The 1,061,504-nt window shown below is 42.3% G+C and overlaps 2 protein-coding genes, 1 non-coding gene and 1 pseudogene across 3 annotated transcripts; 2 read left to right on the forward strand and 2 right to left on the reverse strand.

The window, feature by feature from the left end:
• Positions 1-1,637: 1,637 nt before the first annotated feature.
• LOC126177391 (5S ribosomal RNA) lies at positions 1,638-1,755 on the reverse strand (annotated as a pseudogene).
• A 252,330-nt stretch (positions 1,756-254,085) lies between these two features.
• LOC126174831 (uncharacterized) lies at positions 254,086-766,193 on the forward strand. The gene is made up of 12 exons (XM_049921210.1): positions 254,086-258,238; positions 424,774-424,930; positions 520,322-520,438; positions 612,109-612,275; positions 658,964-659,179; positions 685,391-685,541; positions 687,801-687,944; positions 709,000-709,187; positions 717,145-717,242; positions 721,131-721,337; positions 721,565-721,812; positions 764,423-766,193. The coding sequence occupies exons 1-12, from the start codon at positions 255,722-255,724 to the stop codon at positions 765,448-765,450; spliced, it is 5,238 nt and encodes a 1,745-aa protein (XP_049777167.1). The 5' UTR covers positions 254,086-255,721; the 3' UTR covers positions 765,451-766,193.
• Trnap-ugg (transfer RNA proline (anticodon UGG)) lies at positions 339,970-340,053 on the forward strand. The gene has a single exon. It is a non-coding gene; the product is annotated as a tRNA-Pro (tRNA).
• Positions 766,194-894,255: 128,062 nt separating the features above from the next.
• Positions 894,256-961,969, reverse strand: LOC126174832 (replication termination factor 2). Its single transcript, XM_049921211.1, has 5 exons — positions 961,759-961,969; positions 939,964-940,143; positions 937,840-938,052; positions 911,642-911,900; positions 894,256-894,565 (listed from the first exon to the last, which is right to left on the reverse strand). The coding sequence occupies exons 1-5, from the start codon at positions 961,825-961,827 to the stop codon at positions 894,360-894,362; spliced, it is 927 nt and encodes a 308-aa protein (XP_049777168.1). The 5' UTR covers positions 961,828-961,969; the 3' UTR covers positions 894,256-894,359.
• Positions 961,970-1,061,504: the final 99,535 nt, after the last annotated feature.

The following is a 1,061,504-nucleotide window of genomic DNA, read 5'->3' on the forward strand; positions in this document are numbered from 1 at the left end:
CGTTTCCCATCGGCGACAATCCAGATTGCGACCTGATCCTTAAGAAACAAAATATACATGCTAGTATGTATCCTGGATCGGCGAGCAAGTGGGCTGTATTTCTGTATAATATGTCTATGAACGATATCATTTGTGTTAGGTGTATTCTTATCTTGTTTGCTGATATTTCTTCCTTTCGCTGTCATATTAAATCAGTAACATGCGTATAGTCTGTGACCAATTACTGTCTGATAGTGAGTCAGTAACGCACACCTACGCTTGACATTAAACTTGGCGTGGATGCACACGGAATATAACTTAACTGTATTGCAAAGAAAGATCTCTCTCTCTCTCTCTCTCTCTCTCTCTCTCTCTCTCTCTCTCTATCTATCTATCTATCTCTTTGTGTCACCGACTTGTGCTTAATACTGGCAGACATTATGATGGAGCTTCAGTAAAGGGTAAGAGTATTTACAATGAACAAGAATAAACAAAACACAAATGACCAGCTGCAAAAGTTCACTTCCACACAGATGAATAGTAACAGGCCCTAACAATGCACATATAACGCTAATACACTGATGTGTAAAACTTAAGGAAGAAAGTAACAGCCTCGTGATACCTCACTTGGAAGTAACGTAGCTCGCTGAAATTTGGACTACACGTAGAACAAACTGCTACAGAAGGTAATTGAAATAAATACGCAATGACAGGAACGGAAATGACGCTTTTATTCAAGGACAGTAAATAAACTCACCACGGTTCGTGACGGTCCCCCAGACATTACAAAAGACTGACATAAATCTTAATAGTGAGTGTGAACACCACGGACGACAGTGCAGCGTCTTCCATGCTGGCAACAGGGTTTGTAAGGAGATTCGTGGTAGGTCGCTACATTCCTGCACCAACACTGCTAGATGGTCGTTGGTGCATGCAAATGTGCTACAATATGTCTCTCCAATGTATCGCACGATTACTCAGTGGGATAAGAATGTAAATGTCGTGTGACTTGGGCCTCCCGTCGGGTAGGCCATTCGCCGGGTGCAAGACTTTAAATTTGACGCCACTTTGGCGAATTGCTCGTCGAGGGGGATGAAATGATGATGATTAGGACAACACAATACCCAGCCCCTGAGCGAAGAAAATCTTCGACCGAGCCGGGAATCGAACACGGGTCCTTAGGATTGACATTCTGTCGCGCTGACCACTCAGCTACCGGGGGCGGATACTTAGTGGGGTGGAAGTTTGCGACACGAGCAGGTCAGTTCATTCGTCGAACATCTTCTCGTTCTCCTTCACCTGCGCTGTGCGATACTGTAGCGTACTGTTCCGGGCGGAATACACCTCTGAAAAGATGCACATGGGTAATGAGAACATTGCCACAATAACGTTGGCCTGTCAGTGTACCGTGTTCGAAGATTTGGAGGTCAGTACACCCAGACACACACACAAACACTCACTCCGTCTTCAGGTCACGAGTGGCCTACCCGGACCATCCGACCGCCGTCTCATCTTCCGTGGAGGATGCGGATAAGAGGGGCCGTGGGGTCAGCACACCGCTCTCCCAGTCGTTATGATGGTATTCTTGACCGAAGCCGCTACTAATCGGTCGAGTAGCTCCCTAATTGGCATCACGAGGCTCAGTGCACCCCGAAAAATGGCAACAGCGCATGGCGGCCTGGATGGTCACCCATCCAAGTGCCGACCACGCCCGACAGCGCTTAACTTCGGTGATCTCACGGGAACCGGTGTAACCACTGCGGCAAGGCCGTTGCCGAATTCAAAAACAGTTCATAAAAATTAACCCTCACACAGTAAGACCTAGACCACGAAAACGATCATGTTCGAAAATGCACGACGTATCGACGTACCCTCGTATGGCGAGACGTGGGAACATGAAATGCACCCAGTAACATTGTCGAACATGATCATTTTGGAGGTTGAGGTGCAACGGTAGGGGGGAGGCATTTTGTTGCACCTGCATACTGACCTCCAGATCTTTGAACACCGTACACTCAGCGGTCAACGTTATTGTGAGGCTGTACTCCTTCCCCATCTGCGTCTTTTCAGGGGTGCATTCGGCCTCCAGATCAGTTTTACGGCTAACAGTGCACGACTGTACCGAACATTGGAGGTGGAGGAGCTTTTGGTACGAGAGGATAATCGGCAAAAGAACTGGTCTGCCCATCCCACGACTTAATCCCATCGGGCATGTGTGGGATGCATTGCAGAGACAAATTGCAGAAATTGAACCAACGACCAACCAGAAATTATCAACAGTGCTGGAGTAGGGACGGTAAGCCCCATCACAAGAACTCCTTATTAACCTTGTCACACTATGATGACATATTCTCTTTGCCTACAATTTGGTTTTGTCTTATCTCGACAACCTGGTCATTTGTGTTTTGTTTATTCTTGTTCATTGTAAATACCCTTACCCTTTATTGAAGCTCCATTACAATGTCTGTCAGTCATATCTCATGTGAAAGTTATTTCCGTCCTTAAGTTTTGCACACCAGTGTGATACAACGGGAAATAAGTTACGTCTTTTGCATTTGGTTTTACTCCGGCCACGGACAGTGGGACGCAGCGGCTTCGGAGGATGTCCGGAAACTTGCAGCCTCCCACTATAAAGGCTCTACATACATTTAATATTAGCATAAGCGTAGTCTCTTTTGTGGATATCTGGACCACCTTATGTATGAAAGCCTTGAACGTCCATGTCAAACTCGCAAACCATTAGTTTGCGATATCGTGTCGTCACACAGGCTGCTTCGGCTTGGACGCAGAAGATGTCGAACTAACGTATCGTTACCACACAGCATAGAGGATCCTTAAAGAGGTCGGTAGTCACTCTTAGCAACTACAAGCAAAATGTTTCTAGATTACAGTGTTTTTATTATTAAAAAAATGGTCAAATGTGTGTGAAATCTTATGGGACTTAACTGCTAAGGTCATCAGTCCCTAAGCTTACACACTGCTTAACCTAATTTATCCTAATGAGAAACACAAACACCCATGCCCAAGGGAGGACTCGAACCTCCGCCGGGGCCAGCCGCACAGTCCATGACTGCAGCGCCTCAGACCGCTCGGCTAATCCCGCGCGGCTTTATTATTCATCATGACACTTTTTGACCATAGCTATCAACAGGCGAAAACGAAACCTGAATCACAGGTACAATACTCTCGCATACTGTCATCAACAAAAATTATTTCCGGGCGGCATGTACTGTAGATTACAATGTAATGCTACTTGTTGCTGTACAGCTTTTATTTTAGTTTGATGGTGGCTACGGAGGTAACGCGCCATAAGGACTAATAAACACAGTATCATCGAGACAAATTGTTTGTGTATGTTACATAACATCAGCGGCGACTCATTATTAGTGATGACAATACGAGGGAGGTCCCTGACGTAGAAGCCTTTCATCAGCTTCGTGATCGTGACCTCTGCCGTGGTGTAACCAAGTGGAACGACTTTGTGCCCATCTTCACAAAGCGCACTGCTTTCAGAAATGGTCCTACAAAATCGAGATGCTGGCGTTCCAATGGTTTGCGGGCAAGATCCATAATGAGAAGGAGTGCGGGGACTCAGCTGCAGTGTTGCACATTTCGAGCTTGCCTAACAATATTTTTGATCTGAGCGTCAATTCATGGAGGTACATAGCCAAAGCCCTGTCATCTTCCAGTGGCACAGGGACGCAGTGGAGACGCTTAGGTGCAAGGAAGAGTAATAACCAATAAAAATTCCGCCTCCTCGCTTCTAGTGGAGAATCAGAGGACTATGTAGTATTACATAGTCCTCTGCATGTACTACTTGTAAAATATGCCATCTTCCAGCCTACAGATCGTCACGTAACGTACGCTTCTCAGTTCAAAGATAAGAGCACATTTTTTACGGTTATCTCTTAAAAATATCTGACACGTTATATGTACACTTGCTATATCGACCATTGTATTTTAACAGTGGTGCGACGAGTTCAAATGCAATGAAGCTTAGAGGAACATGTGTCCCCGTTTCATAAAAAAAATCAGTGCATTTATCTCCATGTTTCCATGTGGCCTGTCATTGAAAAAGCGTCGTAACACTCTTTCCATTGGCAAAAGATTCCGGGTTAGGCTTCCGTTCTTATTTCTGAGTGTGGTACGTAACCATGAGCAAAAGAGTTCATAATCAACGAAACGGTAACATTCTACAAATCGAAGCACGGAATATCAGAAGTATGAATTTGGCAGGGATGCTAGAAAATCTGAAAAGGGAACAGTAAAAGCGCAAGTCTAGATATGTTGTAACGAGAGCAAGATTCGTCATGAAAAGAATGATAGAAGAGAGACAGAGAGAATTTGTTCAGTGATAGGATTATTCTCATTATAATCGACGGCAAACCAACGCCAAAATAATAGTTCAGGTGTACGTCATAAGCAGATGACGAAAAAAGAGACCAAGTGTATGAGGGTATTGAACGTGTAATTCTGTATGTAAAAGGATAAGATAATTAAGTAATCATGAGGGATTGGGACCCGGTATTAGGGGAAGGAATGAAAGAAAGAGCTACGTGCGAATGTGGAGTTGGTAGTAGAAAGGCAGAGGAAAAAGGCTAATTGAGTTTTCCAATAAATTTGAGACAGTAATAGTGAAGCCACTATTAAAAAATCACAAGTGGAGGAAGTACGTACACTGAAAAGATCTGGAATCTCGGAAAGATAGCAGCTGGATTACATCGCGGTCAGACAGAAGTTCCCAAGTGAGATACTGGTTTGTAAGGCGTACTCTGAAGCGGATACAGACTCAGATCGCAATTTAGTAATGGTGGATAATAATTTAAGATAATTAATTGTCCAGGAGAATCAATGTGAAAAGAAATCCAGTAGTATCAAACATGGCCCTTAGTCTGAGGAACAAATTTCTGAGAATGTAGGTACGGAGCACCACACTGCATGGGAGTGAACCAAGAAGTGCGGTAAAACTGGAAAAGAAAATAAACTAAGGGTCTGAGCTGTGGAAAAATTACGTGTATCGATAAGAGAAGAAATGAGGAGATTCTCTGATTATCGGTTACGGGAGAAATACGCAGAAAAAAATTAACAAGAAGAAAGCCAGTGTGATAGGATATGTGTTGAGACATCGAGGAATAACTTCCATGGTACCTGAGGGAACTGTAGAGGACAGAGACAGAGACTGGATTATAGCCAACTCATAATTGAGGATGTGAGGAGCAGTTCTCCCTCTGGGATGAAGAAATCGGCTCATTTCTGTGAAGCTGTTTTGTGAGGCTGTGTTCCTACAGAAGCCACACTCCGATACAATTATCAATCACTGGAAACCAGCACGGCTATTAAATATCTACAGGTACACGTCCCTAGAAATTTAAAGTAGAACGGCAGCGTAGAACCTGTTCTAGGAAAGGCGAATGCTGGACAGAATTATTGGAAGAATTCTGAGTAAACGTAATTCAGAAACGATGGAAGAAGGTAACAAAACCCTCGTTAGTCCGATTCTTGACTGTGCCTTGGGAGTCTGGAACCCTTATCAGTTAGGATTAGAATAGACAAAGACGATCCATTACAATGCAACCTTTTTCAGCACTGATTTGATCAGTAAGCGCGAAATATACACGGGTACACTTATCCAATGTCAGGGGCAGCCGCCTCAAAAGAGATGTTCGGCTTCACGGAAAATTTTTAAAACTTCGAGAGCTTGTATTATATCACCTAAGTAAAATATTGTTTCATTTTACATACAGCTCTTGATAACACTGTAAAATCAGAGGCATCCATGCTCAAATATGGCCTTACCACCAGTCGTTCTTGCCCCTCATCACTCTCTAGGAGGAAAAGGGGAGTGAATGGAAGTGAAACGCGAAGAATCATTCGCCACGTAGTGTGAGGTACCTTATGGTATACAGGTGTCATTGCAGGAGTACACATCTCCTTCCAATAAATTCATTTTGAGAGCAAGAGGGCTGTTCTGGATGAGAATATCATAGTTGTACTTTCAATGAGGGAAATTCGTCAGGCAACGCGAATGTTGGTGGCCACAATCTGTACTGTAACGTTGAGAAGCTGATGTTGAGTAGGATAGCAGGGCGGTTACGAGCGCAAGTAAACGTCGAGGACGCATAGCTTCCAGTATTGTGATAGTGCCATATCTGATAAATAGTAGGATAGCAGATGAGTTTATGGATAGAGCGGGCATTACTGATAAGATAAGGAGGTATCAGGTTAAACTACCGGTGTCAGGTTACACAGTTCGCTGACTTACATTCAACGTCATCCTCCCACCATCATCACCTCCCCCGTCCCCAGTAACTGTTCGAGATCACATCCCACACCCATAGACCCACCTTAGGCAAGTGGACTACTTACATTCAAGGTCGGGACACAACTCGATAATTGCATCATAAAAAAAAACTGGCGGGAAACCCCTCCCATCTTCCTTTTCTGTCAGCCAATGAGAGCACAATAAAATGGTGGGAAACCAATGGATTAATAATATTAGAGTTCCTACTCCTCCCCCTTACCATCCTTTATAACTAGGACAACTGCGTGCAGACCTCTTCATTCGTAGTATGAGAGTTATGAGGGGAAGGTTCAAGTTTGTTACAAACATTAGCGAAAAGTGTTATGAATTATCAATAATAATTTCTTCTTTCTACATCTACATCTACATGATTACTTTGCAATTCACATTTAAGTGCTTGGCAGAGGGTTCATCGAACCACAATCATACTATCTCCCTACCATTCCACTCCCGAACAGCGCGCGGGAAAAACGAACACCTAAACCTTTCTGTTCGAGCTCTGATTTCTCTTATTTTATTTTGATGATCATTCCTACCTATGTAGGTTGGGCTCAACAAAATATTTTCGCATTCGGAAGAGAAAGTTGGTGACTGAAATTTCGTAAATAGATCTCGCCGCGACGAAAAATGTCTTTGCTTTAATGACTTCCATCCCAACTCGCGTATCATATCTGCCACACTCTCTCCCCTATTACTTGATAAAACAAAACGAGCTGCCCTTTTTGCACCCTTTCGATGTCCTCCGTCAATCCCACCTGGTAAGGATCCCACACCGCGCAGAAATATTCTAACAGAGGACGAACGAGTGTGGTGTAAGCTGTCTCTTTAGTGGACTTGTTGCATCTTCTAAGTGTCCTGCGAATGAAACGCAACCTTTGGCTCGCCTTCCCCACAATATTATCTATGTGGTCTTTCCAACTGAAGTTGTTCGTAATTTTTACACCCAGGTACTTAGTTGAATTGACAGCCTTGAGAATTGTACTATTTATCGAGTAATCGAATTCCAACGGATTTCTTTTGGAACTCATGTGGATCACCTCACACTTTTCGTTATTTAGCGTCAACTGCCACCTGCCACACCGTACAGCAATCTTTTCTAAATCGCTTTACAACTGATACTGGTCTTCGGATGACCTTACTAGACGGTAAATTACAGCATCATCTGCAAACATCCTAAGAGAACTGCTCAGATTGTCACCCAGGTCATTTATATAGATCAGGAACAGCAGAGGTCCCAGGACGCTTCCCTGGGGAACACCTGATATCACTTCAGTTTTACTCGATGATTTGCCGTCTATTACTACGAATTGCGACCTTCCTGACAGGAAATCACGAATCCAGTCGCACAACTGAGACGATACACCATAGGCCCGCAGCTTGATTAGAAGTCGCTTGTGAGGAACGGTGTCAAATGCTTTCCGGATATCTAGAAATACGGAATCAACTTGAGATCCCCTGTCGATAGCGGCCATTACTTCATGCGAATAAAGAGCTATCTGCGTTGCACAAGAACGATGTTTTCTGAAACCATGCTGATTACGTATCAATAGGTTGTTCCCTTCGATGTGATTCATAATGTTTGAATACAGTATATGCTCCAAAACCCTACTGCAAACCGACGTCAATGATATAGGTCTGTAGTTCGATGGATTATTCCTACTACTCTTCTTAAACACTGGTGCGACCTGCGCAATTTTCCAATCTGCAGGTACAGATCTATCGGTGAGCGAGCGGTCGTGTATGATTGCTAAGTAGGGAGCTATAGTTCATCTGAATGAGCCTAGTCAACTGTATTGTGTAATAAAAGGCTTAGGTTCTTTTTTAAACAATAAAACATATAAAAATAACTGATGGTTTATTGACAGTACTTTTTCTTTTCGTTAACAATTTTTGTACATTAATTTATTGCTTACTTATAAAATATTTGCAAATTTATTTTACAATAACTTATTTTTTCTTGCAATTTGAAAGATTGTTGAGATATACAATTTTTAAAGAAGAAACAGCCGTAATTGCAAAACTGGATTTTTTATTTTATTTATACTCCAACGACACGTTTCGCCTTATATAAGGCATCTTCAGAATGGCTGAAAAAATATGGTGTTAAGCACATACGATTCTGCATATGCAAATGTCCCAGTAGGAGATCGCCATGATCAGAATTTGAAAAAACATTATGTGGTGTCTGACATAGAAGATGTTAAATATACGATAAACCGCACTTAAAACACATGAAAGCTCCAACAGATAGTTGCCTTTGTCAAATTCTCAAAAAGACCTTGCGCAGTATCCTACTCAGTTATGCGGCACAATCCACATCCACTAAAACGGGATCAAGCCTACATAGATGCATCACACGGTAAATATGTAGGAAGTGCAGTTGCTCATGCTCCCGGCTGTGCACATAGTACTCCGTGCGTAGAGTAAGTGGAGTTTACTCATCTGTCGAAGTGAAACATGGACAATAAAAGAGAATATAAACTTTTGAAATGTGGTGCTACAGAAGAATGCTGGGGATTAGATGGATAGATCAAATGGTTCAAATTGCTCTGAGCACTATGGGACTTAACTTCAGAGGTCATCAGTCCCCTAGAACTTAGAACTACTTAAACCTAACTAACCTAACGACATCACACACACACCCATGCCCGAGGCAGGATTCGAACCTGCGACCGTAGCGGTCGCGCGGTTCCAGGCTGTAACCCCTAGAACCGCTCGGCCACCACGGCCAGCATGGATAAATCATGTAACTAATGAGGAGGGACTGAATAGAAATGGGGAGGAAAAAAATCTGCGATGTAACCTTACTGGAAGAAGGGACTGGTTGGTACTACACATTCTGCGACGTCAAGGGATCACCAGTTTAGTACTGGAGGGAAGTGTGGGTGGCAAAAATCGAAGAGGGAGACCAAGAGATGAATACAGTAAGCAGATTCAGAAGGATGTGGGTTGGAATAGCTATTCGGAGATGACGAGCACAGCCCTGGAGAGAATAGCATGGAAAGCTACATCAAACCAGTATTCGGACTGAAGATCACAACAACAACATGTGAAGCATAGAATGTAAGTTTCTCTTCTCTATAACTGCTTCAGTGAAAATGGTTTCTCAGTAACTGATAGTTTTAAAGAAAAATATATATGTCAACTATCTTTCAAATTACAAGAAAAACATGTTATTGAAAAATAATCTTGTAAATATTTTGTAAATAAACTGTAAATCAATAAAACAGAGTTGTTAATAAATGTACAAAAATTTCATGAAAAGAGAAAATATTGTAAATAAATTGTAAGGTATTCATTTATATCAGAGTTATTATTTACGAACGAACCTCACCCGTTCACTACAGAATACAACTGACTCAGCTCACGAAAATGAATTAGACACACAGAAAATTATTGTTGATAATCTAGCTTAATTTGCTAATGGTTTTATCAGAACTGAACCTCTGCTCCACGACACTCAGACTTTGAATGAAGAGGCCGACATACAGTAATGCTGGGGGGTGGAGGAGCAGCTCGAATCTTAGTAGTTCATTGGGTTTCCCTCATTTTTTGTGCTCCCACTGGCTGACGGATATAGGAGAATGGGAGGGGTTTCTCGCCAGTTTTATATTATGTGGCCATTATCGAGCTAATTCAGACCTTGAATATAAGTAATCTATCCTACCGTTTGTCAGTTACGCCGTTATCGTCCCACTGGAAGAGATGTGTCACCCGTGCTCGTACCCGTCCTGCTATTCCACTATTGGTGGTTGAATGTAGAATCTACCGGTCTGTATTGAATGTTGCTGTTTACGATTTGTCATGGAGATACCTTTCCTTAATTTGCATGGCTTCAATGGCCTTGGCTAGGTCTAAGACTTCCTCGAAGGAGTGAGCGTCCAGTTTCAACGCTTCAGAACGAATTCCTTGTCTGGCGAGACCCGAGGACTTCGTTTCTAATTAAGAAGTTTGCAGAGGATCTTTTACAATTTAATTTAGAAGGAATAAGCCTAACGACAACTAAAAAGGTTGCGTAGATCTGCGAATCACTCTTGGTCTGGACGTGTTAACAGTTTCTTCCAGCCGTTTAATTTTAGGCTTATAATATGAAAGCACATTAATTCGACGGCGACTGGACGTTTAAATCAAACTTACTTACTCTTTTATTTTGTAGTGTAGTAGTTGAATTCCAGTACTAACAGTCGGTCTGAACATCTCTTTTGCGGCTATTCAGACTTCAGATATGATTAACTTTACTATTATTCAGTCGCCACTCGCACCATTCCGATAATGTAGGCAATTACACGCCTCGTGGAGATCAAAACGGCGAATGGTACGAACGAGTAATCGATATGTGTCTACTCTCGCGATTTCTGTCGCTCCAAGGGCGCCGGTGTTTTGGTCGGTCCCAGTCCGCCGGAAGGTCACCAGTGTCGCTGCCAGCCAGCGGAGTTACACAGGGCGACGGCCTTGGATTCGCGAAGTGTTTCCCCGTGTAAAGGCAAACCCTTGCACAACTGGCTAGAATGATAACCAAATAATTGATGAGAAGAAAACAGTCTTGGTTGTGACGTTGAAATTACTGTTAATTTGCTCATCAATGAAGCCCGTTTCGCCTAATGGAAGATATCTTCAAATTGGCCGATAAATGTTGACAAATTTTGGGTACTGACGATAAAATATCGGCAAAAATAAATTTCCTTCGTCATTCGGAAGAAGAAAATGGTGAGAGTAATCTATTTTTCGGGATCTTTTACCATCGCTATCCATAACTTGCTTGTCAACATCAATCGCCCAATCTCAAAGTTCCTTGAATTAGACGAAACGCGCGTCATTGATGAATAAATATACACTGATTTCAACACCACAACCAAGACTGTTTTTCTTCTTTTCATTCTACATACTGATCGCTGTATCAACCATTGAGTGGATAATTAAATAACTGTTTAGTTGTCAAAACTAATTACCGCTGGTAATTTCTGGATCGCTATTTCCACCCTGTGCTCTAAACTGCTTGAATTCTCTGAATAAGTAGCAACACCAAAAGAAAACCTTCAGTCTTAATAAAAGTCTAGAACCACATAAGTGCATACAAACAGGTAATAATCTAGCTAATAAAGAAAAGGTAGAAAGCACTCCCATGTCAGTTTATTTGAAGTAGTAGCACTTAGAGTGCTTTTTCAGTTATTGAGACCTTTCCAGCAATAAAATAGGTATTGTTCAGATGGAACTATTTTGTAGAAATTAGATTTAGTCAGACGGTAAGTCAACCACGAAGTATAAGCTGACGTATTGATTGTTGACTAATTTGGACACTGGTTGGTCCCTTCAAAATCTGATGAATGTTTATTACTTCTCGACTTCTCGATGATGCGGTATCCCCGGCGACAGCGACTGCTACAGGTTGGAGATGAGAAATGGGCTTCGTGTACTCGCGTTGAACTCGCAAGCGAGTCCTGTGACATATCCGGACTCGCCCTATCCGTGCGCTCGTATACTCGCCTCGCCGGTTTCCGGCGCTGCTTATTTTACTGAAAACTCGTCATCAGTGTCTGTTATCGGGTGTAAGTGGACTACATCAGCGTAGAAAGGAGAGCGAGTGCACGAGTTCGCAGGGATAACCGAGGACTAGTCGGTTAGCAGTGTATGTTGTTGTTGCGGACTTCAGTCCTGAGACTGGTTTGATGCAGCTCTCCATGCTACTCTATCCTGTGCAAGCTTCTTCATCTCCCAGTACTTACTGTAACCTACATCCTTCTGAATCTGCTTAGTATATTCATCTCTTGGTCTCCCCCTACGATTTTTACCCTCCACGCTGCCCTCCAATACTAAATTGGTGATCCCCTGCTGCCTCAGAACATGTCCTACCAACCGATCCCTTCTTCTGGTCAAGTTGTGCCACAAACTCCTTTTCTCCCCAATTCTATTCAATACCTCCTCATTATTTAGGTGATCTACCCATCTAATCTTCAGCATTCTTCTGTAGCACCACATTTCGAAAGCTTCTATTCTCTTCTTGTCCAAACTATTTAAACTCCATGTTTCATTTCCATAAATGGCTACACTCCATACAAATACTTTCAGAACCGACTTCCTGACACTTAAATCTATACTCGATGTTAACAAATTTCTCTTCTTCAGAAACGCTTTCCTTGCCATTCCCAGTCTACATTTTATATCCTCTCTACTTCGACCATCATCAGTTAGTTTGCTCCCCAAATAGCAAAACTCCTTTACTACTTTAAGTGTCTCTTAGAACTACTTAAACCTAACTAACCTAAGGACATCACACACATCCATGCCCGAGGCAGGATTAGAACCTGCGACCGTAGCGGTCACACGGTTCCAGACTGTAGCGCCTAGAAATGCATGGCCACACCGGCCGGCTATATCTTAATACATTCAGATTTATAGAGAGGGTGAGCCAGAACTCTGGCATCTTTTAGAGCCTGTTCAGGGACACGTTTTCAGTATTTTGGTATAAAGGGCTCACCGATCTATGGTAGCTCGTTACAGAGTAAAACTGTAATAATGATTTATGCAGTTTTTACCCAAGTTACCCTTGTTTCTGTGCAAATTCCATCTCAATAATGAAACAGCTGTAATACGCTATCATCAAAACGTGCAACACATCCGGTCTTACCCATAAGCAGAAGCCTGCGCAGATACAGAAGGAAAAGGACTATGATGTGGTTGTCGTCACAGCGGAACAACTCAGCATATGCGTCATATTGCCGCTTTTGACTGCATTCACTGAAATCAAACAAAAAGTGCATGTCCGCCAACTCTCCATCATTAAAACTATCACTGCTGCTGCGTATCACTGTTAAAGTATAACGAAACTGCCGGAAAAAGAAACCCATGCAAGCCTGAGGGCGAAGAGTAAAGTAGGCAACATTTCTGTCAACGTCAAGTACCGTGAACGAATGGAACAAGACTGTGCCGGCCGAAGTGGCAGCCGGCACGGTAGCTCAGCGTGTTTGGTCAGAGAGCTGGTTCGCCTCTGTTATAAAAAAAAAAAAAACTGAGTGAAAGGATCAACTACGAATTTAAACAGATGTCATGTGTCGTCCGCAACGACCAAACACAACGATCAACAACGAACAAAAAAAAAAAAAAAAAGAGAGTGGCCGTGCGGTTCTAGACGCTACAGTCTGGAGCCGAGCGATCGCTACGGTCGCAGGTTCGAATCCTGCCTCGGGCATGGATGTGTGTGATGTCCTTAGGTTAGTTAGGTTTAATTAGTTCTAAGTTCTAGGCGACTGATGACCTCAGAAGTTAAGTCGCATAGTGCTCAGAGCCATTTGAACCGTTTTTGAACAAAACTGTTTCCATACTACACACACAGCGCTAGAGCCGACATCTGTACTACTTTCAAATACAATACAGATAAAAAGCTAATTAGGGCACCAAATCAAAGGAATTGCAATAAATCTTTAACGACCCACGGGTGCTTCACCATATTTAAGACACTGACCTATGCATAGCGCTGTGTATCACTGTTCAGTCTTCAATGGGAACCCTCGCTTTTTATTGCAGAGTACGATTCTATGGCAAAATCTATATAAATTTTGTCTGAAGCCCTTGAATATCCAATGGTACGTGGATCCCCACCTCCATACTGCGAGGCTAGGACAGGCCAGTATTTAATAGCTTCTAATTGAATCATAATCTGCAGCGACCAACGGGGGCTCCCACTGAAGATTTCAAAGTTGCCCTCCACCACCCACGCACGGGGTAGGGTGGCAGATCAAGTGCGCTGGATGTCCCCCTCTGGGACGGCCAAATTGGAATTACAGCTTTTTTCTCGATGTCTAGCCTTCGAGATATTGCAATGTCTTCAGTTAAAATGAATATATGAATATATTGTTTTAGTGTAACTAACCCGTCGCTAAAGCTTGTTGGTGTTTTTCTCTCTCTCTCTCACACACACACACACACACACACACATGTGTGTGTGTGTGTGTGTGTGTGTGTGTGTGTTTTTATCAGAGAATGTAAAGAGAGATTCTAAAGACAATCGAATCGTTTGAGATGTGATATTGAAGAAGAGTGTTGAAAATTAGGTGGACTGCTAAGATAAAAAACGAGGTGGTCCCCGAAGAAACGGTGAAGAAAGGAAAATATGGGACACACTGAGAAGGAGAAGGGACAAGATGATAGGAAATGTATTACGACATCAGAGAATAAAATGTTCTGGAACATTGTTCCAGGAAACATTTATCTAGTGGCGTTATAATTCATTTAGTAAACACAGTCGTGGTCACTTGTGAGTAAATACTTTTTATTTGTGGATGACCGGTTTCGATCGACTACAGATATTATCATCAGGTGTACATTCGTTGGTGGGGGTAGGAATTCCTGGCGTGCAGCAGGCCCGTCTGTGCAATGCTCTCAACGCCAGCACAAACGGGCGTGCTTCGTACCGGAGATTCCTACCACCATCAAGAAATGTACGCCTGATGATGATATCTATAGTAGATCGACACTGATCATCCACAAACAAAAAGTAACAACTTACACGCGACAACGACTAAAAAAATCAGGGAATAAGGTCTATGGTACTAGAGGAAGCTGAAGAGGACAAAAACTTTGGTGGGAGACAGAGGTTTGAATATATCCAACATATAAGTGAGGATGTAGGGCACAAGTGCTTCTCTGGAATGAAGAGGTTAACGCAGAAGAGGAACTCGTGGCGGACCGCATCAAGCCACTCAGAAGACTGATGACTAAAAAAAGGAAAGAAAGTGTGCATTTATATAAAACTTTTTCAAAGAGTGCTATAAATTTATTTTAATATTTAATCTGTATTCAGAGGATGTCTGACCACACACACTTTCAACACGTTATTGAGTCTCTAACGACAGCAGAAGAAAACAGGTAATGAGAATGAAGTTTACTTGCTAATTGGTGGTAAGTTATTAAAAAAATGCAGTGTTCAAATAGGTAACAGAAATGAAACGCAAGTTTCTATGATCACAAGAATACGCAAATAGCGCCATTTTTGTTCTCAGGAACGTTAACAGTGACGTATCCTGTTTTCCTTTGACGCAGCACGTTGATTTTCTGATGGTGGAGGTGGAATAAAGAAGAATACAAACGTTTTGTTTGCATTGGAAGAACTTTGTACGGTTTTCGCGTGCAACGTACTCTAGAGCATTGAATTTTCTCCAGACATCATGCTTTCTCTTATGGAGCACATTTGGAAATGCATATACTCTATCACTAATTTTCAGTTTACACCTGGCATAGTCTCACGAAACACAGCATCTTTAGACACTATTTGAGCCCAACAACCGGTCACTTTCGTGCTGCCAGAATGGCACTACAACAGCAGAATCGTGCACTCAACTATGTCACGACTAGCGTTTCACTCCTGCATACTTCAATAAGGGAGCGAATGGACAAGTGGGAAGAAACTGCGGCGCCATCAGTCTTGGAACTGTAGAGGGAAGAAAGGAAACTAGTATCGCACTGAGATGAAAGCGCCGGGTTAGTTTCTAATGTATGCAGCCATCAGCCTTGAACTTGTATTCCCTCCGTTTCTCATCTCCTAGATGATGTGTCACCACAAACTCTACCACCGGCCGCGGTGGTCTAGCGGTTCTAGGCGCGCAGTCCGGAACCGCGCGGCTGCTACGGTCGCACGTTCGAATCCTGCCTCGGACATGGATGTGTGTGATGTCCTTAGGTTAGTTAGGTTTAAGTATTTCTAAGTTCTAGGGGACTGATGACCACAGATGTTAAGTCCCATAGTGCTCAGAGCCATTTGAGCCAAACTCTTTACCTTTTGACGTCCACTTAATCTTCATAGTGGAAAGGCGCTTCAAGGTGAATTTGGAGACTGATAATCAGTTGGAACAGTAGCAAGTGGGTTTATAGTACTGTTTGTAATCAATAAAACTGGCGTTGATGTCTTCTCAGCAGTTGAATTAACTCACCTGGACCATCCACAGTGGATACATAAAACAATATCTATTGAATGAGAGGGTTCGAACCAACCACGCTGAATTTTCACCGAGTTCCTTGTCGTATTACGAGCTTCATACTATTACCATAAGTTAGTTCACGGTGTAGTGTAATAATCACACAAATTTTTTCTTGATGAGAAGTTTGAGCTTGGAAACTCTTTTCAAAAGTGCGCACAACTGCACCGCTCTCTCACTCTGGAATCTCGATTCGTATACCGTCTTTGGCTGCTAAAAGATGTTTGCAGCTGTAAGGTGGCAATAATTTCGTATCTTACAAGCACTCGTCCACATACTTTGCCGTGATCTACAAACACAATAAGGTATCTTGTGATAGGTTCTACATCGTAAATATGAATATGTAAAGGAGACTGACATTGTCACCTCTGCCTTGTAAATAATTGTTAACACTTATTGCATGAAAGGTGACGGAGTGTCTTTATTATCAGAACGGTGTAATGAATGATTGCTTATACTAGTAGAGGTTGGAACGACAGTGGAAATGAAATGGTTGGCGGAACTCAAGCGCTGGGTGGAAGGCCCACACAGGTGTGTTGGTTCCGCTTAAACACAGGAAGTACCAAGACGGACATGGGACACATGAGCGCTGGAGCACAACAGGGTCGCGACAAGCCGTTTTTAGCCGGACAGGAAGGATTATACTTCGGAAACTACGAAAATCTGGGACGCAGCTGAGAGGAACGAGGAAGTGTCACCTTGGAAATCACGCAGGCTGGATTATTTCCGCCGATTTTTACTCAGAAGCGTACGATTGTATGAGTATAGGTATTTCCTCGCAAACTATCCTCGCTGGACGACATTCGGAAAAATCTGCAGAGAGGGAGAATATTCCGTGGTTTCTGGAATATGATTCGTTTTCGGAATTACGATGATGGGGAGGAAGCCTTGCTGGGAAGCCAGTGGTGGAGAGAAAAGGTCTTCCGTTGAGAGCGCCTGTGTGTGACGGTCGCTCGGTATCAGCTTTGTTGGTACAGACGGATTTGCTGTCTTCGCTCTCAGGAGAGTTAGGCACTGTATAGTTGCGAACCTATAAGATTCTGGACTTCACCTCTGGGATAGAAGTCGTCGTTGAGTACGCAGCGTTCAGTAATTGAGAGCACTTCCTCTGTCTATACTTACGTTGAGACGTTACCTGATCTCCGTCCTTGTGGTTGTAAGTTCTCGCTTCTCGTCTGTAGAACACAGGGAGGATAAGACAGTATTCGAGTATTTTAGTGAGAGGACCACCTTCTGACGTCCTAGTGTTTGGAAGAGTTTATTTTGTGGCTGGAGTTCTTCCATCATCGCAGACGAGTACGAGAACCATCACTTCAACGCCCCGGACGCAGTACATACGGTGATATCATAAATTGCTTCCGCGTATTAGGGCTATAATGCTAAACAGCTGTAATCACGTTAGTTTATTTCCACTGAGGTTCCACACCACCGTAGATCATCTTTGAAAGTAGTGTCTTGTAGTGTTTGGTACGTAGATGATGTCAGTCATTTCGCGTTATTGATATTAGATCGTGCAGTCATAATAAGGGGCAGAGTTGGGCGATTGATTAATAATTTTAGTTAGGTAATATAGACAACTGTACTTAAAGGGTTGAGTTTAATCTAAAATAAATATATATTGAACAACAACGTTTATCGTCCAGTAGTATTAGTTGCCTTCATCATTCGTTTATGTTTAGATTGTAATTTATAGAATTAAGAGACCCTAAGATCTGCTTCAGGGGTAGTCAGACAGAACCAAATCTTCATTTTAGCTTTTTTTTTATTTTCCGTTGCGCACATTCATTTTACACCCGCCTGGTGCAGCATCATGGACAGTACGTCAAGGTATCCGCGTCCACAGCTAATTCACGTTTCGTGTCCTATTATGCGCTGTTCTTTCTGTCTCGCTACTACGGGAGCCGGTTATAAGCTGTTACATTTACCGTCCCTGAGTGGCTTCCATACATCTTTTTCAGTTAGTACCGTTCCTTTAAGTTGTATCCTTTCTTATAAGCAGATGATTTACATATACACTGCACTGCAAAACTTAAGGACGAGATAGATAGACTACTACTATTGCTACTGCTACAAGCACTACTATTACTAACTACTCCGTGAGGTCATTGTGACTATAGCGCCAAATGGTGCTGACACAGCAGCACGAAGCAGTTGAAGGAACGTGAAAACAAACTGTGTGTAAATCAGCGTCGGTTACCTTGGCATTGTTCTTCATTACAAAATGGCCTCGAGACAACATTTGGATGACTTCACAGTGAGTAGAATCATTGAGAAACTGGAAGGAGGGCGAAATGTGACTAGTGTAGCTTTGAAGTTTGGTAGTGCTCATAATATTCTTTCACCTACAGCGGCAAATGACCACTGCGTTGTGCAACAGGAAGGAAGGGACCCACGCCAAACACCTGGTACAATTGCAACCACGTTTAACAGATATGAAAGACACGCAGTCTCATGTTCCATAGTGGGACGGCGATTAATTAGAGATTGTCTCTTTGTCCGAAAACCAGCACTTCGTGTTCCGTTGACACAGCATATAGGCAAGAGCTTAGATAATGGACCAAGGAAGAGTTGGGTCGCGTGCTCTTCCCGGTTGGGAGCATATTGAGTCTGAGTAGTGATTCTGGACGTACCTTCGGAATGCGGTACACTCACCAGCCTACGTTACCATAACACTGTACTCCTTTCCCATGTACGTTTTTTCGTAGGTGCATTCGGCCCTAAGTTCATTTTTTTGGATGAGAACACACGAACGCATCGAAGTGTGGTCAGGTGGAGGAGATATTTGGCGAGTGGACTGCCCTGCCTCTTCCCTCGACTTAAATACAATCAAGCACATGTGGGACGCTCTGTGGAGACATGATGCAGTACGTTCATAAGTACTAACGACCATCCAGCAGTAGTCAGTCGTACTCTTGGAGAAATGGAACGCACTGCCGCAAGAACTTCGTACTAACTTCGTAGCCAGCATGGGAGCACGTTGCGGAGCACACATTGCCGTCCATAGTGATCACACACCCTATTAAGAACATTGTCCCGACTTTTACCACGTCCAGGAGACAATCATAAACCGCGGTGGCTTCAATGTAATTACTATCTTTGAACGAAAATGTCATATCTGATAGTCTCGTTGCGTACTTCTTTCAGTTATCTCCATACGATACTGTACTCAACTGCAGCAGTTCTTTCCGTGTATAATACCAGTTTAATCGAGCTATGTGCCTTGACAGTTATTATAAAGTTACTTTCGCCCTTAAGGTTTGCACACCAGTGTACATTCCTTACCCCACCGCGTGCCCAGAACGCCACCAGGCGGTATTCAATGACTGATGGGAAGTGATCGTAATGTTTACGCTCAAAAGAGTACATAAAAAAGTTTTGCCGTTATCTAGTGGCCAATATTGTTCATGAAGTGGAAAGTTCTTGAGTATTCGTACTACGTCTTTCTTTCCACAATCTTTGGACTTGACGTTTCAGCCCTCTCGCTAGGCCTTCATCTAATAGCTGGTGTTGTGCAGCCAGTTCCCAGAAGGCATCCTCACCAACAGGACAGCAATATTGGTTCCAAAGTTTCATGAAAGGATACACAATATGTTTTAACTTCGACAGCGAACGTGAAAGCTTCGGTAATCATCAGTAACTGTCTAATCATAAACTTTAAAAGCCCGACCAGATAATGAAACAATTCGGGATAATTTTTTCCTTCACTTTTTTTTGTTACCATGTGCGTGTCAGCGTCTCCGCCGACTCGCGCAGGGCGACATCAATCGCCGTTGCTACTACGGCTCGGGCATTCTGAGGTCCGAACCTCTCCCGTTGTGTTCATTCCAGCGTCGGCTAGTGGCTGGGAAGTTCGGTGATGAGCTAGCAGGAAAGCAAATTACATTTATAATAGCTTATCTTAATAATTGAACTTATCAGTTTCTTGTACTCCACATCAATCATTCGATGACATCTTCATAGAATGGCAGCGCGTTTATTAACTGCGCTAGAAGTTGTTTCTGAATTGAAATATTCCCTAAAGAATACAGCCTCTCTTCTGAAATTGTGTTCCTCAGGCATGTTTTCAGACGCTTCATGCAAAAATAGCTTCTTTCCACAAATGCTGTATAGTAGTAGAAGAGATGGGCAGAATAAAGGAGAACAGTTTATACACTCCTGGAAATGGAAAAAAGAACACATTGACACCGGTGTGTCAGACCCACCATACTTGCTCCGGACACTGTGAGAGGGCTGTACAAGCAATCATCACACGCACGGCACAGCGGACACACCAGGAACCGCGGTGTTGGCCGTCGAATGGCGCTAGCTGCGCAGCATTTGTGCACCGCCGCCGTCAGTGTCAGCCAGTTTGCCGTGGCATACGGAGCTCCATCGCAGTCTTTAACACTGGTAGCATGCCGCGACAGCGTGGACGTGAACCGTATGTGCAGTTGACGGACTTTGAGCGAGGGCGTATAGTGGGCATGCGGGAGGCCGGGTGGACGTACCGCCGAATTGCTCAACACGTGGGGCGTGAGGTCTCCACAGTACATCGATGTTGTCGCCAGTGGTCGGCGGAAGGTGCACGTGCCCGTCGACCTGGGACCGGACCGCAGCGACGCACGGATGCACGCCAAGACCGTAGGATCCTACGCAGTGCCGTAGGGGACCGCACCGCCACTTCCCAGCAAATTAGGGACACTGTTGCTCCTGGGGTATCGGCGAGGACCATTCGCAACCGTCTCCATGAAGCTGGGCTACGGTCCCGCACACCGTTAGGCCGTCTTCCGCTCACGCCCCAACATCGTGCAGCCCGCCTCCAGTGGTGTCGCGACAGGCGTGAATGGAGGGACGAATGGAGACGTGTCGTCTTCAGCGATGAGAGTCGCTTCTGCCTTGGTGCCAATGATGGTCGTATGCGTGTTTGGCGCCGTGCAGGTGAGCGCCACAATCAGGACTGCATACGACCGAGGCACACAGAGCCAACACCCGGCATCATGGTATGGGGAGCGATCTCCTACACTGGCCGTACACCACTGGTGATCGTCGAGGGGACACTGAATAGTGCACGGTACATCCAAACCGTCATCGAACCCATCGTTCTACCATTCCTAGACCGGCAAGGGAACTTGCTGTTCCAACAGGACAATGCACGTCCACATGTATCCCGTGCCACCCAACGTGCTCTAGAAGGTGTAAGTCAACTACCCTGGCCAGCAAGATCTCCGGATCTGTCCTCCATTGAGCATGTTTGGGACTGGATGAAGCGTCGTCTCACGCGGTCTGCACGTCCAGCACGAACGCTGGTCCAACTGAGGCGCCAGGTGGAAATGGCATGGCAAGCCTTTCCACAGGACTACATCCAGCATCTCTACGATCGTCTCCATGGGAGAATAGCAGCCTGCATTGCTGCGAAAGGTGGATATACACTGTACTAGTGCCGACATTGTGCATGCTCTGTTGCCTGTGTCTATGTGCCTGTGGTTCTGTCAGTGTGATCATGTGATGTATCTGACCCCAGGAATGTGTCAATAAAGTTTCCCCTTCCTGGGACAATGAATTCACGGTGTTCTTATTTCAATTTCCAGGAGTGTATGTATCCGTAAAAATGCCAATTTCCAACATACATTTCCGGTGGTAATCATTCTGTACTTCTCATCAGCATACAAAATGGAGAGTTCGTTTCTTAAGCGAAGTGTCTTCGAGAATACAAGCCCAAATAAATTTTGTTAGGTTTTCAAATGCACTGGAAGGAAAACGTGTGTTGTTCTTAAAATTTTATGGTATTGACGAGGCAAAAAAATTGAATTTCAATACAACCGTGATATCTCTCATCCATTTCCGTCGAAACGTGATGCAAAGTTTTGTAATACAAGCTTCGGCACTAGTTCTAAATGACGTTTCTAATAAAATACGCACTACATCATAAGCAGGATTCATATTTAAAACATACAGCACTAAACGCATTACAGGTCGAAGAGTGCTCCAATCACACAACAACCATTGCTTTACAGCTGCCTTCTGGAACTGGAAGTAGGCGGGAAGAAGCTTTCAATCTACCTCACTTCATATCCCCTCCACAGACAAACTCAAGCAGGTGACGTCATGGTTGCTATAGCAGCCACACAATTATGCTCGGCCTGTTGCTCCACCCATGAGGTTGAGCCTAATTCACTTCGCCTGGTCAGAGTCGCAACCATGCTGCTATAAGAGAGCTCCACGCAGTACAAAACAGGAAATACGTGAAAAACCAGCATACGTTGTAAGATAAATGAACTTGTTAAAGACTGGCAAGATAAAAATATTAGTGAAGCGCCTTTTCACCTACAAGCCCTGAGGAGTCGTCTCTGGTTCATTCACTAAAACATGCGAAGTAGATGGGACACGTTATCACAGGTTATACTAACACTGATTCTAGAGTTTCTCTAGGTATTTCTCCCTATCAAAACTGTGACTAACACCTGATATAATTCAGGGCAACCGCTATTTTCGAACTGAAGGTAACTCGTTCACTTAATGCTATCCTCAGCAACTCGCTAACACAGCAGACAAAAATATCTTCATAGGGCAGTAAAGCGGTTTTGGCCTGGGCACTGACCTACAAATACTTCGTGAGGAAGGAGAACTTTGTAAACTATTTAAATATTAACATTTTTTTTCGTTGAACATAGGACAACAAACCTCCGAGGATGGTCACTAGTACGATGGTTAAACCTGTCGATGAAGCAACGTCTTCCTCCAAGGTGTAAAAATCCGTAAACGCCTGCGTCGCGGAACTGTCTTGTCTATCTTCACCTGTTTCTGACAAATTTGTGTGACACAAATTTGAGTGACACCATATCAGATTTTGCAGTTTAAGGTCTGGGCAGTACATGTCACGGAATGTATTTTACTGTACCTGCCAGAGGAGCGAACTTCAGGCATGAGGATTGACGCAGGTACCGGTGAGTAGTTCGTAGTCACTAGGCAACGAATGCTTACAACACATAGCTTATAACATAATTCAATACGAAGAGCGCTATGTAAAACCAAATGTGTAATGCCGACAAAGTCGCTAGTTACCGAAATCTATTACATTGTATTAGAATAGTATTAATTTCTTTCATGCCTAGACACACCGTCCTTTAGACTACACAGCCTACAATTAATTATATAAATTTGTCTGTTTCATATGAGATATTGGTGTCAGCAGTATTATTCACACTCAGTTCATTAAGACATTACACGGTATTGAATGTAAGAGCTGCTGAAGAAACCGAAGAAATCTGGTGGCTTGCTGCTTGGTGCTGCCCTGCACGGCCACTGGTGCAGCTGAGGCGCCTACCTCATGTGCTACCCGCGAGATGGCAGGCACTTCTCTTCTTCCAGGCAAAAATCGACCACTTCTCGCTCGCGACCGTGAGTATTTCAACAGTTGTCTGATGATCTGTTTCTCAAAGGAAGAACTATTATGTGAACATTCGTTATCAGCTAGTAGTTTCTGCTCTAGACTCCGTTGGTCCAGAGCTATAGTCCGTTCTAAATCGGTTTAATTGTATCTGTATAGACTATAAAAGATTTTTGATCAGGCGAACATCTGCAACTGAAGAACATGTTAGCAAAATAGAAAGTCCCGTTCAGTTGCCAGCAATTTCTCTTTATTGCACGACCGGTTTCGAGGCATAAAGCTTAATCTTCAGGTGCCACCAAATGAAAATGTTTCCATAATAATTTGGTGGCACCTAAAAATGAATCTTTGAGTTTCGAAACCAGTCGTGTAATAAATATGAAATTACTGGCAAATGAAGGGGATTTTTTTATACTGTTATTTGTAGAATGAAAAACTACTTTAGAGGCAACAACAGGTATCCTGTCACAAACGTGGTAATCTTACTCCTACATGATGCTGTCAGTCTTATCAGCGTACAGTATACACATAGTATATTATACATTACCAGATATTTGAGTATGAGATGATATCTGGTGAAACCAGTATAATTTAAACTGTCCTCAAAACGATGGCTGTTTTGAACACCGCTGCTCTTCAATACAATTACTCTTATTTGATATGGTAAGCCCTTGCATTTTTCCCACTTTAAAACCAACTTACCTCACAATTTATGGTTTGAATGCACTCAGTTTTTCACATATTCAAAACCTTGACACGGGTGAAAGAAGAGATGAGTGTCAGTAAGAATCCCAGGGCCGCCAGGACTGCACCTCTGGTTTTTGCAGCCCGTCCTATTGCCTTTAGCGACCTGGTCATACTGACAAGTGTAGGAAGGAAAAAATGACTGCAAGTAGAAAGCAGGCACCAACAGCAGGAAAAACACGGTTTTCATCTCTTTGGTATAAACGAAACACAACTCAACCTGCTTTCATAGCTCACATTTTTGTTTCCTCTCTCAAGAATTACGCAATCCAATAGCAAAAAATCTTAATTTATTTAAAGTAGCTTATTCATGGTTTTTAGTGTGATGAATCCCAATTGATAACGAAGAACCTGTACAGGATACAAAGGTGGTCAGCATCGGTCGTACTCTCATCTGTCTTTTTTATTGCAGATCTAAATTTCAGCTAACACTGCAGCTGGCATCCACGCTATGACAACAAATAATACAATAAACACTCGCAGAAACAGCTTATTGATCAAAAGTCATGTCACAGTTGTACACAGTTCCAATTCCATAACCACATATTCTACACGTAGTCATGTGGACTCAACGCAATTATAGCACATATTTCAATTTGTCTTCGGCTTGTACATGCATTAGTCCAACCGAGGCTGCTGTTTATAAATCCATACAGCTAACCTCGGTATACGTCATTCCGGATAACCAGCGCCCTATATCTTATTGGCCATAAGTAAAGGATAGGGATAAGACAACAAAATTAACATAAAAATACAATTAATTCAAATAACAATTATGATAAAATACAATTTTGTCTGTGGCCATAGAAATTTAAAATTCTTTACAAGTCTTACATTTAACTGAATCACTTATCTTGAAGTACATCGAAGCATCGAAAAGTTAAGGCTGTTTCGATAAAACATTGAACCAGGATTGACAAATTGGTGAAAAAAATTATAATTATAGGTAAATTATAATTTTGAACCAACTTGTTAACCCCAGCTCAGTGTTTTATGGAAACAAAATTTTTAATATTCCGATGTAGTTAATGATATGTGATTCAGTGTATATAAAACTTGGGGTAAGGGTTTTTGAATTTATATGCCTACAGACAAAGTTTTTCTATCGTAATCGTTATTTGAATTCACTGTCTTTTTATGTATAATTATTTTTTATCCTAACCCAATCGGTTACATATCAACAATAAAATACCTGGTAGAGGGCGCTGGCTATTCAGTATGATGTAAACCGAGGTTTGCTGTATGGATATATAAACAGAAACCTCAGTTTGGCTAATGCTTGTACACGTGTACGTTATACTGAAGTATGTTTTGTTATAATTACGTAGAGTCTACATGACTAGGTATGTAATTGTAGAACTGGAATTGTGCACAACTATCACATGCGTTTGATCAATATACTGTTTCTATGTCTGATTCTCGTATTGTCTGTAGCTGTAACACTGATGGCAGCTGCACTATTGGTTGAAACCTAGATCTGCAATTAAAAAGACAAATGATAGTAAGACCGATGCTGACCACCTTCCTGTCCTGGATTACATTAAAATCGACGATGATGAAAGAAGTCTTATCACCCGCCGTATTTTACGATTAACAATCAATATTTAAAACTGTAATTCTGGCGATTTTAATGAATATATTTCATATAGACTACTATTTCAATTAATAACATGGGGCTGAAATTTCGCTGACAGTCATTGCGATGACTGGTTCATATTGTGTTTACTATGATAAACTAATTGAATCTTTTTTATTTTCAGCTATTAGTTTTGTAATAACATTTCTACATCTTAGAGATTGTGTTTAAGAACAATGGGCGGTTGTGGTTTGTATTACATTTATAGTGAGTTTGTGATCAATAAACAACAGAGGCATTACAGATGTCATAAAGTAAGTTTGCTTCTCATCATTTGAAAATAAACTTGGTGTTCAGAATAATTCGTGGGCACCGCGTGCGTGGGTCAATATCAAAGGAAAAAAACCTTATACACTCCTGGAAATTGAAATAAGAACACCGTGAATTCATTGTCCCAGGAAGGGGAAACTTTATTGACACATTCCTGGGGTCACATACATCACATGATCACACTGACAGAACCACAGGCACATAGACACAGGCAACAGAGCATGCACAATGTCGGCACTAGTACAGTGTAAATCCACCTTTCGCAGCAATGCAGGCTGCTATTCTCCCATGGAGACGATCGTAGAGATGCTGGATGTAGTCCTGTGGAACGGCTTGCCATGCCATTTCCACCTGGCGCCTCAGTTGGACCAGCGTTCGTGCTGGACGTGCAGACCGCGTGAGACGACGCTTCATCCAGTCCCAAACATGCTCAATGGGGGACAGATCCGGAGATCTTGCTGGCCAGGGTAGTTGACTTACACCTTCTAGAGCACGTTGGGTGGCACGGGATACATGCGGACGTGCATTGTCCTATTGGAACAGCAAGTTCCCTTGCCGGTCTAGGAATGGTAGAACAATGGGTTCGATGACGGTTTGGATGTACCGTGCACTATTCAGTGTCCCCTCGACGATCACCAGTGGTGTACGGCCAGTGTAGGAGATCGCTCCCCACACCATGATGCCGGGTGTTGGCCCTGTGTGCCTCGGTCGTATGCAGTCCTGATTGTGGCGCTCACCTGTACGGCGCCAAACACGCATACGACCATCATTGGCACCAAGGCAGAAGCGACTCTCATCGCTGAAGACGACACGTCTCCATTCGTCCCTCCATTCACGCCTGTCGCGACACCACTGGAGGCGGGCTGCACGATGTTGGGGCGTGAGCGGAAGACGGCCTAACGGTGTGCGGGACCGTAGCCCAGCTTCATGGAGACGGTTGCGAATGGTCCTCGCCGATACCCCAGGAGCAACAGTGTCCCTAATTTGCTGGGAAGTGGTGGTGCGTTCCCCTACGGCACTGCGTAGGATCCTACGGTCTTGGCGTGCATCCGTGCGTCGCTGCGGTCCGGTCCCAGGTCGGGTGGCACGTGCACCTTCCGCCGACCACTGGCGTCAACATCGATGTACTGTGGAGACCTCACGCCCCACGTGTTGAGCAATTCGGCGGTACGTCCACCCGGCCTCCCGCATGCCCACTATACGCCCTCGCTCAAAGTCCGTCAACTGCACATACGGTTCACGTCCACGCTGTCGCGGCATGCTACCAGTGTTAAAGACTGCGATGGAGCTCCGTATGCCACGGCAAACTGGCTGACACTGACGGCGACGGTGTACAAATGCTGCGCAGCTAGCGCCATTCGACGGCCAACAGCGAGGTTGCTGGTGTGTCCGCTGTGCCGTGCGTGTGATCATTGCTTGTACAGCCCTCTCGCAGTGTCCGGAGCAAGTATGGTGGGTCTGACACACCGGTGTCAATGTATTCTTTTTTCCATTTCCAGGAGTGTATTTACTGTCTGAGTGATATGGAGAGAGCCAAGAAACCATTATAGTGATCGTTACTTTTGTAGCACTGATTTTGCTTGTTGTACCTACGAAAATAAAAAAAGGTACCCTAACTTTCAGTCTGCCATTCGTCCAGTGGCTCACTGTCAAAATCTTCATGATCTCAAACCGCAATAAGTTTTTGTTGACGTTATCTTTGGTATTTGTAGCGACAGACTTGTGTGGATGAACGATAGTTTGATGTGGATAAACAAGCTCACGAGAAGAGTTTAAGTTTTATTGTATTTTTGATATGGAATATCAAAGTTATTTGCACAAACCAAACTAAATAATTTGTCTAGGGATTAACTGGTAACGCAGAAAAATGGTGAATTTCTTGGTTTCACATTGAAAGAAAAGAACTTGTCAACATCAGGAACAAACATATAAGTATACCCGAGAAAAGAGTTGACCTTTCTCGACGTTTCAAAGAAGATGATTTAATTTATTGCTGAGATGTTTCCAGTTTTGTAAATGAATTAGGAATTGAATATAAATAGGAGAAACATTGATTTTTATACATCCTTCTAAAAGAAGTGTAAAAGCTGTTTCATTATGCAGTGCAACACATGTGTAACGTTATCTGTTGCATGTTGAGCACAAATGAAGGAGAATTACAGAAACCCTTGTATACTATTCAATAAGATTAACTTTTTCGCTCCTGTATGGAACTGGTAACGCAGAAAAAGGGTGAATTTCATGGTTTCACACTGAAAGAAAAGAACTTGTCAACAGCAGGAACAAACATATAAGTATATCCGAGAAAAGAGTTGACCTTTCTCGACGTTTCAAAGAAGACGATGATTTAATTTATTGCTTTAAAGGTACCATGTAGGGAAAAGGTGATAGGGTGGCCATCCTACGCAACATGTTGGTTTTCTTTGATATATTGTCACAGATAAGCATATGAAATATATCTGTGTAAACTGTATACAATCTGTAACTACAAAAGAATGGAATTATTATTCAAATTCTCCTTTTGTGATAGAAAAGTGAGCTTAAGCGGAAGTCGTCCAATAGATAGCACAAAGTATCCAAAGGCAGAGAAATAGAAAAATAAGACTTAGATTAAGTGAAATTCGCTTTTCTAAGGTTTATGTTTGGATGCCTCTTCCAAAACTGTGCCACCCAGTCATTGTCTATCATATTTTTGTTTCTTTTTGTTGAATTATGTGGTAGATTATTCCACTCAGCAAGCTGAAATGCTAAGTAGCTTAAACCCGTGACTAATACGCAACAATATCTTCTTTCCATGTCAAGAATATGGTCAAGGCATCTCCTTGTCTTCAGCAGCATCACGATTTCTTTAAAGGCTTTTAATTGTGTTGCTTGAGACACTGAACAGTTTGTCTGCTGTACCCTTCGTCCAATAGGTAGCACAAAGTATCCAGAGGCAGAGAAATGGAAAAATAAGACTTAGATAAAGTGAAATCCGCTTTTCTAAGGTTTATGTTTGGATGCCTCCTCCAAAACTGTGCCACCCAGTCATTGTCTATCATATTTTTGTTTCTTTTTGTTGAATTATGTGGTAGATTATTCCACTCAGCAAGCTGAAATGCTAAGTAGCTTAAACCCGTGACTAATACGCAACAATATCTTCTTTCCATGTCAAGAATATGGTCAAGGCATCTCCTTGTCTTCAGCAGCATCACGATTTCTTTAAAGGCTTTTAATTGTGTTGCTTGAAACTCTGAACAGTTTGTCTGCTGTACCAAACGGCATCTTTCCGGCATTCAACACCTGTTATTTAGCTTTGAAATTTCATGATTGTTATAGAAATGTTCTCAAATAATTTAATGGCATCTTAACATACACATGTAATAAGAGATCTTAGTTTTTCACGAAGTTATTGGTACACTAACGCCTTAGTACAGTTATTTTATGAAATGCTCTTGTGAAATTATCTGTTCTATTACCTTGAAACAAAGGAAATACATTACAAAGCGGCCACTTTGACCCGTCAGGCGACTTGTCACTATGCCCAACTGGACATCATTGCGTTAAATATTGTCAGAATGCGAAACTACATAACTTGGGGAATTCATAAATACATGGTATCGAAATTTAAAATACAAAATTTTACTGGCTTTGTAGCAATTAAATGTTACAATATACATTTTTTTAATACTTGCAAAAAAAAAAATTGCCGTTCGCTTTGTATCGGACGTAGCGAAAACAAAAATATTTCACAGAAGAGGAGCGCGCACAACTGTCGCCACAAATCTCCCTAGCAAAAAGGACGTCACTTTGAATAGTTTTAAATGCTCAATGCTGCAGCAATCTCCAAGGGAATAAAACTAAATGGCCCCTTTACCCGCCCTGGTCGCTAAAGCCGTCCTTGCCCATTGGGCAGTGTCTTCACCGAATACTTCTGTCTTTTATGTAAAATGTAAATGGTGTGGTAAGGCAAGGGATCAACATTCCTCTGGAATAATGTGGCCTGTGGTTATGTCTCTGAAAGCTTGGAAGAAAACTCTTTGTGCAAGAACCATTTGATCCGGAAAAATATTATCACAAGATATAAACATTAGTTTGGTCTAATGAAACAACTTGTCAGGCTTGGGCATTGTTCAAGAAGATTGTTACCAAGTCTGTACACAATAAAAAGGACCAAAATCATTTTCTTATTGTAGCCAACAAGATTCAAGAAATTTGGCTGTTTGGTAAGTGTTAGGATACACTTTTTGAAGTAATATCTTTATTTTTCCCTGGAAAACTGTGCGATGTCAGTGAGGTACAAGGTGAGCGGTTTCATCGGGGAATCAAAGTGATGCAGAGACGATAAACAGGCTCACAGGAGTACCAATATGATACAACGGTAATGTTGCCCATTTCCCCAAGACGCATAATAGGCAGTTCATCGCAGAAAAATCTATGTTGCATGCTTTAAGGCAAAAAGGGATATGCAAGTCATGTGACACGTAATTCCCATTCAGCACGGATGCGGTTTCACACTTCAGGAAAACCTTTGCTCATATTGAACAATGAAATTACTTTTCATTACAGTTACATGTGTTATGGTAATTTTATAGCTTATAACAAAGTCAGTATGACGAAACTGTACGTAATCAAGAAAACCCGAGGCCAGTGCAAGGAAAAAAAGTCAAACAAACGACGAGATTAAGCTGTTACGTAACAAAGAACTAAAAACTTTTCTTCTTGGACCTGTGCTACGTATCGTAAAAAGCAGAGTGATGGAACAGTTCATTCCTTGTAAATTAACATGATAAAATACACCAATACTCCAATTCTAAAAACTAAAAGTACAATACGTCACATTGTTTCCGTTTAACGCTGAACATTTTATACTGAATTTCAAATGAATAAGCTTTATTAGCTCCTGAGTTTTTCCTTACTAATAAAAGTCCCAGTGCGTAGAATTACTTAGAAGTTCGGAGATAAGCATTGTAAGCTAGAATATTATGAATTACAAATATCTGTGAAATCACTGCACATACTGCGATGTTACCTTCTTTCCTGGCTAAGCTTCTTCAACATTTTTATGGTTTTTTGCGTGTTTTCTTGGTCAAGAATATCTGGACAGCCCTCTGTAACGTAGAACTGACCACTTGCTGTCACGAGAGGAGTATCCACCTCTATAAAAGGAGGCAATCATGATTGTGTTGTCAATAGAGAAATAGTAACAGCAGAATGCGTGGTCAGAGAAGCTCAGTAACTTCGAACGTGGACTAGTTACTGGATATCACGTGAGTCACAAGTCTATCGGGGACATTTCATCCTTCGACTGCTGATGATGGGACTGTGCAGTGGAAATGCGAAGGAACAACCATAGCGAAACCAAGACCAGGACATGGACCTCTGAGCGTTGCGGAGGGTGGTTGTAGGAAATCGCATAAAATCAGAAGAAATCACTATTGAGTTTGAAAGTGCTACCAGCTTTCCAGCTAGGACAGGGATTGTGCATAGTTAGTTAAAAAGAATGGGCTATTGTGGTCGAGCAGCTCCGCATAAGCCGTGAATGAAGAAAATAGAGTGATTTGGAGTGAAGAATCACGCTATACCTTATGGCAATCCGATGGAAGGGTTTGCGTTTAACGAATGCCTGGAGAATGTTGCCTGTCATCATGTGTAGTTATGACAGCGCAGCAAGGACGAGGTGGTATTGCGATATGGGGGTGCTTTTCGTGGTTAGGGCGTGGTGCCAATATTTCACTTAAGGGGGGGCAAGACGTCAACCGGGCCGACTTGGAGGAGGGGAGGCACCACAGGACATTTTAATTTACACTTTTACAAATAAATTCATAAAACTTTGTAAGCATGGCCAAGAAGGATTCAGGATTCACACTCATAGCAGTGGAAGCTCGAAAACATAACAAAATAATTTTTTTTTACATGTAAAACTTCATCATTTTTTCACTCACTATTGGCTGCATTTTTTAGTATAGGTACACATTTCTTCATAAGTAAGAGAGATTCTTCGACGAATTTTGCACTGCTTATTATACAAAAACTCCTTAACGCAAAACTCTAGAATTTTCCAAATCTATTAAAAACTGTGGTAAACATTAAGATAATTATCTATAAAAATTGAGTTTTTATAAACATGAAGTTTGAAATGTAACAGCTCACACATTTGTCATAAATTTAATAAATTCTAGAGTTTCATACACCTGTAATTAATGTTTGTATTGTTGTTGTTGTGGTCTTCAGTCCTGAGACTGGTTTGATGCAGCTCTCCATGCTACTCTATCCTGTGCAAGCTTCATCTCCCAGTACCTACTGCAACCAACATCCTTCTGAATCTGCTTAGTATATTCATCTCTTGGTCTCCCCCTACGATTTTTACCCTCCACGCTGCCCTCCAATACTAAATTGGTGATCCCTTGATGCCTCAGAAGATGTCCTACCAACCGATCCCTTCTTCTGGTCAAGTTGTGCCACAAAACTTCTCTTCTCTCCAATCCTATTCAATACTTCCTCATTAGTTATGTGATCTACCCATCTAATCTTCAGCATTCTTCTGTAGCACCACATTTCGAAAGCTTCTATTCTCTTCTTGTCCAAACTATTTACCGTCCATGTTTCACTCCCATACATGGCTACACTCCATACAAATACTTTCAGAAATGACTTCCTGACACTTAAATCTAAACTCGATGTTAACATATTTCTCTTCTTCAGAAACGCTTTCCTTCCCATTGCCAGTCCACATTTTATATCCTCTCTACTTCGACCATCATCAGTTATTTTGCTCCCCAAATAGCAAAACTCCTTTACTACTTTAAGTGTCTCATTTCCTAATCTAATACCCTCAACTTCACCCGACTTAATTCGATTACATTCCATTATCCTCGTTTTAATTTTGTTGATGTTCATCTTATATCCTCCCTTCAAGGCACCATCCATTCCGTTCAACTGCTCTTCCAAGTCCTTTGCTGTCTCTGACAGAATTACAATGTCGTCGGTGAACCTCAAAGTTTTTATTTCTTCTCCATGGATTTTAATACCTACTCCGAATTTATCTTTTGTTTCCTTTACTGCTTGCTCAATATACAGATTGAATAACATCGGGGATAGGCTACAACCCTGTCTCACTCCCTTCCCAACCACTGCTTCCCTTTCATGTCCCTCGACTCTTATAACTGCCATGTGGTTTCTGCACAATTTGTAAATAGCCTTTCGCTCCCTGTATTTTACCCCTGCCACCTTTAGAATTTGAAAGAGAGTATTCCAGTCAACATTGTCAAAAGCTTTCTCCAAGTCCATGTTTGTATACTGGGCAAAATTAATCGAAGAGTCTCTCTGACATATGAAGAAAAGTGTACCTATAGCAACAAATGCAGCCAATAGTAAATCAAAAAATGATGAAATTTCCCAAGTAAAAAATAAATTCATTTGCTATGTTTTCGTACTTCTACTCCTATGAGTGTGAAACCTGAATCCTTCCTGGTCATGCTGACAAAATTTTATGAATTTTTTTGTACAAATATATACAGTGGAAATTAAAATGTCCTATTGTGCCTCTCCTGCTCCAAGTCATCTCCCCTTAATAAAATGCTATATGCGGAGCGATAAGAACACATTTTTCAGCATTATGTAGTACTTATAGTAGGGGAATGGTACGGAGACTATGACTGTTTGTCACAGTGTGACAGTGCACCCCTTTATAAACCAGCATCTGTGAGGCAATAAGTTTTGGACAATAACATTCCTAAAAGGGACTGGCTTGCTCAGAGTCCAGACAGAACACTATGGAATACCTTTGGGCTGAGTTAGAACACCGGTTTCGCTCCAGACATCAGTGCCCAACATCATTGCCTTTCTCTGGTTTCGGCTCTTGTGGAAAAGGGCTGTCATTCCTCCACAGACGTTAAGACACATCATCGATCGTGTTACCAGTAGATTTGAAGCCGTCATAAAAGCGAAGGGTGTACACACCATGTATCACTGTCCACTAATAGGTCTCCGGGTACTTTGCATCAGATAGTTCACACGAAATTCTTATCATTATTCAGTCACACCACGATCGACTAAGTGACAGGCCTGAAGTCATAATGACGACTCAGCAATTGAATGGTATTAGAGTACGTCACAAAATTCAGCACAATGAGTAATCCCGAAGTTGAACCATTCATGTGAAGTTTTACAGAACATAAAATTAACCTCTAAGCGATCTTTATCTGCAATCGATATAGCGCGAACAGTCCGTGTTGTTTCTTTACTTTTTTTGTATTTACACGTAACCAAATTGAGAAGCAAACCTCCAAAGTCATGGAACGTGTCAGTAGATGAAATTACAACATAAAAGTAATAAGAGATAAAAATAAATGTTTCCGAACCCGAAAAAAGTCAAGCCATAAGTTTAACTATACGCAATCAACAATACAACAAGAATGAGCTTAATTTTTCAAGCAACTCCTCGACAGATTAGAAGGTGTGACCCATGAGGAAAATCTTCAGTTTCAATTTGAAAGCGCGTGGATTACTGCTAAGATTTTTGAATTCTTGTGGTAGCTTACTGAAAATGAATGCAGCATTATACTGCACACCTTTCTGCACAAGAGTTAAGGAAGTTCGATCCGAACGCAGGTTTGATTTCTGCCGAGTATTAACTGAGTGAAAGTTGCTTATTCTTGGGAATAAGGTAATATCGTTAACAAGAAATGACTGTAAGGAATATATATACTGAGAGGCCAATGTCAAAATACCCAGACTTGTGAACAGGGGTCGACAAGAGTTTCGTGAACTTACACCACCGATCGCCCAAACCGCCCGTTTCCGAGCGAAAAATATCGTAAATTCGTCGGAGATATTTGGTTTAATTGGTTATACTACTATAACAGAGCGCACATGAGCTTTAAAAAAGTCTTCCTGAACTGTCATACTCTTAGGAGTGTTGTTATAAACCGTGGGGCCCATTGTCTCTGGATATCCCACTGAACGAGTCCGGAAGTTGGGACGGACTCTCAGAGAGCTATCAGAGGTGACAAAAGTGCCGAAGTTCAGTGTGGTGATATTACGCACTTGTATTCGGAAGCGGCGGCGGGATTTGTATCCCGTCTGGTGCATCTGGTTTAGATTTTCCGTGATTTTCCTAATGCTAACAAGGTAAATGCGGTATTTATTTATTTCTGCATTTATTTCACATGGCAAGATTTGGCCTTTAGGCCTTCCATTACATCTAACCAGACATCCTTAGTAAGTCAACATTACAATTTGTGTAGTACAGGAGTGATAATAAAGACAATATGTAAGTAATTAATAAATCAAATTTAAGTTTTATTACCATCGTGTTAAGCAATTTCCTTATTATCTTCGAGTAATAACATCTAACAGAAACGTGGTGCAGCAGTACAAAAAGTTTCAATAGGGACAAAGAGGTCAGAAAAAGGGAGAGAAATAACAGGGTAAGGCCAGCAGATGAAATACAAAGGGATAAGAAAAGCGCAGATAGTTTACAATGTAACAGGGGCTGCGGGGATTCCCGTTCCCTGTTGTACAGAAATAAAACAGCTGGGATGTACCGAGAGTGAAGGTCCGCCGATGATAAGAAACGAAGCTTTAATCTCCTCTTGAATACAGAGTCGTATGGTACCTTTGAAAAGGACAGGGCTAATTTCCTTCCTCAATCTTCGCTGATGTGTCTCTAACAACTCGTCGTCAACGGGACGCTTAACCCAAATATTCCATCCTCAGTCTTAATTGGAGTGCTACTGCTGGACCATACAAGCGAAGGCGCAACGTCTCTTAGTACTCCAGACAACGCCAGCAATGGTCCCTGGAGCAGTGGAGTAAGGTGTTACTGAATGATGTCACGTTGCGTGGTATGGCCGTATGAACACTTGGCGGTCGCTGGGCCTGGTATGGTGCTCTGATTTGAATGACTGAAAAAAGAGATGAGATATTGTTGGAAACAAATTACACAACAACTTTCTTCCCACACTGCGATAACAATTCGGAACCTGGCTTTTCTACATGTCCTTCTTAGTACTTCTGTGCATAGAGCAAGGACTGTCGATTCATATTTAAGGAAAAAAATCAAGTGCATTTAATCATGTGTGCTAACGCCAGGTCATTTTTAAAATATTTTTTAGTGGGCGGGGGCGGAAAAGGGGGGGGGTCGTGAAACAGAACGTCGATTACGTGCCAGAGCAACTCGCTAAATTCCCGCTAACATCTATTCATCGTTATGAAACTTGAGTTTTTCCCGGGAATGCAGTTAAGTAACGTCGACGTAGATCGCCGATATTTCTACAGGTGAACGCCCAGTCATTTTTAAGGTGCAAATAGATGAGCAAGGAACATTAATTCTGAAACTTCCTGGCAGACTAAAACTGTGTGCCGGACCGAGACTCGAACTCGGGACCTTGGGTGCTTGGGTAGCTTAGTTGTTAGAGCACTTGCCCGCGAAAGGCAAAGGTTCCGAGTTCGAGTCTCGGTCCGGCACACAGTTTTAATCTGCCAGGACGTTTCATATCAGCGCACACTCCGCTGTAGAGTGAAAATTTCATTCTAGAAACATTAATTCTGCCCCTTTGTTGTTTGAACGGAATGAGAGAGAGAAAGAGAGATCTTATAAATTAAGACTGAGTTTTCACCTTGATCTCTATTTGCAATCCTGCTCTCTCTCTCTCTCTCTCTCTCTATCTCTCTCTTTTTCTCTCTCTCTCTCTCTCTGGTTAAGCAAGTGAGGAACAGAGTTAGAGGGAGCTGCTCGTTCATTGGTAATTAATATTCACTTTTGACAACTTCTGACATTGGTCTACTTGGCTGAAGTTTACAATGGGTGTGTTCGCGTGGCGCTAGTTGTTTACGATATGTGTTCTTGCCGTCACATAGCGGTAGTTCAGATTTTCTTGTACAGCGCTACCTCGTAGCATTTATGCCTTAATAATGACGGGTGTTCACCTTGCGGAATATTGGCGGCTGACGAAAAGCAATCCGAGTCCGTTCTCATAAGTTGTTTGGTTTTTCAACGTGATGAAGAAAAATTTCTGTCTCATTGCGTCAGAAATTAGAGTAACACCTTCCCTGAAAATAAAAAACTGAAACAGTTGCAAAGTGATGTACTATACGCTACTATACTATTGTTTATGACTGTGTAGAGGAGGATCAAGGAGGGGTCGTTCGATCAGAACGAAATTGCACATTCGCAAGAAAAGTATCTCGTACTTGAGCATGAAAAATCATTTTCTGAAATAATGTGCTGTTTCTGAATACGTTTCACGATGTTATTCTTCTACGGCACAGACTTTAAATGTGCTGTTATAGTATGGAGACGGCGCTCGCGTATTTGCGGAGGAAAGCTGGGTTTCGCAAAAAGCGAAAACGTAGTGGGGCGTAGGCGAAGAGAGATTTAATCCAGGCTGTCTCAACTCTAGCGCTCTCCCTTCGGCCACCTAGGTTGAACTTCCGTAGTTCGTTACTAGATGGCTCTGGCGCTGAAACTGAAGACTCGCATCATCGCGACAGTAGTACGAAGTCTTATGACTCAAATCCTTACATTTTGATTCTTCATCATTAACACATAAAATAAAATCCCAGAAATCACTGTTATACAATATTATTCATTTTGCGCGCGACCCATCTTCCGATTCATTAGAAAATGTGTTGCTTGATCCTTTCCCGACGGACTAGTTGCAAATATGTTTCTCGGTCGAGACGTCGGATGTTTTCGTGAAAAATCCACAGTATTTCGTCAGCGCTACTGACCGACATCTTCAGGTGCGGTGAAGACACTGCTCAGGCTGTGACTCAAGCCTACTAGCCGGCCGGTGTGGCAGTGCGGTTCTAGGCGCTTCAGTCTGGAACCGCATGACCGCTACGGTCGCAGGTTCGAATCCTGCCTCGGGCATGGATGTGTGTGATGTCCTTAGGTTAGTTAGGTTTAAGTAGTTCTAAGTTCTAGGGGACTGATGACCACAGATGTTAAGTCCCATAGTGCTCAGAGCCATTTGAACCAACCAACCTCCTATTTACGACAATCAAAGAAGAAACTGCACAGGCGTGAACGCGCCAAATTTCTGTGGGATTGTCATAAATAGGAGGCTTCCGTCATAGCCTGAGCAGTGTGTTCGCCGCACCTGAAGATGTCGGTCAGCTGCGCCAACGAAATATTGTGGAGTTTTCACGACAACATTCGACGTCTCACCCACCCTAAAATCATATTTACATCCTTATAGTTCTTTTTTCAACTGACTTACACCGCGAAAGCGGCTATGTAAAATTGAGCTCTGCATCGCCTGGCATATGTTTCAGTTCTAATGCTCTGTTTACACGCAATAGATACCAGAAAGCAGAAGCAGCGACAGTAACTCGAGTTGTGATTAGGGTGGTAATAATCATTCTGACAGTGATCTTACCATAACTGATTTGAATCCTTCGGAATTTTCGTGTGACATGCCATTGCCATGTAAACAAGCCTGCAAACTCTTTCCTTCATCGTATATGCTCAATATCACTTATTATTTTGACGTAACTTTTACAGTACTATATCAGCGTCGTTCGTTCTGTAGCCAAATGCTTTCGTAACAATGCTGGTCATCTAATATATTTTCAGAAAATCGAAGCCTGCAGTTTACTTTTACCTACAACTGAGTATGTACAGCGAGATTCAGGGCTTTTTGCAACTAACAATGCATTCAAAAAGCATGGACGAGCTTTACATATTCTCTCGTTCGCTACGTGCAAATTATTACTTCTACAGAAACATAAAACGTGGACTTTTTTGAAGGAAATTTAATGTAGTTCAATTCTGTACAGGAATTAAGTTTCCGCTGGAGGACACGGATTTTGAGTTATTCAACGAAAACGCGTTGAAGATCACTTTTGTACGCTTTTAGTGAATAATTCGACAAGAACGGCCTCTAGGGAAAACTTATCCTAGTACAAAATTTAACTGTATTAAATTTCCTACAAAAAGGTCCTGTTTATTTTTCTGTAGGATTAATAGTTTGCACGTAGCGAGCGAGAGAATCCGAAAATCTTACACGTGGTAGCTGAAGGCGGTGCGGGTTGCATAAATCCTATGGGTAGAGGCAGGTGAATCTCCCTATACAAATTGTTTCTATAAGAGAATCAGAATAACAAAGTGGCTCACAGGATAGTTACCGTAGCAACAACCAATCAAAGCACGTGTTTGGTCACATCTTTTGTCTTGTCATATCGCTCTGTTATCTTAGCTGTCGGCTACTATTCAGTTGCGAAGTTAACTATGAAATTACTTAGAATCTTGCACAGACAGCTTGCTATTGCACCTTAACGGGGAAGGACTTGTATGGCACGATGAACTACTCATTAATAGTATAAGCTATCGTACACTCACAGATATTCCCGTAGCCGCGGGTAAGGGAATGTTTCGATGTCCTCAGATCTTGTAATTCCCGCCGTGATAATCACGGTGCTGGGACATCCGGCGACGTAAGTGTCAACTAATGTGAACGACAACGTGTGTGAGTGCCAAAGATTCTGACAGTGAACATAAAGGCTATAGTGTAGCAAACTGCAAACTACTTCAGTACGTGATGGCAACAATTACAACAACAACCAGTATGCATCCTGACAAACGAGAACCACGATCATTCAGTGGCGAGTGGGAACCATCGGCCCCACGTGTCCGTCTCCGCTAGCGCCGTACCAAAGAGGTGGCGACATGTCAACATCTACATGATTGCTGTGCAGTTCACAATTAAGCACCTGGCAGAGGATCCATCAAACCACCTTCGAGCTATTTCTCTATCGTTCCACTCTCGAACAGCGTGCGGGGGAAACAAACACTTAAATATTTTTGTACGAGTTCTGTTTCAGATTATTTTATATCTTTTCTCCCTATGTGCGTGATCGCTAAAAAATATTTTTACGGTCAGAAGATAAAGTTGGTAACTCAAATTTAATGTGAAGATTCTGCCACAATGTTTTCGTTTTAATGATTCCCTGCCCCCCCCCCCCCCCACCAATTCGCGTATCATATCCGTGACATTCTCTCCCCTATTTCGCGGTAATACAAAACGAGATGCACTTCTCAGAACTTTTCGGATGTCCTCCGTCAATCCTATCTGAAACGCATCCCACACCGCACACCAGTACTCCAGAAGAGGAAGGAAAAGCTTAGTATAAACAGTTCCTTTAGTAGACCTGTTGCATTTTCTAAGAGTTATACCAATAAATGGCAATCTCTGGTTCGCTCTCTCCGCAAAATTATCTATGTGATAGTTTCAATTTAAGTTGTAATTCCAAGGAATATTGATTTTACAGGCTTTAAATTCGTGTGATGTATCGTGTGACTGAACTTTTACGGATTTCTTTTCATACTCATGTGTATAGCTTCACACTTTTACTTATTTAACACTTTTACTTATTTACCTTTGCACCATACAGATATCTTGTCTACGTCATTTTACAATTCGTTTTGATTATCTAATGACTCTACAAGACGGTAAATAACCGCATCATGTGCAAACAGTCTAAGAGCGCTTTTCAGATTGTCTACTAAGTTATGTAGTTCAGGTTCAACAGAGGGCCAATAACACTTCCTTGGGGAACACCAGATATTACTTCTGTTTTAGGTGATGACTCTCCGTCGGTTACTACGAACTGTGACATTTCTGACAAGAAATCAATAATCCAGTTGCACAACTGAGACGATATTCCGTAGGCAAGCAATTTTTTAGAAGTCACTTGTGAGGAACAGTGTCAAGATTTCAATGTAAATTTTCTGAAAGAGTCCAACAGAAAGCTTGACCTTCAAGTATTATTTGGTTCTTTCAATTTGACATCAGTTATTGATTTTCCTACTCGGGTGGTACAGGGAAGCAGCACACTGATAGATAACGTTTTCATGTACCAAGATAAATTCAATCAAATAAAAACTTTTCCTGCTAAGAATGGCCTGTCTGATCATGATGCACAGCTAGTTACAGTATATGATAGCTCCATACAGCAATGCAAAACAGTCCTCCAAAATATTAACGATTTAACACTTCAAAATTTTAGGGAAAGCTTGCAACAGTTAGACTGGAATGAGGTGTACAGGGAACATGGTGCTAATTTAAAATTTAACCTATTTCATGATACCTTTATGAGTATATTTGAAAACAGTTTCCCTAAGAAAGCAGTGAAACAAAATCGTAAGAAAGCATGTAAAACGCCATGGCTTAGTAAATGGATAAAAATATCTTGTAAACAGAAAAGGAGAATGTATCTTACAGCTAGGAGGAATAATTATGCTGAAATATTGAAACATTATAAAAACTACTGCACTGTATTAAAAAAAGTGATTAAAAAGTCCAGAAATATGTTCATTATGTCTGAGATTAGCACATCTGATAATAAAATTAAAACAATTTGGGATATTGTTAAAAGGGAAAGAGGGCAACCGAGAGCACAGGAAGACTCTATTTCTATCAAACACAATGCAAAGCTTGTTAACAAGAAGTCAGAAGAAGAAAGCATTTTTAATAATAATTTTTTAAGTGTTGTAGGGAAAATAGGATCCAGCTATTCATTAGAAAATGCACGGCAGTATATGGAAGAGGCAGTACCTATGCAATTTGATAAAATTGAAATTCAACGTACGTCTCCTACTGAAATTAGGAAAATAATAAATTCACTCAAAAGCAAAAGCTCACATGGAATTGGTGGGATTTCCAACAGAGTACTATAAGCTTGTTCCCAACAAATAAGTAGGATTCTCAGCCACATATGTAGTAGCTCACTGAAACAAGGAATTTTTCGAGATAGACTGAAATACACTATTGTTAAACCATTGCATAAAAAGGGGATAGATCTGATGCCAACAACTACCGCCCAATCTCACTTCTGACAGCTTGATCCAAAATTCTTGAAAATGTAATGTATTCAAGAGTAGCATCACATATTTGTAAAAATGAAGTACTATCAAAATGTCAGTTTGGTATTCAGAATGGCTTTTCAACAGAAAATGCTATACATGCTTTCACAGATCAAATATTAAATGCATTGAATAACCGGACATCACCCATTGGGATATTTTCTGATCTCTCAAAGGCTTTTGATTGTGCGAATCATGAAATTCTTCTAGATACGTTTAAGTATTGTGGTACGAATGGGACAGTGCACAAATTCATACTTGACTGGAAGAATGCAAAAGGTTGAAATTAACAGTACAGATAGTCTACAAAAATCAGTGAAGTCCTCTGACTGGGGAGGTATCACGAATGGTGTCCCACAGCGTTCAGCCTTGGGTCCCTTATTGTTGTTAATATATATTAACGACTTGCCACTCTATATTCATGAAGATGCAAAGCTAGTTCTTTTTGCTGAAGATAAAAGTATAGTAATCACACCCAACAAGCAAGAATCAGCCGACGAAATTGTAAATAATGTCTTCACTAAATTTTGAGAAAACACAGTTTATACAATTCTGTACAGTAAATGACATAACACCTTTGATAAATATAAACTATGAACAGAAGTCTGTTGCTAAGGCAGAATACTTAAAATTTCTGGGTGTGTGCATTGATGAGAAATTGAATTGGAAGAAACTCATTGATGATATGCTGAAACGGTTAGGTTCAGCTACTTATGCTATTAGGGTTATTGAAAATTTTGGTGATAAACACATAAGTAAATTAGCCTACTATTTTCATTTACTGCTTTCATATGGCATATTTTGGGGCTATTCGTCATTAAGAGAAAAAGTATTCGTTGCACAAAAGCGTGTAATCAGAATAATAACTGGAGCCCATCCAAGATAACCTTGCAGACATTTATTTGAGGAATTCGGGATATTCACAGTACCTTCACAATACATACATTCACTTATGAAATTTGCATTAATAAGCCGTCCAAATTCGAAAATAACAGCGAAGTACATAGCTACAATACTAAAAGAAAGGATGATCTTCACTATTCTGGATTAAATCTCACTTTGGCACAGAAAGGGGTGAATTATGCTACCACAAAAATCTTTGGTCATTTACCAAATAATATTAAAAGTCTGATAGATAGCCAACCAACATTTAATAGCAAATTAAACGAATTTCTGAAAGACAACTCCTACTCAATAGATGAATTCTTAGATATGAAGCAGTAAAAAATGAATTAATTATTTTATGTAAAGAAAACTTAAGTTGAAGTGATACATTCCACATCATTACGAAATGTCGTGTTCATGATCTATGGAACAAGGAAATCTAAAAATATGGGATCAGTTTTAAATCCCCTGTCGACAGCACTCATTACTTCTTCAGAATAAGGAGCTAATTGTATTTAGCAAGAACAATATTTTCTTAATCTGTACGGGCTATTTGTCAATAGATGGTTTTCTTCGAGGTAATTCATAACGTTCGAACACATCATATGTTAGCGATAAGGCTCTATAACACAGCAGATTACTTGCAGTCCCTTTCTCGAGTATTGGTGTGACCTAGGCAGCGTTCCATTGTTTAGGTAGGGATCCTTCGACGAGCGAGCGGTTATATATGATTGCTAAGTATGGAGCTATTGTATCGGCATACTCAAAGAAACCTGATTGTTGTAGAATCTCTACCTGGGGCCTTGCCTTTATTAAGTGATTAATGTTGCTTCGCTACACCTAGAATATCTACTTCTACGCTACTACTGTTGGCAGTTGTTCTTGATTTTAATTCTGAAATATTTACTTTGTCTTCTTTGGTATAGTAATTTCGGAAAAACATGTTTACTAACTCTGCCGTAGTTGAATTGTCATCAATAACATCATCATTGCTATCGCACATTGAAGATATTGATTGCATCTTGATGCTCGTGTACTTTACATATGGAACGGTTAGAACGCACGCTTAGAACGCAGTAACGGACCGAAGAAAAACAAGAAAGTAAGATAATTTAAGGATTGACATGAAGAGGTACTGAAATTCTCCTACGCCTATCTTCTGCCTACAGGAAGAAAGATTACCCTAGGCCTGCGATTATAAACGCACGCGTTGCCAAGCGGTATTTCTTGGGTCATTACGTCTGAATAGCATCGTAACTAAACGACCATTACCGAATCGATGTCTGCTGTTAAAATGGCCTGTGAGGCAACAGAGCTCTTGGTTCGCGTAACCAGTCTGTTACGCAGCTCGCTCGCGTCAAACTATCGAGTTCTTACTGCTACTTCGCAGCGATAAGGATCTCAACGGTCTGCGACCGGACGCTGAAGGAAATATACTACATCCCAGGAGGGACACGTGCCGGTGGCGGAAGCATCAAAAAAAGGTGGAGCAGATGATAAATTTGTAATCCATGACGATTGGTTATAATCGATGACGTAATCAATGAGTCTGCTTCGCCCAAATGAAGGAAACGCAAAGTAAACTATAATAAAAACAAATCCTGGACAGGGATATTTTTCAGCTACCAATTATGGTTCTTTTCCTTTTATTTTTGATTAACTATTTGTGCACTATTTATAATTTACAAGGAGCAAATAAAAGCTGTTCTTTATTAAACACCATAATAAAACTAATGTACAATAGGAACCTTTAGCAATAAGAAATACATTTTGTTTTGCTCTTAATTTTTTAGAAAGTTTACGCAATTTGTAAGTTATTTGCTGCATACTTAATCTGTTACGTGCACGGGTTTCCCTCAATAAGGTTCCTTGAAGTACGATTTCTCAATAATTCCTCATCTTTATTAAATCTACTCACAGAATTATAAGACTTGTGTGAAAAAAATTGCAGGAAGATAGTATCACAGGGGATAGGAAAGGGGAAGGGACGGCTTTGGCAGTGCTGCCAAGGGTACAGGATCACCTCGGTACGACTTTGATCTCTATTCGCCGCCCGTAATAAGGCGTTGAAATTATTTTGGGCACAGGTACACCGCAGTTGGACGTTAAAAACCTTGAGGAATGTCTCCTGGGCTCACAAACTGCGGTATGCCTTGGTGCATTTCGATGATGTTTTGTTAACACGTGACCGTTCAGGCAGGTAGTGGAGAATTTCTCATGCGGGAGATGTTTGCATGGGATGAAATGGGTCGCTGATATGTGTACCACTGTCTGCCAGCTGCAGACGGTAAGTAAACCTCTCTTATAGTCATATGCATGGGTTTCGAAAAAGACGATCATGTGAAACCCAGCTCGCGCTATTCGTCCACGAGACTCAGAGGGCCATAGACACGGGTTCCCAGGTAGATGCTGTGTTTCTTGACTTCCGCAAGGCGATCGATACAGTTCCCCACAGTCGTGTAATGAACAAAGTAAGAGCATATGGACTTTCAGACCAATTGTGTGATTGGATTGAAGAGTTCCTAGATAACAGAACGCAGCATGTCATTCTCAATGGAGAGAAGTCTTCCGAAGTAAGAGTGATTTCAGTTGTGCCGCAGGGGAGTGTCTTAGGACCGTTGCCATTCACAATATACATAAATGACCTTGTGGATGACATCGGAAGATCACTGAGGCTTTTTGCGGATGATGCTGTGGTATATCGAGAGGTTGTAACAATGGAAAATTGTACTGAAATGCAGGAGGATCTGCAGCGAATTGACGTATGGTGCAGGGAATGGCAATTGAATCTCAATTTAGACAAGTGTAATGTGCTGCGAATACATAGAAAGAAAGATCCCTTATCATTTAGCTACAATATAGCAGGTCAGCAGCTGGAAGCAGTTAATTCCATAAATTATCTGGGAGTACGTATTAGGAGTGATTTAAAATGGAATGATCATATAAAGTTGATCGTCGGTAAAGCAGATGCCAGGCTGAGATTCATTGGAAGAATCCTAAGGAAATGCAATCCGAAAACAAAGGAAGTAGGTTACAGTACACTTGTTCGCCCAGTGCTTGAATACTGCTCAGCAGTGTGGGATCCGTACCAGATAGGGTTGATAGAAGAGATAGAGAAGATCCAACGGAGAGCAGCGTGCTTCGTTACAGGGTCATTTAGTAATCGCGAAACCGTTACGGAGATGATAGATATACTCCAGTGGAAGACTCTGCAGGAGAGACGCTCAGTAGCTCGGTACGGGCTTTTGTTGAAGTTTCGAGAACATACCTTCACCGAGGAGTCAAGCAGTATATTGCTCCCCCCTACGTATATCTCGCGAAGAGACCATGAGGATAAAATCAGAGAGATTAGAGCCCATACAGAGGCATACCGACAATCCTTCTTTCCACGAACAATACGAGACTGAAATAGAAGGGGAGAACCGATAGAGGTACTCAAGGTACCCTCCGCCACACACCGTCAGGAGGCTTGCGGAGTATGGATGTAGATGTAGATGTAGATGCATCTGTCTGGCCACCTACAACACCCTGCGTGGGATGTGTAAATACAAAATTTAAAAAAAATTCTCCATCCTTGCCAAATTGTGTCATAAAGGTTGCAGGAATTACTCTGCGGACGAAAATGTGCTTGGGCGATGCTGCTTCCCTCCCTTCCTTCATCCCTTCCCATTTTTGGCTAAGAAAGAAAAAATGTATGGACACTTGGGCCATGGCATCCATGTACCACTTGACAATTACAAACTCGAGAGTAGTAGTGAAAGAAAAGGAAAAACATTTAGCAGCTTTGGTGGATATTATCATCTCTTTCAAGTAATTAATAGAAGCTGCGAATAAGCACAGTATTGAGAAAGAAATATGTTCTTCATTCCTTTTCCGATTTCGGCAATAGCCTGAAATGTTACATTACAATAGTTAGTGGTGATTTTAAAATTCAAATCTTAACATAAAATTTTAACATCTAGTCAAAATTTTTCAGTAATATTACTGTCAAGAGCTCATCTACATGATATTTTACTCTGCAATACGCAAGTAAGTGGCTAGCAGATGGTTCTTTGAACCACCTTCAGATTATTTCTCTACCGTTTCACTCTTTAACCGCGTGTGGGGAAAAGTAACACTTAATTCTTACTATATGAGGCCTGATTCCTCTTATTTTATTATGATGATCATTTATCCTTATGTAAGTTCTCCACAAGAAAATATATTCACATTCGGAGGAGCAAATTGGGGATTGTAGTTTAGTGAAAAGAACGCCTGTGTTTTAGTAATTGCCACCCTTACTTTGCGATAATACAAAAAGAGCTGCTCTTCTTTGAACTTTTTCGGTGTCCTGCGTGAAACCTCACTGGTAAGTATCCCGTACCACATTACCGGAGAACGAACAAACGTAGTGAAAGCAGTCTCTTCTGCGTCTTCTAAGCGCTTCACCAATAGAACGAAGTCTTTGGTTTGCCTTTTCCACAACATTGCCTATGTGATAGTTCCAATTTAAGTTCTAATCCCTAGGTATTTAGTTCAATTTGCAGTCTTTAAATTTGTGTGATTTAACGTGTAACAGAAATTTAACTTTTTTTTTTTTTTTTTTTTTTTTTTTTTTGGCTGATGTGGATAACTTCAGACCTTTCCATATTAGGAGACAATTGCCACAACAGAGATACCGTGTTTAAGTTCAAGTTACCAGACCGTAAATGCAGCAGCATCTGCAAACCGTCTAAGAGGACTACTCAGACTGTCCCCTAAATCGTTTATATAGATTAGGAATAGTAGAAGGCCCATAACACTGTCTTGGGGAACATCAGATATCACTTCTGTTTTATTTTTGAAATTAATTATAACAGTCTAGATCGCAAGGCACGTTTATTAAAAGGTGACCGTTTCTGATCATCACATGATCACCTTCAGGCCTACAGCCACCGTCCATCAATATGGCTGTAGGTCTAAAGATGATCATGAGATGATCGAAAACGGTCACCTTTTAATAAACATGGCTTGCGATGTAGACTGTTATAGTTAATATCATAGATCATATTTTGAACTTTGATATCTCCCATAATGTTTTCAAAAATAACTTCTGCTTAACTCGATGACTTTCAGTCGGTTTAGTCGTTATGACAGGAAATCACGAATCCAGTCGCACATCTGAAGCGAAACTCCATAGACACGCAAATTGATTACAAATCTCTTGCGAGGAACGGTGTCAAAAGACTTATGGAAATCTAGAAGCATGGAATCAATTTGAGACCCCCTATCGGTAGCACTGATTACCTCTCGCGAATAAAGAGCTAGGTGTATTTCAGGAGTTGTATTATATGCTTCACGATATTTCAGATTGTTGGGACGGTTGGTATGTCGTAGTAGCAGGTGCAAGTTGAGCATGCAAGGAGACCGCGTCCATAGTACGAGTATTTGTAGCATTTATTAACTCCAGAATAAAAGTGATCAGAAACGAAACACAGAGCTTGCATTTGTACATGTTTAAGTATACTCTTAACAATGACTACTGCTTTAAAGAACGTTTCTTTCGCTTGTTGCTAAGTACTTGGAGGCCTTTTGTGACGACTGATACTTTGCTTTTACAATCATGTGCTGGAAGCATATACAGGGCTATTCGTAATTACCCCATGGGTTTCAGAAAACTACAAGACAGGTAGAAAAATGATACATATCAGGAGATACAACATCTAAGTTTCGGCTCGTAATATGCTCCATGGCGTAGTTGCACTAGCGGGAAGACCTGTAGACCAGGGCCGGCCACGGCGTGTCACATTTGACGCAGCTCGTGTTTGCGGGTCGCATGTTGGCCAACGCTCAGCTTGTCTCGGCTTTGCTCGTTCCTACCCGGAAGTGCTCGGTATAGATCGACGTTTCATTTAGTATATTTTTTGGTCGCCACAACTCTCTTCAGCTCGACAGAATCGTGGTGACAGCACTATAGACCCTTCGCTAGCATTTGTTCGTGGTATGAATGGCGTTCGGAGGACCAGTGGCTATTTGTACAAAAAGAGGTAGCCTAGCTACCTGCTGTCACAAACCTTTAAAAAGAAATGGGAATGGCAAAGGAGGGAGAGATGAGAATTTTCAATATATATCAGGCAGTCGCTAAAACGATGGATACGGCAAATTTGCTACGAAAGGAAATTGCAGTACCATGCAGAGAGAATTTATAGATTTAGTTGACACTAAAACAGCAAAAAATCACAATAGTCGACAGACAGGGTTAATTTGTCTGTACATCAAGAAGTGATTTGTGCCAGAAAAATTTGCAGGCATGCAGCACGTGAAGAATTTGGTGAACGAATAGCAAAATTTCTGATGTCGCACGCATTATTCCACTGTCAGTTGCGACAGATTTAGATGGAACTGAACGAACAATATGGAGACTTTACGTATTAGTGCAATATTCAATGGTTATCGAAGGAGCGTGCCTGAAACGATTTTTCGATTTAAGACTCGCGATTATTGAATTTAAGAACAAAAAAAGTGATGCAGGAACGAAAATTAGAAGGTCTGGAATGGATTGCAGACCTAGTATTTTAATTGGATTTGTCTGTACGCTGCCCCAGTGAAGTACTGCAAGGTGAGAAACAACTTCGTTCTGACGTGATGGAGTGCATTTAAAAAGAAAAATGCGTTATAGGAGAGGCACAGTCTGACGAACGCAGTCCAGTTCCCTAAGCTCACCGCCATTAAAGAAAACGCGAGGTTTGAGGAACTCATTGTGGGCCTGAAAGAATTACAAGAACAGTTTCCTAACCGATTTGAGAACACTGCCAACCTTACAACTGTTTTCGAGCTGTTTTAGAGAACGGTTGCCGTTTCGGTTGAGAGTGCCCTTGTAGCACATGTGAAGATGTAGCTGACTGATCTGCAAGGTAATTCCCGTTCTATTGATAAATGATTTTACATTAAAATGGTCATGACATTTACATTGCTTTCCTCATGCAGAGTTTCCACGTGTGCATAATGACGTTCCAGCTGTGCTACAATATTTTACAATATTTCGGTTGAAATTTGTGTGAAAGACCTTTTTCCGATTATGAAACTGGCAACCTGAGTGCAAAAATCTGTGAAATTTTCTATGTCTGTCCTCATGCCGACAGTTTTTCTGGATAAAAATTACACTACGCCCTCAGTGAACAAAAAATTAACAATACAGAACATTTATTTTGCTTGTGATCTATGCCGTTGGGAAACTGAAGTCTAAAATCAAGTAGTATGTAGTACAACTGCACTGCCGTTTAATGCAGTGCATTCGTTGTTTCTCCCACTTACCCCTTCTCGCGCTCATTGTGCCGTGGCGGTGGGGGAAATGGGCATCGGGGCTGAAAGCTATGGCACCCGTGCCAGGGTGCGACACACGAGCCGAATTCTCGGCCGCCCCTGCTCCAAAAAATCATCCGCTCCGTATTCTTGCACTGAATTGTTTTGCGCCTGCAGACTGACTGCAAACAACCTTACAGAATGGCAAAGCGGGCTGCTGTCACCTCTTCCTGCGAGATTCGTGTCAGCGGCTTCAATGACGTATTGACGTTTAGCACGTCACAAACTGTGCCCGTATTGAGCTTGTGTAGTGTAAGTTAAGACTTGAAGAGATCCTCTTTCCATTGATATATGTGTCACTTTTCTGTGTAGTTTTCGCACAATCTTCACCTGAAACACCAGAAATAGTTACGAATAAGCCCGTACACTGAGTGATCAAAAATCATGGGAAGGCATTGACATAATTAAATTAATTAGTACGTCTATTTCCAAACGTAACAAACGATCATCGTAATTTGCGCAGTAATAATAATGATGCAACGCTCGTCTGTTCGAGGACTGGTTTGAGGGAGTTCTTGACGATAATCTACCCTTAGCGAATTTCACGAAGCCATGGAGCCAACTTGTCAACAAGGCAATGTGCAAGCTGGTGGTGGCTCCACAATGGTGTGTTTATTTATTTATTTACATGGAATGGTTTGGGCCCTCTGATGCAGCTGAACCGATTGGAGACTATTTACAGTCAGCCACTCAAGGACTTCATAATCCCAAACAATGGCGGAATTTTTATGGATGACAATGGAGTATGTCACTGGCCCACAATTGTTCACGATTGGTTTGAAGAACATTCTGGATAATTCGAGCGAACGATTTGGCCACCCAAATCAACGAACATCAATCCTGTTGAACATTATTGGAACATAATCGAGAAGTCAGTTCGTGCACAAAATCCTGCATCGGCTTCAAAATGGTTCAAATGGCTCTGAACACTATGGGACTTAACATCTGAGGTCATCAGTCTCCTAGAACTTAAAAAAGCACTCCGTCTTCAGGCCACAAGTGGCCCATCGGGACCATCCGACCGCCGTCCCATCCTCAGTTGAGGATGTGGATAGGAGGATGGTGTGGTCAGCACACCGCTCTCCCGGTCGTTATGAAGGTTTTCTTTGACCGGAGCCGCTACTATTCGGTCGAGTAGCTCCTCAATTGACATCACGAGGCTGAGTGCACCCCGAATCCCCTAGAACTACTTAAACCTAACTAACCTAAGGACATCACACACATCCACACCGAAGGCAGGATTCGAAACTGCGACCGTGGCGGTCGCGCGGTTCCGCACTGAAGCGCTTAGAACCGCTCGGCCACACCGGCCGGCCCTGCATCGGCAACACTTTTGCAATTACTGACGGCTATTTAGACTGCAGGGCTCAATATATCTGCAGGGGACTTCCAACAGCTTGTTGAGACCATGCCACGTCGGACAAAAGGTGGTCCGACAGGATATTAGGAGGTATCCCATAACTTTCGTCACATCACCGTACATGCCGATGCCAGGCAGCCACTGTCAGTTATAGTGTTCTCCACCGTACAGGAATTACGAAATATGTAAAAGGGCAGGTTTCGAGGCACGAGGGACGACCTATGGAAGTTTGGGTCTGGCCGTGAGTCGTCACGGATAGCCAAAGTTGTTAAGCCGACCGCCCGTGTAAAATGGGAAATCTTGGTTCGAGTCCGGGTGCGGCACAAATTTTGATTGTCGTGATTCCATCACACACACAGTTAATGATTGTCCATATTCGCCACTGCGAAAACATTTCATGTACAAACTGACGTTCCTCGAGAACAGGTATGTCAGTTGTTGCTCCAGAAAACCTAGGACACCGTTTCTCCGTCCACCTTGTTCAGCCGTACAGATGCTCCCCGCAGTGACCTTGAGGCGACTAAGCGCCGAACCCTCGAGATGAGTGGCTGGCCGCGGCCCGTCATCGCGGCAGACGGCCCGTCTGACAGCGGCCGCCGCCCACTCGCGGGTCGCTCTCCTCTGCCGCCCCCCCCCCCCCCCGCCATGCCACTCACTCCTTCCCCTCCCCGGCCGTCTATTAAAAGCCCCGCGGCGGGAATAGCGGCGGCGGCCGCGTCTGCGGCTGGTGGCGCTATTCCTGGCGCTAGGTGGGTGCTGGCTGTGGCGCTGCCGACCTCTCGCCGCTGGCCGGCCGTTCCGGCGGATCCGGCATTGTTGGGCGGCCGCTCCCCTCCCCGCGGATCGCCGCTTCCGATGCCGCCGCCGCCGCCGCCGCTGCCGCTGCGCCAGATTAGGAAGCGCGTAATGGACACGGCCCTTACTGCGCCGCTGACTCACGCACCGTTCATCTCGCCGCGCTCTGACTTGCTTTCCCGGCGCCAGCAACCGCAGACACACCCCGCGGATCTCGCGCGGCGGTGCAGCACCCAACTGTGGTCCCGAGTTCTACTGTAAAGCCCGTTATTTTCTTTTGTAGAGAAATACTAAGCGCAGTTCAATGACCCACTGCCTCGTCTGATTCTGTGCTTATAAAGCATGTTTTTGCAACCTACCCATCCATGTTAAGCCAGCTTACAGCAGCACTGACTAGCTCTTTATACTCATGAGTGCTATCGGCAGGAGTTGTCAAATTGATTCTGTATTTTTAGATTTCCTGAAGGCTTTCGACACCGTTCCTCACAAACGTCTTATAACCAAACTGCGTGACTATGAAATATCGCGTCAGTTGTACGACTGGATTCGTGATTTCCTGCCAGAAAGGTCACAGTTCGTAGTAATAGACGGAAAGTCTTCGAGTAAAACAGAAATAATATCCGGCGTTCCCCAGGAAGTGTTATAGGCCGTCTTAGATTGTTTGCAGATGATGCTGTCATTTACTGTCTTGTAAAGTCATGAGATGACCAAAACGAATTGCAAAATTATTTAGGTATATGTATGGTGCGAAAGGTAGCAATTGACCCTGATCAGAGAAAAGTGTGAAGTTACTCACATGAGTACAAAAGAAATCAGCTAAACTTCGATTACGCGATAAGTCACACAAATCTGAAGGCTGTAAATTCAACTAAATACTTACGGATTACAATTACAAATACCCTAAATTGGAACGATCACATAGATAATGTTGTGAGTAGAACCAACCAAAGATGGTGATTCATTGGCAGAACACTTAGAAGGTGCAACAGGTCTACTAAAGAGACTGCTTACACCACGCTTGTCCGTCTTATTCTGGAGTATTGCTGTGCGATGTGGGATCCGCATCAGATGGAACTGACGGATGACATCGAAAAAGTACAAAGAAGGGCAGCTCGTTCTCTATTATCGCGAAGTAAGGGATATAGTGCCACAGACATGATACATGAATTGGAACGGCAATCATTAAAACATACGCGTTTTCCGTTGCGACGGGATCTTCATATGAAATTTCAATCACCAGTTTTCTCCTACGATTGCGAAAAAACATTCTGTTTGCACCCACCTACATATGAAAAAATGGTCATCACGATAAAATAAGAGAAACCAGGACTCGCACAGAAAAATGTAAGTGCTCATTTTCCCGCGCGCCGTTCGAGAGTGGAACGGTAGAGAGAGAGCTTGAAGGTGGTTCATTGAACCTTCTGCCAGACACTTATGAACAGCAGAGTAATCACATAGATGTAGATGTAGATGTTGGTAACCTGAATACTGGCTCGGGGACGGAGCTGACGACCGATCTGGTCCCAAAGAACTTCTGTCAAAGACAGATCTGGCCACGGAATTACCTCAACAACACAACACCACACAGACAATGCATAGAGGCACATACCGTGTGTGGACGAGGATTGTCCTATTGAAATATGGCAGCACTGAACTGTTGCATGAGAAGTAACACGTGAGGATGAAGGATGTTTGTAACGCACCACTGTACCGTCAGTTCCCTCAATCACTTCCAGACGTGACCTGAAGTCATACCCTATACCTCCCCACACTATAACCACAGGAGTAACACCACTGTCCTCTCAAAACTATTGCAATAATGGGACCTCTCTCCAGCTCGCGATTGTTGTGCCGGGCGAAAATACACTCGCCGCCACAACGGGGGGTTCTTCGGTTGCTCCGGAAGGAGACGGGGTGGAACTATAGCATGTGAAGTATTAGATACCTTGTTACAATACTTGTATTAAGGTTTACTTAACTTTGTTCAGAGTATTTACAACTGTTTCTGAATATTAAAGTATCACTTGATACAGAGAGATGTACTAGATTCTTCACTTGACGAATAACTAACAATGCTCACTGTAAGTTCTTCCTAAGACTATCTAAAACGATCCTGTCATCTAGATCGTTGACTGCGGACTAGGTCAAGCGTTCCTCTGCTCAGCCGTAAGAAGACGAACCATTGTGGTGGCGAAGAGAAGCCCTAGCAGGCGTTTCTCATTCGTATGTATGGCATGCAGTGACTATACTCCTCTCTGATTTCACTGCGAGGTGCCAGTCCTGCTTTGACACCCCGCATGCTTTCCAGTCACTGCACCAGTCCAGACTCAGCCGTTTAAGTTGTGATGTTAACAGCTATGCAAGAGACTATAATTCCTTAGTTCCAATGCTGCTAGTCTCTGACCAGTAGTGTGGGTTGACGCAGAATGTTGCAAAAAGTCCATTACTTTATTTTCGCTCGGTAGAAGTAGATGTAAAGGGATTCCGATGTGCTTGGGCACAATACGGTGATCTCCCTTGTGGGCCGTTTAAAGTATTTTTAGCCTTAGAGAAAGCTTTTGACTGGAATACGCTCTCTGAAATGATGAAACTAGTAGTCGTAATATGTACAAGCGAAGGCTATTCACAACTTGTACAAAAATCACGCGGCAGTTATAAGAATGGAAGGGCATGAAAACGAAACAGTAGTTGCAAAGGGAGTGACACAGGGTTGTAGCGCGTCCTCGATGTTATTTAATTTGTACATCGAGCAAGCCGTAAAGGAAACCAAAGTAAAATTTGGAGAAGGAATTAAAGTTCAGGGAGAAGAAATATAAACATTTATGTTTGCCGATGACTTTGCAGTTCTGTCAGGGACAGTAAAGGTCTAGGAAGAGCTGAGATCATCAGCAAAAGCAAAACAAGGGTAAAGGAATGTAGTCGAACTAAATCAGGCGATGCTGAAGGAATTAGGTTAGGAAACGATATACTACAAGTAGTAGCTGACTTTTCCTATTTGATCTTTAAAACAAATGTTGATGGCCAATATAGAGAGGGTGTGAAACGTAGCCTGGAAACGGAAAGAAAGGCGTTTCTGATCAACAGAAGTTTGTTAAAATCGAATATAGATTCAGGTGTTAGGAAGTCTTCTTGTCTGAATGTACCTGTCTGGAGTGCAACCTTGCATGGAAGTGAAACGTGGCGATTGACAGATCGAATGGATGCTTCTGAAATGTGGTGCAACAGAAGAATGCTGAAAATTATATGAACAGATCATGTAACCAATGAGGAGGTACTGAATAAAATTGAGGTGAAAAGAAATTTACGTCAAGGGATCACCAATTTAGCACTGGAGAGAAGTGTTGGAGGTAAAAATTGTAGAGGGAGACGAAAAAGTGAACATAATAAGCAGTTTCAGAAGGATGTAGGTTGCAGCAGTTATTCAGAGATTAAGGGGCTTGCGCAGGAGTCTATCATAAATAAATAGGGACTTCGGAAAGTAAATTACATACGTCTTCCACGCTAAGTTCGTTGCGGTTTGTCAGACGAGAGTACTTGTTCCCGGTTTCATGCAGACACAATTCTGCTGTGGTACGGATACGGGTGCCTGACAGTGTGCGACAGAAATAGCGCGTAAACTGTAAACGAGGTCCAAAGTTAAAGTACGTGGAAAAGTGCTAGTTTTTTGAGCAAAATTTCTAATCCGCACACAGGTTCAGCGTGAAATTCTGTGATATATGGACCAGATGCAATGTCGCGCCCAGCTGTAGAGAAATGGTGCCAAGAATTTGATCGAGACGGCACATACGTGGGTGATGCTGATAGGGAAGTCCAGATGTCGTACCACGCGGTTTCCATCTTTTCTGCAATCTGAAAGAACATAAGGGGGAAGACAGATTTTACGAGGGGTGTTTGAAAAGTAAGGTCCGATCGGCCGTGAAATGGAAACCATTGTGAACGTCAAAAACGTTTTATTTGCAACAGTTAGCTACATCTTCCAGTTACTTCTCTACATAGACGCAGCTCCGACTTAGACATCTGTCATAGCGTTGTACCAACTTTCCAGTACCCTCGTCACAGAAGGTGCTTACCGCCAATTCTCTACGCTGGTCTACATCTCGTTGTCTGTGCCAGAACGTTGTCTTCACAGCCAGCGGTTCATGTGAGCAGAGATGAGATTCAGGGTCTGTATTACGGCTGATCAAACAGTTCCCATCGAAAACGCTGCGAGAGAATCTTCATTTCCCCTGCAGAGTACAGCCGAGAATTGTCACGAAGAGGGAAACACATGACAGTTATGTTACATGGGCTGCAAGACATCATGCGAAATGTCTCACCAGGCCTTCATACTTGGCCGCAGACTATTTTCTAGGCATCTTCACGTGCTCACTTTGCCCGCAGAATTGGAAATAGCGACGTGACTCGATCGACAGGCATACTAGAGACACTGCTCAACACATTCGATTTAAAAAGTTGTCTTCGCATCGAATTGTTTAACCTACTGGTCGTTTATTTGAACTTCATTTAAAAAATGTTTAAGCACGTTTGTCATTTTTGTGTTTCTGAAAGACGGTCGGAAATTATGTAGTTGGGGGTGAAGACCTCGCATACTGGTGAACAAAGCAGAGTTAAGAGCCGCGACCGTGCGCCTAGCACCAACCCCGCTCCACGTTTGCGTTCAAATTCGCCACCGCGTCCCTCCGAAATACTGTAGCAGTGAGCGGAAAAATGCAATGGGAGCTGACGTAAACCCTCATCGCCGTGTTCACTGAGCTGGTTGGAAGTGGTCGCTGTTTAAAGATAATTTTTCCATAAACTTTGTGCCTAGCTATACGTGTAACCTGCTGTCTCCACCCATCATCGCAAGATGTTCTTAGGACATCGAAGAATTAAGCTTATGGGAGGAGAAAATGTCTTATCGTTAAAAAAATTTATTGCATTTTTGTAGCTATGGAAACGCACAGCGATTCTCTTGCTTTTGTAATTTAATAAGAAGACATTCCATAGATCATGTCATATTGCAGCAGACGTATTCTGTATTGTGGATTACACAAATTTTACTGCTGAGCACAAACTTTGCACATATCTTCGTCAAAACAATTAGGCGAAAATATATATTTTGTTATATTCACTTCCTGTCATTGGTTAAAATTACTTGAATCGCTGCAAAATTATTTCACCAGTCGTGTAGGTTCACGTAAAACGAAATAACCAGAAATATTCGTTACCGTTGTTCAAGCCTTCTTTCTGATTATTTTAACTGTCGAACACTTCTTTCGCAGGTCATATGCAGTGTGTCCCATTTATCTTGACCACCCCACACAACTTTTTTTACAGAGGCAAAATAAAAAATACATCAAGCAAATGTTTTTTAGCTATCAGCGTGATTGACTTTCAGGTAACTTCGTTCATTACGAACCTGGGGACAGCAGTTCGTCTTTTACAAATAGCGCACTATATTTTTTATTCGGTAATCCTTGCCTTAAGACCTGTTCAAAAGCTTATCACAGTCTGCCAATCACGTCATCATGACGTTATTAAAAACGCAACACAAAACTGACTTTGACTCTCCTGCTACGCGACTTAAATAGTACACTTCCTGGAGTTGACAGAAAACGAAAGAAAGTGCAAGAAAAACACACAATGATCATTCAGTCAACCCTCTTTAGTCTCAGTGAGTACAATGGACGCCAACGAATAGAAGGTAGGAATGACACTCATCTGTGAAGAATCCAGGTTATCAGAACAGCTATTGCAATAACGTTTTATTCTGTACAATACGAGTTTATGTAGTAGGTTTAAATGATATGGTGTATGCAATAAAAGCAGTCCTTGAATAAGAAAGTGAATCATTATTATTTGTCTGGTATTATACTGGGTGAGTCACTAACTATTAACACCTAGAATAACTCCGAAAGAATGATAGTAGCTGAAATGTTTGTAGGACAAATGTTGCATGGGACAACGGGGGCCATAATATGACGATTTTTTGTTGCTAGGTGGGGTCGCGTCAGGGATATTAAGGTCACCTTTGTTTTTTTAAACGGCGTTCTACGGTTTGGTACTTATTTTCTGATAGCAGCTATCAAGACAAATCCAATTACGTGTAACAGTAAGGTCTTTGAAGGTTAACGAAGGTCAAAAGGGTGGCATGAATGTCCATTTACAGAAGGTGTTCGAAGTGATGACCCTTGGCATCAATGCAGTGCTGCAATTTTCTTATCGTGGACTGAGTGGTACTCCTTATCACTTCAGCACTTGTGTCTCAGAGTTTTTTGCGACGGCATACATGAATAAAACGTCCTCGGTTTTCCATCCGCGTCAATTCGAATAAAATCCCCGAGTTTTCGACAACCATCTCCGCCATCGTCGTCAGGTGTTTACTGACTGCTACGGTTTCTCGCTTATATAGGCATGATGACATCATCAGCAGCCAATCAGATCGACCCAACGTGGCGCGCGCGGGTAAGTCGACCCGGACAGCTAGCGGAGCTATTGCCCGTGGCAGCGCCGGTGACGTCAGGTGGCGCCAGGGGCAGGCCCCACGGCTGAAACTGCCGCTCCCACGTCGCGCACCTGTCTTTGCTTTCTTTCGATGTCCAACGCCCGTCCCCATGCCCTGCTGAGAGTGTAGCCCTGGTCTCTGTTGAAATTGTTGTTGTTTAAACAAATCTCGGCCGCTTCCTTTACAACGGAGTCCCAATATGCAGACACATGTGCAAACACTTTTGTATTTTCGAACTGTATTTTATGTCCGTTTTTCCGTTATGGCCGACTTGTCAAGCTCCCTTTGTTTTATATGGCGCTTGTGCTCAGTACAACGCTCCGCAGCCGTGCGAATTGTTTGTCCAATATACATGCTGCCACATTCACAGGGTACACCGTACACGCCAGACATTCGAAGAGCAATGTCGTCTTTAACAGGGCGCAACATATCTCGTATCTTGGGGGCGGGCCGGAACACTGGTCTTAGCCCATGTTTCTACAGCAGACGTCCTAACTTACTGCCAGTTGCTCCATAGTATGGCAGGAATACAGTCTGTTTGGCCTCTTCTGCTCATTCACCAGGTGTCCTTCGTCGTCGACCCTTAAAGCGTTAGCAATGTCTCTTTTGCTGTATCCATTTTCCCCGAAAAATGAAAGTTACTAACGAGGAAACGGAGATTGGTACTCTTCCCACTGTGGTTCGAGATCATTGTGTTAGTTCGGGTACACCGTACACGCCAGACATTCGAAGAGCAATGTCGTCTTTAACAGGGCGCAACATATCTCGTATCTTGGGGGCGGGCCGGAACACTGGTCTTAGCCCATGTTTCTACAGCAGACGTCCTAACTTACTGCCAGTTGCTCCATAGTATGGCAGGAATACAGTCTGTTTGGCCTCTTCTGCTCATTCACCAGGTGTCCTTCGTCGTCGACCCTTAAAGCGTTAGCAATTTCTCTTTTGCTGTATCCATTTTCCCCGAAAAATGAAAGTTACTAACGAGGAAACGGAGATTGGTACTCTTCTCACTGTGGTTCGAGATCATTGTGTTAGTTCGGGTCAAATTGCAAGGGAATCTGGCATGAGCCGGAGTAGTGTTGTTCGTGTTCCGCATCGCCATAAATATCCTCCATAGCTTATCAGAATCCACCAAGAATTAACTGGTACGGATTGTATGCGTCGCATCGAATTCTGCCGATGGGCTCAACTTCAGATTCAGAGGGATGACACATTTATTAATTTGGTTTTATTTACTGACGAGGCTACATTCACGAACCATGGAAATGTTAAGAATAACATGCATTATTCGGCAACTGAAAATCCATGTTAACTGCGGGAAGCTGCACACCAAAAACCGTGTTCGGTGATGTATGGTGTGGGATTCTGGAGTACAGAATTATAGGCCCCTATTTCAGCGAAGGAAATCTTAACGGTAGGAAGTACACCACATTCCTGCAAGAAACATTAGGTCAGTTATTGGAAGAAATACCTTTAGCAACAAGGAGCTGAACGTGGTACAACACGATGGGTGTCCGGCACAGTTTTCGCTGATGGCTAGAACTGAGTTTCAGAGACAATTTCCAAATCGTTGGATTGGACACGGAGGAAATGTGTCGTGGCCGGCTCGTTCGCCAGACTTGACGCCTCTTGATTTTTTCTTGTGGGGATTCGTAAAAGACATTGTTTATAAAGACGTTGCAACTACACCTGAGGATATGCGAGAGAGAATTGTCAGAGCATGTGCTTCGATAAGTGCCGATGTGATAAGGAATAGCAATCAGTCCACGATAAGACGAGTGCAGTATTGCACTGATACCAATGGTCATCACTTCGAGCACCTTCTGTAAATGAACGTTCAAGCCACCTTTGTGACCTTCGTTGATCATCAAAGACCTTACCGTTACATATCACTGGATTCGTCTCGATAGCCGCTATCAGAAAATAAGTACCAATCCATAGCATACCATTTAAAAAAACAAAGTTGACCTTCATATCTCTGCAGCGACCCCACCTAGCAACAAAAACCCAGCGTCATATTATGGTCCCAGTTGTCCCATGCAACTTTTGTCCCACAAACTTTTCAGCTCTTATCATAGTTTCGGAGTTATTCTAGATGGCAATAGTTAGTGACTCACCCTGTAGAAATCAGTACGTTGTCCTCTACGGTGAGCGTTGATCAGAGACAATGGTATCGTCATTATAGCCCCAGGGAAGCGCGTTTGGACCACTGCTAGTTTCTGTATATATAAATGATCTGGCAGACAGGGTGGGCAGCAATCTAGATTTGCCTGCTGATGATTCTGTGGTGCATGGGAAGCTTTGGTCGTTGAGTGACTGCAGGAGGTTAAAAGATGACTTGGACAAAATTTATAATTGGTGCGATGAGTGGCAGCTAGCTCTAAATATAGAATAATGTAATTTATAGCAGGTGAGCAGGAAAAACTAAGCCGTCATGTTAGAATATAGAATTAATAGTGTGCTGCTTGACACTGCCACGTCGTTTAAATATGTGGGCTTAACGTTGCAAAGTCACATGAAATCCAACGGACATCGGAGGACTATGGTAGGGAAGGCGCAGGGTCGACTTCGGTTTATTGGAAGAATTTTGGGAAAGTGTGATTCATTTGTAAAGGAGACCGCATCTAGGACGCTAGTGTGACCTATTCATAAGTCGAGTGTTTGGGATCCGCACCAGACCGGGTTAAAGGAAGGCATAGCAGCAATACAGACGCGGGCTGCTAGATTTGTTACTGGTAGGTCAGAGGGGTAATGCAGGAGTAGGTTTAATAATGAATAGGAAAATAGGAATGCAGGTAAGCTACTACAAACAGCATAGTGAACGCATTATTGTGACCAAGATAGATACGAAGCCCACGCCTACTACAGTAGTACAAGTTTATATGCCAACTAGCTCTGCGGATGACGAAGAAATTGAAGAAATGTATGATGAAATAAAAGAAATTATTCAGAATGTGAAGGGAGACGAAAATTTAGTAGTCATGGGTGACTGGAATTCGGCAGTAGGAAAAGGGAGAGAAGGAAACGTAGAAGGTGAATATGGATTGGGGGTAAGAAATGAAAGAGGAAGCCGCCTGGTAGAATTTTGCACAGAGCACAACTTAATCATAGCTAACACTTGGTTCAAGAATCATGAAAGAAGGTTGTATACATGGAAGAAGCCTGGAGATACTGACAGGTTTCAGATAGATTATATAATGGTAAGACAGAGATTTAGGAACTAGGTTTTAAATTGTAAGACATTTCCAGGGGCAGATGTGGACCATAATCTATTGGTTATGAACTGTAGATCAAAACTGAAGAAACTGCAAAAAGGTGGGAATTTAAGGAGATGGGACCTGGATAAACTGACTAAACCAGAGGTTATACAGAGTTTCAGGGAGAGCATAAGGGAACAATTGACTGGAATGGGGGAAAGAAATACAGTAGAAAAAGAATGGGTAGCTTTGAGGGATGAAGTAGTGAAGGCAGCAGAGGATCAAGTGGGTAAAAAGACAAGGGCTAGTAGAACTCCTTGGGTAACAGAAGAAATATTGAATTTAATTGATGAAAAGAGAAAATATAAAAATTCAGTAAATGAAGCAGACAAAAAGGAATACAAACGTCTCAAAAATGAGATTGACAGGAAGTGCAAAATGGCTAAGCAGGGATGGCTGGAGGACAAATGTAAGAATGTAGAGGCTTATCTCACTTGGGGTAAGATAGATACTGCCTACAGGAAAATTAAAGAGACCTTTGGAGAAAAGAGAACCACTTGTATGAATATCAAGAGCTCAGATGGAAACCCAGTTCTAAGCAAAGAAGGGAAAACAGAAAGGTGGAAGGAGTATATAGAGGGTCTATACAAGGGCGATATACTTGAGGACAATATTATGGAAATGGAAGGGGATGTAGATGAAGATGAAATGGGAGATCCGATACTGCGTGAAGAGTTTGACACAGCACTGAAAGACCTGAGTCGAAACAAGGCCCCGGGAGTAGACAACATTCCATTAGAACTACTGACAGCCTTGGGAGAGCCAGTCCTGACGAAACTCTACCATCTGGTGAGCAAGATGTATGAGACAGGCGAAATATCCTCAGGCTTCAAGAAGAATATAATAATTCCAATCCCAAAGAAAGCAGGTATTGACAAATGTGAAAATTACCGAACTATGAGTTTAATAAGTCACGGCTGCAAAATACTAACGCGAATTCTGTACAGACGAATGGAAAAACTAGTAGAAGCCGACCTCGGGGAAGATCAGTTTGGATTCCGTAGAAATGTTGGAACACGTGGGGCAATACCGACCCTACGACTTATCTAAGAAGCTAGATTAAGGAAAGGCAAACCTACGTTTCTAGCATTTGTAGACTTAGAGAAAGCTTTTGACAATGTTGACTGGAATACGCTCTTTCAAATTCTGAAGGTGGCAGGGGTAAAATACAGGGAGCGAAAGGCTATTTACAATTTGTACAGAAACCAGATGGCAGTTATAAGAGTCGAGGCGTATGAAAGGGAAGCAGTGGTTGGGAAGGGAGTAAGACAGGGTTGTAGCCTCTCCCCGATGTTATTCAATCTGTATATTGAGCAAGCAGTGAAGCAAACAATAGAAAAATTCGGAGTGGGTATTAAAATCCATGGAGAAGAAATAAAAACTTTGAGGTTCGCCGATGACATTATAACTCTGTCAGAGAGAGCAAAGGACTTGGAAGAGCAGTTGAATGGAATGGATAGTGTCTTGAAAGGAGGATATAAGATGAACATCAACAAAAGAAAAACGAGGATAATGGAATGTAGTCGAATTAAGTCGGGTGATGCTGAGGAAATTAGATTGGGAAATGAGACACTTAACGTAGTAAACGAATTTTGCTATTTGGGGAGCAAAATGACTGATGATAGTCGGAGAGGATATAAAATGTAGACTGGCAATGGCAAGGAAAGAGTTTCGGAAGAAGAGAAATTTGTTAACAGCGAGTATAGATTTAAGTGTCAGGAAGTCGTTTCTGAAAGTATTTGTATGGAGTGTAGCCATGTATGGAAGTGAAATATGGACGATAAATAGTTTGGACAAGAAGAGAATAGAAGCTTTTGAAAAGTGGTGCTACAGAAGAATGCTGATTAGATGGGTAGATCACATAACTAATGAGGAGGTATTGAATAGGATTGGGGAGAAGAGAAGTTTGTGGCACAACTTGACTAGAAGAAGGGATCGGTTGTTAGGACATGTGTTGAGTCATGAAGTGATCACCAATTTAGTATTGGAGGGCAGCGTGGAGGGTAAAAAAGACCAAGAGATGAATACACTAAGCAGATTCAGAAGGATGTAGGTTGCAGTAAGTACTGGGAGATGAAGAAGCTTGCACAGGATAGAGTAGCATGGAGAGCTGCATCAAACCAGTCTCAGGACTGAAGACCACAACAACAACAACAGGTCCGAGCAACACGCAAGTATTAAGGAGACACTTCGGAAATTGAAATGGGAGTCCCTGGAGAAAAGGAGACTTTCTTTTCGGGGAACAACATTGAGAAAATTTAGAGAACCAGCGTTTGAAGATGTCTGCGCAACTATTCTATGAAGCCAACGGGCATTTCGCTTAAGGAAAAGTAAAATGACTGAAAGTAGGCTCATACAGAGGCATATAGACAGTAGTTTCTCCTTCGCTCTATTTGCGAGTGGAACAGGAAAGGAAATAGCTAGTAGTGGTGCTGGGTACCCTCCACAAAGCACCGTACGTGGCTTGCGGAGTGTGTATGTTGACGTAGGTGTAGATGTAGATGTAGATGCTGAAGGTAGGCCTAATGCTACTCAGGCAGAAGAACTCTACAGAGAGTGATATCTTAGCAAGAATCTTCCATCGCAACGGGTGATGTCTTATGACGCTTCTGGAAACAGGAAGTTTCAAAGCAAGGCAACACAGTCGTCTTAAGAACTCGCACGGACGACACGGCCGAAGTTCCCGTTCTCGCTTCTGTTGCGATGAATCCACACGGCAGCACACGTCAGCTTTGATAAGGGGCTGGCATTCCTAAAATCAGTATTCATAGGATTCTAACACTTATCAGCTCTATCCTTATCGCCTGCACTTAAGCGAAGAATTGGGTGGTCATGATTACCAGGATCTAATATAATTATTCAGTCAGTGGGCATAGCAGTATAACATCGCCCAGCAGAACTTCTGCTTCAAAGCTCTTTTTAACGATGAATGTTTCTTCTCAAAGGACAGATAAACACAAATAACATGAATTATTTGTCCAGCGAAAACTCAAAATGGCTTAGAGTGGTAGAATGTCAACGTCAGTGCAGAGTGATGTGGGATGTGGGGTGCTTGGTGCCAAAATTATTGGTCCTTGTTTCGTGAATAGTATCCTAAATGATAGAGCATATTCTAATTTTTTCACACGAATTCTCACTGGATGAAGTATAGCATAAGTGCTTATGTGGAACCAATACGACGGATGTCCAGCACGTAACCCCGTGTATACACGTTGTGCTCTGCGCTGAAGGTATCCTGTCAGACGGACTAGTTAACAGTGGATAAGCCTGTTCGGTCTCCCGACTTAACTTCTCTGGAAGTTTTTCTGTGGCGTTGCATAAAAGACGTCTATCGCGATGTTCCAGAGAACTCGCAGGAAGGTATATTTGCTACTTGGCAGGCTACACTGGAATGGGCGAACCTGTGTATCAGTACCCATGGTTACCAGTTTGAGTTCCCCGTTTCTGTTTCTTATTAAATTAAATGTTATGTTTACGTTAATACCTTATACTTTCAACACGTATTGAAAAGAGGAAGTTGATTACCGAATAGAAAATATAAGATTTTGTTGTGACCAGCCATAAGTGTGAGTTTTTTGATTGCTCTGTGAGAAGACTCGTCAAACTAGAACAAATGAAAGATTAGTTCACTTTAGTACACAGATGAATAAGAGATATGCTTAACTCTGACACAGTGGTTTTTCCCTAAGACTGCTTTATAACTTACAACTTGCATTGACTATGAAAGCGTCATCTGATGTACAGATTAACAAACCTTTCTCTTGCATTAAAAATGCAGCTTCAGTACGTTTGATCAGAAACTTTTACAATTCTTTGATCCTAACACTATGATGTTGATTCCTTCACATGAGATCACGAACTCGTTAGAGCTCTTACATGCTCGACACTATACTGACCTCAGCGCGAGAGCGCTGCTGTGCTGAAAGAGAGCCGTGATCTTCTGGAGTGCCTGCCACTGGTTGTTGCAGACTGCAGTGATTCCTCGCTAATGTCTGTGTTATTATTTCGCGTTGCCAACTTTTGTGGGACACCACAATTTCTGGACGGTGCCAGAGACACTTTTCAAAAAAGACGTCATGCTGTTCATATATTTTTTTCTTAACAGTACATAACCATAAAACGTCACCGACGCATCCAAGTCCAGTGGCGTCATCTTGTGCGGGCTGGCTGTAGTCTGCTAGGTTTTCCCCGACCGCCGCTGATGAGAGAAGTATACGTCGCTGCTCCTCTGTTGTCACTCGCTGAATTGCAACAGACTATACAGACACAATTACGTAGTTTGAATTACTGCTTTGACCCTAATATATTAAACACATTGCTTAAAATAACGAAACCACATCTGACATCACGCAGTAGAGCCCGAAATGTTTGACCCACCTCACCATATCTGACTTTTATACGTTTTAATCGTTGTTCACTGAGTTTTTTTTTTTTTGTTTATAGTGAGCTGATGATAGAAAGCATTTGATTCACACTCAGTAGTCTTAACTCACACTGACAACATGTGAAGAGTGGAAAACATTCCAAGAATAAAAAAACGGTGTATCTCTGTACATTACTGATATGTATCCAGAAAATGGACGAGGTATTTTGAAGACCACATAACTATGCTACTCACTGCACCACCGCACAAGATATTGAGGTAAATTACTATTTGTAATAGGTCATTAACACACCCGAAAGTGATTAAGGGCCCTAATGTGGAACATTATGGCGCACCATATATACGAGGACGTAATGAAAAGTAACACTTCCGAATTTTTATGTGAAAATTCTTAAAGCCTTTTAAATAAAACAAACGTTATTAAAATTCTGCATCTTTATTTTTCAAGTCTTTATATTTATTTCTCAACATAGTAACCCAAGTGACGAACACATTTCTCCCAACGAGCAACGAGTTTGATGATACTGTCACTGTATAACGTTTGACTTCGTTGATAGGCCCACAACCTCACCTCGGTTTGCACTGCGTCGTCACTATGAATTTCTTGAAGCTGTTCTTTGAGTCTTGGAAGCAGGTGAAACTTGGGTGGGGTGATGCCGTAGCGCTCGTGTGTGGTCCGGCTTTGTCATGCTGAAGGAGATGGTGCTCCACGTGTGGAAGAACGCGTGAAATTCGTGTTTTCAGTGTTCAGAGAGCCTCGCAGTAATTTGCAGATTTTATGGTGGTGCCTTCAGGCATGAATTTCAAATGTATCACACACTGAACATCCAAGAACACCGTGAGCGTGACTTTGGCTGCTGGTTTCAACCGTCAAAAAATTCTGACGGCTGAACAGCGTTTTGATTCGATATCCTGCAGTGAAGCAAGAAAGTCGACCGAGTAATATGCATGACGTCCAATGCCTCAACCGATGTGGAGAACAGAATGAAAAATTCGGAGACATTTTTTTTTCAGCACGTCGTAGTATCTGCCAAACTGAGACTCTCATACCGACACCTTTTATTTCCAGACACTGTTGTTAACAGCTGAGCTATCTAGACACGGCTTCCAACTTACCTCAGCGCTGTCATCTAGTAGCACCTCTCCCTTATCTTAGAACACTGTTTCTGAAATGTCTGAAGAAATAGTGACGTGATTAAGACACTTGACACACATTCGTAACAAACAAGATTTAAATATCCATGTACTCATATACGCCGCATAACAGTTTTTTGATGTGTAACAAAAAATACTTCTGGTACAGCAAACTTTTCCCCCTTTCCCTGTTCCATACACGAATGGTATGCGAGCTAACACGACTATCCAGAACCGTATCAGCTCTATATACACCACTCGCCATTCAAATGGCTACACCACGAAGATGACGTGCTACAGACGCGAAATTTAACCGACAGGAAGAAGAAACTGTGACATGCAAATGATTAGCTTTTCAGAGCATTCACACAAGGTTGGCGCCGGTGGCGACACCTACAACGTGCTGACATGAGGAAAGTTTCCAACCGATTTCGCATACACAAACAACAGTTGACCGGTGTTGCCTGGTGGAACGGTGTTGTGATGCCTCGTGTAAGAAGGAGGACGTTTGCAAGACAACAACCATCTGCACTAACTGTTGGACGTCGTTTGCAGCAGCATGGACTATCAGCTCGGAGACCATGGCTGCGGTTACCCTTGCGCTGCATCACAGACAGGAGCGCCTGCAATGGTGTACTCAGCGACGAACCTAGGTGCACGAATGGCTAAACGTCATTTTTTCTGATGTATCCAGGTTCTGTTTAAAGCATCATGATGGTCGCATCCGTGTTTCGCGACATCGCGGTGAACGCACATTGGAAGCGTGTAATCGTCATCGCCATATTGGCGTATCACCCGGCGTGATGGTATGGGGTGCCATTGGTTACACGTTTGGGTCATCTCTTGTTCGCATTGACGGCACTTTGAAGAGTGGACGTTACATTTCAGATGTGTTACGACCCGTGGCTCTACCCTTCATTCGATCCCTGCGAAACCCTACATTTCAGCCGGATAATGCACGACTGCATGTTGCAGGTCCTGTACAGGCCTTTCTGGATACAGATAATGTTCGACTGCTGCCCTGGCCAGTACATTCTCCATATCTCTCACCAATTGAAAACGTCTGGTCAATGGTGGCCGAGCAACTGGCTCGTCACAATACGCCAGTCACTACTCTTGATGAACTGTGGTATCGTGATGAAGGTGCATGGGCGGCTGTACCTGTACACGCCATCCAAGCTCTGTTTGACTCAATGCCTAGGCGTATCAAGGCCGTTATTACGGCCAGAGGTGGTTGTTCTGGGTACTGATTTCTCAGGATCTATGCACCCAAATTGCGTGAAAATGTAATGACATGTCAGTTCTAGTATAATATATTTGTCCAATGAATACCCGTTTATCATCTGCATTTCTTCTTGGTGTAGCAATTTTAATGGCCAGTAGTGTATCTTATTTTCACATCGTTGTCACTTCGTGTGACGTATGTGGGAGGAAATAGTATGTGTTTCGGTTCTTCCTGGGACATATGCTCTTTAAGTTTCATCAGAAAAGCTCTCCGTGATGCACATTGCCGCTCTTGTAGCCTATGCAATTGGAGTGTGTTGAGAATCTTAGTATCACTCTCGCGCCAACTAAAAGATTCCGTGGCGAAAAGCGCCACTCTTAGTTGCATTTTCCGTGTGTCTTGTATTGGTGCAGGTTCGCAGGAGAACCCCTGTGATGTATGGAAGGTGTGAGACGAGGTATTGGCAGAAGTAAGCCTTGAGGACGAGTTGTGAGTTGTGCTTGGATAACTCTGTCTGTAGATCACTTGCCCGCGAAAGGCAAAGGTCTCGAGTTCGAGTCTCGGTCTGGCACACAGTTTTAGTCTGTCACAACGATCCACCTAAGCGCCCACTCCGCTACAGAGTGAAAATTTCAGTCCGTCTGGACTTCTCAACAACAGACCCAATTAACGTACAAGATGCCACCAGCAATAATAAAGCTGTGGTAGCATAAATTACTACTGATGATACAAGAAATGTTAACAAAGGTACTAAGATATTTTTGCTTAGCAAGAGCAGCAGGGTACCTAAGTGGTCAACGTTAAATAGTCGCCTCTAAGGACGAAAACGGAAAGCACAGATATATAAAACAAAAAGCGTTTTTTGGTAGCCTTATACCAATACGTCCCGAGCAAGGTTGTGAGAGATGGAAAAGGTCTACAGTATTTCAGTAGCCGTATTAGGAATTTGCTGCAATAGTAAACAGAACTTCAACTCTGGTTTAAGTGAAGTCAAAGCCTAATTAGCGAACAGTAGATTAACGAAGCCGAAATGAGTGTAAAGAGAGCAATGCAGGCGTCATTCAATACATTTGAAGGTAAAATTCCGCAACACGATACGATTAAAATTTCTAAGAAGTTTTGGTCTTATGGAAGGCAAGTCAATCGATATCATCTGCTCTGTTCAGTCGCTAAGTGACCGCACTGACAACGAAACGGAAGATGCAAGAGAAAAAGCCGAAATATCAAATTTGCTCTTCCGAAATTGTTTCGGCGCGGAACATTATAACGCGGTAACTCCTTTCAATTAACTCACGAATGCTGCGTTGGCGGATATAGCGATCGCAGACTATTGATCAATGGAAAGGCGATTGGATCGGTGAGATGCCTGTGAGGCACTATTGAGATTGTGCGAAAGAACTTGCTCCACTTGTGCCAGTAGCTATTGTCGGCAGCAGGAGCGAAAAAGGGTACTTAGCGATTGCAAAAGCGCAATCGTTGCCAGTTTCCAATACTCCGGTATTACTGTATGCGGAGTGCTGGCAAGCGCTACACGAGCGAAATCCTCATTGAATTTTTTTTTATTTTTATTTTTTTTATTTTTTTGCTCACGAAGTTTCTCTAGCAGCAAGTGTACAGTTATTTCCTAAGTAGATTGTGAAATATCGTGTAATGATTCTTCGTTTTTATGTGCACCATTAAATTGTATTTTTGGATTCATCATTCAGCAAAGCATCGCATGTTCGCAGTCTGGTGAAACTTTTCTAATATCGGGTCGTACAGTCTATGACTTATTAAACAATACCTTCGCTGCAAGTTATACTTATCATGCTGGATACGTTTCATTATCACGAAGATCACGCCCGTAGAATTGAAAGAGCGAACTACATTAGACTTATTACGTCGGCCTGTGGAAATTGTTGTTCACAGATCTTCATTATAAATGCCTGTGAATCCACAAATGTGAATTTCGAAACATTTCTAGTAAATAAGATAAAAATATAAACTCCTGCGCTGGCGTTAAGTAAAATTTTCATTTGTAATCTTACACTGTTATCCAGTCATCTAATGTAACGGCAACATAAGCACCAGCTGTAATTTTCTTAGGTCTGAAAGGGAAGCTCTAAACAATTTAATTGTTCGCAGGATTCAAGTAAGATATTACGGATCTGACTACGACTGTAGGAGGGAGATGATAGTTTTCTTGTGTACTCTTGTGAGTACACAGTAGAAATCTTGAAACATTCTGCCAGATTAAAATTGTGTGTGGACCGTGACTGGGACCTGAAACCTTGGCCAATCGCGGAGAAATGCTGTACCCAATGAGCTAACCGGGAAAGGCTGACGACCCTCTCTCACAAATCTACATACATCAGTACCTCTCTCCCAGCCGGCCGGAGTGGCCGTGCGGTTCTAGGCGCTACAGTCTGGAGCCGAGCGACCGCTACGGTCGCAGGTTTGAATCCTGCCTCAGGCATGGATGTGTGATGTCCTTAGGTTAGTTGGGTTTAATTAGTTCTACGTTCTAGGCGACTGATGATCTCAGAAGTTAAGTCGCATAGTGCTCAGAGCCATTTGAACCATTTTTGAACCTCTCTCCTATTTTCCAAACTTCAATGAAGGTCGTTTTCGAAACGATTCCCCAGACTGCGGCTAAGCTATTTCTCTACAATGATCTCTCGTTCAGGAGTGTTAAACCATCGAGATGTGCAGAACTTCAGCGAAGTCTGTAAAGTGGAAGAGAGGTATTGGTGCAAAAAATGCTGTGAAGGCGATCTTCACCTGCATCTCCATAATTACTTTGCAAATCACACTTAAGTGTCTGGCAGAGGGTACATCGAACCATCTGCAAGCTATTTCTCCACTTTCGAACAGCCCGTGGAGAAAAAAAAAGTAAATGTTTCCGTTCTAAATCTGATTCCTCCTATTTTATTATGATGATCATTTCTCTCTATGTAGATGGTCGCTAACAAAGTATTTTCACACTCTGAGGAGCAATTTGGTGATTGAAATTCCATGAGAAGGTCCTGCCGCAACGAAAAACGCCTTTGTTTTAATGACTGACACCCCAATTCACCTATAGTTCGCGATAATACAAAACGAGCTAACTTCTTTGAAGATTTTTGGATATCCTCCGTCAACTTTATCAATGCCGATCACACACAAAACAGCAGTACTCCAGAAGAGAGCGGACAAGCGTAGTGTAAGCAGTCCCTTTAGTACAATTGTTGCATTTTCTACGAATAAATTGCAGTCTTTGGTTGGCTTTGCCCACAACATTATCTATGTGATCGTTCCAATTTAAGTCATTCGTTAGTGTAATCTGTAAGTATTTATTTCAATTTACAGCATTTAGATTTGTGTAACCGAAATTTAGTGGATTCCTTTTAGAACACATGTAGATGACTTTACAGTTTTCCTTATTTAGAGTCAAATGCCATTTTTCGCATCAGGCAGATATCTTGTCTAAATCATTTTTCAATTCCTTTTTGTTCATCTGATGACTTCAAGAGACGGTAAATGACAGCATCATCTGTAAACACTCGAAGAGGTCTGCTCATACTGTGTCCTAAATTGGTTATATAGATGAAGAATAGCTTATATCCTGTAACACTTCCTTCGTGATTGCCAGATATTACTTCTATTTTACTCGATGACAATCCGTCAGTCACTACGAACCTTTCACAGAAAATCGCGAATCCAGCCACACAACTGAGACAGGTAAATGATTATGTGCGGTGATAGTATATCTTCCAAAATCCTTCTGCAAATCGACGTTAGCGAGATGGGTTTGTTCAACTGTTTGATTATGTTTTCTTTCTTGGGTGTTCGCATGAATTATGCAACTTTCCAGTCTTCAGGCATGGAGATTCCTACGATCCAACGGCGTAGTATGATTGCAAACTATGGGACTACTGTATCAGCATACTCTAAAAAGAACCTGACTGGTAGATAGTCTGAGCCGGGTTGTCGGTCGTGGGTCGTATCTGGATAGGGCGGTCACCGAGCAACTGATCGCGATAGGCAAAGATTGCAGGTTCGAGTCCCACTCCGACACATAGTTTTAATCTGCCAGGGACTTTCAAACCGGTGCACCCTCAGCTGTAGAGTGAAAACCCATTCATAAGAAATCTCATACCTTAATTAACACAGAAAACAAGTATGTTTTAGGAATCAAGCATTTAATTTCACGTTGAAGTGATGTAGAGATTAGTTTATTTGCCTTATTGTGACTTGGTTCGCTGTAGAAGACGATAGCGCGTCTAGCGATTATCCTGAAATACGATGAGCGTCGACGTACGTTTTAAGCACTTCACTCCTCTTCCGGGGTGATGGTTAGACTTTGATGTCGGAATTATACATCGGCTATGAAGCCGTAGTGAAAACATTGCCACCGCCTCTAAATTACACGTTGGCTGGCAAGACTGATAATGAGCCACAGTAGGAGTATATGGACCTCCTCGCAAAAACCGTTAACCACAATGGCTACTTGCTTATCCCTGACCTCAATGGATCCGACCACATCCTTGAACTTAAAGCAAGGTCACAGAATGCGTAGAATCATAGTGAGAACAAACACAACGGGAGGCAGATGGGCAATACTGTAACGTGGCAACTAATCCCATCAGAAAATCGTGGTTTACAGAATGGACGTGGAATAGACGGCATCTAATGTCCTATATAATGTTGTGTTGCTTTCTCATAAAGTTCCTCATTTTCCTCCAATTGACAGGTATCAGATGTTCCCTAAATTGTCGTGCGACTCAATGCGAGTAAGAATTTTTCATCAGTTATTATTTTCGTGCCAGTGGTATCTGACTAGCAAAGTCACTTTATGCAAGCGAATACACAAATCTAAACATTTGTTTCCTGCGAACATCTCAATTACCCTCTCACGAGAATACCTAATAACTTAAAAAACCATACGGACATTTTAAAATACTGTTACTTGAAAGCTACTTTCTGGTCTCTGTGTTTTTACACGATTTTATTTTTAATCATCAGATGTGCTGGCTGCACGGTCTGTACACCAGATACTAATAACAAAATTTAAAAGTCTCGCCCTGCCGCTTTGCTGACACACCTTTACTGCGTAATATGCATAAACTCATATCGAATTCCACAGAACAACTATCTTCATTTATACGCATGTACAGTATTTTAGTAAAAATTCATTTTTGGAACTACACGGTGTTTTCACTTGGCACTCATTTGAGTACCTCTGGAAAGCAAAGGTCTAATATATAGTAATTTTACTTTAGTTTCTTAAAATGCAGCCCTATTCAGTAAAAAGATATTTGCTTGTGCTTTTCACAATATCAATGACCCAAATGTCGCAAGTACACTTACGCATATAGTCAATAAAATATTTAAAATAAGCATTTTAAGCACTTCCATATTTCTAGGTGTTGAATGAAACGCATCCATAATTTTTTATTATCTGAGTTGCATTTTTTCACATTTCCGATTTCGTGTCACCCTATCCCATCATCAGACGGTTTACGCGGCAATTGCAAGCTGTGAAGATGGCGCTACGTGTCCCCTGAGTAGTGGATAGCAGCGCACTGGTAAAGAAAGGGTGTGTGTCTGCTCTTAACAACAAAAACTAGGCGGTGTCTGACACCTCTTGCCGGCTCCCTGTGCCTAGTAAGCACCAACAACGCAACGGGCAACAGGGCCGTGCTACGGGTCTACGCGTGGAGGGGCGTGCGGGGTACATGCGAATGGTCCCTGGCCCATACGGTGTATTCGGGCTGCTACAGTGCTGGTACACTGAGAATGATGGTAGTCTTCATTCGCGCAGTACTGAGTTACACCTTTTTCTAATATCTCGGTTCTTTCAGGATTCTGATCTGTTTTACACACTGGTCAATATTTTTCGTAGCCCTACAGGGCTGTTACATTTTTAATAACTATTATTTTCATGGCAAGCAGGTGCGTGAGATCGTCTCCGCATTGTGCGTGTATATGAAGTGACGTGTTTTGGCAAAGTGAATAAAGGCGAAATTGGGAGGACATTAAAAGAAAGGGTTAGAGAACTGGTCAGTAGCGAAACATCGGGAAGAATGTGGCCAGTGTAAAGATTTTAAAACATATAAGGTCGTAGTAGAAGACACTAGGTCGTAGCAGAAGAAAAATTCTGTTAACAGTTAAAAATCTCGAAGAATTGATGTAAATCAGAGATGACGGCTATATTAATTAACTTTCGGGCCACGACGAACGAAGGACATAAACACATATCAGGAAACCACCTAGGTAGCATGACAATTAAATTAACATTCCCTTCTCTTTCACTGTCAGCTATCAGTAACTACCCAGTAACGACGGCTCACCAACGGTAGTCTTGAGCAAACTTCGCCATTAACTACTTCTAGGGAAAAGGAGGGGGACGGGGGAGGGAGAAGAGGACGTTCTTGTGTAAATGGTCTCGACATTGGTTTTCTCTCCCTAGTATACAATGAAAATTCCGAAACCTGGATAGACTATTAACAGCCCGTATTTGGTGTCTACATCCTGCTACTTTATCCTCAGCTATAAGTCCCTCATTCCCTCTATCCTAATTTATGCCACTATTGTCTGTACCTCTGCCTCCTCTAACTCTGTAGATCCTTTCAAACCCTAAAACAATACGCACCCCATCTCGCCTTCCGCATCCACCTACCTTCCCCAAATTGCATACTAGGCTAACTCATGCATTTTCCCGCCTTTTCTTCTTTGAGCTTCTTCTTACCCACTACAGTAATCGGAAACGCAGTCCCAGCACCTAATATCCTGGCCCCAAATCACCAGTCCCGGTACACCTGTGTGCCACTAGATTAATATCTCACCTTAGATACACCACTGTGCCTTAAACATCCTCTCCCACCACATCTTCATTGAACTGTCGGTACCTTACTTTGAAATCCGCCAATTTCTTTCAGAACTAGCCACCAACGCTCACGTCACTTTTACTAACATCCTACGATGCTACAGGGCTCCACTCGTATTTTAAGTAACTAAATATTTTCTTAAAAATACGAAATATTTGACTGTGGAGTGGTCGTATGCACTGTTAGCTTAGCACCCGTCATTAAGAACTGAAATAACAATAAAGAAAAAACAACTGATTTTCGACAGTGTTGAGGCACCTGGGAACGCCGGAACACTTCTGAAGATTATGCCAGCAGAGGGTTTGAATCCCCGAGTTGTCAAATTTGAAGAAGAAAATGATGGTGCCTAATCTTGAAAAATATTTGATCTTCAGTACTTCGTCTTCTTCTTCTTCTTCTTCTTCTTCTCCTGTATAGAGAAGATGTCTGGGTTCTTTTCACTTCCTTCCTCACATTCACACAGTCATATTTGCTTATTTGCTCCAGGCTCAGCTGCGGGAATGTGCAACATTCAATGTCGACGCGGCCACTCGTGGCTATGAAAGTGACGTGTAACATTATAATCAATCAAACAAGATCAGAAGACCTATAACAACCCAAACCAGCCATGGTCACTTACATCATCTCACAGCTGTGACAGAAATAAGTAACCAGTTATAACTCATTATAGCTGTCTCCCAAAGGTAATAGAATATTATACGATCTGTCACATTTTCCGCTGACACTCAACGTCTTATTTCCGATCCTCAAAAAAAGAGAATAACGTTAAGTTGTCGCACTCATCCATAAATTCATTTTCTGTTATCGGCCACACAGGAAAAAAGAGAAAACAAGTACCCTTTTGCACCTCAATGTACAAGCAGTTCGTCAAGCGATCAAATTCAGTCCCCGCAGTGACGGTGCCACAAATTTATTTTGTCGTGCAGTATGTGCTCATCTTGCATTTGTCTGTACTCGCAAGAACAGCAACATTGTCAAACACGTTCGTCTCATGCAGATGAATGTGCAGGAAAGTGTATGAAAAGAGAATAATATGGGAGGGCGAGCGAGGGTTTCATAATCGTGTTTTCCTTCCAGGAAACCAGCTAAAACCGAGTTGGAGCGCTGTCAAAGCGCAGATATAGGACGGAGAGCCGCGCGGCGGCGGCGTCGCAGCGGCGTTCGGCAGGCCGCCGGGCGCAGGCAACCCGCGCAGCGCGCACCGCTGCGGGCTTCGGGGAATCTCAGCGCTTAGCGCTCAGCCGGCGCCGGTATTTCTGTTCTGCTCTGGGCTGGTATGCCGACCGCGTCGCCGAGGCGGCGCGCTCACATTGTTCGCGGCCTCCGCCATCCGGATGTTCGCTAGCACCTTCAGTACACTGGGCCGCAATGAAACGGACTGCTGCACAAGCTACGTATGGCGGATAGGTTCGTTATGTAACCGCGAAATGGTCTCGCAGATGACCATCCATTTCCCGTTGGAGACGATGCGAGGGAGAGAGAGTAATGTGTGTTATCGGTAGAGAATCTCAAGTTGATTTCACACATCTACATCTTAAGAAGACTTCCCCAGAAGTGGCTACTAATCGAATGGTGTGCCTATTGGATAACGTCTCAGTTGTGAGACTGAATTTGTGATTTCCTGTAAGAAAGGTCCTAGTTCGTAGTAACTGACGAAAGGTCATCTAGTAAAGTCGAAATTATATCTGTGGTTCTCCAAGAAATGTACACCCTTTTAGAGATTTCGAATTCACTCAAGATCAGTTGTGCAACAGCCCATATGGAGTACATGGCTCTAAGCACTATGGTACTTAACATCTGAGGTCATCAGTCCCCTAGACTTAGAACTACTTGAACCTAACCAACCTAAGGACATTACACACATGTCCGAGGCAGGATTCGAACCTGCGACCGTAGCAGCAGCTCGGTTCCGGACCGAAGCGCCTAGAAGCGCTCGGCGTGGAGTACATGAAATGATCACATTTACAGATCAATAGCACAAGCGGCTCTGAGATACCAGGTTTTGACCCATGCTGAAACACCTATAATAGTACGTAGTGCAGTCTCCACGGGCGGCAATGCAGGCACTGACTCTGGCATCCACATAATGAATACTGTACTGGGATATGATATGCCACGCCTGCTCCATCTTTTCGCGTAGTTGTGGAAGAGTTGTTGCACAAGTTACTTCTCGTCCCTCCATATCCCACACGTGATCGATTGGAGACAAGTTTAGAGACCGTGCAGGAAAGTTGCTGCACGTCTCGCAGAATATGTTGACTTTCACGGGCAGTATGTGGGCGAGCATTATCCTACTGGAACAGCACACCACCTCCGGGAACACCAAAGATAAACTAAACTTATATAACTTATCGCATCCGAGACCAAATGGCCCTGGGTGGGGTCAGTGTGTCTTGGACGAATGCACTCCATGAGACATCGCTCCCCAGGTCTGCGTCTTAGGCACTAAAGACCATAACTTGCCTGCACAATCTCCTTTCATCGCTAAAGACCACTGCACGCCATCTCATCTTCCAAGAGAACCTCTGACGGCGCCAGTCGAGACGTTCACGTCGATGCTGTGGCGTGAGTGGAAGACGTCTGGGCTCACAAGCCCTTTTATCTGTGCTGTGTAGCTGTGCGATCTCCTACTGCTGCCCTTACGATACGACGATACTGGTCGGCTTCTGTGCTGCTTGGACGTCCAGAGCCGGCCGCCGTAGCCGAGTGGTTCTAGGCGCTCAGTCCGGAACCGCGCGACTGCTACGGTCGCAGGTTCGAATCCTGCCTACATCTACATCTACATTTATACTCCGCAAGCCACCCAACGGTGTGCGGCGGAGGGCACTTCACGTGCCACTGTCATTACCTCCATTTCCTGTTCCAGTCGCGTATGGTTCGTGGGAAGAACGACTGTCTGAAAGCCTCCGTGCGCGCTCTAATCTCTCTAATTTTACATTCGTGATCTCCTCGGGAGGTATAAGTAGGGGGAAGCAATATATTCGATACCTCATCCAGAAACGCACCCTCTCGAAACCTGGCGAGCAAGCTACACCGCGATGCAGAGCGCCTCTCTTGCAGAGTCTGCCACTTGAGTTTGTTAAACATCTCCGTAACGCTATCACGGTTACCAAATAACCCTGTGACGAAACGCGCCGCTCTTCTTTGGATTTTCTCTATCTCCTCCGTCAACCCGATCTGGTACGGATCCCACACTGATGCGCAATACTCAAGTATAGGTCGAACGAGTGTTTTGTAAGCCACCTCCTTTGTTGATGGACTACATTTTCTAAGGACTCTCCCAATGAATCTCAACCCGGTACCCGCCTTACCAACAGTTAATTTTATATGATCATTCCACTTCAAATCGTTCCGCACGCATACTCCCAGATATTTTACAGAAGTAACTGCTACCAGTGTTTGTTCTGCTATCATATAATCATACAATAAAGGATCCCTCTTTCTATGTATTCGCAATACATTACATTTGTCTATGTTAAGGGTCAGTTGCCACTCCCTGCACCAAGTATCTATCCGCTGCAGATCTTCCTGCATTTCGCTACAATTTTCTAATGATGCAACTTCTCTGTATATTACAGCATCATCCGCGAAAAGCCGCATGGAACTTCTGATACTATCTACTAGGTCATTTATATATATTGTGAAAAGCAATGGTCCCATAACACTCCCCTGTGGCACGCCAGAGGTTACTTTAACGTCTGTAGACGTCTCTCCATTGATAACAACATGCTGTGTTCTGTTTGCTAAAAACTCTTCAATCCAGCCACACAGCTGGTCTGATACTCCGTAGGCTCTTACTTTGTTTATCAGGCGACAGTGCGGAACTGCCTCAGGCATGGATGTCTCTGATGTCCTTAGGTTAGTTAGGTTTAAGTAGTTCTAAGTTCTAGCACGCATCTCGTGGTCGTGCGGTAGCGTTTTCGCTTCCCACGCCCGGGTTCCCGGGTTCGATTCCCGGCGGGGTCAGGGATTTTCTCTGCCTCGTGATGGCTGGGTGTTGTTTGCTGTCCTTAGGTTAGATAGGTTTAAGTAGTTCTAAGTTCTAGGGGACTGATGACCTCAGATGTTAAGTCCCATAGTGCTCAGAGACATTTGAACCATTTTTTGGACGTCCAGAACCTCGTCTACGTGTGTGAGAATATTCACCTGACCACTGATACCAGCATCGTTGCACAACTGACGCAGCTTGTCCAGCTTGTGTTTCAAAGAATCATCCCGCCGCTCGATAGGCTATAATTTGATCTCTTTCAAACTCGGTCTGTTGGCTGTAAGAAGTGCGAGTGCGTCTCCGTGGCATGGTTGCCTACTTGCTTCACACGTTTGCACCACACTTAGCCTTCTGGCTGTGACATTCCCTATTAGAGGGTAGACGCAGATGGCACTCTTGTAGCTATGCCACTATGTTATCTATTTGAGGACGACGTTGAAACCATTATCAGTACATCTACTATTCACCAAGCGGCGCAAGCCGTCAACGGATCAAAATCGATGTCGTCTTTCCAGGTGTACTAATTTTTTTTCCAGAATTATGTATGAAAGATTCAGGAAACAATCCAAGCAGACATGTTAAATTTTTGCAGATGATGCTATCGTTTACCTTGTAGTGAAGTGATCATAAGATCAAAACCGATTGCAAAACGATTTTTTTTAAATGGCTCTGAGCACTATGGGACTTAACTTCTGAGGTCATCAGACCCTAGAACTTAGAACTACTTAAACCTAACTAACCTAAAGACATCACACACATCCATGCCCGAGGCAGGATTCGAACCTGCGACCGTAGCGGTCGCGCGGTTCCAGACTGTACCGCCTAGAACGTCTTGGCCACTCCAGCCGGCGCAAAATGATTTAGACATCTGCAGGGTGACCCCAAACAACAGAAAGTGTGAGGACCTCCAAATGAGTACCAAACATTTTCGATAAATATCTGTTACATGATAAATCACACAAATTTAAAACTTGGTTCGACTAAATATCTAGAAATTACAGACCATCACATAGACAATGATGTGGCGAAGGCGAATCAAGGACTGCATTTCATTAACAGAATACTTACAAGATGTAACAAGTCTACTTAAGGGGCTGCCTACACTACGCTTGTGCGTTCTCTTATGGAGTATCCCTGCGCGGTTGAATTGAAGGTGTACATATAAAAATTCAAACGACAGTCCGTTGCGCGTTATCACGAAATAGAGAACATAGTTTCACGGACATGATAACCCTTTCCTGCCCAACAGAACTTAGAAGTCCCGTAACTTTACAGTCATGGAGGAGTTGAAATCATGCACTGGCATCATCGCAGAACGTCTGTGTACCTCTGCTGGGGCGCAGGCGAATCGAAGACTGCATTTCATTAGCAGAACACTGCCACCTTCCGTCTGTGATTGATTATCGCATGTTGATGTCGAACGTAGATGACATTAATGTGAGGACCGTGTAAAACATGAATATGGAAGTTTTCCGTCGAATAGTAGGGCAATAATAAGTGATTAAACGGTTTATTCGCGGATGGTTTCCGTAATTACAAACGAAATCAGTGAGCAAATCACTATCGTCATTCTTAGCCGTCCATTTGACGGCTGTAATGATTACGGGTACCATGAACCTTTATAACGCGATAGTTTGATAAGGAAGAGCTTAATTTTGAAAAGCTTAATTTGAAAAGCAATGCAGCAACGGCGAACTTCAGTATAAAATTGGAACAAAATTTAACTGTTTTTATGAGCATGGTTTGTTCTAGTCATTATTATGTGCTGCGTACGTACTCAGTAAACGAAGTAAATGATACGAATAATTCTTCTTTCAAAGAAACCTTTGAACTTGGATTGAAAAAAAGATGACTTTATAATTCGAAAATGAAAGAGAGACGATATCGAACGGTCGGGTTCTGGATGAAGCTTGTTTCCTCTGTAAAAATTCGCTTACCTACGTCGAGTAGCCGCAAATAAAACTGTTTCAATCAATAATCAGCGAATGTAGGAGGAACGAGTTTACTTGCTGCAACGTCTGTAGAAAGACGACTGAATTCGTTTTGGAATCATCGAATGCACTGATTACACTTCTGCCTACATCTGGTAGCATGCATTAGCTGATCGAAAGTATCAGAATGTGTAAGAGACCAATAGACGTCGCAAAAGGGGGGCCCCTCAGTATCAAAGGAGGCGAGAAGTACTGAGTTGTCAGTAGGGAAGCAGTAACAGCAGAGTGGATCGACCGGGAGAGTTAAATGTCTTCGAACGTTAATTAGCCATTGGATGTCATCTGATTAACAGTTCCACCAGGAGCATTTGGCTCTGAGCACAATGGGACTTAACATCTATGGTCATCAGTCCCAGGAGCATTTCAAACGTTGTAAAGCTGCTCAACTCTACTAATGGTGATTCGTTTTTTAAGGAAAAACGCAAAGGAACGAACACAATGAAACCAAGATCAGGCAGGCCTCATGCTCTGACAGGCAGAAATCGTCGAGGCTGGCTGTAAACAATCGAATGAAATCAGCAGAAGGGATCCCTCGTGAGTTCTGAAGCTCTATGAGCAGTGCAGTTAGCTCATTGACTTTCCTTGGGGAGTTAACATGAATGGGGTACAATCATCAAGCACCTTCTCACAAGCCTCTCATTTAGGTAGTGACTACTAAGCGATGCTAGGGTGTAAAGAGCGACGCCACTGGACTGTGGATTTCTGGAAACAAGTCATTTCGAGTTATGAATTATTCTATATCGTATGGCAGCCCGATGAAGGGGTAGGGTTCGGCGAATGTATCGAGGACGTTACCTACCACCATTCGTAGCGCAAACAGTGAAGTGCGCAGGAAGTGGGGCTACAGCATGAGGGTGTTTATCCTGGCGAGAGTGTGGTTCTCTTTTTGCACTTAGGAAAACGCTAAATGCGGGAAGGTACGAATGTATTTGTGTAATATGTACAGTAGAGGAACAACATGATAGTGTATCAACATGATAGTGCACCCTGCCATACAGCAGCATCTGCGACGCAACTGATTGTGGACAATAACATTCCTCAAATGGACTGATTGTGGACAATAACATTCCTCAAATGGACCGACCTGCTCAGAATCCCAACTTGAACCCAATGGAACACCTCTGGGATGAGTCAGAACATCGCCTCCGCTACAGGCCCTGGCGTCGAACACTGAAAGTATCCTGAACGGAGTTGAAGCACTCATAAAGGCGAGTGGTGGACACACTCCTTATTGATGTGCACTAATAGGGTTCAGGATACTTATGATCAGATAATATATTTCTGTATATTGCAATAAGTACTCTACCAGTTGGATTTGCCGCGCGGGATTAGCCGAGCGGTCTCAGGCGCTGAAGTCATTGTGCGGCTGATCACGGCGGAGGTTCGAGTCCTCCCTCGGACATGGGTGTGTCTGTGTTTGTCCTTAGGATAATTTAAGTTAAGTAGTGTGTAAGCTTAGGGACTGATGACCTTAGCAGTTAACTCCCATAAGATTTCACACACACCTGTGGATTTGGTACAATCACAACAGCCTGTAATAATCCACAACAGCATGGGTGTGTGACTACTTCTGTCTAAACGCTACCTTCTGTTCTAATGTGCTCCTGACATGACAGGCTACAATGCTAAATTGCTGAACGATTTTCTCGGGCCGGCCGCTGTGGCCGAGCGGTTCTAAGCGCTTCAGTCCGGAACCGCGCTGCTGCTACGGTCGCAGATTCGAATCCTGCCTCGGGAATGGATGTTTGTGACGTCCTTAAGTTAGTTAGGTTTAAGTAGTTCTAAGTCTAGGGGACTGATGACATCAGATGTTAAGTCCCATAGTGCTTAGAGCCATTTTTTTTCTTTTCTCAGACATTTTACCACGGCCGTCCAAGGATCTCCCGACAGGGAACATCTTAGCCAGCATATTGGCAGAAAAATTCGTCAATGATCTGGAGGATATGTTTGTCGTTATCATATATAGACCGATTACAGAACACAAAGTAGTTTTAATGGCTCGATACCAGATTGTACAAAATGTGACGTGTTACTCTCTCTGAACATATTTTATGGTATATTCTCTGTCACTTCCTTTTCTTTTTATATTGTGCATATTGTAGGTAGGTAACACTTTTCCTAAACAATACTTTTTCTGTATATTTTAGACCTGGAGATAATTGGTAGCACAATCGAGACCGGTCCTATCATGTTATACACTCGTGATCTAGAGAAATATAGTTAATATTTCTAACTCGGTCAGTAGGCTAAAACCGTTACGCTATCTCAAACACTGCCTGAGAAACGGTCGTGTGTGTCGTCCGTTGTTGGTAGCCAGCCAGGCTGCCTGTGGGGCTACTGTTTCCCACGCCGTGCCAAGCACAGCGCCTGCGTTATATGTGAGACACAGTGTACTTAGTTATGGCTTCACACTGTTACACTGAACAAGGGTCATCTTACTTTTAACTATTGAAACGATCTCGCGCTCACGATTCATTTAATTCACAACAATATTTTACGGTAAGTTTGATTTCATTTCGTGATTGGCTGTAGGTATCGGACTTCTCATACTTAATTTTAAAAACAGAATTATGGGCAGATAAGGGTTCAAGTAGTTGCAAGGGCAACAGTCTGGATGATTGACTGATCTGGCCTTGTAACAATAACCAAAACGGCCTTGCTGTGCTGGTACTGCGAACGGCTGAAAGCAAGGGGAAACTACGGCCGTAATTTTTCCCGAGGGCATGCAGCTTTACTGTATGATTAAATGATGATGGCGTCCTCTTGGGTAAAATATTCCGGAGGTAAAATAGTCCCCCATTCGGATCTCCGGACGGGGACTACTCAAGAGGATGTCGTTATCAGGAGAAAGAAAACTGGCGTTCTACGGATCGGAGCGTGGAATGTCAGATCCCTTAATCGGGCAGGTAGGTTAGAAAATTTAAAAAGGGAAATGGATAGGTTAAAGTTAGATATAGTGGGAATTAGTGAAGTTCGGTGGCAGAAGGAACAAGACTTCTGGTCAGGTGACTACAGGGTTATAAACACAAAGTCAAATAAGGGTAATGCAGGAGTAGGTTTAATAATGAATAGGAAAATAGGAATGCGGGTAAGCTACTACAAACAGCATAGTGAACGCATTATTGTGGCCAAGATAGATACGAAGCCCACACCTACTACAGTAGTACAAGTTTATATGCCAACTAGCTCTGCAGATGACGAAGAAATTGAAGAAATGTATGATGAAATAAAAGAAATTATTCAGATAGTGAAGGGAGACGAAAATTTAATAGTCATGGGTGACTGGAATTCGAGTGTAGGAAAAGGGAGAGAAGGAAACGTAGTAGGTGAATATGGATTGGGGCTAAGAAATGAAAGAGGAAGCCGCCTGGTAGAATTTTGCACAGAGCGCAACTTAATCATAGCTAACACTTGGTTTAAGAATCATGATAGAAGGTTGTATACATGGAAGAACCCTGGAGATACTAAAAGGTATCAGATAGATTATATAATGGTAAGACAGAGATTTAGGAACCAGGTTTTAAATTGTAAGACATTTCCAGGGGCAGATGTGGACTCTGACCACAATTTATTGGTTATGACCTGTAGATCAAAACTGAAGAAACTGCAAAAAGGTGGGAATTTAAGGAGATGGGACCTGGATAAACTGAAAGAACCAGAGGTTGTAGAGACTTTCAGGAAGAGCATAAGGGAACAATTGACAGGAATGGGGGAAAGAAATACAGTAGAAGAAGAATGGGTAGCTTTGAGGGATGAAGTAGTGAAGGCAGCAGAGGATCAAGTAGGTAAAAAGAAGAGGGCTAGTAGAAATCCTTGGGTAACAGAAGAAATATTGAATTTAATTGATGAAAGGAGAAAATATAAAAATGCAGTAAGTGAAGCAGGCAAAAAGGAATACAAACGTCTCAAAAATGAGATCGACAGGAAGTGCAAAATAGCTAAGCAGGCATGGCTACAGGACAAATGTAAGGATGTGGAGGCTTATCTCACTAGGGGTAAGATAGATACTGCCTACGGGAAAATTAAAGAGACCTTTGGAGATAAGAGAACCACTTGTATGAATATCAAGAGCTCAGATGGAAACCCAGTTCTAAGCAAAGAAGGGAAAGCAGAAAGGTGGAAGGAGTATATAGAGGGTCTATACAAGGGCGATGCACTTGAGGACAATATTATGGAAATGGAAGAGGATGTAGATGAAGATCAAATGGGAGATACGATACTGCGTGAAGAGTGTGACAGAGCACTGAAAGACCTGAGTCTAAACAAGGCCCCCGGAGTAGACAACATTCCAATGGAACTACTGACGGCCTTGGGAGAGCCAGTCCTGACAAAACTCTACCAGCTGGTGAGCAAGGTGTATGAAACAGGCGAAATACCCTCAGACTTCAAGAAAAATATAATAATTCCAATCCCAAAGAAAGCAGGTGTGGACAGATGTGAAAATTACCGAACAATCAGTTTAATAAGCCACAGCTGCAAAATACTAACACGAATTCTTTACAGACGATTGGAAAAACTAGTAGAAGCCGACCTCGGGGAAGATCAGTTTGGATTCCGTAGAAATACTGGAACACGTGAGGCAATACTGACCTTACGACTTATCTTAGAAGAAAGATTAAGGAAAGGCATACCTACGTTCCTAGCATTTGTAGACTTAGAGAAAGCTTTTGAAAATGTTGACTGGAATACGCTCTTTCAAATTCTAAAGGTGGCAGGGGTAAAATACAGGGAGCGAAAGGCTATTTACAATTTGTATAGAAACCAGATGGCAGTTATAAGAGTCGAGGGGCATGAAAGAGAAGCAGTGGTTGGGAAGGGAGTAAGACAGGGTTGTAGCCTCTCCCCGATGCTATTCAATCTGTAAATTGAGCAAGCAGTAAAGGAAACAAAAGAAAAATTCGGAATAGGTATTAAAATCCATGGAGAAGAAATAAAAACGTTGAGGTTCGCCGATGACATTGTAATTCTGTCAGAGACAGCAAAGGACTTGGAAGAGCAGTTGAACGGAATGGATAGTGTCTTGAAGGGAGGATATAAGATGAACATCAACAAAAGCAAAACGAGGATAATGGAATGTAGTCGAATTAAGTCGGGTGATGTTGAGGGTATTAGATTAGGAAATGAGACACTTAAAGTAGTAAAGGAGTTTTGCTATTTGGGGAGCAAAATAACTGATGATGGTCGAAGTAGAGAGGATATAAAATGTAGACTGGCAATGGCAAGGAAAGCGTTTCTGAAGAAGATAAATTTGTGAACATCGAGTATAGATTTAAGTGTCAGGATGTCATTTCTGAAAGTATTTGTATGGAGTGTAGCCATGTATGGAAGCGAAACATGGACGGTAAATAGTTTGGACAAGAAGAGAATAGAAGCTTTCGAAATGTGGTGCTACAGAAGAATGCTGAAGATTAGATGGGTAGATCACATAACTAATGAGGAAGTATTGAATAGGATTGGGGAGAAGAGAAGTTTGTGGCACAACTTGACCAGAAGAAGGGATCGGTTGGTAGGACATGTTCTGAGGCATCAAGGGATCACCAATTTAGTATTGGAGGGCAGCGTGGAGGGTAAAAATCGTAGGGGGAGACCAAGAGATGAATACACTAAGCAGATTCAGAAAGATGTAGGTTCCAGTAGGTACTGGGAGATGAAGAAGCTTGCACAGGATAGAGTAGCATGGAGAGCTGCATCAAACCAGTCTCAGGACTGAAGACCACAACAACAACAAAGGGTTCAAATGGTTCAAATGGCTCTGAGCACTATGGGACTTAACATCTTAGGTCATCAGTCCCCTAGAACTTAGAACTACTTAAACCTAACTAACCTAAGGACATCACACACATCCATGCCCGAGGCAGTATTCGAACCTGCAACCGTAGCAGTCCCGCGGTTCCTGACTGCAGCGCAGATAAAGGTGAAGTATAAACTTAATCGCATTGTTTTACTCAGAGGTAAGATGGTCGACTACTTTAAGTGACATATTTACTACCAACATTGGCTGCTTTCTTACGTACTGTTTATTTCGTACGTGGGTTTTGGCTTTAGATTACGAATCCCGTGCCAGTGGTGTTGGTCATCGTAGCGGCTGTTTACGAAACGTGGTCAACTCCTTTCTGGCAGTCTTTTGAGAAACAAACTGGAGGCGCTGCTTTCCAAGCATTGCGCTGCTTTCCAAGCATTGCGCCGCGTTTCCTTGTCCGTGTTGCAATACAGAGAGTAGCTAAAACAACACGTCGTTTCGTGACACTCGCCTCTAGTGGAAAATGCAACCTAAATTAATGGCGCATTCCGAACAGCGCACTCCGCTATACACTTTTAAATCAGCCATAAAGCCAGGGATCTGTTTCCGAAATCCAATAGAAATATACGAATTTAAACAAAACAATTTCGTTAGGACAAATGTAGTTACTAAAACATACATTTTAAAGAGAGTAAGCCAAACTAAGAGTTTCTGAAAACTTCTGAACATAAGCATTCATTTTCTCCTTGACGTTTGCAATCGATCCCTGCAGCGAAATGTGAAGCAAATTAACAAATTTACCTCGAATTTCTTTCAATCTGTCATTTGCATCCGTTCAGTTGCACGTAACCGTTCTCCTTCAATATTATTATTTGCGCTTTGCTTGGAAGATATTTCTGAGAATTTATATTTCCAGCACAGCACTGTATGCAACTGAATCGCAAAGATTGGGAAAATAGAAAAAGAAGAGAGAGATCATAAAACATTCAATAAACAATTGAGGAGGTAAGGTGCAAGTACAGATGAAGAGGTTAGCACAGACAGGAATTCTTGGTGGACTGCGTCAAATTTTAAATCCACATTCAGAATAAGGGCGCTCACGTTCTACGAACAACATGGTCGAATCTGACGACTTTTTGACAGAACGTCAAGAACGTTGTAGGGCTGAAATACACACAGCTTCAAAATCCTCGAGAGTACTTCTTTGCCTTACACTCATTTGTTGTTTTTCAAAGATGACCCAGTCACTTCAAATATTTTAATTCGTGTCTCTATGATATTCTTTGAGAGCATTGCTCCAAAAATATATACCTCTGGATCAGAGTGCCGCCCCCTCCCCCCCCCCTCCCGTCCCTTTAATCTACCACAAATTTTCATAAGAGCATCCACGCTACTGCAAAAGTTAACTGTGGAGGCGTTTCAAAACCATTTCTTTGCCATATCCTTTAACCAAGGAGTGATGGTTCAGCGTTGCATACAGCACAGGTTTTGAGGAGATTGGAATTCAGGAACGACGTACAAGAACATTTGTTTGGTCCTTTAAAATCGTTAAGTTGCGTTCCCCATCTTTTATACACGGCTTTTTTTTTTGTATGAACAACTCAAACCGGTGAAATTTCTATTGTTCGTTAATCAGTTTCAACAGTATGTCATTATTTGGTAGACTTCAGCATTTTAAAATGGTATACAGCACAGGTTGATGATTGGCTCTGGACTATGGCGAGACATCATCTGCTCCAGAACGCAACTTCGCAACTGAATATTTTTGTGTGTGCCTTGCTCCTAAAAGATGATATTAGATTAGATTCAGTTTTCGTTCCACAGACCCAAAAAATGAGATAATTCTCATCAGACTCTGACATCAAATTACGATCATTTAAACACCTGATAGGTATTCTGCAATACCGAATCATGGTAAAAGTGATGTATAGAAACGTCCTTTCTAATCTTCCCTAAGTACTTATTCTTAATGTGTCCACGCTTTTGATGGTATAAAGAACTTGGCAACACAAAACTGTCGCAGTACATTTTGGAACAGGGGGATGTTACACCAGATGACGAAGTTTCATCCGATTTATTAAAAGTATCAAATTGTGGTAAAACGAATGTAGTTGTGATATTGTCAACACACCCTGACGGTTTGAGATTTGAACATGTGAGTGTATTTTACTTACGTTGTTTCAGCCCATGTTTCAACTACTCCGAAACATGTTATGAGGTAATTATAGCATTACGCAATGCATTTAGTAGTGTCTCCAGACAAGGGCGAGTCTGCCTCTATTTTTGCCGATATAACATTTGAGAAACAGGAACAAATAAGAAACAATTCCTGCTTTGTTCGATAAAAAGTCATTGACATAATCTTCGTATCTCAAACGTAATGCAAATATTTTCGTTTTGAAAAAAGCTACCTAAATTTTAGCATATAGGTAGACATTTCTTTCAACGACATCAAAAACTTCTATGCTGTGTACTGGGCTCAGATAAAATACGAGTATGTTTTCTTACTTATTGAGTGACTATCGGTACAGGAGAGATTCCAGTGAATTTCTATACGCGTATTAACAGGTGTCAGACTGTTATTAACTCTTTCAATTATCATCGACATCACACCACCACCCCACCGTCGTCATAATAATATTAAAATGTTCAAATGTGTGTGAAATCTTATGGGACTTAACTGCTAAGGTCATCAGTCCCTAAGCTTACACACTACTTAACCTAAATTATCCTAAGGACAAACACACACACCCATGCCCGAGGGAGGACTCGAACCTCCGCCGGGACCAGCCGCACAGTCCATGACTGCAGCGCCTTAGACTACTCAGTTAATCCCGCGTGGCATAATAATATAATCAGTCTCGTATTCCTATAGACAATTCCCGCCTTACCTTATAGAATGACTGCCCCAGCTTAGTAAATCAGTTTAGAAAAACGCCAGCACTGATATCGGAACAGCTACAACACCTGCTAACGCCAGCTGTCTACAGTTCTCGTATTCCTAGGTTTCAATTTTTTGTCATAACATTCGCTATATTACTGTAAGTACGTAGTCCTGTAAGTATTATATTCAAGTGTGCCTTGCTCGGATCAAGTTGTGGAAAGTATGAATCACATAGAATCCAAGACGGTTATTTCATTACTGGAGTGAGCAGTAGTTCGTTTATCGTTATACTGACAAATTCTTTAAAGTTAGCTATCATTTTAACACGATTACGCGTAACCATGTGCTCTCAAGAAGCTTGTGAAACTGGTGACGCAGGATGAGACGTGTGTATGTACGCCAGTGGGCAGTGACTGCAGCAGCGACGCTTACTTTGGTTGGTTGGTTGATTTGGCGAAGGGGACCAAACTCCGAGGTCATCGGTCCCATCGGATTAGGGAAAGATTGGGAAGAAAGTTGGCAGTGCCCTTGCAAAGGAACCATGCCGGCATTTGCCTGGAGTGATTTAGGGAAATCACAGAAAACCCTAATCAGGATAGCCGGACGTGGGTTTGAACCGTCGTCCTCACGAATGTGAATCCAGTGTGACATTTATTTTCTGAATGTGCAGACAGCCACAGAGGGAAAAGAAGGAGCTGTTATTTGCAAACAGCTGTACTGCGAAGTTGAGAAGTAAGACCGTGTCTGTTATAAAAGCCTTTTATTCTTAGACACTAACGGTTTCGCCGCCCTTACAGCTGCATCTTCAGGTGCTGCGCCTGAAGGTGCAGTTGTAGGTGTTGTGAAACCGGTGGTGATTTATAGTGGCTAAGTCTGCCCAGGCTATGATTTTTTTTTGTCTGCTGTTAGGATCGTGATGGATTCGCTTAGGGAAACAGCCCCAAGAGTGGTGAAAGAACGTAGTGTTTAATCGTTGTGTTTACTGGGAGGCATCTCCCGCTGTGTGGAATAGGCAAGAGCAATCGAGAGCCCCGGTTGCGGTCAGCTGCGAATATCCCCTCAAATCAGCACGAGAGTAGACAGGGGCTCAGTCTGGGCTCAGACTATTCTCGCTCTTTCCCGGAGAGGGACGGATGTGGTGACGAAACTAGCCTCACTCCTGTTGTTTCATTACAGCTGTCGATTTATAACTGATCGGGATCCTTTGGTGTGGAGCGGAGAGGTGGGACAGAGTCGCAACCGTTTCTGAGACAGAACTGATTGTAGATTTATCCACTAAGCGCATCGGGAGGAAGAATTAAAGGAAGAGTATCTGCTGCTACTAATATCTTACTCTCTCCTTCGTGTTTCACTTTCTCGCAGCTCTGCTCAGGTAGGCGACAGAAAAGTTTAACGACCGGGACTGAAGCTTCAGAATGGGCAGATCCTGCCTCCCTACCACTCACGTTCGTAGAAAGTATTGAATCCTGCCTACTCGTCTAATATGGGAAGCCTAGGAAACCTGCTTTCTCGGATCGCTAGACAACAATTCAAGTAAATCGTATTAGTGAATTTTATTACAAAAGGAACTGATTACAACACTTAACTTCGTGTTAATCAGATGTGTCGCAAGCAAAGGGTGATAGACAAAATAGACAACGTTCTTCAGTATACACAAGTCGCTGATCTTGAAGTGCCCAACCTCGATGCTCGTGTAGAAGTGGGCCACGACCAGTCGGCGCGGCGCTTATGTCCTCTTAGCATAGAGGTCGCTGCCGTCGCGTTGTCTTCCTGGAGAGGAGTCGGTCAGCTTGCAATTGGCTGACGTCTTCTTCACAGCCCTCTCTACTCTCTCGTTTCCGATTGGCGTGCCGGCGCTTACCTTTACGCCGTAACAGAAATATAGTACAAAAGTTCGAAACTACGAGTATTGTGCTACCATACCAATTAAAGTAACACAGTGCTGGTAATATTTTGAACACGGCTCACTACAGCAACGATTACAGAACAACAGAAATAATGGACAGCCAACCAGTTGCAAAAATGGTGGTTTTCAAATAACCTTGACCACGGTTTCGACGGGTCTAAAACCATCTTCACATTAGCACTTAAAAATTAAGGCCCCTAGAATCAAGGGTTTGATGAAAGAAGCCCTTGATTTTACGGGCTTTAATTTTAACATATGGACATACAGACCTTTGCTGATTAATGTCATGTGGAGACAGCCTTTACTGAATGAATTGCTAATGCGAAGTTTGTCTGTCCTACTGGCGAAGACGGGTTTAGATCCGTCGAAACCGTGGTTAAAGTTATTAGAAAACTACCATTCTTGCAAATGGTTGGCTGTCCTTTATTCCTGCTACGTGATGGTAATATCAAATATTCTGAAAATTTTAGTTAACATTATTGGGAAACAGCGATCTACAGTTTTGCGGCTGCGGTCAGCACAGCTATTCCAGGCGTCATCATCGTCTTCCGGATGGTGCATTACCTGAAGATGGCCTACATCTAGAGGCCGAACTACACTCCTGGAAATTGAAATAAGAACACCGTGAATTCATTGTCCCAGGAAGGGGAAACTTTATTGACACATTCCTGGGGTCAGATACATCACATGATCACACTGACAGAACCACAGGCACATAGACACAGGCAACAGAGCATGCACAATGTCGGCACTAGTACAGTGTATATCCACCTTTCGCAGCAATGCAGGCAGCTATTCTCCCATGGAGACGATCGTAGAGATGCTGGATGTAGTCCTGTGGGACGGCTTGCCATGCCATTTCCACCTGGCGCCTCAGTTGGACCAGCGTTCGTGCTGGACGTGCAGACCGCGTGAGACGACGCTTCATCCAGTCCCAAACATGCTCAATGGGGGACAGATCCGGAGATCTTGCTGACCAGGGTAGTTGACTTACACCTTCTAGAGCACGTTGGGTGGCACGGGATACATGCGGACGTGCATTGTCCTGTTGGAACAGCAAGTTCCCTTGCCGGACTAGGAATGGTAGAACGATGGGTTCGATGACGGTTTGGATGTACCGTGCACTATTCAGTGTCCCCTCGACGATCACCAGTGGTGTACGGCCAGTGTAGGAGATCGCTCCCCACACCATGATGCCGGGTGTTGGCCCTGTGTGCCTCGGTCGTATGCAGTCCTGATTGTGGCGCTCACCTGCACGGCGCCAAACACGCATACGACTATCATTGGCACCAAGGCAGAAGCGACTCTCATCGCTGAAGACGACACGTCTCCATTCGTCCCTCCATTCACGCCTGTCGCGACACCACTGGAGGCGGGCTGCACGATGTTGGGGCGTGAGCGGAAGACGGCCTAACGGTGTGCGGGACCGTAGCCCAGCTTCATGGAGACGGTTGCGAATGGTCCTCGCCGATACCCCAGGAGCAACAGTGTCCCTAATTTGCTGGGAAGTGGCGGTGCGGTCCCCTACGGCACTGCGTAGGATCCTACGGTCTTGGCGGGCATCCGTGCGTCGCTGCGGTCCGGTCCCAGGTCGACGGGCACGTGCACCTTCCGCCGACCACTGGCGACAACATCGATGTACTGTGGAGACCTCACGCCCCACGTGTTGAGCAATTCGGCGGTACGTCCACCCGGCCTCCCGCATGCCCACTATACGCCCTCGCTCAAAGTCCGTCAGCTGCACATACGGTTCACGTCCACGCTGTCGCGGCATGCTACCAGTGTTAAAGACTGCGATGGAGCTCCGTATGCCACGGCAAACTGGCTGACACTGACGGCGGCGGTGCACAAATGCTGCGCAGCTAGCGCCATTCGACGGCCAACACCGCGGTTCCTGGTGTGTCCGCTGTGCCGTGCGTGTGATCATTGCTTGTACAGCCCTCTCGCAGTGTCCGGAGCAAGTATGGTGGGTCTGACACGCCGGTGTCAATGTGTTCTTTTTTCCATTTCCAGGAGTGTACGTCATTGTGATGGATAACTGTGCGATCGATACTTTTTACTAATTTTATTCTGAAAATCGTTCTTTTACTGTTCAAGTTATTTTTCCGTACATAAATTGGGATCATTTTCGCAGTCAAAGTTCACAAGTCTATCGATCCATTTATCGTGATCTTCACTGAATTCTTTGCGATAATTACTTAATGTGAAACGAATTCTCACAGTTAATTCTTTGATACATTTCACTATTCAAACTCGTGGCTAAACCAGCGCGGCACAGCACATGTATACGAATTTACACGTTCACTAGCATAGCCGGCCGCGGTGGCGGTTCTAGGCGCTTCAGTCCGGAACCGCGCGATTGCTACGGTCGCAGGTTCGAATCCTGCCTCGGGCATGGATGTGTGTGATGTCCCTAGGTTAGTTAGGTTTAAGTAGTTCTAAGTTCTAGGGGACTGATGACCTCCGATGTTAAGTCCCATAGTGCTCAGAGCCATTCGAACAATTTTTCACTAGCATATTTCCTTAAATTGTGGGCTGAAATGTGCGAAAAGAGACAAGTCATCTACGTCTGTAGCATACTAGAAGGAATCCGTTACATTTCGGTTACACAATAGATCACACAAATGTAAAGGCTGTTAAATAAACTAAATATTTAGAGAACAGTTGCAAATACCTTAAATTGGAACTATCACATTGATAACTTTGTGAGGAAGGTAAACCACATACTGAGATTTATTGACACAACACTTAGAAGCTGCAAGAGGTTTGCTACAGAGACTGCCTACACTACGCTCGTCAGCCCTCCTCTGGAGTATTACTGAACGGTGTGGAATTCACATCGGACAGGACTGACGGAGGACATCGGAAAAGTCTAGAGAATTATTATCGTGAAATACGGGAGAAAGTGCCACGGATATGATACGGGAATTGAAGTGCCAGGCATTAAAACAAAGGCCTTTTTCGTTGCGGCGAGATCTTTTTACGAAATTTCATTTTCCTAACGTTCTCCTCCGAATCCGAAAATATTTTGTTGAAACCCCCCTACATAAGTGTAAATTATCACTGTAATAAAATAAGAGAACTCAGAGGTTGCACGGAATGAAAGTGGTTTGATGAACCCTCTGCCAAGCACTTAAGTGCGAATTGCAGAGTAGCAATGTAGATGTAGATACGGGAATGTACCGTTTCCACTATTGCGCGGCCAACATATACGTGCACCGCCAGATAATTTTCCTTTAGCATGCTATTCCGTCCCGTGCTCCGACGAACGAGCAAAGGTTCTCCTTATCTCTGTATATTGGGGGGATCTCAACACTCTTTGTGTTTCCGCGGCAACCGCAACCGACTGCGCAACCGACTCGCTAGCTGCCTGCACCCATGTGCTGCTTACAGTCCATGTGCAGTGAGTGATTCAGGCTAGGGGACTTGCAAAGTTGCGCAATTAGATAAGGCGTCTGATATGCTTCACACGAGGCCACTTATACACTACTGGCCATTAAAATTGCTACACCAAGAAGAAATGCAGATGATAAACGGGTATTCATTGGACTAATATATTATACTACAACTGACATATCATTACATTTTCACGCAATTTGGGTGCATAGATCCTGAGAAATCAGTACCCAGAACAACCACCTCTGGCCGTAATAACGGCCTTGATACGCCTAGGCATTGAGTCAAACAGAGCTTGGATGGCGTGTACAGGTACAGCTGCCCATGCACCTTCATCACGATACCACAGTTCATCAAGAGTAGTGACTGGCGTATTGTGACGAGCCAGTTGCTCGGCCACCATTGACCAGACGTTTTCAATTGGTGAGAGATCTGGAGAATGTACTGGCCAGGGCAGCAGTCGAACATTTTCTGTATCCAGAAAGGCCCGTACAGGACCTGCAAGATGCAGTCTTGCATTATCCGGCTGAAATGTAGGGTTTCGCAGGGATCGAATGAAGCGTAGAGCCACGGGTCATAACACATCTGAAATGTAACGTCCACTGTTCGAAGTGCCGTCAATGCGAACAAGAGGTGACCGAAACGTGTAACCAATCACGCCGGGTGATACGCCAATATGGCGATGACGAATACACGCTTCCAATGTGCGTTCACCGCGATGTCGCCAAACACGGATGCAACCATCATGATGCAGTAAACAGAACCTGGATTCGTCGGAAAAAAATGACGTTTTGCCATTCGTGCACCCATGTTCGTCGTTGAGTACACCATCACAGGCGCTCCTGTCTGTGATGCAACGTCAAGGGTAACCGCAGCCATGGTCTCCGAGCTGATAGTCCATGCTGCTGCAAACATCGTCGAACTGTTCGTGCAGATGGTTGTCGTCTTGCAAACGTCCCCAACTGTTGACTCAGGGATCGAGACGTGGCTGCACGATCCGTTACAGCCATGCGGATAAGATGTCTGTCATCTCGACTGCTAGTGATACGAGGCCATTGGGATCCAGAACGGCATTCCGTATTCCCCTCCTGAACCCACCGATTCCATATTCTGCTATCAGTCATTGGATCTCGGCCAACGAGAGCAGCAATGTCGCGATACGATAAACCGCAAACGCGATAGGCTACAATCCGACCTTTATCAAAGTCGAAAACGTGATGGTAGGCATTTCTCCCCCTTACACGAGGCATCACAACAACGTTTCACCAGGCGACGCCGGTCAACTGCTATTTGTGTATGAGAAATCTGTTGGAAACTTTCGTCATGTCAGCACGTTGTAGGTGTCGCCACCGGCGCCAACCTTGTGTGAATGCTCTGAAAAGCTAATCATTTGCATATCACAGCATCTTCTTCCTGTCGGTTAAATTTCGCGTCTGTAGCAAGTCATCTTCGTGGTGTAGCAATTTTAATGGCCATTAGTGTAGAACGCACATGAAAGTCTGAGACCCTCCGAACGTGACATGTCAGTAGACCCATTCGTTCAACAAGTTTAATTTCACAGCTTGTGTAGATTAGGTTCTATTAGTGAATATTGTCACTAGCATACTGTTAGAACAGCTAACAGTGTCCTTTTGCAGTAATTCACGTGACTGAGCACCAACAACAAACAACGCTGCAATTTCCTTCGATGTATCGCGTACCTGAAATCATTCATGAGCGGTATAACAATAGCAGCACAACCTTACATTATTCTGAACACATGTTCCTGATAACAGGTTTACTACTGGTGGCATACAGCTTGTACATTGAAATGAGCAGTAGTACATCCGTCATCTATAACATGTGTTGAGCAGCTGACATGAAAAGGAACTATCGTGTTGTGTGCACACATATGCTATATCTGAGGTACGGGGACCAGGAGGATTTGACTGGCTCGAAAAATTACCACATGTTTACACACAGTTTAGGACCTGTGTAACGAAGATTGTAAAATTCTCCCTCCACCCAGATTCTCCCCGCGATCAGATATTGAACCTATGAGCTCTCACATGAACTCTGTCGAAATATGCTGAAATTGAAAAAATTACCAACAATTACATGAATCAAGTGCTTTTTGGTTTAAGATCTCTGTGTCAAAGTTCTGGGAGGGGAGAGAGATGGGAGGAAGTCTAGGTATGTCGATGTGTCGGACTTTTCAAGTTAGGACAAGTAGGCTACTTTGAACTTCAGGCCAGGGAAATGGGGTGCAAGGACTGAATTCACGAGGTCAGGCAAGTACCGGTTCATCCAGGCCGAGTATGTGTGTCTGGAACTAGCCAAAAAATGCGACTGACGGCCTAGTGCATAGATAAGTTCTATTTTTCTTCGAGTAGCCACATGAAACCTGACTCGGGGCGAACCTCCTCAGTTTCTGCTCAGAGCATGAAATTAATTCTCAGTCAATACAAGAATAATTCCGAGCGAGTACACATCTAAACGTCTGCCAGTTATTGCTGGTAGAACTGAACTCCTTAGCTCCACAGCGTTCAAGCATTATGAGCATGAAGCCTGCTTTACGTCGGAGCAATCATAAGCGAACGCGCATCAGAATTGTCTTAGGTGTAAACGATAGAAGAGCTCCAGAAAACTGTATACGGTCGTGTTCGGTTCACATTCGCTATGGCTCGTTCGAGTTCCTCTGGTTGTAGTTCTTTTAGCGAACCGCCAAAGGAAGTTCGTGTACTTTCCGCTTCGCCGCTAGCAGTACAGAAAGCTTCCGTCCGCTATCTTGTCCATTTCTTCTGTTGATATGATTTGCTTGAGGGATAGAGTGGTCTGAAGAGATTGTAGTCATGCTGATAGAAGAACGTACACTGTATTTCACGACCTCGTCGACAAACTTTGAGGGACGATAGATCACACAAAAACGATCATTTTTTGTTAAAGAACATATACGTTTTGGTGCCCCGTTTATGAGTCATGAGCATGGTAATGGCGCGCACCGCCATCTAGCAACCCGCTGCATGTCTCGTAGTGAGGTCGTTATTCTGCGGAGTCGTACCAGTCTTGTAATCCAGCTAGTGCTGTTGTAATACTATATCTTCAGTGGCGTGCATCTTATCGGTGCTGCAGTCACCTTGCGTTGTTATAATATTATATCTACAGTGGCGTGCGTATTAACAGTGGTGCATTCAGCCTGTGTTGTAATGCTGTATCTTCAGCGTCGTGCATCATTTTACGAACTGCTCTCCTGCACCAAACACTTCATCTCAGGAGCACTTACACTTTACGTCCTCAGTAATTTTATTGGATATAATAAAATCTGTCTTCCCCTACAGTTTTTGCTCTCTACAACTGGAGGTTATCCCCTGATGCAGTAACATATGTCCTGTGTTGTCAGTGTTTTCAGTATATCCTTTCTTCCTTATCGATCCACCTAATTTTCAATATTCTTCTGTAGCACGATATATCAAGTGATACGATTCTCTTCTGTTCCGCTTTCCTCGCTAACCATGATTCGCTACAATACAATGCTCTGCCCCAAACGTACATTCTCACTCTCAGAAATGTCTTTCTCGTGCATCTTACTAGTCCTGAATTCAGGTTTTTTGCTGTTAGTACTCAGTGTAACATGTAGAATGGATTTGATGAGGTCAATGATATGACTATGTGTGATGGTGTGGTGAGGAAAATGGAAAAGCAGCTCATCGTACCTATGGAAATCGGTTCCCTATTAGAGTACATCCATGCCAGAGTAGCGTAGCTGCAATTCATTAACGCTTATGAGAAACAGGGAGTTTGGGCATGGTAGGCCTGACATGAGAACGTCAGATTTTGAGGGAAAACAGATTTTGAGGGAAAAATGAACCGTAGATTTAGCAATGAACCTTCAAGCAGCACGCGTGCCATAGCCCGTGCTATGGGAACGGGTCACGTATCTGTTTGGAAAGTACTGCAGGATATCGACCTACACCTGTACCGTCTTCAGAGGGTTCAGGTCTTAGGACTCGCTGAGTATCCTTATCGTTTGCAGTTTTGTGCGTGACGGTACATTCAGCACACTTCTTTTATTTACAGAGGATGCCTTCGTTACAGGTTGCAGGTATTTTAACAGCAGGAACCGCTTTACCTGGGGCTATGAGAATCGCATGCGGTTGCAAAAATTTTTCAAATGGCTCTGAGCACGATGGGACTCAACTGCTGTGGTCATAAGTCCCCTAGAACTTAGAACTACTTAAACCTAACTAACCTAAGGACAGCACACAACACCCAGCCATCACGAGGCAGAGAAAATCCCTGACCCGGCCGGGAATCGAACCCGGGAACCCGGGCGTGGGAAGCGAGAACGCTACCGCACGACCACGAGATGCGGGCCATGCGGTTGCAGTTAGATCATAACAACCAAGGTTACCGGTAAACATCTGGGCGTGAATTGTAGGTAATAATATTGTAGGACCTGTAGTACTACTGTTTAGCTAAGTGGAGCAGCAACTTACGGTTCCTGCAGACCACACTCCCGGAACTACTGGACGATTTGCCGTTTGCTGTGCGCAGGGGGGCTCTGGCTCCAGCATGATGGAGCCTCAGTACGCTTCAGTGTTGATGCGCGAGCGCAGCTAACTGTCGGCTTTGGGAAACATTGCGTAGGACGAGGAGGACCTGTTGCATGGCCAGCGTGTTCGCCTAACTTGATAGCCCTCGATTACTTTCTTTGCGGGGATGTCAAGAGTATGGTTTACGTTATTCCAATTGCCACTGGAGCTGAGCTGATAGCACGAACCTCTGATGCATTCCACCAAAGCCGATAAAATCCTGACGTGCTCTCCAGGGTTGGGAGGGCATTTATACGAAGGTGTCAGCTTATATTGAGGCACAGTACAGACTTTTTGAAACATTCACTTATAGTACTGTCAGAATATGCCTAATAATAATAAACAGTAATTTTTGTGCAGTTGTAGATGTTCATAATTATAACACAAAGGCCGCGTTTAAGACTATATATTCCTTAGTATAAAAAGATCCTATTTGTGTGACCCTCCGTCCTCGGTGAGGTCCTGAAACACCCTGTAGCTGTCATAGATTCTTCTGAGATCCAAGACATCCATAACACAAATGCCGAAAGAAAACAAATACGACTGGTAGAAAATTGTCGAAGCACTCAAATATCCGATCACGGGCGCAAGAAAGACGACAAATTCATTAGATGCTTGCATCGGCAGGAAACGATGTGAATAAGCAGAAGCTCTGCATTTCTTTTGTTTAAAAAGAGAAAGCACAGCAAATTTCCTTGAAAGTAAACAAGTGCAAATTTGCATCTGCTATGCTGGTAAAAAATAAAAATATGCAAAAAATCTAATTATGCTCCTTACTTACGTTCAAGGTAGCTGTAATTATATGGCTGATTTATCAGTATATACAACTGTGTTTCTTTCTTGACACAATCACGTTTTTACGACACAACCGTGAACGGTTTTACACCGTGTCAACATGTGTTCACCAAATGCTGCCTTCAGCATCTGAAGATGGCCGTTGTCGCCAAAACCTGTTGGTTGTGTCTTAAAGAAGTGATTATGTCAAGAAATTAAAAAAAATGTTTGTAATAAGTCAGTCAGAGTCTCCTTAAACGAAATGTTAGAGGTCGTTTGATGATAAACGTAAAATGGTTTACTCGGGATCACGCTGTTCGTCCTGTAACAAACTATATATCAGAGTTTATGAAGTAGCCCATGCGACGCAGGTCGTACCGGTACGTATGCTTCAAAATTAATTAATCATATTTTACTGGCGTTACCTTCCTTATCCGGACTTAAATAAAATCATTTGAGTGCTTCTAATATGTCACTGCTGACATCAGACACTATGTGAGATACAGCAACAACTCAAATGCGAAACAGTCACTAACATAAAAGTCCCCAGTTGCTAATAACCTGAGTGTAAATGCTAAGCCTTGCTTCGCGTTATGTTGGCTGTCGGTAATTACTGTTCTGATTTTAAATTTTTTCCTCAGTTGTAATGAGAAGCCAGAGGAAAGTGACAACAGGCACAAGTTCATAGTTTTATAATAATTCTAGGGAAAACTGGAGCTGCAATTCGTTGTTAGTTCATTATCTCCATCAATTTCACTCTTACATATAAATAGAGACATCTAAATTATTCTTTTCGTATGCTATCTTTCTTACTTCATCAAAAACATTGCGCTTGCCATGCAAAATTTTATGTTGTTGTTTCCATTGAATCGATTATTAGCACAAAAACCACTAACGCACAGTTCATAGAATACGCACGTCATCTCCTATCCATCCGTTTCCTTTCGTGTGGATGCTCGTTCACAGATACAAGCGAATGGTAGTGAACACTGGCGAATTGTCTGCGAACACTCGCTCGCTTGTGTTTGCTCCCATTCACTCCATTAACACACTGGACCCACATTCAGGAGGACGAAGGCTCACATCTGCGTCCGGCCATCCTGATTTAGGTTTTCCGTGATTTCCCTAATTCGCTGGCTGTTTCCTTTCCCATCTTTGAAACAATCCAGGTTGTGTGCCACATCTTATGACCTTATGTGGACGGGACGTTAAGCCCAATCTTCCTGCCTTCCATTCGCTCCGGTGTAAACAATGCTTAACCAGTTGTTGGGTCCAGAGAGACCGTTTTACTCTCACAACTCGCTGAAGAAATTGTGTGAAGAGGTTGGCGCGCGAGAATGCGCTCTCTCTCTCTCTCTCTCTCTCTCTCTCTCTCTCTCTCTCTCTCTCACACACACACACACACACACACACACACACATACACATCGATAAATACGTAACTTCCGGAAATCATTCTAGGAGTAGGCAGACATGAATATCCAAAAAAGTTAAATGAGTATTTTGACTCTAGTAGTTACTTGTAGCTGGAAAGATACGCGCAAGATACGAAAAGTTGGAGAACTATCAGTCCATTCACAAGAAGATTGTTTTAAAAACATACCTTTCATATGAGCAGCGTAAATGCTTTTTCTCTAGCTAAACATTTTTCCTTAGATTCACTCTCAAATTATCGGTACGACTTGACAGATATGCTCCTACCCACACCGAGTCAAAAGGCGATATACAGAGGGATCCAAAAAATGTATCCACTGTTTAAAAGTCGATAACTGGCAAACTAATTGACAGAGTTGTCTCGGTAGTGTAATAGTTTGTAGTTCCGACAATCACCACACAAGCGCTGTATTGCGTTGTTTTGTTTTGTCAGATGACAGTCGTCAGATAGTGTTTTGTTCTTAGCTGCACCTAGTTACTCGAGTAAACATGGCTGGCGCAAGGCTTACATTCGATGAAAGGAAGTCAGTTTTTAAGTGGTATTTTAAGTACGAAAACATTAATGAGGTTCAACGGCAATGGCGAAATGAGTATCAAACAGAGCCACCGACACGTTTAACGATTCCTCGCATTCGAGACAAATTTGAAGCCGAAGTCTCTGAGCACTATGGGACTTAGCATCTGTGGTCATTAGTCCTCTAGAACTTCGAACTACTTAAACCTAACTAACCTAAGGACATCACAAACATCCATGCCCGAGGCAGGATTCGAACCTGCGACCGTAGCGGTCACGCGACCCGAAGGCTGTGTTAAAGATGTACACAAACAACGATCTGGACGACCTGTAACAGTATCAAGTCCAGCTAACTCCCATCGTGTGTTACAATTCACTCGCTCATCACAGAAGTCTGTGAGACAGTGTGCTCGTGAAACTTTAGTGTGTCGCTCAAGTGTTCCGCGAATTTTGAAGACAGCAAAGTGGAAGTGCTACATCCCACGATTGCTACACGCAATGAACGAGAACGACCCAGATCGTAGAATGGAGTACTGCGAGTGGTTTACTAACATGGTGTGCAACGATGAAGAGTTTGCAGAGATGATTGTGTGGTCTGATGAGGCACAGTTCAAACTCAATGGTACAGTAAATCGCCACAATTGCATCTACTGGGCCGCCGAAAATCCGAACGTCCATGTAGACAAAGTTGTGAATTTGCCAGGAGTAAATGTGAGGTGTGGGTTGTCTTACCGGGGCTTGATTGGGCCATTCTTCTTTGACGGCACAGTTACCGGTGAGGTGTACCTTCATAAGCTTCAGACACCCATTTTACCTGCCATCCGAGACTTGTATGGAGACGGAAGAGTTTACTTTCAACAAGATGGTGCCCCAGCCCACTACCAAAATCGTGTTAGGGCGTATCACGACGGAAATCTATCAGGAAGATGGATAGACGTAACTCCTCTGGACTTTTATCTGTGGGGAACACTAAAGGACGTCGTTTATCGACCAAAGCCGCGCACATTGGATGAACTTCGAGAATCCATCGTACATTCATGTGCAAATATTCAACTGAACACGTTGCAGTAGGTAGTTCGTGCTGCAGTTCGGCGGCATCGTTTGTGTGTGGAAGTTAATGGTGACCATTTCGAACACCTACAGTTATAGCTTTAAGGTGGACTTTAAGCTACACTTTCACCAAAAATGAGACAACTCCGTCAATTAGTTAGCAAGTTATGGACTTTTAAACAGTGGATACATTTTTTGGACCCCTCTGTATTTCAATGTTTTTCGCTGTGGTTCAAAACATCATGTCCTCATTGCATTTCTTATGAAATTAATTAATGCGTATATAGTTGAACTGGCGCCTGTTCTGGTTGCTGCTTATCGCAGTTGTCTCTACCAGTTGTGTTTCTCAAGTTATTGGAAGAGAGACCAGGTTATTCATGGCTTCTGAAATAGTAATACCAATTCGAATAACTACTGAGCAGTACCAAAAACGTACGTTGAGCGTATTGTGATCGTATATGAAGATAGTTTTCAAACTTCAATATATTTTTCTGCTGGCGAAGCAAAGCCGTCAAGAATCAACATTATTGCAAGCTCTAGTACACTTTAATTATTCAAAAGAGAGAGAGAGAGAGAGAGAGAGAGAGAGAGAGAGAGAGAGAGAGAGTGAGAGAGAGAAATGTACCATGGCATAGTGAGAGACTTGCGTGCCTCAACGATGCAGATAACCATACCACAGGTACAACAACACCGAAGAGTTCTCTGTAGACAGGCAAAACGTTTCGGTTTCGTAAGAGGGGTAGCAGTGTTTTCAATAAGTGTGGGAACGACAGTTTCGATGAGTGACACATCTGGTCTTGTAATGTTAGCCAATATGGCTTTGTATTGTTGGTACTTCGAAACTACAATCTTTGCTTTACCCGAAAGAATGCAGCCCTACTGCAGTCCTCCTGGATGAAGTATACTGTTAGTAAAACAGTTTCTCATTTGGATGTGCAGACGGGGACAGAGTATACCGCAATCAGAAAAAACAGAACTGCCATTTCAACGGTTCGCGCGTGTTGCATCCCTTAACGAGGTTGGTAGGTTAAAGACTTTGAGAAATGTATAGAATGAAGTTAGATATAGCGGGAATTGTTGATGTGTAGGAACAATATATCTATATTTCGACACAGAAATAACTGACGATAGCCAATGAGTGAACATATGAAAATCAAATTGGCGGTAGCAAAGACAAGCATTAGTGGGAAAGAGAAATTTGTCTAGGCGTTGGGAAGTCTTTTCCGAACTGAATTTCGCACAGATCCACCATGAACGTCTGGCGGTATACGGATCAAATGAATTGTTTCTCGAATCATAGCGAAATGGTTCCGGTAATTTGACCAAAGCTGGACAGACGTCGGTGATGCTGATAAGGAAGAAAGGCCTCGACATTTGTCACAGTCGACAACGTCCAGGCAATCGATGAACTGATTCGCAGCAACCGTAGATCTCCTAACGACGAGAGCGTTCACACAGCGGTTCTCTAATGTCCCCGCGACCAAGTAACGGATTTCTATCGTCGAGGAATTGAAGATTGGAACATTCCAATCGTTGTTTATAGGGAATTGGCGACTATCTTAAAAAGTAGTATTACATCTCTGTGTCACTTTGAAGTGCAGTTACATGGCCTCCTGCCATAATGTGTAACTTACTTTTTGAAGTCCCGGCTTGCTTTTGCTGCTCCCAAGTTTTTATTGCTGCAATATGCTAAGTAAATAAAAAATATTAATGATTTCAAGAATAGGGTTGCTGCGGTCGGTAATATTACAATGATAATAATGTTTCATTTATATTAGTCCTACCGTCAAACTATAAAATTTGCTTAGGTTACACAGAAAAAATTTCAGAAAAGTGTGTTTGGGAACGGGGATGTTGAGGGAAGGGGGCAGGGGTAAGCAGACGGGAGTTCTGCAAGCAGCACAGCATCATCTCGGTATGGTTCTATCAGCCATCTCAAGTCATTTGATCCTGGACAGTTATAGCTACATGACTGGGAGAAGTTATTTCTTTGAAGAAATTGCAGCATGCTGCTCCGCATGCCTGGTGTATGGCATCATAATAGTCTTCCTGGTGCCGCGTGTCACATAACTGGGGGGTCGTAACCCATTCTATGCCATATAAAACAGAGCAAGACCAAATCTCTTAACATGGAAGGTTAATTTCGTGAAAGCTGTAGCGTTTCGTAAAGGAAACTGTAGCAGTGGCTAATTGATTTAGTGGCTTTGGATTAAAGCACTGCAGGACTCATTTTTGGCAGCAGTTTTCTTTTCTTTACAACAAATTTGCAGACATCAATGATCTCGTCGTAAACTCGGTATGCTCTGCATTGAAGTTTAAAGAAATCGCCTTCTGTACTACTCTGAATTAACTTTCTTGGCGTGTATAGTGAAACGGTGTGGTACGCCTTGCGACCTGCGAGATTCGGCTGCGGCCGTACCTGGCGGCCGTTTCCGCGGCGCGAACTTTCTGCCGGCCGTTATTTCTGTGCGCGGTGCGGAGGATGTGGCAGCCCGCCAGCGCCGTGCCTCGCCTCGCCTTGCCTTGCCCGGCCTTCTCTTCCCTTGCCGATTCTTGCCCAGCGCGGTGGCAGCTGCTACAGTCAGCTGATACTGGCTGCCCTAGGTATGCCGCACTTTGAGCTCTGCCCGGCCCACCACCTACCTCCCATTCTTAGCAGATGTCCACATCAGTTACATTTACTTACTGAGTACCCGGCGTTGCCCGGGTATGTATTTGTTTCAGTCTTATATTAGTCCATCTCCTCCATCCCCCTCTCTCTGACCACCTCTTCCAACCCCCCTCCGCCACTCTGTGTCATTCTCCTGTGCCCTCTCTCTCTGTCCTTCTCCCCCCTCCTTGTTCATCTCCTCCTCCCCCTCTGTCTGTTCGTCTCCTCTTACCCCCTCTCTCTGCCAATCTCTTTCCCCTTCCTCTATCCATCTCTTCCTCTTTCCTTTCTCCGTTCATCTCCTCCGGTCCCATGTCCCTGTCCATTTCTCCCTGTTCCTGTCCCTGTCTACCTTCTCCTTCCCCCTTATCCGTGTCCGTCTCTTCCTCCCCACCTACTATCTATTCAGTTCCTCTTCTCCCCTTCTCTCTCCAAGTTATCACTCTCTCGCCAATAGGACACTCGTGGTTCTTGCCCCTACAGTATTTCTTTCCAGTTTGCAACTACACTACTGGCCATTAAAATTCCTACACCACGAAGATGACATGCTACAGACGCGAAATTTAACCGATAGGAAGAAGATGCTGTGATATGCAAATGATTAGCTTTTCAGAACATTCACACAAGGCTGGCGCCGGTGGCGACACCTACAACGTGCTGACATGACGAAAGTTTCCAACAGATTTGTCATACACAAACGGCAGTTGACAGGCGTTGCCTGGTGAAACGTTGTTGTGATGCGTCGTGTAAGGAAGAGAAATGCCTACCATCACGTTTCCGACTTTGATAAAGGTCGGATTGTAGCCTATCGAATTGCGTTTTATCGTATCGCGACATTGCTGCTCGCGTTGGTCGAGATCCATTGATTGTTAGCAGAATATGGAATCGGTGGGTTCAGGAGGATAATACGGAACGCCGTGCTGTATCCCAACGGCCTCGTATCACTAGCAGTCGAGATGGTAAGCATCTTATCCGCATGGGTGTAACGGATCGTGCACCCACGTCTCGATACCCGAGTCAACAGACGGGGACGTTTGCAAGACGACAAACATCTGCACGAATAGTTCGACGATGTTTGCAGCACCATTTACTATCAGCTCGGAGACCATGGCTGCGGTTACCCTTGACGCTGCATCACAGACAGGAGCGCCTGCAATGGTGTACTCAGCGACGAACTGGGTGCACGAATGGCAAAACGTCATTTTTTCTGATGTATCCAGATTCTGTTTAAAGCATCATGATGGTCGCATCCGTGTTTGGCGACATCGCGGTGAACGCACATTGGAAGCGTGTATTCGTTATCGTCATGCTGGCGTATTACCCGGCGTGATGGTATGGGGTCCCATTGGTTACACGTCTCGGTCACCTCTTGTTCGCATTGACGGCACTTTGAACAGTGGACGTTACATTTCAGATGTGTTACGACCCGTGGCTCTACCCTTCATTCGATCTCTGCGAAACCCTACATTTCAGCAGGATAATGCACCACCGCATGTTGCAGGTCCTGTACGGGCCTTTCTGGATACAGAAAATGTTCGACTGCTGCCCTGGCCAGCACACTCTCCAGATCTCTCACCAATCGAAAAGGTCTGGTCAATGGTGGCCGAGAAACTGGCTCGTCACAATACGCCAGTCACTACTCTTGATGAACTGTGGTATTGTGTTGAAGCTGCATGGGCAGCTGTACCTGTACACGCCATCCAAGCTCTGTTTGACTCAATGTCCAGCCGTATCAAGGCCGTTATTACGGCCAGAGGTGGTTGTTCTGGGTACTGATTTCTCAGGATCTATGCACCCAAATTGCGTGAAAATGTAATGACATGTCAGTTGTAGTATAATATATTTGTCCAATGAATACCCGTTTATCATCTGCATTTCTACACATTGAAACCGTCCAAGGAGTTTAGAATGAGCTTTTACCGTGTCGCTTTGCCCACATACTCAAACTTCAAATATATTTCACACGTATTTAACATATTTCACCTATATCTTTAACAAATTTCACCCTGCGATTTACACGTATTTAACATATTTCACCTATATCTTTAACAAATTTCACCCTGCGATTTCATTTTCAATCAGCTCAATGTTTATAACGTTCTATCAGGAATTTTGTACTGTGCAGTGATACAATTTTGCAGGTACATCCAGTGGTATATGTGACTACTGTCTGCAAAATTTATTTGTGAGTAGAGTTAGTAGCAGAGAACTAATAAATTAAAACGTGACGCCGCTGTTTTTCACGCATCACAGATTTGACGTCATGTGTCCTAAACTACGTGTCGTATAGTGATATTTTTGTAGGTACATTCAGCGACATATGTGATTACTGTCTGCGAAAGATGTTTTGAATAGAGTTTGTACAAAGAAATAATAAATTTAAACGTCTTGCGTGATGCGGCAGTTTTCACACATACCAATGTTTGTGACATCAAATCTCCTGGACTATGTGTCGTACAGTGACATAACTTTCCTAGTACATTCAATGGTGTATGTGAAAGATCTTTTCAAATCATGTCGTGAAAACACTTAGTAGCAAAGACGTAATAAATTAAAACGTCATGCGTCATGCGGCAGTTTTACTGCATCAACAGCGGAAATGTAGTAAGCGTTAAACTCTTTTCCCCATTCATCAATTTGTTGTGATCGTCAGCGAGAAAAAGTGTCGTACGGGTTTGAAATAGTGTGTAAAGTTTATTGCAAGTTTCTATGTGCTCTCATTTTCAAAACTGGATGACTGAAGTATGGGGATTCGTCTCTTGTGGGCTACTCTACTTTTTCGCACCCACTCCCTCCTCTTACCCCACAGCGATGATCGACACAGTAAGTGATACATATACCAGGTTTGGTTGAAAACGGTCCACTGGTCTAGGAGATGACGTGGAATCTACATACATATATCCATACATTCTTTTTGTAATATGTATGGATTTATTACGTATTTAGCGTGATCATATTAGACCTTCAAGGCCATCTCTTACATCAGATTAGGAATAACGCATACCAACACAAACACATACAATTCAAATAATACACATATAGATATAATAATAATAATAATAACTGACATTTATAATAACAAATAATAATAATAATAATAATAATATTTATTAGTTTAGCATATCTGACGCTGTGTTTAGCATCGCGAGAAACAGAAGGAATCATGAAAGATGAAAAGATTGAAAATGACAATGACAATAGCTTTAAATAGAGGACTCTGTGACAAAGGGGAAGGAAAAGTGGTGTGATCTGTGGAGAAGTACAGTATATGTAAGAGATAGCTATTGAGATAGAAAGTAGACCATTAGCTATTTCCTGTAGTTTGAAAGGAATTTAATTTCTCTGATATTTTAAGGAAGACCATTCCGAAGTCAGGTTCCAGATACTGAACATGATAATGAGTAGGTGGCTATGTTACGTAATTGTATACAGAAAATTTAATTTTGTTGAGAATGAATTTTTCTCATGTGCAGTTAAGATAGCCGTGTGAGATACAATGACTGAAAAGACGATACAGCAAACACAGCTTATGTTTCAGAATGAATTTTCGCTCTGCAGCAGAGTGTGCACTGTTTTTAAACTCCCTGGCAGATTAAAACTTCCTGCTGTATTGGGAATACAGCCTGGGACCTTTGCCGTAGGCGGACAAGTGCTCTGTGTACTGCGTCATCAAGCAAAACTCTCGACACCCCTCCTCCTATCCCTCACAACATTATTTTTGGTACTACATCTCCTTCAAGTACTGCTAGTCGTACAAAGTAAGCAGAAGAATTTCTGTGGAGTTTGGAAAGCAGCAGATGAGGTAACAGCGGGAGTACAGTTTTGAGGGGTTGAGGGAACGGAGGATTGTGAATTGTATTTGGATAGCTCAATCGGTAGAGCAGTTTGCCCACTTAATATAAGGATACCAAGTTCGAACCCCGGTTCGAAACATAGTTTAGTGAATTTTTCACAGGGTGTGATAGTCTAGTCTCTTTGTTTATCGGAGCGTAACCATGATTATTGTTGGTATGCAGGAGTAATCTGCTCCAAACAGCGAACGTTGCAAATGTATGACGTACAAGCGTTCAACGTCGGTTCCAGTTGGCGACAGTTCTCATACGAAAGTACCTGAAGAACTGGATCATCATCAACAAGTATGGAGAATATTAGTAATTCTGCAGGCCTCTTTTTAAGCTCGAGAGGAAATAATTTTTCATGTTTTTGTAGAACCAGGGCAGTCCGAACAAAATCTTCACGTATTTGTGTGTACTGAATTTTTCTACGCAAGAGCAAGGCATAAACAGAGCTTTTTATTTTAAAAAATCGGTTTGTATGTTGCGCAGGATGGCACATTGGACATTTTTACAGACGGTAACAGTGTCTGGAAATGAATATTTTTGGAATTTTCATGGGAGGGAAGGGAGAATTTCGGAAAATTTTGAAAGAGGTAGAATTTCGTTTCAGAAAAATGTAAAAATAAGAGAACCATCGTAACAGAACGTTCCAAGATTGTTTCAAAGAATGCGGAATACTGGAGAGCAATCAGAAATAATAAAGAGAGACCAAGAGACCTGTGGTATTCACGGGCATACCCTGGGAGCATATGGATTATACCATGAAAAAGGGCAGGCGTCATGTCAACATGAAACCGTTCCTGCTGTAATGACTAATAGCAGTGCAAGCCAGATAGGTGTTGTTGTCAACACTGGAGGAGCAGTGGTTTTATAGATGGAGCAGAGTTAATTTATGATTCGAAATCTAAATTCCAAGGTCATCACGATGAGATGAGCGGGGATAATTATCATAAATGGTTATAAGAGAATCTGCCTTTTAACATCACGGCTGCTAATTGTTGAGAAGGCGTCGTATCATATTGCTTAGGCAAATAAAGCTCCCACTATGGCAGCTCGAAAAAGGTACATAAGTGAATGGCACCGAGCGAGGTGGAGCAGTGGTTGGCGCACTGGACTGTCATTCGGAATAACGACGGTTCAAAGCCGAGTCCGGCCACCCTGATTTAGATTTTCCGTGATTTCCCTAAATCACTACATGCAAATGCCGGGATCGTTCCTTTGAAAGGGCACGACCGACTTCCTTCCCCATACTTCTCTAATCTGATGGGACCGATGACCTCGCTGTGTGGTCCCCTCCCCGAATCAACCAACCAACCAACTCAATGGGTCATTCAGACCGAAATCAGGTTTGAACCAAGCTTAACAACAAATGAGCTATCACAAATAGTGTGCCATTATAAGAAAAGCCCGTTTTTAAAGCAGATTCAGTTTTAAAGCGTAAGAGGTAGGCTATACTGTTCTGAGGCTCGCACCGTGTTACTGTCGTTTGAATCCTATACTGCAAATCTGGAATAAAATGTAACAAAAAAATACATAAAAACGTTTCTTCCTTTAAATTCCCTAAAATAAATAACGAAAGGCTCTTCATCTAAGGTTTCTCAACGTGATTAATTAAAAGCTTGTAAACACGTAAAAGGAACTGAAAATGAATATCGGCGCAGAGATATGTAAATACAAGAAACGATAAAGAATCTAGCAATCAACGTTGGTCTCTAAAAGGTGAAGGTGAATAGTCAGCACATGACGACAGTGATATCGAAACTAACACGTCGGATGAAACTGGAACGGATTCTAGTGAATCAGGTACAGCAGTTGAAGAACTTAGCGTTTATCCCTTCTGTGATGGACTATCCAATTCATAACTCTAGCCACCAATGTTGGTGTAGTTTTCATTGCATTACTGTAGTCGTACCGTCCTTTCTGTCCTCCGCAACCTGATTACGCGAAGGTTCACGATAACCCGACCGAAGCGCCTTGACTCCGAGGTGCAGTAATATTGTGGTCGACTAATAACAGCGAGCAATACGCCTCACAGTGTCAACACACAACTAGCATATAGCTAAAGCAATTCACGGTGATACGCCAAGGAGCCCATAACGAGTATCAAGGACCGTTGTTTGTATACTGAAAGGCCTGAAAACCTTCTTTCGCAATCCTGTGTACAGGGCATGTAGCCTATTCGTAGACACGTCCGCGTACTCCAGGCACGGTCTTGCGGGGAACCAGAGCACACTGCCCGGCGCGCTATCCATGTGTCTGGCACCGCTCTCTCGGTGTCGACAGCTGCCAGCTGCCACTCAGCTCCGCGGCCGTGCGTTTCCAGACTAGTCTGCACCACTGCTCCCCAAGAGACAGCAGGACAGAATTCTCGGAACAACACTGAGCGGCTCGTCCCCTTGTGCTTGGTGCCGCTATCCGTGTGATGTCAGCCGGCAGCCTTACACCGACCCGGTTCCAAGCTCTGGCAGTACTAAAAGTCACAGCAAGACTTCAGGAACAGACCACATGGGAGCCAAGGCAGTAGAGTGCTGCAACGCTCAGTGTTTGACCGGTCAGGGCTCGCCTGTTGACGAGGGGACCGAGCAGCTCGTGTCCGGCCCCATACGACTCGGCTCGGTCACGGACTCGCCGCATGTCTGTTGTCCGGATTCCGGACACGCGGATAACCGAGCATGGCCGGTCACCGCTGGCGTCTCACCTCGCCTCGCCCCGGCTCGCTCCACTGTACTTTACTGTACAAATCCAACGCCTCTCTCTCTATCTCTCTCTCTCTCTCTCTCTTTTAATACAAAAGTAACGTTTCCAAGAACGGGTACGTGACACAGCTAAATTCATAAAGCACCTGGAAAGTAAAATGATATTTCAATACAATCGTGGATAGAAGACGAGTCTCATTTCCAAACAAAAGAGATATTTTTCCTTTCATTTATACGAAACATTAAATACGTGCTTTCCCTGTAATCTAGAAGACAACCATCTTCATAAAGAAAGCATGTAATGAACATTAAACATTTACAGACGTAACTTGTCATACATTTCAATTGTTTGCAACATAAACAAAATTATAGTTATTGCTGATCAGCAGGAAATCACTAACGCGTTCCGGATTTAATTGGCTGCGGCAATTTGTTAGTAACATGCCGGCTTTACTAAAACACTTTTCACTAGATGCGCTTGTTGCTGGGATACATAAAATACGTCTTGCAACTGCAACCAAACCTGGCAGATCTGTTTCATGTCTGCTCCACCACTTTAAGATGCCATCATCATCTCCGGGGTGCATTAAAATGTACAGATCTACTTCATCTGCTGCGGATGATCTGTTGTTCCTCCATTCCTTGAAACGAGCTCTCTTTCTGGGTGGTGATGACACAGTACTTGAAGGATCTATGATAATAAACAAAAGAGACAAGTAATACAGAACTGATATGGAAATCATCGAAACATTCCCGTAAGAGACCGATGACCTCGCTGTTTGGTCTCTCCCCCCAAACAACCCGACCCCCCGTTCCCATAAAAACGAGATGTTTTACGTTAATGAAATATTATACAAGTCACAACATTCCCGTTTCTCTATAATACACTTTCCACTAACTATGCAAAAACGATTATGTTAATGATTGAATGTTGTACCTGCGTACGTAGCACACATTTGTCGCATATTGATAAGAATTTCCTGCTTTTCACTTATTTCAAGCATATTAAGATAACGGAAGGACGGCGAAAGAAACGATCTTTGTGAGGTTTCTTGCAACTGTGTTTCTTTAAATGAGTGGTTGCCGACTGAAAAAACAATAAAGTGGAGCAGTTTATGCACGATACGCACCCAGTAGACGCAATGTTTTCTACTACAACCAACAGAAATGTACTCCATACTTGGCTTTTTAGACCTTCCCGTTTCTTTAATGTGTAAACGTTGGTTTCAATCTTACGTCTTACTACACTGGCTTCCTTGCTGCATGATTACAGAGAGACACACCACAAATAAGAAGCCCGTACTGGCTGCAGTGTCACACGGATAATAACACGCGTAATGTGTTTGAAGTTATGTGCTACGTATTCGGTCACGGCTTCTATGCTCGGTCACAAGAACTAGTGCGGGTAGCCTATCCAGTTAGGGTGTGCTCGCCCCACCTCGTATTTTGTACTCGCTTACTCGGTCGTGCAGGACTCTACAAGGCAGCACCGCACAGCGCGCCCCCGAAGCATTCGACGTCGCTGTCCTTGTCGACAAGTAGCCGCCCATGCTCTTCCTAGGAGCTAGCTTCAAGCTACAATCCGTCCGCTACCCGATACGAGATGCAGAAGCCAACCACTCTGATCTAGTGGTCCGTCGTTTCCGCCACCAAGATCGCTGCCTCTTGGGCGGTGTGCACTAGTCACTTCCGTGTCGGGCTGTCCAGGCGGGCGCTGTTGTCGCTGATCCTACGCTCCCATGCGTTTGTGTGTATCTGACGTGGGTGTGACCCCCTCCCCTCCTCCGCATGACTGACTGGCCCGACCGCCACAGATTTATATTCCCACAATTATTTGGTGGCACCTGAAGATGAAGCTTGATCCTTCGAATCAGGTTGTGCAATAAAATAAGAAATTACTGGCTACTGAAGTGGCTTTTTAATCTATGCATAGTCCGAACAGGACAGCACCGGACGGCGTCCCTTTCATGCATCCGACGCCGCTCTCGATGTGTTGTCAACCTGGCGTTGGTTGAAAATTCGGACCGCTCCGATGCTACCACAGAACACAAAAATATAAGGGGTGCAGACCCGTATTCGATATGGAAACAGACCGACAGAGCGTTCCATCCATCTTATGGATTGGCCTAGTACTCTAAGTAATAAAGGTTTTTAGACCTTGCAAAGAAATATATTCGAAAAATCACATTCAAAAACTAAGACTAACTTCTCGTAGCTAGGGTTCCCAGTTCGTGTACAACTTTATTTTAGCTCCGTTTTTCATTGTTTCTAGCATTTAATAGAGAAGTCTATGTTGGCAGCTAGAATTTATCTATGGTGTAAATGATTTCATGGGCTTCTGTTGACTGTAAAATTATTTATTTCGACTGTGTGTTCATTATCAAGTGGATATAATTGCGCCTTAGCACACGTGAAAACCTCAAAATCATCTGACAGGACATGACACTGAAGCTGGTTTCATTGCATTATCTTCCTGGTTACCACTTCTTGTGTGTATTGCGCTCCTTGAATTGGATTGTGAATATGTTGCTCGTACTCTACTTAATTTTTGAATGCATCTGCAGTATTGTGTGGAGTAAATGATTCCACTTTTTTTTTGTTCTGTGGGTTCATGTACATTTGTTCCTGTTTACGAATCAGTGAGTGAACTGCTCCATTTAAATGTGTTGTAAGTAAGCTGTTCGTGTTCTACTTTATTTTATTTTAGCTCGCATTTAATAGAGAACTCCATGTTAGCAGCTTTTGGCAGCACTAGTATTCAGTTTTATTACATCTTGTCACAGAAATAGTATCTATTTCTGCTTTTAATGATGTTGCTTCTTGACGCTGAGTAGGCTTTGAAGTTTTAATGAACTCTTGGTTACAAATGCTAAAAAGGCGATAGTAGTTGCACAAACGTAATGACATGTTATTAACAGGTACTACAAGCAATACATTTTATCAGAAATCAAGTACTATAGTCATCCTCTCACTGCAATGAAACTTTAGATGCAAAGAATACACAACGACATGGTTTTATTATCGGATCTACTAGTGACTTCTGTATAACAAGAGTTTACTAAATTAGTAGGATTCACTATCATAGTAGTACGTACACATTATAACACACCACCCCAAATACAAAATATGCATTTCGATGTAGAATAATTTTGCTGGATAGGAGTACCTGGTACAATTACCAAGTAATGTCACTGATACTACAAAGTGTACTGGTGGCAAGAAGCAATACATTCAAAGCAGAAATACGTACTCTTTCCGTGAAAAGATGTAATAGCTGAATACAAATTCCGTCAAAAGCTTATAATGTGGAGTTCTCCATCTCACGCTAGAAAGTACGAAAAACGGATGGAAACTAAAATGAAGTAGAATACGAACAATATACTTAAAATGCATTTAAACGTAGCACTTCACACACCGATTCGTAGGCGAGAACAAATGTCCACAGAACCATATCCGAGGAAACCAGCCACTGTTTTATATTAAACAAAAATATGGAACCATTTACCCCACTCAGCACTACGCACGTGAGCAAAAATCAAGGAAAATACAAGCAACAAATTCACATTTCAATTAAAAAAGCGAAATACACACAATAACTGTAACAGGAACATAATGCAAAAACGAAAACAATTATGGACGACTGTAAGTCCCACAATAAGAAACCGCGATGGATTGATGAACTTGCAGCGTTCCAGGCGGCTCGGCAGCGAGCCAAGGTTGCCTCTGTATGGGTTTCACCACCGTGGCTGCCACACACAAGTCTCCTTAACAATGTCGCCAACTCCGGTGGAGCTGAACTTGCCTGCTTTGTTGCACAGCGCGTCCTCTGAAGCAGCGAGAAGGCCCCCACCGGCGTATGTGGAAATTCTAACTGCGCCGCGTAATCACGGTACAATCCTTTGTCCTTGGCTAAGGTAGTTATGATGTGTGTCATCGCAGTAGCGTTGTAGAGAACAGTATACATACAGGAGAACGCAAGTAATGAGATAACTCATACGCTGCTGCAGGCAGCAAAGTTGATGGCTTCGGCAGAACTACCAACACTACGTACTGTGTGTGTCAAGGTTTCCCAACAGAAATACTCCACATATTCTTCGTTTGGAGAAACTGAGAGAAAACTACGAGAAACCGGAAAGTTGCAAGCAGATAACCATATTTTTTGCCTGGAAGTTTTCCAAACTATGGTGTGTTCGCACAGCTTTTATTTTTCTTGTTACATTTTCCTGCACACTCAACCTCCACGAGACTGATATATGAGCAAATAAAAGTCAGCGTGTCCAAATGGTTAGAAACAAGCTAAACAGATTCAGTGGGATAGATCTGGCTGAGGTAATTTGTGATCATATCGTTGGGATGTATGTAATGCCAACCGAACTAAGAGGCACGGACAAACTCATTTTTCTTCAAACAGTATTGGATGCGGCGCCACTACAGGTTCGTCAGACAATGCGGCTGCAGCCCATTTTGAGGCAAACGTGCTGCACATGCTGCACCGGCTGTGGGGTGTGTGCAGGGGCATGCAACATTGAAACGCGTGTAAAAAAAGGCAAAGTGTCGCTTTAAGACGCCCCAGTTCCGCATCTCTTATTGTGGCACCCGAGCAATTTGCTTGGGCACTTTAAAAATGTCTCCGTACGGAGGCATCCATCTACTGATCTGCCCCACCCGGCACTTTCGACACTCCTCTGATTGCATGCGGCCACCAGGGGCTAGTGTGGTGTGGGTTGCCTGTCCCGCCTGTGGTTAGGTATCAGTGAATGAGTATTCCTGTACACGGACATTTTTGGAGTGCCCAATGAAGCTGCTCTAGTGGCGCCAGTAGTATTGCCGAACTCGGGATTCTGTGTTTTTTAGAAGAGCCCTTTGCCATTTAATTAACGTGTGCAACAATGTCGCACCCCTCCTTGCACACGCCACAGGAGGGCGCGAAAAATGAAGGGTGAAAAAGCATAAACACCATTTTCTTCTTTGGATCACATTCAGATATCGTCGATTCGTTGTGAACGGTCTCTAGGGGTTCCAGACTGCATACCAAAGCAAACTGTATGCTCACGCTACACTCTAAAGTGGTGTGATCACTTTCAGTGTACTTGCAGCACCGTGATGTCCTTCGAAAAGGGTTGAACGGTCTGATGTGTGTTATCAATGCCAAAATTTCTCAACAACGTCATCCTGGTGTACAGAGCACAGCAAACTGTCGTTCTCGAGAGCGAAATGTGTGAAAATGAACACGTCCTAAGGAAGGACTGGGTTCAATGACGCCCTTTATGCCACCTCCCGAGGCCTTTTCATGTCGAATCTGAGCTGCGGCGTGTTTGAAATGTTTTCCTCGGCCACCCATAAGAAGGCCGCATAATTTCAACTCTCGATGTCGCTGTTTGGCCTTCATCGCAGAGGCGTCGAAAGGAGGGATGAAATGCTGGTAAGAAGGGAGATGACGAGCTTCCTATCGTGTGACACGTCCGCGAGGCGTTGGCAGAAATAACCCACATTATAGCTCACATGAACTTCACAGCTGTGCCCTTTTTACTCACGTGATAGTCCATTGATTTTACGTTCAAATGGTTCTAAGCACTATGGGACTTAACATCTGAAGTCCCCTAGACTTAGAGCTACTTAAACCTAACCAACCTAAGGATATCACACACATCCATGCCCGAGGCAGGATTCGAACCTGCGACCGTAGCAGCAGCGCGGTTTCGAACTGAAGCACCTAGAACCGCTCGGCACTGTACACTCTGCTAAACCAGCCCTTTCCAACAACTTTCAATCATTTGTCTACTCACATCAAGAAAGGCTCCTACGTTATACAAATAATGAACTTCGATTGATGGGAAATCTTAACCTTCTTTTAGAGTGGTTGCCCAGGAAAGGCTTATCCACGAAAGAGAAATTTATTCGTTTATGTGTGAGGTACTACTAGAGACAAACGAGTGATTGAGGAAAGTGATTAAACAAAAGCATTTCATTGTGTAGATCACGTAATACTTTGGCACAAATTTTAATGATTTTGGATTAGGGACAACTCTGAATAATGGTTCTGTTCATTTCTAGAAATTAGGAAACTGAAGGTTCTCCTCTAGTGTCTACAAACAGGAATAATTTTTGAATCTGATGGGGGCCATGGGATCATGTAAAGTGGTGGAGAGAGCAGGGTGGTGCCACGGGGTTCTGTTCTGGATCGATTACTGTTCTTGATACAAATCAATGATCTTTCACCAAACATGGTAGATAACTCAAAAAATTTTCTCTTTTCAGGTGACAAAACTGTTATTGTGAAAGACGTGGAACGTAATGTACTTGATTTACGTAACATAGTAATTGGTAACAACAGCACGTGGCTTTCAGACAACACATGAACGCTTAACTGCAACAAAACGACATGCATACATAGCTGACACGGAACTCCTGTAAAAGAGAAAACTCATTTTCTCAAAATGGTCAGTTAGTCAGTGAAGTCGATGATTTTAAATCCTTAGGACTGGGGGCTGATGGAAAGGTTCCTTGAATGTGTCTCGTTCAAAATCGTGTGCAGAACTGAGCGCCTGTACCTTCCCAATAATCTAAACTGTCTCTAACACAGAAACTGGAAGACTTGTTTACTTTACTTGTTTACTTTACCTACGTTCATTGCATTATTTCGTATAGTTTTGTATTTTGGGTCAACTCTATGCACTCACCAACAATATTCTTAGCTCAAAAATGTGTTGTCAGACTGATCTGCTTTGTCGCTTAGGCCGTTGTTCAGCTGCCTCGAAATTCTAATTCTGCCATTCCTGCATTGTTGTTCCATCATAGGATTTGTTGATGGTAGCATTTTCTCATTAAGAGAAAGTTGTGCACCATTCACAAGGTTTCATTTTCAATAGGCTTCCTATTGGGCCGAAAACTGAGTGATAAACCTGAAGTATTCATGTTTACGTGAACATTTTTCTTGTGGCAGTGGCCTATTCGTTCTATTGCGCAGGCGAGTTTCTCGCAGTAGTTGAGAACTTTTCTCTGTAATGTTTTACTTCTTCGTGTACTCTTTCATAACTTCTTTTGTATCGTATTAATACTTTCATTTTTTATTTATAAATTTTCTAATAAGCATTCTATAAACTATTTACTGCGTCGGTTAACGTCCAATTAACTTTGTCTCACATGGTCCCACTTGTAACGGAACATATTAAAGGCTTTACTGTACCAAAGTATGCGATACCCTCCAAATTCAACCAGTTTAACGAGTATTTATGAGTATAGAAAAGTTATTGTGTATGTTAACAATGATTGCATAACTTGTCTCCATAAACAGTCAACCCATTAAATTATACTGAGTAACTGACCCACACAAAAGATTATATCACTTGATCACTGATACAGCAAATGTCATCATGTAAAAACACTGAGTTCATCTTAAATAATTAATATGAAGTACGAAAAATAGTGGACAACTTAGGTATTTTGGATCTCCTTAAATAAAAATCACCCAGTGAAACCTACTTGTTCACTAGGAGCGTTTTCACTCAGTATTCACGTAAGCAATCCTATTTTAGACGAAAACCAATGTAATTCTTAATAATTCATGTTATTTACTTATTTATGCAAATTAGAGAAGTCAATTGACAAACTTCTAAAAAACGGCCTTTTTGTAACAAAGAATTATTCTGTCAAGTCAACAAATCTGTCTGTCATTTTAATAACATGTTAAATTATGTCACTCGATGCAAATTAATAACTTTTCTGCACAAATTAGGATAACATATGTACATGTGACTTATAAGCTATATCTCTTTTTAGTAGTTCTTTGACAATGTTATAAATACAAGCAGCAAGAACGGTCGGGGGGCAGTCGGAATGTCACTTTGGTAAAGTGTGTTTGTGTGTTATTGTTTGAGGTGGATAAACAATGCAAAGAACATGTAACGGAAGTACTACTTTGTGTTGAGTCATGGTCTTTGGCGGACAGTGGAATTAAGATGGCCACCAGAATAATAAATATTTGAAGTTTACATATTTGTTGGTTTCGCTCGTTCTTTATCATCAAAAGCACATAAAAAACACGGGACCTCATGTTTTTAACCCTAGACAACCAGATGTAGAGCCAGCATCAGCATCGAGAGACAGCAGCGATCCAGCAAGTAGCAGCGATTACTACAACACAATGCATTTTAATGGCGCCAACCTAACATCAAGTGCTAACAAGCTCCGTAAATGGGAGTGAAATAGTGCGATTATAGCAATTAGCAATATCTACGACCAGGCAAACATTACAAAAGTGGGGGCTCGTCCGGGATCTTTAAGTGCATCGATGATAATAGTGCAGCGATAAATTTCGTAAGTGCTTAGCATTCCAAAAAAGTTTATTTGTGCAGTGTGTCAACAGTGAAAATATGTCAAAAATAAATAAATAAATAAAGTGTGTTAGTGCGACTACGAAAAACTATCATCACACCGCTCGGAAGATTAACGTCTGGATTATGTCAATGGAATTCATCAATCAAGACTTAAGCTTCGATGAAACCGAATAGAAGTGAAGAAAGTCAACAGGAACACCGATCACGACATCATAGTATAGCTACATAAAGCAAGGTATTTTGTTGTTGTTGTCATTTAAAATAATTAATAGTTAACATGTCTCTACCTGAGAGGGATGAGATCGTAGGAAATGTAAAAATTGAACCAGGGGATGGTGAACAATTAAACTTAACAGAGTGGCTAGCAGCCTTTGCAACTCAAATAAGCTCGCAACTTAAAGAATCGAGTGAACAAGTAAGTTCAAATTTTGATCTATTAAGTACTCATCTCAATGAGAAGTGTGAGGAAATTAAAGCTACCCTCAGTAAGGACACTAGAGAACAGTTGATACACTCCAGAAAAGAATTTCAAGTTAAAGTTGAAAGTTTAAATGAAAACATACAAGCTAACACAGACAGCATTGCTGTCATCTACAACAGAGTAGATACTGAAGCTGAAAGATTAGATCAGAAAATAGACAAAACATCAGAAAACCTTAAACAAGAATACAACCTGTATACCACTAATGTAGATACAAAAGTAGAAAATATACACACTAAATATACACAATTGGAAGATGCATTGATGTCAAAACAAATGTTTTACAATCAAAATACAATGTATGGGCACATCCAAATGAAATGCTTTCCTGGTGAAAATCTGCACCCTATTGACTTTATTCACCAATGTAAGGATATGTTTGTTGTAGGAATGTCAGATAACATAAAAATTAAGTTAGTAAAACGGCTTCTAGAAGGGGAGGCCCTATCCTGGGCAAATGAGAATAATGATTCTTGGAATACTTTTGAAGAGTTTGAAGCTAAGTTTATTTGCAAATTTTGGTCACAATCCATACAAGCCGTATTAAAGTCAGAATTTCTAAATGGACCAGTGCATAGAGGGAAAGTAGGGGGAATACAAAAATTTTGCAGAGATCAATTGCAAAAACTTGCTCACTTGAATAACTCTTTTGATAATATGACACAAATTGATGTTTTAAAAAGAAGGTTACCAGAGAGACTGCAGTGGGCATTGGTACATGGACCAGACGATTCAATGGAAGAGTTCCTGAAATTTGTAGATAGATTAGATAGGGCCTTGGAAAGAGAAAATAACCAAAGTTTTGGCTCTGGCAACAACCAGTATGGGGGGGTGGAACAGGAATGTAAACAGAGATTATTATGGGAGGGGAGACTTTGAAAATTCTGGAAATAATGCTCCAAATAGGGGAGATAGGAGATATGAAAATGATTTCAGAAACAATACAGGAGGGAGGATGGAGGAGAGATAACAGGAATGATAGAAATAGGTATTGGGGAAGAGAACAAGATAGAAGGGGGTTTGCTGAAACTAGTGAACAAAACGACAACTACAAACGGACAGACTGAGGGAACCAGCCGGGAAACGGTGGACAGTCCCACTAGATGTCCGTAGTTTTGGGGCTAGACAATATTATGACAGGACAACACATAACCGAAACTGGAGAAGGAGAAGATACAATGTAAAGAGTAAGTACCATGAAAATACTGATGTTGTTAGAATGAATAAATTAGAATTTAATAAAAGGTTTTGGGATCCTATGAGTAAAAGTGATACAGTTAATAAAAACAGTGTTCAAGCACAGGTAGTTAGTGAAAGTGCAGAAGTTGAAGGTATTGCAGAGTTCCATAGTTGGGCTGAAAAAGATACTGGTGTTAATAACAAGTCAGACACACCACAAATAGAATCTATTTTGGGGGGTTTATTTGATAAGAAGGGGGATGACGAAGTGTTTAATGGAGCCAAAGACTCAATTGCTGAGATTCAGATACATAGGGGGGAAACTGAAGATGGGGTTGTTGTGGAGGAGGAGGAGGAAGAAGTAATAGAGGAACATTTAAATAATGATCCTTAATCAAGTGATGTTGTTGATGAGAGTGTGGAGGAAGAAATAAAAGTATTTGTAGAATTGAAAAGTGATTATGTGGGAAAGGTAAGTGATGTGACAAACATGGGTAATAATGAGGTTAATTTAAGTGAAATGCAGACTAGGGAATGTGTATCTGAGGATAAGCTACTGCCCATTGGGAACTATGAAACACTAATCTATGAGAATGGTAATAATAATAATATTAAAGAAAATATAAAGGGATGGAATGTAAATGTGTGTTTTGAAGAAAAAGGGGAAAAGTTTTTAGAAGTTTTGTGGAACAACTATGGAAACTGTATAAACAAAGATGCCTTTTGGAAAGAATTAGCAAAGGTAAGTGGAACCTTGTATCCTACATGGTGGGCAAGAATCCGTAGTGGACTTTATAAAAAAGGGGGTGAAAACAGTAGTTTGTTAAGTGACAACACAGTGTTAAAAGGAACAGATGAAACCAAAGTTTATGTTTAGATGTTAATGCTTTGCAAACAGAGAGGGATGTGTCTAAGTGTAGGAAAGAGACATTAGACTTAGGAACTAAAGAAATTGAAAATGATCTAGTGTTTGAAAATACTGAAATAGACAAAGATGTTGAGCTAGGTTGCCCATATGTTAAAGTAAACATTGACATTTGTCCGTTTGAAATAAAAGAAAGCCCACATCCTAATGCGGATAAACTTATCTTTCCCAGATCAAGAAGGTTATTTGGATTAAGAAACACCACTGAATTGAAACCATATAAACATGATTAAGCACATTTCCCTGTTTGAATACAGTTACTTACCCATTTTCCATAAAGCATGTTATCAGCAAAGATTTTTACTGGGTGTGTCAAATAGCAACTACCACTCATCCGACAGACCCTGGAAAAGTTCCAGATCTCTGACAGAATGTTTTTATATTTTCATTGTCACTATTGAATATTAAATTTTGAGACATCATCTTTACTTGCAATGGGCAAGAAGGTGACAAACATTTATTACTTTCTTTTTGTATTGTTGAATATGGGACATACTTGCACCAAATAAAAGACAATGTCAAAATTGTTGTGCAAGACCCATCATTTTGTTACTATTCTTTTCTTAGGTATAAGATTTGTGTGCAATTTTCTACAGCTAATCAGATGTTCACCAAGTTTGATGTTTGTGTTATGTTGTGACCAATTTAAGTGTCCAATTTTAGTATTAATATGTTCTTGTACTGTCTTGACTATGTGTCGCAATGGGAGACAATATTTAAAAAACTCTTCCTTTTTTTTTCAATGCATACTATATTCATACATGTGACTTCTCTAGTGTTTGTGTTTATATATCATGTCCATACTTATAATTCTGTTCTTTGTTTTCATTTCTTTTATGTGGCTCAAAAGGAACAGACAGTTGCAATATTTTCCTATGGACATATGACCTGTCCATCTATGTAATATATTTGTGTTCCTTCTATTATCTTGATTAATCTGTGACTCAATGAGAACTGACTTTGAAATAATTTACATAAATTTTTTTTTATATATCTTAAAATCACATGTGATATATTTGTGTCTGTTTTTCATCATTTTCCATGTGGCTCACTGGGAGCAAAGATTAACATTTCTTTTTACTTTCATATATTACTAAATATTTTTATTATGCTGTCATACTGAGAGCCATAACACAAAGTGCATTTGAAACAGCACAACTAAAATATTTGCAGGAAAAAGTCATTTTGAAACGATGTAACGATCCTTGTATACATACACATTATGCATAGTAAAACAAAAAAAATTATTAAAGTAGTACTTTCCCAAATTTTAACCATTTGACACATTTGTCCTGGTCGGCTAATATCATTAACATTCTGTAAATGATATTACCCAAGGGGGGTATTGTAACGGAACATATTAAAGGCTTTACTGTACCAAAGTATGCGATACCCTCCAAATTCAACCAGTTTAACGAGTATTTATGAGTATAGAAAAGTTATTGTGTATGTTAACAATGATTGCATAACTTGTCTCCATAAACATTCAACCCATTAAATTATACTGAGTAACTGACCCACACAAAAAATTATATCACTTGATCACTGATACAGCAAATGTCATCATGTAAAAACACTGAGTTCATCTTAAATAATTAATATGAAGTACGAAAAATAGTGGACAACTTAGGTATTTTGGATCTCCTTAAATAAAAATCACCCAGTGAAACCTATTTGTTCACTAGGAGCGTTTTCACTCAGTATTCACGTAAGCAATCCTATTTTAGACGAAAACCAATGTAATTCTTAATAATTCATGTTATTTACTTATTTATGCAAATTAGAGAAGTCAATTGACAAACTTCTAAAAAACGGCCTTTTTGTAACAAAGAACTATTCTGTCAAGTCAACAAATCTGTCTGTCATTTTAATAACATGTTAAATTATGTCACTCGATGCAAATTAATAACTTTTCTGCACAAATTAGGATAACATATGTACATGTGACTTATAAGCTATATCTCTTTTTAGTAGTTCTTTGACAATGTTATAAATACAAGCAGCAAGAACGGTCGGGGGGCAGTCGGAATGTCACTTTGGTAAAGTGTGTTTGTGTGTTATTGTTTGAGGTGGATAAACAATGCAAAGAACATGTAACGGAAGTACTACTTTGTGTTGAGTCATGGTCTTTGGTGGACAGTGGAATTAAGATGGCCACCAGAATAATAAATATTTGAAGTTTACATATTTGTTGGTTTCGCTCGTTCTTTATCATCAAAAGCACATAAAAAACACGGGACCTCATGTTTTTAACCCTAGACAACCAGATGTAGAGCCAGCATCAGCATCGAGAGACAGCAGCGATCCAGCAAGTAGCAGCGATTACTACAACACAATGCATTTTAATGGCGCCAACCTAACATCAAGTGCTAACAAGCTCCGTAAATGGGAGTGAAATAGTGCGATTATAGCGATTAGCAATATCTACGATCAGGCGAACATTACACACTGAACCTGATTAATAAATAAAATAAATAGAAATTTGTTCCAGTTTTTCTCTTTCCCCTTTTATACAATTTACGAGCCCCCGTGTAGATTTTGTAGTGGATGTTTGAACACAAAGTTCGACAACTTACAGCCTTGAAAGTGCTATTTGAAAGGTAACGAGAAGTACTTTAGAGCATTATTTGATCCTACTTCACAATTTCTCTAGAAACAGGAGTGATCTGCGTGAAACAGATTTACAAAGAAGACAACATTTCTCCTTAACAGGCGCGTAGAATGGGTAGCCGAGATCGAATGACAGCGAGTAAGAAACAAGAAAGGGTTGAAGAAGAGAATGGAGAACAGTTGTCAGTAGATCTGGCATACGCGAAATGGTGGAAAATATACTTATCCTCTAATTCCAGATGCTACAAAGTGGAAGAGGATGAAGTACCTAAAATCGGAACCAAGAATAAATCACTTTGCAATAGGGTACGGATCTGGAGACTCAACGACTCGAATGGGACATAGACTGAATTTGAAAGTTAGAAAATGTGTATAAGGCAACCGGATCACCGCATAATCACTTCTTCCAAACAAAGGAAGTGAACTGGAAAATAAGTTATAATCTTTTTCCTCCTGACCTTCCTCGTACCATCACCGGGACTTGGCAATGTTAGTGATACGGAGTGGCGGGATTTTCTTCCTGTCGTTAACACTTTTCTCCACCCCCCAGCCCCACCTCCACTCCCACCCCCGCGACAGAATCCATGTAACCAGCTGCCGGTAGGTAGTGTACCCGATGAGAAAATGTGAGAACGTTTTCAAAATGTTTGCGTATCTTATAACGAACATGAGACGTGAGTGCTGGTATTCATTCAATCTGTCTAAAAACCACTTCCAGGTCGGTTAACTCACCGACCCTCTTCGTTAATCCTCTGGCGGATTCGATCCGGAGGAGGCGCATCACCCGAATCTCGCGCGGCTAACCCGGGAGGTCCTGAAATCAGTTATAGTGACTGCAGTAACAGATTATGACCAAAGCGGAATGAAAGCAATAAGATTAAATGAAGACCTAGGCCAAAGAAAGTGTTTTTTTTAAGGCAACTGAAGACGACTAGCCTATATGGAATGCCACGAATAAATATAAGAATGAAAATTGCTTGATCGCTTTGTATTATCTAAACAGAGTTTTTAAAAACAAAATTCGGCTGTTTCATCTACATCTTCATGGTTACTCTGCAATTCACGCTTAAGTGCCTGGCAGAGGGTTCATCGAACCGTTTTCATACTGCTTCTCTACCATTCCACTCTCGAATAGCACGTGGGAAAAAGGAACACCTAAAGCTTTCCGTTCGAGCTCTGATTTCCCTTATATTTTTATTATGATAATCATTTCTCCCTACATAGGTGGGTGTCAACAAAATATTTTCGCATTCGGAAGAGAAAATTGGCGATTGAAATTTCGTAAATAGAGTTCGCCGCGAAGAAAACCACCTTTGTTTCAGTGACTGCCACCCCAACTAGCGTATCATAACAGTGACACTCTCACCCCTATTGCGCGATAACATGAAACGAGCTCCTCCGTGAATCGTACCTGGTAAGGATCCCATACCGCGCAGCAATATTCCAGCAGAGGACGGACAAGTGTAATGTAGGCTGTCTCTTTAGTGGTATTTGTCGTATCTTCTGAGTGATCTGCCAACAAAGCGCAGTCAAGGTTTCGCCTTCCCCACAGTATTATCTATGTGGTATTTCCAATTTAAGTCGCTCGTAATTGTATTTCCTAGGTATTTAGTCGAATTAACAGCCCTTAGATTTGTGAGATTTATCGTATACCCAAAATTCATCGGATTTCTTTTAATACCGATGTGGATCACAACACGGATTGTAATGGAGAAATGCATGCTGGGATCTACAAAGAGAAACATAAAAATAAATAATTTGGTACGCTAGGCGTAATTATCACTGGAAAGAAAATAAAAATTTGGTGGGTGACACATGTAAGCAGTCCAATGGCTGGCAGTTGAATCAAGAAGCTATCTCCTGGATTTTTTTTTTTTTAAATCTTATGCGACTTAACTGCTGAGTTCATCAGTCCCTAAGTTTACGCACTACTTAACCTAAATTATCCTAAGAACAAACACACACACCCATGCCCGAGGGAGGACTCGAACCTCCGCCGGGACTAGCCGTCCAGTCCATGACTGCAGCGCCCCAGACCGCTCGGCTAATCCCGCGCGGCTCTCCTGGATTCCAAGATTTGCAAAATACTTACGCAACTTAAGTGCAGGTGGTTCGATGACTTTGAGAACATACAGGAGCAACGTCAGGGCCGGTTCGGAATATTTTCTCACGCAAGCGACCGTAATTCCGCCCCCCCCCCCCCCCCCCTCTTTGACCCGTGTCAGATTTCGCTGGTAGTTGTGATAAACATTGTATATAAAGAATGAGATTTTCACTCTGCAGCGGAGTGTGCGCTGATATGAAACTTCCTGGCAGATTAAAACTGTGTGCCCGACCGAGACTCGAACTCGGGACCTTTGCCTTTCGCGGGCAAGTGCTCTACCATCTGAGCTACCGAAGCACGACTCACGCCCGGTACTCACACTGTACTTCTGCCAGTATCTCGTCTCCTACCTTCCAAACTTTACAGAAGCTCGGAAGAGCTGTCTGATAAACTGCATCCATGTCCATAATGCATTCTGACGGACTTGGGTAATTCAGCTGGACAATGCGACGCCACACACGTCGAGAATTGCTACAGAGTGGCTCCAGGAACGCTTTTCTGAGTTTAAACACTTCCGCTGGCCACCAAACTCTCCAGACATGAACATTATTGAGCATATCTGGGATGCCACCCCCCCCCCTCCCACCCTCGTACTCTTACGGTTTTATCGACAGGTCTGCTGGATTCATGATGCCAGTTCCCTCCAGCAGTACTTCAACCATTATTCGAGACCATGTTACGTCGTGTTGCGGCACTTCTGTGTGCTCGCGGGGGCTCTACACTATACCAGGTATGTGTGCCAGTTTCTTTGACTCTTTAGTGTATACAAAACGATGATATCACTACTTTATTCCACATTCCCATGAAAGTTTGAATTAAAGTAGGGTACCAACTGTGAGAGTTGTGCTATAGACAGCGTGAATTTGTAACACATAAGGCAATTGCACGCCAGCTGACAAACGGACAAATTCAAGGAGTTTCCAGATTGGGTAAATGAGTCAGAAATGCTGTGGCCGAGCGATTCTAGGCGCTTCAGTCCGGAACCGCGCTGCTGGTACGGTCGCAGGCTCGAATCCTGCCTCGGGCATGGATGTGTGTGATGTCCTTAGGTCAGTTATGTTTAAGTAGTTCTAAGTCTAGGGGACTGATGACCTCAGATGTTATGTCCCATAGTGCTTAGAGCCATTTGAACCATTTGACTCAGAAATAACATCACGCGTGCATTTTTACAAAAAGGCACAATTACCAACATACTAATTGGAAACAATAACTAAATCTCACAGCAAGCAGATCACACAAAGTGCAAGATGTAACTTGAAGAATAGATTAATTGAAAATTGCTGTACTGCGAACTAAAATGCGAGTAACGATTCTTGCCGTCTCTCTCTCTCTCTCTCTCTCTCTCACACACACACACACACACACACACACACACACACACACACACACACACACGCACGCACACACAGGTACGCTCGCGTGTACTCGGAATACAGGTTCACAACGCGAACTCCGCTGCATACTTACGTAACTGACTTCTGGCAGCAATATCTATCCGGCTCTAAGTGCAGCTTCAGATAAGAAGAGTGTTTTGTTGCGACTCTTAAGGTGAAAGTACCTTCTCAACAAGTTGTAACTGTTCCAGTACGACATGATGTGTTGTAATTGATGACGAAAAGCAGTGGGACGTAACTTCGAGTCGCAAACACTTCACGAGTGTTCTCAGCCTCTGACAGATGTAGTTCTCGGAGAGAAAAGAAGTTAACGAATCACTGAGACGCGAAATGCGATTATCTAGAACGACTGTGTGGTACTTGCAACGCGTGAGTGCGCCAGTTTACCGCCCTGACAACTGTTCTGAGTTCCCTATGATGTCATTTTCCGTTTTGTAAACAGTATGTAAGTGCAGACAAACATGGCATACGGGTGAAATTTTCGAGGATGGACTACACAGAAAATGATGTACAAAATTTTCTGTGACTTTGTGTCGGATGTAACAATGTGGATGGTCAAAGTATTATACCTCTCACGTGCGATAATGAAAATGACCATCTAGAGTCGTGAAAAATATTTAATAATTACCTTCTGTCAATAGACATCAACAACAATCAAAATTTTATAGGCAAAAAGTAAGTTTGCATACTCTTCGCAGCTATATCACATGCAATTGCAGGAAACAAGCGTTTTAACTTTAGATGTCTAACCTGTGTTTTTTATGGAGGAGATACCACTATAACCCAGATGGAGATGCTGTGGTGACTGTTTTTCAGTCCTGTGGTCGGATTTGGGAGTCTTTCGAAAGTAGTTGGAATGCCACTGGGCACTGAATAGCGGTATAGGAGTGAGTGTCGCACGGGTAAAGGCAAGGCTGGTGACCTTTATTTAGCTTGATAGTGGACATGTAGCAGTGCATAGAAATAATCCAGGCCCACCAAAAAATGTTTCCGAGCAAGTCTATGGAGCAACACGTAAAGTAGTTTGCCGCGCACACCCCACGGCGGGAGTAATGCGTGGATTTTGTCCACGGCCGCGCCTGGGACTTCGCCAGACATTGCGAAAACTCTGAGACGTCACACAACAAGGAACACTCCATCATACGCGGCATATGGTGAACAAAGAATCTGTAACGTGTTATACAATCTAGTAATAACTTTTCAACACGAACTAGATAATACACTGATGAGCTAGAACGTTATGACCACCTGCTTAATAACTTGTTTGTCCCTCTTTGGAACGAAATACATCACTACCTAGTAGTAGTTTCACTGTCCTCCCTTTTTCCATAGATGCTCACGACAGTAGCACGTGAACATTCGACCAGCTTTGCCGTTTTCGAAATACTCGTTCACAGGCTCTGCGTAATAATAATCTGCCCCTTGTCGTTTATCTCAATAGATTTCCCCATTTGCGGTACACATCTTCGCTAGAATGATTTCTCGTCCCTGTATGCTCCGTTTACATGCTTTTGTTACCGCATCACGTGCCCGCAACTCCACCAGACGGCGTCCGAGGTCGAGGTGAGCATTGGTCATAATGTTGCGGCTTATCAGAGCATTTATTCTCTTTTTTTATTATTTATGTGTTTCAGTAATTTCAATCTACTTCAAAGGAATCCGGCTTCATTCTCGGGCACATAGAGCGCGAATCGATGTGTTATGCATCCAAAGTACATTTATTCTCGCACTATGTGCCTGAGAATGAAGTCGTGTAGCTTTAAAATGTTATTTATTTAGTAATGAAAAGTCTAGTAGCTGATGTTCCCATGTGTTCCATCGCTCGCCTGCATTGACATTGGGTCCGCAGCTACGATGAACTGTTTAAATTGTTTAGTACCGCAAGCAGCTGTAATTTTTCCTCTATTGATTGTACCGTATCAAGCGTTTTTAAAAAAAATTCATCTGTGGCGCGTCGTGCTACAGAAGTTTCTGCACCTGTGTTTAAAATATGTACTTATGTAAATAAATCTGTATAAGAACAAATATAAATTATATACAGGTGCAAAGACTTGCATGACATAATATTTCAGCGACGATCTTTTTGTAAATTTCTTGATAATGGTCTAAGACAGAAATTGTGGAATCGTACAACCAATAAGGAAAAAGTTACACCTACAGGCTGCACTAAATCATTTTTATAAAAGTGCCGTCCATATGGAAATAACAATATTGTGATCATGATCAGTGATTGTGTCTTGGAAAAGTAACAAGCATAGACAGAATTCCGTCTTTTTCCAAAACGATCCAATAAGGTGGCAAAGAAACGTGAACAGAGCAGTGCTATATAGTCTCAGCGTGGCCTGAGTGCTCATGAAGCTTAGAACCCGAGGTCAACATGACTGCTTCACTTGTTGATCGTGTGCCATTGGAAAATTCAAGTCAGTCCGAAGCTTTTCAAAGAAATCTAAATCTGGGTGTACTTACACAAATTTTGGGTCCTTCCCTGCTGATTACGAGACCTCTGTCTTAACCACCGGTCCACTAACTTCCGGTATCGGGACTATATGTGAGCTCGGATGATTCCCACGCAAGGTAGTGGTGATGACAAACGGCTGCGAATCTTTCCCCTGCTGGCGTTTGTCTCAAAGATCTCGATGTCACGCTTTCGATAGTTTCTTAAACTAAGAGTGGAGTGTCCCAAGCACAGCATGGCCGAGCATGACCTCAAGCGCTAATCTGTTTGAATCCGACGACAGGATAAGCGACTCTCCACTCTCTCTGCTCCACAACGTCACGAGAAGCAACTACACAGTCTCACAAAAGATCTTTTCGCTGTGCACCTTTTAAACCACTGATGACACAGTTCGAATACGTACCAACGGAGTGTTTTATTTTCCACAAAACACTTTAACACTGCATGTAATACGGAAATAAATTATTATTAGCCGACCGTTGTGGCCGAGCGGTTGTAGGCGCTTCAGTCCGGAACCGCGCTGCTGCTACGGTCGCAGGTTCGAATATCCTGCCTCAGGCATGGATGTGTGTGATGTCCTTAGGTTAGTTAGGTTGAAGTAGTTCTAAGTCTAGGGGACTGATGACCTCAGGTGTTAAGTCCCATAGTGCTTAGAGCCATTTGAACCATTTTATTAAAAAACCTAACACAAGATACGTATTGTACAGCATCCATGCGAATCTTTTCACAGCATCCTGCAGTGCTAGACATGGAATTGAATCTTAGTCGTCGGGCGGAGTGGCCGAGCGGTTCTAGGCGCTACAGTCTGGAACCGCGCGACGGCTACGGTCGCAGGTTCGAATCCTGCCTCGGGCATGGATGTGTGTGATGTCCTTAGGTTAGTTAGGTTTAAGTAGTTCTAAGTTCTAGGGGACTGAGGACCTCAGAAGTTGAGTCCCATAGTGCTCAGAGCCATTTGAACCATTTGGTCGCGGAGACATTCGACAACCACTATGACAATCTTAGCTGTCCAGTACGCCAGTTGTCGCGATCTTCAGGGACAAGTCATTCCATTCAAGAGCGCTGCTCCCTCTTCAGTTTACAGTTAGTCTATACTGCGCTCATCGACCAAATCAAATGAGAACTGTTAGCCACTTGAGATTAATGCTAAATTATAGCATATTACGCTAAGACCGAAACATTATCATTACTCGTATTTGTCCTGTCTTTACACATTTACTTTTAGTAGTGGCAATGGAGAATAATTTTTGATACTAAGAATGTAAATCGGAAATCATGAAAATAGGGACAGTTGCTTTTCATAGGTAAATAATATAAAGTCATGTGACCTAGGAGGAACTTAATGTCGATTACAGACATCTCTTCTGCGCATACATATATTGTTACTCTTTGCATCCATCCAGTGTACATGCCCCAGCCATTGGAACTGTTCCTGTTTCAGATGTATTGCGATGCTGCTGGTTTTCGATAGAATTTCATTGCTAACGTTTTCCTTTCACAGAAATCGTAGAGTAGAAGTATCTAAAGCAGAAAACAGTATGCCTCTGACATTGTTTAGTATAGATAATCAGTTTTTTTATGCTTACAATGAAGTACTTAGGACGAAAGCCTGAACCCGATACCGGGACAGGATGTTAGTGGGAACTGTACCTTTGCAGTTGACACAAATTAGTGCAAAGACTGTTCCGAAGATTTTCAGTGTTCTGCCAATGCACTTTTATATTGCCTCATTGTTGGAGGCCATTAATCAAGACCGTCCATCTCCTGTATGATGAAAAACAAACGGAGAGAAGCAAATGCGAACCACGACGTGAGTGATTAGTACGAAAGATACTACCAAAAGCTTTTAATGTGTAATATTCTAGTTGCACGTAAAAATGTGATATGAAATGAAAGTTTTGTACGTCGGATTACATTTATTAAGGAAGTGACTTGGTTAATTATAAAATTGTATTGTGTTAATTGCAAAGTAATATTGTCGAGTACTGTGTAAAGACATCAAAAGTATGACAATCATAGCGTACAATTCGGGTACATGTAGTGAAGTAAATCCCAGGTTGATACAAGTAGCCTTGCTATTGATTTGTTTCACCAGATATTACTTGAATTCCAAGTAGAATGTCTATTATTTGTAACAGAATATTTATTAGCTGTGTAAATCAATTTCTTATTGAGACTAACGGTTTCGATTTAGTTAATAAACCATCTTCACAACTTCCACTATCGCAGTAGTAGTCAGTTCGGTTAGAGTATCGTATGGAACGCTAAGTCACAACTAAAGATGGTTTGTTAAATAAACCAAAACTGGCAATCACAAAAAAATTGTGGATGCGGTTCTAATAGATAGTGGTCAATTTGTGGAAGAAGCTTCGACCATGGTGTCCTTCTAGACACAACGTCTTACTGCATAAGTTTAAGCAAGCATTCTTCCAAACAGGTTCTGTCGTCTGCACGGCTCATTTAGCATCACTGAATGCAAAGCACTTCCTCCAATTCAAGTAATCGAAGAGATCACTCTACAGTTGGAGACAACTGGCCAAGGACATAGTCGTCGTACGAATGTACGCATCTTCTGACCCGTTTGCTACGTTCGGTGTTCTAGGTTTTCCGTGAAACGAAAACACGATGAGAGTACATTATCGCGTCGATATGGCAGATGGAGCATACGCTCGGATTTTACAGAAATGGAAATCAATCACCGCATTTTTTTTTAAAAAAAAGAAGCACATTGACATTCGCCTGAATCTACTGTATTTTGGGAAACCACGGTAAACTGAAAGCTGGATCAACAGTGGAGTATCTGAAGCGCGTGTATTTAGAATACAGGTCCTGTGTCTTATTAACCCCTGGTCTTATCTTGCAGTCAGCTTCTGTAGTGTTCTCTCGACTTTTTATTCATTTCGTAGAAATGGTATTAGGCTTATTGGATATTTGCTCTACTCGTCTGAGACACTCCCAGTGCCTCTGGCGCATCTTGGCCTTGTACGAGTGTGAGGACAAACAAATCCCAAAACGTGGCAGCAACATCAGTGCTGCGAGTACCAGCCCGGTACAAGTAATTGTTGTGACGACTGTACACAGTGAATGACAGATTGCAGCATCACCGTCTCCAAAGTGCTGACACCCCTCTCCCCTCAGCCTGCCATTAACAGACCCAGACAAAAGAAAATCGCTGAGGGTTAAATCAGGGCTGTGTGTGGATGGTCAAACTGTTCTTAATGAAATCATACACACTTTCTTCTGTCTAGATCGCACTTTATTGTTTCTGATTACGCGTTTCAGCACTTAGCCATGCTGAGAATAAAACTTAAAGAATCAGTACTAAGCACTACGTCAAACAGTACATGATCGTACCAAGCGTGAGCGCATGCTGGCAGTAATACAATAGACTGGTCACAACCCTCTACGCAGACGCCCAATCTTCTATTATCCCTCTTAATAAAATATTTGTTCGAGCTGCATTGCTCAATTTGTGGTTTTTCTTTGTTAATTTCTAAAAAATTATTTGTTAGACGTTGTTCACACATTTGTTGTACAAGCTGTAACCCTCAACACACTGTGTATTTGAAAAAAAAAATAATGATCGCTAACTTTTTTAATCTGCGTTACCGTCTCATGAAGTAGCAATAATAGTAATGATATATTAAAAATAATTTAATTTCGTGACTGAAATACAGTTGAACTGTTTTGTTTTTAGCCCTCAAAAAATTGCATTTTACCCGTCAGGGGTAATTAGCCCCAAGTTGGGAACCACTGCGCTGGAGAGTTGGACGTCCACGGCTCAATACGGAACGTGGAAGTTGGAGACTTGCCCGCGCTGTAAAGCGGGACAAGCGGCAACCTGTGGCATATCTGACGACAGAACACACTGCTGGTGCTGGCCCAAGCTTTTCACAGCACACCCTTCAGCGCAAATTGTTGAACGTGGCGTCAATGCAGCTGATGATTGGTACGTGATCACATGTTGTCGTGTCGACATAGTTCCGACTGCAGTAGGCGCGGGATCTTGGACACAGGACTTTCGAACAGTGGAAACATGTCGCCTGGTTGGAAAAATCAATGTTTCCTGTTACAGCAGCTAGATGGTCGTGTCCGAAGATGGCGCAATCCAGTCCCCCACAGACGCAGGCTGGTGGGGGTATATTATGTTGCAGGGGACATTCACTGTGGTGTCCATGAGACCTGTGGTAGTTACCGAAGGCACCCTGACTGCTGCAGACTACATGAACCTGTTGAGGACCTGCTTCTTGTTTTAGGTCTTCCCTGATGGTGATCCCATCTTCCAGCAGGATAGCCGTCCGTGTCACATGGCCAGAATCGTGGTACAGTTGTTTGAGAAGCGTGATAATGACTCGTGTTGAGGTCTTGGCTACCAAATTCGCCTGATGTGAACCAGATGGAGCACATACGGTTTCCTATCGGGCTGCAGCTCCGCGCTCACAAGCAGTCGCCACGTACGCAGCGACCGTAATTATTTTAGCTAATCAGAGTCCCCTTAATTCTTTGATCAGCTGATACGTGAATCGAGACTCCATCTCCGGTTAACATAGTGCCGAAGCGCTCTCTACCTTGAAGCGATCTTTCAATCTGTTGTAATAGACACATGACAACTGACAACAAAATTATTTCACCAGCTTGCAAATAGAACGTTTTCGTGAAAATGATGATTATCCAGCGTCAAATGAGTAAAGCTTCAGCCTGTGTGAAGGATGGTGTGAACACATCACTGCTCTACTGGGATCGGTCCCGATGCGATGCGAGTGTGTTCGGGATAGACTCAGCCAGACGGACTGCGAGCGGCACGGCTGGGTACTCCCGGAATGCGACGTGGCAGCACGGACAGGTGCGGAGTGACGTCAGCTGCGGCAGGCGTGTGCCGCCAACGACGCCGGTGGTGACGCAGGCCGCAGTGAATGGCTGCCCGGCATTCCGCGTCACAATAGCGACCGGCCGCTCGCGGACTCGCAGCGCCGCGCCGCGCCTGTTTCCAAAGATACCGGGCCAGGAATAGCCGGCCGCGGCGTGTCTACTGCGCGCCGCACTACTTCCGGGCCCTCGCGCGAGCGCCTCGGCGACAAGCGCAACAATGCTGCCACTACGAGCTTCATATTTTGTTGTGTCCTCCTAATAGTGTACAATTCCCAACTCCCGAACGGAAAGCGCCTACAAGAGAGAAAGCAGTGCACCTGAACGCGATTAGCATATGTCAGATGTACTTTATTGTGAAGCTCGCCGACACCAACGGATACACCGAGCGGGATAGCGCAGCGGTCAGCACAATGCACTCGCATTCGGGAGGACGCCGGTTCGAACCCGCGTCCGGGCCATCCCGATTTAGGCTTTCCGTAATTTCCCTAAATCGCTTAAGGCAAATGCCGGCGAGGTTCTTTTGAAAGGGCACGGCTGCTTTCCTTCTCCATCCCTCCCTAAACCGAGCTTGTGCTCCGTCTCGAATGACTTTGCTGTCCGCCCTCCACTAACGGATAAAGACTCGCTTCTGTGCAACTGGCCGCTAACGTAGCACGTGTGGTAGCGCACTGACATACAGTCCGGGTCAAGGACATGGCAAAGCTGAGCTCCGCGTCCTGGCCCTGATGAGCTCATCGAGAGCGACCGTCCGCCGTGTCATCCTGTGCTGACGTCATCGGCTGCGGTATGGAGAATCCAGTCGTTGTTTGCTTTCTTGTCCTTGGAGCCGCTACCTCTTATTGAAGTAGCTTCTCAATTGGCTTCATAAGGCTGAGTGCACTTCGGTCCAGTCCTCCCCCTCGCCCCCCCCCCCCCCCTGCCGCCAGGAAAATTCCCTTGTTTGAGACGTGGGGGCTGTATCAAATCACTAGTAATGATGATCTTTTCATCCTTTGATCATTTTGTAAATTGACCTCAGTTCTAAAAAGCTATCCGATATCAAAAATGTAGAGAGCATCATATTCAAACAAATTTGCGACTTAGTTACATACAAAAATTATTGAATTCTTATATTCCAATTCTTACACACACCGACAACATTTCACTCACTGCACCTACACAATCACTGTTGATCGCTGCCTGAACGGTTTGACAGGTTTCTGAGTACTTAACTGCCTGAAATAATCAAAAGAGACAAGCAACAGCAAAGACTATCTTTATATGAATGACATAATTGTTGTGTTGTCCTCATCATCATTTCATCCCCATCTCCGGCGCGCAAGTCGCCCAATGTGGCGTCGAATGTAATAAGCACTTGCCCTCGGCAGCCGAACGCCCCCGAATGGGGGACTCCCGGCCCACAATGCCGTACGCTCATTTCCACCTATTCCTCTGTTCTACAGAAACTAATGGATATTGTCATCCTTTTCAACTCATCGCTAAATAAAACCATTGTTTCTTACAAATTTTTATTTCTACAGCAATGCATTGAATATTTGTATTTGATTGGTGTAGAATACTTTTCTAATATAGAAACTTATCTATTCAAATCACTCATTGTTTTTAATTATTAAGTTTGCTGTTTAATTCTGGAAATTTCCGAGAGAGATTAGATATATCTTGAAACAGTTCTTGTACGTTTTACTATTGGCAAATCGTTTCATAATATTCATCACTCTTTTTATAATTTGTAAAGCTTCTCCATACTCAAAACTATTTTATAAAAAAAAATATGTGTGAAATCTTATGGGATTTAACTGCTAAGGTCATCAGTCCCTAAGCTTACACACTACTTAACCTAAATTATCATAAGGACAAACACACACACCCATGCCCGAGGGAGGACTCGAACCTCCGCCGGGACCAGCCGCACAGTCCATGACTGCAGTGCCTAAGACTCCTCGGCTAATACCGCGCGGCAAACTATTTTATAGAACTATACCATACCTTAACAGGCTACTCACAACCATATAGTAAGAACGTAGTACTGTTTCACTGTTGCAGTAGTTCCTAAGCATTGTGTAGACATAACAGTATTTACTCAACCTTTTTTTCAGTGGTTCAACGTATTTTTCCCTCTTACATGGTCATCTAAAACTACTCTTAGAAATACTTTGTGTAAGACGTTATTTCATTGCCACGGCCATCTTGTTAGAGCATTATGTTGCTACTGTCTATTGTTATGTCTCTAAAACATTTCTATGCCGTTTCCATCTCTTTCATCCCAGTGCAACTGTCTACACCATTTTTCTGTTTCTTATTTTTTATCTTACAGACTTTTTAATCCCACTCGAGAGGAATCCGTTATGAACAGTATAAAACCAATATCTTCATTCCATAATTGCACTTACAGCCCAAAATTCTCAATTATCCGTGGCATACACGGCCCAGTCACATTGGGACCACCTGTCAAAAGCCGAATAACAACTTTTGCATTGCGGATGTGCAGGAAAAGAATCAGTGAGGTTCTGGAAGGTATCGACAGGGACGATTTCCGTGGTATGGCCAGCTGCGCTAGGTTTCTCGGTTGAGAGTCCACGGCGCGAACAGCGTAATCGATGTGGTCCCACAGATTGTCTGTTGTGCTTAAATTAGGAGAGCATGGTGGCGAGGAGAGTGCGGTAAACTCATGCTGGTGCTCTTTGTACCACTTACGTACACTGCGAGCTGTGTGACATGCTGCCCTGACCTGCTGGTAGGTGCCATTGTGGCGAGGAAAAAACAGGCTGCAGGTATGGGTGGGACATGGTCCCAAGGATATACGCATACTTCAGTAGATCCAGTGTGCCTTCCAGAATGACGAGATCATCCAGGGAATTCCACGAAAATATTCCCCAGACCATAACTTCTTTTTCGTAAAAGTTAAGTAGGCAGAGAGTGTTGGAAATGAAGAGCTGGTAGAAACAACAGGAAAGGAATTGAGTCTATCGAAATGCTTACCACACAGAGGGACGTCTCGCTAATAGTTAACTTAGGACTGTAAGAGTCAGTAGAAGCAGATAGATTACGGAGAGAAAAATCTCAGTCTAAGAACTTCCCACAGGCTGTGGTTAACTTATATCTCCGCAATATTCTTTCTTCCTGGGGTGCTAGACCAACAAGTTTCGCAGGAGAACTTCTGTGAAGTTTGGAAGGTAGAAGACGAGGTATTAGCCGAAGCAAATCTGTGAGGAGGGGCCGTAAATTGTGCTTGGGTAGCTATTTGGAAACGCACTTGCCCGAAAAAAGCAAAGATCGCGAGTCTCGATTCGGCATACAGTTTTATTCTTCCAGGAAGCTTCAGGTTGCAGTATGCTAAACATGTTATAGAGATGGCGGCTGCAGTGTAACACGTGTTAAGTTCGGCTCGCGAAATTTAGTTGATTTCGAAGGTGTTCTCGCAGGTGGTGTTGTCTAGTACAAGTTTAAATCGTGTAAACAACAGTGTTCTGTGCAGTAGTGCTATTTTTTTTTCTGTGCTCCGCCAATATCTTCGAGAAAATGGTAAACAGAAGAGTCAACAGCAGCGCGTCCAGCAGCGGGGAAGCAGCAGGTGCGGCGGCTCTGCTCTTAGCGGAAGGTGCGGCCGCGGCTCCCGGTATAGCGGAGCTGGTCCGCTCTGAGGTAAACGCTGCGCTTCGCGATAAAAACAATCTCGATCTGATAGCAGGCACTATATCAGATACTGTAACGGCAGCAGTATTGGCCAAAATGCGTGAAACTGTTGAGGCTAATACTGCCGAAATTACAGCACTAAAAAAGTCTGTGTCTGAATACGAGAAAAAGGCACGAGAGTTGGAAATGAAACTATCTGCCGCAACAGACGAGCTAGAACAGTACCAAAGGCGAAATAGTCTACGACTGTTTGGAGTAGCAGAAAATAAGGAAGAAGACACAGACAACCTGCTTATAGAGGTTGCGCGTGAAAAATTAGGTGTTGAAGTGACCAAGGCAGACATTGACAGGAGCCATCGGGTGGGACGAAAACTACCAGGTGCTACCAAACCTCGTCCAATAATAATTAAATTTCTCTCGTACCGAAAGAGGGCAGAGATCTTTACCCAGAAGAAGAAGTTAGCAAGGACAGGGCTTACAATAAGGGAAGATCTGACACGCGAACGGCTAAAGATTTTAAACAGTGCCATATCCCATTTCGGTCTTCAGAATGTGTGGACTCAGGATGGCAGAGTAATCATTAAGACAGCAGCTGGAAAGAAGACAGTCACAAACATGACAGAACTGAATAGTATTAAGTGAAGCTACTCGAGCCAAAAGTGCAAACTTAACACCATTTGCAAATTGTAACAGCCCTATACTCAGATATAGTCTTGTAATTGTATTAACTTTTCAATTATACCCATATTTGTACCTTCAACTAATTGTTTTTGTAACTGTATTAACTTTTCACTATTTTTTTGTGTCTGTAGCTCTAACCATTACTTAATTTTAGTAACTGCTAATACTTTTTTCATTTTCTCAGTTTATTCTCTTCCATTCTGTAATAGTTCTATTGCAATTATTACTCTCTCGTTTAGCTCAGTAATCATCCATCTCTTCGGTTTAGATTGTTCATAACAAAAATCACCATCAGTATCACTTTAGCAAATTTCAGTCTAATTGTAGCTTCCTACGATAATCACTACCAGTATCACTTTAGTAAATTTCGGTTTAATTCTAGCTTCCTACGATAATCTATTAACTATTAAGCTTACTTCTCTCTGCTGGCAGCATCGGCCTATTAAATCACTCCCCTTTTCGTTATTTCCACCCTAACCTGTTTCAAATACGCTAATTACATTTCTCCTCTTACGACATAGGATACACAGTGACACACAGCCGTCACTATTTTGGTCATATTCTCCTTGCACCGAATACCACTAATCCATTTTCTATACTCCCGCAACCCCAGGAAATCTCTTGCAGTCGCCTTTCTTTCGGCACTCGCGGAGTCACAAACAGGGCGCGCAAAATCTTGGACACCCCTGTGTTATGTCACTTGGCGGAAGCAGCGGCCAGTGCCCCTCGCAGCAGGTAGTGCCCAACAAAGGGACAAACCAGTCTGCCACCCTGCTCCAGGCCGCCCAGCGGAACGCGTCAGAGCTTTTAGCAGCTCACTGCAACATCCAGTCTTTACCTGCACATTACGAGGAACTTAGCCTCCTCTTCAACCAACTAAACTACCACGTAATCCTCTTATCCGAAACGTGGTTGAAACCACACATATCCTCTGCATCTATTCATCTCCCAGGGTACACATTTCTTAGGGCAGACAGATCAAAAAAGCGAGGTGGCGGGGTCGGCGCGTATATACGAACAGATCTCAAAGCGAAAGTCTTATGTATGTCAAATCCTGCTGAAGAAAAAGAGGCTGAATTCATGTTCATTGAAATAAACATACAAAGTCGGAAATTCTTGACTGGCGTCGTGTACAAGCCGCCAAAAATAAACTCAATGAGTTCCTTCCAGTCGGAATTACATTCACTTCAGTGTCAATACGAACATGTCGTCGTAATGGGTGACTTGAACATAGACCTGCTAAGAGACACTCCCTCCGCAACAAACCTAAGAAGACTGTTTAGTTGCAATAGCATGAATATTCTTCCATTACATCCTACACACCATACGGCGCACAGTCATACTCTTATAGACGTAATCGCAACGAAACAGACTGACAAAGTAAGAGATGTTGGTCAAACATCGGCCCCTGGCCTCTCAGCACATGATGTAATATTCCTGGCCTACTCAGTGCAACCCCCAAGGATCAAATCGCGTTACATAACTTGTAGGAATATGAAACGTATTGACCCTGACGCTCTAACAGCCGATTGCTCAGAAATCCCATGGCATCAAATAATCAGAGAACCTACAATCGACGGCAAAATTAATGAACTTGGTGATAAACTCACTGCCCTCTATGACAAACATGCACCTGTGCAGACAATCCGTGTAAGAAAATCTCCTGCTCCATGGCTGACAGCTGAATTACGTCAAATGATGACTAATAGGGATGCTGCCCACAGGCGTTTCAAGGCAGATCCGAAACCCGAGCGTTTCGAAGAATACAGAAAGCTACGGAACAGAGTGAAACAATACATTCGCAATGCTAAAATCAGGCACGCTCGCTCCCTTGTATGCAGCGATCTGACGCCCACGACACTATGGAAGAATCTCCGTAGCTTGGGGGTCGGAAAGGCAAAATCGGAAACTACTTTTCATGTGTCAGCTAACGAATTAAATGAATTCTTCTCTGCACCTCTGAATACCAGCACGGCTGATAATTACCGTCCACAAGAATCCCCAAACAGGATAACTAAAAACGATACCTTCCATTTAAAACATGTAACAACAAATACGGTAAGAAAAGCAATAATGAGAATCTCTTCTGATGCAATAGGCAACGACAGTATCGGTATAACCATGATTAAGAATGTTGCCGATATCTTAGTACCTGTCTTAACTGACATATTTAATTTTTCCCTCGTGAACGGAATATACCCCACTGCATGGAAAAGAAGCATAATTCGACCCATCCCTAAGATCGAAAACCCGCAACTGCCTAGTGATTACCGACCAATTAGCATACTGCCTGCTGTTTCCAAAGCACTTGAATATATTGTTCATGACCAAATCACTGAACACTTGCATGAATTCAGCCTATATGACAAATTTCAATCCGGTTTCCGTAAACATCACAGCACAAACACTGCTCTAATTAAAGTAACTGATGACCTGAAACGTGCCATCGACAATCGAAAGGCAACAGTATTGACGCTACTGGACTTCAGCAAAGCTTTTGACACTGTTAACTTTGACATATTGCTCAGAAAAATGCAACAGCTTAATTTCTCTGATAGTGCAATGAGATGGTTTGAAAGCTACTTAAAAGACAGACAGCAATGTGTTGTCTGCCTAAATGAAAAATCTTCCTGGAAACATGTTTCCTCGGGAGTGCCACAAGGATCAGTCTTAGGACCACTTTTGTTTTCTTTATATGTCAACGATATTTCGTCGGTTCTGTCCTCCTGTAAATATCATTTCTATGCCGACGACCTCCAACTCTACCTAAGCGTCAGACCTGAAGACGTAAACACTGCAATCGCTCAGATGAATGATGATCTGTCTTCAGTAGTGACATGGGCGAAAAACCTGGGACTTAAACTAAATGCAAAGAAGACGCAAGTAATCTTAATAGCCCATCAGAAACTAATAAGTTCAGATTTCCGCGAACGGCTACCTCCTATTCTGCTCGACGGTACTCCAATACCATATCAGAAAACAGTGAAGAACTTGGGTGTAACTTTGGATGAGCATCTCAACTGGGCGGAGAATACAGTCGCAGTCTGCCGAAAGACGTCTGCTTGTCTCTATGCTCTCAAAAAGTTTCGGAACATATTTCCACAGGACTTGAAACGCCAGCTCGTGCAAGCACTCGTTCTACCGAACCTCCACTATTGTGATGTGATTCAGCAAGGCACGAGTAGTGAAAACAAAAGACGGCTAGAGCTAACCATGAATGCCTGTGTGCGTTACACCTGCAACATTCGCCGATATGATCATGTTAGTGCTTCATACTCCGAGCTAGGGTGGCTGCGACCGGACAAATTGCGAGACTACCACACTCTATGTCTACTTCACAGACTCCTCGTCGCGCAAGCACCCCAATACCTTGCTTCAGAGATTAAAAACCTGTCATGCCATCATAATCGAAACACGAGGTCACTCCTATTTGGTATCCTAACTGTGCCCACTCACAGAACAAAAACTTTTGCAAACTCCTTCTCAGTTGCCGCTGTCCGCCTCTGGAACAAACTGCCCCTTACCTTGCGCAAAATTCAATCTCCTGCTGCTTTTAAGAAGAAGTTGAAGCATTTCCTACTATCATCTTCATAAAGTTCTCCACATAATTAATGTACCAGGCCAATCCTCTGATCTGTCAAATAGCAAAGCTAGCGTCTCCTATCTCGCTCCTGAGATGCCTTCCTCTTCATCTATCTCTATTAGCCACGCAATCTTCTTTTCCTTTATATTTCCTTAATTATGTTTCATCATGTCTCTCTATTCTTCTCCTCCCTTCACCATGAGTCTCCCTCATACTCCCTGCTGCCAGCACTCCTATCTAAAATTCGTCTGTTCAATAATGTCTAATTATAACAGTACTTATGATCTACGAATATAAACTCTATATGTATGTATTTCTAATTGTTTATTTCACTATTTGTACTAGATGTAGTTTAACATGCCTACTAAAACGTATGAATGTAAAATAAGTAGAATGCCTGGTTAGATGTAAGAGAGGGCCTGATGGCCCTAATCTTGCCAGGTTAAATAAATAAATAAATAAATAAATAAATAAATAAATAAAGAAGTGAAGGACTGCATTAAATTAGTCGAAACTATAAAAAGGCCAGAATATAACAGAGACTATTAACAATGATGGTAGCAAAGCAAAATTCTGTAACTGACAACTGATCACAACGTTGTTAAATTTTCCATTTAATCTCAAATTGAAATTTCGTACAATATGGAAAAGACATTGGTCGTTTTCCTACTTCCCCTGGCGAGACACCACTAAACAAATACTTTTAATTTGTAGCCATATCCATCGCAAGTCTTTTCGTTCCATCACGCCGACCGAGTTTTCGTTTACCTTTGCTTGGCTTTAGAAATAGCAATAAAGAAAAATTTAAATAAAGCTACATTTTTCAAAACCACGTTTCTAGTCGGACTGAAAAGTATAAAACAATTTTTCTAGCCCCATAAAGGTTCTCAACACCATACTGATAATCCTGAAAATTTGTGATTGTGAATTTTTAATATGTATGACAAAACTTGTAAAATTTAAAACAAAAAACATGGGACGCATGCCACAGATAATAGTGGTAAACTATTCATGCATCAATTATGTATTGCATGCACGCCACATTTTTCGTTATAAATCTTACAAATATTTTCATTGCTGTTAAAAGTTCATAATCACAAATTTTGAGGACTCTCTATATGCAATTAGGCAGCATTATGGCGTAAGAAGAAATTATTTAATACTTTTAAATCTGATTTAAAAACTTTGTATATTAAAATGTATATTTACTTAATTATTTCCTTATTTTTTAGGCTTTTGTGTGTAAAATTTTTCATTGGATTTTAAACATATTGATGAGATTATAAGACAGACGTGTGTTAAATTTCAGGTTTATTTTATTGTCTTTTCATCTGATAATATCTTAAATAGTACTGTGTCGTACCTATCTACTGACAATACATCAAACTGTTTAATTGATATTTTCCTAAAAAATAAAACAAAGAACCCAGAAAAGTTAATTTTGTATGATTTTTGTAAGATCTTCATTTCAGTGCTACCTTTATATCTGCTGCTTCCCATTTGTATATGTATTGTACATATGTTGCACACATCTCCTCCTCCCTGTTCTCTGTCCATCTCCTGCTCCCCCTCTCCATCCATCTCCTCCTCCTACCTCTAGCTGTTCATCTCTTCCTCCCCCCATCTCTGTCCATCTTCTCCTCCATCCCCCCCCCCCCCCGGTCTGCTCAACCAGGCCCATCTGGATGCATACCATCTGAAATAGATTCCAGTACCACCCACACAACATGGTGGTGATGCAGGGCTGCCTAGATGCCAGGTATGATCAAACGTCTTCGCCTCAACCACACCTAACAGGCAGACAAGAAAGCGATTTAATATTGCATTGTCATCCAATCCCGAGTTATACGAAATTTCAAGTCTCTAGCTCGTTGGGAAGTTACCTTAAAATTCATTGCAAAATTCGAACTGAACAGACAGGCAAGTCCTCTAATAAAAACGTGGTAAAAATCAGTTGGAAATTTCCATTTGTCAAATTTGGCTACATTCCCAGACCACAGACAGTCACCAACTGACACATATCACAGAGATTTTTTTCAAATCTAACCTTAATGTTAAATACAATCACATGTGTTTCTTGTTTCACTAATCAGGTGCGAACTAAAAAAATTACCAGAAACATTCATACCAAAACCAACGTTTCTACTTAACGCATAGGACGCTTGCAATTTCTGCATGGTAGGAGACTCTTGAGAAATGGAAAAGCATTGCTTGTGGCGCTCTACTCTTTTTCATAAACACGACATGGTTGATCTTTAAGAAGGATAATATCAAAAACGTTTACTTGTATTTGTTTTTGCTGTTTCTGGTCTTTCAATTCACAAAGACAGTTTTATGCAACATATTATTATCGCCTTAAAAACATGCAGAAATACTGGGGAACGGTACAGTGTGTGAGGAAACGCCCAGAATAAAACTAATAACTGAGAGAACAACCAAAACAATGAAGCAGAAAACATCAAAGCTAAGTAATTTATTAAACTACAGGATTATACGGCAGGAACAACTCAAATTGTAGGCTGGAATGTGTAATGGAAATCAATTACAACTTATAAAAGAGAAATAAATTGGTGATTTAAATTAAAAAATCATGTTAATACAAAGCAGCGTTCGGCAAGTGTTAGCCTCGAATGTAGGCGTTTTCTTGTGGTTCGCCATATCAGGTTGTAAACTGATTTATGCTCTCTGCAGCGCAGTTTCGTTACTTCGTTTAACATCGGGCTAGAGCGTGACTTCCACCTAATGTCGTAGGATGGTTTTATTTTTTTAGACTGTGGCAATTTTGGGAGAAGCCGCGACTGAAAATTAGGGTTCTTTGAGCCACAATTTGAGATGTTCTTTGGCGGTCTACCACGGTAGATGTATGCCTACTAGTTATTTGGGTGTGGACAGGATGTCCTGCTACTGATAGGCTGGCTATTTTTTAATCATTTAATCTGATTTTTCAGTTTATAAATGCTAACTTTTAATTTCTTAAAAAGTTTAATTGTTCAATGGAGTAGGCTACAAATGTTGTTTTACTTCGGATTTCAGATACACCTGATGATGGGGCTAAAAACCATAACCCGTGGTAGTGTATAGCGACTTCCGCTTGCAAGTCTTTGGTCAATGAAAATACTTTAAACTGTGGTGGATTTGTCTACTATGAACATTTTGCAGAATAGTTGTGCATGTCCCACAAATAAAAATGTACAAAAATTTCATTACATGACTGTATAGCAAGAACCATTATACTGAGTGCACTATCCGAAAATTACCTCGAGCAATTAAACAGAGAACCGACTCGTGGAGATAACATCTTGGACCTACTGATAACAAACAGACCCGAACTTTTCGACTCTGTAAGCGCAGAACAGGGAATCAGTGATCATAAGGCCGTTGGAGCATCCCTGAATATGGAAGTTAATAGGAATATAAAAAAAGGGAGGAAGGTTTATCTGTTTAGCAAGAGTAATAGAAGGCAGATTTCAGGCTACCTAACAGATAAAAACGAAAATTTCTGTTCCGACACTGACAATGTTGAGTGTTTATGGAAAAAGTTCAAGGCAACCGTAAAATGCGTTTTAGACAGGTACGTGCCGAGTAAAACTGTGAGGGACGGGAAAAAACCACCGTGGTACAACAACAAAGTTAGGAAATTACTGTGAAAGCAAAGAGAGCTTCACTCTAAATTTAAACGCAGCCAAACCCTCTCAGACAAACAGAAGCTAAACGATGTCAAAGTTAGCGTAAGGAGGGCTATGCGTGAAGCGTTTAGTGAATTCGAAAGTAAAATACTAGGTACCGACTTGACAGAAAATCCTAGGAAGTTCTGGTCTTACGTTAAATCAGTAAGTGGCTCGAAACAGCATGTCCAGACACTCCGGGATGATGATGGCATTGAAACAGAGGATGACAAGCGTAAAGCTGAAATACTAAACACCTTTTTCCAAAGCTGTTTCACAGAGGAAGACCGCACTGCAGTTCCTTCTCTAAATCCTCGCACAATCGAAAAAATGGCTGACATCGAAATAAGCGTCCAAGGAATAGAAAAGCAACTGAAATCACTCAACAGAGGAAAGTCCACTGGACCTGACGGGATACCAATTCGATTCTACACAGAGTACGCGAAAGAACTTGCCCCCCCTTCTAACAGCCGTGTACCGCAAGTCTCTAGAGGAACGGAAGGTTCCAAATGATTGGAAAAGAGCACAGGTAGTCCCAGTCTTCAAGAAGGGTCGTCGATCAGATGCGCAAAACTATAGACCTATATCTCTGACGTCGATCTGTTGTAGAATTTTAGAACATGTTTTTTGCTCGAGTATCATGTCGTTTTTGGAAACTCAGAATCTACTATGTAGGAATCAACATGGATTCCGGAAACAGCGATCGTGTGAGACCCAACTCGCTCTATTTGTTCATGAGACCCGGAAAATATTAGATACAGGCTCCCAGGTAGATGCTATTTTTCTTGACTTCCGGAAGGCGTTCGATACAGTTCCGCACTGTCGCCTGATAAACAAAGTAAGAGCCTACGGAATATCAGACCAGCTGTGTGGCTGGATTGAAGAGTTTTTAGCAAACAGAACACAGCATGTTGTTCTCAACGGAGAGACGTCTACAGACGTTAAAGTAACCTCTGGCGTGCCACAGGGGAGTGTTATGGGACCATTGCTTTTCACAATATATATAAATGACCTAGTAGATAGTGTCGGAAGTTCCATGCGGCTTTTCGCGGATGATGCTGTAGTATACAGAGAAGTTGCAGCATTAGAAAATTGTAGCGAAATGCAGGAAGATCTGTAGCAGATAGGCACTTGGTGCAGGGAGTGGCAACTGACCCTTAACATAGACAAATGTAATGTATTGAGAATACATAGAAAGAAGGATCCTTTATTGTATGATTATATGATAGCGGAACAAACACTGGTAGCAGTTACTTCTGTAAAATATCTGGGAGTATGCGTGCGGAACGATTTGAAGTGGAATGATCATATAAAATTAATTGTTGGTAAGGCGGGTACCAGGTTGAGATTCATTGGGAGAGTCCTTAGAAAATGTAGTCCATCAACAAAGGAGGTGGCTTACAAAACACTCGTTCGACCTACACTTGAGTATTGCTCATCAGTGTGGGATCCGTACCAGATCGGGTTGACGGAAGAGATAGAGAAGATCCAAAGAAGAGCGGCGCGTTTCGTCACAGGGTTATTTGGTAACCGTGATAGCTTTACGGAGATGTTTAACAAACTCCAGTGGCAGACTCTGCAAGAGAGGCGCTCTGCATCGCGGTGTAGCTTGCTCGCCAGGTTTCGAGAGGGTGCGTTTCTGGATGAGGTATCGAATATATTGCTTCCCCCTACTTATACCTCCCAAGGAGATCACGAATGTAAAATTAGAGAGATTAGAGCGCGCACAGAGGCTTTCAGACAGTCGTTCTTCCCGCGAACCATACGCGACTGGAACAGGAAAGGGAGGTAATGACAGTGGCACGTAAAGTGCCCTCCGCCACACACCCTTGGGTGGCTTGCGGAGTATAAATGTAGATGTAGATGTAGAACCAACATAGAGTAGCTGACAGAACAACACAAAGGTTGACTGCTTGCTAACAATTAAGATACGAGTATGTATGGGTACCAAATGCTAGAAAAAGGTGGCTGGATAAGTACAAAGAAGAAACTTGGAGTGCATAGAGGGAAATAAAATCGTCCTGAAAGAACAGAATTATATTCCTGGAACGTTTTTGCCATCTTAGGGAAGGTAATGAAAAACAGTTCTAGCAAGTTTATTGAGTTTGTAGCATATCTGTTAATGCTCGACATACCGTTTTTCGTCACCTCATTAACAATTTTATCTTTCTTTCTATGGCAATTACAATGGTCAGCCAAAACATTATGAGCACCTAGAAAACAGCGTAGTATAGACTTGAGAAGTCATTGTGGTTTCAGGAGGTGTGGCACAGGACGTTTACGTACAGATCATGCAGTTCTCCGTAAACTACTGGCCGGTGATTTGTGGCCGTGGACCTGGCGCCCGACAGCGTCTCACGTGTGTTCCATTACGTTCAGATCAGACGAATTTGGCACCCAAAGAATCAACATCAGTCCCCGCATGCACCTCAGACCACTGTAGCACTATTCTGGCTATACGAAACCGACAGTTGTCCTGCTGGAGGATGCCATGGCCGTTGGGAAGACATCAGCCATGAAGGAATGCAAGTAGCCTACGAAAATGTACACTTAGACGACAGTTGTCATGGTGTGTGCGGTATCGACGGCATTTTTCGCCGACCGCACCTGGGGCAACAGATAAGTAGGAGACGGCTCTTTTAAACCTCCCGCCAGTGTGCCACCGGGCGAGTTCGCTCTTGTATCTCTCTCTGCCTACGATGGGGGACGCCACGCATGCACGCCACCAGTGGACGCTGAACTGATATGACCTCACTGCCTGTGACTCTGACTGACCGACCTGTCTCATTAAGCAACTGCAATTCAGAACTTCGCCCCAGATTCAGTGAATCAATAAAATGGTTCAAATGGCTCTGAGCACTATGGAACTTAACTTCTGAGGTCATCAGTCCCTAGAACTTAGAACTACTTAAACCTAACTAAGGACATCACACACATCCATGCCCGAGGCAGGATTCGAACCTGCGACCGTAGCGGTCGCGCGGTTCCAGACTGTAGCGCCTAGAACCGCTTGGCCACTCCGGCCGGCTTCAGTGAATCCGTAGACCTCTCAACATTAGTGCGGAAGACTGCAGCGAAAAAAGTTATACTGGCGTAACGTGGCGCTACTGAACATCACTACATCTCAGTATCTTGCCAGATTTTCTCTCAGCAATGAGGACTATTTGTTAATATCGAGAACATTACTCTCCCTCCGTCTCTACACCCTTCACCTCCTTTCCAAAGGTGGCTTCCATCGACTCCCCTCCCAGATGATCCCCTCTCTCCCTCCATTTATCCCTCCTATCAACTCTGATCCTCACCTTCCCCTCCCTTCCTCTGTCCTTTTTCTGGGCTCCCTCTCCCCCTCCTTCTATCCTGTTTTTCACCCCACCTACCCTCTTTGTCTGACTCCCTTCCACTGCCTTTCCCACTCCTCGCGTCCGACCAGCCCCCCTTTTTTCTATGTCCCCTCTCTCCATCGGCTCCCCCTTTTTTATTTTCCTCTTCTCTCCCCTTTTCCCCCCTCATCGGCCCGGGTCCTCCATCCCCCCATCTGACGCCGTGTCGCCTCTATAGTGCTGTTTTAAGTGAGTGTTCAGTATTGTGCGTCCCCTGTCAGTGTTGCGAAAAGTTACCATACTGTCGCTACTCGTGTTTTTTATCTCGTGCCAACAGAGACCAGACTGTCGCAATGTTTTTTTAATTGTGCCTGTCCGTTTACTATGTGTTTTAATCAGCATCACCGACCGTTTGTTTTTATATTTTCTTCGCATCTTTTTCTCCATGTTTCAGTATTTGACAGTCCCCGTTTTACCACCTGCTTTTATTGTTCTCTTACCTCCTAATTCTGTTTTTTAAATTTTCTGCAGACTGCAGAGCGGGGTATTGTGCTGCTGCCAGCCTCCCTCCCCCCCCCCCCCCAACCTCCTCCTCTGGGGCGGGGTGGTGGGGGGGAATCGAAATCCAATAAGGAAAAAAATAATTACTCTCATTGTATTCATGTCAGCACAACAAAAGAACCTATAGCTATACAAGGTTATGTATGTCTCAATTATTTGCAACCTTCTGTAGATGTCTGATTGTCTTTTATTTGCCACCTCAACTACAGACAGATCAGCGTCTTCGATTTGCTACACAGATCCTATGGAAGCCCAGACGAATGTTCCCCATAGGATAATATTCATAATACAGCCTGTATCCGTCACACACTGCGTGTTTCGAGTAGCTGTTCGACTGGATGGCGGCGTATTTGAACACAACAGAAGAACTCTTTCGATCGACAAACAGGGTTCGTCTGTTGTGGAGCCTCATGTTCGACAATGTACGCTGAACGGTGCGCTCCTAAGCACTTGTTCGTTGACCAGCACTGTATTCTGCCGCTAGCTCTGCTGTTACACTGAACAGGGAAGGCTCTAACCTCTCCGTTCTGTAATGAAGTATGGACGTCCAATATCTTGTCACCTACCCATGGTTTTGTCGTTGTTCAACCAACCTCACTTCGCGGCACCACCTGAACAGCCGACCATTTCCGAGGTGTTCGTTTCCAGCGCCGGGCCATAACAATCTGTCGTTTGTCAAAGTCGCTTATGTCAGTGGATTTCACCAACTGTGGCACGTATCGTCGCTACGATATCCTATGCATGCCTCTCGCCCTTATATACTTTCCTCACTGCGTCACCCGTCCGCCGTTGCCACCATGTGGCGTGGTATGTCGCAATGGGAAGTGGTCGAAATGTTTTGGTTCATCAACGTATTTAGTTTAATTCGATGTAGGTGTCTTGCTATACAGTTTCCGTGTGAATTACTGTCTTGTATATTTTCCATAAGGACGCCATTTCGTCTATTTGCCTGTTGGTCATATGAGACATATTACTATGGAATCTGTGTGACTGATGAGTGTGTATGGAGTGTTGTTTTTGTATTACTGCTGCTGTTGCTACTGCTGGTGATGATGACAATAGGAAGAGCGTGGAACCCCTTACCACCCCACAGCTTTAACATTTCAAATAGCACCAAGAGGACCGTCATGCTTAACTTTCCTTTCCGATGGTAAGGTCAACATCAACTTTTCATTATACTCTGTCCAGTCACATTAATGTGACCACCTGTCGGAATCCTAAATAACCACATTTTGCAGCGCGGTCCACTACGAGACATGCCGGAAGAGAGTAAGCTTCTGGAAGGTAACGACAACGATGTGGGGCCATGCCGATTTCGGTGCTATGCCCTTAATCCAGGTAGCCTCATTGCCAGGGGAGTAACGTAAACTTATACTGGTGCTCTTCGAACCACACATGTACATTCGCGAACTGTTTGATACGTTGCATTGTTCTGCTGGCAGATGCCATCGTGCCCAGCGAAAAAAAAAATCTTTTAGTGGTGGACATGGTCGCCAAGGATAGATGCATATATTTTTTTATCCATTGTACCCTCTAGAATGACGAGTCACCCAGGAAATGCCACGAAATCATTCCCCAGACCATAATGCTCCCTCCTCCGCTTAGATCCTTCCGACGATAGTAGCAAAGTGTTTGCTTTCAGACATTTCACGTCGTACAAGCCAACGGCCATCTGTTATTTGAAAAGCCCACCTGTCGTCACCGAGTGGACGGCCAGATGCTGTACCGGCGTGCAAATTCCAGCCTTTTTTGGCGATGAACAGCAGTCAGCAAGGGTGCATGAACCAGGCGCCTCTTGTGGAGATACGCAGATGCTGTTGGTGGCCCCTTGGTTCATCTGGGTGGACATTTGCTCAATAGTTGCGCGTCTGTTCTCCTGTACACATCTCCACAGCCGTTCTTCATCCCTTTCATTTATGACCTTTGGTCCACCACAGCTGCCTCGGCGCCAGTTTCGGATAGTGCCTTTTGCCATGTGCGGTGTACTTTAACCACGACGGCATGCGAACAGTTCACAAACTTAGCCGTTTCGGAAGTTCCACCGCCCCTTGGCGCAAAAGCCAATAATGATCATGCCTTTTTCGACATAGAATTGGGGAGAAGAGGAGTTTGTGTACAAGTTGACAAGAAGAAGGAACAGCTTGGTAGGACATGTTCTGAGGCATCAAAGGATCACAAATTTAGCATTGGAGGGCAGCGTGGAGGGTAAAAATCGTAGAGGGCGACCAAGAGATGAATTCACTAAGCAGATTCAGAAGGACGTAGTTTGCAGTAAGTACTGGGAGATGAAGCAGCTTGCACAGGATAGTGTAACATGGAGAGCTGCATCAAACCAGTTTTAGGACTGAAGACCACAACAACAACAACATTTTTCGACATCAGATAAATATCTCCGTTTCCGCATTACGATAACGACTACACTGTTCCCCCCCCCCCCCCCCCCCCACCTCTCTCTCCTCCTCACGAAACCCAATGTGACTGAAACGTGCACTTTTATCTGTTGAAATGGTGTGGAGGGATTTGGGTATTTAGGTTGATGTAACTTGTAGGTGATCACAAACTATATTTCATCATTGCTCTTTCCCGTGCCGGCAACATATTGACGTTGATACCGCTCCCCCCTCCCCCCTTTTCATTCTTTCCACTAATAGGATTCGAAATGGTTAGCTCCATGTCGAGAACAAGCACACATTCATGCTTTATCCATCCGGAAGTGGGTAGAACTTATCTTTTGATGGAATCCATTTAATTACGTCCTCCTGTACGGAGGAATTAAGCTATACATTAAATACAAATTAGAACGTTAGAATCCTTTTTACGTATGAAGTTATTCGTTACGTGGGCCACGAATTGTGTTTTTATAATTACTGGCTATTGCTTATTGCAAAAATGTCACAATTTCTTGAATCATCTTCTCTCTTACACTAATCTTAAGACAGAGGGGTAGTACATCGAAAAGGTCGAAGGCAACACACGATAAAGCATACGTTCCATTGTCAGCTTGTGAGAGCATGGAACTGTTTATGTGGTGCGAGTAACTGAAAAGGTACGCAAAAGACTTGCAAGATATTTAAATCCTGTTAGTGACCCCGAGCATTCCACCACGCAGCTGTCGTTTCCGGGAGCAGATAGCTATTTCCGCCAACGGAATGAGCATTAACAAGTGCACCCACACACCCATAGTGCCCTTAGAACAGAATAGTCGGACCTAAACAAATGTGTTCTCTTCCAGCTTAACAAAAAACTGGAAAATATAATGTTTTACTCACCAAACATTCTAGAAATACACAAAAGAAAAATTTCACTTAGACTAAAAGTTAATTTCATGTACCAGGCAGTATGCTGCGTTGCTCATCGTCTCACTTTCCTTACAAGGGAACCTCCCCATCACACCCCCCTCAGATTTACTTATAAGTTGGCACAGTGGATAGGCCTTGAAAAACTGGACACAGATCAATCGAGAAAACAGGAAGAAGTTGTGTGGAACTATGAAAAAAATTAGTAAAATATACAAACTGAGTAGTCCATGCGCAACATATGCAACATCAAGGAGATGGTTAGCGTGAGTAGCTGCGGAACGAGAGGTCCTTGGTTCAAGTCTTGCCTCGACTGAAAATTTTACTTTCTTTATTTTAGCAAAGTTATGATCTGTCCATTCGTTAATTGGCGTCTCTATTCACTGTAAGAAGTTTAGTGTCTGTGTTTTGCGACCGCACCGCAAAACCGTGCGATTAGTAGACGAAAGGACGTGCCTCTCCAATGGGAACCGAAAATATTTGATCGCAAGGTCATAGTTCAACCGATTCCTCCACAGGAAAACATCTGATATATTCTATATGACACTGGTGACGGCATGTGCGTCACATGACAGGAATATGTTGTCGACCCACCTAACTTGTACACTTAGCGAATGGGTAAAAAGATTCTTCTACCTTGCCCGATTTAGGTTTTCTTGTGGATGTGATAATCACTCCGAAAAAAGTGATGAAAACATAAGAGTTTGTCACATAAACTGAAAATAAAAATTTAAACCTTTCACTCGAGGGAAGACTTGAACCTAGGACCTCTCGTTTGGTAGCTGCTCTCGCTAACCACGGGACCACGGCGCTCCGTGACACCCATTGTTCTTGATGTTGCCTATCTTCGCATGGACTACTCAGTTTGTATATTTTACTAATTTTTTTCATAGTTCCACACAACTTCTTCCGGTTTTCTCGATTGATCTGTGTTCAGTTTTCAAGGCCTATCCACTGTGCCAACTTATAACTAAGTCTGAGGGGGCTGCGATGGGGAGGTTCCCTTGTTAGTAACACGCGCATTTAGTCTGTCAAGATGAAGCCGTCCATAGGTGTTCGTTTAGGGCACTGGCTGAGAAACGGAAGAATCCGTTTTCGATTGTCGGTCAGATATACATCTGTTTGTGAAACACGTTTGGCTTTTTATTCACACGAAGAAATGATTGCTATTGACAGCGATCTCAAGTTTGTAATTCCATTTCAAGATGCGGAGAAAGCTTTTGACGTCATTTCTCACAAGCAGCTTCTAATCACTAACATTTATCGTAACTAATATCAGCTAAATATTAATAATACGGTAATCATCAGACACACATCTTCACGGCATCAACATTATGGCTAGAATTAAAATTCACCGAAGAACGAAATAACCTGCGATCCTGGGTTTTAACAGCTTCCGCAATGAAACTCCGTCTCGGAAACTGACAGAAAATCCTATGAGGTTCTTGTCGCATGTAACCTATACTAGCGGCATGAAAATATCACTATTTCCACTTTTTAGCATCAACTGTAATGTTACCAATGGCAATATCACTAAAGGAGAGTTGCTGAACACGGTTTTCTGAAATTCTTTCACCAAAGAAGATTCAGTAAATATTCTGCATTTCTAAACAAAAACGGTTTCCAACATGAAGAAATCGACAGGCTCTAGAAGCAACGTAAAGTCACTGAATAAGTGTGAATTGCAGATTAATCGTGCAGACGTAGATGTAGACTTATCAGGGGTGGCTGTTCCTATGATGCAGCGGTCGAGGCGTGTCTCTGTACGCCGGTGCAATTCAGAAACTGAATACCGACGATGTTCTCCTTCGTTGAACTATCGACATTCTTACATAGCTGACACGTAACGTGCATAGTCATCAACAGTTAATTAGAAACATCATCCAACCTCACAATATGATCTGCCTGAAATTGCAGGGACTTTTAACTGGGACTTTTAACTGCAGTGCTGTCCTGGCGCGTGTGCTGACCCAATACGAAGCTCAAAACAACGGACCATCTGTCAGTAAGGCAGAACTGTTTTGTTTGAAGGACGATATTTTCCCCTTCCGACTATAAATTTGCAGTAAGGCAGAACTGTTTTGTTTGAAGGACGACATTTTCCCCTTCCGACTATAAATTTGTTAATTGCGCTATTCCAATTTCGGCGTTGTCAAACATAAATATTCGATGTCATATCACGGACTGACATAAATTGTAGGTAATGGTACCTTTGTAGGTCTGTGTCCCCCTTTATAGCAGTGCAAGCAATAGATATCACTGATATAAGATAATTGTTCCCTAAACTTACGCTATTGACATGTAGATTTTAATACAGCAAAGTAAGTACTTCGAAGCAGCTCAGGTCAGTGTTTAAATTGCTGTCGTCGACGAGGTCAGTGTATATGGACAATAAGCTCGCATTGCACAAGGAAGGAAAATAGCCCACACTTTAACAAAACATTCCATCGTTTATCTTAGACAGCACTTGATTAGAAACCCATACTACAAGGAATAAAAGCATTCCTGCGGAAGGTATAGTGGTACACAAACACAAGTAGTCCAATGAGACGACGCAACATGTCTACAACGATGGAAGGCGTATAGTTATTATACTATAGATCCCAACAACAGCTATGTAAAATCTACCTTCACGCAACGTTAACTTCAACTACATATTCCCTGACAAAGGTGGGCCAGATGGAACCCTATAGCATCTGGCGATGTTCCGTAACGGTTATGTTACGTAAGTCGACACTTACTTTCTCGCAGTTGGATTTTTTTTTAACGCTGATTCTTCTAAAAAGAATTACTGCTGTGTAAATGCTCGAGTGCAAAACAGTGCTGTTTGAATCATATTATCTGTAACATCTGAATGATTTCCGCTTTCCATCGTGGCGCGTAATAATTCAGCGATTAATCTCGGTTTCAGATCATATTAGCCACAGATAAGATAGTGTGCGCATCCCTGCTACCCTCTTATGTTTTCTCCTTCCCGTAGAGTAGGGCTGTGCTTGAACACGACTTGAACTGTTCGAGCAGCTCACGTCACAGTTCGGGAAATCTCGAGCTGTGGTCCATCTTTCAATCGGCCGGCGACTTACAGACTTTTTTTGGTACTATCGAATAAGAAAAATAACTGTGGAACACGGACTGAAATATCTTCTAGGCTGCAGTTAGCTTGTAAAAACAGCAACTAATAAATAAATACAAGATTGCAGTTGTGATTCTGTCCAGTTTTCGAGGTTTCGCTCGTCACTCAGTGTAGTGACGTTTGATGGTACCACCTCCAAGTCGGGTCTCGCCACTGTAATTTATTCTCACGATGGCAGTTCCACTTTATCATGATATATTTCGTTTGTTAGGCATTTAATTTTTGATTAATTTTCTACCTTGTTTTATCTGGATGTAGCCACATTTTTTTTCACCCTGATTAAAATCTGGTAAGGTTTTTATGTGTTATTCTAATGTGTGAATGAAGACTGAATTGCTTATTTGTAACCCACTTGGTAAATCATTACAGAGTCTCATAAACAAAGAAAATATTGTGCTGGGTTCAGTCAACTAACATTTGTTGGAAGACATTCTTTCACCTTGCCTGTTAACTTAAAAAATCAGCATAAATGTTTATATGTCCATACAACCATTACCCCAAAATGACTCTTATTGCAAATGTGTTAAAATACAATGGGAGTTTGTGCAATCGTATGATTTAGTGTTATTTCCTCCTGTGTTTCACGAACTGTCAGATTTTAAATGGAGCCGTACCTTGTTGTGGATATTAGTTCGTAGTTTCTCACGTATCCCTTGCAATGATGCCACGCGAGTAGAATGTCAAGTGATCGTTCGAGCATCATATATCGTCACACATCGAGCTCTGCGGTATATCGGGAAATCTCGAGCCCGTTCGAATGCGAATATCTTTTGCCCAGCCCTAATGTAGAGGAAACTAAGATTATCAGTATACTTTTTTTCATTTTTGCATTGTTTGACTTGAACAAAACTCTGGAAAGAGCGTGTGCATATCAAGAGTTATGTTCAGTCATCAACAAAATGTTCTATCAACCAATCCTCTTTCGACAAATTGTGAGATAATTTTTATTCTTCCCCTTCATTAGTTATTCGATCCATCCATCTAATCTTCCTCATTTGAAAAGCTTTTATTCTTATCTCAACTTCATGTCCACGTTTCACTTGCATAAGAGACTACACTCAGACAAATTTATATTTTACAGAAATGCAGTTCCTGTTATTGCCAGTCTGCGTTTTCAATTCTTTCTACCTCCACCACTATCAGTTTTCTGCTGCCAAAATATGAAATCTCATCATAAAAAAATAGTCTCTCATTTCCTAGCCTAATTCGCTCAGCATCGTCTGATTTAAATCGATCAAGTTCCGTTACCCTTTCGAATAAAATCAATTTGGGCATCAGGACTTGTTATGAAGCTCTAAAAAAACGAACTTATGTCCTTTACCCATGTTGTACATTTGTTGAGTTCATCTTATAGTCTCTTTTCAAGACACTATCCATTCTGTTCAACTGCTCTTTCAGATCGTTCGCCATCCCTAACAGAATAATAACGTTGTCGGCAAAACTGAAAGTTCGCTTCTCCGTGAACTCCCTTTCCAGATTTGTCCTTTGTTTCCTTCACAGCTGACTCTATATGCAACCTATACAGGGTGTTACAAAAAACTTTCAGGAAACATTCCTCACACACAAAGAAAGATAATATGTTATGTGGACATTTGTCCGGAAACGCTTACTTTCCATGTTAGAGCTCATTTCATTACTTCTCTTCCGTCCGCAGCTCGTGGTCGTGCGGTAGCGTTCTCGCTTCCCGCGCCCAGGTTCCCGGGTTCGATTCCCGGCGGGGTCAGGGATTTTCTCTGCCTCGTGATGACAGGGTGTTGTGTGATGTCCTTAGATTAGTTAGGTTTAAGTAGTTCTAAGTTCTAGGGGACTGATGACCATAGCTGTTAAGTCCCATAGTGCTCAGAGCCAACTAACTTCTCTTCAAATCACATTAATCATGGAATGGAAACACACAGCAACAGAACGTACCAGCGTGACTTCAAACACTTTGTTACAGGACATTTTCAAAATGTTCTCCGTTAGCGAGGATACATGCATCCACCCTCCGTCGTATGGAATCCCTGATGCGCTGATGCAGCCCTGGAGAATTGTGTATTGTATCACAGCCGTCCACAATACGAGCACGAAGAGTCTCTACATTTGGTACCGGGGTTGCCTAGACAAGAGCTTTCAAATGCCCCCATAACTGAAAGTCAAGAGGGTTGAGGTCAGGAGAGCGTGGAGGCCATGGAATTGGTCCGCCTCTACCAATCCACCTGTCACCGAATCTGTTGTTGAGAAGCGTACGAACACTTCGACTGAAATGTGCAGGAGCTCCATCGTGCATGAACCACATGTTGTGTCGTACTTGTAAAGGCACATGTTCTAGCAGCACAGGTAGAGTATCCCGTATGAAATCATGATAACGTGCTCCATTGAGCGTAGGTGGAAGAACATGGGGCCCAATCAAGACATCACCAACAATGCCTGCCCAAACGTTCACAGAAAATCTGTGTTGATGACGTGATTGCACAATTGCGTGCGGATTCTCGTCAGCTCACACATGTTGATTGTGAAAATTTACAATTTGATCACGTTGGAATGAAGCCTCATCCGTAAAGAGAACATTTGCACTGAAATGAGGATTGACACATTGTTGGATGAACCATTGGCAGAAGTGTACCCGTGGAGGCCAATCAGCTGCTGATAGTGCCTGCACACGCTGTACATGGTACGGAAACAACTGGTTCTTCCGTAGCACTCTCCATACAGTGACGTGGTCAACGTTACCTTGTACAGCAGCAACTTCTCTGACGCTGACATTAGGGTTATCGTCAACTGCACGAAGAATTGCCTCGTCCATTGCAGGTGTCCTCTCGTTCTAGGTCTTCCCCAGTCGCGAGTCATAGGCTGGAATGTTCCGTGCTCTCTATGACGCCGATCAATTGCTTCGAACGTCTTCCTGTCGAGACACCTTCGTTCTGGAAATCTGTCTCGATACAAACGTAGCCGGCCGGTGTGGCCGTGCGGTTAAAGGCGCTTCAGTCTGGAACCGCGTGACCGCTACGCTCGCAGGTTCGAATCCTGCCTCGGGCATGGATGTGTGTGATGTCCTTAGGTTAGTTAGGTTTAATTAGTTCTAAGTTCTAGGCGACTGATGACCTCAGAAGTTAAGTCGCATAGTGCTCAGAGCCATTTGAACCATTTGATACAAACGTACCGCGCCACGGCTATTGCCCCGTGCTAATCCATACATCAAATGGGCATCTGCCAACTCCGCATTTGTAAACATTGCACTGACTGCAAAACCACGTTCGTGATGAACACTAACCTGTTGATGCTACGTACTGATGTGCTTGATGCTAGTACTGTAGAGCAACGAGTCGCATGTCAACACAAGCACCGAAGTCAACATTACCTTCCTTCAATTGGGCCAACTGGCGGTGAATCGAGGAAGTACAGTACATACTGACGAAACTAAAATGAGCTGTAACATGGAAATTAAGCGTTTCCGGACACATGTCCACATAACATCTTTTCTTTATTTGTGTGTGAGGAATGTTTCCTGAAAGTTTGGCCGTACCTTTTTGTAACACCCTGTATAACATCGACGATAGGCTAAAACATGCTGCACTCATTTCTCAGTTGCTGCTTCTCTCTCTCATGTCCGACTCTTACAACTAGCAATCTGGAGTCTGTACATGTTCTAGAAAACTTTTCGCTCCCTGTAATTTATCCCAGATATCTTGAAAATTTCGAAGAGTGTATTCTATTCGACACTGTCAGTTGTAATGTTGTTCCAACGCCAGACCACTTTACATGGCCGTTGGGCATTACTCGTAACATGAGATGGATGTCAGCTACTGGATCTTAAATTAGTGTTACGTCAGTGAAAGCTGTGCGTTTGATCTGCAGTAGTGCTCTAGATAAATTTAATATTATATGTAATGTAATAAGCAATGAAGACCACATAGGTACGAAATATTTAATCTGAAGCCTCATTGTGCTTGCGGAGTGTGACAAATATTACATATAATACAATTTTATTTTCCTCAAATTTCCGTAGAGGTCTTGCATATTACGATAAGCACGCAATCTGCGTGTATTTTAGTAAGCTACACAAATAATTTATAAGCCAAATGTCTATTTTAAAGGTCCATAGAACCTGCAAGTCTGGACCTTACCTTATTGTACGTTACCAGTACAATGAATAATAAATAATTTTTTTTTTCTCGAGACATCGACTTCCAAAGTCTTTGAGGTGTCACATCTCTCGGTTAAGATTGTTGTTCTGCAGCGGCGGTGACATATGGTAATAAAACACATTCTTCGTTCCTAAAGTCGATGTGATAAAGACACCTTATTCCTTCCTAAAATCGAACACCCTAAAATGTTCATGCTTCGTATCGTTCTGGAGGTCGGCAGTAGTCAGTACTGTCTGTCTACCATACTTACGGACTCAATACTGAAATGCTATATGATTATGTGCAGCACTCCTTAGACATCAAATAAACAAATTAAAAATGACGCCTGCAAATAAATCTGTTTGCGAAGTCAACACTGAGATGCTGTTTAAGCGAGTGCAATACTTGTTAGACGTCAGTCAAACAAATTACTTTTAATCTCTGCCAATAAAACTAAATGTTCTGATGTGCGAACACCTGTTTTGCAACGGAAACACCGTCACAGTGAGAGAGCAAATTACATGTGCAAATGACTGCTCATTATTCGAGGGTCGTCTAATCGGGATCAGTTCTAGGGCAATTAGGTTTGGAAACTGAAGCAAACATGCGTTTAACAGTACTGATTTACTGACTCAAAGTTCGATATGAATCATAATGAAAATGACTGATAATCAGTTATTAGTCAAACTAACATTAATTCTCTTAACATTTACAGCAAAGGGTGGCTCACTAGAACCTCGAATGCATAATGAATGTGCCGATAGCACTTTGGAGAATACCTCAAAAGTACCTGTAAGAGAGTTTGAGAAACGTGATAAGCTCTCCTGATCTGCACAGTTCGCACTGCAGAGTAAACGGATTCCTGATCCACTAAACAGTACAATTACTGAGGCAACACAAGTTTGGTATCATATCACGCAAATTGTGAGCTGTTCAGAAAGCGAATACCAGAAATGCAAGGCGCGAAATTTACTCGGAAAAAACCTTATTTGTTTGGATGAAAACATGTGGGGCGAAAGACACGTAATTCTCTCGCAGTGCACAGCATAGCTGCGGCTGCGCGTTCTTTCAGCTGCCTAAGGGAAGACGCCTTCAGACACGCTCAATGATTCTCCAGGGACCCACACTGTCTTAGCACAGGCTATAAAACAGAACGCTGCCTGTGCCGCCAAAAGCACACATCGGGCCTAGATTCGCAGACTTCTGCTAACAGCAGCCCCTGGCAAGCTATTTCCAATAAACAGAGAGCCCTACAACTGGTCACCAAGAGCAGAAATGCACATCTGGATTTGCTAGTCCCCATCAACACAATTTGAAGCTTTGTTTCTGAGCTAACAACCGGTGTACTCTCCTCCAGAACAGTTAAGAAGTATAAAGGTATGAAAAATAAACATTGTATAGGGCGATATGTAACTATAACGTCACAGACTTCTTCCTTTCTTCCTAATATGGTGTGTGTTTGTCTTTTGGCTCTGTTGTGTATTTTTATTAGATAATGGTATCAAATAGTTGTTTATAGGAAATAAAGTCTTGTAGAGAGCCTTGGCACTATAGTTCTGATAGGTAAGTATTGGAAACTTCGTCGAAATTGTTACTGTGTGTAACATATAGTTTAAATGTGTCACTTGTGATAACAGCAATAACTGTCGTCGATTATATTTTTCTAGTGATACATTATTTTTATCGTCTTAAATGGTGATTGAGAATTATTTAAATGTGAAATTATTTAATTTGAGGTTGTTTGAGACTTACATGAAGAGCAAGCCCAATTAATTACATTCAGACACTTAATATGCTAGTGAGCTTGGTTGGTTAGCGTAGTATTTTAGCTAACACGTATTTTCTGTAGTTATAAGCTTGGTCAGGTTAGTCTTACAACATAGTTTCCTTACTCCTAACTTCTCATGCCAACTGTTATTTGTAACTATTTTCGTATCGAAATAGCATTACTTTAAACTATTACGTTTTAGGCACTAATTTTACGATTATGTGTGGGTATGTATTGTAGATATATCTTTACAGCCATTTACTATCTGGAAAGAATATTGTGATATATGACAAGCATCATGTTGTTGTTGTTGTCTTCAGTCCTGAGACTGGTTTGATGCAGCTCTCCATGCTACTCGATCCTGTGCAAGCTTCTTCATCTCCCAGTACTTACTGCAACCTACATCCTTCTGAATATGCTTAGTGTATTCATCTCTTGGTCTCCCTCTACGATTTTTACCCTCCATGCTGCCCTCCAATGCTAAATATGTGATCCTTTGATGCCTCAGAACATGTCCTACCAATCGGTCGCTTCTTCTTATCAAGTTGTGCCACAAACTCCTCTTCTCCCCAATTCTATTCAATACCTCCTCATTAGTTATGCGATCTACCCATCTAATCTTCAGCATTCTTCTGCAGCACCACATTTCGAAAGCTTCTATTCTCTTCTTGTCCAAACTATTTATCGTCCATGTTTCACTTCCATACATGGCTGCACTCCATACAATTTCAGAAACGACTTCCTGACACTTAAATCTATACTCGATGTTAACAAATTTCTCTTCTTCAGAAACGCTTTCCTTGCCATTGCTAGTCTACATTTTATATCCTCTCTACTTCGACCATCATCAGTTATTTTGCTCCCCAAATAGCAAAACTCCTTTACTACTTTAAGTGTCTCATTTCCTAATCTAATTCCTTCAGCATCACCCGACGTAATTCGACTACATTCCATTATCCTCGTTTTGCTTTTGTTGATGTTCATCTTATATCCTCCTTTCAAGACACTGTCCATTCCGTTCAACAACTCTTCCAAGTCCTTTGCTGTCTCTGACAGAATTACAATGTCATCGGCGAACCTCAACGTTTTTATTTCTTCTCCGTGGATTTTAATACCTACTCCGAATTTTTCTTTTGTTTCCTTTACTGCTTGCTCAATATACAGATTGAATAACATCGGAGACAGGCTACTACCCTGTCACACTCCCTTCCCAACCGCTGCTTCCCTTTCATGCCCCTCAACTCTTATAACTGCCATCTGGTTTCTGTAGAAATTGTAAATAGCCTTTCGCTCCATGTATTTTACCCCTGCCACCCTCAGAATTTGAAAGAGAGTATTCCAGTCAACATTGTCAAAAGCTTTCTCTAAGTCTACAAATGCTAGAAATGTAGATTTGCCTTTCCTTAATCTATTTTCTAAGATAAGTCGTAGGGTCAGTATTGCCTCACGTGTTCCAACATTTCTGCGGAATCCAAACTGATCTTCGCCGAGGTCGGCTTCTACCAGTTTTTCCATTCGTCTGTAAAGGATTCGCGTTAGTATTTTGCAGCTGTGACTTATTAAACTGATAGCTCGGTAATTTTCACATCTGTCAACACCTGCTTTCTTTGGGATTGGAATTATTATATTCTTCTTGAAGTCTGAGGGTATTTCGCCTGCCTCATACATCGTGCTCACCAGATGGTAGAGTTTTGTCAGGACTGGCTCTCCCAAGGCCGTCTGTAGTTCTAATGGAATGTTGTCTACTCCTGGGGCCTTGTTTCGACATAGATCTTTCAGTGCTCTGTCAATTTCTTCACGCAGTATCGTATCTCCCATTTGATCTTCATCTACATCCTCTTCCATTTCCATAATATTGTCCTCAAGTACATCGCCCTTGTATAGACCCTCTATATACTCCTTCCACCTTTCAGCTTTCCCTTCTTTGCTTAGAACTGGGTTTCCATCTGAGCTCTTGATATTCATACAAGTGGCTCTTTTTTCTCCAGAGGTCTCTTTAATTTTCCTGTAGGCAGTATCTATCTACCCCAAGTGAGATAAGCCTCTACATCCTTACATTTGTCCTCCAGCCATCCCTGCTTAGCCATTTTGCACTTTCTGTAGATCTCATTTTTGAGACGTTTTTATTCCTTTTTGCCTGATTCATTTACTGCGTTTTTATATTTTCTCCTTTTATCAATTAAATTCTACATTTCTTCTGTTACCCAAGGATTTCTACTAGCCCTCGTCTTTTTACCTACTTGATCCTCTGCTGCCTTCAGTATTTCATCCCTCAGAGCTACCCATTCTTCTTCTACTGTATTTCTTTCCCCCATTCCCGTCAATTGTTCCCTTATGCTCTCCCTGAAACTCTGTACAACCTCTGGTTTAGTCAGTTTATCCAGGTCCCATCTCCTTAAATTCCCACCTTTTTGCAGTTTCTTCAGTTTTAATCTACAGTTCATAACCAATAGATTGTGGTCAGAGTCCACATCTGCCCCTGGAAATGTCTTACAATTTAAAACCTGGTTCATAAATCTCTGTCTTACCATTATATAATCTATCTGATACCTTCTAGTATCTCCAGGATTCTTCAATGTATACAACCTTCTTTTATGATTCTTGAACCACGTGTTAGCTATGATTAAGTTATGCTCTGTGCAAAATTCTATCAGACGCCTTCCTCTTTCATTTCTCTCCCCCAATCCATATTCACTTACTATTTTTCCTTCTCTCCCTTTTCCTACTATCGAATTCCAATCACCCATGACTATTAAATTTTCGTCTCCCTTCACTACCTGAATAATTTCTTTTATCTCAGCATACATTTCATCAATTTCTTCATCATCTGCAGAGCTAGTTGGAATATAAACTTGTACTACTGTAGTAGGCATAGGCTTCGTGTCTATCTTGGCCACAATAATGCGTTCACTATGTTGTTGGTAGTAGCTTACCCGCACTCCTATTTTTTTATTCATTATTAAACCTACTCCTGCATTATCCTTATTTGATTTTGTATTTATAACCCTGTATTCACCTGACCAAACGTCTTGTTCCTCTTGCCACCGAACTTCACTAATTCTCACTATATCTAACTTTAACCTATTTATTTCCCTTTTTAAATTTTCTAACCTATCTGCCCGATTAAGGGATCTGACATTCCACGCTCCGATCCGTAGAACGCCAGTTTTCTTTCTCCTGATAACGACGTCCTCCTGAGTAGTCCCCGCCCGGAGATCCGAATGGGGGACTATTTTACCTCCGGAATATTTTACCCAAGAGGACGCCATCATCATTTAACCATACAGTAAAGCTGCGTGCCCTCGGGAAAAATTACGGCTGTAGTTTCCCCCTTGCTTTCAGCCGTTCGCAGTACCACAACAGCAAGGCCGTTTTGGTTAATGTTACAAGGCCAGAGCAGTCAATCATCCAGACTGTTGCCCCTGCAACTACTGAAAAGGCTGCTGCCCCTCTTAAGGAACCACACGTTTGTCTGGCCTCTCAACAGATACCCCTCCGTTGTGGTTGTACCTACGGTACGGCCATCTGTATCGCTGAGGCACGCAAGCCTCCCCACCAACGACATCATAGATGTGGAAAATAATTCAAGGTTCTGTTGTGTCTCATAGGAAGCAATGTACATAAATCGAACTTTTAATATCATTACACATGTAGATACATGTAGATGACAGTAACTAACTGGGACATAAAACAGCAGTTGATTTGATTTAGTGTTTTTCAGTGTTTGCGGGATAGTATTTAAAGTAAACTTCATGCTCGACAACGATATGTTTCTAATTGGCCAATTGTTTTTAGTCATTTACAAAGAGAATGTAAATACTCACTCCAAAGTTCGATAGCGAATTATATATAGCTTAGAATGAAATTTACCGATGTAACTGGTGAGCCAGTCCATAAACGTTGTTTTGGAAGTCAGTAACGCAAACGTAGTTCGTCAGTTTTTCCACAGTTCGGAGACTTTGTTGTATTTTTGATAAATATTTCGGATACTCTTGAGGAGGGCCCAGATGGAGCTACACTGTAGTCGGTTCTTTCATTTTAATACTAGGCCCTGACTGGAGGAGAGGAGAGGAGAGGTGGAGCACTGTGCAGTTTGTGAGCACCATTTTAGGTATGTTATGCATATCTTTGTTTTTCGAGTAAAGGTTATGTAGTTTGTCAGTATAGACCTAGCGTAAGGTTGGAAGGATGAGGGGGGTGGGTTTTTAAATTTATCACTAACACAGCTCGATCAGTTCCAGCATCTGACTGGCTATTTCATTTTTCGTATTGCGTTATGTTTGGTTGGAGATAAGGAGCACTGCACAATGACAGGTTGGAGATGAGATGGGGGGGGGGGGGAGATGAGTGGAGAGTTGGCGTGCCAAAAATGGCTCTGAGCACTACGCGACTTAACTGCTGAGGTCATCAGTCGCCTAGAACTCAGAACTAATTAAACCTAACTAACCTAAGGACATCATACACATCCATGCCCGAGGCAGGATTCGAACCTGCGACCGTAGCGGTCACGCGGTTCCAAACTGTAGCGCTAGAACCGCAAGGCCACACCGGCCGGCAGTTGGCGTGTCTTATTACTGATAAGAATAATGAAGTCACTGATAACGCAGATGACGTTACTAGGTCGTTGACCTCGGTGCATCAGAATGCCCATTGTAAACAAGTGGCCTGGAGTAGTCGGCACGCCGTTATTACTCCTATCAAAAGTTTTCTCTGAGTCACCGAATGCTATAGACATAGATTCGGACTTTCTCAACGTATCGGTTTAGCTTATTCGTAAAGCCAATACTGACTCGTGTGTTCCTCGCTAACCACACGGATAATCCCCAAGGTTGAGTTCAACCAGTTTGCCATTCCTCTGTAAATAATTCATGTTGGTATTTTGCGACTATGATTTACGCAACAAAACGAAAGGGCGTTGCGTGTATGTGCTACTCTGAGGCAAAAAACATATTGAATCAGAAGCCGCATCACACAATCAAAAGACCGTCAACGTATCCCCCCCCCCCCCCTCGCACCCGTCCACTGCAAACCGGTATGGGCACATGGTAATACAAACTATTAGAAGATATGAAGTAGCGTGTAATACGGGAAATACAATCTAAACAGGCTAGAGACACGAACCATGCACAGTGATATACATACAGCGTGGTTCCGTGATGATGTTACGAACTTTCAGGGGTGACGGGGTGACGGAGAAAGGTAAATGCGTAAGTTTGAGGTAAGGGACGCTGGTTCGGAAACGACCGGAACTAAAGTTATGAGCTAGAATCTCTGTGATACCTCTGACATTCAAACATATTACAGGTACCAGTACTGTTGTTGCTAAGATCGAAAGGTAGACAGCTTTTATAGGTCCAATAAAACAATACCAATCGCCGTTATTTAGGTTTTATTTTTATTTTTATTTTTAGGCTACCAGTTTCGACGATACATTACATCTTCAGGCCTGCTTCAATCGAGTAACCTTCGTGTTATAAGATACAGCAGCACTTTTAACCGGTCTCGTAACGATTTTACGGGCATGCGTGCTCCTTGGACACCTAATAGCAACTCAGTAGCCTGAAAATAAAAATAAAAATAAAACCTAAATAACGGCGATGGTATTGTTTTATTGGATATTGACCAGCCGTATTCCTACACTCCAGCCAGGAGATGGAGTTACATTCACATTCATAGGTGGTTGTATGGACCAAAAGAAGAACAAATTCTAGTAAACATGGGCTCAAAAATGCATACCTTAAGAGCTATGGACACTTGTTGGGTAGATGTGCTTCACAGTAGCGAAGGTGAGCAAATCCTCATAGTTCTCAATTAATAATAAGTTTATTGCAGCCAAATAGCCATACATATTCAATGTACAGTGATAATAATAAGATAAATTAGAAATTTTACATATTGTGATTTGCATAGTCACTTATTGTTCGTGTCCTTTTGGTACAGAGCTCTATATGATAACGTTTGCAAATTTGGTGACACAGTTTACACTCACACATTTCGTTTGGTTCATGATATGACGTGTTGTTGCAAATAAGGTGGTGGAAACCATGGACTTCCAATGTGGTGATCACGTGTCTCATTTCGAAGTTTTCCTTTGTCCATCTTCGGTCAATCATGGCACCTGTGCTGTAAAATTCTGGAGGTATGTCTTCCCTTTTTTTCTTCAATGTTTTAAGTAGACTTTCCAAGGCGCTGTTATTGGGTAGCATCAGGATTGTCCGAAGGTCTTCAATGAGGAAGGGTTCCCTCGCCACCAGGTATACAAGTATCTATCGTGTTGTTTTGGACACTCCTATTGCTTTCTTTATATAGGTCGCCTTCACTCTTTCTAGTTTTGTTAGGTTGTTCACTGTAAGAGGTGGTCCAATAATTTCTATGCCGTACGTCAGTATTGGGAAGATTTTGGCTTTGAATAGTGCCATTGCTGTCTATAGGCAAAGGGATCTGATGTATTTATTTCATGTATTGCCATTATCGCTTGCATTGCTGTCTCTGTTACATGTTTTGTGAAACATTTTGCAGTTGTTTGTATTGTGACCCCTAGGTACTTGTAGTCCGGTACAATCTTCAGTTTTCTCTCTCGTATGAAGATCTCAGCTGATGCAGGTGTTCTTCCTCCATTTCTGAGTACCATCATTCCTGTTTTCGCCACATTTATTTCGAAGCCGTGTTCGACACAGCAATCTTCCATATCGTTTATCGCTTCTTGTAACCTTGCAATATTCTTTGCACCTATTACGATATCTGAAGCGCCGTATGAAACGTCCCCTTAGAAAAATTATACATCACTGTGCTTAAACTGACACACAATATTTTTAGCGCAGCGCAATCTGACTTTCAAAAATCCCTACAAAAGAATGGCCCTGACTAACATTAACCTATACCTTTCACAAATCACTTACCTCACCAAAAATCTTCGTTACTCGAACTACTGCAATACAGCGAGCGCCACTACTGCCCAACGCTACAATGGCAGACAACAATGCAAACTAGCCACAGACTTCACACAGCACAGCCAGTCATTTTTCACACAGAGCGCTACGTGGCGTTACCAATAAGAAAACCTAAACAGCCTACTTACATATCGTCTGCATATGCACATGAGACTATACCCTCCCTTCGGGGTATTCTTACAATTTCTTCTGCTGCAAGAATAAATAACAGAGGACTCAGTGGGTCTCCCTGTTCTCAATTAAGATATGCACTTTAAAGCCCATGTTTACTGGACATTTTTCCTTGTTTTGCTCCATACTATCACCTCTAAATGTTCGATACTCTACAATCTTAGCAACAACGGTACTGGCACATGTGTTCCACTGTCAAAAGTATCAGAATGATTTTCGCTTTTAACTTTCGACTCGGTCGCTTCCGGACCGAAAGCCCTTACCTCACGTTGATATGTGTACCCTTCGCCATCATCCCTGAAAGTTTGTAACATCATCTCGGAGTCATTTTATATACTAGAGACGAATGCGTACACATTTCTATTATAACCATTTGTAAGAGGTGTTTTCAGTAAGTAATACAACACATATTTTTCCGAAAGCAGGTTTCTCTTATTCAGCATTCCAATACACCATATTGTTCCCCACTCACACTATAAAATGTTCGACAAAAAATTGTCGCGATCAGCGTCGCAATTTCGCGTAGAGGGTCCTTCGTTGCTCTTTACGGTCTCCTGTTAGGCGGCGAGGAACCCAGTGGATACACACCTTTGAGTACCCCAACTGGTGAACGAGTGTGTCAGCACTACCAGCAGAGATGTCCGGTTGAGCAGTAACGTGTCTGATTGTTATCAATCGATCAACTCTAATGAGAGTGCCCGCACGTTCCAACATTGTAGGAATCACAGCTGTATGCGGCCGACCGGCACGAAAGAGATGGGACAGGTTTGCGCAGCCTTGATGCGATGATGACAGGCGTCGCGCCAAACGACTCACCGTGCTTTTGTTCACTGTCATGTCTCTGTAGACATTCTCCAAACGCCTGTATCTGCAAGGAAACTCAATGATAGCTGTCTGTTTGGAATTCATCTCCGTCACAGACGCCATTTTGAAGGCTACGTACAGAGCCGATACCTAACGGAACGTCATGAAACTGCAGGGGCTGGTGGGGGAGTATTCCACGATTTCCCATTATAAAATCCACATTTTTTCAACAGAAACTGGCCGAGAAAAAAAAAATGTGTTCCATTATTTATTGAACGCCCCTCGCATATTTGGCAAAACGCTTATGTCAATTCTGAAAATCCACGAACTGATATCGTACAGTATGGCTGAAAAACTTGGACCTTCCAGCACGATCAGGCGTTTATGCAGTGGCACGGGAGCAACATGAAGAACCATGTTCAGTGGGCTAGCCACGTTGTGCTAGCGCACGGTGTCTGCGAGGCGCGGCTGGCTGGGCCGCTTCCAGCGGCTGAACGAAGCCGCCGCCGCCGCCGCCGCCACCCATCTCACGGCGTTGCGACACGGCGCGCGCACGCGCCCTGTGCTGACGCAACGCGGAAAAATGTGCTGCCCGGCCCCGCTCGCGCACCGGCTGGCCGCACTCTGCCGATTCTCTCTCCACGTCAACGCAAGGCAGGCAGCGAGCCGCGACATTCTCTTTCACGTATCAGGATCCAATTCGATCATCTTGTTGTGGTACATGCAGCGTGCCTGAGAGAGGGCGTTCATAAAAAACCCACACTAAAAGATGCACCCGATCCACCATTTGGAGATACGCCAATGAAATTTTATATCGTGCTGTGCTATTAAATTCCTTGGATTACACACAATTTTTATGGAATTTAAAATCTTATTTAAAAAAATAATGTATTAACCTTTTTCTCAGAAACTTTTCGAGAGATTTGTACAATATTTTCTGTGTAATCTCTCTGTATATAGCAAGACTCTATTGAGGTTTTTTGAAACTGTCTGCCGCGCGGGATTAGCCCAGCGGTCTGGGGCGCTGCAGTGATGGACTGTGAGGCTGGTCCCGGCGGAGGTTCGAGTCCTCCCTCGGGCATGTGTGTGTGTGTTTGTCCTTAGGATAATTTAGGTTATGTAGTGTGTAAGCTTAGGGACTGATGACCTTAGCAGTTAAGTCCCATAAGATTTCACACTCATTTGAACATTTTTTTTTTTGAAACTATCTAACAGAATTTTAATAATTTTTTAAAATTATGATTCTATAAGTATAATGTCAAATTAATACAAAATTGCGAGCACTTTGCCCCATATCTTAGCTTACACTGAGAATTTCAAAATTTACAATTATAATTTCAAAATACTCTTGAGACATCATTTATATTCTAGTGTACAAAATTTCATAATTCAGCTATCGTACATTCTGAGAAAAAGGTATATGAACTTTAAAAAAATTTCAGAAAATGCAATTTTAAGTTCAGTCTAACGTTTTTTATTTTATCACCACTTCAGAATGCCCGGCATTTATACTCAGGATCCTCTTTCCCTTCAAGGCATCTCTTCTGGCTTCTTGTCTTCTGTTTTCTTTTCATTGCCAAGTCTTCAACTGACTTTTCATCTGCAGAGCGGCACTTAAGTCTATTTCTCTCATGGTGTCTTGAGTGTGATATCCGATTTTCATCCCGGTCTCTCTCATACCTTCATCCTCCACATGTTCCCATAATTAAACACAAGAACTGCATCATAAGTTACAATGCTAAAAGCTCTAGCAGATGAAAATGTAGATTTAGGGCAACGTTTCCACATGAGTGAATTTAGAGATTCATCTAGATTCTGGATTTTGCCATGAACACATTTTTTTTTAGAAGTTCAGGATCGCCTGGAAACCCGTAAGTGTGCTTGATAAGATCCACCATACAATTTGAAAGCCTCTCCCTGTGAATGTAGGGGTTTTATCCCTATCGGTCTGTAGGTACACCGATTAAAGTGGCACAAATAATGAAAGGGGCGTTCATCTGTTGACACCGGGTGAAAATATTGTATGTATCCCACCGTGCTCTTCTCATGTCACTTGGACGTATAGGTTCTGTTTGACAGCCTTATCATAAAACACTTGAAAACTGTCTGCTAGTCTCTTTGCAACTGTTGTGTACACCAATACCCTTTTCATCTCCGAACTTTTTCCCTTCATATCACTGACAAGCATACTCAGTCTAGAGCCCATTCTCTTCTGGATGTGTCCAGTGCATTCAAGTATCTCAGCTGAAAGATCGCCATGAAGTTTGCTCTCATTCACAGTCTTTCATGCACTGGAGTCACCAAACCAAGATATTTCACTAATCTGACGCCACATTTCTTGACAGAGCTCTTACAATTAATTTGCATACCAACAGTTTTCTAAGAACTCATTGTGATCGTGCCATTATTGAATGATGAAATAATCGAACACTTGCGTAAATCTCCGTCAGTAGCACAAAACAAGAAGAGAATTGCTTCCTCATAAACAAAGCAGCTGGTTTGTTATTGTTTTTACGATACGGAACAAAGCCGCAGATGATTTGCGAAACCATAGAGTACATATAACAGCCTTCTAGATGAAGGCCGTTTCTTCCTATGTAGGTCGGCGTCAACAAAATATTTTCGCATTCAGAGGAGAAAGTTGGTGACTGGAATTTCGTGAGAATATTCCGTCGCAACGAAAAAAGCCTTTCTTTTAATAATGTCCAGCCCAAATCCTGCATCATTTCAGTGACACTCTGGCCCACATTTCCAGGTAACACAAAACGTGCTGCCTTTTTTTGAACTTTTCCGATGTACTCCGGCAATCCTAACTGGTAAGGATCCCACACCTCGCAGCAGTATTCTAGAAGAGGACCCACAAGCATAGTGAAGACAGTCTCCTCAGTAGATCTGTTACATTTTCTAAGTGTCTTGCCAATAAAATGCAGTCTTTGGGTAGCCTTCCCCACGACATTTTCCATATGTTGCTTCCAATTTAAGTTGTTCGTAATTAGAATTCCTAGGTATTTAGTTGAATTTACGGTCTTTTGATTTGACTGATTTATCGTGTAACCGAAGTTTAACGGAATTCTTTTTAGCACTTATGTGGATGACCTCGCACTTTTCGTTAGTTAGGGTCAACTGCCAATTTTCACGCCATTCAGGTATCTTTTCTTATCGTTTTGCAGTTTGTTTTGATCTTCTGATGACTTTACTAGTCGATAAACGACAGCGTCATTTGCAAACAACCTACGACGGTTGCTCAGATTGTCTCCCAAATCGTTTATATACATAAGGAACAGCAAAGGTCCTATAGCACTAAGTTGGGGAACGCCAGCAATCACTTCTGTTTTACTCGATGGCTTTCCGTCAATTACTACAAACTCTGACCTCTCTGAAAGGAAATCACAAATCCAGTCACATAACTGAGGCGACATTCCATAAGCACCCAGTTCCACTACAAGCCGCTTCCGTGCCACAGTGTCAAAAGCCTTCTTGAAATCCAGAAATACGGAATCCATTGAAATCCCTTGTCAATAGCCCTCAATACTTCATGTCACGGATTGCGCGGCCCTTCCCGCCGGAGGTTCGAGTCGTCAAATGGTTCAAATGGCTCTGAGCACTATGGGACTTAACTTCTAAGGTCATCAGTCCCCTAGAACGTAGAACTAATTAAACCTAACCAACCTAAGGACATCACACACATCCATGCCCGAGGCAGGATTCGAACCTGCGACCGTAGCCGTCGCGCGGTTCCAGACTGTAACACCTAGAACCGCTCGGCCACCCCGGCCGGCGTTCGAGTCGTCCCTCGGGCAGATGACTCCCCGGCCTCGGGCATGGGTGTGTATGTTGTTCTTAGCATAAGTTAGTTTAAATAGTGTGTAAGTCTAGGGACTGATGACATCACACATCTGAACATTTCGCGACTGGTTTGAAGAACATTCCGGAGAATTGGGGTGAATGGTCTGGCCACCCAGATCGCTCGACATGAATCCCACCGCGAATTTATGGGACATAACAGAGACGTCAGTTCGTGCACAACATCCTGCACCGGTAACACTTTCGCAATTATGGATGGCTGTAGAGGCAACATGACTCCGTATTTCTGCAGGGAACTTCCGACGGCTTGTTGAGTGCAAACCACGTCGAGTTGCTGCACTACGTAGGGCAAAAGGAGGTCCGACACGATGTTAGGAGGTACCCCATGATTTTTGTCACCTCAGCGTAAGTTGCCGTGTATTCTGTTTTTGATACACTCCTGGAAATTGAAATAAGAACACCGTGAATTCATTGTCCCAGGAAGGGGAAACTTTATTGACACATTCCTGGGGTCAGATACATCACATGATCACACTGACAGAACCACGGGCACATAGACACAGGCAACACAGCATGCACAATGTCGGCACTAGTACAGTGTATATCCACCTTTCGCAGCAATGCAGGCTGCTATTCTCCCATGGAGACGATCGTAGAGATGCTGGATGTAGTCCTGTGGAACGGCTTGCCATGCCATTTCCACCTGGCGCCTCAGTTGGACCAGCGTTCGTGCTGGACGTGCAGACCGCGTGAGACGACGCTTCATCCAGTCCCAAACATGCTCAATGGGGGACAGATCCGCAGATCTTGCTGGCCAGGGTAGTTGACGTACACCTTCTAGAGCACGTTGGGTGGCACGGGATACATGCGGACGTGCATTGTCCTGTTGGAACAGCAAGTTCCCTTGCCGGTCTAGGAATGGTAGAACGATGGGTTCGATGACGGTTTGGATGTACCGTGCACTATTCAGTGTCCCCTCGACGATCACCAGTGGTGTACGGCCAGTGTAGGAGATCGCTCCCCACACCATGATGCCGGGTGTTGGCCCTGTGTGCCTCGGTCGTATGCAGTCCTGATTGTGGCGCTCACCTGCACGGCGCCAAACACGCATACGACCATCATTGGCACCAAGGCAGAAGCGACTCTCATCGCTGAAGACGACACGTCTCCATTCGTCCCTCCATTCACGCCTGTCGCGACACCACTGGAGGCGGGCTGCACGATGTTGGGGCGTGAGCGGAAGACGGCCTAACGGACCGTAGCCCAGCTTCATGGAGACGGTTGCGAATGGTCCTCGCCGATACCCCAGGAGCAACAGTGTCCCTAATTTCCTGGGAAGTGGCGGTGCGGTCCCCTACGGCACTGCGTAGGATCCTACGGTCTTGGCGTGCATCCGTGCGTCGCTGCGGTCCGGTCCCAGGTCGACGGGCACGTGCACCTTCCGCCGACCACTGGCGACAACATCGATGTACTGTGGAGACCTCACGCCCCACGTGTTGAGCAATTCGGCGGTACGTCCACCCGGCCTCCCGCATGCCCACTATACGCCCTCGCTCAAAGTCCGTCAACTGCACATACGGTTCACGTCCACGCTGTCGCGGCATGCTACCAGTGTTAAAGACTGCGATGGAGCTCCGTATGCCACGGCAAACTGGCTGACACTGACGGCGGCGGTGCACAAATGCTGCGCAGCTAGCGCCATTCGACGGCCAACACCGCGGTTCCTGGTGTGTCCGCTGTGCCATGCGTGTGATCATTGCTTGTACAGCCCTCTCGCAGTGTCCGGAGCAAGTATGGTGGGTCTGACACACCGGTGTCAATGTGTTCTTTTTTCCATTTCCAGGAGTGTAGATTGGTAAAAGACAGTTCACTCTGTTATTGTCTAACATTTACTAGATTACTCGTAATATGTTTGTGAATAGGCCATTAGTGACAGAGATATTACTTCTTGGAGATTTTAACAACATTGAGTGGAATACACGCTTCCAAATTCTAAAGATAGCAGTGATTTTAAAATGGCAGAAAAAGCTTACCTACTGCTTGTGCGGAATCCAGAATGCAGTTGCAAGAGTCGGTTGTTGAGAAAAGGAATCAGCAGTTGACATCGAAGTGAAAATTTTGTGCACATTCCCCAATGGTATTCACTCTGTACCAAGGCGTCTCAAACCCTTTGAGTCAAATTGAAAGAGGTGGTAGTAGGTCCACAACAGATTGGATTGAGATAGAGAATCAATTTATTGTGTTGTGGACATACACAGTGTACACAGCATAACAACAACGTAGCTCTTATTAATTGTTTAAAGTGACGACCGCCAGTCTCAGTACATCCCTGGAAATGGCGTACGAAGTCCTGCTGCACTGTCTCTAAGATTCCTGGTGTCTATTGTACCAGGGGACAGGCAGCTATGACCCTGACGTCATGCACTGCGCACGGTGGACACATCAGAAGCTGCCTGAAGCAATGGACAACTGTCACCAAGGATAGCGTTGTGCGTGCGGCACAGCTTAATGTGCAGTGCGATGCATACGGTTGTCACATGACGTGCTGAGAGCTAGGTATCTAACAGTATGTCTATTTTGTACGCAGGGTCGGGGGGGGGGGGGGTACGCTGTTTATCACAAGCTGCCTGTTCCGCTGTACAACAGGCACCTGTTACCGTTGCGAGAGTGTGGCTAAAATGCTTGCACCGTTGCAATACGTGCGCTGAAGGTGGCGGTCGTAGTTCTGAACAATTTGCTACATTCCTGTTATGCTGTGTACGTTGTGTATACGTGTAACGTCCGCAGCTCGTGTCTAGTAGCTAGCGTTGCTGCCTCTGGGTCCCGGGGTACCGGGTTCGATTCCCGACCGGCTTCGGGATTTTCTGTGCCCGAGAGCTGGGTGTTTGTGTTGTCCTCATCCTATCGTCATCATCATTCTGACAGTGGCTAGATTGGATTGTGTAAAAAAATTGCACTGTGTAAAAATTCTGACTTTTTCTGGGCGCTGATGACCGCACAGTTGAGCACTCCACAAACAAAGAAGCATCATTAAGCCTGTAACACAATAAATGTGCATTTCTACCGTCCTTTTACTTATCAATATAATTTGCTGTGGACCCACTGCCACCTGTTTCAGTTTGACCCGAAATGTGTAGAGCAAGCAGGACAACAAAGGAAAGTTGGGGAGAATGAGAAGAAACAAAAACTTTGAGATTTGCCAGTCACTTTTTAATCTGCCAGAGACGACAAAGGACGTGATAGAGGAGCTGAACACAAGGGTTAGTTACTTCAAAAGCGGTCATGACATCAACGTAAGCGAAACAACGGTATGGGAATGTAATCGAATGAAATCAGGCTGTGCTGAGGGAATTATATTGGGAAATAATACAGTAAAATCAGTAGATGAGTTTCGATGTTAGCAAAATAACCGATGATGGTCGAAGTAGAGAGGATACAAAATGTATACTGAAAATACCAAGAATCGCGCTTCTGAAAGAGAATATTGTTGATAATGGGACGAATTTCAGTGTAAGCATTTTTTTCTGAAAGCATTTGCCTGGAGAGGACTCTGTCATGGAAATGAAGCGTGGACGATAATTCAGACAATAAGAGAACACAAAATTTTGAAATTTGGTACTGCAGAACAGTTGTGAAGATTAGATGGATAGATCGGTTAACTAATGAAGAGATAGATATTGAATCAAATTGGGAAGAAAAGAAATTTATGGCACGATATGACTAAAAGAAGGGGTAGGTATCTAGGAATAGTTCATTTGGCTATGGAGGGAAGCAATACGGTTAGAAATTGTAGGAGACTAAAGTTTCACTACAGTAAGCAGATTCAAATGGATGTAGGTTGCAGTAGTCATACTAAGATGAACAAAGTAAATGTTAACTTCGGTAACTTTACCGTTAAGAAACATTGCCATGTCCCACTGGATTGCAACTGAGTAACTTGATCATGGGATATCGTCGATCCATGATTTGAAGTTAATGTTATGTCAATGTGAGATGAGGTTGCACTGCTGCCGTTGAGATCAACATCTACACGGCGCATGTCACCTTATAATGGATGTGTACCACTACCACTTATCCTCTGTCTACATCCATACCTACATGTACTCTGCAATTCACACTTAAGTGCCTGCAAAGAGTTCTTCGAGCCACCTTAAGACTATTTCTCTACTGTTCCACTCTCTAACAGCTCGCGGAAAAATGAACACTTAAACGTTTCTGTACGAGACTGATTTATCTTATTTTATTATGATGACCACTTCTCCCTATGAAGGTTGGCGACAATAAAATATTTTCACTTTCAGAGGGAAAAGCTGGTGATCCAAATTTCGTGAAAAGGTCTCGCCGCAAAGAAAAACACCTTTCTTTCAATGATTCCCATCCAAACTCCCTCCACTACTTCGCGATAACGAGTTGCCCTTCTTTGAACTTTTTCGATGTCCCTAGTCCTATCTGACTAGGATCCCATACGGCACAACAGTACTCTAGGAGAGGACGAACGAGCGTAGTGTAGGCAGTCTCCTTAGCAGTCGTCCGAAGCTTGTGATCTAGTGGCTAGTACTGCTGCCTCTGGATCACGGGGTTCCGTGTTCGATTCCCGGCCGGGTTGGGGATTTTTCTCTGCCCAGGAATTGGGTGTATGTGATATCCTCATAATGTCATCATTATCATTATCATCTTTCGTTACAGTGGCTAGATGGACTGTGAAAGAAATTGGACTGTGTAAAAATTGTGAATTTGTCTGGGCGCTGATGACAGCGCAGTTGAGAGCCCCACAAACCAAGCATCATCATCTTTAGCAGACTTGCTGTATCACCTAAGTGTTCTGCCAGTAAATCGTAGTCTTTGATTTACCTCCCCCACATCGTTGTCTATGCCATCGTTACAACTTAAGTTGTTCGTAATTGTAATTCCTTGGTAGCTGCTCGAATTGACAGCCTTTTGATTTGTGTGCTTTATCCTGTAATCAAAATTTAACGGAGTTCTTTTTGCACTCTGTGGATGACTTCACACTTTTCCTTGTTGAGAGACAACTGCCACTTTTCGCCCCTTTTATATATAGTGTTTAAGACTTTTGCAATTGGTTTTGTTTTCTGGTGACTTTACTAGACGGTAAATGACAGTGACAGCATCATCTGCAAACAATCTAAGTGGGACGCTCAGATAATTTCCTACATCGTTTACGTAGACTAGGAACCGCACATGGTCTGCATCATTCTTTTGGTGAGCTTCGGATAACTCTGTTGTTGTACTCTATGACTTTTCCGTCGATTACTACGTACTATAACCTTTCTGAGAGGAAATCACGGATACAGCCACACAATTGCAGCGATTCTCCATAAGCACGCAATTTCCGTCGCAAAAAGTTCGCGGAAAAAACGGTTGTTGTTAAGACTCCCTGTGAAGTTGAATCTTTCTAATGTTAAATTAAGTTTATCCATTTCGGATGTTTAGAATTCATGACTGTGCACTGCATAAAAATATAGAACTACACCCAATCACTGATTCGAAATATTCGTTTATTCCATTAACTAGTATTCGACCCTTTCCAGGTTCATCTTCACGCGAAGCACATGGAAGTTGCATATTTATTTCCGTAGCGTGGTGCTGTGCACCAGCTTCCATAGTATTGACGGCTTCGTTGTTTGTATCTACCTCTGAGCTCCTATTGCGTAAATATTTGTACTTATAACGCACAGTCAAATGACGACGAGACACATGGAAAAAAGTAAGTAAACATCAGGTCCAAACACTCAGGAATGTTGACGGACGGAATCATTGTGTTGCAGGATAATGCCCACGCACACGTTGCCTGGGTTGTTTCGCGTACGCAGCTGAAGTATCACTTGAAAGCCCCTACACATCCTCCATACGGTCTCGATTTCTCCCCAAGCGATTTCGATGTTTTTGGAGTAGTGAAGAAAGTCATTCGTGCAAGTAGATTTTCTTCGGACGAAGAGATGCATGCCAGGGTACAGTCGTGGTTCCGTAGGCAGTCGCAAATATTTTCCTTGAAGGCACTGACCTTCTTGTGCAACAATGGGATACTTGTAGGAGAGGTGTTAAAAAATAATGCAACACATTTTGTTTCTGAAAGTAGGTTAGTTTTATCAGGATTCCAATACACCATATTACTCCCCACTCTTTTGGCTTCAAAACCGTATTCTTCAACATAAATTCCATTCAATGCCACCTCACTGAGAGGGCCTGTATGCTCGGAAGTACCACTTTGCTGGTCAACGTTACAGCCAACTTGTAGCTGCTGTAATAACCTCATCAACATCCACGTACTCCTTCCCACGGAGTGCGTCCTTCATTGGGCCAAACAGGTGGAAGTCGGAAACGGAGAGATCCTGGTTGTAGGGTGGATGAGGAAGAACAGTACAATGAAGTTTTGTGAGCTCCTCTCGGATGCTCAAACTTGAGTGAGGCGACAAATATGCTGAAGCCGTTTCTTCAGTTTCCTGAGGGTAGCACGCCACGCTTCAGAGCTGATCGTTGCACCACGGGGTAAGACATCGAACAGAGTAACCCCTGCAGTGTCTCAGAAGACTGTCGCCATGACTTTTCCGGCTGATGGTGTGGCTTTGAACTTTTTCTTCAGAGGAGAGGTAGTGTGGCGCCACTGCGTGGATTACCGTTTTTTTCAGTTTGAAGTACTGAACCACTGTTTCATCGCATTTGACGATGTTCGGCAAAAAGTTGTCACGATAACCCTCGTAATGCGCAAGCAGTTCCGCACAGGTGGTCCTTCGTTGCCCTTTATGATCACCTGTTAGGCGGCGAGGAACGCTGAGGACACCAACCTTTCATTACCCCAAATGGTGAAGAGTATGTCAGCACTACAAACAGAGGTGTCCAGTTGAGTAGTAAGGCTTTATCCGTCGATCATCTCGAATGAGAGTGTCCGCACGTTCCATTGCGAAGGAGTCACAGCTGTGTGCAGTCGGCCGGCGCACGGAAGATCAGACAGGTTTGCGCGACATTATTGCGACGACGGTAGGCACCACGCCCAACGACTCACCGTACTTTTCTTCACTGCCATGCTCCGTGGACGTTCTGCAAGCGCCTATGAATATCTTCATGCTCCGGTTTTCCGCCAACAGAAACTAAGTGACAGCTCTCCGCTTAGAAAGCACCTCCGTTACAGATGCCATTTTGACGGCTACGTACAGCGCCACCACTTATCGAAACTTCATGAAACTATAGGGGTTGAAGTGGTAATATTTCACATTATCCCAAAGCAAATTCTGCATTTTTTCAACCGAAACTGGCCGAGAAAAAAAAGTATTGCGTTACTTATTGAGCGCCCTACATAATAACAGTTGCGGCAATTACTTCTGAAATAATAAAGAGTTTATTCCCTTTTTTTCGTCCTGTCTCGATTTCATTTGACAGCTACGTACATATTTATAGTATCTCATTTCACTTTTATGATGTTTTTGCGAAATTTATGTAGAAGCAAGCAATATATTTGTTGAGTCTTCTAGGAACATATCCTCTCGAAATTTTCTCAGTGAACCACACCGTGAAGCAGAATGCATCTCTTTCCGTGCTAGCTACTGGAGATGGATAATTATCCCTGAGACGCTTTCGTGCTTATTAAATGAACCTGCCACGAAACGCACTGCTCTTCTTTGGACCTTCTCTATTTCCTCCATCAATCCCGTCTGGGAGACTGACGAGCAATATCCAAGAATGGGGGCTTTGTAAGTTAACTCCTTTGTAGATAGACTACACGGTCTGTTTCTTCCAATGAATCTCAGTCTGGCATCTACGTTACCAATGATTAATTTTATGTAGTCGTTCCACTTTAAATAGCTCCGTGCGCACCCTACTAGATATTTTACGGATGTGACTGCTTTCACTGATTGTTTTGCAACCGTGTAATCGTATAGAAAAGGGTTTTTATGCCTATTTATGGGTAATATCTTACATTTGTTTGTGTTGAGCGTCAAATGCTAATCCCAGAACCAAGCGTCGATCTCCTTGAAGCCATTCTGCGTTGGGTAATATTTTCTAGTGTTGCAGCTTCTCTGAATTCAACAGCATCGTCCGCGAAAAGCTTCACGGAACTGCCGACGTTATCCGCTTGGTCGTTTATTCGTATTGCGAAAAGTCATGATCCTTTAAAATTCCTTCGGAGGTACGTTATTTTTACGTCTGAAGACTCCTCTCCTTTGAGAATGACATGCTGTGTATTGTTTCCTAGGAACTCTTTGATAGAATCACACGTTGGTCCGATATTCCGCACACTAGTGCATTAAGTGATGGTGTGTAATTATATCGAATGTCTTCCAGATGCCAAGGAACACAGTATTTACGTACAGTTTTGTGCGCCTGTTCGATGACCCTTAATGAAACTAGGAATGGCCTGCGCTTTTTGCAATGACTAGAAACGCGTCGTTCCTTCAGTGGCCTGCCGTACACTGCGATACACTGCTGCTAGAAATGTACTGATATCCCAACATATCCAGTGGCCTTTCCTCTGTTAAGCGATTTCAGATGCTTAACTATCCCGTGGTCACTTATTTGGACTATCTGTATGCCTACTTCATCATATGTCATATTGTGTAGTCTCACTGGATTACTTTGTTTGTGTACTACCATACTGTCCGCTGCGATACTTGTATTGCTTTTGGTATGGTTGGGCATCAATTACTGTTTAAGATAAACATTAGGATGGTTTCCCCCTCCTTTTACAATACGATTTTGTGCTCCATCTCTAATGGCCTCATCGTCGACCAGATTTTAAACCTGCCTTTGACTTACTCTGTAGCTTAAAATAGTTTCATGCTCGATGTTCAGATCCCTACAGATATGAGGCTGCTAATGGGTTGCTCAACTTATGTGGTTCCATAGATCCATCCAGTGCTTCATTGAGAAGATGTAGCAGCATCTTTAGCGACATCAACATATCGAGACGTAAAAAGTCTTATTCATCTTTGTGCATCGTGCACTGATGCCGCAAAACAAATAGTTTTGGGTAAAATGAATCGCAGTTATTCGTTTTCGTAAACATATTTCAAATTGTAATTCTTCAAGCTTTCCCGGCGAAGCGTTGTCATGTTGATTAACCGTGTTTCTGCCGTTTATTTGCGACTTTCCTGCACGATATTTCAACTGCACCTGAAGAAGACTGCGAGTCACGCAGTTGAAATATCGTGCAGGAAAGACGCGAATAACCGGCAGAAACCTGATTAATCAATAAATTCAAATTGAATCGGTTTTCATCCTTTCTTTCTGTCAGATTCATGACATACAACTTATTCTTCGCTATAGAGTGCTTACGTAATACCATACCGGAATAAAATATCCAAAATTATCCAAGCACTGAGCCTTCTACTACAGAAAAGGAACAAACCTGTTCTGCAACCTTTTATATGTCCTTTTTATATATCCTTTCTTTCTGTCAGATTCATGATATACAACTTATTCTTCGCTATAGAGTTCTTACGTAATACCATACCGGAATAACATATCCAAAATTATCCAAGCGCTGACCCATCTACTACAGAAAAGGAACAAATCTGTTCTGCAACCTTTTATATTATCTTCTACTTTCTTCATAAATTGCAACAATATTTATTTCGTTATGCATAGCAATAAAAGTGATCGTGTTATTCTTACTCTGTTTCCTTCCTAACTAAAACTAGTACCCATGAATGAAACAGCTCTCAACGTGTGATTACTTTACAAATCTGCTAATGTGTCAAATATTTCGCGTCAAGCGTGTCAAACTGTTATGGTCGAAGACGGAAATCGATTCTAAGAACTATTCACATTTTTTTAAACCTATTTCTGTCTCCTAAACGATATACCTTACAATTATATAATTTTTTGCCGCACGAAGTGGCCGCGCCGTTAGTGGCGCCATGTCACGGATTGCGCGGCTCCTCCCGTCGGAGGTTCGAGTCCTCCCTCGGGCATGTGTGTGTGTGTGTGTGTGTGTGTGTGTGTGTGTGTGTGTGTGTGTTGTCCTTAGCGTAAGTTAGTTTAAGTTCGATTAAGTAGTGCCTAAGCCTAGGGACCGATAACCTCAGCAGTTTGGTCCCATAGGCACTTACCACTTTTCATTATTTTGCGTGGCTGTAAGCGAGAAATAGTTGAGAAATTGTTTGAAATTACGTTTAAAGTTTGTTGGAAGTTCTGGTGGTCGTTTTCGTTTTTATTACAATTAGTGTGTTGACGCCACACGTTAGTCAATTTTAAGTGCTGGCAGCCATCGACTAAATATGCAAGGGTACATCTACACCTACATCTGCATCTATACTCTGCAAGCCACCACGAAGTGCACGGCAGAAGGTATGTGCCATTGTACCAGTTACTAGGATTTTTTCCTGTTCCATTCACGTATCGAGCGAGGGAAGAATGACAGAATGCCTCTGAGGGTGCAGTAATTATTCTAATTTTATCCTCGCGACCCCTATGTGAGCGATACATACAGGGTTGTGGCACACCCCTACAGTCATCATTTAAAGTTGGTTCTTCAAACTTTGTTAATAGACTTTCTCAGGATAGCTTACGTTTATCTTCTTCCACATGTCAGTGGAACTCTCCCAAGGATCAAACAAACCTGAGACCATACGTGCTGTCCTCCTCTGTATGCTCCAATAATCCCTGTTAGTCCTGTTTGGTATGGGTCCCATACACTTGACCAGTATTCTAGAACATGAGTGATTTGTAAGCAGTCTTCTTTGTAAACTGACTGTACTTCCTCAGTATTCTACCAATAAGCCGATGTCTACCACGTGCTTTACCCATGACTGAGCCTAAGTGATCATTCCATTAGATATCCCTACAAAGTGTTGCATCCAGGTATTTCTAGCATTTGGCCGATTCCAAAAGTGAGTCATTGATATCACAGTCATAGAACACAACGTTTTTTCGTTTTGCGAAGTGCACAGCTTTACATTTCTGAACATTTACAGGAAGTAGCCAATCTTTGCACTACTTTGAAATCTTATCAAGATCGGACTGAATATTAATGCAGCTTCTTTCAAACATTACTTCATTACAGATAACTGCGTCATCTTCCAAAAGGCTGATGTTACAATTAGAATTGTCCCCAAGGTAATTAATATACAACATGAACAATGAGGGTCACAGCATACTTCCATTAGGGCACATCCGAATTTATTTCTACGCCTGATAATGACTCCCCATCCAAGATAACATGCTATGTCCTCACTACCATGGAGCCCTCAATCCAATCACAAAGTTCATTTGATACCCCATATGATCGAGCTTTTGCCAATAAGCTAGCCGTGGTACTGAGAAATACTGTATCTACCTGACTGCCTTGATCCGAAAGCTTTCAGTAAGTAAGATACCTCATTATGTTTGAGCTCAGAATATGTTATAAGATTCCACAACAAATCGATGTCAATGATATTTCACGGTAGTTTTGTGGATAACTTTTACTACTTTTCTTGTGCACGGGGTTTCTTCCAAGAATTCGTCATCGTTTTTTGATCGAAAGATCTATGACAGATTGTAGTTAGAAGAGGGGCTAACTCAGCTGCAAAGTCAGTACGGAATCTGACAGGGATTCCATCTGGTACTGGAGCTTTGTTCAGTTTTAACGATTTCGTGTTTCTCAACGCCACTAACATTAATACTTTTCTCACTCATCTTTTCAGTGGTACGAGGATTAAATTGGGGCAATTCTCCTGCGTTTTCCTTTGTAAAGAAACATTTGAAAACTGAATTAAGCATTTCAGCTTTTGCTTCGCTAGTCTCAATTTAAGTTCCTGTCTCGTTCGCTGGCGGTACTCTACAAAATACACTCCTGGAAATTGAAATAAGAACACCGTGAATTCATTGTACCAGGAAGGGGAAACTTTATTGACACATTCCTGGGGTCAGATACATCACATGATCACACTGACAGAACCACAGGCACATAGACACAGGCAACAGAGCATGCACAATGTCGGCACTAGTACAGTGTATATCCACCTTTCGCGGCAATGCAGGCTGCTATTCTCCCATGGAGACGATCGTAGAGATGCTGGATGTAGTCCTGTGGAACGGCTTGCCATGCCATTTCCACCTGGCGCCTCAGTTGGACCAGCGTTCGTGCTGGACGTGCAGACCGCGTGAGACGACGCTTCATCCAGTCCCAAACATGCTCAATGGGGGACAGATCCGGAGATCTTGCTGGCCGGGGTAGTTGACTTACACCTTCTAGAGCACGTTGGGTGGCACGGGATACATGCGGACGTGCATTGTCCTGTTGGAACAGCAAGTTCCCTTGCCGGTCTAGGAATGGTAGAACGATGGGTTCGATGACGGTTTGGATGTACCGTGCACTATTCAGTGTCCCCTCGACGATCACCAGTGGTGTACGGCCAGTGTAGGAGATCGCTCCCCACACCATGATGCCGGGTGTTGGCCCTGTGTGCCTCGGTCGTATGCAGTCCTGATTGTGGCGCTCACCTGCACGGCGCCAAACACGCATACGACCATCATTGGCACCAAGGCAGAAGCGACTCTCATCGCTGAAGACGACACGTCTCCATTCGTCCCTCCATTCACGCCTGTCCCGACACCACTGGAGGCGGGCTGCACGATGTTGGGGCGTGAGCGGAAGACGGCCTAACGGTGTGCGGGACCGTAGCCCAGCTTCATGGAGACGGTTGCGAATGGTCCTCGCCGATACCCCAGGAGCAACAGTGTCCCTAATTTGCTGGGAAGTGGCGGTGCGGTCCCCTACGGCACTGCGTAGGATCCTACGGTCTTGGCGTGCATCCGTGCGTCGCTGCGGTCCGGTCCCAGGTCGACGGGCACGTGCACCTTCCGCCGACCACTGGCGACAACATCGATGTACTGTGGAGACCTCACGCCCCACGTGTTGAGCAATTCGGCGGTACGTCCACCCGGCGATAATTTTTGCACTTGTCTGCCCTTGTGCCTTCGGAATTGTGTGGATGACGTTTTTCTCCGAAAATCTGATTGTGTATCACCAGTCTCATACATTCTACACACTAAAGTGAATAATTGTTTTGTTGCCAGTTGCACCAATGATTTTATAAATTCCGATGTAATTTTATCTATTCCTTCTGCCTTATTTGAATCTAAGTCTTCCGAAGCTCTTTTAAATTCTGATTCTAATACTGGGTCCCCATCTCTTCTACATCGACTCTTGTTTCTTCTTCTATTATGTCATCTGGCAAGTCTTTCCGCTCATAGAGGCTTCAATGTACTCTTTCCACGTCCCTGCTCTCTCCTCTGCATTTAACAGTGGAATTCCCGTTGTACTCGTAATGTTACCGCTCTTGCTTTTCATTTCACCGAAGGTTGTTTTAACTTTTCTGCATGCTGCGTAAGTACTTCTGACAATCATTTCATTTTCAATTTCTTCACATTTTTTATGCAACCATTTCGCCTCAGCTTTACTGCACACCCTATTTGTTTCATTCCTAACTGACGTGTATTTCTGTATGAATATCCCTCAACATGTTTTGTACTTCCTTCTTTCGTTACCCAGATTTCTTCTGTTACTCGTGGATTCCTCGCACTTACCTTCCTTTTACCTATCGTTTTCTTTGGAACTTTTTGTGATTGCCCTTTTTATCTATTCCTCTTCAATTGAACTGCCTACTGTCCTATTCATTATCGCTCTATCTGTAGTCTCGGAGAACTTCAGCGTATCTCTTCATTCCTAAGTATTTCCGTATCCCACTTCTTTGCACATTAATTCTTTCCGACCATCTCTTAGGCATGAGCCTACTGTTCAAAAAAATGGCTCTGAGCACTATGGGACTCAACTGCTGTGGTCGTAAGTCCCCTAGAACTTAGAACTACTTAAACCTATCTAACCTAAGGACATCACACACATCCATGCCCGAGGCAGGATTCGAACCTGCTACCGTAGCGGTCGTGCGGTTCCAGACTGTAGCGCCTTTAACCGCGCGGCCACTCCGGCCGGCTCAGCCTACTGTTCGCCATTACAAAATTGAGAGCTGAGTCTACATCTGTTACAGGATTCGCCTTACAATCCAATATCTGATATCAAAATCTCTGCCTCACCACGATGTATTTTAACTGAAATCTCCCAGTCTTTCCGACGTACACCTTCTCCTTATATAAATCTCGGAGTGTTCGCGGTCATCCTTTCGTCGGTTATGCAATCTTTCTCTCATTGTCACTTGCCCTTGGCAGTCCCTTCCCGGAGATTCGAATGGGTAACTAGACAGGAAGCTTTTGCCAATGGAGAGATCATCATGACACATTTTCAAGTCCTATGATTACACGTTATGTGTCTTTAATGCCGTGGCTTCCATTGCCTCCTGTCTCCTCATGCCGTTCATCATTGGTGATTCTTCCTCGTGTTAGGGGCAGTTTCCCACCCCAAGAGCAAGTGAGTGACTTGAAACCTCAGTCTGCTTCTCTTTCACAATGCCGGAAGTCTTCGGCCGTCTTTGCCGGTGATAAAACGTAAGCAGTGGTGGGATCCGAACAAAGGACTAAGGACATTTTGTTCACTAGACATCGTCACTACCCCCTTTTTTGTCATTTTCGTTATTGTTCGTTGCATTTGTTTGAGGCGGACGTCCCATGACACCCGTTCAAGTTCATCGTCGATATGTTCACTCAGTTTTTGTTTTTGTTACAGAGGACAGGTAAACCTCTGACCGAATATGCTGAGCTACCGTGCCGACTAAAATGTAAGCAGTGACGGGGTACCCTAGACCACGGGTGTGGTTGAGTACTCACATGTGATTAAAAAACCTACAGTTACGGTAGTTCATGAAGGACAATGCAAGAGCACACAGCCAACGCATTTTCTCTAATATTACGAGGTGATTTTGGTGGTAGGAACCTTTGCAAAGTAGCTTCAGCTCGTAGTCTGGCTATAACCTACAATCCTATATGCTTCCGGCCAGTCTGAGGCGTAAGCTGGAGCATGTGGTGCGATAGGAGACTGCCTGGATCGTATTAGTTCCTGCGCAGTGCTCTACACAGCGTAAACTTCGTACGTGAAATACATTGTGTTTTATCGTCAACATTCGGAAATTGTAGAAATGAAAAGTATGGACACTCAGGATTGTAAATATTGGAAGTAGCAGTAATATGGAAAATTTACAGTGTCGGGTTTTATGTAGAGATCTTGAAACATGCCTGCTACTTCGCCTCGCTTTATTACTTAGTAAAAATTGTTTTACGCAAAGCAATGTCGAGAGATAGCTGCTATTTCACATCTTTTCGACACTTAGCGAAAGTTGTTATGTGCAATAAAATGACCATCGACGCGTGTATTAATCAGTTGCACAGACGTACATGACTAGACTGGCAAAGGCGCGTCTTTTACTGAAGTCTGACGTTTAGCGTGGTACGATGGCGTCGTCAGGATGTTTGTGTGTGATACTACACGGTCTTCTGAAACGGAATGCGGTTGTAATCATTAAGAGGTGATCTAAACATGTTCTGCAGTTGAGCAAATATTTACGTACTGGTTGAGTTAACACATACGTTGTAGAATAGTGTTACGAGAAGAACGTCAAGTTACATTTACACATGTGAAAAGCAGACCGTAGTTTTTGCAAGAACATTCAAATGAATAAAGACACTTGTTACCAGCGACAAAAAGCACGTTCTACTTATAGGAGCACTATCATAACCAGCATACTATTCGACGAAAAGCCGAAGTTGATCAAAACTAGTTGAAAACACACTATTAAGCTATGTCTATTAGATTTATTGAATTCCTTAAAATGTACATAAACTATTTAAACACTGCCAGTATTTCAGATATAAACTGTAATGCAATTATTTAGGCTTACACACATCACAATTGGAAAAATACGTAAGATGTTTCTATTTATGCTTTCATTGAAACACGTTCCATGCCTTCTATCTTCTGTCTGATAAACTAAAAACTACACCCAACTGTCCGTTGTTATAGCTGTTTACTCTATTTCAGAAATCGAAATAGTGCATTCGCATTCAAAGGGGAGGCGGGCTACTTTTAACAGCACCTGTATCATTATACAACACATGCTCGTAGTTCAGCACGTAGGACGTCGTAAACATTGAAGTGCATGAAGAACTACCTTTTCTTCAAATGGAGCATAAATTACCCAGAATATACAAATCCAGCGTTTAAAAATGAGAGCACTTAGCAACTTATGTCATGGGACCGTTTTTCTGGAAACAATCTCGTAACGTATGTAAATCCATAACGGGAATTCCATTTGATCTGAAAACTTAACTGACGCAGAAGAAGCAGCAGTACTACTGAAAACTGGTAAATAACTAATACAGCCTTTCTATTCTTTTATTCTTAATTAGTATTTTTCATACACTGTACAAGTGCGAGAACGTTGAAAGCAACCAAACTGCGAAAAGTCACGCAGACCACCAGAAGCAGTGAAGTCAGCCTTCCCTCGGCGCCAGTTTTCGAGAGGCTGCAGTGGGAGGGCGGAGGTTCAATGGCCCACTGGCCAATGGCTCTTGCCTTGGAGCACAGCCGCAGGACCTCCGGCTTTGTATAGAAACATAGGTAGCATCTCCTGTGGAACGAACTCGTGGTGAAAACAATTACGTAATGGAAATGGAGTGAGGAGGATCGCCCCCATTTTGCAGAAGGTGTCATTGTACTCGAAATGTAGGAACCTCGCCATTTCCCCAGGAAACGCTGAAAGACAGAAGTAAACATTTTGAAGACAGTGGACCCCGATCACGGGCCTTTGAAAACGTGAGACACCAGTGAACGTTGTGATTCTTCAAAAAACAGATGTTTATGCAATGTAAGACCTGCCAGCGTTCTCTTACGTAAATAAATTATAAGTTAGAAAGAGACACTGGACAGTGACGACAAAGAGAATTGGTTCAAATGGCTCTGAGCACTATGGGACTTAACATCTGAGGTCATCAGTCCCTGGAACTTAGAACTACTTAAACCTAACTAACCTAAGGACATCACACACATCCATGCCCGAGGCAGGATTCGAACCTGCGACCGTAGCCGTCGCGCGGTTCCGGACTGAAGCGCCTAGAGCCGCTCGGCCACCGCGGTCGGCGACGACAAAGAGAACATCAGCTGTTGAAGAAAGAGGCAGTGCGTGAGTGACGCGACCTTCTTCTGTAGAGGTTGTAAGTTATTGGTTAACCAGCTAAAGGAAGGGGAGTAGTGTTTTTTAAGAAGCAGTTTGATCGGTCGCCACTTGGAAGATCCGGAGAGATCCAATAAAAAGTCAGTGAGAGACGCAACATGCGGCAATGCATGATTTCCTTTTAATTAACACTCAACGACCTTCGCTCCAACCTTCGTGACGATCTTCGGGAGCGTCAATCGCCTGAATTCTACGCTGAGCGCCGCCACAGGCCGGCGAGACATCTGGGCTGGTGCATTTGGGACTTAGAAAATTTTCCGGCTAATCTCAACTTACGTCGTTGACGAGGTTCGTTGGTTTTGCCAATAATCAATTCTGCAGCCACTTCAGCCACCTTCGGCAACGTTATGGTGAGATCGAACTGCAACTGTAAGACGATGTGTAGGACCATTAAAGTAATTTTTAAGTAATACAGTTACTTCAAGCTTCAATCTGAAGACAACGCCATGAACAGTTGCTTTGAAGTCGGATGAGACATATTACCTTCTGTAATACTATCTATTTTCAGTTAACATTATGAAAATCACTGGGAAATTTGTGATTGTAATTAATTTACTGCACGATTATTAATATCTTTCCTCTCCACCTCCCCCCTCCCCCCCCTCCCCCACCCTTCACGTCAGATATGTCAACGATTTATTTGATTAATGTACTGTCACAGGTTGCCATTTGTTTATCTATGATTTTGTTGTAAAATGATTAATGTTGCCATAGGCTGCCATTTGTTTAACGATAATTTTATTGGAATAAATCAAAGTAATTGTAATCCTTCTCCCATTTGATAGTCATCAGTTTCCCTGTATATTACACTCCTGGAAATGGAAAAAAGAACACATTGACACCGGTGTGTCAGACCCACCATACTTGCTCCGGACACTGCGAGAGGGCTGTACAAGCAATGATCACACGCACGGCACAGCGGACACACCAGGAACCGCGGTGTTGGCCGTCGAATGGCGCTAGCTGCGCAGCATTTGTGCACCGCCGCCGTCAGTGTCAGCCAGTTTGCCGTGGCATACGGAGCTCCATCGCAGTCTTTAACACTGGTAGCATGCCGCGACAGCGTGGACGTGAACCGTATGTGCAGTTGACGGACTTTGAGCGAGGGCGTATAGTGGGCATGCGGGAGGCCGGGTGGACGTACCGCCGAATTGCTCAACACGTGGGGCGTGAGGTCTCCACAGTACATCGATGTTGTCGCCAGTGATCGGCGGAAGGTGCACGTGCCCGTCGACCTGGGACCGGACCGCAGCGACGCACGGATGCACGCCAAGACCGTAGGATCCTACGCAGTGCCGTAGGGGACGGCACCGCCACTTCCCAGCAAATTAGGGACACTGTTGCTCCTGGGGTATCGGCGAGGACCATTCGCAACCGTCTCCATGAAGCTGGGCTACGGTCCCGCACACCGTTAGGCCGTCTTCCGCTCACGCCCCAACATCGTGCAGCCCGCCTCCAGTGGTGTCGCGACAGGCGTGAATGGAGGGACGAATGGAGACGTGTCGTCTTCAGCGATGAGAGTCGCTTCTGCCTTGGTGCCAATGATGGTCGTATGCGTGTTTGGCGCCGTGCAGGTGAGCGCCACAATCAGGACTGCATACGACCGAGCCACACAGGGCCAACACCCGGCATCATGGTGTGGGGAGCGATCTCCTACACTGGCCGTACACCACTGGTGATCGTCGAGGGGACACTGAATAGTGCACGGTACATCCAAACCGTCATCGAACCCATCGTTCTACCATTCCTAGCCCGGCAAGGGAACTTGCTGTTCCAACAGGACAATGCACGTCCGCGTGTATCCCGTGCCACCCAACGTGCTCTAGAAGGTGTAAGTCAACTACCCTGGCCAGCAAGATCTCCGGATCTGTCCCCCATTGAGCATGTTTGGGACTGGATGAAGCGTCGTCTCACGCGGTCTGCACGTCCAGCACGAACGCTGGTCCAACTGAGGCGCTAGGTGGAAATGGCATGGCAAGCCGTTCCACAGGACTACATCCAGCATCTCTACGATCGTCTCCATGGGAGAATAGCAGCCTGCATTGCTGCGAAAGGTGGATATACACTGTACTAGTGCCGACATTGTGCATGCTCTGTTGCCTGTGTCTATGTGCCTGTGGTTCTGTCAGTGTGATCATGTGATGTATCTGACCCCAGGAATGTGTCAATAAAGTTTCCCCTTCCTGGGACAATGAATTCACGGTGTTCTTATTTCAATTTCCAGGAGTGTATCTCTTCTACTGAACGCACCTTGTTTCCATATTTTACGAGAAGGTAGTATGGATCAAAATAAAATACTTGAGCTCTAAAATTCATGCCTTAAGATCTACAAGCAATTATTCAATAGAAGAAGCATGTTTCACTGTAACGAAAACGAACAAGTGCTCTTAGCTCTTCAAGTATACAATTTAGAGCCCTTGTTGACCCATTTTTCTTGTTTTAGTCCATACTATCAACTCTCAAAATATGGAAAGCTAAGAGTTTGTAGAGGAAGATATTTGTTTCATAGAATCGAAGATTAAGTGCTCATAGCTCTTAAGGTGTGCATTTTAGAGCCACTTCGATAACTACGCACACTAGTGCAAAGATCCCGAGTTCGAGTCTCGGTCTGGCACACAGTTTTAATCTACCAGGAAGTTTCCCATCAGCGCCCTCTCCACTGCAGAGTGTAAATTTCATTCTGAATAAGCAACCAGCTGCATAAAAAGAAATTTAATTTCTTTACCAATTGCTGCAGAAACAACTGAGTGTAAACCACTTTCCCCCGAATCTCAACTAACAACGGAACCAGCTCCTTAGCCACATGACAACGTCGTCCGACCAAAAAGATGAAGATAAGTGATACCCTCCTCATATAGTTAAATGAGAATAAAGAACACAAGCTTCACAATAAAAACAGTCTGGAAAAGCTTGGAAACCACCATCAACACAAGAGATGAAATGCACGCCTTATCCAAAACTATGACTATGATCGTGACAAAAAATTTCAGCCAGATTCCATTATGCAGACCAAGATTGGAATTCCCCGAATCGTCACAGAGATGGAAGTGTTAAACCAATAGCCTCAGTGCGGTTCTAATTCACCGGCTGTGAATTATAATTAGTTATTCGTCCTCACAGAACTCGTTAGAACATTTCTCCAGGTCCACCTCTTTGTGAAGTTAATCAAACAAGAGGTATTGCCACTCAAGCAATCGGTTTCTCGCTAAATGACCTTACTGTTAAGCAGCACTAATACGACAAACAATACATAACAGGACAATGTTTTGTGTAAGGTTCCATACTTTTTTTCCTATATCAGACTCACTGTACCCTACAAAACTTATTTTGTGGTAATTTGTATCCGGGGTTTTTGTTGTGTGTTGAAGATTTGCAAAAATCTATTTTTTCATCGAATTTCGTGTAAATGGTAAAAAAAAAATTTAATAACAGCTACCAGAAAACTGCTTTCACACAATGTAGTTCCGAGACAGCAAGTGTGGTTACAGTTCCATTTCCTGGAAAATCACAAAAGCGCTAGGTATTTATGTTTTTCGTCCCTGCCGGCGCAATACTTCGTGCCCTGTTAGCGCTGCACAAAACTTCACCTAGCAAAACCCGGTTTAAGGGTTCAGTGGTTAAAACACAGGCTTCCCATTTCAGAGGAGTGGAACTCAAACTCTCCGCTTGTCGGCGCAAATTAAGATCTTCATTTATGTTTGAAAATAGCTTATGAAGATGCCGAGATGTTGCGTTGAAATGAACAGAGGATATTTCCTGCCCCGTCCTTGTCTAACCCGAGCTTGTGCTTGTGTCTTACGGGACGGGAAGTTAAACTGTCCTCTTACTTTCTTCATTTCTTCTTGCTTGTAAAGGTTTTGCTCAAATTTCAGGGTACAAGCAACCCGTACTTACCGACTGACAGCAACCTAATGCTATTTTTGTAATTTTCTAGGAGTGTCGTGCAGAGAAGAAGCATTTTTGTTTTAAAAAATTACGGGTGTGATTCAAGCAGGGCTAAAAGAATTCCTGCAAAGTCTGTAACAGCATTTAATACCGTTTATTACTTGATAAATGAATTTCCACATGATCGATTTTGCACTGCTGATACTTCGTGCTATGAACGGTCGATTTCGGTTTTATTCTGAGAAATTATGTATGTCGTGATTGGAACCATGACAGAAGAACGTAATAATGAGACTCATGAGATTTTTGGGATCGTAGACATTTAATATAAACTGCTGCATAATATGAAGAATGAATTTCCGTATCTCAGGAATCAGAATACGTGATGCATGTGGCGTTGTCGGCAGCAGATCAAAAGCGACCGAGAAAAGATGCTACAGAATCATATTTGAAAATATTCCAGGATAATCTGAAGTACGACATTGTTATATAACTATATTCCGAACTAGGGAGTCATCATCACGCATCAGAGGAAAAACTGCTGCCTAAGCAGTGGAGTGACAGAGGTGGAAGTAGTTCAAAAACGGTGATAACTGTTTTATCGGATGATAAAGGAACGGTGATTGAGATTTTAGTGAATCGACAGCGTAGTGACTGTAAGAAAATGCGACCATTATCAGCAGGTAGAATGAACTGAGAATTCAGCCCTCAAGGTGTCATATAATTGAATTGTGTATGTACTATAAGTTCCCGTGGAAACTCTTTCGATGGGTTTCGATAAGAATTCTCTGAGTGTGTAATCGAGTCACAAAGTAAAATTATTGGCTGTAGTTACCAGCGCCTTACATCATAAGGATAACCGGCAATTTTAGCTGGCTGGAGTAGCTGATATTTTAATCAGGTCATGACGAGATCACACACTCAGAAGAAATGGAATGGGACTTGAGCCGTGGAAACCAACGCTCATGCGCTTTTAAAAATAATTCCTTATATTCCATAGATGCTATAAGCCTGCATCCTTTTGTGCGTTACAGCTTATTTTGGATCATCAAGTCCGGCTCTTCTCTCCAACGCAGGTGCAGTCATTTCACATGTAAGCGACCTTACCGAATTTTATGTTGCCTAAAAACGGAATACTTTTACTTGTTTCTTAGAGTCCAAAAAGAATCATCATTGGTGAGTGATAGAGAGGAGACAAAACGTTTCCGACCATCCAAACCCAAAATATGTCCCATCTGTAACTTGTCAGGTGAACGGATAAGTCAAGGAAACAACAGTAGCAGGTATCTTGCACATTCATTGCCACATGTGGGCTGCCATTTCCTGACGAAGTACGACATGTGGATTTAACTGAAAGAGGGACAATGTCTAATATGCGAAACGTCCCTGATATAATGGTGGCTGCATGTATAGCCCTCAATAACTAGGGACTCGAGAGCGTTCATTATACGTGCTCTCCTTTATGCCGACCGACAGTGAAGGCACCCATATTAGTGCCACAGCTGTACCTAACGGGTATGCAGCCATCACTACAGGGTCCTCTGAAGCAGGACGCGTCTTCTAACATATCAGGTTATGTTTGAAACAACACCCTTGAAGAAAAGACGCTCATGACGCGGAACATTGGGAACAGCATCGTAACTATCGACGTAAACTAACTTACTGTGAACGTCTTACCATAATCAGTTGTTCTAACTGAAAAGCGAAAGAGCTTACTCAAATATTTAAGTAAAACGACCAAATGTATCACTTCTTTTCCGTAACAATCGACTGAAAAATGGTGTTAATGCTCTTTTTAGTTTAATTCCGCATTCTCGTCTTGTCCCGGAAAATTATTTTTCTTTTCAGACACTATTTGTTGGTTTTAACCTTCATTCGTGTACAAATAACTAAGTTACAGAAGCAATTTACATTAGTAACTAAAAGTTAAGGACAATTAATAAAAGACAGAATATTTTGCAAACGAGATGTCGATTGGGGCACAAATGAAGGTAAAGATTAAATGCAATATATTTTTTCGTGCATAGCTTCGTTCGTGTACAAATAACTAGGTTACAGAACCAATTCGCATAAGTGTCTAAAAGTTAACAAATGACAGAATATTTTGCAAACCAGACGTCGATTGGGGCACAAACAAAGGTAAAAATTAATTTCAATATCTTTTCGTGCATAGTCTCTAAAACATGTCATTAGAAAAATTATGAAATGGATGCTACACATTTGAAAAAAATAATGAAGCAGGAAACACAACGTAAGTTTAAAATGGTATACAGTTATGTTACTTGGCATACAGTTTTGCTGCAACGTGGGATCTTACACATAAAGAGACTCAAGAACTTTTATGGTAGTCAGTCCCATTTCTGAGAAAGAACTATACAGACATCTGAAAGAGTTTTCGATGCATATTCATGTGTTGTGATTAAACTCCTCAATTAATTCCATGTGTATGCTATAAGATGCTTATCTAGAGATTATACCATTCCATTGTGGCAGGGTGCTACATCAACTACTTTCGAATTACTTCAGAATAAAAACAGTCTAGGTTGCGAAAAACTGTATGCACCCAAAGGAGCATTCTGCTGTGCGGCTCATACCGCGGTTGTTCTGAAAACCGCTGGTGTGTTCAAGGTAACATGCGGTAGTCGGTGAAATTTTTTCCGTCCCCTTCCTACACTATCTTGATGATAAACTGGTGGTTTTCTTTCCCTTTCACTGGGTCTACCCCGCATTTTATATGCTGTTATGATGTATGTATTACATATCCAGTTACTGTTGCGTCCATTTTCCATTTTATATGGCGTTGACGAATGGGTTTCGATCTCAGCTTCTTGTACGTAAGTTTCTATTACTTTCAGTTCATTTTGCCTGCATAATCATGCAAGACAGGTCCATGCCTCTTCCACTATTTGTTATTAATTCATAGGTTACATATTTTATAGATAATCTGATGATGCTCCAAAAGAGTAAAATACATTGATACTTCGTAACCGAGACTGTTTTTACTCTGAAACATATCTGAAGATCTCGTTGGGGTCTTCATACAGAAGACTTCTTCATCTATGCGAAAGTCATCCCACAAATCCCAAGAGACGTTCGACGCGAAATAACATCGTCGTCAATGAAGATTAAGTATGAGCCAAGTTAGAATAGCACGTGTGCCTCAGTGCTTCGTGTCTGTACCTCCGTGCAGATCGTAAAAGACATTCCTGCGACCACCAATGTACGGTGCTCCCTTCCACTACAGAACTGCAACTGTGTCGCGAAGGGGAGTGCGAGCTAGTCGTTCCCAACATTCGATCTCCACACGTTCGGCATCACTTGTCTTCACGCATGCGAGCCCTTGCCGACTGCGATGAAACAGGCCCGTGGCCGCTTCCACGCTATAACCGAAACGTGTCTGCTAGCTACGTCACAACACAGCCCGAGGCACAGAGAAAGAGCACCGAGCCTGCACACGCTGCAATCCGAAGACTATGCACATCCGTAGGAGTTCTGAGCGGTTATGCAGGCCGTTTAATAGTCTCTCTTATCAGGCAACTTCGGTCACACTGTGTGAAGTTCTTTCGCCCTTTCATTAGCGCACCACAGCCGAGTGGAAATCACGCAGCTCCGGTATGCGCCTTCAATGCCCTACCTTCCACCCTGATGTCTTCTCCACCATTACCAAAATACACGGTCCGATCACATTAATGTAAACACTGCCTATGATCGGCGTCAACGTGCAGCAGCCACTCACAGACGGCAGGTGGGAGCACTAGCAGTAGAGGGTATATGAAGAGAGTCGGGGGACGCGGAGACCAATGCAGTCGTTGTCGCAATGCGGAAACGGTGCAATTTATCCGACGTCAAAAAGGGTACGATCATTGACTTTCCGGTCAAGACTGGAAGCATTTCCGAAACAGCTAAGTTTGTAAGCTGTTCGCGTGCCGAGGTGGTTAAAGTATACTGTGCTTAGCAAAATGGCGATATCCAAAACCAGCGCGGAGGCAGATGTTGTGCACCCCTGGCTTTAGATAAAAGTGGTAAAAACGGCTGGGGAGATGTGTACGGGCGCATAGACATGCAACTGTTGAGCAACGGACTTCCCAGATTAACCATAGGGCTACCAACAGTATCTCCCCAATGAGTATTCACCGAAAGTTGCTGCTTAAGGGCCTCCGCAGCAGGCGGCTGTTCATGCACCCGTGCTGACTGCTGTTCTTCGGCCACGAAGGCTGGACTTTGCACAGCAATGCCACCACTAGACGTCCACCGAGTGGCGACATGTGGTCTTTTCAGATGAATAACGTTTTATGCTCTATCGGTCGTTGGTGTGTACTGCGTGAAACGTCTGAAGGTAAACACCCTGCAACAATTATGGTGTGGGAAATATTTTCGTGGCATTCCCTGGGTGATCTGGAAGGTACAATGGAACAACGTAAGTATGCAGCCATCCTTGGGGCCCATGCCCACCCCTACACGCAGTTTCATTTTCCTCAGCATGACGGTATCTACCAGCAGGACAATGCAGCGTGTCACAAAGCTTGCAGTGTACCTGCGTGATTCGAAGGGCTCCAGGACGAATTTATCGTACTCCCCTAGACACCAAACTCCCCGGACTTAAATCCAATCGAGAATCTGTGGGACCACCTCGATCAGGCGGTTCGCGCCGTGGACCCTCAACCGAGAAACCTAGAGCAGCTGGCCACGTCATTCGAGTTAGTGTTGCTCCGTGACCCTGTCGATATCTTCCAAAACCTCACTGACTCTCTTCCTGCACGTCTGTCAGCGCTCCGTGCTGCAAAAGGTGGTTACTCAGACTTCTTACAGGTGTTCACATCAATGTGACAGTGTAGAATCATTTGGTCTGATTGCACCAGCTAGCAAATTCCCTTCACGGGAATGTGAAGCAAGCCTCATAAGCAAACTGAGGCTGGAATGATGTCTGATTTCTTGTTAGAGGACGCTCGAAAGGTCTGCAGCTGCGCTCCTGTATTCCCTTTCTCCAACATAAGTTTGTTATTTGATTTCTGGGATGCTGCAGAGAGCTTTTACCTATACTCCTAGTGTGAACTTTAAAATCAGGTTCATCATATCGTATGCCACTGGACGAGTTTTTCAACCACTGTACAAGTACCTCATTTTTTAAATGCTGGTCTGGAATCAGAGACGATAGCGATCAGATCACCCATATTCTTTCCAGTGTATAGAAGCGTTCATTGAGGAGTATTTTGCTCAGTGGTCAAGATCGTTGTTTCCTTAGGCGTCATGAATGGCACTTTCTGGTACATACATCAATATTTGTGACACTGTGGTCGGTATTTGACCTGCTTCATAGTGTTCAAAGATTTTCGCCACTAAACTAGGATCCATTGGGCATCTTTGTGACACTTTGTTATAAGCTTTCCAGAGTAATGACATTCTTCTCACAATAAAAGTGTGAAGAGGCCCAGTATTTCACTACCGCTCGTCAGTCTGATATCCGTGCCAGACAGTATTTGACAGCGGAAATACAGAGGTCCAAAGAAGAACGAAGTGTTTCGTTGTACTCGGAGATACATTCAGTAAACATAAAAGCGACACGGCTGGTCCCTGCGGAGGTTCGAGTCCTCCCTCGGACATGGGTGTGTGTGTTTGTCCTTAGGATAATTTAAGTTAAGTAGTGTATAAGCTTAGGGACTGATGACCTTAGCAGCTAAGTCCCATAGGATTTCACACACAAAAAAAGCGCCACGGAAATGTTCAGTCAACTCTAGAGGCAGACGCTACAAGAGAGAGGTTTCCGATTAAAATTCGGAGAGCATAAGTTTCTAGAAAAGTCAGCCAATATACGGCATTGCTTCCTCCTAGCTATGTCTTGCAAAAAGACCACGGAAAAAAAATTGGGGATCTCACAAACTAAACTGGGGAACACAGTACTGAAGGACCACTTTTTCGTAATTGGCTCCCACTGCGAGGCCCAAAGGTAGACACGACCTTCCTCTGCAATGGTGCAACAGCTTGGCGCCCAGTGACGTCAGCCTTGGGCTCGACGACGATTCAAACAGGAAGGTGATGACACATGCGAGGAAAGGCCAGAGCTCTGACGTTTATGTGACGTATAAGGTGGGTTTATGATGTCACATTGGCAACAAATTTCACCACAGTTCTACCCAACTCCGTCGTGGGCGTGTCGCACGATCGAAAGATCATCACACACCCTCTTACCCACATTACACCCCTTATTTTGAAGCCTTTGCGATGGAGATCAGAACCGTGACGCCCAGCATTCGAATAGCGGTTTTCCTGTAGGTCGCCGAGGAAAACATCTCACACACAACGCGACTTAAAATCAATACAAATTCTCAGGAGGTGGCATAATGGGTGTCAATAAACCTACCCTGTTTCTTGGGGCGTTGATTACCAAACATTTCGCTGCCGAAAACGACAGTTCCCAGTACTACAAGTAACAGGATGACATTATTCACAACCTTGGCACTGCTGACCATCAGATGTTTCAACCCTTCTCTAGGGTCAATGTGGGGCTGCATCATCATTGAACATAATCGAACCCCTTTGGAGTCTTACGACCGCAATTTTTGTTCTCGTGTACAGGCTGCAACAATTAGGGACCGCTGAAAACGTGATCCGAAGCAGTAAACGGTGGTTATGCATTTTCAGCCCTCCTTTTTCGCGGCCTTCGGTGACGTGATAACGGGGGTGGGGGGGTGGAGTGGGGGGGGGTAAATGTGACATTTACATATACGTGAATAAAACGGTAAAGGGTCCCCTCTAAGGACCGGCTCAGTTCCGCAAAACCCCCGGTGGCACCCGCCCACGTTTACTGAGAATTTTAAAAATATGTCTTTACAGAGACAACCTGCGATGTAGTCCCAGGCGCCTGGAGAGAGGCATCTCGAACACGAGGGGTGTCAAATCCCTAGTGATTCCAACCAGTACACGGCGGCAAGAGTTTAGGTCAGCTGTACTTCAAAAGGGTGCGATTCTATTCAGTATTGATGCAGTCCCAAGTTTGAAACTTCTGCTTCACAATGGCAAACAACTACGGGGTTTCGAAAAAGTGATGGCCAATACACTGTTGCGCAGTGTATTGGCCGTTGGGAACAGAAAGGGGGTAAGCGATAGACAAAGTACCCTCCTCCACATACCGCAAGGTGGTTTCCGAGTGCAGACGTAGGTACATTACGAGCTCAAAGCACTGTTTTCTTCTCCCACCTTCCTGTTTACTGCACAGTCTTCCCTATTCCTATACATATAACAAACTTCAGATTTGTGGGGATATTTTGACTTTCGTTTGATTCTCGACTTCCCCATTCCCTTTTCCTCTTTGGAGTTTAGGACCGTTGTGCAGATTCTTTAATCGTGTAAGCAGCTCGTTATGCGGGTTGCCTATCCTCGTCCGCGAGGCGCCACAGAAGCGCTTAGGTACCGCACACACATTCCAGCGCCCTGCGTAGCGTCCGCTGGAGTTACCGAAGTCGTCGCTTCCCTGCAGTTTTCTTAGGCTGCCCCCCGTAACTTCCGTCTCGTAAACATCCCGCTACGTACTACTGAATCGTTCTCGTGAACGCGGAAAAATTGAGATTTTCCTGAACTTCGTCAGGTACTGAGCAGGGCGGCAGTTGCAACCACGTGATTCAGTCAGCACTTCACCAGTTTCTGTACTTACCTCTATCGAATAAACCTTCTTCATTAGTAGCCACTGTTTGGAAATGGAAACCTTCTTCATTAGTAGCCACTGTTTGGGAATGTGATGTATAAAACACGAATATTTAAAGGAAATATTATTTTAAGTAGTAGCATCTGAATCTAGCATTGAGAGAAAAAATATGATACAGCGAGTTAAACTTGACATTTTTATTGTCAAATTAAAACTAGTGCTGATCATTTACAAAAATTACAAAATCATTTTTCTTGTGTAACAAATGATCTTGCCATAGGGACGTCGATGTTCTTCCCTTGAGATAAAAATGTAGATTTGCGTATTAGTTTTGCAACATGTAGGAAATGCTTTTGAGTACGAGAGGGTACCCAAAAAAAACAGGAAGTATTTTTTAAAAGCTATATATTTTCAAATTGTATATAAAACAACCTTATCCCCTTCAAAACACTCCCAGTTACAACTAATACATTTGTTGTCCCACCGGTGCTTCCACAGTTCGAAACATTTTCTGTAGTCGTCTTTAGAAATATCTGACAGCTCCTCCCTCTTTTTTCCTCGACTTCTTCAATGTTGTCAAATCGGTAACCTTTCATGCCATTTTCATGCTCGGAAATAAGAAAAAGTCGCACGGAGTCAGGTCAGGCGAGTGAGGTGCGTGGGGCAGCGGAATCATGCCAGTTTTAGCCAAAAATTGTCTAACAGAGGTGGCTGTCTGTGCAAGTGCGTTGTTGTTGTTGTGGAAGAACCAGACTCCTGTCTGCCACAAATGGAGTATTTTTAGACGGACACTGTTGCACAATCTTCTTAAAACAGTCTAGGAGCTCGAGCTCTCGAATTTTTCAATATTTTCGTCGAATCGGGTGGTTCACGGACGTTCAGAACGAGGTTTGTCATCAATCGACATGTCGCCATTTTTAAATCGTATACCTGAGTTCTTCCCATAGCGTCATCTTGGTAAGTTGTTTTCAACATTAAAACAGTTTCAGCAGCATTTTTACCGAGTAGAAAACAAAATTTCACAGTTGCACGTTGTTCAGTTAAAATTCCCATCAGAAAAACAGCGGTAGCAAAAAAAATCACGGCCTCTGAACAGAACAAGCCAGGTCGCTAATACAGGTGGCACTGAATTGGCAGTTAGTTGTGCAATACACGCCTACCGGCAGAAATGCGTACTACAAAAGCCCACCGTCTGCAATGTTATTCGGTTTTTTTTGTTTTTTGGCGTAGGGGACGGGGGGGAGGGGGGGCTGGTAGCCGCTAGTATATTCGCACATTACCATAAATTGTATAATATCAAAAGCTTTTACGTCCTGGAAGATAAACTCCTGAAAAGCTTAGCTACACTTCCTACATCAGAATCGAATCATTTTTGAGTACAGTGTGAAACTTTGTGGACTCCATCTCGATTCTCTGGATGGATTGTTGTGCAGTGGTTGCAGCCTACAAATACGTTGCTAGCAGCGTTTTTCCTCCACTGTTGCTAGCCACTGATTATTTCTCAATTTCAAATACCACACTACATTATCATAGTAAATCAGAGGAGCGAGTTTAATGGTTCGTAAAGTTGAATAAACTAAAATTCTTCACAGAACCGTTTATTGTTAAACGTTTCCCTTAAAATGTCTGTAAATGAATATAATTCATGATTAATACAGTTGAATGCGTTATTAATTGCTTCCTCTCATTGTACCAATATCCTAGTGATGTCATATTATAGGCTCTAAAAATAAAAGCTATTTCTTGTGTGTCATGTGTAGCGTCACTGCTCTTGATTCTGTACAAGAACTGCTCTCCTTCTTAGCCTTATTTTGGTATAAAAAGTTACGGAAAACCTCACAAGAAGAGGGATAACATTATAAAAGGTCAAAACGTAAAATTGTTGAGCGTAGTTGGCAATGAAGTGCTACTTAACATTTCCATACGACAATCAGCTATACTGAAAAGGCTTGAACCGTCTCAAGAGGCCCATAGCCTTCAGCGCATACAAAAACAAAGCCATTTATCATCAGCATTTAGAATACTCTCGTCCAACTCACAACGTGTCCATGTGCATGGATACCAAGTGCGAAGGATCAAAATTGCAAGTTGATTCGGACGGTTAATTAAAGTAACGGCAACATCCATATGGGCTGGGGAGGAAGGCACTGGGTGTCTCCAACTATAACATTGAAATATTCATCAACGTTATCAAAATGCTTCGGCTTCAATCTATACGGAAGCCATTTTAAACAGCTCCGCATTGTCACTTAATGAATAAAACACGAACATATCGAATATCAGAGTAGGTTTGTCACGGGATTCAGGACCCTCTGGCAGACAGAACACAAAATATCGTAAGTTGTTCTGAACGAGCGAAGTCTACAGATTTGAAGATGACCTACGGAGTTCTCAGAGGGAGTGTTATAGGGTCATTATTGTTTACATTATACAGAGTAATGTTTTCCACCGTGTACAAACTCTACGGACTGATCTATGAGAGGATACGGAAGAAAAAGGGTCTAACGAACTTATGTTCGGAAGTGCATGGTTTCTAGCTAGAGACCATTTATTCAATGATACTTCGGTCAAATACGCGCTGGACCATGCAGCCATAGTTACAGTATGCATGGTTTACTGCTTGAGGCTAGTACCGTTCCTCATACGTCATACCTTGGCGCCCTCTCCTTCCACAGTAATTGGTAATGTTGTATCCGATTCACTTCTGTTGCTGACGGACCTTGTAGTGGATGTGATACAGCGTTGTACTCAAAGGTTCCCTATTCGAATCGAGAGCTTGCCGCCATGGTTTTTACTTACGGAACGGCAAATGGCAACGGGGGTCGGCAGCGAGGTTGTTTCATGGGACGTATCGCCACCGACAACAACCACAGCATTCAGTCTTTGCAACAGTGTTTCGCTAATTGTCTGAGACAAGATAGTTTCAGAAAGCAAGAAATCATGAACGAGGTACCCGAAATGTTCGGACACCAGACTTGGAGGAAAATGTGATTAACACTGTGGAAGGCGGCGCTGTGTCAGTATCAGGCGGTTGGCCCTCCAGTCCAGGGTAAGACAGACGAACCTCTGGAACATTTTCCATGACAATTGTTACTAGCCTTATCACTTACAGAGTAGGCAGAATTTCCATACCGGGAGCAGTTTTGTTACTGATTTCTTCACCAGGCAATCACGATTCCGGGATTTGTGTCATCCATCCCATTCACAGATGAGGCCACCTTTACGCGGAGTGGGTCCCCAACTATCGTAACAGTCATCAGTGGGATAGTATGTAGAGCCCCAGTGGTATGGTGACATCGAATCATCAGTATCGGTGCAGGTGGAATGTGTGGGCCTGGATAATTGGAGACAGTATTTTGGGACCAATCTTCCTTCCATGTCGCCTAAAAGGCCGGAACTATTGGCGTTTCTTTCTGGTGACTTTGCCTGCCCGGCTGGAAGAAGTGCCATTGATGATTCGAAGGGTTATGTGACTGCTACAGGACGGTGTTCCAGCCCACTTCGCCGTTAACGTCCGGACACATCTCAATCGCGTGTTCTCTGGTCGATGGATCGGATGAGGGGGGTTCAGTTGCATGGCATGCTCGTTCACCGGAACTCAACCCTTGCTGTCTCTGGTTATGGGGCCATTAGAATTGTGGAGACACTGGAGCAACGTATTAATGCTGCCTTTGACACTGTTCTGATGCAGCCTGGCCGATGTCAACGTCTGAGACAGAACATGCTACGGAGCGTACATGCATGCGATAAGGCACATAGAAACCATTTTCAACACATACTGTAACCGTGGCTGCGTGGTACAGCGCGTATTAGATCGCAGTCTCTGCACGAATGTATGATTGAATAAATGGTCTCTAGCATGGAAACCATGCATTTCCGGACACCAGATCATTAGACCTCCTTTGTTCCGTATGCTCTCATCGATCACTCCCTGGAGTTTGTACACGGTGGAAAAAATAACCCTGTATATGCAAGGTGTTTAAGAGAAATAAAAATGTGTCCAATTTTTAATGGTTACAGACAGAAATATTCACAGAAGGTGCTAAGCAGTGGTAAATGATTACTTTCAAAGTTGATATTCGTAAACAACACCTCCTACTTCAATGCAATTTCGAATTATATCGACCACACCGTGTTTAGTTTTCTGAGGAAGTCATAGCGTTCTTTTATGAGGGCAGCTCTATTCATTATTCGAGCGACAATTCGCCCCACGTATTTACTTTTGCGTTGTAGATTTCGGTCTTTCAGCCAACAAGACAGGCAAATATCTAAATTTGTGAGGGCCGGGGACCATGATTACCAGAAAACGAAACCATTTATGCGAACCATATTCCAAAGAACGTTATGTTTACATTATGTGTCGCCTGTCGACAAGAATGTGCAGGGGACCGGCCATACTGCAAGAACATACCCATTCTTGTAGCCAAAGGAACCTCTTCCGACACCGCTAAAGTTCGTCTAAAGAACGGGGTTTTGTAAGATGATACGGCAGCACAACAGGCCCAAACAACTGATTCTCTAACGTACCACACCACACATTTACAGACAGGTGCGCATGAAAATATGTCTCCCAAAAGGCGTGTGACATTTCGTTGGACCATCGATGTGAGTTAAGTTACAGCTACTGTCATCACTAAAAAGCATTAACGAGATTACTTGGCGACTGGGAATCATCCAACGACAAAACTCCAATTTGTACCTTCATTCCTTGTCGAAAAAGTTCAGTCGGGTGTAAACGATAAGAACAGAAGCCGTTTATGCGTAGTGTTAGCCGCGTTCTTGTTAACGGATTTATTTCTACTAACTAAGTAATCTCTTCTACATCATGTACACTCTGCTCATTTGCACGTTCAGATGAAATATGACTGCTGGCCCGTCACACACAGTTTAGTGTAAACACGAGTAAACACTCTTAAATCTGGTACTCTGCGGTTAGCAGTTCATCTACCGTGTTCTCTATAAGCAGGAACAGCGTTTCTATCACAAAACCAGTACAAAAGAAACAGTTTCTTCATATTCAACTATTGTAAATTCATGCGGTATGCTTAAATGAGACAGTAGAATTGACCAAAAAAACGCAATTACAGCTGAAAAAAAATCAGTTATGGAAACTCCAGTACAGCTTCACCTATTCAACTTCAAAAATGACAATTGACAAATAACGTATAGCAAGTCGAGTAACAACACGTGAAATGTAAACAATTATATTTCTGTAACGAATGTGGAATGTTTTTTTCGAATTAATTTACTCCATCTCCAATTTACTATTGTTGTTGAAACATCTTGTATAAATTATCTGATAGTAACGTCGAAAAAGTAGCATCTGTGGTGGTGCACAGTCTTTGATTAGTAATCAAATCGTCCTCGGTACGGGGTTCGAAACCCGCCACCGCTCAAATCTTTACACATAAAGGGCAATGTCGTGACAGACTGACTGGCCGACTGGCCGGCTCATCATCAACCCAGCACAAAGCGCTAAGGACAGAAACTCGAAATCTGCGGAAGGTGGGGATCTTATACTGTAGGCTTCGTTTAAGAAGGGGTTTTTCGAAATTTCAACCCTAAAGGTGGTGAAACAGGAGATGAAGGTTTTTTTCTTTTTTTTAATGTCGCTATTAAGGCAATTTTGAGGCTAGACCTACGATAATTGGTATTTGGTTTCTTCGTCAGAAATAATAAAGAAATATGTGCTTCAGCATTTTTGTAAATTTAACCCTGTGGGGGTGAAATAATGGGTGAAAACTCTTTTCGAAAATATATCATTATTAAAGAACTACTAGAGTATTTTTGAAGCTACATCTATGGAGATTGGTATTTGGCATCTCGGTAACAAGTAAAATTGGAAATTGGATCCCTATTGGGTGAAATGGGGTATGAAATTTTTGACGTAAATATTTCATGGTGCAAGTATTTTTGAAGCTAAATCTATACAAATTTGTTTTTAGTTTCTCTGTTTCAGTTTTCGGAAATTCAATCCTTAAGAGAGTGAAATAGGGGGTGACACTTTTTAAGAAAATACTTCCTTGCGAAAGCATTTATAGAGCTAAATATTTGAAAACTTGTGTTTGGCTTCTCGGTTAGAGACGAGAAAATGCGTGTTTCACTGTTTCTGGAAATTCAACCCCTGAGAGGGTGAAATATGATCAGATTGATTCACTGAGTTATCATCATCCAGTCCAAATCACTAAGGATAGAAACTTGAAGTGCGAAGAACGTGTGAATCTTATGCTGTAGGCATCTTTTAAGAAGGGATTGTTCGAAATTCCACTCCTAAGGGAGTGAGATATAGGATGAAAGGCTTTTTGAATGTATGTCGATATTAAAGAATTTTGAGGCTAGAACTGCAAAACTGCTATTTGGTTTCTCAGTCAGAAAATAAAAAATACGTGTTTCGGAATTTTGGAAATTCAGCCACAAATGGCGTAAAATAGTTGGGGAAAATTTCTTTGAAAATAAGTAATTACTAAAGAACAACTAAAGGATTTTGAAGGATACATTTGTGACAGTTGGTATTTGACTTCTCGGTCAGAAATTAAAAATTACGTGTTTCAGTGTTTCTGGAAATTCAATCCCTAAGGAAGTGCAACAGGAGATGGAAATGTTTCAGAAAATATTTCGTTGCATTCAAAAATTTTCAAACTAAATTTATGAAAATTGATATTTTACTTCTCTAACATATAAAGAAATACTTGTTACAGGATTAAAGTTGCTGTGGAAATATCTCCACAAGAACTCAAAAGGCATGATTAACAAAACCTTTTGACTCCAGCTACCAGAATTTCTTTTTGGTCAGAAGTACATTTGGATAAGACCATGCTTATGTGGCCTTAACTAGCGGGAAAAACTTAGGTGTTGCATTTTGTGAACAACATAAAAATTCGATTAAATAAAAACGAGAAAATCTCTACAGGCTATACAGTCCACGCAAGCGAAGCAACGGCCGCTAAGCTAATTTTGAATAAAAATCATCAGCTGTGGCGGCCCAAGACTTTCGGCATAAGAAGTCACCCTCATTCAGCCAACGGCCTTATCAAAGAGGGTGGAGAAGCGGACAGAGGTTTAGAGCACTCTTGTCTTTGGGGTGGGAAACAGCTCCTACAGGCGGAAGGACCAGCAATGATCACCGGCATGAGGATGCAAAAGGCAATGGAAACCACTGCATTAAAGACACATAATGTGTACCACAGGATATGTGGCTTGTAATTCCCCACTCGGATCTCCGGGAGGAGATTGCCAAGGGGACATGACCATGAAAAATAGACTGAATAACCGACGAAAAGATAACGTTCTACGAATCTGGGGGTGGAAATGTCAGAAGCTTGAACGTGGTAGGAAAGCTAGAAAATCTGAAAATGCCCAATCTAGATATAGTGCGTACCAGTGGAGTGAAACGGAAAGAATGTAAAGATTTCTGGTCAGAAGAGTTTAGGCTAATATCAAAAGCAGCAGAAAATGGTGTAACAGGAGTAGGATTCGTTCTGAATAGGAAAGTAGGGCACAGAGTATGCTACTGTGAACAGCAACTTAAATGTGATTTGCAGAGCATCCATGTAGATGTAGATGTAGGGCTGTTTTTAGAATCGACAGCAAACCAACACCGACAACGATAGTTCAGTTAGACACAGAAGAGGAGGAGGTATACTTGGAAAAGGCCAAGAGATACAGGAAGATTTCAGTTAGATTACATCATGGTCAGGCAGAGATTTAGAAATCAGATACTGGATTTCAAGTTAACCCCAGGAGCAGGTATAGACTTGGATCACAATTTAGTAATGATTAAGGGTAGGTTAATGTATAACAGATTAGTCAGGAAAAATCAGTGCGCAAAGAAGGTGGATACATAAGTGCTAAGGGAGGACGAGATACGCTCTAAGTATTCTAAGGCTATAGATACAGCAGTATAGAATAGCTCAGTAGGCACTACAGTTGAAGAGGAATGGACATCACTAAAAAGGTCTGCTTTTTTATAGATGTCTCGTTCCATTTGAGATACGTTTTTCTTGTGGTTTCTTCTTATCAGCAGCATATTTTGATGTACTAAGTAGACTTCCAAGCTAGTGTCAGGTTGAATAAAATCGTTTTAGCTACTAGGTTGCGCCATTAGAAAACACGGAAACAACTGAAATATAGACGATTCCACTGACATTGCAATCGATCTCTGCAGAATGACTCCCTGCTGAAATCTTCCCGTATACACTTACTTACTTTTTTACTTACTAGGCTGGCCACACAGCCTTGCCAGTCAGCCTCCTCCCTCTTCCTCAGTCCATGTATTCTTCCCCAGCTAGCCCCACCGTACTCACGTCCTCTCTGATCCAGTGAATCCCTTTCTTCCATGGTCTTCCCCTCGGTCTATTCCCTTTGGTGTTTTCTTCTGCCACCTGCCTGCTGATATGACCTTCTAGACGCATTATGTGCCCATACCATTTCGGTCTCCTCTCTTTAACCGCAGCCACAGTGTCCAGAAATTTCTACAACTCCTGCAATTCGCTGTTTTTCCTTTTCCTCCAGTCGTCTCCATCCTTCACTCGTCGAAAAATCTGTCTCAGAACAGCAATCTCTAATGTCAGAAGTTTTCTTTCTACCTTTTGTGTCACAGCCCAGATCTCTGCTCCGTACAGCACCACAATGTTCAAAGACTAAGTACTGATAGTATGCCACGTTCGCATCGACCATCTCTTTATAGTTATGCTGTACAGATGGAGGTGATATTTTAATTGTAACTACTGACGACGCCTTTGGCACGATAGTTTTATGCATCTCCACTGCAGGATGTGATTTTAGTGTATTTTTGCTTCTGATGAAGGTACATTTAGATATACCGAAACCGAGGTCAAGGATTTTCATAGATCTTTATTCTGCATCTGTTTGGCTGTTTTCATTTACCGTGATGATTATTATATACTGTCTTGTTTCCGTTGACCTGTCGCTACTGACATCACATTCGGAGTGCCACTTGACAATTCGAAATAAAGACCGTCGGTTGCAGGGTAGGATATTGCTTGTGCTACTCTAGCGCATGATTGGTAGGCAACAGTCGGTCGTCAGATTTTACCCGAGATAGCTTTGTACAAAACCAGTTGTCAGCACCAATACTGCATATGTTTCCCACGTGTTCATGAAGCCGTCGAAATGAATCGCCACGAGAAAAATCTCCACGAACGTAAACTGTCGGCTTTCCCAAGTGGGCAAGGTATGTGTGCAAGAGAATGGGTTTCACTCAAGTGCTTGGTGTTAAAGGATTTATTTCCTTTTCCCACGTTTATAAGGAAGTCAGTTGGATGCACCATGAAGGCCTACTAAAACAAGGACTGAAAAGTCTTCAGGAAACAGACAGAAAGAGATGGTGACAGACCAGCAACAATTGCGTAACACAATTAATCATCCTCATCTTCCCTGAAAATAGTAATATACAAGGGGTCCAAAAAATTTACTCACTCTTTGACACTTCATATTAAATTCTTAAAAAATTGTCATGTATAGAGCTACAGTTTTTGACGCAGAGAGAGAGAGAGAGACTTATATGTTCGAAATGACCACTTACAGCTTCTGAAAAACGACTATGGCGTAAATCTGCAGACAGAACGATTCTCCGTGTATGTGGGGAAATGGCAACACTTAGTGCTACGACTTTTCCTTTTACGTACCCCATTGATTGTAGATTGTTTTAACGATGACGGTCCCCCGCAGTTGTAAGAGAATGGACATCAAATCTGTTTTGAAAACTAGCCATTGCTCATTGACATTAGTCAATCAGCAGCTGCCGGCCAAGACAGAGCAGCAGCAACAGGGAAATAACCGATTTTGTGATATTGTACGAGTTCCTAACCAGGAGTTACTTTCATCTGTGTGCTTCGGTAGTTTAGTTTTTGAATCTCTGCGTGTTGATCTAATTCATCACACGCGATTCTTGGATTTTCGTCTATGTCTACAGTAGAGTTCCACAGCATTGTAGATAGTCCTTTGTTTGTCTATGAAGTGTAGTTATCCACGATGTTTAGAGTGGATAAGGACTGTGATCTCTGTGCTCGGATGCAAGCCGAGTTGGTGACACTTCGCTCTCAGCTTCAGGCTGTGTTGACTTTGATTACACAGCTTGAGGCTGCAAGGGGTTGGGCCGGTCATGGGGATCCAACGGACGTCCAGAAACCGATCTGTCATCACCGGTGGTCAGCCGAGTTATTGCTCGGATTGTGATTGACCACTCACCCGTGATCGAATGGGAAGCCGCCTCAGGGCGTGACAGGCAGTGAAAGACTTTCCAGTGGGTCGAACATAAGGCCTCCCCTGTTAATCTGACAAACAGGTTCTAGGTGCTATCTGTGGCTGACGTTGTCCCTCAGTCAAATACAGTCACTTGTCCTGTTTCAGAGGAAACCTTTCAGCACACAGGATCCGGATAGTCACGGACGGTGGGGTTATTGGTAGTTGGGAGCTACAATATTACGCTCTTTATGAGCCCCCTTTGGGACACAGTTGCCAAGGAGGGAAGAAAGCCAGTGTTAACTTCCTGTGAATACCAGGTGGAGTCATTCCAGACGTGGGATGGGTCCTTCCAGATGCCATGAAGAGCACAGGGTGCAGCTAACTGCAGGCGGTGGCCCACGTCGGCACCAATGATGTGTCGCTTTGGATCAGACGAGATTCTTCTGCCAGTCTTGCTTACGAGATGAAATCATCATACGCAGCATAGTCGACGAGGCTAATTTCGGACCTCTGGTACAGCGCCGAGTGAAGGGTCTGAATCAGAGGCTCAGACGGTTCTGCGACCTTGTAGGGTACAGATTGTTGACTTGCGCCATACTGTGGTGAGGTTTCCGGTTCCGCTAAATAGTTCAGGAGACCATTACACGCAGGAGGCTGCTTCGTTGGTAGCTGGGCAGTGTGACATGGTCTGGAAGGTTTTTTAGGTTAGAGGATCTTGGAGAAACACAGAAAGTGTTTCAGTCTCAAGGGGTGCAGATCGAACACAGAAAGAACCTAAATCTAGTAACAAGCAGGAAAAAAGTTGTAAACTGTCGGAACTGTGTTGGGAAAATAGCAGAGCCCCAAGCGTTAATAGAGAGCACTGATGCTCAAATCGTTATAGGCACTGAATGTTGACTAAAACCGGAGATAAGTCAGCCGAAATTTTTGCGAAGGACCTAACGGTGTTCCGAAAGGATAGGCTAAATACAGCTGGAGGTGGTATATTTATTGCTGTTAGAAATAGTTTATCTTGTAGCGAAATTTAAGTAGATATTTCCTGTGAGTTATATGGGTAGAGGTCTTCCTTGGCAACCGGAATAATATAATAATTAGCTCCTTTTACCGACCTCCCAACTCAGATGGTACAACTACTGCAAGGTTCAAAAAAATTTCTGTGTAATCTCAGACACATACCCGACTCATACAATTATAGTTGGTTGGGACTTCAGTTTACCTCGATATGTTGGCGACAATACATGTTTAAATCCGAAGGTATGCAGAAAACAACATTCGAAATTGTGCTAAACGCACTCTCTGAAAATTATTTCGAGCAGTTAGTTCATGAGTCCGCTCGAATAGTAAACGATTGTGGAAACACACTTGACCTGTTATCAAGAAATGATCCTGCGCTAATAACGAGCGTCGTAACGGATACAGCGATTAGTAAACACAGTGTTGTCATAGCGCATAGCGAGACCGAATACCGTAATTCCCAAATACTCCAAATACACACATCAAAAAAAGTTTTGCGTCACCTTTATTGCGGGAGTTCCGGAACCAGTACAGAAAATTGGAATAGAGATCAACATAAACATCATTTCCGCCCTTTTTATTGCTCATGAAAACCGCACATTGCATGTTGTACCACCATACAGCGAAACCTTCAGAGGTGGTGGTCCAGACTGCTGTACACAATGGTACCTCTAATACCCTGTAGCACGTCCTCTTACATTGATGCATGTCTGTATTCGTCGTGGCATACTATCCACAAGTTCATTATGGCACTGTTGGTCCAAATTGACCCACTCCTCAACGGCGATTCGGCGTAGATCCTTCAGAGTGGTTGGTGGATCACGTCGTCCATAAACAGCCCTTTCCAATCTAACCTAGGCATGTTCGATAGGGTTCATGTCTGGAGGACATACTGGCTATTGTAGTCGAGCGAAGTCGTTATCCTGAAGGAAATCATTCACAAGATTTGCACGATGGGGGCGCGAACTATCGTCCATGAAGACGAATGCCTCGCCAATATGCTACCGATATGGTTGCACTATCGGTCGGCGGATGGCATTCACATGTCGTACAGCCGTTACGGCGCCTTACATGACCACCAGCGGCGAACTCGGTCCCACATAATGCCACCAGAAAACAGCAGGAACCTCCACCTTGCTGCACTAGCTGGACAGTGTGTCTAAGGCGTTGAGCCTGACCGGTTTGCCTCCAAACACGTCTCCGACGATTGTCTGGTTGAAGGCATTTGCGACACTCATCGGTGAAGAGAGCGTGATGCCAATCCTAAACGGTCCATTCGGCATGTTGTTGGGTCCATCTATACCGCGCTGCATGATGCCGTGGTTACAAAGATGGACCTAGGCGTAGACGTCGGGAATGAAGTTGCGCATCATGCAGCCTATTGAGCACAGTTTGAGTCGTAACAGGACGTCCTGTGGCTGCACGAAAAGCATTATTCAACATGGTGGCGTTGCTGTCAGGGTTCCTCCGAGCCATAAGCCGTAGGTAGCGGTCATCCACTGCAGTAGTAGCCCTTGCGCGGCCTGAGCGAGGCATATCATCGACAGTTCCTGTCTCTCTGTATCTCCTCCATGTCCGAACAACATCTCTTTGGTTCACTCCGAGACGCTTGGACACTTCCCTTGTCGATAGACCCTTCTGGTACAAAGTAACAATGCGGACGCGATCGAACCGCAGTATTGACCGTCTAGGCATAGTTGAACTACAGACAACACGAGCCGTGTACCTCCTTCCTGGTGGAATGAGTGAAACTGATCGGCTGTCGGACCCCCTCCGTCTAATAGGCGCTTCTCATGCATAGTTGTTTACATCTTTAGTGACATCCCTGAATAGTCAAAGGGACGGTATCTGTGATACAATAGCCACAGTCAACGTCTATCTTCAATAGTTCTGGGAAACGGGGTGATGCAAAACTTTTTTTGATGTGTGTATAAACAAAAACTGTCAATTAAAAAAAAAGCAGATAAAAATTCGCTTGTCGCCCTCCTGAGATACAATCTGCAATTCTTCCAAATTATCTATGTAAGTACAGACCAGATTAAGGTTTAATTCAAAGAAATAGTATTGACAGCAATTGAGAGATTTATACCAAATAAATTAACAGACGACGGAACTGATCTCCCAAGGTACACAAAACAGTTCAGACCCCTGTTGCCGTCCGGAGTGGCCGTGCGGTTTCTAGGCGCTACAGTCTGGAACCGAGCGACCGCTACGGTCGCAGGTTCGAATCCTGCCTCGGGCATGGATGTGTGTGATGTCCTTAGGTTAGTTAGGTTTAATTAGTTCTTATTTCTAGGCGACTGATGACCTCAGAAGGTTAGTGGCATAGTGCTCAGAGCCGTAGACCCCTGTTGCAGACACAACGAAAATAGCACTACAAATTCAAACGAACGCAAAATCCCTAAAACCGGCGATCTTTTACAGAACCTCAGAACCTTGAAATTTAGCCGAACTTCAATGCCATATGCTTATAATAGTTTCTCAAATGAAACTGTCTCGAAACCTGACAGAAGATCCAATGAGATTCTGGCCGTATGTTAAGTATGCTAGCGGCAAGAGGCAATGCCTTCTCTGCGCGATAGCAATGGAAATACTGTCGACGACAGTGCTGCTGAAGCAGAATTTCTAAACACATTCTTTCGAATTCCTTCAGCAGAGAAGACGAAGTAAATATTACAGGATTCGAATCAAGAACAGCTGCCAAAATGAGTAACTTAGAAGTAGGTATCCTTGCAGTAGTGAAACGACTTAAACCACTTAATAAAAGCAAGTTGTAAGTAGCCTGTTTATGTGTTTGTATGTTGGCAGCGCTATAGGCTGCATTGATATCACTGAGAGCGCTGTGCGCCCTCTGTAAGAGACTCTGTGACTGGTCGGACTCGCAGTTGGAAGTTAATAGCCAGCAGTGATGGAAGTTAGAAGTGAATAGCCAGCAGTGGTGGAGATTGTAAGTTAATAGTTAGCAGCGATGGAGGTTAGGGATCTGAAGTGTTAGCGCAAGCGGATGATCTGGACATGTGTACGTCATGGAAATGTAATATTGTTAATAGTTAGCAGCGATGGAGGTTAGGGATCTGAAGTGTTAGCGCAAGCGGATGATCTGGACATGTGTACGTCATGGAAATGTAATATTGTTGACAACTATATAATTTTTGGAACGGGATGTCTCGGACGATTATATATTTTTTTGAACTGGATGTTACATTCTTAAGGTAAAATTTGATAAATACAATGTTTGCTCTGCAACAAAATCTTTCCTTTACTAACCACATGCCTATTAGTAGTTAGAGCCTACAGTAGTTAGAATCTTTTATTTAGCTGGCTGTATTGGTGCTTGATGATGGGTCATTGTTAGGATTTCTTCTAATTCAGGGCTATTCGTTTGAGTTAATTTTAAAGCAGTCATACCGCGTTACCCTTGAACATTGTGGGTAATTAATGAATAGGAGAAGTTTGAGTTGTGTTTGTCAGGGCAAATTCTGTAGGTGAGTGTTGAAACGATAAAGACAAGCAAAGTGACAGTACGTCAGTTTCACTCAGTAGTTTCAGAATTAAATAACGTAAAAGTTTCACCTTCTCAGTTATTGCAATTTAAGTAAAAAACCATTAAATAAAGAACTTTCAAAGTATTCCGATCCAGACTGTATAATAATTAGGTTCCTTTGAGCGTATACTGATGCAATAGCTCCATACTTAACAATCATATACAATGGCTCGCTAGACATAAGATCCGAAGTAAAAAACTGGAAAGTTGCATAGGTCGCACCAACATTCAAGAAAAGCAGTAGGACTTAGCCACTAAATTACGTCGATATGAAGCAGGATTTTGGAACATACATTGTGTTCGAACATCATGAATTACCTCGAAGAGAACGGTGGACTGACACACAATCAAAAAGGAATTAAAAAACATCGTACTTGTGAAACACATGTAGTCCTTCATTCACACGAAGTATTGAGCGCTATCGACAAAGGATTTCAAATTGATTCCGCGTTTGTAGATTTACAGAAGCTTTTGACGTCGTACCTAACAAGGGATTTGTCATTAAATTGCGTGTTTGTGGAGTACCGTGTCAGTTATGCGACGGGATTCGTAATTTCCTGTCAGAGAGGTCAGAGTTCGTAGCAATTGATGGAAAGTCGGCTTTTGACGCCGTACCTCGCAAGGGGTTTGTCATTAAATTGCGTGTTTATGGAGTACCGGGTAAGTTATGCGACTGGATTCGTGATTTCCTGTCAGAGATGTCACAGTTCGTAGTAATTGATGGAAAGTCATCGAGTAAAACAGAAGTGATTTCTGGCGTTCCTCAAGGTAGTGTTGTAGGCCCTCTGCTGTTCCTTATCTATATAAACGAGTTAGCAGTGCCTGAGGAGCCATCTTACGTTTTTTGCAGATGATTCTGTCATCTATTATCTAGTAACGTCATCAGAAGATCAAAACAAATTGCAAAACGATTTACAAAAGATATCTGTATGGTGCGAAAATTGACAATTTACAGTAAATAATGAAATGTGTGAGGTCATTCACGTGACTGCTAAAAGGAATGCATTAAACTTCGGTTACGCTATAAATTAATCAGATCTAAAGGCCGTAAATTCAACTAAATACCTTGAACTTACAACTACGAACAACTTAAATTGGAAAGAACACATGGAAAATACTGTTGGTAAGGCGAACCAAATACAGCCTTTTATCAGCAGAACACTGAGAAGATGTAACAGATCTACTAAAGAGACTGCCTACAGTACGTTTGTCTGTCTTCTTTTGGAATACTGCTGCGCGGTGTGGGATCCTTACCAAGTAGGATTAATGAGTACATCGAGAAAATTCAGATAAGGGCAGCATGCTTTGTATTATCGAGAAATAGGAGAGAGAGTGTATCTCGGACATGATACAGTATTTAGGGGGAAATCACTAAACAACGGTTTTTTTCGTTGCGGCGGTGTCTCCTTAAAAAATTTCAGTCAGCAACTTTCTCCTCGGAATGCGAAAATATTTTTTTGATGCCGACCCACAGAGGGGAACGATCATCGTAATAAAATAAGGGAAACGAGAGCTCTAATAGTAAAATTCAGGTGTTCGTTTATTCCGCGCGCTGTTCAAGACTGAAATAATAGAATTATTGTGAAGGTGGTTCAATGAACCCTCTTCCATGCACTAAAGCCAAAGTGAAATTTGAAGAATATCCATGCAGGTGTACATGCGGACGTAAACAGCGAGGATCTCTCCAAACTACCCATAGTCGTGGTAGAATGTCACCCAGGTACAACCTGACATCTCTGTATCAGCGAGCAGAGGCTACATCTTGTTGCATGAAAAACATTCTATCTGCTTACAGGATTTGGAGAGCAGAAAAAATTTAATTTGAAGCATACCAAAATATGCCTAGCAGTTACATCAATCTCTAAGAAGAATCAATCAAACCACACAATGACAGACCACGCCCAAATTATACCCACCAGATTCACAGCCTTATTCACCTAAACATGAGGAGTTCAGGAGTCCAGCAAACACAGTTTTTTCAATTCACAGTACAGTTAAGTTTGAATGGCACGTCACCAGACCACACAAATTTCGTTGCAAATTTCTCGTCATCGACAACCATGTATGCAAACTACTCTTAGAGTTCAATCACCATCCACAACAAAAGAGAGATGTTATTGAAAGTCTTGTCGATAGAGCCTAGAGGATATGCACATCGGAACACCTGGACGCTGAAATAAGACATTTGAAGCAAGCCTTCGAGAAAAATGGCTACTCAGGGAAAGACGTAAAGAGAATTTTGCGACCAAGGAACAGAAGACCGAAGGACGAACCAAAACGACGGAAAAATACAGTTTCGCTCCCTTTTATTAAAAAAGTAACGGACCAGATCTGTAAGATTTTACAGAAACATGACATCAAAAAAGAATATAAGTCAAGTACTCCGATCTGTGAAGGTTAAACGCCCTCCTCTGTCGACATGTGGTGTATAAAAAATTCCGTGTACGTGTGGTAAAATTTATGTTGGAACTACCAAGAGTAGCGTAAACACACGGCTAAAAGAGCACAAAAGTCTTTGCCGAACAGGAAAAATAGATAAACCAGCTGTAGCAGAGCATGCTCTCCAGTCAGGAAACCACGAAGTGAAGTTTTCTGAAACATGAGTTTTATCTACAACGTCAAATTATTATCCACGACTATGTAGAGAAGCCATTGAAATTTATAAGCATCAGGATACTTTTAATAGAAAAGAGGAGGCAATCAAACTAAGTGACATACGGACAGTAGCTCTGCAGAATCGCTAGACAATTTTATCTTTGACAAGACGACAATCGATAGTTAAGTTTTATCTTTGACAAGGATTATCTCTGCTCATCACGTGTTACTTCAGCCACGCCCCCTTTCCTACAGTATATATATCGCTCTCGGACGTCCGACCAGCCAGTCGGCAAGACTCAGCGGAGGAGCGCCTCTGAAGATGTCCTGCGCAGTCCTGGATAAAACGTCAGAAACAGAAGAGTTTCTTGGACCACGACCTCACATCCCGAAAGGTTTACCAGCAACTATGTCATCCGGTCGTGAAAGCCTTCATTCTCATAGTGCAGTTATTCGATGTTTTAGTGACCGTCTGCCACTATTGTAGTAAATCCACCTCGTAAAAATTCTCCTACTTCCAGTACCATTTCAGTCCAGACTTCAGTGCCACAAATGGTAAACCGACTTCAGCGAGTGTACTAAGGACGCATCTGACCCGAAATATATCACGCTTCATGGTTTTAGACTTCATTTTTCTCGAAAATGAAACGTAGTGACCTAAGCCCTTTCACAGGAGCTACATTGGCATGTCCCCGACGTGTGCTCCGAAAGTCGTCGAAGTCGGCGGCTAGCAGTATCTATCCATCCTTGTAATATGCTGAATTTGCTACCCAGTTTTATCTAGTACCTCGTCACTATTAAATAAATTTGAAAAAAGTTATCGTTCCACCAGGTAGCACTTAAGGTGTTACTTTACCATGCAGCACTAGTTTCAAACGTTGCTCCTTCTCAAGTGCATCTACAACAGACGCAGGCAGATCCTCCTTATCAAACAAAAAGGTATAACATGCGTAGTTGTGTATAGTACAGTGATGAGTGTGCACAACCTAGCAATGTACACCTACACAATTTCCCCGCACATACTTATACACATGGGGCGATACTGTAACGAGCTGTGTGTAAGCCCATAGTGCTCAGAGCCATTTGAACCTTGTTTTTTCACCTGAGAATGAGCAACGGCCGCGCGGGATTAGCCGAGCGGTCTGGAGCGCTGCAGTCATGGACTGTGCGGCTGGTCCTGGCGGAGGTTCGAGTCCTCCCTCGGGCATGGGTGTGTGTGTTTGTCCTTAGGATAATTTAAGTCCAATAAGATTTCACACACATTTGAATGAGCAACGCCGAGATTAATAGCGCTTAATAAATTACAATTTTAAAATACAATCTGTTGGGACGAACGCCCTTTTTCAAAGTTGCTGAGGCTGCAGTGTCCACGAAGAAGTCTTAAATTAACATGTTCTACACTTCTGGCTTCCTGAGTTCGTCTTTTTTTTCTTACTTTCTTTCTAACTTTTGGTCTGTTATCACTCTCTGTCTTATGGTTGGCCGACACATCATGTACAATCATATTTTTGGTACTTGCCAAGTTTAGACAGCAAATGATTCAACACACGCAGGAATCAGATGACTCGCAAAGAGCGCATTTGTGATGTTCTTGGTAGGCGTTTTCCTCAAACGTATAAAGTGTTTTGCAGGATGAGTGACTCACATCGCATGGACCTCACATGTACCACAGATGAGTGCGACAGCAATCGCTGTATGTAACTATTTGCTGGTGGTGTTTTAACATTACATCTGTTGTACCAGTATCTCACATCCATTTTGTACATCAAACACGTGTTGTGGATTCGAGTATGAAAATTACCTACTTATTAGTTGTCAGGCATCATATTGCTTAGTTGCAATGGGATAGCGTAAACAAGCGCTAATCCAGAATTAAGTAAGGATCGTTCTTATGCTATGTATTGTGTTTTCGAATGCACCAGATGCTATTAACTCTTCTATCATTACAGAACATGGTGTAGTAAGTACATTTTTTGTCTTATTGCATTAATGACTTGTCTGTCAGTTTAATCAAAATACAACATGCAATAACTAAATAATGGGGCTATAAGTTGGTTAGCAGTTTCTACCGCCTTTCCCTCAAATGATTACAAAGAACGCTCTGCATTGTCGAAAGTTCCGTTTACTCCTTGATTCCTGCAGGACTAGATTATTTCTTGATATTACATTAAACTATTACATTAAACTTCTGAAAATTCAGTGATCCATTTCTTTGTTCTGTTTCACGCTTCAGTGAATTTCTGGTAGCTGTACTTGACAGTTCGCCTCCATACATTGCTATCACTTTTACTGCAGCAGTTGTTGTATTTTGTAATGCCTATAACCCTCTGAACACGCGATGAATTTCGGCATGCTCGTGGCTAGTGGAACATGGCTACTTAGGAGAGGTCGTCCCGGTTGTTGATTAATACGTTGCCCGACAGGCCTTGGCGCCCAACGCCTGCTCGGATTCAGCCGGAATAAACCTGTCGACATGCCTGTTAGCGGCTCTCTGTGACGCTTAGCGCGGAGCTCTGCCACCTCACCCGAGAGAAAACTGCCGCCTTATACGTGGATTACTGTTCAGCTAGGTCTTTCCTGACATAATCTTCGCATTCATGTCATTTGAAGGCTATTGCGAAGAATCTGAAGGCGGCACTTCGTAGGTAACAAGTGGTTCGTCACAAATACACTTTAAATATGTTGCGTATGACTTCGCACAGAATAGTAAGTAGATCTGGGCTACAAATGTGAGGTGTCAATCGTCGTCGTACGAAAGTTGGACAGGAGTAGAATTGATTAGCGAACAAATTAACACAGTAAACAGTCGTATATTTTGTTGAATTCACTTAGAAGCTTAAAATTTTTACACTGCCAGGGAACCATAAACTTTAATATGTGACATAAATTTGAACTTGATACGTCTACCTATTCCTGAGAACAAGAGTTTTTAACAGACAGACCTACAACAAAGCGATAGTTGCAGAAGTTTGTTTTTCTTCAGTTCAGTTTATTACTCCGTACTTTTTTCATGTTTCATTCCCTACTGTGTGACCTGGGCGGACTGCTGTAGAAGCTTAGTCCATTCAGTTTAATACCTATCAGGTTTTTCATTGCCAGCTCTTGGGTGCGGGGTGGGCTGCTGTTAGCAAATATCCCAGTAAGCCGGGAGCAGGATAGTTTGAATACTGACTGGGAATATTTAGGAGACGTTTTCTAGCTGCTGCATTTCCTAGACTGTAAAAAAAATGGTTCAAATGGCTCTGAGTACTATGGGACTCAACTGCTGTGGTCATAAGTCCCCTAGAACTTAGAACTACTTAAAACTAACTAACCTAAGGACAGCACACAACACCCAGCCATCACGAGGCAGAGAAAATCCCTGACTCCGCCGGGAATCGAACCCGGGAACCCGGGCGTGGGAAGCGAGAACGCTACCGCACGACCACGAGATGCGGGCTAGACTGTAAAGGGAACCCTTCTGACAGTACCAATTTTTAATTTAATTTTGGGAAAATTTATCAAAACTGCATGGGGAGTGATGGGGGATGAAATTCATCATTGTTATCAAATAAAAAATATAAAAATCAACTGAGAAAACCACTTTCGCAATGACCCAAATAGTGATTCTAAGATCACACTTTCTTTAAAATTTTTTTACAACGAATCCTCCTCGTGATTTATGTTGATATTTATTCCATGGCTTCACTAAGCCTTCTGAGTTAATGGCAAATCAATTTTGCACTTTCACGTCTCTGTGGTTTTCGTTATTTCATTCTCATTAATTTGTGTAGACTAGACCGTAGAATAGGAACATTCATGGAGCGAGCGTAGCTTGCTGTGCATGTCGTCAAGATTAAACGGAAATAGTTCAGTGACTTTGGTATGAAGCTGCTGTTTATATTTTGTGCTAAGACCGAAACTTTAATATTTAACACATATTTGCTCTGGTTTCAAATAGTACTTACTGGTAAAGAGTATGCTACAGAACTGCTGCTGCTACGGATGAAAATCTAAATTCGTGAAAAGAGGATTGAGAGATATATAGCACATTGTTATAATTATCATACTAGCAAAAGACGTTTTAAGTGTTAATTAATATTCAGACAGAGTGTAATGAAAATTCTATTCTGCGCATATGAATGCTCGCACCGTAGAGATTCCTACTCTAGGGACAAGATCAGAAACCTTACCTCCTCTGGTGAAGACCTTCTTCGCTTTATTATTATCTGTTTATAGCTTTCTTTGCAAGCCGTTGTTTTATCTAACAATCTTGTTCGGCATCATAATGTCAGTAGCGAAAAACAGCAGTTGGGCAATTCATCTCGTGTGCACAAACCTTCTCCAGCCAATATTTCGATGTTCTGAATACTGAAATACTTTATCTGTTCAGGATGAAGCGAAAATTTTTCTTCACAGAATACACCATAAGACAAAAAAAAAAAAAAAAAAAAACAACGCATCACGAAGGAATTATTCGACTGAGATGGAATCGGTAGATGTGATGTACATGTACGGAAAAACAAATGAATGCAGAAAAATAGGATGATTTATTCAAGAGAAAGAACTTAACAAATTGAGCAAGTCGATGACGCGTTGGTCCACCTCTGGCCCCGATGCAAGCAGTTAATCAGCTTGACATTTATAGAGAGAGTTATTGAGTGTTCTTCTGAGGGATATCGCGCCAAATTCTGTCCAAATGACGCGTTAGATCGTCAAAGTCCCAATCTGGTTGGACGGTCCTGCCCTTAATGCTCCAAACGTTCTCTGTTGGGAAGAGATCCGATGACCTTGCTGGCCAAGGTACGATTTGGCAAGCACGAGGACAGGTAGTAGAAAGACTCGCAGTGTGCTGTCGGAAATTATCTTGCTGAACTGTAAGACCAGATTGGCTTGCCTTGAAGGCAACAAAACGGGGCGTAGAATATCGTCGATATACCGCGGATGCCAACCAAAGGAGTCCTGAAATGAAATGGCACCACAGACCACCTCTCCCGGCTATCGGGCCGTACAGCGGGCGACGGTCGTGTTGGTATCTCATCGCCGTCCGGGGCGTCTCCAGACGCGTCCTCTGGGTCATCTGGGCTCAGTTCGAAGCGAAACTCGTCACTGAAGACAATTCTGCTCAAGTCAATGAGACTTCAGGTGTAATAACTCTTTGAATAGGGCAGAGTTGTATCAGTGCATTATTAACTTTCTTCATTTGTGAAGCTCTTTCTGTTGAATAAATCATCCAGTTGTAATCACATATTTGTCTGTACATGTACAGGGTTATTACAAATGATTGAAGCGATTTCACAGCTCTACAATAACTTTATTATTTGAGATATTTTCAAAATGCTTTGCACACACATACAAAAACTCAAAAAGTTTTTTTAGGCATTCACAAATGTTCGATATGTGCCCCTTTAGTGATGCGGCAGACATCAAGCCGATAATCAAGTTCCTCCCACACTCGGCGCAGCATGTCCCCATCAATGAGTTCGAAAGCATCGTTGATGCGAGCTCGCAGTTCTGGCACGTTTCTTGGTAGAGGAGGTTTAAACACTGAATCTTTCACATAACCCCACAGAAAGAAATCGCATGGGGTTAAGTCGGGAGAGCGTGGAGGCCATGACATGAATTGCTGATCATGATCTCAACCACGACCGATCCATCGGTTTTCCAATCTCCTGTTTAAGAAATGCCGAACATCATGATGGAAGTGCGGTGGAGCACCATCCTGTTGAAAGATGAAGTCGGCGCTGTCGGTCTCCAGTTGTGGCATGAGCCAATTTTCCGCGGGCTACGCGTGAAACTTGCCCGCACGCGTTCAACCGTTTCTTCGCTCACTGCAGGCCGACCCGTTGATTTCCCCTTACAGAGGCATCAGAAGCTTTAAACTGCGCATACCATCGCCGAATGGAGTTATCAGTTGGTGGATCTTTGTTGAACTTCGTCCTGAAGTGTCGTTGCACTGTTATGACTGACTGATGTGAGTGCATTTCAAGCACGACATACGCTTTCTCGGCTCCTGTCGTCATTTTGTCTCACTGCGCTCTCGAGCGCTCTGACGGCAGAAACCTGAAGTGCGGCTTTAGCCGAACAAAACTTTATGAGTTTTTCTACGTATCTGTAGTGTGTCGTGACCATATGTCAATGAATGGAGCTACAGTAAATTTATGAAATCGCTTCAATCATTTGTAATAGCCCTGTACATTACATCTACAGATTTCGGACCCTTTGAATAGTTCCTTCGTTGTGCATCTTCGGGTTTTTTTTCCAATGTAGGAAAGCTCGTGCATAGAAATTTAATCAGTTTGGTCTGAGCGTTTATTTCACGGAACTCAACTGTAAATTGTAAAATCATGCCCTGATAATCACGCGGCTTTCTGCTAGTAGACTTTCTCATTCGCTTCACGTGGAGGTGTATAACACTTATAAAGGGTGGGTCAAATAAAATGTGGCCGGAACGGCTGGATGTGATTGGACGAGTATGTACGGGTATGTGGTTATATACAAGGAAGGAGCAACTGCCCATACAGCTGAACGAACCTTGGAGCACATTTACACAATCTGCACGCCTGACAGGGTTATTAGCAGAGGTCAGTCTGGTCGTGCCCTAGCTGGCCACCCAGGTCGCCTCATCTATCAGTGTGTGATTACTTTGTCTGGGGAGCCCTCAAGTCTAACATGTATCACAACAACCCACAAAGTCTTCAAGAAACGCACCAGAACACTTCGGATGAGGCTGCAGCAATTCCAGCAGCCGATATTCGATCCCCCTTCAACAACTTTCTGACCAGCGTACAAAAGTGCCAAGACATGGATAGTGGTAGCGTTCAACATCTGCGACAGTCAAGTTAGAACCGTATTTCCTTCGTTCTGCTTTGTTTCTTTGTATTCTGGAACTCTGTTCTTTGGGCCACATTTACACCGAACAGACAAAGAAACTGGTACACCTGCCTAATATCGTATAGGGCCCCCGCGAGCATGCAGAAGTTCCGCAACACGACGTGGCATGGACTCGACTAATGTAGTGCCGGAGAGATTGCACACCATGAATCCTGCAGGACTGTCCATAAATCCATAAAACTATGAGGAGGTGGAGATCTCTTCTGAACAGCACGTTGCAAGGCATCCCTGATATTCTCAATCATGTTCTTGTCTGGGGAATTTACTGGCCAGCGGCAGTGTTTAAACTCAGAAGAGTGTTCCTGGAGCCACTCTGTAGCAATTCTAGACGTGTCGAGTGTCGTATTGTCATACTGGAATTGCCCAATGGACATGAATGAATGCAGGTGATCAGGCAGGATGCTTACTTACATGTCCCCTGTCAGAGTCGTATCTAGACATATCACGGGTCCCATATCACTCCAACTGAACACGCCCCGCACCATTACAGAGCCTCCACCAGCTTGAACAGTCCCCTGCTGACATGCAAGCTCCATGGATTCATGAGGCTGTCTCCACACCCGTACACGCACATCCACTTGATACAATTTGAAACGAGACTCGTCCGACCAGGCAACGTGTTTAGAGTCATCAACAGTCCAATTTCGGTGTTGACGGGCCCAGGCAAGGTATAAAGCTTTGTGTCGTGCAGTCATCAAGGGTACACGAGTGGGCCTTCGGCTCCGAAAGCCCATATCGATGATGTTTCAAATGGTTCAAATGGCTCTGAGCACTATGGGTCTTAACATCTTAGGTCATCAGTCCTCTAGAACTTAGAACTACTTAAACCTAACTAACCTAAGGACATCACAAACATTCATGCCCGAGGCAGGATTCGAACCTGCGACCGTAGCGATCACGCGGTTCCGGACCGCAGCGCCTAGAACCGCACGGCCACCGCGGCCGGCGATGATGTTTCATTGAATGGTTCGCACGCTGATACTTATGGCCCAGCATTGAAATCTGCAGCAATTTGCGGAAAGGTTACAGTTCCGCCACGTTGAACCATTCTCTTCAATCGTCGTTGGTTCTTGCAGGACCATTTTCGGGCCGCAGCGAAATCGGAGATTTGATGTTTTACCGGATCCCTGATATTCACGGTACACTCGTGAAATGGTTGTACGGGAAAATCCCCACTTCGTCGCTACCTCGGAGATGCTGTGTTCCAACGCTCGAGCGCCCACCATAACAGCAGTTCAAACTCGCTTAAATCTTGATAACCTGTCATTGTAGCAGCAGTAAGCGATCTAACAACTACGCCAGACACTTGTTGTCCTATATAAGCGTTGCCAACCGTAGCGCCGTACTCTGCCTGTTTACATATCTCTGTATTTGAATACGCATGCCTATCCCGGTTTCTCTGGCGCTTCAGTGTATTTGCTCCACCCTGTATTTTCAACTTGATACATTTCCATTACAGATAAACGCAGTTGCCCTTACTTCTTTCAAAGTTACTCGATTAAGCAAGTAAGCCATATGTCTTTTAAGTTCGAAAAACTGTGACCTTATTTTTAAAATAAAGTCGGTTATGTGGTAACTGCTTCTTTGTAAAACTCGTCTCTGTTCCTTCGGTCTTCAATCGTCTCTCTCTCATTTCGGCATTCTTCTCAGATATTAGGCATAAATTATTATTATCCTTCCACGTCGCTTATTAATATTTTAAGAGAGCAGTCTTCGATTTCGTAGAAACTAACAAACTCACAATCATAATATGTAGAAGGATACAAGATGACTTAGACAAAATTTCTGGTCGGTATGATGGATGGAAGCTAGCTCTAAATGTGGAGGAATATAAGTTTATGCAGATAAGTAGGAAAATGTTCGAATGCAGCATTATTAGTGTGTTACGTGACACGTTCATGTCAATTAAATATCTAGACGTAACGTTGCAAAATGATATTAGATGGAACTAACATGTAAGGATTGTAGGGGAGAAGACGAATGGTCGGCTTAGATCTATTCGGAGAGTTTTGGGAAAGAGTGGTTCATCTGTAAAGGAACCTGCATATAGAACACTAGTTCTGCCCATTCTTGAATACTGCTCGATTGTTTGGGATCCCCACCAGGTCAGACTGGAGCAAGATATCGAAGCAATTCAGAGGCTTGCTGCAATGTACACTCCTGGAAATGGAAAAAAAAAACACATTGACACCGGTGTGTCAGACCCACCATACTTGCTCCGGACACTGCGAGAGGGCTGTACAAGCAATGATCACACGCATGGCACAGCGGACACACCAGGAACCGCGGTGTTGGCCGTCGAATGGCGCTAGCTGCGCAGCATTTGTGCACCGCCGCCGTCAGTGTCAGCCAGTTTGCCGTGGCATACGGAGCTCCATCGCAGTCTTTAACACTGGTAGCATGCCGCGACAGCGTGGACTTGAACCGTATGTGCAGTTGACGGACTTTGAGCGAGGGCGTATAGTGGGCATGCGGGAGGCCGGGTGGACGTACCGCCGAATTGCTCAACACGTGGGGCGTGAGGTCTCCACAGTACATCGATGTTGTCGCCAGTGGTCGGCGGAAGGTGCAAGTGCCCGTCGACCTGGGACCGGACCGCAGCGACGCACGGATGCACGCCAAGACCGTAGGATCCTACGCAGTGCCGTAGGGGACCGCACCGCCACTTCCCTGCAAATTAGGGACACTGTTGCTCCTGGGGTATCGGCGAGGACCATTCGCAACCGTCTCCATGAAGCTGGGCTACGGTCCCGCACACCGTTAGGCCGTCTTCCGCTCACGCCCTAACATCGTGCAGCCCGCCTCCAGTGGTGTCGCGACAGGCGTGAATGGAGGGACGAATGGAGACGTGTCGTCTTCAGCGATGAGAGTCGCTTCTGCCTTGGTGCCAATGATGGTCGTATGAGTGTTTGGCGCCGTGCAGGTGAGCGCCACAATCAGGACTGCATACGACCGAGGCACACAGGGCCAACACCCGGCATCATGGTGTGGGGAGCGATCTCCTACACTGCCCGTACACCACTGGTGATCGTCGAGGGGACATTGAATAGTGCACGGTACATCCAAACCGTCATCGAACCCATCGTTCTACCATTCCTAGACCGGCAAGGGAACTTGCTGTTCCAACAGGACAATGCACTTCCGCATGTATCCCGTGCCACCCAACGTGCTCTAGAAGGTGTAAGTCAACTACCCTGGCCAGCAAGATCTCCGGATCTGTCCCCCATTGAGCATGTTTGGGACTGGATGAAGCGTCGTCTCACGCGGTCTGCACGTCCAGCACGAACGCTGGTCCAACTGAGGCGCCAGGTGGAAATGGCATGGCAAGCCGTTCCCCAGGACTACATCCAGCATCTCTACGATCGTCTCCATGGGAGAATAGCAGCCTGCATTGCTGCGAAAGGTGGATATACACTGTACTAGTGCCGACATTGTGCATGCTCTGTTGCCTGTGTCTATGTGCCTGTGGTTCTGTCAGTGTGATCATGTGATGTATCTGACCCCAGGAATGTGTCAATAAAGTTTCCCCTTCCTGGGACAATGAATTCACGGTGTTCTTATTTCAATTTCCAGGAGTGTATTTGTTACCGGTAGGTTGATCAGCACATAACTATTACAGAGATGCTTCGGGAACAAATGGGAATCATTGGAGATAAGACGACGTTCTTTTCCAGGAACACTTTTGAGAAAACCTAGAGGACCAGCATTTGAAGCTCACTGCAGAACGATCTTACTGTCGTGTAAGGACCACAAACTTTAAGATAAGAGAAATTAGGGCTCGCACGGAGAGATACTGACAGTCGGTTTTCCCTCACTATATTTTTGAGAGGAACAGGAAGGGAACAGGGAGGCTACCCTCTGCCATGCACCGTACTGTCACTTGCGGAATATGTAGATGTAGATAATTCAGGTGACAATTCTTATATAGGAAAATTTTAAGAATTCCGTTACTGTGGTCCATCGGACGTTTAGTTGTGGTCCAAGGAAGTACAATGAAATTTTTATTGTCGCTTTATAGCCATTGCTAAACACTTATAACAACGTTTAGCTCCACATCAAGGCGAATTACCTTGCTGGAAGATCCATCTTCTCCTTGAAATGTAGACGTCGAGGACGGGTTAAAGCGGTTTTCGAACATGTATCCTTAAACAAATGAGTTCCTTTCTATGGAGAACCTCATTTCGTCTGTTATCTGTCTACGTTATTGCCAGCATTTGTCTGTAACACCTCATCTAAAACACTTCAGTTCGTTTCTTTTTCCGATTTTCCCGCAGTCCGCGCCTGACTTCCATCTGAAGCTATGTTCCAGTCTCAGATATTTCTCCATAAAATAGAAGGCTATGTTTGATACTGTGAGAAGTCTTTTAGTGTCGCATGTCTTTGTTTCGTACATCCTCCTTATTTCGTCTGTCATGCCTGATTGCCATTCAGAATTCAATAACTTTCTGTCGATTCATAGTAGTTGCCCTGGGTGGAGATATCACACGTCTGCTTCTGTCCCCAACAGGCAGCATCTTTCGAATACCTGTTGTAGTAGTAACAACCGGTTTATTCGACAGTGAACCAATATAGCCCGAATTTGGTTTTCACGTATTGTCCGTTACAAATGTTACCATGACGGTTATTCACAATAGTGTTACTCACGGTACACTTTTATCACAGAGTGTACCGTGAATATCAGGGATCCGGTAAAACATCAAATCTCCGATTTCGCTGCGGCCCGAAAATGATCATGCAAGAACCAACGACGATTGAAGAGAATGGTTCAACGTGGCGGAACTGTAACCTTTCCGCAAATTGCTGCAGATTTCAATGCTGGGCCATAAGTATCAGCGTGCGAACCATTCAATGAAACATCATCGCCGGCCGCGGTGGCCGTGCGGTTCTAGGCGCTGCGGTCCAGAACCGCGGGACTGCTACGGTCGCAGGTTCGAATCCTGCCTCGGGCATGGATGTTTGTGATGTCCTTAGGTTAGTTAGGTTTAAGTAGTTCTAAGTTCTGGGGGACTGATGACCTAAGATGTTAAGTCCCATAGTGCTCAGAGCCATTTGAACCATTTTTTTTATCACAGAGGCATATGAACAATTAACAAATCTTACCGTTTCGGCAACTTTCCGGTTTTTGAACTAACTCCAGTAATAACCCTTTTTACCCTTCATATGCATCTTCCTTTACCATTTACAGCAGAGAGTTACACGCGTTACCAGCTGCCTCATAAGCAGGTTTTACCACATGAGGTGGCATATGCCATGAGCTCGCACTTAGGCCTCACATGTTGTATGTGATGATAATAACTACACGACCTCCACAATGGCCACTTGAAAACTTTCAACACACAGCAGTGTTACAATAAAGCGAAATCATCACAGAACAATCAACTGCAGCAAATTTTCAAAAATTAAATAAAGACTGTTCGATGCAAATCTTCTCATCTCTAATGAACGCGTGTAATGGTAAGGCTCATTCATCTGTAATGAACGAGCGTTATTGTAATGCTCCTCGCCGGTCGGTGTGGCCGATCTTTCTTCATTATATTTCTAAAGCAACAAACAGCATCGTCCGGTTTGCACGTAAAGACTAGCGAAAGAAAGAAGGAGTCTTAAGGTGTAACGTCAATTTGACGATCGCCAATACAGACGGGCCATTAGCTCCCATGGACAAACAGTCTTTTTTTTTTGACAGATGTTACTGTGTCACTCTGTCCGAATTGCAGTTTAGTGGTGATCCTGGCAAGCGACATGTTTGTACAGTGTGAGTTAGTGTGACGTCGAACAACCTGCGGACTGAGAACAAGAAACTGTTTTAGGAGCCAATGTCAAGGTTGATTCGCCTGTGAGTCCTTTCTGATCGCACTAGATTTGTCCTGGAACGTCTTAATTCAAACATCTAATGCAATACATTCTAGAAATAATAAATGAAAATGTTTATTCCTTTGCTTGTTAGCATTTAAATGAAAAGGGATATTTCGAATGATCCCCTATCCATTTTCGCTAGTGTTGTGACGAGAGGAATTAAAATCGGATGTTGCTAGTAAATGAACCTCAATCAGTATCGCTCTCCCCGTTTTCTGGAATCCTCATTTAGATCCTCATGTACTCTAGTCACAGCTTTGCAGTGGACAGTCTTGATATCAGATCCCAGACAAAGATCATATCTACGCGCGAATGTAAACAATCTCGGACCGACCGGTGACATCGGTTTTATTACGGGTCTGTAAGTTGAAATTTTGAATTGTGTCATCTGCCTGTTTATTCGGAAACAAGAGCTCACGAAAAAAGTTTTCATCTCTCGCTCGACATTCAACGGTCCCGCTAAAAAGTTAGATTTCTGCCTGCCAGCATTTTCATCTCATCAGATAGTAGAAGGGACTTTATTAGCTGTGTTCTTTATCTGAGACGTATTTTATTTCATATTAAGTCTACAGGTACGATTTTCTTAAGGTGCTATCATCGGGAACAGAATCCCTAACATAATTTTCCTTATTCAGTTTGACAATGGGATTGTTAAGCTTGTATTGAGAAATCGCGCTTGCTACAAGTCCTCTCACCGTAAAGAGAATAACATTACTTGTTACAGTTGAAGAGACAGTTCCTAAACAATAAACCAAAAATTACATCTCCCTGTTTTCTGTCGTATTTCCTTACTCGTCACGTACTTTCCGCTTTACACTTGCGTTGAACACAGGCCTCTAACTCTGAATACTATACAGGAGTGTTACTAATCAATATTGCAGCAACCTAAAACACAGTTAGGAGGCTTTATTTAACTTTCAATTAGCATTATAAACTATTGACGAAATTTGAAATAGAAACACATACAGGGTGCAGAAACTAAATTTTATAGCTTTACTTACTGTCGTGAAAATGCATGAAGTCATTAGGTTTAGTTTTGTTTTTCGTTCTCCTACAGCACCCGGTAATTCCAGTGAAAAACTGACGTGAAAATGTGAACAGCATCAGGTACGTACAGGGAACATAAATACATTGCGTAATAGAATTAAAGGATCACTTCTTCGAAACCCGTAATTTTCTTCCATTGCGATACATAAGTTTGAAATTTGGCCCAAAAATACCCAAAACCTTCATCTGGAATGTTGCAAAAGCTTGGCGTCCTACTATTTCAACCCTGGGCTCGGCGACTCTTCCAGCAGCAAGATATCGACACATGCAAAAAGTAGACCACAGCTCAGAAGTTCATTTGAGCTGTAGGGTGGCTAAATGACGTCACATTCGCATCAAATTTCACCACAATTCCGCCCAACGCCACTGTGAATGTGTCACACGATGAGAATGTCATCACAGCCCCTCTTACTCACATTTCGTCTCTGCCATGGACGCCAGAATCGCGATACCCAGCTTTAAAATCAAGCTGTTTTCTTGTGGGTGGCTGAGGAAAACATCTGAGACACACCACCATTCAGAATCGGCACGTAAAGGTTTCGTGGGTGGAGTGACGGACGTCAATGAAAGCACCCCCTTCGATTGAGTGTTGATTACCTGACATTTCGCGGTCGAAAACGACAGTTCGCGTCGTGATGGGCGGCAGGAAGACGCTCTTGACAACCTTTGACACCGCTGACACCTTCGGACGTTTCAGCTTTCCTCTAAGGACATTGTAGGTATGTATCCCATTGAACGACATCGCGTCCCTTTGGAGTGCAGTGCAACTACAGTTTTTGCTCTCGTGTACAGGCTGAAAACATTAGCGACTGTTGAAAACCATTCGACGAAACCGGAAGGTGAACCGAAGTAGCAAATGGTACTTATGGTTTTTCAACGCTCCCGTTTTCCGCCCTTTTGCGGCGTGATCACCCAGAAGTGCAGCATTAACATGTACGTGAATAAAACGGCAAATGTTCCTTCTAAGACTCTCCAGTTCGGCAAAACTCTCTGTGCCACCCACGCACCTTTATTGATCACATTACAAATGTACCTGTCAGAAACGTAGACACACCGTTTCAGCCTTGTGGCTGCTCTAGCGCATGAAGGTGGGCAAACCACACCCGAGGCGTGTCGAAGGGGTTGCCTAACTCTCAGGCGCCAGAGCAGCCGCCAGGCTCATCTGGTTTCGAAATTTCTGAAGCTACATTTCTAGCGTGTGTAGTTCTGGTTACTGGAGGTGCTCGTAAAAACTGATGCTAATGCATTCAAAATCGAATGTCCGCTCAAATTCAGTGGATAACAAGTGACAGAACTGAACAAATCTGTAGCATATCCTTTTGGGATCATTCAGAAGTTTGTTTTCCTGGTTGTGGGGAAATGTATCATTTGATGAATCAGTATATAGAAATAAATAATTAACACAGTCTCCTCCAGCGTCTAGGACATATTTGTACATTATAATTAGAGTTTCATCTTTGATGCGTTTGACACCAATGAGAAGTTTACCTCTAGCCTTCTTCCCTTCAATTATCCCAAGCTGTGCAATAATTTTTAGCTTTCAAGTCAACATTGTTTTCTTAACCATTTTGAGACACAGGTACGAAGAAGTGGAGGTCTTAGCGCGCGAGGTCACCGTGGTGTGCGGCAGGCGGTATTGGCTAACCATCAAGTTCTGGACAGCAGTTATCGTTGTGTTCACGGTTTGCGGACGGGCACAATAACTTTACGTAAGCACTTGAAGGAGTCTGCCTGTTTACCTGTGAGAACAATGCGTCAGATCTGGTGCACATTAACTAGCAATTGTTTCTTACTTTCATTGAAGACAACTTTTAGTAAAATATGAAATCTTTATTCGATCAGACCCATAAAGTCATCTTATGTTTGGCAGATGGAAACTTTTTATAGTGTTACGGTTACGGCGTTTAGCCATTCCTCTCTTTCGGGTGTTCTCAGAAAAGCATCATTTTTCTTCACAACGATCATTATTGTGTGGTAACAGACGATGTTGTTTACAAGCTAACCGACGTTGTGGAAATTTAGCTTCTGAAACGGTCGCTTGCTGATGTCTGTGAGTTAAATCTAGAAGCACTTATGCACCCACCGAATTTTTATACATTGTTCAATGAAACCACACATCTGTTAAATAATAAGTTATTAGGAGGTTGACTATAGTGAAGCATAAAGGTATAAACGATTTAGAAGCGGTTCCGCAAAGGATTGCGTTTATGCACGTATTATTCAGTTCGTAGTGGCTCTCTTTGGAAAGACAGAAGCGTCGTTCCTTTTTTCTTTTTATAATTTTAAAACATCCAGTACCATGTCTCCCGTAGATAGCATAAATGTTCTGAGCAGCTTACACTGTCCTTGCTTCTTTATAAAATATGAGACATCGGAAGTGTTCGTTTGTTTCTGCTCCACTTCCCATTTCCTTTGGCTCCAAATATTCAACAAATTTTCTTCGTATCTGCAAAGATATAATCACTTCAAATTTACAAATGGTGGAAGATAATCATTGGGGTAACACATTTTTCTGATAACTATCGTATTTCGACTTTTTTTTAAATAGAATCAACGCAAACGTTAACAAATCTTGTGCCACTGTACTCTTTCCAGCAGGTCTTTAATGACACTAAAAAGTGCATAGTTTTATTGTAAATACTTATATCAGCTATAACATATTGATTGACAAAAAGATACGAACATTGACAGTACAGCAAAATATTCTGCCTTTTTCGAGATATCACTTTTCGAAACTTTGTTTTCACATCCCCAATCGTTTCTGATATGTCAAACGTGCTCACGCCAAATGGGATACAAAAGTGCAAGTCATTTGTTTTTATTTGCCAATCTTAACATTCAAAAAATTAAATAGGCTTACTGTATTTTGTAATTGTGAGTTCTGAGAAATGATGAAATTGCACATAGAGGTTTATAATGTCTCTTTAGTATTTCTGATACAAATGTCCTCCATGTTAATAAAAGAGACCCTTGTAATTATCGACATACATGTGCACGAAATTGATCCACTGAAGATAAGGGTATAAATTATCTACTGCGATAAAATTATTTCAGCATTATATATTTGAAGCTAGTTATAATAGATACAGGATCGAACTAAAAGCTGTAGGTGAATAAGGTGAGAGAATAATCAACGATTTCTGAAAGAAGAGAACAGAGAAAAACTATCTGTTCAGGAATATTAGTTTCACAGTGCCAGATGAATAAAAAGTCGAACAAATTATTTGAATACTAGAATCAGAAGAATGATGTAACAAGTGTTTGGTATCCATCTGTGAAATGAGCTGGGCGAAAACGAGTCATTTCATAATCTCGACATTAAAATTAGTGTTGTGGGCAAACGGAGATATTTGAAGTTCGAAAAATCAACTAAATTGACAGACTTTTAAGCTTTTCGACTTTTAGGAAATGCAGTATCTATCACTACCAGAAATAAACTGAAATAAACGTGAGCTCACCGTTGGCCGTCCCCCAGCCAGCGTATTCTGGTGATACCTACTCACTGTATGCACTTGCACTTGCTATTACCTAAAAGTCGGTTTCATAAGTGTTTCATTGAACGAATTACGCAGATAGAGCAGGAACTCGAAATCTGAAACAATTTCTAGTATGACACAGTCTATTCTTGTGCGGTATCTTATGCTGAGTTGTGCAGTAGCTGTGGGAGTTAAATGCGGAAGCTACTGGAGGGGTTTAGTGGCGAACTGAGTAACCCGCTGTTGTATCGAAGAGAGATACAGCACACGCTTTGTCTCAGACCACATGCTTCTGCGTAAACGCGAAGCAAATAAACCGGAGGCGGAATGAAATACATTCCGCTCAGTGCATGAGTGCACACTAAATTTAACCTTTAGAGTCAAATCGAATGAAACGAGTTTTGTTGTCAGTCACTGTCTAATTTATTTCCAAAGCGCGTTTACAAAGTACGAACCGCCATTATCAGGTGGATTTGTTTGTATTAGTATGCCATGTGCGCGTTGTGTTACGACTTTGGGGTGATCTGTCGCAGTGTCACCACGGTCACAGGCTCCTTCCTCTGTCGTAATACATCAAATATGCTGTCACACCTTGTAACCAGAGAGACTCAAACTAATGGCCGAAATGGCTCTGAGCACTATGGGACTTAACATCTGTGGTCATCAGTCCCCTAGAACTTAGAACTACTTGAACCTAACTAACCTAAGGACATCACACACATCCATACCCGAGGCAGGATTCGAACCTGCGACCGTAGCGGTCACGCGGTTCCAGACTGAAGCGCCTAGAACCGCACGGCCACACCGGCCGGCAGACTCAAATTAAAACAACGAGACAGATAGAAAAGGTAAGGACATTGATTTCTGTATCTTCCAGGCAAACACCTATTCATTTTAGGTTAACACTGAAACCTGGAAAGATATTTTTTATTCTTAAGCTTTTTTTATGATTGTTATGTCGGAGTGAAGTTGGCTTAGGGAGACGTATAGCTAAGACCTGCGTTTATTGTTTTCAGAAATGATGGCAGAAGAGTCAATGTTAATTTTCACGAAGAGAGAAGGAGTTTGTTCTTCAGACAGTTTTGGTGTGTGTATTTTTCTTAGTTTTGTGAAACTTTTTCTTTCATCTGCTGCTCCCCTTGAGCCCGAGCACACGCGAGCGCCCATTTCGAGAAAAACTTTTGGTTTGGGTTGTTTGGACCACTTCTTCTTCAATCTCTTTTTCCGCGTGCACTGAATGTAGACCAGCAGCATACTGGCTCTGCAGGTAGCTAGCTGTTCTTTAAATAAACAACTACAGAGTATTCGCCAAGGGCGTTGCGAGTCGCCCGTGTCCTGCCTCATCTACAGCAGGGCTTGTTTAATTATTTCTCGCGAATATCAAAATAACCGTAGTGCGACGCCTGGGCCGCAGAGGGCGTGTCTGGGATAGTTGGCGCGTCCCACTTCCGTCAAGGTTGGTGAGCGCGCCGTAGCAGCTGGCGCCCCGCTGCCGCTGCGCCACGCTTCCACGCCGGCCGTGGGACGTGCGATGTGGGATGTCGGAGGCCCACCTGTTGTGGGAGCCACGCCAACTGCTGCGACCGGCCGAGCCGAAGCGGCCAGCAGCACAACTGCCTTTTGCTTGCGAAAGAACTGTGTTGTGCTGCTCTGGGTGCAGACTGCACGTTCTCCAGAATTCACTCTAGCGATTGCTGTTATCAGTGTAATAACCGGTTTTCGGTTATATCGGTTTTCCTCCACACCAGTTTAACCTGCTCAAAGTAACAGGTTTCTGAAATAACCGACTCTCGGCTTTTTATTCTTGTTATTTCCTGCCATAAACGTAGAAATCGAAAAAAATGGAAAATTTTGATTCTCTCAGTTTCAAGACACCCTGATTCAAAACATGAAATTAAAGAGGAAAATAAAAGAAAGCTTACTCCATCCACTGTTCGCTGCTTGTATCGAAAAACGATAAATGGTTGAATACTACAAAAAATCACCAGTACTCCCCTACTGATTCTCATTTTGTGAAACTGATTAAAAATCGTGTTGTAACTGGGGATCGTACCACATTTGAGCATTACGAATAGTCAGTGCTAAAGTATCAAAAGTGCTGTTGAAGAACTGCTTCTCTCGTTAATTTGTCAGTTTTCGAAGGCTACATACAGATGTAGGCATATTATGTAGACACAGGCAGTAGATTAGCTACTTCGTATTTTTATTGTGAACAGTGAATTCATTACTGTTATCGTAGTTTCCTTCCTCTGTTATTATTTCATAGAAATGCCAGACAAATCTTTAATTTTTTCAAGCAAATTAAGCATTGTACTTCACTGCCAGGTCACTTGGTAAAAATATTTCCAGACTAAGGTTGGTGCCGGCGACGACAGTGAGAAACTACCGCACAGACCAGGCACGTCTTGCACACTGCACGCACACGCGTCGCTTATGCTATGACCCACGGCAAGAGGGACATTATTGTCTCAGCACTGGTTCAAATGGCTCTGAGCACTATGGGACTTAACATCTGTGGTCATCAGTTCCCCAGAACTTAGAACTACTTAAACCTAACTAACCTAAGGACATCACACACATCCATGCCCGAGGCAGGATTCGAACCTGCGACCGTAGCGATCACGCGGTTCCAGACTGAAGCGCCTAGAACCGCACTGCCACAACGACCGGCCTGTCTCAGCACTGTTGTAATAAATACGCCAACTGTTTGTTGTTCGTTTCCGTCGGCAGGACTATCAAAATAAATCTTATCACTTTTCCCATTTTCCATTTTCCGCAATATTTAAAACCAATGTAAATTTTATGAATAAAAATTACTCCTTTTGTAAAAAAAAAAAAAAAAAGGTTTATTCAACAACGAAAAATTTTAGCACTGCTGCTACTGTGATTAACTGATTCTGTTTTTTTTACTCGGTTATTAGTAATTAATAAAAAAATACCTGTTATAACGGACCAAATAAATACCTTCAAATACCTGTTATTCAGAACTAAAATACCGGTATCGGTTTTAACCGGTAGGTTTTTCCGATCCCTAGTTCAATCCACTGATACGTTATCTTCTTTCCCTGACGTAGCCCGCTTACTTATTTAAATCAAGCATATTGGAGGGTGAAGCATCAGCATACTTGCCAGCAAACACCAAGAGACTTTGGAAATTTTGAATTTGGTGTTATGTCAGTTGTCTTCGATTTTTTTCATGCCATTTCCCTTGTATCCCTGCACTCCCGATGATGAAATGTCGGGCTAGAAACACCGAAAAGTATTGATTCAGCTTAGGGATTCTTGGTTTCTCATTGAAGCACATTTTTACAGCTGACTTTTCCCAGATAAACCAAGCATCGCTTTCTGAAATACAATCAAGTTTTCCAGAAAACTCTCACCCTGTTTGTTAACAGCCACGGAATTTTCACTAAATAATCTCCTCTCTAAGGAACTATTGGCACTGAGTCTGTGCACCAATCGTGTTTTCAACAGGAAATCGGGTAGTAGCTTCCTCGCTGTTGATATTGGTAACTGCTTCTTCACGCTGATATTTACTAGTACCACCAGACGCTTTCTCGCATTTTGTCGACTGACTACGTCTTCTCAAACTTTTTTATACACCCATTAACTTTTCGTTGGCACAGGAGTTTTCTCTAAAATAACGTCTTAATACTCGCCAGGATGGCACAACAAGGCCATTTTCGGATTACTGAAGCAAAAGCCAGTTGTGATGGTCCTATAAAGCCCTTATGACCTGCGCCAGTAACAAACAACGTACATCGGTCTTGGCGTAATATGCAAAAATTCGAAATTTCAAACTTTTCTTTTTGAATGTATTTAAACACATCATGTTCATATATGGTGAATAAGTGGTATTTTGAAACCATTCAATAATTTATAATCACTTGAAACATGCAGGCAATGACTCACCAACACATTTTCAATAAGGGATGTTATTCCAGCGCTCATACGTGTTGCTCTTGCGGTTTCAGTCCGGAGGATGGTCTGATGCAGCTCTCCGTGCCACTCTGGTCAGTGCACGTCTTCTCATTTCCTCTTCTTTAGTTACTCTATCTACACATGTAATCTTCAGCATTCTTCCGTAGCACCATATTTTAAAAGCTTCTATTCTCTTCTTGTGAGAGCTACTTACTATCCGTGTTTCACTTTCGTACAAGACGACACTCCACACTGTCATAAGATATCGTAACATTTAAATTTACCGGGTGATCAAAAAGTCAGTATAAATTTCAAAACTAAATAAATCACGGAATAATGTAGATAGAGAGGTACAAATTGACACACTTGCTTGGAATGACATGGGGTTTTATTAGAACCAAAAAAATACAAAAGTTCGAAAAATGTCCGACAGATGGCGCTTCATCTGATCAGAATAGCAATAATTAGCATCACAAAGTAAGACAAAGCAAAGATGATGTCCTTTACAGGAAATGCTCAATATGTCCACCATCATTCCTCAACAATAGCTATAGTCGAGGAATAATGTTGTGAACAGCACTGTAAAGCATGTCCGGAGTTATGGTGAGGCATTGGCGTCGGATGTTGTCTTTCAGCATCCCTAGAGATGTCGGTCGATCACGATACACTTGCAACTTCAGGTAACCCCGAAGCCAATAATCGCACGGACTGGGGTCTGGGGACCTCGGAGGCCAAGAATGACGAAAGTGGCGGCTGAGCGCAAGAGATCTTTCACGCGTCTAGCAACATGGGGTGGAGCCCATCCTGCATCAACATCGTACGTTCCAGCAGATGTTTAGCAGCCAGGCTGGGGATGATGCGATTCTGTAACATATCGGCGTACCTCTCACCCGTCACGGTAGCAGTTACAAAACCAGAATCACGCATTTCCTCGAAGAAAAAAGGCCCGATAACGGCAGATGTGGTAAATCCAACCCATACCGTGACTTTCTCGTCGTGCAATGGAGTTTCCACAACAGTTCTAGGATTTTCGGTAGCCCAAATTCTGCAGTTGTGGGCGTTGGCAGACCCTCGGAGCGTGAAATGAGCTTCATCGGTCCACAACACGTTACTCAACCAATCGTCATCTTCCGCCATCTTTTGAAACGCCCACACCGCAAATGCCCTCCGCTTCACTAAATCGCCAGGTAACAGTTCATGATGCCAATGGATTTTGTACGGATAGCATCGGAGGGTACACCTAAGTGCCAACCAGACAGTAGTGTTTGGAATGCCGGTGCGACGTGCGACTGCACGAGCGCTGACTTCCCAGTGCATAGACGAACCCGCTACAGTCTTCATTTCTTCCTGAACTGTCTCAGCAGCATTACGCCTTGTGTTCGGTAGCCCACTACGGGGTCTATCGTCTAAACAACCCGTGGCTTCGAACTTCGAAATCATTCTCGCCACAGCTGCATTTGTCAACGGACCTTTACCCGTTCGAATCCCCTTCCTATGGCGATAGGATCATAACGCTGAACTAGCACATTCCCCATTCTGATAATACAGCTTCACTAAAAGCGCCTTTTCAGGTTACTTCAACGTGCTGCGACTGCTGCATGTTTGCTTTAAACGCACACTGTAGCGGTCGTGAGCGTTAGTCACCTTCGAGATTAGACGTGATGAGTTGATAATAGTGAAGAATACATTTAAGGTGACAACGACGCCATTATCAACACCTTGAGGTTGAACGAGTTCGTGTAATAGGGCTATGAGAAGTTCTGTGTTCCTTCCGTGATACTGCAGAAAGACGTGGTAGGAACACAGCCTCTGTACAAGGTTGCTGACAGCGGTTGTCACGAAAATGTACGGTCGGGAGAAGACCAGGGCTCCAGCCGGCCACGTGACACTACCGAAAAGGAAGACCTCGGGTTCGGCATATGGCTCCGGTGCATCGCACTGCATCTGCAGCAGCAGTTTGAGCAGCAGATGGCACCACAGTGACAACGAACTGTTACAAATCGGTTACTACAAGGACAGCTCCGAGCCAGACTCCTTGAGGCGCCATTTGCGACTCCAGTAGCGTCAAACGAGAGCTCATCTAATGGCGGGATGGAGCTCTGATGTGTTTTCTGATTGAAGTTGGTTCTCCCCCGATGCAAGTGATGGCAGCGTGTTGGTTAGCAGGAGGCCAGTTGAGGGCCTGTAGCCAACCTGGCCACCTGCTAGACACACTGGAACTACACCTGGAGTTGTAGTCTGTGGTGCGATTTCAGATGACAGCAGGAGCACACACACTAACCGCCAATTTGTACGTCAATCTGCTCATTCGATCCGTTGTGCTGCCATTCATGCACAGCATTCCAGTGAGTGTTTTCCAACAGGATAACGCGAGCTCACATGCCGCTGTTGTGAGCCACCATCCCCTACAGAGTGTTGGCATGTTGTGTTGGCCTGCTCGATCACCGGTGTGTACCCAGAAATACTTGATGTTTTCGTGATCAGTGTTCAGCGTAGTGATTTTTGTTGTTGTGAGACATGTGTGCAGCATTTGTAAAGACTCTGAGTTCTACATATTTAAGTGCCGTATAATACAACTATATTAAAGCTCTTTAGAAGATATTGTTATTTCATCAGTACAGAATATCGTGGCAAGCACGACTCTGTATATTTTTAAAACTAATCATACAGCGTGTGGACAGCTAAGCCATTCTTCGTCAGTTGTGCACCATCTTCATCTTGTACCTCAAAACGGAAGAAGGTCTTTTAGCATGGAGCATGTGATATTTGCGAACGAAATGAGTTTTTCTTTAATCTCTTAACAATTTTACCTGTCTCGGAAATGAATATCTGTGCTAGTTGTCAATAAATTCTATTTCAAAATGTTTTGACTTTTAACTCGTTTTTTATTATACTTCTACTTAATCTAACATTACTTATTGATTCTTGGTGTAAGTAGATTCACTATCAAATACGGTACTGACAAAATTTTCTCTATTGCAACACTTTTAAATTTCAGTAGAATATTTGCTTCTAGGCACACGACTAGGCTGTACACTGGAATTTTATTTTCTCATGTGGAAAACACTTTTTTTTCCGGGATCTTTCTGATAATTTTAAGAAAAAGATTGTAGCTCACAAAAAGTGATTGCCATCATTTCAAAGAGGAATGAGAAAATATCTTAAACTCCTGTTTCTTGGTTGGCTAGATGCGAAATTCTGAAGAATGGTCCAAGATACAACACTCTCCCCTGCATTAGCATTTCATTACTGCCATAGTCCTAACCACACAAAGAAAATACCGACAGCTTCAGTGACGTCCACCAGCTGATACCGGTGACAGCTATATCACTCTGCACATTTTATGGCACGAGTCTCCCGAAACTGGTTACATCAGTAAATTACGTCATGTGGAGTGTATCTTCTATATATATGTGTAGAAGAAACGATGCCGCGTAACCGGCTGTGGACCAGTTCGCCCCACGCAATAGCGAAATGGCGCGGCTCCAAAGCACACTGTTATTGCATATGACGTATCTGTGCGCCTTGAAAAGCAGTTCTTGAGTCAAGGTTTCAGTTAATGGAAATGGGCGGTTTTTTAAGATGACCTGCCAACCGAGAAAAAAGCGGTGCTCACATGAGGATGGAGATTAGTTTTTGATAATAGCAGGAAGCTGCCAGCCACTGCGCTAATCGTCAATCCTGTGCAGATCATCTTGCATTTCGCTATAGTCATCTAGCGCTGCGACTTGCCTACGGGGCAACAATATCGCCCACCAATAGCCTCGCCGAATTTCAGACGCTCTAACTACGCCAAATTTACACTTTCTTACCGTGTTTGACTTGGCATTCATTCAGCTTCATTTTCGTTATAAAGAATTGAAAATTCGTCTTTTAAAAATGACAGCTTCCACCCGGACTGTTATAGAATGTATTAATTAATGATCGTGGTTTCAGCCTAGTGCGCCGTTCTCAACTGGCAACTCTTTTGCCTCACTATAGAGTGCGTCAATGTATAATTGCCCATTTTACACGAGCGACTTTCCGGACAACATCGAATGATCGTTGCGGGAGTACATCACGTGCACTCGCGTAAATCAGCTACCAACCGCGTGGCGCGTGCGGTGCTGACATTAATGATCAACTGACTTCTACGTAGTTCTAAGATATGCGCATGCGCAAAAACTGCGGACTGTGACATCATCTATTAGTACTGCAAGTTAACCTACTCTCGTCGAGCTCGCCCCTGCTGTAGGAAGAGTACTGTATTTTGCGGTCTTGTGTCTCTTTAATCTGTATTTAGTTGCTTGCTTTGTTTTCGTGAAACACTGGAAAGGTTCCACGGGGGCCTGGTTTCTTCCGACTACTGTTCTCTCGCAATAGACACGAAATGTGCGAAAACAAAAAGATAATTGTGTTTTGTTGTATCTCGGCCACAACAGTATTTCGTAGACTAGGAAGCAGGAGACAGACCAGGGTAGTTGGGCACGCTACAGAATATGAATAGACAGTGCTATAATTGAATATGTTTTGGAAACTTGACAAGCGTTTCCAGTTTTGTCAAGTCGGTAGTAAACTACACTCCTGGAAATGGAAAAAAGGACACATTGACACCGGTGTGTCAGACCCACCATACTTGCTCCGGACACTGCGAGAGGGCTGTACAAGCAATGATCACACGCACGGCACAGCGGACACACCAGGAACCGCGGTGTTGGCCGTCGAATGGCGCTAGCTGCGCAGCATTTGTGCACCGCCGCCGTCAGTGTCAGCCAGTTTGCCGTGGCATACGGAGCTCCATCGCAGTCTTTAACACTGGTAGCATGCCGCGACAGCGTGGACGTGAACCGTATGTGCAGTTGACGGACTTTGAGCGAGGGCGTATAGTGGGCATGCGGGAGGCCGGGTGGACGTACCGCCGAATTGCTCAACACTTGGGGCGTGAGGTCTCCACAGTACATCGATGTTGTCGCCAGTGGTCGGCGGAAGGTGCACGTGCCCGTCGACCTGGGACCGGACCGCAGCGACGCACGGATGCACGCCAAGACCGTAGGATCCTACGCAGTGCCGTAGGGGACCGCACCGCCACTTCCCAGCAAATTAGGGACACTGTTGCTCCTGGGGTATCGGCGAGGACCATTCGCAACCGTCTCCATGAAGCTGGGCTACGGTCCCGCACACCGTTAGGCCGTCTTCCGCTCACGCCCCAACATCGTGCAGCCCGCCTCCAGTGGTGTCGCGACAGGCGTGAATGGAGGGACGAATGGAGACGTGTCGTCTTCAGCGATGAGAGTCGCTTCTGCCTTGGTGCCAATGATGGTCGTATGCGTGTTTGGCGCCGTGCAGGTGAGCGCCACAATTAGGACTGCATACGACCGAGGCACACAGGGCCAACACTCGGCATCATGGTGTGGGGAGCGATCTCCTACACTGGCCGTACACCACTGGTGATCGTCGAGGGGACACTGAATAGTGCACGGTACATCCAAACCGTCATCGAACCCATCGTTCTACCATTCCTAGACCGGCAAGGGAACTTGCTGTTCCAACAGGACAATGCACGTCCGCATGTATCCCGTGCCACCCAACGTGCTCTAGAAGGTGTAAGTCAACTACCCTGGCCAGCAAGATCTCCGGATCTGTCCCCCATTGAGCATGTTTGGGACTGGATGAAGCGTCGTCTCACGCGGTCTGCACGTCCAGCACGAACGCTGGTCCAACTGAGGCGCCAGGTGGAAATGGCATGGCAAGCCGTTCCACAGGACTACATCCAACATCTCTACGATCGTCTCCATGGGAGAATAGCAGCCTGCATTACTGCGAAAGGTGGATATACACTGTACTAGTGCCGACATTGTGCATGCTCTGTTGCCGCTAGACCACCGCGGTCGGCAACAGACAGCTCCTACAACACACATAATTTTGGCACTGATGTGCAAGCAAAGACGACTACTCGTGGTAGGCGAGAGTTAGTGCAGGAACAAAAGGGCAGAAGAGCTGCGGCAGACTCAGTTGTCACGAGTAGTCGATTGTGACAAAAAAAAACCTCATGGAGCTTTAGACGACACTGCTTTGTATCATCTTTTTCTTACATATTCTTTACGCATAATAAGATAGGGGTCTTCGTCCTTTACGTAAAAGAACTTTGTTATATGTCACATCTGGTGAGCTCATAGTGAAAATTAATGCGTAGGTGACACGAATTCTTACGTGTAGAGGTGGAATTCATATAAATGACGAAGTTTCCAGTGTTTTTATACATATGGAATACGGAATATACACTCCTGGAAATGGAAAACAGAACACATTGACACCGCTGTGTCAGACCCACCATACTTGCTCCGGACACTGAGAGAGGGCTGTACAAGCAATGATCACACGCACGGCACAGCGGACACACCAGGAACCGCGGTGTTGGCCGTAGAATGGCGCTAGCTGCGCAGCATTTGTGCACCGCCGCCGTCAGTGTCAGCCACTTTGCCGTGGCATACGGAGCTCCATCGCAGTCTTTAACACTGGTAGCATGCCGCGACAGCGTGGACGTGAACCGTATGTGCAGTTGACGGACTTTGAGCGAGGGCGTGTAGTGGGCATGCGGGAGGCCGGGTGGACGTACCGCCGAATTGCTCAACACGTGGGGCGTGAGGTCTCCACAGTACATCGATGTTGTCGCCAGTGGTCGGCGGAAGGTGCACGTGCCCGTCGACCTGGGACCGGACCGCAGCGACGCACGGATGCACGCCAAGACCGTAGGATCCTACGCAGTGCCGTAGGGGACCGCACCGCCACTTCCCAGCAAATTAGGGACACTGTTGCTCCTGGGGTATCGGCGAGGACCATTCGCAACCGTCTCCATGAAGCTGGGCTACGGTCCCGCACACCGTTAGGCCGTCTTCCGCTCACGCCCCAACATCGTGCAGCCCGCCTCCAGTGGTGTCGCGACAGGCGTGAATGGAGGGACGAATGGAGACGTGTCGTCTTCAGCGATGAGAGTCGCTTCTGCCTTGGTGCCAATGATGGTCGTATGCGTGTTTGGCGCCGTGCAGGTGAGCGCCACAATCAGGACTGCATACGACCGAGGCACACAGGGCCAACACCCGGCATCATGGTGTGGGGAGCGATCTCCTACACTGGCCGTACACCACTGGTGATCGTCGAGGGGACACTGAATAGTGCACGGTACATCCAAACCGTCATCGAACCCATCGTTCTACCATTCCTAGACCGGCAAGGGAACTTGCTGTTCCAACAGGACAATGCACGTCCACAAGTATCCCGTGCCACCCAACGTGCTCTAGAAGGTGTAAGTCAACTACCCTGGCCAGCAAGATCTCCGGATCTGTCCCCCATTGAGCATGTTTGGGACTGGATGAAGCGTCGTCTCACGCGGTCTGCACGTCCAGCACGAACGCTGGTCCAACTGAGGCGCCAGGTGGAAATGGCATGGCAAGCCGTTCCACAGGACTACATCCAGCATCTCTACGATCGTCTCCATGGGAGAATAGCAGCCTGCATTGCTGCGAAAGGTGGATATACACTGTACTAGTGCCGACATTGTGCATGCTCTGTTGCCTGTGTCTATGTTCCTGTGGTTCTGTCAGTGTGATCATGTGATGTATCTGACCCCAGGAATGTGTCAATAAAGTTTCCCCTTCCTGGGACAATGAATTCACGGTGTTCTTATTTCAATTTCCAGGAGTGTATATGGAATACACAAACATGGTTGACAGGATACGACGATTATGCATTGATGCACTTCGTAGTGAAGTAATTGGGTCGAGGAGATGTTTTGTTGTCCGTCTTGATTGCTTTAATTTGTTTAATGACTGCTTACTGTTCCACATGAACCATCCTCAGAGTTGTCGATAAAGCGAAATATCTAACCAACAAACACCAATACAATTAGTTACAATCTCATACATTTGATCTTCAATGGTTCATATAGTAAGAACTTAGAGTATTTGTTGTTAGTTACTTTACTTTTACCTTCAGAGTTGAGGATTTTTGATGTCGAACCTAAATCGTACCTTTCAAAAAATGAAATCAATAAAGACCGACAGTAAAAAAAAAGCTGTTTTATAACCAGTGATTGCGGATTTTCTCGAAGAACGTTATGTCAGTTCTTATATCAGACCTAATTCGTGACCGTCAATAAACACTTTTTTATAACAGCCCAGGCAAAAATGTTGTCATTTAATAACTTAGACCAGAGTAGAAATTTGTTTTTGAGCCTAATTTGTTTATAAGCTTAAAATGTTGTTAGAGAGTCTATTATTAAGGTTCATTCATATAAAGTGTGCCGTAAATATTGAAATACGTTAAAACCGCGACTGACTGTAAGGGGGTCTGGCGCACCCGAAGCCTCGATTAGCGACCGATGTAATACTATAACAATTACCGACGGGACAGGAGTCCTGTTAGTTTCAGATGACATCATCTAGGGCATTAGTATCGACTAAAATACTATTCTCGACAATATTTCTCTTCGTAATATGATTCGTTTATGGCAAACAGTATCTACTCGACTCATCATTTCGCTTGTCCTTTATACGAAGTAACATGTGAGTGGTTGAAGACAACAAACGAACGTAATTATACACAGAGAAAAGATTCGAAAAGTAATCCCACTCGTACAATAATACGCCTAGATTGGCAAGAAGAAGCCAGTTAATCGATATAATTACGTCAAAATGAGAGTGTCTCGACATCGGCAGAAAAAAGACCAACTGAACAGCGCTGACATTGCCGATTAAATCTTTAATTTCTGTATAAAAAACACAAACTAAAACGTTTTTCAAGTTGGCGGGAACTATGATTCATGACATATACATGCAATTACACGATATGATTTTTGCGATATATTTTAGTTACGAGTTTTGGCACACTTTTTTATAATGACTTTTTGGCGAAAAAATTATGTTAAAAACTTTTTTTTTAAATACCCTATGTGCAATGTTGGACAATCTTATCAGTCTCAAAGAAGTTTTTGAAATTTTGTTCTAGGTAAAATTACGGCGTTCAGAGCTCCCACCAACCGCCCTCGCATTCCGAGGTCTTTCGTCGATGTCGTGTAGTGTCCTCAGTGTGCAAGTCTTTTTTCTTAATAAAAACACATCATACAATCTTAAGGGTGTACAGTAAAGGTCTAAAGACGGTTTCCTAATTTGTTATTTTATTGAAAAAATCACGAATATCGGTTCCAAAATCGAGCGTCGCCCTCGTCTATCCCGATAAAAAACATTGGAAAACTGTGGCTCAAGTATACAGAAAAATAGTCAGGTGCGCAGAATCGAGAATGCCAACTGATCGAAATCAGGAAACGTCAGGTACGCTGTATTGTTTCTTCAGCAAGAATGTTGAATTTCGACAAATATGGATCGAATACAGCCATACGGAAGGGCAGCCGCCTGCAGTTGCAATTACAAGCGCGCGCTGACCGACAGCGGGCGTGGGAGCGCGCTGGCCCCACTCTGCTCCACACGGAGTCGCCGCCGTCTGTTGTTCCCCCTCCCACTACCCTTTGTCATCCTCCCCCTCCCTCCCCCTGACGCCGAGACGCCGCCCCCACCCACTACGACTACAGCTCACACACACACACACACACACACACCTTCGCCACCTCTCGGCCGCTCTCGGTCCGCCGCTAAGTGTGGGGCCGTTGCCAAATAACACGGGATATTTTTGCCGCCTTAGAAAATAGTGTGCAAACAGCAGCGATAGCCGCGCCGCGCCGCGCCGCGCCTGCCGAGGCGGCTGCCACAGGGCGCTCAGTTGTGTCCGCGTGGATGCGTGCGCGTGTGTGAGTGCGTGCTGCGTGCGATGCGCCGCCGCCGCCACCCCGTGCTCCGCCGACGCCGACGCCGGCACCGACGCCAGTCCGCCGCGGACACTGACGCGTCGCGACGCCGTCCGCCGCCGCCAGCAAGTGTTCCTCGCTCGCCGCTGCCACTACCTTCGACGCAGTGACACGGTCTCAAACCGGAGAAATAGTCGCCCTACCCAGTTCCCCGCGTCACAACTGACGCCCGTTTTAGGACTAACGGAACGTCTGAAAGCAATAACCTAATCCCTGAATTGTTCTCAGACGTAAGAGTGTTTACGAGTGAAAAATCAAATTACATTGCCTCGAGAATCTGGTGCCTACCTAATACTGCGTATTCTGAGACGCTGTCACTACTACTAGACTTGTTACAGTGTTGGTGTGCGATAATCTGGCCATCAGCTGTGGTCGGCGTATTCCAGAGAACTATTACATTGTTGGAGAAGAAACTTAAACTACCGTTGCACTTTCTCCAGCAACATCGCCGATACTTCTCCTTCCCAGAATAGTGCCGCAGTGCGATAATAAAGACATCGTCCCAGTCCAGAAGAAAGGTTGTCTGCTATCCTAGCCAGAGACAACATTTGTTTGGATAAAAAAACGAAATTCATTTTATAACAAACAGACAATCCAGGATCACGAACAAAATTGCTCTAAGAAGAATATTCAATTGGCTGTGATTTATTTTCTGCCCCTATCTCCCGCTTCTCTTACACAGTTGTTTAAGACAAACCACTTATTTCTAGTGAGCGTAGTCTGAACAACTGTACCTGTAGTTATTTTCTTAGAAGAGGAACATATCTACCTATCTGATACATTCTCCAGAAATGTCATAAGCAATAGATCCTTGCCACAGTATTCTCTGTAGTAATCAAACCATCGTTTCTGCTCGCCGAAGACGGAAGAACTGCAGTTGTGGTTCTTTTACATTGCTCTAATAGATCTGCTCTACCTGCTCTGGACTGCTGCTACTTCCTCTGCACAGCTTCGCTACAACTATCAGTTCTGGTCGGGTTTTTCTTACCATCACAATAGTGTCTGACGTAGTCTCCCGCAGTGCAAATTGTTCATCCTAGTCACTGTGTTAGTATGGACCTTTTCACCGATCAAGGAAGACCGAAAAACAGACGATATTATTTAAGTTCTTCTTGACAGAAACATAACTGCCTGCTGTCGTGCACTCTTGATCGCCTACCACTGCTTCTGCATTCCCGCACTAATGTGCTGGTGTATTACAACCAAGTCATTCCCTATGGTTGACAGAGACAGAAGAGCTGCAGCTGAGTGACGACCAAAATCCGAATGCTAAATGCGCGGTGAATGTACTGTCCAGTTTTCAAAAGAAATTACGCTACTACAGACAGAAAATAGTGTGAATATATCCGAGCAGCCTTGCCGTGTGACCAGTTTAGCCTGCAGGCTGGGACATTTTTACAAGGAAGAAACTGCCTATATACGTGAAAAACGTAAGTGTTCAGTTTCTAGTGCATTGCTAAAAGATAAACTGTAGTGTGACAAGGACGTCGCATTGTTCCGTCACGTGATCGAATTTCCTAAATCAATGCACGGTGAACGGAGTGTTGCAATATATAATAATTAGACGTCAATGCGAAGAGCAAAGTGTACTTCGCGTAACCAATTCCTGATCTTCTCCTTCACCCAGTACCCTCCTTCGACCCTCACCCTGACCCCACCATGTCTGAAAGGAAGCAGAAACAGCGCCTCAAGAAGGCACGCCGGATGTCGGCAGCAGCTGCTGACGAGGAGAATGTCGCGTCGCCCGCTGAAGGTCCGTCCTCGAGCCGTGTAATGGGCAAACACAGAGAGCGAGACGAAGGTCCCAGTGTGGTGGCAGCGGTGGCTGGACCCGCTAAGCGGCACCACAAGCGCGAGCGATGGCTCATGACGCGCAAGACGTGGCGCTACATGGCGGATGCAGGCCGCCGCCTCATCCCGGAGGGCGTGCGCAACAGGCCGGAAGACCTGCCCAAAGTCGAGGCCCACTTCCAGGAGGTGTGTCGCCGAGAGCCGCGCTTCCTTCTCTGGAGGAAGGCGTCCTACCCTGGAGCCCTAGGGTTCAGGAGGAAGCAACACCACAGGCGGAAGAAAGGAGGCAGTTGTCGGGAGAGGATGGCCAGCTCGGCAGACGAGGCCGAAGAGGGAATAGCGCCGTCGGGAACTGGGGCACTCCTCCTCAAGCCCGAACCGGGGGGCAGGTTCGATCTGCAGAGGCTGCGGAGAGAGTTTCTGCTGGGACCGGACACCGCCGACGGAGATACCGCTCCTAGTGTCCCTCCTCGCAGACCCGATTCCCTCCCTCTGCCGGGCGCCACCGGCTTCGCCTTCCGCCCACAGAGGCAGCAATTGTCCCCCACGTCGGAAGAAGCTGAGCGCAAGGAATTCTTGGAGCTCCTCAAAGAGGTTCTCGACCAACAACAGGAAGAAACGTGTCCGGACCCTGCCGACAGACACAGTGAAGATATTGATTTCGATAAACTTCTCGAACATCTGCGTGCTGTGCAGGCTTCTCCGGATGACGACACGGAGCCCGACTCGCGGGGATTCGTCCCGTTGCAGACGGTCAAGGAGCACACTCAGTTGGAAACGGCTGACAGGAAACTCGCCCTGGGCAGTGGGAAGCTGCCACCTTCGAGGAGCACTGACCAGCTGTACTACCAGCTGAAGAAAACCGACCAGAGCAAAGGGGAAACTGCAGACCACCAGTTTCGAGTGAACCTCAGGAAAGTTGAGGACCAGAACCAGCAAGGAGGCAGTAGCCAAGATTTTAGGTCGAGGTTGAAGCAGAAGAGTCCAGACCGGAGTAGAGACGGAGCCTCGAGCAGAAGTTTTTTTCCCACTCTGCGGAGCAGGAGCACGCCGGACGTCGTCGGTGGAAGAACTCCGGAAACGTACGGTGGGAGACAGGGATCAGATTTTTCTCCAAAATTCTCCCCCAGATCAGAATCACACTACGTTCCCACCACGTCTCAGCATCAGATGCTGCTAGACACTTTGCGGCGCCACTACAGCAAATCTACGAGTCGTCAGAAAGTTATATCCGATCTCCTGACCGACCGAAAGTTGCTAGCTAAACTGTACTTCGACCTCCAGAAGAGCAGAGAGTTCGGGAGACGCAAAGGTGGCGGAAGCAGCAGCCCAGACTCCCCCGGGTTCTGGAAGGAAGCCGGGTCGGGAAGTGCAGAAGGGCAGTATCGCCTCAGGCGGCGAGAAGACGGGCACAGGGCCGCAGGAGAGGACGCGTACGACAAGCAGGACTTCAGCGGCTGGAAAAGGTCCGGGCGACAGCAGAAACAGAGGTCGAGGGACGCCTCGCCGTTTTCGCCGCCGCCACTCATAGAAGTGCAAGAAGACGAGGAGGAGCGCTACGCCACCGCGAGCACGCAGACTCCTCCCATTCCGGCATCCACGATAGCGGCCATCGAGGAATACATTCGCAAGAGAGAGGCTGCCGCAAAGGAGGAGAAGGAACCGGAGTCGTCAGGTAAGGAAGCCGAGACGGCGGAGACATACGTGCCGCAGCCGAGACGCAGGAGCAGCGTCGACCACGACGACGTCTCGCCGTCCGTTAGCGACACGATCAAGAGGTACCTTCGCATGGCTCGCAAGAAGAGTGTCGATGCGGACAAGCAAGACCGGTTCAAGCGAGTGAATTACGACCGCAACCTGCGCAACATTCGGCCTAAGGGCGAGATAGGCGGACCCGGCGACGACGACGGGCTGGGCAAAGGGGCGCAGACGGAGCAGTCGTGGGTGGAGGCGATGCGCCAGCTGCACGTGCAGGACGCGTCCGCGAGCGAGGCGGCGGGCTCTGGCGCGCCGTCGGACGGCAGCCGCGCGCCCAGCTCTCGCAGCAGCTTCGACGCGGGCAGCTGCAGCGGCAGCGGGCTGCTGTCGCCGCCCAGCCCCGGCCGGCCGCAGGGGCTGCTCGCCTCCGGCCACAGCTTCCTGCAGCACCTGCTGCACGGCCTACAGCAGTCTTCCTCTTCTGCTCCCGCAGCGTCCGCGGTCGCCGGCGGCGTCGGCGTCGGGGGCAGCGGCGGCGCCGCGGGGCCCGTCGCCATGCAGAAGTCCAAGTCGTCGTCGTCCGTGGTGCACCACGGCAGCCGCCTCGTCGCCAAGAAGATATGGCGCGCGCGCTCCAAGAGCCAGAGCCGCGCCTCGGCGCAGGCCACCTGCACCTGGACGCCGCAGGTAAGCCGCCCACCGCCGTCGCTAGCGCCTCTTCCGGGCTGCCGTGTCGTACAAGCATGTCGACTTTAGACAAAGTCTTAGCAGCACTTTGCGTTTGCTAAAAGTTGTATACAGGGTGGTCAGAAACAGTCTGAAAAGCTTGCAAGCATGTTACAGGGTAGGGTATGCTGTAAATAATTGTTAAGAAAAAAAGGGCAACATGGCGCCGTTTCTGAATTAATTAGCATTGAAGTCAGCGCACGTAAATTCGAGCGGCCTGCTAGATACAGTTAGTGTCAGTTGTTCTCACAGTGTAGATGGTAGCGCACGAGAATGCTCAGCCTTTGGCTCGGGTTCATTCCTTACTACTGTCCCATGTCCAATTTTTGTATCCCTCTCTTGTTCGGCTTTAGGAAACCAAACGAAGAAAACATCTTTTGCGTCACCGTCTCTGGTGGCCTCCTTGAATTTGCGCACGGAACGGCCTGATTGGCTAACTTCAGTGCTAATTAACTCGGAAACGGCAGAATGTATCGAGTTTTTGTCTTAACATCTATTTCTCAACACATCCTACGCTGCAACGCCCTTACAAGCTTTTCATACTTTTTCGGATCACCATTTAGAATCAGTATCCCTGTTCGAATAATTTGCAAGTGTTATTTTTATTTTTTTATAAAACGACGAAGCTTTATTGGCTTAGTGTCTTCCGACTTTGCTGTGTTTACCTATATTTGCCCGATCTGACACAAAAATTGTTTGCCCTCAGTTCTTGAAGATGGTCAGTGATGACCGAATATAATCACCTGGTGAAAAATATTGTCGTCCGTAACTGCAATTAATATAAAAAATCTTTCCTAGGTCGTTGTGGATCTTGTTACGACAATGTCGCCAGTCGTGACAACTAGTTGTTTACAGGACAACTATCACCGACCACAGGGCGCGTTCTGTCACATCTTTTGGCTTGTGCCCAGTTGTCATATCGCTCTGCTGGCTCAGTTGTCGGTTACCAGTCGGTTACCAGTCACATGCGGACGGTAACAGGAGTGTGTAAGACAGTCGATTCAAGTTGTTCTTGAATGTTTTTTGTGTGTGTGGTTTATTTCCGTCTAGAAATGTGTCAAGCTGATTACAATTGGTTCAAAATACAAAAAAAAGGGGAATATGTTCCTACTTGTTCAACAGACTCTGTCTGAAAATGGGGTACCATATGCCTCATTCTACCTTCCTTAGTACATTTAAAAGCTTTCCCAAAAGTTTTGGCATGGGAACATATTTGCGCTTTTATTTAACATGCAACCCACCTCAAACTTCCACAGCTCTACTTATTGTAACTCACTTACACCCACTAATCCATCGCTACAAGTCACTCATACCCATCCACTCCCAGTTGCCCTTTCCCACTCACTCATTCAGCCCAACTCATTATCTCTTTGTGTCTCTGTCATTGTCTCCTGTGTCACAGCAACAATCCTCTTCCATATGTCCTACTCCTATTGTCTCTTTTCAGTGTCACTGTCTCCCTATTGCTCTATCTTACTACTAGTATCTCATTCCTTCCTTCCTACGACTACTGTCTGTTATCACTACTCTCGCTTCCTCGTGGACATTGTCATATATCCTGTCTTCTTCCCAGGCACTGTCTCCTTCACTCTTTTCCTACCACAGTTCCTCAATCGTGTCCCTCTGGATGTCCCACTTTCTGTCTCGCACTACCATTGTCTCCTTCGTTCTTTCTACAAAACAATCACTGTCTACTCTCTTCCACTATTTATTACTGTCTCTTTGTCACTGCCACTGTCTTCTTCTCCCTCGACATAAAAAACTGCGAAAATGTTCGCATGCCAAAATTTTTGAAGGTGCTCAGGACCGTAGAATGAAGCAGCTGGTGCCCTAGTTCACAGTCAGAGCATTCTAAATAAACAGAAACATATTCGCATTTTTTGTGCTTCGATAGGAGCAGTTTTCTGCTTTTCCCCGCTGCAGCAGGGCATGTAACTAATATGGGAAGAAATGTATTGGCCAGTAAGATTAGACCGTTTACTTATGTTTTGGAAATTTGTGGTAATTGGTAATGTCTTGTGGGACCAAACTGCTGAGGTTATCGGTCCTTAAGCTTACGCACTACTTAATCTAACTTAAACTAACTTACGCTACGGACAACACACACACACCCATGCCCGAGGGAGGACTCGAGCCTCCGACGGGGGAGCCGTGACAAGGCGTCCCTGACAGCGTGGCTACCCCAGTTTACTTATGTCAAACTGAAATAATTCAAAACTAATTTTACACCTCAGACCGGAAGTTACGTACAACAAAAATTTGCATGTGCTTCAGTACTACAACATGGAGTTCCCAGATGATAACGGAGCCATTTAACATGATATTTCTAAATTATTTTAATTTATTTAAGACAACCGATTTCAGCAGACTATGCTGTCACCTTTGCGGCTCAAAATCTTATGTTGTAAAACAAGTTCAATTGACGCTAGCCTCACGCACAAGATATCAAGTGGATAAAAATAGCACATTATAAAAATTTTGTGCTATTTTATCCACTTAAAATCTTGTTCGTTAGCTCAGCGTAAACTGAACATGTTTCACAATAAAATATTTTGAGATCTGAAGATGATAGCATAGTGTGTTGCAACCGTTTGTCTTAAGTTATATATATATATACTTAAAAACAAAGATGATGTGACTTACCAAATGAAAGTGCTGGCAGGTCGACAGACACACAAACGAACACAAACATACACACAAAATTCAAGCTTTCGCAACAAACTGTTGCCTCATCAGGAAAGAGGGAAGGAGAGGGAAAGACGAAAGGATGTGGGTTTTAAGGGAGAGGGTAAGGAGTCATTCCAGTCCCGGGAGCGGAAAGACTTACCTTAGGGGGAAAAAAGGACGGGTATACACTCGCACACACACACATATCCATCCACACATATACAGACACAAGCAGACATATATATATATATATATATATATATATATATATATATATATATATATATATATATGTATGTATGTATGTATCTTGGCTGTTGAATGGTTTTTAACTATTAAATAGATCATCCCCCAGTTCTCTCAAATTGAGAAAATTCAATCAAAAAGTTTAGTAATAAATATGGGTTCTAAAGTACATACATTAAAGGCTCTTAGCTATTATTTAGTAGAAGAGGTGCATTTTACGGTAGCGAAGAGCCCGTGTTTACTGCACATTTTTGCTTCGAATGCTCGATCGTGTCATACCCTGAATGTTGACCATTCCCCACGGGGACACACTGTATAGCTGCCGTATGAATGGGATGGGACTATTTAAGTCTAACTTTCTATGTACACTCTGTTTCTTCAGTTTTTAGTACCCCATCTCTTAATAACTGCACAGCCGGAATTACCTGGATTCGAACAGGAAGCTGACTGAGAGTTTGGCATGGAAAGGGGGACGTTGTCGCTTCGCAATTACGAGCACGTGCAATACGGCTCCAGTAGCAGCAGTTGTGCGTTTCCAAACTGAAAGTCTTCACACATTCCCCTTTAACGTGCAGTGTGCAGGGTGGGTTGGGTTGTTTTGGAGGAAGGAGACCAGACAGCTAGGTCATCGGTCTCATCGGAATAGGGAAGGACAGCGAATGAAGTCGGCTGTGCCCTTTCAAAGGAACCATCCCGGAATTTGCCTAGATCGGTTTAGGGAAATCACGGAAAACCTAAATCAGGATGGCCGGACGCGGGATTGAACCGTCATCCTCCCGAATGCGAGCCCAGTGTTGTACAGTGTGTAACGATAACTGTTTACAACGTACCACAGCAATATAGGGGAAGTCAAGACGAACAGTTTCAGTTAGGGTCTATCAAGCTTCAAATTGGCCTTCGGATGCCACCTAAGTTACAGCGCATGCTCGCCGAGCTAGTTTTTTAATATCCTTTCTTATGCTACCGACTTTCATTAGCATTAGTAAGTTAAACTTTCTTTTGAGGGTAAGGGAAGGAAATGGATTTCGAACACGTTATTCAAAAACTAATTACGTTTACATTTCGATCTACAATCAAGGTCATCTCGTAGTAAAGAGGCAAGAAAAGCATAACGATTTAATTGTAGATTGCGCTGTTAAAGTTCACAAAATTTTGAGGTAAAATTTACACAAATGTCAGTTTTACAGTTTGTGAGTCCACGTCTAAGTCGGTGGCGTAAGAGGGAGAGAGGATATTAAAAACATCACGCGGCCATCATGCGCTATAGCTTTGTTGGCCTTTTTAGGATAATTTTATGTTGTTTCCCGGCTTGTTAGACCTAAAGTGTCCTATATCCCCTTCCCCTACAACCTGCAGAGTTCACTTTGCAGAATCTTAATAATCTTAATCGGTACGCACGCGACAGCATGCATACGTAATATGTTACACAACGCCGCGCATAAAAAGGGGATTTTGCGGTGCTCATGCCTCGGGTTCTGTTGGTGATAAAAAGGTAGGGTCAAGTGTCTTGTATAGCACTTAGGCTAGGGACCGTTTTTATACCCAACATATGGATCGTCTTAGTATCACTGTCCTACACTACAGGGTCATAGTATGTATATTACACACTTCCTCCTGCTTAGACAAATGGAGCAGATCGTTGTTTCTTTCTACATTTAATATGATGTACTGTGGGCTTGGTGGGACTTATATAGTGGTTCCTCGGAAACCTCACAAAAAGGCTTTTTACTATGTTTTCGCCGTCACCAGCGGACCAAAACCCATCCGACGATTCCAAGATGGCTATGCGCAGCAAATGGCTGAGATTTTTATGACATATTCCTAAAATCCCAATCTGGAATAACATTGAAAGTTTTCTTGATATCTTTATCGTTGCCGAGATACAGAGGTTCAAAATCAACCTGCTTCCATGCGTAAAATCTGATATCAGGTGCAGTCTAAGTAGTAAATAACTGCACCAAGTTGCTCAAATTTTAACGGCATATTCTCTAGGCGTTTATCTAGAAAAGCCATCCCCCGTTTTCAAAATCATTATCCGTTATCGAGAAACACCCCATAAACTTGTTTTTGGATACCAAAACCCAGCCGCGGATTTCGAGACGGCTATGCGCAGCAAATAGCTGTAATTTTTGCTATGTATTCCTAAGATCCCGATCTTGAACAGCCTTGACAATCTTCTTCATATCATATCCTTTTCCGAGATGCAGAAGTTCGAAGTTCCTCGGCTTTTAGACTTAGACTACGCTTGTAAAATCCGATGGGAGGAGAGAACGTGGTTTATAATGTGACGTAGGAACACTTAATTTGCCTTGATCGTAAATATTCATATACAGTTCACTAGTTTCAGTAAATTTAATTGTCATCTTCAGATCACTTAGTACATGACAGTAACGTCTAATCGATCTTTGTGGTTAGACATTTTGTCTAACAGCGTCTGACTACAACGCTACTGCCTTGTACTAAGTGATCCGAAGATGACAGTTTAATTTACTGATTGATGTCTTCCTATGGACATGATGATATAAGGTAATTGCAACACACGCTCCCATCCTTGTCCCCGTTTTTTATATAAATAACTTCAGACCACATTGCAAACAAAAGATGACAACAGTTGTAACAATGGGTAAAATTTGTGCCTTTTTTTAGCGTTCTGTACCTCAGTCGATAAAAATAGGATCATTTTGTTGTCCGTCTGTTAAGACCCATTTTCTTAGGAAGAAGTACAGATATCAATTTGAAACCTATGTCCAATACCAACGTGGTCTCTCAGTTGTTTGAAAATGTAAGCTTCGAAGTCAATGCAATCAAAAGATACGGCCATCTATGTCTCATATTTTGATACTGACAAACTCACTTATGAAAATTTATGGGTCTTTCCCACTCACCTATAATCATGAATTTTGGTAAGAAGCAAGGTTTTAAAGTAAAAGTAAAGGAAAAATGCGGAAATTGTTAATTTTTAATATCATCATACAATTATATTTTTTGGCCGTCTATCTGTCTACCCGTCCGTTCAAACACCCGTTTCACAGAAACAGGTATGCATATCAAGTTGAAATTTGCATCAAATACTAATGTCTACGAATCCTTGGCGGTGAATGAAATCAAAAGATACGGCGATTTAGACCACATATTTTGATAATCGCAATCTCAGTCGTCAAAACTTTTGGATAAAGTATCTTTATACAGTGTGATGTTTGTACGGAACCCACACAGCGTCAACCCCAATCGCACTTCTCCGGTGTTTTAAACAGTGTATATAATCTCGTTCTCGCTTAACGTAGACGCATTCTTTAAAATAAAGGTTCAGCGTATGGACGTGATATAGACTAAAACTACTAAAAGGGCGTCTACATCCTTCATTACCCTGACACGGCAAAATTCACACCAACATTGCTTGAATCTTTGCCTCTCCTAAATTCTACAAAACTCTTCAAACCCTATATAAAAACGCACTCTGCCTCACTCTCAGCATTCACCTGACTTCCTCAACCCTCTTACTATACTAACTCATCCATTTCCTACTGATTTTTATGTTCTTTGAGTACATTTATACATATTAGATTAATAGGAAACCCTATCTCAGCATCTAATATACTACCCATTTTTCACCATTCCAGGCAAATGCTGCGCCACTACATCCATATTCGACCTTCCACACATCTCAAAGCTTTATCCATCCTCTCCTGCCGTAATCTCACCCATCTCCCACGATCCAGAGATGAAATCCGTCCCCAGGTACATCCTATCTTGCAGCGCTAGACAACCACGCTCCACATCACCCCATCATTTCGTTTTCCTCCCTCATCACTCTCCCCTTCCGTAACTGTTAGTTGAATTATGCGATTCTATATAACTCCGCTGCATACTCATCATTTCAACACCATAATAAATATCGTCATTTTCATGCTCTACCAGCATCATCACTGTATCACAGCAACATCAGCATCGCTGTCATTATTGGTTTTATTTTACCTATTTTGTCAAATCATCTAAAAAGGTTCTAACAGTCGTATAGTGTAACGTATATTTTTCAGATGAGAATTTATCTTCATGTGTTTTAAATAATTAAGAGGTAGGAAGCTGGTTGGGGAATGGTAAGGTGCTGGGTATATTAAATCATATTTCGATAAATAACAACTTACTGTCTCTTAAACAAAACAGTTTCTTAACAGAAAAGGATAACGATTAAAGTGGAAGAGTCAATGACCTTTCAGTGAGAAATTAACTCAAAAACAATTTAGTACAATTTTCAAATTTTAAAGCCTCAGAACAATAGCACAAGTACGAATACAGCAGTGCCTAAAATAAAATGCAAAAACGAATCAAGACAACATAGCTATTAACGACGAAGAGCTTTACTTCAAACGATAAATTCGAGGCCTAGGCACAATCAGGTTGTTAGAATAGTTCACTATAAGAAGGTCCACCAAAATATGTCTGTAATGTTAACCCAAATATGTCGTTGCCGTCGGACAGGCTACAATATTTTTCGAACACAATTAAGTTCCAAGACCATGGCCAATAAAATGTTTGTAGTAAGTGAGATCTCTCGAAGTACTGAACATAGGTAAAGGCGAGGCTCACTGTGAACGCGACAATGATTTTCGTTTTAAAAAACTCTGCCGTTGGCAAACACAGTAATATACCAAGAGCCACACCTCGATGCCGCTATCAAAGATTTTACAAATAGCTTTAGCAATAGGATTTGACATCAATGACCGTGAATAGTTAAGCTTAGTACCAGTCATTCCGATTTTTAAGAAAGTTATACATCTGTGAGCATGACTACAGCAAAAGATCTGGCAATGAAATTAAAATACAACCGTCTTGAGACAAATAAATTAAGTTAAATACTCAATAATTAGAGGAACTAACAGCTAAAACAGTTAACTGCTGTCTGAAGCCAGCAACAAAGAGACTGAATACACCAGTTTAAGCAAGAGAGAGAGATAAACACGAAGTGTGATTGTACAACAGGCGAGCACACTCAAATGCAGTACTTATAGAAGGGTAAACAAGTTATAGTAAAGTGCATACATGCGATTAGCTGGCCAGCTATTTTACGGTGACATAAGATGCCTCTGTCCAGTAGTGTACAAAGGGATAAACAGAACCCCGAGGTACCTCCTGTTCCTTTATTATTATTATTATTAGCCGTGAGCTTAGTTCCACTCGGAAGCACGCCGGACTACACCGCTAGACCTGTTTCCGGACTCCCTTTTGGATTCAGTATAATAATAATCGTGAAATGGCCAATAGCTCCAATGTATTACAAAAACTGCATCAAACCTAGTGTCACTAAAACAAGAATATACATATATACCAACGAATGAGGCAAGATTGACGAGCACAAGAAATACAAATGCCAAGAAAATTGTAGAGCAAATACTCGAGCGTGCAGCTCCCGTGCCTCGTAGCATCTTTGGTTGGCGAGTGGTGTAGATTCAGAGCATTCGTAAAGATTAGTGTTTCATTGAGTGATAACAATTAATTTAAGACAATATTGTATCATAAATAAGCAAATTAATACCTATTGTAAGCTATCAATTGAAAGTTTCACATATTTTTTTGCGTATTTTCCGGGAAAAGAAAACATTTCACTGGCGCGAATTTTGGAGTAGGATTTGCTCACGTTATCATATACTGTAAATTACGTGATTATTTCAATAAAGTACAGTTTGTGTTGTTAGTTTATTCTTACACGCTATCCATTTGATTCTCCAGTAGTAGCCAAAATGAAAAAAATCCGAAATAAGCGAAAGGTTCGTATAGTGTAGACTCAGTTTTTTGCTTACTTTTGTTTCGTCACGTAGAAAGTTCAGGTTTAATCGTTTTTAATCGTTTCTATTTCTCCGGAAGTTTTGAATTAGTATCCGAACTTAAGGCCTAAACTTTCTAAGAATTTTAATATATTAACTAAATAGTCTAGGAAGTTATTCTTGTATAACTTAGACTAAAACTAAAATTCGTTTGCCATGAGTGAGAAGTGTATGATTTGCCGTAGGATTGTTAGTTCCCGGGTTTGGTGTGAGGGTTGTTGCAATTTCTTTCATGTGAGATTCGTGGGAATTGAGGGAATGAACAAGGCTCGTTTGTTGTGTAGGATTTGTTGTAGGGATAGGAAGATAGTGGAGCAGGGGGGGGGGGGGGGAGATTGCTGCCCTTCATGCAGAACTATACAGGGTGGTACACTGATCGTGATCGGGCCAAATATCTCATGAAATCAGTATCAAGCGAAAAAACTACAAACAACGAAACTTGTCTAACTTGAAGGGCGAAACCAGACGGCGCTATGGTTGTCCCGCTAGATGGCATTGCCATAGGTCAGACGGATATCAACTGCGTTTTTTTTAAATAGGAACCCCCATTTTTACTACATATTCTTGTAGTACGTAAAGAAATATGAATGTTTTAGTTGGACCACATTTTTCCCTTTGTGATAGATGGCGCTGTAATAGTCACAAACATATGGCTTACAATACGAACAGTTGTTATCAGTTAGGTTTTTTAAATTAAAATACAGAACGTAGGTACATTTGAACATTTTATTTCGGTTGTTCCAATGTGTGAACTTATCACTTCTGAGAACGCATGCTGTTACAGCGTGATTACCTGTAAATACCACATTAATGCAATAAATGCTCAAAATGAAGTCGGTCAACCTCAATGCATTTGGCAATGCGTGTAACGATATTTCTCTCAACAGCGAGTAGTTCGCCTTCCGTAATGTTCGCACATGCATTGATAATGCGCTGACGCATGTTTTCAGGCGTTGTCGGTGGATCACGATAGCAAATATCCTTCAACTTTCCCCACACAAAGAAATCCGGGGTCGTCAGATCCGGTGAATGTGCGAGCCGTGGTATAGTGCTTCGACGACCAATCCATCTGTCATGAAATATGCTATTCAGTGCCGCTCCAACCGCACGCGAGCTCTGTGTCGGACATCCATCATGTTGGAAGTACATCGCCATTCTGTCATGCAGTGAAACATCTTGTAGTAACATCGGTAGAACATTACGTATGAAATCAGCATACATTGCACCATTTAGATTGCCATCGATAAAATGGGGGCCAATTATCCTTCCTCCCATAATGCCGCACCATACATTAACCCGCCAAGGTCGCTGATGTTCCACTTGTCGCAGCTATCGTTGATTTTCCGTTGCCCAATAGTGCATATTATGCTGGTTTATGTTACCGCTGTTGGTGAATGACGCTTCGTCGCTAAATAGAACGCGTGCAAAAAATCTGCCATCGTCCCGTAATTTTTCTTGTGCCCAGTGGCACAACTGTACACGACGTCCAAAGTCGTCGCCATGCAATTCCTGTTGCGTAGAAATATGGTACGGGTGCAATCGATGTTGATATAGCATTCTCAACACCGACGTTTTTGAGATTCCCGATTCTCGGGCAATTTGTCTGCTACTGATGTGCGGATTAGCCGCGACACCAGCTAAAACACCTACTTGGGTATCATCATTTGTTGCAGGTCGTGGTTGACGTTTCACATGTGGCTGAACACTTCCTGTTTTCTTAAATAACGTAACTATCAGGCGAACGGTCCGGACACTTGGATGATGTCGTCCAGGATACCGAGCAGCACACATAGCACACGCCCGTTGGGCATTTTGATCACAATAGCCATACATCAACACGATATCGACCATTTCCGCAATTGGTAAACGGTCCATTTTAATACGGGTAATGTGTCACGAAGCAAATACCTTCCGCACTGGCGGAATGTTACGTAATACCACGTACTTATACATTTGTGACTATTACAGCGCCACCTGTCACAAAGCGAAAAAAGTGGTCCAACTAAAACATTCATATTTCTTTACGTACTACATGAATATGTAATGAAAAATGGGTGCTCCTATTTTAGAAAACGCAACTGATATCCGTTTCACCTATGGCAGCACCATCTAGCGGGCCAACCATAGGGCAATCTTGTTTCCCCCTTCAAGCTAGACAAGTTTCGTTGTTTGTAGTTTTTTCGTTTGACGCTTATTTTGTGAGATATTTTGCCCGGTCACTATCAATGGACCACACTGTATAAAGCAAAACGAGACCCGGAAAAGTTACGTGGGGAGACGGGAAAAGAGAGGTGGGAAGTGACAACAGGATACAGAAGAAATAAGAATAGAACTTTCTCGGATGGTGTTGTTTCAATGTGGAAAACAGGTTTGATCTGTTATGACAGCTGGAAACTGATGAGCCACGAGTATATGTAGGAGTAGACAGGAGACAACAAGCTTTCAAATGGTGTTTGAAAAGTAAAAAGTCAGAAAAAGTTGCGAAGAAGACGAAAGTTTTGTTATTAGGCAGTTCACATGGCAGAGATGTTGACCACCTGTTTCAGGATGAACTAGCGTCAGGTAACCAGGTCACAAGTTTTGTTAAACCTAGTGCAAGTCTGGGTCAAGTGACAGAGGAATGTGGGTTCACTTTGCAAAAAATTCACCAACGAATACACGGTGGTAATAGTGGTTGAGGCGGCCAGAAAGCAATTTTAATGTGCACATTTCATACATGCAGCCTCTGATTGAAACTATATATATTCAAAACTGTCAGAAAAAGCAAGATCATCTAGCTGTAATTCGGCCAGTGCACAAAATCTGTTATCATTATTCCATCAGAATATCCGAGGACTGAGGGGTAAGCCTAATGAGTTGCTTATTTGTGTTGAAGAATTAGAGTTGAGCAAGCCAACTGATATAATCTGTCTCTCTGAACATCATGTGACACCTGGTATAGATATGTTAAACGTTGCAGGATTCAAGTTAGCTTCTTACTTCTGTAGACGAAATAGACAAAATATGGAGAAAGGAGGGATTGCCATATTTTTCAGAAACAGTTCTGATTTCAAGAATACTGATAATAAATTTTGCTCAGTATTTAATAAGAAGCCCTTCATAATAGTAAGTACATACAGAGCACCTTGAGGGAACTTTAACCTCTCTGTTGTCCCATCTCACAGTAAAAAAAAAAAAGAGGAAATAGTGGTTGCTGGTGATTTTAATGTGGAATTATTGAAAAGCTGTCAGTGAACAATTATTGCAATCAGTAACACGTCATTGAATTTAATTCCTGTTGTGAACTTTCGAACTAGGGTATTTGAATGCTCTGAGACTGAACTATTGATAATATCTTTGTAGACAAATCTTGGGGAAAAAGTCATATCACAAAAGCAATAGTAAATGGGCTCTCTGATCATGACATGCAGCATCTTGTGTTAAATGTTGAAACTTGTCAAGATAAAAAATCTGTTAAATCTGAGTACAGGAGGGTAATAAATTAGTCAAAAATTGAAAAGTTTAGGAGATCAGGAGATTGCTTAAAGATGTGAACTGGATAAATTCTTACAATACCTCTCACTCAGACGGAAAATGCAAATCATTTATTAATAAAGTTACTTCTTTTCAAAACTGTTTTCGCTAAGGGTAACTCAAATTAAACTGAGAACTAAAAATAAAACGTTGATTATACAAGGACTAAAGTTATCATGTGGGATAAGAAGAAGACTGTATCTGCTATCTAGGAAGAGCTACGAAGGTAGTATTGTAATGCATTACAAAGAATACTGCAAAATATTGAAGCAAGTAATTCAGAAATCAAAGCAGATTTTTTATAAGAAAAAGAGAATTACTTAAGGCAACAAAATAAAAACTGTATGGAATGTGGTGAGGACAGAGACACGTGGGGCCAAAAAGGAAGAGTAACAGATAGCTCTAAAAATAAATGATACTTTGGTAACAAATGCATGTAGTGTTGCAAACCTCTTAAATGAGTACTTCATTTCCGTTACTGACAGCTTGGTATTATAAGGTTCAGAGAACAGTGCGATGGAGTATCTGAGACCAGTATTTAAAAATAACTTCAGTAAAATGGAAAAGACACGTCTCACAAAGAAGTAGCATCCATCATAAAATCCTTAAAATCTAAGTATTCCAGCTGGTGTGATAACATAACAACAATGTTAATCAAAGAATGCTCATGCAAGCTGAGTTCTATCTTAAGTAATTTGTGTAATCAATCCCTTATCAGCAGAACATTTTCCGACTGGCTAAAATATACTGAAGTTAAGCCTCTTTACAAGAATGGGGATGAAGAGATACCATCAAACTATCCACCAATTTCACTTTTGCCGACTTTCGCAAAAATATTTCAAAAGGTTGTGTTCAAGTGTCTCCTTAAGCATCTGACGGCAAATAATACATTGTCCAAGTCCGTTGTCCACGGTTTTGATTTCTTAAGGGTTCTGATATAGAGAAAGCTATTTACACTTACAGTGAGAATGCACTTAATTCTTTAGATAATAAATTAGAGGCTACTGGCATTTTCTGTGACCTGTCAAAAGCCTTTGACTGCGTGAATCACAGCATTCTCTTAAGTAACTTAGGGTATTATGGTGTCACCAGCAGTGCTACAAAATAGGTTGAGTCTTATCTAACTAAAACAAGACAAAGGGTGTCGTTGCGAAACACCTGAGAAGTAAGCAGTCAGCCTTCATCTGATTGGGAATTAATTATATGTGGTGTTCCTGAAGGTTCCATCTTCAGTCCGCAGCTTTTTCTTATGCACATTAATGACATCTTATCTGTTACATTGCCGGATGCTATGTCTGCTTTGTTTGCAGATGATACAAACATTGCAATAAGTAGCATGTCAAGTACAGATTTATAAATAGCTGCTAATCAAATTTTCACTGACTTTAATATATGATTTAAAGCTAATTCACTGTCATTAAACTTTGAAAAGACCCACTATATGCAGTTTAGAACCTGTAAGAGATTTCCTTCACATAGTTAAATTTCTGGTATTACAACTCGATAACAAATTCAGTTGGTAAGGGCACACCACAGAACTGCTGATGCGCCTAAACAAATTTGTATTTGCAGTGAGAATGATGTCAGATGTATGGGATATAAATACAGAAGAACCTAGCATATTTTGCTTATTTTCATTCTATTATGTCATACAGGACCATATTCAGGGGCAACTCATCAATCAGAGCAAAAGTTTTTAGCGTACAAAAGCGTGTAATAAGAATCATTTGTGGTGTAAATTCAAGAACATCATTTATAAACCTTTTGAAGGAACCTTGTATTCTAACCACTGCTTCTCTGTATATTTACTCCTTAATGAAATTTGTTGCAAGTAATATATCTCTATTTCCAACCAATAGCTCAATACATGGTATCAATATTAGGAATAACAACAGTCTACATAAAGACCTAAAATCAGTTACCTTAGCCTCTGAAGGTGTCCAATATTCAGGAACACGCATTTTCAATAAATTTCCAGCAAGCATTATAAACTTTATTTCAGATAAAGCAGAGTTTAAACAGAATTTGAAAGACTTTCTGATGGGCAACTCCTTCTACTCTATAGATGAATATCTTAACAGGTAGTGTCAGACCAGCTTAAGTAAAAATATCTCTTAGATTTCAGTTCTGGCAGCACTTGGTCACAACGCTCAAGATCAGGTATTTTATGTATGATAAATTTATTAAAAGTGCAAAATTGTGTTTCATTCTGACAGTGTATTAATTCTGTAAATATTAGTAGTTCCAGTTCACTGTAACGTATTCACTTATTTTGACAATCTCCTGCCAAATGATCAGTGCAGTGAGTATTATATCAAATGTTTTATGTTTTTTATGTTATACTTTCTGACATGTTCCACACCCATGAGAATCATCTCCTTTAAGGGGTCTATGGAACGCAAACTGAATCTAATGTAATCTAAGATAATACAAAAAGGACTATCCTGTACAGATGTTAACGAGCCACGCCACTAATCAGTATGACAATAGAATGCCAAAATTGCGAATAATAAATTTAATGATTAAGGCACATTCGCCAAAAGTCGCAAAACGTCCTCATGTTAGACGAATCACAGAAGAATCACTTTGAAACTAAAAGGATAACCAAAGTACTCGGGACCACAATACCTTTTCATCAAATCCAAAATTGCTGTCTCTAATTGGAACTGGATACTCACAATAAAATGGATGAGTGGATGACAGTTTGATTATAGCAAATGCAACCAAGCATGTAACTCAGATACAGTTGGTGTATTTATTACCATGGCTGTCATACCAAGTGCTGAAAACGTTGTCCTTCAGCACTGTTACACATTATAAAGTGATTCTGGAGAAAATTTTAACTAGAGTTAACGGCAGCACAAGCCCATGTTATAAGGCATTTCACGCTGTCGAGAGCTGTTCGTGTTTCCTAATAGACCTCTTGTTTTAATTTTCACCACATATAAAAGTTTTTAATTGGTGAGCGTACAGACCATTTTCCTGAACGACCATTCCAATGCGCTCCAAATGTTCTCTTAAGAGGGACTGTCATTACATGGGCGGATTGGCAGGACCATCCGTCATATTCGTACCATACTGACTGCCTTATGTCCAGTGGGATCTCTTCCAATAACTGTGGCAGCGTCGTAGTTAGAAAATCGAGATACTTGAGTGTATTTAGATTTCCATCAATAACACAGGGACCGATGACGCGGGTCTTGAAAAACACGCAGCAGATGTTGCTAGACCAAGAGCGTTGTTTTTATCCACTTCCTAGAGTCAGCGTCGATATTCAACTGACGAGCATATTGCGAAGATTGGCTTGCTCAAGGTTTGTAAACGATTCTTCTTTCTTAAAGAATTTTTTTCTTTTATATCACTATTCACCTTTAATAGTTAACATTCGGAAAACTGTAGTCACTTTTGAAAATGAAGCTGTAGCAGTGAAATATGAAGAGGATGAAATGTGATAGACTTAGTTGTTTGCAGAACACTCGTTTGGTGGATCCCTCTCGTACTTACGAGACGCCTCTTAGTGACATTTTCATTGTGTGTTACTGCTGCCAAAATGTCACTTTCACTTCTTACATCAACCGCTCTTCTTTTCCCTTCGCGTATTTTATTCTCCACGCATCCAGTTTCTAGAAAAAATTTTGTATTTCCAAAGACAGATCGTGAGTGCTTGGAACCATCTGGATAGTCTTAAGCGTGTAAGCATATTTCTCCTCTAATAATTTTGATACATTCGGCATAAACCATATTCACTTTCTCGACTGTGTTATACATTGTGAATGTCTCAATTGTATTGCGAGTAAGTTACATGACTGCTACAATAGCGGAACACAGACTGACGGGATTCAAGCGCATGTGTAAACATAAGATCCATACCTGTGTTACATATTTGCTTACATTTGGTGTTCGTGGAACGTCCAGACGGCGGGACAGTGGTTTGCGGCAGTGTTATCTTGGTACTATGTGATCAAGCTGCATACATGTTATGTTGTTGAAATTCTCTTAGAAGCTTCTATCAAATGCTACAGAAAAAAGTAAACAATTCCATCGGAAAAAGAAGCAAACTCTGTGTCATAATTTGGCGCCTATAAACGATAAAAGTTATTTGCGAAAGTCCGGAAATTCGCCATATTATGCGCTATAACTTAGTGAAAACCACGCTTCGATGTATTTATTCATGCTAGATATATTTGGGGAGGACTGTTTTACTGTTAGCTGCCTCACCCTATATACATGTCCGATATTTTATACGTATAAGTGGACGTTATGATGGAATATACAGTTGTCAGATATTTCGAAATTAATTCGCTAATTACAAATTCCTGGAAATCAGCTGTATTAGGTTTGCCCAACAAAGACATATAAAAATTTGTGCCAGACCGGGAGTCGAATCCATATTCCTCGTTTTTCTCGATGGGTCGCATTTACCACTTCGGAAATTCGTGCACGCTCCGTGGACCCAGACAAGCTTCCATATGTCACACTGTCCACATCCTTACGTTGTAGTGCGTTAAAGTCGTCACCTAATGTTCGAAAGATTATTGTTTAAAGTCTTGACACTAACGTGGTAATCTATAATATAATAGCCGTATGTATGGTATTATGTAAGTGCAGTTCTGTAAATAAGGGCTGCTTTTGCTGTTTCGGGCACTACACTTGATAATCACCGCATTGTAGAAATTTCAGTACTGGTCTTCATGAATAAATAGTTTTACAGTTTAATTTTCTATCAACCGCGTAGTGTTAGTCTGCCCCACATGTAATCATGCTCCTATATTTGGGTTAAAACTAATAATAGGAAGTAAAAACTTCAGCAGTGTGTTTGTATAGCCTTATTTTTTACTGATTCAAAATTTACTGTTTGCAACTAAGGCATAATTAATTATTATCAAGGCGGAAATAAATATTTCGTATTACCTCATTGTTTCAGTATCCAGACAAATGCAGTTCTTTCTTTCTACTTTAATTGCAGTTGACTGCGAAGCGACTGCTCCAGTAACGAGCCAGAATGTGACTCGGACAATCATAGAAGCTGCAACCTCTCACCCCTCCTCCCTTGGAGATAGAAATGAATCATTTAATTTCTACAAGAAATTCTTTCAATCAGCTTATAATAACCACGAATCTTTTTTGTCTGTCCGTGTGTGTATGTGTGTGTGTGTGTGTGCGTGTGTGTGTGTGTGTTCGCGCGTGTGTGTTTGTGTGTGTTCGTAATTGTCAGGACAAGATTCGTATGAAAAAAAATTTTTTTAAGTATCCTCCGGAAGACGATTTGGGTGGTATTTATGTATGAAAATCTCAGTGAAAAAAATGTGGCGGTCAGTTTGACAGATTTACTATCAAATATTTTCATAACAAAATAATATGACGTCGTCGAGTCAGTAACACTGATGAACAGCGTAGACAGGGTTTGGAGGCAAATAGAATAAGAATTTCTCAAGCGCAGTCCATTATGACTCCGGAACAACGGATACTGTCGATTTTGACTCGTTGTGTTGGAGCTTATGCGCAACAAGGCAATTCGAAGTGAACGTCTGATGAAACATCCCCAAAACTGTGGCTAAGCCATGTCCCCGCAATATCCTTTCTTTCAGGAGTGCTAGTTCTGCAAGGTTCGCAGGAGAGCTTCTGTAAAGTTTGGAAAGTAGGAGACGAGGTAGTGGCGGAAGTAAAGCTGTGAGGACGGGGCGTGAGTCGTGCTTGGGTAGCTCAGTTGGTAGAGCACTTGCCCGCGAAAGGCAAAGGTCCCGAGTTCGAGTCTCGGTCCGGCACACAGTTTTAATCTGCCAGGAAGTTTCATATCAGCGCACACTCCGCTGCAGAGTGAAAACTTCATTCTGAACGTCTGATGTTCAGATACGATCCAATAGTCGATTACGCCGCGGATGTAATGGTCGACATCAGAACAACGAACAGTGTTTGTCAATACTGCAGTGCTTTGAGGTTTCTACACGAACCACCAGGATTATGTTGTGCGAGTGGAAGATCAAACTACCAAATTGACACGCCACCAGAGGCACTAGCAACATTACTTTCTGACCTAGAACCTCGATCAAAGCATTTCTTCAGGAATATACAAAATAACAATAGTTCCTTCCAAATTGAACCATTCAGGGAGAATATTATCGAAGAACGATGTTTTAACCCAAATTTTAAGATAAATTCTTTCTCGACTGCATCACACATCATATGCAAAAACACATCACACAAACAAACATCAACGATTCAAAAAATTTCAACAAGGCTCGTAAATCAATAATTTGTCTTCAGTTTTACAGACTCAAAGACAAATTCATCATCATGCAGGACCATTGTTTCCTCCAGTGAATGCTGATCACTGCTTTCGTCAGATTCTGATGATGTGCCATCAGTTGTGCGGTTAGGCGAAAGATTGTTGCGCAACTACAACAACTCTTACGTGAACACAGTCAGTTGGTCAAATCGTTCAAGACTGGACTAGAAGTGACGCCTTCGGATGATCCCAAAATAGTGACCAGAGCAGACAAAAGACAGGCAGGCGAACTTGAAAAATGCTCAATGCACCGACGTCGAATGCAATTGCCGTTGTGGTTGTTGAGAGAATTTATATCTCTCGACATCGTAGTTCGACGCCGTGATGGACAGAGAGAGGGGGAGGACGAGGAGATGGAGAAAGGGAGAGCTGAGGAGGGGAGGGATAGAACGATAGGGGTGAAGGAGATTAGGGCGTACATCCAATGTGCATACTTATTTAGCAGTTGTGAAGCATTGCAGGGTTTGCTAGCATTTTAATAAGTGTGACATTTCCTGATATGTAAGTTTACATTTTACAGTTACTTGATTATTCCAGAGCTCCATCAAGTTCAGATTATATACTTGCGGACTGTTATGCACAGTTCAGCCTTTAGATCCCCGTTCGCAGGTTAGATTCGCAGCAGGGTCGGAAATTTTCTTCGCTCAGGGACTGCATATTAGTGCTGTCCTCATCATTTGATCTCATTTTTACTGACGCGCAAGTCGCCGAAATGGCATCAAATAGAGAGACTGCACCAGGCGGCCGAACTAGTCCAGGCAGTTTCCTCTGGCCAATAATGCCACTGCATTTCATTTCATTTGTTCTGCACGTCGATTTCCAGCATCATGCCCTGAACAGATAGCCTTGTGGCTTATTTATCAGTTGCAGTGAAATTGTAAATAAAAAAATAAAAAATTCAGCTGCTTGGAGTAGAAATATAAAGTTAATCCATACCATTCATTTTCAGCAGCGAAAACGATAGTAGCTGTCGTTCCCACCTGTTGTGTCACTCTAGAAGCTGCGAAAGAATTAATTCCTCTTCAGATATATAAGCCTGGAAACATTCTCGCTATTTTTGCAGACGTGATCTTTTCGGCTCGATCTGATGAGGCTTTTACTTTTATTCTGTTAACCATATACTCGAAACAATTTTCACTCAACCGCATTTCATTCAAGATATTCACATTACATTATAGCTTTTGGGGATAAAGATTCTCATCTATCAACTATATGGACACCTGAAGGCACCTGCCAACATGATTCAGTGACTGACATCTCACTGGAAATTCGAAACTATTTATTGGTTCAAATAGCTCTGAGCACTATGGGACTTAACTGCTATGGTCATCAGTCCCCTAGAACTTAGAACTACTTAAACCTAACTAACCTAAGGACATCACACACATCCATGCCCAAGGCAGGATTCGAACCTGCGACCGCAGCGGTCGCGCGGTTCCAGACTGTAGCCCCTAGAAGCGCTCGGCCACCCCGGCCGGAAAATGCTAGGACACTTTCCTAGACTCTGTGTAAATCAGATAGCGTTTGTCAGTGACGCCTAGTGAGGTAATTCTGCAATCACAGATAAACTGAAATGGCGTAAGAAGGAATCCATCAAAAACCAAATTGCTTAAGCGCCGGGTATAGCCAGGCGAAGAGCCGATAGGAGCCAGAAGTGAGAGTTAAGTGTCAAGAGTGTCGTCGTTAAAAGTGGTGGCGTTGTCGGGTTTTGCTAACCAGTGAGAATTCATTCCTGTGGGAGTAAAGATTCCATCAGCGATTCCATTAATTACCCAAACGGAAATCATCGCCTCCGTTTCCTTGTGTGACTGCCACCTTTTCCTTGACAAACGAATCCCAAAAATCTGATGATGTGATAATGATCTGACTGTTGTAAGAAATTATGAGGGTTCAAGGGAAATACAATTGCCAGTCATTATATATTTCTTTCAATGAAGAAGATGGAATTACCGTTAAAGGTGACAGATATCATTATACCACAAGAAAAAGAAATCTTGAGACTTACTAGCATCTCATGTACCTGTTCCATCACTTTACCTTCGCCGTTGCACGCTTGTGTCTCCTTGGAGGAGCTAAACTCGTGGCAATATCTCGAGATAAAGCTCAAATTCAAGGTAGAGTAGGAATTTGAGAACGTAATGGGGCTGTTAGCGCTCTCTGTTATGCCGAAACAGTACGACATTACACAGGAAACTGTGATGTTTTTTGACATCAAGATAGGTTCTTGCATTCTGGTATACACTTGAGCAGCTTTCCTGGTTGTCAAGCTTACTGAGCTTAACATGGTGATGCAGACCGCATCATTAGTCGCGATTGTTCTGGGTGGGATGCTGTTCAGGCACGCAGCGCTATAGGTAGCATAGCTAGCAAGCGACAGCGTTCATTTATAGATGAAAACAACATAATAGGCAGTTATGGTGTCGCTTGCTTTTGTTTCTTTATACACAGTAGTTTTCGTGCTGTGTTCCTTAAGGTAAGCCTTCGATACAGTTCCACATTGTCGGTTGGAGAATATTTGCTTATAAACAAAATAACAGAAATGTTTTCTTTGCATTGCATTAAGTCGGGAGATGTAAGCAAAAGTTCAAAAATGGCTCTGAGCACTATGGGACTTAACAGCTGAGGTCATCAGTCCCCTAGAACTTAGAACTACTTAAACCTAACTAACCTAAGGACATCACACACATCCATGCCCGAGGCATGATTCGAACCTGCGACCGTAGCGGTGGCGCGGTTCCAGACTGAAGCGCCTAGAACCGCTCGCCCACTCCGGCCGGCTAAGCAAAAGTGACAGTGGGTGTAACATCATACTGAAAAGCATCCGAACAAGCTGAATTGAGTTTCGCCTGATTTGCATGCAGCTCACATAACGTAACTTTGCTGCAGGTCCTCTAAACTCTATTCGTTACAGTCATTTGACTGTACAAAATAATTACCACAAGAAACCACTAGAGTAGCCAGTATAGCAGTCAGCCCACATGTCAATTAATACCACGATATTGTAAATATCAGGAATCACGTAATTAAACAGAATACAGTTATTAATGCTTGTAAACTGAAATTTGTTATAATAAGTGGCATTTCAAAAAGAACGTTTCAAAAAAATGGCTCTGAGCACTATGGGACTCAACTGCTGTGGTCATAAGTCCCCTAGAACTTAGAACTACTTAAACCTAACTAACCTAAGGACATCACACACATCCATGCCCGAGGCAGGATTCGAACCTGCGACCGTAGCGGTCGAGCGGTTCCAGACTGTAGCGCCTTTAACCGCTCGGCCACTCCGGCCGGCTAAGAACGTTTCAAATTGAAATCACGTCACGTAAATTTTTGCACTCGACCGGCACCTGAAACTCCTATCCAACAACTACTGCCCCTGCGAATTAACCACGAAGTATCTTACAAATGGTTTCAGTCATAAATAGCAAAGTGTGTACTTTCAACCTGAAATGACGTGACGTAAAGTTTTGTGCAGACTACGATTAGAATTCAACACTTAACCGGATGGTTTAGTCAGTGCAATCAAGCGTTAATTACCGATTTTTTTCATTAGTAGCGAGATGTTTCAGATTGAAATAACTACACGAAAAAAGGTACCAGTCACAGTTGCGTACCCATGAATCGACGTTAAATTGCGGTTTCTTTCACCAGCAGTTAGATATATGCATGTCTGAACTAGCAATAATGTGACGAAAAGTTATATGCTGACTGGGAGTCGAACCCCGCATGTATCACTGTTGTCGACTACACACGGTGTGGTGCTAACTATCGCCCCAGCCGTTTCCTACCCTGTACCGCAGGCGTCAGTACTGCAGCGGGCCACTGTGTCACCATACCTAAACTAATACGAAAAGCAAAGCTAAATGTTCTACGCACACCCCGAAGCGTATGTTACGTACAGACGTAGCAGAATGACACTATTGGCTGTAGCGTCATGTGGTACACTGCTCCTTGCCACACCCGTCTTCTTACATGAGTACTACGAGGGACGTTAAGTAAGTAACGCAACACTTTTCTTCTCGGCCGGTTTCGGTTCAAACAATGCTGAATTTATTGTGGCACAACGTGGAATATTCCCGCTTCAGCCCCTATAGTTTCGTGAAGTTCTGATATACGACGGCGTTGAATGTAGCGTTCAAAGTAGCGTCTGTAACGAGTTGCGTCGCGCAAACATGTTCGATCTCCCGTGTACCGGCCGCGTTACACAGATGTGACTCCTGCCATGTTGGAACGTGCGGACACTCTCTTTCTAGGTGATCGACGGATGACAGTCAGACTCCTCGCTGCCACTGCACGTGTCACTTGGCAGCGCTGACACGCTCGTCCACCAATTGTGGTGCTCAAAGGACCTCTCACCTCCCATCTGTTTGGGCCAATGAAGGGTATACTCCACGCGAAGCAGTACGTGGATGACGGGGAAGTTACTGATGCAGCAAGACGCTGTATCCGACGTCGACCAGGCATACCACCAATTCCTTCCCCCCCTCCCCCTCCCTCACTTCTATTACGGTGGTGTAAAGCCGTCGCACTGAACGGAGGTTATGTTGAAAGATAGAGTTTTGCAGTCAAAACAGTGGGGAATAGTGTGGTGTATTGGAAACCTGAATAAAACCGACCTATTTTCAGAAAATAACTCACCCTACATTCTTCATTTGGCCTGAACAGAGGCGAAGAAGCTTTGTTTGTGCCTATTAAAATGGGCGTCATACAAACTACAATCACTTCAACAGACGACCGGAGTTCATATATGGCGGAATTATGATTCCATTGTAACGAAGGACGTGCCACAGTGGATGAGATTTCCTGACTGTAAGGAGTTGTACTGAAACTTCAATACATTCATTTTCTTGCTCAACCACACGCCATTAACTAGATGCCTCGCGTTTCGGATACGTACTTCCAACTTCATTTTGTAACCATTGAATTAAAAGCATATAACATCCACCTTCACGAACTGGCAACTCTGTAGGATGAGGAAGTTCCTACAGGAAGTATTGTCTTTCACTTGAGCTGTTCAGGTGATCTATCTGTTCGTGGTCGCATTGTAAAGGTAGCGCAGTATAGACAAGTCAAGGTACCTCAAAATATCATTTCGTCTTTCTTCTTAAAGCATTACTGTGATGGAAACTCAGTGATTATATACTTGTTTTTCTAATACGCCAGTAGCAGCAAAATCTTGCAAGAACATTTTTCTGGAAGAGCTTGTGGCTTTCTCTCAAAAACAGAACAAATTTGTGGTCGTAAGATTTCAGGCCTACAGCGCACGTTAGTACCCTCGCATTGGTAAGCCTATTTTATATTGGGAATTATTTAATGCAGTAGTTTTATCTTGCGTAAAATTTCTTGGTTAGAGAGAGAGAGAGAGAGAGAGAGAGAGAACACCGCTCATAAGCAACAGTGTTGTGACCATTGCCTACGCAGAGTATTACGCGAGGAGTATTTAAGTGCGTAATCTTCCATTGCGGGCAAAATTTACTTGGATAAAGGAAGTTGACGCCTACGTCTATGGTGACTTTGTTTGGCGTGTAGTCACGTAGGCTGCTATAACTGTATTTATCAATCGTCAATTTTTATTTGAGGTTCTGTTATTAGCCTTATGGTGACTTATTAAATGTTGTATATTTGAAGTTTATGAGGAGCGCTGATTAAGAGCTAAAAACTGAGCGCAAGACAGAAAGAAGCTAACACTTACTGCGTTTGGATTTTGTTATCTTTCGGTCTAACACAAGGCTGAAACCAAGGAGATAGTCGGAAACATTTGTGCCTTCTATAGGATGAGTGACCTCGAAGAAATCGCCTCAGACGATAATTTTACGTCAAGTAGGATCGTTTGACGTGAACTATTCGCCAGATTCAACATGACCTACAGGCTTCGACAAAAGACGTTTCTACTGCTTACTATTATATTCCACACCAGTGTACGCGATAATCGGCAAATACGGTGAACTGCGACCATTTAACCTTCGTATGACACCTACATTCAAAGGTAAATCTTGAGGAAAATAGAAAGGACTTATTCTGAGATCTGCCTTCCTAGATTTTGAAGGAAAAAATCACGTAAAACCTAAACCATGACAGCCAGAAGGGGATTTGCACCGCCGTATGTTAATTTCATTAAAACGAAGTAATCGTAGAGTAGTGACAAAAAACATCTCAAGAAAATGCCAGTGTGTGTCCAAAAAAATTAATTTTATGCAACTTGTGCCACAAAGAAAGAGTTTTATGCTACAAACTGCTTCCAAATACTTTGTCTATTGCAGATGTATTTTGTTGCCAGCTACTGAGACGCCTTGCAATCGTATTATAAGACAAACGACAAGAAAACTGCAACAAGTAGCCAAATGCATCATAAACTGTTTGCCTTTCTCATGCCTTATCGAAAAATCATCAACAAAATTTCTTTGTAGATGAAATTTAGCTTTATATTAGGCTTGACGACAGCGTTAACACCGAGCCAGTAGAATTCTATAGGCGTGGAGTCAAAAAACTGCCTGAGCATCGTCAGACTCATCATCATCATCATTTAAGACTGATCATGCCTTTCAGCGTTCAGTCTGGAGCATAGTCCCCCTTATACAGTTCCTCCATGATCCCCTATTCAGTGCTAACATTGGTGCCTCTTCTGATGTTAAACCTATTACTTCAAAATCATTCTTAACCGAATCCAGGTACCTTCTCCTCGTCTGCCCCGACTCCTCCTACCCTCTACTGCTGAATCCATGAGTCTCTTGGGTAACCTTGCTTCTTCCATGCGTGTAACATGACCCCACCATCTAACCCTTTTCGCCCTGACTGCTACATCTATAGAGTTCATTCCCAGTTTTTCTTTGATTTCCTCATTGTGGACACCCTCCTGCCATTGTTCCCATCTACTAGTACCTGCAATCATCCTAGCTACTTTCATATCCGTAACCTCAACCTTGTTGATAAGGTAACCTGAATCCACCCAGCTTTCGCTCCCATACAACAAAGTTGGTCCAAAGATTGAACGGTGCACAGATAACTTAGTCTTGGTACTGACTTCCTCCTTGCAGAAGAGAGTAGATCGTAGCTGAGCGCTCACTGCATTAGCTTTGCTACACCTCGCTTCCAGTTCTTTCACTATGTTGCCATCCTGTGAGAATATGCATCCTAAGTACTTGAAACCGTCCACCTGTTCTAACTTTGTTCCTCCTATTTGGCACTCAATCCGTTTATATTTCTTTCCCACTGACATTATTTTCGTTTTGGAGATGCTAATCTTCATTCTTCCTTACATTTCTGATCTAGCTCTGAAATATTACTTTGCAAACTTTCGATCGAATCACAACTAAGTCATCCGCATATGCAAGACTGCTTATTTTGTGTTCACATATCTTAATCTCACCCAGCCAGTCTATTGTTTTCAACATATGATCCATAAATAATATGAACAACAGTGGAGACAGGTTGCAGCCTTGTCTTACCCCTGAAACTACTCTGAACCATGAACTCAATTTACCGTCAACTCTAACTGCTGCCTGACTATCCATGTAAAGACCTTTAATTGCTTGCAAAAGTTTGCCTCCTATTCCATAATCTTGTGGAACAGACAATAACTTCCTCCTAGGAACCCGGTCATATGCCTTTTCTAGACCTATAAAGCATAGATACAATTCCCTGTTCCACTCATAACACTTCTCCATTATTTGCCGTAAGCTAAATATCTGGTCCTGACAACCTCTAAGAGGCCTACACCCACACTGATTTTCATCCAATTGGTCCTCAACTAATACTCGCACTTTCCTTTCAACAATACCTGAGAAGATTTTACCCACAACGCTGATTAAAGAGATACCTCTGTAGTTGTTACAATCTTTTCTGTTTCCATGTTTAAAGATTGGTGTGATTACTGCTATTGTCCAGTCTGATGGAACCTGTCCCAACTCCCAGGCTATTTCAATTATCCTGCGTAGCCATTTAAGACCTGACATTCCACTGTATTTGATGAGTTCCGACTTAATTTCATCCACCCCAGCCGCTTTATTGCACTGCAATCTATTGACCATTTTTTCCACTTCCTCAAATGTGATCCTATTTCCATCATCATTCCTATCCCATTCTACCTCGAAATCTGAAACATTACTGATCGCATTTTCACCTACATTGAGCAACTCTTCAAAATATTCCCTCCATCTGCCCAAGGCATCCACAGGATACACCAGCAGTTTTCCTGACCTGTCCAAAATACTTGTCATTTCCTTCTTACCTCCCTTTCGAAGACTGCTAATTACACTCCAGAATGGTTTTCCAGCAGCTTGACCCATAGTCTCCAACCTGTTTCCAAAGTCTTCCCACGATTTCTTCTTGGTTGCTGCAATTATCTGTTTGGCTTTCTTTCTTTCTTCAACATAACTTTCTCTGTCTACCTGGGTTCTGGTATGTAGCCATTTTGATACGCCTTCTTTTTCCTTTTACAGGCTGCCTTGACTGTATCATTCCACCAAGCTGTTTGCTTCATCCTACTTTTACACACTACTGTTCCAAGACATTCTTTAGCCACTTCTAGTACTGTGTCCCTGTACCTTCTCCATTCCTTTTCCAATGACTGTAATTGACTACGTTCAACTAACTGGTACCTTTCTGAGATCGCTGTTATGTACTTGTGCCTGATTTCCTTATCCTGAAGTTTCTCCACTCTTATCTTCCTACATATGGAGCTGACCTCCTGCACTTTCGGCCTCACAATCCCAATTTCACAGCAGATTAAATAATGATCAGTGTCATCACAGAATCCTCTGAATACACGTGTGTCCCTCACAGCCTTCCTGAATTCCTGATCTGTTATTATATAGTCAATGACAGATCTGGTTCCCCTGCCTTCCCAAGTATACCGGTGAATGTTCTTATGTTTAAAAAAGGTGTTTGTGATTACTAAGCCCATACTGGCACAGAAATCCAAGAGTTGTTTCCCGTTCCTGTTGGCCTCCATATCCTCTCCAAATTTACCCATAACCTTTTCATACCCTTCTGTTCGATTTCCAATCCTGGCGTTAAAATCACCCATGAGCAGAACACTGTCCTTGTCCTTTACTCTACAACTACATCACTGAGTGCCTCATAAAAACTATCCATCTTATCTTGATCTGTCCCTTCACAATGCGAATATACTGACACAATCCTAATTTTCTTGCTAGACACTGTCAAATCTATCCACATCAGTCGTTCGTTTACATACCTTATTGCAACTACGCTGGGTTCCATTTCTTTCCTGATGTAAAGCCCTACACCCCATTGTGCTATTCCTGCTTTGACTCCTGACAGGTAGACCTTGTATTCTCCCACTTCCTCTTCTTTCTCACCCCTTACCCGAATGTCACTAACAGCTAAAACGTCCAGCCCCATCTTACTTGCAGCCTCTGCCAGCTCTACCTTCTTCCCAGAGTAGCCCCCATTGATATTAATAGCTCCCCATCTCATTACCATTTGTTTGCCAAGTCGTATCTTAGGAGTCCCTGGTTTCTCAGTTAGAGGTGGGACTCCGTCACCTCCAAAGGTCCGAGGCATTTTGCTCTGATTGTTGCCAGCATCATATTTAAAGTACCAGGGAAGCAGGTTGCTAGCCTTACTTGCGCCGAGTCTCATTGGGTTTTACCCCTAACGGCTGAGGGACTAACCGGTGGATTTGGTAGTCTTTGCCGTATGAGCACAAAGGTGACCACGACTCAGAATATGTCCGAGATGCCCGGCCTTATTCCAAAGTAACTGGTATCCCGACTGTCGGGACCACTTACTTGGCCACTCATACGTTGCCTGTGGTTCATGAACTAGGACATAACTACAGGAACCCACACCATGAACCATTGTTGTAGACTGTTGTAGATAATTTCGGAGAGTAATTTATTGATGGTTATTTTCTCTCTTATTTTTATCTGTTTTTTTCTCTGTAAACTAATCAAAAATCGCTGTAAATTATGCACTGTACCAAACACATGAAATACAACTCGTAATTTAGTATTTTAACCATCTTCAGCAACTCTATTTCTAATTGTTTAAATCATCAGAAACCAGTTCCCCCAACAGAAATTTTATTCCTTTATCGTTTTCATAAACCTAGTGACCTTCTTCATAACATTATACTTATTGCTTTATTAACTAGCGTCAAAAAATAAGCATGTTTATGCAGCTTTTTACTGTAGTCATTTGCATCATAGTATCTGTACAAATATGGTAAAGGGAAACCAAAGAACAGGAGCACACATCATGCCAGAAGTTAGCTACTCAGCTAATCAACTCCCGGCTCTCCGATCCACATAACTAGAGTAATAAGCTGCAGATGAAATAGGTCACTAGGTGCCTGGAACCGACAAAGGAATCGAATTTCTTGCATGTAACTGTCTGCTGATTATTTCAAAATATGACTTATCATGATAATTTTATGATGAAAGTTTATTTTATTAATAGGTTCTTCTTAATTAATTCCTAACATGAGCATGTCCTAATCGTCACTAATTAGTAAAATTAGTAACGTGCGGTGTCCTTCAATAATAAAAGCCCCACATTTTTTCTCAGAAAATATTTATTGTTAAGAGTCAGAATTTGATGACAATATACATCAACATGTCTTGTCCATGTCCTATTTTTCTACGTAGTCTCCATTACGTTCGATGGCCGTACGCCAACGTTGTGGACGAGCATGTATTCCCTGCTGGTAAAAGCTCTTCTCCTGTAGCCGTTATCACTGCATGACTGACACTCCTCATCTTCAAAGTGTGTTTGCCATAGAGAATCCTTAAGCGGTCCTAATAGATGAAAGTCCGAAGGTACGAGATCTGAATTGTAAGGTGGATGAGTTAGTGACGTCCAATAACACAAATTGGCGATGTTTTTCCGGGTTCTCAGAATTGTATGTGGGCGTGCATTACCGTGCTGAAGCAAGATTTCTGCTGGATTCTTGTCTGATCGAACATGTCGGAAACGGTTCTTGAGTTTATTCAGAGTCTTCACGTTTGCCTCTGAATTGATGGTTGACCCTCCTGGCATCACATCCACGAGAATGACGCCATCGCAATCCCAAAAGACTGTAACCATGACTTTTCCGCCAGAGGGGGGGGGGGGTCTCGAATTTCTTATTTTGTGGTGAATGAGGACGATGCCACTCCATGGACTGTCTTTTGTTTCCAGCGCAAAGTGGTGCACCCAGCTTTCGGCCCCCGTAACGATCCGTGGCACAAAGGCCTCTCCGTCGGTCTCAAAACGCTCCAATATTTCAGATGAATGGCCTTCCTTTGAATCTTTTGGTCCGCTGTGAGCATTCGTTGAACCCATCGTGAGCACCTTTTAATATCCGAGAGTCTCGGTCATTTCAGACGCACTTCCAATGCTACCGACATCTGTAGAGCCAATTGTCGAGTTGTAATGGGGCCGGTCGGCACGAATAATGGCATCCGCAGGATTCAGCATGTCTGGAGCAGTGGCTGTGACGGGACGTCCCGAGCGTGGCTAATCACGGAGCTCTCTTTCTGCATTTCCTGAGGCTATAACTTTTTTTACCTCTCGCCCAGCTGTACTATCAACTGCAGCATCGCCATACACTGCACATAAACGTTTATGGATATTCATCACGGTTTCTTTTTCTGCACACAGGAATTCAATAACAGCACATTGATTGTTACGTGAGTCGTATGTAGACGCCATTTTGACGCTGTACTACGGCTCTGCCATCTGCCAGAACGGTTAGAAACCGCCGCACACATCAAATGTGAAGCACCAACAACGACGTCTGTCTGTGTATATTAATGGCTTTTTTTTAATGTGGGGCATTACTTATTGGACGACCTTCGTATTACGCGACTTTGACCTCAGAGTTGTCTGTGCAGTTGTGTCTTCGAGTAGCAATACGGGACTACCACATGAGTATGAATATGAGTAGTGCCACAGTTTCATCCTGAAAAGTACAGAACTGCAGCACTGTAATAATTGACTTACATAATAGAGTGACGCGGAATTATCCCGCTAAATTCTTTTGATATTTTCTTGGCATTTCAAGTAAATATTCTGAATTACTTCCATTTATGGTGTATCATCCAGCTAGGAAACTGATGTTTTTGAGTCCAGAAATATTGTTCCACAGAGATACCGCAGTTAATTTGGTCTTTTACGTTGCGAATTATGTCTTGGCCGCCACTAGGCCAAGGAGAGAGCGCTGACTGTTCGTCAGCTACTGGCTCAGTTAGGAACTAGTTTCAATCTCAAGTAATACCAGCTGTTTACTTCTTTCGCGAAAGAGCTACTAGCAGCCAGGTCGAAAACAAGAAAGGAAATCTTAAGATAACTTCCTTATCAGAAAACTAATCGCTACATGCGGTGAGCAGTAGATATAAATGTAAGAAACATATGATACCCCACTGCGCAACTGCTAATTTGGTAATGCCTCCACGTTTCTACTTCTGACAACATAGTGTTTAGTTTTTTGTGAATACACAATTTTGGGGATGAAATTGTGCCAATGAATGATTTCTTACCTGGATTTTTTTTGTGTGTACACCCACTGCCCATTTTCACACTTACGTGGTAGTCATACAATGCTATTTGAGCGAAACACAACCGCACAGACGTCTCGAGGCCAAAATTGAGTAATATGTTACTAATTAGTGATGATTTGGGCACACTAGTATTAGATGCACTATAAGCTGAACTAAGGTGGACAGTTGTCGTAAGTTAATCATGATAAGAATAATTCATGTGTATTACTACAGTACATATTTTATAGCTCTTCTTCGTTACTTTATTGACCAAAACAGATAAAAATAAGAGAGAAAGTAACTGTCAACAATTTATTCTATTACATTATTTTCGATAGCACTGCTGGAGAGTCCTACTGGTTCGGAGATAACACACGCTTTAAGCAAAGTTTAAAGCCCATTTTCGTCTGTAAAGAAGTTTTCTTGGTGATTGTTGTGTAAGGAGCGAGTTAGGTAATCATTTTACAAAAATCTAGAGAGTGTTGGTGATTGTTCACATAACAACCCTTGGTGCAGTCTTCTTGGTCGTTTTCCTTATAATGCGACCGTAATGAGTCTCAGTAGTTGGTAACAAATTCCATCCAATGGAGACACCATTGACAAACTGTTCGTAACATATCACGTTCTTCGTGACGCCACCTGCATAGCGTTACATTTTTTGGATACACACTGGCACTTATCTGAGATGCTTTTCGTTATGGCTCATTTTGTCTTTAAGAAGTTAACCTACGGTGATGCAAATCCCAATCTAGCCATCCTGATTTAGGTATTCTGCGATTTCCTTAAAAATCGATGAAGACAAATGTCAGGATCTGTCCTTCGAAAGGGCATATAAACCTCAATCCGAGTTTCTGCTTCGACAGTAATGACTATAGTCTACTGGATGTGTACCTATCATCTTCCTTCTTTCTTCTTTCCCTAACATTTCTCATTGAATGTAAGTGTGGTATGAAGCTTAAATAGTCGAAGTTCAACATATTTGCCAGTTATCGGATAAACTGATGTGGACTATAGAGGTGAACCGAAAAAACGTCTTTCATCAAAGCTCGTTGATCATGGTGAATGTGGCGAGTAATTCACGGCGGACACGAAAATTATTTTCTGGTGTGATATCTTCGATATTACTCACCCTCTACACTGCACAAATTTATCGCGCTGCTCACATCCTTGCGTTAACACGAAAGAAAATAAAAAGGAATTAAATTTTAGCTATTCTCTATTTTAAGCTTCGTTTTTACCACTTAAACAATGCCCAAGCCCTCAAAATCCAACTTTCAATAAGACACCACAACAATAATACTAGAACCTCAAATGGAACATGATGATTGAGAAGTACACTTATAGCAATCTATGTGGCAATGCGCCAAACAAAATCACTATGAATGCATGCACCATCCTTTGTGTTTCATGCAAATTTTGCGAGCAGTGGAAGATTACGTACTTAAATATTCATCGCGTAGGAGCAGTGGGTACGACACATTGTTAGCGCATGGTGTTCGCTCGGTATATCGAGGTATTTCGCACTGAAAACCAAAATACGTCATTAAATAATATACAATATAAAATAATGTGAGTGTAACAATGCACGCTGTAGGCCTAGAAACTCTCGAGTACAAACTGTTCTGATTTTGACAGATAGTCAAGAGCTCTCTAACGGAAATGTTTTATAAGGTTTTGCCTTTACTGGAGAATTAGAAAATGAAGCAAATTGTCACTGAGCTTCAATCAGACTGACACTTCAAGGAGAGGTTTAAAAATTAAATGAAAGAGCTTACATCTCGGTTCGTCGTTTATACTGCGCCACATTTACCACGAGACTACTAACAGATACACCATCAGAAAAGTTCGATTGGAAGCCAATTCGTCCAGTCAGAACTTTCGCATCCTACAGTATCGCTAGTTCGTGATGGTCGTTACTTGATTTTGTTTCAGTGCGTACAAAAAGAAGTCGAAAGTAGCCATTGGAAATCCGAGGCAGATTGTGAATTGTGTTGTGATCGAGCAAAGAAAGGGCTTCAATCCAACTCCAAGAGCCAGAGCGTCAAAACTCTCATCTGGTGCTGCTTACTCTCCGTTACAACGAAATCACCACCTAGCCGAATGTGGCCCTCCTTGGTCTGTTGGATTGATGCTTGCTTGCTCTACCTGTGGTCTGGGTTCGATTCTCAATCCTTGCAACCAGTTTTAACTGGTACGAATGACCCTCTTCACCTGTGAGAAAGCCATTTAGGGTTGCACCGCGGTCCGAAATCCACATTAAACATTATGCCTATTCGCTACCGACTGGAGTGGAATCAGTTTAGGTTCAGTCTGGATAGAGGTGGAAGCTGCGGCAAGTAGAAACTCTGTCACCAGTAAGCATTCTTACACCAAAAATTTATTTAATTCAATTAACTTGAATTTGAATCAAATCATTTCAGGTTCACACATGCCGCTCCTAGCTACAGATGAAAAACACTCGATAATTAGCGTTTCTTAGTGTGACTTGAATACTGGTGATATGTGCGCGATTCGGCTTCCAGACAGCATAGAAATCTTCGTTGCTTTGTTTCTAGTTCAAACATGTGCATATCTCGCTATTAGTACAAAACTTATATTTAACATCTATTCGTGGGCAGAAGATAACGGCAATAGGTACCCCGTTCGAATTCCGTAAGGCAAAAAATTGTCGTCTCGGCGTTACGGCTACTGGTGAAAAAACTGTGGTATGTAACATTTGACTGTGCGTAGTTAATAATTCAGTTAGTTGTTAAGTTTGAACCACCATCCAACAGAAAACCTTATGTCACGTCATTTCAAGTTTGGACTTAAGCACACCTTTTTACTTGTACATGAAACCACAGTCAGTATTTTTATGCTTGGTTGACAAGGACAATAACTGATGGACGGGACTCTCGGTACAGTACAAGAAGTTTTGTAATGTAATTTCAAACGGTAGACTGGCTAACTGATACTGGCGAAAAGTAGATATTTCACAACTCAACTCTTTATATCTAGTCAGCAATGGCGACCGGTGCTGTGATCGAGACGCAGCCTGGTGTGAAAGCTTTACTTAGCATTGGCTGTGGGTGTTGGGTCTGAGTCCATACTCAAGACGATTCTTCATGTGATTTAATGTTCGAACATATGCATAGCCATCCGGTCATGAATCTCTTGGATATTTAACGTCTTGTTGTGCTAGTTAAAAAGGGCGATATGTGACTTTCTCACTGCACATAGAGGCACGTCCCATTATGACTACAGCAAGATTACTATTGATCATTGTTGCTGTTGATGTTTCCATAAAGCACTTGAAGATGTTATTCATGGGTTTTCTAATCGGTTGGTTCTTTAAGCAGTTTAGTACAGCTACTTGCCAAGCGAACGACAGTTGATAGGTGGTTGGAAAACCTTTCAGAGCTGTAACTCTAGATATTCTTGCAAAACCTCTTATTATGCTTGACAAGGGGTTAGCCAACTATTTGTATAGTAGAGGTACGGGTAATTAGTTGGCACAGATAAAAGGGTAGAGAAATATAAACGATACAGATGGGAAACAAGTAAATAAACAGTTTATTATTTCAAAAGTAATTGCCATAACCGTTAATACATTGATCCCACTGTGCGACAAGCGTTTTCATGGAGAACAGTTTGAGGTTGCCCAGATATCCGTGATTGTGTCCAAGCGTTTATCTCTTCATCCAAAGAAAATCGACGACCACGAATGTCTTTCATCAGGGCTCCAAAAATATCTGAATCACATGGGGTTGGGGGGAGAGGGGGGGGGGGGGAGATCGGGACTGTATGGAGGAAGGGTAAGGGCTTCCCAGTGAAACTTCTGCGGCGTACTCGAAACAACCTTGGCTACATGTAGGGCGGCATTATGCTACACGAGATTGATGCTGTCCACCAACATTCCTGGGCGTTTAGACTTGATGTCGTGCTTCAATTTTTGCAAACTGTACATGAGCCGCTGTGCATTGTGGCGCCGTGTTTCATAAACTCAATCAGCAGCGGGTCCCTCAGTCAGAGAGAAATGTCATCATGGTTTTCCCGGAGCTGGAGAGCCCATTGATTGAACTACGCTGCACAAGTTTTGCTGGGATGCTCTTACACATCCTTCATACAGTCCCGATATCTCCCTACACGATTTCCATACTTTTGGAGACATGAAGAAAGACATTCGTGACCGTCGATTTGCTTCCGTCGAAGAGGTTCACGCTTGGATACAATCGTGGTTTCGTAGACAACCGCAAACATTTTTCCATGAAGGCACTGACCGGCTTGTCTTACAGTGGGATAAATCTATTATCAGTTACGACGATTACTTTTGGAGTAGTAAAAAGTTTATTTACTTTTCTTTCATCTGTCTCGTTTTGATTTGTCTGACCCTTACACTAATGAATGTTGTAACATTTTTGAGGTGTAACTTACTGCAATAAATTAGAATTTACCAGCATTAACAGCTCTCTCATCTCTCTTACCTCGTTTCCTGATATTTACAATCTTGGGTTGTTAATTTACATGTGAACTGAATGCCATCAGAGCAGTACCCTCTAGGGGCAACCATTTTGTATAGTCAAACTACTGTACCGAAAAGTGATTAGAGGACCTGCAAGGAAGTTGCATTATGTGGGCTGCCTGCAAATCAGGCGAAACTCAGATCAGGTTGTTCGGATTCTTTTGTGCATAATAGTACCTTAGGAAAATATAAGAAGGTTCACCAAACAATATTGGCATGCTGATATTGCAAAATGGTACTCGAGTCGGAACGAGATTTTCTCGTGTGGTATTATATGAAAGAGGGAGTATTTTGCCAGCTAACACTAATGCATTTCCATTTTACGATCTGTTGGAGCTATTATGTTCAGTTTGTAATGCCACGATTGAAGCCACGTAGCAGCAATCCTTAGCCATTGAAGAAATCTGTACGGTAATGTAACACTATCTGTGTTTGCATCGCAAATTTTCGCAAGAATAGGTAGTATAAGAAAGTATTAAACGTAAACACCAAGGACACGCTTCATCTCCATTGTCACGTAAACATTACTTATCAAGCCAGAAAGCTCGTTGTGACGGCGTATGTGCACTTCATTTTTATTTCTAAGCTACATTTGCGAAACGTTTCACATTAAATAGTGATATGAGCTATATCATCTAACATCTCATTGAAAGTTATGAAGCCGCTTTAACTAATATGCATCGTTCCAACAGAAAAAACTGTTTCTGTATTTCCTTAAATATATAAAAGTTAAGAATGTAAACATAAAACCACACATATGCACCTGAATACATTATCCAAAGCCGGAAATTTAATTTTAACCTTTCAGACTATTTATCAAACTCAAAGGAGTCTCTATGACACGTAAGACAACATAGGTAGCTCTGTATGGTTCTTCATAGAAGACACACAATCAGCGAAAATGTTGAAAAATGTTTTCGATATGCAAGTGATATCAGAACGAGGATCCTTTGATGCAAACACTCCCAGCTGATAGTTCAACATAATCAATTGTAATGTGCAACATGGAAAGGATGTAGGTTGCAGTAGGTACTGGGAGATGAAGAAGCTTACACAGGATAGAGTAGCATGGAGAGCTGCATCAAACCAGTCTCAGGACTGAAGACCACAACAACAACAACAACAACAACATGGAAACAACGGTGAAGACCCGATTTCAACAGCTCCGGCAGAGATCAGTCACAATCTCCAATAGGTCCCGAAATGAAATCTACAGTAAAATTCAACATTGTTTTATTTGTAACATTTAGCTACACCTCCAAGCTACTTCTCTTCATAGTCACGGCTCCGACTTAGACATTTGTTGTAGCTTGGTACCAATTTTCTATCGCGATCATCATAGAAGGCAGCCACCTGTTACTTCTGGCAATTTCATATGCTGGTCTGCAGCTCGTTGACTGTGCCAAAATCCCTTTCTCACAGGCAGAGGTTCGTGTGAGTGGAGAGACGAAAGGGAGGTAGTTAAGTCAGCCTGTCTGGTGAATGATGAAACACTTCCAATCGTAAACGATGCAAGATCGTCTTCGCTGAACCTGCAGTGCGCGGCCGAGAATAATGTTGTGAAGAAGGAAACGCACGACAGTTACGTTATGTAAGCTGTATGAAATCAGGCGAAACCTCTCAGCAGGCACTTCACACTTGGTGGGAGACACTATTTTGTAGGCATCTTTACGCGCCCACTGACCACTCAGATCATACTAGAGACAGCACAACACATCTGCGCAAAGCTCCACCGGATTTTCACTGTGGTTTTGATTTTGTGACCGAGGTCGAAAAAAATAGCCCTCACACTGTCATAATCAAAAGTATCCGAACGACTTCCATTGCTTTCTGCCTAATTTGTATGCAACCCACTTAACATAACTGTCATTTCAGAACAGTCATTTGACCATACAAAATGGCTACTGCCAGAGACCACAGGAGAAAACTGCTCTGTTTGTCTATCAGTCCAAATGCTGTTTAATATCACGATAATGTAAATATCGCAAAACACGTTACTAGAGATAACACAGCTTTTAACGCTGTTAAACTCAAATTTATTACAATAAGTGACATTTTAAAGAGCATGCTACCACTTGAAATTACACGGCCACAGTTTTTGCACTGGACAGCAACCTGGTACTCTAATCGAGCAGCTGTAGTTCCTGTTAACACATCTAGAAAGATGTTAGATGTAGTTTCAGACACAAATAATAAAGTGTGCTCATGTTTCAATTTGAATCGACGTAACTTGAAGATTGGTGTTACATGGTGTTTCGAGCCCTGCACATAATCTGATTGTTAACTAAGCACTATCAAATAATAAATATTGAAATGTCTCACCAGTAGCGAGATGACTAAAAGGGAAATGACAAGCCAAAAAAGTTTTCTCTCACCTTCATTCGAACTCAACATCCATCATCGTTGTTTTCTAGTCACGAAGAGACGTTAAATATTGGTTTATTTCACCCGTAGCGAGATTTGCATGTACCTCAACAGTAAATAATTCAACTAAAAGTTCTGTGCTGATTTGGAGTCAAAACTTGCACATATCATGGTTGTTCGCTACACACGAAGAAACGTTGACTATCGAATTATCTTCCACCAGTAACTAAAACTGGCAAGTTTGAATCTGACATGTAACAACGAAAATTGTGTGTCTGAATGGGAGTCGAGATCAGCACCAATGGTTATCCTGCTCAACTCACTGAGAGGCGTTAAAACTCATAATTATTTTCACCTTTAGTTTGGGGAGCACTTGCTATAACATGAAACGACACAATGAAAATGTTTATACCCGATCAGGTTTCGGACCCAGACATGTATTGTAATTTTGGGGGAACAATGAATCGATGGAACTGTGTTGGCTCAGAGGGGTTAAAGCTGGCGAAGGGGCAAATATAAGTTCGAATCCCAGTCCAGTATCAATATTTTTAACACCAGCATCAATATTTTAACATCTCAAGTGCAAATACTGGCGCCCCGTGACCTTACAAGGCGATTGGTTCACTAATACAATAACATTTCTCGTATAAGAAAGCTTACTGGTGATAGAATTGCAACTTGCTGCGACTTTTGGTTCTGTCATGGTCCAACCTGCACCAACTCTCACTCTGCAGGCAGCGACGTGATACGATGCTAAATGCGGATTTGGAACCGCGATGCAACCGTACACTGTTAAATCTGGCTTCACCAGAGACGCCGAGGTCTGTGGATGCTTGTTAAAATGGTAGCCTGATGTATGTATCGTACGAATACCAAAAGCATACGAAGCTACAATCATTCCAACATACCACCGAAGTTCACAGGTGATTGCATCCTGATTTCATCGTAAATAAGGAAGTTCCACACTGAAAAAGAATTCTGATTCCCTGGAGGGTGTTTACGCCTTGTTCAAAACATTAATTTCCTAGCTGGAGAAACAAATCGATTTTGCCCTTTCTAGGGGCAGATCATAGGTTTCCCTTAATCGAGTCAACGAAATAACGGAAAAACTCAGTCAAGATGGTCAGACGGGGATTTGATCCACTGTGCATTAACTTCATAAAAATAAATTGATGGTTGGCCCTAACTAAAAATATCTGGTGCAAAGGACGGTGTTAGTCCTCAAAATGTAATGTTATACTTCTGGTAACACAAATAATGAGTTTCGTGCTAAGAACTACATCTCGAGCGTGTTGCTAAAAACTGAAACGCTTGCAGTCGCAACATACGGAGGCAACCAAGGAAACTGCAACAACTGTTGCTACTGTAGGAGAAAGCCCGTCTATGCATCGCTAATTTCACAAAAGAATCTCTCCAGTAGCTTGGATGGAAGGCATCTCTACCACACTTGTTCTTCTGATCTAGTGCTCTCAACGTTCACCGTTCTCCTTTCTCGTTTCTTATCGAAAAACCATCGAGAAAATTTCTTTGCGAACGAAAATGCACTCTAAACTTGGATTCCATACATCTTTATCTCCGAATCAGTAGCTATCTACAGGCGTAGTATCCAAAAACTGCCTGACCATTATCAGACTGTTTTAGTTAATGTGAGGGAATGTATGGTCGATGATTAATTTCTCTTTCATATTTTTCTGTTATATTCAGTAAGAACGAGAAACACTATAAAAATACGCACTATTGTAATAGAAAAGAATTAGAACCTAGCAGGATACCCTTTCTACAGAAGTCTAATTTGATAAAACAAATAGTATCTGTAATACAGGCCTGTCCAAAACATCATGCATTAGCATGATATTACGCACTTTTGAACGCGATATGATCTGTGTCTACATGACGTCCATTGTCCTCCAAATAAGCATTTTGGAATTTCCACCAAAATACATAAATCTGGCAATAAGAGTAAACGTAAAAAGAAACCCGGTTAACAAATTATTCAATGCCACAAATACTCAATCGAATTGTGTATTCACAAAAAACTAAGACGTATTTCGGTATAAGCAGAAAAATATAAGTTTTAACAAAGGTGCCATGTCGCATCTCTCTAAATTTTTCACATTATGATTAGGAATTTTTTCTTTTAATCGGAAATGGGATAAGTGTTATGACGGTGAAAGTTAGTTCTTGTTAATATTTTTCGATCTGGAAGCTTATGACGCGGTTAGAAAAGGAAAAAAACTCAGTCAACTTGACTAGGCGAGAGCGAGATCAAAACCTAGCGCTAATGTATCTTCCACTTTACAAATCAGCAATATTAAAACTTAGCTAGCGAACTGGTGCTACCATTAGTACGCTCTCATTGCGTAGTACTCGATAAAACAGATAATTCTTATTGCTACACATGAGATTAGTTATATAAGGTATGTTCAAATGAAAAGGTACGAAACGTAGTAACAACTAAATCAGCTGAAATTTGCAAACACCGTTTTGGGATAACGTAGTGAGGTATCTAGGTTCAAATGGTTCAAATGGCTCTGAGCACTATGGGACTTAACATTTGAGGTCATCAGTCCCCTCGAACTAAGAACTACTTAAATCTAACTAACCTAAGGACATCACACACATCCGTGCCAGAGGCAGGATTCGAACCTGCGATAGTAGCGGTCGCGTGGTGCCAGACTGAAGCCCTTGAGGCATCTAGGGACGCGAATGTAGTGACGTCACCTTCCCTAAAAAGATTCAGAGCCTTGCCTTCATCACACAACGTGATGCTCACTGTCTTTCTCGACGTTCGTCATCAGATGCTGCCGGCCGGAGTGACCGAGCTGTTCTAGGCGCTACAGTCTGGAACCGCGTGACAGCTACGGTAGCAGGTTCGAATCCTGCCTCGGGCATGGATGTGTGTGATGTCCTTAGGTTAGTTAGGTTTAAGTAGTTCGAAGTTCTAGGGGACTGATGACCAAAGTAGTTAAGTCCCATAGCACTCAGAGCCATTTGAACCATCCGATGCTGATCGAACTCCTAGAGCACGGGAAAAACTATTAACAATGACGTGTAATATGAGACAATCATTAGCTTACATAAGTCCCCCAAGAGCAAACAGGTTGGGCTGCTCAGGGAGGGAGTGATTCTGCTCCACAACAACATACGTCCACACATCTCCAATGTCACACAAAGTGTAAAGGCCAAGTTCAGATGGGAACAGGTTGAGCATCCGCCTACAGTCCCAGTATGTCACCCTGAGACTTCCATGCGTCTGCTCCGCTAAAACAACATCTCAAAGGGAAGTTCTCAGGCAAAGTGCAGAGCAGGCTAGCACTTGCAAAGCTAGTGCTTCGAAGATGCAGCGACGTTGTCTCCAACCACATTGACTGTTAGCCAAAATGTATAATAGCCCAATGCGTCTCATTCGTATTTATGTAACTATGATTTTCATCTGAAGTGTAATTACGAATATTAGTCAGATGCATCAACTGAAACTCAAACATCATAAGTAAAGAGCACGGCAAATTATTTGGATGGCTCCTCTCTTCACTAGCTGGTGTAGCTACTTCTGTGTTTATTTATTTATTATGTTTTATATGTACTGCAAGCTCATTCAATGGAAGTGATTCACGTTCTTTACATTGTGAATAAATACCGTTGTTTTTAATATTATACACTGAAAACAGTTTTCCTTAAAGAATGTTTTCATTGGCACTACCGCTAACATATAACAGCACAAATGAAAAGAGAACATAGCACTGATTACAAAACGTTAACACCCTTAAATAACTTTCATAAGCTGTGGAAAACATATAAATCAGAAAACCAAACTGTGCAAAGAAAACCTGTACAATAACCAAAAATAGGACTCAAAAAGCCGTAGAGAAAAGGAAATACTTCAATGAGTAAACTATAAGTTTCACAATATTAGGTGATGTGGGAGTCCATATTGCTGATGATTAACATATTTCTTCTGTTTTCTGTTGTGTCCAATAAAATAACAAAAACGCTTTAAAGTAGGCACTGTATTGACACAAATAAATTACCGCTTACCATGATAACCATACAACAAAAGTCTACTATAATACAACAAAACATCTGTAATATGAACGTTCTCAAATTGTCACGAATTAGCAAATTATTACACATTTTTTGCATGTGTCTACAAGCATTCCACGGCCACACTGGGGTATCTTTAAGGGGTCACCCTGTTGCTATATTCTGGTATGATGTCACGTCTTTAGTTAGCAGCAAAAAAATGCATTTCCACAGCTCAGCTGTACCTTGAGTGTGTCCTACATGATTTGGAAAGATCTGGAGCAGGCATCTGTCTAGTTGACCAAATTAACAGGCCAACGAATTTTATTCGCATTTCTGTGACTACAACTCAAAGTTAAAACGCAGTTGCAAATAATTTTCTTAGGAGGAAAGGAAATTCTTTCCCGAGATCGCTATAAAAAGTTTTATTGTAGATAACTGGTTTCGTTAAAACTTAGTTACCAGCTTCAGATCTTAATAAAGGTTATTACAAACATCTTGTGTCAGCTACACACAAAATCTTTCCATTGAATTTCCAGGTACATAAAACATGAAATGAGTGATGCGTTGGCACATCAAAATTAAAATTATGATGTACATCACAATTCGCAAAACATTCTTCCCATAACATAACACGTCATGCCTAACATGCCCCACTAGGCTTAACTGTTCAATAGTTATCGACCCTGTTTTGGACATGGACTTTCTGGCATACGTCCTTGTGTGTATATACGTTCCTTATGTGTATACAGTGCTCCACTCACGAAAACCTAGGCGTTGTTCATGGATTACGTATTCCTATCTGGCGTCTGCTTCATTAGCTTAGTTTCTATACTTCTCCTTTACTCAGTTACACTCGATATTTGATATTCTATCCTAGGATTTCTGCTGGTCTTTGTCTGTTTTCCTTTTTGATCCTTTACTGCCTTCACTACTTCATCTCTAAAATCTACCCGTTCAGTTTCTATTATAGTAGTTTGTCGTGCTTTAGGGTGTAGACGAGGGTGACTCTCGCTTTCCGGAACCGACATTCCTGATTTTTTTCAGTAAAATAAAAAATTACAAAACTGACTTTTGACCTTCGTTGTACACCCATAACACTGTAGTATGTATTTTTTTAAGGTAAAAACCTTGCTCACTGAGGACAACACACGATACCGACGAAAGGTTTCGCGGAGAGCAAGGCGGTTGGTGGGAGCTCTAAACGCCACAATTTTTAACGAAGAAAAAAATTCCAAAAACTGCTTTAAAAAATTTCAACTTTTTTTAATATTGAGATTCAACAAACCTTTATTCGGCAAAGCCAGCACTTTACCGTTATGCTTTTGTTTGCCGATGTCGAAACACTCTCATTTTCACTAAATTATGTGGATTCGTTGACTACTGCTTACGATTCGAAGTGTTTTTTGGACGACTGGGAGTGCTTTTAGAACGTTTCGTATCCGTATAAATACGTTTTTTGTCATTTTCAAGCATTCATCTTTTATTCCGAATAAAAAACAAGCGAAATGACAAGCTACGCGAGACAGAGACGTGCTTCCAGACTGTTTACTATAAACGGACCGTGGTACGAAGAGAAATCTTGTTGAGAATAGTATTTTATTTGATAGTAATGCCCTCTGTGATACCATCCGAAACTAACAGGACCCCTATTCCGTCGGTAACTATTACGGTATTCCATAAATTGCATTCGATCCCTCAGTAAACCGCAGTTTTAACGTATTTTAACATATGCGGCAGACATTATACAAATGAATGTTAAAAATAGACTGTCTGGGGAACGTTTTAAGCCAATAAAAAGGCTTGAAAAGTTTCTGCCCTAGTTTACTCCCTTAAGTTAGCACTAGGCAACGACTGAAGTCTTTCAGCGCTGTGTCAGATGAGGACTGAATTCCCTTCATACGGGGTGTGGACACTCGTTCGGTACGATCCGTACCGCTCGCTGCGGTACGGAGACACGCCCGGACAGCAGGCAGCAGGCAGTATGGGCGTACGCCGCTGTGGTGGTGGGCGGCGCGCACCTGCCAGGCTGCCAGTGAGGCCGGCGTCCGCAAATACCGCCGCTCTTGCTCAAGGCACGGGGACGCTCCTTCCGTACGCGACAATCGTAAACCTCGTTTCTGTCCCCGCGCTTCTACTTTTAGCGGGCGCAGTTCTGTGCTCGGTCCGTCTGCTACCCTCACGTAGTACACCCACTGAGCACATCTCATGTTTGAGATTGAACATAATTCTCGAATAAATGACAAATAGTCGCTCCTTTTTTACGTGAAACTTTGATTTATCTGCAGAGAACTTCTGAAGTGCTACACTGGATTCCGAAAACGACGTCACTAACTCACGCTGTTCGAGGGGAGTACGCTGTTTGACGGTTCCGGGTTTCGTCATCTCCCTTCTCTCGTCATCATACAAGTGTGACATCACGTCACACACTAATCCACTGTAGTCACATACACACAAGTCACAATATGCCAACCGGTGCGCCATCTCACCCAGGTGCAATATTGTTGTTGACTAATACACTCCTGGAAATGGAAAAAAGAACACATTGATACCGGTGTGTCAGACCCATCATACTTGCTCCGGACACTGCGAGAGGGCTGTACAAGCAATGATCACACGCACGGCACAGCGGACACACCAGGAACCGCGGTGTTGGCCGTCGAATGGCGCTAGCTGCGCAGCATTTGTGCACCGCCGCCGTCAGTGTCAGCCAGTTTGCCGTGGCATACGGAGCTCCATCGCAGTCTTTAACACTGGTAGCATGCCGCGACAGCGTGGACGTGAACCGTATGTGCAGTTGACGGACTTTGAGCGAGGGCGTATAGTGGGCATGCGGGAGGCCGGGTGGACGTACCGCCGAATTGCTCAACACGTGGGCCGTGAGGTCTCCACAGTACATCGATGTTGTCGCCAGTGGTCGGCGGAAGGTGCACGTGCCCGTCGACCTGGGACCGGACCGCAGCGACGCACGGATGCACGCCAAGACCGTAGGATCCTACGCAGTGCCGTAGGGGACCGCACCGCCACTTCCCAGCAAATTAGGGACACTGTTGCTCCTGGGGTATCGGCGAGGACCATTCGCAACCGTCTCCATGAAGCTGGGCTACGGTCCCGCACACCGTTAGGCCGTCTTCCGCTCACGTCCCAACATCGTGCAGCCCGCCTCCAGTGGTGTCGCGACAGGCGTGAATGGAGGGACGAATGGAGACGTGTCGTCTTCAGCGATGAGAGTCGCTTCTGCCTTGGTGCCAATGATGGTCGTATGCGTGTTTGCCGCCGTGCAGGTGAGCGCCACAATCAGGACTGCATACGACCGAGGCACACAGGGCCAACACCCGGCATCATGGTGTGGGGAGCGATCTCCTACACTGGCCGTACACCACTGGTGATCGTCGAGGGGACACTGAATAGTGCACGGTACATCCAAACCGTCATCGAACCCATCGTTCTACCATTCCTAGACCGGCAAGGGAACTTGCTGTTCCAACAGGACAATGCACGTCCGCATGTATCCCGTGCCACCCAACGTGCTCTAGAAGGTGTAAGTCAACTACCCTGGCCAGCAAGATCTCCGGATCTGTCCCCCATTGAGCATGTTTGGGACTGGATGAAGCGTCGTCTCACGCGGTCTGCACGTCCAGCACGAACGCTGGTCCAACTGAGGCGCCAGGTGGAAATGGCATGGCAAGCCGTTCCACAGGACTACATCCAGCATCTCTACGATCGTCTCCATGGGAGAATAGCAGCCTGCATTGCTCCGAAAGGTGGATATACACTGTACTAGTGCCGACATTGTGCATGCTCTGTTGCCTGTGTCTATGTGCCTGTGGTTCTGTCAGTGTGATCATGTGATGTATCTGACCCCAGGAATGTGTCAATAAAGTTTCCCCTTCCTGGGACAATGAATTCACGGTGTTCTTATTTCAATTTCCAGGAGTGTATATACCAGCTCCACGTGTTGGTCAAGATGGGCGATTTGTGTACCGACTGGCCGCCTTGTCATCCTCTGACAATGGCGTCGTTCGGATGTGGCGGGGATGGTGGGTGCGTGATTTCACCATATTTCTCTCCGGCTCATTGACACCTTCCCTGACCTTTGAGTCACTACTTCTCACTCAGTTAGCTCATCGATTGACGTCGCAAGGCTGTGTGCTTACCGTTCAACTCCCACCAAGGAAAAACCCCAGGCAGTACAGGGAACTGAACAAAGTGTGCCGCATGGCAGTCATGCACGCTGGTCACTTAGCTACCAAGGCGGATAACACGTACCGCACAGTACATTCAACCAAATGTGAAGCGTGAGTCGTACAACATCCCAAAGAACGACTGTTTTCTGACAGTTTCACATGCCAGTATGAAAGTTCTGTGCATGGTACTTAAATGTGAAGAGACTAGATAGAACAGTCTCATCTTAAATTTTCTCCTTTTTTTTTATTAATCGAGTGTCTAGGCTGCAATTTTTGCGATGTTATGAACGATACAATGAAATTCCAACAATGGGTTTTCTAGCAGAGACCCAGTCTTCCAGGCAAGCAAGGAATATAAAAAAAATCTGGCAATAGAATTGTTTTTAGTAGGTTTCAGAATAAACGAGGCATCTTCTGCGAACAAGCGGTCATAGTAGCAGAAACGAAATACTATTTAGGCATCCAAATAGATTTTTTTAAAATTTTAACAAACTATTACAATTTCTAAAAAAATTCTGTTAGCCGCATTAGATGTTAATAGATCCTTTATTACAGGATCATATACGACTGGTTTCGCGATGACTTAATCGCTTTCTCAGGTGTATACATCTCTGAAAAATATAATGAAACTTAGAAAGTATAATAACGGTAAAAAATAAGGCAACCAGATCAGAACGATAGGTGGAAAGCACTCAAGTAACTAATTTTACATAGGTTCATTAATATGCACGATCTTCCAGCATTCGGATGACGTTCGAATTGTCAGTACCGCCTACGAAATACTGCGATGGCTATTTTTAATAAGTTTCCTTTAATTTACGTCTATGGTCACAAACTTTTTGTTAACAGACTATCCGTTTCAGTCTTTAATGACCATCATCAGAGCTGCAGCAAAAATGGGAAAAACATAAATACACTCGCAAACTGTATACAGCTTAAGAACAATACAGAGACCATAATGAAAAGTAGTACTGACAACATTTATATTTGTGCGCTTTAAATATGAAGAGGCATACCTGTTTCATAAAAACAAAGTCCTAATGTACTGCAGCCGTAGGAGCATCGTCAAATGTTAAATGCGGAATCAGCACCAGCATCGTCAAATACATATAAATAACATCACATGCACGAGGCATGTTGTCAGTAGCACTACTATTCAAAACAAGCTGCCGTACAGTAGCCACAAGATGTTTGTGTTGTAAGTTCACCAGATGTCGCACATGTCGGCGTACACTAGTTTTCATTAATTAACTGAAACAGCGAAACTCGCGAAATGGAAACCACAGTGAAAATCACAAACGTTTTATTCGCAACATTTACTCTTTCTCCCAGTTACTTCTCTACATAGTCGCCGCTCCGACTTACACATTTGTCGTAGCGTGGTACCAACTTTTCCTTACTCTTGTCATAGAAGGTAGTTGTCAGTGCTTCCGCCAATACCCTAGGCTGGTCTGCAGTTTGTTGTGCGTGCCAAAATTCTTTTCTCATAGTCAGAAGTTCATGTGAGTGAAAAGATGGAAGTTGGAGGGAGCTACGTCCGGCCCGTGTGGTGCTTGATGTAACATGTGGCATCGAAAACGCTACAAGAGCGTCATTGTTGCAGCTGCAGTGTGTGTCATGAATAACGAAACGAATGACTTTTACTTTATGTTGGCAGCTCGAAATCAGGTGAAACCCATCTACAGGCACACTTGGCTGGGGACACTATTGTTGTAGGCATCTATACGTGCTCACTGTGCGCTCAGATATTCGTGACGTGACAGACGGGGACACTAGAAACATCACGCAACACATCTACACAAAGCTTCATCGAATTTTCACTGATTTTTTTATTTCGCAATCGATCTGTCCTTGAAAACAAAAACAGCTCTAGCAAAAGCCAAAACTTGTCGTGACCTAAAATGCAGAAGCATATTAGTAGCTGGGGCAGTTATTCATTAATTCAGTGCACGATTGTGGAGCAAAAGAGAGAGAGAAGTGGAGCCCGTCAGCGGGTTTCACGAGAAGCGGGTCTGTCGTGTTTTCCGTACACCTGGACACGATCAGCCACTAATACGGTCCCATCTAGGAGACAGCTGACAGAAAGCGACTGAAGGGTAGCGATCTTAAGCGCAGACGGGAAAAAAGTGCCACGACAAGTGCCTTGGAAGAAAACCTCTGCGTTAGTATTGGCGGGTAGTTATGCTACTGGTGGGCCTGTACCAGTATCGACAGTTCATTCTTGGGTCTCGGGATATGTTAGTGGAGAGGTGTTACCGATTTAGCTGGTCTCCAACAAATCTGTAACATACCGTGTCTTCATATGAGTGATGAGTTTGATTATAAAATTGGTCGCTCGTTGCGTGGTGGCGTGTGAGATTTTTGTTTCTCGTGTGTTCGGCTTCCCAGTTTAAGCCCTCTGGTTGGCTCAGACGTTCCTGCAATACCTAGTAGATAGTGTCGGAAGTTCCATGCGGCTTTTCGCAGATGATGCTGTAGTATACAGAGAAGTTGCAGTATTAGAAAATTGTAGCGAAATGCGGGAGATCTGCAGCGGATAGGCACTTGGTGCAGGGAGTGGCAACTGACCCTTAACATAGACAAATGTAATGTATTGCGAATACATAGAAAGAAGGATCCTTTATTGTATGATTATATGATAGCGGAACAAACACTGGTAGCAGTTACTTCTGTAAAATATCTGGGAGTATGCGTGCGGAACGATTTGAAGTGGAATGACCATATAAAATTAATTGTTGGTAAGGTGGGTACCAGGTTGAGATTCATTGGGAGAGTCCATAGAAAATGTAGTCTATCAACAAAGGAGGTGGCTTACAAAACACTCGTTCGACCTATACTTGAGTATTGCTCATCAGTGTGGGATCCGTACCAGATCGGGTTGACGGAGGAGATAGAGAAGATCCAAAGAAGAGCGGCGCGTTTCGTCACAGGGTTATTTGGTAACCGTGATAGCGTTACGGAGATGTTTAGCAAACTCAAGTGACAGACTCTGCAAGAGAGGCGCTCTGCATCGCGGTGTAGCTTGCTCGCCAGTTTTCGAGAGGGTGCGTTTCTGGATGAGGTATCGAATATATTGCTTCCCCCTACTTATACCTCCAGAGGAGATCACGAATGTAAAATTAGAGAGATTAGAGAGCGCACAGAGGCTTTCAGACAGTCGTTCTTCCCGCGAACCATACGTGACTGGAACAGAAAAGGGAGGTAATGACAGTGGCACGTAAAGTGCTCTCCGTCACACACCGTTGGGTGGCTTGTGGAGTATAAATGTAGATGTAGATGTAGACGAGGCTTCGCCAATATAGCGTTCTGTGGTCAATTTAAGCATTTCGTAGGTGGTTAATTTTCTCTAAGGAAAAGTGTTTTTTGGTGGTTATGCTTCCACTTATGGTGCTCGTAGTTCTCCAGATTCAGGATGAATTGGTTGTTCGACTGTCCTGATTCTTGCACAGTCGTGCGCCGAGGCACTATTTGTTATGTAAGCCGCCGTGCTTGTGGACTGTTGTTTATGATTCGCAGCACTTTGTTCTGCAGGCGGCGCTGACGTGTTAAAGTTGTGGAACAACAGCGGGCTATCATACGGAGAAACTAATATTACGAGAAATTGCTGAAAAGTAATGACTCCTCATTTTCATTCTGTTCTGAATATCGATTGAGGTATCACATGTCATGCATATTACTCGGTCGACTTTCACGCTTCGCTGACGCCAGACGGCTCCGAATTACACTCCTGGAAATGGAAAAAAGAACACATTGACACCGGTGTGGCAGACCCACCATACTTGCTCCGGACACTGCGAGAGGGCTGTACAAGCAATGATCACACGCACGGCACAGCGGACACACCAGGAACCGCGGTGTTGGCCGTCGAATGGCGCTAGCTGCGCAGCATTTGTGCACCGCCGCCGTCAGTGTCAGCCAGTTTGCCGTGGCATACGGAGCTCCATCGCAGTCTTTAACACTGGTAGCATGCTGCGACAGCGTGGACGTGAACCGTATGTGCAGTTGACGGACTTTGAGCGAGGGCGTATAGTGGGCATGCGGGAGGCCGGGTGAACGTACCGCCGAATTGCTCAACACGTGGGGCGTGAGGTCTCCACAGTACATCGATGTTGTCGCCAGTGGTCGGCGGAAGGTGCACGTGCCCGTCGACCTGGGACCGGACCGCAGCGACGCACGGATGCACGCCAAGACCGTAGGATCCTACGCAGTGCCGTAGGGGACCGCACCGCCACTTCCCAGTAAATTAGGGACACTGTTGCTCCTGGGGTATCGGCGAGGACCATTCGCAACCGTCTCCATGAAGCTGGGCTACGGTCCCGCACACCGTTAGGCCGTCTTCCGCTCACGCCCCAACATCGTGCAGCCCGCCTCCAGTGGTGTCGCGACAGGCGTGAATGGAGGGACGAATGGAGACGTGTCGTCTTCAGCGATGAGAGTCGCTTCTGCCTTGGTGCCAATGATGGTCGTATGCGTGTTTGGCGCCGTGCAGGTGAGCGCCACAATCAGTACTGCATACGACCGAGGCACACAGGGCCAACACCCGGCATCGTGGTGTGGGGAGCGATCTCCTACACTGGCCGTACACCACTGGTGATCGTCGAGGGGACACTCAATAGTGCGCGGTACATCCAAACCGTCATCGAACCCATCGTACTACCATTCCTAGACCGGCAAGGGAACTTGCTGTTCCAACAGGACAATGCACGTCCGCATGTATCCCGTGCCACCCAACGTGCTCTAGAAGGTGTAAGTCAACTACCCTGGCCAGCAAGATCTCCGGATCCGTCCCCCATTGAGCATGTTTGGGACTGGATGAAGCGTCGTCTCACGTGGTCTGCACGTCGAGCACGAACGCTGGTCCAACTGAGGCGCCAGGTGGAAATGGCATGGCAAGCCGTTCCACAGGACTACATCCAGCATCTCTACGATCGTCTCCATGGGAGAATAGCAGCCTGCATTGCTGCGAAAGGTGGATATACACTGTACTAGTGCCGACATTGTGCATGCTCTGTTGCCTGTGTCTATGTGCCTGTGGTTCTGTCAGTGTGATCATGTGATGTATCTGACCCCAGGAATGTGTCAATAAAGTTCCCCCTTCCTGGGACAATGAATTCACGGTGTTCTTATTTCAATTTCCACGAGTGTATATCGTGTAACATGGAGGTGTACAACGTAACTCGTATACCGGTCCTTGACAAAAGCCCGCTGTAATCAAGTTTTCAAGTTTCTAACCGCAGAAAATGTGCCTCCAATTGAAATCCATCTCCCACACCATGACAAAGCGAGACCACACACGAGCTCTGCGACATCTGCGACAATTCGTCGCCTTGGGTTGTCATTGATTATCCTTCATGCAGTCTCGAATTGACTGCATCCGATTATTATCTGTTTGCAAAATTTAAAGAATACTTTCGCGGACTTCACTTTGATAGTGATGAAGTAGTGCAAGTAGAAGTCAGACTGTGAATCTGTCAACAAAGTCAAACCACTTAATACAGAACGGTAATGAGAGTTGGGATACAGAGTGGAGCAGCGTCTGTTGTCGTAGCGAAACTGCTGACAAGGGAACCTCCCCATCGCACCCCCCTCAGATTTAGTTATAAGTTGGCACAGGGATAGGCCTTGAAAAACTGAACACTGATCAAACGAGAAAACAGGAAAAAGTTGTGTGGAACTATGAAAAAAATAAGCAAAATATACAAACTGAGTAGTCCATACGCAAGGTAGGCAATATCAAGGAAAGTGTGAGCGTACGAGCGCCGTGGTCCCGTGGTTAGCGTGAGCAGCTGCGGAACGAGAGGTTCAAGTCTTCTCTCGAGTGAAAAGTTTAATTTTTTATTTTCAGACAATTATCAAAGTTCAGGCACTCACACATAATCAACTTCGCTCTCCAAAATTCCAGGACATGTTCACATTTGCTTGGACATATGCAGGATTTGACGGTCTACACACGGAAACATTAGAAAACGTAAAAAACATATGTTTTGACAGAGCGCAGGGAAAACTGTGCGACTGTGAAACTGTTGCATTCATTTGTTGCAGTTTATGTGACAAACTTTTACGTTTTCATCACTTTTTTGGGAGTGATTATCACATCCACAAGAAAACCTAAATCGGGCAAGGTAGAAGAATCTTTTTACCCATTCGCCAAGTGTACAAGATAGGTTGGTCGACAACATATTCCTGTCATGTGACGCACATGCAGTCACCAGTGTCGTATAGAATATATGAGACGTGTCTTCCTGTGGAGGAATCGGTTGACCTATGACCTTGCGATCAAATGTTTTCGGTTCCTATTGGAGAGGCACGTCCTTTCGTCTACTAATCGCACGGTTTTGGAGTGCGGTCGCAAAACACAGACACTAAACTTATTACAGTGAACAGACACGTCAATGAATGAGCGGACAGATCGTAACTTTGCGAAAATAAAGAAAGTAAAATTTTCACTCGAGGGAAGACTCGAACCAAGGACCTCACGTTCCGCAGCTGCTCACTCTAACCACGAGACCACGGCGCTCCTCAGCTCAAATTGTCCTTAATGTTGCCTATCTAGCGCATGGACTACTCAGTTTGTATATTTTGCTTATTTTTTCATAGTTCCACACAACTTCTTCCTGTTTTCTCGATTGATCTGTGTTCAGTTTTTCAAGGCCTATCCACTGTGTCAATTTATAACTAAATCTGAGAGGGTGCGATGGGGAGGTTCCCTTGTGAGGACCAGAAATGATTAGCGAACACTTAAATACAGTAAACAGAAATTTTACTTAACTTACAGCTTTCTCTAAGCATTACGAAGAAAATCTGCAGAAGAACGAGCAGCAATAAAGTCCAGCTACTACAAGAAGTAAATTAAAGGTCGTCGTGCAGTGTGAGGCTCACACTACAAATACACGAGTGACCTATCGAAGACTGATCAAGACTGAAGACTGTCGAAGACTGCGACTGAGACTGGTCCGCGTAGCTGCCAGCAGCCATCCTATGCCGCAGCGGCGGAGGGCGATCGCAGTCGGAGCGGCTGAAGGCGTGGCTCAACGGTTGTGCTCCATTGCGTCGACGCGCGACCGTCGGCGTCTGTGGGAAACGTGCGTTTCCATTGCCAACTGTGAAACGCCAGTGAAGGTACTATCGATCTATTACGCCTCAGTGGCGGTATCAGCAATTGGCGTCTCGTTGGAAGAAATATGTTCGTCGCCAGGGTGACACGAGGACAAGAAGATGTAGTATGTTAATAAAGTTTGTTTTGTTTAAAAAGCTGAACGAGTTTTGACATGAAAAATTGGGACGTACTGCCCTCGTATTTTAAAGTGCCTGGGTAAACACGCTGGTAGGTAGGTGGGGCAGCGTGCGCCCCTTCCTCGGCCGGGCAGCCAGCAGACGGCAGACTTGGCACATCGCGCCGCAGGCCCTGCAGAGGCGCCGGCGCCTGCATCGACAGGTGGGCGTGGCAGCGCGGCACGCAGCACAGCACAGTAGCGTGTGACGGGCCGACCGCGTCTCCCCGCCTCCCGCGCTACGAGTATATATAGAGGCGTCTTTCGCTGCGGCCTGCCCGAGTTAGAACACGCGACGAGCGCGCTTGTTTGCTTACACTTACATAAGCCCGCTCGTGTTAAGCCTTCCCGCCGCTGACTGCAGCACATTCCGCTAGCAGCCCCCCCCGTCTGCTTTGAAACTGAAAGGGCCCCGACGATGTGAAACACGCTCCAATCTGCCTCTCATCTCATCTCAGCTTCCATCTAGACCACAACCGTACCGACGTTATCCTGTGCCCATAGCAAAACTGTCCAACTTGCGGCCCTTGTCAGCCCCCCTCTTCTCCACCATTTCCTGTAGAAATACCTTTCTGCAATTTTTCCTTTGCAGATTTTTTACATTTTTATAATGGCTCTGTGCATAATCAATCGGTACATAGCGGAAGCGCCAGAGTGCGACCCCAAGCAGAGCAGACACTCGTTGGACGCCACTTACAAGGAAAAATCACCAACTTAATCTCGTTTTTTAAGGAGGCAAAAGCACAGTTGCAAGATATCAGCCATCCATCACAAAACTTTGAGTCATAATTCTGATGGTACGCAATTATCACCTTCTGAAAGTACGGCTTTAAACTTCCGCGAGCACCATTCGTCTCTCTACCGCTCCGCCCTACTGCGGACGCCTAATGCTCGAGCGCAAAGCACTGCGCTGCGGAGTGACAACCGGAGCCCTTCTGTTTGCGGTGTGTTAAAGACGAGGGATGATCTGCCCAACCTTGGGTAACACTGTTGGTAGAACACTCGCCCGTGAAAGGCAAAGGTCCTAGTTTAGAGTCCTGGTCCAGCACATAGTTTTAATCTGCCAGGAAGTTCAATAAACAGTTCAATTACGTTTTCCCATTTGCTCGTTTTCATTTGACTGCCCTCTGTAATTTATACTTCCGCCACTGATCCTTCAGATCCATCTACAGTGATGTCAGCCATCTCAGAGACTGCTAGTAACTGGAACTGATTTCCTGTTCCGTAAAGTAGACCGCTGATGGAAATCATAGCGCCGATCGTGGATAAGTGGAGACGCATCTCCACGTTCTAGCTGTTCCTGTCGCAGTTCATCCAGCAATAGTTACAGTTTACAGTGATCTTCAGCTGACGTAGATCGACAGATGCTCTTTCGTCGTACAGTTAAACGAAGAATGTCTAGTGAAATAGACTGAACTTGACAACAGACATAGGCAGCAGTCAGAACTCTATAGATTTGATGGATAACTTTCAATGTATAAGGTTAGTTTGAGGATAGGACTAAGACTCAGTGTCACGCACTCTAAACTGAGCCTTCTGTACACATCCCTACATATTATAAAATTTGACGCACAGATATATATAGGTCTGTATGCATCTATGTTCCATATTTCCTCCTAAGGCCAGGACCGATTTCAACTAAACTTGCTGCGTATATAATTTACTGTATGTAATTCATAGTTGATGTTGATGATGTTTGGTTTGTGGGGCGCTCAACTGCGCGGTCATCAGCGCCCGTACAAAGTCCCAATTTCTTCACAGTCCAAATTTTTTCACAATCCACTCCAGTCACTGTCACGAATGATGAGGATGGTGATGAAATCATGAGGACAACACAAATACCCAGTCCCCGGGCAGAGAAAATCCCCAACTCGGTCGGAAATCTAACTCGGGACCCCGTGATCCAGAAGTAGCAACGCTAGCCACTAGACCACGAGCTGCGGAATTAATTCATCGTTGTGGGGGTAAGAACCACATACCTATCAAAGGGGTTGGGGTGGAGTGAAAAATCAGTGTAGCCAATGACGCGCGAATACGAATAATTTTGCCATCCTGTACTTGAGAATAAGAGCACTCAGAGTCTTACAACAAACTTCACGCATAATTTCAAATCCTACCGAAACTTTATCTCGCTGACGACCTCTACAGAGTGATGCTTTATTACTTAAGACATTTTCGCCGTTCATACAGTAAAACTGCCACATGAAGTAGAACGTTTTATTTTTTTACTGCTTTATTACAAACTACACACATCAAAAAAGTTTTGCATCACCCCTGTTTCCAGAACTCCTGAAGATAGACGTTGACTGTGGATATTCTATCACGGACACAGTGTCTTTGACTGTTCAGAGATGTCACTAAACCCGCCCAAAGATGTAAACAACCATGCATGAACAGCGCCTATTAGAGGGAGGGGGTCTGATAGCCAATCAGTTCCAGTCATTCCACCAGGAAGGAGGTACACGGTTCGTGTTGTCTGTAATTCAACCATGCCTAGGTGGTCAATACCGCAGTTTGATCGGGTCCGCATTGTTACTTTGTGCCAGGAAGGGATCTCAACAAGAGAAGTGGCCAGGCGTCTCGGAGTGAACCAAAGCGATGTTGTTCGGACATGGAGAAGATACAGAAACTGTCAATGATATGCCTCGCTTAGGCCGTCCAAGGGCTACTACTGCAGTGGACGACGGCTACCTAACGGATTATGGCTCGGATGAACCCTGAAAGCAACGCCACCATGTTGAATAATACATTTCTTGCAGCCACAGGACGTTGTGCTACGACTCAAACTGTGCACAATAGGCTGCATGATGCGCAACTTCACTCCCGACGTCCATGGCGAGCTCCATCTTTGCAACCAAGACACCATGCAGCGCGGTACACAAGGGCCCAACAACATGCCGAATGGACTGTTCAGGATTGGCATCATGTTCTATTCACCGATGAAAGTCGCATATGCCTTCAACCAGACAATCGTCGGAGACGTGTTTCGAGGCAAGCCGGTCAGGCTGAACGCCTTGGACACACTGTCCAGCGAGTGCAGCAAGGTGAAGGTTCCCTGCTGTTTTGGGGTGGCATTATGTGGGGCCGACGTACGCCGCTGGTGGTCATTGAAGGCGCCGTAACGGCTGTACGGTAAGTGAATGCCATCCTTCGACAAATAGTGCAACCATATCGGCAGCATACTGGCGACGCATTCGTCTTCATGGACGATAATTCGCGCCCCCATCGTGCACATCTTGTGAATGGCTTCCTTCAGGATAACGACATCGCTCGACTACAGTGGCCAGCATGTTCTCCAGACATGAACCCTATCGAACATGCCTGAGATAGATTGAAAAGGGCTGTTTATGGACGATGTGACCCACCAATCCCTCAGAGGGATCTACGCCAAATCGCCGTTGAGGAGTGGGACAATCTGGAATAACAGTGCCTAGATGAACTTGTGAATAGTATGCCACGACGAATACATGCATGCATCAATGCAAGAGGACGTCTACTGGGTATTGGTGGTACCGATGCGTACAGCTATCTGGACCACCACCTCTGAAGGTCTCGCTGTATGGTGGTACAACATGCAATGTGTGATTTTCATGAGCAACGAAAAGGGCGGAAATGGTGTTTAAGTTGATCTCTATTCCAATTTTCTGCACAGGTTCTGGAACTCTCGGAAACGAGGTGATGCAAAACTTTTTTTGATGTGTGTATATTTGCCACACATTTTGCAGACAGTATTCACATATACCACTGCATGTGCCAGAAAAGTTATATCTTCGTCTGACACATAGTTGAGGAGATACGCTGTCATAAACACTGACACGCATAAAAAACTGCCGCATCATGCAAGACGTTTAAATTTACTATTTCATTGCTACTAACTATCCGCAACACTTCTCGCAGACGGTATCCACATATATTGGTGAATGTACCTACGCAAATATATCTTGTACGACACATAGTTCAAAAGATATTATGTCAAAAACTCTGAGGTGAAATAAAAACTGTGACATCATGTAAGACGTTTTAATTTATTTCTCCTTTACTAACTCTATTCGAAACACATTTCGCAGACAGTATCCACATATGCCGTTGAATGTATCTAGGAAAGTATGTTATTGGAAGACATATAGTTAAGGAGATATGACATCATAAACACTGAAAAGTGTCAAAAACTGCCACATATTCATGACGGTTTATTTATCGCTTCTTTCTTCACAATACATCTCGCAGACAGTAACCAGATATACCACTGGATGTAGCTACAAAATTATTGCGCAAAACATAGTTCAGGAGATACCATGTCATAATCTTTGATTTGCGTGAAAATGAACTTGGAGGGCAAAATTCACTAGAGATACGCTGAAAATCTATGTAAAAATACGTGCGATATATTAACATGCACCCATGGTCTAGGGGTAGCGTCTGTGATTCATAATCCTCTGCGGTCCGATATAGAATCCCGCCGCTGCTTAAATTTTGATTAATAATCAGCGTTGGCAGCCGAAAACTTCCGGCATAAGAAGTCACCCTCATTCTGCCAAAGGCCTTGTCAAAGAGGGCGGAGGAACGGATAGGGCACTCTTTTGTCCTAGGGGTGGGGAACTCTCTCCATTGGCAAAAGATTCCGGAATATTCCCCCATTCGATCTCTGGGAGGGGACTGCTAAGTGGGAGGTTATCATGAAAAATAGGATTTAATAACCAACAGAAGGATAACGTTCGACGAGTTGGACCGTGGAGTGTCAGAAACTTGAACGTGGTAGGGAAACATCACTTTGGCTGTCGGCCGTATGGTGGGCAACACTGTCCGGAGCGCCTCCACATACGCCTTCGCTCGTCATCGGCGCTCATATCTTCGAAGTGTTACTCATCACTAAAGACAGTTTTATTGTAGGCAATGAAATCCCAAGCCGAAGACCGGTCTGGAGACGCCCCAGGCAACAGTGGGATGCCAGCCTAACTGTCGCTTCCAAACGGCCCGACAGCTGTGAATGATGGTCTGGGATACCATTTCTTTTCAGAGCAGAACTTCTTTGGTTGTCATCCTCGGCAGGCCTTACAGACCAGCGGTACGCCGGCACTCTACGCATTCATAGCAAGCGATCCTGGGCTTAAAATTCAGCGAGGGTTTCTACTGCTTATCTTCGTGTTTCATGAATTTATTTCTGTGTCAACCTTTTTGTCTCAGAGTAGCACTTGAAAGCTATGTCTTCAATTATTTGCTGGATGTGTTCCAAGTTCTGTCTTCCTCTACAGTGTTTATCCTCTACAGTTCCCCCTAGTACCATGGAAGTCCCTGATGACCTAACAGATGTGTTATCATCCTGTCCCTGCTTCTTGTCAGTGTCTTCCACATATTTTTTTCCTCGACGATTCTGCAGAGAACTACCTCATTCCTCACCTTATCGTTCCCTCTAATATGCAACATTCGTCTGTAGCAGCACATCTCAAATGCTTCGAGTCTCTTCTTTCCCGTTTCCCACTGTCCATTTCTCATTAACATACAATGCTGTGCTACAAACGTAAATTCTCACAATTTCTTCTTTAAATTAGGACCTCCCCCCAACTGATGTTTCATGCATTATGGGCAGGGACCTACAACTAGCTTGGAATTTTTACGATTTAACATTCCAATTGGACAGAATTTGCCTTGACAACCCTCAGGAGGGCATCCAACAACTCTATTAATCAATGCCAAGCCTAAAAACTGCTTGCATTTCGACCAGAGGTGGCCAACTAATTACTGACTTATACAATGTGTGAAGATCTTTCTCTTGCATAAATCATTCAATTAACTAATCAAACACTGTTTTTGGCCTTGTATCACTATTTTACTGTTAATGTTATTGTACAACCTAGGTTTCAGGTTATAAGCCCGTTTCAAGTACATTACTGATTCCCAAAGATGATAATGCACAGATAAACATAAGGCAAAGATAATCATCTCAACTCCTTAAGGTATCGATCCACAGCTTAAAGCACAATTATGTCAATGACCATTTCTTAACAAATTACGTACATCATTACACATTCCGTCCCGTGGTATCTGCAAAACAAGCTCCAGTACACAACATTTCCAGGAGTGTCAACACCATCTTGAGAAAGAAACTGAACTTTAAAGGGAAATTTAGAAATAAGAACAGTTTAAATTTAGTTAACAAGTTAACAGACTTTAAGGTTCCAACAAACGCAAAATTAGTCACTTTTGATGTGCATAGCTTTTTCACATGTATTCCAGTGAAAGACTGTGTAGATATTGTGTCACAATCATTGTATTCACACAACATAAATTCTGAAGAGCAGCTGAGCATTGTTAGTACAGTGGAATGTTGCTTAAATCAAAATTATTTCCTCTTTCAAGGGAGCTGTTATCAAAAAGCAGATGGTCTGGCAACGGGCTCACCTTTATCCCACTTACTAGTTGAAATGTTCATGGACAAGTGGGGGACTGATTTTCTTAACAGAGAACCACTGGAAAAACATGTTCTTTATTGGTACAGTTATGTAGATGATATTCTTTGTATGTGGAAAGGTTTCAATAGACAACTCCATAAATTTGTGGAAAATATGAATCAGTGGCACTCTAACATAAAGATAAGCATGGAGTTGGCGGGGGTGGGGGTCGGGGGGGGGGGGGGTAGCATAAATTTCCTGCACATTAACTTAAAGATAGAAGTCGGTAACCATAAATTTAAAATTTACCGAAAAGATTCCTTCACTGACTCTGTCATCCCGGCTTCCTCCCAACATCCTACAACCTACAAACATGCAGCATTCCATCACATGATCCACCGTCTTCTTTCTAACCCTATGTCCCAAGAAGACTTTTGCCAGGAACTTAACACAATTAAAACAATAGCCACAAATAATGATTTTGACCCAAACATCATTCATAAAATTTCAGGTAAAAAGAGGAAGAACCAAGCCAGAACCCTAATGTCCTCAATGAAAAACACAGACAAACTGGAAAAGAAATGGTGCAGATTACCTTTTATTGGAAAAACATCAAATAACATAAGTAACATCTTGAAGGCAAAGGTTTATCTGCCTTTTTCTATGTCCCTCGGACAATAGGTCGTTGAACGCAAAAGACAAAAAACCAGCTATCACGAAAAGTGTAGTTTATAAAATCACACGCTGGGATGGTCAGTCTTGCTACATTGAGCAGACAGGGGGGTAAATGTGTACCAAGCTTAAAGAACACCACAGAAGTTTGAGATTGAAGAAGCCTGATTTAGCTTTTGCGGACTATTGCCTGAACAATAACCACAAATACATACACAGAGGAAAAGAGGTCCAAACTCAACCAATCAGAAATTTTAGAAATTAAAAGACAGATGTGTATATCCCCCAGCTATTATTAAACGAGCAAACCCAATTCAGTTATATCTAATCTAAAGATCACTACTCCAGGATAGAAGTAAAACTTTGTGAACCAGTCCATCTGAGTTAAAAAGTTCTTGGCGATGCACAGGCTTAGTCCGGTCATTGTAGTGTAATTGCTGAATGTGTAGTAATGATGTACGTAATTTGTTAAGAAATGATCTTTGACATAACTGTACATTAAGCTATGGATCAATACCTTAAGAAGATGAGATGAAACTCTTTGTCTTGTCATGTTTATCTGTGCATTATCGTCTTTGGGAATCAGTAATGTACTTGAAAATGGGCTTATAACCCGAAACCTAGGTTGTGCAATAACATTAACAATAAAATTGTGAAAGAAGGCCAAAAACAGTGTTTATTTAGTTAATTTACAATATTTCACCAAGAACCCACAGCTGATTAAATTAAAATCATCAACTTTTTCTGATATTGTTGAAACGCCCGCTAAATCACACTGGGCTTACAGGTAATTAGGATTGTGGAAAGGGCCAAGGGAGTTGCGGTAGGATTCATTTCACAATTGTAATTTATTATCATTTAGTTCACAAATACACTTTTGACAGAATTAAATTTGCTTCGCGGCTGAAGGCCTCCAAATACATGCTTCAGAATAAGTTCAATTTTCAAAAGAGATGACAACAGTTAAATTTACGAATAAGATAAATCGTATACTTACATGAGATCAGCTTGCGGAGCGGCTGAAGGCCGCCGGATTAAACCTTCAAATTTCCAAATATACTATGATGATTACTGAAGGCAGAAGGCCACAATGTTTTAAGATGCTAACAGGACTGATGGTTCACAAGGTGCACGGAAAAAGATAAACAAACGCAATAAGATGGCTGAAGGCCGCAAGGTCAACTTCTGCAAATTATGGAAATATGTATTGCAACAATCGGTAAAACAATACATTAAGTTTAAAAATTTCCTTTTTGCCACACCAACGGCGGAAGGCCCACAATAACTTGTAAAATCTTTCAGAGGAAATTACAATAACCTTTCTAGAGCGGAAGGTGATTATGTTTGGACTTGAAGGAAACGGAGAACATGGTTCCAGGGCTGAATGCCCACAACTAACCTTGCCGAATTAAAAATATAAAATACAGTTAAATTACAACAGCATTAAAACTGCCAAAAGGTTAATTAAAGAACGGCACTCAGGAGTCTCAAGTGGATCGGTCTGCCCTCGTTCACTTAGGCGAGACAGGTGGTGAGTCCAACGACACTTAATTCGTACGAACCCAACCAAGGGACAGTCACGGACCGACCAACCAACCGCTTGCTTGCCACGACAGAGTACACGAGAATTCAAGGACCCCCAAAAAATTACAAGTATCACTATCCCCAAACAAATGCGTATGCGAACTGAGCTGCCAAAACTAGACACTGGGCGGCAACAACAGGTGAGGAAAAGACACTGCCTAAAAACTATGTTGGCGGCTAGGGCAGGTAACCAGGACACTAACGGCCACAAGGAAGAAAATTCCGCTGGTGCACTTGACTATAGGTAAATTAATTTGATCAATTCCACCTGACGGAGGCTATCTCGAACGGAACCAACAACGTAATGCTCAAAACCACTCAACCTTGACGTCCTTGGTCGGCGAACGACGATGCTCGTACCGATCGGACAGCTCCAGACAGACTCCGACACTGCGCAGAGACCGCCAGCGGCCCAGTCGACTACACCGCACGGAGATGTCCTCGGACCAACCGACCGACCAACAATCCACCAAAAGTCAGGACCGGTTTAAGTGATGCGTGGCGGCAACGGTCGGGCTGGCGATGTCCACGCAGGGCTCACTGCTGCTGCAAGCCGGCGACTGGCAGGCCCGGGCTGCGCTCCAGACGCGTTGCAACCGACTGCCAGGGCGCAACTCACGACCCGAACTGCCGCCGTGAGCTCTTCCTCTTCGCACGTTCCGACTGACTCCCTCAGAATGCCGACAACATCTAAAATAGTCGTCAGTGAAAATAACGCCAACTACACACACAACCTGACAAACACAAGACCTGAACGATACCGAACAGTAACTATGTACGCACAAAGACAAATTGGGAGTCAATGCACACACACACACACACACACACACACACACACACAGCCGACTCATGAACGATCGGCGAGCCAAAACGCGTCGTTCGGTAGGACGACCGACCGACGATCCACCAAGACCGCGGTCCGGATCAAGTGATGCAGGGCGGCAATAGTCGGGCGAGCCAAGTCGACACAGACCTCACTGCTCCAACCCGACTACACTAGTGTCGCATTGCAAATCCCCGACAGACAGGTCCGAGCTGCGCTCCAGACACTTTCCAACTTACTGGCAGCCGGAACTCGTGACCCGAACTCGAACTGGCTTACGACAGACAACGACCGGGTAGTAATAGCAGTCAAACAAAGATACTACGAGAGGGGATATATCGATACGCACTGCTAACTCCGCTCACGGTCAGGCAAAGCAGCAACTCAGTGACAGTAGTAATTTAAATTAACGTAGTATGTTAAAAACAGGGTGTAAAATACATGATGGCGGGAACACGAGCCACGCACGGCTCAATTGTAATCAGTGGTTAGTTTGTATATGTACAACACATCTACCGTTTCCCGTGGTGCGCCTTTTTCTTTATCTTCGAGTGTATTATTAATCAACCACAGAAGGCTTAGAAGTTCACCCACCAGGGTAGCCGAGAGCGCTAATGCGCTGCTTCCTGGACTCGGGTATGCGCACCGGCCCCGTATCGAATCCGCCCGGCCGATTAACGACGAGGGCCGGTAGGCTGGCCAGCCTGGATGTGGTTTTTAGGTGGTTTTCCACATCTCGCTAGGTAAATACCTGGCTGGTCCCTATGTTCCGCCTCAATTACACGACTCGCAGATATTTGAAAAACGTTCCCACTCTTCTGTGGCTTACACTAGATGCAGACAGCTGGGGTACACTAATTCCATCCTGTGGGGTTTGGGGTGGCGGCAGGAAAGGCATCTGGCCACCCTCTGCAACTAACACTGCCAAATCAATAGAAACAAGGCCGGCCCCACATTGCAGCGGGAATAAGGTTTCAAGTACATGATGATGGAGAAGGCTTAAAAGTTTGTAGGCTCCCACTGAATCAACTGAACTGCCGACGTTTTCGACTTGCTGCTGTCCTCTTCAGGCCAGTTAACTGAAGCAGTTAACCATCCAGTCGAGAACTGCATCAAGTCAGCCGAAACGTTGGCAGGTTAGTTGCTTTGGTGTAGTATAATGACACAGCCTAATACCAAAAATTATTTTACTCACAGAAGTCGTATTTTTAATTTCCGTTTTGTTTACACACAGTATCGTACCAAACGAAACATGGAAGCAGCAAAAGTACTGACTGGGAGGCAAATATATATCTCTTCCATTGTCGCTTATGGCTCCAATCGTTAGTCAGCAGAAATTGGCCATAATCGGAATCCTTCGCTCAAATAGCATATTTCCTACAGTATCCGCAGGCCGCCCTTTGTGATCCTGCTAAACCTTAGAAAAGTAGTAGCAAAAACTCCATTCGTGATTTTTTTAGATTTATTAATGGTTTTCGACCATCCTCAATAAAAATATTATCCGTTACATTAATTTACATTGAAATTGTCAATGATCTAAGAAAACTAACATTTTTACTACATTATGATGTTAAAAAAGTTAATAAAAATGGCTTTTCCTCTATTCTTTTCGTCCCTCTGACACAAAATCGTGTGGCGCTTACACATATCTTCTGTTGATAAAAGAGTTTTAATGTCTGTTGGTAAAAACTGTCATACGACAACAAACGCTGCATTAGTTTCGTAGTTTCTTGATAGCTTCTGTCACAGTCGAAGAAACATAGCGCTCCATTCATACATACATATATATATATATATATATATATATATATATATATATATATATATATATATATATACACTTCTTCGGAATGGAACAATAATAATTTTTTTTCTGTGTACTTGCCTTCTCAGTCCTGCTGCAGTATTTTCGAAATGTCAGCATTTTTCGTCTGAACTATTATTAAACGTACACTTCTCTGCAGCATAAATTAATATATCATATTAACCACTCGGTGGAAATGAATAGAGGTGCGAGAGTATATTACCAGAGGCCTCCCACCGTGCACATAAAACTGAACGTCACATGTCGTGAGGCTATCCTGACTATAGCGCCAAATGGGGCTGGTGGCCCAGCAACAAGAGTCTGTTGAAGGAATGGGAAACAGACAGTGTGTGTGTGTGTGTGTGTGTGTGTGAGAGAGAGAGAGAGTGAGTATCCGTGAGTCAATCAGCGAGCAGCCGGCCGGGGTGGCCGAGCGGTTCTAGGCGCTACAGTCTGGAGCCGCGCGACCGGTACGGTCGCAGTTTCGAATCCTGCCTCGGACATGGATGTGTGTGACGTCCTTAGGTTAGTTAGGTTTAAGTAGTTCTAGGTGACTGATGACCTTAGAAGTTAAGTCCCATAGTGCTCAGAGCCATTTGAACCAATCAGCAAGCAATTACAGTGTGCACTGTGAAGGGTGTTATTCATTGACAAGGAAGCAACATTTCGATGACTTCACACGGGGAAGAATCATCGGGAAACTGGAAGACGGAAGAAATGTGACGAGTGTAGCCCATGAGTATGGTAGGCATGGGAGTACGTTGAGGTGGCTATCACACACCAATTAAGAACCATGTCCCGTCCCTTGTAATGCCCAGGGGAACATCATAATTCCTGGTGACTTCAGTATAATTATTATCTTTGAATAAAAATGTCCTTTCTGCTCGCCTCAGTGCGTATTTTTTTCCGTTATCTCCTGTTCTGTACTGTACTATACTTTAGGAACTCTTTCTATGTGTGACCCAAGTTTCATCGAACTATATTACTTGGCAGTGAAACATCAAGTTACTTTCGTCCTTAAGTTCTGTACAACAATGTATTTACTCACGATCGCGATTTCGATGTATTATCACATTCCCAAGAGTTTGCTCACTATCAGTGTGTCAATACATAGACTGTTTTTTAAGGCTATTGTCGTTCTGTCAGTCATGTTTACATGTTCGTAGAACTATAGTTGCCAAATGTCAAATCTGGTGGACACACGGTGCAAATTAAGTGCGCAGATGACATGAATTCAGTAGGAATTATTACCAAGTGGTATGTTCTGTTATACAAATGACGAAGACTCCCGTCTTATTATGTACATGTGCATGAGACGAGGACAGTGTCCTCTTGAAAGGAGCGGTTTTGCGTTGACGCACTTCATAGTGAGTTGTCACTCGAGAATGGCGCAATAGGCGGAAATCGCGGTAGTAAATGAACAGTCTACCTTTGGCGTCAGTCTAGGTGGAAAATGTCATTTTTAAAATAACTGCAGTTATAATCATATTCATCCATTCGTGGAGAGTTAAATAGGAAATCGTGAGGAAATGAACGTTTATTTATCACTCATTCATTGCGTATTATGAAGTTATAAAAAAAAATGGCTCTGAGCACTATGGGACTTAACATCTGAGGTCATCAGTCCCCTAGAACTTAGAACTACTTAAACCTAAGTAACCTAAGGACATCACAGACATCCATGCTCGAGGCAGGATTCGAACCTGCGACCGTAGCGGTCACGCGGTTACAAACTGAAGTGCCTAGAACCTCTCGGCCATTCCGGCTGGTATGAAGTTATCGCAATGAATTCTTGCACTTACAGTTATTCATCGTCTTTGGTAGGTTGACAGCTTATAGGGTGGCATCTATCACAAAAGCTTTGAAAATATATAACATACTTTCAGAAAGCACGTTTTATGACATTTTATAAAAACGAGTTTTGTATTCAATAAAGATTATCACCTGAAGATGCTGCTGTAATGGTGGGAAACCAGTTGTGTTACCTAATAACGGAGCCTCTAAACAGCTAATGCGTTCTTGAAGAATTTTACTCATTTTCTAAAAAATAAAAAAGTAAAAAATAATTTTTGAGATTTTTGGAGACTTTTTGGAAATTTCTTTATAGAAACAATGTATGATCTAAGCTGTTATTGTCCTAACTACAAACAGTGTAAGCTAAATGTTTCTGTAATCCTTACAAAACAGTGTAAGCTAAATGTTTCTGTAATCCTTTAATAAGATTTTAGACTTTACGGAGAAAGTATACTCGTACATCGCAAAGCCAATATGTCTCTGTATGACTTCACTGCAAATGTGTGCAGGAATGTATCCATCGGTAAATGAACATTTCATCAGTATTCATTATTATATCGCGATTATTGCAATATTTTATAAAATGTAAAACTGGCGGACTTCTTTCCTCAAGGCTTTCGTGAGAACATTCTAATCAACATGCACATTGTTGGTCCGTAAGACACTGTGTGTCATATATTTAGTAAGTGTTAATTTTTATTCACTTATAAAGATGTATTTAATATTATTTGATGGTATCACACGTTTCTCGTACAGCCATCTTATTGTAGATGCCTTGGAAATGGTGTAGCACTGAAACACGTAAGATATAACGAAATCAGTAGAAACTGTGGTGAAAACAAAAGTGTTGTTCTCTGATTTTTCGTCGAGGTATGTAATAATCTATGAGTAACGGGCGGGGCAGTGGCCATATTGGTACTGGTACGATATGGCTCTCGCTTTACGTCCAGTCTTCCAACAACAGTGACAGCATGTCTGTTAGTAACTGTAGATACTTGTAACTATTGCGAATCGCTTCAATAAACCAGGGACCAATGATGCGACTCTAGAAGAAACGATACCACACGTTGACAGACCAATGTCGTTCTTTATCCACTGCTCGCAGCCAGCGTAGATTTTCAACTGACGAGTGATGCGTATGCGAAGATTCATTTATCCATGATTTGTAAACGATACTTCATCTGTAAAAAGAACATTGCATGGAAATGCCGCATCACTTTGCAGTTTTCGTATAACTATGACCGATTTAAAAGTCATTGCCATGGAGATGCTGACAGCGCAAAATGTGAAATGGAGGAAATGCGATGCAATGTAGTATTCGCAGAAAGCTTCCTTGGCTGGTGCCATTCGCACATTGAAGCTGCTCTGAGTGACATACGGACTATTTTTTACAGCTGCTAAAATGTTAGTTGCATTTCCTTCATCAATTATTGTTCTTTTTCGTTGACGTAGTTTATTCTTCGAACTTTCACAGAATATTTTGTGTGCCGCCGGAAAAAAGACACAGCTCCCTCAAGGACTGTGTTCAGTGACACCAACATATAATTTTTTATATGCATACCGAGGGGCTGTAGTGTTAGTGATTCATTTGACACGGTTGCCTGTCTGTGTGCCCTGTATTTTGACTCTGCAGGCAGTAACTGTTTTCAGTTTAGTGGTGAACAGTGTGCGAAACGTTCATTCTAGGGTACAACCATGCTCCGCCGACAAGTATTAACTTCTGTTGAACAACTTCAGCCACTGGAACGAGATAGCATTGTGGACCTGAGGAAAACTGGATAGACCTATCGACGCATTGCTGCACATCTTGGGCGCAGTGGTGTTGTGTGTCACTGCTTTCAGTAGTGGTCTGTGCAACATTCCTGCATCCGTAGACCAGGTTCAGGATGTCAACGTAGTATAGACGCACATCGAGTCGACACATTTTGAGAGCAACCGGCATCGACCGAAAGTCATTCAGCCAAGAAATACGGGCACATGTTGCTCCTGCTGTGTCAGTAAGGACCTTGGGAACCGTCTGCTAGCAGCAGGAGTAAGATCGCGTGTGCCAGGCAACCAGGCTACACTGGTGCCGTGAGGGAGTGAATTGCAAGGTGCAGCGACGCGCAGTTGGCTTCTCTGATCAGAGTAGGTGGCCCGTATGCAAGGCCTGGACGTATACGTGTACAGCGTGACTGTCATAATCCGGGGAGCACCCCTGTCGACGACACGCAGGTCCCACCCCAGTCTTCAAAGTATCAGGGGCCGTCAGTTACAACTCGCGGTCCCATTTGGTATTTCTGCAAGGTGAAGTAACAAGTGCCTGCTACATACCACAGGCTATTGTCCTCTGATAGTGCCTTTTCTTGGAGCAGGACAATACATACGGCTGTGTTCTTGTGGTGTACAATTGCCGTGGTCATCGACAACACATTTCTCTCCTAATGAATTTTTATTTGGACATGGTGAAGCGAAATACTACTCGTTTTCCAGAGCCACGGCTGCAAAATACTAACACGAATTCTTTACAGACGAATGGCAAAACTAGTAGAAGCCGACCTCGGGGAAGATCAGTTTGGATTCCGTAGAAATGTTGGAACACGTGAGGCAATACTGACCTTACGACTTATCTTAGAAAATAGATTAAGGAAAGGCAAACCTACGTTTCTAGAATTTGTAGACTTAGAGAAAGCTTTTGACAATGTTGACTGGAATACTCTCTTTCAATTTCTGAGGGTGCCAGGGGTAAAATACAGGGACCGAGAGGCTATTTACAATTTGTACATGAACCAGATGGCAGTTATAAGAGTCGAGGGGCATGAAAGGGAAGCAGTGGTTGGGAAGGGACAGTGTTGTAGCCTATCCCAGATGTTATTCAATCTGTATATTGAGCAAGCAGTTAAGGAAACAAAAGAAAAATTTGGAGTATCAATTAAAATCCATTTATTTCTTAAAAACTTTGACGTTCACCGATGACACTGTAATTCTGTCAGAGACAGCAAAGGACCTGGAAGAGCAGCTGAACGGAATGGATAGTGTCTTGAAAGGAGGATATAAGATGAACATCAACTAAAGCAAAACAGGGATAATGGAATGTAGTCGAATTAAATCGGGTGATGCTGCGGGAATTAGATTAGGAAATGAGACGCTTAAAGCAGTAAATGAGTTTTGCTATTTGGGGAGCAAAATAACTGATGATGGTCGAAGTAGAGAGGATATAAAATGTGGACTGGAAATGGCAAGGAAAGCGTTTCTGAAGAAGAGAAATTTGTTAACATCGAGTATAGATTTAAGTGTCAGGAAGTCGTTTCTGAACGTATTTGTATGGAGTGTAGCCATGTATGGAAGTGAAACGTGGGCGATAAATAGTTTGGAGAAGAAGAGAATAAAAGCTTTTGAAATGTGGTGCTACAGAAGAATGCTGAAGATTAGATGGGTAGATCACATAACTAATGAGGAGGTATTGAATAGAATTGGAGAGAAGAGGAATTTGTGGCACAACTTGACAAGAAGAAGGGATCGGTTGGTAGGACATATTCTGGGGCATCAAGGGATCACCATTCTGGTATTGGAGGGCAGCGTGGAAGGTAAAAATCGTAGACGGAGACCAACAGATGAATACACTAAACAGATTCAGAAGGATGTAGGTTGCAGTAGGTACTGGGAGACGAAGTAGCTTGCACAGGATAGAGTAGCATGGAGAGCTGCATCAAACCATTCTCTGGACTGAGGACCACAACAACAACAACAACAACAGGAACCGTTGCCGGACTAAGAGAAAAGGTGCAAGATGCTTGACACAATTTATCGCAGGATGCCATTCAGCTCCTGTATGATCGTTTTCGTGCTAGAACACAGGCCTGCGTTGCCGTCAGAGGAATACACTGTGTTTGATGGGAACACCCTTATTGTGACATGTGACTTTCATTGGGTCTGGTTATTTCTTACGATATACTCTTACAACGATTAACATAACTTGCCAATAAAATGACATTGTCCTTGAGCGTATCGCATTCTCTTTTGGCTGTTTATAATCTTTTCAAAGAGATAACTGGAGTGCCTGGCAGGATTAGGATACCCTAGTTTGGCGACAGTCATCATAAACGGAAATCACATCTACTTTGTCTACTGTCGTATGGGAAGTTCTGAAGAGCTTCACGAGCAAATTGTCTAATAGCTCCCACATTTGAGCACAGATTGATGGGCTAGGCAGGTAGACAACCGACGCATACTGGATTTAGCATTGTGCTTTCATTTGGTACAGTTTGGCAGAAGTGATTGCAGCCTTTTCTTGTGACGGCGGGATAGTGGTCTGCAAGCTTGTATCGTTTTACTATTTAATTAAGTTCCACTAGCGTCATGTCGTTGAAGACCTCTTCTAAGACTCTTTCCTAAGCAACAGAAAAAAGTAAATAACCGCATTAAAAAAAAAGATCGGTCTCATAATTTGTCGCGATAAGCCTTAAAAATTACTTGCTTACGTCAGAAAATTCGTCACATTGTCAGCTATAACATCCTCGATATACTCACTACTTCTGGATATATCTGGGATGTTAGGAGCGCAGCGGCAGTTTGATCGACCCCTATCGGTGAGGGCAATGCGCAACCTTATTTGTTGTCTTGACTCGTTTTTTATCAAAGAGGTCGGTCGAAAAGCGCCACTTAAATTCCAGTACATATGGAATTAATCCTCACACACTTTTTAGTGAGTAGAAAAGTTAGTGGATAACTTATGCAATTTGTGTTCAAAGAAAATTATTACACTGAAGTCACTGCGACTTGTTGTGGTCCCCCTGGACGTTATAAAAGACGGAACATGGTTCTTAGTAGTGGGTGCACCAACGACGGCAGTGCGCGCTGCACAACGTGCTCCCGTGTTGGCCACTAGGTTCATAAGCACTTCGTGTGGTGGAACGTTGCATCCGTCCACACGCGTGGTTGCTAACTGCTAAATGATTGTTAGTGCATGCTGACGTTCAGCAATACGTCTCCCCAACTCTTCCCAGCTCCTCCAATTGTGCAATTCGACGTGATCGCGTACTGACGTCCAAATCCTTGCCACCGTACCGTCTACCGGTCTACATTATTGTGACACTGTATTCTGTCCCAAACTCTATCTTTACTGAGTGGTATCCATTTTTACGGATGAAAGTGCGCGGCCGCATCAAATGGTTCAAATGGCTCTGAGCACTATGCGACTTAATTTCTGAGGTCATCAGTCGCCTAGAACTAAGAACTAATTAAACCTAACTAACCTGAGGACATCACATACATCCGTGCCCGAGGCAGGATTCGAACCTGCGAGCGTAGCGGTCGCTCGGTTCCAGACTGTAGCGCCTAGAACTCCACGGCCACTCCGTCCGGCGGCCGCATCGAACAGTGCTGTAGACGAGCTCTTGGAACTGGATACCCGGCGAGCGGACACGGTCTCTGTTCACCCCGACTTAAACTGCATCGAGCACGAGCGGGATGCTTTGGGAATACTACTGCATCACGTCCACATGCAACAATGACCACGTAGCAGTTGTCAGTCACGCTGGCGGAGGAATGGATCTAAAGGAGCACCCTAACACAAGAAATCCTTACCGACTTATGGCCAGCTTGGGAGCACGTTGCGAAGCAAGCAATGCTGTCCGTGGCGATCGCTTATTGAGAACCATCTCCCGCCTTTTGTAATGTGCAAGGGACCACCATAAACCGCGACTACTTAAGTGTAACTACAGTGTTGTCTTTGTATGAAAGAATCATCTCTGTTCTTCTCGTTGTGTGTTTCTTTCAGTTACGTTCCGTGCTATACTCTACCAGTTTTTCCTGTGTATGGTACAAGTTTGATTAAACTATATTTCTTGGCGGTAAAATGTTCTGCAGACAAGACTATAAAGTGAAAACAAAAAATGATTGGATAAATCCTGCAGGATTAGTGATGTTGACGAAACAGTTAGCTGTATTTAAACCAAATAAATGTTTATTAAATACTGTTGACACATATGTGAATATTAGTCTCACATTAATTGCACATTCAAAATGAAAAACAAACAATAATTAATGTTTTTTATAGTAAAGACAGCCCACTGGTTGCAATTGCATTGCAACCATGGGGCCGTCTTTACTATAAAAATATTTTCACGGTTGCTGCACACAGCTATGTTTAAAGTTATAATAAATAACGTATGTAGTGAAAACAGAGCATCAAATAGAGCAAGAAGTGAAAGCAAAATGCATTTAACTGCAATTTAATTATTCACGAAATCAACAGCAAACATTCATAGTGTGAAAGTGTAGTGTCTTGTCATCACTCATGACACAAAATAAACTTAATTATCTGATAAACAAAAACAATCACCGAAAACATAGTCAAGTTACCTAAGTCCAGTGAAAAGTTAAATCCTGCAACTGGCACTCGCAAAATTGCTCCGAGTTCTTCCAAATATTTATTTAATTCGCTTTCACAAAATTATACCGTCCAACTAAGAGTTAGAGTCTTTTAACTCACGTGGCTGCTCGGTCGCCAGCCTTTCAACAAATGCACGCTTATTGGCACCGACTGGGCAACGTTCAAAGACGCCGTTAAAAGGCTATGTGCGCAGCCACTCGGCCCTAAAGGCTGCGACATCATACACTATAGGATCCAGTTAAGACAAATAATGACCAAATGGATCTAAGCACTATGGAACTTAAGATCTGAGGCCATCAGTCCCCTAGACTTAGAACTACTTAAACCTAACTAACCCAATGACATCAAACACATCCATGCTCGAGGCAGGATTCGAACCTGCGACCGTAGCAGCAGCGCGGTTCCGCACTGAAGTGCCTAGAACCGCTCGGCCACAGCGGCTGGCAATAATGACAAACATTAAGATTTATACTTAATTTTACATACATATAAGATACCAGAAGAAAACTTTTGTAGTCGTATTGGAACCTCTTATTAAAACATTAATAGAGTATTACGTAAGATATTGACAAAGCTCACGAAGCATGCTGCATCCGGTTTTACAACAAAACTTACGTAAAATTGTAAATATATATAAAATAGTAAATTGTGGCTATTCATCCACTCGCAAAATTCGACATGGATATGGAAAATTCATGCTACCTTTGTTCTACGTGTAATTGCAGAGACTGATAATATTAGCGCTGCAAACCGGCTTCTCACACCGCCACAGTGTTCTGTCTTAGTTACAATTTCGTACAATATTTTGACAGGAAAAATGTACATGATTTAAGATTGCATTTTCGTACGTACTGGAACAGTGTTGGCACCACAGTCAAAATTTTTCAAATCTGATGTCTTAAACTAAAAACATCAAATATTGTATAGAGCAAATGTGGTTAACGAGGCAGTACACGATATATTATACAGCTCGTCAAGTTACCTACTGTCTTTAGTAGGGGATACTGTTTCAGAAAATTAAGGCAATCATATACAACGCCTGACAGGGAAAGTGAAGCACCCAGAGGACGTAGTAGGTTGCCCATATAACTTTGTACCTGTAAACACCATCAGCGGACATGTAAATCAGAAGGGACGGAATTCTCAGACAGGTAGAACAGCCACCTCAGTGCGTTAGGGATATTCGTGTTTATTGTTGTAACCGGATCTGGCAGGAGCGTGAAGGGCGTCAGATGCGGAATATGGAGATGCCACGTACTTGTGTGAATCAGCTTTATTACCACCTGAAAAAGTTGTAAAGGGGCCTCATTGTGGGTCTTCATTTGGTCAGCTGGCCGATTCACAGAATATACCGATTTGTAGGGTGTCAGATCCGACAGCAGCCAGGTGCTGCACTACACATTCTCGCCAAGGTTTTGGTCGACTGCTAATGAATGGCAATGCAGTGTGTTCATACGATGACTCGCGATTCTGCAGCACCCAAATGACCATCGTCAGCGAGTATGGGGAGAACAGGGGGAGGTCCCGTTGTTCCACCGTTTCGGAGGGGCAAAGTGGTGTTACACCTGGCTTAATGGTGTGTGGGGTCATCTGCTATGACGGAGTCACAACTAGTAGTGATTGAGGTAACTCTTATGTCATAATGTTGCGTCACAGACATCCTACATCCTCATGTGTTACATCTCATGAGACAGTATCGTGGTGTCATTTTTCAACAGGACAATGTACGTCCCCACATGGCATGTGTCAAGATGAACAGTTTGCGTCGTTTCGAGGCTCTCCTATGGCCAAGAAGGTCCCCATATCGGTCCCCGATAGCACATGTCAGTCCCAGCGCCAATATTCAGAACACCAAGGACGAGTTTCAACAATTGTGGAACAACTTAACTCAGAAGGATAAAACGATTTTATGACAACGAAATCAGTGCAGGGGGTGCAACTGGTAAGTGGGCTCATACTGCTAATTACTTTGTAATCACTGTAGTAATATCGGAGACCCTCTCAACCCTTGAAATTCCATTTCTTCTTCTCCTTCTGGATGTTTGTGTACTTGTTAGTCTGTCTCCTAGCTAAAATAAGTGAGTTCATTTTTACTCTGTTCGAGGTGGTACATATCTTGACTCCTGCGATTTGCAAACCACCTCGCTGATCAAGCTCTGCCTTGAGCTATATTTTTTTTGTTGTTTCTGTTTCTAATTCCTGCCCTTTTGGTTACAATAATGGTTTGTAAGGTTCTACAAAAATATCATAGCTGTCATTAAAATTACATCTTATTGTAATGTAAGTAGTGTTGCTTTAACACAAGTTGAAAACACTTGGCACAAAAATAAAAGAGGAGTAAACTTACACACAACACAAAGGGCAACGAAATTACTTAAGGGAAACAGAAAACAAGGTGAAGCATGCCAAAACAAAGAACACTTAAAATAATTGTTTCAAAAATGTTATGTACTTACAACCCATAAGAAAATGTGTAAAATTTAGAGGCGACTACAGAATCAATAGTTTAATATGGAATTTATGAAACGTCCCCTTAGAAAAATTTATGAATTATTGTGCTGGTAAACCCCTTACTTTATTTGATTTTCAAACAGCTGAGCAAAACTGAACGTACTCAGACATTTCGCTATTTACCTATTCTGATCAACACTAAACTGACACAATATTTTTAGCGCAACGCAATCTGACTTTCAATAATCCCTACAAAAGAATGGCCCTGACTAATAATAACCTACACCTTTCATAAATCACTTATCTCACAAAAATCTTCGTTACTCGAACTCTTGCAATACAGCGAGCGCCAATACAGCCAGCTAAATAAAAGATTCAAACTACTGAAGGCACTAACTAGTGATAGGCATACTAAGCAAACGAAAGATTTTAATAGAGAACAAACAATGTATTTACCTTAATAGTGTTCAAAAGTCATAATATATATATTAGTTCATGACATCCAGTCTTACAAATTTACTGTCTCTGATGGACACACGTCTAGATCATCCGCTCTCAAAACTCTGCCATCTCTCTCCCCACATACACCACTGCTGGCGGCTCACCTCCAACTGCGCAACACTACGCGCTGTTCACATCCAACTGCCCAACACTACAATAGCGACTATTCCAACAATGCCACCCAGCCACAGATTGCACACAGCACAGCCAGTGATTTCATACAGAGCGCTACATGGCGTTACCAATATAAAAACCTAAACAGCCCACTTACACATAGTTTAATATGGAAGTTGTACTTCGTGCCTTTATACTTTCATATGGATCACGCATTTGCAAAAGAAGAGTCGTTTTGCCAGCAAGAAACAACCGTTGAATTAAATAAGAATCGAACCTGAACCCTATAAAGTCTCAGCCTGGAATTTATGTAATCAGCTGCTACTTCTCCCAGCTATCCCCCACACCCCCCTGCCCAAACACATTCTCACAGAGTTGTCTACAATATTTTTACATATTTCGACTTCTTTTAAAGGTAATAGGCGTGGATTTTTATTTGAGGTGGTGTGTTTTAGCAGTCGACAACGATCATTCAGAGACTTTGTGTGTCCTGCGGCCTGGTTGTGACAGGAACATCTGCAAATGTGAAAGTGTTTGTAAGAGCTGGGAATGTGCACGTAGGGAAGAGGCGGCGTTTCAGCAAGAGGGGCGACGTGGCAACAGCGCGAGCGGCGGTGGGCAGCGGGCACGAGCGGCTGGCAGCGCGGCTCACCTCCACCTCGGCCGCCGCTTTGTGCCCACCTCACCAAGCCAGCCGGCCCGCTCCTCGCTGTCGCTGAACACACCGCCGTCTCTGTCTGCGCAGTCAGACTGTGTCGTGTGTACCTCCTAGTACAAGTTCAAAGGAAACGGAGTTATGAATTCCAAATCACGAAAGAGTCCCACTGGGTTCAATTCTGGGTTCACTCCTACTATTTATGTATGTAAATTACCTTACACCTGACATTCATCAAGCAGATTTAGTACTGGTTGCTGTCAATAATAGTGTTATACTAAACTGAAAATGGTTTTTCAGAAAACACACTATATTCATTTCTGTACGACAATCGCCAGTAATGATAAAGTGTAGGCTGAAGCTTAAGAGACTAGTCAGGAAGAATAAATGCACAAATAAGTGGGACGTGGAAGTACTAAATAACCAAAGGATATAGGTTGTCTAAGGTCACAGATACTGTCATGGTGAATAGCTCAGCACGCAGTTCGGTTGAAGAGGACAGTTCTAAATATGGCAGTCACTGAAGTTGGAAAGAAAAACATAGATACAAAGGCGGTAACTGAGAAGAAACCATAGGTAACAGAAGAAATACTTCAGTTGATCAACGAAAGATGGAAGCACGAAAAAGTTCAGGGAAATTCGGGCATACAGAAATACAAGTCACTTGGGAATGAAGGAAGTTCAGGGAAGCTAAGGCGAAATGGCTGCATCAAAAGTACCGTATGAATAAATCGAAAAAGAAAAAAGGACTGACTCGGTATGCAGAAATGCCAAAACAACCTTTGATGAAGTTAAAAGCAAGGGGGATGACAGTAAGAGTGCGACGAGAATCCCATTGTTAAATGCAGTGGTGGAAAGAGTACACTAAAGACGCCTATGAGAGGAAGGATTTGTCTGATTATGTGATGGAAGAAGAAACAGAAGTCGACTGGGAAGAAATAGGGGATCGATATTAGAATCAGACTTATAAAGAGCTCTGGACGACTTAAGATAAAATAAAGCAGAAGGGATACATAACGTTTCATCAGAATTTCTAAAATCACTGGTGGAAGTGGTAACAAAACGACTATTCCGGTTCGAATGTAGAATGTATGAGACAGGCGATATACCACCAGACTTTCGGAAAAACATCATCGTCACAGTTCCGAAGACTGCGGTAGCTGACAAGTGCGAAAATAATCGCACAATCAGGCTCATACATCCAAACTGCTGACAAGAATATTATGCGAGGGACAGCTCATTGTTGTCCAGCATTGACTTCCATTGACAGTTATATTTCGTATTAGACGATTATTAGCCGTGAGAAGGCACTCGTTCTTGTCTCTGTGTTCACATGTCAAAGCAAGTAAAGCAGACCTCCGCCTTCTGGGCCTGGTGGGCCAGGTTGAACCGACTGATAGCCGTGTCGTCCTCTGCCAGTGGCGTCACTGCATGCGGCGTGGAGAAGGGTGAGGTCAGTGTACCGCTTTCCCGGCCACTGTTGGCGTTCTTGAGCTCGCAGCCGCTACTTCCCATTCACGTAGTTCCTCCGTTGGCAACACGAGGCTGAGTGCACCCGGTTGCAGTCCTGGAACTACAAGGGAGTTGAACCTGTGTCCTACGCAAGAGCTCTATGGAGATATAACGTAACGCCATCGATGGTAGCATCACCCACATTTTTTTTAATTGCAGAGGGTATCCAGTTCATGACGGATAACGCTGAGCTACCGTGATGGCATGGGCGTGCAGTTTCACTGAGTTATGGAGGCGACCATATAAGTGTAATCAGCAAAGTTTCTTGCATATAAGTTATTGCACAACAGAGCGGAAAATTTCACCCAAGTCAAATATATTGTGGAGACGTTTTCCATCCACACTTGAACCATTATGTAAGTCTTGCACATTAGACTTAAAATTATGAAAAGTTTGTGATAAATCCAAAGAATGAATGACAGTCAGCTGGCAGCTCGTAAAATTAGAAAAACTTTTCTTTTTTCTGTTAAAACAGACTACGAGGGGGAAAATAATACAATAAATAGTTGTGCATACGATCTTTGTTCAAAATTATACAGGCTGAGTTATTAACTACTCCCACCGAGAATAACTCCGAAAATATGCTAGTAGCTGAAAAGTTTGTGGGACAAAGTTTGTGGGACAAAAGTTGCATGGGACAACGGAGGCTATAATATGACGTTGGTTTTTTGTTGCTTGGTGAGATCGCTTCAGAGATATGAAGGTCAACTTTTTTTTTTTAATGGGATGCTATAGTTTGGTACTTATTTTCTGATAGTGGCTATCGATACCAATCCAATGGTGTAAATAGTAAGGTCTTCGAAGGTAAACGAAGGTCAAAAAGGTGGCATGAACATCCATTTACAGAAGGTGGCCTCACCACTCATAGGCGCACTTGGTCCAGCTCCTACTGTCGATCTTCTTGCTACATCTTTGCCGACCGATGTGCTGGTGACAGCATAAGCCAGCACAAAAGTATTATAATGACAATAGCGAAGAGTGCAAGTGTTGAAATGCTTGTCCAATAAACAGTAACTGTATTTATATATTTTGTTCATTTGAATTATTGAACGTAAACTACGCACATTCTGTTATCTACATGAAATGAAATGAATAAAAACCCAACTTATTTTAAATAAATTACGCGATCACAGTTGTTGAACCTCAGCTGTTTATCTGTGTATGAATTCTCACCCTCAACTCTTCCTTTCCCCATCCCCCCCTTTCCACAGCTAAACAATTTGCGAAAATCTTCAATTAGACTACCGACACCTATGTTGTCACTGTTGTGGTCTTCAGTCCTGAGACTGGTTTGGTGCAGCTCACCTACAGTGATCATAAAACACGGATCAGAGTGGCGGAGGAAGTTATACAATCCATAGCTCATTATGCACTCACATTTAGAAGTACAGAGGATGGACAAAAATATGAAAACATCGAAATACAGCACATTTTCATGCCTAACACGGTGTAGGAATCTCATTAACATTCAAATAAGCTTCCAGTCGTTTTTTAATGGATAAGTACAGGACCTGTTTGGTTTTCAAGGGAATCTTACATCACTCTTCCTGCAAAATAGTGGAAAGTTCAGGTAACGAAAATGGATGTGAAAAGCGATCACACACTCTTCTCCCACAAGTAGACAACAAAAACTCAATAGTACTAAGGTGTGGTTATTGTGGTGACTAGGAGAGATGAGAAAATTAATCCTCATGCTCACAAAACCAGTCCCAGATGGTGCGAACTGTGTGAACACGGGCCCTGTCCTCTTGGAACGCAGCATCACAACGGGAAACGAACACAAACATTGGACTATTGCATGGACCTGATCTGCCAAAATGGTCACATAAGCGTTGGCAGAAATGTGAATAACCATGATCCTCATGAAATATCACGGTATGGCTGCCAAAAGCCATCACCAAATTCCTGCTGCCATCTTTCACTTTTGGGACGCAAACTCGGCCAATGTGAAACAAGACTCATCCACACACACGACCTTCTTCCATTGCTCCACAGTCCAGATTTTACGGCTTCGGCATTAAATTTTCCTGTTACGGGCATTTGCATCGCTAATGAGTGGCTTTGGAATTCCAGCTCGCCCTTCAATACCTTGCCTGTGGTGCTCTCTTCGTCTTGGTTCGGTGCTGACAAGGCTCGCGAGTGCGACATTAAGTTTTGTAGCTGTCGGCCTCTCATTTTTCGACACAATCCCCTTCAAAGACCGTTCGTCACTATCACTGAACACACATTTTCGTCCGCGTTGTGAATTAGCGGATGATGTTTTTGCGCTTTCTCCGTAGAATCTTAGATATGGAGCCTCTCCATATACGATACACTACCATTGTTACGAAAGCTCCAAACACACGAGCATGTGAAATTTTCCCACATGTAATTCACTTAGCTACGACATAATGCGCTCATAGCTTCACAGAATCCTGTTCTGACGACCACTGACACTCGCAACGTTTTGAGAACACTGTACAGGTGCCGTCCGTGCAAACGCAACAGCGCAACCTGCCGTCTTGGCTAACATTTGCATTTATGTTCAAACATGCATTTCTCGAAGTGTTTCTATATTTATGTTCAATCTTTTAAATTTAATTTATTAATTTGTATTGGTAGCAACGTATTAAATTTAACGCTTTAAGAGAGGTATAGACGCATATTATTTTCTTCATTGTGTGGCAATGGTTTGTGTTATTATTATTGGACTTGAAAGACATCTATAACAGAAATGTATCCCAAAATACGCAAACGGGGACAATATACCACACTTATCAAACCAAAGTGCCTCTATTAGGTTGAAATCCATATTTTTAAAAGATACATCTAATAAATCCAAAAGAGATAACGAAAAGCAATCGGGAATATTTTAAGATAAAATTGTATTGAAAAATGACCATACAGACTAAAAGCAAATACAGGAATTGAATAGTATTCACACAAACTTTTATTCGGAAATGAAAAAAAAAATGTAGGGTAATATTTTATGGGCATACTGAAGAAATGCCACCAACCAGATTAACTAGACGGATTGTGGATTTCTACAAAGTCACAGTAGAGCCAAAACTGAGCAATAAAATTCGTCGATGCAGTAAAAGACGACCTGAATGATGCAGGAATGAGTCAATTTGATATAGCAGGCAGAAAAAATCAGAAAAAATCTTAGGACGATAATTCGAGGCTGGACAGTTGGTCTGGCACCAAAAGCCTAAGTGGATCGGAACAACTTGGCATGACGATCAGAAAATAGACCATTTTGAGAGAATGAAAGTAACGTGGGCCCAGAGACAAGCTAAAAACTGGAAGTACACTTTATTGTACATCGCGTGATCCACCAGAGGCCAATTGTGATGGCTATTATTATTACAACTGTACCATTCGCGATAAGTTTCAAGTGCGAGATCATCGTTCACTGCTATTTAAAGTAGAAAAACTACACAAAATTAGCTGCAAGAAAGACAAACGCTCTCAAATTCATTAGAAAAATTGCGTGTAAAATGCAATTCGATCTTGAAAGATATACTCGACCGAGTGTAGAGTACTACTCGTCAGTTTTGATCCTTAATAGGCTGAACCAGTAGACTAGGTAGAGCAAATCCGCCACCCTCGTTACGTCACGGTTTCCTTCAGAAAGCGAGAGTTGGCGTAGGTGCTCTTCCGAGTCTGGTGGCAGACGCCGGCCTGTGTGGCTGAGCGGTTCTAGGCGCTGCGGTCTGGAACCGCGAGACCGCTACGGTCGCAGGTTCGAATCCTGCCTCGGGCATGGATGTGTGTGATGTCCTTAGGTTAGTTAGGTTTAAGTAGTTCTAAGTTATAGGGGACTGATGACCTCAGATGTTAAGTCCCATAGTGCTCAGAGCCATTTGAATCATATTCTGGTGGCAGACATCAAAAGAAGACGCAATTTGCGCCTCGTAATGGCTTCGTCCTCAGAGTCCAAAATCCCACTTTCTATTACGAATGGTTGGTTGGTTGGTTGGTTGGTTTGGGGAAGGAGACCAGACAGCGTGATCATCGGTCTCATCGGATTAGGGAAGGATGGGGAAGGAAGTCGGCCGTGCCCTTTCAGAGGCACCACCCCGGCATTTGCCTGGAGTGATTTAGGGAAATCACGGAAAACCTAAATCAGGATGGCCGGAGGCGGGATTGAACCGTCGTCCTTCCGAATGCGAGTCCAGTGTCTAACCACTGCGCCACCTCGCTCGGTATTACGAATGGAACATTCGTATTTCGTGAAATAATCAGAGAAATTCCAGCTTATTCCGAGCCTTACTGACCCTCACTCTCCTGAACACCATGTGTAAACCGGCCGAAATGATCATGTAACACAACTTGCCCACCACCATCCCGTACGGTGACTTGCGGAGTATGAATGTGTGTCATCCTAATACGGCTGGGGAGTTGGGCAGCACTCGTGTGTCGTGCGACCAGCTCTCTCGCGGCGGTGCTCCTGTTCCCGGAACTGGTTCGTTTCTTGTGTTACGGGGGCTTCGCCAGCAGACGACAGAAATGAGACAGCAAGAGCACAGAAATAGCTGCCGTGCAGAGCCGCGTGTCTATTGCTAATCCCACAACGTACTTCACAGTGTGACTGCGCCTACACTAGCTAGTTGCTACCTCCAGGCCAAGTATTTGCGAACACACGTTTCCTTCAGTCAGATTTCTTTTTAGGCGTCATTTCTGTTCGCTACTTTCAATTTAGTTCAACTGTTTTCATGATACAAGCAGTTTTTGTCTGTTGTTTTTACTGCTATACACCGTCCCAATGTTATATTTGGATCTGGCATCGAATAAATGACGTAACTCACAAATTTATCCAAACTACAATGGACCTGGCTGAGGTGTGGGACTGTCGTAAGAAATTTACAGATTTTCACACTTTTGAACTTCAAGCAACTTTTTATTTTCAATATGAGTTTGGAAAAACTTACTTCGGAAGCTATGCAACGTATAACGCTAACGCCTCGCCCTCTTTCTAAGCTTAACATCTCACTCGTTATCGTCGGATGCTAACTCAGTGTTTTTCAGGCTAGCAATAGAAAGTTGCAGTAAACAAAATGGAAACAAGACATAGTCGCTGTGACTCTCGCATCAGCTTATAGTGTGTGTAGTGTTACGTATTGAAAAACTGTGCGCATACTGTGTGTAGTGTGCTAGGAGTGAGAAATGAATGAACAGTGTACGATTAGTTTTATTAAATAATTTCTCGTAAAACACTATTGTACACCAAGGATAAACATAATGCAGTAGCACTGTTTTAAACAGACTGGCTCTGCATTCAAGAGGGGCAGGGCTCCAATCTTCATCCGGCCATCGTGATTTAGGTTTCCCGTGGTTTCTCTAAATTCTTTCAGCAAATGCTGAGCTGGTTCGTACTATAACACATTGTCCGACTATCTGTCCCATCCTCGTCAAACTTGTTCTGTAAGTATGTAAACGCCAGTGTATATGAATTACATTATTTTTGCTGTTCTTAAATTGTGATACCAAGATACGTTCAAAATCCTTGTAAAAGTGAGCTACGGATTAATAAAACTACTACTGCTACTACCACCACTGCTTCTACTACTAAGACGACACGTTACGGTCACAAAAGGTTTCCGGACTCTTATACACTATTTCACTACTGGCCATTAAAATTGCTACACCACGAAGATGACGTGCTACAGAGGCGTAATTTAACCGACAGGATGAACATGCTGTGATATGCAAATGATTAGCTTTTCAGAGCATTCACACAAGGTTGGCGCCGGTGGCGACACCTACAACGTGCTGACATGAGCAAAGTTTCCAACCGATTTCTCATACACAAACACCAGTTGACCGGCATTGCCTAGCGAAACGTTGTTGTGATGCCTCGTGTAAGGACTTTGATAAAGGTCAGATTGTAGCCTATAGCGACTGCGGTTTATCGTATCGCGACATTGCTGCTCGCGTTGGTCGAGATCCAATGACTGTTAGCAGAATATGGAATCGGTGGATTCAGGAGGGTAATACGGAACGCCGTGCTGGATCCCAACGGCCTCGTATCACTAGCAGTCGAGATGACAGGCATCTTATCCGCATGGCTGTAACGGATCGTGCAGCCACGTCTCGATTCCTGAGTCAACAGATGGGGACGTCTGCAAGACAACAACCATCTGCACGAACAGTTCGACGACGTCTGCAGCAGCATGGACTGTCAGCTCGGAGACCATGGCTGTGGTTACCCTTGACGCTGCATCACAGGCAGGAGCGCCTGCGATGGTGTACTCAAAGACGAACCTGGTTGCACGAATGGCAAAAGATCATTATTTCGGATGAATCCAGGTTCTGTTTACAGCATCATGATGGTCGCATAAGTGATTGGCGACATCGCGGTGAACGCACATTGGAAGCGTGTATTCGTCATCGCCATATTGGCGTATAACCCGGCGTGATGGTGTGGGGTGCCATTGGCTACACGTCTCGGCCACCTCTTTCTTGTACGCATTGACGGCACTTTGAATAGTGGACGTTACATTTCAGATGCGTTACGACCCGTGGCTCTACCCTTCATTCGATCCCTGCGAAACCTTACATTTCAGCAGGATAATGCACGACCGCATGTTTCAGGTCCTGTACGGGCCTTTCTGGATACAGAAAATGTTCGACTGCTGCCCTGGCCAGCACATTCTCCATCTCTCAACAATTGAAAACGTCTGGTCAATGGTGGCCTAGCAACTGGCTCGTCACAATACACCAGTCACTACTCCTGATGAACTGTGGTATCGTGTTGAAGCTGCATGGGCAGCTATACCTGTACACGCCATCCAAGCTCTGTTTGACTCAATGCTCAGGCGTATCACAGCCGTTATTACGGCCAGAGGTGGTTGTTCTTGGTACTGATTTCTCAGGATCTATGCACCCAAATTGCGTGAAAATGTAATCACATGTCAGTTCTAGTATAATATATTTGTCCAATGAATACCCGTTTATCATCTGCATTTCTTTTTGGTGTAGCAATTTTAATGGCCAGTAGTGTACATCACTTTGTGTAGTAAACTCTGCTTTCGAATACGAAATGTGCCATTTAGGTCAGGATGAAAAACATGGCCTGTGGGCAGAAAAAATTCTACAAATTATTTTGATGCTATGATTTTCATTACTGCTGAAATAAAAACATATTGTGTCAGTAATTAATCAGTTTCTGTTACACTTAGCATACAATCGAAACCTAGCTTCACGTACATGATTAAATTGTAGTGGCTGCAACTGGTTAGAGACTAATGGCTGTTAAGATACATTCCTATCGCTACAGAAGTTATAAATACGAACGTAAACACTTCAGTTAAGAAAGATGTGTTGATTAATTGTATATCATTTGGAAACAAATACAATCTTTGCAGAGTGTTTTATTGTTAATAGTTCAAGCATTCGAATGAGGAGAAACTTCAGAAAATAGGACATATTTAAAAACAGATACAAACATAGCCGACGCAGTTTTCGATTAATAAAATAAGAGAAACTTTCATAATTTCCCGTAACTGTGGTCCGGACGCGTAAATATGGTCCAGACTGCCTATCTTGAATCGTTTAGTTGTGTTATCTGTATTATCATTTATCTGCATTTCTTTTGTACTGCATTCGGAAGTTCAATAAGTGATGCACTACGTGAAACAGCCAAATTGCTATATCGGCGTACTTGGAAAGCGTCAGTTGCCTCTTGAGGAATGAACGTGAATTTGATTTTGTTGCAAACTCATATGTGTGATCATGAGCGGGTAAGGGAATTTTAGCAGTGCTATATACTATTTTTATTTATCATTATTTATAAATGGTACAGATACTTTTAATAAATTTTCATTAGATTATATTTTATAGAAAAGTTTAAACTTGAGATGAAATTGTGGTCCAAAATGTCCATCTACATTGTGTTTATGTCAAATTATTTTATACTGATGGAACGATATTTAAATATATACTTTTTGGAGCTCTTCTTATGCCGGTGCTAAATGACAACTTGTTCAAAAATTTTATACTGAGGAGTTTCGGGTGACACCATCATCAGCGTGTCCGTCAAACGAAACACTAAGTCATAACTTACAGAAGTGATCAAGAGTAGAGATATTAAATGTATTAATAAGGTAATAATACCAAAGAGGATTGCTTACATGCCAAGTATGGTGTCAGACGCATACGTCCTCGTTATCAGTGCTCAACTGACGGCGATTCGACGTTTCAAAACCTATCTGCTAAAGTATGCCAACATGTGGCATAGTTCTATCAGGTATAGTTGCGATATTAGCGTCCATAAGAAAAAGATAGATGGCCATCCTAATAACAAAATAGTACTGGAAACTTGTGCAGAAATAGAAAGAAAGTCCTGTATTTAAATCTCATAATAATTCAGAACTGTAAACATCTGTCACAGCTATTACATGGTTCAGTTTGGAGTCCGGTAGGTAAGTGCTCTCAATTTTAAATTATAGTCGCATATCTTCTGCGCGATTTTATGTGGCAATTTTAGTTAAAATAATAGCTGATTACATCAGAGAAAATATTGAATAATAAACATAAAAGGCAATAGGACGGAGACAATATCGCCATTATGCCCCAGACACACTGGACTTATTTTAAATGGAAATACTTTTAAAAACACTGAGTCAGAGGAAAGCGTCTAGAATTAAAGATCTTGTCAGATATGAGGGCGAAGTTTGGCCAGATGGGGTCATTTAAGTTTTCAAAACTGAGCCAGAAGTGGGTTGCATGAGAAGATGTGGGAGACTGTGGATTTGTCTAAAAAAAAAGGGGGGAGATTTTGCGTTGTACAACGAGTATGAGGTATTTTGCAAAATTCACCCCCCCCCCCAAATTAAGATGTCCAAGAAACTAGGATTAGATTCTGGAAAACAACTCGAAGGCGTATGGGTCAAATGAACAGTTGTCATATTCTTATCATTGACATCTAATTGTCGTAAATTGCGCGATGAGTATGTTAAATAATTATTATCTTCCATTTCCTATTGAAATGAATGGACATATGAATAGCAACTACTAGCCACCGTAATAAATGTAACGCAAGTCATAGTTGGGAGCATCGCCACGTAGCTATGGTCCAATTTTTATTAATTAATCCAAAGAGATTCCTGTCGTATGTGAAGTCTGCTAGTGTCAACATACAATCAGTGCCTTCTCTCCAAAACCAGAGTTACTAAACAGAGCCTCCCGGAACGCCTTCATCAAAGAAGACAAGTAAATGAATAGAATCAATAACAGCTGCCGACATTCGTAACTTAGAAGTAGATATCCTCGTGGTAGTAAAACAACGTAAGTCACTAAATAAACGCAAGTCTTGCGTAGAGCACGTGTGGCATGCGTTGGGGAGACTACTATGGCACGTCCACAGCAGTTGTCAGTCGCACTGGTAGAGGAACGGAACGGCCTACCTCAAGAACTGCTTACCAATCTTGTGGCCTGCATAGGAGCACCTCGTAGAGCGTACACTATCGTCCGTGGTCATCACACACACTATTAAGAAAAATGTTCCGTCTTTGCAACGTCGAGGGGACGATCACGCAACTTAGTAACTTGAGTGTTATATTCTCTTCGAAGAAGAGTGTCTTTTCTATTCGGATCATTGGGCATTCGCTTTAGTTGCATTCTGTAGTATACTGTAGTACTTCTTTCTACGTGTGGTCTAAGTTTAATCGACTTACGTTATTTGGCATTGATACATCGAGTGAAAGTTAGTTTTGTCCCTTAAGTCTTACAGACCAGTGTATTGTTGTTGCACTGTAGCCGGAGTTTCGAAACTATAATTATCTTTGATACTCTTACCTGCCCGTGTAACTTATGCACAGCGTGCTGGCTTGCGAGACAGGAAGGTGAGGGAGACTTGGATCGAATCGGTGAGGCGGATTAACGACCGTAGCTGGTACGCCGGCCAGCCAGAATGTGGTTTTCAGGCTGTTTCCCTTCGCTCGTTTAAGAAAAAGCTGAGCTAGCCCTCAAATTCCACCTCAGTGACTACGACACGCAAACTGTTAGGATACGATACCACACAGAACAAAGTTTACGTCATTCACAGACTGTTCGTACAGCCGACTTCCCTCCCTCAGTACGTTAACTATGACTTGAGCAATGACATCGAGCAGCAGATCTAAAGAATAAAAGAAAATTCGTCAAATGCTGGAAAGGGACTCCACGTATTAGAAGTATACGCGCTAGGTAAAAGAAGATACTAAAATGAAATGAATACCCTTAGCTGCATACAGGCGTTGAAATAAGTCAACGGGGACAGTTGAAAATGTGTGCCCCGACCGGGATTCGAACCCGGAATCTCCTGCTTACATGGCAGACGCTCTATCCATTCTTTTTTTTTCCGGCCGGTGTGGCCGTGCAGTTAAAGGCGCTTCAGTCTGGAACCGCGTGACCGCTACGGTCGCAGGTTCGAATCCTGCCTCGGGCATGGATGTGTGTGATGTCCTTAGGTTAGTTAGGTTTAATTAGTTCTAAGTTCTAGGCGACTGATGACCTTAGAAGTTAAGTCGCAAAGGGCTCAGAGCCATTTTTTTCTTTTTTTCTTTTTTTGATCTCATTTTGTTCGATATTGTTCATTGAATTCGTTCGAGGCGGACGTCCGATGACACCGATTTAGGTTCTTCGTTGATCCATTCACTCAGTTTTTTTATTACAGAGGGTACCTAACCCTCTGACCGAACACGCTGAGCTACCGTGTTGGCATTTGAGCTACCGAGGGCACAGAAGATAGTGCGACTGCAGGGACTTATCTCTGGCACGACCCCCGTTAGACTCACATTCGCAACTTATTGTCCCGCGCTATATTCATAATGCCCCTGCCGATCATATTCATTACACGTCCGAAAGAACAGATACCATCTCCATATATAAAAGAAGATATCTTTCACATACTTCAGCTGCAAAACAGCAAGAGTACACAAATAATGTAAGCTGATTGAAAAATATTGTCAATATTTGGGGGAGGGTTTCACTGTACCTTGTGTCAGATCTGACATGGCACAGGCCGAAGCACGGTTGTAGGTCTGTTGACCAGCAGAGCCGCCTTTTCGCATACTTGCAGCCACGATGGGCAATAGACACAAGCCGGTGATAGGCATATGGCGCGGCGAGTCTGCCAGTTCCCCCTGTTCTCGACTGTTCGCATTCTCGTTGACACTACAGTGTCGTCTGTCACAGTGCTATGGCGGCGAAGGTGGGCGTTCTACTGGGCACACGCGAAATAAGCAAGTTAGTTTCAGTTGGAATAATTACAAGCTACTAATTGTTTAATTCTTTATGAATTTGCAGCATTAAATTTTAAATGAACTGTATATGTGTACCAAAGTTATCGGTTTCTCTTGAGGACTTACTAGTTCACTCTTATAACTATTTCAAAATAGAGGGCCTAAATTCGTTTTCACTTGTACGAGGGCGTTCTGAGAAGTTTTGCCTCCGTTTATTTATGTGAAAAATCTTAAAGCTTTTAAAATAAATGTTATTAACCTTCTGTGTCTGTATTCTTCATTTATACAGATTTATTTCTCAACATCGTCACCCAGGCGACAAACACATTTCCGTCAACGAGAAATCAGTTTCTTCACACCGTTGCCGTAGAGTGTTTGTTGACAGAGCCACATCCTTATCTCTGTTTGCACAGTTTCATCACTATCAAAATAATGCCCACGAAGTTGTTCTTTAAGATTTGGAAACAAGTGAAAATAGGAGATGCCCAAGTTAAGACCGTATGGAGGATGATCGACAACAGTTAACCCAAGGCGTCGAATTATTGCAAATGTCGCAGCGCTCACGTGTGCTCTGGCATTGTCGTGCTGAAAGAGAGGGCACCCCACATGTGGACAAACTCTTCGAATTTGACACTCGATTAAAGTGTCCTATTTCTCACACACCGACATAGTTACGCTATAAATAGCCCTGGTACACGCTACGATTCGAAGCCCTCTAGCGGTAGAGAGCTGAAAATATATAGACAGGAGGAACTAATGCGTAGAATGTTAATAACATTTGTTTCATTTTAGATGCTTTAAGAGTTTTCACACAAGCAGTTCTGATGCATTACTTTTCAGCAAGCCATCGTATTGTACTTTCTGATACGTCCCGTCCTAAAATTACAAAAATCTGTTTGATTTCCTTCGCTCATCGTCTTATTTCAGTTTTCAAGGACCCACACAAAGATAAAAAGCTCAAATACAGTTTTAGTTTCATCGAAAAATATAGGTCATATTCCTTATTCACTGAAGCAAGTGTCCACCGAGTTTCAGCCTGGGATCTTATGAGAATAATCAGCATAATGATTTCGTCTTTGCTGTTCTCTCGTTCTTCTGTTCCTTTTTTTTAATTGTAAGAGAATGCAACAGGGAGGTGTATTCGACAAAAGACAAGTTTATTAATAGTGTTTTCAATTTTATATATTGTCTGAAAGCAATACTTGTAGTGTTGTGTCCTTTTTTCTGTGTTATATCCTGCCTACTCGTCGAATATGGGGGGCCTAGGAAACTTTCTTGTCGGATCGCTAGACAACAATTCAAGCAAATCATATTAATGAAGTTTCAAATACGGAAAATAAATGACAATACTTAACTTTGAGAATCTGCAATGATGTGTCGCAAGCATATGGCTACAGACAAATAAGAAGTCTCTTCAGTATATACAGTTCGTAATACAAGAGAAGTAACACAGTTACTACGTCGCTGCTGTACAGGTTCCTGTTCTTGATGCCGCTGTGGAAGTCGTAGAGCTGCCAGTCTTCAACAGGGCTGCGGCCAGGCGGCTCGGCGCTTGTGTCTTCGTGTCGAGGGCGCTGCCGTCGAGTTGTCGTCCTAGAGAGGGTCGGTCCGCGTACAACTGGCCGACGTCTTCTTCACAGCCCTCTCTGCTCTAACGTTCCCGCCTGTTGTGCCGACGCGTGACTTTACGCCGCAACATGTAGTCCCAGAGAGAGGAAAGCGAAGTGTTACTCGTATTTCATATCATAAAGAATATGTAAGCTAGACAGGAAGAGAATATAAAGATCGAAAGATTGCGGTGATGGAATAATGTATCCATTAAAGACGAAGTAGCGGCGCACGTAATTTACTACATTTGAGTTCATTCACTATCACAAAAAATGGTTCAAATGGCTCTGAGCACTATGGGACTCAACTGCTGAGGTCATTAGTCCCCTAGAACTTAGAACTAGTTAAACCTAACTAACCTAAGGACATCACACACATCCATGCCCGAGGCAGGATTCGAACCTGCGACCGTAGCGGTCTCGCGGTTCCAGACTGCAGCGCCAGAACCGCGCGGCCACTTCGGCCGGCTCACTATCACACTTCGCTTATTTCCCTCCTCTACGACCACCGAGCGAGGTGGCGCAGTGGTTAGACACTGGACTCGCATTCGGAAGGACGACGGTTCAATCCCGCGTCCGGCCATCCTGATTTAGGTTTTCCGTGATTTCCCTAAATCACTCCAGGCAAATGCCGGGATGGTTCCTCTGAAAGGGCACGGCCGACTTCCTTCCCTAATCCGATGAGACCGATGACCACGCTGTCTGGTCTCCTTCCCCAAACCAACCAACCAACCTCCTCTACGAGTATGCTCAAGTCACCTTGCTGATAAGCCTCAGGAGCTGGTGGGGGCGGATGAGGGGAGGAAAAATTGTAGAGGCAGACCTAGGCATGGGGGGGGGGGGGATGAGTAAGCTTAGTTGTGGATGTAAATGAGTTGTTCACTTTCGATACATGTCATGCTAGAAGAATTAAATTTTACAGATGACCTTAAAAACTTATTATATCCCAGGGAAGTAATGATTATCCACTTCACATGTGAATAAAAACATTGTACTCCAGATTCCTGGAGGGGAAGGAGGTGGCCCCCCTCTAACCCCTTCCTCCGACTACCTGTCATGAGCTCTTATACTCGAGCCAGAAGTTTCTCGCTACCATGCTACCTAGCAGAAGGTGAAGCCATTGGCACACGGATCGTGCATTCCAGCGTCAACGACGACCATGCCGAGTTTTTGAAGTCATAGCGTGGACATAGCACGTTGAGAATTCTTTCCGAACATGTAGAGAAATGTCAAACGATTGAGATTCTGAACGTGAGGTTGAACGTAGACCACTGAGATAGAAAAATGCCACCTACGTCACATGCATGCTATCTCTCTTCAGCACAGATTCTGGAGACGCCATATTGACTTTCGGTTGACACCCATATTTGATGGGTTTGATTTTATAGCTTACATCCTATGAATATATTCCGCTTCAAAACATCTGTAAATCACTCTCTCGAAAACCTGTCCTTTATTTCTACGATTCGATGTGATAAAATGACGGGAGACGTCATCTTGGTGGTTAAATAGTTTTCAAATTGTAGCTAGCGTGGTACGAAAGTATGGAAGGCAAAGACACAGTGATGATCCATCAAAAACACATTTTTCTAGAACTGTTTGTCGTAATTACACTATAGTTAATATCACATCTGCGATTAAAGCCTTCGGAAGGTAGCGACGCAGTAAATGTTGCTTGCTTCGGAAGTTCAGTGTAGCGTCATGAAGAGAGACAGAGAGTTAAAACTCGACATGTGGTGTGTTACAGGTTCGTGTCTCACTACATACAATCTTTCTTTTACTCACGTTTGTGCGCTTTATAATTGGTTATGAGACGTCCTTATTAACGTGTGTGTGTGTGTGTGTGTGTGTGTGTGTGTGTGTGTGTGTGTGTGTGTGTGTGTGTGCGTGTGTGTGTGTCTTCGATTGGTTGTATCTACAAGAGAGAGTAAGATATTTAGTCCTGTATTTGACATTTTCTGAAGATTCTGCTACTGAATAGAAACAGCGATCAAATAAGAATGACCTTATGGTTTTACTAAAAAGTGAGAATGATGAAAGGATTTTTATCTTTTGTGGAAGAAGTCTTAGAAATGGGATTTTTGTAAGCTAACGCCCTTACTGACTGTATATCTGGTGTTGCGGGGTATCGACAAGCGCCGGCACGAAGACGAAGACCACAAGAGCAAAGAAGGCGGGGAGACGACGTCAGCCAATAGCCCGTTGACAAGGACCGCACCACGACATGACCGCCCTCTAGCCGAAGAGAATATAAGCGCCGCTCCTGCCCGCCTTGGCGGACAGCATTCGCAGAGTAGTAGATCCATACCCATTGCTTACATGGACATTGTATACAGCAAATGACTCTGACTTATTTGCATGTCGCCCATCGCTTGCACACCGTAGTAAATTCAAAGCTTTGTCAATCTGCTTTATTGAACTAAAACTATTAATGTTATTTGCTTGAATTGTTGTCTAGCATTCCCAGAACGCAGCATCCTTTAGGCACCCTATACGAGACGAATGGGCAAGACCCCATGTATGGAACTTCCCTTTTTGCTTTATTTCAAGCATAATGAAGTCCTTATTTATGTATACTACGGACGGAACTACAGGTACAGCAGCTGGAAAAGGAAATAAATGTGATTTTTAACAGAGATGACGCAGGAATTTTGCGCCCACCATTTCATAAATGAACCGTTTAACTTGCGAGCCAGATACAGCTGACAGCTGCCTCTGGAGCGTGTTACGATCGCGTATACTACGTTGAGACATCGTTTCTGAATCTTCAGCCATACGTTGAACTCGGCAAGCTCAATGTTGACATTCGAAAGCATAGCCTGTGCGCCTACGGCTTCAGTTCACGCGTAATGAGTGAGCTTGATGAGCATGCTGCCGACATCTCTTGATGAGGATAGCAAATTTTCCAATCTTTATAGTCGTAAGAGTAACTGCTCTGTAGAGACAGCTTAGCTATAAAGCCACTGAATCTAAGCTATAATGGGCGTTCAAGAAGAAACGAGCCGGAGTCTGGAAAGCACAAAGCGGTGACAGGACGGTAATATCGTGGCATGTGTAACGAGGTGTGGTTACGATCTGAGCGTGGAGGTTCACAACCCGTCGCTAGAAGGCACGCGTGCACGTCACGTGACTATACAGAGCTAGTAGCAGTATGCATCAGTCGTCCAACTCTGCCAGTCGCATTGCAAACAGTGTGTGCCCAATGGGTGCCCCACTGTCTTTCGCCACGCCAGGAAGCCCACTTCTTGCTCATCTGCAGCGCTATGCTCGGGAAGGGAATGCATTCCTGGCACTAGTGGTGGCTGGAGATGAGTCATGCTGTCATCACTTCGAACCAGAATCAAAACGACAAAGTCTCCAGTGGAAGCATCCACGATCACCACCACCAAAAAAAGCCAAGGCCATCCACACGAGTGCGGGAAAGGTTATGCTGACGTTCTTCTTTGACCAAGATGGCCCCCTTTTGATTCACTTCCTGCAGCACGGGACAACTGTGAATGCCCAGCATCACTCGGAAACCTTGATCACCCTTCGCCAAGAGATCAAATCAAAACGACCAGGCAATCACACGCGTGGGGTCATTCTGCTCCACGACCATGCAAAGCATCATACGGCCAACACAGTCTCGTCACTCCTGCATAAATTCAAATGGGAGGGTCTCGGCCACCCTCCATACAGTCCGGAGCTCTCTCCCTGTGATTACTCCATTTTTGGTCCCCTTAAAAACTCTCTGAGGGGCAAACGACTCACCTCGGACGACGACGTCCAGCTGTACGTGCGGAACTGATTAACATCGCAGCTCCGGGAATTATATGAGACAGCCATTCACCGCCTTGTGTCACAGTGGGACAAGTGTCTCAACACCCAGGGTCAATACTTCTAACACACAGGTACTGGTTTCTTTAATTTTGCCTCCGGCTAGTATCTTTTTGAACGCCCCTTATAGAATTGACTTTTGTTATCCTACACACAGTGCACAGACCCTGCAAATCATAAATGGTCGAGGAAGAGTCCACTAATCGCCATACTCGAATTCCGCAACTCGCCGTTCACGTAGAACAGAGCGTTATCATCTAAACAAGTACCCCCTAGGTCCTGATGACTTGCAGATGGTAGCAGAGACGAAAATATTAGTGTTGAATCTAGTGCAGAGAAAATAATTGACCGAAAATTTCGTTAGTCACGAAGATAGTGACACTAAAAACACTGTAAAAGTAATGTGCAGTGAAATAAGCCAGACGCTCCTAATGCCAAAAATTTTAAGGTAGGAAGTATCATGTTTTGTCTGGGCGGGTAGGAAATTACTGACTTGCTACATCTTCAAAGTTAGGCACGAAATGGGCAACAAAAGCTAACAGAAAAAAATAAAGGAAACCTCTGCGTGAAAAATTGAAGTGACTTCATTAACGTTTCTCTCTGGTTTGAAACATGAAAAAATAGGAGGTGCGTTTTGTGTTCTATCGAGCATCATGCGTAAATGTCCGTTACTCACATCGTTCGCTGTCTACCTCGGAGGAAGTTATATTGATGACAAACACGCATCCTTCTCTCCTTGTATTTTTGCAGACGAGTCCTCTGCACTCTGTAGAACGAAAAAGCTTTAATACTGGTTTCTGTTCTTTGTTCATCCCAAAATTTACTTTTTTGTGGGTAACTTGACAGGACTTCAAACAGACTCCTACAGTCGACTGAATAGTCTCTACTCTGCATCCATACTAAAAACTAACAAGAAAATTGAAGATATACTAGTATTCATCCAGAACAAAACTGTGTAGTGAAAAATGTAAAGACTCAACTTTTTCAAGCGTTTTTCGCACAACACTTAAATGTTATCCTTCGCTGAAAAATATCCAATGGAAGCTCGTTACTGTATAATTTGTTTATTTCAAACATTTTCTGCCATCCTTAGTCAGCCAGGGTATTTAAGATGATAATTTACCGTTTTGTATATTTTGCATTAAAAATATAATAGTATCCGTCAGTTGAGCTATGCTACAGTCCTATTCTGTGGCCTACTAACGTGTTGTGGACAATGGGAGATTGGCAAAAGACAAACACAAGTCTGCTGCTAGTTGCCCATTTCGTGTACAAGCGGTGAGGACAATTTAAGAGAAGTTTCAGAGGCCGTGTGTTGAGCAGGCAGAAATTTGGGAGATCCTGTGAACCGCATTATACAAACTCTGGCTCTCAATTGGTCAAGTAATACAGATTAACATATGCATTTCTCGCAAAACTCGATACTCTCGTTCTCCACAGATTATACTACTGTGAATTCTTTGGCAGTGCCATTCTAATAAATATCGACTTACAGTGACACTTACGAATAAATAACCGTTAACTGCTTCCCTTCATATGTAGTAAAGAAATCACACACAACAAAATTCCATAAATGCACATATCGTTTTGCAGCTTAGCGCCCACGTTTTGCTGCCGTCGCGTCAACGTAAATAGCTCGCAGGTTACGCAGCAGCGTTGCTGGAAGGGATCAGCTGCCACAAGCGACAGTTGTGTATACCTGCGCCGTGCAATCGACTCGCACAAGCCGACTCTGCCCGGATAACACAGGCCGCCTCAAGGTCTCCATTGTCCTGTTCTTGGCCGATATAAATAATCTGGCGGCATAAACTGTGCCAAATCCAGTGCCATGTGTTCGCGAATCACCTGATACGCACCTGTTCTATACTTCACTCCCAGTAAACCTTCACAACAGAGATGTTATGTATTTAAACTTATGCAGTAATTGCATTTGTGCCATGATTGTTGAATCATCACTAGTTTCTGGAAGAAATAAACCAACTTCGGTTATTTTTTAACTTATGGTTTCCAATTCATCCCAACAAAACACCAGCATGGAATTGCCATAGGTGTGGTAATCAATGGTAAATCACACGGTCTTGACGAGAGATGCCTATGATAAACAGTATCAGTGCAGACCCAGGAAATGTCTTGCGCCAACTGCACTGCGCAACACAGTTAAAGCATTGCTTTTTCGAAACCCCATAATTATTTCCCATTACGTCGCAGAAGTTAGAAATTTAGCTCAAAGGCGCCTACAGCCTTCCTCTATAGTGGTGCAAAAGCATGGTGCCCTGCGACGTCACCCTCCGGCTAGGCAAGCCTTGAAACATCAAGGTGTCGACGCATGCGAAAAAGGGGTCAGAGCTCAGAAGTTGACGAGAGGTATAAGGTGGGTTAGTTATGTCACGTTGTCACCAAATTTTACCACTACTCTGCCCAGCGCAACAGTGGACGTGTCACATGATGTGAAGGTCGCCGACCCCCTCTTAACGTTTCAGATACACCGCCACTATGAATGGACACTTCGTCAGGTGGTGACATAAAGGCCGTCAATGAAACCACCCCTTACCTTGAGGCGTCGATTCCCACACATTTTGCGGTCCAGAACTACAATTCACAGTGTTATGACCTGTTGGTTGTTCTCGACAATCTTAGACAGTGCTGACACACCACGGACTCTTCAACCCTTCTCTAAAGATAATGTGGGCCAGTAATCCCATTGAACGTGATCGCACCCCTTTGGCGTGCAGTGCGACAACAGTTCTTGCTCTGGTGTACAGTGTGAAATAACAAGGGGTCTTTCAAAACCACACGACGAAATTTGAACACGATTCTGAAGCAGAAAAGGGTGCTCGTGCTTTTTCAGCCCTTTTGTTTCGCGCTCTCCTGTAACGTGATCACCGAAGGGTATAACATTGACAAACCCTTGAACAAAACCGCAATGGACTCCTCTAAGACCTCCCAGCTCCGCACCACACTCACTGCCACCCACACACGTTTTTTGAGCACTTTTAAAACCTACCTGCACAGACAAAACCAGTGAGGAGAGTCCTACCCACCTGCAGTAGGCAACCACTTCGGCATGCCTTCTAGCAGGTGGCCAAGACTCTCTCACCAGTCTTTCCTGTGCAGGTACGATTTTAAAGTGCTCAACAAACGTGTGTGGGTGGCACTGACAGTATTGCCGAACTGGGGGATGCTAGAAGAACCCTGTGCCGTTTTATTCACACATATGTCAATGTCACACTCCTGTGTGATCATAAGATGGGGCAAAACAGGAAGGCTGCAAAAGCTGTTGCTCCAGATCGTGTTAATGAAACTTCGTCGGATGCTACTGAACAGTCCCTTGCGGTTCCACACTGTACACCAGAGCAAAATTTGCAGTCTCATTGCACTGCAAAGCAATTCGATCTTGTTTGATGGGGTTGCTGGCCCACATTATCTTTATAGAAGAGAAGAAGCGTCCGTAGTGTGTCAGCATTGTCTAAGATTGTCGAGAACGTCGTCCTGTTTGTCATAGCACTGTGAACTGTAGTTCTTGACCGCAAAATGTGTGGGAATCAACGCCTCAAGGCAAGGAATGGTTTCCTTGACGCCCTTATGTCTTTACTTCCTTGAGGCCTCTTCGTGTCGATTCTGCGTGGCAGTGTGTCTGAAATGTTTTCCTGTTCTGACGTCCATCGTGGAAACGTCAAAAAGAGTGTAATGTGGATAAGAGGGGGTACGTCGAACTTCCCATCACGTGACTCGTCCACGGTGGCCTAGGGCAGAATTTTGGTGAAATTTGCTGGTAATGTGACATCATTAACCCTTCTTAAATCAACTTCTGAGCTCTGGCCAAATTTTCCTCATGTGTCGACGCACCTTGCTATTTGAAGTGTCACCGAGCACGGGCGTGACGTCACAGGGCGCCACACTTCTGCATCATTAAAGAGAAAGGTTTTAGGCATCACTGAGCCAAATTTCAAAGTTATGTGTCGCAATGGCAAATAATTATGGGTTCGAAAAAGTGATCCTTTACTTCTGCTGTACAGTGTAATTAGCTACCGAGCCATGTGGTGCTGAGTCAGCACAATAGACTTGTTTTGGGAAGGAACGGGATTCAGATCCATGGTCGTCCATCCAAATTTAGTTTTTCAATGGCTTCCATAAGCCACCACTTAACTAAATTGCCGCGACAGTTCCTTTGAAAACAACAGGGGAGAAAGTTTTCTCCAATTTGGCACTTGTCACTGTCGATCATTCTTCCACGATACGTTAGACCCTAATCTTTCTACACTCGCTGATAACAATGACCGAGAGAAAGACTCGGCTGGAGCAGGACTTAAAACCTTGTCCTGGCATCCATATTTAGATGTTTCATGTCTTCTTAATTGGCTTAGGCAACTACGGTTCTTCTGATAAGATACGAGCGATTTCCATTCCCATCTGTGTCCATTAGTAGACTATCTTCGTCATTTCGAAAAAATTTTCCAGTAAGTTGGAAGACTCCGAACAAGTTCATTAAAAATTATGATATTATTACTAAATTTGGTTCTTGCGAGTTATTAGATGTTTTTCATTTCAAATTCGAGAAAATAGAGGAAAATGTTAGCCTATCCACCGATCCACGAAAATTCTATATGTGACTAGTTGCTATCATATTAAAAATGGTAGCCAATGTTATCATAATTAAAAATCCAAAGTGCCATCCCTCAAGTGTTGTATCTTAATTAACACAATTAATTAGCAGAAAACTATTGAATATTTCCTGTAAGCATTTCGCCTCCCACTGCAGTTTGCGACCGTTCTAGCAGATCTTTCCACAAATACCCATTGTTGTACAGGGTGTTTCAAAAATGACCGGTATATTTGAAACGGCAATAAAAACTAAACGAGCAGCGATAGAAATACACCGTTTGTTCCAATATGCTTGGGACAACAGTACATTTTCAGGCAGACAAACTTTCGAAATTACATTAGTTACAATTTTCAACAACAGATGGCGCTGCGGTCTGGGAAACTCTATAGTACGATATTTTCCACATATCCACCATGCGTAGCAATAATATGGCGTAGTCTCTGAATGAAATTACCCGAAACCTCTGACAACGTGTCTGGCGGAATGGCTTCACATGCAGATGAGATGTACTGCTTCAGCTGTTCAATTCTTTCTGGATTCTGGCGGTACACCTGGTCTTTCACGCGTCCCCACAGAAAGAAGTCACAGGGGTTCATGTCTGGCGAATAGGGAGGCCAATCCACGCCGCCTCCTGTATGTTTCGGATAGCCCAAAGCAATCACACGATCATCGAAATATTCATTCAGGAAATTAAAGACGTCGGCCGTGCGATGTGGCCGGGCACCATCTTGCATAAACCACGAGGTGTTCGCAGTGTCGTCTAAGGCAGTTTGTACCGCCACAAATTCACGAAGAATGTCCAGATAGTGTGATGCAGTAATCGTTTCGGATCTGAAAAATGGGCCAATGATTCCTTTGGAAGAAATGGCGGCCCAGACCAGTACCTTTTGAGGATGCAGGGACGATGGGACTGCAACATGGGGCTTTTCGGTTCCCCATGTGCGCCAGTTCTGTTTATTGACGAAGCCGTCCAGGTAAAAATAAGCTTCGTCAGTAAACCAAATGCTGCCCACATGCATATCGCCGTCATCAATCCTGTGCACTATATCGTTAGCGAATGTCTCTGGTGCAGCAATGGTAGCGGCGCTGAGGGGTTGCCGCGTTTGAATTTTGTATGGATAGAGGTGTAAACTCTGGCGCATGAGACGATACGTGGACGTTGGCGTCATTTGGACCGCAGCTGCAACACGGCGAACGGAAACCCGAGGCCGCTGTTGGATCACCCCCTGCACTAGCTGCGCGTTGCCCTCTGTGGTTGCCGTATGCGGTCGCCCTACCTTTCCAGCACGTTCATCCGTCACGTTCCCAGTCCGTTGAAATTTTTCAAACAGATCCTTTATTGTATCGCTCTTCGGTCCTTTGGTTACATTAAACCTCCATTGAAAACTTCGTCTTGTTGCAACAACACTGTGTTCTAGGCGGTGGAATTCCAACACCAGAAAAATCCTCTGTTCTAAGGAATAAACTATGTTGTCTACAGCACACTTGCACGTTGTGAACAGCACACGCTTACAGCAGAAAGACGACGTACAGAATGGCGCACCCACAGACTGCGTTGTCTTCTATATCGTTCACATCACTTGCAGCGCCATCTGTTGTTGAAAATTGTAACTACTGTAATTTCGAAAGTTTGTCCGCCAGAAAATGTACTGTTGTCCCAAGCATATTGCAACAAACAGTGTATTTCTATCGCTGCTCGTTTAGTTTTTATTGCCGTTTCAAATATACCGGTCATTTTTGAAACACCCTCATGGCTAGTGTAACATATGAACCATTGCTACGATGAAATATGTGCCCTGAATTCTTCGTAATTATTTCACACTGCTTAGCCTATGTCGATCACCTTGGTGAGGGTAGCATGGAGGAGACACGCACCAGTTTCCTTGAAACATGGACAGTAATGGCGAAGTGCGATATCTACACATGAACCGTAATTTATCAGCGAAGGTCATAAATTAACTACAAGTACATCCCTACTTGTAGCTTCTGCAATTCAGAGATTTTTGCTGTTGTTAATAATGTGGACGATTCTAGTGGGAATCATTGTCTCCATGACAGTAAATCTGAGAATACTAAAAACTTCTTTACTAACAAAGAAGAGGCCTTACTGTCATGCTGGTTTTGGTTACTGAAGAAATTTCGTACTCCTGATACCCATGGGAACGAATACGTTGAGCAGACTTAAACTATTATCTCTTCAAGATATCGAGAATAGCTGGCAGTCTGCAGGTCATTGACACAGACGGTTCGGCTTCCGGCAATTGCGAAGGTAGAGCTTGGACGAATTTTTAGTGTCATCCGGGGTTACTATCATAGGGTGTAATATCCCCCTTCCTTACTATTTTTAAGTAGGATGACTCTGCTGCTGCTGATGGACCTCTCACCACAGTACATAGTCCTCCTGATATGAAAGTCGCACAGTTGGAACAATAATAAAAATAATCTGTTATTATTGTTATTATTGTTATTATGATTATTCTATTATTATTATTTACAAAAAAACCACACCCTGATCTCAAACAAACCTATTCCTCTCACTATAGTTCACAGACCTTGAACAATGAAACCCATACTTTTCGTCTAATTACAAAAGGAGAAAGAAGGGTCAAGGAGGGAGGGGGATGAGGAGGGGTGCGTGGGCTGGATGGAGGGGGAGGACCTTGAGTATACCATGTACAACTGCCTCAGGTGTATCATTCATCGTTAGTGTAAATGATCCTATCAGCTCTTGGAATTACACCACTCATCTTATCAGTTCCTGGATTTTAAATCGTTATCTTAGGTAATATGCCCACTGCTTTCCTATCACTGGAAATGTCACTGTGTTATATGCCACTAATGATAGTGAAATTTTCATTGCAAGTGTTTCAAAATTTTTATAATATTCTTAACGTCCTCAAGTACCCAGACTACTCTGTAGTTTTAATTTTTGGCGTTACTTTATCCAGTTATTCTATCAAAATAAAAAGCCGTTACACAGGTAGCTAATATATGCCAATTCAGCATATGGATCGTGTTATGAACTTTCTGAAGGTAAATGTTGAAGATGACTGTAGTAGCAATTTACTGCTATCGCTACTTACTACGCGTTTACTCCTGCAGCTGCTGTTACCCCTCTATCCATTTCCATATCACTCATTACATTAACTTTGTGATACTGCATAATGATAGTTAATTATTTTGCAACATACTACGTTAGTGTCACGGTTTAATGTGGCACTATTACTGTTCCCCCACATGCTTATGATGTTTGAATTCTGAGTATTCGGCCTAGCATGGGGACGACAGTTAAAGCTAAAAGTCATCTCTTTGCTCTGTAGCATGGAATGGATTAATGTTTCACTGTTGGTTGTAATTCGTTAGTTGTATGAGAACGTTAAGCTCATCCCTTCTGTGGGTGAAATTTGAAAGTAGAAATCTGTATTAACGATATGTTTCATCCTCCTCTTCCTTTTTTTTAATACTTACCCATTACACAAAAGGCTGACGACACACTGCACAAGCGTTCTCCAACGCCATTCCCGAGCTGTAGAGATACTCTGGGCGCTTCAAGACGAGCCATGAGAAGATAACTGCAAACTACCGCCATGTCGTCGACAGAAATATGGCGTTCCCACGTTTTTCTTGCGGCTCATTGTCTGTGTACTACACTGACACACAACTACCAACACTATCAGTGTTGCTATCAGTACTGTTTTAGCACCATTACTCATTAGTGCCCAAGTGATTCATTTTATTTATTTACTGTCAAGAAACAGGTTTCTGTTAATATTAATGCTAAAAACGACCAAATTTTTATAGCGACTAACAAAATGTCATTTCAAAGAAATCATCTTTTTTCAGTAAGTATCCTAAATACTGTACTAAAAGTATTTAATGTCTCTATTTACCTTAGCACTAAATTTACGACTTACTTGTAATAGCAGTACCTCATATTAACACTAACACTATTTGCATTGACTGACAAGGCACACTGATGAAGAAGAGAGGGAGATTAGTGTTTCAGGTCGCGTCAATGACGATGTCATTAAAGATGAAGAGCAGGCTCGGATTGGGGAAGGATCGAGGAAAAAAATCAGCCTTGTCATTTCGGAGGCATTATGCAGGCATCAGCCTTAACCGATTTTTGGAAATTGCGGAAAACCTAAATCCGGAAGGTCGGTCAGGGATTTGCAACTCCGTCCTTTCCTGTACGAGTTCAGTGCCTTATCATGACACCATGTAGCCAGGTTTGATGAAGGCATTGTACTCATGGCCAAAGAGTGGTTATTCATATCCACGACAGCCATCTTAATTTTTCCTGTTATTTCCCTAAAATCACCAACCAATGGTTGGTTGAACTGTGTAAGCATTCACTTGAGCACGAACAACTGCTACAATTCCGCACTGCATTGATAGTGACCTGACACAGGTCGAATTCTGATCTGTGTTGTGACTATAAATGTCATATTAAAGCAACTTAATTCCACGACTGATTGCTGCTCTATCTAACTGTTGTGTACATAGTTCCGTGTTCCGCGTAGTCAGCGCGTACATAACTTTCCCACTAGAGCGCGCTCCGCTAAGCACAACAGCGCAGGCGCAGCGCTCGTCCGCCTCCGCACTACGAGATGGCGCTGTCTTAGAGACGGACCAAATTCTGCTTCCGCTGATCCGCGTATTAATATGTAACGCAGCCAATGAGATTGCTGCTAATGTAGAATCTTTTCTCCTCGCGGATCACACTCGTGCAGTGATACCTGAACGCTCGAGGTATTATAATGAGTGTACAGACCTCCGATTAGTCAGTCTGCATTAGTCTATAGTCAAGTTTCAGTCTGCACCTAATAAGATTACCATATTCCTGTACATAGCCATGAAGAGAAATGTATAGACACTTTGTCAAGTATCAGAGATATGTGAGGATAAGATTAGCGTACCAAGACCAAAGGAACTTCAGATTGTCAATTGTAAATAGCATACAGAATCAAGTTAAGTAAGGTTTATGCTTTTTATTATTTTAATAAATGTGTGTGAAAATTAATCAAGTTCTGTTTAAAGTTGGTCACCGTCAATCTGCTACTCTAGGCGTGCAAGTGGCATTTCTATCGTCTGACCTAACGGCAGAAGATAAACACGCCACAATAAGACCACGAGACATATTACTGACACTCGCCTACTTCGCTAGAGCGACAAGTCAAATAATCTGATGTTGTGTGTACTGAAGGTCTTACAGTACGCACACCACACTAACCCAATTCGAAAATATTCCACTAATGGTTCGTGCATCCGGAATCCTCCGAGTTGGATAACGTAAGCGACATTCGTTAACTGCAGCCGTAGAATTACCATCACATTTCCCGTAAATAAACACCATATCGGCGGATTCCCCTGTCATAAATTTTCAAGGCATCTCTATTTCATAAATAACCTACGAACTACAACAGTTACTATGTGGTTTCACTTAAATACACTGTTGTTATGTTATTTCACTGCACAATACAGAAAACTAACTCGTTTCAAGTTTAAGAAACAACTGAAACAACTCACTAACGGTTGCAAACAATGAAATAAACGTCACTACATTCTTAATGGAAAGTAAACAAATTTACTTTTGTGATAATCTTTGCTTCTCTGTATGTTCTGGAAAATAATGCAGATACACGTTTGGGACATGTTTTATTAGATTCAACAGGTCAATAACAACAAAATGAATGAAAATCGTGCTTTACTTTAAGCCCGCACAGTTTTGTGATGGCTTCATATTAGTGAAGTTGCTAAATTTCAGACAAAATCTTTTATTAACCGTAACTCCATAACCAAACATTTGCGAACCTATGTTTATATTAACTTTTTTCTTTAGTTTTACTTGTAGAATAACATATTAAACTATTTGCATATCTTCGCAATCACCGTGTTATGACAATATCTACTAAGCAACAAGTAGTTGATAATTTCCTATATTATTATACATTGTTCAGCCAAAACATTATGATCACTGCCCGCTGCGATGTGAATGCCGTCTGGTGGCGTTACCGGCACGTGACGTGACAGCAAAAATATGTAAGCGAAGCAGACACGGACGAAGGATCACCATAGTTAAGACATGGGCTGCAAATGGGGAAATCCGTTGCGATAAGCGACTTTGAGAAAGGACAGATTGTTGGTACACAAAACCTGCGATAGAGTACCTCAGCGAAACCGGTCGAATGTTCACGTGCTACTGTCCTGAGCGTCTACGGAAAGAGGTAGAAGGACATTGCAATTACTACTAGGCACTAAATTGTTGGACGTCCGCGGCTCTTCACAGAACGTGGAATTCGGTGGCTTGTCTGCTCTGTAAAGTAGGACAGATGGTGATCTGTAGCATCTCTGCCGAAAGAGCACAATGCTGGTGCAAGCGCAAGTGTTTCGGAGTATACCGTTCATCGTACCTTGTTGAACGTGGAGTTCGGCAGTAGACCACTCCAACGTGTTCACATGTTGACCCAACGGCATCGTCAATTACGGCTGCAGTAGGCACGGGAACATCAGAATTCCACCGCCGGTTGATGGAAACGTGTCGACTCTTCGGGAGAATCACATTTTTGCCACACTAGGTCTATGTTAGTCTTAAACAAAAGTACTCATCGAGGTGAACGGCGGCTCGGAATATGCAGCCCACCACGGACGCAAGCTGGTGGCAGCAGTATTTTGCTACAGGAGACATTCTCCTGCGCTTGCATGGGACCTGTAATAGTAATCGAAGACATGCTGACTGTTGCAAACCACCTGCATCCCTTCGTGCTTCATGTCTTCCTCCATAGCAATGTCATCTTTCAGCAGCATAAGTGTCAGTTTCTCGGAGCCATAACCGTGATACAGTGGTTTCAGTGGCATTATAGTGTACTCGCGTTGATATCTCGGCGACCAAATTCACCTGATGTAAATCCTATAGAACCTATTTCAGTCGCTACAGGACGCCATCACCGAGAACTCAAATTAGCGGCCTGGTTTCTAGGCGAATTACATCACTTGTGCGTTGACATCTAATGCTACATACCTCCGCAAACGACCAACAAACTGTCGGATCCCTGATACGCAGAATCAGTGACATATTTCGTTCAAAGACGGACAAAGAAGCTATTAAGTAGATTGGCTCTGAGCACTATGGGACTTAACTTCTAAGGTCATCAGTCCCCTATAACTTTGAACTACTTAAACCTAACTAACCTAAAGACATCACACACATCCATGCCCGAGGCAGGATTCGAACCTGCGACCGTAGCAGCAGCGCGGTTCCAGACTGTAGTGCCTAGAACCGCTCGGCCACTCCGGCCGGCTATTAAGTAGATTGTCCTAATGTTATGGCTCATCAGTGTATAGGGTGACTCTTATTTTTAAAAAACCCCGAAGCGACGTAAATGACGCTGAGACAAGTAATTTAATATAAGGCACATGGGGACGCAAAGGTCGAGAAATATCTCAAAATAAGATGACAAATGTTGAAGATGTGATGTCCCCACGTCACCGAAAGTGCAGGGGTTGGGCCTATTGGTCTGCTGCACCCGGTCGTCCCAGGCCAAGTCAAGTATTCACGTCGGTGTGGCTCTGGGTGCAAGTGCTCGACTTTAGCACGTGTGGTTCAGGGTTCGAGCAGTGCGTCTGGCAGGCACCATTTTTTTCACTGCGTTAGACAGTTATGTGTTTACATTGAGGTAAGATTTATTATTTTATTTACCGCTCTTGCGGACTCCACTGGTTTATTGCTAAGTACAGTACACCAAGGCCTACCGTACTGCGTTACAAGTGAATGAATATAAACTTCCGAAGTTTGTCATTACCAGCAAGTGACATACATTTTCTTTACTAAATAACGTCTGTAAACATAAAAAGAAGGGACCAAGAAAATAAACAAAATAAGAAGAGCATTTGCTTGATTACAGCGAGGACAGTAATTCTGTAACACTGTAAATACAAGAAGTCATATTTACAAGAGGTGTTCAAAATTCGCATCGTTGTGCAGCAATGTGTTGCAGTGACCCGTACCGGCAAGTGTAGAACCGACAAGCCTAAACGTTGCGCCGGCCGGTGTGGCCGTGCGGTTCTAAGCGCTTCAGTTTGGAACCGCGTGACCGCTACGGTCGCAGGTTCGAATCCTGCCTCGGGCATGGATGTGTGTGATGTCCTCAGGTTAGTTAGATTTAAGTAGTTCTAAGTTCTAGGGGACTGATGACCTCAGCAGTTAAGTCCCGCAGTGCTCAGAGCCATTTGAACCAACCTAAACGTTGCACGTGTAGCGAGGTTCGTCATCTAGTGACGTCACATGTTCACCATTTGACATCCACTTTTGGGTGGTGATTTTAACACTCCATTACGCGCGTCAGCCGATCGGTCACCGGTACACGCCTCGTATCTGTGAGATACACTTTTAACTGAAAAAAGTAATTTTCGGATTTCCCGGGTGAAAACGTACACATACAACATCAAATTAAGAATCTTATTTATTAATTAAACTATATCTAAACTTTTTGTATAGACTAATTCTTAGAAATTCAGTCGAAAGAGTGAAACACGACTAATACTACTAGGACTAGTAAAAAGGAAAGAAACAGAAAAACGTTCCCTACTTTTACAAAATATCACTTCGTACGACTTTCATCATTGTCATGATCGATTTTACAACCACCAACACAAAAACAGTCGCAGTGTTGTAGGCACAAAAAGTGGCCGCACCGTTTGCATGTATATTTGGTGAGTTTCATTATTATCATCCCAGCAGGGTTGACAGCACTTTCGTTTACGGGCTTCAGTATCAGTGGTTGCAGAGTTTCTTGAAGTTTGTGGTATTTGGTCTTGAGGAAAAAGTTCTCCAAGACATACGACCATAGTGCGTGGCAAGAGTGTCTGTGATCGCCTAATCCAATGATCCTTTATGAGCTCTTTTCCCAACTCACGAAGGAAAACTTTCCGAGGAGGCATGTTTTGTCCGTTCCCCAGGCAAATGACTTGTCTGTTGATAGCAGCTACGTTTACAATGGTGGAAAACACTACCACTGTTCACCTATTCGTGCCTCTTTGGACCTGTAAACAGGACCTATTTTGTCAACCATGTCTACACCAAGTTTATGTGTATTATAATACGTCATACAGGACAGGCAGTATTTTGTTGACGTGGTGTGAAGAAGAGTAACACAGACGTCAGCTGTTACATTGCGACCTGATTTACTAAGAGGGGCAACCAGGCGTTTAACGACATCCACAGACTTATTACTAACCTGGAAAGGGCCATCAGGTTGCTTCTCTGCGTAAATGTCCATTTTGAATGTATAATACGCTCTTGAAGCGACGGCATCAAACTCTGTATTTAGCTGACTTGGAAGATACATATTGAATAAAGTTGCACCTACCCCTAAATCCTCCAATTTCTCATCGATAGTGACGTCTTCTCTCACTTGGTAACTCTGTTTAGAGTTCTTGATAAATTTTTCAAAAATGCCCCTGATAGGGCAATGTAATCGAGCGCTTTTCGCTCTTCTCTGGTTTTCCTGTTGTCGAATCTTAGAGTTTGAAGTAAGAAACGAAACCTATTGAGGCTCATGGTAAGACGGAATGTCGCAGTCCCGAATCCATCAGCAGCCCATAAATCTGAAAGGTTCAGTTTCCCTTCTTTATAAATTCCAGCAATAGAGATAAGGCCAATAAATGCTTTTATCTCGGTCTTTCTAGCGTCTCTGCAACATGAATAATTTATATAGGTTAGTGAATATTACAACTGATGCTGTTACCAAATATAAAGAGCCAGTTTTCCAGAACAGTCAGTGACATTTTTGCCTTTCCGACTGGGCCTGGGAGCCGTCTTGTGAGGTTTTGTTCGCCCCTGCTCTTACGCAGATAAGGCGTTTTTTCCGTGAAATTGAGTTCAGTATTTTTCTTTGTTCCTTTCGCGACAGACGTAAGAGATCTCATCATATTCACAATCAGGTGGTGTCCCTGAATCACTTTGTTCAGTGTCAAAGTTCTCTTCCCGTTCATGAACCTCTTCTTCTGCATCAGTGTCAACTGGAACCTCTGGGGCGAGGTTTACTGTTCCTTCAGGAGCTGAAGCAAATAACAGTAGATTTCCTACGTCATCACTCAGGCCAAACCCATCAAATAGAAGTAGGTGAATTTGTCGGATGTTGGCGGGATTATCGAGATCATAATATACTGTTTTTGTCACCATATTGCACCTGACAATGAATTTTATATATTGGTTTTAGGAAAACGAATTATGTACGAGAAGCTTGGACAAAATAAAGTTACTCAGAACATTTGGAATAGTCAGACTAACATAAGTACAAGTATTGTATCTGAGAGATACATCAGCGCGTGGCCGGCCGGTGTGGCCAAGCGGTTAAAGGCGCTACAGTCTGGAACCGCGTGACCGCTATGGTCGCAGGTTCGAATGCTGCGTCGGGCATGGATGCGTGTGACGTCCTTAGGTTAGTTAGGTTTAAGTATTTCTAAGTTCTAGGGGACTGATGACCTTAGAAGTTAAGTCCCATAGTCCTCAGAGCCATTTGAACCATGAGCGCGTGTCAGGTACACAAATCCATTTTCACAAAAATAATTATAATCACAAGGTATCACAACGTATATTAAAAAAATTGAATGGTAAAATCAAAAATGAAACATTTAAAAATACTTACTTAAAAACACGTTACGTGTCTGTCAGACACAAAAGTAAATTGATCGTCTCTCGTGAGTGAGACGGACGACAACGCTCGATTAACCCGTTGAGGAACGCGTGCTTGAGGAGTAGAAGAGAAGAAGAAGAAGACAACGTCGTTCTTGCGTGGCTAATCGTCTCATCAAACTCGTGTGTCTGTCAAATATATAGCGTCTAATGGAGTGTTGTACGCTAATAAGAATAACCCAGTATATGTCTTAAAAATCAGTGATTAGTTTGATAGTTTTTACATTTTTGACAGCAGGATAGTGGTGATATTAGTAGGAAACTGGTACTTCAGTAAGCGTAAGTTCCATACATATCGCCATATCGCCAGACGAATACTGGTATGGTTTCCTGTTTAAGGTCATGGCTCATTGCCTGCATCATCCTTGTTCATCGGTCTCGTCCTTCTTCTCTAACGACTATTACGTCGACGAGACGTTATACTTTAAATTTCATTCTTTCCTAATTTGTGTCTGCATATTTTCAAAACAAACGTAATTAATTTGAAAGAATACATTTTTGAGTCTACAGTCGCGCCTTTTCATTTTGCCAACTGGCTATCGGTTTCGGTACACAGTACCATCCTCAGGCCAAACTATGACAAAAAAATACCAGTACTTATTTAGAATAATAGCGTGAGAGAAATTTGCGAAGTATTGGCCGTAATTTGCATATATTTAAAGCTCATCATTGACCTTCGCTTTTAGTATTGGTTACACCTAGTTGTGAAGAGAGTATGACGATTGCATGCCAGGGGTAAGGGGTTGTCAATACATTTTAAGGCTGCAGTATTGATCATACGTTTACTATCACAGAGAAAAAATACTTTGTAAATTTCTCTTAAATCATTATTCTAACCATGCACTGGGATCTTTTGATTATCTGATGCCCTGAGGATGGTACTGTGTACTGAAACCAGTAGCCAGGAAGCAGAATAAGAAAGTACGACTATAGACTAAAATAATTTGTTTCTAATTGTGTTGGTCGCTGTTCCAATCGACAGTACGTAATTACACTCCTGGAAATGGAAAAAAGAACACATCGACACCGGTGTGTCAGACCCACCATACTTGCTCCCGACACTGCGAGAGGGCTGTACAAGCAATGATCACACGCACGGCACAGCGGACACACCAGGAACCGCGGTGTTGGCCGTCGAATGGCGCTAGCTGCGCAGCATTTGTGCACCGCCGCCGTCAGTGTCAGCCAGTTTGCCGTGGCATACGGAGCTCCATCGCAGTCTTTAACACTGGTAGCATGCCGCGACAGCGTGGACGTGAACCGTATGTGCAGTTGACGAGGGCGTATAGTGGGCATGCGGGAGGCCGGGTGGACGTACCGCCGAATTGCTCAACACGTGGGGCGTGAGGTCTCCACAGTACATCGATGTTGTCGCCAGTGGTCGGCGGAAGGTGCACGTGCCCGTCGACCTGGGACCGGACCGCAGCGACGCACGGATGCACGCCAAGACCGTAGGATCCTACGCAGTGCCGTAGGGGACCGCACCGCCACTTCCCAGCAAATTAGGGACACTGTTGCTCCTGGAGTATCGGCGAGGACCATTCGCAACCGTCTCCATGAAGCTGGGCTACGGTCCCGCACACCGTTAGGCCGTCTTCCGCTCACGCCCCAACACCGTGCAGCCCGCCTCCAGTGGTGTCGCGACAGGCGTGAATGGAGGGACGAATGGAGACGTGTCATCTTCAGCGATGGGAGTCGCTTCTGCCTTGGTGCCAATGATGGTCGTATGCGTGTTTGGCGCCGTGCAGGTGAGCGCCACAATCAGGACTGCATACGACCGAGGCACACAGGGCCAACACCCGGCACCATGGTGTGGGGAGCGATCTCCTACACTGGCCGTACACCACTGGTGATCGTCGAGGGGACACTGAATAGTGCACGGTACATCCAAACCGTCATCGAAACCATCGTTCTACCATTCCTAGACCGGCAAGGGAACTTGCTGTTCCAACAGGACAATGCACGTCCGCATGTATCCCGTGCCACCCAACGTGCTCTAGAAGGTGTAAGTCAACTACCCTGGCCAGCAAGATCTCCGGATCGGTCCACCATTGAGCATGTTTGGGACTGGATGAAGCGTCGTCTCACGCGGTCTGCACGTCCAGCACGAACGCTGGTCCAACTGAGGCGCCAGGTGGAAATGGCATGGCAAGCCGTTCCACAGGACTACATCCAGCATCTCTACGATCGTCTCCATGGGAGAATAGCAGCCTGCATTGCTGCGAAAGGTGGATATACACTGTACTAGTGCCGACATTGTGCATGCTCTGTTGCCTGTGTCTATGTGCCTGTGGTTCTGTCAGTGTGATCATGTGATGTATCTGACCCCAGGAATGTGTCAATAAAGTTTCCCCTTCCTGGGACAATGAAATCACGGTGTTCTTATTTCAATTTCCAGGAGTGTAATTTTGTGCTCAGATTTTCCTTTAAAGTCAAAAGAGTACGTTTAGTTTCGTAAACTGCGCTTCCCGTAGAGTGCCAACGGCCTTGCCACAATGGAAACATCGGTTCCCATCAGATCACCGAAGTTAACAATCGTCGGGTTCGGCTAACAATTCCATGGGTGCAGTCAGCCTTTGTGAGGCCAATTGAGGAGCTACTTGAAAAGTAGCGGCACCGGTCCCGAAAACTGGCAACGGACGGGAAAGCTGTGAGCTGACCACGTGCCCCTTCATATCTGCATCCGGTGACGCCCAAAGTCGTCGGCACACGGACCGTGCATCCGAACGTTGAACGTTGAGCGTGCCGAGTTTCTGACGTCATAGCGTGGAATAGCACGTTCGGGAGCCTTTCCGAACGTGCAGAGCAATATCTGGCATGTCAGATATTCTGAGCGTGCGTCTGAGCGTTGACCAATGAGGTGGCACAACGCCACCTACGTCACACGCACGCCGCCTCACTTCAGTACAGAGTTGTGAGGCGCCATATTGGCATTTATTTCAAGCCTATATGCATATAAACCGTTTCTGAGCACCAGCAAATTGAGAGTCACTGGAAAACCCGTTGTTAACTGTGTGATTCGTTCCAATAAAATAAAGAGAAACAACATATTCGTGGCAAAAGAATTATTGTATCTTGCGTGTTATGAGAGTAGGCTATTTGAAGGCAGCGATACACTGAAGATCCACCTGAAAAGCATTTTTCTTGGTAGAATTTGTTATAATTAAATTTCAATTAGTAACGTATCTACGATTAAGGTGTGTCGTTGGTATAGTGTAATGAGTAGCGTCACTGTCCCTGCATTGAGTTTGTTCGGGCGGTGGTTCGCGTTTTGATACTACCAAATTTTATTTCCTAACATTCGCGTTTTTATTAGGTTCTGATTCTTTATTATTAGTTTAATTTAAGTGTATATCATAATATTTGGTGTTATGTAAATGTAAGTTCAACTTTTTAGGAGGGGTGACTTTTTTCGATTGGCTTAATCTATAGGACAGCTTGCGCTACATGTATAAAGCTATTTTGCTCCTTTTTTTTTTACGCTTCGTAATTCACATGTTGCAAAGATTATGCTACTGGGTAGGAACAGCGATCAAGTAAGACTGACCTTGGGGTTTTACTAAAATGTGGGAATGATGAAATAATGTTTACCTCATGCGGAAAAGTATTCCAAATTTGTACCGCACTGTGTTGTTCAAATGGTTCAAATGGCTCTGATCACTATGGGACTTACCATCTGCGGTCATCAGGCCCCTAGAACTTAGAACTACTGAAACCTAACTAACCTAAGGACATCACACACAGCCATGCCCGAGGCAGGATTCGAACCTGCGACCGTAGCAGTCGCGAGGTTCCGGACTGAGCGCCTAGAACCGCTAGACCACCGCGGCCGGCCACTGTGTTGTAATGGAACTTTTATAAGCCTATGTTATGGACATGGTACTTTCCTTTTCGTGGACGATGGAGGAAATGTGCGTTTTATTAGAGCTAACGTGGGAATTTTACGCGCGCCCGTTGAGTAAACAATGTGATTTACGAGCTAGAAACATCCCTCAACTGCCGCTTGAGTGCGTTGCAATCACGCATACCACGTTGGGGCCCACGTACCGTATGCACAAGTCGCATCGTGTCTGAGCGTGCAGCAGCACGTTGAACTCGGCACGCTCAACGTTAACGTTCGACAGCACGGTCCGTGTGCCGACGGCTTAAGGGCTGAGGGTGGCATGGCGCCCGACCGGTACCGTTGGGCCTTCAAGGTCTGTTCAGATATTGTTTGTTTTTTGTTTCCTGCAGCGTGTCTCATTTAACACAGCAGGGTACCTTTACTCGTTATTCCAGGGTTTCACATCCTGCACACAGTGGGATCCTTGTTCGCTTCTAATTGGGACTACTTATTCTTGCATGTGTAGCAAGTGAGTGTGAACATTCTGTGTTAGAAACGTGTACAGCCAGATTTCTATGAGACCTTTCGGAAAGTAAGAAACGATCGGTAGCGGAATGGGAACCACAGTGGAAATCCAATGAAACTTTGTGCCGATGTGTTGAGCAGTGTCTCTAGTATGCCCGTACATAGCTCTTCTCAGTTCGGAGCTCAAGGTTAGTGTCTCTAGTGTCTCTAGAAAATAGTGTCTCTGATCAGTATGGATGCCTGCCAAGAAAACTCGCTGATTTCATGCAATCCCACATCAGGTAACTGTCACACATTTCCTTATTCATGTCAGTTCTCGTCCGCACGCTGCAGGAGCAATGAGGATTCTCCTGTAGCATTTTCGGTGGGAAGTGTTTGATTACCCATCGTACAGCCCAGACTTGGCTCCCTCTGAGTTTCCTCTCTGCTCAAAATGAATCGCGGACTATGAAGAGAACATTTTGGCACAGACAATGAGTTGCAGGCTGGAGAAGAAAATTGCCGGAAAACGCAGGAGCCTGCCTTTTATGATGAGGGCACTGGAAAGCTGCTACAATGCTACGACAGATGTCTAAATCAGAACGGCGACTATGTAGGGAAGCAGCTGGAAGATGTAGCTAACTGTTGCACATAAAACAGTTTTGATTTTCACTATGGTTTCCATTTCACGACAGATCGTTCCTTAACTCTCCGAATAGCCGTCGTATTTACCTAGACTATTCCGAGTTTCTTCGGATAAGGTAGTATCAACACCGCAATGTTTTTGTGTTTGTTATACAATATTGTTGATGCGATAGTTTTCAATAAAAGCCTTGGCAATCTCTCTTTTGAGCGGGTCACGGTTTTTGTACATAAAAAAAATTTAATCTTTCTTTCATTTCAGTTCCCGCAAATGAACTAACGACCTTCCACAGGAAACTAGTGGGTGTCCTCGAAAATAACTCACAGTAAATCCTTGAGTGCTTATTTCTCGTATTGTCAAATTTCCAAGCAGCAAAATTAGCAGTGTGATCTTGATTTTTAAGAGATCCTTATGTATTCTTTATTCGCTGTGAAAAGAATTCAACGCCAACGACGAGTATATTTGCTTACTCAAGGAATAAATTGCTTCCATTGCATATGCACTGTTCTTTCTAAACGTCTTTGTGTGGAGAATGCGAGTAGCTGCGGTGAGGAAGACCGTGATTAGAACATCTTGTTAATACTGAATGCTGCACTTATGTTATAAGATTTACGAATATTTGCGACTAACTATGGTAGTGTGTCAAGATAAGACGCTTTTCCTTACCTCGGCATTTATTTTTACATTCTAAATTATTTGACTTTAATTATTACAAAAATAAGTAAGTATAAACATGATTTTAAAATTTCTCGTGATCCCAGTACAAGTGGCAGACTGTTTTCATAGTGATAAACATTGTGAAGTCATACGGCATCAGGGCAGCATTCAATGCTAATAATTCGTTGGGTAGGTTTCAAAAATGTTCAAATGTGTGTGAAATCTTATGGCACTTAACTGCTAAGGTCATCAGTCCCTAAGCTTAGACACTACTTAACCTAACTTGTCCTAAGGACACACACACACTCATGCCCGAGGGAGGACTCGGACCTCCGCCGGTATCAGCCGCACAGTCCATGACTGCAGCGCCCTAGACCGCTCGGCTAATTCCAAGCGGCAGGATAGATTTCAATGAAAGAATGTGTTTGTTCCACATGACAAGGTTGAATAAGCAGGCATGCATAAATTTGAATACAGAACATGTAACGCTGAGATGCTTTGGCGTTAGATACAAGGTACATAAACTCTTATGTTCTTGAGAACTATCATACGTTTTCATTACGTTTCATTCCCTATCCCGACGGGGGAGAGCTAGCCGTTTGAGATCATAATGACGCGTCATAATGTAAAAAACAACACTGGAGAAACCACTGTTTCGGCCAAGGTTACAGGGCCTTATTCTGGGGTTACTGATGTGCTTTAGCTGTGTGTAGTCACTAATATTTTGTCATTTCTGTTCACTGACTACGAGTTTACGACATAATTTTAAGAGGTCGTTGGTGGTTATGATTGGTCACTTGAGGCAGAAAGAGCAGGAACTTAATTACAATAGCTTGTTACGGGGGAGGGAACAGGGATCTGCTGCTGTCTGTTGTTTTTTGCGTTGTTTTCTACGATTGGTGCCGGCTAAGCAGTCGGCCTTGACGAAACGCAAGATCAGAGAAACCGTAGAAGAATAAAACATCCTAACAAAACGAACAGAGAGGATGGATACAGGCTTGCCTCATCCTGGCTGCGAGCCCTTAGAGTTCAACAGATCGCACAACCAACACGTGAAGCGAGCGCTATCGGCGAGTAGCAGCAGGAGGAAAACAGGAGCCCACGCCTCATTCGCTGATGAACACCAGTCACTGCAAACAGTGCAAGAAGCAATAGACGACAACAGATCCCCATTCCCTCCCGCATACGAAGTTACTGTAAAAATGTTTCCATTCCTTCCACCTCAAGTGACCAATCATAACAACGGCCTTTTAAAACTATGTTGTGATTTCATGCTCAGTGGGCAACAATGACGAAATACAAGCGACTCTACAAAGCTGAATCACATCAGTAGACACAGAAGCAGACCGCTATAACCATGGCAGGAACGTAGGTTTCGCCAGTATAGGTTTTTACACAATGACATGGTACGATATTCACGAAACTTTTGTGTCAACTAATTCTTGCCGCGGGAGTCTACGCAATTATATTTCCATTGTGTTTACTTTCTTGTTTAATTTGATTGCTCGACCTTTTGCCGTCTCTACCCTCCCCCCTCCAGAACCCAAGTGGCAGACTGACATTTCAGTGCGAGATTCAAGCCTCCAGCTGCACTTGTCTGCAGGTGTGCTTGTTTTAGAGTTCAACACTTTCATTCAGGGAAGGTTTGAACCATATCGTCTCTTGCTGGTCCAGTGGGGATTGGAGTTAGTAGAGATTTGTACAGATAAGGATTTTAGGACATTTTCCCATCAGGCTATGCAGGTGAGGAGGAACGAGTGCCCTTGTAGAGCAGGTTCGCTACTCCCTGAGATGATCCTACTCCTACCGGATCATGAGCGTGAACTACCTACTACCACTGTCGTCGCACTACACCTCGATAGTTCCCATCAGAAAGTGATAATGTTGCAATCACTACGAGTACATGATTTTTTGTTGTTCTATCAGTATTTATAGACTGAATGGCAGTTTTGCTTAAGGATGACTTATTCTAGACAATACTGTCAGCGTTCTGCAATCCTTGTTCCGAGTTCTGGTGACAACTGCTTCTCCTTCCACTTCAGATGCTTTGACTGCTTTCATTCCTTTTTCAGGCCGCTTTTTTGCTCATGGTGTATAGTTTTCTGTGCACAGTGAAGTTTCTTGATATGGAACTTTGTTATTCGTAGCTTACTAAGTATGGCTGTTGATATCGACGTGTTGCGCTCAATGATTTTTTGTCATCTATTCATTTACGTTCCTATATTTTGAAGTAGTTCAAATGACAGCGTTGTTAAGAAAAACGTTTTCTAAGTCTATAATGATCTACATAACCGCTGGAAAGCTCCAAAAATGTGAATCCATCTGGTGAATGAGCTTTCTAGTTTTTCATATGCCTGAGTCAGAAAAACGTAAATAATTGTGATTGTTCTGATTTATAATGATTATTATGCAATTGGTGCATAAGAGTATATTTAGTAACAACATTCTGGTCCCTAAATCTATACACTTTGGGTATTCTGGTCCTTTTCAATCACATTTTTTAGACTTTGGGTAGAGTCACTTCCTAGCCTGCCCAAGAAAGTCATTGGCTGATATTCTTCCTGCTAGTAGTATAACTGAATGTTGACAACAATCCAGAACATGTTTGGCAACTCTGTGATCGACGAGTTACTTCCTGGATAGTATAGAATTATCCTGTTAAATTAACTTGATATTTCGTGACGTTTACGTTGAATAATGAGAGTGATTTGCACTTTACGTGTAACATAAAGTTATGAGTTTATGGTTTTGAGTTTAGGAAAGTCATTCCAAACGGAAATTGTAACTAATTTCAACTTTTACTTGCGATTTGTGTGTCCTAGCCACCATTGGGACAATAAGGGAGAAACGAATACTGCAGCTCTTAGCTAACTGTGAGGTAACATGGTTGCCTGTAAAGTGAATGTATTGATATTGGATGTGCATTCGATTCTCCTCCTCCTCCCTCTCTCTGTCCGTCACCTACCCATCCCCTCTCTCCGCATTTCATCCTCCCCCACTCTCTCTCTCTCTCTCTTTCTCTCTGTCCTTCACATCCTAGCCTCCATTCGGCTCCCCCCCCCCCCCCCTCCTCCTCTGTCCTCCTCATCTTCCCCTGCCTCTCTGATCTTGAGCTTTGTTACTGAAAACTGATTGGCAATTGAAGTTGTTAAACATGAGTGGATAAATTTATTGAGATCTTTGGTATAAGAGAGACCACTCCAGCTGTTTGATTTGTGAGGATAGATGCTTCAGTGACAATATTTCACAATGTGTCAGTTTGAGAATGGGTGGGGTTACAAAGTGTCGGATGATTCAGATTCTCTAATAGTTTTCCTGTTTTTCTGTTAAAACCAACTGTGAAGAAGAAGAAAAAATACACCACATTGTTATCAATGCAGTTTTTGTTTTAAGTTATATATAAAGAGAAAGAATATATGGGAGAAACAATTTGATTAATGGTTTAAATGCCCTACCGTCGTAGTCAGATCTGACTGCAAAACAGAAATCTAAACTGCTTACTTTCCAGCACAGCACAGAGCAGCATTTTCTTCCTCACTGATACTTTTAACAGAAAACTTGTACGTTTCTGTTTAAAAAAATATAATCTTTGTCTGTTTGAATCTTTATTAGACTATCATGTAGAAACTTGGTGTAAAATGGTCAAGCACTTTTCGAAGTTTTTTCTTACATTTCCCCTTGATATATTATATGTGTATTTTACATTGTACACATTAAAATATCATATCTCTATTATATATATATATATATATATATATATATAGCCTGTGACACTCAAAACTATTTTAGATAACCACATAAAAATTAGAAGTTAATTGGTCAAGAAGTTTCGAGACGTTTGGCAACAATGTTTCCCCTTTATGCCCTAGACATAGATTTATATAGTACCTATATTAAAAATATATGGCCTATGTCCGTCCGAGTGTTTATTGGAGCGTCGTGTAAAAACCTAAAGTACTCACCTAATTCTGCCACCTCAAATATCTCTGGAACAACAATAGATACTCGGAAACGGTTTCCACCAGCATGAACGTACGGCAGGATCTTAGGAAACCAAATGCTATGCGAAATTTTAAAACGTAAACAAATACTATTTTCAACACAAACTTGTGTATTTTTAAATGGACGCTCCACTATTATTTCGTATGCAATCAATAGCATGAAAAATCACAAAAATAATGGCGTTGGTTGCATCGCACTACGTCGATTACATCCAGAGAAATTGCGAAGCGAAGTTGACGCTTGAAATAAATGAAGCGCACAGCTAGCGCACTTCCCGAGACTCAAGCATGCATCTCTAGGTGCCTGTTGACCGAGCAGTTCTAGGCGCTTCAGTCTGGAACATCGCGATCGCTACGGTAGCAGGCTCGAATCCTGCCTCGGACATGGATGTGTGTGATGTCCTTAGGTTAGGTAGGTTTCAGTAGTTCTAAGTTCTAGGGGATTGATGACCTCAGATGTTAAGTCTCATAGTGTTCAGAGCCATTTGAACCATTTTTGAACGGTGCCTGTGTCAGGGGCTCACACAATGGGCGGATAAACAAGTAAAACGTCCAACGCAAAGTTACGTTTCTCAAATTGTAAATGTATGTTTATTCCAGCGAAATGACAAATAAGCTACAATTATAGATAACACTCTTGAATTCACTTTGCTAAACATATTTACTAGTGCCCTGTAGTCCACAGAAACTGATTGTTGTGCATTACATCCAGCGTAGAAAATACACCCACATGTTGACCAATGAAACTGTGTCGCGTCAACATAAGTTCGAACTGCTCTCCGTTTGCATCAATACACGTTTGCAGGCGGGTAACGAGAGAGTGTTAAACAGATTGTAGAGTTTCTACAGATATTGCCGTACACGCCGCAGTAATACGATGTTGCATATCCTCTACTGCCGTTTGGGGTTCTTGATACACTCTTTCTCACATTGCGCCCGAGAGAAAGGAGTCTAATGGCGTCAAGCCGGGGGACCGTGCTGGCCATCTCACAGTACCTCCCAGCCCCATTCCACCTATTTGGAAATGTCGTATCTAGAACGTCTCTGCCAACTTGCATTGTGTGCGAGACATCCGTCATGTTGAAACCACATTAATAGACGAGTTTCCAATCCTAAATCCTCCATGAGGAGCGCTAGTGTGTGTTGAAGAAATGATGCATATCGCTGTCCATTCAATGTTCCACGGTAAACATAGAGACCTACAATACAGTTAGCAATGATACCGCATCAAACATCTCAACTGTCGTTGACGAGCAACTTAGCGAATCCAGTGGGGATTTTGCACAGACCAGTAGTGCATGTTCCGCAGATTCACACTACCATGATTTGTAAATGAAGCCTCGTCCGTAAACAACGTATTGCTTAGGAATACTGGATTACCTTGCAACTGCTGAAGTGCAAAACGACAGAATGCAATGCGGGATTCAAAGTCATTCCCGTACAGTTCTTGGCGCAGTGAGATATGGAACGGATGAAATCGATGCTGCAAGATTCTGGACACACTACTGTGGCACATTTCTATAACTCGTGCAATTTCTCGTACACCCACCTGAGGATTGTACGCTACAGCAGCCAGAATAGCAATTTAGTTTCCATTGCCATTCGCTGACGCTGTAGGTCGACGTTTTGTGGCAGCCCAGCTTCCTGTTTCAGTGAGTATCTTGCAGATGTTGCCAATGGTTCGACGTGATGGACACCGCCGATTTGGGTAGTGTTCAGCATACAGTGTTACAGATGCGGATGCATTTCTGTGACATTCGACATAAGTTAAAATAATATCTAGTTTTTCTTCATTACTGAATGCCGGCATATCGACTAGATGACGGCAAATGTAACAAGCCACAAGAAAACAATATTTAATGTGGCATCGTATGTGAATTATGTTATAGTATGAGAATAGTTCAGCAGACCAGATTAGGAGACACTTGTACACTGAAGGTAGAGCGTGCCGTGATGATATTGGTATGTATACGGCAGGATACAGGCGCCAGTGCAGGCAACCCCTGCTCTGATCACAGTCCTACATGCGATGCATTACGTCAGAAAATGTGACGCCGTTGCTATCGATTACAAGCCACAAATTTCAGAATTTAGGAGGTTTGGAAACGTGAAACCGAGTGTGTTTCCACTAATTGTACCTCTAATTGTCAGTTCGCAACAATAAACATTATGCGCAGGACATCCAACATTCTGATACCGCATTATTTGACACATTATAAGAGGTGGACCAGTTCAAGTAAGGTACAGCTCAATAAGGGGGTAAAATATCCCCCTTTAGGAGTGCCATCAATGAAATATAGGCCAAAGATGTGTTGTCATACAATCCCAGAACGTACATTAACACTCCACTGACGCAATACGTCAATCACATCACGATTCCCGGCAGCGTGAGGTGCACGCTTGAGTCTCAGGACGTGCGCTAGCTGTGCTGTTCATTTATTTCAAGCGTCAGCTTCGCTTCGCAATTTCTCGGGATGTAATTGATGTATTGCGATGCAACCAACGCCATTATTTTTGTGATTTTTCGTGCTATTGATTGCATACCAAATAATGGGGAGTGTCCAATTAAAAATACACAAGTTTGTCTCAACTTGATTCCTGGAAATGCATTGTTAGAAGCAGTTAATTACATGAAAGATTTTGACACTAAGAACGAACAAGATGTGTTCTTTCAGGGTCAAACTAAAAGTATTGCCATAAAAAGACGAAGTGGAAGGAAAGATGAGCCTGGTACTAGGGCAGCAATGTTCAAGAACTATGTTAAAGATTCAGACAAGCAGAAAGAGGTATTAAGAAAGTCTTCCTCAGTGTTTATGGGGTCACTGAATCCAGGATGAAGAGATTGTGTAATTTGCTGCTTCGGGGCAAGTCTCCTACAAACCAACGTGGAAAACACAAACGAGGGAACACAAAAGAGGCTGATATACTTGCTTCTATTCATGCCCATATTGCGTCATTTCCAACTAAACAAACCCACTATGGAAACATAGATGTTTTCTTTTTAAACAGTGAACTGTGAAAACTATGTATGAAATGTTTCTTGTCAAACATCCTGACAGTAATGTATCTTACCACTATTATCACAAATATTTCAATAACCATTTCCGTTTGAGATTTGGTAGGCCCAATGTAGACACATGCATCATGTGTGAAGAACTGAATGTCAAAGTGAAAAGCATTCACTTAATGATTGTGCTAAATGTGTCTCTGCAGCAGAACTCCTAGTTCACAAACATCACAGCAAAAAGTTCTTGAAAACACTAGAAGATGCAACCAAGCCATACACTGAGAGAGAGAGAGAGAGAGGATTTTCTTGCTTTAACATTTGACTACATGCAAAATGTATGCTTGCCTAAGATACGAGTTCAGGACATGTATCATCATCGTCAACTGACAATTCCAGTTTTTTCTCTGCATAACATGAAAACTAATTCAGTATCCTTCTACACCTACCATGAGGGGGAAGCTAAGTAAAGTCCAAATGAGGTATGCAGTTTTCTCCTCCATTATTCAAATGAGGTATGCAGTTTTCTCCTCCATTATTTCAATACTCGAGTGTTAAAGAACTCTGCTTGTTTCGTGACGGCTGTCCAGGCCAGAATAACAGCAACCGTCCCATCTGGTTTTTAATGGCTATAAGTGCTCAGAGGCGTTTTTTGAACATCAGACTCCTTTTCGCCATCAGAGGACACTCCTTTCTGCCAAATGATAGGGACTCTGCAGTAGTGAAAAGATGACTGAGGCGTGTGGACAGACTCTACACAATGAAGAACGTGTGTGAACACATAGTCAGCTCTAGTGCTAAAGGAAATTTTACACTCACAATCGCTGAAAGTGAGGATGTTTATGATTACAATAATTGGTTGCCACATTATTACAAAAGAAATGCCAATTCCATAGAGACGTCAGCTAAGGACGTTCCTAGAGATAAAAAGGTATCTTTCACTGTTTCAACTTTTATGGAATTCTTCTTTTCTGCAGAACATATCGAATTGTTGTGGCAAAACCATTCACAGGAGGAATAATTCAACATTCTTTCATCCTTGGGCCAACATATCCACACGTCCCAGAACTATCACACAGACATACTTATCCAAATGGTGTGTGTCCAATCAATGAAAATAAAATTAAAGATATACGCAAAATGCTCAAGTACGTTCCCGACTGTAATGAATCCAAAGCATTTTATGAGAAAATTGCAGTTTTGTAACCAAAGACAAATGAGTAAAATTGTAATTTCTTTTGAAATTTTGTCCTGTATGTTTATTTCCCTGGATGATTTACTGTTCTCTGTATTCTGAATGTGTTTTTCAATAAAGAAAATACATTATTATGTGTTTATATGCGAGAATTGTATTACACAAGAAGCAAAACTAAAGTTAACTTGAAAAACGACTTAAGTCCTTTTTTAAACCAAAATTTGAACATGAATGAAGTAAAAGATCATGCTTTTGTAATGACAGTCTTATGTAGTTTCGATGTATGTAACATATAATGCAATAATTTAGAGCAATATCCGCTTCAGTAAGATAATAGACTTTGTTTGTTGTTTCTGAAGTGCACCTCTAGGGACAATCAGTCGTTTTGCTAATTCCAGACTCCTGAACAATGGTCGACAAGAGGTTCCGGAGCACCACATATGGCTCAAACTACCAATATCTGAGCCAAATATAACCTTCGTGAATAGGGAGTTATCCCAGAATATAATACCATCTGTCAAAAGTGAATTAAAATAAGCAAAGTACATTAACTTTCGTGTTGGGTCCTCACTTATCGCACATACTATTCCAATGGTAATTAAAGACCATTTAGTTTTTGAACAAGGTCCTGGACATGGGCTCTCCATAACAGTTTAGTATCTGTTTGAACGCCTAGAAATTTGAACTGTTCAATCATGCGCCCATACTGCGTAATCACAATGTCAGCTTTAGTTGAATTGTGTATTAGAAAGTGTAAAAACCGAGTCTTATTGTGATTTGGCATCTTTCACTTTCTACAAGCCTTGAACTTAATTTTGAACTGCAGTATTTGATACATTGCATATGTTGCACTCGACATCCTCCTCTACCAAACTAGTGTCATCAGCAAAAGAAATATTTTAGAGTCACTTCTTGTATTAGAAGACATGCCATGTACATATGACATTTGCAATTTCGTTTTTTGCAATGTGTAGTGGAGTCATCCCAAACAAACACCGCTCATCGCGTATTTCATGCGTCTCCCAGGTCGACGGAAAGCGTCGGTTTGTTTCCCATTAAAAAATAATTTTTAAAGTGAAATTTTACGTGTCCATTCGACAGAGCGAACCGCAACATATCTGGTGCGGTATGTGTGTTATCGATATGTATTATCAGGGACAGTGGAACACGAAGAATTACCAGAACTCTGGCAGCGACTGATCAGCGTTGCTACTGCATGGCAGTAGCAGTCAGCACGGGCCAAGGCAGTGCCTACACAAATTTGGGACCACTCTGCCGAATGGGCACGTAAAGTTCCACTTTAAAAATTGTTTTGTTTGAAACGGAAGACATACTGACGCTTTCCGTTGACTAAGCTCAACGGACTCCAATGGCAGACGATACAAGGGCTGCGCTGTGCATCATGGAGAGGTTTGCTGTTGAAATTTCAAGGACGTCCAGTTACCTATTACTTTGCCCCACATAAATTTTCACGGAAGAACCTCGACAAGAAAGAAAGACTGGAGCTCATAAGGAGGTTTAGCCACGCCCAATTCGAGAATGGAGTAGGGAAGGGGGGGGGGGGGGGGGAAGGCTTATCGTACCAGAAGCTCCCTCCACCGCACACCGTAACTTTTCTTGCAAAGTATAGACAGAGGAGTAGAGATCATCTGGCCTAGAGAGAAGAGTCTAAACCATGGACTTCGTCAGTTCAGTGCCTATTTTAGCTACAGTTTACTGCTCTACAAAGACTGACACTTGTGAAAATTCCTAAGGACAGATAAGGATATTCACTATTCACCGACTATGGCCTCTCGTGTGGCAGATTACTTATGGAAGACACATGATCTATCTTTCTAGGAATTTCTCAAACGAAAACATACCATGAAATGAAAAAACTATTAAAATACTGTATATTCGATAGCAAATGTGTTGAATGAGAGTACCGAAATGTTTGTTACCTGCCGGAGCTTTCGTAGAGAAGTCGCTGACGATATTTATCGGCAAGAGATCAGTCTTTGTTCACATCACATCAGAAACTTAGAGCTGATTGAAACCTGAAGTAGAAAGTATGAAAATATTCGAAACCGCGTGAAACATATTGTCGCAACGTTTCGACGAATTTCTTACTCGTCATGTTCAGGAGAAGATGATGAGGAGGCAATTCATGGAAACAACAGGATGCCACGACTAGATTGATAACATGAGACGACTTAATCGGCGAAATTTGCCGAGAAAGCCTTCGTTCTCAAGTGGAACATATATCGAAAAGATGGAATAGGCACTCCGCAAGTCAGAGTATTTACAGCCACGAGTAGAAACACCAGGTCTAGTGAAATTCATTATGAAGCTGACTCTGAAACCTGTTTCTTCTGAACACAGGATTCTGATTAATTTGCGATCTTGTTTATCTCAGACAGTTCCATTCATCTCTTCATGTACATCTCTATCTGTACTCCGCAAGCTACTTTATGGTGGCAGGCGGGGGATTCTTTCCTCGCCACAGCGTACCTCCTTCAATGTACGTCAGAAACCAACTCTCATCCGTATATGTTTGAGCAACGGGTCAGTTACTCCGTTGTAATTTTGTCCACAATTTACGATTGCTAAGCTTCCCAATCGGTGAAAACTGCAAAATTTTACAGGCGTAAGAAGTCACGATGTATAAAATTTACGAACACCATAGCACATGACCTTCATCTGATAGTTTATTTAAGTACTGCGTAACCCCCGGCACTAATGGATATTTATTACAAATATTTTCCGCGAACTGCCTAGTCGAACCTATCTAAATCCGAAAAGTAACCATTTCTAGATGGAGGAAGTTCACCATTATTGTCACTCAGATGGATATTAGGCAGCAAACTAGAGAGAAGGATGGGCAATGCAAGAACTGAAACACAGCTGCATTCAGACGAGTGCCATATAATTAGAATATGACTCGTTAATGGTCTATGAAGTGTAATCTCGCGATATGTCATAGCGTTGCAAATACCGGGCATGAACGTAAATCCATTGCAAATTGTTCCCGAAGAACGCTGGACGAATGTAAGTGCATTCATCACTTTTGCCACCTGCGGACTTCCATCTGCTTTCACAATGAATTCGAGAACTATCAAGAAGTTGTTGCAGACGTGTACAGATACCTTGTTAACCTTCCAGAATATCACAAGAGAATGGGAGAACGATGGATGAAGCACATCGACATAAAAATAGAGATAAATAAGCACAGACTTTCACGACCAGGACGAGGTACTTTCTCCCTCCAATCATTCTACCAAATATTCATCTGCTAAGCCACTGCAGATTGGAAGACCTATAACTGTTGACTGTAATGAATGGACGTAGGTTGTTACGTGTTACTTGGTATCTCGCGTCCCGAAACTTCCCTCGCATGACAATCACCAAGGAAGACACAAATTTAGTTTTCATTAATTCAGCTACTAGAACACCACTAGATCATATAAACCTGTTTTCATATGAGAACTGCTAAATTTCGCACGTGCTTGGGTATGCAGTCGTCAACGTGGAACAGTGTCTACACATACATGACTACCCTGCATTCACACTTAAGTGCTTGGCAGGGGATTCATGAAACCACTTTCTAAAAGCACGTGGGAAAAACCATCACCTAAATCTTTCGTGCAAGCTCTAATTTTTCTTATTTTATTACGATGGTCATTTCTTCCTTTGTAGGTGAGAGTCAACAAAAGATTTTCGCGTTCCTATGAGAAAGTTAGCGATTGGAATTTCATGAAGAGATCTCGCTGCAACGAAAAACGCCAGGTCCTCCCGTCTGGTCGCTGCCAGTGGTCTGCTTCACTTCCCGTCCGAAAAATATTGCCTTACTAGTGGCCTTCATTGTCAGCTTTTTTTGTTGTGTTTCATATTTCTCCGTTCATTCTCTCCTATTTCCATTCTTTTCATTTCCATGACCTAAGCCATAGAGGAAAATTCATCTGAAATGTGCATAAGACCTCAAATTCTCACTGTGACTTAGATAGACACAATGAGAAAACCTTAAAAATGACGCCAATTTAACTGAATAAAACGATACGTGTATCGTGACGAAAAAGAAAAAACATAAAGTAGTTGCTTACGCAGGAATAGTATTATTAATCATTTTTACAGTAGCTATTGATACTGTGAACACATAAAGAAGAAGTTAACCGACGTGATCCCAAAAGTATCAGTGAACTGAGAGATGAAATGAGTTAACACATAGAACATTCGAATCTCAAATATAGTCTTCGTTACTATGTTGAAAATTTCATTCATTAAAATGTTTTTATATGATTTTATCCATTAGAAATTGTTTATGAAAGCTAGTGACAGTGAAAATAATGGGCTTGCTTATAAATAACTATTCTGCTACCAGTCACAATTTTCTTATATTTATAGGCCTGTACTATACGACACGTTGCAGGAAGCGATTCCTATTTTCAAGTGCGTTTTTCTCTGTGTACTATTCCATTTATTCGTAATGTCTTTGATGGATAAGGTTCTGCTTGTTGTGTTGCTTCTACTGCAGTGCATAAAAAACGGGCAATTTGTAGTAGATTATAGATCTTTATGTATAGTTTATGGCGAAATTTTGAAGAACGTATACTTACAGTAATCTTATGGCTCATTTTTGCGGAGTCTCACACACATTAAACATCATACACAATTTTCTGTGTGTAGTATACACCGAAATTAACAAAATTACGTAAACAATAGTTACAAAGAAGTTTTTAGATGTAATAAACAGAGATAATGTTATAGATCTTCCACAGATAATGATATGCTCTTTTAGAGAGGGTATTTATCTTAACTATCTGTTTCATATTTTACTTATATCTGTTTACAATAGTTCATATTTTACTTATATCTGTTTACAATCCTCCCCCCATGAACCATGGACCTTGCCGTTGGTGGGGAGGCTTGCGTGCCTCAACGATACAGATAGCCGTACCGTAGGTGCAACCACAACGGAGGGGTATCTGTTGAGAGGCCAGACAAACGTGTGGTTCCTGAAGAGGGGCAGCAGCCTTTTCAGTAGTTGCAGGGGCAACAGTCTGGATGATTGACTGATCTGGCCTTTTAACATTAACCAAAACGGACTTGCTGTTGTGGTACTGCGAACAGCTGAAAGCAAGGCGAAACTACAGCCGTAATTTTTCCCGAGGGCCTGCAGCTTTACTGTATGGTTAAATGATGATGGCGTCCTCTTGGGTAAAATATTCCGGAGGTAAAATAGTCCCCCGTTCGGATCTCCGGATGGGGACTACTCAAGAGGACGTCGTTATCAGGAGAAAGAAAACTGGCATTCTACGGATCGGAGCGTGGAATGTCAGATCCCTTAATCGGGCAGGTAGGTTAGAAAATTTAAAAAGGGAAATAAATAGGTTAAAGTTAGATATAGTGAGAATTAGTGAAGTTCGGTGGCAGGAGGAACAAGACTTCTGGTCAGGTGAATACAGGGTTATAAATACAAAATCAAATAGGGGTAATGCAGGAGTAGGTTTAATAATGAATAAAAAAAAGTAGGAGTGCGGGTAAGCTACTACAAACAGCATAGTGAACGGATTATTGTGGCCAAGATAGACACGAAGCCCACACCTACTACAGTAGTACAAGTTTACATGCCAACTAGCTCTGCAGATGATGAAGAAATTGATGAAATGTATGATGAGGTAAAAGAAATTATTCAGGTAATGAAAGGAGACGAAAATTTAATAGTCATGGTTGACTGGAATTCGAGAGTAGGAAAAGGGAGAGAAGGAAACATAGTAGGTGAATATGGATTGGGGGAAAGAAATGAAAGAGGAAGCCGTCTGGTAGAATTTTGCACAGAGCATAACTTAATCATAGCTAACACTTGGTTCAAGAATCATAAAAGGCGGTTGTATACATGGAAGAACCCTGGAGATACTAAAAGGTATCAGATAGATTATATAATGGTAAGACAGAGATTTATGAACCAGGTATTAAATTGTAAGGCATTTCCAGGGGCAGATGTGGACTCTGACCACAATCTATTGGTTGTGACCTGTAGATTAAAACTGAAGAAACTGCAGAAAGGTGGGAATTTAAGGAGATGGGACCTGGACAATCTGATTAAACCAGAGGTTGTACAGAGTTTCAGGGAGAGCATAAGGGAACAATTGTCACAAATGGGGGAAAAAAATACAGTAGAAGAAGAATGGGTAGCTTTGAGGGATGAAGTAGTGAAGGCAGCAGAGGATCAAGTAGGTAAAAAGACGAGGGCTAGTAGAAATCCTTGGGTAACAGAAGAAATCTTGAATTTAATTGATGAAAGGAGAAAATATAAATATGCAGTAAATGAAGCACACAAAAAGGAATACAAACGTCTCAAAAATGAGATCGACAGGAAGTGCAAAATGGCTAAGCAGGCATGGCTAGAGGACAAATGTAAGGATGTAGAGGCTTATCTCACTAAGGGTAAGATAGATACTGCCTACAGGAAAATTAAAGAGACCTTTGGAGAAAGGAGAACCACTTGCATGAATATCAAGAGCTCAGATGGAAACCCAGTTCTAAGCAAAGACGGGAAAGCAGAAAGGTGGAAGGAGTATATAGAGGGTCTATACAAGGGCGATGTACTTGAGGACAATATTCTGGAAGTGGAAGAGGATGTAGATGAAGATGAAATGGGAGATAGGATACTGCGTGAAGAGTTTGACAGAGCACTGAAAGACCTGAGTCGAAACAAGACCCCGGGAATAGACAACATTCCATTAGAACTACTGACGGCCTTGGGAGAGCCAGTTCTGACAAAACTCTACCATCTGGTGAGCAAGATGTACGAGACAGGCGAAATACCCTCAGACTTCAAGAAGAATATAATGATTCCAATCCCAAAGAAAGCAGGTGTTGACAGATGTGAAAATTACCGAACTATCAGTTTAATAAGTCACAGCTACAAAATACTAACTCGAATTCTTTACAGACGAATGGAAACCTGGTAGAAGTCGACCTCGGGGAAGATCAGTTTGGATTCCGTAGAAATGTTGGAACACGTGAGGCAATACTGACCCTACGACTTATCTTAGAAAATAGGTTAAGGAAAGGCAAACCTTCGTTTCTAGCATTTGTAGACTTAGAGAAAGCTTTTGACAATGTTGACTGGAATACTCTCTTTCAAATTCTAAAGGTGGCAGGGGTAAAATACAGGGAGCGAAAGGCTACTTACAATTTGTACAGAAACCAGATGGCAGTTATAAGAGTCGAGGGGCATGAAAGGGAAGCAGTGGTTGGGAAGGGATTGAGACAGGGTTGTAGTCTCGCCCCGATGCTATTCAATCTTTATATTGAGCAAGCAGTAAAGGAAACAAAAGAAAAATTAGGAGTAGGTATTAAAATCCATGGAGAAGAAATAAAAACTTTGAGGTTCGCCGACGACATTGTAATTCTGTCAGATACAGCAAAGGACGTGGAAGAGCAGTTGAACGGAATGGACAGTGTCTTGAAAGGAGGATATAAGATGAACATGAACAAAAGCAAAACGAGGATCATGGAATGTAGTAGAATTAAGTCGGGTGATGCTGAGGGAATGGAATTAGATTAGGAAATGAGACACTCAAAGTAGTAAAGGAGTTTTGCTATCTGGGGAGCAAAATAACTGATGATGGTCGAAGTAGAGAGGATATAAAATGTAGACTGGCAATGGCAAGGAAAGCGTTTCTGAAGAAGAGAAATTTGTTAACATCGAGTATAGATTTAAGTGTCAGGAAGTCGGTTCTGAAAGTATTTGTATGGAGTGTAGCCATGTATGGAAGTGAAACATGGACAATAAATAGTTTGGACAAGAAGAGAATAGAAGCTTTCGAAATGTGGTGCTACAGAAGAATGTTGAAGATTAGGTGGGTAGATCACGTAACTAATGAGGAGGTATTGAACAGGATTGGGGAGAAGAGAAGTTTGTGGCACAACTTGACCAGAAGAAGGAATCGGTTGGTAGGAAATGTCCTGAGGCATCAAGGGATCACAAATTTAGCATTGGAGGGCAGCGTGGAGGGTAAAAATCGTATAGGAAGACCAAGAGATGAATACACTAAGCAGATTTGGAAGGCTGTAGGTTGCAGTAGGTACTGGCAGATGAAGAAGCTTGCAGAAGATAGATTAGCATGGAGAGCTGCATCAAACCAGTTTCAGGACTGAAGACCACAACAACAACAACTGTTTACAATTGGTTCAAATGGCTCTGAGCACTATGGGACTTAACTTCTGAGGTCATCAGTCCCTTAGAACTTAGAGCTACTTAAACCTAACTAACCTAAGGACATCACACACATCCATGCCCGAGGCAGAATTCGAACCTGCGACCGTAGCGGTCGTGCGGTTCCAGACTGTAGCGCCTTTAACCGCTCGGCCACTCCGGCCGGCTGTTTACAGTTGTGCTTATTTCCATGTGTTACTATTTTCATTTCAATACAGGCTACTGTTGAAGCATCTGAAGAAATTCGCTGATTAACTTTGAAGTTTTCCGTTTTATATTTTCTCTTCATGTTTTTATGTAACATGAATATATCTCCAGTTCTTCTGCCCTATATTGAGTCGGTTCAGTTCTTTGTCATTTTGCTCTACATTTCCAAATGGGTGTCCTATATTGTGCATGTGTGTGACTATTGTTGACGTTGTGTTTCTGTTGTGTGTGTAGGCTTTAATGTGCTCTGTGTACCTGCTGTTGAAATTTCGACCTGCTTGTCCTAGGTAGAACATGGAGCAAGCCTGTCATGTTATTTAAAAACGAAATGCTTTTAGAGCGGCACTGTTCTTCTCTAGATCAAATCAAAATTCAAATCCGCCTCGTTGCCTTAGTCCTTTCTTTCATGAGCAATCTTCTCAGCAGCGGACAGCCGCGCCGAGTATCGGTGCGGTTTGAGGCGTCATGTCACGCACGGACTGCGCGGCCCCTCCCGCTGGAGGTAGGAGTCCTCCCTCTGGCATGGGTGTGTGTGTTGTTCTTCGCATAAGTCAGTTTAAGTAGTGTGGAAGTCCAGGGACCGATGACCTAAGCGATTTGGTCCCTTAGGAATTCACTCACATTTGAACACATGAGCAGCGGACACTTCAGTCCACGTAACTGAAAAACTAGTCACAGATTATCATGCAAAACTACAACGAAGCAGGCCTGTAGAGAACTATCGTCACAACCTGTCAAAATAAAGTATTTCAGCAGAGTACTGACACATTTCAACGTCCATCTTATTCTTCGAAAAGCTCTCAGTTTTTAATGAATAACTGTTACATTTTTCACGGTACGGCTAACCAAATAAGCCAGATGCTTACGTGGAGTCATCGACTCGAGAGCATTTTCTGAGTTCTGGACTGTTCACAGCATAGTAGCCAAGCACGCTTCGTATTTCGCACAATTTCATAAAGAAAATCCACGGATGTCACGCCAGGAGATATAGGTGGCCTAGAGCAAAACACAGTATCGTCACGTCCAGTACGACCACTCTAACGGTTTGCAAAATATTGCTTTAAAATTTTTTCCGATCTCCACCATGCTGAAAGATTTAATCCGTGGAATCCATAGCAAGCTGTGACCAAGGATATCCTTTTAAATGTTTGTTGAAACAGCTGAACGAACAAGTTCAGTTACACACGAATGCTTTTCAGTACCCAAAATTCGAATGGTGTGCCGGTTAACCTTGCCACTTATATGTGAGTTTGCTTCATCGCTAAAAATGAGACGTGCAGCGAATACTTCTTCCTCGATGGCTTTCAGCATATGTATGCTTCGTATGTTTGACGTAGTCTTCCTTTTTATGTTCTTGTAAAATTTACATTACGTACGGTTTCATTTTCAGCTTCGTTTTGAGAACACGCCAAACCGTTCGAGTAATGAATTTGCAGTGCGCGCAGTGAGTCGTGTGCTTATGAGCGTAGCTTCAATCATACGTACATATCTCCACATCCGTAAAGCTGGATCTCATTGGCACAGCAATGAGCAGTTTAACGTGTCCATAGGAGCATTTTGTTCACGCCAAATTATAGCACGGTTAACGAACCACCATACCTCATTCATAACGTGCTTACTGCAGCGTTCAGTGTCTCGCACCTGACTTCTTTCATGCACGCAGCTTAAAAATGACTTTTAGGCACTAACAGCACTTCACCACATCTACAGATATGCATTCACAGTTTTCAAATCTAGTTGCAATCCAAATTGTTAACATGTGTAAGAACAATATGTTTTGGTTTTTGTGACGTCTTGTTTGATCCCTTCACATCGATTGGTGTCCAGATTAGGGTTAATCGGAATTCGTGTAAGAAAAATGTCCTAACTCAACTTTGCTGGCTACAAACACGGTATTATACGTTCCACGATCAGAGATTGGCACACCAGCTTATGAGAGTAAATAGAGCGCACATCACCGGCATCTAGATTGTACAAAAGGGCTGGAGGTGCTTTATTACACTGAACACGCGGTTTACAACATACCGGAAGCGGACAAAAACACGGAAATACCAAGAACAGAACGCATTAGCATGCCTAATACGGTGGGGGAAAGCCGTTGGCATTCGAAACAGCTTCCAGTCGTCTCGGAATGGATAAATACATGGCCTGTATGGTTCTCAGTGTTATGTTACACCATTCTTTCTGCAAAATAGTGGCAACTTCATGTAACGATGGTGTAAGTAGATAGCGAACAAGCACCCTTCTTTTCAAATCAGACCATAAAAACTAATAATACTGAGATCTGGTGACTTTGGTGGCCAGGGAAGGTGCGATCCTACATCCTTGTGCTCACAAAACCAATCCTGGACTATGCGAGCTGTGTGGACAGGAGACCTATCGTCTTGGAACATAGCATCACCATTGGGGAACAATCATTTTGCCATGGTATGGACCTGATCAGCCAAAATGCTCAAATAGTCTTTGGCAATAATGCAACCTTGCAGAGTACGCGTGGCCCATGCATACTAAATCATGACCGAAACCCCGCCTTGTTTCACTCTTGGAGCGTGAACTCGGCCAGCATTTGGAAAGAGTGAGCAACAAGACTCATCCGAGCAAATTACTTTCTTCCATTGCTCAACAGTCCAGGTTTTACGGTTTCAGCTCCACGTTCTGCTGTTACGGCCATTTGTATCACTGACAGGTGATTCTGAAATTCCATCTCGCCCTGCAGTTACTAACTTGCGGAGCTTCGGTCCTATTGTTTTAGTGCTGACTGGGTTCCCGATTACGACATTCGGTTCTGCAGTGAGTTTTGCAGCTGTCGTCCTCTTATTAGTCGTCACAGTTCTCTTAAATCACCATCTCTCACGATCACTTAGCACACGCTTCCTCCGGCGTTGTGATTTAGTGGCCGGCTGCTGTGACCGAGCGGCTCTGGGCGCTTCAGTCCGGAACCGCACTGCTGCTGCGGTCGCAGGTTCGAATCTTGCCTCGGGCATGTGTGTGTGATGTCCTTAGGTTAGTTAGGTTTAAGTAGTTCTAAAGTCTAGGGGACTGATGACCTCAGAAGTTAAGTCCCATAGTGCTCAGAGCCATTTGAACCATTTGAATACGTGTTTTCCCCGCTTATATACACATTATCGCTCTTAACGGAATAAAATCGACAAATGTAAAGGTAATTTTTGGAATACCCCAAGGAAGTGTGATAGGCCCTGTACTGTTTACAATGTATATATATGATCTAGTAGAAAGCGTGGGATGCCCTCTAAGACTGTTGGCTGATGATGCGTTTGTCTATAACAAAATAGAAACGTCAGAAGACAGAGTGACCTGCAGAGGATTGATGTTTGCAGTGTCCTCTGGTAGTTGGTCCTGAATGTAAAAAAATGTAACATATTGCGCATACATAGGAAATAAAGCCACTACTGTTCAACTACACTTTTGATTAGAAACTGCTGGAAAGAGTATCTGTCGTAAAATATCTAGGAGTAACTGTCCAGAGCGACCTTCAGTGTAATATCTAGATAAAACAAATAGTAGGAAAGCAGATGATAGGCTGAGATCCACAGGAAGAATCTTAAGGAAATGTAACTTATTCAAGAAGAAAATGGATTATAAGACGCTTGTTCGACCTGTTCTTGAGTACTGTTCATCAACATGCGATCCTTACCAGGTAAGACTGACAGAAGAGGTGGAGATGGTCCAACGAAGAGCGGAGCGTTTCGTCACGGGATCGTTTAGTCGGTGAGGGAGCATTACGGAGATGCTCAACTACCAGGCGTAACAACAGAGGCGTTGTGGACCATGGAGAGGAAATTCCGAGAGAGAATTATCCGGGAATAGTCGGACAACATATTGCTTCCTCCCACAGACATCTCGCGGAATGACCACGACAAGAGAATTCAAGAAACTAGAGCCAATACAGAGGCTTACTGACAATCATTCTTCCCATGCACTATTCGCGAATGGAACAGGGTAAAAGCGATCAGTTAATGGTACTAGAAGTAGCCTCCACCACACATCGTTATGTGTCTTGTGGCATATGGTGCAGATCTCAAGACAGTCAGCTGTCATTCGCATAAAGTTTGCCAGTATCCTGTAGCTGTTCATTGTACTGAGAAATACAGCATCCGTTCCCAACATATTGCTTCAATCGTGGACTACAGACCGTCTTCAGAAAAATTTTCTTGACTAGTAAATTCAGAATTCTCTGAGATACACTACTGGCCATTAAAAATGCTACACCACGAAGATGACGTGCTAAAGACGCGAAATTTAACCGACTGGAAGAAGATGCTGTGATATGCTAATGATTAGCTTTTCAGAGCATTCACAGCATTCACACAAGGTTGGTGCCGGTGGCGACACCTACAACGTGCTGACATGAGGAAAGTTTCCAACCGATTTCTCATACACAAACAGCAGTTGACCGACGTTGCCTGGTGAAACGTTGTTGTGATGCCTCGAGTAAGAAGAAGAAATGCGTACCATCACGTTTCCGACTTTGATAAAGGTCGGATTGTAGTCTGTAGCGATTGTGGTTTATCGTATCGCGACATTTCTGCTCGTGTTGGTCGAGATCCAATGACTGTTAGCATAATATGGAATCGGTGGGTTCAGGAGGGTAATACGGAACGCCTTGCTGGATCCCAACGGCCTCGTATCACTAGCACTCGAGATGACAGGCATCTTATCCGCATGGCTGTAACGGATCGTGCAGCCTCGTCTCGATCCCTGAGTCAACAGATGGGGACGTTTGCAAGACAACAACCAACTGCACGAACAGTTCGACGACGTTTGCAGCAGCATGGACTATCAGCCCGGAGACCATGGCTGCTGTTACCCTTGACGCTGCATCACAGACAAGAGCGCCTGCGATGGTGTACTCAACTACGAACCTGGTTGCACGAATGGCGAAACGTCATTTTTTCGGATGAATCCAGGTTCTGTTTACAGCATCATGATGGTCGCATCCGTGTTTGGCGACATCGCGCTGAACGCACATTGGAAGCGTGTATTCGTCATCGCCATACTGGCGTATCACCCGGCGTGATGGTACGGGGTGCCATTGTTTTCACGTCTACGACAGCTCTTGTTCGCATTGACGGCACTTTGAACAGTGAACGTTACATTTCAGATGTGTTACGACCCGTGGCTCTACCCTTCATTCGATCCCTGCGAAACGCTACATTTCAGCAGGATAATGCACGACTGCATGTTGCAGGTCCTGTACGGGCCTTTCTGGATAGAGAAAATGTTCGACTGTTGCCCTGGCCAGCACATTCTCCAGATCTCTCACCAATTGAAGACGTCTGGTCAATGGTGGCCTAGCAACTGGCTCGTCACAATACGCCAGTCATTACTCTTGATGAACTGTGGTATCGCGTTGAAGGTGCATGGGCAGCTGTACCTGTACACGCCGTCCAAGCTCTGTTTGACTCAATGCCCAGGCGTATCAAGTCCGTTATTACGACCAGAGGTGGTTGTTCTGGGTACTGATTTCTCGGGATCTATGCACCCAAACTGCGTGAAAATGTAATCACATGTCAGTTCTACTATAATATATTTGTCCAGTGAATAGCCGTTTATCATCTGCATTTCTTCTAGGTGGCACTTGAGTGCTCCTACAGGGAAGTTCCTGCAGACTGAACGCTGCTATGTTCCATAGCAGTTCTGTAGCAGAATGGCAGATAGCTGAGGAAGTGGTTGACGGTCGGTGGGGCGTCGGGGCCGTGCCGGCGGCGCCTTGCCTTGTTAGCGGCCGGCGCTGCCGCGGCTGGTGCCGGCGTGCTGATAGCGGCCTCGCCTGCCCAAACAAACGACGCGCGCCGTGACGTCAGCGGGCGCCGGCGGCGCCCAGCCACCACTATGCGTCACCGCAACCGGGGGAGGGCCGCGCCGCTCACTGCGTTATGGCGGGCCGACGACAGACGTTAACCGGAATCTGCTCGACCACACAGCGGCTCAACAAAATAATACGAACACCATCTCTTATTCTTGGAACTTGCTTTTCTGACGTGTCTATATAGTCTTTCCCAGAATAAGCAGCTCAAAATATCCCTGCTGGACAATCGTAAGGAACTGCTCAAAGACTTGGACAAATATTTCCACTTGGTGTAAAGAATGGCAGTTCTCTTTCAATGTGGATAAATCGAAGATAGTGCCCATAACAAAGACATAGAGCCTGACGTGATTACAAGATTCGTGGTGAGCATCCTAGCACGTCACATCATTAAGTATTGAGGGATAGTACCAAAAAACGGCGCGAAATAGAATGATCACGTAAATTCAGTATTAGGGATGATGATGAGTTCCCATACTCCGAGGAACAAGGTCCTAGCGGAGGTGGTTTGCCATTGCCTTCCTCCGACCGTAATCGGGATGAATGATAATGACGAAGACGACACAACACCACCCAGTCATCTCAAGGCAGGAAAAATCCATGACCCCGCCGGGGAATCGAACCCGATACCGCTGCGCTGGAAGCGAGAACGCTACCGCAAGACCACGAGCTGCGAATTTATTAGGGATGGAGTATGGTAGATTGATTTGTTAGAAGAGTTTTCAGCAAATACTATGAACCTGTACAGCAAATGACAACCAGTTCTACTGTTCTGCCGGCCGGAGTGGCCGAGCGGTTCTAGGCGCTACAGTCCGGAGCCGCGCGGCCGCTACGGTCGCAGGTTCGAATCCTGCCTCGGGCATGGATGTGTGTGTTGTCCTTAGGTTAGTTAGGTTTAAGTAGTTCTAAGTTATAGGGGACTGATGACATCAGCAGTTAAGTCCCATAGTGCTCAAAGCCATTTGAACCATTTTCTACTGTTCTAGTTTATAACCAAATGTCGTGAAAAAATGAAAATAGAAATATGATACACAATAAAAATTTAAATTCTTATTAAATTAAGAAACTTTTGATTCTGACCTGTTTTACTAAGATAATAATATATTATCACGTCGTCGATTAATTTATTTGTTTCACACTGGACACACCGCACGTTTATACGTCTGTATATATCTGATAGGTAGAAAGGGTCTCATGCCGTCAACCGTACAATATATTCTGGCCTGGGCTAAGTCGGTTATTGCATGTACTATAGCTACAATATGCGACAAGTTGATTTTTGAATTTGATATGGTTTATTGCAACTTTAACTAGTTTTCGTCATGAATACTACGAGGAAGTACAGTATATCTATCCTAAAACAAGTCTTTTCGTTTCGTAAACACTTCTGTAACTTATGCCCGAATTTCCGTTATTTCCGCCAGCTACACGACCCTGGCATCAAGCTGCACATAGTCAGGAAATTAATTTTCCAATGACATCTGCATCTGATGAAGAACCTGAAGTGACTCAAAAACTAGTTAACAGTAGAATAAATCATATCAAATACAAAAGGCGGCTGGTTGTACGAGAGCTATTCGGAAAGTAATGTCCAATCGGTCGCGAAATGGAAACCACTGGCAAAATCAAAAATGTTTTATTTGCAACAGTTAGCTACACCTTCCAGCTGCTTCTATGCATAGTCACCGCTCCGACTTAGACATTTGTCGTAGCGTTGTAACAACTTCCCAATACCCTCGTCACACCAGGCAACCGCCTGCGCTTTCCGGCAATTCTCTACGCTGGTCTGCAGCTTGTCGTCTGTGCCAAAATGTTGTCCTCATAGCCAGCGGTTCATATGAGCATAAATGAAGATCAGAGGGAGCCAAGTCCGGTCTCTGTGATCTATGATCAAACAGTCCCCATCGAAAAGACTGCAGGAGCTTCCTCATTGCCCCTGCAGTGTGACGCCGAGAATTGTCATGCAGATGGAAATGCAGGACAATTAAGTTATATGGGTTACATGAAATCAGGTGAAATCTCTCAAGAAGCCCTCATTCTTGGTGGAAGACATTATTTTCTAGGCGTTTACGTACTCACTGTGTCCTCGGAACTGAAAAGAGTGATGTGATACAATAGACAGACACACTTCAGACACTCCCAACACATCTGTAAAAAGTTTCATCCGATTTTCACTGTGGTTTCCATTTCGCACCCGACCGGACTTTAATTTCCGAATAGCCTTCGTATATTATACATTCATAAACCGCCGATTTATATCACAGATGCAGTTCGTCATTAACCATCGATGTAATGTGTTGAACGTCATATTATTATTATTATTGTCGGCTCTCATTTTCTCTCCGTGGATTCTTTTTCTTTCTTCAATCCACTCTGTCCCTGTTCTGGTGGCGAATTCATTCTCTAGTACTAGTTCACATTTGCTAATTCTTTGTGTGTGTATAAGTTTCTGCTGAAAATAACTAATAGACTTATAACACCCGTTTCCCTATTCCTTTTAATCTGCAAGTTATTCATTTTACTGGCTGTTGAGCTACTTGTCTGTGGATTATATTATTTTAATAAATACAGCAACCAGCCACTTTGTTACGTATTTTTATTTAAGCTAATACGTGTTTCGGGCTTTCACTCATTTTCAGTTAGCCTAATACATATTTGATTCTTCAGTCAGCACAAAATTACAACATCGACAGCAAATTCAGTGCTGCAGCTGCCCTGTACAAAACAATTTCGTTTAGCTACTACACTTCGCAAGTTGTGTATTTACGATATATTACTGTCTAGGTGCACTCACTTTCTACGCTTCTTGTTGTTATTCCTGATTATGAGTGTGTCACAAACATCTTTTTACTTCTACTTTGCAGAAAAACAGCCCAGTATCTGCCATCTTGCTGACTGACAACTTTGTTTACATCCGAAAATACATCTATGGTCAAATACTACATTTTGCTTACCGGTTCTGCTATGGTCAAAGTTATATTTTACTTACAGTTTCAGCACGACTGAAAAGAAATGGAGCTGTTTAACATGAATGTGCTGAGATATGGTTATTAAATAAGTGTATTAGTGAATGTTTAGGTTATATGATATATTAGAAAAATAAAAATCTACTTTATATAGAAGGATTAATATTACTTATTTTTCTCCTAGCTTTCTTTCTCTCATGGTTGGAATGACATAAACAATAAACACCGAACAACAGATTCTACAAACTGTATAACTATAAAACATAAGACATTGGATGGGCTCACAAGGAATTATGTTTTCTCATCACTCATGTGTTTTCATGATTACTTAAAAGTGCGGTATCTAGCGTTTAGGTTTGATTTGTTGTATGTGATCGGAATTTTTGGTGAACGAGTCTTGCCGTTGGAAGTCAGTGGATACACCGATAAGATTTCAAATTTCTTTTTTGATGTCACCTGCGAGATTCGATAGTTTTTCGGTTTTTTTCTGGATTTGTAGTCTTTATCCCTCTTCTGTTCTTAGAATTTTGTGTTCTTCTTTTACAATATTATCCAAATCACTTTTTCTGTAGAGTGTAAAGAGTTTTTCTAGCGTAGAAGACTTCAAGCTTGATAACTGTGTTATAGTGCCTGATTGTCGTGTGTATGGACATAGTGCTTCTGCTGTAGATGTTGTAGATTTTTTACATTCACGTTCGATTGCTAGTCACTGAAACATTTGTCGATCCTCTGCAGGCCTACCTGAATTTCGTTATAATCTTCTGTCGTTGTAGCCATTCTGCAGACAAAAGTGTCGTATGTGAACAGCCTCAAGGAGCTTTTGACGTAATCCACTACACAATTTATATATGTTGTAAACATCGACACGTTATAGCACTCCCCTTGTAGTACTCTCGAAATAACTTTTACGTTCATCGATTTTGTCCCGATAAGAATGGCGTGTTGAGTTATATCTCCTAGAGAGTATTGAATAGAATCAGAAACCTGATCCGACTCTCTATAAGCACCTATTTCGTTCACTGCGCCGCGCGGGGTAGCCGCGTGGTCTAAGTGCGCCGTGTCACGGTTCACGGTCCGTGCAGCTCCCCCCGCCGGAGATTCGAGTCCTCCCTCGGGCATGGGTGTGTGTGTTGTCCATAGTGTAAGTTAGTTTAAGTTAGATTAAGTAGTGTGTAGGCTTATGGACCGAGGACCTCAGCAGTTTGATCCCATAAGACCTTACCACAAATTTCCAATTTGTTCACTGCGACAGCGCTGAACTGTATCCAAAGCCTTCCGCAGATCCAGGAACACGGCACTGTCTGGGAGCCGTTTGCTTGGCACTTTGAATCTCGTGGACGATCAGACCGAGTTGAGTTTCAAAGGGCTCAATATCAGCATGTCAGTGCGGACGGGCCAGAAACATTGGCCTGCTGATAATGGGCTAGTGATACTGAGACATTTCTGCTAGAGACCATGCGCCTGCTATAGTAATGAGTGCTTGGAATCAGTGTGTGGAAGAAGGTCGTACATAGTAATGCCCGGATACTGGACCTCGCAGCGTGGAACAGTCTCTGTCTTCTCTCGCTGGACGTACGGTGGGCACAGGTTCGTTCATGGCATTGGTTCAACCTGGAGCACTGTAATGTATGTGAGACTTGTTTGGAGTGTTTCTTGATATTATTTTGCTTATCAGGCCAACATTATCATGCATCGTTCACTCTGCAGTGGACTGTGTTCTGTTTTAAACATTCTGTAAGACTGGAGCAGATCCAGTTTGTAAGGTAGTTTTAACATGCACAGTCGAGTCACATTAATATGACCACTGCCTATGTTCAGTGCCAACATGCAATAGGTGACAGCACTAGCAATCGAGCATATACAAAGCGTGTCGGGGGGACGCGGAAAACAGTTCAATGTCGTAATGCAGAAACAGCGATTTACCTGAAGTCCGAAAGGGCATCATCGTTGGCATTCGGACCAAGGGTGAAAGCACTTCCGAAACAGCTAAGGTTGTAAACTGTTCTCGTGTCCGCGTGGTTAAAGTATACGGTGCATGGCAAAACAGCAATATTCAAATCCGGGGTCGAGCTAGTGCGGTGGACCGACAGCCACACATGAGAGGGGTGAACGACGGTTGCGGAGAAATTTACGGGCGAACAGACGTGCAGCTGTTGGCAACTGACCGCCCAGATGAACCAAGAGGCTACCAACAGTATCTCCTCAACGACCGTTCAGCGAATGTTGCCGTGTGTGGCTCTCCTCAGCAGAAACTTAGTTCATGAACCATTGCTGACTGCAGTTCATCGGCGGCGAAGGCTGCAATTTGCGCACCAATACCGCAAATGGACGTCCACTGACTAACGACAGGAGGCCTTTTCATATGAATCACGTTTTATGTTCCTTCGGACAGATGGCCATTGGCGTGTATGGCATGAAAAGTCCGAAAGCAAACACACTGCAACTATCGGCGGAAGGTTCCAGGCCGGAGAAGGCAGCATTATGATCGGTGTAATGATTTCGTGGCATTCTCTGGTTAATTTCGTCACTCTGGGAGGCACAATGGATCAACGTAAGTATACATCTATCCTTGAGGACCATGTCCACATCTTCATCCACTTTGTTTTTCCTCGGCACAATGGCATCTACCAATATGATAAAGTAATATGTGACACAGTGTCCGCCCCGGGTAGCTGAGTGGTCACCCCGACAGAATGTCAATCCTAAGGGCCCGGATTCGATTCCCGGCTGCGTCGGAGATTTTCTCCGCTCAGGGACTGGGTGTTGTGTTGTTCTAACCGTCATCATTCCATCCCCATCGACGCGCAAGTCGCCGAAGTGGCGTCAACTCGAAAGACTTGCCCCCGGTGAACGGTCTCCCCTACGGGAGGCCCTAATAACACGACATTTACATTTATTTTATGTTCGCAATGCATGTTCGTGGTTCGAAGAGCGCCAGGATGAATTTACCATACTCCCCTAGCCACCGAACTCCCCGGATTTAAACCCAGTCGAGAATCTGTGGGGCCGCGTGGATCGAGATCGAGCTTTTAGCACATGGATCCTCAACCTAAAGGCCTGGACTCGACATCGTTCCAGAACCTCATGACTCTCTCCCTACACGTCTCGTGGTGGTCGGTGCTGCAAAAGGTGGTTAATCAGGCTTTTGACAGACGATTACTTTAACTTGGCTGGACAGTGTAGTGGACACACTGCTGCAGAGCGAATGATCTATTGTCGAATCAGTCCATAGGTCAGTGGCTAAGCCGTTTCTGTGCAGTATCTTCTAGGATAATGTATGTAGGAGAACTCTTGTGGCGTTTGGAAAGTAGGAAAGATGTACTAGTAGCAGTTAAGCTGCGAGTGCGAGTAGTGAATCGTGCATGGATAGCTGAGCCAGTAAGAGCCCCGCCCGCAACAGACTTCCAGGTTCGTACCCAGGCACACAGTTTAATCCGCTTTATTATCCTGTCTCCTGCTTTTCTTCTGACAAGTCTTGTGTCTCATTGCCTTCAACACCTAATTCGTGCTTGCCGTCAGTTCCATTTATATTCGCATAAGTTTTCCTTACTATTGATCAAGAGCGTTTAGTCTTCTAACTCTTCAGCACTGGGTTCGTTTCCTTTGTCGGGGTAATACAGGTCTCAAATTTTCTTTGACTTCCTTCGCTGACCCCTCAACCTGCACTTTGCACAACAGCAGCGGCAAATGGCATCCTTGATTTATACATTCCTTAAAGCATACAATAATGAGGGAAACCCTTACGGTTTCCTGCTTGATAGTAGGTTTGTCTACCTTCTGAACGCAAGACAGCAGCGATTCCGTGTGGAATGGATTCGACAAGTCCTTCGAGGCTCCTGGTGGATGAGGCACCAGATGTCTACGCACAGGTCACACAGTTCACATTAATTTCGGGCTGGCGGCTTTTGAACGCGGAGCTGGAGTCAGGTAGCGTCCCACGTGTGTCCAATCGTGTTCAGATCAGGCAAATTCGACGACCAAGACATCAACGTAGGTTCACTGCCGTTATTCTCAAATCACTATAGTACGATTATGGACTTGTGACATGGGCTGTTATCCTACTGGAAGAAGTCATCTCTGCCATGGCAGACATCAGGCATCAACGGATGCAGGTGCACCGCAACAATATTCACATAGTCCACAACTGTCATTTCGATTACTATGACATGAAAGCCCAGGTCAATGTCTTCCTTACAATAATACGGCATACTACTGCTTCCACTGGCAGCGTCCGTGGCACGGTGCATATTACGACCAGTTGTTTTCATGGATGGCTTCATGTCCGGATACAACCATCATCCTAGTGTAGCAAGAAACGCGATTCATGCGACCAAACAACACGTTACTATTTCGACGACTCCGTGCCCACTGCAATCGTAACAGACGATGTCACCGTTTCTGACCTGCTGGTTCCGAGACGCGGGGGCGTAACAGTTTGTCTTTTGTCAAAGTGACTTACGCAAGTATGTTTTCCCATTTGTAGCCCGTTTCGTAGCTAGAATGATTGAGCCTTCGCCTCTGTTCCACTTGCATACTAAAGTAAGTTACACATGCCGTGCTACGCTAGGACCCTCGCGCAACAAGAATCGTGCATTGTCAGAAGAGAGTATATATCCCGGATTCCCTGCAGACACAGTTCTGCTGCTATTCGGATAACAGGTGCGTGATAGTGTGATATTGGAACGGTCTGTCAACTGGAACGCTTTCTAAAGCTAAAGAACACGGGGCAGTACGATCCTTTTGGGCAAAAGGTCTGGATTATATACAGATTCACCGTGGAAAGGCAGTATATGTAACAAATGCAGTGCTGCGATCCGACTTAGTGAAATGATGCGAACGAAAGAAATGAAACGATCGTATGGCATTTTTGGCCAGGAGAAATCGTGTGCACAGATGTGAGTAATGATGGACGGGGGAAAAGGCCATCGACATCGACTATGGACGACAGTGTACAGGCTATAGAGGAACTGATTTGCAGCAGTTGCAGATCTACAGACGATGATGGAGTTCACGTAGTGGATCCCAAACGGCTTTGCGACTAAAGCGCTGACTTCCGTCGTTGAGGAACTGAACGCTTGGTAGAACTTTCCCGTCGCTTTTTAAAGATACACTCCTGGAAATGGAAAAAAGAACACATTGACACCGGTGTGTCAGACCCACCATACTTGCTCCGGACACTGCGAGAGGGCTGTACAAGCAATGATCACACGCACGGCACAGCGAACACACCAGGAACCGCGGTGTTACCCGTCGAATGGCGCTAGCTGCGCAGCATTTGTGCACCGCCGCCGTCAGTGTCAGCCAGTTTGCCGTGGCATACGGAGCTCCATCGCAGTCTTTAACACTGGTAGCATGCCGCGACAGCGTGGACGTGAACCGTATGTGCAGTTGACGGACTTTGAGCGAGGGCGTACAGTGGGCATGCGGGAGGCCGGGTGGACGTACCGCCGAATTGCTCAACACGTGGGGCGTGAGGTCTCCACACTACATCGATGTTGTCGCCAGTGGTCGGCGGAAGGTGCACGTGCCCGTCGACCTGGGACCGGACCGCAGCGACGCACGGATGCACGCCAAGACCGTAGGATCCTACGCAGTGCCGTAGGGGACCGCACCGCCACTTCCCAGCAAATTAGGGACACTGTTGCTCCTGGGGTATCGGCGAGGACCATTCGCAACCGTCTCCATGAAGCTGGGCTACGGTCCCGTACACCGTTAGGCCGTCTTCCGCTCACGCCCCAACATCGTGCAGCCCGCCTCCAGTGGTGTCGCGACAGGCGTGAATGGAGGGACGAATGGAGACGTGTCGTCTTCAGCGATGAGAGTCGCTTCTGCCTTGGTGCCAATGATGGTCGTATGCGTGTTTGGCGCCGTGCAGGTGAGCGCCACAATCAGGACTGCATACGACCGAGGCACACAGGGCCAACACCCGGCATCATGGTGTGGGGAGCGATCTCCTACACTGGCCGTACACCACTGGTGATCGTCGAGGGGACACTGAATAGTGCACGGTACATCCAAACCGTCATCGAACCCATCGTTCTACCATTCCTAGACCGGCAAGGGAACTTGCTGTTCCAACAGGACAATGCACGTCCGCATGTATCCCGTGCCACCCAACGTGCTCTAGAAGGTGTAAGTCAACTACCCTGGCCAGCAAGATCTCCGGATCTGTCCCCCATTGAGCATGTTTGGGACTGGATGAAGCGTCGTCTCACGCGGTCTGCACGTCCAGCACGAACGCTGGTCCAACTGAGGCGCCAGGTGGAAATGGCATGGCAAGCCGTTCCACAGGACTACATCCAGCATCTCTACGATCGTCTCCATGGGAGAATAGCAGCCTGCATTGCTGCGAAAGGTGGATATACACTGTACTAGTGCCGACATTGTGCATGCTCTGTTGCCTGTGTCTATGTGCCTGTGGTTCTGTCAGTGTGATCATGTGATGTATCTGACCCCAGGAATGTGTCAATAAAGTTTCCCCTTCCTGGGACAATGAATTCACGGTGTTCTTATTTCAATTTCCAGGAGTGTACTTGGTGGCTATTTTGAAAAACTGTCACGTATCAGTGAAGAGTAGTGCAGCATTCAATAAAAGTTGCTTGTCCTCCCATAGTCATAGAGTTATGGTTCATCAGTGTATTTGTCCTTACATAGTGTGTGTGCGTGTGTGTGTGGTGCTGTGGTGACCAATGACGGGAAAAAGATCGCAACACCAAAAAATAACTAACGTAGAGCAATGAAATTTCTGGAGTACATTTCTCTAGGTAACATATTGAAGTGTATAACATTGAAAGATCACAAGTTAATGTAAATGCAAGGTAAATAATTGCAAACTTGAAATGCTGGTACGTTAACAACAGGTATAACCGCCAGAACGTTGGATGTAAGCATATAAACGTGCGTGCATTGTATTGTGAAGCTGCTGGATCTCAGTTTGTGGGCTGTTCTATGCCTGTTGCAGTTGGTCGGTCAGCATAAGGACGGTTAATGCTGTTTGTGGATTACGCTGATGTCCCAGATGTGTTCGATTGGAGACAAATCTTGTGTTCTAGCAAGCCAAGACAACATGTGTAGAGCATGTTGGGGTACAACAAGGGCATGTGGGCAAGCGTTATCCTGTTGGAAAACACTACATGGAATGCTGAATGCCCGCATCTCGTGGTCGTGCGGTAGCGTTCTCGCTTCCCACGCCCGGGTTCTCGGGTTCGATTCCCGGCGGGGTCAGGGATTTTCTCTGCCTCGTGATGGCTGGGTGTTGTGTGCTGTCCTTAGGTTAGTTAGGTTTAAGTAGTTCTAAGTTCTAGGGGACTGATGACCATAGATGTTAAGTCCCATAGTGCTCAGAGCCATTTGAACCATTTTGAATGCTGAATGGAGCACAACAGGTCGAATCACCAGACTGACACACGAATTTGCAGTCAGCGTGCGTGGGATACCCACGAGGGTGCTCCTGCTGCCATACGAAATCGCACTCCAAACCATAGCTCCAGATGTAGTTTTGTGTGTCTACCAAGTAGACAAGATGGTTGCATGCCCTCAGCTGGTCCCTTTATAACTAACACGCGTCCATTACTGGTTCCGAGGCAGAACCAGCTTTCATCAGAAAACACAACAGATCTCCATCCTGCCATCCAATGGGCTCTCGCTTGACGCCACTGAAGTCGCAAATGGTGATGGTTTGGGGTCAGTGGTATGAACGCTACAGGGCGCCTGGTTAGGAGCTGTCCTTGAAGTAACTGACTTGTAACAGTTGGTTGTGTCACTGTGGTGCCAACTAGAGCTCATACTGCTGCTGCAGATGCAGTACGATGCACCGGGGCTATACGCCGAGCACGATGGTCTTCTCCCTCGGTAGTGCCACGTGGCCGTCCGGGGGCTGGTCCTTTTGCAACCGCATATTCTCGTGACCACCGCTGCCAGTGTATGCAATTGGCTTGAAATTTGAATAAACACCATTTTTCAGATGTAGAATTATGCTTGTCAACATTCGTTTATGTCACACAACTCCTTTTTGGTGTTTCGATTTATTTCCGTCAGAACAAAAACACACTCCTGGAAATTGAAATAAGAACACCGTGAATTCATTGTCCCAGGAAGGGGAAACTTTATTGACACATTCCTGGGGTCAGATACATCACATGATCACACTGACAGAACCACAGGCACATAGACACAGGCAACAGAGCATGCACAATGTCGGCACTAGTACAGTGTATATCCACCTTTCGCAGCAATGCAGGCTGCTATTCTCCCATGGAGACGATCGTAGAGATGCTGGATGTAGTCCTGTGGAACGGCTTGCCATGCCATTTCCACCTGGCGCCTCAGTTGGACCAGTGTTCGTGCTGGACGTGCAGACCGCGTGAGACGACGCTTCATCCAGTCCCAAACATGCTCAATGGGGGACAGATCCGGAGATCTTGCTGGCCAGGGTAGTTGACTTACACCTTCTAGAGCACGTTGGGTGGCACGGGATACATGCGGACGTGCATTGTCCTGTTGGAACAGCAAGTTCCCTTGCCGGTCTAGGAATGGTAGAACGATGGGTTCGATGACGGTTTGGATGTACCGTGCACTATTCAGTGTCCCCTCGACGATCACCAGTGGTGTACGGCCAGTGTAGGAGATCGCTCCCCACACCATGATGCCGGGTGTTGGCCCTGTGTGCCTCGGTCGTATGCAGTCCTGATTGTGGCGCTCACCTGCACGGCGCCAAACACGCATACGACCATCATTGGCACCAAGGCAGAAGCGACTCTCATCGCTGAAGACGACACGTCTCCATTCGTCCCTCCATTCACGCCTGTCGCGACACCACTGGAGGCGGGCTGCACGATGTTGGGGCGTGAGCGGAAGACGGCCTAACGGTGTACGGGACCGTAGCCCAGCTTCATGGAGACGGTTGCGAATGGTCCTCGCCGATACCCCAGGAGCAACAGTGTCCCTAATTTGCTGGGAAGTGGCGGTGCGGTCCCCTACGGCACTGCGTAGGATCCTACGGTCTTGGCGTGCATCCGTGCGTCGCTGCGGTCCGGTCCCAGGTCGACGGGCACGTGCACCTTCCGCCGACCACTGGCGACAACATCGATGTACTGTGGAGACCTCACGCCCCACGTGTTGAGCAATTCGGCGGTACGTCCACCCGGCCTCACGCATGCCCACTATACGCCCTCGCTCAAAGTCCGTCAACTGCACATACGGTTCACGTCCACGCTGTCGCGGCATGCTACCAGTGTTAAAGACTGCGATGGAGCTCCGTATGCCACGGCAAACTGGCTGACACTGACGGCGGCGGTGCACAAATGCTGCGCAGCTAGCGCCATTCGACGGCCAACACCGCGGTTCCTGGTGTGTCCGCTGTGCCGTGCGTGTGATCATTGCTTGTACAGCCCTCTCGCAGTGTCCGGAGCAAGTATGGTGGGTCTGACACACCGGTGTCAATGTGTTCTTTTTTCCATTTCCAGGAGTGTATGTGCGGCTTGACGGCCATTAAGTTAATGTCAGTGCGGATACACGCTCTCTCCTGAACTACTGCCGGAATCTAGCGTCATGCGACGGACAACGAGTGGTGGACGAGGGACGCTACGTAAGTAGTGAGCGACAATTTGGGAACCTTGGTAGGGCGGAAAGCGTGCTCGGATAGCCGAAACGATTGGCAGCACGGCAGCTCAGCATGTTCGGTCAGAGGAAAAAAAAAGTGAGTGCACTATTCAACGACGAACTTAAAGCGGTGTACTGTGAAGTCCGCTCAGGTCAGATGACAAGAGTAATGACGAATAAAATTAAGAAAAAAAAGCATTTAAGCCTACCGTTCGCCTAAAACGGGAAACTCGGTTTCGAATCCCCGTCCGGCACAGATTTTCACATGTCGCCAATGAATGCATTTCAACGCCCAATTGCGGTCGATGTCAGAATTTATTTGATTTCATCATATTTCATTTTTGTAGCTCACACTCATTTCTTTTTTTAGATTTTTGTTATCCACATTCTTATCGGGATTTCTGACATCCATGTTCATAATTCGGAAGGATCTCTACCGGTCGATGGAAGCAGGAAAAGCATTCCGGCTTTTCGTTATTCCAAATCGAATTATTAAGAGGTAGGTTAGCATTGTTTCTCTTGCACGTTTTAGATTTTCTGTAGCCAAGGTTTTTATACGTGAGTGATCAGTTTCTCGTATTTTCCTTGTGTATATCATTCTTGTCACCAATTTACGCATATGTCACACTGGTCACGTGATAGTCATATTCACCCACTTGCTATTGTAAGAACTCACTAATGTTAATCTGAAATTAGTACCGCTAGGCGCTGAACACCCCATTCTCGGGACGCTAGATATTTCGTATCTTTTGGCATAGCCTATATTCGATCGATCGCCTCTACGTGATATCCGCTCATGTTTACACATTTACCGAGATAACGTTATGACGGGAGACCGACGTATGGCTCTGAAGAAGCTTCTCAGGAAGCATGAATATTAGGAAGATTTTCCTTGTGGCCTTTTTCTTCAGCAGGAAAAAGGAGCAAATGTCATTCAATGCAATGACTGGGAAACACGGCGGATGCGGTAATACTTCTTAGCTTCGACTCTTTCATTCTTCATCTCTTAAACTTTGTGGAGGAGACTTTGTATATATTTCATTTGTGGATCTTAATGCTGATTCAGATCTCGTCTAAAAATGGAGTTATTGAAAAACGAAGATCCACCTATCAAGTATTTGCTTAAGTATTCATGCGTCAACTTTCAAAATATTCGAGAGTAACCCCAACCTTCACTTCCTGACGTCTCTCTCCTCTCTCTCTCTCACTCACTCACTCTCCCTCTCTCTCTCTCTCTCTCTCTCTCTCTCTCTGTGTGTGTGTGTGTGTGTGTGTGTGTGTGTGTGTGTGTGTGTGTGTGTGTGTGTGTGTCTGTGTGTGTGTCAGATAATCTCTTTCTGTACTGAGTGATCTCATTTAACCCTAGATTACTAAACCCTCGTAAAACTTACTATTGCAGTAGGGTACAAAATAGAACATTTTGTACTTAACTTGGTATGTAACATACCAGTAGAGATCTAATAATTGTAACTGACTAATGTATAACGTATAAATTATGACTTCCTTTGAACAAATTTGGAGTAATACAAATTGCAATGATTTACTAGCAATGTAGCAGTTTCCGCCTTTAGTGTTCTAGGGTTAAATAGCTTTCTCCTGTATTCATAGCCTCATGCGCTATAGAATTATTTACCCGCACGACCATGATTTCATCGTAAAATTTAGGACCTATTTCTCTTGTCACGATCAAATTCCTATCTCAGCACTACCGCTCGCATTACCCTCACCATTTATCTTCTTGCTTTTGGATACACAGCAATGCTATCGTACAACTTAAGTGGAAACTATATGCAGGAAAAATGGAAGAAATCATAGCACTTTCAGGAAATTTCTAAGGGATTCGTGAATTCCTAAGCGGAGGTGCAAACTATATGAACGACTCATTTATTAGCAATCTGACCAAATTACTCCCTGTATTTAAAAGCCTCTAAACCGAATAATTTCTTACTTGATTTATAATTACACGTAAGTAGCAGCATAAACAATGGCTCACGTAATGACATTCAAAATGTAGATTGACGACGTCCGTGCAGAAAAGTGACATTGTTAGCCTACGTGTTTAAAAGTACATGAGGTATTGTTCTTGTCCTAATAAAATTCTCGCAGTTTAGATTGAATAAAGAGAAACACGACGAATACATTTGAACGTGAAGCACAGCTATCCGTCAATAAGCATTTATCCCCTACTGAGTAGCACTGCGCCAGTCCGCAGATGAGTCAATCGGAACGTCTGAGACCTGATAGGACAATTGTTGATGCTCCGTTTCAGTCGTAGAAGCATTTCGACTCTACTTCCTAAAGAAAGTCCGAAGCGTTCTTCGTGTACGAAGCGCGATGATTATCATTTCGTTTTAAGTATAACTTTTTTTTTATTTTTGCGGAATCAATCATGAAAACTGAAACTTCCTGGCAGATTAAAACTGTGTGCCCGACCGAGACTCGAACTCGGGACCATTGCCTTTCGCGGCCAAATGCTCTACCATCTGAGCTACCGAAGCACGACTCACGCCCGGTACTCACAGCTTTACTTCTGCCAGTATCTCCTCTCCTACCTTCCAAACTTTACAGAAGCTCTCCTGCGAAACTTGCAGAACTAGCACTCCTGAAAGAAAGGATATAGCGGAGACAAGTTTGGAAGGTAGGAGAGGAGATACTGGCAGAAGTAAAGCTGTGAGTACCGGGCGTGAGTCGTGCTTCGGTAGCTCAGATGGTAGAGCACTTCCCCGCGAAAGGCAAAGGTCCCGAGTTCGAGTCTCGGTCGGGCACACAGTTTTAATCTGCCAGGAAGTTTCATATCAGCCCACACTCCGCTGCAGAGTGAAAATCTCATTCTGGAATCATGAAAACTGACACCTAATATTTAAACCCCATTTGTTTGTATATTTCGTCCACAATATGCGTTGTTTTTTTTTGTGTGTGTGTAAAGTGTTAACAGGTTACGCGGATCGCATGACCTTCGATGTTAAAGACTTCTCAAATAAGCAACAACCACAACTATTTCCAGCCATGACAGCTTAACTTCGTGTGTCGGGTTTCTTGTTTGGAAAGTTGCGCACTTAGGGCCTTCTCTCGGAAGCGTCAGTCAGTTTTGTTGGTTGCGACGTCTGTAGGCCATTACGTGATCTAGTTGTTGTGTATGTACACGGCAAAGCCACATTTAACATGTAAACAGGGCCGTAAAATTACGTCACGTAGAGAACAGCTTTGCGGAACTTGTAAGGTTGGAACATTTGACACAGTGAGGTGTCAAAAAATTAAATATAGCATTACGAACTGCAGAGGATTCCAGTCATCGCGTTATTCGGCGTGCGTTTTATCAAGGGAGGAAAAAAAATTCGCTCATTGAGTGTCATTGACCGACCTTTTTTATAAAGCTGTGCAGCTCTCAGATATGACACGTAAATGTTAATTTCATGTATCTGCAGGAATAAAAATGGTTTGTCACGAATTTCATCCATCACTCTCTTTTGCTATCGTGATGTGGGAACTGTACGTACTATTGTCGGGAGGCACGTAGTCGTGTGTACGAACAAATTTGTCACTCCAGCTTGCGCAGTAACAAATATTTTTTTCATTTTACGTAAGTGTGTCACGATCAAAAACTTTTTGTGGTTATCCGTTATTATCAACGTAGAGCATGTGAGACACACAGAAATCTATAGTATGTAACCTAATGTAAAAATAGTACGAAATGCATCCATTTTGGCTCCTACTGTCCACGTTCACGTCGAAGGTCGAATGCCTTCTTCGGCGTATTGTTTGAATTGTATGAGAGCCAGTCAAAACTAGCGTGCAATCTGTTATTGTTCAAAACAAACTATGTGATATAGGAGTCCTACAGAGTATTAGGTAGTAGGTATAATTCGATTTTTGAATGGTCTGATGTCGAAACCTGTAGACCTTTACCACCTCTAAAGGAATATAATGCCAGAATAATGAAAGAAAGGAATATTGGTGTTATGAAATTTTCCACAATGGGCAACAAATGTGCATGACGAAACTCGGTCCGGAAATCCGTCACCGTTCACCGTTGAATTGAAAAATCAAGAGAAAAACGAAATCGTGTAGGATACCTTATCACGAAGCTCAATGTCTTTATGGGCAGGAACAGTTTTAGAAGTGATCCTGAGATGAAGACTGTAGTGTACAATTGGCCTAATGGATTGCTGGTAGTCAATTACGATACCGTAATTCTATACGACAACGGCCGGGGTTGAGCGTAACGCATTCTCAATGACAATCGATTTCATACCAGAGAGGAATTGCTGCCATCATTGAATACAGAGCCATATCAACCGGTTTCCGAACGGGCATTGCAAACTGCACACAGTGTGTGTGCAGAAGCGACCAAAGAAGCATTTAAAGGGGGATGTTTATCGATGTATTTTTTATTCATTAGTAGAACTCATGTAGAATAAGTACCCAAAATTTCAATGGCGAATTGCATCCCAAATGCCTGAAAAATAATTACATGTGTGAAGTGACCGTCCAGCCACGCCCACTTTTTGAAGCTACGCCTCAATACTATCTCGGTGAACAACGATTCCGTGGATTATTTTCAAGCAAACTTGCACAGGATACATCTAGAGCGCAGTAATATATACTCTTTGGTTTTATAGACCATCTGTGACTCTGTTCCGTATCTGAGAAACAATAACAAACCAAAAAAATGGTTCAAATGGCTCTGAGCACTATGGGACTTAACAGCTGTGGTCATCAGTCCCCTAGAACTTAGAACTACTTAAACCTAACTAACCTAAGGACAACACACACATCCATGCCCGAGGCAGGATTCGAACCTGCGACCGTAGCAGTCGCACGGTAATAACAAACCAGCTGCTTTGGTTACGAAGAAGAAATTCTTGTTTTGCCACATTTTCATCTGCTACAGTTGTCAGAATTGCAACTTACGATGGCGTTCTTGTATTTAATGATGATATCGTAGGGAAGATGAAGGTTTTAAGGATAATGGGCTCTAAGATAGGAAATTTCACTGAAGACATCTTGTGAAAAATAGATTTGCAGCACCTATCTGCAGCTGAAAAGTCAGTTGAAGTTCTCGTAAAGGAATGAAGTCAGAAAACAAGAAAGCAGAGGAGTACCTTTGTAAGGAAGGAGGACCCTGAGCACAAATCTGGGGCCTGCATAAGATGTGACATAAGAAAAGACTTGAGGTAAAACTTCAAATTGCATTTCCTGAAAATTACGTTTTTTAAAGTTTATGTACCCTTTTTCTCAGAATCTATGAAGGCTCAGATAGTGAAATTTTGTACCCTTGTTTCTAACAAAACAGTAAATGTTATCTCAAGAGTAAATTTTGAAATTCTTTGTATAAGCTGAGGTAGACGGCCAAGTGCTTGGAATTTTGCATGAATTTTATGGTTATATTTACATAATTATAATTAAAATATTATTAAAATTCTCTTATCCAATATATACAATAACCTTATGAGAGAAGCTTACTATATGCAAAGAGATTAAACAGAGAATTTTTTTTAGAAATCTCGTGCATGGTTTCTGAGAAAAAGGTGTAGGTATTATTTTCTGAAAACAAAGTTTTTAAGTTTCATAAAAATGTTAACTATCCATAATCCAAGGAACTTAACAATAACTTTATTAATTTCACGCAACGGTTGGTATAAAATTTCATTGTCGTGACTGCAAAAGTTGTGGATATGATGCATCTTTCAAATAGTGTATAGTGTACGTTGTTCATGAGCGTCCCCCGACCCCCTGCCCCATTAAGCCGCATTGTGTGGTGGGTATAGTACATGTCGGATGCGGTTCTGTGATGTTTTGGCGGTGTTTTCATGCCATGTTATGGGCTCACTGATTCAGGCCACCATGATGAAGAATCAGGATGTTTATTTCAATATCCTCGGTGAAGATGTTTTTTACTACGTCTTCATTGATTCTCCCATCTTCCAAGACAACAACTGCAAACGTAACAATTAGCATCCCTGACGTGATCATACCTACGGGATCTTATCATCGATGAGTGGCTTCTCCTGCATATGGCATACCCGAAGAAACTTGTAAACTCTCTTCACGAACAGAGGCCATTATCAAAGCTCAAGGCGGTGTTATACTGTGTAAGCGTAAGTCTCCTGCAGGTGACCTGATTTTTTTGTCTGGTGTGTTTGCGTTAGTGTTTAGGATCCCGCAAATAAAATGTTAGATACGCAGCAGCTCGGCGTCCTTGCGAATATGAGAGGTCCCGAGTTGGCCGTCCTCACGGCGATCGTGTAGTGCGCGGTTGCCGAAACACTGGGCGCAGCCGGCGAGGCACGGTAAATGGGCCATGTAATAAGCGCGGCCGCCGCTATATTTAGCGGCGCTAAGGTCGCGCCGGCCGATGACGCGCAAGGGCCGGCCGCCACTGCCGCTGCTGCTGCCACGTGCGCGCCGTCTGCCAGGCCTCACCGCACGGGGACCTCCACCGCCCCCTTTCTCTCACAACACTGCACTCCGCGCTGGTGGGCGCGTGCCATTGCCAGAAGCTGCACTCCATCTGCCACGCGCTTTTCAGTACAGGGGCTCCGCACGTAATTCGTCTGCATAAATACAAGATCTATTGTACATCTACAGCTAAATCTACGTCTACATGACTCCTCTGTAATCCACACTTAAGTACCTGGCAGGGGTTTCGTCAACCAACCTTCAGACTATTTCTTTACCGTTCCACGCCCGAACATTGCACGGGAAAAACGAACATATACAGCTTTCCGCGCGAGCACGGATTTCTCTTGTTTTATTACAGTGATCATTTTTCCCTATGTATATTGGCATGAACAAAATATTTTCTCGTTCGGAGAAGAAAGTTGTTGATTGAAATTATGTGAAAAATCTCGCCGCAGCGAAAAACACCTTTGTTTTAATGATCCCCACACCAAATCGCGTATCATGCCCTTGACGCAGTCTCCTCTACTTCGTGATATACAAACAAGCTGTTCTGCGTTGAACTTTTTCGACGCCTCCCGTCAATTGTAATAGTAAGGATACCATAGTACACAGAAGTACTCCAAAGAAGAACGGACAAGTATGGTGTATGCAGTCTCTTTAGTTGATCCATTGCATCTTCTAAGAACTTTGCCAGCAAAAGGAACAATCATTAGGTATTTTGTTGAATTGACAGCCTTTTGATTTGTGTAATTTATCGTGTGACCGAAATTTAACGTATTTCTTTTAGTATTCATTTGGATGACCACGCACGTTTCATAATTTAGGATCAATTGCCACTTTTCGCACCTTACAGATACTCTGTCTAAATCATTTTGCAGCTGGTTTTGATCTTATGATGACCTCACTAAACGGTCACCGACAGCATCATCTGCAAACCACCTAAGCAGCTTCTCAGACTGTCTCCAAAACGTTTATACAGATTAGGATTATCAGAGGGCCTATAGCACTTCCTTGGGGAAAGGCAGATATTAGTTCTGTTTTAGACGGTGACGAACGGTGAACTTTTTGACAGGAAACCACGAATAATGTCGCACAATTGAGATGATTCTCCATAGACACACAGTTCGATTAGAAGCTGCTTGCGAGAAACAGTGACAGTAGCCTTCTGAAAATCCAGAAACACGGAATCAATTTGAGATCCCTTATCGATAACACTCATTACTTTGTGCGCTCCGCAAGAGCGATATTTTCTGAATTTATGTTGTCTGTTGTCAATAGACCGTTTTCTTCGAGATGACTTATAATGTTCAAACACAGTATATGTTCCAAAATCCTGCTGTAAATCGGCGTCAGTGATACTGGTCCGTAATTCAGCGGTTTACTACTACTTCGTATCTTGAGTGTTGGTGTGACCACGCAACTTTCCAGTCTTTAGGTACGGATCTTTTACCGAGCTAGTAGTTGTATATGATTGCTAAATAAGGAGCTATTGTATCAGTATAATCTGAAAGAAACCTAAGTAGTATACGGTATAGAATGGAAGACTTGCCTTTACTGATTTATGTTGCTTCACTACAACGAGAATATCTAGTTCCAAGTTTCTTGTGTTTGCAGGTGTTTTTGATTCTAATTTTGCAATATTTACTTCGTCTTCTTAGATGAAGGAATTTCGGGAAACCGTATTTAATCACTCCGCTTTTGTGGCACTATCATCGGTAGCATTCCCATTGCTATTGCGTAATTAAGATAGTGATTGTGTCTTGCCGCTGATGTACTTTACATATGGCCAGAACTTCTTTGTATTTTCTGTCATATTTCAAGACATGGTTTCGTTATGGAAACCATTAAAAGCATATGACTGTTTTCCGCGCTATATTTTGAGCTTCAGTACAACATAGCCAATCTTGGGGATACAGTAAATACACTATGAGAACAAATGTATCTGGACACCCCCAAAAACATACGTTTTTCATATTAGGTTCATTGTGCTGCCACCTACTGCCAGGTACTCCACATCAGCGACCTCAATAGTCATTAGACATCGTATGAGAGCAGAATGGGAGGCTCCGCGGAACTCACGGACTTCGAATGTGGTCAGGTGATTGGGTGTCACTTGTGTCATACGTCTGTAAGCAAGATTTCCACTCTCCTAAACATCCCAATGTCCACTGCTTCCGATGTGATAGTGAAAGGACACGTACAGCACATAAGTGTACAGGCCGACTTCGTCTGTTGACTGACATCTATCCAGACCAGCATACCGGAATTCCTTACTGCTTCAGGATCCACTATAAGTACTATGACAGTTAGGTGGAAGGTGAGAAAACGGATTTCATGGTTGAGCGGCTGCTCGTAAGCCACACATCACGCCGGTAAATGCCAAACGACGTCTCGCTTGGTGTAAGGAGCGTGAACACTTGACGACTGAACAGTGGAAAAACGTTGTGGGGACTGACGAATCACGGTACACAATATGGCGATCCCATGGCAGGGTGTGGGTATGGCCAATGCCCGGTGAACGTCATCTGCCACTGTGTGTAGTACCAACAGTAAATTCCGGAGGCGGTTGTGTTATGGCGTGGTCGTGTTTTTCATGGAGGGGGCTTGCACCCTTTGTTGTTTTGCGTGGCACTATCCTAGCACAGGCCTACATTGATGTTTTAAGCACCTTCTTGCTTCCCACTGGTGAAGAGCAATTCAGGGATGGCGATTGCATCTTTCAGCACGATCGAGCACCTGTTCATGGCTCCGAGCACTATGGGATTTAACATCTATGGTCATCAGTCCCCTAGAACTTAGAACTACTTAAACCTAACTAACCTAAGGACATCACACAACACCCAGTCATCACGAGGCAGAGAAAATCCCTGACCCCGCCGGGAATCGAACCCGGAAATCCGGGCGCGGGAAGCGAGAACGCTACCGCACGACCACGAGCTGCGGACACCTGTTCATAATGCACGGCCTGTGGCGGAGTGGTTACACGATAATAACATCCCTGTAATGGACTGGCCTGCACAGAGTCCTGGCCTGAGTCCTACAGAATACCTTTGGGATTTTTTTAACGCCGACTTCGTGCGAGGCCTCACCGACCGACATCGGTACCTCTCCTCAGTGCAGCACACCGTAAAGAATGGGCTGCCATTCCCCAAGAAACGTTCCAGCATCCGACTGAACGTATGCCTGCGAAAGTGGAAGCTGTCATCAAGGCTAAGGGTGGACCAACACCACACTGAATTCCAGCATTACCGATGGAGGGCGCCATGAAATTGTAAGTCATTTTTAGCCAGGTGCCCGGGCACTTTTGATCACATAGTCTATGCAGCGAAGGTACGTTGTACCGTTATTTGTCATTCACTTTCGGGAGCTGAATTCCAGGAAATTTTCCCGTCTGTGTCTCTTCTCGTCCGCATGTATCATCTTTTTCGTGGAATACTCATGGTCCCTCGGCGAAGCAGACGAATAGGTTTGTAGACCGTCTCATATATTACGTATTCTTGCGCAACAGCGTTTCGTGAAAAATACCGTACTCCATCTCACGCAGGTACTTGCGTACATTCGTTGAACATCTCGACAACACTCTTGTACGTACTGAACGTCTGAATTCGTTACATATTCACCTTTAATCTGGACTGCTGAAGGTCTGAAAAATTTCCTTGTTCAAAAAAGGGCGGTAAAATGCATTTCCATTGCAAGTACACCGTCTCTAAAGATCTAGTTGTCAACGGGACCTCAAACACTAATTATCCTCCTTTCCTTTCGTAAGGACACTGCTCTACTGTCCATATGCCATCCCTAAAATTGATTTTAGTTTCTCTTTCCAGTTCACATCACTTCGCAATGTTAACATTGGTGATTTAAGTGTTGCGATAGTTCTGCGTCGTGCTAGAATTGCTGTACTTAATACCCACTACATGTCTCACACACACTATGCACTGAAGTGATAAAAATCATGGGGTACCACCTAATACCGTGCCGGACCTCCTTTCACCAGGTGTAGTGCAGAAACTCGACGAGGCATGGTCTCAACAAGTTGTTGGAAGTGCCCTGCAGAAATTCTGAACCATGCTGCCTCTATAGCCGTCCATAATTGTGAAACTGTTGCCGGTGTTGAATTTTGTGCGCAGAGTGACCTCTCGATTATGTCCCATAAATGTTCGATGGGTGGCCAAATCATTCGCTCGGACTGTCCAGAACGTTCTTCAAATTAATCACGAACAACTGTGGCATTGCGACATTGTCATCCTTAACAATCCCATCATTATTTGGGAACGCGAAGTTCATCAATGGCTGCATATGGTCCCCAAGTAGCCGAAGATAACCATTGTCAATCAATGATCGGGTCAATTCGATCAGTGGACCCAGTCCATTCCCTGTAAACACAGTCCGCACTATTATGTAGGCACTACCAGCTTGCACAGTGCCTTGTTGGCAACTTGGGTCCTTGGCTTCGCGGGGTCTGCGCCACAATAGAACCCTACCATCAGCTGTTACCGACTGAAACGGCGAATCCTCTGACCACGCCACAGTTTTCCGTTTGTCTAGAGTCCAACCGATAAGGTCATGAACCCAGCAGAGGCGGTGCAGGCGATGTCGTGCCGTTATCAAAGGCACTCGCATCTGTCGTTTGCTGCCACAATCCATTAACTTCAAATTTCCCCGCACTGTCCTAATGAGCACGTCCGTCGTATGTCCCACATTGATTTCAACGGTTTTTCACGCCGTGTTGCTTGTCTGTTAGCAGTGACAACTCTATGTAAACGCCGCTGCTGTCGGTCGTTAAGTGAAGGCCGTCGGCCACTGCGTTGTCCGTGGTGAGAAGTAATGCCTGAAATTTGATATTCCTGGCACACTCTTTACAATGTGGATCTCGAAATATTGAATTCTCTAACGATTTCCGAAATGGAGTGCCCCGTGTGTTTAGCTCCAACTGTCATTCCGCGTTCAGTCTGTTAATTCCTGTCGTGCGGCCATAATCACGTCGGGAAGTTGTTCACTCGAACACAAATGCCAACGCACTGCCCTTTTATACCTTGTGTACGCGATACTACCGCCATCTGTATACGTGTATGTGCAAATCGCTATCCCATGATTTTTGGCACCTCAGTGTACATCGTTAATGCAGTGGGCTCCATTATCATCTGCATTCTCACGCCGTTGAACATTAATGGTTCTTTTGCCTCCTGGGGCAGTTTCCCACCCGAAAACCAAGAGAGTGGCCTGATCCTTTATTCACTCCCCCGCACTCTTTGACAAAGCGTTTGGCTGGACGAGTAATTATGTCAGAAGGTTTTGGCCAGCATCGCAGATTATTTTTATTATAAGATGTGCGTGGTATCGAACCCCTGGTAGAGAATGATTTGATTAGTAATCACAGGTGCTACCTGTTTTTTTTTCTTTTCTTTTTTTTTTTTTTTTTTTTTTTTTTTTAGCGTGCACCTCAGCGTCAGATACGGAGAATTTCTGACCGAAGTGGTATGAACGCTTCTAAAAGAAGTACTGTTTGAAATATGTAGGTTCATGTGGTAGGTTCAAGTGGTACCACCACATTGGATGCACAAGTCACCATCCAGTAGTCACCAGGAAAGCGCTAGCCCAGATTTTCCACTGGTCGACGGAAATGTCGATTGAACTCGTACCTTTCATACCTACGATACCAGCAACAAAAATTCATATAGGTGCATTTTAAAAAGGGAGTTGGTAGTTAATACAGCTGTAAGAGAACTTATGCCGTTTAATAAGGACATACTTACAATTCATGTGGGTGGAAAACAGATTTACGACGGTTCGAGAAATATTTAAGCTGAACAACATAGCTGAACCACCTTGCATACCTTCGGATGCAAGTCAGTAGTCACACAGAGTGGTATCAGTGAAGTTTCCGCAATTTATTCGTCATATCGTCGCAGTTAATCGTACTTGAACATAGGGCTGAGTACCCGTTCTTACGAAGATAAATACAGAAAATACTGTGCCGTAATCTCTGACCATCCTTGACTTAATCTTCTGAATGCACAACCTGTGATAATGAATTGTTGCCACAGTTTAGGAATAACAGAAGGAAGAACATTGTTTGCGTTTGTTATTTCTGTGCTAGACTACTGCGATCACAATTTCTTAATAATTTTTGTGTCAGTCGCTTTACTTTTCGCTGTGTCACTGTTAGTTTCGTACCTATTGTATAATCTATTGAGAAAATAATGCTCAATCACTACAGTCAGATTGCGGCCATTAGGTTCTTCCATGTGTAGAGTAGTGTGTCTTCCTCCAAGCGCAGTTACCTTATTTAACCCTTTGTGTCTTATCGTTATTTGTGCTGCAATGCGCTATTATTAATGTGATGGACGATAATCTTTTTGATTAGTCTTCACTTCGACGACCGGTACAAAAAATAGCGTGAGCCCCTTCCAGATGATCGGCACTTCTTGCAGTTCAGAGTTAGAGCTCTGGATCAGTGCATTGTTTTCATATGTAAGGGACGCTTTTAGTGTATAAATGTTCGCAGCTTAAAATGATTAAAAATTTGTAATCTGCTTATAAAGTTTAAAAGATTTTTATGATACTAATTGATTTCAGAATGGCAATAAAATAAACTCATCCAGAGTCGCAGTATAATTTTTCTGCATATTCAAAAAAAAATAATTTTCAGTTTATGGGAAACCTGTTTTACAGATTGTTAATATTCACTGAATTCCAATTGCTGAAACATTAAAAATAGTGCATTATTTGTATATTACAGTTAACATTGTTCCCTCCCTCTCCCTCCTGTGAAAAGAATTATTCGAAGTTGAAGAAACCTACCCTTCCCATGCCATTATAAATGTAAAGACGTGTCTTGCACTCAAAATGTTATACATTTGTCAACATTCACCTAGCATTTGGAACGGGACTGTTCTGTTCACAACTACTAATTTTGAAGACGTGAGTTGACTATGGCGCTTGACTCAGACTCACATAACACTCCATTTACGGTCCAAAAATGTCCAGAATAAACCATTTGCATACCGAAGGCACAACCAGATAAAACTGCAATGTAAAGACAGAATAGGGAGAACCATGTGTGTGCGTCTACCATTGATAAAAAGAGGAAGACCAGGAAAATTATTTCGAAACGACAGCACATTGCTGCGGAGGCAACTTGGAAGAGCGAAACCGAAGTTTTTCTGAGGCTCAACATTTCAATTTCTAGCACTTCAGCGATTTTTCTATCTCAAGCTATCGAGCAGCTTCTCCAGTGTAGGCTCGGTCATCTCAGAATCCTCTTGCAGTGATCCCGACTAATCTGTAGTTTATGGCTGGAAAGGTTCCACCCAGCGCTTGCGCTCCACTTCACGTCGGTGATGTAATCAACTTGTCCTTAGCATAGTACTTCCTCAGATCTACATGTGATCTTTTAAATACCTTCTCCGCCTTTTTTAAGCTCACTCGGCGAACTCTTTTTTCTGGTTACAAACTTAAAGGCATTCTTGACTATCATCAACTCACTTGTTCCAATCTCAAAAGCAACTACACTACTGGCCATTAAAACTGCTACACCAAAAAGATGACGGGATACAGACGCGAAATTTGTGATGCTGTGATATGCAAATGATTAGCTCTTCAGAGCATTCACACAAGATTGGCGCCGGTGGTGACACCTACAACGTGCTGACATGAGGAAAGTTTCCAACCGATTTCTCATATACAAACAGCAGTTGACCGCCGTTGCCTGGCGAAACGTTGTTGTGATGCTTCGTGTAAGGAGAAATGCGTACCATCACGTTTCCGACTTTGATAAAGGTCGGATTGTAGCCTATCGCGATTGCGGTTTATCGTATCGCGACACTGCTGCTCGCGTTGGTCGAGATCCAATGACTGTTAGCAGAATATGGAATCGGTGGGTTCAGGAAGGTAATACGGAACGCCGTGCTGGATCCCAACTGCTTCGTATCACTAGCACTCGAGATGACAGGCATCTTATCTGCATGACTGTAACGGATCGTACAGCCACGTCTCGATCCCTGAGTCAACAGATGGGGACGTTTGCAAGACAACAACCATCTGCACGAACAGTTCGACGACGTTTGCAGCAGCATGAACTATCAACTCGGAGACCATGGCTGCAGCTACCCTTTACGCTGCATCACAGACAGGAGCGCCTGCGATGGTGTACTCAACGACGAACCTGGGTGCACGAATGGCAAAATGTCATTTTTTCGGATGAATCCAGGTTCTGTTTACAGCATCATGATGGTCGCATCCGTGTTTGGCGACATCGCGGTGAACGCACATTGGAATCGTGAATTCGTCATCGCCATACTGGCGTATCACCCGACGTGATGGTATGGGGTGCCATTGGTTACACGTCTCGGTCAGCTCTTGTTCGCATTGACGGCACTTTGAACAGTGGACGTTACATTTCAGATGTGTTACGACCCGTGGCTCTACCCTTCATTCGATCCCTGAGAAACCCTACATTTCAGCAGGATAATGCACGACCACATGTTGCAGGTCCTGTACGGGCCTTTCTGGATACAGAAAATGTTCGACTGCTGCCCTTGCCAGCACTTTCTCCACATCTCTCACCAACTGAAAACATCTGGTCAATGGTGACCGAGCAACTGGCTCGTCACAGTACGCCAGTCACTACTCTTGATGAACTGTGGCATCGTGTTTAAGCTGCATGGGCAGCTGTACCTGTACACACCATCCAAGCTCTGTTTGACTCAATGCCCAGGCGTATCAAGGCCGTTATTACGGCCAGAGGTGGTTGTTCTGGCTACTGATTTCTCAGGATCTATGCACCCAAATTGCGTGCCAATGTAATCACATGTTAGTTCTAGTATAATATATTTGTCCAATGAATACCCGTTTATCATCTGCAATTTCTTCTTGGTGTAGTAATTTTAATGGCCAGTAGTGTAGCTATCACGATAGTTACAGCACGTATTTAAAGCAAACCTGATCTGCATCCTCATAGTGCCGCTATTATTACTAATCTTTTCGACTGACGCGAAATTGGAACAGAAGTCATTTTCAGACGTAGAAACACGCCTGGCAACTGTCATTAGTCTCACTGTCGTTAGTCCAGATGGCATCTACAGACAGCGTGTAGAAAGCACGAGTTGTCTCGATATCTATCCGTAACCCATGGGACGCAAAACACGAGTAAACTCTCTAAACGTTCGCTGTGTGCCAATAATGGCAGGTGTGTTGACATAATTTTTAGGTCAAGGTCTATGTTTTATTTGCGTTTAGAGTATTTGGTTGTTACTGCTTACATTGTGTTTGATTATTTTCATGTTGGTTTATGCATATAAACATAATCTGCATATTTCACCTTGCATTATGAATGTTTTAAACTACATAAACAAGCAGTTATTGTCTTGGGATACGGTCAGTATCCATATTTTTGTTGCAATATTAACGAGTTACGGGTACTGGTTCTGGTATTGGTAGCGATAGCAAGATCGTACCGACTCAGGCGTCGGAGCGTGGCTACATGTGTGTTGTTTGCGGTGTGCGCAGGGCAACTGCACGTGGTCGAACGTGACGGGGAGGCAGGTGCAGCTGTCGGACGCGCCGCTGCTGCAGCTGAGCGAGCCCGAGCGCCTGGTGCTGGCGCAGGTGGCGCTGGCCAAGCTGCGCGCGCTCAACCTGGGCGTCACCGTGCGAGTGCCCTCCGGTGAGTCGCTCACTGCTCGCGCCGTGCAGCTCGCGGGGTTCTCTGGTCGCTTACAGCGCTCCCAGCCTAGGCGGCTAATTTAACAACAACTTGGGCCAGTTTGCAGAGGAGGTAAAGATCACTAGGCCGCTGGGATATTCAAAACTGATTACCTGTTCATTCTCCAACCGTGCAACGGGTCGGCAGCGTTCCTACCAGGAGGGGTTACCTGATCAGTATGAGCACCCTTCCGTCGCATTACCTGATCTAAACCCCTCCCCCCCACTACCCTCTCCTTCATGATGACCACCCCATCCGTGACAACCTTAGTAAGGCCAATCACTTTGCCTCCTACCTCTCTGATAGCTTTACCCTCCCTGACGATCCCCAGTTCGATCGATTACTCCCTCTTCCCAGATGTCCACGATCGAACTGACACCTCTGTCCCTCCACTCGCTCCTGGCTTCCAGTACTTGGACAACATTATACACAACGAACTCAATGCCCCCATCACTGCTCAGGAAATCATCAATAAACTCCACATGAAACCACCACCGCTCCCACTCACGATCGTGTTACATATCGCCACCTCCGTGAAGCTCCCGCCTCCTTCCTCTCTACCCTGGCCAGTCTATATAATGTGGTCTTGTCCACCGGCTACTACTCCGACCTGTGAAAAACCTCCCGGATCCTGATGTTTCTCAAACCCGACAAACCGCCTTCCACTGTCTCCTCCTACTGTCTTATCAGCCTTACCTTGGTCTTCAGCAAGGTCCTGCAATCCATCCTTACCTGACGCATCCACCAGCATCTCTGCCAGCACCGCCTTCTTCCCGTTACCCAGTGTGGCTTTCGCCCGTCTTCTCTGCCGATGAACTTCTCCTTCACCTCACTCATCTCCTCTCCGAACCGCTCAACTCCTGTCGCTCTGCTATCTTTCTCTCCCTCGACCTTGAATGTGCTTACGACTGTGTATGGCATTACAGTCTCCTCTTGGAGCTCCAGACCTTCGCCCTTCCTATCAACTACGTTTGTCTGATCGCCTTTCGTTCCCAACGTCCTTCCTATGTCACCATCCATAACACAGATTCCTACACCTTCTACCCCTCGGCCGGTGTGCCCCAAGGTTCCGTCCATTCCCCTTTTCTCTACCTTCTGTATACGGCGGACATGCCGCCACCTTCACTCCCCATCCACCTTCTCCAGTACACTGATGACACCGCCTTCCTTGCCTTCGCCCCCACCCTACAATCCCATCTTGACCGGTTCACCACTTGGTGTAACCAGTGGTTGCTCAAGGTCAATCCTTCCAAGACCCAGGCGATCATTGTAGGCAAAACCACCCCTTCCTTCCGTCTCCTCGACTTCTATTCCACCATTTATGGCCCCCACCCTCAAGTACCTTGGCATCACCCTTAACCGTCGCCTCTCCTGGACCTCCCATCTCCGGACAATCCAAGCTCCTTTCTGGCTGCACATGGGGTCTGGACCCCTCCACCATCCTCCACACCTATAAAGCCCTCATCTGCTCTATCCTCTGCTATGCTCACCCCACCTGGATCTCCGCCCCTCCTTCCTTTTACAAATCCCTTCAAATCCTAGAACACCATGCGCTCCGCCTCGCTTATCGCATCCGCCTCCCCTCCACCATACAGATCCTGTATGATCTCATTCCATTCCTGCACCTCCTCCTTTTCCTCGAATGCATACGGATCCACTACACCTCCCATAAACTTGATCCCCCTCACTCGCTTGTCTCTCCCATCCTCTCCCACCCCCATATGCTGCCGTGCCTTATGTCCCACCTGCTCACTATCGCCGGCCACGGTGGCCGAGCGGTTCTAGGCGCTCAGTCCGGAACCGCGCGACTGCTGCGGTCGCAGGTTCGAATCCTGCCTCAGGCATGGATGTGTGTGATGTCCTTAGGTTAGTTAGGTTTAAGTAGTTCTAAGTTCTAGGGGGACTGATGACCACAGATGTTAAGTCCCATAGTGCTCAGAGCCATTTGAACCAATTTGCTCTCTATCTCCCACTCCCTGATGATGCCCTCCTTCCCTCCATCTACCCCTCCTACCAACTTTGATCCTCCCCTTCCACCCCCTGTGTCTTATCCCAAAGGCACCCCCTCTCCCTTCTCTCCCTCCTCCCTTCCTCCATCCCTCCTCTCCCCCGGGGTTCCCCTACCCCCTCTACCTTCCCATCTCCTCTGCCACTGGCATCTACACCCTCCCCTCTCCCTCCTCCCCCACCTTTACCCTTTTGGCAGGTCCCCGAACTCGTACACCATCAGTGAACATTCGCGCGCCGGAGATCGTCGCCAGTGTTTGTGTGTGCCATCGTGTTAGTGATTCAGTGTTTCGTCGTTTGTGCTCCATCGTTCACGTGTGTCATTTCTGTCGTCTCTGTTTAGTGTCCGAGTGCTGAACGTTTTTTTATTTGGACACTGCACCTGTGAACGGCTTCCTGTAATTTAATTTTGTTTGTCTACGGTTGTTTACCCACAGTGTTTGTTTCGTTTTTCGATATCTCTTCTTGTATTGAATGTATTATCTGTGGCCGAAGAGCAGCGTAGTTTTGCCGCAGCCGGCCTACCTTGTATGAGGTTTCAAAATGACAAAAAAGAAAAAAAAATCACTCTGAGGAAGTACTGTATGGGGGGGGGGGGTAGGGGGAGGAGTGGTAGAGGGGATATAGAGCGAAGAAGGAGGGGCGAGGGAAGCTCAAAACTAAAAAAAAATATATTCCATTAAAGAGGATCAAAATGGACGTATTCTAGAATTAGTAAATTAATGGTACAATAGAGTCAGCCGATGGTAGCCTTCACTGATATTAAGCAATACTGAAGGCCACAGACTTCTGTGATCTAGACTAAGGAGCACAGAAACCACACAACGTGATGCAAAGGTCCGAGGTGTGTAAAACTTCAGTCCGAATGTGACTTCCGCATGATGTGTCAGTACCAAGTAACATAGCTCAATGAAACATGGACCATTATATATAAATAACTGCTACAGTATAGTACACAAAGTAACTGAAAGAAATCCGCAGTGACGTGAACTAAAATGTCGCTTTATTAAAAATGATAGTTACACTGAAGTCACCGCAATTCATGATGGTCCTCTGGATATTACAAACGGCGGGACACTGTTCGACCAGCACGGACGACAATGCTTGTTCCGCGACGTCCTCCCACAGCGGCCACAGGATTGGTAAGGAATTCCTGTGGCGGGGGTGTTCCATTCCTCCACCAGCGCGTTTGACAGCTGATGGTGCATGTGGACGTCCTGCAGTATCTCTCCTCATCGCACCCCACATGATTTCGATGCGATTTAAGTCGGGAGAACAGGCCATCCAGTCCATTCGCTCCTTCACCTGCAATGTTCTATGAAATCGCCCACTTTCATTCATAAAAATGAAGTTAGGGCCTAATGCAGCCCAGTAAATAATCACGTTGGAAGGAGCACAGTGTCACAATTAGTTCGACGCTGAGAATGCTTTTTATACATTCACTCATCAAATAGTACAAATTGCAAATGATAAAATATCTCCATCTGTTTTCTTTGCGATTGTGGTTTGTGAAGATCGTGTTACTCTCTTAGAAAAACTCTAGTTATATAGAACTGATAGGTTCACTTACAGCTAGTTTGAATACACTTATGTTACTATACAGTTATGCTGAATAAGGGGTGCAATCACAAAGGGAGTCCCACAGGGTTCCATCTTGCGTGCACTCCTCTTCCTTATATACACTGTTGTCCAAAACTAAAGCAAAAAATCGCTGTTTCCCCTTTCTGCGTCTAATTCACGATATAATCATACAATCTGTCAACAGATGTCCACACGATTGTGTTCAGCACGGAAGATGGCATTTCGATCAACGGAAAACCACGCCAACGATGACGTCACGGCACCTATCAAAAGGGTTAGTGCTTGTCGAGTAGCCCCACATCCACAATCGCCGTATGCAAAGTTACAGACAGTCCAGTATGACACAGAAAAGACGACTACCAGAGCCTCTGCGGTGGAGCGCCATGGCAAGAATGGAAGCGGGCAGTCGCAAACTCGTGTGGCCTGATGGCTTAGCGTGAATCGTTCTGTCGTTATTAGGATGTGGTGGCAGTTTATAGAGACAGAAACTGTACCCCGAAGACCAGGGCAGGGCCGACCACGAATGACATGAAAAAGAGAGGACTGTTATTTGGCTGTAAGGGCACGACGGTACAACCTTAGTATTGCGCAGCAGCTGACATTGGACCTCGCAGCATCCACTGGACATATTGCACCGAGGCAAACGGCATAGAGAGGGCTTTGACAGAGTGACGTTTATTGTTGGAGAACTGGTGCATGCGTGCCTCTGATGCGAGATCACAGAAGGGAAGGTCTAGAGTGGAGTCGTCAACGTGCCATCTGGAAGGCCGAAGAGTGGGCCAATGTTCTTTTCACAGGTGAGTCTCAATTTGGTCTGGAGAGTGATTCTCGGTGTATTTGCATCTGAATGCATGTGGACCACGATTTCAAGACCAGTACATTGTGGAAAGAGACCGATATCGAGGAGGATTGCTAATGGTGTGGGCAGGGATTACGTTGACCACACGAACACCTCTTCATGAAACAGTACAGGTGAATCGGAAAGATTTAACTCTTGTCAGGTATCGTGACGAGGTCTTGGGACCTCATGTACTGTTGATGCGAGATGCTGTACGCCCAGACTTCGTATCGATGGACGATAGTGCTCGACCTCATGGAGAACGAGTGGTCGACGGAAGATACTGCACTCATGGCATGGCCTGCTCGCTCTCCCGATTTGAATCCTGTAGAGCACGTCCGTGATGCACTGGAGAGACTGGTTTCATCACGTCAACATCCACCAACCACTCTCCAAGACTTGCGAGGAGCTACGCAGGACGAATGGGCGTTATTGCCTCAACATAAGTTCACAGTATGCTCCGTTATTGTCAGACCTTTATTGCTGCCAGAGCTGGTCACACCCGATAGTGACCGCATTAATCAGTTGTCGCACTGCGTGTGCAAAGCCGTTAAGATGGAAAAAACGAAGAACATTTTCGTCTACTGTGATGTAGGTTGTTTACGTTCTCTTTACAGTGTTTCTACTTTTCTATAGCCTGTTTATACTGTTTTGTGGCAAAATAAAGGAAACCTTGCAAAATTTCCGTTTGTTGCTTTAATTTTGGACACCATTGTATGTGGATGACTCACTTAACATTCAACATGCAGAATTGGTATTTCTTGCAGACGAAACTAGTATCATAATAAATCCTACCAGAGGGAAAGCAATAGAAAAGATTGTAAATTATATTTGCCAAAGAATTTTTAAAGTGGTCCTCAGAAAATGGACTCTCTGGAATTTTGAAAAAAAAAAAACACACTTCGTTCAAATCTGTACAGCAAAGAGTCATACCAAAATTTGATGTAGCACTTTAGCAGGAGTCACTAAATGGGATAGAATGCTCCAAATTCTTGTGTGTGCATGCTGATTAAAACTTGAAATGGAAGAAGCTTACTACTGAGCGTCCCAAACAATTTAATATAGTTACTTTTGCTCTTAGCATAAACGCTAATCTTGAAAAGAAACGATTCAACCTCCTGACATATTTTGCGTATTTCCACTCAATAGTCTCTTAGGGAATAATTTTCCGGGGTAATTCATCGCTTATAAAAAGACGAATGATTGCACAAAAGCGAGCATTAAGAATAAAATTTAGTGTTCACACACGGACGTCATGTACGTACCTCTTCAAAGAGTTAGGGATTTTAAATGTGTCGCTACAATACATACCTTCACTAATGAAATTCGTCATGAATAACCCACCACAATTTGAGAAGAACAGTGATGCCGTATCCACAACAATAGAGGGAAAAATGATTATTAGCCATTACTAAAGCCGTCTGTTGCTCAGGCAGGAGTTCAGTATGCATCAACAAATTTTTTTATCACTTTTCCAATAACATGAAATGTCTGACAGGTAGCAAAGCAGGTTTTAAATCTAACTTGAAATCATTTATCGATGACAACTTCTTGTATTCCATTCACAATTATCTGCTTAAAATCTGGTAAATAAAACTTGTTTTTAAATGTAGTTGCATGAGTATGACTAAAATAATAATGTTTCATTAATGTTAACAGTAATCAAGTACACATATCCTGTAAACTTAATCGTTCCACATCACTTTCATGAAAGAATTGTTCAGAAGACTTGCGGAATATATAACTGAGTGTACCATATACTGTGTTCAAAGATTTGGAGGTCAGTACGCCCATGCAACTTTATGCCCCCCCCCCTCCCCCCCCCTCCCCCAAAGCATAACACATGGACCACCGAACCGCTCGCGTTCGACAATGTTCCTGTTTCATTACCTGTTCTCACCTCGCCATAAGAGGATAGTTGCGTCAGATTGAATTTGCTATCCTCCGAGAAGAACATACGGCCCCACTCCTAGATGGTCCAGCTCCAGATCATCGCAAATGTTGCCGCCGTGTGCGACTGTCAAGGAAATACAACCTAGGACTTCTGGTCATCGGGCAAAGGGACCATACCTATGCATTCTTCGTGCCGCAGTGGAACGTGGTATTCCGTTCCTTGCAGTGCTGTTAAACGTGGTTGCAATTGACTCGCTGTTTGCCGTGGGTTTTTCTTCCCTGCTGCGCAGTGTAGCGGTCGTCTGTTGCTGTAGTCGAGCACCTCCTGTCCTTTAGGCAGCAGTGCCCGTGGTTTGGAACTCTCCCCGTGCACGTAAAACAATGCTGTGGGGAATACCATACACGTGGGCTACACTCGCCGTACTTCGTCCTTCCTCTAGTTTTCTTCCCTTTGTGAAGTCTCCGGCCCATGCTGTGATAACACCACCACAGTACACCGTAAGTGCTCGCTGACTGACACATACTCTCTTTTTCCGTTCCTTCAACTGCATCGTGTTGTGGGGCCATCCCCATTTGGCCGCTATAGTCACACTGACCTTACTCCGTGTGAAGTACAGCTTTGTGTGTACTGAAATGGGGCAGCTAGCGCGAAGTTGGGAGCGGTAAGATGTTCGGAAGCAAAACTTGACATTTATTTGGAACCGTACGGATTCAGATATTCCAAACGCTTGCCTACGGCAGCGGTATGAATGAAATAAAAAAACTGGAAGATTGCTAATGTTGGTCAGTGACAATAATTTAACAAAAAAATCTCTTTTACAACAGTGTTTAAGCAAATGGTCAACAATTTAAAAAGCATTGAGATATCAAGAATATAATTACAGAGAGAAAAATTTTGCAATAGACATATTGATGAGAAGCAGCATGCAAGAAAGTATAAGAATCGGCCCGGATTCACAATGAGCCGTCATAACCAAAGACTATAAGAACAAGTGGGCGCAATACAACTTGCACGAACGATTAAGAAAATGTGGCCACCAGCTATTGCACGAACAACTGTGTTCAAAATACTTAACTTCAAACAAAGCCCCCACTACAGCCTCAAGAATATTTTTTTCAGTAATCATGAACTTCAAGCAAATGCCCATATTATACCAAAATAAAATTTTAAAAATAGCTGTTATAAAAATTTACACTCAAAAAATGATTTTTTTAATTTAAACAAATGAACAACAGATAAGAAGGGCACTAATGATTTGTGCTCCGAAAGACTCAACTGACTCGCACATCTCAATATAGCCGACACACACCAGTTAAGTGGACTAAAAAAAATTAGATTGCCTGTGCACTATACACAAAGCAGCTCGCTGTTAAGTCATCGCGACCGGTCCGGCGCGCGCCCTCTCGCGAGACGCCAGGGAGAAGGCTGCTTAGCGACCGCCAAAGATGTAGCCGCACGGTTGTCAATGAGGAATCTATAGCGATTACGACTCAGGCACGATTAGGAGACCTTTTGCAACATTCTGCCCCATTATCATTCATTTGCACCGAGTTGTTAATATGTTACGGTATTTTTTCTATTTCATCCTTAAGTTTTGCAGAGCAGTGTCCTTTCATTATACAGGCACCTGTACCGTACTTGGTGGAAATGTTTGAGGTAATTCGATTAAACCGGAGAGAGAGTACTGAACCTCGAGATGCCGATCAAGGGGATGGTCACAATGAAATCTAACCGCACGCCTAACGCTATCATTTGGCAGTTCAGATGTTCAAATGTGTGTGAAATCTTATGGGACTTCACTGCTAAGGTCATCAGTCCCTAAGCTTACACACTACTTAACCTAAATTATCCTAAGAACAAACACACACCCATGCCTGAGGGAGGACTCGAACCTCCGCCGGGACCAGCCGCACAGTCCATGACTGCAGCGCCTAAGACCGCTCGGCTAATCCCGCGCGGCCTCAATTGGCAGTCTTAACATGTGATCGAGCTCGCTGTCCGAACGAGGCGGTGTGCGTGCGCGTGAGTCAACTGCTACGTTCTGTCCAAGGTGATGAACGGATAAACTGTTACTAACTGCAAGACCGCAAGTGCCTGTAGCGTAATATGACTGCTACGGAACCGTTCATCCCTACTGAATGCGGCTGAGTCGGCGGAGGTCCAACCTTTTATGGCTTTGGAGGCGCCATCCCTCTAGTGAGTTTCCGACCCACAAAAAAATGGGGCCATTGCCAACTAAGTGGAAGTGCAGGAGCCAAAGCCTACCTGCTGTGACACAGGGAACTGACGGCGTCTTTTGCCAGCAAAGGTTTCACATTCTGGCTCAGTACCAACCACGAGAAAAGCGATCCTCACTGTATTCCTCCGCCTCCACAAGGAAGAAGAAGGGGCCGTTTAAAAGGTGAAGAATTTTTAACGGGAACCCTATTTTAAATATATTAACTACTTTTCTCAAAATGAAAGCAGGCGACATCTGTTTATAGATTTCGGTTTCTGGGTACTTTTGGAATAATTAATCTAATTTCTGAATGTTCATTTTTATGTAGGATGGTTGCGGGATCTCGGCTGTTCAATACAAAATGTGGAATCAAAACCACCTTCAGTCCTCTATATTTCCAATTTCATTTTATGTTTGCTACCAGTTTCGGCATTACTACGCGATCTTCAGTCTCCGTCACCCACGTTTAGGAGGCTTCCTAGCCCATGTACAGTCGAAACAGGGACCAACACATAATATATGCTATTTGTAGACTTCTTTTTAACAACGAGGTCTCTTCGTTCATTACTGGCACTTGTCTGCAAGTGATGAACAAAGGGGGCCTGAAGATGGCGTAGTGTATCGCAGAAACTGGTAGCGAAAATAAAATAAAATTGGGAATATAGATGGCAGGAGATGTTTTTGGTTCGACATTTTAATTAAAATAATTCTGTTTTCTCTCGGAGTTGGTGTTAATAGGTTAAATCACAATCGAAAATTAAAGGAACTCTAAATAAGGTTGAAAGCAAAAATGATGAATACCCTGATACCTTCTTTATTATCAAAGTACCCTGAATATGAAATCATATTGCTTAAGTACTAATCATTATTAGTCTCTCTCTCTCTGTTTGTGGCCTAGGGTGGGTTCACACTTTGTCCTTACCACTGCCCTTCTGGCACTCTCTTCTTATACTAACTCTCACGTGAGCCTTAAGTAAGTTTCTCAAGGAGTCTGTGAGCTGGACTAAATAAGAAATATTGGGTCCACTGTTACTGTGACCACGATTGCCTGGGAGGATAAAAAGAAAAACACATCATTTAAGATGGTAGAAAAAATAGGAAGTGTATCGTATGCTCTACCTGGTATTAACACACGGAAAGGAAAGCTATGAACTCAGTAAAGTGACCAACCACCATCTAATTATTAAAACCGGGGCCGGTGTCTGACATGGGCAAAGACCGAGCACCTCATTGTTCAGAGACGAATGACCGAATCATTCGTAACATCTCTAGCATGAAATAAATGCAATGTACATTAAAATAATCGGCATTTAATCTCAGGGTCGCTGAATGCTACGAGCAAAGACAAACTAACGACTGAACGCAATGCACGTTCGGCCTTTACGTCACTACACAACGATCTGCCGACTCCTGTCCTGAAAAATATTGAAAAGTACCAATGCATGTAATTAACAGCACTAGGAGTAGGTAACTTTAAAATAATCGCAGTAGTTGTAAACAGATTCAGTTTAATTACTATAAACTAGCAAACAGCTAATTTAATTGTAACTTAACATAATATGTCTGTTCGCTACGACAACCTACAGAAGAAGACAAAACAAGAGTGAGTCTGAAGTTGCGCTCTCACAAAAACGAGAGAAAAATCCTAAAGTTTTTACTGTTGTTGCGTGAGACCATTTAAGTATCGCTTTCGGTCGATAAATTTCCACTGCGAGATCACAGAATACGATTACTGTTACATTACACTGAATAACCATGAATTGCGTGAGATCTTTTCTCCCTCTTTACACAGAGAATATTAAAGGAAAAAGAAAGACATATATATGCACACAAAACTGGCTTTTTCTAAACATTAATGATAATATGTTCACCCTACAAAAAGAAAGACTTTAGGGCACACATACATGCGTTCAAACATGTGACGTTATTTACTGTCTTCTGACACACACACATGTTTCAGTGTGTAACTTTCGGCGCATACGCAAAAATCTGACCCGACAGTTGATAGGCATACTGGAAGAAACTAAATCACCCTCAGAAGACATCAAGTTAATATCGTATGACACTGTCTCTAGCCTTGACCTTCGGCTCTGACGTATACAGTTGCAGGCAGTCATTGATGATTCGAACATCTAGAGCTATCATAAACGAAGGTAGTGGCGGCGGTGGTGTTGTGGTGGTGGTGGTGGTACTGGTGGTGATGACACGCATATTATAAATTGAAAGAAAGAGTGGAGGGCTATGTTTCAGTGTTTCCTCTAACTAAAGGAGCATTTACTATGAACGAGGTTATATAAACAGAAACTAACACCTGATCATGAAGTTGCAAAACTGTTTAGCTGAATGCCTGATGTGCCCTTTACCCGGATGCTTTCCGGGTGACGTGGATGAAGTGTGTGCTACAGGAGTCAGCGGAAAGAATTAAGTGATCCGTTGCCACGCTGCCTGTTTAGCGGATGATTCACGTCCGTTAGAGTGTTTGCACCTCTGCCACCTTCTCATATGCACACCATTCCGTCGTCCCGCACTGTCCCCTCCTTTCATGCCCACATCACGCAGCACAATGTCCAAATCAACTCTCGGCAGACCACAGGATCACATCGTCACCCCTCTATCACCTCTTGGCTTTCATGTAAGGCGATCTATCCTATGCCCCCTTCACCGCCCCCCCCCCCCCCCCCGCACCATCGTAACCTGACTTCCAAATAAGGCGATCTACATCTTCATCCACATCTACACTCCTGGAAATGGAAAAAAGAACACATTGACACCGGTGTGTCAGACCCACCATACTTGCTCCGGACACTGCGAGAGGGCTGTACAAGCAATGATCACACGCACGGCACAGCGGACACACCAGGAACCGCGGTGTTGGCCGTCGAATGGCGCTAGCTGCGCAGCATTTGTGCACCGCCGCCGTCAGTGTCAGCCAGTTTGCCGTGGCATACGGAGCTCCATCGCAGTCTTTAACACTGGTAGCATGCCGCGACAGCGTGGACGTGAACCGTATGTGCAGTTGACGGACTTTGAGCGAGGGCGTATAGTGGGCATGCGGGAGGCCGGGTGGACGTACCGCCGAATTGCTCAACACGTGGGGCGTGAGGTCTCCACAGTACATCGATGTTATCGCCAGTGGTCGGCGGAAGGTGCACGTGCCCGTCGACCTGGGACCGGACCGCAGCGACGCACGGATGCACGCCAAGATCGTAGGATCCTACGCAGTGCCGTAGGGGACCGCACCGCCACTTCCCAGCAAATTAGGGACACTGTTGCTCCTGGGGTACCGGCGAGGACCATTCGCAACCGTCTCCATGAAGCTGGGCTACGGTCCCGCACACCGTTAGGCCGTCTTCCGCTCACGCCCCAACATCGTGCAGCCCGCCTCCAGTGGTGTCGCGACAGGCGTGAATGGAGGGACGAATGAAGACGTGCCGTCTTCAGCGATGAGAGTCGCTTCTGCCTTGGTGCCAATGATGGTCGTATGCGTGTTTGGCGCCGTGCAGGTGAGCGCCACAATCAGGGCTGCATACGACCGAGGCACACAGGGCCAACACCCGGCATCGTGGTGTGGGGAGCGATCTCCTACACTGGCCGTACACCACTGGTGATCGTCGAGGGGACACTGAATAGTGCACGGTACATCCAAACCGTCATCGAACCCATCGTTCTACCATTCCTAGACCGGCAAGGGAACTTGCTGTTCCAACAGGACAATGCACGTCCGCATGTATCCCGTGCCACCCAACGTGCTCTAGAAGGTGTAAGTCAACTACCCTGGCCAGCAAGATCTCCGGATCTGTCCCCCATTGAGCATGTTTGGGACTGGATGAAGCGTCGTCTCACGCGGTCTGCACGTCCAGCACGAACGCTGGTCCAACTGAGGCGCCAGGTGGAAATGGCATGGCAAGCCGTTCCACAGGACTACATCCAGCATCTCTACGATCGTCTCCATGGGAGAATAGCAGCCTGCATTGCTGCGAAAGGTGTATATACACTGTACTAGTGCCGACATTGTGCGTGCTCTGTTGCCTGTGTCTATGTGCCTGTGGTTCTGTCAGTGTGATCATGTGATGTATCTGACCCCAGGAATGTGTCAATAAAGTTTCCCCTTCCTGGGACAATGAATTCACGGTGTTCTTATTTCAATTTCCAGGAGTGTATATACATACTCTGCAAGCTACCGGACGGTGCGTGGCGGAGGGTACCCTGTACCACCACTAGTCATTTCCTTTCCTCTTCCACTCGCAATAAGAAGGAAAAACGACAATCTACATGCCTCCGTATGAGCCCTAGTTTCTGAAATGCTTTCTTTCTGGTCCTTACGCGAACTGTATGCTGGCGGCAGTACAATCGTTCTGCATCTAGCTTCAAATGCCGATTCTCTAAATTTTCTCAGTAGTGTTCCTCGAAAAGAACGTCGGCTTCGCTGCAGGGATCCTTACTTGATTTCCCGAAACATCTCCGTATTACTGGTTTGTTGTTCGAACCAACCAGTAACAGTTCTGGCAGCCCGCCTCTGAATTTATTCGATATCTTCCTTTAATCCCAGGTGGGGCGGTTCCGAAACACTCCAGCAATAGTCAAGAATAGGCCTATCGTAACATATGCGATGTCCTTAACAAATGAACCATACATTCCCAAAATTCGCCCAATAAGCCGAAGGCGACCATTCGTCTTCCCTACCACAATCCTCACATTCTCGTTCCATTTCATATTGTTTTGCAACGTTACGCCCAGATATTTAAAGGACCTGACTGTGTCAAGCAGCACACTATAAACGCTGTACTCGGCCATAGCAGGATTGTTTTTCCTACTCACCTGCATTAACTTACATTTTTCTACATTTAGAGACAGCTGCCGTTCATAACACCAACTAGAAATTTTGTCTCAGCCATCTTGTATTCTCTCACAGTCATCCAACTTCGACTTCTACCCATACAGCACAGCATCATCAGCAAACAACCGCAGACTGCTGTCCACTCTGTCCGCCAGATCTTCTTTGTACATAGAAAATAATAGCGCTCTATCACATTTGTTTGCTACAGTCCTGACGATACCCTTGACTCTGATGAACACTCGCCGTCTAGAACAACGTACTGAGTTCTGTTACTTAAGAAGTCTTCCGCCACTCACATATCTGGGAACCTCTTCCATACGCTTGTACCTTCATTAAGTCTGCAGTGGGGTACCGTGTCAAATGGTCTTCGGAAGTCTAAGAATATGGAATCTGCCTGTTGCCCTTCATTCATAGCTCGCAGCCTATTACGTGAGAAAAAGATGCGCTTGGTTTGGCACGAGCGATCCTTTCTAAAACCGTGGACGATAGTCTTTCGGTCTCAAGGAAATTTATTATATTCGAACTCAGAATACCTTCAAGAACTCTGTAGCAAATCGATGATAAGGATATTCGTCTGTACAGACAATAAGAAATTCAGCCTTCAGTTGCAAGGTAATTTTTTTTTAGTTCAGCTAGGTTTCGATGCCAATAATGGTATCTTCTTTAGAACCTATAAAGAAACCCATACGGACATATATTAAACATTGAAATCTAATGATTTCGTAATAAGGAACATCGTGATCTTACAAAAATTAAATTATTTTGAGGGGCAAACGTTGGCCATGTCAGAGAATAAAACTAATACAGAATGAAGACGCATAAACATAAGATTATGTCTGTCAATACTAAAGACAATAAAAAAAAGTAGACGGAGCTACGCCGGGCCAGGAATAAGGGTCACACGTAAGCAATAAGGAAACTAGGCATGACGAGCAGTTCCACGGCGAGGCTAGGCCAGCGGCCGAGCGTATGCACAAGTGCTAGAGACAAGCTGTCTCAAAATTACTTAACGCAACGTAAATTGTAAACAAAATGTGGCAGAAAACAGTCCTGCAAATGGACAAATGCCTACATATGGTACAGTACATTAAACGTTTTTCTTAAGAACTAGTTGCTAAGTCACGACAAGAAAATTTACATTCAAATATTATAATAATAGGGCGAAACCCCACTACAGTAAATAATAAATTAGTATGGGAGGGACAGGCGTGTGAAGCATGAAATATCTTGAACATAAAGAGGCATATTAAGAAACACCTTTGCAACTGGTGTCATTACCAGTATAATATAAAATATATAGAGACACACTGTACAAACGCACTATAATAAAGGGGTAAAGCAGGTAGGAAACAGCATCGGCCATTCGAAGCGGACCGTGGGTCAACTACACTGGAGTAAAGGTTTAAATCCTTAGAAATAATTTCTACTTTTTAGTTGCAGCTGATCATTAAGTAAATTTTCTCTGTCAATAATAGCCGGCCGGTGTGGCCAAGCGGTTCTAGGCGCTACAGTCTGGGACCGCACGACCGCTAAGGTCACAGGTTCGAATCCTGCCTCGGGCATGGATGTGGGTGATGTCCTTAGGTTAGTTAGGTTTAAGTAGTTCTAAGTTCTAGGGGACTGATGGCCTCGGCAGTTAAGTCCCATAGAGCTCAGAGCCATTTAAACCATTTTCTATCAATAACAAGATTTTTTAAAATTTGCAATTTCCTCAAGGGTGTCTAACTTACACCCTTTGACTTCATTACACAAAAGTTAAGTTCTGAATCTTTTAGAGGCTTGGGAGCATGGGCCATTTGGGCAAGATGTTCAGCAAATGCAGATCCTCGTGCTCCACCACCGCTAAAAAAAATTTTACCTTACAACTGAAGGCTGAATTTCTTATTGTCTGAACAATTCACGGTTGCTGAAGCGCTGCATTATGTTAAAGATTTGTGAATATTGGCCTGTAATTTTGTGGGTCAGTTCCTTCACCCTTCTTACATGCAGGAGCCACTTGCGCATTTTTCCAGTGACTTGTGACTTTGCGCTTAGCGAAATATTCACGATAAATGCAAACTAAGAAAGATACCAATGCCGTAAGTATTCTTTGTAAAGCCGAATTGGAATTCCATCCGGACCTAGCGTGTTACTTGTTTTCTACTCTTTCAGTTGTTTGTCTATGCCAGAGATTCTTATTACTATGTCGTCCATACGGGAGTCAGCGTGATGGCTGAACGATGCTTGTACGATTCTCCTCCTTTAACGATTTGTTAAATGCGAAATTTAAAGCTTCGGCTTTCCTTTTGCCATCTTCTACTGCCATACTTGATTGGCCAGCGAGTGACTTGAGAGAAGTATTAAGCCTACTTAGCGATTTTACAAAGGACCAGAATTTTCTCAAGGTAGCTGTAGCATGCTACGCTCATAGATCTTTTTACAGACGCACGAACGTCTGAAAACCCTTGCTTCTTGCCATTTTCGCGTTTTCTTTTGAAAATTTTTCTAATTTCGTGCCTAGCGTGGTGGCGCAACGGTTAGCACACTGGACTCGCATTCGGGAGGACGACGGTTCAATCCCGAGTCCGGCCATCCTGATTTAGATTTTCCCTGATTTCCCTAAATCGCTCCAGGCAAATGCCGGGATGGTTCCTTTGAAAGGGCACGGTCGACTTCCTTCCCCGTCTTTCCCTAATCCGATGAGACCGATAACCTCGCAGTTTGGTCTCTTCCCCAAAAACAACCCAACCCAACCTAATTTCGTTGTTCAACCAGGGAGGGTCTTTTCCGTCCTTAATCCATTTATTGGGCACATACCAGAGATGTACAAATTCTCCTTCCAGCCCGTCAACCGCCATTTCCGCCGAAACCGTTAAGGCAGCTCAACCCGCCGCAACGGAGACGCAAGAGTACATGTTTACTGAAGCATACTAGTTAAAGCAGGCCAACCTGCGTTTCCGCAAGCCTGGCGAGCTTCACGGGACCCGTTCAGCCTGCTGCACCCGACAACAGGTTACGCAATCAAAAAATGGTTCAAATGGCTCTGAGCACTATGGGACTCAATTGCTGAGGTCATAATTCCCCTAGAACTTAGAACTACTTAAACCTAACTAACCTAAGGACATCACAAACAGCCACGCCCGAGGGAGGATTCGAACCTGCGACCGTAGCGGTCGCTCGGTTCCATACTGTAGCGCCTAGAACCGCTCAGCCACTCAGGCCGGCTTACGCAATCAATCCATCGTATGCTCGCGTAGTTCCTGCAGCTTATTTGTCATAACGGTGGGAGCTGCAAAATAAATACACGAAACTTATAGGAGATTGAGGAGAAATTAAGAATGACTGAATATATATGAAACAGAGGCCAGTCCGTAGGTGAAATGTTACCGTGTGTTTATGAGGCAGCTTCAAATAAATCGGTAGATGTCTCCCACGTAAAAAGTTACTAAACACTCTTTCGGAAGCCTCGGTATATTACATGTCTATAACTTTGACCAGCAGTTTTCTTACTCCATAAATACTCTGAAAGAAGAAAGCAACTTATTGTCCGACAAGTGAGTTGAAAAGTGTGCTAAACATTTGAGGCTACTTAGCAGTACATAGACTTTCTAAATTTAGGGCAAACATTGATTTAAACAGGAAAAAAAAGCTCAGTGGATATTAAAAACCACATTCTGGTGGTATGTAACGTAGTGAGAAGAAAAGTTAGTACGGAAAAAAAGCTTCTTTTTTCAGACATGTACTTTTTACATTAACATAATATGAGGGATGTACTTCGTATTAGCTAAAGGCATTTGAGGAATTTAGAATGAAGTATTTTGGCTACTTAGTATGAATTCAGAGAAATCACAACACAGACACTGGAAAAATAACTAAAATTGGTGTAACTGGCGTCATATTTGCTGAAACAGCCGAAGGTTACAAAAACTAGAGTTCCAAAACCTAATTTTAGTTGGTGTTGCAGTACAATAGGCATCTTCAGGTTCCGAGGTGCAAAGGATCTCGACTTTCAGAGATGATGCAGCTTACTACGGACTTGAGGTGACTTTATGATGGCTCAAATTAAGAACAGCCAGTACTAATCAAAACAGGGCGAAGGTATAAAGAAAACTTTTCGTACTGAAGTAAATAAAAGTGCCCGAAATTCGCCAAAAAGGAAAAAAGGAGAAATAAAATCCAACATTTTCTAATGTATAAAGACCGAAAATGAATGTATGTTTACATTGAGCCTCGAATTGTGACTTTCGGATAAAGAAAAGACTTTCCGCCAGCCTTGGAACCATACTCATAACACTACAACGAAAGCGTATACAATAAACTGCTACGTAGAGTAACGCAGAGGGAAGATGGGCAGGTAAGCAATATTTTTCTAGGCTGCTTGGGTTGGGCATAGCTTGGTTTGGATGGGAGCAAAGCAGTCTGTCCATTCCGCAGCTAACGTGCGGCAGCTTCCCTGCCTGGCTAACGGGCAACCACGGGCGGGTTAAAAGCGGAATGTGTACACCTCTGGCACATACTTTTGCAGAGCACGATTTACAATCCGTTTAAACATTGCCCATGATTCCTCTACGTTCGTCATGCTGCGAACTAAATAATGTCAGTTCATTGTCTAACAGAGACGCTAACAACCGCTTACACTGAACAACAAATTTGAAGTGAAAGTATGTAAATTGCATGACGGTGAGTTAGTTATGTTTATTTCATTATAAACTTATACAAAATCATCATCTTCAAACATATTTAGCTCTATTTTTAAAAAAATTGTAAACTACATTTTTGTATAAATAACTCACTAACTAAATATGCATTCACGTTCCAACATTCAGCATAACAAATTTTAAGTGAATAATTACTTGAATTATGTTATGTGTTATGAATTCATAAATCTCAGTACCATTCTAGAAGTACAAAAGTAAAACATTAAGAAAAAATGAAGGTGATATTACATCAATGAAAATACTTTGTACCAGAACTATGTAAAGCACAAAAGAAAATATATAAATTAACTGGTCACAAATTATAGAAAGGACTATAAATGTTAAACGTCAATATGTGCAGTATATACAATTACATATTTTTTTCTGAGATAAATTCAGAAGATCTCCGTTTTCGCTTGGCTTGACGTTTATACACATACTCGGGAACATCCCTTATGACAGTCCAGCAGTAATCTGCTAAACTAGTAGGGCTACTCTTTCCGGCATACCTCTTCTCAAATGTGGCAATATCTTGATGAAATCGCTCCCATATTCATCATTTACTGCACCACAATCTTTGGGGAAGAAGTCAAGTTGACTATGTAAGAAATGCATTTTCAATGACATGTTGCAACCAAGTTTTTCATAAGATGCCAACATGTTATCTACAGTCGCCTTGTAATTTATTGCTCGTTTGTTCCCTAAGTACTCTAAACGGACTGTCTTAAAACATTCCCATGCATGCTTCTCATCACCTTGCATGATACCATGAAAACTATGGTCTCTGAAAAGCTCTCGAATCTGTGGGCTTACAAAGATGCCCTCCTTTACTTTGGCCCCATGTAAGTAAGGGAATTTTTGCCTTAAGTAATTAAATGCGTCACCATCTTTATTCATTCCCTTAACAAAGTTTTTCATAAGACCCAACTTTATGTGCAAGGGCGGGAACAGAATCTTTTTAGGGTCTACTAGAGGTTCACTCTTAATGTTCTTTATACCACGTTGAAGAGATTTTCTGGTCGGCCATTCATGTAATGAGTTGCACAAGCTCGGCTATCCCATTCACAGAGAAAGCACCAATATTTAGTACACCCTAACTGCATACCTAATAGCAGTGCAACCACTTTCAAGTCACCACAAATCTGCCATTGGGAGACATTATACTTGATGGCTTCTAGTAAAATTTTTATGTTTCGGTATGACTCTTTCTCATATGCACACTATGCCCAACTGGAATAGAAGGAAGCTCATTACCAATATGTAAAACCACTGCTTTTAAGCTCAACTTTGACGAATCAATAAAAAGTCTCCACTCATCAGGGTTGTAATTAATTCTGAGAGCCTTCATTAGACCATTTATGTTTACACATGACACAAGAATATCTTACATGTTAAAAAGTGAGTGAATTGTTGCTCTCTTCTGCGGTAGAATGAAACATTTACATTGCTTTCCAGAAAATTGCACTGCTGCAATCTTGATGCTAATATCTGAGGTTAGCTTTAGAGAGCTCCAAACCTCTAATGAGATCACTTAACTCATTTTGAGACAATTTCTGTTGATCATCAGTTGATGATATATTTGGTGATGTGCATGGTTCGGGACATTCAGAATCCCCATCAGAAGTAATCTCGTAATCTGTCGGTGGTTCAGGTATTGACAATACTTCACGATGTAGAACTGGACGTATGGCAGATGGAATGTTAGGATGGATCACTGTCTTCTTCTTCTTAGATATTCCCTTCTTGATAGGAGGAACCATACAAAAGTAGCAGTCACTGACATGGGTAGGTGGCTCACGCCAGATCATGGGCACTGCAAAGGGCACTGAACGTCCTTTCCCATGCATCCAATTCCTGAGGTTGCTGGCACAAGTGCTGCGGATCACATGTGGAGCCCAGGGTTTATACTGAGCACCTATTTTGCACCCAAAATAACAACTGTAAGGCTTTTTTTAATCAGTGGAGTTATTTGCTGCTTTTGTGAGGCAAGTGTCACTTCTCCACACGTATAGCAAAATATGTCAGCACTGTTAACACAAACTCGTGGCATTTTTGTTCACTTCAATAGCAGTCAATTTGAACAGCTGGTAGTTAACCTAGAAACAAATTGTCAAAAATTATTACATGCATTAATGAAGTCACTGAAGTTGAAGAGGAGGGAGACAAAAAAGTCGCTAAAATTGATATAAAAATGTTTATATCCAAAATATTTGCACACACGTAAGACCAGGGATAGTAATATAACCCATTGTTACTAGTTATTATGCCTTTGACAAAGCATTATAATATTTGATTTTAAACTTAACATAAAAGTCCGTATGTAATTAAGTCACCGTAATAAAACAGCGTTAAATGAAAACTAGAGCTAATTTTGAATTGTCTTTCTGATATTCGCGATCAGCACATTAGAACTGATAGGAACTGGTTACTTTCATTCGATTTACATTTTCATTGATATACAATTATCTGCTATCTCTAGCAGAAACATCCGCTAAAATTTCTTGACTGATTTATTACCTTTAGTACCATAGTCGCTAGAATGACATCATGATCGCCAATCCCCGTCTCTAAACCGACGCCTCCGGTAAGATCAGGCCTTCTTGTGGCAGCAAGGTCTAAAATATTTCTAAATAATGTGGTCTGTCGGCCGGCCGGAGTGGCCGTGCGGTTCTAGACGCTACAGTCTGGAACCGCAAGACCGCTACGGTCGCAGGTTCGAATCCTTCCTCGGGCATGGATGTGTGTGATGTCCTTAGGTTAGTTAGGTTTAAGCAGTTCTAAGTTCTAGGCGACTGATGACCTCAGAAGTTAAGTCCCATAGAGCTCAGAGCCATTTTTTGAACCTACTCACTCTCAGCTTCTCCTTCCGAGTTTATCAGTGCAACCTGCATATGTTTGCATTGATAGAGAAATGTCACTACGTTTGAGCTTAAAGCATGCGCTAGGTTCCGACAATAGACGGTGCTATTGGTCTGTAAATTTGTGCATCCTATGTCGTACCCATTTGTGTACCTATTCTCTTTTCCAGCCACATGGAACACTTCGCTGGGTGAGGTACTTCCTATGAATATGAGCCATGAAAGTCTTATATCCTGCACCGGTTGTGGTGCAATGACAACGCAGCCCAGTTAAATTATGTAGAACAGTTTTATTATAAAGCATATGATTCTAAGTTGCTCCCTGGAGAAAGGCAAGTATGAGACCTGTTTGAATAGTTGGTGGTACACTGAATTTAGATAAGATCGTAAGTGGGCAGATGGCTTCAATGATGGAGAAAGTCTTAGATTCACTTTGACGGTAGAACTGTACAACGAAAGAAAAGATCGACAGACGATACCAAAGTCCCTTGACGTCACAAGTGCCGAAGTAACTTTCCGATGATGCCTGAGGTAGTCACAGGCAGGGCCCACCGTTGGCGACGACTGGAGAACGGCAAGGCGTCGAAGGTTCTGAAGGTTTCCTGTAAGAGCTCTGAATGATGGACTGCACGTTTAGTCGGCCCCTGGCCCAGAGAACTCGAGGAAAAGTCTGCCTGGAAAGGTTCTGCACCGTCCTAAATACCCTTGTGGTGCCAGAATACAGCAGGAACTATTTGCGGCCGCATGACCCGCGGAGCCCAACACATCCGTGGGGCCAATGGCGTTTGGTGGCACTCACCCTGCCGCCTGTCGGCTTGTTGGGCGTGTGACTTGTCTACTGATGGTGTGGCCGTTGCCAGGGTACGATATTCGCTTACCAAAGGTGTGAGAGGGATTGCTAGTTCATACATCTACATCTACATGGATACTCGGCAAATCACATTTAAGTGCCTGGCAGAGGGTTCATCGAACCACCTTCACAGTTCTCTATTATTCCAATCCCATACAGCGCGCGGTAAGAATGAACACCTATATCTTTCCGTACGAGCTCTAATTTCCCTTATTTTATCGTGGTGATCGTTCCTCCTAATGTAGGTGGGTGTCAACAAGATATTTTCGCATTCGGAGGAGAAAGTTGGTGATTGGAATTCCGTGAGAAGATTCCTTCGCAACGAAAAACGCCTTTCTTTTAATGATGTCCAGCCCAAATCCTGTATCACTTCTGTGACACTCTCTCCCATATTTAACGATAATACAAAACGTGCTGCCTTTCTTTGAACTTTTCCGATGTACTCCGTCAGTCCTATCTGGTGAGGATCCCGCACCGCGAAGACGGACAAATGCAGTGTAGGCAGTCTCCTTAGTAGGTATGTTATATTTTCTAAGTGTCCTGCCAATAAAAGACACAGTCTTTGGTTAGCCTTCCCCACAACATTTTACATATTTTCCTTCCAATTTAAGTTGTTTGTAATTGTAATACCTAGGTATTTAGTTGAATTTACGGTTTTTAGATTAGACTGATTTATCGTGTAACCGAAGTTTAACGAGCTCCTATTAGGCACTCATGTGGATGGCCTCACACTTTTCGTTATTTAGGGTCAACTGCCACTTTTCGCACCATTCAGATATCTTTTCTAAAACGTTTTGCAGTTTGTTTTGATCTTCTGATGACTTTATTAGTCGATAAACGACAGCGTCATCTGCAAACAACTGAAGACGACTGCTCAGGTTGTCTCCCAAATCGTTTATATAGATAAGGAACAGCAAAGGGCCTATAACACTACCTTGGGGAACGCCAGAAATCACTTCGGTTTTACTCGATGACTTTCCGTCAATTACTACGAACTGTAACATCTCTGACAGGAAATCGCATATCCAGCCACATAACTGAGACGATATTCCATAAGAACGCAATTTCACTACGAGCCGCTCGTGTGGTACAGGATCAAAAGCCTTCCGGAAATCCAGAAATATGGAATAGATCTGAAATCACTTGTCAATAGCACTCAACACTTCATGTGAATAAAGAGCTAGTTGTGTTTCAAAAGAACGATGTTTTCTAAACCCATGTTGACTGTGTGTCAGTAGACCGTTTTCTTCGAGGTAATTCATAATGTTAGAACACAATATATGTTCCAAAATCCTGCTGCATACCGACGTTAACAATATGGGCCTGTAATTTAGTGGCTTACCCCTACTACCTTTCTTGAATATTGGTGTGACCTGTGCAACTTTCCAATCTTTGGGTACGGATCTTTCGTCGAGCGAACGGTTGTATATGATTGTTAAGTATGCAGCTAATGCATCAGCATACTCCGAAAGGAACCTAATTGGTATACAGTCTGGACTGTAGAAAACAGAAAGGAGCTAATTATGGGCGTGTTCAGTGATAAGCCTAAATGGAATTCCGCCAGGGCCTGATGCATCGTCCGATTTAATATTCTTATTTGTTTTTTAAATATTGGGAGTGCTCACATCAACATCTCTCATTTGTGCGTCGGTGCAGAAAAGTGGAAAATGAAAATTTTCCAAGTACCAAAGCTGGAATTTTTAACAAGAATGAAAAAAAACCATGTATCACTGTTTGTAGATAACTGATATGTATCCAAACATTTGAGGAAGTATTCTGACAACACTAATTATGCTGCTCACCGCATCACCACAAAAAATAATCAGACAACAGAAAATAAATGCTTTATTGAGAATATCCTAACTCCCATACCGGGAAACTGACTGGCTAAAAATAAGAACAAGAAACAATATGAAAGTTTTTGTTTCAAGCGCCTATAATACAGAGGCACAACGTTTTATTAGTGATAAAAGCGCAGAAATACAAGTTTATTCGGGTTGAGAAGAAAACGGCAACCATCCACTGTTAATAACACCACTTATTTAAACAAAAAGCGGTGTTACAGGATACGAACCGACAGGCACATCTTCATATTTATATTACATCTGTTATTCTGATTTGCTCCATTATAAATGATTATGAAAGCCTGCGACTGTGAAAACAATAGGTTTGTTTACAAATAATTCTTCTGGTACGAGTCATTATTTTCTTTACTTACTTTTCACACGACGCGTTTCGGGAAATGATTCCCATTTTCAAGTGCGCTTTTTGGGATCATTATGCTATTTCTATGTGATTCTGTCGATGTGTGAGAGTCTACTCATTTCGTTGATTTTAAATTTTCTTATGGTCCAATTGCGCGGAGCCTCACACACACTAAACATCACACACAGCTTGCTGCACACTTTAAACATTGAAAATATCGTACATAAACAAAACAGTTACAAAGAAGGTAACAGTTACAAAGCTTGTCTGATTACAAAGTTGTATGTGATGTTTAGTGTGTGTGAGACTCTGCACAAATGGACCATAAGAAAACTTAAAGGCAACGAAATGAAGAAGACTCTCACACATCAACAAAATCACATAGAAATGGCGTAGTACACTCGAAAAACACACTTGTAAATGAGAATCATTTCCCTAACACAGAGACGGGGGTGGAGGAGATGGTTCAAATGGTTCAAATGGCTCTGAGCACTATGGTACTTAACTTATGAGGTCATCAGTCCCCTAGAACTTAGAACTATTTAAACCTAGCTAACCTAAGGACATCACACACATCCATGCCCAAGGCAGGATTCGAACCTGCGACCGTAGCGGTCGCGCGGCTCCAGACTGTAGCGCTTAGAACCGCTCGGGTACTCCGGCCGGCGTGGAGGAGATGGTCAGAGAGAGCGGGAGAGGAGACGATGAACAGGCAGAGGGAGAGGAGGAGGAGAAGGTGGACAACGTGAGGGGGGATGAGATTGGCAGCGAGGTGGCGGGAGGGAGTTTAGGAGGTATGTCCAATTCATATATATATTTAGCAATTGTGAAGCATTGCCGAGTTCACTAGTACTTCTATAAAACCAACAGTTATGGCTGCTAAGTAAGTTTATTGCGTCGCTGAGCTACTCCTAGCCAGACAACATGACACATCTGATTGCGAAAATTTTTGATAAAAAATTTCCCCTTATTTATTACATATATAATTATATATATTGTGTATTTATAAATATGTAGCCTATATCTGAATGTTCATCTGAGTATCGTGTAAAAGTCTAAAAGAGCAATAGCTAAAATGCCAAAAGCTAAAGCTAAAATTTTGAGATGGTAAGAACTCGCCTTGAAACTGAGGAGATTCTGAAGGCGCTTCATGAGGAGGTGTGATAAAATAAGTATATATGCCCATTAAGAACTACAACTGGGTTCACTGCAGTTGATCCACGACTAGATTAAGCATTTAAACGAAGAGTGAATACAATCACCTATACAGTACTTTCAGTCGATCCACGACTGAAGATAATTTAAGCTTGGAACAAACCACTATATAAATTCAGTAAAGTTCTAACATTCACAGGTTAGACTTAAACGGGGAGGGCAGCTAGTGACTTAAATTGAAAGACTCACTGCAGCTCACTTGCTATAGATTCGTTACTAGACTCAAGTCAACATTCAACCGTTAACCCTCTGTCTTGGATCGCCCATCCACGAGTTATAAATACACTCCCTGACGTCATGTCTGCCCTTTGCCAGATTACGAGATGTTCAGAATTTATATTCCATCAAATTTCTCATGACATTCAGAATATTCTTCGGAAAATTTCGGGCTCATGTTACTTAGCCACCGCAGCGTCTGCTTTGGGATACGTTATCTTATTTCCTGAGTCTATGAACGCAGAAGCGGCGCTCCTGTTGATAACAGTACTTGGAATATTATTCATCAAGAAGGAAGGAAGTTTAGGGTTTAATGCACCGCCAACATCGGAGTCATTAGAGGTGGAGCACAATCTCAGACTGATTCAAGAACGGGGAAGTAAATCGGCAATGCTCTTTCAAAGGAACAATCTCGGCATTTGCATCGAGCGATTTAGAGAAATCACGGAAAACCTAAATCAGGACGCCCAGACGAGTATTCTAACCGTCTTTCTAATGTTTGCCGTTATAAATTTCGAAGATGTGATTACATTGCACTACAACTTAACTTTTCCATAGAGCTGCTTGTTATCGCTGCAAACCATTTTCGAAAGTAAAAAAAATATCACTATAACGGTTATGATATTATGTGTATTTGTTGGTTTAAACTTCTGCATGAATATAGGATTCGTATTCCATAGAAATATTAAGAAAATTCTTAAGCTACGATATTATGTACCTTTTAGCGAACTTTGAGTGGAGTTAAGTCGCAAAATAGACCCAATATATGTAAGCTCCTGTAGTGAACATTAAAATTGATGGAAAGGTTAATCTTAGGAGAAAAAGGTGGACAGGAACCATGTGCGAAACAGAGCACAGTCTGTAAGGAGCTGCCTCATAAATTGCAGCGCGCACAGAAGTGGCCCGTCTTCATTAAAGCGTCGCGTCTAGCACGGGCTGAGTCACGAACTGCTGACTCTGCCGTGAGTCATTTCGGACAGCACCGCAGCCATCTCGTACTCACGGAGGGCTGCCAACACACCTGCCACAGGAGTTGCATATAGCAGACGACGATTAGTATCATCCAGGCATTTACACCCATAGTATTTCACGTCACAGCGAAAGGCCGAAGTCTATTTTCAATGTCTAAGGTTAGGGCAATATTTCATATTTCTCACAATTAGGTAGTTGCAAGTTGAACACTGTTTATGGAAGCTTCATCTGCAGTCTCCTGCCTTTCTGAATCATTAGCCTTTCTTTACCAAAATACTGGCTCATGAAGACGGGTGAATATTTCAATAGTGGCAGCATCGATAATGTCGAGGTAAGGTGCTCAATTCCGAAGGTATAGACTTAATATCATGGATAAAAAACGCAAAACTATCAAAAATACGCAACTAATGTATTCGGTCAAATTTTTTGGGTCAATAGCACTCCATTAATTTCTATCAGCTTAAATTATAATCATGTAAGACCAACACCTAGCGCTATTACAATATCATATTTGTAGCTGTTCTGGGAATACATTGACGAACTTTTCCAACATATCGTTGTTCATATTGCGAGGACTGACTTCGTCTCATGCATTTACGTTTCCTGTTTAGGATTTCAACATTCAACCCTATCTGCCAATAAAACGTGGATATAGTCTAGTGACTTTTGTGACTAACGGTCGATCATCTATCAGGCAATATTTCAATAAGATATGTTATCTAATATATTACAAAACACAAAACAACCTGCCCAGCCATGCAGCTAGAGGTATATCGGTTAGACTGAATCTCTCTATACTGATTCGTCGAACCACAACCAGGCTGTAACCTTACAACCTAACGTCGGCCTCGGACTACGTCGCAGCTTAAGGAACACATAAGATTTCGTTTTTTCATTCGCTGGCTTCGCTAACTCACAACCAAACTGTCATTTTTCAATCCAAGCCATACCAAGGGCTACTCTACAGATCAGTCTTCCATCACAACTTGCAAAGACAACTAAAAAACAATACAGGCCCAGAAAAGTATCGCCAGTGTTGTATTCTCTTCCTGTTTGGCACGCCTCATCATAATTACGTCACGGGCCGGTATAGGTAGAGTCACCTGACCTGAAATAGCAACCGGTTATAGTGGCAACTATGGGTCATCACGCATGAGCCCTCTCTACGACCACAGACCACGTTAACTAACTGCCGACCACACGATAACATAGATACACAAAATATTTTTCCACAAAGGTATGTGGGTTTTCGACATGCCGACCTTATGGTTTTGGGTGTATGGATTCTAACACCGTTACTGAACAACTTGAATAGAATTATTGTCGGCTGTACGTTAGAGACCTTTCTATGAAATTCGCCCAGTCGTTGAACCCACTGGTGATGGAAGTGATGCGGTAGCCTTCCAAATGTTCCGCTATGTGTTAATGTTCACGTGTTGACACTTGACTACGATCTGCCGAATGAAGAATGCCATCAGCAACATCTATATTTTGTTCAACTGCACGTCCAGCAGATATGTTTTTACAGTCATACTGTGCCAGTCTTCAGTTTTGTGACAAGCATAATTGCACACTCTAAAATCGATTGTTTTGACCACTTGTGGTTTTCTCCACGGACAATAAAAGAGTTCCTCTAAAAAACTGTTAACAAACTGCACGTCACGTTTTCATTCACAGACCAGAATCATATCTCACTACGAGAACATTTTACAGTGAACTACGAGGGTTGGAACTTACATAATGGCAACTATTTATTCACAACCGGTACAAAAGAGTTACATGTTTGAGCCTGTTATTGTCCTTCAAAGTAGTCACCAGAGTTGTGTAGAACCCGTTGTGTGGAGGACGTAGTATACCGTTAGCAGAGCCTGTTCTGTTGATGGTGCGAATGGAGCGGTCTAAAGTTATAGTGATTCTCGAGCACGCCTGTGATGGTTTAATCCAAACGCATTACATTCCTCCACGGCAGACCGTCAATGCACAGTATTACTGTTAGTTTTTGGAGCATCACCTGAAATTAGCTTTGCGAAAGAAGCGGCGACACTTAATGCGCAACCCACCCATCATTTTGCACGACAATGCGCGGGCGCATACAGCGCAAGCTGTGACTGCTCTGTTCGGTCGATGGGACCGAGAAGTACAGTACTATCCACCATACTCCCCGGACTTAAATCCTTGTAACTTTGATTTGATTCCGAAGACGAAGGAACCACTTCGTAGTATTCGCTTCCGAACTGTCCCAGAGATTCGATAGGTAGTTGACCACTCCATTCGCACGAACAGAACAGGTTCTGATAACGGTATACTACGCCTTCCACATCGCTGGAAACGGGTTCTACACAACACTGGTGACTACTTTGAAGGACAGTAACAGGTGCAAACACGTAACACTTTTGTATCGGTTGTGAATAAATAGTTTCCACTGTTTAAGTTTCAACCCGTGTATTAACTGTAATGATACGTCATGGAACGTCGAAATCTTGTCCAAAAAGAAAGCAGATTCACACTATGTCGTACATCAAACCATGACATAGCATGTGCTATAGAAATCTAAGTGGCCCTTTTTGCATCCCATTTGCTATTGTTCTTAATTTGAAGAGCTAAACATATTATTTCCTAGGCAAATTTTATCTTACTTGCTCCAAAATACGGGCGTGATTGTTAGTATATTGCACGATAGTTCTGTAAGGGATTCTTTGTCGTGAGTGTAGTTATTGTCTACATTTTCATTTACCTAAAACATGTAATTGTATACAACGCTCGATGTAATTTACTAAAGTTGCAGAATCTGGGAAAACAAGTGCATCGTTTCAAGTTCCTGATCCTGAATGTTTTCTAAAGGATCCCACAGAGGCTTAAGAGCATACATTCTACGTGACAATGGTCTAACGTAGCACAAATATTCGGTGTAGACTTAAAACTGTATTTCCGGTTGTAACTGAGAATTTTCATTGGGAATATCTGTCATGTCATAGGAAGGCTTTCTCTATAGTGTCCCAAATGGACAGGCTCGGCTGCCTAGTCGAAATGGTATTCTTCTCTTTCGATTTGTTGGCACCTGTGGACAACTATCGTAGTGCTAGCACGTCTCTTTCCTTCTTGATTCTTCGGCACTCACATCATCAGGAATAGCACCACATATCCCCATTCCTTAAAGTACTAAAAGGACGATCAAATGAAGAAATGACTGTGGAGCACAGGATAGTCTGTCATCAGGAACCGTATTCTATCGCCACTTAAACCCAACCAGCCGCCGAGCGGTTCTATGCGCTACAGTCTGTAACCGCGCGACCGCTACGGTCGCAGGTTCGAATCCTGCCTCGGGCATGGACGTGTGTGATGTCCTTAGGTTAGTTAGCTTTAAGTAGTTCTAAATTCTAGGGGACTGGTGACCTCATAAGTTAAGTCCAATAGTGCTCAGAGCCATTTGAACCAACCCAGCCAGCCAGTTTCTAGTGAAGAAAGTTTATCTCATTACTTATTTCTTCTTCTTCTTCTTCTTCTTCTTCTTCGTGCGAACCACTGTGGGCTACGTTTATTTCAGTTTTCCTTTCTTTCCTTCCACATTTCTCTCATAATTTATCCATGTTTCTCTTCTTTCTTCTGCAAAGTAACTCCTGTCTTGTTCTTGGGTTTTCATGAAGCCTTTGAAATCTTGGAATTTCATTCTGAGTGGCAGTCGATCTTCAGTATCTTCTACAGTAAATCGGAGTCTGTCCATGTTATTTCCAGTTTCTTTGCACACTGTGTTACCCATTTGTAATTTACCACAACAAGTGGTTTTGATCCTTTTTAATGTGTCCGTTGAAAGCTATTAATCTTTTCCTTCATTCTTTCAAGCTGTGTACGAAGTTCAATATTATGATAAGTTCTGTATTGTGATTGTTCTTTAACCGATCTAAAAATTTTCCTTAGTATTTTTCTTTATGTGATTTCCAGTAATCCATCGTCCCCTTTTCGTTTAGAGTTAAACGTTTTGTTACATAAAGTGATTGTGGCCGAATTACAGTAGAGTAGAGTTCTTGTTTAGCACTGTGGGAGATTGAGTTTTCATTATTTACATTGTTAGTGGGGCAGTACGCTCATTTCGTCTTATAAACCCTGGCTCTAATGGTTTCCATCGTCGAATGTCTTGTTCACTTAATTCTCCTAGATACCTGAACTAGTTAGTTGTCCCTTTTTTTCATATTTAGTAGTCGTATATAAAATACTTTTTGAGACATAATTCAAGTTTCTGCTACTAGTCAGCGCCAGAATCGCGGTGTTGCGGTTCCTGGTGGTGAAGGAAAATTCAAAAATCCTAGATGACGGTTGGCGAGAAATTTAAAATTTGGCGAGAAATTTTGAAAAATCCAAAACGGGGGTGCTAGACCAGCTGTACTATCAGGTTCAAAAATGGTTCAAATGGCTCTGAGCACTATGCGACTAAACTTCTAAGGTCATCAGTCGCCTAGAACTTAGAACTAATTAAACCTAACTAACCTAAGGACATCACACACACCCATGCCCGAGGCAGGATTCGAACCTGCGACCGTAGCGGTCGCGCGGTTCCAGACTGTAGCGCCTTTAACCGCTTGGCCACCACGGCCGGCCTGTACTATCAGGAAATTTATAATCTTCCCTCTCTCCAGCCAATCACAGCGAAGTATTAAAAGGAGGCAGCCAGTCGCAATGTAGCTTCAAGAAAAATATAAAATAAGTAACAGAAAATCCAGGTTAATGGAACCACCTCAATTGTGCATTATACCTTGTCCCCCTCCCCTCTTTCAAACCCATCAGAGCTTAGTATTAAAACGAAGCATAAAAGCTGCGTTATTTTTGTGAACGTCAAAGATATTTCCATACACATACATACCTATGTGTTTAATTTTCGTAATTTTAAAAGATTCTGTCCCTTTGTTTATAGTGTAAGATATTTACTTCTGAAATGCAAACAACTTTCTCTCTCTCTCTCTCTCTCTCTCTCTCTCTCTCTCTCTCTCTCTCTCTCTCTGCTTAAGATACCACCAGCCAGGCCTCTCCTCCAATCAGAGCATAATATTATAGCAGCCATTAAAAAGGAAATGTCAATCACAATGTAGCCCCATCATTAATGTGCTCAATTATATGTATTTCAACATCTAAAATACAAAAATACACAAGCGCTTAAAAATACGTAACATCCACCTGAAATACGTAAAATGACGTCTGGTTAAAGAATATTGTCAACTATGTTTTGACAACTGACTACAAAAATGGACTCACATGATTGTCACATCTGTCAATTTGTATTGTGTAGCTGGAGTCAGCCCAAACACATATTGCTCATCACATCTTTTATGTGATGCACAGCGTCGACGGCCTGTTTGTTTCCCATGACAAACAAAATGATTTTCAAGCAAAATTTTACGTGCCCATTCGATAGATCGACCCCCGATATGTATTGAGTGAGGCAGTAAAACTCAAAGAATAATCAGTATTATAACGACAGTTCTGCCCCGTTGTCCTACTCTCTATCATCCACTCTGTTTGGTTCCATGGGTTAGCTTCGGTGGTGATATCATTTTCAGTTCGGTAGCCGAAGTTGCTATTCTGTATGTTGCTGAGACGTATTACTGAGTTGTCTTCCTACCGATTATTCATCCACTGTGCCGAGAGGTGGTGAGGCGTTGGTAAGGCCATTGGTTCTGTTCAGCGTGCTTTGATTGCGGAGATAACACGTAATCTGAGAAAAACTGAGTGGTTTTTAGTTTAGGATTTAGTGATGAGGTTTTATTGAAGGATTTCTGGGTTGTATCCCAGTGGAAAGGGAGTTCATAAATGTTATTATGCATGCGTTTCAGCTGATAATCGTGGAAATGGACCTGGTGCTCATGGCACCATTAAGAATGAGACAAGAGTGACGAAATCGGGCAATGTGGCTTGGGGAACTACGGCACTTCTGTAAATTTCACATCTGTAAATTTCATTGAAAGCTATGCACGGTGTTTCTCCCAAGAGTTATCAGGCGCACTTGGCAAAGTAACCTGTGGGACGAGACGAGCCCATTTTAAATGCCCGAGAGAAACTTTGTGATGAGGTACACACTGAGAAGGGACGTGGCCCGTAATTTGGTAGAGCAACAGAGGCCATACATAGAGCTCATCAAAGAGCTACAGCCATCCACTAGTACCTGCAGGTACCTTTATGTAGCAGGTCCCAAAATGATTAAATCAGAAGGTATATTTGTTTAGCAAGTTCTGAAATGACTAGATCAGTCGAACATTTCTTATCAATCATCAAAGCAGTGGTTATCTTTTTTCTTCTAGGTTTTGACAGCTCTTAAGTTCCTGGGACATGGATCTGATAAAATGGGGTAGTGGCTGACAAGCCAGTTGCTATGAGTCAACAAGCGCTTCAATATGCACTGACGAAATTGTGAGCACTCTCAGTAAGCCTGCAATCTAAAACAGTAAAAGGAATAACGTGTCTGGTAGCCACGTCGGCTGGCAACTTCGGGTGTAGGGCAGCAACACGGCATCGGTCTCTCATCGGTTCCTCAGGAGCCGCAGAGCCTCGCTACTGGACAGCCTACGGAATCGTATGAAGCGCCAGTTGCGTTAACCCTTCAGTTCGGTGCGCTCGCCTACGGAACCAATAGGCAGGGCGACCGAACGATACAGAATAGGGCTGCTGGCGTGCTGACTGCTACTGCCAAGCATGCAGCACTACTGAGTCACTGCCGTACTACTGTTTGTTGTTCGCGTTTAATACATGTCAATAAACCGAATATCGCACTAGACTACTTTTAGACCGTTATATGGAATGGGCTCGTAAAATTCCAATTTAAAAATAATTTTGTTTGTAATGGGAAACAAATCCAAGCTTTCTGTTGACACTTAGCGTCGCAGGAAAGACGTGACAAATGGTTCAAATGGCTCTGAGCACTATGGGACTTAACTTCTGAGGTCATCAGTCCCCTTGAACTCAGAACTACTTAAAGCCAACTAACCTAAGGACATCACACACATCCATGCCCGAGGCAGGATTCGAACCTGCGACCGTAGCGGTCGCGCGTTTACAGACTGTAGCGCCTGGAATCGCTCGGCCACACCGGCCGGAAAAAATACGTGACAGGCAGCTACAAAATGCAAAAACAAACTTTCAAATATCTGCCAAAACACCAGAGAAATGCGCCTGACCCAGTATAGCATTCGCTGTGGAATGTTAGGACGACTATAAAATATACTTTCTGTAAAAGATTAAAAACAAAACATTTATTTATACAGTGCAATAAGCGAAATAGTAATACGTAATTGTTGACGATGAAATTTAAATCCTTTTCAACAAAACTTGTAAAATGCGAAATAAAATCAACTGCTGATTTTGGCTCCATTTGCTTACCATCAGCAACGTATGGCTGCACATGCAAACATTCGATTAAGGTACCATAGAGTAAGACACGACACTGAAGTTATCTATCATGCTTTCAAGTGCCACAATGTTCTTGTTGTGTCCTGCGGTCGGCAGGAAAAAGAACAAACAGTTAATTTGAAACACTTTATTATAATTAAAGAAAAACGCCTTCTTGGACTACACTAAGTTGTAAACCCAAGAATAACAAGAAAACCCACAACTCTTGTTGTGACAAACTAAATAAGGAAACAAGACAATGGAAGAAAAATACTAACCAAAATCTACTATATATAATACAAAATACAACGTGCTACTACAACGCCACAGCGAGTGAATACAATGCTAGGGCCGGCGGAAGTACTGGCTGGAGCTTTTCTTAGCGGTTGGTAAACACTGCCGGTCTGACGTTCTGGTGTGTTGGGGCTTATGGGCGCTCAACATCGAGGTCATCAGCGCCCTGACACACATTAAAAGGAACGAATGTGGACAGACCTAAGAAAACTAAAGCACACACTCAAAGAAAGCAGGAAAAGAAGGAAAATGCTACATAAGAAAGTAAAACCTAAGGAAAGGGGAAACATAGCAACAAGAATGTCACAAGAAATTGTTATTGGCTGGCCACTTACATAAAATATGGGCGAGCTTGTCACACGGTGAGCAAATTAAAATCCTCTCCCTAAAATCTTTGTAAAAACATTTGACAGGGCACAGAACTTTAAAACTTTAGCCACATTCGTCCGAGTGTTGCCTAAAAGAGATGGCAGGTCCGCTGGCAAGTCAGCCGCGACCCGCTGGTCAGAAAATAAAACGCAATTCAATAAAACGTGGCGCACAGTGACCTGGACGCCGCAAGCACCACACATTGGAGGGTCCTCTCGCCGGAGCAGGAAGCCATGCGTCATAGGGCTGCGGCCTATTCGAAGCCGAGTGAGGAGAACCTCGTCCCGTCGATGGGGCTGAAAGGAAGTACACCACACACGCGTTGTGGTCTTGACTATACGGAGCTTATTGTCAGTCACTTCCAGCCACTCATCTTCCCACCGACGCATGACCCGTGAGCTCAACAGCGAGGTGAGTGCGTGCAAGGGGATAGCACACTGAGATACTTGTGGGGCGAGACACGCCTCCTTGACTGCGAGATCTGCCCTTTCATTCCCAGCAATGCCGACATGCCCCGGAACCCAGCAGAAAGCTACAACCTTCTCCAGTCGCTGTAGTCGGAGGAGGGCATCCTGGATGGTCTGGACAACTTTGTCTGCCGGATACAAATGTTGCAATGAGTGAAGGGCTCTGAGTGAATCGGAACAGACAAGAAATTTAGGAGAGGAAGAATGTCTCATGTGCTCCAGTGCCCGCAAGATCGCAGACAATTCTGCATCAAAGACAGTAAAAGTCTGAGGCAGTCGGACCTTGAGGACACGATCCGGAAAAACAACTGAGCAACCAACAGAATCCCCTTGTTTCGACCCAGCCGTGAAAACAGCTACATAGTCGTGGTGCTCAGATAAAATGGCAGAAAATGCTGCATTAAAAACGGTGGCAGGAGTGCAATCTCTCTTGTACTGCAATAAATCTAAAATCACTCCGGGCCTCTTCAGTAACCAGGGTGGCAGGCGGTTAAAACCTTGGATTTGGGGTTGTACAGACTCCACACCGAGGGACTCTAGTACACGTTGCACACGCATCCCAAACGGCAACGTAGCCCGGGGACGGCGGGAAAAAAGGCGGTCCAGAGGTGGATGGGCAACAAGACAGTGGGCAGGTGAGCTGGGAGCTGCAAGAAACTTACAAGCCTGGCGCACCAGCAGAAGCTGCCGCCGGATGGTAAGTGGCGGTACGCCAGACTCAGCACAGAGGCTGGGTACGGGACTCGTCCGATAAGCACCCGTGGCCAGTCGAATCCCAGCATGGTGAACAGCGTCAAGGATCCGCAAATAAGATGGCCTCGCTGACCCATATACTGTGCACCCATAGTCCAGCCGTCAACGCACAAAAGCTCCATGAAACTGAAGGAGACGCGCCCTGTCCGCGCCCCAAGACCTGTGGCTGAGGCACTTGAGGATGTTCAGTGCCTTCAGCGTTCTGGCTTTCAAGTCACGTAGGTGTGGCAGCCATGACAACCTGGAGTCAAAAATTAGGCCCAGAAACCGCACTGTGTCTCTAAAATGTAGGACAGTATCACCCACATGCAAGGCAGGCAAAGTAAAAACACGACGAGAACGATTAAAATGAACACAAACACACTTATCGGCAGAAAACCGAAAACCCGTCTTTGCAGCCCACTCCTCTAACCGCCGCACTGTTAGCTGCAACTGACGGCTCACGGTTGCAACACTGGAGGAGGAACAGAAAACAGCAAAGTCGTCCACAAATAAGAAGCACTCTACTGGACTCCTCACTGTAGACGTTATACTGTTGATGGCTATGGCAAAGAGGGTAACGCTTAAAACACTGCCCTGGGGGACACCGTTCTCTTGCTCAAAGCGATCAGACAGTGTGTTACCAACTCGGGTCCGAAAAAACCGCTGAGACAGGAAAGACCGAATGAAAATGGGGAGGCGGCCACGAAAGCCCGATTGATGCAGTTGTGCAAGAATATAGTGTCTCCAAGTAGTATCATATGCCTTACTGATATCAAAGAAGATACCGATACAGTGATGCTGACGGAGAAAAGCCTGTTGAATAGCCGCCTCTAGGAGGGTCAGGTTGTCGACCGTGGACCGAAATTTTCGGAATCCACACTGAAAGCGGCTAAGGAGCTGTCTGGTCTCTAACAGCCAGACCAGACGCCAGTTAACCATCCGTTCCAGGGTCTTTCCGACACAGCTTGTCAAGGCGATACTACGATAACTACCGGGACATTTGCGGTCCTTTCCTGGTTTGAGGAGAGGGATGAGGATTGCCTCCCTCCACGAGATGGGGAACACTCCTGTCTGCCATATGAGATTAAAACATTCGAGGAGGTTTTCCTTTGACGCCGCTGGCAGATGTCGAAGCATGGAGTACCGGATGCGGTCGTATCCTGGTGCAGTGTCAGAAGTCTCAGTAAGTGCCGATTCAAGTTCCCACATGGAGAAAGGGGAATTGTAGGCCTCAGAACTGTTCGACCGAAAGTCCAAGGTCGCTCTTTCGACAGTCGCACGGTAGCGACGAAACGCTGGATCCTGATTTGCAGTGGCAGTACTTTGTGCAAAATGCTCTGCCAGCGTCTGAGCAATGGCTCTGGATGTCGTTTGGAGGCATCCCTGTTTCAGGACAGCAGCTATTGGTAAACGGCTATGTTTACCGGAAATCCTCCGGATAGCTTCCCATACTCTTGTGGAACAAGTGGAACGGTTGATGGAGTCCAGAAACTCCTGCCATGACCTTTTCTTGCTCTCTTTAATGACACGGCGTGCCCTGGCTCTCGCGATTCGAAAGGCGGTAAGATTGACCGCTGTTGGGCGGCATTTAAATCGGCGAAGAGCAGCACGCCTGTCCCGGATGGCTGAACGGCACTCTTATGTCCACCAAGGCACAAGGCGCCGCTTAAGAGGCCAGAAGACTGTGGTATGGACGGGTCAGCAGCATGATGGACCACAAGCGTGATGTGATCCACCCATTCCTGTACGTTATTGTGGCGGTCAAAGACAGCCAACCGAGTGAACAGTGGCCAGTTAGCCCTGCCAATCATCCACGATGGTGGCCGCTGCTCCAGCAATACACCATCCAGGAGCTGAATGCGGATAGGGAAGTGATCGCTGAAATGAAGGTCGTCAATGACCTCCCAGTAAACAGAGTCGGTGAGGGTTGGAGAGCAGAAAGATAGGTCAATGGCTGAGAATGACCCTGTAGCAGTAGAGAAATGAGTCGTGTACCTGTGTTGAGGATGCACAACACTTGAGATGTTAGGAGGCTCTCCAAAATTCGACCTCGAGCGCAAAGAGAAGTGGAGCCCCACAGGACGTGATGGGCATTGAAGTCTCCCAGGAGGAGAAATGGGCGGGGGAGTTGGTCGATAAGATCTGTGAGAGCATCTAAGGTCATTGCATCCAGAGGGGGTAAATAAAGGGAGCAAACGGTAAGCCTCCGAGGTGAATGAATTTCAACTGCAACTGCTTGCAGGTCAGTATCCAGGGGGAGAGCAGAGGAGTGGTGGTCATTATTGACAAACACAGCGACTCCGCCTTTGGCCCTTTCTCCAGTCAGGTCATCTTTGCGATATGACGTATAGCCCCTTAGTACAGGAGCATCAGATGGTTTTAAATGCGTTTCCTGTAAACACAAGCACAGGGGTCGTTGCCGTGCTAGGAGGTTCAGTTCCTCCACATGTGCCCGGAATCCATTCTTGTTCTACTGTATAATTGGAGCCATCTTTCAGGGTGGGAGTACCTTCATCCTCACTTTCTGTCGGGGAGGAGAGCCCACAACAGGTGAAGGCTCAGTTTTGGGGCGAGATGATTGACCCAGTCTGACATCAACCTCCACCGCCTCAGAAGAGGAGTCGAGAGAGACGTCAGAAAGAATGACATCCACATCAGGAGACTGTATAACTGCAGTCTCCTTTAGTGGGCGAGTCTTCACGTTTGTCTTTGGCTTCGATGTTCTGGCCTAGGTGTGCTTATGAAGCCACGTCGGCAGAGTGCTACATCAGTCATATGAGTTCTGATTGGTGGAACACTGTCACATGTTGTCTGGCGAAGTAGTTGCGTGTTTATTTGGAAGTCTGTTATTGTTTCTGTCTACTGGCGATGTTCCTCTATGCACTCTTGATAGAGGGTCAGGAAGTGATCTTGCGTGTCGGTTCTGCGGTCCCTCTAATAATAAGGGGCCGCCACGACATTTCTCCCCCTGGGAAAAAGGACAGGCCGGCCGGAGTGGCCGAGCGGTTCTAGGCGCTACAGTCTGGAACCGCGCGACCGCTACGTCGCAGATTCGAATGCTGCCTCGAGCATGGATGTGTATGATGTCCTTAGGTTAGTTAGGTTTAAGTAGTTCTAAGTTCTAGGGGACTGATGACCTCAGTAGTTAAGTCCCATAGTGCTCAGAGCCATTTGAACCATTTGAAAAAGTACACAGCGCCACAAACGTCCATAGGAGTAGAGGCGTCCTGGTCGACATCCATGTGTTCGTGGCTGGTAGGGGAGGGTGGCAGCGACGCAGCGTAGGCAACTGGTGGTGGAGACAGCGGCTGAGTCGGAGGCCGAAGCGGAGGTTCCGCCACAGGGCAATCGACGATAGGCACTGGCAGCTACCCCGGGGCGTCGTGGTCCACCAGATGGTGGCGGAGCTGGTTTAGGTGCCAGCGGGTGGCGGAACTGTCAGCCCACTAGACAGACGCCGTTGCTCGGCCGCAGAGCTCGGTGATGACCGCAGGCGTCCAGCGCGCCCGTGGTTGAGAGAAAGTCATTGCCCAGACCTCTTGCCCGAAGCGAAAGGAGTGTGTTGGCATGTGGGTGGTAGAGTGAGAAGCCTCACGAACCAGGGCAGACAAGGGAGAGCGGAATGGTCGACCATGAAGTATCTGCGCTGGACTTTTATCGCCATGGGAAGTGGTACGATATGTACCCAAGAATAGAAGCACAGCCTCCTCCAGCAGGTGATGGCTTAGCAGCTTATCGAACTTCCATTGGTAGTACAGAATTGCTTAAACTCGGTTGAAGTAAACTGTGGACCGTTCTCCATAACAATCGTTTTGGGAAGTCCCTCGACAGCAAAAGGGCGTTGGAGAATTTTGATAGTCTCAGCAGAAGTGGTGTTCATAATGCGGGAGACATAAGAGAATCTTGACCCGGAGTCGATCGGTATGAGCCACTGGGAACCATGAAACGGCCCTGCAAAATTCAAATGGAGATGTTCCCATAGAGCAGTGGCATCCGGCCATGAAAAATACTGGTGTGAGGGTGCTGCCTGACGTGTTTGGCACATGATGCAGGCTGACACAAGGGGAGGCAATGTCTTTATCCATACCACGCCAATAAAGGTGTTGGCAGGCCAGCTGTTTGGTGAGGACGATGTCCCGATGGCCAGCGTGGAGAAGGTCGACGACACAATGGCGCAATACATGCAGTATGACCACCCGGAGAATGGCGGAATCTCTATGCAAAAGGATGACGCCACTGCGGAAAAAGAGACTATGCCAGTGATCCCAAAACTGCTGGACTCCTGCATTGCAGACGTTACGATGGCTGGTTGGCCAACCCACAGCACAGTGTCTGATCCTGAGCAGTGGCCAGCCGGACCGCATTGGCATCCAACGGAAGCGCGGAAGCGCGAACATCTGGTTCAATATGGAAACAAACCAAGGGGGGAGCGTTAAACTCACGGTCCACTCTGGCAGGCAGCCGGGACAGAAAATCGGTGTTTGTGTGCCGCAGGAAGCGTGGCATCTACGCGATGTTTCTGGGAAGGCTGACACACCACGGCGATATGGCGTGCTGGCTGCAAGCCATGCATCTTGCTGGCCGGTGGGAGCACTACGACCATTGGTGAGTCTGGAAACAGTCTGGACAGGAGGGAAGTCGGGTGGAAGACTTCCTGTCACGGGATGTCCAACGGATCGATGAGACTGCCACTCGGCGCTAGGCAACGGGCGAGCCACTAAAACAGCTGGATCAAGACGCGGTGGTTGTAGCCGGTGGGACTGTTCAAACCCACGAATGATTGACAGACAATGTCGAGGAACAGGTCCTGTCATTTCAAAATATCAGCCCGAAGACCCTCGCCTGGTGCATGAAATACTACCATATCGCGAATCAACGAAGAAGCATAAGACTGCTTGCAGGCGCACCAGAATTTACAATCGTGGGAGGGACCCTGAAACGTCGTAATCCATTCTCGATAAATCTGACCTGGTGACTTGCGACAAGAGAAGAAAGTCTGACGCGCGGAGGTGACGTACTTGTGCCTCAAAGTACTCAAAAAGACAGCCCTTAATATGGGTAAATGAGAGATCGCGAGGCGACTGCACAGGGTTCAATTGTTGAATTAAACGATACACCTGTGGACCGACTGTTACTGAAATTAGGGCCCGACTCCGATTTTCGTCATGAATCCTATGTGGCAGTAAATGTTGTTCCAACCGTTCGACGTAATTTAACCGTGGTTCGACAGACCTATCGAAAGCCGAAAACGCTGGTGGAGCCACATGCAAAGTGTTCAATTTTCCTGTGATGGAATCTACTCTATGAGCTACCTCTTGCAGCGCTGGGGAGTGAGAGCGATATTCTGTCATTGTGAGCGCTGCCTGAATCTGCTGTAGAGTTTCCACCAAGGACTGAAATAGTTCCTCTGAGGTGGCCATTCAGTTCTAAAATGAAAGTTTTATCCTCGTCGTCATTAATTTTTGTGTCCTGCGGTCGGCAGGAAAAAGAATTAACAGTTAATTTGAAACACTTTATTATAATTAGAGAAAAAACGCCCTCTTGGCATACTCCAAGTTGTAAACGCAAGAATAACAAGAAAACCCAAAACTCTCGTGGTGACAAACTAAATAAGGAAACAAGACAATGGAACAAAAATACTGACCAAAAATCCAAAATATAACGTGCTACTACAATGCTACGGCGAGTGAATGCAATGCTAGGGCCGGCGTAATTGCTGGCCGGAGTTGTTACTAGTGGTTGGTAAACATTGCCGGTCTGCGATCTCGGCGTGCTTGTAAAGCCAGGTCGGCGGAGTGCTACATCAGTCATATGAGTTCCGATTCGTGGAACACTGTCACATGTTGTCTGGCGAAGTAGTTGCTTGTTAATTTGGAAAGTCTGTATTGTTTCTGTCCGCTGGCGATGTTTCTCTCAGCATTCCTGAAAGGAGGTCAGCAACCCATCTTGCATGTCGGTTCTGAGGGCCCTCTAACAATAAGGGGCCGCTACTACAGTCCAAAATATCTGCAAAAATACTTCAGCAATGCAAAAGGTGCAATGTTCACATCAAGTATAACAATTTTTACGTTAGTAATCACAATCTTATTTTCCACATACACCCATATACATACATTCTCGAAATTGATGGCTTAATCATGATTATGAACTGTGAAGCATGTGCCACAATCCTATTCCCATACTTACAAACAACATACAACTGACATTTAATATTAGGACTAGAAGACCGAAACTAACCTGACCAGGTGAAAATACTAGGCAAACACACAAGCAAATAAGTATTCTGAATACAATTATTCAGGCATACTCTAGGTGTAACAACCTCAAATTAAATCCTTCCACATCTACAAGTGTTACAGCGATCTCTTGTTACGTAAAGGGTGTTCAGTCTGACGCTGTGTACTATCATCCCTAATGTTTTTCTTCCAGTAATGTTTCACAGCCAATTTAGGGGAGAAGAAGATAGTGTATAGCTATAAATGTTAAGCGATGATACTGATTACCAAATATTTATTTTACAGATGATTGGGTTTCAACGTTAAATATTAAACGAACTGTTGCAAACGGAACAAACGTTTCTTTGTTAATGTTTCACCATAAAATTAGGAGGGGATGAAGATTCATATCGCTAAAAAAGTATAATCGATTAAATTGATTTTTATTACGAATGACTGGAACTAGTCAACGTTAACTACGAAATAAACTGCTGCAATCGGAAGTATGGCACTCTAAAGCTTATTTCACCTGACCAACTTTCTGGTCAAAATCGACTACTCGGAGTACAAGCGGGTACATCAGTAACCAATCACTATGCGAATATGTCTATGACGTCAATGACCTACAGATATTGCTGCGTGTAGAGTTCAGAATTTCCGAGTAAGCTTCACACTGCGCATGCGCACAAACTAGAGACTGGCGGCGTCTGCTAACATTGGAAGTTAACAAATTCTTGCCGAGCTGATTGGTATTATAGAAATAGATTTTGTTCTTTCGAGTCTACTTATCTGTATTGTGTTGTTTCTCTGTGTTCGTGACACACAGAAAAATTGGTCTAGATATTAGCATTTTCTCCTAGTGTTCTCCTGCAAGAGAGACGACAAGAGAGACGAAATATCTGAAAGCAAAGTTTTATTTTCGTTTCACAGAGACGAGCCTACATTACACATAAATGAGAATTTCAGTAGGTAAACGTGTTTTAATAAAACGTATTTCAACAGTGAAAAAGTCAGAGTTATTTGACGATAAAAATAATTCTCGTTGTCATTTGGACTTAGAGAAAATAAGATACAAAGAATAAAGCAAAAAGGCGCCAGTTACTGTGTCCTAGATATCGTTTGATGCATTGCTACGGACATGTATATATTTTCGGCCAAATGAATGTATATGTTCTGAAGTATTTGGTGCCGCGCGGGATTAGCCGAGCGGTCTAGGGCACTGCAGTCATGGGCTGTGCGGCTGGTCCCGGCGGAGGTTCGAGTCCTCCCTCGGGCAAGGGTGTGTGTGTTTGTCCTTAGGCTAATTTAGGTTAAGTAGTGTGTAAGCTTAGGGACTGATGACCTTAGCAGTTAAGTCCCATAAGATTTCACACACATTTGAACTTTTTTTTTAATGTTTGGTCGATACTTTTCCTATTCATTTTGTCTCTGGAGTGTAAAGAATGTACCACACGACTTTTGACAAGAACGTCTGCTCTGAATTCTGATTTGATCATTAACAAACCCTATTATCAATGCTTCTTCCTACATTTTGTTACTATATTTCGATTTTTTGATAAAAAGGATATTTCCTTTTAATATCACTTTCACGAGAACTGCATAGCAGACAGCTTTCACAGAACGAGTTATTTTGGCAATAAACGTGTAAACGAAAATGATCACTCTAAATAGGCAAGACTCAGTATGGAATACAAGGCCAAGAGCGCTACAGTTGACGTACTTGTCTCGAGTAGTCAACTGAGACAAGAAAGTCGGTCTGTAAAGTGGCTTAAAACTGTAATCAACTACTAACCAACAACAATTTCTAATAAAAATACTGCCACCCACTCTCTCCCTCTCTCTCTCTCTCTCTCTCTCTCTCTCTCTCTCTCACACACACACACACACACACACACACACCAACACAAAACTTTACAAAGAAAGTGAGATGCTTTCTTTTCATTACGATTACCTCTTAAACTGGATAAGTCCTCTTATGGGTACACACATACAACACGACGAGGGTCGGTGACAGAGATGTAACATCTCCAAAGACAATAACAGAGTCGATATCTAGAAAGCAATTTCTTTGATAAAATTGTTTATCGCTTATCGAGTACAAACACACACACACACACACACACACACACACACACACAGCAGATATAGGTTGCTTATCGTACTACGCACAGATGCGTATAATTACACATCTCTACGAAAACTTGAATTTTACAGCAACATATTACAAGTCCAAGACACATTCTGTAGTTACAATGGACGTTCAAATTAAATGTTTCCTCATCTAAAATGTCTGTAACGCTTATTCAAATACATGTAACTCATTTATTGACAACATTCATTTAAATACATAGAAATTGGATGCATAACACATATAAGCACTACTGCTAATCTAACTTTCAACCTAAACTGCACCAAGAATTAGCAAAGAAAACAAGTACGACACTGCAGAAAGCAGTTTGTCATACATCTTGGAATGTACTGAGTATAGCAGTTTGATCAGAACGCCTACCACCAGCACAGTTCAAAACTTTATCATCTCCTGTTACACATTGGAAAGTTGAATGGAAAATTGTATTTCCTCTCTAATAGATTAGACAGTATTGTTGTTTCCTCATTCAAGTAAACATTACAGCCTTTAATTCCCTAAATAACATATATTATAATGTTGATGTCTACTTCAAGTAAGCATCACAAAGATAGAGAGAGAGAGAGATGATGATCAATGAAGCGTGATAGTCAATAGAAAGAATGATGTACAATAAGAAATGATGGCCAATAAAGTAGCCACCATTACCCTTGGTGAACAAGAAACTGAACAGATCACCATTTAAGAAAATGGAACAGTTCACCAATTAAGAAAACAGAACCATTTAAAAACCAGAATGGTTCACTGTTTAAAAACATGGAGTAAGTCATCACTAAAAAATGAAACACTTCAGTATTTAAAAAATGGAATGGGGTGCTGTATAACAAAACAGTACAAGTTAGCTTCTAAGAAAATGAAATGGGTTACCTTTTTTAAAGAAAATAGATCAAGTTACCTTTAAAATAAATTAAACTGGTCACCATTTAAAGATATGGAATGGATCACCATTTTAAACATGTAATGGGCCAACATTTAAGTATATACAATGGGTAAATGATTAATAAAATGGAACTTACCACAATTTAAAGAACCAGAACAAGTCATTGCTTAAGAAGATTGAATCGGTTACCATTTAAGAAACGAAATATATCACTATTTAAAAAATAAGCAATGGAGTCACTGATTAACCAAATGGAAGATCACTGTTTAAAGAAACAGAACAGGTGACGATTTAAAGAAATGGAATGTGTCACCATTTTAAGAAACGTAACAGGTCACAATTGAAAATCAATGGGTCACGATTTAAAAACCAGATAGGTCAGTGTTTAAGAAAACAGAATGGGTCACCTTTTAAGAACTTGAAAGTTGTGGGGCAACCCTGTACAGTTTCAGGGAGAGCAAGTCGTTATAAATTTTACATACCAACATGACACACTGTGTAATATTCTTCCTGTGTGAACACTGTACTGCTTTGTCATTAAATTTCATCTCACATGTGTGCACACAACATCACAAAAAATTATGTAGAAATTTCCACAAATGCCTCATCACTACAATGAGCAAATTTGCATCTTCATTTAAATACCACAGTAAATTCCTCCATCTTTCTTTATTGCTTACTTTAATGAGGAAACAACGTTATTATATGTCACAGAGGGACTACTGTTCCGATCTCTCTGCCCCCCCCCCCTTCCCCCTGGAGGTGAAAAGCAAAGTACTATAGGAAAAAGTCAAGTCTAAGTTTGTTTTTCCTTGTTAGAACAAATGTCACCTTGAATAGTCTGCACCTTGGTAGTTTATTACAGAACTCATAGGACTGCGAGCAAAAATTTATCCTTTGGAAACTAAGGCACAATCTGTAGAGCGAAAAGAGTGAAATGTTCATCAGCAAAGAACTTAACATTGATAATTGTTATTGGTAATGGTCTTAAATGATATTGAATAATGGATTATGAAGTATATAATTCGTTCTTAGCTGCACACAGTTTTGGACTATAAAGAAAAGCTAATTAGCTCTTTCATATAAAAGAAATAACCACTTGATACTCGACAATCAAGTAAGCGCTGTAGCCTGGGGTCACTACTGCATCCTTCTCAGCTGCCATCATGAGGCTGAGTAGAAACCCCTTTTCAGACCTTCCTACCTTGGAAAAATCTGAAGAGTTACTGGGGATCTAGGGCAGGTCCTTCCATACCAAAGTCAGTGATGCTAACATTTGGCTACCAAGGTGGCCAATTTTATTGTGCGTGTAACAGCACAATGATGATGATTAAAACTCCTCTCTCCATCATTCTCAATCCCATAAATTTCTCACCATCATCTGTTGATTATGATCCTCCATTGATCATCATTCTTCTCACTGATCATCTTTATCCAATGACCATCATTCTCCACTGATCATCACTCTCTCCATTGAGCATCATTCTCCATTGACCATCAATCACTTTGGACTACCACTCTCCAGCTAATACTATGAAGGGTAATGGTGGACAGATATTTCCACATCTGCCTCATCTACTGTACCACTTCATCATTAAATTTCATCTCACATATGTGTACACAAGACCAACAGTTCCATACCTGCCTCATCTTCATCTCTCTCATTTATACTCTGTAATGCTTACCTTAATGAGACAATAGCATTAGAATATATATTACAGAGGGAATGATAGTCTGCACTATTTGCTTGGATGAGGAAACAACATCATAAACTATTACAGACAGAACACAAATTTCCCCTGTGTGACAACAGGAGATGACAAAGTTTTGTACTCTGCTGGAAGTAGGAATATGATCATATTGTTACGTTAAAGGCATTTGAAGATGTATAGTCCAACCGTTCTTTGCGCTGTTATCATTGCTTGCTGTGGTAATTCTTTGTGCAGTTTAGGCCGTAATTTAATCTGCACTAAAGCTCATGTATATCTTGCATACAAATTTATGTGTGTTTGGATGAATTTAATGTTGTCAAAAAGAAAGCTGCCTGTTTATTAATAAGTGATACAGGAAATTTCGATGTGGAAATATTTCTTTGAGGATCCATAGAGCATGAAAACTGTGGTGAGGATTCATAGAGCATGAAAACTGTGATGCAGCAATCGAACTTTTCATCGTTAACAAGTGCTGCTTACCCTAAAAGATTTGTCAGTAGTACTAGTATGCAAGCTTTGTGTATTTTAATGAGTATTACAGACAACGTAGATGTGGAAATATTTCTTTTGAAGGTTCATTGTGCTTGCAAAATGTGTTTTGTAGGTGAAATAATATAATTTTATTTTGTTACGAAGTTCGAAGTTTCTTAGAGATCTGTAATATTATACTTGCATATTACGATAAACAAAGCTGTGTGTGTGTGTGTGTGTGTGTGTGTGTGTGTGTGTGTGTGTGTGTGTGTGTATAGTGGTATTTTATTACATGTTGCTGATATTTAATAGTTGATTATAGTTTTAGAGAGCCATAGTTCCGGTTGCAGCAGTTTGTTTCGCGCTAACCTTGACTGTTTGACAGTCATTTGTAATAAAAAATCAATGTAATCAGTTATATATAATCAATTACATAGTGATACATTATATTAATCCCTACTAGTTTGATAGCGAAACATTACCTCAATAATGTTAGTTCATTTTGTACTTAACTTTGACTAGGCCCAATCATTTGTATTGACAGTCAATAATTTCTTATAATTTCATTATAATTGTAAATCAGTATCATCAGTTATAGTTTCTATAGATACATTATGTTCTTCTCTCCTTAATTAGTAGTCAAACATTACTGAATAGAAAGTTAGGTGAAGACAATACACAGTGCAGTACAGAAGAGTACACAGTATAGTTGTAACGCTTTTGATGCGGATGCTTTTAATTTGAGGTTGTTGTTACACCTAGAGTAGGCCTAAATAATGATTAAGCTATGAATGCCTATTTGTTTGAGTGTTTGCTTAGTATTTTACTTTAACCTCATCAGGTTAGGTCTGATCTTTTAGGCCCATCCTTAAAACTCGCCTTCCCTCTTTTTTTTTTTTTTTTTTTTTTTTGTAAGTAAGGAAATAACATTGAGAGCACATTCTTTACAGTTTGCAATCATATTTTAGACACCAGGTTCAAAAATACGTGTATGTATGTGTTTTCAAAACGTTGTTTTATGTAAATTGTAGGTGGCGGGGGAGAAAGGAAAAGAAAGGAAAGTGAAAGGACTGTTGATGTCAGCTGAATGAGGACTGCATGTAGACTTGGCAGTGACAAGTGAAAATGTGTGCCATACTATGATTCAAACCCCAAATCTCCTTCTTAGTGGGCAGTTGCATTAACCACTGCGCCATCCAGTCACAGAGTTTATTGCAACTGCGCGGACTATCTCGACACACCTTTCAGCCGAACCACATTCAGTCCCAGCCCATGTTCTCCATGCACGCTAGTTTGATATTCCCGCAGGAGGTCCGACGTAATAGTGCACCCGCACTGAAGGTAGTGGACTCAATGCCCATTGAGGTGAAATCAATTACCTAATTGCATCGTGTCTGTTCTTTTGGACATGTCCAAAAAAAACAGACAGCACACATTTATAAAACAAAATGACATTTTGATACGTGACGGAACCATTGTGATACTTGACATAAACATTTCACTTTTTGCACTGCTGAAGCATTTTTGCAGAGATTTTAGACTTAGGAAGAACATTCTGTTACTTTAAAGCATGATAGGTGCTATAAAAATTTATTTGTGACACTACTATATCGAACTTTTGAGTGTTTACAAGTGCTGCCATATGTTGGCGGAGGAAGGCAACTGGAGCGCAAATCAGCAGTTGATTTTATTTCAAATTTTTGATGTTTTTTGGAATAGGATTTAAAGTAAAACTGGTATTCAGCAACGACATCTAACTAATTCGTTAATAATATGGTGTATATAAATGTAGTATTTAACTGTTATGGAGAGTATCTTTCGTACTGTTCCTAATAGTCTGTTGTGGATGTCATATAGCTTTCAATGAAATTTACATTTGCGACTGGTGAACTAGGCCATAAACGATGTTTTTCTAGTCATTAATGAAAACATAGTTGACTTTTTTAAGCTGGCGCCATTTTACGCAGTTCGGGTGGAGTTTACGTGTTTTATAACTGTTTGCATATTTTGATGAAGTATTTTAGATTAGGAGACACTTCAGACGTTATTCTATGAAATATAATTAGGATATATTCGAGCACAGCCAAAAAGGAGCTGCATTAAGAGTGACTGTTTCATTTTGATGGCTTCTAAAAAACTAGCCTCTCTACTCCAATGGCTAGTGGCGCTCGACACTACGAATTTTGTTTTTCACTCCGATGTCGAACTTCATTTGACACGATTTTTCGTAGCAGTCACATGCTCCATTCTCGAATCTGACTACTAGGCATCAGTGCTGCATAGTACTGCTATCTAGCAATGGCTGTGTTAACTCGGTGTCGCACTGCCGCATTTGTGTTGGGAAAAAGTTCGTAATTATTAGTTCAAGTTAGCAGGCGCAAAGTGGCTAGTTCTTCACTTGTAGTTCTCTGCAGAAGAGATTTTAGAGCTTTCAGAGAAATGTTTAACTGAAAAGTAAAGTTAATTATTTAATGAACTGGATCTGCTTCTCATTAATTGAACACAAGTTGCGGAATCAGCGTCATCATCTAGGCATAGAGAAACTATTGAGAAAACTAGAGTGGCAATGATTTTGATGACAGTAGTTTTAATGATGACTGATTCATTTATAAGCAATTTGAGTGAAACGACGATGGAAACAGTCCAACCTCAAAAATTTCAAAAAAATATCGCAGTATGACATGTTTTGTATTGTAATGCTTTGTAAATGTATTTGAGTGTGTGTGTGTGTCTGTGTGTGTGCGTGTGTATGTGTGTGTGTGTGTGTGTGTGTGTGTGTGTGTGTGTGTGTGTGTGTGTGTTTGTTTGTTTGTGTGTGTGCACCCACGCGTAATCCAGAGATAAATATCTTACGCTATTTTACGCATACAGACAGACTGCATCATTTTAATGTTACATTGATAAAAATAAATGTATGAATGTGACTGCGTATATCTTTGACGTTCACGGAAAGAGACCTATCTTTCAACTTGGTGCAAGTTTAACACTGATTAGAACAAAAGTATGAGCTGCATCCACTTTCGACTTTCATGGAAATAGTATTACTTGGCGTCATTTTCACACATAATTTTAACACCGTATTCGGACTGGCTGGAGATGCGGGAGGGGGCATAAAGCGTAATTGAGATAGTGCCACCATTTTGGATTTTTCAGTTCATTTTATTGATTTATTGAAATTGCATTGCATTCTGACTGGTTACCTGTGTTTAATACATCTCTGTGTTTGTCTGGAGAAGATGAGTGTGTTTATATTTCCCTTTAGCACTACTGGAATAGTCCCACCACGTTGGATTTTTTAATATTCCCGTCTATTTTAAAATTTCCCACCACGTGCCATCTTAAATTTTTAAATTTCTTGTCAGTTTTTAAATTTCTCATAATCCACAAACTAGGATTTTTTTTAATTTTTCGCCATTGCCAGGCAGTCCATGCCACAACTGTGGTGCTGACAGGTGGTGGAAACTCGAAATGTGGCTTCCTTAATGTTCGTGATAAATTTGATTTTCTAAAGGAGATTTTTTTAAAGTTCCTCTTTCAGCAATTCAGCATGTCTCAGGGCTGTTTCCAATGAGTTTCAAGAAAATGGCTAGGTCGTCTGAAAACGCTAAACAATCTATTTGTGAGGTGTTCCTTTTGTGATTTAATCTAACTCCCTCATTGAAGTGGTTTTCTGCTAATGAGATTCTCCCCTATTGTTACTTTCTGTAGAACATAATTGAAGAGCAGTGGGGAGATACCATCTGCCTGTCTGACTCCACTTTTTATCTCAAAACTACCATATATTGTACCTCTAAATTTCACTTCTTAGAATGGCTGTCTGTGAACTGTTGCTTATTTAGAGCTGTGGTTTTACTATCTAAGCCCATTTCATTGAGAATTTCAAGCAGTGGTTTTCTATCGTCAGCCTCTGAGCTGTAGTCTTTCCTGCAGTCAATAAAGATGATTACAAACTTTTTGGACCTTGGTTTCAGGTGCAGTATAACTGACTGAAGTTGAGAAACTCCTATGAACATCACCGTTTCCTTCTAATACCGCGTAGGTATTCACTACTTTGAGCGTCGACTTATTGTTGTGGCCTAGCTAATAATGCTTTTTATAAGAAATCACTCTGTAGCTGTTCACATCAGTTTTATCTCCTGTTTTTTGCAGTGGATGGATCAAGGCTTACTTCAAGTCTTCAGGAATATCTCCTGTTAACCAAATATTTTGGGCAGTTTTGTTTTGTTGGTCTAAAATTTTTCATTTGAATTTTTCCAAAGTTCTGCAGTTATAGAATCGCTCCCAGATGCTTTATTGTATCTGGGGGATTTAGGACTTCCTTGATTTTCCCTTTCTTTGTGGGATGCGAGTCCAGGTACTGCATTCCTGTGCAAAGTCAAATCTTGATGTAAGACATTCATAATTTATCATGATGAATAAATCCGATCCAGCTGTACTTGACAAATCATTTATTTTGATAAAATCGTACACATGATCCGGGTTTCGGAATGTAAATCCCAATTTCAGCGCAACAAAGAAAAAAGGAAAAGTTAAGAAGATTCTTCATAAAATTAATTAACATTGAAAGGGCCCATAAAAATGTGAACATCAGATTATACCTTGGCTGTGAATGAGAAATCGCACAAGTCATTCAAAAAAATCCATCAAATTTATCAAATAGCAAGCTAGATCCCATACGAATGAGGCACGAAAAGGTTCTCTGAGTCAACCAGTACTCCACTGGGTAAAGGAGGCCTAACCGAAAGAAGATGAATATAGTTTTAGTTCTGTTTTAGTTTTAGTTATGTCATGTCCCGTAGACGATTTTCTCGATTATTTTATCGATATGATGTGGAACAAGTCAGATCTACACATCCAACTAAATTTAGAGCCAGCCTAACGTAAACAATGAAGCAACTGCGAACGACTAGACATATAGCATAGGATTAATAAATGAAAATGAAGGCAGAAAAGCCATAGAATTTCAATTTGTGAATCTCAAAATTAACTTACTACATAAGAGCCGAGCTGGCTGCACATCGTGGAAGCCCAGCAAGACCGTTCAACAGACAGCCGCACAAACCGCAATGCGGTTCCTGTGTACACATACATGTCACAGTGTGGCCACCACAGGAACTACTTAATTCTCAGAAGGGGGGGGGGAGGGACCACCAAAGATATCATAGCTAAAAACATGACCGCACCCCCGTGATTCCTGCCATAGCGCCACCCGCTATTCATAGCGCTAAGGCCACCTTACTTATGCATGGCGTTATCTAAGATAAGTGTAGTTCAGAGCAAACATTTGTATGGGCTCTTTTAATATTAATTAATGTTACGAAGAATCCCTCTTAGTTTTTCTTGTTTATTGTAGCGCCTGAAGACGAGAATTACATCGTGAAATCCACATTGTGTGTACGACTTAATGCAAATAAAGCAGTTATCAAGTACACCTGGGACGGATTTATTCATCATGAAAGATTAAGCAACAGTTGTGAATGTCCCGCAAAGAGTATATTATTCCCAGTTCAGGCAGTTTTCAAAATTGCTAAAATGTCACAGTTTTCTCGGTTATTACGTGATGTTTTCCTATTTCGGTCTTTAAAGCAAATGTTTGATGCAGAATATTTACTTGAGTTTCTTTTGAAAGTCTGATAGAAATTTTTAATATTAGACGCTCTGCAATCGTGGTCGGTTTGCTTTAATTGATTTCTATCATAATAATTTCTCTTAGTTTCCCCGGGCAATTTGGCTGTTTCCTTCCAAGTTACAAGGAATTTGTCCCGTTTCCGCATTCTTGTCTTTATTCCACTTTCGTCATGCACTTTGTCTCATTGTGATTGCTTCATGACGCTGAAAATTCCACCACGAATGCCTTGTGATTTTAATAAAGAGAATTGTTACTTATTGTGTTTGAACAAGAGACTATTTCAGTTGCTCCCTATTTTTCTGGACTTTTGGTTTCCAGTTAATGCCGATAAAGTTTCTTCCTCGTTTGAGTTTTTCAATTTCATATTTCAGAGTCCATCGTTTCACGGTCTCTTTGTTTTTCTTGGTTCGAATTTAACTTTGATTTTAGACAGACAGCAGTCAGAATCTATCTCAATACTTGTTATTACCTTAACATCCCGGATTTCTTGGGAGCATTCTCTGGATATTGCAAGATGATCTGTTTCAAATTTATCAAAAAATTGAGATTTGGAGAACTCCAAGTTTTCTGTTTTCTAGGAAGATGTTTAAAAGCAGTGGGCTTGATTATTACATTAGTTTCTCTGGAGAGCTCTGTTAATCTCTCGACGTTCTTATTCGTCCTTTTATGAGTTGGGTAGTTCCCAGAAATGTTCGTGACTTTATGCTTCTCTCTAGTTGTGTACTAAAACCCCAGCAATATTATAACATGTTTCTTTGGACTTTTTGTGATAAATTCTTCGATTTCTTCGCAAAATTTATGTGCTTCTTCTCTGCTTGTTGTATTGACCTAGTTGATTAGGGCATGGATATTCACTATTGTATATTCTAGATTTCCGGAAAGCTTTTGACACCGTTCCTCACAAGCGACTTCTAATCAAGCTGCGGGCCTATGGGGTATCGTCTCAGTTGTGCGACTGGATTCGTGGTTTCCTGTCAGAAAGGTCGCAGTTCGTAGTAATAGACGGCAAATCATCGAGTAAAACTGAAGTAATATCAGGTGTTCCCCAGGGAAGCGTCCTGGGACCTCTGCTGTTCGTGACCTACATATATAAATGACCTGGGTGACAATCTGAGCAGTTCTCTTAGGTTGTTCGCAGATGATGCTGTAATTTACCGTCTAGTAAGGTCATCCGAAGACCAGTATCAGTTGCAAAGCGATTTAGAAAAGATTGCTGTATGGTGTGGCAGGTGGCAGTTGACGCTAAATAACGAAAAGTGTGAGTTGATCCACATGAGTTCCAAAAAAAATCCGTTGGAATTCGATTACTCGATAAATAGTACAATTCTCAAGGCTGTCAATTCAACTAAGTACCTGGGTGTTAAAATTACGAACAACTTCAGTTGGAAAGACCACATAGATAATATTGTGGAGAAGGCGAGCCAAAGGTTGCGTTTCATTGGCAGGACACTTAGAAGATGCAACAAGTCCACTAAAGAGACAGCTTACACTACACTCGTTCGTCCTCTGTTAGAATATTGCTGCGCGGTGTGGGATCCTTACCAGGTGGGATTGACGGAGGACATCGAAAGGGTGCAAAAAAAGGGCAGCTCGTTTTGTATTATCACGTAATAGGGGAGAGAGTGTGGCAGACATGATACGCGAATTGGGATGGAAGTCATTACAGCACAGACGTTTTTCGTCGCAGCGAGATCTATTTACGAAATTTCAGTCACCAATTTTCTCTTCCGAATGCGAAAATATTTTGTTGAGCCCAACCTACATAGGTAGGAATGATCATCAAAATAAAATAAGAGAAATCAGAGCTCGAACGGAAAGGTTTAGGTGATTGTTTTTCCCGCGCGCTGTTCGGGAGTGGAATGGTAGAGAGATGGTTCGATGAACCCTCTGCCAAGCATTTAAATGTGAATTTCAGAGTAGACATGTAGATGTAGATGTATCTTATTTGTGCATGTTAAGTAGATATTTGATGTTCTGCATAGACGACTCGAAATCATAACAGAATCTAAAATTTTACATCTGACAATTAAAAATGTTTCCGCATATGGAAATGGAAGAGGATGTAGATGAAGACGAAATGGGAGATAAGACACTGCGTGAAGAGTTTGACAGAGCACTGAAAGACCTGAGTCGAAACAAGGCCCCGGGAGTAGACAACATTCCATTTGAACTACTGATGGCCTCGGGAGAGCCAGTCATGACAAAACTCTACCATCTGGTGAGCACGATGTATGAGACAGGCGAAATACCCTCAGACTTCAAGAATAATATAATAATTCCAATCCCAAAGAAAGCATGTGTTGACAGATGTGAAAATTACCGAACTATCAGTTTAATAAGTCACAGCTGCAAAATACTAACGCGAGTTCTTTACAGACGAATGGAAAAACTGGTAGAAGTCGACCTCGGGGAAGATCAGTTTTGATTCCGTAGAAATGTTGGAACACGTGAGGCAATACTGACCTTACGACTTATCTTAGAAGAAAGATTAAGAAAAGGCAAACCTACGTTTTTAGCATTTGTAGACTTAGAGAAAGCTTTTGACAATGTTAACTGGAATACTCTCTTTCAAATTCTGAAGGTGGCAGGGGTAAAATACAGGGAGCGAAAGGCGATTTACAGTTTGTACAGAAACCAGATGGCAGTTATAAGAGTCGAGGGGCATGAAAGGGAAGCAGTGGTTGGGAAAGGACTAAGACAGGGTTGTAGCCTCTCCCCGATGTTATTCAATCTGTATATTGAGCAAGCAGTAGAGGAAACAAAAGAAAAATTCGGAGTAGGTATTAAAATTCATGGAGAAGAAGTAAAAACTTTGAGGTTCGCCGATGACATTGTAATTCTGTCAGAGACAGCAAAGGACTTGGAAGAGCAGTTAAACGGAATGGATAGTGTCATGAAAGGAGGATATAAGATGAACATCAACAAAAGCAAAACGAGGATAATGGAATGTAGTCAAATTAAGTCGGGTGATGCTGAGGGAATTAGATTAGGAAATGAGACACTTAAAGTAGTAAAGGAGTTTTGCTATTTAGGGAGTAAAATAACCGATGATGGTCGAAGTAGAGAGGATATAAAATGTAGACTGGCAATGGCAAGGAAAGCGTTTCTGAAGAAGAGGAATTTGTTAACATCGAGTATAGATTTAAGTGTCAGGAAGTCGTTTCTGAAAGTATTTGTATGGAGTGTAGCCATGTATGGAAGTGAAACATGGACGATAACTAGTTTGGACAAGAAGAGAATAGAAGCTTTCGAAATGTGGTGCTACAGAAGAATGCTGAAGATAAGGTGGGTAAATCACGTAACTAATGAGGAGGTATTGAATAGGATTGGGGGGAAGAGAAGCTTGTGGCACAACTTGACTAGAAGAAGGGATCGGTTGGTAGGACATGTTTTGAGGCATCAAGGGATCACAAATTTAGCATTGGAGGGCAGTGTGGAGGGTAAAAATCGTAGAGGGAGACCAAGAGATGAATACACTAAGCAGATTCAGAAGGATGTAGGTTGCAGTAGATACTGGGAGATGAAGAAGCTTGCACAGGATAGAGTAGCATGGAGAGCTGCATCAAACCAGTCTCAGGATTGAAGACCACAACAACAACAACATGTGACTTTTGCGTAACTTTTTTCTCTACTGTTCCTATGGAAATTCTATAGCCCTCTGATTCAAAGGCATTGTCGTCGGTAAATCTTGTTCCTTATTCTGGTGTAATGATTATCTTGTGTTTAGCAAGAAGTCGTGTCATATTTTTATCTTTCTCTGCTTTCAGAAGTGAATTCGTGTTAACTATTGTAAAGATATTCTTCTGATTGTGATTGATTTTGTTGTGCCTGATTCCAGAAAGTTCCAGAATCCGATGACTTGTTTGTGCTGCCCGTGGTAACAATGGATTGGATACCATGTGGAGTAGTTTTCCATATTTGACTTTCCTCATTTCTTCCAATTCGAAAAAAGGTTTCATAATTATGTTAACAATGTTTCAGCTAATCCAAAATACTTCAACACTTCCAGTCCTGGAGCTCGGTGCCGTTGGCTTTCAGTCGCTCCTCCGCCTTCAGTGACTATTTCTCATTCCAAGGGCAAAAGAATGCCGTGCACTCTACTCGCTCATCCGTCCTGAAAGGCCGTTGACAGTTGGTAGAGGATGACTCCTTATCCAGCACGTCACACCGTCCCCACCCACGTTGGCCACCAGTGCACTGCCCGCTCGCCGTCACCAGGAGGCGTGCGTTGCTTTTACCCGTCGTCGAGTGTAGGGCCGTAAGGCATTTCTCACTCCTCTTCGGTACTTTTGGATAGCTTTTGAAGTTATTTATTTATTTTTATTTATTTTGTCTGTCGTCAGTCTGCTAACTGATTTTATCCTACCAGCAGGATTAGAACAACAGTATCTCCGGGTTGAAAACCACCACGTCAGCATTTCATTACCCAAGACTACTATGGATATGCCTGCTTCATTGATAATGAACAGTCAGTAAACAACATCGTCATCAAATTATTATTTTTTGGCTGGACGCCAGGCTACAAGAGTCTTTCCTGTTTACTACATCTTGCAATTTTCGCTGTCGATCTCTTTCTCTCTCTCTGTCTCTTTCAAAAAAAGTGGTTCAAATGGCTTAGCACTATGGGACTTAACATCTGTGGTCATCAGTCCCCAAGAACTTAGAACTACTTAAACCTAACTAACCTAAGGACATCACACACATCAATCCCCGAGGCAGGATTCGAACCTGCGACCGTAGCGGTCACGCGGTTCCAGACTGAAGCGCCTGGAACCGCACGGCCACAACGGCCGGCTCTCTGTCTCTTTCCTCTTTGTGTGTATGTGTGCATGCGACTGTGTGTGTGTAATATTTTTATGGAAAGCCTTACGTCCCGTACCCTTAAAATAATATTTTTCGCAAATAAAGAAAAGCCTGTGCCTTGCACGATGCTTCATAACATGGACGAGATATGCAACATTTTTTCCTCGATAATATGGATGAACTATAGTTTGTAAACCCTCCTCGCCAGTTTTGCAAAGCCCTCCTCGCTACTGCTGTGCAGGCCAAGTTGCCAATGTTGTTACGGGTGGCCGAGTTTGTGAGCTCGTGAAACGGCTTCTGGTGCAGTACACCCTCCTAAGACAATTTCTCCCTGACACTATTACACAGCTATGTCCCAGGGTCAGGTAAAAGGATAGGCGAACGGAGGTTCTACAACACTCCAACAAATTACTAACAAAGTCACACAAATGAGTTAATAGGTTTACTTATCTTTGTGACTAGTTGAATAATGAAGTCTGCAACACTGTTTGTAATGTAACACAAAAAGGCTCTCAATGGCTAAGTGCAAATAATCGTAGGTAAACTTCACAGTACGTAGCAAATACTATTTGCCACAACTGTCTGTTCACTTCTAAAAGTTCACTAATTCAGCTCTAGACGATGATCTATAACCAAGTGGGCGAGAGCTGCTCTTCTATCTTCCGAGTAGGATTCTCCGTTGTCGTACGGTCACTGGTGGATTGTACTCGGGAGGCAATTGGCCTAGGCGAAGTCGATAACTTCATCGTCAGCGCCACCCATGGCGCTGGTGGAACTCACGCAAATGGCGAGTCTCTATGGCACTGGCACCAGCTCGCATCTTTGCGCTGGCTGTGTCTTGTTGGGACGACACAGCAGTATGCAAGATTTTTTTTTCCTCGGTGATATTCACAGTTTCTAATCCTTCTTTAGCCATCCTCAGTTTGGGATGTGATCAGGCCAAGAGATTCCCAGTGTACGCCTATACACCTATATCTCAGAGGCGTTAAGTATTTTCGTTGTGACCTCGTTAAGCACCCAAAACTGTGACGACATGGCATTTAAGCAGCCGCAGCTTGATCAGAATTCTCAGACACTTTTTTTTTTGAACGTGTTTCATATTTCAGATATCGTTCTTATTTTCATACTTAAGTGACTGTGTAATATCGCGGTGACGTTCACACTTGCCTTTATGTTTTTGGCCGGCCAGAAAAGGTTAAAACGTGGCTTCTGATACGCTCAGAGGTATAAAAATGTGGAAAGCCATTATGAATGGTGGTTATTATGGCTTTTAATTACTAGATACGGTGGATGAAATGCATCCTCGTATTAACAAGTGTAATCAAAGTTAAGCCACTACATTTGAATTGCCTTAGTGTCGTAGCATAAATTTAGATTATTAATATGAAATAATTTTGATTCAGTATTAGATCTTAACATCTCTGCCAGAGCACATTGTCCTTTTCCGATATTGCAGCGTAATGTTTTGCAAAAAAATAACTGTTACGCTTTCCTTTCAACAAAAAAACTATCTTACTTGTACTTATTTTTAACGTATTTGACTTTTATCAACCAACTGTGTCACTTGAGCCAATGTTCCATAAAAATTTGTCATCTTAAGAATAAGCTTCTACGTCAACAATTGCCTTGGTTACGAAACAATTTTCTCATCTGAGCTCAGCTGTGTAGTACCAATTTAAAAATGAAATGAAATTAAATGATCGTATGGCATTGATGGTTGGGAGTCTCCACCTGGGGGATTTCGACCGCCAACTTGCAAGTCTTTTCAATTTACAACACAGTGAGCGACCTGCGTGTCGATGATGGTGAAATGATAATGAGACCGACACAACGCCCAGTCCTCCGACCAGGCCAGGAATCGAACTCCGACCTATTGATGGCAGTCAGACGCGCTGACAGCTCAGCTAAGGAGGTGAACTGCCAATTAAACCACCTGTATTACTCGCTGGTTTAGGTTTCTTCGACAGAGTCTTATTTGCGACCAATTAATTAATATTAATTATTTATTAATTAATATTAATATTTTAGATTTTCCTGACAAGTTGTCTGTTGGGACAGCGACCAATACAATTAGAAAACGAAATACTGTAGAGCCAAAACATAATGGCCACCTGCTTAATAGCGTCTGTGTCCGTCTTTGGAACGAAATACATCAGTGATTCTGCGTATCAGGGATCCGACTGTTTGTTGGTAGATTTGTGGAGATATGTGGCATTAAATGTCTACGCGCAGGTCATGTAGTTCGCGTAAATGACGAGCCATTAATTCACGTACGCGGTGGTGGAGTCAGATAGCGACCCAGATGGCTTCCATAGGATTTGCATCAGACAAATTTGATCGCCGACACACCAACGTGAGTTCACTGTAACGCTCCTCAAACCACCGTAGCACGGTTCTCATCCCGAGACATGAATAATTATCCTGCTGAAAGATGACATCGACGTCGAGAAGGACATCAATCATGAACGGATGTAGATGACTCCCAGCTGTCAGCGTCTCTTCAGTTACTGCCACAGTCTCCATGCAGGCGCAGGAGAATGTCTCCCCTACCATAATGCTTCTCCCACCAGTCTGTGTCCGTGGCGTGCTGCATGTTGCGAGCCGCCGTTCACCTCGATGACTGCGTTTGTGGAGACGACCGGCGACATAGTGTAGTAAAAATGTGATTCGCCCGAAGACCCGACACGTTTACATTGATAGACGGTCGAATCCCGAAGATCCCGTGCCCACTGCAATTGTAACTGACGATGTCGTTGGGTCAACAAATGGACACATATGAGTGATCTGCTGCGGACCTCCATGTTCAACAATTTATGATGAACGGTGTGCTCCGAAACACTTGTGTTTGCACCAGTATTGTGCGCTTTCGGCCGAAATTTCACATCAACATCTATCCTACTTCACAGAGCAGATAAGCTTCCAAATGACATATTCTGTGAAGAGTCGTGGAAGTCCAGTCATTTAGCAACTACTGGTAGTTTCACTGTCCTTCTACCTCTTTCCCTAGGTGCTCACGACAGTAGCCTTTGAGCATTCGACCAGCTTCGCCGTTTCCCGAGACACTCGTTCACTGATTCTGCGTAATAATAATAATAATCAGCCCTTTGTCAAAGTCGGTTATCTCGATGGACTTCCCCATTTGCAGCCAATATTGTCGCTAGGGTGACCCCCGTCCGTGTCTGCTCCGCTTACATACACTCCTGGAAATGGAAAAAAGAACACATTGACACCGGTGTGTCAGACCCACCATACTTGCTCCGGACACTGCGAGAGGGCTGTACAAGCAATGATCACACGCACGGCACAGCGGACACACCAGGAACCGCGGTGTTGGCCGTCGAATGGCGCTAGCTACGCAGCATTTGTGCACCGCCGCCGTCAGTGTCAGCCAGTTTGCCGTGGCATACGGAGCTCCATCGCATTCTTTAACACTGGTAGCATGCCGCGACAGCGTGGACGTGAATCGTATGTGCAGTTGACGGACTTTGAGCGAGGGCGTATAGTGGGCATGCGGGAGGCCGGGTGGACGTACCGCCGAATTGCTCAACACGTGGGGCGTGAGGTCTCCACAGTACATCGATGTTGTCGCCAGTGGTCGGCGGAAGGTGCACATGCCCGTCGACCTGGGACCGGACCGCAGCGACGCACGGATGCACGCCAAGACCGTAGGATCCTACGCAGTGCCGTAGGGGACCGCACCGCCACTTCCCAGCAAATTAGGGACACTGTTGCTCCTGCGGTATCGGCGAGGACCATTCGCAACCGTCTCCATGAGGCTGGGCTACGGTCCCGCACACCGTTAGGCCGTCTTCCGCTCACGCCCCAACATCGTGCAGCCCGCCTCCAGTGGTGTCGCGACAGGCGTGAATGGAGGGACGAATGGAGACGTGTCGTCTTCTGCGATGAGAGTCGCTTCTGCCTTGGTGCCAATGGTGGTCGTATGCGTGTTTGGCGCCGTGCAGGTGAGCGCCACAATCAGGACTGCATACGACCGAGGCACACAGGGCCAACACCCGGCATCATGGTGTGGGGAGCGATCTCCTACACTGGCTGTACACCACTGGTGATCGTCGAGGGGACACTGAATAGTGCACAGTACATCCAAACCGTCATCGAACCCATCGTTCTACCATTCCTAGACCGGCAAGGGAACTTGCTGTTCCAACAGGACAATGCACGTCCGCATGTATCCCGTGCCACCCAACGTGCTCTAGAAGGTGTAAGTCAACTACCCTGGCCAGCAAGATCTCCGGATCTGCCCCCATTGAGCATGTTTGGGACTGGATGAAGCGTCGTCTCACGCGGTCTGCACGTCCAGCACGAACGCTGGTCCAACTGAGGCGCCGGGTGGAAATGACATGGCAAGCCGTTCCACAGGACTACATCCAGCATCTCTACGATCGTCTCCATGGGAGAATAGCAGCCTGCATTGCTGCGAAAGGTGGATATACACTGTACTAGTGCCGACATTGTGCATGCTCTGTTGCCTGTGTCTATGTGCCTGTGGTTCTGTCAGTGTGATCATGTGATGTATCTGACCCCAGGAATGTGTCAATAAAGTTTCCCCTTCCTGGGACAATGAATTCACGGTGTTCTTATTTCAATTTCCAGGAGTGTATTATTGTTATCGCGTCTCGTACCTACAACGCCACCAGGCAACATCCAACGTCGTGGTGGACAGTGGTCATAATGATTTCGCTTATCAGTGTACGTTCTATAGCCATAATTTTTTATTACAGCTATTGGCAATCGGTTTCAGTGCACAGTACCATCCTCAGGACATCCTATGATCAAAACATCTTGGTACGTAGTTAAAATAACAAAGTAAGAAAAAGTTACCAAACGTTTTTCTGCATGACAGAAATAATGTATGGTATAGAGTGTAAGATTAAAATGTATGGAATGCCCCTGGCGCGCAGTCATGCTAGTTTCCTGAATAATTGTGTCAAATACTAAAAGTAAAGGTAAGGGCAGAGCAAAGTAACAGATAAAACATAGGAGAAACAGATAAAACTGTTCCTGCTTCCATTTTCACCCTTACAACCACCTAGAAAATATTCAGGGCTGGATTAATGGGGGGGGGGGGGGCGAGGAGGGGCGAGGGTGGGCTTGGTGGTGCTCTACATTCCGGCCTCCAGGTGGACAGGGCGCCTCCTTTCTGATCGAGTTCTCAACTGACTGTTTAATAAGAATCATTTAAGATACAATCACCATCATAGGATAAAATCTGACCAAAAATACGATACAAATTTCTTCGTTTGTTAATCCACCGTCTTAATAAATCAGCATAAATCAGTTTATGTAAAGAAGATCCAATACGGTACACGATAATCGCGATTCAAATTTTCTCGTTGAACAGAAGTGTACTTCGTATCATGTAGTCAACAGAATACCCAGTCCCAATCCAGGAAAAAATTAACTCACTGCACAGTTGCGCAGTGGGATAGATCTTTATAAACGCTGTGTGCCTAGAGTTAGTGTTTTTTGACCACAAAAATAGGCGGATTACTTCAAACACTTTGTGCGCTGTGAGATACATTCACGCATCGCCCCTTGCTCCTTTTGATTGCTGCTTTTATCGCTTTTCTATTGTTGTAGAGATGCAGTATCAATTTGTGTGGTAGTACTGTAATGTGCAGTATCTTTGCAGACTGCCTGTTGTTGTAACGTGAGGTGACAATGCTTATTCTAATCAGTTAGTGTGTAACTCAAATCATTTGTTGTTTTCGGGACTCATCGCGTGAGAAAATTTTCCAGAGGTGGCAGCAAAAGTAAAATACAGAAAGAAGCAGTTAAACTTGTGAAGAAACTGCCAAAATTGACTTCGTATTTTGCAAAGAAAGATTACTGCATTGGCAACGTTTGTATTGTTTTTCGTGGTGATAATGAAATCTTTGGAGTCCCAAATAATGGTAACTGTTTATGTTCCCTTCCACTACTTGCTCAATTGTCCCATTTTTGAAACAACACATCCAAGAGCATGGTTCTAAAGATCTTGGTCATCAGTCATATTTATCCCAGACTATTTGCGTAGAATTCATCAGGCTTATGTGAAACAAGGTATCGAGTAAAATAGTTGGCGAAATTCAAACAGCAAATACCATGTACTAGCTGTAGATTCAACTGCAGATACGGCACATGAAGGTCAACTAGCCGTTGTAGTAATTTACTGTTCCAAGGTAAGTGTTCAAGAAACATTTTTGTGTTTTGTTGCCATACACAGTCATACAGGAGAAAGTCATAGGAAAGTTGTCCTAGAGCTCTTTGGAAAACGGAATATTAGAATAGAAGATTCTCGTTCGCAATCCTATGACAGTGCCAGTAACCTGTGTTGGAAATATCCATGTTTAAGTGCAAGATAAAGGAACTGATTTCATTAGCATTTTATGGGCCCTGTGTTGCGCACTCGCTAATCTCGTGGTCCAAAACAGTGCTGAGGACTCGTTGGAATCAGTTGGTCTTTTTCAAGGTTTGCAACGACTACATGACTTTTTTTTGTAGCTTCCACTCATTGCTGGCACATCCTTGGGAAGAATAATGGGCGAAACAGTATCGGCTGTTCGACATAATTTCGACGGCGTTCACGTGTCACGTGAAGAAATTGTTCAGCACAATGAAGAAAAGTCAGCGACAAGAAATTAGGGGATCGCTTCAGGAAAAGCTAAAAACACTGGAGACAGCAATATTGGTTGTTTACTGGGATGACAGGTTGTCTCGAATGGACCGAACTAACAAACATTGGCGAAAGCCTGAACTGGACTTAATTAGCAGGTGTCAATCATTGCGATCATTGATTCCGTTTTTCAGCCACATTAGGAACAATTTTGATAAATATGAAAACCAAGCTAGCAGTTTGAGTGAGCATGATTTGTGGAGTAAGGGGGCACTGGGATAGTTTTAATTTATTCAAAATAGCGGATCCTACCCTCACCCCTCTCCCAGCATTTTGGTGCAGATCGGTAAATGTCGCACTTTTGATATCGTATTAATTAACTATCTAAATTGGTCAATTAATCACCTCCACCCCCTCCCTTCCCCCACCTGAGAAACAAGCAGAAAAAATCGCTCAGTCTGTGCTGAGTTGGTGGTGTGGAAGGGCCTATGTCAGTTTTTCTTTATTTCGGGTATCATTCTGTTGTAAATTGGCAGGAAAAGCTCAGCCCCTCGCCTCCCCTCCTTTCCCCACCTGGAAAGATGGCGGAAAACTCTCAACCGCGCCAAGCTGCTGGACTGGAAGGACCTCATGACACTTAATTCAAATATCAGATTAATATCATATTAATTAAATTATTCAATTAATTATCCCCTCCCCTGCTTCCCCCTCCCCTCCAACCCCTCCCCCCTGAAAAAAATGGCGTAAAATGCTCAGTCTGTGCTGCACCAGTGTTGCAAGTCCCAGTTGCAAGAAGAAGACGAAGAAGAAGAATAGTTCCATGCAATTATAATAATAATAATAATATCAACTACAGATATAGATGCAACAGATATAGATGTAATATTATTAAGCAGGGGGTACTTACTCTTCCACTGCTTCCTATTCTGCTGGGAGGCACTGGACGATCTCTGCTGCTGCTGATGTGTCATTATCCTTCCACTGACTGTGGCTGGGACTAGAGAGCTACTGTGCCTGCCTTAGACTTCCACAACTGCCAGATAGCATTGTGGGGTCTCACACAGTCATCGGTCTTGGGCTGAGGAAGATGATGGTTCCTTGCTGCAATCCCATCTGTTTGGCTGGAGGGAGAACCATTATTACTATCGGTGAGAAGCCCTCTACACAGTGTAACACCCAAGAATAGTATCATTTCACTGCTGTACTGGTGGCAATCGCCTCTTGTGTGGTGGAAGAGGTATATTGACTAACGATTTCAAACAACATAAGCAGTTCAAGCACCAGCAGCCATCTGTATCAGTCGTCAAATGCATCCTCGAGCCATCCCACTACATCACCATTATTTGCAAAAAGTATTCTTTTTACACTCCTCCATTGTCGTTTCTTTCCTGTTCTTATGTTGAAAGCTATGGATGCAGTCCTCGTCTGCATGCTTACAGGTAATGCAGTCGTTAAAGTCCTCTCCGTCGAACACCTACAACTTATCAATTGATACATTTCGTGCACACACACAACTGCTTCCACAGCAACAGCTCAGCACAAACCGAGCCTTTCCCAACAATTTACAAATGATGGAGGCAAGAGGATGGGGATGGAGGAAGAGTGGGGTTAAGGGGTGGAGAAGGCTGGAGATATCCAGGTTCTGGAGGTCAGTCGCAAATTTGGCGGGAACCAACAGGAATGCTTCTACAGAGGGAAAATCCAGACCTGAAAGCATGTACACTTTGGAATGGGGTTGTTCACAAGGTCAGCATCAGCATTTCTAGCATGTCTAGGCTTGCAGAAAGCATCTCCCTCAGTGTACCAGTGGAATACCTGAAGCTGTTGCTACAAGCCAGAATGCTTAACGGTTTGTAGGCGTTCACGGAATATTCTAGGTAGGAATTTTGTTTACAAAGGTAAATAACATTTAGGGGAGATGAACCGTTTTATTTCGGCAAGATGGAACAGGTATTACCTGCAGGTGATGTTTGCAGGAGAGAAAGCTTTTAGCACTACCCACAGTTCTCAGAGCAACTCTATATGTACATACACTCCTGGAAATTGAAATAAGAACACCGTGAATTCATTGTCCCAGGAAGGGAAAACTTTATTGACACATTCCTGGGGTCAGATACATCACATGATCACACTGACAGAACCACAGGCACATAGACACAGGCAACAGAGCTTGCACAATGTCGGCACTAGTACAGTGTATATCCACCTTTCGCAGCAATGCAGGCTGCTATTCTCCCATGGAGACGATCGTAGAGATGCTGGATGTAGTCCTGTGGAACGGCTTGCCATGCCATTTCCACCTGGCGCCTCAGTTGGACCAGCGTTCGTGCTGGACGTGCAGACCGCGTGAGACGACGCTTCATCCAGTCCCAAACATGCTCAATGGGGGACAGATCCGGAGATCTTGCTGGCCAGGGTAGTTGACTTACGCCTTCTAGAGCACGTTGGGTGGCACGGGATACATGCGGACGTGCATTGTCCTGTTGGAACATTAAGTTCCCTTGCCGGTCTAGGAATGGTAGAACGATGGGTTCGATGACGGTTTGGATGTACCGTGCACTATTCAGTGTCCCCTCGACGATCACCAGTGGTGTACGGCCAGTGTAGGAGATCGCTCCCCACACCATGATGCCAGGTGTTGGCCCTGTGTGCCTCGGTCGTATGCAGTCCTGATTGTGGCGCTCACCTGCACGGCGCCAAACACGCATACGACCATCATTGGCACCAAGGCAGAAGCGACTCCCATCGCTGAAGACGACACGTCTCCATTCGTCCCTCCATTCACGCCTGTCGCGACACCACTGGAGGCGGGCTGCACGATGTTGGGGCGTGAGCGGAAGACGGCCTAACGGTGTGCGGGACCGTAGCCCAGCTTCATGGAGACGGTTGCGAATGGTCCTCGCCGATACCCCAGGAGCAACAGTGTCCCTAATTTGCTGGGAAGTGGCGGTGCGGTCCCCTACGGCACTGCGTAGGATCCTACGGTCTTGGCGTGCATCCGTGCGTCGCTGCGGTCCGGTCCCAGGTCGACGGGCACGTGCACCTTCCGCCGACCACTGGCGACAACATCGATGTACTGTGGAGACCTCACGCCCCACGTGTTGAGCAATTCGGCGGTACGTCCACCCGGCCTCCCGCATGCCCACTATACGCCCTCGCTCAAAGTCCGTCAACTGCACATACGGTTCACGTCCACGCTGTCGCGGCATGCTACCAGTGTTAAAGACTGCGATGGAGCTCCGTATGCCACGGCAAACTGGCTGACACTGACGGCGGCGGTGCACAAATGCTGCGCAGCTAGCGCCATTCGACGGCCAACACCGCGGTTCCTGGTGTGTCCGCTGTGCCGTACGTGTGATCATTGCTTGTACAGCCCTCGCAGTGTCCGGAGCAAGTATGGTGGGTCTGACACACCGGTGTCAATGTGTTCTTTTTTCCATTTCCAGGAGTGTATGATCCAAAGTCGCTTTTAATGCAGTACTAGCTTGGAGTCATAAGAAATGTTACAAAATCATATAACTGATTGACCAGGGATCTATTAAATGTTGTCTGCAACTCGTAATCAGATGTGATGAAGTCAACCACACACTTTCTTTCGAGTTTATGAGGCATCTGACCAATGTGTGGTCGGATGCAGCGGGTGTGAAATGTCCCGGGAGCGTACAGCACAACAGGCGAGAGCCTTGCATGCAAAGCCACAGAATCACGAACACACTACCTTCGACAGATACTGTGCACATACGGCCAGGCAATGATCTCACGTTCTGTAGTAGTTTGTGTGATGACTGCTAGGTCAACCAGTAGTCATTCCGAGGTCGTGCATAAAGTTTTGTGTCTAGAAATCGGGTTTTGAAATCGGACCGCCCACTACTTTCATAAAAAAATTGTATGATGTATTTCCCACGTTCCTGTTGGTGAAAATGTGACCTGTGACTCGTAAATAGGTGTAAGTGTGTTTCATTCCCCAATGCTGTTGCTATGTGACACCCTGTACATATGGGGCAGGGATTCATAGCAGCACTCCTATTTAATTGCAGATCGGCAGGAGGCTACATCCTGTACTTCAGTGATAATCTGTTGTCCTAGTGTCATTCATTCTTTCACAGTGCTGCCATTAGTTTCCGTCAATTTCCCAGGGGAGGGGGAGAAACCCATGACATCGCAATTTCGAGTGCCCTCTGGTGGTGGCAATCTGAACTAGGTCAGCCCCCTGGACGTCAGGGTGAACACACACAGAGCGTTTCCTACCAATTTTTCACCCATGACAGCACAATCACATGACTGGACACGGTGTTGCCAGCGCGTTTTCCTCCCTGTAGTGGCAGTATTGTCACCTAGGTCAGTCGGTCTCCACGTCAAGGTGAACGCACACAAAAAAAAATTAGGAAGCATTTTCCAAGAGGATATGACCCCAAAAATATGAAACAAAGAAAAAACTACCCAATGTCCTTCAACACCAACAATCACAGACTGAGCATTTCCCACCATTCTTCCAGGTGCAGGAAGGGAGGGAAATGGAAGTGGAGGAGGGGGTAATTAATTGATCAATTTAATTAATTAATTAATTTGATATCAAAAGTTCAACATTGTCACATCTACTCCAGTGGGCAGGGCAACAGTGCTGGAGGGTCCGCCATCTTGAACAAATTAAAACTGTCCCAGTTGCCCCCCTGCTCCACTACTAGTACTTGTATGAAGAATGTAGAGACAAAAGGAAACGCAAAATAAGAAGATTCCCTGGAGGAGAAAAATCAAAAGAATTGAGTGGACGTGACAAATTTCGTGTGATACTTATTGCAGTAGTTGATAAACTACAAGCAGAACTAAAAAGGCGACAAGAAAAGTATTGCTAAGCAGTCGGTCTTTTCCTACCTTTAACAAACAATTTAGTAAAGCAAGAAGCTAAAGAACTCTTAACAGAAGCGTCAAAACTTTGTGAAAAACACCGAGTTGATCTAGGTTAAGAAAATTTTCGTTGTGAAATTCTTCATTTTAGTGTATACTTGAAGTGCTATCGCAAAGAAAGGCTGGTAAACATTTCACCAGTGGAATTATACGAATTAATGGTTGGAAATGATGTTAGTGACGTTTTTGTGAATGGGATGATTGCTTACCGAATTTTCCAAGAAATACAAGTTGCGAATTTTGGAGCTGCAAGAGATTTTCCAAACTAGCCCTTATGAAGACCAAATTAGGTTCTACAGTGCAAGAAGAACGCATTACCGCCTATGCCTTGTTATCAACTGAACATGAGGTGACCAGTTCTCTTGATTTCCAGAATGTGATAGACGACTTCGCTAGAACGAAAGCGGTGAAAACAAATTTTTGAAGTACTCATTTTTTATTTATTCCATTTAAGTAATAGGTTAACTTTGGGTTTTTCGTTTCTTTTTTTTAATGCAATCTGTAAGTTCCATCAACCACTGCATGGCGTAGTTGCTGTCGCAGAAGTACGTGTATTCCGTTACCTTTACTAGTGTACTTTCACGGGAATGTATTAGACCTACATGAAGTAAGCAGGGCCCACACATTTTTTCTAGCTTCGGCCTCCACATGGGTTAACTCAGCCCTGAAAATATTACTATATGCAAATTTATGGAGTGTGGTCTAATGTACCCCACTATTTACTATGTTTTAAATGATTGACGTAAAGATGACAGACTCTAGCACTATTATGTTTTAAAAGTACTTAACTTATAGTTTTAAGCTGCAGATGCACAACGTTACGATGGATGTAATGTCGTCTTATCACTTCTAGACATACAGCACTGCCAGGGTTAGATCATTAAACAGCCACAATAAGATAACGTTCGCAGCACTTCACCATTTTACGAATTAGTATTGTGGTCCTTCGTGGTGTCCTCGTATTAAGGCCCATCGATGTAGCCTCTCACATATGCACTTCACCTACGAGGAGTGGTTATCATAGCCGTGGCGGGTCGATCAGCTGCGACACGGGTGCAGAGTAGTAAATAGCCACACTGCTCCACTATTCCCTTTGAATGCTGAATGTTTTTTCAACAAAAGTAACTTTGAGTTCTTCAGATACAATTTTGTTATTATGGCGACTCATTCTGGATTAAAATATTCATAGTGAGATCAACGATTTTACTGACAGTAAGTTTAACATAGCTATACAGACTTTCTATTTTGCTTTCAATCTTTCATCACAGTAGGGTCTTTTTTCGTCTTTGTTTTATTACATGGTTTCTTAAATGTCATTTTTATGTTTTTTTAGATATCTCACATAGCGAATATTTTTAAGAAATAAAAATAAAAGTCTGTACGTATAGGGCTCTTTTATCAATACTGGCCGCAAATTGCATCTATTTAAAGCTCAGCATTGACCTTTAAGCTACTTTTAGTATTTGACACACATACTCGGGAAGCGAGTGTGACGACTACGTGCCAGGGGTAAGGGCCTATTTATACATTGTAAGTTTGCACTCTGTACCACAGGTTAGCTATCATACAGAAAAAAATGTTTTGTAAATTTCATTTGAATTATTATTCTAACTATGAAATGGAATTTTTTGATCATGGGATGACGTGAGGACTGTAGAATATAGACTAAAACACATATTTTGTAATTCATTATTATTATAATCTCACTTTTTTAAAATATCTATTAAATTAAGCACTCGATGTCTGGAAAAACAACATCTTGGAGATGCAGTGACTGACTTTTATTTTTTCGACAGAATCATATCGATATTTCACAATGCCGTCACCAGTTTCGACCAGTCAATGATCGTCTTCACATTGTCACTTTGTAAAAACGGGAGACGAAGTATCATTGTATAACCAGCAAAGTCTATCAAGTAATCATTTACATAATGATAAAGTAGAATAAAATCATATCTAAAGATACATGCTCCAAGCGATTTCTGATGCATTGTCAACAATACTGAAGGCAGCAGTATTGGAGATCGCGATTTTGAAGAGATTTCACTTCATAACAAATGCATAGGTCGTTAACCCATTTAGGCGTTGCATTCTACCCTGCATCCAAATCTATCTCAGTGATAGTTTCCAGTATTTCACAGTTGAAACTTAAGAATCCGCGTCAAACTCTGACATTCAACGCACTCTGCTGAGAATATATTACCTCATTGTAAGTTACAGTACCAGTTCACTTTATATCATTATATTTAATGTGCTGTCTCAGGTAGAACTATTGTCAACTTAATCATATAACTACTAAAACGGGCAAAGGAGCAGTGCGTCGATTCTGTACAATGATTATCATGATGACTGCCTTCAATTTTAGAAGCCTGTTTGGTATTTTATTATCGTAGTTGCTCGACTGTTGCTATAGTGTAATGGCGTTAACGTCACGCAGTCTCCCTCTCGCTGGACGATTCTGTCATCGCCTCCGCTCTTCTATGTTTCCGTAGTAACCATTCAACATCTATAGTACTATATAGGGTGTTCAGAAAAGTCGGAAAAGGTCGTAAGAGTATTACAGGGTAGGTTCTGCTGAAGAATGATTGTTAGGGAAAAATTTCGGTACGTTGCGCCGTTTCCGATGTAACTGGCGTTGATGTTAGACAATAAGACCGTCGCGCGCGCACAATCAAGCAGCCCGCAACAAATGGTTCAAATGGCTCTGAGCAGTATGGGACTTAACAACAGAGGCCATCAGTCCCCTAGAACTTAGAACTACTTAAACGTAACTAACCTAAGGACATCACACACATCCATGCCCGAGGCAGGATTCAAACCTGCGACCGTAGCGGTCGCGCGGTTCCAGACTGTAGCGCCTAGAACAGCTCGGCCACTTCGGCCGGCAGCCCGTAACAGACGATGTCGTCAAACGTGTTCTTCATTTGGTTTCCTAAAACTGAACAAGAGAGTTACAAAAATTTGACATGGGGCCATAGTAAGGATCGAACCCGAGCAAAACGCTGAGCAGTCTTGTGCATTATTGTCTACGCTGTGAGAACTACCGACGTTAATTATAACTGGCGGGCCGCTTGAATTTGTGCGAGCATCGGCCTGATTGGCTAACTTCAATGCAAATGAACTCGGAAACGGCACAACGTATCTAATTTTTTCTTAACAATTATTTCTCAGCACAACCTACCCTGCAACGGCCTTACAAGCTTATCAGACTGCTTCTGACCACCCTATATAAAGACAAGTCACTGTTTACCTTTGTTACCAAAACTTTCTAATAGTTATTGACCAATGTACTTGAAATTTTTACACGATGCCCTAACTGAGATTAACATAGGCTGTATATTTTTTTAAATATGTGATACAGAAGTATGTATTAAATAAAAAGAGGAAACGTTTTTACCAAAAATTTCGAAAAATTCTTGACCAATTTACTTCAAATTTTTACACGATCCTCTTATGAACACCGGGATGGACATAGGCTATATTCTTTTATACATATGATATGTAAATATATACATATATTAATATACATATGGGAAAGGTTGTTACCAAAACTCTCGAAAAGCGTTTGACCGAGTTTTACACGTTACTGTACCAAACAAGAGGACGGTCGAAACGTATAATTTTTTAACAACAATGTACATGTTTTCGTTAAAATTGTCTTTTAGTAAGAAAATGCTGTGGTGTACTCTGCTGTGACAATGGGCGGTTTTGTTTTCTTTCTCGCATTCAATTACAACTACAATAACAGGGCTTTAAACCATTATTTCTCGCATTTATGTTCTGTTCATTATATAGTTTTAAACGAAAATTTTATACACAACAATGTGCTGCTTTGTTTTCTCCCTTGCAGAGGGTTTTCACAGAAAACGGGAAAGTTGTATCTATGGCTAATCGACTTGTGATTAGAATACTAATATGGACTCTGAATTTGCAATCAAAGAGAGGTGAGAAGAGGAGATGGACAGAGGGGGTGAGGGGGGGTTGAGGAAACGTACATAGAGAGGGGAAAGAGGAGTTGGACGGAAAGAGTGGGAGGGGGGTGATGGAGAGTAAGGAGCAGGAGCAGATGGACAGAGCGAGGAGGTAGGATATAATGGACAGAAGGAGGGGTAGGAGGAGAAGATGAAGAAAGAGAGGGGTTTTACGAAATGGAGAGCGGGATGAGAAATTTGACAGAGAGGAGGGGGAGGAGGAAGGACATGATATGATGAACATGAAAGGTGATAGAATGGGGAGATGGACATCAGGGGGGAGGAGGGTATGAACAGAGAGGGAAGAGAAGAAGATTGGAATGTGTATCCAGTTCTCATACAAAGAGGTGCGCTAGTGACATATAAAAGCAATGAATATCCAACTGAATATATAGTGAAATTCACCTAGGTTCTCACAGAAAAACGCCTTTAAAGCGCTACTCGATATTTTGAGGAGCGGAAATGTACTGTAGATCAAAGTAGTATCTCAGAGGTAGTCCAAGTCGTCATTCTTGCTTGAAACAATAAATATCGTTTTATCTATCCTGACGTGTAAACGATTAGCGGACTTCAGTTATTCTGTTTAATACTTTGCTGGGCATAAAAGTTACAAAGCGAGGAAGGAAAGCAAATGACGAAATGGGCTATACAATAGGAAGTACACATGGATAAATTTCTTGGTGATTCGTGGGTATCGTGACGCGAGATTTAGTACACACATCTGCAACATGTGACAGCAACAACCTGTCTATTCTGGCTGGGCATAGAGTCGAACTGAGCAGGGATGACAGACACGGGTAATGCATTCTATGCAGCTTCAGTTCTACGCCAGAGTTAATCAATTGTAATGACTGGCGAGCGGTGGAATCCCAGTATCTCGGCAACCTATGGCCAGATGTTTCCAGTGAGTGAGACCTGGAGAAAGTGCTGTCCAGTGCAACAGTCGATGTAGATCAGGACAGTCTCGTGCTCTTTCTGAAAAAGTCACGGAGATCTCTAAAATGCGGCAAAGTCACCGCAAATAACATCTCATAAATTACCAGCTATGTGACCCAGAGGTGGTCTTGTGTACACAGTGGCGCCCCATACCATTACGCATGGAGCAGGACCAGCGTGGAAAAGAAGAATACAGTCTGGCAACGTCCATTCTCCTCGGGGCATCCACTCATGGATACGACCATCGTGATGCAGAACGTAGAACCAGAACTCGTCTGAAAAGATGTTATGTTACTCCGGTGTCCACTATTTTCGTTAAGCGCACCAGTGTCTGCTGTGTCACTGAGAGCATCGACAAAGGTCGCCGTGCTGACAGTCCGTGTTATCCTCGATGTCGTCGCATTGTTTTTGAGGATATATGTCTTCCTGCAAACAAGCCCATTTCCTGATTCGCGGTAGCTGACATGGCTGTACGATTCTGCGCGACCAATTGAAAAATGTGTCTGTCCTCTCGGACGCTATTCGCGTGCGGCCGTTGAGATCGTGCACAGCACTGACAAGGGAATGGTCAGACTTGTCATGTCGAAACCCGTGTTGCTTTTTTTACCACTGTGAGTTAACATTGCAAGAAGTCTGTATGCAGAATTTTAGCTGCTGACATGACCTGGATGTCTGTAAACAATTTTATTAAGTAAGACATTATTGTCGCATGGTTACCGCGCTTATAACTGCCTCTTGTACAACCCTGACCTCTCTCGCTACCTTATACCAACGCTATCTAGGGACAAGGCGGCGTTAGCTACGCGCCGCTCTCTTGCCACAGCAGTGAGAGAGCTGATTCCCCCAGTGAAAGCGATCGTATGATAACTAAACATTCGTTGACAAATATGGCTGATATGTTATCTACAACATTCTTTCCAAATAGCTATGAAATAGACACAAATAAATATACGGTTTAGAACACGTCAAAATTTTCTTTCTTGTAATTACCGCAAAAAACATAGGTTTTTGTGCACCAAGAACATACAAGAAAGACGACATATGACAGCCCTGCGAATCACAGACGTTGTTAGATGTCCGTAGACAAAACTGGGCTGGTGTTAGGAATGAATCAGGCGTAGTATCAGTATATTTCGAGGAGTGTCACGCATATTTAATCAAATTCTGAAACCGTGGGGAGGAACATTGATAATGTACTACTGATTGCAACTTGAGAATATTGTCACGGTGATAGACAGGCAGTTGCAGTGATCTGCACACAATAATTCTCTGTTAGTTTTCTGTAAAATGCCTTCCACTGACGGAGAAATTCTCTGTCTAAAGGTTGAATTACGTTCGTCGTGCCGGGTGGAATGTGAAGTATCTCTACTTCTTTGTCAGGGTGGGCTCGAAATACAGCTTTTAATGAATCAGACCTTTTATGACCTGACCACGAATCTAGAAGGAGAAGAGATTTGTTCCCACAGAACGGAAGAAAAGCATGACTCATGAAAAGTGCAACGTTTTCATTTCCCATTTTTCCAGACTTCGATGCGTCTACCACAAGATTGTTTGCGTAGAACATTGTTCTTTTGACACGTGGTCCAAAACGTCCAGTTGGTTCTTGAAGACACACATATAGTTTAGGCAGCAATGAACCATCCAGACGAATTATGGGCATTATAGTGTATGAATGGGTGAATGCAGTCGTGGACTGCGCAATCGCCTCAATATGTTTTTCCCCTTTGAATGACAGTGTTCTTTTCGCACGCATTTCTTTTTGAAAACCTGATTGATCTGCATTGTACACGTATGTACACGTACGATTCACTAAATCTAGCGATCTTACTTTTTGCATTCGTAACAAAAGCTTCTATCATTTCGATTTGTGTCACTTGATTTTTCCGACCTGTTTCTCGATACAAATTTTGTTATTTTTCTTGTCACAATTTTATGTGATCTTTTGAAGCGACTAATCCAACTTTGTGAAGCTGTGAATTCTTTAGCGCCTAACGCGTTGGCAATCTCTAACGCCCAGTCACGCAAAGTTGTACCGCTGACACTAAAATATGACTGTTGTCTGGCATCGGTAAATAGCTCAAAAAGTCGCGCATTTATCTCCGTCACAATTTCCAGTCGACTCTTACGTCGTCCAGTGACTTCCTTTTTCCATCTATACAATTCACGTTCAGAACGGACAAAGCGATACTTATTTTGAACAGTACTGACACGTTGGCGTTTCTTACAACTTTCGTTCAACCAATACGTCACCGCTTTTTTCTTTGTCTGATTAGGTAATTGTAGTTGCTGATGTTACTTTCGGAAATAATTGATGATGATACGTGGCAAAATCACTCGAAGAGTCTTCAAGAGTGCACCTTTCGTCGGTGTCTTCGCCGTCTGTAGATTCACAGTCTGCAATATCGAGTGTTTCAGTTGTTTCTAGCCACATGTCTGCGCCATTTACACGCTCGTCTAGAAGTTTAACAACCATGTTGCACAACACATAGTCTTCATGCGTGTTTTCTGTTGATTGCTTCATTTGGCGTCAGTGTATATCTTCATGGCAAGCAGCAAAACATTTACAGGGTTCGCCATCACCTGTGAGGGGAGATTGAATGTTCACCGTAAAGTGGCTTGCGGAGTATAGATGAACATGTACAGAACATCTTTCACATCTCTAACCAGTTTCAGGTCGGTATGTTTCGAAATACGTACCAGAAATGAAAAGGATGTGCATGCCACAGAAACGAATATTCCTTTTCCCTTTCCACTAAAACCGTGCAGCGATATTCCTCTTTAGTGAACGCCGCGATAAGACGGCCGCACTTCCCGACCATGCGCACAACGCTTGCGACTCGCCATTTCCAGGGGTGGCCAGCCGTCACTGCAAACGCCAAGCAGGAAACACAGTCATGTTCGTGATTTTTTTAGATGACTTCCAGTTCATGTCAGAAGCTACAATTTTGCATACGGACCTTTTGCACAGTTAAATAACAGTGCTAAAAAAAGCAATACATGTTTCGGCATAAGTCTGACCATTCCCTTATGAGTAAAGGTTTTCTGAAGCCATCGATTTCATATTTGCAGTCGGGGGATCTCGATCAACGCGCGTAGCAATAAAGCGGCACGGTAAACCGCAGTTTGCATAGCCCACGGTGCTGTCGCTGTCGAATTACGACGTGTGCTAGCAGACGCTTCTCCTTCTTTCACGAGGCGTAACACGATCTTCCTACAAGCAACGAACATTCATACTCTTTTTCAATGATGAAATTGGCGCTTTTTTGTAGACATAATGTGGATGGCGTAATTACTATTTACTTTGTGTAGTTGCGCTGAAACGCTAATCATTTGCATATAAAGGGATGTAATGTGCTTAATGCCGATGTCGTGTTCGTTAGACGTTGCATGACTGTGCTGCAATTACTTTTTGATGATATTCCGAAGAATCGACAAACATGACACACTTCATACCTGGTGTTGAGACATCTGCCGCTACCCAGGATAACCACTCAGTGACTTTTGAGTGCAGCTTTACAGCAGCATTTGATGGTGCGATAATTCAAATAGCGCCGCCATCCAATATTTTCATATGATTTGCATGCACTCCACCAGTGTAGACGTTTTACACTTTTCTATTGTTTAATTGGGCTCCTGAATTTTAAGTGTCGAAAGCGCAGAGTCTGCAGCAGTGACTTCCGTTACAGCTGGCAACAAGGTGTTCGTCCTCTATCCTGTTTCTGTAATGACATCGTCAGTCTACCACAACACGCTAAACACAGCTTCAGGATAAACAGTATTATTTCCCTGATATTACTATAGATATAAAAACTATCTAATTACAAAAGTTGCTATATAAAACTAGAGGCCAGCGACCATTATGTAAACAATGAGCAAGTCTTATATTTCTACTGTCTTAAGTCGTTACGCCCATCCTCAGAACATCCGTTAGAATGAACATAATTCCCACGAAACTATAAGCACCACATAACACCACTTTAAGAGTAAAAATACTTGAAAACATTCACAATTAAGCTTACATCGAGTATAAAATGCCTTAATGCAAGTTTTGTCACATAATTACTTTCTTGGCGTTGCTGGTCAACCGATGGCGGGCTGCCGTTTCAAAAACCAACTACCAATAGATGCCACCAGGTGATAAAGTCATGTGGTTGTAATGGCGTTGGAAATTTGCGTCAAAATTCGACAGATAAATTAAGAAAAAAATATTGCTTTTTGAACAACATCGTGTTCGCCGTTGACTGTAGAAGTTATTTACTTTGTTGTTGCAATTTCAGCCTTTCAGGCCTTATAAAGTGGTACTGCAAAAATTAAAAAATATACAAAAAATTAAGCTCACAGCGTATATGCAGAGGTGCAACAAATGCCATCACAAAAATGGCAAAAAATAACATATCACATTCATTTTGCTTCATTGCATGTCATTGCTCCATTACATCATCAGAACTAAGCCTTTTGACTCTAGGAATACCGTAACATCAAACTCGTGCGAGACTCTGTACATTGTGATATGATGTAAATTAAGTGAATTGTTACGAACGTTAACATCCTCAACACAAATCGCCACAAATCAGTGTCATAACACACCGTTTACAACCGAAGCCATTGGCACGGATATACAGTCGCAAGTCAATTTTCTGTGCGTTTATTAGAAGTAGTACATTACAGTGATAACAACTGTGAGCTTAATACCATGACGTTTTACATCTTAAGTAGCTTGGGTGACCATGCAGAACACGGCAACTTACTTTGCGTATACATTGCAGCTCATGAAAAATACACAAGGCAGAAAATGTTTGCGCACGAAGCAGCTAATAGTGCAGCTTAGTAAAGTGAGAAATTTAGAACTGTCTGATGACCATGTTTATGCGACTCTGTGTATACACTTTATGCTTCATTTCTTTGTATATTTTTTAGTTTGTGCAGTACAATTTGATAATGCCCCAAAGGCCGAAATTACAGTAGTAAATGATGTCCTCCAAAAAATTCTACGTGAGTGCGAACGCCGACCATGTGAAGTTAAAAATTATATTGTAAAAATAATAGGACCAGACATTTGTAAGGAACATTAAAAACAATTGTGAAAAGTTTATAAACAAATAAACAAAAGCACAACAATATATCGCGTGACTCATTTAAGGACTGATCGAAAAGGAACGAAGGGAGGGCATGGGGGAGCATATTGGAATATTGGATCAGTCACAAACAATTGTGCAGCCCCCACCCCCCTTATACTGATAGGGCATTAATGTTTTGCTGTCGTCTTGACTCATCATCGGATTACCTATAGCGTTATTGGACAAAGTTAGATCTAAGGTACTCTTGTAAGTAATACTGGCGTCTTATAGCTTCAGTCAGTAAAAATACTCCCTCTGTCGATCTAAAAACTAAATTAACTACATGTACATACTCAGCTATTCCCATTGTCATGCGAGTTAGCCTTTTTTTTTAAATTCAGCTTGGGCACCGTCATAAAAATATACTAACTCGGATAGCACAATATTACGTAAAACACATACTTTGCGATACTATTCACATCAACAGGGGCGCACCCCAACTCGTGCATATTCACTTCATGATCTCACCCCACTCCTTAGCTGACGGGGAGTGGCTGCGCCACTTGTGATCGTCTGTCCAGCAGAGATATCTGTACCCTGACAGGTTCATTAGAAAATATGCACACGCAAGAACCGTGAGAGGGAGCAGGAGAGGCGTCAGGTTAGGGGGAATATCTTTACTGATTTATGATGCAACTCCTCTAACAACAATTCAGAGAACAATGAAATACCTGGATAGAACATGCACTTATAAATGTCATCAAAAGAATGCTGACATTTTAGGCCACAACCAAAGTACAGAGGGGACAGTCACTGTGGATTTGATAGGTCATGCACTATACATTGATCAGCCAGAACATTATGACCACTGACCTACTACCGATGTAAAACAGTCCGGGAGATAGCAGCGTCGCCTGGCGAGGAATGACTGCTAGTCAGACACACGCACTGTGCATGTACAGGGTGTTTCAAAAATGACCGGTATATTTGAAACGGCAATACAAACTAAACGAGCAGCGATAGAAATACACCGTTTGTTGCAATATGCTTGGGACAACAGTACATTTTCAGGCAGACAAACTTTCGAAATTACAGTAGTTACAATTGTCAACAACAGATGGCGCTGCGGTCTGGGAACCTCTATAGTACGATATTTTCCACATATCCACCATGCGTAGCAATAATATGGCGTAGTCTCTGAATGAAATTACCCGAAACCTTTGACAACGTGTCTGGCGGAATGGCTTCACATGGAGATGAGATGTACTGCTTCAGCTGTTCAATTCTTTCTGGATTCTGGCGGTACACCTGGTCTTTCACGCGTCCCCACAGAAAGAAGTCACAGGGGTTCATGTCTGGCGAATAGGGAGGCCAATCCACGCCGCCTCCTGTATGTTTCGGATAGCCCAAAGCAATCACACGATCATCGAAATATTCATTCAGGAAATTAAAGACGTCGGCCGTGCTATGTGGCCGGGCACCATCTTGCATAAACCACGAGGTGTTCGCAGTGTCGTCTAAGGCAGTTTGTACCGCCACAAATTCGCGAAGAATGTCCAGATAGCGTGATGCAGTAATCGTTTCGGATCTGAAAAATGGGCCAATGATTCCTTTGGAAGAAATGGCGGCCCAGACCAGTACTTTTTGAGGACGCAGGGACGATGGGACTGCAACATGGGGCTTTTCGGTTCCCCATATGCGCCAGTTCTGTTTATTGACGAAGCCGTCCAGGTAAAAATAAGCTTCGTCAGTAAACCAAATGCTGCCCACATGCATATCGCCATCATCAATCCTGTGCACTATATCGTTAGCGAATGTCTCTCGTGCAGCAATGGTAGCGGCGCTGAAGGGTTGCCCCGTTTGAATTTTGTACGGATAGAGCTGTAAACTCTGGCGCATGAGACGATACGTGGACGCTGGCGTCATTTGGACCACAGCTGCAACACGGCGAACGGAAACCCGAGGCCGCTGTCGGATCACCTGCTGCACTAGCTGCGCGTTGCCCTCTGTGGTTGCCGTACGCGGTCGCCCTACCTTTCCAGCACGTTCATCAGTCACGTTCCCAGTCCGTTGAAATTTTTCAAACAGATCCTTTATTGTATCGCTTTTCGGTCCTTTGGTTACATTAAACCTCCGTTGAAAACTTCGTCTTGTTGCAACAACACTGTGTTCTAGGCGGTGGAATTCCAACACGAGAAAAATCCTCTGTTCTAAGGAATAAACCATGTTGTCTACAGCACACTTGCACGTTGTGAACAGCACACACTTACAGCAGAAAGACGACGTACAGAATGGCGCACCCACAGACTGCGTTGTCTTCTATATCTTTCACATCACTTGCAGCGCCATCTGTTGTTGAAAATTGTAACTACTGTAATTTCGAAAGTTTGTCCGCCTGAAAATGTACTGTTGTCCCAAGTATATTGCAACAAACGGTGTATTTCTATCGCTGCTCGTTTAGTTTTTATTGCCGTTTCAAATATACCGGTCATTTTTGAAACACCCTGTAGTACCAGCGAGAGTGCTGTTCGTGTGTAGAATGGGGAAGGCGCGCGGTCTACACCATGACATCGGCAACTACGATTGAAATGGGAATATGACCATCGGTACTGGACGTTGGAGCAGTGGCAGAGCGTTGCATGGTGTGATGAATCCCGATACCTTATTCATCATACCGATGGGAGTGTCTTCTACGGAAACAGCTCCTTGTCACCTATACTACGGGACGGAGACAAGCTGGCGACGGCTCTTTTATGTCCTACGGAACATTCACGTGGGATCCATGGGTCTAGTGGAGGCACCATGATGACCTAGGAATATCGTATACTGGTTTACAGACCACAAACGCCCATCCGTGATGATCATGTTTCCCGATGGCAGTGGCATTTTTGAGCAAAGTAATGCGCCATGCCACAAGGCCAGGAGTGTGATGGTGTGGTTCAAGGAACACAGTGGTGCGTTCCAATTGATGTGCTGGCCCCCAACTCGCCAGATCTGAACCCGATCGAACACGTCACTGGACCTGACGGGATACCAATTCGATTCTACACAGAGTACGCGAAAGAACTTGCCCCCCTTCTAACAGCCGTGTACCGCAAGTCTCTAGAGGAACGGAAGGTTCCAAATGATTGGAAAAGAGCACAGGTAGTCCCAGTCTTCAAGAAGGGTCGTCGAGCAGATGCGCAAAACTATAGACCTATATCTCTGACGTCGATCTGTTGTAGAATTTTAGAACATGTTTTTTGCTCGAATATCATGTCGTTTTTGGAAACTCAGAATCTACTATGTAGGAATCAACATGGATTCCGGAAACAGCGATCGTGTGAGACCCAACTCGCTTTATTTGTTCATGAGACCCAGAAAATATTAGATACAGGCTCCCAGGTACATGCTATTTTCCTTGACTTCCGGAAGGCGTTCGATACAGTTCCGCACTGTCGCCTGATAAACAAAGTAAGAGCCTACGGAATATCAGACCAGCTGTGTGGCTGGATTGAAGAGTTTTTAGCAAACAGAACACAGCATGTTGTTATCAATGGAGAGACGTCTACAGACTTTAAAGTAACCTCTGGCGTGCCACAGGGGAGTGTTATGGGACCATTGCTTTTCACAATATATATAAATGACCTAGTAGATAGTGTCGGAAGTTCCATGCGGCTTTTCGCGGATGATGCTGTAATATACAGAGAAGTTGCAGCATTAGAAAATTGTAGCGAAATGCAGGAAGATCTGCAGCGGATATGCACTTGGTGCAGGGAGTGGCAACTGACCCTTAACATAGACAAATGTAATGTATTGCGAATACATAGAAAGAAGGATCCTTTATTGTATGATTATATGATAGCGGAACAAACACTAGTAGCAGTTACTTCTGTAAAATATCTGGGAGTATGCGTGCGGAACGATTTGAAGTGGAATGATCATATAAAATTAATTGTTGGTAAGGCGGGTACCAGGTTGAGATTCATTGGGAGAGTCCTTAGAAAATGTAGTCCATCAACAAAGGAGGTGGCTTACAAAACACTCGTTCGACCTATACTTGAGTATTGCTCATCAGTGTGGGATCCGTACCAGATCGGGTTGACGGAGGAGATAGAGAAGATTCAAAGAAGAGCGGCGCGTTTCGTCACAGGGTTATTTGGTAACCGTGATAGCGTTACGGAGATGTTTAACAAACTCAAGTGGCAGACTCTGCAAGAGAGGCGCTCTGCATCGCGGTGTAGCTTGCTCGCCAGGTTTCGAGAGGGTGCGTTTCTGGATGAGGTATCGAATATATTGCTTCCCCCTACTTATGCCTCCCGAGGAGATCACGAATGTAAAATTAGAGAGATTAGAACGCTCACAGAGGCTTTCAGACAGTCGTTCTTCCCGCGAACCATACGCGACTGAAACAGGAATGGGAGGTAATGACAGTGGCACGTAAAGTGCCCTCCGCCACACACCGTTGGGTGGCTTGCGGAGTATAAATGTAGATGTAGAATGTAGATGTAGATCTGGGATGTGATTGAACGTCGCGTCAGAGCTCATCGCCGCCTTCCGGGAATCAACGGGAATTAGTTATGTGTTGTACAGTTTATACAGATGTTGCACTACCACACGTTTATCTTTAATTTTGTTGGGAGTGACTGAGTGTTCTCATTATGAAATACTAGAAGGAAATATTCTGGGCAATTTGCTCTCCATTTTAAGCAAAATCTAATTTATCACGCATCCCAACGTTTATGACGTCATATACCCTGAAACATGTGTCTTACAGTGATATAATTTTGCAGGGTCATTCAGTACAATATGCGGATATTGCCTAGAAAATATGTTGCTAATGGAGTCGATAGCAGAGAAGAAATAAAGTAAAACGTAATGCCTGATGCTGAAGTTTGATTGCTCAAATGGCGAAAATGTAATAAGCGATAAACTTTCTTCCTTTCGGGATATTGTGGGATGTTTCAGCTAGGGGAAGTTTCGTGAAGGTTTAAAATTACGTGTAAAGTTTGTTGGAAGTTGCTAACTGTTCTCATTCTCAAATACTGCATGAATATTGTTCGGAGTCAGAATGAGATTTTCACTCTGCAGCGGAGTGTGCGCTCATATGAAACTTCCTGGCAGATTAAAACTGTGTACCGGACCGAGACTCGAACTCGGGACGTTTGCCTTTCGCGAAAAGTCCCGAGTTCGAGTCTCTGTCCGACACACAGTTTTAATCTGCCAGGAAGTTTCATAGTCCGGAGTATTTGCGCGCAGTCAGTTACGCTGCCTCCAGACAAGCACACAGTTTCTAACTGTAATACTTGTCTTCTCCTGTTAGACTTCTAACTTAAGATCATACCTCTTAATGGCAGCATTTTAAAATGTTTAAGTTGATAAATTTTTTGTTCCTCCTAGAATCCGTTAGCTAGGCAACCGGCAACTGGTAAAGAGTTGCCCACATAGAGGTTTAGTAATACAGATTAAAGTACAACAAAGGTCGTTAAGTCTAAGGAGTGCCAACCCTTTTGTCCTTAAGGGATGTCCGCAAAACAGAATGCTCTCCATCTTATATAGTAGTAGGACAGACGTTCCTTAAATAACGCCGAAGGCGTTAATATGGACGTTTTGAGCACTTGTGTACGTGTAATAGGAAACCTGGAGGGTTTCCAGCTATCCTAGTATATTTAAACTTGATACGTGTTTACGCTGTGAGTCGCAAGTAAGCCTTGGAAAACCAGATATTTACTTTTTTTTCATAAGGTGGCCTCTTCATTTCGATTTCAGTGGTGCATTTAGTAGGCGTATCATACGTAACAAGTCTACTCTGCGCTATAAGAGTGGTCGTGACACATCACTTTATACAGTCGTTCCTGCTAAGAAGCCATCAAGTTAATACGGCGTCCAAATGAGAAAGTCGTCATTTCATTTTCCTTTTCAGATTTGACACAAATATTTTAAACAGGTGTACGAGGAAAACCGAAAGTTCGCAGGATCGAATCCCGCCTTTAGCCTAGGCTTCATCTTTCAGTTAAGTAAAGACTCGCGAGAAACACCACGCGGTTCGGATTCCGCGTTGAATAGGGGTCCCTTATCACCCTTAGGGTTACTGGGGTAGGTTAGTGAGACGCAAGTCGCCGTCGTGGCATCCACTTGAAAAACTTGCAACAGGATGTTGAGTCACATAGAGTTATTATTATTATCTATGAACGAAAGAAATTAAATAATAAATTAGGACAGATTAAATCAAAATGACAACGCATTGTCGTTCTGGTTAAGTGATGTAAGATTACTAGTGATCACTGCATACATCAGTGTTACGTTTTCATAATATGAAGGCAAAGCGAGTGGTACGAATGTTTAACAAACACCTACTGTCAACAAATGAGACCATTGTATATTAAATTTAGTGAATTTGATAATGGCAACATCAGATTACAAGATCGTACGTTGACCTGTATGTCAGGAGATTCGTGTGGCTTGCCACAGATGGCAGATAATCCTGTTTTATAAAATCGGAAGGCGTCCGACCCCACGTCCTAGATGAGGTTTTGATGTCCAACGCTTTGTTACTCGCAGATAGTTTCACCAACATTCGTCAAATCTCAACAGATATTAATAGGAGAAAAATGTGAGTCTCAAATAAGCCACGCCTATTCCGTCACGAATCCTCTCAGCCATCTCAACCAGACTCTTTTCAAAGAGAAATAGACTTGCCAACTTCACTGACATGAGAAATTTCCCCATTTCCTGCTCACGTAGTTGTGCAGTAACTTCATTTTATACCTCTCCTATCGCTCCTCATTCCTTCCAAATGTATTGGTGGGATATTTTCCATAGTAGATGGTTCAAATGGCTCTAAGCACTATGAGACTTAACATCTGAGGTCATCAGTCCCCTAGACTTAGAACTACTTAAACCTAACTAACCTAAGGACATCACACACATCCATGCCCAAGGCAGGATTCGAACCTGCGACCGTAGCAAGCAGCAGCGCGGTTACAAATGAAGCGCCTGGAACCACTCGATCACAGCGGCCGGCTTTTCCGTAGTAGAGAGTTAATCATTACGCACGCTGAGAATTCATTATATAGACCTGAATTCCTCACAAATGACTGTTGCCTTGTTTGGCAGTCGCATTAAATGACTTCAACAGAAATACACGTAAAAATTATCTGAAGCCATAACTCGGTGATGGTATTGTACTTGCGGATTTTAGTTTGGAGGCTAGTTTGAGGCAACTCTCCACGCTATTCGATTGTGTGCAAACCTTTTCATCTCTTCGTAACTAGTGCAACGTACACGGACTGATCATCCTCACTGTTGTCAAACCTTGGTTTTCCTCTGCAGCCTTAACCCCCCTCCCCAGACATAGGCACACATCATTTTATTACTAAATTAACTTTTACGTGGTGCCTCAAGTTGTGCCCTGGAGCTCTTTTTTTCACTACAGTTCTACTCAACACCTCTTTATTGACAATTCGTTTTTCTTCCCTAGTAACCAGCATTCTTCTCTAACACCACATTTCGAAATCCCGGTGATGATACATCCTTCAGTAAAGATCCAACACACTTGATGCTGATAGATGTTTTTAAATTACTGGTACATATTTTTAAGACCTTATTAGACATGATTCTTACTGCAAAGCATGGTTGTACAACCAGTGCGGCGAAAAACTGTTTCAGTTCTGTAATAAAGAAACCTTTCAAAAGTTTATAATTTTGCGGTATTAGACGAAAATTATATTTTAAAATACCTGAAGAAATTCATGGCACACGTAGAGCTCTAGATGTTTTTGTATGATTTTGCGCGGAAGTTCTTATTTTAGTAGTGATATAATTATTGTTCTACACATATATTGTTGTTCACTTAAATCCGATGACATGTTTTTCCACATTATGCTAGACTGCGCAGCTATATTTCTTCATCCATTAGTGTACCCTATGTAAGTAGGCTGTTTAGGTTTTTATATTGGTAACCCACGTAGCGCTCTGTATGAAAATCACTGGCTGTGCTGTGTGCAGTCTGTGGCTGGTTTGCATTGTTGTTGGCTATTGTAGTGTTGGGCAGCTGGATGTTAACAGCGCGTAGGGTTGCGCAGTTGGAGGAGAGCCGCCAGCAGTGGTGGATGTGGGAAAGTGAGATGGCGGATTTTTGAGAGCGGATGATCTGGACGTGTGTCCATCAGAAACAATACATTTGTAAGAATGGATGTCATGAACTGCTGTATATATTATGACTTTTGAACACTAGTAAGGTAAATACATTGTTTGTTCTCTATCAAAGTCTTTCATTTGCTAACTATGCCTATCAGTAGTTAGTGCCTTCAGTAGTTTGAATCTTTTATTTAGCTGGCAGTAGTGGTGCTCGCCGTATTGCAGTAGTTCGAGTAACGAAGATTTTTGTGAGGTAAGTGATTTGTGAAAGGTATAGGTTAATGTTAGTCAGGGCCATTCTTTTGTAGGGGTTATTGAAAGTCAGATTGCGTTGCGCTAAAAAATATTGTGTGTCAGTTTAAGCTCAGTCATGTATAATTTTTCTAAGGGGACGTTTCACCTACATCCGTCTGAACCTGCTTATTGTATTTACCACAGTCGAAATGTCTTTATGTTGTCTTGGTTCTAACTTACTTTAAGTGGCCAACACTAGACAATGTTGTCACACACACGCGGACATGCACGCACACACACACACACACACACACACACACGATGTTAAAGGACATGTTGGTAGCAACGACATATTTTAAAATGGTAAACTCTACCCAAAACTTTATTCTTAAAGATTCGTCAATGGGCACTTTACATTATTTACTTGCAAATTAAGTGCATATAACATGCTTTAGTTTTAACTTCCGTGCTGGGTGGATTAACGAAGCTTTCCTGCGAAACCCTTCAAAAATAGTTTTAAAAGGTCCGAATTGTTTCAGTGTTCGATACTAAGACCTGCATTAGCAATTTTTCCACTGATAAAGTACAACAACCTCAAAGATTAATCTATATAACATTAATTTTAGCAAGCGCCTTACAATAGCAGATAAACAATACTCTAGATGGTCCTTAATATCTCTACGTCCCAGTCACGTATAAATTTACGCAAAATATAGTAAGGGTCACAACATAATATTGGAAGTGTTTACATGCTTAAATAAGCATTCACATTTATCTTATTAGCAACATGATGAATGAAAATACTGCTGACAGGTGGAAAAACTTCGTTTTAGTTTACCATACTATCAGTTCCCCGGCTTACAGCCGCCTCTTCAGTGATGTTTTTAATAATCATGACCTTTCTCTAGATTAACAAGTAAAAAATTTAAAGGAAACGACCAGTTACACTAAAGGTGTAAATGGGTCAACTAAAATAATACGACTAATCTGTATATCTGGTGAACGCACTCAGTTAGTTTGTCTAGATTGATTCATTTTGTCTCTACCAACTTGAGATGATGACCGACACATGGTAAATATAAGAAACAATTTAATACAGTTATGAAATTGATGTACGTAACTTGGAAATTACTATAGTATGTAACACATATCGGCAGACCGACCTATACCCTGAAAATAAGTTCCTCCAAAAACTTCCCGTTTGTCTGGATGCTCCGCTGAAGGCGTCACTGGAAAGCTTCCATAACAAGCATTGACAGATCCTGCAGAATGACGATTATTTCGTCAGCCGTCAGCGAACAATTGGCAAAGACCCTCTGGGGGAAACAACCCGGAGCTGTTAAATCTGAGGAACGGGATATATGGGCCCCGCAACGAACTTGTGACGTCACACTAGTCGCCTCGAGACCAATGAGTATACGTGCCTTGCGACGGTTTTGTGACGTCATACTACTTGGCTTGTCCGCCATACTTCGCGAAAGCTCGTCTCCGTGCAACGCCCATGGGAAATCAATATTTAATCGAAAAGGTACCCACTGAAGGTCTTAATTTTGTCGTGTGCTGTCGAAAACGTGCATGCATTTAAACAAACAGTAAAGAATTATTAACTCGTCTGCAGTAGTTACTCTCTCCCCGCCAGAGATGGCTGCTGGCACTCTTAAGACCTGCAGCTTTACGTCCTGTGACGTACGCGTCACGACCCGTTTTTCTCGCTGACCGCAAGTCACCACGCCCGACATACATCGCGAACGCTCTACTACGTCCGCGACCATACGGTGAGCAGTATGGCAGTGGGCAGATGCCCAGCAAAGTTCTTAACTTTGTGCTACGTTGTCGAGAGTATGAATCTATTTAAATGCGCAGCTACAAAGTGTTAAAGTGGTCTCAAATAATAACTCCCCCCCCCCCCCCCCACCTCCTTTCACTGGAGATGGTTGCTGCAACTCGTTAGACCTGTAATGTCAAGGGCTGTGACATACACCTCAGGACCAGGATCCGTACATCAAACAATTTAGAAACCTTTCTCAGTATAGCGTGCTGTGTGAGCCATTGCATCCTCCTGCTGAAACCGAATGTTACTCAGCAACCTCTTGCCTGCAATTCCGGGTGACATTCTGCTACATCTTGGAGCAGCAGTCGGCAATCACAGCTGCTACTTCTTCGAGGTCATCCTCGAAAAAATAGGGACCAGTAACCCCAATCATACAACTGCACAACATACAACAACTTCTGGACTCGTATGATGCATTTTATGTAAATTTCTTAGATTTTCCTTAGACAAACACCGAAAATATTGCTTATTAACAAATCCAGTCACGGAAATGTTTTCTTCTCAGTCAATCATTCCAAGAATGTCAGTGAAGTTGGAAGTTCTATTTTGTCCCTCGACTCGTGTACCGCTTGCATTTTATGAAAATGAAACTTCAAATCAACCAGTAAGAGGCCCAACAAACGTCGCGATAGTCGTAATGTTGCAGAGCTGAACGTCCGAGGTTGTGTTCGAATGATACGCCACTCGTTCCAGGTTCTCGCATGCTCAAAGAGTTTTTCCCTGGCTTGGCATGCGTTGGTATAAAACACTACTAGCTCGTAAGGAAACGGTGCCAAATCGTGATCATTACCAGTCAGTTGCCATCCCCACTGGGCATGCGTGACAGAACCAGTCCGGAAAAAGGTTTTCACAAGCGTAATTTGTCTGCACAGAACGCCGCTCCATGGCATACTACTTGCCTGGTTCCCTGTTATTCAGCGATGTATGCTTGTGCAGTGTTCAACGCGCTTTGGTCAGGGTTTCCAACTGCAGATGGTGGATACAATATGCCCCCACTTTCCATATTTATATGTAACCGTCTTGTAATCAGTTGTGTTTTTCTGTGTATATTTGTTAATGATGAAATATCTACGCATTTAATCAACGGCTAAATTTTCTTAGCACCTCAACAACAGAATCAAACTTCACAGACCTCCACTGCCTTCTGGAGGAATATATTTAATTAAAGCATTTACTCAGCAAAAGCGAGGAGTTATTCGTAAATTATTTAGCTACATGCCACAGACATTATTGTTAAGTGCATTATCTCCCTAATGGTATTTATTGTTTATAACAGAAATGAACCTGTATTTGAGCAATCACTTTTCCCCCTTGTACATGGTTCAGAGTACGGCTTTGTATTCAGTGCAAAACATAAAGCAAGAAACTGAGACGCCTCATAAATACAAGAAAAACTAAAAACCTTTCCCGTAAGCGACATGTTCTACAAATTTTCCCATTATCTGGATACGAGGATTACTGTTAGGTGCATAATATGTACCAGTGTTCCAGGTCTAAAAGCTTGCAGAAAACTAGTATCTTAGATGAGGATCCCTGTGGTCATATTAACATCTACTGTTTGTTCCTACTGCTGGCTTAGTATTCGTAAGGAGCTGAGACAGATATCCTCCTTCCACCTCCTTCCGTCCCCTGCCCGTAATCCACGATGCCTCGGGCAGTATTAAGAATAATGGGTTTAGTAGAATGTAATCGTAAGTGTACTATAGTCCTGTTCCTTATATTTCAGAGCTTATGACTATGTTGTTTTTAAAGAATGTTGACTTTTCGCAACTCATTACTAATCAGATATAATTTTAAATTTCAGATATTGTCAAGCTATGTTATCTGGAGAAAGAGTTGTTTATTAATATTTTGATTAATTTTTAGATGTGAGGATGACCGTTAAATGTGATCTAAACTAGTTACCATGTGTGACTATTTGCAACTGAGACTGTTACCATAAAGATTTATTAAAAAATTATACAGCTGCGGCATCTCTCAAGACAGTATGTCACTTATTATTAAAACAGCAGGTATTACATCCGTGGTGTCCAAGGAGGAATGGTCAGTATTGAGATATTAGGGAGTGTAAAATATTTTGACTTCGTTTTACAAAAAAGAGGTGGTCATAAAGTTGTGTTTTGGTTAAGAATTCCCAATTATATTTACAAGAAACGGCTGTTGCATTGTTTTGCTTGACAAATAGCTACTTCAATTTCGTAACATTTTGACGTTTCAGTAAATTCCGCTCCAACTGTCTTCTTTCAGGAAATGCCGTCTTATCATTGTTCCTGTCTCTGCTTCGGCTCTAAGGATAATAATATATTATAAAATCTGTAATCATTTTAGGCCTTTAGTAAAAGCTTTTAAACTAGCAATCCTCATTTGCAGCAGAACGTCTTTTCCCTAATATTACACAAATAATGGTATTTCCTGTTTTTCTTTTTCCAAACACAAATAGTTTCTTCCACTTTCAAAATCAGAAAATTCAAAACCGTGACTAATAGAAGGAAGACAAGGCTGGAAACTGTCACTCACATGAATAACTTCAGTGGAAATGGTCGAGAAATGCTGCCTTTTGAAATCCCAACTCTGCATGCTGTTCTAAAATATAGGCTTCCACGAAGAGAGCAGAGTGGTGAGAATGTCAGGAATTACCCTGTAGCCACTCTTGCAAAGTAAATTTATCCAAAAGTGCTTGAAAAGTGGCAGCTAGCAAATAGTTGATTTGTGGTGCCAATTTTAAATTCTAGATTCACAGTCCTGAAGAACTTAGAAGAAAACTTGGAAAAGACCAAAACATATCACTTACCACAGGAAAAATGGAATTGAAAGAGGCTCGCTCCCATAGCAACGTTAGAGAAGTTCCTTGACGTCCTCAACTGCAGGTGTGATATTAAGCTATGTTCAGAATTTGCGGGTCCACGTCAGTTGATGCTAACTGTAAACATCTCTTGCTCTTGTTGTAAGGACGTGAAGATCCCTGTCAAAGAACTGGTGTTTATTAAAGGTCAAAGAGAGGAAGTTAGATCTGTTGGACTGCATCAGATTTGGTTACCAGATATATCTAAGTACAGAAGACGAATTAGAAAGCGGAAGAGGCAAGAAAATGAATTAAGAAGAATTTCTGAATATAAGCAGAAAATGAAGGAAGAGTTAACATTACAATCAAATGAAATCCTTTTCGCCGAAAAAAGTTGCAGAGGCAACTGATGTTAAAAATGAAGATTCTGAAGACCTTCGCAGATGTCATGTGATGACTCTGATGGACCCTCTACTTGAAGTACAAGTTAGTGTAATACTTTACACTTGTGCACTGTTGCATTGCAAAAATTAGGTATGGCGTCAGCCTACGTGCTACGACTGCCGTTACAACAGCTACATAGTGGATGCTGGATTAATTACTGACGGAGACAGGAGACTCACAGTTGACCACTATAAAGTAAAAAGGGCCCCAGTGAAAGTCATGAATCACTTGAAGCATTTCATGATCGATTTAGGATAGGAAAGATTGAATGCATCTTCTTTGATGGACGTCAAGATTCCACTAAAGATCTTTTACAAGCAGGTAACTAAAGTAATCAGTTTCCAAGTACTGTGAAAGAAGAGCAATATACTGTCTGCAGTCAGGCCGGTGGACGGTATCTTCGTCATTTTACTCCAGAGAAAGACTTTAAAAAAAGGATATCTGCTGCAGTTATTGCTAACCATCTTGTGGATTTTTTGAAGAAAAGCAGCACTGGTAAAAGTATGCAGACTAATGGTGATGACTGAACGAATTTTAACACGGGTTGGGAGGGAGGAGTCATGCATTGAGTTGGAACAATGCTGAATCGTAAACTCATCTGGTTGGTTTATGCTCTTCGTGCTAATGAGTATCTTTGAGCCACTTGATCAAACACTTGGATGGGAAAACTTTGTCTAACAGCAATTGGAGTGCTAAGTTTGGCAACATCCTTGGCAGTGTAACAGAATTTGAAATCAATCCCTCATTTCTCAGAATTTTCTTTCCAGAGCCTCTGGTTTCAACGAGTGAAATTGTTGCCAAAGATCTCTCTACATATCAGGCTTATGGTTACAGAATAATTCAGGCTATAAAGACAGGCCGACTTCCAACTGATACGGCAGTATTAGAAATTGGTCATGTAAGCCACTCTCGATGATTAACAAACGCAAATACGATTTGAAAACGTGGCCTTAAAAGCAACAACTTTATGACGTTTCAACTGCTTTCGGAATACATTGTTGCCGTTTATATCCCTGCTGGTTTACAATGAATTCTAAATTCTTTTGGATGGAAGGACCCCTCGACATTCTTTATCAACTGAAGCTCCTAAAATCCCAGAAGAAGGCAGAGGCAGATACTGTTTTGCCAATAATCAAACATTCATCATGGTTCACATTTAGTGAAAGGTGCTTCAGATACTTTTATGCACGGAAGACCATGAAGAAAGGAAAACAGAGATCCAGAAGATAACTGAATTGAAAAATGAAGATGATGATATACGAGGAGGCTTATCTGTTCGCCCTAGAGACACCTGTAGTAAATCCATGTACGACTTCACTTTTGTAACTGATAGACAGGTTAGAAACAGTATATGAACCTTCACTAACTTGTAAACTCAAAACATCAGAAATAAGAAAGTTTGTCCGATAGCCAGTGCAAGTTAAAAAGTAGTCATGTCATGGACAGTACACACAGAGATGTGTAGAACAAGGAACAGAGGCTTCTGGCAAAGTGTGTACTCCTGAGGAACCAGAAGGGTACGTTAGAGGCCACAAAGCACGCAGAAGAACGATTTCTAGGAACGAATCGAAGCAAGATTTGATGAATATTGTTGATTGAAGCTTTTTTACGTTTTTTACTATGTGTTTTCAGTGATTGATAAGAGAGACGGAATATAAAGAAAATTATTTGACTTCATTAAACCATTTTTTGAGAAAATTTTGCTTTAGTTTACATTAATTTATGTCCTTTTGTTGGAAATTTACATAAACATTATAGTCAAGCGCAAATTTGCTGAGATAAATGTTTATCAATAAAGAAAAACCTTTTAAATTATGATATTACACATCAAAACGCAAATTTTTGGATCTCCTCAGTCACAAAAATCACGAATTTTTATTTTTTATATCTAAAATTACACTCCCTATTCAGATATATGACAGGAACCATCATTTGAAGTAAAAAGATCTTGTAAGAATGGGCTCTAAAAGGCTATCTTAAGGGCTATGAGCACTTCTTCAATGGAAGAGACGTGATTCACAATACCGAAGATGTATTTCATGGTTGCAAAGACGAACAAGTGCTCATAGTTCTTAAGGTAAGCGCTTTTAGAGCCCATGTGTATTAGATTTTTTTCTTGTTTTTTTCATTTTTTTTTTTTTTGTTATGGTTTTAGGGCGCAAAACTGCTACGGTCATTAGCGGCCAATTTTTCTTGTTTTGATCCTTGCTACCACTTCTCTAGATATGGAAGGCAAAGAGATTGCAGTAGAAAAGATTTTTTTCACATTATTGAAGAGGAAGAAGTGCACATAGCTCTTAAGATGTGCATTTTAGAGTCCATCTTTACAACTTACTAGGCATTTTACTTCTAATGATTGTTCCCTTCATATCCCTGGATACTCACCATTCCTCGCGGGACACACTGTATAACTAAGGCAACAATAGCCTTCCTGAAAGTATAGCTTCCAGTTACTTTTGTCATATAACTTTCAGTCTGCTTAAGCAAAACAGTATACAGTATTACGTTAACACGTTACTGTCGTAAAAGTGCACAGCTTGAGTTTCTAAGGGGGAGGGGGGGGATTGCTCTTTTGTGTTGAATTTTCATTTTATTTTATTGCGTACGTCATTAGATTCTGTGCACATTCCTAAACGGTGTCGCTCATGACGGGATCTGTAGAACGCAACGAATGACTGACAATGCATCTCACAAAATACCATTGTGTTGGAAAGTATAAGTGTCACTAACTCAAATTTTTCGGCAGCTGTTTAAAATCTTGTATTACCTTTGCATTGTGATGTGTATTACGCAATTATGTCATTAGTACTTTGCGTCAAATGGCAAGTGAAAATTAAAAAACTGATCTTTCTTCTGAAGTAACTGTTTGAATTATCTACCAGATTAACAAGTTAAACAATAGCGATTTGAATATTGCCTCACCCTTACTGAGTGTAGAGTAGTGTGATGAGCGGCGTGCAGAGTGGTATATCAGTAACGGGACACAGGGTGATCTGTTCCAGATACGGTGGCGGCGCCGTCGCACAAGCCCAAGAGGCGTGCCTACCTGCTCAAGCGGAAGGCGCTCACCACCGGCTTCTTCGACACTGGCCGCGCCAAGGACGCCGACAAGGACAAGGGTAAGCGCCGGGCCCACAAACACCGGTCTCCGCAATAATAATTACTTGTTGGTTCAGGTTTAATGACAGTGGCAAAATTGTGATGTTCGTCTACCAACGTTACATGGCGTCAACAACAACTACTGTGCGTTCGGGACTACAGATGGAGATTACATTGGAAGTTCGAAATAAAGTTGGCAGAACTGCTTTTTTATAGATTTGCGATTTTTTTAAGTCGTTCTGCTCTCGCATGCCAATTATCAATGTGGATAGTTAATGAAAGTTTAGCGTTTAGATTTTCAGTTTGTTTTTAAATCAACGCTTCTTTCAAGTTTGGAACGTATTTTCCTTGTTGTTCCTGTGTTTCTACAAGCTGATAAATACACGGAAATAGTGCAGGAAGCAATTGCTGAAAAATTCTGAGAAACAGCTGTACGTCATCGTAGTGCAGTTCGTCGACCAACTGAGAAATTTCGAGAGGCAGGATCAGTGTTAGATGCCGAACGATTTGGAAGACCACATAAACTAAATGAACAGAAGTTGCTGGACATTTGTGGCTCTATGAGCAAAACTCAGAAAAATCGTTGCGCAATTTGGCACAAGAAGACGATATCGGGCTTGCAACAGTGCATAAAGCAGTTAGACAAACATTGAAATTGTTCCTGTACAAAGCATCAGCAATGCAAGAATTGATAGATGCGGGTCATGAAATTCGAATCCATTATGCAAATGGTTTACATCCGTTATTTAGTGTAAAGTAGAATAGCAGGGCCAGTTGTCGTCCTGATCCAGTTATAAACTATTTCTTATCACTAGATAAAATAAGACAACCGAGCCAACTGTGCTTGTTATTTTCAAGGCCACAACACTCCCCCTTTGTATCACTCTCCCCCTTTCTCTCCGGACCAATAAGATTCAAGGTCTTCCCCCTTCCTTCCTCATCCTGTTATTATTAGATAAAATGCATGCACTGCGTCATTCTGGCGCTGCACGCTGTAGTGAGAAGAAGATCAACAGCAGATTTAACCTATTTTTAAAAAATGGTGGCAAATATTACTATCATTTACGAAGTAAGTCACTTTGGCAACACAACGCCTGTATCAGTTAATGACGTCAAGGCATCTTCTGCAAAATTACGGTAAATATTACCATAGTCCATGAGGTACGACATTTTGACAGTACAGTCTGTGGCTAAGTTACTAACAATGTCGTCAGGACATATATTGCAAAATGAGTGCAAATATTGACATCTGTATCTACATCGAAACTCTTAAAGTCCACCTTCCGGCACGTGGCGGAGGCTACCCCGTATCACTACTAGCCATTTCCTCTCCTATTCCACTCTGAAGCAGAACGAGGGATAAACGGCTGCCTGTATGCCCCCGTATGAGCCCTAATTTCTCGTATCCTGCAGCTTTACTGTATGGTTAATGATGATGGCGTCCTCTTGGGTAAAATATTCCGGAGGTAAAATAGTCCCCCACTCGGATCTCCGGGCGGGGACTACTCAAGAGGACGTCGTTATCAGGAGAAAGAAATCTGACGTTCTACGGATCGGAGCGTGGAATGTCAGATCCCCTAATCGGGCAGGTAGGTTAGAAAATTTAAAAAGGGAAATGGATAGGTTAAAGTTAGATATAGTGGGAATTAGTGAAGTTAGTTGGCAGGAGGAACAAGGCTTTTGGTCGGGCGAATACAGGGTTATAAATACAAAGTCAAATAGGGGTAATAAAGGAGTAGGTTTAATAATGAATAGGAAAATAGGAATGCGGGTAAGCTAATACAAACAGCATAGTGAACGCATTATTGTGGCCAAGATAGACACGAAGCCGACACCTACTACAGTAGTAGAAGTTTGTATGCCAACTAGCTCTCCAGATGACAAAGAAATGTATGATGAAATAAAAGAAATTATTCAGATAGTGAAGGGAGACGAAAATTTAATAGTCGTGGGTGACTGGAATTCGGTACTAGGAAAAGGGAGAGAAGGAAACGTAGTAGGTGAATATGGATTGGGGGTAAGAAATGAAAGAGGAAGCCGCCTGGTAGAATTCTGCACAGAGCACAACTTAATCATAGCTAACTCTTGGTTCAAGAATCATAAAAGATGGTTGTAATCATGGAAGAAGGCTGGAGATACTGACAGATTTCAGATATATTATATAATGGTAAGACAGAGATTTAGGAACCAGGTTTTAAATTGTAAGACATTTCCAGGGGAAGATGTGGTTCAAATGGTTCAAATGGCTCTGAGCACTCTAGAACTTAGAACTAATTAAACCTAACCAACCTAAGGACATCACACACATCCATGCCCGAGGCAGGATTCGAACCTGCGACCGTAGCGGTCCCTCGGCTCCAGACTGTAGCGCGTAGAACCGCACGGCCACTCCAGCCGGCGAAGATGTGGACTCTGACCACAATCTATTGGTTATGAACTGTAGATTAAAACTGAAGAAACTGCAAAAAGGTGGGAATTTAAGGAGTTGGGACCTGGATAAACTGAAAGAACCAGAGGTTGTACAGAGTTTCAGGGAGACCATAAGGGAACAACTGACAGGAATGGATGAAAGAAATACAGTAGAAGAAGAATGGGTAGCTTTGAGGGATGAAATAGTGAAGGCAGCAGAGGATCAAATAGGTAAAAAGACGAGGGCTAGTAGAAATACTTGGGTAACAGAAGAAATATTGAATTTAATTGATGAAAGGAGAAAATATACAAATGCAGTAAATGAAGCAGGCAAAAAGGAATACATACGTCTCAAAAATGAGATCGACAGGAAGTGCAAACTGGCTAAGCAGGGATGGCTAGAGGACAAATGTAAGGATGTAGAGGCCTATCTCACTAGGGGTAAGATAGATACTGCCTACAGGAAAATTAAAGAGACCTTTCGAGAAAGGAGAACCACTTGCATGAATATCAAGAGCTCAGATGGAAACCCAGTTCTAAGCAAAGAAGGGAAAGCAGAAAGGTGGAAGGAGTATATAGAGGGTCTAAACAAGGGCGATGTACTTGAGGACAATATTATGGAAATGGAAGAGGATGTAGATGAAGATGAAATGGGAGATACGATACTGCGTGAAGAGTCTGACAGAGCACTGAAAGACCTGAGTCGAAACAAGGCCCCCGGAGTACACAACATTCCATTGGAACTACTGACGGCCTTGGGAGAGCCAGTCCTGACAAAACTCTACCATCTGGTGAGCAAGATGTATGAAACAGGCGAAATACCCTCAGACTTCAAGAAGAATATAATAATTCCAATCCCAAAGAAAGCAGGTGTTGACAGATGTGAAAATTACCGAACAATCAGTTTAATAAGCCGCAGCTGCAAAATACTAACACGAATTCTTTACAGACGAATGGAAAAACTAGTAGAAGCCGACCTCGGGGAAGATCAGTTTGGATTCCGTAGAAATACTGGAACACGTGAGGCAATACTGACCCTAAGACGTATCTTAGGAAATAGATTAAGAAAGGAAAACCTACGTTTCTAGCATTTGTAGACTTAGAGGAAGCTTTTGACATTGTTGACTGGAATGCTCTCTTTCAAATTCTAAAGGTGGCAGGGGTAAAATACAGGGAACGAAAAGCTATTTACAATTTGTACAGAAACCAGATGGCAGTTATAAGAGTTGAGGGGCATGAAAGGGAAGCAGCGGTTGGGAAGGGAGTGAGACAGGGTTGGTGGGGAAGCTTGCGTGCCTCAACGATACAGATAGCCGTACCGTAGGTGCAACCACAACGGAGGGGTATCTGTTGAGAGGCCAGACAAACGTGTGGTTCCTGAAGAGGAGCAAGCAGTAAAGGAAATAAAAGAAAAGTTCGGAGTAGGTATTAAAATCCACGGAGAAGAAATAAAAACTTTGAGGTTCACCGATGACACTGTAATTCTGTCAGAGACAGCAAAGGACTTGGAAGAGCAGTTGAACGGATTGGATAGTATCTTGAAAGGAGCATGTAAGATGAACATCAACAAAAGCAAAACGAGGGTAATGGAATGTAGTCGAATTAAGTCTGGTGATGCTGAGGGTATTAGATTAGGAAATAAGACTTAAAGTAGTAAAGGAGTTTTGTTATTTGGGGAGCAAAATAACTGATGATGGTCGAAGTAGAGAGAATATAAAATGTAGACTGGCAATGGCAAGGAAACCGTTTCTGAAGAAGAGAAATTTGTTAACATAGAGTATAGATTTAAGTGTCAGGAAGTCGTTTCTGAAAGTATTTGTACGGAGTGTAGCCATGTATGGAAGTGAAACATGGACGATAAATAGTTTAGACAAGAAGAGAATAGAAGCTTTCGAAATGTGGTGCTACAGAAGAATGCTGAAGATTAGATGGGTAGATCACATAACTAATGAGGAGGTGTTAAATAGGAATAGGGAGAAGAGAAGTTTGTGGCACAACTTGACTAGAAGAAGGGATCGGTTGGTAGGACATGTCCTGAGGCATCAAGGGATCACCAATTTAGTATTTGAGGGCAGCGTGGAGGGTAAAAATCGTAGAGGGAGACCAAGAGATGAATACACCAAGCAGATTCAGAAGGATATAGGTTGCAGTAGGTACTGGGAGATGAAGAAGCTTGCACAGGATAGAGTAGCATGGAGAGCTGCATCAAACCAGTCTCAGGACTGAAGACCACAACAACAACAACAACAACAACAACAACATATTCGTGGTCCTTACTCGCAGTGTATGATGCAGGGAGCAGAATCGTTCTATAGTCGACTTCAAATTTTGTCAATAGTGTCCCTCGAAAAGAATGTCGCCTTCCCTCCAGGGATTTACATTTGAGTTTCCGAAGCATCTCCGTAATACTTGCATGTTGTTTGAACCTAGCAGTAACAAATCTAGCAGACCGCCTCTGAATTGTTTCGATGTCTTCCTTTAGTCCGATCTGGTATGCATCCCAAATACGCAAGCAGTAAAAGAGATCGCATGTAGGTCGCAGTAGCGTCCTAATATGCGATCTCTTTTACAGTTAAGCCACACTTTTAGAGAATTCTCCCAATAAACCGAAGACGACCATTCGCCTTTCCTACTACAATCCCCACATGCTCGTTACACTTCACATCGCTTTGCAACGTTACAACCAGATATTTAAACGGCGTGGCTGTGTAAATCAGGACACTACTAAAGCTGTATCCGAACATTACGGGTTTATTTTTCCTACTCATCCACATTAACTTACATTTTTCTACATTTAGGGCTAGCTGCCATTCATCGCACCAACTAGAAATTTTGTCTAAGTCATCTTGCATCCTCCTAAGTCATTCAACGACGACACCTTATCGTACGCGACAGGATCGTCATTAAACAAATATACATTGCTTCCCAACCTATCCGCCAAATTATTTATGTATACAGAGAGTAACAGCGGTCCATCACACTTCCCTGGGGCACTCGTGACGATAGCCTTGTCTCTGATGAACACTCACCGTCGAGGACAACATACTGGGTTCTGTAACTTAAGACTTCGAGTCAGTCACATATCTGGAAACCTATTCCACATTTCCGTACCTTCTTAAACCGCCTACAGTGAGACACAGCGTCAAATACTTTCCGGAAAAGTAGAAACATGGCATCTGCCCGTTGACCTTCATCCATAGTTCGCAGTATATCATTTGAGAATAGTGCTAGCTGAGTTTCGCACGAGCGTTGCTTCCTAAAAACCATGCTGATTCGTGGACATAAGCTTCTTGCTCTCAAGAAAATCATGACATCAGACACTTTGACAATGTTGTGTGGCTGAGTTAGTATAATTTAATGACATTTAATGACATAATGACACTTTAAACAACTACTGACACCACCACTGCCATCACACTATATTTAAAACGAAACTAAGAAAAATGTCAGAAGGAGGGAACGAAAGTGCTCACATCCTGGAGCTCACATGTCACTCTGCCAATAACCAGCCTCGCCAGAGACGGCTACCGCCGCCAGTCCCGCCGCAGTAACCGACAGGGCCCGATGTGCGGTCGCCACACCAGCACTGGACGAAAGCAGTGACCACAAGCCGTCCATCGTCGCATATGAGACACCCAAGTATCCTAATCACTTGACAGGAGAATCACCAGTCTGTGGGCCACTATAGCTAATGGCCAAATTCTCCTCTCCATGTCCCTGCCCTCTAATTGAAGACCCTATAGATGCATACTAAAGGTGCCTACACATGTTATATAGGAGCTGCAGGCAGTAAGCAGCTGTGATTACGGTAGCATTTTTCATCTTGTCAGAACACCCGAATACAATATCTTAAAAAACTATCTTAATTTTTTTATTACAAGTATCTAATTATCGACAACATATCCAGAAATAAAGTTTTATTAACATTCTGCATACTGTTCTTCTGCACGGAAAACATTTTGTTTAAGCTGACTGTACTTCAAAGAAACTAATCCAGCCAGCAGGTACTGTCTCACCCACCTAGACTGTGTCCGCCAGATGCATTAAGAGCCTCGCTCTACTTAAATGCATGGAGACGCAAACCGAGCTACATTTTTGCTTGGCAGCAAACTCATGTGGGACAGGTGTACAGACAATTTACATATATACAAACCATGTAAATGATCTGTCTTGGAGGCTGGAAACGGTTTAACTTCCACATACATTGATTTCTACATGTCTCGTTATATGGTTGTGTGGGTCATACAGCATTTCCGGTAGTATGTTTTTATTTTGTGGTGGCGTGATGCTGTAAGGATTAAATTATATATGGTGTTAAGCGCATCTGTGGGTAGTAGGCCTACAATTTATGAGTGGCATAAATGTTTTGTAGAAACCGGGTGCTCGGTAAGACATGAGAAATCATCAGGCCGTCCAAGCACATATCAATAGCCCTACGAAATCGGTCCGGCTTGCATACTGCGAACTGCAAATCCCACATACGACTGTTTGCCGTGTGTTGAGAAACCGTTTGCTTTTGAAACCGTGCAGATTGACGATCGTACAAACAATAAAGACACGGATAAAATTGCTAGCAAGAACTTCTGCGCAGATATGTTAAATCTATTACATGAAGATGAACATTTCTTGGACAAAATCATCTTTTCTGATTAGTCGACTTTTAACTTAAGTGTCAAGGTTAACACATATAACTGTAGGATTTGGGGCAATGAAAATCCACATCAAACATTGCAACACGTTCGTGATAGCCCTAAACTGAACTTTTTCGTGCACTGAGCACGAACAAAGTGTACAGCCTCTTCTTTTTTATGTGAAAGAACCATCAGCGGGATAGTGTACATGGATATGTTACAACGATTTTTGATACCATAGATCGACGAGGCTGATAAAGAACGAAATGTTTACTTCATGCAAGATGGTGCACCACCCCACTACCTGGATGACATTCGGGATTATCTCAGTGACAGCTTTCCAGGTCAATGGATTGGCCGTGATGCGCCAATTGCGTGGCACCCACGTTCCCCAAACCTGACACCACTCGATTTTTTTAATGATGATTCATCAAGGATATCGTGTTTGTACTTCCTGTGCCGGCTTGTCTACCTAAACTTAAGAGCAAGAATTTACGCCGCCACTGAGCGAGTTACACCTACAATGCTATAGCAAATACGGGAAGAAATTGACTTCCGACGGGATGTGTGCAGAATAACCAAGGAAAGCCGCGTACAACATCTTTAGTTTAAGGTAAAGATATCTTCTTTCAATAAATTTATATGAATTTTTAAAGTTGTAAAGTCCTTTATGAAACAACATGTACAGGATTTGGGGGGGGGGGGGGATATTCCAGTCGAAACGCAGCTTTTTATGGCTTTAATCGCTAGATCCTTTCCTGATTGCAATTCTCCTAGCCGAGAAAATTCGAGGATTTTAATTTTACCTCTTATTTCTTGGATAATGCTATTCTTAAACCATTCCACATCATGTAATTCTTCAGACTTTCCCGGCGATCTGTTGACATTCTGAAAAACGGGACTTCTGCCGGATGTTCGCGACGTTCTCGCACTATATTTCGACGGAGTAACTCTCTGTCTTCTTCAGGTGTTAACCGAGAATGGTCTTTTGGCTCTTTTTTTTCATCCTCTACCCTGAGGGGGCAGAGCGGGCTGTTTGAAGGCTTGCTATTTACCCTTTCCAGCCGCAGGGTTTAACAATTTTATTTTTATGCATTTATTACATTTCTCTTGCTATGCAATGAAGTTTTCTTTGGTTCTTTAACATTTTACAACGATATTTTTTAATAATTTTACATTGCAATTTGTTCTTTTAACTTATTTTACAATGCAATTTGTTCTTTAACATTTATAATTCATATTTTTAACTAGTTTACAGTATGAGTAATTTGTCACTTTACAATACGTATATTTTATAGTTTTATTTTTTACAAAGGAAACTAGGTAAAAACAAAGCACAGGAAGCTGAAATAAAAAAAAACAATAACAGGAACATGTTGTTGTACATTACATTTTGTGTTTACAATCAGTTTTTTTTCGTTTTTGTTTATTAGAGTGCAGAGCGAGGGAGGGGGGGAGTGGAAAGGAGTTGGGATTTCATTTAGTATATGGTTGGCGGTTATTCTAATGGGCCATGTTCTTGTGTATATGGTAGTGTTTGTGTTTTATTCGTGTGTTCTTTCGTCTAGTTGTGGGAGGATGGTGGTATTCGTTGTGAATGATGACAAGATGGGAGCGAATCGGGGTATTCTTTGCTGTGTTATGTGCAATTGTGTGGGATGGTGGTGTGTATTCGAATTTAGGTTTTTATTCTGTAGTTTACTGTGATAATGTCTTCCATGTCTGGTTTTTTTAGGATATGGTTACCGTATCTGGCTCTCAGCCTGGCTAGTCTGGTTTGTAATGGCTTCACTCTGGTTGCTTCATAGCCTTCGTTGCTGGTTGTTATATAAGGTAGTTGGCAACACTGCGTAGGAGTCTACGTTCTGTGCTGAACAGTCTTTTCGCAACTGGTGCGTGTATGCCTCCCACGAGGGCTGCTGCGTACTCTAAAACTGGGCGAATGAAGATTTTGTATGTATGCAGTGCGGTTTGTGTGCTGCACCCGTGGAAGCGTCCCTGTACCTGTCGTATTAGGTTTTGTCTAAGTCGGGTTTTGTTAAGGAGGTGCGTCAGGTGGGTCTTATACTCCTAGGTTACTGGCTGTGTCTTTTAGTTGTAGGGGGCTATTCCAGAGTGTTAGTCGTATGTCGTGTTCGTTCGGTCGTTTCTTCTTTGTTAGGTGTCTGTGTCTGAAGAGGACTGTCTGAGTCTTGGTTGGGTTAGGTCGTATCCTCCAGTTTGCCATCCAAGTTTCTAATCGATAGAGGTATGTTGTCGTTTTCCGTTGCAGTGTCGTTGTACGTAATCCTGTGCACCATTAGGCCGTGTAGTCTACATTTAGTCCTATTGCTTCGTGGAGAGTTGTTACGGTAGGTAAGGCGGTAGTGTAGAGGGCATACAAAAGTGGGGACAAGATGCCACCATCAGGGACGCCAGCTTGTGGGGTAGAGGCTTCCGACACCTGATCGGCGACATGCACCCTGCAGGTCCGGTTGGAGATGTATGTTTTGATTAGACTTACTACTTTCGTTGGGATGCCCATGCTGATTAGTTTGAACAGTAGGCCCTGTGTCATAGTTTATCGAAAGCTCGTTCTATATCCAGGAACACTGCGAGTGTGCAGTTTCCCTAGTTGAACCCTTTGGTAATACTGTCTGACAGTTTGAGGAGTGGTTCGTTAGTCGAATGGTTGTGTCTGAATCCTACTTGTGTGAGGGGAAGAAGGTCTTTCGTCTCAACGTAAGTTCTTAGGCGGTCAGTTATTATTCGGTCGTAGGTTGGTTGGTTGGTTGGTTGGTTCGGGGAAGGAGACCAGACAGCGAGGTCATTGGTCTCATCGGATTAGGGAAGGACGGGGAAGGAAGTCGGCCATGCCCTTTGAAAGGAACCATCCCGGCATTTGCCTGGAGCGATTTAGGGAAATCACGGAAAACCTAAATCAGGATGGCCGGACGCGGGATTGAACCGTCGTCGTCCAGTGTCTAACCACTGCGCCACCTCGCTCGGTCGGTCGTAGGTCTTTCCAGTCACGTCCAGTAGGGATGTGGGTCTGTATGATTTTGGGTCTGTCCTGGATTTGTCAGAGTTGAGGATCATGACAGTCTTGCTTGTCTTCCAGTTTGTTGGTACTGTCTCATTATGTAGGCAGTAGCTAAAGATGAGGGATAGGATGGGGATTAGGGTGTGGAAGGGGGCTTTCTGTAGGTGGATGCGTCTGATGTCATTTTGTCCTGGAGCGGAATTGCCTTCTGAGAAGATCGCGTCTTCCATTTCTGCGTCTGTGATGACTTTGGTGAGGGTCCGCTGTTCCTCAGTTTCAATTGTTCGGGAATTTAGCAGGGTTTCTAGCTGCGTGTCTACGTTTAATCTGAATGTGTCGAATCTGTTGTCATTTGTAAATGAGTATACTATTTGTAATGTTTCTTTGAAGGCCGTTGCTTGCTCAAGGGGGTCTGTTGTGGGTTCATTATTTACTATTAAGGTGTTAGTGTGTGACTGACGTAGCACTGTGAGTGTTTTGAATCTGTTCCAGAACTTGCCCCCATTCCTGTAGTCCAATTTCTGCACGTGTCAACCTATTGCCTTTGTCTGTGTTGAGGTATCAGTCTTTTGATTCTAGCATTTAATATATTCCATTGTCTCTTTAGCTCTCGGTTGCCAGCTTGTCTCATCTGTCGCTGTAGTCGCTTCTTCTGTCGTATTAGGTCTAGTGCTGCTTCTGGGATGGCATGTTTCCCGTTTTCTATTACTTTGGTGGGGACTGCTTCCTGTACTGCTTTGGTAATGGCCGTTTCGAGTTTATTAGTGATCTGATGGAGGTTGTCTTCGTCACTAATGATTATTGGTATGGATAGTTCGTGGTTGAGTATACCCAGGTATTTTTCGCTGTCTGCTGTGTTGTATTGACATATCATTCTTCTGTGGGGTAGGGGTGGAGGATGGGTAGGTGGTAGCTAGTGAGGGAGTCTCTGATCTGTGGTAGCTGAATTCAAATGTCTAAGTCTGGGCTGTGTAGGATGTGGTCTGGGGATGAAGTTCCTTGATGTCCTATGAAGGTCGGTTCAGGTAGTGGGAGTCGGAGGATCGGCTCTGTGGTCAGGAGGTCAAATAGTCTGCGTCCGTTTCCGTTGTTTACTCTGTCGCCAAGCCTATGGTGTCTCGCATTAAAATCTCCGACTACTATAGTGCGGTCAAATGAGGTGACGTATCGTATGAATTCGTCCTATAGCGCCGTCCCTGGAGGGTTATACAAGCATCCTATTTTCAGGGTTCGTCTGTTGCTGTCTTTTATTTCAATCGCAACGGCTTCTGTGTTGTCAAAAGCAGCTGGAAGGGTGATTTCTTACGCGGCGATTTTGTTGCTGAAGTAAATGGCCAATCCTCCTCTGCCATCCTGCCTGTTTTTCCTATATATATTGTATTTGGGAAGGTCGCATTCGGCTCCATCTTTGAGCAATGTTTCTGCAAAAGAAGCGACGTGCACTTTTTCTTTGTGGAGCATGTTCATCAGTAGGGGGCGCTTGGTTTTGAATCCTTTCGCGTTTGCGAAAAGGAGGTTCAAGTAGTCCATTTCTCTGACTTCGTCCATGGTGGTGAGGGGGTTGGGTGGGTTTGTGCTTTCCGACTCTTGTGTGTGTTTTTGTGTTTCGGGTTGTGTGTGGTGTGGCGGGTTTTGCGGTGGGGTGGGTGAAGGGGAGCGGGGTCGTGGAGTATGATCATCGTGTTGTGAGTCCCTGTGTGTTTGTGTTTCCGGGTCCCATCGGTCTGTTACAGTGACATAGAGTGCGTTTTTCACTTGTGTTGTGAACATGCCCTTTTGGATGTGTCGTATGGATTCTCTGTCAATCGATTTTTTGACGTCCTCACGGCGGTCTTGTAATAAATCCACCAAGACCGTTATGAGGAGCCTGATTAGGTCATCTTTAAGTACTACTACTTCTGCGAAGATTTCTTCTGGCAAGAGAGGCTTGTTGGCCCCATGGCAGGAAGAAACTAGATGACTTTCTGGAACATCTGAATTCACGCCACCCGAATATAACATTCACAGTGGAACTGGAGAAGGATGGAATACTCCCATTCCTGGATGTATTAGTCAAGAGGAATGCTGATGGCACATTTGGCCACAGTGTGTACTGCAAACCGACACACACTGACTTATACCTTCAAGACAACAGCTGCCACCATCTGGCACAGAAGAATGGAGTTCTCAAAGCTACTAGTCCACAGAGCACATACTCTGTCAAGCCCTGACAGTTTGGCGATGGAAATAGAATACTTACAGTTGGTGTTCAGAAGAATGAATTCTCATCTAGAAACATCCAAAAGGCACGTAGACCTGCCAGTCAACCACAGGATCCAGAAGAAGAACCAGAAGAGGCGAAGAGGGTGACACACTTGCCATGTGTTGGACCGATCTCTGCTAACAAGGGAACCTCCCCATCGCACCCCACTCAGATTTAGTTATAAGTTGGCACAGTGGATAGGCCTTGAAAAACTGAACACACATCAATCGAGAAAACAGGAAGAAGTTGTGTGGTGCTATGAAAAAATGAGCAAAATATATAAACTGAGTAGTCCATGTGGAAGATAAGCAACATCAAGGATAACATAAACACAGGAGCGTCGTGGTCCCGTGGTTAGTGTGAGTAGCTGCGGAACGAGAGGTCCGTGGTTCAAGTCTTCCCTCGAGTGAAAAGTGTAATTCTTTATTTTCATTTTATGTGACAAACTATTATGTTTTCATCAGTGTTTTGGGAGTGATTATCACATCCACAAGAAAACCTAAATCGGGCAAGGTAGAAGAATTTTTTACCCATTCGCCAAGTCTAAAAGTTGGGTGGGTCGACAACAAATTCCTGTCATGTGACACACATGCCGTCACCAGTGTCGTATAGAATATATCAGACGTGTTTTTCTATGGAGGAATCGGTTGACCTATGACCTTGCGATCAAATGTTTCCGGTTCCCAATGGAGAGGCACGTCCTTTCGCCTACTATTCGCACGGTTTTGCGGTGCGGTCGCAAAACACAGACACTAAACTGATTACAGTGAACAGTGACGTCAATGAACTAACGGACAGATCATAACTTCGCGAAAATAAAGAAAGAAAATTTTTCACTCGAGGGAAGACTTTAACCAAGGACCTCTCGCTCCATAGCTGCTCACGCTAACCGCGAGACCACGGCGCTACTGTGCATACGTTCTCCTTGACGTTATCTATGTTGCACATGGACTACTCTGTTTGTATATTTTGCTTATTTTTCATAGTTCCACACAACTTCTTCCTGTTTTCTCGCTTGATGTGTGTTCAGTTTTTCAAGACCTATCCACTGTGCCAACTTATAACTAAATCTGAGGGGGGGTGCGATGGGGAGGTTCCCTTGTAAGATCAGCAAAATTGTCCTGAAACAAGAGCGTATTTTGCGCACCCACTAAGATTGGGACAGTGTTGGGGAATGTCAAGGATAACCTGGGGTTACAGAAGCCAGGCATTTACAACATATCATGCGAGCGTGGGATGTCATACATCGGCAATTCCACCAGGACTGTGAATATCAGGTGCAAAGAACACCAGAGACACACCAGACTCAGACAGGCAACCAAATCAGCCATGGCAGAATACTGGTTACAGCTTGGTTACTTGATGAACTACAGTGGCACCAAGATTGTCACTTAGACCCATAGATACTTGGACAGTATCATAAAAGAGTCCATTGAGATCAAGATCGCGGAGAATCTCATCAACCGTGACACTAGATACCAGCTCAGCACGGTCTTGGATCCGGCTCTTGAAATCCTGAAAACCCAACGCAAAATACATCGAGATTTCACAAGAAACAGGAGTGGGGACCGAGAAAACAGCCACGAGACAGAGCACCAGACACTACAGATTTTTCCTGACACTCCTGACATGACGTCTACGACCCTAGAGGACGGTCAAAACGGGTGCGAACATCGGTCCACCAAGACAGAGAAAGCTCTAGGGAACCGCACACACAATGAACCTCGTCATGGAAATGATGAAGGAATTCAGGGAAGCCCAGAAGCAGAACACACAGATCCTCATTGCCCTTGAGGCAACAGTCCAGCAGTCGCTCCCCTCTGCGACTTCCTCAGTAGTATCAAAACCCCATCATGAATAGACGACCAAATATCCAAGGCCTGACAATGTGCGTCTTTAACACAGACGGCATTGTTAATCAAGAGGTCGAGTTCAGAGAACTCATGAAGGAGTTCTCCATCGACATATGCATGATGGGGGAAACCCACCTAAAACCGGGAATAAAAGCGACAGTTCCCAACTACGTTAGCTACCGTAAAGACAGGCCAACCCAAGGCAGAGGAGTGGCCATATACGTAAAAAGAGGGATCCCCCACCACCAGGTATTCTTACAAGCTACCAACAAAATCGAAGCAGTGGCAGTGGAAGTAACCACTGCCACCGGACCCCTAACAATTGTTGCAGTCTACCGCCCCCCACATGATCAGATAAATGAGGGAGACATAGTTACTGTAGGGCAAATTGAAGGCAAACTGATGATAGGGGGAGACTTCCATGCCAAACACTCTGATTGGAATTCTAGAGTAACCTCCAGAGCAGGCGCCAAACTGCAACAACTAGCGCGCACCCACCACTTCGATACATGGGGTCTAGTCGAGCCCACACATTTTCCAAAAAACGGAGGCAGGCCCTACGTGTTGGACACAGCTCTCACTAGGAGGATCGCAGGGTTTGTGGCCGCAAGGATAATCAACAGAATGTCCTCCGACCACAACCCAGTGATTCTGGAGGTCAATGTGGGAGAAAGGGTAGCACTCCCACGGTACCAGACGTCGTACAAACGTACAGACTGGGAGCGATACCAAGAAACTGTCGCCTCTGATATCGTTCGCGCTCCGCCACCTACTGCCGAAACAGTAGAACAAGCGCTACAAGACCTAACAGGCACCATCTTGCAGGCAGCGGAAGAAAACACCCCTCCACAAAGGGATGGCCCACCGCCGCAAATACAGCTCCCGGAACACTTGCTAGCTCAAATTCGACACAAGAACAGAGTGGCAAAAGAGTGGAAGATCACCAGAAATCAGGCCACCAGGAGGCTGCTCAATCGTCTACAGAGAGATCTGAAGGTAGCGCTCAATGAGCACAGAAACCAGAAATGGCAAAACCGCCTCACAGCTCTCAAAGTAGACGATCATACACTATGGCAAGCAACCAAACAGTTCACAAAAAGACGCGCTAGGATGCCGCCACTGCACGGCAAGCTGGGACTGGTCTACAGCCATGCTGGGAAGGCCAACGCCCTCGCCGACTCCTTCGAGAAGCAGTTCCAAGCGGCAGAACCCCAGGATGAAGAGCATGAAGAGGTAGTCAGTTGTCAACTGGCTGTCTTCCTCAATGCCGAGGAGGACCCAGAAGACGAACCCATACATTTTGCCCCCGAGGACGTGGCAAGAGTAATTAGGTCCCTCCCTACAAAAAAGGCGCCAGGGCACGACAGTGTCACTAATCAGTTAGTCAAAAATTTCCCACCCACAGCAATCACACACCTTGCGAACGTCTTCAACGAGATTACTCGATCCCGCGAGTTCCCAGCTTGCTGGAAACATGCGGAAGTGGTCGCGATACACAAACCAGGGAAAGACCCTCTATTCCCGTAGCACTATAGGCCGATTAGCCTCTTGCCAACTCTCAGCAAGATCTATGAGCGCCTCCTGCTAAAACCCATACAGGAATGTATTACAAGAGAGCAGCTCCTGCCGGATTTCCAATTTGGGTTCCGGCAGAACCACTCTGCCCCACAACAAGTCATGAGAGTGGTTGAAGCAGCCACAGAGGCCTTCAACCACAGAGGCTACTGCGGGATAGTGCTACTAGATGTAGCCAAAGCCTTTGACTCAGTATGGTATAGAGGGCTACTATACAAATTGTACACACAAGGATTCCCCGGGAGCACAGTTAAGCTGATCAAAAGCTATCTCACGAATAGGACTTTCTCTGTCAAAGTAGAAACTGCCACCTCCACCAAAAGGCGTATTCGTGCTGGGGTGCCACAAGGATCGGTCCTGGGGCCCGTTTTGTACAGTCTGTACACCGCGGACACTCCAACGGCCCCCTGGTGCACACTGCGCAGTACGCAGACGACACAGCCTTCTACACGAGAAATGCGAACAAGGACCTGGTCATCCGTAGGTTACAAAGGGTTTTAAACGACACTGAAACTTGGGCCCGTCGCTGGCGAATCATCATCAACTCTGAAAAGACACAGGCAATGCTGATTACCCGTAGGCTCGGAAGGCGCGAACCTTCTCAACGTCCCCTCCTCCATCTTCACCTAAATGGAACCCAACTCCCTGGCTCAGAACCGCCAAGTACCTTGGCGTAACCTTGGACTCTCGTCTCACGTGGAAACCCCACGTGGACGAGGTCCACAGGAAGGTCTGCGCCAGAATGTCCATCCTATATCCAATCCTGAACTCAACCAGCTCCCTTCCCTGCCCAGTAGCAGTAAACGTGTACCTGGCCCTGATCCGGACAGCCATGGAATATGCGTGCCCTGTCTGGGGATACGCGGCGAAGCAGCACCTGGACAAACTCCAGAGGCTGCAGAACCGCGCCCTCAGGAGGGCATTGCATTTACCTCTTGGATTCCGCCGCAGCTGAAATCCCATTCCTGAGAGAGCGTTTCCAGGATCTGGCAAGAGCTTTCTATGAAGGTTCTTCCAAATCAGGAAACGCCCTCATCCACTCCCTAGGTCGGTATGAAATGTCCCACGACAAGCACAGGCGCCCTATGACGATCTTCGACGATTAAGTCGAAGAGAAAATCCCAATACCCAATCCCTAATCCAGTTCCTTCCCATATAACACCAATCATCTCGCCTACCTCAGGCAAGTACCAGACACAGACATAACAATCATCACATATCACAGACACCAAAAAACTATAGAAAAATCACACACACACGTTCACAGGGGAGTAAAAGCCGAAAGGCTACAAATTCCCCCTCACACTTCCCCAAAGAGGGGAAAGTAAAAGATGAGAGTAGCAGCAGCCCAAGGACCATTCTCGGGTAGCACCTGAAGAAGACAGCGAGTTACGCCGTCGAAATATCGTGCGAGAACGGCGCGAACATCCGGCAGAAGTCCCGTTTTTTTTTTTTTCAAAATATCATTCCACATCATTCTGGGTATATGAAACTTCCTGGCAGATTAAAACTGTGTGCCGGACCGAGACTCGAACTCGAGACCTTTGCCTTTCGCGGGCAAGTGCTCTACCAACTGAGCTGCCCAACACAACTCACGCCCCGTCCTCACAGCTTTACTTCCGCCAGTACCTCGTCTCCTACCTTCCAAACTTTACAGAAGGTCTCCTGCGAAACTTGCAGGACTAGCACTCCTGAAAGAAAGGATATTGCGGAGACATGGCTTAGCCACAGCCTGGGGGATGTTTCCAGAATGAAATTTCCCCCTGCAGCGGAGTGTGCGCTGATATGAAACTTCCTGGCAGATTAAAAACTGTGTGCCAGACCGAGACTCGAACTCGGGACCTTTGCCTTTCGCGGGCAAGTGCTCTACCAACTGAGCTACCCAACATGACTCACGCCCCGTCCTCACAGCTTTACTTCCGCCAGTACCTCGTCTCCTACCTTCCAAACTTTACAGAAGCTCTCCTGCGAACCTTGCAGGACTAGCACTCCTGAAAGAAAGGATATTGCGGAGACATGGCTTAGCCACAGCCTGGGGGATGTTTCCAGAACGAAATTTTCACTCTGCAGCGGAGCGTGCGCTGATATGAAACTTCCTATAGTGCCAGCTCTCCCAATCCACATCAGTTCTCATGGTGACGGCCTGACCACTGTGATGAAATCATTAAATATGCATTTTGTTTGTGTATACAGTGATGTTTGGCTTGCGGGGCACTCAACTTTGCGGTCCTCGTGCCCCTGTACAAAGTACCAACTTTTACACAGTCCAGTCGAACCATTGTCACGAATGATGATGATGAAATGATGAGGACAACACAAATCCCCAGTCCCCGTTTATGTATACAGTGGTAAACTACAATTGTTGGTTACTACAATCATGTTACCTACAAAAATAGCCAGAATTAATAAAACATTATGCTCTTAACATCATGAACCAATAAAAGATTTTAAACAGGGGTTTATGTAGCCAATCTAATCCGATCTTCGTTTCATCAGTGTCCATTAGCAGGTACATTAAAAAAAATCATGAACAATAGCCAGTACCTCCAGCATAACAAAGTGCTAATGTAAGCGGTGAACAGGTATAAGTGCAGATATTCTTATATGTGGTACCTTAATATGTATTCTCTGCATCAAACAATCTTCCCACAAACACGTCATAAACTTTACGACCTAATATTTTCTGTATATTCGTAACTGCACCAGTAGTGGACTATGCCTATCAGTATGCACTTCAATAGTTGATCTGCTACCCATGGGAAAATAAGCATTAATGGCTTGCTCTTGCCACATGTACTTGGTGGTCCTAATTAATCTAAAAACATGGCACTCCTGATAGGTGTATATTCATGCCACCTAGCTACTTAAAGTCAGCTCTCTGTATGTGTGTGTGTGTGTGTGTGTGTTTGTGTGTGTGTGTGTGTGTGTGTTTTAACGTATATAATGGTTGGTTTTGGTAATTAGCATTGTGTGTTGATGGAAGCTTTCTTTCTGGGTTCTCATTAGGAGGAAGAAGAAGACCAAGTGATCTAGCAGGCATTTTGTAGAATCTCAGTGGCTTGATGAAGGCATCGAAATCACTATTGGATGTTAAAGCAACTTTTTAGAGCATGCAGTAACAGCATAAATATTCATGTACATCTACACACAGAACACGAATAAAAATTTCAAAAATATAGAGAAATAAGGAAAATATGAAAAAATGTGGATACAAGATGTGTAGAAATGTGAATGTTATGGGAAAATTATAGAAAATATGGAAAAATATGGAAAACTATGGAAAAATGTGTATAAATGGATATTCTGTATTTATACAGAGGTACGAGGGAGGCTAAATAAAGAATTATCATAATTTTTTTTGACGGCATACCTTTACTCATCCTCATAATTTTGATGGTCCTTCTCAAAGTAGCCCTCCATGAATGCGATGCACTTGTCCCAGAGTTTCTGCCAGATTTCAAATACACGCTGGAAACCATTCTTTGAAAGATCCTTCAAAATCGCCCCCAGAGCCTTCACCACTGCTTCTGGTGATTGATAATGCCTCCCACAAAGGCGTTTCTTCATGTTAAGGAATAGAAAAAAGTCACATGGGGCTAAATCCGGACTATAGGGAGGGTGAGGGATGCACTTCACGTTGATCTTTGCCAGATATTCAGCAACATTGGCAATATGCGGCCGCGCATTATCGTGGAGCTGCATCCAGCCTGCTTCACCGAAATGTGGTCTTTTGCGCCTGATATGGACTTGCAGTATTTTCAGGACATCCCAGTAGTAAGTTACTGATGTGTGTGCAAAATGAGATGCCATAACTTTCCCAGCAGAAGCTATCACTTTTGCTTTTTTGGGGGTTGATGATGAAGAAGATTTCCACACTGAGATTTGCTGTTTCCTCTCAGGATCAAAATGATGTAGCCAAGTTTCATCAGCTGTGATTACATTTGAAAAAAACTCCAGATTTTACTCTAACATCAACTTTAACTGCATGCATACCTGCAAGCGAATGTCCTTTTGTTCGGGAATCAACAGTCTTGGAACCCATCGCGCACAAACACGTGTCATGTGTAATTTTCTGTCACAAACGTGTGGGTGGCACCCAGTGAAATGTTCAGTATTTCAGAAAGTGATCTTAAGGTAATTCGTCGATCCTCTCTCACAATGACAGCAACAGTGTTGATGTTTTCTTCCGTAGAGCAGTAACTGGAGCACCGGGTCCACCTTCCTTTGAAATTGACTGTCTCCCCTCTTGAAACTTTCTAAACCGCCTTCGAGCTGTGTGCTGTATGGAATAACAGACTCCCCATAGGCCCCCTGTAACATTGTATAGACCTCAGCTGAAGATTTGTTGAGACGAAAGCAGAATTTCAGAGCCGCATATAGTTCCTCGCGAGTTACCTCCATTGCAGTAGTAGGCGATACTGAACATGTCTGACCTTGCCTGCCTCTCACAGGCGCGAACCAGGAGTCCCAACAATGAAACTACTACGGCGTGTTTGTTGCACATTAAGCTAACAGAATATCATAAGATTAAATTTTAGCGCGAGAAATTATGACCATAAAAAATTATGACCATTCTTTATTGAACAGCCCTCGTAGTAACAGAACTTTGTGAAATAAGCACTGGATGTAAAGGAAATAAGTGGCACCACACATACAGTTAGAAAAATGAAGCACTATGTGGACAGAGAAATTCTAATTTGTGGTAAGACTTTTAACGAAGCCCATAATAGATATAGGGGAGAGATGATTCTACATTTATTTATTTTAATAACAGAACGATGGGTCATTCTGGAGACATGATGTCAAGACAGAACTACCATATTCCCCTGCACGTGAGCAACATTGTGCCAGCAAAAGACATACCGGAAAAAAATTAGTGGGAAAGTGCCAGAAACCATTTATGTGGAGAATAAAGAACCTATTGTTACATCATATAAAGCAGTGCTGTGCAGCATTAAAATGCATGTTCTGATTGATCAAGTGCCTTCATTATTGTATCATCTTCATGGGCCTAATGCAAGACTTACGGATTTTTTACAAGATGATGCAGTGTGTTTAATTAATATCAAACCATAATTTCTGTGTGCGAAAGGAAGACTACCAGGTAAGCAGCTGTGTTATTCACAACCCATATTATACCTATAAACGAGGATGAGGTTGTTGGCATTAAAAGTATTATACTTAAGCTGCAATATTTTTATTAGCAAATTACCTAACATTATTTAAAATATTTTCCCTGCTGTAAGATTTTATTGTGGCGTAAACTGGTAGGAATCCATTTTTTCGCTAAACTTCTAGTTCTGAACATAAGAATATAGGAAGAAAATAGGTTGCTGACATTCATTAAGTCCTCTTACCTCGAGTCGTTATATTACGGACGTTAGATTAGTGGAGTGTGACATGTAAGATACTCTTTACTTGGATTAAGAATACTGTAGTACTCTGTCTAACTATATGTGAACTGTGAGTCTTATGTATTAGGAATCGTAAAATATTTGGATTCAACATGTTGTGGAATGATTCCATAAAAGGAAAAGCGATACACACGAATCACATATCGGCACTACTGCTGATAAAATCAAGAGAAGGTCTCATACAGAGGAGGAGAGTGCTATGTGCGCACCATGGGTAGCAAACGTTTGTCTACATGACTTAGTTTGACAACTAATACTACTGCTCAGCATTTGCCTAATTTTAAGTAATTTATCATAATGTTAAGTATTTTTTCGTTTACTCTCCACAGCAGTAACAGTAGTTGGAAATTTACTAGTTTCAACACATATGCAATTGCCTGATTTCGACATAACTTGACTGACTGCGGAGGAGAGGTGGCAGAAGATGCAGACAGCATGAGTACTATCCATGTCACAACGTCAGGTCCGGAAGGCTGGGGCGCTGCCGCTGAATCGACAGAGCCACCCGGTAGCATTAGCGACAGCCTGCGAGTGCCGGTGTCTGTCGCCGTCCAGTGGCTCTATGTTTAACATTTACCGTCATGCATCGTTGTTGTTGTGGTCTTCAGTCCTGAGACTGGTTTGATGCAGCTCTCCATGCTACTCTATCCTGTGCAAGCTTCTTCATCTCCCAGTACCTACTGCAACCTACATCCTTCAGAATCTGCTTAGTGTATTCATCTCTTGGTCTCCCCCTACGATTTTTACCCTCCACGCTGCCCTCCAATACTAAATTGGTGATCCCTTGATGCCTCAGAACATGTCCTACCAACCGATCCCTTCTTCTGGTCAAGTTGTGCCACAAACTTCTCTTCTCCCCAATCCTATTCAATACTTCCTCATTAGTTACGTGATCTACCCATCTAATCTTCAGCATTCTTCTGTAGCACCACATTTCGAAAGCTTCTATTCTCTTCTTGTCCAAACTATTTACCGTCCATGTTTCGCTTCCATACATGGCTACACTCCATACAAATACTTTCAGAAATGACTTCCTGACACTTAAATCTATACTCGATGTTAACAAATTTCGTTATATTTTTAAATAAAAAACACTTGCTACAAAGTGGAACTGGTTGTCATTAAAAATGAGTCTTCTACTGGAAAATTGTAACAGCTTCAAGTAGGGGATACAGGTGTTATCCAAAAGCGCCATATTACGAGGTGCATTCAAGTTCTAAGGCCTCAGATTTTTTTCTAATTAACTACTCACCCGAAATCGATGAAACTGGCGTTACTTCTCGACGTAATCGCCCTGCAGACGCACACATTTTTCACAACGCTGACGCCATGATTCCATGGCAGCGGCGAAGGCTTCTTTAGGAGTCTGTTTTGACCACTGGAAAATCGCTGAGGCAATAGCAGCACGGCTGGTGAATGTGCGGCCACGGAGAGTGTCTTTCATTGTTGGAAAAACCAAAAGTCACTAGGAGCCAGGTAAGGTGAGTAGGGAGCATGAGGAATCACTTCAAAGTTGTTATCACGAACAAACTGTTGCGTAACGTTAGCTCGATGTGCGGGTGCGTTGTCTTGGTGAAACAGCACACACGCAGCCCTTCCCGGACGTTTTTGTTGCAGTGCAGGAAGGAATTTGTTCTTCAAAACATTTTCGTAGGATGCACCTGTTACCACAGTGCCCTTTGGAACGCAATGGGTAAGGAATACGCCCTCGCTGTCCCAGAACATGGACACCATCATTTTTTCAGCACTGGCGGTTACCCGAAATTTTTTTGGTGGCGGTGAATCTGTGTGCTTCCATTGAGCTGACTGGCGCTTTGTTTCTGGATTGAAAAATGGCATCCACGTCTCATCCATTGTCACAACCGACGAAAAGGAAGTCCCATTCGTGCTGTCGTTGCGCGTCAACATTGCTTGGCAATATGCCACATGGGCAGCCGTGTGGTCGTGCGTCAGCATTCGTGGCACCCACTGGATGACACTTTTCGCATTTTCAGGTCGTCATGCAGGATTGTGTGCACAGAACCCACAGAAATGCCATTTCTGGAGGCGATCTGTTCAACAGTCATTCGGCGATCCCCCAAAACAATTCTCTCCACTTTCTCGATCATGTCGTCAGACCGGCTTGTGCGAGCCTGAGGTTGTTTCGGTTTGTTGTCACACGATGTTCTGTCTTCATTAAACTGTCGCATCCACGAACGCACTTTCGACACATCCATAACTCCATCACCATATGTCTCCTTCAACTGTCGATGAATTTCAATTGGTTTCACATTACGCTAATTCAGAAAACGAGTGATTGCACGCTGTTCAAGTAAGGAAAACGTCGCAATTTTAAGTATTTAAAACAGTTCTCATTCTCGCCGCTGGCGGTAAAATTCCATCTGCCATACGGTGCTGCCATCTCTGTGACGTATTGACAATGAACGCGGCCTCATTTTAAAACAATGCGCATGTTTCTATCTCTTTCCAGTCCAGAGAAAAAAAATCGGAGGCCTTAGAACTTGAATGCACCTCGTATTATTCGAAAGCTGGAGAAACATATATTAGACTCCGTCTACACCAGTTATTGCATGTGGCTATGTTGCGTTTGACAGATAGGGATCTTATACAAATTATTATCTGACTGTCTACAGTTTTAATTATTTAATGTGTAAATCGATTACACAAACTCATGCAGCCAGTGTACACACCTAAAATACGCTGAGGTGTGTAACACGACAGATTATTGTAAAGGGAAGAGACACTTTATTCATTTACAAACACGGGACCGCAGACACACAGTGCGACATTTAGTTTATATTTTAAGTTATCTCGTTGTGATCTTCAGTTTGGAGTTGTCTGCAAACCTCCGAGTCGTTAAATATTCTTCTTATGTGTAGAATAACTTATTTTTTACTATAAAGCAGGACTTTGCAACTCCGACCTTTCAAGACCTTTATTGCGCCTTTAAATACAATATATATCAGATGATAAGTATCTTGTTACAGGAGACAGCGAATAACAGGTGTTTTTCCAATGCAAACGTATATACATTATTGATATAAACTTCTGGTCATTGGTCATTCTTGTTAGCTGGATAACGCAGAAGACTTTTTGCCGCCTTTGACTACCTTACACGTCAAGACTCCAAGTACGTCTTCAGCTCGCTTGGAATGGCATGGAGACCAGGCGGAATACCTCATCCAAATAATAAAATACATAAAACAGAACTCGTCCCCTAATAAATCTTCTTACACAATAATTAAAACGTTATACTCTGAATGATTATGATGAATAGCAAAAATGCATATGAATCTACTAATAAAACTTGTTCATTAACATTCAAAATTAATACCAAATTTCACTTACACTCAACGAAATTATTTATTTCCAAACTTCAGCTACAAAATATTTGGAAAATATCGTACCCTAACAACAGACGGCGCCTAAGATTTGGTCATATTCGTGTTGACAGCTAAAATTAGCTAGACAGGAGCACGTGTAAGGCCGGTTTCACACTATACTCCACAGATAGGGTTGTCCCTGTACTTCCACCGGCCGCTAAGGGAAAAGCCGTCCGTTGGGCAGCACAATGGCTGCTCGTTTCTCATGGCCGTTTTTCGCGTCCAGTGCAAAATTAAAGTTTACCCCAAAATTAATAAATATTGAACCGTATTTGTCGTTGAAGAGCCGGTAAGGTCATTTGTAGCGGAAAAGATGGGCGATTACGCATGTGAAGATACACCTTGGAGACCCGCATTAGTTTTTAAGTTACTGTAAGTCAAATGCTATAAATATTTCCTGAACTGTAAAAAGTTAATATCTAGGCAACGCATTATACGATTGCAACAAACAAGGTGTCTACGGTTACATCTCGTAGAACTGTATCAGACTGTGGTAGTAGATTTTCTGAAATTATTCACTTATTTATATGGGAGACCGAAATGTTGATTTTGGACAATTAAAAACAGCTGTTCTTACTAAATAAATAGAGAAACACTAAAGGTAGTGGCTGTGCTGTAAACGTAAGATGTATAGGAAGTTATTTAATGTACAATTTAAATTGTTTGTTAATATTTATACTTATAAATCCGAAAATGGAGGAAAATCATAGAAATTTTTTATAAATAAACTATGGCAGATAAAAGAAAACTGGTCACAGCATAATATTTCTTGGAAAATTTCCGTGTATCTGATGTATCATATGTGTATAAAAGGTTGAAATTAAGAATTTCAGCAATTTTCTTGTTCAGTAACTTAACTAACTTCAGTGATGCCTAAACAATGTTTCGTGGGTGAACGGCGGCATTTTGGAAGCAGTGTATTTTCGGACGCCGTTGGAGGTGGTCAGGCTGTGTTAGTCTGTGTTTCGAAAAAGTTTTATCTGATGAGCGGTGAAATAGCCAATAGTTCGCGTGTGTGAATTACTCAGAGCTACCATTTTCGGACACAGAAATTTTTCGGCATCTGATGGACTTGTTATTTTCGCGTCTGCCTATGATACTAGCCACACTTAGAAGGTTTCAGTGTGTAACCATTGTGGAATTTATAGTTTGAGATACTGTGGAATTTTAATGGTTTTCTAAAGATAAATCACACAATTAATCGTGATTTATTCAACCACCTCTAAGATCTTAAGAAACTCGATCAGAAACTTCTTGGCAGATTAAAACTGTGTGCCGGACAGAGTCACGAACTCGGGACCTTTGTCATTCGCGGGCAAGTGCTCTACCAACTGAGCTACCCAAGCACAACTCACGCACAGAGTGAAAATCTCATTATGGAAACATCCCCCAGGCTGTGGCTAAGCCATGTCTCCGCAATATCCTTTCTCTCAGGAGTGCTAGTTCTGCAAGATTCGCAGGAGAGCTTCTGTAAAGTTTGGAAGGTAGGAGGGGAGGTACTGGCGGAAGTAAAGCTGTGAAGACGGGGCGTGAGTCGTGCTTGGGTAGGCACGGGTCAGCAGTTACGTGGTAGCGCACTGGACCCTGAAACCGAAGTTCGCATGTTAAATTCCACTAAAAAAAAAAGTTGGTAGAGCACTTGCCCGCGAAAGGCAAAGGTTTCGAGTTCGAGGCTCGGTCCGGCACACAGTTTTAATCTGCCAGGAAGTTTCATATCAGCGCACACTCCACTGCAGAGTGATAATCTCATTCTGGAAACTCAATCAGGTTCTGAAATTAATTTATTGTGAACTGTGACTTTCGATTTTTGTGTGTTCGTATTGGAAATGAACTCGAATTTGTGAAACATATAAACAATACGTGAGTGCACACGTAATTTTTGCGTTGCAAATCCTGCATGCATTTATATGAAATACTTATGTGGAACATTGACTACATTGTGACGAATGAATGTTGGCGCCATGTAGTCGACACGTAGACAAACTTGTAAGTCGAACCACTTTTGCGGGGACCCATTGAAGTGCTTGTGCTGTGTAATGCATAGGTAAATCTTTTCGTGCAGTAGCACTTGGGGGCTCCGAACTGCTACAGAACTTGTGAACAGTTTAGAGCTTTGGTTTTCGGTAAGTTGATGAGAGAGATTGTATTTTATTTCGTCATCTACACCACATACTCATTCCCATACAACCCGTATTGTCGTTGGTGGCAAAAGTCATTGGATAATGGTATGCAGATATAAATAAGGCGGTAGTACCAGTTCGTAAGGTATAAAACAAAAACAGCAGTGCTTTGGCGAAGATGTCATTTATCCTCATGTGATTCGTGTGAAAAGGTTTCCAGCACGATTATGGCCACATGGCGGGAATTAAAAGACTTTGAACACAGAATGGAAGTTGGAGCTAGGCACATGGGTCATTCCATTTCGGAAATTGTTAGGAAATTCAATATTCCAAAATCCACAGTGTCAAGAGTGTGCCGAGAATACCAAATTTCTGCCATTACCTCTCACCACAGACAACGCAGTGGCCAACGGCCTTCACTTAACAACTGAGAGCAGTGGCGTTTTTGTACAGTTGTCAGTGCTAACAGACAGGCAACACTGCTTGAAATGACCGTATAAATCACTGTAGGACGTACAACGACAGGACAGTGCATCGAAATTTGGCGTTCGTGGACTATGGCAGCAGACAAGTGATGCGAGTGGCTTTGCTTAACGGAACACCTCCTGCAGCGCCTCTCCTGGGCTCGTGACAATATCAGTTGGACCCTAGACGACTGTAAAATTGTGGTTGCGTCAGATAATTCTCGATTTCAGTTGGTAAGAGCTGAAAGGTAGGGTCTGAGTGTGGAACAGAGCCCACGAAGCCATGGGCCCATGTTGCCACCAAGGCAGTCTGCTGCTGGTGATGGCTCCGTAGTGGTGAGAGCTGTGTTTACGTGGAGTGGACTGGATCCTCTGAGCCAACTGAATCGATCATTGACTGGAAATGGTTACGTTCGGCTACTTTGACACCATTTCCAGCCGTTGATGGACTTCATGTTCCCAAACAACGACGGAATTTTTATGAATGACAACGCGCCATGTCACCAGGCCACAATTGTCCCCGATCGAAATGAAGAACATTCTCGATAATTCGAACGAATCATTTGCCCACTCAGGTCGCCTCACAAGAATCTCATCGAAAATTAATGGGACATAATCGAGAGTTCAGTTCGTGCACAAAATCCTGCACTGGCAACGCTATCGCAATTATGGATGGCTATAAAGGCACCCATGGCTCAATATTACTGCAGGGGACTTTCAACGACTTATTGGGTCTATGCCACGTCCTGTTGCTCCACTGCACCGAGTAAAAGGATGCCCAGCACAATGTTAGGAGGCACCCTATGACCTTTGTCACCTCATTGTAATGTGTTCTGGGACATTTACTATAAAGGATGCGTAAGTGTTGGTCTGATAAGGACGGGGGTTGTAAATTGGCTGGGTGCTTCTGGAAAGAAACCTATCTGGTAATGGTACCAGATGGGTGAGAATAGACGATATTAGTAAATTATACATATTCTAAAAGTGTTTCGCAATCTTTGGTCTGCTCTTCCACATGGGCTAGACATTGTTATATAGGCGGTTGTATCACTTCTTGCAACGTTTTGTTGATCTTGTTGCACTATTTTATGTGTGTGTGTGTGTGTGTGTGTGTGTGTTTGTGCCAAAGTCTAAATTGCTTATATTTTGCCTAAAAGTGCGTCTTAGTTGTACTTAAAACAATATCGAGGGCATCCATGCGTCATGGTGACACTTCATGTTGGGGTAACTTAGTTTGCATTACCACGATTATTACTTATGTTTTTCTATACAGTTATCGGTGTTGGATGTGCTGTTCACTTAAGAGTGACATCTCGGATTTTAAAGACATCAGGGCTGTTACTTTAGTAAATAAATGGCTCTAAGTACTATGGCACTTAACATCTGAGGTCATCAGTCCCCTAGAACTTAGAACTACTTAAACCTAACTAACCGAAGGCCGTCACACACTTTCATGCCCGAGGCAGGATTCGAACCTGCGACCGTAGCAGTCGCGCTGTTACAGACTGAAGCACCTAGAACCGCTCGTCCACAGCGGCCCGCTGTAGTAAATATACGCCACTAAATTTCCTTCTTAGTTTGCGCTTTGGTGTGCAGAGCAAAACTGTAAACTCCATCTGAACAGGCCTCGAAAGGCCCAGTGGTGCCGACTGACCGCCTGATCAGCAGCTGAGAGGTATTACTGGATGGAGGCATGGAGGGGGATGTGGTCAGCACAGCACTCTCCCGGCCATCGTCAGTTTTCATGACCGGAGCCGCTACTTCTCACTCAAGTAGCTCCTCAATTGGCCTCACTAAGGCTGAAAGCACCCCACTTGCCAACAGCACTTGGCAGTTACGAATAGTCACCCACCCAAGCGCCAGCCAAGCCCAACAGTGCTTAGCTTCAGTGATCTGATGGGAACTTGGGTCACTACTGCAGCAAAGTCGTTCGCAGAGTAACAATGTGCTTACAAACAAAATACGTGCAAGCTGCTTGTCATTACTGGTGGATCCACTCCTGCTCCCCACCCCACCTACCCCTGGCCTAATGGTATCTGTAATGTAGTACACACAAAATAGTGTAACTGGGCTACAGGTTTTCAACTGGATTGTAAGCACAACCACATTTAGAAGGTATGACTAGAAGTGCTGCCATTTTGGACCTTTAGATTAGTGTGAGAGATCACAGTTTTTTTCTGCTCAGGGGAATTCTCTTCTGCCATAAGCTTTTTTTTTATTTTTTAGCTATAAACTAGGATGAGGAGATTGTTAACAAAGATGACACAGGTATTTTATAGTGCTCTCAAATATATATGCATGGTCATGGAGGATGATTCTAGACAAAGATACTATGGCTCATTTCACAAAGTAAAATATTGCAGTGCACCTAGAAATTGCTCTATGTGTGTAGTAGGCACTACCACCAGCTCATAAGCGCATTAGAAATAGTGGAAGAGAACTGTGTATTGGATGCATCATGATGTTTCATATGTTACAAGTATTGTACATACGCAAGATATTGACAGTTAGGCAGTATTTCCAATTAGTGTGGATTATTTTGATGCTGATGGTGTAAGTTTGGTTGAGGAGTTGTTAGTTGCTAATTTATCCATGGTAGACAGCCCAAGTATGGAGCATAGCTAGGAGAAGCATAGCTAGAAGCAAAGTGTCTGTACAGTGGCAATATATTACTGTGTCCCATATATATGTTGCGAATGGAAAACCGAGGACTTTAGACCTAGTTCATGGGTTTACTTAAAATCACTCTTTACGTACATCACCGAGTGGTCAACTACGCCGAAATCGATTCAATACTCAGTGAACTTATTGCATCAGACCCTTGTTGGAACCAAGACTGCGAAATAAGTTCATTTGCAGTGATGCATTGTAAACTAAGGCCAGCATCAGCTCCTCCTTCCCAGAACTTTTTGCCGCTATTATGGACAATTGTCATAAAAAAGAGCATTTGCTGGTGGTAGACATATTGATAATACTGCTCACAGCCATCAGAACACTTTGCCTGTTAGTTGATAATTTCATGTATGGATTACAATATTTGAAAACCCATTGTTGTTACATTTGAGGTTTGCAGTATTACTTTATGTCTGTAGCAGGCCCTATCACCTGCTCATATGCGTGTTAGAAATAGTTGCACAAACACACACTAAGCAGATATATATATATATATAGGGTGGTCCATTGATCGTGACCGGGCCAAATATCTCACGAGATAAGCGTCAAACGAAAAAAACTATAAAGAACGAAACTTGTCTAGCTTGAAGGGGGAAACCAGATGGCGCTATGATTGACCCGCTAGATGGCGCTGCCATAGGGCAAACGGATATCAAACGCGTTTTTTTTAAATAGGAGCCCCCATTTTTCTATTACATGTTCGTGTAGTACCTAAGGAAATACGAATGTTTTAGTTGGACCACTTTTTTCGCATTGTGATAGATGGCGCTATAATTGTCACAAACATATCGCTCACAATTTTAGACGAACAGTTGGTAACAGGTAGGTTTTTTAAATTAACATACAGAACGTAGGTACGTTTCAACATTTTTTTCAGTTGTTCCAATGTGATACTTGTAGCTTTGTGAACTTATCATTTCTGAGAAAGCATGCTGTTAAACTGTGAGTACCTGTAAATACCACATTAATGCAATAAATGCTCAAAATGATGTCCGTCAACCTCAATGCATTTGGCAATACGTGTAACGACATTCCTCTCAACAGCGAGTAGTTCGCCTTCCGTAATGTTCGCACATGCATTGACAATGCGCTGACGCATGTTGTCAGGCGTTGTCGGTGGATCACGATAGCAAATGTCCTTCAACTTTCCCCACAGGAAGAAATCCAGGGACGTCAGATCCGGTGAACGTGCGGTACGGCATGGCTGTGTGTTCCGTGCGGCTGCCTCGAAACACGTTTTCAGTTCCGACTGACTTAGCCGCTCGAGCGCGTGCCTATATTTACTTAGTCTCTGTGGGGCTATAATCAAACTGACGTCACTTCCGGTAATGTTATTCTTATGGAGATTTGAGCTCTTATCAGTTGCGCGTATCTAAATGAAATTTCGCTCGTGCCACACAGAGTCTCTAGTATTACTGGAGACTCTGTGGCATTAAAATCATATTTAGGGTAAAGTAGGCACTTAGGGTAGATTGTTTTTTAACCTCAATAAATTAAAAACCTCAAAGTCCTTCTCAGACGCACAGCCGAAGGCCATCCTATAAAATGGCCTCACGGTAAGTGAGGTCTCCTCTCAGGGTGATTAAAGTAGGCATATAGATTTCTTAAATAAGTATCTGTGGGTTGCAGGGGTTCCGACCCCTGGGGAGGTGGGCGGGTAGTTTTCAGTTCCGACTGACTTAGCCGCTCGAGCGCGTGCCTATATTTACTTAGTCTCTGTGGGGCTATAATCAAACTGACGTCACTTCCGGTAATGTTATTCTTATGGAGATTTGAGCTCTTATCAGTTGCGCGTATCTAAATGAAATCGATAAAATGGGGGCCAATTATTCTTCCTCCCATAATGCCGCACCATACATTAACCCGCCAAGGTCTCTGATGCCACTTGTTGCAGCCATCGTGGATTTTCCGTTGCCCAATAGTGCATATTATGCCGATTTACTTTACCGCTGTTGGTGAATGACGCTTCGTCGCTAAATAGAATGCGTGAAAAAAATCTGTCATCGTCCCGTAGTTTCTCTTGTGCCCAGTGGCACAACTGTACTCGACGTTCCAAGTCGTCGCCATGCAATTCATGGTGCACAGAAATATGCTACGGGTACAATCGATGTTGATGTAGCATTCTCAACACCGACGTTTTTGAGATTCCCAATACTCGCGCAATTTGTCTGCTACTGATTTGCGGATTAGCCGCGACAGCAGCTAAAACACCTAGTTGGGCATCATTTGTTGCAGGTCGTGGTTGACGTTTCATATGTGGCTGAACACTTCCTGTTTCCTTAAATAACGGAACTATCCGGCAAACGGTCCGGACACTTGGATGATGTCATCCAGGATACCGAGCAGCATACATAGCACACGCCCGTTGGGCATTTTGATCACAATAGCCATACATCAACACGATATCGACCTTTTCCGCAATTGGTAAACGGTCCATTTAACACGTTAATGTATCACGAAGCAAATACCGTCCGCACTGGTGGAATGTTACGTGATACCACGTACTTATACGTTTGTGACTATTACAGCGCCATCTATCACAAAGCGAGAAAAGTGGTCCAATTAAAACATTCATACTTCTTTACGTACTAGACGAATATGTAATAAAAAATGGGGGTTCCTCTAAAAAAAACGCAGTTGATATCCGTTTGCCCTATGGCAGTGCTATCTAGCGGGCCAACCATAGCTCCATCTGGTTTCCCCCTTCAAGCTAGACGAGTTTCGTTCTTTGTAGTTTTTTCGTTTGATGCTTATTTCGTGAGATATTTGGCCCGGTCACTATCAATGGACCACCCTGTACATCCCGCCAGCGTACGGCAGTGACGTGTGAAAAAACTGCGTGCGTTAATTAGAGTACGAGTGGCAGCTTAATAGTTTTGTTACTTCTTGGGCCATATCCCACAGCTTGGCTTCAGATCAGTTCTGTTGGGTTCATATTGTAATGGTACAGTAGCAAATGTGAAAATGCAGCATTTGTATTACGTGCTCGATGCTGTGAAAATGATTGTTTTTTATGTTTCTACGATACTTATTTACCTCTGTGGTATAAAACGATGGACATAGTCCAAACAAAGAGAATTTGGTTTTTCATTTTCACCTTAAAACTTATATTGTTATGTTTTCTTGATTTAAGCAACTTTTATTAACAGTCTTTCATAAAACATCGATAATTAAGAATTTGTATTTGAAATGGAAACAGGAATTTGACATCCAATGTGTAATTAGAAACAAGAAGACTTTCATTATTCATAAGAAATGATGAATTTTATGGTTATGAGATGTAGGTAACTCAAACTAACGAGAAAAAAAATTGATACCGTTTGATTCACATGTCAATACGATACTGACTGCGCTCCACGGCCAAAGCAGCTTAGTTAATTACTGCATTGTATACAACTCTGGGGAAACTTCAAAGCTGATTATTTCCGTAAATTTATAAAAAACACTAACGACATTCTAGTTCTCGGGACTTTTTAGCCATGTTCAAATGGTTCAAATAGCTCTGAGCACTATGGGACTTAACATCTGAGTTCGTCAGTCCCCTAGAACTTAGAACTACTTAAACCTAACTAACCTAAGGACATCACACACATCCATGCCCGAGGCAGGATTCGAACCTGCGACCGTAGCGGTCGTGCGGTCTCAGACTGAAGCGCCTACAACCGCTCGGCCACAACGGCCGTTTTAGCCATGTATGTTCCAGGCGCGTGTTTCACTACGGAACAGAAAGCAGCCTCAACCATTGTCATACTGCGCATTAACAGCGCGACAATCAGAGCATAACGCTACAGAGGCTGTGATTGTACAAGACTTTTGAAATAAAAACTACATAGCTAAATGGTGATTAACAAAAGTGTTGATGGTGGTTAATACATTTGAATATCTTAAGTTTCATTTAAAGTAACTTAGTAATAAGATATCTAATACATAAGTTGGACCTACTTCCAAGAGCTTAACAACACCAGTGTACGTGTGCTACGGCCTTTGACCAATCATCGCATTTGTGTTTGTTTACATCAGGTTTATTCTTATGATGAACGGAGTATAGTCATTGGATATCACCTGAATAATAAATCTATCAGGGACATTTCAGCTCTTCTACAGCTGCCGATGTCGACCGTTGGCGATGTCATTGTGAAATGGAAACGCGAAGGAACAACACAGCTGAATCAAAACCAGGCAGACCTAGTGTATCGACAGAAGGGACCGTTGATAAAGTGCTACCAGCAGTTCAGCTGGCATAGTCACTGTGTGCAGAGTTAAAAAGAATGGGGTACGATGGTGGAACAGCACCTCACAAGGCATACATTTATGCCCTCATTGCTAAGTGACACTTTAGGTGGTGCAAAGGGTGACACTACTGGACAGTGGATGACTGGAAACGAATGATATTTCACGCTGTACCGTCTAGCAATACGATGGAAAAGTTTGGGTTTGTGGAATGCCTGGAGAACGATACCTGCCTTTATGTGTAGTGCCAACAGCGAGGTGGTGTTTCGGTATCGAAGTGTTTTTCGTGGTTAGGGTGTGGGGTCCCTTATTTCGCTTAAGCAAGCGCCAAATGCGGAAGTATACCAACACAGTTTACAACACTGTGTACTGCATACAATAGAGAAACAATTCAGAGACAACGATTGTATCAGCATGACAACGTACCTGTCATAAAGCAGCATCTGTGAGAATGTTTTGTGGACAACAATGTTCCCGAAATGAGACGGTTTGCTCGAATTCAACCCAATGTAACACCTTTGGGATTAGTTAGAACGTCGGTCGATTTCACTCTAGACCCCTGACTCCAACATCACTACCATCTCTGGTTTCGGCTCTTGAGGAAGAATGGGCCGCCATTCTTCCACATTCGTTGAGAAATCTCGCTGAAACTGTCTCCAACATAGTTCAAGCCGTTACGAAGGCGAAGAGGACACACCCCCCATATTAATCTCCACTAATAGGTGTCCGGATACTTCCAAGACGTAAGACAAATCGTGGTAATAATTCTTTCCTTCTAGCTTTTTTTCTCATTAACGGCAAAATGTTCCACGATACTATGTACAGAACGTGATACTATTTTAATATTAACTATTGTTTGCCTTAATAGCATTTCGTGAGTACCCTGTCACAGACGATTCTCGTTCGATGATGAAAAGTTTGACTCCGTCTCAATAATATTTACGATTAAAATATTTCATGAACCCATTTCTTTTCAGTTCGATAATTTTTCAAATAATTGTACGTCGAAGGAGCAAATTATTAAATCAATTTTAAATAAAAAAACCCCAATTCTATAATATTTCCTTTGCAGCAAATATTCTTCCGCAGTTTATAAAATGCGTTATACTTCGCTTGACTGTTCTCTGAGTACCATACAAATCACAGCAGTATTAATAGAGCAATCGGTCGTCAGCCAGATATCGAAATTGATCGTTGATGTACATTACCTGAATTACAAAACTGAATTACAATAGATCTTTTACGTCAACTGTTTAATTGTTGCAATAATGCGTAACGAGGCTCTTCACGATCCGAGTCCCTTCGTCTCGCGGTCGTTGGCTATTGGCTAGAGCTTCGCGGTGGTCGGTATTGCAGAACTCCACGTTATTACGATCTCGTAAGCTTCCCGTGGAAAAAAATACGGACAAAATTGTATGAATATACTGCCAAGAAGAGCGCAATTGAACTGTGCGCTGTAATTTTTAAAGCCAACGGCAGACTGTGTCGACTCAGATAGTACGCGAACCTCTCCCCACAATCAGATTGCTCTCCTGGTATCCATTACGAACAACACATTTCCGTTCCACTCCCTCCCACCAAACAGCTCCGTTACTGGAAGTACGTGCCCGAGAGAGTATCTGGAATGGAACCTGAATCAGAGGCGCCAAGTTTTCTTCGTTGGGGTTGGGTTGGGTTGTTTGCGGAAAGAGACCATGCAGCGAGGTCATCGGTCTCATCGGATTAGGGAAGGATAGGAAAGGAAGTTGGCCGTGCCCTTTCAAAGGAACCATTCTGGCGTTTGCCGGGAGTGATTTAGGGAAATCACGGAAAACCTAAATCAGGATGGCCGGACGCGAAGATGAACTGACGTCCTCCCGAATGCGCCACCTCGCTCGGTTTCTTCGTTGATTATCGTTGTATAAGAGTGTAGATGCGCTCAGTTTCCAATGCATCTTCAGCATGCAATCGCCGTTAGCTACCCTATGCGGATGCTGTGATTTGTTGCGCTTCGTAATAAAATTTCAGCGTATATCTAAGTAAATTTATTTTTGAGAATTTTTGGAAGTTCTTGTGTTGTGCGTCATTTATTTCGTAGTAAATCGGTGTTTTTGATTTATAGTCATTACAGCATATTGTATGACTAACGAATCGTGTTCCGTTTAGTTTGCCCTTTCAATAAGAGAGACCGTTGTCTGCATTTATAGTAAATTAATGTTATTTTCTAGTTCGTTGGTAACGATAACTCCAAAAAGCGTTCCAAGGAATCAATAACTTTTTATCCCAGGTTTTGCCCTTGTAATGACAAAAATCACTTTGTGGGTTCTTAAAGGGAACCAATAATACTGTAACCTCCCAACTATATTTGTTTCTGTAAGAAATTTAGCCCAACTTTACGTCCCACTCTGTAAATGTCTATGTATTACCAAAACTACATATCCAAAAACTGTTATCCAACTTAAATTCGTATGCAAACCTTTGACTAAACAGAACCTAATGTGAAATGAACTGTAACTGATATGAATGCAACTTGTCTTTACATTGAATGCGCAGCTGAAGAAAAACTATTATCTAGTTCTAATCAAAATTTCACTTACCTCGCGTCTTGACAACATTGTTGCAGATTTCTCGAAAACACAACAGCAAATGGCAAGCAGGCAGCGGCTTTGCTAGATTTCTATTTCTAAATAAAATTTCGAACTGTTGCGTACGGCATATGGTAACGCGTAATGATAAACAGTGGAGTGAGGAGAGTAGCCATTCCTATGAAATTATTCTCCAAGACAACGGTTTTAGAATAAAGCATATATTCAAAAAGACAGAGTAAAATTTCGCGTGACCTTCTCACATAACATAGGTCTGAACAATACTATGCTTAACAAAGTGAACAATTATTTAAAGAGGGTACAATGTTAACAGAGAATTTCTGTGAATATCAAACAGCTTTATCAGTTATTATGTTAATGCATGACTCAGATAAATGAATTGGTCTCTCTCTCTCATCTCTGAGCAAGTGAACAAAGTTAACTATCTCTCAATAATCATTTCTACAAATTATGTGCGCGTAGCTTCAGTCTTATCTCAAACCTCTTCTCTTCAAAAAATAATAGCATTATTTTAAATTTATATTTTCATTGCTTTCTAATGTATACATCTTATTCATCCTTGCTGTCCTTTACTATCAATATTTCTTCATCTAACAGATACCATCATAAGTCAGCACAACACTACTGAAAACGTCCATCACCTACCACACTTCAACTAAGAATGTATCACACTGCTCAGAGGCAAAGACTGTGCCACGACAAGACCAAAGATCGTTTAACAGTAGCGTAACTTGCTCTCCCTCTGATGTGCACATCGCTACCATACAAAAATCAAAATTTACATGACCGCCTTACAATGCATGTAACATAACAAATCTAGAATGATCCAAGAGAATCTACTAGCTTAGTTTCAAGTTATTCTCTACAGAATTGCACTAGCCACAATGCAGCCCCACTGCGAATGCTGTTCTTAAGACTGCAATAAGTTGGTTGAAGTTTGTAAGCAGCTCGAAATCACCGATCTGTCAGGTAATTGGAAGCTGCTGCAGTTGCGTTGGGAGCGTTATGTGCCAGAGACAGTCTGCTCTACAGCAAGAAAATCGCGTAATGAAAGGGACACATTCTGACAAATACAGTCCAATTTTCTAAACTCACTGGCGTTAAAGAAAATGCGAGGTCTGAATATTTAATTGTGACCTTCAAAGAATTACAAGTGTAGTTTCATATAGGTTTTGAGATCACTGTCAATCTTGCATCTGGTTTCAAGCTGTTTTCGAGACCGTTTGTCGTTTCAGTTGAAAGCGTCCCTGTGCAGGTGCATGTGTCACTGACTGACTTGCAAAGTAATTCCATTGTTAATGGCAAATGTTTTACGTTAAAACTGTCCAGGACGTCTACATTGCTTCCCTCAGGTACACCCTCCATAATGTGTGTGTGTGTGTTTTTTTTGTGTGGTTTGGGAACGTATGGGTGCCGAACGGCGAGGTTATCAGCGCCCTGACATCGATGAAAACAAACAAAGGTGGATAAGAACGAAAACTGTCGTACACGTATGCACACGAAACGACCACACAATTTCGCACAGGCACTCTCACAGGCATTAAAACCAATGAGGAGGCAAGATAGCTAATCAAGAAAGTAAAATAGGGAAAACAAACCACAAAAGAGCTAAAAGAACAGCACAGGGAAATGAGACTGGCTAACCACTTACGAAAAAATTTGGGTGAGCCAGCCACCCCGTTGACACATTTAAAATATCTCCCCAAAATCTAGTTTAAAATGCGGAACAATTCACAGAACTTTAAAACCCGAACCACATTTGAGCACTGCATAAAATAGGCTGAATATCCACCGGCAAATCCGCTACAGTCCGCTGGTCAGCAAATAAAAGGTGGTGCACCGTGATCTGCACGCCACAAGCACCACACATCGGAGGGTACTCTCGCCGGAGTAAAAATCCGCGCGTCATAGGGCTGTGGCCGACGCGAAGACGAGTGAGGATGATCTCGTTCCGTCGACGTGGCTGGAAGGAAGTACGCCACGGCCGACTTGTGGGCTTGATCACACGGAGCTTGTTGTCGCCACTTCTAGCCACTCATGTTCCCATCGACAAAGGACTTTATACCTCAACAGCGAGTGAGGGTATGCAGTGGGATAGCACACTGAAAGACCTGACGGTCACGACACGCCTCCTTGGCTGCTCGATCAGCCCTTTCATTACCCAGAATTCCCGCGTTCCCTGGTACCCAGCAGAAAGACACCTGCTTCCCTAGTCGCTGGAGTTGGAGGAGGGCGTCGTGGATAGTATGGGTTCCTTTATTTGCTGGGTAAAAACGCTGGAGAGAGTAAAGGGCGCTCAAAGAATCTGAACAGACGAGAAATTTAACACTGGGAAAAAAGTCTCATCTGCTTCTGTGCCCGCAAGATGGCATATAATTCTGCGTCAAAGATAGTAAATTCAGGAGCAGTCTGACCTTGAGGACACGATCCGGGAAGACGACAGAGCAACCAACAGAGTCACCCTGCTTAGACCCATCCGTAAAAACAGCTACATGGTCGTGGTGCTCAGATAAAACGGCAGAAAAGACCCGATTAAAAACGGAAGCCGGAGGGGTATCTTTCCTGTACCACACCAAATCTAAAATCACTCTGGGCCTCTCCAGTAACCAGGGTGGCAGGCGGTTAAAACTCTGGATTTGGGGTCGTACAGACTGCACACCGAGGGACTCTAGTAGATGTTGCACACGGATCCCAAACGGCAAAGTAGCCAAGGACGGTGAAAAAAAGACGGTCCAGAAGCGGATGAGCAACAATATGGTGAGCAGGCGAGGTTTGAGCTGGAAGAAATTTACAAGCGTGACGCACCTGTAGGAGCTGCCGCCGGATGGTAAGTGGCGGTTCCCCGGCCTCAGCACAGAGGCTGGGTATGGGACTGGTCCGATAAACACCCGTGGCCAGTCGAATCCCTGCATGGTCGACAGCGTCAGGGATCCGCAAATAAGACTGCCTCGCTGACCCATACACTGTGCACCCGTAGTCCAGCCGTGAACGCACAAAAGCCCGATAAAACTGGAGGAGACGCGCCCTGTCCGCTGCCCAAGACCTGTGGCTGAGGCATTTCAGGATGTGGAGTGCCTTCAGGGTTCAGGGTTCTGGCTTTCAAGTCTCGTAGGTGTGGCAGCCATGACAACCTGGAGTCAAAAATTAGGCCCAGAAACCGCACTGTGTCTCTAAAATGTATGACAGTATCCCCTATATGCAAGGCAGGCAAAATAAAAGGTTGACGAGAACGACTAAAATGAACACAAACACACTTAACGGCAGAAAACTGAAAACCCGTCTTGGCAGCCCACTCCTCTAACCGCCGCACTGTTAGTTGCAACTGACGGCTCACTGTTGCAACACTGGAGGAGGAACAGAAAACAGCAAAGTCGTCCACAAATAAGGAGCACTGTACTGGACTCCTCACTGTAGACGTTATACTGTTGATGGCTATGGCAAAGAGGGTAACACTTAAAACACTGTCCTGGGGGACACTACTCTCCTGCTCAAATCGATCAGACAGTGTGTTACCAACTTGGGTCCGAAAAAGCCGCTGAGACAGGAAAGACCGAATGAAAATGAGGAGGTGCCCACGAAAGCCCCATTCATGCAGTTGTGCAAGAATACAGTGTCTCCAAGTAGTATCATACGCCTTACTGATTTCAATGAATATGCCAATACAGTGATGCTGACGGAGGAAAGCCTGCTGAATAGCCGCCTCTAGGAGAGTCAGGTCGTCGACCGTGGACCGATATTTGCGGAATCCACACTGAGAGCGGCTAAGAAGTTGCCTAGTCTCCAAACGCCAGACCAGACGACGGTTAACCATCCGTTCCAGGGTCTTCCCTATACAGCTCGTTAGGGCGATGCTCCGATAACTACTTGGAGACTTCGATCGGCATGTGCGAAAGACGTTTTTCGCATATGAAGCTAAATAAGTCACGATTACGTGGCAATTTGAGAGCGAAACTCTGTAAATTTTTTTGCGTCTGTTCGTATACCGACAGTTTGTACCAAATAAAAGTTGTATTATGTCTTCAGCGCGTCAAAAATAATTAAATAATACTGAAAATTTGTTTTGTTTGTGATCTATTTTGTTGGGAAATGTGAAACATAAATTAAAGTCGTATGCAGTGCGATTGCACTGCCATTTAAACGCAGCGCGTTCGCATTTTTCCCATCTTCCCCCACCTCACAGTCAGACAGCGCGGTATGCCAACCAGGCTGAGGCGACATCTTTTACGCTCCTGCTATATGGTATACAGTCACTGTACAGAAAGCTCTAGAGAAAGAGATACTACTGCATAATAGGTGTAAAACAAAGCACAGGGCCATAGGTAGAGAGATGCTGAATGAAACGCGTTTGGGTATCAAGAGGGCAAGCTACCGTGCTTGCATGTTTTAGTTGAGTGGAAGGGAGGAGGCCAGCCAGCTAAGTCATTCAGTGTACAGGAAACCAACTCACACTGGTTGGTACTTGAACGCCGATAGCTTTCACCTCTTCCTACACAAGAAAGCGGTCGTGAACGTGTTAGTATAAAGAGCAAAGATTATTTCTTATGACGAACACTTACGATCTGAATTGGAGCATTTGCGACTCGAGTTCAGAGAGAATGGTTACAGCAAGGAAAACACTGTGTACGCTCTGAGGCGCCACCGGCGAAGGACGCCTCTTGAATCAGCGTAGAGGCCAAGTCGGCTGCATTCCTGCCCTACTGTGGGGCAACGAGCTGCAAGTTATGGACAGATAAGGCAATGACCAATAGATCGTATCGAAACCTACCCTGAAATTTTTCACACAGGTTCAAAAGAAATACATTGTCAGAATTTTAGCTGCTAAGACACACTGCAAGTACTTTTAAAAATATGTTAAAGTTACTTATTTTTGCTGCAGGAGGAACCGCTTATAACAGCGGTTTGTACAGCACTTCCTGCCTAGTGCCGAATCAGAGAATAAATAGAGGCAGCCGTATCAAGAGGACGTATCCCAAAGTCCAATGTGCAAACACGCAAATTTTAAGCACTTAATCATACCAAAAATATATCAAATCATTAATTTTTCAACAGTTTACAGTTCATATCGAGAGCTAAACTGTTGCAGATGTAGCTGTTACAGAAAAGACTAGCAGAGAAAAGAAAATCAAGGCAGTGTATGACGTTAAACTGCAGACGGCATCCATTAATCGGGACTTTAATTTGTTGACATTAAATATTTTATAGCAGTTCCTGTAGCACAGCTTTTATCATAATTTTTGAGTAATGTACTGTATGTTTTGCTAGCAATGAATCAGTTCCTTGTTTATTCAAATGGTTCAAATGGCTCTGAGCACTATGGGACTCAACATCTGAGGTCATCAGTCCCCTAGAACTTAGAACTACTTAAACCTAACTAACCTAAGGACATCACACACATCCATGCCCGAGGCAGGATTCGAACCTGCGACCGTAGCAGTCACGCGGTTCCGGACTGAAGTGCCTAGAACCGCACGACCACCGCGGCCGGCCTTGTTTATTCCTTGTAGTCGTCACAAAATACGTAGTGTGTATTGGATGACGAAAACAAACATTTTCCTTACACCAGGCACACCTGATAAAGTGCACTTCACAGTAATTACTAGTTTTATTTAGATAGAACTGGAAAGGAGTAAGAAATGGACTTGGCCGTAGTTCTGCATATTGTGCTGCACACCAGGTACCTTTGATCAAATTCGTAATATGTGGTGGTCCAAACTGACAATGCAGAAATGACAAGTTTAACAATACCGTTATGCTGATAAACCTGAAATGACAAATAGCTAATGGAAGTTATATTGCCCGACAACTTCCTGAAGAGTGGTTTAGACGGTTCAAATTTTTCTTATCGAGAGTCTGAATCGCACTATTAGTTCTGCGTGGAATTCGAGTTGTGTTAGCAATTTTTTCGTGGACAGAGGAGTTACATCCAGGCCAAGAGTCCAACAAAAGGAATTAATTATTGTCTGCAAATGGCAAGAAGATGTTTCGGATGTAACACTGAATTTATTCTCTCCCATTTTTTTCAGATTGTGCTACATAGATTACAAGATTTTTGCAAGTAAACAGACCCTACATTTAATTTTTGGTCCTAATTTGCCTTGAATTTCCTATGGAGAAATGTAAAGCTGCGGAAACAATAATCAACTGATATTTATCACTGGCATTGTTGTATACGAATGTATCACAGCATTTATCGACTGCACGAAAGACTCTGTCTTTTTTTCGCTCGGAATGATGAAGTGCGGTCTGCACAAAACCTGACTGATTGGCATTATATGCAGTACTTTAGGGAATAACAAGAAGCTTCGCCTTCACTTCAGCTACAAATTTCTTCTGTTAATGAGATATCCTCTACACTTTTCCTTGCAATACACTTCGTAATTTTGCAACTTTCTTTGCCGTAATATTTTCCGAATCCGTTTAACCATGTCGAAGAAGCCTGAAAATCAGTAATATTCACCTAATATGCAATTCAAAGCGCCCAGTCTCTCAGATCTCCTTCGGTAACGGTGAATTGACGCTCAAGAGCAGTTCTAAATCTTTCGAATAGTTTTTCTTTCACACTTCTGCAAGTCTCATTTTGGCGCATACTTCATACGCCGTATAAATCTTTCTTCCATTTGTACAATTCATGTTCAAATTTTACGAAACGAAACTGGCTTTGGACACTGCTCACTTATAAGCGTTTTCTCACTCCTTCGTTTAATTAAAAACATTGTAGTCTTTCCTTTCTCACTGAAAGCTGTTACTGTATATGTTTTCTTTGAGCTTCCAAGGTAATCCTGTTTTGTTCTGGACTTTAAACATCACAACCGTCATCATTCGAATCACAGTTCAACGATCCGTCCTAGTTATTTCCTGTTTGCTCTACTGTTTCCTCAATTTATAATGAAATGTAGACATCATTCGAATGAATGTACGAGAAATTAGCTAATAAATAACACTTACCTAGATCTTAAAGAGAAGTAGTTGATTTCGAGTGTACAGCACGTTCCTCATACTTCATCTCTGCAAGGTTGAAAACATTAGGAGAGTTAGCTGCTATAGGGAAACGGAGGAAGGTAAACAAGGCCTTTGTTCCGCAAGATTTACACACTACTGATGAATCAGAACTGTAACAATGTTGCCATTTCTTCCTCACCAGTACAGGAAGTTTTACAGTAAGCTATTCAATAACAAGATTTTTTATTTGATTAGTTAAGTTTTTCGGTTGCAAAAAAATTAAAAGAAATGTCAAATGGGTTTTTTGACCACAATTCTCCTAGCTAAAATACTAAACGTAGTGCCTCGGTATTAATGGCGCTTGAAACAAAAATTTCTTATTAGCAATTAGAACTAGACAGTTTGTTGGTATGGCACTTTGGACTGTTCATAATAATTTATTTGCTTTCTCATCTGCCCCATTACTCATTCCAGTGACGAGATGGGCAGCATAATTCTGTGGTATCACAACACCTTCACACGTTTCTGGATACAAATAAATTACGTGCAAAAATACATACTTATTTGTTAAGTATCCTGACAGATGTTGGATATGACTTCCCTATTCCAACTCTTCAATTTGAAAAGACGAGAATGTTGGCTCAAGGGTCATGTTATTGGGATTCCATTATAAAAGAAGCGGTCGAGATTAGAATAAATCGCAACAATTTTAACCAAGAAATGGGGGACACACTTAATGGGACATGTGGACGGCCTATGAATGTCGAGCGAAAGCAAAGAAGGATGCTTGACGCTTGCAGGGAGACGGGAACGTCAGTTTCAAACGTGAAACCGGTCCCTCGCGCCTCGTGACGTCATCGGTCCCGCGACTGAAGCGATCTGCTAGGAGCTGCCCAACTAGCCTCTCCGTGCATGCGTCACTTCGGCCCTCTCTGGAAGGTTCTAGACGCTGAAATCACGCCTATACAGGGTGTTTTATGAGAAATTGTCAATATTCAGGGATAGTACAGGAACGATCGAAGCAAAAAGGTCTAGTAAACATGGACTCTAAAATGCATACACTAAGCGCTATGAGCGTAGACTGTTCATTTTTACTGAATACATTGAATAAACTACACATCGGATCAAAAAAGGTACGATTCCAATTTGTTTGTCTCGGAGGTAGACATCCAATGATACCACAGTCGAGCCCCCAGCGCACTCCGTGTGTGGTTGCGGGGGGCAACTTTGAATTCTTCAATGGAAACTTCCTTTATTTCAGATTACGATTCTACGACAAAATCTACATACGTTTTATCTGAAGCATTTTCTTCGTTTCGCCACAGATGGCACTGTAAACGGAGGACTAGAAGTGGATACACAATCGTAATTTACCACATGCTACTCAGTGGTCCTCGAATATCTAATGGCACGTGGGACCTCACCTTCATGCTACGGAGCTAGGACAGGCCAGTATTTATAACTTCTAATCAGAAACCCCGCCCATTCGTAAGGTGTTTCAGGAGGAAAGATCAATACTCAGTGATATGACAGAAAAGCCTATTCGAAGCAAGAAAACTAGTAAATATGGGCTGACGGACTGTTTGTTTTTCAGTGATCGCGACAGATTGCCACGATTGCCAGAGGAGAAAATGGAGGTAGCTTATGTGTGGACAGACCTTGCCTCCTATGAATGCGGTGCGCTGTTGCCTTAATTGATGACGGTTTTGGACAGGGGTTTCCACCTGCAGTTTATTTTTATCCTGAAAACCGAAAAACTTTAGAGATTTTAGAGGGTCCCAGTAGAAAAATAAACTGGGTATGAAAATCCGCGCCGAAACCGTCATCCACGGAGGCAAGAGAGCGTCACGATCACAGGAGAAAGGCTTTTCTGCACAACAGCTAGCTTCATCTTCTACAATGGCAATTGTGGAAAGCAGTCACGATCACCGAATAACAAACAACGTTGCGAGACTTTACGCATACGGTCCGTCAGCGTACGAAGTCACGTTGTAAGTAGGCTGTTTAGGTTTTCGTGTTGGTAACGCCACGTAGCGCTCTATATCAAAATCACTGACTGTGCTGTGTGAACTCTGTGGCTGGTCTGCATTGTTGGAATATTGTTATTGTAGTGTTGGGCAGTTGGATGTGAATAGCGCGTACCGTTGCGCAGTTGGAGGTGAGCCGCCAGCACTGGTGGATCTGGGGGGAGAGATGGCAGAGTTTTGAGAGCGGACGATCTGGACGTGTGTCCATCAGAAAGACTAAATTTGTAAGACTGAATGTCATGAACAGATATATATATATATATATATAATGACTTTTGAACACTATTAAGGTAAATACATTGTTTGTTCTCTATCAAAATCTTTCATTTGCTAACTATGCCTATCAGTAGTTAGTGCCGTCAGTAGTTACAATCTTTTATTTAGCTGGCAGTAGTGGCGCTCGCTGTATTGCAGTAGTTCGAGTAACGAAGATTTTTGTAAGGTAAGAATTCATGAAAGGTATAGGTTATTGTTACTCAGGGCCATTCTTTTGTAGGGATTATTGAAAGTCAGATTGCGTTGCCCTAAAAATATTGTGTGTCAGTTTAAGCACAGCCATTTATAATTTTTCTAAGGGGACGTTTCAAAGTTTGCTGCTGAAGGGCAGGTGCCGAAGCCTATAGTTTCATTCCGTACACGGCGTTGGACGACGTTTCAGGACACGGGTTCCTATCCTTGATTTCGGTCATGTTGGTTGTTATAAAATACTGTTGTTCTGATGACGTTAATAAAAGGTTTATAAACAGCAATGTACTGTACATGAGACTTATTGACAGATTGAAATAGTTTGCCTCACTGGGACGCAAGCCCTCGTTTCCCGGGTTCAGAGACTGCCTGATATCTGGTATTTATGTAACTCCAACGTCGGAAATATCCGAACGTCGTAAGTATATTAAATCACCTCATCTCTCAGTTCACTGATACATCTGGAATTACGTTGGACAGTTTCTTCATATGTGTGTCCGCAATATAAATAGCTGCTGTATCAATCATTAAAAATGCTGATACTGCGTATGCAACGAGTGTTTTTTCTTTTCGTCAGGATATACGTCGTCGGTTGTAAGGTTTTCTCATTGTGTCTATCACACAGTGAGAATGTGATGTCTTATGCACATTTCAAACGAATTTTCGTCTGTGGCTCACGTCATAGAAACAAAAAAAGGAAATAGGAGAACATGAACGGAGAAATACGAAACACAACAAAAAAGGCTACAATGACGTCTACTAGAAAGGCAATATGGTATTTTTGGGACGGGGAACGAAGCAGACCATGGGCAGTGGCCATACAAAGGGAACAAGCGGGAGAACTGGTTAACCGCTGCCCACCTTACCACGCGCACAAATGCTGTCTGACTACCGTACCCACGACATAAAAGGTTAACGATTTTTACAGTTCCAAGTCCGGTTACAAACAAACATTCCGTTCCGTCGCACACTTCCCAGTGGTGCAGTTAGCCGCGACTTCGTTTCCCCTGGTGTCCACAGAACTGTGCATGTCGATTAGAAACTGCGGAATGAGGATAAAACACAACTGTACTGTCGTCTTTACTGCCAGAAACGAAAACTCTCAAAGCACAGAAGGCACACTCTCGGTGTAAATTGTGCACAGAACACGTCACCTCCACAGTCCCTGTAGTGCGCTCTGACGGAGAAATGATAGAAATTAAGAGCTTTTGAACAAATATAGTTTTTGCAATGCTGTCGGTGCATGGGGGCTTAATAAAATGAAATGCAAATACCTTTTAATTTTCTGTCGCTGTAGGTCCGATTACGCAAGTTTCGTAAACGGCTGGCCCTGACAACTAATTGTTACGCTATCTGACTGCATAGAATGACAACAAAAAAAATGAAATGAAAATTTCAGTTAATACAATTAATTAAGTCCCCAGCAACTATAAAACCTACGAAACCAACAAAGCACAAGTGTAGCTGTTCTGTATGTGGTAGTATGACTCAACGCACATCTGGCACGGTTCTTCTACAACAAGACAAGAAATTTTAAATACCATTTATACTGACGTGATAAAAGAAAATTACAAATACTATAATTGTGCAAGAAACCCAGAATTACACTCTAATACAAGCACACAAGCCAGATGCTTTGTTGACTGAACCTGTAATGACACATTATTCACGACACACAAATAATAAGAAATAAAGAACAGTAGTTAGTTACCTTAATTTATATTGACGAAAAGCACTCAGATCATTACAATATCTCCATTGGATCAACATCTGCTATCTCTCCCATCAAACCACTGCATAAAACATGGAACAACACTCTGCACTACCACATCTCATCCCAACTTCAGCTACAAGCAGTGTCCACCACAACTTCTCGGCAAGAACTGCCTGCTGCTACTTCTCAAAGAGCACTGCCAGTGGAGGCGGCGGAACAATACTCTCTCTGGCGCGATTTTTGGCGCTGTGGCTCAGTGTAGCCACCTTTCATATGCCCTTCCTCCACGGGCTAGAATTTGATGGTATTTTTGCCAGCATTGGTGGTGAAAATACCACCAAATTCGTCAAAAAAATACAGACAAAATAAAAGACAATATTAATACGTAAATATCATATAACTAGATAAAATTTTGGCTTTGCACTGACCTTTCAATAGCCTAATATATAAAATACACTAAGCAATACAAATTCTTTCATACATGTGACTTTACATAATAGTTTACAGAAATATCATGTGGTTAAACAATTCAATCGATAACGTCAGCAATGACGAATATGAGCAGGTAAGAGTCTTATAACTTTTCACAAACAGTAATACACAAAAAATCAGTTAATACAAATATTCACAACACGTAGTTCACAGTTCCAGCAATAGAACCCAACACTGTTGAATAGGTGCTGACAGCAACAAGTGACATCATCTCAGTAGAAGCAGTCCATCAGTGGCACCCAGCATTGTGGAACAGGTGCAGACTCCAACAGGTGACATCATCTCAGTAGAATCAGTCCATCAGTGGCACCCAGCATTGTGGAACAGGTACAAACAGCAACAGGTGACATCATCTCAGTAGAATCAGTCCATCAGTGGCACCCAGCATTGTGGAACAGGTGCAGACTCCAACAGGTGACATCATTTCAGTAGAATCAGTCCATCAGTTGCACCCAGCATTGTGGAACAGGTACAAACAGCAACAGGTGACATCATTTCAGTAGAAGCAGTCCATCAATGGCACCCAGCATTGTGGAACAGGTGCAGACTCCAACAGGTGACATCATTTCAGTAGAATCAGTCCATCAGTTGCACCCAGCATTGTGGAACAGGTACAAACAGCAACAGGTGACATCATTTCAGTAGAAGCAGTCCATCAATGGCACCCAGCAATGTTGAGTAGGTGCAGACACCAAGAAGTGACTTCATTTCAGTAGAAGCAGTCCATCAGTGGCACCCAGCAATGTTGAGTAGGTGCAGACAGCAAGAAGTAACATCATTTCAGTAGAAGCAGTTCATCAGTGGCACCCAGCAATGTTGAGTAGGTGCAAACAGCAACAGGTGACATCATCTCAGTAGAATCAGTCCATCAGTGGCACCCAGCATTGTGGAACAGGTGCAAACAGCAACAGGTGACATCATCTCAGTAGAATCAGTTCATCAGTGGCACCCAGCAATGTTAAGTAGGTGCAGACAGCAAGAGGTGACATCATCTCAGTAGAATCAGTCCATCAGTGGCACCCAGCATTGTGGAACAGGTGCAGAATCCAACAGGTGACATCATTTTAGTAGAAGCAGTCCATCAATGGCACCCAGCAATGTTGAGTAGGTGCAAACAGCAACAGGTGACATCATCTCAGTAGAATCAGTCCATCAGTGGCACCCAGCAATGTTGAGCAGGTGCAGACACCAAGAAGTGACTTCATTTCAGTAGAAGCAGTCCATCAGTGGCACCCAGCAATGTTGAACAGGAGCAGACACCAACAAGTGACATTATTTCAATAGATGCAGTCCATCAGTGGCACCCAGCAAAGTTGAGTAGGTGCAGACAGCAAGAAGTAACATCACTGCAGTAGAAGCAGTCCATCAGTGGCACCCAGCAATGTTGAGTAGGTGCAGACACCGACAAATGACATTAAACAACTATCACTGATCACACTGTTCCTCAGCACAAATTAAACATGTCCTAGTGGCACCAATCATGTAGAAAAAGTACAAGTAACAGTCCATAATCAGTCACTATTTAGACAGTACAAGCATGAACAATAGTTTGAATGCACATACAAATGCTTTTACAATGCTCTTACACTAAACATACAAATCATAACAAACACACAAATGATATCAGATAATTGTCATATTACTATTACAAATACACAAACATTAGTAAACCTATAATATTTATGGGTGTCAGTGCAAGCCACTACAAACAAACAAACAAATAAAATAATATTTAGGAGATAGGTGGGTAGGATTAGGAAAGGAAAACACACAAAACACACTCACTCATCTTTCATCCACATTAAGTACTGCTGTGTAATTGTATAGTGTTAACTGTCTGAATCCACTTCTGTCAAATTTCATGTTCATCATGTGTATCAAGTAGTAGTGACAGCAATGTATAACAGTCAATAATAGTTAAGTCAACGTCATAGTCATCATGTCAAGACCAATGTTTGCCAAGCCAGATCAAAATGTACGGTTGTTGAACAACTGTCAGTGTGCCAAGATATGCAATGCTTCCTCTCTCCAAAAAAAAAAAAAGTACATACTGCTCAGTGATTTAACAAAGTGTGTGTAGACAATCTTCCTTCCATTTTAGTGTTCTAGTCTGCTATCTTCATCCTCCTTGTTCCATATAGACCAACAACAAAAAAAAAAAAAAAATATGCACCTCACTTATTTTACCTCTTATACACCATAACTCCAATCAACTTCATATAATCTCAATACCTCCCTAATACCTCTTCAATACGTCGATACATATAAACCTTATTGCCAGTATCATTTCACTTCCATAACAACTCTTTCCTCTAGTCAGTCTCCTCGATCGAGTACAGATAAAATCCTAATGCAAACCTCCTCATCCCATACAATCCGAAGACACACTGTCAACACACAACCTCTGTGTAATCCATCTGACCAAAATCTTCTACTCATTATGAATTATAAACAAAGAATGCATACATGACCTCTAACAGACTTAGTTCGAATAACTCTCAGTAATTAAGTACGATTACGGAGTGTGAATGATCCTAATATTTCACAGTGTGTACACCACTTCAAGAATTATGGCAAACAGAAGCAAACATGTGGAGTATTTCTTGTGTCAAGTGTCACTTCCTATTTCAATTGCTCACGAAAAATGCAGTGTAATAACTGTGTTGGTATGTCATGTCGTTAGCTTCCTTCCTATTGGCATACATTTATACAGCTTTCATAAAACCTCCAGCTCATGTGACTTCTATGATGTTTCTTGTACTAAAGTCGCTCGTCGAATTACTGCAGTTCATTTTCTTATGTTAAAATATAAAGCACTGAGCGTAAGCAAAACAAGCAACAGCGAGTAAATATACCAGTAGTGAACAGAATGTCAACAAGTGGATGCAGCACAATTTCTATAAAGAGGCTTCGCCAAGCGAACAATCCGTAACCCATACCACAGCGTAACCCACACTCCATGTCCGTACACTGTACATCAGCATTGCTATATACCAAATTAAAGTATAGTTATGACAACAAGCAGAAATGTGTAAATGTGCAATCCATATGCATAGCAGTAAACATATATCTTACGTACTAAACAGGTCATTAGCATCGTATCTTAATAAGTAAACATGAAGGCGCAAGCAGATAAATCACAAAGTATAACTTACATACCTAACCACATCAGCACAATTAATCAGGTGACAATTATAATTTAAATAAATAAGCACAGCAGGCACATAATAAAAAAAAATATGACATCAGTGAAAAAGCAGTGCAGCCAAGCGATGCATAATATACACAAGTAACAATCCAGTTCATTAATAATCATTGTCAAAATCAGTTAACATACGCAAGCACGTCGCTTCACAAGTAATTTCATAGAACATGAAATTTAGCACAAAGTATGAATCACGTAATCGCGAGCAGCAAATTACGTCTAAAGTACGTTCCTAAGTGGAAATATGTTACCTGAAAAATAAACTCAATTAATAATTACCTTTTTAGTTTATTACTTTCTTCTTCGAAATGACATTTTTCCTGAAATTTTCTCGATAGCAAGTCGTCTTAACGTCGGACACGCACAGAATTTACCTGAAGTTCTTAAATATTTTATAGAACCGTATCCTGAAAAATACTGAATGTTAATAACAGAATTCATCAAGTCACTATAGCTTTATACTGAATTTAGTCGGAGAAATTAGACTGTGTATTTATTTACGGCTGTCAGTGCATTCGCACTGAGCGCTCGATCAGCTGTAGGCGCGTGACGTAGGAAGTGATTGTTTGCGGTCAACGACTGCCCTGTGCGGCGCGCAGACTTGACTGTTGCTTTGAGTATACGCCGCCGCCAAAACACAGCGCGGTGTCCTTGTACTCTCCGCATGTTTACATGTAGCTGTTAGTTTCTCACCCCGCATGTTTACATGTAGCTGTTAGTTTCTCACCAGTATGTCATTCCTAAAAAAATATTTTAAAAGTCTATCATTCCACAAAAATTTTAACGTTAGATATATGATGGATTCCTTTAGAGCGTCGAGATTTAAGAGTTTCTACTTCAACAGTGTTATCATGAATAATTTTGCGAATTCTATATGGACCGTTATAAAGCAGAAAAAATTTGCGACACAAGCCTTTTCCTTTGTGAGACAATCGATGAGACTTAATTAACACTTTCTGACCAACTGACAAAATTTTTAAACGACCAGGACGCTTAGCTGATTTCTCCCTTCTAGCAGCCGCAGATGCAATATTTTGTAGAGCCAGGTTGACAACTTCAGAATGCCGCAGTTTCCGTGAAGGCGGAAAAGGAACGATTTCAGAAATGCGATTTGTTGGTGCTTTGTTTTTTAATATCAGTATAGGCGGTAAAGAAGTTGAGTCGTTGGGAAGTTCATTCAGAATGTTTTGAAAAATATGAAGATACTGATCCCAAGTTCTGTGATTCTGATGACAATAAAGACGACACAATTTATTGATTTCCTTCAACCATCTCTCTGAAGCGTTAGATTGAGGGTGAAAAAGTGAAATGAAAATTGGTTTAATTTTACGACGCTGTAGAGTACGAAGCCAAATTTTAGAACGAAACTGTGATCCATTATCTGATATAACCGTATCAACATGACCCACTTCTTTAAGAAAATGTTTGTTGAAAGCATTAGATACTGAACGAGCTGTTGCTTTGCGTAACGGTGTAAAACACACATATTTTGATGTCAACTCCACTGCTACGAAAATGTACACAAAACCATTAGTAGATCGAACCACTGGACCGAACAAATCAACTGCAGCCATGTCCTTTAATTTCGCTGGAATGATAGGAACAACGGTGCTCTGTGAGAAACTGTCGGCGGCTTAGCCTTTTGACATAATTTGCATTTGGCAAGAACAAATCGAATACGTTTTTCCATATTATTGAAGTAGCAATTTTCTCGTAATTTATGAAAGCATTTTCTGGGACCAAAGTGTGCATAACTGAAATGCGTATACCAAATCAGCTTATTAACCCACTCATCAGGAATACAAACTAACCAAACAGAGTTGTCGACCGATTTTCGTTTGAAAAGAACTTTCCAGATAGATCGCAAAAATGAGGTGTGACCAAATTGTCCAATTTAACAAAGCGTCTAAGAAAATTACAGACACCAAGGAAACTACGAACGTCACGTTTTGTAGTAGGAACAGCATAATTACGCAAAGCGTCTAGTTTCTCTGGATCAGGAAGAATACCATCTGTAGAAATAATGCGACCGAGAAATTTCACCTGAGAACGATCAAATTCAGATTTTTCCAAGTTCACTGTAATGCCAACTCTTGCAAAGATACGTAACAATGAATCCAAAATTTCGTTGTGCTCACTCCAAGAGCGTTTAGCAATAAGAATGTCGTCAACATATGAAGTAATATTGTTACGAAGATGAATTGGTAAAATTTCATTTAAGCTACAAATGAATGCTGCTGAAGGTAAAGTCCAAACGGTAATTTACGAAATCACATTTAGGTAAATAGTCATATCCGGTTATTGTTTACTTACTCACTAGATAGATTGATAGTCGAAGAGTTGTTTCGATAGATGCAAAGAATAGTAAAAGAGTAGGCAGCGGTACAGAAAACTAAAAGAGAAATAGCACCACTACAGCTCGAGGCCCTGTGCACGCTACGGCACATATTCACTTAGAGTAGTGAATCCCCTGAGGACTTTAATAGCTGCACATTAATTTTAGTTTGTGACTTAATGGCAAATTTGGCGGAAGTGCGTACATAAATTGATCTAACCATGAACATGGATGTATGTCATTCTTAGAATTGCGGAAGATCTTAAATTTCCGAACAGTCAAAAAGTGTTTATAGTCAAAGTTTTCGCCTCGTGGCGACAAAGACCTACCGCGTCTGTCCCAGTCCCAAGGTCGATTATTGTCAAGTTCGCGCGCCTGGCGATCTCTTGTTGCATCCCGTAAATGAAACAAATTATTTTCTTCAAACCCCTCTGCTATCTGTGATTCTGAATTTCTTCTACGGTCTTTACCTACAATTTCGCCTTCAATTTGTTTCACTTGCTTTCGTAATGCCTCAACTTCCCTTTTAACGTGTTCATTAAATTTTCCCTGATTTTCAACACGCTTATTTATGTTCTGGTACTCTTCGGTTTCTGCAAATGGTAATAGAGCTGTATCATCCGAATCTCTGTCCCCATGTGAACTAAGATTTGTCAGTTTATCTGAAATCTCCTCCACTCTTTCCGATAAGTTTCCGTTTTCCGTAAGTGTCGCGACTCGGGTTTCGGTGTTGTCACATTTAGTAGTTAACTGTTCACACTGTTGCGTTAAGTTATTTATTCTGTCATTTGGTACGGATTCCTCGATTCTTTCAAGTATTTCTTCCTTATCGATTGCACATTTTGAATTTAACTCTGAAAATTTTTGTACTATCACGCGATCTTCTTCTTCCTGTTCCCTGCCCTGTTCCTCTTGTCCGACTTCTGTTGAAATTAAACTATTACTGTGAGCCTTCAAAATCGGTTGTACTTCTTCTCTAATTTCTTTCTTTGATTCGTCTTTCATGTTTTTAAAACATGTCCCTGTTCGTGAGCCTAACTGTGTTTCCATTGTTTCCATCTCGGTTTTACTTGTTCCTATTTGTGAGCCAAACCCTCTTATCACTGCTCTGAATTCAGCTCGCATTTCTAATATTGCACTCATCAACCGCTGCATATCTTCTGTCGTTAATCTCGTATTCTGAGAATTTTTCGATTGTGAAAAATTTTGAACTGTTTCCGGACTATTTTCCCGACTGATTAAATTGTTTTCCACTCCATTATTCATCATACTGTTCTCCTGTGTTGGCGAGTTCGCCATGTCAACAATTTCGTTATTCTCACTATTCATCATTTTCGCCTTTTTCATCGATCGCATAATCATTTACAAAACATACAAAACTCGTCACTGTACGAAAATTACACACAATGCCTCCTTATGTCCAACACTACCATTCACTCGAAATGTTTCCCTCAAACACGATTGACGAACAATTGAAATAATTGCACTAAATTGTCAAACGCGTATACCAGACAACAACAAAAAATAAATTTTGAAAAATACCATTAGAAGAATGACAATTACAAAATCCACACATGCAATCTACACTACAATTACTAAACTACAAATTACTACAACAATACTACTGTCTACTATTTTTACAATCAGAAGATTTCCAAGGGACGATCCTGGCAGGGTCGCCACGTGCATGGGGGCTTAATAAAATGAAATGCAAATACCTTTTAATTTTCTGTCGCTGTAGGTCCGATTACGCAAGTTTCGTAAACGGCTGGCCCTGACAACTAATTGTTACGCTATCTGACTGCATAGAATGACAACAAAAAAAATGAAATGAAAATTTCAGTTAATACAATTAATTAAGTCCCCAGCAACTATAAAACCTACGAAACCAACAAAGCACAAGTGTAGCTGTTCTGTATGTGGTAGTATGACTCAACGCACATCTGGCACGGTTCTTCTACAACAAGACAAGAAATTTTAAATACCATTTATACTGACGTGATAAAAGAAAATTACAAATACTATAATTGTGCAAGAAACCCAGAATTACACTCTAATACAAGCACACAAGCCAGATGCTTTGTTGACTGAACCTGTAATGACACATTATTCACGACACACAAATAATAAGAAATAAAGAACAGTAGTTAGTTACCTTAATTTATATTGACGAAAAGCACTCAGATCATTACAATATCTCCATTGGATCAACATCTGCTATCTCTCCCATCAAACCACTGCATAAAACATGGAACAACACTCTGCACTACCACATCTCATCCCAACTTCAGCTACAAGCAGTGTCCACCACAACTTCTCGGCAAGAACTGCCTGCTGCTACTTCTCAAAGAGCACTGCCAGTGGAGGCGGCGGAACAATACTCTCTCTGGCGCGATTTTTGGCGCTGTGGCTCAGTGTAGCCACCTTTCATCGGTTATCGACATATTTGTTAGTCATCCGATACTACATATAGTTTGATGACAATTCCTGTCAGCGCGTGACACAAATGTCCCCCACATGAGTACTAAAAATATTTCGGTTACACGATGTATCATACAGATTTAAATTCACGCTGATAGTATACACCACCGTTTGTTCAATGGGGCTGCTCACATTACGCGTTTTCGCACGCTGCATGTCCGCAGACATGTGCGTTCGCGAGGCGCGAACGCGCTGGGGTACATTCGTTCTGCGTGCTTCTGACGTTGAGTGCTGGCCACACGTGCGATAATGAAGCTGCGTTTTTATGATGTGTCCAGGGGAAACGGGGAATGGCGTTTCAGATGGGCCACAATCTCTTTCGTACACTGATTTTCAGAACATTATGACCATCGACCTATTATCGATATAATGACCGTAGTCCATGATCCCCTGGATGAGATTTTTACTCTGCAGCGGAGTGTGCGCCGATCTGAACTGTCCTGACAGATTAAAATTGTGTACAGGACCGAAATTCGAACTCGGGACCTTTTCCTTTCGCGGGCAAGTGTTTACCGACTGCACTATCCAAGGGCGTCTCACGAGCCGTCCTCACAGCTGTACTTCCGCCAGGACCTCATCTCCTACCTCCCAAGGTCAACTGCTTCTCTGCTTACAAGGCGTGAGTGTGTTCCCAAGGATCAAATTATTACGCTAACGGTTGATCAGATCTTTCGAAGCCGACAGAAATGAGTAGCCGGATCAAAATTTTTTTTTTTTTTGCTGAATTATTTTGAGGTGTTAGCTCATTAATAATTGCAACAGTTTTCTACGCCAGTCTTTCCTGGGCCTTGTTTACTGCTCCGTTGATGCCATTTACCATTAGTTACGATTCCTTCTATTGTAGTTTTGCTTGGTCAGTCGATATAAATATGATGATGTGGCGAATATTTCATGCTTATTACACACTGAAGTTCATCCACGTTACTATCCTTTACCAATGCTGTTATTGCTTAAAGTTTACCCTCGCCTCTTAAGTAACCATAACGATAATTTGATATTGTTTTTGATACTTAATGATTGAACTGAGAAAAGAGAGCTCGTGAAAAGTGATGTGTTTTACATGGTAGCACATAATCAGTAACTGATTACCCCAGGTCGTATGCAATTAACAATTATTTCCGTTCCATACAAAAAGTAAAAGTATAAAATAAGCTTGTACTTCGTTCACTTGCGTGTAAGCCAAACTTCACCACGAACTAATGATTGATAAACCAAAAGGATGCACAGAAGTAATCATTGTGACGGGAGCCACAGAATAAGTCTTTCTGAAGAGCGAAAAATCAAAGCCATTTCGATTGTTAAGTGCCAGCAGCTACTGAGCACAGCTGACAGTCTAAGTTTCACACAAAAATACCAGTCTTAGAGCACCAACCCATGGGAGGCCAAGTTAGGGGAGGCAAAGTTTCCTGGCAGATCGCAGTGGCTACAGTGAGGTATGCACCAGATTGGACGACTGGTCGAATCGTGAGGTGTAGGTCCTGTATGTCGCACTACAATGGAGCTGCTTGCAGTGGTTCAGCGATCTGAACTGCTGGAGAGTGGCTGGGCGCCATCCTAGATACTAGCCCGTCAGAGCGATATCTCCTCAATGCTTGGATGGCACGCTTTTGCGGAGGCGAAGTAGTACTTTCGCTTGTGGCACTGTTGTCCAGGATGCGGGCGCCGTTGTTCTCAAAGCTGGCAGCTCTCGTAGCGAAGCTAGCGCCCCATGTTCCCGCGGTGCCGGCTTGGGCTCTGCTTCAAAACAGACAGGCGTGTTTTGGACACAATCCAGCTTGTTGCGGTGGATACGCCGTGCCTGTCGTACTGTTGACGTCTGCCTGCCAAAGGAGTGTCTCCTGCGGAGCCGAAGCACGAGCAACTTGCAGACCAGGTCTGTGTAGCAGGTAGCCGCGGTCGCAGGCGAAAGCCTTTGATCCTGCAAAAACATAATCTGTGTTCATTCTACTCCCTCTCCTCCCACCCCCTCCCCCACCACTCGAATTGTAAGATCACTCGAAGTCGTGTGAAGTCATAATTTCCAAATTCCGTTACACTTTCTCATATAATTTCATGGCTATACTCGTTAACAGTCTCGCACGACATTGCATGACAGGGGTAAATACACTGACGGAATAAAAATCGCTTCACCAAGACGGAGTTGTGCGACGTAAAATTCTTAGGCGTGTTTCTACATATGAAAGATGATATCTATTCAAATTTCGTGCCAGTCGCGTAAGACTGGTGTTAGTAGCGCCATTACGAGAACGCAAAGTTTGCTTTAAATATACGCCGTAATGGTCGTGAGCATTAGTTACCTTTGAGACTGAACATGGTGAGCTGACTTTTGTCAAGAATACCTTTAAGGAGATAAGACGACATTATCAACATCTCACTGAGTTTGAAAGAGGACGTGTAATAGAGCTAAGAGAAGCTGAATGTTACTTTTGCGATACTGCAGAAAGACTTCTTAGGAATGTAGCCATTGTAAATGATTGCTGCCAGCGGCCGTCACGAGAATTTACGGTCGCAAGAAGACCGGATTCCCGACGGCCAGGTGACATTACCGAGAGGGAAGACCATCGTGTTCGGCGTATGGCTCTGGCACATCGAACTGCATCTGTAGCAGCAATTTGAGCAGCAGCTGGGACCACACAGTGAAACGTCCCCTTAGAACAATTATACAAGACTGTGCTTAAACTGACACACAGTATTTTTTTAGCGCAACGCAATCTGACTTTCAAAAATCCCTACAAAAGAATGGCCCTGACTAACATTAACCTATACCTTTCACAAATCATTTACCTCACAAAAATCTTCGTTACTCGAACTACTGCAATACGGCGAGCGCCACTACTGCCAGCTAAATAAAAGATTCAAACTACTGAAGGCACTAACTACTGATAGGGATAGTTAGCAAATGAAAGATTTTAATAGAGAACAAACAATGTATTTACCTTAATAGTCATAATATATGATATCCAGTATTACAAATTTCAAATCTCCGCCATCTCTCTCCCCACATCCACCACTGCTGGCGGCTCACCTCCAACTGCGCAACGCTACGCGCTGTTCACATCCAGCTGCCGCTGCCCAACACTACAATGACAGACAACAATGCAAACTAGCCACAGACTGCACACAGCACAGCCAGCGATTTTCATATAGAGCGCTACGTAACGTTGCCAATAAGAAAACATAAACAGCCTACTTACATAAAGAAAACATAAACAGCCTACTTACAACAGATACAATGAACTTACAAATCGGTTACTTCAAGGACAGCTTCGAGACAGACACCATGTAGCGTGCACTCCACTGACCCCATACCACCATCGTTTGCGACTTCAGTGGTATCAAGCGAGAGCTCACTGGAGGGCAGGATAAAGATCTGTTGTGTTTTCTCTCGCGGTTCTAGGCGCTCAGTTCGGAGCCGCGCGACTGCTACGGTCGCAGGTTCGAATCCTGCCTCGGGCATGGATGTGTGTGATGTCCTTAGGTTAGTTAGGTTTAATTAGTTCAAAGTTCTAGGGGACTGATGACCACAGATGTTTATTCCCATAGTGCTCAGAGCCATTTGAACCATTTGTTGTGTTTTCTGATGAAAGCAGATTCTACCTCGATGCCGGTGATGGCCGTGCGTTGATCAGGAAGAGGCCAGTTGAGGGCCTGCAACTAACCTGTCTGCGTGCTAGACGCACTGGACATACACCTGGAGTTATGGTGTGAGACGCGATTTCGTATGACAACAGAAGTGCTCTTGTGGATATTCCACGTACGCTGACTGCAATTTTTGCATTGATCTGGTGACTCGACCTGTTGTGCTGCCATTCATGAACAGCATTTCAGAGCGTGTTTTCCAACACCCACATACCACTATTGTAGCCCAATACGCTCTTCGGAATGCGGACAAGTTGCCTTGGCCTGTTCGATCATCAGATCTGTCTCCGATCGAGCACATATGAGGCACCTTCGGACGACTGCTCCAGCGTCATTCACAAACAGTATTAACCGTCCCTGTACTGACCAATCAAGTGCAACAGGCATGGAACTCCATCCCCTAACTGCTATCCGGTACCTGTATAACACAATGAATGCACGTTTGCATGCTTGCATTCAACATTCTGGCAGTTACACCGGTTATCGATGTACCAGTATTTCACATTTGCAATTTTAATCACTTAAATATGTTACCCAGACAAATGTATTTCCGAAATTTAATTATTCTGCATTAGTTATTTTTTGGTGTTACGATTTGTTTCCGTCATTGTATAATTAGAAAAAAAGGCCCCTGTTACTAGGTCACCTTTGACCATTCAGACAGCAATCAAAAAATTAATGGTTGCTAAAATCCAGATTCTAAAACGAATAAATAGATGGAAAATTTTAAATGGTATCCTTAGCAGAGTGTCATTTCTTTTGGTATCGAGTTACTATTTATAATCTTTTGACACAACTGGGCTTGCAAGAGAAGACTGTATGTGTGACGTTTAAAAGTGAAATAAATTCTTGTACATAAAGTTTAAAATTCTCGAATTAATTTTAAACTGATTTTAATTTGTACGTAAATAATGTCTGTATTGAAGTTGTCTTGTTGCCGGCGTCTGGTGGCCGAGCGGTTCTAGGCACTTCAGTCTGGAACCGCGCGACCGCTACGGTCGCAGGTTCGAATCCTGCCTCGGGCATGGATGTGTGTGATGTCCTTAGGTTAGTTAGGTTTAAGTAGTTCTAAGTTCTAGGGGACTGATGACCTGAGATGTTAAGTCCAGTGCTCAGAGCCATTTGAAGTTGTCTTGTGATGAACGGGATGTAATTAATGTTTTAATATGGCTGTTTTGATGGATTCAGTATTAAATAAAATTTAGCCTTTTACTTCAGTTACATGTACCGAGATAGTTGATAACCAGTGGCATGTGCACCCTGGTATGTGATGTCATCAAAATTGTGTAAACCGAGGTATGCAAATCAACACGTATCATGTGTGATAGATTGGTTCACTGAAGCAGTTCCCTACACCATGAACTGCGTGTACCTCTACCTTCCAATAAATTTTGGTACAATTTGCCAAGTATGTAAAATCAGTGAACATAAGATGTTTACTGAATTCAATCACAGATTTCCTAATGAGCAAAAGTGTTTAGTTTTCTAGTATCGAAAAACTCACCAAATTATGAACAAAGGGGTTGTCATAATTTTATTGTTTCGAAATTTGGCCCAAATACTAGTAAATTTACGGTGTGAACAAAAGACATTCAAGTTTGCGGAGGTCAGTCCGTTATGAGAGATGTAAATGAGCTCACTCTCCCATACAAGAAAGTCAGCAAATAATTGAAATTATATCACACCTGGCATCATGCAACACGTCACTCGATAATTCACTGCTAGGCACCGAAAACATACCAATATATAAGCAGTTCAAAAACGTATCTCGCCATGGATTCTATAAAAGAATAGTTATTTATACAAAAATCTTCTTAATGTGACACGTTTTTAAAATGGACCAGAAAAGTATAAAATAATTTCTCCTAGCGCCATACAGATTCCTAACTCCCATGCAGATAGTCCTGAAAATTTTTGCTCGTGAATTTTTAATAGTTACCACAATATTTGCAAAATTTAAAACGAAAATCGTGGGGCACAAGTAATAGATAATTGATGCATGAATAGTTCATCTACGTCACTTAAATTTTTATTGCGTTGCAAATCATATTCACTATTGTGCGACTTTTCACAACGACAGCTGCTATCTAAGCTCCGTACAGTTCTGATGTTTGTATCCCACGTTTTTCGTTTCAAATTTTAAAACTGTTGTCATAGCTATTAAAGATTCGCAAACCGAAATTTTCAGGGCTACCCGTATGGGGTTAGGAATCTGTATGGTGCCAGATGAAATTATTTTATACTTTTTAGTCCGTTTTAATAACGTGTTTTATTAAACATATTTGTGTTTAAATAATTATTTTCTGTTTTTCTAATCTTCTGGATGTGAAATTTATCAGTCGATTTCAGACATTTTGAGGACATTACAACAGAGAAGTGTGGTAAACTTCAGGTTTATTTCAGTTTCTCTTCACCAGAGTCAACCAATATATTGCTACCGCCTATGTAGATTGCATCTCGGGAAGAGAGCTGAAGGTAAAAATTAGAGAGAATCGAGCTCACACGAAAGCGTACCACAGTCGTTCGTGACTGGAACAGGAGAAGAGAGAAATAGTAATTGTTCACAAAGTACCCTCCGCCACACACCAGAGGAGAAAGCGAATTAATATTGCACTATCAGCCATTTCTGAACTATGTTGAAAATTTCAAGTCTCTAGCTCACTGTAAAGTTAGTTTAAAATCAATTGCAAAATTTATACTTAACATACAACTAGACAGAAAAATAAAGTACCCTCCGCCACACAATAGACACGAAAGCATGTTAATATTGCACTGTCATCCAGTTCTGAACTGTGTTGAAAGTTTCAAGTCTACCGCTTCAGAAAGCCAAATTAAAATCAACTGCAAAATTTGTACCAGACGCAGAAACAGGCAAGAAAGCGACCTGATAAGAACGTGTTAGAAGCTGCAGCACTCGAGTATCGCTCCTACCGTTCCTTACACAGCGTAGAGGCCGAAATGGGCACAGGTGCACCGCCAGTGGACGCTCTGCAGACGGAGCGTCGAGTCGTGAGCCGCGATACTTCTAAGGCGAGTGCATCGTAAAGCTGGTGATGTGCTGTTTCCAGCAGAGTAAAATCCTGGATAGCGGTGGCGTTGTCCTGTGAGAACAACTGCCAGCGTCCAACGCGGGTCAATGCTCTCGTTATCCTAGGGTATTTTGATAAGCAGACACCAATAGATGCAATCCCATTCTTCTATAATGTTCAGTTTTATAACTGATGTGATGCTATTCTCAATCTCCTTCTGCATACTGCTAATATTTTCCTCTCTTCATACCTACTATTCAAATATTCTCGATTATTTTAACTTACTATAGTATTTTACTGCCCATACAATTGTTCTCCCATACTTCACATTCCTGTGTCAGATTTACTACCTTTGGATACCGCCGCAATATCACACCAACGAGTCCCTTCTTCTAATAACTATTTTTCATTGAATCCTTTTCTGGTATGTTCTTTCCAGTATCTCTACATTTCGTACTTTGTGTGATTTTTAATTCGTGACATTAGTTTGTAACTTGTCATTACAAACCCTTCCAACTTTTGTTCGACGGTTTTTCCGCAGTCTTTGTCACAAGCAAGAGAACACCTTGCAGAGATATCAAATGAAACCCTCAAGGAAGTTTACAGTAGCTCAGCGTGAAAAAAGTGTCATTGAACATAAAAAACAAGTGCCATGAATTTCAGTCTGAAGAAAAAAAATGATACTGCTCCAATGTAGATGGTACATTTTTAACATGGCTAACAAGCACAGACACTTGCAACAAGAATGTCATCAGCATGTTATGCCCTTAGAGTCCTTTCATCAGCGTGTTACAGCCGCTGTCTTTTAGTTGCGTACTGTTCAGATGTTCAGTTGGTTCTTTGCTATGGAATTCTTTTCTGGGGGAAGTAATGCAAAATAATATTAACACTGATTTTAAACTACAGAAAAGGGCCATATGAACAACAACCAAAACCAGTATTCGAGCTCATGGTAAAGATCTGTTCAAAACACTAGGTATTTTAACTACAGTATGTGACTACATTTACCAGTCAGTTTTACACATCTTCTATACTAATAATACACTAAGGTGACAAAAGTCATGGGATAGCTATATGCACATATACCGATGGCGGTATCACGTACGCAACGAATACAAATGTAATGCATTTGCGGAGCTGTTATTTGTACTCTGGTGATTCACGTGAGAAGGTTTCCGACGTGATTATGGCCCTACGACAGGAATTAATAGACTTTGAACACGGAATGGTAGTTGGAGCTAGACGCATGGGGCATTCCATTTCGGAAATCGTAAGGGAATTCAGTGTTCCGAGATCCACAGTGTCAAGAGTGTGCAGAGATCACCAGATTTCAGGCATTACCTCTCATATTGGTTGGTGCACGACGACTGGGAAACCGTGCTCTAGTCAGATGAGACCCCATTACAGTTGATAAGTGGTTCGAATGTTATACAGACCACACGAAGCCATGGACCTGAGCAAGCTGGTTGTGACTCCGTAACGGTGTTACATGGAACGGATCAAGTCCTCTGCTCCAACTGCATCGATCATTGATCATTTGCATCCATTCATGGACGTCATGTTCCAAACAACGATGGAATTTTTATGGATGACAGTGTGCTACAGTTGTTCGCGATTGGTTTGAATAACATTCTGGACAGTTCGAGCGAATGAATTGGCCAGTCAGATCGCCCAACATGAATACCATCGAACATTTATGGGACATAATCGAGAGGGCAGTGCGTGCACAAAACCCGGCACCGGCAATACTTTCGCAGTTACGGACAGCTGTAGAGGCAGCGTGGCTCAGTGTTTCCAGGGGACTTCCAGCAACTCGTTGAGTCCATGCACTATGCACTATGCCGGGATAATGGACGTCCAACACTATTTAGGAGGTATCCCGTGACTTTTGCCACCTCATTGTAAATCAGTAAAATCGTCGTGTCTGTCTGTTTGTCTTTAAACACGATAATCTCTCCTAGACGAATTTTCCTGGGGTTTTCGCAGGTAACTTACGCTTAGTTTGGGATACAGTATAAGTTTTCGTTTACCAGAATCGGATCACTGGAAAAAATATATCGGGTTTTAAAGTTTTACTACAACTCTCTTGTCTGTCTTCCTGTCTGAACACTCTAGTCTTCAAAACTGCTAGATGCATTTTTAACGGGGTTTTTCAGCGGTAATTTCAGCGTAGCAAGGGAGACCGCATAGACCGTGTTTCATCAAAATCGGAGCACGGGAAAGATATGTTCATACATGCCATAAAAATGCATGTATGTATTTATGTATGTTCCACATCTCCTCCGAAACCACTGCACCGATTTCAATTTGGTACACGTATCACTTACTATCTGTAAAGAATCGCATTAGACAGCACGTTTTAATTTATTACTTCTTTAGTCTTAACTGTATTCGCGACACATTTTTCAGACAGTGTTCAAGTATACCTCTCGATGAACCTGCACGATGGCATCTATATACGACAAATAGTTCATGATATGAAGTCAGACTGAGATAACGTGAAAAACTGCCGCATTATGCATGACGTTTAATTTTATTATTACTAACCCGCTAAACTGATGTCGATGAAATTTGGTAAGGAGACAGTTTGAAACGTGAGCAAGAACATAGGACTCTTTAGAAAATTGTAGTGTAAGATGCTAACTGTTTCGAAGAATCTTAGAAAATTAGGGGAAAATATTCAGTCTTCAAAAAAGCTAGTTACTCTTTAACTTCTGAACTTTATCATATTTGTGAAAATGCTTTTCTTGTTTGATATGTACTACGTGATATGATTCAAAGTAATGAATACAATGCTTATCCAGTGTTCAATGTGTTTATTCCGTACTTACACACTATTTGTTGCATAATGTACACGTTGCATAGTGTATAGCTACCATGCGCACATACAGTATGTGAGAACGAAATAACTTAGTGAAGGATAAAGCTGAGACTTCGATGCGAGCCGTTGGCTTTAGCAAGTAACTTAAGAAACTAGCGACAAACGTCGTAAATTTTATGCCCAAAGTGACGTCATATCAATGTGGATTTCTTCATCTTAATAGACAGAAACAGTGAAAAAGGAAAAAAATCAGTGCACTGGAGGTATTAATTAAGGGCCTTCAGTTACAGCTTTTCGTGTTTTATTAAGTACACGATGCATTTCGGACCCTGTGGGTCCATCATAAGGTGTAATTTGTCTCAATACATGGTTTTTTTCTCTTGTATGAGGTAAAATGCATATTCCTGTAGCGAAAAGGTTTGATGTTAGGTTATGAATTTCGTAAGTCCAACGCGGAAAATATGTGCGAAATAGTGGAAAAGATGAACAGTGAAAACTTACCACATAATCCAAGAAAAGCGTTTTTAACGTTTTAGAACTAGCAAACATTCTTTTCTCTATTGGTGTTGTCAAAGATGAATTTATTTGTAATGCTAAGGATATAACTATTGAAGACTTGACATATGCAGGTAATAACTTTAGAATAGGTCTTTAAAATTACTGAAATAACTATGGCTTCCGAAATCTGTTTGTTCATTTAACATAGATGCTGTTTTTCTTTTTATTTTGCGGAGCTATATCTCCAGTTGTTCTAACAGATTTACTATTGGCTTCATTATGTAGTACTACCAAATAGTTTTCTAGACTGTTGATGATATGTTTCGTTTCCAGCATATGTTATGCAATGCCTGATATTTCGAAGTGGTTGAGCCTGAAAGCATTTACATGTTCTTGAAAACTGGTTTTGAAGTTTCTGCCTGTTCTCCCTACATAGTATGCAGGGCAACTGGGACATGATACTTTGTACACTCCGCTGTTGTTGTATGTTTGCGTATTTGATTTTATGTTATGGACGAGTAAGTTTCCTAACTTACTAGTAGTTGAGAATGCAACTGTTACATTTGTTTTTCTGAAAAGGTTAGCAATTTTTTGTGATATGGGGCCCAGTTATTGAGACAAATTACACCTGATGATGGACCCGCAAGGTCCGAAATGCATCGTGTACTTAATAAAACACGAAAATCTGTGAATGAAGGCGTTTAATTCATTCTCCCAGTGTATTGAATACAGTCACGTATGAAGCTGAGAAATTTGGATAAAATTAAAATGAAAATACAACGTTGCAAAACACTCTTCGGATTGCAAATTTCGTAATGAAAGAAATAGTTTATGGATCGGAAAAGTAATCGAGTAGGCCCTGTAGTAAAAACATACTATACCGCTACAATAGACGCCAGAACGTAAATCATGAAGCGGAAACAAATGGCTCTGGTAAAAACGGAAACTATTCTGCGCTAAAATGCTCTCTTCAAAACACTATGGATTTTAACTACACCATGTGAGTGCATTTACCACAGTTTCAAAAACAACATTGATAATTATTGCACAAACAGTTCTGTTCATGGGAGGGAAAAGAAGAAAATCAGTGCGGGTCAAGTCCGGGCTGTATGATGATTGACCAAACACTCCTCATCGAGTTAACTGTACGAGCGCCTTCGTTGCAATTGCAGTATGCGGCCGAGAATTGTCGTGAGGAAGGAAATGTATGGCAGCTACTTTTTGGGGGCTGCATTAAATCAGGCGAAGCCCCTCAGCAGGACTTTATATTTTGCGGTTTTATCCGCCTGGGGACTGGGTGTCATCTTAGTCATCATTTTATCATCGCGCGCGCAATTCTCTGCAGTCACGTCACGTATGCCGAACAGCTCCAGATAGGTTATCCCAGTGAATAATGCCATATGATCATTTCATTAGATGGAATTTTCGTTACAATAAATCTATAGCGAGACGAATCTTTAGAATGTAGATTATTATAGAAAAACAAGAAGACATAATACATACTTTCAAAGAAAAACAAATACGCTAATGTACCTTCCATAGACCTCAATTAGAATGGTGCTCGTGGGTGTGGAATAAGCAAAAAATTGTAAAGTTTTACATTTTTTATTCAGAAGGTAATACGTAACTTGACGCAAAACATCTAAATGTTCAATATATCTATGATTCTTAGGCTATAGTAGCCGTGCACCATAAAACAGAAAAGTCATTTTGCAACACTTATTTGCAGTGATAGTAATACTGCACTTTATTTGTATGGAAGTCAGATTGTACTAACACCCACGTTTCTTTATATTATTAGAAGCATATACACATCAATTGGTTCTACTAAGAAATTCATGAACGGAGTAGAAGGAGTTGGCCACCAATAAATCTCTTAGCTCCTCTGAAAGTGAGCTTTATTGATAGTTAAACTTTTTATGGCTGCCGGAAAGTTACTGGAAATGTGTGTCCCTGAATAATAGTCACCTTTCTGGCCCAAAAAAAGTTACCTTATATCTACAATGAGCTGAACTGTTGATTTGATAAAGAGATATATTTTTAATGAAAAGCTTCATTAAGGAATAAATGTCTTGAGAAGCAGTAGTTATTATGCCTAGATCCTTAAACAGACCTCTGCAGAATTTTTTCACACCTCAAATAATTCTTGTTATACGTTTTTGGACTCGGAAAGCTTTAATTTGACTTGATGACTTATTCCCCAAAAAATTCCGTATACATTATGGAATGAAAGTAAATATAGTTTGCCAGTTTTTCGATTTTTATGTCAGCTTTGTCTGACAACTTTCGCACTGCAAAAGAGATACATTTAGCCACTTCAATAGTTCTGTGGTGTGCTCCTCCCACTTGAATTTATTATAAAACTTTAATAAAGCTGTCATTATACTTTAGTCTTAAAGTGGTGGGAAACCTCGTACAAGTTCTAAACTGCATGTAATGTGCTTTTTCAAAGTTTAGTGACAAACAATTGGCTAGGAAATATTTATTAATATCCATGAAAATTTCATTAACTCCTCTTTCTACGACTATACTTGATACACGGTTTATTGCAAAGTTTTCACTTGCAAGTAAAACAAACTTGGCATCTGGTATTGTTACAGGTAATTAATACACACAAGAAAAGCTAAGGGTCCTAAGTTGGAGCCTTGTGGAGCACCACATGTAATTAGTTCACAGTTGGATGATGCCTGACAGCTTAACACATGTCTCATTCCTAATTACACCCTTTGTTTCCTGTCAGAGATGTAGGATGTGAGCCATTTTGCAGCATTTCCTGTTAAACCCTAATACACTCCTGGAAATTGAAATAAGAACACCGTGAATTCATTGTCCCAGGAAGGGGAAACTTTATTGACACATTCCTGGGGTCAGATACATCACATGATCACACTGACAGAACCACAGGCACATAGACACAGGCAACAGAGCATGCACAATGTCGGCACTAGTACAGTGTATATCCACCTTTCGCAGCAATGCAGGCTGCTATTCTCCCATGGAGACGATCGTAGAGATGCTGGATGTAGTCCTGTGGAACGGCTTGCCATGCCATTTCCACCTGGCGCCTCAGTTTGACCAGCGTTCGTGCTGGACGTGCAGACCGCGTGAGACGACGCTTCATCCAGTCCCAAACATGCTCAATGGGGGACAGATCGGGAGATCTTGCTGGCCAGGGTAGTTGACTTACACCTTCTAGAGCACGTTGGGTGGCACGGAATACATGCGGACGTGCATTGTCCTGTTGGAACAGCAAGTTCCCTTGCCGGTCTAGGAATGGTAGAACGATGGGTTCGATGACGGTTTGAATGTACCGTGCACTATTCAGTGTCCCCTCGACGATCACCAGTGGTGTACGGCCAGTGTAGGAGATCGCTCCCCACACCATGATGCCGGGTGTTGGCCCTGTGTGCCTCGGTCGTATGCAGTCCTGATTGTGGCGCTCACCTGCACGGCGCCAAACATGCATACGACCATCATTGGCACCAAGGCAGAAGCGACTCTCATCGCTGAAGACGACACGTCTCCATTCGCCCCTCCATTCACGCCTGTCGCGACACCACTGGAGGCGGGCTGCACGATGTTGGGGCGTGAGCGGAAGATGGCCTAACGGTGTGCGGGACCGTAGCCCAGCTTCATGGAGACGGTTGCGAATGGTCCTCGCCGATACCCCAGGAGCAACAGTGTCCCTAATTTGCTGGGAAGTGGCGGTGCGGTCCCCTACGGCACTGCGTAGGATCCTACGGTCTTGACGTGCATCCGTGCGTCGCTGCGGTCCGGTCCCTGGTCGACGGGCACGTGGACCTTCCGCCGACCACTGGCGACAACATCGATGTACTGTGGAGACCTAACGCCCCACGTGTTGAGCAATTCGGCGGTACGTCCACCCGGCCTCCCGCATGCCCACTATACGCCCTCGCTCAAAGTCCGTCAACTGCACATACGGTTCACGTCCACGCTGTCGCGGCATGCTACCAGTGTTAAAGACTGCGATGGAGCTCCGTATGCCACGGCAAACTGGCTGACACTGACGGCGGCGGTGCACAAATGCTGCGCAGCTAGCGCCATTCGACGGCCAACACCGCGGTTCCTGGTGTGTCCGCTGTGCCGTGCGTGTGATCATTGCTTGTACAGCCCTCTCGCAGTGTCCGGAGCAAGTATGGTGGGTCTGACACACCGGTGTCAATGTGTTCTTTTTTCCATTTCCAGGAGTGTATTCTGTTTTACTTAGAATTATATTGTGATTTACACAGCCAAATGCCTTTGACAGATCACAGAATATACCAATAGCCTGTTATTTTTGTCCAATAAATTGTGTACACTGTCGCTGCATTTGTAGAAAGCCTTCTCAGTATCATAACCCTTTATAAATCTAATCTGTGACTCTGACAATAGTATTATTTTCCATCAAATGGTTAGAAAGCTGATTGTACATTACATTAACTAACGTTTTCGAAAATGCTGGCGTAAGTGAAATTGCACGGAAATTTGGTGGTACTTCTTTATCTCCTTTCTTAAACAAAGGCTTAACCACAGCATATCTCAACCAATCAAGAAATGTTCCATTAATAAATAACTGGTTACACAGATGGTTTAATGTGTTGCTGAACTCAGAAGCACACGCTTTAAATAACTTTGTTGGTATTATATCATAACTACTAACATTTTAGTATTTTAATGATTCCATGGTGGGCATTACTTCTGCTGATGTAGGAAGGGTCGTATTAATGTTACTTAAGTTATTTATATTTCTAATGTCTCGTCTGAGATATTCCACGGCAGCGTCTACTGAACCTGGCAACTTCATCTTTCCACTGACAGTTACGAATGCAACACTGCACACATCGGTTACCAATATATCATTTACTCTTAATTCCATCTGCTCCTCTTCATGTCTGGTTCTACCAGTCTCCTCTTTCAGTATAGCCCATAATGCCTTTATTTTGTTCCCTTGTGTACTTATCTTTTTCCGATAATACATTTGCATTGATGCCCACATTGCTATCTTTAATATTCTGCAGTGCGTCTTATAATGACAGCATCACCATCTGAGCTGTTCCGGCTGACAGACAGTTTCCTTCTTGTTCTACAAAATAGCCTTATTTCTTGAGTAAGCCATGGCTTCTTTATAAATTTTGATCTAATGTGGGTTAGTTGGGGAGGGGGGGCGGGGAAACAGCATTCAAATAAGATAATGACTTTATTAATACAGTGCTACATTTTTCACTCATGCCATCGGCGCTGTATACAGCACTAAAGTTCATGTCTTTGAGGAGTGTCCTAAACCGATCAATTTTTTGCTTACTGACTATACCGCTTGAATTCAGATTTAGTAGTATTAACATTTAGCAAAAGGAACTACATGTCATGCTCTGAGAGGCCGTTGGCTATTGGTTTTGTAATACGACAGTGAGCAGCTTGTCTTACAACAGAACTACCTAACTCGGGATGCCGAATGTAATAGCTCAAGACACACACATTTCTTTGGTGGAGTGTGTATGTCTGTGTTTGCGGTTTAGCGACGTTCAATGGCGGGGTTATCAACGCGCTTATCAAAATCAGTAGAAATGGATGAGGTTAAAACGTCGAAATGTGATAAAAGAAGTAAGAGGCAATCTGACATAAGCTTTGCGCGTTACTGGTCTGTGTTTTGACTCCATTTACACAGTTGTTTTATTCTACAGACCACATACATACTGACGTTTTTACGTAGCGTTGATGGGGCACGTTCTGCGCGCTCATATAGGATAGTTTTCGGAGCCATAATCTAAAATTAGTGAGTTTTATCTGCAGTTAATACGATTAGATGACACATGGGACATCAGCGCTTGTTATGTCCAGTAACAGTTGTTCTTTTCCCCTTGCGTTGTATACAGTTGTGAGTTGGTTTGTGTGCTCCCGATTGTTGGGTTGATTCCGCTAAAAGAACTTCGTTCTACTTTATTAGTGAGCCGCAGGCGTGTTGTTTTAATTGCTAATTAATTGTACTATATAATCGCTCTGTTATTTTTTTGTAACATAGTATCACATTTTAATATAATCTCCGTACTCGTTATAATGTATTATTTTTACTATAGCCCGTGAACACATGATGTGTGACAATAGCACCGATTATGTCCGATGACATTTGCTCGTTTCATTACAGGCAATTTTGAGCAGGTAGTGACCTCCCACTTTGCGAGTGGATTTCATGTATGCAGCATGTACTCTTGGAGGAAAGTTTATTGTTATGTTTTATTAAATAGCCACAGACTTCTTGTTTTAATGATCGATTGCACTGTAAAACGATATTATATAATTTTGGTAACATAGTTTTATTTTTAATAAAACATCCTTCCTCTTTAAATTTTTTTCTTATATAATGCGTGTGCAAACACATCTGTGTTTTGGTATCTAAACTACTGGCCATTAAAATTGCTACACCACGAAGATGACGTGCTACAGACGCGAAATTTAACCGACAGGAAGAAGATGCTCTGATATGCAAATGATTAGCTTTTCAGAACATTCACACAAGGTTGGCACCGGTGGCGACACCTACAACGTGCTAACATGAGGAAAGTTTCCAACCGATTTCTCATACACAAACAGCAGTTGACCGGCATCAGCTGGTGAAACGTTATTGTGATGCCTCGTGTAAGGAGGAGAAATGCCTACCATCACGTTTCCGACTTTGATAAAAGTCGGATTCTAGCCTATCGCGATTGCGGTTTATCCTATTTCGACACTGCTGCTCGCGTTGGTCGAGATCCAATGACTGTTAGCATAATATGGAATCGGTGGGTTCAGGAGGGCAATACGGAACACCGTGCTGGATCCCAACGGCCTCGTATCGCTAGCAGTCGAGATGACAGGCATCTTATCCGCATAGCTGTAACGGATCGTGCAACCACGTCTCGATCCCTGAGTAAACAGATGGGGACGTTTGCAGGACAACAACCATCTGCACGAACAGTTCGATGACGTTTGCAGCAGCATGGACTATCAGCTCGAAGACCATGGCTGCGGTTACCCTTGACGCTACATCACAGACAGGAGCGCCTGGAAGCGTGTATTCGTCATCGCCATACTGGCGTATCACCCGGCTTGATGGTATGGGGTGCCATTGGTTACACGTCTCGGTCACCTCTTGTTCGCATTGACGGCACTTTAAACAGTGGACGTTACATTTCAGATGTGTTACGACCCGTGGTTCTACCCTTCATTCGATCCCTGCGAAACCCTACATTTCAGCAGGATAATGCACGACCGAATGTTGCAGGTTCTGTACGGGCCTTTCTGGGTTCGACTGCTGCCCTGGCCAGCACATTCTCCAGATCTCTCACCAATTTAAAACGTCTGGTCAATGGTGGCCGAGCAACTGGCTCGTCACAATAAGCCAGTCACTGCACTTGATGAACTGTGGTATTGTGTTGAAGCTGCATAGGCAGCTGTACCTGTACACGCCATCCAAGCTCTGTTTGACTCAATGCCCAGGCGTAACAAGGCCGTTATTACGGCCAGAGGTGGTTGTTCTGGTTACTGATTTCTCAGGATCTATGGACCCAAATTGCGTGAAAATATAATCACATGTCAGTCCTGGTATAATACATTTGTCCAATGAATAACCGTTTATCATCTGCATTTCTTCTTGGTGTAGCAATTTTAATGGCTAGTAGTGTATTTGCACAAAATTCCGCAGGAAAAATTTTGTACGCTTAATTAAAAAGAACATGTATATTGTTACCGAGTACCTGTGGTCTAGGGGTAACGTCTTTGATTAGTGATCAACACGTCTTCAATCCCGGGTTCAAACTCCGCCACCGCTTAAATTTTGAATAAAAATTGTTAGCAGTGGCGACCGAAGGCTTCTGGCATAAGAAGTCATCCGCCAACAGCCTTGTCAAAGAGGGTGGAGGAACCGGATAGCCGGCCGCGGTGGTCTCGCGGTTCTAGGCGCTGCAGTCCGGATCCACGGGACTGCTACGGTCGCAGGTTCGAATCCTGCCTCGGGCATGGATGTGTGTGATGTCCTTAGGTTAGTTAGGTTTAATTAGTTCTAAGTTCTAGGCGACTGATGACCTCAGAAGTTAAGTCGAATAGTGCTCAGAGCCATTTTTGAACCGGATAGACGTTCGGGGCAGTCTGTTGTCCTTGGGATGGGAAAATGTCGCTAAAGGCGGAAGAATCAGCAATGATCAACAGCATGAGGATGCAGAAGGTAATGGAAACCACTGCGTTAAAGACACATAATGCGTATCCACAGGACATGTGGCCCGTAGTTGAAAAAGTGTCGTGATGGTATCTCCATTGGCAGAAGATCCCGGACGAGCCCCCATTCGGATATCCGGGAGATGACTGCCAAGAGGGAGGTGACCATGAGAAAAAGACTTAATAAGCAGGGAAAGGATAACGTTCTACCGTTCTACGAGTCGGAGCGTGAAGTGTCGGAAGTTTGAACTTGATAGGGAAACAATAAATCTGAAAATGGAAATGCTAAGGCTCACTCTAGATATAGCGGAGGTCAGTGAAGTGATATGGAAAGAAGACACGGATTTCTGGCCAAACGAATATGGGGTAATATCAACAGCAGCAGAAAACGGTGGAACGGGATTAGGACTCGTTATGAACAGGAAGGTAGGACAGAGAGTAAGTTACTGTGAACAGTTCAGTGATAGGGCTGTTCTCATCAGAATCGACAGCAGACTAACACCGACAACAATAGTTCAAGTATAAATGACGACGACTTAAGCAGAGGACGAAGAGATAGAGAAAGTATTTGAGGTTATTGAAAGCGTAATTCAGTATGTAAAAGGAGCTGAATATCTAAGAATCATCGGAGATTGGAGTACGGTTGTAGGGGAAAGAGCCGAACAAAGGATTACTGGAGAATATAGGCTTGGCAGTAGAAACGAAAGAGGAGAAAGACTGATTGAGTTCTGCAATACAGTGATTGTTCCCGAATCGTGATGCTCTGTTCCAAGACGACAGACCACCTGTATACAAAGCTCACATCAGGGTTTTTTGAGCTCCAGGACGAACTGTCCAGTTTCCCTTAACCACCAGCCACTTATCGGCACTTTGTGGTCTGCTTTTCAGATAAGTGTGCTTTATCAGTATCCACCTCCAACACAGTTAACTGAACGTGTCACTACTTCGCCGGAATAATGGTATAAGGTTTCCTTAAAACCCATACATGATCTGTGTTTATCCAATCCAAAATGACTGGAAGCTGTTTTGAATGCCAGCGGCTTTTCTACACCGTAATAGACATGGTAATGTGTTCTGAAGTTCCCATATTTTTTCCACCCAGTGTATGTTGCAGTAATATTCATGGTACTCAAAATTTATCTTTTTGACGCAGCTTGTGTGGCTAATTATTCTGACTGTACGATCTGTATATGTAATAACACAATATTTGTTGTAAATTGCATCTACTCAGGTATGGAAAAGTTGTCATTTTCCTTAAAGTGATTCCTGATTCTGTATTTGTGAATTTGGAAATATTTGTACTGTCAGGCAACCTCTGTATTCTTACTTTTTAGTCTGGAGGTGGTCACCGTTAACTGAAATTACGAGGGCGTGCTGATAAGTAATGCCTCCGAATATTTTATGCGAAAACTCTCAAACCTTTTTAAATAAAACGGAAGTTACAAACATTCTACATCTTTATTCTTCATATCTACAAATTTTCAGCTCTCTGTCGTTAGAGGGCTCCAAACCATGCTGTGTAACACGGCGGTGTGTAATGCAACTTCATCGGTGTGTAAGAAATGGTGTGCTGTAATCGAGTTTCGGATTCGAAGATTTCGTCCACACATGGAGCACCCTTTCTTTCAGCGTGACAATGACAGGCCACACGCGAGCGCTGCCACATCTGCAACAAATCGACACCTTGGGGTCACTTGCCATCAGTCATCCTCCACACACTTCCGACTTGCCCCTGTCTGATTTTCATCTGTTTCCAGAGCTTAAGGTACACCTTCGAGGATCTCACTTTGCTAGTGATGAAGCGACGCAGGCAGAACTGAGGTTGTGGTTCTGTCAACTAAGTCGAGCATTCTACAGAAACGATACCAGCAATCTGGTCTCTCATTGGTAGACGTGTATTCGTCGCCTTGGTGACTATCTTGAGAAATAAATATCTAGACATGAAGAATAAACACGTAGAACGTTAATACTCTTCATTTTATTCAAAAGGCTTTAAGAGTTTTCATATAAAAAATTCGGAGGCATTATTTTTCAGCGCGCTCTCGTAAGTTGATTGATAAACATTTGCTGTCCCTAAATGGATTTATAATAAAATAAAAACGTCTGACACAAAATAGCACGCACTCTCTCCCAATCACCCACAGCCACTCACACAACACACTATCTCACGTCCTGTAAGATGGCATTGAAATGGTCAGATATTCTAAAACTGTCAGTTAAAACGCGAGTAAGACAAAAGGCAAGCTGAGATGATTCCACAGGAATGTACGGCTGGCTGATCACTTACAAACGACACGTAAGAGCCAGCCAGCCACCCAGGTAACAAATTATAAACTTCTCCCAAAAATTTTAAGGAATACCTGTCACATTTCATACAACCTTAAAAGTCGTGTCACATTCATGTGATTGTCAGCTAAAATGTAGGACAATTCCTCTAGTGAATTAGCTGCTGCCATTATGTCTGAATATAAAACACGGTCAACTAAAAAGTGGCGCGCTGTGACTTGTTCACCATAAGCACGACACACTGCAGGATTCTCCCGCTGGAGCAAGAAGCCGTGTGTCACTGGGCTGTGTCACATGTGAAGACGAGTGAGGAGGTCCTCATCCCGTCTGCGTCCTGGAAGGAAATACGGCATGGCTGAGTTGTTGACTTTGCTGGACACAGCGCGTATTGATCGTCTGTCACTTCCAGCTACTCGTCTTCCTACACATCATTCTGAATATCAATAGTGAGGTATAAAATTATTCAGGGTTTCTGTAGTAGAAGTAGGTGGTAGTGAGTACTGACACTGGATTGTGGTTTGTACCGTCCCCACAGTAAGCAACTCGACTTCAAGCTTTACGTTAATATCAAACGGCGTTGTAGCTCGCGGCCTATTGGCGAAAAGGTTTTCCATGCCTGGACGAACCACAGAACGGTATGTTGGTGAATTTGGAACAGTGATTATCTTCTATGCCTGACGCATCATAAGTAGTTGCCATCGGTAGCGAGTGGCGGTTTCCCAGCCTCAGCACAGATTGAGTACGGGGCTAGACCTCTCAGCAGTCATGGACAGCCTGATCCACACACTTTGGTCAGCGTCAATGATCTTCAGTAAGAAGAGCCCGCTGATCCATACACCGTGTACCCACGGTCGAGCCCCATAAAACTGGAGGAAACGCATCGTATTCACTCCCCAAGATAGGTAGCTAAAGTAATTTAAGGTATTCAGTGTTTTCTGGCTCCTTGCCTTCAGGTCCTTTAGGTGTCGTAACCACGACAGTTTCGAACAAAATGAGGCCATGGTGTCTTTAAAACGTAGAATGGTGTTCCTCGATATGCAAGTGAGGTAAATTAAAAATACAATGAGAAAGATTAAAATGAACTCACACACACACACTTGCAAAAATATAAAATCTGTCTTTGCAGTCCACTCCTCTAACTTCTTAACTGTAAGTTGTAACTGACGAGTCGCTGTCGAATTGCTGGTGGAGAAACAAAAACTTGCAAAATAGTCCACAAATAAGGAGCACTGCGCAGGTCTTCTCATCATAGACGTTTATACTATTTTTTGCGGGTACTGCAATGAGGGTAACGCTTAAAACACTTCCCTCGCTAACACCACTCTCCTGCTCAAAACTATCTGGCAATACGTCACCAACTCGGTACCTAAAAAGGGATTTAGATAAAAAGAACGAAAAGAATATGGGTAGTTGGCCACGAAAGCCCTAATGGAGGAGCTCTCCTAGAATTATCGTGCTTCTACGGAGTGTCGTAAGCTTCAGTGAAGTCGAAAAATGTCCCTATGCAGTGCTGTTTACGTAGGAAAAGTGCTGGATAGCCGCCTCCATAGGGTCAACATGTTGACAGTGGATCGACATATCCTGAATCCAAGCTGGGAATGGCTAAGGAGCTGTCTGGTCTCTAATATCCAGACCAGACGATGGTTGACCATTCACTCCGAGGTCTTTCCTACACTTAAGGCGACGCACGAACAAGTTCAGTCATTTTCCAGTTTGAGGGGAGTTATATAAATTGGAGGTGGATCTTCACGAACGAATGGGTCCAAAGGAACTGTTCACTGAAGCGAACGAAAAGACCGAAGGACTTCTAAGGAATGGTGGTTCTGCGTTCACTTCTGTCTCGGTCGGTCTCGTTCACAGTTTATTTCGGCTGATCTCGTTCCCATCTGTCTCATTCATTGAATTTTGTTCCTTATAATTATATAGCTTACGTAAAAATTAAGTTCTATGTAATATACACATATTTTTCAAGCAACAAAACGAGAAATCTGCCTATATCTTCGTCGTTTTGGCCGAATGAAGAACGCATACTTACCTTAAGGCAAGCTGTTTTCTTATTTGACCTAGTAAAACGTGCAGCCATTTTTTTATTCGTATTTTTTAAGTGTCATCTGCTTGATCTAACGACTAGTTTTTAAGATAACTTTAACGGTTCATTTCCGTCACATGTACCTGTGGATTTGAATTCCCGCTCAGTGGGTCCAGAGCGGCCGCAAATGCAGGGAGGGCGCTTTGCGGACTGGAGGAACGGACTGCACTCCTGGCGGCCAGAGATTAACCTGGTAAGACCGCTCGAACGAGGACAACGGTGTGGGCATCCCTGGCTGTGCGTTGAGTTCTGATGGCGAGTAGGCCCGTGTGAAGAGTCCACTGTGCACAACTTATTGACAAGCAGCTGCATTGTGTGTCGAGAGAAAGTTGCTTTTGCATGGCTTGAAAGCAGTTTCACCATACCATTCTAACTTATGGAAACTGTACTGAATCAGAAGATGAATGTGCTGCTTTCTATGTTTTGTGATTTGTGAGCAAGTGAAGTTAGAACATTTCGTAAGCCAGCTGATGAGACCGGTGCTTGGTGACTGACATCTGGTGTATGTTTAAAAAAGTTTCATCTCTTGTTTAAAGGATCCCTTGGTGTCTTACAATCTGCTTCCTGAGTTTATTTCTTGTTCAGCTGTGTTCAATCAGTATTCCACAGGCACAGTCATGACTAAAGGTTAGTTATTTTTAATAAGATTTACTGGCGTAAAACTATTCTGTTTATTATATTACGGTTGGCCAACTTTAAATAGAGTTCCCTGACACTACTTTTGTGGCTTGGTGATTTTTTTTAAATGAATAATAAAGTACAAAGCAAATCTGGGGTCGCCCCTCCTGATAGGGAGCATAATTATTCTTCAATAAAGTCTCTCTCTCTCTCTTTTTTTTTTTTTTTAACCTTATGGGAATACTCAGACACAACCGGAAGTATATGTAGCTTCTCCTCCTCATTCTTTTGTAAATTATTTATTGCAGTGTTCCAAGAGCTTGAGCCAGTCTCAGACAGATAATTTACAACTTTTAGTTTAGTAATTAGATGTAGAGAGACGAAGACATCTTCATTTTCATTCACTGTGAGTAATTTGTCATAGGCTCTGTTTAAAGATGCTCTTATTTCATTACAAACGAAGTGTTCAATCCCTTTAGTTATAATTTTTGGGGTTAGGACGATTCCTACTTGAATCCTTACATATTTCAGTTTGTTGGTTCTGCTTCAAAATTCATTGTAGTTACTGTTTTCACTTTTGATTCAGAACAAGAGACAGGAACTATAACTGGTTTTTCAGTTTTTGTAAGGCCACACGCGGGGTATCATTATCAAAAAAATGCTTCAAATGGCTCTGAGCACTATGGGATTTAACTTCTAAGGTCATCAGTCCCCTAGAACTTAGAACTACTTAAACCTAACTAACCTAAGGACATCACACACATCCATGACCGAGGCAGGATTCGAACCTGTGACCGTAGCCGCCGCGCGGTTCCAGACTGCAGCGCCCAGAACCGCTCGGCCACCCCGGCCGGCGTATCCTATCATTATCGACGACCTTATAAAAATATAAAGTTTTGAGGGAATTCTGAAATCCAAATAGTGTGCTTTGGCTTCTGAAGCAGCACAAGGCCATACTTCGACTTGCATAATGGTAAAGAAAACACAAACAGAAAAAATTCCAGCCTCTCCTTGTTGTCGTGGTTCAATTTCATCACGCACCACAAACTTTTTCAATACATAAATGGCTTTCGCCATCCACCTTGCATGATGGATACCCTTGGAGAACTAAAAATAGGTCATGAGATGATTCTTGGAGAAAAGAGCTCGCAATCAGTTCAAAAACTATCAACCTTCTCATATATCTTATGCCTGCAGGGTATATACAAGAGTTCTTTTCCCAATTTTTTTATCACTTAAAACAACGTACCTCTAAAAATGGTCTTACTTTATGCTGTTGCGAAAGAAACCAACGTTTCACTAAAATGCCATTCAGTGCGAGTTTCACGGAAAATACACTCCTGGAAATTGAAATAAGAACACCGTGAATTCATTGTCCCAGGAAGGGGAAATTTATTGACACATTCCTGGGGTCAGATACATCACATGATCACACTGACAGAACCACAGGCACATAGACACAGGCAACAGAGCATGCACAATGTCGGCACTAGTACAGTGTATATCCACCTTTCGCAGCAATGCAGGCTGCTATTCTCCCATGGAGACGATCGTAGAGATGCTGGATGTAGTCCTGTGGAACGGCTTGCCATGCCATTTCCACCTGGCGCCTCAGTTGGACCAGCGTTCGTGCTGGACGTGCAGACCGCGTGAGACGACGCTTCATCTAGTCCCAAACATGCTCAATGGGGAACAGATCCGGAGATCTTGCTGGCCAGGGTAGTTGACTTACACCTTCTAGAGCACGTTGGGTGACACGGGATACATGCGGACGTGCATTGTCCTGTTGGAACAGCAAGTTCCCTTGCCGGTCTAGGAATGGTAGAACGATGGGTTCGATGACGGTTTGGATGTACCGTGCACTATTCAGTGTCCCCTCGACGATCACCAGTGGTGTACGGCCAGTGTAGGAGATCGCTCCCCACACCATGATGCCGGGTGTTGGCCCTGTGTGCCTCGGTCGTATGCAGTCCTGATTGTGGCGCTCACCTGCACGGCGCCAAACACGTATACGACCATCATTGGCACCAAGGCAGAAGCGACTCTCATCGCTGAAGACGACACGTCTCCATTCGTCCCTCCATTCACGCCTGTCGCGACACCACTGGAGGCGGGCTGCACGATGTTGGGGCGTGAGCGGAAGACGGCCTAACGGTGTGCGGGACCGTAGCCCAGCTTCATGGAGACGGTTGCGAATGGTCCTCGCCGATACCCCAGGAGCAACAGTGTCCCTAATTTGCTGGGAAGTGGCGGTGCGGTCCCCTACGGCACTGCGTAGGATCCTACGGTCTTGGCGTGCATCCGTGCGTCGCTGTGGTCCGGTCCCAGGTCGACGGGCACGTGCACCTTCCGCCGACCACTGGCGACAACATCGATGTACTGTGGAGACCTCACGCCCCACGTGTTGAGCAATTCGGCGGTACGTCCACCCGGCCTCCCGCATGCCCACTATACGCCCTCGCTCAAAGTCCGTCAACTGCACATACGGTTCACGTCCACGCTGTCGCGGCATGCTACCAGTGTTAAAGACTGCGATGGAGCTCCGTATGCCACGGCAAACTGGCTGACACTGACGGCGGCGGTGCACAAATGCTGCGCAGCTAGCGCCATTCGACGGCCAACACCGCGGTTCCTGGTGTGTCCGCTGTGCCGTGCGTGTGATCATTGCTTGTACAGCCCTCTCGCAGTGTCCGGAGCAAGTATGGTGGGTCTGACACACCGGTGTCAATGTGTTCTTTTTTCCATTTCCAGGAGTGTATTTTCCTTCCTTTCCATAGTAAGTTAAATGGCCGAAATACGCGTAAAATGATCAGCACTGAATTAATCGTGAACTTTTCTTATACTTCAAATACATTTGTGTATAAAATTTATATAAATGGATTAATATGTATTTAATGAGTTTTGAATCTCATATTCGTTTCACTCCTGTCTGGTAATGACTGCCTGTGTCCATTTCCAGCATATACTGCCGATACAAAGCTTCTAATTTTAGTACACAATTTCTCGGCTTTTGTGTGTGAAGTTGTGATTTTTCCAAATAAGTGTGCATTTTCCACACAGATAGCATGGCACTTGATGCGTAGTCTATTTATATACCTGAATTTTGCAAAACAAAACTATTAATCTTGGTTTGACAGATGACGGTTTACTGCCAGCTATTTCATGCTAGTAATGCCGATGCAAGTCTATATTGCTTTCTGTAAACAAACTGAAAATGAAGACATTGTACTTGGTGCGATTACGGGCTTCCCTCGAAAGTGAATGATAGCTGGGATGGCCCGCCCTGGATCTTAAATAGATTCCGTAATTCTTATTTCCTTTCAGCCTGCTCTGATCCTATCCACCTGGATTGCGGTCACTGGCCCGTCACGTCAGCCGACTAATGTGATACTTTCTAAGGGCGCATTCATCTAAGGAAATCGAAATAAACAAATTGTTTATCGCGCAGGAGCAATAATTATGCGTATTTGTTAGTTTTTCTGGAAATTTATCTAAAATCCATATGGCATGCATAAGTAAGTAAAAAGAAGAACGATGAACGAGTAAAAATAAACGTGAAAAGCTTTTTATTGCCAAGATCACATAAATACTTCTTTATTATAGACAACCGATTTCGACAGATTTTGGACTTCAAAACTTTTTGTTACAAAATGTGTTCATTTTGGATTGAAACCTCATGCCAAATTGTCATGTCAGTGAATAAAATGTAGCATATTGTACAAAGGTTTGTCAGAAATAAAACATTTACCATTTACAACCAAAAAGCGCCTTATGCACATACCTATATCCGCATATTTAATGCTCAGAAATGAGAAGCACAATATTCAGTAGAATGCACATTACCACATCATTCAACTGACTTGTTCCATTCATTGATCATCAATATAGCTAAACACGTCTGATGAGAATTATTATTATTATGTAGTATTCTGCCTAGTGGCATGACTGTCTCTCCGTACGGAGAATTTCTGATGCCAGTGTTCCCTGTCTTCAGCTTCTTCCTTCAGTCTGCTGTATCTCTTTCCATCTTTCATACATTCCAAAAGTTGAATTCTTCTTCTTCCTCGTCCTACCGTTCCTTTAATTTTCCTTCGATTAATTCGTGTATTAGCCCTCCGTGTCTAAGTATGTGTCCGATTCAGTTGGCCTTCCTCTGAAGAATTGTATTCAGAATGTCTCTCTTCTCTCCTACTCTACTCAGTACATCGTTATTCGTCATCCGATCGGTCCACTTGATCTTCTCCATTCTCCTCCAGCTCCATATTTCAAAACTTTCAAGGTATTTTTGTCCTTTTTTCCTCACGGCCCACTTCTCTGCTCCGCACAGTGCAATGCTCCAGATGTAGCACTTCACCAGTTTCTTCCTTAATTCCAAGCTTAATTTGGTGGTCAGCAGATTCCTCTTTTTATTGAATGCAGTTTTGGCCATAGCGATTCTTGCTAGAATTTCACTCGTGCATTGGGCATCCTTTGTCACCAAATTTCCGAAGTGCTTGAACTGTTTCACATCCTCCAGTTCTCTATTATCGACGGTTATCCAGATGAGGAACACGCATTTTCTTGTAGTTGTAACGGCGAAACAAAAATCCTCGCAAAAACAAAAAAATAGCCAGTCAAAATTTCTAGGTAACATTGTAACAATCAAAGACAGTGAAATAATTTTTAAAAAAACTATCCATCAGTGCCGAATGCAGCTAAAAGAGGTAAGCGTTGTGCAACCTTACATCATTTAAATCTAGTGCAACTTCCAATTTTCTTCTAACTATTACTATTGCTTTTATCGTCAAAGAAATTAACAGACGAACTGATCCAGTAATACAAGATAAAGGGCTGAATTCATATAGTTATAAAACATGTCTTTGAATATAGCCATTTTGGGTATTTTGCCGTTTCATTATAAAACCCTAAAACAAAAGTACAGCAAACGTCTTTGCAGCAGTCTAGTCGGTCTGAAGACGATCGTCGCATAGACGGTCGAAATTTTCGTTGTGTAGTTGTTTTAGTGTTTTGTCAGTAAACCGCCGATTCAACAACTGGAACTCTCATGTATAAAACAGCTTCAAACGTCTTATTATAAATGAGTTAACGTGTTAAATATTTGACTTAACCATGTAAGGGAGAAAAAGTTTAGGAGAGGTTTGAAATTATGCTTAAAGTTTGCGGGAAGTCGCTAAGTGCTCTTGTTCCCAAATACTGTATGAATAAAAGAATGGTATCTGCGACCCGTCATTTACGCTGCCTCGTGGTACACACACAGTTTCTATCTGTAATACTGCTCTTGGCGGGTTAAACTTCTAATACAACATTATACCTCTTAATGAGTAGATTATTACAGCATTTTAACTTTTTTAAATTCTGTATAATCCCGCGAAATATGGAAAATCAAATTTTTGTTGCCTCTGGAAGTCGTTAGATAGGTAACCTGCAGCTGGTACTGTCGCTTAGTGGTACAGATAGTGACACGTCGAAATACGCAAAATGATTTGATTAAAACTGACACTGGCCGTTGAAAACTAAGATCTTGATCTGTCTACTTTATTGTGCAGGTGGTATCGAGATTAAATGGTATCCCTGTACTTTTTGACATACTGCCAAAATTAGAGTTTTTTCATTGTCTCCTATTTGAAGCGCTTACTTCAGAAAAGTTACTGGTTCGAAATTTATAAATTTCCCTTTTTCAACGATTATGATTGTAAGTGAATCAATGAAAAGGGTTCTTCTATTTCAAAATACCGTGAGATGACCATTTCAGCTGAAAATCCACGTAATGTTACGTGAAACATGTATATCCCTGATTTGATGATGGACACTTTTAGACTGAGAAAAGCTGTACAATCTTTGGAACATCCATAAGTGAGAGCCTACATATCTGTACTGCCAATAAATAACCGCAAAAAGGAAACTTGTTTGCACGATAACACGGCTCTGGCAACGGCGTTAATTTTCGATTTACTACAGATAGGTACCTCGTCCGGGGTATGTTGGTGGAGGTGCGCGATAGTAAGGAGAAAGCTGAAGAAAGATGAAAGATACTATACAATGAATGATCTCACAAAACATTCCCTACCTAACGATAACAAGTTTTCCATTGCTCAAGTGATTTGGATTCTTTTATCGACTAAAGTTCCTGATGGCCTACTTTCTATAAAAGAACCTGGCTGGGTGATGATTCTTATGGTGAAGTTGCTCCTAGACACATGGAAAGAGTTCTCGCTTTTCATAATACTGTTAGATGACCATTTCAGCTGAAAATCTGCGTTGTGTTACGTACAACATGAATATTGCTGACTTGACTATGGACTCTGACTCAAAAAAGCTATACTACCTTTGGAACGCCCTTCAGTGAAAGCCTACATGTCTGTACTGCCTATAAATAACAACAAAATGATTGACATCAGGAACCATTGGTACAACAGTTGTAAAGCGTCGTAGCTATGTTGGGAAGGATCAGAGCTCCAAGCGCTAATAGAAAGCACTGATGCTCAAATCGTTATAGGCATTGAAAGCTGGTTAAAGCCGGAGATAAGTTAGCCGAAAGTTTTGCAAAGAACCTAACGGTATTCCGAAAGGATAGGCTAGACACAGTGGCGGTAGCATGTTTGTTGCTATTAGAAGCAGTTTATCTTATCGTGAAATTGAAGTAGATAGTTCCTGTGAGTTAGTATGGGAAGAGATCATTGTTGACAACCGGAATAAAATAATAATTGGATCCTTTTACCGACTTCCCAATTTAGATGATACAATTTGTGAAAAGTTCAAATAAAACTTGAGTGTAATCTGAAAAATGTACCCGACTCATACAATTATAATTGGTGGTGATTTTGATTTACCCTCGATATATTGGCTAAAATATATGTTTAAATCCGGAGGTACGCATAAAACATCATCCGAAATTGTGCTAAAAGCATTCTCTGATAATTATTTCGAGCAGTTAGTTCAACAGCCCATATGAATAGTAAACGGTTGTGAAAACACATGTGATCTCTTAGCAACAAATAATCCTGAACTAATAACAAGCATCAAAAGGGGTTAGTGAACACAGGGTTATCGTAACCAGACTGAATATTGTAACCCCCAAATCCGCGAAATATAAATGAAAAATGTACCTATTCAGAAAAGCAGATAAAAGTTCGCTTGACGCCTTCCTGAGGGACAATCTCCACTCCTTCCAAACTAACAATGTAAGTGTAGACCAGATGTGGCTTGAATTCAAAGAAATAGTATCGGTATCAATTGAAAGCTTTATACCAAATAAATTAACAAACGACGGAGCTGATCTTCCTTGGTACCCAAAACGGGCCAGAACACTCTTGCAGAAACAACGAAAAAAGATATGCCAAATTTAAACGGACACAAAATCTCCAAGATTGCCGATCTTTCACGGAAGTTCGAAATTTAGCGCGGACTTCAATGCGAGATGCTTATAATAGTTTTTCCAACGAAACTTTGACTCGAAACCTGGCAGAAAATCCAGAGAAATTCTGGTCGTATGTGGAGTATGCTAGCGGCAAGACACAATCAATGCCTTCTCTGAGGGACAGCAATAGAAGTACGACAGTGCTGCCAAAGCAGAGTTACTAAAAACAGCCTTCCGAAAATCCTCCACCAAAGAAGACGAATTAAATATTCCATAATTCGAATCAAGAACGGCTGCAAACATGAGTAACGTAGAAACAGATATCCGGAGTAGTGAAGCAACTTAAATCACTTAACCAAAGCAAGTTTTCCGATCCAGAGCGTATACCAGTTCCTTCCACAGAATACTGATACAATCGTTCGTTCGACGAAAGATCCGTACCCAAAGATTGGAAGGTTTCACAGGACACACCAACATTCAAGAAAGGTAGGAGGAGTAATCCATTAAATTACAGAACCATATCATTAACGTCGATATGCAGCAGGATTTTGGAACATGTATTGTATTCGAAAATTATGGATTACTTCGAAGTGAACGGTCTATTGACACACAGTCAACACGGATTTAGAAAACATAACCAGCTCTTGACTCAGACACAGTGTTGAATGCTATTGACAAGGGATTTCAAATTGATTCCGTATTTCTAGATTTCCAGAAGGCTTTTGACACCGTACCACGCAAGCGGCTTGTAGTGACATTGCTTACTTATGGAACTTCGTCTCATTTATGTGACTGGATTTGTGATTCCCTGTCAGAGAGGCCACAGTTCGTAGTAATTGACGGAAAGTCATCGAGTAACACAGAAGTGATTTCTGGCGTTCCCCAGGGTAGTGTTGTAACCCCTTTTCTGTGCCTTACCTGTATAAACGATTTGGGAGACAATCTGAGAGTCATCTTACGTTGTTTGCAGATGTCGCTGTCGTTTATCGTCTTGTGAAGATCAAAACAAATTGCAAAACGATTTATAAAAGATATCTGTATGGTGAGTAAATTAGCAGTTGATCCTAAACACCGAAAAGTGTGAGGTCATCCACATGAGTGCTGAAAGGAATCCGTTCAACTTCGGTTACACGATAAATCATTCAGATCTAAAGGCCGTAAATTAAACTACATACCTAGGAATTAAATTACGAACAAATTAAATTGGAAGAAAATGTTGTGGGGAAGGCTAACTAAAGACGGCGTTTCATTGGCAGGACACTTAGAAAATGTAACAGATCTACTAAAGAGACTGCCTACACTGCGCTTGTCCACCCTCTTTTAGAATACTGCTGCGCGGTAGAACTGACGGAGTAGATCGATAAAGTTCAAAGAAGTGCAGCACGTTTTGTATTAGCGCGAAACAGAGGAGAGAGTATCACTGAAATTATGCAGGATTTGGTGTCATTAAAACAAAGGCGTTTCTCGTTGCGGCTGGACCTTCTCACGAAATTTCAATCACCAACTGTGTCCTCCGAATGCGAAAACATTTTGTTGACGCCGACCTACATACGGAGAAACAATCATCGAAATAAAATAAAGGAAATCAGAGCTCGCACGGAAAGATATAGGTGTTCGTTTTTTCCGCGCGCTGTACGAAATTGGAATAATAGAAAGTTATTGTGAAGGTGTTTCGGTGAACCTTCTGCCAGGCACTTAAATGTGATTTGCAGAGCATCGATGTAGATGTATCAAGTTGGTGTATAAGCTCTTGGGTGTTTGTTTTGTATGTCGGGTGTATTGTGGTTGCTATGGGTTTATTTATCGCATGTTATTTTTTATTTCAGTTCATTGTTGTTATTTGAGTTTAAATAGTGTCATTTTGTCGTTTCGATGAAGTGAGTGGAGCTGCGGATGCTAGAAAATGGAGCGCCCAGTGGAGGAACCAGAACATTTCCGACATGTTCTGCTTGAGATCAGTAGAGGGCTGACAGCAGCGGAGACAGCCGGAAACATTTGCTCCGTGTATTGGGATAATGCCATTGGACAGATTACGGCTAGAAAATGGTTTTCTCGTTTTAAAGAGGATGGTTTTTTCATAAGTGACTCTCCACGTTCAGGATGACCTTCGGGTTTGATGAAGAAAGTCTAAACGCATTAGTCCACGATGATGCACGTCAGTGTACTCGAGGAGTGGCAAATGTGATGAACTTTATTGTTCATTCTACCATCGTGCGACATTTACATGCAATGCGGAAGGTTCAAAAAACGAGTGTATGGCTACCGCATGTTCTAAGCTAACCCACCTAAACCAGCGGATGCTCATATGTGCATCTCTGCTCTCTCGTCATTCATATTTATACGTCTCCTTAGAAAAATTAATGAATTACTGTGCTGGTAAACCCCTTACGTTATTTGATTTTCAAACCGCTGAGCAAAACTGAACGTACTCAGACATTTCTCTCTTTACTTATTCTGATCATCACTAAACTGACACACAATATTTTTAGCGCAACGCAATCTGACTTTCAATAATCCCTACAAAAGAATCGCCCTGACTAACAATAACCTATACCTTTGATGAATCACTTACCTCACAAAAATCTTCGTTACTCGGACTACTGCAATCCAGTGAGCGCCAATACCGCGAGCTAAATAAAAGATTCTAACTACTAAAGGCACTAATTACTGATAGGCATAGTTAGCAAATGAAAGATTTTGATAAAGAACAAACAATGTATTTACCTTAATAGTGTTCAAAAGTCATAAATACACTCCTGGAAATGGAAAAAAGAACGCATTGACACCGGTGTGTCAGACCCACCATACTTGCTCCGGACACTGCGAGAGGGCTGTACAAGCAATGATCACACGCACGGCACAGCGGACACACCAGGAACCGCGGTGTTGGCCGTCGAATGGCGCTAGCTGCGCAGCATTTGTGCACCGCCGCCGTCAGTGTCAACCAGTTTGCCGTGGCATACGGAGCTCCATCGCAGTCTTTAACACTGGTAGCATGCCGCGACAGCGTGGACGTGAACCGTATGTGCAGTTGACGGACTTTGAGCGAGGGCGTATAGTGGGCAAGCGGGAGGCCGGGTGGACGTACCGCCGAATCGCTCAACGCGTGGGGCGTGAGGTCTCCACAGTACATCGATGTTGTCGCCAGTGGTCGGCGGAAGGTGCACGTGCCCGTCGACCTGGGACCGGACCGCAGCGACGCACGGATGCACGCCAAGACCGTAGGATCCTACGGAGTGCCGTAGGGGACCGCACCGCCACTTCCCAGCAAATTAGGGACACTGTTGCTCCTGGGGTATCGGCGAGGACCATTCGCAACCGTCTCCATGAAGCTGGGCTACGGTCCCACACACCGTTAGGCCGTCTTCCGCTCACGCCCAAACATTGTGCAGCCCGCCTCCAGTGGTGTCGCGACAGGCGTGAATGGAGGGACGAATGGAGACGTGTCGTCTTCAGCGATGAGAGTCGCTTCTGCCTTGGTGCCAATGATGGTCGTATGCGTGTTTGGCGCCGTGCAGGTGAGCGCCACAATCAGGACTGCATACGACCGAGGCACACAGGGCCAACACCCGGCATCATGGTGTGGGGAGCGATCTCCTACACTGGCCGTACACCACTGGTGATCGTCGAGGGGACACTGAATAGTGCACGGTACATCCAAACCGTCATCGAACCCATCGTTCTACCATTCCTAGACCGACAAGGGAACTTGCTGTTCCAACAGGACAATGCACGTCCGCATGTATCCCGTGCCACCTAACGTGCTCTAGAAGGTGTAAGTCAACTACCCTGGCCAGCAAGATCTCCGGATCTGTCCCCCATTGAGCATGTTTGGGACTGGATGAAGCGTCGTCTCACGCGGTCTGCACGTCCAGCACGAACGCTGGTCCAACTGAGGCGCCAGGTGGAAATGGCATGGCAAGCCGTTCCACAGGACTACATCCAGCATCTCTACGATCGTCTCCATGGGAGAATAGCAGCCTGCATTGCTGCGAAAGGTGGATATACACTGTACTAGTGCCGACATTGTGCATGCTCTGTTGCCTGTGTCTATGTGCCTGTGGTTCTGTCAGTGTGATCATGTGATGTATCTGACCCCAGGAATGTGTCAATAAAGTTTCCCCTTCCTGGGACAATGAATTCACGGTGTTCTTATTTCAATTTCCAGGAGTGTATATATCAGTTCATGATACACAGTATTACAAATTTACTCTTTCTGATGGACACACGTCCAGATCGTCCGCTCTCAAAACTCCGCCATCTCACTCCCCACATCCACCACTGCTGGCGGCTCACCTCCAACAGCGCAAAGCTAAGCGCTGTTCACATCCAACTGCCCAACACTACAATAGCGAATATTCCAACAATGCCAACCAGCCACAGACTGCACACAGGACAGCCAGTGATTTTCATACAGAGCGCTACATGGCGTTACCAATATAAAAACCTAAACAGCCTACTTACAATATCTTGTGTCGTTACTGGTGAGGACAAAGAGGTGGTAAGTTCCTATGGAACCAAACTGCTGAGGTCGTCGGTCCCTAGACTTACACACTGCTTAATCTAACTTTAACTAACTCACGCTAAAGACAACACATACACCCATGCCCGATGGAGAACTCTAATCTCCGGCGGGGGGAGTCGCGCGAACCTTGGCAAGGCGCCCCAGACCGCACGGCTACCCCGCGCGGCATGTGAGGACAAATGGTGTCTTTGTCCTAACATAAGGAAAAGAAAGGACATGATGTCATTTTGCAATTAGTGGTTCATTTCTTCTGTCACTTTTCATCCTGGGAGAGTAGCTGTTATTTTTACAAAGTTGGTGTTGAGGAAGAAAGCGACGCATCTGGACAGTGCCGTTGTGACGCTCCCGCTTCGCTCATCGCCTGCCTCGGCGTGTGTTGCAGAGAACACGGGGCAGGTGTTCGGCGTGCCGCTGAGCCAGTGCGTGGAGAACGAGCGCGTGAGCAGGCTGGCGCTGAGGGGCAGCCGCAGCGGGGACCTGCGCCAGCAGTCGCGGCACGGCAGCCGCTCCTCCTTCAGCAGCCTCATAGAGGGCGCCAGGCCCGAGGAGGTGAGTAGCGCTGGCGGGGGCGACACCGGCGGGAGAGCTATGCCAGTCTTCCTGTCTTCCGCTTACAGAGTAGCACTCGGTTTACAACACTTCGTGCAAACGTGACGTCATTTTGACGTCACGTGCTGTATCCGGCGCCCACGAGAAATACGGGCCCTGCAACGAACTTCTGACGTCACACTAGTCGCCTTGGCCGCCACACTTCGCTAACGCTCGGCTCCGTGCAGGGCCCACCGGAAATGGATAAGTAACTGGAAAGGGGCCCACTAAACACCTTGACTTTGTTATTTGCTATTGAGAGCTTGCGTGCATTTAAACACTCAGCCAAGAATTATTAGACTCGTCTGAAATAGTTACTCGCTCCCCACCAGAGACGGCTGCTGGCACTCGTAAGAGCTGTAGTGTCACATACTGTGACGTACGTACCACGGCTTGTCTTTCTCGTGGGCCTCACTGTATCGAAGATGGAAAGAGTTGTCTATCGACTTTCGTGATCGTACGGTTCACAGCACGTTAGGCGAACGTGACGTTCAAAACAATAACATTCGTTTGAATTACAGAGCACTGGGGGATACGCTTTTTTCTTTGCTGCAGGGTACGTAAATCTCGAAGTTTCGTTGTTTATAAATGTGTTAACTTGTGCTTCGTGGGGTATGAGCTGTGGATAAGAGGGAGATAAAAGTGTTTTCTCGTGGGCCTCACTGTATCGAAGATGGAAAGAGTTGTCTATCGACTTTCGTGATCGTACGGTTCACAGCACGTTAGGCGAACGTGACGTTCAAAACAATAACATTCGTTTGAATTACAGAGCACTGGGGGATACGCTTTTTTCTTTGCTGCAGGGTACGTAAATCTCGAAGTTTCGTTGTTTATAAATGTGTTAACTTGTGCTTCGTGGGGTATGAGCTGTGGATAAGGGGGAGATAAAAGTGTTTGCAAGAATTAATTCCGAAACACACTGGAAAAGTTGTACTAACTACTTTCCTAATTTTTCATGATCAGCCACGAATGTGAGACGACTTGCTGATTTACAAGCTGAAGCCAGTAGAACTTAACATATATTCAACACTGTTCATTAAAATGTCTCGACAGTGTAACTTTACTTTTAGAAACTCTGATAATTAGTTTCAGTAGCTGGTCTGTAATTAAAAAGGGTGGATAGCCATTCTAATACACGAATTAAACCAGCAGCTCATGTAACTTAGAGATAAAGTTCTACGAAGAATGCTGTTTCAGAACACTAACGCGTCGGTATTGATAAAATTTTTTGTAATAAACTGACGAAAAATATCATATTGGCGGTTAAAGATGTACTTTAATTGAAGACATTCTTGTTTGGTAAAGAAGTGTTCTAAAAGAGCCAGCTGGTAGATTGTTTCTTATAGTTTATAGATGGTTAGATTAACTTACGCTTCAATTATTTCCAAATTTGTCAGTCTTTTCTATGCTTTTTATTCTGAGTAGTAGTTTGTTTTATCACACCAGCAACATGTTTTGAATGTTTACAAGCATTTGTGTTTTTCGTGCTTAACTTGTAAATTATTGACAGAGAGAGCACTCTTATGTGTATATAAAACTAAACTAAACTCCGCCCGAACAGGCCATGGAGGTCCAACGGTACCGACCGGCCGCCATGTCATCCTCAGCTCAGTCGTCACTGAAGGCGGATATGGAGGGCCACGTGGTCAGCACACCGTTCTCCCGGTCGTATGTCAGTTTACGAGACCGGAGCCCCTACTTCTCAATGAAGTAGCTCCTCAGTGTTCCTCACAAAGGCTGAGTGCATCCTGATTGCCAACAGCGCTCGGCAGACCAACTGATAGCCCAGCCCGACAGCTCTTAACATCGGTGATCTGGCTGGTACCAGAGTTACTACTGCGGCAAGGCCGTTGGCCTCTGTGTATATAACATCAAATATTACAGAACATACTTCTATTAAATTAATAAGGAAGTCTCAGAATATTTCAGAAATGCGAAGGGGAAAAAATGGGAAACGGCTAGACGCGTACACGCCACTTTATGCTTCATAACTCAACACACATAACTGCTACACCTCGATGACCTGACGGAATCTGTCTTCATGCTGTAACTTAGATCACACGGCAGATTTAACTGCTGATATGTCATTATGCGACATTTATTTATACAAATCTTACCATGAACGACCTGTTGTTTAAAAATCTCCGATATCCGTTGCCTTGAAACTCCATACCTCCCTAACACGCAAGTTATAATACGGAAACTTTCAACTACGAAATCGAGTATAGAGACCCCCAAACACCCCACATCGAACGCTAACTAACGAAAGTCGATGCAAGTTCTTGTTCTCTTCGATACTTAGCGTGACGTCAAAATACAGTCACATGTGCATGAAATATGAAGTGAGAGTTACCCCTTCTTACCACAAGAAGACTTTGCCTCCGCACGCGATTTCAAACGCATGCCGCATGTCACAGAAACATTTCGCCGAAGTAGCGCCATGAAGAATCAACCGTTAACGGAAAGACGTGTATCGCTAAAATGGTTTATGTGGCAGCCCCGCCGCCTCCACGGCTCGCACGTGTACAAAACTAGCGTTCTCGCTGCTACTTCGCTGCTATGTTACAGTTTTTTAGAGGTCGGAGAGCGGGTGATGCAGCAAATATGCTATTTGATAAGACTTCCGATTTTTGTCGATTTCTGCAGCTTGAGATCTCGAGCGAACCGCGACGGCGGAGCAACCAAGTAAAACAGCCGGAGGGGATGTGTAATTTACTTGGCCAGTACTTTTGCTGCTCCCAATTTTCGGCTGGTTCGACTTACTGCGTAAATAGATACAAAAATACACTCCTGGAAATGGAAAAAAGAACACATTGACACCGGTGTGTCAGACCCACCATACTTGCTCCGGACACTGCGAGAGGGCTGTACAAGCAATGATCACACGCACGGCACAGCGGACACACCAGGAACCGCGGTGTTGGCCGTCGAATGGCGCTAGCTGCGCAGCATTTGTGCACCGCCGCCGTCAGTGTCAGCCAGTTTGCCGTGGCATACGGAGCTCCATCGCAGTCTTTAACACTGGTAGCATGCCGCGACAGCGTGGACGTGAACCGTATGTGCAGTTGACGGACTTTGAGCGAGGGCGTATAGTGGGCATGCGGGAGGCCGGGTGGACGTACCGCCGAATTGCTCAACACGTGGGGCGTGAGGTCTCCACAATACATCGATGTTGTCGCCAGTGGTCGGCGGAAGGTGCACGTGCCCGTCGACCTGGGACCGGACCGCAGCGACGCACGGATGCACGCCAAGACCGTAGGATCCTACGCAGTGCCGTAGGGGTCCGCACCGCCACTTCCCAGCAAATTAGGGACACTGTTGCTCCTGGGGTATCGGCGAGGACCATTCGCAACCGTCTCCATGAAGCTGGGCTACGGTCCCGCACACCGTTAGGCCGTCTTCCGCTCACGCCCCAACATCGTGCAGCCCGCCTCCAGTGGTGTCGCGACAGGCGTGAATGGAGGGACGAATGGAGACGTGTCGTCTTCAGCGATGAGAGTCGCTTCTGCCTTGGTGCCAATGATGGTCGTATGCGTGTTTGGCGCCGTGCAGGTGAGCGCCACAATCAGGACTGCATACGACCGAGGCACACAGGGCCAACACCCGGCATCATGGTGTGGGGAGCGATCTCCTACACTGGCCGTACACCACTGGTGATCGTCGAGGGGACACTGAATAGTGCACGGTACATCCAAACCGTCATCGAACCCATCGTTCTACCATTCCTAGACCGGCAAGGGAACTTGCTGTTCCAACAGGACAATGCACGTCCGCATGTATCCCGTGCCACCTAACGTGCTCTAGAAGGTGTAAGTCAACTACCCTGGCCAGCAAGATCTCCGGATCTGTCCCCCATTGAGCATGTTTGGGACTGGATGAAGCGTCGTCTCACGCGGTCTGCACGTCCAGCACGAACGCTGGTCCAACTGAGGCGCCAGGTGGAAATGGCATGGCAAGCCGTTCCACAGGACTACATCCAGCATCTCTACGATCGTCTCCATGGGAGAATAGCAGCCTGCATTGCTGCGAAAGGTGGATATACACTGTACTAGTGCCGACATTGTGCATGCTCTGTTGCCTGTGTCTATGTGCCTGTGGTTCTGTCAGTGTGATCATGTGATGTATCTGACCCCAGGAATGTGTCAATAAAGTTTCCCCTTCCTGGGACAATGAATTCACGTTGTTCTTATTTCAATTTCCAGGAGTGTATTTTGTGTAAATAAGCCTTCGATGACCGACTGACAGTATTACGAGAGTCTAGTCGTCGCACCTATAGTCACCTATACCTTTTTCGTCCATGGGTTATTAATAATTTTATAAAGGCCAAATAAAATCTTTATTGCAGATCATACTAAAACCAATGTACATCAGCTACCACACACAATAAGATAATACATTTTATTTTAGCCTCACAATTTTAAAAAGGTTATGCAATTTGTAAGTTAAATACTACAAATATTAAGTTAATTTGTTGTGTGCAATACTTTTTAAACAATATACACGGCTCTGAAAAACTTAAGGACGAGATATAAAAAGTAACGTATTAACTACAGGATGGAAAATAACGACAGTGCGGGAGCATGTTGTCAGAACTCTCCCACTATTTCACAGGAAGCTGGACGTCACATGGTGCGAGGTCAGGTCGCTATAGATCCAAATAGTGCTGGCCGTGCAACACGAGGCAGTTGTAGGAACGGGAAAAGGCAATGTATGTCAGTCAGCGAGCACTTCCGGTGCACTGAGGTAGTGTTCTTCATTGCAATACGGCCCCGAAGACATGTGCACGACTTCACACCCGGAAGAATCATCGGGAAACTGGAATGAGGAGAAAGTGCGACGAGTATAGCCCAGGACTTTGGTATTGCTCACAGCGTCCGCACCACAGGTACTGCTGCCTGAAGGAGAGTTGGTGTTCCACCACGGTCGACTACAGATGATGGCTGTATTGTGCAACAGGTAAAAGGGACCCACGTCAAACAGAGGGTGTAACTGCAACCACATGTAATAAGGCAGCAAAGCACGCAACCCCACGCTAGAGAGTGGCACGACGACTGTGTGGTGTGGTCTCTTCGCCCGACGACCAGTACGCCGTGTTTCGTTGACACCCGCCCATCGGCGCCACCGATTGCGATGCTGCCGAGAGCAGAGGAACTGCACCAGCGACGAAAGGGGTCGCTTGCTCTTCTCGGATGAGAGCACATTCAGTCCGAGAAGTGATTCGGGATGTACTCCCATATGACGAGAGGTGAGAACACACAATCTACCCAGGAACATTGTCGAACTTGATCGTTTTGGTGGTCTAGATGTTATGGGTCCGGACTTCATTTTTATGGATAACGGTGCTCGTCCGCATCGAACTGCGAAGGTGAGGGAGCACTTGGAACGAGAGGACATTCGACGAGTGGACTAGCCTCCCCGTTCTCACGAGCACGTGTGGAATGCGTTCGGGAGATTTTCTGCAGCACCTCCACATGGACCAGCGACCATCCAGAAGTTGTAAGCCGCGCTGACAAAATTCTCCTGGGGCTATATTAACAAAACAAGGACTAGAATAAACTCTGGTCTAAAAACTAAGTACCAGATCAAACTTAAGGAAATTCTTCAGACATTCAACTTTCTGATAATTGGTCCTCAATAACAATTCATAGTAATGAACTTATCTGCTCCAGAACTTAAAACACAGTTCAAATTCCGCAAATCAGGTTGTCTAATATGTCCAGTACAATACTCAAATACTCAGCTGTGTAGATAGCCAGGGCTATGAAATTTCTTAAAGCGTCAATAACATCCTTAAAAGCGCTTACATATTTGAAAACAACTAGTGTGTTAAGAACAATAAGGAGATTATTTACGGCATAAAACCTATTCTCATTACATCCTAATGTGCATCACTGGATATAATTATTCTTCACAGAAACATTCCAGTTGCTGAAATAGTCAATATAAAAAAATACAACCACAAGAGATGTACCCAACAAAAATACACGGGGTTTACTGAGCTGATACTTGTTTTTAATTACGTCTCCTTCAATAACAGAATGAACATACAGAAGGATGGACTAGCAAAGGTAATCAGTGTCGTAGGATTATTAGCTGACATCACCATCAGTGATCTTGAAAGATTTTTTAAACAACACCTACCTTTAGGACAAAATTAGCCACTGCAAAAGACGCTTAGATGCACGTTGTTGGTATTCGACAGGACACCACAAGATATAGGAAATACAGTCTCGAGCTCAGTAAATGATCATGAACATTAAATTTACTACTGAGGACAGTCACAAACAGCCATTAACTTTTTAGGTCTATTTGTAACGACAGTAAGAAAGAAACTTTTTCAAATTTACGGAAAACCCAGACCAACAGATGCAATCAACAGCAAATCTTGTAAACCATAGCAACACATTATGGCAGCGCTTAGATCAATGACGTACGCCTAACAAACATCCCCACAACCCATCTGAAAAGAACCAAAGCTCAATATTATACAGCTGAGATGGAAAAATGAGTACCTTAATTACGTACTCCTTTGGCAGATTCATGGAGACCTTCAGACACAGAAAATTGTTTTATAAGAGCTATCGCGTAATAAGATTTCTTTTGGGAAAAATTAAAATTTATAGTTACATCACATGTGTCTGGTTTCCGGCTTAAAGGCTGGTTTTCTGTTATGTCAAGATGCTTCCAGATCCATGAACTGCCATGAGTTTGGCAGACAGGACACTAACGAACACCTCGTCCTACGAGAGCGGTCTTACGAGCACGCGACGAGGCGCGGGACCGCGCGAATATCCGAGCGATCCAACGCGAAGCGGTGCTACGTGGTTTCTCTGTCCTATGTGTGTAACGCATCTGCATAATTCCGCTGTCCGCATGCTCACCCATTCCCCCCAGTACACTCACTACGGATAGACGAAGGAGACTTTAAATGGAAAACCCGTAACTTAAGTTCTGAATACTGAAGGCGTGAAAGTAACATTATATATCTGTAAAGACATATCGTGGAGAATTTCACTATTTGTGTGTACAATTGAATTGTCAACCCTTCCCAGTCAAGCAGACGCTCGAAAGTTACCCATAACATTTGATTATATCATGGACGCTATAATTTCTGCAATTGAAGAACAGAAGTAAGTCGCTGAAAATTTGTGTTGAAGAACACTTGATGCTGACATTAAAGTAAGACAACAAGTACATAACGAATCAGTTCTTTTATTACTTTGTAACCGTAACGATACACAATTTTACATACCTTAAATATTAGTAAGATCTGAATAATCAAGATGTGACACTTGCAACTATTTACTTTCGACAGCTCCTTTAATAACAACGCCTGTACCTGCGTTCCAGCTGCAGTACATATTTTGGAAGCAATAGCTTTACTACACAACATACGTGATCTCGAATCAATAAATGAGGCTGAAGTTACATTTTTACAGGGTATGTACCGAAATATATTAAAAACACCAGAAGACAATTTACACAAGGCCGTGCGGGATTAGCCGAGCGCTCTTGGGCGCTGCAGTCATGGACTGTGCGGCTGGTCCCGGCGGACGTTCGAGTCCTCCCTCGAGCATGGGTGTGGTGTTTGTCCTTAGGATAATTTAAGTTAAGTAGTGTGTAATCTTTGGGAATGATGACCTCAGCAGTTAAGTCCGATAAGATTTCACACTCATTTGAATTTACACAGGAGATACAGTGATTCATCGTGAGCGGCTGTGCAAGTGAGAGAAAATTTTAAGTTGTATTTCGAGCAAAGTATATAGAATACACTACCTCACAAACGTATTAGATGTACTTACTTGTAGTGCAAGATTATTTTTACAAGTGAGGGAAATTTTGAAACCGTATTTTGTACAAACTCCTATGCAAAGAATTTAATCTACACAGCTTCACAGATGTGTTATACGTACGTACTTCTAGTAACAATTAATTTGGCAACTTCCTCCATTCACGATGCGATATTAAACGGTCATTATAATTTTTAGTCCTCTTGTCTCGTAACACACTGCTTCCCTGAATAGCACTGATTAAATTTTCACATTTTGTTACTTGGAATACTAATCGCTAACCACGTTCACTTCTCGTGAATATATCAAACCAACTAATCGCGTCAGCTTCGCCGCGTTGCTTGATGCCCTGCGCCAGTGCGCTCACGTAGGACAGTTACGCTACTGACGACTGACGTATTTTCGTGTAGTCGCCGCTCCGAACCGCTTTCACAACAGTTCGCTCACCAAGGACGACGCCGAAGATAGCTGATATATTTGGCAGTTTCTTGGTATCGCTTGAAACTGACATGTAACATGGACACTAGTGAGACATCCAGTATTAATAAATTTTAATTTTGACACAATTTCAAAGCCCCAGGAGCAGCATAGTAGCCCAGTCAACGAAGACCAAAAAAGGTCGATTAGGGGAAAAATTCTGTAGTCCTGTTCGTTAGGGTGTGAACGAGGGAGTGGGATGGTTATGGGGGGGGGGGGGGGGGGGGGGGAGCGTTTAAAAGATACTTTTTTATGATTTTCTTGAATAACTTGTTCGCAGCTTCTAGCGAAAATGTTTCCCAGTGCGAAATTAAACTACATTAAATCTCTTACAAAGAAGGTCCTCTTAATTTTTCTCTAGGACTAATAGTTTCCGCGTTGCAGGGGATGCAAACATCGGAGATTATTAACAGTAATGTTCAATATGAAATTTGTGTACCACACCTAAGTGCAGTAGAACCATATTAATGGAGAAAACGTATTCTGAGAATGCGACGATCTCGAAAAGGAGGGGCGGGGAGAGAGTGAAGGTGTGTGACGAAAGGCAGGGCGCCAGATTGTGGTCATCCTCTTCCTTCCTTCGCTGGTCTGCAAACTGTAGGCGAGACCCATTGACTACTCCGCCACGTCGCAAAAAGCAAATACGGGGTGTTTCCTTTCCGCAGCTCGCCTTATGTATCACTGGCGATGTAGTGTGCAAACTCGCCCGCGAGGGCGAAAGGGGGGGGGGGGGAGGGGGCGGGCACCAATTTTCCACAAAGTCCTTTAACGCTACATTAAATACAAATATGAGTTACTAATAATACTAACGCTAGAAACGCATATGGACATATTCTACGTAGATCTCTGCAGACTGTTCTACACTGCTAGAGGGCAAATTGATTCTTAGTCGTCCTGCGTCATCCTGCACGGCAATTGTAGCGTTCTTCCAAGAAAGGCGACTCCTCCAGCCACGAGCGCTGCTTTCGCTGACTATAACTCCCCAGCCTTTCAATTCCAGATCTCTGATGCGAGTAGACAAAATTACTTCACTGAGGTCGTGTTTTGTATAGTGGAGTTATTTTCAGTTTATTAAGAGAGTACTTATTTGTAGGAGTGGGCTTTTGTGTAAAATACGTTTCGTCAACAATGACTGAGGTGTGTTTAATTTGTAAGTATGATGTTATCAGTGATCTATGTAATATTGGTGGGAAAGAGACTGGACTAGTAAATGTGGCACCTTGCTGCTCTCGGTCGTTGACAACGTGTTGTAAGACCGCGTTGTAGGCACTTGGTGGTAAATCAATGAATGACTAGGAAGTTACTGCACGTCCTTCGCATTTAATTGTTACTGGTGGATACACAAATCTCTTCCATTTGGGAACTGCTGTCAGTTGGAGAGTGGGCTCCACTGAGTGAACCCACTTAACCACACATCCGCGATATACCTTACAAGGCAGGTGGGACTTGGTCTAACGGAATAGAACTGATGGTGTTCAAGTCTAGAAAAGTAATATGTTGTAATACACTGCTTGACTTACGTTGGAATATCTGGAGTTCCAGAGTACCTAAGTGGCCTACTTCTGTTGCAGAAGGAGCAAATTTAAGTCTCTGGGCCTCTTCATACTTTCGAAGACCTGAGGTTGGGGTGAGGAATTTGACGTCTCTCTTGTGAAAAGTATTCCAGCCATTGATAGTGAGGACAATGACATTGTCGAACACACACTGATAGCATATTATACTTGTGACAGCTCTTCAATGTAGTAGACAGTTGACAGCTTCAGCTGTTAAGCTTTTCCTACATAATAACTCACTTAAAAACCGCAAATAACTACTCACTTAAAAAACTACAAATAACTTTACTATATAAACCCGAACTTAGTGGAATTGTTCTGACTACTCACATCAGAGAACTGCACAGGAAATTCTGGGGAAGCATAGTCTGTCTGTAAACTGAAATGCGAGCAGCTTTCGTGGTAGGGGAAGCTGCCTTTTCCATAAGAACGCCACAATTGTCATACAGGATCCCTAAGAATCTGTTCCCCTCTAGCACTGTACAGCACTGTACAGAGATTTACGTAATGCTGTCCATGTGCATTTCTTGCAGTGTTATTATTAGTAACTCATATCCGTATTACATGTAGTGTTAAAGCACTCTGTGGAAAATAAACACGCCCAGGTCATGACCGCGCAAGACGTCGCCAGTGATTCATAAGGCGAGCTGCGGAAAGGTCGATATAACTTTGTGAAACACCCTGTAGTTGTTTCTTTTGACGTAGTGTGGGGAATCTTCGGGTTGCAGACCTATGACGGATGGAAATGCATGACCACAATCTGGCGACCTACCTCCCTCACGCTTCTACCCTCCACACCCTATGAATCCTGTTACCCCCAGAATACTACCTTTCCCTTGACACGGGGGTTACTGCACTTAGATGTGGTACACACTTTTAATATTTGCTCATAACCCACTTCATTTAACAGTAAACATTAACTACGTTTCACTAAAAGTTTTAATAATTTGCGATCTCTTCATCCCCTGCAACGCGGAAACTGTTGGCCTTACAGAAGAATGAATTGGACCTTTTTTGTAGGAAATTTAATTAAATTAATTTTGTACTGAGAAACATTTATCGCTAGAAGCCGCGATTTGATTTTCGAGTTATTCGAGAAAAATGTAAAAAAGTGACCTTTAAACGCCCCCCCCCCCCAACCCCTCACTCATTCCTCATTGGTCCGTATTTTTAGTATGGTGTTCCTGGTACTCCCTCCTACCACTGTACAATATTTTGCGACAACATGAATTTCCCCCTGCTTTTTCTTATAATATGACTGTAACACGACCGATATCAATGTTGATACCACAGACGAGCATAATCCTCGATTAATCATCACGTGATAATTGTAATGCTCGCCTGCTACACTGATTTGTTAGCACTGCCACTGCCACCCTACAAAGGTGCAACAATGAAGCAAGAGTTGTTGATTGAGTAACTAGGTTAAAAAAAAAGAAGAATTGTCGTTGAGATACTGGCAAATCCAAAGTTATTCAATCGACAACTACATCGTGGGCATAAAGCGAAATTTTAAGCAAGATGAAAGTGAATCATGTTAAGTCCAAAGAGTAATCAAATGCAAGAAGATTCATGCTTCGGGTGCAAAGTGTTCTACTGAAGTAAAGGGGTTTCCTCTTGCACTTTGATGTGCGTGCGTGTTTGCCAGGTATACCAGTCGTATAGAGCGTCTTTGGAGTACACTAAAGTTTATAGTTCGCAAACAGATCCATTGTTTTGGCTGACAGTAAGCGCCAGCTGCAAGCAGCATGCCGCACACCAAGGGACGTGATATTTCTGCTTTCATTCCGCCTGCGCGCATCGCTGGAATCTTCATGTCTGTAAATATTACTTTTGTTTTTACAAATGACGTGGCTCTGCTATTTTTAGCTGCTGGGCCACAGTATTTCACATTGCCTCTTGTAACTGAATGTTTTGAAAAAGGAAGTAAGAATACGGTTTAACGTCCTGCCGACATCGAGGTCATTAGAGAAGGAGCATTGATCAAGGGTAGGGAAAGAAATCGGCCGTGCCCTTTCAAAGGAACCAGCCCGGCATTTGCTTGCAGTGGATGTTTCAAGTAAAGGGAGGTGATAGTGCAGCTAATGACCGTAAAGCTGCTACAGCCATGTCTAAAAATTAAAAATAAAAAAAGTTTAAAAAAGTTCAAATGGCTCTAAGTACTATGGGACTTACATCTGAGGTCATCAGTCCCCTACACTTAGAACTACTTAAACCTAACCAACCTAAGGACATCACACGCATCCATATTGGAGGCAGGATTCGAACCTGCGACCGTAGCAGCAGTGCGGTTCCGGACTGAAGCGCCTAGAACCGCTCGGCCACAGTCTCACTTTTATTCATTACGATCTGACAAATTTCATGTAATCTCGACCGTAAGACAGGTTAAATTTCTTAGTGTAAAATAATGAGGAGAAAACTGAATCTCCAAAGGTCTCTTCGCAAATATCAGTTCAGCTCCACTTTAAGCAGACGCTAACATGAGTGAGTATGACAATCATTACCAGATTCATGACAATTATTTCTTGCTCGAAATTGGTAACGAGTTAAAAAATTCTAAAATAGGCAAATGGAAGGTTAGCTCATATGCAAACATTACATGTAGGGAGACAGATGAACACACACACCCCCGTAAAGATATAGCACGAGAAAAAAGACGAGGAAGAGTTTAGGTAAGAAAATGAAACTCCTACAGCCGTCCTTATGGTGTCATTTATTGTATGGCTACCAGTTTTGGTGCTTCAGTGCGCCATCTTCAGGCTTGTATGCATAAACAGTAATGATAGCATCATCAACTTACCAACGATGCAATACAAGACAGAAAAAAAGAATGCCGCGCGGGATTAGCCGAGCGGTCTCAGACGTTGCAGTCATGGACTGTACGGCTGGTCCCGGCGGAGGTTCGAGTCCTCCATCGGGCATGGGTGAGTGTGCTTGTCCTTAGGATAATTTAGGTTAAGTAGTGTGTAAGCTTAGGGACTGATGACCTTAGCAGTTAAGGCCCATAAGATTTCACACACATTTCTATTTCAGAATAAGAATCAAGGACAGGACTCTACAAATGAATTTACAGTAATCATTTGATGAAACAAACAGGAACATCCATTATCACGTATCTAAAGTATACTATTACGAATTTCCGCTCCATGCATTGTACAAATATACTATTCATTAAGAACTTCATCAATTAAATATTCCATGATTTTTATTGACCAGCTGGACGATACATTATCTGCACATTCCTGAGGTAGCCTACTAAGAGACAAAAATAACCATAGAAAATGATAAATGTATGAAAGAAACTACGACCTCAGAAATAAGTAAAGCAAAATAACATGCAACTGTGCGCAAGTAGTCCTCGCACAAGGACAGCATCACATCAAAGTTATAAAATGCTAAGCTGAAAACTTAATATGGGCATATTTATGTCAAATGTATAAAATGAATATCCAAATACGTGTCAGGAGACCAAATGTAGAGAATCACCTACGTCATACCATACACTGAATATACAGAACTCAAGATAATATTTAAGATGAATAACATCGACACATCCATGAGGAAGTAGGGCTTGCTGAGAGACAACGTCAACAAAATCTAACCGTCAGTATCGTAAGCTGTCAAAATGACAGTATAAATACATCTACGTGTCATACCAAAGTATAAAATGCTGAGGTGTAAACCGCTGAGGGGCAAACTTATGTCACATACATAAAATGAATGTGCAAGATGCCTCAGAGGACCAAATATAGTACACCACCTATAATCATAACATATGCAGAATGTATGAATTGTCGTTGCAATCGTGTTTTACAGTCAGTTGTAACAGTACACAATAGTACATCACAAACTGCGTGCATTCCTTGACATCAGTAGTCTCCCCAAGAATCCGCAGTAACGTGACGTGACGGTAGATGGCAGTACCTTCCAGGGGAACGAAGCATGGAGAGAGACCACAGTGTGAGTTGAGCAGCCATTGAGGATGGATGTTAGCCGACTTGAACAGCGCTTTTATGTGAAGAGTGGAAGGAATGAGTGACAATACCACGAGGAGCTTGTAGAAGCAGTAGGAAATACAGGAAATACTGCTCTACCACACCGAACGGTTGCTCGGTGGGTAGATGCATTCAGGCATGGCGGAGCTGGGACCCTATTCTATATCGTTCATACTGATCAGTGCAGTAGGCTAGTCTCGGTAGTGACGTCATTTTCGGTTCTTTATCCGAATTTCCTGTTCAGTAAGCTTCTGAGACCTGTTACCAAACGGTCCTCCCACCGATTTTTCGATAATTGTACCGAGAGGTTTTGGACTTCGGAATGGCCCTGTCGTTCGGTTAGCTATGGTTTATTTACATCTATAATTTGTTATTTTAAACATATTGAGCGGCTTTAGCTTTGGATTTAGTGACTGCGTTATTAAAGAATCACCACAGAATGCATCCGGTTGGAAAGTGAGTTCATAGCAGACTATTTTCAAAAATGGTTCAAATGGCTCTGAGTACTACGGGACTTAACATCTGAGGTCATCAATCCCCTAGAACTTAGAACTACTTAAACCGAACTAAGCAAAGGGCATCACACACATCCATGCCCAAGGCAGGATTTGAACCTGCGACCGTAGCAGTCGCACGGATCCGGACTGAAGCGCCTAGAACCGCTCGGCCACCGCGGCCGGCTCGGACTACACCGCCATATATCAAACATTATGATACATCAGAAGCATGTTATAAACTACAACGAACTTCTGTAGGTGCACTCGCCACACGCTCTTGAAAAAGCGATTTTTTAAATTTTGTTTTTGTGAACCAAATTGTTGAGATATCATATAGAGAAGTTGGCTATTTCATCATTTGGATCTCTAGGAGCGAACTACAACCACTTTCTATGCATCTTCTTATTCTTTGACACTCTCTTAAACAATTTTTCGGGTTCGTGGAGATGTGTTCCGTATATGCAACTAATTGAAGGCAGTTTATTCCCATGCGTGTTTCGCTTCTTTTATTTGTGAAGCATCGTCATGAATAAAGGAAGCGAAACGCATATGGCAATAAACTAACTGCCTTCAATTAGTTGCATAGACGAAACGCATCTCCATGAAGTTTCAATCAACTAAGTAACGACGGAAAACAAAAAATGACGAATTTTTTGGGTGTTTCTATAGATGTATTTGTTCAATGTGGTACTACACTCCATTTCTAACTCATATTCCGAAACGTAAAATCCAGAACAAGACGTCGATGTGAATGAGAATAAAATGACATAATGTGACATTTACGGCAGTTTCCAGAACGCAGTCAATATTCTATCGTTATTATGCATTCATGGTATCCCATGGTCAGCGAAATTTGAACATTATTACGTACTCTTAACCACACTTTTCGGTACTGTGAAGAATGGCATGCCTGTGTCGGCTGCAATCCGCTTAGAGTTCGTACCACTGTGGCGCTGCAGTACGCATGCGCGGATCCGAGGCAGATTGCTTTTCATTGGTTGGCACAAGGAGAACTGACAACAGCGTTTTGGTTAGCTAGGACCGTTCGGCATCGCTTTCGAAATGCTTACTGAATAATGTTGGAGCTCTGTTTCGAAAACAAGACCGTTCGGTGCGCTCGCTTATCGAACCGATCGGCAAAATGGCGGAAAGATACAGAATAGGACCCCTGTAATGGCCGACATGCACCAATTTTGGCGGCCTGTCGGTGTGCGTACCGGCTGCGCCCGTACCTAGATCTCCCAATGCTTCGAGAACGACAGAAGCCAAATACTGCAGGAATTACAATGCCATACTGGTATTGAGAAGACAAAAATCTACAGGATTTTAAACAAGAGGTACACATGTGTGAAGTTGCTGCAGGGTGGGTGCCTTATGCACTAAGTGGAAAAGTGGGCACATTACGAAACTTGTTGAGTGCATATAGCGCATTTCAAGGAGGATGGAGACAATATGCTTATGTAAATCGTCACCATAAATGAATTTTGAGCCAGGGCACAATTTTGAGCCCCCCCACACAATGGTGTCATCCAGGTTCACCACATAGGCAAAAATTTCGTCGCAATCCATTTCCTGTCAAGTTAATGGTCATCGTAGCCTATGAAATTAGAGGAGTAATTTTGTGCCCTATCGCCCGCAGCTCGTGGTCGCGCGGTAGCGTTCTCGCTTCCCGCGCCCGGGTTCCCGGGTTCGATTCCCGGCGGGGTCAGGGATTTTCTCTGCCTCGTGATGGCTGGGTGTTGTGTGATGTCCTTAGGTTAGTTAGGTTTAAGTTGTTCTAAGTTCTAGGGGACTGATGACCATAGATGTTAAGTCCCATAGTGCTCAGAGCCATTTTTTGTGCCATTTCGCCCCGCACAGATAAACTCTTCACTATTTACAACAGTCTACCAAGGTTGGGCAACTTTTCTATGTCGCAACTGTAGAAATCACATGGTTTTGAGGCGAAAAATTCGTCGAACCATGTTCAGAGGGAATTTTCATCCGGGAAGGAAGTTCCTTGAAGTTGTTCGATAGAGAGCAGAAAAGGTAAAACTTTGAGGGTGCAAGATAAGGTGAATAAGGTGGGTGTGGTATGATTTTTCAACCCAACTCCTGTATACAGTTTTTTGTCAGGCTAGCAGAACGCAGACGGGCATTAACATCAAGCCGTCTTCGTGATCATTGTTCTTGGATGGCGTCTGCAAGGCAAGTCAGTTTTTGACAGTAAATGCCAGCAGTGATGGTTACACCTTGGGGAAGCAATTCGCAGTACACCACACCACCGCTGTTCTACCAGATGGATAGCGCTATCTTTTGTGGATGCGCGCAGGTCTATGCACGGGAAGTTGCTGCCTTGTTTCCTTTCTTTTCCTTATGTTAGCATAAAGACACTATTTTTCGTCACTAATAACGATACACGATAGGAATGGTCGGTGTTGTTCACGAGACAATTGATGATGAGCAAGCAGAGATGCACAAATGGCCACCCGCTGATTTTTGTATTTTGGCTTAGAGCATAGGGCACTCTTACACTCGATTTTTGAACCTTCCCCCATTGCATTGATGGTGGAATGAACACAGTTCGTCACATCTGCCAGTTCTAGAGTACCGTGGTGTGGATCATTGAGGATTAATGCATTTAAACTATCTTCATCAAACCATGAAACTCTTCCTGAACATGGAGAGTCACTAATGTCTAAAAGATTCTCCTTAAAACGAAAGAACTATTTTATTTCTGTGCCCTATCCAATGGCATTATCCCCATACACAGCACTGTCAGCTCTCTATTGATCTCAAACGGAAGAATATGTCGAAAATGGTCCCATCTCAACCCTTGGCATTCCATTTTCTAGCATCCACAGCTCCACTCATTATGTCCACATGACAGAATGACAATATGTAAACTCAAATAGCAACAGTGAACTTCATATAAAAAATGGCAATCGGTAAATAAACGCATAGCAACCGGAATACGAACATACAAAACAAAAACGCTGCGAACTTAATGCACCAACCTAAAAACGGATGCCAAAACTGGCTTATTAAGTGTCTCTAGTCATCTTACGTCGTGCAATCATTATTCATTGACACAACTGTAAGGGTTCTGAGAGCAAATTTTATTTGCACAGCAATTAATTCGCTTTCGTTGTATCCTACAATGAGCGCGTATTGTCTATGTGACAGCGAATTATTACAAATATGACAGCTCCACCTTTACCGTCGAGATAATTCTTCTTTAAGACGAAACCATTTTTCAAGTGAACCGTCTGCTGGTATCTGAAGCTTGTTTTGCATAACAGGATTATACCAGGCTAACTTACGAATATTTCCCTTTGCAAGCTTCTTCTGTTGGAGTTAGCTCATCTTGCGTTCAACTACAATACTTTTATAAGCTTCATAATTGGAGCCGGAAGACAATTAAAGATGACTGGAACTTCTGTTAAGGGGTCGCAGATATTGTTATTGTTCATAGCACTGATTTGTCATACATTCTGAACGGCAGTATCTACAACGTTTATTGTCTATCTATTAGTTCAGCATGAACCGTCATTGATTTGCTATTTGCAAAGTAGCTCACCTGTGGGCAACCGACAGATGGGATTTACGACTTAAGGTGTGGCTGTATGTTGCGTGGGATATAGCAGTTTTCAGTACTGAGACCACACATGTACGTCACGGTGCTGTTGGCGCCACATGCTTGTAGCGGGCAGCAACTGGAAGAGTTGCATGTTTTGTAAATCTGGAGCGCTAGAGTTTGTTCGAGGAGCAATGATCAGCACGATCGAGAAATGATGTTGTTTCTCGGTGACTGATGCGTAGGTTCAGCGTATCTTTGAAGTTGATGCTATTAAACGTAGTTAATTCTTGAGCTCTTTGCCGTCTGTGATATTCAGGGCAGGACCAATCCATGGATGGGTGTTGTCCCCTACAGGGAGCAGATATAGCAATAGCTGAAGCACATTATTCGACAGAAAGAGAACCACTAAGTTTGATGCACCTCTTGTGGGAAGACATTGTTTGCTGGTGTGTCTGTAGCGGAGACAGTTAAGCACCGCCTGACAGTTCGCACATAAGGTTTCCACAGGACGTACAGTTCGATGAATAGACACAGCGTCCCACAGAGTTTAATAGCCGAAGGTTAACAAGCATGTCTGCAGTGTGACAATTTGTTCTTTACCGTCCCTTACATATTGCTTAGTAAACCTTAGAGGCGAATACGGATTTTACGAATTCCACTTTCTCCTTTTCTTCAAAATCTGTATCAAATTTTCTTATTATTCCATGTTTGTGGGCAACAAAAGATGGAGTGTAAGCTTTTGTATTTCTAGGTCTGAATACTTCGCTGTTTACTAGGCCGCTGGCCTTTTCCTGGAGCTTTCGATTCTGCTTTCCTTTTCGTGTTTCTGACAGAAGATTTACTAATTAAGATGTTCTTGAGTTCTTGTAAGGAAATATATTTTTCCTAGAGCTATAGACTACAGACACCCGATGTTTTTATCCAAACTACAATTTGAAATATAAATAGCAGATGTTACTTGGTTAGATTCTGCAATTAAGGTTTTTGAATTCCTTAATTCCAGACTAACCTCAGTTTGACAGTTATTTCTCTTTCTGCAGAAGCTGGATGGTTCCTCCACAGAAACATCTATCTAAGTTCCAGATACAACCGTAAAGACCACTTAGAATGGCTGAAAGCATCCATCGGGGTATCCAACATAGTACCAGGAAAAGCCTGGACGGGACGAGTAGCTTGATGTAGTTGCTGTGCAGCAGGGTGTTGTCGATGTTCAGTAATAGAGGCTTCGAAATCATCTTCCTCTTTGCCATTTACGTTGCCCAACCATGACATTTGCTTTCTCCGACAGGAATTTCAAATGAGATAGTCCGTTGCAGATAAGAGTAGCAAACGTAAAACCAGTATCTACACACTATAAGAAAAACAAAGATTGTCACACGGAAGAGCGACCTCGGAGCACGTCCAAACACTTTCGCGACATGGACCGTGATGTTGCTACTGCCTTATATTACTTGTTTCGATCAAATCTGTTTTGTCGCATTTGTACTATCGTCAGTGGGTCATATTTTTTTGATAACTTTATCTCTAGAAAGTTAGCTTTTTAGGACCTTCATTCATTGATCAGTTACACTGTCATAGTTTGTATTGTTATCCTTGTCGCCGGATACAGAGGGTAATTCAGTTGCCTCTCTACCCATGGGTTTTATGCAACCCGCAACGCTTTCATATAGGACGCACTAGGTTTTCACATTCTCTCTCTCACTACGTGGGAACTACTAGTCCTACAGAAAAAATGAACAGGATTTTTTGTAGGAAGTTTTATGCAGTTAAGCTTTATACTGGGGTACGTTTTCACTAGGGCTGATGATAAAATACCGGTATATCGGTACTTTTTCCAAATAATATAGTTTTATATCGGCGACACTATCCCCCGATTCATCGATATATCGATATCGAATTGGCATTATCGAGAGGCGATATTTTATGTTGTATTTTTTGGCAATTTTCGGTAAACATATGAAATAATTCTTTTGAAATTGTAGTAGAAAATAATTTTATTTTCACTGTGTGGAAGAGTCTTACTACTTTTTAAGGTCTCACCACGTCCAGTCTTCTCTTTGACTGTGTGAAGCAAGTATATGTGGCACAAAAAAGAAGTCGGATTGCACTGTGGATGGCAGTGTGAATGGAATGACAAGATTTCCGACGTAGAGAAACAGTTGCATTAAAAAACTATTTTAACGCAACTAGTGTACTATTTCATCACATTGCCATACGTAAAAAACAATTCCTGAAAAATGTGACCATAATCTAAATAAAAAGATTGCTTTTTGCTGTGGGAGTAGAAGTGTGAGGGGATATGCTAACGTAATCGGCATTCGGCGCTGCCAACAGAAATTGCAACGTTTAACTTCACCATGTAATTTTGACACTAAAACTTCTAGGTCACTAGTCTGGAACCGCGCGACCGGTACGGTCGCAGGTTCGAATCCTGCCTCGGGCATGGATGTGTGTGATGTCCTTAGGTTAGTTAGGTTTAAGTAGTTCTAAGTCCTAGGGGACTGATGACCCCAGAAGTTAAGTCCCATAGTGCTTAGAGCCATTTTTTGCTAGGTCACTGGCGTTTCCAGACTTGAAAAAACAGGAAGTCGGCATGAAGTGTACCAGACAAATCTGATATGACACAAAACCCAACGATGGCGCCCATAGGACACCTTTTATTATGTCACTTACATATATTTACCATAGTTATCAAAGTGGTTATCACCAAGCGTGAACATGCTTCGTTTTCCTCCCAATTCTTGCTCTAAAGGGGTTAGCAGACAGCTAGCTTGTTGATGTTTAGAGTATCTAATAATAAATCATTAATTAAATATAGAGATCTAAAACCGGCAGCATATTTACAATTTGCAGCCGATATTTCCATAGACCAGTAAGTCAATATTCTGATTCGTCGATATATCGATACTTCCTTCGATGTATCACGGGACGATAATGATGTTCTTTAAATATCGATGTATAGGATTCCCGATATTTTTTAAAAATATCAAAAGTCATAGTTTTCACTAGAGGCCACAGTTTCCAAACGATTCAAGAAAGCCGCGCGGGTCCGCAGCTCGTGGTCGTGCGGTAGCGTTCTCGCTTCCCGCGCCCGGGTTCCCGGGTTCGATTCCCGGCGGGGTCAGGGATTTTCTCTGCCTCGTGATGACTGGGTGTTGTGTGATGTCCTTAGGTTAGTTAGGTTTAAGTAGTTCTAAGTTCTAGGGGACTGATGACCATAGCTGTTAAGTCCCATAGTGCTCAGAGCCATTTGAACCGTTTGAACCAAAGCCGCGCGGGATTAGCCGAGCGGTCTAGGCGCTGCAGTCATGGTCTGTGCGGCTGGTCCCGGCGGAGGTTCGAGTCCTCCCTCGGGCATGGGTGTGTGTGTTTGTCCTTAGGATAATTTAGGTTAAGTAGTGTGTAACCTTAGGGACTGATGACCTTAGCAGTTAAGTCCCATAAGATTTCACACACATGTGAACATTTTTCTTTGATTCAAGAAAAACGTACAACAGTGACCCTCAAATGCGTTTTTCTCGACTGGCTCTAAAACCGTGGTCCCCAGCGAAAACGTATCCCAGTACAAAATTTAGCTACATTAAATTTCCTACAAAAATGTACTTTTCATGGTTTCTCTAGCACCAAGAGTTTGCGCATAGTGAGGGGGCGAATATGAAAATATCCCACGTGGTTTTTTAAAGCGTTGTGGGTTGCTTAAAATCCATGAGTAGGGGTATCTGAATGACTCTTTACGTTCGTCTCTTGCAGATACAGGCGCAAAAACACCGCAAATGAACTTTTTACCCTCGTGAACGGCAGTCACAAATTTATCCTCTGATACAAAACACAATATTTATATTCGTTGTATTTCGAAGTTCGACGCATAAATTTTTGAGTGCTGCTGATGGGAGGAAGACGTGTGCCGCTGTGGACGCGGCCGCGCGCTGTTTACGAGGCGGCGGCTGTCAGCTGGCGCCCACGTGGCGCCGCCGACCAGCTATTAATACGGCCAGGTGACTGGCATTCCACGCGCCGCCTCTATTTACAGGCCGGGCCTCCGATGGAGATAAAAGCGTCACGTCGGCCGTTACGTCACATTTAGATTATGCAGAGAAAAGGCTATTTAAAGCGGTGGGAAGGGGGGCCCTTTATTTCCGTCGAATGGCCGCCTATTGCTGCGCGACGCAGGCGTCACGCTCTGACATGTGACCGTTAGCTGCCTGCCAAAAGCCGACTCCGGCTCTGAGGGCGCGACTGCGGTGCATCGCTTTGATTAAGCAAAGCGTTGCAGTCGCAGCGTCTTTGTCAATCGAGCTAGCAGTTTGTAAATTGTCGCTGCGTGCGACTATATTCTTCAAGCCATTCTTCCTTCGCTTTGCCCATCCAAAAATCGAGGTTAAAGACATTAATTGGACAGATGATCGTTCGCTTGCTCAACATCCAAAAACTCTTCGTGGATTCGTAGTTTTGTTTATTATGCGTTCTGACCGTTTCATGTCAGTATCGGTCTCTCCGCCAATTTATGCGTAATCGAAAGGTTTCTAAAAGCTCCTAGTTTTCATCTAACGTCTTCTCTAACACTGATTTCTTGCAGGGGCTTCTTAGTTTCTTATAACTAGTGAATCCTGACTTTCTTTAAACTGATTGTCTTAGTTACTTGTTGATTCTGTTGCTGTCAGCTCTGTAAAAAAAATCGAATTTACGGTGTCTCTGGCGTACCGCATCAATGAACATTTACATTGGAGTGCTGTTGCGGTCTTCGGTCCGAATGCTGGTTTGATGTAGCTCGCCATGCTATTCTAACCTGTGCGAGCCTCTTTATCTCCGAATGACTGCTGCCGCTTGCATCCGTTAGAACATGCTTACTGTACCCGGCCGGTATGGCCGAGCGATGCCGGCACGGTAGCTCAGCGTGTTCGGTCAGAGAGCCGGTTGGCCTCTGTAATAAAAAACTGAGTGGAAGGATCAACTACCGAACTTGAACAGGATGTCTTGCGACGTGCGCAACGACCGAACACAAACAAAAGGGCTCCAGTCTGGAACCGCGCGACCACTACGGTCGCAGGTTCGAATCCTGCCTCGGGCATGAATGTGTGTGATATTCAAATGGTTCAAATGGCTCTGAGCACTATGGTACTTAACATCTGAGGTCATCAGTCCCCTAGAACTTAGAACTACTTAAACCTAACTAACCTAATGTCATCACACACATCCATGCCCGAGGCAGGATTCGAACCTGCGACCGTAGCGGTCGCCCGGTTCCAGGCTGAAGCGCCTAGAACCGCTCGGCCACCAGCGGCCGGCTGTGTGTGATGTCCTTAGGTTAGTTAGGCTGAAGTAGTTCTAAGTTGTAGGGGACTGATAACCTCAGATGTTAAATCCCATAGTTCTCAGAGGCGTATGAACCATTTTGAACACCGACCTCACATTCAAGAGGAATATTCTGTCCGGCCATCCTGAGTTACGCTTTTTTTTTTTTTTTTTTTTTTTTTTTTTACTGTATTCATATCTCAGTTGCTCTCTAACATAGCCTCCCACCACCTCAACACAGACACACACACACACACACACACACACACACACACTCCTTCTGGTCTGAACCGATTATCGTCCAGGTTTACATTCCTTCAAGGATACATTGGGTTGTAGACTTTTCTCAAATCACGTTTTCTCTTGTGGGATCACATGTTTCCTCAGTAATTATATACTCTCTGTCCATAAGGCATTTGTCTAGCTGTATGTCTACGGCATTTTAAAAGTAGCGAATACAAATCTGAAGAGGCGATCCTGTGGAAAGTATCTCAGTAAATCATTTTTATCGACAAATAAGGAAAGAATACATTCATAGCGATAACGAGGTTAACGAAATAGAAAATTTCGTACGAAAGCTACTTCGTAAAGTATAAATATGCCTGAAATTCGCGCTCAGAGATGAAACTTTAATGCTGACGCTCAGCACACACTAGCATCAACCGTCCGCAGCCAGAGTCTCCCCTCTGTTGTTTCGAGCGGTACCGGGATTGTGCAGATCGCAACATGGGCCGTAAGTGTAGTAAGACGACCAGACCGAAATAAAAATTATTCTACCCTTGCACAGACAGTGCAAACCATTTTACGAGATTGCTAAAGTAGTCGGTAGACCTACATCGACGGTTCAGTCGGCAACAGATCGCTTTTGCGTAACCAGAACATCGAGAAAGCAGCCTCGCTCATTGACAATTGCATACGTGAGGTTTATCGTGAAGGAAATCAAGAAAAATCCTAAAATCAGCGGTGCTAAGTTGGAAGGGCGATTTAAGAGGCGATGGGCAGGACGCTATGGGCCAACACAGTCAGAAGTCCGCAGGAAGTCGGGGTAGCTCGCAAGAAATTTTGGGTCAGTGTACAGAATTGGAAGAAACGTCTTGATTTTGCCCAGGGATGTAGAATGAAGAACGTACACTTCTGGAACAGACATATTTTCTGATGAAAGTAAGTATAACATTTTCGGGCCGGAAAACTGGCGAATGGTGTAGCGTACGAAAAACACGGAGATCCTGCCACTGAAATTTGCGACCACGATATAACAAGATGGAGGTTCCTCGATGGTGTGGAAATGTATGAGTGCTGAGGTATCAAAAAACTACATTTTATTGGGGGTATTATGGACCACAAAATATAAATCAACATTTTAAATGAAAATTTGAATGCTATTGCCGAAAAACAGGTCTCCAAGGAAATTACATCATTCAACAGCGCAGTGATGTGAAGCCCACGCCTAAAAATACGAGGACGTGGCTGCAGCACAACGCACCAAAGCAACTCAACACCCCTCCTCAGAGCTCAGACATTAATTCCACCGAACACCACATCAAAAAAAGACAATTTTACAGCAACAAAGACTTAAAGCAAGCTTTTGAAGAAGAACGGGACTAAGTTCCATCATCTGTGACAGCAAATTAGTCAGCTTTGTGCCCAGATTACTGCATCCAGTAATAACTGCAAAGGGAACCCCTCTAGACATTAACTTTTGTAATTTAAACCATGTTCTCATACTCTAAATTGAAAAAAAAATTGAGAGGACGAATACTTAATGAAGTAGCTTTAGAACGAAATTTTCTGTTTTTTTTTACCCTTGTTATCGCTAGGAACGTATCTTTTTTTCTTGTTTTTCTATAAAAATAGTTTACTGAGGTACTTTCTACAGGACTGGCTCTTCAGATTTTGGATTCGCTTGCTTTCACGTGACATAGACTTACTTATATATACACTCCTGGAAATTGAAATAAGAACACCGTGAATTCATTGTCCCAGGAAGGGGAAACATTATTGACACGTTCCTGGGGTCAGATACATCACATGATCACACTGACAGAACCACAGGCACACAGACACAGGCAACAGAGCATGCACAATGTCGGCACTAGTACAGTGTATATCCACCTTTCGCAGCAATGCAGGCTGCTATTCTCCCATGGAGACGATCGTAGAGATGCTGGATGTAGTCCTGTGGAACGGCTTGCCATGCCATTTCCACCTGGCGCCTCAGTTGGACCAGCGTTCGTGCTGGACGTGCAGACCGCGTGAGACGACGCTTCATCCAGTCCCAAACATGCTCAATGGGGGACAGATCCGGAGATCTTGCTGGCCAGGGTAGTTGACTTACACCTTCTAGAGCACGTTGGGTGGCACGGGATACATGCGGACGTGCATTGTCCTGTTGGAACAGCAAGTTCCCTTGCCGGTGTAGGAATGGTAGAACGATGGGTTCGATGACGGTTTGGATGTACCGTGCACTATTCAGTGTCCCCTCGACGATCACCAGTGGTGTACGGCCAGTGTAGGAGATCGCTCCCCACACCATGATGCCGGGTGTTGGCCCTGTGTGCCTCGGTCGTATGCAGTCCTGATTGTGGCGCTCACCTGCACGGCGCCAAACACGCATACGACCATCATTGGCACCAAGGCAGAAGCGACTCTCATCGCTGAAGACGACACGTCTCCATTCGTCCCTCCATTCACGCCTGTCGCGACACCACTGGAGGCGGGCTGCACGATGTTGGGGCGTGAGCGGAAGACGGCCTAACGGTGTGCGGGACCGTAGCCCAGCTTCATGGAGACGGTTGCGAATGGTCCTCGCCGATACCCCAGGAGCAACAGTGTCCCTAATTTGCTGGGAAGTGGCGGTGCGGTCCCCTACGACACTGCGTAGGATCCTACGGTCTTGGCGTGCATCCGTGCGTCGCTGCGGTCCGGTCCCAGGTCGACGGGCACGTGCACCTTCCGCCGACCACTGGCGACAACATCGATGTACTGTGGAGACCTCACGCCCCACGTGTTGAGCAATTCGGCGGTACGTCCACCCGGCCTCCCGCATGCCCACTATACGCCCTCGCTCAAAGTCCGTCAACTGCACATACGGTTCACGTCCACGCTGTCGCGGCATGCTACCAGTGTTAAAGACTGCGATGGAGCTCCGTATGCCACGGCAAACTGGCTGACACTGACGGCGGCGGTGCACAAATGCTGCGCAGCTAGCGCCATTCGACGGCCGACACCGCGGTTCCTGGTGTGTCCGCTGTGCCGTGCGTGTGATCATTGCTTGTACAGCCCTCTCGCAGTGTCCGGAGCAAGTATGGTGGGTCTGACACACCGGTTTCAATGTGTTCTTTTTTCCATTTCCAGAAGTGTATATAGACGAATACTTTTTGGACTTCCTGTAGCTCATGCTTTTAATTTTCTGAAAATTTAGAGCGACCTGCAGTGCATGTGGTTTCTAATGCATAATTATACAGCTTCTGTACTTTCACAATATTGTAATTTCACACTTTTTGTTGTAATGATTCAAAGTTATTTTATATAGCTTGTAAAGATTTGTGGTTCTTTCAAGTCTCACCCCGATAGCCAACTGTAAATATTGTAGTTTGTTTCATTTTTGGTTCGTTTTCGTTGTTTCTGTTAGCACCTTTGTACTTACTTTTTTTATTTGACTTTGAATTATTTCTTTATTTTTACTTTATCTATTTATTTATGGAGGGATTACCTCATAATGATCTACGATCTGTCATTGTAACGTAATGAAAATAGTTCGCTGAAAATACCATACAACTAGAATATATATGTCTGTATTTAAGAGGACAGGGCAGATAGTCTACCGTAGTCTTACTTAACGAATCGTCTTGACATTTGCCTCAAATGAGTTGGGAAAACCGCGGAAACGTAACTCAGGATGGCTGGACAGTATATTCCTCTTGAATGTGAGGTCGGTGTTCAAAATGGTTCAAATGGCTCTTAGCACTACGGGACTTAACATCTGAGGTCATCAGTCCCCTAGACTTAGAACTACTTAAACCTAAATAACCTAAAGACATCGCACACGTCCATGCCCTAGGCAGGATTCGAACCTGCGACCGTAGCAGCAGCGCGATTCCAGACTGAAGAGCGTAGAACCGTTCGGCCACCACGGCCGGCGAGGTCGGTGTGTTAACAGTTGTACTGCCTCGTTCGGTTGGTCCATATTGTACAATCTTCTTTCGATTACAAACAGTTTGCACCAGATAACTTATAATATGAAATACAGTTTGTCACAGCACACACTCCGAGCACGTGCAGGTGACTCCTAGATCACCAACATGCTGCTACACTCCTTTCTCTTCTCCAGTCTGTTTGCAAAATCATTCCAGGATTGTAACCATATAACTATGCCCCATGCACGTCACCAAGTCCTCCCTTCAGTCCGTTTGGAGAACGGAGTCAGCATCCCCTCATGTTGAATGAAACGTTGAGCTCAGGAGAATGACAAGTCATTACTATGATATACTATGCATCGTGGCACATGATTTTCTTGTAAAAGCATTGCATTGTGATCCTATACTGCAATATGACAATATATTGTAGTTGTCCCTTATCGTTATTAACCACTATTTTGACTCTTCTGAATAACCTTTCATTGTGTAGTATGCATCTAAACGGGTGTGCTTTTATGTCCTTGGACAATTTATTGTAAATTTTATTCCCTGATAGAAAATGCTGTTTTTAGTTTCTTCTTGGTTAATGCAGTTGTGGGAATTGTGTGTACAACTTTTAATAAAATGCTTAGTAATGTTATTTGAACCATAGTACTAACGTCTTGGTACAGATATAAAACATCCTTACAGAGAACTCGCAATATAAAGACCGTGAGTAATAATCTAAGATTATTTTACAGTATCCGCCTAGGAACGAATCATATAGCTAAAGAATTTTGACATGATGCCAACTGCAGACATAATAGAATATAAAACAGAACAGGGATGGGAAGCGCACCGTATAACTGGAGATTAAAGCGTTAATATAAGCACTAACAGTACACTAGATCACGTAAACAAACTTTACTATCTCGCACAAAATCAAAAAGGTGTTGTATAATAGAGTAGTTTAATGACATAACAGGTGAGGAGCACTTTTATTTTCACAATATTTTGTAGTAAAAGGTTTTGCTGCGCTTCGAAAAACTGCAGATAAACAGTAACTAATTTGCATTTCCTTCGTCATTCTCCTGACAGTCGCAAAAAGGATTATCCTCCATGTTTGTCCGTTGAAAGTGGGAAGAAAGTGAACCATGGCCGGTACGTATTCATAACAAAGTAATCAGCTTCCTGCTAGTCTGAAATTTTCGAAATCAGGTGGAGCTTCTAATTACTAATTGGATTGCAGGTTAGTACTTAAGACCCTGGTCTGGCAGAATTAGCAGTAACGGCGGAATGTCTGAAATCGATGGTGTTTCAGAGGAAATGGAAGGATGATGAGAGATTAAGTGTCCTGTAGTCTTCGAGAACATTGTAGACAATGCTGTACTACCGATTATACGTATTTGAAAGTGCAATCGCCTTCCCTGCCTCCACCCTCTTGACTAGCTGACCCAATCTTTTATGAGTGAACCTACAGTTTAACGGTTAAACTTAACCACATTGAGACTGTCGTTTTTCGCACACGCATAACGTTCTCAGATCTGAACTTCATGTTCGCAGTCCTGCGCCAGACGAGAAGCGCGAGTTTTTGTGCTGTCGTTACGGTAGGCCATTTATATTGTTAGCTTAGGACAAATCACTCAGTAGATTATTATTCCAGAAAACGCGAAAAGATCATATAATCGTGTTGTATTTTTGTTTAAATTTTTGACGCAGTTAACATAGAGAATCTCGTTTAATTGTTCTTTTCTGTGGCTAGCAATTTAATTAGAACGTTTCTCTTGATTATTTGGCTCATATTTTTCCGAAAGTAGCGCAAATTTTAAGTTGTTGACTCAGAAACTTGAAGTTTGTTTTTACACAGCTATGTGTAGGGCTAATTTTACCTGCTTCTTTGTTTATCGGTAATTTAGCTGACTTATTCATACTAAAGTATTATTTTTTCGTGAGTGGCTGACTTTCCATAGAACTGTTAGGCCTGGACTTTGGTGTGATCGGTGCTGTAGTTTTTTCCATGTGGGTGACTATAGTGTCGGGAGCGAAGTAGGGAAGTCAGTAAAGGGAGAGAAAGTTTTGTTGTTAGAGAGTCCTCGAGCTAGAGGTGTTGGTTACCTTTTGCAGGATGAACTAAGATTAGAATACTAGGTCACCAATTTTTTTAAAATGTAGCGCTGGTCTGGAGCAGCAAAGACTTCACTAAGGAAGATACTGTGATTATAATGGGTGGGCCAGGTAATACTACTGACAGAGATCATGGGTACTGTCTAGGGTATGAGCTGGAAAAGATTGCATCAGCGTCGAGACGTAGCAATGTTGAGTTTGTATCTGCTCTCAGACATGACCGATCTCTTTTGAACTCTTCTGTCAGCAGAGTTTAATTAGTGTTGGAATGGCTGCTTATGTCGGGTGCAGGGTCACATATAAGCATTGTCCCTGTTGATTCTCTCAGTAGATAGGATTATACTAGACGTGGCCTTCGCCTCAACAGGACATGGAAGGGTAAATTGTCTGGGCTAACAGAAAAGTTAGGGAGGGGAGACACTGTCGTAATTGATCCAATACCAGTGGTTCCGCGGGTTCAGAGCAATACACTTTTTAGGGTAGGAAGGACAGAAAGAAACCAAGTTTTAGAGATTAGGATTGAAACAAACCCTCAGTTTGAGAAAGAAACCAAGCAACATAATTCTGGCACATTGCATCTTTTATATACAGTAGCAAGCCTAGACGACAGTTCTACAGCTGTAACTTCTCGAGGAAGTCGAGAAGCTTCTACAACTTATAAATATTATTAGATCTGTTTCAGGAAAACACTTTAATATCGAATATTTATCTTTGGAAGACATCCACGTCCATGTTTGGTACGATAATACAAAATACAGTCTCAGAACACAATGATAACCCTTCTTTACATAAAATAATATTGGTACAATTATCACAACTGTTTATACTTCTTCTACTGACTAACTTTTCTAAACAGAAATTTTCTCAGCTTGACATAAATGTCAAACATCACCTTACATTTAACTCCGAAACTTGTTAAACTGTTCCGACTAACGACACTAGGTCACTTCTGGATCTGAACTATGATGAGGCTGCTGCTAGACCAGGCGAGTGGCGCTGCACTCTGACGAAAGTACCCTTCTTCTATGCAGTAGCAGCATATGGTACTTTTCGAGGGCGTGTCTTCGTTGAGGCCTCTCATTTGTGGCTGCATCTGCCAATGACAGTCTTTAGCTTGAGGTTCCGTCGTGAGGCAGCAACTTGACGTTGGGGCGTCATCTTTCGGGCAACACCACAGCATCAGCACAAACATCCATTGGTTAAAAATATTTTGTAATCAGTAGAAATTTTAATTCCACACAATTTTAACTCTTTCAGTGTGAAATTCCAGCTATCTTTTGTGCATCAAAATATTTGAGGACTAAGAAATAAAATTAATGAACTACTTATCTGCAGGATGAATTCGTCATCAAACCCTACTGACATAATCTGCCTCTCTGAACATCATCTGACCACTGGTATTATATGTGTTAAGTGTTGAACGATTTAGATCAGCTTCTCACTTTTGTAGAGCAGACGTGGAGAAAGCAGGAGTTGTCGCATTTATCAGGAATTGTCATAAATTTAAGAGCACAGACATTCATAAATTTTGCCTAGAGCAGCAAATGGATGCATGTATGGAAGAAACAGAGTTTCGTAATAAATCCTTCATAATAGTAAGTATATACGAGCAACTGCAGATAACTTAAATCTGTTCACAAAACACCTTCAAGCTCTACCGGCCTATTTAACAACAAACAAAAAAAGGAGAAATATTAGTTACTACCGTAGATTGCCTTAAAACTCTCCTAATAAGAATTTATTATAATTCGAAATACTGTCGTTTAACTTAATTCCTACGGTACTCTTCCCAACTAGTGTAGGTAATTGGTCACAGACAGCCATTGATAATATCTTTAAAGAAAGGTGTAATGAATAAAATTCTACTTACAAACTCAATAGTCAGTGAACCCTCAGACCATGAATGCAGTTCTTTTGTTAAATATTCGTACTAAACAGAAAAAAAAATCTATTAAATATGAATTCAAGAGAGTAAGCCAAAAAATGATTATTTTAGGACACTCCTCAATGACATGAACTAGAAAGATATATGCAGCGCTCATGGCGTGAATGAAAATCACAACATTTTTATTATCAGAGTACTTACCAAACTGAATACTGGCTTCCCCCCCCCCCCCCCTCTGAATTGGCCCCAGATTAGACAAAAGTTTCCAAATAAGCCATGGTTTACTCACTGAATACAAGTGGCTTGTAAAATAAAAAGGAAACTGTATCTGTCAGTCAGAAAAAAAACTCTGATGTTCATGCCACTGCACATTACAAGAAGTACTGCAAAATATTAAAGGTAGTAATACGGACGTAACAGCAAATACATTACAAGGAAAAGATAATCACATCAGATAAAAAATACAGACGATTTGGGAAGTTGTGAAGGAGGAGCCTGGTAGAGTAAGACATGAAGAGGGACAGAGAGAATTAATAGGAAATGATGCGTTGGTAATAGAGGTGTGCAGTGTTGCAAAACGTTTTAACAAGCATTTCATAATTGCAACTGAAACTATGGGTTTGTCAGGTTCGGTAGATGCTGCTGTAGAATATCTCACGCCTGTCAGCAGATACAAATAACTTCAGTAATATGAATATGACCGTCACTACATCAGTAAAAGTAATATCTTCCTTAAAGTCTTTAAAATCAAAAAATCTAGCGGTTATGATAAAGTACAAAAAAGTTAACAACCAGATACCTGTCAGTTGAGCATTTCCTGTATGGCTGAAAATACTGAAGTTAAGCCTTTGTTTAAGAAAGGAGATTAAGAAATACCGCCATTTCAGTCCAGTCTCACTTTTGTCAGCATTCTCGAAAATACTTGAAAATGTAATACGCAGTCAGCTTCCTAACCACCTGATAGAAAATATATTGTCGAAGTCACAGTTGGATTTCTAAAGGTTTCTGATATTTAGAAGACTATCTACACATAAATCGAGAATCTACATAATTCATTAGACGATAAATAACAGGTTACTGGCATATACTGTGATATGTGGAAGGCATTTGACTGGATAAATCACAATATCCTTTTAACTAAATTAGAATATTACGGTGTAACAGGAATTGCTGCAAAGTGGTTAAAATCCTATACCTCTTACAGGAAACAAAGGGTGTCATTATGAAAGAGATATGTGTTAAACCATCAGGCATCAGCCAACGTGAAGTAATTACATGTGGTGTTCCACAAGGTCCCATCTCAGGACCCTTACTTTTTCTTGTATATATCAATGATCTTTCATCAGTGACATTACCAGATGCCGAGTTGGTTTTGTTGTTAGTTGATACAAACATTACAATAAATAGCAAATTAAGTGCAGTCTTAGAAAGATTGGTTAGTGAAATTTTCATAGACATTACTAAATGGTTCCTAGCCATTCTTAGTCATTAAAATTTGAAAAGAAACACAGTAGATGCAGTTCAGCACTTGTAAGACGTTTGCTACCAGTACACCCCTAAAATATGATGACAAACAGATGAAGGAGTGGAGAAATGATTACAATTTGGTAATAAATTCAACTAGGAGGAGCACACCTCATAACTGCTGAAGCGCCTAAACAAATCTCTATTTGCAATCCGAATGTTATCACACATGTAAATACCAAAAAGCCTGCACACTATGCTTAATTTTAGTCCATAATATCTTAAGGGATTATTTGTTTAGAGTAACACATTAAGTCAAGCTAAAGTTTTCTGGATCCATAGATATGTAATAAGAATAATTTGTGGTGTGAACTCAAGAACATCCTGGAGAGACCTCTTCAGGGAACTAAGGACAATAACTACTGCTTCCCAATATATTTATTCCTTAATTAAATTTGTCATTAAAATATGGAAGATGTGTGAGCAAAGAAATGAGACTGACAACACTGTGGGTGATCTAGCAACACTGTGTTGTTCTAATTGTGTACACTGTTGTCTTCATCCCCACCAGACACTCAGCCGGAGTTTCTGCTCCGTACATTCATTATGCGATTTTTGAGAGTGCCATCAGTGACGTTGTGTTTTTGTTGTGTGTAACGAAAATGGAACAGCGGAATTGAGAGCAACTTTTTGTCATCAAGTTTGGGATATCTGCGAGTGTGACCTTTGAAAAGTTGCAACAAGCCTGAGGGGAACATTCTTATCAAGAGCACAAGTTTTTCACATACACAAATCATTTTGGAAGGCAGAGAATACGTTGAAGATTTTTGAGTACGATCCTGAGACGAAGCGGCGAGGTGAGGAGTGGCACACTGAGACATCTCCTCGACATAATGAAGCACGAATGACCAAATGAAAGATCAGTACAATGCTGATTTGCTTTTGTGGCAGTAGGAGTATCGTTTAGAATGAATCTGTTCCTCCAAACCGTCAACCAAGTGTTGTACAAAGATATCCTTCATAGGCTCAGGAAAAGGGTGGATCGAGTTAAAACCAGACATTGTAGACAAGTGGATCCCGCATCATGATAACGCTCAGTGTCAAATAGCCACTACCATCACGGAATTTTTTACCACAAAAGGCATTCCTGTTATTTCACAGACCTCCTATTCACTTAACCCGAGATGTTGTGACATTTTTCTTTTTCCGAAATTAAAAAAGTCTTAAAATGACGTAATTTTGGGACCATGGACAACATTCAAAAGAAAGTGACCAACATGTTAAAGGCAACAACTACTCCAAAATGTATAGCTCTTGAAGGGAACTACTTTGAAGGTGACATGACATTTTTCATTTCACTAGCTATGGTGGGCCTTAAAATAACTACATTGAAAGAAAACTGTAGTCACTCGTATACTGCTGTAGCTAAGAAAGTTTCGCATTTTAAATATGTGACAAAATGCTCTCTGTGTTGCGTGCTATCATTTCTCACAAATTCATTTCGGTATCTCAAACAGCTTCTGAGATATAAGGGATGTTATTAATATAGCACTTTCAGTGTGCCGTTTGCACACGCGACTGGAAGTGAGTGCACTACATAAAATCCATTTTCTCGAGATCGGAGGTACACACAGATCTCGTCTCAAGTTTAAAGAAAAATTCAATATGATATCTACGTTTCATAAGCAGCACTGTATTACCTAATATTCATCAGACGAATATCATAGTGACTAGTACATTTCATTACAAACTATTCGAATTTCGCACAGTACCTTGCGTAATGCGACAATATCACGATAACTGTGACCATTAACGAAATGATAGGCAGTTCATCTTGAATTTGACGAATGGTTATGTGATAAGCAAGAGGATCAAATTTTTTTTACCGAGCATCTTCATAGAACATTGCAGAACATCCAGCAACATCGACCACCACACTGTCTCAGGACACATAGCTGAATGTGGTGGCGAGTTGAATGAAGTGAATACCCCCTCACCAGTTGTCACTTCATTAGTTGCAGACCTCATTTTCTTCAAGCCATTCCCCCTCCGAATAAAGTTAAAACTACTTCTCAATATTGACGTTACAGTGTATAGGAGGAATTTACTCTGACTCTGAAATTATTGTGCAGACCACCTTGGCTCCTGCTTGTCCCTTTTTATGTCCTGTAACTCTCACATGCCATGGTACAAACAGAATATCAACTCCTTTCCTCGATGATACACGGAAATAAGAGTGTCCTGGATGATTGGGTAATTTTTCCTCCTGAGTATATGAAATAAATTTATTTAAAAACTCTCAGGGCACTAGGAGAGATCAAAAATTTGATAGCTCCAGTACATCTCATTTGTTCCAGAATTATGTATAATTCTTCACACTAGACACTGAATTTGTTCGGTAAGTGTTGCCCCTCTCCTTAAATTTATCTGTGTAAACTAGTATGAGATACTGGGCAATTTGAAGTACTCATTCTTTTTGCATTGTAATAACTGTAGAATCATACTACTGAAAATACAATATGCTAGTCGGCTGAACCACTGGATACTGACTGGTGTCTGGTTCACAGATAATGCCTCGAGGTCTTGCTTTGCACGGATTCTAAATGGCTTCGTTGCATATGGATGGTTTACAAAATCTACTTTCATGTTAGACTAGACAACCAGAATGAATGCTGGTGATTGAGCATCACACAAGGACTTACATGTCTGTCACTCCATGAGGCTGCCACTGGATAGCTAGTGAAGGCTCACAAACCTCAGCACAGAGGCTGACGACATGACTTCTGCCCAGCCTAATTATCAAATAGTGAATACCACCACGATCTTTAGACATAGAGGTCTTGTTGATGAATACACTTATCATCCATATTCGAGTCGATAAAATAAAAAGGCTTTGCAGAATTTAAGAAGGGGTGTTCTATGTGAAAAAAAGAACTTCAGGGTGTTCAATGTCTCACGTGCCTTGAATTTCAAATCCCTCGTGTGTGGTAACCAAGACAGCTTACTGTCATAAAGAGGTCTAGAGACCTTACTGCGTTATTACCTTAAGGTATTGTTCCTCATGATTAGTCAGCACTGTGCACTCCTCCCACCGATGAATGGCCTGCAACTGCTACATAACGGTTGCACCACCTTGGTGAGCTCTTCCAGTCTCTAGTAAGTTTTGTCTAAAATGGATATAAATCTCATCGTTGATTACTACTGACTAAGAATCATGTCTCCAACGCATTTTTCCCCGTAGCACCAGAGGCTAATGAACCACTGTTAGTGGCAAACAAAATGGTTCAAATGGCTCTGAGCACTATGTGACTTAACTTCTGAGGTCATCAGTCGTCTAGAACTTAGAACTAATTAAACCTAACTAACCTAAGGACATCACACACATCCATTCCCGAGGCAGGATTCGAACCTGCGACCGCAGCGGTCGCTCGGCTCCAGACTGCAGCGCCTAGAACCGCACAGCCACTCCGGCCGGCGTGGCAAACATACCACAGGAATTTTCACTGAATACTGTTTATCGTTGGTGTGAAAAAAGAGACATGAAGGCAGAATGGCTGCGATTTCTCTCTCACTCAGCATTCCGCTGATCAGCGTAGCCTATTAGGACCTTCTATCCAGGTGTTCATTAATTTACACAGTAAGCAGTGGCAAGGTTCATCTGTTGCAAAAATATGTTGCCTCACGTTGTTTAAACCACCGATAATTCACCAAAACAACAAAGCCCAGGCGAGATTCAACTCCTCAGTGTGACTAGCCTAGCTTCTCCAACCTCACCAGTCCACCACGCTCCGCGCTTGTTTTTCCCCATCCGTCTTCTCACTGGTTTGATGCGGCCCGCCACGAATTGCTCTCGTGTGTCAACCTCCTCATCTCAGAGTAGCATTGCAATCTACGTCCCCAATTATTTGCTCGATGCTTTCCAGTCTCTGTTTTCCTCTACAGCTTTTACCCTCTTCAGCTCCCTCTAATACCGTGGAAGTTATTCGGTGATGAGTTAACAGATGTCCTACCAACCGGTCCCTTCTACTTATCAGTGTTTTCCCTATATTCCTTTGCTCGCCAATTCTCCAGAGAACTTCCTCCTTATTTTCAACGTTCTTCTGTAGCACTACATCTCAAATGCTTCGATTCTCTTCTGTGCAGGTTTTCCCACGGTTCATGTTTCACTTCCGCACAATGCTTTGTTCGAAACGTACATTCTCAGAAATTTCTTCCTCAGATTAAAGCCTATGTTTCATACTAGTAGATTTCGCTTGGCCAGGAGTGCCCTTTTTACCAGTGCTAGTCTGTCTTTTATGTTCTCCTTGCTCCATCCGTCATGGGTTATTTTGCTGCCTAGGTAGCAGTTTCCTTAACTTCATCTACTTCGTGGTCACCAATCCTGATGTTGATTTCCTCGCTGTTGTGAATTCCTCACTGTTCTCATTTCTGCCACTTCTCATTACTTTCGTCTTCCTTTGATTTACTGTTAATCCATGTTCTGTACTCTTTATACTGTTTATTCCATTAAGCAGATCCTGTAATTCTTCTTCTCTTTCATTGAGGATAGCAATGTCATCAGTGAATCTTATCATTGATATCCTTTCATCTTGAATTTTAATTCCATTCTTGAACCCTTCTTTTATTTCCGTCATTGCTTCTTCGATGTACAGATTGAACAGTAGGGACGAAAGACTACATCTCTGTCTTCACGCCGATTTTAATCCAAATACTTCGTTCTTGGTCTCTCACTCTTATTGTTCCCTCTTGCCTCTTGTACATATTGTACATTACCCGTCTTTCCTATAGCTTAACCCTATTTTTGTCAGAGCTTCGAACATATTGCACCATCTGACACTGTCGAACGTTTTTTCGGATCGACAAATGAACGTGCTTTTCTTTTTCTTCAGTCTTACTTCCATTACCAACCGCAACGTGAGAATTGCCTCTCTGGTGCGTTTATATCTCCTAAAGCCAAACTGATCGTCCTCTAACAGACCCTCAACTTTCTTTTCCATTCTTCTGTACATTATTTTTGTCAGCAACTTGGATAGGTGGATGAGGAGATCAGTGTTTAACGTACCGTCGACAAGGAGGTCATTACAGACGGAGCACAAGCCCAGCTTAGAAAAAGATGGGGAAGGACATAAAACGTGCGCTTTCAAAGCGACCATCCCGGCATTTGCCTGAAGCGATTTCGGGAAATCATGGAAAACCTAAATCAGGTTGACCGGACACGGAACTGAACCGTCGTCTTCCCGAATGCAAATCCAGCTGCTAACCACTGCGCCATCTGACTCGGTCAGCTTGGATACTTGAGCTGTAAAGCTGATTGTGCTATTATTCTCGCACTTGTCGGCTCTTGCAATCTTCCGAATTGTATAAATGATGTTTTTCGGAAAGTCAGATGGTATCGCCAGACGCATACATTCTACACAACAACGTGAACAGTCGTTCTGTTGCCATGTCCTCCGTAGATTTTAGAAATTCCGATTGAATGTTGTCTATCCCTTCTGTCTTAATCGATCTTAAGTTTTCCAAAGCTCTTAAACTCTGATTCTAGTACTGAATCCCCCATCTCTTCTACGTCGACTGCTGCTTCTTCTTCTATCGAGCCATCGGGCAAGTCTCCCCCTTCAAAGAGGCCTTCAATGTACCCTTTCAACGTATCTGCTCTCTCCTCTGTATTTAACAATGGAATTTTCATTGCACTCTTAATGTTATCGCCCTTGCTTTTAATTTCGCCGAAGTTTGTTTAGACTTCTCTATACGTTTAGTCAAGTCTTTACAACAATAATTTCTTCACATTTCTTATGCAGCCATTTCACCTTAGCTTCCCTGGACTTCAAAATGGTTCAAATGGCTCTGAGCAGTATGGACTTAACTTCTGAGGTCATTAGTCCCCTAGAACTCAGAACTACTTAAACCTAACTAACCTACGGACATCACACACATCCATGCCCGAGGCAGGATTCGAACCTGCGACCTTAGCGGTCGCGCGGTTCCAGACTGTAGCACCTAGAACCGCTCCGCCACTCCGGCCGGCTTCCTGGACTTCCTATTTATTTCATTCCTAAATGACTTGTAGAGTTACAGCTACAAAACAGGTAAGTGCTGTCATGTTCTTGGCACTGCAGATGCTTCCTTAACACATACGCAATGCAAGGCCGTGCTAAACGAAGTCTTCGTGTAATCAGTCAACATTAAATAGGGAACTCTGTGACATGATGTAACGTCAGTCTCACACAGCCTCTGGTCTGTGATTGGCAAACATAGATCACTGCTATCTTTGCACATTAACATTCTCTTGCGCAACGCGTTCAGATTAGGCGATGTTCACTGTGCATTCTTCAATCGTTTCTATACTACTGGTCATTAAAATTGCAGCACCAGGAAGCGTAGCTAGAAACGATATTTTACTTATCGTGCATATGCAATAAAGTAGGAAGAATAAATGATTAAGTTTTTGGAAGCTTTGGGGGATATCGTAGCTGCTACATCCGGCAACAACAGCAGCTCTAACTCCGCTGGGCGTCGAGTCGAACATAACTTGAATGACACGTACACATAAGTCACTTCATGTTACTCTTTTCTACAGCTCATCAACTGCAATGGCTTCTGTCGAACACTCTCTGTATTGGGTATGTCAGGACAATACTGGCAATATGCGGTCTTACGTTATCTTGTTGAAGATAACGTCACGGAGATCTCCAAGAAAAGGCACAGCATCCGTCCATAACACACATCAAAAATATTATAGCTCTTGTCCAAATTAACGGCTATGTTAACCTTACGTCATCGTGTTTTCTACTCAATATCACATCATACCTTCAAACCACGTGCTAGGCCTGTACGATGATAATGAATGTAATGTTCCAACATTAGTTCTCCTCCAAGCCTCCACAAAAACGTGCTGTACCCAGAACCAGAACTCTTCTGAAAATAGGTCTTAATGCCACTCCTGTGTTCAGTGCTGTAGTTAGACACACCACTGTCGTTGCCTCTCTCTCTCTTCCACCATCTCAAGGGAAGCCGTGATACTGGTAGCCATACTCACCAGACCTCACTGATGCAGAAATCATCGTACTGTCTATGTAACTACTTGGCTTGCTCAAATCAAGCCGCTTTACTGACTCAAGTTACACGACATGGCTGTATGACCCTGTATGGCTGAACGAATATTATGTAGTCCTCTCGGGTGCTAGTGGAGTGAGGCCACTGAGGTTCTGCATGGCACTGAGTATAACTCCCTTGGACCCATTGAATCCATATTCACATAACAATCAAGGGATCTTGACAAACACAAGCAGCAATATCGTGGAACTGTTGTCTCAAGATGCTGCTACTCGAATATCGACTCATGACGGTTGACGTTTTCCGTTTTACGCAATGCATACACCATGGTCATCTTACAAGGAACCCAGGTTCAGATGCGATTTCTGAATGAAAACCCACTGCACAATCTTTCCATACACACACCATATTATTCCCCAGTTTTTTAGCTATAAAACCACATTTTTCATCATAATCTCCATTCAGTGTGACGTCCTTACGCCACCTTACTGGTTGGGCCTGTATGCCCGCATGGTACTCCTCTACTGGTCGACGTCGGAGCCAACGTCTTGCTGCATCGACAACCACGCCATCATCCATGTACTGTTTCCCGTGGAGTACATCCTTCATTGAGCCAAACAGTTGGAAGTCGGAAGGTCCGAGAACGGGACTGTAGGGTGGGTGAGGCAGAACACTCCAATAAATTTTTGTGAACTCCACTCGTGTGCATAGATTAGTGTGAGACCTTGCATTGTCATGGAGAAGGAGAACTTCATCTGCGTTTTTGTGATGAAAAGGCTGCAGTCGTTTTTTCAATTTCCTAAAGGTAGCACAATACACTTCAGAGCTGAAAGTTGCACCATGTAGGATTACACCAAAGAGAATAACCCCTTCAGAGTCGCGGAAGACCAGCTCCATGACTTTACCAGTTGAGGGCGCAGCTTTGAATTTTTTCTTTGGAGAGAAATGGTGTTGCGCCACTCCATGGATTACCGTTTTCTCTCCGGTTCGAAGTGAAGAACTTACTTTTCAACGCCTGTGACGATGCTTGAAAAAAAAATTGTCACGATCAGCTTCTAAAGGTGCAAATAATTCCGCAAGAATGGTCCTTTGTTCCTCTTTGTAGTCTTTTGCTAGGCGGCGAGAAACCCAGTGGGTACCACCTTTCCAACTGGTGGACGACAGTGTCAGCACTATCAACAGAGACGTCCAGTTGAGCAGCGAGGTGTTTGTGATCTGTCAATGACCTAGAATAAGAGTGTCCACGTGTCCCAACATTGCAGGAGACACCGCTGTTTGACCGGTTTTTTTCTTTATTGCTATTTTAATACCTTTACAATAAAAGTAGGCCGGCAGCGGCCTATCTACGCCGCTCTTCGGCCACAGTGAACACATACAGGAAACAGAAAGACAGGAAAACAAACAAACATGGTGGACAAAAACGGGAGACAGACATAGTAAAAATAAATGGAGCCGTTCATGGGCATACTGATTGGATAAAAAACGTTCATCACTGTACACAACAGGGAAGAACGAGTTTACACACGTGAATGGAGGAACACAAATGGAGAGAGACTGAAGCACTGACGCGAAGACACACACGAGCACTGGCGACGACCTCCGGCGCACGAAGATGCACTGTTCACGCACAAAGCCGGAGACCTGCCAAAGGGAAGAGGTGTGAGTAGGAGGGAGAGGGGGAGGGGGAGGGTGTTGATGTTAGTGGGAGAGGAGAAGGGAGGGGGAGAGGAGAGGGTAGGGGGGGTTGTGTAAACCCAGAGGGAGGGAAGGTAGGGAGGAAGAGAGGAGGGAGAGAAAGGAAAGAGGGTGCCCTGGAGGAAAAACATAGAGGGAGGAAGGGGAGGATCAAAGTTGGTAGGAGGGGTAGATGGAGGGAATGAGGGCATCATCAGGGAGGGGGAGTTGGCACAAGCCACCTTGGGCAAGGGCATGGACTGTGGAGAGATGGAGAGCAGGTGGAACGTGGGAGTACAGGCGCGGCAGCGGACGGGATGGGAGAGACAAGCAGGTGAGGAGGATCAAGTTTGCGGGAGGTGTAAAGGACCCGTATCCGTTCGAGGAAAAGGAGGAGGTGTGGGAGTGTAATTAAGTCGTAGAGGATCCGCGTGGGGGAGGGGAGGCGGATGCAATAGGCAAAGTGGAGCGCATGGCGTTCCAGGATTTGAAGGGATTTGTAGAAGGTAGGAGGGGAGGCGATCCAGGCGGGATGGGCATAGCAGAGGATAGGGCGGATGAGGGATTTATAGGTGTGGAGGATGGTGGAGGGGTCCAGACCCTATGTGCGGCCACTGAGGTCGGCTGGCACGTGAGAGTTTAGACAGGTTTGCGCGACCGTGTTGCGACGATGACAGACGTCTCGCCCAAAGACTCACCGTGCCAGGTCTCTACAGACATTCTGCAAACACCTATGAATATATGCGATGCTCTGGCTTTCTGCCAAAATAAACTGAATGACAGCTCTCTGCTAGGAACGTAAGTTCGTTGCTGTTGTTGTTGTTGTTGTTGTTGTTGTTGTCTTCAGTTCTGAGACTGGTTTGATGCAGCTCTCCATGCTACTCTATCCTGTGCAAGATTCTTCATCTCCCAGTACCTACTGCAGCCTACATCCTTCTGAATCTGCTTAGTGTATTCATCTCTTGGTCTCCCTCTACGATTTTTACCCTCCACGCTGCCCTCCAGTACTAAATTGGTGATCCCTTGATGCCTCAGAACGTGTCCTACCAACTGGCCCCTACTTCTAGTCAAGTTGTGCCACAAACACCTCTTCTCCCCAATTCTATTCAATACCTCCTCATCAGTTATGTGATCTACCTATCTAATCCTCAGCAATCTTCTGTAGCACCCCATTTCGAAAGCTTCTATTCTCTTCTTGTCCAAACTATTTATCGTCCATGTTTCACTTCCATACATGGCTACACTCCATACAAATACTTTGAGAAACGACTTCCTGATACTTAAATCTATACTCGATGTTAACAAATTTCTCTTCTTCAGAAACGCTTTCCTTGCCATTGCCAGTCTACGTTTTATATCCTCTCTACTTCTACCATCATCAGTTATTTTGCTCCCCAGATAGCAAAACTCCTTTACTACTTTAAGTGTCTCATTTCCTAATCTAATTCCCTCAGGATCGCCCGACTTAATCGACTACATTCCATTATCCTTGTTTTGCTTTTGTTGATGTTAATCTTATACCCTCCTTTCAAGACACTGTCCATTCCGTTCAACTGCTCTTCCAACTCCTTTGCTGTCTCTGACAGAATTACAGTGTCATCGGTGAACCTCAAAGTTTTTATTTCTTCTCCGTGGATTTTAATACCTACTCCGAACTTTTCTTTTGTTTCCTTTACTGCTTGCTCCTCTTCAGGAACCACACGTTTGTCTGGCCTCTCAACAGATACCCCTCCGTTGTGGTTGCACCTACGGTACGGCTATCTGTATCGTTGAGGCACGCAAGCTTCCCCACCAACGGCAAGGTCCATGGTTCGTGGGGGGGGGGGGGGGGGGGGTAAGTTCGTTACAGACGCTGTTTTGAAAGCTAGGTATAGCGCCGCCACCTATCGGAACTTCACGAAACTATAGGTTCTGAAGCGGGAGTATTTCACGACGTCCCACAACAAATTCCTCCGTTTTTCAACTGAAACTGGCCGAGAAAAAATTTGTTGTATTACTTATTGAACGCTCCTCGTATAAAATGTGTATGGCGACACCTGAACCTCCTCTGTTCAGTTGTACTGAAATGCTCATCATTCACATATCTACCCATGTACAGGGAGTCCCACTCGAAAGAGGCTCCACAAACATTTGCTTAAAGTACACTTAAAATCTTTACATAAAAAGCAGGAAAGAAAATGAGGTGAACATGTAACATCTTGTTCATAGGTGAATCACAAAAGGTGCTAGAAGCGACCGCCCTCGACCTGTAAACACAGTTGATTGCAACACTGCAGATTCTCGAATGTTGCTGCCAGAGCCTGTATTTCACGGGTGATGTTCTCTAGTAAATCTTGGGAGTCGTGACGTTTGTTTCTGTAGATCTTGCCTTTTAGGCGGTTCCAGAGGAAGAAGTCAGCTGGCGCTAAATCATGTGACCTCGGGGGCGCCGGCCGGAGTGGCCGAGCGGTTCTAGGCGCTTCAGTCTGGAACCGCGCGGCCGCTACGGTCGCAGGTTCGAATCCTGCCTCGGGCATGGATGTGTGTGAAGTCCTTAGGTTAGTTAGGTTTAAATAGTTCTAAGTTCTAGGGGACTGATGACCTCAGATGTTAAGTCCCATAGTGCTCAGAGCCATTTGACCCATTTGAACCTCGGGGGCCACAGTCCTTTCGAAATCACTCTCCTGGGGTAAAATGATTCGACCTCTGCCATGGTCTCTGGAGACTGTGGCATGTGGCGCCATCCTGTTGGTACCAGGCAAGGGTAAATTGTTCTTCGTCCAACTGGTTCATAAATTCCCGAAACATTTCGAAGTAAACAGCACTTGTCACAGCAGACTCGAAAAAAATGGTCCAATGATTTGACGCTGCGATTTTGCACAGGACACGCCAATCTTTTGTGAATGCTGGGGTTGCTCGACCAGTGCACGTGGATCATCAATACACGACAAACGTGTATTATGAGAGCTTACTTAGCCAGTAGAACCACGCCTCATCACTGAAAGGTGTATACCGCAATATTCTTGGCCTCTGTGCATTAAATTGCTGAAACCGACGGCAAAATATAATGCATTTATATTTGTCATTGACTTTCAGTTCCTGAACAACTGTAAACCTTTGCGGATACATGCTGGCTTTCTTCACAGCTCCGCGACATGTGCTCCGTGACAGTCCACATTCTGAGATAAACGTCGAACAGACTTTGTAGGAGAGACCAACAAAGCTTGGTTTCACGTCACTCACTTTTTCTTCCGATAATGGCGGCCATCTTCCGCCCTGAAGATCCAACACTATTCCACCGCCCTGCATCTTGTTCACTAACTTTTGTACGCAGAATTTAGGTGGTATATGCTGGTCACCAAACCGTTCAACAAACATTCGCTGACATGTATTAGTGGAACCTGTAATCCAATATTGTTTCATAAGAAACACGCGCTCTTCGACAGAATAGCGATACATTGTCACTGATCATGAACTCTGCCCTTCAGCCACAGCGACGCACGGAAACACACTGTAGTAGACTTGGCCACTGTTTCTATGTTTCGATACAGTGTATCGATACGTGGAACTGTTTCAGTGCTTCGGAACGGCTGTGGTTCACTGTTTCGAAACAGTGGTGTTTCATTCCGCCCCTGTCTCGGATAACCGGACCAGATTCGATCTCGAGCCAGACACAGAAACTGTATCGTTATTTCAAAATAAGGCTGTTACAGTCCACCTGTGCTAAGAACAGACTAACTGTATCGAAACAGTGATGTTTCATTACGCTCTGTGTCGGACTAGATTCGGGCTCGGCACAGGTACTGAAACACAACATACCACTTCATGAAACACTTTCAAGAGTGTCGAAATCTTTTTGACAAACAATAGCATGAAGCTTAAGATATCCGAAAATAAAGCTTCGTTTCTAGCGGACTGTCCTATTCCGAAATGGCGTAACATCTGCTTTATAAACACTAACCAAACAATAAAACAACGCATATTATTCACGTTCAAAATAATAAATATGTGAAAATCATTCAGTTAAATTACACTTTTTTTATAACATACGCTTCTCTGTTCATGGACAGTAATCATATTAAGAAACGCAAGTAAGCCCACAACATTTTGAATAAAAAAAGGCGTAGAGTGACAGTTATTAGACATATACATAAATTTAATGTAGGTATAATTGCAAGCAATATGTTTGACGTATCACTGATAGTGTAATGATGAACGGGAAGGGCTGGGAAGCATGGTGAATTTATAGTAACGGTTCGAAACACCTTGCGAGACAAAATTTTTTTCTGTTATATTTTGTTATTTATTCGAATTATTTGGCGTTATTTGTGAGTTTATAGTTACTGTGCCTATTATTCACAATGATTCCCTTTGTGTACATGGAAATTATCAGGATGGGTATATTACCCATACTAACGGAATGTGGGAATCCCAGTAGCATATCCGTTGTTTCTGCAGTTTGCTCCCATCTCCAGTTCCGTTTGTGGTGGTTCTTCTGTCTTCAGCTATGGCTGTCCTCAGCCAATTGAAAAGTATGAAAGTCACACGACACGAAAGCAGCGCATTTGCTGCAGGAAATACGTAACTGCCAAGACGCCTAAGTGATAGTTTCATACTTTCTGCGATATGATTAGCGCTCTCGCACCTCATTTGTGTTTATATGGACATACTTATACAGTAGACATTCAAGATGATAAAATGTGTAGGTTTATTAGATTACAAAACACAAACTTTAGCGCTCTCGCACCTCATTTATGTTTATATGGACATACTTATATAGTAGACATTCAAGATGATAAAATGTGTAGGTTTATTATATTACAAAACACAAACTGTTTCACTGTTTCGAAACAGCGTATCGAAACATTACATTGTACTGTTTCATTTGTTTCGAAACAGTTACGTGTTTCAGTTTGCCCATCTCTACACTGTAGCGTCAAAACAATGTTGCAGAGTGCAGTGTTGTCACGTGAAACGTCACAAATTACACGGTGCAGTTTCAGTGGAATTAGTACACATGTCCGTGGGGCCTCTTTCGAGTGGGATACCCTATAGTCCATGACACTTTACTTTGTATAGACTATCGTCCTGACAGTGTCACGATTTTAACAGCCACCAGTTAATCTGTGCGCTTCGCTGGTAAAGCTGCGGAGAGATGACAGTTGATCGCTGGATGTGGTGTGTGCCCGCAGAGCGGCTCGTGCGAGAGCCTGCTGGTGGGCAGCGTGCCCGGGCTGCTGGACTCGCTGTCGTGCGGCTCGTCGGCCGACATCCTGACGGCGCCGCCGCCCGACGACGAACCGTGCATCCCCGGCGTCGTGGCCGCCTGCCTCAACCACCTCGAGACCTACGGCCTCAACACGCTCGGCATCTTCCGCGTCAGCACCTCCAAGAAGAGGGTTCGCCAGGTCAGTTACTTGTCGCCGCTTCTAACCGAACGAGATTCCCTTTGTTTGCAGCGTACTATTACGAAAAATAATTGTAAATTGTAAGTATCATGTTGAAAAAATCAAGCTGATCTTGATGATAGAGTCAGTCCTCCTCTACGTATTCTTCCTTCTTCACAACATGTTTCTGCCCACGATTCGTGACTCCTATTCTGTGCCAGTATACCGAGAGAATGGAAATAAAGTATTACAATTCCGGTGTATAAAAAGAGAGAAAAGCAAGTACTAGATAATTACTGGGGAAATACCCTGCTTGATACCACATTAGAACTGACTTTGGGGTGCAGGAAGTTCCCCAATGTTGGCAACCTTGAATGTTTCCAGAATGAGATTTTCACTCTGCAGCGGAGTGTGCGCTGGTATGAAACTTCCTGGCAGATAAAAACTGTGTGCCGGACTGGGACTCGAACTCGGGACCTTTGCCGTACGCGGGCAAGTGCTCTACCAACTGAGCTACCCAAGCACGACTCACGCCCCGTTCTCACAGTTTTACTTCTGCCAGTACCTCGTCTCCTACCTTCCAAACTTTACAGAAGCTCTCCTGCGAACCTTGCAGAACTAACACTCCTGAAAGAAAGGATATTGCGGAGACATGGCTTAGCCACAGCCTGGGGGATATTTCCGGAATGAGATTTTCACTCTGAAACGGAGTGTGCGCTGGTATGAAACTTCCTGGCAGATTAAAACTGTATGCTGGACTGAGACTCGAACTCGGGACCTTTGCCTTTCGCGGGCAAGTGCTCTACGAATTGAGCTACCCAAGCACGACACACGCCCCATCCTCACAGCTTTACTTCTCCCAGTATCTCGTCTCCTACCTTCCAAACTTTACAGAAGCTCTCCTGCGAACCTTGCAGAACTAGCACTCCTGAAAGAAAGGATATTGCGGAGACATGGCTTAGCCACAGACTGGTGGACGTTTCCAGAATGAGATTTTCACTCTGCAGTGGAGTGTGCGCTGGTATGAAACTTCCTGACAGATTAAAACTGTGTGCCGGACCGAGACTCGAACTCGGGACCTTGAATGTTTTTAACATTCTGGAGACAACTACAGGCTCTGACATAACAGCACAAGTGCAATGACAAAAGCAGGTACTAGTGCCAACATTAGCGACCTCTGTTTATGTAAAGACATCAGCTTCTGGAACTGGCTCTTTAAGAGCTGAAGCGAAAGAAGCAGTGAATATGAGAAGCTGCATAGCCTTATAGATCTTTTTCGCCTCAGCTTCGTTGTTTTCAGCTCTTGTATCTCCTTTCTTCAAGGTAGACGCTGCAGTCCCTCTCCCAGACAGGGGGAGCCCCAGAGCAATTTACGCACTTAAGAAGGAGTTGAACAAACGACTCCTTCGTGGGCAGCTTTACCATATTTTCTACGTGTGCCTTCTCCCTTACGTGCTTCAGTAGCCTGCCCAAAGTGCTGGCATTTAAAACAGCGCTTTGAGTTGGGGACATATGACCGCACGTTTCACGAAAGAAACCTGCCTTCTTATGCTCTGGAAGTTTCGTACTGGTGAAAGTGAGGATAAAGGAATCTGGTCTGACCAGATCGCCATCCACACTTTTCATTACATTCTGCACGTCAGCCATACCTTCTTGAGCCCACTCAGCTACCAGTTCCTCTTTGTGAATATCCACCAGATCCATGCATGATACAAGACCTTTGCTGTACCTCAATCTGTTATGTAGCTCCTTGTATATTACACATTCCTCAAGGCGTTTAGCTTTCTGGAGTTACGCGATATGTTACAAACTAGGTGTTCCCATTTTGCAATCATTTCACAGATTTTAAAGTGCTAACAACGCCCCGCCCTTTAAACTCTTTTCAGTACAAAGACATTCCGACCAACAGCACACGTTCTGTTACTATAAACGGAATTACTGTGAATAATTCGTGAGTCTGGATGGCTGGCTTCAGGAGCCCCCTTATGAGGTTATGTTTTGATACCTACCAGTGGTACACCTATTCCCCTCGGAGTTGGTAAGTTTAAGTTCGAGGGGTCCATCTCAGTTACATGAGCAGCTAGGGAGATAAAGGTCCGCTGAGACAGAGCCCCACTTGCTTGGGTAAGCCATATAAAACCGAGCTGCGGAAAATTCCCCAGAGGCTGCGTACTAACAACTGCTTATCAACTGTTCTGCGTCAACAGCCATGCATATCATTGGCGCACAGCACACCTTGAGTTCAGGGTTTTTTGTCGAGGGTTTTACCACCCTTGCGATCCAGTCAGTGAAGACAAGATCCTCGTTCCCTGTGACACACAACGTTCCACCAGCGTACTGCACAGTGGTTGCTGAAGTAAACCCAGAGCATACAGTTACGGAGGAGTAGTGGCGCTCACCAGGACAACATGAGTTTGCCAAGCCCATGCCCAGCAAACGAATGCTAGCCTCCCTGAGATGCTTGCCATTTAGCACAACCCAGGGGACACATGTGGCTTACCGAATGCCATTGACGTGGAGAGCAAGATCTTTCTTTGCTCCTTTGTCTCGGGATCATGGTGATACACCCATCTCTCGTCCACAGTGATCTGGCGGCTAGAAAAGTCATCTGGATTGACCTGACACGGCTGACAAATTACCACTGCTGCCTCAGTTCAACAGGCTTCTTGAATGAGAGCGAACAGTCACGAATCCCAGTGGTAGATGACCTTTATCACGTTCAGAATACCGTGCAAGATGTTGAAAACTGATCTGTGACTGATTTTCGTTTTTTCTATTATCGTGTCGCTGGTGCCATGTCAGTCTTTTCCGGAGGGGAGGGGAGGGGGGGCTAGACTCTAAAATTGTTAGCATATCCAGAGAACTGATGGTTATCCACTCAATATTTGTTATAGTCAGATTACCTTGATACTAGAAAGGTAAGTGAAACCTTCAAGTTAAACCTTTTTGTATTAGTAAAGTGATTATAGATATGATACATTTTTGAAGTTGATGATCTAAAGTTATATCCTTTTATAATTAAATCTGGCATATATCCAGTAAAATGATCAAACAGTTAGGAAATAAAGCAGTAACATATTTATAAAAGATACAATTACTCGTAAACCTACGATGTTAAATTGACGCTGAACGCATAAAATCTGAAGCAGTAAAAAATCAGGAATGAGAATACTGTTGGTTATAAACAAAAAAATCAGTCATGAAGAGCCTTTGACCAATCTTCCTCGAAAGTGAACACGCAGAGCACAAGTTTTAAAAATGCTTACACATTGTTATCTTAAACACTGCTTACAAAAATTGCATCTATTCATAATCACAGAAACGTAGTTTCAATCATATGAAATGAAAGCTTACAAATTACTGTGCGAAATGGTAAAATAATTAATTACTTTCTTAACAAGAGCTGACGAAAAAAGAATAACCTTGAACAATCATGTGTGATACAAAACTCCTCAAAATGTAATATTACATCGCATCTGTGTTACATCAGTTCTTGTTTGAAAGCGCATAACGATCACTGAGGCCGTTACTCGAATTTGTCAGTGACTAATCTAGTAAAATCAGGTATTTCAATCACTTTTCTTCTGTAAATACTTAGTATGTACAGTGCACACAACCTGTTTTCATTCGTCGTAGAACACAGCCACAATTTTACTCTTCATAGAGTACTGACGGATATTTAAATCGTGCATGTACTTGCAGGCAAAGCAAGAGCAACTAATAAAGCACTTTTCAATGCAGGAAAAAAATTGTATGTTTGTCAGTAATATCAGTGATAGATTTGTAGGTATTTGTGCTGTCGTTGACCAAAAGTCATACCACGATATTGCTTCAGGTAAGAAGTTATCAAAATTATAATATTTTTTAGACGTTTTGGCTCAAGAAATACTTATATAAGTTTGCCGAGCTGTAAATATCGAGTAGAAATGTCACAGCATACTAAATTCCTTGTGACTAGTTTCGATAAGATAAACGCTGATATCCATTCAGTATGCGTCCAGTAGTCAGATACTCGAACATGTAGAAAATTACAGAGTAAATCTAATCTCTACTACGATTTGAGGAAACCTTAAAACACAACTTACAGTTCTGGTAGCTTCCTACATAGCCTTCGTCACCCAAAACCAAATCGAGAGTATTGGACTATGTGTGTCAGAAGGGGAAGTTTTTACAAAAGAGACTGGACTATTGGAAAACTCTCCAGAGAATGTATAAGTGACTGTTCTGACGCCTTCCAAAGATAGAGCTATACATCCGTCCCTCACAAAGTCCGAATAACTTAGAAATCTGTTCAGCTGACGACTTGTGCCCTGAACAAAATGAATGATCGTTATCTCCGGCCTTAGCCTACGGAAGTTCAAGGGGCTAGCCTTATTTTGAGTCTCAATGTCTGGAGCTGGCAGAAGTGTTTCCTTGTTGTTAAGTAATTATAATACCAGGTACACTAAACTAACTCGTCAAGTTTTCTTACGCAGGCTGCATTAAATGGTCTAACGTACTCTTGGATGTCTTCTCGTGATGAAGACGTCAAAGCTGCTGTGGAGGCGATTGTTAAGGCTTAGCGCAGTGCATACGGTACCGCTCGTACCGTTCTGTGGGACCAAAAATGCTCGACGAAGCACTGCGTTTAGCTATTACTGATTACGTTGAAGACTGCGATGGGGACCTCAGTTTCTCTACGGTTAGGATATGCCTCATAGTTAACTTGGCAACAATACTTTGAAGAAGCCAACAAAGGAAGTCAGCACAGCACAGAAAAAAAGCCGTTTCCGTCTACGTTTGACACACGGTTCAACCTCGTGCTCATTGCTATGGAAGGGAGAACGACTCACAAACGAATGAGACTCAGCTCCATAATGGAATGTCGGGTGTTACACCTTCTAAAGCGACGATGGTAACTTCGGTTGTGTTATCTCACTGCGATCAGCCACATAATGCTACAATCAAATAAACGAGAGATTTTTCGGAATAACGGAAATCACTTCTAGAAATGTATGAGAATTCTGTAATGAATAAAACTCTGTATTCCAGAATCCAAGGGGGGAGGGGTAAGGAGCAAATTTGCCCCCTTACTACTCCCCCAAAATCGCGTACTTTTCACGGAAAAACTGTGTGATGGACTTACAACAGTCAGACGCATGAACGAGGGCAGTTCCCGCAGTTCGAGACACAAACGCAGATTGCATTGTTGCTGGTTTTTGATGAAAACGTCTATCCTTGCAAATTACGTTGCTCGCTTGCTTGTGCAGAATTTGTGGTGTTAACACCACCATCAGATGTGACAATTCGCAACAAATGGAGTAAAAATTCACTAAATATTTCGCTACGATCACATTCAATGCTCTCACTGGCTACGACGTTCACAGCTGAGTGCTAAGGACACCACTGAACGCCCATTGGTTGTCGGAGAATACGGGACATAGAATCACAGAACAAGCCTAAACTCGACCACCTTCGTTCGTGACCCTTAACTATAGACGACCGCAAAGGGGTGCAGGAGTCCGAGGGCAAGGACGTGGCCAAAGGCGGGAAGGGGGGGAGGGGGGAAGGTGGCCCCCGTATCACCTAAATAAAATTACACACGACCTAGTTGCCGTCTAGTGAAATACAAAAATATTTTGATTTTCAATCATACGACGAAAAAGGGATGTACACTGTCGATAGTAAACAAGGCCTCGATAGATTTCAGTTATCGATGTATCGATAGCACTGACAGTTATCTCCCATCCATACTTTAGCCCATGGAGGCTTATTCTACCTCCATGCTTTAGCCAATGTAACGATAACACCTACCACCTTCAACAGCAGTCGATGCTAATGTTATATATCTGCGAGGAATTTTTGAGAAGTTCTGACTGTGAGATAACCTAATGGAAACAGAACAATCAACCTGGGATTCGTTTCCGAAACACTCCAGCAGAGTACAACAAACAGTAAACAGGTGAGTCAGGAACAGACGTTCTCCCAGCACAAAAGCAAGTTGTAACATTATATATTAATATAGGTCATCAGCCTAATTAGGCATTCTCATATCAAGCAATATAATGAAGCAGAAGACTGTGCTAAGGCTAACCTAACCTTCCTTGACACACAAAATAAACTCTTTCTTTATACCAAATCACACTACAACACAGTAACCTAACCTTGCAGATAGATGTACTACTTAACTGAAAATCAGACAAACAAATAGCCAATGACATATCGCTCTCAACAACACATACCTCAAATTAACTAGATGCAACAGTTTATGGAACCAATCACCAACACACATGAAAATAGTAGCAGTACTGAACAGGGAAGAGCATGAAATGATTCTGATTTAAATCAGGGAGTCTGTTAATGATCATACTCTACAACATCATTGCTTCGTACAGGATCCCTATGCCTGTGCATTAACCAACTAGCATTAAAATAGCTAACACAGTAAATATTAAACTTCCTGACAGTAAATATTTCTTTCTTAAACTCGGTTTGAAGCAATTAAACAGAATGCAAATCTAACTACACTGGCTCTGAAGGAGCCTTCGCTTTACTTCATTAACTAACTAGCCTAGTACATGAGGCCCTTAAACTATCATTATTTGAAGAGCCTTGCTCATTAACAAAACTACAAAAGTATGTGTGTAAAAGGGTAAGTATCCTCATCAATAATTATTAATTAGGTAAAGCACAACAAACTGTAACTCTTTAAATAACAAATGTGCTTTGATAAGCAATCTTTTAACCTATTCAAAATATATTTGGCTGTGCAAATGCTAACACAACATTAAATTTAGGTTCAAACACTTTCTCATGAAATGAACACTTATGAACGGTCGCAGGTTCGAATCCTGCCTCGGGCATGGATGTGTGTGATGTCCTTAGGTTAGTTAGGTTTAAGTAGTTCTAAGTTCTAGGAGACTGATGACCACAGATGTTAAGTCCCATAGTGCTCAGAGCCATTTGAATAACGATTTTTTTTTTCCTACGCGCTTCAGGATATTTCTGTTCTCTTCCAACAGTCTTCCAAACGTACAGAAATTCTCGACTGTGTCGTTGGTAAACGCATTCCTTCGAACTGTGAAACAAAATGGACCCGTAACGTCAGAAACATCTGCCATTTACGAAAACTGTACTGGGGTAATTGAGGTTTTAAATGAAATAATTGACATCCCAGACTCTTAGTTCAACGACTACAAGAGAAGCCTGTGCTTTCAAAAATAACTCCTAGACTTTGACTTTAGTTTTCTTCTCTCTGTTTTTCAAAGCATATTTTAAAGATTGGACTGTTTTTCCATATTCTTCAAAAAAAAACAATGACGCATAGTTTTGCAACTATAGGTAGGCCTCAGAATACATAGCTTACATGAAAATCTTAAGAAATCAACACAAGTTGGGAGAATTTTAAATTCCACGATGCGGTCGAGTAATTCAGAAGTTGAAGCTTCCATGAATAGAATTGAAATGATGGTGAGTACATTGGCAATCTGTTGATTTCAAAATACAAACAGGTGTAGTTCGAGGTAGTGGATAATACCGTAAGACAAGTGGAAACGAGATTTTCATATTGTGATGAACTTCTTTTCCTCAAATTAGGCGATATTACTCAGTTCACCTATTACCATCTGTAGATGGTGTGTGGAATCATTATTACAAACGTATGATGCCTCCTTCAGTCGCTCGCAATTGCACATAGAACTGGGGAATGTATTTTCTTCCTGTATAAAGAAACATTTCATTCTGCCAGTTTGGGAGATGCTGTCAAAAGAATTATTGAGAATGAAATGGACCAAATTCTTCCAGAAGCCCTCAAACTAATTGCTACCATTCCAGCAATAAGTACGTCAGGTAAAAGGAGCCAGTTCGTTTGTAAATAAGTGAATGTCATTATTATTATTATTATTATTATTATTATTATTATTATTAAAAGTAGAAGTAGAAGTGGTAGTAGAAAGGGAATTTTCCAATATGTTTCCTGGCCTCCACAGAATGTAGGCCCCTGATCCATCACTGCTCCCCGATTGTCAGAAGGATGTCCTCTCCTTGCTACACAATGGAAGCACAGCAGTAGTTTACCATTTGTCACTGGACAAGGAAAACCCCTGGTGGTTTGCTGCTTCATCATTCAGTTTTACATGAGAAAGCTATTGTAGTACACACATAAGTACACAGTCATGCTGTACTGTAGGTGTCTAGATCTACAGTCGAAAAAAGAAAATATTCTTTTCTGTGATAGAAGAGAGGGAAAAGAGTGTGAAATTTCAAGGTCGAAAAGATGTTCTCTCAAGGACTGGAACCTTCTCAAAGTCTTTGGGTGCAACACAGCATCACATGCAGTCACTGGAGAGACACGCATTACCTTGCTCAGTACTATGCTGCTAAATGTCGATTCTGCTGGCCAATTTGAGGGTGGTTCTTGGAGGTTTCCCACATTCACAGTGCAATAATTGACACTGGGCTTTACTTTACATAACCAACCAAAAAAATTTGCCTTGCAAAACATACATTCTGTTTAAATTCATTTATGTCACTTACAACAAAAATTGAAAGTGTGAAACTAATGCCATAAAAATAAATATGAAGGGATGTGAAGTTTTATAACCAAACAAAACTTTGTACATGTTATCAAAGTTCAGTAAGCCACTTATTATAAGTTTATTCCCTGTATCTCCACGCCGAGAAGAATTAATGTGACATTTTCATCAATCACGCTGATGTTTTACTATTTCCAATTTTTAATTTTCAGCTTCTGCCTAATGTTACGGGAATGGGAATAATTTTTTGTGATTATTTTTTATCTTTACTCCAAAACTCATTGGATACCCTGGATTTCATCACAGTGTCACATGAGGATGTAATCTGAGAGTTCTCACTGAATTGGAAAGGTGGCATATATATCCATATTAATAACTTAATACTACTAAAATATACTATTAAAATATACTAATATAAATACACTACCAAAATATCCCTTCCATTTTTACCAAAGTAATCTACCTTAAAATGGGATAGATAACTACCGACCTTTCGAGACATAAGTTTTATGTTTTCATTGTCACATACAGTTTTTGGGCGTGTCACTCAACGAATCAGATATATCAGAACTGGCAATATGCCCACTGTTGAAAAAATTGCTGCAGACACACATAGGTGGACTCCTATTGTTTTCTAAAAATTGTAAAAAATCTGTTAACACCCCTCATCAACTTCCTTTGTTAATACAAGATGCTGAGTCAGTTGTAACAACAATAAATAAATAAATAAAATTTGTTTTTGATGTCTGACTCTGAGAGAATAGAGAGTATGAAACTTCATGTTTTCACATAGCTCACTCACTTCTCTCGAGTAGCACCAAGAGGTTCACCAAGCTTAACACTGGAATCCGGTGTAATGTGCCCTCACTCCATAACACACTACAGAAATGTTTACAGTTTACTCTAGGACATTGCTGCAAAGTCTGGTTATCAGAAACTTTACATCACACATCTCCCCTAGCAATCAAAATACTGATTATGAAAGTGTCGTCCAGCGCACGAAGTCAAACTGGTGACCTGCATGTCGAATGCCGCTACACAGGCATGCATTAGCAACCTTGGCTGCAGAAATAGGTTGCTTCCCAAGAACAATGTGTGTCATGTCACGTGAAACATGGGCAGTCGTAGAATGACTGCCATGACTGCCTTTGCTTGTGTTGCTATGCTGTGCATCAGTCTTATCTAATGGGCAAAATATTAGTGTGATTGGCGCTGTATTCTATACTAACATTTGAAAGCAGTAAGCATTGTATTTCCAGTAATTTATATTTGCTTAATGATTGCAAGTATGTGGTTAATATCTCAACATAGACCATGGCCAATTATTTGTTTCATCAGTGTTTCGTCTTTGCTAATGCTACATTTCTAATTACGGTATCTCAATGTTGATGTAATATTAAACTCTATCCATCCTCTCTTTTTCTTAACTCACTCCTAAAATATTCCATTTATGTGCACCTGCAGGATATTTGATAATTGGTAATAAAAGTACAGGAGTGACAGAGGGGGGGGGGGGAGATGGTAAGTGTTTATGGATGTCAAAATTAAGTTTGAAGGTGAATGGTGAACAATCAAGAGTGTAAATCTGTCAGTAATAATTTTATTAAATATAATAGATGTTACACATTCGTTCTGCATGCTGTAACGATCATGCACATCTACATATCAGTATTTGTACTCAAATAGAGCATCATAGTCAATCATTCTTTTAGATCACACATAAATAACACAGTATTCCCAAAAACTCACCTACCTTCTCAGTCCATTTATTTCAGTGGTGAATCTCTACTGTTCCAAGCTTTTATGTACACTGTGTCTATAAATACATGAATGGGCAAATTTCAGAGAAGTTACTCCAAATTAAATGGAATAATTTACAGTATATGAAAAGTATTTTATTATGGTAGACACCTATGTTATCTGAAGCATTACAAACCTCAGTACCATTACAAAATATATATAGCAACATTATTCCAACATTACAATAAAGTATGGATTTTGTTCCTATTCACTGGTGTATCACATCCTAATCCTACCACCACAATAATAAACATTTTACAGTCACCCCTTTCTCTTTATCTCAATTAAAAATTCTTCAACTTTATAATGACTCAGTTCTAAAAGAAACTTTTTTTGGTTACAAGGGAATTGTAGCAGGTCTTTTATTTGGGGGGGGGGGGTATGAATATGATGATTCCACTGCTACTTCCTATTCACTTGAAAACCATGTAATTTCATGCACAAAATCTCATCTATCTATGTATTTTGTTTTACATAGATCTAGGCAGTGAGTGAGTCAGAAGAATATGGAATGTGACAAATTATACGCAGCTCAGCAATAACTTACATAAATACAATAACAGACACTTGTAAATAAGATATCAAAAAAAGAACATAAATCTAATCAACAGAAAATTATGTTACACTGTAGAAGGAACAGTAATACACACAGGAATTAAAACTAAGCCAACTATTACAGTAAATAAATTCATAAATACCAAAAACCAAATGTTTATTTATATATACTAGTCCTAAAATAAAGTTACTTAGAAGTATTTATCAAATAATTGTAATGTCAGTGGTGGTATTCATTTTCTGTCATAAATTCATCTACTGTATAAAAATATTCCTTTATTAGGTACTCTTTCAAGATTTGTTTGAATTTTGGAAGTTTTTTGTGAAGACATTTGATATGTGGTGATAGTGTATTAGACTTTTCACTCCAATGTGCAGACTGATTTTGGTCCTTGTGTTGTACTCATGATATTTGCTGTTGTCTTTGTGTAAAGAAAAGTTGTTACAGACAAAGGCCAACAGAAACACTTACCTACAAGAATGTCTATGACAGACACTACTCATTATTCTGATGGCTTTATTTTTTGCAGTGAAATTTTTTCTGAGAGATTGGTTTCCCCAGAGTGTAGTAGCACATTGGTATGACATAATGAATGACAAAAGCCAAAGTAGGAAGCCTTAATGGTATCTATTTCAGCCACTAAAGCAATAATTCATAGTGCAAATATTTCTGAGCTAAGCCTTTCAAAAAGAAGAATGTCAGTTGATCAATCACATTTGCAACCTATATGTGTACTCAGGATGTTTTTATCATGAACTTTTTGTATTGGTTGATCTCTACACTTTATGTCTTTTTTTGTGATGTATGGTCAATAGGAGTCTCTTATAATGGGTTTTATCTGCATGTACTGAGAGACCGTATGAAGAAAATCAACTTAAAACTTCAGTTTGTTCAAAATACTTATCTGAAATTTTATAAATAAAAATTGTAGTATCAGCTGCAAAAAAATAAATTTTCTCCTTGTAACAGAACAAAGAGGGAGGTTGTTAATGAAATTAACGAATAGTAGTGGACCTAAAATGAAGCCTTTGTTACATTGCAACTTAAGGTCACCCACTCAGTTGAACCATTCAGTATTACAGTCTGCTTTCAGTCCTTTACATGCAAGTGAAGGCACAAGCCAACAGTGTTGAGAAAACTGTTTGCAGAGTGTGGCTGAAAGCAGTAAATATTTAAGTTGAACTGATTTATTCACTATAGAAAATAAAGAAAACGAAATATGACATGCATAACAATAATATATTTACAAGCAACTGTACAAGAAAGAAAGGGAAAATCAAAGACCCTTCATAGCCAAAGATTAATATATCAAGGAGATCATAAGGAGCATAATATGGAGTCGCTGATCCTTCACTCTGCCTTAATTCTGTATAATGCTAGTCTACAACCTTACATATCCCCAATCCTTGTGACAATTTTTCAAATATTTGTCTACATCAGGATTTTGTAAAAATGTCAGCTAACTGATTTTCTGTAGCATTATACTTGGCATCTGTTTTCCTTGTCAAATGTAGGTTCCTACTTAAAATCTATGAGTTTTAGTCTTTCATGTTCCCATTTACAAAGAGATGCAGCACAAGACTAATTGTCTTCATAAATTATAATTTTTCATGTTTTAAAATTTTTAGGTCTTGAAATACCTTCTGAAACCACAAATATTCTGCAACACAGTTGCAAGTGGGACAAATTTTGCTTCTGTAGAAGGCAAAGCTACAGCAGTCTGTTTTTAGTTCACCAACTTATAATGTTACCAAAGCCTTTATCGCATAATCTGATGACGATTTTCTCTCTGAACTGTTGGCCCAATCAGTATCAGCGTCAGTTGCTGTAGTTTCATTGTTCTCTTCAATTTTATAATGCACCCTTACCTTGTAACACAGTACTCTCTTTAAATCTTTACATTCTGGTTCCTTTTGACGACTAAAGTAATTGATGGCATAACTAAAATCAAGCTGTGTTCTTTGAGTTACAAACAGTAAAGGTCCCATTATTTCTATGTGTGATACTTTTTATGTAATCTCCTATCATCCTCTACTTCTCTGTGATTCAGTTTCATAGACATGTTGATTGGTTTGCATCCATTCATACCCGATGTCTTCAACAGATTTTCCAAATATGTTTTCTGACACAGAATTATTCCATTCCCGTCTTATCTATCTTAATTCTCAAGAATGGTTCAAAATCACCAAAAGCTTTCAGTTTAAATTTACTTCTTAAAACTAATTTGAATTCTTCAAGTTTCATCTTATCATTATCTAAAACTATAATGTCATCTACATACAGGAAAACACGAACATTAGTGGTTAAGTTCCTGTAGGTATATAGATACGCATCAGTGATGCTTTGAACAAAGCCTGAATCTTTAACAAAAGCTGCCAAACATTAAATTTCAAGACCTTGGTGCCTGCTTTAAACCATAAATTGATTTGTTTAGCTTACCTACAGTTCTGGTTCTACATCAAATTCTACTCTTATCTTTATATAAATCGCTTCATCTAAATTTCCATCCAAGGCACATTCAATTTTTCATGATTCATAACAGCAAGTTATGTTCTTAGAGTTGTCAACCAAGCTACAGGAGCAGATGTTTCATTATAGTCATACCCATTTCTTCGAATACAGCCTCAAGCTACTAGTCTAGCTTTATAACTGCTAATATTGCCTATACCATCACCTTTCGCTTTAAAGACCCTCTTAGTGCCAACAGTCTTCCTATATCCAAATAATTCACATACTGTCCAGATCTTGTTTTCGATTATTGCTTCGTCTCTTCTGCTACAATGTTAAGCCATTCTTCTTTATCGAATCTGCTGTAAATGTCACTGAACGTTTCCAGAACATTCTCAATGCACATTTCTGCATTTAATGTTAATGAAGCATAATCTTCCATTCCCATCAGATGCTTCCCTTATCTGGCACATCTGCAGATTTCAGGAGGTGTAACATCTGCAGCTTCATTTTCATTTGATATGGAGTCATTTCTGCAGTCACTGATATTTTCTTCATAGATGATAACTTCATCATTTGTGTCTCCTTTGCAAAAAAAACTGATTCTAATTATTAAAACCAGAATGATTTCCATCAAACTTGACATCTCTTCCAAGAATGATTCGTCTTTCCTCTGGACACCATAGCTGATATTCATTAACGTAGTATCCAGTCATGAAGTACTTCTTTATTCTGAATCAAACTACCCAACAACGACTTCTGCAGGAAGCCATAAATGCGCTGGACAGCCAATCACTTTCAGTTTCTGCAACTTTGGCACTTCATCGTGCCACAGAGTAGCAGGAACTGCTATTTTTATTGCATATGTTGGTGTTCTGCTTATCATGTAAACAGCAGTCTCTACTACTTCTGACCAAAAACATTTTTCAAGTTCAGTTTTCAACAACGTGCAACGAGCCTTGTTTATAATGTTCCTGTTCATATGTTTACTCACTCCATTTTGTTGTGGTGTGCATCTTATCTCCTCAAAGTTCTTTATCTCATTTAACAGCTATTCACACCCATTATCACAGCAGACTCTACTAATCCACAAACTGAAATGAGTAGTTGTCATTGCTTCATGCTGTTTAACGTATTACAATACTTCGGATTTATTTTGCATCACACATACACAATTGTAAAATGAGTAGAGGCATCTATGAATGTAATGATGTACTTTTTCCATTGTAAGACACTGGAGTATTAAGACCCATTACATCACTATGTACTAGTTCTGGGAATGCTGAAGAATAGGATACAACCCGCCAGCTTTGAGCAGAGACATCACAATTTACCATAGAAGATGCATTGCGAAGGTTTAAAAGCATAGACGAATGCTGAGAAAGAAACGATTGTAGCAAGGAGAAAACAGTTTACAGACATATATCACGTACATCCATATTGCAAACGTAATGCTACGTATGTCGTTTTTCCACAGTAGAAAAGCCTAGTATCCTATTCTTCACCCATATAGGTCATCTGAAAGATAGGATTCTAGTGCTAGCGAAAGCAAAAAGTGCGACATACGTAACATTGACATAGAGTACCTCAGTTGACATACCTGTACATACAAATTCCATGTATGTCGGTTTTTTCGCCTTCGCTAATACTAAAGTCCGCGTCGTGTTGGAAGGCGGCCCAATTTTCAGCCTTCCTGCACATCACCCTCCGCTAGCCACTGATAATATTCATTCTCTTTCCGAGCGGGTAGCAGCGAGTTAGTTATAACTAGACAGCGAGAACCGCGCGTCTACATGCTGCACTGTTGCCGTACTTCGCGACAGCCGAATTATTCATTCAACAGTCAGTTTTTTTAATTTTTTTTCTTGTAGCAGTATAGGTGTGGCCGTATATCTGTAAATGTTTAAGTGCGATTAAAAAAAAAAAAGAGCCAGGTGACGGCAATAAATGTGAAGTGCTTCACAAGCAGACGAGGGGGATTATTTATCGCATTTGTAACTTTTTCAAGCGTGAATTTGAAAGCTGTTGTCCTCCTGTTGACACTTGAAGACACAAGAACGGACGCTAGAACCACGTGGTGTCGGCAAGAGAACTGTAAACAGAATTGTAAACGGAAGTGTCAAAGCTGTAGGAACTGTAGAAGAAGTTGGTTTCGTGTCGCCTTGAAAGCATAGAAATCGCAAGGAACCTGTAACACCAATGAATGGTTTTAACAACGATGTTTTAAAGTGCTCCATGTAATGATGAATGCCCGACATCACAAAAACATATTACAGTTATGCAGGAGAAAATTAGCTTCAATGGTAAGCACTTCGTCAGTGCAAATAATGTTGAAAAGCATTGGTTCCTGATATTTTAAGAAGAGAGTTTTTAGTTCAGAGGAGGCACATAAGTGCAGTACGAACTACATACCATATAGAGATTCACGAAACAAGACAAGAAGGTAGTTCAACAGTGTATTACCTTGATGAAACATGGATCAATTAGAATCATTCCAGGAAGATCTGCTGGAAAATGATTGATGGTACTGGCAATTTTAAATTTTTCGTAGGAGATAGTTCTTGGATAATTATTCTATGTGCTGACTCTTCATCTGGTTTTGTTTCTGAAAGTATTGCGTGTAAGAAAAACAGCAGTGACTACCATTCGGAAATGAACACTGTCAGTTTCGTGATGTGATTCACAATTCTTGTCATACCTTGCTTCGAAGTCGGCCATTGCCTTTTATATTTCAGCTGTTACAGAGAAAACACCAACTATAAACACCAGAAAAGCGGATATTTTTCCCTGGCTTAAAAATAAAAATATTAAGCACAGTATATACCAGACTCGTGCCGATCTCCTGCAGCTCGTTAATTTATACAAGTCACGTGACAGAATGTACAAACTTGACTTCCTTACACGTGAACAGGGTCACTCTGTTTTACATTTACCCAAGTGTCACTGTCACTGTAACCCAATGGAATTAATTTGGGCAAAGGATAAGGCTATGTGGGAGGAAAAAAAACATTCAACATAACGAAACTTCCTAGCAGATTAAAACTGTGTGCCGGACCGAAACTCGAACTCGGGACCTTTGCCTTTCACGGGCAAGTGCTCTACCATCTGAGCTACCCAGGCACGACTCACGCCCCGTCCTCACAGCCTCACTTATGCCAGTACCTCGTCTCCTACCTTCCAAACATTACATAAGCTGTCCTGCGAGCTTCTGTAAAGTTTAGAAGGTAGGAGACGAGGTACTGGCAGAAGTGAGGCTGTGAGGACGGGGCGTGAGTCGTGCCTGGGTAGCTCAGATGGTAAAGCACTTGCCCGCGAAAGGCAATGGTCCCGAGTTCGAGTCTCGGTACGGCACACAGTTTTAATCTGTCAGGACGTTTCATATCAGCGCACCCTCCGCTGCAGAGTGAAAATCTCATTCTGGAAACATCCCCCAGGCTGTGGCTAAGCCATGTCTCCGGTATATCCTTTCTTTCAGGAGTGCTAGTTCTGCAAGGTTCGCAGGAGAGCTTCTGTAAAGTTTGGAAGGTAGGAGACGACGTACTGGCAGAAGTGAGGCTGTGAGGACAGGGCGTGAGTCGTGCCTGGATAGCTCAGATGGTAGAGCACTTGCCCGCGAAAGGCAAAGGACCCGAGTTCGAGTCTTGGTCCAGCACACAGTTTTAATCTGCCAGGAAGTTTCATATCAGCGCACACTCCGCTGCAGAGTGAAAATCTCATTCTATTCAACATAGCATTCACTGAATCGATTGTGCAGGAGACAATAGACAACATCCCGCCTGTAGCATGGGCACAGTCTGTGTGGCATGCTGAAAAGCTTTAGAAAGAATAATTTGATAGGGAAGTGATGACGGATATAAGCCTTGAAACTATCATCGTAAATTTACATTCAGGTTGTTCGGAAACAGATTCAAATAGAAGTGATGGTGGTGTTGTGATGAAGACTTTGGGACAAAGTTATAATATTTCTTAGTTTTAAAGACTCATGATTTAAAAAAGTGTTTGTCAACAGATCAGTTGCGTACATAACAATGAGAACTTCCTAGCCTTTTTGATTAGGACTTTGTATCCTTTCGATTATGCAGGCTATAATGTTCAACATATTTCCCAAGGAGGATGACAGCATTGTAGTTCTGCCAGCTGATAAAGTTAACTCCATGGTAATCTTAAACAAGTTGGAGTATGATAGGAAGGTGCAACAACTTCTGGAACACACTGCTTACAAACCACTAGATGCCGACCCCACTGACAAGGTGGACAAGAAGACCCGGAAGTTGCTGAAGGAGACAGGTCTACCTGAACAGGTCATCAAGAAGCTTCATCCCAAAGCACCTGTACCACCCAGACTCTATGGACTCCCCAAGGTCCACAAGGAGGGGGTCCCTCTTCGACCCATTGAAGTAACATTGGCGCAGCGACATTCCTCACTGCACAATACCTGAAGAAGATATTGGCACCATTCGTGGGCAAATGTGCACACCACATTCGGAACTCGGAGGACTTCCTACAATGGCTAAGGCCACTACATACCGTGGACTCTGACATCATGGTCAGTTTCGATGTGGTGTTGCTCTTCACACGAGTGCCACTCACCGATTCACTCAATATCATTGGAGAGAAGTTCGATGGCGCACTGCTCGACCTGTTCAAGCATGTACTGACCTCAACATATTTTCTTTATGGGGGTCAATTTTATGAGCAAACGGAAGGACTGGCAATGGGCATCCCTTTATCACCAGTGGTAGCAAACCTTTTCATGGAAAGGTACGAAGAGGAGGCACTTGCATCAGCCACTTACCAACCCAAGTGCTTTCTTAGGTATGTCGATGACACTTTTGTCATTTGGCCCCATGGCAGGGAGAAGCTAGATGACGTTTTGGAACATCTACACCCAAGTATAAAATTTACTATGGAGCTAGAGAAGTATGGACAGCTCCCATTCTTGGATGTCCTGGTCAAGAGGAAGGCAGATGGCACTCTGGGGCACAGTGTGTATCGTAAGCCAACCCACACTGACTTATACCTTCAAGCCAGTAGCAGCCACCACCCGGCACAGAAGAATGGAGTCATGAAAACATTAGTTCACAGGGTTCGGGCTCTGTCAGATACGGAAAGTCTGGCCACAGAGATAGAACATCTACAGCTGGTGTTCAGCAGAAATGGATACTCCTCCACATACATCCAAAGGGCACTTCGTGCTAGCAGCCAACTACAGGGTACAGAAGAGGAGCCAGAGGAGGCGAAGAAGGTGGCATACCAGCCATATGCTGGACCTATTTCTGCAAAAATCAGCAGAATTCTCTCAAAATACGATATAAAGAGTATCTTCTGTCCAACCTCCAAAATTGGGACAATGCTAGGGAGTGTGAAGGATGACCTGGGGCTACGTAAACCAGGCATTTACAACATCCCGTGCCAGTGTGGAAAATCATACATTGACCAGACAACCAGGACGGTGGACGTCAGGTGCAAAGAACACCAGAGGCACATCAGACTCGTACAGGCAACCAAATATGCCACAGTGGAGCACTGTCTGGAGCTCAGTCACTCGATTGACTACAACAACACCAAAATTGTGACACAGGCTCCAAGATTTTGGGACAGTGTCATAAAGGAGGCCATAGAGATCACGGTCACAGACAACCTAATAAACCGAGACAGCGGTTACCAGCTCAGCTCGGCGTGGCGTCAGGCTCTGGAACTTATCAGGGCCCAACGAAAGGAACCGAGAAACTCTTCAAGAAGTAGTAACAACGCAGCAGGAGCAGCGCTAGGCGGGCGCGGCCCGCGAACGCAACTCTAGACGCAGGACGGGCTTCTGACAGCCGCCACGACCGCAGATGATGGACGAGCCGAGCGCGGACGACTGTCAAAGCGCCAGGGAAGTGCCAACACCTCAGGAGCAGCGCCAGGCGGGCGCGGACCGCGAACGGAACGCCCGACAAACGACAGGCCTCAGAGAGCTGCCACAGATGGAGACCAAGTCGGGCGCGGACGTCCGAGGGAGCACGAGGGAAGAGACAACATCTTACAAACAGCGCGAAGCGGACGCGGACCGCGAACGGAGCGCCCGACGCGAGACGGGCCCCAGACAACTGCCACGACCACAGATGGCGGACGAGCCGGGCGCGGACATCCGTGGGAGCAGCAGGGAAGGGCCAAAACCTCAGGAGCAGCACCAGGCGGGTGTGGACTGCGAACGGAACGCCCCACACAGGACGGGCCTCATACAGCTGCCACAGATGGTGACCAAGTTGGGCGCGGACGTCCGAGGGAGCACCGGGGGAGGGACAACACATTACAGGCAGCGCCAGGCGGGCGCGGACGGCAGAGAGAGCACCCAGCGCCCTCTGAACATAAATACTGGACAAGATCCTCCAATATGGCAGTCTCAGGTAGCACCTGAAGAAGGCAACGAGTTACGTGGCCGAAATATTGTGCCAGAGCGACACAAACATCCGGCAGTAGACCCGATTATTCCACACGTCAAGATCTCGCCGGGAAAGCCTGAAGAGTAACTTACGAGATACTGGATTTGCAAATTGTTCAGATGGAAAGAAAATTTAAAGACTTTCCCCAAATTCAGTTTGTTGAACTTTTGAACGAAAAGTGTTTCCCAAATTATCAAAAAGAATTCCCGAAGTTGACACTACTTCAGTTACTAGAACAGAACCCTTTTTTCAAACAAGAACAGCTTGAAAATGAACTGTGTAACATATACACTGATGAAAAAGAACACATATCTCCAAGAATCCTCTTAAATTACATTGTCAACAATGATTTAGACTCTGTTTATGAAGAAACAACGAAGTTCCTGTTTTTGGTTTTGACCCTGCCCGCAACTACAGCAAGCAGTGAACAAAGCATAAGTACTCTTAAATGAGTGAAGAATTATTTAAGGAATTCAATGTCCAACACCCAGCTGTCGTGTTTGAGCAAGTTAGCAATAGAAAAGACACTACTTGGAGATCTATCCAGTGATCAGATCTTTGTAGACCGAGTTATAGACTTATTCACAGAAAGAAAAGACAGCCAGACAGCTGCATTGCACTTGTGTATAAGAAAATACAAGTGCTTCTTCTCTTTCTGCTTGAGTACTGCAAATTTGTAATTGTTTCTTCAACAAATTAGTTATTATTATTATTATTATTATCATTATTATTATTATTATTATTATTATTATTATTGGCGGTGATAGTGGTAGTGGTCGTAGTAGTAGTAGTAGTAGCAGTAGTAGTTGTTGTTGTTGTTTTATTTTATACATTTTGTTTCATTTGTTTAAATTATTGTTTATTGTACTATTTTGTCTCCCTATAATAACTATAGAATCTCTACAACCACGCTACACCACTGATATATACCATTTAAATACTTTTGTCTTACTCATAGTAGAACCACCAAAAGGTGGGCAGTCAACATTTCTAATGCCGTGCTGCAATTTATCCCATTTTTCAAACACCTTTTTTGAAAGTAAAAATTCGCCAAGGCGCGCCAACACGTATAACCTTTCCAACTGTCAACAGTAAATGAAATAGAACAACTCGAAACGAATACAAACGCCAGGAATATGTGCACCAAGAATTTTTAAAAAATTGAAAATTTGATATATAAAGCCCAAGAAATTAAAAAATTCCTTTCAATTTTTGATCCATCTCGTACAAAAACAATATGCATCTGAACTCACAGAAACTTCTCGAGAATCACAACTTACTAGGTTTACAGAGCCCTTTTTTTTCTCTTATTACAGTCAGTTATTTTTTGTTCAAAGTTGCCATAGTTATAACATTTAAAACTAAACTGGTTTTCTCTGCCTGAAGCTTGCCTATCACTTTCGCCTGTCTGATTCACGAATTTGTTTTTCTATTGAGTTATCCCATAACTGAAACCATTTCTGTATGGACTGAACACTGTATTCTGTCCTGAGTCTACTGAAACTTTCTTCTTATTGTTTGCGTTTATTTTCGTGATCTATGAGACTATTTCTCACTAAGCTTAGCTTCAAACTCTCTGCAGGCAATATCTCTATTGCTCTCACAACATTATCATATTCTTGTGGTATTGTCAACAAAATATGACAGACGGCATCAGTTTCTTCTACTGTCGCACCAGTTGACCAAAGATCGCATATCGACTTATCAAAGAAATGCTCCGTCAATGTATTTTTTGTTGGATTGAACTTCAGTTGCAGTAACTGTTTATATAGAAGTCACTGGCTTGCGACGTTTTTCTTTGGAAGGTGTCACACAAGTTTCTCACATTTGAAATACACTTTTACTGTCTTCACGTATTCCAGATGTCTGTCTGCATTCCGATCATAAGAATAAACCTGATGTAAACAAACACAAACGCGATGGTTGGTCAGAAGCCTTAGCACAAAGATACTGGTGTTGTCAGGCTGTTAAAAGTAGATCCTACTTATACATTAGATATTGAAACGTGGGACTTAGGGAAAGCAGGAAACGTGTGGGCGGGGCCTAATCAGTTACCACTGGTTGCACAGAAAACAATACACTTCATTTTTAAAAACCAAAACCTAAACAATCATTTTTAAAAGATTTTACTACACTGGCAGCTGAAAGCCTTATTAGAAGAATTGCAAGTTATTGTCAGCTGAAGGCCACAGGCAATGTTACACACAATCAACAGCTGAAGGCCTGCTTAAGAAGGTTCAAAATTATTCATCAGCTGAAGGCCAGAAAAAATTTCAAAAATACACAATGTCTGAAGGCCTGAATTACCAATAAGGTGAACAATCACACATTAAAAATACCAAAAACCCTTTTAACAATCTTAATAACTGTAACAAATTATAGTGATAGCTGAAGGATTACAAGTGAGGGAAGTAGTTAAACATTAACAAATACTAAGATATTTTCCTATTAACAATCAAAGTGGTAACAAGCTATAGTAATGGCTGGAGGCCTTATTAAGAAAAATTTCCAAATTATTGGTCGGCTGAAGGCCATAAACAATGTTACACACAATCGATGGCTGAAGGCTTGATTAAGAAGGTTGAAAATTATTCGTGGGCTGAAGGCCACAAGCAGTTTCAGAATACACAACGGCTGAAGGCCTGAATTACAACTAAAGTGGACAATTACACATTAAAAATACTAAAACCCTATCTAATAATCTTAATAACTTGTAACAAGCCATAGTGACAGCTGAAGGTTTCACTAAAACAGAATTGAACATTATTTGTCGGCTGAAGGCCACAAGTAATGTTACAAACAATTAACAGACAAAGGCCTGATTAAGAAAGGATTCGAAATTATTGGGGACTGAAAGCCACAAGCTATTTTCGGAATACTCAATGGCTGAAAGCCTGAATTACAAGGAAGGAAGGCAGTAGCATGTTAAAATACTAAAACCCTTTTAACCAATCTTAACGAACTGTAACAGGCTATAGTGACAGCTGCAGGCCTTATTAAGAGAAAATTGAAAATAATTTGTCGGCAGAAGGCCCCAAGCAGTGTTACAAACAATTAACGGCTGAAGGCCGGAATTACAAGTGGCGAAGACAATAACATGCTAAATCATTAGGGTAAATTTTAAACAACTATGACGACATGTCCAATTAAGACGGAGTGATCCACAGACAGTGCTCCCTGGATCGACCAGGGGGGGGGGGGGGGGGTGATTACAGCTGTGTAAGCGGTGAGACAGCCAGCCAAGAGTTGTACTCACATAGCAGGATGGCAACTCACACCAGGGGTAGCTTAAGCGCCGACCGACCGACTAACCAATCCGTCTAACGTCCGATCACCGGTACAACGATGGAATATTTTTAGACAAGAACGAAGAGACAGACAACACCACATCTTCAGAAACACACCCAAGGCCGAAGGAAACAAGGTAGACCTCCCAAAAACATATGCACAGTACAATTCAAGAGGCTGTCGAACTACACACCGTGTCGGACAGCATTCACACGATGAGGAAAGGTGCACTGCCGGGAAAGTACGCTAACCTCTCGCGACTACATCCTTCCGTCGGAAAGAGCATGTGTGTCGCGAGCGGTCGGGCGAGTACTTAGTGTCCGGCCTTCGCTGCTGCTCCGTCCCAACTCAACTCCTTCGACACACACCGACCCGGAAATACTAGAGACCGCTCCAAATATGGTACTACAGTATGCGCTATCGATAAGCGCTGCTGCTGTCACTCACGGACAGACAAGGCGAGCAAACGTAGTGGCGCCGGTGAACACACTAAGAAAACGAGACGCCACTATCGCTATTACAAGATGCCAAGCCATGAACGGCATCAACACGAGCCGCACACGGCTCACATATCTTGTTAGTAAGTTACCTTAAATCAAACTTTAAGATATTCTAATGTATTAACAGCTGTCAACGCTTTTCTCAATCACGCCTAAGCTATGTAGTTTTTATTTCAAAAATCGTGTACAGTCACAGTCTCTGTACTGTTGTTCTCTGATTGTCGCACTGTTGATACACAGTATGAAAATCGCACAGACTGCTTCCTGCTCCGTAGTGAAACACATGTGTATAACACGGTTGAAGAGTGCCGAGAAATAGGTTGTTCCTGATGTTTCTCATAAATTTACAAAAACCAAAAACATGGGCTTTGAAGTTTACGGAGGACTGTATTTGTTACAGTTCAGATACAACTACACACTGAGTGTGCTGCGGAATCAGAAGCTAAATTGACGGATAATTTGGTGCATTTCATGGATCGCTGGTTCAAGTCTAGCCTTCAAAACGGGATTGCCTACATCTCGTAATATTCATCATCTTTTTTTTATGAATACTGCATTTCTTCTTGTTACTAATTACATACTGCACGTGAAATTTCTGTTTTTATTTCAAATATAAATTCGTAAATATCCGTATTTTATGAAAGATTGTTAATAAAGTTTGCTTACGGTAAATTAAGAAAACAATCATTTAACTTTTAGGACAAAAATGAAAAACCAAATACTCATTATTTAGACTATGTCCGTTGTTTTATACCACAAATGTAGCCTAACACGAGCCAGAGTGTAAGAATCGTAGAAACAAGAAAAACAATCATTTTCGCAACATCGAGCGCACCATACAAATGCTGCGTTTTTACATTTTCATCTGTACAATTAAAATAGGAACTCAACAGAACGGATTAGAAGCCAAGTTACGGGATTTGTCGTGAGAAATAACGAGACTGTTAAGCTTCCAAACGTACTGGAAGTAACAAAGCGCGCGGGTTTTGTGGAAGTTAAGATGATCGACAATCAGTCTGTGCATTAGTTTTCAACAAATTTTGTAAAGATAGTTAAATTGAGTTTTATATATACTTTTCGATTTTTTATCACCCATTTTCAAACAGAGGTATCACTTTTTTGAATAGCAGGGACAATTCCATCTTGTAGAGATGTTTTGAATCTATTGCATAATAAATTTAGCCTATATGTTTATAACAATATTTTACTAGAAATATTGCCCACACCAACACAATTCTTATTTTTAATGACTTCATTAGTTTTTAAATCTTATTTAATGTAACAGGAGGTATATGATTATAAATGTTTATTTATTTGCCATTCAGCTAGTATACAATGCAATTGGCTTTGTCAAAATACATTGTACATATTCATAAAAGTATATAAGGATATCTGTGAGGTTTTGATGCTGATAGCTTTCTGTAGAAAAACCATGAACCATTAACATTTGAATGTCAGTGAATTAAGTGATGTTTTGGAGACATTTTTTATTAATTGTTGTCAAAGAAATCATTAATTGCATATACATTCAGAGGGCACTTCAAAGCTTGTTGAGTACTCTGGTAGCTCAATATGAAACACTGACCAGAGTTATTTAATCATTAGAAAATGCAACATTTTTTAATGGGCAGTTAAAAATATATAGTGAACTGTGTAAAAAGGAAGAATGGAAACCCATAGTCAAGTACTGGGGGTTACCATATGACCAAAGGAGTTTTCTGAAGTAAAATTCTGGTTTTTGTTACTCAGTTAATGCATTAGCCTTACAAGTGAGTTGCTTCTCTAGTGCTGTTTCATACATTACATTTTATTTCTCTAATTTTAGCACTCCACCAAATATTGGTTTTAATCACATTTGACAAAGTCATTGTAATTCAGATTTATCTGAAGTTAAAGAAATAATGTTATTGAGCATTACCCTGAACCCACTGATAAACTGGCCACATCTGAGGCCATGGAAAGCCATCATTCCCAACAAGTGAGTGAAGTTCCAATGAGTGAGTGAATACTTTGCAACTTTGTAGTAGTAGTTTATAGCTACAGAACAAAAATACACAACACATTTCATTGCATTGCTCTCATTGGAAACACTATTTCAGGCTGAAATTTATTCCAATCACATTGACTGTGTCCCTGTTGCGTTCAATGGCTGCAGTTTTGAATTATTTCCCTACATTTAATCCATTCGTTATTACAACTTTTAATATTTATGATATTCATATCTCTGTTCAGTAATAAAATATCTGTATTTATTTTCAGGCAATAACAGTAATGCAGTGCCTGTTTTTATGCAGAAAAAGACACAAAGCATTCTAATACCTAGCAAGCATTGAATGGTTTGGACAACAATCTGTCTCTCTCAGCTCACCCCCTCCCTCTTCCCCCCTCCCTCACACCGTTCATCCCTGAACTTCTTCAAATCAAATGACATAGCAGAGTTGTCAGTGCACCAGGCACATATTCTCAGGAGGAGTTGGGTCTAGGTGTGTGTTGATCCAGCATGGTGCAGATTTGCATTGATTCAATCCCAGTCTTAAACTCTTGACTTCCATTCATTACTCCTGTCTTACTTCCTCTAGAACTGCTCTTCAATACTTTCCATGTCAGTTAGCAATGTTTATCACAATCAGTTACTGCATACAAAATTTATTAAATCATCTGCTTCTTATTTTGTATCATATTAACAACTTTATTCACAGTTGCGAGAAGACTTCGACTGTGGGAAGGATATTACCCTTGGTCGGGATCACTGTCCACATGATGTGGCCACTCTGTTGAAGGAGTATTTCAGGGATCTGCCAGAACCGTTGCTTTGCAGGGACCTGTATCCAGCCTTTGTTCAGACACAGCGTAAGTATAATTGCATCGCATGGCAGTGGCCCCTGAGTTTCTATAGCTGTATCAACTATGGATATTTTTCTTTAGCATGTTTCATTTCTTGCTGTTTTCAGTAAATCACTTACTATCTGTGTCCTCTTTCTTGATGCCTTAGCTTACTGGTCCTCAGTTGGTAAAAGTCAGAATTTTTCTTGCAAACAAGGTACCCGCATCACCAACTGCCATCCTTGAGACTCAGATAAAACTTGAGCACAACAGCAGCCAACAGCATTAGTGCTCATTCTTTCTATTTTTAATTTCAGTCATTTGTAAAGACCTACAATTATGCTGTAGAATACATACCGTGATATGCATCTATCACTTCATAAGGCAATTTGAACTTTGATTACTGCCTTATAGACATTTAAACATAAGGTCCCTTTAATGTAATCCTCCTCTTTTTAAAAACAATGGAAAATCCAGGATGGAATGTAACAATACCAGAGAAGTAAAGTTGCTACTCACCATGTAGCGGAGATGCTGAGTCGCGATAGGCACAACAAAAAGATTCACACAATTATAGTTTTTGGCCATTAAGGCCTTTGTCAGCAGTAGACACACACACACACACACACACACACACTCTCATGCAAATGCAACTTGCACACACGTCTGCAGTCTCACAGAGCTGAAACAACACTGCGAGCAGCAGCACCAGTGCATGATGGGAGTGGCAAGTGGGTGGGGGTAAGGAGGAGCCTGGGGTGAGGAGGGGGAGGGATAGTATGGTGGGAGAGGCAGACAGTGAAGCGTTTCAGTTTAGACAGAGGGTAGTAGAGAAGGTGCGGAGGGGGGAGGGGGTAAGTAGGTGAAAGGAGAGAAATAAAAAGAAATTAAAAGACTGGGTGTGGTGGTGAAATGATGGCTGTGTAGTGCTGGGATGGAAACGGGGTGGGGGGGTGGGGGGGGGGGGCTGGATGGATGAGGACAGTGACTAACGAAGGTTGAGGGCAGGAGGGTTACAGGAACATAGGATGTATTGCAGGGAAAGTTTCAACCTGCGCAATTCAGAAAAGCTGGGAAGGTTCTATACAGCACAGGCTGTGAAGCAGTCATTGAGATGAGGGATATCATGTTTGGCAGTGTATTCAGCAGCAGGGTGGTCAACTTGTTTTTTGGCCACAGTTTGTCGGTGGCCCTTCATGTGGACAGACAGCTTGTTGGTTTTCATGCCACTCCCATTATGCACTGGTGCTGCTGCTCGTAGTGTGGTTTCAGCTCCCTGAGACTGCAGACGTGTGTGCAGATTGCGTTTGCATGTGTGTGTGTGTGTGTGTGTGTGTGTGTGTGTGTGTGCGCGCGCACACGCGCGTGTGTGTGTGTGTGTGTATGTGTGTCTACTACTGACAAAGGCCTTAATGGCCAAAAACTGTAATTGTGTGAATCTTTTTGTTGTGCCTATAGCGACTCAGCATCTCCTCTATATGGTGAGTAGCAACTTTCCTCCTCCTTTTCAAAAATACATGAGGGAGGTGGAGTTTACAATATCCAGACTAATCTCCTCCCATGGGTATTCAATGTGCGTGGGTGTACTTCCCTTCCAGTGTTCCCTCCAGCCCCCGCTTAAATCTGTCACAATATATCTTCAAAAGAGCACAGTGCATTCTGGGCTCATTGAAGGCATAGAGGAAACAGGTTCACTCTTTACACCAATAGTTTAAAATATGGAACAAACAATACAAATATATTTATTGAATAATAGAAAGTCCAGGTTGGAATAACAACAATTATAAAAACGATAGATTTCTACTCACCATAAAGATGACACATTGTGGTGCAGACAGACACAATAAAAAGACTGTTATACACTGATTTTTTGGCCAAAGCCTTCAGAAAAGAAAGGAAAACACACAAGCAGGCACACCTCATGCACACATGACTGCTGTCTCTGGCCATACTGACTGGCAGTCTGGTCAGATCAGCCAAAGATAGTGGTCACGTGTACAAGAGGTGTGCCTGCTTATGTGTGTGTGTGTGTGTGTGTGTGTGTGTGTGTGTGTGTGAGTGTGTGTCTGCAAGTCAGCATGTCATCTAAAGTGAGCAGCTCTCAGTCTTCATCCTTTTCATCATTGTAAATACATTTGTTGGTATGATGGAATTGTCAAAGCAGTTTGGCAAGGCTTTTTGTAGAAATAATTCACATTGAAGCACAACACCAAACAATTCAGTGTATATACATAAGCATAACAGTTTGGTATCTACTCTTTATATTAATCCTATCTACAACTACAGGGATACGAAACAGACGGCTGCAGTATGAAGCTCTGCAGCACTTAATTCAGCTCCTGCCTGTGGCAAACAGAGACACCTTGTGGTCACTCGTCAGCTTCTTGGCCAATGTCGCAAGACATGCTCCAGATACCCAGGATGCCTCAGGTATGTTCACAAATTCTTACATTCCCTGTACAACTACAGTTTATTCACACTATATGGTGCTGTCTAAACCACATACTGACAGGAGGGCAGTGGCCACTGAATTATGATTATTTTTCCAAACCATTAATGCATATAGCCTCTTAATGTTACACACATAGCACATAGTGATAAGACTAATCAGTCAGTCAACAGTCAGAACAAGAACTTATTGGCATGAGAAAACTAAGATTCTGAGGGTTCTGAGACCAGTGCACTTATCCCAGAGACAGCTGAATTTGTGGATTGTTTAAGAGCTGCCATAAATTGTATTGAGACTGATGTCAACAGTACTATTGCCAGTCTGAAAAGGACACTGGCAGATTGATAGCTGAGGCAAATGCCCAGATTTGCTGACAGAAATGTAGATGCAAACAGACACAGCACTGCAGGACAATTTTCGCCCAACTCAGCAGTGATCAGTCCAAAAATATACTGTTAGACAGATATACTTTTCATTCCATAGATCAAAAATGAGGATATACTCGAGGATGTACAACATGTTATAAAACAAAAATACATATACAGGGCTATTACAAATGATTGAAGCAATTTCATAAATTCACTGTAGCTCCATTCATTGACATATGGTCACGACACACTACAGATACGTAGAAAAACTCATAAAGTTTTGTTCGGCTGAAGCCGCACTTCAGGTTTCTGCCACCAGAGCGCTCGAGAGCACAGTGGGACAAAATGGCGACAGGAGCTGAGAAAGCGTATGCCGTGCTTGAAATGCACTCACATCAGTCAGTCATAACAGTGCAACGACACTTCAGGACAAAGTTCAACAAAGATCTACCAACTGCTAACTCCATTCAGCAATGGTATGCGCAGTTTAAAGCTTCTGGATGCCTCTGTAAGGGGACATCAACGGGTCGGCCTGCAGTAAGCGAAGAAATGGTTGAACGCGTGCAGGCAAGTTTCACGCGTAGCCCGCGGAAGTCGACGAATAAAGCAAGCAGGGAGCTAAACGTACCACAGCCGACGGTTTGGAAAATCTTACAGAAAAGGCTAAAGCAGAAGCCTTACCGTTTACAATTGCTACAAGCCCTGACACCCGATGACAAAGTCAAACACTTTGAATTTTCGGCGCGGTTGCAACAGCTCATGGAAGAGGATGCGTTCAGTGTGAAACTTGTTTTCAGTGATGAAGCAACATTTTTTCTTAATGGTGAAGTGAACAGACACAATGTGCGAATCTGGGCAATAGAGAATCCTCACGCATTCGTGCAGCAAATTCGCAATTCACCAAAAGTTAACGTGTTTTGTGCAATCTCACAGTTTAAAGTTTATGGCCCCTTTTTCTTCTGCGAAAAAAACGTTACAGGACACGTGTATCTGGATACGCTGGAAAATTGGCTCATGCCACAACTGGAGACCGACAGCGCCAACTTCATCTTTCAACAGGATGGTGCTCCACCGCACTTCCATCATGATGTTCGGCATTTCTTAAACAGGAGATTGGAAAACCAATGGATCGGTCGTGGTGGAGATCATGATCAGCAATTCATGTCATGGCCTCCACACTCTCCCGACGTAACCCCATGCGATTTCTTTCTGTGGGGTTATGTGAAAGATTCAGTGTTTAAACCTCCTCTACCAAGAAACGTGCCAGAACTGCGAGCTCGCATCAACGATGCTTTCGAACTCATTGATGGGGACATGCTGTGCCGAGTCTGGGAGGAACCTGATTATCGGCTTGATGTCTGCCGAATCACTGAAGGGGCACATATCGAACATTTGTGAATGCCTAAAAAAACTTTTTGAGTTTTTGTATGTGTGTGCAAAGCATTGTGAAAATATCTCTAATAATAAAGTTATTGTAGAGCTGTGAAATCACTTCAATCATATGTAATAACCCTGTACATGGCAATGAAAAATTATTCTAATGTCACTTCCAAAGATCCTAAGTGCAATTGTCATCATGGATGAGGAATGAGTCAAAAACATCTTAAATATATCTTTGTTTAAGAGATAATAACAAACTTATTATGAAAAATGTGAATTTACAATACACTTGTATTTATTTATCATCTATGTCATTGTACAAATGATGAGGGACTTGTCGTACATAGAAATTAAAAATATGGAATGTATAAAATGAAAGTGCCTACAACATATACCAGTAACTTTACAATTTCTTTGCATAAGAATGGTGTATAATAATTTGTTTTGATTAGATTAGATTTTCTTTCATTCCAATTGATCCATAGTGAGGAGGTCCTCCAGGATCAGTGATAACTACATTTAGAATAAACAGTGACATAGATAGTAAAAGAGTATAATATAAACTGAAACATACAAAGATAGAACTTCTCACAGGAGTTATCACACAACTGCGGCACATACACTAGAGATTATTTTATAAAATAATTTTCTTGATCTTCAAAATATTCATTAACTGGGTGGCAACATATATCAATTAAAAATTTTCTGAGTTCTAATTTAAAATTTATATCATCCTTTAAGTCTTCGATGTATTGTAGTGCTTAACACCCATATAGCTTACATGCTTCTGAGTTTGTGCTCTTTTTGTTTTTTATATGTGGAGAATGTTCCTGTTCCATGTGTTATAGTTGTGACTGTCAGATTTGTGTGGAGATTGCTCAGATTTGCTTTGGTTAAGAGTACACATTTAAATATAGGGGGTGAGTCAAAAAGGCCTTAGCAGGTTTGGAATGATGTAGAAATGTATTGAGATAACTTACAGAATCAGTAGATGTATCATTTTGTAGCAAATAAAAGTGTCAAGTGTCATTTTGGTTTGACATGACTACCGTATTTACTCGAATCTAAGCCGCACTTTTTTTTCCGGTTTTCGTAATCCAAAAAACCGCCTGCGGCTTAGAATCGAGTGCAAAGCAAGCAGAAGTTATGAAAAATGTCGGTACATGCCGCCACAACTAACTTCTGCTGCCGAATATATGTAGCGCTACGAAGGCATGTTTTGTAGGCACAAGGATAAATACTGGCGCCAAAATCTCAGCGTCAGTAAATAAATTAAAAAATAAGTGGAAGACGAGCTTTTTTTTCTCCGCCGCGAGTTTCGACCACTGCATTTTCATACATTATCCAACGAAGTAAATACAAATTTCGTATTGTTCATCTTCGAATGTAGCACAATTTCAGTGTACTACGAAAATCTGACTGGCAAGACTGTTTGGGATGTTTGTCAATATGGCCAACTCTACGTTCTGAATTTTTTCCTATCTGTGAGAAGAGATGTTTGCTAATAGGAACCTGATGAAATTTGAATCATATACAGTATTCTCTTCACCATAAGAATTATACGAATATAAACATTTTGCCATGTATTCTTTCGTGTTTGCTGCTATCTCATTTAAATCCTGTCTGCCTAATAAACTACGAAACTAGAGTGAGACAACAGCAAACGCGGAAGAATATACGTATCGTGTCATGTTTATATTCGTATTATTCTTATGCCTCATACTGATACAGTCAGAAATGAAGCACGGCAAGTGACTAGATTTTTAAATCTAAAATGACTAATTTCTGTGCAGAATTTGATGTAATAAAGAAGCGAACGCAAAGATTTTCAAACGGAGAAAAATTTTCGCCTAACTTTCGTTCAGAACATGTTCTATCATACGCAGTCTATTATTTGATTCTTGTTGATCATTATCAAAGAAAGCAGCAGTGTAAGTAACAACAAATTGCGGTCTCTTGCCATTGTTTCGCTAATGAGATGATTCCTCTTTTTTTTTTTAATTGTACGTGGCGGTAGCGCACACAAAAGCAAGCCGTGCCGCGAGCCGCGACAGGCCGTAAACACGCACTATCAGAATGCGACAAACATTGCATGACACAGTGCAGTAATGCATTTTCAGCTTAAGAGTGACGCAAACACCTATAACAAAGAAAACGGCAATTATCAGATCAAAGCAAAATAAGCAATCGATTCAAACCAGACGAAGCACGTGAAAAAGGAAGGGCACCAGTATAAATACGGACGGAGCGCCTGACGCATAGCAATGGCTACGTGGTAAAGCTTAACTGCTAAGCTTAGACTCGAACCAAACTGCTGTAGCTGTATCGTCATTCATTCGACCTAAATTGTGTCTCATATTACAATGGACAAACTTTGTTTCGATTTGGAGGTGCGGTCTAGAACTTTTCTCTCCCCTTGAATTTCGAGTCTCAAATTTCAGGTGAGGCTTAGATTCGGGAAATTTTTTTTTCTTTTATTTCGAGTCTCATTTTTCAGGTGCGGCTTAGATTCGAGTGCGGCTTAGATTCGAGTAAATACGGTACCATTTGTGATGTGGCAGACATCCCAGTGGTAATCAATTTCTTGCCACACTCTTTGCAGCAAATCTAGTGTAACTTGTGCAAGACAGCTCAATGAAGTTCTTGTGTCAAGAGCAAATTGTACATCTACTTGGAGGTTCTTTAATGTATTCAATGTGAAATTTATGGCAAACAGTTGTTGCAGAGTTTGTTTCATGAAGCCAAAACATACAGTGAGCACACTCCAAAAAAGTGAAAGTAGCTTTGTACTACACTGGCACTCCTAGTGGTGGGATGGGGCACTGATGCAATGCATGAATCAAACTTTAGTTTTTTTAGTACTAAATGACACATCCATCGATTCTGTAAATTATCTCAGTAAATTTTTGTATCATTCCTAAGTTTTAAAGCCGTTTTTGACTCACCCTGTATAGAGTGATGGCAGATTAAGTATTCCCAATTTCCTGAAAAGAGATCTGCAGTGAGCTTGAGCAGGACTATGGGTAATCATTTGAACAACCTATTTTTGTAAGACAAAAATTTCATTTAAACTAGATTTTGAGCTGGCCCAGAATGCTATTCCATATGGGGCAACGGAATGAAAATATCCAAAGTATGCCGTTCTCATACCTTCCAAAGTGCAAACATTTGCAATAACTCTCAGTGCAAAGCAGGCTGAGTTAAGTCTGTGTTTGAGGAATCTTGCATGGTGTTTTCAATTCAGAGCTTCATCTATATCCATCCCTAATTGTTTTGCAAACTCCACTCTGTATTAGTCTGTCATCCAGTTCTAAACTAATGTCTTCATCCTGAATCATTTTACCAAAATGTATGTAATTCATTTTCTTCACATTCAGTATAAGTTTATTTGCAATGAACCAAGTTTCAACACTTTTAGGGTTTCAAGAATAAAATTTTCACTCTGCAGGCTGTGACTAAGCCAGGTCTCTGCAGTATCCTTTCTTCCAGGAGTGCTAGTTCTGCAAGGTTCGCAGGAGAGCTTCTGTGAAGTATGGAAGGTAGGAGACAAGGTACTGGCAGAATTAAAGATGTAACAACAGGTTGTGAGTCATGCTTGGGTAACTCAGTTGGTAGAACACTTGCCCGCAAAAGGCAAAGGTCCCGAGTTTGAGTCTCAGTCCAGCACACAGTTTTAATCTTCCAGGAAATTTCATATGAGTGCACATTCCACTGCAGAGTGAAAATTTCATTCTGGAAACATCCCTCAGGCTGTGGCTAAGGCAGGTCTCAGCAGTAAGCTTTCTTCCAGGAGTGCAAGTTCTGCAAGGTTCTCAGGAGAGCTTCTGTGAAGTTTGGAAGGTAGGAGATGAGTTACTGCAGGAATTAAAGCTGTCAGGATGGGTCGTGAATTGTGCTTGGGTTGTTCAGTTGCTAGAGCACTTCCCCTTAGAAGGTAAAGGTCCTGAGTTTGAGTCTCAGTCCAGCACACAATTTTAATCTGCCAGGAAGTTTCACTTTTAGAGTTCTATCAGCTGTGGAATGTAATGATTTCTTATAGTCACTCACTATTAGTCTTGTGTTGTGTGCATATAATACAATTTTTGGCTGTATTATATTGTAACTGGCGTAATCTGTATCACTTCAGGCAGGGGGATTATTTTCATAGTCTTGGATGTTATTGAATTTAGCATATGTTAAAATTCTGGTGTAAGTAAGATACACATATTTTTTTGTTTTATCCAAAAAAATTCCTGCCTCAAGATACAGGCCTCCTAAGATGACACTGCGAAAACCATTTTGAAGATGCGAATTTTGGAAAAATTTTGAAAATGCAGTCTCTCTATAACAGTTCTAGATATTTTGTTAGAGTTTTTTATTTGGAAGATAATTGCTTTATGATTACAATGGTATCCTTCATTTGGACATATCTGTCAAAGTTCTTTTACTGTTACCTTTTGAATTTTTTTTTTATAATTTACAGAATTTATTTTTTTTTTTTTTTTTTTCAAAATACCAATCCAGAAAATAGATTTTTTTTCTGTTGATTAGTACCATATAGTACTATATTCTCTGTAAAGGAGAGCTTCCATTTTTAAGTTCGACAGTTTTTATTTTAAAAAATCACTTTTTTTAAACTTTCAAGGGTAATGTATGTCTTCACTGAAGTTGTTTTTTACTAATTTCTTTGTTACAATTTTCATTTCTATTCTCTTTGTTGCAGATATTTCTTATCACTTTCTTTTTTGCAATCATTTCTTATCACTTTCTTTGTTGTAGTTATTTCTTTTCACTTTCATTGTTGCAGATATTTCTCACACTTTGTTGTAGTTTCTTGTGTGTTTATTTGTCATGGTTGTTCATTGCAGGTTTCTGTATTGTAGTTGTTCATTGCTAATTTGTTTACTGAAGAGGCTTCTAAGAAATCTGAGACCATCCAATGAGTTCTCTGTTTTCATGAGGAATTTGCCAGTTGATACAGTTGCAGTGTGTTGTATGAAAAGGACTTCATGAAATGTCTTCTGACTGTGGTCACAGGAGAGTGAAGTGTGCTGTCTGTTTGCATATCCATAAAAGAGTGATGTATAAGACAAACAAAAAAACAGACTTTGTTCAGGTTGAGAATACGTGTTCTCATTTGAAGACTCTGCTTCGATGTGAAGATGTTTCCAGTGACGACTTTTTGTGTTCTAAATGTTTTGACAGAATAACCACAATGATAGTATCTGAACAAGGTGTGGCCTCACATGATGCAGATTTTGCATCAATAGAGGAAGAATTAAATACCCTGAATCAGTCAACTACGGAGGTAGGTGTTAGTCCTGTTAAGAAACCGTGTTCAGTGAAGTTGAGTCATAAGCTCTATGTATCAAGAAAGTGCAGAGAAATTACTAAAGCTCTGGATGAAAGCACTATAGCAAAATTAGCCACACTCTTCAAAGTAAAAATTCCATTTTCAGAAGAAAATGAACCAAAGCACTCTTGCACCTCTTCCTAGGAATTTTTCACAAATATCAATTCAGCTGATGAATATTGTGCATCCTACAGTGAAAAGGAGCAAGTTTTAACTATTATTCCAGAGACATTTTCAAAGAAAGCAATTATGAACCACATTCCGTCAGTATCGAAGTACATGGTGGACAAATAAAGAAATGTGAGGTCTGTAACAGGAGTCCTTGGATGACCAGATCCCTATTATGGTCGTCCTGTAGAAGTAGCTCAAGTTCAAATAGTGCAGTCATTTTATCTGGAAGATAAATGGGACTGTTCTCGCCAGAGAACCAACAAAAAAGACACTATAACTGTAACAGTTGAAGGTCAAAAAGTTTTGAAAGTGAAGAGGTACATGTCTCTCAGTATTCAAAAAACTTTTGCAATTTATAAGAGCAACTATACAACCTCGTGTATTGGAAGATCAAAATTTTATACACGACAGCCTAAGCAGGTAGTTCCACACCCACCTAGAGATGTCTATTTATGTGTGTACTGTGCAAACTTTGAACTTTGTGTGGTAACTTTGAAGAACTTACTGGAGCACATGACATATGACACCTTTGTTGGGCATGTGAAGTCATTAGTAGTCTGTGACGTAAAGTGAGAGACTTGTTTGTTTCAAAAATGGGGTGAGTGCACTGGAAAGAGAAGACTGTCTTTACAGGCACTTGGCCTGGAAGACATAACAAGTAACTCTGCAGAAATTACATATGCGACATGCAAAGAAAATAAACTAATTAAGGAAGCTGTTGCCTTTGACAGTTTCATTGATGAACTTGGTAAATGGTCAATGAAAGCAGTAACGCACCAGCATACGAAGAAATTGCAACAACAGCACATTGCAGAACTGAAAGGGTGTGTACAGGCTGAAGAACTATGTTTAGTGCTTCACTGTGATTTTGTTGAGCTTGTGATGGTGTAGGAGGCCTGCTGAAGTACCGTGCTACAAAACATAATCTTTCCAGACCAAGAAGTACAAGGGTATCATTGGAGTAATGACCAGGTTTTAATTTTTACAGGAGTGACATATTTTCAAAACAAGATCACAAGTGTTGCAGTTATAAGTGATGACACACGACATGACTCAGCTCATGCTTTGCTGGGAATGCACAAAATTCTTCAACAGCAAACAGGGATCGAGAAGATCATCATTGTTTCTGATGGTGCTCCTAATCATTTTAAAAATGGTTACCAGCTGTTTGAACTGAGTTAGTCACTTGTGCCAACTGACTGGGTATACAGTGCTACTGGTCAACGGAAGGGGCCTTGTGATGGTGTAGGAGGCCTGCTGAAGCACCATGCTACAAAACATAATCTTTCCAGACCAAATACAGCTGTGGTTCAGAATGCTGAGGATTTTACAAGAGTCATGAAATCTTACACATCAACAGCCCTCATTCTTTTGTCCAAAGAGGAAATCAAAGATTTCTGTGAGCAGAAAAAAGAAGAACCTGTGAAAGTAGTTCAGAAGACACATTTTTGAACTCAAAGTGATGGGCGAACTCATATTGCACGCAGTTTAAGGAGCAAGAAAGAAGAAATTTCATTTGTTCGGCCAACACTTCAGAAACAGCAGGATAATATTCATATTCACAACCTGAGAAGGGGGATGTTTTTGAAACAATTTAAAATGCTTGAAAAATGAGTCTCTTACTCATCTCTCAAAACTAAAATTATGTTAAATAACGCTAGGTTTTGATTTTTATAAGCCTGTTATGTGATAATGTGGTAATAAAACAGGTTTTATGCATGGCAAAAATTTCAGTTATTTATAAAACCAGTTCAGCCTAAAAGAGGAAGCTCTCCTTTTCAGGGAATGTAGAATTATATGGTACTAATCAACAGAAAATGTATAGAAGATCTGTTCAGAAAATTCTGGAACTTTGTCCAAGATATTTTTCTATGCTTACCTTTTACTTGTTGTGCATAGTCTCCTTTGAAATACTCTCCTCCACAATTGATAAATTTCTCCCAACACCCTTTCCACTTCCAGAAGATGTCTTGGTGTGCCTCTTGCTGGATCTCAAAAAGCGCCATCTACAAATTTTCTTTTATCTCGTCTATTGTTGCAAATCTTCATCTTTTCAATGGCATTTCCAACTTTGGAAAAAAAATAATTCATAAGGTCAGGTCTGGAGAGTATGGAGGATGCCTCAGCACAATGATTTTGTCTTTTGTGCTATAGTCACACACCAACACTGATGATTGTGCAGGTGCATTGTCGTGATGCAAGAGCCATGAATTTTCTCGTTACATTTGGAGTTGTTTCCTTCTACATATTCTTGCAGCATTGCAACACATCTCAATAGTACCATTGATTAACAGTTTGTCCCAGTGGCATTAATTCATGATGAACAAATCCTTCAGAGTCAAAATAACTATCCTGATGAGCTGTTTTTGATCTTGAAGAACCTTCCCCAACCTATTGTGAAGATTGAACATTGATCTCAACGTCATAACTGTAGACCCACGTCTTATCACCAGTTATGGTTCTCTTAAGGAGTGTCTCGTTCTCATTTGCATGATCCAAAAACTTTTCTCAGACTGCAAGGTGAAGGTCATTCTGGTCTTGACTCATTAGCCTTGGTGGCAATACAATGCATTCCAAAATGCTGTGTCAGGATTTCATGACATGATCCAACTGAAATTTTACATATGTTTCTGCAATGTCTCAGGGACTCAGTCTTCAATTGGCATGTATAATTTCTTTGACGTTTCTGACATGAGCGTCATTGGTAGACATCAAAGAACATCCTGAATGAGGATCATCTTTAACTTCCGTCCAGCCTCTTTTAGACTGTATGAACCAAATATAGCTTAAGCACCTACCATCATAGGCTTTATGCATCACTTGGTGTGCCTCTGTAAAAGTTTTCTTGAGTTTCATGCAAAATTTAATGCAGATGCATTGCTCATCTAACACTGCTATATCAAAATTCACAAACTGTGCTACACAACATTCTACTCAATACAGCAGTGAAGAATAACTAACTGACATACAAGAGTGAAACTTCCAACAGTTACACATTAAACGCAGGTGTGCGCAGGGATGCCAATCGCATTTCGTTCCATCACATCATTGGTGTGAAATTACAAATGTTCCGGTATTTTTTAAACAGACCTCATAGATGTCTCCACTGCTTCTCTGCTCTAGAGACTGTAGATAGAAGTGTGTGAACAAGCCAAGGAATTCATGAATACTCTTACAAAGCATGGAAAAAGGTGCAAATTATAGTTAGAGTGGTGAGAAGGTTAAGAGGACCACAAAGGTCCTTCTGCTGGGGCTTAGTATTGGGACAGGAATGTCTCAACTAGTAGGCTGCAGAACATCCTGCCTAGTGAATACCCACCAGGTGCAAGAGCTAAGCAGTGTCACCTTTGTTTTACGGTCTCTTGGTAAGAAAGATCACATAGTGGCTATGGGGGGGTTTCTGGAATAGCCCAGAGCAGAAACTGAACTATGCAACTGAGGATGAAATCAGGCACATTGCTGGAAATGCTCCTCACAAAAATATCGAGATTGTGTCACTATTTGGGTGATATGCCAAGCGCTATATGCAGCAGTCTGTTGAATGGATAAATTCAGAGCTTCGAGAGTCATTCAATAGACTGGGGCAATAATATGTGGGTGAGATTGACACATTGCTTCCTCACATGATTGCATCACTCACAGTATGGTCTGCATCTGAATGTTTGCAGTAAGAGGTTATTTGTAAACTGTCTGCCCAATCCCTGTGATTTCTAATATTTTCTCTGTGCCTTTTTTTAGAGAAAATGTTTCCAACAGACAGTTCCAAATCTCTATAGACACAGTTGCAACAAAAATGGCAGACTGAACTGTAGAAGGCTTAGCAAATAGTCCTAATACATTTTGAATTTTCCATTAAAATGTAAAAAGCTTTTCATATTGATAGAGGATATTAAAAAATCTAACACAAGAGTGTTATGCATAACAAACTTCATCTGGAAGTCACAAAAAATGAACAGATGCATAGTGATGGATACAAGTTAATACCGTATCATGAGGAATGGGTGAATTGGTTGCATACACAAAAAGTTGAATAAAGTCTCAGTGATTACTGCACTGGACAACTACAAGTGTTGTACTTCTGCGACATATTTAGAAACAAAGAAGACAGCAATTCTGTCAGTGTATAGTCCCTCGACAAGAAGTGGTTTAAACTTTACTAAGCAGTTATCAAGGATACTAATAAGAGTTAGCAGAAATAACTGGGAAGTGACTGTATCTGAAGATTTCAAAGTAGATTTTGTCTCAGATAGATCTGATTGAGGGCATATATAGCTATTTGTTTCAGCTTTGTATTGTCAACCACAGTAACATTCCCAACATGAAAAGAAGGACAGTCATTAATAACTTATTTCCAGATACAGCTGTCTTTAGTTAATTAGATGTGAGCTTTTTGATGAAAGCTTTATCCAATCATGATGGTCAAATGGCAGCAATGAAGCATTCCCATACATCAGATTTTAATAAGAAAGGAAGATGAAAATTTTATGGAACTGTAAATGCTGACTAAAAGGGGACCATGCCTACTCATAATCATCTATTTCATCAAAGTTTATTGTACATCCAGGCTTGGCCAGAAGTGAAAGTGATTGAAGTGGGAGCCACAGATGGCCAAGTGTTTAGAAAACAAATACCATTTTTTTATGTGGGCTCAGCAAGGCATGAGCCAGTTATGTTAATGTAGTTTCCAAGCATGGGTTGATGCAGTTGAAAGAGTGCAGAGTAGTTGTCAAAGGTTGATGGGATGGAGTCCCTCTTCAGAAATGTTCTTTTAGTTTCAGTTTTTATGTTACTTACACTGCAAATAAACCAAAATAATGCTTGATAAACGTTGTATTTTTTAAATATTTTCATAATAAGTATGAAAAGGAATGGCAAACAAATTTCCAGGTAGGGACTGTAGGCATATACTTGAACTTTGTATGTAAAATGAGATATTTTTATTATTGTGCAGTTGATGATTTACATGTGCTTTGGTGATACTAATTATAAAACAGAGAAAATAGTAATTTTCTTGGCATCTTGCACACATTATAAACATCGTACTTTTACAATCATATGATTGTTTTAAAGTTTCCATAGAAAGACAAACTTGGTTTACATTCATAAAAGGTTCTCCCTCATCAGACATTTTGGCAACAAACCACACATAACACATCATTCCAGCAAATATTGGTGTGGATAGCTGGTGATGTACAATGAAATGTATTTTGCTGCAGTCTTCTCGGGATGTGACTTCTTTTTCTCACTCAATGGGACAAGCAGTTTTGAAGCTTTTTGATCAAATTTTTTTGACTGATGATAAAAATAGACATCACAGGCTGGCATTAGCAGCTGAGGGATGCTCAGAAGTCAAAATCAGACTAATAGAGTACAAAATCCTGTACACTCTGAAAAGTTATTTGCAGAGTCGTCATCGAGGCTGTAAGTACAATCCTTTCTTGTAAATTTATTTGCAATCCCATATTTTCCTATGCCTTTCCTTTTAATGTCTTTTATGAAAATATCAATAAATACAATACGTTGAGCATTATTTCAATTTATTTGCTGTTTGAATAATGTTAAAACTAAAATTAAAAAATGTTTCCACATAGGGACCCGACCATATGACCTCTGGATTATTGCTGCACCAACCACTGTCTTGAAACTATACTAACATAAATGGCTCATGCCTCACTTGACCCTCATCAAAAATGCAATTTTTCTCTAAACACTAGGCCATCTGTATCTCCATCTTCTGTCGATTTCATTTCGGACCAAGTGGTGTATATACCATAAATTCATATGAAATTAGTGATCAAGTAGGCATGGTCCCCTTGTTAGTTATTCTATTCTGAGAGAATTTATGGAAAGAAAAATACGAAAAATTTTACCAGGGACACAAAGTATTCGTGAAATCAATTTCTTAAAAATGTTTTTCCAGTATTACGATTTCAGTTTTTATTTTTTTTATTTTTTTACAATGGATTAGGAACAATTACAGTGGAAGCTAAGGGGAAACGGAGGGGGGGGGGGGGGGGGGGGGCTAAAGTGTTATATCAAACAGCTCTAATCAAGACTCAACACTGTGTTACAAGCAGTATTGCAAAATTCACCTGTGTGTCATCAGAAAGGTAAAAACCATTTACTGTAACAGAAAATTAAAAATTTTGAGAAAAAAACAAAGGCAGTTTGGAACATTATTAAATATTAAACAAATAACTTGACAAAGCAAATGATACTGATTTCCTAGATGACAGTATCAGAGGGACAGATGATATGAAATTCAAATTCAAAGAATTCTTCCTAACAGTCAGGGGTGGCTTATTCATAAGGGCCTGGCCCCATCAGAATTTTGTGATATGATTGTACTCTCAGCTGCCAGTAGCAGGGCCAAGTTTTGCCACTACTCTTCTCTCACATCTCCCCTCAGCCCATCATTCCACATTGACGGACCTGTTTCCCTTTCCCCATCCCATTCAGCCAAGGGCCACAGCCTCAGGGCTCATACTCCCAACTGTAGTTGTAGTGACGTGACCAAGTTTTCCCTTCCTCTGACTCGCCCCTGGCCATAGCATGCCATGGGGCTGCCTTGGGCGTGCTCAGCGGATGGAACAGCCCACATGTAATGCTACTTTCCCACACCTCAATAAACCCTACTGACGCAGTCCTGATACCGCTTTCCCACCCATCCACACCTGTACACAGTTTGTGGGGCCAGCCAGTTTAGGCCAACAACCCGTATTTTTACTTACGGCACTTAACACACCCTCCTGTAGGTCAGCAGGGAATGTTGCAAACAGCAAAAGTGGCCATCTCTCAGTAGAGCTCTGTATTCTGGAGCTTTGTAGTTGAAACTCAAGTATTCTTACAGTAATTTTAAAATTAATAAAGTCGATTGTTTGCTCAAAAAAATAAAAAGAAATAAAAACTTTAATTTATTAAGTACAAAAGAGAAGCTAGAAATCAAGCAGTCATGTGCATGTCAACCAAAAGGTTTCTTAATTTTTCAAAATGATGGAAAGAAGAAAACAACTTCCTACAGTACAACATAGTTCTGCAAAAAGTCATGGATAACAGTGAGTGAAGAGAAACAAAAGTTATTTTGTTTCTATTATGTTTTATTTGGTGGTGAAGGATTCTGGACAACAATTGGCTTTAAGGATCTAAAGCATTTTAGTGAACAGGTTAATACACATGAGGGAAGCTGATAACATTTAGAAAATGCTTTTAAATGCAAAATGTTTGGTGGATTTAACATTGCTGCTGAGATCGATTTAGCATATAAAATGTCAATTCAGAAGAATAATGAATTAGTTACAAAGAATACATACGTATTAAACACAGTAGTATATTGCTTAACATTTTGTGGAACTCATGAGTTAGTACTTAGAGTTCAGCTAACTATGGCAATTTCTTAGATTTATTGTCTCCACAAGGAAATCCTTACAGTGTGTTAGATGACCACTTAGACGGGTGAGAATAACCTTTTAACAACAACTCAGGTTGACTTTGTACAGGTTTCTGCATTGAAAAGACAATATATGACCTCACAAACTCAATTCTATTTTAACCAAATAATAAAAATTACCTTTTTGACATTTTCTGTGATGCAATAGTAACACCAATATTTAAAAGAAATGGAGACAAGCAACTGATCTCTGTTTATAGACTGACCTCCTTCTTTCCCTCATTCTCAGACATTTTAGAAGGTAGTTTACAATGAAATACTCAACCATCTTTCTGAGAATAACCTTTTAACAACAACTCAGGTTGACTTCATACAGGTTTCTGCATTGAAAAGACAATATATGACCTCACAAACTCAATTCCATTTTAACCAAATAATAGAAATTACCTTTTTGGCATTTTCTGTGATCTTTCCAAAGTCTTTGATCATGTAGATCAGAAGATTCTGCTAGGAAACCAAAAGGTCTTCTGCTTGCATGGAAGGAGTCATATATTAACAATAGAAAAGAGAGGGTCACATTTTTAAAAAAATATAATAGGAATAAGATTAGATATGGAGAAGCATTAAATACGGTGTGCTACAAGGTTCAATGCTTGGCCTTTTGCTATTCTTGATCTACATAAATGATGTACCAGGGACATTGGAGGACTCTTCAAGAGCTGTAATTTTTGCTGATGCCACAAGTATATTAATAAAGGGTCCAGACACAGCCATATCAGCACAGTCAGGAGAATAATAAAACATACAACAAGATGCACAACAAACACAGCGAGCTAGTGGCCAGGGCGGACAAAGTGCCTACATTCACATTACCACAGCTGGAACACCCCGCTGGGCATCGCCAGCCACGGACATCAATGTGCACTTTCGGGTGTGGACCATGTGTGGAGCAGCCAGCAGGGGGAGGAGATATAAGTCAGATGTGCACGCCCAAGATGTCAGTTTGTTAGTGCACCTGATGATGGCAACATATCTGAGCACCAAAATATTGTGTCTGTTGGACACTATGAACCAGAAGTACACCCATGGATTGATCAATCAATTAATACCCAGGGAGAAACTGAAGAACTGCATACTTACAACTGTTTCACAGTTAATAGTTTAACCATTAATCTTACAAAAGCACATAAAGTTATGAGAGAGAATTGCTAGTCAGTACTTACCTTCATGAGAAATGTCACTACAGCTGATAGACATACATATAAATGTGTACACTGTCTTACCTTTCAAAACTTATCGCTACTTCCTTCGGTAGGAGAGAAGTATAGGTTGATGAAGGTTAAAAAGAAAGGGCAGGCCCAAGATGGAACGGGCGGAATAGAAGCAGTGATAGTGCAGATATCGTCTGACACATCTTCCAGATGCATTTATATTTAATATAGGCTTATATTTTAAAGAGTTTTATTTCCATGTAGCATAGACCTTTCTGACACAAACCTGTATTTACTGGGGCTACTTGTAAATTTCCTTTTAATCTTGTATAATACACTCCTGGAAATTGAAATAAGAACACCGTGAATTCATTGTCCCAGGAAGGGGAAACTTTATTGACACATTCCTGGGGTCAGATACATCACATGATCACACTGACAGAACCACAGGCACATAGACACAGGCAACAGAGCATGCACAATGTCGGCACTAGTACAGTGTATATCCACCTTTCGCAGCAATGCAGGCTGCTATTCTCCCATGGAGACGATCGTAGAGATGCTGGATGTAGTCCTGTGGAACGGCTTGCCATGCCATTTCCACCTGGCGCCTCAGTTGGACCAGCGTTCGTGCTGGACGTGCAGACCGCGTGAGACGACTCTTCATCCAGTCCCAAACATGCTCAATGGGGGACAGATCCGGAGATCTTGCTGGCCAGGGTAGTTGACTTACACCTTCTAGAGCACGTTGGGTGGCACGGGATACATGCGGACGTGCATTGTCCTGTTGGAACAGCAAGTTCCCTTGCCGGTCTAGGAATGGTAGAACGATGGGTTCGATGACGGTTTGGATGTACCGTGCACTATTCAGTGTCCCCTCGACGATCACCAGTGGTGTACGGCCAGTGTAGGAGATCGCTCCCCACACCATGATGCCGGGTGTTGGCCCTGTGTGCCTCGGTCATATGCAGTCCTGATTGTGGCGCTCACCTGCATGGCGCCAAACACGCATACGACCATCATTGGCACCAAGGCAGAAGCGACTCTCATCGCTGAAGACGACACGTCTCCATTCGTCCCTCCATTCACGCCTGTCGCGACACCACTGGAGGCGAGCTGCACGATGTTGGGGCGTGAGCGGAAGACGGCCTAACGGTGTGCGGGACCGTAGCCCAGCTTCATGGAGACGGTTGCGAATGGTCCTCGCGATACCCCAGGAGCAACAGTGTCCCTAATTTGCTGGGAAGTGGCGGTGTGGTCCCCTACGGCACTGCGTAGGATCCTACGGTCTTGGCGTGCATCCGTGCGTCGCTGCGGTCCGGTCCCAGGTCGACGGGCACGTGCACCTTCCGCCGACCACTGGCGACAACATCGATGTACTGTGGAGATCTCACGCCCCACGTGTTGAGCAATTCGGCGGTACGTCCACCCGGCCTCCCGCATGCCCACTATACGCCCTCGCTCAAAGTCCGTCAACTGCACATACGGTTCACGTCCACGCTGTTGCGGCATGCTACCAGTGTTAAAGACTGCGATGGAGCTCCATATGCCACGGCAAACTGGCTGACACTGACGGCGACGGTGCACAAATGCTGCGCAGCTAGCGCCATTCGATGGCCAACACCGCGGTTCCTGGTGTGTCCGCTGTGCCGTGCGTGTGATCATTGCTTGTACAGCCCTCTCGCAGTGTCCGGAGCAAGTATGGTGGGTCTGACATACCGGTGTCAATGTGTTCTTTTTTCCATTTCCAGGAGTGTATAAGTGTATGTCATAATTTTTCTCTTACTACTATCACTACGAATAACAATTTTTAAATTTACATTAATGAGTCAATAATATACATTAGTGGTGATTCTAACACATGTTTTAATCAATTTTTTACATGACTGAATGGCTCTGCTTCCGCAACAACCCTAATGAATCTCTTTTGGATTCTAAAGGTCCCAAGAGATGTTGGGGAATTTCCCCATAATATGGGACCATATTTTAGGTACATATTAAAATTCACATAGTAAGCACTCATTGGTGTGTGCCCAGTTATGTATGCTGTTATAACATTTAAAAGGTAACAACCTGTACTCAGCTTGGAACTTCTCTGTTCAATATGTTTATCCTATTTTAGGTCACTTTGCATCCAGAAGCCATAATGCTTTGTTGCTTCTTTATTTACAATGGGTTGTCGGTGGTGACACACATGTAGAACTGCTTTATATGTGAATCAACATGCACATCCAGATCATTGATACAAATCAGGAAAAGGAGAGGTTCCATTACTGAACTTTGAGGTATCCCACAGGTGATTCAGCTTTCTTCTGACAAATAGTATGAGACTAATTGTAATTACGCCTCTACATGTTTTATGATTGCAAGGCAGTACTGGTTGAAAAAAGTCAGACATGTTTATAGAATTTGTAGATATACAGGAAACTTTTGACAGTGTTGATTAGAATACAGTCTGAAATACTGAAGGTATGAGGGATAAGATACAAAGAGCAGAAGAAAACAGACTGCAGCTATGAAAGTCAAACAACATGAAAGGGAAGCAGTAGTTGACAACATGGTGGGACAGTTGTAGCTTATCTCTGATGTTAATCAGTTGTATACTGTACAGTCAGTAAAGGAAACCAAGAAGAAATTTGGAAATAGAGTTAAGGTTCAGGGAGATGAAACAAAAATATTGTTGTTTGCCTGTGACATTGTAATTCTGCCACAGACGACAAAATACCTAGAATGATCAGATGAACAAATAACGTCTTGAAAAGTGGATACAAGATAAACATCAACAAAAGTAAAACAGTGGTATTGGAGTGTAGTAAAAATAACCCAGGGGATGCTGAGGGTATTTGATTAGGAGTAGAGGCACAAGAGATGAGTTTTGATATTTGGGCAGAAAAATAACTGATGATAACTGAATAAGAAAGAATGTAACATTCAGTCTGGCGATAGGAAGGAAAGAATTTCTCAAAGAGACATATTTAATATCTAATATAAATTTATTGATTAGGAAGTATTTTCTGAAAGCATTTGTCTGGAATGTAATTTTTTATGGAAATGAATCATGGATGATAATCAGTTCAGACAAGAAGAGAGCAGAAGCTTTTGAAATGTGGTGTTACAGAAGAATGTTGAAGATTAGATGGCTCATCTGGGTACCAACTTGTTGAAAGAAGAGTTGGTTGATAGCACACATTCCAAGGCATGGAGGAAAAGCTAGTCTGGTTACAGAAAAAGTGTAAGTAGGGGAGGTGGAGGGGGGTTAAAATTGTAGTGGGATAATAAGTCTTGACTTCAGTAATCAGGCTCAAGTCGATGTAGGTTGCAGTAGTTATGCAGAGATGAAGAGATGTACATAAGATAGACTAGAACAGATATCTGCTTCTAACCACAAAGCGAAACAGAGAAATACATTTCAGTCCATAATTATCATTCTATTTTCATTACAAAAATCTCACTTTCATTCAACACTAATCTGTAATTTTTAAAATCTATTATTGCAATAGTAGATATTGTCATCTTTGTAAAATACATTCACTTTGAAGTCGTAATTGCAATGTTTAACATCCTGAAAATACGCCAGTGAGATGTTCATACATGAATATCAGATATCTTCCTTAATATACATTATTGTACCATAAGAGCTTGCCTTTTTAAGGAACAATTTATGTTCCCTTCTGTAATACTAAGGAGCATACATGCCTCAGAAGTGTGCTGGTTAAGAAAAATGGCAATAAAAGCTGGGGCATGGTGGAAGAGCCATGGGGGCTGGTTTTAAAAGATTAACCCAAAAGCTAACGACTACAGTAACATTCAGTGAGCTAATACCTTGTAATCAAAGGAGGGGCCCTTGCTCGGGGTGGAAGATCTGGACCAGGCAGACCACGAATGGCTTGCAGCCTTTGTTCAGCATCGTCTGGCGGTGTGGGAAAACCCATTTCAATGGCATGCTTGGCAGCAAAGGGGTGCCAAAACAGCTGGTTGGCAGTGCACTTCACTGCATTATTTGGACTGAGGAAAACCAAGCATCCAGCATCAGGCTCTGTTCATGTCAATAGAAGCACAATGCAGCCCGGGAAGGTGGTGCAGAAAATGCAGTAGCACTCTTCTTGTTAACCGAACCACAATAGAACAATGACAATGAGTGCGGGATAAGAATTATGCAATTTGCGCATATCGTGGCAAAATGCTGTGGACAATGGTGTGAGCCACATGGCATGGCTCAGGCAAGCCGCTGAGGACACAGCCAGGCATGTTGCCTCCTTGGAGCAGAACAAGAGACTACTTAAGTGACGGTTTGACATGCCTTGCATCCAGAAAGCTTGGCCATCTAAGTTCCTCATCTGGCAGAAGTGACCAGCAAGGGTGTTGGGGGGCTGGTTTCCTGTCTACACAGCCCATCATCTGCTGCTACGGGTGAAGGCAGTGGAGGAGTTGCCACACGTTTAAGTGATGCATATGACCAGAAAATTATTCCATAAGACATTATCAAGTGAAAAATTGTAAAATATGTTAGCTTATATTCATTTTTTTGTCTCTAGAGCTTTCAGTTACAAAACTAATTGTTGAAAAGGCCTTAAATTTTGTTGGCTTGTATTTACATTTTAAATTCTCATTTATTTTTTGTACCCAAAAATTTAGAACTAACTGACATGTTTAACATTCATTACTTGTTTTTTCCCAGTTGTTAGGCGTAACTGAATATACTGCCTGCAGGGCTTTAAATGAAACAAGAAACAAGATACAGATTCATCTGTAGAAAACCATTTAATAACTCTTGTAAAATCATTATTTAATTAAGATAAAATTTTTCTAGCTGTGGTGTCACATAAAAATAGCTGTCACTGAATAAAACTGATGGTCTGGCTATGGTTGCAATGGCCTCCTTGCTTTGAGTAGATCCAGAAGAATGTCACAAAAAGTGTGACAAAACATCATGTTTATTAAGTGACTGTTTTTACAATAAGATATGACACCATGTCCAAAAATCTTTCATGGTAACACTCTGCCTGTTGAATCATGTGTCATTATAACAATATTTCACCTTTACTTGATTGTTGTGTGCCTTTAGTAATTGATTACATTCCCACATAGTGTATATTAAATGGAAAATGAAACAAAAAAGAACCTGCATCTTGTATCAGCAAGACATTCTGTTCCACCATCCTGACATTATCTTCTCTTTTCACACAGGTGAATGGGTCTTGGGTAACAAGATGGATTCCAACAATTTGGCAACTGTTTTTGCTCCAAATATTCTGCACTGTGTAAAGCCAGGAGCATCTAAAGACATACCTACCACACAGGAAAGAGCAGAGGATCGGATAGATGTTATCAATGTTTTACGCACTATGATAGATCACTATAGGGACCTTTTTATGGTAAGTATTATGTGAAAAAGAATTTTACATATATTTAATAGCTTGTTTTGAATTATGTGGTCAACACATCTGACATGAGCAGTGCAAATTGTGTGGCCAATACACATTTTCTCATAATAGTAAGGGATTCTGTAAACACCAGTCTTTCTCAGTCTTAGCCAAGGGGAGCCCTAACCTTGGCTAGAAGATGAAATACACTTTTAATATAGAATCTTTTTATAATCCTTCCTATCATTGAAGATACCCTACTAGCATATGGTAGGAAAGCAACTGATCTACAAACACCTTGTTCTGGATCTGACAATGGCACAAACTTGAAAGGCTGATGAAGTTGTTTGTCAGTTGTAGACATTCTGCTTAAACTCAAGTTTAAGGTGTTCTATTTTTTTTTTTTTTGTCAAAGTTTTTGTGACAAAGATGGAGTAAGCCTTCCATACTAACAGCCTCAAGGCCCTACTGGAGTGGTACAGAGGATGACAATTCATCACATGTAGCTACTGGTCTGTATGCATTGATTTTATGTGCACACAGTGTCCCAGAGCCCCAACATCCTTTCTGTAGAGTAATGTATCGAGAAAAGAAAGCTTTCCATACTTTTTGACCTCCATTGTGAATTTGATGCTGGACTGAAAGCAATTAAAATGATACAACAGCTGAGCATCAGGCTCTGTTCATGTCAATAGAAGCACAATGCAGCCCGGGAAGGTGGTGCAGAAAATGCAGTAGCACTCTTCTTGTTAACCGAACCACAATAGAACAATGACAATGAGTGCGGGATAAGAATTACGCAATTTGCGCATATCGTGGCAAAATGCTGTGGACAATGGTGTGAGCCACATGGCATGGCTCAGGCAAGCCGCTGAGGACACAGCCAGGCGTGTTGCCTCCTTGGAGCAGAACAAGAGACTACTTAAGTGACGGTTTGACATGCCTTGCATCCAGAAAGCTTGGCCATCTAAGTTCCTCATCTGGCAGAAGTGACCAGCAAGGGTGTTGGGGGGCTGGTTTCCTGTGACCATGCCATAAATGTATCTTCAACATACTTCCAACTGCCGATGGGTTTTTAAAAAGCCATTCTTATTCCCCTACCTCCAAAATCATCTATAAATAAATTGGTGACTATGGGGCATAATAGGCTTTCCATAGCCACTCTGTCAGTTTGTTCAAAATGTTTAGCATTGTATAAAAATAGTTCAGTGTATAAAAAGTAGGTCAGTATCAGCAAGTGACAGCAAAGGCTCATCATTTCATACCAAGTTTCCTCTAATTAAGGTCAAAGACTTTTCAAGAGGAATCCGGATTAAAAGAGACACTACGTCAAAACTCACAAGCAAATCTGAAGGACCAAGACATTAATACTTAAAGCACTAAACAGAAGCCATAGAACTGGAAATATAGTGTTCATGTTTTCTGACATGAGTGCTGAGAACAGATGTTAGATACTTTGCCACATTGTACACAGATGCACCCAAATTATTCACTATTGGCCATAATGTCACCCCCTTCTTTATTGATTTTTGGCAAACAATACAATCTCAGTAAAAGGGCAGCACCAGAACACATTTATTTCAGTACTACTTTCGATAACAAACTATTTTTTTTAGAAATGAAAGCATCTTCCATTTCATTCATTCTGTTTAATCATTTAGCATCTTCGGTAGGCTGAGTCCTTAAAAGATTAATTTTGCCCATATAATCATCCCATGAAAGAATAATGGTAGAAGAAAAATGGCAGAATTACTAAATAATGATATTCTCTAATGGGCTGGGTCCAAGACTTGTAACAGCCTTGGACTAAACTGAGAAACTCCTTGTCTCTTCAGTTTGGCCTATTATTGCACAGCCATTCCAGCACAGCTAGATTACAGAATTCATAGCTCTGTGGCTGCATGTTGTGCTATTTATTACTCCTTACGGTACAAGAAACTCCAAATTTATTTTTCCTCAGTGGGAGCACATAAATTGGTATTTTCTTTTTATGACTGGTGCACTTGAGCTCATAGATTAACTTTGTATGTACACACCTACAGTGTAACATGCCCGTCTTGTTCACAGCCTTTTGCAGTCCTCAGAAAAGATGGTCACTCACTCCACAAAGGTGGAAAGGTTCCTCAGTGTGGGGGCAAAATTTAGGCCTTTGGTAAGAGGACTGGAGGAAGAAGAGGCACTAGCCCCCTCCTGGAATCTGAAGGCTCATTACAAAAGTCTCACACATTTAAATTCTCATGCATTTATAACAGTATTTGTCTGTGTTATTAAACTGCATATCTAACATTGTCTGGCACAGCAGAAAGTTTTGGGACTTTAACAATCACTATGCATTTTCACACTGTTCATGGGAAATTGTGCTGATTCCTTGGTTGCATGTCACTTCCTCTTACAGTCCTTACCAAGCTGCAGAAAGCAACTGGTCCCACACCCTGGCATGAAGATTCCCGAAACATCATAAACATGGCAGCAGTATACATGCACATCACCTGTTCCTAATTCTCACATGGATGCCCCCTCCCTTTGTTGCACAGTAGAGTCACATCAGTAGTTAACCATGTGTCAGTGGATGGAGAACACCTGTGATGACTTGTTGATTATACATTCAGTTTCTCACAGCGGAGCTACCGCAGAAGACTCTTAGCAACTCTGTTATGTTACATGGTAGGTGCTTCCATTCAAACTTAATCTATGAGCCCAAATTCACCAGTCTTTAAAAGAAAATACAATTGTGTGTGCTAGTACAGGAATTCTGCAGTCGATCTGTGCTGGCATTGCTGCACAATGATGTGCCAAATTTAAGAGATGAGGAGCACCTCAGTATAGTCCAAGGATGTCAAAAGTGAGTTGTACCAGCAAATTATATGGTGATTTTAAGGTATTTTCCATTTTCATAGAGTCAGTCTGATGTGTTACACTTCCTTTCAAAACACATTTTGTTGAACAATAGTTCTGTCAGTCAATATTTAAAAATATAATGCATGAAAATAATGCAATGAATCTATTAGCGTGATCAAATGTGAAGTTTTTCAGGCAAACAAAGTGTTCATACACAGTTGGACAAGCATCTTTCCAATGCCCCATTCCTCCACTTGGAGCAGTACCTATTAATGTAGCATTTTTCACTGGTTACTTCATTAACATCTAACAGGATTTTCTGTATTCCAATTCTTCTTCTATTTCATATTTTTAATTTTCTGTTTCAACCTAACATTACTGGAATATGAATAAATTTATTTTGTGAATATTTTGTGGCTGTGGAATTTCATAGTCTGTGGGTTACTCTAAATTTAATCGTGTAAAACTCTCGAATTCAATTCAGTTCAGTTAGCATCTTTGTATCTCATCCTATACAATGATAAAGGATTTTGTCGTAGATGATATTACGTAGACAATACTATATGAAACAGTTTTTCAAGTATACATTGGTACATAAAATATTCGTAAGTACTAAATGGAACCACACACATAACAACAGACAGAATACACTAAATTATAATAATAAAAGGATTTTTATTGTATCTGTGTGAATACAATTTATTTTTCCAATAAATGCTTCACTTCACCTTAATGAAAGAAATAAGCTGCTTTGCTGTGAATTCTGATGATTCAAGTATTCTGTGATACTATAAATACCCTCACTAATTAGGATTTTTTTATATTGGAGGGAGGGGGGGTGTTCTAATATTCTTTTGATTTTCTTTGATAATTCACAAAACAGAATTTTTGGCTGATAAAGAGCACTTTTTCAATAACTGACTTTTCATTTATTTCAGTATGAAAATTACCTGTTTCTTGTTTTGTAGCTGTGGACTTGGTTGTTTAATGGTGTGCCTTCAGAAAACATATACTTTCACAAATATGGATACCTGGTAGGGTTTATGATTCTTAGGTACTTCAAAAAAGAGGTAGCATCAGTATTCATATTAAAAACATAAGATGTAGTTCTTTGCCTAGGGAACTGAACTTTGCTTGACAGTTATGTATCAAACTGATCTACCTTAAAAATTCTGAGGTGACATTTATTTATTTATTTATATCCAATAAATCCAATACTGTGAGACATTCACATGGATGTAGGATGTGTCAGAATTATTACAAATAATACAAAAGGAATACATAAAAGTACCTCTTGCAAGAGGATATCTGGTATAAGACAAAATACACATTAATAGGCATAGAAAAAATTACATAAAAAAATGGTAGATCTTAATAGCTAAATGAAAGACACAGTAATGTTGACAGTGATTGTGAGTATCGTAAAGCACAATAGTACATCAAATTAGTAAATGAAAAATCAATTACAATTAACTCTACTGAAATATTCTTCTACCGAATAGAAGGAATTATCTAATAAATACTGTTTGAGCTGTTGTTTAAATTTGGGAAGCTCATGGATAAGTAATTTCAGTGATGGTGGGAGAGCATTGAACACCTTGCAGCTCATGTAATGAACTCCTTTTTGTACAATAGTGAGGTTTTTTTATTCATAATGGAGGTCCATCTTCCTCCTAGTATTGTGGGTATGGTATGAATCATTGGTTTTGTATGATTGTCCATTTTTACCAATGAACCATAACAGGGAGTAGATATATTGGCATGCAGTTGTCAGTATCCCTAATTTTCTGAAAAGGTTCCTACAAGAATGTCTAGGCAGGACTCTGCTCATTATCCTAATAACTCTCCTTTGGGCAATGAATATTTTTTTGGATAGTGGCTGATTACCCCAGAAAACTATGCCATACAGCAATAGTGCATGGAAATAACTAAAATAAGAAATTTTTGTAGTGTCTCGGTCACATACAGTGGAAATAATATGAACAGCAAATGTTGCTGACCTGAGTTTTTTGTGGAGGTGCAAAATATGTTCAGACCATTTTACAATGTTGCCAATGTGTACACCCAGAAACTTGGTTGACTCAACTTGTAGTAACTCACTACCATTCAATGTAATACTTAACTGATCCTCAACTTTTTCCCTTACTTGTAAATGTACAAACTGGGTCTTATTAACATTTAGTGATAACCCATTATTTAAAAACCAATTACATACTTCACTAAAGACAATATTGGCTGATTCCTCAAGATTGAGGTTGGGAGTTTTATTGATGAGGATAGAGGTGTCATCAGCAAAAAGAGTAAAGTGAGTTTTAAAGCTAGTACACAAGGGAAGGTCATTGATAAAGATGAGGAAGAGAAAGGGGCCAAGTACAGAGCCCTGAGGAACACCAAGCCAATAGAGACCCAGCTAGATGACACAGAGTACCCCTCAGAGTCGTTCCACATGACCTTCTGCTTTCTTCCAGCTAGGTAGGATTTAATCCTTGAGCCAACTGAGCCACTTATACCGTAATATTCAGCCTTTGCTAAGAGGATTTCATGATTAACACTATCAAAGGCCTTAGGAAGGTCACAGAAGATACAAACAGGAGACAATTTATTGTTAAAAGACTCTTAAGATTTGAGGGATGAAGGAAAAAATAGCTTGTTCTGTTGATACACCCTGTTGAAATCCGAACTGGCTACTGTTTAATACCTTATAATGCTTGAGGTGTTCAATAAGTCTTTTCTGAGCCAATTTTTCAAGAATTTTAGAAAAGGTTGTTAGAAGGGAGATAGGCCGATAGTTGGTAACGTTGGCTTTATCGCCTTTTTTAAAGAGAGACTTGACAATAACAAACTTTAGTCTCTCAGGAACAATCCCTTGCTTGATGGATTCATTGAATATGTGGCACAGTATTTTGCTTATCGACTTATAGCACTCCTCCAGTAAACTTGAAGAAATACCATCTATGCCAACAGAATTCTTGCTCTTCATCTCTCTAATTATATTCTCAATTTCATGTACTGTGACAGGAGACACTTTAATCTGCTTGGTTTTTTTTATTAATAGCGTTTTGAAGGGATAACATGGCTTCATTAACAGAACATGTTTTTCCAGTTTGTACTGCTGATGCCAGAAAGTGGTTGTTAAAAATGTCGTGATTATTTCAACATTGTCATGAATGGTATCATTTGTTTTAATTTCTATTGTGTTTTCTGCAGCAGGGATTTTACCTGTTTCCCTTTTTATTATGCCCCATATGGTTTTAATTTTGTTGTTAGAGACATCAATTTCTGATTTTATAGAAATACTCTTTGCCCTTCTTAGCACTTTTTTAAGGATAGAGCAGTATAGTTTGCAATGTTTTTCCTTTTCTACACTATAACTGAATTTGAGTGAGGCATACAGATTCCTTTTCCTTCTGCAAGGCGTTTTAATGCCCAGTGTTAGCCAGTTTTTATTAGAGTAGGTTTCGCATTTGGATTTGACAGTCCTTTTAGGAAAGGCGGCTTCGAATAGCCACATAAATTCATTTAGAAAAGCATTGTACTTGTCATTAACATTGTCAAAGAGCTCAATCTGGTCCCAGTCTACTTCTTGTAGGGAATTACAGAAGCTATTGATAGACTGTGTGTTAATTACTCTGAAAGTTTTACTGCAGGAGTTGTTCTTACAAAGAGGGCTAACATTATCAATTGAACGTAGTTGACCATCATGGTCTGAGAGCCCATTCAATATACGTTTTACAGTTATGTTTAGAATTCTACTGCTTTCTAAGAAGATTTTGTCAATTCGACTTGTAGAATCTATCAGTAGTTTGAGATGCAAAAAGAATTTAGTTTATAGAGCATCATAGAATTAACACAATCACTAAATCAGCTATAATGTATTTAAAAATGGCAATTTAAAATCTTTCCCCTTCTAACACAAAGTTCTGTGGACACCCAAGTATTATTGTGTGATCCTTCTGCAGACCCAACAAGACTATAATGAAGTATTATACCATATATTATTCAAATTGATTTCATATACTTTGTATCTGTGATTATGCTCCTCTTTTTGTTGAAGACCAAATACAGTTATAGATGTGGCCACTGTGTCTAGCATCCTCTGTCAGGAAGTATGATTTCCTAAAAGAGAGATAAAGATGACTCCTGCATGATGTAATGATTAATTTTAGATATTTTATGTTCACAGTAATTTCACAGAAAAAGTTATTTAAAGACTCACTTCACATCAACATTACAGTAGCTATTGCTTACCATCAACTTCATTCATTTTCTCAATATGTTTCACTACTTTTCTGAAAGACCATATTCAATTTATTACGTTATCCATATGCTAAAAGCTACCTGCAAGGTTTAGAAAAAATGACCGGGCGTAAAAAGTGATATTACTTCTGACACCATCTACAATAAACACATCAATTTTATTGGTCAAAGAGCATTGATTCCATGTACATGAGACCATTGTGGCAAATCAAGTTCATGTAAAGCTAAGCACAAAACCTTACGTTACCACTTGCAGCTTATACTTTTACTCAGTCTGATGATGATGATGATGATGATGATGATGATGATGACTCACAAGTGTGTGAAAAATCTTCAGAAGAAGATTTACTACTGATGCTGTGCATGGATTTTCAGGCTTTGTAAAGCATTTTTAACACTATGTGAGGAAGCTGAAGCTAATCAAATACCAATATGCAGAACAATGATGGAGGCAGCAAGTCAAAATGAATTGTGTGAAAAATAAATTTATATGAACTTGATATGAACTTGATGATGCCATTTGATGTGTACCTATTTTACAGAATGTGTCAGTCACCAAAAATGTGCTGAAAACAAGAGTATTTTAATAACACTGTAATATTTACTCATCTTATATATACAATAGTCATACATACATAGAATCTTCACATTTTGTACCAACTGAATTGACTGCATCTTTTGATGATGATGTCAAAATTAATATCACTTTTACACAGCTCACCGGAAAATTAGCAGAAAGTGAATTTAGTTATAAATTACCTACTGTTTATAAAAAGAATTCTGAATTCATTGCATACTAATTGTTATAGTACATAACTGTGTACTAATTGATGAAGTATGTAAGTACATAAGCACCACATCACCTTTGTTTCAGGTGCCAGCAGAGCTTCTAGATGAAGTGTACGTGCATATGATGGACAGTCACCCTGATGCACTCAATCAGCTTCTCAACAAGCGTGCTGGGACAGATGAGTATGTATTGTAGCATTATGAGAATAATTGTTTTAAGAAATATACATAATTAATAAAGGAAATTAATTAACTGGATACAGTTAATTTTTTCCACACATTAAAAAAAAAAACTCCTCCAATATGGAAACAAATCTCCTTTTAAATTGGTAGGTCACTCTAAGGAACCTACAAAGGGAGTACATATGATTACAATAACCAGACTCCTCACTCACATTTTATAATTAATAAATTCAGTCTTCATCTTGCGCTGTAACATTATGATTTCTTTTCCAGTATTTATTTCTTGAAAAATAAGCTTTAGTTTCAAATTTTCAGTAATATAATTCCACAACAAAGTTCATGAATAATATTTCCCAAAAGATTTATCATTTTACACTGCCAAATGAAACATTATAATGCCAAAATGTGCTGATTTCAGAGATAATGTCATCTATCAACAGCTGGGAAAGCTCTTTGCATATGTGCACATGAAGACCCTTCCCCCACCCACCCCACAGACTCACACACTCACACTCACACACACACACACACACACACACACACACACACTTTTTGGGATGGATAGTTCTCCTGCTCATTGACAAGGGTCAACTGAGTATCAGTCTTATAAACATTTTCCAGGACAATTTTATTTTGCCTATCATGTACATTGGCATGTAAATGTAAGAATCCGTAGGTCCCTCAAGAGGCTTCTATGAGATGTTCAGTTACAAACTTGACACAATATCTCTTTATGCATTCTCTTGTACAATAAGTACTTTCCCATCATAGTTGCACTGCCCTAGAAGATTATGTCACAGCACAGTACTGAGTGACAGTGAGTCAGCAGGGTGTTTCCAGAGGCCAGTCGACTGTCCAGTACAATGGTATGGGGATGTATTTGTATTTATTTGGTCCAGTAAATCTTACATGTACAGTACAGAACATCAGATATTGGACAAGTCAGTACAAATATATCTTCATGTTTACATCATGTTTTCTATGTATTAATTAATACATTTTACAGCTCTGACTTGTAATTAAATCACCTTAGCTAGAAAATTACAACTGAAAATATGAATAAACTAATAGTAATAATTACAACATTTAATTGCTGTAAGTAGTCAAATTTATACAATATTTTTGTAAGTGATAAAGGATGCAGCTTATACACGTAACATTAATATTCTTAAGTCTCAAAGAATTTGGAGAAACTCTTCCAGACAATAGAAAAAATGCATTAATGGATATTCTTTTAATACTGCTTTATTTTTTGATCATTTATTGCTCTAATTTCTTTTGGCAATGTATTGTAAATAATATAATGATACTGTAATGTTCCTTTTTGGCACAAACTGCTTTTTATTTTGAGCGTGTGAAAGTCAGTTTTCTGTTTTGTGGCATGTTGATGCAGATTTTCATTTTTGAGGATGACACTAGAATTTGCTAATGCATATTTCTTAATAAACATTGCACTTTTAAAGATGTAAATACATGGAACAGGAAGAATACCCATCCCTTTAAATAGTGGTCCACACGGTTTGTTCCTTTTAATTCCAGCCATGATTCTCACTATCCTTTTTTGCATCCTGATGAGTTTTAGGTAGGATGGTGAGTTACCCCAGAAAGTGATCCTATACTCCAGAATAGAATGTACAGTAGCATAATAAACAGTCATTAGACTATTCTTATACAATAGTTTTCAAGCACTCTCATTAAACAGTACATGGTACTTCGTCTCTTAAATATGATATCAATGTGAGTATGCCATCTAAGGTTATCTTGGAACCAGGTCCCCAAAAATTTTGTATAAGCTACACTTGCAATATCTGTCAGATATCTACTTATCTATATATTGTTTCTCTTGGTGGTATGAAACTTTAACACTACTTTTTTCTGAATTTTCATAATACTAGCTAATGGTCCAGATTACTTGTCTGTAACATTTCTGCTGTCTTCCCACTGACCAGAATGCTTGCATTAGCTGCAAACTGGATAGTGCTATGATGCTGTTCAGTTAATGCTAGCCTATTTAAATATATCAAAAATAGTACTGAGCCCATGGGTATGCCCTACTTTACTTCTTTATAATCAGAATAGAGTCTGGTTGTTTTATTATCTTCTGAAAATGTATTTCTATGACTGTCTTGCAGCCAGTAAGACATGATCTAAGTCAGTTGTTAAGTGTACTTCTGATACCAGTACTGTCAAGTTTCCGCAGCGATAAGATATCGTCAAGGTCTTAGATTGATCAAGTCATATGCCAGTTACTTTTTCTCCACTATCATTTATAGCCTGTGGAACTCCAGCTACTGTGTATGTGAACAGATGAGGGTCACATGAATGCCTGGTACCAGTTCTTCATCACCTACAGTGCTCCATGGTACCCATTGTACCCTTTTAAGTGAGTGACTAATATTTATACCAATCAGCATATAATAGTTGTAGTTACCTTTTGCGATCAACCAAGCCTTAGTACCAACATAACAAAGCAGTATTGCCTAATGTTACAATGACAAATTAGTCAGTCATCCAGATTTCTGCCCATGTAACTACTGAAAAGGTTGCTACCCCTCTTCAAGAATCGTATGCTATCGGGTGGTTATAATTAAACTTTCAGTGCACGAGCCAAAGTAGACAGAAAACTATTTACTGTACTGGTACTCAACTTTGTAAGTGTGATGTTCAGACTGATAATGCAAGATTTGTGTTAGTGTCATGGCTTGGTATTAGGCACCAGTACTGCTATGGCAGCAGTGGGTTGAAATACAAGCACAGTGTGCATTACAGTTGCAGACAGGCACCATGGGGCTGGACAAGATTGGCAGGGCTGTACTCACACAGCAATAGTGCTGCTGCTCTAGAGGAGTATTGATGCATTCAGGGAATATGGAGAGGCCCTCTTTCCACACCAGTGTTGAAGAACATGATTTGGGAGTTCAAATTAACTGGCAATTTGGGAATCGCTCCTGGGAGAGGCTGATGGCCAACTGCACCACAAATTGTTGAAGAAGTTACAGTTGGCATGGCTAAGAATGCTGGATGAAGTGTACAGTCTTCAAGCAGTGCATGAGCTGTGTGATGACAGCTGAACATTCCGTGATCCAACATACCACCTGAAATGTTCTGGACAGTATTATAGTAATTTTTAGTGTGGTTCTAGGTTGTTATGGATGCAGATTGTCATCAAATTAAGCAACATTTGTAACCTCAAAAGTAAACATGGTATGCAATTAAAAAATGTTACCCCATCATTTGGAAATTAAAATGTGTTTCTTTTTTCAGTGGCTTATTCATTATTCTATTTTTGCATGTCCTTATAAATGTTTTCACTAGATTTCATGGGGGCCCCTCTTACTTTGTGAAAGTTTAATTGTAAAGACACTATATAACTATAAAAACTAGATCAACAATGAGTTTGACAAGAAACAGAAATATACCTATAAAATCAACTGAAATTTACTATTAAAATTTTGTATGAAAATGCAGAGCATATCCATGTGGGAGAATAAGGTATTTGAGAATAACATAAGAGTGTGTAAAAAGTAGAAAATTGGACTCATGGAATGAATTCTTCTAAAAATGTCCTAGGGTGCGGCTTTCTTTATACTAAAAAAAGGAGTGTAAAGGAGAGAATATAAAGCCTGCCTTTATGTTCCTGTCAGTGAGTTCTCATTTCAGTTCTTGTTGATTATATTTGCTTAGTTGTCTTATAAAGCCTTTCAGTCACACTACTGTAGTTGTGCATTATCTGTCCATCTCAAATGTGTTAAAAGTGACTTTGTATGTTTGATTATTTTTCTTCTGGTTGAAAAAGGAATTTGCCTCATTTTTCATATTCTTTCATGTTAATTAGTATGAACATCTGCTACTTAATATGCACTGAAATTTGTTGTTCGTACCGCATAGTGTCCTGGATGATTTGGAGACACCTACTCAAGAAAGTGAGTCAACATCAACACCAAGAACACCAACAGCTGACGTTCTTGAGCTACATCTAGAAGAACCAGCAGAAGCATCAGCAGCACATGGAGTTATACGAAGAATGTGGTCTCGTGAAGAGTTTCTCCATGAAACAGCAGGCATGGGTGGACCAGATGTGGCAATGAGACCCAGGTTTGTTGCAGTTTAATTCCTATGACCCATTTATAATGAATTATACGTGTTTTAATAATTGCACATCATGTTTATTTAGATAACAAATGCAAAGAGATACTGTAGTATTTTTCTTCTGTGTACACCGTGTAGTGAGAATATATAAAACTTGGATAATACCATTTAATAGTGCATTTATTCAAATTTCTTGGAACTATGTTTTATTTTATACATATATTGTTTCTCAGACATAAAGAACGCACTCGAGAAAGACCTTCTAAGAAACGGTGGCGTGAGGAACCGCTGAAACACAATCGTCCAGCCGAAGGAGACAGCAGAAAATCTAGTGATGCCAGTGCAGTAAGTGGTGAAGGTACTGTCATCACTGCATCACTGAAGATTCCTGTCCCTGGATCACTAGGCATCGATGAGAGTGACATACCTTTCATTGAAGACAGTGGCTGCAGCGCATCCACAGACAGCCAGCAGGGAGCAGGTACAAAATATTATGTTTCTCATACTGCATACTTATGTTGTCTGAACAAAACTAATTGCCACATGGGGAGAATATAAGATAAAGCACAAGAAGTGTAGAACTTATTATGAATTCAGATTCTGTGGTAGGCCCCAATAGTGCAGTAAATAAATGGAGGTGTACTAGGGTCCGTTTTGCTTCCATTTATGTTCTTAATCTATTACAATGACCTTACAACGATAACTGCTCAAATATTTTAACAACAGCTGATGACATTAGCATACTATACAGAGCTCAAACCCAATAACACCACTCACAAACAAAATTGTGACTTAAAATGAGTTCATATGGTTTGCAGAAAACAGTGTAACTGCTAATTTCACCAAGACTCTGATATAAAACTTCAAGCTAATGACAGTGTGCCACTACTGCCAGCAATAGACATTGATGATCACACCATAAATTAAAAGTTATATGTAAAATTCCTCTGTGTCCAGCTGAGTAAAGAGAAAATAGTGTCAGCACATAAACAAAACAATCAAGACACTCAGATTAGCATGCTTTGCCCTTGGAAGCATCACACATTGTATTGGCATGTCCATACTTTCATTCCCCTTTGTCTCACGTAATTATTTTTGGTGCAATACAACTAAATTAAAGAAAGTAAACATCCAACAAATGTGAGCAACAAGAAAACTCTAGAGCAGATAATGACATATTATGCAGAGGACTCTTTAAATTCTTACAGTACTTTGCAATTCATTTACTGCTTTAAGAAATTTATTGCTAATAATAAAAATCAGTTTCATTTGAACTGTGATTTACGTCACCAAAATACAAGACATAATAGCAACATCCATGTAAGTTTTTCCTTCCTGTTAAGGATTTAGTGTGGTTCTGTATTCTATACTCCATTCATTGTAAGAATAAACCTCATGTAAACATTACATTATGTATTCTTCCACTTTTGTTGGAACCTCATTGGATTTCGTTTCACATGGAGCAGAAGCCAAGGTGTTGTGACTTGCCGGTTATTCAAAGTGCCGCCGCGCAATTACGCATGTCCTCTACATGCGGCGCTGTCTGCCAGCCATGCAGCAGCTGCGCCACCTAAGCGGCCAGCCGAGCAGCGGCCGCTAGACTGAGACTCAGTGTTTAATTGAATGCCGACTTGTACACAGGTCAACTTACTCAATGACTTATATGTGTTGTTGTGTTGTCCAAAATATCTGTGTTAAATTTGAAGATTTAACAATTGGCGACGAGGTAGTGGATTTTTCCTTTTCACAGTTGGCTCACAGGGTTCCATGCCTACTGTCGAGCAGCTCTTGCAAAATCTCCTTGAACAGCAAACGCTTCTAACAGCGGCGATTCGTGATTTCGTCGCGGCGTCAAATGCGGGGCGTTTCTCGTCGTTGGCTGTACCTCCTTTTCCACCTTACGACGAGACGGTGGAAGACTGGTCTGATTATGAAAAACGTCTTCGACAGAACTTCTTGGCATTTCATGTCACGGACGAACAACCATGTAAGTCTCTGTTCCTTTCCTGGATTTCACCTCAAATGTATCGGTTGTTGTCGCAATTGGCTCCTTTGAAGGATCCTGCGTCTTTGTCCTTTGCTGAAATGTGCTACCTTCTGTCTGTCTATTTTCAAAAGCAAACGCATGTGGTAGCCCCTCGTGTTGCCTTTTATCGTTGTCAAAAACAACCAAATCAGTCCTATCGCGCTTGGGCTGCTAAACTTCACGGCCTCAGTCAAAAGTGTCAATTTGTTACTGACGTTCACAAAGAATCCTATGCCGATTCCATGGTATGGCATGCTATTATCCGGTCGGCGCCCGACAAAGAAGTTCGGGAACGTGCCCTTCAGTTGGCGAATCCGACTCTAGATGAAGTTCTCTCCATTGCGCAGTCTTTTGAAATTTCTCGCGCCGCTGGGGCGCAAATAGAAGCGTGGGGTGACGTTGGGGAAATACAACCTCTGTGCGCTGTTGATGACGCGTGCGGCGCGTCCCCGCCGGCCGACGTGGCCGCAGTACGCTCCCACACGCAGCCTCAGCCTAGCCGTAAACAACCCACTAAGAAACTGCAGCAAAATCCCCGGCAACTTCCTTCATGTCCGCGGTGTTTTACGAAACATTCACGCGAGGATTGTCCCCAACGTTGGGCTGTGTGTCACAATTGCAAAAAGAAAGGTCATGTGTCTTCCGTTTGTAAATCCGATCGCATACACAATGTTCATGAACATGACGCTGATTCTGATTCTGTGTTGTCTGTCAATTGCACTTCTTCCCTTTCAGGGAAGTTATTCCTCACTGTCCAAATCCTTGGTCAAGATGTTCACATGCAAGTGGATACCGGTTCTGCTGCCACTATAATTAATTCTCAGACGTATCTTCAGCTGGGTTCTCCACTCCTGTCCCCTGTCACTCAGCAATTACGGACATACAATAAACAGAAGATTTCTCTCTTGGGACAGTTTAATGCTGAGGTATCTTACAAATCCGTCATTCGCACTGTTCCCATATTTGTGGTCGACCAGAGCAATGCAGAAAATCTTTTTGGTTTCGATGCCTTTTGCGTTTTTGGGTTCTCCCATAGATGACTCTGTCAATATTGTCTCTGACGCTATTCCTCATGCTCAACTGGATTCCTTGTCGACAACATTTTCGTCCCTTTTTTCTCCTGGCTTAGGCCGTGCCAACGACTTTGAAGTTCATATCATGCTCAAACCTACTGCTCGGCCTAAGTTTTTTCGGGCTCGGCCCATTCCTGTGGCCCTTCGTGATCGGGTAAAACGGGAGTTGGATCGTCTCACTGCTTCAGGGGTCTTGCTTCCTGTCACTTCCAGTGAGTGGTCCTCTCCTGTCGTTGTAGTTGCTAAGCTCAATGGTGACATTCGTCTCTGTGGCGATTTCAAAGCCACTGTAAATGCTCAATGCCTCATCGACACTTACCCTATGCCCCGTCCTGAAGAACTGCTCACTAAACTCGCTGGAGGACAGTATTTTTCTAAAATTGACCTGTCGGAAGCTTATCATCAACTTCCTCTCGACACTGCTTCCCGGCAGTTTCTGGTCCTTAACACTCCTTTCGGCCTCTATCAATACCAACTCTTGCCATTCGGGGTTGCTAGTGCCCCTGCTCTTTTTCAGCGATTCTTGGAACAATTATTGCTCCCTGTCCCGGGGTGTATCAATTACATAGACGGCATAGTTGTCACTGGCTCCACCACTGAAGAACATCTTCAAAATCTCCGCACACTTTTTAATGTCTTACAGACTGCCGGTCTTAAGCGTAATCTTCAGAAATCACAATTTTTTCAGGCATCTATCACGTACTTGGGGTTTCATCTCTCTCGGGATGGTATTCGTCCACTTCAATACACTGTTGCTGCGATCGATGCCCTTCCTCGCCCTACATCTGTTAAGGAACTGCAGGCCTTCTTGGGGAAAATAGCATACTATCACAAGTTTTTACCGTCTGCGGCATCGGTGGCTCAGCCGTTGCATCGCCTGTTGCATAAAAACGTGCCTTTTCACTGGTCCGCGTCATGTGACGCGGCTTTCCGGAAATTAAAGACTATGCTGAAACAGGCCCCGTGACTGGCTACTTATCGACTGGCCAACATCTTGTTCTTGCCACAGACACCTCTCAATACGGGGTCGGTGCAGTCCTTGCGCACCGTTTTTCTGACGGTTCAGAACAACCCATCGCTTATGCCTCCAAAACGCTCACGGATGCCCAACAAAAGTATTCTCAAATTGAGAAAGAAGCTTTGGCCATCATTTATGCTCTTCATAAGTTTGGTGTTTTTCTCTATGGCTCAAAATTTCATCTTGTTACGGATCACAAACCACGTGTTTCCTTGTTTCATCCATCAACGCCACTTCCCGACAAGGCTGCACACCACCTTCAGCGTTGGGCTCTTTACTTGTCCCGTTTCAATCATGAGATTCATTTCTGGCCAACGGCTCAACATGCAAATGCTGATGCTTTGTCTCGCCTTCCCATGGGTCCTGATCAGGCATTCGATAGGGACGAACTTTTGTGTTTCCACCTGGATGTGGCCGAACAGCGGGTTGTGGACAGGTTCCCCATCACTGGGGACAGGCTGGCGGCTGCTACGGGTTCTGACCCTACCCTCTCCCGGGTTTTACGCTGTATTCAGAAGGGTTGGCCAGATCGCCCATCCGCTAAGACTTCTGATTCGTTGTGGAACTACTACACTTTGCGCTACCGCCTCATGGCTAGGGATGGTGTTATCCTCCTCTCCACTGACAATGCTTCGCCGCGTGTTGTGGTACCTGCATCTTTGCGTGCTTCGGTCTTGCGCCTCCTTCACCAGGGGCACTGGGGTGTGTCTCGCACAAAATCTCTGGCGCACCGTCATGTGTACTGGCCTGGCATCGACTCCGAAATCGCACACATGGTCGCTGCCTGCGGCCCTTGTGCGTCACAGGCCGCTGCCCCGAAGTCATCTTTGTCACCGTGGCCTTCACCTGAGAAGCCCTGGGAGCGCATTCATGCTGACTTTGCGGGACCCTTTTTAGGTACTTATTGGCTTCTCGTAATTGACGCCTATTCTAACTTTCCTTTCATTGTCCGTTGCACGTCACCTACCACCGCGGCAACCACCAGTGCTCTCGCCCGCATTTTTTCTTTGGAAGGCCTCCCCTCTACTCTTGTTACTGATAATGGTCTGCAATTTGCCTCTTCCGACTTTGCGAATTTTTGTGCTTGTCACGGCGTTACGCACGTCACGGCCCCGCCGTTCCATCCACAATCCAACGGTGAGGCTGAACGACTGGTCCGCACATTTAAGGCTCAGATGCGGAAACTTCTGACTTCTTCTGCTGCTGATGATGCGCTTCTCCAGTTCCTGGCGTCTTACCGTTTCACCCCCATGGGCGATCACAGCCAGGCTGAGCTCTTACATGGCCGACAGCCCCGCACGCTACTTCATCTTCTGTGGCCTCCCACCTCACGGCCGCGGGTGCCTTCACTTGGCCGGTTCACCGCCGACGACCTCGTCTGGGTACGGGGATATGGCAGGCAGCCAAAATGGAGCCCGGGCTGCATCTTAAGACACCGTGGCAGACGCCTGTATGAAATCCAGACGGACACGGGTGTTGCAGTGCGTCATTCGGACCAGCTTCGGCCTCGGGTGCCAGCAACACGTGTTCCGAATGCCGCCACACCACCTTTGGCTCTACCTGATGCTCGGGATCTTGGCATCTCTCAATACTCACAACGCAGCCCTCTCACCATCATCGCGATGCTAGCACCAGAACGGATGCCACCAGGAGACATGCCCATGCAGGAACCGGAGGACCATCCTCTGTCAGAGCAAATCTACTCGCCTCCTCCTCCAACGGACGCCGACACATCGCCCATGTCTCCTGTCATATCAACTGGACTTGCCGCAACGGGCAGATTGGTGCATGGGGCCCCAGCAGGTTCGACCCCTACGTCTCCTGTCATCTCGACCCGTTATCATCGAGAACACTTCCGTCCGTACGGGAAGCCTCCTCCTCGAGACTTTACGGCGTGTCAAACAACGCCTATGGATGTTAGCCATCTCCAGGACACCTCCATCAAGACCAGTGCAACAATTTCAAAGGGGGGAAAAGTGTTGTGACTTGCCGATTATTCAAAGTGCCGCCGCGCAATTACGCATGTCCTCTACGTGCGGCGCTGTCTGCCAGCCATGCAGCAGCTGCGCCACCTAAGCGGCCAGCCGAGCAGCGGCCGCTAGACTGAGATTCAGTGTTTAATCGAATGCCGACTTGTACACAGGTCAACTTACTCAGTGACTTATATGTGTTGTTGTGTTGTACGAAATATCTGTGTTAAATTTGAAGATTTAACACAAGATGTCTCGAGTACACTCAAGTATGATAATGAGGTACGTTTTATCCTCCGCATTACACATCAGCGATGATTCGGGTCAACAGCTTTACTGGCGCATTTAACTTGGACAGCACTGGTCAGGCAAGTGATCCATCTAGACTACAATGATGTGAACAGTTGGAGTAAGGATGTAAAACGAGACAAGCAGAGATCAATACAGCTTTGAATGTCATTTAATTTTTAAACAGAAGGAAATTATATACGGCAAAACTTAGGAAATATGCGTCTTGGGTGATCTGATGGAAAACATAACATGTACTCTATCTTAGCTAACATAGTATTGTAATTAAAAACAAGAGTCATGAAAATATCTGACTTTAACAAACGTAATTTTTCTGCATGAGCTATGTGCGGCATAAGAGTGCACTACTGATTTCCCATGTAGTTAAATATTCCCAGAATGAGATTTTCACTCTGCAGCGGAGTGTACGCTGATATGAAACTTCCTGGCAGATTAAAACTGTGTGCCCGACCGAGACTCGAACTCGGGACCTTTGCCTTTCGCGGGCAAGTGCTCTACCATCTGAGCTACCGAAGCACGACTCACGCCCGGTACTCACAGCTTTACTTCTGCCAGTATCTCGTCTCCTACCTTCCAAACTTTGCAGAAGCTCTCCTGCGAACCTTGCAGAACTAGCACTCCTGAAAGAAAGGATATAGCGGAGACATGGCTTAGCCACAGCCTGGGGGATGTTTCCAGAATGAGATTTTCACTCTGCAGCGGAGTGTGCGCAGATATGAAACTTCCTGGCAGATTAAAACTGTGTGCCCGACCGAGACTCGAACTCGGGACCTTTGCCTTTCGCGGGCAAGTGCTCTACCATCTGAGCTACCGAAGCACGACTCACGCCCGGTACTCACAGCTTTACTTCTGCCAGTATCTCGTCTCCTACCTTCCAAACTTTGCAGAAGCTCTCCTGCGAACCTTGCAGAACTAGCACTCCTGAAAGAAAGGATATAGCGGAGACATGGCTTAGCCACAGCCTGGGGGATGTTTCCAGAATGAGATTTTCACTCTGCAGCGGAGTGTGCGCAGATATGAAACTTCCTGGCAGATTAAAACTGTGTGCCCGACCGAGACTCGAACTCGGGACCTTTGCCTTTCGCGGGCAAGTGCTCTACCATCTGAGCTACCGAAGCACGACTCACGCCCGGTACTCACAGCTTTACTTCTGCCAGTATCTCATCTCCTACCTTCCAAACTTTGCAGAAGCTCTCCTGCGAACCTTGCAGAACCAGCACTCCTGAAAGAAAGGATATAGCGGAGACATGGCTTAGCCACAGCCTGGGGGATGTTTCCAGAATGAGATTTTCACTCTGCAGCGGAGTGTGCGCTGATATGAAACTTCCTGGCAGATTAAAACTGTGTGCCCGACCGAGACTCGAACTCGGGACCTTTTGCCTTTCGCGGGCAAGTGCTCTACCATCTGAGCTACCGAAGCACGACTCACGCCCGGTACTCACAGCTTTACTTCTGCCAGTATCTCGTCTCCTACCTTCCAAACTTTGCAGAAGCTCTCCTGCGAACCTTGCAGAACTAGCACTCCTGAAAGAAAGGATATAGCGGAGACATGGCTTAGCCACAGCCTGGGGGATGTTTCCAGAATGAGATTTTCACTCTGCAGCGGAGTGTGCGCTGATATGAAACTTCCTGGCAGATTAAAACTGTGTGCCCGACCGAGACTCGAACTCGGGACCTTTGCCTTTCGCGGGCAAGTGCTCTACCATCTGAGCTACCGAAGCACGACTCACGCCCGGTACTCACAGCTTTACTTCTGCCAGTATCTCGTCTCCTACCTTCCAAAATTTGCAGAAGCTCTCCTGCGAACCTTGCAGAACTAGCACTCCTGAAAGAAAGGATATAGCGGAGACATGGCTTAGCCACAGCCTGGGGGATGTTTCCAGAATGAGATTTTCACTCTGCAGCGGAGTGTGCGCAGATATGAAACTTCCTGGCAGATTAAAACTGTGTGCCCGACCGAGACTCGAACTCGGGACCTTTGCCTTTCGCGGGCAAGTGCTCTACCATCTGAGCTACCGAAGCACGACTCACGCCCGGTACTCACAGCTTTACTTCTGCCAGTATCTCGTCTCCTACTTTCCAAACTTTGCAGAAGCTCTCCTGCGAACCTTACAGAACTAGCACTCCTGAAAGAAAGGATATAGCAGAGACATGGCTTAGCCACAGCCTGGGGGATGTTTCCAGAATGAGGTTTTCACTCTGCAGTGGAGTGTGCGCTGATATGAAACTTCCTGGCAGATTAAAACTGTGTGCCCGACCGAGACTCGAACTCGGGACCTTTGCCTTTCGCGGGCAAGTGCTCTACCATCTGAGCTACCGAAGCACGACTCACGCCCGGTACTCACAGCTTTACTTCTGCCAGTATCTCGTCTCCTACCTTCCAAACTTTGCAGAAGCTCTCCTGCGAACCTTGCAGAACTAGCACTCCTGAAAGAAAGGATATAGCGGAGACATGGCTTAGCCACAGCCTGGGGGATGTTTCCAGAATGAGATTTTCACTCTGCAGCGGAGTGTGCGCTGATATGAAACTTCCTGGCAGATTAAAACTGTGTGCCCGACCGAGACTCGAACTCGGGACCTTTGCCTTTCGCGGGCAAGTGCTCTACCATCTGAGCTACCGAAGCACGACTCACGCCCGGTACTCACAGCTTTACTTCTGCCAGTATCTCGTCTCCTACCTTCCAAACTTTTCAGAAGCTCTCCTGCGAACCTTGCAGAACTAGCACTCCTGAAAGAAAGGATATAGCGGAGACATGGCTTAGCCACAGCCTGGGGGATGTTTCCAGAATGAGATTTTCACTCTGCAGCGGAGTGTGCGCTGATGTGAAACTTCCTGGCAGATTAAAACTGTGTGCCCGACCGAGACTCGAACTCGGGACCTTTGCCTTTCGCGGGCAAGTGCTCTACCATCTGAGCTACCGAAGCACGACTCACGCCCGGTACTCACAGCTTTACTTCTGCCAGTATCTCGTCTCCTACCTTCCAAAATTTGCAGAAGCTCTCCTGCGAACCTTGCAGAACTAGCACTCCTGAAAGAAAGGATATAGCGGAGACATGGCTTAGCCACAGCCTGGGGGATGTTTCCAGAATGAGATTTTCACTCTGCAGCGGAGTGTGCGCAGATATGAAACTTCCTGGCAGATTAAAACTGTGTGCCCGACCGAGACTCGAACTCGGGACCTTTGCCTTTCGCGGGCAAGTGCTCTACCATCTGAGCTACCGAAGCACGACTCACGCCCGGTACTCACAGCTTTACTTCTGCCAGTATCTCGTCTCCTACTTTCCAAACTTTGCAGAAGCTCTCCTGCGAACCTTGCAGAACTAGCACTCCTGAAAGAAAGGATATAGCAGAGACATGGCTTAGCCACAGCCTGGGGGATGTTTCCAGAATGAGGTTTTCACTCTGCAGTGGAGTGTGCGCTGATATGAAACTTCCTGGCAGATTAAAACTGTGTGCCCGACCGAGACTCGAACTCGGGACCTTTGCCTTTCGCGGGCAAGTGCTCTACCATCTGAGCTACCGAAGCACGACTCACGCCCGGTACTCACAGCTTTACTTCTGCCAGTATCTCGTCTCCTACCTTCCAAACTTTGCGGAAGCTCTCCTGCGAACCTTGCAGAACTAGCACTCCTGAAAGAAAGGATATAGCGGAGACATGGCTTAGCCACAGCCTGGGGGATGTTTCCAGAATGAGATTTTCACTCTGCAGCGGAGTGTGCGCTGATATGAAACTTCCTGGCTTTGGTAGCTCAGATGGTAGAGCACTTGCCCGCGAAAGGCAAAGGTCCCGAGTTCGAGTCTCGGTCGGGCACACAGTTTTAATCTGCCAGGAAGTTTCATATCAGCAGACACTCCGCTGCAGAGTGAAAATCTCATTCTGGAAACATCCCCCAGGCTGTGGCTAAGCCATGTCTCCGCTATATCCTTTCTTTCAGGAGTGCTAGTTCTGCAAGGTTCGCAGGAGAGCTTCTGCAAATTTTGGAAGGTAGGAGACGAGATACTGGCAGAAGTAAAGCTGTGAGTACTGGGCGTGAGTCGTGCTTCGATAGCTCAGATGGTAGAGCACTTGCCCGCGAAAGGCAAAGGTCCCGAGTTCGAGTCTCGGTCGGGCACACAGTTTTAATCTGCCAGGAAGTTTCATATCAGCGCACACTCCACTGCAGAGTGAAAATCTCATTCTGGAAACATCCCCCAGGCTGTGGCTAAGCCATGTCTCCGCTATATCCTTTCTTTCAGGAGTGCTAGTTCTGCAAGGTTCGCAGGAGAGCTTCTGCAAAGTTTGGAAGGTAGGAGACGAGATACTGGCAGAAGTAAAGCTGTGAGTACCGGGCGTGAGTCGTGCTTCGGTAGCTCAGATGGTAGAGCACTTGCCCGCGAAAGGCAAAGGTCCCGAGTTCGAGTCTCGGTCGGGCACACAGTTTTAATCTGCCAGGAAGTTTTAGTTAAATATTGGTTCCACTCTCGGTATTACAGTCTGTTGTCTGTTAATCTCTGAACTTCTACTATTTCAGACTCCAAAGAGTACATTTAAGTTCTGATACGTTAATAACAAGATCAGGAACAGAGTCCCAAGCCATTGATAAGTTCAGATTTCCCCCTCCTCTCTTTTGACTTGCCATTCTGCATTTCGCTATCGTTTGGCAGTGGCGTGTAGCAAAGTTTCATTCATTGGTTCCAGTATGCTTGGCAGCTTAAATGTCTTGTTATTTCTCGCGACAAATCCCTTAACTTGGCTCTAGATCAGTTCCACTGGGCTCAGACAGCAGTGGTACGGTGACAAACCTATAAATGAAGCATTTGTACACTGTTTCTGATGCCATGAAAATTATTGTTTTCCATGTTTCTATGACGCTTATCACTCTGGCTTCTGTGAAACTACATGTGTCCTACAGAACAATGAGTATATTAAAGTAAAGAGTATTTGATTTTTCATTGACCTCCAAAATAATTGATTCTGTAATGTTTTCTTAACTTCAGCTGGAGGGTAAAAATCGTAGGGGGAGACCAAGAGATGAATACACTAAGCAGATTCTGAAGGATGTAGGTTGCAGTAGGTACTGGGAGATGAAGAAGCTTGCACAGGATAGAGTAGCATGGAGAGCTGCATCAAACCAGTCTCAGGACTGAAGACCACAACAACTACAACAGCTGTCTTTAACAATCTTTTATAAAATATCGATGCTTACAAATATCTATTTGCAATGAAAACCAGATTTTGGCATGCAATATGTAATTAGAAACTAGAAGTCATGCATTTTTCTTGAAAAATGATGGTTAAATATGATTCATATTTAAATGATCTAGGTGTTCAAACTGAAAAAAATGTATACCACAATGAGATTAAAAATATCACCCTGACATCTACACGCCTCACATCCTATGACAGTCATGTATATTACTGAACTATAATTTCATAATTTGTACATAGCATTTCTCGAAAACTGTCAGAGTTGATTTTTCTCTGTTAGCTTCTGAAAAACATTAAGAATAACTTGTTTCTCATCATTAATCGTGTTCTGCACAAGTGTTTCACTACGAAGCAGGAAGCAGTGTCATTCATTTTCATAGTACATATTAACAGCAAGACTATTGGAACACTAGTAGTGTTTATGGAAACTATGACTCTACAGAATTTTTGAAATAAAAGTTATGTAACTAAGTAAGAGTAAGAAAAATGTTGGTGCCTGTTAATACATCAGAATGTCTTAAAGTTTCATTTACAATGACACGGGAATCACATATCTAATACATAAGTTGGACCTACTTCCAAGAGCGCAACATCACCAGTGTACACGAGTTAAGCCTGCTGACCAATCATCACACTTGTGTTTGTTTACATCAGGTTTATTCTTATCATGAATGAATTACAGCAAGAAAGTTTTCAATAAGTTTTTCATCTCACATGAAGGGAGGAATTGAGACTCACTACAAATTCTTAAGCCCAAAACACTGTTTTAGCTGTTCCTTCTACAGGTTATCTGATTATCTGTAATCTATTTATGAATATTTCTCTGAGCTGCATGACAAGTAGCAATGTCCTTTGTAAATAGATGTCTAGTCTTATGTACCATACATTATTATTCTGTGTTAAATATCATTAGGACATGAAGATACTAAACTAGTGATAGAAGATAAACAGAAGCTATTTAATTTAACTGAGGAAAAGCAACTTTTTCCAAAGTAGCAGCTTTCCTGGTAATTTTGCTATATTAAAGTAATCAAAAATAGTTTATATCACTTTAATGGCTTAATTATTTAAGTAGCTTCTAACAGCTGTTTGGTTTTCTTAATGTATACCCTGTTTCATTCCATATCCTTGAAAGTACACCTTCAGGATGCATGTTTTGTGATATGCAATGCCACTGGGATTATGTCCTCGTCTTTTTCAGAGCTGCAATCCTCTTCTTCCAGCTCAGTGGACTGAGGAGTCCTAGAAATTGATACCTATACATAGTGAATAACAATCATTGTGCAAAAATATTTTACTCTCAAGATGGACTTCATAACAAAACAACTTATGCTGGTTTATAAACAATGATTAAGATATAAAACTGGATAGAGTCATAAATATTACATTAACTTAATGTCCTAAATGTGCAAACCTACAGAACATGAGGAAACCTTGATTCAAAGATAGAATAGCTGGCCATGACATAACAATCTACACATCTACATCTACCTTTATACAAGCCACCCAACAGTGTGCGGTGGAGGGCACTTTACGTGCTACTGTCATTACTGCCCTTCCTGTTCTAGTCGCATAAGGTTCGCGGGAAGAACGACTGCCGGAAAGCCTCCATGCGGTCAAATCTCTCTAATTTTACATTCGTGATCTCCTCGGGAGGTATAAGTAGGAGGAAGCAATATATTCGATACCTCATCCAGAAATGCACCCTCTCGAAACCTGGACAGCAAGCTACACCGTGATGCAGAGTGCCTCTCTTGCAGAGTCTGCCACTTGAGTTTGCTAAACATCTCCGTATCGCTATCACGCTTACCAAATAACCCTGTGACGAAACGCGCTGCTCTTCTTTGGATCTTCTCTATCTCCTCTGTCAACCCGACCTGGTACGGATCCCACACTGATGAGCAATAGTCAAGTATAGGTCGAACGAGTGTTTTGTAAGCCACCTCCTTTGTTGATGGACTACATTTTCTAAGGACTCTCCCAATGAATCTCAACCTGGCACCCGCCTTATCAACAATTAATTTTATATGATCATTCCACTTCAAATCGTTCTGTACGCATACTCCCAGATTTTTTACAGAAGTAACTATTACCAGTATTTGTTCCCCCATCATATAGTTATACAATAAAGGATCCTTCTTTCTATGTATTCACAATACATTACATTTGTCTATGTTAAGGGTCAGTTTCCACTCCCTGCACCAAATGCCTGTCCGCTGCAGATCTTCCTGCATTTCGGTGCAATTTTCTAATGCTGCAATTTTCTGTATACTACAGCATCAACCGTGAAAAGCCGCATGGAACTTCCAACACTATCTACTAAGTCACTTATATATATTGTGATAAGCAATGGTCCTATAACACTCCCCTGTGGCACACCAGAGTTTACTTTAACGTCTGTAGACGTCTCTCCATTGAGAACAACATGCTGTGTTCTTTTTACTAAAAACTCTTCAATCCAGCTACACAGCTGGTCTGATATTCTGTAGGCTCTTACTTTGTTTATCAGGCGACAGTGCAGAACTGTATCGAACGCCTTTCGGAAGTCAAGGAAAATGGCTTCTATCTGGGAGCCTGTATCTAATATTTTCTGGGTCTCATGAACAAATAAAGCGAGTTGGGTCTCACACGATCACTATTTCCGGAACCCATGTTGATTCCTACAGAGTACCCTTCTTGAAAACTGGAACTACCTGTGCTCTTTGCCAATCATTTGGAACCTTCCGTTCCTCTAGAGACTTGTGGTACACGGCTGTTAGATCGGGGGCAAGTTCTTTCGCGTACTCTGTATAGAATCGAATTGGTATCCCGTCAGGTCCAGTGGACTTTCCTCTATTGAGTGATTTCAGTTGCTTTTCTATTCCTTGGACACTTATTTCGATTTCAGCCATTTTTTCGTTCGTGCGAGGATTTAGAGAAGGAACTGCAGTGCGGTCTTCCTCTGTGAAACAGCTTTGGAAAAAGGTGTTTAGTGTTTCAGCTTTACGCATGTCATCCTCTGTTTCAATGCCATTATCATCCCAGAGTGTCTGGATTTGCTGTTTCAATCCACTTACTGATTTAACGTAAGACCACAACTTCCTAGGATTTTCTGTCAAGTCGGTACATAGAATTTTACTTTCGAATTCACTGAACGCCTCGTGCTTAGCCCTCCTTACGCTAACTTTGACATCATTTAGCTTCTGTTTGTCTGTGAGGTTTTGGCTGCATTTAAATTTGCAGTGAAGCTCTCTTTGCTTTTGCATTAGTTTCCTAACTTTGTTGTTGAACCATGGTGGGTTTTTCCCGTCCCTCACAGTTTTACTCGGCACGTACCTGTCTAAAATGCATTTTATGATTGCTGTGAACTTTTTCCATAAACACTCAACATTGTCAGTGTCAGAAAAGAAATTTTCATTTTGATCTATTAGATAGTCTGAAATCTGCCTCCTATTACTCTTGCTTAACAGATAAACCTTCCTCCCTTTTTTTATATTCCTATTTACTTCCGTATTCAGGGATGGTGCAACAGCCTTATGATTACTGATTCCCAGTTCTGTGCTTACAGAGTCGAAAAGTTTGGGTCTGTTTGTTATCAGTAGGTCCAAGATGTTATCTCCATGAGTCGGTTCTCTGTTTAATTGCTCAAGGTAATTTTTGGATAGTGCACTCGGTATAATGTCATTCGATGTTCTGTCCCTACCACCATCCTAAACATCTGAGTGTCCCAGTAAACTGAACTCCACCTAAGACTATAACATGCTGAGGAAATTTATGTGAAATGTATTCCAGATTTTCTCTCAGTTGTTCGGCCACTAATGCTGCTGAGTCGGGAGGTCAGTAAAAGGAGCCAATTATTAACCTAGCTCAGTTGTTGAGTATAACCTCCACCCATAATAATTCACAGGAACTATCCACTTCTATTTCACTACAGGATAAACTACCACTAACAGCGACAAACACGCCACCACTGGTTGCATGCAATCTATCCTTTCTAAACACCATCTGTGCCTTTGTAAAAATTTCGGTAGAATTTATCTCTGGCTTCAGCCAGGTTTCTGTACCTATTACGATTTCAGCTACGGTGCTTTCTATCAGTGCTTGAAGTTCTGGTACTTTACCAACACAGCGAAAACACTTAAAAAAGTAAGAAACAAATATCACAGATTTTGGAACTGTTAGAAAAAGATAAATGACAAGTGAAATAAATGATCCAATTAAGAACAAGAGGGATCAATGAAGATAAAAAATGTTGTAGAGTACATAATGAAATCCTGCAAGAACAAGCAACAAAAATTCTTAAAACACTTTATGCATTCATCTCATTACCATTATTATTATTATTATTATTATTATTATTATTATTACTAATTCTGATATGGAATAATATATTATTGGAATAGAAAAATCTGACATTCCTTCCCATTTTTTGAGATGGAGTAATTAATTTTTAAAAATTTTTCTCACTGTTCACCAGTAACAACCTTCCACATTGTGGTTTTTGTTTAAGAAAGAACTGTGCATTGTAAAACAGTTTTAAAGTAAAAAACAATCAGACTGTAGAGAATGAAGAACGAAAAGAAATTTCATTGACACTTATAGAATGACATTAACTTTTTTTGTAAAATGTAAAAGGAAACAAAATCCACCACACAAATTTTCTCTCTCTCTCTCTCTGTGTGTGTGTGTGTGTGTGTGTGTGTGTGTGTAACACACATATGCACACACACACACACACACACACACACACACACACACACACACACATAGTGTGCCAGTATTCCTATAGCTACAGAAGAGAGAGAGAGAGAACTTGTGTTTATGTGTGTGTGTTTTAAGAGAGGAGGGAAGAATTATTGCTTAAATGCCTCCGTGTGAGTTACAATTCTGTAATTAGTCTAAACTCTCATGATCAATATGTAGGTGATTGCAGTGGTAAGTAGACTTTCAAGCATCTGTCAGTTCAGTCTTTCATAACCTCCATGCACTCCCCCACAGGTAAGACAAACCAATGATGATTTGTGCTGCCCTAGACAAATTATAACACTGAAGTATGAGTTACGGATTCCAGTTGTCACTCACTGATATTGTAGTGATAGGATACTGCATTTTTTTGTTTTGTTTTATGAAGTGCAAAGTTTTACATTTCAGAGCATTTAAAGCAAGTTGTCAGTATTTGTATCACTGTGAAATCTTCTCAAAATCTGGCTGAATATGTGTTCAGTTTTTTTTAGGTAATACTTCATTACAGACAACTGTATCATCTTCAAAAACTTTGAGGCTACTATTAATAGTGTCTGTAATGTCATTGATGTACAACATGTACAGCAAAGATCTCGACACACTTCACTGATACGTACCTTAAGTTACTTTTACATCTGGTCCTCCCTACCAAGAAATGCTCTATCCAGTCACCAATTTTGCTTGGTACCTCATACAATTATACTTTCAGTAATAAGCTTAGGTGTGGTACTGAGTCAAATCCATCTTGGGAGCATTATACAGGGTGTCTCATTTACCATGACCCCCTAAATAACTGTTTGTCCAGATGCAAATTACAAAATGTTTCAATCTTTAGCTGTCATGGGGACATCAATCAGCATGATTGACTTCATTGTAGCTTTGTTTTTTACAAAGATATGAACAGTGGTATGACTTTTTAAATGACATCCTGTATTTTTTTTATTCAGTGATTCATTTCCTCTCCTAAAGACCTATTCAGAGATGTATCACAGTGTACCATTTACTGAAACTTAACATTATTAATTACATAAGACAACACTCTGATTTTGAGCCCAGGATCACAAACTCATCCACTTGCTGGAGTTGTCAGAAGGCAAATGAAAACCAAGTAAAAACATAACACAAAATTGACTTTGACTCTCCTGCACCATTGCCCAGGAGTAGAATATTCAAAGGTGCTCAAAGAGGTGACCCTGGACACCAATAAACTGGTGCACTCGTTGAATGAAAGAATTATTTACTGCTTCCAGTGTTGCCTGCTGAAGAGAATGACAAGCAAGTACAATACGTTCCTGCATGTCCTCTGGAGTTGTTGGAATATCACGATATACAAAGTCTTTAATCCATACCCAGAGAAAAAAATTCCAGAGGATTTAAATCAGGAGACCTATCAGGCCAAGTAATTGTTCCCCCTCCACCAGTCCATCTGGCAGGATACCTTCGGTTCAGAACACGACGTGCACACAAGGCATTATGTGCTGGACAACCATTGTGTTGATACCACATAAGCATTCTGGTTCTCACAGCACTTCATCGGAGGAGAAAGAATTCATCTGAGGAAGTTGGCATACACTGTGCTGTTTAGACTACCATTGATGAAATAAAGGCCAATAATTGTAGTACCAAGCATCCCACACCAGACATTAACTCTCCATTGACGCTGATGTTCCACCTGTCTAAGCCGTCGTGGGTTGTTGCTGGACCAATAATGCATGTTCCTTGTATTTACCTGTCCTTTGTTTGAGAAGGAACATTCATCGGTAAATAGAACATTGGAGAAGAAGTTCAGGTTAGTGAGCATTTTCTGCTGTGCCCACTGACAGAACTGTACATGATTCTGGAAATCATTCCCATGCAATTTTTGATGAAAGTGTACATGGTAAGGATGGAACTGGCGACATGTAAGAATATGATGCGTACTGGTTTTAGAAATGCAAATCTCATATTCAAGCTGTTGTGTGCTCACATGTGGATTCATAGCAATGAAAGTGGGAACAGTATCTTTGGCAGCTTCGTCTGTGCTTATGATATGACGATTGCATTGTCGTGGGTTGAAACTTCCCTTTTCCTGAAGCGTAGCAACAAGACGAGAAAACATCCATCAGGAAGGTTGTTTCTTGTCAGGATATTGCTCTCTGTACAGTTCTGCTGCCTGTGTAGCATTTCACCTACCTTCAACAACAGTAATAAAAGAAACGTTATGTCAATGCAGTTTGTAGGAAGGACAGCCTTTACTGTATGCCTACTCTACACAACAGTATTGAAAAGGACTAAAGTACTGTACTAAATGTACCCATACATAAGAAAACAATATAGCAATTACTGTTCTGCTAACTCACATTCCCCATAGATGAGTAGCCTTTCTACCTTCTCTTCATTGGTGTACATTCTACTCACACAACTCTTCAACTGACGATGGTTGACGGAATGATGGGTGTGCATTCTGCTTATGTTTACATTGGTCCTCTGTCATCGTCAGCACATGTATGTGTTCCATTGCCCCGAGTACCTGCATTAAGCGCTGTGAGCATCAATGTCTATGTTGCATTAGGTAATTAATAATGTTGTGTTTCAGTGAATGGTACACTGTGATACATTTCTGAATAGGTCTTTAGGAGAGGAAATGAATTACTGAATTAAAAAAAATACAGGATGCCATTTAAAAAAGTCATACCACTGTTCATATCTTTGTAAAAAACAAAGCTACAATGAAGGCAGTCATGCTGAAAGTGTCCCCCTGACAGCTAAAGAACATTTGCTTGAAACATTTTGTAATTTGCATCTGGACAAACAGTTATTTAGGGTGTTCAAGATAAATGGGACACACTGGATATGTTAATGAAAATAAATGTAGACCATTGGACTTGGTTAGTTGTTTAGGTATTCATATTTTTCAAGTAGGACTTTCTCCTAATTATACTTCATGCAATGAAAAATAGTAACCTACTATTTTTGCTGAAAATTTTGGTGATGCATTTCACCTAATGAAATGGACAAGGCTCTTTTAATGCTATCACATACACAAGGACAGGGAACAAACCATTAAAATGTGATACCTGTAAAACTCATACCCTGTATGATTTTAAATGACATGGAATAAAAAAGGTTGTCAGCCTGTGATAACATATGCTGTCTTCAAGTAACTGATAATCAGTGTGAATTTTGTTCACTTATAAAAAAAGATAGAGCCTGAAATATGATAATCAATGCACAGACTGCTCTGAAACGTAGATATTTATTTTCTACAGTAACGTATTTTGCAAAGACTGAAATTTCAGGCTAATTTTTTAATTTTATGGAAAATTTAGATAGTTTTTGAACAGAAAATAATCGTTGTATCAAAAGGAAAATTCACTTTAAAAAATTATGATAAGGAAGCCCAGCATCCAAGGTAGTACTCACCAATGACACTTACTGTGACTGCTTTCATAACTGATGTTCTTAATCATAGTTGATCTTTTATGTTACGAAGTTATTATTTTATCAAATTCCTAAACAAGAACCAATTACCATACAATGCATGTGTAAATAAGAATATTTCCAAATCATATAAATATAAAGATAAGTACAAACAAAAATTTTAATTTTTAATTACACTTTCAGACTGAAAAAGAAAAGCATCCAGAAGAAATGGTCAGATGTCAATGTTACTTTGTACATTTACGCACCATTGGTAGTTATGTAAATGATTAGAGTTACAGTTATCTGTGATATGTGGAATGGCCACCAGAGTGCATTAATGTTATTCATGTTTGGTGTTCTTACCAGGCCTGGTACAGCATCAGATATTCAGTGATCACTGTGTAGGACTGGACACACTACATACCCATATGAGTCAGCTTTATCAGTACTTGACAGAGTTTGTAAGGGGGCTCATGTGGATATTCATTTTGGTGATTGGTCAAATTGTGTGATCTCCAAATTTGTAGGGTTTTAGGACAGCTGCCCAATATGCATGTGAATGCAAGGGCAGGCACACTTCTGGTGTTGGGAGCCATTGGGTATGACTACAGGTCACAACTAGTAGTGACAGAGAATTCTGTTTCATAAAAACATGTCACAGCTGATCACAAAATGGCACATCATGGAATACTGTGCCCTCATGTGTTATCTCTCAGGCTGCAGCATAGTGGTGCCAGCTTTCAACAGGATAATGCTCGTTGACACATAGCATGTCTGTGAATGGTCTGTGTGATGTTAAGCACTCTCATCGCCAGCTAGATCCCCCAGTCTGACCCTGGTAGAAAATGTGTGGGGTCAGCTAAAAGGTCAACTTCATCTCAGTGCCAGTATTTAGGACATCAAGGACAAATTACAATTGTTGGCCAGCTTGCTTAGGAGAGGATACAGCAGCTTCATGACACCCTTGCCATCTGAAACAGGACATGCATCCAAACCAGAAGCGAATGCAATGTCATACTGATAAGTGGGCTCATACTGCCAATTTCATTGCAAATTTGACTCGATACAGACAAGTGGGCTCATACTGCCAAGTTCGTTGTAAATTTGACTCGATATTGCAACCACTAAAATAATGTCAGATTCATTCCCAACCCTTGAAGTTTCATTTTGTTTCCTCTTCTTCGTCTGGGTGCTTCACTTTTTCTTCCAGGGAATGTATAACAGAAATCATTTCCCCATTAAAGAAAATGGGGAGCAATTCTACGTATTGTATCTACATGTAGGATCATGTTGAAAGTGTTACAAACCATAGGTCATTCAAAAGGTTCTCTCTCACTGTCATCATTATGTTACATTGTCTCTATATAGAAAATCTGTAAAGAATGCTACAACAAATTTTAATCATGCTTGAAGCTAAATAATCAGACTATTGTGCTAGAGATTCACAATAGTTGCTGTCGTCATCACCACACCTAATTTTGACTACTTATTACATTGTCATATTATTGTTCATGTTTCCTGTGACGATTTTTCCATTTGTGCAATAAATCTTCATGCACAATATACATTAAGAAAAACTGAAGGATCTTGTATTCTCACTCATTCATTCATTAACTCATTTACAAATCATGCATGAAGTTAAATGACAAGACTGTTGTGTTGGAGATACATAACAGTTGCTGTTGTCATTGCCAGACCTAATGACTACTTGTTACTTTGTTGAATTATTGTGCATGTCTCCTGCAGTGATGTTGCCATTTGTGCAATAAATCCTTATGCATAATACACATTAAGAAAAACTGAAGGATCTTGCCTTGTCAGTCATTTGTGCATTAATTCATTCATTTATTTACACAAAGTGTTCTGTAATCCCTGTCACGAAGGAGAATCTTCGGGGATCTGGATTGGGTCATTACACATCAATAGGCAAAGCAGCCACTGTAGACTTCTCCTATTAGTGTACTAATTACAAATTATTACAAGTACTTACCTACCAACATTGCTGTTTAAGAAATGCTTAGTGCCATAACCTTAATTGTATAGTATGAGGAACCTACATTTTAATCATGCTTGAAGCTAAATAACCAAACTGTTGTGCTGGAGATAGACAATAGTTGCTGTTGTCATTACCACACCCAATCACTACTTATTACATTGTCAAATTATTGTGCATGTTTCCTGCAATGATTTTTTCCATTTGTGAATACTTTGATTTTAACACCAGCATTTCCATCATTTGAAAATGACCATATAGCCAAAACTGTTCAGTAATATCCTGAAGCCAAAATATAGGAATATTATAATCGAGCCAGTGAAGGCCAGATGGCAGAATATTATCATGCAGAAAAGATTTTGGGAATTATTTTTACATTTTGGGAATTATTTCTATATTACTTTACATATGAATATTAGGAGAGAAAAAAAAGGACAAAGTCTCTTCTCCTTCTCATATATTACTCAGATACTGTTTTCATCTTTCACCCACTTGTTTCTTGGCCACAGTTGTCCACTGACAAACTGTGGCCAAGAAACAAGTAGACCACTTTGTTGCTTAGCACGCTCCTAAACATGACATCCTTCATTTCAACAACTGCTTTTCAGCCTGTATCATATGAATCCTTCCCACCAACACCAGCTTTTCTGAACTGTGCAGTTGGGAACTTTCCCTGCAATATATCCTACGTTCCTGTAACCCTTCTGGCCTCAACCTTTGTTAGTCATTGTCCTCTCCCATCCAGCCCCTTCTGTGTTCCCATTCCAGCACTACACCGCACTCATTCCTCCATCGCACCCAGTCTTTTCACTTCTTTCCTTTTCTGCTGTCTCCCCCCGCCCCCCCTCTCCACCTCTCTGCTGTCCTCCGTCTAACCTCTCAACTGCACATAAGTGCCCTACCCTCTTTCCACCTCGTCCCTTCACGCTCCCTAACACACGTCACTGTCTGCCACCCCTACCCTACAATCCCTCCCCTTCCCTGCCCCAGCCTCCTCCCTTACCCCTCACCCAGCACCACTCCCATCATGTACTGGTGCTGCTGCTCGCAATGTGGCCTCAGTTGCCTGAGACTGCAGACATTCCTTTTCACAATATTGTTACATTCCATCCTAGATTTTCCATTGTTTGCCTTATCCCTAAACTAGACTATACATGGTCTATATAGATAGCCACAGTTGAAAAGATAGATAGTTGAAAAGGATAAAAACAGTAGCTGAGTGATATATGAGAAGGAACAGAGACTTTCTCCTTTTTTCCCCTCTCCTAATAGGCATATATAAAGTAATGTAGAAATAATTCCCATATTATCTTTTCTGCATGATAATATTCTGTCATCTGGCCTTCACTGGCATCATTGACATCCATCTGTTGTAGAATCTTAGAACATATTTGGAGCTCAGAGGTATCTCAGATATAATTATCTCATCCATGGCAACCAGCATGGATCCTGAAAACATCGGCCACATGTAATCCAATTTGTGCTTTTTTGACATGGCATCCTGAAAGCCATAGATCAAGGCTTTGGTAGAAGCACTAATTACTGACTTTCAAAAAGCATGTGACTCTGTACCACACCAAAACTTAAGTACATTCTTATTGAATGTAAAAAGAAACTTGTAACTGGATTGAGAATTTTTTGTAGCTTATCATCTTTTGTGTTTGGTACCCCTCTTTCCATGTTGTACATTAATAACCTGGCAGATAATACTAATAACAACCTCAGTTTTTGCCAATAATAAAGTAATACCTTAAAAAAGCTGCACAAATACCTGGCAGATCCTAATAAGATTTCAAAGTGATGCTAATATTGGCATCTTGGATTAATCAACTTATACAGGTAACTGTGTGGATATAAGAAGTAGAATCATCATACAGCCTCATTCATAGGTTAAAACAGATGCCAGACTTTGGTTCATAGTAAGGTTACTGAGAAAACACAATCAACATACAGAAGAGTTGCTTACAAAACTCTCATACGATCCATCCTAGAATATTGATAAAGTGTGAGACCATTACCAGATAGGACTAACAGGAGACACTGAATACATCCAAAGAAATCTGCAGGATTTGTGATAGGTTTGTTTGACCCACAGGAGAGCATCATGGAAGTGCTGAAAAAATATGAACTTGCAACTGCTTGAAGATAAGAGACCCACTATCCCATGACAGCCTGCTTGCTTTGTTACAAGAACCACAGTAAATTACAGTCCCCTGCATATTGTTATCATAGAGATCTTGAAGACAAGATTAGACTAATTATAGCACGGACAGAGGCATTTAAGCAGTCATTCTTCCTACAATCCACATGCAACTGCATTAAGTGGAACTCCTAATATGTAGGAGAATGCGGTACAGTTCATACTAGTTTGCACAGTATGGATATAGATGTAGAAGAGTGGTAAACCCAGTCTTGATCGATATGGGACAATGTATTTAGTCTTTCCCTATTCTAAATTTAGTTTTAACACTATCATTACATTTGTAAATGTGACTCTCTGATTTCTGTTTGTAAGATAAGACACCATATGTGCAAGGGGAACACTTTTATTACTATAGCATTTTCAGTTCCATAATGGAATTTTATGATCTACATGATCGAAGGCTTTGGCTAGATATGGAAAATGTTAGCAAGGTTTTTTTTTTCTTGTTTAGATCTACTGTAATTGAGTTCATGAACCACATATTACTGCCTCAGCTGATGTACTTTAGTTTTTCAGCAACTAAACCTTGACTAATAGACCAGCTGCAAAGATAACTCAAGAGGGGACACTACTAAGTCATCAAAGTATTTTACTTCTTATGTTGAAATACCATCACAGCCAGATGATGTTATTGCTCTTCAATAACATAATAATGTTTGTAATAGTTGGCTTAGCAAAACTGATCACTGATGATTGATAATATAATGAGTGTGTCCATGTAAGTCTAAAATATTTGCTTTGAGCAGTAATTAGATGCCCTGTTTGCTGCTTTCCAGAGACATAGTAATGTTTGTGATCTTTGTAATAGCAGATTTAACAGAAATGATGGCTGGTGTTAGATAATATAACATACGTGTCTAAGTAAGTCTAAAAGATAATATTAAGCAAAGAATAGAATGCTACTCACCATATAGAGGAGATCTTGAGTTGCAGACAGTACAACAAAAAGACTACTATACATGTGAGCTTTTGGCTCAAAGGCCTTCATCTACCATAGAAAATCCACACACATTCATACAAGCACAACTGTCTCTCTCTCTCTCTCTCTCTCCCTCTCTCTCTCTCAAACACACACACACACACACACACACACACACACACACACACACACACACAGAGAGAGAGAGAGAGAGAGAGAGAGAGAGAGAGATGCATGTCTGCATGTGTTTTTCATATTATGAGAAGATCTTTTGGCCAAAAGCTCAAATGTATTGCTTTCATTTTCATAATATTATCGTAAGTCTAAAATATCTGCTTTTGATGATGATAATTTTATCCCCCTGTGTTTTCAGTTATTCTTAGGAATAATTTATTGAATTTAGTGGCCAGTGATTTGAATTTAATATTGTATCTTATTTTTGCTGCTATCAGGAAGTTAAGCAAGAGAAAATCCAGTATGGAATGTAACTATATCACGAAAAGAAAAGTTGCCACTCACCATATAGTGCAGATTCTGAACCACATCCATAGGCACAACAAAAAGTCTTTATAAATAAGCTTTCATCCAGCAAGGCCTTTGTCAAAAATAGACAACAAACACACTCACACAAACACAAACACAACTTACACACACGAGTGCAGTCTCTGACAACTGAAGCCACACTGCAAACAGCAGCACCAGTCCATGATGGGAGTGGTGACTGATTAGGGGTATGGGGGAGGCTGTGGTGGGGAGAGGGAGGGAGAGTAGGATAGAGGTGGGGGACAGTGAAGTGCTGCTGGGGAGTACACAGGGACAAGATGGAGAGGGTAGGGCAGCTATGTGCAATCTGCAGGTCAGACAGATGGCTGTGACAGGGGGGGGGGGGAGTGTTAGCAGAACAGGAGGAAGTAAAAAGCCTGAGTGCAAAGGTGAATTAAGGGCTGTGTAGTACTGGAATGGGAACAGGGAAGGGGCTGGATGGGTGACAATGACTAACGAAGGTTGACGCCATGAGGGTTACGGGAACATAGGATATATCGCAGGGAGACTTCCCATCTGCGCAGTTCAGGAAAGCTGGTGTTGGTGAAAAGGATCCATATGGCACAGGCTGTGAAGCAGTCAGTGAAATGAAGGGTGTTGAGTTGAGCAGCATGCTCAGCAACAGGGGGGTCCACTTGTTTCTTGGCCACAGTTCATTGGTGGCCATTCATGCAGACAGACAGCTCGTTGGTTGTATTGCCCACATATAATGCAGCACAATGGTTGCAGCTTGGCTTGTAGTTCACATGACTGGTTTCACAGTAGCCCTGTCTTTGATGGGATACATGATGCTTGTGACTGGACTGGATTAGGTGGTGGTGGGAGGATGTATGGGACAGATCTTGCATCTAGGTCTATTACAAGGATATGAGCCAGGAGGTAAGTTTGAGAGGGACCATTCGTCACTGCAGATGCGACAACCATGGGTGGCTAGGCAGTATGGAAGGGACTTCTTTCTTGGTACGGAAAAGGTGGTAGCTGTCAGAAGCACCGGTACTGCTGGTGGTTAGTTGGTTTCATATGGACAGATGTACTGATGAAGCCATCTTTGAGGTGGAGATCAACATCTAGGAAGGTGGCATGTTGGGTTGAGTAGGACCATGTGTAGCAAATGGAACAGAAGCTGTTGAGGTGTTGGAGTAATGTGGATATGGTGTCCTCACCCTCCATCCAGATCGCAAAGATATCAGCAATGAGTGTGAACCGGGTGTGGTGTTGAGGGGTTTAGGATTCTGGGTATTTAGGAAGGATTCCTTTAGATGGCCCATGAATAGGCTGGCATGCAGGTGCCCATAGCCATATCCTGGAGTTGCTTGTAGGTAATGCCTTCAAAGGAGAAGTAATTGTGGGTGAGGATATAGTTGGCCATGGCAATAAGAAGGAGGTTGTTGATTTTGAATCCATTGGGCATTGGGAAAGGTAGTGTTTGATAGCGGTAAGGCCATGGGCATTAGGGATGTTAGTGTGAAGGGAGGTGGCATCAATAGTGACAAACAGAGCACTGCGTGGTAAGGCACAGGAACTGTGGAGAGTCGGTGAAGGAAATGGTTGGTATTTTTTATATAAGAGGGTAGGTTTTGGGTGATAGATTGTGAAGGTGTTGGTGTATGAGAGCAGATGATGATGTTGATGAGGATTTGGGTTGAGAGGGCACTCAAAATCATGGTCATCAGCGCACTGATGAAAAGTCAGCATGCAAATCTCTTGGGGTGGGGATGAAGGCTGTCCCCAAATGTGGAGCAGCTTATAATGTATTAATGTCTGTTGCCCTTTCCCAGAAATTTAGGGATGAGGCCTGACAGTTCACAAAATTTCACCCGGTATCTGCGAGGATGATGGGCAGATTTCCAGTGAGACTGAGGGCTGCCCTAATATCAGTATGTAGGACACGTAGCCACAATATGCTGAACTGAAAGTGGCATGCCACAAACTTCACAGAGTGGTGGTTCCTCCTGCCAGAGGAGGAAGCCATGTGTTAAAGGGCTATACCCGATGTGCAGTCTGGTAAGCAGAACCTCCTTCCAGTGGCGAGGCTGACATGAAGTCCACCATGCCCATGCGGTCAATTTGAGTGACCACAGTTTGTTGTCTGTCACGTGCAGCCATTCAGTCCCCCACTGACGTATGATTCATCTGTCAGAAAATGAGATTATGGCGTGCAACGGGATGGGACATTGATGGACAGCACTATCCCAACATGCTTCCTTGATGGCTTTGTCGGCCATGTCGTTGCCCTGAATCCCAATGTGACCAGGTACCCAGCAAAAGATCACCTCCTTGCCAAGGTGTTGGATCCACTGTAAGGAGTTGAATCAGCAGGTCTGTATGCATTTGGTGAAGTGTTTGCAGTGCACTATGAGAGTCGGAACAGACAAGAAATCTTGTACGGTGATGTCTGTGAACCCTCTCCAGTGCCACCAGAATGCCATATAATTCCACATCATAATTTGTAAATTGTTCTGGAAGATGCACTTTAAAATCCCTATCAGGGAAAACAGCAGAACAACCAAGAGCATTCTCTTGCTGGGATCTATCTGTATAAACAATGATAAAACTGTGATATGCACTTAAAATGGACGGAAACAAAGTTGAAAAAACAAAATCTGGAGTACAAGTTATCTTGTACTGTTTCAAGCTTAAAATCACTTTGGGCCTCTGAAAGCACCAAGGCGGCAATGCGTTCCATCACTGCACAAGAGCAGAGATTATGTCAGTGGGGGTACAGTAACTGGCTACAATGGGGTATCATGGGTGCTTGGGTTTATGGACTTAGAGGGTGACTTGGAGGTATTGGGCATGGATCATGGTTGGATTGGGGAGTGAACTGAGTGAGGCAGGGTTCAACATTGGCCTTTTATTGAGTCTCATTGGTAGGGTTGTTGACGAAAAAGTGTTTCCACTGTAGGGACCAGGAGAAGCAGAGGCCTTTAACCAAGTCCTGCATGATTGTATTTGAAAGTGTGGCTAAAGGTGCCTTTGGAAAGGACTGATATTTCTGTGGGGCTAAGGCTTTTGGAGGAAAGATTCTTCACTGGGTATCAGGTCTGTTTTAGGTTCTGGATTCTGTGTGGTGGTGGCAGGGAGTTTTGGAGGGTGGGGTAAATGTAGTATGTCTGCAAGACAGGGTTTGTCAGCTATGAGAGGACATGGGGGAAGTTTGGAGGTTGTTGTAGAGGTGGTGGACAGTGGTACTCCAAGGCAGGAATAGGAAGTGTGAAGGGTGGAGAATTTTTTGAGGTGGCAATGTCCATGTTTTCCTAGTTCCTCAGAACAAACGGAGGTGACTGTAGAAGGAGGGCTGGCAGCCAGGGATGGGTAATTTTATGGTAAGGCCATTTTTGGGGATTCCATGAGCCAAGCAACAATGCAGGAAAAACATGTGGGACAGTGTTCTGGCTAGGGATAAGGAAAACTTTCCTGTATTGACATAGATGGAAGAAGCAAGGATCCTTGGTGGTGGAAAAAATGCGAAAAATTATGTAAAATTTTTTCTGCTACCATGGATCCTTGCTCCTTCCAACTTAATCAATATAGAAAAATTTCCTTATCCCTAGCCAAAACCAAGTCCCACATTTCTTTCCTGCATTGTTGCTTGGCCCATGGAATCCCTCCAAATGGCCTTACCATCAAATTACTCACCTCGAGCTGCCAGCCCTCCTTCCACAATGATCTCCATCTGATCAGTTTCTGCCAATCCTTAACCCTCACCAGCATAGTCCTGAAAAACCATATCAACCAAGCACAAACCTCCTTGCAGTACCTTCTGTCCATCTCCAAAATTCTGATGCTGTGCATTCTCAAACTCCTGTAATTGAAACTCTTGCCCTCCAGGGACTAGAGCAACATGCACCACACTACTTCAAAAAACTCTCCACCCTGCTCGCTTCCTACTCCCACCTTGGAGTACCACTATCCACTACATCTACAACAGCCTCACACACATCCCCTCATAGCTAACAAACCCTGTCTTAAGCAGACCTACTACATTTACTCCCTCTCTCCACCACACAGAATCCAGAACCTTAACAGACCCAAAACCTGATCATTAACCTTTCCTCCAGAAGTCTTGGCCCCACAGAAATATCAGTCCTTTCGAAAGGTCTCACCTATTGTCCCAATTCCAAATTCAATCATGCAGGATGTGTTAGAAACCTTCTCTCCTTCTCCTGGTCCCTACAATGGAAACACCCACTCGCCAACAACCCTACCAATCAGACTCATCCAAAGACCAATGTTGAACCCTGCCTCACTCAGTTCACTCCTCCATACAACCATGATCCACCCTCAAAGCCCCCAAATCATCCCCTGTTAACTTTCCAGAATTTCTTAACCTCGAGCCTCTTGCCACAGCAATGTTCCCCAAATCCCTCAACATGCAAACTAACCTTACATCTGCAGAAAGAACTGCAGTCCACCATCTAGAAACTGATCCTGATCTTATAATCCTACCTGCGGACAAAGGCTTCACCACTGTTGATTTGAACTGCAAGGATTACCTGGCAGAAGGACTCTGCCAGCTGTCAGATATCTCCACCAACAAACCTTGGCACTATGACCCCATTCCAGAAATACAGCATTATCTCCAGTCGCTCACCAAATCTTTAGGCCCATCACAGAAGCTCTCCCTGGACTCCATCTCTCTGTTCACCCCTACTACTCCCCTTACTCCTACCTTCTACATGCTTCCTGAAGTCCATAAACCCAACCACCCAAGACGCCCCATTGTAGCCGGTTACTGTGCCCCCACTGAGACTCTCTGCAGACCAACACTTTCAACCTATTATCCAGAACCTGCCCTTGTATATAAAAGATATCAATCATTTCCTGCACTGACTCTCTACAGTTCCATCAGCTTTTCTGAATTGCACAGGTGGGAACTTTCCCTGCAATATATCCTATATTCCCGTGTCCCTCTTGGCCTCAAGTTTCGTTAGTCATTGCACTTACCCATCCACCCCTTCCCATTTCCCATTCCAGCACTACACAGCCCTCATTCCACCATTGCACTCAGACTTTTTACTTGCCTCTTTTTCTGCCCTCCATCTAACCTCCCAACTGCACACAGTTATCCTACCCTCTCTCCACATCATCCCTGTGCGCTCTCCGTCAGCACTCAGCACTTCACTGTCCCCCACCCCTACCCTGCTATCCCTTACCCTCCCCACCCTAGCCTCCTCCTTACCCCCACACAGTCACCATTCCATTCATGCACTGGTGCTGTTGCTCGCAGTGGAGTTGTCAGAGAGTGCAGTCATGTGTGTGAGTCGCATTTGCGTATGTGTGTTTGTGTGTGTGTGTGCGCGCGCGCGCGTGTGAGCACATGCTAGTCATGTATTTTTGACGAAGGCCTTGCTGGATGAAAGCTTATTTGTGACAGTCTTTTTGTTGTGCCAATCTGAGACTCAGCATCCCCAGTATATGGTGAGTGGCAACTTTCCTTTTCGTCATATTTTATCAGGATATTAAATATTTTAATTTAATTTTTAATTTATTATTTGCTCTTAATAACTAATGTTGCATGCATTGCATTGTTAACAATGTATAAATATTTTTACAGTTGCAAATTACAAATATTTTACAATATGCTACAAGTACTATAATTATTTCAACAGCAGGATTGTTTCTTATGTCATTATTCAAGTAATATCCAAGTTATTTGAGCAGTTTTGGATGTGCCACTGCTTGAGATGCATTTTGAAATTATCCCCTGTCAACAACTCAACTTCATTTCATAATAAATCATGTAATACAGCTCCTTTGACATAGGGGCCTTTTACTGTTAAAGTTAATCTTGTGTTAACTATGTGAAAGTCTTTTTTGTGTCTTATGTCATGGTTGTGAATTCCATATTCCTATTTGTGACCTTTCCTATTTGTTACCTTAGTATCCTTTGTCGGTGGGATATTAGTATGTCAAGTCCCACCCCACAGTACTGTTCCATAAGACAAGAAAGGGCATAGGAATCCAAAATACATAGTACTTACAGCTTCAGAATTAAGATATTGGCTAATCTCCGTAATACATATTGACTGGATACTATTTTTTTGCACACATGGTCAACTTGTTGCTTTCATGAATGTTGGTCATGTATGTATGAAGCCAAAAGCTTACATTCTGAACAGTTTTTTGACAGAATTTCGTCAGTCATAATATTTTGTCTATTTGGACCACTCACTTGAAAGTGAGTAATGGTTTCTTTTCCTAAGTGAGCTGTAGACTTTCAGTAAAGTTCTGAGTCTCTTTAACTGGGCTGGGCTCACTGTCAGCACAAAAGATGACAGATGTGTCATCAGTATAAATAGTGATCAAATGCTTATTATCAAGAGAACTTGGGAAATCGTTTACATAAGTTATGAGTACGGACAGACCTAAAATGGAGCCCTGAGGACAACCAAAATTAATATTTATTTTTCTTGACTGTTTCCTCTCCAGTATGTATAATTTCTGTACACTGTTGTCTACCTCACAGGACACTACAACATCCACAGATGTATAAACAGAGAAGAAACACAGGCATAACTTAGCACATCTGAATGTGAAGTACATTAGAAAGAAACTCAGTGTACTACAGGTGTTTGTAAATAAGCATTCACCATAAGTGTTGGTATTAACTGAACATGGTCCAAAATGTAATGAAATTGACTATTATAAGCTGGATGGTTATGTATTAGTAAACGGCTATTGTAGGAAACAGCATAAGGGTGAAGGTATGGCAATCTTTGTGAAAGAACATATTCAGTCTAAGAAACTTAAATTTATTGAGCACTACAGTGGAGAGGGGATATTAGAAGTAAGTGGTACTGCAATTCAACTAAAAGAGCATTGAGCCAGTGCAGTAAAACATAAAGTAATAGGAATATACAGACCACCTTGTGCAGATGTAATCCATTTTGTCAACAGCTTCAGTACCATAATTAGGCAAACTGGTCCCAATGACATTATACTTGGAGACCTTAATTTTGATGTTAACTCCAACAACCTAGCTAACATGAAACTTGTAGATGTATTAACTCCAGGCAATCTTAGAAATATAGTTGCCACGGATACCAGGAGTCTCAGATTGTAGTCCTGCCAGTATAGAATATGCATTAATTAACAAAACTGCTGAAGACACTTTTAAGTATAGTAACATAGACTTTCATTACTCAGACCATCTTTCACAGGAGAAACAGTTCCTAAAATAGCACCAAAAACTTTTGAAGAAACAAGTTATGAGCAATAGTAACATCAACTCTCTAAAAATTAAACTATCTGAGGAGAAATGGGATAAAATCTACAATGTGGAAGGACCAGATAACAAATGCGATAAGTTTTATAACATCCTATTGAAACACTTTGATTCCTGTTGTCCCATTAAAGAAATGTAACAGGGCCAATACACAGTCAGTGTTATAGCTGCGAGCGACCGGCGAACAGTGCACGGCAGAATATGGAGATGCGAAGCTGCCAAGTGGGGGAGCCACTGGAGGTATCACTAACAACAAACAGACAGGACAGATGAGCAAGTAGGTGACAACAGACACTATGACTGACCAGGGCACAACCCGATGCAACCAAGCAAGAACTGAGGTGATAAACACAGTGAGACAACAACTCAGCAACACTCCAAACAATGACAGTGTGTATCTCAATACAAGGAACTGGAATGCAGTATGGCCAAGATGCACATGTAAACTACAGCAAGTGCCAGACTGCCAGGCTACTGCCACTTGGCCACCTAAATACATGACCATGGGAAACACAATCGGTCACAGACTTAACATGGCATGGAGAGTGGCGGATTTCCACAGCGAGGCTCGCGGCACAGGTGCACGCCATAGCAAAGAGCCCCTAGTGGATATCCAGCTCCATACCCTCTGGCATGCATTCAACTTCTGTGCTTTCCGACACCAGATCCCTCTCCCCCGAAACCTGTGCATAGGGGCAGAAACACCCTGGACGTTGCCGTGGTGGGTGGAAGGAGGGAATGGAGGGAGACGCTTTGTCATCGACCGCCAGCAGGGGGTTGGGAGCGCAGTCTGTCAAAGCCATTAAAACATCACTGGAGGGCAGGGCACTACATGTCGCCTCCAATCCTCATGGATGCGGGAAGGAGTGCCGGGGTGCCTGTGGGGAGCCAGCGGCTGTCAGCAGTGGGGCTGACTTGAGGGCCTTGTACATACCAGAAGGAGCCAGGGGGTTGGGGATCATAAGGTACCGCGAAAGAGTACGAGGCCAGAGTTGGTTATGGTGGTGGCGTTTGAGCCACTTCTGTGACTGTACCGATGTCACACACTGCTGACGGGTCACAATTACTGTGGCGTGAGTCCAGACAGCCTTGCCCTCATATGAGTGCGCCCACACGGCCATGCCCAGATGTAGCACTGAGAGGATCAGAAGCGGAGCTCAGAAGGCGACAGTGTCAGCAGATGGAGTAGGGTCCGTGGTTTCTGCCCATGGAGGAGTTCGGCCAGACTATGATCATCAATCAGCATGGTGCAATAAGTGCTCAAGAATAAGGTGGCAGAGGATTTAATCGCTTTTGTCAGCTGTTGTTCATATGTCCTGCCCAGTTGTTCTGCTCTGTCATTGGAGGATGAATGGAATGGATGGATGAGTTTGATATCGTTGGCCTTACATAATGCGTGGAAGGAGGCTGCTGTGACTTGGAGGTCGTTATCGGAGACCAAGTATGAGGCAGGCCTTCAATGGCAAGAACCTGAGCCAAGGCTGTGAGTGTGGCATCAGTCGCGGTGGACGCCATGTGCACCACATACCGGTATCTGGAGTATGCATCCACAATGAGTAACCACATCAATCCCAAGAACAGGCCTGCAAATCGAGATGGATGCGGTCCTAGGACCAGTGAGGCATGGGCCAGGGTGCAAATGATTGCGAAGGGCTGGCTTAATGACACACACGCACTGTGCACCCGGGGACCAAGCGTTCAGTGTCACCACCGATGCCGGGCCAATACATATGCCAGCAAGCCAACGCCTTCATACGGGATAACTCCCAGTGTCCATGGTGTAGCAAGCATAGGACGTGGTGGCGCAAATCAGGTGGGATGATCACCCAATGATCGTCAGCTTTCACAACCAACAGGACACCCGACACACCCGAGAGCCTGTGTGAGAGGTGCCACTAGGGGCTGGATTCAGTTTTCAACCAGCAAATCAGCAATCTGTGCAACCGTGATGGGAAATCCATCCAGTGGATCTTGGCAGGCCATATCAATGTGAAAGCATAGGACTTCCTGCTGGTCGAACTCAGGTTCAGGGCCCAGGGGGAGACGTGACACGGCATCTACATTGGAGTGTTGAGAGGTGGGCTTATATCAGATAACGTAAGTGTAATTGTGTAAGAACAGTGCCCAGTGCTGGAGACATTGGGCAATTCACTCTGGGAGGTGTGTGTGTGTGTGTGTGTGTGTGTGTGTGTGTGTGTGTGTGTGTGTGTGGGCTGAATAGGATAACCAAAGGCTTGTGATCAGTGAGGAGAGTGAACTTCATCCCTAACAGGTAAATGTGAAACTTTTGAATGGCAAACACAATCTCCAGAGCTTCTTTCTCAATCCGAGAGCAGTTCCTCAGGATAGTGTCTCGGACACATTCGCAATGGGCTGATCTGAGCCATCCTCATGCCTGTGAGCCAGGACTGCCCCAAAACCACAGGCTGAAGCATTGGTCGCCACAACCAGGGGGCAGTCCGGAATGAAGGGAGTCAGGCAAGGGGCAGACTTGAACGTAGTTTTCAAGCAGAGAAAAGCTTGATCACAGGCTGAAAGTTGCTTGTGACACAAGCAACTGAGGGGCTGTGCAACGTCAGCAGCCTGGGGTGAAAACTTTAAGTAGTAGTTAACCTTGACCAAAAAAACTGGAGGTAAGATAAATCCATGGAGCGGGGAAGGGAGTTGATGGCCATGATGTTGCGATCCAATGGACGAATTCGACTTCTGGTTGAAAGTAACTACACTTTTCTAGCCAACAGTGTAAGCCTGCGTCCTGCAGGGCATGAAATAAGGTACCGAGGTTTTGCAAATGCTCGTGTCATGTACGGCTGGTGACCAAGGTGTCATTGAGACAATTGACACAAGCTGGGATGGGCTGTGTGAACTGTTCCAGGTACTTCTGGGAAATTGCTGGCACTGAGGAAATACCAAATGGAAGGTGCTTATATTTATATAATCCAAAAGGCATGTTGATGACAATGATGTACTGGGATTCCTCATCTAAGGGTAATTGGTGGTAAGCCTCTGCCAGGTCAGTCTTAGAGAGTACTCACCATGCGCCAGTTTGGTGAGAAGGTCTTCCTGCTGGGGAATGGGATAAGTTTCAACCAGGGACTGTGCATTGATTGTAATTCTGAAATACCCACATAGACAAAGGGAGCCATTAGGTTTCCTGATCACAGCTAACAGAGCCACCCAAGCACTCACTTTCAGGGGCTCATTGATGCCAGCAGCCTGCAGTCAATCAAGCTCCTGCTTGGCTGCTGGACGTAAGGCCATGGGAAAGGGTCAAGCCCAGAAGAACCATAGCTGAGCATCTGGCCAGAGAGCAATGTGCACCTGGAAGCCCAAAGCACACCCTAAATCAGACTGAAACAGAGAAACATAGGCTGAGCACAGATCGTCAAGGTCCTGGAACGGGACAGCAATGGCAACGACTTTAACTTCGTTAGAAAAGCCAAACAGTGTGAAAACATCGAGACCAAAAATGTTTGAAGCCAAGTAATGGTCAACCACCAGTAGGATCAGGAGCCAGGGAATATGTTTATAGGTGGCTGGCACCAAGAACAGCCCACGAGGTGGCAATAGAACTGTCACTGTACACGACCAATCGCAGGGAGGTGCGAGACGGTTCCGGGGAACCCAGGTGTGTAAATGTCACCAGATTGATTAAGGAGATGGTAGCCTCTGTATCAACCCGAAAACAAATGTCCACATTAAAATAGTGGAGCACAAGGAACAACTTCCGCATCAATGGGGCGTCCAGTGGAATGACTGATTGCAGTGTGTGCACTGTATCACAAAGCCCCGTGGGAAAGGGTTAAGTGGCTGTGACAGACAGATCAGAGATGACTGTCTTTCTGACAGAGAGTTCACGTCTTCTAGTAATGAGGACAGTCTACATAAGAATGGGCAGAAAAGCACTACTGCAGGCAAGACGGAAGTGACTCAAGCGACTCACAATGAGGGGCAACCAGTGGCTCCAAAACCATAGAGACATCGTACAAGGAGGAGTCTCAACAACATTGCTCCCTGTGGGCTGTACCACGCCAACAGCATCATGGAGGCACCCACAGGGAGGACTCTAATGCTGCCACCCGTGGCCTCGCAATGAGACATTTGTTCGTCGCTTTTGCAATTTCAAAGAGTGCGCTATGCATAGAATGTCTTCCAGTAAGGGGTTATCAAGTCTTAGTGCAGCCGTACGGATGTCTGGATCGGGTGCCAGTTGAATGAATATTTCGCGAATCAAGAAGTCTGCATACGATGCCTTACAACACTGATTGGTGCAAGTGAAGTCTTATTTGCAGCTGAGACCCTGCAAGTCGGTGACCCAAGAACAGTATGACTGACCAGGCTGTTGGTGGTACTGGTGTAACTCAAGCCAAGACGCCCTAAAGGAGAGAGCCATGGGGTATGACAATGGGGACAACTTGCGGAGCAGAAAATACGTGTCTGATGATGCCCACTACAAGAATAACAAACACAGTAGGGAGTCATCCATGACTTGAAACACTGTGGAATGTTGTTTCAGACAATGCAAGTGTGTTTCCCAGTCTTCCTTAACATCGTTAACAACAGCGGACACGGGGAAGCGTCAGAAACTGGGACACCTGGGAGCTGGTGTGGTAGGGCGTCCCATGCTGTGGCTTTGTGTGTCAGCAACTATAAAGATTGCTGTAAGACGTCTAACTGGTGGTGCTGGTGCTGCTGCTGCTGTCTGAGCTGCTGCTGTTGCTCCAGGAGACAGACCAACTTAGCCTCCATGCTACCGAACCTTTTACATCATTATGCAATGATGTAAAAGGTGGATTATATCCACACTCAGCAAAATATGGAGACGTGAAGCTGCCAGGTGGGTGAGCCACTGGAGGTATTGCTAACAAAGAACAGACAGGACAGATGAACAAGTAGGGGATGACAAACACTACAACTGGCCTGGACATAACACAAGGCAAGCAAGCAAGAACTGAGGTGGTAAAAACAGCAAGACAACAATGCAGGAACACTCCAAACAATGACAGTATGTATCTCAATGCATAGAACTGGAACGCAGTATGGCCGAGATGCACATGCGAACCACGGTGAATACCAGACTGCGTGGGGAGCGCCGTGCAACCACCAAAATACATGACTACAGCAAATGCAATTGGCCGCAGGCTTCATTTGGTATGGAGAGTGCCACACTCGCATGGAGCACAGAGACCCCTAGTGGGTATCCAGGTACATACCCCATGGTGCACATTCAACTTCTGCTCCTTCTGACACCAGAGTCAGAGTGGATGAAATAACAATTCAGACTTCCAGACAGCCTTGTTAAACTCACATAAAATATTCATTACCTAGATGGCCTGTACAAATCAACAACACTACACGTTTTCAAACAAAAATATAACACAGCCAAGAAAAACTGTAAAGCGTAACTTTGAAACTGTAGAAAACAAGTCCACAGTAATGAAATGTCACAACCGACAAATGTAAGGGAAGTGTCCTGAAAACTGATCAGTAAGTATCGAGAAACATCCACAACTAAGTAGAGCAAGCCCTTATGCATTACACAGGATAGTAATAATATAAAAGAACCAAAAGTATAATGTAACCTTATTTCATATCACCAACAACAATCCAACACACACTTTAGAAATGTGCTGAACGATACCAAATGACACCCTTCAAGCAGTGAGTTTTGAATTGGATGAGGTTAAATAAAGTGATATAAGCAAGATAATCCTCACATTAAAGATCAAATATTCAGCTGGATGGGATGGGATGTCAATTGTAGTAGTTAAAAAAATGCATAAAAGAAATAGTTAAATCACTAATGTACCTTGTAAACTGTAGTATTAGAGAAAGCACTTAACCTTGTAGTTTGAAAATAAGTCTCGTTAAACCAGTGCATGGGAATGGGAGTATAAAAGAGGTTTCAAACTATCGCCCAATATCATTGATCCCTACCTTTAGTAAGGTTTTTGAAATTATTATCCTTTCTCAGCTCTCTGCTTATTTTACAAAGAACAAATTGTTAACAGAAAAACAGCATGGCTTTATAAAAGATTGGTGCACCACTACTGAAGTTACTAAATGTCTCTATAAAACAGACACCCTCCTAGGCCAAGATATGAAGACAGCAGGCATATTCTTAGATTTTTCCAAAGCCTTCAACGTAGTCAACCATATGTTGCTCGTTAAGAAATTGAAGGCTTGCAACATCAGTGCAATTACTCGTCTGTGCAATTACTGACCACATACCTGTACTTGGCAAATCACAAACAGTTTACTAAACTTTCATGTAAAATAGATACTTAGGTATCAGGTTTCCAGTCTTCTAGAGATGCAGGGATTGCTCCTTGGTTCCTTTCTCTCCTTGGTTTATGTCAATGTTATGACACAACCCTTCAACTCACATCTAGTAACCTATGCCAATGACACCTCTCTCTTATTTTATGAAAAAAGACTTGGAGATATTATGCTCAGCTGCAACTAAGGGTGTGATGGAAATAACCACATATTTTCTACACCAGGATCTAAACATCAACATCAGTAAATCCTAGCTACTAACATTTAAAACATCTGGTTCTCAAGAGGCTGAAAGAAACAATTTTTTTTTATTACATCAGCAAAAACAGATAACATTAAATTTCTTGGTGTCCACCTGGACAAAGATCTCCACTGGGTAAACCACATTACTTCTGTTTGTGAGAAAATCTACAGAAGCTGGTATCTGATAATTCAGCTGGCAAAAATAGTCCTGAGTCAAACACCAAAAATTGTTTACTGTGGAATAGTTTATCCATTTCTTAATTATGGCATTGAAATGTGGGGTTGTGCAGCAGACCTGCACCTGAATAAAATATTAGTATTACAGTAAAGAACCACTGGGTTAATGCATGGACTAAAGTCCAGAGAGACCTACCATGAAACCTTTGACAACATAAGTATCTAAAAGTATAGTCCTTGCACTTGTATCAACTTATTATCTTTTTCCTGAATAGTAAAAACAAAGTAAATAAGTGCAGTGATACACATAATTATGATACTAGAAGTAAGGGTAATTACTTCAGGCAGGGGATAAAATTAAAAATAACTGATAATAGTCCTTATATTGATGGGCAGGTGTGGTTCAACAAGTTGCACATGCATAAATAAATGTTTATATTCACTCAGTGAAATATAATCTACTTGCCCTATGTTGTAACATGTAATATAATTAGAATATTAAGATGAATGTATGCACCACTGCTGTATGTATGTGTTATCTATATTAATCTACTCAACATATGCATGATTTTTGCAAAAGGCATCAGCTTGATGGCCTACACGAATAAATAAATATGTTTTCAGAAACTGCATGAGTTTTCCAGTGACATCACTCATCACAGTTTTTGATGAGAGCATGTGTCATGATGTACTCTATCAAAAGCTTTTGAGAGATCAGGGAAGATTTTGAGAGTTCAAGGAATACTCCTGCTGCTGGCAACTTTTCATTTATTTTTTCAAGTACACAATGGACAGTTGTACTGCTGTTGATGTGGTACTTTGACCTCTTCTGAAGCCATGTTGGAAATCACCTAATATATCAGAATTTTTGTAATGTTCCAAGATTCCTTTTAACATGATTTTCTCAATCAACTTGCTTAATTTGAGTTAACAACAATGTTATAGTTTTGAACATGTTTCCTTTCTCCTTTTTTGTGGAAGGGTTTGGCTACAGCCAATTTCATCTTGTCATGGTATACACCATCTTCAAGAACACAGTTTAGATGAACTAATAATGGTTTCACTAGTTCACATTTGTATTTGTTCAATACATATGGAGAAATTTCATCTAATCCTGCAGAGCTATCAATTAGCTGCAGAATATCTGTACATAGTACAGGTAGTGTACAACAATTCTGTTTGCTGGTGGCCTCGAATGTATGCTGTGTATCTGGTTCTTTTTCAAGAGTACCTATAAAGTAATTATTAAAAATATTGCTAAATAGAAGAGGGTCAAACAATATAATTGTTCACAGTTAATTCTACATTTTTAATTTTAGTTTCAGTTGCATTGTTTCTGATTTCATGAACAACTGATGAGTAAAACTCCGAGATGTTATCTGAATTTTGTATCTGCTGGCTAGTTCTTTCTGATTTTAGTCTCCTAACTTCTCTGTAATATTGATATTTGTACTGCTTGTAGAGTTCTTTATATCCCTTTTGTTTTAACCTCTAATTTCACAAGTTTTGATTTTAAAGGTGAATTTTTATTAGTACTTCCTTTTTTTAATGGAAACATGTTCTGTTTATTGTTCAGCCCAGTGGTAGTAATAATTGATTCCCAGAATTCTTGACTTGACTGCATTTTAGCTTACCAAAGTTGTTTGCAGATAGTATTCTCTTGTGTTCATACATTTTTGTTGGTTTGTTCGTATTACGTTTTAGCATTAGTGTCTGATTGTCTGACCTAAATTATGTGAGATGTGACCATTTATGATGTCTGCTGAGGTGATATGGTCGTAATTTGTCATAACATGAACTGCTAGTCGGTACTAGTCCAAGTAGATCCTTAACCCCATAAGATAGAATGTAAGCTGTAAAACATGCTTTCCTAGCAGTCATGTAATGAAGCCCTTTCTTCCTGACACAAGATGTTAACCTCTCTCTCTCTTGCCTTCTACTATAATTGTCCATGACTATTGTGAAGGAAAACTGAATTCATAGTGTTCTGTGAATATTTTTAGGAAAGAATGAAATTTCTTATCTACTCTGTATGCATGGTGAACTTCTGCCCATTGTTCATCCTGTAATTTCTCCCTGTATTGTGTAATGCAACCAAATTTTTGTGTTGTGAATTGCAGTTTTCCCTTCTTAGCTAAACATGATTGTTGGGAATGCTTTATTGGTGCCACTTCACCATCATGATCATATAAGCTATTTTTACTATAGGGCTAATTAATATCTGTTTCATGGATGGTAAATGGATTTAAAAATCAATTATCATTCACTGTTGCACAGCATCCTTTTATTCTTGTTGGGAATAGCACTGTGCTCATCAAACCAAAGCTTGGACATCAGTAATTCTATGTGTCCTCAATCAGAACTGTCAGAGATGAAATCAGAATTGAAATCTGCATGTTCAATCATTTCCCAGATATTCACATCTTTATTACTAGCTTCTCTAAGTGCTTAACACTATAACCATGAGACTTTTTACATACCGGTATGTAAGACCAAGGCAGAAGAGCTACTAACTGCAGAAAAAAGGCACTTTGTTTCTGAAAATAACATTCAAACCCAAGCCGTAAGTTATTTTCATTTGTAGTTACCATTTTTATTTGTGGCTGGATTCATTTTGGGATAAGAATACAGTTGGAAGGGAAATGATGTTTTCTTATAATCAAGAGGCCTGAACACAAAAAATACACTGCCTAAAGGTTTCTTTCATATATTTTTCACACAGAGGTTTATTTTCTTACAGGTGTCGTGTGTCAGCTGTCTTGTTATTGCATTTTGATACATTGCGCTATTGTCTAAGATTTTTACTTCCTAGTTCATCTTCATTTTTTGACTTACTGCTGATAAGGGAAATAATTTTTGCACCTATATTTCATTTGTTCATGCTTCAGTTCTTCACCTAGATGCTCTACAACTACTTACATCCATGCAAAAATGCTTAGTTTGACCTGTTAGATAAAAACAGCAGCTGAGCAGTGTAAAACTGGAGTGGTGTCATTGTGTCTCCCCAAGTAACTGTCCTCTAACATACATATACATACATCCATTACAGCCTTCAATGCATGATTTGTTGTAGGTATCCTTGACAGCAGTTGTATGCAGTGCCTGCTTTCCTGCCTATTAATGTATAAGTTGACTCATTCCACATATCTGAACACTTTCCTTTGTGATGATATTTATGGCACAGGATGTGTGCATGCATGAATGAATGAGATACAAAGACCATCCACTACATTTTGAAAAGTCCATCTGATGCAAATGTTTTATAATCTAAAACACCAACTGGTGAACAACACTAAGTTTTTTTTTTAAGCTACTTTCTCTGTTGAAGGTCATTATGCACCCAGTGGTAGTGTTACTACTTTCAGCACAAATGGGAATTTTTTCAGTTGCAGGAATTCTCTGAATGTATGGTTGTGTTGGTCAGGAGCAAAAACTATAAAAAATTAAAAATGGCCGATCGTCCCACTAAACTTTCCCAATAACTGCTGTCTTAATCAGCAATTGTGTTTGTGTGGGCCAAGTCAATTTACACACAGCTATCTATAGACCTACTGAAAACACTGTTAGGACTTAGTGTATGGAACGTTTTTTTATGCTTGATAAGGAAAACTGCTTGTCCAAGAAGAGGAGTTTCTCACAATTTCAAGTAATTACACTGATACTGGATCTGAGTGCAATAAGATTACTTTATCTTATTAGTTTCTATCATGCCCTGTGCTGTTTGTGTATTAAGTACCTTGGATACAAAATTCTTGTGCTTTCAAAATCATGAAAATTTATTTTCCTCTTAACTTCAGTGCATGGGTCGACGACAAGACGGCGACGGCAGCACTCTGCTAGTGGTAGTGATTCATCGCAGACCTCAATCCATCCATCTGCGTCAGCTGATTCAGCACTGGGATCTTCATCAGTAGCCACCACAACCGTAAGCAGTCCGCCTCGACATGCAACGCCACCATCTCTTTGCAGCAGTGCTTCGCCTCCACCATCCTGGGCATCCAGTCCACCCACATCTCCTGATGCAGCTGCAAATGCATCGTTTGTGGGTCTACATGATGACAGAACAACTCATCTAACTGCTGGTGCAAAGTCTTCCTCTGTTACTGCATACCAGAGGCAACAGTCAGAACAAGTTAAGGGCACTGTAGTTATGGCAAAGGAAGTGGCACCTATTATTCTTCAGAAAGTGACATTTGCTTCCACAAGTGAGCTACGACAAACTCAGAAAGTGGCAGAACAAGCTCCAGTGATACATTCTAAAGAATTTCCTCCTACTGTAGAACAGCACCATGTTTCCAAAGGAAGTGGAATGCCTGTCTCCTCACTACAAGTAGCAGACCAGTTATCTAAAAGTGCTAGCACTTCCTCTATGCCATCAGGTAGTGTTTCTTCTAAACAAGTGATAGTACAGGACCCCAAGACAAATACAGAAGCATTGGAACAAAGGCTGAGTGGTGACAGGAAGTACACTGCAAGTATATCAAGTATTGGGGGAGCTGTTTTGCGCTCAAAGACAGCAGATATAGAACGTATGTTGAGGATAGAGAAAGTGGAAAATGCAAAAGCACCACAGGTGGTTGAACCTGCACATCAGGGAGACCAAGATGATAAGAAGAAGTACACAAAGCGCAGGTATACTGAATCTCGTCATCAGACAAGGCATATTCCTGATGTAAACACTTTGCGAGATGCAGGTGTAGCAGCAGAGATGTCTGTACCCACAGTAACAGCAGCCCAAAGAAGAAACCAACAGCAACAGGGGCCTGTGTATAAGAGAAGAGAACTGATTGCTAGTGATCCAAAACAAAATGAAACATTTCTATAAACAATTTCGTATTATATGATTGCTAGTCATCAGTGTGTTCCTGTTTTGTACTTGATAAATGTACCATGAAGAAAGAAACTGTCTGACATATGCTTCTATGATGTACATACACAACTTTTTCTTCACTAATCTACTCTTGTTGTATGCTTGTCTGTGCAATGTTACTACAAAATATTCACAACATTGCTTCTCAAAACAGATTTAATAAGACAATACACACCCCCCCCCCCCCCCCCCCCGTCTCTCTCTCCCTCTCTTTCCCCCTCCCCCTGCCCCCTTCAACAAACTCTTCCCTCTCTTATTCTTACGAAGTACAATACTATAAGAGTACAGTCTGTATAACAAAAGAAATAGATTGTCATTGCTAGTTTTATTATGAATGGATCTTATAATGACAAGTTTTACAGTGTTAAATCTACATTGTAACTAATAAAATTGCTGATTACTTTCTTTTCTGAGAGCAATTGGTGCAAAGGTTTTCCTTTACTATCAATTTTGTTATCATGTTCTATGCTAATTTGTCAAAAAGTTGATTTTATCACATCTCACTGTCACTTTTGAAAGATTAGTTTTTGCCATGTGTTATCAGTTCTGCTACATTACAAGTCACAGGAAGTACAACTCAAGTAAAACACAAATGAAATGTACAATGATTATACTCTGCATAAGATGAATGATTTCTCTGTACAATATTTATTTTACAGAAATACTGCATATAAATATAAATTTTAATTTGTAAAGGAGGTCATTATGCCTGATTTTTCTTTCCTTAATGCCTGTAATTTTCCATGTTTGACTCTTGTAATTAATTATGTCCATTACATGCTAAATGACTAAGTGCACTAAATCTGAAAAAACACACTCACAAATGTCATATCCAGTCACAAAACCTCATTATTTTACGTATGTCCACTGATATTTTATATATAAATCATAAAGTCTCACAAACTCTGAAACATGTATGGTATATGTACTGCTGACTGCACATTATTTAAAATTTCACTGATCAGACACAATTTCAAATTCCATAACAAATTTTGTAGTGGTAAGTCAGAAAGCTAAGAACAAAGAAAGTTTACACCTGAGTGACTTTCATAAAGAAAATATATGTGTTTACACACACACACACACACACACACACACACACACACACACACACACAAACACACACACACACACAATGGAAAGTCCTGGTTGGAATACCAACAATTATGGAAAGGATAGACTGCTACTCACTGTCAAGATGACACACTGAGTTGCATACAGATACAATGAAAAGACTTATAGATTATGCTTTTAGCCAAAGCCTTAATCAGAAAAGAAAACACACATGCACTCACACAAGCAAGCCCATCTCACACACACAAGACCACTATATCTGGCTGCTCAGTCTAGACTGAAACTGAAACACGTCAAACAGTACACAAGAGAGAGACATAGTAAACTTTTCACAATTCATTTTCTGTTTCTTACAATAAACATCTATTGTTAATATAACCATTCTTTGGAAGTCTGCACATCTTCATGGCAGGATGGCAATCCACAGAATACTTATTTCCACATCTGAGCAGGTATTTCCTCTTGCGAAGTGACTGTGATTGCTGTCCAACACTGAAGATGCATGTGATTCCTTGGTGTAGCTTATTACATGCAAAATAAAAATAAAACCAGTTAACACCATCTGTCCATTTATACTTGAGAAGTTATTTTCTCATAGTATTTTCTTATTATATAAATAACTTTTGATTGCCAATAAGAACATGTATGGACATGCATCACACTTCTGGAGTGTGTTCATATCACCACAACTTCTTCATATATTCCATTTCTACTTTACGGATTTGCCTTCCAAACGTATTCTCTTACAATCTTATCATTTCAGGTTTTTTTCACTTTGTTTGCAAGTAATGTTTTTGTGCCACCTGTGATTTATTTTTCATAATTTCCATCAAGATCGCACATATATTTATTCCAATTAAATATTTCAGCAGTCGTTCACCATTTGAATGTTAAAAGTAATACGTATCCTCCAGGGGCTACTAACAACTACAAAGAAAAATTATTCATAGCTGCACACTGCTGTATCTCTTTAAGTTAGATTTAAATTACTTAAGCTATAAACAGCTACCAGCCATGTCCTTTTCAAAGAATGCATCTCATTGTTTGCATTAAGCAATTTAGGCAAATCATGGAAAATCTAAATACAGATGGCTAGGTGGGAAACTGAACACCAGTGCAGTGTTGTGCTGCTGCACTATCTTGCTCAGTTCACCTACTGAGAAGTGGTGCCCAGCTTCACATTACTTGTATTGTTTCAAAAGTACTCTTCAGTGACACTGTTTACCATACACTGACCAGTTCGCTAGCAGCCTTGAGCAGATATCAGATTTGGTTATGTATGGAGGAAGTCTTTCTCTCTCTTCTGAGCTAGCAATTTCTCAACTTTTATAATGTCCTGTTTAATTGGTAGTAATAGTGATTGTTGTTGTAAATATCTATCAATCAAAAGCATGTAACTTAATGTGGATAAGCCAAGAGAAAATTCATATTTCTTGAAGTAATAGTACAATGTTCTTTTTACTGAAGTTCTGTTTATGTTCACTAATTTCTGCACTAACAGTGTACTGTATTACAGAGGGTGTCTATAAAAGAATGTCCCAGTTTCATGGTATATTATAACAGTTTAATTTAGACTATTTACAACAAATCATACATCAAATTGTAGGTAAACAATGTTCAATATGTCCACCTTTAATTATACAGCACACATCCAACCTAAAATCCAGTTCTTCTGACACTTTGGTTAACAAGTCTGGAGTACTGGAAGCATAGCCTCTTCAGTTCTGTGCCAATTCTGTCAAATTGTTAGATAGTGGCAGAATTTGGATACAATCTTTTACAACACACCAAAGGAAGAAAAAAAAAAAAACTGCATGGCCTGAGGTCAGGTGAACATGGACGCCAGTGGAAGAGAGCTGCAAGAACACAAAACGCTTTATGTTCAGAAGTTGACATTTCATGCATGTGTGCAAGCAGGAAAAAGAAAGTAGTGTTTCCATAAGCACTTATTTAAAACTGTTTGAGTTATTTTTTGATTGTGACCATGAACCAACACTCTGCAATGCTTATATTTTATACAATTAAAATTTATAACTAGGATATTCTTTTAGGAACACTCTTTGCATCATACACTGGCTTGCTTTTATAACTACAAAATGGTAAACTTTGCATAGTAATGGTCTTTAAAAAATCGAGTTAGAATATAATTTTATTTTTAAAAATTTATGGGGACATATTGTCCTGAAATCTCTCTAGAGTGAGAGTTACTACTTTATCCTTGTAATTCTTTGCTAGTTACTTACTTGAGTCTTGGACTGACTTCGATGATAAGACTTACTGTTTATGGAATTCCAGCAAGCAACTGATATGTCTGTTCCTTGTGACAGTAATCATGTGTCTGACTGTTCCTGACTTGTCCATTTGAGGTAAAATCACAAAGTTAATTATACCATCAAGTCTTCTCACACATGGTTCAAATAATAGACTGTTAATAGATGTCATAGAACAAGAACACCATTTCAGTTTTCAATATGACAGCTTGTAGCGAGCAGACTGATCATGATCTTTACAGGCAGCAGTTGTTGAGAAGAGAATGACAAGGTACAATAACAGTTCCAGAGAATGATGAGAGGTAATTGAATTTATTATTAGTACCAGCTGTGATCAAAAAGTAAGAATCTTTATTTGTTTGTCAATTTTGTGTCCTTCAGAGTAATCCTCCTCAGATATGATATATTTGTGCCAATGCTTTTTCCAGTCTTGGAAGCACTTCTGGAACTCACATTTCATAATGGTGTTCAGCTCCCTCGGCAATTCTGTTTTAATCTCTTCAATGGTGGCAAAATGATATCCTTTTATGGTTCTCTTCAGACTTGGGAATAGAAAGAAGTTTGCAGGGGGCCATGTCTGGTGAATACAGCGGCTGAGGCGCAACATGACAGTTCCCCCCCCCCCCCCCCCCCCCCCCCCCCAGGATTGCTTCATGCAAATGTCACATGGTTTCCAGGTAGTATTCCTTATTGATGATATGACCATAATGCAGGAACTCACAGAGCACTATCCCATTGTAATCGAAGAACCACAGTGAGAACAATCTTCACATGTGATCGAAAATTTTTTTTCTCTCTCCAAGCAGTTTTCAATTCGGCTTTGGTTTTGACATCATATCCATACACCAATATTTTGTCATCTGTTATAACCTTCTCTAGAGGTTCTGGATCATTGTCGACTTCATTCATAAATTCCTGAGCAATGCCTACACAACATCATTTTTGGTCGAAATTCAAAATTTTGGAAAAACATTGCTGCTACATATTTCATGCTGAAAACATATACAAAAATTGCTTGGCATGAGCCAAAGTATTTGCAAACAGCATCAGCAACCTCTTTGAGGTGGGCCATTCAGCAATTTTCCAGAACCACTTACTGTACTTCTTTCACATTGATGTCAGTAATTGATGTGCTAGGGCATCCAGAGCAGCCATCATCTTCTCTTTGAAATGTTTATACCACGTGTAAACTCTTGTCTCACCCGTAGTAGATTCACCAAAAGCCACAATCAACATTTTGAATTTGGTGCTGCACTTTATTCCATTTTCAACTCTTTGAACCATCTTTTTCAAAAGTAAAAATTACTGATCACTTGAAAATACAAATAACCTTTTCAACTGTCAACAATAAACTAAATATTCAAAACAGCTGAAAATGCAAACATACATCAGGACCATGTGTACCAACAAGGTAATGAAATTTGAAAATTGGACATACAAATCCCACAAAATTAAAAAAAATTCCTTTACTTCTTGATCACACCTCATACTTAACAAGTATTTTTAACTATTCAATAAACTTTCCATAAAAAATGATGCCCAATATCCTTAATAATATACAGAAGAGTCGGCAAGAGAGAGAAGGTGAAGGAAATGTAATGCAAAAGCAAACTGGAAAATTGATTACCAAATGTTTCCATTAGAAGACAATTCCCCAAAAGAAGGACAGTGTTGTGTACTTGTTTTACCTCACTTGAAAGAGGACAAACAAGGTATAATAAACTATGGACTCAACAGCCCCCTTTCTGTAATGTATAATATATTCACTGAAATTATCATCATGTGGACTGGAAAAACATTGGCTCTTAACTAGGTAAAGGTACAAACTGGCAGTAGGAGTGGATGTATGGGGTAGTAAATGAGTACCAGTACCTCCAGGGTTTCAGAAACCAACTGTGCATGATAACTACAAGACACAGAAAAATGACACTTATCAGTGAATAGAGCATCTCTATGTTTTGGCTCATAATATGTGCTGTGTTGTAATTGCAGAGTACACACCTAGAGAACAGGCATGTCAGAATATAGTGCATAATGGAGTGATACATGTGTTTTGTGCCCTTGAATTCACTAACTTAGGGTCAGTTTTGATGACTTAGTGACGATTTCATACCAGGTATCAAGTAAAAGCTCTGACAGACAAAACAATCCATGTGCAGTACAACACATACCGTATTTACTCGAATCTAAGCCGCACTTTTTTTCCGGTTTTCGTAATCCAAAAAACTGCCTGCAGCTTAGAATGGAGTGCAAAGTAAGTGGAAGTTCTGAAAAATGTTGGTAGGTGCCGCCACAACTAACTTTTGCCATCAAATATATGTAGTGCCAAAACCCCTGCGTCAGTAAACAAATAAAAGGTGGAAGACGAGCTTTCTTCTCCACCCCGAGTTTCGACCACTGCATTTTCATACATTATCCAATGAAGTAAATACAAATTCCGTATTGTTCATCTTCAAATGTAGCAGCATTTCAATGTACTATGAAAATCCGACTGGCAAGACTGTTTGTCAATATGGCTAACTCTACATTCTGAATTTTTTCCTACCTGTGAGAAGAGATGGTTGCTAATAGGCATTTTTATGAATTGTGAATCACATGCACTATTCTCTTCATCATAAGAATAATATGAATATAAACATTTTGTCATGTATTCTTTCGTGTTTGCTGATATCTCATTTAAATCCTGTCTGCCTAATAAACTACGAAACTAGAGTGAGACAACAGTAAACGCGGAAGAACATACATATCATGTCATGTTTATATTCATATTATTCTTATGCCTAATAGTGATACAGTCAGAAATGAAGCACAGCAATTGACTAGATTTTTAAATCTAAGATGACTCTAATTTCTGTGCAGAATGTAATGTACTAAAGAGGCGTCTGCAAAGATTTTCAAACAGAGAAAAATTTTCGCTAAACTCTCATTCAGAGCATCTACTATCATACACAGTCTATTATTTGGTTCTTGTTGATCATTATCAAAGAAAGCAGCAGTGTAAGTAACAATAAATAGCAGTCTCTTGCCATTGTTTTGCTAATGAGACGATTCCTCTCTTTTTTTTAATTGTTAGCTGCGGTAGCGCGTACAAAAGCAAGTCATGCCGCGAGTGGCGACAGGTCGTAAACACTCATTATCAGAATGCAACAATGCATGACACAGTACAGTAATGCATTTTCAGCTTAGAGTGACGTAAACACCTATAACAAAGAGAACGGCACTTATCAGATCAAAGAAAAATAAGCAATCAATTCAAACCAGATGAAGCACATGAAAAAGGAAGGGTACCCGTATAAATACGAACGGAGTGCCTGACACATAGCAATGGCTACCCGGTAAAGCTTAACTGCTTAGCTTACGACTCGAACCAAACTACTGTAACTGTATTGTCATTCATCCAACCTAAATTTTGTCTCATATTACAATGGACCAACTTTGTTTCCATTTGGAGGTGCGGCCTAAAACTTGTCTTTCCCTTTGAATTTCGAGTCTCAAATTTCAGGTGCGGCTTAGATTCGGGAAAAAAATTTTTCCATGATTTCGAGTCTCATTTTTCAGGTGCGGCTTAGATTCGAGTAAATACGCCTTGAGACTGCCTGCTTAGGTTGTGTGAAAAAAACAGACTGGCTGGGACCATCAGCAGAGAAGTTGGGGCTAGTGTGGGTATCATTTCTCATGATCCCAAAGAAATTAACAACACCTGCAAGCAGAGGACTGCTTCTACCACAATCAACTGTCTGGCACATTCTGCACAAATATCTGTGGATAAAACCATACTCACTGCAGCTGTTATAAGCACAGAGTACTTGGGACAATGAGCTTCATGCTGTCTTTTGCAATGACTTGCAGTGGCTACTGGAGAAAGACAGTTTTTCACAAAAGTTGGTTTTCAGTGACAAAGCCTTGATACATGTGTCTGGAAAGGTGAATCAACATAATGTGTGTGTGCTTAGGGTGTAAAAAATCCATTCAGAATTACCTCAATGCTAAACTGCCTCAGCACTGGATTGGACATGCTTCCTGTGATGACTCTTCTTCTTACATCAAAGATCATGTGTTCCTGCCTCCATTGCCAGTAAACATGGAAGAGTTGCAAGGAAGGATAATTAATGCAGTTACTGATACTGACTGTAGTGTGTAGGAACATATGTGGCAAAAGTTTAACTATTGTATTGATGTTCATTGCATCACCCTTACCAAGCATCTGTAGTGTGAGTTGGAGAGATGCTCTATCCACTGGAACCCCAGAGGTATTTATGAATAACCCTTTAGTACAATGGACCATTTGCAAATCATGAACAAAATTATACAATAAAGTAATGAATGTGAATCCCTACTCTGTATAGGATTCATATCTTTTGATTTGGTTTCAGTTATATCTGCACTAATGACACTTAAGAAACAGGGTACAGATTCAACATATTTTACAAGTTTAATGAAGAATGTATACATTAATGTTGCACCTTCCATTAGAATTGAAAAATGGAAGTTTTTAGATTCATAACTGGGAAAATGAAGAATGAATAAATGTTACAGTAATGGAACATACCTGAACCATCTCTGTTTTAACTGGACACAATCAGTTTGAAAGTAGGTAACAAGATCAAAATATTTTCTAGCAAATACAATGAAAAGAAAATTAAAGAAGTTAACAATGAAGGCATAGGGCAGTTGAGGACAATGACTGGATGGACAGCAGAATGGCGTTGAGTGCCTTTGGTGAATTAAATGCAGCTGTCAAAGCTAAGTGTTTGATATTCTGGAAATGACAGTTTACAATCAGTGGGTATTACCAATTTTGGCATATGTCAGTGAGACATCAATGATTGAAAAGCAGTCAGGGAGCAATGCAGAAATGGATTTTGCAAATTAATGGGATACAGAGGAACACAAGTAAATAGGTTGATTGATTTCTTTATTAATCCATGTAACAATTTACATTGTGTGGATTTCGTCAGCAAAATCATACACAATACAATATACCTACAATTATACACACAAAATTTGTATTTACACACATTTTTGAGGTATCTTAAATTAGTTTTATATCCTTGTGTAATTTGTAATTTTCTTATAGTACTGTACAATTTTGATTTCATATTATAATTATTTCCTCATGTATTACAATGCAGGCTACTTTAATTACACTACATGTTTTAATTCAGATAGTCCATTACTGCGTAATAACTTTTATTTAATAAAAAAATTTTAGTTTTGTTTTGAACTGTCCGATTGTGTCAATATCTTTTATTTTTTGGGGTAATTTATTATATAATTTAACAGCATTGTACAACAAGCTCTGCTGAGTTTTAACTTTATTTTTCCTTTCTAGATGCAGATTGTATTGGTTTCTAGTTTCATAGCTGTGTACTAAAGAATTTTTCATATAGCAGTCAATATTTTTTTTTTTACATACATAACACTTTGAAAAATGTATTCACAGGGGACAGTTAGGATTTCCAGCTTTTGGAAATGTTCAAGGCAGTGAGCCCTACTGCCACTCTTGGTTATTATACGAATTGCTCTTTTCTGTAATTTGAAAACTATTTGAATATTTTTACTGTTGACTCCCCAAAATATTATTCCATAGGTAATAAAAGAGCGGATATAAGAAAAATATACAGATCTGACACATGTAGTATCACAAACTGCAGTCAGAATTCTCAGAGCATAGCATGCTGTAGCGATTCTGTTACTAAGTATTTTAATATGTTCTTCCCACTTTAACTGACTGTCAACATGCATACCAAGAAATTTTGTGTAGTCTACACATTCTATAGTTTCATTGTTTAACTTAAAGTTGGTATAGTGTGGTTTTTTGCAGACATAGAAGTTAACAGCATTTGTTTTTTTAAGATTTAGTGTTAGTTTATTAATGGATGCCCGTTCACGTACACTATTTAGTGTTTGTTTGGCTTTTTCTTTTAGTGCATCTGGTGATTTGTCACTGATTAGAACATTTGAGTCATCTGCAAACAATGTTGTTTGTCCATGCTTGATGCTCTGTGGGAAGTCGTTTATGTAAATGAGGAATAGTACTGGGCCAAGGACACTACCCTGTGGGACACCTATATTTACATAATTTGAGTCTGAAGTATACTTTACAATATAGTTTGAGCAACTTGAAATATGCGAGATTTCAGTTATCTGTCTTCTATTTTTTAGGTATGACTGGAACCATTTGTTCACAAGTCCCCTTATACCAAGTTCATCTAACTTATTTAACAATATGTTGTGGTCTACTGTATCAAACGCTTTTGTTAGATCAAGAAATATACCAGTTGTGTAGTGCCCTTTATCTAATGCTTCTAGAATGTGTTTTGTGAGGTGTGCTGTTGCTGATTCTGTGCTTTTCCCTGATCGAAATCCAAACTGGTCAACAGACAGTAAGTTGTATTTATTTAAATAATTCAGTAGCCTATCTTTCATAATAGTTTCTAATATTTTTGCAAAGCATGATAGTAGAGAAATTGGCCTATAATTTTCAATTATTCCTGCATCACCTTTTTTGAAGAGAGGTAGTAATTTCGCATATTTTAAATAGTCTGGAAAGTAGCCCTGCTTGAAAGATTGATTTATAATATCAACTAAAGGTGGAAGTAGGCTCTTGATACAGTCCTTAATTATAAAAATGGGGACTTCATCCAGACCAGCTGAGTTTTTGTTTCTCAGTTTGCTGACTGCTTTATAGACTTCTTCCTGTGTTGTAGGGAATAACACCATTGAGTGTGGTACACCATTATTTGGCTTTTTGACCTGAGGGGCTGTTAGCAAATTTTCCTGTAATTTTATTCCTATGCCACTAAAATAATCATTTATATAGTTTGCCAAATATATTGGGTCTTTTATTAGAGTCCCTTCCTCTTTGATTTTCAAGTTTGACATATTCATTTTCCTGGTACCAGTTTCCTGCTTCACAATCTTCCATACTGCCTTATTTTTGTTTTCAGCAGAGTGCACTATTTTGGAGTTGTGAGCTCTCTTTGCTGCAAGCAATATTTTCCTATATGTTTTCCTATATCTTTTATAAAAGAGTGAGAAAGCAGGATTAGTTTGGCTGTGTTTAATAGAGCTCAGGTACTTTAGTGTTTCAGATGATTTTTTGATTCCTTTTGTGACCCACTTGCTTTTTCCTGCTGTTGATAATGGACATAATACTTTAGGAAATGTTTCTTCAAAATTTAATTTGAACAATGTCATGAAATTTTTGCATTTTTCATTTGCATCTACCTCTGAGTATACTGAGTCCCATGTTTGTCCTGCTATCTGTTTGGCAAACTCATGTCTATATTTTTTAGAAAAAATTCGTCTGTTAATATGCATTTTCTTTGTTTCTTCTGGAGCCACTTTTATATTAATGATTTGAGCTGAGTGATCAGATAATCCTAGCTCTGCTACCACCACCTCACAGTTATCTTTGCCTAAATCTGTTAATACCTGATCAACAGCTGTCTTTGAGTATTTTGTTATTCTGGTTGCACTGTTAATCATTGGAACTAAATTGAAACTTTGAGCAAGACTTTGTAATGAGTCCCATGTAGAATCAGGATTCAGTTTATCCACATTTAGGTCTCCACATATGAGAATGTGGTTCTTTGGAGTGGATATCTTGTTAAGAACGTGATTAAGTTTGGATTAAAAGATATTGAAGTCTCCACTAGGAGATCTGTATATACATAAGATAATCAAATTCCTACACCTATATTGGTCCCTGATTTCAACTGCTGCCAGTTCAAAATGTTGCTCTTCACTGATTACACATAAATCGCTTGTGGTCTTATACTGATAATTTTGTTTTACATAAATACAACACCCTCCACACTTCATAGAAGTCCTACAGTATGCACACGCTAAATTATAAGACTGCAAGACTAACTGATTAATTTCAGCCTCCTTGCACCAATGCTCAGTGAGACAAATAACTGAGCACTCTGTAGACTCCAGCTCCACTTCTAGCTGTTCGGTCTTATTCGCTAGGGAACATATATTTTGGTGAACAACTGTTAAGTAACTTTTTCCGAGGTCAGGGAATAGAATGGAATGGAAGAGATAATTATGAATAATAAGAAGATGAACAATATTTTTGCTAACTTAGAGTTCTTTACTGTGGGTGAATAAGTAGATTTAACTTCTAGTCAATGATGTGTTACTGGAGACAGAGCAGCACATTGCATTGGGCAATAAGAAAATTGAAGTTAGCCACATTGTATTCAAAGATATGATCCTAACATTCCAATTTAGTGAAACTGTAAAAACTTAAATCTGAAATAAAGATTGGAGGTGTTACACAGAAAACAAAAGATGACAACAGGTGCTGTGCACCATATTAAATTTTCCCATTTGAAGATGACGCTCAACAGCAACATTATCAGTGCCCTTACTGAGTGTGCATTTAGTGAAATGAAGGAAGGTGGTTTTTATTTATTTATTTATTTATTTATTCATCCGTGGAACAATAAATATTGTATGGATGTCGTCAGTTTACAACACATGAGCACACATTTACATTTACAATGAAACAGGTTTCTCATATTTTGTGCAGTTTTTATAACTAGTCATACACACATTTATAATTACATAATATTTTGGTGATAATGTCATATGTTGCTAATAATCTACATCTATGTTAAATATTCTTTTATAGTATAACAACTTTTACTTACTAAGAAGGTTTTAAGCTTTTGTCTGAACGTGAGGGGCTCATTTATTTCTTTAATTTCCTGTGGTAATTTGTTATACAGTTTTATCCCATTATAAAATATACTTTTTTGCGTCTTTGCCTTGTTCTTTCTATCTAGACGGAGGTGGTGACAAGCTCTTGTTTCATAGTTGTGTATTAGGCTGTTCGTGTTGTACATGTTGAGAGTTTTCTTAATGAACATTATGTTCTGAAAGATATACTCACAAGAAACAGTTAGAATACCTAGCTTTCTAAATAATTCTAGACACTTCCCTGTGGGACGCCTATATTCACATTTTCTGGGTCAGACAGGTGTTTTACAGGGGAACTGCTTGAAACTTGTGATATCTCAACTCGTTGAACTCTGTTTTCCAAGTATGATTTGAACCACTTCTTTGTCACACCTCTTATTCCTATTTGCCCTAATTTATGAAGTAAGATTTTGTGGTCAACTGTATCAAAGGCCTTGGACAAGTCTAAAAAGATACCACTTACAATTTCGCCTTTGTCCATTGCTTCTAAAATTACTTTAGTGAACTGTGCTATAGCAGATTGTGTGCCTTTTCCGGGCCTAAAACCAAATTGGTCATTGGAAAGAAGGTTATATTTATTCAGGTAATTTAGCAGTCTCTTTTTGACGTATTTCTATTATTTTAGAAATGATAGACAGTATAGTAATCGGCCTGTAGTTCTCTACAGTTTCCACATCTCCATTTTTAAGGATAGGTAGAACTTCTGCTTGTTTTAGGTACTCCGGAAAGTATCCAGGTTCGAAAGATTCATTAATTATGTCTGTTAATGGGCCCTTTATGGAGTCTATACATTCTTTAATTACGCAGACTGGGATTTCATCAAGTCCTACTGAAGTTTTATTTTTTAGTTGGTGTACTACTAGTGCCACTTCCCTTTCTGTAGTTGGCAAGAGCATCATTGAGTTTGTTGGCTGGTTCTGAGTAGGTAAATCATACGTATCTGGAAATTTCTGCTGTAATGTTTTTGCAATAGTACTGAAATATGAGTTTACAAAATCAGCTAATTTTTTAGGGTTACCTACTGGTACATCTTTGTTTTTAATATGTGAATTGAGGTCCTTTTTAGCAGAGTTACCGTATTTACTCGAATCTAAGCCGCACTTTTTTTCCGGTTTTTGTAATCCAAAAAACCGCCTGCGGCTTAGAATCGAGTGCAAAGCAAGCGGAAGTTCTGAAAAATGTTGATAGGTGCCGCCACAACTAACTTCTGCCGTCGAATATATGTAGCGCTACACAGGCATCCTTTGTCGGCACAAAGACAAATACTGGCGCCAAAACCTCTGCGTCAGTAAATAAAATTAAAAAAAAATTTGCAAGACGAGCTTTTTTTCTCCACCCGAGTTTCAACCACTGCTTTTTCATACATAATCCAACGAAGTAAATACAAATTCTGTATTGTTCATCTTCAAATTTCAATGTACTATGAAAATCCGACTGGTAATACTGGGATTTTTGTCAATATGGCCAACTCTACGTTCTGAATTTTTTCCTACCTGTGAGAAGAGATGGTTGCTAATACGAACCTGATGAAATGTGAATCACATGCAGTATTCTCTTCACCATAAGAATAATACGAATATAAACATTTTACCATGTATTCTATCATGTTTGCTTCTATCTCATTTAAATCCTGTCTGCCAAATAAACTACGAAACTAGAGTGAGACAACAGCAAACGCGGAAGAATATACGTATCGTGTCATGTTTATATTTGTATTACTCTTATGCCTAATAGTGATACAGTCAGAAATGAAGCACGGCAACTGACTAGATTTTTAAATCTAAGATGACTAATTTCTGTGCAGAATTTGATGTACTAAAGAAGCGGCCGCAAAGATTTTCAAACGGAGAAAAATTTTCGCCAAACTCTCGTTCAGAACATGTTCTATCATACGCAGTCTATTATTTGGTTCTTGTTGATCATTATCAAAGAAAGCAGCAGTGTAAGTAACAACAAATAGCAGCCTCTTGCCATTGTTTCGCTAATGAGACGATTCCTCTCTTTTTTAAATTGTAGGCGGCGGTAGCGCGCACAAAAGCAAGCCATGCCGCGAGCAGCGACAGGCCGTAAACACGCACTATCAGAATGCGACAAACAATGCATGACACAGTATAGTAATGCATTTTCAGCTTCGAGTGACTGACGTAAACACCTATAACATAGAAAACGCCACTTATCAGATCAAAGCAAAATAAGCAATCGATTCAAACCAGACGAAGCACGTGAAAAAGGAAGGGTATCCGTATAAATACGGACGGAGCGCCTGACGCATAGCAATGGCTACCTGGTAAAGCTTAACTGCTAAGCTTTCGACTCGAACCAAACTACTGTAGCTGTATCGTCATTCATTCGACCTAAATTGTGTCTCACATTACAATGGACCAACTTTTGTTTCGATTTGGAGGTCCGGCCTAAAACTTTTCTCTCCCCTTGAATTTCGAGTCTCAAATTCCAGGTGCGGCTTAGATTTGGGAATTTTTTTTTTCCTTTATTTCGCGTCTCATTTTTCAGGTGCGGCTTAGATTCGAGTGCGGCTTAGATTCGAGTAAATACGGTAGATGTTTCCTGTCTGACGATGTTCCAGGCTGCTTTGCTCTTGTTTTCAGCTTCAAGTAACATTTGGTTGTTTGAAAGTTTTTTTGCGGCTAGCAACACCTTTCTGTATATTTTCCTGTACATTTTGTAGAATTGCAGAACTTCTGGGTTAGATTGATTATTTTTTATGGAGTTGAGATATCTAAGAGTTTCTGAGGATTTTTTGATACCTGTAGTCACTCATTGATTTCTCTTTGTAGTTTTAATTTGATAAAGAGTTTTGTGAAACATCTCTTCAAATCTGAGTTTAAAAATTGACATGAACTTGATAAATTTCTGATTTGCATTGGTTTCTGCATAGACTCCCCTCCAATCGTCATATTCTAGCTGGGATTTAAACTCATACAGGGCTGATTTGGAAAACATTCTTTTGTATGTACACAGTTTAGGAGGAGTTTCTACATGAATGTTAGTTTTTAAGATCCGGCAGAGGTGGTCTGATAGGCCCAGGTTTTGGACAACAATATGACATTTTTTACTATCAATATCTGTAGCTACATGATCTATAGATGAGGAAGATTCTTTCGTTATTCTAGTTGGACAATTAACAAGGGAGGATATTCCATAACAGCTTAGAATATTCACATATATGCTGCTAGCCTTATCAGGCTTCATCATATTAATGTTTAAGTCACCACAGATAATTACATTTGCTTTTGGTCCAGAAACCTTGTCTAAGCTTTGATTCAGTTTTGAGAAGAATATATCAATGTCTCCACTGGGAGAGCGGTACACATAAAATATGACTAATTTTTTTGCTATGCCAGGTCCTATTATTTCAACAGTGGAAAGTTCAAAATTTTTGTCCTCACCTAGATCTTAAAGATCATATCTAACTTTAAATGACATACCTTTTTTTACATAGATACATGAACCTCCACCATTCATTGAGATTCTGCTATAGTAACATGCAAGGTCATATGAGGCTAATGCAATGTGTTCAATTTCCTTCCCTTTGCACCAGTGTTCAGTGATACACAAAATTTGGCTATCAAAATTTACCAATTCTACTTCTAGCTGTTGTGCTTTGTTCTTTATGGCTTGAATGTTTTGGTGAAACACTGTTAGGCATTTGTTTTCACTTATCTTGGTGGCGCCCTTCCCTTTAGACCTGATGCTAAAAAATCCTTTAGATGAGCTAGTGGCAATGTTATTCTTCTGTTGATGACAGTGGAGGTGAGTCTGTTGCCAGTTAGACTTGGAAGTTGGTGTATCTGAAGGTATCTGCCTTATGTTAGTCTTGTAACTGAGGCCGGGTACCAAAAATCCTGCAGAGTTGTAAATTTCCTGGTTCTTGTGCTTCTTCTGTTTGCTTCTGTTACTGCTGATGATGGTGAAGCTGGTGAAAAGTCTTTCACTGTTGAAGACTGAGGAGGAGCCAATACTGATGAAAGGTCGTTGGATGCTGGCACATCAGGCTTTTTTTTTTTATTGTTAATGATGCAGTTCCATAGTATGTAGCTGCTTCTGCTGAAGCTGCTTTGGAAAATTGTGTCCTAGTTGAATCATTTATCTCAGCTGTTTTTGAGGAAACTGGAGATTCTAGTGCTGGACCTGTTGTCAGTGATTCAGTTTCATTTTCTTGTTGGAAATTCTCTGTTGCTGTGTTTGGTGGTGGAAGTGGTATGGTCATGTTATTCTTGTCCTTAACTGCCTTCACTGCATTAAGGATTTCTCGACTAATGAATGATTTTCCGAGTTTATTTCTGTGAAGCCCATGCCTGGTAAAACGACTTCTCTCTGTAGATGGTACGTCCACATATGTGGCATTTGGGAGACTTCGGCAGATTTTCTCAAATTTCCTATTAGTAACTGTGATTTCTTTGTTGACACAGGATTGTTCTATAAGATCATGTCTTTGTGGGATACTGGCAATGAAGAAGTTAACATCTGTAATTTTCTGTAATGTACTTCATACAGCTCTTGTGGCGAGTTTGCCCTCGTTCCTATAAACATCATTAGCACCTCCTATTATTAAACAGTTGCTTCCCTGCTTCAAAGAATGTTCACAGTTTTTTTAAAACTTTGCGCAAAGGGGCACCCGGTTTCGTTATTCCACTAACCTTGAATATAGTTTGCATGTTACACAAAATGTCGGCTAAGCCCTTTCCATGACTGTCTGAAAGTATGAAAATATCTTCTTTGTTCTTCCTACCTGTATCGGTAGTTATCTTGTTTGCACGATAAGTTTGTTCCATGTATTTTCTGGTATTTCCTTTTTTGTTATTACAGGACTTCATAGGCCTACTGAAATGATTTGTGGTCACTACATTTGATGAAAGAACTTCCTTTCTTTGGCTCTTTTCACATATTTCATATTCATAACACGTTAAAAATTCAAACTTATTTGCTTCTGGGAGACGAAAGTTCTTTTCATTACGATTAACACGACAAAACTTTTTAGGCCTAATAAAGTTACCGTTTTGTTCATTTACAACCATTTCACTACACTTTGAATGGTCTATCACCTCTTCCAGCTTCTGTACACTATCTATCACTGATTCAAGCTTCTCTACATATATTTTAGCTAACATAAGATCGTATTTTAATGAAGAAGTTGTGCATTCTTCTTCATATTCCGTATGTAAACACACGAATAACGATAGTTACAGTGCACATTTCCACAGTCACAGGTCATGTTTTTTTCTTCTAAGGCATTTAAACATTGACGATGGATCCATTTCTGTGACCACGAACATAATTTAACACCATATTTCACCTTCTTACTACATTTTACACACACAGGATTTAAAAACTCGTAATTTTCCGCGGATCGGTTTATTAGTACGTCTATACGCGCCGCCATCTTGATTCTGTATTTGGTATAGCAGTATTACTACATATACGCCATACATGCATAAATTAGTAGTGCAATTAATGACAATATCAAGGTTTAGGAGGGACACCACATCACCCTAGATCATCCAGTAGAACTGACACCCCCACCACCATCCCCGTCAATCCACACCAGCACTTTCCATTAAAATGCTGTCTCAAGTTTGGGTTATTTTTACATCCTTCTTGACATTGTCATTATGAGTCCGTGGGTCATAAGCATCCTCTCCTTGATGTTTGGAAATATGCCACTCAACTCTGTGACCTGTTGTGATATTGTCCCAGTCTTTGTCACTCATTCACTTTTCATAATTTTAGTTCTAGTTTGGTTGTCATTTCCTGATTAGTATACTTTTTTGCCTTGGTAAGAGACCTCATGTGAAGTCAGTAAAGAGAACTCTGTATCTGGAAGCAATATTTATGGTTACCTGCCTAGTATGACCAGTAGTACCTTTACCTGTGTTATCCCAAAGACTGAAGTGGCTTCAACAGCACAGTACTCTGTGTAATCTTAGGACTGATTTGTATCAATTCTATTACAGTGTGTACTTGCAGAAACTGGCTGTAGACCCTATGACTGCACTGAGGACTGCATCATGACAGAGTGTAAGCAGTAGCAATGGGATCTTAAAGTTATTGATGCCCAATCTTGTCAATATTCACATACATTTACAGCTTTTGGACATACCTGTAAGTTGATCGTGTTATTCACCAACACTCTGAGAGATATGTGTGTGAAATTTATGCTACTTATCCAAATATATACATCCCTCTCTGGTGAAACACTTGAGGGAATATGGAATAGTTGTAGGTAAACAACTAGAATTCTCTCGGATACAGATGTATTCACACTTAGCTTCTACACAGATACAAGTCCGGAGGCTAACTGCAGTTAGCGTCCAACATCCTCTCCAAAGCCCTCTCCTCAAAGATAGCACACTTACACACAGAACAAATATCGATATTTATGGCGCTCTACGCCACATAGCCCCCCCCCCCCCCCCCCCTCCGCCGCACAGTATGGAGAGTACGTCCCTGTGAATGAGGGGGGTGAGAAGTTAGGAAGGTAACGCACAGTTCTTCTGCGGTACGTCGACGGTGAAGTCAGCAAGCGACGCTGGCGGCTGAAGACGACGTCCCATCCTGGAGTGAAGGTGTAGCAATTCGTCAGCCGGCAGGCGGAGAATCACCTTGCCAGAAGGCCTAACAAAGGCATGCAAATTGCCACACGCAGCACTTCTGCTCAATTTAAAGCGGCGCACCACACGAGATTCTGCACTTCCTCCCTCAATATTGTCACACGCGAGTACCACACACACCGTATCGCCATCTACGATAACAGATAATTTATGTATGTCATCAGGGTGCACATGTGTTGTAAACTCTTGGATGGCACCTGTACAAGCAATGGTAGGGAGGCAGGGAGGTGTGGGAAAGCCATGGCAGGTGGAAGCATCTGCTAAGAGGGGGGTGGCAGGTGCACTGGACTGTGCAGGAGACAACCTCGGGTGATCAGCTGACAGACGAGGGAGCGTGACCGAAGGAAATGAGGAGCCAGCGTGGATTGAACGGCGTGACAAAGATCTGTCACACGAAGATGGTAACACAATAGTAGAATCCGAGTGGTTGGCAGTTCGACTGCGAGGGCTGTGAGGAGTGAAGCTCTGAAAAGATTGGCCACTCGAATTAGATGAACGCGGAGAAGGAATAGTGCTCGGCAGAGAAACACGCTGTGGAAAATCAATACCGAAATGAAAGGTGTGGGAAGATGGATGGCCGCTCGAAGCAGGAGTGGGAGAAATAGGGGCAGAATCAGGGAGGTTCACCTGAGGCTCAGTCAAAGCTGGTTTCACTCGGTTGAGTGAGACCGTGGTTACAGAGTCTTTTATGAGGAGATCCATGTTATTCTCAGAGCGTTTGATGACCTTGTAAGGACCTGTGTAGGGCGACTGAAGTGGGGCTTTGACTGAGTCGTCTCTGAGAAACACGTACTCACAAGAGTCTAGCGTGTGCGGTATGTACACGCGCGGAGGTGTATGAGCAGCCGGAGGTGGCGGCTGAATTTTGCTGCAGTGCAAGCACACCCGCTCGAGAAGTGAACGGAGTTCAGAGGGCCGTGGAAGTGGGGTCGGAGTGACTAATCTCCAGGCAAAACCAGGGGTTGGCCATACACAAACTCGGCTATGGAACCCTTGAGGTCTTCCTTGAAAGTCGCACGAAGGCCAAGAAGCACGAAGGGCAGTGCCTCTGTCCATAGTGAGTCATGGCAACGCAGGGCAGACTTTAAGGTGCAATGCCATCGCTCGACAAGCCCATTGCTTTGGGGGTGGTATGCAGAAGTATGAATTTTGACAATACCACACATTTTACATAAGTCAGAGAAAACTGAAGACTCGAATTGTCGCCCCTGGTCAGTGGTGAGGTAAACAGGTGAGCCAAATCTAGAGATCCACGAATCTAAGAATGCTCGACTTACTGTCTCAGAGGTAATGTTTGGAATAGGCACAGCCTCAGCCCACCGAGTCATCCTGTCAATAGCTGTAAACAAGTAACGGAAACCCTCGGAGGGGGGCAAAGGGCCTACGAGGTCGACATGAACATGGTGAAACCGGCCTGGTGGTTGGGCAAAACAGCCAAGGGGTGGAGAAGTGTGCCTGGAAACTTTGTTCTGTTGACACACCATGCATGCCCTTGCCCAAGACTGACAGTCACAGCGCATGTCTCTCCAGACAAACCGTTCAGCTACCAGACGGGTGGAGGCTTTGACACCGGGGTGTGCTAATGTGTGTAGTTTGTCACGAAAGCGTCGTGGGGGTGGATCAGCCGCAGGATTTTTTATGGCAGGAACCAACGGCTTGTGATCAGTGAGCACATAGAAATCTCATCCCTCAACATCAGCTCTGAAGTGTCTTATGGCCTCATAAACTGCAAGTAATTCTCTGTCGAATGCTGAGTATTTCTTCTGCGCGTTGTTTAGCTTTTTTGAGAAAAACTGCAGGGCGGTCGTAACATCGTTGTATGTCTGACTCAGTACTGCGCCGATAGCATTGTCACTAGCGTCAGTAGTGATAAACATTGTGGCGTCCACCCGTGGGTGAGCAATAGTGACAGTGGAGGCCAACAGCTGTTTGAGTTCATTAAATGCCTTGTCCATGTCTGGTGTCCATGGTACATGGCGGGTGCCAGAAGTTTGTGGGCCAGCGAGAGCATCTGTGAGAGGAGCCTGCATTGCAGAAGCGGCTGGCAAATGTTTCCAGTAATAATTAACTGTTCTGATGAACCTGCGTAATTCCCTATAGGTCTGAGGGCGTAGCATCTCGAGAACAGGCTTGATCTTGTCCTGTGGTGGTGTCAGACTGTCCGATGACACAACATAACTTAGGAATGTGACGGATGACTGGTGCAATTGAGTCTTTTTATTGTTCAGTTCAATACCAGCAGCTGCTAAAATATCTGTCACGACTTGAACACGCTCCTCACTCTGTTCCAAAGTAGAAGCAAAAACCAATATGTCGTCCATGTATACGAAACAAAAGTCTAGATGGGATAAAGTTTGACTGATGAAACGCTGCCACGTTTGGGGGGCGTTTTTCAACCCAAACGGCATAAATTTGTATTGGAACAGCCCGAAGGGAGTGGTTATGGCAGTCTTTTCAATGTCCTCCGGAGCCATAGGAATCTGATGAAATGCGTGCTTACAGTCCAAAACAGAGAAGTACTTTGCACCTGTGAGCGCATGATTGAAGTCTGCGATGTGTGGGACCGGATATTTATCAGTGATGGTGCGGGAATTTAAACGCCAAGTACCGTCTTTCTTTTGGTCAAACAGGATAGGACTAGACCAGCAACCAGAAGAAGGTTCAATTATTCCCTTTTGTAACAAATGATCCAATTGTTCTTTTGCAATTTTCGTAAATTCTGGCTTGAGACGACAGTCAGATGTCCGTGAAGCGGAGCAGGCAGTGGCGGACGGGCCAAGCTGTGGCGCTGAGGGCACGGAAGTACGAGTGTGCCACCCGCTCGTAGGCTGCGTAAAGGCCGCACATGTGTTAACATGGGTGAGGTTGGTACACTGGTTCTTGGTAGCGGGCCGTGCCGCTACGAGCGCTGTAGGCACGAGTGGGCATGGCCAAACAGCAGATGGCCATAGTTCATTGCCACGAGCTTGGCAAGTTAATTGCCCATTCGGAATGCAAGGAGCATGAGCACTCGGGCATACCCTATCATTACAAAATGGGGTGCTGACACAGTTTGCAGAGTTCACAACATTGTCGTTAACGTGAGCGAGCACGGGAACACCAGATTGGCACGGACTGACCTTGTCTGTAGCCGACGAGTCGTCTGCTTGTAGTGCCGCGAGGCATTGTTGTGTGGAGGCCATCTCGTGGTGTATGTCGCGGAGATGCAGCAGCATTTCCATACATTCCATCCGCAACTTCGAAGACTTGGAGCACTCCACTAGCCACTTGTTTGTCCAAGATTGCAGCTCCAAGGATAGGTTTACACACTTCTTAGCACAGCACACATGTTTGGTGTTAGCCGAACTGTCACTCGGCGAAGCAAAAGGAATATGTTTGTCAAGGGGGGGGGGGGGGGGGGGGGGGGGGTAAAACACAGTATTTTGCACAAAATCTAGTGACAACTGATAGTGCTTGAGGAAATCAATTCCGAGAATAGGTTCTTCAATTGTTGACACTAGAAACGTCCACTCCAGCTTGCACTCAGGCGAAGGTTTCACTGTATACAAAGTGGAACCCGAACACTGTAGGGTAGACAAGTTCACTGCATGAAGTACTGTTTTGTGTGGTTGCACTTTATTGGTTGCTAGGTGAACCGGCAGCAAAGAGACGTCTGCACCAGTGTCTACCAGAAAACATACACCTGATCATAAATCGCGAACACAGACTCGACCACACTTACTGTTGTTGTCCAAAACGGAGTTCAACGTGGGATGGTGCCCGTTGTTTACATCGCAGAAGGTGGCACCGTAGCCCACCTGCAGTTGGAGTTTGGGTAAGAACACGGTGACTGGCATTTGCGAGCTTGCTCCCCGAATCTCGCGTGGAAGAAACAGTAAGGTTGGGCGGGCCTGTGCTCCTGTGGGTAGTTGCTAGGTGACAGAGTATGTGCCCCAGAGTCTTCCACAGAGGCCGATGCACTGTCGTTGCGGGGAGTTGAAGGTGCAGGCAGGGCGGCTAGTTTAACAAACTTGTTATTAGCAGCACCAGACAAGGGCGTGGCGTCAGAAAGCGTCTTAGTGCGGTCACGTCCAGAATGCAGTGCACGGAGCTCACGTTGCCTGGCGGAGTATGCTCTGTCGGTGGCACGTAAACGTTCATTTACTGGCCTATCTTCATACGTAGAGATTGCAGTCTAGACAGGCAAAGGCAGCTTTTCAGTCCAGATTTCTGCGAGCGTGTCATCAGGCATAACTTGCTCATCGACGAGAAGACGGATGCACAGAACAAATATCGATATTTATGGCGCTCTATGCCACACACTGAAGTCCCTCAAATCTCAGAGTAGGATTCTGAGAGTGGCAGAGGCTGCCTTCAAGCAGCAGTTAGGTAGTCTTACTTGCTGTAAATCCTAATTTATTATCTGAGCACCATTTCTGCATCTGAGCTAACTCTTCACATTCTTTTCTTTTCAGCTTGGCTCTTGAGTCCTCTGCAACCACAATCAGTATATAATTGGCATAGGCTGTGACCCCTGATACGTGACCCTTTTCTTTTGGAGTAGTTAGGAATGGCTCAAAGCTAAGGTCCCAGATAATTGGTCCATATGTAGATCCCTGCGCACAAACTTTAGTGATTTGCTTCACTACTTAAACTGGATGCTGTGCCTCATGCCACAATGTGCTCTTCTCTATAAACTAGGAAGTTCTGATACAAACTTGGAAAATGCCTGTAGTCAGTGCAGGCAGGCAAATGTTGTGGGTCACCATAGATACACAATCAGACATTGTCCAGAGGATTTTAAAAAACACAACAGAAAAATGTGGACATCTGATTTGATTACCTGAATGAAAAAAGAGGGGAGGGGGGATGGCTCAGTCACTCTGTACCACATTACTATCTGCAGTGTTAAAGCTTAAGCTGGAGTCTGGACACAAAATAAGGTTGTGTCCACCTCTTAATGTTGTCAACTACAATATAAGACACAACTCAAATTCAGTTCGTGCCTTCTCATTAAGTACAAAACCAAGTGAGTGACAAAATGACAAAATGCAGAGCCTTGTCAACTAACCACACAGCTTATTATCCACCACCACTACCTGCTCCTCTTCCCACAGTTACATGTTCCACAGTTACATGGCTCTCACATTCAACAGCAAGACAGGCCTTCAAAGGAATGGCACATTATGTCACATTGTAGCCAGCAGAATGATATGAGCCCCTTTTCTGTTGTAGCAGAAGTATGTACTGCAGATTTTGGGCCATTTTCCCTGCCAGAAATATTTTTTGTAGTATACTAAGAGAATCATAGCAGACAAGAAGCTTATTGCTTTGATGACGCCTCATATGCTGCAGTACTATCATTGCTACTTGTAGTTGTGCTACACACAGTAAAGCCATTATGAAGATGAATGCCACAGACACAGTTTCAGGTAACAGTTGCACAACCTAGAATGTTCCCTTGCTTTGAATCGTCACTGCAGAATCAAAACGCTTATCAGCAATGTTGTAAAATAAAGACTCAATAGTTATACATAGAGTGGATTTTTTTTTTAAAATCTGTCAAATCTACAATAATTCCGGTCTCTTCAGAGGCAAAGGAGGTGGTCTGCTCATTAATGTAAAATACAGACATCAGTCACACCCCTTCTCTAAATGGTAATTCGAAAAGGACTCATTCATTACTGGAAATTATTTAAACGTCTTTCCATTAGTGGGCAATAAATAGTAAGGTATGAAGATCCCTGCAATGTAGATTGTATCTTACGAACCTGTTGGACCATGAAGAGTCGCCACTTGCTTGTAAGTGGCAACTCAACAGCGTCAGCAGGACTGGATTACCAGCCTTGGTGGCCATCCTAATTCCCTTGTGGTGCACCATGTCCAAATATTTTTCAGCACAATGGACGACAGTACCAATGGGGTGGCAAGAAAGGCCCCACCTAGGGCATAGACACAGAGGGTGCACAATACTGACAGGAAAAAGCAATAACAAATAAATAACTAAACAAGAAAAAGAGTTAGTTTAGAATTAACCAGAGGAGAATCAAGAATTTTTATTCACTATTGATCACTTTACCATTAAATAGGCTTCTTCATTGTTGTATAATACAGGATATAGTAATACACGTGGGTATATAGTAATAAAATAAACTTATGGCAATTAACTGTAGTATACCTATTAAGCTTCACAATAATACACTACAGGAAGATTTCTAACAGCTGGTGCCCATAAGTTAAAATATGATGTAGTACAGTATGAACGCTGTGCAATAATAATTGGATAGAGTATACAGGACATAATCATACAAAACATACAAGCAAAATTATACAAAGCCTAAACATACCACATAATGATACAGTAAACTATAGGAAACTTTGTTGCATGCTAATATCCTCGTCAAGTATCTCAAAGAGTTCCTTAATATGGTAAAATGTGTGGTCCAATAGCCAGCTGCACCATTTAATTTTAAAAAGTTTTAGATCCATAGACCGAATTTAGATTGGCAATTTTTTGAAAATTTTGGGTGGGTTCACTTTGTCCGAATTTCCAGTTGTTGCTAACCTGTGCTGTGGTATATCTAAATTAGCCTTAGCTCTGGTGTTGTGTTCATCAGTTTCTGCCCTAGAGCATATTCTTACAGATTATTTTTAACATAGAGCACAGGCACTTATACATACAAAATTACAATTGTGAGTACTCTGAGCTTGGAAAGAAGACGGTGACAGTGCTCCATGTGTTCTGTTATACACATCATTTTTTCATATTTTTAAAATATTCTTAATGTGAGGGGAGTGTCTCCATACAATCACACCATACTTGGCTTCAAAATGAGGTATGAGAACCGAGATATTTTTTCACACATATGACATGTCCCTTCCAGCTGAGTCTGGAATCAATTTAAATACCTAAAAGTTTTACTGGCTTATTTTCTGTTTCATTAGACATTCCCATTAGGAGTTGTTGGGTTTTATCTGGATTACACAGGAGTTTATCAGCTGCAAACCAGTCCAAGGCAGTATCAAGAGTTTCTTTTGTTATCCTATTCAGATCTGAGATACACAAAGCTCTCCTACATCTAGTATTCCTATTTTCTGCTTACAAGACAAAGCATTTCCCTTGGCCTGTGTATTAACACGATTCACATTGTCCATCGCACTTCACATAGTGTAGACCGGGGAACTGTCTGCTAGGCATGCCCGATGTAAAACTCACTGGGCATGGCCCGTGCTGCCTGAGTTGTTGTTGTTCTGCTGACAGAGGTTGCGGCCGAATTCTCACGTGCCCTCTGATGGACGGGACTTTACTTGCAGTAACTACTGTCCGTGACGCACCTCTTGTGATCTTTCTGGTGGCTACTGCAGGCTGTTATTGTAAACACATGGTGTCGACACAGTGCCATATCTATAGTGTCATTTCATCCAAGCAGGATCATAAAGGAACTACAGCTCAACAAACATTTGGCAATAACATGGTATGTGTGACAACAACGGACTTGATTGTCACAGCTGACAATTACATAGCTGGCTCATGTTCAACAGTAGAGTTCTTGCTGCTATTGTGCTACAGCACTGCAGGTTGTCAACTGTAAGTGAGCAGGTGCTAAGCCAATACGCTATTTGAACAAACACTTCTGATTTTTGCTGATTCCTGGCAACTGAGAACAGAAGTGAGACTGTTTGAGCTTCATCAAGTATTTCATGGAATAATAAGTGAAACGAAAAAAAAAGACCTTACATACACCACACCGTTTCATTTGACCTTAATTCCTGTCAGGAAATAGGTTAGATGAAAGCTGTGTATATTACCATGAAAACTGCACATTTTTGTTGACAAATGTAGCAGAGCTACTGATACAGTGGAGCTAGTTAACAAAGTAGCTCCTTTCAAATACCAGGGGAAAGAGCTAATAAAGACTATTTATGTGGGAAGATTTCCTTATTTCTTTTATGACATATGGGTCAAGACATACTTTCCAAATATTGACATATCTTTGGGGATATTTATGACAGTACAAGTGCCTGCAGCATCTTGTGAATACAGTTTCGTCAAATTAAAGGTGAAAAAAAATATGTAAATCAAGTATGGGCGAAAATTGACTGTCAAATTCAGCAGTTTTGTCAATAGAATGGCTGCTAAAACTTGATTTCAATGAGTTTGCATCTTGCAAAGTAAGGAAATGCACATCAGAAGTGAATTCATAATAGTTAAAAGCAGAATACAAATCATTAAGATTTATAAAACAGATTTCTTACTTGAGCACTTTAATGTTCCATTACCCATTTTCCCAGGCTTCTAATTTGTGAAGGAAACTAATAATTTACTATTATAATGTTAGAGAAAACTAAGAAGACAGGAATCACCTGCAACTAAAGGATACTGGACAGGGCTTCTGACTATGGGCATCGCTCTGTTAACTATTATAGCAAAGGAAGTCATTTAAAAATATATGACATCCATTCTCTTGTTCACAGCAATCATACAGAACAACAACAATGCAATGGTTAATACAAAGTGTAGGGCAAAGACTTTGTAAAATAATGTGAACTCCTCGGAGTACCTAAATATTATCAAGATAGAGAGATACCACCTGTGGAAGTGACTCAGCTGCTTGTGGAATTCAAGAATCCATATTAGGCAACAGTTTACCATGTTATTGTAAAATGTAAACTTTCATGGCCAGAAATGCCCCTCTCATTAAAATATTCTATGCTGTTGTTGTTGTTGTGCTCTTCAGTCCTGAGACTGGTTTGATGCAGCTCTCCATGCTACTCTATCCTGTGCAAGCTTCTTCATCTCCCAGTACCTACTGAAACCTACATCCTTCTGAATCTGCTTAGTATATTCATCTCTTGGTCTCCCCCTACGATTTTTACCCTCCACGCTGCCCTCCAATACTAAATTGGTGATCCCTTGATGCCTCAGAACATGTCCTACCAACCGATCCCTTCTTCTGGTCAAGTTGTGCCACAAACTTCTCTTCTCCCCAATCCTATTCAATACTTCCTCATTAGTTATGTGATCTACCCAACTAATCTTCAGCATTCTTCTGTAGCACCACATTTCGAAAGCTTTTATTCTCTTCTTGTCTAAACTATTTACCGTCCATGTTTCACTTCCATACATGGCTACACTCCATACAAATACTTTCAAAAATGACTTCCTGACACTTAAATCTACACTCGATGTTAACAAATTTCTCTTCTTCAGAAATGCTTTCCTTGCCATTGCCAGTCTACATTTTATATCCTCTCTACTTTGACCATCATCAGTTATTTTGCTCCCCAAATAGCAAAACTCCTTTACTACTTTAAGTGTCTCATTTCCTAATCTAATACCCTCAACATCACCAGACTTAATTCGACTACATTCCTTTATCCTCGTTTTGCTTTTGTTGATGTTCATCTTATATCCTCCCTTCAAGACACCATCCATTCCATTCAACTGATCTTCCAAGTCCTTTGCTGTCTCTTACAGAATTACAATGTCATCGGCGAACCTCAAAGTTTTTATTTCTTCTCCATGGATTTTAATACCTACTCCGAATTTTTCTTTTGTTTCCTTCACTGCTTGTTCAATATACAGATTGAATAACATCGGGGATAGGCTACAACCCTGTCTTACTCCCTTCCCAACCACTGCTTCCCTTTCATGTCCCTCGACTCTTATAACTGCCACCTGGTTTCTGTACAAATTGTAAATAGCCTTTCGCTCCCTGTGTTTTACCCCTGCCACCTTTAGAATTTGAAAGAGAGTATTCCAGTCAACACTGCCAAAAGCCTTCTCCAAGTCTACAAATGCTAGAAACATAGGTTTGCCTTTCCTTAATCTTTCTTCTAAGATAATTCGTAAGGTCAGTATTGCCTCACGTGTTCCAGTATTTCTACGGAATCCAAACTGATCCTCCCCGAGGTCGGCTTCTACCAGTTTTTCCATTCGTCTGTAAAGAATTTGTGTTAGTATTTTGCAGCTGTGGCTTATTAAACTGATTGTTCGGTAATTTTCACATCTGTCAGCACCTGCTTTCTTTGGGATTGGAATTATTATATTCTTCTTGAAGTCTGAGGGTATTTCGCCTGTTTCATACATCTTGCTCACCAGATGGTAGAGTTTTGTCAGGACTGGCTCTCCCAAGGCCGTCAGTAGTTCCAATGGAATGTTGTCTACTCCGGGGGCCTTGTTTCGACTCAGGTCTTTCAGTGCTCTGTCAAACTCTTCACGCAGTATCGTATCTCCCATTTCATCTTGATCTCCATCCTCTTCCATTTCCATAATATTGTCCTCAGTACATCGCCCTTGTATAGACCCTCTATATACTCCTTCCACCTTTCTGCTTTCCCTTCTTCGCTTAGAACTGGGTTTCCATCTGAGCTCTTAATGTTCATACAAGTGGTTCTCTTATCTCCAAAGGTCTCTTTAATTTTTCTGTAAGCAGTATCTATCTTACCCCTAGTGAGATAAGCCTCTACATCCTTACATTTGTTCTCTAGCCATCCCTGCTTAGCCATTTTGCACTTCCTGTCGATCTCGTTTTTGAGACGTTTGTATTCCTTTTTGCCTGCTTCATTTACAGCATTTTTATATTTTCTCCTTTCATCAATTAAATTCAATATTTCTTCTGTTACCCAAGGATTTCTACTAGCCCTCGTCTTTTTACCTACTTGACCCTCTTCTGCCTTCACTACTTCATCCCTCAAAGCTACCCATTCTTCTTCTACTGTATTTCTTTCCCCCATACCTGTCAATTGTTCCCTTATGCTCTCCCTGAAACTCTGTACAATCTTTGGTTCTTTCAGTTTATCCAGGTCCCATCTCCTTAAATTACCACCTTTTTGCAGTTTCTTCAGTTTTAATCTACAGCTCATAACCAATAGATTGTGGTCAGAGTCCACATCTGCCCCTGGAAATGTCTTACAATTTAAAACCTGGTTCCTAAATCTCTGTCTTACCATTATATAATCTATCTGATACCTTTTAGTATCTCCAGGGTTCTTCCATGTATACAACCTTCTATCATGATTCTTAAACCAAGTGTTAACTATGATTAAGTTGTGCTCTGTGCAAAATTCTACCAGGCGGCTTCCTCTTTCATTTCTTAGCCCCAATCCATATTCACCTACTACGTTTCCTTCTCTCCCTTTTCCTACACTCGAATTCCAGTCACCCATGACTATTAAATTTTCGTCTCCCTTCATTATCTGAATAATTTCTTTTATTTCATCATACATTTCTTCAATTTCTTCGTCATCTGCAGAGCTAGTTGGCATATAAACTTGTACTACTGTAGTAGGTGTGGGCTTCGTATCTATCTTGGCCACAATAATGCGTTCACTATGCTGTTTGTAGTAGTTTACCCGCATTCCTATTTTCCTATTCATTATTAAACCTACTCCTGCATTACCCCTATTTGACTTTGTATTTATAACCCTGTATTCGCCTGACCAGAAGTCTTGTTCCTCCTGCCACCGAACTTCACTAATTCCCACTATATCTAACTTTAACCTATCCATTTCCCTTTTTAAATTTTCTAACCTATCTGCCCAATTAAGGGATCTGACATTCCACGCTCCGATTCTTAGAACGCCAGTTTTCTTTCTCCTGATAACGACATCCTCTTGAGTAGTCCCCGCCCGGAGATCCGAATGGGGGACTATTTTACCTCCGGAATATTTTACCCAAGAGGACGCCATCATCATTTAATCATACAGTAAAGCTGCACGCCCTCGGGAAAAATTACGGCCGAAGTTTCCCCTTGCTTTCAGCCGTTCGCAGTACCAGCACAGCAAGGCCATTTTGGTTATTGTTACAAGGCCAGATCAGTCAATCATCCAGACTGTTGCCCTTGCAACTACTGAAAAGGCTGCTGCCCCTGTTCAGAAACCACACGTTTGTCTGGCCTCTCAACAGATACCCCTCCGTTGTGGTTGTACCTACGGTACGGCTATCTGTATCGCTGAGGCACACAAGCCTCCCCACCAACGGCAAGGTCCATGGTTCATGGTTCTATGCTATTATACCATAATCTGATAAATTTCTTATTAAAAACCTTTGTTTTGTCTCCATCTGTAGAAAACATCTTCAAGTGGCATTGTAGTTACACAGAACATGTGATGCACACCCTGGCACATTACTGACAGAACTTAAAGTCCATTTCCACATTCTCCTGGGCAGAGCCACCATGTCACCTGATTTATATACTTTAGAGCAATTAGCTGATATCAGTTGCTGTTGCCTCTTATTGCTATCACCCTTGGTGGAAGAATGGTACTCATCTTCTTCAGGACCAGAATCTAGATATCATTCATTTTTACACCCTCCTCTTTCCAATTAAAATTATAGGGATGTTTAGCAATTTCTGAGGCCTCCCTCTATAGCCTTTCAAAGTTTCTGCTAGTGGCTGCCAGGACCTGAGTTTTATCCAATCAAAACTTTCCCCACAACTACACAGAATCTTGTAAATTCCTGTCTGTTCCAGTGCTTTGCAAGCATCGTTGGCCAACTTCAGGTGGTTGGGTTTGTAGATTACAGTGATATTCTGTTTCATCAAGATCTTTTCCATACAGTCTGTAATGTCTAATGAATGACATGAAAACCTTGGATTTCACAGATGCCTGTACAGTGCTATGATCTTTTTGTGGTTTTCATAGTTGTCTTTTTCTCTCTCCAGATCAGTATCCATTCTTGAGCAATGCATTGGTGAGATATTTCAGTTCCATGTAGAACTGTTCCATTTCACAGATGTTCCTTACTCTGTCCGCTAACATTTTTATACCAAATCCCGGTGCAGGTAATGGTCCATGTGTGTGGGTTTCTGTTGAACCAAGTGCTCCAAGCTACCATCCTCTTTCTTGAAGACTAACATGTTAAGAAAATATAATCTTCCATCTGCATCCTCTTCCATAGTAAACTGAATCTTCAGATTAATCTCATTGAGCTGTGCATGAAAACACCGCAGTTCTTATCTGTCATATCTCCATAACACAAATGTGTCATCTACATAATAAAACCAAATATTCAGGTTTTTGTTGGTAGTTTCTAATGTTTTCTGAATTGTTGCATGAAAATTTTTTTGCAATGGGCTTAGAGGGCTCTCTATGGCCACACCATCCATCTGCTGGTAGAACTCATCATTTCTTTTGAAGTACGTGGTCGTGAGATAATATTTAAAAAGTCTGCAATATTGTCATCAAAAATACAATTCCGCTGTTACAAGACCTCATTAAACAAAACCATGGTAACCAGCAATACCATATCAGAAATAACTAATACGTCCTCCAGCTAGACCACGATGCCATTTAATTTACTGAAATAAAGTACCAAATTCTCAGTGTAAGAGTTCAGTCAGCCCACCTGTGGTTGTAATAGTGTTGTAGTGTTGTCCAGAGCTTGGCAATCAAATAGGTGGGACAATGGTGGAAAGTTTTGTTTACAAAGTTTTGGCAGCCAGTGAAGTTTTGCTGGCAGTGCAACTGAACTGAACAGACCTTTCTGAACTCTCTGATTCAGGACTTCTTTATCAACTGTGTAACAGTTCTTACTCCATTTCCTAATAGTCTGTAGATCTAATAACTCATACTTCTTTCTTTGATAATCTGCCATAGTCATAACCACTGCTGCATTTCCCTCCTCAGTGGAGAGAATGGTAATATTGACATCCTCATTCAGGCATTTTCTAGCACTCCTCGCACCCACAGATATATTACTTTCTGGAGACTTTGCATGAGCTAATAGTCATGCTGCTCTTACACAAATTTCTTCGGCTGTTACACCTTTCACACTATGAATACCAGCTTCTACACTGGCTATGATTTCTTCTGTGTGCACAGCTTGTGGACTAATGGCAAAATTGCTGCTTCTGGCAGGCACAGATCTCTCAGTATCAGATAACAAATGTTCAGATAAACTGATAACAGTGTGGGAAGTGTCTAAATGCTGTATCATGTGATTATGTTGCAAATTATCAAATTTCTTCTTCTGTCTATTAGATGTTATGAAAATAGCTTCCCCAAAGTATCATGCAGTAGCCTGTGAACTTAAGCCCAGTCACTACAACACAGTTCATTACTGATATAACAAGGAGAGACAGTAACTTATAGTTTGTTTTTGCCAGGTTGTGATGGGGCTGTTGAATGCATTCTTATAGTAAAGCCTCCTCCATCTATTTGAAAATCTCCTGCACCTTGCTCAGCCAAATAGCTGCTTTATGACACCAACAGCAATGCAATGAGACAGGAACATGAGGGAACACAAAAGCTAAACTTTCTTCTTTCAGAAAACCTCAAGCCCTCGCATTATTTCTTGGCATGTCCTCCCCATAGAGGTGCCTAATTGTAAAATAAAACAGTGGAAACTCCAGATAGATATATCAACAATGTAGGAAAAGATAGATTGCTACTTACCATAAAGAAGGTGCGTTAAGCTGCAGACAGCCTTCATCAGAAAAAGAGAAACACACACCATTCATACACACAAGCAAGTATACCTCATGCATACATAACCACCACCTCCAGCATCTTGGGCTAGAATTCAACTATCATGTAGCATGCAAGCAGCAATCTGGAGGGGGCAGGGAAGGGGAAGGGATAGTAGTGTACAGATGGGAAGAGAGATGAATGTTGTCTGGCAGAGTGTGCAGGGACTATAATGCCAGCAGGTGCAGCATCAGGATGTTATGGGACAGGGAGATTGGGGAAAAAGTAGTGAGAAAGGTGATGAGCAAGGAAAAATTGGTGGATGTGTTGGCAAAGGGCAGCAAGCAAGGAGGGTGGCAGATGAGAATGGAGATGAGATGATAGGACAGACGGGGTGGAAACTATTGGGTGGATGGTGTGGGGACAGTATATTACTATAGGTTGAGGTTGGGATAGTTACGGGAGTGGAGAATTTGTTGTAAGGATAACTACCATCTGCACAATTCAGAAAAGCTGGTTGTGGAGGAGAGGATCCAGATAGCTTGGGTAGTGAAGCAGTCACTGAAATCAAGCATGTTGCATTCAGCTGCATGTTATGTAACAGGGTGGTCTACTTTGCTCTTGGCCACAGTCTGGTGGTGGCCATTCATTCTGGTGGACAGCTGGTTGGTAGTCATACCAATATAAAAAGCTGTGATTACAGCAGAACTAGTAAATGGCTGCATTCACAGGTGGACCAGCCTCTGATGGGGTAAGATAAACCTGTTACAGAAGTGGAATAGGAAGTGTTGGGTGGGTGGATTGTGTAGGTCTTGCACCTGGGTCTTCCACAGGGATGTGATCCCTGTGGCAAGGGGATGGGTTGGGAGTGGCATAGGGATGGACTAGGATGTTGTGGAGGAAGGGTGAGTGATGGGAAAACCATTTTAGGAGGGGTGAGAAGTATCTCAGGTAGGGTGTCCCTCATTTCAGGGCATGATGATAGGTAATAAAAGCCATGATGAAACATATAGTTCAGTTGCTCCAGTCTAGGATGGCACTGGGTGGTGAAGAGGACACTTCTTTGTTGTTTGTTCTTGGCTGCTAGTGGGAGGATTGGGTGTATGAGGGGAAATGGCACATGAGATGTTTGTAGACGCAGTCACGGGATAGTGCTCGTCTGTGAAGGCCTGGGTGAGACAGTCAGTATAATCAGCGAGGCAGCTCTTGTCACTGCAGACATGCCATTCCCAGGTGGCCAGCATTATGGGAGGGATTTTGTGGTGTGAAAGGGATGACAGCTGTTGATATGCAGGTACTGTTGGTGTTTTAATGTGGACAGAGGTGAGGATGGAGCCATCAGAGAGGAGCAGGTCAACATCTAGCAAGGTGGCACACTGGGTGAGGAGAATGGGAGAGAAGGTGTTGATGCTATGAAGGAATGAAGGTAGGGTGTTTTGACCCTGAATCCAGATTGTGAAGATATCATCACTGAACCTGAACCACACTAGGAAGTTGTCCTTTAGATGGCCCATAAATACCTTGACATAGGAGAGAGCCCACGGCTGTGCCAAGAATCTGTTTGTATACCTTTCATTCGAAGGAGACGTAGTCGTGGGTTAGAATAAAGTTAGTAATGTGTATGAGGAATGAGGTAATGGGTTTGGAGTCTGAAGGACACTGGGAAAGGTAGTGTTCAGTAGCAGTTAAGGCCATGGGAATGAAGGATGTTGGTGTACAGGGAGATGGTGTCGTCAACAGTGACAAGTAAGGATCGAGGATATAAAGAGGAGGGGTTTGGTCAAGAGTCAGTGAAGGAACTGATTGGTGTCTTTGATGTGGGAGGCTAGATTATGGGCAATTGGTTGGAGGTGTTAGTTAATGAGGGCCAAAATTCTTTCAATAGGGGCACAGTAACCAACCATTATGGGGCACCCAGGATTGTTGGGTTTGTGGATTTTGGGGAGCATGCAGAAGATATGTGTGTGGGGGTGTCATAGGGGTGGGAGGGAAATGGATTCAGGGGAGAGGTTCTGGGAAGGGCCTAAGGCTTTAAACAGGGATTGGAGGTTGTGTTGGACTTGTGACTCTGGCAGAGTTTCTAGGTGGAGGGGTCAGATAATTGGCAGAAGTGTCACTGTGGTTCATAACAACAGTGGTGGAATCTGTCTGTAGGTAGGATAATTAGGTCAGGATTTGTTTTGAGGTTGTGCATGGCTATTCTTTCTTCTATTGAAAGGTTGGTGTTCTGAGGAATGGATCTGGAGAAGAATGGTGAGGCCCAATTGGAGGTAAAGAATTCCTGAAAGGTGACCAGTGGGTGGTTAGGTGGGAGTTGGAGTAGATCATGGTTGGAGAGTGGTATGAACTGGAAGAGGCAAGGTACTGTTGGAATTAGGATGGTTTTGGTTGGAGGTATTGGCAGTAAATAAGTGCTTCCATTGCAGGGATCGGGACAAAGAGAGTAGGTCTCTGACAAGCCCAGCATGGTTTAATTTGGGTGTAGGGCTAAAGATGAGGCCTTCAGACAGGACTGAAACTCCTGTGGAGTTGAGCATTTTGGTGGAAAGGTTAACAACAGTGTTATGGGGATGTTTGGGCTGTGCATTTGGTGGAGAGTTGGTAGGGAGCTTTGGGCGACATGGAAAATTGAAATGCCAGGTGCAAGACCTGCCCAATCCACCTACCCATCACTTTCAATTCCAGTGTTATCACAGGTTTATACTTACCCCTTAAGAGGCCAGCCCATTTGTTGCAATCACGGCACAGCTTTTCATATTGGTATGACTACCAACCACTGTCCACCAGGACGAATGGCCACTGCCAGACTGTGGCCAAGGCAAAGTAGACCATCCTGTGGTACAACATGCATCTGAATATAACATGCTTGATTTCAATGCCTGCTTCACTACCTGAGCCATCTGGATTTTTCCTCCACCACCTCCCACCCTCTTTGTTTGTTGCCCTCTGCCAACATACGTGCCCATCTTTCCCTGATCCTCTCCTTTTTCGCCCCTTTTTCCTCTATCTCCCTGCTCCACAACCTCCTGACACTGTGCCTGTTGGCATTCTAGTCCCTGCACACTCTGCCAGACAGTGTTCATCTCTCTCCCACCTGTACACTACTATCCCTTCCCCTACCCCTTCCCCGCCCCTTCTACATTGTTGCTTGCATCCCATGTGATAGTTGCATTCTGGGCCAAGATGCTGAGGGTGTCAGTCATGTGTGCATGAGGTGTATGAATGTTCTTCTGCTGATGTAGGCTGTGGCCTAAAGCTGTATGTAAATGTCTTTCAATTGTGCCTGTGTGCAGCTTAACATGTCTTTTTTATGGTAAGTAGAAATCTATCTTTCCTACACTGTTAATTGTAAAAAATACTTTCATGGCCAGAAATGTCACTCTTGTTAAAATATTCTAGACTATTATACCTTGATCGAATGAATTTCTTATTAAACCCCAATGTATTGAAACCTTCTGCAGAGATCATCTACGAGGAGGATTGTAGCTTCTTTGAAGGTGCAATGCACATGCTGGCTTGCTGCTAATTGAAGTGAAATTCCATTTCCGCATGCTCCTCCAGATTAGATTAGATTCGATTAATACTTGTTCCATAGATCATGAATACGACACTTCGTAATGATGTGGAACGTGTCAGGTTAATAAAAGATGTCTGTACAAGATATTACATTACACAAAATATTGCATGACACTAATGTTTAAGTTTTTTTTCCCCTTAATTTATATCTAAAAATTCAGCCAATGAGTAGAAGGAGTTGTCATCTAGAAATTCTTTTAATTTATTTTTAAATGTTAGTTGGCTGTCTGTCAGGCTTTTGATGCTTTTTGGTAGGTGACCAAAGACTTTTGTGGCAGCGTAATTTACTCCTTTCTGTGCCAAAGTCAGATTTAACCCTGCATAGTGAAGATCATCCTTTCTCCTGGTATTATAGCTATGCACACTGCTATTACTTTTGAACTGGGTTGGATTATTAACAACAAATTTCATAAGTGAATATATATATTGTGAGGTTACTGTGAGGATCCCTAGATCCTTAAATAGATGTCTGCAGGATGACCGTGGGTGGGCTCCAGCAATTATTCTGATTACACATTTTTGAGCAATGAATACTTTTCTACTCAATGATGAATTACCCCAGAATATGATGCCATACGAAAGCAGTGAATGAAAGTAAGCATAGTAAGCTAATTTACTGAGATTCTTATCACCAAAATTTGCAATAACCCTAATAGCATACGTAGCTGAACTCAGATGTTTCAGCAGACCATCAATGTGTTGCTTCCAGTTTAACCTCTCATCAATGGACACACCTAAAAATTTTGAAAATTCTACCTTGGCTACAGACTTCTGTTCAAAGTCTATATTTATTATTGAAGTTGTGCCATTTACTGTATGGAACTATATATACTGTGTTTTATCAAAATTTAAAGAGAGTCCGTTTGCTGAGAACCACTTAATAATTTTGTGGAAAACATCATTTACAAATACATCACTTAGTTCTTGGTTTTTAGATGTTATTACTATACTTGTATCATCAGCAAAAAGAACTAACTGTGCATCTTCATCAATGTGGAATGGTAAGTCATTAATGTATATCAAGAACAGTAAAGGACCTAAGACCGAACCCTGTGGGACCCCGTACTTGATAGCCCCCCAGTTTGAGGAATCAGCTGTTGTTTTAACATTACATGGACCACTTATTTCAACTTTCTGCATTCTTCCAGTTAAGTATGAATTAAACCATTTGTGCACTGCCCCCCCTCAAACCACGATTTAGCTTATCTAAAAGAATTCCATTATTTACACAATCAATGCGAATTTTGTCAGACATAGGGGATATAAAAATGAAAAAGCTGGCATACTATGCTTACTTTCATTCCATAATGTCATATGGGATTATTTTTTGGGGTAATTCATCAAGCCAAGCTAAAGTTTTCCGGGCACAAAAACGTGCAGTAAGAATTATATGTGGTGTGAACTCAAGAACATCCTGCAGAAGCCTGTTTAGGGAACTAGGGATACTAACTACAGCTTCCCAATATATTTATTACTTAATGAAATTTGTCATTAAAAATATATCACTTTTTCAAACCAACAGCTCAATTCATGGAATCAATACTAGAAATAAGAATAATCTTCACAAGGATTTAAAGTCACTGAGTCTTGTACAAAAAGGTGTGCATTATTCAGGAACACACATTTTCAATAACTTGCCAGCAGCCATAAAAAGCTTAACAACCAATGAAATTCAGTTTAAGAGAAGCCTAAAGGATTTATTGGTGGCCAACTCCTTCTACTCCATTGATGAATTTCTTAGTAAAACCAACTGATTGGTATATAAGTACAACATAACTTCTGCACAATTTCAGTGCAGTAATGTGTTCATTGAAAATTTGTGTGTCTGTGTGTGTGTTTGTGTGTGTGTGTGTGTGTGTGTGTAAGTATAATCTAACTTCTGCACCATTTCAGTGCAGTAATGTGTTCATTGTAAATAAGTATTACAGTAGTTGTATTACATGTTTATTACTTTATAAATAAATGAAAAACTTTTTTATTTTAAATTCAGTGCATTAGTATTTGTAAAATGACTCTTAGTGCTCATTAAAAAATGACGATAATTCCACTTGGGACCTGTGGAATGGTACATTAGCTTATTTGTTTTAGTTGTAAATATTTGTCATGTATTGTTGTTTTTCTGACATGTTCCACATCCTGGAGGACCTCCTCACTACGGATCAATTGGAATGAAAGTAAATCTAATCTAATCTAATCTGAGAGATCACAAAAAATACCAATGGGTGATGTCCGGTTATTCAGAGAATTTAATATTTGATCAGTGAAAGCATATATAGCATTTTCTGTTGAAAAGCCTATCTGAAAACCAAACTGACATTTTGTTAGTACTTCATTTTTACAAATATGGGAGGCTACTCTTGAATACATTACTTTCTCAAAAATTTTTGATTGAGCTGTCAGAAGAGAGATTGGGCAGTAGTTGTTGACATCCGATGTATCCCCCTTTTTATGCAATGGTTTTACAATGGCATATTTCGGTCTATCGGGGAAAACACCCTGCTCCAAAGAGCTATTACATATGTGGCTGAGAATCCTACTTATTTGTCGCTGATAACCATGCAGTTGAGCGCTCCACAAACCAAACCAAACTTATTTGTGGGGAACAAGCTTTAAGTACCTTGCTGGAAATGCCATCAATTTCGTAAGATCTTTTACTTTTCAGTGAGTTTATTATTTTACTGATTTCAGAGGGAGAGGTTGGTGGAATTACAGTTGTTTCAAATTGCACAGGTATGGCCTCTTGTATTAGTAGCCTTGCCCCTTCTAGTGAAGATCTAGATCCTATTTTCTCCACAACATTTAAAAAATGATTATTGAAAATATTTTCAATTTCTGATTGTTTGTTAGTACACTTGTCATTTAGTTTTATGGCACTAAAGTCTTCCTGTGCTCTTGGTTGCCCTGTTTCCCTTTCAATAATATTCCAAACTGCTTTAATTTTACTATCAGAGTTACTGATCTCAGACATGATACACATGCTTCTGGACCTTTTAATAACTTTTCTAGAGGTGTGATGTCACCTAATTTTAATATTCAAGCACAACTGGCCATTATTATTTGCTGTCATTGGCTGTTGCTATCATCCCAAGGTAGAAGACTAGTACATATTGTCTTCAACGCCAAAATACAAGTATCATCCAGTTTTACACACTCCTTCTTATTAAAATTAATGGGTTGTTTAGCAATTTCTATCAGTAACTCTGATAGCATAATTTATTCCTTTCTGTGCCAAAGTCAGATTTAACCCTGCATAGTGAAGACTTTAATGGTAGATATTACTAATCACATGCCACACAGCCATACACTCATAGATATAATAGCAACAAAGCGACCAGATAAAATAATTCGCACCAATCAGACATCCGCTCCAGGACTCTCTGCTCATGACGTGATATTCTTAAATTAGTCAATGCATACTACCAAAGAAAAATCTCACCTGGTAACCTAAAGAAACCTAAACAATGTTAACCATGACTCTCTTCAAAAGGATTGCTCAGACATCCCTTGGCATGATATAAGCAATGAACCAACTTTAGACGGAAAAATTCGGTAATTATGTCGCAAAATTATTGCACTGTATGATAAACATGCTCCTCAATGCACTGTCAAGGTAAAGAGAGCTCCCGCTCCGTGGCTCACCACTGGATTATGCCAGTTAATGAATAAACGTGATGCTGCACATAGGGCCTTCAAGGGTAATCCAACTCCCGAGGCGTATGAAGCTTATAGGAAACTCCAAAACAGAACCAAGCAAAGCGTGAGGAATGCCAAAATCAGACATGCCCGCTCTGTCGTATGCGGCATATCAAAACCTGCTGCACTGTGGAAAAAGCTGCGCAGTTTCAGTATAGGGAAGTGAAGATCTGACACTGTTTATCAAGCGTCTGCAGAAGAATTAAACGATTTCTTCTCAACAGCTGTAAACCGCCACGCAGAGACAAATTACCAGCCCCAAGATATCAATCTCTCGAGAGACAAGTTTTTCCTAAAACATGTCACTACCGGCACAGTACACAAGGCAATTATGAGAATCTCTTCCGAGGCAGTAGAAAATGATGGAGTGAGCATTGGCATGATTAAGAATGTTGTAGACATTATTATTCCAGTTATCACAGACATCTTCAACCTGTCTGTTGTCAGTAGTACATATCCTACTGAGTGGAAGCATAGTTTAATTCAACCTATACCCAAGACTGACAACCCCAAGTCTCCAGGTGACTACAGGCCGATCAGTATACTACCTGCAATATCAAAGCCCTAGAATACATCGTCCATGAACAGCTGACGGATTACCTCAAAACTCATAACATCCATGACAAATATCAGTCAGGCTTTTGAAAACACCATAGTACAGCAACTGCATTAATCAAAGTAACTGATGACATTAAACATGCTATGGACAGACGTGAAGCTACCATCCTAACACTGCTTGACTTTAGCAAGGCTTTTGATACAGTTGACTTTGATATATTACTAATTAAAATGAAACAGCTGAATTTCTCAAACAGCGCAATACACTGGTTCGACAGCTACCTCAAAAACAGAAGTCAACAAGTCATTTGTGGGTTGGAAAAGTCATCATGGAAAAACGTGCACTCTGGAGTTCCCCAAGGCTCCGTCCTTGGTCCATTACTCTTCTCACTGTACATTAATGATATTTCTTCAGTGATTCACTCCTGCATCTACCATCTATATGCCGACAACATCCAACTGTACATAAGTGCAAGCCCCACGAACATTACTGACGCAGTAGCGAGTATGAACGTAGATCTTTGCTCTGTTTCTCGATGGGCACAGAACCTAGGTCTGAAACTATGCCCCAAGAAATCCCAGGTCATACTTATATCTCATCCAAAGTTAATCAGCTGGTACTTTCGCGAAACAGTCCCTCAAATTCTCCTCAATGGTACCCAACTACCATACCAAAAAACAGTAAAAGACCTTGGAATAATCTTGGATGAACACCTAAACTGGGAAGAACAAACAGTCACAGCTTGCCGGAAATCGCTCTCCTCCCTACATGCAATTCAAAAACTTAGAAAAATATTTCCAACCCATGTTAAACAAAAATTAGTCCAAACACTAGCCTTGCGTAATCTTTACTACTGTGATGTAGTTCAACACGGCACAAATAGTGAAAATTCGAGATGCCTCGAGCTAGTGATGAATGCTTGCGTTAGATACATGTGCAATATACGGTTGTATGATCATATCAGTCCTTCATACTCCCAGCTAGGTTGGACACGCCCACATAAGGCACACAATCTCTACACGATGTGCTTACTTCATCGATTTCTTAGCCACTGGTGCCCCCAATACTTATTTTCTCACATTAAACACCTATCATCATTCCGCAACCACAATACCAGATCGGATACGTCTAGCATCTTGGCTGTACCTTTACATAACACAAAATCTTTCTCCGTGTCATTCTCCATCTCAGCCATACGACTATGGAACGCGCTCCCCTGTAATCTGCGTCTTATCCAGAACTACTCAACATCCAAGATGGAACTCAAAACTTACATATTAGGGACGGTATAGCCACCACTGTTGTGCCCCTCTCATCTCTTTCTTTCTCCTCTCCATCATAGCTTCGAATTTTACCATTCTATTTCTCTTCCTCTAACCTATCTACCTCTTCTATATCTCTTTCACCCCAATCTAACATCTTATGTCTCTGCTCGATGAGAATAACTCACAAGCTGCAAGAATATAATGAGAAAATTCCCAACTAGCAATAGGACTGACATTCATAAAAGAAAAATATGTTTACTTTCATATACATAGTCATTATTATTATTATTATTATTATTCTTGATTGTTATAATTATTTTTTATTGTTATAATTATCATTGTACTACTGTTATAATCTCCATTTTTTCTTTAACATTAATACTGTATAATATGTTATATGTCCTTAATGTTCTGTAGAAACTGAAATTCGTTCAATCTGAGTATGCCTGGTTAGGTGTAAGAGAGGGCCTGAAGGCCCTAATCTTGCCAGGTAAAACAAATGCAGAAATAAATAAATACACCAATAATTTTAATCAGAAGGAGGAGTGTGTAAAACTCAATGATAATTAGATGCTAGTGCTGAAGAAGATATGTACCACACTTCCAAACAAAAGGTGGTAGCAACAGCAGATGACAGCAACCAACAATGACCAATTGCACTTGAGTATTTCTATCACATGACACCAAACCTCTGTGCAGAAGCATGCAGAAATGTAATTTCACTTATGTTAGTAGGAAGCTGTGATGGGACCTGACCTTCAAAGAAACTGAAACCCCACTTAAAGATGTTCTCTGTGCATATGGATGAAATATACTTTAAGAAGAATGATATTTACATTTTATAATTAGATGCCTCTATGGGAAGGACACGTCAAGAAATGTGTGACACTTGGAAGTACTTCAAAAGAAGATAATGCAGCTTTTGTGTTATTTCACATTTCTGTCTTTCTGCAGAGCATTTGGTGCTATTTTTAAATTCCTTAAAACAAAGTTACTGTTTAACTCATCCAATGTGCAGTGAATTTTCAAATGGGGGAGGAGGCTTTACTATGGGTGCATGTTCAACAGACCTGCCAGTATCTGGCAAACACAAATTGCAAGTTACTGTCTTTCAACATTATTATTAGTAATAAACTGTGTAACAGTGACTGTATTGAAGTTGACAGATTATTGCACAATAATATGGGGAAGTGTATGCTGATAATGTCTAGTAGACAGAAGAAGAAATTTGATAATTTGGAAACTAATCAGATGATTTGACATTTAGACCCTTCCTGCACTGTTATCAATTTATGTGAACATTTATTATCTACCAGTGACAGTTCTGTGCTTGCCACAGGTGGAAATTTTGCCATTAGCCCACAAGCTGTGGCCATGAAGGAAATCATAGCCAGTGCAGAAGCAGGTATTCATAGTGTTGACACAGTAACAGCTAAAGAAATCCAGATAGAAACAGTAAGAGCATTAACTCATGCAAAGACTCCAAAAAGTAATATAACTGTGGATGAGAGGAATGCTATACAATGCCTGACTAAGGATGGCTGTATTATCATTCTCTTCACAGGCAAGGGATACACAACAGCAGTTATGAATGTGGTTAACTACCATGCAATGATTAATAACTTATTAGACCAAAATCAAACAATGGAAAATCTAGGATGGAATGTAACAGTATTATAAAAAGGAAAGTTGCTACTCACCATATAACAGAAATGTTAAGGTGCAGACAGGAACAACAAAAAGATTGTCACAATTAAGCTTTTGGCCAGGAAGGCCATCGTCAAACATAGACAACAGACAAACACACACACAAACTCAAACACATGACTGCAGTCTTTGTCAGCTGAAGCCACACTGCAAGCAACAGCACCAGTGCATGATGGGAATGGCGACTGGGTGGGGTACAGATGAGGCTGGGGTGGGGAGGAGGAGGTATATTAGAGTAGGGGTGGGGGACAGTGAAATGGTGCAGGGGAGTGCGCAGGGACGAGGTGGACAGAGGGTAGGGCAGCTGTGAGCAGTAGGGAGGTTAGACAGATGGCAGGGAGAGGTGGGGGTCAGCGGGCGGGGTAATGGAAAAGGAGAAAAATATAAAGACTGAGTGCAATGGTGGAATGAGGGATGTGTAGTGCTGGAATGAGAACAGGGAAGGGGCTGGATGGGTGAGGATAATGACTAATGAACATTGAGGCCACTCGGGTTATGGAAATGTACGATACATTGCAGGGAAAGTTCCCTCCTGTGCAATTCAGAAAAGCTGGTGTTGGTGGGAAGGGTCCATATGGCACAGACTATGAAGCAGTCAGTGAAATGAAGGATGTCATGCCGGGTAGCATGCTCAGCAACAGGGTGGTCCACTTGTTTCTTGGCCACAGTTTGTCAGTGGCCACTTATGCAGACAGACAGCTCATTGGTTGTCATGTCCACATAGAATGCAGTACAGTGGTTGCAACTTAGCTTGAACATCACATGACTGGTTTCACAGGTAGCCCTGCCTTTGATGGGATAGGTGATGTTTGTGACCGGACTGGTAAGTGGTGGTGGGAGGATGCATGGGACAGGTCTTGCATCTAGGTCTATACAGGGATATGACCCATGACGTAAGGAGTTAGCAGCAGGGCTTGTGTATGGATGGACGAGTATATTTTGTAGGTTCAGTGGATGGTGGAATACCACTGTGGGTGGGGTGGGAAGGATAGTGGATAGGCCATTTCTCATTTCAAGCCATGACGAGAGGTAGTTGAAACCCTGGTAGAGAATGTAATTCAGTTGCTGTAGTCCTGGGTGGTACTGAATTATGGGGGGAATACTCCTCTGTGGCTGTACAGAGAGACTTTGGGAGGTGGTTGAACACTGGAAAGATAAGGCACAGAAAACTTGTTTTTGTACAAGATTGGGAGGATAATTACAATCTGTGAAGGCTTCTGTGAGACCCTTGGTATATTCTATGAGGGACCACTTGTCACTGCAGATGCGACAATCACAGGTGCTAGGCTGTATGGAAGGGACTTCTTGGTATGGAATGGGTGGCAGCTGTCGAAGTGGAAGTATTTCTGGTGGTTGTCATGTTTGATATGGACAGAGGTGCTGATGTAGCCTTCTTTGATGTGGAGATCAACATCTAGGAAGGGAGCTTGTTGAGTTGAGCAGGACCAGATGAAGCAAATGGGAGAGAAGCTGTTCAGGTTCTGGAGGAATGCGGATATGCTGTCCTCACCCTCGATCCACGTCACAAATATGTCATCAATGAATCTGAACCAGGTGAGGGGTTAAAGATTCTGGGTGTTAAGGTAGAATTCCTCTAGATGGCCCATGAATAGGTTGGCATAGGATGGTGCCAGGTGGGTGCCTACTGCCGTACCCTGTATTGATTTGTAGGTAATGGCTTCAAAGGAGATGTAACTGTGAGTGAGGATATAGTTGGTCATGGTGACTAGGAAAGTGGGTGTTGGTTTGGAATCTGTCAGGCATTGGGAAAGGTAGTGTTCAATAAGGGTAAGGCCATGGACATTAAAGGATGTTAGTGTAAAAGGAGGTGGCATCAATAATGATGAGCAGGGCACTGTGTGGTAAAGGGACATGAACTGTGGAGAGTCAATGGAGGAAATGGTTGGTTTCTTTTATATAGGACGGTAGGTTCCAGGTAATAGCTTAAAGGTGTTGGTCTGCATGAGTGAGATTTTCTCAGTGGGGGCACAGTAACTGGCCACAATGGGGTGTCTGGGTGATTGGGTTTATGGACTTTGGGATTCTTCCTATGAACACAAGCTTTTCTGAATTGTGCAGGTGGGAATTTTCCCTGCACTGTATCATACGTTCCTGTAACCTTCCTGGCCTCAGCCTTCATTAGTCATTGTCCTCACCCATCCAGCCCCTTCCACGTTCCCATTCCAACACTATACAGCCGTCATTCCACCATCACACTCAGTCTTTTTACTTCTCTGCTTTCTCACTAACCCCAACCCCCACCTGTCCCCTGCCAACCATCTAAGACCCAACTGCACACAGCTGTCCCACTGCCTCTCTCCATCTCATCCTTGCACACTCCCCAGCAGCACTTCACTGTCCCCCACCCCTACCCTAATATCCCTCCCCCCTCCTCAACACAGCCTCCTCCTTACCCCCGTCACCCCCCCCCCCCCCCCCGGCCTCTTAGTTGACATCCCCATCATTCATTGGTGCTGCTGCTTGCATTGTGGCTTCAGCTACCAAAGACTGCAGTCATGTGCATATGAGTTTGTGTGAGTGTGTGTGCATGTCTGTCGTCTGTTTTTCATGAAGGTCTTCCTGGCCGAAAGCTTATTTGAGACAGCCTTTTTATTGTGCCTATCTGCGACACAGCATCTCCACTATATGGTGAGTAGCAACTTTCCTTTTCATAATATTGTTACATTACATCCTGGATTTTTCATTGTTTGATTTTTGACTGATGGCTTTTCTTTGATCCTAACCCAGTGTAGTTTTCCTTTGTTACTAGTTTCTAAGGCATTACTATACTCAATGTCATAACTTCTTGTCACCTTACAGACTGTACTGCACGCTCTAGTTACAAGCCACACTGTATCAACCATCTCGGCCTTGGACAACAGATGGGTACAAAAAGACCACGCTGATGATTGATGCAGAATCTTATGTCCCAAATTAGTCCCACTGATATCATTAATTCTATAACTTCATATTGATCACTCTCCCTGAGTCACTCTCCCATATGTTTGCGGTTATTTCTCGCACCTTTCCGGTGGCAAGCAATCTTGTATCTCATCCTATGAATCTCTCCTCACCCCCCAACTCTCTCTTCATTTTATCCCAGTTCGCACCCACATATTCCACCTCATCCAGTCACTTCTGCCATCCCCCTTCTTCACACTTATCCATGCTCAGACCTGCTACCCACAGTAATATTCTTACTCATATCCTTATTATTATTATATCTTTTCTTTGATCTCATTGTGACTGCACACCAATTTTAGTGAGTTTTTGTCTTTCACTATCATTGACCTCCTCAGATTTCATCTTGTTTCCCCCTTTTACATCAGTTTCATCTTTCTTGTGATTTTTCCCACATAATTGGGTGTATTTTTGTGAATTTTTTCAGATGTAATTTATGTTATTTACATAATTTTTCACATTTTTCCACCACCATGGATCTTTTCTCCTTCCATCTGAATCAATAGAGAAAAGCTTCCTTATCCCTAGTCACAACCCCATTCCACATACTGTTCCTGCTTTGTTACTTGGCTCATGGAATCCCCCCAAATGGCCTTACCATCAAATTACCCATCTCCAGCTGCTAGCCCTCCTTCCACAATGACCTCCATCTGTTCATATTCTGCCAATCCTTAACCCTCACCAACATAGTCCTACAAAACCATATCAACCAAGTCCAAAACTCCTTGCTGTACCTTCTCTCCATTTGCAAAATTCTCCTGTTATGCAATCCCATATTCCTGGAACCCATAACACACATTGAAACTCTTGCCCTCCAGGAACTAGAACAACTTGCACACTGCCACCTCCAGAAACTCTCCACCCTGCTCACTTCCTACTTCAGCCTTGGAGTGCCCCTGTCCACCACTTCTACATCAATCTCCAAACCTTCCCCACGTCCCCTCATACCCGACAAGATCTGTCTCACAGATCTCATACATTTACTTCACCCTCCAAACTCCTCACTACCACCACACAGCATCCAGAACCTAAACAGACCCGAAACACAGTCATGACGTTTCCCCTCTGTTGTGACAGTGCCACGAGATTTAAAAGTGTTGCTACATCAGTACACAAACACGGCAATAGAGGTGCTCCGCAGCTCGGCTGAGCGCGGGAGCGCCACCTGGCTATGAATGGCGCCGGCCGGATGTCACGGCACGGCAGTTGAGTGACAGCTACGGAGTTGGTAGCATGAAACCCACTATTGTTTCTACGTTTGTATATCCACGCAATTTATTAGTGAATTAAAGGTTATAACACTTTTTGGCGACGAGGTCGGATATTTTTTTTCCAGCGTTGGAGTATTGCGCGTTTGTGTCTGGGCAGACATGGAACAGCTTATGCAAGTGCTCATTGAACAAGAAACACAGCTGACGGCTGCTATTCAGGCGTTGTCGTCGTCGCTTACTCATCGTCTGTCGTCCTCTTCTCCGCCTCCGTTCCCTCCTTACGACGAGGCCGCTGAAGACTGGGAGGATTATGAGAAGCGTTTGCGGCAACACTTCTTGGCTTTCGGTGTTGTCGACGCTCCGATGTGTAAGTCGTTATTTCTATCTTGGGTTTCCCCACAGATCTATCAGCCGCTATCTCAGTTAGCACCTCTGCGGGAACCTGCCTCTCTGTCCTTCCAAGAAATGTGTGACTTATTGTCTAACTATTACCGAAAAAACACCCACGTCGTTGCCGCCCGCGTGGCGTTCTACCGGTGTCGTAAACAGCCCCATCAATCTTACCGGGCTTGGGCGGCGGAACTACACGGTCTGAATAGGAAATGTCAGTTTGTCACGGACACTCATCATGAGTCTTATGCTGATTCAATGGTTAGGGATGCTATTCTACGGCTTGCTCCTGATAAAGAAGTTCGGCAACATGCCCTACAACTGCCAAACCCGTCGTTGTCGGAAGGTCTAAGCATCGCTCAATCCTTTGAAGTGTCTCACGCTGCTGGCGCACAAATAGACGCGTGGTGTGATGTGGGCGCTGTACAGTCAACTTTCGACACGGACAATTTGCCTGTTTCCCAGGAGAACGATGATGTGGCGGCGGTTCACTCGTGTAAACAACGTCGCGTTGGGCCACAACGCTCGCAGCGAAAACAGCAACCACAGAAACAGGTTTGTTCCGCCCTTCCTTCTTGTCCACGTTGTTTCGTACAGCATGACAGGGCCGCGTGTCCAAACCGTTGGGCCACGTGTAATTCATGTAGGAAAAAAGTCCCTTCACGTTCCTGTCGACGAGGACGAGGCATCAGACATGGATGTTAACTGTGTGCTTTCTCAAACAAATAAGTTGTTTGTTACTGTTCGTGTTCTGGATAAAGACATTCGCATGCAAGTGGACACTGGCTCTGCAGTAACTCTCATTAATTCTCGCACGTATTTGGAGTTGTGCTCCCCTCCCTTGTCTCCAGTTACGCGAAATCTGAGAACTTATAATAAACAGAAAATTCCTATCATTGGCCAGTTTGATGCTTCCACTGCTTACAAGTCTGTTGTTCGGCCCCTCACGTTTTACGTGGTGGATCATGCGGGCACTGAAAATCTGTTCGGTTATGATGCTTTCCAGTTGTTTGGGTTCTCCATTGATGATGATGTGCACCTCATATCTGAGGATATTCCGTATCAACAGCTGGATGGATTGTGTTCTGAATTCTCGTCCGTGTTCTCTGCTGGTCTGGGTCGTGCCAAGGATTTTGAAGCCCACATTACTCTTAAACCTACAGCTCGCCCTAAGTTTTTCCGGGCACGCCCTATTCCGATGGCGTTGCGGGCACCTGTCAAGGCTGAGATAGACAGGTTAACAGCTTGAGGGATTCTCCTTCCTGTTACCTCCAGCGAATGGGCATCGCCAATCGTGGTGGTTTCTAAACCCAACGGGAGTCTGCGATTGTGTGGCGATTTTAAAGCCACTGTCAATGCTCAGAGTCTCATTGACACTTATCCTCTTCCCCGTCCTGAGGAGTTATTTACCAATCTTGCTGGGGGCCAGTTCTTTTCCAAACTTGACTTATCGGAGGCGTACCATCAGTTGCCGTTGGATGCGTCTTCCAAGGAATTTCTCGTCATCAACACTCCTTGTGGGTTGTATCAGTACCAGCAGTTACCATTTGGTGTCGCTAGCGCGCCGGCCATTTTTCAGCGGTTTTTGGAACAGCTCACGGCTTCCGTTCCTGGCTGCATCAACTACCTGGATGACATTGTTGTCACGGGGGCCTCCACTGAGGAGCACCTTCGCAATTTGCGTTCATTATTCCGGGTTCTGCATTCGGCTGGGTTGAAGTGCAATCTGGACAAGTTCTTTCAACCCTCCATTGTGTACCTTGGTTTCCACTTGTCCCGTGAAGGTATACGTCCTCTACGTCAGCACGTTGCGGCCATCACCGCTCTCCCCCGGCCGTCTACGGTCAAAGAACTTCAGGTGTTTCTAGGCAAGATTGCTTATTATCACAAATTCATTCCATCCGCGGTGGCGGTGGCTCATCCTCTGCATCAGCTGTTACGCAAAAACGTACCTTTCTGTTGGTCCGACGAGTGTGAGCAGGCTTTTGTTCGCCTGAAGGCTCATTTTCAGTCGGCGCCTTGTCTTGCCACCTTCCGTCCAGGTCAGCACTTGGTTCTGGTGACTGACGTGTCACAGTATGGCCTAGGGGCTGTTCTCGCCCATCGGTATGAGGATGGGTCGGAACGACCCATCGCCTATACTTCAAAGACCCTCAATGATGCCCAACGCCATTACTCTCAAATCGAAAAGGAGGCGCTCGCTATCATTTATGCTCAAAAAAAGTTCAGCGTTCTTTTGTATGGTTCTAAGTTTCACCTCATCACCGACCACAAGCCGCTGGTCTCTCTGTTCAGCCCTTCGGCGTCGCTTCCGGATAAGACGGCTCACCGCCTGCAACGTTGGGCCTTATACTTGTCTCGTTTTCACTATGAGATTCACTATCACCCCACGGCCCAGCACGCCAACGCTGACGCATTGTCGCGTTGTCCGATGGGCCCCGACCCGGTTTTCGATCGAGATGAACTACTCTGTTTCCACATTGATGAGGAAGAACGTCGTGCGGTCGAGGGTTTTCCGCTTACAGGTTCGCAGGTTGCGTCGGCTACTCCGCGGGACCCGGTCCTGCGTCAGGTGATCGGTTTTGTTCAACGGGGTTGGCCGGACAGGACCAAGGGCCGGGCATCGGATCCCCTTCGCAACTACCATGCCTTGCGCCTTCATCTGTCTGTTCGTGTAGGGGGTTGTTCTTCTGGCCACGGATGGTGCATCTCCACGGGTCGTGGTGCCAGCTTCTCTTCGCAAAGATGTTCTCAAACTATTGCATGAAGGCCATTGGGGGATTTCTTGGACTAAGTCCCTGGCCCGCAGGCATGTTTATTGGCCCGGTATCGATTCGGACATCTCCCACATGGTTGCTGCGTGTGGTCAGTGTGCTCAACAACTGGCTGCACCCCGTACAATGCCCTCTCCGTGGCCTGATCTGGCACAGCCATGGGAACGGGTGCACGCTGACTTTGCCGGCCCCTTCCTTGGCACTTATTGTCTACTGTTGATTGACGCCTTCTCGAAGTTTCCGTTTGTGGTTCGATGTCCGTCGCCCACCACTGCGGCGACGACGCTGGCTTTGTCCAAAATTTTTGCGCTAGAAGGTCTTCCCTCCACGATTGTCACGGACAACGGCCCTCAGTTTTCTTCGCAGGCCTTCCGTGATTTTTGTACTGGAAAAGGGATTCATCATGTTACAGCACCGCCCTTCCTTCCCCAATCGAATGGGGAGGTCGAGCGCCTTGTCCGCACTTTCAAAAGCCAGATGAAAAAATTCCTTACTGATTTTTCTACCGATGACTCTCTGTTGCAATTTCTGAGTTCTTATCGCTTCACGCCACTGGGTGATCGCAGCCCTGCTGAACTCTTGCACGGCCGCCAACCGCGCACTCTACTGCACCTGCTTCACCCTGTCAGGCCTAGTACTGTGTCCCCTCGTGAGGGAAAATACTCGGTGGGCGCCGATGTGTGGGCACGAGGGTATGGATCTCGCCCTAAATGGATTCCAGGGGTGGTCAAGGCTCTTCGCGGCCGCCGGCTTTGTGAAATACGTACGGACGACGGCATGGTTGTTTGCCACTACGACCAGATGCGCCCACGAGTGGTGGCCATGCCGGTGCCACCGCCCCTTCTTTCGCCTCCACCAGCCCGAGAAGCCAGTCCTGTCGTGGCTGCCGATCTCCCGTGCGTGTCGCTGCAGCCCACGTTGCTGCCGCTTCCGAGTACGCTGAAACCAGCCCCAATCGCGACGCCGCCTTCTCCGGGACCCATCTCGCTGGAGCACACCCCCAGGTCCACGACCCCTATGGATGCTGCTCCGGAGTTTTCACCCATCATCTCGTCCAGGAGGCCCGTTCCACGCACAGGCTTCCGTCCTGGACATTTTCGACCATATTCTCGTGTTTCTCAGCGGGATCTTCTCAGGGTCTCCCAAGAGGCCATGGATGTCTCCACACTGTCCGTGTCTCCAAGGAAGTGAGTGCTTTTTTTTTCAAGGGGGGAAAAGTGTTGTGACAGTGCCACGAGATTTAAAAGTGCCGCTACGTCAGTACACAAACACAGCGATAGAGGCGCTCCGCAGCTCGGCTGAGCGCGGGAGCGCCACCTGGCTATGAACAGCGCCGGCCGGATGTCACGGCACGGCAGTTGAGTGACAGCTACGGAGTTGGTAGCATGGAACCCACTATTGTTTCTACGTTTGTATATCCACGCAATTTATTAGTGAATTAAAGGTTATAACACCCTCCAGAAGCCTTAGCCCCACAGAAATATCAGTCCTTTCCAAAGTACTCACATTTTGCCCCACTCCCAAATTCAGTCATGCAGGAATTGTTAAAGACCTTCTCTCCTTCTCCTGCTCCCTACAGTGGAAACACTTTTTTGCCAACAACCCTACCAATCAGACTCAACCAGACACCAAAGTTGAACCCTGCCCAACTCAGTTCACTCTTTCATCCAACTGTTGTCCAGCCCCACTGCCCCCAAATTACCCCCTGTCAACTTTCCAGAATTTCTTAACCTCAAACCTTGCCTCATCATCATTTACCAAATCCCTTAACATGGAAACTAACCTTACATCCACAGAAAGATCTGCAGTCCACCATCTAAAAACTGATCCTGACCTTATAATCCTACCTGCAGACAAAGGCTCCATCACTGTTGTTTTGAACCACAAGGATTACCTGGCAGAAGAACTCTGCCAGCTGTCAGTTACATCCACCTATGAACTTTGCCACAATGACCCAATTCCAGAAATACAGTAGGTTCTGCAGTCATCCCCCAAATCCTTAGTCCCACAGTCCCACCCCAGAACCTCTCCCCGCAGTCCATCTCTCTACTCACCCCTACCACTCCCCGCACTCCTGCCCCCTACATGCTTCCTAAAGTCCATAAACCCAACCACCCAGGACGCCCCACTGTGGTCAGTTACTGTGCCCCCACTGAGAGAATCTCTGCTCTCACAGACCAACCTATTACCCAGAACCTACCCTCCTATATAAAAGATACCAACCATTTCCTCCACCAACTCCCAATAGTTCCTCTCCCTTTACCACACAGTGCCCTGCTTATCACTATTGATGCCACCTCCATTTACACTAACATCCCTAACATCCATGGCCTTACCACTATTGAACACTACCTCTCCCAATGCCTCATGGATTACAAACCAACAACCTCTTTCCTAGTCACCATTATCAACTATATCCTCACCAACAATTACTTCTCCTTCGAAGGCATTACCTACAAAAAAATCCAGGGTCTGGGGTACCAGCATGGCACCATCCTATGGCAACCTATTCATGGGGACCATCTAGGGGAATTCTTCCTAAACACCCAGTATCCTTAAGGGAAGTTAGAATGGAAAAAAATTTTTGTCACATTTTTGGATTTTTATCTCATTATAAAATTTGCAATTTTCCGAATAAAAATGATATATATATCACTTATAAACTCACACAGGAAGTATTTTATTTTATTTTTTTAAACATAATCTACACCAGTTGAAAATGTTAAAATTTTTACGTGCATTACTTCAAGATCTAATAAAATCAGTAATTTTTTTTATATAGAAGGCTGTGGATTGCTGAGTTATAAAGGTTAAATTACATGTTTGTATTGGTAGTACTGTTAAAAACAGTATCGCATCATTTCATAGTATAAACACATATGGGTTTAGTGTTGTAGGATTGCTGGATCTAAGAATGTACACTATACCACGTGTAATAAGCACTATTTTATTGGGAGTGTGAGGGGTTCTCTGTACAGTACTGCCACCTTGGATGCACCAAGGTCCTCTCTGTACATGGCCCAATGGCAAACATTACCCATGGTAAGGCATCAGCGCACTCACCTCCATGGCACGTCAGTGAAGCTATAAGCATTCGGTGCCAGCGTTCGACAAGCCCATTGCTCTGGGGGTGGTATGCTGTTGTCCTAAATCATTTCACACTGCACAGTTCACAAAGCTGCTGGAAGAGGGCGAACTCGAACTGGCAGCCCTGGTCAGTGGTGATAGGAGCTGGGCAACTGAAGCATGAGATCCACATTAATAAAAGGGCTCAGGACACCGTGTCAGCTGTGATAGTAGTCAGGGGAATTACCTCTAACCAGTGGGTAAACCAGTCAATGGTGGACTGTATGTAACGAAAGGGGCCTAAGGGGTTAAGGGCCCAATGATAACGAATTGTATATGTTGAAATCTTCATTTTGCCACATCGAACGTATGAATGGTGGGTTGGGCATGACATCCTACTTTTGCGCGCTGACAAGTCACACATGCCTGTGCGCAACTGCAACATTGTTTTATCACCCTGGGCCAAATGAAACGTTCAGATGCCAGATGAATGGTGGTGCATATGCCAGGATGTGCCAAGTTGTGAATAATATTAAAAATGTCCTGGCAGAGAGGTGCAGGAATCACTGGACATATGCATCCTGTTGAAATGTCGCACCAGATGGGTGACGAGAACCCAGGAAGTGTCTGTAATGTGAGTCCTGTTTTAACATCGGAGCACAATGTGGCGAGTTCAGTATCATCTGTTTGCAATTTAGGGAGTTCACTGAGGTCCATTTGTGAAGATAATACCAACATGCGAGATAAAAAATAGGCAACAACATTGTCTGCCCCTCTGACAAAACATATGCCACTCGTAAGCTGACATGTGAGGTCCATATGATGAAAATGTCTCGGGGATGACTCCTTTCCTGGGTTATGGAAAGCAGATACCAGTGGTTCGTGGTCAGTAAATACCATGAGATGGCGACCTTTGATATTGCCTTGGAAATATTTGATAGCGGCGTAAATAGCAAATAGTTCCCAGTCAAAGGTCAACCATTTACGATGGGAAGCAGACAGTTTATGGGAGAAAAATCTGAGCGGCTGTACAACAGAATTCATGGATTGCTGAAGTACCACCCCCACTGCTGAATCATTCGCATCTGTAGTAGTAAGCAAGATGGGAGTATCAGGGATGGGATGAGCGAGCGTAACGGCCTTCTGTAAGGCTGACTTGAGGTTATCAAATGCTCGTCGCATATCTGGAGTCCACGTGACCACCCAAGACCCTGAAGGGTTTTTTCCTGGGAGAGTATCCATCAGTGGGGCTTCTATGTCAGCAGCGTGGGGAATGTGTTTGTCATAGTAATTTAAAGTTCCTAGGAAGCAGTAGAGGTCCTGAAAGTCTTTAGGCAAAGGCACTGTACTAACAGCCTCGACCCTTTTGGGTAGGGGGCGGATGCCATCGGCAGAAACCACGTGATCCAGAAAAGTGAGGCTAGTGCGATGGAGTTGTGACTTAGCATTGTTCACTGCAACACCATTTGCTTGTAATAGTTGTAACACTGTATTTAAGTGGAGTTCATATTCCTCGAGTGAGAAAGAAAAAATTAACAAGTCATCCAGGAACGCAAACGCAAAGTCCAGTTTTACAATCAATGAGCCAATGAACCGTTGCCACATCTGTGCAGGATTTTTAAGGCTGAATGGCATAAACAGATACTCGAACAATCCGAAAGGGATGATGGTGGCAGTTTTTTCAATGGGTGTCATTGGCAGTTGGTGGTACACCTTGTGACAGTTCATTACACTGAAAATTTGTGCCCCTTGCAGTTGGGAAGCAAAATCTTGAATATTTGGGATGGGATAATTATCTGAAATTGTTCTGGTGTTAAGGACCTGATAGTCACTGCAGAGGCAGAAAGTGTCATCTTTCTTATGCACCAAATTAATGGGTGACGACCAAATACTAGAAGAAGGGCAAATAGTCGTACTGTCTAAAAGTTCCTGAATAATAGCTTTGGCATGTTTAAGTTTTTCCAGGTTTAAACTCCTAGCCTTTGTGCGTACCGGTGGACTTTCCATTGTATTGAGTATTAGCGTACCTCCTTGTAGGTTAGGTGAAAGAGCACGGGCTAAGAGAAAATCTACCCTGAGCATGGGTTCATCCACATTGGCAATAACGAAAATCCACTATAAGGGGGTGTTAATGTCCTGCAGTTTAAGGTTTAAATTAGTTATGCCATGAGATTGGATCAAGGAATTATGGAGTATGACACTAACCTTGGCCCCCGTGTTGACCGTAAACAGAAGACAAGGCGCTGCACTCCCTCTGTAGATCTGGATAGGCGCTAGAGGATGGTGTGTCAGATGAATGAAAATTTGTCCGTAATGGGAGGCGAAGCCACAATATCACAGATCAGGTGCGGTTTATCATGGAGGTGACAGAGTAAGCAAAGGAACTTCAAGTTGTTGTCAGTGATGCTGTGTAGCTGCAGGATGTGGTTGAGCAAGGCAAACCATGTGTGTGGGTGGTCCTTTTGAAGGGGTGGTAGCTTTGTCGGAAACTGTCACTCCCTGACCATAGCTCTGCAGCATAACTTGCTCAGGTGCAGTAGCGGTGTACCAGTTCACAACACTGTCAGTGGTACACAGCATGGTAGGTGCTGCTGGCTTGACTGTGGTTGAGAAATCAAGTCAGGCATTGAATGGAGTAACGCCAACAGGCATAGAATGGCCCAGCGCAGAAGATTTGACCGTAGTCGACCGATGTGCGGGAAACGACAGAGTACAGTTTCCAGGCCCCTCCCCTACAGGCACTTTAAAATTATTAAAATCACCCAACGTTTTAGTGTGTGTGTGTGTGGGGGGGAGGGGGGGGCGGTTAGTGGGGGCTGGTGCAAAATCCGGGTTCCGGGAAAAACATGAAATCTCCTGTCTTGAGCGTCTGGCTCGATTTGTACCGCCACTGACTTGGGTGGAAAGTTCACACTGGCATTTGGGAAACTTGTAAACATAGTCACTGGGGTTTGAGCACCACATTATGTTGGCCATTGTTGAGCACTCGGAACACGTGGAAAGTTCACATTCGACGTAAAACGTTCGCATGCAAAGTTTTCTGCATGAAAAAAATTCTGTTGGTACAGAACACTGCCACACAACTACATTCATGTATGAAAATGAAAAGTTATTGTTCATACCTGATGCCGGCACACATGGCTGTGGGAATGCAGAAGCACTGTCCTGTTGAGTACAGCTAGCCGGTGTCTTCGGAGACTGCGTCGAACTATTGCGAACACAAGGTGGATAATTGGAAAATGATGCTGAAGTGTCCAGTGGAAAACCTAGTTGGCACATGTGCGATGTAGCAAGCAGCAAGCAATCCATTGTGTACTGCTTGATGAAATGAGAGTTCATTGTAGCACTTGCGAATAAATTCAGGGTCACCAGTATGGGTTTGGAATTGCAGGATTGTCAAATCCAATGATGTACACTATAACACATGTAATAAGCACTATTTTATTGGTCTGCAGCACACATATACAGACATAGACATCTCTTGAATCTCGGTACACATGTTTGTCGTTTCGTGCGTGACCACAAATTGCACACAAAAAGTTTGCCAAACAAAGATGTTACACATGACTTGGTTGATAGTCGCCACACATGTGTTGTATGTCGAAGTGTCAATGTTTTTCCAAGGAAAAGTGATGAACAGATTGGTAAATCGCTCAGAAAGTAAAGTATGATGCCAAAACAAAGTGTTTTTAAGAAATGTGGGTTTTATGGAAGTAGATTTTCGAATAAAGGGAAACATTGTGTTCAACATGTGGTGTGTTAAGTTAAGACAATGAAATACAGGCATCAGTATCTAGAGAAACACCCATTAGCGCTTCAAAGATTGAAATAAAATGTTATGATACACAGTTTTCTCAAAACAAAAGTTATGTAAATGGTAGGTTAGGTTATATTCTGACAGATTTACACAGCCTAACAATGGTGTTAGGTGAATGTGTGTGCTGTAATATATGCGGAGGGCCAGTTAGTTTACATGAAGACAGTGAGGTATCAAGTGGACTTACCAGGAAACTTATCATTAAATGTGCCAGTTGTACATATACTCATTCATTTTGGAATTCAGATAAGTGTAAAAATAATTATTTTGAAGTAAATGTTAGGTGTTTTTATGGACTGAGAGCTACTGGCAAAGGACACACTGCAGCAGAAACAATGTGTACAGTGATGAATATGCCACTCCCACCTTGTAAAATCGACAAGTATGCAGGATTTATTGGAGCTACTGTGGAATCTGTTGAATGTGAGTCAATGAAGGGTGCTGAAAATGAAGCTGTAGAAATAAATGATGGTATGACTGATATACCAGTAGCTTTTGATGGCACTTGGCAGATGCGCATCTACAGTTCTAAGAATTCTGTTGCTACGATGACCAGTGTGGATACTGTAAAGGTAATAGATTTCCGTATTTTAACCAAACATTGTTAAGGGCATATCTGTGACAGAAATTATGGAGGAACAAGTGGTGGTATGGATGCCTCTGCAGCTACTGAAATTTTTGGTCGACCTGTGAATGAAAGGGGAGTGGGTTACACTAAGTTCTTAGGTGATGGAGACACAAAAGCATATAACAGTGTAGCAGTCACTCAGCCTTATGGTGAGAAGATTATCACAAAACTGGAATGTGTTGGTCATGCCCAGAAGAGGATGTCATCAGGGTGAGGAAGTTGAAACAAAGTTTGAGAGACAAGAAACTTTCTAATAGTAAAACCATAAGAGGCAAGCTGACAAACAAAATGATTGACTAACTACAGCAGTATTATGGGATGGCCATTAGAAATAATACTGAGGATTTGTTGAAAATGAAGCTGGCAGTATGGGCTACCTTCATCAACAGACTGTCAACTGATGAAAAACCAGGACACCACCTTTGCCCTCCTGGGCCTGATTCATGGTGCAATTACCACAATGCCCAATACTCAGACAGTACATACCGCTATAAACATTCCATCCTAGCAGCAGTCATGGATATCATAAACCTATTTACAGAGACCTGGCAAATCCTGAATTACTGAAGAAGTGTCTGCATGGCCAAACTCAAAATCCCAATGAGTCATTGAATAATCTTATATGGACTTGCTTAGCAAAAATTGCTTTTGTTGGAATGAAGACACGAAAGTGGCGGGTCAGTGATGCTGTTATTGCTCTTAATGATGGCAACATTGGAAGGGTAAAAGTGCTACAGCATATGGGAATTAATCCTGGAGCAAACTGCATCAGAGAACTTCAACAGATTGACAAGGTTCACACTGATAAAGCAAATATGCAGCACAGTAGGCCATTAAGGAGTCCAGAAAGTAGAAAAAACTTGGAAAAAGATCAAGAGGATGATATACAGAATGGTGCAGGGTGCTTCCGAGTGACTAAAAATAAAACGTTAAGCATATATTAAGTGAGTAACAGTCTTTTGAAACTTTAGTAGCTATTCCTGAAAATTTACATTTTCTGTTGCATTTTTCCCTAAAGCTCAGCAACCACTTTCAGTAGAATATTCAGATTTTCAGAGAGTATTAAAACACATATCCTGAGTCTACTGAACTAAAAGAAGAACATAATGTTATGTATAATTAAAATTATTTAGGATAATGTACAAAAAAGTACACAAAATTTTAACCGTGTAACTAAAAAATATTATTTCTGAAAGCAGTGGCTAAAATGCAATTATTGTAGTTCAGTAGACTCAGAACATACAGTTTAATGTCCTGTAAAAGGTTCATGTGAATGGCTACAGTGGTTCCTGAAATACAGGGAAGCCAAGTCACTAAATTTAACATAGTTGGGATAAGGTGTTCCAACTCCCACTAAACTCTCACCTGGTTCAGATACATTGCTGACATCTTTGTGACCTGGATTGAGGGTGAGGACAGCCTATCCCCATTCCTCCAGAACCTGAACAGCTTCTCTCCCATTTGCTTCGCCCAATCCTACTCAACTCAACAAGCCCCGTTCCTAGATGTTGATCTCCACCTCAAAGATGGCTACATCAGCACCTCTGCCCATATCAAATTTACTAACCACCAGCAATACCTCCACTTCGACAGCTGCCACCAATTCCATACCAAGAAGTCCCTTCAAAACAGCCTAGCCACCCATGGCTGTCGCTTCTGCAGTGACGAGTGGTTCCTCTCAAAATATACTGAGGGTCTCAATGAAGTCTTCACACAACATAATTATCCTCCCAAACTTGTACAAAAACAAATCTTCCGTGCCTTATCTTTTCAGTCTCCAACCACCTCCAAAAGTCTCATCATACAGCCACAGAGGAGAATTCCCATTGTCATTCAAGTACCACCCAGGACTAGAGCAACTGGATTACATACATTCTCTGCCAGGGCTTGGACTACCTATCGTCATGGCTTGAAATGAGGAATGTCCTGCCCACTATCCTTCCCATCCCTTCCACAGTGTTATTCTGCCGTCCACCGAACCTACACAATATACTCGTCCATCCCTATACAACCCCTGTTCCCAACTCCTTACATCATGGGTCATATCCCTGTAATAGACCTAGAAACAAGACCCATCCTATACATCTTCCCACCACCACCTACTCCAGTCCGGTCACAAACATCACCCATCCCATCAAAGGCAGGGCTACCTGTGAAACCAGTCATGTTATCTACAAGCTAAGCTGCAATCACTGTGCTGCTTTCTATGTGGGCCTGACAACCAACAAGCTGTCTTTCTGCTTGATTGGCTACTGACAAACTGTGGTCAAGAAACAAGTGGACCACCCTGTTTCTGAGCATACTGCCTAACATGACATCCTTCATTTCAATAACTGCTTCATAGTCTGTGCCTTATGGATCCTTCCCACCAACACCAGCTTTTCTGAATTGTGCAAGTGGGAAATTTCCCTGCAATATCCTACATTCCCATAACCCTCCTGGCCTCAACCTTCATTAGTCATTGTTCTCACCCATTCAGCTCCACCTATGTTCCCATTCCAGCACTACACAGACCTCATTCCACCATCGCTCCCAGTCTTTTCACTTCTCTCCATTTCCACTAACCCCCCCCCCCCCCCCCCCAATTTCTCCCCTGCTGTCCGTTTAGCCTCCCGACTGCACATAGCTGCCCTACACCCTATCTCCACCTCAGCCCTCCGCACTCCACAGCAGCACTTCATTGTCCCCCGTCCTTACCCTACCATCCCTCCCCATTCTCATCCACCCCAGGCTCCTCCTTACCCTGACGCAGTCGCCACTCCCATCATGCACTGGCGCTGCTGCCCACAGTCTGGCTCCAGTAGCCAGAGACTGCAGTCATGTGTGTGTGAGTTGCATTTGCACGTGTGTGTGTGCATGTCTGTCATTTATTTTTGACAAAGGCCTTGTTGGCCAAATGCCTATTTGTGACAGTCTTTTTGTTGTGCCTATTTGTGACTGAGCATCTCCATTATACTCTGAGTAGCAACTTCCCTTTTCATAACTTATTAGACCTGCAGACATACATGATGCTGAATGATGACCTCAATGACATAGCTCTTACATCTGTTACATGGGTGATAAAAGAAGTGATGGGTGATGGGTGACAAGAGAAGTTCTCAGTCAAAAAGAGTGCTCAGAAAGGTCTGTTCAATTCAGTTGCAGCCAAAAATTCACAAAGAAAACTTTCCACTAAGACCTATAGTAAATGCCTATAGTTCATCCACCTATTCAGTTGTGAAGTTCATGACCATATACCAGTAAACTGAGTAGCATAGTTGTCCAGCTGAAGAACATACTAGTTAGTTTTGATGTGGTGTCACTGTTTATCTTGGTTCTGCTTAATGAGGTGTTGGGACAGCTGTATTGGATTTATCCCACCAGTATTTCAGACCATTTAAATATTGTCTCATGACCATGTACTTCAGATGGAATGATACATTCTACCAACAGACAGATGGTGTCACTATGGGGAGCCCAAGAAGCTCAGTGAAAAAATGTTTTCTTGAAAGAACAAGCATTAGAAACTGCAAACAATAAGCTGAATACATGGTTAAATGATATGTTTATGTTGTAGAGATACTGCAGAGGGCAAATTAGGTTGTTTTGATTCACATCTCAATGAGATTAATCTGAAGATTCAGTTTACTATGGAAGAGGAGGTAAATGAAAGATTAAATTTTCTTAATGTGCTAGTTTTCAAGAAAGATGATGGTAGCTTGGGACATACTGTTTACCAGAAAAACACACGGGACATTACCTATACTGGAATTTGAATCACTACCCTAAGAAAAAAGTGAGATGGTATAAAAATGTTAGTGGGTAGAGCAAGGAACATATGTGAAAAAGAACTAATCAGTGTGGAACTGAAATCTCTCACCAATGCATTGCTCAAGAATGGATATGATGCACTCTATTCCACTCCGTAATTGAAAACGGAAACCACGTGTGTACCTTTACCTCACCCCTCATAGAGATGTACATGTGCGTCAGTGAAAAAGACCAATAAAAAGGTGTTAACATGTGGACATAATGTGCTGCTCCAGTCTCTTCTGTACCTAAGGTCCATCACCGTTCCCTTTGGATGCCTACGTAATTCGGTGCTCTCCGAAACACACGATCGAACAGTGGAGGAGTGGTACTCAAGCGTCAACTTTAGGTTACAATATCTCCGGATGTAATTAACATTTTACAATGCAACAAACGGCACTGATTACATATTTGTTTATATGTTCAATTGTGCTAACAAAACTAATGGGGTTCCATTTAAAAAAACGTAGGTTTGTGTTAAAAAACATACTTCCGTGCATTTTTTTATGGTTTGCATTAACCAATTACACTAGCCCCTCTCCTCACGTTCGGTCTGTGGAATCGATTTGTCAGTATTTGATGTGGTTTACGAAATATATCCAGCGGTAATGTTAGGTGACTCACCCTGTATATGTTGTAGTCTGTCATGAGCTACAAAGTAAGATAGATCTCTTCACCCATTATTGTAGCTAAAGCTATACAAGAAAAACACTGTGTTAAAATATAGAATAGTTGATGCAAAACTGTTTACGACATTTAGTAGCTTGGACAGATTGGAGCTAGAGAGCTCCAGTACCTGCACATTGCAACTAGGTGATGAAGTCAAACAGCACAGCTCCATGACACTGCACAGTAGAACCACAAAAGTAATTACCTTTAAAAAAGGCAACCAGAAATTACTAACAAGATAATGATGATATACATGCATCAGGGTGGCAGATTGTACATGGAGTGTAACCATACAACCAATCAGCAACAATAACACTGTATTTTGATGACAGTGACAGGACATGAATTGGTGGTGCAAAAAGAAGAGACCATTTGTGAATACTCAAGAATTTTTTACCAAAATAAGGTAAGAAAATACAATGTTGCTTACAACAACCTAAATCAATAACCAAAGTAAACAGTGCAGAAGACATAAGTTGGCACACATTGTACTGTTGCACAAAGTAATTAAAGTACTTAAGAAGAAGTAATTTTCATTTGGTTGAAACCAAAGAAGTAAGGAATGTCCTAAAAGATTAAGTAAAGGAAATAAGTTGACACTAATAATGAGGTCAGCAGCAAATGATATCTATGTGCTTAACCAACTAAACTTTCTGGCTGATTAAAGCTGTGTGCCGGACTGAGACTTGAACTCAGGACCTTTACCCTACTGACTGAGCTACCCAAGCACAACTCACAACTCATAGTGAGTCATGTTTGTGTAGCTCATTCAGTAGAGCACTTGCCCACGAAAGGCAAAGGTCCTGAGTTTGAGTCACAGTCTGGCACACAGTTACAATCTGCCAGGAAGTTTCATATCTGTGCACACTCCACTGCAGAGTGAAAATCTCATTCAGTGAAGAAACATTTCATCAACAACATGGAAGAATTTTGTATGCTACTTTCAGGGCTATGGGTGTGGCAGCAGCTGACATCTGAGTGGCAGGCAACCAACACGAAGACAGAGCAGCTTTGATTTGTAGTGCAGTGGCTGGAAAGCTAACTACATTACTGCACAGCAGCATACTGCTGTATCTCTTTTCCAAGCACAGTGCATTGACAGCATAGTGCAGTGAACTGTAAGACTAATTCGGTGAGCTCTAATGTAAAAGAGTTCTTTAAACATATTTCAGTGGTTGGGGATAGTTGCATTCAAACAGTGTAAAATTACACCAGGTGGTTATAATTAAACTTTCCCTATTTAACACATTATAACACAGAAACTAATTACCATACCAGTACCAAACTTGGTAGCATTAATATCCAGAGTATGAGGTGCATGATTTCCATGCATCACAGCACCACCATCCAGTTCCAACTATGGCCACTAGGTGCCATGATCAGTCATCATGATTTCATAATCTCACACACCTGATCAGTAGCAGTGGACTTGTTAATGTGTCAAAATGAGCTTTAACAAATGGAGCAGGGCATCATTGGTGAACCTCTGTTATCAAAACAACAATAATGCTGCTCCTGAACTTCAAGAATATCGCTGGCTGAAAGGATTATGGAAGGGTCCTCTTTCTCCACATGCTGTAAGGAGCATGATGAAGAAGTCTGAATCAACTAAAGAGCTGGGCATTGCTCCAGGAAGAGACCCATGACCAGTTGTACCACAGGTTGTTGATGAAATCGCTGTTGCTATGGCAGATAATGCTGTGTACAATCCCCGATTGTCAGGCAGCTTGTGTATTGTGTTATGACAGTTGAACATCCCATGACCCACTGTATGGAAGATGCTTCAAACCATTCTTAAATGGTATCTGTACAAGATCCATATTGTACAGCAGCTTGCACCACAGGACACATCACATCATGTTGACTTTGCTCTCCACTTTCTCACAGGGATTGAAGTTGATGAAGGCTGACCCTGGACCATCCTATGGACAGACAAAAGTCATTTTTCTCTGATGGGTGAGGTGAACACACAGAATTGCCGAGTGTGCCGAGTGCATGAAGTTCCTCTGTATGGTGAATGTGTCACCCTGTGGTGTGGCTTCATGGCTACATTCGTCATTGGCTCATTCTTTTTTGAACAGGTTGGTGCTCAAGCACCAAAGACTTGCATTGTGAATCACCAGAGATACTGGTGATATGTTTCGCCAGCATGTCATACCCACACTACAGGAGAAAGACACATTGAACTCAACAATTTTCATGTAAGATGGGGCCCCACTACATACTGCTCATGAAGTTAACCTGCATCCCAGAATCACATTTGGAAATGATCCAGTTATCAGCCAATCATTTCTAAATGCTTGGCCGGTATGACCATCTGATCTCACTTTTTGTGATTTCCAGTTGTGGGGCTACCTGAAGGACAGGCTTTACCAGGGGAACATTCACACATGTGCTGATCTGAAGTGCAGCATATCAAGAGGTAACCAGCATACCTATGAGCATGCTTTGTTCTATTGTGCAGAATGCAGTCCTGTGCTTTCAGACTCTTCTGCAGACTGATAGGTGCCATACTGAACCCCTCTTGTAGCACTAATGGTGTAGTATGTAATGGTACAATGTATCATAGCAGCACATTAAAAGTGTTTCAATTGAATTGGTTCTGCATTATTTCTCTTCCCCATGTCCTTGTCATTAATGTTACCAAGTTTGGTACTCATACAGTAACTAGTTTCCATATTATAATGTGTTACGTAGGGAAAGTTTTATTATAAGCACCCCACAAAACTGCAACAAAATGAATATTTTGTTGTCTATAATTTATGTCTGTTACCACAAGCAGAATGGAAGAGTTAATAACTCTCATGAAAGTTCAAGTGGAGGAATTTTAAAATTATCAAATAGTATTAAGGACACTGAACAATAGTTATTTGATAGCACAAAAGCCAATGAATGAGAGTTACCTGATAGTATGAAAGACAATAAAGAAGAGTTGTCAAATAATATCACAGATTTAAAAACACAAGGAAAGGAGGTAGCTACAACTTTAGTAAAATTACCTAAGAAGTTACAGCTTGAAGTAGAAAAAGAGAGTGATTTTGTTAGGAAGGAGGGTGTACAACAAGTTAAAGAGGTAGTTGATAAGATAAAATGTATAGAGGAACTAGCCACCCAGAAGTTTGCAGATATTCATAGTCATATCACAGATACATAAAGCTGAGCAGAAGCATTAGAAGAAAGTAGAAATTTTGGTGAAGTAGTTAGTGCTGCATACGCTTTGACTATTTTGGAGGAGCATCTACAAGATTTAGTTGAATGAAAAGCACAAAAGAAATTTGAATCCAATGGTGCTACAACAAATTTTTTGGATGAAGCTGTAAAAAATCTATATCTACATCTATATCTATACTCTGCAAACGATGATGAGGTGCATGGCAGAGGGTAAGTCCAATTGTACTAGTTATTAGGGTTTCTTCCTGCTCCATTCACATAGGGAGCATGGGAAGAATGATTGTTTGAATGACTCTGTGCATGCAGTAATTATTTTAATCTTATCCTCATGGTCCCTTTGTGAGCAATAGGTAGGGGGTTGTAGCATATCCCTAGAGAAATCATTTAAAGCCGGTACTTGAAACTTTGTTAATAGACTTTCTCAGTATAGTTCACATCTGTCTTCAAGAGTCTACTGTTTCAGTTCCTTCAGTGTCTCTGTGACACTCCACCATGCATTAAACAAAACTATGACCATTCGCATTGCCCTTCTCTGTATACATTCAATATCCCCTGTTAGTCCTACCTGGTACGGGTCCCACACACTTAGTAATATTCTAGGATGGGTCACATGAATGATTTGTAAGCAATCTCTTTTGTAGACTGATTGCACTTCACCAGTATTCCACCAATAAACTGAAGTCTACCTCCAACTTTATCCATGACTGAACCTATGTGATCATCCCATTTCATATCCCTGCAATGTGTTACATCCAGATATTTGTATGAGCTGACCAATTTCAAATGTGACTCACTGATTTTATAGACATAGGATACTACTTTTTTTTCATTTTGTAAAGTGCACAATTTTATATTTCTACACATTTAGAGAAAGTTGCCAATCTCTGCACCATGTTGAAATCATCAAGATCTGACTGAATATTTATGCAGCTTCTCTCAGATAGTACTTCATTATAGATAACTGCATCATCTGCAAAAATCCTGATTTTACTATTAATATTGTCTGCAAGGTCATTAATCTACAACATGAACAGCACTGGTCCCAATGCATTTCCCTGGGGCACACCCCAAGTTACTTCTATATCTGATGATGACTGTCCATCCAAAATAACACGCTGATTCTCCCTACCAAAAAGTCTTCAGTCCAGTCACAAATTTCATGTGATACCCCATATGATCGTACTTTTGACAATAAGCATAGGTGCAGTACTGAGTCAAATGCTTTTTGGAAATCAAGAAACATTCATCTACCTGGTTGCCTTGATCCAAAGCTTTCAGTACATCATGTGAGAAGAGTGTGAGTTGGGTTTCACATGATTGATGTTTTTGAAAACCATGCTGCTTGGCATTGAGGAGGTCTTTCTGTTCAAGATACCTCATTATGTTTGAGCTCAGAATATGTTCTAAATTCTACAAGAAATCAATGCCAACGACCTTGGACGGTAGTTTTGTGGATCAGTTCTACTACCCATCTTGTAGACGGATGTGACCTGTGCCTTTTTCCAAGAACTGGACATGGTTTGTATTCGAGGGATCTATGACAGATTATAATGAAAAGAGGGGCTAACTCAGCTGCAAATTCAGTACAGAACCTGACAGGTATTCCATCAGAGCCTGGAGCTTTGTTCAGCTTTAATGATTTCAGCTGTTTCTCAACACCACTGACACTAATACTTATTTCATTCATCTTTTCAGTGGTACGAGAATTAAACTGGGGAAATTCTACTGGGATTTCCTTTGTAAAGGAACATTTGAAACTGGAGTTAAGCATTTCAGCCCTTGCTTTGCTACCTTAATTTCAGTTTCTGTTTCATTTGCTAGGGACTGGATACTAACTTTGGTGCCACTAACAGCCTTTGCCGGCCTTGGTGGCCGAGCGGTTCTAGGCACTACAGTTTGGAACCGGGCCACCGCTATGGTCACAGGTTCAAATCCTGCCTCGGGCATGGATGTGTGTGATATCCTTAGGTTAGTTAGGTTTAAGTAGTTCTAAGTTCTAGGGGACTGATGACCTCAGAAGTTAAGTCCCATAGCGCTCAGAACCATTTGAACCATTTTTAACAGCCTTTACATACAATCAGAATTTCTTCATATTTTGTAAAATGTCATTTGACAATATTCTGCTAGTCTTTGAAGGCATTACACATTACTCTCTCGACAGTCAAACATGTTTCATTCAGCCTCTCTCTATCTATAGCCCTATGCTTTGTTTTACACCTATTCTGCAGTAATCTTGGTTTCTGTAGTAGTTTCTTTATAGTGACTGTATATCACGCAGGTTCCCTCCCATTCTGAACTGTTCTACTGGGTACACATCTATCCATTGAGTGGTAAACTATTCTTTTAAACCTGATTCTATTGTTCCTCTACATGCTACTGACCTGCACTGAATGTTTAAAGTTCCTCATTGACATAAGACATTACTGATTTTTTATCTAGTTTACTGACCATATATATTTTTCTGCTTGCTTTAGTTGTACTTTGGTAATCATTGTTGCCACAACCATGTCATGGTCACAGATACCAGTTTCAATGTGTACATCTGCAAAGAGATCAGGACTATTTGTTGCCATTAGATCCAAAATATTTCCATTATGAATTGAGTTCCTAGCTATCTGTTCTAGGTAGTTTTGAGAAATTGCATTTAGTAAAGTTTCACAGGATGTCTTATCACACCCACCACCAACAAAACTGTAATTTTCCCAATTAATTTTTGGATGGCTAATGTCTCCATCGATGGTTACAGTATGATGGGAATTTACATACAAGTAAACTGAGGTTTTCTCTGAAGTTTTCAGTTACATCAAAAGATGAGTCTAGTGGGTGATAGAAGGATCCAGTTACCATTTTATGCCCATACCTGATATTGAGTCTTGCCCAAACAGTCTCATATGCAGCTTCAATTTCTATCTCGGTGGATTTGATTTTTTTGTGTACTGCTACAAATACACCATCTCCATTTCTCATTTGCCTATCCTTTCAGTATACATTTAAATTTTCCCCAAAACTCTCACTGCTAACATTTTCAGGTTTGAATGAGCTTTCTGTACCTAGTATTATGTGAGCTTCACTGCTTTTCATGAGCACTTAAGCTCTTGCACTTTGTTACAAACACTTTGGCAGCTTACCATTAGGATTTTAATATTCTCGCCTGTGTAAGGCATTTATTTTGATCTTACACTGATACTGTGTTTTCTACAGCCATCGTTATGTAGGTTGGATGGAGAGCAGACTAATCTAACAACCTTCTCTGCCAGTTGCTGGAATGACCTGAGAATGGCTTGGGAGCCCAGACAACAGGCACCATTTGTTACAATGTGTGCCAAAATCTGCAGTTGGTTGCACCCTGTTCCCTTAATGACTAATGGAATTGCCTTTTCAACATGCTGAATGAGGCCCCCAGGCATACACACTGAGTGCACCTGGTGTCCTTTCCTGTCCCTTGCTGCCATTTCCTTAAGGGATACCATCATTCACCATAAATTTGAATTGCCAACAATTAATAGACCCCTACCCTTTTGAACTTGCCTCCTCCTGACAGCAGACAAAACTGGTTTCCCCAAAAGAGGTGAAGTGGGTGTCAGTGGCTCAGTTTTAGCTTCAGTGAAAGGCAGCACCTCAAACTTGTTGGTTAGGGTGACTCGTACAACACCCTGAGCCCTCTCTGGTCCCTGACCACCCAACACAGGATGCCTAGATCTATCATTGACATGTCACTTGTACTCAAGTGGACAAATAATGACAGATCCTGTGTTTTCTGCAGCGGAGGTAGGATCCACAGGAGAGGGTAGTACTTGAGATACCTTTGGTACAGGTATCACAGGTACACGACTCTTGGCCGCCCTTCCAACACACCAATTCACAGCAGCTGTCAATCATTTGGCAGTAGTTAGGGCAATTTCCAGCTGCTTACAAATGTTAATCAACTCATTCCATGTTTGAGAACAGCATTCAGTAGGGTCACATTTTGGCTGGTGCAATTTATTACAGGCAGCTATTGATTATCTTTCAATCTGTTGAGCTAAAAAGTTACTAATTCCCTTTAAAACTGAAGCATATACACAAAATTAGATATATATTATGGCAACACAAAAACCTATGGCACAATTACTAGTTTTCTAAAATGTTTTGATGTTAATTACATTTGTTAGCAAACTCAAAAACCAAGTTAATTTAGGATAAATGCAGATAACATATAGGGCTACTCCTCTATAAGGGAAAACTAGGAGCAATATAGAATTTAAGTTATAAACTCTGCTACAGTGACTAAATCACAAACCCAGATTGTTCAAAGATTATGCAAAGGACAATGGTAGCTTCTGAAAATTCTCAAAAATGCTTGTTTATATACATTGAAATACAATGAAACACAGGTGTGATGTATATTTTGGCTGAACTGTGATCTACAAATGCTGATTTGCTATGAATTAAATTACGTATCCAAAACACTTGTACCACTAACTTACAGAAATATAGTTTTGTAAGGATCCGAAAATTATGAAACTAACCATTTTTCACATAATTGGACAATGAAATTAGAGAAAGATTGTTTTGAATGAGGATACGCCTACTGTCCTTAAAAATTTTAAAAGAGCACTATTTAGTTTAAGCCTACAACTGACAATAACAATATTAGTTATAGTGGCACTAGTAAATGTTCGAAATTTCACAATATACAACACTACAAATGGTATTGATACAACCAACAAAAGATTGCACAGAAGAAGGGATGCAAACAATAAAACATGCGAATATAGAACTTTAAATTGACACATGGTCTTGTACAATAGGTCTCACACAAGGGAAAATTCCTAAGTCAGCTTTTATATATAAATAAATATGCATATTGCACAGATTTTTCACTTAGCTGATTCTGTGCACACTTCTATGCAGTGTGCCGAAAAAGAACTCTGCACTCTGCAGCATAAGTTTATCTCAATTAAAATCGCAAAAATGTGCAGGAGGAAATTTAGAAGTTGTCGGAAGTATTAGAATATATCCAGAAAGAACTTAGCAAGAAGATGGCTATCGTTAGTATTGAGTTATCCAGTGATTTAGCAGGAGAACTTCAACTAGGAAGTGGTATGGATTTATCAAAACATTTAACAAAATTTAAACCTGATGGGGAATTTGTGGTAAGATCCTATGGGACCAGTCCCTAGGCTTACACACTAATAAATCTAACTGACTTACCCTAAGGACAACACACACACACCCATGCCCGAGGGAGGACTTGAACCTCTGACACTGGGAGCCACGCGGACCGTGACAAGGTGCCTCAGACTGTGTGGCTACCACATGCAGCTCCTGACACTTAGTTATTTAGTAGGGGATGCAGTAGAATGGTGAATGGCTCATTCAGAAGATTTGAGATCCTGGGATAATTTTGAGGAAAAATTCAAGAGAAAATATTGGTGCTCAAGCACACAGGAGAAACTGGCTTTAGAATTATTAGGCCCAAAATACTATAATAGTTTCTAGGGTAGTTATAAGAAATACATTGAATTGCATCTAACTCAATATAAATACTTAAATAGTCCAATGTAATTGGACAGATCAAAAATGTACTCGATAAGTTGCAACAGACGAACACACATATAAAGGTATTAGGGTCTGCAGGCTTTCAGATCTGGTGGCTACTTCTGAAAGGAGGGTTCAAGGTAAAGTTGGAAGAGGGGTGAAGGAAAAGGACTGGTGAAATGTAGCAAAAGTGGTAGAGTTTGGAAAAGTCACCCAGAAACCCAGATCAGGGGAGACTTACCAGATGAGATGAGAAGGAAAGACTGATTGCTGGGGACTGCACTGGATAAGATTTGCAAACCTGAGATCTTACAGGTGGAAGATAGGGTAATACACAAGATAGAGGTTACTGCCAGAACATCATGCATGAGTTAATAAGAGTGGAAAGCTAAATGTATTGTATGATAGAAACTGGGGAGAGGGAACGGACAGTGGCAAAAATTAATCAGGAAGTGAAAGATATACATATAACTCTAAAGCACTCTCCCCTCCTGGGTTATCTGTATTATCCAAGGATCTTGCTTTCAGCCCTAAACCAGCATTTAACCATGCTGTTTTGGTGAAGGACCTATTTTCCTTCACACATAATGTCAAATGGAAATATCACTTTTAAGCCCAATCCCAAAACTATTCCAACAGCTAACCTGAAACTGAATCCCGCCTTGGACAGTGCTGAGCATGATCTCAACTTGATCCACCACCACTACCTCAAAATCATCCCTTACAAGCCTTCCAAGAATTCCTCACACCCTGCATTGCTTCATAGCCCTTCCTCAGGTCCCTACAACAGGACCCTAACCTGACCTCTGCAGAATTCCATGCACTTTGTTCCCTAAAAGCTGATGACTCCATCATTATCCTACCAGTAGACAAAGGATCTATCCCTGTGGTACTTGACTGAAGGGAATACATAAGTGAAAGTCTATGCCAGCTGCCTGTCGCCTCTACATACAGTATCTGCTATCAAGATCCCATTCTTATGATTAAAACCTCAGGCCCCTCATAAGAACTAACACCTCAATCCACAGGACTTCATACCACACCCAAACCATGCACCCCAACCATTTACCTTCTTTCTAAGAGGCCCAAAGCCAATCACCCTGGCTATTCCATAGTTGCTGGCTTCAAAGCACCCACTGAATGTGTAGCTGCCTTAGTTGATCAACACCTTTCAACCCATAGTGCAGAGACTTCCCTCCTATACTAAAGACACCAGCCATTTCCTACACAGTCTGAAATCTGTGCCCATTCCTCTCCCACCACACACCTTGCTTTCCACCATTGATGTCACCTCCTTCTTGTGAGCTAAAATCCCATAGATGTTCGGGCTCACATGCAGTTCCTCTTTGTTGAAATGTCTTGGCTAAAACTTGTCTAGGGGTTGAACCACACATGTCGCATTATACGCCCTAAATTAGACACTTGTGACCCTTTGGTTAAATTGTCTGGCTGATGGCATGTTTGCAAAATACAAAATTAACATAACATATAAAAACAGTAATAATAATATTGGGAACTAAATTAACAACCCATAAATGATGTAGGCCACACAGTTGCAATTTGGTTAGAATAATGTTTATTCAGGAAGCAAACTAATGGCAAAAGTGGTCATATTTAGAGTGACTGTTACACTCGAGCACATATCCATCTGACATAGTTCCATCATTCACAATCTCATTGTGAAATACAAGTTATCTATGCTAAAAGTTAGAGTTCACACCAGGCATGCAGCTGCTCACCGCTCAGAGACTAATTTCATGCCGTTGCATCACATAAATTATAGCTACAATGTCATGCAATTTCAGGATCAACAGTACCATTAAATACCGCTACATTTTGATTTAAACCTGAGCATAATACCTTTTCCTCTTCTACACACTTCTGCGGCAGTTTAATTTCAGAACACACATCAAATTCAGATCCACATTCATTCTCAAACAAACATTCAAGATCCACAGATCCATCCAGAATTTCAGGTTCACCTCCATTAATAGAGAGATACACACAGATTTCTTCCTATGAAGTATCAATACCAGCAGCTTCAACTTTCATAACTTCAGCACATAAAACCTTCCTTCAAAAATAATTCGCCAATATCTGCCAACACACACGCAAGTTCATCAACAGCTGACGAGAATAATGCTACGCTGCCCTTATTAACCCCCTTAACAACTTTTACCGTCACAATATCACCCGAAATATCATCACCTTCATCACTATAATTGTTACTGCTGATTATTACCTCTTTAGAATTTTCTATACCATCTAACTCCACCAAATTCAGCTCCACCTTATCCTCCTTTTGGCACATAGAATTTTTCATTGTATTAACATTCACACACTCCTTCATCTCACATTCATAAAACAAATCATTTAGCCCTAAATTGTCATCATCGCCTTTATCGTTATCTTTCATTATCTTAGGATTACACCTTTTATGTATGATCTGATTTGAAAATTTACCTATTTCATTCTCATCTCTTACTAATTTCATTTCAAAATTCTGATGCCTTTCTGCCGATTTATTAACACCTATCACATTTCCGTTTACTCGCATCCTGTTCATTGCTGGTTTAGTTTGCGATCTCCGGGACCTGAGATGCGGCGAAACTTAGTTTCCTGATCTCCCACTATGCTGATTCATTTTGCCAGGTGCCGGTCCCTCAAATCCACGTTCTTGGTGTCGGTCCCTGTCACAAAAGTGTCTGTTCCCATTACCCCTTTGAAATTTATCATTGGATGTGTTCCTGTAACCATTTCCCTTATCAAAATGCTGTTTTCATTCCATTGATAACTTCCCGGATGTTTTTCATAGTAATTACTTGGACTATAGTTATGATCTCCACTCTGAAAATGATTTGTCTGCTTACTTTGCAGTTTAAATTTCAATGCCCTTTCTAATTCTTCTACAAAGTCCAAAAATTCATCTATTGAGTTGCTAGGACTGTGCACTAGACCCAATGCAAATTTTCCAGTAACTGCCTTTTCAGCATTGTAATTTCAGTAAGCACTCCCAATGGATGTTTTACATGCATTAATCTCACAACTACACGTTTACAAAATTCTCGTATCAACCCATTCCCGTATTTAAATGTTGGCCCATTCAGAAACTCATTTTGGAGTCGTGTTTGCTTTGCTTCACTCCAGAACTTGTTCAGGAAACTGCTTTCAAATATTTCATAGGTAGTGAACGTATCAATGTGTATATTTGCACATGATTACAGCTCACTTTCCAAATGTCTTTTCCTGAATTTTATCTTCACCTTGTTGGACATTCCCCTTATAGAACCAACCCTGTAGGCTGCTAGAAAATTTACTGGGCAATATTTCCTGTCGTCTGCAAAACATTTGACCAATCCTGAGTTCATCCAAGGAGCACTGATCACTGGATCACTGTAGAGGTTTGATGTGCAGCTAAAGAATTCAGTTCGCATTTTATTCCATTGATTTGCTTTTTAACTTCAGTATTTTCAATTTTAATGCCAGTTTCTACTTTTCCTCTATTTCATCTGCTTCTTTCTCCCCTTTACCTATTCGAATGGATAAGTTGCTAATAGCCTCTGTTGTCTCAGCCATTAGAGCAACTTGCCTACTCATACAATTTCGTACATTGCCTCCCAGATCTGTCTGCAACTTCTCCACCTCATCACTGAAATTTTTCTCCACTTGATCTACCTTAGAGTCAAGTATCCCAACTTCATCAGAAATTTTGCCCATTTCATCCTGAATGGTTTTTAATTTTCCGTCTATCAATTCTTCGATTCCACTAGCCATTTTACCTACTTTGTCTTTCACAACCAAAGCTATTTTGGATTGAACTGAATCAATTTTTAAATTTACGTCAACCATATTGGTTTTAACGGAGTAAATTTTTAAATTTACGTAACCCTTATCGGTTCTAACAGAATCAATATTGGATCCTGTATCGGTTTTAACAGAATCAATATTCGATCCCAATCCTCTTATCATTTTCATTAATTGCAACATCATGTCTCCCCCAAATTCATCTCCCTTGCCTGATTTCGGACTATTTGCCCTACTAAATTCACCGCTGATCACACTCTCCTGCTCCAACTTTGGCCAAGTGGCTTGCTAGTATTTTCAGACCCACACAAACTGACCAACTGCTTAACATTAGTGACATCTATTATTAAACAATGGAAAATCCAGGATGGAATGTAACAATACCAGAGAAGCAAATTTGCTACTCACCATATAGTGGAGAAGCTGAGTCACGATAGGCACACCAAAAGATTCACACAATTATAGCTTTCGGCCATTAAGGTCTTTGTCAGCTGCAGACAGACAGACAGACACACACACACACACACACACACACACACACTCACGCAAACGCAACTTGCACACACATCTGCAGTCTCAGAGAACTGAAACCACACTGCGAGCAGCAGAACCAGCAGTGCATGATGGAAGTGGCGACTGGGTGGGGGTAAGGAGGAGGCTGGGGCGGGAAGGGGGAGGTATAGTATGATGGGAGTGGTAGACAGTGAAGTGCTGCAGTTTAGATGGAGGGCAGGGGAGAAGGTGCGGAGGGGGGAGGAGGTAAGTAGTGGAAAGGAAAGAAATTAAAAGAAAGTAAAAGACTGGGTGTGGCAGTGAAATGACAGCTGTGTAGTCCTGGAATGGGAACAGGGAGGGGGGCTGGATGGGTGAGGACAGTGACTAATGAAGGTTGAGGCCAGGAGGGTTACAGAAACATAAGCTGTATTGCAGGGAAAGTTCCCACCTGCACAATTCAGAAAAGCTGGTGTTGGTGGGAAGGATCCTATAGCACAGGCTGTGAAGCAGTCATTGAGATGAGGGATATCATGTTTGGCAGCGTGTTCAGTAACAGGGTGTTCCACTCATTTTTTGGTTACAGTTTGTCGGTGGCTGTTCATGCAGACAGACAGCTTGTTGGTTGCCATGCCTACATAGAATGTAGCACAGTGGTTGCAGCTTAGGTTGTAAATTGCATGACGGTTTCACAGGCAGCCCTGCCTTTCATGGGGTAGGTGATGTTTGTGATCGGAGTGGGGTCCTACCACCTCCTACTCTGAAAGAGCTACACTTACACATTCTTATATGGGCAGATCCTGTGTAATTATCTTTTTATCTCTTTGATGCAAGTGTCCCTCTGTTCACCCAACTACATTAAAAAAAGGTTCATGTTATTCCTTCACCTGACATAGGAGTAGACCATCCCTTCCATTGGCCTGCTTATCCTTTACTCTCTAACACATTTATTACAAGTTCCAGGTCATTTCGTCTATGGATTCACCTGACCTAGGTGTAAGCCATTTGTCCATGTGCCTGTCTACTCTTTACACTCCAATACATACCTAAAATTAGGTATACCCCATCTTAAACCTTTAACAGCATGGACAACCTCTGACTCTTACACCTCTCAAAGGTGAAGTTTCCTCATGACCTACCAACTCTACTCAGTTTCCTTGACGGATGTATCTTAACCCCTCCTTTTATAATTTCTACATATACTTCTTGCAATATTATACACTACCTTCCTATAAATACAGTTTGTTAATTACTATTTGGTCAGAATTTATTCATTACTACTCAATTATATGATTTAATTTTTCTCTATTATCACAGCAGTGACATTCTAACGTCACTAAAAATCATGCCGAAGTGCAATCAGTAATTACAGATAACATACTCTATTCTTCACTTCTTGAGCTGCATACTCATACTACAACTTAAAAGACTCTTCTGAAATTCCATTGACAATAATTCTGCATTTACTCATAAGCTGCATTTACTCTTCTTCATAGGTATAAAATACAACACAAGTACTTAATGACATGAAATCTCCAAAATGTGTACATGTTAGTATGTCATAATGAATGTCACTTACAGAATGGTTTCCTTTCCCATCCACTTCCCTCCCATCTTCATGTCATGAATAACATGTGTATTATCAGCAAACATCAGATCTGTGTTAATTTACTGTGTATCTGTGTCATCAGTGAAGGTGTTTACTACCCCATGCTAATAGGTTGTGATCACTACGGTGTGGTCTGTGGGTAAGAATGGTTTCAGCAATAGAAACATATGCATGTGGAAAAAGGGAGGATAGAATTGGTACTCCTCTAAGAGAAGACAGAAAATGAAAATTAAGAATGGGTTTGGTAGGATCAAAAAAAAAAAGAAAGAAGACAGAGCTCAAAAGCCAGAATCCCGTACCACCCCAAATTCCTTTCTTTACATACCCTGCATACTAATATCTTCACCAGGTTCTGTCTAGATACAAAAATATACTCACCACATGGTGGCAGGAGAACACACATGTGAAGGTACTAAAGTTCACATGCTTTTGGAACTCGTGGCTCCTCCTTCTGGCAGAAGGGTTGAAGGAGAAGATGGAAGAGGAGTGAAGGAAAAGGACTGGTGAGGTTTAGGAAATGGGATAGAGGTAGGAAAAGTTGCCCAGAACCCCAGGTCAGGGGAGACCTACCAGATGGGATGAGAAGGAAAGAGTGATTGTTTGGGACTGCACTGGATGAGGTTTGAAAACTGGAAGGCATAGAGGTGGAAGACAGGCCGATGCCAAGGCAGTGTGTGTGTGTGTGTGTGTGTGTGTTGGGGGGGGGGGGGGGGGGATGTTTGAAATGGGAAGGATGGCAACTGTCAACATGTAAGTACTGCTGTTTGTTAATAGGTTTAATGTGAACAGAAGTGTGCAGCTGACATTCACTGAGGATGAGGTCAACATTAAGGAAAGTGGCACGGGATTTGTAATAGGACCATGTAAAATTTAACTGGGAGATGGTATTTACAGATTCTCACCATGAGTCCATATGGCAAAGAAGTTATCAATGTTTCTAAACCAAACCAGGACTGAAGGATTATGGATCCCAAGAGAGCCCCCTCCAAGCTATCAGTGAAAAGGTTGACTTACAAAGGAGCCATCCTGGTTCCTATGGCTTTGACCCTGATCTGTTTGTATGTCTGGTAAGTATGAAGTTGATTAAGATGAGCAGGAAGGATGTCATAGGTTTGGAATCAGGTGGGCTCTGTCTGAGGAAATGTTCAGTAGCACACAGACCTTGTATGTGGGGAATATAGCTACAGAGTGTCAGTTAATGAGCATTTCGCTCTCATGTAAGTATATGGCTGAAAGAGTCAACCTTCAGGAATTGTGAAACAAACCCTGTCGTCCAGGACTGGATGCCACAAAGGGCGTAGATTCACCACGAGATGGGGAAACTCATAGGCGTCTATTGTCTATTGAGGCCAATGAGTGAGACAGACGAGAACCTATGTCATAGGGAAACCCAGTAGAAGACTTTCATGACAAAGGAGAGGTAGCAGTGTTAAATATGGCAGACCTAAGATCGGCCATAAAGGGAAATATTTTTGAAAACTATTTAAATTTGTAGTAGTGCAGGGAATGCAGCCACAGTAATTTTAATCTGCCATCCTCCGTAAAATTTCATGGTGATCCCAATAAAGCTTGAATATTGATCATACCTATAATAGTTTAGGATTTACTGTTAAAGTGAAATTAACAACTTTTGTAACAAAGTCCTGAATGCTACAATCTGAATGCTTTGGTTGATCTTATCAATCGATATTTCGTACAGAAGCACATCATTAGAATGAGAAATATTGTAAATATCAACTCTGTAACTTTATTTGTTTAAAAGATATAGTAAATTTAAATTATCAGTATTTACAGTTAAGCATCATGTCATCATTTCCTCCACACAAAACACAATGAACGATGACAGCATGACACCTCATTGAATCATTAGGTAATAGAATATTTGTTGTAAAGTCTAGTGCATAACAGTTACTTTGTTCTTTATTTATTTATCAGAAAGCACATTGGTGCAAGGCTACTGGCTGTGACATTCAACGTTAAGAAGGAAATTGTATTGGTTTTATGAAAAAGAATTTACCAATGGATATTATTGTTACTTTATTTAGAATGTGAAAGTGGTCAAGCTTTGATTATTTAAATTTGTTAAAATGTAAAATAATGTAGAATAAGCTGTAGCCAATCAGATGGACAGCTTCAGGAAAGGGAACTGCGTTAGTCAGTTGAGCGAAGATGTTCGGTGTGCAGGAATCATGGCTGGGGATGGGCAGAGGAAGTGCTGGTGCCAAAGCAGAAAGCAGACAGTTCAACTGGAGACACCAAAGGGACAGTTCAGATTGAGACGCAAAAGTGGACAGTCAGTCTTTAGGCAGCTAGGAAGTGTAACGACTTAGAAAATTTTGCATTTTGTGGTATTGCAGGACTTAGCCTCTGAGTGGTGAGCAGCCACAAGCCTGGTGTCAACTCTAACTTTTCGTGTAGATAACTTGTATTTTGTGATGAGATTGTGAATGATCGAACTGTGTCAAATGGATATACGCTCGAGTTTAACAGTAACTCTAAATATGACCACTTTTGCTGTTAATTTGCTTTCTGAATAAACATTATTCTAACCAAATCACAACTGTGTGGCCTACATCATTTATGGGCCATTAATTTAGTTCCTCATATTATTATTAATGTTATTATATTTTATGTTAACTTTGTATTTCACAAACTTGCCATCAGCCAGAAAATTTAACCAAAGGGTCACAAGTGTCTAATTTAGGGCATGTAATGTGACACATACGGTTCAACCCCCAGATGAGTTTGAGCCAAGACATTTCAACGAAGAGGCACCACATGTGAGCCCGAATATCTATGGGATGTTAGCTCACAATTGCGGGATCATCTGGGATAGGAACTTGGAAAGTTCCTAGATTTGAGGGATTAGAATCTTGCAAAGTGTCAGAACAGGATTGGATTTTGGAAAGTGTTAGTTGCCGAATATGAACTCTGGAAAGTTTAGAATTGGATCTGAATTCTGCAAAGTGTTTCGAAAAGCATTATCTAAACTTCGATAGGCAGGACATCTCCCAAAAGTTAAATGTGACATCGGTTCATAACTGATTATTAAGTTTCTTTAATAGTTGTGAAATTACAATTGTAATTCTCACAGTTAATGACATTCTGTGACCTAGGTCCCAAGTCTGTGGTAGTTTAGGCAGTTTGCTTGGGGGCTCTGAGCTACGAATTTTGCAATAGTTGTGTGAACCGAGTTTTGGGAGTGGTTAGGAGGGATAAAAAAGTAATGTGGAAGAAGTGGTGACATCGAAAGCACATGGTTCCAGCCAGCAGTGGCATCTTCAATGGCGATTCATCGTACATCGGCAGTTGGAATACCACAGCAGAGGCTACAAGATCTTCAGTGTTGGCTGCAACTGCAACATCGGCAGCAGTACCATGGCAGAAGGATCCAGCATGACAAAGCTAAGTACCTGTGCTGATAGCAAGATTATGTATGGTTCTGGAGTTCACTCGTCAATAATAGATGTCAGAGAAGGAAAGTTGCTACTCACCATATAGCGGAGATGCTTAGTTGCAATAGTGACAGTTAGACACACTTTTTAAGTGTTTTCAAAATAGTTAGAATCTAATAGACTTACTTGGGACTGATGTTTCTTTGCATTCATGCTTCCACACATCTGATTTACCATAAATCAGAGATCTGAGACTGTAGAGAATGTTGTGAATTAAAACGTCAACATGTAATTCCTTATGGTAAAGATGAACCTACTTATTTTTCCACCTCAATAGATTTGAAAAACATATGTTTGTGGAATCAATAAGTTCAAAATAAATAAAAGGCATCTGTATTTGAGTAAAACTAATATAGCCCAATTAAACAGTTCAGCTACTGCTCATGTTCTTATTGACAGAAAAAAATTATTAGTTGTATCTTTACAAATAATAGAATGAAGTATGTTCAATGTTACTCTACACTTTTTCTGACCAAACTGGATAAACTGATGGAGAATCATCAAAAACAGAAAAGGATTTTGTTGTAAAAGACTTAAAGCACAGAAAATCATGATGATAGAAATAAAAATAAATCTATTAGCATTTAAAGAATATTTTAGTTTCATATGATGTTTTAATTAGTTAAATGGGTTGAATTACATTACATCTTTTGTCTAAGTGGGGTAACGTGGGATTCTTCAGGCTAAAATGCCCCACCTTCCTCCTCTTAGGCCAACAAAAGAGGTTCATCATAACTGAAAACATAGTTTATGTAGTTTTTAAGTGTCAGGACATCTCACCATGGGATATATTATTAACACGTGTACAGATGGAGTGAGAAAGCTGCCAGCTTCAGATACTGGCAAACTGCAATGGCAATTGTGCATCTCCACCTGCTATAAAGTCTTGGCTTGTTCTTTGGACATCATGGCTTGTTGGTGCCTTGGAGTACAAGGAGCATAAAAATGTGCACAAGAATGTAAAAGATCATACAACACAGTAAACTCATTATAAGAATTGTTGCAATATTATGAAATGGAAAGTTGCTACTCACCATTTAGCAGAGACACTGAGTTGTAGGCACAACAAAAAGACTCTCACAAATAAATAAAGTTTTTGGCCATTAAGGCCTTCGTCAAAAATACACACACACACACACACACACACACACACACACAAATGCAACTGACACACACTCACCACAGTGTAGTTTCAGTTGCCTGAGACTATAGTCATGTGTGTGAGTTGCATTTGCGTGTGTGTGTGGTGTGTGCAGGGGGGGGGGGGGGGGGGGGTTAGGAGGGAGTTTGTGTGTTTGGTGTGTGTCTATTTATTTGTGACAGTCTTTTTTTTGTGCCTATCTGTGATTCAGCATCCGCTATATAGTGAGTAGCAACTTTCCTTTTCATAATATTGTTACAGTCCATCCTAGATTTTCCATTATAAGAATTGTTGTTGATTCAATGGCTAATGTAAAAGCAATACACATATATGCTGTAATTTGTCATGACCTACAAAGTAAGATAAATCTATTCCCCCATTATTGTTACTGAAGCTGTACAAGAAAAACATAGTGCATAAAATACAGAAGAGTTGATGCAAAACTGCTTACTTTATTTAGTAGTTTTGGACAGACTGGAGCTCTCTTCCCACATCCACACATCAGAATAAGATGAAGATCAAGGCCATGGTTCCATGGCACTGCATGGCAGGACCATGAAAGCATTAACTTTTAAAATGGTGACCAGAAATTGTTAAGGAGGTAAAGCTGACATACACTCATCAGGGTAACAGACCATACATGGAGTGTAACCACAGAGCCAGCCATCACTGCTAATACTTCAGTGCCTGGATAGCTTTGAAAGTAGAGTAATTACCTACGAAAGGCCAAGGTTCGAGGTCTGAGTCCTAGTTTGTCAAAAGTTTTAATCTGTCAGGAAGTTTCAAAATACATACTTATGGAGTATCATAACTTACATGCAGAGTGAATCAAGACTGCCTAATTAACACAACCTAGTACATCATCCTTAAAGGGTAGGCATTGTCAGAAGTCAGAATTCTGTCCAATATACTTTAAGGATGTGACAGGACTGTTATTATTTCTGATATACAATGTGGTTCATGTAAGGCATAACAACCATTTTATTTTATGAATGATTCAAGGTATCAAAATGAGGTTTCAAGCAAACTATAGTGTGCTGAGGGTCATGTAACTTTGTTGCTTGCACAATCTTCCTAAAAGCAACAAAACAGTGCATGTAGTTTCTAACACACAACTCTTGTAAAAGAACAATTTTGTCTCTAGGTTGTCAAACAGACAATGAAGTCAACCATTTTAAATTCTTAGGGCTGAGGGTAGATGAGAGGCTTTCTTGAAAGTATCACATTCCAGATCTTGTGCAGTAACAGAATGCTGCTGTTGGAATTTTTCTTCCTACTTTTCCTATTTTGATCATTGGTCTTGATAGGTAAAACAATTCATTAGTCAATCCATAGACTCCTTGTAGGTTGCAATATACTTATCAGTCACAGTATTTCTTATGCTGAAAGGGTCCAGTTAATCAGTGCCCCTTTAACTGTGGATCATCTCTTCTCAGCAGACTTCTCCTTTTGCATAAAAATTTGGTAAAAGAGATTTCTGTTGTTTGATGTATCCACTGGAACAGCACACCCAGGTAGTTTGAACTTGATGTAATGCTATAATATACAATTGTAGATGATGAAAGACTGACTACATCTGCATGTATTCCAGTCGGACAGGAGAATGTATGTCTATCAGAATCCATCAAGCCAGTAAAAACTGGTACAAATATATTTCCACATCATTTGTTCTCTGGTGAGCATTTCTTTGATGTCATGGAGATCACATTCTAGCGTTGCTCACGTCCGTAGGTTTAACCTTAAAATACCCTACACGTGCCTCCTGGGTGGTGCTAACTGAGCAACAGTGATAACATGCAGCCAGATGTCCATAGGATCTCCTGGCAATGACATATCAACTAAATAGCAGAAACAGTTCTTTTCAGAGCTCATTAACAAGAAACATTGGACCAACTATCAGACTCCTTCAACTGAATATCGAAAGCATTAACAGGGCAAAGTGTGACTACCTGTCAAAATTTTTGCTGGACAACAATATCGATGTCGTCGCGATTCAAGAAACTCGTGTTTCCAGCGAAGAAACATTCCGAAGCCGAGGTCGAATTCCTGGATATTCTGCACTTGGTGTAACTTACCACGAGGTGTATGGAATTGCTACGTATGTCCGTAACAACATAAATGAATCTTCACTGATTTCTGTAAGTGTGGAGGCAGATATACATACAGTTGTCATACAATTGCATGGCATTACTATTACAAATGTTTACAAACCACCCAAAACAACATGGCCCGATTTTGTCCTACACACAGCAGAACATCCTGCAATTTACATATGAGACTTCAATAGTCACCATGAAATTTGGAAGTACTCTCAAAATGATGAAAATGGGAGCATGCTTGCAGAATGGATCGAAGAGAATAATCTTCATCTAGTGTTTGATGCCAAAGATCAAGGCACTTTCAGGTCAGCTGCTTGGGACAAGGCTTCAAATCCTGACTTATGCTTTGTTAGCTGCAACGAAACTGGCTTTCCCATCAGCACCACAAGGAAAGTGACAGATGCCTTTCCTCACAGGCAACACAGACCTGTAATAATACAAATTGGCTGCACTGTTCCTGTCATACGATCAACTCCGCATGCTCGATGGAATTTCCAGAAAGCCGACTGGATGAAGTTTTCAACGGAACTGGATAAGACCATTCAATGGATACCTCCATCACATAATAACTATCAACGCTTCATTGGTGCAGTAACAGCAACAGCTAAAAAGTGTATGCCAAGAGGATACCGAAAAGAATATGTTCCAGGATGGAATGAGGAAAGTGAAACACTGTACCAATACTTCCAGCAAAGTGGTGACCCAAAGATAGCTATGGAACTATTGTCCAGCTTGGACATGTCTTGGAGGCAGAAATGGGCAGAAACAGTCAAAACTATGGACTTTACCCACTCGAGCAGGAAAGCATGGAGTCTTCTGAGAAAACTGGGAGGAAGTGCACCAGCATGCAGAAAAAGTTCCGAAGTAACACCAGACCAAATTGCTTCCCACATCATTACTACCTCAAGAGTACCTCCTGACAAGAAACATACAAGACATATCAGACGACAGCTTCGTGGCCTGAAAAAGAAGGCATCTCCCTCATCTGAGTATACCCATCCCTTCACAGTTTCAGACATTGACTCTGGACTGAAGGACCTCAAACCTCTTAAGGCACCTGGATTCGATGGTATCCATCCAGAATTCCTGATCCATATGTGAGGAAAGCTAAGAAATGGCTGGCAGAATTCTTCACTGACATCCTGCTGACTGGTCAACTTCCATCTGAGTTTAAAAAGGTGAAGATAATATCTGTTGTGAAACCTGGCAAACCCAGCAACAAGGTAGAAAACTATCGCCCCATTTCCCTACTCAGCTGCTGCTACAAGCTTTTTGAAAGGCTAATATATAACAGAATAAGTAGCGCTATCTTAGAGAACGTTCCAGTTGATCAGGCAGGCTTCAGACCAGGGCGTAGCTGCTGCGACCAAGTATTGTCTCTCACATCCTTCATAGAGTCAGGATACCAAATGAAGCAGAAAACATCTGTGGCATTTGTTGATCTAACTGCCGCCTTCGACACTGTGTGGAGGGAAGGCCTTATCTACAGATTTCTCCGCATCATACCCTGCAGAACAATGGCTCGACTGATTAACAGCATGCTAAGTGATTGGAAGTTCCAGGTAATCACTGGAAGCAACATAAGTAAGGAGAGGAAGCTGAACAACGGATTGCCTCAAGGATCAGTTCTCTCACCCTTACTGTTCAACCTATATCTATCTGATCTACCTGACACTTCGTCCAGAAAATACTGCTATGCCGATGACCTGGCTCTAGCTTTCAAACACCAGGAAATGAAGACAACAGAAGAGATTTTAGCCAATGACCTGTCTGCATTAGACAATTACTTCAAAATCTGGAGACTCCAACCCAGTGTGAGTAAAACAGAAGTGTGTTGCTTCCATCTAAATAACCAGTTGGCGAACGTAAAACTGGAAGTAAGTTTCAGAGGCAGAATTCTTCGTCACAATTGGAACCCAAAATATCTTGGTGTCATCCTGGATCGTACACTATGCTTCAAACAACACCTTCTTAACTTAGCTCAAAAGCTGAGAACTCGAAACAACATCCTCCATAAGCTATGCGGAACTACCTGGGGATCTTCAGCAACCACCCTGCAAACTTCAGCTCTGGGCTTGGTATACTCAAGTGCTGAGTATTGTGCACCTGTTTGGATGAATAGTCATCATACAAGGCTTGTTGATACCCAGCTGAATACGACAATGTGCATAATATCTGGCACAATCAGATCTACTCCAGTTTATTGGCTTCCACTGTTAACCGGTGTAATGCCTCCTGATCTACGCAGATGTACTGCCCTTATGAGAGAATTCCACAAGATCTCCAGGAATTTTAACCTACCCGTGCATAGCAACCTGCCACTTTAAATCGCAAGAGACTGAAATCACGTCATCCAGCTCTGTGCGATGCTGCTGACATGGTTGCTAAGAATTTCAAACCTCTTGAAGAATGGAAAGGTCGGTGGGAAGCAGTGACAGATGTGCACCTGCATAACATCTTCTCAGGTGCTAAACTTCCAAGTGGATTTGATTTACCACGCAAGACCTGGTCTACTCTCAACAGAATCCGTACCAGCCATGGGCAACGCAGGGATGCTCTCTTTAAGTGGAAGAAGCTGCCTGATCCAGCTTGTGACTGCGGGGCTCCATACCAGACTGTTCACCACATTGTCAGTGAATGCAGGATTCGAGCCTATCACGGCACCAAAGAGGACTTCCTGCTAGTAACTCCAGATGCAGTGCGCTGGATTGAAGGACTGGATATTCAGTTGTAAAGACAAACTTAAGTTTCTTGCGTGTCAATATGTACATATGTATATGTAATTTCATGATATGTCTGTATTAGCCATACGCTAAATAAATCTCTCCATGCCCTTCACCCATTGCACCACAGAGTAGACAATTCCATCCAGCAGGTAGGAGTGCCCTCACCAATAGCACAGTATTGGTACAACTCTGATCTGCACAGAGCATAAAACATCTCCTGAAAGTGGGATGCTTCCTACTTACTAATTACCCTGACTCGCAAACATCTTTTGTCAGTCATTGGAGAGCATGGAAGTGGGACATGTCATTCCCAGAGTAACATGTCACAGTTCATATCCCCTCACTGAGATGAAAGATTTCATGCTTTTAAACTTAATTTTAAAAACTCTTAGCACATTCACAATAAGATGATGCTTCAACATTTTTGAAACATTTTATGTTTGCAAAGTATAATATTATGCCAGTTTATGTTTGCAACTTTCTTTCTATCTGAGATGCTGGTTGTCCTTTTTACCACTCTCCCTTCACTACAGTAGTATGGGTCATTCTACTTTCATACCAAACCAACCTAAGATTTAAGCCGTTCTCTTCATAGGGTCACTTACCATTTATTTCCTAATAAAAAGTGATACACGTCATTCCACCCATGGAAACACCTGACCTTGGCGTAAGTCTTCCCTTCTCTGGGTCCACTTACTTGTAAATCCCTAAATATCTGCATTGTATTAGGTACACTGCACCATCATATTTCTATTTCTGTACAAAGTATCTTACCCTACTCACAACATCACTTTTAGAAGATGTTACTCTCCTTTATCATTTCACTCTCTGTTTTATTACTGACGGTATATTCCCACCTTCCTCAGCTCTTACATTACTATTTATGTTTATTAATATTTCCATACTCTGATAGCACTCAAATTATTACTTATCCTAGAATACTTTATACCAGTTGTGATACCTTCCGTCATCAACTTTGCTCTGACATATTATCCTATGATATTATTGTTTCATGTTATTCCATCTTTTCAAAGACAGTACAGATCTACTTTCTTGATTATGTTTATCACTTCTTAAAATGACTTGATGTGCCCATGTTCACATGTCACCTTAACTGACTCACTACATGTGCTGTAAAATTCCTGTTCTCTTACCCACAATGCATGACATGTCTAACATGAGGCACATAGAAAAGCCCCAGACCTGTTTCTGTCTCACCAAGAGTCATAACATTACTCACTTGTAGGATAGGATAGCAAGACATATCAGAAAGATGACAGGATAGAAAAAGAGGGAAGCCACTGTTCCACAGAAACTAAAAGGAAATAATGAAACAGTTAACTCTGTGCCTGGTGAACATCCCCCTGCCAAACCTGCCATGAATGCAAGTTCACCTAAGGGTTTAAATTGATTTGCCATGTCTACATTGTATAGATCTTTATCTTACCCTATTATAGAGTGAACAAGATAAGACAGCTTTTGGATGTGTAATATCAATTATTTTGTGTGGCCCACAATATCCCAGAAAAAATTTACTAGTTTATTTTTTGTTATTCAAACTATGATGATGATCTTGAACTAGAACTAACTAATCTATATTAAATATTGGACTATATGCACACCTATTAAACTTGTGTACTCTTAAATATACATGTTTCCTTAAATGCTGTTTCACCATCTTGTATTTCATCTGAATCTTCTCTTGGTGTAGGTGACCATTTAAATAATTTTAATAATGGTTCCCCAATGCAAGTTTCATCCATAATTTCAACTGGTGATAATCCTGTAACCATATGGTGCTGCTCACTAATTACTACCTGAAATTTTGCAATCAGTTAGGCCCACATAGTATGTCTTTCCGAGCAATATGTCCTGTGTAATCTTCCTATTTCCTTCACGATGTGTATAGATGGATATGATTGTGGACAATATTTTGAGATAGCTACATGTCTCAACCCTTCCCATGCAAGGAATTCTTTAAGATTATTTCTGATAAATTGTGGCCTGTTATCGTTTAAAAGTCGTCGTAGTTTTCCTATATTCATAACATACTCTTGTATACAGAATATTACTGTAGGTTTATTGGCTTGTTTAACTGGGTGAAGTTTAACCAGCACTCTCTGAGTACAAAGATATACAATAACCCACCTCAACCTTGAGGCAATGGACCATAGAAATCTGCTGTACTTAAACCATATAATAACTTTGGTGTTACAGGGTACAACTTATAAGGTACAATTACATTAGTTTCCTTCAATTTCTGACACACTTCACAGTTCTGTAAGACTTATCTTATTTTTCTACTTAAATTTTTGAAATTATAGTAGCTATTCATATGCTGTATACATTTTCTTACATCATAATGTCCATACCTTTTGTAAATAAACTATATTAAATTGTTCTCTGCTGTTTTTGGAATTCATAACCTCCTATTTCCACAGCCACAGGGATCTATCCTCTTGTTTCCAGTATCAATTTAGCATTGCTTATTTTATGACTAAAATAGCTATACATTTTAATGCCTTGTTTTATTCTTATTGCCAGTTTTCTTACTTCATTGTTAGTATAATTTAACAATAGAAAATTTGTACTGAAATAACCCCTGGTTCACCGGTTCGTTTCACATCATTCATACCTAGGGACAGCCTAGGAAATGTGTCTGGGATTACATTATCTGAGACTTTAATGTAAATGATTTCTATATGATATTCTTGCAAGAATAAGACACATTGCAATAATTGTCTGTCCAATATTCAGTTCTCCATCAGGTATAAATGGTTGGCAGAAACGGATATTTTAAATCCCCCCCCCAAAAATTAATATTTGAAACTTTTGAATACTTCGTATAATTGCAAGTAAATCTTTCTCAGTTGCTGTGTAGTTTAGCTTGTGTTTATTTAAGCTATAGCTCGCAAAAGTGATTGTATTATGTTCTATTTTGGGATCCCATTCCCCTTGAAACAATGCACATGCTATTCTGTATTCTGATGCATTGGTTGCTAGTTTGAAGAGATCATTTAATCTTGGGTGTTTCAATACGTATGCATTCACCAAGGATAGCTTAATGCTCTGGAATGCTTCTAACATTCCCTTATCCCATTTCATTCTGATTCCTGTTTCATTAACAATAACAGCCTGGGATTGTTTGTTTGTTTTCCTTGTCTGTATGTACAATAAAATGCTGCTAATCCCAGAAATGAACATAAATGCTTTACATTTAGTGGCTCTGGAAATTCCTTAACCACTTTGATCTTTTCTGGATCAGGTTTTAGCCCATGCACACGCACCAGATGTCCCAGGATTGTTAGTTCTTCTGTTCTGGAGTGGAAATTTGCTAGCTTTATTGTAATACCTTTCTTCTGAAATTGCTTTAAAGTTTTAACCAATATTCCACATTATGGTATTAACTCTTGCAGCAGTTTCCTGCCTGCTGTTTCACCAAGCACTCTTATAAACACTGAAACAGATGTTCAACCTAGAGAGTAAAATTTGAAGTTGGTACAATTTCCCACCATACAGAAACACTGCATATTTTCTCAATTCCTCATGCAGACCAACTTGCCAACTGCCATAGTTAAATCCATTGATCTAAAATATTTTCTATGTTCAAATTTTGCTAACAAATCTTAAGAGGTGTATGAGAATAGTAACGAGATCTACAACACTGTCAGTAATCTGTCAACACTGTGTTGTTCCTACTGAGCAGACTGGTGTATTCATCCCTTCCAGATGCTCAATCCAAGTTCCAGTTCCAAATAGCCATAGCATGGTTTCTGGGTGGCCATTGGTGAAGTTGTGCTTTTGTTGTGAGTTATGAAACTGGAACAGCAGAATTTAGAGCAACATTACACTGTCAAGTTTTTATTAAAACCTTTGAAAAGTTGAAACAGGCCTATGGGGAACATTCCTTATCAAGAGCACAAGTTTTTCACTGGCACAAATCATTTTTGGAAATCCAAGAATGCAATGAAGACAAACCTCACTCAGGGAGATCTTCAACTTTGAAAACCAATGAAAATGTCAAATGGGTGTGCTCTTGTGAATCAGACTGATATTTAACAATAAGGAGATGGGAGATCTTGAAAACTTAAACACTTCCACCATACATCAAATTTTGACCAAAGTTTTGCACATGCAAAAGGTTTGTGCCAAAATGGTGCCAAAAAACCTCTCAACTGAGCAGAATGACAATCAAAGAAACATGTGCGTTGATCTTCTTGAGGATTGCAAATGACCACGAATGGTTCAGTCATGTGATCACAGCTGATTAATCCTGGATTGAGTGCAATCCTAAGACAAAGTAAAGAATGGCAATTGGAAACATCTCCTTGACTGAAAAAAGCTCAAATGAGCATATCAAAGGTCAAAACAATGTTGATTTGCTTTTTTGATATTAGGGGTGTGGCACTTAAAAGTAGTTGTTCCTCCAGGCCACACTGTCAATAATCAAGTGTTTTATAAGAATGTCCTTGAAAGCCTCAGGAAGAGGACGAATTGGGTGACACTGAAAGAAGATAAGTTGATGCTGTATCATGACAATGCCTCATTTCATGCAGCCCCTTCCATCATGGAATTTTTTACCTCAAATGACATTCCTGTTGTTCCACAGCCACCTTATTCACCTGATCTGAGTTCTTGAGTCTTTCTTCTTTTCCCAAAATTGAAAAATTTTGTGGTGGTTCCAGTCTTAATGGTGATATGGTAGAGAATGGAAATCACCAATAAGTGATTCATACCAAAAACCTTAATGAAAATACAGAAGCACAATAAAATTGAACAGTTCACAATGATGTGGAGACCAAAGACAGAAAGAGCATAGTCAAAGACCATAACATCAAAGATGAAGAACAACAGTTGATGTCATCACAGAGTCTTCCCTTGGAAATTCATAGCTTGAGGGAGGTGCAGAGAAGGCAAAACCATTGTCGACAAATTGGATGTCCTGTGTGGGAGCAGTGGAGGTCTATGGCAGGAGCAACGTCCATAATTAGAGGTCGACCAGGGATGACGATGGAGAGAGCCACCCATTGCAGGAAATTTTTGCTGAAGTAACATCCTAGTTAGTGTTGGGAGGAAGCTCAAGAGAGTTCAGGAGCCAGATGTGCATGGTGGAGGTGTCATCTCCAGGAAGTAGTGAGATGACAAAGAGAAAGGCTGTGTCATTCCTGGCCTAAATAGAAAGTGATCAATGTTGACATCCCTGATCTCTACAACGAACACAGCAGGTGCAGAGGCAGACATGGAGCTGACACAAAGTACTTCACTATTATCACACAGGTCACTCGAAACAATTGGAGAAGAGGTGGGAACCTCAAGGGGGAATGACTCACTGCCAGCTCACATATTGTATGTCAGATCACTGAAAGATGAAGCTGAGACCATGGAAGGCAGGTAGGGGTCATTAGGCAGGTCCGGAGGGATGGTAGGTGCAGACTGAATAAAGTCAATGAAGAGCAACCAGGCAGCTTCAACAAGACCATTAAATATGATGGCAAAGATGTTCTGTCCATGAGTGAGAACCTTGTGAGGGCCCGAGTGGGGAGGCTGGAATGATGTATGAATGAAGTCATCATGGAGTATCACATAAACACAAGTAGCCAGTTTTTTGTGGACAAAAAAGCGGGGTAATGAATGTGGCTGTGGAGGTGGCATACAGATGCATGTGATTTGTGCACATACTTGATCAACCAGTACCAGAAGCTCATTGCCCTGTGGGAGGCTAAGAGGGGCAGAAAATTCAGCAGGTAGGACAGCTGAGTGACACCTGGAGATCCTCCTTATAAGTAGCATGTATCCCAAAAAGGGTCCACAGTAGCACTTCTGACTAGGAACCAGCATGTCACATGCACGCCCCCTTAAGTGCATGGCGCCAATGTTCCATGAGACCATTTCTCTGTGGGTGGTAAGCAGTTATGTGAAATTTGTCAACACTGCACAGCCTGCAAAGAGCAAGGACTCAGATTGGTGGCCAAGGTCAGTTGTAATTGAGAGGGGAGTAGCCAAAGCAGGCCATCCAGGAGTTAACAAAAGATGATCAACTATTTTAGCCACAATGTCAGAGAGGGGAATGTCTTCAGCCCACCTCATAACTCAGTCAATGATAAACGATATGTAGAAAAAACCATCTGAGGAAGTTAGTGGTCCCACAAGTGTAAATACCAACAGAAGAAATTTATTGTCTGTGACGTATGGCTTCAATGTTGTTTCCAAGAATGTTGCATAAAGCTCTTTTGTTAGGTTCCATGACATGGAACAAGTAACGACAACATTTTCATACTCATCTTCTAATTTTTTGACAGTGGCAGCAACCCGAAGACCGAAATTATTCGCAGGCTCTTGCAAACATAAAAACACGAAGGCTAAAAGTGCCCCTGAAGCGGTTAAACTATACTGTGCTGTGTAAGAGTGGGTGGTCTTCGATAGATTGTGTTTCTTCACCTTAACAGTCTTTGCAACTTTGACATCCAGAGACCTGTTGTATGTTGACCCATACTGGCATCTGGTCTGGTTGGTGTTAATTATATAGTCGATGTTGAAATGTGGCATTAAATGTCTCATCTGCATACGAAACTTCTCTGCTGCTGGCACTGTTTCATCCAAAGTTGTGACATCATTTTTGCTGACGAATTTCATGATTTTTTGCTTCCTTATCGAATATGATTTCTTGAAGGATTTTGCCCAAGTATTAGAAGCACGGAAATGAAAACTCTCAGACAAACACGGGAATGCAGCGGTCACTTCCCATTGCTGTAGGGTTCAAGTCATCACCTGTTCATAGCAGCGTCATGCATCTTCAAATTTTTCCCATGTTTCTGAGTCAATTAAGGACAACTTTTCAAGTCTGGTGCCACCTTGGTGAACTTCTTTCCTCCAAATTTTAAGATAATCCCTTTTCTTCGGGATTGGGTATCTAGACTGCAATGTCGCAAATTTCCATTTCGGATGAGTGTCAGCAAATTCCAGGACCTTCTTCTTGTCAGCCAATGTTGCTGATGTACGTGAGGAACTCATGGAAAAATCTTCAGGAGTATAATCCTCATCTGTACTTGAAGAAGTCACCTGTGACAGATAAAAAAGACTGCTTATGATAAACGCTTGTGTGTGTGTGTGTGTGTGTGTGTGTGTGTGTGTGTAAGAGAGAGAGAGAGAGAGAGAGAGAGAGAGAGAGAGAGAGAGAGAGAGAGAGAGAAAATGAGATGTTCCACGTACCTCTTTGTGCCGGCTGGTGTGGCCGAGCGGTTCTAGGCACTTCAGTCTGGAACTGCGCGACCGTTACGGTCGCAGGTTCGAATCCTGCCTCGGGCATGGACATGTGTGATGTCCTTAGGTTAGTTAGGTTTAAGTAGTTCTAAGTTCTAGGGGACTGATGACTTCAGATGATAAGTCCCATAGTGCTCACAGCCATTTGAACCATTTTTGAATGTACCTCTTTGTAAATATTTTCTTAATCAGGCTCTGTGCATAGTAACAGATATTCGTCGTGTTCTATGAAATGCATATTCATAACATCGATAACTGCCTCTGCAATTGCTTCACCTATGGATATTACTGCAGGACTGAAGGACTTAGGAGGATTGTCAGTCATCATCCCTTTTTCTTTATACATTGAAAAAGCGTAGAAAAGAGCACTGGTGAAGCTTTCTTTGAAATCTTCATCAAGCTTTTCGAGATTATCAGTCACTTTTTGTTGCATTGCCATGTTTGATTTTGGCGTGATGATACTCACAGCTCCACGAATCATTGTGAACTGACAATAGAAGCATAGACTAATACATACAGTCGGGACACTCACTGGTGAGAAATTCATTACCGTCTGATAGCAGACGCGACGCTTGCAATTCCAGCGGTTGGGAAGGGTAATGTCTGTTAGCGTCATATACATAATAAGAATAATATTTTATTTTCTAACCTTTTTGTACGTCATTTACGATATGATTGTTTTATATTTGATTTGAAAGCTTGAATGTATTTCAATTCTATAGTAAATAGTTGAATAATCTGAAGAAAGAAAGTTAAATAACAATGAGAAAAACAGAAAAGAAAATAGGGAAGCATCTTGGATTATTACCAGGTAGCCTGTTTCGTACGCAATGTGCTTGACCATTACGCTATGCCGTTACCTACTGACAGAGCGCTGAATAAGGTATATAGTGCTGTCAGAAAAACTTTCGAGAGAATTTTCTCCTTTCCTAAGGCCAACTCAAGCAAAATATTTAAGGCATGTGATGTGGAGACCCACCACTTACACACACAATTTGGGCAATATTGGCGTGTCCCGATTGATGACCTCCCCGTGTAAGTGTACCCCACCTGCAGTTATTCTTACAACAAGTAATGAATTGCTGCAAATGCTAAGACCCCTTTCTATAATCTTACTTTCCACCATTTTATCTATTTCATCTTGAATTGGCTCTATTAAAACTAAGGGTGTGGACATGGTTTACAAAAGAATGGTTCTCTACCTGTAATTTTAAAATGGTGTACATAATCCCCAATCACTCCTGGTTACCTGAAAATACATCACTATGTATTTGTTAACTATTATGTAGCTCCTCATGCTGCTCCTTGGTTAATAGGTAGGATTTGTAAGCTTTTTTATGCAAGAGATCATCCCTTACCTCACATTCTGCAGTATTTTCTCCCTCGCTGCCAATTTCAGTATTAAATAACATTAATATTTTCCTCTTTCATATTATGTGAATGATTTACTTCAAATGGTACTTCATAATGACATTGTTCATATTTTCAGTATAGAAGTTTGCTATCGAAGTCGGTCGTCAGCCTTCCCAATGGTGGAAACCTGGGAAGGGAGGGACCCAAGGGACCCCTTGCGAGTGTGAGAAGCTGAAGAAGTTGGACACTTCTCTGGCTTAGAAGTGGGGACGGACGTCCATGATGGGTGAGATGGTGTTGCTCCTGAGGTAGGTGGTGCAGGAGCAAGCCGGTGGGTAGAGCCCCCCACTGGCAAGGGGGCAGCAGGAGTTGTACTCCTCGTTGATCCGGCTGGAATTTGCGACACTGATGGGGCTAGCACAGGTGTTGTAGCAGCGGTGTAGGAAGATGTCATTCTCACAGGATGTAGTCAGTCATATTTCCTTTTGGCCTCAGTATAGGTCAGTCAGTCCAGGGTCTTATATTCCATGATTTTTCACTCTTTCTGGAAGATTCTGCAGTCTGGTGAGCAAGGTGAATGATGCTCCTCGCAGTTGACATAGATGGGAGGCGGGGCACATGGAGTATTGGGATGTGATGGGCGTCTGCAATCTCGACATGTGAGGCTGGAAGTGCAGCGGGAAGACATATGGCCGAACTTCCAGCACTTAAAGCACTGCATTGGGGGAGGGATATAGGGCTTGATGTCACATTGGTAGACCATCACCTTGACCTTTTCCAGTAATGTATCACCCTCGAAGGCCAAGATGAAGGCACCGGTAGCAATCTGATTTTCCTTCGGACCCCGATGAACGTGCCAGACGAAATGTACACCTCGGCTCTCTAAATTGGTATGCAGCTCGTCATCAGACTGCAAAAGACGGTCCTTATGGTAAATAACTCCCTGGACCATATTTAAACTCTTATAGGGTGTAATCGTAACAGCAACATCCCCCAACTTGTCACAAGCAAGTAAACATCGTGACTGGGCAGAGGATGCCGTTTGTATCAGGACTGACCCAGAGCGCATTTTGGACAAGCCCTCCACCTCCCCAAACTTGTCCTCTAAATGCTCGATGAAGAACTGAGGCTTTGTGGAGAGAAAAGACTCCCCATCAGCTCTCGTACAAACTAAGAATTGAGGGGAATAACTGCTACTGCCATCCTGAGACTACCGTTCCTCCCACGGTGTGGCCAGGGAGGGGAACATTTTCGGATCGTACTTCTGAGCATTAAATTGAGCCTGAGAACATTTAGAGACTGCTGGCGGCTGGCCACCAGCGAGAGATGATGTACCATGCTTCATTGCGGGTCATCCACCCTGAGGCCACCTACTCCAACCAAGGGCCCTCCCCACGGGTGCCACCCAGCCTCAGCAAGAGCCACCTGGCAGGATGGCCGTTGCCGGGAGTCCCGATACCCCAGGAGGATAGGCATCTACTCCTTGGCATACATGGGGAGTTAACGGCACAGGCATCAGTAGAGCGATCCCTGTGTTGTCAGGGGGCTACAACCAACAGGGTACATGGTGGCCCCACCACAATGGACTGGCTACCGTGCTGGATGTTAGGTAACATGTGGTCCATGGTCGCCGTCAGTACAGAAAGAGGCACTGCACAGTGCAAGGTGGAAAGTGCACGCAGAAACGTATCCATGCCCAAGAGATGGAGAGTGGGCAGGACTGCAATGCAATGACGAATAAGCTGGCGAAAGGTCTGATCGCAAGATGGACACAATGCACCAAGTAAGGCATCCTTCCCCAATCGGCTCGCTCTTCGGAAGAATTTTGAGATATGGAGGTCAACCCCAACAGGGGACCATCACATAAGGCCGAAACGTTTGAGACTCCTTTTAGTCGCCTCTTACGACAGGCCTATTCTTACCCCTGAACCCGCAGGGAGTACACGTAAATCAAAGTGTAGGGAAGGCCAGTTACCCTATTATGGGGACAGAAAATGGGAAACATCCTGGAATAGGGGCCACTATGTAGGATGCAATGTTTCAACAGTAGGCCCACATATAAATAACTTACTGCTTTTATGCAGACAATGTCAATGAGAGAGTGGTTACTTGATGAACAGCAATCAGCAGAAGAGGAAAAGATTAAACTGTAGTAATAATAACTATGGAAGGTAGACATTTATATAGATTCAGGGAATGAAATCACTTTGGTGTTGCAAGAACTAATAGGCTGTATTAAAAATAATGTCATGGTCCTGTATTTGCCAGTAGCTGGAGTATCTGTTAGCTGGATCATTGGGACTAAAGGCGGAGTAATTAAAGAGGAGATGAGATTGCCATTATGTATAAATAATTTTAGGTTCATTCAAACTCCATTAGTAGTATCTGATGTAAATTTACATATATTGTCAGGGATTGATTGGCTGACAACTTATAAGGGAATCAGCTGGTTGTAGGACTTCGCGATCGTCCTCTGTCCCGGAGACTGAATCGGTGAAGCTCTCCCAGCCAGTGAAACCCGAGGAGCAGCGTGAGAAATCCAAGAAGAAGAGCTCTAAGCCCAAGGAACTCGCAGTGGCACCCACCCCACCGCAACCTTCCAGCTCGGCATCTGAGGATGAGGTGGAGATTCTGGCATCCGCGCGGACCTCGATCTCGCCGGTCCCTCAGACACCATGGATAGCACGAGCACAGGTGCTCAATTGGAGGCAGCAGGTGACCCAGTGGTGTAATCTGCCTTCCCAGTCCTGTCACGCCTTTCTCAGACATGGACAATATCATCCTCCAGTGGAAATGCAGCGGTTTCTTCCACCATCTAGCTGAACCAACTCCGACAACTTATCAGTCTTCACCCTTTCTCCTGCATTGCTCTTCAGGAAACTTGGTTTCCAGCAATGCGAACCCCCGCCCTCCGTGGCTATTGGGGTTATTATAAGAACAGGGCAGCTTATGAAAGGGTGTCTGGTGGCGTCTGCATCTATGTCCTTAACTCTCTTCACAGCAAGTGTGTCCCTCTACAAACACCTTTAGAGGCTGTCGCTGTTCGGGTGTGGACGCCACAGGCTGTTACCGTCTGCAGTCTTTACCTTCCACCTGATGGTGGTGTCGCGCAGCATGTCCTGGCTGCGCTGATAGCCCAATTGCCGCCACCTTTCTTGTTACTGGGCGACTTCAATGCCCATAACCCTCTGTGCGGTGGGTCAGTGGCGACAGGTCAAGGTGCCACCATTGAGCATTTATTGGCACAGCTCGATCTTTCGATTTTAAATGATGGTGCCTTCACACACTTTATTGTGGCGCATGACACGTACTCCACCATCGACCTTTCGATCTGCAGCCCTAGCCTCTTACTGTCTGTCCAATGGAGAGTGCATGACGACCTGTGTGGTAGTGACCACTTTCCGATCTTTCTGTCGCTGCCACAGCGTCAGTCTTCTGGGCGCCCTTGCAGGTGGGCTATGAATAAGGCTGACTGGGACTTGTTCTCCTCCACTGCCGCTATTGAGCCTCTCTCTAATGATGACATTGATGCGGTGGTTCACTCGCTCACCACCGGCTTCGTTACTGCCGCAGAATCTACCATTCCCCGTTCTTCTGGGCCCCCACGGTGACGGACTGTGCCTTGGTGGTCGCCTGAGATCGCTGAAGCGATTAAAGATCGCCGGTGGGCACTCCAGCGTCACACGCGACATCCCTCCATAGAACACCTCATCGCCTTCAAACAGCTGCGTGCGCGAGCCTTATCCATCAATGCAAGCAGGAGTGCTGGGAGCGGTATGTGTCCACCATTGGCCTCCATGTCACTCCATTGCAGGTCTGAACCAAGATTCGACGCCTCTATGGCTATCGGACCCCTGTCAGCATCCCTGCGCTCTCACTGAATGGAGCAGTTTGTACTGACTCCAACGTAATTGCCAACCACTTGGCAGAGAATATTGCTCTGAGTTCCGCTTCTGCCAATTACCCACTGGCCTTCTGCTCCATTAAAGAGTGGATGGAACGTCGGAGACTTTCATTTCGCACCCACCATCCTGAATCCTACAATGTTCCATCTGGTGAGCCTCGAGTCAGCCATCCGTACAGCCTTTGCCCGCCGTCAGCACCTCGTCGCTGTCTTTTTTGACATGCAGAAGGCATACGATACAACATGGCGTCATCACATCCTATCTACGATTCATGGTTGGGGTCTTCGGGGTCCACTGCCGATCTTCATCAGAAATTTTCTGTCGCATCGTACTTTCTGTGTGCACGTCGCGGCCTCTCTTAGTTCCTCCCAAGTTCAGGAGAACGGGGTGCCACAGGGATCTGTTTTAAGTGTGTGCCTGTTTTTAATAGCAATTAACAGGCTCGCTGCAGCGGTGGGAACGTCTGTCTCAGTGTCCTTGTATGCTGTGTGACTTCTGCCTGTACTATAGCTCTATTGGCATTGCCGCTGCTGAACGTCAGCTGCAGGGCACTATCCGCAAGGCGCATTCTTGGGCTGTAGCGCGTGGCTTCCAGTTTTCGGCTGCCAAGACCTGCGTTAAGCATTTCTGCCGGTGATGAACCATCCACCCTGAGCCGCGGCTTTATCTTGCCAGCGAATTTCTTGCTGTGGTGGAGACACATAGGTTTTTGGGAGTTGTTTTTGATGCCCGGTTGACTTGGCTGCCTCATATTCGGCAGCTTAAACAGATGTGTTGGCGGCATCTAAATGCTCTGCTATGCTTGATCCACACCAGCTGGGGCACCAACCAATCTACCCTCTTCCGGCTTTACCAGGCATTAATCCAGTCCCATCTGGATTATGTGAGTCTGGCTTATGGCTCAGCATCCCCATCTGCCTTGCGGGTGCTGGACCCAATACTACACAGCAGGATATGACTTGCCACTGGTGCCTTCTGGGCCAGCCCTGTGGACAGCATACTTGTGGAGGCAGGTGTCCCTCCACTGTGGTTACGGCGCCAACATTTACTGGCTGCTTATGCTGCCCATGTTTTTAGCTTGCCCGGGCATCCAAATTATCACCTCCTGTTCCCGCCATCAGTCGTCCATCTCCCAGAATGTCGGCCCCAGTCGGGTTGTACGATTGCGGTCCGCGTACGAGAGCTTCTCACCGGGTTTGGGGTTTTCCCTGTACCATCTCCTTTCCGGGCCCCTCTGCATACACCCCCGTGGTGTGTGCCTCGCCCTTGCCTTCGCCTTAAATTGGCACAGGACCCGAAGAACTCAGTCCCTCCAGAGGCCTTTCGCCGCCGCTTTTATTCCATCCTAGCCATGTATCAGGGCTCTGGTGTGTTTTACACTGACGGTTCGATGGTTGCTGGTCTTGTCAGTTATGCGCTAACTCTAGGGGATCATTCCGAACAACGTTCATTGCCGGCTGGCTGCAGCATTTACACTGCTGAGCTGGTCGGCATCTTTCGTACCCTAGAATATATCCGCTCCTGTTCAGGTGAGTCCTTCGTGATCTGCAGCAATTCCCAGAGCGGTTTACTTGACCAGTGTTTCCCTCGTTCTCGTCTGGTGATGACTATCCAGGAGTCCCTGCATACTCTTGCCTGTTGCGGCCACTCTGTGGTCTTTGTGTGGACCCCTGGTCATGTTGGGATACCTGGCAATGAAAATGTTGACTGCCTGGCGAAAGAGGCCACAAGTAAACCATCTCTGGAGATTGGCCTCCCGGAACCTGATTTGTGAGCAGTCATCCGCCGCAAGGTATTTGCACTTTGGGACGCTGAATGGCGTGCTCTGACCGTACGCAATAAACTCCATGTTATAAAGGAGACGACGACTATGTGGCGTTCATCCATGCGAGCCAACCGCAGGGACTCAGTCGTCCTTTGTCTGCTCCGCATTGGCCACACCCGCATGACACACAGTTATTTACTGTGTCGTGAGGACCCGCCTATTTGTCATTGTGGGGCGGCCTTGACGGTGGTCTACATTCTGTTGGAGTGTACCCTTTTAACTGTGCTCAGGCAGACATTTGTGCTGCCTGATACGCTCCCTGCCCTTTTAACTGATGACTCTGTCATGGCGGACTTAGTTTTACGTTTTATTCGGGCAGGGGGTTTTTATAATTTACTTTGAGTGTTTGTAATTATTATTATTATTATTATTATTATTTTTTTTTTTTTTGCCTATGATTTTAAACTGAGTTTTTAATGTGTCTCTCAGTGGTTGGTTTCTCCTTTTTTTTCCTATGGTCAGCCAACCACCATCACACTCTGTGTGATTTTAATTTGTTTTGTCTGGTCTTTGTCTAAGTTTCTCTTGTTCTGTGTCGCTTGTCATCTATTCTGTTGAACGTTTTTTATTCTCTGTGGGTGTTTTTAGTATTTGGAAAAAGGGACCGATGACCATAGCAGTCTGGTCCCTTTAATCCCACGATACAACCAACCAACCTGATTTACGTGTGACGCACTTTGGCTCTTCCTGTCATCTGTGACCTTAATACCAGAGGAGTAAATACTTGTGTTTCATTTGTTGTGGCCCTTGGTGCCTGTTATCTTCCCCCTCCTTCCTACTTCTATCTATAGTCCACATTAAACAATGTCCAGTCCAAATAATTAATAAGCAAAGTCTTTTATGAAGATTTGAGAAGAGCGAAGATTACAATACACTTTCTAGTTTACTAAGCTTGTTGTGTTGAGATGGCTCCAGTTCTTGTCTGGGGGTTCTGATTCTTGAAGCTGAAAATCTTACATCAGGTCCTCACAGTTGGTTTTCTGGCATAACCACAACTGCTGGAATGCCAGAGAAGAGAAGGCAGTGAAACGACATTGGCCAATGGTGCGCTGATTAGGACCGCACCACGACAGGAGCGACCTCTGCAAGAATATAAGCGCCGCTCCTGCCAGCCTCGGGCAAACATTAGTGGGCAGTATTTGCAGATTATTAGCATAGCCTAGCAGAGAATGGTACAGGGTGTTTCAAAAATGACTGGTATATTTGAAACGGCAATAAAAACTAAACGAGCAGCGATAGAAATACACCGTTTGTTGCAATATGCTTCGGACAACAGTACATTTTCAGGCGGACAAACTTTTGAAATTACAGTAGTTACAATTTTCAACAACAGATGGCGCTGCAAGTGATGTGAAAGATATAGAAGACAACGCAGTCTGTGGGTGCGCCATTCTGTACGTCGTCTTTCTGCTGTAAGCGTGTGCTGTTCACAACGTGCAAGTGTGCTGTGGACAACATGGTTTATTCCTTAGAACAGAGGATTTTTCTGGTGTTGTAATTCCACCGCCTAGAACACAGTGTTGTTGCAACAAGACGAAGTTTTCAACGGAGGTTTAATGTAACCAAAGGACCGAAAAGCGATACAATAAAGGATCTGTTTGAAAAATTTCAACGGACTGGGAACGTGACGGATGAACGTGCTGGAAAGGTAGGGAGACCGCATACGGCAACCACAGAGGGCAACGCGCAGCTAGTGCAGCAGGTGATCCAACAGTGGCCTCGGGTTTCCGTTCGCCGTGTTGCAGCTGCGGTCCAAATGACGCCAATGTCCACGTATCGTCTCATGCGCCAGAGTTAACACCTCTATCCATACAAAATTCAAACGCGGCAACCCCTCAGCGCCGCTACCATTGCTGCACGAGAGACATTCACTAACGATATAGTGCACAGGATTGATGACGGCGATATGCATGTGGGCAGCATTTGGTTTACTGACGAAGCTTATTTTTACCTGGACAGCTTCGTCAATAAACAGAACTGGCGCATATGGGGAACCGAAAAGCCCCATGTTGCAGTCCCATCGTCCCTGCATCCTCAAAAAGTACTGGTCTGGGCCGCCATTTCTTCCAAAGGAATCATTGGCCCATTTTTCAGATCCGAAACGATTACTGCATCACGCTATCTGGACATTCTTCGTGAATTTGTGGTGGTACAAACTGCCTTAGACGACACTGCGAACACCTCGTGGTTTATGCAAGATGGTGCCCGGCCACATCGCACGGCCGACGTCTTTAATTTCCTGAATGAATATTTCGATGATCGTGTGATTGCTTTGGGCTATCTGAAACATACAGGAGGCGGCGTGGATTGGCCTCCCTATTCGCCAGACATGAACCCCTGTGACTTCTTTCTGTGGGGACACTTGAAAGACCAGGTGTACCGCCAGAATCCAGAAACAATTGAACAGCTGAAGCAGTACATCTCATCTGCATGTGAAGCCATTCCGCCAGACACGTTGTCAAAGGTTTCGGGTAATTTCATTCAGAGACTACGCCATATTATTGCTACGCATGGTGGATATGTGGAAAATATCGTACTATAGAGTTTCCCAGACCGCAGCGCCATCTGTTGTTGACAATTGTAACTACTGTAATTTCGAAAGTTTGTCTGCCTGAAAATGTACTGTTGTCCCAAGCATATTGCAACAAACGGTGTATTTCTATCGCTGCTCGTTTAGTTATTATTACCATTTCAAATATACCAGTCATTTTTGAAACACCCTGTATGATATCAGTTATTAGTGATCCGGAAAATCTGTCAAACTTGCATGAACATTATATATAGCAAAGGACTTGGATTTATGTTGTATGTTGCCCATCACTTGTGACACTGTTGTTATTTCAAGTTAAGTATTGTCAATCTGCTTTATTGAAATAAAACTATGAACGTTATTTGCTTGGAGTGTTGTATAGCATTCCAAGAACGCAGCATCCCTTAGGTACCCTATATGAGATGAGTGGGCAAGATCCTACGTTTGGCGACGAGTATACTCTGAATCCAGTGCCCAATGGCCACAAATTATTATCTTTTTATGTGCTGGCGCTTTAATTCTCTCTTGTCTTTACACTGCAGGAGCACTTGTTTGCTTCAACGGTTTCTTGTAATTTTTGGTAATGTGTGTTTTCAGTAAGGGTGCTGCATAAATTTTCTTTGTGTGTGTGTGTCCTAATTTTACTTGTTCGCCTTATCTGTTTTTTTGGATTTGTCACTTCCAACATGCTGACCCCACCTATCATGGCCCCTGCTCAGGTGCCACAGCCACAAGCATTAGATGCAACACAGCTAATGCAGATGTTTCAGTTCCAGATGCAGCAGATTTCGGCACTACTCAACATGGTGCAGCAGCTACAGGCCAATGCTGTGCAGCCACCAGAACAAGCACCACAACTGACAGCTTATAATGGCAAGACATTCCCGTTCTCGGAACATGTACTTTGCCTGCAATGTACTGCTCGCACACGTGAACAGTGACTTTTACAGTGTTACAATCACGCAAGTGTGAGAACATATTTGGTCTTGAATCATTTGATTTGTTTGGCTTTAATGTTCAGGACAATGTGTTGTCAGTGTCTACATTCAATGCAACAGACAGTGTAGCTAGCTTGCTAAAAGAATTCCTGGAACTCTTTTCTGAAGGTATAGGAAAGGCTAACAATTTTGCATATTACACTGGAAAACAATGCTCAGCCAAAATTTTTCCAGGCCAGAACCGTTCCCATTGCATTATGGGACAAAGTCGCTGCTGAACTTCAAGAATTGCCAAATAGCAGAGTTATTATGCCCATATCAGCAAGTCAGTGGGCAAGTCCACTGGTTTTACTCTCCAAACCTTTAGGTCACATTTGCCTCTGTGTTGGCTTTAAGTCTACAGTCAGCCCACAAACTGTCATTGATACTTATCCATTGCCACACCCAGAAGATCTCATGGACAAATTAAGTGCTGAACACTACTTTTCAAAAATTGATTTGCGTGATGTATATCTTTAAATACCACTCGATGAAGAATCTCAAAAACTGTGTGTAGTAAATACTCATTTGGACTTGTTTAAATATTTGTGCTTGCCTTTTGGCAGTGCTTCCCCACCAGTCATTTTCCATCAGTATTTGGAACAGCTGACAGCACAAGTGCCAAACTGTTCAAACTATTTGGATGATTTTGTAATGGCAGGTCGTACATCTGAAGAACATATGGCAAATTTACATGCTTTGTTTTGTGTGTTGTCTGAAGCAGGACTAAAGTGTAGACTGGACAAATGTGATTTTTTTAAACCTGAGTTGCAGTATCTTGGTCACGTCATAAACAGTCAAGGTGTACATCCTCATCAGTCGCATTTGTTAGCCATACGAGCCTTACCAGTTCCTTGCGATATCATGGAATTGCAGTCAATTTGAGGGAAAATGAACTATTATATTCGGTTCATTCCAAATGCTGCACAAATCGCAGCTCCATTGCATCACTGTGTCGCAAGAATGTCCCCTTTGTTATGACAGATGAGTGCCAAGTAGCTTTTCAAAAACTTAAAGATGTATTGCCCAGTGATTGATGCTTAGTTCACTATTATCCTGAAAAACCAGTTGTATTGCAAGTTGACACTTCCTCTTACAGAATCAGTGCAGTCCTTTCACACAGACTTGGTGATAAAGACTGACCTATTGCTTTCGCATCAAAAGTGTTGTAGCTCAGTATAACTTTTCACAAATTGAAAAAGAGGCTTTGGCTATTGTGCATGGTGTCACCAAATTCACCACTATTTGTATGGCAGAAAATTCTACTTAGTAACGGCTCACAAGCGTTTGCAGTCTTTGTTTCATCCAACAAAACCGGTTCCTGTATGAACTGTCAAAAAATTGCAATGATGGACTTTGTTGTTGTCTCAATACCAGTACAAGATTGTGTATCAATCAACAGCTTAACATGGTTATGTGGACGCACTTTCACATCTTTTGATTGGCCCTGATACAGACTTTGGCACTTCTGCTGCATCTTGTCACATTCATGCTCACAATTCTGAATTGATTCAGTCTTTTCCACTGAGCTATACGAAAATTGCACTTTGCACATCGGCGTAGCCTCACTGTACAGAAAGGTGTGATTCTTGTTCAAAATGTCGATGGATAGTCGTGTGTTGATCCCTAAAGCTTTGCAAAAAGGAGGGTTGCAGTTACTTCACCAAGGACACTGGGGAAATGTTCATACAAAACAGTTAGCGCTTTGATGCTGTACTTGGCAGGGTGTGGACACACAAATAAAACAGACAGCATCACAGTGTCATGCTTGTGCAGAAAATCAGTCCGCTCCACCACAAAAATTCTCTGCTTGGCCTAAGTTGCAATCGCCATGGCAACATGTGCACATAGACTTTGCAGGACCTTTTAGGAACACTCATTGGCTGCTTGTGGTTGACTCCTATAGCAGGTTTCCTTTTCCTGTGCCCATGAACTGGATAACATCATGTAGCACAATTCAGGTGTTGTCATCAATTTTTTGCCTCAAAGGTTTGCCTGAACAGATGAATTTGAAACATTCTATGACCACATAGCATACAGCAGCTAACCAGTGCACTGTTCCATCCGCAGTCAAACAGTGAAAAGGAACATTTTGTCAGAACATTCAAGCAGCAGATGGCCAAACTTCGCTCCGCACACACCAGGGATCAAGCATTACATCTGTTTCTTGCCTCATATTGTCCACACCCATGAGATGGACCATCATCTGCAGAATTGCTTCACGGCAGCTGCCATGGTACACTGCTCCACCCTCCTCAGCATCTGGCACTGAAGGAAGGCTGCAAGTATTGCTTCACACAGAATGATATGGTCTTTTACAGGGTTTTTAGCGGCAGCAGGCAGTGGGTGCGAGACGAGATAATCCGTCGACTTGGTTCTTGCATGTATCCTGTTTCAGGTCCAGATGGCTTGCAGTGTTGCCATCAAAATCAACTTTGCCTCTCTCATGTACACAATGATCTTCCAGTCTCTCTTCCCCCAGATTCAAGGGTCCAGAGGACAGCACAGCGACAGCAGCCACCAGAGGGTGTCCTCACAACACCGCGGGACAACCCCATGGAGATGGAGCCTCCACCTCCTCTTGTCCTTCTGATGGAGCTGGACCTGCCCACACTGCAGCAGTTGCCACCTTCTTCATCTGGTTCACAGCAGCAAGAGGTGGACATGTACCCTTCTGGTCATTTTCTGGGGGACATTTCCACCAGAGTGTAGGCCGGGTGGTGGGGTATGACCGGAAGCTTGATGTCACTTGCAGCCACAGCTTCTGGCTCAGCAATGCGCCCATACTCCTGCCTCCCCCACCATGGTCGCAGTCGCTACACGACAGTCCATCACTTTGAGGGGGGGGGGGAATGTTCTGGGGTAACCACAAGTGCTGGAACGAAGATAAAGAACGCCAGAGAAGAAACGCCAGAGAAGAGAAGGTGGTGAAATGACGTCAGCCAATGGTGCGCTAATTAGGACCACACCATAACAGGAGCAAGGAGTGAATATAAGTGCTGCTCCTGCCAGCCTTGGCCGGATATTAGTGGACAGTATTCACAGAGAGTGCTATGACATCAGTTATTAGTGATCGGCAAACTGTGTGTCAAACTTGCATGAACATTATATGTAGCAAAGGACTTGGATTTAACTACTAGTGTTATTTGCTTGAACTGTTGTATAGCATTCCGAGAATGCAACATTCCTTAGGCACCCTATACGAAACGAGTGGGCAAGACCCTACAGGTTTGAACTAAATAAATCTGGACATTGTTGTTGAAGCATTTTTTTATGTAAATATATTTTCTCACATTTTAGTATATCATTCAGTAATGCTAGAGGAAGATGTCCCTTTACATGATGTGAAAGATAATAATAATAATTTAGTTATATGGCAGTAATTACTTTCCTTCCTCCTTATGTATCTCTTTGTGTGTCTATTATCTTCACTATTACTATTCATACTGTTGTCTCTATGGGTGTACTCATCCATCTCCTTGTACAACGTATCTAGTTTTTCATTCCCAGAATGACATGTTTAACTGTAAGAACTATCTCCACTGTCTCTAGCACCGAAATCCACGGGCTTGTTTACTTCCACTTGACTCTCTTGTACAGAGTTATATTTTGGGGTAACTCTGTGCATTCAACAAGAACATTCTCTGCTAAGGAAAGGGCAGTCAGGCTGATATGCAGTGTCAGTTTGCGAACTTTGCATACACCATTGTTCAAGACTCCAAGTGTCTTGGTATTCTAATTCTGTCATCTCTGTGCATATATTCTATGATGGGATATGTTGTTAATACTAATGCCTCATTCAGAAGGAACTGCAATAATCATTCAGTGAACACTAGATGGAAAAATGACATGCACTTGGACGACACTGCCTTATGCATTGGACAGAAAGGTGTTCACTATTCAGCAGATTTCATTTTAAATAGGCTGCCCGTAGACCTGAAACAATTGTGAGATAAACCCCAAGTTTTCAAAGCCAAACTGAAAAATTTCCTTGTGGCACACTGCTTCTATTCTGCACAGGTGTTCCTCACAGCAGTTGACAGCTTTCCTCTGTATTTATTTGTAGACTTGAACATGTCTTGTGTTTTATTAATTGTGTAATTCTTTTGTTTATAAATTTTCTAATCTCCATTCTCTAAACTGTGAACTAACTGATTCCATGACCAAGTAGGTCTGGCTCACATGGTCCCATGTAACCTGATGGATAAATACAGGGTGCCAGAGCTAGAGGTACACAAAAACATTTGTTCATATTTCAATATCATGAACAGGATTGTTGCTATTCAACATATAGCAGAGATGTTGAGTCACAGATGGGCATAACAAAAGACTGTCTTTTTTGTGCCTATCTGCGGCTCAGCATCTCTGCTGTATAGTGAGTAGCAACTATCCTTTCCATAATATTGTCATTATTCCAGCCTGGATTTTCCATTGTTTGATTTTTTTCATATTTCAGTACATATTAAGGTTTATAGCTTTATCTGTCCACCATTGTACATGGGAACCCAAATGTTTTTGTGTATGTTCATGCAGTTCAATGTGGACACCATTTGTAGCTTGACAAATATCAAAATGGTACTCCACTTCTCACCACATGTACATAAGTATGACAGGTGTTATGGTCTCTACTGTGGTGTAGATCCAGTGTCTCAGATGTACCAGATCTCAATCTTTGTTCTGTAAACAATGTCACTGATAAACCCACATGCACCAAAATATCTAATGGAAGCAGATTGGAAATCCCATGGAGAAATGTGATAACATACTAATGATAGTGGGGTGGGGCACCATCCTGCTGGAAAATTAAGTCAGGAGGCATCTGTGGAACTGCGAAGTTCACCACCATGTCGAGATAGGTGTGCCCTGTCACTGGTGCACATGCAACATGTCACTCAGCAGTGTTCATGAAATGGTGATGATAACATATTGGACACTGTCTCTATTGATTGCATATTTATCCAACAACATTAAAATGTCAAGTTCTTTCATTATAAGGATTTGTTGGTGTATACCTCTAGCCTGCACACTCTATGGATAAATAAATAAATGCCTAATTCACAAATGGAATAGGAAGATGTGAAAATGATACTCTTATAACACGTGTCCTCTACCACAAATCATATAGTGGCTTGTGGAATACAATACATGTGTACAAGTTACACATGCCACAGGCAGAGCAGATTCTAATTTTCAAATGGAGGAAGTCTGGCTGGCTCTCCTGCTGCTATGGTTCCATTGTTGGTCTGAAATGCTGGAGTCTATCCATGATAAAGTTAAAAAAAAGTGCTCTGTCATTGTTTGATCTGTTTCCTATTTATTGATTCCCAAACTTGCATTGGTAGTATTGAGTGATTAATGGAATACAGGAATTCTTTCAAAGATCTTTTCTTGTTCTATCTTGTGATCCTCATGCTTCTGCTCTTGTTATCTGGAAGGCTACCAGATTTTTCTGTTGGGAGGTTATATTTAAACTTCTAGAGAGCAATACATCTGCCATGCACTATGAAGCACAGTTCCCTACTCTACCATAGAACAAGCTGTTCTCTATGCCGATTAGGTAATCTTACAATACTTCTGTGGCTTGCTGAATCACACTGCTAAGGTGGTTCACCGTGTGCAGAAAGCTGTCACATATTTCCAAAACAGCCAGCTGGCATCAATTATGCTCTGCTACACATCTATCTTGTTGGCACCCATTCATATACAGCTCTTTCTGGAAGTTGTCACAAGAGGGAAAATCATTGTAAAATTCTACTGAACAGTATCCATATGAGCAGGTGGGCACAAGTATCCAACTTCCAGTTCTAATGTTTCTCTTGCCCCTCTGTGCAGAAAACATCGTGAAGACAAGGCTCCCACTCTAGCTTTGGTCTACTCACCATCAATGCCTTTCCTTTAACTCAGATTGTAGCTCCTTAGCACAGATGCACTGGCAGTTTGAAAATGTTTTTCTAACTATACAAGAGTCTTTTTGTGCACTGACTCATATTTCATCTATTTTTTCTACTTTTATTTGTTGTTGCCTTATGTTTCACTGGTGGTGTTCTCTGAAACTTGTGATGAGGAATTTAAGGGTTGAGGTAAAAGACGTTGTAAGCACTGAACCATTCTTCCCCCCTGGCGTTGGTGCAGCCCGTCACAAATTCCTCAGCGTTTGTAACAAACTCTTCATCTCAAAGTAGCACTTGCACCCTACATCCTCAATTATTTGTTGGGTGTATTCTAATCTGTCTTCCACAACAGTTTTGTCAGGTACAGCTCCCTCTAGTGGCACAGAAATTATTCCTTGACATCTTAACATGTGTTCTATCATCTCGTCCTCTCTTCTTGTCAGTGTTTTCCATATGTTCCTTTATTTGCTGATTCTGCAGAGAACCCTCTCATTCTTTAGCTTATCAGTCCACATAATTTTCAACATCTTTCTATAGCACCATGTATCATCAAATGCTTCAGTTCTCTCCTTTTCTGGTTTTCCCACAGCCCATGATTTACTACCACATAATACAATGCTCAAAATGTTCATTTTCAGAAATTTCTTCTACAGATTAAGGCCTATGTTTGGTACTAGCACTTCTCTGGCCAGGAATAGCCTCTCTGTCTGTGCTAATCAGCTTTTTATGTCCTCAGTTGTGATGTTAATTTAACTGCCATCTCATTTTTGCTGCCTCTCTTACTCACATCTTTTTTAGGCTTACTTTCAATCCACATTTCATACTCATAGAACTGTTCTTTCCATTCAAGACATCCTGTAATTCTTCTTTACTTTCATATTGAGGATTGCAGTGTCATCAGTGTATCTCACCACTGATATCCTTTCACCCAAATTTTACTCTCACTCTCTAACCTTTCTTTTATTTCCATCATTGCTTCATCAGTGTATAGACTGAACAGTAGGAACAAAAGACTACAGCCCTGTATTATGCCTTTTTTTAATCCGAGCACTTGTGATATGACATATGATTCTGGAAGAGTGATGTGTATCTTTATGTTTGTCTTTCTCAAGAGACGTTACATCCAAATTTAACACTTAGTGATTCTTTTATTTTGTCTTTTCCCATAAAGATTGTTCACAGATAATGCCTAATGCAACATGCTTGTCAATAGATTAGTCAGTATATTTTTGAATCTTCTTTTCAATAAATTAATGACATGTCACTGTAGTGCCATTGGAGTTAAACCTAAGACTACAGGTTCGTCTGCATCTTTATTTTGCTTGATGACATTAGCATTATCGTAGTGTATGAAATTTGTTTGTGTACTTCACTAAATTCCTGCTCAATAAATTCATTAATCTATTTTATATCTTTATTTACATCTCTGAATTGTTCATTTACCTCATTTCCCACTAAATTACACTTCTTAACTACCTCAGAATACAACTCCTGTTTTAAATTTAAAGTAATAAATTGTATCTAACTTTTATTGTGTCAGTCATTATGTAGTGGTCTCTCATGAAAATGGAACACACTGGCAACAAGTAGGATTGTATCTTCACATGTTTTCTGTTGTGCAGCTGCTTTTTGCGTTTTGTCATGGCATTGAGTCTCTGATTTAAACACTTGTGCAGCAACAGAAGGACCTCATCACAGTCATATGACAGGCTTTGCTGGCATTGCTCTCCAAAAATTCATTTCTGGCTCCATTTCCTATTCAGTTCCCACCATTCAACAAGGCGGTGGAAGATTGGAAGGCATATGAACACTGCCTACAGTAGCATTTTCACACCTTTCACATTACAGATACAGAGTTATGTCATGCACTGTTTTTGTCATGGATTTCTCCCATCTTGTTCCAGGTGGCGTGGCAGTTGGCCCCATTGCAGGAACCTTCCTCATTGTCGTTTGACACCTTATGTTCATTGCTGTCTACGTATTGTTGCCCCAACATGCACACAATTGTTGGTAGGTTTGAAATTTACCAATGCAAGAAGCAGCCCCATCTGTCTTATTATGCCTGGGCTGTGACCCTCCACAGCCTTAGTCACAAATGCCATTTTGTCACAGACAAGTCAAAAGAATCATTTGATAACATCAAGGTTCACAGTGTTATCATCCATTCTGCTCTCGATAAGGATGACTGGCAACAGACCCTAGAGTTGCAGAACACCTCTCTAAAAGAGGTTTTGTTAGTTGCCCTGTTGTACGATGTTACACAAACTGCTGGTCAGAATCTGGAAAGCTGATGTGATGTCACAGCGGTGCAGGGAGGGCATGCTGTGCCTGGAGAGGACAACAAACGGCGGTGCAAGCTGGCTCATCGAGCAGCTCCTGCACAAAGTGTATACAACAGTCTGGACACAGCTCCCTGTTGCTATCATGTGTGTCATGTTACTCCAAATATGACAGATGAGAGTGTCCCATCATTGGACTGCCTGTTGTGTCAGAAAAAAGGCAACATTGAGGAAAATTTGCCACTTAACTGTACAGAACGCAGCATCAGTAACCATGGATACTGACATTCAGGAATTGTCGTCACGGCCAGTTCCCAATATCATGATTCCAACAAGCTTTTTATCGAAGTTTTGGTTCTCTCGCAACAGCTGCACCGACATGGCAGTTTCCCCACTTAATGCCCAAACATATTCAGACCTTAGCTCTCTGACATTGCTGCTAGTAAATAGGCAACTCATGAGATGCGGTAAACAGCAAAACAACTTGCCTGGCCGATGCATGGCGGAAGTCACCTATAAATCAGGGATTCAACTAATTACCTTTATTGTCGTCGACAACACTAGTTCAGCACACCTTTTTGAGCTTGATGCACTTCAGGCCTTGGGCTTTATTCTAACAGACTATCTAAAGTTGGTATCTGCCAAAGTCCCCTATCAGTCTTTGAATATTTGTGCCAAGAATTTCAGGATATCTTTGCAGAAGTCTTAGGTTGCACAACACAGACTTTCAAACCCATGTAACCTTAAAGCAGTTGGGTTGGTTCTAGATTTTTTTCATGCTAGGCACATTCCCCTGCCCCTCCACTCCCAAGTGAAGGTGGAGCTGGACTGCCTTGTCTCTATCAGAGTCTCTAGTGAATGGGCCACACCCACATCATCATTAAGAAACCCGCTAGTAGATTGCACCTTAGCGGTAATTGTAAGGTTACCATGAATTCACAGTCTGTAGTCAACACATAACCATTGCCCCTTCCTGACGAACTGTTCACACACACATAGCAGGTCAATTCTTCTCCAAACTTGATCTTTCCTAAAAATATCACCAGTTCCCCCTGGATGATGAATCCATGTGCATCATGTTCATTAACACGCCGTTTGGCATTTATCAATACCAACAGTAGATGTTTGGGGTGGCATGTACCCCCACAATTATTTGACACTATTTGGAATAGGTCACGACCAACATTCCACGCTGCTTCAACTACATGGATGACACTGTTTTTAAAGAAGGTACTACAAGCAACCACCTGCACAACCTCCAAGCCCTCTTTCAAAAACTCCACGCCATTGGTCTTCGTTGCAATATGAAGAACTCAATTTTTTGCAGCCATCTCTTGAGTATCTGGTCTATATCATGTCAAGGCAGAGCATTTAACCCATGGAGAGTCTCATCAGGCCCATTATGGACCTGATGAGGGGGTGGGGGGAAGGGGGGGGGGGGGCATTATCTTACATCGTAAAGGAAAATACAGGGTTACATATAACTCTTCTAAAGTGATATGTAATGCCACAAGTGATATTAAACATATATATTGCCAAATAAATGCAGTATACGGCAGTAAGCATTATGTTGACGTGTAAGTTATGTTAAGAAAACATTGTTTGTAGTACTATATATAATGCCACTGAAACTGATGTATCATTGTAACAAGAAGCTGGAAAGAAAAGTAAGAGTCTTAATACTGTATTCTTAAAAGGAAAATATTACTTTATAAGGCAGAAGTATGCAAATATTTTTATATAAGGAATCAACTGCACTCGTAAAAATCATTACTTATTTGCAGATTTGGGATTCTGGAAACGGATCATAATATACATGGTAAATAGTTCCCAAGTTTCCTATATACACATATATTTTACCATAAAAACTGATACACATGAACACTGCATGAAGTACAAAGGCAGACTGAATTAAACATGGTGGCTCGTCAGAGCATTTAATGTTCCAAAGATTATAATTTGTGTGGTCGATGCGACCTATCAATGCCCCACAGTCTCCCCCCCGCAGTACGGTGTACAGTCTATGAGCCCTGAGGGGAGGATCGTGTGGGTGTCAGCGTCGGCATGAGTGGCACAAGGTGGCAGGTGCACGACTGGAAGCTCCATCTCCGTCGGGTAGGCATGCGAAGGTGCGGCGGGCATGGAGGCGGGGACGGAGGCGGGATCCTCTGGCGGGTTGCAGGAGGCATCCGTCAGCAGTTTTTGATCAGCAAGAATGAAGAAAGGACGGCCCTCGATGTCAGTGCGGAAATGTTTGACGGCCTCGTACACCACCAGAAGCTCTCTAACAAAAGTAGAATATATCTTCTGTGCTGTAGACAGTGTTTTGGAGAAGAAATGAAGTGGTGAAACTGTGTCACCTTTGCTCTGTTGTAATACTGCCCCGACCGCGATGTCGCTGGCATCCATAGTGATGAACAAATCGGCAGACTGATCAGGGTGGGCGTGTACAACTGCGTGAGCTCTGAAAGCCTCTAGCATGGGTTCAGTCCAACGGACTGGTTTAACACCAGAAGTTTGTTTGCCGGAGAGCGAGTCCGTCAGAGGGGCCTGCACGGTGGCAGCAGAAGGTAGATGATGGTGGTAGTAACTTATAGTACCTCGGAAACATTCGAGTTCTTTGTACGCAGCTGGGGGTGGCAATGACGTGATAGCCTGCACGCAGGATTTGGGGGGCTGAACACGGGATTTGGGGGGCTGTATTCCGTCTGCAGAGACAGTGTAGCCCAGAAATGTCACAGAAGACTGATGCAATTGGAATTTTTCTTTTCTGACCTCAACACCACTGGATGCCAAAGTCTGGAGGACCTGGGATAAATGATCTTCGTGGTCTTCAGTCGATTTGCTGAAAATGGGTATGTCATCCAGGTATGCAAAGCAGAACTCTAATCGTCATAAGACTGAGTTAATGAAATGTTGCCACATTTGTGCCGCATTCTTTAAACCAAATGGCTTGAAGTTGTACTGGAACAAACCGAGTGGCGTGATGATCGCAGTCTTTGGAATGTCTTCCAGCGCTACGGGAATCTGGTGATAAGCACGTTTGGAGTCAATCACACTGAAGATTGTGGCGCCCGATAACATATGAGTGAAATCATTTATGTTTGGCATGGGGTAATTGTCCATGACAGTGCGAGCATTTAAACGTCTGTAATCACCACACGTTCGAAAAGAACCGCCGTGTTTGGTGACAAGGTGAATTGGTGAAGACCAATTACTGACCAATGGCTGTAGGATGCCTGCATCCAGAAGTTCGTTAATTTGCTGCTGAGCTGCGTGCAACTTAATGGAATTGAGGCGTCTAACCTTGTGTCTAATAGGGGGGGCCGGCAGTGGTAATTATCTTGTGTGACATTCCATCAGTGATGGAAGAGAGTGAGAACTCCACACGAGGCTGAGTAACATTCTGACGTGGAGTTCTGGGATGAGTGGGGCGCGATGAGGCGTAGCCATTAGTGCAAGTGGGAAAAGGCAGCGTGACAGTCACATGACGGGATGCAAAAGCTGTTTTCAGCTTTTGCATCCCGTAACTACCCTCCCGACCTGGTACAGAAGCAAATAACCAGAGCCACTTCCTCATCTCCTCAAACCCGGAACCTTCCACAGAAGAACCCCAAAAGTGCCCCACTTGTGACAGGATACTTTCTGGGACTGGATCAGATTCTGAATGTGGCTCTCCAGCAGGGATACGACTTCCTCAAATCCTGCCCTGAAATGAGATCCATCCTTCATGAAATCCTCCCCACTCCACCTAGAGTGTCTTTCCGCCGTCCATCTAACCTTCGTAACCTCTTAGTTCATCCCTATGAAATCCCCAAACCACCTTCCCTACCCTCTGGCTCCTACCCTTGTAACCGCCCCCGGTGTAAAACCTGTCCCATGCACCCTCCCACCACCACCTACTCCAGTCCTGTAACCCGGAAGGTGTACACGATCAAAGGCAGAGCCACATGTGAAAGTACCCACGTGATTTACCAACTGACCTGCCTACACTGTGAAGCGTTCTATGTGGGAATGACCAGCAACAAACTGTCTATTCGCATGAATGGACACAGGCAGACAGTGTTTGTTGGTAATGAGGATCACCCTGTGGCTAAACATGCCTTGGTGCACGGCCAGCACATCTTGGCACAGTGTTACACCGTCCTGGTTATCTGGATACTTCCCACTAACACCAACCTGTCAGAACTCCGGAGATGGGAACTTACCCTTCAACATATCCTCTCTTCTCGCTATCCGCCAGGCCTCAATCTCCGCTAATTTCTAATTTCAATTTGCCGCCGCTCATACCTAACCTGTCTTTCAACATCATCTTTGCCTCTGTACTTCCGCCTCGACTGACATCTCTGCCCAAACTCTTTGCCTTTACAAACGTCTGCTTGTGTCTGTGTATATGCGGATGGATATGTGTGTGTGTGTGCGCGCGAGTGTATACCTGTCCTTTTTTTCCCCCTAAGGTAAGTCTTTCCGCTCCCGGGATTGGAATGACTCCTTACCCTCTCCCTTAAAACCCAAATCCTTTCGTCTTTCCCTCTCCTTCCCTCTTTCCTGATGAGGCAACCGTTGGTTGCGAAAGCTTGAATTTTGTGTGTATGTTTGTGTTTGTTTGTGTGTCTATTGACCAGCCAGCGCTTTTGTTTGGTAAGTCTCATCATCTTTCTTTTTAGATATATTTTTCCCACGTGGAATGTTTCCCTCTATTATATATATATTTTACCATAAAGCCTGATACACATGAACACTGCATGAAGTACAAAGGCAGACTGAATTAAACATGGCGGCTCATCATCAGAGCATTTAATGTTCCAAATATTGTAACTTGTGTAGTTGATGTAACTATCAACGCCACGCAGACATTAACATCTAGCTGAAGTACAGTAAATGAATCTGTTACAAGATAATTTGTCTAAGTGGCGGAATATTTGGTGTCGCGTATCAGTCCAGAAGAGTGATTTGTGACCCTATGTTTGCCCTTCTGACGAATGATATTTTCAAATGATAAAACAATGCAATAAATGTGGGAATTTATTATTTATTTCCACATGGTGAGCAATGTCAGGGGATAACGCTTGTCTTTAATGTGGGGTGGCAATTGGAATAACTTCCCACGAGGAAGTACATGTGCTATAGCTGGCCTCTGTTGGAGAAGCAGTCATCTTAAGAGTAAACACTGTACTAAAACAATGTCTGTATAACCTTTGGAAGATCACTGAAGACTCTATTGAAAGAAATATTCCAAGGTGTCTCAGAACCATCAAGTTGAAATTCACATTCACTTTCTGAATTGCAGTGCCATTGGTAATGTTATCAGAAAATCAAGTATTTGTTGTAAGAAGATTATTGCACTGAAATGAAATAATATATGGCTCATGTTCATGAGAAGAGTCATCATATTTATTCAAGATATGATATTGTGCTCAACAATTGTCTTCCAGCAAATACTGCATTATTACATAAAGCAGTTCACAATTGGTGCACCTACAATCAACCACAGCAAGCAGAACAAAATTTAGCATTCACTGCTCAAAGTAAATCTAAACTTTGAGGGTATCTAAGCATCTAACAACTTATAGTCTTAATGTTGCACTATTTACCAACCAATTAAATGTTTTAGGGAACACTTACAGAAAGAATAACGGAAAATTCTTTTACAACGGTTTTTATACAACATTAACATTCATATGTCTTGTTCTTTTTGAGTAATTCTAGGTACTAACTTTTCTGGAAAGAGTTAAGATCAAAGTTTTACCTCTTCAATGCATGGTTTCCAGTCTCTGTAAATTAATTGGGGTCCATTAAAAATGAATCTTACATTGTTATTGTGTAGCCTGGATTCAACAATCGGAGCACTTTTTTGTCTCATCGTTCTATGATTTCTGTACACTGGTAATCCCTTTCTTGTATCAGATTGATAAAGAAATTACTTGAACAACATTTATTTTCATAAACATGTGTATATTTTTTCTGGATAAATTTCAGTCAACAGTTGCAAATAAATTTTATTATGCTTTACACATTTTGAAAAATTAATTTGTCATCATCAGAAGCCTGCAAAATTAGGGATATTACAAATCTTTAGACCTTGGCTATACATTTATGTGAAGTATAAAAATTATATTACAGAAACAAACTAACTTCAGCCGACAGTCAATATCTTCTTCATAGAAGGATAATGCCACAATACATTCAGAAATTTACATACTTTATGTGATTATTTAAGACACTGTTTGACAATTTACAATAACCGAATCACATCTTTGTATCTGTTGTGCTAGCAGCAAGGAACATATATAAAAAATATAACCAAGGCACATACAGAAGTTATGTATACCGTACTTTACGAACTATAAGACTCACTTTTTTCTTCGAGAAATTGCCTCCAGAATTCAGGTGTGTCTTACATTCGAAATTAACATAAAAAGTCAAGTGATTGATTTAAAACTCCCACCAGTCTTAAAAATGGCCATATATTCAATGCCGTGGAAAACCTATCTCTATCTCACAACACTGATTCAAGTGGCAGCAACAGGGCACCGATGCGACAAACATGAGTTGCAGCGATTCACTGTCTCCCTCCCGCCCCGCCATCACAAACCCAGCACACTTTCTAGGCTATAACGCATCATTGCAGTCTACGGTGGCAGTGAACTTGAATTGAAAGTGATTTGTATTACTGGTAACTACTTTTGTCTGTAGACTGTATCACAATGGAAAAAAATAAAAGGTACTCATCTAATGTGGGCAATAAATTGAAAGTAACAGCATATGCAGAAGAACACTGAAACAGGGCAGTTGAGCAGTATTTAGGCCCTCCATCAACAGAAAAAAAAAAAAAAAAACATTTATGATTGATGGGCTAGTAAAGAAGAACTTGGAGAAGACTAAATGTGCAAATAGAGGACTGAAGGCAAAAAGACCAAAACTAGAATATGGCATATTGAAATGGATTCAAGGACACCATCAAAATGGCGATGGAATTAATACGAAAATGATTCAAAAACACACTTGTAAGCTAGTACTACACAGGAACTTAACAGACTTTAAGGGTGAAGTTTGTTAGTGCGATAGGTTTATGAAGCGTCACGGACTTAGCATGCGAACCAAAACCAAAATATCTCAGAAAATGCCGCAAGAGTATTAAGGCAATATATTGTCTTCCCATTACTTTATTATTCAGTATCGAAAAAAAAAAAAGCAGTGTGGAACTAAGCCACATAGCAAATATGGACGAATGTCCTCTGACATTTGACGTGCCGAGCAACAGAACTGTTGTCACAAAAGATGCTAAAACTGTGACTATGAAAACAAGTGGACATGAAAAAATTCGCTACACTGTTGTCTTCTCATGTTGTGCTGATGGAAATTTAATCCAATGATCAATTTCTAGCACAGAACAATACCATAACATTCTGAAATACCATCAAGTGGTGGTGTTCTCATACATTACAAGGGTTGGATGGGATTAGCAGAGCGTGCAAGAGCAGGAAAGATGTTTTAGTGAGAAAGAGTTCTTGTGTTGTGCTAGATCAATTTAGTAGCCATTTGAAAAATTCTGTGAAAGAGAAATTTAGAAAGGGAAATACAGAGCTTGCTGTTATTCTGGGGGAACTCACTTCACAATTGGAATCTCTTGATGTCTTGATAAATAAACCATTTAAAGTGCATATGAGGGAGGACTGGACAAATGGATGATTGATGAAACAGAACAAGAATTCACACTGACGGGACTTTTAAAATGACTTACGATCAAACAAATGTGTCAATGGATAGAACAGTCACGGTCTAGGGTGAGAGAAGATGTTACTGTTAAATCTTTCAAGGACTGCGCAGCACATAACACTCTAGATGGCAGTGTAGACCATCTTATATGAGGGGGGACCCAAAGATAACCGGAATTTCTTTCTAGAAAGCATATACTTTATTGTTTGCAAATACAACCTTAATCTCCTTTGAAGTACTCTCCATTAACATTAATAAACTTGTCCAAACGTTCATTCCAGTGTTCGAAGCACCTTTTAAATTCGTCCTCTTTGATACCTGCTAGCACTTTCATGACATTGTGTTTTATGTCTTCCACATCCGCAAAACGCTTCCCTCTCAAGTCTCTTTTCATCCTCGGGAATAGGAAGAAGTCCGAGGGTGCTAAATCCAGCGAATAGGGCGCATGGGTCAAGGTAGTCGTCTTCGTTGAGGCCAAAAACTGGCGAACGCTGAGAGCCGTCTGCACGGAAGCGTTGTCGTGATGCAGGAACCACACGGCAGAATCCCACACAGCCGGAAGTTTTCGTGACAAACTTCTGCGAAGCCGTTTCATAACCTCCAAATAGAATTGTTGGTTTACTGTCTGGTTTTTACGGACAAATTCAGAGTGTACGATCCCTTTGATGTCAAAAAAACAGATCAACATCATTTTCACATTTGATTTCACTTGTCGAGCTTTTTTTGGTTGAGGTGAGCCAGGTGACTTCCATTGTGATGACTGGTGTTTACTTTCTGGATCGTATCCATAGCACCATGACTCATCAACTGTAATGATTTTGGTGATAAAATGTGGATCATCTTTGAATGTGTCCTTCATTTTGAGACAGGCTTGAAAGTGACGATCCCTTTGATCTCCGGTATGAGGCTTCGGCACGAATTTTGGTGCCACTCTTCGCATCCCCAAATCGATGGTCAAGATGCGCTGAATTGAGCTCCAGGACAACCCGGACAAGTTCTCGAGTTGGTCGATTGTCCTGCGTCGATCTTCACTGATGAGATCACGGATTTTGTCAATGTTGTCTTTGCTTCGAGCAGTTGAAGGTCGACCGGAATGGGGCTGATCTTCAACCACCATTTCTCCCTTTTTAAATTGAGAGAGCCATTCGTACACTTGCGTTTTACTAAGAGCATGGTCTGTGTAGGCTGTCTGAATCATCGCAACAGTTTCTGCTGTGTTCTTGCCGAGCAAGAAACAAAACTTCACTGTCACACATTGATTGTAAGAACTAGCCATTTCCTCATGTCACATCTGCACTGTACGCACACTCAAAGAACTGCCAAAGAAACCACACTTCTCACTGTTGGGTGACGCCGTGTGGCAGAATGACTCAGCAGAGCTATTACTACAACCCTCTGGTGGTGCAACCTGCTACTACAAGTACACGAGGTGCAGCTTTACGATTCCAGTTACTTTTTGGTCCCCCCTCGTATATGAAGAGAACAATGATGACAATTAAGGTGATGATTCATATGACAAATTTCAGGGATTTTAAAGGTCAGTTCAGTTTTAAAAACTATTTTTTTTAATCTGTCTACAATCTAACAATAAAAATGGTAAAAATGGTATTTTAAAAAAATTGCTGAAAATTAGGGTGCATCTTATAGTCCGTAGCATCTTATAGTCCATAAAATATGGTAATACATTTGAAAAAACATGACATTCTAATGTATGAAAGAGATGGACTGATTTTCACATTTGATAATAGATAATATGCAATCAAAATAGTGTCTAGAATGAGATTTTCACTCTGCAGCGGAGTGTGCGCTGATATGAAACTTCCCGGCAGATTAAAACTGTGTGCCCAACCGAGACTCGAACTCGGGACCTTTGCCTTTCGCGGGCAAGTGCTCTACCATCTGAACTGCCAAAGCACGACTCACGCCCAGTACTCACAGCTTTACTTCTGCCAGTATCTCATCTCCTACCTTCCAAACTTTACAGAAGCTCTCCTGCGAACCTTGCAGAACTAGCACTCCTGAAAGAAAGGATATTGCGGAGACATGGCTTAGCCACAGCCTGGGGCATGTTTCAGAATGAGATTTTCACTCTGCAGCGGAGTGTGAGCTGATATGAAACTTCCTGGCAGATTAAAACTGTGTGCTCGACAGACACTCGAACTCGGGACCTTTGCCTTTCGTGGGCAAGTGCTCTACCAGCACTTGCCCGCAAAAGGCAAAGGTCCCGAGTTCGAGTCTCGGTTGGGCACACAGTTTTAATCTGCCAGGAAGTTTCAAAATAGTGTCTTTTCTTTTCTTTTTTTTTTTTTTTAAATGTGAGCTTGTCATTCAAAAAATCTTTTGAATTTAGGTGAAATTGTTTATGTATTTCAAATTCTTCTGAAAGATTCATTTTGTAGCCCTTGTCAGTTATATGTAAAATTTCCATCTACAGCAAGGATGGGAGAGGAACTGTGTGTTTCTCTGTTTTGAGGTGATCTGCAAAAGTTGACTTATATGAATTCTCGCCATCTTTGTTGAGCAAGTGCTCTTGGAAGCAGGCCTTGAATACCCTCCTGCCTGTCCTACACAAAAACTCTAACATATATTACACCGTATTTTATGCGCTCCAGATTTGAGAAATTTGTCAGCTGGAGGTTTCTCATTACATGGAAAGAGCAACTTGATGAGCTTATTGATGGTAAAAGACACAGTGATGTCATATTTTTTAAATAAATTGTCTACATGATATGAAATGTTACCCACAAATGGAATTTTAGTCCATTTTTATTAAGTGTTTAAAGATATGTTTTCTTAGTTCCTATTGCTATGTATAATTTATCATAAGCAGTTACAAAATAATATCGCATATTATCCGTCTTTCCCTATAGCTTTCTTATATTTTTCTCAGAATTTAAAACATCTTGCACCATTTTAAATTGCTGAACACTTTTTCAGGTTGACAAATCGAATGAATATACCTTTATTTTTCTTAAGTCTTACTTCCTTTATCAGTCTCGTCATCTGAACTGCCTCTCTGGTAACCTTAGCTTTCATAAAGCCAAACTGATCCATCATCTAACACATCCTCAATTTTCTTTTCCAGTCTTCTGTATATTGCGGAAAGAAAGGACGAGCTGCAGATCCAAAAGATGAATATTCTGTATATTACTCTTATCAGCAACTTGGATGTACGAGTCGTTAAGCTGACTGGGCAGAAGTTGCACACATCTGCCCTTGCTAATTTAGATACTGGTTCAAATGGCTCTGAGCACTATGGGACTTAAAGTCTGAGGTCATCAGTACCCTAGAACTTAGAACTACTTAAACCTAACTAACCTAAGGATATCACACACATCCATGCCCGAGGCAGGATTCGAATCTGCGATTGTAGCGGTCGCACGGTTCCAGACTGTACCGCCAAGAACTGCTCAGCTACTCCGGCCGGCAATTTAGATACTGCATGGATGATATTTTTCTGAAAGTCTGATGACATTTCTCCCGACTCAGATTCTACACACAAACTTCAGTAGTCACTTGGTTCACCTACATATACATAAACAGTCTGCAAACCACCAAATGGTACATGGTGTAGGGTGTCTTGTACCACTACTAGTCTTTTCTTTTCCTTGTCCACAAGCAAATGGAGCAAGGAAAAATTGATTGTTTATATGCCTTCATAGAAGCCCTAATTTTATCTTATCTTGCCTTCACAGTCTTTACGCGAAATATATGTTGGCAGCAGTAGAACAGTTCTGCAATCAGCTACAAATGTCAGTTCTCTAAAGGTTCTCAATAGCTTTTCATGAAAAGAATGTCATCTTCCCTCCAGGGATGCCCATTGGTATTCATGAAGCATCTCCATAATACAAGCATGTTGATTGAACCTGCCAGTAACAATCTAGCAGCATGTCTCTGATTGCATCAATGTCGTCCTTTAATTCAACCTGGCTGAACACATACACAGTTACCTTTATAGATTGTCTACAATTTCAAAAAATTCCCACAATAATCTGGAGTCAACCATTTGCCTTCACTACACTACTATCGATCTTCATGTGCTCATTCCATTTATATAGTCATACAACATTATTCCTAGACATTTTATTACTGGGGCTGCGTCAAGCAGTCAGTTTCTAAATATTTTTTCTTCCCTCAGGAAACACAGTGTAGCCCTCACTTCACACTTAATGGTCAGAGGAATTTATGTAAAATAGAAAGGAGGAGCAATGTGTACTTTGTTCATGTGCAGCCAATCACATTTACCACAGTGCTTTAGGCTCCATAAGAAATTATTGGGAGTATGAACATTCAGAAATTGCAGTAACACATTAGATTTGGGGCATAAGGTCAACATATTAAGATACATAAATCAACAATGTAGCAAAAGATTGCTACTTACTATAAAGAAGCTGTGTCAAGTTGCAGACAGCCACGATTAAAAGACACTAACATATAGCTTTCGGTCACAGCCTTTGTCAGGGGAGAGAGAGAGAGAGAGAGAGAGAGAGAGAGAGCGCGCGCGCACACACACACACACACACACACACACACACACACACACACACACACACACACACACGCAACTGCCAACTCCAGCACCTCGGGCTACATCACATGGGATGCAAGCAGCAATCTGGAGGGGGTGGGGAAGGGGAAGAGGAATGGGAGGGGATGGTTGTGTACGAGTGGGGAGAGAGACAAACACTGTCTGGTGGAGTATGCAGAGACTAGACTCCAATAGGCGCAATGTCAGGAGGTTATGGGACAGGGAGGTGGTGGAAAAAGGAACAAAAAATGATAGGAGCGGGAAATGATGGATGGATGCCTTGGTAGAGAGCTGTAAATACAAAGGGTGAACAGGGTGGGAAACAAGAATGGGGAGGAGATGATGCGACATAGGGGATGGAAACTGTTGCTTGGAGGTTGTAGGGACAGTATGTTACCAAAGGTTGAGATCAGGATAATTACCAGGTGTAGAAGCATGAAACCAGAATTTACCTGTAGATGCTAGGGCCCGTGAGACCGCATCTGCTGCACCATCTGCTTCCTGTAACGGCTGACGAAAAATGTCAACAAACAGTAACCAAAGTTCCATACATCATTATCTGTTTCAGAACCATATTCACGTCGAGTTTTGTGTCTATGAACTATGATTTGCGGACAGCATTGGTCTTCTGTTCTCATTTGATGAAAGCTGCTACAGATTCACATTGAATGCTTGTCGAAGCTTGTCATGATCATGCTCTTGGGGGAAACACAGTGTTTTGAATGGTTCAAAAAATTCAAAAGTGGTGATTTTGATGTGAGAAACAACAAGCGTGAAAAGCCACCGAAAAAGTTCGACGACAGTGAATTGCAGGCTTTATTGGATGAAGATGATACTCAAACCCAACAGGAACTTGTGGAACAATTTAATGTGATATTCAGAAAGCCATTTCTCTTCGGTTGAAACCTACGGTTAAGGTGCATAAAGTGGGAAAATTGGTTCCACATACACTAAAAGAAAGACAGCAAGCAAATTGAAAGACCACTTGTGAAACTGATCGCTACCAACAGCAAATGATTGATTTAAATTGAGCAATATGTGAAAACGACCGTAATATGGAAAATGGCAACACATAGTCATATTGCTTCATGATAACACCCGATAACACACAGCAAAATAGGTCAGGGAAATGATCAAGGTGTTTGTTTGGGAAATACCAGGGCATGCAGCTTATTCTTGACTTGACCCCATCCAATTATCATCTATTTGCATCACTGGAACATGCTCTCACTGAGCAATGCTTCTATTCATATAAAAATGTACGAAAATTGCTCGCTGACTGGTTTGTTTCAAAAACAGATCTGTTCTTTTGGTGTGGCATTCATAGCCTGCCGGAAAGGGGGTGAAATGTGTAAACAGCAATAGAGATTATTCTGAATACAATATTGTTTATGAGTTTCAAACAACAGACGTGCAATTATTTATTGCAAACAAATTCCGATTTCATACTTCTCCACTTGGTACAGAAGAGGAGAACGTGTTGTAAGGATATCTCCAATCTGTGCAGTTCAGGAAAGCTGGTGGTGGAGGGAGGATCCAGATGGCTTGGGTAGTGAAGCACCCTTTCTTAAAGTGGTGTTCCATCACCCACCCAGCCTCCACAAAATCCTAGTCTATCTCTATGCCATTCTCAATCCCAACCCCTAGCCACAAAAATCATATCCCTTTGGAAGACCCAGGTGCAAAACCTACCCAATCCACCCCCCAGCATTTCTTATTAAGGTCCTGTCACAGGTTTATCCTACCCCATCAGGGGCCGGGCGACCTGTGAAAGCAGCCCTGTCATTCACCAGTTCTGCTGCAATCATTGCACAGCTTTTTATATTGGTATGACTATCAACCAGCATACACCAGGATGAACAGCCACTGCCACATTGTTGCCAAGAGCATAGTAGATCATCCTGTGGCACAACATGCAGCTGAACATAACATACTTGACTTCAATGGCTGCTTCACTAACTGAGCCATCTGGATCCCCCCCCCCCCTTCCCTCCCCACTACCAGCTTTTCTGAACTAAGCAGGTGGGAGTTATACTTACAACACATTCTCCACTCCTGTAATTATCCTGGCTTCAACATACGGTAACATACTGTCGCCACATGCTACATCAAACAGTTTCCACCCCCTACGTCCTATCATCCCCTCCCCACTCTCGTCTCCCACCCTGTTAATTCACTGTCCTATGCCAATGCATCCACTTGTCTTTCCCCACTCCTCTCATTTTTTGTTCCTTTTTCCCCACCTCGGTTCCCCACAACCTCTTGACACTGCACCTGATGGAGTCCAGTCCCTGCACACTTCACCAGACAGCATTTGTATCTCTCCCCATCCACACACTACGAGTGAGGTTAGAGCAAAAATGGTTGTTTTTACAATTCTCCAGTCATTATTTTCAAGTCATTGCTTATGTCTGATATTACTACTCCAGTTTTGGTTTTCTTAAAGTCTTTTCAAGTTACAACACACAAATCCTTTTTTAATGCACACAAGAAATGTCACAGAGTGAGGTAAGAACAAAAATGGTTGGTTTTACAATTCTCCAGTCATTATTTTCATGTCATTGCTTATGTCTGATATTACTACTCCAGTTTTGGCTTTCTTAAAGTCTTTTCACGTTACAACACATTTACTAAAATCAAGGATGTAATACAGTTTCACAACAGTTGGATATTAACTTAGAGAACTCTTTTTAAAATATAGTTGCTTCAAATTACAAGTTTTCAGTTTGAACTCTCTTCACATATTTCAGATCCCCCAGCAAGGTCCTCTGACCCTTCCTTGATAAAAATTTGACATTTTCAGATAAAAATGAAATTAGCGTATGGCACTGCTGGCCGGGAGGCCCCATCCGGGGAAGTTCAGCCGCCAAGTGCAAGTCTTATTTTGGTCGACGCCACATTGGGCGACTTGCGTGCCGGTGATTAGGATGAAATGATGATGAGGACAACAAAATACCCAGCCCACAAGGACAAAATCTCCAACCCGGCCAGGAATAGGACCCAGGCCCACTGCATGGGAGGCAAGCATGTTACCACTCAGCTAATCAGGCGGACAACATTTTCAGACGATGTCCTGTTTCTTTCTGTAATCAAATATACATTTTGAGACACCTGTGTCCTGTAACAAACTGCAATATAGAATATGACTGCTCTGCATAATAGTCCTCTCTCGTTCAGTTAACTAGCTATGCTAGTACTCATCAAAACACCAGAGATCTAAATGCTACTTTTTTATGTTGGTTTTCCTATAAGTACCAACAGACAAACATGTTCACTGAGATAGACTGTCAGTTGATTATGGTACCATTAATTTTAAACTGTTTATTGTGTCTTATTTATGTACAAATTTACATAAAATACATTAATGCTGGCTTGTAAAAATTATCAATATCAAGCAAATCAGTTATAAAAGGGGTTGTAAGTAATCCAATGTGCTTTAACTTGCTCATTTGCCTTATGATGAGATGTAAATAGGGATTTGTAGACTTCAGATGCCTTTGGATCCTGTGCCACACTATACGAACTTTTAGTTTTCTTGAAAACTGGATCTTCAATCTGCCCATTACCAGTTCTCTTGAGTGAAACTTTTTCTGAAGGTTTGGTACCTGCAGCAAAACAATTTACATAAACTATATAGACATGTATGGATGACAATGAATAATAATTTAAATACAGAGCACAAGTTGGATATTTCAAGTTTCAAATTAAGGAAGTAAACTATAGTGTTAACCCTTCGGCACTGTTCCCACTGAGGTTATAAGAGATGCTGTACAATACATGGTGCTTCTTGCAATATGGTGCAAAAGTAACTTGCATTGATGGAGTACATACACTGTCTGTACAAAAATTTACGATACTGACTTTATTGCTAGCGTGTAAGCCACATCGGCACAGTAACTATGGTCGAAGCTTGAATTAAGAACTATAAACAACAGACATGCAATCGACCAGCCAGTTTTAAGTACTGGACATGTGGTTGTAATGTGTCAAATTTGTTGCGCCGTAAATTCCAAAGGAGCAACATCTCTCATTCAAATGTTCAGAATGTTCTCCACAATGATATGAAGAATAAAAAAAATGAGCATAGCTTGTCCCAAATACATGACTCATAAACAAAAATGACACGTGGATGCCTGCCAGACTTTGATTAAAACGGGAAGCATAGAAGTTCTTGCGTGAAAAGACTCAACAAGGGTGATGAGACTGTGTTATCACTACAAACCTGCCACAAAATGACAAGGTGCAGATAGGTCTCTGATGGTTCGCCAAAACTGAAGAAAGTGCGAACGTGATGTGCGAGTTGAACACCCAAAACAAGAACTTTCCTGATAATTTTACATGGTTGTACATACATCTGTGCATTATACTCAACTGGGAGGGAGGGAGGGAGGGAGGGAGGGAGGGAAGGAAGGAATATACAAAACACCTGACATTAGAAACACCATCTTAACATTTCTCTATTTTTAATGAACCGGTCTCAAATCTCTTTCAACTGATGACACTGTAGAAACGTAATGAAGTGACTGAAGTGGTCACAATGTGATGACAGCAGTAAAACACCAACACATATCTCTGTCACACTACCTAATGCAACTGCAAGTGCTGGTTCCTCCATTGTGCAACAGGGGCATACGATATACAAAGAGGGGAAAGAAACTAACATATATATTTTGAAAAGTTCGCAGTGAAAAATGTAGTTGCTGGCCAGTTTTAAGCTTGGTGCAGATTAGGTTATGCATTGCTACATACAAAATGTAGCTAACATACTAAAATTGTTTATAATATTGAAAGGAGAGCCATACCTCTTTCCATTCTCATATAAATATGTGATATATATTGGTGGAGGTCATCCAAGACAAGTGGTAAAGACATGCGACATGTGAGGCTATTGCCACCCTGTGGAGGGGCCTTGTGTTTCTCTTTTTCATATGCTGCCAATACAAGCTAAAGCACTCACTCACACTTGCACTTTCAAGCTGAAAGATGTCTGCATCTGTGAAGAGTTCACCATCCACATCTAACTACCAATGGTGACTGATCTCACTTCAAACCCAGCACTTTCTTCTTAACACACCTCAAGCTAAGTCACATCTACCTTGTAAAACTGAACAGTTCTAGAAACATTAGCTTTATTAATTTTAACTATTATTTACATATGTACCACACTGAATAACTTACTAACAAACTTTTCATAGTGGCATTTTTAATTCAGTAGAATTAGTGCTCACGTTGAGAACTATGTTTGATATTTATAGTACTACGCAGGTGCACCCAGTACTTCCTTCATTTTTCAGTTTTTGGAGCTTTAAATAATGTTGAGCCACAATAACCTACTCTCCAGGTCCAAGATTACTGCAACTTAGGCAAAAACATGATTTACGCTGTCTTGTTACTTGTCATATAGCTCCAGTGGGGACACAAGTGTTGCCTGGATAAGCTTTGCATTGCGCTACCTTTATTGTAATGTGTCACATCGCACATTATTGGTTGGCTGGTTAAAAATTGAGGGGGGGTGGGGGGGTGGGGGGGGGGGGGGCAACTGGGATGTCATCAGTCCCTTGTTCCCATTAGAACAATTACCCATGGGAAAGAAGAAACCAAAGAAGAAGTATGACACAGTAACAGGAGAAAGGAAGAACCAGTTGACAGAAAGACAACAAACACTACAATGGACAAAACAGGACAAGAAAACCACAGAGAGATGCAAGAAACAGGGAGAAGAGATTAAAATCAAGAAAGCAGATTACCATGGCTGGCTGACCATCAGAATAAAAAAGGAGAAGCCAGTCACTCTACAACACATTAAAACCTCCACCCTAAAAGCCCCAGGGTGGATGACACAGAGGGACAAAGGACATGCGCTAAAACTCAGATCAAATGATAAAACCCACCCTCATGAATAAAATGTAAAACTAAATCTGCTGTTGAGGCATTGTCACCCAACACCGAAGGTAGGGTGCTGGGAAGGTTAAAAGTACCCCGCAGAGCGGCTAAAAGTGGGCAGTCCAGCAAGAGGTGGACAACTGTCATTTAGGAGCCACAGTGACACTGAGGTGGGTCCTCGCAATGGAGGAGGTAACCATGGGTGAGCGACGTATAGGCAATGCAGAGACAACAAAGGACAACTGATTCCCTGTGAGAAGTCCACAGTGAAGACTTCCACACACTCGCAGTCTCCTTACACACACTCGCAGTCTCCTTAATGACACACAGTTTGTTGTGCATACTGTTATGCCACTCCGTCTCCCAAAGCCGAAAAACCTTGCGGCATAAGACAGAATGCAGGTCAGTTTCAGAGATGACCATCTCCAGGAGCAGTTTCCGCATAGCCTCTTTAGCCAGCCTATCAGCAAGTTCGTTGCCTGGGATTCCAATGTGTCTCGTGGACCACACAAACACCACTGAATGACTGGACCATTCCACGGCAGAGATGAACTCCTGGATGTTCCCTACCAAAGGATGGCGAGGGTAGCACCGGTTGACAGCTTGTAAGCTGCTCAGGGAGTCAGAACAGAGAAGAAATGACTCACCAGAACAGGAACGGATGTACTGATATGCACTAGATACAGCCACAAGCTCTACAGTGAATACACTGCAACCAGCAGGCAAGGAATGCTGTTCCATATGACCTCTGTGGACATAGTCAAACACAATATTACCATCAGCCACCAAGCCATCAGTGGAAACAACTTCAGAGTCCTGGAACACATCAAGAATTGAGAGGAAGAGAGAGCAGAGTGCAGCGGGGTTGACGGAGTCCTTATGGCCATGCAAAACGGCCAGACAAAGCTTCGGCCGAGGTGTACGCCATGGAGGTGTACGTGAATGGACCTCAAGGAGAGGTGGTAAGGGGAAGGACTCCAGTTCAGAGAGAAGAGACTGCACGGGAACCGCAACTGTGAGCCCTGACCTGGGCCGCCGATGAGGGAGATGAACAGCCATGGGTGGGAAAAGGAGACAGTAATTCAGACGCTCAGGAGAACTAAAAATGTGAGCAACATAACTGGTGAGCAGCTATGCACGTGGGATCCGCAATGGAGGGACTCTGGCCTCCATCAGGGCACTGGTCACTGGACTTATTCTAAAAGCTCCCGTCACTAGGCGAATGCCACAGTGGTACATTGGGTTAAGGAAACGCAATGCTTAGGGCACTGCTGAACCGTAAACCAGACTCCCATAATCAAGGCAGGATTGCACAAGGGCTCTGCAGAGCTGCAGCAGTGTAGAGCAATCTGCACCCCAGTTGGTGTTGCTCAGGCAGCGGAGAGCATTGAGGTGCTGCCAGCACTCCAGCTTAATCTGACGAAGGTGAAGTAGCCAAGTCAATTGGGCACATCAAAAACCAGTCCCAAGAATAGATGAATCTCCACTACAGTGAGTGGATCGTCATTAAGATAAACTTCAGGTTCCAGATGAATGGTACGATGCCAACAGAAGTGCGCGACACATGACTTTGCTGCTAAAAACTAAAGCCGTGGGCTAGAGCCCATGACTGCGCCTTGTGAATGACTCCCTGTAGGTGCCACTCAGCATCACCAGTACTGGAGGAGCAATACGAATGCAGAAGTCATCTGCATACAAAGAAGGGGAGACCGACGGCCCTACATCTGCTGCTAGGCCATTGATGGCCACTAAAAATATATGCTCAATATAGAACCCTGCGGAAAGCCATTATCCTGAATACGGGGGAACTACAGGAAGCACCAACTTGGACATGGAAAGTAAGGAGCGACAGGAAGTTTTGAATAAAAATTGGGAGCAGGCCCACGAGACCCCACTCATGCAAAGTGGCTAGGATATGATGTCGCCAGGTCGTGTTGTATGCTTTACGTAGGCCAAAACAGACAGCAACCAGACAAGAGATGTTTAATCATCTGACTGTGGATCCGATCCGGCCCAGGAGCTGTGTTGGGGCAATGTGCAAGGGCGCTGAGGAGCTCCCATTCTATAAATGGAGCATTATACGGTTCACTGTGGCATGCAGTGAACGAGAGGACTTTCATTTCCATCCTCCGTTTGAGGGTGCAAAAGGCTTTGGGGGTAGTTCTCCAATGCAGAGGCATGAGCATAGTGCTCAGCAAAGTGCTTGGCAATCGCGTTTGCCTCGGTAGAGAGCACGCCATTGATGTTGACGGCATGGACACCTGTTGGGGTCTGGTACCCAAGAAGACATCTGTCTTTGTCCAGACTTGGGAAGGTGACGTGTGGCACCCAATGGTCAACACGTACCTCTCCCAACACTCCTGTTTCTGTCATTTTATAAGCAGGCGAACACGAGCACAGAGCCGCTTAATGGCTATTAGGTGCTCTAGGGAAGGGTGCCGCTCATGTTGCTGTAAAGCTCGCCAACACTAACTGCCTCAGCGACTTCCGGCCACCACCAAGGGACTGTCTTTGGCCGGACGCATCCTAAAGAACAAGGGATCACGTTTTCCACTGCAGAAATTATTGTTGCAGTGACCTGCTCAATCACGACACTGAGGCCAACATGTGGGGGAGATTCAACTGCGACAGCAGAGGTGAAGGCTACCCAGTCTGCTTTGTTTAAAGCCCATCTGGGTAGGTGTCTGTGGGCATGATGCTGGGGGAGTGACAGGAAGATGGGGAAGGGGTTACTATAACACAGGTCGTCATGCGCTCCCCACTGGATGGATGAGAGAAGTCCTTGGCTCCAAATTAATAAATCAATTGCCGAATAAAGACCAAGAGCCACACTGAAATGTGTGGTGGCCCCAGTATTTAAGAGGCAGAGGTTGAGTTGGGACAGTAAATTTTCGACATCTCTGCCACGGCCAGTAAGCATGGTGCTACACCATAAGGGGTTAATAGGCGTTAAAATCACCCAAAACTATGAAAGGTTTAAGGAGTTGATCAACCAGTGCAGCCAATACATTCAGGGGTACCGCACCATCTGGAGGGAAATATATGTTGCAGACAGTTATTTCCTGCGTCGTCTGTATCCCGACAGCCACAGCTTCAAGAGACGTTTGGAGGGGCACAGGTTCACTACATACCAAGGTCAGAACATAAACGCAAACTTCACCTGACACACTATTATATTCGCTATGGTTCTTGTAATATCCCCTGTAGCTGCAAAGGGCAGAGGTCCGCATTGCCGGGAACCAGATTTCCTGGAGGGCAATGCAGAAAGCAGGTGCAAAGCTTAACAGTTGCCATAGCTCAGCCAGGTAGTGGAAAAAACCGCCGCAATTCCACTGGAGGATGATATCATGGCATGAAACACTCAATGAGGCAGTCTATGCCTCAGGGTCATCTGCTGCCACCGACTTATTTCCTGAACAGGGTATATCCATTGTGTCTGAGGATCTGGGGAGATGTAGGTCCTCAGCGGACGCCAGAATCTTCACCTCATCCTCAGACAGTTGTGGTGTGGGTGCCACCACAATTCCCTTGGTCTTGGGGGTCTTCTTTCTGGATTTCTCTTGCTGATCCTTGGGTTTCTCTGGCTGGGAGGGCTTCACTGATTCAGTCTCCAGGACTGAGGATGATCGTGAAGCCCTACGAACAGCTGCTTTTGGGTGGTGGTGGTTGTTGGGATGTTTAAGGGGGACTAAACAGCTAAGGTCATCAGTCCCCCATTCCAAAAACAGGCGAGACATAAATGCACGAAGCAGGTAAAACCCCAAGGGGAAGGAGACTCCCCCCAGGCCCTAAAAGAACACAAATGCAGTAACGAACACTACAGACACGAAGAGTACAGATGAACGCCAGACAAAGAGAAACAGAAGAAAAGAAGACGGCCGGAGACTGGTTGACTGACCACGACTACAAAAAAGGGAAAGAGTCAACCAACCGACTACACACTAAAATCTGCAACCAAATATGAGAGACTCGAGGACAAGAGACACACAAAGAGAAAGGAGCAGGACATCCCTAAATGGAACCATAAAAAGGACTACCACGGATAAAATGTAAAACGTCATCAGCCCCGGACGCATTGTCGCTTAAAACCAAAGGCAAAGTGCCCGGGAGATTAAAAGACTGCCGGAGGGTGCGCAGTCGGGGACACTCCAATAAAATGTGGGCGACCGTCAGCCGGGACCCACACCGACACGGGGGGGATCCTCCTGACGCAAAAGATGGCCGTGCGTCAGGTATGTATGGCCGATGCGGAGCCGACACAGGATAACAGAGTCCCTGCGAGAAGACCGCAGGGAGGAGCGCCACACATCGGTCGTCTCCTTGACAGCCCGCAGTTTATTAGGCGCTGTCATGCCTCGCCACTCAGCAGACCACATCCCAAGCACCTTACGGCGCAACACCAGCTGCTGATCGCGAGCCGTGAGGCCGATTTCCACAGCTGGGGTGTCGATCGCCCCTTTGGCCAGCCTGTCAACACGTTCGTTCCCCAGGATGCCAACATGACCTGGCGTCCAAACCAAGACCACTGAACGACCAGAACGGGCAATGGCGGAAACAGACTCCTGAATAGAGGACACCAGAGGAGAGGAGGGATAGCAGCAGTCGATGGCCTGAAGGCTGCTCAGGGAGTCACTGCAGACGACGATGGACCTACCGGAGCAGAAACGCATATGCTCAAGAGCGCGCAATATGGCCACCAGCTCTGCAGTAAAAATACTGCAGCCAGCCGGCAAGGAGTGCTGCTCAACATGGGCAGCGTGAGCAAAAGCGTAGGCAGTGCGACCATCATCCAGGGAACCATCAGTGTAGACAGTCTCACAGTCCGAAAATGAGGCGAGGAGCGCAAGAAAACGGCGACGGAGGGCCACAGGCGGAACCGAGTCCTTGGGTCCCTGTGCCAAGTCCAGACGGACGGACGGCCGGGACAAACACCAGGGAGGCGTAGGTGCACGGACCTGGAAGGGAGGCAGAAGAGGGAATGACCCCAGTTCCGACAGTAGGGACTGGACGCGGACAGCTACGGAAAGCCCAGACCTAGGTCGCCGGTCGGGCAGATGGAGGACCATGGCAGGGAAAAGCAGGCAACGATTGGGATGGCCTGGCGAGCAATGCACGTGGACAGCATAGTCGGCGAGCAGCCTATGGCGGCGAATCCGCAGCGGGGGAACCCCGGCCTCCACCAGTAGACTATCCACGGGGCTCGTACGAAAAGCGCCGGTTGCAAGCCGAACCCCACAGTGGTGTATGGGATCTAACAACTTCAACACTGAGGGTGATGCAGACCCATAGGCCAGGCTCCCATAATCAAGCCGGGACTGCACAAGGGCTCTGTACAATCGCAGCAGCGTGCAGCGATCTGCACCCCAAGACGTGTGGCTAAGGCAGCGGAGGGCATTGTGGTGCCGCCAGCATTTTTGCTTCAGCTGCGTAATATGAGGAACCCAAGTGAGCCGGGCACAAACACGAGTCCCAAGAAGCGGCAAGTGTCCACCACTTCAAGCAGGTGGCCATCGAGGTAAAGTTCAGGATGAGGGTGGACCGTCCGACGCCTGCAGAAGTGCATAACTCGGGTCTTGGCTGCAGAGAACTGAAAACCATGAGTCAGAGCCCATGATGCTGCCTTGCGAATGGCGACTTGCAGCCTGCGTTCGGCGACACCCGTAGTCGTGGAGCTAAATGAGATGCAGAAGTCGTCGGCATACAAAGAAGGAGACACCGACGACCCCACGGCTGCAGCCAGACCATTAATGGCCACTAGAAATAAGGAGACGCTCAACACCGAGCCCTGCGGGACCCCATTTTCCTGTATATAAGATGAACTAGAGGCGGCACCGACTTGCACCTGGAAAGAGCGGCGCAATAAAAAGGTTTGAAGAAAAGCCGGGAGCCGACCACGAAGACCCCACTCATACAACGTGGCGAGGATGTGATGCCTCCATGTGGTGTCATACGCCTTCCGCAGATCGAAAAATACAGCAACGAGATGCTGACGTTGGGCAAAGGCCGTGCGGATAGCAGATTCCAGCCACACCAAATTGTCCGTGGCAGACCGGCCCCGACGGAAGCCACCTTGGGATGGAGCGAGGAGACCGCGCGACTCAAGGACCCAACACAAACGCCGCCCCACCATATGTTCGAGCAATTTGCACAAAACGTTGGTGAGGGTAATGGGACGATAGCTGTCCACCGCCAGTGGGTCCGCACCGGGCTTCAAGATGGGGACAATAACACCCTCTCGCCATTGCGACGGGAACACGCCCTCGCTCCAAATGTGGTTAAAGATGGTGAGGATGTGTCTCTGGCAGTCCCTGGAGAGATGCTTCAGCATCTGTGCGTGGATGCAGTCCGGTCCTGGTGCTGTATCAGGGCAATCGACGAGGGCAGTGAGGAATTCCCTCTCGCTGAAAGGAGCATTGTATGTTTCAGAATGACGCGTGCGGAACGACAACGGCGTCTGCTCGGCTCGCTCCTTGAGAGAGCGAAAGGCGGGGGGATAAGTTGCAGTCGCAGAGCTCTTAGCAAAGTGCGCAGCAAGGTGTTCAGCAATGGCAGCAGCATCCGTGCTGACAGCACCGTCCAAGGAGATCCCAGGGACACCCATAGGGGTCTGGTGGCCATAAATCCGCCGTAGCCGGGACCACACGAGCGAGGGGGAGACACGGGAGCCCAAGGATGAGACATACCGCTCCCAGCATTCCTGCTTACGCCGTGTAATAAGACGGCGGGCGAAGGCACGGAGCCTCTTAGAGGCGATGAGGGTCTCGAGAGACGGGTGCCGCCTATGACGCTGGAGGGCCCGCCTACGGTTGCGAATAGCCTCAGCAATCTCCGGCGACCACCAGGGTACAGCCTTCCTCTGAGGGAGTCCAGAAGAGAGGGGGATGGCAGCCTCAGCCGCCGAAATGATTGACGTGGTTAAGACACGGACCACCTCGTCAATGTCACCCTGTGGGTGAGACTCAACGGCTGCCGCGGAAGTAAAACTCGGCCAGTCAGCCCTGTGGAGAGCCCAGCGGGGCAGGCGCCCAGAAGAATGACACTGGGGAAGTGACAAATAGATGGGAAAATGGTCACTACCAGACAGGTCAGGATGCACTCTCCAGTGGACGGATGGGACAAGTCCGGAGGTGCAAAGAGAGAGATCGATGACCGAGAACGAGCCATGGGCCACACTGAAATGCGTGGGAGCACCGGTGTTCAAGAGGCTAAGGTCGAGCTGAGCCAACAAATGCTCCACGGCACGACCGCGGTCATCGGAGACAGTCCCACCCCATAGAGGGTTGTGGGCATTGAAATCGCCCAGCAACAAGAAAGGTGGCGGCAGTTGGGCTATCAGAGCAGCCAGGACATGCTGGGCGACAGCACCATCCAGTGGAAGGTAAATACTGCAGACGGTAATAGCCTGTGGCGTCCATACCCGAACAGCGACAACCTCTAAAGCTGTCTGTAGAGGTACAAACTCGCTGTGAAGAGAGTTAAGGACATATATGCAGACGCCACCAGACACCCTTTCATAAGCTGCCCGGTTCTTAAAATAACCCCGATAGCCATGGAGGGCGGGGGTTCGCATTGCTGGAAACCAAGTTTCCTGCAGAGCAATGCAAAGAAAAGGATGAAGGCTGATAAGTTGGTGGAGCTCAGCTAGATGGTGGAAGAAACCGCTGCAGTTCCACTGGAGGATGGTATTGGCCATGGATGGGAAAGGCGTGAAGGGACTGGGGAGGCAGATTACGCCTCCTGGGCCCCTGCTGCTACTGAGGCACCACCTGAACAACAGCCATCTATTGCGTCCGAGGGACTGGCGAGATCCATGTCCTCAGCGGACGCCAGGATCTCCACCTCATCCTCAGACGCAGAGTTGGTAGGAAGCGGTGGAATGGGTGCCACCGCAATGTCGGTAGCCTTGGGGAGTTTCTTCTTCTTCTGGTTCTCGCGCTGTGCCTTTGGTGGTTCAGGCTGGGAGGGCGGCACTGGGTCAGTCTCAGGGACAGACGACGACCGTGTGTCCCGACGACCAGGGACCGGCGGTTGTTTAAGCCACTTGCGGCTGTCGGCCTTGGTACCAGTCGGAACTTGAGAAGGGAGGTCCCCAAGGGACCCCTTCCTTACAAGAGTAGCCGAAGAAGTCTTACGCTTCTCCGGCTGGGAAGGGGGAACTGATGTCCCCGATGGTTGGGGGGGTTGTTGCTCCTGAAGTAGATGGAGCAGAAGCAACAGTGGGTTTAGTGCCCCCCACCATCAAGGGGGCAGGTGTGGGACTTCGACTCTGAGAGCTGACTGGAGCGGATGGAACTGTAGCAGGAGTGACAGTTGTGGCATAAGAAGCTGTCATGCGCACTGGATAAAGCCGATCATATTTCCACTTCGCCTCAGTGTACGTCAGGCGGTCGAGAGTCTTGATTTCCATGATCTTCCGTTCCTTCTGCAGAATCAGACAGTCTGGCAAGCAAGGCGGATGGTGCGCACCACAGTTCACACAGATTGGAGGCGGGGCACAGGGATGATCAGGATGGGATGGTCGACCGCAATTGCGACAGACGAGGTCAGAAGCACAGCGTGAAGACATATGGCCAAACTTCCAACACTTGAAGCACCGCATCGGGGGAGGGATATATGGCTTGACATCACAACGGTACACCATCACCTTGACCTTCTCAGGTAACGTGTCACCCTCGAAGGCCAAGATGAAGGCACCGGTGGCAACTTGACGATCCCTCGGACCCCGGTGGATACGCCGGACGAAATGGACACCTCGGCGCTCCAAGTTGGCGCGCAGCTCGTCATCGGACTGTAAAAGGAGATACCTGTGGAAGATAATGCCCTGGACCATATTCAGACTTTTATGGGGCGTGATAGTGACGGAGACATCCCCCAGCTTAGTACAAGCGAGCAAGGCCCGCGACTGGGCGGCGTTTTTATCAACACCGATACAGACCGCATCTTGGACAAGCCCTCCACCTCCCCATACTTGTCCTCTAAATGCTCTACAAAGAACTGAGGCTTCACGGATATAAAAGATTCCCCATCAGCTCTGGTACAGACAAGATACCTGGGCGAATACGTCTCACTGTCATTCAATGCCTTTCGTTCCTCCCATGGTGTGGCGAGGGTGGGGAACGATTTGGGGTCATAAACGTTACCTTTAAAATGTGCCCTCGAACGCTTAGAGACTGCTGGTGGGTGGCCACCAGCGAGAGAAGATGTGCCCCGCTTCATTGTGTGTCATCCACCCTGATGCCACCTACTCCGACCAAGGGCCCTCCCCACGGGCGCCACCCAGCCACAGCAAGGGCCACCTGGCAGGATGGCCATTGCCGGGAGTCCCGATGCCCCAGGGAGATGGGCGTCTACTCCTTGGAATACGTGGGGAGTTAACGGCGCAGGCATCAGTAGAGCGATCCCTGTGTTGTCAGGGGGCTACAAACAACAGGGTACATGGCGGCCCCACCACAATGGACTGGCTACCGTGCTGGATCTTTGGTGCAAGAAAGTCCAAGGTCGTTGTCGCAGTTAAAAGCAACACTGCAGAGTGCAGTGTGGTAATTGCACCCAGGGACGTATCCTCACCCAAGAGATGGAAAACGAGCAGGACACCATTGCAACGACGAAAAAGCCGGCTAAAGGTCTCAATGCACGACGGATACAGTGCACCATGTAAGGCACCCTTCCCCAATTGGCTCGCTCTTTGGAATAATTTAGAAAGATGGAGGTCAAACCCAACCGGGGACCATCACATAAAGCCGAAACATTTGAGACTCCTTTTAGTCGCCTCTTACGACAGGCAGGAATACCGCGGGCCTATTCTAACCCCTGAACCCGCAGGGGGAGCTGCTTTTGGGCACTTCAACCACTGGCGGTTGTCACCTTTCCCAATAGCAGAAACCTGGGAAGGGAGTGACCCAAGGGACCCCTTCTTAGTGGTAGGAGCCAAGGAAGACTTACGCTTCTCCAGCTGAGAAGTGGGGGCTGGTGTCCCTGATGGTTCAGGGGACAGTGCTCCCGAGGTAGGTGGTGCAGTAGCAACAGAGAGGGAAATGCCCCCCACCATCAAGGTGGCAGCTGTAGTCTTCCGGCTCTGAGAGACAACTGGAACTCACGGAACTAATGGGGCTACAACTGTCCTTGTAGCGGGGGTATATGAGGTGGTCATAGCCACAGGATGCAGGCACTCAAATTTCCTCTTGGCCTCAGTGTAGGTCAGTCAGTCCAGGGTCTTGTACGAGGGCTATTCAGAAAGTAGGGAACGTTTCCATCTGACACCGCTAGGCACGCGCTGACCATGTATATTTTGATATGTGAGTGCTCGGCAGCTCAGTCCACATCCATCCATGACAGCAGTAACATCTCTGCATGCCTGGTTTTTTCGATATTCGAATGTGAAATGTGTGCTGCAATTGAAAATCCAGCCAGTTGTGAGGTGCGGTATGTGATATGGTTTTTGTTGGCAAAAAACCTAAAACCTATAGAAATTTATCGTGAACTGTGTGAAGTGTATGGAAACAACGTAATGAGTGCATGTTCCATCAGGAAATGGTGCATTCAGTTTAAAAATGGCCGAACCAATGTTCATGATGAAGAGAAGAGTGGACACCAGAGCATTGTGACTGACTACCTTGTCACTAAAGTGGATGAAACGATTCGTGAAAACCGTCGCTTCACAATAACGGAGCTTTCGCTTTCTTTTCCACAAGTTCCAGTGATTTTGTTGTTCGAAATTGCCACTCAAGAGCTAGGCTACCACAAATTTTGTGCACAATGGGTGCCCAAAATGCTTACAGAGCATGATAAAGAACAGCAAATGGGGGCAACTTGGACAGTTCTGAAGGCCCACCACAAACATGGTAATACATTACTGGATCAAACCATAACCGGTGACAAGACTTGGGTGAAACACATGAATTGCGAGACAGAATTACAGTCCATGGAGTGGGGGCACACAAGGTCCCCCCAAAAACCAAGAAAATGTCTGCAAACCTTGTCAGCAAGGAAGTTGATGCCAACAGTGTTTTAGGCTAGGCAAGGTGAGTTTCTTAAAGATTTTCTTGAACTTAGAGCAACCATAAATTCTGCCTGGTACTGTCAAACTTTACACAGCCTTAGAAGAGCAGTTTTAAGCAAATGCCGAGGAAAGCTGACATCCAAAATTTTGTTTTTGCACGACAATGCCCGATCTCACACGGCAAACCGCACTAAAGAACTCCTCAATTCATTAAAATGGGAAATTTTCCCTATTCTGCTCTACAGCCCTGATCTTGCACCAAGCGACTTCCACTTGTTTCCCAAAATGAAGAACTGGCTTGTAACGCAGCGCTTTGATGACGACACGGGATTCCAGGCAGGCATGACACTGGCTGAAGTCTTAGGCAGCAGAATTTTACAACGAAGATCTTTCAAAGCTTGTCCATCGCTTTGATAACTGCTGCAATTTGTTTGGTGACTATGTGGAAAAGCAGAATGTCAGTCACTCTTTCAGATGTATATAATAAAATATATTTCTTGTACTTGGTTTTTTTTTTTTTTTTTTTTAAATGCCGAAACGTTCCCTACTTTCTGAATAGCCCTCGTATTCCATGATTTTCCTTTCTCGCTGTAAAATCCTGCAGTCTGGTGAGCAAGAGGAATGATGCTCTCTGCAGTTGAAACAGATTGGAGGCAGGGCACACGGAGTATTGGGATGGGATGGACGTCCACAATCTCAACATGGGATGCTGGAAGTACAATGGGAAGACATATGGCCGAACTTCCAGCACTTAAAGCACCGCACTGGGGGAGGGATAAATTGTTTGGCATCACAGTGGTAGACCATCACCTTGACCTTCTCGGGTAATGTGTCACCCTCGAAGGCCAAGATGAAGGCTCCAGTGGCAACCTCCCATGGACACACTGGGCAAAATGAACTCCTCGGCGCTCTAAGTTGGTGCGCTGCTCATCACCACACTTCAAAAGAAGGTGCCTGTGGAATATAATACCCTGGACCATATTTAAGCTCTTATGAGGTGTGATAGTAATGGAAACATCCCCAGCTTGTCACAAGTGAGTAATGCCTGTGACTGTGCAGAGAATGCATTTTTATCAAGACTGACCCTGACCGCATTTTGGACAAGTTTTCAACTTCCACAAACTTGTCCTCTAAATGCTCTACAAAAAACTGAGGCTTCATCGAGACAAAGAAGTCCCCATCAGCTCTCGTACATATGAGGTACCGGAGCGAATAAGGTTCGCTGCCATCCTTAGCGTGGCATTCCTCCCATGGTGTGGCGAGGGAGGGGAATGATTTAGGATCACACTTCCTTGCATTGTACTGAGATTTGCAATGCTTAGGGACTGCTGGCATTTGATCAGCAGCAAATGATGATGTGGTATGCTTCATTGCGCGTCAACCGCCCTGATGCCACCCACTCCGACCAGGGGCCCTCCCCACAAGCAACACCCAGCTGCAGCACAGGCCACCTGGCAGGATGGCCACTGCCGGGATTCCCGATGCCCCAGGGTGACGGGCAACTACTCCTTGGCATATGTAGGGAGTTAACGGCACAGGCATCAGCAGAGCGATCCCTGTGTGGTCAGGCGGCTACAACCAACAGGGTACATGGCAGCCCCAACACAACAGACTGGCTACCGTGCTGGATATCAGGTGCAAAGAAGTCTGTAGTCATTGTTGGCACAGAAAACGACACTGCATAGTGAGTGGAGGAAATCGCACCCAGGAAAGCATCATCGCTCAAGAGACAGAGGATGAGCAGGACTGCAATGCCATGACAAGAAAGTGGGCTAAAGATCTCAATGCAAGATGGACACAATGCACCATGTAAGGTGCACTTCTCAAATTGGCTCACTCTTCAGGAAAATTTTGAAAAATGGAGGTCAAACCCTACAGGATACCACCACATAAAGGCTGAAAGGTGTGAGACTCCTTTTAGTCGCCTCCTACGACAGGCAGGAATACCTTGGGCCTATTCTAACCCCCGGGTCCGCAGGGGGGGGGGGGGGGGGGGCTAGTAATAGACAAAGAAGGAAAGCAGAAAGGCGGAAGGAGTGCATAGAGGGTCTATACAAGGGCGATGTACTTGAGGGCAATGTTAGAGAAATGGAAGAGGACAGAGATGAAGATGAAATGGGAGATATGATACTACATGAAAACTTTGACAGAGCACTGAAAGACCTAAATCAAATCAAGGCTCTGGGAGCAGACAACATTCCGTTAGAACTACTGATAGCCTTAGGAGAGCTAGCTGTGACAAAACTCTTCCATATGGTGAGTAAGACATATGAGACACATGAAATACCCTCAGACTTCAAGAAGAATATAGTAATTCCCATTCCAAATAGAGAAGGTGATCACAGATGTGAACATTACTAAATTACCAGTTTAGCAAGTCATGGTTGCAAAATACACACACATTCTTTACAGAAGAATGGAAAAACTGGTAGAAGCCAACCTCAGGGAAGATCAGTTTGATTCCGGAGTAGTGCAGTAACATGTAAGGCAATATGACCCTACAACTTCTCATAGAAGACAGGTTAAGGAGGGGCAAACCTATGTTTATAGAATTTGTAGACTTAAGAGAAAGGTTTATAGAATTTGTAGACTTAGAGAAAGGTTGACTGGAACACACACTCTCAAATTCTATAGGTGGCAGGGGTAAAATATGGGGAGCAAAAGGCTATTTACAACTTGTACAGAAACAAGATGGCAGTTATACGAGTTGAGGGGCATGAAAGGGAAGCAGTGATTGAGAAGGGAGTGAGACAGGGTTGTAGCCTATCTCCAATGTTATTGAATATGTATATGGAGCACGCCATAAAGGAACCAAAAGAAAAATTTGGAACAGGAATTAAAGACCAAGGAGAAGAAATAAAAACTGAGTTTGCCGATGACACAAACTCTGTCAGAGACAGCAAAGGACTTGGCAGAACAGTTGAACGGAATGGACAGTGTCTTGAAAGGAGGATATAAAATTAACATCACCAAAAGCAAAACAAGGATAATGGAACGTCAGGTGATGCTGAGGGAAATGACACACTTATAGTAGTAGATGAGTTTTGATATTTAGGCAGTAAAGTAACTCACGATGGTCAAATTAGAGGATACAAAATGTAGACTGGCAATAACAATAAAAGTGTTTCTGAAGAAGAGAGATTTGTTAACATTGAGTATAGATTTCAGTGTAGGGAAGTCTTTCCTGAAAGTATTTACACTGATTGTAGCCTTGTATGGAAGTAAAAAATGGACAATATACAGTTTATACAAGAAGAGAACAGAAGCTTTCGGAATGTAATGCTACAGAAGAATGCTGAAGATTAGATGGTAGATCATGTAACTTATGAGGAAGTACTGAATAGAACGGGTGAGAAGAGGAATTTCTCACACAACCTGACTAGAAGTAGGGATCAGTTGGTAGGCCACGTTCTGAGACATCAAGAGATCACCAATTCAGTACTGGGGATAAAAATTGTAGGGGGAAAACAAGAGATGAATACATAAGCCAGTTCAGGAAGATATAGGTTGCAGTAATTCCTTGTCAAATTGAGACTAAAGTAGAAACTGAAAACACTCAATTTCAACTATAAACTGAAGAATTTTAAGCTGAATTTTGGCAAGAAGTAAGTTAGAAAATTTCCTCTGAAATAAATTTTAGTCAATGCCTTCATATTCCAGGCACCTAAAAATCTGTAAAATAAAATCTTATGATGCAAAGATGGTTGCTGATCACAAGCAATGTAGATATATTATGATGTTATGAATAATATGTGGATCTAAGATATTGTTTTAATACACAAAAAATTAACAAACCAACCATTCTGTTTATTCAAGATCTTCAGTGACCCAGCATCTAATTTACAATTTTCAACTGGTTTTTCTTGTTTTTCTTCAGCATTTTTCTCTTTTGAAGTGCTAGATGTAGCTGTTTCTGGCATCTTCTTTGCCTCTACATTAGCTTTCTTTCCAGCTTTCACTTTTGCATGTCTCTTCTCCAGCCTTTCTTTCATTAGGGGCATATCTTCCTCTACTGGATTAAGGACAACAACATCAGCATCACTAAACTGCTTCTGACACTGTAAAAAAAAGAACAAGTTGTCAACAGAAAATAAAAAATGGGCAGAAAATGACCACCTATGACTCCAATCACACAGAATTTCATAAAAGTTCGTACTGGGCTGTGCAAACATGGTTTTATGTTCAAATCAGAGAAAAATGTCCAGACTTTCATACACATTATAATAAATAAAAAAAAGAAGAGAATTGGAAAATTTATCCCAGACACTTAAATAGGTAAGTTTCCAGACTGTGCATGCCCTATAATAAGAATTGTGTGTTAGCTGCTACAAAAAAAACAAAGCCAATACAGCATCATGAAAGTATTTAAGTCATATTTCTGATTTCTCTTAGCCATGGCTATCCTAAAATAAGAGTGTCCAACAACAGGAAATATTCTAGCAATATTACCACTGTAATTAATAGCACTTACTGTCAAACAACTCAGCTTTCATCAACAGTTTGTAGACAAGAGACAAAACACTATGTACACTGGTTTAAAACCTAAAAGCATAATACTGCCACTGGTTCTCAGTGACTAACTGAACTTGTCAATAGTGAACAGGTAAATGGCATCCATAATGATGTCAAGCTATCAAACTGACTGACTGACTAATTAAATGAAGATTGTCAATGATGTCCAACGAGATACACCAGCATCCATGTCTTCATTCATTCCATTAATAATGTTTCATAAAACTTTCAGGGATTTGGAATGACTCAATGTAAAAGTTAAAAAAATATTTAGCATCTGTTGTAATGAAGGAAGAAAGGAATGATTCAATGTCTCATTGATGACAAGGTCATCAGAGATAAAGCTCAACCTTGGAATAAACAAGGCTGTAGAAGGTAAGTTGTTGGATTGTTCTTTTGAAACAAACATTATCATTTGCCTTAAGTGACTTCGGCAAACTACAGAAAGTCTAATCTAGATGGAGAGGGGGTGGGGGTGGAGGGGGGTGGGGGGAGAGATTTGAAACCATCCTCTACGAAACAAGAATTCAAAATATTAAGCTCTGAGCCACTTCACAAAGTCAGCTGTTGAAAAATGCATCAGTAATTAACAACGGTTAAACTGCTACAAATTACCTGTGTTGACGGAAGCTCATTTTACAGGGTGTATATGCGGACAAGGAAAAAAAAGTTCCCCGGATTTTTCCTGGTTAAAAAATACATTTTTTCGATGCTAAGTGACAGCATACTTTCCCTCGGAACTGCAAAAGTTATCAATCATTTGAATGGCTATGGTTTTATAAACTGGCGTAGAATTTTTCGGCACTTCAGAAAACGAAACTCAGGGGAAAAGAAACACTCTGATGTGCAGCAGCATGTATGCTGCTTATTTTCGTGTTATGGAAGTATGAAAGCGAATTCCACCAAACACCCAAGCTATTTTCCGAAGCATTGAAATCGAGATTGCGATGCACTTTTGGAAGCCAGTCACAGCTCATGTCATGTGATGTCGCCAGCCAATGACAGCGGATATTCAAAGTATAGGACATGTGATGTAGTCAGCCAATAGCAACATCACTGTTAAGTAGTGCGAACACACAAATAGGAAAAATTAGTGGTTTAAATTATTATACATAGTGTTGCTACATGTAAAACAAAGCTTTCACATATAATATTGGCCTCAAAGGTTTGTGGGGACGTAGAACCACCAGCTCTCACCCAAATAATATCGCTACCCTACCGCAGTGAGAACAGCTGTATCTTTGCCAGATCAGTTCTCTGTAGTATACACTCTATGCTACACACACTGTGTATACGCTGTATCATAGTAAGTGACGGGAGTGCGAGTGATTATTTATCGCCGTAATTATCACGTCCTCTCTCCTACCTATAGAGTAATAAGCTGCAAGACAAGCTATGCTTTCACATATAACGATGATCTTTTTGTGCGTGTTACACTTTAAGATACATCACACATATGTGTCAATAAAATGTTTAATAACAACATAAATGTCTGATCTTCAGGACTCTTCTTCTAAACCGCTCGACCTCAGAGTTGATTTTCAAATGAGAGTCAAACGGTCTGCGATTTAAGAAAGTCATCATACATTGTGGCACATAATTCATCTTGCGTAAAAGGAAATTTACTTTGAAAGTAATTCAAACCACCATTCGCAATATTTCCTGTGACCTGTTAGAAATAGATTTGTTTCAGCAGTTGCCAAAGAGCGTCAGATAACAGGTGTCATCGTGCTTGCACAGCTATGATGACATAGGAAGCCCATGTGTTTGTACGTGTTAAACATTAATTAAAAGATCTTACATTATGTCATAAAAGAAACAAGACATCAAAGAATACTCCAAGAGCATCGGAAATTTGTGAACCACACTAAAATGCATAATTTGGCTTATAGCGCATATTCGCATGTCCACATTACCAATGAAGTACGCCCTGACCTGATATTAAGCTTTTCAGAGTGGTTTTCGGGATGTAAATTTTCTTGGAGTACTAGTACTGTATTATCTCATGTTTGGTTATTTATTATGGCATAATCCCATATGTGCTAGAAGATGAAAACATGCACTGAAATGCAGCGAACAGTTGAAACCAGCTAATAGCGTGGAATTAAACACTTCATTTCAAATAAATTGACTGCCTCAGTGGAAAAGACTGATAAAAGCCAAATTTCTTTAGCAAACTGACAAATATAACTTCATTGTTCTATAAGGCGATTAATGCTCGGCTGTCAGAAAGGTGGAAATAACATAAGATTTGAAACTAACAACATTTTAGCCCTCTGTAATTATGTAAATGTACTTTAATTCATGTAATAGCTCCCAGTCACAGATCCGTTTTGTTTTCATTTAACGCGAGAGCAGTAAAGGAAGAGGAAACAGCAAAATCACTAAACGTAAACACAGGTCACGTGGAGGCTAACCCACCTCCCCACTACAACTCAGACTGCTCTGCACATCTGCCCCACATCTACGATATCAGACGGGTCACCACCACCACCACCACCACCACCACCACCACCACAAGTCGTCATGCTCATTGCTGAGCATTGTGACCCCATGATACAAGCGTTTCCATCCCATACGGTTGCCAGCTTCTCTTAGTGCCTGCTGAAGAGGTGGACCAGAGATCTTCTTCATTTGATCTATCCATCTGCTCGCTGCTCTTCCTCTTGGTCTCGTGCCCTTGATCTTTCCTTGCAAAATTATTTTCTCTAGATTTTCTCCATCTCTTCTTACAATATGGCCAAAGAACTGGACCATTTTTTCAGTGACATGAAAAGAAAGTCATCTGGAAATGTCAAGTTGTTCAATAATGGACACATTTGTTGTTCTTTCGGTCCATTTTATGCGTAGCATCCTACGCCAGCACCAAAGCTCAAATGCATCCGACCTGATGTAAAAATGAACATGAACTATAGGTCAAGAGCATTTTACTGCATCAGATTCAAAATTTTATCAATAACGGACACAGGAGTCTCAATACAACCAATAAGCAAGTGATCTGGGAACAATTCCTGTAGTAAATAAGACCTGTGTACTGTTTGGTACCATACCTTGACACAGATGTAACCTCAACTTACGGAGAGTGTATGTCTCAGGAGTACGTGAATTATAATGGCTATATTTTTCACATTAAGACAGTAAACAAGAATAAGAAACAATTTTTGCCTGCTATGTACGCATTTCCATATGCCGCCTTAACCACAATTACATTTTGCGTCTGATTATAATCAGTTGTAAATGAATGTCATTTCATTTACATGCTGAACTACATCTTCAAAAATGTTGTTTCTTCCTTAAAAAATTAATTAAAAAATTGAAAAAGAAAGGGAAGAGAGAGAGAGGGATTAGTGCAATGTTATCAAGATATTTTGTTGGCACTTGAACACAATATACATAGACTACATATTTTTTGTATGTCAAGTTTTGAATGTGTTTTATTTGATTTCTCCTGCAATTATAACACAACTTACATTTAGCACAATGATTTGAAAGAAAAAGTATATGTCCTCCACATTTCTCATCATGCAACCAGTGAAACTGTTCCAGTGAGGATTATATGCAGTTAAGAATCCTAAACTTCAACCTTCTCTTATAAACCAACTGTATAAATCAGAATTTGTATGCCTGTACAGACATTTCAATAACACTTCTGAACACAATAGTTGGAGTTCTGAGACCAGTTGAAGAATCAGACACATTGGCAGTTACATAGCTTTTATGGAGAATAAATTAAGTCTTCCTTCTCCTGTAACTCATTGTTAGATGTGTCTCCTTACATCACAGACACGCAAAGTTCTGTGATGCTTTTATGTGTTAAATAGACAAAAAAATGCACTACTTAACACTGGTAGAAAGATCTTTCTGAGACGAAGAAAGATACTCTTCAGCCTCAATGGTACGCCCTTCCCCATCCACAGAGGAACCAGTAATGTCAATGATTTTCACTTCTCCAGTGTTCAACAGCTGAGGTTCGTTCATCTTCCTTTCCTAACACAAGTGTTCAATAAAATCATCTGTGTAATTCTCACAATTTGAAGAGTCAGGAGATTTCAGAAGCAAGTTAATAGTGCTTGTTCAGAACAAGCACTTTATTGTTCTTTCTGTTGGATACCAATTGTAGCCATCTTTTTGATGGTACACTGAAAATAAATTATCTAGGGCATCTTGATTCCACCTGCTATAGTCAGTAAAATTTTAACTGCAACAGTTTATTCCTCTAAAAAAAATTGAATTTTATGTATGACACTTATAACTTCTTTTAACCTTTCTAATGCTTCCATTACTTCTGAACACTGTTTTGATAATGCACAACTATCTGGGCCAGAGAAAACTGCTGTACTGCCATTGCTTGAGTCCAACAAATTGTTATTAAATTTATAAAACTAGTTGTGTTCTTTACTTTTTTTTTGAGTCATCAGTCTTGTGACTGGTATGATGTAGCCCTCCACAAATTCCTTTCCTGTGCCAATCTCTACACCTCACAGTAGCACTTGCAATTATTTGCTGGATGTCTTCCTCTACAGTTTTTGCTCTCTACAGCTCCTTGTAGAACCATGGAAGTCAATCCCTGATGGCTTAACAGATGTCCTATCATCCTGTCCCTTCTCCTTGTCAGTGTTTTCCATATGTTCCTTTCCTCTCCGCTTCGGTGCAGAACCTCCTCATTCCTAATCTTATGAGTTCACCTAATTTTCAACACTTGTCTGTAGCACCACACCTCAAATGCTTCGAGTCTCTTTTGTTCCGTTTTTCCCACAATCCATATTTCACTACTATACAATGCTGTGCTCCAAACATACACTATCAGAAATTTCTACCTCAAATTAAGGCCTATGTTTGGTACTAGTACTCTTCTCTTTGCCAGGAATGCCCTTTCTGCCAGTGCTAGTCTGCTTTTGATGTCCTCCTTGCTCCATCAGTCATTGGTTATTTTGCTGCCTAGGTAGTAAAATCCTTAACTTCATCTACTTCATGACCATCAATCCCGGTGTTAAGTTCCTCACTGTTCTCATTTCTGCTACTTTTCATTACTTTGGCCTTTCTTTGACTTACTCTCAGTCCATATTCTGTACTCATTAGACTCATGTCCAGTCCATTCAACAGACCATGTAATTCTTCTTCACTTTCACTCAGGATAGCAATATCATCAGCCAGCTGTATCACTGATACCCTTTCACCGTGTATTTTAAACCCACTCCTGAATGTTTCTTTTATTTGCATCATTGCTTCTTCGATGTATAGACTGAAAAGTAAGGGTGAAAGACTACATCCCTGTCTTACACCCTTTTTAAACTGCGCACTTCGTTCTTGGTCGTCCACTTTTATTATTCCCTCTTGACTCTTGTACATATTGTGTATTATCCATTTCTCCCTACAGTTTACCCCTATTTTTCTCAGAATTACGACCATCTTGCGCCATTTTACACTGTTGATCGCTTTTTCCAGGTCGACAAATCCTATAAACATGTCTTGATTTTTCTTTAGTCTTGCTTCCATTATTAAATACTACGTCAAGTTGCTTCTCTCGTGCCTTTACCTTTTCTAAAGCCAAATTGATTGTCATCTGACATATCCACAATTTTCTTTCCCATTCTTCTTTATCATCAAACGGGGTGATTTCGGACGGTTTTGTCGTTATTTTGATTGTAACTTTCGTATATATTGATAGATTAAATTATTGTTATGGAAGTGGTCGGGTATATGTGTAACGAATAAAATATCCCAGAACCAGAAAGTGTATGTGTAGGTATATTTATCTGAGGCAGTTAAATAAAGTGTCCAAAGTCACTCCATGGATTTGGGTGATTTTGGACACACGTGTTTTTTAAATCTCTGTCTGAAGTTACAGTATATAGAGGGTGAATTCCGACAGTTATTGCCTTTTTTTAAAATTCTACATGATTTTTATTTGATTTTGGTGACATTTTACACATTGATCATGTTGCTAGGTGGGAGATTTTCCAGCTTTTCTTGATATTAGAGAAAAACATCTTAACAGTCTCTTTGTTCACTTCTGCACGAGCTCGTTTAATATTTTCACTTAAGCGAACGGAAAGATCTTCTGACTGTCATTTGAGGAATAAATGCACCCATTCTTCTCCTGGGCAATTATTATGAAATTTCTTCTCTTTTCAGCCAGATTTATCAAGGTAGCCTTTAACTAAGTATCTAATATCCAATTTAGTGAAGGGAAATCCCCAATGTGTAGCCCACAAGATACCTTGCTTCAACATTTCTTCTTCTTCTTCTTCTTCTTCTTCTTCTTCTTTATTTAGCACTGACTGTCCTCCCATTTTATTCGGATGTGCTTCCTGCACTTTATTTTGTAAGGTTGATTTAGGAATACCATACAAATCACACGCTTTTCCGTACGATAATTTACCACTCTGAATATCACGAACAGCTTTATCTAAAAGTTCCGGGTCATAATTACACCATACTGTAGCACCTCTCCTGCTCTTATACGTTCTTGGCATTATCCGAAATCACTCCACACAGTACAGTTTTACAAAAACCGTCATTATTTTATAACCTTGCATGAGAAACTCGTCAAACTTGTACCGAAATTGTCTCAATGCTGTTCGCTACCGAGCGTCGACAATTACGGTTACAATAACTTCCCACTCGGCGCAACAATAGAAAGTTTCCACTTTACGATAATGCATGGATTTTTAACACTGAGACTATTCATCAGTTATTCACCTAGGGAAACAATTGATGCAAAATAAAAGTTGTGGAAAGCAATAAATGCAATCTTGTGCTTAAAATAACTGGCGCACGGACGTTAAAATAAGTAACACTCTGTTTCTATGCAGTGACAAAGAGCAAATAAGCCATACTCTCCGAATTCGCCCCGGTGTCCGAAATCACCCCATCTGACGGTATATTATTTTTGTCACCAACTTAGATGCATGAGCTGTTAAGCTGATTGTGCTATAATGTCGCACTTGTCAGCTATTGCATTCTTTGGAATTGTGTAGATGATATTTTTCTAAAATTCAGATGGTATGTTGCCAGACTCAGAGATTCTACACACCAATGTGGGTAGTTGTTTCGTTGCCACTTCCCCCAATGATTTTAGAAATTCTGATGGAATGTTATCTATCCCTTCTGCCTTATTTGATCTTAAGTCCTCCAAATCTCTCTTGAATTCTGATTCTAATACTGGATCCCCCATCTCTTCCAAATCGACTCTTGTTTCTTCTTCTATCACATCAGAAAATCTTCCCCCCCCCCCCCCCCCCCCCTCCCCACATAGAGGCCTTCAATGTACTCTTTCCACCTATCTGCTCTCTCCTCTGCAATTAACAGTGCAACTCCCATTGCACTCATAATGTTACCACCCTTGCTTTTAATTTCATCAAAGTTTGTTTTGACTTTCCTATATGCTGAGTCAGTCCTTCCGACAGTAATTTCTTTATCAATTTCTTCATATTTTTAATGCAGCCATTCCGTCTTAGCTTCCCTGCACTTCCTATGTATTTCATTCCTCAGCGACATGTATTTCTTTATTCCTGAATTTCTCTTATCATTTTTGTACTTCCTTCTTTCATCAATCAACTGAAGTACCTCTTCTGTTACTCATGGTCTTCACAGTTGCCTTCTTTGTATCCATGTTTTCCTTTCCAACATCTGTGATTGCCCTTTTTAGAGATATTCCCTTCTCTCCAATTGCACTGCCTACTGAGCAATTCCTTACTGCTCTGTCTATAGCCCTAGAGAACTTCAAGTGTATCTTGTCATCCCTTAGTATTTCCATATCCCACTTCTTTACATATTGATTCTTCGTGACTAATCTCTTATAAACTCCAGCCTACTCTTCCTGCGTACACCTTACAATGCAGTGTCTGATTTCGGAATCTGTTTGACCATGATGTAATCTAACTGAAAGCTTCCCATATCACCTGCCCTTTTCCAAGTACGAGAGCATTTGAAAAGTCCATGCAGAGTCCAAGAGATGGCACCACTGGCGTGTATCAAGGTCATGTTTCATTAGCAGCATCTTTGGAAAGAACGCACACCAAGTTTCAGCCATATTGGTCTATTTTTTTGTGTTTGGCATTTATGTGAATCAAGGAAGTTGAGTGATTGTCAAAAAATGGACAAAAAAGAATTTAGTGTTGTGATTAAACCTTACTTTATGACACTAAAGAAAAGCTTGATAAACATTACGGTAACTCTGCACCTTCGATTAGAACAGTTTATAAGTGGTTTCAAAATTTTCGGAGTGGCCATATGGCTGAATGTTCTGGACGCCCTGCGGAGGTTACAACTCTAGAAATCATTGATAAAATCCACGATATGGTGATGGATGACAGAACAGTTAAGGTGTGCAAGATTGCTGGTGCTGTGGGCATCTCGAATGACTGGGTACATAATATTTTACAGAAACATTTGGAGATGAGAAAGCTATCCACAAGATGGGTTCTGCGACTGCTCACACTTGACCAAAAACGGAATCATGTGAAGTGTTGCAAGAATGGTTTGCAGCTGTTCAGGAACAATCCACAGGACTTTAAGTGTGGTTTCATCACTGTGGATGGAACATGGATACATCATTACACTCCTGAGACCAAAGAACAATCTAAACAACGGGTTACCAAGGGAGAATCTGCACCAAAAAAGGCAAAGATCATTCCTTCGGCCAGAAAGGTTATGGTGACTGTCTTTTGGGATTTGCAAGGGATAATCCTCATTGACTATCTGTAAAAGGGTAAAACTATTACAGGAGCATATTATTCATCGTTACTGGAGCACGAGCTGCAAGAGAAATGCCAGCAATTGGACCACAAAGAAGTCCTTTTCCATCATGACAATGCACCAGCACACACCTCAGCAATTGTGGTCGCAAAATTAATGGAAATAGGATTCCAACTCATTTCACATCCCCCCCCTATTCTCCAGACTTCACTCCCTCAGACTATTATTTGTTTCCCAATTTGAAGAAACGGCTGGTGGGACAAAGATTTTATTCAAACGAGGAGGTGATTGCAGCAACTAATACCTATTTTGCAGACTTGGACAATTCCTATTATTCGGAAGGGATCAACAAATTAGAACAGCGTTAGATGAAGTGTATAAGTCTAACAGGAGACTATGTAAAAAAAAAAAAGTTTCCCCAAACACGTAAGTAATTTCTATTTTTGTGCGGAATTTTCAAATGCCCCCATATACCACCACCACCTCCTCCTCCTCCTCCTCCTCCTCCTCCTCCTCCTCTTGTGGTTCTTTAACAGAGTATTCACTATTACTACCTGAAATTTATTACAGAATTCAATTAGTCTTTACACTCTCTCGTTCCTTGTCCCAAGTCCATACTCTTCTGTAACCTTTTCTTCTACTCACTCCCCTCCCTTTATGTACTGTATTAGCCTTTCAATATCCTCATATACTTTCTCCATCTCTATCTTCAGCTTGTGACGTCGGCATGTATACCTCAATTATCGTTGTCAGTGTTGGTTTGCTGTCTATGCTGATGAAAAGAACCCTATCACTGAACTGTTCAGAGTAACACACTCTCTGCCCTACTGTCCTATTCCTAACTAATCCTACTCCCATCCCGTAATACCATTTTCTGCTGCTGTTGATAATACCCTACACTCATCTGACCAGAAATCCTTGCCTTCTTTCGATTTCACTTCACTGACCCCTACTATATCTCAATTGAGCCTCTTCATTTCCCCTTTTCAGATTTTTCTAGCTTACCTACCACGTTCGAGCTTCTGACATTCTGCGCCCCTACTTGTAGAACGTTATCCTTTCACTCGCAATTCAATCTTTTTCTCGTGATCATCTCCTCTTGGCAGTCCCCTCCCAGAAATCTGAATGGGGTACTATTCTGGAATCTTTTGTCAGTGGAGGGTTCATCATGACACTTTTTCAATTACAGGCCACATGTCCTGTGGATGCACATGATGTGTCTTTAATGCAGTGGTTTCCATTGCATTCCGCATCCTCATCCCGTTGATCATTGCTGATTCTTCCGACTTTAGGGGCAGTTTGCCACCCCAAGGACAAAAGAGTGCCCCAATTCTTCCGCACTATTTGACAAGGCTGTTCGCAAAATGAGGGCGACTTCTTTTGCCGCAAGTCTTCCGGTGCCAATGCTGATTATTAATCAAAATTTAAGCAGTGTTGGGTTTCAAACCCGGAACCTAGGATGTTTTGATTACTAATCAAAGACACTACACCCAGATCACTAACACACTGTAACTCATTAGTAGTTGTACAAGTTCTATCAGCTGCAGCAACAGAGTGGTTGCAGACCTAAACTGTCATCTTCACATTCAATTTATGGAATGAATAAGGATGCACATGAGAGTCTCAGTAAGTTTTAATGATATTCTGCTTTTTGTTGTTGTTCTCATCAATGTGTCTCGCTGATAGCTTCAAATGAAACAACAGCACTACTGAAAGTGAAGTTGTCACTAAGCGGTTATTACGAACACTTTTGAACAACTGGGGGACGTCATAAACAGCTAACATTCTCTACCCTTGACACTGAAACAATGTCTTTCAGATGTAATCTATAAATGCTTGACCACAATGATTAATAAATCCCTGATCATAAACTAGTAATTTTGGCTCCATTTTAGCATACTGCAATAAAATAATTAGTTCTTATAAAAGTCCCAATAAATCCACATCTCCCTCCTGAATTAGACAAAAAATATGAACCATTTTCCAGTACTGCAGATATCTCTAATTGTAAAAACACATGCATAATTGGCAGTAAATGGTTTCCTTTCATTATCATCCAAATCCTATACACCTTCTACAAAATCCAGATCATTTGAGTATTCCACATGCCATGTTATTAATATCTCACACATCACAGGTTTGTGCCACAGATTTTTTGGCAAGATGATTAAAAATGTTTTTGTTGAAGACTGGCAGAAATTTCGTGACCCCAATCCATCATCTAAATTGTTGACAGCTTTGTTAATACAATTCACAGATTTTGTAAAAATATATGTGCTTACTGGAAGTACATAAAATAACATTATAAATAGATTTTTTTCTCAACAGAGCACCAATGACAATTTTTACTCTTTACTATTTCAGTTAGTGCCTTTGAATAATCAGCAAGGTAACGGAAACTGCCAAACATATGTTCCACAGGCATACTACACAATGTTCTGTTGATTATGACTTATTTGTCATGGAATTCTGAAGATTCTAAGAAGACTGTAGCTCTTAGTTTCAATGAAACAAGTCTACATAAGCAACAGGTTTTGAGAGGAGGGAGGAAAGGATTTTTGGTGCTCATAATTGTAGTATCCTTTGCCAAAGTGACCAACAAGAAATTGCATGTTTGGCGACATTCATGCTCTCAAGTTTTTTTAAAAAAGTGTAATCTTTTGAGATATTAAGGGAAATAAATGATATTAAACAGACTCCTAATATATGTTCAATGTTCTTTATTGTCTTTTCAAGTTAAACAGACATTCCAGGCCTGGAAAATTTAGGGTCATTATGGGGAAGTGTGATAAAAACTGAACAACTTTACTGTCTCATTGCAGATGTTACCTGTACAGCAATCTTGTTTCATTCATCTTAGCAAAATGTTGTGTGCTGTTAAGAGATAATGCCCTGTACAATTTAAATAGAACTTTGGGGTATCTCATTCTGGCAACAGGTCTTCACTGAAACTTCTAGTTATCTGTGTAGCAGTTGGTAATTTCTTGTAAAAATCACAGGAAATAGTGGAAATGAAGCACAGCATTGACTCCAGGTCTTTCTTCTTTGGAATTTAAGTGGTTTACATTTAGGGAAATGTGAAGTTCAGCTGACCAATATCTAACTTATAGTATTCTACATTGTTATTGCGACTATACTTAAACTGTATCGTATTGGGCTTCTCTTTGCTCATTCTGATATATCTTACGTTCATCCACTCTACAGTTAGCCCATAGACTTTTTTCCTATTTCTTAAAACAGATGATTAACAAAGCTGAAGAAACTGTCACTTTTGATTTCCACCACATCAAACTTGATTCTGCACATTTTGATTGTCTTTCTTATGCTACACCTTATAGACTCACTGGCCTCAAAAGATAAAATATTCTTTATGTAAACCTATAACCTATATAGTTCTCACTTTACTTTCTAGATGGCTACACAGCACACCATCATGTCGTTAGTTCAATTTCACATGCAAACATAGACTCACATAAGTGTAGACCACAAAAGAACATTTTACATACTTTTAGCCAAGTTTATATATTTTTAGATATAAAATGTACCTTCACTACTTGATTAACCTGAGAATAGCAAATATTCGTCACTGGAACTATACTCACTGTCACCTGACTGAAGTGAACTTCCATGTACAAGACAGACAGCCAACTTGTCACTGGACTTAGTTCACTTCCTCACCAGAGATAATTGTAGATCTGAGATATGTGAGAAGTGGCAATATGAAAAAATCTCACACTGTCAAGCCATAGTCTTGGTTCATTATGCCACATGAATATTTATGATATTCTACATCATTTCTATCGCAAACTCAAATTGTCCAAATTTGTAGTTGGTTCACTCTGGCAAATGACCCTCAAATTACAGTCACGCTGGGATAGTTCATGGTATCAAAGGTAACTGAAAGCTACCTAGTAATTCTGAGACAGCAGTGGGAAAAGAAATATGGTTTTGAGCAATCATCTGTGTTGAAGAAGCAGAGTAAAAAGTTTTATCTGTAGCTTCAGATGTAGGAAAAGGAAATTATGCAAATATTCAAAAAATATGTTTCAATCTCTGTAAAGGAGTTATGGAACAAAATATTTGTTGACTGCAAACCTCAAGAACTAGTTCTCATACAGCGCAAGTATGGCCCAAATGCATTTCTATTTACCTATAAGACAGCATTGGTACTTTGTGGGCAAGCATTCGTTGACATCATTTAGAAAGAAGAGAAATGGAGAAGATGAGAGAGAAGAGTATCTGAATGCTTCCAGAGATAATAGTGATAACTTATACCTACAACGTATGGAAGTGATAACTGTTCTGAAGCATTGTTTGAATTTGATGTAATAAACTGGCATAAGCTTGAAGATAAAATGAGTAGTGAAGGACACTTATTTTGCTTTCGAACTGTCAAGTAAATACCCCAATCAGATGAAACATCTGCTAACAATAGTTCATGTAACAGACTGTTTTAAATACAAACAGCGGATAAAGGATCAGTGACAATAACAAAGGACTGATTTCTGGAGGGTGTTAACGCAATAGATGAATGTTTTGTAAATTACCATGGACCATACAAATATTGTAAATAAGCCAGATAATGAACTAAGTAAAAAAGTAATAACATCCTAAAACAAAGGACTTGTTAGTTCCAGACAAGATTATTAATAGATTTATTTGTGCTACAAATTACATCAGAGGAATCCCTGTTCAGTCCAATGAGCAATACTTGAGTTATGAGCTGGGGTGTCTCAAACGACCTCTAACTATAACACCCAAGACAGGGATCAGAATCAACAAACAACTAGGGCAATTACGCTACACACCAATCACCGCTCTGCAAGGCTTAAGGTTACATATGTTTCACAACATACTTAGAAATGTGATCGTGGTCAACTTCATACACCTTTATTATTATATTAATTATATTATTATATTAACCTCATATGGAGGGCAACTACTAAATACAGCATATGAGCCACTTAAAGGACATGAAATATATCAGGCCTTAGCTCTATTACAATTCAGATCTGCCTTAAGGCCCCTAAACAAGAACCAAAAACAACAACCACTGACAGTTAAAAGAGAAGAGCAATCATTATGACGCTAATACTACAACAGACTTCACCTAAAGCTGGATACTCTAGTTTTTGAAGTTGTTACGCAGGGCAGTCACTAGGGTATCCAGCTGTAAGTGAAGTCCGTTGTAACCCTAGTGACTGCCCTGCTTAATAACTTCACAAAAACCAGTGAGAATCAGATACAAGTAATCTGGAAATCCAATGATGCACAAACAATTACTCAAACGTAGTGATGAAACAAATGTGAGCACCAATGCCTAGTGGCACATTAGAAAAAATTGGTGAACGAGCCCACGAATTCCAGATGCGATAAAATATAACCACAGGTAACATCACCCTATCACTATTTAATAACACACAATTTAAGGAAATACTTGCAACCAAAGGCAAGACCTTCAACGGCACCGAGCGGGGTGGTGCAGTGGTTAGCACACTGGACTCGCATTCAGGACGATGACAGTTCAAACCCGCGTCCAGCCATCCTGATTTAGATTTTCCGTGATTTCCCTAAATCGTTTCAGGCAAATGCCAGGATAGTTCCTTTGAAAGGGCATGGCTGATTTCCTTCACTAATTGAAGCTTGTGCTCCGTCTCTAATGACTTCACTGTCGACGAGATATTAAACAATGATCTCCTCCTCCTCCCTTCAATGGCTAAACATATATGGGACTCAAGTTCCCTCCTCGTGAACATTATTAACACCACTGAACTTGTACCCAGTAAGAGAGCATATCAGCAGCACTCAGACTTAATAGATACCTGGCTAATTGGCATAAATATTTAACAAGGAACCAACCATAGCTTAACAAACATCAAATGAATTCCTTTCAAGGAAAGTACACAAGCACAAAACCATATCACTACGAGTGGTAACTTCTTATTCCCTACTTGTATTCCCTTAGCAACAATTAACACCAGCAGAAAATCACATCATCACTGAGCATACAAACATCAATCGTCGGAAATGGATCGAGGATCCCTCTTTGCAACTCTTGAAGACAACAACATGTCGATGGCCCGCTACACTCCACAATGAAGGCTCTGTTCATCCTACTGCTCACTTGCCTGGCCAGTGCTGGTGCTCCCCTGGATAACACAAGAGTGCATTGCCCACTTACCCAGATGCAACAGTATGAAGCAGTGGGTCTTTTAAATGAACACTGTAGCCCACCACAGCTGAATACAAAAGAAAACTTTGCAGGAACTGCCATACGGCACATCACACTGTGGTATCTCAACAAGAAAATAACAGCATAAAGAGATGACAGAAGAAGGAACATGCTTAATAATTCAACGAAATATTATATATAAATGTTGGGAAGTACTAAGTGTTTTACTTTGTTGACACCTGGTAGTAGTTTGGTTTTTTAATATTTGATCTCTCTTTTAAATTATCAAAGAATAAGTAGCTTTTTTTGACAGTCCATTTTCCTGGCAAATGCAGTTAAGGAATTTGATTAATATCAAATTTATATTTTCTTAAATGACTGATTTGAATCAATACCCAATATCTCATGTACCAAGAATAGATGGTGAACTTTCCAGACCTATTAAGTACTATCTGTTGAGAAACTGATAAATCAAGATCGCTAGTGTCTGTGTGCATAAATTGTCATTATTTTACTCCTGAGTTACCATATTTCATATGCTCAAAGTGGTAGTATCATATTTTTATTAAGAAAAATTTAAAATTTGCTCAACTACCTAAGTATCTAAGATGGCTTTGGGTGGACAATCACTGTTTAATTTTTAAAAGCAGACTGTTGTAGACAACTACAATGACTGGAAATTTACATCTGAAATGCATCTAAAACATGGGGGAAACAACTGCTGACACTCATGATGATCTGAAGAACATACAGAAAGGACCATCCAAAATATGTCTACCTGTGAATTCATTTGCATACTTAAGACTTCATGCAGCAATGACTGCTAAAGAAGTATGCTAAAATTTACACTTGCCTTTCAAAGTTAAGCGTTTAGCTAGTTATACTGGGCTGCTACAATCCTTGATTAATATACAACTGACTTCTGAGACTAATATGAAAGCCTATGTGTCAAAAATTATGTCATTTGTTCAACAAATTCGAAGAACTGATAAGACAATGAAGCAGATAACTATTAATGATGAAAACTGTTAGTGATAAAGCTTGGTTACAGCTTGTGGTCACTTAAACAACATGTGGGTCACGCATATTGTTTGCTGATGTACAGTGTGGTATGTACAACATAAATGATGTAACTGTTTCCGAAACCACGAGTTTATAACAGTACTAGTCATTTTTTTAAGGAACAAATAATGGAAAAAGAGTCTGTCAATCAGCACAAGAAGTCATTCTGAAAGGCGAATGAAATTTGACATTTGATGAAGAAACAATCAATTTGGAATGGATATAGAAAGTCAAAGTAACTTCAGCTGGTGAAATTTAAGTCAGAATATTACCCATGCGTTTACTACAGGACTGAAAAGCAAAATGTACTCATTCTCGCCATATATAAACAATTTAACCATCTTCTCAGGCAGAAATAATAAGTGGAAGAAACATTTGAAGAAAGAATTAATGATACAATTTAAGATGAGGGATGGTGGCTATCTCAGTGTCTTGGCATAAGAGTAAAACAAGAGAAAACATGGAAGGATTAGCATTGATCAAAGCAAATATGCAGTGAATATTCCCAAGAAACATGGTACAGAAGACTGCAATCCACTTCCACATCCAATCTGAACCAGTTTAACACTACAAAAATATGAAGAAAAATTAATAAATGAGGAAAAACTTTTATTACATTTTTTTTTCCTTACCAGCAAGCCATTGGTTTGCTGCTATATTTGACTCAAAGCACAAGACCAGACATTGCACATGCTGTGAGAGTTGTAAGTAGAGTCAACTCTAATCATCGAAAACCCACTCGGAAGCAGTCGAACGCATTATGAGATACATCAAAAGCACAGTCAGTAGGACTAACTTATAATAATAATAATAATAATAATAATAATAATAATTCTTGAAAAAATTATTACGACATGGGAAAAAGAAGTCAAAGGAATCCCAAGTGGCATTAGAAAAGATAATAGATTCAATTTGAAGTGTTTAGCTTTTGCGGATGACCTTGCAATCCTCACAAATAATAGAAAAGAAGCCACTAACGCCATAGAGAAGTTACACGAAATTGCACAAAGAACTGGCCTGCAAATCTATTATGAGAAAACCCAGTACATAGAAAGAGTGCCACAAGACAAATTGCCTATTGTGACAACCCATGGGAAAATTGTACAAGTACCACATTTTAAGTACCTGGGAGAAATCTTCCAGCCATCAGGGATCAACCTAAAGGCCAATGAGGAAATAATAAAAAAAACTACAGAAAGCATATAAACTCACGTGGAACTATTATAACAAAAAGTCCATATCCATTAATGCAAAATTGAGGCAGTACAACACTGTCGTACTTCCTGAGGCACTGTATGCATCTGAAACAACACAAATACGTGGGCAAACTAAAATCAAAGAAATAGGGAAACAAGAAAGGAAAATTCTCAGGAAAATTTTTGGCCCGATACAAGAGCAAGGAATCTGGATGAAGAGACCAACATCAGAATTATACAAATACACAGACAAGATTACAGATACAATAAGGAAAAGAAGAATGCAGTTCTACGGACATATCCACAGGACGAATGAAAACAGAATTTCAAAGCGAATTCTTAAAGTCATCAACTCAGGCAGGGGAAAAACAAAATGGATAAAAGAAGTTGAAGAGGACCTCAGACAAGCACACATAACAGTACATGATGCAGAAAATAGAACTGAATTCAGGAACATCATCAAAAAACATAAATTTGACACCACAACACAGAAGAGACCAGGATGCAAATGGACAGCGGAGCGAAAGAAACAACACAGTGAACACATGAAGAAAATTTGGGCTCGGAAAAAAACATAAACAATCATCATAAAGGAATTCAAGTTCAAACGTTCTCTTAAATGGGAATAATACAAAATAATAATAATAATAATAATAATAATAATAATAATAAATCTTAAGACAGCCACCAGAACAAGCACAAATAGAACACGAAGTGACACACATGTTAGATACAGAAGAAAAATTTCAGCTGACATACACTCCTGGAAATTGAAATAAGAACACCGTGAATTCATTGTCCCAGGGAGGGGAAACTTTATTGACACATTCCTGGGGTCAGATACATCACATGATCACACTGACAGAACCACAGGCACATAGACACAGGCAACAGAGCATGCACAATGTCGGCACTAGTACAGTGTATATCCACCTTTCGCAGCAATGCAGGCTGCTATTCTCGCATGTAGACGATCGTAGAGATGATGGATGTAGTCCTGTGGAACGGCTTGCCATGCCATTTCCACCTGGCGCCTCAGTTGGACCAGCATTCGTGCTGGACGTGCAGACCGCGTGAGACGACGCTTCATCCAGTCCCAAACATGCTCAATGGCGGACAGATCCGGAGATCTTGCTGGCCAGGGTAGTTGACTTACACCTTCTAGAGCACGTTGGGTGGCACGGGATACATGCGGACGTGCATTGTCCTGTTGGAACAGCAAGTTCCCTTGCCGGTCTAGGAATGGTAGAACGATGGGTTCGATGACGGTTTGGATGTACCGTGCACTATTCAGTGTCCCCTCGACGATCACCAGTGGTGTACGGCCAGTGTAGGAGATCGCTCCCCACACCATGATGCCGGGTGTTGGCCCTGTGTGCCTCGGTCGTATGCAGTCCTGATTGTGGCGCTCACCTGCACGGCGCCAAACACGCATACGACCATCATTGGCACCAAGGCAGAAGCGACTCTCCTTGCTGAAGACGACACGTCTCCATTTGTCCCTCCATTCACGCCTGTCGCGACACCACTGGAGGCGGGCTGCACGATGTTGGGGCATGAGCGGAAGACGGCCTAACGGTGTGCGGGACCGTAGCCCAGCTTCATGGAGACGGTTGCGAATGGTCCTCGCCGATACCCCAGGAGCAACAGTGTCCCTAATTGGCTGCGAAGTGGCGGTGTGGTCCCCTACGGCACTGCGTAGGATCCTACGGTCTTGGCGTGCATCCGTGCGTCGCTGCGGTCCGGTCCCAGGTCGACGGGCACGTGCACCTTCCGCCGACCACTGGCGACAACATCGATGTACTGTGGAGACCTCACGCCCCACGTGTTGAGCAATTCGGCGGTACGTCCACCCGGCCTCCCGCATGCCCACTATACGCCCTCGCTCAAAGTCCGTCAACTGCACATACGGTTCACGTCCACGCTGTCGCGGCATGCTATCAGTGTTAAAGACTGCGATGGAGCTCCGTATGCCACGGCAAACTGGCTGACACTGATGGCGGCGGTGCACAAATGCTGCGCAGCTAGCGCCATTCGACGGCCAACACCGCGGTTCCTGGTGTGTCCGCTGTGCCGTGCGTGTGATCATTGCTTGTACAGCCCTCTCGCAGTGTCCGGAGCAAGTATGGTGGGTCTGACACACCGGTGTCAATGTGTTCTTTTTTCCATTTCCAGGAGTGTATATAGAATACAAAGACACAAATACAGACATTAGACCATTCTTGCATAGACCACCAAATAACCCACAAGTCGAAATAACAATAACAATTATCAACACAATCATGCACAACAAAATAAATGAAAACACAACTATGGAAGAGTTACAACTACTGGTTTATAGAGGAGCACTCACTCACCACACTAAATATACACACTATGCAGAGATCAGAACCAACCAACACACAGAAGAAACCCACAAAACCAGCATGGCAACACAGGCTACAGATCAGAATAGAGAAACTGAGGAAAGACATCAGACAGCTAACACAATTTATAAGAAATGAAATATCAGACAAAAAACGAAAAAGGTTAGGTAAAATCTCACAACAAGAAGCGATAGAGCAATTAGATGAAAAGAAGCAGAAATTACAAGCATTGGCAAACGACTTAGAAGATACAAAAAAAGTGAAAATAGAAGGAAACAAAACCAAACATTCAACACAAACCAAAAGAAATTTTACCAGACAATAGATAACACTCACACTAAAATAGACAATCCACCAAACATAACAGACATGGAACACTTCTGGAACAACATATGGTCAAACCCGGTACAACATAACAGACATGCATAGTGGATACAAGCAGAAACACACTCATACAAGATGATACCACAAATGCCTGAAGTGATAATTTTGCAACATGAAGTCACCTGAGCAATTAATTCTACACACAATCGAAAAGCCCCTGGAAAAGATAAAATAGCAAATTTCTGGCTAAAGAAGTTCACCTCAACACATTCACATCTAACTAAATTATTTAACATATATCTATAAAGAAAGATGATGAGACTTACCAAACAAAAGCGCTGGCAGGTCGATAGACACACAAACAAACAAACACAAACAAACACACAAAATTCAAGCTTTCGCAACAAATGGTTGCTTCGTCAGGAAAGAGGGAAGGAGAGGGAAAGACGAAAGGATGTGGGTTTTAAGGGAGAGGGTAAGGAGTCATTCCAATCCCGGGAGCGGAAAGACTTACCTTAGGGGGAAAAAAGGTAAGTCTTTCCGCTCCCGGGATTGGAATGACTCCTTACCCTCTCCCTTAAAACCCACATCCTTTTGTCTTTCCCTCTCCTTCCCTCTTTCCTGACGAAGCAACCGTTTGTTGCGAAAGCTTGAATTTTGTGTGTATGTTTGTGTTTGTTTGTGTGTCTATCGACCTGCCAGCGCTTTTGTTTGGTAAGTCTCATCACCTTTCTTTTTAGATATATTTTTCCCACGTGGAATGTTTCCCTCTATTATATTCATAAATTATTTAACAGTTACATTGCAGACCCATACACAGTCCCTGATACACATACACAAGGAATAACTTATCTGAAACCTAACGATCAAGCAGACACCGTAAGCCCAACAAAATATCGCTCCATAACATGCCTACCAACAATATACAAAATATTAACTTCAGTCATTACACAGAAATTAATGACACATTCAACACAGAACAAAATTATAAATGCAGAACAAAAAGGCTGCTGCAAAGGAGCACGAGGATGTAAAGAGCAACTGATAATACACTCCTGGAAATGGAAAAAAGAACACATTGACACCGGTGTGTCAGACCCACCATACTTGCTCTGGACACGGCGAGAAGGCTGTACAAGCAATGATCACACGCACGGCACAGCGGACACACCAGGAACCGCGGTGTTGGCCGTCGAATGGCGCTAGCTGCGCAGCATTTATGCACCGCCGCCGTCAGTGTCAGCCAGTTTGCCGTGGCATACGGAGCTCCATCGCAGTCTTTAACACTGGTAGCATGCCGCGACAGCGTGGACGTGAACCGTATGTGCAGTTGACGGACTTTGAGCGAGGGCGTATAGTGGGCATGCGGGAGGCCGGGTGGACGTACCGCCGCATTGCTCAACACGTGGGGCGTGAGGTCTCCACAGTACATCGATGTTGTCGCCAGTGGTCGGCGGAAGGTGCACGTGCCCGTCGACCTGGGACCGGACCGCAGCGACGCACGGATGCACGCCAAGACCATAGGATCCTACGCAGTGCCGTAGGGGACCGCACCGCCACTTCCCAGCAAATTAGGGACACTGTTGCTCCTGGGATATCGGCGAGGACCATTCGCAACCGTCTCCATGAAGCTGGGCTACGGTCCCGCACACCGTTAGGCCGTCTTCCGCTCACGCCCCAACATTGTGCTGCCCGCCTCCAGTGGTGTCGCGACAGGCGTGAATGGAGGGACGAATGGAGACGTGTCGTCTTCAGCGATGAGAGTCGCTTCTGCCTTGGTGCCAATGATGGTCGTATGCGTGTTTGGCGCCGTGCAGGTGAGCGCCACAATCAGGACTGCATACGACCGAGGCACACAGGGCCAACACCCGGCATCATGGTGTGGGGAGCGATCTCCTACACTGGCCGTACACCACTGGTGATCGTCGAGGGGACACTGAATAGTGCACGGTACATCCAAACCGTCATCGAACCCATCGTTCTACCATTCCTAGACCGGCAAGGGAACTTGCTGTTCCAACAGGACAATGCACGTCCGCATGTATCCCGTGCCACCCAACGTGCTCTAGAAGGTGTAAGTCAACTACCCTGGCCAGCAAGATCTCCGGATCTGTCCCCCATTGAGCATGTTTGGGACTGGATGAAGCGTCGTCTCACGCGGTCTGCACGTCCAGCACGAACGCTGGTCCAACTGAGGCGCCAGGTGGAAATGGCATGGCAAGCCGTTCCACAGGACTACATCCATCATCTCTACGATCGTCTCCATGCGAGAATAGCAGCCTGCATTGCTGCGAAAGGTGGATATACACTGTACTAATGCCGACATTGTGCATGCTCTGTTGCCTGTGTCTATGTGCCTGTGGTTCTGTCAGTGTGATCATGTTATGTATCTGTCCCCAGGAATGTGTCAATAAAGTTTCCCCTCCCTGGGACAATGAATTCACGGTGTTCTTATTTCAATTTCCAGGAGTGTAGATGCAGAGGTGACATATCAAGCTAAAACTAAACAAAGGTTGCTACACTACACACACATTGATTACCAAAAAGCTTTTGATAGTGTACCCCACTCATGGTTACTACAAATATTGGAAATATACAAAGTAGATTCTAAATTGATACAGTTCCTGGATTACCACCTGGAGGTATGGAGTATTTTTAGTATTTTGTAAGATGAACGGAGACTTGTAAGTAACCATAAAAAAAGTTCCATTCGCAGCCCTGTAAAATCTTTGTCCAGTTACTAAAATACTATACCTCAGCAACACTTAATTAAAACCAGTGAACTTACAGCAACACAAATGCACAAGCAAAGTCCTTATACTTTAACACAGAAAACAATCTAAAAATGCAAATCATAAGATTTCTTTGATCATAAGATTTTCCTGCTATTTTCATTCAATGAAAATGCCCCACAATGGGCATCCGTTCATCCTCAACAAAATTCTTTTGTAGCAGCTGTATATGATGACAGATGGTACTTTGGCTTTGTCATAAACGTCTGTGATGGAGGAGGAGACATTTAACTATGTTTTCTCCACTCACCTGGGCTAGCAGTGTCACTCTCTTGGCATGAGAAGCAAGACTCTTGTTTTGTAACTTTTGAAAACATTTTGTATGCTGTTGGAGTACTTACATCAACATCATTATGCAGAATGTATTACTTTGATGAAAAAGCTATGAAGTTAACAGAATATAATTTGTCACAGTAGATTAAAAACAGAGACACTCTTAAGAAATTTCACTGATTGTTTCAGGGATCTTCATTGCTGAACATGTACATTTCAAACATTAGTGTGGCTAGAATAATTGTTGTTTAGAGATGCTAATTTCACACCCTAAGTAAAGTTAACCCGTGTAATGAAAATGTTTCAATTAAATTTATAACTTTTGGCTCTATACTTTCATGAGGCAGCCTTACTATAGGCTGTCAGTTTACATAATCTGATTTGAATTATCTTCTAACCAATGGTGTGATGTATGTTAAATGAACATCCAATACCTATCAAAACTCAGGGTGGTTCTTTTTCAATAAATATACATTTGTAACAGCTGTCAGAAAGCTTAAAAGTCATTGTCTGGACCACAACACTTAAGTTGATTATTATTATTATTATTATTATTATTATTATTATTATTATTATTATTATTATTATTATTATTATTATTATTATGAATATAATGGAGGGAAACATTCCACGTGGGAAAAATATATCTAAAAACAAAGATGATGTGACTTACCAAACGAAAGTGCTGGCAGGTCGATAGACACACAAACAAACAAACACAAACATACACACAAAATTCAAGCTTTCGCAACCAACGGTTGCTTCGTCAGGAAAGAGGGAAGAAGAGGGAAAGACGAAAGGATGTGGGTTTTAAGGGAGAGGGTAAGGAGTCATTCCAATCCCGGGAGCAGAAAGACTTACCTTAGGGGGAAAAAAGGACAGGTATACACTCGCTTGCTCCACATTTTATGCTACTGTTCTGTATTTGTTGTCATTCATTTAATTTTTCTGTTTTTCTGATACATTTAGTTTCTCCCCGCCCAAAACTCCTACTTTCCTGCACTTCTCCCATTACATTCAATAATTAATATAAAATTAACACTATTTTATAGAAATATGACTTCACCATGCACTTTACTGTTCTCTGTGCTTTACTAGTCACAGAAATTACAAGAATACTTCTTAGCAGACATGAAAATTCGTTTCTAATTCTTGTTCTTAATTTTTTTCGTTACCTTCAGTTCGTTTCGATATAATACATGACTAAGTAAATAACTACGTGACTGTGATTATAATTTTATTGGGCGCTACATTTGTTTGTTTACGAGTATGACAAGTGGCGTTCATAGATTGCCTATACGTAGCGTCTTTACCTTAGGTATGACGTCATTGCTCAAAGCTGACGGATGCAATTGGACACCAGAATTTGTCCAAAAAAGTTTCGGGAAAATCCGAAGCAATGGGTGTCAGGTATGGATGATCTTTCTTACTCCCCCAACCACCACAACACAAAGTATTGTGATTTCAGATTTATCTGTGAGTCCATTCGTACAAAACGCATTAACAACTTTATTTTATTACCATGTCTACTGTCTTTGGAATTATTTAAGACCAATTATAAGTTCCCACCAGGTTGGAGATATGTGATATAAGCATTTTTCAATGTGGGAGGTATCAAATTAATTTTTTGTACTGTTCTTTGTAACTTTACTGCTTAAATAATTACATGTCTGTTAAGCATTTGCATCTCTTAACTTATGAAAAAAAATTCAAATCAAAAATGTAACACCTAAGTTATGGGCATTTGCATTTATGTAGATAAGTACCATTTTGCATTGGCATTCTTGCAGAGCCCAGTTATTAAAATATCACTACATTTGAGATTCGATAAAAAAAAAGTTTTTAGTCTGAGAGCAAAAAGGTTTTGCACAAATTCTTATGTTACAAATATAAGCAAATGTGTGAAAGTTTCATGAAAATCTGAGATGATGGGTGACATGACATGATGTGATGCGCATGATTTGACGTGGAATGATCCTTAGATTAAAAGTCTGCTGATGTTATTCGTTAGCAACCAGCGAGTTCTTGTTTGGTTCACTACAAACACAGCCAAACTGTGCAATTTAAGATTAAGGAGATATCACATCCGATAGTATTAGCAATCTAAGGAAGGTGTTGATGATTCAGAGCTATTGTCAACTGCATTCTCCTCTTTGGCTCTAATGGGACAGTGCTGGTAGCGTAAATGCTAAGAATAAATGTTATCAGACTTAATGAAAACTGTTACAGAATTGTTCAGAGAGTACTATACGCATATTTGACATTCTTCATCAAGTAAAATGGGTTCTGTGGCTAGTGACAGCAGTAAATAACATAGTTTCTAGACATACAGTACATAGAAGTAAATCTAGAACCAAACAATCAGAATGAATATTGAGTGTTACTTTTTATACAGTCATTTGTAATCTGCTACAAATGAGTAGTACAAACACTTTAAACTGCACTTCACACTTACATGCATGTAGTTATACTTTCCTTTAATACTATTTAATACTAGTAAAGCAATCTTAAACACTGAAACATAACAAAATGGCTACTCATACTAGTTGCATAATCAACAACTGTTATCAAACATTATTTTATGGCAAGATGATAGTTACCTTGTGACATGTTTGTGTTTTCACTAACTTCAAAGCTCTTTCCGAGAACACACATCCACAGTTCCACAGGAAAACAAATCTGAATTTACCATTCATCTCAAGACCAATAACAGGGCAGATGTAAGGTGCTGTTTGACGATCAACATATGCATCTCCTTTCTCAGCGGATCGAGCATATGATGGGTTATTAGTCAGCTGAAGTTCTTTAACATCCTATAATAAACAAACAAAGCTTCTGTCATAAATGTTGCACTCAGCGATAGTTTATCACTTTCACAATATATTTTTTACAGCAGCTTACACATTGTACACTAACTCCAAGTACAAACACGCCCCCCCCCCCCCCAAAAAAAAAAAAAAATCTTTGTTTTCAAAATGAAAATTGAAAGCTATCATTACCCAACAAAGATAATTAACCCTTATCACTTAAATATTTCAGGAAATGAACTATGATGCACCAAAAGAGAGGCCTCCCACCTCAACTCCTGAAGTGAAGTTTTCAGAATCAAATCCATCACATAAGAAGGAACTTCTACAATACAAGAGATGAAAAACAACAAAGTAATGGGTGAAGAATGAATTGTCTTAGAATTGTCAAAACTGGCTCACGAAAAATTATTGCAGAGGTTAAAATGGAAAATGGAGAAATAAACAGCAAACAAACAAAAATCCAGAGAATTGGAGGTGAGCATTAATTCATACTTCACACAAGAAATGAGATTAAACTGATGTCAACAACTACCATGGAAGACCAATGTTACAAATTGCATACAAGATCATTTACAAAGTGCTACAAAATAGGCTACAGAAGCAGGTAAACAACAAGATCAGGAAGTATCAACAAGGATTTCTTAAAGACAGGTCATTGGTGGAGCAGATCCTGTATCTTAGTGTATAATCCGAGTCAGCATACAAATGATGATGATATTTGATTTGTGGGGCACTCAACTGCGTGGTTACCAGTGCACATACAAATTCCGTATCTTTACACAGTGCCCATACAAATTGCCAATCTCTACACAGTCCAGACTCGCCACTTCCACAAATGATGATGAAATGATGTGAACAACACAGCATACAAAGATCCATGCCCCATGTCACTGCGTTTGTAGGCTTAAAAAAAAAAAAAAAGGCATGTGGCTGTAGACAGAACATTCTATTTCAAATATTTGGATAGTTTGGTGAGGAATATAAAACAAGAAAAATAATTTTCAAATCTAATAAACACAAAGTCTAAAGTTAAAACTTTCATAACAGGGATCTGAAGTTTTCGATGTGTGAACAGGCATTAGATAAGGAGCATTAATTCCCCTATTTTGTTTGTGTTCTTGATAAGGTATATGAGAATGGGAAGAAGAATTCAGAAAGAATGTAGTACATGACCAGATGCAACTGAGCTGTTAAAGCAAGAATATAAGAATTCAATGTTTAGATTGTGCCAACAATCTTGCAATAGGAGCAAGAATATAAGAATTCAATGTTTAGATTGTGCCAACAATCTTGCAATAGGCCCTACTGTCCAAAAACGTGGCGATGGCAACAACATAAAAATAAATAAATGTTTTGGAAAGGACTGCAGGAAAGACACGCCTTCAAATATATTACGTAAAAGCAGAATACATGCCAAATACGAAAGATGCTCAAAATTTCATGAAAACAGATTATGGAAAAATTAAGAGAGTCAATAAACTTAAAAAATCCTAATGAGTTAATATATCCGAACAGCCATAATCAGGAAGCTAATAAACTCATAGCAAGGAAGATGAAAATGACCTTTCAGTTAACTAAAAATGTTGGAAGTATCTTGAAATCATCCCGAATGAAGTGAGTTGGGCCTGTAGCACGGGTGAGTGATGCACAAGTATCCAAAAAGGTATTACAAGGAAATTGAGGACGAAGAGGTTGTCATCAGCAGAGAATCAGATGGAAAGATGGAGTCATTGAGGATTTTTGGATAATAGGTTACAGATATTGGACAGCTCTAGCAATGGACCAAGATAAATGGCAGATTACTGTTTAAGAGCCTTCCAAGGCTCATAATGAGCTGTAGAGCCACTGAAAGAAGAAGAAGAAGAAACATAATATCTCTCTCATTATTGGCAATTACTTGTTGTTTTTACTTACCTTCAGAGATTTTATATGTTTAGCACTTTCTGGAGCATTTGCTTTATCCAGTAACATTTCAATTACAGCGTCCTTGTTGTACAGTCTTCCATACCCACAAGCAACAATAGGAGGCTGAAGAGGCAGCTGTGTAATACTGCAATGTTGCCAACGAAAAGAAAGCTCAGAATTTTTGTCCTTCTGCAAAATCAATATGAAAATAATGGTGAGTTTATAAACCAACTGTCCAGAATATAAACAAAATGGTTTCTCTGTGAATATATAAGTGGCAGACTTTTTCAAATGACTTTTTGTTTACTATGGATCTCTTTTGTATTTATTATGGAAAAATAACATCATCTTTGATCTGCTAGTTACTCTACTACTGTCACTTACCTCATTTTCATTTCAAGTTGCGTGTTATAATACTTACTTAAGATAATGCCTGTAACATTCTCTGACAAATACACCATCTACATTTATATGTACATCTATACCGCTGCAAGTTATCATACGGTGTATGCTGGAGGGTACTTTGTGCACCAATGCCATTTCCCCCTTTTGTTGTTCCAGTTACAAATGAACTACAGGATAAATGATCGCTCGTAAAACTGTGTGTGAACTTGAATATCTCTAATTTTATATTCACGGCATTATCACAAGACGTATGTAGGAGGGAGCAATATATTGGCTGACTCGCCTAAATGCCTCTCTTGTAGTGCCTACCTCTGGGTGAGATGAATATCTCTCTGACACTTTCATGCTTACTAAATGACCCACTGATAAAATGCTGCTCAGACTAATGAGCAGTGTTTAACCTTCCGTCAGGCGCGGCTGTTCGAATTGATACACCTCAAAGTTTACTGTAAATTATTTGTCAACGAGTGGCAGCACCACTGACGCCTACTCGCTAGTAGCTAGCCTTTTCCGAAAGCTTGTCATTGTTGTGTGCTTCAGTGTCGATAAAACTGCTCTGTTGTCGATATATGTGCTGATTGATCAGTTTGATACACTGTGCCCGTTCGTGTTGCATTTCAACAATTCATTTCTTTGGTTATCAACATAACTTAGTAAGTAGTACAATGTTAATATACAATGTGTAATGCACTTATTTTCTTTTTGGACCGTTTAATCGTCAGTTAAGAATGTTTGAGTATCAGGTATCAAATTGATACACTGCGCCTGACTGCGTTATTTTATAGGAATTTTATCATTTTAGGTGTGAGACACTTGATCATGGCAGGCTACAGCAAGGCGTACAACCTCCTTGACCCAAATCATGTTGCAGAAATACAAAAAATGTTGTTCAAAGAGGATAATGATGAAGTTCAAGAGGATTTTGAAGATGAAGTAGACACAGATTGTGATGACGCAGTTGTAGTTCGGCAGGAAGATTCAGAAACAGAGGAACACGACAGTGAAAACGACAAGGAAGTACTTGAAGAAAGCCAGAATTATTATACTGGAAGGGACAAAGAGACAAAATGGAATAAAGTTCCACCATCGCAGAGAGTACGTTTCAGGGCCCACAATATTATTCGAAAGTTACCTGGTCCTATAGGTGCGGCGAAAGCATTGAGAACGCCTTTGGAATGTTGGAATTGTCTCATAGATGCTGACATTTTGTCGATTATAGTTCTGTATACCAATTAGTATATTGAGAGCATCAAAGCTTCTTTTCAGCGAGAGTGAGACGTAAAACCTATAGATATTATTGAATTAAAAGCTTTCATTGGTCTTCTGTTTTTGGCTGGTGTTAACAAAAGTAACAGACAAAGCTTAGAAGATCTGTGGGGTAGTGATGGGGATGGAATTGAAAAATTTTGTCTCGTTATGAACATAAAACATTTCCAATTCATCATGCGGTGCCTTAGATTTGACAATCGTGTGACTCGCGATGAAATGAGAAAATTAGACAAGATAACAGCGATTTGGGAAATATTTTCTCTTTTTGTACAGAACTGCCAGAAATCCTACGCCCTCTGAGAAAACATTACAGTAGATGAGAAACTTGAAGGATTCCGTGGAAGGTGCAGTTTTCGCCAATACATACCTAGCAAACCAAACAAATATGGAATTAAGATATACGCTCTTGTGGATTCCCAAGTATTTTATCTCTATAATCTGGAAATATATGCTGGGCTGCAGCCAGAAGGATTGTACCACGTTAGCAATAAACCTTCAGATGTTGTTCTCCGACTATGTGAACCAATTTATCAGTCAGGTCGAAATGTGACAGCAGACAATTGGTTTACTAGTATTGGTTTGATAGAAGAGCTAAGAAGAAAAAATCTTTCTTTTGTTGGGACGATGAAGAAAAACAAGCATGAGATTCCTCTGGAGTTTGCTACCAGTAGAGGCAAGGCTGTCCACAGTTCACTTTTTGGCTTCAAGAAAGGCTGTACTCTAGTTTCCTACGTTCCTAAAAAGGGGAAGTGTGTTATCTTGGCATCAAGTTTGCATGAAGATAATTCAATATATGCTGACACTGGAGATAAACAGAAGCCATTCATTGTAACATTTTACAATAGCACCAAAGGTGGAGTCGACACTACAGATAAGTTGACCGCTTCATACAATGTAGCAACAAATGTGTGCCGTTGGCCCGTGGTCATATTTTTTGCAATGATCAATATGAGTGGAATCAATTCACAAGTAATTTACTATGGCAACAACGAGAATTTTATCCGAAGAAAAGGATTCCTGAAGCAACTCTCACATGCGTTAGTTCTACCTCACTTGGTTCGTAGATGCTTGGACACCTCAAATTCACAGAGATCTTCAACTGCGGCTACAACAAGATAGGCCAACGTGTGAAGAAGAAGCAGAAGACACAAGCAGAAATGAAGAACAAGGGAGTGGGATCAAGAGGAAAAGGTGTAATACCTGCACAGAAAAAAAAGGGTGACAAAATATTGTTGCAAAATGTGTCAGAAGCCTATCTGTTTGATACACTGAACCTTTTTGCTCTGAATGCGGAAAAATTCCGCATTTGTTACCACAGTCAAAAAGTGATGATGAAACAAATGAATGAGTTGTAATATCATTGTTGTTCTGCTCCAGTGTCATAATAGCCGTTCTGTAAAGATAATTGTCATTTGTAATGTGTTTTATTAGTGAAATATAATAAAGAAACAAATGAATGCTGCAAAATGGTTCAAATGCTGCAAAATGGTTCAAATCTTATATCTCTGGCAGGAAACAAAGGGTGTTATTAGGAAAGAGACATGTATCAAGCTATCAGGCATCATCCAACTGGGAACTAATTACATGTGGGGTCCCACAAGGTTCCATTTTGGGGCCCTTACCTTTTCTTGTGTATATCAATGACCTTTCATCAGTAACATTATCAGATGCCAAGTTTGTTTTGTTTGCCGATGATACAAACATTGCAATAAATAGCAAATCAAGTGTAGTCTTAGAAAGATCAGCCAATAAAATATCTGTGGACATTAATCACTGGTTCCTAGCCAATTCTTTGTCACTAAACTTTGAAAAAACACACTACATGCAGTTCAGAACTTGTAAGGGCTGTCCCAAGAGTATATGTCTAACATACGATGACAAGAAGATAGAAGATGTGGACAGTGTTAAATTCTTGGGATTACAGCTTGATAATAAATTCAACTGGGAGGAGCACACCACAGAACTGCTGAAGCGTCTTAACAAATCTCTGTTTGCAATGCGAATTTTGTCAGACATAGGGGATATAAAAATGAAAAAGCTGGCATACTATGCTTACTTTCATTCCATAATGTCGTATGGGATTATTTTTTGGGGTAATTCATCAAGCCAAGCTAAAGTTTTCCGGGCACAAAAACGTGCAGTAAGAATTATATGTGGTGTGAACTCAAGAATATCCTGCAGAAGCTTGTTTAGGGAACTAGGGATGCTAACTACTGCTTCCCAATATATTTATTCCTTAATAAAATTTGTCATTAAAAATATATCACTTTTTCAAACCAACAGCTCAATTCATGGAATCAATACTAGAAATAAGAATAATCTTCACAAGGATTCAAAGTCACTTAGTCTTGTACAAAAAGGTGTACATTATTCAGGAACACACATTTTCAATAACTTGCCAGCAGCCATAAAAAGCTTAACAACCAATGAAATTCAGTTTAAGAGAAGCCTAAAGGATTTATTGGTGGCCAACTCCTTCTACTCCATTGATGAATTTCTTAGTAAAACCAACTGATTTGTATATAAGTACAACATAACTTCTGCACAATTTCAGTGCAGTAATGTGTTCATTGAAAATTTGTGTGTGTGTGTGTGTGTGTGTGTGTGTGTAAGTATAATCTAACTTCTGCACCATTTCAGTGCAGTAATGTGTTCATTGTAAATAAGTATTACAGTAGTTGTATTACATGTTTATTACCTTATAAATAAATAAATAACTTTTTTATTTTAAATTCAGTGCATTAGTATTTGTAAAATGACTCTTAGTGTTCATTAAAAAATGACGATAATTCCACTTGGGACCTGTGGAATGGTACATTAGCTTATTTGTTTTAGTTGTAAATATTTGTCATGTATTGTTGTTCTTCTGACATGTTCCACATCCTGGAGGACCTCCTCTCTACGGATCAATTGGAATGAAAGTAAATCTAATCTAATCTAATCTAAGAAAAAGCGACGTTTTTATCATTTGTTACTAAAGCCCAACATTGACGATAAGAAATCTGAGTGATGAATATTTCTACTGCAGTTGTGCTTGTATGTCATCTTTGTCTTTCTTTAAATATATTTGGCACTTATAATATGTGTTGTGAGCAGAATTTAATAAATGATCACGTGAATAAACGGTGTGATCAATTTGATACACCGCGCCCGATCTCGCTGCGACAAACACCGCGCCTGACAGAAGGTTAAGTACTGGTCGAATGAGGGTTTTGTAAGCTACTTCCCGAGGATTCTTGCCATGAATTTCAGTTTGGCATCTGCCTTACTTAGGACTTTTTATGTGGATGTTCCATTTTCTAGTACTCTGTATGCATACTCCCAAGGATTGGTCTGCAATTGTATGAACATACAATAAAGGGTCTTTCCATCCTCATATGCACAATATCTTGAGTATCAACTACACTGAAAGATTTACATATTCGTTTTTCCCACATGCTCTTGAAGAACGGAATGGTAGAGAAATAGCTTGAAAGTAGTTTGATGAATCCTCAGCTGGGCACTTCATTGTGAATTGCAGAGTAATTCTGTAGCTGCAGACGTAACGCAAATTCCATCTATTCAGCACATACTTCTCCAGAGCATGATTTACAATAATGTTTAAACTTTGTCTATAAGCCTCTACATCCATATTGATGGAACTACACCATGTCAATTCATTGTCTAAGAGAGATGCTAACAACTGCTTAGCTGTTATTTTTAGTATAAATTCTTTATTAGTAGTATTGGCTTTATGGCGACTGCACGAGTGACACAACTGGTAAGAACAAGTCATACATTGCCCACATCCTGACAGTGCCCTATAAAACTGCTTGTGTGTTCGTACAGATACGGAAAAGAATGTGGACGAATCAGTTGAAAAAATGGACAGTGTCTTGAAAAGAGGTGATAAGATGTTCATTAAAAAAAGGTAAACAAGGGTACCAGCCTTACAACCAGCTGCTTCTGGACACTTCAACCACTGGCAGGTGTCATTTTTTCCACTAGCAGAAACCTGGGAAGGGAGTGACACAAGGGACCCCTTCCTAGTGTGAGGAGCCAAGGAAGACTTACAATTCTCCAGCTAAGAAGTGGGGACTGGTGTCCCTGTGGTTCGGGGGACAGTGCTCCCGAGCGAGGTAGGTGGTGTGGGAGCAACAGGGAGGAAAATGTTGCCCCCCCCCCCCCCCCCATCAAGGGGGCAGGTGTAGTCTTCCAGTTCTGAGAGCCGACTGGAACTCGCGGAACTGATAGGGTTACAACTGCTCTCGTAGCGGCGGTGTAACAGGAGGCCATAGCCACAGGATGTAGGCGTTCAGCTTTTCTCTTGGCTTCAGTGTAGGTAAGTCGGTCCAGGGTCTTGTATTCCACGATTTTCCTTTCTTGCTGTAAAATCCTGCAGTCTGGTGAGGAAGGGGAATGATGGTCTCCGCAGTTGACACAGATGGGAGGTGGGGCACACGGAGTATTGGGATGGGATGGATGCCCACAATCTCAACACATGATGCTGGAAGTACAGCAGGAAGACATAGGGCCGATCTTCCAGAACTTAAAGCACCACATTGGGAGATGGATATATGGCTTGACATCACAGTGGTAGACCATCACCTTGACTTTCTCAGGTAATGTGCCACCCTTGTAGGCCAAGATAAAGGCACCGTGGCAACCTAATTATCCCTCTGACCCCGATGAACGTGCCGAACGAAATGAACTCCTCGTTGCTCTAAGTTGCCGCGCAGCTCATCACCAGGCTGCAAAAGAAGGTCCCTGTGGAATATAATTCCCTGGACCATATTTAAGCTCGTATGAGGCGTAATGGTAATGGAAACATCCCCCAGCTTGTCACAAGCGAGTAGTGCCCGTGACTTGGCAGAGGATGCCATTTTTATCAAGACTGACTGTGACCGCATTTTGGACAAGGCCTTCACCTCCCCAACTTGTCCTCTAAATACTCTACAAAAAACTGAGGCTTCAGTGAGACAAAGGAGTCCCCATCAGCTTTCGTACATATGAGGTACCAGGGTGAATAAGGTTCACTGCCATCCTTAGCCTGGCGTTCCTCCCATGGTGTGGCCAGGGAGATGAACGATTTAGGATCATACTTCCTTGCATTATACTGAGACTTGGAACGCCTAGAGACTGCTGGCATTTGATCAGCAGCAAGTGATGACGTGGTACGCTTCATTGCACGTCATCTGTCCTGATGCCACCCACTCCGACCAGGGACCCTCCCCACAGGTGCCACCCAGCCATAGCATAGGCACCTGGCAGGATGGCAATTGCCAGGAGTCCTAAGGCATCTGGGTGACGGGCATCTACTCCTTGGCAAACGTGGGGAATTAATGGCGCAGGCATCAGCAGAGTGATCCCTGTGTGGTCAGGGGGGCTACAACCAACAGGCTACAAGGCAGCCTCACCATAATGAACCGGCTACCATGCTGGATAAGAGGTGCAAAGTAGTCCATGGTCATCATCGGCGCAGAATACAACACTGTATAGTGGGTAGAGGAAAACGTACCCGGGAAGGTATCATCGATCAAGACATGGAGGATGAGCAGGACTGCAATGCCACAATGAGAAAGGTGGCTAAAGGACTCGATGCACGATGGACACAATGCACTGTGTAAGGTACCCTTCCCGAATTGGTTCGTTCTTCGGGAAAATTTTGAAAAATGGAGGTCAAACCCTACAGGGGACCATCACATAAAGGCCAAAATGTGAGAGGCACCTTTTAGTTGCCTCTTATGACAGGCAGGAATGCCTCGGGCCTATTCTAACCCCCGGACCCCCAGGGGGGACTTGTTACTTGATTGACATACTTGCTCCCATGCTGAAGTTGCTCCTGCTATGCTGAACAGCCTGTGGTTCTCCATCAATCTGTCTCTAGTGTTAAATTCACCCTTTGGTGCCTCTGTTTGAAATTATCTGAGTGCCGTATATGTGTGTTTTAAACTTTCTGTTAATTATATCGTGTTCAATGTTTGCTTGCTTTGTCAGTTGCACCTGAAATTAACTGTCATACATTCTACGCCGCCACATGTGTTAGTGACCACTGAGATCGAAATTGAGTTTTATTTGTGTTGGAAGTTGTTGGTTCCCTGACTGATGTACTGACTATAAAATTGCCTGCAGCTGTTGTAAGCAAATTTTAGCGCCCCAGTGAATCTTGGCTCATTTAGGTTATTAAGTCCTACAACTCTGGAAAGATTTTACAGCTTTCAAGAAAATTAAGATTCATTGTTTAAAATATAATTACTATTGTAGTTGTCTGAGTGTTAGTCCCCAAGATTTGCCTGTTACCTTTTAAGCCACTTAAGCTAATATGCCTGAGTACCATGCAATTTCCTATTTATTACATTGACTTGATGTATTTTATGGTAAGATTAACTTGTAAATCCTTTTATTAATTCTTATTTTTTAAAATTCTTGTTATATGCAAGGTTTGGTTGGGGCTTGGGCCCATGCTTACATTGAGCTTCTTGTCTTGGTCTGAGCATTTTCATATGTTCTATGGTCTATCGTTATTATGCATGAACTATATTTTTGCTTGTTTGCTCTTGGCCTTCCGAGCTGCTCATAGTGTGTGGAGGCACTGCTCTGGGGTGTTATCTGTTACCTGCCAGTTCATTGGGCATAGCCTGTCCGCAATAGCTGTGTACGTGCGTGCATGGGGAGAGTGCGCTGCTTCCCGTCTCACCGTAGCCTCCGGGACATTACGGCCTCCTGGCATGCTATGGCATTCCCCGTAAGTTAGGTGTCTATCTCGTAGAAATTGGGCATTAATTCAACCAGTAATGCCCGTTATTCTATACCATCTTATTCAGACCTGGTCTGACATACCTGCCCCTTCCATGTTTTCCCTGATCGGAGTAGGTTTTTAACTTAACAGTTTTAATATTGGTGTAATGCTCAATTTGTTAAAAGGTCATTTATTATTTTTCCACGTCAGTATCTTGAATATGCCCAAGGGACTTCTTCGACTGATCAAATATTGGATATTTGTGTTTATACCAGACTCGTCTGAATTTATGCTACCACACGTTTTGCAAGTTATGTTCATTAATGGTTTGAGATATACTTGATCATACTATTTACTTGTTAGTCCTTCATTAATTGGTGCATGTTATTCATTTACAATAACTGATTATTCATCTATTGGTTCAACTAAAGGAATTTTGGAGTAATTGCCTGAATCGTTTGTATTTTATTAGTGTTTCTGGTACCTGCACAATAAATTGTTTTGGAAGTAACAAATGACATGTGATAAATGACCTGCACTTTTCCCATGCCTCTTTAGTTATTCCCTCACCCTGGGGCATCCACTGACATTTAACATATATTTAAATTTAACTTAATAACCAAATAATACACACTAATAATATATTCAATGGAAATAAAACTATGATAAGTTGTCCACTTTTTGGAACATTCATTTTTACAAATAGGTACCAACATCACAAACATAATATAAGAAAAAAAAAGAAAGATTAGGTTTTCACATCCTAACGACAATGAGATCATTACACATGGAACACAAGCTCTTGCAGGACAAAGGATTGGGAAGGAAATTGGCTGTGTAATTTTCAAAGGAACTAGTGTTGTTTTAATGATTTAGAAAATGGCTCAAATGGCTCTGAGCAATATGGGACTTAACATCTGAGGTCATCAGTCCCCTAGATCTTAGAACTACTTAAATCTATCTAACCTAAGGACAGCAGACACATCCATGCCTGAGGCAGGATTCGAACCTGCGACTGTAGCGGTTGCGCGGTTCCAGATTGAAAATCATTTAGAAAGGCCATGGAAAACATAAATCCTGATTTGACCCAGCTCCTCCCCACCCCCCTCCAGACACACACACACACACACACACACACACACACACACACACACACACACACACACACACACACACACACGTCTACTCTGTTGATCTTCAGGAATGCAGCTAGGAGAAATATTTAGAAAGCTTTTAAATCTGGCTGTGGAGAACGGATAAAAGTCAAGAGGGTGAAAGAGTAAGAAACTCCTAAGTGCTGGAAAGAGTACAGGAAATAAGAATTCTAAAGCTTCCTGGCAGATGAAAACTGTGTTGTGGACCGAGACTCAAGTTCGGGACCTTTGCCTCCCATGGGGGAAATGCGAACTGAGTCAGACACACTCTAAGGAAAAACTATTGGTACAAAACTATAATTGAAGTGAAAAACAGACAGCAACAGAACAGATACAGAAGGCGGTATGGCATGCTGAAAAGTGTGAAGGAAGAATATCCTACCAGACATCAAGGGAACAGCAAGAAGTAGGACATTATGTGGGACAAAGTTCACCTAAACACGTCTTTTGGCAGATTTACCTATATATTATGACGATGATTATGAAAATGATTCATGAAGATTGTTACCTTACAGATACAAATTATGTATAGTGTGAATGTCTGCATTGGGAACTGAAATCTACCCTAGTTGATTCCCTTAATTATCATTACTATGGTGTTTTTAGGACCCTCATTCCAATTGCTAAGTCACCTTTCCCAGCCTGATTATGTATATCACACATCTTACTCTGCAATCCAATTTCCCTTTCTCACTTCTAAAGCCAAGATGTAGTAGTCGAAATTTTATAGGTATTTACATTTTGGTAATACTGTTCCTACTAGTCCTTTTTTCTTTTAAGAGAATTATTTTTGTCCTTTTTAATTTTGCAATATTTTGATATTTTCCTACAGTTTGTCTAAATTTCTCTTTGTGTTATTTCAGTCTTCTCTGATCAATTCTTACCGGTTATGTGGCTGAGTAAGTATTTACAGGAAACAATGAGAACATTATTGTCCAAACAAAAATTCTAATTTTAAAACACAAAAAGATATATAACAGTATGATTTGATCCTAAATAAAATACTTCATTAGTTAGTAATTTACAGAATTTCTGCTGCCAAGCATAATTTTACTGAGCTACAGTTGTCTTGTTATCGCCTACAATAAAGTTACAGGTCCGATAACAAGTCACACGCAGTAGATATGCAAGCAGCTAAAAACAATAATAAATAAATATCATTTAAATCTGACAGGGTGAAGGCAATCTGCAACAGGAATCAAAAGTAGCATGTCCTCTGCCCAGAGACAGTGGGTCACTGGCCCGTGATTCATTTTAAGGTGATGGAGAATGACTACCTCACATCATTCAGTGGAAAAACTTATACAGGTCACCCGAAGTTTGCAGCATCACCCATCTAATTTGACACATGACGTAACTGTGTTGTGTTGTGTGCCACCATGATGGCGTTGTGTGTTTGAAAACAATCATGCTTGCAGAGGGCTTTTTGGAGTATGTAGTAATGTTCTCTACTGTGAGATTTTTGTGCATCTAAATTGTTTGAGAGTGACTCCCTGCACACCTTGAATGCTGTCTGAAAGAATAAGATAGGAACAGTTTGTGGCTGCATTTTTGGGAGTTATTTTGATGTTAGCAGTTATGGGAAATAGATTCATTTTCGGATTTGGAATTATTAGTGTAGCTTGTTGTTTATGGTTGGAGATATAATTTTATGTTCAGCTTTTTGTTAGTTATGAAGTGCATAAAGATACACTCACTAAAGTTCACGAGCAGATCCGTGCATGGCGAACAATAGGGGATAACACTAGTGATTCGAGAATTTCTGTGTAAATTCTAGAACCACTCAGCCTTCTGCCGTCTCGAACACACGATATTCTAGATACGAGTGTGGGATGGTAAAATCCTACCTACTGCGCATCACATGTTTGTGTGGGCAGGTTTAAAATCAGTCACGGGAAGAAAGTAGACGCGGCGGTTGAACGGCACCGACAAGTACCTGTCGGGCAATCCACAGATGTGTTAGTGACTATGTATGGAAGAACCATGGAATCTATATGCAGCTTTGTGCTTATTGTGTCACTGACTATTGTTATGTGAAACAAGAACAGTTGAAAAATTACTCATATAGACTCTTGACTCAGCCTTGTTAGAGGCAAGATGTTTTTTCAGTCTCCTTTTCTGAAAGTCATCGTGTATAAGCAGCCTTTCTTTCTAACATAAATCAATTTGTTTCTAACATACAACTGTACAAGAGACTTACTAAAGTTTGTACAGCTACTTATTTTGCTAGTAGAAAGAAGCTTGAAAGTTCCTGTACCTAGCATTATTCGACGAAAAAGAAGTCAAGAGATATTCCAGCAGCCGACTATCCCGTAAAGAACAGGGGCTGCACAATTTCAAGTAAGTCACCTCATAAAGATGTGGAATGTGGTTTGGGGAAATAAACCAGTATAACCCACACCCACACTAAGTCGTCAGAACATTAGAACTTGGCGACCTGTGTGAAAGGACCCAGAAAACAAGAATTTTAAGTCAAAAATGAGGAAAGAAGGTGTTGTGTGTTGCCGCAGCAACCAAACATAATAAGACAAGGAAATTACTTCGAGACTTTGGAATACGTTTAAGTATTCAATGGAGAAAACTTTTGAAGGGAAAGACTGTGAAGAAATGAAAAACTCACAGTGATAAAAATAGTAAAGAAGATTTCGATGTGTTTGTCTAAGAAGTATGCATAGAACACTTCAACCAAGAAGATCCCAGGCAGAGAGTATATAGCTCTCACACACATTGCAGATACGCAAATGCGGAAACCTGATGTTCACCGGTGCTGACTTGTCTCCACATCCGCTCACCTACGCTACAAGAATTCTACGCCAGGTGAGCATGAACAAAACTGTATTACTTTAGTACCAAGTGGTACAAGATCACCTAATGTTGTATTAACTAGTGAAGCTGTGACTGATTTGCAATGGGGAGCTAATTCAGGGTTATCTAGACAATTCCCTAAATTTAAGGCAGATGGAGATGTACATTTGACCCATTTCTTAAAAAGATTTAATGAAGCTTTATCAAAAAATTGGGAAGATTCCAAGAAGCTCGAATTTGCTGTGGGGTACCTTCTAGGGGAAGCCTCAGAATGGGGTATAGTAAATATTGAGAAATTTTCCTCTTGGGAAGACTTTCAAAAGAGATTTAAAGAGAAATACTGGTCTGCCAGTGGTCAATAAAAGTTGATATCAGATCTATGGGACCCGGGCGGAGTCATCTATCCCCCAGGGACGTCAACATTCTGAGTTAACAGGTGGAGTGACGACCATCGGATCCCGAGTTGTTTTCAGTGTTTCATCCAAAATAGTTTTCCTGCACCAAATGCCTTTAAAATCTAAAATTATCCTATAATCTTATTGCTTTAAAAAAATTGAATACGACCATAAAATAGAGAACAACTTAATAAAAAAATAAAAATAAAATAAATAAATAATAAAAAAACTGATATTACTATGAAATAGAGAATAACCTTAGAGAATCACAGGAAAAAAAAGTGATGTCTGGACAAATAAATTGAAAAGAGTATTTTGTTTGTGGAAAATACAATATGATGTGACTAACTGAATCATTGTTATACCATAGTGTAGTAACACAGTTCACGTTACGTCGCACTTCACTTAGCGTAGACCGGGACTGTGTCCTAGGCATGCCTGATGTTGACTGACTGCGCTCAGCCTGTCCTACCGGAGTTGTTGTTGTTGTTCTTGTTGTTACGCCGGCAGAGGGCGCGTCCGAATTCTCGCGTGCCCTCTGGTGGACGGGACTCTACTTGCGGCAACTACCGTCCATAACGCGCCGTGCCAATGTGCGCCTCCCGCGATCTTTCTGGTGGCTACTACACATAGTGTATAGATTTTCTATTTTGTATTGAGTATTTTATACCTTTTATGAGATGTGATATAGATGGGAGGGTTTGTATAAATATTGAAAGGGGTGGGTATTGTAGCTAAAAGCTTGATTTAAAAGAACAGATAAATCATGCCTAACACAAAACACACATCACACCTTTCAAACAACCCTCACAAACAAGTGTGCCTGATTATTCTTCATTTGCTGTTTCCATATGTTTGCTAGGATTTCCTTCGGGGACTTCAAAGGGTTAAGGTGGGACAAGTCCGTTCTGTAGGAGACGATTTAACACCAAACCTCCTCCGGCATCTCACTCAAGTACGTGAGAGGTAAGGACCCTGGGGAAGGGGGGTGGGAAGGCTTTCCTGTCTTTAGGGCTATCTTCTTTTTCTTCTTTGATCCTAGCAACCACATCTAGTTTTTCCTTTCTTACTTCTCATCTCATCTTTTCCCTCTTTCCATATTCATAAACTTCTATCGCTGAAGTCCTTCCTTATTTCTGTGGTTATTAATAACCTACATCTTATCTTAGATAAGAAGGCCGAAGAATCAGACTACACGAACACACATCCACATATAAACAAATATACACTTCTACACAAACATTAAATTATATAAGACAAAGTCTGTCACTATGTGAGAACCGCCAGGTGTTGTAGGGGAAAAGGTGTGTAATAGGGAATTATGCGCACATATATGGCAAGTTATGACAGTTCTACATCAAATATACATAAGAAGAGGTGCACATACATAACGAGCAACTGTAAAGTAGTAATGAGTAATGGATAAATAAGAGAGATGCATGAGCAAAGAAAGAAAATGAAAGTAGGACTAGAATTAGTCAGGTTGATGACTAAGCAACGTCAGTGCAATAAAAACTCTGATGAATTGAGGGATAGTGGCACGTACGTAGTATATATAGACACAATATCCATTGAAAGTATAGAAGTTGATAATTAGAGAAGGACTCTAAGGAGTGAATGATATATTCAAGAATCAATGCGAAGTTTAAAATAGATTTATAGCTTTACCAGAAGATACTTAATTATGGTATACATAGAAATGTATATTAGGGTAACAAAGTGTGAGGCCTACTCAGAAAGGATAAAGGGGGCGTACCCAGCATTTACTAAGTATAAAGGGCAGATGTACCTACACGGTGATAGGACGATCTGTGGCCTAAAAAATCAAGATGTTTTGTAAGGAGCATGCCTGCCAGAATGGAAAGAGGAAGTGCTCTCATAACGTCAACCCACAAGCAAGGAATAGGTGCTGATCCTAGGAGAAGGGGACAGTACTGCGAGAAAAGTCATAAATTTTATAGGAATGATTCTGGAAAGTGTAAATTCTATGAACGACTAGCATTATTATGTTTTGTGGAAGAGTGTCATAAGAACACTTTCACTTCGCACAGAGTTCCTCCAAGCTACAAATAATGAAAATAGTACATACTAGGAAAAATGTAGTACAAAAGATAAGAATAGAAAAAAAAATTACTCATGTGTCCTAAACACCTGAAGTTTACGATTGAAAAAAAAAAAAAAAAATAAAGAAAGAAAGAAAGAAAGAAAAGGAAAAGAGTCCTCACAATTACTAAATATTAGTAAAGCTTACTAAAATAATGAATACATCTTCATGTCTTAATGACAAAGTAAAATATGAAAAGAGTAGACAAAAAATAAATGGAAGGTTGTGCAAGAACGGACAGAATTGTTACTCAAAGCAAAGATGTATATAAACATTATGTAAGAAATGTATACTGTTAATATATGAAATGTTATTATGTGTGATATTATGTGAACAACGATTATGTACAAAATATCGCGTTTTGGTCTGGGAGAGGGGGAAGGGGGGGTTATGTAGTGATTTGAGCATTTCTGTGTAAATTCTAGAACCACTCAGCCTTCTACTGTCTTGAACACACGATACTCTAGATACGAGTGTGGGATGGTAAAATCCTACCTACTGTGCATCACATGTTTGTGTGTGCAGGTTTAAAATCAGTCATGGGAAGAAAGTAGACGTGGCAGTCAAACAGCACCGACAAGTACCTGTCGGGCAATCCACAGATGTGTTAGTGACTATGTATGGAAGAACCATGGAATCTATATGCAGCTTTGTGGTTATTGTGTCACTGACTATTGTTACGTGAAACAAGAACAGTTGAAAAATTACTCATATAGACTCTTGACTCAGCCTTGTTAGAGGCAAGATGTCTTTTCAGTCTCCTTTTCTGAAAGTCATGGTGTCTAAGCACACTTACTTTCGAATGTAAATCAATTTGTTTCTAACATATGACTGTACAAGAGACTTACTAAAGTTTGTATGGCTACTTATTTTGCTAGTAGAAAGAGACTTGAAAGTTCCTGTACCTAGCGTTATTTGACGGAGAAGAAGTCAAGAGTGCTTCCAGCAGCCGGCTATTCAGTAAAGAAGAGTGGCTGCAAAGTCCAAGTAAGTCATCTCATGAAGAAGTGGAAGGTGGTTTGGGGGAATAAACCGAAATAACTCAGATTCACACTCACATTTTAAGTCATCAAAACATTAGAACATGTTGACCACAATTAAATTTTGACAGTTATTTGGTTTCATTGCCAAAAATGTGAAGTGTTATGTATCTGGACAAGGTATGAGACAGATAAAAGTTGCTGTATCTAAGACCAAGGAGCAGTATATGTGGCACTGTCAGCAGGACATAATATGGCATTCTACCCAGAGGGGTTACTGGTTTGAGAAGTCTAGGCAAACCAATCAATAGACTGTGCTGATGACATACCGCTACTGCTAGATTTGTGTGTTGGCTTACTTGGGTTGGTAAGTATGTTTTAATTGTTTTTTGTGGTATGTATGTTTATGTGCGTGGTTGTGTTTACTGTATACTGAAATTGGTGTTAATGCATTTTTTATGAATTTTCGAACTATGTTATTAGTTGTAGGTAATTACATTGTACTGTGATTGGTAAGTATCATGGTGTTATGGAGTTATGGTTTTATAGCACTGTGTACTTCTTTTTAGTTCTGTAGCTGAAGTGAAATGTTAGATACTGGATTTGTCAAAGTTGCATGTGACTTTGTGGTGGATTTCATTTTAGACTATATAGCTCAAGTGATATTTCCAGTGCCCGGTTTTGTAGCTGTGTGTGGGTCTATGGTATCATGGACTTTATTTGTGCTATACGGGTGAAGTGAAATTTATGACAAGTTTTTTTCAGTTCTTTAAATTTTAGTTTTTCGTGACTGCTGAGGACTATATGCAATTGATTTTTTGGTTGCTATTTGTTTCAATATGTCTTCATTATTAGAACTGTTGTATATTCAGTATGCCCGCAATAAATACCCCTTTAATTCCCATCATAATTCTGTTAATTTCATATTATTTCTACACTCAAATATTTTTCAGATTATTTGTGTTTGTTCGCTTGTGTAATGAGTGACATCATGGTCACCATACTGTAAGGATGTCCACTATCTAGATAAAGTTAAGGGTCAAAGCCACTGCTACCGCAATCTTTGGTTTTGCTAGCAGCAAGAGCCTTATAATTAGAAGTGTGTTCTTAAAAGCAATATCTCCAAACTTTTTATGTGAAAACTCTTAAAGCTTTTTAAATAAAATAAACATTATTTAGATTCTACATCTTTACTCTTCACGTTTACATATTTGCAGTCTCTGCAAGTAAAGGGCTCCTAGTTGTAGCATGTAACGTGATGGTGTGTAATGGTAACTCTGTTGGTGTGTGAGGAAGAGCATGCTGTAATCTAGTTTGGAATTCAAAGAGTTAGTCCACAGATGAAGCACCCTCTTCTTCAGTACGACAACACCAGGCTACACATGAGCGCTGTAACATCTGCAACAATGTGATGCCTTGGGTTCACTGTCATCAGTCATCCTCCATATAGTCCCAATTTGACCCCATCCGATTTTCATTCATTTCCAAAACTTGAAGAACACCTTCAAAGACTTCACTTTGACAGTGATGAAGCAGTGCGCACAGAAGTGCGCCGTCAGTAATGTCAAACATTCTATAGTTACGGTATCAACAAACAGGTATCTTGCTGGGAGAAATGTGTATATTGCCAAGATGACTATGATGAGGAATAAATATGTAGATATCAAGAATAAAGATGCAGGATATTAATAACATTTGGTTTATTTAGAAAGCTTTAAGAATTTTCACATAAAAATTCAGACGCATAACTTTTCAGCATACCTTTACATATACATTATTCATATGTAAGTGTAGTACTTAATTATAATTTGGTGAACAGTTGCACAAAATGTGACCACAATATTTAAACAACAGAAAAAGGCCATAAGAATAATTACAAAGAACAACAACAATCAGCCTGTAAAAAATATTTTACACAAAAAACCACACACACACACACACACACACACACACACACACACACACACACAAAACAGATTTCATCCAGGTGAAGTTGTTAAAATGACATGACTATGGTAAGTATCACTCCCATTATTTTTCGGTGAATTGTCAAACTCGTGTCAGCATTGTCTTTACATAGGTGATGCTGTGATATGTTAAACACATTTCCAGTTTGACAGTGAGCGTACAAGTCTTGGCACTTGATATGGTTAGCCAGCATCAATCTCACATACCCCAGGATGCAGCTCAACCAGAAGTACTTTCAGCACATTATGTCAGTAATGGGCTGTGTTGTCAGAAGTTGATGGGAGTGACACTCATCTAAGCATTATACCATTTAGATGAACTACACTCCAACAGAAACATGAGCATTTTATATCAGCTCAACCTGCCACAAAATAAAATAAGATCAACTAAAAAAACTGTTTTCTATCAGGTAACCCAAGAGGAAAACTCTGTGTTCATAATCTGTGAAAATTGTAGCTTCCTTTCACCATTTTAAGCTCAACAGTCCCCTCATTATGAAGGAATGTATATCCACTTTTTCAGAGGAAAGGAGAGATAGGACTATCATTAAGTACCTAATGTCAGATGAAAAATAAATAAATAAAATTAAAAAACTAAAAATCTATTGTGTGCGCAACGCGTGCAGCAACTCATGAGGAGACATTAATACACAGTGTTAAGTTGGTTTTTGTATTAATCAGTACTGTATATAGTTATATGCCGTATGCGTATCAACTTTTGACTATGTTTTGTTGTTGTTTTACGTTGCTGCCTAATATTATTGTAAAAGGACTTGTGGCTATATAATCCAACATGCTAACTAAATTTACAAACAAGGGCATCATTTGTCTTCAATGTTCCTTGCTCCAAATATCGAAACATTTGTCTTCCATTGCACTGAGCCAATGGAGGCGTCCGATCCCACCTGTCCGCTTTGACCCCGTAAGGGTATTGTGGCGTATGACGGCACAGAGTTTAGTTTATGACTTGGCTGTGTTTGTAGATCTCGTCTTGTTGTGTTTATGGTGGGGAGTTTCGTTTGAGTTGGTTGTGTCTGTAGATGTCGTCTTGTTGCGGTTGGTGGTGCCCTCTGGTGGTGAATGTCAAGTGATGTACTGGGTTCCTTTGAGCATTGTTGGTCACAGTGTGCAGTATTTTGGATTGCCTATGATTGAAGAACTGAAATTGGCTTTAGTGAGTTATTAATTAATTTTTTTGTTTACATAATTGCAGTGTCGGTTAGCGTTATTGGTTTGCTGTTTGTTGTCCGGTAAGGCATTTAATTTGTTTTATGGCTTCTTTTGTTAGGTATGGATATGACTGTAAAATATAAGTGTTCAAGGTTGCATGCTGAATGGGGGAGGACATTATGTCCCTCAAAATTTCTGCAGATGTTTGGACTCTTGGCTGAAATTGTCAATTGCAGTGTGTGTAGGCAGAATAAGCAGATGGTGAGAGTTCCGGCGTCTCGGACCAGGGACTGTTATATGGGATGATGTTGAATCTGTAACTTTTGGTGCTCCCTTGGATGCGGTGCCTGGTTTGCGAAGTCTAGGTTGGCCATAAGAGACTGTTCTGATGGCTTATTCTTTTTGTTATATATTCTCTATCAGTTTCTGTGCACACGACACTGGAATGAGTGAGATGACTATTTTAGATTGGTTTTCTTTTTGTAGGGAAGTCTGCCCAGAATATATGAAGCATAGGGGTGGTGGTGGTCGAGATAGATGAATCCCAGTTTGGGAAGAGAAAGTATGAGAGGAGTAAGTCTCTGGTTGGTTTCCGGATGTGGGGGCCGTTATTTCGGGGTGGGGGGGAGTATGCGGATTGTGTTTTTAGGGTTTTGGAGGGACATACAAAGAGGTAATTGGTGGGGTTACTTGAAGAGTATATAGAGAAGGAAATTATGGTAGTGTCAGTTGCTTTTTCGACTTATATGGGATTGGGGAAGAGAGGTTATGATCATTTAGTTGTAAATCGTAGTTTAGAGTTCAAAATTATGAAGCTGGCGCATGCACTAATACAATTGAGGAGGCTATGGGCAGCGGTTAAATCTGTCATAGGGAGGGGGAAAAGGCACTCTTCAAACCTGCAATCTCATTTAGATTAGTATTGCATTTTTTGAGGGCAGTTAGTAAAATATACAGGCCAAGGGTGGTTAGTTGAGGGGGTTTTGTATGTGGCGGAAGAGGGGGAGGGGGGGGGGGGGGGGAGAGGCTCGTGGGTAATGTTCGTGGGTTTAGGTGGGTTGGGGGAGGCGGGGGGTTATGACTACATTGTGGAGGATCTGCTATGTTGCAGTTCTTTTCAGTTGTAGTGTGTGATGGAGTTTCGTTTATTTTGTGGTTTCTATTCGTTGGCGGATGTTTGTTTTGGGGGGAGGGTGAAGTATAAGGGTGTAAGGGTGAGGGGTGTTGGGAGTTTCTTTTTGTTTTGTGTGTGTGTGCGGGGGGGCGGGGGGCTGTGTTTGATTGGGATGGCTAGCCTAGTGTGTAGCACCAGAATTCGTTTGGGATAAGTAGTCTTCTTCCCCCCCCCCCCCCCCACTGGGTCTATTGTTCGCACTTTCTGATGTTTTGTGGGGTTTATCGCACGTGTTCGGTTTTTTGGTATCGTAAGCTGTTTGTGCCCTATATGGGTGAAGGGAAATGTTTGATTCCTAGGACGTCGTCGCCATATGTGTTTTGGTATCGTCAGTTGTAGTTGACCTATACAGGCCACAGGCAGTGTCCGATTACAATGTTTTTTTCTGTAGGTATGTGATTTAGTGTGATTTAGTCAGTTGTAATTGACCTATATAGGTCAGGAAAAATGTCCGATTCCAATGTGTGTTGTCATAGCTCTGTGTGTTTTGGCATCATCAGTTGTGCCTGACCTATGTAGGTCAAGAGAAGTGTCCGAATCCATTTTTGTTTTGTTTTAGGTGTTGGTTTTGTGGTATTGACAGTCACGGCCTGGATATTTTTGTAGTAGTTAGTTTTTATTTTGTGGTATCGACAACTGCTGTTGAGCTAAGTAGGTGAAGGGGAGTGACCGATTCCTGTGGATACTGTGGGGTAGCAGAAAGTGGGAATTTTGTATTGTTTTTCTGTCATAGTTTCGTGTGGTTTGGGACCGTGATTTCCCGCGCTTGTCCCGTTACATTATATTTTTGGAGGGATATGTTCTTGTTGTTTTTAAATGTATTTTCGTGTTCGTTGTGTTTGTGTAGTGACGTCATAGGCGCCATATTGGAGACATTGAGAATGGTCGTTTCCGCCATATTAATGGCGTCATGGGTCAAAGCAGACGGATGGAATCAGACGCTTCTGTAATCCCCAGTATTTCCTTTTATCTGAGTCGGAATGGACAAGTAACTTCAATGAGAAAAAAAGCGAACATTCTGTTTGTAACAACAATGACACATACAAAGGCGAGAAGGCTAAGGTTAAAGGTAACTTCAAAAGTTAGCTGAAATTCTTTCCAACTAGCAATGTTTAAACCGTTGAACGCTACAAATTATTATATTTGGGAAACAATTAACATGTTCACCAACATGAGATACCAATATCATTCATATGACGCGCAGGAGATATATACAATATTATAGCTTTGTGGGACAATATAATCATTACATTTTATGGTAACAAAATATTAACTGGCGTACCGTATTCAAGATTTCACCAAAACATGTTGCTTTCGGTATAATTTTTTGTTCCACAAAGTGGGGAAATGTGACATCTCAGAACAAACTGATGAAAATGTTGAGTAAAATTGGGGGTCCTCATAATATGCAAAGTAGGTTTACAACAAAATACAAACCTACACCGTATTTTAAATCGTGGGGGGTTTAGCTCGGTAAATTTCTCCAACTCCCTAATACATCCGTACAAACAGCATCATCAGTGAGCATAGTTTCCAACCTAAGATTTTGACCAGATAAGTTTTTCCAAACATGACACAAATCTATATCAATATACTTAAAGGAGAACAGTGCAATGGCAGAATCACGTAAACAAAGTACTAAGTAAGAAGCAAATATACGTACTTGCTCGGGTTTCTCTTTCTTTCTAACCAGTTCGTCTCTACGGGGTATTGTACCGCCGTCACATCCCATGTTTCTGTAGCTGTTTTACACGTTTATAACTTCCTTCTTCAAAAACCACAAAAACTAGCAACAAACTAACTTTAGTCGAATATCTACGAAATTACACACCTGTCAACATTTCTATCGTTTCAAAGATACTCAACAACGAAGACAAATCAACTACTTTTTAACTGACCACAACGTGCTATCTTTATATACGTAATGCCTAGTTTACACGACGTCGCAGGCAACTGCGCTACCGGCCACTGCGCATGAGACCGCGCGATTCCGCATCCCGTCGGTGAAATTAAACACTTTCGGCGTGCTCCAACTTTGGCGACATTAGTTGCGTGAGTTTTGAGGTTATGTGTGTTCGTAGACTGTAGACAAACTGAAATATGACGTGGGGATAGAAGACTAATGTTCGTCTTTTGGATACCTATGCTTTGCATAGGTGTTTGTGGGATTTCAGTGATGCTGATTACAAAAATAAGCAATACATTTCTGCTCCTGAGACCTCGTGCGATCAGAACAAAGATAGTTTGACAATAACGTAGCTGCAGGGCAAAATTTATTGAATTAGGAGCACATATACAACTGAGTTAAGAAATATACAAGCAAATGTAATTCTAGCTGTGGAAATGCTCTCGTCTACAAGACAAAAATTTCATCGCTCAAGTTGGCCGACTCTTTTTTTTAAAAAAAATATATATATATTGTTGACAGGAGGGAAAGCTACACAAATCAAGAAGCTGCATGCTTTATTCAGTGTTCGTCTGATTAAAACGTCGCAGCAGTGCTCCCCATTCACATATGAACATTTAATGAACAAAGTAAGAGCATATGGACTATCAGACCAATTGTGTGATTGGATTGAGTATTTCCTAGATAACAGGACGCAGCATGTCATTCTCAATGGAGAGAAGTCCTCCGAAGTAGGAGTGATTTCAGGTGTGTCGCAGGGGAGTGTCATAGGTCCGTTGCTATTCACAATATACATAAATGACCTGGTGGATGACATCGGAAGTTCACTGAGGCTTTTTGCAGATGATGCTGTGGTGTATTGAGAGGTTGTAACAATGGAAAATTGTACTGAAATGCAGGAGGATCTGCAGCGAATTGACGCATGGTGCAGGGAATGGCAATTGAATCTCAATGTAGACAAGTGTAATGTGCTGCGAATACACAGAAAGATAGATCCTTTATCATTTAGCTACAAAATAGCAGGTCAGCAACTGGAAGCAGTTAATACCATAAATTATCTGGGAGTACGCATTAGGAGTGATTTAAAATGGAATGATCATATAATGTTGATCGTCGGTAAAGCAGATGCCAGACTGAGATTCATTGGAAGAATCCTAAGGAAATGCAATCCGAAAACAAAGGAAGTAGGTTACAGTACGCTTGTTCGCCCACTGCTTGAATACAGCTCAGTAGTGTGGGATGCATACCAGATAGGGTTGATAGAAGATATAGAGAAGATCCAACGGAGAGCAGCACGCTTCGTTACAGGATCATTTAGTAATCGCGAAAGCATTACGGAGATGATAGATAAACTCCAGTGGAAGACTGTGCAGGAGAGACGCTCAGTAGCTCGGTACGAGCTTCTGTTGAAGCTTTGAGAACATACCTTCAGCGAGGAGTCAAGCAGTATATTGCTCTCTCCTACGTATATCTCGCGAAGAGACCATGAGGATAAAATCAGAGAGATTAGAGCCCACACAGAGGCATACCGACAATCCTTCTTTCCATGAACAATATGAGACTGGAATAGAAGGGAGAACCGATAGAGGTACTCAAGGTACCCTCCGCCACACACCGTCAGGTGGCTTGCGGAGTATGGATGTAGATGTAGATGCAGATGTTTGAATTTTGAAATATTGCCACTGTACAGATCTATCTTCAGGAGAGTAGTTTGCAAACCATTCTCTTCTTAATGCGGCCTGCTTCTAATAATTACTGCTGTTAATGTCAATAATTATTACTGTTAATGTTAATTATTATTGCTGTTAATGAAAAAACGTCATCACCACTAAAACCGCATCTTATAGCATGATGAGTATTTTCGATTGTAATGCACGTAATGTCATACGTAGATTAGATTAGATTAGTACTTCTTCCTTAGATCATGAATACGACACTTCATAATTATGTGGAATGTGTCAGGTTAATTTAAGGTGTCTATACAAGATATTACATTACACAAAATATTACATGACACTTAACTTTTTTTTATTTGGTGGGGGTTGCGGAAATTACGCACTTACTATATCCAAAACTTCATCTAATGAGTAGAAGGAGTTGCCATTAAGAAATTCTTTTAATTTCCTTTTAAATGCTATATGGCTATCCATCAGACTTTTGATGCTATTAGGTAAGTGATCAACGAACTTTGTGGCAGCATAATTTACCCCCTTCTGAGCCAAAGTCAGATTTAACCTTGAGTAGTGAAGATCATCCTTTCTCCTAGTGTTGTAATTTCAGTTTTGGCGACAGTGCTTCTTGCATTACATATCTTTATTCCTTATCGCATAATTAACTCTATTTAGATTAGATTAATTATTCATTCCATAGACCCACAAAAGAGGGGATCCTCCTGGGTGTGGAACATGTCAGATAAACATATTACAACAATGTAATTAGAAAAACTGGAGTTTCATTAATTTTAATGATCCTCAGTCAATAAACAGTAAAATTATATACATGAATTAAAATTAAACTTATAATATTTACAGGTTTAATACTTATATCTGCTTTCATTAATCCATCAAACACACAGTAGCTAGTTACTTGGCTATTACAACCAAGTATTGTCAAAAATTAAAGTAAATTATTCATTTCAATGATCCTCAGTTAAGAACAATCAAATTATGTACTAGATTTAAAATTAAACTTCCACTATTTACAGACCTAAGACTTACATCTGCTCTCCATACATCCTCATTCACACAGTAGGTAGTTACTTGGCTGTTACAACCAAGTATTGTCAAAAATTAAAGTATAATAAATTTTCATTAAAATGGCCTACTGCACTTGTTGATAAATTCATGGATGGAATAGAAGAAGTTGCCCACCAAAAATTCTTTAAAATTATGTTTAAATTGTGCCTTGTCTGAAACTAAACTCTTAATGGTTGCTGGTAACTTATTGAAGATATGCGTTGCTGAATACTGGGCTCCTTTCTGAGCAAGAGTAAGTGATTTTAAATCTTTATGTATATTGTTCTTTTTACTAGTACTGATACTGTGTATTAAGCAGTTAATTGGAACAAGAGATGTATTATTTACAACAAACTTCATTAAGGAATAAATATACTGAGAAGCTGTGGTTAGTATGCCCCAATTCTTTGATTAGGTTTCGACATGATGTTCTTGGATTTACACTACACATTACTCTTATTATACAATTCTGTACTCTAAAAAAATTTTTCTCAGTTTGTGGAGTTACCCCAAAATATGATACCATACGACATAATGGAGTGAGAGAAAGCAAAATATGCCAGTTTTTTTATATTTATATCTCCTATATCTGACACCATTCGCATTGCAAACACAGAGTTGTTTAGGCACTTTAGCAGTTTGTTAGTATGTCACTCCCAACTGAATTTATTATCAAATTGTAATCCCAAGAATTTTATACTCTCAACTTCTTCTATTTCCATGTCATCATATTTTATACAAACACTAGAAGGAAATCTCTTGGAAGTTCTGAACTGCATATAGTTGGTCTTTTCAAAGTTTAATGACAGTGAATTGGCTATGAACCTCTTATTAATGTCAGTAAAAATTTGATTAGCTGCCCTTTCTAAATTTATATTTGATTTACTATTTATTGCAATGTTTGTATCATCTGCAAATAAGACAAACTTGGCATCTGGTAATGTAACAGATGACAGGTCATTAATATACACAAGAAAAAGTAGTCGACCTAGTATGGAACCTTGGGTAACACCACATGTAATTTCTTCTCAGTCATATGATGTCCGATTGCCTACTGCTGAAGTGTTACATAGTGACACCCTTTGTTCTCTATTAGTAAGACATAACTGAAACCACTTTGTAGCACTACCAGTGATGCCATAATATTTTAATTTACTTAAAAGAATGCTGTGGTTCACACAGTCAAAAGCCTTTGACAGGTCACAGAATATGCCAGTTGCCTCTAATTTGTTGTCTAATGAATTAAGGACATTTTCACTGGAAGTGTAAATAGTCTTCTCAATATCAGAACCCTTAAGAAACCCAAACTGTGACTTTGACAGTATGTTATTTTCAGTAAAGTGCTTAAGTAGATGCTTGAACGCAACCTTTTCAAAGATTTTTGAAAAAGCTGTAAAAAATGAGATCGGTCGGTAATTTCACAGCATTTCTTTGTCTCCTTTCTTGTGGAGAGGTATAACTTTAGTATATTTAAGCCAGTATGGGAATGTTCATGTGATAAGTGATTGATTACACAAATAACTTAAGATATGAGTAAGCTCACATGAACACTCTTTTATTAACTTTATGTTATCATAACCACTAGAATGCTTTAATTTCAAGGACTTTATGATGGATTCTGTTTCTTTGGGTGAAGAAAGTGTCAATTTCATTTTACTGAGATTGCTTGTGTGCACTGGTCTCAGATACTCCATTGCATTATTTACTGATCCTGACAACCCCATGCTATCATTAACAGAGACAAAATACTTGTTTAAATGGTTTGCAACACAATATGTGTTTGTTACCAGGGTTTCATTTACTTTTAGAGCTATTTGTTCCTCTCATTTCTGGTCCTATCTGTCTCTGACTTAACTATATCCCATACTGTTTTTATTCTATTGCTGGATGTATTTATCTTCTTCTCATAATGCATATGTTTAGATTTCTGGATAACCTTCTTCAATATTTTGCAGTAATTTTTGTAATAATCTATAATGCTAATATCAAAGGAGTCCCTACATATCAGATAGTTTCCTTTTTGTCTCTCATGATATCTTAGAAGAAATGTGAACAGTTCTGGTGACATTCTAAGATAGTTAAAAGATCATCTTGGGTCTTCCATTATAAATTATTTCACCAAGGATGCTGAGCAACCGGTATTTTCTTCATCCAGTCACGAATCGAAACAAGTTCATTTTTTTTCTTATGCAGTGATTCCACGCAACAAACTTTAACTCCATCACAACTTGTGTGATGTGCAGTTGCCAAAACTTTCATTTCAGACACGACTCAGGAACCCACAAACCGACAAAACTGAATTGTATACTGGTTTCGCCGTGTCTACAGTCACATATGAAACCATCTTCTCGCAACAGATGTTTCTGTCGTCAAGATATCGTCTTGAATGCCGCAGCCATTCTAGCTGGCACTTTAAGGCAGAAACTATTTATATATTCAGCTGGTTCATTCACTGGAAGTCTGGAAAGTATTACTGTGTTTCCTTTCTCTGTGACTGGCAACCTCTCCGCTTTATATACGTTAGTTATATAGTGGTATATAATATGAAAAGTATTTAAGAAGCTCCCCAGCGCTACAAAAGTGTGCTGGTTATGTGAAGTTTGTACTAATTTGTGCGAAAAAATACAATTTACAACCAGGAAAATAAACGTCTTCCTTTGCTCTTGAAAATAACTGAAACACCAGCAGAAATATGCCTGCGCCGGTACCATAATATATTTTGTCCGCATGTGTGCTTAATACGAAGATGATCTTGTTTGGAGAAGAAGTCTCCTAAAATAACTAGCTTATAAATTTTCTATTATACCTTATAGACAGCTGACAATAAGACTAAGTCTTAATACTTTCTCATAAGTGTCAGTCTTTTCCATGTTTTTTGTTCTAATGGCAAATGGCACTTTGTTTCTAGCAGATGATCAACTTTTTTTTGAATATTCACTCACATTACAATGTTTTTGTTCGATTCACCTTCACAGTTCTGAGAGCTTCTGGGAGTTGTCATTTTCGGCCTGCTTCCCCACGAAAGTGACCAACTCCAATTCTGTAATTAGTCCTGTGTCATATGAAACCCTTAAATGCCAATAACTCATTGTTCGAAATTTGGTACAAAAATCTGTACCTTTTCAAGAAATTCTCAATGTCCTCCTTTTTTGGAATAGCACTTATTTATAGAACATAGGTTGCAATGTGGATATAATATAAAACACATCAAATACCAGCTTGGCGAATTGCAATAAGGCCTAACACATATGCTTCAGGCAAAGTCACAAAGTCATCTTTGAAAGGAGTGCAGTCACAGTAACTCTCAAAACGTATATGCATATAAAGGCATGTCAGCCCGCAACGATTTAACCGCACAATGGTTTGCGCACAACACATTTGCGGAATATGTGACATCTGATCACTGAGCACAACCCTGGAAGTTGGAGTTGGCGGTTTAATCCAAACTGCTCAAATCAGTGGGCAACACCACAACAATAACTATGACAAATCGTAGTGTATGGAAAAGAGATCACTGCAAATCTGACGCACAAAACGTTTTCCAGACAGCTATTTCATCAGTGTAGTATTTCTCAACTGTCTATGCATAGTGGATTTTAAAATGGCATATATGTATATATATATATATATATACTGTAATGTATAGAAGTCAGATATGTTTGTGGCAAATTAAGAGCTAGTAATACACCAATCAAGATAAGACGGCATCTGCTTACTATTCTGTAACAGAGAAAATACGAGTGGTTGAACCTACAGCAAACAGGGAAACGGCTATAAAAAAATCGATGCGGACTATATAAAGCAAAGAAATAAGCAAAATAACAAAATCTTAAAATAATGTGTGGTTCATAACAAGAGTAAAGTAGAGATAAATATGTAGAATTCGCTACTGGTACCCGATCCTCTGCAGAGGGTGCGAAATGTACCAATATGTGATCGTTAGGATCTACATCTACATCTGCATCTACATCCATACTCTGCAAGCCACCTGACGGTGTGTGGCGGAGGGTACCTTGAGTACCTCTATAGGTTCTCCCTTCTATTCCAGTCTCGTATTGTTCGTGGAAAGAAGGATTGTCGGTATGCCTCTGTGTGGGCTCTAATCTCTCTGATTTTATCCTCATGGTCTCTTCGCGAGATATACGTAGGAGAGAGCAATATACTGCTTGACTCCTCGCTGAAGGTATGTTCTCAAAACTTCAACAGAAGCTCGTACCGAGCTACTGAGCGTCTCTCCTGCAGAGTCTTCCACTGGAGTTTATCTATCATCTTCGCAACGCTTTTGCGATTACTAAATGATCCTGTAACGAAGCGAGCTGCCTCCGTTGGATCTTCTCTATCTCTTCTCTCAACCCTATCTGGTACGGACCCCACACTGCTCAGCAGTATTCAAGCAGTGGGCGAGGATAAGTATAAGATGAAGTGTAGACCTTAGGAAACAGGTTGCCATAGTTACTGACTTACATAAATTCAGTAACATTCAAAATTTCATTTATCTGGTCATTTTAAAAATTAGTTTATTAAATGCTTCATATTTCATCATTAATTTCATTTCATTTTTATCATGTGCAAAAACGTCTCTGTGTTCGACTGCGACTAATCGATACTTAAACAAATATCATAAACAATTTTCATTTTATAATTCTAGAATAATTTTTACAAGAACTGAAACTAGTTTTCTGTTTACATTTGTGTAAAGAAGTGATATACTAGTTAGGAATGTTTTCCAGCCAATAATTTTCGTTATATAATTGATTTTGTAAAAACGTGTTGTTTGTGAACATATTGTGTAAATTCAGCACCAAAATCGAAAGAAAAGGATTCTGCTATCAGTTTGTGAATGTCAACATGGTTTTGATTGTAATCGTGAAACTTCCTACATGTAATAATGGATGGCATCACCTGTAATTCTAGAAACGATATGTAAGTAGCGACAAATCAGTCATTGGAGAGCCGAGATGCAGTTTTTTAACAGTTTTTGTACATGAAACTTGTACTAGTCGAGGCAATAATGAGTAATTATAAAATCGAAGCTTCGTGTCAATCTGATTACTGAAAATATCTATTGGCATACACAGTCTTTAGCTACGCCGTGAAGAGCTCAGGAAGGTGCAGCGAATTTGGTGAAGCAGATATTCTCAATTCTTTTACCGCCACTACAGCATCAGAGTTCAGCAAATAATGATTATTTCCTGCTAAAGGTTACAACCACAAATCAGTGCTTTAACTTAAGATAAATCTGGATCGCCCCCCTTTGGCCCTGTTTATTTCAACTGTGGTGAAGGAACTAGGATTACAGCTACCTTGCTAATGAGGTAATTCTATCAGAATTTTGAGTTTCAGGTTGATTTGTGGAGTAATGGAAGTTAGTGTAACGGAAAATTTAAAAGAACACACTGGCATAGAAATCTGAAATGCACGATATACTAATGCAAGAACATGAGTGAGGAGACGATAACTAAAAATGTTAACCCTTCGAGCACTGCAGACGTGATATGCCGCTGCACTCCACCTTGCCACAGGGCCTGCGGACTTTGTCTGCAGCTGAAGTGGGCTTTCCCATGGGCCCTGCAGACAGCATTCGCCGCGCGGCCTGGCCGGTACTTGAGTCCTAATGACGGCTTATACCGCAGTCGGTTCCACTGCCTGTGGACCTGCGGACGTCAATAGCCGCTCACGGCTGCATGCCGGCCCGTCGCAATTTCTTTTGCCCTGTGCACTCCCTGGGATGGATGTACCGTATTTATTGTTCTGTGCCGCTGTCCCTGCTATCTGGGAAACACTCTGCTAGCGATTTCTCAGTTGCTGTTCGACATTCGTGCTAGCTGGTTCATGTGATCTTCTGCTTCTGTGGTGTCGTTTAGCTCTCTGCTGTTTCATCATGATTTTTAGAGTGCTGTCACTTTTGTGTTCCACCGACAAATGGCACATCGGCGTCGTTGCACTGACGAAGAGATACTGGAGATACTGACAAGGAGTGACAGTGAGTGTGGCATCTTCAATGAATGTAGTGATGATGAAGGTTCATCAGAAGAATCTCTTAGTAATAGACTTTTGCTCGCCAGGACAGTTCTTCTTCAGCTTCTGAAAGAGAGGACGCATCAATCCATAAAAGCCACGCCATAGTGAGAATGAGAAATTTGATTGGCAAAAACGTGATTTCAGTCCAGCACTTCATGCATTTGATGACTCACCTTCAGGACATAATTGCCAACTAGCGCCTGATTCAAACGTTCTATCCTTTTTCATGCTATTTCTATCAGAAGATCTGTTGGAATTTATAGCACTTGAAACGAACCGATTTTTCACTTTCAGCATCGCAAATACGTCGGAATCAGTTTGTTCTCAAGTATCCACCTGGAAAGATTCAGGTTTTGAGCAAATGTATAGCTTCATTGGTATTTGGTTCCTCATGGCCCGTGTTAAAAAGTTGAGAATAAAGGAATATTGGTCCAGAGATGTACTTCTGAGTACTCCAATTTTTGACGAAGTTATGTCCCGTGACCGTTTTATGTTACTTTTGAGAGTGTTGCATTTTAGTGACAACTCGGCCAATCCTGGAGCTGACAGTTTGTTTAAAATTAGGAAAATAATTGATACGGCTTGTGTGGCATTCCGCAGTGCATTTAATCCATACAGAAAACTCTGTTGTTGAAAGCCTATTATTGTTCAAAGGTCGCTTATCTTTTAAACAATATGTTCCTTCGAAATGAAGTAGATTTGGAATCAAAACATTTGTGTTGTGCGACTGTAAAACTGTATACGTCTTGGATTTCATTGTATACACAGGCACAACAACAGAAATTGAAGTCCATAATTTGGGGAAATCTGGTGATTTTGTGGCAACACTAATGAAGCCATACCTTGAACGTGGACATACCCTGTACGTTGACAATTGGTATACAAGTCTAGCCTTCTTCCACTGGATTCACAACCAGAGAACAGTAGCTTGCGGTACTGTACGTAGGTACAGGTGCAACTTTCCGAAGCTACAAAAGAAACTGAAATGAGGAGAAGTTGAGTTTACGTCAACTGACACAATGCTTGCCATCAAGTGGTGCGACATGAGAGAAGTGTTCATGCTGACTACCTGCAACGTGACATGAGAAAGACAAACATGACACTGGCGAAAAAGTAATGAAGCCGCAATGTGTTGTTGATTACAGTGCAAATATAGGAGCAGTAGACCACTCCGATATGCCATTAAGCTGTGTTGCATCTGTGCATAAATCTGTTAAGTGGCACAAAAAGTTTTTTTTATGTTGCGGACCTTTGTGTTTTGAATGCTCACACTCTTCACAGATTGGTGACAGGGAGCAAAATATCACTAGCAGATTTTCATTTATGTCTGGTACGACAACTTGTGGAAAATTTTGGTACAGAACGGAGAAGAGACAGGAAAAGAAGACGCTCTGATGACGACAATCCTCTTCACTTTACTATGAGGCACTTTCCACATCTCATTTCAAGTGACCAGTCCAATTAATGCAGACTATGGCGTAGATGTGCAGTCTGTTCGAAACAGAATGTGCCTCAAGAAACGAAATATGACTGCAAAACATGCAATGTACCTTTGTGCGTGAGCCATGTTTTGAAACATACCACATAAAGAAGAACTTTTAGCCAAGTTGTTATAGCTGGAAGATGAAATGAAGCCCTTATTTCTGAAAAGAAACTACTTAAAAATTTTAAAAAATAAAAATAATTATAAAATTTTAAAAAAATTTTTAACTTCGCCATTGCCGGTCCAAAGCCCAGATGAGAAATAAGGGTGGGAAATACAACTGTGAAAAAACATGGAATTATATGAGCGTGGAATTATATAAGCCTCTCCAGATGAATTACCTTGTTGACAAACACGTTATATACGAATATGTGAAACATGTGCTGACAAACACAGACTGGATGCTTCAAATGTACATGCAGAAGGTGCAAAAATAAAAACTTAGTACAAATTTATGGATTCTTCCATAACTTCTTGGTAGAAGTTAAAACTTAAACTTATTGCAAATATCATTAATTAAACAAAACATTCTAGCATTATTATTACTACAAAATTGTAGCCTTGATGCGGTAAAATATATTTATTTAGGCGGCAACTAATTTCGCGTGAACCCCATTTCCAAACCACCATGTAAAACAAAGACTGTAACAACCACATGATAGCTGTTAATAAAGAATATGGATAGCTATCGATATTCTATGGTTTTATTAACAGCTATAATGTGGTTGTCACATTCCTTTTTGACATGGTTGTCTGAAAATGGTCTTCACCTGAAACTAGTCGCCACTTAAATAAATATCTCTTACCACAACCCGGGCTACAATTTTCTAGTAATATTCAGTAACGGATTGCTGTCCTATTTTTCCAGGACACTGAATCTGTGAAAAAATTCCAGGCCTATACTTGGAAAGGGCATCTCAGCACATGTTGGTCAGTTGCACACACTTGCCCATTTCTGAAGCACAAATGGTCATTAGGAATTAAAGGTGACGTTTAATTGGGTAGTTTAGAAACTTGATCTCCTTATCTAATTCTTAACCAAAAGTTAGAAATCATTGTTTATTTCTACTGTACAATAACAATTGTGTCCCATATAAAAACAGTTAAGAAATGTTGCATTTTTTATTCTGAAGTTTCCTTGAGGATAATTTATTGGCTTAATGCTCTCAAAATATAGTGATTAGCTTCAAAAGTGTGTCTCAGCATCCACACACTTCCCTCGAAGGTTGTTTGCCTGATGAATTTTTGCACTAGTACAGAAGAACGTCAACGTTCGGTCGTTACGGATTCTACAGCGTTTACATCGTAAGTGGCGTACAAAAATCTCATAATTAAGTATCACTGTGCCAAATAAAACACAGATGTATACTGAGACCTTATGATGATTCTCAAGAACTAATTGCAAATGAAAGATGAGGAGTTACATGTCAGCAGCATAAGCATTTTCAGTGTACATTAGGTCTGTCGAGCAGTTCATCCCCAGATTCAAAGCTACGGAATAAGTATCCAGATATCCTGCGTTTATTTGTAACGTTGGGGATCACACTAACTGTGAGACTGTCACGACCACCGTAGTTCCAGAAATGCTCAGGCCAGGGCGAGGACGGCCGAGTGGAGAGCTCAGGCACACACAGTAGTCAGCAGAAGTGGCTGCCAGCGCAGGTACACGGATTAGGCGGCCCCAAGAGCAGGCTTGACACGGCCAGCCGCACGCACCGGTGCAGCACTCAAAGGGTTAACAGAGTGGACAAAAAATTTATGTTGCGATCATGGAATTACGTCGTCTCGCACAATGAGATAAGTATTTTGAAGTTTATTCCTTTTCTATGTGGTAGAAATTTCGTGTGAAGACTAGAACTTCAAGTAGTTCCTTGTGAAGACTGAACTTTTGATTCAGAGTGTTTAGAACCAAGTTTGTTTATCAGTATGGTAAGCAATAGTAATCACGACAGTGTACCAGTAGAAAATCATGAACAAGTAGTAGAAAATGTTGCGAGTTTAAACTGCAGCATTGCTGGTAATGAAGGTGAAACCAACGTAAATAGTGAGACTAGTGTCTAGGAACAGCAAATCTTGGTACCAATCGTGTGAGCCAATCGATTGCGCTCAGCTGGTTTCGGGTCTGCAGCTTGTAGTGCTGTCTGGTAGCAGGCAGCAAAAGCTTACAGTAGTTTCCTGTATTCTGTTCACGTGTTTTGGTTATTATGAATTGATATGAAAGTAGAAAAACGTAGTCGCAATTTGTGCTCTGCATGTAGGGCAGTAATAAAAGTTTATATGGCCACATTGTCCAAGATACAAGCAGGATAATCAAAATTTTCGTAAAAATTAAAAATACTTCCAAACCTTTTTCTTTACTTTAGGAGAGTGAAAGTCATTTGAGAAGCTGAGAATACAGATTTGTCTTTAACCCTAATGCAAATTACATTTCAAGATCGTTCTCCCTGAGTTGTAATCTTGGATGCCTCAAATCTTGCTATCCCAGAAAATTATGGAAAATACTATACTGCGACAACATTATTCTTCCCACATAACAAATATTAGGCTTTCAGGTGAGTAATTTATACAAAATTTCATCAAAATCGAGAGTAATGAGAAAAAATACTTATTTGAAGAATCTGATATAGATTGTCTCATTTGCCTTATATGCAATTTCAATATTTCGTTTCTGAGACCTTTTTAAGTTTGCATATCGCATCAAAGAAAGATCCTGTCACCTACTTTATCATGATTCTCCCCATAAAAATCGGTTTTGACAATTCGCTTTACTTTTTAACGCACTGTCACCAGCAGTGACAACTTTCATTTGCCATTTATTTATCAGCAATTCATTAATGGCAATCAGACAGAATAGGCTGTTTTTATTCTAAACCCATACAGTTGTACTAAAGTAGTCTTAATATCAATAATCCTGAATTCCCGCAACAAAGTGCACATTAAAGACGATTCCTTCATGTGGAACATCTTTGAAAAGAAAATTTTCTATTTCACTACTACTGAGGCCATGGACAATGGAAGCAATTTACCTAATTTTCTAAATATTTCAAACACTGATAAAAGTACATAATCACTGGTATTGTGTGGATCTTTCTCCAATAATACACTCATTAAGCTTACTATGTGCTTATACCACAAAACCTGTCAGCTGTTTCTGATTCTCCATACCAGTTCAGTACATTAACAAATACTTCTCCACCTCCAGGACTGTCAAATAGAATTACAATTGTATTTATCCTATTGGCAAATGGATACAAAATCGTATATTGCTGTAGTTGGATGTGAACTTCTCTAGGGAAGTACATAAAGCTGCGCTTTTTAAAGATCAAATTCAGCTACAGGTTAATGAAGGAAACTAGTGTCCATAACGTTTGTGCAGACATCAGCGATAAACACAGGATTCTGATTAATTTAGCTGCATACTCCTCCACAACCAGAAATGTATAGAATTAATCGGTCACGATAGTAAGAACTGCAACACTCCTCTCATGAAAAATTACTTGTTGTTTCATTGTTATTACGTTTTTAGTTATGGGGTATATTTTTGAGGACTTTTTTTGTAAACTGTAGGTCCTAAAGACTGGAAAAGCAGCTTAGGCACTTCGACACATTGTGAAGATTGTGATAACCCATACAAGATAATAAACGTAAATAATGAACAATTCTGAATTTCGCATGGAATGAATCAAACAGTTACTTGTCCCAAATGCGAATGTAAGTTTTCGCTGTCTGCCACCAAGAAGGGCTATGGGCTGCAGACCCAAGGCCTGCCGAGCGCAGCCAATCGACTCATCCAATCAGGACCAAGACTTCTTGTCCCTTGACACAAGTTAGAGTGAGGTGGCACAGAACCAGATTTGTGATAATAAAACTGTAGGAAGCGTTAATGTCGGTGCTAATTCACCATCCCTTGGTTTTGACATAATTGAAGCTGCAGGCTCAAAGAGAGAAATTGTAGAACTATTGTTGAAGTTATTAACAGAAACAAAAAATATATAAGTGAAACGTTATGTGGCAGAATTACCGAAACAGCTAATACTTTAACTAGTACCTCAAATGGCCAGGTTAGGTTAAGTTAACTACATGCTCCATGGATCATTTTGCATCATAGATTTCCCCCCCCCCTCCCTGCTTCCCTCCAATATTACATTGGTGATCACTTGATGCCTCAGACAGTGTCCTACCAACCAATCCCTTCTTCTAGTCAGGTTACAACACAAATTTCTCTTCTCCACAATTCTACTCAATACCTCCTCATTAATAATTTGATCTACCTGTCTAATATTCAACATTCTTCTGTAGCACAACTTTTCAAAACCTTCTATCCTCTTCTTGACTAAACTGTTTACCATCCATGTTTCACTTCCATACATGGCTACACTCCATACAAATACTTACAGAAAGGACTTCTTGTCACTCAATTCTATACTCGATGTTAACGAATTTATCTTTTTCAGAAAAGAGGAGAGATGATGAGGAGATACAGGGGAGTCTATCTATCTTTGTTAAAACTGATAACTGGATAATGAACTGTTTGTTAGACACTAAGAAATTGAGGGACAGTATAAATAAAACAAGAACTTTACTGAATTACCTGTTAGGATGTCAAGATTTAGGGAACTAATAGAATGCACAGGAAAACAGTAAAGTTTCAAGTAAGGCTAGAGTTTTAAACTCATGATGAACCCTTTATACAATGCTGTCTTACTATTCCTGTGGTTAATTTTGCGAATTTATTGGATTGTTAAAATTAAGACATGTTTTAATTGGGAAACTGGGAACTGGGAACAGAGCCAAAGAGTGGGATTACTGGAAAAACGTGGTTGTTAATGTTTAAAAGGGATTGTTTCTAATGAAGACAAGTGGCTATGTATTTGTTGAAGAATACAGTAGTGAAGAGTAACAAGAGAAGGAAGAATATATGAATTGGTAAATTCTAATGTAATTAAGCTTGATCATTATCAGGATAAGGAATTGAAAGAATTTTTGTTTCATTATCAAGATGTGTTTAATGTGAAGAGTGAGGAACTATCAGTGTAAATTACAGTTGTAACGTCATGAGCCATTTTTCATAAAACTGTACTATATTCCAGTTTCAAAAAGAGGAGCTTTTAAGTGTGAACTACGAAAAATGAAGAGCTGAGGGGCCATAGAAAGGTATTGAAATGGATGCAATAATCTGTTACTGATTGTGGCAAAAAGCTATCAGGGAGTGAGAACTGTACATTATTCTTGAAAGTTAAATAAATATTTGCAAAGAGAGATTCAGAGCATATAGAGAATACAGAGCTTCTAAATAAATTTGAACACCTTTTCTTTATGTCAAGTCTTGATCTAACGTTTGGTTTTCAACAAATTTCACTTGAACCTTATTTTAAGAAATAAACAACCTTTTCGTGCGGTGGAGATGTTTAGAGTGTTCTGTGGTACCTATACAGTTAAATGTGTCAGTGTTTGAATTCTTTAGGGTTTTGGATTATGTGTTCGGGAAGGAATTGTTAAGTAAATGGGCTCTATGTATTGATGATATATTTGTACCTGGGAAAATCTGGAAGCACAGACATTAAGGAAAGGGGGAATGAATTTAAAATTAAAAATCTGTAAGTTAACTGTTACTAAATTGAAACTTCTGTCACACAGCATAATGGAGGAGGGAGTTCTGCCTGATGAAGAGAAAATCTTTGCCACACCGAAATTTCCTGGCCCTAAAAATACAAAAGGGTTAAAGTCATTTTTGGAGTAACAAATTTCCAGCCATTTAATTACACCATTGGACATATTGAAAGTAAAGAAAATATCTTTGTCGAAGCATTGTCTAAATTACCATTGTGGAGGAGGTAAGAATGAGAATGAGTGGGAATGGGAAAAAATTTCAAAATCATGTTTGTGAGGGGAATTGACGATGTGCAGCAGATAACTAAGGTTTGTAAGGACCACAGGAGGAATCAAAATCATGATACAAACTAGAAACTATTGAAAAACATTAGTGTGAAGGGAACAGAAAAAGTGGGACTGTACTTTAAAGTTTTCAAAGGGACTCTTTTTTTTGGAGAAACAGTCCAGACAGTGACAAGTGGACATAACAATGTATTCACACATTTATTTGGTATATACATGAAAGCTATAGTCGTTGTGGTGCACTGAAATGTGTGCAGAAAATTCAGGACAATTGATGTTTTTATAACATGACAAGAATGATTAGAAATCCCTTACCAACTGTTGGTAGATAGCACAGAAAAAAACAAACATATAGAGGCTATATGCAAAATGTTCTGCCAAAAACACAAATGGTATTAGTAGGGGTGGATTTTTTGGCCAGTGACAAAAATATTAAGTCGGTTAGGGCTACCTCTTTTTAATGGTTGATCTATTTTCAAAATTCATCAAACATTACCTGTTAAAAAAGCTACAAGCAGAAGGTAGGAGGACCCGAAGCAATACTGTCATATAATGGGGCACAATTCATAGAAAAGAATTTTGGTGGATGAATGCATAAAACTCATGATGTTAATTTCTGTATATTTTTAGTTCAGTAGTCCAACAGAGAGATTTATGAGGGAGATAGGTAGATTGTTTAGTACATATTGCAGTAAAATCATTGTGGATAGACAGACTATGTGTGGGATTCTGTAGACATTTTAAATATTTTACAGCACACTACAAAAAACAGACAAAATGTTCAATGAACAATAAGGGAACTAAGATTGAATCCTGTGGAACGCCATTCTAGATACCTCCCCAGTTAGAGGACTCTGCTATTTTCACAGACTATATGCACTGTTAATTTCAATTTTCTGCATTTGTCCAGTTAAATATGAATTAAACCATTTGTGCAATGTTCCAATCATATCACAGTAGATAAACTTATCTATAAGAATTTCATGATTCGCACACTCAAAAGCCTCTGAGAGATCACACAATATCCCAATGAGTGGTGTTCGTTAACTGTTGGAAAGCCTTTCTGAAAACCAAACTGACATTCTTTTAGTACTTCATTTTTACTAATATGTGAAGCTACTTTTAAATAAATTACTTTTTGAAGAATTTTGGATAAAGCAGTCAGAAGTGAGACTGGGTGGTAGTTGTTAGCACCAGACCTACCCCTATTTCATGTAATGGTTTAACAATATTGTATTGCAGTGTTTGTGGAAAAATGCCTTGTCTCCGTAAGCTATTACATATGTGGCTGAGAATACCAGGTATCTATTGGAAACTCCCTTCTAGTACTCTGCTGGAAATGCCATCAATTTCACATGAGCTTTTACTTTTGAGTGAATTTATTATTTTCCTAATTTGGGTACAAGAGGTGTGTTGAATTTCAATTTTATCAAATTGCGTATGTATTACTACTTCCATACACTGCCTTGTGTTTTATAGCGAATAGCTGGAGCTAATTTTTCTACAACACTTAAAAAAATTATTCCAAATTGATTTAATTTTATTATCAGATGTGCTAATCTCAGACATAATGCACATTCTTCTGGACTTTTTAACAACTTTTCTTAATACAGTACAGTCATTTTTACAATTTTTCACTGTTTCTGGATCATTACTCCTTCTAGTTATAAGATACAGTTCGCTTTTCTGTTGACAAAATATTTTTGTCCCTTTAGTAAACCAAGGCTTTTTAGATGGTTTCTTACAATTATATTTCAATGATTTCTTAGGGAAACTGTCTTCAGATACTCACAGAGGTATCATGAAATAGGTTAAATTTTAAATTAGCATCAGGTTCCCTGTACACCTCATCCCAGTCTAGCTGTTCCCTAAAATTTTCTATTGTTAAATTGTTAATTGAAGGCACTATTTTGGAGGACTATTTTTAATTACTGTGCAGAGTTGTGTCACATACTGTAGATAGCTGGGCATCATGATCAAATGGACCATTCTTAACAGGAAAAGTTTTTATTTGACTAAATTTTTCTTGGTCTATAAAAACATTATCTATCAATGTATTGCTTACCAGTACCATCTCACTAGGAAAATCAAAAGCTGATGTCAAATTGAGACACCCAAGTAATGCTTCAAGTCCAAGATTTTTATCAGACTCTTTCAGAAAATCTGCATTGATATCCCCACAAATAATAGTTTTCTTCTCTCTGTCTGACTGACAGCACAACAAAGAACCCAAGTTTTTCAAAAATAGCTGAATATTTTTTAATGGCGACCTATTTATGGCTACAATTGTAAAAGTACCATTATATAGTTTAAGCTCATATGCACATTCTTCTGTATGTTGCTCTGCTCAAAAATTCTTAGTTTCTAAATTTATCACACTATGATAGATTGTAACATATATGGCAATCCTCTTCTCTTAATGATGTCTGTACTTACATGTGGTGAAAGCTTATATCCACCTACATTTAGCTTTTCCGTATCTGTGGATATATGATGTTCAGACAGTCATAGTACATCCATTCCATCCTCAGTTTCTAAAACTTCTAAACAAACAAGCAGCTCATCTACTTTGTTTTTGAATCACCTGATGTTCTGATGCAAAATACTAACATTATTTTTCACTGTGCTTTTATGAGAATTTTGTGACATACTAACATTATTTTTCACTTTACTTTTATGAGAATCTTGTGATATTTTAACATCTCTAGTACCAGCCTGTCTGAGGCTCTCATTGAGCCTAATTTCATTCAATGTTGAATCATTGGGCACTTCTCTTAGCTTAAGAAGTACCTCCTTTTTTAGTTTCAGTGCTCCCTTTAAAGATTTTTCTATACTCCCAGCAAATATACCCTTCCCTTTCCTACTGAGATGCAGGCCATGTGTTGTGAAGTCCCACCTACCAATACATCAACAGAAACCAAATGTATGCCTGACAAAGTAGCTGTCAGAAGCAGCTGATATATCTCCGTATTTACCCTCCTGACAGACTGTTCAACTGAGACTGATCATACCACACAAAAGCTGGAAGCAAGCCAACGTTTCTATGGTTCATTGGAGATGCTATTTTTACCAGGTGTCACTCAATATTGTGGCCCTGATCCCTATCAGGTTCTCATGAAGACCAATGAAAAATCTAGAGAAATTAGTAAAGAGCTCAAAAAGTATTTCGACTTATACATTGGGCCATTATAAGTGATATCAAACTAACATCTAAATATATAGAGATTAGTTTATCCTAAAATAAAAAAATATTTGGGTTAAGGAATGTAGTACAACTAAAAGTGTAAAGACAAGGAAAGAGAAAGTAAATTGTCATGTGATACGGAATGGAAAGGTTAGAAATGTTTTCCATGCCATGTTCTGAATACATGAAATGTGATATATGATTTTTATTTTACAACACTTTCATTATTTCCTCAGTGAAATTTTTGTTTGTTTGTTTGTTTCTTTGTTTTTGCCCATTAAAAGTGTGGCAACGTCCTGGGACTCAACCTGTAACTTTTGCTTATGTAATTTAGCATGCTGAGGGTTCTGTTATTCTCTGACTGTCTTTTGCTCTATCCTTACTGTGACTTGTGAATGTCAAGTTTCTTTTAATACTTTGGAATTAAATAATTTGTAGAAAAATTACTCAGTTATGAAAGATGAGATGTTAATCTTACAAGGAATCTCAGTCTGTGTACTTAAACTTTATTTTCTTTTTTGTAGAAATTTAATGTTATTTGTATTGTGTGAGTTCCTCAACTACACAACCATATACTGAAAGTTATGTCACCAGTAACATTATACATGGGAGACACATTTCGTTTGAAATTGGAAGAATTTGTTGAAGCAGTGGATTGCACACAGTAAGTAACGCATACATATCCATATGTATATATATATAGACAGACATATTTCTTCAGTATATTAAGAGATGATGAGAGGAAGCTATTTTGTTTAAATATTACTATGTGAGGATTATTTTGAAATAAAGCACTATATTATAATGAGACTATTACTGCAAATTCATGTTACATACTTTGTATACTGATTGTGGATAATTTTGTGGTTTGGTTGTAATGGGTGGGCAAGAGATGGATATTGTTTTGAACAGATGCACACATATTCTATTTGAAGCTACTTCATAGATACACATTTTCTTTGTACGCTGTTTCACATGATTTCAACGTTACTAAAAAGTGAAAAATGGAGTTATTGCTACACAATTAGCGTGATACATATTACTTTGCACTATTGTTCTTTCCATCAAGCCGCTGAGTGTCTTGCAGATCATTAGGGAGAAGTTTTTGTGGCTTATCAATGGAATGTCTCAAACATACTTACTGAAAGAGTTCTACAGTGTCTGTGTTACACACACTACTAAAGTGATTTTAACATAACTGAATGTACATACCCAATAATATTTATAAAAGACATAAATTATCTGTGTTTTATGGTACAGAAACTACTATATGTGCAAAGGGCATTCAAAACATTTTGCACAGTCATCTCAATTTTTTTATTTTTTGCAGGAGGAGAATGAAATTTTTTGTGAACATACTTGGAATATTTAGCTATACATTGAGCCTACTCAGTGTAGCCTACATCAACTATGACGCATCTGGCCCAACATTCATTCCATGATGTAAATGCACTTTGGTAAAATTCTAGGGAATGATTTTTACACCATCGCTTGACACAGGAAATAAGGTCTTTCCCATTATCAAATGTTTTACCGGTGTTCCTTCAGACGACCAAAGAGGTAAAAATCAGATGGAGCCAAGTCCAGACTGTAGGGAGGAGGAGGAACAATTTTCCAACCCATTTTCCTGATTTTCTCCTGCGTCTTAAGGGATGTATGGGGTTGGCATTGTCATGGTGTGGTCTGATGAGCTGATCCTGAAGCTGGTCTGTGGGTCTTGATGGCATGTCACAGCTTGTCCAATGACAAACAGTAATGGTCCCAGTTAATTGTGGAGCCAGGTTCCAAACTGTCAATGAAAATGACACCACACTCATCTTAGAGGAAGGAGGCCATCACCTTTCGGCCTGCTGTTCGTGAAAGTCTCGGTTTCGTCTTCCAAGGGGAACCTGGTCGATGCCACTCCATAGATTGGGTTTTTCTCTCACTTTCAGATAAAAACAACCACGTTTCATCCTGGGTAATGACGCCATCAAAACACTGTTTCCACTCTTCAGTAAAGGTCTTCATGAGACCCTCACACACATTCTTCCTCATCGTTTTGATTTTTGTTGTCAATAATCTAGGCACCCAAAATGCACAGATTTTTGTGTATCCTAGTGGCTGTACCAGTGATACCACACTACCCAATGACAAACAAGTCATTTCAGCAAGCTGTCACATCGTCACACATCTGTCATTTTGTATGGTTTGCTCAATGGTCTTCTTATTCACATCACTCACTGCTGTCGATGGTCTACCACATCATGGATTGTCCAGTTGCGGGAAATCACCTTCTTTAAACCTGTGCGACCACCACTGGATATGGCTGTGATCCACTGTGTCCTCCCAATAAACAAGGAGCAACTTCCTGTGAATCGATGTGGCAAAGTCATCGCCGGTCTTGAAAAGGAACTCCATCACCAATTGTTGTCGCAACCTGACATCTACTTCATGGTCCATTAGGGCTCACCTGTAAATAAAAGAAAATACTTTTATATACCAACTTATAGCTAAATGTATGTTCACAAAAAATTTCATTCTCCTCCTGCAAAAAATTAAAAAAATTAGAGACGACTGTGCAAAACTTTTTCAACAACCTTTGTAGAAAACTTTGTCTGAGTGACGTAAGTCACAGCACTTTGTGAAGCTATTAAGTCAATACTCGTGTTAGATACACACATTCCTACATTCTTGAATTTATGGGTTTTTCACTGAGCAGTTTTGTAGTATCAGTGGTCAAGGACCAGGATAATTGGAGAGCTTCCTCTCTTATTATGCTAATTTACTACACTTGAATTTCACATTTTGCTATGGTAATGTTGAGAGATATGTTTGTATACACAGTTTCACTTTTATTGCATTTTGAGAGGCGTGTAATTGCAAAATTTCTGTGAGTGTTGAAATGCAAGTTTATTATTGAGCCATGATGTGCAAACCTTCAGCATGTTATCTGAAAAGAATAATTGTATTGCAGACACAATGGATGCTATTTATTGAAGGAGGGTTGCTTTGGATAAGCTATTTCTGAAATTGCTGATAGTAAGTGATGAGGTAGATAGGTGAAGGATGTTTGTTATCTAACTGTAATGTAATTTTGTCAGAGCAGAAAAGGAGTTCATTGAACATAAGTTGCATGTACGTTATCACTTGTAGAGGCACATCTCACTAGGTTAATAATAGTGATATGTATAATTAGAACACTGAACATAACAATTTGTCATTTATGAATATTTATTACGCATCAGTGTGAGGGATACTTGCATGAGAGCCTGTGCCTGCACAGTGTTGCCTACCTTAGGTCATCACAATTCTACAGTACTAAGAAACTGAAGGAAGGACTTTATTAGTTACTAATTTTATAACTTTACAAATATATGTATCACTTTGCTGATATGATAAGAACAATAGCTTAAAAGGATGTGCCTGCACATTGATTTGTACCACTGAACAATAGATTTTTATTTCTTATCATTTTGATGATTCATGCAGAGTGAGCGATTTTAATATGAGAATGAATATACAAACATTCAAGGAACTTGAAAGTATTTGATGTCAATAAACACACAAAGTAGTGATCATGGCATCTACAAACTATTTTAAATTCTATGCTGTCCTGGGAGTGATATTTGTGAATGTTCCCACAAATGCCATATAGGGAAATGTATGCAGCTGTATTGGTAGAACTGACTAAACGTATCTTACTAGAAAGCTACTGATTATGAAACCAAATTTGTGTAATAACAATAAAATTATTTAGTATTTAACGTTAACTCTATGTTTTCGTTCTTGTCACTTTGATCATCAACTGCCTGTAATTGTTTCCTGTTCTGTTTCTTTGTACACTATTTTGTGTATGTTGGATTGTTAAATAGTCACTGAAAGCCAATTGTATGTATTTGGAGAAAATATTGAACCCAGAGACTGCGCATCTGGGACCACCACAGGCATATAAAGAGAATGGTAGGAGGTGTTACCACAAATTTACTGGGATCTTCTGAAGCAGTGAGACAAGTGTAAGTTATTCTTTTATTTCTTTCTCAAATAATGTGCAAATGGACCATGTTAAAAATTTATATTATTTCCAATTTGAATCATTTGTTAAACTATGCTTTGCACAGGTTCTCAAAGTTTTTGCATATTTGATCTGCTACACTCACTTTTAGCTTTTATCTTCACTGAATACTGATATCAACTTCATGTTGTCCTGAATGATAAGTTTTAGGGAATCATTTATTTATAATATGTTTCTGACAATTGACTGAATTTTAATTTTGTCAGAGTGTTTTATCTGATTCTCATCTACAAATAATCTGGGAGAGTGTCGAAATGTACCAATATATGATCGTTAGGATAAGTATAACATGAAGTGTAGACCTCAGGAGTCAGGCTGCCACATTAAGTCGTTAAGACTTACATAAATTTCGTAACTTTCGAAACTTCATTTATCTGTTCATTCCAGAATTTTGCTTTGCTTCGTATTTTATCAGTAATTACACATCAATTTTATCAAGTGGAAAAAACAATAAAAATAACGTCTCTGTTCTGGTTCACTACTTCTAATCGATATTTAAAAACAATTCTCATTTTGTAATACTACGAGGGCGTTTGAAAAATTCGTGCAAAGTTCGAGAGATAGCAACAGCACATATCAAGGTCATGTTTAGTTAGTAGCATCTTTGGAAAGAACGCACACCAAGTTTCAGCCATATTGGTCTATTTCTTTGTGTTTGGTATTCGTGTGAATCAAGGAACTCGAGTGATTGTCAAAAAATGGATGAAAAAGAATTTTGTGTGGTGGTTAAACATTACTTTATGAAAGGCAAAACGCCTCAGGAGACTAAAGAGAGGCTTGATAAACATTACGGTGACTCTGCACCTTCGATTAGGACAGTTTATAAGTGGTTTCAAAATTTTTAGAGTGACCACATGGACACAAGTTATGCTGAACGTTCTGGACACCCTTAGGAGGTTAGGACTCCAGAAATCATTGATAAAATCCGTGATATGGTGATGGATGACAGAGGAGTTAAGGTGCGTGAGATTGCTAGTGCTGTGGGCATCTCGAATGAATGGGGTACATAATGTTTTGCATAAACATTTGGACGTGAGAAAGCTATCCACAAGATGGGTTCCGTGATTGCTCACACTTGACCAAAAACGGAATCGTGTGAAGTGTTGCAAGAATGGTTTGCAGCTGTTCAGGAAGAATCAGCAGGATGTCAAGCGTCATTTCGTCACTGTGGATGAAACATGGATACATTACTATACGCCTAAGCCCAAAGAGCGATCTAAACAATGGGTTACCAATGGAGAATCTGCACCAAAAAGGCGAAGGCCATTCCTTCAGCCAGAAAGGTTATGGCGACTGTCTTTTGGGATTCGCAAGGGATAATCTTCATCACTATCTGGAAAAGGGTAAAACTATTACAGGTGCATATTATTCGTTACTGGACCGTTTGAAAACCGAGCTGCAAGAAAATCGCCGGCGATTGGACAGCAAAAAAGTCGTTTTCCATCACGACAATGCACCAGCACACACCTCAGCACTAGTGGTCACAAAATTAATGGAAACAGGATTCCAACTCGTTTCACAGCCTCCCTATTCTCCAGACTTGGCTCCCACAGGCCACTATTTGTTCCCCAATTTGAAGAAATGGCTGGCGGGAAAAAGGTTTTATTCAAACGAGGAGGTGATTGCAGCAACTAATAGCTATTTTGCAGACTTGGACAATTCCTATTATTCGGAAGGGATCAACAAATTAGAACAGCGTTGGACGAAGTGTATGAGTCTAAATGGAGACTATGTCGAAAAATAAAAAAGGTTTACCCCAAACACATAAGTAGTTTTTATTTTTGCATGGACTTTTCTAACGCCCCTTGTAGAATACTATTCACAAGAAGTGTAACTAGCTTTTCGTTAGCAGTTATGTAAAGGAGTTATGTACAATTCAGGAACATTTTCCAGTCAATAACTTTCATGATAAAAATTATTTTGTAAAACGTATTGTTGCGAAAGTATTGTATAAATTTAGATACTAAAAAACAAAGTACCAGCCAATAATTATTATTCTAACATAAAAGGAAGAAACTAATGTTTAATGCTCTCAGTTTGTGGATGCCAACATGATTTTTGATTGTAATCTTCAAATTTTCTGCTTGTAATAACGGATGACATCACCTGTAATTACTGAAACGATATGCAAGCAGTGATGAATCAAACATGGGAGAACCAGTTCTGTAGTAGTTTTGGTGCATAAAATGTGTACCAATCAAAGCATCAAATATTTAATTGTAAAAGCCAAACTTCATGTCAATCTTATTGCTTAAAATATCTCTTAACAAAACCAATCGTTAGCTATGCTGTGAAGAGCTCAGGAAGTTGCAGCAGATTTTTGTGGGGGAGATACTCTCAATTATTTTACAACCAGTGCAGCGTAAGCGTTCAACAGAAAACGAAGATGAGTATTTTCTACTAATTGTTAACCTACAAACACAGTGCATTAACTTGAAATAAATCTGGATTGCACCCCAATGGCCTAGTTTATGGCAGGTGATGCCAGCTATCTACATGCAAATGCAGGTCAGTGTGCGTTTTCTTCCAATACATACTGTGGCCTGGGGTGCCATCAGCTCTTCTCCTGATCATGATGTCCAGGGATGAAAGTCTTCCTTCTTCTTTGGCCTCTACAGCGAATTTGATGTTGCGATGTATGTAGTTAAGATGTACAAGAAAGTCGAGGAGTTTGTCCCTTTCGTGGGGCCAGAGACTATCCTATCATCCACATAATGGGAAAATCAGGTGGGTTTTCATCTGGATGACGTCAGGGCCTCTTTCTCGAAGTACTCCATATACATGTGGAAAATGGGGTACTGGCAGTGTGAACACAGAATAGTGACCTAGCATAGAGATACAATTCCCACAATATTTATTAGTAACCACATATACGTAACATGTTTAAGTGTTACTAGCATATAAAGCATGCCAACTCCCACTGCCTCATAGGGTAGTGATCTTCATTTGCCCCCCTCCCTACCTCTTTTAGTGCAGAGCACATGAGGAGGGGTTACAGCAGGCTGTCGTCTGTTTGAAGCATTATAAGCAGATGTATGATAGTGGATGCGATGGAAGAAACGTCATGGTCAGTAAGGTATGCCAGGGTCGCAGGCCATGCCCAAAGTGTGACGTCAGTGGATAGACTAATGGGTTGCCGCCATCAGCGTTCACAGATAAGTGAGTTTCTCAGCGACCTCTTTAATTGTTGTTGGCTTGGTGGTAGCATGTTTAAGGCATAACCTTGCATTGTTGCATCCCCAGCAGACATTGTGGGGTCAGCGGTGGGGTAAGCTGGGATGGTGATGGTGCGTGTACTGTCTGGTAAAAAACGGGTGGTGAGTCCTGCTGTGTCAACTCCTGATGGGACAGGACTGGTGCGCAGGAAACTGTGTGTGACAGTGCTTGCACCTGACCGTCTGTCTGTGTAGATAGCGGTAATCATGTGGTCATTATCACATAACATAACAGATATGTTGTCATGCAGAAAATTGTGGACATTCACCTGCACTTGGAAATTGACTAACCAGTGCATATGAGGCAGTGGGGCCAGGAGTGTCTGTTGTGACAGGTCCGCTAAAGTCCACGCCAGTTTAAGCCAGTTCATCGACATTGTTGTTTGTTTTCCAGCAATTATCATATCGAAAGTGTTTGTATCGCGTTTCAACAGTATGTTCCTGTAAATGGCGGTTGTATGGCGGGTTTCACTGTGTCTCCACTTAGCGTCTCATTAGAACACGTGGCCAGGTTTTTATGAATAAACATTCGTTGTGTTGTGTGATGGGAAGGAGGTGCAAATGGATGTTTTGTATATGTGTGCACATGCGTGAGACTAAGTCTGGTAAGTCCTATTCTGCGGGGACCGTTTCACGTGCTATCAATTCAGTGAGTAGAGTGAGGATCTCAGTACATAGTATTTCGGCGAGCGACGTGTGAAGGTCATCTTTATGTGCCATGCGAATGCCCAGGAGAACCTATAGAAGGGCCTCCACCCACGAATCTGTGTGTTACATGAGAGTAGCTTTCATTGTCCGATGCACTGCTCCATGAGGCGCTGGACTGGGGGTGGTAGGCGGTTTTGTGGAACCAGTGACATCTGCGCCAAATTTGTTTGGTCGCGTAGCGTGCGTTGTTGTAACTGGAGTCCTGTGTCTGATATGTTACATAATCGGTGGAGATCAGCATCTTTCACTTGTGCATCTACGATTCTATCGAAGTTCAACTGGGCAGAGGTAGCTGCGATATGGGAAAGATAGTCCACCACAATATTATCAGTTTTGCATGTCGGTAGTGAACAGTGCTACGAAATCTAGATGGCAGAATCAGCTGGGTGCGGCATCCTCTGACAGGTTGCGCAATGCGTCCGTCAGTGGGTGATGGTGTACACATATGGTAAGGGATCTCCCTTCAGCATCATCTTGAAAGCGACTAATTGTTTCATATTTAGCTAGATTTTTCTGGGTGTCGGTCAATTTGAGGGAGAAGAACATGACTGGCTGAGTGATTCCACCAATCTGTTGCTGTAAAGCTGATCGCGTGATCACTAGCATCAGACGTGAGAATTAGATGCTCTTCAGGCGATGGGTGGGCGAGGGTCGTGGCGTGTGACAGGTCTTCTTTTTTTCTGTCAAAGACTTCCTACATTCGCTGGGTGCAATCAAGGCATCGTTTACCATATGTAATCTTGGCGTGCAATGCTCGGTTGAGTGGTAGCAAAGTCTCAGCAGCATGTGGCAATTGGTTCCTGAACAAATTTATGACCCCCAGAAACATTCACAACTCCTGGTAGTTGTTGGGAGGTAGGAGGAGGCAAATCTGGACAGTTTTCTCAAGAGTAGGACGCACCCCAGATGCGTCGACGTGGCGTCCAACTAAGTCTGGTAAGTCCTGGTCTGTGGGGACCATTTCACATGCTATCAATTCAGTGATTAGAGTGAGGGGCTCAGTACATATTATTTCGGCCAAAGTTAGCACTTTTCGTCGTTTATCACGACCACATGAGAGACCAGCTTATCAAGGACGATATGCAGGTGGTCGTCGAAGTCTTGCTCGTTTTGCGAAAAGATTATGACGTTATTTAGTTAGGTGTAACAAAAAGGCAAATTGAACAGTACGCTACAAATAAATCCTTGCCGTGTCTGTGCCCCTTATTTTAGTCTGTACAGCATGCAGAGGAGCTCAAAGAGACCGAATGGCGCGATTATAGCAGTGTTTGGTACGTCTTCGTCTGTCATCGAGTTTGCAGGAATGCTGTTTTGCAATCGACAACGCTGAAAATTTTTACCCTGGCCTAGAAGTGGAAAAAATCGTTTAAGTTCGGAATAGGGTAGCTATCAATTACTGTACATGTATTGAGGTAGTAGTAGTCGCCTCATAGCTGCATAGTGCCGTTCTTTTTATGAACTAGTTTAATTTCAGAGGCTCAAGCACTGTCTGACTGCCTGACTGCGCGAGCTCTCAAAAGTTTGTTCACCATAGCTTTGGCCACTTCAAGTTTTGGGGAGAGGGTCAGCGAGGGTGACGAGTGACAGGAGGACCTAGAGTGGTTGTAATGTGGTGGACTGAACCATCCTGTACGGCACAGATTGTGTCTAGTCTGATGGGTTAGCATGGACGAAGTGCAGGTAGTGGGGTGCAACATGTTCGCCACCAGTGTTAACATCACATGGCATTGTCTCAGGAGCACAATCGAGTGGGGGTTGTGACCCTTCACTAACATGAAAAGTGTCTGTAACAGTGGCACCATGGTAGTGACTGTGTTGAGATGACGAAGGTCATTGAGATGCTGTTGAGCTGCATGTAGTGATGTGGTGGCATCCAAGATTCGTCGCTGTAGTTGTTCAGTGGTGAAGCGCATGACCTCATTGTCATGATTAATGATGAGTACTCAGCTGCCTTTCAGCATAGTTGGTTGAAAAGTCCTTCGGTTTGTAGCTTCCAGTCGAATGGTGGGACGAGCTGTGGCAATATGATTGAGGACGTTCCAGTGCTGGCAGATAGTGTACCACTGACCACACCAAGGATCGACTGCTGACCGTCCTGTCATAATAGGAGGGCGCGATTTAAATTTAGCAGTAGTTGGTAGTACCAGAGGAAGTCGTCTCCCAGGACTGCTTCAACTGCCTCTATCACTAGGAATGCCACTGACCACACCAAGGATCGACTGCTGACCGTCCTGTCATAATAGGAGGGCGCGATTTAAATTTAGCAGTAGTTGGTAGTACCAGAGGAAGTCGTCTCCCAGGACTGCTTCAACTGCCTCTATCACTAGGAATGCCACTGACCACGCCAAGGATCGACTGCTGACCGTCCTGTCATAATAGGAGGGCGCGATTTAAATTTAGCAGTAGTTGGTAGTACCAGAGGAAGTCGTCTCCCAGGACTGCTTCAACTGCCTCTATCACTAGGAATGCCACTGACCACACCAAGGATCGACTGCTGACCGTCCTGTCATAATAGGAGGGCGCGATTTAAATTTAGCAGTAGTTGGTAGTACCAGAGGAAGTCGTCTCCCAGGACTGCTTCAACTGCCTCTATCACTAGGAATGCCACTGACCACACCAAGGATCGACTGCTGACCGTCCTGTCATAATAGGAGGGCGCGATTTAAATTTTGCAGTAGTTGGTAGTACCAGAGGAAGTCGTCTCCCAGGACTGCTTCAACTGCCTCTATCACTAGGAATGCCACTGACCACGCCAAGGATCGACTGCTGACCGTCCTGTCATAATAGGAGGGCGCGATTTAAATTTAGCAGTAGTTGGTAGTACCAGAGGAAGTCGTCTCCCAGGACTGCTTCAACTGCCTCTATCACTAGGAATGCCACTGACCACGCCAAGGATCGACTGCTGACCGTCCTGTCATAATAGGAGGGCGCGATTTAAATTTAGCAGTAGTTGGTAGTACCAGAGGAAGTCGTCTCCCAGGACTGCTTCAACTGCCTCTATCACTAGGAATGCCACTGACCACACCAAGGATCGACTGCTGACCGTCCTGTCATAATAGGAGGGCGCGATTTAAATTTAGCAGTAGTTGGTAGTACCAGAGGAAGTCGTCTCCCAGGACTGCTTCAACTGCCTCTATCACTAGGAATGCCACTGACCACGCCAAGGATCGACTGCTGACCGTCCTGTCATAATAGGAGGGCGCGATTTAAATTTAGCAGTAGTTGGTAGTACCAGAGGAAGTCGTCTCCCAGGACTGCTTCAACTGCCTCTATCACTAGGAATGCCACTGACCACGCCAAGGATCGACTGCTGACCGTCCTGTCATAATAGGAGGGCGCGATTTAAATTTAGCAGTAGTTGGTAGTACCAGAGGAAGTCGTCTCCCAGGACTGCTTCAACTGCCTCTATCACTAGGAATGCCACTGACCACACCAAGGATCGACTGCTGACCGTCCTGTCATAATAGGAGGGCGCGATTTAAATTTAGCAGTAGTTGGTAGTACCAGAGGAAGTCGTCTCCCAGGACTGCTTCAACTGCCTCTATCACTAGGAATGCCACTGACCACGCCAAGGATCGACTGCTGACCGTCCTGTCATAATAGGAGGGCGCGATTTAAATTTAGCAGTAGTTGGTAGTACCAGAGGAAGTCGTCTCCCAGGACTGCTTCAACTGCCTCTATCACTAGGAATGCCACTGACCACGCCAAGGATCGACTGCTGACCGTCCTGTCATAATAGGAGGGCGCGATTTAAATTTAGCAGTAGTTGGTAGTACCAGAGGAAGTCGTCTCCCAGGACTGCTTCAACTGCCTCTATCACTAGGAATGCCACTGACCACACCAAGGATCACTGCTGACCGTCCTGTCATAATAGGAGGGCGCGATTTAAATTTAGCAGTAGTTGGTAGCACCAGAGGAAGTCGTCTCCCAGGACTGCTTCAACTGCCTCTATCACTAGGAATGCCACTGACCACACCAAGGATCGACTGCTGACCGTCCTGTCATAATAGGAGGGCGCGATTTAAATTTAGCAGTAGTTGGTAGTACCAGAGGAAGTCGTCTCCCAGGACTTCTTCAACTGCCTCTATCACTAGGAATGCCACTGACCACGTCAAGGATCGACTGCTAACCGTCCTGTCATAATAGGAGGGCGCGATTTAAATTTAGCAGTAGTTGGTAGTACCAGAGGAAGTCGTCTCCCAGGACTGCTTCAACTGCCTCTATCACTAGGAATGCCACTGACCACACCAAGGATCGACTGCTGACTGTCCTGTCATAATAGGAGGGCGCGATTTAAATTTAGCAGTAGTTGGTAGCACCAGAGGAAGTCGTCTCCCAGGACTGCTTCAACTGCCTCTATCACTAGGAATGCCACTGACCACACCAAGGATCGACTGCTGACCGTCCTGTCATAATAGGAGGGCGCGATTTAAATTTAGCAGTAGTTGGTAGTACCAGAGGAAGTCGTCTCCCAGGACTGCTTCAACTGCCTCTATCACTAGGAATGCCACTGACCACACCAAGGATCGACTGCTGACCGTCCTGTCATAATAGGAGGGCGCGATTTAAATTTTGCAGTAGTTGGTAGTACCAGAGGAAGTCGTCTCCCAGGACTGCTTCAACTGCCTCTATCACTAGGAATGCCACTGACCACACCAAGGATCGACTGCTGACCGTCCTGTCATAATAGGAGGGCGCGATTTAAATTTAGCAGTAGTTGGTAGTACCAGAGGAAGTCGTCTCCCAGGACTGCTTCAACTGCCTCTATCACTAGGAATGCCACTGACCACACCAAGGATCGACTGCTGACCGTCCTGTCATAATAGGAGGGCGCGATTTAAATTTAGCAGTAGTTGGTAGTACCAGAGGAAGTCGTCTCCCAGGACTGCTTCAACTGCCTCTATCACTAGGAATGCCACTGACCACACCAAGGATCGACTGCTGACCGTCCTGTCATAATAGGAGGGCGCGATTTAAATTTAGCAGTAGTTGGTAGTACCAGAGGAAGTCGTCTCCCAGGACTGCTTCAACTGCCTCTATCACTAGGAATGCCACTGACAACACCAAGGATCGACTGCTGACCGTCCTGTCATAATAGGAGGGCGCGATTTAAATTTAGCAGTAGTTGGTAGTACCAGAGGAAGTCGTCTCCCAGGACTGCTTCAACTGCCTCTATCACTAGGAATGCCACTGACCACACCAAGGATCGACTGCTGACCGTCCTGTCATAATAGGAGGGCGCGATTTAAATTTAGCAGTAGTTGGTAGTACCAGAGGAAGTCGTCTCCCAGGACTGCTTCAACTGCCTCTATCACTAGGAATGCCACTGACCACACCAAGGATCGACTGCTGACCGTCCTGTCATAATAGGAGGGCGCGATTTAAATTTAGCAGTAGTTGGTAGTACCAGAGGAAGTCGTCTCCCAGGACTTCTTCAACTGCCTCTATCACTAGGAATGCCCAAGGTATTTGCATATCTGTGCCAAGGTCGAGCGTGATGTGTGCAGTTCCAGCAACTAAAATTGTGGTGCCATTGGCCACATACAGTTGCAGTTGTGATGGCAAGATTGTAGCAGGCATGAGAGCAGGCAGAAAGGTGCTCGTAACAGCCCTGCCATGAACAAGGAAATACATATGCAGACACCTATCATGGACGAATAGTTGAGGACTACCTGCCCATTGAAATGCTGCTCCCGTGCTGTTTTATTGTGGTGTGCAGAGGCGTATTGTTAATGAAGAATTGTCTGGTGCACCTACATCAGGTCGCTGTACTAGTTTGGGTAGGCTCAGGGCGCTTTGCTTCCTACCCAAATCTGGTGTGAACCCAGTAGTAGCGTTTTGTGTGTTGGGTACAGAAGCAGGTGATGCACTTTGTCGGCACGGCTTTTGTTTATACAGAGTCTGTCAGTAGGCAGCTGGAAAGGTGACAACTTCAGCTGTAGCTGGAGGCGACTGTTGTCTGCTGGAGCCGGCCAGAGTGGCTGAGCAGTGCTAGGCGCTACAGTCTGGAACCGCGCGACCGCTACGGTCGCAGGTTCGAATCCTGCCTTGGGCATGGATGTTTGGGATGTCCTTAGGTTAGTAGTTCTAAGTTCTAGGGGAATGATGACCTCATCTGTTAAGTCCCATAGTGCTCAGAGCCTGTCTGCTGGAGCCGTGAAAGGTGCTCTGGGTAGCAGAGACGGGGGCACAGCCTGGTTCAGATCGGTGTACTGTCGTCGGGTGGTCTACTGCCGAGCAGAATGTCGGGGCTGCTCAGCTGGGATCGTGCAAAATCAGTTCTGGTGCAGGCGTACTGGGCATCGACTGCAGCGTAGCGCTGTTGGTTGTTGATTAGAAAGCAGTGTTGTGATAGTGCCTGTCTTCTGTCAGCGAGTCGAAGTTTAATCTCCAGCACTGCTTCGTCAAGTGCTAGCTTCGCTGTTTGGATGTTCTCTAGCAGTTTTAGGAGCCAAAGTGTCCTTAGCGCGCGATCGGACAGGAGATGGCGCCAGAGCGGAGATGGTGTGCTGTTGCCCTAAATGTCTCGTCGATGACGATATGTAGCTGTTGCTCAGGTGTGCGTGTTAAGTCACTGTAACAGTAGCGTCTTGGCAGTTTCGTATTTGTGAGAAGCCGGGAATGTCCAAAAGCAAGTCGCTAATAACGTCCGTGCTGTCTCCGAGGTGGTTCAGAAGAGTGGCAAACTTCTCGTCGTCCCCGGTTTTCCACTGGTTGACATCAAACGCTCGCTGAAGGCAAACCAAATGGCGGAAGAATTCGCGTGGAACAACGGTAGTTGCGGACAGTGGAGGCGGTATAATGTCCATCAGTGGTTTGATTGTAAGGCAACATCGCGAGGCGGGCGTGGCACGGCGCGGGAGACTTGGGTGGCGTCGGCGTGCGTGATGGGGATGAAGTGCTGCTCGACGCAAGGCGGCGCGTGATGAGACGGGTAATGGCGCGGCGCAGGTGGCGTCGGCGTCACTCGGCGACCTGCGTAGAACTCGGGTGCCTTTCGAAGAATGGCCGCGTGTGTGAATGAATTTCTGGGGCCGACGCGGTAGGTACGACTTTCCCAATGTCAGACGCCTGAGACGGCGGAAAATGCATGTGAGATTGCGCGTGACGTCCTGGTACCGTCTAGAAGAAAGGCGTAGTCCAGTTATTATCCAGCTGCACTGTCCGTGTTTCATGGAGTTCATGCGGACGTGCAGTTGTTCGCGGCGTGGCTGACGCAGGTGTGACGTCACTCTAACCGGGAGGCAGCAGTATCTGCAGTATCTGACACTGCCGAGGCGAGGACGTGAAAAACGCGTTCTCAGAATCCATATGTCCATGGTGCTGGGTGCAGGTGATACAAATGCGAAGCACAGAGCTGGACCGGAGAGAGTCGACTGTGATGCCTGGCGCAGCTGGGATATGAATGACGCCATAGTTTGTCTCGTGGAACTCGCGTTTGGTCGCAACTGTTGGAACAGGATTTGGAAAATCGGAATGCACAGGTACTAAAAAGCGACGTAAACGTCGATTTCGCCGTCCGTTGACAGACGGATGACGAAACGGAGCGACGGAGTGGTATCGTGAAGGCCATTGTTGTTCAGCTGTTAACGACACTGCCGGAGGCGTCCGCATGGTTCAGGCTGTCCATGCGAGTGTCACAATGCTCATAATCACTAGCCCTGGAACACGCGATGTTTTGTCCCGTGTGAAAGTCGAAGGTACTTAAATTAACATTTGTTAGGAGGCGGGAGGCCATTTGTTAGGAGGCTGCACTTTCGTCTGAAATACCGGGATTAGATTCTTTTGGTGTCAACTCTGGAATTTTTATTGTGAAGCCACTCGGCAAAATTCGACAGTCGTTGTGCACAGTTTGTTGCTTGGCATCGCTGACGATCTGAAGTTGGTCTGAAGATGTGGCGAATAACGAAGGCATTGTTTCTATGTCGTTTGTAGTATCGTCCCAGCCTTGGCGCATGTTTAGCAATTTCGCACAGGGGATGTTCGTGGAATTCACGAACATTTGTTGAGAGATGTCGTCGAAGTTACCGAAGAAACGGTGAGGTTGTACCGTTTGCAACGGCAGCTTCCTCGATGGCGTAACTGGCGCGGCAGATTTTCGGCAACAGCAAAATCGTGGGGCAACGCGGAAATTCGGTGTCACCATTGTGGGAAATGGGATAGCGGCTGTGTGATAGCTGAGCAGTGACACAGCAAAGAGATAAGATTTCCACACTATTTATTAGTAAGCACATGTACATAACAAGTGTAAGCATTTCGAGTGTAAAGAGCATACTAACTCATACTGTCTCCTGGGGCAGCACTCCTCATTTACAGAGTCAGAGATGTTACGTCGCCACATACATTTTCGCAGTCACTGATCGTGACCGGGCCAAATATCTCACGAAATAAGCGTCAAACAAAAAACTACAAAGAACTAAACTTGTCTAGCTTGAAGGGGGAAACCAGATGGCGCTATGGTTGGCCCGCTAGATAGCGGTGCCATTGGTCAAACGGATATCAACTGCGTTTCTTTTTTTTAATAGGAACCCCCATTTTTTATTACATATTCGTGTAGTACGTGAAGAAATATGAATGTTTTAGTTGGATAACTTTTTTCGCTTTGTGATAGATGGCGCTGTAATAGTCACAAACATATGGCTCACAATTTTAGATGAACAGTTGGTAACAGGTAGGTTTTTTAAATTAAAATAAACAACGTAGGTACGTTTGAACATTTTATTTCGGCTGTTCCAATGTGATACATGTACCTTTGTGAACTTATCATTTCTGAGAATGTATGTTGTTACAGCGTGATTACCTGTAAATAGCACATTAATGTAATAAATGCTCAAAATGATGTCCGTCAACCTCAATGCATTTGGCAATACGTGTAACGACATTCCTCTCAACAGCGAGTAGTTCGCCTTCCGTAATGTTCGCACATGCATTGACAATGCGCTGACGCATGCTGTCAGGCGTTGTCGGTGGATCACGATAGCAAATATCCTTCAACTTTCCCCACAGAAAGAAATCCGGGGACGTCAGATCCGGTGAACGTGCGGGCCATGGTATGGTGCTTCGACGACCAATCCACCTGTCATGAAATATGCTATTTAATACTGCTTCAACCGCACGCGAGCTCTGTGCCGGACATCCATCATGTTGGAAGTACATTGCAATTCTGTCATGCAGTGAAACATCTTGTAGTAACATCGGTAGAACATTACTTAGGAAATCAGCATACACTGCACCATTTAGATTTCCATCGATAAAATGGGGGCCAATTATCCTTCCTCCCATAATGCCGCGCCATAATGTCGCTGATGTTCCACTTGTCGTAGCCATCGTGGGTTTTCCGTTGCCCAGTAGTGCATATTATGCCGGTTTACGTTACCGCTGTTGGTGAATGACGCTTCGTCGCTAAATAGAACGCGTGCAAAAAGTCTGTCATCATCCCGTAATTTCTCTTGTGCCCAGTGGCAGAACTGTACACGACGTTCAAAGTCGTCGCCATGCAATTCCTGGTGCATAGAAATATGGTACAGGTGCAATCGATGTTGCTGTAGCATTCTCAACACCGACGTTTTTGAGATTCCCGATTCTCGCGCAATTTGTCTGCTACTGATGTGCGAATCAGCCGCGACAGCAGCTAAAACACCTACTTGGGCATCATCATTTGTTGCAGGTCGTGACTGACGTTTCTCATGTGGCTGAACACTTCTTGTTTCCTTAAATAACGTAACTATCCGTCGAACGTTCCGGACACTTGGATGATGTCGCCCAGGATACCGAACAGCGGCGGACGCGTCAACTATTCCATTGGTATGCCATCTTAGATGTGTTGAAGGTGGAAGCTGTTCTAATCACTTGTTTAAAAATTTATTTAATATTTTTGTATTTTTCAACGTCCTGATGTAAGGTAAGTGCTCGTTGGGCATTTTGATCACTATAGCCATACATCAACACGATATCGACCTTTTCCGCAACTGGTAAACGTTCCATTTTAACACGGGTAATGTATCACGAACCAAATATCGTCCGCACTGGCTGAATGTTACGTGATACCACGTACTTATACGTTTGTGATCGTTACAGAGCCATCTATCACAAAGCGAAAAAAGTGGTCCAACCGAAACATTCATATTTCTTTACGTACTACACGAATATGTAATAAAAAATGAGGGTTCCTATTTAAAAAAACGCAGTTGATATCCGTTTGACCTATGGCAGCGCCATCTAGCGGGCCAACCCTAGCGCCATCTAGCGGGCCAACCCTAGCGCCATCTGGTTTCCCCCTTCAAGCTAAACGAGTTTCGTTCTTTGCAGTTTTTTCGTTAGTTGCTTATTTCGTGAGATATTTGGCCCAGTCTCTATCAATGGACCACCCTGTATATTAACATACGATGTCCTACATACTTTGCTACATAAGGCAATTTTTATTTTGACTTTATCTCAGTATATTTTTTATATGTATTTTTTTTACTCTAACTCTACCAAATCGTCACTTTGACCTTCGGGGTGGGGCAAAGTGGCCATGAGGTGGCCACTTTGGCTGATACGAAATACAAAATTTAAACTGAATTTGTATACTAAATGAAAGTTTTTTTTTTCAAAACAAAATTATTATTACCATCGTAGGAAAAGAAAGTTTCACAGTGAGTTTATTTACAAACGTTACAAATAAAGTCATTGTCTTCTTCTTCCCATGCGGCGCAAGCCTCATGTGCCGATCGTAAACAGCCCGAACACCTTATCCATCCTTCATTTTCCCTTGACTTGAATGTAAGTCCCCACAGGAAAGGCAATAAGTATCACTCACGACTCTGTCCCAGTCATTAAACAAAGCACGATTCGCTGATTTTGATTTCGTTTTCTGCTTTCCTTTAACTTTTTCTTTACTTCCTTCATTCATCTTACTCCTTTTTTCTTTTTTCAGTTCCAGCTTTATTTTATTAAGTCTTTCCTTTTCTTCTTTTTCTGCTTTTGGGGCTACTAGTTCCATCTTGAAAGGGCTTGAGGTCAAAACTGCAGCTGCTCCTTTTTTTCCTTTATTTTCACGTTTGATAATATTTGCTTTAGGGATTGGAACAATACCCTGTGAGCTTACAGCAAAAGTATAAGGCCTATTGGTCTTGGAGATGCTGGTTAAATCACATGAAGTACTGCAATGTGCAGTGGGCTGGGTTGGCATTTTGAAGTAGGCCTACTTGGCTTTGGTGAGTCTTTAGAAATTAAAACAAATGTAGAGTTTGGATCTCCAGATCCTACAGTGACATTTTGTCTGTGGTCCTTGGAAAACGTAGGAACTGCAGCGTTGGATGCAGAGGTTGCTGGTCTACAATCTATCTCTCCAGAAGGCGCGTTCTCTTTACTTGCATGTGGTGTCTCTTGACGTCAAGAAATCTTGTGTTGCGAATCTGCAAACTCTTTTCCTGGCACGACAGTAGAAGTTTCCTGATGATCTTCAACCCCTACTTCTGGATTTTCAGCTTCTTGAAGAGAGGTAGAAGCTTGCACAGAGATTTCTGTGGTCATGGCTGCAGCAAAATCCGCGTCAGTAAACTTTTGTCTGTTTATTGGAACTATGCCCCATTTTCCAAACCTCTTTACTGCAATAGTTGGAGTAGATGCAAGGGGAAATGCCTCTCCAAGAAGTTTAGACACCTGATACTGTGTCACTAGTCTACCAGGATTATTACACAAGAATCTTTCAATCGCTTGGACATAATAAGTATTGATAGGTTCTATGAAAGAAATGTCGAGTGGCTGCAGCTTATGACTGCAGTGGGGGGAATGCAAACAACAGTTTTAGATTTTCTATAGTCTTTTCAATGAAGTCTAGATTTTTTTATAGGAGGAATGTCCGTCAAGTATGAGCAAGACTGGGTCGTCTTCGGATGGCTTCGCGAACTTCAAGAAATGGTCAAACTATTGTGTGAAAATCTCAGTTTGCATCCACCCTGAAGGATGCCAAACAAAAGCTGTTTCAGGTGGAGCGCCATCTTGAAGTTACACTTTCATCCGCTGCCTAGGGAAGACGATAAAAGGAGGAATAAAAACTCCCCCAGCTGACATAAAAATTACAAATGTGGAGAGAACACCTCTCTCTGCAAATGTAAGAGAGCGACTTGCTGTCGCCCTTTTAGAGCAAAAACCTTTGAAGACTTTGTCTGGACAGTCATCAGTCCAGTTTCATCAACACTGTAAACCCTGTCAGGAGGATACAAGTGATGTTTTTGAACATCCTCCAAAATGTCAAAAGATTTGGTTGCATTTGTTTTGTTAACTGCTTGCGCCTTGCTGCTGAAGTCGCCTCAGGTTTTCGTAACACATGTTCAGGGTGGCGCTTTCTGAACCTGGTTACCCAGTCTTTGCCTGTTAATTTCGTTTTTCTATTGAAATAGTGTGGGATGTTATTCCGTTCAGCTGGTTGGTAAGCAAGGCTGCGCAAGTCAGCTATAGTAATTCCAAAAAAACGTACCTCCATATCCAAGAGATAATTTACCAACCACTGTTATTGGTCCTCGTTGAAAACATCTCGAAAATGGCCTAATATTTTTTTATTCTCTGTGGCGACTTGATTTTGATTTAGTACACGACGTGTTATGTGTTCCTAGGCGCATTGTAAGTTTTAGCAGCTGTTTGATAAGGCATTTCGTCTTCCTTCACGACTTCGATTGCTCTTTGCATCGCTGCGGGCTCCCATGACTGCTGATGACTCTTCCTCTGATATTTTGACACCTGAAAAAAAATTTTAGCATTACATCTTAAATAGCATTAAAATATCAAAGTAACACAGCGTGTTCACCTTAAATAAACCTGGAATAGTCTTATAAAGTAATGTTAATTTATCGTATAATGTAAATACATAGTACAATAATGAATCTTGGAATATAATTACTAGTCTACATTACTTGCTAAAATAGGTTTGTTGCAGGTGAAAACCCCTACACCAGGCTTTAATCCGTATGAATTCAAATAAAACACACGTTATTATGCTGTTTGAAACCCTCAGTAGTTTTGTAAACAACATAGAATACCATTATTTTTCAATGAAAATATATTTTACTTTACGTCAGGCAAAGTGGCCAAGGTCGGGCATAGCGGCCACAGACATAGCTACTTTGCCCTCTTCACCGTCATTACATAAATGCCAGAGAAAAAATTGTTCAAATGGCTCTGAGCACTATGCGACTTAACTTCTGAGGTCATCAGTCGCCTAGAACTTAGAACTAATTAAACCTAACTAACCTAAGGACATCACACACATCCATTCCCGAGGCAGGATTCGAACCTGCGACCATAGCAGTCGCTCGGCTCCAGACTGTAGCGCCTAGAACCGCACGGCCACTACGGTCGGCTAAATGCCACACTATCGGCTAATCAAATCGAGCAACACGTTACACAGACACATCATTTTGTAGCCTAAATACATCTCTTTTAAGACATTACTATCAGTTGCTTGTATTATGAATGAAAGTTTGGTTATAATAGTTAATTAAATACACTTACATTACATCAGGACGTTGAAAAATACGAAAATATTAAATAACTTTTAAACAAGTGATCAGAACAGCTTCCACCTCCAACACATCTAAGATGGCATACCAGTGGAATAGTTGACGCATCCGCCGCTGTGTAGCAGCAGCGTACAGTGCAGTAACAACCAGAGACCACGATGCCCATAGTGACCACTATGCCCACCCTCCCCCTACAGGTCCTTGTAGTAACAACTTGACCCCTCCAGTAATATCGATTCCTTGAGAAACGTGCTTGAAACTTTTCAAAATTCTATATAAAAATAAAAAAAATTAATTACAGATTACCTTGATCATTGTACCTATTATAAGAAAAAGGGAAAATACGTATGCATTATGTTCTGAAGTTATCATTTAGGAGACTGCTGTCGTCTGGTGGTGATCCATAATGGTATACTAATAGTAACAGTAAAGTAATAGTATATTGCGTGGCAGTGTGTTGTGAGCTGACAACATTGCAAGAGCAAGTAATACCATACTTACGAAATGCACTTTATCAGTAACTTTGTGAGTGGTTACCACAATTATATTTTTATTACTTGCTGTATGGTGCTACCTTGGTTGGTGCATTTGATCCAGCAAAGTATGTGCACAACTGATGTGTTATATGAGTGGCGTTCAATAAACAATGCAACACGTTTTTCTTCTGAGAGCAGGTTGGCTTTGTTCAAGATTCCAATATGCCGTATTAGTTTCCACTCTTTAGGCTACAAAACCCTATTTTTCAACATAATCTCCGTTCAATGTGATGGCCTTACGCCATCTTACTGGGAGAGAATGTGTGTCTGCATGGTACCACTCTACTGGCAGTGCCAGGTTAGTCACATAACAGGAGTTAGCAAATGCTACTGGCCTGGCACATTGGAAGGGGTGGGGGTGGGGGGGGGGTTCTGGGTGAAAACGTTTGTCAAGTTAGAGGTTTTTTTTTACAGTCATTTCAAGTACAGAACTGATTTGCTGCAAGTAGACTAGCGAAAAAGGTGAATTAACTCACCATTTGGTTAAGTTCGCAACATTCTGCCAACTGATTAATAATGTTTCTAGCGTCACGATGAAGAACGAGGTAATCGGGGTGTCAGAGCCATCCTCAATAGCCAGCAATAGCTTTTAGTGACTATTAGTTCATACAACAAAACCCTTGCATGCAACCAGCGCGACAGCACTACAATTAGAAATGTAAAAGCGCGGGAGTGTTGACATTGGCAATGGTGATTCTAAAAGGACAATCGACACAAGTCCCGAGAGGTACAGACATCTAACAATTGGTGCTTGGAGGCTAATCATCAACTTCTTTTACAAAGTAGAAGATTATTAAGTGGGTGACATCGATTTTATATAATGATTCCAAAGTTGCTGACTGAAAAGAGGGAACCACTGAAGCATAAGGTAAGGTCCCTGTTTGTTCATATACACCTGACGTTTAAACAATAAAAAAGTTTTTTTTCGGTATGTAACTATGTAGGATTCAGCTATTTGTGTTTGATATCATCATATAACACTCTAGTTTTTATTTGAATGATTTCGAATACAGCAGACATTTATTTAGCGCTTAGAATTTGTTCACTCGTAGTACTGATATATACTTGAGAGTTTCTAATACCACAATGGAATGTGATCGACTTTAAGTCATATTTTAAAGAGGAAAACAGAACACTGGTGAAATAGCAACCTTGCAATTGATTTTGCATCAAAATTTGAGCAATAATTTTGGTAGTACCCAGCTTTGACCAACTGTGATGTACATTTTAAGAATTAGCATGCTGCAGTAAAGTGCCCCACAGTATCTTATTGATGGTAAAGAGTGAAGCACTAACACAGCTAATTGGTTAAGCAATTATTTTAATAACAGGATAATAATTTTCAATTTACAAATTTGTAGCGTTGAAGAATTGTGTATCTCTTGAATTTGTACTTCCCATTAATATTGTCAGCTTTACAATTCAAAAGAAGTGTTCCCTTAAAGGTACCTCTAACAATTTTTCAAAGGATGGTGATCTGGAGTGACGTCCATCCAGCCACTCTTCTTCCACCTGATTTTATCGTCATTCCGGAAACGACAGACTCTTCAGTTACATGTTCTTCATTCATTGATAAAGTTTTGTGACCTGAAAACTATTACAGAATGAAAACTAATGTACTGTAATCTTGTATAATTTTAGAAAACACGACTTCTCGCGACATCTGTCAGTATTCCTTATACTTATCTGCTAAAATGTCATCCCCATAAAACAAACTTTGTTCATCTCATGCCTCCAGTTTGCACGTAGCTTCTTTTAAAAGTAGAAACAGTGGCGACAGCAAGTGTCGATCTGCAGATACTGTTGGCATGTTGTGTAGCTTTATATCGTATTACTGACGCACAGCTTGCACGAGTGTGTCGTCTTTTGTCCCTTTTTTGATAGGAGGACGACCAGTAAGTTATTTCTAAAATGAAAATACACCTATACATATTATATTATGTCTATCGAAGACTCACATAGGCATGGCAACTAGGGTGTTGTTGAAAAATCCTTCACACACAGCAAATATGATTTTTTCTGATTCCCACAAAAGTAAAGTAAAAAATATTGTTACCATTTTTCACAAAAATATTCCAGGTTTGAAGAATAAAGTAGATGAGCTCCTGGTTTGTTTAGATGACATTGAATCCGATAATGTAATAAATATACTATGCCTGTCTGAGCATCACATTGTGTCTGATGTGGAAAAGGTAAATATCAGCGGTTACAAAGTAGCCCGCACATATGAGTAGAGAGAATAAGGTGAGAGGAGAAGTTGCCATATATGTAAAAAGTTATCACTGTGTAAAAAGCTTAGATGCAAAAAAGTTTTGTCCAGAGCAACATATAGAAGCATGTCCCTGTCAATTTAAACTAAAGGAGGGCTCTTTTATAATTGTAACAGTATATCAGTCCCCTTCAGGAAATTTTCATTTATTCCAGGAAAACTTGGATGCCGTGTTGTGCTGTCTGTCAGATAGGGGAAAGTAAATTATTATTTGTGGGGACTTCAATGTTGATTCATTGAAAGAGTGTAATAGGAAGAACGATCTGGAAGTCTTGCTCGGTTCTTTCAATTTGACATCTGTCATTAATTTTCCTACTCAGGTAGTAAAGGGCATCAGCACATTGACAGATAACACTTTTATAGACCAAGATAAGTTTAAAAACATAAATTCTTGTCCTGTTGAGAATGACCTTTCTGATCATGGTGCTCAGCTAGTTACAGTATATGACATAGCTCCATTCAGTAATTCAAAACTACCCTCCAAAGTTGTGTGATCAGTTAATGACTCAACAATTAGAAATTTCAGAGAAAATCTTCTGCAGTTAGACTGGAATGAAGTGTACAAGGAATCTGATGCTAATTTAAAATATAACTTATTTCATGATACACTTGTAAGAGAATTTGAAAACTGTTTCCCCAAGAAAGTAGTTAAATCTAACTAAAAGAAACCATGCAAAAAACCTTGGCTTCCTGAAGGAATAAAAATATCTTCTAACCACAAAAGGGAACTGTATCTAACAACAAGAAAGAGTAATGACCCAGAAACAGCCAAATATTATAAAAACTACTGTGCTACATTAAGAAAGACTATTAAAAAGTCCAGAAGCATGTGCATCATATCTGAGATTAATACCTCTGATAACAAAATCAAAACAATTTTGAATATTATTACAAGGGAGATAGGGCAACCAAGAGTACAGAACGATGGCATTACCATCAAAGCCAATGGAAATTTGACAAGCAACAAGCCAGAAGTTGAAAACATTTTGAATAATCATTTTTAAATGTTGTAGAGAAAATAGGATCTAAATGTTCATTAGAAGAAGCAAGGCAGTTAATGGATGAGGCCTTACCCACACCATTTGATACAATTGAAATTCCACCCACCTCTCCTTCTGAAATTAGGAAGATAATAAACTCTCTCAAGAATAAAAGCTCACATGGAATTGATGGTATTTCCAGCAGGATAATAAAAGCTTGTTCCCAAGAGATAAGTGGGATTCTTAGCCACATATGTAATACCTCTCTGAAGCAGGGTATTTTCCCAGATAGACTGAAGTATACCATTCTAAACCAGCGCATAAAAAAGGAGATACGTCTGATGTCAACAACTACCGCCCAATCTCTCTTCTGACTGCCTTATCCAGAATTCTTGAAAAAGTAATGTATTGTAGAGTAGTTTCACACCTTTGTAAAAATAAAGTTTTAACAAAATGTCAGTTTGGTTCCCAGAAAGGTTTTTCAAGGGAAAATGCTATATACACTTTCACTAATGAAATATTAAATGCTCTGAGTAACCGGAAGTCACCCATTGGGATTTTTTGTCATCTCTCAAAGGCTTTTGATTGTGTAAATCATGGAATACTGCTAGATAAGCTCAAGTACTGTGGTATGAATGGGACAGCGCTCAAATGTTTTAAATCATACCGAACTGGAAGAGTGCAGAAAGTTGAAATAATCAGTTGATTTAAATCATACCAAAGTGTGAGAGTGCAGAAAGTTGAAGTAGGCAGTCCACATAATATGCAAAAAACTGGTGATTTCTCAAACTGGGGAACAATCAAGAATGTGGTGCCGTAGGGTTTGGTCTTGGGACCTCTGCCATTCTTAATATATATTAATGATGTGCCATTCTGTTTTCACGAAGATGCAAAGCTGGTACTTTTTGCCGATTATACAAGTGTAGCTATCACACTCAACAGACAAGAATTAACTGGTGAAATTGTAAACAATGTTTTTCAGAAAATCATTAATTGGTTCTCTGCAAATGGCCTCTCATTAAAAAAATGGGCTCCACACAGTAAATGGAATGACACCATTAATAAATATAGACTTCGATCAGATATCGGTAGCTAAGGCAGTATATTCAAAATTTCTAGGTTTATGCATTGATGAGGGGTTGAACTGGAAAAAACACAATGAAGATCTGCTGAAACTTTTGAGTTCAGCTACGTACGCTATTAGGGTCACTGCAAATTTTGGCGATATACATCTCAGTAAATTAGCTTACAACACCTATTTTCATTCTCTGCTTTTGTATGGTATCATATTCTCGGGTAACTCATCACTGAGTAAAAGAGTGTTCATTGCAAAAAAGTGTGTAATCAGAATAATTACTGGAGCTCATCCAAGATCATCCTGCAAACACTTATTTAAAGAGCTCGAGATCTTCACTGTAGCCTCACAATATATATATATATATATATATATATATATATATTCACTTATGAAATTTGTTATTAACAATCCGAACGAATTCAAAAGTAATAGCAGTGTGCACGGCTGCAACACTAGGAGAAAGGATGATCTTCACTACTCAAGGTTAAATCTAACTTTGGCACAGAAGGGGGTAAATTATGCTGCCACAAAAGTCTTTGGCCACTTACCTAATAGCATTAAAAGTTTGACAGATAGCCATGCAGCATTTAAAAGGAAATTAAAAGAATTTCTTAATGACAATTCCTTCTACACATTAGATGAAGTTTTGGATATATTAAGTGGCTAATTTCCCCAACACCCACCACAAAAAAAGTGACATGTAATATTTTGTCTAATGTAATATCTTGTACAGACACCTTTTATTAACCTGACACTTTCCACATCGTTGCGAAGTGTCGCATTCTTGATCTATGGAACAAGTAATAATCTAATCTAATCTGATACCTAGCTGTTTTGTTGTAGTGAGATGGATTACCTTTCACACCACAATAGTACTCTTATTGGATACGTACACCCACATAAAAGATTATTTTAAAAAACTGGGCCCACTTGTATTGTGGTTATAACGTCCCATTGGTCAATATCTTTACGTTGCATACCATCATGTTATTGTAGCATACGATATTAAATTTATGTAGATCGATTATGTGGACCTTTGAAAACATTTTAACACACATACATCGCTTTCTACTCCATTAACTGTTAATTTACAGATCGTTTTTGTTATGCTGATTAAAAAATCTTCTTAAGAGTCCTGAAAGATTCTCTTCTTTTCAGTCTTCGCTATCATCTCGAGCTATTACTGGTGATTTTAAATCTTTAGAACAGTCTTCATTATCACTTACTTCCTCATTTTAGCGTCCATTGTCCTACCATCATTGGAGGTTGTAAAGAAGTATCGAACGTCAGTCGTTTATTTGCATTTTCATTTGGAAAGTTGTCTGTGATAACTGCAACAAAACTGAGAGCACAAAGAAGAACTTATACACTTGCATTTCCATGTGAAATAGCCGGAAAATAATGATTTTAGTAAGTCATGTCTTTACTAGCGCTAGCTATTATGCAGTCTATCGTTTCAATTTGACTCAATTTGACAATCTTTCCATTCAAATCCAGGAACTGGTGCACTGTAGCTCATGGGTAGACGGTTAGTCGAGGCTACGTATGTACTTCGCGCTTAGGCTTGAAATGGCTGAAGTGTGGCAGAGCGAGTGACAAACACCCAGTGCACACAATATAGTGAGGCCTTACCTACATACTTTCTCTGTATGGCCCACATTCTCAAGCTAGGTCGTTTGTGGAAGCCGACATATTACCAGCATGCTTCGTTATTAGATTAGATTAGATTAGATTTACTTTCATTCCAATTGATCCATAGCGAGGAGGTCCTCCAGGATGTAGAACATGTCAGAAAAACAACAAAACATGACAAATATTTACGACTGAAACAAATAATCTAATGTACCTTCCACAGGTCCCAAGTGGAATGATCATCATTTTTTTAATGAACACTATATGAAAGAATCATATTACAAACATTAATGCACTGAATTTAAAATAAAAAAAGTTTTTTTATTTAGAAGGAAATGAACATGTAATAGAACTACTATAACACTTATTTATAATGAACACATTACTGCACTGAAATGGTGCAGAAGTTAGATTGTACTTACACACACACACACACACACACACACACACACTTATTTACAATAAACACATTACTGCACTGAAATTGTGCAGAAGTAATATTGTACTTCTACACACGTACACACACACACACACACACACACACACACACAAACACACACACACACACACGTTAAATATACAACACGAAGCCAAGTGGATGATGTTTTGTTGAGAGCACAATTACAAATAATTTAAAGATGTTTGTACTGATGGGAAGTTAACAGTTGAGAGCTCACTCTCAACTAGTTTTCTTCTTCTTCCTGCATAATTTTTATGGGCAGAGATTCAATAGATCTCGATAGGTCGGAAGCTGTAGTAGTCTAAACTCTTGGAAGACGATTGTTGGTTTCGGCCCACTCTCATATAGTGTTAGTGAACAGATTCTCGCTTCTGCTTACACGGCAAAAACTCTACGTTTGAAAAAACTCTCATGTATATAGCTTAGAATTTGCGCAGTCAATTGGCACTAGCTTCAATAGAAAATGGACGTGTATTATTTATGATACGCAATCAGACTCAGTATTAGTGTTCCACTGTATTTTGTAATTTATTTTCCCTTCTACACAGATCGAGCTAACCACCACGAGCAGCAGACAGAGAGATACTGGACGCCACTACGCTTCTGGAAGTGCAAAGCGTAAAGCAAGAGATGAGAAGGAGAGAAAGACACATGCTGTTGTATCCAAAACACGTAAGCTGTCTGGCTTTTATAATGTTCAGAATGATTCTCCCGAATATACAGAAAATGAAGTACAAAATACAAAAGCTGTAGTTGATTGTAAGGATGATATACTATAGTAGATTCATCAGAAAATGCACCTTTTTCCGATGTAGTTACGTTTTCTACAAGTGGTACAGCAACTGAACAGACAGCAAGTTTCCCTGTTCAGTCATATCATCTCCAAGCCAAATGAACTGAAAAGCGTAGGAAGTCCTATCAGCCCAGAGACCTTGTCTTCAAGGGAAAGAGAAGCCGGAAAAATGTTACAGGCTTCTGGTGTTACTGCATCTTGTTCAAGTGGAACTCAAAGTGAAAGTAAAATGTGTTCTAATGGTATTGGTGAGTGGCCAAATAACTTTGACAGAGATTATTGGTTTATGAAAGGAAGTAGCAAAGTTCAGCATACGGACAGTTGTTTTTTGTCTTCAAGAAAATATATGAGAAGGATAATAAGCCAAGATTCTGTACAAAATCGTTTTTCACATATAAACATAAACTAACGAATAAAACTTACATTAGATGTTGGCTGTGCTATTCAGAAAGCAAAGTGCGACTGTTCTATTTTGTTTGCAAAGTGGCAGATTCTGACAAATCGCCACGGTTTACGAAAGACGGATTATATGACTGGAAGAATGCAAATATTTTGCTGACGAGACAAGAAGAAAGCAGTTCGTTCTTCGCTCAGAAAAACCATAATTTCCCTGTTAGTTCTAAGAAAAGCGAGTATGCATGTGTCGATTCTCAACTTGTAAGCCAAATTGAGAGCGAACAAAAGTATTGGAGAACACTCATAGAACGAATTGTGGCAGTTATAAGTTTTTTAGCTGAGCGAGGGCTATCATTTCGAGGTAGTGAAGAAATTGTTGATTCATCCCACAATGGAAACTATTTAAGGTTGTTAGAATTACTAGCCAAATTTGATGTGTTTCTGTCCCAATGTATACGTATTCGTGCAAATAAAAGAAAGCAACATCCGTCATATGTGTCAAAATAAATGTGCGAGGAATTTATCCATCTAATTGCATCATCCATACTGAATCATATTATTTGCGAAATTAAGAGATTCAAATACTATTCAGTCTCACTGGATTCTACTCCTGATATATCTCACGTAGATCAATGGACCCTGATTGTGCGCTATGTCCTACCACAAAGACGAGTGGAAAGATTTTTTGAAGTTTTTGGATATGAAAGGACATACTGCTGAACAACTCTCCCAAAACTTACTATCTTTTTTAACAGAGAATGGCATTAATATCAAAGACTGTCGTGGGCAAAGCTATGAGAATGTCAATAACATGAGTGACAGGTACACCGGCTTAGAAGCACTAATTAAAGATATAAATAAGTATGCTGAATATATTCCCTGTTTTTCACATTCGCTAAATTTGGTCGACAAGTGTGCTGCAGAACCTTGTACAGAAGCAACCATTTTCTTTGACTTCCTTGAAAGCCTCTATACATTTTTTCCACTCCTGTCTATCGATGGTGCCTTCTTTTGAAAGCACTGAAAAATGATAGCACTAAAATTCCGATTTTAAGTAGGATATTGGACACTAAGTGGTCGGTCAGAGCGGATGCTACAAAGGCGCTTTTATTTGGTTTTCATACAATAAAACAAGTTTTGACTGACATATCTACTAATATGCATCAAAAGATAGATGCCACAATCAGGCTTATGGACTGGTTTTGAAAATGGGTAAGTTGGAAACAGGAATAATGTGTGCTGTATGTTACACAATCCTAGAACGCTTGCAAGCGACTAGCGTTTTGCTGCAGTCATCTGATCAAGATCTGAGCACCGGATATGCATTTTATAAATCCTTACATGAATGTATCAAGGCAATGAGGTTCAAATTTTCATAAACTGAGGCAAAAGCCAAATCCATGACTAGCTGTGAAGAATATCAGCAATGAACTTCAAGACGACACCAGTGAAATACCAAATACGATCATTTTAGTGGTTCAACTACACTCAATGAAGTTGTAGAAAATCAAACACCTGGAGAACATTTTGAATTTCAGCTGTTCATTGTGATAATTGACACTGTACTGGCTGCATTAGCCAAACACATTGAAAAATAGCATCACCTGACTGATGCTTTTGGAATATTATGGGACTTTGAATCTCTTACAGCAGAAGAGATCTTGAAAAGAATTCCCAATATCATGAATGCTTACCCAGATGATTTAGAAGAGTCGCTAAGCAACGAGCTTCTGAAAATGAATATCGCTGCCATTGACAGAAAATAGATCGAAGCTTTGGAACCACAGATTTATATATTTTTCATGGAAAATTCGTGAAGATAGTGTTTTCCAAATGTAGAAATAGCCTTACGCATTTACTTATCTTTAATGATCGCCAACTGCATTGGAGAACGTTCTTCTTCAACGATAAAGCACAGTAAAAATGAATTAAGAAATATGATGGGTCAGGGACATATAAATGACCTCAGTATAATGAACACTGAATTATTTCTAAATTTGCCGAAATTAAATCGAGAAAAGCTTATTTGTCACAATCTTGTTTTATTTTATATCCTAAATCATATAACCTAAACAAACCAGAATGTGCTTCGGACCTCGCATTTGCTTAATCGGCACTGTCTACTGGTCGACATCAGAGCCAACGTCGTGCTGAATCAATATCCTCTCCATCATCCACATACTGCTTCCTGTGCAGTGCATACTTCATTGGGCCAAACAGACAGACTGAAATCCGAAGGCACAAGATCCGGACTACAGAGTGGAGGAGGAGGAGGAATGATCCAATGAAGTTCTATGAGCTTCTCTTGGGTGTGCAGACTTGTTTGAGGCCTTGCATTGTCATGGAGAAGGAGGAGTTCGTTTGCATTTTTGTGGCAGTGAACATGCTGAAGTCGTTTCTTCAGGTTCCTAAATGTAGCACAATACACTCAGAGTTGATAGTTGCACCATGAGAGAGGACATCGAAAAGAATAACCCCTTTGGAGTCCCAGAAGACCGTCGCCATGACTTTACCGAGCTAAGTGTGCAGCTTTGAAGTTTTTCTTCAGAGGAGGGACAGTGTGTCACAATTCCAGATTCACGCCACCTTGTTGCGGTTATGACAGACACCTCGCCCAACGACTCCCAGTGCTTTTGGTCACTGCCAGGTCTGTGAAGACATTCGGCAAGCGCCTATGAATATCTATGCTTATCGGGTTTTACGTCAAATGATACTCAATGACGGCTCTCTGCTTGGAAGGCAACTTCGTTACAGACGCTATTTTGAAGGCTACATATAGCGCTGCCACCTATTGAAACATCACAGAACCATAGAGGGTGAAATGAGAACATTCCATGATGCCCCAGAACGAATTCCGCATTTTTCAACCGAAACTGGACGAGAAAAAAAGTGTTGCATTGATGAAGTAGCTAGAAGCTGAAACGCACAGAATTAGGAAATTAGGGAAATATAGGCAGGCAAAATAGAATTATGGTTGAACCAATAGTTGGGCTTATACAGTAACACAGCGAACATGCCATTTCCCAACAACCTCCAAAGCTCTGCATAAGCGTCAACTTGACACACTTAGAGCTCACAGCAGGTCAGCAGGACGTGGCAGTGTGTGGTGTGAGACATGTCGGCCACTGCTCAGAAGTCATACACTTTATTGTTTGATGAGGAGCCATAGTCCAATGTCTTTTTATTCGATTTTATTTTGTGAATGCAATTGTCTTGGTAGACACTTTAGCATTTTAGACACATAAGTGAAGTTTTACAACCTGATGATACGAACGTTGTCTCTTGAAACCCGTTTTGAGTTGTGCATAGGCCAAAAATTTCGGTTGAGTGCTAACAATTATTACTTATATGTTTGTCACATACCACATTCCGAGGATTTGCTGTCTAAGTCGGCTGATAGTCAATATTTTTCAAACCAGACCTCAGAGATAGTTATTTACTGTTGCCATTGGATGTTGAGTCTCGATAGAGTTTGGTATGAAATATTCCTTTCGGGATGTACCAGTTTAATAGTGTGCTCTTTGAGATAGCTTCAGCTCCAGTAATATTCCATTGTTTCCTTGAGCAACTTATCAATGACGTTCCGCGCTTCATTAATTATTTGAATGATGTGTGGGCAATTGGTTCCACAACACAACATTTAAAAAAAATTGTAGGCAGTTTTTCGACGACTGCCAAAAAATCAGTACTTAGGGTAAGTGTTAAGTAAGGATAGTATCATATGAACAACAATAGAAAATTTGCCTGTTTGTAAAAACATTAGGGAGTTACAATCGTTTTTGGAGAAGGTAAATTACCATGCTAAATTCATTCCAAGGGCTGCTCATCTTTGTCTTCCATTAAATCGGCCTCGCAGGAAAGTAGTGAAGTTTGTGTAGTTGGCGTCATCTTACTCACAGAAACTGAAGCGAGATCTCTGCTCCACTCCATGTTTGGCCATGTTCACACCCAGTAAGCCTTTGATTCTGGCCATTGAGGTGTCCCAATACAGAACTACCGTCATGCTCTCATAGAAAGCTGGATGGCTTGGAACAACCTATTGTGTACACCTCTAACACCTTGTTAGCAGTACAGACAAGTTACTCGCACAAAGTTACTCTCACATTGAGAAGGAGGCAGTCAGGATCATAAATGCAGTAAACAAATTCGTGTTTTCTTTTATGGCACTAATTCCCACCTCCTTAAGTAGCACAATCCACTCATCTCACTGTTTGTTTCCCTGTCAAAGCTCCTGGACAGAACAGCATAGTATTTACAACATTGAGGCTTCTTTTTGAGTAATTATTTCTAACATTCACCAAAGGCCCACCTCACAGCACACGAATGTGGACATCATGTCACAGTTTGATTTCGATAAACAAAAGGCAACCTGTTTTGTGCTGGACTAGAACCTTCAGGATACACTCAACGAATTTCCTTTGCAGCATGGGAACTTCAGGGAGCTATGAATGAGGATCTACTCTCATATTAATTACAGTAATTATAGTTTTTCAGTAAGAAGATGAAAATTGTCCCATACTTATTTCCACCATCACTGTGACAATGAATTCTGTAGAAGCCATATCCATCCCATTTGTGGATGTCATGCATGAAAGTGTTCTTCCAGTGACACCTCTATTGACAGCAATTAATTGCACCATTGCACCAAGTACACAATGCATGCCTGTTTAGTCGTAATCTGGCAGTCCTACTGTGAAATGCTTGTCCATAGCCCATGTCACAGCACCAACTCGATCAGGTACAGGTGGACTTTGTCAATCTCTTTTTAAGGGCCATGTGGCTATTAGTGAGAACTGCCTTGCTTAAATCCGAAATTTTGCTAGGTTCTCCTTCACGACATTGCATACTAAATTAGAGGCCTTAACTGACATTTCTGCAGTAATTGGTTGGTAGCATGCCCTAGTCTCAGACAATGTTTGCCAGGTTGCGTCTGAGGAATTGGAAGTGTTTTGCCATTGAAATGTAATTCAGCACCTGACCACCGCTTCGTTCCGTCTGTCGTCAAATGCAGAGGTTGAGTGATTAGTCAGGACATGCAAATCACTACTAAAGACAAGAGTCTCGACAGTACCAGGTGAGGTTTCTCCGTTCAGTGTCTTGGCGTTTTACCAAACAACTCCAATCAATAGGTACAGTCTGGCTGCGATGCTGAAGGGCCATCAGGCATGTGGTCTCTTTGCCCTGTTGTATATGGTGTTGTGCACACCTGGCCTGACGGCTGAGTCACAGTATCAGCAAGGTTCTGGGCATTCTCATTTGGGTGGGTACCAGGGTGGATGCAAGACTTGTAATGGGACATTGGAGGGCGCCAACATTATTTAGTTGTAGTAGGTCGGTATACCTGATACGCCACGCTAACTAGCCATGTCTGTGACAAATAGAGCAATAGATGCTACAGATCAGACAGACTGGAGACATTTGCAAATGTGTAAGGGATCAATTAACTCATGCTTCAAGCACTGAATGTCACCTACAGATGTTCCCACTGCCTGTGCACTGCGGAGAAGATAGGGGGGGGGGGGTATCTAATGGATGTGGTGTTTCTCACTCCATCGTCGCCGCTACAGCCAGCAGAGCTTCCCCCTCCCCCCCCCCCCCCCCCGCCAGCTGTTCTTGGTTTCTGATTACCAGTCTCTGACAGACCATCAGCCTGCGACCACCACAACTGTTGCCCATAACGTCCTGGTGGAGAGTCACTGATCAGTGACTCTAGCACAGATATGCACAAATTATCTGGCCTACATGTCTCTTAAAGGTGGAAGGGATTTGGTACCCCTGCCAGACTCAAGTAAGTCACATGAACTGCTATTCATAATCGAGAGTTGGAGCTGTTGCAATCCACTGTAAGCACTGTGAGTGTTGCAGTGCCTCTGGAGTTATAGATTTCTTTATTCAACCACACAAACTCCGAAATTAGTCACACATTAGAGCAAGCCACTATCTTGCTTACTTGGTAAATGTTCACCTTGTGTACACACTAAATTTTTTGCACTGTCACACGCTTACAGTTTCTGTGTTTGCCCTAACAGTGCCTTCAGACTCTCTGCTAGCTGGTTATATTGACACCTGATGTCAGTCATAAGCACCATGTGTCATTGTACTCTGCATTCATTCCAACCATTTTTCTGCATCATCTCACTATGCAAGATATAATCAATATTTATATACATAAACCATTTGCATAATTATGTATATGCTGATGATGGAATATATAACACACAGTTGTGTGTAAATCAATTTGAATTTGGAGAATAATGTAGCTTAAAAAGTGAAGTGTCTTGAAAATGACAAGAATTATCACTTTCAGGTGTGTGGCCCCTTTGTGGAAGAACATTCTCAGAAGACACATCCAATTCGTCAGAGTACATTTGCAATGTGTCATGATAAACAAAAACACAAAATCCACTATTATAAGATGCCAATCGCGTCCAAACTATTTTCTCAAGAAACGATGATATTGTCGTCCTGTCCCATTATGTCCCACTGACAACCAGTGTGAACGACACCATTCGAAACGAACTGTGGAATATTTTGACGTTCCACTGCGTTCTGTGAAAATATAAATAGAATGAGATTTTCACTCTGCAGCAGAGTGTGTGCTGATATGAAACTTCCTGGCAGATTAAAACTGTGTGCCCGACCAAGACTCGAACTCGGGACCTTTGCCTTTCGCGGGCAAGTGCTCTACCATCTGAGCTACCGAAGCACGACTCATGCCCGGTCCTCACAGCTTTACTTCTGCCAGTATCTCGTCTCCTACCTTCCAAACTTTACAGAAGCTCTCCTGCAAACCATGCAGAACTAGCACTCCTGAAAGAAAGGATATTGCGGAGACATGGCTTAGCCACAGCCTGGGGGATGTTTCCAGAATGAGATTTTCACTCTGCAGCGGAGTGTGCGCTGATATGAAACTTCCTGGCAGATTAAAACTGTGTGCCGGACCGAGACTCGAACTCGGGACCTTTGCCTTTCGCGGGCAAGTGCTCTACCATCTGAGCTACCGAAGCGCGACTCACGCCCGGTCCTCACAGCTTTACTTCTGCCAGTATCTCGTCTCCTACCTTCCAAACTTTACAGAAGCTCTCCTGCGAACCATGCAGAACTAGCACTCCTGAAAGAAAGGATATTGCGGAGACATGGCTTAGCCACAGCCTGGGGGATGTTTCCAGAATGAGATTTTTGGAAGGTAGGAGACGAGATACTGGCAGAAGTAAAGCTGTGAGGACCGGGCGTGAGTCCTGCTTCGGTAGCTCAGATGGTAGAGCACTTGCCTGCGAAAGGCAAAGGTCCCGAGTTCGAGTCTCGGTCGGGCACACAATTTTAATCTGCCAGGAAGTTTCATATCAGCGCACACTCCGCTGCAGAGTGAAAATCTCATTCTGGAAACATCCCCCAGGCTGTGGCTAAGCCATGTCTCCGCAATATCCTTTCTTTCAGGAGTGCTAGTTCTGCATGGTTCGCAGGAGAGCTTCTGTAAAGTTTGGAAGGTAGGAGACGAGATACTGTCAGAAGTAAAGCTGTGAGGACCGGGCGTGAGTCGTGCTTCGGTAGCTCAGATGGTGGAGCACTTGCCCGTGAAAGGCAAAGGTCCCGAGTTCGAGTCTTGGTCGGGCACACAGTTTTAATCTGCCAGGAAGTTTCAAAATATGAATAGACCCCAATATTTCGTGACTAAGTAATACCGTCAATTTAAGATCGAATCACACTGGACATTACGGAATGCAACAGCAAAACATCCTAAAATGTATTTGAAATGACAGTATTCGCACAGAACATCGCTGGATCGGAATGGAACGTCGTCATGAACACTTCTGAGCAGAAAAGAGTAGATGTTGACAACTTAAACTATTCTCGCGACACACGTTAATGTTACAGTAACTGATTTTTGTGATTTTGGATCTTTTTAAACTTTATTTTATTGTTCGTATCGTATTCTTGATACACAGCAAAGTTTCTTAGAGGATTTTGATAAGTTCCCTATAACCATTATTCCACGAAAGAGGGACAAAGAAAGGTCAAGGAAAAGAAAGACCTAAGTCCACTTTTTCATTTTTTTGAGTTTTCGTCCGTATATGAAAGTGTGGAACAGTCCCAATATTTCCTACTATAGCAAATGGGAACAAATGCCGAGTCATACTGTATATGAGCATTGAAAAGAGGCTGTAGAAGGAAAGAAAGAGAGCAATCCATATGAAACAGGGAAACAGAAAGATTAGTCCTTTAAGTGCTGTACTATATTTGCCTTCACTTTTGATTCTGTTAGAAAAATACTAATAAAAGACATGCATTCGCACTGCATGAACCAGACTAGGATGTAATACCAAGTGATTACCAAGCGACCACTCATGTTCAGAAATGAAGTCTGGCTTGAGAAATTACTTGTAACTTCACCAACCATTAAATGAACTGAAATCTGTGGACATACATATTGCATCACTTGGAAAACCAGGAGTCCCACCTTTATACCACTTACTGTTCTGGGATGTTGTCACGACAGCTCTTCTTTTTTTACTACAGTGGATACATGCTTAAGAACGAAAATACTCTTCATTTATAATGTTGTTCTTCTGCAAGGTCCTTATCACATGATTCAGATAACTATTTCACTGCTTGAGGCGATTTCTTTGTTGTTTTGTATGTATACCTCACACAAAGTATACAAGTTTCTCTTGCTATGAAGGACTGTCGTGAGGTGATGTGTCTCGACTAAGGGTAATATCTTTTGGAAACAATAGAAAATAAACAGATTTGTTAAATTATGATTACATTTCAAAGCTTTTGATGCCCATAAATTGTTATCACTTGTGCAGCAACAGTTCCCAAAATAAAGAAAACTCTCAAAATAACAATTATCTCAGAGTGGAATAATCATATATGCACAAAAGAGAGTTAACATGTTCAAAATTTTAATGAATAATTTGCTGCCTATAGTTGAGAGACTGTAAGTAGATCTCTCACAGTTGCAGTGGAGGGTATGTGGCAGCTTCATGGGCCTACCACTAGCAGCAACATAATGCCATTTTGTAAACATCTCTATGGCAACATGTCATTGTCGTCACAGCTCTATGGACGACTATTGTTTGCGCCAGCAACCAAGTTTGCAGTTGATGGCTAGCAAGAGCGCTGCAAGTTGTCAGGGATAACTGAACACAGTCTCAGCTGTAGTCACAACATTCACTCACAGAATTAACTGAAATGTAAAAATTGGAATAAAATAGACAATGCACAGATAAGTGCTGTGACACTACCTGTCAACAGCAAAGGAAAACAATGTAGCATCAAATAAATATGTGGATACTCCAGTACTATGTTGCAAAAGAAAGTACTAAAGACACACTTTTCAATTATATACACTTTATTAACAGGTCGTTTACACAAAGCTTGGAGCGAATAATAACAATAACATTCAAAACAGGGCATAAAAAAACACACACACAGTCGACTGCCGCCACAGAGACCCTCCACCCCCCTGGTAATGCGGAGTAATGAGCAATTAAGGAAGTATGTCCCTAAAAATTATTGGGAAAGCAATTGTTATGAAATTCTCTTCCTACATTTAATAATTGAAATTGCACTTCAATTACATCCTTTAAGTAAAGTAAAAATATTGTGATGTTAGGAATTATTATTATGAGATCATATACGTATTTTACTGCTACAAAAAATTGTCTCTGGTGTGGATATTAAATATTTTTCTTTCTGACTCAAAACAAATTGAAAATTATTTTAATTCTGAAATATTACTTTGTCAGATTCAAACCAAAGTTAATGCAAGTTTTGGCTAGTGTGGTTTTACATAAATATAACATTTCAGCAATCAAAGATAACTGTGCTCTGTTAACTCAAAACTGGACTTCCTAAATAACTTTGAAATGCGGTTGTTTGGACTGTAGAATGTGCAAAATGAAAGAAAATTAATTTTAAGCTACTTTTTGGTATTAAAAAACCACATGAGCTTCTGCCCTTACATACCAGTGACCGCATTTACGTAAATGGAAGTAGAGGAAAAAGTTTCTATTTCACAATAAGAACAAATTTTTAAAATTCAACACTGATAATTATTATTTAATGGTAATAAAACTTACATGAATAGCAACAAGCTTCTATACACCGAAAGGCATACAGAGCCATGAGCGCAAGACAAGACAAGACTTAAGCAACAAGATCAAAAAGACAAGCCATAAGAAAAAGACAACATGTCGTCTTCCCTTTATATAGTAGTTCATGGTATCTTTACATGTCACCAAGAAATCTAAAGTTTCAATATACTATTTGTGATAAATATTTTTTGCTAAGCATATACCCCTATAATTACTTTTACCACTAATTGGAGGCATCACAGGAGCTTGGCAGAGGTAATATGGTGTAGGTGCTCCCGATGTGCTGAGAGGTGGTGTAACCAGCCATGTCGTAGCTGCCATTAGGGGAATGCGAGGCTGGACTGTTGCCCTGCAAGAGAGAAGGAGGTGAGGAAAACATGTAATCTTGGTGCCAAAAAGGAGGGTGGAGGGGACGACCTGCACAGGATAAGGGAATGTGAAGGGTGTGAGAGGGGAGTGGGTTGAGGACGTGGAGAGAAGAGGGATGTTAATGATAAGGGAATCAGTGGAGGCAGTAACACTGGCCTTGTCTGTGGAAGAAGGCAATGGGTAATGTTTCAGAAGGGTAATGTGGGCAGTGTTGGGATCCTCAAAGGAGTGGGGAGGGGCACAGAGAAGGAGAAGGGTATTGTCACAGATCTGAAATGAAAGATCTTCTACATCTACATCTACATCTACATTTATACTCCGCAAGCCACCCAACGGTGTGTGGCGGAGGGCACTTTACGTGCCACTGTCATTATCTCCCTTTCCTGTTCCAGTCGCGTATGGTTCGCGGGAAGAACGACTGTCTGTGCGCGCTCTAATCTCTCTAATTTTACATTCGTGATCTCCTCGGGAGGTATAAGTAGGGGGAAGCAATATATTCGATACCTCATCCAGAAACGCACCCTCTCGAAACCTGGCGAGCAAGCTACACCGCGATGCAGAGCGCCTCTCTTGCAGAGTCTGCCACTTGAGTTTGTTAAACATCTCCGTAACGCTATCACGGTTACCAAATAACCCTGTGACGAAACGCGCCGCTCTTCTTTGGATCTTCTCTATCTCCTCCGTCAACCCGATCTGGTACGGATCCCACACTGATGAGCAATACTCAAGTATAGGTCGAACGAGTGTTTTGTAAGCCACCTCCTTTGTTGATGGACTACATTTTCTAAGGACTCTCCCAATGAATCTCAACCTGGTACCCGCCTTACCAACAATTAATTTTATATGATCATTCCACTTCAAATCGTTCCGCACGCATACTCCCAGATATTTTACAGAAGTAACTGCTACCAGTGTTTGTTCCGCTATCATATAATCATACAATAAAGGATCCTTCTTTCTATGTATTCGCAATACATTACATTTGTCTATGTTAAGGGTCAGTTGCCACTCCCTGCACCAAGTGCCTATCCGCTGCAGATCTTCCTGCATTTCGCTACAATTTTCTAATGCTGCAACTTCTCTGTATACTACAGCATCATCCGCGAAAAGCCGCATGGAACTTCCGACACTATCTACTAGGTCATTTATATATATTGTGAAAAGCAATGGTCCCATAACACTCCCCTGTGGCACGCCAGAGGTTACTTCAGGGGTGAATGACGAGACATCAACAGAGATTAATGTGACACTCGATGGTGCTGGTTAGAGTGAATCGTCAGATTGAGCACACAAGGATCACTTGTTCCAATCACAAAACTGTGGTAATTATCGTAAGATTGGAAGGAGAAAGGTCAGAAGATAATGCATGAATAGGAGAAGATAATGCATGAATAGGTGAGTTATGGTCTAACAATGAGTCGTCACACTGGGTGGGATGTCATGCATTGTGGTGTCTTCAATTGTGCAAGTTGGTTTTAACCTGTGCAAGGATACAGTCTGTGGTTTACCATTGAGGAGAATAACAAAGGTGTTGTTAGAGCATGATAGTACCTTGTGAGTGCCTGAATAAGGGGACTGCAAAGCCGCATGTACTGATTCATGACAGAGTCGAGGTTGGAGAGGTCACTGTGAATGAAGACATGTGGAGTTGTGTATGTGTGAGGAAGGGGTACACGAATGTGTGAGCTTTGTGAATGGACACACTCAACTAATATGGGTAGAAAGGAGGAGGAAAGAGGATCAGAGTCCTTGATGAACTCTGTGGGAAGGGCCAAAGGTTCACCATACAGTACTTTGGCTAAAGAAGATTGAAGATCCTCTCTGAAGGTGGTATGTATGCCCAGGAGGACACACAGCAAAGCTTCTGCCCAGGCACTGGTGTGATGCATGAGCGCTGTTTTCGGAGTGCAGTGCCAGCACTCCACAAGTCCATTACTTTGTGGGTGGTAGGTGGTGGCACAGAACTTGGCAGACTACAGAACTTAGCGAAAAGAAGCGATTCGAATTGCCAACCTTGATCTGTAGTGACTGATGATGAGCAACTGAATCAGGCCAGACAGGTGTAAATGAAAGCACAGGCTACCAGATCGGCTGAAATTTCGGCGAAGGGGACAGCCTCCACCCACCTATTACTCTTATCAATCATAGAAATAATGTATTTGTAACTTTCTGAAGGAGGGAGGTGATGAATCAGATCGAGATGTACATGACAAAAACGTCCCTTTGGGATGTCGAAGCGTTCGAGAGGACATAGCACATGTCGACCGACCATGCTACGTTGACTATGCAACCGGGCACAGCAATCACTTTCAATGGCTGGCCAAGTAAAATGCTCAGTAAGAAGACGCTTTTTAGCTTTGATGCGCAGGTCAGGTCAGGTCGTGAACGGCATTGAAAACTGTACATCACAGGGCAGAAGGAACTATGGGACGCAGTGTGCTGGTAGAAGTGTCACACAATACTGGAGTAGCTGATCTAAGTAAGAGATAGGATTCCACTATAAGGGACATCGATGAGTTTTGTAACACATTCTATAAATCAGTTGTTGCAGTAAGTGAAAGAACTTGTCCATGTCAAGTGGCGAAATAATGGAGTTAATTTTCGACATGTAGTCCACGACAATATTGTCAGCACCTTCGTTCTAACAGACATCCATAGTGTACTGAGAAATGAGATCCATATGTTAAAGACGACGAAGGGGAAGGTCAGCATCAGGATAACGTAACGTGTTCATGAGGGGGAATGGTTCATAAAAATGGTAACCTCTTGAACTTCAATGTCTTCTCAGAAGTATTTCACTGCTTCATAAATACCGTATAGCTCCCTGTCAAAGGCAAACTACACTCCTGGAAATTGAAATAAGAACACCGTGAATTCATTGTCCCAGGAAGGGGAAACTTTATTGACACATTCCTGGGGTCAGATACATCACATGATCACACTGACAGAACCACAGGCACATAGACACAGGCAACAGAGCATGCACAATGTCGGCACTAGTACAGTGTATATCCACCTTTCGCAGCAATGCAGGCTGCTATTCTCCCATGGAGAGGATCGTAGAGATGCTGGATGTAGTCCTGTGGAACGGCTTGCCATGCCATTTCCGCCTGGCGCCTCAGTTGGACCAGCGTTTGTGCTGGACGTGCAGACCGCGTGAGACGACGCTTCATCCAGTCCCAAACATGCTCAATGGGGGACAGATCCGGAGATCTTGCTGGCCAGGGTAGTTGACTTACACCTTCTAGAGCACGTTGGGTGGCACGGGATACATGCGGACGTGCATTGTCCTGTTGGAACAGCAAGTTCCCTTGCCGGTCTAGGAATGGTAGAACGATGGGTTCGATGACGGTTTGGATGTACCGTGCACTATTCAGTGTCCCCTCGACGATCACCAGTGGTGTACGGCCAGTGTAGGAGATCGCTCCCCACACCATGATGCCGGGTGTTGGCCCTGTGTGCCTCGGTCGTATTCAGTCCTGATTGTGGCGCTCACCTGCACGGCGCCAAACACGCATACGACCATCATTGGCACCAAGGCAGAAGCGACTCTCATCGCTGAAGACGACACGTCTCCATTCGTCCCTCCATTCACGCCTGTCGCGACACCACTGGAGGCGGGCTGCACGATGTTGGGGCGTGAGCGGAAGACGGCCTAACGGTGTGCGGGGCCGTAGCCCAGCTTCATGGAGACGGTTGCGAATGGTCCTCGCCGATACCCCAGGAGCAACAGTGTCCCTAATTTGCTGGGAAGTGGCGGTGCGGTCCCCTACGGCACTGCGTAGGATCCTACGGTCTTGGCGTGCATCTGTGCGTCGCTGCGGTCCGGTCCCAGATCGACGGGCACGTGCACCTTCCGCCGACCACTGGCGACAACATCGATGTACTGTGGAGACCTCACGCCCCACGTGTTGAGCAATTCGGCGGTACGTCCACCCGGCCTCCCGCATGCCCACTATACTCCCTCGCTCAAAGTCCGTCAACTGCACATACGGTTCACGTCCACGCTGTCGCGGCATGCTACCAGTGTTAAAGACTGCGATGGAGCTCCGTATGCCACGGCAAACTGGCTGACACTGACGGCGGCGGTGCACAAATGCTGCGCAGCTAGCGCCATTCGACGGCCAACACCGCGGTTCCTGGTGTGTCCGCTGTGCCGTGCGTGTGATCATTGCTTGTACAGCCCTCTCGCAGTGTCCGGAGCAAGTATGGTGGGTCTGACACACCGGTGTCAATGTGTTCTTTTTTCCATTTCCAGGAGTGTATTTGCACTAAGAGGAGGACACTTTCTCGGATAAGAAGCAAAGAGGCTGAGAAATGTCGCCTGTATGTTGCTGAAGCACAGCATAGACAGAGGAATTGCTAGCGTTCGTGGTAATAGACATACACAAACCGGTGATGGGGTGTGTAGGTGTGACAGCATAGAAGAGCGCGACCTTGAGATTTTCAAAAATTTCTAATGTAGTGTCTGATCACTCCTCTGTAGGTGATCTGGAAGTGTTCTTGTCTGTTAAAGCGTCTGGAAGAGGAGCTTGAAGTGAGGTGGCATGGGGTATATGGCGCCTGAAAAAATTTACCATACCTAGAAACCTGGGAAGATTACAGTAGGTTTCGGGTAGCAGTAGATTGGAGATGAAGGCGTCATGATTGGAAATTGGGTGAATTCCGTTGGCAGTAACTTCACGACCAAGAAAGGTGTTGGTGGTGTGACAAAGTTGAGTTTTGTTATGAACAGTTTCGACACCATTGTCCGTGAAAACTTGTAACACAGACGATGTACATCATCGAAAGAGGAAAACAGAAAGATATCGTCCAGATATGCATAGCAGAATGGCAACGCTGCCAGGTTTGGGTGGCATTTTTCAGTCCATAAGGCATGAGACCATATTCGAGTTGGCTGGATGGTGTAATGATGACCGTTTTGGGGATTTCACCAGCAAGCATAGGTATTTGATAGTAAGCCTTGCAGCAGTCTATGACGCTAAATGCACGTGCCATGCAGCTATTGCACGAAATGTTGGATGTGTGGAATGGGATAATTATCAACTATCATGCGTATGTCAGTTTCAGTAGCCACTGCACAACCTGTAGAGTCTGTCTTTTTAAGGGACCAGCTGGACAGGCAAAGCACAGTTGCTAAAAGAGGGGCAGGCTATAGTATCGGAACAAGGATGTTTCTAACCCAAAGTACCGTTATCCAAGATGCTGGAGGTGACATCATCCAAGATGGCGTCGATGTCGTCAAGATGGAGGATTTTGGCGCGAAGTTTGAATTTTGGTGGGAAAGAAAAATGGCGCGAAGTTCAAATTCCAACAGGATAATGCATCACACCACTCTTATCTCTTCTAAGCAAAGAAAATGGCAGGAAAAAGTACTTGTCTTTATTATTTTACTAATTTCAAGCACATGTGTTCTCCACTGGGTCTGGACTACAACTGGCTTAGTTCATATCGTCGCCACCAGAGGATGCCACCGTGACGTCGGGTGGTAACACAAGATCGTCCACTCTGTCTATCCCGGGCGTTATAACCAGACATGCGCTGCGTCAGCGGCCCAGAAGCGAGTGGCTGCTAACGAATTTAACTCAACACATGTGACACCAGTATAGCTCATCTAACGTAATAATTTCCTAAGTATTTAATTCCATTTTAATTTTAATCATATTCAATAACTCAATTTACAATTACAATATTTAATGATCAAATGAGAAGTTCCACATTTTCGCACTACGAGCACAGTGCTCATTCATGACCTAGCACACCTCCCCCTCCCACCCCTAGAATGCTGCACTCCTATTGGCTACTGCATTAGTCGCATGATTCGACTTTATAGAACCTAGGACTACGAATCAGTTTTCGCGAATGCCACACCCACCTGGACTTGGAATCAAATAGTTAAACTCTCCACCACTATCCAGCTCATGTTGTTGGGCTAACGTGCACTAACGTGTACTAATGTGCATAGTGCATGACTTAATAAAAGGTGGTGGGGCGAAATGGCGGGAAAACAGATCTGAACGCAAGTTTTTATTTTGCAATCAATGTCTCCACCATGAGATCTAGAGTCCAACTGACCTAGTACACATTACTGCCACCAGAAGGTACTGTCATCCCTCCTATGATCTAATCCCAGATGGTGGTCTGTAGGGGGGAAATGGCGCGAAAATGGCTCAGGCTGCGCTGGGCTGTTGGGGAGAGGAAGGAAGGAGTGCACTCTGTTTATTTTCGAACATTTTATTTAGGGACTTAGTATGTTTATCACACTGACGCAAAATACACGCCATGTTATGCTTGGGGTCACAATACGCAGTCTGTAGACACGCAAACAACTCCCAGTTTCAGTACAGACCTGCAAACTGCTCCTAAATAATGCTGCTTAGTGATGTATAGACAAGCTCAGTATTCGTAAACTATCCAAATAGCGCATAGCATAGCCTACAGACCTGCTCGCGTTATAATGCAATCAATGTGCGCAAGCACCCTCCGCCAACCCCTGTCCAGTCGAGCGCACAGGCAACCCCAAAGACGTGGCGCGGTCGCCAGGTGTCAAACCACGCACAGGCCCTCGCCCGGATTCCGCAAGCATGATGCGGTGACATCTCATTCATAAATCATTTCTGAGAAATTCCTATCCAAATACGTGCTCACCTAGACACACGTGCTGACGTAATCGGGCGGGAGCGCAGCCACGAGCTGCCGCCGAACGCAGGCGAAAGTTGCGTCTATAAAGTGCTCCTTATACCGACGTCACAGAACTCCAAGGCGCAGCCCCCGTACTCGAGACACCTCAGGCAGAATAGCGCAGGCAGCTTCCATCTAACATTCTAACGGAACAGACGATACGTGTTCAGCTGTGCGTACCCGCCCCAGCATGCCTCACACTGCGTCTCCCAGCGAAACGTCTGTGTAGCGGCTCGCCATCTAACGATGTTTCCCATGTTATTCTTACATCACATGTCTTTGTAAGAATTAACAGCCAAATCAACCTCTCGGGAATTGTATACTGTTCTAGAAATAGTTTACTCTCGCTTTCTTGATGCCTCAGCTTTTATGCACGGAAATTCTTACCCTAACAGAACCTGTTTACGAAAATAACATCGAATGCACGCTCCCCAGCGATCCTAACACGTTACCCTTCCTGGTCTCAACTATGCAGATGTTCCCTGCACTATGTAAAGGCTCCTATTATATCCCAGCACAAACGATGGAACATTCTGATTGGCTCTTATAGAGTTTACCCGACGAATTACTGACGTCGCCGGTACTGTAGCACTATCCACCTATTCTTTATGGACCTTTCAGTGGTAAAATTATTTTGCACACATCGCTAAATTGCATTGACTGATAAAGCCGCATAGTTGTCTACCGATCATGAAATACATACTAGACTCCCAAGAATATTGTAAGCCAGTAACATATTTATCAGTCTAACTACCATTAAATATTACTATTCATGCTACAGTCTGACACCGATCAATGTACAGTTAATGTCTCCTCTTGATGACTCTGCTTCAGTATCTATAGAACATATACTTTTCCACGTAAAAAATCTCTCGCTATTATCGATGTGCTGAATCTATACATCCCTCATAACAGGATACACAATCATCATCTCTAGTCATGCCATAACACAAACCATACTAACTTTACAATACAATATATACACATTTTACACAAACAGTGCAATTATCTTTTATCTCTATACAGCACCCGAAAAAATTACTGTATGCCTACACTCACACAGGCTATATGCCACGATGCTCCCCAGTCCTAGGAAAGCACCGTCCACCTTTTCTTTCTTTCTACAGACGTGACATTCAGCCGCAATAAACTATTTTGCACTGATGTCAACGTTTTCCCTGATTCCTCCTGTTTCCGCATACTTGCTCCCATGTACAAATCGTTCGGCGCGAACCGGAAGATACCCAAGTACTTTCTCAATTTCACAGCACTTCAGTGTATATTCTGTCAATTTATACCTATTAGGTCGCCATTTTTCGCAATTATTTCGATATTAGGTCAGATCTATCCATGCAATCATGACATAACCTCTCGTTCTGTGTTCTAAATTTGCCTGTCAATGTAGCACAGCCGCCAACACCTAGCCCAAATGCACTGATCGGGAGGCGTAATATAGCACTGTACTCGACTGTATCCAGTCACCTCCACATTCAGAGAGCGTTTACCCTGTTTTCTGCATGTCTATGTATAACGTCGACATCGAAATCAACGGAATCAGGGAGGTAGTCAATTTTTTTCCATTGAGGCCCTATTATACTGTATGCCTATTGAGATACCAGAGATACACGCGAGTTTACTACTGTATTTCATGGTTTTCAGGAGTACAAAGAACGGTTCACGTCTAAACTTACTTGCATCTCCGTTAAAGGATAACTGGGAGTGGACCGGCTGATCGACTGACATAGAGCTGTTATGAGGTACGATTTAATGGTTGACTGATTCAGTCTAGAGAAGGAGAAGTTGATGCAGGTCTTTTTTTTCCAGTGTTCTGTCCGGATGCATCAATCGTGTGACATAGCCTTAGTTCTACTCGTATACAGCCACGTGTTCTGTATGTGGTTTGAAGCACTGCCTTCTTGCGATTTTTAATGGTAAACTTGTCGGTCATCAGAGGACTTCCATCTCATGTGTGATAAAACTTGACACATTCCTCTAAACGAACTTTGATTTATGCGATCCTCCCTGTCGCAACCTGGCTGTAAACTTGAGACTCCAGCGTCATAACTAAGTTAGCGAAAGGGGCTTGTGAGGCGCTGCAATCCCCGTGCACACAATTGCCTGACACATGTGCGGTTTACATAGTTAGTGACGGAATGACGTAATTTTCACATGTCGGACACTGCTGCTATGCGTTTATCTGTTTCCTTGTAGGATGTATACCCCTCTACTAAGGATCATTTTATATAGGCATGATGCAAGTATAGTATAATTTCTGAGCCATGATCGGATGTGAACAGTGGGCACTATATGTATCAGGGAATCTATATTGTGCTCGTATCAAGCAGAGCACGTGTTTTATGGAAGTAGTTTGTTTTTCGTTTTACTGGTCGATAAGATAATTTATGGTAGAGAAATCGGGAAGAAGGATGTATGTCATGCGCTTGAAATATATTTCTCACAATGGAATATTAAAAACGCTACAATTCCATACGTCTGAGAGATCGCAAACGCATGTGATGTAACATTATAGGCTCGTTTTAAGTGCAGAACGTTGTATCCTTACGAGTGCGTGTGTTTATGTTCTCTCTCTTACGAATACCTTCCAGGTGCCGAACCTAGACTCTAGAACAATACTTTTAAGAGTTGATAGCTTGGTTGATTTACGTAAAAATGCGTCGAACTCCATCGGTTGGGGCTCCATCGCGTATAAAAATCAATTGTTTGTTCTTCATCTTAACTGTCTGCTGTATATGAAGGCATTTTGAAATCTGATACTATACATCGATAAGGAGTGCTAAGCTCCTGGACAAGGTCGCACCTCGAGAAATCTCGTGCACTTGGACGGGTTAGGACTCGGAAAGCTCAATTCATTCATGAGACGTGGAGTGTAGCGGTCTTCTTCTGATTGGTTGCATATTAATTCGCTAACTGTGCTGCAGGGCTGGTTGGTCAGTTGGTCAATGACATTCTGATGTGGGTCTTTCACTCTCTAATTTTACCCAAAGACAGCGAGGATGCTCTGTGACTCCCATACGCAGAGAGATAGATTGTAAATTAAAGACTATGCTCGAGGTGATAGAAATACACTCCTGGAAATTGAAATAAGAACACCGTGAATTCATTGTCCCAGGAAGGGGAAACTTTATTGACACATTCCTGGGGTCAGATACATCACATGATCACACTGACAGAACCACAGGCACATAGACACAGACAACAGAGCATGCACAATGTCGGCACTAGTACAGTGTATATCCACCTTTCGCAGCAATGCAGGCTGCTATTCTCCCATGGAGACGATCGTAGAGATGCTGGATGTAGTCCTGTGGAACGGCTTGCCATGCCATTTCCACCTGGCGCCTCAGTTGGACCAGCGTTCGTGCTGGACGTGCAGACCGCGTGAGACGACGCTTCATCCAGTCCCAAACATGCTCAATGGGGGACAGATCCGGAGATCTTGCTGGCCAGGGTAGTTGACTTACACCTTCTAGAGCATGTTGGGTGGCACGGGATACATGCGGACGTGCATTGTCCTGTTGGAACAGCAAGTTCCCTTGCCGGTCTAGGAATGGTAGAACGATGGGTTCGATGACGGTTTGGATGTACCGTGCACTATTCAGTGTCCCCTCGACGATCACGAGCGGTGTACGGCCAGTGTAGGAGATCGCTCCCCACACCATGATGCCGGGTGTTGGCCCTGTGTGCCTCGGTCGTATGCAGTCCTGATTGTGGCGCTCACCTGCACGGCGCCAAACACGCATACGACCATCATTGGCACCAAGGCAGAAGCGACTCTCATCGCTGAAGACGACACGTCTCCATTCGTCCCTCCATTCACGCCTGTCGCGACACTACTGGAGGCGGGCTGCACGATGTTGGGGCGTGAGCGGAAGACGGCCTAACGGTGTGCGGGACCGTAGCCCAGCTTCATGGAGACGGTTGCGAATGGTCCTCGCCGATACCCCAGGAGCAACAGTGTCCCTAATTTGCTGGGAAGTGGCGGTGCGGTCCCCTACGGCACTGCGTATGATCCTACGGTCTTGGCGTGCATCCGTGCGTCGCTGCGGTCCGGTCCCAGGTCGACGGGCACGTGCACCTTCCGCCGACCACTGGCGACAACATCGATGTACTGTGGAGACCTCACGCCCCACGTGTTGAGCAATTCGGCGGTACGTCCACCCGGCCTACCGCATGCCCACTATATGCCCTCGCCCAAAGTCCGTCAACTGCACATACGGTTCACGTCCACGCTGTCGCGGCATGCTACCAGTGTTAAAGACTGCGATGGAGCTCCGTACGCCACGGCAGACTGGCTGACACTGACGGCGGCGGTGCACAAATGCTGCGCAGCTAGCGCCATTCGACGGCCAACAGCGCGGTTCCTGGTGTGTCCGCTATGCCGTGCGTGTGATCATTGCTTGTACAGCCCTCTCGCAGTGTCCGGAGCAAGTATGGTGGGTCTGACACACCGGTGTCAATGTGTTCTTTTTTCCATTTCCAGGAGTGTATGTGGTGCGCTGTCTGGTATACTTTGATGATTTATGTGTTCGAGAATTAAGACTGAATGGACGTACTGCTCAGTCATCTATCCATGTTCGCAATGATACTCGCAACGTGGAGAGGGCATGGTTTAGTTATGATACTGAAATTAGCGAAACATTTTGTCACATCATTGGCTGGTGTTGAACTTAGTGTAAGATTCTTTGCGCTATCAAGTGTGATGTTTATTATTAGAGTACATGGATGGTGTCTTTTCCACCTCATCCCTGCATTGGTTATCAGATAATGATTGACTGATATGGTTTGTTTGAGTTGGGGAAAAAGTTTTGGTGGATGGAGAGCAACTTCTGGGGGTTGCTAGCAGCAAAACAGTGATCGCATACATGAGTGCAATATGAGGAATGAGTCGAAAGGGAATGCATAGCCGTCAGCTTTTCCGTCAGTGTGAGAGATGAGTGTAAATGTAGAGCTCGTGAATCGCCTTTGGACTATAGTTTGCAGACCTACGCCAACGCCGTAGAAGTCTTCCAGTTTGCTTATGTTGTATGTGTCTTTTATTTAAAATCAGCAGATGTGTGGTGTGATATGGTTTCCGCCGTAAGACACAGGAGGCAGCAGTTTGAGTTGAAAATTCTCAGATGGGCTGTGTATACCGCTAGGAATGCTTGGCTGGCTGCACGCTGCGCTATTATGGTAAAAATTGTGAAATCTCTTTCTCCGAGCTGGACCACAGCACAGCTGTGCGTCATTGCCGCTGCATCGGTGCGTAGTTGACTTCTAAATGAGATGAGCTTTTATAGTTCGTTGGGGAGTAGAGAATAACGATGATAGCATGTAGGGCTGACTGATTTGAATGGGCGCGGATCTGTAGTACTTGTATGTAATTTGGGGACGTACCACATTGCGCGCATTTCCGCCGAGAGGTCAATACACAGTCCTGTTACACTAACTAAGGTCGTTCTGTTTCTACATGGGTTGCAGAAGGGGGTGGATAAGTCTTTCTCCGATTTTTCTTAGTTCCAACTTAAATTGGAACGATCACTTGCGGAAAGGTGTAGAAATGGGAGCAGTTGCAAGATGCGTAGGGAGTGACTAAAACGACGTTGGAATTTTACTGTGGCAGCTAGGTTCAGGAAAGATGACTCGTTTTGAGATATGACAGTGCCAGAAATATAATTCGCTAGTGGTTGTAATAATTAAAGGAATTGTCAATAGGATCGAACGCGGGTATGTGCTTGAATGGAAAGACCCGATTCCAAACGACTGAAACCATTTCTAGCGGTTAGCGTGACACTAGAGATCAGGGAAACTAGTGTACATTTTCTTACGATTTCAATCAGCACATCATCTACTACTATTACTGTTTGTGTTCCTTCTCAATCAGTCATAGTATGATGTATCATGCAGCGTAACTTGCTGTGACAGTGCGAGAGAGAGACAAAGATATTGTTTATTACTCTGTGGTGGTCAGCGCTCACATAATTATTCTTAGGATATAGTTTTTTGTTCTTCTTGTTAAGAGTAATTTTATGAGAGGAGAGCCATTCTTGTGATGTAAAAAATCGACGCCATTGCGAGTTTTTGATTCACATTGTAAAATATAAGTGCATATGGAAGGAAATCAGTTAATAGAACAATAAAATATTGTTCATTTCAAGAAGGTACGTCTTATTATACACCCAGCGATATACTGCTATTGTGATCTACTAATAAACACCAGCTGAGAACAGTTCCGACGGGAGCGTTCAGTTCTAGTGAAACAGTTCGATGTTTTCTTCGGAAAAGAAGTCACTTCATGGATCATTCAAATCCACAATAGTAACTGGACATTTCTCAGAACTGAAAGCAATCTGATTGCTATGCAACAGCGGAAGAAGAGTGTAATCGCTATCAGCTTCACACACCGCCCTGTGTACGCTGTATGTATTTACCCACAACAGTGAACAAACAGTTACTCACACACATAGAAAGACAATACTAGGTGGTGTGGAGAACCATTTCAGTATAAAAGCCATGTAGAGCTAAATAGTAATTAGCCTAGTAATAAGAAGGAGCCATTATAAATGGCGACCGTGACAGGACACGATCCTGATACAACACTCATAGTGAACATGAAATATAACCAAGTTAGTAATTTAGTAATTAATGTTTCATTGTGTGTATATATGTCTAGTTTTATAGAGTAACTACATTATGGTCCTTCGTATGTTTCATGCTAACTGAACGTGCGGGAGTATTTTGTGAAGAGAACGAGTACGCCGTCCCAGCAGCCGAGCAGAAACTTCAAAAAGGGCAGAACATTTGAATTACTAGCTTTCTTGAGCATTATGCATTTAGTGACCTTTCATATATTAATTTTCTAAGTATAAATAGTGTTGCTATATTACTTTTACTAGTATTCCTGTATTTCAGTAGATATAGTAAGACAATATTTTATGTGTTATCTATGTACTTTGTTTGTGTCACATTGTAAAGTGTACATTGACAGCATTATGACATTAACGTTTTTTGCATGTGTAAAAGTTCAATAGTCACTTTTGTAGGACTTATTTAGAGGAGAAACTGTCAATTGCTCATTTACATGGTGATAACTAGATCTATGTTCAAAGCCAATAAGCAAGCACGCATCACAATGCCACAAAATGAATTAAATAGTGTGAATGCATCGTCAACTAGTGCCACAGAATTTAATACCGCCGTAGTTAGCGATATGTCGATTACGGCTGAGCAACCAGCAATAATTAATGCGCTCACGCCGTCGATACAAACGGTTGCTAGTTCCGACATTCATATGTCGAAAGAAGTCCAGAGAAATATGCAGCAACCAACAAACAACATGAATTTCGTCTCTGACACAGACGCGTGCGAAAACGAAATGACTGTACCGAAAATTGTGTCGGTACAATCCTCATTAAGCCCAGTGCAATCGCCAATTGCTGAGAATACCGATTTGTTATCCCAGCTGATGTCAAGTTTGACTGTCATAACACAAGGGATTAAGGCATTGGAAACATCGCAATCTAATCTTGCAACGGCACAATCCACGTTTGCAAACGACATGAATCGTAAATTCCAAGTATTGGAGAGTGCGCAATTTAATTTGGCTCAGGAGCAATCTAATAAACTAAAAGAAATAAATGATAAGATTACTGAAAAATTCCAGAGTTTGGAAACAAAGCAGAATCACTTGATTACCAGTCAGGCACAACTCATAGTTACACAAGAACAACAGTATCAGGAATTAACAAACAAATACAAAGACATCTTATGTCGTCAAGATACACTAAATCATCAAGTGCAGGAAGCTATTCATGTACAGAACACTATTGCGCAAGACGTGAATACAATTAAGCACGATAACGAGCAAGCTGTCATTGAGCTTACTCAGAGGATAGACACTCTCAGTCTCGAAGGCGAGAAACACATAGAGAAACTTTTCAATGAACATAAGATCGCATTCTCTAAAGACATTGAAGATTGGGCGAAAGGGCAAACCGAGACAGTGCGAAATTATGTTGACAAAACCTTGAAAGAAACGGTTTCTAACGTGCAAGTTAACAACGAAGCTGCACAAGAACAACTTAAGGCAGAAGTTAAAGAGATTAAGGAGAATATAGGAGATGAATTTCCTGCTTGGAAAGCAAAGATAGAAAATACATTAAAAGCATGCCAGCAAGGTCTAGTTAATACTAGAGGGGCACATACTACTTGCAGTTTATCAAAGGCAGACATTATTCCTGATGAAACCAGTGAAACCGAATCCATGCAACAATATCCATGTATTGGTGCATATTTACGTAATCAACCAGAAACAAATTATCGAGATTATCATTCGCCGCGAAGTAGGCACCAGAATACACCTGTGATCATGAATGAAGAAAAAATGCTTAAATATCGTCAATTCCAGATATTTATTCCCGAAAGGAAGTCGATCAATCCCGTGGTATTTATCAAGCAATTTAAAAGGATATTGCCGCGAATGTGGACTGAGCAACAAAAAAATTATGTACGTTGCAGGATTCATACATGGAGATGGATCGATGTGGGCGTCAGAAGCATCCGATTGGTGTCAAGATTATGATCAATTTGAACGCGCTTTCTTGCACAAATACTGGAATAAGGGAGTACAAGAAAGACTACGTAAGGAAGTTTTTGACCCGCAACCTTTTTCTTTCAAAAGTGGATCTTTAAGAAAGTATTTCGAGAAGTATATAAATAAAAGTAAATACTGGAATGAACCAATCCCGACACAGGATATCATTCGAATATTAAAGGGCAAACTTCCACTTGAAGTTAAGGAAAAACTTCTACATGTGCCTGAACAACATGTGGAAGATTTTCTAGCCACATTGGATTCAGTAGACATTCTGTTCGAAGAATCACGTGTGCGCTATAACCAGCCAAGTTACCAACCCAACAAATACAATAGTAACAACAAACAGTATGGAAACAAACCTTTTGCACACAATTCACCAAACCCACAGGGGAATTATTTCCAGAAAAACGTGAAATTTGGTAACGAAAATCCCGACCAGTGTAATCATGACCAACAATGTGAACAAACATATAAACGGAAATGGAGGAAGAATAATAAGAAGAGGAAAGGTTACTATCAAGAAGGGAATTATCAGCAAAAACGCCGATATCAGCAACCAACCCAAGAATATCACAACCAACCACAAACTTCAGGTTGGATACCAAATGATAATGCAAATGAATGGAGAAATCAACCACCAATAATAACCGACGTAACGGAGCAGACATCTACTAATAATGGACAATCGTCAAACTAAACTCGACTGTCAGAAGCCCCGACGGTGCAGTCGAGGAAGTTTTCAGGGGCGAAAATTCAAGCGTCAATTTCTTTCGGTACAATGATGGCAAATTATTAATAGAAGAACTTCAGCAGGATATGATGCCTTGTCAAGAGGAACATATCACTGAACCTGTTGCGAAAATTCAGGCGGCAACTGAAGGCATTACTGTGCAAGTTACTTTAGATACAGGAGCAGCAGTAAATGTCGTTTCTGAGAAGTTATTTCAAAGAATACTTCAGAAAGCAAATCCACCGATTTTTCCTGTTCAATGTTGTAGAATTGTAGGTCCTACTGGTCATAAGTCTTCTCAGGTTAAAGTGCAGACTCAACTCCAGTTAGATATAGGAAATGTAGCTATAAATTGCACATTCCTTGTAATAGAAAAATTGGTTGAGGACTGTATCCTGGGTATAGATGAATTTAGAGAGAGAAATTGGCATATCGAATTTTCTCTAGGCCGTGCCAGTTTTACAATAATGGATCAGAAACATCAAGTGAATCTTCTCAGGGAATATAGTACCCATGGAAAGTATTGTCAGGGACGAAAGCTGCAAATAAAGTGGATACATAGCAAACCTGTACGGTATTACCAAATTAATTACTTGCAACCAGTTTTAAACCCTGAAGATATGGTATATGAAAAGGTACAAGAACCTGAATATTTGCAACAACACCAAAGAAAGCAATTATATGATCTTCTACAGGAATATCATGAAGTCTTTCAAGAAAGACCTGGTGTAATCAAGGGATACACATGCCATTTAGATGTGATACCACACCAAGTTTTCTGCCGTATTTTTTATCCAGTACCGTGGCACCAACGAAAGGCAGTTGATGTGGAAATCCACCAGATGCTTGAATGGGATCTGATCGAACCTTCGACGAGTCCATACTGTAGTCCGCTTCATGTTGTCTCGAAAAAGGGAGGAAAAGTTCGTCTCGTGCTAGACGCACGGCAGATAAATAAGATTATCGTGCCCGTGCGAACTCATCCGTAAAATATCGATGAGCTAATTCAAAAGTTCGAGGGGATGAAATACTTAACAAATATTGATTTGAGAAGTTCATTTTGGCAGGTGGCTCTAGACGAACCATCAAAAAAGTACACCGCATTTGTACATGCAGGTAGAAGCTATCAATTTAAGGTTTTACCTTTCGGGCTAAACGTGAGCTCAGGAGTTTTTATAAATGCTCTAGATTATGCATTGGGACCTGCACTTCGAAGCAATTTAACTTTGTTTGTGGAGGACATGCTCATAGCTACGACCACATGGGAGGAGCACGTTGATTTATTGAGAAGAGAGTTAGAACGTTTCAAGGAAGCAGGCATAACCGCAAATCTGCAAAAGTCCCACTTTGCTCGAGATAAAATCAAATTTTTGGGTCATCTTATAAATGGGAAAGGCATCTTACCGGACTCCGAGAAACTAAAGGCAATCAAAAACTTTCCTCTTCCAACAACAAAAAGGCAGTTAAAGGGCTTCCTCGGAGTTGTCTCTTTCTTCAGGCGTTTCATTCACGACCACTCTATTAATGCAGAACCGTTGTACAGCTTGTTGCGCAAAAATACTCCGTGGGTGTGGACGCAACAATGTCAGAATGCATTTGAAGCAATAAAACATGCCTTAGTCAATTCACAAATATTATATCATCCAGATATAAGCCAAGAATTCGGTTTAATGGCAGATGCTTCGGAAATTGGAATAGGTTCATGCCTCTTCCAAGTAAAGATGATAGACAGAAAATCAACTTTCTGTCCAATAGTCTTTGCTAGCCGACTCTTAACTGCTTGTGAAAGAACATATACGACTACCGAAAGGGAAGCATTGGCCGTAGTCTGGTCATTTAAGAAATTTTACTATTACTTATATGGAGCGAAGACAACAGTATACTGTGACCACAAAGCGTTAAATTTTTTGCAAACATGTAAATTATTACATCCAAGATTAGCAAGATGGACGCTCTCACTCCAAGAGTTTCAATTTGAAATTAAATACCTAAGCGGACAGGATAATTTCATCGCTGATGCACTGTCTAGAATGCCAGATGGAGATTTGTCAACCATCAACATCACGGACAATCTGTCCGAATTTAATGTTCTTCTAATGACTGATAGAATATATAGGAAACATTTTCTTGACATGTGTAAGAACATGGAAAAACTTCAGAATGAAGATCCTCATTGGCATTCAATAAAGGAAACTTTAGCAAAGCCTGGAAACGATGATCTGAAGAGACTGTACAAAGTTGAGGACGACGTCTTATTTTTCAAAGGGCATCTTGATTCAGATAATTGGAAGGTGTGTATTCCTGAGAAGAATGAGAATGACTTAATTTTGCACACGCACATCACTTGGGGACATTTTGGAGTATTAAAGTGTGCTCGGAAGATTCAAGCATATTGCTTCTTCCCAAACATTCGCAGGAAAGTGTACAGACAGTTAAGGAAATGTAAAATTTGTCAGCTAGCCAAACCAGGAAATTTTTGTGTGAAAGATTTCCTACATCCTATTATACCCACTAAACTGCTGTCAATCATTTTGGTCGACGGCTGTGGTCCTCTACCATCATCAAAGGGAGGATGCAAATATATTGTAGCTTTTCTTGATATATTTACTAAGTATGTCAAACTTTATCCATTAAAATCAGCTACTGCTGCATCCATAGCCAAGAAGCTGGTCAAGGATTATATAGTCAAGGTTGGCAAACCAGAGGCTATTCTTTCTGACAATGGGTCAATGTTCACTGGATTTCGTTGGAGGCAAACATTAGCCAGTTGTGGTATAAAACAAATTCTAACATCAGTGTACCACCCTTCGGCGAATCCCGTGGAACGAATTTTTCGTGAATTAAACCGGTTCATGAGAACATATTGCCACAACCAGCAACCCAAATGGATCGATTATCTTCACGATTTTCAGGAAATTGTAAACAATATGCCACATACTACGACAGAATACACCCCATACGAACTGATGTTTGGAAAACAGGAACAGAATGACTGGATTCGACCAATTCCTAAAGTAGCTATTAGCAAAATAGACCTACAAAATAAAGTACGACAATCCTTACTTAATATAATGGACAAGGCAAAAAAAAAGGAAAATATATTTTGACAATCGACTTGGAAAAATAAAAACATATAAAGTGAAAGACCAAGTTTTAGTAAAAACTCATCCTAAGGCTTCACTTATACAGAGGAAGAACACAAAATGGCAATTATTGTATCAAGGACCATTTGTGATTACCAAAATACCCCATCCAGGAACTTATGTTTTGAAGGATGTGAAGAATGGAAAGGTGAAAGGAATGTATCCTCATCACTTGTAAAAGCAATTTCATGATGACTGAAGATTCTGGAGATTGAAAATACTATTCTTATCAAATAATATTGATTAGAACATTTTCATTAAACCTATGAATCATACTTAGGATAGTTTCTTTCTTTTTGCAATTTAGTAGTTAGTTTTTCTTTTCAGGCATAATGTACGAGAGATATGCAGACATTATGTATTTGTTTTCCACTGTAAAGATAAGTTTTCTTTTCAGTATGCAGAGAATTTAGCTATAGTATGAATGATTTCTTTAAAATTTTTTTTTATTTAGTTGATAGTAACTTCAATCAGATTTCACAATGCATAATGACCATGGGTTAGTGACTCAAATGAATCTGGTCTATGGCAAGATACTTTTTTCTTATGTCAATTTAACAATCTCAATGTATGTTTGTATTTGTTTTTTTACTCGCTGAGCTGAAGTCATGCTGTTCAGAAGGGGTAACCCGTTCTCAGTTTTAAAAGGACGCATATCACTTTGTTTCAATATTTTGTGATGAACATTGTCTTTAGAATTGTACTATTGTTGTAACATACCTGTGTATGTAAATTATGTTATATCAGTTGTTGCTCGCGAAGTTACCAACTGAGCAAATGCCTTTCAGTTACAAGCACATCAACAAGTGTTAAAGTCCATCTGAAAGATGACGAGCATAGGTTGACACGGCAGCTCCAGTTGGATTTGTGTATAGTGCATTCTAGGGTTGTTGATAGAAATGAAGAACACCTTACGACTTCCGAATATTTCGAATTCAGGACAGAGAATTAGAAAGAACTTTAGATTAGATTCTATTTCAGCTCAGCATAGATCAAACACCTTTTCCACGGAACTTACACTGACTCTTATTTTCATGTTAACCATATGCGGAAAACCATAATACCCACGAGGAGACGGTGAAATGGGAATAGAATTCAATCAGTTACCCGGAGATGACTGATAGAAGGGAATCACAGATGGACGTAAACCAACGTGTCGACGGTTCACCTCAAGACACAGAAGATTAACAGTGTTGTGTTTCTTTTGTGAACAGTGTTTAAATTCATTCAACAACAAAAAAATCCATATTGTAAATATTTTTTTTATTTTTCCATTGTAATTCAATTAATTATCTTTGCAAATGAGAAATACGAGGATGGTAAATCTACCCCGAGGTTTTCCTTGGTTTTCCTTTGTGGGGCTTGGCCGAATGGCTAGATTATCCGTTTGAGACATCCCAAGGCGAGTGACAGAAGCTTTGAGTGATGATAAAAACGGTTTCTGATCACATCTCATGCCATCCTCGACAAATGAATAAAAGCAAGCATGTAAGCTATGCATATATGCTGCATCAGGAATTCAGCACAGCCTTTGTCAGCAGTATATGCACCCAAATCTATAAATTACATTTAGATAGTCATTCACTAATACCAAAATATCATAAGAAATACAGTGGACATTAATACTCTAGTGGACTTTAATACAGTGTCATAAACAATCACCGATATAGTGTTGTGTGAACGCTCGTGTTTGTTTTTGCCCAAAAACGTTCGTCCACAGGAGGGGCATATATGATGTATCATGCAGCGTAACTTGCTGTGACAGTGCGAGAGAGAGACAAAGATATTGTTTATTACTCTATGGTGGTCAGCGCTCACATAATTATTCTTAGGATATAGTTTTTTGTTCTTCTTGTTAAGAGTAATTTTATGAGAGGAGAGCCATTCTTGTGATGTAAAAAATCGACGCCATTGCGAGTTTTTGATTCACATTGTAAAATATAAGTGCATAAGGAAGGAAATCAGTTAATAGAACAATAAAATATTGTTCATTTCAAGAAGGTACGTCTTATTATACACCCAGTGATATACTGCTATTGTGATCTACTAATAAACACCAGCTGAGAACAGTTCCGACGGGAGCGTTCAGTTCTAGTGAAATAGTTCGATGTTTTCTTCGGAAAAGAAGTCACTTCATGGATCATTCAAATCCACAATAGTAACTGGACATTTCTCAGAACTGAAAGCAATCTGATTACTATGCAACAGAGCCCCGAAGAATATTTCTCCGTACTTTGGTTACCACTTTCAGCTCAACACGGTATCTGCAGCATCTGGAGCAGATTTCTACAACAGCGGAAGAGTGTAATCGCTATCAGTTTCACACACCGCCCTGTGTACGCTGTATGTATTTACCCACAACAGTGAACAAACAGTTACTCACACACATAGAAAGACAATACTAGGTGGTGTGGAGAACCACTTTAGTATAAAGGCCATGTAGAGCTAAATAGTTATTAGCCTAGTAATAAGAAGGAGCCATTATAATAGCCTATAACTCAGTGGATATATCACTGATCGTCTGATATGGTCTCGAGGCAGAATGCACTAGAAATACTATAGAATTATTTAGCTTGGGCTGTGTGAGGGAGTCGCAAATACCGCTTACATACCACTAACTTAGCTGATTGGCTTTCAAATGCGGTAATTTTATCACTAGGTTGCATTGTGGGCTTACACATTCCTACGATCGCCGTCACGGTGTTTGTCCGGAAAAAAGAAAACTACCTAATTCAGAGGTAATCTCGTGCCGCAATTTGTGAAGTGGGTATAGCTTTTAACATGGATACTTGTGTGCACCTGTAGAACCAGGAGCGCTTGTGGGAGTAACATGCATTAGCTGTTGGGATCGCGTTTTTTCTTTAAAATCAGGTCGATTTCGTCTCTCTTTCTATGACATGGTGGTAGGAGTCGCAAGAAGAACATAAGGGACATGCAGCGGCATAGTTGATTTTCGGTCAGTATTATTTCGTATCGTAGGCAATGATTTGTTGATGAAATATTATAATTAGTAGTAGCGGTGGGTGCGTGATATGTACGTATTTGAGCATCAGGTTTATAAAGTATGTGTTTGTGGAACAGAGATGACTATGCCATGTTGTAGGGAAGGTATGGATCTGACTTGGAGTACTGTGATAGCAGAGGGTAGAGTATGTCCAGTCGTAAGACAGGTACAGATATTTCCATTTCCAGAGCCACCACCTTCGGTAGGGTGTATTTCCGATACTTCGCTCATTGTTGAATGACGTTCAATTGAGACCGTGATCATAAGATGGGCAGCTTTCGTAATCCAGTGGAAATTTGAGAAAACTTTGTATGGAGGTGCATTTGTGCTGGACTATTATTCCCTTCCATGTAAATTGTTTGGTTGACTGCTTCTGCACATTTTTGGCCTTTATTTAGTTGAGAGAAGATGGGTTGTGGTGTGTGCATCTGGCATGTGCAAGACATGATTGCCTGTTCTCTATACATGGGAAAGACCTTAGTTGGCTTGTAAATTATAGGGTTGATTTGGAATTTGTTAGATCAGCGAGATCGGTATTCGCAGATGGAAATATCATTTTTTATCTGTTTGTTTCTAATTACTCAGTGGTCTAGAGCACGCTCGACCTAGCTAAAGTTTGGGGTTTGTAGATAAATAATTTCTAGTCTGTTGTTGTTGTTGTGGTCTTCAGTCCTGAGACTGGTTTGATGCAGCTCTCCATGCTACTCTATCCTGTGCAAGCTTCTTCATCTCCCAGTACGTACTGTAGCCTACATCCTTCTGAATCTGCTTAGTGTATTCATCTCTTGGTCTCCCTCTACGATTTTTACCCTCCACCCTGCCCTCCAATACTAAACGGGTGACCCCTTAATGCCTCAGAACAAGTCCTACGAACCGATCCCTTCTACTAGTCAAGTTGTGCCACAAACTCCTCTTATCCCCAATCCTGTTCAGTACCCCCTCATTGGTTATATGATCTACCCATCTAATCTTCAGCATTCTTCTGTAGCACCACATTTCGAAAGCTTCTATTCTCTTCTTGTCTAAACTATTTATCGTCCATGTTTCACTTCCATACATGGCTACACTCCATACAAATACTTTCAGAAACAACTTCCTGACACTTAAATCTATACTTGAAGTTAACAAATTTCTATTCTTCAGAAACACTTCCCTTGCCATTGCCAGTCTACATTTTATATCCTCTCTAATTCGACCATCATCAGTTATTTTGCTCCCCAAATAGCAAAACTTCTTTACTACTTTAAGTGTCTCATTTCCTAATCTAATTCCCTCAGCATTACCCGACTTAATTCGACTACATTCCATGATTCTCGTTTTGCTTTTGTTGATGTTCATCTTATATCCTCCTTTCAAGACACTGTCCATTCCGTTCAACTGCTCTTCCAAGTCCTTTGCTGTCTCCGACAGAATTACAATGTCATTGGCGAATCTCAAAGTTTTTATTTATTCTCCATGGATTTTAATACCTACTCCGAATTTTTCTTTTGTTTTTTTTTTTTACTGCTTGCTCAATATACAGATTGAACAACATCGGGGAGAGGCTACAACCCTGTCTCACTCCCTTCCCAACCACTGCTTCCCTTTCATGCCCCTCGACTCTTATAACTTATATGTCCAGTCTATATCTTCGGAATTATGTTGCGTGAGCAATCGGGGGTCTACTTCTGTGTGCTTGATATTGAGAAGTACCACGAAACTCATATAATATTATGGCAAAAATACGTGTGTTTTTCTAATTCCAGAGTCTGGAGATGGGTGTAGGAAAGTAAGCAAGCAGGCAGGTCTGGAGCAGAAACAGTAGTGCATTTTACCGAGGGGAAACGAGCTTGTTCTGAGAGTGACTTCGATTGAGTGAGGACTTTCTGATGTAAAAGGGGTGGTTTTGTATGGCATAGGATAGGAATCGAATGTTTACTACATCGACATGGTACATGTTAATATATTGCTGAGTTGGAGATCGGTTTCACACATTAATATTCAACTTGTGGCAAAAGTGGGAGGACAGTGTAAATGAATAGGTGTCTTTACGTATTTGACGATATGTATGGCACTTAGTGAGGTTTAGTTGTCAGTGAAATAAGGCGAACAGTGTAAAATAGTTTATTGCGGCTGAATGTTACGTCTGTAGAAAGAAAGAAAAGGTGGACGGTGCTTTCCTAGGACTGCGGAGTATCATGACATATAGCCTGTGTGAGTGTAGGCATACAGTAATTTTTTCGGGCGCTGTATAGATATAAAAGATAATTGCACTGTTTGTGTAAAATGTGTATATATTGTATTGTAAAGTTAGTATGTGTTTGTGTTATGGCATAACTAGAGATGATGATTGTGTATCCTATTATGAGGGATGTATAGATTCAGCACATCGATAATAGCGAGAGATTTTTTACATGGAAAATTATATGTTCTATAGATACTGAAGCAGAATCATCAAGAGGCCACATTAACTGTACACTGATCGGTGTCAGACTATAGCATGAATAGTAATATTTAATTGTAGTTAGACTGATAAACATGTTACTGGCTTACAATATTCTCGGGAGTCTAGTATGTATTTCATGATCGGTAGACAACTTTGCGGCTTTATCAGTCAATGCAATTTAGCGATGTGTGCAAAATAATTTTACCACTGAAAGGTCCATAAAGAATAGGTGAATAGTGCTACAGTACCGGCGACATCAGTAATTCGTCGGGTAAACTCTATAAGAGCCAATCAGAATGTTCCATCGTTTGTGCTGGGATATAATAGGAGCCTTTACATAGTGCAGGGAACATTTGCATAGTTGAAACCAGGAAGGGTAACATGTTAGGATCGCTGGGGAGCGTGCATTCGATGTTATTTTCGTAAACAGGTTCTGTTAGGGTAAGAATTTCCGTGCATAAAAGCTGAGGCATCAAGAAAGCGAGAGTTAACTATTTCTAGAACAGTATACAATTCCCGAGAGGTTGACTTGGCTGTTAATTCTTACAAAGACATGTGATGTAAGAATAACATGGGAAACATCGTTAGATGGCGAGCCGCTACACAGACGTTTCGCTGGGAGACGCAGTGTGAGGCATGCTGGGGCGGGTACGCACAGCTGAACACGTATCGTCTGTTCCGTTAGAATGTTAGATGGAAGCTGCCTGCGCTATTCTGCCTGAGGTGTCTCGAGTACGGAGGCTGCGCCTTGGAGTTCTGTGACGTCGGTATAAGGGACACTTTATAGACGCAAGTTTCGCCTGCGTTCGGCGGCAGCTCGTGGCTGCGCTCCCGCCCGATTACGTCAGCACGTGTGTCTAGGTGAGCACGTATTTGGATAGGAATTTCTCAGAAATGATTTATGAATGAGATGTCACCGCATCATGCTTGCGGAACCCGGGCGGGGGCCTGTGCGTGGTTTGACACCTGGCGACCGCGCCACGTCTTTGGGGTTGCCTGTGAGCTCGACTGGACAGGGGTTGGCGGAGGGTGCTTGCGCACGTTGGTTGCATTATAACGCGAGCAGGTCTGTAGGCTATGCTATGTGCTGTTTGGATAGTTTACGAATACTGAGCTTGTCTACACATCACTAAGCAGCATTATTTAGGAGCAGTTTGCAGGTCTGTACTGAAATAGGGAGTTGTTTGCGTGTCTGCAGACTGCGTATTGTGACCCCAAGCATAACATGGAGTGTATTTTGCGTCAGTGATAAACATACTAAATCCCTAAATAAAATGTTCGAAAATAAATAGAGTGCACTCCTTCCTTCCTCTCCCCAGCAGCCCAGAGCAGCCTGAGCCATTTTCACACCATTTTCCCCCTACAGACCACCATCTGCGATTAGGTTATAGGAGAGATGACAGTACCTTCTGGTGGCAGTAATGTGTACTATGTCAGTTGGACTCTAGATCTCATGGTGGAGACATTGATTGCAAAATAAAAACTTGCGTTCAGATCTGTTTTCCCGCCATTTCGCCCCACCATCTTTTATGAAGTCATGCGCTATGCACATTAGTACACGTTAGTGCACGTTAGCCCAACAACATGAGCTGGTAGGGGGATGTGGCGGTCGGTTGAGGAAAGTGTTGGAGAGTTTAACTATTTGATTCCAAGTCCAGTTGGGTGTGGCGAAAACTGATTCGTAGTCCTAGGTTCTATAAAGTGGAATCATGCGACTAATGCAGTAGCCAATAGGAGTGCAGCATTCTAGGGGGGGAGGGGGGGGGGTGCTAGGTCATGAATGAGCACTGTGCTCATAGTGCGAAAATGTGGAACTTCTCATTTGATCATTGAATATTGAAATTGTAAATTGAGTTATTGAATATGATTAAAATTGAAATGGAATTTAGTACTTAGGAAATTAATACGTTAGATGAGCGATGTTGGTGTCCAATGTGTTCAGTTAAATTCGTAGTATATTTACAGAAGACTATTTCTGGCGCGAATATAATGGTTTAGGCTGGAAGCTGTGATGTCAGTGGCCACTCGATCGCGGGCCGCTTACGCGGCGTGAGTCCTGTTATAACGGCCAGGATATAGAGAGCAGACGATCTTTTGTCATCACACGACATCACGGTGGGATTCTCTGGTGGCGATGATATGAACTAAGTCAGTTGGGCTCTGGAGTCAGTGGTGAAAACACTGGGTGTGGCTATCTTGAATAACGCTACTTGCTTCATCACCTGACGTCACAGTGGCGTCCTCTGGTGGCGACAATATGAACTAATCCAGTTGGAGTCCAGATTCAGTGGAGAACACATGTGCTTGAAATTGGTTAAATAATAAAGACAAGTACTTTTCTTTGCTTAGTAGAGATAACAGTGGTGTGGTGCATTATCCTGTTAGAATTTGAACTTCACGCCCTTTTTCTGGGGGAGGGGGGGTGTGGCACTTTCCAACCACAAGTCAAACTTCCCGCCAAAATCCGTCAACTTGATTGACGTCATCACTACCATCTTGGATGACGTTATCTTCGCCATCTTCGATAACACTGCTATGGGATGGATTCATCCTTGTTCCAATACTGACTACAGGGTGGTCCATTGATAGTGACCAGGTCAAATATCTCACGAAATAAGCATCAAATGAAAAAACTAGAAAGAACGAAACTTATCTAGCTTGAAGGGGGAAACCAGATGGCGCTATGATTGGCCTGCTAGATGGCGCTGCCATAGATCAAACGGATATCAACTGCGTTTTTTTTAAATAGGAACCCCCATGTTTTATTACATATTCATGTAGTATGTAAAGAAACATGAATGTCTTATTTGGACAACTTTTTATTAAGATGGCGCTGTAATAGTCACAAACGTATAAGTACGTGGTATCACCTAACATCCCGCCAGTGTGGACGGTATTTGCTTTGTGATACATTACCAGTGTTAAAATGGATCATTTACCATTTGCGGAAAAGGTCGATATCGCGTTGATGTATGGCTATTGTGATCAAAATGCCCAACGAGCGTGTGCTATGTATGATGCTCGGTATCCTGGACGACATCATCCAAGTGTCCGGACCTTTCGCCACATAGTTACGTTATTTAAGGAAACACGAATTGTTCAGCCACATGTGAAACGTCAATCACGACATGCAACATATGAAGATGCCCAAGTAGGTGTTTTAGCTGCTGTTGCGGCTAATCCGCACATCAGTAGCAGACAAATTGCGCGAGAATCGGGAATCTCAAAAACGTCGGTGCTGAGAATGTTACATCAGCATCAATTGCACCCGTACCATATTTATATGCACCAGGAATTGCATGGCGACGACTTTCAACATCATGTACAGTTCTGCCACTGGGCACAAGAGAAATTACAGGATGATGACAGATTTTTTTGCACGCGTTCTATTTAGCGACGAAGCGTCATTCACCAACAGCGGTAATGTAATCCAGCATAATATGCACTATTGGGCAACGGACAATCCACAATGGCTGGGACAAGTGGAACATCAGCGACCTTGGCGGGTTAATGTATAGTTCGGCATTATGGGAGGAAGGATAATTGGCCCCCATTTTATCGATGGCAATCTAAATGGTGCAATGTATGCTGATTTCCTACGTAATGCTCTACTGATGTTACTACAAGATGTTTCACTGCACGACAGAATGGCGATGTACTTCTAACATGATAGATGTCCGGCACATAGCTCGCATGCAGTTGAAGTGGTACTTAATAGCATATTTCATGACAGGTGGATTGGTCATTGAAGCACCATACCATGGCCCGCAAGTTCACCAGATCTGACGTCCCTGGATTTCTTTCTGTGGGAAAAGTTGAAGGATATTGTCAATGCATGTGCGAACATTACGGAAGGCAAACTACTCACTGTTGAGAGGAATGTCGTTACACGTATTGCCAAATGCATTGAGGTTGACACACATCATGTTGGGCATTTATTACATTAATATGTTGCGTCCTCAGAAATGATAAGTTCACAAAGATACATGTGTCACATTAGAACAACCGAAATAAAATGTTCAAACATACCTACGTTCTGTATTTTAATTTAAAAAACCTATCTGTTACCAACTGTTCGTCTAAAATTCTGAGCCAAATGTTTGTGACTATTACAGCGCCATCTATCACAAAGCGAAAAAAGTTATCCAACTAAAACATTCATATTTCTTTACATGCTACACGATGGTGTTATAAAAAAATGGGGGTTGCTATTTTAAAAAAACGCAGTTGATATCCGTTTGACCTATGGCAGCGCCATCTAGTGGGCCAACCATAGCACCATCTGGTTTCCCCCTTCAAGCTCGACCAGTTTCGTTCTGTGTAGTTTTTTCTTTTGACGCTTATTTCGTGAGATATTTGGCCCGGTCACGATCAATGGACCACCCAGTATATCTGCATCTATCAGCTCCTGCACATTGGCCTTAGTTTTTGTGGCATAGTTTGTTAGCTGTCAGGCGCCTTGCCTTGTGACAGATGGGCGCGCCTTCAATGGTCATTAGCCTATAACAGGAACTGTTTGAAATAGCCATGAGGCATGAAGAGGGGAAGGAGGCATCGCATGCAACACTGATACAGGTAGTGTCACTGACCTGTCGAATCTGAGGAATGACAGTGTGGATGTTGTCGACCAGTGGTGCAGCAGATGGTATCATGACAGGACGAGCGTGGAATGTACGACATGCATGAGTCAGGTTGTCAGAAGCATCCATGACTAACTGATAGAGCAGGTTGTTGCTGTTGCAAAGGGTGTCAATGTCACAACGTTGGAGTACGAGCTCGGTGAGGGAGTTGGCGAGTTGAGCTGTCAGACTCATATGCATGTGCCAGAAGTATGGTTGAAAAGTGCAGCAGACTGGATGTCCAGAGAGAGGCCAAAGCGCTTAAGAAAATCAATTCCAAGGACAGGAATCTCAACATCCACCAGATGGAAGGTCCACAGAACTGCAGATCAGAAGTGAATTGCAACTCTAGCATGGCTGCACAATGGAATATGATGTCTGAATTATTAGCTGCTGGTCAGTGTGGCGGAGTGGTTCTAGGTGCTTTAGTCTGGAATCGCGCGACCGCTATGGTTGCAGGTTCGAATCCTACCTTGGGCATGGATGTGTGTAATGACCTTAGGTTAGTTAGGTTTAAGTAGTTCTAAGTTCTAGGTAACTGATGACCTCAGATGTTAAGTCCCATAGTGCTCAGAGCCATTTGAACCAACCAGTTATTAGCTAGGCGGAGTGTATCAGGTGAGGGTAAGATGTTGTTGGAAAGAGAGGTTATGGGATAATACTTGCATCAGCCCCAGTGTCAATCAAGAAGTGCATAAGTTCATGTTGGTTAAACTGTCGAGCATAAAGAGGCATCCACACCCAACATGATTGATCGATGATGGCTGATTTTGAGGGTAACGCTCTGGACAAGAGATGTGGGATGTGGTGCCTACTGTGGCCCACGTGGTACACACTGTAGCCCATGTGGTGACTTTTAAATCACACATGGGAGATGGCAATTACAAGCAGCATCCCTGAAGTTCATGTTGATCCAACACAGTGGGTAGGTAGGGGGGAGTGCAAACATGAAGTTCTGATGTCTGCCACTAAACTGTGGAGGGAGCCATCGAGTGTAGAAGGTGAGGAGTGGGTGGAAGGGAGTGTAGTTAGTGCAGCTGGTCTGCCACTAGATGGCTGCACTGCTCTGTCGCATTATGCATGAGCAGATGAGCACGTAGGTGATGCCAGAGTTGAAGGACATTCTATCACCAATTTTTTCTGCATGAAAACATGATGAAGGGCTTCCTCTGGTGAACTGAGAAACGTGCTTGATGATGATCTGCCTTGTGTTGAAGTACCTCGGGAGCAGGAGGCAGTGTCATGGTTAAATCACTGAAAAGTTCCAAGACAGTGTGTAAATATCCAGCGAGGCATACAAACCATGTATCATCACTGGTGATGCTGCTAATAACACCCAGAACAGAGTCCACTAGGGCAAAGCATTTGAAAGGGCTGTCCGTATTGAGGGGAGGCAGCTTATGAAGTGGCCAAGGGGGGGGGGGTGACCTGAGCCAGCACTGAAGCACAAAACCATGTAATAGATGAGGGCAGTATGCTCGATAGAGCGAGGGTGGCATACAACAGTGGTACAGTGCGTAACATCTTGGTCATAGTGGGGGCGGGGGGGGGGGGGGCAATTCAGGAGCTCACTCATCACAGCAGACTTGGATGTTGTTTGATAACATGGGTGCGAATGCAGATAATGTGGAAGACACTACCAGGGTCGTAGCAATAGCTGTAGCTGTTATAACATGAAAGAGTCCAGAATGCTCGAACTGAGCGGATGGGGCGGCACTGCCCAAAGGCAAGAAAAATGACACAAACTGTGATGGGTAGATGCTCACGTGCTGCACAGACTGATGTGGGGACAATTACGCCTGGATCCTGTTTGATCACCATTTGTTCGAGCTGGGCATTCATTGCGCTATAATCTAAAGTGTCCATGATGGCTGCCATCGACGGTGGAGGGGCGGCAGCAGACTCCACTCAGAAGACGTGAAGGGGGCGTGAAACGTAGTATTCGACATACCTTAGACGACACTCTGTACTGCACTCGAATATATTGCTTGGCACACGATGTCTGATGTGTAATACGACAAAGAGGCACTGGTCCTGGCAAACATTCTTCACAACTAATGGCGGTAACCACTGAGGAAAGTCAGCTTGACACGAAACGCACAGCAAAGGGGTCACCACTGTGGTTACTCCAATACTACGTCATAGTAGAAAGTACTAGAGGCACACTTTTCAATTATATACACTTTATTATCAGCGTCTTTACACAAAGCTCGTGGCGAATAATAACAATGACATACAAGACGAGGCAGACAAGAAAACACACAGCAAAACAAGTCAAAGAGTTCATCTTCACGGAGGTGGCTGTCGACTCATATTGAGTCAACTGCCGCAAAAAAAAGTATCATACATCTTGTTTACAGTACCTACAAGCACCTTTAAGGGAACATTACTATGAATTGTGCTTCTGCAAATATCAGTATTTATAGAAATAATGAGAATTGTAAAACTACACAGCATTAAATTCATACTTTAGGGCTATTAATTTACTATAATTTTAACTTTTAAAATTATTATATGATCTCAGAACATGAATATTGAGAAGTAAATCATTCAGCACTTCTTGATTATGTGTGATACATAGACTGAGGTGCCAAAGAAACTGGTATAGTTATGTGTATTTAAATACAGAGATATATAAACAGGCAGAATAAGGCGCTGCAATCGGCAATGCCTATACAGGGTGTTACAAAAAGGTACGTCCGAACTTTCAGGAAACATTCCTCACACACAAAGAAAGAAAATATGTTATGTGGACATGTGTCCGGAAACGCTTACTTTCCATGTTAGAGCTCATTTTATTACTTCTCTTCAAATCACATTAATCATGGAAAGGAAACACACAGCAACAGAACGTACCAGCGTGACTTCAAACACTTTGTTACAGGAAATGTTCAAAATGTCCTCGGTTAGCGAGAATACATGCATCCACCCTCTGTCGCATGGAATCCCTGATGCGCTGAAGCAGCCCTGGAGAATGGCGTATTGTACCACAGCCGTCCACAATACGAGCACGAAGAGTCTCTACATTTGGTACCGGGGTTGCGTAGACAAGAGCTTTCAAATGCCCCCATAAATGAAAGTCAATAGGGTTGAGGTCAGGAGAGCGTGGAGGCCATGAAATTGGTGCGCCTCTACCAATCCATCGGTCACCGAATCTATTGTTGAGAAGCATACGAACACTTCGACTGAAATGTGCAGGAGCTCCATCGTGCATGAACCACATGTTGTGTCGTACTTGTAAAGGCACATATTCTAGCAGCACAGGTAGAGTATCCCGTATGAAATCATGATAACGTGCTCCATTGAGCGTAGGTGGAAGAACATACTGACGAAACTAAAATGAGCTCTAACATGGAAATTAAGCGTTTCTGGACACATGTTCACATCACATCTTTTCTCTATTTGTGTGTGAGGAATGTTTCCTGAAAGTTTGGCTGTACCTTTTTGTTACATCCTGTATAAGGTAACAAGTGTCTGGCGCAATTATCAGATCGGTTACTGCTGCTACAATGGCAGGTTATCGAGATTTAAGTGAGTCTGAACGTGGTGCTACAGTCGGCGCATGACTGATGGGACACAGAATCCCCGAGGTAACGATGAAGAGGGGATTTTCCCGCACGACCATTTCATGAGTGTACTTGAATATCAGAAATCCGGTAGAACATCATATCTCCGACATCGCTGCGGCCGAAAAAAGATCCTGCAAGAACGGTACCAAAGACGACTGAAGACAACCGTTCAACGTCACAGAAGTGCAGCCCCTTCGCAAACTACTGCAGATTTCAATGCTGAGCCATCAACAAGCATCATCGATATGTGCTTTCGGAGCTGAAGATCCACTCTTGCACTCTTGATGACTGAAAGACACAAGGCTTACGCCTCGCCTGGGCCTGTCAACACCAACATTAGATGGGTGATGACAGGAGACATGTTGCCTGGTCAGGCTAGTCTCGTTTCAAATCGTATCGAACAGATGGACGTGTAGGGGCGTGGAGACAACCTCATGAATTCATGGAACATGCATGTCAGCGGGAGACTGTTCAAGCTGGTGGAGGCTCTGTAATGGTGTAGGCGTGTACAGTTGGAGTGATATGGGACGCCTGATACGTTTAGATATGACTCTGACAGGTGACATGCACGTACGCAGCCTGTCTGAACACCTGCATCCTTTCATATCCATTGTGCATTCCGACGGACTTGGGCAATTCCAGCACGACAATGCTACTCCCCACACGTCCAGAATTGCTATAGAGTGGTTCCAGGAACACTCTTTTGAGTTTAAATACTTCCGCCGCCCACCATACTTCCCAGACATGAATGTTATTGAGCGTATCTGGGATGCCTTGCCATGTGCTGTTCAGAAGAGATCTCCACACCGTCGTACTCTTATGGTTTTATGGACAGCCCTGCAGGATTCATGGTGCAGTTCCCTCCAAAACTACTTCAGACATTAGTTGAGTCCATGCCACATTGTGTTGCGGCACTTCCGTGTGCACACAGGGGTCCTACATGATATTAGGCAGGTGTACCAGTTTCTTTGGCTCTTCAGTGTATATTTTATATTGTAACATTATCTTGGAATCTACGAATTAACCATTTTGTGGCTGCTGGGTCCGAGTGTCCTGCTTGCCCGGCCAGCTAGAGAGTGAATCTACTGTATTGTGCACCTTGTGCAGGCAGCTGTCTCAGCCCTATGACCCCTCAGGCTACAGCAGCTGTAGACTAATCGAATCGGATGTTCGCAAGTGCACATTGAACCAGTCTTCAACAATACTCTTTATAACATTAGTATCATACTGTGAAGTCACAGTGGTTGCAATTCTTACAACCACAAAAGAGACCAATCAAGCTTTCTATTATAAGTTTGCTATGAGCTGAGAAAAATATGATATGAATTTCTTATTTGAAATTGAAAAATTGTGTAACCTGAGTTATATAATACCAATATATGTGCCTATAACCTATTAAAATCTCATTAACATTGGATAAACAAGTTTCGAGATATTTAGTTTTAAAGTGAAAAGTACCTAGCGAAGATTCCCAAAATCTGGTTCATCTTCTGTTCTGCGTGGCAGTGATACATCAGTTATGTATGATAATTCATACTATTTCTAATTGAGCATGTTTGTATCATGTGTAGGTATTTTGTCGATTAGAAATTTAGTTTACAGTTACTTGGCCATGCGTGTCGTTTTCTGTTCCACGCACTGTGAGAATTGCTAACAAGAGAACCCTCCATCGCACCCCCCTCAGATTTGGTTATAAGTTGGCATGGTGGATAGGCCTTGAAAAACTGAACACAGATCAATCGAGAAAACAGGAAGAAGTTGTGTGGAACTATGAAAAAATAAGCATAATATACTAACTGAGTAGTCCATGCGCAAGATAGGCAACATCAAGGATAGGGTGAGCTCAGGAGTGCAGTGGTCCTGTGGTTAGCGTGAGCCTTGGTTCAAGTCTTCCCTCGAGTGAAAAGTTTAATTTTTTTATTTTCAGACAATTATTATCTGTCCGTCCGTCCGATGCGAGGTAACTGCGCCGTAGTATGGGGACGCTACACCTAAACAAACATCAAAACAAAACATATTTTTGACAGAGCGCAGGGAAAACTGTGCGACTGTGAAACTGTTGCATTCATTTGTTGCAGTTTATGTGACACATTCTTATGATTTCATCACTTTTTTGGGAATGATTATCACATCCACAAGAAAACCTTAATCGGTCAAGGTAGAAGAATCTTTTTACCCATTCGCCAAAGTGTACAAGTTAGGTGGGTCGACAACATATTCCTGTCTTGTGACGCACATGCCGTCACAAGTGTCGAATAGAATATATCAGACGTGTTTTCCTGTGGAGGAATCGGTTGACCTATGACCTTGCGATCAAATGTTTTCGGTTCCCATTGGAGAGGCACGTCCTTTCGTCTACTAATCGCACGGTTTGCGGTGCGGTCGCAAAACACAGACACTAAACTTATTACAGTGAACAGAGGCGTCAATGAACGAACGGACAGATCATAACTTTGCGAAAATAAAGAAACTAAAATTTTCACTCGAGGGAAGACTTGAACCACGGACTTTTCGTACCACAGCTCCTCACGCTAACGACGGGACCATGGCGCTCCTGAACCTATATTATTCTTGATGTTGCCTATCTGCGCATAAACTACTCAGTTTGTATATTTTGCTTATTTTTTTCATAGTTCCACACAACTTCTTCCTGTTTTCTCGATTTAACTGTGTTCGGTTTTTCAAGGCCTATCCACTGTGCCAACTTATAATTAAATCTGAGGGGGGTGCGATGGGGAGGTTCCCTTGTAAGAAAGTGCACATATCTTGCTGCACTATTCGCCTTTTACAACATCTGATACATAATTTCTGTAGGATAACTCATGCCCTTTCACATCATACAGGGTATCTCTCCTAAAAATAGCCAGACGCATTTTCTCTGGTGTTTCAGCAGACATATGCAATTTCCTTTTTGCATTCTGTGGCATGAGTCAGCCCAGACCAATATTGCTCATTACTTCTTTCATGCGACCCCCAATATTGACGGAAACCGCCAGTTTGTTTCCCATTACAAACAAAATAATTTTTGAAACGAAATTTTGCGTCCCCATTCGTTAGAGCGATCCTAGATTAGTCTAGTGCAATGTTTCTTTTATCGATACGAATTAACAGGGACAGTTAAATATGAAGAAAAACCAGCAACTCCATCAGTGGCATCAATGCCCTGGCCCTTGCTAGCTGCTGCCTCCAAGCATTGAGTCGTTGCTTGAGTGCTACTAGATTGACTCATAAGCAGAAAGGAACCAGGAGGAAGAGAAAGCTGTAGGGCTTTCCGACATAGGAAGAGGAGCAAATAATGACAGCATTGGCAGGAAAGTTGAAACGCAAGCAACAGCGAGCCGCCATTCTATTGTGCACATTCGCTGTTCCCACAGGTACGTGTATATGAATGTCCTTAAAGCCATTGGCACAGAGACGAGTTAGCTAAGGTGCTCTACGACTTTTGTGACGCCTTTTCCTGCTATTTCACGTTCTGCAGCCACTTCGTCAAGTGAAGCATATAATAAGTTCTGTGATATTTCGGCGCTGTGTCACGTAAAGTAGAACCTGTAGGAAGCAAGAGCGCTTCCTATGTCGCAAGCTGAAAGCTTGAGCCCTGCAGAAAGCAAGCCGCCATATTGTACTTGCCTTGTTAAGTAGAAGCGCATATTCGGTAGGTTTTGTGTTATACCTTACACCCCATTAATATATGCTGTTTCTAGGCACCGGCTATTGAATGTCTCGAGAACGAATCGTTATTTTTACGATTTGTTGTAATAACATTACGAGAAACATCATAAAGGTCGTTAAAGAATTTTCTTATTTAGTTATTATCGCTTTTTAACACACTTTATCAGAGTAAGCTGCTTTAAGGCACGGCACAGTAAAGAATCCTGAAAAACATGCCGTTATTGTTGGGATTTGTTATCATTAAATGTAAATTTATAACATATAGGTGATTAAAGACTACAGAAGATTTCAAGATAAATTCCGAACCCTCTTATAATGTAGCTGCAGTCTAGTGAAGTGTGAAGAGGCACCAGAGATTAGGCCAGTATAAGGTTCACGTCATCTAAGTTACTCGAAATTCTCGGGCCCAAAAGTCTCCAAGCATCGGTAGATGTGCCAAACATAAACTGACGGCTGCAGTATGTAAGAACTTATTTTGTGGAAGTAAGTTACCTCAACAATGAGGTCACTAATTCGCAACAAATAACGGCTAGAGGCATTACACTTCACAGAAAGAGACATGGAGGGAGAAACAAAATACACTACTGGCCATTAAAATGCTACACCAAGAAGAAATGCAGGTGATAAACGGGTATTCATTGGACAAATATATTATACTAGAACTGACATGTGACTACATTTTCACGCAATTTGGATGCATAGATCCTGAGAAATCAGTACCCAGAACAACCACCTCTGGCCCTAATAATAGCCTTGATACGCCTGGGCATTGAGTCAAACAGAGCTCGGATGGCGTGTACAGGTACAGCTGCCCATGCACCTTCAACACGATACCACAGTTCATCAAGAGTAGTGACTCGTATTGTGACGAGCCAGATGCTCGGCCACCATTGACCAGACGTTTTCAATTGGTGCGAGATCTGGAGAATGTGCTGGCAGGGCAGCAGTCGAACATTTTCTGTATCCAGAAAGGCCCATACAGGACGTGCAACATGCGATCGTGCATTATCCTGCTGAAATGTAGGGTTTCGCAGGGCTCAAATTAAGGGTGGAGCCACGGGTCGTGACACATCTGAAATGTAACGTCCACTGTTGAAAGTGCCGTCAATGCGAACAAGAGGTGACCGAGACGTGTAACCAATGGCACTCCATACCATCACGCCGGGTGATATGCCAGTATGACGATGACGAACACACACTTCCAATGTGCGTTCACCGTGATGTCGCCAAACACAGATACGTCCATCATGATGCTGTATACAGAACCTGGATTCATCCGAAAAAATGACATTTTGCCATTCGTGCACCCAGGTTCGTCGCTGAATACACCATCGCAGGCGCTCCTATCTGTGATGCAGCGTCAAGGGTAACCGCAGCCATGGTCTCCGAGCTGATAGTCCATGCTGCTGCAAACGTCGTCGAACTGTTCGTGCAGATGGTTGTTGTCTTGCAAACGTCCCCATCTGTTGACTCAGGGATCGAGACGTTGCTGCACGATCCGTTACAGCCATGCGGATAAGATGCCTGTCATCTCGACTGCAAGTGATACAAGGCCGTTGGAATCCGTCATGGCGTTCCGTATAACCCTCCTGAACCCACCGATTCCATATTCTGCTAACAGTCATTGGATCTCGATCAAAGCGAGCAGCAATGTCGCGATAAGATAAACCGCAATCGCGGCAGGCTACAATCCGATCTTTATCAAAAGTCGGAAACGTGATGGTACGCATTTCTCCTCCTTACACGAGGCATCACAACAACGTTCACCAGGCAACGACGATCAACTACTATTTGTGTATGAGAAATCGGTTGGGAACTTTCCTCATGTCAAAACGTTGTAGGTGTCGCCACCTGCGCCAACCTTGTGTGAATACTCTGAAAAGCTAATCATTTGCATATCACAGCATCTTCTTCCTGTCGGTTAAATTTCGCGTCTGTAGCATGTCATCTTTGTGGTGTAGCAATTTTAATGGCCAGTAGTGTAGATTGGAATTGTTTAAATATTGAATGAGATGCTGTATGGAAAAATACATACAGCATTGTATAAAATGGTAAATAATATAATTAGCACAAATGAAAGGCTGAATGAAATAGGGATTAGCCAAACAAACCTGTGTCAGAAATGTCATCTTTAAGACACAGTAGTACATAGATTTACATGTGCTGGCAATATACAAAACTGGAAACGGCTCAGAGATCAACTAGCTTTTCTTATGAGATCTTTTGAAGATCTTCAAAAGACCATTTTGTACCAACAATACTCTGCAGGCTGCAGGCTCGCTATTTTCCGACATTAAAAAAATAATTGTATTCATTTGTTAATGTAACAGTACATGAGCAATGTCATTAATGATCTGGGAGATGACAATGGTATTGAATTCCACATGAATATGAAGTGCGAATTACATAAAATAATCAAGTATGCCGACCAGGAAAGTAGTATGGAAACATGCTTAAAATTGTTTTAAAAAGAGTGGGCACAGCATAACAACAGCAACCTTTAAAAATCGAAAATCTTATGTTGTAAGTTATATGTACTTTTTAAATTTCTGTTCCTTAATTTACGTCTAAAAGTAGTTTAAGCAACACATCAACATATCATGGTGAAATGCTCCGCAAGAAAATGTTAAAATCGATTCATTCTGTGGATATAAATATTTTCCGATTTTGTCCTTTATTTTATCGTTTGTTTATTTTCTTTAAAAATAATTCTTTCATTAACATACCAATTTGAAGAATGATCTGACAGTGAACGAGTTTTGTATACACTTTTGTGTAACATTGTAATTCATTGTATTTAAATACAATGCATGGTTTTTGAAAAAATCCTGTTGTATCTAATTTTTCTCTTCACCTTCATATTTTCCAGAAGTTTGTGGGACTTCCTTACGACATTAATGGAAATAATTTCTGTAAAATTTAATGTTATGAGCATTCTCTGTTATGGGCGAATTTGCTCATTTTGGTGAATATTTATAAGCTACTGTTCTCACTGACCCTGACATATATCTTTCCCTTTTTATTACATGTTCATGGATACTGAAATTTTTATCTGTATATACCACAGCCAGAAGAACACGACTAGCACATGGCCAAGGGAGGAAATGAGCATTTTAATAGCATTAACGATGGAATTTTAATGCCATCTATTTTAGTGAACAAACTGTATTGTTTGCCAGCCAAAGGAAGCAGACAACTCCACTGGAGAGCGCTGAAAGCCTAAAATCACATTAACTAGTTCCTCCTGTATCCTGACAATTCTGTGTCCCTGACGTTTGACATTCTGCCTGTGTGCACGTCAACATTAGCTGCCTTGTCTGGTGTACTGATGCCTTAAAGCCTGTGTTCACTAGCAAGTAAATTCCGCAAGTAACTTCTGCAAGTACTTGTTGACACGCTTATATTGGAACAAAAATCTGTGCAAGTTTTCTTCTGCAAGTCGCTTGTGTAAGAAACTTGCTGTAAGTAGTTAAGGGAGTGTTTCTGCAAGAGTCACGTTGTGAGAGAGGCAAGTTGAAGTTCACAATGTCGAGCACAAAAGCCAGAGCAGCCGCTATGTTATTGCATTATTATTATTGAAGAAAGAAAGGTGATGGATAAGTTTTAAGAAAACATTAAGTGTTTTGGTTAAGAAGTAGGTGCAAAGACGTACATGTT

The sequence above is a fragment of the Schistocerca cancellata genome, chromosome 3 (assembly GCF_023864275.1).
Source record: "Schistocerca cancellata isolate TAMUIC-IGC-003103 chromosome 3, iqSchCanc2.1, whole genome shotgun sequence".
Classification (NCBI taxonomy): Eukaryota; Metazoa; Arthropoda; class Insecta; order Orthoptera; family Acrididae; genus Schistocerca; species Schistocerca cancellata.

Excerpts from the sequence above, each read along its gene's own strand:
- LOC126174831 (XM_049921210.1), top strand. The coding sequence starts at position 255,722 with ATGTCTGAAAGGAAGCAGAAACAGCGCCTCAAGAAGGCACGCCGGATG. Across the intron at positions 612,276-658,963 it reads AGGGCGCCAGGCCCGAGGAG|AGCGGCTCGTGCGAGAGCCT; the intron begins GTGAGTAGCGCT and ends GTGTGCCCGCAG. Across the intron at positions 717,243-721,130 it reads AAGCGTGCTGGGACAGATGA|TGTCCTGGATGATTTGGAGA; the intron begins GTATGTATTGTA and ends CGTACCGCATAG.
- LOC126174832 (XM_049921211.1), bottom strand. The coding sequence starts at position 961,827 with ATGGGATGTGACGGCGGTACAATACCCCGTAGAGACGAACTGGTTAGA. Across the intron at positions 940,144-961,758 it reads AGAAAGAGAAACCCGAGCAA|AAGGACAAAAATTCTGAGCT; the intron begins GTACGTATATTT and ends TTGATTTTGCAG. Across the intron at positions 911,901-937,839 it reads AAACACAAACATGTCACAAG|TGTCAGAAGCAGTTTAGTGA; the intron begins GTAACTATCATC and ends TTTTTTTTACAG.